The following is an 888,009-nucleotide window of genomic DNA, read 5'->3' as shown; positions in this document are numbered from 1 at the left end:
GGGAACTGGAAAGGTGGCTCAGTGGTAGAGTGCTTGCCTTGCATGCATGAGGTCCTGGGTTCGATTCCCCAGCACTCCATAAGCAAAAAGAAAAAAAGCCGGAAGTAGCTCTGTGGCTCAAGTGGTAGAGCGCTAGTCTACAGCTGAAGAGCTGAGGGACAGCGCCCAGGCCCAGAGTTCAGGCCCCATGACCGGATCCAAAAAAAAAAAAAGAGTTTGTTTTTTTTTTTTTAAAGAAATGTCAAAGATACACATTTTTTGTGAAATGTTTTGGATTTCGAAGATAAAATGAATTTGGTTTGTGTGTAGCTCACTCCTATGAAGGAGAGTGCCGGAGCGGAGCGAATGAGCATTGCTCTTTTTGCAGCCTAAGTATTTCCTTATCTATCCAACTCGTCTGTCTTATTTTTATTCCTTAGTGTAGCATCTGATGGGTAGAGGCCAGGGAGGCTCCTAAATAACACAATGATCCAGTCCCAGTTGTCAGTGGAGATGAAGTTGAGAGACTCTGGTAGATCGGAGTCCTCCAGTCCTCTGCCTCCCATCTTTCCTACCCTCCTCCCTCCTGCCCCTTCCTTCTCTCCCTCCCTCTCTTCCCCCTTCTTCATTCCCTCCTGCCATCTTTTCTCGGGTTCTTGTTCTTCTTCTAATCGCATTCAGAAGCTGTAGGTCAGTAGTTCTCAACTTCCAAGTGCAGAAAAGAAATCACACGGAGAGTTCCCCAGCCTCCCACTTCCCCTTGTGAATGCTCTGCCGTGCGAAGCTCAGGCAGCCTGCGGTTCTGCGCTTGAATAAGGCCCTGGGTGTTGCTAAGGAAGACTCACCATGCTCCAGGATCAGATATGTTGGATGGTTTTCTGGGGTTCACATTGCTCATGTTTTTAGATCCCTTGTCATTCTTACTTACATGTTATCACTTTTCTAAGACCCTTAAAATGTATGTAGCTTATGATCATTATTCATATTTTGGAAAGTTAAGTAAACTAAATTGTAGTTATGGACAAAGTCCTGAGATAGATAAATAGATAGATAGATAGATAGATAGATAGATAGATAGATAGATAGATAGATAGATAGATAATTTTATATAAGTTGTAAGTACCTCTATAGCACATCTTATGGCCTTTCTTCCCCAAATTAATAATTTCTATACCTTTTTTTGCAATGTATTATATGTATACCCTCTAAGAAGCCGGTTAGTGGTGGCTACCTGAAAATACAATATTAAAATTTGTTTTTTAAAAGCATTTGAACCAAATGAGAAAAAAAAACACATGAGCTGTGTAACAGCTAATAACATGGAGAATAAGCCATAGGATTTCTTAACCAAACAGGTGTAAATTAAATATTGTGAAAGATTAACCCTCGTAGAGATTAGCTTATGCCGTGTTCTATGGAGGTGAGATGGTACGCATTGTTGTAGGTTCATGAGATTCAGATGCCAAATATCAATTGGCACATGGGAAAACTGTAATTATGGGACATGATAGTTACTTGTCCTCAGTGGCTTCAACTCATGTCACATATTACATCTGTTATTAATATATTGATTTTTTAATTTATTTTTATTGTTATTATAAGGGTGTTGTACAGAGGGGTTACGGTTCTATAAATCAGGTAATGAATGTATTTACTTCTAGACAGTGCCACCCCTTCCTTCACCCCTTCCCAGTTTTTCCCTCCCATGCCCACCCAGAAGTTGTATAGTTCATTTTCAACATAGTGTCTAGTGAGTCACCCTGGTTCATTTGTTCATCCTTTGTCCCTCCATTTCTGTGCTCTCCCTTACGCCCCGAAGATGGGTAAATGATCAAATAAGACAAAAAGAAGGAGTTTAATGCAGAGGATTTGAGGTCAGGTCTACAGACAATATCTTCTTGAAATGCAGATTCAGCTCTGAGTATAAAAGTCCAGAAAGCAAACAAATGAATATAGAGAACATTGTTATGTTGGACATGGTCTCATGATATTTATCTTCCATGGTCATAGCTGTAATATTGGAGCTGATCATGAATCTACAAGAGAATTTCTAACTCTACAATAGGTTCAAAAGAAAATGTCATTAAAGGACAAAAACTCTATGGGGAAAGTTCTAGGCTTTGTATCATCCCCATTCAAATGCAGGGATTAAAAATTAGAATGGAGGATTAAGCTCTGTGTTTTCTATAGTAGGTGACTTAAAACCACACACACATACACACACACACACACACACACACACACACACACACACACACACACACACACACACACACACACACACACACACACACACACACACACACACACACACACACACACACACACACACACACACACACACACACACCATCCATTTAGAAATAATAGCTATGAAATTGACCTTTATCCCTGTCAGCATGGAAGACAGACTCTTGGTCATAGTGAAGAGCTCAGGGCCGACCTGGCCTCTCCATTCCTTCTGATTCGTATGTGACTGTCCAAGTCCCTGAGCCAGTGAAGGCCAGCCTACCTTTGGAACACAAGCCGGACAGTAAGAAGGAAATGAACAGCAAGCCTTGGGGAGAAGAAGCATGTCTAGTTTGGTTTCGTTTTTTTCTGTAAGGTGGTAGAACTTTAAGAAAGACCTGCAGGGCAGACCTGCTCATTGTTCCTTAGTGCCTCGGTGAGCCTCCTGAGTGATCCACAGGGCAGCCTTGATGGGAAACGTGGGCTCCTTCTCATCTAAGTATCTGTGGCCTAATCTCATAAGGAAAAGAAAAATACAGATGATGAGCCATGACCGAGAAGAACCTGCCCTTTCATGTGAAACTCTTCCTAAAAGTTCACGTAATGAGTTCGCATCCCGTTTATTAAGAACTTTTTCTTTTGGATTCTTTTCTCTTTTTTGGTATAATTCAATGATGTAAATGTGGAGAACACTTTTGAAAATTAAATGAAAAGCGTATTTTTTTCTAGAAGCTTTTGCCCACTCTGCTGTGCCAAATGAGGTTATAAGAGAGCCTCCGGAACACTGCAATTTACAGTGGCAGGGAACCAACGGGAAGAATAAAATGGGGTCTGTAAAGAGGTGGGCAGGGCAGGCCAGGCCGGAGAGCCTCCCCCATCTGACCCCACACACAACTGGGTGTGGCTCTGCAGCCCACCAGGTCATCCTGGTGCCCAGATCTGCTGGCATAGGACACCATCAGCCTCAGGGTGCTGTGGTGTGACCCGGGGCGTAGAAAAGGCTGGATGGAAGTCTGAAAAGCAAGAAGAGCTGTTTGGTTTGGTTTCACGCCATTTGAGAGTTTCCAGACCAATTCAGCCTGAATCCTGAAGAGAACTTTGTCTAGAAAAATAGCTGTCTTTTTCAAGTATGCCCAGCAAGTACTGTAATTCTTAATTTAGACTTGCTCTGATAATGTCAGTGGAATAAAATGTAGAATAATATTTATTCAAAATGCATGAGTTATAAACACTAACATTTGTTTTCTTGTTTCCTAGTTAATCTTTCCAACTTAAGTGGCCTCTTGGTCTCAGGACTTACGCTCATCCTTTTTAATATTAGTGTTAGCTTTTTCTTTTCCCCCTTGTGCAAGACTGAAGCTCAAACCTAGGACCTGAACATTAGCCCTTCATTGTTTTTTGTGCTCAAAGCTTGTGCTGTAGCACTTGAGCCTCAGCTCTACTTCCGGCTTTTTGCAGGTTAATTAGAGATAAGAATCTCAGTGATTTTTCTGCCAGGGCTAGCTTCGAACCAAGATCTCAGCCCCCTGAGTAGCTAGAATTAGAGACATGAGCCACTGGACCCTGACAGGTATTAGCTTTCTTTCTTAAGATATCAAGAATTCTAGCTTTTTTTGTCTTGCATTTATATAAACCTTTAATGTAGACAGTACTCAGAAATACAGACCATTTTCTATGTAGCACCAATTGTGAAAACTAAGGATTTAATATCAGTTCACATGACTATTATTGCTGTTTGTTATCTATCCTCTCTTCTCCTTTTCTTACTAAGTAATCTTACAACTATTTTAATCATGCTATAATAATCTCTAGATTAGTAGAACAGTTTACTTTTCATATAAATAATGTAAAAGGTTACTTATGATCTGGTTCATGTTCAGGTGATTTTTAATATGTAAAATATGCTGTTAAATAGTAGTTCTTAGAAAAAATTATTAGAATTATAATGATGTAGCTATGAGTAATTTTTACATGAAGAATATTAAATTAGGAAAGAAATATTTTTCAAGAATATTAGTATTGGAGATCAAACTAGATTGGTCTTCTAGCCTGTATACAGAGTTTCTTCATTCCTCATTAGGAGTATTTATTTCTTATATACTTAAGGGCTGAAAATCATTTTTTTAATTCTAAAATTGATTTAATTCAGACAACCCCCCTTTTTGTCTCAGAATTATTGGGTACATCCAAGTTGTAAGTATCAAGGGACCAAGATATAGGAACCATTAAAATAGGAACAGATGCTCAGTGGGAAGCAAAGAAATAGAAAAGTGCTGAACACATGACTTTAAAATGATCCTACTCAGGAGCGCTCTCTTGCGTGCTCTCTCTCTCTCTCTCTCTCTCTCTCTCTCTCTCTCTCTCTCTCTCTCTCTCTCTCTCTCTCTCTCTCTCCCTTTCTCTCTCTCTCCCTCTCCCTCTCTCTCTCTCTCTCTTTCTCTCTCTCTCTCTCTCCCTCTCTCTCTCCCTCTCTCTCCCCCTCCCCACACTGCCCATTCATTCTATTTTAAATGTTCTTTGAATGTTTATTTGAGGAATCTTCTGTATATAATTTTAAAGGAAATAATTATTATTACTTATATCCTCCTCATACATCTGTTTGATCAACTTTCTTTTTGGTGCTAAGGACTGCATGCACACCACAAGCTCACGACCACTGCGGTCCTTTCCTCATCATATTTGGTTAACACAGAGGCCAGTGCGCTGACCACATTGAAGCAGTCTGCCGAGGCCAGGCTGTGGGTTTTCTGCTCATATTATTCCACGAGTTGAGTCCATGGACTGGAGGGCACAGCCAGTTAAGCACAGTGCTGGAGTCTTTCCAGGTCAATGCCACCTACCTGGTTCTCATACCTTGTTCACCTCTGTGACCTTGTAACAACAGTAGTGTTTCCTCATAAACTATCCATAATGAGTCTATTTACCTTGCATACCAATGAGCTGTTGCTTCGTGTAAAAAATTCTCCACTCAAACATGTACCAAGAACAAGGCTAACCCTGGTAGCTTTGAAACCGAGGGAGCCATCTTTAGCTAAGTTATTACAATGCTTATTTCAAGTATTATAAAAGTACTCAGAGGTTTGCATGTGTGCATATCATTCTTCAACACAATTGTTCCCAGGGAATAGAATTTATGAGGGAAATAAAGATTAAATAAATAATTCTAAAGAATGCCAGCGTATATGTTCAAAGGAAAACTCACCAGTTTCAATGTAGCTTAGGAACTTTGTTTTTAGTAAGAAATAATAAAGATCTCCCTCCCCTTAAAGGTTTTTTTAATGTCTTATATTCCAGTGCAGGTGGGCCTTGAATTATATTCTCCTGCCTCTCCAAGTGCTGAGATTACAGGCGTATAGCACTGTGCCTAACTTAAGTTCTAGATCTTCTAAAGACTGACCAGTTTGATTTCTGCCTTTTCAGATTTAGATTTGCAAAAGCATAAAGCCTGGATTGCTTCTCAGGGCAGCAGCCCCTAAGATGCAGAAGTTGGATGTGCTATGGGAAATTAGAAAAGGAAGTTTTTCGTGCATTGATTGGTTGGTTCAGGTTGTCTAGGCTACCAGTCTCTGTCAGTGGGGGCCACCCAGCGGTAATCCTGTAGATAACTGAGAAAGTCAGTTGGGCTCAAATTCTTCCTCTGACCTCTTGTGTAGAGGTGGGCTGCAAATGTAATGGGCTTTTTCTGTTGTGGTTTCTGGTAGAAGTCTGGTCCTCTAACAGCGGTAGTAACTGCAAGGGCAGCTCTTATGACTCTACAGATTATACAGTGGCCATAACATAGCCTTCCCTCAAATGACATCATTGTTGAAAGATGCTATGTCAGTATCTGGCATGGAGATTCTCAATTCATGATCTCTTCCTCTGTTTCCCCACTAGTACAACGATGTAGGAGAAATGGGAGGGGATGTTTAACATGCAGAACGGAGTCAGCCATCTTGACCTTATAAAGATGAAACAAACCAAGTCCAAAAATGGGTAGAGCCGGGATCTGGGGGAGCACAGAGGACTGGAGGTGTTGTTTATTTTTGTCAGAACACTGTTTAGTCTCTCAGGCTCTCAATTCTGAGATCGCACTGTGTGCCCTTTGTGTGTATTTCAGGACATATTTCTAAAATGATCACTTGCTGCAATTTAAGTCCAAGGGATTTCAGACAACTGTGCGGCAGGGCAGTTCCTCTCAGCCTGGTGTGAATTGGACCTGTACTGGAGGGTTTTCTTCCTGACAAGGCTGCTGCTGGGTGACACATAGTCACTCTGCTGCCTTGGAGCAGAGCTGCACTTGGGCTACAGACCCCCCCACTGAGGTTGCAGAAAAGAGTATGACATTTGTTTTTTACATGTTTTTATTGTAAAGATACTGTACAGAGGGGTTACAGTTACATGAGCAAGGTAATGAGCCCATTTCATATCAAACAAACATTGTTAGCCACTCCTTTGTTTTCCCCCTACCATCCTTCCCTTCCCGCCTCCCCAACTCCTCCCTTCCCCTCCCAAGTTGTAAAGTTCCTTTTTAACATAGTGTCTTGTGCATCTCATTATTACAATGGGATCAACCTGTATCCTTGTTTCAGTATTTTGTTATTTCCCTTCCCCTCCCCAAATTAGAAAAATGTATATACAAGAAACAGGACACAGGAATCAAATACAGTGAAAACAGGGGTTATACCATGAGGGAAGAACATACAAAAGAAACAAAAAATTACATAGTACATTATAAATATTAAAAACAACAGCAACAGAGATAGAACCTCTTGTTCCCTATCCTGGGGTTCATTTCACTTAGCATCATCTTATATGGTCATGGATCAAGAAAATGTGTGTGTGTGTGTGTGTGTGTGTGTGTGTGTGTGTGTGTGTGTGTGTGTGTGTGTGTGTGTGTGTGTGTGTGTGTGTGTGTGTGTGTGTGTGTGTTCCACCCCACCCCCATTTGTTAGGAAATGGAAAGACTTGGAAAAAAATATCTTAAGTAAGCCAGGCCCAAAGAAACATAGGTCCCATGATTTCCCTTCTTTGCAATAACTAGTATATGTCTAGGACAAGCAGAAAAGGTCAAAAGCTATGTATATATGACCAGATAAGAGTATGACATGTTCTTGCTGGTAGTGCATTCTGGGTCTCTCCATAGCTCATTCCAGATACTGGTAGAAATATTCCTGATGTCTCCTTTTAATTCTTTCTTCTGCACATTGAAGGCTTTATGTCTTATCTGGACAGATAAATACAACATAGGTATTTACATTTAACACCTTCAGCTTCTACATGGGAATAAGGTGATCTGCGTCTTTTCATCTTTTGCCCCGTCCTTCATCCATCTGTTCATTCATTCATTTGTGCATACATGGGATGGAGTCTAGTGCCCTACGTCTGAGCTTTATCCCCAGCAGTTCTCCTCCTCCCTTTCCCTTCCATGTTTTAGCCGAGCTTTGTGGATAAACTATTTGTGGACAGAACACACTGTTGCTCCCCATGAAGTCTCCCCCAATAATGGCAGAAGTCGTGCCACAGAATAGAGAGTAGACAGTGTCCGCCATCTGTGGACCCTGGCCGTAAGACACTTGCCACCTTCACCCCTCAGCCACCCCATTGTGTTCCTTGGCAAAAATATCAAAAGCCTTAGAATCACAGGCGATTTGACCAAAATTGACATCCAGAGTATGAGCGGCCCGAGATATGGGAAGAAGGTGAGGGTGGTGCCATTACTGTCCTGTGGACTGTAATTATGTTTTAATATAATTCCTAACCTCTACTACCTACTGATCTCTAATAGCCAGTATTTACCGCTAAGACACAACATGAAGAGTTTGGAAAATGACTATTTTCACTCCTTTTTTCTAATGCAATAGTATAATTTTAAGAAGTTTCAACCAGGCTCATGCCTGTAATCCTAGCTACTCAGGACGCTGAAATCTGAGGACTGAAGTTCAAAGCCAGCCTGGTCAGGAAAGTCTGTGAGGTTCTTATCTCCAATAAACTACCCCTCAAAAAAGCTGGAAGTAGATCTGTGGCTCAAGTGGTAGAGCCCTACCCTAGCCTTGAGCAGAAAAGCTCAGGGACAGCGCCCAGGCCCTGAGTTCAAGCCCCAGGACCAAGACACACCCAGAAAAAGTTCCATATTCTCGTATATATCTATCTCCTATTGGAGTCCAGAGATGTTGGGGAAGGAAAATGTCATCAGAACTTTGTAGCAGGAAAAGCATTTTGAAGTGATAGAAGTTAGAGAGCCCACTTACTTCATCCTCTTTCTGTGGGGTGTCAGACTGGCCTCGTTCCTAGCAGCAGTCATTCTGCCACGCCTGGGCTTTGCTTGAAGGGTATGCGGTAGGTCGCACCAGCCTTGAGAGCCAACCGAGCAAGAAGTCATGCCACACCATGTTCCCATTCCTTGATGAACTATGGGATCCCACTAAAAGGATCCCAAGGGGCTCCCTCCTTGATATTCCCAGGATCGGTGAGGGTACCGGCAGGGTCTCCCATTACCTGCCTCTGGGTGGAAAATTGATGGAGAATCGATAGAGTTGGTTTTTTTCTTTTTCTTTTTCTTTTCTTTTCTTCCTTTCTTTTTAATTGTTGTTGGTTGTGGGGCATGAACTCTAGTCCTGGGCGCTGTCCCTGAGCTCTTCAGCTGAAGACTAGCGCTCTACCACTTGAGCCACAGCGCCACTTCTGGTTTTCTGGTGGTTTATTGGAGATAAGAGTCTCATAGACTTTCCTATTGGGGCTGGCTTTAAACCATGATCCTCACTCAGATCTCAGCCTCCTGAGTAGCTAGGATTACAGGCATGAGCCACTGGTGCCCGGCCTTGGAGTTCTGTCTCTTAGCAGTGCCAGGAAAAAACCAGCTGCCAGGATGCTGCCAGTCATTCCGGGGTTGGCATAGGAAGGCAGCCACAAGGCTGAGCAATCGACTCCTGTTTCAAGTGAGTTTAAGTGGAAGTGGGGGACATTTATAGTCCTGGCTATGCACTGCAGAGATAGAGAAAGAGGAAGAGACACACAGACAGACTGTCAGACAAAGAGACAGAACTGGGTTGCTGGCATTTGATATATAAAAATGGGGCCTGTGGCACATAGGTCCATGAGATTCCCAATCCAATAGCCAGTAATCCCATGTTTTGTTTTGTTTTTTTGTTTTTTGTTTTTTATTGTGAAAATACCATATAGAGGGGTTACAATTACATGAGCAATATAATGAGTACATTTCTTATCAAGCATTGTTGCCTCCTCCTTTGTTTCCCCTTCCCATCTACCCCCCCACCCCCGCCCACTCCCCCACCCATGCCCACCCCCCACCCCCCAGCCAAAGTTGTAAAGCTTTTTTTTATGTTTTTTGACATAACGACTTGTATATCTCATTGTTGCAATGGGTCCACCTGTATCCCTATTTAGACGATTTGTTTTTTTCCCTTCCCCTCCACAACTTATACCAACATCAAATAAAAGCAGAGGTTATACCGTGGGGGAGGGATCCCCAGAACTGATGTTCACTGGGTCTTTGGATAATAGAGGCATGCTTATTAAGTATCTTTAACCAAAAATGCTTCCATGTAATTAGCAAATACCTTAATTGTGCTGGACTTAAAGCTTGTGCTAATCTTAGAGAAAAAATACAGATTAGATAAAGAAGAATGTATTAGGAGAAAGACTCCATGGCATAGGAGGTAAGGCTGGTGACTCTGAGTCATGGATGGATTCAAGTTCCCTCCCTGATATTTACAAGCTCTGCAGTCCTGTGAACGTGTGCTTTGTCCATCTGTATCTGAATTTGTTCACTTGAGAAATGGGCAGGAAAACAACAATGTCTAATGACTAGTCCCAGTGAGCATCAGACTGGCCGAAATGCAAAAAAAGCAAGCTGAACTGTAGTCAGACCTAAGTGCTCAGTACCTTGAACTGAATGTTCACGACAGTTCAAGAGTGTGAACTCCACCAATGGATCATTACACAGCAGAAATTTTGAAAAGGAATAATAATTAGCAACTCAGAAATTTTATCTTAAACAATCTCAGATGCGGATGCTAGCTGACATTCCCCCGTGAGGAAGTCGAGTAGTACTTCCTACAAGATGTCATTTGTTAAGTTTATTAACATTTGAAAATGAAACAAATGCCCTCAGTAAACCTTTGTCAAAAGGCACACGGCATGAGGCTCCAGGAACACGTAAGTCATTGACAGCTTCAAAGAGCTTGAATCTAAGAATGTAGCATCATTAGAACAGTATAAAAAATCCATTTGCTTTTACTAATTATGTAACCATCCTCCCTGTGGGAGCATCTGGAAGCACTCTTGCCTGAGAGGTGTTTGTCCTGAGATAGTGGTGGTTCTTATGAACATAGGTTACCACTCAAGTCCAGGTATCCCACACAGAGCCACAAAATCACAGAATAAAGTTCAGTATAACTCAAATGCTAAACCTAAGGTTGATAATCTGCTCAATAGGTTCTTCTATATAGATCACAGTGTGATATCTACAAACTAGAGACAATATTCAGTACTCCTCATATTTCATACATATGACCTGAAGTCAGCCATGAGAATAAACACAGCAAGGTAGACCCCAGGCCTAAAACAAATAGAAAATTTGCAATTAATTGCAAGCAAATACTACTGCGTTTAATAAAATGTGACAGTAACACCCTTGGCTGTTTCTAGTCAGTCAAATAATGTTTAGCATCAAGTGTAGTCTTGTAGAGAAAAGATGGGAATATTTGTTGAACTAGAATGTATTTAATGTTCATAAAATTAGGGGAAAATGTAGAAGTGACTTTGAAATACGATTTCAGGCATCAGCGGTCATTTCCGATGTGTTTGTCACAATCATTGTGTCTGCAAAACAGGAGGGCCACGGTGTTACCGTGCTCATTTTTCAGAGCATTTTCCTGAGGCTGAGAGAGAGCTTAATGGGACTCAGAGGTAGTTCGAGGGACCTAATGGCCCAAATGTCCAGTGAATGCACTTGAGACTTTCCTAAGCTCTTCGGATCACTAATGACCATCATTCAGGGTTACTTATGTATATGATTCTGCTCTCCTTTTAGTTTTTAAGGCATTTGGCTGCTGTTTTCCATTTGTTTTCATTTATCCATTCATTTGTCAGAATCATCCCAGTAGATCAGGCCTGTAATTCCAAAAAGTGCTGGGGGGGTGTCTCCCACCTAGCAAGCTCCAGACTCTGAGTTCACATGCTAATGCTGAGAAAGAGGGGAAGAAGAGGAGGAAAAGAAAGAGGAGGAAGAGAAGGGGAAGTGGGGGAGACAGAGGAAGAAGAAAGGAAAAGGAAGACCCTCACCACCGCTACTGCTTCCTTTTCCTCCTCCTCTTCTTCCTCCTTCTCCTCCATGGCATCATGTCTTATTTCTCCTTTTAAGCTGAATTTTGACAGTTAGGCAGTGTAGTAGATATAATAGATACTTTGTAGGGTGATGACATGTCTTTTATCTGAATGGTAGGCTTTCGGTGAGTAATGTGGTAAATATTAATGGGTGTAATGGCAAATGTGAATTGTTTCATTTTGTTTTGTTTTGTTTGTTCCTGAACTGAGGCTTGAACTCAGGGCCCACACTCTCACTTGGGTTTTGTGCTCAAGGATACCACTTTGTGCTACCACTTGAGTCACATCTTCGCTTCTGGTTGTTTGCCAGTTAATTGGAGTCTCACCAACTTTTCTGCCTAGGCTGGCTCTAAACTGCAATCCTCAGATCTCAGCCTCCTGAGTAGCTAGGATTACAGATGTGAGCCACCATCACCTGGTATGCATGGTTATTTTTTAAGTCAGTGTAATTGGTTCAACATTCTTTGTTCAATTTCTAAATTTGGGACGTGTGTTAGGAATAGAAGTGTCAGATTCTTCAAGAATTTTTAAGTAAGTTGAAAACATTACAATTGAAAAGTAAGTGATTATTACAGCTGTAAGCTTTTATTCAGCCATTCACTTCCAACTATCTATCATCTGCATATCTACCTCTCATATCAACTTAGAAAGTAAGTTATCCTTCTTCTAAACTTTAGTTCACATAAATCAGCCATGTGATTTTTTAAATGCGGTACTGGGGTTTGAACTCAGGGTCTGGGCCCTGTCCCTTTAGTTTTTAACTCAAAGCTGGTGCTCTACCACTTAACCCATAGCTCTACTTCTGTCTTTTAGGTGATTAATTAGAGATAAAGAGTCTCATGAATGTTTCTGCACATGCTAGCTTGTAATTGTGATTTTCAGGTCTCATCTTCCTGGGTAGCTAGAACTACATGTGTGACCCACTGATGGCCAGCTTGGACAGATTTTTTTTTTAATCTCTTTAGTCCCTGCCCTATTCTAAAATGAGAATCAGTACTTACTCAGAAAAATTCAAATCAGTTGTTTCATCTGAACCATCTAGAGCATTCCCTGATGATAGTATGCACTTGATAAATGTTGCTGTTTTTCTCTTTGTCACCTGGGAGTTAGCACTTCAGAAGACTGCACAGCATATGGCTTGATCACAACAGCAGGTATGAGCCGGACTCCTGTGCAGGCATGTGGCTCCTTACACATCAGAAATGACGGGCGAAGAGCAAGGAATGAATGCACGAAGCCAGGCCTCGGTTACCATAGTAGTAACAACCTGGCTTTGCAGGGCCTCTTTAAGAGGATTGTGCCTTGCTGTGTGCTGTAAATGGTAACATGCCTCCGTGCACTGTATTCTACTGATCACTTCTTGGCCCTTCCCTGTCTATTGCTTTGCTTTCCACAGCCCGAAAGTCAAAGAAGTTGGGGAAGTTAAAAGGGATTCACGAGGAGCAGTCACAGCAGCCTCCACCGCCACCACAGAGCCCTGAGGAGGGGACCACGTACATCGCCCCGGCCAAGGAGCCCTCAGTGAACACCGCGCTGGTCCCACAGCTCTCCTCCATCTCCCGGGCACTCACCCCGTCCCCAGTCATGATCCTGGAGAGTATAGAGCCAGAAGTCGTGTATGCAGGCTACGATGGCTCCAAGCCCGACACCGCCGAGAACTTGCTCTCCACGCTCAACCGCCTGGCTGGCAAACAGATGATTCAGGTGGTGAAATGGGCGAAGGTACTTCCAGGTAGGACTCTGTGCTGTCCATGTGGGGGGCTTGGCAGGGCCCAGCCACCGGGGAGGTCAGCGTTCTGTGACATCCTTCCGTCAGAGTTTGAGACAGGTACTGAAATTGAGGGACGGTGTTGGGAAAGTCTGGGCAGTGAGCTCACTGCTGAGAATGCAGGGTTCAGGGTTCTGTTGTTCATACACACATCGGTACTTGAATTGGAGATAAGGAATGTCACAGCCTGAAAGTATTCATAAGATAAAATGCACATGGTCTGTAAGATCCACTGAGCTCCTTCTTCGCTGCTCAGGAGCTGGGACCATAGAAGCACCGGCCGTCGAGAGCTAAGGCTGGCATCTGAGTTGTAAAGGAACCCGAGCAACTGTCCTGCCTAAAATCTAACACCCTGCTTCCTCACCACCGGCAGAGAGTCTCGTGGAGGTTCCTGCCCAGGCAGGCTTTGAACCATAACCCTCAGATCTCAGCCTCCTGAGTAGTGAGTAGCTAGGATTACAGGCGTGAGCCACCAGCACCCGGCTGATATAGTATTTCTTAAGTACCACAGTCATTGAGAACTGAAATCTTATGGCATTCTTGTGGATCTGCAGGTACCAGTTATTCAATTGCCTTTGACTGTGGTACTGTTAATTGTGGGTGGGGCTAAAGCAAGTCTTTACATGTAAACAGCAGCTGTGTCTATGTGGCCAGAGTTCACACTATCACCTGCACCAATGTCTTTATACTCTACAGATGGGGAGCTCTCCCTGACTGAGGGTTCCCCATAAAGGCCAGTAGAGCCTACCCAAGTGATTCATGCTTATAATCCTAGCTACTGAGGAGTCTGGAATCCGGAGAGCACAATTTGAATCATAGGTGGGCAGGAGAGCCCCCAGAGATTCTTATCTACAATTAACCACCAAAAAGCCAGAAGTGGAGCTATAGCTCAAGTGGTAGAGCACCAGCCTTGAGCGAAAAAGCTAAGGGACAGCTCCCAGGCCCCAGTACCAGCATAAATAAACAGAAAGAGTGTTGAATAGGCCAGGTATGGTGCTCACAGTGAGTAGGCCTGTAGAGTTGATTTGAATCTGGAAAAGAGAAGCTGCCTTCTGGAATGTACTTATATGCTAAGTGTATTTCTGTGATTAATTGTTCTGTTCTTCAGGATTTAAAAACTTGCCTCTTGAGGACCAAATTACCCTAATCCAGTATTCTTGGATGTGTCTATCATCATTTGCTTTGAGCTGGAGATCCTACAAACATACCAACAGCCAATATCTCTATTTTGCACCAGACCTCGTCTTTAATGAGTAAGTACCTATTAATTAGCTCTCGTGAAGCACACGGCAGTTATTCATTATGCTTTTTCCTCCCACGATTTCTGAACAGATGTACCTATATGAAAGAATCTACTGAGAGTCAAAACTCGGCCGATTTTTGACAACTTAAAAATTACTTATTACAACATTAGAATGTATAGGCTTCTGGACATATAAATCAGTGTATGAAAATCTTCCATGATCGTAAGTGGGAACTATCCCAAATGGAAGATGATCCAGTTGGCACTGGAAACTCAGCTGGTACAAAGCCATGGTTAATAGAAAACAGTCTCTTTTGGTGTCTCCTCCACTTGGGAGAACAATCTGATTTCTAGGAATGTGAATCTATAAGGGGTCAGGGTTTTGTGAACATCCTACAATAGTTGTGCTGTTAACCATATACAGCTGTTCGTGACAATCATAATTAACCTTTCTTTTCAGTCATAAAAGAAGCCAAGATGGTACTCTAAAGTGAAACTTTTTTGCAGTCTTAGGATGCATTTTAAAAGATTGAAAGAATTTTAATAGATTTTTATCATTGGCCATGAATTCCTTCCTATTTTAAGTTTACATTTTAATGTTGTTTGCATTCCACATTTGCACTTTTCGTTCACGTTGATGTGCAGCGGTGCTGCTTTGTGATTGTTGAGTGAAGTAACATTCAACAGAGAACGTTGGAATTAGGTTTATAACCACAGCCATATTCTGTGAAAAAGCTGTCTCTAGAGATGTGAAAATAGGGGCTTTGGAAATGAAGGTGGCAGATGATGGCTATTTTGGTGAGGAAGAAAGAGACATGTGCCAGGATACCTCAGTGACTGACCTGAGGGACCAGCTCATCCCAATATGGTACACTAAGAAGATGACTCCGCCCCAAAGAAAAAATCAGCAATATGGGTAGTCTATTGAAGTATTTTGGCAACTACAGAAGTATTCAATCCAGAACCACATAAATTTTTACCAAAAGCATGAAATAAGCCAAATGACTGACATGCACATTTTATGTCCTCAATAGTCATAGATATTATTAAATAGTAAACTGTTTTTTAATGGGTTTCATAAGCCAAGAGAAGAAAGAGTGTGTTTATTATAATAGAAAGGGGATGAAGTCTGAATCTATCTCAGTAGTCAGCATATCTGCGTTGGATTTCGTTTGACCAGATTAACATAAACTATTTAATCTTTCATTTCAATCTATCCCAAACTGAAACTCCCTCCCTTTGCCTACACTGTGATAATGTCTAGTCTGTGAATTGAGCTGTGCTCTCGATGTCTCAAGTAAGAAAAATTATACAATAGTTCTCTTTTGTGCCTGGCTTGTTTCACTTAGCACAACGTTTTCAATGCTTATCTCATTCATATTGTAGTATATATCCAACTTCCAATTCCCTTTTATGGGTGAATAATAGTCCATTATTTATGTGTAGAGTCAAACATCATTATTCATGTATTTATGCCCTACTTGTGAATTTGCCTATGGTTGGAAAATTGATTTGTAACCTCAAAATTAATACAATAATTTAGTCACCACTACAAACACATGAAGACTGGGAGAGAAAGAAAGAGACAGAGAGAGACAGAGAGAGAGCAAGATTAAACATTCTAACAGACATCAAACAAGGCAATGCTTTATTTCCCCGTTTCAGCTCTTAGATTGTACATATCAGCCTTTTTACTTTCTACTTAGTGCCACTTTTTTTCATTTTTTGTTCTTGATTTCCCTATTTAAAATGGCTTGTGCACACAGTGCTGTTGTGATGCTCTCTGTTTATTGCTGAGCTCAAGAAGATTGTAATGAGGCCTTACAGAAAAATTACATGTATTCAGCCCTGTGTATGCTGTTGCTGGCCAGCAGTTCAATGCTAGTGAATCACCAATATGTACTAAATACAATGCCTCTGAGCAAAAGCACATATGGAATAAGATCAGTTGCCAAAATGCCATGACCAGAGGCAAAGTGGACCCTAAACCTTTATTTCCAGAGCCTCAGTTGACACTAAACCTTTATGTCCATCAGGACAAATAGTTTGAGTCCCTGAATAATTTCATTATTTCTAGTCTACGAGTCTGAAAGGAGCTAAGTGTATGTGCCTGATTCAGAGGATAAAGTTCAGGGTGAAGATAAAGCATGGTGAGTCACACCTGTCATCCTAGCGACTTGGTTGCTCGAGATTAGGGGCTCAGGTTCAAGGCCAGTCAGGACATAAATGTTTGTGAGAATTCATCTCAACAAGTAGCTGAGCATGATAGCATGCGCCTGTCGTCCTAGCTATGGGAGAACACAAAGGCTGGGCACCGTGAACCGTACCTGTCAGTCCCACTGATATAAGGACATAGAGGAGGATCACGGCTCCTGCAGGCCTGGCCCCAAGCAAGACCCTACCTCAAAAAGAACCAGTGCAAGAAGGAGGCTGGAGGTATGGCTGAAGTGGTAGAGTGCCTGCCTCGTAAATGTGAGGCCATGGGTTCAATTCCAAGTACTGCCACACAAACAGAAGAACCAGGACACACAGGTGTCTTGTTTTCATCAACAGAAGCATTGCTGTATTGGAGCAGAGAAACAAAACCTATTAGATGATTGCTTGTGTTTGCCTCCTGCTTTGAAATGAATCTGAAAATGTCTTGCTGGTCTCACCCTGCAGCTCAGGACAAAAGGCAGGAAAGGTACATGTCTCACTTTTCATTAAACATCGAGATAAAAGTATGACCGAATGCTTTACTGCAGAACTTTTCTTATTATAAGCTCAAAACTTTTCTGATAGGTGTTAAATGATTAATTATTCAATTTTACCTTGAAACAACGAACCATATATTGCTGCAGACCACGCCAACTCTCCCAATTTCTTATCAATTCAACACACATAATAAAACCCCCACTTAAGCCTGTATTGAAAGTTCTGCCATGTTTTTTCCTGAAATGAAGATTTAGTATGGTGTTCTTATTTATGCCCTGCCTAATATTTTAAAATTAAGAGGCTATTCAAGGCATATGTATATTGGCTTACGTGGTAGCCTAATAAAAACATGTTTGGATAATCTTTCATTTATTGCTACCGTCTAAACTTTGTGTTGTTTGGGTCCCCAAGCTATGATTGGTAGGAGAGAGGAGTAAGTGTTAGTGCTGCCGCCCCGGTGTCTCCCTGTGAGTCAGTAGATCTCCAAGGAAGGAGGACTCCAGGAGTGAAGGTCGCCTCAGCTGACTGGGACCTAGGACAAAGTCAGCCCACGCTGGCCAGGTCTCAAGGGGTGACACCCTTAGACCAGCAGACAGCTCTCTTATCACTTACTTCCTGTTTCCTGCTGTGCTCTGGATCCCTTTGCTGGGTCAGGCTGCTGTCTCCATCCAGTCCTCCTCAGGGAGAACTTCCTGGGCCACTGTGTGCTGATGAGGCCCCTTGAGCCCGGTGCTGTCCAGCTCCAGGCCTGGCTGAGACAAGGGCTGTGTGCTCCACCACAGTCTCTGGTGTATCGGCACGGTCAGAGCATCCCCATGGAGGCCCCGGGTAACCAGAAGCATGTTGTGGTACCCATTCCCCAGAAGGAGCAGGGTTAGCAGGTGATGGCTCTGATGGGAGGAGCCTGGGGGTGTGAATCCAGCAGCTTCCTCTTGGCTGGTTCCTGTGTCTTCCCTCCTTCATCCTCAGTCTCCCTCCCTCTCTGCTCCTTTCAAATTACAACTCCTCTTTCTCCCCGCCACCTCAGACACACACACACACACACACACACACACACACACACACACACACACACACCACACTTTTTTCCTTCTGTCACTGAAAAACCTAGCTTCCTGAAATTCCCATTTTTTAATCTTCTAGGGTAAGTGTGAGGAATTTATAAAACCAAGAAGCATGTCCTTTCCAGCGCCTGATCTTTCGCTGGGCAGCTGGGGCCAGCGTCCGCAGCGTGTGATGGTGGGGAGTCCGTGCGGTCCATGGGGTCCGTGGGGTCCATCGGGTGTGCACTGTGGCCTCCTCTGCCTCCCCCCTCCGTCTAGGCATGGTCACCCTTACCCGACCCTCAGCGACAGTTGAGGATCCCGAAGAAGAAAGAGAAAAGCACGTTCCTACATGGAAAAGTTCCCAACGCAAGCATGAAGGCAACTCTTGTCTTTTCCTGAGCGGGATGGAAACGTGGAAGAAGAGCCATTCATTCCAGACGGAAGCCAAATGTGGACTGACTTTTCCAGCTGCTCTGATTCTCACCAAACCCTCCTTCCGTTGAGACCCACTCACAAGGAAGGTCAGAGGTTGCTCCGTCATTCGTTCCACAGATCCTTGTTGAGCCAAAGAACCCTGGAAGATCAGTGGGCAGAACACAATCTTCTTCCTTCTTGGGGCTTACACTCTAGTAATTGGTGAAAAGGTGGCTGGAAAAGCCAAGAAAGCCAGGGCTGTAACAGCAAGAAATGTTCCCTGCAGGTCACTGGAGGTCTGAGCTCAGATGGCGAGCCATAGACTTGAACGCAGCAACAGAAGCAGTGGTGTTCGGAACAGGCGATGTCTTCTAGTGAATTCCCTCAGAGGCTTCGGTTTCCTTGACCAGCCGCATCTGCCTGCTTTGGATACTCCGGAGCTCATGGCCCTTTTGGACAGGATCTTTTATGTAACACAATCACCTTCTCAACTTCTTATCTCGCTTCAGAATATTCCAGAATACTTAGAGGGACCATTTTCCAACCACCAGAGTGGACTCCTCTATACCTTTTTATTCCATACTGAAGTTCTTTCTAGTTGGTTTTAGCATCATCGGCCCTTGGAGGGCAGGAGCCTGGCTTCTCTTTGGTCTGACCTTCCATTGCCAACACCTAGAATTCGTGAGTGTGTGCTGAACTAATGATTCCTTTAGAAGTCTGCTTTCAGCATCATAGATCCTGCTGCCCATCTGTGTATGCTCTGCTCTTTTCCTTAGTCCCGTTTCCACCTCCATCGCCCTGGTTCCAGATGTTCTCCTGCCTGCCCAGCAAGCCCAGCCCCAAAATGCTTCTTTCCTCTCTGATGACTCCTCTCACTTTGCCTCTTCCCTTCCCTTTCTCTTAGCAAGGGTGGTAGGTCAGTAGTTATTGTTGTTGTTGTTATTGTTGTTCTGGGGATGGAATCAATGTCCTCCACCAGTGAGCTGATCCTGCCTTCTCCAGGGTCACAGGACTTAGACTACTGAGGTGTTGGGCCTTACCACTTACTGCTTCTCATCCCAACAGACAGTTTGCCATTAAAGAGAAACTAGATGAGCCTTTATTTAGTTCTGATTAAAGGAAGTTCACAGAACTTCAGAATCAAGGGGAAGATTAGGACATGTCAGCAATCTTGACTAACAATTGTCTAAACAGTGCAGAGACGAGGGTGCTGGCGTTGGTGTTTCTGCAGTTTCACGGGGACATGGATGTCAGCACCGGTGCTGGTGGAGTTACGCATTTTCACCAGTCATGAATGATGCAGTTGTTCATCGTGTCCTGAACAAAATCTGCTTTGTGACAGATGTTTGGAATCTGTAATAAGAAAGGGCACATGACTAATCTCTAATAGATGAATTGAGCTCAGGATTCCTTTTTCTTTTCTTTTATTTAGACAGACAGTAGATCGGCTTTTGGAAAGATTTAAACAAAAAAAAAGCTCCCTTTCATCCAGCACCATAGCACCCAAGAATGTTTCCTAGGGTCCAGTTTGAGTCTTGTGAATAGTTGTATCTGTGCTGCCGAAGTCTCTGGAATTTGGGGTGTTTTCCCTCCTGCACAACGCAGTCGCTTTTTACCTGCCATATCTCCATCCGTATAGTCATTTTGACCTCTGCAGATGTGAACCACTGGTTCATGGCTGTGGACACAGCTGTCCACCCTGGTTTTGTTTGTGTTATGCAGGTCTAGGTGCTAGCATGCTGGAGCTGCTCCAGGAAGAAGATCACTTCTCACTCTGGTTAATACAGGTATCTCTTCTGTAGCAGGAAAGTGGTCCACAGCCATCTTTTACTCAACTGTAGTCTAGATGAGTTCAAAATTGAGAATGAACTGTTCACATTCTGAGCTTTAGTAGTCATAGAATAAGAATCCTACCTTTTTATGCTTTTTTTTTTTTTACAAATAAGCAACGGTCACTTTCTTATTGAAATTAAACAATATTTTCATGCTTGGATTCAACATGTCCCAGCATGGATCAGTGCTAGCTCACTGGAAGTTTTCTATCTTCCATTTAGCCATCAGTGAGGTCTGCAAATCATTAAAGTTCAAGAAACTTAATATTGAAATCTGAAGCCTGCAAATGAGACTCAGTAATGAAAACAGTCTTTCAGTGGAAAACTTGCATTCCTTTATCTCCTCCCTCTTTGTATGAAGCCGTCCGTCAGCATTGAGGGTGAGGGGTTCCAGGGCACCCAAAAGCTAAGGATGTTTGAGTCCCTTTCAAAACACAAGGCAGTATTTGCAAATAACCTACACACATTCTCCCTGATATTTTAAAACACTTGTGGATTACTTACAATCCCAAGCAGTTACTATATTGTATTACTTAGGGAATCATGACAAGCAAAATAAATCTATATATTCACGTCTGATGCAATAGTTTCCAAGCCTTTCTGACCTGTAGTTGGTTGAGCCCACGAGTGATGGAGCGGCCGGCATGGAGGGAGGGCGGCAGGACACCAGGCTGCTGGGCAGTCTCAGTGAGCCAGATGAGCGGTGAGCAAATGCTCGAGAGGATCCAAACTCACTTTGGTGTTGAAGAACAAGGCTGTGAGGCCAGCCCACCTCCGTCCCAATCCTAGAGTACTGCTGTCAGTGCGGTTTGATTCCCCTTCCAAAAAAATTTCGTGGAATAAGTAAATCACTGTAGTCTAGTCAAGAACTAGAGCCAGGACATACATAGACTTCCTTACCAATGCCAAGAATAAAAAATAAAACTGGTTTGCTAAATCTTTCGCTGTGCAATTAATTCCTAGTAGGAGAGGAGTCCCTGTAGGGTAGGAATCGAGGGCCAGCCCTGATCACGCTGTGCCTGCGGGAATGGACAGGAGACAGCTGGGTGGATTTGGTTTGCTGTGGTCCTCTCCTCACAGATGGATGGGGGTCCACATGGCTCACCAGGTAGCCTCTTGGAGAATAGCCTTAAAACCACTTTTTAAAAAATGAGTGCCTTAGCCAGGCGCTGGTGGCTCACACCTGTAATCTTAGCTACTCGGGAAGCTGAGATCTGAGGATTGTGGTTCAAAGCCAGCAGAAAAGGCCATAAGACTCTTATCTCCAGCTAACCACCAGAAAACAGGAAGTGGCACTGTGGCTCAAGTGGTAGAGCACTAGCCCTGAGCTGAAGAGCTCATGACAGCAGCCAGGCCCAGAGTTCAAGCCCCACACCAACCAAAAAAAAAAAAAAAAGAGTGCTTGCTGAGCGCTGGTGGCTCACGCCTGTAATCCTAGCTACTCAGAAAGCTGAGATTTGAGGCTCACAGTTTGAAGCTAGCCTGAGCAGGAAATTCCATGAGACTTTATTTCCAGTTAACCACCAGAAAACCTGAAGTGGCACTGTGGCTCAAAGTGGTAGAGCTCTAGCCTTGAGCAAAGGAGCTCAGAGACAGCACCCAGACCCTGAGTTCAAGCCCATAACAGACAAAAAAAAAAAAAAAGACTAAATCACAGTTGAAGAATATGAATGCTGAAGCGTCGGCAAAGTCCAATCATTTTTGTACTATGGTTTATCACAGATTCCGCTGGGTTCCTCAACCTTCTCTAAAATCCTGCGTTTCCCAGAAGGGTTAACGGCTGTGTTCTGGCTTCCTACTACCAGACACACATGTCCCTGTACCCACAAGCAGCTTCTGATTGTATTGAGAAGCTAAGGTACAGAAGTGTTTTAGGAAATATGATGTGTAATACTTACGGTAAGAGTGTTCCCCATCCTTCACACTAAGTCTGACAGATGGAAGCCATGTGACTGGCCTCTTCTAGAATTCTAGACTGTCATTTATCATGTTCAGCATCATTAAAAGGAGTGGAAATTCTGGTGCTGCGTTCCAGTGGCAGGTCTATGGAAACACATTCTTTCTGGAACATCAATTATGGTGACAAACAAGACTGTGGAGAGGCTCTTAGCTCTTACTAGAATGGACTGTGAACAATTGATAGAGAATAGATGAATGTCATCGAGACCAATGGATCACACAATGGGTTCTCCAGGGCGGTAGTCCAGAAAAGCAAAACACAGACAGCATCGTCAAATGATTTCCACACCTGGCAGCTGAGGTCTGTCCTGGCTGTAAATCAGTTGCACAACCACGATTTAAAAAAAAAATGAGCAGATCTTAGAGGCGCAACTAGCAAAATGGTCTTCCTACAATACATTCTGTTGGTCAGTTAAGGAAACATCTCAAAAGGCCATGAAAAAGTCAGACAGTGAACTGGAATAATTTGAATGTCCAAATTGAGATCATCTTTATTCTAATTAGGGTTTGAAAAGGGGAGAAAAACTGTTTGTGCATTCTGGGTTTTTTTTTTTTTAGGAGAATAACAAGCCTGAGACAGGGACCATCTGTTACACTGACCACGTAACAAATGTTAGATCTATTCAGACATGGTGATGTGGTGTGTGCTATCAGATGTAAGGTCTGGCCTTTCTGCTCTGCTATGAACTCAACTTATTTAACTCTCTGCTGTAAGACTGGAAATAATTCTGCCCACGTTAGTCCTAAAGTATATCATTCCTAGAGCCGATTTCAAGGAGTAATAGCAAACAGTCTTGCTGACAGGATTCCTAGTGAATTTGCCTAGAAAGACTTCAAACCTGATTAACCATTTCTTTGTTTTGTTTATATTTACAAAGAAACACCCCGCTCAAAGGCAGGATCCAATGTTTAGCTGCTCTTGGTTTCTGCTGGCTTATTTTATCTACCACTTGCAGTGTTATTGACCCAGGCACCACATAAAAACCAACCAAAGAAAGATCCATACCTCACTAGGGAGAAGAGGGACAGAGAGCGGTGGCACTGGTCAGTGCTAAGGTGCAGTATTTCAAGGATCCCTTCCTGTGGCGGCTCCTTAAATGAAATGATGGCCATGCCTGGATGCTGGGGTCACAAGGTGCAGTGTAGCAGTGTTGCTGAAGTCTCTGGGAAGAAATGTCACAGTTCCTTTGAGGTTTCTATAGGTGGAGAACTCAGGGAACCCTCACGCTTTGGCATATGTAAAATGGGCTCCTGCGAAAGTATCACAGTTCTGAAATGTGAATTTGTGGGAAGGGAAAAGTAGTAACGGAAGTTCTGTTTTCTTCTTCTCTGCCAAGGCAGTAGCACCACAACAGACAGGCCTTGGAGGAACTGTTTCTGAGCGACCTTTGGAAGTTGTGGTTTATTAAAGAATTGTTACCCTTCCTGTTCCCTAAAAGTAGTGAGGTAGCCTGCAATAAAGGCACTGATAAAGTAAGTCTGAAAATCCACTGAGACACAGAAAGACAAAAAGCTACATATTTTGTAGGTTAGAAGGAAGAATAAAGTGCATAAGAGAAATCACATAATTAAGCACACACATCAGCTCCTTAATTTCTGCTTAACTACAGCAAATCTAATCAATAGAGAGACTCATAGTTTTCTTATCTTCAAATTTTTTAATAGTAGCATAAGTGTAAGTTCTGCCATCTTGACCTGCTTAAAGTGTACAGTAGTGATTTGTAGATTCCCTTTGCTGTCCAAGCATTCTTCTCATCTTGGAAAAGTGAAGTTTTGTGCCCATTGAACATGGGCAGTTACTTTGCCTCCTCATCTGCCATCAGCTTGACTTTCAAACAACTGAGTGCTTATACTTTTGAATACTGTCTATTTTAGTTGTGTAAGTCAGAACCTTATACCAAAACAAGAGGGCCCCCTTGGCTGGTGAATTCAGTGAATTGCCCTCAACACTGTTGATATACAACAGTAGTGAGATGCCTCGAGTTCTGTAGATATGAATGTTGTTCAGATTACACCAGGACTGACTTGAAAGCCACAGTAAGCACACAGTCTTGGAAATTTTGATACCTTACCCAGTGTAATTTTAATCGGAGTTTTTCTAATCCCTATGATCATGTGTAGCAGCTTCATTTCTATCTCCAAATTCTTTAAAAAGCAAGGGGAAAAAATACTTTCTAACCCAGGATGTTCATTTTTTTCTTTCAGTCAGAATTTGGTTTGGATGATTTGTATTATTTTAATTTCATATTTCAGAACTATTTACAAATGGTCATATGATTTTGGTTTATTAAAATGGATGTTCTGAGAGAACAGATGAATTTGTAACTCTGAATAAAATTGGTTTCTCACTGTGAGAAAAATCTCAACTTTACTAAGCTGGTGAATATTTTTAACAATATTTGCAAGAACTGTGTACCATGGCTCACTCCTATAATCCTAGCCTTCAGGTGGCTTAGGCAAGAGAATTGAAAGTTCAAAGTCAGTCTGGGAAAGTAATGATTTCCTCTCTGTCCTCCTCCCTCTCCCCTGCCTCCCTCCCCACCTCTCCCTCTGCTTCTCTCTCTCCCTCTTCCTCTCCCTTTCTCTCCTCTCTTCTTTTTGTTGCTGTTGCCAATATTTTAACCCATCCTATTTAGAATTGAAACTGGATTTCTATGTCTACTTTGGTTGTTGTATTTATTTATTTACCAAGCTTATTCTGTTCTTACACACAAGATGTTTAGAAATAAGTGGCGTGCACAAGAATAACTGCTCACAATCCTCAAGTGGACACTAGTAACTGTCCGTTACTCATATTTGATGTTCACCTAATACAGGGCTTTTTCCTGCCTCCATAACCTCTCCCACTTTTATTCATACTGTTCAAGGATGACTTTGGGGATACATTTACTTTTCTTTTTTTTAGAGCCATTACATACATATGCTTGAGTTTCCTACAGAAATCAAGTATATTTTTACATTATTCCATTCAAAATGATTTAAAATTATAAGATGAATAAAATCATGTAGCAGAGTATTTCTCCAAAGTAATGTTCCATTAATATCAGTATCATGCCACAAAGACTGCCATTGCTTTGGACGTACATTTCTATACAAAACGTTTTTGAGATGGCTTGTTTGAGTGGAATTTCAAGCTAGATGGAGTACAGAGTATTCATTTGGAGAACTCAGTGTCATGCTATGGAAATAGCAGTGGAACTTGAAAACACAAAATCTTACCACACAATAAGGATCAAAGATGAAACAAATGAGTGACTGTAATGACAAAATCTCTGAGGTTCTGCATATCTCTTCATAATTGGGCAACAAGAGCTGAAAACTATGGTATCATGGGCTGACATCTTGGAAGGGGGGAAAAGCCTGGGTTTTGCAGGCAAAGACCTGGGGTTAGAACCTGGATTCCTGGTGTGTATAGTTCCTCGTCATGAATGCGAAGACAATTAGCAAGAAGAAATCCAGCTCTTCATGTCAGCCAAGAAGTTGGATCATGACGACTGGATTCATAAAACAGTTAAAAGAGATTCCGTTCACACCAAAGTGCAAAAAAAAAAAAAAAAGCCTTTGTGAGGTGTGTTATCACCATGAACGGTCCTGTCTCTCTGTAACCTTTCACCTGTGTGTGAATGTTGTGTTCACACCTCTTGATAGCAGAAACACGTTGGCACAGAGGTGTCTGGTGCTCATGTTCAATGCCAGACAAGTCACTTCCAGCTTGTGAACATCTTCCTTCTCAGTGCTTTTCCCTTGGTTTACCATCCAATGTAGAGAAGTTACAGTCGTAAATGTTATTTCCTTGAAAGGCTGTTCCAAGAATCCGATGCTTTGTAGGTTTGTTTCAGCCACAATGAATGTTGGTCTTTCCAGAAGTATTTTATTCTCTCTATTGTTTAGTTGGAAAAAGAGCCAAAAGCGGAAGTGTGGCTCAAGTGGTTACATACCAGTCATACTTGGGAAAGTCAAGTGAGAGTTCCAGGCCCTGAGTTCAAGCCTCAGAACACACACACACACACACACACACACACACACACACACACACACACACACACACGACTGTTTGATGTGGAAGCCAAAAGACACAGGCAAGGTCTCTACTAACCTGTCTCGGGCCTCTAGCCTGGGGTTTACAAGGAATGCAGGTTTCTGGGTTCTCAGCCTTTGCCACCTGTCTTGGCAGGGAGAAGATGCACCAGTCTGCCATGTATGAGCTGTGCCAGGGGATGCACCAGATCAGCCTTCAGTTCGTGCGGCTGCAGCTCACCTTCGAAGAGTACACCGTCATGAAGGTTCTGCTGCTGTTGAGCACAGGTAGGCCCGGCTCCACCCTGGCCCCTCCACATGGGCAAGCCAGCCCGGGGGGACTTGCCTGTCCATACAACGCCAGTAGCTGCTAAGAAGAGAATAAAAGTAGTGAGGGGATGGGAGGAGGGCTTTGACCTTCGATGGGCTAAGTTACTTTTGCAAATGAGAATGCATAGTGGCCACTAAGTATGCATTAGAGGGCTGCCATGTATGCACTGGAAATACACGCTACCGTCATGGAGCTTGTACTGTGAGACAAGGCAAAAACTTCAATACACGTGAGCGGTGATGATGGAAGGAGGCATGTCCCAGTGGAAGGGTTATATCAGCACAGGATGTGTTCCTGTTGGGAACGTACCGGTGGTGGGGAGTGTGTGTGTGTGTGTGTGTGTGTGTGTGTGTGTGTGTGTGTGTGTGTGTGTGTGTGTGTAACAGGGGTTGAGGGGAGGGGAGAAACAGAATCAAGGGGCATACATTTTGGTACAGTCTTGTTTAACCCATTAGTTTCCAGTTTTTACACACAAGGGGCTCTGCATTGTGCCCGCTGGGCAGTAGTGGGGAATGAGGATTGGATGTAGACTGGACCAGATGCTCTGCATCCGCTGTGAAAATCCAAACTTTGTCAGATAGTCCGAGTGTGGCTCAGGAGGCTCTGCGCAGGTGGCAGGACCGAGCTTGTCTCATGCTTCATGTCAGGGGAGGCAGCAGGGGGGACTCGGGAGAGCTGGGCTGGAGCGGAGGACCTTGGCTGGGCTGTCAACTGAGGATTGGTTGTGTGCTAGAGGGCTGTTGGCGCATTCTGAAACCACAGAGACTTGGCCTTGGGAGCTGAGAAGGGGAAATAAAAGCAGGTGTGGCTGGGTGTCCTCCCAACTCAGGAGGCTGAGTTCTGAGGATCATGGTTAGAAGCCAGCCTGGCCAGGAATGTCCATGAGACTCTTATCTCCAAGTAATCACCAGAAAACTGGAAGTGGTGCTGTGGCTCAAAGTGGTAGAGTACTAGCCTTGAGCAAAAGAGTTCAGGGACAGTAACCAGGCCCAGAGTTCAGGCCCCACAACCAGCCAAAAAAAAAAAAAAAAAAGCATAATGTATTACAAGTAGCACTGTTTGGGGCACAGAAAGATGCCATTAATAGAAACATATTAAGGACAGGATTTGGAGAAGATTTTTTTTTGGGGGGGGAGGTGGTCTGGTTGTGGGGCCTGAACTCTGGGCCTGGGCGTTGTCCCCCAGCTCTTCAGCTCAAGGCTAGCACTCTATCACTTGAGCCACAGCGCCACTTCCGGTGTTTTTCTTTTTGCTTATGTGGTGCTGAGGAATCGAACCCAGGGCCTCATGCATGCAAGGCAAGCGCTCTACCACTGAGCCACCTTCCCAGCCCCTTGGAGAAGATTTTTGTGGGGTATAAAGTACAGTGTTTTATTTTGATGGAGATAGCTGGGAAAATGGGGGTAATTTAAGAGTAGAATTGAGAAAATGCCATGGAAATTTTCTTTAAAAAATCACAGCTGAAGCTCAGTGGTTGGCCGGTTCTCATGATGTAAAGAAGAGAAAAAAAAAACACAGTTGAGTCTTATTAAAAGTGGTGGCAGAGCCGAAGGGACAGAGATGGACTCTCAGCGAGGACAGCTTTAGGAGCTGAGAGCCAGGGATAAGATGGTGATTTGCAGGGATGACTGAGAAGATGAGAGGTGGCTGGAGGGGATCTTTAGGCATTGGGCAGGTGCTAGATAGGCAGAAACTTGCAAATTGATGAAAAGCTTCTTTAGGCTTCTGTTGCCAAATACAAGGAAAGTTGATGGTACCAGAGGAGACAAGGGAGGACAGAACTAACCTTGGCTAGAATGGACTAGCCTTGACTAGAATGAACTAGCCTTGACTGGAATGAACTAGCCTTGACTGGAATGAACTGGCAGTGGCTGGAAAAAACTAGCCATGGCTGGAGTGCGGGACATAAGGATTGGGAAGCAGACAGAGTTCGTAGAGTCTGCTAGAGGAAAAGGGTTTCAGGAGCCGGGTGCTCAGGGTGGAACAGGCAGAGATGTTTTATTTCCAGCAAGGAGTGATTGGCTCTGAGGACTGAGTCTGAGCCACAGGGTCGGGAGCCAGAGATGGACCTGGCCGCCATACTTGGGGTCCTCCAGATCCAGCGTCAACCAAGTATTACCTCATCAAATGCTGGCAGCCACCTTGGGACATTGACAGCTCAGTTCTAGGCTTGGGCCTCACATCCAGCGTTGTCCCTGTCCCCTCAGGAGTCTGAGCCTGGGCCGAGGCCTGGTGGCGGCAGCAGGAGCAGCTTCGGATGGGGTTATGTAGAATTATCAGGTACCTCGCAGAGGGGCACAGCCAAGGTCTGGCAGGGAGGGACCAGCGGTTCACAGCCGTGTTTTGTTTGGCCAGCACAAGTTGGCAGAGGGGGCGGGGTTGCTTTTGGCCTTCTGCTCTGTTTTATTTATATTTATCTGTGATTGCCCAGGGCAGGCATGTCCTCTCCAGAGTGCCGGGCCTCAGCACCCCTCAGCCCCTCGGCTCCCCCCAGCTCCGGGAGCTGTGGCTTCGCAGCTTCTGTCCGCAGGGCAGCCGGGGAGAAGCGGGCATCTCTCCTGGCTCCCGCTGGCCTCCGTTCCTCTCTGGACCGTGACTTTGGGGAAATAGTCTTTAAAGTGCTGAAAGTAATTTCATTCTCCTTTCCAAGCTTTGTTACTAACTAATCCTAGTTAGAAAAAATACTTCAAAAAAATTATTCATAGTGTTCTAAAATTGCCCATGATACTAAATCTTTATAAATGTTCAGTTCTCAGTCCCCATTACTGTCTGACCCTTTTCTGTCCATGGTTCTTCAACCTCTAATAGATTCTGATGTCATTTTGTTTCTGAATTAATTTATTGGCTTCCAAGTAGCTGGATGCTTCAGGGTGTGTGTGTGTGTGTGTGTGTGTGTGTGTGTGTGTGTGTGTGTGTGTGTGTGTGTGTGTGTGTGTGTGTGTGTGTGTGTGTGTGTGTGTGTGTGTGTGTGTGTGTGTGTGTGTGTGTGTGTGTGTGTGTGTGTGTGTGTACACTGGTACCGGAACTTGAACTCAGGACATGGGCATTCTCCCTTAGCTTTTTCACTCAAGTCTGGTGTGCTCCATCACTTGAACCATAGCTATACCGCTGGCTTTTTGCCGGTTCATCAGAGATAAGAGTCTCATGGACTTTTCTGCATGAGCTAGCTTCTAACCGCAGCCCTCCAATCTCAGCTTCCTGAACAGCTAGGATTACAGGTGTGAGCATCCAGCTCCAGTTACAACTTCTTTAATGACAGGGGAAAGCAAAATTAAACAGCAAGAGAACATAAGAAAAGAATTTCATGAGGGGGGAGGGGGGAGGAGGATTGGATGGGGGCGGGGGGAGGATGGGAAGGGATGGGAAGGGGAAACAAAGGAGGAGGCTACAATGCTTGATAAGAAATGTACTCATTATCTTGCCCATGTAATTGTAACCCCTCTGCACAGTATTTTCACAATAAAAAAATAATTTCATGAATCACAGACAATTCAGATTCTAATAGGCCTCTTTTACTCATTTGTGCTTGAATGCATGAAAACTGTTCATACTTAAGAATGTGAAGTTGTTCGCCTGATATCCAGTACATCGAGATGTTTAGTGATGACATCAAGAGTCTCCCATTCTTGAGCTTGCAGAGAAACGCAGACCAGCCCCCTCCTCTGTTGTCTCTTGCTTCTCTAGCCCAGGAACTGTGGATGGCTTCCAGCAGCTCCACTGTACTTTAATAAGCGAATTCAGAAACTCCAGGCAGACTTCCAAAACTTGAGGTTTTGCTTAAGTTCCCTTTATTTATTGGTTTGTTTCAACTTCTAAAAAAAAATCTGGCTGGGAAAGTTGGTGCAGTATATTTCAGTTGTAGAAGTAAAATAAAAGTAATAAGATTTGATGCAAGATATTACAACCTTGAGCGTCTTTGATAGATGCAAGAGATGATGATCTTGAGTCTCTTTGATAAAACAGCCCATCAGAATCGGAAAGTCTCTGTTCAGACATAATTGTACCAAACAATATTGAAATAAAGTAGTGAAATTTACTCTGTTTTCATGATGGGTGATTTTTCTAATATATACAGTGATATCTGTACAAGTATCTATATTGAAAAATTAAAAGTTCAATTTCAGATGTGTTGGTCTGTGGATTGCAAGTATAAGCTATTATTTGTGAACTTCCAGTTTTTTGTAGAAAGTTTTGAGTTTGTGAAACTTCTTATAGATAGTAGATATACAAAAAACCATGATTAACGTCCTGATTTTTACCATTCTGCTGTGCTTTTAAAACAACCTTTTAATTTTAAACCAACCAAAAAATTCTCTTTGTTTTAGCATGGATGACATTTAACTCTGAATGCAAAAGTCAGATACTCAAAACCATAACTAACACTTGAAAACTTCGAGAATTTGTGCAATTGCTGCTAGGGATATTTTTCCCCTTTGATCAACATAGATTTAAATGAACCACAAGTCAAAAGTCTCAGTTAAACTCAAGAAGATTACCAACATAATAGTAGAAGTTAATTCGCAAGAAAATTTGCATCTGTACGGTAAAAAAAGTTGGTTAGGAACCAATATGCCGAGTTTCTAGGTGCTTATACAATACTTAGAAACCAAAATCAAGGAAGCATGTATTTATACCAGGTACAAGAAGAAATGAAAATCCGAGTGAGTATACCACAAGATGAGTCTCCTTTCTGTCTTCATCCCCTAAAAGTGGCCTTGCTTCTCTAAGGTCTGACAAAAGCATGATGAAAAGCAAACATGGAAGGAGGTTTTCTATTACTTCAGTTTAGCTTTAGCTACGCCATCACGTCCTCCTCCTCACCCCTTCCTCTGTGCAGTGCCTCCACAGTGGCTTGGGAAAGTCCTGAGTCTCCAAGTCTTCTTTGCAGGGTAGAGAGGGGCTGGGGTGAAACTGGACTTGTCCTGTGCTAGCCAAGAACCCGCACCCCCGCACCCCCACACACACACTCTGCCACAGGCCCAGCTTCTAGAGTATTGCACTCAGATTAACTTCATTTTGTTTATATACAAAACCTAGCCACAACATAAGAGGAAAGAAGAACTCCTGACCCTCCATTTTTTGCAGCACTCCAGCTCAAAGTTAGCATGGCTTGTTCTCTTCAGAAGCTTCTCGTTGTGCTGCGTTTGCAGTCCCGGTTGGGTCAGCCCTCGCGTGCACCCCTCCAGCTCATCCTGGAAGGTCACATGACAGCACCTCTCCATAGTCAGGTGGTCCTGGAACAGAGATAGACATGCTTCTCGGAGCGGCAGCCCCCTCCCCCCGTAGCTGCCTATTTCCCACAATCCGAGACGGTTAGACTTGAACGCTCTTGCTAGCCTGCAGCTTAGATTGTGTCTCTTCTATTGTCCCACAGAAATCACCATCTACCTTCCTTCCTCTGAGGCATGGCCTCGTCAGACTCACAGAACGCTGTCATGACAGACCCCAGCCATGTCGCCCAGTCCGGGGGTGGGGGCTTTGAAGTCAGAGGACTCTTCCCGCCCTGCTGTTTATTGATTAGCCGTGTGAACACAATCATGAACCGTCTGGTTTCCTCATCTGCAGAATGAGAATCATAGAATGGACTCTTTCCCTGACATTGATGACAGGATGCAAGCGGGCTAATATATGCAAAGTAATAATACGCAGCTGGCACATAGTGGTTATTGTTCCTTGGTGTCTGTCTCTGGGCATGTTTATTCATAATTGCAACTAACCAAGATTTACTATCCAGCCTCATCATTAGTCCTTTATGAGCTGAAGGTCTCTGCGGCCATTTAACTAGTCAGATGCTAACGATGTGTTGACCTCTCATGGTTTCTATGTCTGTGTTCCTTAACACAGTTCCTAAAGATGGCCTCAAATGCCAGGCTGCATTTGAAGAAATGAGGACAAATTACATCAAAGAACTGCGGAAGATGGTGACCAAGTGTCCCAACAACTCTGGGCAGAGCTGGCAGAGGTTCTACCAACTGACCAAGCTTCTGGACTCCATGCACGACGTAAGTAGCATGCTAGGCTCTGGTCAGAGAAGGAGCCTCGGCCATGTGTCACGTGCCCCATCGGAACCAGATCGTGTCCTTTGGGGAGAACCGAGCTTTCTCATCTAGTGGGAGGCTGCAGGAGTTCAGACTGGCTTGAGCGGATTCCTCTCGATCGCCCGCAGAGCACATTCTCTTCCACAAAGGGCGGCTCTGTGTCCACGCCGGGGAAGGCCGTCAGATTTGCTACAGGTGTCAGATAGGGTTTCACATTTTTGCTTGCCATTTAGGAAATGTTTGGTTAAGTACAAATGTTTGCTTTCACATTACACAAATAGTGTCCGTCTTCTACAACTGCTAATCTAACAACTCGATCTTTCGAAAACATTATTTGTGGTTCAGGGCCAGTTTGGACCATTTCAATCTTTGCCAAGTTTTGAATCCTATAGTCATTATTCTTCATGGGAGTCATTCTTTATTATTCTTCATATCCTGTGCAAATACGGAAAGTAAATTCTGCTCTTGTTTCTCACTACACCAATCAAAGATGTAGTGGAGGAGTTAGCCGTTTCAACAAAACATTGATTCAGATATCTTCCTTTGTGTGTCACTTAAAATATGCTTCTTGCTGGGTTCCTGTGGCTCACACCTGAACTCCTAACTAATTATGAGGCTGAGGTCTGAGGATCACTATTCAGAGCCATCCTGAGCAGAAAAGTCTGTGAGAGTCCTATTTCCAGTTAAACACCAAAAAAGCCATGAGTGGAGCTCTGGCTCACGTGATGAAGTACTAGTCTTAGGCAAAAATGTTCAGAGACAACACCCAGATCTTCAGTTCAGGCCTCCGTACCAGCACACACAAAAATAAACAAGCAGATTCTGCTTTTCCTTTCACATTGCAAACAGGTTTTTCCAATTCTGGCTCAAAGAATGTTGTAGACAGTCATGCTAAGTCAGTTCTTCATGTTTGGGAAGTTTCCAGGGTTTCTTCCAGAGATGTTCCTGTTCAGATTTGGCCTGGGTGATTTGACAGGCTTGATGAGCGATATTATAATGCTATTCCAGTTGTAATGAAAGTTGGCTCGTGTAGTGGCACATCAGCTCTCTGTGATACTAGAATGTCCTTGCCCAGTGTTGCACACATGGGGATCCTGGCACATCGCTGACCTCTGCTTTCTCTAAATTTCTTCCACGATGACAAAGTTGTTACAAGGTGAATTCTGTGATACATAACTTTGCTGCTTATCAGGAATTTAAATTGTGTGGCCTAGTACAAATCAGGGATGTTGGTAAGCCAGGCCCTGTGATCCTCACCGGAGGAAATACAGGAGATGGAGCTACAGTGGGTGTGTGGCCGTCCATTCTACACACACACACACACACACACACACACACACACACACACACACACACACACACACACACACACACACACACACCTCCTACGTGAGGGAGAAGCACATTACCTTTTTCCCACTGATGTCACTAAAGGGTCATCTTCCTAGAGATTAGAGTGGAGAGAATGGAAACTTGTAGTTCTTTCTTAATAATTTTATTTATACAGGCATCAAAATCATTGCGTAGTTATACATACAATTACAGGTGGAACATTCAGACTCAATGGTGGTGTATGCTTGTAGTCCCAGATATTTAGGAGGTATAGGCGAGAGGATTCAGAGTTCCAGGTAGGCCCAGGGCAAAGTTAGACCTTGTCAATCTGTGCTGAAGTGATGTGCAATTCTTTATATAGACAATGCTTTCTCTTTCTTTGTGGGAATACCAAGCAATAGAATGCCTGTTAATACTGGAGTGGTATTTTCATTTTTTCAGGAAACACCAAAATGTTTTCCAAAGTAGGTGCATGATTTTATATCCCCATAAGAAATGACAGTTCTGACTGCTCTACATCCTAGCTAATACTTAGCATGGTTGTTTCATTGTTATTGTTATTGTGCTTGAACTCAGGGCCTGGGTGCTACTCCTGAGCTAGTGTTCTACCACTTGAGCCACACCTCCACTGCTGGCTTTTTGGTGATTAACTGGATATAAGTCTCATGATCTTTCCTGCCCTGGCTGGCTTTGAATCAAGATCATCAGATCTCAGCCTCTTACTAAGTAGCTAGGGTTATAAGTGTGAGCCATTGGCACCCAGCTTTGTTTGGGGCCATTCTGTAGTGTATGGTATCTCTCTGTAGCTTTTAATTTTTATTTCCTAATGATTGATGAGGTAGAGCATCTTTTCCTTTGCTCGTTTATTTCTTTACGTCTTTTGGGGGGAGATAGTATTCGATTATTTTCTTTGAAGTGTCCTTCATCTTTTTTTCTTATGTGTTCTCTGACTGTTCAGTTTTGAGAACTGTCAAGATACAAATCCTTGATCAGATATGTAATTTGCCAGCATTTTCTCCCAGTCTGTGGTTCCACTTTTCATTCTCATAAAGATGTGTTTTGAAGGAATGGAATTTTAAACTTCAATGAGTAGGTTGGCTTTCCATCACTGTACCAAAGATCGGACAGAATCACCTTGTAAAGGGAAAGGTTTATTTTGACTCACAGTCTGAGAGATTTTAGTCCATGTCAGTTGTCGTGTAGCTCTGGGCCAGCAAGCCATCTCTCATAGTGAGCAAAACATTTGTTTCATGGGGAATCCGGGAACAAAGAGAAAGAAGAGACCAGGGTCCCACAATCCCATTTGAGTTTATACCCCATGAGTGGAGGGTACACCCTAGTAATTTGAATGTATTCCTAATGGACTGAGTGTGCACCCCGTGATCTGAGTGTGCATCCCGTGATCTGAATGTACACCCTGTGAGCTGGTGTTCACCCTGTGAGCTGAGTGTATACCTGTGATCTGAGTGTATACCTGTGATCTGAGTGTGCACCCTGTGAGCTGAGTGTTCACCCTGTGAGCTGAGTGTTCACCCTGTGAGCTGAGTGTGCACCCTGTGATCTGAGTGTACACCCTGTAAGCTGGGTCTTCACCCTGAGAGCTGAGTGTATACCCTGTGAGTTGAGTGTACACCCTGTAAGCTGGGTGTTCACCCTGTGAGCTGAGTGTTCACCCTGTAATCTGAGTGTACACCCTGTGAGCTGAGTGTTCACCCTGTGAGCTGAGTGTATACCTGTAATCTGAGTGTACACCCTGTGAGCTGAGTGTTCACCCTGTGAGCTGAGTGTATACCTGTAATCTGAGTGTACACCCTGTGAGCTGAGTGTTCACCCTGTGAGCTGAGTGTTCACCCTGTGAGCTGAGTGTATACCTGTAATCTGAGTGTACACCCTGTGAGCTGAGTGTTCACCCTGTGAGCTGAGTGTATACCTGTAATCTGAGTGTACACCCTGTGAGCTGAGTGTTCACCCTGTGAGCTGAGTGTTCACCCTGTGAGCTGAGTGTTCACCCTGTGAGCTGAGTGTTCACCCTGTGAGCTGAGTGTTCACCCTGTAATCTGAGCGTGCACCCTGTGAGCTGAGTCTGCCCCCTGTGATCTGAGTGTATACCCTGTGAGTTGAGTCTACCCCCTGTGATCTGAGTGTACACCCTGTGATCTGAGTGTACACCCTGTGAGCTGGTGTTCACCCTGTGAGCTGAGTCTACCCCTGTGAACTGGGTGTGCACTCCGGTGAGCCAGAGACATCCTCTAGGCCCAGTCTCCCAAGCTCTCCACTGCCCGCACGAGCAGCTGAGGTTTGGGATCACTCTTCTTCACATGGGCTCTTGGGGGACAGTTCAGATTCCCACTACAGCAGTCAGGGTGACTACTGTTTTATTCTGAGTTGTGTTTTTCAGGCTCTCTGTAAGCAGTCAGATGAAAGCCAAAGCCACAAATCTTTCTTCCTGTTTACTTCTAGTAGCCTTGTGATTCATTGTTATTCAGGGACTTAGACATCATTTTTTCATGTTTTTTTTTTCTCTTTTCTTAAGCACTTTTGGTTGTTTCAAAAGAGGACAAATTTACTTCTTACTCCACCTTGATGAAAGGAGAACTGTTTGGGGAATCATTTAATTCCTAAACCCTTAATTAAAAGTGTCAAATGTGCTTGATCGTGAGCTGAGCATAGTAGCACATGCCTGTAATCCTGACAGTCAGGAGGGCTGGGGTGGGAGAATCAGGAGTTTCACACCTGGGTATCAGCATTAGTAGGGCTCTCTCCAGGGCTACAGAGAACTTTACCGCGTTGGCTGTTTGTGGGGCAGAGTTCTGCTCACCTGGGGGATGAGCGCATCTGTGTCTGTGGTCACGTGACCCCAGTAAGCGCTGCTCGAGTGTCGGTCGCAGTTCTGCTGGACCCTGCAGTGCGCCGGCTTCTGCCCATGTCCCCAGCTCTCAGGCCACGAGTGGATTCCTGCCACACGGTGCACAAACATGTTAGCAGGGCCCAGCCGAGCCAGGTGAAAGGAACAGTCCGGAAAGATGGGTTGACAGCTGAATGTGAGAACCGTGAGCCCTCTGAACATCAATCACCCCCACCCCCACCCCGCCCCCAAAAAAGTCCTTCATAGAGAAGCAGCTAGGGCAAGCCCCGAAGGCTAGGTGTGTCTGTGCACTGCCAACGTGTGCGCGTTGTGTGTGAAGCATAGAGGTTCTCTGTTTCATCAGATGGCCTGGACAGTAATCATTTTGAGCTCCTGGGAAGAACAGCAATGCATTCCCTATGGGTGTCAGAAGAAACACGTGTCTAACGAATCGAGTGCTAACTTCATTTGTTTTTACCGATCAAGGGCTTTTTGTATGGTCCGTGTGCAGGCAAGTGAGCGTTCAAGGCGAGAGTAATAGCATCCCTCTTTTTCTATTAAGGAGCATAGAATTGTATTTTGATTTTGTTGCCCAGACGTGACAACACATAGTCGCATGGTGGACAGAGTGGTGTAAGACGCAAACCAAGCAGAGGAGCCCAGCTCCGCCTGCCACTGGCTTGCACCCCGTGCAGACCCAGGGAGCCGGCCGGGCGGGGGAAAGCAGGCCGGGAGCTCCGTCACCTGGCCGCAGCCAGGACCTGGATGGCAGGCAGCTGCTCCTCGTTCATTCCTATGTCCTGGCCTGAAGGAGGAAGGGGTTCCTCTCATTTAGCAAATATCGACGTGTGTAAAAGTGCCCGTTTGTGTGTGCAAAGCCCAGAGGCACACAGCCAGCAGCACCTGGAGGTCAGAGGTCAGGAGTGCTGAGTACAAGGCGCCCCGGGGTGACATCACTGACGTTCCTTCTGAGCTGACGCCAACCCTTCCTGAGAAGGCGTCGAGGCCAGCTGCATTTGGCTGGACTATGGGAGACTCCAAAGAGGTGTCCGTGTGCCCTGATCGGGGATGGCCGCAGGTCCAGGTGGAGGGGGACCCCCCCCCAGAGCCCTGGGGCCGGCGGGGTTCTCATGTCACCATGGTGACAGGAAGTGCAGCTGCCGGGTTGGAAAGCAGTCTCCGGGGGCTTTGCATCCAGCTGCTTTGCTCTCCAGCTCCCCAGACTCATTTGGATCTCCTGGAATCTTCTGGAATGCATTCCTCCGCTGAGGGTCCAGCGTTAGGTCTCGAAGGCGGTCCAGCTGGGTTTGCATTCAGCTGTCCTGTGGGTGGAGACGCTCCACGAAACGCAACGGCAGGCCTCTCTCAGCCTTGATGCCGGCTTCAGCCTGTGATGCCCAAGCCTGGACCAGATAATGGCCACCAAGCCAGGCCTGGCAGGCGGCGACGGACACAAATGCAGGTCGAGGGGGAGCGGGGAGAGCCGGTACCACACAGGCACACAGGGAGCCTTCCGTCATTCTCTAGGTGGAAAAAGACACGCAGTTCCAGTGATACCATAAACCAACAAAGAAGCGCCGTCAGCGAGACGAGGCCGGCATTACTTCGAGAGTCTCGCTGCTCGTTTCATTAGTGGGTGCATCGGAGCTATGGGACGGGTAATTTCCCTCACGGCCCTCCCACTGGTGGGTTTGAGATACACAGACCCTATCTTAAGCCCTTCTTACTGAACCACGAAGACTGCAACGTGTGCGTTTGACTCTTTGCACCATTTGTCTAGTGAGGCAGTCTGCTCACTGGCTCCCTGGGTTTGCCCTAGTCTTTCCAGGCCAGTGCTCCTTAGGAAAAGGTTCCAAAGCCAAAACGGGAGACTGCAGCGAAGTGTGAGCCCTGTGGGCCGGACGATCTCAGCTCTGGCTGTGTCTTCTCAGAGGACGTGAGCTCAAACTCTTCACCTGTGCAAGGGGCAAGCAGTAGCCGTCTTCTAGGAGTTTGGAGACGTGACTGCAGAGACATCCGCCGTGTCAAGGCGTTGAGTAGAGATGGTCCTTCCCTCTCCGCGTCGCTCAGGCGACCACAGGAGGAGATGGCTGCCGTATTTGTGGTAAAGGACTCGCTGGCAATCCCACACCTGTGTGTGTAAGACAGCCCCAGACTCACAGACACATTCTCTCCCTGTGAGCGAAGTGACTGCTTAATACAATCGTTACCAGCGTTATCCTGCCTTCTTTGATGAGACCATGACTAAGAAAGATTCTAAATAAAGGGAGAGTTGTTTATTCCAGTCAGCTGAGTGAGCAGGCCTTATCTCCCCAGGCGCCCAGGGAGAGGAGGACAGATTCCACCACAAGCGCTCTTTTTGGAAAGCAAATCTTCAGAACAAAACATTACAGTGAGTAACTGACAGGACCGGCTTACTCGGATTGGAGAAACCAACGGGACTAATTACTAGATGTGCATGCGGTCACTTTCTATAGTCCTCTGATAGATAAGGGCTAATGTGTGCCTGCAAAATGCTGACTTTTTTCTTTCCCTCCTCCCTCCCTCCCTCTTTCCCTCCCTTCCTCCCTCCTTTCCTCCTTCCTTCCCTTCCTCTCTTTCTCCTTCCTTCCTTCCTTCCTTCCTTCCTTCCTTCCTTCCTTCCTTCCTCTCTCCCTCCTTCCCTCCCTTCCTTCCTTCCTGTTTGAAATCAGAGCCTCACACTTTAACTAGAGACAAGCTTTACCACTTGGGTTGATCTGAAACTTGGAAGGGATCTGAAAGCAGGTCAGAAAAGCTTTTGAGGGGTATTACCCACAGTTGGGAACAATCTGGGGCTCCTGTGTCCAACGCGGACCCCCCCTGCCGGGCATGGCTGTGCCCACTGGAATGGGTTACGCAGGTCTCCTTAGAAGGAGGCCGAAGCCACCTGTGCTCTGTGGAGAATGTGTCAGGAGGGACAAGAGGGGACAGGCCACTTGGAATGCTGGTGCCGCCATTGTGCAGGGGAGAGCAGGTGGAGAGAGGCTGGGGCGGTTGGGTGACGGACACGACACACAGACACACAAGACAGCGACGGGGAGGCCGTGAGGAGGCCTGGCCACCGGGACCAGACGTAGCCCCTGGGCAGCATGGCCCCACCCTGGGGAAGGCAGGCAGGCGGCAGATTCTGAGGGGAGACCACAAGGAGCTTATTTTGGACCCTTTAGGGTCTGGAGGGCAAATGGCAGGTGCCCTCGGGGCTCTGTGGAAGACACCACACTGGGGAGGCTCCCCACGCAGTGATCACCCAGTGATTTACTGCCCAGGGGAGCCTGGGGACAGAGGACAAGGCTGGGAACTGAACCCAGAGGAAAAACTGCCCAAAAGACCAGAAATGGGGGTCGCCTGCCATGCACTGAGGCAAACACAGTCATGGAGGTAAAGCTGGAGAAAAGCATCCCCACTGTGCAGGCCAGGGCTCGGAGACGGGACCGTGGCCAGGTCAGCTAGCCGGGCTGCACAGCCGTCCCGTGGCCATAGCAACAAGGCGGGGTCAAGGGGAACAGCAGGTCAAGCTGCTTGCAAGCCTGGGGCTTCCAGGAACCATGTCAAAGGCCACACAGCAAGCGGTGAGGACCACAGTCCAGCGACCCACCATGCCGCTGCAAAGCATCTGCGTAAAACTGCTTTCCTCACTGCTAAAGAGCGGAGGCCCTCTCCACTTGGGAGGGACAGCTGTAAATGCGCATTGCCAATGTGTTGGGAGAAACTGCAAAGATGCTGAGTTTCTATGTCTCAGCATGGCTAAGTAATCATGTCTTCAAGCCCTGGCTTTGTACATAACCCCCAATTCATTATATTTTTTTAATTTTTTTTTTTTTTTTTTTTTGTCACATGTAGAGCTTGAACTCTGGGCCTGCGCACTGTCCCTCAACTCTTCTGCTCAAGGCTACTGCTCTACCACTTGAGCCACAGCGCCACTTCCGGTTTTCTGGTAGTTTATTTATAAAGAGTTTCACGGACGTTCCTGCCCAGGCTGGCTTTGAACCATGATCCTCCAATCTCAGCCTCCTGAGTAGCTAGGATCAGGTGTGAGCCACTGGCACCTGGCTGTATTTTTTAATTCATTTTTGCTAGTTCTGGAGTTTGAACTCAGGGCCTATTTCTTTTTTTTTTTTTAACTGTATTTTTTTTTGTCTTTTCTTTTTTGGTACTGGGGATCGAACCCAGGACATTGCACTTGCTACGCAAGCGCTTTGCCACTGAGCTACATCCCAGCCCAGGGCCTATTTCTTGCTAGGCTGGTTCTCTACCACTGGAGCTATGCCTCCAGGCTGACTTTTGGTTCATCATTTTGGTGATGGAGTCTTGTGGACTTTTCTGCCTAGGATGACCTTGAACCTCAATCCTCCAGATCTCAGCCTCACCAGTAGCTAAGATTATACACATGGCTTACTAGTACATATTTCCATCCCTGACAGAAGCCTTCCCGTGGTCTCTCTACATACAGAGAGAGCCTGCATATAGGTGTGTGTACAGCTTAACCCCAAAGGTACCACGAGGCCTGTTCCCTAGCCTGACGTCATCCCCTGCACCAGGCCTAGCCCTCCCACCCACCCCTGCTGCTGCCACGTGGCCCCTCCTGGTGTTGGGCACTTCCCACTCATGACCACAGAAGCATCTTCTTCCTCCACCTAGCATGCCCACCCTTGGTTTTCTGTGTCTGACTTCATACAAAATCTGCTTTCTTGCTTAAGTCTTTGGAAAAGGTTAAAGAATTTGGACTTGTTTAGCAGCTAGGTTTGAGACTAAGACATTGCCTGCTGCTGCTGGTCATAACCAGCAACCTTCTAAGATGTGATTTCCCAGAGTTCAGGTGGAAGGGACCACCAGGGGCCATGCTTCCAGAAGAGCCGGTCCAAACCCAAGCCGCCCCCCTAACCCCGATCTCCCGTCAATCTGAGATCTTCCCAGGGGAGATTTACAGAATCTCTCTCATTGTTTAACACCTGTGCTCATAAATCCCCCCTTCTCAGGCAGCCTAAATCCCTCTCCTTAGGGTAGAATAATAAGGCGGTGATGCCTGGCTTTACCGCCGCCTTCTAACTCTCCTCATTAAACCCTCTGATGTCCCCAGGAGGTGAGGAGGAGTAAATATTACTATCAAAACTTAGTCATCCCCTGCCTTCATTCCCTGCTGTACAAAAAGAGAACGATGGGAATATTTGCCTAAGCTTTTTCCCTCCTCCTCTCCTTATAGAGAGAGGAATTAAGACAGGGCGATTAAGTACATTTCCCAGGTTCATTCGTGAGATAGGCAGAAGGCGGGGTGTGGAGGAGGAGCTGCCCGACACCTGGGTGTGTGTGTGTGTGTGTGTGTGTGTGTGTGTGTGTGTGTGTGCGCGTGTGCGTGTACATGCGTGCGTGTCACATAATGTGTGGCTGTTGTCCTCTTGCAATGCTTAGTAAGCTTTGAACATTGGGCCCTCTGCTTTGACTTGGCAGTGGTCATGTGAGTCACACGTCTCTTGTGGACACCAGAGGCTCTGTGTAGGGCGGGGACAATCAGAGGGGTGAGGAGTTACTGCACCCGTGCATGGGTCCATGTGGCTCACTGTGTGTCATTGCAGACAACAGGGACAGCACTCCACGGTGGACATACAAAAGGCCAGCAAGGTGCCACAAGGCTCGTTAGGCTTAGCATCCTGGCTCACAGCACTGGAAAATGTATGTAGGGAAACAGCATCATCCTCAGCTTCTTTATTTTCTGCATTTACCTATGCATTGGGCGGTTCACCTCGTGCTAAAAACAGAGCAGCAAAGACGCGCCACAAGGTGACAGCCATGTTGTTCAGCTCTCCTGCTGTACGGACGTGTCCTTTCTGAGGTCTGTTTCCCGCCGTGGTGTGTTGCTTCTGAGGCTGCTTGGCTGGGGGTTCCGGTGTGATGGCACCTCTCCCCCACCCTCAGCCCCGAGTTAGGTGAAGCATGAGCTATAGCGCGCTATAGGCCGTGAATTCAGTGTCAATGAATCACTAATGCAGGAATTTTCCCACAGCATTTTCTAAAGGCTGGAAAACATCTGTATAATAATCAGAAGGCTACATCTGGCTACCACCATAGTGCTGAATTCAGGCACCTTGTTCTGCTCTTTGAATATGTCTGAACTTGATTATCCTATACTTGACACATATTTTAACAAATACAACCTCTTCTGCCAAAAGACTGGATCACTTTGGAGAAATTGCCTGGAGTCTGGGAGTGCCTTGGGTCTGGGGGGGTCCAGTAGATTTTTGTTCTACAGTGTGTCAGAAAGTAGATTTCCTGAGCCTTTGTGGGCTGGGCAACAGCTCTTAGAACTACCTGGCTTTACCATGGTATAGAAATGCAATAATGTACAGGAAACACTGTGGCCATGTTCCAGTTATAGTTTGTAGAATTGTACCAGGTCATAAATATTTTTCTTTTCTTGTTTTTGACCTTTTAAAAAGTACAATAAAAACATCCAAAATAACCAAATTTACAAAGCAAAACAAAATGGCCTGGACATCTATCTCTGGATCAGAAGCGTCTTAGAAGGAGGGAACCAACGGAAGGCATGCCGTGCCGCGCGAGGCCTGCCCAGCACCGCGTCCAGAGACTGAACTGAGGACTTCACAGGCTAGTCCAGATTTCCTCTACACTCACACTGCCAGCACAGGAGCTGGAGCTGGTTTAGCTTTTGTGGCTTTCTTGGTATAGTGTACATTTGCAAGGAAGATCTAGGAAATATTGAAAACAAAATTAGGGAAAGTTCATACTTCTATATACAGTAACATGCCAATGCACTTCAAACCCAAGCCCCTCATTAGCCCCTTTGTTCTGCAATGCTCTAATTATCCCTTTATCTTTAAGCCTACATTCTTCTTTCCTGTGGTGTCATTTTTCTTTGTATTTTTCCCATGTACAATAGACCTTATTCACAAGAAGGCGGAGCCGCGGTCCGGAATGAGGCTGGTAATACAAGGAAACTTCAACAGGGTGGAAATTAAATAAATTTAAGTACAAAAAAAAAATTAGGAGGAAAGCGAGCCCATCTTGCTTAGCGCAGCACCCCCGATGACAACGCTGAGGACGGTGATATTCACTGCTGCCCCGACGCCGGGGCCTGGTGCTGAATTTATGATCACAAATGAGGATGGGGAATAGATTCAGATAAAACCTCCTACATGTCTAGGAGATATGAATGCTGCCAGGTGGGTAGCGAGCTGGGGAGATGCCCCCGGGTGTCAGGAGACATTGGGAGACACCTCGTTTCTACCCCGTTTCTGCGGTGACACTGGTCAGACCCAGACTAGACCCAGCCCCGCCGCTGCCCCTCCACCAGGCCCGGCCACCTGAGTAGCTGGAGCGCATGCATGATCTGGAGTGCATGCATGACCTGGAGCGCATGCATGATCTGGAGCGTATGCATGACCTGGAGCACATGCATGACCTGGAGCGCATGCATGACCTGGAGCGCATGCATGACCTGGAGCGCATGCATGATGGGCCTTGGCTCCGCTCGGTGCCGTGTAGGTGGCATTCAGTGGTGGCACCACGTGCTCCCGTGTTCTTGAATAATCATCACCCTATCGATTGACTAGAAGCTGTGTGGTGAACGAGGACCCTCCTTCTCTCTCCAAGACCTGGGCTGTTGCCTGCCTCCGGCTCTGGGATCCCGCGTCCGTCCTCTGCGTCTGGCTAACTTAGCGTGTCCCTGGGGCGCATGCGTGCTGCCACGAGCGTCCTTTCTAAGACTGACAGCTTTTCCTCTATCTGCTGTTTTCGACTAGCTTTGTGTTATGGCCGGCCCTTGCGGGGAGGGGGCCGGGCCGGGCCTGGGGTCCGAAGGGTGAGGCCGCCGGGGAGGGGGCCGGGCCGGGCCTGGGACCGTGGCTGAGGCTGGTGTCGTCCTTCCACAGGGGCACCCGATGTCGGAAGGCCGGCCGGGTCCTCCGACGGGGTTTTGTGTGAATATTGATGTTGCTTTTTCTGTGGAAGTGCGGCTCCGAGGGGCGGGCTGCGGAACGGCAAGGCCGTGGGTGCGCTTCCCGTGCAGCATTGTTCCTCCTCTGTTCCCCTTCCCATCCCCCACCCCACCCCCAAAGTTGTAAAGTTCGTTTTTTGACGTGACGACTTGTACGTCTCATTGTTGCGGTGGACGCGGGATTTGCTGGCACGGGTGCTGCTGGCGCAGCCCGGGCACCGGGTGCTGGAGAGGCCGTGTGCGGAGAGGACACCGCCCCGCGCTGCCCCGCAGCGCCCTGCGCCCCGGCCTCTCCCCGCACCCAGGCCTCTCCCTGCACCCTGGCCTCTCCCCGCACCCTGGCCTCTCCCTGCGCCCCGCAGCACCCTGCGCCCCGCAGCGCCCTGCGCCCCGGCCTCTCCCCGTGCCCCGGCCTCTCCCCGCGCCCCGCAGCGCCCTGCGCCCCGGCCTCTCCCCGCGCCCGGCCTCTCCCCACACCCAGGCTTCTCCCCGCACCCGGCCTCTCCCCACGCCCGGCCTCTCCCCGTGCCCCGGCCTCTCCCCGCACCCCAGCCTCTCCCCGTGCCCGGCCTCTCCCCACGCCCGGCCTCTCCCCGCACCCCAGCCTCTCCCCGTGCCCGGCCTCTCCCCGCACCCCAGCCTCTCCCCGTGCCCGGCCTCTCCCCGCACCCCGGCCTCTCCTCGCGCCCGGCCTCTCCCCATGCCCCGGCCTCTCCCCGCACCCCGGCCTCTCCCCGCACCCCGGCCTCTCCCCGCACCCCGGCCTCTCCCCGCACCCGGGCCTCTCCCCACACCCAGGCCTCTCCCCGCGCCCCGGCCTCTCCCCGTGCCCGGCCTCTCCCCGTGCCCGGCCTCTCCCCGTGCCCGGCCTCTCCCCGCACCCAGGCCTCTCCCCGCACCCGGCCTCTCCCCATGCCCCGGCCTCTCCCCGCACCCCGGCCTCTCCCCTCACCCTGGCCTCTCCCCCCACATCCAGGCCTCTCCCCACACCCAGGCCTCTCCCCATGCCCCGGCCTCTCCCCGCACCCCGGCCTCTCCCCGCACCCCGGCCTCTCCCCGCACCCCGGCCTCTCCCCGCACCCCGGCCTCACCCCACACCCAGGCCTCTCCCCGCACCCCGGCCTCTCCCCACACCCAGGCCTCTCCCCGCGCCCCGGCCTCTCCCCGCGCCCCAGCCTCTCCCCACACCCAGGCCTCTCCCCACACCCAGGCCTCTCCCCGCTCCCCAGCCTCTCCCCACGCCCGGCCTCTCGGCCTCTCCCCACACCCAGGCCTCTCCCCGCACCCAGGCCTCTCCCCGCACCCAGACCTCTCCCCGCACCCAGGCCTCTCCCCGCGCCCCGGCCTCTCCCCGCACCCAGGCCTCTCCCCGCCCCCGGGCCTCTCCCCGCACCCCGGCCTCTCCCCACACCCAGGCCTCTCCCCGTGCCCGGCCTCTCCCCACGCCCGGCCTCTCCCCGCACCCAGGCTTCTCCCCGTGCCCGGCCTCTCCCCACGCCCGGCCTCTCCCCGTGCTCGGCCTCTCCCCGCACCCAGACCTCTCCCCGCACCCAGGCCTCTCCCCGCGCCCCGGCCTCTCCCCGCACCCAGGCCTCTCCCCGCCCCCGGGCCTCTCCCCGCACCCCGGCCTCTCCCCACACCCAGGCCTCTCCCCGTGCCCGGCCTCTCCCCACGCCCGGCCTCTCCCCGCACCCAGGCTTCTCCCCGTGCCCGGCCTCTCCCCACGCCCGGCCTCTCCCCGTGCTCGGCCTCTCCCCACACCCAGGCCTCTCCCCGCACCCCGGCCTCTCCCCACACCCAGGCCTCTCCCCACGCCCCGGCCTCTCCCCACACCCGGCCTCTCCCCACACCCCGGCCTCTCCCCGCACCCCGGCCTCTCCCCACACCCAGGCCTCTCCCCACGCCCCGGCCTCTCCCCACACCCGGCCTCTCCCCGCACCCCGGCCTCTCCCCACACCCGGCCTCTCCCCACGCCCCGGCCTCTCCCCACGCCCCGGCCTCTCCCCACGCCCCGGCCTCTCCCCACACCCGGCCTCTCCCCGCACCCCGGCCTCTCCCCACACCCGGCCTCTCCCCACGCCCCGGCCTCTCCCCACGCCCCGGCCTCTCCGGCCCAGGGCAGCCCTCATGCGCTCCACAGTGCAGCTGTCCAGCCTACAGCTCTGGTGGCCCTGACCCCCGCTCCCCTGCCTCTGGTGACCTTGCCCCCGGCTTTGGTGACCTTGATCCCTGCTCCCCAGGCTCTGACCTTGACCCCGGCTCTGGTGACCTTGACCTCACTCTCCCCCTCCCCCCCCTCTGGTGACCTTTACCCCACGCTCCCCGGCCCTCCCTGGGCGAGCTTGGTTTTTCCCCGCTGCGGCTCCCGCACCCCTGCCGCCCGCCCGACCCACTGGCCGGGCCTCCGGGGCAGGGGCAGGGGGCAGGCGACTGCGGCTGGGGTGCTGGGTATCCCCTCTTCCAGGTGACCCCTGACCTCACCAGAGGCCTGCAGAGGTTCGAGGCCTGGCCCCTGTCAGGGTGAGCTAGGCAGCACCCCCCGCCACTCACCTGCTCCCCACCCTTGCCTTGCTGCTTCCCGGGGGGTCTGTGCATGCTTCGAGGAGGGTCTTTAGTGAACCCACTGTCCAGGTGTGCAGTCATAGGCATGTGTACCATTTCTAAGCATGCTTTCCGTTCTTTCATGTTGGCAGCGTGGGATTCAGGTTCACGGCGTGGTGCTTGCTTGCTTTCCATACTGCCTCAAAATCTCCTTGATTGACTTTTTAATTGTCTGTAGTTGTGCAAGCGTGCTTCAATCCAACACATCCCAGTGCCAGTACACCCAACGCGTCCCTGTGAGAGTACACCCAACACATCCCTGTGCCAGTACACCCAACACATCCCTGTGCCAGTACACCCAACACATCCCTGTGTGAGTACACCCAACGCATCCTGTGCCAGTACACCCAACGCGTCCCTGTGCCAGTACACCCAACACATCCCTGTGTGAGTACACCCAACGCGTCCCTGTGTGAGTACACCCAACGCGTCCCTGTGTGAGTACACCCAACGCGTCCCTGTGAGAGTACAACCAATGGGTCCCTGTGCGAGTACACCCAACACATCCCTGTGTGAGTACACCCAACACATCCCTGTGTGAGTACACCCAACACATCCCTGTGAGAGTACACCCAACGCGTCCCTGTGTGAGTACACCCTACACGTCCCTGTGTGAGTACACCCAATGTGTCCTGGTAGGAGTACACCCAACACATCCCTGTGCGAGTACACCCAACGCGTCCCTGTGTGAGTACACCCAACGCGTCCTGGTAGGAGTACACCCAACACGTCCCTGTGTGAGTACACCAACAGGTCCTTGTACAAGTACACCGTTTGCAGATTGTTAGGTGGGTCTGGAGAGGGGGGTTCAGGGTGCAAACTACCAGACTCAACTGTGCGTTGGTAATGTTTTGCCCAGGCAGGTCCTGAGCCATGATCTCCGTATCTCCCACGCTCAAGTAGCAGGGATTACAGATGTGCGCCGCCATGTCTAGTGAGAGCAGAAAAGAAAATACCAAGACGTGGTCTCCCTTTCTTGAATTTATTAGGATTAGATGTGTGTCCATTATATGGTGTGTTCTAAAGATGGTTCCATGCACAGATGATAAGAATGCTATTCTTCAGGTGTTGGGTGGAATATTCTGTAAATGTCTTTTAGGTCCATTTGATCTATACTATATTTAGCTATGATGATTTTCTGTTCATTGTTGCGTTTGGATGATTTGTTGGTTGATATGGGTGGGGTGTTGAAATCCAGTTCTATGGCTCTTCCAGCTCTCTTCAAGTCTGTTTGTTTGTCCAAATTGGGTGTTCCCACACTTAGGTGCATATAGATTTATGACTAGTCTGTCTCTTATTGAATTACTGCTCTATATGCTTTTATGTTTTCACATAGATTTCCTTTTCTTTCTTTCTTTCTTTTTTTTGTCATTTGTAGGGCTTGAACTCAGGCCCTGGGTGCTGTCCCTGAGCTGCTTTGTGTTCAAAGCTAGTGCTCTACCACTTGAGCCACAGCACCACTTGTGGTTTGTGAGTGGTTTATTGGAGATCAGAGTCTCCTAGGGACTTTCCTGCCCTGGCTGGCTTCAAACCAAGATCCTCTGACCTCAGCCTCCTGAGTAGCTAGGATTACAGGCCTGAGCCACTGGTGCCCGGCCAGTTTTTATCTTAAACTCTATTTTGTCAGATATAAATATAGCGACTCCTACTTTTTCCAGGTTTCTGTTTGCTTGGAATATGACTTTTGATCCTTTCAATTCTATGTTGTGCACAAGTGTGCTTGTGTGTGCTAGCATCTGACTTCTATAGGAATAGGAAGAATTCGATTTTGTTGACTTTCCTTGTTGCTTTGAATTTTCTTTGTTCCAGTCTTTTTCTTGTTTGTGACTTAATGGTTGTTGTATTAACAATGTACGGTTGTCTTCTGTTTCTCTTTTGTGTACCTACTCTTCTAGTGCTAGCTATACTTTGTCTGCTTCCCTACTGGTCCTTATCTTTCCTCTTTGTCAGGATGTGAGACTCCTGAAAGCACCTTTTATAAGGTTGGTCTGGTGATTGTGAGATCCATGTGTTGGTTTTCTTGAAATGAGAGAGTCTTGTTGGGCATAGTAGGAATTTGGTTGGCAGTTATTTTTTGGGATGGGTCCGATTTCCTCTAGGACACGGGGTTTCCGTGGGATATCTGGTGTTAACTTTATGGCAGTATTATAATGGAGACTGGTCCTATTTTCAGACAGATATTTAAATTCCTTCTTTGTCCTGTGGTTTTGACTGGTTGATATAATACCCTAAGGTGAAGATCTTTTCTGCTCTTTTCACTGAATAGGCCTTCACTAATACCACCATCGCTGCCTCCTCCTTCTCTTCTTCCTCCTCTTCCTCCTCCTCCCTTTTAACTGCAAGCATTCAAAGATCCAGTTTGTTCTTTTAGTTTTCTTTCTTTTATTTTTATCCATATTCCACAACACCTGCCTCAAGTTCATATATTTTCTTCCACTTGACAATGTCGTTGAGATTTTTTTAAACTCTTATCTCTTCAGTTAGATTATTGATCTGTTTGGTTGGTATGCTTGCTGCTAAATCTCATTCATATACTGCATTTCATTTAACCGTTGCTTTCAGATCTCACTGAGCTTTTTGGTAATCAGTGCTTTGCAGTTGAATTTAAATTTCAGCTATTTGTATTTCTTTGGGATCTATTGCTAGAGAGTAACTATGGTCTTTTGAATACATTGGTTTATCCTATTTCTTACACCCTGTGTTGATAGGAGCATATTTGATGGGAGGGTCTACTATCTATCACTTTTCTTGGCAGTACAGGAATTTGAACTGAGGACTCCATGTTTGCCAGTTGGCATTCTACTCCTTGAGCCAGCCCTCCAGCTCTATCACTTGAATGGGGTGGCCCGTACGCAGCTCTCTCCTGAAGATGGGCCTCGGCCCTCCGTGGGCTTTGCAGCCTTGGCTTTGGTTCTAGCCGGGCACCGAGCTCCGCCAGAGCTTCTGTGGCGGTGATGAATGAGCCTGGGCCCAGCACGAACACCGCAGTCAGCAGCTGCTGCTCCCTCTGCCCTCAGTGCAGCAGAGCCTTCTCCAGAGCAAGGCTGTGTTCATGCTCCACGCTGTTATCCGAGTGAGCACAAGCCAGGGCACAAGCGTCCACACACACGCACACACACACACACACGTGCACACACACACCCCACTATCTGTGAGGGGCAGGGCAGACCCCATGGCATTTGGTTTCTTCTCTTTCTAGGCTATCGTTCCAGGTCTGTGAACCTTCCCAGGTTCTGGCCTCTCTCTTGGGCAGCTGTCTGAATCTCTCTCTTGCTGGTTTCCAGTGTCCGCCCCAAGGCTGCCCACCTCAACGCGGAGCTCCGCTAACCTGTTACCCCGGCTCTTCTCCGTGGAGGAGGAAGCCATCCTAGCTTGAACTTTTCACAGGCCGAAGCAGGCAGGCCTCTGGATGGATCTCCTTGGGTTCCATCTAGTCAGGGTCTCAAGGTGGCGCCCTGGAGTTAAGCCCGGGAGGGAGAGGGCAGGGCGGGCATGGGGGTTAACAGGCGCGGGGAGCCAGTAGCTCTGCACACTGGGCCCAGGGCCTGCATGGGGCACGGGGTTCTCTAGCAGTGAATGTCTCTGACGGCTGTGGTGTGAGCAGGGCCATCAGCAGCTCCTGTGGCCTTAGGTTAGGGGTGGCCTCGAGATGGGGGGCCAGGGAAGCTCCGAGCCAGCTCCCACCTGGTGTGTGGGGACCAGTGGGAGGAGCAAGGCCCCAGGTCACATCCCTTGCCTGTGTCTGTGCTTGCAGCTGGTGAGTGACCTGCTGGAGTTCTGCTTCTACACCTTCCGAGAGTCGCAGGCGCTGAGAGTGGAGTTCCCTGCCATGCTGGTGGAGATCATCAGCGACCAGCTGCCCAAGGTGGAGTCCGGGAATGCCAGGGCGCTCTACTTCCACCGGAAGTGAGGAAGACGTCTGACCAGAAGAGCTTTGCCTTAAGTCTCCCCGTGTTGTTCCACACCCATGAAGGACCCAAGAAATCATTTTCGTGTGTGTGCCGGTACTGGGACTTGAACTCAGGGCCTGTGTGCTTGCCCTGAGCTTTTTGTTGTTGTTGTTTCTCAAGTCTTGCACTCTACCACTTGAGCCACAGCTCCACTTCCGGCTTTTTGGTGGTTTTTTGGAGATAAAAAGAGTCTCACAGAACTTTTCCTGCCCGGGCTGGCTTTGAACCTCGATCCTCAGAGCTCAGCCTCCTGAGTAGCTAGGATTATAGGTGTGAGCTACCGGCACCTGGCCAAGAAATCATGTTTTTTTTTTAACATGAAGGTTGATTCAGCCTTGTTATCAGATTCTCAAGTTTCAAATCACGTGGGGGGTTGTGTCATGGATGCGGGAGAGCTGAGCAGTCTCAAAGTTCTTCCCTCTCCGCCCCCCAACGCTTAGAAACACGTTCTTGTTCCTCTGGATGAAAAGCCATATCTAGTCAATAACTCTCTGATTTTGATATTTTAACAGATGGAAGTTTTAACTATGCCATGTAGTTTCTGATATCGTTCGCTTGTTTTAAAAGGGTTCAAGGACTAATGGACTTTTTCAAAGCTTACCCTTGGTTTGCACATAAAACGTGTAGTCAATATGGGGCATTAATATTCTTTCGTTATTTAAAAAAAACACACAAAAAGAAAAAAATATATACAGATTCCTGTTGCGTAATAACAGAACACGTGACGCGGTCTGGGCGTGTCCCTGGGCTCCACACCCGCCGCTCTGGTTCCAGTCCATTTATTATTTAATTAGAATGGATAAGATGTTAAAGACAAATCCTTGGTTTCAATTTCTAGTATCTATTGTGTTGGCTTTATGAATAATTTTTTTTTGCCGTCTTTTGCTGTGCTGTACATTACTGTATGTATAAATCGTGAAGGACCTGAAATTAGGTATAAAGAACTTTTGTAAATGAGACACATACGAAACAAAAATCTTTAATGGTTAATAGGATGAATGGGAAAGTATTTTTGAAAGAATTCTATTTTGCTGGAGACTATTTAAGTACTATCTTTGTCTAAACAAGGTAAAACTTTTTTTTGTAAAGTGAAATGTTCTGCATGCATAATGAGCTGTTTACAGTGTATTTAAGAAAGGGAAAAGCTGTGCCTTTTTTAGCTTCATCTCTGACTTACCATTTTACAGTCTCTGTTGTAAATAACCACACTGAAACCTCTTTGGTTGTCTTTAAGCCTTTCTACTTCTTTCTGTACTTCATTTTGTTCTCGGTCTCCTACTTGGGGTGCACGGAGGTCCTAGCCCATATGTCAGCTCCCGCCTCACCCGACTTCCACAGGGGGGGGACCACCCAGCGCCCCATGGTGGCGGAGGCTCCCGCAGGTGTCTCTGGACAGTGCCCTGGGCCGGAAGATCGGGCAGTGCTGCAGCTTTCCAGAAGCTTCTCTGTCTCTCTCCCTCTTTCCACAAGAAGCAGAATCTGCTCTCCCAGGGGGAGGCCAGAAGCTCCGCTCCTTCCATTTTCAGAAAGCCCAACCTGCTCCTTTGGGGAGAAAAGCAAATTCCATGCGCTCTGCTGCCTGTGTGGCTGGGCGGGGCGGCCTCCTGCGCTGTGGGCTGGCAGAGCCGCAGGGAGGTGCTTCAGCTGGGTTAGTCGGGGTGGGGAGGAGACCGGATCACTAGAGGGTTTTTAGATTTTTTTTTTTAAGGTAGGTTTTAAAAAAGAAATTTTATACATAAACCGTTTTGGAGAAAAACAAAAACACTACAGATGATAGAAGCAAGACAGTGGCACTAATTTTTTTTTTTTAATTCACAAATCCGTTTGGCACTGATGTAATTTATGAGGTTCTTCCCGCCCCCTACTCCCCCCCAAATCACAACGCTGTGTATCTTTGGGGAAACTTCCCAGTGATTGCACTAAATGAACTACTTTGAATAGAGGCCAAATTAATCTTTTTAAAGCGGTGGTGATGACCATCCGATGCTCAGTGAAATCACATTATTTTCCAATAGCTAAAAGCTGTAGCTCAAGCTGGAGGCTGGGCAGGCAGCAGTCTGGGAACCTCATTCTCCAGGGTTTCCCTGCCAGCCACGCGACCTTGTCTTTCAAAGGACACCTGCGAAAAGTTGCACTCAGAGGGAGGAGCTTTTCTTACATAATTTGCAACTTTCCCGATTTTAGTTTCTAGGCAGATCTTTCCGCGCAGTCCACTTCCAGCACAGCTATTTGAAAACCACGTTCGGAAGCCACAGACCCACCGTCTGCAGACCGAGAGGCTCTGGAAGACAGAAACGGCCAGGAAAGCAGCTTCGAGTTCAGATGTTTATGAAATTGGGATTTCTGCGTCACCGGCTTCGAGATGGAGGCCATCTGCGTCCGTTCCTGGCATTGAGGAAGTGACTGGTTCTTCATGTGTGTCTCGGCAACTTTGCTTGATGAAACAGCAAAGCCATATTTGAAATTTCACTGTTCAATGCCTGTCCCAGTCCAAACCTGTCTGTCTGCTCTTATTTTTGTACCATATTGCTCTTTAAAAAAAAAAAAAAGGAAAATACCTTGGTTTGGTACAATTCATAATTCACCAAAACTTCTTCATATAATTAAAAAAGAAACACTAAACTAGTTTAAAATGAAGCAATTTATATCTTTATGCAAAAACATGTCTGTCTTTGCAAAGGACTGTAAGCAGATTACAATAAATCCTTTACTTTCATCGCCTGTTGTTTGGGAAGCAGTTCATTTGCAGGTGCGCAGGTACCGGCGCCGTGCCAGTGCTGCTGCTTTCTGCCCACGGCAGATGGGGCACAGGCTTGGCGTGCGCGGGGGGCCTGCCTAGCCTCCTCACCTCTGAGTACTCTGCTATTCCGCTTCTCTGCAGAGCCCTGTGTTAATGAGCGCATCTACACATGCATTCCCTCCGCCGTCCACACGCACACGGGCTCATTCCACACCGAGCGTCACATGAGTGGACGCCCAATGCCCATCTGACTCCTCAGTGCTTCCCCATGTGTGCTCAGCCCCTAGCAGCCTGGGAGTCCCACTCCATAAGCTTCTCCCCTTGACTCTGCTCAGAAACACGGACATGAAAGAACGCTAAGCCATGACCAGCATCCCGTGGTTTGTGGGTGTGTGCCAGGAATGGTGCCCCAGCTGCCGGGCTGGTGCCTTTACTTGGCTTTTCCACTCAAGGGCTGGCATTCAGCTTCACCTCTGACCTTTTTGCTGGTGAATTGGAGAGAAGCCTTTCTTGCCGGGAGTTGATCCTCAGATCTCAGCCTCCTGAGTAGCTAGGGGGTGACAGCATGAGGCCCTGGTGCCCGACAACCAGTTCATCTTAAAATACAGAACCTTTATTTCCCACTACATCAACCCAAATACACGTGTCATTTAACAGGGGAGCAGTGAAACGACTTGCTTGCAGGAAAACTTTTCCATCAACAAAGTCAATTCTTGAACACAGCATCTGTAACTCTAAAACCCAGCAGAGCCATGAACACAGGGCAGGAAAAGACTGGGTTGGATTTTTTTTTTCCTATCTTGTAAAACATTTGTAAGTGAGAGCACATTTATATTTACAGAATTTATGAAACCACCTGTTCAGAGAGAGGGTTTTTCACAGAGAGCTCCTCACTTGCAACCAAAAAGAATCCTGGCTCTGGTGAAAGCTGGCGAGCTCTCCTGGGTCAGCTAAACTGTTATTTCATGTTAAGAATTTCTCTTACGTGCTCCCAGGCCCATAGAATCCACATTTAGGAACCATTAGCGCTGCTCTGCCGGCTAAGAGCACCACAGCCGTAAAACCAACCTCCTGTTGTGTGTACAAGGCTCTCGTTCCCTTCTGCATGTTCACTGCTGTCCCTTTACGCAAACGTCAGTGCTAACATACTTAAGAAAAATACGCTGTGCAAGGATACACAGACTAAACGACTTGATTCAAAGCATCTCGGGGGGCCCTTGAAATGAAAGCCACCTGATGGTTAGGACGGCATTTTTCTTAGCAGTTAAAACAGTGTCATCCCAACTAATGTTGGGTAAAGCATCCTCAGCCATAATCTCAGTATTCACCAAGGCTGTCCAAAGGAAAGCGAAGTGTGTGGCCAAGTAGTAGGCTGTTAGCGCCTCAGTCCTCAATTTGGTTACTTAGCTCCTCCATTGGGAGTGAATTGGCTCATAGTGGCCTTCTGATCCTGGCCAGGCTGTGGCGGAGCTGGACTTGTTCGTGTGTCTGGCTCTGCTCCGCGCAGACTCTCATCCTCCAGCTAGCCAGCCTGGGCACAGGCAGGGCTCTGAGAAGACACTGGGAGTCCAACACCTCCCATTCCTCTGGTTGCATCAAGCTTGCTTCTGGCTGGTCAGGTGCAATCAGCGAGGGCTCTTTATAAAAGAACATGGATCTAGGGTGGGGTAAAAGCTTGGAGTCCCCAATCCACCTGCCCTCCCAGTCAGTCCCATCCTCATCTGGACAATACGTGTTGCTAGGAGCGTGACTTGCACGTTTCTCCCTAGTCTGACACACCTGTGGCTCTTCGTGTCCTCAGCCACCTGATTTTGACCCAGCTGCTCCTGCTCTGCCTCAAGTATTTGCACAGGTGCTAAATGCCAGCCATTAAGCACACTCCACGCCGGACTCTGCTTCTATTCAACTCCAAACCTCTGGAGTGAACTGCTTTTGTAGGAGACAAACCAATCAGGGTGATTTATTCTACCAAAAGTGACAGGAAGAGCCAGACTTGGTGACTTCAAGCATTCATGGTTGTAAAGCACACTGGGGAATGGCACACCTCGCTGTGAACCCGGGGTACCTACCTTAAATGAGCAGATTGTGTCTTGGCATGTTGAATGTCCCCTGGGGCATACCAGTTAGGCATTCTGCTGGGGACACGGTCAGTGCTGAGCCCGCAACACCGTCTACCAGTGTCTGTTCCTGCACAGGACTTCATACAAGTAGCCAAACATGGAGGCTCTTCTCAGCAGCCACGTTTCCCTTCTACACCCCTTCGGCAGCCAAGTAGGACAGGACATGACCGTTCAGAACGCAGGGTGCTGCCCAATCTCTGACAAGCTGCTCAGATTCGGGTCTCAGGGCTGCTCGCTGGAGCACGGGCTGGGCTTTGGAAAGGCACCATCTGACAGAGACCTGAGGCAGAGTGAACTCTTGTGGTCAAGACTGAGAGAGAACGGTAGAGAACAAGGTCCCTGATCTTGACATAACCTAGGTAGCACCGCACAAACCACCTGCAAAGTGTCACTGGCAGCCACAGCCCAAACCTTTGCACACAAGTCTTTGGGGGGAATTCTCAGATTCAAAGCAGAACTCCAGACGACACCCCAATGCAGACCACATGAGGTAAGCTGTCACATGCGGTGACATCAGAAGAGATGGTGACACACACCTTTCTTCTGATTCTTAAAAAAAAAAAAGTGTGGACACCAAGGCTGGAAGTCAGGGCCTCGTGCTCTTGCTTGGCTTTTTCACTCATGGCTGGCACACTACTATTTGAGCCATGCCTCCGGTTGCAGCTTTTCCTTGGTCTTGAATTTGTCTGCTGTAGTTGGTGTCGAACCTCAAGTCCTCCGATGCCAGTCTCTTGAGTAGCTAGGATTCTGGGCATGAGCTACTGGCACTGGGCCTTGGGTAATTCTCGCAGGAAGACAGGTTCAGGACACGTGGTCACCCCCTGGCATGGGGCTGGCTGCAGCATGGTGAGGCCTACAGCACTGAGCTCTGCATAAAGGGAGGGCCCGGCTCCCTGAGAGGCTGCTCAGCCCGAGCCGAAGTCAAGATGCCCAGGTAAAAGAGGGCTGCCACCTGGGGATGCACGGAGGGTCTGGGGTCCTGAGCCGCTGGCCTCTGCCCTCCTAAAGCTGAGCCTCATCCAATGAGGCAGGGGCAGGCTGGTGGGTGGGAGGGAGCTACTGAACAAGCTGCCGCGAGGTCTGGCGGGCACACAGACAGCTCATGTCTGAACACCCCAGATCCAGTCCTGCTCATTCTGGGGAGGGGAAGGACAGGGGGAGGCTGTAGCAGCCTCTCAGGATTCCACCATGAGTGGGGACAGGGCCACGCCCCAGCAGGTGCCCTGTCCTGTGGTAGACAGGACAGCCATCCGGCGACTGCATGATACCACGCGAGCACCATGGCTTTCCACCCAGGGGCTGCCAAATCACCCGAGTGACAGGCTTGTGAATTCCACCATGCTCCCCTCCACATCAGGCCAGACCAGACTAGTAGTAAATAACGTTTTATTTCCTGTACACAGGGCTAACAGCACACAGGTGGGGAGCACCGACCAGAAGCTGCTATAAATAGGCGAGGGGTGCCCAGGAGGCTGGCCAGGGGGAGCAGGCCTGGAAAGCCCCCTGGGCCTGCCGGGCTGCGCCCTGCGCCCTGCCCAGGGCGGGGCAGAGGGGAGGCTCCTCCGTGGGCCTGGGCCCCCACCCCCGCCCCGTCGGGGACACGGCAGGGCTGCCTTCCCCCTGACGCTGTCGCGCCCGGATAACTCAAAATCACCAGTCCTGACGCGGCTGCCCAGTGCACCGTCCACTCTGCCGAGCCGCCCGGCCTTGGGGTGCCGGCGGTGACCCCAGACTCCGGAGTGTGGATGTGGCGTGCGGGGGGCGGGTGCCAGGATCGGTGGAGGGGCGGGGGGGGGCCGGAGCTACAGCAGCTTGACGTAGTTCTGTGGAATGAGCCCCCTCTTGCCGTTCAGCGTCCCTTCCAGCCAGCCCGGCTCCCGGGAGGTTTGCACTGCAAAGGAACAGAAACTGCTTTTACCAGGAGGGACACGGGCCCAGGGGGCGTGGCCAGAGGGCGGTACGTGTGGGGGCGTGGCCAATGGAGGGCGTGGTCCTTGGTGGGCGGGACACACGGGGGCATGGCCAGTGACTATGGAGCATGGGAGGGCGTGGCCAGAGGGTGGGTGCGACATGAGGGCATGGCCAGTTGAGGGTGTGGTCTTTGGTGGGCGGGACGCATGTGGCGAGGTTGGTTGGTGAGCGTGGTTGGTTGGTGGGCGTGGCCATCTGAGAGCTGTGACTTCCAGTCAGTGCTGTGACCATCCATAGATGGCCTGGCCAGCACAGCGCCCACCTGTCCTCCGCACACTGAACTGTCTCTGCCCGGTTTCCATTTCTGGCCCCTTCTAAAGCACTATGCAAAGCTGCCTGGTGAACTTTCTAGAATGCACCTAACACACATCATTTCCTGCTTCAAGCCAAACCCAAGCTTCCTGTCGGTCCTGGTGTTCGGGGTCTGTTCTCGGCTCCAGCGGCCTTCTCATAGTTGGGACGTAGGACCTGAAACCAGGCCTGATGGAGGTCAGCAGGCCCTGTCTCCCCACTGACGTTGCCTCGTCCAGGAGATCGGCTTATGGTTGAAGTCCATGTCCCAAATACCCGTACTGATTGTTGCTTTCTGAGTTAACTACGATCACATGGTGTACACAAGAGCTGTCTGGCGTCTGACATTTCTAAGATTCCCCCCATGTTGGGAACAGATCTCAACACTGCTGGGCTGTGAGATCAACTTCCCAGAACAGTACCAAGCTAATTTTTAGAGTAGTCTACGTATTTGAAGGAGCAATTTGGTTCATGTTTGCTCCCATACTAAGGGAACCTCATGTCCCAGGTGCGACTAACACACAGCCTGAGCCTGCGGGAGCAGCTGCACCCCGACCGTACCCCGACCGTGGGCTGCGTCGCACAACCCAGCAGCCCTTGGTATGCAGCCACTTCCTCCTTGCCCAGAGGGTCTGTCAGCTGCGCAGCCCCCAGTAAAATGAGTTTCTAGGGTCCCCAGGCCCAGTAAAAAGGGTCTCTGGCAGGGACAGGAGCATCCGCTGCCCTGAGCCCACACAAACATGGCCCTCCCTGGTGGAGAATGAGGGCATTCCTCTCCCAGAACAACAGGAACAAATCTGCGGCTAGAAGCTCAAGTCAAGTGAAGTCTGGCACAGAGGGAGGGCACGGAGCAAGGATGGCCCACTGAGCGCCCCGTCCTTCCGGATGCTCTGGTTTCTAAATGCCCGGCTGTGCACATCCCAAACCACATAACTACCGACGGTGCAGCCTCAGGGTCACTCTGACCTGGCTCCGGCCTTCTCCAAAGGCCACTGAAAGTCAGAGGCTGGTTTCCTTTGTCGCACTGCAGGATCATGTGAGAATGCCAATTTCACAGAGATTCCAAATGTCTAAGTGACCGCAGGAAAAATGCCTTGGGTGTTTTAGGGACACCGACTCACTGCTGCTCTTCAGAAAGGGCGTGTTCCTGGAGACACGCCTGCAGGCTGAGCTGTAAATAGTGGCCTCTTGGAGCCCTGCCCAGATCCACAGAAGCTGAGGTCGTATGACCTGCCTGCTGTCTTGCTCCACATCAGGCTTCAGGAGGGAAGACTCCCCACAGCCATCGAAGGACGGCCATCGGCAGACACATACATGCTTTGGAGCCAGCTGAGATCAAGCATGCGCAGAAAGTGAAATGCCCACCTATGTGTGTAGGGAAGTGCTGTCAGTTCAGCAACGAGGCCTGTGTGAATGACAGGGCCTTGGGGGAGGGAGTAAGGCCCTGTAGAGACACCCTGGTTGCCCAGCTAGCAAGGCTAGACACAGCTGGACACCAGCACCACAGACACTGAGTGGAAGGTGGCTTGGCTGAAAATGTAAGGCTCATCGTGGCACAATGGCCAGCCACGGGTCCCACACAGCTCAAAGCGGTGCGCTCCAGCAGCCCCTCATGCCAGCCTGGCACAACATCAGTGTGGCAGACATCCTTATAGACTGGAGTGAAAGGCCTGGTACATAGAGAACCCCAGAACTCTGCCCAGGTCCCTCAGAAAGGGAGGAGCCATGGTCCGATCTCAGTGTTGGCAATGAATGGTCTGGCATTTGCCTTCAGAACCACACTAAGACCTGGCAAGTCTGACACATGTGTGTTTATGTGACTTACACACACACACGTGTCACTCCTTGTCTTTCAGGAAGCCTGGATGGCTTCTAAGCCTGGATGGGACCTAAGAGCTAGAGTTGAGCCCTGGGAGCGGACACTCCCAGCGGCCCCCTTTTCTCCCTCAGACTAGGGTTTGGTTTAGGCGCAGACTGCATTCCTCCGGCTCCATCCCCCAGCATGTGTTGTCACCTATTGAAGGGCTGGCCAGCAATGAGTTTAAAGCGAGCATTTGAACCAGTTCTGACCAGTGAGACACGGGAGCTGAGGAATTCGGACGAAAGTTCCAGTTCTAGAAACTTTCTCGTTACAGAAGAGGAGTGCTGGGGAAGAGCTCCCTTCGCGGGAGGAGCTGCGGCCACATCTGTCCCCAGCACCAGCCGGGGTCCAAGACCGCATGGAATACGTTGATCTTTGGTGACAGTTTTAGTTAATCAGCCCCGGAGCAGCTCATTTCAATGGATTATCATGTAAGCCCATTTCAGGCTGAGAGAGCCAATTGAGTCCATTTTTGTTACTTGCATCTTTATGCTACGCCTCTACCCAGGTCATTGTCTCACCAATACTACACAAGGATGTCAGAGGCTCAGTCACACAAAGTAAAACATTCTCCCCATTCCTTGAACAGGCGCATTTTAACATGCCCGTCTCAGCTCTCCTTCTGCCATCTGCCGCGCTGCCGTAGAACGGGCCTCCAGCAGGCTCTGCGCGGCCGCGGTGGCTGGACGGATGACATGAGGACAGAGGAACGATCCTGCTAACGCTCCAAAAGCAAAATTGCTCTCCCAAGTATCATTCTGTTGTGTGCACTGTGGTGTTGTTGCTTGTTTTCTCACGCTGGCAGCGCCTCTGGCTCTCAGGAGCACAGATCACACACACACACACACACACACACACACACACACACACACACACACACACACACACACACACACACACACACACACACACACACACCCCTACTCTAAGGCAGTAACTCACTCACTGAGACACAGTCCTCAGCTAAGCTGCGTTGATGCCAGCCTCCCATTCTGCCCCGCGTTGCTGCATTTTGGGGCTGATCAGCCGCGCCCTCCTCCAGCCCAGCACCCCGCTTCCCCAGAACTCTTTTGGGGAGCTCCACCCACACACCACATCACTGTTGCCACAGCAACTGGTGAATTTCATAATGAGCAGGTCTAGGGAGGGAAGAAACAGGGGTGGGGGGGTGGGGGGAGGGGGAGGGAGGGAGAGGGAGGGAGAGGGAGGGAGGGGGAAACACACAAAACCACAGGGGTGATGTGTGGAATATTTACCACAGGGGCGCTGTGTGGAATATTCAGTCAGGCAGAGGTCCTCAAGGCCCACGTGTGAATATTAAAGAACTCAAATGAAAACCCCCGCCATGATTCCAGTCAATGCCCACACACAGAGAGTCACGCCCAACTCCAGTCCACAGGTAGCGGGCGTGGGGCTCAACCCGGCACCGTGGTGCTCTGGGAGCCTCAAAGGGGGCAGCTCTCGGTCCCAGGGTGCCCCAGCACAGATGCGACCAGTGCCCACATGCCAGGGACTTCGCCACAAGGCTATGGGCAGTGATGAGGTCCCCAGGACGTCCCAGCACAGCCACGAGCCGTGACCGTGTCCCCTGTGGAGGTGTGACACATCCTGGTGTCACCACTCAGCACCACAAAGCTCCCACAAACTCACCGTCCTCGAAGATGGCTCCTATTTCAAACGACAGCTCGGAGCTGTGCTCCGCCTCGCAGGGGTACACGGCGCGGGCCTTCCGACTAATGCTGCGGGCGAAGGGCGAAGCAAGGCTTGAAGGACACTGCAACGTCTGGCAGCACACGAATCCCACCCACTTCTCACACCTCGCCTGTGTCAGCAGCAGGGCAAACTCCTCCGGAGAAGGGCACCCCAAGTCAGGGCAGAGAGCACCCCCTTTCATGGGAGTCAGCACCACCTCCACCCACATCCTGGCCGGCAAGTTTGCTGATGGCCACACCCTCTGCCCTCTACAGATCTTCTGCTCAGTAAGTGGCCGCAAGCACTCATGTTCCCCGTGCCCAGGCTGCCTTCCTTCCAATACAAAGAAGGTGTTCTATATGCACCGACAAAACAACGTTTTTCCAAAGTAACTGAGTCGATAACTGCACAGTCGCAGAAGAAGTAGCGGGTTCTGTGGGACTCGGCTGAGACCCGCCCCTGTGACACACACAGCAGTCCACGCTGCGGGTCTCTGGACTCCACGTCTGCAGATTCAACCGACACTGCAGTGGAAATATTCCAGTCCAAACTGCATCTGATTATCCAAGGTGTCCCGGTGCGTTTCCCACCCTCAAGACAGTGGAACAACTGTTTTACATGGTGTTAAATATTAGGTTATCTAGACATGACTGATACCATTGTGGGTTCTATGCGAGTGTTCTGCTATTTTATAGAAGGGATGGGACAGAAGGCGGATTGGCTTATAACTACATTATGACTGGCTTTTTACAAGTACACTTATTAGTGTATATTATTGCACCAAGTAAAGGGTTTCACTGCAGTGTCTCTAAACACTTATACTCAAATATACACACTGATCTTACGCCCTGTCAGTGTACAGAGCCTCTCTGTGTGTGCCATGATCGCCATCCACATCCTGCTCCACGCCACGTACCTTTCAGGAAGCTTGTCCACAAGAGAGGCAGCAGGAGAGATGGGGAAAGACGCGGACCTGGGTGAGGGAGGAGTCACAGCGGCATTGGCGCCTGGCGTGCTCTGAGACTGCTGGTTAAGCCACTGGACCATCGACGGCCGGGTCTGGCTTGGCCTAAGGAGGAAGTGTGAAGGACAGGATGAACAGGACAAGATCACAGAACACCACGTGCTCCACAGCCGACTATTGTGACCAGAGTGCAGCTCCCGTCGCTCCAGACCAGCACAGTCCTCTCCGAACCTCCCAAAGTGAGTCACCGCCCCACACCACACATACGATTTTACTTCTCCAGGTTGGTGGAGAATGCAATCTTATCTATCTGAGTAAGTGCAAAACACAGTGGCTACAACTTTCTAAGATACAGGTGCTCTTTGACTTACAATGGGAGTTGCAATCCGATAAACCCATGGTTAAGTCGAAAATACTGTGAAGAGTGTACCTCACCTCCTGAATATCCTAGCTGAACAACACTCCGCACCACAGCACACTAGCCGTTCCCGCTCGTTCCCAGGTGGCTGATGGGAGGTGGCTCTTAAATTACCTACCTCCAGGCTAAAATCAAAATGCAAAGCCTGGTCTCTACCAAAAGTAAAAATGTGTACCCTTCATCAAGTCCAAAACTCCTAACTGGAACCTCCCTAAGTTGGGGGACTCTCTGCATCCATTTCTTCTGTCCGTAGGAAAAGTTAACCACACAGCCTGTAGATGTCAAAGATCAAGACACATTAGTTTAACATTAAAAGCTCTTTCATCTGATCGCATATGTTTGAAAATGCAGGGGGGAAAAATGTCTCCTTCTGTAGGAAGGGCAAATGAGTTTGGGGGGGGGGAGAAGTCCATGGACATCAAGGATTTGTAGTGTCCTGAGCATTCCTTCATAGTTTCAATTTCTGAACAGCTGACAGGGTCAGTGGACCGGCAGACTCTGGAGGAGATGTAAAGCACACACATCTGCATCAATCTGGATTATTCAATTACCTTCCGACTGTGATATTCCAAATTCCTTTAAAAGCACAGTGTTGAAAGCTCATTTCTTTCCATTATTTTCCTAGCCCAGAGCTACTCTACACACTAGGCAGGTGATCTAGCACCCAGCCACACACAACCTCTCCATTCATTATTTCAACACATGGGTATTCATATACCAACTGTCTCCACCCTCGATTCACTCTATCCAGCCCAAACCAGTCTCCATGAGCATCGTTCTTATTCCTCCACAGTCCTCTGCGCTGTCCTCGACCCTTCTGTCCCAGACCCAATACCACAACTTCCCAGGTGCACCTCAAAATAGCACCCAAGTTCCGGTTCTCTGCCTCCATTCCCTTGGTGTCCAGGCTCTGGCCAGCGGCCAGCACCCAGCTCCAGGTGTGAGGCTGACTAATCTGCCTCCCCAGGAGCCCGAGCTCCTCCAGACGCCCACCAAAGAGCGCACCACTGCCCAGCACCTCCCTCTCTGCATGGCCATTCTCTCTTCTTCCAGGCTGCCCACTGCTTAGTCTGCTCAGGAGGCCAGAGACCTGCCCTGGGAGGGCAGGCTACAATCTGTTCATCTCTTAGGGTACCAACTGCTTCTCTTGGTGGCAAGATAAGGTCTTTAATCCTTTTTTAAATACTTTACAAAGCCACAGGAAGGGCAACCAAGGTAACGTGTATAAATCAGGTACATGAAATTCTCCATTACTGAACCGGTAGATATTTCACAGCGCAGGCTTCCTACGTTATCATCAGAACAGGAGGGAGGGGTTGGGATTACAAAATATTGTTCTCTGAAGAACTTATTTACAACTCCCCTATGTAGCCATTCATTTGGAAGGCACAGAACCTCTTTCACCCCGGAGCAAGAGGCCTATAAATCTAGAAACAATCTGAATCACCAGCTATGAAAGTGACTCTTCAGCAGAAAATGAACCTTTGAGGGTGTCTTAGGAATCAGAAAGGGAAAGAGAGGAAGGATCAGTTAAGCTCTGACAGGGAATTTAAGGGCACAGTTAGCCAAACAATTGCCATTTAATCTCCAGCAATTATTCAAGGTGTGGGGAGGGCGGGCAGTGGAGATGGTGGAGGGTGGGCTGTGGTATCACACCCCGTCCAGTCTGCCTGGTCATAAACAGCCGCGAGATTAAATGATGACCATATATCGGCTCAGAGGGAGGACAGCTGCAGGGTGAAGACAAACAATGTGACTAAATGTATAGGCCTTAAAAATAAAGCTCATAAATCATATTGCTATTCTACACTTAATCTTCCATTTTTCTCAAAAAAAAAAAAAAGACCTGTGTTTTGTTGGGTTTTTTTTGGTTGAGGAAGGGTGGAAAATACTCCTTGCTCTTGGAAAGGAAATTACTGAAACGGCAAATGCAAAAGGAAAGAGTCTATTGCTTAGTTAGGTTTTCTTCATCTTGTCCTAAATTCAAAACGAGCAATTCTGACCCAAGGTCAGGGTGGTGCCATTTGCCTTTTTCCCTCCCGTGTTCTTCCTGCTTAGCGAGTGTGTGTTACGCGATCGTGTACATGCTGTTTCATGCAGATAACCTTTCACACACACAGCACTTAGGTTTACACTGTTGTGTCTGTGTACCTGGGTTTTCCTCAGCTCGACACTTGTTTATTGTTTACAGTCCCAAATGGACACAAACTTGGTGAGCTGTAATATGCCTAAGTGGCCGCAAAACACAAGTCTTGAAACAGTGAGTGGAGGTGAAGCCTAAGACTGAGGAGAAATGGAAGGTCTGAGAAAGGCAACTGTGCTGGAAATGTGGCTTAGGAGATGGCGTTTTGCTCTTGTCTCATCTCTGGGAAAGAATGTGAGGGAGGCGGGAAATGGGTGAATGAATGTATTTACATCCCACACAACCAGGTTCACCTCTGACAGTGGAGGGAAGAAGTTGGTACAGTTCACAGCTAGCTCACTAAGGCACTGTCCAAGTGTGTGTGTGTGTTTGTGCGCGCGCGCGTGTGTGTGCGTGTGTGTGTGTGTGTGTGTGTGTTGGACTTGGGAGCTTGACCTCAGGGCCTAGGCACTCTTTGAGCTTTGTTGCTCAGGGCTAGCACTCTAGCACTTGTGCCACAACTCCACTTCCAAAAAAAACTGGAGTTGAGATGATCCTCTAATCTCAGCCTCCCGAGTAGCTAGGAAGGATGGGTATGAGCCACTAGCGCCCGGCTGTCCAATTTTTTTTGAAAGCAAATGAATGTAGATATGAGCTTTATTATAAAATATCTCCTCTTGCTTTCCAGGTTAATTTTTTCCTGCTTTTTTAAGTTACTATTTTTGTAAAGGATCAAAAAAATTTATTTTAGAAATTTAATTATTTTATAAAACATCATGCCAACATGTGTCAAAAAATATTAGAATATTAGCATACATACGTTGCATAATCTTGCACAAACTGGTTCACTGAGATCACCTTTCAGAGAATTTCTGGCATTCTATTTCCCATTTTTAATTTACAACATTTTTGAACTTGGACACCAGCAGCTTCCACCTATAATCCTAGCTACTCAAGAGACAGATCTGAGGTTCATGGTTCAAAGCCAGACTGGGCAGATAAACCTAAGAAATGCATCTTCAATGGACCAGCAGAAGAAACTGAAAATGGAGGTGGAGCTCAAGTGGGAGAGCGCTGCCAGCTAGGAACAGAAGACAGCTCAGCTCCCAGCCTGGCAATCAATGGAGGGGGAGAAGGGTCAAGAGAGAATTTTTTTTTTTTTTTTTTGATCCAGTAGTGGGGCCTGAGCTCTGGGCCTGGGCGCTGTCCCTCAGCTCTTCAGCTCAAGGCTAGCACTCTACCACCTGAGCCACAGCGACACTTCCAGCTTTTTTCTTTTTTGCTTATGTGGTGCTGAGGAATCGAACCCAGGGCCTCAGGCCTACAAGGCAAGCGCACTACCACTGAGCCACCTTCCCAGCCCCTGAGAATTTTTTTTTTTTTTATCAAAGGAAACAACAAGACTTTTAAGAATAGCAATTTTTCTCAACTTGGGCTTCAGGACAACCTGGGCACTTGGGTATCTGTGTGCCTAATGAATTAACCACCTCCCTCCTGGTCGAGACGCGTCTGTGTCTGTGTGCCAGGAGGCCGTTCTCTCTGGGTTCCTCATATTCTCTCACATCTATTGAATCCTTTGTTCTGGACTCTTCTGGAGAATACCTGTAGGTCTAATGGCCTTGGAAGGCAGAGATTACATTTTCCTGCTAATAACTAAAATTCTCTTCTAAGTAACTATTCAAAGAGGTTACAGTTCCATAACCCAGATTGTGAGTAGAATGCACCTTATACATCCCTTCCATTGTTTTCCCTCCCTTCTAATTACATAGTTGAATTTTTACATAATGTTCATTGATTAAAATGACTATATTTGCTCACCCTTCCTCCCTCCATTTATGAGTATCACTTCCTGGTATTCATTTTGTTAAACAGTTGGTTAGTTGTTCAGAGGAGTTACACCATCAACATCTTCCCATCAGTATACCATCCTTTAGTCAGTTTCTGTGGATATGCATAAAACCTTGTATATGTTATCACATATGGTTGTATTTTAGATCTAGCTTCCACATATGAGAGAAAACATGCACTGTTTGTTTCTCTGAGCCTGACTTACTTCACCGGGCATAATTCTTTCTAGGACCATTCATTTCCCTAAGACCGACATCCTATTCTTTCCATTGTTATGTATAAACCACATCTACTTGACCCACTCAGCCTTTGTAGGGCATCTGGGCTGTTTCCATAACTTGGCTATTGTGGGGAGTGCAGCAATGAACATGGATGTGCTAGTGTCTTTACCTTATCCCCACTTGTAAGGTTCTGGGTAGATGCCCACGAGTGGGAGACAGAGATGGTTTTTACTTATGAGAAAAGATTTGCGTCTTAAGGGTTTGGGATTCTCTCCTGTACTACGTCACACAGCACCTTTTGGGAAAGGAGACATTGAGAACTCGGGCCAGAAAATACTGACTCCTGAGGACTGGCGCTGACGTGGTTGGCGAGCAGTGCTTTGACTCTGGCTGGGAATTCTGTGTCTTTTTCCAGCATTCCTAAGCCCCTGGGGTGGGGGGAGAGGCAATAGCAGTCAGGCAGGGTAAAATTTCATATCCTTCCCCGTTCTTGACAGAATCTTCTTTGGGAGCCCCAAGGAAATAGTTCCTCGGGTGCTTTTGGTGTCTGCTGTGGCTCAAAGGAAAAGCCACCTGGAAGCTGTTGGGGGCCGTGAATGGGAAGCCCGGTGCGTTTGGCAGAGCATGATGAAATATGTCTCTACCACTTCTCAAGTTTCAATTTAAAAAAAAACTATTTTCCACCTCCCATGGCCCTTTTAACCAAGGACTTTTGATTGGTGAAACTGGTCTAAGTACAAAATACCAATCCTATTTAATAATGAGCTACTGACTGGTTACAAAATGTACCTAAGTGCCCACAAGTTTCTCGAAAGCAAAGTTGTGGTTTATAAAAATGGAGGAAAGAGTCAGCCCTTCCTGAAAAGCTCTGAAGCCACAGTCACCATAATGGGAATAAATTAAAGAGAACTACTGAAATACGTTCATTATCTTCCCAATGTAACATACTCAGCTGAAAGAGTCTTCAGTAGCAGGACTTGTGCATTTCCAGTGCGAAGAGACAACATCACACCAGCCTACCCTGAGCAGAACTGTGCCCTTTCCAAAGAGGAAAATAGAAACACGGGTGTTTCACTAAAAACACATGTAAATTTCAAACTGCTAACCCAGAAACACAATCCTGCAAATACACAAAGTGTCTGCCTGGCTATTCTCAGGGCAAGAAGTTTCCATGAGAACCTGGGGTATTGTGGGGGGTGAATTTGGGGAGAGACAGTAAAAGGCTGGGGGAGGAGAACACACGCACACAAACACACACACACGCACACGCACACGCACACAAACACACATGGGGGGAGAGGAAATTTTGCCTATCAAGAGAATCAACATTCTTGCCAACACTTTAGAGGAAGAGCCTATAGATTTCCTAGTGTTGAAAATTACAGGGCTGGGAAGGTGGTTCAGTGGTAGAGCGCTTGCCTTGCATGCCTGAGGCCCTGGGTTCGATTCCTCAGCACCACATAAGCAAAAAGACCAAAGCCAGAAGTGGCGTTGTGGCTCAAGTGGTAGAGTGCTAGCCTTGAGCTGAAGAGCTGAGGGACAGCGCCCAGGCCCAGAGTTCAGGCCCCATGACCAGAACCAAAAGAAAAAAAGAAAATCACACACACACACACACACACACACACACACACACACACACACACACACACACAGACACACACAGAAAACAAAGCAATGGCTGTATGGGTATAGTTTACTGTTTATTTTTATAGGATGTAACAGATCAGCAGTCCAGGCTACTTCTGATTCAAACTGTGATCCATCTTTTCCAGCACCGCACTCTGTGCTCTGTGCGTATGAAACATTCTGGCGTCAGAAGAGTACAAACACTGGAGAAAGGCGAGGGGAGCTAGCAAGGTGGATGTTGAGAACTCGCCCCGGCTGCAGAGAACTGCTGCATCTAGCAAGCATTTCTGGGGTGGCCCGGAAGGTCGGCTTTGGGCAGAGCCTCACTCCAGGCTCCAAATGCAGCTTAAAATTCAAAATGGCAAAGCAGGGGAAAGAGTGCCGAGCAATGCCTACTTATCTGGAATGAATAATCCCCCAAATACCAAGATACTTGGCTCTTTTCTGTACTAGAATCAAATCAAACGTCTGCACTGGAACAAAAGACCTTAAAACTTCATTCTGCAAGGTCTCCGGGAGCAGAATGTCACATTCACGACATCGTCTTTTCATGCCAATCCGGGAAACATATAGGGTAAGTCTAGACCAGCTGTCCTGGGCAAAGTGTCTGACAATGTCAATAAGCACAGAAGGAAATGGCATAGGTTTGTATTCTGTGGACATTTCTGCTCGAATAAAGGCCAGTTGTTCCACAGGAAGCACAGCAGGACAGAAAAGCAAACTCCTGAGACAGGTGAGTCGCCATAATCCACAGGCTAAGAGGAGGCCTTCGCACACGTACACACACACACACACACACACACACACACACACACACACACACACACACACACACACGTAGCTCTACCTTCATCCAACCATCACCAGGCAAGCTGTCCGGAAGGAGTGTCCGTGCCCAGCTGATGTGGCTTTCCCAGCATCCTCTTCACCGCCGCACACCGGGGATCGTAAGAGATACACCTGTGCACTCTCCCGCACTGCACTACGTCCCTTGACCTCGCTTGAGGCCGTGCGGGGGGAGAGCGGCGTGGTGACCCAGCACAGAGCTCACGCCCTCGAGTCTCCAGTGGCTCAACAGAATAGGCACAGAATGGCCAGAGGTGAGCACTGAGACGCCCGGGAGGAAGGCAGGACCACACGCCGGAGGCAAGCACGGGCTATGAGAAACCGTCATCACCCAAGTGGCAAGTGCATCAATCCCGCCGCCGCCGCACAGCTCCTGCTATTGGCTGGCTGTGCATCCTCTACACCATCCTCTTCGTAGGCTGCTGCTTCTGCTGCTGCTTTTTTTGAGGAAAAGGTCCTACTTTCTAGCTGCATCTCTGGGGACCAGTACACAGCAGGCGTACTGGTCAGTACCTGAGTCCACCACAACTGAACCTAACTTAAGCTCTCCTCAGGCAAAAGGAAAGAGGGTAACTTTACAGGCTGGGCCACTGTGGGGTTTAAATGAGATAGCAGGCGCAAAGCTCGCAGCAGTGAGTGGAGACCAGGAGGCATTCAATCAACAGAGTGGGGTCATTAGCTCTCTTTCCAAGCCTCTGGTTCTAAACCATCACAGACGATACAGTCTCTCACCGACAGACAGCAAGTAAGTTATGCCAGAGAGGAAATATTTCAAAGATACTAAGTGGATCTCACCATTTGCAAAAGTAAAACAAGGGTTGTCAAATGCAATATGGCGGCCTGGACTGAACAGTGAAAGAGCACTTGTAGGCAAACTGGTGAAGCTTTTATCAAGTCTGCAATTCAAACAAAACAACAACAATAACAACAAATAACACCAAAGGTACCAGGGCTCTAAAATGTTTCTATCTGGGGGCTGGCGGCTCACACCCGTCATTCTAGCTACTCAGGAGGCTGACATCTGAGGATCATGGTTCAAAGCCAGCTCAGACAGGAAAATCCATGGGACTCTTTCTAATTAACCACCAGAAAACCAGAAGTGGAGCTATGCCTCAAAGTGGGAGAGCACTAGCCTTGAGCAAAAGAGCTCAGGGACAGTACCCAGGCCCTGAGTTCAAGCCCCACAACCAACAACAACAAAAATAGTTTCTAGGAGACATAGGTCAGTGAAGTGTTTGAAGGAACTCCGTACTGTCTTTGTAAATGTATTCTACAACGGAAATAACAATAAAAATACTATTATTGCCAGTAGTGAGCTTGAACTCAGGACCTCATACTCTAAGCTGTTTTGCTCACAGTTGGTGCTCTACCTTTTGATCCATGCCTCTGGTCCATCATTTTGTCTGTTAATTGGAGATGAAGTCTTACAGATTTTTCTGCCCACATGCCTAACAGCATCTAAAACCCGTAAGGAAAACTTTTGATTGGCTCAGTGGCAAGAAAAGATGCATAAAAATGCACTTAAACATCACCCATAATACCTACTAAACAGCACTCAGTGTCACATGTCACATTCCTGAAACTGGGTTCTAAGAAATGTGGGCTTCCCCAAACACTTAAGTTTGGATTATGGATTAGCTGGAAGTCTACAGTCACGACATTCAGCTTTTCAAGCCAAGCCCCAAGGTCTCTAGAAACTACAATTCTTCCATCATTACAGGATAAAAGCAGCCATGGACAAAACAGGATTGAGTTAGCTATATTCCAATAAAACTTTATTTACAAAGAGACAGGCAGGTGTGGGCCACAGCTGTTCATCCTGGAATTAGCTGAGGATCCACAGCCCTGAGAAGGCCCGGCTTCCCCTCCTCCGTCTGCCCTGGCTTGGCAGCACAGGGCTCCCGGCATGTGCCTGGGGCTGGCCTGCAAACCCCCAGTGCTCTGCGGCATCAAAAGCCTCTTAAGACTGCAGGAGGGAGGCAGCCGGTCCACTGAGCTGCCTGTAAAAGCAGTGCCTTGCTCGCTCCTGATCACAGAATATGACTTGTGTGGGCAGAGAAAGGAAGCCAGGCTCTGAAGACATCCCCAGACCTTCGAGAAGCGCGACGGCCACACACACACTCAAGTCTTTGACCTGGGACATGCTGAGGCTGCTGACTGCAGTTCCTCCTTTAGCAAGGTAGGTCACCGCCATCTCATTCTCTGACTCCTTCCACAGTTCACTCCCAGGGCAAGCGTTCTTGGTTTTGCTTTAAAAGATCTTAGAATGACATCTCTGACCAATCTTCCCCTGGAAGAGACTCCATCATTCCTATTTTCCTTCTTTCCAGACAGCTGCTATGGAATCAGGTAAGAGGGCTGAACAGGAACAGTCTGGCTGAGCAGACGAGGAACTATAGCTTCATTTCAGAAAATTACAGGGCTCTAGAGGCCAGAGGACTGTAATTCTGCAGGGTCCCTGACAGGACATGGATTCTCCTGTAAGCATAGTAGCATGGCCACCACAGCTGCTCTGTCAAGGAAAACCCTGCAGTTACTTAGCAAGCTGACTGGTGGGTTAGCTTCCATCCTGCTCAGACTGATTTCCAGTTTGGCTGGGTCCCAGGGAGTTCCCACACTTTGTCTGTGGAATACCTCAGGTCCTGTCCTGCTGTAGGGGTGGGGGGGTGGAGGGGGGTTGCAGTAAACAGGCCTCCAGGGCCTATCAGAAACAACACAAGTTCAGGCCAACATATCCAGGGCTTCATGTTCCCCAGCTATGTGGTAAGTAGATTATGAAACTGACGAACCAGGAAGTTGGGGGTCAAGGTAAACTAGAAGATCAAATTAGCTTCTCTGGGGGATGGAAAATCCCAGCAGGTGGCCTGTGACTGGCTATCTTGAAGGGTGGACGTTATTTTTCTTCTTTTACATGGATAATCTTGCTAAGCCTCGCTTTGCTTAAATCACTTATGTAAGGTCTCTTCAGATTTTAAGAAGCAGAATGAGGGTGCCAAGCCAGGCGTGTTTGAGTACAAAAATCAATGCTTTGCCTGGCTAAACCGTCTCCCACTCAGCGAGAAAGAGGGCTCAGGAGACCCAGCCTTGTTGAGGTTTTGGAGGTTCAGCGCACGAACAGGAAACTATAAATTCCAACAATGGCAGTAAAGTAAGAAAATCGTTAACAACCAAAGCCAATGAAGAGGAAAAGCAAAATTAAAGCAAGATGAATGCAAGATTTAATTAATTGTGAAGTCTTAAGTAGTTAAAAAAAAAGCTACAAAATTCAAACGCGTCTTTTTTAGAAAATCAATTTTTTTCATTAAGTCAATTTTATGTCCATGTCATACAAATAATCCACATTGTGAAGTTATTTAAAAAAAAAAAAACACCCACTACCAAATTTCAGAACCTGGAGTTATAACACAGCAAAGCAGTGCGTGATTTGGCCACATGTAAGCCCACAATATAAATACCAAAATTACCCCCAACAAACCACAGTGCGTTAACTAGCACCCCAGAGGGGTGAAGGATTCTGGGCACAGCTTATCTACAAAGCTGGAGAGAAGAACATAAAGTTATAAAATAGGACAAAAGTAATATTTTTAAAATGACTGAGAACAGACACTTGTGGTCAATAACCTCACAAGGGCTTTGTGACTAGCTTTGAGATGCTTTACCTAAGCTGTTTATCATAAAAAGGGTGGAGATGAAATACTAAATATTTATTGTCTACAAATATTAAAAATCCAGTCTCTCAGCCCTTCTGAGGATCAGAACAGCCTCATCCCCAAACATCAGCCCTGATGTGAGGTAATAAGTATGCGGCAGCCAGACCTGAATGTTGATTCATTACAGATAACTACCAATCACTGGCACAGGACGTAAGGCCGGGCACAGTCCCTCCGCTGAACAAGAGCACACCCTGGTCAGAGCAGGTTTCAGAATGGAGATGGCAGGGTTGGGGGAAATGACACCCACAGTGTGAACAACTTCAGCGTCTACAGAAAAACAAGCCTCAGGGCGCTATACGGCACTGGATGAGGAGGGCCAGGGGTCAAACTCTGCCTGTGTCCCTGAGCTGTCCTGCAGCCGGGGTCAATTCCTCTATGTCCTTTGTGTCCAGCATCCCAATGTTTACAAATGAAGATCAGTGGATGAAATACCTTTCACAAAGGATCAGAAACAAGGTCTGGTGATCCACAGTAACTGATACGAAGGCTTTTGGTCCTAAGAAATTCCAGAAGGGTAACCTTCTAACTAGAGCTTCTCTGCAGTCACATCACCAGCCACAGGAGGAGCCAATCTCTGAGCAGAATGTCAAAGGCCGCTCTGGGCTCACAGCCAGGCAACACGGGGTCCTCTGCTCCCTCAAACCCAGCTCTTCTTAGGCTTGACCCACCTAAGCCCTGAAGTCTCTGGGAGGCCCCTCGGTGTTCACTGTGGCTTGGTACTGGCCACGAACCCCTTCTATCCAGCAGCCCCAACCCCTTCCTTGCGAAGGCTGGAGGTCTGCTGGAGAGGCTGGCCCACAAAACCCACCACGTTCTCTAAATGAAGGCCGGCCCAAGGCTACGCACCAACAAGTTGCCAATAAGCTTGTTATAAAATGAACTTCCTGCCAGCCATGGAAATTCTTACACTGGGCAGTTCACTGCTTCGAGTGCAGTCTCCTCGCCCCTTCTCTCCTCTATTTACACAGCTTCCCTGCCTTGATTTATTGAAAAAGCAACATGTGTTTGGTTTTGTGAGCAAAAGAATGGATGTGTGTGCCAAAACAACTTTTAAAAAGATGGGTTCTGCCTTTTCTTTTGAAATAATCATTACCACGTTATAGTAAAAACATGAAGACTCCAACTGCTAGTGAAGGAACGGCCCTGGTCCAAGGTGGCTGGCAGGAGGGGGATGGGAGCGTGGGGCGCTGGGGTGCAGCTCCGTGGTAGAGGGGTGGCCCAGCACGTGGGCAGCCCTGGGTTCCACCCCCAGCCCAGAAATGTGGGGTCAGGGACAGGGAAAGGGGGAGCATGGACAGGGTTGAAGAAGGCTCTAGAACCTGTGTAAGAGAAAAAGGAGGGGACCGAGGCAGGAAGAGAGGGGAGGGACAGAGAGCCGGGGCCTGCTTGCTACCTGACAACTACGTTCGTGCCACATTTTCCAGAAACTATTCAAAACTGTTTTACACGATTATCATTCATAGCTTATTGTAGTACCTGAATCACAAACCCTGTTCGGGGGGATACTCGGGTATCTCCCAATGAAATCCATCACCCTGCTGAAAAGCAGTCCTTGGGCAGCGACTGTCACGAGCCCTCTACGTGCTGGATATAAAGAAAGCAAAGGATGCGCACAGCACGCACAGGGCCGCGAGGAGAACACAGCTGGGATTCTGACATGGGGGCCTCTGTGCAGGCTGGCCCCGATTCACCGCCCGGAGAGATGCTGAGGCTCAGCCTCCTGACGGGGGGTACAGCTAGGAGTACAAGCAGGCAGCGTCCGCCCAGCCTTATCTACTACCTTTCAATAACTACCCATGGGCTCGTGATGTCAGACTGAGGTCTTGGCATAGCTCAAGGACCTGGATTCAGTTCCAAGCAACAAATAAATAGCAAATCAACATCAAGTCTGGGTAGGCACCAAGCTCAAGAGCACAACATGGATCTGAGCAATTGCTGGGACGGAAGCCTTGGGAGTAGTTTTTATGTGCTACTGTTATCACCGTGGTTGTTGGTAGTACTGGGGTTTGAACTAAGGGCTCATGCTTGGTAGGTGTATACCCTCTTGAGCCACACCTCCAGCCCTTTGTACTTTATTTTTCAAATAGGGTCCCATGCTTTATCCTGGGATCAACTTGTATCCTCCTATCTCTGTGTTCCCAGTAGCTGAGATTACATGTATGTGCCACCACGCCCAGCTTTGGGGAAATCTTTTTTTTTTTTTTTTGCCGGTCGTGGCGCCTGAACTCTGAGCCTGGGCACTGTCCCTCAGCTCTTCAACTCGAGGCTAGCACTCTTCTATCACTTGAGCCACAGTGCCACTTCCAGCTTTTTCTGCTTATGTGGTGCTGAGGAATCGAACACAGGGCCTAATGCTTGCAAGGCAAGCACTCTACCACTGAGCCACCTTCCCAGCCCTTGGGGAAATCTTTACATTCACAATTCACGGAGTCTCGGAGGGTGCTCCGGACATGCTGGGGTTCTGAGTGAGATGCACCTCAGGACGCTGACATCTGTTACTAGAAAGAACTCTTCAGGGACACTCCCTTGCGGAGAGTGGCAGAAAAGGAGCCTGTGCCTTTTCATCTGAAATCTGTAGAGGAAGCAGGGAGCAATGTGTGGAATTTCTTACAAAGAGATTTTCTTCTGTGGCAGGGAAACTAAAAGAATTACTTGTCAAAGACCTGGCTCCATCCATTATAACTGAAGCAAACCTGTTTAGCGCAAACTGCTTTATGGAGGGGGGGGAATGACTTTGGGACATCTGAGATACCTTGACCTATGAGGTAATGCTCCCCAAGGAGGCTCGCCAGCAATTCTTCACTGGCAACCAAGTCACCCAGCACCTTCCTGCGTGTACAGGTAAAACCGCACCAGATTGATTGACTGCAATGAATAATGCCCACACGTCATAAACATCAGCAGGAGCCCAAGAAATCCAATTTCTGCTGCATTGTTTCCCACCTGCCAGAGGCCACCGCTGAATTTACACACTGTCTCCATCAGAGTCACGGCTGCCAGAGGCTTTCCTCTGCCAGTTTGCTTTCCAGTGGCTGAGGTTCTGGCGTTTCTGAGGGACTCAGGTCATCCTAGGGAATGCACACGCGCACAGACCCGACTCCCCAGGGCATGAGATAAGGCAAGTGTTAGATCCGGGACACAGAGTCAACACTGGGGTTGGAAAGCAGGCAGCACACACAAGGCCTCCTTCTGCAAGCCCTGGGCAGCGTCTTAACAACCCCACAGCAACTCCGGATACAAAGGAGCTTCATCAGCATTTACCAAGAGCCGTCTGTAGTCAGTACTGTGCAGGTGGTATGCAGGGGTGGAGAACAAAGGCCAGGAGTGTGCACACAAGAAAAACTCAGCCTCGAAATGCAAATGAGACAAAGGAGGAATCTGTGAAGAGAAAGAGCTCACACGAATTCCAGGGGGAAAAAATGAGGCTTCCAAAAGTAAGCCTCTTAAAAATGTTGTAATAATTAACGTACGAAATCTAATGTTTATTTAATAACTGTCAATATCACAAAACTGTTCAAAGAATGTAATATCTAACTCTAACATTAAAAAAATTCATGATCTAACTTGGAGTGAGGGCAAGATTAGATATGTAGACAGATATATACATACCACATAAATATCAAATATTATTAAAAGGCAAACATGAATCCTCAAAGGCAATGTTTTGTTAATGCCCAATCATAAGTACCAGCAAAGAAAGGAATTATTTAGGAAGTCGGGAAGACTTACTAAAGGGAAGACTAAATTAGACCCTTAACACAGGCCAGACTGTCCAGACTGTCCTCAATAAACTGCTAGTGGAATTTCTGAAGCAGGCCACTGAGAGACAGGCAACATCCCACCCGAGAACAGCATTTGTTTATTGTGCATGCGCGCGCACACGCACGCACACACGCACACACACACACACACACACACACACACACACACACACACACACACACACACACGATCAAAATACTGATCTTGTGAAGCCTAGAGTAGAATAGAGGTGGGGTGGGGGGAGGAGACACAGGTATAGGGGTGCAGTTATATTAATTTTTTTAATTGAGTTTGCACTTGGGGTCTTACTGCTTGAGCCACATGTCCAGACCTTTCTGTTATTTTTTCAGACAGGTTCTCTCTGTTCTTAGGTTATTTTTTTCAGACAGGTTCTCTCCTTTTGCCTGAGCTGACCTTGAACAATAATCCTCCCCAGTAGTGAGAATTACAGGTGCCAGAGGTACAAGGCTAGCTTCTACTGCTCTAGAGCACAGTAGGCCAACTGGACAAATGGCCAAGGACTGGCTGTATATTTTAGAACAGGCAGTGAAGACTATTTGGGCTGTTCCCCCAAGGGAAATGATCAGCGTCTGAGGTGATGCATATGCTAATAGGGCTGATTTGATCATCACACACTGAATAATAGGCATTATACCTCATATACATACACCGATTGCGTGTCCATTAACAAACCAGGGAGAAAGACCAGTTACCCCAAGTGCACTCCTCAAGAGGCACTGCTGTGATCCAATCAGGTTGGAAAGCGCGGTCAGAGCTCGCTCAGTCATGGCCAGGAGCTTGTCAGAAAGGCAAGCTTTCAGACTACTTCCTACTTCCTGGAGCAGGACTCAAGAGTAGAGGCTTGTTTGGTTCTGAAATTGAACCCAGAGCTTCAAGCATGCTAAGTGCAAGCTGTACCCCCAGCCCACAATTGTGCGTTTTCACAAATTCCTGAGGTGATTATGACAGATAGCCAGGTCTGAGGAGAACTCATCTGTACAATGAAGACAAACCTGGTCCACTGGATGCTCACAAGTAAATGCTTTCAAACAGACTCTAGAAGCACTCTAATACTTAAGAGAAAGAGAGATACATTTCAGCTACTGCATAAGGGGCAGGGGGGGGGGAAATCAAGTTCTTAAAATAGGAGCAAGTTTCCATTGTAACAAAAATCTTTCTACTCCCCCTCCGCCCCCCTCCCCCCACGACCCGGTTTGGGCTCTCAAGGTTGGAGTGCTTTTCATGACATTTTTAAATGTGTATGAATAGGAAACTGGGGAATTCACATCTCATTTGATTTATGACCAAAAATATCAAGTGCTTCTTGTTTCGGGGCCGGACGTGTTGGGAATTGAACACTGGGCAGCCCATGGCTCATAATGTCACTTCTCAGCCGAGACACCGTGGAAGAAAGATGACTAACTGAACCGTCTCCACTGACTGTGATATGCACTTTCGGAAAGAGATAATTAGGGATCTGGGCTTTGCTGAAACCACACACACACACACACACACACACACACACACACCACCTCAAGTGCACACACACACACACACACACACACACACACACACACACACACACACACACACACACACACACACACACACACACACACACACACACACACACACACACACACACACACACACACACACACACACACACCACCTCAAGTGCAGCCAGGATTACAGACTGGGCTGGGAACCTAGGTATGTAAGTTCTTGTAGCTTGTAGTACCAAAGTTAGAAAGACTTTCTACAGCCAATATATAGTAGGGTTTGAAAGCACCTGTGAATAATAAATTTCATCCTCCATAGACAATCTTCAGCATGCAAATTAAATATAAACTCGCAAATCTGGGAAGGACACAAGCTCCTTTGGAGAATGGGTTTTACTTGGGTTTTTAAGCTGGCTTTTCAGTGGCATCAGGTCACCCCAAAATTTTCAGCAGGCCAAATCTCTCCCAGCCTCTCTTAATACTTAATAAGTTCATAATGATTTCATATGACTCCAGCTGTAACTATAAAAAGCTAAGTAATGCGAGGACCACTTTCCAGTCCATTTAAAGTCCCCAGAATGCCTGGCTAGACTCAGATGACATCATGATAATAATCTATTTTCAGCAAGTTTGGTTTAAAAAACTTTTAATGCTTTGTAGGTGGATTAAAAAAGTCATCTAATTATTTGTCTTCAAATGCTTGTTTGCAAGCATTGGACCCAGGCTGCAGGACTCCACAGCACAAGGAAAACCCTCAGTTACTCGAACCATCACAACGAATTTTATCGGTCCTAATAGTCCTGCGCTGATATGCACAGGCCTGAGAGCTAACCAGACAGCTGAGATTCCACCTGACCTCATTCATCATGTCTCTGTTATGCAAGGTGCCATGGAGGGAAATGAAGAAGAACTAGCATAGAGCCGTCTGGACTTCACAGAACTCACGTGGGCTGCAAGGACGGCAGCAAGTCTCTCATACACATGGGTATGGCCTAGTGAAAGCAGTGACCAGCTGAAAAGGAGGGGAGGAGGGAAGGCACGGGAAGGGGGGTGAAGGTGTTCCGGTGGATGCATCCCAATGAAACCCTCCCGTGACACACGCATGCTCATTAAAGACAGAAAGGAAACCAAAAACAGAATCACATGACAAAAATATCCTCCAATAGGTTCTCCACCAGCGTGTGGATTCTTCTCTCTCACCATGTTCACCGAACAGTGAGAAAGACATCTGAGTAAGCCAGCAACAAGCTTCCACGGGGCAAGTGCCCTGAGTCCACCAACTGGACTCGGTCAGCTTCGAAGGAGCATCCTTTCTACGCTAGGAACGTGCACAGCATTCTCCAGAGAGGTCTTGTGGTCCAGCTCCACTCCTGTCAGCCCCACTGTTTATCCAAGGCTGACCTCAGAGGCCTGGGAAGGTCAGCATGGCGGCCACAGTCCCCACCCCCTTCCTTCAGCACCAAACCCAACATGTCCACTTACGCCCAGTCCCCAGAGCTCCCTCCATCCGCCAGCAGGTGGTTTCTCTCTGGTCCAGGAAGTCCCTGGGCAGCTGCAGTCGTGGGTGAGGGGGAGGAAAGTGAGTCTTGGCTGCTGGTGGGGGTGTCTTCTCTGGGAGGATTGGTGCTGTCACCTAAGGGGGAAAAGAGCATGGAAGGTCAAACCCCCAAAATAAATAATAGTAGTAGTAGTAGTAGTAGTAGTAATAATAGTAATAATAGATACATACTAATAGCTATATTACTTCATTCATCAATCAAATGATAGCCAAAATTGTATTTATAATTCAGCCCATGAGGATCTGGGTATTCTGTCCTTGAAGTTTTGTCTCTTTGCATTTGTTTTTAAACCAAAGATGCTTAAAATTAATGACAGGGGTCATGGGGAAAAACAAAGGAGGGGGCAACAATGCTCGATTGGAAATGTATTCATTACCTTCCTCATGTAACTGTAACCCCTCTATACAGTATCTTTACAGTAAAATATATTAAGAAATTAATCACAGATGCTTGGATTACGGGGTTTGGAATGTCCCCCCAGGCCCACGTGTGAAAGGCTCAGTCTGCAGCCCCCAGAGCTACTGAGAAGTGGTGGGAACTTTGCTTAGAGGTGGCACCTAGCGGGAGGCTTTTTGGTCATTGCAGCTGTGTCCAGTGACAGAGGGGAGTTAGTGTGAGCCCGCCCTTCCTTTTCCTCTCTACCAGCCAATAATCCAACACTTCCTGTGTCCTACCACATGCTTCCTGCCATGACAGGCCACTTCCCTACAGGCTCCTTTGCTTTGGGGCCTACAGGTAGTGAACTGAGTAAACACTGAGGTGAAGTAAACCTTCCTTCTCTATTAGTTTCTTTTATCTCAGGTATTTGTTACAGTAACAGAAAGCTAACTAGCACAAAGACAGCAGCCAATGAAGAGTCAAGAAAAGTCATCAAAATCAGAATCAATGGAAGACAAAAGCCTAATGGCAGACACAATGACTACCTTCTCTAAAAGGAGCCCAGACATGAGCCAGCATCAACATTAAGGACAGCCCAGAGCGGCACACAGACCCCCAGGGTCCCATCCTTCATCCCCTAGTCACCTGCTGCTTCTATAAGCCTTTCTAGGAAAGAAATGCATGTGGGGAGAGTCCGGGGGAGACCCCTGGATGACCCAGTGAGGGGCATAGTGCAGGGACATGATACCTGGATGGTCCTGGTGTGAGAGCAGACTGCTGAGCTCTCTGGGTGGGGACGTTGCACAGAGGGCGGGACAGCTGGCAGGTCTCATGGGTTTGGGCATCTTTGGAAAGTTTTGCTCTGCCCCTGCCGTTGCTTTTTCCACAGACCTTCATCATAAACATATTTAATAGTAGCTGGAGAAATGCAGTGCCAATAGAAGGGCCAAATTTGAGGCAAATGAACCAAAACCCACCGAAAGACCACAGTGGCTCTGATTCCTTTTAACTAATTTTGCTAGTGGGACAGAGTCCACTTTGGCACAGAGATTGTTTCTTTCCTTTGCTTGGAGAGCTCCACTCCATCCAATTATTTCCTGTTAGGGAGTCCAAAGGGCTGGAGGCTCTAGCCTTCCCAGGCCCTTTCTGTGTACCCTAGCCAGCACCAACAACCACTCCATTCCAACTTAAGAGGGTCTTAAAATGTGTAAACTGCAACACTGACCTTCATGATACCTGTCCATTCAGGGCCAGAACAGCAGTGTTACAGCCCCTCAAAAGTGAGTGGGCACAGCCAGGCACCAGTGGCAACCCCTGTACTTCTAGCTACTCAAGCTGAGAATCATGGTTCCAGATCAGCCTGGGTAAGAAGAAAGTTCAGTGGACTCCAGTGCCAAAATTGTCGGCAAAATGTAGGTAGAGCAACAGGTGGAGGTAGGACTCAAGTGGTAGATTGGCAAGTGAAGATGAGTATCACCAATCAAACAAGACAAAACAAATCAGTACTGGGATCCAAGGGCCCCCTACTTCTGGTGGGGGGAGGGGCGTTCAAACTCCCTGACTGTAGGCAGGGCATTACCCAAAAAAGCAGCAACAGAGAACCAGGGACAGGCTCATTCCTATCAAGAGAGAAGGCTGCCAATGAGAAGCAATCAAGGACCTAGACTAAGGGTCTAATGTTACTTAAAAAGATGCCCGAGACATCTGTACTGCCAGCCAGGGCAGATCATTTGATTCTCTTCTCATCGTTTTTTTTTTTTTCTCCCCAAAGCAGTCTGACATGGCACCAATTATTATTCAACAAATGGAATCACATTCTATCAAGAGAATTCTCTCCTCCTTTCTGCCAAACAGTGGCAATCTGAACCCTGAACATTACATTGGCAGAAGGGGTTAGGTTTACAGACAGATCAAATGAAGAGGCATCTTGGGTTCCTTTCCCAGGGCACGAAATTCCTCTCTCCTTCACCATTCAGGAATGATGCTATCTACTGGCCAGAACTGCTGAAATCATAAGAGAAGAAATATTGCAAACACCATCTGAAACTTCAGTTCACTAAGAATCAAAGTGTCACTTTTTAATTCATATAACCACAATAATAATAGTAATAATAAAGAAAAAGGAATCGGACTACCTAGTGAAGTACAGGAGCTGTCTTGAAGGGTGGGCTCTCTTGACTGCTTTTCTAAGTTATGAAAGTGTAGGAGTCATCTCCAGTTTCCCTCGCCCCTCACCTGTATTCACTGAGTTCTAATGACTCGAGTGTGACTCCCTTGTGGTACTAGGAACTGAACCCTGGCCCTCAGGCATAGCGAAGCGCTTTCCCACTGAGCTACCACTTGAAGTTGATTTATTTATGAATCTAAGTATTTGAACAAGCGTCATATTTTCATAAGAGACTAAAACAGAAAGTTACAACAAAGGGGTGATCACAAGATGTTGAAAATTTGACCATCTTTATTCACTGAGGGGATGGTGATGGCCATCATTTTAGTATTTTTATGAACTTCTACACTAGCAAAACGTCTGCATTCTGATGATGTCTAATGATTGTCTCATTCATCTCTGGGGTTAGAGAATATTCTTTTGGCATTGCTGAAGGGAACAGAGCCTTAAATTTCCTCTTTCTTTCCTCTGTGTCTATCAAATGTATCTCCTCACCATTCAGTAGTCAGAGATTGCTTTCCTGAGTCCCTCCCTGTCCCTGGCTTTGTGCAGGCCAGGAATCCATGTCCCCCTCGCAGCACCACTATTCCATGTTCCTCAATTTTGTTTTGGCAGTACTGGGCTTTGAACTCAGGGCCTTGTACTAGTCAGGCAGGTATTCTACTACGTGAGACCTGCCTCCAGCCCCTCTTATGTTTTAGTAGAAATAAGGAAGAAAAGGAGACAAGATGGAATAGAAGGGGGAGGGGAAACACAAAGAAAGCTGATGTATTCGCTGAATTAATTCAGGCAAACCCCAGGCACCCATTTGGCTGGCAGGAAGGCAGCTGCAGGCTTGCCGCTGCAGATTCCATGTCGGCAGGATCATCTCAGATACTTCTAATTAGCCAATAGTTCATCACTAGGATCAGAGAAATATTTGCTGGGCACAAAGTAGTTGCACTTAAACCAACACGGTCACAGTCTCCTGATGAAGCTCCGTTACGATGAAAATGAAATTTTAAGTGGAAGCCCACCCTTCTGCCCTCACAGGCCCAGCAGTATCAGGAAGATAAAATAACATTAATGTGGGGGGAGGGGAGGGTGGGTATGGGTGGGTGAGCATTAAAATGCTGTTCCACATCTCTGTGTAATAGAAAGAAAACAACAACAACTCAGGTCAGGAGAAGTATAAAGCAAAGGTTATTGGTTCCAAGATTAACCAGAAGCAACAGAACCAGACTGAAGTTGGGACCTTGTGGGTACTCAGAACCTGGATACAACTGGGCTGAAGGCAGGAGAGCAAGAATCCAGCTCTCCATGTGGGAGTGGGGGCTGGGAACAGCTGCAACACTAAATGAAGGCCGGAACTCCACAACCACCTTCCCTCACCTGCCTAGGACTTGACAGGTCTAGGCCTCTGATCCCCAGGATGAGAGTTAGGGCAGCAAGTAAGACCTAGATCTGAACAAAGCACTTAGGGAAACTGGTATAAATGAGCTAGAGAAGGAGAAAGAATGGAGGGAGAGAGAGGAAGGGGACACACACACACACACACACACACACACACACACACACACACACACACACACACACACACACACACTCTCTCTCTCTCTCTTTCTCTCTCATCCTCCCACACAATGGACAAAACAGAACTTCTATGACCGAAAAGAAAACTAAGATAGTAAACTTAACAAGTAAGAAATCCCAGAGATTTTAAGATGTGTAATATAGAAATGGCACTGCCCAGCCAGGAGCCCATGGCTTATTCCAGTAACCTTAGCTACTAAGGAGGCTAAAATCTGAGGATTGTGCTCAAAGCCAGCCCTGTCAGCAAAGACTATGAGGGTCTTTTCTCCAATGAATCAGCAAAAAGCCAAAGTGGAGGTATGGCTCAAGTAGTAGAGGTGGAGTGCTAGCCTTAAGCAAAAAAAACAACTGAAAGTACAAGACCTTGAGTTCAAGCCCTATCTTCCAAAAGAAGACTTAAACTGAGAAGAAATGTCTAAACAAGTAATGATCCATTTCTCAACATTAAAAACATTTCAGAAGGGCTCAGAGTATCAAGTAGTAGAATGAAGAAAATTCTGTACATCGACATTACTATGAAATTTAAGAAAATCAAATACAAAGAAAACACCCAAAATGCATGTAGATATAAAAGGCAGATCGCATCTTAAAAATACAAAGAACCAGACTGACAGACTTCACAACAGCAACAGTAAGTATGGAACAGAAATTAAAGTAATTCTGTAAAGTACTGAAGAAGAATTTTGAGCACAGATCTATATATTCAAACTGTCAAACTGCCATTCAAACATGAGGGCATAATAAAAATATCAGACATAGAAAAAAAATCACCAAAGGTCTGCCATCCAAAGAACTATACTAGAAACACTCTCAGAGAAAATTCCTCAAGAAGTGAACCAAAAAGAAAGTAATACAGATATATGACTGACCTGATCATGTTTAAACCACAACAAAAAGCAATGTAGATATATGACTAACTTGATAAATATTTATTTTCACAAAGGAAATGAAGACCAAAAACAGAAGGAAAAATATAACCAAATTCTAGCAAACCACAATTCTAGCAAATCTGAACATCCAGCGTAAGCACAGTCCAGAAGTAGAGAGACAATGAAGCTATCTGTCCCACTAAACATGGAGGGCAAAACATAGGTAGTTAAGTTTGAGAACCCACTAGGGTGCCAGTGGCTAGTGCCTTTGATCCTAGCTACTTAAAGAGCCTAAGATAGGAAGGATCTGATTGATCACAGTTTAAAGCCAGCCCAGGCAGAAAAGTCCAGGAAACTCCATCTCCCAAATAAACTGCCAAAAACAAAACAAAACAAAACAAAAAAGACAGACTTAATGTATAGCTTAAGTGTTAGACAGACAACCAAGCAAGAAAGCAGAGCAAGTGTGAGACCCTGACCTCAAGCCCCAGTAGCATTAAAAAAAAACAGTAAAAACAAACAAACAAAAAAAAAAAACCCTCAATAGATAATACAACTCTGTGTCTAAAGTAAAACCAACCACATGCACCATATGGATCACTGGAAACTGAAGAATACTTACTTTCTAAAAAAAAAGAAAGAAAGAAAGAAAGAAAACAGAAAAGGATTAAAAAATTACCAAAAATGCATTAAATGAAAACTGAAAAAAGACAGAAATAGTAACATAATAGACATTACACTATAATAAAAACTAAACGCACCCATTGAAAGGCAGTAACATATTTCTTAATCTAACAAAATGGGAACTATAAAAGCATGCTTACGGCAAAAAGATAACGGTTGAAAAATGAAAGAATACAGGATGGATAGACTTAGAAAGAATGGTGAACATCTTAATAAATACATGAGCATCATTTTCATAAGGATAAAGAAGGAAAATGAGCAAGATAAACAACTGGCCACAACAGCAATGACAGATCTGTAAGAAAAAAAAAAATAAGCAGGATAGCTGAAGATTTTAAACATTCCTCTGAGACATTAATATGAAGCAAGAAAATACACAGCATCTGGAATCAACGATGCAAAGACGGCCTGTATTGTATAAACATACACAACTCAAGATAAACAGTAGGTAAGTGATCTTTTCAACATTACAAAGAATATTTCTGAAGCAATGCTAGAAAGTCCGAACAAATTCCAAAAGAAGACTATTTTGCAAATTTTCTTTATGGCCAAAATTGGAGAATGACCAACACTTAATAAACAGAAGGATATATTTTACAATTTCCATGTTGGTTAGAGAGCAAGTCATAATAAAAACTAAGGAATTCATAAAATTCAGCAATAATAAAAATATTTTACATTAAAATTCATAAGCTACAAAAAAAACACCAAGAAGAACTTGAAAATATTTGAAAATAAAGATTCACAACATTTTTAGTTTTTTTGCGGGTCCTGGGGCTCAAACTCAGGGCCTGGGTAGCTAGGTCTCTACCACTTGAGCCACAGCACTACTTCAGGCTTTTTCTGAGTAGTTTATTGGAGATAAGAGTTCAAAGACACTCCTGCCTGGCCTGGCTGGTTTCGAACTGCAATCCTCAGATCTCAGGCTCCTGATAAGCTACGATGACAGGCGTGAACTATACATACCTGGCTAATATTATTATGTCATATTTAAGCAGATAATCTTCTAAATACTGACAATCAAAGAATAGTCATCATGTCTATTTAAATATTCAAATTAAATTCAGTCAACGTGAACCCTCAATGAAACTAGAATTCACTGAAATGTGCTTGGTGTCTTTTTTACTTAAGTATATTCATTCAACTGGGGTTACTTAGACACTATAATTAATACATATGAGCTACTCCATAAAGTTTAAAGCTAATATTCTTAAATCTTATTTTTTCAATTTATTTCATATTATCTTCAAGTAACTGTATAATGGGGTTTCAATTCAACTCAATTTATGAGTACTATATGTGTCTTTATCTGTGTTACTATCCCTTCCATCATTCTCATCCATTATTTTTATTATTTTTATAGCAAATAAATATTTTTATTGTGATTAAGTGATTGCATAAATGTCACAAATTTCACAGTATTGTGAGATAGTGATACTTAGCTAAAGTCACAAACACATTCTAACCTTCACGGGGCAAACTGTCTTTATTGTGGTCTAGAAAGTTTATGAATTCCTGAGCTTTGACAGTACAGTTATTTCTTCCAAATCGGGTGATATGTACAATTCTTTCCTTCTGCTGTGTGTCAGCTGTTCCCTCTTTCCTGCTCATATTTTTATTATTTACAAGTATTTAAAACTTGCTGAGAAAAAGTCTCAAAGATCACTGTGGAAATTGAAGAGAAACTATCATCTCACTTATGAACATTCTAAGTATAAAAATATAGCTTTGAGAAATCTCAAAACTAATCATCATGTATTTTCTTTTTGAATGTTGCTTCAACTTAAGTGAGGTAGACTTTTCCCCATGGGGAAGAACAGAACACACCTCCTGTCCCTCTCCAATTATTGTTCCTAGACTCCTCCATCTGTTGTCCTGAATTTCTTATCATTCCCATTGGGCCATCCAGTAATCATCCATAACTTCTCGCTTAGCTTCTTTACTGAATTGATGGCTTTGTTCTAATAACACTACACCTCTGGGAAGATAAAAGAATCAGAAGTAGTAGCTCACACCTGCAATCCTAGACACTCAGGACTGAGGTCTGAGGATAACATAACAATACCAAGAAAGCACGGGGGAGGAGGGGAAGACAAAAAGCCAGAAGCAGAGGTATGGCTCAAGAATAAGAACACCAGGCTTGAGTAAAAAAGCTAAGCAAGAGCATGAGGCCCCGAGTTCAAGCCCCAATACTAACACACACACACACACACACACACACACACACACACACACACACACACACACACACACACACACACACACACACACACACACACACACACACACACACACACACACACACACAATCAAATCCACCCCTACCATGCAAGGGAAATTCTTTACTGACTGTAGAGTAGCAGAGATGACTGATATAGAACAATACATAGCCACTGATCAGCAAGCCTCCTTAGATCTTACATTAGAAGGGAAGGAGGGCATCTAGAAATTAACCTTGCCAACTTCCAGGTAACTGTGCTCCTCAGCCAGGGAGGGGGTACCCCAAGATAGAAGTGGCAGCAGCTAAGTGAACGGGAGCCCCTTAAAAGTCCTCCCAACTGCAATCCCCAGTTATCTACAAGTTTAATGTGGATCTGGATGGGGGCAAAACATCCCCACTAGACTCATCTCATTTTGTTCTCAAGCTCAGCCAAATCAAAATGGAGAACCCCACAAAACTATTAAAGATAAAAGTCAGCGGCTAGGCAGGAATAATACAAGTTCTTCATTTGAAATCATATCTAGGAAAGGAAAATGCAGCTAAAGGAAACTTATCTCCTGACTTCCCATTCCAAAAGCACAAAACCAAATAACATATAGACCTACATGTACATATACATCTCTCTTCCCTGACTAAACAAAAGAACTAGATATGAGAAAAGACAATATTCCTAAGTTATAAATGTCATATTAAAGCATGAAAAACATGTAAAGACATTTCCCTAAGTTACTAAAATATTTTCTATTGTCCAATTACTTAAAAAAAAGAAGAAGCATAATCCTTGCCTTGAGAAGCCACTGGATTGCTGTGGTGCACACTGGGAAAAGCTTTCATAATCAGTCACATGGCAAAAACACAGGCCCCATTAGAAAGCTGCCACAGCCGTTAGCAGGCTTGGGGCCATGGCCCAAGGTGCCCTCCACCACCTGCAGGGGTCCATGGAAGTCAGCAGCCATTCAATTATAAAGCAAGATCATGGGCATTACTTCATCTCTTGGATCAAGACAGGTGATTATCTTATGACAAGACAAAACATTTTTAAAGAGGCTAGAACAAATCATTATTACACTTAAAGAGCAGGTTGGCACACTGCTTGACATGCACATGATATCTCTGAAAGTACTCAAGAGAAAACAAGGCATTTGTTAACTCTGAATAAACTGGTGACTGACACATTAGCAGAACAGCAAAGGATCTAGAGTTTGGGAGCTGACTATCTGGGTTCTGTGAATTACCTGAGCTTACTAAATATTTCTAAGAACAGTATTTGGCATATATTGTATCATGTAACCATACTGTTATTACTCTAGAATTTTATGTCATGTTGTTCCACGATCTATTAAATTTTCAAAAAGAACCAAGATAAGTGTCTGAAATAACTACTCTTTCAATTATGATCCAGAGAGACAAATAAAATCCTGACCATAATGACAGTTCCAACTCTAAAAACCATTCTGCTGATATTTTTTAAAAAGAATATGAGCAGATCCAAAATGCCAGCCAAGAATTTCTTTGCACAGGCTTGCAGGTCTTGAGTTCATCCGAAGATGACATTGTACGCCTTCTACAAATAGGCACAGGGGAACACATGGAGCCCAGAATTCAAATCCTCAAAGACCCTACTTAGAGTGCAGGAAAGCCAAGCAGAGTCAAGTCATGATAAACACAAGTGGGCACATTCTCTACAATGGAGTTCACCTTGCACATTTTTCCCCCTTTTGTTCTTAGTCAGCTGGTAGAGATTCAGTAAATACAAAGGAACTGTCCCAGAGCTTATTTTGCTCCACTAATTGTAGACCACACCCTTGGATTGTGGCAATTTTTATCAAAGTCCTGAAGAGTTTCATGAGTCATCCCAGTGTCTCAGAACTGGCCTCGTCCTCTTCAAGATTTCTGCTCTTCTCCCTTGGCTACCGAAGAAAACACTTCAAATCAGTCACTCTTGACAGCCTTAAAATTTCTATTTCATTCAGGATAAACAATACTTTGGTGGGTTTGAAAAGATGTTTCTTAGACAGCCTGGCTACCTCCTACGCTACAAGAGTTTCAAAGAGGGCTATAAAGAGAGTGACAGCTGCTTGAATTCAGAACGGGAAATTAAAATAAAAGCTATTAGAAGGGGAAAAAAGAACCCACTCCACAGGGAGACGAGCTTTAAAGAATTTTTCTCTCTTCTAGAAATTCGAGTTACCTGCCATGAACTTATTTTCACCACAGTAGCAGCTCTGTATTTTTTCAAGGCATTAAATAAGCTTTTCTCTCTCTTCCACGGAAAGGGGGACTGCATTCCCACACAGAGGTAGAGGTAAAGATTATGTGGAAGCCAAAGAAGTTGGCTTTTGCTTTGTCACTAGCATGAGGGGCGGAGCTCCCAGGAGGCTGCCTAGGCCACCTCCCATGATTGATAGGCACACCACCATTCCATTACAGCCCCCAAACTTCTGACTGCTTTTTCCCAACCCATTGATCTCATCACTGTAAAAGTGAGTTAAGAAATAATCTGCACACTGTCACACAGACTCAAGCCTGCTCTCACGCTTGAGAGTGATTGTGCATGGAGGAATCAGGCCTCGCTCTGAGGAGGCAGGCCTCCACGTGCAGGAAGTGATTATGCACGGCCCACCCATGAGAGATCAGACCAAAAAAAAAAGACAGGACTGGAGGGCAGAAAGGCCTCCAGGCTCAGACACAGAGCTGCTTGTGCTTTGTCACCAGGGCTGATGACAGTTGGGTGTCCAGCTGATCAAGTGTGTCTGCAGGAGTGTAACACATCAGGACAGTCGAAGTCCGGCACGCTCCCTCCTGTCTCAGGGCACTGGTGCGCCCTGCTACCTTTCAGGAGGAGGAATGTGGCTACAATTCACCTACAGACACTTACGTCATCCTCTCTACTGACCTCCCTACGTGCCACTTATGCCAGTACTTTCCACACCACACTTAATAAACTTGTTTTCCAAAGTAGTTACACATAGCAGTAAGTATTGAACATACTAACAAAATGGTGTCTTTTGTTCCTTTTAATGGAAAGATGCGTGCGTGTGCACGCACGCAATACACACACACACACACACACACACACACACACACACACACACACACACACACACACACACACACACACACTGATTTGTTTTAAAATAAAAAGTATGGAAAAACACGAATATATTGGTGCTGGTGGCTCATACCCAGGAAGCTGGGTAGAGGATCTGAGTTTGAAGCCAGACTGGAGACTCCATCTCCAATTAACTAGCAAAAAGTAGTAGTTGGGAATGTAGCTTAGTGGCAGAGTGCTTGCCTAGCATGCATAAAGCCCTGGGTTTGATTCCTCAGTATCACTCAAACAGAAAAAGCCAGAACTGGCACTGTAACTCAAGAGATAGAGTGCTAACCTTGAGCAAAATTAGTTGCGGGAACAGTGCCCAGGCCCTGCGTTCAAGCCCAATACTTGAAAACAAAACAAAAAAGTGGTACTGGTGTGCTTCTGACATGAACTCCAGGAAATGGAAACAAGGTTTGTTTCTTTGTTGCTATTTTTGTTTATTTTTCATTTGTTTGTTCCTTTATCTGTATTTGGGAGGGTGATCAAAGGTAGCATGTAGTACTCACTGAATACTGGGTTGTACTGGGTTGAACACAGATTATACAACTTGTGGGAGGGGAAGGGAGGGAACAACTGGGAAGGAGGGGATAACATTGTCCAAAAGGAAATGGATTCTTCATCAGACTTATGTGACTGTAACCTCTTTGTAATAACACCTTTATAATAACAATTAACAAAGATTTAAAGTTTTAAAAAGTAGGAATATCTATCAATATGTGTAGGCTCCCCCAAATAAAATACCAACACACTTTTCTCACTTAGGGAAGACACTGCTTTGGAAATAACTCTCATGTTCTCCTTACTTGCTGCCAGTAATAAATGTTTCTATACTCTTAAAAGAAGTGGTACTGGAGATATGACTCAAGTGGTAGAGTAGCAGCCAAGCAAGCATAAGGCTCTGAGTTAAAACTCCAGTATCAAAAACAGATTTAATCTTTGGGCCTGAACCATGGATAATGGCATTGTTTTCATTCTCTATCTTCATTTCCCCAACTACCCCAACAATTAGCTTCAGCTTCTCGCATAGATCCACTTTATTTCCCCTTCCTAGTGCTAACTCAAGTGACACCAAAGTAAGGCTAAATTAACTGACCAACTTTCTTAGCATGATTCTCCTGATTCCTGTAGGCAGATCAAGTCTCACAAAGTATCCAACTGTGACAACCCTTCTCCCATGCTCAGAGATACTTGAGCAGAGATTCAGTGCTTCCTCACATCCTTTACAACCACACACATCTGAATCCCAGGTGCTCTGGCTCGAAGAAAAAGACTTTCTATCAAGCTTGCTATAGGTAAGGTCGAGAGCTTCTAATCTGGGCTAAACACATTAGCCCCCTCACCTCACCTCCTCAACCCTCCTCAGAGACAGACACTTTTATTACCCTGACTTTGCAGTTAATAAAATAGATTTAGAGAGGTGAAGCGGAATGCCAGGAATGGAGTAGTCACACATAGGCCAAAGCCCATTTCTGTTCATTCAACGAGTCAGCGCACACCATCTTTCCAGGCCTGGCCACAGCCAAGGATGGCGACCCTGTCTCTCGCTGTCAGCTGGTCTCCTCTCTTAGCTACTGCCAGGCTTCATTCACACTTGTCCCCTTGCCTGAAGCCCTTTCCCACATAACTGCCAAGATGGCCACACTCAAGTAAACCCTAAAAACCTCCCCTCTATGGCCTGGCCTCAGGGTCCCTTTCTTCAGAAGCAGACTCCTATGGCCACCACAGGGTGCCATGCTGTATCACAGCTCACCATGCAGTGAGCAAACACAAAGAATAAAAAAGAACTCCGTAAGAGTACAGATTGTGCGGCGGCATGATGGGGAACTTAGAAAAACTCTTCAACACACGTGTTGTACAATTTCAGTTTTAGTAACCACTCCTATAAAGCCCACGAATAAATGACTGCATCAGAACCACTCCAAACTTCAAACAGTATAATGTTTATTTATATAGTTTCTCCACAGTTTAGTATTGAAAACATAATCAACATAGGTTGGGGATGTAGCTCCATGGTAGAATGTTACCTAGCATTCTCAACACTCTGTGTTGGACCCCCAGAAAACACACCACACCACACACACACACACACACACACACACACACACACACACACACACACACACACACACACACACACACCTACATTTCTAAGACTATGGCACTGGCATGCTTTCTAGGTTTCTATTCTATTGCTCAAAATTGAGCAAATGTCTTTCAGCTTAGCTTACGTGGCTAATTTATATCATTAGCATTGCTCTCACTACAGGACACTTAAATGGAAAGTGATTATTCAAAGGGTTAACCTGGCATTATCCGGGCTGAAAGGACTTCTTAATTTTTTTTCCTACTTTGATTTTGAAGATTACCACGTTAGGGTATGCTTCTAATTAGAGAAGAACAGGATAGATTTTTGTCTTTTTGCCAATCCTGGGGCTTGAACTCAGGGCCTGGGGCACTGTCCCTGAGCTTCTTTAGCTCAAGGCTGGCACTCTACCACTTGTGCCACAAACAGGATGGATTTTGTTTCATCATTTGTCCATCTCTTCCTCATCAGCAGTGAATGTATTTGTTTTTTGCTTATAAGTCTTCGTATCCTTCTCATGATATCTACTATTCTGTTGGACTACAATAACACATGTTCAGCAAAATGTGCTGCAGTTAGCACATTTGTGATCTAAATGTTAAAAGTGCCAACCCAACGATTCTCAAGAAAGACCAACGCTAGCGTATTAAATCTTGCCAATTGACTTGCAAGATGATTTTGTTTTCCACCCACATTAAATCATAATTTTTAACTTGCCTATATAAGTAAATTGCTATATACTGTACAAAAAGAATTACAGAACATCCAATTATATCAAGAAGATACATATAAAAAAACCAGTCCTATAAATGTCTAATTCGGTTTAAAATTAGACCTAGTATAAAGCAAGAAAGAAGTATAAATTCAGATGGCAATCCTCACCCCCTCTCCTCCCTCAAATCAGCATTTAATTTTTTTCCTGCCTTCGAGGAAAAATAACAAACATCACTTTCATCTCATATAGCTCCACGATCTTCCCTTCATCTATTTGGAGGAATTACAACAAACAGGCAGCCCTCTTTATAGGGCAGAAGAAAACAAACATGTAGTGCATACTTGCTTCTTTTAGAATTACTTTACTATAAGTGCTACGGAAATAAAAACACAGAAGGATAACTGGAGGCTAAAATGAAAGCAAACTTTCACTCTTAATCTTTTTATCATTGACCAGCCTGCCTCATTCCTTTTTTGCTATTTTACAACTGACTTATCCAAGTTTACCTAGGTATGACAGCTCCTAAATGCTATAGGAAAAAAAAACGTATGTATTCTTCAAAATGATAAGAATCTCAGTATAGATTTTTTTTTAAATGAGGTACTATTTCCAGTGTGGTTCATACTAATCATCGATAAAAACCCTTAAGCAAATAACTGCAAGTACAAATTATTTTACAAAGTAGGTTTGGTAAGAATTAATCACACATGACAAAGAAAAATAACAAGTATATATAATACAGTTAAGGGTGCCAGTATCAGTTTACATTTTATAGAAATACTGCGCTTCTCTTCTATGACTAAACTTGTCATCTCCCAACAGATGACAGAGCTCAATAACACAATCAAAATCACCAGATGCCAGTGGCTCCGACCTTTAATCCTAGCTACTCAGGAGGCTGAGATCTGAGAATCTCTGTCAATTTCTCTGTTCAAAGACTACCTATGTAGATAATACTAGAGAGACCCTTACCTCTAAGTAACCAGGAAAAAGACAGAAGTGAAGATATGGCCCCCAAGTGGTAAAACAAACGGCCTTGAGCCAAGTGAAAGTGTGAGGCTCAAAGTTGAAGCCCTAGTACTGGCACAATATGCAACATACTAATAAGGACCAAAATCCTATCAAATGATGCAAGGGACCTTTGTGTCAAGGGGTTGGTATTCTCTGCCTGCAGCAGGTAAGTTGCTGGCTTTCCACAAATGACTCTTTGAGCTCCTTGAATGTTACACTGAAACCAAATATTTCCCAAGATTGGCTATGGCAAAGCACTGTTTCCTACTCAGTGAAGAAGAAATTATACATCACAAACCACTTCTTTCAAATACCAAATCTGTGACCAAATCTTTGGGCTGAAGATAATCTCTAGCTTTTTGATTTTGCTCCTCAAATCCTGACAGATAACCGTCTTATTTTTTTTAATCTTTTTGTCCTATATATATATATATATATATATATATATATATATATATATATATATATATATATATTTGGGGGGGGGGGGAGTCCGGTCCTGGGGCCTGAACTCTGGGCCTGGGCGCTGTCCCTCAGCTCTTCAGCTCAAGGCTAGAGCTCTACCACTTGAGCCACAGAGCCACTTCTGGCTTTTTTCTTTTTGCTTATGTGGTCCTGAGGAATTGAACCCAGGGCCTCATGCATGCAAGGCAAGCACTCTACTACTGAGCCACCTTCCCAGCCCCCTGTCCTATATTTTCTTAAGTCAACTTTCACTTTATATCACAATGAATAAAGGGAGCAGGGCTTAGATGTACGTTTTCTATTCAATTCATAAAAATAGAAATTTTTGAAAAACTATCAACTAAAGTTTATCTATAATGTGCATTTTAACCAAAATTAGGTAAACAGGGGGACTGACTTAGCTATTAATGGGGGGAGGCAAATGTTGAGCTTGGCTGGTACGTTTCCAAGGTCTCAGAACTCAGGAAGAGTGATGTGGTTTGATATAGGGCAGTAACCTTGTGAAAAAAAGATCTGGTGAAGTTTTTGGCTTCAACAACTGCAGAAGAGATCTTCAAGGAATTCAAAACATAAAAAAAAGCAATACAAAAGTTTTTTTAAAAAACAAAGTTTTAAAATCTTTATGTGTTACTGTTAAGTGAATGACATGGACAATTAAAAAACCTAAGCCATGGGAGGGAGGGAGGGAGGGAGGGAGGGAGGGAGGGAGGGAAGGAAGGTGGGAAGGCTGGAAGGTCTATAGACATGTATAACAATATGCACAGATACATATATACACATATACATAGATATACACATACATATGTGTGTTTATGTATTTCTTTTTGAGAAGGTGCAACTTTTAATATGCTAAACAATGTTCAACAGCATGAACTGTTTCTACTATCTTTTCCTTGTAGGATTCTGTTATTATTTTTCAATCAGCAGAACAGGAAAGCCTCTACCAAAACACATGCCCTAGTTTTTTCTATCTCTGAATAACTCTTGTTCACCCACTCTGACTTCCAATAAAGCTTAGATACAAACAACTGGCAAGGGTGATAACAGCTTTTAATTGCCTTATACTACACCTCATGGCTCTAAGGTAAAATGAAATCACTCCATGACCAGACTCATGACTTTTCCAATTCTAACAAATCAAAAACAAATCAAGGCAGCAATTAAAAGAAATTAATGAAAGGTTATAAAATTCTTCATCAAATGGTCACTAAAACATCACGAAATAATTAACATAAGAACCAAAGGAATCAGGTGTTCGACAATCCACTTTTTTTCCCTTATTAGTATCAGGGCTCGGGCGTGGCTCAGCAGTAGAGCACGTACCTAGAATGCCTGAAGACCCTAGTTCCATCTCCAGCAAAATTAAATTTATATGAATAGTTTATCACTTAAAATTAAATAAAATGAATACTATGCTCTTGTACCTAAGATTAGGAAAGGTATGATGATATACCATCTTGAATTTGTCACTGATACAAATCAGTATTCACACTTCTCAGGCATTAATAATCATTGAGCAAGCCAGTACTCAAAAGACTAGTATCTCCATAAATTTGCTTCCATTCTTAAGAATATCAAAAAGGTAGATGTGATTTTTGGACCAATGCAGTCTCTGACCCTTCCTTATGAAGTAACTGTCTATTCTAGTTTGCTCAGGGCTGGTAAACCAATTCAACTATTATCCTATGGCATCATCCTAGGCTCCAACAGTTGCTTGTTTCACTATTTATTAACACTTCTACCAGGGGACAGAGAAGGTGCAATTCAAACCAGTCAGTTTTTCTCCTTATTAGCAACTCTGTTCAGAAAGAGTGAAAGTGAGAAAGAGAGAGAGGGAAAGGGGATCAGAAGTGGAAGCTACTAATGTCTAAAGGGAAGTTGTGAGATTTTAAGCTGATTTGAATGATTCATGTTCTTCCCTGGGAAAATAAGAACTTGACTGCTAAAATGTCTAATAGTTGTGTCTTATGTGTATGTCTGAAGCGATCTGAACGAACAGCAGAAGAGCTCCGTGCCCGTGTTATGATGGGGTGTCCAGAGTCTTCCTTCATTATGTCCAAGTCACTCCAGGACAGCTGCCAGTTCCTCACACGGACCCTTGGATACCAAGGTTTGAACATGTGGCAGCTTAGAAGAATGGCACTGTATTTGTCCCCAGTCTCTTCTTCTTCCCTCTGACAATCGTCTCACACTTCCAAACCAATGTAAACTCTCAGAAGTTCAAAGGGATCCTAAACCAATGAAAAATATCTTAGGGGGTAGGGGAGAAAATGAAGACTGATTTCACACTCAGGAAATGTCTTCAATATGGGAGAAGCACACATGTGCATGACAGGAGTCACGGTTTCAGACATGCCGGTGAAACGCAGGTTAAATTTCACACCACGACTGATTCTCCACATCACCAAGTGACCAGGAGATGGCCCTTACGTGATCCACGATCTTCCTCTGAATGGACGAACACTGGAAATTTAAATTCCAGGCTCTCTCTATAAACTGGAGCAGCTGGCAGGACTAAGACAATGCAGCCACAGGGTAACAACTAGCTGGAACATGGCAACTTGGTTGAAACAGGAGAACCACCATTTGCTAACATCCCCGAACAGCCCAGTTAACGCTGCCTGGCTCCAAAGGCAGGCCACACATGGGGAAATGTTCTGCCTTAGGAGAAATAAATGTCAGACAACCAGAGCAAGTATGGAGAAAAAACTATAAGGCCCAATGCAATGGTGACCTGTGCCTTTAATTGAGATGGTTCATGTTAGATTCTACCAGCTCCTCACATAAAAGATCTGCTTTAATTTTAGTTCCCTTCCATTCGTCTCAGGGTTATGTAACCTCACAGGAGGTCACACAAGTCTTCCAAAAAAGAAATTTAAGCTGTCTTTTAAAAATAAAAAAAGAACCGTGCATAATAAAGACAAACACAAAACTGAAACTTGCATTTTTCTTCCCTGACAAGAAAGCTGCACCCTCCCTGTTAATCTCAAAAACTATAATCTTAGGGGAGAAAGAAACGAAAACCCAGAAGGCAGAAAACCACGCACGGCCTGCCTCCATGATACGTGAGAGGCTCCTGTGCTCTGAATGTCGCTCCAAGCAGGAAAACACAGTGAACGTCTTACCACCTTCCAGCTCCAGGCAAAGATTGTACACAGCTACAGGTCTCTTCGTCCTCTGGCCTTGTCTCTTTGACTGCCTGGGTGGAGCATTTGGGGGTGACGGCGACAGGCAGGTCGGCTCAGGGAATGTGGTATCAGGCAAGGTCCGAAAAATCTGCCATCAATACAGAAAAAGACATCAGTTGTTGTCTGTGTGCATACTGTGTGCGTACTGCGCCGGCAAAGCAGCAAAGGCCACACTTACTCACATACCCCAAGGCCAGCACTCCACGCCGACAAACGAAGAAGAGATCGCAGATCTTTTTTATTTATTTCAGCAGAAGATTTCAATGTAAGATTTTTCTCAGAAATTAAGTGAAAGCACCATCAAATCATTATACTTCAGAGATTTTTTTCCCCCAAAAAACACTACACAAGTCTAATTATCTTTACCAGGACTACACGGCACCATAGCTCTTCATGGCCAAAAGAAGCAGCAGCCAGGATACAGTATTAAAAACAAGTATCCCATTAAATTTTCACAGAGTTATAGTTAGGTCCAAAATGCCAGTCTTGAATCATTTCTCAAACTACATAAACAGAAACATCCGACTGAAAACATTTTTTCACATGTTTAAAAATAGCCTGTGCTTCTGAAATTACCTTTCTGGATTCTTACGGTCATTCTCTATCAGTTCATTTAATACCTTACAACTCCTCTGAATGTGCTCTCCTTCCATTAATGATATCTAGAACATAATCAGCACCTTGATTTATCTACATTGTCATGCAATAATATTATTACTGAATTCTGCTTCTTTGCTTAGTCATTTTCCTCCTCTTTGGAGAACAGTAATGGGCAGTGTACTGAAAAATCTTCCATGCCAGGATGATTTATAACAGGTCTGTGTCTGCCAAGACTGGAGAACAGAGGTTTCCATCCCCTCAATGCTGCACACCCGAGTCTTTAACAGAGTCACAAAATAAAATAAAGTAGAGACATCAGCCTAGCAGACATGCATCTCCAAAGAGATGCATGCAGATACTCCTAAGCAAACCAGCTAGCTTTAAACCATAAAAATAAAAGGCACAAAAAAAGGCTTCTGCATATTTATTTGTGTAAAGGAAATCAGACATATGACCTGTGATGGGAATAAAAATATCACTTACACTCACGAAGTATGCTTAAAAACTAAAGATAAGGTCGGAGTCTTAACTGCACGGCCTGAAAAATCTAACCTAAAAATGATTATAGACCAATAAAAACAAGCAATTTCAACAAAGCGATTGCTTTACAGTACCATACTGCCCTCTTATGTATAAGTAGAATAACAAGTGATTTCAATTACTGTGGACAAATATTTGCTAGTGAAAATTTAATTTACTGAGCCAACTGGAAAACCTGCTAACACCATGTTTTCATAAAATCTGGGTTCCAACAGGTCACTCTGGCAAATAGTAAACTACTTATCTCCCTTAAAAATCTTCCGCGGCCTAGCATATTGTGCACAGCTGGATCTGCTCCTGTCTGTCATTGTCCATGTTAAAGATAGCTACAGAGTGGTGGGGACCAGACGGGAGCAGGTTCAGGAGAGAATGAGAACAGTGAAGGAGACAGGAAACACGAGCCCACTGACAGAAAATGTCAGTCCCGACTAACCTATGGAATGGTTTCTTACTACAATGCTTGCTTTTTACCAAGATGGAAGATGCTTCTGGGATGTTACCAGAAAAGGTACATACAGAGACAGGATATCCAAGAATATACAGTGGAAAAGTGAGATCGCACCAAGCACTTACACTTGGGAGAAACAGTAACCTTCTAAACAGGCCTTTCTGCAAGCGTGGCGCACACCACTTTATCTCTTTGTCCTCCTCCCCTCCGGGGTGGAGGCATCTCGGAAAGGCCGTGGGGAATGAGGCATGGAGAAAGCCCCCAGGTGCAGAGCCAGATCACCAACAGCCTGGGATGTAGGACCACGATGCATGTTCTCAGACTGATCCAAGCTCCTCTTGGAGCCAGCATGAGTTCAGATCCTGAGCTGGGCCCAAACTGGACCGGTCGCCAGCAGACTTCAGGCACTGTTTCCAGTTTATACTAGAATATCTGGGAATGAAGACTAACTAGGGCTTTGGGTTGTTTGGTTTTCTTTGGTTTGCATTTTCAAGTTCCCAGGTCATTCTTGTGCAAAGCCAAGGCAAAGAAATCCTGATTCCAACAGTCATGCCTGCAGTTGTCTTAGATGGATAAAAGTCAACGTAAGAACAGCAGGAAATTATTTTTTTAAAAAACTGGCACTAGACATACACAATCAATTCCCTGGAGCATCCCAATCCTGGACAGATACACAATGGTTCAAAGATTGTAACTAGCAAGTGCTGCATTCTACGTGGAAATCAGCAACCAGATTAGGTACTAAACCACAACTGTTGACCCAGAGACAATACGGTCCTGGCTTAAAGTCTTACCAAGCCATGGAAGAGATCCACTTCTTAAAATAGTATGCCTTATTTCCTCAGGTGTACTAAATAAGTTATCATAACCACATCTCAAGTGTTGATAGGCATTGAATGGGACAATGCATATTCAGCACAGTATTGGGCAGCACTGGGCATCCAGGAACCAGAATTATGGCACCTGCTTGTACTGTGGTAACAGTGAGTTCAGACACCCATTCACCCCAACCACTGTTTCCAGAGAACACCACTTATGTCTTAATGTCTTGACTATTCCTCAAACCTAGTGCTTTGAGCTAAGTTTTCTAAAGTGTTCTGGAAAGAGACATCAAAAAGAGGCTAAAGATGGAACCCAAGTAACCTACAACCAAACTCTGTTTTATGTCTTTATTTCTGTACTTGATTCCTGAGATTTTAGATTTAAACTGTTTCCTGCTGCACTGGAATGGATTTAACATTTAATAAATGCCTGTTAGGCAGAAGACCTTCTCATGAACATTCTCAACAATCTTCTGGCATTGGTTTCCTACATCTTACAAATAAGAAATGCTCAACACTGGATGAGCTCAAAACCTCATGGTTTAAAAATGGTAAAGCTGGCATCAGAACTCTCCAGTCTGATTCCAAAACCCCAGCTGCCAAATGATAAAAATAGCACAGTTTATAAAACAAAATTCAATTCCAAGGGGAAAAAAAAATCACCAGCTAATACAGTTATGTACTTCTTTAGAAAAAGTAACGGGAAAAAAAAAATAACGGGAATGAGACAGGAGCTCTCCACTGCTAACGCTATGCTCACCCTTGCTTTCCAATGTACTGTCGTTAGTTTTAAAGTCTTCTCTTTTTACAAGACTTCAAAGCTATACTGTTAGGATTCTCACTAAAATTACAGGAACGTCTATAAAGGATTCTTTAAAATGCTGAAATGGCTTTGTTGCTTAGTATGTCCCTCCCCCACAGTATAACCCCTGCTTTCACTATATTTGATGTCAGTATAACTTGTGGAGGAGATGGGGAAAAACCAGTTGTTTAAGGATACAGGTGGACCTGTTGCAACAATGAGAAGTACAAGTTGTCATGTCCAAAACGAGCTTTACAACGTCGGTGCGGGGGGGGGGGGGGGGGGGAGAGGAGAAGGATTGGGATTGGGGGGGAGGGGGGAGGCTGGGAAGGGATGTGAAGGGTAAACAAAGGAGGAGGCTGCAATGCTTGGTAAGAAATGTACGCATAATCCTGCCCATATAATTGTAACTCCTCTGTACAGTATGTCCACAAATAAAATAAAATGCGGAAATGGGTGGGGCTGGGGATGTAGCTTCGTGGTAGAGTGCTTGCCTAGCATGCATGAAGCCCTGGGTTCGATTCTTCAGTACCACATAAACAGAAAAGGCTGGAAGTGGCGCTGCGGCTCAGGTGGTAGCGTGCCAGCCTTGAGCAAAAAAGAAGCTCAGGGACAGTGCCCAGGGCCTGAGTTCAAGCCCCAGGACTGCCAACAACAACAACAAAAAGAATAAAATGTTGAACTGGTTTCTGGCAGTCTGACTGTACACTTTAGGGGCGGGGACTCATCTTCCTGCCAAGGGTCCTTTGGCTATTTGTAACATCGTTCCTGAGCCATACCAAACTATCAATATGGGTAGATGGGCTGAGGGCAGCTGCCAAGAAACCTGTGGAGCAGATGATTCTTGTGGGCCTCATGTGGCCCATGGGCCAGATGTTAACCAGCAGAAAACGGTAATGCTCACAGGATACATCATCTGCTGACAGGATACAGACAACACTGACTCTGCAATTCTAGAACCACTGCACAAATGCCAAACTCCTCTTGTGGCCCAGCTCTGTTTTCATTGGTCCTAACTCTGAGGAGCAAGGCACCAAGTCTACTCGAAAGTTTTCTTTTCTCCGCGTAAACACTTCTTCATACCCCTACGTATTTACCACATAAGAAAAACACACACCAAACAATCCAGGAACAAAACAAAACAAAACCACACACGTAAGGAGTGTCAGGTAAGGAAGCGCTGGCTTCCTCAAGTCTCCTGGGAGCGCCAGCCCAAACACAAGTCTGGCACTGAGCTCACCTGCAGGCTCCTCAGACACAGCACCAGGAACACATCAGGGCAGTGGGACTCAGCCACTTGAATCAATCACCCTGCAGAGCCTTCCCGTCCTGCCTCGGGCCATGTGCGGACACCACGGCCTCGCTTCTGCACACGGCAGGAACTAAGGGTGGCCTGTGACATTTGTGTACACGGGCCACACAACTCATCCCATTGCTTTTGACTCAACTGAAGGAACAGTATGGGGGGAAAGGAAATTAAGGGAGGTTGTTCTTTTGTACACAATGTTTCCACACTGGTCTTCACTGCAAAATGAAGCCTGTCATAAGGACTGTATACTGTCGGCATCTCTAATAGCAGGTGCAAGAATTACAGAATTGCAGTACAGCTGACATCATACCAAACACTCGATACAGAAAGGTTCTGAGCCAGATTGCCTGACTTGTGAGTGTAAATCTCAGTCACTGAGCACACAGCCTCCAGTTCCCCTCCGCCACCTCCTCCATGGCGATGTCCTGTGTGCAGAATTTTATCTCTCCACAAGCAGACAGAAATGTGCCCAGAAGACAACTGGCAACCAGTGCAAACCCTCCCACACAAATGTAACTGGGAAAGAGGGACAAAACCCAAATATCAGATCTTCCTAAAATGTACACTTACAAAATGCTCAGGGATTACTTTCAGCCTCAGTGTTTAGACAAACAAATGACCTCGGAGTTGGGCGACTACCCAGCCTCAAGGTACCTTCACTTCCAGGATGGCTTCCGGGAAGAGGTTCACTCTTATGAGCAGTGCAGGAGGTGCCGAGAACTCCATTCCAAGGTCTGTCCTTGAGCCAGCACTGCCGCACAATGAGACATGGGCCATGCAAACAGTCAAGTAATAATAATGGAGTCTGACAGTCACATACCAGTTGGGTTGAGCCTTGAGGCTGGAACTATTCTAAGGTTTCATGTTGGTCCTGGTTCATTAAAACTCAGAACCTCAGAGTTGGAAAGTATCCTTGTTACCCCCTCAGGCTAAGCTCTTCATTCACAGTTGAGCACACTGAGGCCCCTGTGGATAAAGAGATGCTCATGTTCACACTGCCAGCCAGTGCCAGATACAGGCCTCAGTCCCAGCTCAGGGCCTCAGCACCAGCTGCCATTTCCCATCCCGCTGGCTCTGACCCGTTCTCTCCAATCATGTATTGGCCCTCAGCATCTGTGGACTCCACATCCATAGTTCCAGCCGATGGCAGAGACAAAAACAAAAAGACAAAACCACAGACTCTAAGCTGAGCACCGGTGGCTCACACCTGTAATCCTAGCTACTCAGAAGACTGAGATCTGAGGATGGTGGCTCAAAGCCAGCCTAGGCAGGAAAGCCCATGTGAATGAGTCTTATCTCCAACTAACTACCCAAAAGCCAGAAGTGAACAAACCAGTGGCTCAAGTGGTACAGTGCTAGCCTTGAGCACAAAAGCTCAGAGACAGTGCCCAGGTAGGCCCTGAGGTCAAGCTCCAGGACAATCAAAAACAAAAACTAAAAACTACCGTGGTCTGAACAGGCTGGGTTATTATCTTCTTAGTATTCCCTGAGAAATGCAGTGTAACTACTTAGATAGCATTTGCGTGTGAAGGAGAGACAATTTATTAAGTACACAGAGGAGGTCTGCCGGTTACATGCAAATGTTACATCTGATCTAAGTAGCCTGAGCATCCAAGGAGTTGGATACTAGGGGACCTTGGAACCACCCCCAAACAGGTCCCTCATATACGTCCTATGGGGGGTGGGGGGGGGGAGGAGGGAGCGCATTGCTCAATTGTTACAATTCCCCTAAGAGCTTCCATGTAGTCCGGGTCCCCAAAGCTAACATGGGTATACCAAGGGTCCTGCTTAGTGCTGGGTACTGCTCCCATGGATCACGACGAGGCCCCTCCCACAGGAAGCTAGGGGGTACGGGAAGACAGGGACAGGGACAACCCTATTTCTGAGATCGTTCACACCACTGGCTAAAGCCCTGACTGGGGCACTGGTTTACTGTAACTTCAAAAAAGAAAACAACTTCAACTTGGACTTACAACTAAAGAAAAGAAATCACATACTTTCTAAAATATATGAAACTGGTAGACTTGTTGGAGTTCTTTCCAAATTCTTAGGTCTCATTTCTGGAGACATCTTCAGACCCGGGTTATACCAAGTCCCACAGGAAATTGATTTGTCTATCTGTCTGTCTCTCTCTCTCTCTCACACACACACACACACACACATACATATATACATACATACACACACACACACACACACACACACACACACAGGACTACTATCACCATTGGATGATTTCCAATGAGTTATCAATAAAGCACCTTTAGCAATCACACTTCATAAAGGAGATCACACAACACCACCAACACTCCAAATCGGGTTGAGTGGCACTTAGACTGGGGTTTAACATAGACCAGTGGAAGGAGTGGAAGCAATGATGACTCTGATAAGAACACGAGCATTAATAAGGGTTTGTGTGCCCCTGATAACTTTCTCCCAATCTACATAGAGAGAGCCTCCAGGTGCAGTCAATGCTGCTCCACTCACACGCACGGTGTGAACATACATTCCCCATTATGTTCCCCAAAATGTTGTTTTTCTGGTTTGCAAACCTTTAAAAACACTCCAGGTGTAATTCCATCCGCGTGCACCTGCAAACATTTGTAGAACACGGCAGACGTTCCACAGTCGGAAGACGGCATTTTCCCAAACACAGCTGCACCTTTGGCTCTCATACCGCAATGTCACCAAGCTCTCCACACTGGTGAGAACAAGTGCGTGGCTAGAGGCTGTCTTCAGTGAACCCCTGCTTGTATGCACACAAAAACTTTACATCCCAGCCACGAGTGAGTGCCCGCAATAACATTAAGGAAACAGGTTCTACAGCCACTAACGACATACGCTGCGCTCACTGCTCCTTCGTTTCTATCTCCTTCTTCCTCCTGTTTTGGTTTCAACCTCTTTACTGTTCTTCTCTATTTAATCTTTTCTCTTTTACCTATTATTTTTGTTCGGAGCCTGGGTCTCTCCTAACAGCACATATCTGAACACAGGAGGCTCACTGTTCTCAGCCCTCAACTCTAGCGAGATCTCCAGACAGTGTGAACTCAGAGAGAAAGGCTTCTCTCTCAAGGGTCTCTTGGGAAACTGTAAACTAATAATACATATAAAACCATTTAGAACAAACTCATCAGCTCTCAGAATTTTTACAATAAATGGCATTTTACTTTTGGAATACAAGCCATAACTCCCAGTCATTGGGGCAGGCTGAGATAATGAGTCCCTAGAGGAAAAAAAAATGTAACTCAATGACATATTAATTCTCCAAAGGAAACATGAGTTTTAACCACAGCGAAGAAAACATCTGCAGAAGGCATGTACAGGTATTTATCACTATCACTGGAACCTTCTCCAACTACACACACTACCAAGACTATCTACTTAAGAGACAGTAGAGCCCTAATCTTGTCAAGTTGGCACTAAGAAAAATAAAATGCCTTAAATCAAAACTCTATTTTCAAAGTGGTCATCCGGGATATTTTACCTCTCGTAAAGTACCACACTGGGTGTGGTAGTCGAGTGAGTCGCTTTGAATCACCACTTCTAAAATTAATGGGAACAACTGTTCTCTCTTTCTGAAAAACATTTTTTCCCAAACTACCATGTATTCACGCTAGAAAGGTGATAACAAATATCAACCAATAATGGAGTGTGGTGATGCACACATGTAATCTCAGCTACACACAAGGCCTAAGTAGTAGGATTGTGGTCCTAGACTGGCCCCAGGCAAAAACATGAGATGCTAACTAAAAAGCCAAGAGTTGTTGGTCAAGGGGTAAAGCACTTGTGTGGCAAGCATAAAAGCCTTGAGTTCACACTCTAGTACTGTATACACACACACACACACACACACACACACACACACACACACACACACACACACATATTTTTTTCTTCTAGTGAAACGAAACCTGTTCTCTTCAGTGGTTTCCTCAGTTTCCTCAGTAGTTGCTCAGATTCAGAAGTATAATACTTGCTAACACTATGATATAAACTTAATATGTAGTGGATTTTCTTTCAAAGAAGAACGATTTCCCCCATCCTGACAACCTGTTAATAACACACATAGGATACCAGAAATTTCATTTATTTACACCTTTTCTCTCCCAAACACTGACCAAGGCTCACCTTCCCACAAAATAACCTCTTTGATAATTTTATTCCTTTCAAGAAAACAAAATCTTAAAAACTTGTCTATACATACTACATGTTATGTAGATGATAGATATGTGGTGAAAGATAGGTAGATATGTAGATAGATGGATAGGTAGATATGAAGATAGATAGGTAGACAGACAGACAGGTATTTTTTATTTCTTATCATGGGGCTTGAACTTTGGGCCTGAGCACTGTTCTTGAGCTCTTCAGTTTAGGGCAGCGCTAGCGCTCTACCACCTTGAGCCACAAGGCCACTTCTAGTTTTCTGGTGGTTAACTGGAGTTGAGTCTCATGGACTTTCCTGCCCAGGCTAGTTTTGAGCAGTGATCCTAGACCTCAGCCTTCTGAGTAGCTAGGATTAGGTGTGAGCCATCAGTGACACACAGGGATCATAAATTTTGAATTAGCTACTCAAATATTAACTGATACCTACTGTGGTACACGTAGTGTGGGTGAGTAATTAAGTGCAGAAGCCTTGCATAAATGTCCCAAAGAGCAAGAGTGTCTAGCGTGAAATGCAAGTAACAATGAGGATAGACAAAGTGGGATCTGTAAGTAGCATGGGATTTATTTTTAATTTAATTCAGAGTAGAGGACACATTTATTAGGACTGTATTTTCTGTCTCACACTGTAGTTAAGGTAGCGATGCGTCACTGAAGGATGAGAATCTAGGGGCAAGGAGTGCACAGACACAGCTTAGCTGGGTCCCCTGCACGGGACGCTCGGCTCACGAGGTCCAGGTGTCTGCCAGTTGCATGTAGGGGGCTGCGCTCTGGTGGCAGCTGCTTCCACACCCACTCGGGCTGCTGGCAGAACTCACTGCTCTGCAGTGCGAGACTCAAGAGTTCAGACTTCTTCCTCGCTGTGAGCTTGAAGGCTGCCCGTGGTCCTCCACATTCCCTACTGGTGGTCCACATCCTGGCCAGCCAGAGAACTTCTCCTGTCTTCTAAGGCAGAGTCTTCTATCAAAGCACCATCATCTGTACCTGATTCTGCTGGTTAGACTGAAGTTAGAAACCCCACCCACCTACCAGGGCCCATACTATGGCACCCACCACAACCATCCATGGGATACACATGTCTACCTCACCTTTGTAATGGACTACCAAGTATTTTCTTTCACAATCACAGCATAATTGATTTAACCCTTCCATCTCATTAAAAGGGGTTCTGATTGTTGCATTAAGAGGCAATAAGTGTACTATGTATTTTTGTGAAATCTTGAGACACAATCAAGTATCATGTGACAGAGGAATTGCATTCGACCCAGAAGTATATTGTTTTGACAGGCAATTGTATATATTAATGGGGAGCCAAGTAATGTCTGTTGTATCCATTGGGTAATAATAAAATTAGGGGTTCCACCTATCTGTCCTCAAACATGTATGTGAGAACATTGTGGTGAGAACATGTACCACTTCATTAACAGCAGTTACTCTGCTGTGGAAAGTAAGAACTTACTTACTCTTGCTACCCAGTTTGGTACATATCCAAGAATTCTCCCCTGTTAGCCTGTCTTGCCACTTCCCCAGCCTGTGGTGTCTCTCTATACTACAAGGCCCAAACTGTCTCAGAAAAGATGCTCTAATTAACACTCTCCTCCAACAAGTGTGCTGCAGTTGCTGACGTAGGCTCACACTCAGTAACTCATCTTCCAGGAAGGCTCTGTTATTAGGATCCATCTCCCCACATGTTTTATGATTCTTCTATCTTAGGGAGCGCTATCCATTTTGGTAAGTTGAAGCAACATTTCATTGTTGTAGGGTAACAATTTTGTAACAGTTACCCCCTTCTGGGAGTTGTATATCCTCTGATTTTCCTTTTTCTGATCTAGTATTTCCAAAGTAAATTAATGAGTCACATTTTTTTTTACTAGTTTATGGGTTTCTACAATTAAAAATAGTACTCAAGATGAAAATATCTATTTTAAAGTATTTTTGAAAATAGCCAGGATATATTTCATGGCAGTACTAGTACTGTATACTAGGAAAGCTTTTAAGAATCAGCTGAAACACATTACCCTTCAAGTTAAGATATAGTGCATTATGGGGCCTGGGAAGGTGGCTCAGTGGTAGAGTGCTTGCCTTGCATGCATGAGGCCCTGGGTTCGATTCCTCAGCACCACATAAGCAAAAAAAAAAAAAAAAAAGCCGGAAGTGGCACTATGGCTCAAGTGGTAGAGTATTAGCCTTAAGCTGAAGAGCTGAGGGGCAGTGCCCAGGCCCAGAGTTCAGGCCCCACGACTGGACCCCCCCCCCAAAAAAAGAAAGAAAGGTAAGATATGGTACATTAATGTATTTCCTAATACTGAGCCACAGCTTCAGTTGGGATGAACCAAACTTAAATTGAAATATTCAACTGCTAAGTCACTGCTGATATTTACTGATGTGTCATTTAATATCTCGGCATTATAGTCCTAAGAAAATGATCTATAACTTTATCTTGCACACGCTCTGGCATTAGTTCCCTACTAGTATCATAAAAAGAACCTCAAGTTTCCATTCACTGAGCTGTGTTCCAGTTTAAATACTAATCTACTTAACTGTTTCTCCCAAGTTTAAAATAATAATCCACCTGTCAAAATATCTGAGCCTGGCATTTTTTTTGAGGAAAGTGGAGTTGTTCCTGGAAAATTTTTCTCAGTGGCTTTCATCATTATTTCTCTAACTTCATTCAGATTTCCAATATAAGGACTAAAGTTCTGGTTAATTTCCACATGGTTTATTTCTCTATGCAAGTGTTCTCAGCCAATCTCTTTCAAATTTTGAGCAGCCTAGCACATAGTTAAATCTGTTCTGATTTACTTGAAATTCCTTAACCTCCCCCTAAAATGTAAAATGTATTCTTAAATGCCTTTTTTCCCTCTATTCTTCAGCTCATTAATTTCTGCCTTTCTATTTATTTCCTTCTAATTTGGGTAGTGGGTAAGTGGGGGTTCGCTTCTTTTCCTTCTCTCTGGCTCAGTCATACAGTTTGGGCTACAAAATCATTTTGGCCCTATCCTTTAAGTTCTGAGATGTTTCTCATAACACTATTTACTGATACTCCACAATTCGATAAGTTTCTACTTGGAAACCATATTTCCTGCAAACTTTAAAACTCCCAGAGGATGAGGAAATGTTTTTGCACTATTACTAAATGTCGTTTATATTTAGATTCAGAATATTACAGGGGCAGGGTCTATAATAACTTTGCCTTTTGATATTTGGGATTTTGCTTTGTAGCCAAAAATAGTATTATTCCACCATCTTCCAGCTGCTACACAAAGATCAGACAATCTGGTATACTCCCCTCAAGTAACTTCCCTCTTGCTCAAAATCACAATGCGTTTGCTGGGGAGGCTTCTAAATGACTGAATTTGTGAAACAAAGTAGGTGGTCCCTCTGATTCAGAGGAAGAGGCTTTTCTTCTTCTTATCATTAAAATGTTTCTGTTCACCAGGTGCCAGTGGCTCATGCCTGTCATCCTAGCTACTCAGGAGGCTGAGATCTGAGGATCAGGGTTCAAAGCCAGCCCAGGCAGGAAAATCCATGAGGCAGTTATCTCCAATGAACCACCAGTAAACCGGAAGTGGCGCTGAAGCTCAAGGGGTAGAGTACTAGCTTTGAGCTGAAGAGCTGAGTGACAGCGCCCAGGCCCAGAGTTCAAGCCCCATGACCAACAAAAAAAAAGTTTCTATTCTATAAACCTAGCACTAAACAACTAAACAACTCACAGCACATCTGTCTTCTTTCCTACCTTTCTCTTCTTAACTGAATGCGACAACTTCATCCAGTCACAGTGGCTAACTTTGGATTCTAATAACTCCTATTTTAGCTTATCCTATTTTAATTCATTCCTGTGTTTTGAAATATTGTGTCTGGGACATCATTCTGTTTTCTTAGCTTAGCAAATTCCTTAAAAAACCACTCTTATTTAATCAATTTATTTTTGAATTTGGATTTTACTGAATATTTTATTGTTTTATAGAGCTAAATTTTAACAAGTTTACATCTCTTCTCATCCTGAGATGCAAATTTCTTCCAAAACAGATTCTTCATCTACAGTTCTCCTTTCCAGCTCTTGCTGCAGACTCCTAGGCTGGAAAGTTTTGGTTGTCTGGATTCAGTTACACTAGTCTTACCATTTGACACCAGGATGGTTGCTATTTCTTTAATTTTTATTTTAACTTATTTTGAGTTTATAAGGTTTATTTTAACTGATTCAATATAAGGTTTTGAGATCTTCATTCTGCCATTGTTAAACATGTCTTTGAGATATCTATTCTAGATAGTAGGTAGACAGTATTTATAAATATAAGCAAAACGAATCTGTATCATGTGGATGTCTATAACTTAAAAAGCTTCACTCTCCTACACACACACACACACACACACACACACACACACACACACACACATACACACACACAGTGCAAAGGGACCACATCCTTCTGTTAACTGACTGTTACACTAGTTTGACCAGCCGCACGGGTCCAGCTCTCTTCACTCACTGCATTTGCATTGGTGACTTTTACAAAGTGGGGCCATGACTGTTCATCAAATTCTCAAAGGAATGCAAAAGATGAAAAGCGGCTAGGTACCACCAGCCCGCAGAGACGGGAGAGAAAGCTGCCACAGATAGGACACAATGGAGAATGGGAGACAAACGTGGGAAGGGAATGAGAGAGGAAGGGGTAACAACTGATACTAAGCAAAAGGAAAGAAAAAGACAAATCACCCAATTTGGAAGAAGTAAGTCTTATTGTTAAAAGTTCATAGAGTTCATAAACTTTGTAGAGTAAGATGATGATGATAATTATTGTAAACGTTAAAATGTGCTTGTGACCTCAGCTAACCATGCCACAGTATTGTGAAACATAGGTAGTCACTGAATATCAATAAGAAGTATTTGGGGGAAAAAAATGTCGGAGGAATTCAGTGAACACATTCTCTTTAGGGAACATGGAATTGGGACAAAAGCACACAGCAGACTTCCAGAAGGGCCAGACTGCAGCAGTGTCTGCAGCCCTGGAAATGCTGTCTAGCCAGAACCACAAAAGAAAATGATTACACACAAGAAACAATTCTCGCTTGAGGACCTTTCCACATCAATCCATCAAAAACGCACAGCTTACTTGGGCTTATTAACACATTAAGCCCATATGACCTGATTCCTTCATTACATTTTGAAAATGATGATTAATCCTCTTAGTGGTTATTTCCCCATAAACAGAAATGGCATTCCAGAGAGATCAACTGCTTAAAGCCATGTTCAGGAGAGGGCCTCAACTTTTACTTACCGCTGAGGTAGGCAAAGACAAGCGCTCACCCTTTGCAATACACTAATAAAGCCGAGCTACCCAGCCACAAATTAGAACAGGAGGTGGATGGATGCTGAGAGTAACCGGAGATTATCATCCAGATGCTGTGTGTTTCTTATGTGTACTGTTTCTTTAGATGAACATCGACAGCCTTGCTCTCATTTACAAAGGATTATAAATCTGCCTCATAACCTATTAATCCAACCACTTTGGAGACTTGGGTTGGCAGAATCTCCAATCTGTAGCCCATGTGTGCTTTCGATAATTAAGAGTAAGTTATAAAGATGGCAAACAGCACACAGCTGTGCCATGATTAAGAACTTTCTTGTGTGCACTACCAGGCACTGGCAAGGGTGGCTCGGCTGACTAAATAAAGCTTAGGACTTAGGAAATCAAATACAGGGATTTCCTTTCGGGTTCCCACACATTCCAACAGAAGCTCACACGTGCACTTTTGTGTATCTTAAACTTGGACGCATCCATGTAGGAATACTGACTGAAACACTATGCATCATTTAAGTTCAGAGAGAGAGAGAGAGGGAAAAAAAACCGTCTTGTTTTTCTTGGGGCAGGAGAAAGACCACAAGTAACTTTCTAACAGTGTGGCTTACCTGCCTAAAAATCCCTTTTGGAACAAGGCAGGCTATAAATGAATAAAGCAAGCTATGTGACCCTGGGTAAATTCATTTCAACTCCCTGAGCTTCCATTTCTTGCACTGATCAATCAACTACAGACAGACCACGAGGACCTACCCTTCCAACATTGGCTGGCTGATTCACATTCACAGTTTGTTGCCAGGGTCTGGAATGCCAGGTGCCCCATAAGCCATCAGTGTCAAACCTCCTCCCTGAGTAGACTGGAATATTATGAAAAGGAAGCTTGCATTTCAGTGCATCTACTCTCTCTCCTACAGGCCTTGATCACTGCTGTGGGTACAAGAGGCAAACATCTCCCAAGGAAACCAAGGAGTTGGCTCACAAAGAGATGCCCAGTCCAGTAAGCCTTCAAAGGGCCCAGTCTTACCCTGGTATCGGACAAAGAAAATGATAGGCTTCTTGCGACTCAGCTCTCTCTTTTTCTCTCTCCCTCTCTCTAGATCCCCAAGGTTAGACCTGATAGTCACTGTTATCTTTCTCACTAAACACTGGAGTTTTTTTTTTTAATATGCTTATTTTTAAATCTGTTGCAGCTATCTATATAGTAAAAGGCATGTAGAAGCACCTTAATAAATGCTCACTGGAGATCATTTCATTTAGCATCTTCTTATAAAATCATATGTACATAGCTATTAAGCTATTCTGCTCATCTGCTAGCAATATCCTAGACATAAACTAATGATTACAAATGAGGTAAAGCATGGGATCTATGTTTCTTTGGGTTTGGCATACTTTACTTAACATGATTTTTTCCAAGTCTTTCAATTTCTATACAAATGGTACAATATCATTCTTTCTGATGAAAGAATAGAATTCCAGTTGTGTGTGTGTGTGTGTGTTACATATTCTTGATCCATTCATCTACTGAGGGGCATCGGGGTTGGTTCCATATCTCAGCTATGGTAAATAGTGCTGACATGGCAACAAGAGGTTTTTCTTTGTTGTTGTTTTTAATGTACTATGTGATTTTTTTGTGTGTGTGTTTTTCCCTCTATGGTTTATTTCCTGTTGTCACTGTATTTGACCTTGGTACCCAGTGTATTGTGTATATGTTTATCTGAATTAGGGAAGGGAAGGGGAACAACAAAATGACCCCTCTGTACATCACCTTGACAATAAAATTAAATTTTTAAAAAAGGAAAAAACAAAATAAATGGTCACTGGGCGAACTAATAAGTGTATGGAAGAAAAGAAGCTGGCCACAAATATGAGATCATGTAACTATTACCAGGAATAATTTCAGGCCTACAGACAAGTAAAAAGAATCATATAAGCCGTGTGCCGATTGCTCTTGGCAGTAGCCATAGCTCCTTGGGAGGCTGAGACCTGAGAGGACTGGATGCCTTCTCTATGGAGGGCTGGATCTAGTGCTACATATGCTTGTCGTCATAGCCATGGTGGGAAGTCTAAAGTACATGGACTGAGGTCCTTACATGCCCAGACAAGAAAGCTAAACCGTATCTAAAACATAACCAGCAGAAAAATCGAGCTAGTGATATAGCACTGTGGTAGCAATGCCAGCACAAGATAAGAAGAAGAAAGAAGAAGGAAAGATGAAGACGATGATGACAAATTCTTACAAACACATCACCCTATCAGTTCTTCACTCACAACCAATCTCAGTTCATTCCCCAATTGCAGCACTACTTTGTTCAAATGAGTCTAAACAGTAACTGTATCTGAGCAGCAGGATGCAGTTATTACTGGGTCTTCTCACTGAGGAGGTTCGGTGGATAATGACCAACAGAATCTTCAGCTATCTGATCGAGAACCCCTCTAGGATCCAGAGAGGAGCTGTGACACAAGTGAAAGACAAAAGCAAATCCTTCCTTGTGGAAGGATCTGGTCCCTACTAGCGATCAGACGATACTTTTGCCAAAGCTAGTAACGATCTTGAGAAAGGAGAGGGGGACTATTTCTGCAAAGCCCTTCACATGCCCTGGGGTAGCTCATGGGCGGAGGAGGGTGGTACAGAACCTGCATGGAACACTCCTGGCTGCACAGTGCCGACGGCCAGAGATCATTTTTAGAAACATTTGTTTACAAAAAGGCATTCAAAGAAAAATCCAGAAGAGAAAGAAGCCAGCAACCCTGAGAGGGTTGGTATGAGGCTGACCTTACCAAACCCAGGCCAAGTGAAGGGAAGGAGAGTCAGAGGAGACAGGGGTGGGCAGTGGCCCAACAAAATGGGGGCCGGAAGATGGTACTCGATGGAGCATGGGTGCAAGCAGAGGAGAGGCTCTCAAGACTGGCCCCTGCCCGCACAGGCCATCTTCAAAGGAAATCAATCAAATGTAAAGTGAAAACTGGGGTGCACTGAGAGACTTTTCGTCCTGTGCCAACTCAACCCAGTGACTTTGTGGCATGGCATGGACAGAAGCTGCCCTGACACATTCTTCTAGACTTCCTGCTCCTCGGTGAAATCAGTTTCATCTATCAAATTGTATTAGGCTATCAACTTCTTGTCTCTATCAACAGAGAAGGTGAAGTGTGATAATCTGATACATGTACCCAATGTAATACAATCAAATCAGGGCAACCAGCACCTCTACCTCCCTAAGTCTTTCTCTTGTGTTTAGTCCTTTACCTAAGGAAGGGACACTTGCTGAGAAGAAGAGGAAAGGTGGGCATCCAGTGGTAGAAAAGATCTCTGCAGCAGAGATCCTCACTCTGCCACACTAACTTGACCGGTGGCAAATAAGCAGATACCCAGCGTGTGGAAAAGCGAGAACAAGGCAAGCCTTTCTGATGACAGCAGTGTCAGGCCTTAACTGTCCCAGAAATGTTGTCCATCGTTTTACAGATAGCTGGCAGACACCATCCAAGGACAACCTTCTTTCCTCACTGGGAATCACGGGATTTAACTCCACCAAATCTCCCAGCACAGCTGACTCATAGCAGGTACTCAGCAGGGAAACAATGCTTTGCCCCTATGCTTTGGAAAAGCAAAATCCATAAATACTAGGGTGGAAAATCCTAATCTGAACATTCTTGAGGAGTCTGAAGTACCCTGTTGCACCTTACAAACGAGTTTTCTGGTTTGCAGGTGAAGAACGACTTTGATGTGTTGGTTTTTTTTTTCTTGGCCCAAGAATACTCCTTTTAAGACAACATCTTAATGTATCCTGTGGAAACGAAGCCAAGACATATGGAGCTGTTTCCTATCAAGTACTGTACACATGGATTTTATATGTTTTTTAAATAATAATCAGCAAAGAGACAAGAGAGAAATTGTGAACTCCAAAAGTGGTCTTTTCTTAACTAAAACTCTAGCTAGAGTTCTCTTGTGTGAATTACAAGAACTCCTCTCTTGGCTTTAGTTACTTTAGTAACTAAATGTGCATTAGTCACATTCCTAGGAGGGAAAAAAAAACACTAATGGAGGAAAAGCAAGCTCCTCCCTCTCTTGTCCTTTCTAACCCCATCCCATCTTCCTTCCAGTCCTTCCCTTTTCCTCTGGAGACTTCAACATTCCCTATCCTAATTATTCAGAAGGCCTCCATCCATCCCTGGATGGAGCCCAATGCAGGACCCCTTAGCCCCTTGGGTGTGTCTCTGAGTTCACTGTCAAGGTAATAAATGGCTGCTGTGGGTGTGTGTGTGTCTATATTAAGACTGTCTGCACAGACACCCATGTCAGCAGAAAGTTCTTCCTCAAAGCAAGAATAAAGAGCAGGGAGTGCAAGTGTACAAGGGAGAAGAGACAGAGGTGATGGTGAAATGAAGAACTGTCAACTAATGCAAGCTGATGTTACTCCCTCCAGCTCCTCTGCACAGTGGGGGAGCTGGAGCTCAGGTCCACCTGCTCTTGTCTCAGAACCTTCATGCTCTAATGTCGACTGAGCATCCACAGCATCGTCCGGTGAGGAACAGGAAGAGAGGGAAAACAGAGCCTTCTACCTAGCTTTACCAAGTACCCTCTCTGACAGCAGGGCCACCTGTAGTGACTATGAGAATGGCTCACCTTCTTAACAAGGTGCAGTGGCTCTCAGAAGTGCCAACAGAAAGTCACAGGCTCATCTTCCTATGAGAGGGGGAAAAAAAAGCCCAAGGAGATCCTGATGCAGAATTTGTCTTATCCAAGAGCAAAACCTAGAGGCTTTGTCTTCACAAATCTGCTGCACCAGGGTCCCCTAATGAGGATTTAACCAAATGACAGTTCAACCACGATAACAGTTTCAAGCCTTGTGGTCTAATGATTTCTTTTGCTAACAATGGATAGCAGCCATCTCCCCAGGAGCTGTCTGGATGGCTTAGTGCACACTAATGAGATTTAATGACAGTGTGAGAGGACCATAAATGGTAGCATAAATCCCCTACGACTGGCTAACAAACACTCAGCTCTGCTGATACATCTTCAGAGGAGCTACAGACAATCCAGTCCACCAGTGAGGAAAAGATAAGAGCAATCTGGGAAAGGAATCACAAGGTAATAATATAAAAAAAGTACTAAGTTCTACTACATAGAACACTACAAGATTCACAATAGCTAATATATGACACTGTTTAGTAGCTATATACACAATGGAATATTTAGCCATAAAAAAGAATGCGAGTCTATCATTTGGAGCAGTAGAACTGGAGATCATTATGAATAAGCCAGGGTCAAAAAACTAAGTTCTAGCCGGGCGCTGGTGGCTCACGCCTGTAATCCTAGCTACTCAGGAGGCTGAGATCTGAGGATCGCGGTTCAAAGCCAGCCCGGGCAGGAGAGACCGTGAGACTCCTATCTCCAATAAACCACCAGAAAACCGGAAGTGGCGCTGTAGCTCAAGTGGTAGAGCGCTCGCCTTGAGCTGAAGAGCTGAGGGACAGCGCCCAGGCCCAGAGTTCAAGCCCCACGACCGACAAAAAAAAAAAAAAAAAAAAAAAAACTAAGTTCTGTATGATCTCACTCTGTTCCCCTCCCTTTCCTCTCCTTCTCTCTCCGTCTCCTTCCTGGCCACCATGAAGCAGGAAGGTCCTCCACCACAAACTCCACCATGACATACAGAGTCAGAACAGGGCCAGGGCAGCGAGCCAAATGATTATGCTCTGAAACCTCTGAAACCATAAGCCAGAAACAAGCCTCTCCCCCTTAGAGGGTTCCTGTCTCCCTAGGCATTTTGTCTCAGTGACAGAAAGCTGACTAGCACAGTCCTCTGCCTCCAATGCACTTCCTTTCAACTTTATTTACCTTGCTTCTTGTTTCCTAAGCTGCAGAATTCTAACTTGACCGGCTCTAACTAGGACATACAAGCCATGTGGGAAATCCACAGACAGGAATAAGTGCAACAGAAATGATGCAAACATTCACACTACAGATACTCAACCTCAGAGAAATGTTTCTTCATTAAACCAGTGAGGTAAGGCAAGGGCAGGTAAGGTTCATCACAGAGATTGGGGGGGCGGGGAGGAAGGAGGGAGGGAAGAGGGGGACTGGGAGAGGGGAAGAGAATAGTTGTATTGTGACAAGCCCAAATCAGAACTCCTAAAGGGAAAAGAAAGTCCGATTTACCTTTTCGTGATTTTCAATTAAGATCTCCACGACGATATTCTGAAACTTCAAGTCCATGATGGCTGCAACGGTTTCCTCCTGTGGTCTCATTAGAGTTGGTCCAAACACCACTCCCAAGTTGGCCACTGTCATTAGATTTTGCTTGGAGTGATTTGAAACACTAGCATTCAAGAGGAAGAGAGAAAGGTCTTGTTTAGGTAAAGGCCATAACTGTGGAACATACCATGTCCTCCAAGTTTGTGCTTCCCTAAAAAACAAAGAGTTGTGAGACTCACAATGTCCCCATTGGATCTGGAACATTCTGACCTGACAGCCAGCCTCCTGCAAGCTGGGGCCCTGCCTGCCTTCCTGCTTCTGATGCTCTCCGCTAGCCACGTGTACCCCGTGCTGTTACCTCCAAAATGTAGAAGGCCCCTTCTTTTCCGACATCACTGCAAGCCTTGCTAGATTACTAGATCACACAGCACCTCTGCAAGAATTAGCTTCAATGAGCATCTCAACTCGCTCTTTGGCACCACTGTACCATAAACATCACCAACAATCCTTCTCAACAACCCAGCCACTTTCTCAATCCAAATATTTCATTCTCAGGAAGACCCTCCCTCGTAGTCTCATAATCAACACATATTCTGTGAAGTTACACCACTCTTGACTCTCTTCCTGCAATGGGTGTCTTTTTCACTGGTCATCTGAAATTACTTTGTATTTTTAGTATGATCCATTTATCTTGTCTCTATTAGAAAGTAAGCGTCGTGACAGTAGGACTTTATTCAACTGTATATCCACAAATGAAGGGTTATACAAATAGGGAGCAACTCCAGTACACCCCAATGCCTACTAACTTCCTAGTTTATTTGTGTGAACGAAAGGTGCTGAAACACTGGTGGCTCATGCCTGGAAGCCTAGGTACTCAGAAAGAGATCTGAGGATTGCGGTTCAAAACCACCGCTGGCAGAAGTGTCAAAGAGACTCTTATCTCCGATTAATCACCAGAAAACATGAAGTGACACTGTGATTCCAAGTGGTAGAGCACTGGCCTTGGGCAAAAGAGCTCAGGGACAGCGTCTAGGCCCAAAGTTTAAGCCCCATGACCAAAAAGAAGGGTGATGAAACAGTATTGCTTGGTATTTACAGCTTTACTGACTTAAAGGTTATCTGGACTTGACAAGAAGGGCAGGCTTCTCCCCTGAGTGACTAGATTTTAAGAAATGCCTGTCCTGGGCTGGGAAGATGGCTCAGTGGTAGAGCGCTTGCCTTGCATGCCTGAGGCCCTGGGTTCGATTCCTCAGCACCACATAAGCAAACAGAAAAAAGCCGGAAGTGGTGCTGTGGCTCAAGTGGTAGAGCGCTAGCCTTGAGCTGAAGAGCTGAGGGACAGTGCCCAGGCCCAGAGTTCAGCCCCACGACCGGACCAAAAAAAAAAAAAAAAAAAGAAATGCCTGTCCCCATTACTGGACTAAGCAAACTTAAAAGAGTATGCTCAAACTCAGTTAGGTAGATGTGAAACCAAGCTAAATTTGCTAACAGGCTAGAATCTCATTTCCAGATCTGTGTATGGGTCAGTATAGAATACTCTCCTCTTCTACATCAAATCAAACCCTGAGCTGGCGGCAGTGGATTGTGAAGCAAATAATTATACAACTTTAGGAAGGCATCCTATTTTACCACTCGTCCAAAACACACAGAGTAAGTCAGCCGCGTGGCCTGCCCCGCCAGGTGTGGCCCCGGTATGGCAGACACTGCCCCGACCCCAGCTCGCCGGACTGCCCGCAGCACGGCGGAGGGCAGGAGGAGGAGGGAAGAAGACTTACTTTGTCAAGTGTTTCACCAAAATATCCAACATCTCTTTATTCTTCTCTGGCAGTTTGTGAACCAAGAAATGGATAGCATTTACTCGAGATTCCGGGCTGCCACTTTCTTTTAAAAAGAAAAAGAAGAAGAGGGGAGAAGATAGTTAATAAAACACAGTCAAGTGCATCTCCCCCAAACCAACACTACAGCAGCTCATCTGTTCAAGACCTTAAAAAAAAAAGGATTTAACCATTCTCTGTTACCTCTAGATGGGAAAAAAAAATATGGTCTATGGCCCAACAATATGAATTTTGCAAAGCCTGCTTCCTAGGTCATTTCCCACGGCTGCAGTCCTGCCTTCCCCTCGTTTGTGCGGAGAATCAAGGGACTGTGGCAGCCTTTCCCGAAGGCACGCACCCTGGCGGTTGGCACACAGCTCACTTGCTGGAGCACAGCCCCTGACAACTACTGTCCTACAGCAACAACAGTCTGTTGTGTGAGGAGATGAACTGCATCTGCCAGAAAGAGCCGCTGATGCTCTCAGCTTAGCCCCTCGGCGTAGAGCAGCTCTTAGCTGGACTGGGATTGCTTTGATTAGGCAAGGCGAATCTTAGACAAAGAAAGGAGAATGTGGGTAAGGGTCTTTATTACGGCTTCCACAGGAAGGAATGGGAAGGGTGGGTAAGCAGCCTAGAGTGACTTCACCGGGCTCTGGGACACAGATACTGTCCCTAGGTCTCAAGAACCTGGACTGGGGTAATTAGGAGAACACCGGCCTAGAGAAAGACAACCAGACAGAAGGAATGGAGGTGTTGGTGGGTTCACTGTGGTGGGCCACAGTTATAAACTGTGGTTTATAACTCAGGCTAGCCCTGCTAATACCATGGTATTATCTGGGAGATGTCAGTTAATATGGTGCTATAATAGGGTAGCCTAGCAAGTAGCTAGGTTAAGTCAATACTAGTTAAGTCAATAACACCAGTGCCCCTGTACGAAAAGGAAGGCAAGCCGGTGTGGGTGGCTCATGCCTGTAATCCCAGCAACTCAGAAGGCTGAGATCTGAGGATCATGGTTCAAAGTCAGCCCGGGCAGGAAAGGCCACAAGAGTTTTATCTCCAATTAACCACCATAAAACTGGAAGTGGAGCTGTGGCTCAATGAGGAAAAGCACTAGCTGTGAGCAAAAGAGCTCAAGGACAGTGCCCAGGCCCTGAGCTCAAGCCTTCCGTGAGCCCAGGAATACTACCAGAGGTATAAGAAACCATGGGAAGCGCAAGGGTCAGGAAAGAGCGCTCTTCCCTCCAGCCATCAGAGCGCCATGCTTCTCTCTAAGTCACTCAGTCTCGAGTACTTTCTTCATAGCAATCCCAGAGAACTCACTAACATGTTCTTTTCATCCCTTCAACTTGGAAATGGCGCTCCAGCTCTGCCTTTCACGACGGTGGTGGCAGCAGGCTTTCAATTCAGAACCTCTTGAGGCCTAGCTCTCCTCTTTGCTTTACCGCCATTACACGCTCATGGATGATTCTCTTCAGACATACAAAAGAAGTTGGTCGTAACAGTGCTTCTGTGTGATTCCATGAATAGGAAGGTGTAAGTGTGGCAGAGCCTGATCGGTGGTGTAATGAAGTGGGGAGCAGGAACCCTCCTTCAGGACAGGGGCCATGTGGGCAGAGGAGGTATGGTTCTGATCAGGTTGATTTCTACACCTGCAGGCCAATCCCATGGCTGTCTTCATTTGGTTTTAAAAAAATTATTATTTGCATGTTTATTTGTGCACATTTATGATGTACAAGAGGTTCATGGAATTAAGATGGGCCACCCTATATATCTGACCCTAAAAGAAGCTGGTAGCTGTAAGGGTTCAGCCAGTCAGCGTTCTCTCTGCACCTGGAATACATGGTTTTACACGGCGCATCTCCTCACGGTGTCACAGACAACTTGCTGCGTCAAGAGCCACGGTCAATTCTGCGAGCGTCTCAATTGCCCCAATATCTGAAAGGTGAGGTTTGTCCCAGCTTATATACATTCCCAGTCATTACTGTCTGAGGATGAGGAAGGAGATTTTACAAGAACACAATTGAGATAGCTGTTGCTAAACAGCTAGGACATTACAAGGCAAAATGGTGAACAGAATACAAGTACTTTACCAAAAACACCCTTTTAGATACACCTAAATTTATCAGTGAAAACCAACACACAACTGTCTAAAACAGGGAGGTGACAAATTATAGCCTATTGCTAAATCCGGCTTTCCAACCAAGATCTTCATCAACACTGAGGAAAATGAAAGCTATAAAAACACAATTTCGATACACAGCTTTGACTTTAAAAAAATTAATTGAAGCAGAAGCTTGGAAAAACTCATCCACAAATCCAAAGGAATAAAAGACAGTTGCCAAGGATAAGCATTTTATATTTCAATTTGTGTATTTTTAAATTTCTTGAGTGCTTTGTACTAAAACGTTTCTTTTAACTCACAGCGTTGTGCAACGCGAGTCTAGTTTCAATATTTTCGGACTTATTACTCACTGAGAAGCACAAGCTGGAGAAATAGTTTGCCACCCTCTAGAGACAGACTTCATTGCTCAAAATGGTGTTATCGGCTTTGAAAAACAGAATCAACACTTTTCCTTCTCTAATCCTTCTCCCACCAGCCCAACCCAACTCTTTGATATCACACATATTTTTTCCCAAGTTTTTTTTTCTTTCTTCAAAAACAAAGGAAAAAAAGAAAAGAAATTTGTAAGGAGTTTTAAAGGAAAAATGACTTTCTTCTCAATCTAATTTTTTTTTTTTGGGGGGGGGGTCTGGTCGTGGGGCCTGAACTCTGGGCCTGGGCGCTGTCCCTCAGCTCTTCAGATCAAGGCTAGTGCTCTACCACTTGAGCCACAGTGCCACTTCCAGCTTTTTTTTTTTTTGCTTATGTGGTGCTGAGGCATCGAACCCAGGGCCTCATGCATACAAGGCAAGCGCTCTACCACTGAGCCACCTTCCCAGCTCCACCTCAATCTAATTTTAATTTGACCTTCAGCAGAGCTTCCTATGATTACAAGGCCTTCCACAGGGCAACAATACTGCTGTAAGTCCTCCTAAAAAGATCCCTAAAGTTATCTTCAGTTACTTACGTATACGCATTTTATTATATTTTAATGGGCAACGGTTGAAAAGCAAAAAGCTGAACTTAAAAAAAATCTACTTAAAAAAAAAAACTCTTATTTTTAAAGGCTAAGCCACACCATATGAAGTGTGGTGCATACCTACCAGCCTTCTACAGATGCACCTCAACCTTTGCTAGACTGTATTTTTATCTTAAGCATTTCTAACTCAAAAGCCCAGCATAGTATCTCACAAGATGGATGGATGAGTGGAAAATGTTAACTCATGTAGCAGAGAAAATTCTATTAACTCTTAAATTCATGAAAGAAAACTTTAGTCGAGGCTTCCAATGCATCAACAATACACAGTGACTCACTAAGGTGATTTTTATCTCTAAAATGAGGAATAAAATACTTTGCTCCGTGTGATGACTACAAAGAAATGATATTTGTATTTTTTTTCATGAACTTATACTAATTCAGAAGTCCTCAACAGAAAGATACAGGAAAGAAACTAGTAAGAGAAAACGGAGGGGCTTAGGAGAAACCTTCAGGCCTCTTGGCAAGAAGAGCAAATAAATACAATCTCACTAACCACAGAACAGCTGCAAGCTACGGCATGAATGCAAAGAATCAAATCTTCCTTCTGTCATAGTCTGAGTGGAGGCAACAAAGATGGGTAATGCTTGTTGGGTTTAGCCGACAGCTCAGTTAGCAGATATTTTAGGTAAGCTGTGCCACTCTTAGTGGAAAATGGCACTTAACCACAATCCCAATTCTCCAGTGGTATTCCAACTAATTTAATTTTGGCCAACCAACTTCTGTAACTGCTTTATTCAATACTTACAAGTATGCATGTGAAATATCAGTAGATGTGCTCCTAAGAGACAATCAGTACAGCCGAGGGGGGTCACAAGAGACAAAAATAAAAATAAAATCCTCAGCTCTGCCCTGGAAACTTTGGGCCCCAAAATAAACTCATTTAGTTCATGAACTTTTACTACAAATCCTATTCCAACCACAACGATTGCCAAATCCAGGCCAATAATTATAATTTAGTACAGTCTTGGTGTACACATCACCCTGAAGACTGCTACAATGTCTCTGCCCGGTGAGGAAACAAAAAAGGAGGTACAACCAGGCCCTAGTGGCTCACACCTGTAATCCTAGCTACTCAGGAGGCTGAGATCTGAGGACCACAGTTCAAAGCCAGCCCAGGCAAGAAAGTCCATGAGACTCTTATCTCCAATAAACCACTTATGAAACCAGAAGTGGCACTGTGGCTCAAGTGGTAGAGTGCTAGCCTTGGGCTGAAGAGCTGAGGGATAGCGCCCAGGGCCAGAGTTCAAGCCCCATGACTAACCAAAAAAAAAGGAGGTCCAAGTCCAATACCTTTTGCCTCTATTCACTTCTTTGTACCACACTGTTCAATTATACCTTCAACAAACTCCCCCACCCTGTACTACAGTACTTCTTAAGAGATCAGAAACCTCTCATCTGTAAAATATGTTCCTAAACACGCTGCTCTCAGTGAGGGCCGTAACTCTAACTTGTGTCAATTTAAAACCTCACTCCATGATCAGCTATGGCTCTCCGATTCTCAAAGGTTTCAAGTTTTGAGCTGCCATCTCCTCAGCTTCTTCCAGGATCTAAGGCAGAACGATATGAAACAATTACCCTCAAACTAAGTCTAATTTCTCTTCCCTTGCTTGCCAGAAAATGCCACAGGGAAGAAGTCAAGTGAACTAAGCAGTTACCTCAGTTTTTGCCAAGAAAACTTTCCTCCACTTCGTGACCATATCAATTCTGGATTCTTCTTTCATTTTTATCTGTCTCCCACGTGAAAACAAAACTTAACAACACCTCATTTTTGCTTTTTCCAAAAGGCTATTTGCACATGCCCAGTGGGGCCTGCATACACTTCTTTCTGCAACCTACTAAGCAGACTGACTGGACGAGACCTCACAAGAAGGTAACATTGAAAGCCACATTCGGGCGGTAGCAATGTAGGACCCAGAGGGATTGCTCTAAGTTTTTTTTTTTTTTTAACAGATTAAACTATGGAATACATCCAATGGGAAAAAGAAAAAGCAATGAGAATATGGTTTTTCAGCTACTGTCTGTGCACCTGTGAAAACCAATATGGCAAAGTGTCGCCAGGGAAAGCTGGGGTGTTGAACTTGAAATAAGGTCCTCTATAATGTGCCAAGTTACTTAACATGTCTCAACTTCAATTTCCCTAACTATTCATTACCCTAGCACCAGTATACATCAGAAGGCTAAAATGAGTAAACAGCATGTGCTGAATATAAAACGTGAACTATAAGATAACAGAAAGCCAGAAATCCTCAAGGGTGACTCAGACACAATACTAATCACAAATTAAAATTCCACCAACCGACAGGTCTTCTTATTTAACATTTTATCACATATAATTCACTCTCCATCAAACATTGCTTGGGTTTCTGGCATTATCTCATACAATTCCTTCTGTTTGTAATTTCCATCTAAATATCTTTCTAAGCAAAACCATTTCCCACCCACTAATCTCTCTAAATCTGCTAATCTCTTTAACCTTTTACAACTTAGCTACTTTTGGTTTCCTGTAGCATTCTATTCTTGCCGTGATTATGTATGTTATAGTGTAATGAGAACCTCATATACCCACTCCCCAAAACTTGATCCAGGGTCGTCTCCCGGGATCAGGAATCCTGTAGGGCTCTGCGTACCCAGTACCTACCCATGACCAGCACTCAGTCAACAATAATTTGTGCTTATGAAAGCATAAACATCTTGTCCCATTGTTTTTACTTTCCTAAAAGGCAGGGGTGGGAACCATCTTCTCAAGCGACTCCTATTCTGAACCCAGCTTGCAATAAACTTAAGTTAAATTTTCACGTCAAAGTTGTCAATGTGTACACCTTGTCCCTCCCAAAACCATGTCCATGCCCCTCCAGGTAACACTTACTGGCTGGAACAATGAAATCTCCATGTAGTTCATAAGTCATGAGAGGCTCTGGAAGACTCCTGTATGAAGAGAACAGCTCAGAATTAGCAAATATAGCCAAACAGCTCCCCTCTGAGTTTATTTATTACATTTTTTTTGTATGAGGGTGTTAAGTGTATTGGGTATCTCTGAGTCAATGCACAAATATCCCCAGGGAATACCCTTACATACCCATCTATACACATACATATGTATATGTATAACAAATATCCCCAGGGAATACCCTTACATACTCATCTATACACATACATATGTATATGTATAAAAATATACATACACATATATACACATATATATACATATAGATATAAATAAATAAACTGATTGAGGTATGAACCACTATGCATACCAGACATGATCAAAGCTTAGCTGTCAGGCCTAAGCAGACAGCATTCCATATTTAACCTAGGAAAGCACCTTTACAAACATCTGGATTCACATATAAGACACTCATATCCTAAGGACAAACACTATCTAATCAAAAGTAAGCCCTCAGTTTTGAAGTTCATGTTTATATGGAAAGTATTAAACTTAAACAAAGAACCAAATCTTCTCCTCTGAAACAGTTCCATAATAAAAGTATGGTTTATCCTCATGTGTAATATGAGAAATGTAAGAAATATCCTTTTCTCACTTATGCCTATAAACCAGTAAAAAAAAAATACAAAATTGTAGATATATCCAGATTTTTTTTAAATTTTCTACGAAATGAATCACACAAACAGTTGTGTAAAGCCAAGTACGGGTGGCTTCATGTCTATAATCTTAGTTACTCAGGAGGCTGAGATCTGAGGATCGCTGTTTAAAGCCAGCCCAGGCTAGAAAGTTCATCAGACTCTTATCTCCAGTAAACCACCAGACAACTGGAAGTGGCGCTGTGTCTCAGTAGTAGAGCGCTAGCCTTGAGCTGAAGAGCTGAGGGACAGCGCCCAGGCCCAGAATTCAAGCCCGCAACCAAAATGAGTAACAAAAAAAAAAAAAAAAAAAAGCAGGAATGAAGCAGAGCTCAAGTGACAGAGCACCAGCTAAACAAGAAAGCAAGGCCCTAAGTTCAATCCATGGTAGTACCATGGAAAAAAGGTATTATAACTTATCTTGGGATCAATATAATGCTTCAGTACCACCAACCTTATAACACCTCAATTTTTCAAAACCAGATGTCCCAACTTTGTAAATATTTTAAAATTACATAGATAAATCACAATCTGCATACTTTTCTTCAGGTTAACCTGGACAAAATATTAAGAACCTTGAAAAGGCTGAAATCTTATAACCCAGAGATTCCTCTTTCGATGTTTAAAAGGAAAAATCTCAAAGCTTCACAGGCACACATAAATAATAATTTAAACCCATATGCAAAAGCTAAAAATGTTGCCAAAATATGGGAGCTTATTTTATATTGATAAAAAGATCAATTCATCAAGAAGAAATCTACATGTTCATTCATGGATCTAATAACAGAGCTTCGAAATACACAATATGAAAACTGATAGAATTCAAGTGGTCCCATAGGTACAGTCAGAGATGTAAGTTTCTCTGTCTCAGGAGCTGATGGAACTAGGAGACAGAAAAATCACTTCATTTGTTCAAATCTTCTGGCCCTTATCAACTGACTTCACCTGACAGGCATGTACTTCATCTAGAAGCAGCAGGATACACATCCCCAGTTCACACAACCAACCATTACTTTTCCAAGCTACAGCATATTCTGGATCATGAAGGTTTAAAATGTTCAAGTTGCTAGGTGCTGGTGGTTCATCCTCGTAATTCTACTTATGAGGCTGAGATCTGAGGATCACAGTTCAAAGCCAACCCAGGCAGAGAAATCCAAGAGATTCTTATCTTCAATTAACCAGCAAAAAAGCCAGAAGTAAAGGTATGGCTCAAGTGGTAAAGTGCTAGCTTGCGCAAGAGCCCAAGCCAAGCCCTAATAAACACCTGATTCTGAATTCAAATTTCAGGACCACCAGACATGCGTGCGTGCGTGCGTGCGTGTGTGTGTGTGTGTGTGTGTGTGTGTGCGTGTGCGTGTGCGTGTGTATGTGTGTCCATTTGACAGACCACAAATTATGGAGAAGGAATGAACTACAGGAACATGCTAAGACAGAGGTGAAGTCCTAATTATTTTAACAGAGAAAAAAAAAACAACCTAGGCTTAAAAAAAATACACATATGGTGCATGACTCCATTTATACAAAACTACAGGAAATGCAAATTAATATATAATAACAGAGCTGGGTGCCGGTGGCTCATGCCTGTAATCCTAGCTACTCAGGAGGCTGAGATCTGAGAATCGTGGTTCAAAGCCAGCCCAGGCAGGAAAGTCCATAAGACTATTATCTCCAATAAACCACTAGAAAACTGGAAGTGGCGCTGTGGCTCAAGCGGTAGAGTGTTCGTCTTGAGCTAAAGAGTGCAGGGACAGCGCCCAAGCCCAGAGTTCAAGCCCCACACCTACAAAAAAAAAATAACAGAAAGCAGATAAATGGTTATACTATGGATGAGGTCCTGAGAAAGGATGGATGGAAAGGAGACATTTGTAAGGATGGAAGGAAATTTGGGGGAAAGGCAGTCATAGATTGGTATACTATCTTAATTATGGTCGTGGTGTTATAAGATAGTGTCGCAGTAAAGACAGTATCTTTTACAAGTTTATCAGAATTTATATTACAAGTACATGCAGCTGATTGTATGTCAATTATACTTTTAAAAAGCTGTTTAAAAAACATATAAATTGTAGAAAAGACCAATGTGGTATATTTATGACTTATATTCACAAACTATATAAATAATTGTTGTCTTAAAAGTCTTTATGTTTTTTTTTTTTTGTTTGTTTGTTTTTTTTGGGTCCGGTTGTGGGGCCTGAACTCTGGGCCTGGGAGCTGTCCCTCAGCTCTTCAGCTCAAGGACAGCACTCTACAGCTTGAGCCACAGCGCCACTTCCGGCTTTTTTCATTTTGCTTATGTGGTGCTGAGGAATCGAACCCAGGGCCTCAGGCATGCAAGGCAAGCGCTCTACCACTGAGCCACCTTCCCAGCCCCAAAAGTCTTTATGTTTAGTTTTAATTTATAATAAATTTTGTAAGTTTGCAGAACTGAAATACAAGGCGTAACATCTTAGAGTCAAAATTTTCTCTACATGAGCCGGGCGCTGGTGGCTCACGCCTGTAATCCTAGCTACTCAGGAGGCTGAGATCTGAGGATCGCGGTTCAAAGCCAGTCCGGGCAGGAGAGACCGTGAGACTCCTATCTCCAATAAACCACCAGAAAACCGGAAGTGGCGCTGTAGCTCAAGTGGTAGAGCGCTCGCCTTGAGCTGAAGAGCTGAGGGACAGCGCCCAGGCCCGGAGTTCAAGCCCCACGACCGACAAAAAAAAAAAAAAAAAAAAAAAAAAATTTCTCTACATGAGAATAGTGTTATTTTATCATACTAATCAATGAATTTATTTATTTATGAATGACACTGATCAAGATGCACTGTACTTACAAACTGACATGTGAAATTGAATCCCCTTTGAACAACTACTGAAGGATAATTTTCAATTTAATTTTTAAAAAGTTGCAAACAAATGTATTTGGAGTTACAGTCCATATAGACAGCTTCTAATGCTGCAGTCTATGTTCCTACACAAGACAACAACCACAGACAAATTAAATCTGAAAGCGCAGTGAGGAGTGAGCTGCTCTCTATATTCAGTCTCCCTCTTCTCTACATTCTGGCTTTCTTTAAAGAAGGGGGGAGGGGATGCAAAGTAAGTTACATTGCAATCTAAATCAGAAGGAAGAAAGACCAACTAGAAGTCAACCTTTATGGCTTTAGGGCTGGTTTCAAAATATGGACAAGCAGATTGAAAGACCAATTAGAAGTCAACCTTTATGGCTTTAGGGCTGGTTTCAAAATATGGACAAGCTGATTGGCCAAGAAGGAAAAAGGTCATGCATTTGCAGGAAACTTAGAGGGTATGGAACCAAAAGGAAGGAAAAATGAGAGCCTTTGGCAAAACCAGAAGAAGGATTTCTTTTCCAATAAAAATGAATTTGTGTCTAAATACCTTCTACCAGCTACTTCTATCATTGCCATATGTCTAGAGAGGCAATGCCCCATAAAAATAAATATTGTTAATGTTAGGAAAGAAGTAATAAAAATGACAAGTTCTCCACTCAAAATGTATTATACTCAGCCACTGTCTCCTGCAAGCCTCCCACCCAACATGCTGTAAACCACTTCTCTTTGCCACCCGTTGGGATCTGTTTGGAGATATAAATCATATTATTTGCCTAAACTGGCATTTCTTTCCCTGAAAAATCCCATTCCAATTTCCAAGCTTAAAAGAAGTTTCCTCCAGGTAGAATCAATTTGCTAGAAACATCTCACGAGACATATGAGTTGTTTCACAATGAGAAAGTGTTGTGATAAAGATATTGCCAGAAATAAAAATTATGGTCTGTTTCAACAAGAAAGCATTCACAAGGTTGGTATTCACCCCTGAAAAAGAGTAAGTAAAACAAACAAACAACAACAACAAAAAACACCTTCCCCAAGTCAGCAGAAGAGAAGGGAGATGACATACATAGTTCTGATCTGCATTGTTTTCCTTCTCCAAGACCCTGCCCTGTGTTTGCTCTCTGTTTTAGTTTGCTGCTTTGGGGGTTGTTTGCCTCCTCCTCATCTAGCTTCCCAACCAATAAAAAGTTGGTATTTGCAGTGAGAAGAATTGAAGTACCAGAAATGGTGCTGTGGCTCAAGTGGTAGAGCGCTTGCCTCAAGCTGAAGAGCCAGGGACACTGCCCAGGCCCAGAGTTCAAGCCCCACGACTCCACCAAAAAAAAAAAAAAATTACAGAGCCACTGTAGGGTAGGAAAAGTTGTATTTCGGCTCAGTGCCCTGGTCCATGAGCAACAGATTTGTAATCCCAACCCTGATTGGCTGGCTGCAAGACCTCAAGACCTGGAACTATCAGGCTGCATCATCTTTTAGAATCACTTGCTACATGGGCTGGGAAGGTGGCTCAGTGGTAGAGCACTTGCCTTGCATGCTCGAGGCCCTGGGTTCGATTCCTCAGCACCACATAAGCAAAAAGAAAAAAGCTGGAAGTGGCGCTGTGGCTCATAGTGGTAGAGCGCTAGCCTTGAGCTGAAGAGCTGAGGGACAGCGTCCAGGCCCAGAGTTCAGGCCCCACGACCGGACCCAAAAATAAATAAATAAATAAAAATAAAAAATAAAAAAATAGAATCACTTGCTACAGTCACAACTATGTGGGTGACATGGATGCAGGAAGATGAACACTGAAGATTTCTCCCACTTGCCCATCACCAGAAGAGAGTGTCAAATCCTCAATGCCACATTTTTGGTTGCTAAAAAATAATGTAAGGGGGAAAAATAACAGCAACCTAACTAACTTTCACATCTCCCAAGGCACCTGTGGCTTAGGATAATTTCTTCATCACATTCAGGCGGAATGTGTACATTTTTAGGGCTGAAGTTATATAATCATAGCATCTCATAGCATCACTCTGTAGACAACGTCTGCTTCAAAGGGGAAGCCGTGTGGGGAAAGGGGAGGATACACAAGAGCAGGGACAGTAAGGAATTGGCTTCAGTGAGTATCAAAATGCACAAAATGTAACACTATAGGACTGGATTTTCACCCTTTGCTTTTCATCAGTAGCTGACTCATCTTGGCCAATTTGTTTACCTGTCTCAGGTATGAGTTTGAAAACAGTAAAAATGGATTAAAGGCCTCCTGCTAGAATAGTAAAAATCCTCTGTTAACATATTCAACACAGTCGGTGAACATCGTCAACAGATTCAGATCATTGTATGCTTATGTTCTCCTACACCGTTTCCTTTATGAATGTACTACATGCTTTCGCAACCTCCGTGTTAGCGTCACTTTGGATTGAATAATTCTTTAGGAAGAAGGGCGAGCTGTCTTTGTATTGCCAGATCCTTAACAACCCATCCTTGACCTCAATCCATCAAAATCCAGCAGCGACCCCTTTAACTATCCTGACAACCAAGAATGCTCACAGACATCATGATTCTAAAGCAGGATTGATGAGACTCCTTTGAAACCACATCAAAACCACAGTTAGGATCAGTGGCAATCGACATACTCAATTCAGAGATTTAGCCTTAATTTTAACTCTTTATCTACTAGGGTTGACAACAATGCAAACAAACAGTCGAAGAGTAACTAAAAACATTTTCAAATAAGACACTCAAAATCAGATAATACACACCTCAACTCATCAGCAAACGTGAAGGTAAGTAGAAAGTAGGACAATCAGGTAACAGAGGTCTCCCAATATGATGCAACAGGCCTCCATAATGTAATTACTAAAGTAATTACATAATACAATACCTAAGCTGAATCTAACAGTGACCTCAGGTTTAACTATTTGGCCAGATCTAACATGTACAAACTTTTATTTGTAAAAAGTCATCCAGGTTCATCTGTACATAAAAGCCAGGTTGGGGGGGGGGGAGGGGGAGGAGGTAGTACCAGTTAAAAAAAGACAAATAAAGCCTATCAACCATATGAAATGTTCGTATAAAGACTTTTGAAATAAACTGAGTGTGCGCTGAGTACTGAGGGGGCATGAATTTTGTGGGGCGTAATCATATATTCCGACGACTCCATCCTTTCTGCGATAAATCGAGTGTTTGTGATTTCAGGATCACACTGTTTTGGAAAGTCTTTTAGGCATATCAAGTACACGGCAGATGGGCTGCATGAAGGATCCAAAGGGACAGAAGGCTGCCACCTGAAGCTCCAGGACGATGGAGTCCGACAATCCCTTCCTTATACTCATCTCCCTGCTCTTCCAAGTTTGTAATTTTTCATGACTTTCAAAAATATCAAATATAGCCTAAGTAGATTCTAACATCCAAGTCGTTTTTTACAAAAAAAAAAAAAAAAAAAAAAAAACTATCATCTATCAACTTCTGACAGGGCTAGCCTTGGACCAGGATCCTCCTCCCTTGACCTCCTAAGTAGCTGGGACCACCATACCCAGCTATATATTTTAATCTTTTTTTTTTGGCCTTTAAAGTTTTTTGAATAAAAAACATACACAGTTTTCCAAACACAACTTTCCACTTTAAATGCTATTTTTCCCAACTGGTAACTCTCAACTCTATACTTTAGTACTTTTTCTTCTTCTTTGTAATTGTCCTTCAAACTTTTTATCACTGAATTCCTTTCTTTATGAAGAAAGGATAATAGCTCCTTTATATGCCTTTATGTTCAAATCTATGTAAACTAGAAAAAAATCTTCCTATTAGCCTAAAATAAAAAAGATTCAATAAATCCAATAGTCTTCATCCTTAATGCTTTTGTATCAAATCCCTAGAATTTACACCTATAGTAGATATCTATTACAAAACCCAAGTCTATTCCAATTCCATTCTGTTCCAATTCCCCTAAAACTGAGGTTTTGTCCCTTGCTTATCTCATTTTCTGGAACATTAAATACCTCAGTAAGTTTCCACTCCCTCCTTTCGACCTTCTTCTCTCTCTCTCTCTCTCTCTCTCTCATTTGCTTATTGGCTCTCTCCCTTTCCTTCCTCTCCCCATTTCCTGCTCCCCTCTCCTGTCCTCCCTCCCAATAATTGAACTTAGGGCCTCGTGCTTTCTTAGTAGGTGCTCTACCACACGTTAGTTGTGTCTCCAGGCTCTTTGTTGGTTATTTTCAGGGTAGGATCTTAGATTATGCTTGGGATTCCCCACGTCACTAGAAAGAGCAAGTACCTGCCACTGAGCCCAGTCTTTATGACTCCGTATAGCTGAGATTGCAGTCATTCACCGTTTCACCCAGGCATTGGCTGAGATGGGATCTCATGAACTTTCCTGCCCAGGCTGACTTTAGAATGTGACCCACTGATCTCTGCCTCCCAGGTAGTTAAGATTATAGGCCTGCACTACCATTTGCAGACTATTTCTCCTTTTCAAGAGCTTTAATTATGTGGATTTTTATAGAGAGGGAACATCTGCTTTCTGTCAGAAATACAAGCAGCACTGTCTCCTCCTGTGGAGGAGAGGCACTTACCTTAAATATTGCTTCAGGGCGCTTGTGATTGTCTTCACTTCCCAATCTATGGAATTCTCCAGGTCCAGCTCATTGCATGTTTTGACATCTAGTGAACAAGCACAAAAGGAAAATGAATTACAAGCTTGAACTTGAAGTTCAAGCGTCTTCCTTACCAATTCACAAAGCTTCCATTTTCAAGTAGTCAATCAACAAATGATTCTGGAATTTCCTAGAGGGGAAAAAACACCCTGATATTCGATTGCTTCCTAATAACCTAAGCCACATTCTACACTTCAGAAAGTCTGTGGTAGAAATTAATGTAGAAGCATATAAGCTCTGGGCTAGGAGCAAGAAAACATTCACAACTGCGGCTCAGGCAGAGCCAAGGCTAGCCCACCACTGCTATGGGCATTCCTCAGCAGTGGCGTCCAGCATGTGGCATTTCCAGGTGAAAGCACAGTGTGACCTGACTCCAGTGGTACTCCAGCCGTCACAGAGTGTTATTACACAGCAACAAGTCAGTGTTGCTAAGTTTGGCTCCACATTCCAAGATCCATACTCAACACTGATCTGCCTAAAGATGAATCCGTGGGATCAACCAAAGCAGAAAGAGGACAACATGGACCTGTGAGGTTTCTCTGTGGTTTAACCTGACTTAAACAGTACATTACATATACAGGGATCAAACTGTCACATTACTCCATTAACAGGTACAACCTTCATGTCTATGTATCCACTACAACCTAAGAAAGAAAACCAGATAGTGAGAGAGGGGGTAAGACTCATGGAAATATAAGCACGTGGAAAAGTAACAATAACCTTCCCATCTTATTTTTTTATTTTTTTTTATTTTTTTTAAAATTTTATTTTATTTTATTTGTGAACATACTGTACAGAGGAGTTACAATTACATGGGCAGGATAATGCGTACATTTCTTACCAAGCATTGCAGCCTCCTCCTTTGTTTACCCTTCACATCCCTTCCCAGCCTCCCCCCTCCCCCCCAATCCCAATCCTTCTCCTTCCCCCCCTTCCCCCACCCCCCCGCACCGACATTGTAAAGCTCGTTTTGGACATGACAACTTGTACTTCTCATTGTTGCAACAGGTCCACCTGTATCCTTAAACAACTGGTTTTTCCCCATCTCCTCCACAAGTTATACTGACATCAAATATAGTGAAAGCAGGGGTTATACTGTGGGGGAGGGACATAAAAAGCAACAAAGAGATAATCTTTAAATGCGTTAGAAACACATGCATAAAACAAAAAAAACATTAAAATACATATCTAAGGGTTCATTTTCCTGACATCACATTATCTGACCTTTTCCACTTGACTCATACATCTACTAGATATTACAAATAAGGGAAACCATGGGACCTATGTTTCTTTGGGCCTGGCTTACTTCACTTAATATAATTTTTTCCAAACCTTTCCATTTCCTAACAAATGGGGCAATGTCATTCTTTCTGATGGAGGCATAGAATTCCATTGTGTATATATACCACGTTTTCTTGATCCATTCATCTACTGAGGGGCATCTGGGTTGGTTCCATATCTTAGCTATGGTAAATAATGCTGCAATAAACATAGTTGTGCTGGTAGCTTTAGTGTGGTCTTGTTTGTAAACATTTGGGTAAATGCCCAAAAGTGGGATTGCTGGATCATAGGGGAGATCTATGTGAAGTCTTTTGAGGAACCTCCATACTGCTTTCCAAAGTGGTTGAACAAGTTTACATTCCCACCAACAATGAAGTAAGGTTCCTTTCTGTCCACATCCCCTCCAGCATTTGTTGTTGTTAGAGTTCTTGATTTTTGCCGTTCTAACTGGAGTGAGGTGATATCTCAATGTTGTTTTGATTTGCATTTCTTTTATGGCTAGGGATGTTGAACATTTCTTCATGTGTCTATTGGCCATCCTTCTTTCTTCTTCAGAGAAGTTTCTCTTTAAGTCTTTCGCCCACTTATTTATTGGGCAGTTTTCTTTGAGGATTTGTTGTTGGGGGGTTTAATTTTTTGAGTTCCAAGTATATTTTAGATATGAGACCCTTGTCCGTTGTATGGCTAGTAAAGATCTTCTCCCAATCCGTGGGCTTTCTATTGATCTTGCTAGCTATGTCATTTGCCCTGCAGAAGCTCTGCAACCTTATGCAATCCCATTTGTCCAACCTTTCTTTGATTTGTTGTGTTTCCGGGTCTCTATTCAGAAAATTTCGGCCTGAGCCAAGGAGACCTAGGGTTTCTCCTATTCCATCCTGTAATGTTTTCAGAGTATCTGCTTTGAGTTCAATGTCTTTGATCCATTTGGAGTTGATTCTGGTGCAGGGTGATATATAAGGATCTAGCTTAAGTTTTCTACATGTAGTTAACCAATTTTGCCAGCACCATTTACTGAAGAGGTTGTCTTTCTTCCATTCTATTGTTTTAGCTCCCTTATCGAAGATTAGTTGGCTATAGGTCTGTAGGTTCATTTCTGGGTTTTCAATTCTATTCCATTGGTCCTGAGGTCTGTTCTTATGCCAATACCAAGCTGTTTTGATTACTATGGCTTTATAGTAGAGTTTGAAGTTTGGTATTGTTATTCCTCCAGCAGTGTTCTTTCCATTGAGGAGCGTTTTTGCTATTCGGGGTCTTTTATTGTTCCATATGAATTTTTGGATTGCCTCTTCTATTTCCTTGAAGAATGAGGTTGGAATTTTGATAGGTATTGCGTTGAATTTGTAGATAGCCTTGAACCTCCCCATCTTGTATAACTAATGTAAGTGAATAAAAAATTAAAATGTTTAAAAAGAATTAAAACTGAAATAAAATGAACCAAATGCCAGTTAAAAAGGATCATTTCTGGGCAGTCTTCCCCAATGTACATGCTCATCCTGGAGATAATTACTGCATACCTCTATGCTATACCTCTGACACCATTAACTTAAACTAGCTTTCTTTTTGTCCTAAAGTGTGCTCCTGATGTTATTTGCAACTGTACTTTTAATAACTACAACATTCTAAAGAAAAGGTGTGTGGTCCAAAAAAATGTATAAGGGTAGAGGTGTCAATCCTGGTTGAACTAAAAAAATGGCAGCATGTTGGGAAGGGCAGATGCTGTGTATGCAGAGGCATCTTTGACCCCTGTCTCTCAGGGTCAAGAAACACAGTGTGGCTGGCAGCAGGAAAGGGCACACATGGTGTCTCAAAGCTTCAATGTTGGAAAGAAGTTAGTCCAGAAAGCCACCCTCAAGCCAGGGTTAACTGCATGTCTTCTTCTGCACCAGAGATCACAATGCTAGGTAGGGGGAACATCAAAGTGATTCAAGAATATGGGCAGACCTTCATCCATTATTAAATACGGCATGTTACCAAAAAGCCTGAGTGCTCAGTGGTGGCACCACCCAAAGGAAGGAGCAGTATACGGGTTACAGGAATGGCGTGGAGTTGTCACCGTGAACTTGCCCGGCTTTCTAGACTTCCGTCCTGAAGAGGACACCATAAGAGATTCACAGAAGAGACTCTCTTTCACTCTAGAGGGATGATTCAATCAAGACCCAGAAAAATCTAGCTGTTTCTGAGGGATTCCTGTGCCCCTCCCTTACATAATATGTGTCTCCATGGGGAAAGACAATGTCTTGCTAGGATTTCCTTTTTAACAAGCACTTAAAAAAAAAAGGCTGTTAAAATAGGGCCACCATATTTAAGTCACACACAGCCTGAAAAATTTTAGCCTTGACCATGACAAAAAATGGATCACTTAATGTTTGACTCAAAACTTTGTGAAAATAAAACAGATGAAGTCAATTACTCAAAGGTCTGGAAAATGTTTAGCACTCCCACATTTCTTGATTACAGCAAGTGACAGCAATATGGAATAAATGACAACAATGGGAACTGACATGGATTACACTTTGATCAGTTCCTACCATTCAGAAACTCATGTGTTACTGAGCCTGTCAGAGAAGCCACAGACACATTCGAGAAATCAAATTAAGCACCCTGATTAAAGATGCAATCCTTTATAACTAAGACTAAATAATTCTGTTCTAATGGTTTTGCCAACCAATTACTTCTGTAACTGAATATTCTGTCTCTCATTCAATCAATTATTTAAATCTCATCTTAGCATACAAGTCAGATAATATTTTCAATCAACCTGCTACTCCCAAATCACCATTTTAAAATCCAAGAAGCTTCTAGACAGAAATCTCTTATTTTTAACATCCTACCAAATTATCTTCCTATATTTTGAGAATCAGATTCTTTCCATGGGAAAATAAGCTACCCTTCTAAATTCATGGGATAAAAAGTAGCTGTCACATTAGCTTCTGATGGTGTCTCTGCTGTTCATCCTCTATTCAATTGTCACTGTTTTCAAATAACTCAATCATCCCTAGCAGGCCATTAAAATTAGTAGATGTAGCAGCACTGGTACCTAATTGGTTAATATGCATTTGGATGCAATATATTTGGAACAGTCGTCCAGCAAGTATGTTCTGCCATACATGTGGGGGAAAGCTCTTGAATCCTTTCCGACCAAAGAACAATATACTCATGATCGGTTAAAAGAGTAAAGGAGCAAGCTGAGCTTTGAGCTGACTTGTTTTCTGAATGACTTGTCCTCTACTTGCATAAACTCTGGTTATGTCTTTGAAACTGGAAAGGTTCAGCTCCATCTCAATGTCCAAGGTCATTTTCTGCAAGGTGCTGGTGGCCTATGCAATGGGCCCGGGGGTCCTCAGAGATGAATTTCGTATGTATACTTTATAATCGAAAATCAAAATTTTTCAGCTACATTAGTCTACTTTCCCTCCAACCTATGTTGTTCCACAAACGTAGAAATGAATGTTTTCAAAGCAAAACTCCTCTAAATTTGTAGTTGTTTCCTATATCTGGTTCTGTGTCTCAAATAAAATCATCTAGCCATTTTTTTTTGTAAATAAGATTTAGAAGGATCTAGTGAATTCACCAGACCATTTTCTCAAAAATTCCCCTTCCCCTGCTATGGTTTCTTTCTAAAGTGGGGTGGGGGGTGGGGGAGGAACACAGGATAATTCAGACTTCTACTACTATTATAATTCTCCTTTACATTCTCTCATTTCATTTAGTAAAACTCATGACCCTCCCTGCCATCTTCAGTTGCTTAAAAAGTTCTTTCCCCAGACTGTGTGTGACCTGACTCACAGAGAGCAAAGGAGAAGGAAGAGAAAATGGCCTTCTACATAGACGGGTGGCAGCCGTTCCGCTGAGCATTTTCTTTTGGAGAGCCCAGGGTAAAGCCTTTGCTAGGAATTCAGTAGAAAGTTGCCTTTTGCTCCCCATGTGACAGCAGACACACCCCGGAGGAGGAAGGCCGCTGTCCTTTGCTTTACCTGGTCTGAAGAAGAATAAACAACTTCTCTATATGGAGCAGGTGCTACAGTTTACTATTTCAGGCTGGTTGGAGAGAGGTATGAGAAGGGTGAAGAGGAAGGGATGAGGGAGAAGACAGAAGGATAATAAGCAAGAGGACTGGGAAGAGGAGAAAAAGATAGGAAGAAGGAAAGGGTTAGAGGGGAGAAGGAAGGGCTAGAAAATGGGCAAGGGAAGAAAAAGGAGAAAAAAGATTTTGTCTATTTTAATCTTAATAGACCACAAAAAGGAGACGAGCATCAAGCTCAGACAAGAATGGTTTATTCTTTCTTTAGAAATTACCACAAAATTACAGGTGAGCATTAATGAATATTTAAAACAGAAAAAAAATTATGTACAAAATAACAATATTCAGTAAATAGCTCTCGAAAACCAAATAAAGGCAGCTTCCCTGAAAAACATTAAATGGCTTTCAACTTTTTCTCAACTTTTTTGCAACTGTGGGGATGGGAGGAAGGAGCTGGTATTTCTCAAATGTTAAAAAAAAAAATAGGGAGAGGGTACTGGTAATGGGGCTTCCACTCAGGCCTCAATGTGTGGCTGTCCTTACTCAGGGCAGGCACTCTACCCTTTACTCACATAAGAATCTCAAAAGGCTTTTCTGCCTCTGTTGGTTTTCAACTGTGATCCTTAGATCTCAGCCTCTTGAGAAGCTAGGATTCTAGTAGTAAGGCCAACTCTCAACTTATTTTTCATTTTTATGAAGAAAATTCTATTACCAACAATATGCTTTGAAAAAATGCAATCGATCTCTCTCTCTCTCTCTCTCTCTCTCTCTCTCTCTCTCTCTCTCTCTCTCTCTCTCTCTCTCTCTCTCTCTCTGTGTGTGTGTGTGTGTGTGTGTGTGTGTGTGTGTGTGTGTGTGTGTGTGTATTACTTTCAGGGATAATAACAGAAGACACAGATTGGTTTGAAAAAATGCAAAGCTAAAAACTGGGCATGCTCATCTGACCCTTTTTTCTCTTTTGGATATAAAACCTTAAAACAATAGAGGTGGGATCAGCTAGAGAAGGAGTATCTGTGGGACTGTGTATACCTAAATATTCAAGACTAAAACAGTTTCAGGGGAGGAAGAGGTTTAAAATTATTTCAATTTGTGGACTTAACCAGGATGAAGAGAAAAAAAAATACATCTTAAGGAAATCTTAAAGGAAAAGTGTAAAAAAAATCTGTTTTGGTAACAAAATAGCAAGAAAATATTATTAATGCTTTTTGATTGACAATTTTACATTCATTCACGTTCATTGATAAGAACAAATTCATACTGTGCAGCCCTCTTAAATGAATGAGGAAATAGAAAGTCAGTGACTTTCTCTCCTGCCAATCCTATAACTTCCTGTTTGTAGGATTATTAAAACACACGGTGGCCAGCAACTCGGGAACGTGATGAAACACTTACGTCTGGGCGTCTGTATTCTGACACTCATGACAATTAAAGAGCGTTTTCCAGGTCATGAATTTTTGAGGGTTTAAGTATTTTAAAAGAAACATAAAACAAGGATCGCCTTGGGACATTATCCATGAGCAGAAGAGACTACCTCCCTCGAGTTAAGCAATGTTGTGAAGGTAGGATTTCATGGATTAAGAACAAATTTTGCAACAGCTTAGCACTTCAGACTGACCACAGAAACACCTTTGTTGAAACTCCTTGAACCAGAGTAAGAAGGTGACCATATAATGCCAGGATTTTTTTTTCCCCCTCAGTCAATGTGCCACCAAAATGTGCCTGTATGTGTTCCGATACTAACAGGCCCTCCGGTTCTAATCATTATAACACCGTGTTGGAAATGAGAGCCGTGTTTCTAATTTTACATTTAAGTGAAAGCAGATGTTGTAGTCCCATTAAACTCTTCCAGCTGCTACTGAACCCCTGGCAACCTGAGCCTGTTTCACTTGGAGCCTACTCACGGTGCAAAGGAAAATCTGTATGCCAGATCTGTGCACCCAAGTTAAACCAGAGACTCGGAAAACGAAAACAGCTCAGAATGTATTCTAACGAGGCTCTCCAACTGATGACGGCCAATTTTTCCTGTGGTTAACAGCTTAAAAAAAAAAAGAAGTCGATTATGAAATCCTTAATTCAAATACAGCCAAACAAGGAAGGCAACCCATAACATGCTACTCTTATTTTATTCATCCAAGCCTCTGCTTCCTAAAAGCAGAGACCAAGGCACACTGCTATAATGTTTTAGGATGTAGACAGGTTTAAACACAGTCCCAGCATACCTGAGGGCATTGTTAATACTGATTAATTAGGTGAAGTATCAAATCAGCTAATAAGTAGCAAGGTCAGAATGACAGATTGGTTTGGTTTTCAGGCCGACCAAGCTGATGAGTTATCATGCTCCTCAAGAGGCAGTTTATTTTGGGACAAGGGAGAGGGAGAGATCTCGTCTTACAGGTGGTACTGAACTGGCAGTGGTGTGTAATGCAAAAGCGCTTTGTCATTCACATAACGTCTGGGGTAATGAAATGAACTCACTTTCTGGCTTCCTCTAGTCTGCAATGCCAAAGAACACTGTGTTATCAGCACAGATGGAGCGTGCCTGGTGCTGGAGAGGAGCCTGGTGCAAACTACAAACAAGCCTCTGTGAATACCAATGAATTCCTGAGAATCAAACACTTGCTGTCAAATGACAGTTTTGGAAGCTCCATAAAAATGAGCGAGTCCCAGTGGCTGTCCAAGCAAATGTACCGTCAAAATCCTGGACAGGCAACGTGGCAATTGTGCAGAGCCTGACTGCTACTTCGCTGGACAAGTAAGCAATCAATGACATTTGCCTGAGCGCTACATTATTTCTAACCCCCCCCTCATTTTTTAATAAGAGACATAGGCAGTCCTATGGTGATACTAAATTAATTAATTAATTAAATAATTAAATAAAATCATCTCCTGTCTGAGTCAACTGGGCTCTGGAGACAAATTCTCATCTGAGCTGAACAAGAAAAATTAATAAATAAATACACAAGGACACAGGATGTCATTACAAAATATTAAGTTGTGGAGACAATGAATAGAAACAAATAACACATGGGAAAATGACTCAAAAAGCAGCATACCTGTCAATATACTCAGAAGTCTCTGGACCTTTGAGCTCACCCCCACAACTCTGTACAATCCTTGGTCATTTATACCTATTGCAAGAGACAAAAATGTTAGCAAGCTATAAGGCCATCATATTTTAAAAGGAATCATCAAGCAGGTGTACTCAGCATCTTGGCTAGCTCACATTAGCAGCATTCCTGTTGACTCGAAAACTAACATTTGACAGGACCAAGTATTTACCAATTTTTGTTTTGATTTGATTTTTTTTATCAGCTTTGTGTTTGTGAGCTATGATTGGAAAATAACCTCATAAAACAAAGCAATATGTGGACAAAATATTATGCATAAAGAATGTTAAGGAAAAGTCAGGTATCATGAATACACTAGAATGCACCCCATGCAATTGTAAAGATGCATCAAAACTGTTTATAGTGACATCCTTCTTGGAAAGTTTTGCCTTATAAAAATAACATAATAGTGATGAGTAACAGAAATTATTTGGATGATTCCTAAAGATCATGGAAATTCCTTGCAAAGTAAAAGAATTGGTTTTTTAGTTCTTACAGGTCTTGTTCAAATGAGCATCAAAACAGACTATCCAACAAAAATACACAAACAATGCACCCTCTCTCTATAGCAGAAAGTAAGGACACAGGAAATACAGTATCTTTGGGCACAACAGACAAAGGCAAGCAAAGGTGTCAGACTAACAGTACGAGAAGCAAATGTCCATATTTAGGTTCTGACCTGAACAAACTAATTCTAAAAGTCATCTTGGAGCCAATTAGGAAATTGATGGCATTAAGGTAAGATAGGAATTTTTTTTTTCAGTTGAATACTCTAATGGGGAAAAAATAACTCATCTGAGAAAGTGAGAAACAAAGCAAAACACAGTCGTAAAACCTATGTAAGGGTTGAATCTGGCTGAGGAGAATGTGAAAGCAGACTGTTATCAATCTCTACAATTTTACGTGGGACATTTTTTTTCATGATGATAAAATGACTTCTCGCAAAGGTGGCTCTTTGTTTTTACTTCCAACGAGTTTCAGCTCTGGCTATGTGTTTATTTTCCACACTACAAATATTAAAGCAAACAAGAACACAATGCTGACACAGAGAAGGTATCACTAATCCCAAGATTTCCAGAACAAAACAACCCAACAATCAAATAGGCCAGGGACTTTGCTCAAGGAAACTGAGGGCTGACTCTTTCTTTTTTTTCTTGTTTTTTTTTTTTTTTTTTTTTTTTTTTTTTTTTGTCGGTCGTGGGGCCTAAACTGTGGGCCTAGGCGCTGTCCCTCAGGTCTTCAGCTCAAGGCTAGTATTCTACCACTTGAGCCACAGCACCACTTTCAGCTTTTTCTGTTTATGTAGTGCTGAGGAATCAAACCCAGGGCCTCATGCAGGCAAGGCAAGTGCTCTACCACTGAGCCACCTTCCCAGCCCTGTGGGCTTACTCTTTACAGCTCCTTGAATGGGTAATGCAAAGAATAGACCAGTGCAAAGGAGTAGACTCAAGAGTTGCTTGGACATGCTCTGTGTCTGGAAACCAGGTCTGAGATCAAGGACAGCACCTTTGTGCTAGGTAAGAAGGAGAAGATGCAAACTCGTGTTCTGTGAGTTTCCCACTTGCCACACACATACACAAACACTCACCACTCCTTGCCAAAGTCATTGTTTCTTTCTCTTTCTGCATTATACTTATTCCTCTGTGCTCATTTATAAGCTTCTCAAATGTCCTATGTCCTAACTACTCAAGATGCTGAGACCGCAGGGCACCGGTGGCTCACACCTGTAATCCTAGCTACTTAGGAGGCTGAGATCTGAGGATCTCGGTTCAAAGCCAGCCAGGGCAGGTAACTCCGTGAGACTCTTATCTCCAATAAACCACTAGAAAACCAGAAGTGCGCTGTGGCTCAAGAGTAGAGCGCTTGCCTTGAGCTGAAGAGCTGAGGGACAGCGCCCAAGCCCAGAGTTCAAGCCCCACAACCAACCAAAAAAAAAAAAGATGCTGAGACCCACAGGATAATGGTTTAAAGCCAGCTTGAGAAGAAGAGTCTGTGCGACTCTCCAGTTAACAAGCAAAATGCTGGAGTACAGACGTGGCTGAAGTCATAGAAAGCCAAAAGAAAGCTCAGTTCAGGCCTCAGCACAAAAGAAGGAAGAGGGAGGGAGAAGAGCAAGAGGGAGGAAGAGGAAAAGAAGTAGCCAAGTAGCAAAATTCAGCAACTTGTGGTATGCAACAGTAGAAAAAAACGTGAGCCCCTTCCTTCTCCAAGAAGACAGAGGGAATGTCCACATGGTTTGCCCAGAGGATTTTGTTCAGTACTACTCTATTTAAAAGTAGTCCTGTTGGGGGGCTGGTGGCTCATGTTTGTTATCCTAACTACTCAGAAAGCTAAGACCTGAGGATCGCAGTTCAAAATCCAGCCCTAGGAGACAAATCCTTGAGACTCCTTTATCTCCAATTAACCAGCAAAAGTCCAGAAGTAGAGCTGTGGCTCAAGTGGCAGAGCTGCAGCCTCGCACACAAAAGGCAAGCAAGAGTGTGAGGCCCTGACTTCAATTCCTAGTTCCAGTGTGCCTGCCACATGTGCACTTACACATGCACGCACGCGCGTGCACACACACATACATAGCACCTACAAGAGTTGAACCTCAGTGGCAGAGGTTAAAAGAGCAAGTCATATTGTGCAGTAAAATAACTTTGTGCCTCGATCAGGAGTGCTTAAAATACAGAAGAGATGGAATAAGAAGGTTACTTGAGCAATAATAATCAGGCAGTGCTGTAAATTACTATCAGATAATTGATCAAGTTCAAATTCATCAACCTGAGAGAAGTAGAGTTAATTGCGAATGCATAATGAGAGGTGCAAGGAGGGATTAAAGCTACGAGACACAGTTTTTCCTTTTCTAATGCGACTGAAATTAACCTTGTACAAAAGCAGGTTGGGAGCAACATGTAAAACAATCAACTCTTGAAGCATTTGACAATTGTCACACAGTTCCTAAAAGCTCTGGACTAAGAATTAGAACATGCATCTAGAATACGTACACCAATGAGGGTGAAAGAATATATATGAGCCAATACACTGCCTTATTCCACTCAACCGAATACTCCCTAGTTCCAAGTAACAGGGTGTTTATCCCTCTAATAGCTGGATAGCATTCTCGATGGACACGCACACTATATGCTCCTTCTCCAGTTGTTAGATGGATGCTTAGGCTGTTTCTGATTTCTTGGCTACTGTGACTGGAGCTGCGGTGAACATGACAGGGCAGAGGTCCATTTCCATTGGAGACAACCACCCAGGAATGCAATTGCTGGATCAAATGCCAATTCTGTGTCTGACTCTTTTGAGGCTCCACTTTACATCTTCATCGTCCTGTATCTAAACTATTTCTGAAACAGCCATGCTGCCCCATCCTTTCTCATTGATTCTACTCTTGTCATAGACTGGGGTCTAAGGAGACCACTATCCAAACCTGTCAGTAGCTCAGCCCAGCCCACAGATCCTGGGCAGATGACAGCTCAGCACCTGAGATCTACTCACAAAGCCAATCTCTCATATCCCACCCACCAGCAGCCAACTCCAGCACCTTCTGCTGCAATCTCCCTCTGGAGCAAAAAGCAGGTGCTTCCAGCCTTGGAAACAGAGGTGATATCTTCTTCCCTGTACAGGAAAGGGATTCCTGCTTGCCATTTTAAATGACTCAAGTTTACACAGTTCCTCTACTGTAACACAACCCACTGTGCAGACTTCCAGCACCTTGTTGCAGGACGATCAGGAATTGAGTGTCAGGGGTGCTGACTCCAAAATATAGTACTCTAACTTCTGAGAGTAATGTCTGTTCCAGGAATCTTATGTCTTTTGCCCATCGTCAAGAGACTGTGCAAGGTCACCTGTTAACACAGAAGTAGTGTAAAACCTCACAGGCCTCACCATCTTACTTGAGACAGATCCTAATCACAGAGAACACAAACCACCTCTGCACCACATTTCCCTCCAGTATATTTCCTATAGAAAACAGTCCATCAAACCTATGAGATGTGGGAAACAGGTACAGATCAAAGTAAACTGGAATGCATGGGGCAGTCAAGTGAAAATACACTTATGATCCAATCCATCAAAGCTTCCTGTCCAAGTAGTGGCAAAAAAAATGTTGCTAGTATAAATTAGAAAGAGATTCAGATTGGAGGCAAAAGTCGTCTGTGGCTTTTTGCAAGACTCATTTTCGGTGCCCACTGTGGGGGATGAGAATATTAGAAAAAAGCCTAGAGAGGAGTCTCGCTGAGGCCGCCGGCCCCTCCCCTCAGAGCACCTGCAAACATCTGGCAAGAACCTGACTTTTTCTTTCCTATGGCTTCTGCATGAGAGCAGGAGACCGGAAAGCCAGGGTGCTGTGACCCTTTTGTTGTCTTCTGGCCATTTTACTACTCAAGATATTAATTCTTGGCCAAGTGCTCATGGCTCACACCTGTAATCTTAGCTACTCAGGGGGCTGAGAATCCACGAGGTTCAAAGCCAGCCCCGGCAGTAAAGTTCGTGAGATTCTATCTCCAATAGACTACACCCTCCCCCAAACCAGAAAAAAATAAAAGCAGGAGTAGACCTGTGGCTCAATTAGTAGAGTGTTAGCTTTGAGTAAAATGAAGCTCAGGGACAGCATCCAGGTCCTGAGAACAAGTCCCAGGAACAGAACAAAACAAACAAAAAGACATTCTACCGCTCATACAACTATAGGACATGGGATTATGTTTAAAAAGCTAAGCCAGATAATTCTGCTCCTTGTTACAAAAAACAAAAACCACAAGCCATATAAAATTGCCAGACCAAGTGTCCAGGTGATCTACTTCTCCATATGAACTGCTAGCAGGAATGAAACACTGAAAATCTCTGTGCTCCCAGACCTTGAACCGCAAATGGGACTTCCCTATGAGTGGCCCCCATTATGAGATTTCCCTCTGCGCAAATACCCCATGCTTACTGGAGCACTGGGCCTGTGCCAAACCCTAGTGGTCTGTACTCTTGTGTGAGTACAACTCTAGGAAGGGAACCCTAGCATTACCCTGTTTTACAAATGAAAAAAGGGGGGCTATCTTCATTTTAGTTATGGTTAATAAGTGCTAAAACTCAGATTCCACTCAAGACTGATTTCATGCTCTTTACCACTGCACTCATAGAAAATCAGTTCATCAGAACTTGATGCAAACATACCAGAGCCGTCCTGACTACTGTGCAGTGTGCTTTACCAAGTCTGCCAGTTCAGAAAGCATGCCCTTGTTATCTTGACCCCACACAATCTCCAAACCCAAATGCTCCCAAAGGACTGTATAAAGGTCTACACATTTTCTTCAGTCCCATTCCATGGATGCAGCAAAAAGAAGAGAGCAGAACGTTACCATGGTAACAGAAAAAGAAAAAGAAGACTGGAGAATCCATGAGCAGGTAACTGGACAAGTATTCACAAACATGCCAGCTTCTGGTGGCTCATGACTGGAATCCTAGCTACTCAAGGAAGCTGAGATCTGAGGATTGTGGCTTAAAGCCAGCCAATCAATCTCCAATTAATCTTCAGTTAACCACTCAAAAACCAGAAGTGGAGCTGTGGCTCAAAGTGGTAGTGAGCTAGCCTTGAACAAAAGAGCTTAAGGACAGTGCCCAAGCCCTGAGGTCAAGCCCTATGATCAACCAAAAAGAAATATCTTGTTAATAACCATAAACAAAACATGGATGTAGCTAAGACGGTGCAAGCTATCTTTTTAGGAAGCCTTCACTCCATTAGTTTATCTCTACCGTTCATGTGGAAGCCAGTGGCTTTTCCAGAGTTCTGTAAAATGAATAACCAGCCTTGCTGAGAAAGTGAATCTGCGGGTCTGATTTGCTGGAGTCTGTGTTTTCATTCTCTGGGGATACCGTCGGACTCCCCAGCTCCCTCCCACACCCGACTGACCTCTAGGTCCACCCACACTCGCTTCATACCTATTCTGATTAAAAAAGAGGCAGTGAGCAAGATACCCTAGTTTACGGGGTGCAGTTTCCAAGACAGCTGGTTCTTTATTTTTCTTCCTTTTGCACCGAGTTTGCCCTGGGCGATTTAAGATTCATGTGAGATCTTGGCTAGGTATGCCCCCAGCCTCCCAAGATGAATACTGAGACCATACATGACTGTCTTCTGCCAGAGACTACCCAAAACCCCACTCCAACCCAAAACACTCGGGAAGGAGAAAGATCCTCAAGACTACTTCAAGAAGGTTCTCTATACCGCTGCAATGTTGCTTTGCAAATGAAGAGAAATTACTTTTACGGAGGAGGGACAAATCAAGACATCTTCTTCATGGCTTTCTACTTCCTTCCCATGAATTCACCACTTGTTACAATGCTGAATTTGATCACTGACAGCTTGCCCAGACCAACATCTTAATGCCATACTCTAGAAAATTAAAGTGAATATTCAAATGATGCACATATGGAGGATTTTTAAGAGAAATTTCACAAACCGAAGTGGCATATAAATTTTAAGTCACGGCTACCTTAAAAATAGTAACTAAAAGATGTTTTTAAAACAAAAGCCACACAATGTTTCCCATCTTTGCTGAGGTTTCTCTCGATGCCCACACACATTCCTGGCCTCTCCATCTAAGGAAGCCTATTCCCAGTGTTCAGTTAGCATGAGTCTTTTCCAATCTGTCAATAAGCACTAAGATTCTCTTCATCTGTGCGAATGTGTAACATTTTGATATTATCACCTGGTATAACTCAATTGCTTGCAAACCTCTCTGTCCTACCTACTATTATCAGATTCAGCATGATATGAATCAGCCTTTAATGTGTATCCCAGAGACCCAGAACAAGGCTATGGACATCTGTGATTGCTCGATAAATACTGCATAACTGACAGGCTTCCAACTAAAAACTAAAAACAGATAGGTCATCTGTTACTCAGGTTAAGAAAGAGAACATGGTGCTATTGTCTACAGGACTTTTCTGTTCTGTTTGTTTAAATTTAGGCTGTATGGTTTTTAAGTTAACATCTAGGAGGACACCGTCAACACTGAAGATAAAATGGTGCATCCTACCTCTCTAGTACACAGGCCCCATTTCCATTTCCCAATAACACGGGAGCTTCGTAGAAGACTTCTACAATCCCAGCTATTCAGAAGGCATGGACAGGAAGATTTCTAGTTTGAGGCCAGCCACGGCCTATGTCAAGACCCTAAGAAATATTTTAAGACTGACCTCTGGAAGAAACTGAAGAAAACTACTGGGACTGAAACTTCAGAAGACGTGAGGCCAGACATTCGGTGTAACTTTGTCAGGTATTGGGTAGACATAAACAATGAACCAAAGAAACACAAGAGCATGTTTGGTATATGCCTTGCAGCTCACTTGCCTCCAGGGCTAAGACAATCAGATGTACAGTTACCCATGTCCAGTTATAGAAAAGAAGGTAGGAGCAGCCCAGGTCCACTACTAGGCTCCAGACTGGACAGGAGGAAGGGAGCAAAAGCTACGTCATCTTCACCTACTTGAACATGTGGATTTTTCTCCCTTTCCCCCCTATGCGGATGAGCAATGACAGTGCAGGCATAAGGGATGGGGCCGATGTCTCCTCTGAGGCGATCCACCATTCCTCTGTCTCCATAAGCCTTCCTCCCTCCATAAATATTGCCATTGCTTTTGTCACATTTTAAATCTTAGCTGAATTCTTCCATCGCCAAGATGTTAAGAATCCAGGACTCCATCCAAAAGTCTGCTAACACGTCCTAGGCAAATAACTATAAAAACCAGAGAGTGATTCTGAACTGGTAGTAAAATGGGATTTGCTCTTATCTCAAGACTAGAATAACGCTGAAAACGTTACCTGCTCGCAGGGTGCTGAGGACCACAGCAAATGCAAGACAGCTGATGCTCTGCAACCACTTCAGAGACAGACAGCCCAAATAAAAACCAAAACAAAACGCCAGTTATGTTCAGAAAAGGTAGGCAAGCAAAAGGTGAACTGCTCTAAGCAAACCCATGGAAACGGCAGTTTTCAGAGGGTAACTGTCAGATGTTAAATACTGAGGTCAAGTGGCTAGAAATAGTTGGTCCATTAGATCTCATTCAGTGCTTGGAGGCACAGGAGACGCGGACTCAGAACTTCAGCGCTGGATTCCCCGAGGCACATCAAGGCACCACTGTTCATGGCCCGAAATACCTTCTAAAGTGCTAAGGAAATCAGATGAAGGAACCATTAAATACTGCTGGCCACTGGACAGGTAGACAAAAAAGATGGCACATCAGCCATCAATCTGCCATTTAGAACCTCTCTCTCTAACTCTGCACAAACCAATACTTGATGAATGAAAGAAATTTTGTGTATTAAGATGTCGAAATTTAGGTATTTCTTATTACAGCAACCCAAACTAGCTTCATCCTGGTAGGAAAGAAAAAGAGGGAAGACAGCACCACTCATAGGATACAGAAAGAGAGAGGGAGGAGGAGAGATAGGGAGAAAGAAAGAGAGAGAGGTCAGCCAAGAGGGCTGACTGAAGACCCTGAAGAACTTCCAATTTTTGGATAAAAGCCTGAGCAATTTTACAGTGTTCATCATCATTCAATCAGATTGTCTGACTGTTGACACTTTTAAACTCTATTTCTATTACTCTACTGCAAGCAGATTTCAGTAATGAAAGACCTTGAGGAACGAAAAGATTTGAAAAAGGAAAAAAAGTGCTTTTAAATGGCAAAATTTTAATGTAAAAAGGATAGACTTGTTCTGTTAAAAAACAAACAGCAACTGACACACTCACAATGATACATGCAGTACATGCAGATTCCAATTTATTCCTCTTCTTCAATGTACATAACGGTCCATAAAACTACACATCCCAATCAGAATGCTTTCCAGATGGATCTTTGACCTCCTCAGGCAGAAACAAGAGTGTATAAAACATACCCACTGGGAAAATAATTTAATTTATCAACACTAAAAAGCTTGCACATGACATGATTAAAGTTCTAATTTAAGGATCACGGAAAGAAAGGAAAGTGTCGAGGTATAGATACTAAAATCCTAGGCATTTCTGAAGCACAGGTAGGACGAACATGTTTGCCAGCTCCATTTGAGCACAGAGTGAAATGGAGAGAAATCTGATCCGCGGTCTGAACTGCCGCTGGCAGGGAGGGAGAGAAGACTCGGTGGCTGGAGCATCATTATGGAGGGCCAACACCCAAATCATGAGGCAGTTCCAGTTTCGCTATTATCCCATACTCCAAATTTCACAGGTACCAATCTGCCTTTGTGACAGAGATCCTGTTTTAACAGGAAGTGTGAGTGCCAGCGCTTCCTTCCACAAAGCCATCCAAAACAAGACTGAACCCACAATCCACAGCGTGAATCAGGTGTCTGACTAGACAGATCCTATCACCCCGGAACACTAAACAAAGAACCCAAAGCTCCAGAAACAGCCTGTCCGCAACACTCTTGATTTCTCCAGAGAACCCTGGAATGGCCACACAGTGCAATCCCTGGTTTTTCTTAGAAACCACAAAATAAAAACCTTGGGCTTCAGTTCAGTGGACAGGCTGAGCTTTCTTTAAATTCAAAGAGGAAATACAACCAATGTTTATTAAGAGATGAATGGCTAAACAAATTGTGGCATATCCACATAACGGAATCTATACAGCGATGGAAAAAGATGAAGTTAAGGATGCACAGCCAGTAACAGGAATTCCAAAAGCACTATGCTAAACAAAGGCAGAGCTGAAAGACTTGGAAGCCACAGGATTCCACCAGATAAAATATTTAAATTTTTTTTCCTTCTTTTGAGGGATAAGCAGTGGCTCAGTGGGTGAGAGCCTGAAGTCTTTGGTGGGAACAAAGAGTACTGCCAAAGAGGACAAAGCAAGATGGGGGCCGGGATACGACGTCTCCGGTCACCTGCAGCAGGACTTACACAACAGTATATGGTTTTTGAAACTCGTCCCTTGTCCAGTGTTTAAATTTCACCTGTGATCATTGTGATACTATGAAAGCTGTTCTTTTTTGTGGAACCCTGAGCCCTGCATATGCTGGGTATGTGCTCCACTGAGCACTGAGCTACCTCCCAGCACTAAAGATGATGTTTTAACATAGGGATGCATAAGGGAAAAGGAGATGAAGAACCTCTCTACAAAATGCATGAACAAGATTGCACCTGACACTGGTGAGTCTTCTGATGGTCTTCCCAGCTGACCAGGGTTCCCCTGACAATGTCCTCATGATGAAGGCCAAAGGTCAGATTTTATAGGTTTGGAAGAGTGGAGGCCAAGTAAAATGAAGTCATCAGAGCAAGGATCTGACTTGAGAGGAGACTGGCATACATGAACACACACACGAATGCAACACATGAGCATGCGTGCACACAGAAAAAAGGCCATGTGGAGAACATGAGAAGGTGGTTCCCCACAACCCACAGACCTCAGGAAAAAGGCCTGCCGGTACCTCCATCCCGGGACCTCCAACCTCCACGATGATGAGGAAATACGTGTCTGCTGTTTCAACCATCTAGCCTGTGCTATTTTGTTTGGGTAAATCTAATAAAAACAGTTCTCATTTCAATGACGGTTTGATGTAAGAAATATCTAAGATTCCCCTGTATATTTCAATGGGAGATTAGAGAGGAGAACCACCCACCGTCATGGGAAGAACAAAAACAGACTATCTGATACCCAGAGTGAGTGTGCATTCATGGATGACTTCACATCCCGAACCACGCAAGGAGCATTTGAAATGACTTCTAGGTGTTTACATGTCTGTAGCTGTTCAGGAATAAAATGGCTGAACAATCACATTACCTCGGGTTTCCACTGCACTGATGCATTTCCTAAGAATCGTGAACCCCATCTTATCCATCTGTGCACCTAAAACAAACACAGTTACAAGATGTTAAGGACACGAACACTTACTATATTTCTCTTCCTTGCAAAAGAGGAAAACTAAATACCTGACTTCTGTTGCACTATCTAAAACAGCCAAGAGCACGAATTCCCCATGTAAATGATATAAATGGGGATTTCATGTATTTGAGAGAGAGCCTGCCAGGAGGGTTCGTTTATACTAAATATTCAAAAAGAAAGTAATACTATTTTCTAAGAGAAACAATCTAGAAATAGTCAACACTTATTTTGCCAAAAATTACAACAGTAGCTCAGTTAGAAAAAAAACAAATACAAAAATTTTTAAATTACTTCAGAATACAAGAAAGAAAGCATTCTTGTTGATGTTGTTTTGTAAACACAGGAAGGAAATGTTTTGTTTTGTAAGCATAGGAAGGAAATTTTTAAGGAAGGCTTTTTTAAATGTAATACATGGGAATGATCTTAAATTAAAATTTTGGTGTTTTATGCCCTGCTCCAAGCTTTTAAAATAATACTGTATTATTTTCATATTGGATTAAAAACAGATGACTCGTGGTACAGCAGATTATTGTGAAAATATAACTTTATAGTCCTTCTTGTAGAAAGGTTTGCCTACGCTTTGGCTGACATATTTGTACATCCTAATGAAAGACAATTCTTGTTTCCAAAATCAAACCAAGGAACATGGCACTCGACGCCACTGCATTTAGGGCCCAGGGAGCAGTAACGGGAGCCCTTGGCTCTCACAGAGACCCACTAACAGCCAATGAATCTCAACTCTGCTCACGATCCACAACACTAAGCTTCGGGAGAATTTTAATGATGAAAACTGAGCAGTCATTTACTGTTCAAGAATCCACTACTCACAAGTTTTACAGAATGCCTACTCTTCCTGTTTTGCAAAACTGTTTTTCCCAAAAGACATGTTTTAAACTTCTCAATAATAAATAAAAAATGGAAATTGACAAGCAGAGTGAAAGGGCAAAGGAGGGAGCCGGAAAGGGGGGGAAAGGGATCGGGAGAAAGGACGAGGAAGTGCAAAGAAAACAAAGGCAAGCACCACAGCAGCATCCAGGACCAGAGATGCTGCCCCACCACAACCTCCCACACCACCAGTACTGGGGTTTGAACTCAGGGCTTCATGTTTGCTAGGCTGGCATTGTGCTGCTTGAGCCATGCCCCCAGCCCTGCATTTTGCTGGTTAACTGGAGATGGAGTTTCATAGACTTTTCTGCCCAGGCTGGTTTCCAACTAAGACGCTCTGGATCTCTGCCCCCTGAGTAACTAGGATTCCAAGTGTGAACCATCTGTGCCCAGCCTAGAGATACCTGCCTTGTATTCAAGCACAAGTGAGCATGATTATTTTAAGATTGTGTTGTGTAATGTATTATTTCCAAACTGTAGACATCTGGTCAATGTAACCTAACATCTCCAAACACATAAAAAATAAGCCATAGAGTCTAGTAAGTCCATTTTTGCTAGTATCAAAAGTAAAGAAGCAGGCAGTACTACATATGTGCAGATCCTTGTCCTGTTTAGTTATTGGGTTGATGATGTTTCCATGGTGTCATTTCATGTTCAGAGAGCCTACACTCAGGCTGTAAGGACCAAGGGTATCAAAGTACGAAAGGAACATAAAAATTGTCAAAGGCAAAATGGAGTCACTTGTATCAATCATAATAAAAAACAAGAAGGTAGGGGAGAGGTAAAGCTGAAAGATAATGAAGGAATGATTCTTGCACACAACTGCTTGGTAAACCATCCCCCAATCCTCTCCAGAGCCAAGAGCCCGCAGAGAACCATCACAGCTACTTTGCACAAAAAGTACTTGTGAAGCCAGGTGCTGGTGTCTCACACCTGTAATCCTAGCTACACAGGAAGCTGAGAACTGAGGATTGCCATTCAAAGCCAGCCTGGGCAGGAAAGTCTCCAATTAACCAACAGAAAACCAGAGGTAGAGCTGTGGTTCAAAGTGGTAGAGTGCTAGCCTTGAATGAAAAAACTCTGAGACAAGCACCTTGGGCCTACAACTGACACAAAAAGAAAAAAAAACTTCTGTAAGAACATCTGCCCAACAATTACATGTTTGTGGCCAGAGACTATTTAAATATATGTGTGTGTATAAAAACATATACATATATATGTGTGTCTGTACGCGCACATATATATACAGATGCATATACACAAAGGGGGGGTCTTTATGTGTGTATACATACATACATATATATATATATATATATATATATATATATATATATATATATATATATATATATATATAATATTCAATGTCTTTGAATATGCCTACTACCAGGCTTTAGCAGTATTCTGTGGGGAATCTCCCAAGGATTGTTTTTTTGGTTTTGGTTGTTTGTTTTGTTTGTTTTTTGTCAGTCGTGGGGCCTGAAATCTGGGACTCGGTGCTGTCCTTCAGCTCTTCAGCTCAAGGCTAGCACTCTACCACTTGAGCCACAGCACCACTTCCAGCTTTTTCTGCTTATGTGGTACTGAGGAATTGAACCCAGGGCTTCATGCATGCAAGGCAAGCATTCTACCACTGAGCCACCTTCCCAGGCCCCAAGGATTGATGGGTTTTTTTGTTTTTTATTTTTTTACAATGACAAAGGATGAAGAGAGGAAGGCTGGGAACAGGGATCTGAGAAAAAGCTTGTACCCATGGGACCTTATTACAACTCCCGACACAAAGGCTGCATATACTGTCATTTAAGTCTGAAAGAATAAACTGCCAGTTGTGCGCTGGTGGCTCACACCTGTAATTCTAGCTACTCAGGGGGCTGCAATCTGAAGATCACGGTTTAAAGCCAGCAAAATCCATGAGACTCTTATCTCCAATAAACCACCAGAACACCAAAAGTGGCATTGTGGCTCAAGTGGTAGAGTGCTAGCCTTGAGCTGAAGAACTAAGGGACAGCACCCAGGCCCAGAGTTCAAAGCCCATGACTAACCCAAAAAAAGAAGAAGAAGAAACTGCCAGGTTAAGTGGTAGAAGAAAGCTCATGGAAAACACAAAAGAGGGCTACTAGAGTCCCCAACACTTTGAGAACACATAAGATAGGCAGAGCTAGCTAACTTCAGCAGAGTGCTGAAAAGCAGACCCAGCAATGCTCCCGGCCTCCATAAAGGGGGTAGAATGCTCATTGGTATAAATTAGCACTTAGGGGTTGGGAAGGTGGCTCAGTGGTAGAGCGCTTGCCTTGCAAGCCTGAGGCCCTGGGTTCGATTCCTCAGCACCACATAAGCAAAAAGAAAAAAGCCGGAAGTGGTGCTGTGGCTCAAGTGGTAGAGCACTAGCCTTGAGCTGAAGAGCTGAGGGACAGCGCCCAGGCCCAGAGTTCAAGCCCCACGACTGGACCCAAAAAATAATAATAATAATAATAAATTAGCACTTACTTCCTTCTGGTCTTGGGATAATGGCTCTATTCAAACCATGGAACAGCTAGTAGAAGAAGGAAAACAAGATTAAAACAAAGCAATAAAGTGATTCATGTAAGCATGCTTAGGGAATCATGAAAAAAATATTTTTATAAATCTGGTATCAATTAATGTGATGTAAGAAATACACATGGTCCTCATATCCTTGTTGTATGCCACCAAGCTCTTCAACTCTTGAGAGTATGCAGAAAGGAGTCTCGGTTTTCCATCAAGATCCCCTCTGACTACACCCAAGAGGATGCAAATGAAGCAATGGAGAGCAGGGCCCAGCAGGGCATCAGGCAGAGCAGGACAAAGTGATTCAAGGTTGGGACTTCAGCTCCTCCCACTAACAGACCACCAATCATAAGTTGTGTGAACACTTAAGTAAGGTGTTACACCTTTGGCTTGGTGCATACATTAGAGCCTGGGAAGGGGGCTCTCCCAGGGGGTACAGGGGCTCAGCATCCAACCTCACCTCACTGCACACCTGGCCCTAAGCATCGCTTCTATCATGCTATCCAAGATGTCACCAGTAGCTTACAGTGGTATATGTAAGTATACTCTGAGTTCTGAAAGCTGCACTGTTACTGATCTCAAGGAAGGAGTCATGAAAAGCCCAATGTATAGCCAGACTGTCCCAAAAGCCCAGACCTGTGACTAAAATCAAAGGCCAGGGCCCTCATCTGGGCCTGAGCCTGTCATTGTAGCATCTTTCAGGTGGCGTCAGAACTGATGGCACAGAATTGTAGAATTCTGAACTGGCATCAGAGAAGCCATCGGTATGTGAATCCACACATCCTGCATTCTGCCTGTACCAAGTACGGGAAGTACTCTGCCTTCCCAGTGGTTGAGTGGCAGAGTACTAGCCAAACAAGCAAGCTGAGCAAGCACCAGGCCCCTAGTTCATTCCTACTACTGCCAAAAAAAAAAAACAAAAAAAAAAACAGGATTAGCATAACCTGATTTGGGTCTCAGTTACCATCAACACTATAGGCACTCTGACTCCCGGCTAAACATGTGTAGTCCTAATTAAATATAAATAGACAAAAATAGGAGCAGGTTACAGATCGCTGGCAGAACACTTGCCTCGCAAGTGGAAAGCCAGGGTTCTATCCCCAGCACTGCACCAAAAATAAAAATAAGCATAGGGTTGGGGAAGGGAGGGCACAAGTGGTAAAGTGCTTGCTTAGCATGTGCAAATCCTTGGGTTCAACCCCCAGTATGGGGGGAAAAAAAAAGATGAATAAAAAAATGGAGATAACACCACAGAAAGTAGATATAGCTAAACTAAAGTAGGATGGCACACATCTAGTCACTGCCCATTCTGTTCTCTAATGTGGCATCCATTCATAGAACAATTCCTCCAGGTCTTCATTTTCCAGACACCACAATGAGATCGCTACATTCAGTGCAGGTCCCAGCCTCCTCGCCCTCATTTGTTGGCCTTTTACAGAGCAACATGCTCTGTTAGCATGAAATAACATTATCCTAAGCCCGTTTCTTAAGTTCGATTCTGAAATCTCTCGTTATTGTACAGGAGCCCTGTCTTCTTCTCAAATCATCCTCTTTCCCATTTATCTCTGAAGTTTCAAAAACAGCAAATGCTTTTGAGGCAGGTCTACCTGGTACCTGCTCAGGCAGTAGGTTCACAATCTCAATACTTTCCCAGAGTGTGTTTAAATTGCTTCTGTGATGTTTTCTGAAATTATTCTCTCTACAACCGCAATTCAACACATGAACTGCCAAATTCTCAATTCGTAAAGGCTAGCAAGGCCACAGGAATAAAAGCCATGCTCAAATAAAATGGCAACAGATCTCAACACTTCCTTTAATCACCCCGCGAAGCACTTCTGAAGACAGAGGCCCATTCGTTGAGGCTACGTTAACTCTTCCTACTGGAAGCGATTCGACTGCACCAACACATAGAGGAAATCATGGCGGCCATTCCTTGTACCGCTGCCTCTTTATTTACTGTCCCATCTCCACTGAGCTCAAAATGCAAATATTCACAGTGCTCATCACCCAAAGACTGTCAGGGGTAGCAAAAAAGAAATGGAGAATTTTGATAACTTCATCAAGTCAAGCCGAAGTGAAGAAACTCCAGAACTGAGAGCTAACGATACACCAGTCTTGTGTGTTTTATTATCTTGTGTGCTATTTTCCCTAGCTAAATTGCTAGCATGCTGAATTCGAATACCAGTTTCAGCAGGGAACTTTGTTCAAATGCGATAAAACAAAAATAACATAGATGAGAATCTAAGTCGGCCCTCCAGGAGCCGTTAGTTATTCCTACCGCTTCTTTTCCTCCCAGAGCTTCCAACCACTGCTTCCTTTCTTCTTCTGAAAATGCCTGCAGGGTCAGGGAAACGCCGGGCCTGAAAGACACCAGGGATATGGCAGGTTAATGGCAACCCCTACCACTGCTCCACAAAGATTCCCCAAGGCTGGACTGGGAGGGTCGAGGGTGGAGTTTTAATGTGTACCTGCAGTTAAAGACATACAAGGTGAAACACAGATCTTAACCATTTTTAGTGTCATTAAATACATCAGTGTGTATCCATCTCTATTATATACCTTCAGACTATTTTTCATTTTACAAAACTACAGCTGTGTGCAATCATCCTTCATCTCTCCATAGGAATCACACAGGGGTGTGTACTTTGTGACTCGTGTGTGATTTGTGTGTGTATTGTGACTCGCTTATTTGGCATGATGTTGTCATGGTGCATCCATGGTAGAGCATATGGCAGAATTGTCTTCTTTTTTAAGGCTGAGTAATACTCCATGGTGTATAAATACTGCACTTTATTAATAATTCACATACCCATACTACTTTGCTTTCATCCACATTTTGGCTACGATAATAATACTGCCACAGACACAAGTATACAAATACTGCTTGTGTGCCTGCTTTGCATTCTTCTGAATATACATCTAGAAGCGGGGTCACCAGGTTGCGGGTATATGCATACAGGTATACAGATGACAAGTTAGCACAGGGTAAGAGGTCCTCAAAGCAACACTAATAAAAGCAAGACACCACATACCGATCGGAATGGCCAGAGTCAGTGCAGCATGCAAATGAGGCCTGTACACTGGCTGCCAGCGAGAATATCCCCAGCCCCCAGCACAGAGATTTTTTTGGAGTGAAAAGTGGTAGTTTCTTGCAAATGTAAACGTGCTTGTTCTTTTAGGACCCAGCAATCCCGTCCTTGATGAGTTACCCAGCGTTGCTGGAAAAACCTGTTTCTGCACCAATTATCAGCCTGAGTGTTTACAGCTGCTGTACCACAACTGCAAAAACCTGCAAGCAGCCAGACAGCCTTCAGAAGGTATGTGGATCCATCAACTACAATGCAGCCAGACGTTAGTCACAGCTGAAAAGGAGTAAGCTATCACCTCCTAAAAAGGCACAGGCAATCCTCAAATGTATATTACCTGGAAAGAGAAGCCAGTCTGAAATTGCTACGTAATTGGCCTTCTTTGCTGATTTAAGACATGTCATGTTGTCTACGAATGCAAATGCGCAATGGATCAAAATTGATCCTACACAGGGGGTGGGGAGAGGATAGGAAGGGATGGGAAGGAGAAACAAAGGAGGAGGCTACAATGCTTGATAAGAAATGTACTCATTATCTTGCCCATGTAATTGTAACCCCTCTGTACAGTATTTTCACAATTAAAAAAAAAAGAACTTAAAAAAATTGATCCTCTAAGCGTGGTGGAAGGCTCCCATGTTCCCGGCTCTGTGGGACGCACTTATAGGAGCATCCATGTGCAAGTCTTTTCCCAGGGAGAAAGCAAGGCCCTTCCCAAAAATTACTAAAGCAAAAAGTGCAAGTGGCTTAGGACAGAGTGGCTCATCAGCAAAAACAAGGCTGAGCACCACCTAGAGGGTGACTGAATCTCTGAACTACATGTACTTAAATTTTGCTCTTGGAAAAATGTGTGTGTGTGTGTGTGTGTGTGTGTGTGTGTGTGTGTGTGTGTGTGTGTGTGTGTGTGTGTGTGTGTGTGTGTGTGTGTGTGTGTGTGTGTGTGTGTGTGTGTGTGTGTGTGTGTGTGTGTGTGTATCAGCTCTTCAGTTCAAGGCGAACTCTCTACCACTTGAGCCACAGGGCCACTTTCTGGTGATTAATTGGAGATAAGAGTCTCACAGATTTTACTGCCCAGGCTGGCTTTGAACCGAGATTCTCAGATCTCAGCCTCCTGAGTAGCAAGGATTATGAGTGTGAGCCACCAGCGCCCAGCTTTGAAAGTAAAATTTTAAGACAGTTATAATGATTCCTTCCTAGAAGCTAAAGCAAGAGAACCACTTGAACCCATTAACTGGAGAGCAGTCAAACTCTCCAAAATAGCTCAATGAAGAAAAAAAATGTGTGGATTAACAATATAATCATGTTGAGATTCTTTAAGACATTTGAGTCTCAGAGATTGTGTCTTAAACACGTTTCTATTCATAAATCAGCAACTCAACCTTTTCTCATTCACTCAAACAAAACAAAAAAAACAAATAATAGTAGTAGTAGTAGTAGTAATAATAATAATAATAGCAAGACATTGCCATGTATCACACACTCTCTCAGGTCCCAGCATGAAAGTCTAAGGAACAACCTTCTGTAGTCTACGCTTTACCCAGTATCTCTTCATCCTCTTTTGAAGTTCTAGTAAGGCTCATCCAACACCCATGTTTTACCTCTGCTTTACCTGACAGGTCACTATGCTTATAAATTCAGAAAATATACAAAAAGAACACAAACATTCCTAAGACAAGTCTGATGAGACATTATTGTGTCTGGAGAAGCTAGGGTCAAAGATGAAGAAACAGCTGCCAAAACGTACAGTGGTAACTATCATAAATAATCGAATGCTTGTCTAAGAGGAATGTGGACAAGGGAAAGGAAAAGAAATGAAACCAGAGTGTTACAAGATCTGTACTGAATACTACTGCGAGGAGAAAGTGCCAGAGCCAAACGAAAGAGCTTGAAAGGCTGTAGAAAAGCACCAGCTGTAGTAAGCTTCTCATAAGGGTTTCTGGGGGAAACAGAAAGCACACATCTCTGAAGCACAGGTTTGCTGGAGATGATAAACACATACTGCCTGGTTTTCATCAGGCTGAAGTCTTATTAATGGCAACTTTCCTTTGGTCCACCAGCCAGCTGTGGCAAGTGCAGCAAGCGAGCTGTAACACAGTCAGCAGCAGGACTGTACATCTCAGCAAGCGTTCGTTCGAACAATCCATGACTGCTAATGTGGCTTCTCCTCAGACAGCAGGAAATTGTGATAGATCATCTTCCTCTCCCAACAGGAAGAAACACAGAGCCTTATCTCCGAGCCAAAGATGCCAAGACCCCAGTGAACTGATGCCCCTAGAAAGTGGCAAGCCAAACCTTGGAAAGGGAGGGGTGTGTGTGTGTGTGTGTGTGTGTGTGTGTGTGTGTGTGTGCGTGCGTGCGTGCGTGCGTGCGTGTGTGTGTCCCCCCTTCATGGAGTAACAGGACAAGAAAGACGTCATTGGAGATGAATAAATAGTAGAATTTATCAAACATTAAACAGCAGGGGTCCAAGCCAGTGGGACCGCTTGGAACTTCTCGGAAACACACACGCAGAGTGAACCACCTGCCCGTACCTGCCTTTCATGGGGCTCCAGCCAGAGGTTTATGAGGGAGCCAACAGGATGGAGAGACACCACATAGACAAGCATGTGCTAAGGGCCTGGGGCAAGCAAGGAGGATGGAGAAGGCCTTCAGAACCTCCATGCCATCGGAGTAGGACAGAGGAGACTGTGGCTCGAGAAGGGGCAAAAAAGCTCAGACAGGAGAATTCCAAGCAGAGAAAAATAGGGCATGAGGAAGTCCAAATTCAAGACAGGAAACCTGAGCCAAGCCTTCCAGAGAAGGTTCTAGTTGTGCCCACAGAGACACGAAGCTTGTGATAAGCTCAGTCTAACTCAACAGCAGCAGTGCGTGGCTTAGGCTTCCTTTCAGACTCAGTCCTCTATGTCTGTAGTCTGATTCAGCGAGAGACACGACATGGACCAAGCATGAATGTTACCTCGTGCTTTGTCCTCAGATACCCAGCGTCTGGCATTGAGTCAAGAATTTTATAAAAACGTGTAAAGAAGAAAATGTAAGTTGGAATCAAGAGAAAGCAGACGAGAAATTCAAAGAAATAGCCGGGACCCTGGGCTAAAACTCATACAAAAAGGTAAAAAGCTAAACAAAACAGAAACATGATAAGGAATGTAGGGCAAAAGGCTGAGGCCAGAAAATTAAACTGGAAGAGATTTTCAGCACAAGGACGGAAACTACTAAAAAACGGGAAGAAGAAAAAATAACCAAATGGAGGCAGGGACCTGGTGGCTCACACCTGTAACGCGTGCTGCTCAAGAGGCTGATACCTGGAGAACTGGATTCAAAGCTCCCTTGGGCAGAAAAGTCTACAAGAGACCATGTCCAACTAACCAGCAAAATACTTGGCTGGAGGTATAGCCCGAGTGGTAGAGGGATGGGTAAGAAAGTGAGGTCCTGAGTTGGAACCTTAGGACTGACAACCAGAAGAAAAATTAATAAATAAAATGTTTTTGAGAAAATAGAGCCAGGCACCAGTGGCTCACACAAATCATCCTAGCTCTTTGAGATCAGGATTATAGTTCAACGTCAGCAAGAGCAGACAATAACAGCGCATGGCAGCATGCCTGTCATCCTGGTTATGTGGGAGCTCAAGATTGGGAGATCACAGTTCTAAGTCACCTGGGCAGAAAGCCCTGAAGACGCCATCTCAGCAGAAGAAGCTGGACATCCTAGTGTGCACTTTGTCAACCAAGCCACGGAAGAAGCAAAAAATAGAGGAGGATCGAAGTCAAAGCACATGCCCAAGCAGGCAGCAAGAGCCTATCTCAAAAATGACTAACACGAGAGAGATTTAGAATCCACCAGGCTAGCAAGTATGAGGCCTTGAGTTCAAACCCTAGTTCTACAAAAAAAGAAAAAAAAAAGGGAGGGAAAGAGAGAGGGAGGGATGGAAGGAGGAGGGAGAACACGCAAGCTACACACAGAAAATAGTCACAATTTAAGGATTCTACAATGCTTCAACCCAGCAATCCATTGGAAGAATTTACTTAAGAGGAATAAAAACATGTAAAAAAAAAAAAAAAAAAAAAAAAAACCCTTGATCTAAATGGTTCCTTCCAACTTTATTCACTGCCGCTAAAAAATTCCAGTTATCCACACTGCAATGACCACACACATTTCAAAGTTAAGTTCAGCCAGTGCTAGTGGCCCACACCTGTAATTGTAGCTACTCGGGAGACTGAGATCTGAGGATCACAGTTCAAAGCCAGCCCTGAAAGTCTAAGAGAGTTTTATCTCCAATTAATCAATAGAAAGCTGGAAGTGGAGCTGTGGCTCAAGTGGTAGAGTACTAGCCTTGAGCAGAAAAGCTCAGAGACAATGCCCAGGCCCTGAGTTTAAGCCGCACACATACAAACAGTCCATCTGAGTCCACCAACTCAGACTTCCATTTGAAGAATCAATACAAAATGTGACATTCAATACATCATCACTATCAACAACTCACCTTAAGGACAAAAACCTTCCACTTAAACTACTTAAAGACAACGCCCTTTCCTGATCCCTCCACAGTGGCATCTTAGAAGAAGCCGTGAAGGACTCCCCAGTCAAGAAAAGAAATGCTAGAGCCCTTTCTATCCCCGTTCTTCATCACCTGCACTACAGATAAAGTTCATGGCCTTCTTTTATTGAAATAGTCACCTCATACATAAATTTACGAGAAAGAAAACAACACAATCCAGTTCCACTCCACCAATGCTGTAGGAGCTGTCCTATCAACAGTGGCCTAGTGTGGACCAGATGACACTCAAAGGGGACGGCTGGCCTGTGCACTGCAGGCCTCCATCCACTAGATGGTGGTACAACAACTGATACCATCACCACAGAGGCAAGGATGACCTTTATTTAAAGTGTCTGCAAACATTGCCAAACACTGGGTAGGTGCAAAATTGTCCACTTCTGGTTCTTATCTCAACATGTTTGCCTTGGGCCTCTCTACATCTTAGTTTCTAAACTGTTACCCTAATGTTCAAGAGCCAAGTTGGGAACTGGGGTTGCAACCCAGTGGCACAGCAGGTGCTTAGCATACGCGTGACCAGAGAAACCCTGCTACTATTACTACAACAACAACAACAACAAAAAGATGATGACAAGATTCCATTTAAAAATGACTTGTAAGTTGGCAAGTTTGCCAGCCCCGCTGGTCTGCTAGCCTATGAGTTTCCTTACAGTCAGACCTCATTGCATTGCTAGTTTATTTCTGCCTCAGTGCCAAACAGTTAACAGTTGTTTGGGCGCTAGAATGAAATGTATGATAAAATACTCGGCCATCACGTAAGGTGTTTCGCAGACATTCCTACTGTTATTCCGTCCAACCGCATGGGCTTCTTAGAAGGAACCAGCTCCTCACTACGTGCACTGAGGAGGACCCCAGCCACACCCCTAGATGCCACATGAAATCCTCGGTGGAAAAGCCTCCACTTCAGATCTAGCTAATCATGGGCAGGAACACGTGAGTAGATTATAAAAGCAAGAAGTATCTAACCATCCTTTCAGGAGTGACAGTCTACCACAGCAAATATAGTCTTTGGAATGTCACAGCAGTGAGAGCAAAATGAGAAGCGTTTTCCGTGAGCAGAGTCCGAGTGTGGTGAGTGGGAGAAGCTTACAGAATGGTAATTCTTGGTCAAGCTGGGGGAAGGGGTCACAGCACAGACCAGCGTGCGGCAAGCAATACCAGGGAACCCAAGAGAAAGGTCAGGTGGGAGGAGATGTCATTCTGGGGAGGAAAGTTGTATTATCTGAGCAGACTTCAGCTTGCCAAGGACAACAACCACACACAACCACACACACACACACACAATTTCCCCAACACAAAATGAGTAACTTAATCAGCCTGTGGTGTGTGAAATGTGGCTGGCATACAATAGTGGATGTGTAGAGTCATTCCAGACCCTTACATTAGAAGGCCACCTGTGGGGCTTCACACTTGTAATCTCAGCCCTCAGGAAGGCTGAGGAGGGAGGATCTTGACTTGGAGGCCAGTCTGGGTAACACAGCAAGACTCCATCTCAAAAAAATGAAATAAAGTAAGGCTCCTATCTTAGTTGTTGTAGTTCTTTATTTTCAGCTATGTTCCTTTTTGTCGAGAAAACCTTTTTGTGATATAATTCACACCGTAAAAAAAGAATCGACTCACTGCAGTATGCAATTCAATTCAACAGCTTTCTAGGTACTCGCAGACTCGCTTGTATAACCATCACCAAAATCACTTTTAGAACATTTTTATCACCCCAGTGGGAAAAGATTCACATCCATTAGTCATTATTGCCCTCTCTCCTCCAAACTCCCAGATACCGACAGGCTCCCATCGACCCTGATCTGTCTGCCCCTGGCTTCCCAAACGAGTGCAAAGATGAAGCTCCCATGGTTAAGCCACCACGCGCCTTCTGCTATGTAACCAAAACTGACCCGAACTAAATGCCACACAGATCGAACGCAAGCCCGGACTCACTGAGTATAACCAGTTGTTGCAATGTTTCCTGACTACTCTATTCTTTTCATTTTTTGGAGCAGGGCTGGAGTTTGAACTCAAGGCTTGCTAGGTAAGCACTCTTCCATCTGCCCACACCCTACCCTGCTTTGAGGTAGTGTTTAGTTATTTGGTATAGTTATTTTTCATATGGGTTTCAAGTTTTTCCCCAAGGTGGCCTCATTTTAAGATTCCCTTCCACCTTCTTATCCCTCACACAGCTGGGATGAAGGGCCTGTGTCCCTCACCCAGCCACCTGCTAGCTCCCAAGACAATGTAGCAGAAACAGCTACTTGGAAAGAAGGCAAAATTCATGTAGAGGAAGCCAACTCATGTACATGATACACAGGGGCTGCCAGCAGAAAGGCTGAGAAAACTCCACTTACAATACCCACACACTCCATAATAGGTTACATTTATTTTTCTTGGGCAGAAAGAAAACAGGGAAGCCAGAATGAAACCCCTGGAGAGGTGTGGCAGAAAAGAAAAGCGTGGTTGACTGACAGGTGCTTGATTGAATCTAATCTCAGTTCTGTCACTTCTGAGCAACAGTTCAACTTCATTTAATCCAGCACACGTTTAGTGATCACCCACCATCTATATCTATATCTATATCTATTATATATATATATATATATATATATATATATATATAAAGTATTGCACTTGGAATTGCAGTGCCAAGTAATGTTAAGTGAGGCATGCATCCTGCTCTCCCAGAATTCAGCATCTAATGGACAAAGAACAAATAGCTCCTAATTCCTAGCAGTCTCTTGGGCCAGCAGCCATCGGGGGAGTGGATCAGGTAAGAGTCTACCTCACTCACATTTCCCATTATCACCACAACTGCAGAGGGGCCTCACCACATTCACCCCTCACCCACACCCTCCTGGGTTTGCTCCAACAGTGAGAACAAGAGTGTCCATTGCCTACCGAGGGCTGAGGGCTCCAGCCTGAGCGCCCAGAAAGGAGTACATGATTTCCCCACTGGTAACAATAAAGCTCTTGGAGGCTCATCTATATATGCAAAAGCATCTTCTCTACAGGTTCTCAAACTTTTTCTTCTTTTTTATTGATATATATTAATTGTACAAAGGTGTTTTCATTGTCATCTTTTCATACATGCACATAATATACTTTGATCAAAGGGGATAGTAATTTTTATTATTGATTTGTTTTTATTACCTTTAAATAGTTGTACAAAGGAGTTTCAATTCAACCTGTCAATTTATGGGTACATTGTATCTTTTTTTTAATAAATTGTTATTGAGATTAAGTGATTACATATTTCACAGTATTGTGAGATAGTTTCAGTCACAAACACTTTTTCTTTTTCTTGGTCGGTCATGGGACTTGAACTCTGGGCCTGCACACTGTCCCTGAGCTCTTCAGCTCAAGGTGAGAGCTCTCTACCACTTGAGCACCACTTCTGGTTTTCCGGTCGTTAACTGGAGATAAGAGTCTCACGGACTTTCCTGCCTGGGCTGGCTTTGAACCATGATCCTCAGATCTCAGCCTCCTGAGTAGCTAGGATTACAGGTGTGAGCCACCAGCACCTGGCTCACACATTTTAACCTTCACAATGGGCTACAAAGTTTGTGAATTCTATGAGCTTTGACAATACAACTATTTCTTCCACATCAGGTGATACGTCCATTTCTTTCCTTTTGCTTGTGTTAGCTGTGCCCTCTCATTCCCTCCCTCCCATCTCTGCCCTTGAGTTGCTTAATTCATTTTCATCCATGTCCAGTGTAATTGATGTTGTGTATTTTCCCTGTTTCCCTGATGCTGTGCCTTCTTCTAGATGTACAATGTATCTTGACCAATGTCTCTCTCTCTCTCACACACACACACACATACACACACACACACTTTTAAAGAGACTCAGAACTACTCAAAGTCCAGTTTCATGATAATCAAGATTAAACAGCTTACTTATCGATAAACATAGCCTGCAAGTTTAATAAATAATATATTTCAAAGGCTTAGCAACTCGCAGTTGAAATGAACCTCTATTTTTTAATTGTGCCTGTAAATAATTCTTTTATTATATCCAATAATTCTATAACTTACCGGTCAGCAGCTTCAATGTCAAAACAAAACCTCCTGTCGATGGAGTCCGTATGCCTTCTGGTACATTCCTTCAAGAAGAATACTTCTCCATCCCCCTGCAAACAAGCATGTTACTCTTAAAACTACATCACACAGGCGCCGCGCCTACCGGAGCAGAGACGCCAGGTTCAAGATTCCTAGTCCTATTTTCTCTATTGTCTTTCCAACCAGTTGGTTGAAACATAAATTAGAATCTACAATACTATCATTTGTTATTCTATTTTTAAGGTTTCCTAGACCTTGCTCTGATTATAGAATTATTTAGCCAGTGCTGTTCAAAAGGCAGATCATTTGCCGTTTCAGGTGTTGGAGTATCTTTTCGACTCTTGGTGTAATATTTGATGTGCAGGGGAAAGGGGAAGGAGGGAGGTTTGGAGTTAGGGCCTTATATTTAGTGAAGCACTATCACACCACACTTAGCTATGCCTCCTTTTCACTTTGGTTTATTTTTCAGATAAGGTCTCTCACTTTTTCCTAGGCTGGTCTCCTCTGTGATTCTCCCATCTCTTACCAATTAGCTGGGATTATAGACACGTAACACCACACCTGGCTTAACGTACTTTTTTTTTTAATGGTGTTATTTTCATATTCTATCATGTCACAATTTGTGATAACTTTGGACCTACAAGAATCTGAGTTCTATGTGGATCCAGCCCCAATATGTTAGGGCCTTAAATTAGTTCTTATGATCATTGATAGCTATAACAATTTGAGGCTATAACCATTCGGTGATGCAGCTTTTCTGTTTCAAAAATGAATCACCCTGGATTTATTTGTACTTCTTACCTCTTTTACTGTAATAGCATTCTAACTCATTATGCAACCCTCTGTAAAGGCTTTAGAGAGTTAAGCCTGAGCTGGGCACTGGTGGCGCACTCCTATAATCCTAGCTACTCAGGAGGCTGAGATCTGAGGATCACGGTTCAAAGCCAGCCCAGGCAGGAAAGTCCGTGAGACTCTTTTTTTTGGGGGGGGGGGGGTTCCAGTCGTGGGCCTGAACTCTGGGCCTGGGCGCTGTCCCTCAGCTCTTCAGCTCAAGGCTAGCACTACCACTTGAGCCACAGCGCCACTTCCGGCTTTTTTCTTTTTTGCTTATGTGGTGCTGAGGAATCGAACCCAGGGCCTCAGGCATGCAAGACATGCATTCTACCACTGAGCCACCTTCCCAGCCCACCGTGAGACTCTTATCTCCAATAAACCACTAGAAAACTGGAAGTGATGCTGTGGCTCAAGCAGTAGAGCGCTTGCCTTGAGCTGGAGAGCACAGGGACAGCGCCCAGGCCCAGAGTTCAAGCCCCATGACAGACAAAAAAAAATGAAGTTAAGCCTGATTCAACAAATAGCCAAACATGGTGGCACACTCCTGCAGTATTAACACTCAGGAGTTGGAAGCAAGAAGGGGTATGAGAAGTTCAAGGCCAGAGTGCACTACCCAGCAAGCTCGGGCCAGTCCACTTTGTGAGGCTATCTCTAAAACATAAAAAATAAAGGGGGATATGGTATTAGCAATGTCCTCAGTGATTGAACGCTTGCCTACAAGCATGCCCAAGCCCCCAGGGTTCAATCCCCAGTAGTGGGAGAAAGAGAGAGAGAATGTTAGATAGGAACAGAAGCACCCGGAGAACATAGGTGCTCAGTTAAGAGCAGCCGTAAGCTATGTGAGGGTGCCAGTCCTCCAGACTACTCTGGGGCTATGAGGAGCTCCAAATAACACTGAGATATTCAAATGGGTGAATGTTCCAAACACTGCACCTTAAACCTAAAATGTATGCTTTTTTATCATTTGAAGACTGAAATAGAAAGATATGTCATAAGCAGAGACGTCTTAAGACTTGAACTCACTCTAACAGCAAACCAGACGCTTGCAGGCCACACCCTCTGTGAACCCATCAGCCTTTCACAGCGCTCTGTCCTGACCCACATTTCAATGTGCATTTCCTCATCCCATAAACGCGTGTTTACTGCTTCCTGCTTTATGCCTGTTTCACAAAGTAGCAAAGTATAGGCACACAAGTGGTGAACTTGCCTCAATTCTGTATTGACTTGAGCAAAACTATAGCCACCCAACCCAGTAAGTAAAGAAACACCTTGACCTGCTTCCTGCAATTACGTTCAGTTAGCAGAGGCTACAGTTTTCTCTCCAGACCGGCAATTCTTGTTACAGCTGCAACTATGTAAGGCCACTTTTTCTATGTAGTCAATGCCTGAGGTCTTCTTACTTACGCATACTTGCTCAGCACATCACCTCTTTGGGAAGAGCAGTTTTGTGAACAGGGAATAAACATTTACAGGAAAACTCTGTATGTCTAACTGAAGAAGAGTCAAAGTCTCTACCGATCATGCTAATTACCGTGTTTGGGGCTATGAATATCTAGTATGTTATGTGTAGGCCAGACACCCCGTATAAACACAGGAGCCAGGAGGCTCGCTGGCCACACAGAGCATTCTACGGTCATGTGTGTGTGCGCACAGTTCAGAAAAGAAGAGAAAAAACGACTGTGCTATTTTCTGGCCAGTGTGGAAACCGAGATTTTAATTCTACAAATGAAATAAAAGTGACTATCAGCCTCTCAAATGACACTCCCCACAGCAAATATATCCTGAATAGAATGCAAGAAAAAATGAAATACTTACAAGTTTCCCCCCAGATCTGTGCTCAAATGGGATCATGTTGAATTTCTTGGCTGCCTTCCGATACATGCAGTAGTGTTTGACCCAACTGGAGCCAAACGGAGCAGGCCCTTCAACAAAATACACAACTTTGTATGAGCAGCTACTCGGAGCTCTAAGCACATCACTAAAGAGAAAAACACCGAAACGTAGCAACAAATATGGCTCCGTGAAAACAAATCAGCCATCCTGCTGCTCTAGGAAAAAAGAAAAGCGTGAGGAAACAGGAGCGCAGGGAGCTACTTCATGGGAAGATTGCAAATCACTTTCAGCGATGCAGACGTGACTGAAAGACTAGAAAAACTAACATTTACTCATACTTGAAAATCTCTTCATTTTCCGCTTAGTATTTTACTTGTTTCCAGGCATTAAGAACTCACAGGGTTCCAAAAGCTCCATTCCATCTATGGGATGGTTTTGATTCTTGCTCTGAAACTCTTAGTGCAGAAACAAGAGCACTGTCACAATTAAAACAAAGAAAAACAGCACCTCCTCTAACACACTAAGGCACAGGTAACAGCTGCCCTTACAGATGACTAGGAAGTTTCAGGACTGAAGCAGGATTTGGATGTAGCTTATGCAAGGCCCCAGGCTCTACCCCTAACACACAGGGTGGTGTTGGGAGGGGAGGGATGAGCTACAGCAAAGGAGAAGTGAAGAACGTGGAATTAAGACTAAGGGGTGAGTGGTCCACAGATGCACCAAAACATTCTCAGAACCCAGTTCCAACTCTTGGCAGGAAGTCGGCATTGCCATAATCAGAGCTCCTCAAGGACAGCAGCCCACACTGGGTCACTAAGCATGTGGAATTCCAGAGGCCACGAAGTCTACATCAGCGGTAGCGCACAGGTCACCAGTTCAATCCCCAAACAAAAGAAAAGGGGGGGGGGGAGTCCTATTTGTCATGAATCATAAAGGCTAGCAGTTTTTCTTTCCCTGGGATGTTTTTTCCCTACACAATCAAACAAAATAAACCTTCTAACTGGAATGTCAAAAACAGTATCAGGAAGAGAAAAAAGAACTTATTGGCCAATAATAATCCATTTAGGGAGGCAAAAAAAAAGATAAAAGGCGGTAGTAGAGCACAGTAAAGGTCATCCTAGACCATCACCAATGCCAAGGCCTGAATGTGTAAATGACTGGAATTTGTGTTAGAAAGGCTTAAGACTGCGTTCTTTGGTTGACAAAAATATAGCACAGGGGCTGGGAAGGTGGCTCAGTGGTAGAACGTTTGCCTTGCATGCCTGAGGCCCTGGGTTCGATTGCTCAGCACCACATAAGCAAAAAGGAAAAAGCCAGAAGTGGTGCTGTGGCTCAAGTGGTAGAGCGCTAGCCTTGAGCTGAAGAGCTGAGGGACAGCGCCCAGGCCCAGAGTTCAGGCCCCATGACTAAGGCAAGGAAAGGAAAGGAAAGGGAAAAAGAAATTCCCCTCTTGTTCTTAACTATGAGGGTGGGGGAAGGGTGTGTGTATATGAGATGAGGTTGGTGGGAGAATGCATCTGTGTGTGTGTGTGTGCGAGAGAGAGAGAGAGAGAGAGAGAGAGAGAGAGAGAGAGAGAGAGAGAGAGAGAGAGGAGTAGAAAGAGAGGACAGGAGGAGGTAAAGAGTGCACCATCATCATCTGACCCCACTCTCCACCTTGGACCCCTCATGAGCACGCTCCTGGGTCACAGAGCGGAGCACAGGGGGCTGGCGTGGCCGCAGAGCAGCACGTTCACCACTGTTCCCAAGGTCACCGACCCCCCACTCCACAGGAGAAAGGAGTTTCCCAACTACACTTCCCGGGATAGCATGGGGCAAAAAAGCAGTGGGGATCATTTTCCAAAGAGCCATGGTCATTATGGCAATAACCAGGCTTTACAGCCAGCCCTCCCCAGGTGTCCACAGATAGACTGCAGAACTCCCCAAAGCCTTGCTGTTCCAGCCTCTCAGTTAAAAGGGCACACCACTGACACACAACCTTCATCCGTCCTCCCATACACTTCCTTACAGGACCGAACAGGAAGGAAACGCAGCAGAAACGGCAGAACTGCATTCGTGGGACAGTGACAAAAGGAATCTGCTGTACTGGGTGTGGATGCTGCCGCTTTTGCCCAGTGTTTTCAGGATGCTCAGTGGAATGCAGGGTGCAGCACCGATGGGTACTAGGGTCTCCACCCACCCCCAAGCCAACCCGGAGGGCCTCTTACTTTTTTCCTGCACATACAGGTAGCCCTCTGCGGTGAACTGGCTGGCGCGCTTAGGGTCTTTGGGATTCTGCCGGATCTTGTTCATTAGTTCTTCCACTTCTGATCTGGTGCCTTCGAACCGGTTCCGTGTCTGAAACGCAGACAAGGCGGGCGGACTTCAGCTTCTCGTGAGGAGTAAATAAGATTATTTATTGATGGAGTAAATAAAATGTACTTTGTGGGAGGTCTCCGTGTGTGTATGTGTGTGTGTGTGTGTGTGTGCGTGTGTGTGTGCCTGTGTACATATCAGATTGTTCTCCCCATTCGTGAGCTGGGGATGTGGCTCCAGGGGTACAGGTCTGCTACCAAACCAAACACATAACCCCCCCCCAAAAAAGGAAAAAGAAACTCCCCATCTCCTATCCTTTATGGTCAAAGAGAGCAAACGCCTGGTGGTAACTTCTGAACTTGTAAAGCTAACACAGTGCGTGACGCTGCTGCTGTTCAAACAGCCCCACGGGAACTGAAGCAGGTTTACTCTAATTAAAATATAATAAAAAAAAGTGATGGAGAGGGAGAGATTGATTGGAACACAGTATAAACATGTGTAAAGATGTAAAAATTAAATTCCTCCCCCCAAAAAACTAATAATGTACACTAATAAGTATATGGGAGATCCCATCTCTAAAACACTACCAGCAAAAAGCCAGGCTGGAGGAATGGCTCAAGTTAGAGCATGAGATGAGCCCTGAGGTCAAACCCTGGTACCAGCCCCCCAAAACAAAGGGAAAAAACATACAATAAAACAAGACAATGAGTTGCCAGGCAGAGTGGCTCACAACCACAATCCCAGCTACTTGGGAGGAAGAGATCAGGAAATCCTGGTTAGAGAGAGGGTAGTCCAGGCAAAAAGATAATGAGACCTCATCTCAACAAATAAGCCAGGCCCTGGTGGGGAATGCCTGACATTCCAGCCCTGCCTTCTTAGGTTACAAGGAATGCAGTTTAAAGACTGCCTAGGATGGGGCTGGGAAGGTGGCTCAGTGGTAGAGTGCTTGCCTTGCATGCATGAGGCCCTGGGTTCGATTCCTCAGCACCACATAAGCAGAAAAAGCTGGAAGTGGTGCTGTGGCTCAAGTGGTAGAGCACTAGCCTTGAGCTGAAGAGCTGAGGGACAGCGTCCAGGCCCAGGGTTCAGGCACCATGAATGGCAAAAAAAAAAAAAAAGACTGCCTAGGGTGAAAAACACGAGACATTACTTGAAAAAGAAACAAAAACCCTAAAGCAAGAGTTAAAATCCCAGTACCATGCACACACGCACACGTCATAAAATATCAACCTGGACAGTATGTAATTTACAACAATCTCTCAAGTTTTCAGTGTTCTACATGCAACGTGAGCACTTAAGATTCTGCTAACATTTCACAATTCTTTGTAAATTAATAAAAATGAGTGTCTATTTTTCCAGGTCATGGGAAGTGTGCTTGAGAGTGAAACACGCTCTCCCCCCTGCTAAGAAGGAAGGGGGAAAGAATCACCCCTACAACTACCTAGGACACAAATCACATCTCTGGACCCCCGGAGTCATGGGTCACCAATATCTGTCCAGCGGCTTCCCCGAAAGCCCGGACGTGAGTGGAAAGGGACAGAATTACCAAGACCACCGCGACACAGCACTGCCCAGGGCAGGGACATCGCTTTCCTCCAGAGGTAAAATAACTGTGTTAATACGGAAAAACTGCTGACAAGCAGCTGTGGAAAGCTGACATGGAAAATCATTATTGAAATTCCTCCCTTCAATGAAAAAGGTAGCCAGGAGGTCCCCAGAGTGGGAAATGTACTTCATTATCAGGAGATGGGGAATCTGATAAATGCAGGTGATAAAAAGGAAAACTTGCCTGCAGAGGTTTAAACATAGACTAGGAGCTAAAACCAAAAAATATGCACATTTAGAAAACACAAGACTACAAAGAAGGGGGCTGGGAAGGTGGCTCAATGGTAGAGCGCTTGCCTCACATGCATGAGGCTCTGGGTTCGATTCCTCAGCACCACATAAGCAGAAAAAGCTAGAAGGGGCACTGTGGCTCCCGAGGGAGAGCCCTAGCCTTGAGCTGAAGAGCTGAGGGACAGTGCCCAAGCCCAGAGTTCAGGCTTCATGACTGACAAAAAAAAAAAGACTACAAAGAAGGTAGAAATGATGTGTGGCACCATCTCTATCTCTTCTTCCCACTTCTCACGCCCCCAGAATTTCTTGTCCCTATCTTAAAACTGATCTCAGCTGGACACTGGTGGCTCACATGTGTGTTCTAGCTACTCAGGAGGCTGAGATCTGAGGAGTAAGATTCAAAGTCAGCCCAGGCAGGCAAGTCCATGAGACTCTTATCTCCAATCAACTACCAGAAAACCTGGAAGTGGAGCTGTGGTTCAAGTGAGAAAGCACCAGCCTTGAGCAAGAAAGGAGAGAGCACAGAGTCCCTAAGTTCAAGCTCCAGTATTAGTACACACACACACACACACACACACACACACACACACACACACACACACACTCTCTCTCTCTCTCACATCATCATACCAATGCTTGGTGCACATGGAGCTTGGTAAACAGCTAACCAGGACGAAACACCCATCAGAGGCCTTCCATTGGGCAGGGAGCAAATAGACTCTATCACAAACAGTGAGAGGTGGAAACAAACCCTAGTACACTGGAAGAAACTCATCTTTGAGACCAGCACTGAACCTGAAACTACCAACCCGAGCCCTGAGGGTGTATCTGCCCAACTCCCGCGCTGGCCTGCCCTTTGGGAACAGGGCTTCAGGAAGAGAAGTGCTCCTCACCCAGGCTCCACCTCCTCCACCAAACAGAACTGCAAGGAAAACCTCCTCTCCAGGACTTCCATGAAGACTATTATATGCCAAATAAACTATTCAGGATAATGCTGACACATGGTAAAGTTCATATTAGTGGCATTATTTCATTATAGTTATGTCACTCAGATATCACAATATTTTCTAACAAAGGAAAGTATCTGTCCATATTAACTGCTCCTAGCTTCTTTGGTTGTTGTTGTTGGTTGTGGGGCTTGAATTATGGGCCTGGGGGCTGTCCCTCAGCTTTTCAACTCAAGCCACTTAAGCCACAGCGCCACTTCCGGTTTTCTGAGTGGTTAACTATAGCTAAGAGTCTCACAGATGTTCCGGCCCGAGCTGGCTTTAAACCACAATCCTCAGATCTCAGCCTCTTGAGTAGCTAGGATTACAGGCGTGAGCCACCAGTGTCCAGCTAGCTTCTTTAGGGCCTCTCTGTGAGTCTTAAACTTGCTCACTACATTTCCGTCTGTGAACAACTCTGCTTTATTCTTTCTTGCTCCATATTCTTCCAAGCACAGAGCTTAAGGTTAGTTTTTTTTTAATACTTTAATTTTGATGCAATTTCCATTCTTTTGGAAAATCTATTTTCTAAAAGCCATCCAGCCACTTTTTTGCTTTCCATTTATTATTCTAGATTATAGAAAATGGATGAGGACCAAATCTCCCAGAAAGAGTCTTACCGTATCTATAATAGAAACAGTGTCATTGGATGGGGAAAAAATAGACCATTTTTGCTTTTAAATCATCTACCTTTTTCTGAATATAGTTCTGTGATTTAAGGTTATTTTTTTACTATAGTAAAATCCTAAATTCTTCCCCCAAATTATCTATAATGTTATATAGTATTTCACACATGTCATAATAAAACAACCATATGACTAGAATTTCTCCCAGCTCTATATAGCCTTATTCCCTTATTATTCTTTTTTTTTTCCCCTTATTATTCTAAAAGCTGACATCATCGGGGTATTAGATGAATAGCCAAGAAAGAAGTACATGATGTCACCATCAAGATACAGCAAAACGGGTGCTTCCAAGATGCCAGGATTTCCAAAGAGAAAGCAATTACCTAAGAAGCAAAGCTGAAAGGCAGTGCCTGTAGTCCCAATGAGGGGCTCAGGAAGCTAAGGCCAGAGAAGTACTTGCCGGTCTGGGCAAGACGGGGACTGTTTCTCACAAAAGAAGTTCATTCACATCCTAAGACTAGGAATGTGTAGCTCACCTCATAGAGTACATGTACAAAATTAGATAAAGTTCCCTAGAACTCTGTATCCAAGACCTGATGGAAAAGTGTGCATTTACCACCTGTGAACACCAGCACACAGCGAACATGCCAAGAACGGAGGGAGGAAATTCCACTCAAACACCAAGACTATCTATGAATAAAAACCATGAGGCACAGTTAACAGAGAAGATATGCACTTCGTTATAATTTACAAGCCTTAAATCTAAATTTGCTGCCAGTTTTATTCACAGGGGTCTGAGAAGCGTATCTTCAGAAATCACCGGAGGTTGAGGAAAAGCCACCAGGTGGCTGCATCTCTGGAGCCTCAATGAACTGCAGAGTAGATGGTTATGTTATCTGGTGACCGCTAGGGGGCAACCGATCCCCACTTTCTCGGTATCTCCAGATCAGCTTGGCCTTTAAGGTTTTTCTAATACACCAAATGCGTGATCAATACACCTTCCAAACGTGGGGGGCAGGGGGGGCTGTTTTTTAATATATACTATAAAGATTTCACTTCCTTACATTCTGAATGTTGATCTGTAGTTCCATTTTGTAGTGATTGAAGTCTTTGGAAAGTTCATGTCCCTGATGATAGAAAGTGAACATTCCCTGGAAAAAGGACAGCATCTGTGACAAAGGACAAAGAGGACAGACATGAGCACATTCCACCACACCTCCAGGAGGACAAAGAACCTGAGCAGCAGCAGAGCACTCCCCACCCCCCCTCCTCCCCCTTACCTAAGCAAGCCAAAGGAAGTCACCAGAATTCAGGTAAGTCTAAGTACGGATTATTTATTATTGATCTTTGAAATATCATTTCTCAGGGGGAAAAAATGGTATTTTTCTTAAATACCAGCACCATTAAGCAATTTTTACATATGCTCTGATAACTGGAGGTCATATCCATTTGTCCTCATTTGTCAAAAGGATCCCAGCTTCCATCAGTAATTAAAACCTTAATTCTGTGGGTCAATTCAGTCTACAAGAAAGGACCATGGATCAAAACGCTGGACTGTAATCGCACCCAGGACAGTACAACTTCTGTTTTGTTGACAAGATGGTTCAGTGACCTGCCCAGGGTGAAGTCAGGCTACTAATTAAACCCTGAAGTTTTCTACCAACTCCCAACCTGGCCTCTCTTAATTAGAGGGCAGCTGCTTCTGCCCCCATTGAGTGCATCTCAAATGAGCAGAACGGATTCGGGGAGAGAGCAAAGAAAATCCCAATAATCTTTTTCTGTAGCACACTGCCTGGGATACCAGGCAAGAATGGGCGGTTCTGACATCCAACAGCCAGTCATGGTCCACTCCCAACCGCAGCAATCACTTGTATCCCTGTGACACAATGCTGGGTAAAATCACAGAAACTGTCTCCATTATACTTCCTTATGTGCTAAGTGGGATAACTAAAGTATCTTACTAAGTTCTCGCACGGAATCAAAGAGGGTGTGACCAAGACAGCACTCAGAACAAAGACTTAAACCATGACTGAGCACAGTCAATGCCCAGGTCACCTGTGCCATAATGACTTTAGTATGTCACTGTGCTAGGGAGGGCTAATGTCTTCTAATTGTTTAAGTTAATTTTATTGCTCCAACTGGATTTCTAACTAATATTTAGTTATTCCTTTGTTTCTCAAAATCATACTCATAATACAGTATATAGTACTACAATTACAGTTCAAAAAGCTGTTATCAGGAAAAAACACCAAAAATTCATATTAAGTCTTAATATTGACAATCATAAAATCCAATGTTTCTTAATTTTTTTACTATAACTCATATGAAATGCCCTTTATCGTTTGATACATGTAAGCTTAAGTATGCATATTAGCACGTAACTGAGGCTATTGGAAAACCTCCACATAAACCATGAAAGTCATGGTTTCTAACAGAAGTATAAGGAAACCTTAGCAGCTGGAGTCAAGCTCAGTTGGTAGAGTGCTAGCAATGAACAAAAGTCAGGTACGGAGTTCAAGTCCTGGTCTTGGACCAAAAGAAAAAAGAAAGATAAGAAATGCTAGTCACTCACAAAACTGCTTGAAATAGAAGCAGGGCACCAATGGCTCATGCCTGTAATCCTAGCTACTCAGGATGCTAAGATCTGAGGGTCCAGGTTCAAAGACAGCCTAGGCAGGAAAGTCCATGAGTCTCTTATCTCCAATAAACCACTGAGAAAACCAGAAGTGGCGCTGTGGCTCAAGTGGTAGAGCGCTAGCCTTGAGCTCAAGAGCTGAAGGGCAGCACCCAGGCCCAGAGTTCAAGCCCCACGACCAACCAAAAAAAAAAAAATTGCTTGAAATATTCCACAAACAGCTTATAGTCAACCTAGATCGCCATGAGCAGTTAGAACTATGTTGAAATCAATAATAATAAACTTGCAAGAATCGCAGTTGAAGCACAAAAACTTCAGAAACAACCTTGCATAAAGATTATCCCGTAAGACAACAGCATCGTTTCTCACCCTCCAATACAAATTCTTTCAGAGGGATTTGTAAGGGAAGCAGCAGGGAAGTAGGTAGAAACTGCACACCCAAATGCAGACCTGGACCGCGTGCACACGACGTATTACCTACTGTGCGCACTCTTGATGCTATGACTGTCGGTCGCCCCTGACAATGGCGGACATCTGCCTTCCTGTTTACGCACTGTAGCCTCTAGCAACAGTCCATTAGATCTAGAGAGGAAGCTGCTCTATCACAAAACTCTGCAAGACAACCATCTGGTCTAATACTCACAGGTTCCACGAATTCAAACTTCTTTCTTTCTTGGATTTCCTGAAGCTTACAGACATATTCAAGAGACAGTTCATAGAAGTGCTGCCGGTTTTGCTCTACTTGGAGATCTGCCTGTATTAAAATAATTGCGGTTAGTTCATCTAATGACAGAGAAAAATAACACTCTCTGTAACAGAGGTCAGTAAACTCCTGTCAACAGGCCAAATAGGACTTCTGATGTTCTTGTACATCAAGCTGTATTGGAACACCATTAATTGCATATCATTTATTATTATTCCTTTGATCTGATAGTCAATAAAAGTCTAAACTATGTACAGACTAGGTACTGACTGAAGACCCAGGTGTTAGGTTCCCTTCACCGAACACCTGCCTTCAACTCAAAAGTGACTTCAAGCCACATCTGTAGAGTCCAAACACCAGAACTTCACTGCCCTGAACACAGCCTCTAAGAGGCCGGCTTGAGCATGAGGGCAGTGGCAAGGCCAGGCATCCAGGCCACCGTGTCAAGGGCGTGGCTCTCAAAGGAGAGCCAGGCTGCCCACCCATCTGGGGATGGTCACGCCCCTGAGCCCTCCCCATGCCTGATCTTCTGGGGGCGCAGGGGACGCCACTGGTCAGGATGCTATTCCCAACTCCAGTTCTAACTCATCTTGCCTGCCTGGAAAAGTCTGGGAAAGAGCACAGTGCCACAGAGAGAGACGGAGAACACTTCTCATCCAGAAAGCCTTCTGGTAAGGCTTGAGACATTGTTTTTCTGAACGTGAGTAATTCAACTCTTGAAAGTACTTAATCTGGGCATTTTTCCGGGAAAGATAAGACAACTGAGAAAAGGAGAAGCCAAGGCTTAAGTAATCATGGAGAGTGTGAGATCATACCACGTGACACTCGTGGGAGGGGAGGGGTCCTATCTGCACACACGGCGTGGGGCGCTGAGGTGGCAGGGAGGCACAGAACAGCCACTCTGTGCAGTACTGGTGGGAATTCAACCCCTCCCTGTAGAAGGGAGCCTGGCAGGCCTCAGAGAATTCACAATAGAACCACCAAGTGATCGGGCAATTCCACCCCTAGATGTGGTCCTAAAGAACTGAACACAGGGACTGCAGCAGGTGTTCCTATGCACACCCTCACAGCAGCATTATTTACAGTAGCTGAAATCGAAAAGGATCCAAGTATCATGCAGGCATGAGGAACACCCAGCCTATGGGCTGTAGGCCGCTCATGCTTTTCATTCACTTCTGAGAATGTCTGCTTGTGCCTGTACTGATGATTGCACATGGCCTTGTGAATGGTGTTACAAATAGCCTTTGGAGGAAAGGGGGGGGATTTCTAACCTCCATCATACATGAATAAATGGACAAGTGAAATATGGTCTGTATATACAAGGAAATAGACTAAAGGAAGCCAAGGCATGCCCCCTACAATCCCAGCTACTCGGGAGAATTATGGTTTGAACCCAGTCCAGGCAGAAAAGTCCATGAGACTGTTATCTCCAATTAACCACAGAAAAGCTGGAAACAGAACTGTGGCTCAAGTAGATGACTGCCAGAACTGAACAGAAAAACCTAAGAGACAGCGCCCAAGCCCTGAGTTCAAGTCCCAGTACTAGCAACAAAAACTTTTTTAAAAAATATTAAGGAAGAAAATTATTATCTCGATGAAGTGGTGGCTTCTGCAGGTAGCACGTGGAGGGCCATGAGCAGTGATCACAGCCTCGAGTACACTCTGGAACTAGACATGACATTTGCTCTGGACAGCCATGCACACAGAGGTGTGTTATGAGAGAAAGGGCCAGGAACAGGCACCTCATTAGAAAGCATGGTGGAAATGGAAATGTACTGGAAGCATAAACCTCCTCTTCCAGATACCTGACAGCAGAGACAATGGAGGAGAGGCATGAAAACTGCCACGGGCAGGCCAATAAACGTGACAGCTGTCATTGCAAAACAGACGAAGGGCAGGAGGTGAGGGGACTGATGTAATCCTGGCATGCTTTTCTGTATACTGTGGGCCAGGGAGAGAAGAAAGCCCTACATGAGCATTATAGTGAGGATTAAGTGGTATAAAAGCACCTTTCTCTTTTAGAAACCGGCAGACGCCACCCATGTGTCAGTAGAGACAATTAGAGAGACAAAGTTATGTATAGATCATTTCAGACCAACCAATCAATATATCTGCCACTAAATAAATGACATTCAAGTATCATCTGGCTTATATTAGAGCCAGGCAGGTGATATTGCAGAAAGTTCATAAAGTAGGGATGTGTTCTACCAAAAATGGAGGATAATTCAAGATCTTGAACTGCAAACAGCATTATTTCTAGTGAAAGCAAATTGTGATTACATAAAGTTTCTATCCATACTTGGCTAGTCATGGGAGATTTATCGAGATACAGAGGAAATGAGAGATAAGATGCAAATTCCTTTTTCGTTACATACAACTCCCTCCAAAAAGAAAAAAAAAGAATTTATTACCATTAGTATAACAAACTCTCTTTCCTATGAAGGTAAATATTCCAAGTTCTCGCATTAAGATTAATACTTCCATGTAAAATGGTACAAAAATTTACTAAACCCAAATTCATTTGTTCAAGAAATGTTAAAAGCCAATTATGAGATTCCTGCAAATAATTCTGGTTAAAGTCATTGCTCCTATGAAAAGAGACTCAAAGCCAAAATACTTTCTGCTAAGAATCCATGTTTAACCAAACACTGTAAGATAAAAATCATTTTGTAGCTCTTTTCACACAATTCTTCTTTCTTAATGCAAAATCAGTTGTTTTCCTCCATATCTATATAGTCCTGGATGAAAAGTTTTTAAAAGTAAAGCGAATTTTAATTTTTTTTTAAAGGAGGAGGAAGAGAAAGAAAGGCAACAGTAACAGGCGCTGGTGGTCATGCCTGTAATCCTAGCTACTCAGGAGCCACCCCAAAGCAGACAAATCCACAAAACTCTAACTCCAATAACCAGCAAAGTAACAGACCAGAGGTGCAGTTCAAATGGTGGTGTGCCAGGCATGAGCCAATGAAGCAGAGCTTGAATGTGAGGTCCTGAGTTCAAGCCCTAAAACTCTCACAATGCAGGCAAAGGAGGTGGCAGGAAAGGAGAAGGAGGAAGAGAAGGAAGATGACGTAAAAACTTTTTTAATTCTGGAAACGAATTAAGAGACAAATAAAATGACTACCTCTTGCAAGTGAGAGTCTTTCTTTTTGGCTGATAGATTCAAATGCTTATCGATGAGACTGTAATTCTTTTCAGTCTCTTTGTCGAACTTCTTTTTTTCTTCCTACAAATAAAAAAAAAACAGTAATGATTAAACAGAAAAATACTCACACTCATAGTTACTCCACTGGAAAGCTCAAAATATGAAAACTATCTGACAATAAGTCAAGTCCCACTCGGTGTGCTAAAACAACGAGGGGGGCCAGCTATGCCCAACAGCCTGGCCTGTCAGACACAGGCACAGGCCACTATGAGCAACACCACTCCGCCTTCCTTCCACGGGCTAGACCCCAACCCTTCCTACTTAGCCACATTAAAGACTAATGCTGTGCCAGGCACTAGCAGCTCACACTAGCTACTCAGGAGAAGCTGAGATCTGAGGACTGCAGTTCAAAGCCAGCCCAGGCATAAAAGGCCATGAGACTCTTATCTCCAATTAACTACCTAAAAACAGGAAGTGAACCAGGTACCAGTGGCTCATGTCTATAATCCTCGCTATTCAGGAGGCTGAGATCTAAGGATCTTGGTTCAAAGCCAGCCTGGGCAAGAAAGTCTGTGAGACTCTTTATCACCAATAAACTAGTCAGAAAATGCCAGAAGTGGCTCTGTGGATCAAATGGTAGACTGCTAGCCTTAAGCACAGAGAGACTCAGGGACAGAGCCCAGGCACTTGAGTTCAAGCCCCAGGAACAGCAACACACACACACCAAACACACACACACACACACACCAAACACACACACACACACACACACACACACACACACACACACACACACACACACACACACACACACACACACACACACCAAACAGAAGTGGAGTTGTAGCTCAAAGTGTTAAAGCACTAGCCTTGAACAAATTAAAGCTCAGGGACAGAGCCCAGGCCCTGAATTCAAGCCCCAGGACACTTTCTCTTTCTCTCTCTCTCTCTCTCTCTCTCTCTCTCTCTCTCTCTCTCTCTCTCTCACACACACACACACACACACACACACACACACTCACACACACACACACACACACACACACACACACGCACACAAACCCCTCATGCTGTGACTTACTTCCCACAAAAAGAAGCAAGGCTGAGTAATAAAACCCAGAACACTTAAGAAAAAAAAAAACTTGAAATTCATTTAATAGTAAGTTTTGTACTAGGTATTTTTTAAATCATAATAATACTTATTAGGAGAAAAAAAAAAGGTCTTGGGGAAAATTCTTCCCAAAATGATCCAACATGAACCTACCTATCAGACCACCTGACCAGAAATGACCCTGACCTCGGAGCCCTCCCCTGCACTGCTGCCAACAGGAGTGGGAGCAGATACAGACAGGTCAACGGAAGCTGGCATCACGTTCCACACCAGCTCTGAGTGGGCTTGGTTAGCACGTGCCATCTAGATCTAGTATTTGCTTCACTTTCGCTAAAGAAGCCTTTTGCGAACACAAGAACTAAATCTTTTGAGCAGAGAATACAGACTATCCCACTAAAAGCCACTGGCCAACCTGGCAGGTTAATAAGAACTCTTTTAACGAAAGAAAACTATTTTTTATTGTTATTATGGTTAATAAACATTCTTGAGCGTCGTTGAGAACTCTGTGTCCTCATGAGGTCAAACTACGCCATCAACCTCAAACTCACCCTGGCTCTACCACAGGCCCTTCCTATCTTCAAATTCTCTAGAGCAGAAATTAAAGAATGATTCCAGCCTTTTCTCGTGCACGTTTACCCTTTTTAGGCAGTGATTAAGCAAAGAATGTGAATTCTACTCTCCTTTTCTCCCCCTGCAAGAGACTGCAAAGTGCTGGCTGTTCTGGGAACACACACCAAACACCCTCACTGGTCATCAGTCATCTGAAGACCAAAAGCTGCCAAATGCACAACTAAAATCAAAACAAAACAAAACACCTCACAGCCCACATCCTAAAATTTCTTATCGAAGATCAGAGTGTAAGCAAAATTACTATAAAAGCTAAAAATACTTCTCAAAAATATTAGTTGTGCAAAATTTCAAAAACATATTCTTCACAAATTTATAAACCGATGCTTAAATTTTATTAAAGGCGGAATGTTGGTAAAAGTGTAAATAAAGCTGAGCAATATTCTCCTGGAAGCTTATTTGCTCAGGGTGAGAGCTAGAGTTGACACATGATTATAGAAAGGATTATAATATTTATCTCACTCCTCAGTGGAAAAGGTTAGGTGCTAAGTCTATCTGTGCAACCAAATTCATTTCCTAAAACCACACAGACCTATACTATGCGGAGATCAGAGATCAGATAATAGGAGGGAACAACGTTCTATATTTTTCTGTCAAAATAGCGTAATAAAAATTATTCATGGATCTAAGCTGTTTCTAGTCACTGGCAGTTACAAGTATATAAACCTCAGTTGAGATAAGAATATCTGCATAGTGTACAATTCTTGCAAGTAATGGTATCCTGTGAAGAGATTATTTTTGAGATAGAGCACTGTCTTCTAGGGTTACGTAAACAAGCCATAGCCATGTGCAAGAATGCTTTACTGTTCATCTCTCTACCAAAAGACAAAAGAAGATCAGAGATCGTTTTAACGTTGACTCATTCTTAGAACCCCAGACTCTATACATACCTACATGAGGGAAAAGCACTAAGAAAGAGGTAGTTTTATTTTAATCTTGTTTACTTGACTGCCCTTCTTTTGTGTACACAGAACACTTTATTTTTCCTCATGCCTTCAGTGTATTTTCTAACTTGCAATCATTCTTTTTATTGCCAGCTTAAACTCAAGGCCCTGAACTTTAGCTCAGCTTTCTTGCCCTACCATGTAAGCCACAGTTACACTTCCATTTTTGTAGTTAACTGGAGATAAGAGTCTCACAGACCTTCCTGATCAGGCTGGCTTTGAACTTGGAACCTCAAAGCTCAGCCTATGAGGAGCTAGGGTTACAGGTGTGAGTACTATGATATGATAATATTTTTTCTGCTTTTCATTATTATGATCTTCATCAATAAACTAAAACAAATAAATACTCATTACCTGAGCATCTCTACTAGTTTAAGACAATGATAGTGTAAAGAGCCCATTAAGACTCAAGAGACTGTGGATCCCAGTGTGCATGCATTCCCTAAACATCAGTTGCTGGGGTCTAAGCAAAGAAATAGAACTTCCACATTATTCTGCATTTACTGGAAGACTGATACAAAACTCTATCAGGAACATCAAAGTTCAGTGTCTTCCTGCCTAGTACTGAACCTAGAACCCAGAGAACGTATTTTTACTTGTTTATCTGACTCCATTTGAATCACAGAAAGGGACAAAGGAAAGAATGAAATAAACCTCAGTAGACAAAACCCCCAACATGCTTAGCAATAGCCCATATGTAAATTGGCAGGTGGGTAAAATGACCTCCAACATGCTTAGCAATAGCCCACATGTAAATTAGCATGTGGGTAAAATGAAAGAAAATGATGAAATCAAAGCTTTGTGAAGAAAAAAATTCAGTCAAAAAAATCCTACACTCACCAATTAGAATAGAAACACATTTGTGTGTACGTGCTACAATGCTGTACAAATGTGACAGTGTTTTGTTCTGGCATCTTAAGACATGGATAGTTATTCCTCAGGCATTTGGAATGTCATTACAGAATATTATTCTGCTTCTTGGTGCTCAGATGACTTCTTGGGCTGAAATTATAGAAATTTCAAGAGATTGTAGTCAAGCAGCAATCAAGAATTAAGCATTTTGGGGGCTGGGAATGTACCTTAGTGGTAGAGTACTTGCCTAGCATGCATGAAGCCCTGGGTTCAATTCCTCAGTACCAAACAAACAGAAAAAGCCAGAAGTGGTCCTGTGGCTCAAGTGGTAGAGCGCTAGCCTTGAGCAAAAGAAGCTCAGGGACAGTGCCCTACCAAAAAAAAAAAAAAATTATTCATTTTCTTTCCCACACTAAATCATAGAAAATATAGAATACAAATCATCCAGTATAATCCAGGAAGTTCTATCAAGGATCAAACTTTTTCTACAATGTGAAAATGTTGATGGATCAAACACCAGTAACAATGCAGGCCAGGTCATAATGCAATAGGTAGAGTTGAGTAGAAAGGGGACGTATTTCAGACAGGTGGGGAGTGTGGCGAGTGCACGCTACGCAGCCCCTGCATCCCTGAGAGGGGAAGACAGCTCCACCATCCCCACAGCCACGCAGAGAGCCGCGACTGCACACCCACAGCCCTGCTGACTCCTGCAACAGCCAGGGGGAGGTGGGAACCCAGGATGTTTTACATGATGGTGATTGCAAATGTCTGTAAAACTTCAGCAAAATGAGTAAGCCAAACAAAATATATGTTTACAGATTAAGTTCACAGGAAGATAGCTTATGGTGTTATAAAACTTCATGTTAAAAAAAAATAGTAAAAATGAGGTAATACTTAAACCAGGCGCTGGTGGCTCACACCTATAATCCCAGCTACTCAGGAGGATGAGATCTAAGGATCTCGGTTTGAAGCCAGCCTGCTCAAGAAAGTCTATGAGACTTTTACCTTAAATTAATCACAGAAAATGCTTGAGTGATTCAGAGCTAACGTTGAACAAAAGGAGTTTAGGGATAGCACCCAGGCCCAGAGTTCAAGGCTAAGGACTGTCCTCCCCCCCTCCAGAGAGAGAGACAGAGAGACAGAGAATACTCAAAAAGCTGGATTATATATAGATATATAGATATATAGATATACACATATATACATAATGGTGTCATCAAAAATCACTGGGTTAAAAATAAAAATTCAATCAATGACACTGGTACATGAGAAAGAGAAAAGAAAGCCCTACTTCATTTCAAAATTAGTTCCAGATGGACTAGAAGAGTCACCAGTAAAAAATGAAACAATAATAAAGAGAATTATTCTCATCAGATCTCAGAATAAGACAAGGATCTTGGAATGGTAGAAGCCACGACCTTTTAGACACCAAAAAGTACACACAAGACCCAGCCTAACACGACAAACAAGGTAGGGGAAGAGGCAACCTGCGTATCAGGAGAGAAGTGAACGTTCTTAATCCATAAAGCACGGAGTTTTACTAAGTAATTCTTTGCACAAAGCACACGGCATTATTTCCATAAAAAGACAAGAAACACAAAAAAATTCCTAGCAGTTTGAATATTTAACTATGAACTGCCCATTTTTCTCAAGGGTATTAGAATTTTTTGCTTTAGTTAGGAAAGGGGAAAACTTTTTTTATATAGACTTTAAGATGACTTTAACATTTTTTCCCCCTCTTACCAATTTCCTAGGAAGAAAAAGTGAAAAGGTTTAGTTAGACTCAAGGTGTGAACATCAAGTGACATACAGTGTTCATCTGTAGATCCTCAGAACTTTCTCAGGGACCCCAACTCCTCCCTTTTTATTTAAAGACACGAGAAACAAGGCCCATACAGCAAGTCCAAAGCACTTGGGACACCGTTTAAAAAACAATCCTGTATGTCCAAACCACTCAGTGTTGTCATCTCTAATGGACAAACCCATTACGATAGAACTTTTCCCCCACTCCGGTAGGGGGCACAGTCTTCTTTCGCTCCTACACTTGAGGTCTTCAACTCCTGCTGGTATTCCAACAACCACACCCACCTCTCCCTCTGGCCTCCCCAGGGCTTTCTAAAGATGAGAATTTAGCTTTGCTTCCCAGAAAATGGAGCACGTGACTCCACTTTCAGCCTATGCCCAAGAGGCACTGGGGGGACACAGAGAACACTCACCGCCACCACATCACGCAAAGAGCAAACTGCTTTAAGGCACCTGTCCAGTCCCTCAGCATTATGAGACCAAAAGGATCATTAAGCCACTTGTGCTCAGGCCGTCACTCCTGATCACAGGATGCAGAGTGGACGAAAACCTGAGCAATTCTCGGGTGGTGAGCCATGAATGGAGAAATAAAATAATTACCAAGATGCATGCCAAGCTGTGTAACTAGACAAATATCAGCAAATTCTTAATTCTTACAAGAACTTCCTAAGGCAGATTCACCAGTCCCGTGTTACCAGCCAGGAAATTTAGGCTTAGAGGCAGTAAATAATTTGTCCCAAATCACACAGTCATCAAGGCTCTGAAAGAGAGCAAAAGCCAACCACAATCACATCTTCCTGAAAGCTCTCCTCTGCTAGTTTGCCTCAAACTTCTCCAGATCACGGTCTCCAGAATAGAATAGAATTATATAGGCAAGCCACCGCACCGCTTTCCCTGCCCCCGGTAGAATGTTACTTTTTAGTAAAAGTTTATTTATTAAAGACAGAGGAGGTGGCTCAAGCTGTAATCCTAGATACCTAGGAGGGAGAGATCATGATTCAAGACCAACCAGGGCATACAAGTTCACCAGACTCCGTTTTAACCAAGGCTAGCTATTGCTAGTTTATTTCTTAGACATAATACAAAAGAAGTCTGGGTTGAAAAGTCTGGTGATGGAAATAAGGTGATACATAATTATATATAAGTTGAGCTTTTTCTTCAACCAGAACAGATATGTCTAAAAAGCAATTTTAAATGTTCCACTATACCTGTTAGGTCATATTCGGTGCTTTTTGTGTATGTATCTATTTGTTGGTACTGAAGTCTGAACTCAGTGCCTTAAGCTTGCTAGATAGGTGCTCTGCCATTTGAAACCCACCCCAAATCCTCTTAGCTTAAGTTCTTTTTCAGACAGAAACTCACTTTTGTTGTTGTTGTTGTTGTTAGTCATAAGGCCTGAACTCTGGGCCTGGGCGCTGTCCCTCAGCTCTTCAACTCAAGGCTAGCACTCTACCGCTTAAGCCACAGTGCCACTTCCCTCTTTTTCTGCTTATGTGGTGCTGAGGAATCAAACCCAGGGCCTCATACATGCAAAGCAAGCGCTCTACCATTGAGCCACCTTCCCAGCCCAGAGAATCTCACTTTTATTTATTTATTTATTTACTTACTTACTTACGGCTTAGGTCTAGCCTCCTGATTCTCCTAACAATGCTTCCCAAGTAGCTGGGATCACAGGGTATGCCACCATACTCAGCTTAGTGACTCAGAAAGGGATCTTGCTAACCTTTTGTCCAGGCTGATCCTTCCTATCTCAGCTCTCCAGAGTAGCTGGGATTAAGAGACCAGAGTCACGGCACCCAGCTTATGTTACTCCATGTGGTTGGTGCATATTTGCTTTCTGTGGCTAACTCAGCCTCTAAGGAGTAACGGTTGTATGAGTGTCGTGTGACAATGGGAAATAATGTCAACCTCCCCAGGATGAGAAAGAATGGGGGGAGGGGTGGTGTCAGAAACAACGCAGGCCTCAAAGAAATCTCCACATAGCAGGTGACACCATACAGAACATCGTGTGTCCAGTGATGGCAAATAGTGTTTACAGAGAGATGAGAGTCCGGCATGCACAGAGGGAAAGGCAGCAGCATCTACCAATCAGAGAGAGGTAGGGGATGGACCAAGCAGATGTGACTCAAAAAGGGCATCTTCCAACAGATCAAGGAGAGTGCTATGGGTTGTTTTTTTAAATCCACTTTATGCAAACTACCTAGCCGCTTAGATCACAACTAACCATATGACTGGGCTTCTGGAAATGGACAAAGGGAGACCTGAGAGAGCTTCTGTAGAAAGGCAAAGGAGCTGGGGAAAGAAAAAAGGAGAAGAAGAAGGAGAAGATAAAAATGTTACCAGTGGTAGCTGAAAATTCTCATACTGTCAGTTTTTCCTTCTTTTCTAGTACTTTCTTTTTTAAATCTTCACATGAAAATTGTTTTACACTGTTTTTCAAAATGCTCTTTAAGAGAGTAAAGTTCTTTTTAAGTATCGCATGTTAATAGTGTGTGCTTGCAAATAGGACTGGATGTTTAAGAAGCACAGAGAAAATAAATATCCAAACTCTCGTTTCTTACAGAAATATCAAATACGTTATTTACTAGACACACACTCTATATTAAGGCAGGGTGGAGGATGGCAGAAAATAAAGCACAGACTTTTACATGTGTGTATGTATTGTTGCTACTGTACTTGGGTTTGACCTCAAGGCTTCACACTTGCTAGGCAGGCACTCAACCACTTGAAGCAATATACCAGACCTTTTTGCAACTATTTTTTGCAGGGATGGTACTGGGGTTTTTAATTCAGTACCTCAAAATTGCTAGGCAGGTGCTCTAACACCTATCTAATGGAAAAGAGAGATGTTTGCATATTGTGACATAATACAGATAATCTAAACCACTTACTCTAAGATTTATTTTGATGTATGAGGAACATCAGTTTTAAAAAGGCATCTTGTTGGGTGCCAGGGGCTCATGTATGTAATCCTAACTCCTTTGATGGTTGAAAAGAGGAGATCAGCAGTTCTAGGCCAGCCCATGCAGAAAAGATGGGAGACTTCTTCTGCACAGAAGAAAGCTGGACATGCACCTGTAATACTACTCATAATAGAAAGTAGGTGATTCAGGGTCAGGCATGTGCCCAGGTTGGAAGGGAGACCTTATTCTAAATACTAAAAGTGGAAATCAAGGTTGGAGGCATGGTTCAGAGGTACTGTACCAGGCTAGGCTAGCAACTCAAACCCCAGTACTTAAAAAGAAAAAAAAGTTCCAGTGTCTCATATTTGTAATCATAACTATTTAGGAGGTGGAGATTAGAGGATCACGGTTTGAAGAAGCCAGCCTTGGCAGACAAGTCTGAATATTGTATTGCAAGTTAACCAGCAAAATGCCAGGCTGGAGAGATGGCTTAAGTGGTAGAGCCAACCAAGACAAGCCAATCAAAACTCAAGGCCCTTGAATTCAAGCCTTGATACCTACACAAAAGAAGCAAGGCTTCTTCCTGGATCCACAAGGTGAAAGCAACAGTTCATATGACAGTCATCGGATCTACTGCACTGAACCAGAGTGTGGGATAAAGCATTCATAAACTTGAAGGCACAAAAGCAATAAAGATACCACAAAATCGGACACTGACATAGAATCTGACCACAGGACAGATCAAGGCCCAGACTAAAATACTAAAATCATTTCTCATTTGAAAATGACAATTTACTTGGCTAACAAACATAAAAGTAACCATAACAGTAGATTCCAGGTTAAGTGTGAGGACAGGAAGGAGTTACTAGGAAGTTCTACTAAAGGCTACCGTTAAGGCAAGAATATATAAAAACAAGCAGTGTAGGTGTGAAATAAAAAGATCTATGTATTAAACTGCATTCACTTTTCAATCACATAATGCAATCTCTGCCCTTCCCCACCAGGATCCAAATGAAGTAAGAAATTAATATTGTATTCATACAGTACCTGCCAAGAAAACATTTAAACATGTGCCTATACATTCAAGCTCTGAAACAGCTTAAGGAGCTACAATCATAAAACTTCAAAACAGAGTGGTGAGGTCCACTCTGATTTATAGAGAAAGCCAGAAATTTCCCTGAGGCCACAAAGGTAGCATGTTCTGCTGCAAAACCAGAGCCAGTGCAGCTACCACAGCTGGGCAGAAGTGGAGGGAAGGGAGTGAGGCTTCAGGCTGACACCCACCAACACATGCACCATCAACCTCCATACCGTCCTTCATTACAACACTAAAACATTACACCAAGCAAGGAAGTGCCAAGTCCTCCAGCTAATGGCTTGAAGGAGAATGGATTCTGGAAATCGCAACTAAAAAGCTGGAACGCTTTGGACCCATCTGTGTAGTTACAGCTCTTGAGACCACAAAGTTTATTGGTACCAAGGGATTTTAGCAGTTTCTTTTAGGAAGGAAAAGAGAAAGAACCTCATTTCCCAGGCATGTAGGGGGAGAAAGTTACAAATCTCATCTAAAAACTCTCTTCCCTAAACTCCTGTTTTTATTCTCTTCTCCTTGGGCCAAGCCAAAGACTGTCAACACCACACTAATGTGACTTATTCTCCCCTACTTACATAGAAAAGGTTCAGGAAAGAGTGCTAGAAACTGGGATCATTCCAAAGCTCAGATCATAAACTTCAGAAACTGCTAAATATACCCCAGGCTCCTGTGGCAAAGTTGCCCTATTATTCCCGGAAATCCTGGCTAAATCGTAGACCCTTGAGTGAAAGGCTAGGGGTTTCTTTTCTCTGAATATTCTAGCACAATACGAAACAATACACTATATAGAACAACAATGGCACGTAGAAGCTCAGTAAATCTTTCTTAAATGGAAGGAAATTTCATCCCAATCCCATTCTTCCTAATTTCAACAGCATCCTGATGTCTCTCATGTTAAGCCTAGAATGTCACACTCTGGCATAAGGCAGAGATATCCAGCGAAGTGAACCATCCTCCCAACAGCGATCAGACCCCTCAAATCCTGGTAAATGCGATGCTCATTTATAGTTATTTATTTAAACTCTATATGGAAAGGTCTAGCCAAGAAGATTACTCGTGGTTTTACTACCCGATCCAGGTGCTTTTGTTTTTCTGTTTTCAATTTCATCTCCCCAAAGGGGACGAGGCACATTGCAAACACACAACAACAGATGGCTCCCCCCAGCATCTCCGTCAAAGCTGCCAAGAGTGAATAAAGCGTACCCAGACGTGGCAGTGTGTTCTGCTGACAAGGGTGCGCAAATGAAACACAAACCTTTACTGCTCCAAGTTGCTCTTTTCTGAATTTTTCCAAGGGTTTAATCAGGGTTTCTGTTACACTTAACGCCTAGAGAACGAGAGTGACAACAGAGAGCACAGCGTTAGGATTCCAGAAAAGGAAAAAAAAAATAAGCACCTCATTTCCCTCTCCCACCCCCACCCAGAAATAAAATGAGCAACAGATTTATCTCTCTCTGCCAATGCACCAATTAAAACACTTCACTGCTTACTAAAGCTCTAGAACTTGGTAAATATTTTGGAGGAAGAGGAGGCGGGGCAGCTGGCCAAGGCACCACAGCCAGCTCCCCTGTGAAAGAGCACTGGGGTTGTCTTTAAGCAACAAAGGGTCTATCACATTCACCAACAGAACACTTCTGTTTGGGGCCTTTTTGTTCCACCTCCTCCTCAGACATTTAAAAGTCAATTACATTCCTTTATTGGTAATCAGACTACATTAAGAAAAGACTAGGATTGTGGCTACCCTTTTAAACTAAGGACTTTGCCCCTCCATGCGGCAAATTCCTCCTAAGGATATTAGGTACAAAAGCAAGGAAAGGTCAGTCACTGGAAGCTCCAAAGTACTAGGGTGTGCTGGCAAAGACCACAGCATGGAGGGGAGCCAGGACAGGGTCTCTGGCAAATTTCAACCACAACTGTGTTTACTACATACACTGGAAATCTTCTGCCAGATGCCAATAGTTCACATCTGTAAGCCTAGCTATTCAGGAGGGTGAGCTCTGAGGATCATGATTCAAAGCCAGCCCAGACAGAAAGTCCATGAGACTCTTATCAATTATTAACCACCAAAAACCTAGACATGAAGCTCAGGAACAATGTCCATGCCCTAAGTTCAGGCACCAGAACCTCACAGAAGGAAAAAAATAAAATAAAAAGGAGATTAACACTAGGCTAGCATGTAAGAGCTTTCTCAGCTTTGATTTGCAAGGGATCCGAAATATGCAGATTTGTGTGGGTGGGGCTCAAAATATAAGAATATATATTCCATTTTTTTTTAACAAAGCCTTCAGAATAGCTCCTCTCCCCCTAAAAGTCTAAGCTTAAAAGTAGAAGAAGAAAAAAAAGGTTAGACGATTCAGAAAGAAATACGCTGGGATCAACTCCAGGCTTCCCCTCCTTGTAGGCAAGTGCACTACCAGCAAGCTGTATCCCAACCCTTAGGAAAGGATGCTTAATTAAACCAAATGATTCCTTACCATGTGTCACTCTAACAGGCATTGCTCACACTGTAAAGCAGCGAACACTGAAAATAAGAGACTGTGCCTGTGGGCAAGATGCTTGGAGTTTGCACCCCCTTCCCGCAGGGTTATTCAGCTGAGGCCACAGTAACAAGTAGACAGGGGAAAGGGATCACATTCAAACTATGCTCATTTTATCCTCTCTACTCCCCGTGAGACCACATGACCTACAGTAGCAAACCAGAGTCCCACATACTACAGAGCAGGGCAGGACACCCCAACGACATGAGGTCTCGTACATGAAGACAAGCATGTGTCATCTCCAAACCTTCTAGATGTGGGTCTAGCCTACTCCTGTTAGCGAAAAAACAGACACGTGAAACATCTTCCAGAGAGGTTGGGAGCTCAGAAATGAAGTTGGCTCAGTGTGACCCCCAGGCACAAAGAGGCTGATAGCTGCTCCAAGTCACGGAATAAAGGGTCAGGGACTCAAAAATGCCACACAAGTCTGAGGCCACGTTTAAGCACCATACATGGTACACAGCAATGAAAGTGACAAATGGGTATTTCGCTATTCAAAACAGCTCTTAACAAGCTCTGTTTTAAGAAGTAAGTGTTGGCAAGCATCTGAAGTGCCAGGTGATGAGGAAATGAGAATGTAACAGAACCCAGCCACCTCCCCTCACAGACCTTACTGTTAGTAGCAGAAACACAGTGGGCATTTCTAATACCACCTTCCAGAAAGGAAAGGTAGGGCTCCGGGAAGGAATTTTGTGAGAGCAGGCAGGAGGAGGAACATGCTCAATAAGAACTGCATCAAAGCACTGATGAAGAACCAAAAAAGGAGAAGCTCTGGGGAAGGTAGTACTAAAGCCTGACAGCAGAGGCAAAGAAACAAGGTGAGAGGAATTCATGTACTATAGCAAACATCAAATAGAAATACAGCTGGGAGCCGAGTGCAGGCGGCTCATGCCTGTAATCCTAGCTACTCAGGAAGCTGAGATCTGAGGATTGTGGTTCAAAGCCAGCCCAGGTAGGAATGTCCGTGAGACTCTTATCTCCAAAAAAACGACCAGAAAACCGGAAGTGGCGCTGTGGCTCAAGTGGTAGAGCACTCACCTTGAGCTGAAGAGCTGTCCCTCAGCTAATAGACCCTTGAAGGGTCTATTAGGACTCAAGCCTCTCCTACTTTTGCTTTCCAGTTACGAGGCCCAGAGTTACCCAGGCCCAGAGTTCAAGCCCCACGACCGACAAAAAAAGGAAAAGGAAGAAAGAAATACAGGTGGGGCAGAAGAAGCAGTGAAGGAAATAGAAAGGAATGCGTGATGGAGGGGAACCAGAATATACTAGGCCAGATAGAAGATAAAGGCCTGGAGACAGGTTGCATTCTATTTTGGGTTTGATAAAAGGTAACAAGAACTTTTAAAGGGGAAACTGACATAATGATGCATAGAGCTTTTAAAGATTACTCTAGCTGCTCAAAAAAAAATAAAAAAAGAGGTTAGAGGTTCAGAAAATTGAAAGAAGAAACTCTTATTGGAAGCTTCCAGCATGGCATGGGCAGGGGAGTAAAAGTGGCTCAGGGGAAAGTAGTGAAAACAGAAATGAAGAGAAGTAGATATACTTTAGGTCGATCTATTTAAGTTTGCAAATGGACTGGAAGTGATGGGTAACAGACTGGATGTAGAGATGGTGGAGATTCCCAAAAGCACTCTGGATTTCCGGATGAGCTAGTGCCTACATAAGAATATTGTCATGGCATGGGTTGCAAATATAGTTACAGGCCTGTGGCACTACTGAGGGGTGACAGGAACTCTGGGAAGTGGGGCCAGGCTGGATGAAGTTAGCACATGGGGGAGGGGGAGGGACTGGCCCTTGAAGGGTCTATTAGGACTCAAGCTCCGCCTACTTTTGCTTTCCAGTTACCATAGGTGAGCAGCTGTTCAGGCCCCAAAGCAACAGAGCCAAGAGACCATGGCCTGAAACATCCACAAGATGGTAAAATATGTGAACAGGTTATTGGATGAATGAGGAGGGTTAGCCGTGTGAGCTTCAGGGACGTCAAAGAAGAGATGAGGGGTCTGGGAAGGTGGCTCAGTGGTAGAGTGCTTGCCTTGCATGCACGAGGCCCTGGGTTCGATTCCTCAGCACCACATAAACAGAAAAGGCCGGAAATGGCACTGTGGCTCAAGTGGTAGAGCACTAGCCTTGAGCTGAAGAGCTGACAGAGCCCAGGCCCAGAGTTCAAGACCCACGACCAACCAAAAAAAAAAAAGAAGAGATGAGACATTTGCAATATCCATGGAAAGGTAGGAAAGAAGGCCAGCGGGGAGTCCGGTGAAAACTGGAGGTTGAGAAGAAGATTCAGGGGGAACAACTTCCCTGAGGGAGGGGAATCACCGCAGGGTCAGGAACAGTCCCGGGAGGACTGCTGAGGGAGTGGGAGGCAGCGGAAGAGCTGCGTGTTTATAAGATGGAAGAGGAGTGTGTAATGGTTTGAACACTAAAATGTGGGAAGCCAGGGGAATGCTGCCCATGCACGGAGACTTCATGTGAAGTACAAAGCAAGGCCAATGTCAAGAGAATCTAGGCTTGAGGAAAAATTTAAAGAGGAAGGAGAATGAAGGAAAGAATCACCAGAGAACCTAGAAAGTTCCTGGACAGGGATAAAAGTCTCATTAGAGAGATGAGTCAGGATTGCCATTTGCTTTGGATGGGATTTTCTCCATCAATGAAGGGAGAAGGTAGAGGTGAGGATTACCTCAGATGAGAGCATTTCCCACAGACGAAAACACATCAGCAGACATGACCAGACATGTGCGGTGCTGGTGAACTGCACAGATCCTTAGGTACAAAGGAAGAAACTCCTAGGGAAGAGAAGGTATCATGACAAAGTTCTTGTAGAGCTGAGCCTGGAACCAGGGAAAAGAGTTCTCCAGGCAAAGACTCAAATCAAGGCCCTCTGTGCAGAGAAGGGAAAATAGCAATTTCAGGGCCTAGAATTACAAGCAGTTCGGTGTCAAAGAAGCAAGAGAGAAAGTGAGGGAGGATCACAGGAGGAGGCTACAGAGGTCAGATGGCCTCTTCTAGCTGTTTCCATGGGACCTCAGAAACACTCAAAATATGCTAGATGCCAGCACCCATTCATGCTAGCATGAGTAATATGGACACAGGAAAACCTAAAATGAGAGTTTAAATCCTATACTCTGGAGGAAACACATTCCTTCACACAAACAACAGACCCAGAGATCACACACGAGCAATTTCAGGTCACTAGATTCATTCTTCACTTGGAGATTTCACTGGAGGGACTATTTATTTGCCTTATCCCAGCGGACAAACACTAGCCTAGGAAGAGACTCTAAGGGTCTCACTCTCTTGCTGTCTACAAGTCAGAATATTAACTTCCAAACAAGGGAAAAAGTGAGAGGGGACCATATATCCACTCCTCCAGCTAAAACATTTTAATTAAAAATATTTTTTAAAGCTCCAAAATCATTATAGCTTTCCTTTTTTAAAAAAGTCTGTTTTGTAACTCTGGAACAGAGCCTAAAAGATTCTATTTAAGAACAAAATAACGAAGCAGCCACTAAAGTGTTTTTGGTAAGGCAATGTTGGCTGAGCAACAAGAATTGTTTTCTTCTTTTCCTCAAAATAGAATGAAGAGACCCAATGGAATCTTCAGTTCCTTTTACAATTTCACAGAAATATTATACACTGTTTGTTAATAGTGTTCCTGTGGTAAGTCTTTTAAAATCAGATTTTGAAAGAGCAGATACAGAATGTAACTTTATAACCACACATTAAAAATTATATAGCCATATTCTTCCCATTAAATACTTGCAAAAGAAAAATCCCAAATTCCTTTGCTTATAAGCCTTGGAAGGAGTTTTGGGTAGTCTTTCTCTGAATCAAACATAAAACCTGCTCAACAAACTGCTCTCTCCCTAGTGCAGAAGACAGTGATTTTTTTTTCTATAAAAGGCCAAATGACAATTTGCTTCATGAGGCCTCAAGTCCACTACGGTAACACAGAGCAGCCATACTTAGTATAAGAAGAAATGGGCACAGCAATGCTCTGATAAAACTGAACAAACACAAAAGCAAGGTAGAGTCTGGTCCCTGGGTCACAGTTTACCAAACACTAGCTGAATTGCCTTGAGTTATCACAGCAGAAAGGTTCTGCTTACTTTTGTCTTCTACTTTTGCAGAGAACGTATTTCATACATTTGCAGCTGACCAAAGAGGATGAGGGAAAGTAGAAAGTTGGAGAGAATCACAGTTCCTGTAGTTCTCACACTGAAAAGAGGGACTTGAAGAATGATGGCCTGGAGTTTGCCGCTATGGGCAAGCCGCTGGGCGTTGGTGTTGAAACTGCTCGTCAGCAGGATGTCTTAACAGTTTAGAAATGGGGTTGGATTTAGTCATGAGTCTGAAGCTCCTAAACTTTTTAGTTGACTGAAAGTTCAGCATGAGCGAGAAGAACCACTTCCAGAAGAAAATGAACACATACCCAGATTATCCAGACTGCTCAAATGCACACAAGAGAGCATCATCAGATCAGAATTCATCCAATAGTAAGGTGACCCCATTTCAAAGAGACATTTCTAACTAGGGTAAAGAAAGCAATGTGATCAGAATGGTAAAAGATTTGGAAGGCAGAGGAAATAAAACCAAGTACTTAGTGGGAATAGAGAAGAGAACCTGTAAAAAAAAATTGTCTTTCAATACCTAAGTATAATGTGAGAGAAGAAAAAAAATCATTTTGATTTGTTCAAAGTAGGCAAAAACATATCCAACCAGCAGAAGCTTCAAAGCTGATTTGGACCCACTGTCCGATCCACTGCAACAGAGGGGTTGGGAAGGTGGCTTAGTGGTAGAGTGCTTGCTTAGCATGCATGAAGTACTGGGTTCGATTCCTCAGTACCACATGAACAGAAAAGGCCAGAAGTAATGCTGTGGTTAAAGTGGTAAAGTGTTAGCCTTGAGCAAAAGAAGCTGAGGGACAGTGTCCAGCAGTGCCCAGGCCCTGAGTTCAAGTCCCAGGACTGGCAAAAAAAGAAAGAAAAAACTGTAACAGATAGGCTAAGTTCCAGGACCTAACATCTATAATCCTATCTACTCAAAAGGCTGAGAGTTGAGGATCGCAGTTTGAAGCTAGCCTGGGCAGCAAAGTCTGTAAGACACTTACTTTCAATAAACTACTAAAAAAAAAAAAGCCAGCAGTGGAACTGTGGCTCACCTGGTAGAGTGTCAGCCTTAAGCAAAAGCAGCTCAGGGATGGCATCTTGGCCCTTAGTTCAAGCACTAGGACCAGCACCAAAAACATAAGAATTTCCTCCACACTGGAGATCAAAGACAAAGTTGTGATGATGGAAATTATAAAAGAGGTCTTTGGGCCAGATACCACATTCAATAAAAATAAAACAAAGTATGTATAGTTACATCCTGTGTCAGCCTAGGTACAACAGCCAATAGGTTGGTCCTTTCAAATTACTATATACCAAGGACAGGACTGACTAAGGAGACAGAGGGATTCTGTCCATTCTTCATGGCCCTTATTATTTTAAGCCTAGATTCCAAGTGGTTTTGACCCCCAAAGGAATGCATAAGCTGAGAGCAAAAGAGAATTCCAGCTGTTTTCTCTCATGACCTTCCAGATCCCTCCCATGTCATTGCACCAAGGGGAAAACTCCACCTCCCAAATAGCAGCAAAGGAACAATACAACAAAGACACAGCCCTTATTTTTCTGTGTATCACAACTTAAAGAAAGGAAGCCAATGATCTATCACCTATTTCTGAACATAATGAATGCTTTCCCACAAATGTTCCCTTAAAAAAAAAGAGGGGAACTTGCTTTATATTAAGAGTCTTACTGAGCCGGACATGGGTGGCTCACGCCTATAATCCTAGCTACTCAGAAGGCTGAGATCTGAGGATCGAGGTTCAAAGCCAGCCCTGACACAAAAGTCCATGAGACTCTTATCTTCAATAAACCGCTCAGAAAATGGGAAGTGGCGCTGTGGCTCAAGTAGTAGAGCACTCACCTTGAGCTGAAGAGCTGAGAGACAGCTCCCAGGCCCAGAAAAAAAGGTCTTACTGAATCTTCAAGGAGTATATCTTCTGATCAAAGAACTGTTCAAGGAATCATAGCCCAAAACAATGCTTATCACATCCAGTTTCAGGTACTCAGAGATTACAAATAGGACTGGGCTACAAAAGAATAACAAACTAAACACCAAACAACAAGCAAAAAGTAAAGATTTATTTAATTCTGAAATTGCCTTTGAACCACAATCCTCTAGATCTCAGCCTCCCAAACTGCTAAGTCACTGAAGAACAGCTGAGATAACATTTTTTAATGAAGTGTAAGAGGTAACATCACAGCCAGAGTTCCATTAACCATATGCTCCCATCCACGGCATTAATTTCAAAGCAAATGCTCCAGAATAAAAATGAAATAAAGTAAGAAAGAATGGTGACCAGCGACTTCCAGGGACAACAATTCAATTCTACCAACAGCCACGAGAGGGAGGGGTGTTGGTGAGGCAGACTCCTTCCTAACCCTTGCGAGTGGTAACTTCAAGACAGGTCTGTGACGATGCCACTCCAAGCATCCTTTCTGCTTCTAATACGACTACAACTCATCCATGCATGGTGGTACACAGCTGTAATGCCAGCACTCTGGAGATTAACGCCAGAGGCTTGAGAGTTCAAGACCAGTCTCCTGCACAGTTCAAGCCACCTAGAAGTCTTTAGTACACTGCCTTGCTATTTACTCAGAAAAGCTAGAGCCTAATGAAGAAACCAGACTAATAAAGAATTAATAGTGTCTAAATTTCATAGCCTTACAAAGGGTCTTCACAAAATGCTTTCAAAATGCTTTCAGTACTAGCCTTGTCAATACTCCTACACATTTTTCCCATTTGGTCAATTCATTATTAACTAACTTGAATATTGTCCACTCAAGCTCATTTTTCGATACTTCTCCATCCAGCCAGCTATTCCCCTTACTATATCTTCCGTTGTTCTAAATTTGGGTTTTAACAAGATAAAAGTGGCTACTGAAGTCTTTTTGAAAACAGGTAGACTATAAAAGAACAAAGTCAGAAGACTAACACTGATAGTGAATCTTGATTTTAAAAAAATCCCTCCACAGGGGCTGGGAAGGTGGCTCAGTGGTAGAGCGCTTGCCTTGCAAGCCTGAGGCCCTGGGTTCGATTCCTCAGAACCACATAAGCAAAAAGAAAAAATCCAGAAGTGGCACTGTGGCTCAAGTGGTAGATTGCTAGCCTTGAGCTGAAGAGCTGAGGGACAGCACCCAGGCCCAGTGTTCAGGCCCCACAACCGGACCCCCCCCCAAAAAAAATCCCTCCATAATACTGTGAAATATGTGAAATTTATGTAATCAGCTAATCTCCATATAAAAATAGAAGGGCCAGGCACCGGTGGCTCACACCTGTAATCCTAGCTACTCAGGAGGCTGAGATCAGAGAATCTCAGTTCAGGAAACTCCATGAGACCCTTATCTCCAATAAACCACTAGAAAACCAGAAGTGGCACTGTGGCTCAAGCGGTAGAGCTCTTGCCTTGAGCTGAAGAGCACAGGGACAGTGACCAGGTCCAGAGTTCAAGCCCCACAACCGACAAAAAAAAAAAAGAAAAGTGAGAGAAGGAATGAGTTAAGAGCGATGGGTGGCAACGTTGTCAGACACCTTGTATTCATATACTGCTTTATAGAATAGGAACATCCTTGTCCAACTACTTAAATAATAAAAATGTAAAAAAAAAAATCCCTGCCAAGTAAAAATAGGAGGCTCACACTGTCTCATTCTGGCTCTGCCCTAACTAGATCTATCTTTAGGCCACAGCAAAAACCATTTCCTTTTGTTGCCTGAATATTCTCAGCTATAAAAGAAAGAATGATTCTTGTTCCCAATCTATGTAATAGGTAAGAAAAGGGAATGGAAAAATGTGAAGTAACTATAACTTCCCCCCCAAAAAAAAAAAACTGTACTAAATTTCATTTTTAAGTACAGTTCTAGGTAATTTAGTCCATCTGCTAGGAAAAATATCATAAAAACAAAAATAGAGTAATAGCTTAAACTCACTAGCTAAGGGCTGGTGAGAATTTTAATAACAATTCATATACAAATGAATAACTGAGAGTCAGGTACAGAACACAGTACTACAAATTACCCGCACAGTTTAAACATGGAAATGAACAGCCCATGAGTTCCAAAAGGTTCCTTGAACATCATTTTCAGCCCATAACAGTCTCATTAAGTATTGCAGGAATTCTATTTGCACACTGTAGGTGTCACACTTGCTACTTCAGTAACTACCCTTCTGATAATGCAAGAACAGAAAGTCTCCAGTGAGAGTGATGATCAACCTTCAATCCTGAATCCTAATTAAGTTGAAACCCAACAAAACTAGAGGACTGAAGGGTGGAGATTGAGCTAAATGGAAGAGCACTTGCCTGGCAAGTGCAAGGCCCTGAGTTCGGTCCTCAGCTGGGGGAGGGAGGAGGGGGAGGAGGAAAGGAAAGCCAGGAACCCAGGGTTTACACCTATAATCCTAGCTACTCAGGAGGCTGAGATCTGAGGATCACGCTTCTAAGCCAACCCCGGGCAGGAAAGTCTGTGAAACTCTTACCTCCAATAAACCACCAGAAAAGGAAGTGGTGCTATAGCCTTGGGCTAGTAGAGCACTAGCCTTGGGCTAAAGAGCTGAGGGATAGCACCCAGGCCCAGAGTTCAAGACCCATAACGGACAAAAAAAGACACAACAGGACTGAAACGGAATTAATGTGAAAGTTAATATTAACTAACATGAATTAATTAATTTAAGGAAGACAGTAACCGTTTTACTTGACTATTTCTTCAAATAGCTTCCTCTGCTAGTAAAAATTTGTGTTTCTAATAATGCTTAGAGGAAAATGAGAGTCACAACCAGCCTCTGTGCTCAACAGAAATGAGTTAGCCTAATAAGGATGGATAGATATTTAATCTGGATCCTCTTTTTCTCTCTTTGCATGAGGGACCATAAGAGGCTAGCTTCTATTTTTTTAACAAAATAAATACTTGGGCAGAACATTATGAAAAGGAATTAAAAACTCCATAGAAAATAAGAAAGATAAGCCTGAAAGCAGTAAAAGTAGGAGACAGAATTCAAATTGCAGCATTTAGTTTTAAATCTGACGATACTCTTGTTTCTTAGGCCAATGGTATTGGTGACAGCTGGAAATAGGACTTCATGAATTATAAAGGGACAAATGGTTGAATCTAGAAAATTAAGACTGTAGAACCTGTGAGCAGGAACAGAAAGGGGAAAATGAGGGAGAAGGAAGAAGGGGTGACATTGTCAAGAAGCATTGCACTCGTAACCTGACTTATGGAATTGTAGCCCCTTTGAACAACTAATTAAGAATTAAAAAAAAAAAAAACTAGAAAAGAGAGAAGGCAGAAATGTTCAGAAAGACCACTTCTGACCAATGACAAGAAAACCGCATCTCCAGATCTTCAGTGATGCACGGGGACTTGAACATCAGAAGTGGCTACCTGAGCACAGAACTTCCTCTTGTGTTATTCAAGATCCTCTAAGAAGCAGGAAGCTAGGAAAGCTCTATATCTAGAGGAAGATCTAGGAGAAAAAAATAAGAAGAGCACCTTGGGAGGGTAATTAACTGTCGTTGGTGAAGCAGGTCTGATCCCAGGAGCAGGAGGCTGGGAAAGAAGGAAGGCTGAGTAGAGACATGGAAGGCTACAGTGCAGCTGTAGAGAAAGCTGACCACTGCTGGCCAGCAGGCGGCTGAGGAATGAGTGGCCTTTACCGTCCCTGTGGTGTTTAATCAAAGGCAGGATGGGAAGGGGAGGAGGTAACAGCCCCTGGACCCACGAGCCAACTGAATTGAGGAGGGTCACCTTGCTGCCTCAACTCCCAGAATCCAGTTTTCCACTCTCCAAAGTTTAATTCTGTCTGCCACTGAGAATTACACACCATCCGGTAAAGAAGAGTCCATTATTTTATACATCACTAAAAACGCCTATTAAATCCGAACATAATCACTTCACAGCACTTAGTACGTTCTATTTATTAAAAAGGCACTTAAGGAGTTAACTACGTTTCAATCCATATTTGAAGCTATTAAAAGAGGAAAGAAGCTATGTATGTTATCTACAACCTTTCAGAGACCAATGCCTCTCAATCATTATTCACCTTGGTCACCATAATCCAGTTTCGCCCACTCATTTTCCTCCATGCCACGGGAATGTTAGAGATCATTTTAATTTTCTTTTTATCATGGTACCAGGGTTTGAACTCAGGACCTTTATAAGCAAACACCCTACCAATTGAACCAAATCCCTGGTTTCAATTTAAGTTTTTTGTTTTTTGTTTTTAGATAAGGTCCTGCACTTTAGCTCAGTACTGGCCTTTCACTGTGATCTTCCAACCCTAGACTCTTATAAAGCTGGGATTACAAGCCTGCACTACCATACCCAGACCATAGATAACTCTTTGTGTGTTGTGTGTACACATGCATGCATTTAGAGAGGGAGAGGGAGAGGGAGAGGGAGAGGGAGTGTGTGTGTGTGTGTGTGTGTGTGTGTGTGTGTGTGTGTGAGGGAGAGGGAGAGGGAGTGTGTGTGTGTGTGTGTGTGTGTGTGTGTGTGTGTGTGTGTGTGTGTGTGTGTGTGTGTGTGTGTGTGTGTGTGTGTGTGTGTGTGTGTGTGTGTGTGTGTGTGTGTGTGTACTCCAGGGAGAACAGATTCCTTGGAAGCAGAGAACAGGCCCCTAGGATATGAAATACAGGAAACGCAAGTTGCAATGGGGAAGTAGAATCTGATGACGAGAGGGCTAAGAGGCACAGATGATGATGAGTCAGGGAAGGAGACTCTGAGTCATCAGACACGGCCTCACACTTCTAGAAGGGCTTCGGGAGAGGAGGCCAGCCTCTGATCTAAGATAATTCTGATTCATTCTAATACTTTGGTTTGAGTTCCTCTTAACTTCAATATTTATAGGATTCTATGTAGGCCAAAATTGAACTCTCAAAGGATCATTTCTGACAAGTAAGTTTTAAAATAGCATCCATATGAGTCAGTTGTAATGGGTTTACAGGGGGGGAAATTAATTACCTGAAAAAAAACCTATGTTGTCAAAAGTTGACAGTCAGTTCCAAGGAGCAAGTCTCCATCAAGTTGGTATCATGGACAACTTTCAAGCCAAACTAGGAAAGCTGTTTTTTGGGTAAGTTCAAGATATACTCCCCCCAGTCCTGAACATGCCTGTCAAACAGAAATCCACAGAAAACTGTTTCCTTTCATCTGTAGAACTGACTCAAACACATTTGATGCCAGGCACCAGTGCCTCACACCTCACCTTAGTTACTCAGGAGGCTGAGATCTAAGGATCACAGTTCGAAGCCAGCCCAGGCAGGAAAGTCGTGACTCTTTATCTCCAAATAACTTCCAAAAAGCTGGATATGGCACTGTGGCTCAAAGTGGTAAAGCACTAGCCTTGAGCACAAAAGCTCAGATATAGTGCCTAGGCCCTGACTTCAAGCTCCAGGACTGGCACAAAACACACACACACACACACACACAGACACACACACACACGCACACGCACACACACACAGTATATCTGTTATTATAATTATAAATATGATAATTTTATAAAATTAAAATAAAATCATCTCTCCAGTGCAATTGCATGTTTTAGGTTATTTATCATATGCATGAACTCACACTTTACAAACAATATTTTGACACCCAATATTTTGACACCAATTGAAAATTCCTAATAGAAACTTGTTCCACTAAAACAAACAAACTAGATAAAATCTCTAATCCTTGGAAATGACAAGTGAAAGTCTGGCTTCCAAGCCTATTTTAACTTCCTAATTGGCGTGAAGTCATCAAAAAAAAAAAAAAAAAAAAAAAAACCAAGATCTAGTAAGAGTATCTAACTTTGAGAAAGATCTTGCTCTGAGGCAAGGATTGTTAAGTGAGACCACAGCCAATGGTTCTCAGTGTCGTTTACCACAGAATCACCTCGGAGGAGGGGGAAAGAGCTGCAGTAAAGTACACTACGGAAAGAATGTCAAGAAGATTTCTCCCCTTAGGTAAGACACGTGCATTCACTTTCACACACATACAAACACATTCACACATTACAATATAGAAACAATTCAAATATGATTTTAGTAATGTTACAAAACACTTGAAAGAAAAACAGTCATTTCATGAAACAAAAACCAACATTACAAGTTATGCAAAGTGAAAGATCTCACTGCAAGCTGCTGACCAGCAGCGGGTAGGAGGGCTAGGAAGGAGAAATAGGTTGGGAGGAGAGAGAAGTGAGGGGGAGCTAACAAGGAGAATGAATAGGGACTAGATTGTTCACAACTATGAAAACAGGACAATGAAACCAATGAAAGGGGGAGTGACCAAGGAGATGAGATTGGTTGAAATAGAATGAACGTGTATGGAAATGTAACCGTGAACCTCTTCCCCCATAACCAATGTGAGCTAAGTTTTTTTTTTTTTTTTTGGTCCGGTTGTGGGGCCTGAACTCTGGGCCTGAGCACTGTCCCTCAGCTCTTCAGCTCAAGGCTAGTGCTCTACCACTTGAGCCACAGCGCCACTTCCGGCTTTTTTCTTTTTGCTTATGTGGTGCTGAGGAATCGAACCCAGGGCCTCAGGCATGCAAGGCAAGCGCTCTACCACTGAGCCAACTTCCCAGCCCTGTGAGCTAAGTTTTTTAAAAAAAAAGTTATGCAAGGGATTGGAGCCCAATGAAAGAATGAGGAAGAAGGAGAGAAGCCAGGAGGGTCAGGGAGGAAAAAAGAACTGATTCCTGGCCTGTACCTGATCAATGCTCAAGACGCTCCGGCCTACAGAGGAACATGGTTGGGGATATCACCCACGATGCCTTCCCTGGGCACGTATTTTTTAAAGGGCGGTGTCTGAGACAGAGAGAGTTGATGTGAAATGCATGTCTTGAAAGCCAGAAGAGTCTTTCTGCATGAAGCCACCATGCCCAAATGGGGACTGTCCGGCCTCAGCACGGGGGATGATGACAGAGAGGCATGAAGCAGCATGGTCTCAGACAGCTTCAGCACTCTGTGAGGCTCTCTGCCTCTTCCTCCCTGCAGCTTTCCTGATACTCCAGGCCTCGACCACATCTGTGCTCTGATTTCCCGAGCATGCACTGGAGGCTAGCAAGGAAGACATGTCCATGTGACAAGAGGACACATGCACAGAGGTAAATGCGTGCGGAGAGGCTTTTTAAAGGACACCACAGACCTGCCGCACTATTTTTAAAGGCAGTAAGATTCCTGGGCGGCTGTCCACCTCCAGTAAGTACAACACGTCCTGACATGCCAGAGAGAACATCTCCAGAATGCTGGTGGTGAGCTCGTCCCTCAGAACACACGCAGAAGCGTGCTCCACGGGCCCGCCCCACGCCCCAGTGCCAGGTGTCTGCTTCATAGCTGGCAGCACCATCACTGCAAAGTACTCACTTGAAAACCCTGCCCTGAGAAAGACCGTATAAAATGGGACACTTGTCCAGCACCTGACCAGTCAAGACTCACCCTGGTCCACGGCTCTTGCTACTAGGTGCCTTCCTCTACCCACAGATGCCGCCATCAACCCCTCTGCCAGAACCAGCGTCTAAGCCCACAGCTTCCCCCTTTGCAATCTGCCTTTTTTACTGTCTACTCACCATAATTTCTCTCTGTTCTTCTAGGTTCTTCAGAAAGTTTGAAAACTCACGTAAGGACGCATCTGTAATGAGAAAGGAGTGAGTGTGCGGTGGCCCAGACAGAGGAAGCGAACCACGACCCCGGGCTCACATACCTATGCAGCGTTCGTCGTCCGTCTCCGCATCGCCAATGAACTCAAATTTAAAGTCTCTGAGTGAGTGAGCAAACTTGCGCTGCGCTGCAGAAAGACCTGGAAAGAAAGGCACATCCATGACTAGGGTCTTCATTTTAAGCCAGCTGGGCTTTCTTTTTTGCAATTAAGTCATTGGGATATTTATGAGACCATTCCCAGGTCACACCAAATTATCACTCTAAGTAGATGGCCCTCGGGCAGCTAACAAGCAGCAGCATACAAGAAGTACACCCATCTGTTTCACCATGTACAACATGACTTCGTGGGTTCATACAGCCCAAGGGCCACACATTCCCTGCCTGCTTCAATCTAATACCTTTAAGGAGAATGTTACACTGCTAAGACAAGAAGAGATGGAGAGCTCCCCTCCCCTCCATTTTGAGAAGGAACAACCATGCTTCCACCATCTTCTACCTGACACCCTCTGGGCGGCCTCTGTTCTATTCCATGTCCTGGTACAGATTCCTGGGGAATCATTTATTCCCTCACCCACTCGTTCTTCCCCAGATCTATTTCACCTCATTTCCCTAAAGCCCTTATACCCTGTCCCTGCTCACTCAAGTCAGAGCTTGCCTACTTCCAAAGTTCAAGCTAGGATTAGGAGTGCCCACACCTGACAGTCCTGTCAGGGTTTCATGAGACCAGACTGCCAACCACAGCTTCAAGCAAAGGGTGTGCAAAACTCAGCCAGCCGGGTGCCCAAGTGACAAATAGTCACCACAGCCAGAGAAACCCCAAAAGATTCCCAAGAATGTTCATGGTAAACAACATCAGGGAGCTAGGTAACTGAAAGCCAAGATTAAATGGCACACAAAGCAATTCTACAAAAGAATACGCATCATCATCTAGAGATTAAGAGAATCATGGCAAATGACTTTTTAAATAAGCCTACAGATGAGTGTGACTCAGTGGTAAAGCAAGAGCTAGCAAGAGGCTTCGGTACGATGACTTCTAAAGAAATAGATAATGTGCAGAGGCTAGTAAACTCTGACTGGGTTAGAATTCAAGACATAAAAGATAGAGGTTAAGGACATATGTACAAGACACATATATTTACTAGACATCAATGGAGAAAGTTAAAACCCTAGTTAAAAAAAAAAGGTGGACACAACTGAAGTGACACTTCACAGAAGTAAATTCAAATAGCCTACAGCCACACAAAAGGTACTCGAAGTCAACAGTGATCAAAAACCCGAAAATCAACATTTCCAGTCTCCTCAATACAACACTCATGCAACTGGCAAATGTTAATGACACTGGCAGCTCCAAGAGCTGATATGACTCTGTGTGAGGAAACAACTGTTTACACTGCCAGAGAGGGGAAAACCCTGGCATAATTATTTTTTTCATCAGTGGGCCATTTCCTGGTAAATCTGACGAAGCCCTACAACCCAGAGATGTTGGTAAATTTCTCAGAGAAAACTCTCGCACATGAGCAAGAGCACTCGTAGCCATGTACTAGAAAATCCACAGCGGGACTCAGCACTGTGACAGTCAAAGACAAGCCAGGGGCAGCAGACTCTCTTACATGGAGTTCAAAATAAGCTAAGGAATTCCTGTACGCCGCAAATCTGGGTCACAAAGTTATGGAACTGCAAGTGAATCATGATCTCATGCCAGGCAGGGTTTCACTTCTATGTGAAGGCAAGTGATACAGCTGGATCTTTGCAGGGATTATTTGAGTTCATAATCGCACTGAAGTAAAGAGAATCTAAGAATAGATACTTGTACAATTTTGCAAAACTGTACCATGTCTTGAAAGTAGGTTGCTGGGGATCAGACCCAAGGAGGGCCTTACCCATGGTAAATACACCTTATACTCACTGAGCTACAAGGTAGCTGAGGTGGCAAGGTAAGTGTTGGTATCATCCTTTTGTCACCACACACACACACACACACACACACACACACAGAGCCAGGGAAGTGGTGACACTGTCCTTTACCTGACATATAATTGTAACCCCTCTGTACATCACCTTTATACTAACAAAAAAAAAATTAAAAGACACATATACAAATGAGGTAAGTCACATTCAAGATAAATTAGCGGCCGGGTGTTGGTGGCTCATGCCTGTAATCCTAGCTACTCAGGAGGCTGAGATATAAGGACCACAGTTCAAAGCCAGCCTGGGCAGGAAATTCCATGAGCCTCTTATCTCCAATAAACCTCTAGAAAAGCGAAAGTGGTGCTGTGGCTCAAGTGGTAGAACAGTCACCTTGAGCTGAAGAGCACAGGGTCAGCACCCAAGCCCAGAGTTCAAGCCCCATGACAGACCAAAAAAAAAAAAGATAAATTAGCAAGTTGACCAAGATCACAGAGCCCTTCAGACAGCCAGCAGTAAGGACCAGGTCTCAAGGGTCTGGTACTTCATGAATGTCCTTTCATAACACCACTGTGCCTCTCAGGACAGTTCACCATCCCCAGTTCCTTTGTCTAGACCTCACCTGACAGGAACTGTTCTCTTGTCTACATGACTCTAATGTAGAATTCTACTAAATGAAAACTCATAGGCATTTCCTCCATGACCCATCCCTCACCTCTATGAATCCCTGAAGACGCGAAATGAACATGCTCTAAACATCCCTTCAAAGCTGGCATACACTAGGGGGCTCATGTCAAGCCTGACTGTGCACAAAAAGCACACCCAACTTCAATAATAAACAGAGCTTGATCTTCAAATGAACTTGCCACTACTCCATAGTTTTCCAGGCCTGTGTTTTGAGATTCATAACCAACAAAACAAGACAGAAAATATAGGCTGGATAATTTCTCAGGTCTTATATTAAAGTGTTTAATCATGTTGATTTTTGCAGCTGGTAAAAGACAGGTCTAGTTTCATTCTTCTGAAGGTGCATATCTGATTTTCTTATCATCACTTTATTTCACTTTGTAAAACTGGGCACTTTTATTCACCATAATGCTCCTAAAATCCTGCCAAGTTGCTATATATACCAACAGTCTACCTTGAGTGTAGTTCAGTTGCTACTGGTCTGTTAAGGCTTTCTGCTTCTTCATAACTCAATCTTGGTAAAGTGGATGTGTCCAGGAATCTGTCTACTTGATCTACTAAGTTTTCTATTTCTTTATGACTTAATCTTGGTATGATGTAATTGTCCACTTCTTCTGTTAGGAGCTTTGTCATGTAGGTGTTCATAATAAACACTAATGACCCTTTGTACCAATTAGAATTTGAATTCGAGTTTGGAGAGGCTCCAGAACCTGGTCCAAATTGCTACTGCTTGATAATGCTACAAACGGGGAGAATGGTTTCTTACAACACTGACATCTACTTTGTGTGGCTATCTGGCCCAAGTGGATGGGAAGCTCGGGGTGCATGTATACCTTGACTATAGTTCTGGGCAACAGTGTGGGTGCGTTAAATCAGTGACCTGTAACATCAGAAGTTTCATACAACTTCCACTCCCGCAGGCGTGAGACTGCAAGGGGAATCCATGAAGAGAGGCAGCATGTTCCATAACCCTAGGCTTGAAATGTAAACAAACAATGAGTAAATGCCTTTCCTCCCTCACTAAACTGGAACTCCAGGATTCTTGACGTATCACATTGAACTCCAAAGCTTTTTTTTTTTGAAGTAGAGAAAATGCACCTAGATGCCCACATTCTTCTGCATGTAGAGACTGAAATAAAGATTACCAACTATGCCAAAGTCTGCCAAGTAAAGTCTGCTCTCTGCACACCAAAATTTACCAATTAAACTTAAAGATCTGGGTTTATACTCCTAAGAACTTGGTATCTATCATGCCAGTTTCTTGCCAAAGAAATAATGCTAAATAACTTGGAAAACAAAATTCTTCCAGGACCATGGGCTAGCCCCACGTTTCCCTTGTGTTTTCCAGTTTTGACAAAAAACCTGCAGGGGCACTATATGTAAAAAGAACATTGAAGCTTTTCTCTGCAAGTCAACAAAGAAAGGAAATTACTTGTTTTGTGGTTTAAAGAATGGTACAAACATCTTGTGAGTACAGAATGCATAACTTGTCTAGTCTAGACTTGAACACCAAATCACAGCTTGTTTTGGTAGCAGTTCATAAGCCAACCATCTCTGGAGCCAGCAAGTTAAAGCACTTCTAGCCTTAACTCCCCAAGACAAGCCTGCCTGGAGTATCTATTACTGAGCTCTTCTCAGTCACAGAATAAACAGCACTAAAGTCACTAGGATGACTTGAAGTGATAAACTGAGGGAGCTGAAGACAAATTACAAATGCACTATCAATGTAGTGTGCAAGGCTTAAAACCTAATATGATGCAGAAGTGATGCCAAGTGTTCACCAAAACATCCAAGTAATTATGTTAAAAAAAACAAAAACCTTGAAACTGGAGTAAATCCATTGTCATGCCCACACTGGAGAACATCATCAGCCTTCCCTAAACCGCACATCACAATCCAATCACTGTGTACACTGAGTAGAATCAGTCAATTGCAGCTAGGTTCTGAGCTAGGCAGTCAGAGAAATGTGCCTGCTACAATAGGATACTTTATGAGAAAGGGAAGCTGCCAATCACCTAGCCTACTGACCACAGATTTTTGTCATAGACAGATAGACAGACAGACAGATCGACAGACAGACAGACTGACATAGATATGATAATATACATACTGTCAGAGATAGCCATTGATATCTATATAATTATGTAGTCATGTATGTCTATAGATATATAGACACAGATATAGACTTAGATATAGATATAATCTGCGGGGGACTGGTGGCTCATGCCTGTCTTCATATCTACTTAGGAGGCTGATATCTGAAAATCACAGTTTGAAGCCAGCTGGAGCAGAAAAGTCCAGAAGGCTCTTATCTCCAATTAACCATCAAAAAGCTGGAAATGGAGCTGTAGCTCAAATGGTAGAGGTACTAGCCTTGAGCAAAAAAGATTAAGGACTGTGCCCAGGCTCTGAGTTTAAGCCTAAGGATCTGAAAAAAAATCAATAAATATAGATAGATAGACAGACAGACAGACAGACAGATAGGTAGATATCAGTAAGAACACATGCACAAAAATAAAATAAACAGGTTAAGACAGCTAACATACTGCATCAATTTCCTCTTGCTGCTCCCACAAATTACTACCAATATAGTGACTCAGAATAATGCAAGTGTATTAGCTTATAGGTCATGGAAGTTCCAAGTCTAAACTGGGTATCCTGGGGCTAAAATAAAAATGCATTCCTTCTGAGTGCATTCCTTCTAGGAATCAAACTTCTAGTCTTCCCAAATAGTTTGGCTTTTGCCCCCAGCCACCACTGAGCTTCTGCTTGGTCCTCACATCCCTCTCTCCTTCAGGGCTACTGCGATTATGTCTGCCCTTAGGACAATCTAGGAATACCTCCCTAATCACACCTGGAAGATCTTTCTTTTCTCTTTGGCCATGTGAAAACAGCATAGGTTTCAAGAGATTCACATGGAACATCTCTGGAGGACGATTAACCTGCCCACCATACTCCCTTCATGGTTACTGACAGCAGATGGGGGTTCTGGGTAGAGCAATTTGCTGGAGGAGAAGTGAGACACCACACATTAGTCATCACAACTACCAGAGTCCACTGAGGCAGGTGCTATTGTTATGTCCCTGTGACAGAGGAGGAAACAGGCACAGGAGAAGCAGCTTACTCATCCCAGATCATACATACAACCAGCAAGCAGTGGACCACAGAGATAAAGCAAAGCTGCTCACATGAAGGTGGGACAGGAAACCTGCTCCACTAGTCGTCACCTCTCAGAGATCCCTGATGAGGTTACACGCTGCAGAAGACAACCCAAAAGCCACGGGCAGCAACCGCCACCTGCACAGCCTAATGAGCGAGGCACAACACTGGGTAACCAGCCCAATTTAACAAGAACCCTCGTCTGTTCTTCCTAACACATGTCAGGACACTATTCCTGGAATGGAGCTCACAAGTGCTCCTGAATATACAGTCCAACAGCTTAACAGTTCACCACAGAAAAAGTGGCAAAGCGCGTGCATTCTCTTGTCTGCATGTATGTGGTATTATATGTGTATGTGCACACACATGTATGTTTTAGAGGTAAAGAGAAATTATTACTAAGTATGAAGAATATCCCCAGCAATTTACTCATGATGCCCACCTTCTCCAAGAAAACATCATAGCAAACAAGGGATGCTGGTGAGCTCTCAAGTTTGGCGTTTCCAGGAAATTGCCTGAATGCCAATATTAGAAACCAGGATCCTAAAGATTTGGCTATTCCTTCACTAAAATTTTAGTCCCTCAAATTCTCTAGTTACCAATGCAGGTACTACCTCTTTTATCTTCTAATCACTGGATTCATATATCTAACTCCTGATCTAATAAAGTAACTTGGCTGCAAATTTTATCTTAGAGAAATCTACTCCAATGACCCTATTTTATAAGAAACAAACCAGACAGAAAATTAGAGGCAGCATAATTTATTAAAAGAAAAAAATCCACTAGATGCCTGGCTCACACTCCTAGCTATTCAGGAGATTGATACCTGAGGATCGAAGTTCAAAGCCAGCCCAGACTCATTTCCAATTAACCACCCAAAAAAGCTAGAAGTGGATCTGTGACTCAAGTGGTAGAGTGCTAGCCTTAAGCAAAACTTCAAGAATAATGCCCAGTCCCTGAATTCAAGCCCCAGGACTGGCATTTAAAAAAAAAAAAAAAAAAAAAAAAAAACCTTTTTAAAGAAAAAAAAAGCCTTTTCAAATAGTGTGAAACGCTGCCTTTCTATCAGGTCTGTGGCTTCAGGCAAAGCGCAAACGTAGAAGGTCAGATCAGTAGCTTTACTCCTTACAAACTGAAAATCACTGAAATGCCACAAGCTTAATTAACATGGGATGTCCCACTTCTCCACAAGCAAATTGCTTTACCCCAAGTGTCCACATCCTAAGCTGGAAGGTTGTTATGGCACATGACCCCCTCTCCCTCCGATTTCACTGGGAGCAAAAGAGGACAGACAGGTGACCCAAGAACAGGTTCCACAAAACTGTTCGTGTCAAGGTACAGGCAGCAAAGCAGCAAGTCAACTGTACTGAATGCAGGGAAGAAGCTGAGTGGCAGGAATCTTCCTCTTAAGAAAACCTAGATGGCGATCACATGCATGCTGGCCTCAGGTGAGTGACATGAAAAGGAGGAGGAAACGCTGGAGGAGGAAGAACGCTTGGGCAGGCAAGAGTGACTTCATGGAGAAGACGGCATCTCAGCAATCGCCTGAAGGAGGCAAGGAATCCAGCCAACCAGGCAACTGGGAAAGTCTCTGAGTAAGCCATTTGTAGGCCTGCTACTGGGACGGCAAAAGGCTAGAGTAGCTGGAGTTGGCTGAGAGATGGATTGGCAGAGTAGTACATAAGAAGGTCAAAGACGATGGAAGGTCTGTCCAGGAACAAGACGGGGAGGCTGTGGAGACCTCCAAGCAGCACAGTAACAAGATGCAATGTCTGCCTGGAACATCCTGGGTGCTGCGGCAAGAGAAGTGATCAAGCAGAACAGTGAGAAAGGAGGTTTGGATGGGAAGTGCCTACACACACACACACACACACACACACACACACACACACACACACACACACACACACACACACACACACACACACACACACACACACACACACACACACACACACACACACACACACACACACACACACACACACACACACGGCTCACCTACTGAGGCTTGATCCTCAGTGGGTGGCTCCCATCACCGAGAAACAACTAGATCATCAATAGATTCATTGGTTGATGGATTCATAACTTGATGACATTACTGAGAGGTGACAAGTGGAAGCCCTTGAGGGCCATCACTTATCCCAGGCCCCTTTGTTCCTCTCTCTGCTTCCTGACTGCCACCAGGTGAGCAACTTTGCTCTTCCACCATGATGGTCTACCTTACCACAACCCAGACAAAAGGGAGGCAGCCAGCCGGCCATGAATTGAAACCACGCAAGTCGCAAATCGGGAGCCATTTAAATAAGTTGTTCTCTGAGGAACTGGTCACCGCAACAAAGAATCTAAGACAGCAGGCTATTGCCCTAATCCAGGCAAGAGATGGTGATGGTTGGTTTCAAGAAGTTTCTTGGAAACTCTCCCAATGACTGGTAAGACTCAATCTCAATGTAATAATTCTGGGGTTTACATGCAAAACTTCCCAAAGGAGCCTGGCGTTGGTGGCTCACTCCTGTCATCCTAGCTACTCAGGAGGCTGAGATCTGAGGATCATGGTTCAAAGCCAGCCCTGGCAGGAAAGACTGTGAGATTCCTATCTCCAATAAACCACTAGAAAACCGGAAGTGGCACTGTAGCTCAAGTGGTAGAGCGCTAGCCTTGAGCTGAAGAGTGCAGGGACAGTGCCCAGGCCCAGAGTTCAAGCCCCATGACCGACCCAAAAAAAAAAAAATTCCCAAAGGATATCATTACCTTTGAGGTTCCTTTGCCTCAATGCTAAAACAGTCTGTTTGTAAGTACTGTGGTAATTAGTAGGGTGTTCTTGTTCTTATGGGTTGAATGATGTTGTTCTGAAATTTACATGTTGAAGTCTGACCTGACCTTAAGTTCCTTAGAACACGTTCTTATAGGGACAAGGGGCCCCAACAGAGTATTCAGTTAAAGTGAGGTCTTAAGGGAAGATCCTAAACTAGTATGTCTGCAGTACTATTAAAAGGGGGTGGTGCCAGTGGCTCCTGTCTGAAATCCCAGCTACTCAGGAGGCTGAGACCTGAGAACCACAGTTTGAAGCCAGCCTTGTCAGGAAAGGCTATGGGTCTCTCTTGGTGCTCAATTAAACACCAAGCTGGAAGCAGAGCTGTGGCTCAAGTGGTAAAGCACTAGCCTCAGGGACAGCACAGACCCCGAGTTCAAGCCCCAGGAAAACCACCAAAAAAAAAAAAAGTGGGAGGGGGGGAAGGGTGGGCACTGGTGGCTCACACCTGTAATACTAGCTACTCAGGAGGATGAGATCTGAGGTTCAAAGCCAGACCAAGCAGGAAAGTCCATGAAACACTTATCTCCAATAACCCACCAGAAAACTGCAAGTGGCACTGTGGCTCAAGTGGGAGAGCACTCACCCGGAGCTGAAGAGCACAGGGACAGCACCCAGAGTTCAAGCCCCACAACCGACCCCCACCCCCCAAAAAAAACCTGGGCAGGAGGGAGAATTTGGACAAGAAACACAACAAGGGAAAGAGATAAAGAGAAAAGACAGCCACATATAAACCAGGGAGAAATACCTGGGCCTTCCCTGGGCCTGCAGAAAGAACCAGCCTTACTACGATCATGTTTATCTAGTCTCCACAATAGTGAGACAATACATCTCTATTGTTTAGCTGAAAAGGGGTCTGTCTCTACAGATTAAAAACAGGACAATATGAAAATGCTATCTGCAAATACTGTTTTCAAGGATGTTAAGCTCCATGACAAAACATAATATTGTTCAAACATTCTGGTACTGAATATCGCAACTTGGCAAACAAAGTGGTTTCCAAAATGCTCTAAGACAAAAACAAAAACAAACCCACAAACAGGAGTAATGTCAAGACAAGTTACTTTGTTAACCACAGGGTATTCCTCAGGCCCAAAGTCAATATTAGCAGGACTTAGATATCAGGTGCTCATCTGGCTTCACCAATGCGAGCCTTTCCTCTAGTCTTTCTGTCGAAGGATCACCGATGGCACTAGCGTCCCTGCCTGCCAGCCACAACCAAAGCTGCCGCTCAACTCCCCCATTTCCACCCAACGCTTCAGTATTTTCCTTACAATAAATGTTTAAATTACAAAAAAAAAAAAAGAGAGAGAGACTGCTATTGTTGTTGCTGTTTTCTTTTTGGTCTTGTTTGTTCGTGTATCTGTCGTTAGGAGAGTAACAAGGAGCACAAAAATGAAAGGACAAAGGGTGAACAAATGCAGCAGTGGTACTCACTAGACATTATGTCGAAAATGAACTACACAATTCGTGGGTGAGGAATCGGAGAAAAAGACTGGGAGACCCGGGCGCCGATGGCTCACGCCTATAATCCTAGATACTCAGGAGGCTGAGATCTAAGGATCGCGGTTCAGAGCCAACCTGGGCAGGAAAGACTGTGAGACTCCTATCGCCAATAAACCACTAGAAAACCAGAAGTGGCGCTGTAGCTCAAGTGGTAGAGCGCTAGCCTTGAGCTGAGGGACAGCGCTCAGGCCCAGAGTTCAAGCCCCATGACTGACCAAAAAAAAAAAAAAAAAAAAAAAACTGGGAGAGAGCAAGGGAAGGGATGACACTATCCACAAAGAAATGTACTTATTACCTGACTTATGTAACGTAACATATTTGTATGTTCATTACCTTCATAATAACAATAAAAAATTTAACACAAAAAGACACTGCTACAGCCCTATTAGGGCCAAGTATCCAAAGGAATGTGACTTGGCATATAATCAAGATACTTGCATGCACATGTTTATAGCAGTATTATTACAATAGCCAAACTATGGAATCAGTCTAAATGCTCATAAACAAATGAACTGATTTTTAATGTGGTATATGTACACAATGGCATATTATTCAGCAATAAGGAATAAGGAAAATATCTAAAGATATCAGCAATATAAGCCTTGCTCAGAAAGACAAATACCATGTTTTCCCTCATGTGAAAAGTAGACCTAAAATAATAATAGCAATACAAATATGAAAGAAATGCTGTTGAGGGGGAAGGAGATGGTGAGGGGGGTATGATTTTAGTGCATCATATATATGTATGTATACATGTATATATATATATATATATACATACATACATACGTATATATATGGAAACAATGAAATTCACTAAAAGTTACAAAAAAAAGAAAAACAGTGAATCTGAACAGAGTGTATTACAGGCATGTATAGAAATATCACAATGAAAACAACTGTTTGGGGCTGGTAATGTGGCTTAGTGGTAGAGTGCTTACCTAGTAGGCATGAAGCCCTGGGTTCAATTCCTCAATACCACATAAACACAAAATGCCAGAAGTGATGCTGTGGCTCAATTGGTGGAGTACTAGCCTAGAGCAAAAGAAGCTCAGGGACAGTACTCAGGCAATGAGTTCAAGCACCAGGAATGGCGGAAGGAAGGAAGGAAGGAAGGAAGGAAGGAAGGAAGGAAGGAAGGAAGGAAGGAAGGAAGGAAGGAAGGAAGGAAGGGAGGGAGGGAGGGAGGGAGGGAGGGAGGGAGGGAGGGAGGGAGGGAGGGAGGGAGGGAGGGAAGGAAGGAACTGTATTATATCCACTAATAAAGAACATAGCTGAGTGCTGTTGGCACATGCCTGTAATCCTAGCCACTCAGAAGGACACCAGTTCAAAGCCAGCCTGGGGAAAGAAAGTCTGTGAGACTCTTACCTCCAACTAACCACAAGAAAACCAGAAATGGAGCTGTGACTCAAAACAGTAGAGCACCAACCTTGAACAAAAGAGCTCAGGGACAGAGCCTAGGTCCTAAGTTCAAGCCTAACAACTGCAAAATGAAAACAAATCAAAACACACACACACACACACACACACACACACACACACACACACACACACACACACACACACACACAATCACAGATAACTCTTAAAAAAGTGAACAACTTGCCATGAGAAAGAACTTGCTGTCCTGCTGCCTGGAATTCTGTCTCTGGGCCTCTGCCAGTAACTCGCTTCTCTGTGCTTACTTTTCCCTGTCATGTGCCAGCTGTCACATCTGTCTTGTACATCTGATCTGTTGCTGTCACTGAAGGTGGCTGACTCAAAGCCCTTCACAGATTCTTTCAACTTCAGCCCTCACTGCTGTTCCCTTCGTACTTCCCAAATCTAATTTCTCAAGAGAATTGGGATGGCTTGACTCATGTCTTTCCCACAGACGGCCACAGCAAGGCTGTCTGGTGCTCCACCTCACGCAGCTCAGTCACACGGGGAGGGGAGGGGAGGGGAGGAAGGAGGAGGTCACACACGCCTCTGAGCTACTCCTGAAACGAGGCCACCAGTGATGACCCAGGTACAAGGCCAGACAATTAAAAACCACCCTTTCCACACCAAGAAATACTCCTGAAGACTCTTACATTTACATATAAAATTGTACAAAAAGATCCTATGAGTAGAATCAAGTCCATGAGTCCATGAGATGGGCCAACGTCATGTAAGGAGCTGCTCAGCATGAAGAAACTGTGAAACCATCAACCGTAAGGCAGTGCTTCCAAGTGGCTTAACTGTGAACAGGACCCATCTCTTATTTGTTTTGCATTCCTATGGGCCAGTCTCTGCTCCAAGTGAGTACTCTGTGTGTTGCTCCTCACATCTTACAGATGAGCACAAGAAGGCACAGAGGCACCGCCCTGTTCAACGTGAATTCAGGGATGAAACCCAGGGATCCACCTCCAGTCTGAACCAGCACAGAATCCTACTCCCGCTCAGGCCATAGGGCTCTTTTATTACTATGCCCTTCTGGAAGGTATAAACACATTCAAAACCTCTTCTGTTTAAAACAAAATAGTATCTTTCAGTAGTTGCACCAAACAGCTTCAATTAAACACATTAGTTTGTAAGCACAGTGCATCTTGATGAATGTCAACCCTTGCAACAGTGTTCTCCCTCATCTCCCTCATCATCCCAACTCTACCCATCCCCTCAATTTACCTCATTCCACTTTCACATATGCACACACAACTTTATATCTGAGTTTGCTCAGACCTCCTGTCTCTATTTGTTCACACACACACACACACACACACACACACACACACACACACACACACACACACACACACACACACATTGCAGGACTTTCTGGTATTCATTTTGTTGACCTGTAAGTTACTTGTTCATAGGAGTTACACCACTGTAGTCCTCCCTGGGTATATCATATTTTATAATCAATTCGGTTGTGTATATCACAATCAGAACTTCCTGATTGTGTAGCAATACAGAAGAGAGGTAAGTTAAAAAAAAAAAAAAGACTTTGTGGACAGCTCATGGGGAAAGAACATTTTCCTAGAATGGAAGGGCAAGGGAGTTACACTAAGAACACAAAGCCAGCAGGAAAAAGGAAGATGATGACACAAATTGGGAATAGTGCCTATAGAAAATCCAGTGTGCTGGTGCCCCATGGGGTCTGTGAAGACCTTCTCAAGGGCAAGGGCAGAAAAAGAGAGAGAGACAGAGGCAGAGAGAGAGAGAGAGGAAGGAGAGGGAGGGAAGGAGCAAGGGGGGAGGGAGAGAGGGAGGGAGAGAGAGAGAGAGAGAGAGAGAGAGGCATGAATGATACCACCTGATCATCTGGGCAGGTGATAGGGATCACCGCTCTAGAGCTGTGATTTAAGAAAGGGGACCAAATACCTGCCTCAGACAGACCAAGTAAGTAGTGAGCGCATACTAGCTCGTATGCTATTCCAATAGATAGATACAAACAGAAAGAGGAAAAGAGAGCTGCAGGAGAGCACTGGTGGCTAGAGCCTGGCGCCTAACAGCTTGGCTTAGGGTAGGATTTAGGGCAGCAGTTAGGAGATGGTGAAATCAAATTTGGAAGAAGACCGTGAAGCTGTTGAGCTCAGCAGACCAGCAATAAAGAAGAGACATCCAAGGGGAATGTAAGTAATACAGAGCTGATGGAGACGAGAGGATCTGGAAAGAAAAACAAGGTGTTCGACCTGAGGAGGAACAGAAATCCTCTTACTGGCCCAACTAGCCCCAAATATAAAATCTCAAGGTTAGGACTGTTCCTATTCATGTTGGTCACTGCTGTAGTGACAATCTCTAGACCAAAACTCTGGGCATGAATAATGTAGTAAGCAGAAACAAGCAAGTTAAAAGTAAATGAGAGCCAGAACCATCTCTAACCACTGGCCCTACTGCTCAGATGCTCCCTGTCTCCCACACCCAAGATCGAAAACAGAGCTGGTGTTTACTCTTCTTTCCTGTCCATGCCAGGTTCTGAGAAAGAGGTAAACACCTTCTATCTCACATCTCCAGAGAACTTTGAAACTGCTGCAGCTCTAGAAACTTCAAAGCAACTGCAAACAACTACAGTGTTGAGATCCATGAGCAATTTTCCAAGTTAACCAAAGTGATAGAAAAAGCTAAGATTTACAATAAGCACATATTACTGCTGAACAGACATTTATTTATATAAGTTGCTGGATCCCATAAGGAACATCTCCCTGCCAACAGGAAGTTCTAGAATGCTATAGGTAAAGCTCTGTGGTAATTATGGCCCAGTATATGCAGGAGTCAAGCCCAGAGCTTGAACTCCAAAACCATAAAAAAGATGTACTTTTTTGGATAGCATTTAAGTATAAAGAAAAAAAAGAAAATATATTAAAAAACAGCTGACTAGTTAGTGTCTCCAACTCTGTGACAAAGGGAAAAAAAGGCTTTGTGGGGAGATGTTTTTAAGTAGCTGCTGTCTGTGTAGTATACAGAGATTGCTTGATGAAAACCCCACAGTGATGCCAAGTGAGGAGATTAATTTGTTGGGTGGTGTCACCAGACTTAATTATACTCTTGACTTCCTTTGAAGTAGAATATGAGTATGATAATCATTGGTGATAGAACTTTCTTTTGCAAGAAGCAATATTTTCTAAGGTCACTGAGAAGTTAGGTCATTTTAGAATTTATCAAACGAATGATGGATATTAAAACTGGATCAAATATATAGCATGCATTCCATCTCGATATATGGAAGACTAGATTCTTTTCCTATGTGGACAGGTGTCTTACTTGGATAAATTCTCTGGCATGATAGCATTATAAATCCCGGAGCACTGCACCACAGCTTTGGCTCTCTTCGGGCGACAACAGATATTGGATTCCCTACTGTGAAATGAGCTCAGGTGTGGATTCTCCAATTCACTAGCAATATAATCCCCTGTCCATTCACCTCACCTGACTGGCTTCCAAGTTTCCTTACCTACAAAATAAGACAGCTGAGTGATGGGATTTGCTGGGAAATGTAATGACTAGAATGTTGTGATATTTTACACTGCTTTTTAAAAATCAGAACATTTAAAGATGAACAAGTACAGTCAAGATAAGACTTGTGTATTTACTTGCTGCCCACAAAGCATTACAAACTCTGGAAATAACCTAAGAGACAATAAACAAATTTGGAAAGTTGCTAAGAAGAATGCAAAGTGATTTCTGGTCACAGAACAATCGTTAGCCATTTGTGCTGTTTCCCAACGTCCATACAAAAGAAGGTAGGCTTCCTCCGCACATCAAACAAATTCCTCAGACATCAAGCAAGTCTTACATCATCCAAAAGGAGGAGACATTTGAAGCTCCATCAGCAATGAGCAACCACAGGGCTGCAGGCCTGTGCAATGGATGGAGTTCCCATCCCCAGCGGTCCGGAAGTGGCCTGCTCCAGGAAGCCCCTTTGGGTCCCACAAACCTGAGACTACTGAGACTGCTATCCCTTGTCCAGAGACCCAGCTGTGAGGCACCACTGGAGAGATCCTACCAGCTCCCCCGCAGCCCTCCCCAAGTAAGGGGACCCTGCCACAACAGGGAAATCCCCCAAGTTTCAAGAAGCCTGAATCAAGGGGGACACTCCCCAGCCCAGGCCAGGGAGAATGCTCTGTCCTTGCAGCCATCATCGGCACAAAGCAGTGAACTCACGAGTCCCGGGAATTCCTGATCAATCACACCAAGCAACACAACCCATCCACGGCTTTGAAGTCTGGGTGTCATTAGAGCCACAGTCCATAAAGTAAACATATGTGCTAAAACTGAAGTGCGCAGCCATCCACAGAAGCCAAAGGTTTAGACAAGATGCTGAATATCCTAATAAACTATCACTGTGTCCAGGACACAACTGTCCAGGATAGCCTACTGAGACATACACTTACAAGTGAGCTCTCTATGCAGGCACGTTAGGAGGAAGACTCAAGTCAAGTGGATGAAGTGGGTCACTCGGTTGAGAAATCATGGTTAGAAACCACCAAAGCCATGAGCTAAATTAACAGACCTCTCTTCCTTTTAAAGTATTTCCCACTGAAACGTTGTCGCAGTGACAGGAAGTTAACAATACACGGGCAGCATTCACTCCTAGAAATGAGGAATAAGATGCACCACTGAGAGGGGTACAAGACTGGGTGGGAATTCACAACCCGGCTCTACTGCCGTCTCTAGGCAGCCTCCTGCCGGCCAGGTTGCAGGGCTGCTGCTGCTGTGAACGCAGAAAGCAGCTCGCAGATCCACAGAGATTTCATCACAGGTACCCTAATGCACACGTGCCCATCTCTCCCAGAGACTACACACCAATCAAGGGCAGGAACTATGATGCCCATCTTTGTGTTTCTACAATGTCCTTGTCAGAAGATTTTCAGCAAATGCTTAACGGCTAGAAAAGAAACGTTATAGACAGGCACTGGTGGCTTATGCCTGTAAACCTAGCTAGCTACTCAGGAGGCTGAGATCTGGAGGTTTGAACCAGCCAGGGCAAAAAAAGATCTTGAGACTCTTATCTCCAATTAATCAGCAAAATACTGAATGGGAAGTATGGCTCAAGTAGCAGAGTGCCAGCTGTGAACTAGCAAGCTGAGTGAGCATGAAGTCCTTATATGATACATAACTAATTATAGAGCCAATGGCACAAGTGAAACCTCAATACGCACTTTAAATATCAAAACTATTTTTTTCTTTATGGTAAAGTATAAATAATGGCATGCTAGTCATATACTAGATACCCCTGAGAAAGGGATCCAAAAAATATTTGTGCTGTATTTACATGATAAAACATAAGAATATTAACAATCTTGCTTCCAGAAACACACAGTGGCACTAGAATATACAATACTAACAATGTGACTGTGGGCTGCTCTTGACCTCCCAGATCCATTTCTCCATCTGTACAATGGGATAATGGAAGACTAGACAGGAGGAGGATAATTAAACTTCAACTGTATGCAATGTCATAGAATGCAACAAAAAAAGAGTATCTATTACATGTTTCCACTTCTAGAAAATACAAAAACAGGTAAATACACATGTACACGTGCATGTGTATGTGTGTGTATATATATATATATATATATACACACACACACACACACAGATGTATACACTCACATACACACACACAGAGCAACTAGAAGCCGTGATTAAGGTTAAGTCTTGAGGCTGAAATGAACACTTGCAAAGAGACAAGGATACCCATGTGGCGTAGGTAATCTTTCTCTCCCTGCTCTGCACGTGACTTACCAGGTATGTGGGGCCCATGACAGTCTACTCAGATATACATTTATGTGTGAGTTCTCTATGTATGTGCTCCATTTCAATAAAAAGGGTCTTAAATGGGATAATTATAGAATCCTCTGTATTTGGGATGCTGTGAGAATTTCAATTATGTTACCGAGATTAACCAGACATAGACTTTATTTCTGCCAAATACAAGGGCGAGTGCACAATTAACACAAGGCCCTCTTATAATCTGCCCAATGTTGACCACATAAGAAGAGTTATTAAATGTTCACTGAACGCTGAACAAACTGCTCTGATGAAATGAATAACTCACAACTTCTGTAACCCCAAGACCACTGTGTAAGTTTACAACACCACTTATTTTATACTGTCCCCTCCTCTCAGTTACACTGCCTAAGGGCAGAACACAGGACTGTCTGTATCTTTCCCAACAGAACAGTAGATGCTCAATAAATGTCTGCTGGTCCATGATTTGTAGAATATCCTAACAAGAGAAGAACTGTTTGAAAATTATAGAATATTTTCATTGGGCAACAAAATACCCCTTCTTGGCTTTATTGCTTAAGATGCTAAAAACCCTACTTTATGGATGAAGTTTATATTATGTTAAACATGCTTCCATTTCTATGTGTTCATTTATACCTTGTTCCACAAATAGTGAGCTTACAAAGCCCAGGTGCTCACATTCTAAGAAACTACAGCTAAGGGGAACCAGCAGCCATGGATCTGTTTCTGCAAATCCCTCTGCCTTGGCACAGGACTCTTTTTCCCATTGGCTCTAGGTTGTTCTTATACTAATTACTTTACTTAGTGGAGAGCTCTCATTGGTTCTGCTTTGTTTTATGCTAATTCATTCACTTGGTGATTTCTGAACTTGAGTTTCATACAAAAGACATCTAAGAATCAAGGTGTGCATACCTAAAATCACAGGTACTCAGGATGCAGAGGCAAGAGGATTAGGAGTTCAAGGACAGGTAGGAAAAAGTGAAATTTTTATCTCAAAAATAAAAGCAGCAGCAAAAGTATACAAAACAGGACTGGGAAGGTGGCTCAGTGGTAGAGCTCTTGCCTTGCAAGCCTGAGGCCCTGGGTTAAATTCCTCAGCACCACATAAGCAAAAAGAAAAAAGCCGGAAGTGGTGCTGTGGCTCAAGTGGTAGAGCGCTAGCCTTGAGCTGAAGAGCTGAGGGACAGCGCCCAGGCCCAGAGTTCAGGCCCCCATGACCGGACCCAAAAAAAAAAAAAAAAAGAAAGAAAGAAAAAGGATACAAAACAAAAAGCTTGGGGCATGACTCAAGTGGTAGAGACTGTCTAGCAAGTGTGAGAGCCAGGGTTCAATCCATACTACCATTAAAAAAAAAAAAAAATACATAGAAGCCGGGCACCGGTGGCCTGTAATCCTCGCTACACAGGAGGCTGAGATTTGAGGATTGCGGTTCAAAGCCAAGCCCAGGCAAGAAAATCAGTTAGACTCTTATCTCCAATAAACCACCAGAAAACTGGAAGTAGTGCTGTGGCTCAAGTGGTACAGCAGTAGCCTTGAGCTGAAGAGCTGAGGGACAGTGCCCAGGCCGAGTTCAAGCCTCATAACCGACCAAAAAGAAAATAAAATTATTTATATATATATATATATATATACACACACACACACACACACACACACACACACACACACACACACACACACACACACACACACACACACACACACATAGAACAATAGAACAAGACATGAAGACTGATATTTTCTAATTTTAGGAAGGCATGGGGTGTTTTTGTTCCCTATCTACAGCCCAGAGTAAGATAGATAAAGTGTTTGGTGTTTCTGGTAGACTAGGCAACACCAGGAAATGCCCAGTCAAATTCTTTGTTCGAAGCTCCTAGGATGTGGCTCTGATGTGGTTCCCTTTTTTTCTTTTTTTTTTTGGTAGCTGTGCATTCAAAAGGATGTTTGTCCTATTTTCCCAGTATTGCTAAGTATGATGTGAACTGAACATCTACATTTTTCATGTACCTTCAACTCAGACTCCCAACCCCAGGACTCCCAGGTTTAAAAAACTCAATAATCTCATAATCTGAAACTTTAAAAAAAAAAAAAAAACATGGGAAACAAATCCCCTTATGAAGAAAACTAGCAAAGCACAGGGAGAAAGTCTACTGGGAAACCTAACCAGAGACTATAAAAGTACACATGGAAAAAGATGACAGACACAAAGGAAAAGCGGAACTGATCAAAAGTAACTGGCAGCCACTTAGCCATCCAGAAACGTCTGGCCTTTTCATCAGCATTGGTGGGTGCCCACCAACACTCATGTCTAGCTGAGATGTTTCAGAAATCAGACACACGAATGCTTACTAATGAGAAATAGACACACCAAGAGACTGCAGGTGAAGCAGCCTGCTCCCGTCTCTTATCTACTGCTTGCAGAAAGAGGCTGCTGTCACTGAGACGATCAAAACTGCCATTAGCTAACGAAGTAACACCTCAGAGTACCCCATCCTGCAGCCCCAAGCCCACTGGATATTTGAGAGCCCATCTTGATCATATCTAAGAATGCTCACAAAGGAACTGTTCACAGGGACAGATGACTACAAATGCCTAGTGGAGGTGAAATGGCAGAAAGATGAACACACAGGTTAGACAGCAGTGAAAATGAATGACCCTAAGCGACCGTCAGGACTTGAGTGAATCTAGTCCAAGAACAATGGCCGAGAGGAAGAGCCACCTCAGCCCCAGGGTGCCTCAGACTGCTCGTGGGAAGATGGCTAAGCAGGTCCCAAAGCAGTACCATCTGTACATCTGAGTGACATCTGTCCAATACCCATTGCAGAAGCAGTTTCCAAAGGGTTTGTGACTGATCGTTATTGGAAGACAGCGTAGCAACATCCCATGTCTGAAATAAGAAATTCTCTAGATGGCTAACAACAAAAGTGCACCAAGAAAGCCAGGCATCAGTGGCTCACTCCTGTAATCCAAGCTACTCAGGAGGCTGAGACATGAGGATCGCGGTTCGAAGTCAGCCAGGCAGCAAAGTCCATGAGACTCTTCTCTGCGATAAACAGGTGGTGCTGCAGCTAAAGTGACAGAGCAATGGGAACTCAGGAACAATGCCCAGGCCCTGAGTTCAAGTAGTAGGACCAGGAAAAAAACAAGTACACCAAGAAAGTATTTCTGGGAATCATGTCACCTGGCAGCTAGCCAAAGAAGACCCTTCACCATGCTTGGCTATACATTATATACCTATATAATATACAGGTAGATAATAGGTTTGAATAGGAAAGTAATTAATTTAAAATCTGCAAAGCCTAATGGCTAGGTATGGTAGTTCATGCCTGTAATTCCAGCTACAAAGGTCAAAAGGATCAGATATTGGGGGAGTCCAGGCAGTCATCTCAACCAACAAGCCAGGTGTAGATTCACTCTGTAATTCCAGCTATACTGAAGGCATACATACATAGATAGATCTCTCTCTCTCCTCTCTCTCTCTCTCTCACACACACACACACACACACACACACACACACACACCACACACACACACACACACACACACACACACACACACACACACACACACACACACACACACACACACACACACACACACACACACACACACACACACACACACACACCAGAAAAAGAAGATCCTATCCAAAAAATTGTTAACGGCAGAAGAATGGCTTGGATGAAGCTCCAGTGATAAGAGTACCTGTCCAGCAAGCGTGAGGTTTGGAGTCCAAATCACAGCACTACAAAAAATAAAAACAGGGGCTGGGAAGGTGGCTCAGTGGTAGAGCGCTTGCCTTGCATGCATGAGGCCCTGGGTTCGATTCCTCAGCACCACATAAGCAGAAAAAAAAAGCTGGAAGTGGCACTGTGGCTCAAGTGGTAGAGCGCTAACCTTGAGCTGAAGAGCTGAGGGACAGCGCCCAGGCCCAGAGTTCAGGCCCCATGACCGGACCCCAAAAATAAAAATAAAAAACACAAAGATGAAATTAAACAGCTTGGAACCTAAGATCCACAAAAACAACTTCTTACTGAAGATCCCTACAGAACATTCTTAAAGAACTAGCTGGCCAGGCGCCAGTGGCTCATGCCTGTAATCCTAGCTACTCAGGAGGCTGAGATTGGAGGATCGCAGTTCAAAGCCAGCCCCAGCAGGGAAAAAAGTCCATGAGACTCTTATTTCTGATAAACCACGGAGAAAACGTTAGTGGCACTGTGGCTCAAGTGGTAGAGCGCTAGCCTTGAGCTGAAGAGCTGAGGGACAGCGCCCAGGCCCAGGGTTCAGGCCCCACAACCGACAAAAGAAAAAAGAACCAGCTGAACTGGGTCCGTGCTGTGCTACCACTGTCCCCACAGGGAGCCTCCGACATCCTCACTGCATGGAAGCACAGCCGCGGCCCACGCCCACGGCCCACGGCCCTGGCTGCTTCTCCCTCTGACCTGTTTCTTATCTTAAAAAAATAATAACAGATGGAAATCAACTGTGCCTGGACAGACAGTCCAGACAGTCACGGGGACATTAAGCATCCTTAAGACTAGTTGCCCATCCCACTCCCACAGACACAAAAACGGTGGAGGGAGCAGCACAGAGAAAGAACAGAATGAAGTCACGCACTGCTGGAGGCCGGGGTAACACCCACAGCCCGCAGAGCCTCAGAGCAAGGCTCTTCAGCAAGGCCTCAGGGACAACTGGAAGAAGCTGGGGGGGGGGGGGGATCCCTGTTCATCTGGCCTGACTTGTGCCCCAGGGCCTTCTTCAGAAGAACAGCAGCCCATCCATCACATCATCTCTACATCTTAAAAGATAAGCAGGGAGAGCCAGGCCCTGGTGGGTCAAGCCTATAATCCTAGCTACTACTCAGGAGGCCGAGATTTGAGAATCAGGGTTCAAAACAACCCTGGGAAGGAAAGTCTATGAAACTCATCTCCAACTAATCACCAAAAAGCTGGAAGTAGAGCTGTGGCTCAAGAGCGCTAGCTCTGAGCAAAAGAAGCTCAGGGTCAGTGCATAGGCCCCGAGTTCAAGCCCCACAACCAGCACAAAGAAAAAAAAAAAAAGAGAGAGAGAGAAAGAGTAGAAAGGCTGATGGATTTACTCTCTAGCATTTCAATCACTCTGGATTTTTGTTTATTGTGCTGATTTCAGGAGGGACTCAATTTGGAAAAGAGGAGAGCTAGCCAGGCACCGGTGGCTCACACCTGTAATCCTAGCTACTCAGGAGGCTGAGATATGAGGATCATGGTTCAAAGCCAGCCTGGGTAGGAAAGTCCATGAGACTCTTATCTCCAATTAACTACCAGAAAACAGGAAGTGGTGCTGTGGCTCAAGTGACAGAGCACTCACCTGGAGCTGAAAAGCTTAGAGACAGCACTCAGGCCCAGAGTTCAAGCCCCACCACTGACTGACAAAAAAAAAAAAAAAAAAAAAAAAAACAGAAAAGAGGGCAGCTGTTATAAACTGGTTTATCTTCTGAACAGTGGATGAACAGGTCTGTTTATTATAAATATGTATAAAGTCCACTTAGAAATTGATTATGTGGAGGAAAACATTTTTTTTATTTTATTGTCAAGGTGGATTACAGAGGGGTTAGTTACGTAAGGAAGGTAATGAGTACACTTTTCTTGTCAAACTTGTTTTTTTCCTTCATTTTTCTCCTATTTCCCTTCTGCCCCCATCCCTTCTCCCCTAGTTATACAGAGAAAAACAATGTTAAAAGCTGGAAATGACTATTATGTAAGTGTGTTTAGATATTGATACATTAGGAAGTACTCTTGCTTTGCTGCTTAATGAATGATTAGGCAAATACAGGTGATTACTGTGGACTCTGAGGTAACTCACTTCAAATTCACATTAGAATACACTTTCAAAATAAGCACACAGTATTTTTTAAGATTAAAACGAGGCCCAAGATATTACATAGCAAATAAATAAGGAATGACGAAAGTTCCAAATAGCACATTAAAAAGGAGGAGGCAGAGATGTGTTGGGGAAACACAGAGGCAGGTGTTGTTTGGAAAGTTTTAACTCAGTAAAATATACATAAGGCTTTAAAGTATTCAAGGAAAAGGTCAGTTAACAGCTGGAGTACCAGTGGCTCACATGTACAATCCTACTCAAGAGGCTGAGATGTGGAGGATATGGGTTGGAGCTAGCCTGGTAGAAAAGTCTGAGAGACTCTATCCCAAAAAAGAAAAACAAGCTCCTATGTGCGAGATTCTGCTGTCAGACCCCTTGAAATGTTTTTCCTGAGCAGCCGTAGGATTCTGTATAGAAATTGAGAAGTTCAGGGAATCCCTTCATCCATCATCCAGTGACACCAGGAATTCCATGGTCTCTGCTCATGGTGTCGGATGAAATAGAAAAGATATGGGGGGAGGAGGGGAATCTGGCAGATGTGAGGGCTGATCCCAGGGAACATGAAGGTAGTGGGGTCGGCTGACCCCACGAGGCCCAAATGCCTCAGTGGAGAGAAGTCCAGATATGAGAGCGAAATGATCGTTTTGCCATTCACATTGCAGCCAGCCAAGTATGCCCATCCCTCTTTGGCTTCCAGCAGCTCCTCCCAGAGCCTTTGCACAGAGTCCCTGCAGCCTTCGTCCTCTGCCCCAAATTCCTTCTTCCCAGACACCCAGCACTGCGGCACCACGAGTCAGGCTGACCATCCCATCTCTCCCTTACAGCCCGCCTTTACCTTCACATGCTCCTCCCTCAGCCTCTCAATACTAAAAATACTCTTTCCTAATCCCATCTGTCTGTTTACACCCTGCCTTTCCCCACACAAATACTGTGCCAAGTGGATCCTCCACAACGGAACAAAACTTCAGACTCCACTTCACCCCGTGTATCATGCCCGACCGGTGTGCTCAGAACACCCCTCATCCGCAGTCCCAGACCTTCAGGTGTCACAGCCGACCTTCTTACTTCCACTTCAGTTATTGGTGAGGGAGATAAGACTGGCAAACGAGAGAGTCCTTCCTGGGCAGAAGGATTCAGTTCTGCAGGCCCTTTCAGGATAGCGCCTTTCAAGAACAAAGGAGTGACTTACAGAACAGGAGGCCAAGATAAGAAGTGGAAGGTGCACAGCTCAGAGGACAAGGAGGTCAGGCTGTGACCTTGGGTGAGGAGAAGGGCAGCCCACAGCCATCCCGAGGGTAGAGAGAACAGGAAACAGACTGGAGAGGGTTGAGAGGAGAGCAAAGCTGAGTAAGAAGATGGAAACAGAACAGAGACACATTTCTGAAACTGCCGAGTTTCTCCGCCACCATTCCCAGACACTTTAACAGACTTTTCACATTCAAGATAGTCATTCTTTTTTGTTTGTTTGTGCTGGTCCTGGGGCCTGAACTTAGGGCCTCGTGCTTTTGTTTAGTTTTCTTCCACTCAATACTGGTGGCTCTACCACTTGAACCACAGCTCAACATCTGGCTTTTTTCTGATTAACTGAAGATAAAGCATCTCATAGACTTTTCTGCCCACGCTGGCTTCAAACTGGTATCCTCAGATCGCAGCCGCCTAAGCTGCTAGGATTACTGGCATGAGCCATCAGCAACCAGCTCAGATACTCATTTTTGTTGAATGAATTATTCACATCAAACTATACCATCTAATACATACAATCTGCATCATTTCTAGCCTTTTTTAAATTATTATTTGCTAGTCCTGGGGCTTGAACTCTGGGCCTGGGTGCTGTCCCTGAGCCACTTTTGCTGAAAGCTAGAGCATTCTACCACTTGAGCCACAGCACCACTCCAGTTTTTTCTGAGCAGCTCATTTGAGTTAAGAGTCTAAAGAACTTTCCTGTCCAGGCTGGCTTTGAACCACGACCCTAAGATCTCAGCCTCCTGAGTAACTAGGATGACAGGCGCCTGTTTATTTCTATACTTTCTTAGTTACCGAAGTTCCCTCAGTTATCCTATGAATTATAATCACTGTTTTTGCAATGCAACCCAGGGCCTTGCACACATTAGACATGTACTCTAGCACTGAGCTACACCCCCCAGCCAAAATAAATCTTTCCTGGGTGTATGTGACCCAGACTGGCTTTGAAATCTTGAACACTTAGTGCAAACAATTCTCTTGTCTTAACCTCTACAGAAGACTACCACCCTATGCACCTTCAACTATGATGAACTATTTCCTACTGCACTGTCAAGCAATCTCCTTCTTGGAATTTACCCCCTTTTATTCCTTGAAATGGGAAAGTATCTGGAATCATTCAGGGAAGAGATAATGACTGGAGGAGGAAGAAGAAAATCTTTCCTACCAATTTTGACACACACACACACACACACACACACACACACACACACACACACGAGCATCTCTTAGCATTGATCAAATTAAGCTTCTTCCGGTGACTTCCACTGAGGTTCTGAGCTCTATGCTCAGATGGTCATGATGGGCAGAATGCTATTTCCAGAGTCAAAGCAAACACAAGCATGGACCAGTCTCATCTTTTTTTTTTTTTGGTCAGTCGTGGGGCTTGAACTCTGGGCCTGGGAGCTGTCCCTCAGCTCTTCAGCTCAAGGCTAGTGCTCTACCACTTGAACTACAGCGCCACTTCCAGTTTTCTGGTGGTTTATCAGAGATAAGAGTTTCATGGACTTTCCTGCCCAACTGGCTTTGAACCATGATCCTCAGATCTCAGCCTCCTGAGTAGCTAGGATTACAGGCGTGAGCCACCAGCGCCCAGCAGACCAGTCTGATCTTAGTTACCATGGTAAGGACGCAGCCAACTGCTAGCAAGACTCTCCCACTTAAGAGCCTACTTCCAAACCCCATGTCTAACTTCACATCTCCCTAGCCCAGATTCTCTCCCTATTTTAACATTACACAGAAAACAGGAAACAGACAGTGCTGAAATGATGCATCTCAGAAAAATTCTTGTCAATAAACGTTAACACGCCAACCTCAACTTTCCAAACATCAGAAACAAGTCTGTCCTGTAGAAGGAGTTCACACAGTTTTTACTTCCAGGCTGAAACATTTTTTATTCGGTGATTAATTATGAAGAGAGGGCGTGGTTTACATGCCTAGGATTAAGATAATGAATGTCATTTAATAGTCATCTATGAGCTAAAACTTTATAATGTGGGTTTGTTTTTTGTTTCTTTTGTTGTGTTGCTCGTTTGGTTTTTTTTGGTCACTGCCAGGCCTTGATCTCAGGGCCTCATTCACTTCACTGAAGGCTCTTTGCTCTTGCCTGCAATTCTACTATTTGAACTATACCTCCAGCCTAGATTTTTGCTGGTTATTTTGGAGATGTAGTCTCGAGGACTTTTCAAGCTTTGAACTTTTATGGTTAGCTTAGAAAGACAATCCTCTGGCTATCCGCCTCCTAAGTAGCTAGGATTATAGGGATGAGCCACAGGGGCCCAGCTCTTCTCAGTAATTTCTTTTCTTTTCCTTTTTTTTTTTTGGTCGGTCGTGGTGAACTCTGGGCCTGGGCCTGTCCCTGAGCTCTTCAGCTCAAGGCTAGTGCTCTACCACTTGAGCCACAGCACTGCTTCGAGTTTTCTGGTCGTTAATTGGAGATAAGAGTCTCATGGATTTTCCTGCCCGAGCTGGCTTTGAACTGAAATTCTCATATCTCAGCCTCCTAAGTAGCTAAGCTAGGATTACAGCGTGAGACACCAGTGTCTGGCTTTTCACAGTGATTTCTAAAGGTACTATAAGAAATCTCATAGAATAGTCTTCCTTATATGAAATAATGGCTAAATATCCACTGTCCAAAATTACAGCTAACAGCTGTAGAGTTCTTCAATAGAATTTTTTCATTGAAAAGAACTCAGGGGCTGGGAAGGTGGCTCAGTGGTAGAGCGCTTGCCTTGCATGCCTGAGGCCCTGGGTTCCATTCCTCAGCACCACATAAGCAAAAAAGAAAAAAGCCGGAAGTGGCGCTGTGGCTCAAGTGGTAGAGTGCTAGCCTTGAGCTGAAGAGCTGAGGGACAGCGCCCAGGCCCAGAGTTCAGTCCCCACGACCGGACCAAAAAAAAAAAAAAAAAAAAAGAAGAAGAAAAGAAAAGAACTCAGCCAGGTACTGGTGGGATCATGCCTGCATTCCTAGCTACTCAGGAGGCTAAGAACTGAGGAGTGATTTCACAATTTAAAAAAAAAAAAAAAAAAGACAGAAAGAAAAGAAAAAAGAACTGAGGACTGAGGTTCAAAGCTAGCCCAGGCAGGAAAGTCGATGAGACTCCTATCTCCAATTAGCCACCAGAAAACCAGAAGTGGTGCTATGGCTCAAAGTCATAGCGCATTAGCCTTAAGCAAAAGAGCTCAGGGGCAGCTCCTAGGCCCTGAGTTCAAGCTCTGCAACTGACAAAAAAAAAGAAGAAGAAGAAAAAGAACTCAGGTATGACACTATCTGAGGGAGGAAAAGTTGCCCAGGTGGCCCTGTTGGAAAGCATGAACCACCATTTATGTCTCTGAATGTCACATGGATATGCCCATTTCTGAGACGATCAAGGAGTACAAGCACATACCTGAGTCATAAGCTCTACACATTTATAATATTTATGTTCTGAAAGTTATACCCTATGAATCTGAACAATATAATGGGCTTTCCAGATCAGCCTAGTATTCTAGACACCTTTCCAACACAACTGGGGAGCCAGCTGAGTACAGGTTTGGATGCTCAAAGCCTTGGGATTGACCCCCAGCACCAAAAGACAAATCAAACAAAGCTCAGATAGAAAACTGTCAATATCAGTATCTAGAATTAGACAGAAAAAGAAATAGAAAGAAAACACAGTACAAAAACTGAAATACCACAGGCTATCGGTTTAAAACTAGTTATATCTAAAAGCAGAACTCCACCCGTAGGATTTTAGCGGTAGTGATACATCAAAATTCCAAATGCTTCCATCTTAAATCCTAATCCTAAAGATCTAGGAACTAATAGCCAAGTCAATTTCATCACAGTTGTTTTTTCCCTTTAGCTTAGGGATTATAGTCGGGAACATTTTATTTTCCAGACTGCTAGAAAGTAATCATCTATCCACTTCATCATTTTAAAGTCAACTGCAGTCCGCCATTTATAAAACAGAACGAAGTCCTCTCTCTGGGGCTGTTCGAATCTATAAAGACTAGTTGAGCTGTGAGTAACTCAGGAATGTTCTCAAAACAAGCAGGAAGTCCCTACCTAAGAATTTCCCAGCAGTCTCTTCTTTCCTGTTTGCAAATTGGTCTGATCCCTCTGAGCAAGTTGTAACATATTCAGTATTGGACACCTCAGACAGGGAACTGGCAGGCTGCAATTAGATATTAGCAATGACTGAGCCAATGAGCACACAAGGCTGTACAAACCACCTACCAGTCATCTGACCCAGTGATCTACACACAGTTCTTGCATAGCACATTTCTCCGCTTCAGTTCTTGCTGAGGTAAGGAAGACTCATTCTGCTGACATCCACTGCCACAAAGTAGTACTCTCTAGCCAATAGCTGGCTGGATGGCTGCAAAACACACCACTCCTGAAAATGTACTAGGTTCACTAGTACGATTGTGCTAGCAAAAGATAAAATGTATGTGCCAAGTGAGCAAGGCCAAGAGCACTCTGTAAATGACACTGAACAGCTGCCACTGAAGATTTTTTTTTTAAATCTTTCCTTGTGCAAACTACAGAGTTAAACATGCCCAACAGTTCAATCATCATATGCAAGCCATCAAGATTAGGGTTTGCTGAGTTGAGTATTCCTGTGTCTACACTCTGCCCATTCACTGCAAAGGGAGGACCATCTTTCAGAGCTTTTCCGTGGTAAACACAAAGCTTGTAACTGAGAAAACAGGCAAGGATGGCTTGGAGATTAGTCTAATTGACCTGGTAATGGATCCCAAGGTGGAGAAGGAAGAGGAAGTAGGAAAGATGAAAGCTAGCTCCCAGCCCAAGAAAAAAAAGAAAATGTTTATGGATTCAAAGAAATTGCTTTTAGTTATCTGGTTTGGGATACAGAGAAGAAAAAGTTGGTGAAGTGTTAGGAGGTAAACAAAACCTAAGAGGAAGGGGAAAACAGCTACACCTGGTCTGACCTTAGATCTAGCTCCTCCCTCAGAACCACTACGACTAGTGGTGAGATTAAACAGCATTCACACAGATTGAGTGTGGCCTCAGGAATCCCTTCCTTTCTAAGGGAGAAAGAGATACAAGACTTTTCAAATACAAGACCTAGCATCTAAAGAAGCTGCCTTAACCCAGGAAACAGAAGGGAACTTGAAAAGAAGTGTCATCAGTCTATTTAGGGAGAAACAAGAGAAGGCAGGAATAAACTTTCTGTTAAATTAAAAAATAAACAACAAAAAAAAACCCTATTCAAGCTGGGCCCTGGTGGCTCATACCTGTAATCCTAGCTACTCAGGATCCTAAGATGGGAGGATTCACAGTTCGAAGCCAGCTGGGGCAGAAAAGTCTGTTGAGACTCTTATCTCCAATAAACTACTCAGAAAAAGCCAGAAGTGGTGCTATGGCTCAAGGGGTAGAGCTCTAGCTTTGAGCACAGTCTCTGGGACAGCACCCAGGACCTGAGTTCAAGCCCCAGGACCAACAAATAAACAAGTAAAAATATAAACAAAAATAAAGAAAAGGGTGTTACACTCAATATTTAAAACAATAAACAATTACTAAAAACAGTATACCAAAATAGTCCTTATATAATAAAGCCTGTTATGTCCTCATTAAAAAAAGAAACATAAATTAGAGTCCAGAGAAGACACTTAAGATTTAAAAGCAGTTTTCTAAAATTTCTTTTCTTTTTTTTCTTTTTTTCCATGACTGGCTTTGAACTCAGCATAGCCTGCTTGCTTAGCTGGGACTATAACACTTGAGCCACATCTCTAGCCCAGCTTTTGGCTTTTTTTTTTTTTTTTTGAGATGCAATCTCACAGGGTTTTCTGCCTGGGCCAGGTTCAAACTACAATCCTCCACATCTCAGTCTCCTGAATAGCAAGGATTACAAATGTGAGCAGTACTGGGCTACTCAACTTTATTTTTTGGAAGTGCCACTCCTTGGGGCACTGTCCCTACTCTTCTTTTGCTCAAGGCTAGTATTCTACCACTTAGGCCACAGCATCACTTCTAGCTTTTTCTGAGTAGTTAATTGGAGATAAGAGTCTCTAGAACTTTCCTGACTGAGCTGACTTTAAACAGTGATCATCAGATCTCAGCCTCTTGAGTTGCTAGGATTAGAGCTGTGGCAGCCCCTCAACTTTTTTTTGGGGGGGGGGGTCCGGTCGTGGGGCTTGAACTCTGGGCCTGGGTGCTGTCTCTCAGCTCTTCAGCTCAAGGCTAGCGCTCTACCACTTGAGCCACGGCGCCACTTCCGGCTTTTTTTCTTTTTGCTTATGTGGTGCTGAGGAATCGAACACAGGGCCTCAGGCATGCAAGGCAAGCGCTCTACCACTGAGCTACCTTCCCAGCCCAACCCCTCAACTTTTTAAAGTGTGTATATTTGTGTGTATATGGAGTAATGCATCCTAGTTTGTCAGTTCACGGTAAATAGGAAAGTATCCCAGCTGCATAAAAGAGGAACTGGTCAAGGGGCTGGGTGTTACTTCGTGGTAGAGCACTTGGCTAGCAGGCACAAGGATCTGGGTTTGACACCCAGCACCATGAAAAGAAAGAAAAAAGAAATTAAGTGACCATCTCTCTCTCTCTCTCTCTCTCTCTCTCTCTCTCTCTCTCTCTCTCTCTCTCTCTCTCTCTCTCTCTGTCTGTCTGTCTCTCTCTCTCTCTCTCTCTCTCTCTCTCTCTCTCTCTCTCTCTCTCTCTCACACACACACACACACACACACACACACACACATTTCTGGATCCTGAGAAGGGTCACTATGCATTATTGCCTAGGTCTGCAGGACTAAGGTGCCAGCTGTAAAATCCAAGGTCTGTGCCATTTCTCTTCCTTTTCTCTCCCATTCTCTAGGATCCCCAAAGCAGGAGGGCTTGCCGTACAGTGCGCATAGCTCTTGGGGCGGGCTCCAGCTACCCCATCCACAGCCCTGCCTGCAGCCCTGGACGTGCTGGCAGGGGATGCTTGCTGGTACGACTTCTGTGAGCATCTGCTGACCTCCCTGTGCTTCAAGCCTGCTATTGCTTGCCTTTCCTGTCATCTGTGGTTTCTCCCACACAAAGGGATTCTGCCAGGACAGGTGTACCCACAAGAAGAGGCTGACCTGTTATGACCTCCATTGCTTCCTCTCTTCTGGACGAGCGACAGACTTCCCCCTCTCCTGTCCCTAGACAAAGTCTCTTCTGGACGAGTGATAGACTTCCCCCTCTCCTGTCCCTAGACAAAGAAGAGCAGAGGGGAATCCCAGAACAGGGCTGTTTGTCTCTGTAGCCACAGTCCCTTCTAGCTCTTCCTTACAAAGGTCCTAATGCGTTAGAAAGCAGGGTAGAGGTCCACAGAAGGTTATGGTAAGCACAGCACTCATGAGATCTACAAACATGCCTTCTCCAACCCGACCCCCATGCCCACTGCCTGTTCAACCAAAGTCAGTATCTTTTCTTTTCAGGGATGGGGGAAGAACTACTTAACTTCACTTTCCTTAGGTGGTGCCCAGCCAAGCCAGGCCCAGCCAAGTACTAGGGAGGGAGAGGAGATGAGGAAATAATCTGTCCCCTAACACCAGGCACTGGTGGCTCACACTTGTAATCAGGAGGCTGAGATCTAAGGGTCTAAGGTTTGAAGCCAGTCTAGTTAGCAAAGTCCATGAGTCTCTTATTGCCAATTAACTACCAAAAAGCCCAAAGTAAGGAGAGTTGTGGTACAGGTGGTAGAATGCCAGCCTGGAGCAAACAAAAAGCTCAAAGAGAGTTCTCAGGTCCTTAGTTTAAACCCTATGATGACTCATACACACACACACACACACACACACACACACACACACACACACACACACACACACACACACACACACACACACACACACACATCTGTGACCTAATCACTTACACTGTCTTAGTGTGTTCCCCACTCCAGCTCCATTCCCAGTGCACAGGGAGGAAAATGAGTACAAATACAAAGGCATACAAGTACTTTCCTGTGAATTAGGACTGAACCAAACCCCAATATGCTAAGCATACATACCCCTGGCCTGATTTCACTTGATAATTATGCTCCAATTTCTCTACAATACAAAGGTATTACTTTGAAAACAAGATTAAAAATACTATCTGTGAGTGTTCATAATATGATGATCTATGATGGTTCATAACAACAATAACAACAAAACTACCAAGGAGATGCACTGCAGCCCCTCATAAACAGGGAGCAGCCCTAAAAGCACAAGGAATTTAAAGTAATATTGTCTCACTGTTATTTCAGACAAACCTCTGAAGACACAAGAAACTGGAGAAAATTACAGTGAAATAGTCCAGTGTGTGTGTGTGTGTGTGTGTGTGTGTGTGTATGTGTGTGTGTGTGTGTGTGTGTGTGTGTGGCTGTGTATATGGCTGTGTATATGGCTCTGTGTGTGTGTGTGTGTGTGTGTGGCTGTGTATATGGCTGTGTATATGGCTCTGTGTGTGTGTGTGTGTGTGTGTGTGTGTGGCTGTGGCTGTGGCTGTGGCTGTGTATGTGTATGTGGCTTTTTGTTTGTTTGTTTGCCTGTCCTAAAGCTTTAACTCTGGGACTGAGCACTGTCCCTGAGCTCCTTTTACTCAAGGCTAGCACTCTTATCACTTGAGCCACAGTGCACTTGCAGCTTTTCTGTGATTTAACTGACTGTAACAGTGTCATAAGCTTTCCTGCCTGGGCTGGCTTCAAATCACAATCCTCAGATCTCAGCCTCCTGAGTTGCTAGGATTACAGGCATGAGCCACCAGTGCCCTGCTGCAAGTGGTTTGTCTTAAACATTTTTTCCATTTAAACAACAGGATAAGAGGAAATTGGTTGAGGAAAGGAGATTATGATTTTTAGAATCATGAAAAGTTTGCACATCAAAAACTAAAACAGAAGGCATGGAAAACAATACAGTCCCTTCGTTTGGAAAAACAAGACAGATGATTTTGGAAGAAAATAAGTCAATCTGACAGTATTAAAATAACTGATTAGAGAGGGCTGGGAAATGTGGCTTAGTGGTAGAGTGCATGCCTAGCATGCATGAAGCCCCGCGTTCAATTCCTCAGTACCACATAAACAGAACAAGTCAGAAGTAGCACTGTAGCTCAAGTGGTAGAGTGATAGCCTAGAGCAAAAGAAGCTCAGGGACCGTGCCCAGGCCCTGAGTTCAAGCTCCAAGACTGACAAAAACAAAAAACAAAACCCGATTAGCTTCTGCTCCCACTTCCATGTGCTCCCCCCTTTCTCCTGTCCCAAGTTCACGGAAATGCTGGGTGTCACCTCTGCAGGCTTCCTCTTTCTTCCCTTCCTGGCTGGACAAAGCAGCCTTCCAGAGCTTGCTCCAGAACACAGTCCTGAGACCCACAGCCCCTCTCACCCCTTCCTCCTCTGCTCTTGAGAGCAACATCGCTTTCCCGACTTTCACAGAGTGCTAGCTGCTAAGGCTGCATGGACACACACACACACACACACACACACACACACACACACACACACACACACACACACACTCACACACACACGGACAGCACAGACTTGTGAATGGAGGAGGCTGACCGGGTGGCAGGCTGTCCTCCTGGGCTTCAGCAGGAGTCTCCAGCCTCAGTTTTCATGCTGCCCACAGCAGAGGTCCTCCAGTGCAGCCCTGCAACTGGCAGCTGCCCCATCTCCTTCAAACTTGCTAGGAATGGACATGCCAGGGCCTTAGCCTTACTCAGAGCAACTGAGGCTGGGGTGCAGATGACTGGCACCCTAACATCTGACCCACAGTTTCCAAATTGTCCCCAACTGTCCCAGTATAGAACGTGGCTTACGTCCTCTCCCATCCTGAGTTCACAGGACACTGCCCTTCAAAGCCTCCATCAACCCTCCCTCCACCACAAACCTTCACCGAACCCTCTGGAGCTTCAGTCATCTGCTGAACTCTGACCAAACCCATTTCCTGTTGCACTCATCCAACATTTGCCAAAATGACAATGGAGCAAGAGGATAACACTGCAAACCTCAAGAGCAGGGATTACAGTGTGCCACTTCTGGGTGCAAAGAAGTGACATTTAGCCAGCATGCGTTAAGACAGATTTCTACCCAGTTAGCAATGATCCAACAAAGACTTCCTAGGGAGGAAGAGTGAAAGCAAGTGTGTAATTACTACACGCTTCTTCTTCTGATCTAGAGATTTAACACAGAGAAAGGAGTCTGCCAAAGACTCAGAGACCAAACAGACTACAATGGGCCTAACTGTAGACTGGCACTGTAATGGCATGTGTGTAGCAGACATGCCGAAACAGTGGCCACATCATGGCAACCACCAGAACAAAGAGATGGGAGAGAACACGCTGCAAACATAATGCGAATGTCCCTGCTTCCCAGAATTCCAGCAACCCTGGACCTTCTCATCAAGGTGATGTGAAGGACTAAGAAGCCCATCATCTCCAATGAAAAGGGCTAACACATCACAGCACGCGTAATCCCCGCCTCTCTTTGTCACTCATACACTCTTGCTTCTCACTGTTCAAGAAAGTCACTGTTAGTCAGCTCTCTGTCACTGTGACCAATGAACTCAGAAGAGGAAAGATGTCGGCTGGCTCAGTTTCAGAAGTCCATGGTTGGCTAGCTCTGTTGCTTCTGGGCCATGATGAGGGAAAATATCCTAACAACCGGGCACAGTGAAGCAAAGCCGCTTACCTCCTGGCAGGCAGAGAAGAGGGAAGGGGAAGAGACCAAGGACAAGATAAGGCCTTGGCACCCTTTCTTTCCACTCCTAACATCCAGTCACTATGAACCCATCTGTGGACTGACCAGGTCATTGACGAGGCTGGATCCCCTTGTGATCCAGTCACCCTGCACACTGCTGCACTGGGACCAGGTCTTCAACACAAACAGCTGGAAAATCCTGGAAATGACAAATGTTGTCTTCTCTGCTCTTCCTGCAACCCACAGAAAAGGAATACATGTAGGTGCGCTCACACACACACACGCACACACAGAGTAGCTGTGAAAGTCTATTATTTTAACTTGCACAACCTTCCACAGCCAGCTATGTACCGCCTAGGTGGTAGCCCAACTCCCATAAAATAAACAAAGTCACAGGAGATAAAGGGGCCAAGCCAGGAAGAATAAAAATAAACAGATAAATACGCATGCCATGATATGGAAAAAGCTCAAAGAAAGAGATAAAGCTTTAACCTAGAAATGTTCCTAAAATAATCCCCACCTTAAAGATGTTTTAAATCTCATAGCCCCAAACTCAGGTCCTGAAATCCACCCCGTTCCACAAACTCCTACACACAAACCAAACTGGCCCTACAACATCAGATTCAAGAGTTTGTGTTAACTCCACCTGGCAACCTTAGAATTGTGCTGGAGAACTTGGGACAAATGAGGTCAGGAATGGGGGGAAATTAAATGGGAGATCAACTGGGATTGATCAAGGTCAAAGACATACAAGAGTTTAGTATACACTATGGTGCTAATTAATAAAAGGCAGCTCTGGAACAGAACTAACTATATGCACAGGCTCTCCTCTGAATGTCTTACATACAAAAACTTGCTCTCCCAATAAATGTTCAGAGCTGTCACTCCCACTTTCCAACAGCGGAAATTGGGCCACAGAGAGGCAGGCCCTTGCCCAAGACCACATAGCTGGAGTGGCAGGCCCAGGGATGAATCATCGCCCAGGCAGTGCGTAGCTCTGGGGCTTGGGCTACACACACACACACACACACACACACACACACACACACACACACACACACACACACACACACACGCACGCACACACACACACACACACACACACACACAGTGCTCCTTCAAGTGACTTACAGCCCTTGCTTTCAGGTTTTTCTCTAGGAATGAGCAAGGACTAAGCAACTCAAAAGGGACACCTTCGTCCAAAGGGACTTCCAGGAATGCTATCTGCGCCTGGTGTCAGAGCAGCCTGTGAAGAGACGAGTAGATGGGCCAAGAACAAAGTTCCCTTACTTCACCCCCGCCTAGAGATCACACCACTCCCTTTTATTACTCAAAACACATGCTTTTTTTAACAGATTGTTTTAAACTTCTCCCAGGAAAAACAGATCATTGTTTTTAAATCCTCGTAAGCATGACAACCTTGGAAACCACATACTAGAAAACATTATTGTCCGCTGGTTATTTCACTAACTCACGAGTGCAACACTTAAACCCACAGACGTTTCCGAGTTGATTACCAATACAAACTTGGAAATATAACCCTAATTCCCAAGCTGGCGCTGGGCAGCTGGAATCCTACAATGCAAAGCCTCCTCCTTCCCTTGACTATGAACCTGCCTATGGATAGGAACAGTCCAAGGGATGTTTACATGAGGCCAGCCCAAAAGCTGTTTCCACAAAATAAATACAATTTCTCTTCCCAAGTGGTGTTTAGATGGAGCAAATACAAACTTGGGAACTAGGTGGAATTACTAGGAAACTCTGGGAAGCATTTAGCAGAACACATGATAATAGCTTGCACCTAACTTTATGAAAGGAAGAGCATACCAATTCACAGTAACTATGGTTTTAATCAACTGTGTGTGGATGTGTGTTGCTGAGGATCAAATCCAGGGCCTCACATCAGCAATGTTCACACACTTTTCTCCAGTCCTACTATTTTAGGTATTTTCCAAAAACCCTGCATCAACCACATATTTTAACTTTCATAATATAAAGTGTTCCTTCACTAACTAAAAAGATAAAGAAAAGGCAAAAGGCAAGTCAGGTGCCAGTGGCTTGTGGCTGTAATCCTAACTATTCAGGAGGCTGAGATTTGAGGATCATAATTCAAAGCCCGCTCAGGCAGGAAAGTCCCATCTTCAATTCACCAGAAAACAGAAGTGAGCTGTGGCTCAAGGGGCGTGCTCCTTGAGCAAAACAAAGCTCAGAGACAGTGCCCAGACCCTGAGTTCAAGCCCTAGGACCAGCATTTTAAAAAAGAAAGAAAAAGGCAAAGACTTGCCCAGATTTTGTACATAAAGTATCCTTTGTACCACTTAACTCCATAATGTGACTCAAGTCTTTGCTAGTAAAGCCCCCGTGGGTTCACCTAACTGCCTACAAGGACTGCTTTTGGAATCCTAATCAGTTCCACCCACCCAGTGACTCAAACTTGAATATTAAGCGATATGAACAGCTGCCCTCAGCTAACACACCAAGAATAGCTTTCAGGAAACCAAGCTCCAGTTGGAAAACTACACTTAGAAACCCAGCTCAGCTCAAGAGAATGCTCTGGGAAACTTCTCATTGTTAGTATCGAAAATGTCTGCAAAAGCTTTGTGATAATATTTATAAAATACATATTTTCCACTAGAAGTGAGTGCGTTCAATGGTTTTGTGACTATGTATATACCTAGGAGTTGAAACCTGTTTTTATTTGGAATTCTCTGGGTGACAAATGGTTGTTAATATCTTGTCAAACATTAGAGAGACCCACTCTCAGAGGAATCACAGCTCCCTTGGATTCAAGCTCAGTAAGCCTGGGTTTCCTTTCACCATGTTTTTCTACCTACATATCCCTTCTTGCCCTCAACTTCCTACCTGTATGTACAATTATGGTTTTGACAACAACAGATGTTCAGGCAGTGTAGTTCAGTGGTAGATCATGTACTTCCCATGCAAAAGGTTCTTGGTTCAATCCCCAGCACCACCAAAAATGTAAAAAGAGAGAGCAGAAAAGCAAAGCAGTTCTAAGGAATGCAAAGCTGGTGGGCTGTGAATGTGGCTCAGTGGTAGCGCACTTGCCTATCAAATACCAGGCAAAGGCCTCGGTTCCAAGGTGCAAGAGATGAAGGCCACTGCTATTCTGAGAAACCTCAGACACTTGTGCCAACTAGATGAAAGAAGAGTCCAGCTTAATTTGGCTTGCCCCATGGATCAGTCTTAAAGAAAATTATTCATTGGTGACATGAATGGAGGTAAAGATGAGAATTGGGAAAAGAAGGACCTACATAATCAAAACACAACTCACCCATTTTAATGAAAAACACAGATCAGGCCCAGTTCTGGTCTCGCAAGGAGAAGGTTGGCATTAAGTTGGTACTAAACGTGCAGGCCGGGCCTTGCATACAATAGTGATCTGTGCAGCAGTACAATACTCAGGAATACATTATTTTCCCTGTTATTCTGGGCTAAATTATAAACCTGAGAAATGAATTTATTGTATTCCTATCCTCCCAAATGTGGCTACATTTTTTAAAAGATAATTAGATTAATCCAAGTTCTTTAGAAAAATGTTTTTAACGATGAAGACAGACACAGAGGCAGGATTATGTCTTAGACCTTTTGTGTCGCTATCATAAAATACCCCAAGACTGGGTACTCAATAAAGAACAGAGATGTATATATGTATCTGGAGCCTGGAAAGCCAGAGGTCAGGAGCCTGCCTGCCCAGGAGCAAGGGGGCCCAACCAGCCTCGTCTTTCCATCAGAAGCCCACTCCCCTACGGCTCCATTCACGAGGTCTCTGTGCTCTTGATCTCTTAAAGGCACATCCCTCTCTCAACATAACCACCTTAGGGACTGAGTTTCCAACACCATACAACACTTTAAACCACACAGACTAGTAGAGTTTTGATCTGGATGCAGTACACCAGAGGCCTATGAGGTAAAGGCTGGGCCCCCAGTGTAGTGCTATTTGGAGGAAGAAGAAAGTTTAAGAGTGGGAGGTTTGCCAGGCGCCAGTGGCTCATGCCTGTAACCTAGCTACTCAGGAGGCTGAGATATGAGGATCGCAGTTCAAAGCCGGGCCGGGCAGGGAAGGCTATGAAACTCTTATCTCCAATAAACCACCAGAAAACCGGAAGTGGCACTGTAGCTCAAGTGGTAGAGCACTCACCTTGAGCTGAAGAGCTGAGGGACAGCACCCAGGCCCAGAGTTCAAGCCTCACGACCCACAAAAAATAAAAAGAGTGGGAGGTTTCATGTCATCGGTGGGACGTGTCTTTAAAGGTGAGTAGGACACTTCAGTCTTTTCCTCTCTTTTCACATCCCAGCTGTGGAGTGAGCAGTTTGCTCCCCACTCACTCCTGCCACGATGAACTATACCACCGCAGGCCTAAAGCAACAGGGTCAGTCCGGAGTGGACTGAAACCTCCAACACTGAGCTGAAATAAGCCTTCCTCCTTTCCAAGTTGATTACCTTAGGTATTTGCTACAGTAATGAAGAGCTGACTACTACATGGAACGTTGAAGATGGCCATCAACAATCGCAAAGAACCCCAGCAGAAGCCAAGCCTGCTGAGATGTGCACCTCAGACCCTTAGCGCCTCACACTGAGAGCAAACAAGCCTGCGCTCTCAGCGGCAAGGCCTGTGGTCCTCTGCTGTGGCTATCCTCGTGAACTAATATGACTGCTATACGCTGAGGCTCAGAGAGGCTAAGTAAGTAACTTGATTAAAGTCACAGAAGTAGTAGTATGACAGAGTTAGAATTTGAATCCAGTTCAGAATACCAGTTTTCCAACTTAAGTACTCAACTTAGGGTAGAGTGCTCAATAAATACTAGCTACATTTTTTTCAGATCATTCCACATGACTGTAAGTTAAATGTAGGATACAGATTATATAGGCATAAAATAGTGCAGCAAGGGTTCTAATTCCCAAGTGCTATGCTAAACAAATACTACTGTATCAGCTACGCTACAGGCTGGAAGTAGGCTCAAAACAGAGACAGATTCCTATTACATCATTCCCACCACAGTCCAGGTGACGTGCGGCCTAAGGCAGTGGCCTCAGAAAGCAGAGGAGATGCACACAGGCTGCATCTCCATGCTATCACTGATATCATGGTAGTTCATGACTGTAGTCTCAGCAACTTGGGAGGCTGAGGCAGGAGACAAAAGTTTGAGACAAGCCTGAGCCACATAAGCATTCCAGCGAGTGTGCCTAAAACGATAGCTCCTAAGCTCGTGTTCCTTTGCCTATCTCAAGGCCTTCTGTTGTTATCCGGAACACATGAAAAGAAGACAGAAGGGTTTCTCAGTAGCCCACATTACAACTATTCTTAGCCTGAAGAAATGCTCCTCAGTCCATGGCCAGAGAAAGGCAGAAGCCCTGGGGCTCTCCTGCTCTCCTCTCTACACATTCCTGAAGTCCAGACAGGGTTCGGAAACCTGAACACAAGACAAAACAGGGTCTGTGGTAGCTTCCTCTGGTTCCTTGTCTGAAATAATCAGGAAATGGAACAGTTGAACCAACAACAAAATGATGACATAGAAACCCAATTTTCAAACAAAAGACAATAAATACGTGACATGAAAGAGCTGCTCAAAAATGTCATTGTTAGTGATTCGAGAGGACCGTGATGAAAATCCTTGGGGTAATTATTCCTCATCACAGCAGAAAGAACCTGTTAGTGTGAAAATTCCAGAGAGAAGATGCTGCTAACGTGGAATTCACTAAGCAAAAAGAAACATGTTAGAAATATGCTTCAAATATGGCCCATACATGAAAGAAGGTGCCTGTATCTATAATACAACTAAAACCATCCAAAATATGAAAGTGTAGGTTAGGCACTTGAAGTTCACAACAAGGAACCATGGTGCTCACTCTCGTTTTCTCCTCTTCTTCCTAAAGAACATTTATACAGCGGTGTTCCTTTGTCTCACCACTGAGGCAGGCAAAGTCTGTCTTTAGTTGTCTTCGAGCTCCAAAGATCAATAGAGACACACACTGCTTACTTTACCTTCCAAACTCCCAAGTATGAAACCTTTCAAAACCATGAAATGCATTTTCTGTCATCAAATGCATTTTCTCAGTTTGTCTCATTCACTTCTACTTTACAATAGGAGCAGCCATTTACAATAGGGGGAAGGAGAAACAGGTAAGTTATCTATCAATCTATCTATCTATTTATATCTATCTATCTATCTCTGTATCTGTATCTATATCTATAGATATAGACATAGACATACATTTAGCATGGTTAAGTCTCTTGTTCCTGAGAAGATTTAGTAAGGAAAATTCATGAAACACCAACACTTCATTTCCTTTTTTAAAAAAAATTAGGAAGAACACTGTGCTAGCAGCAAGAAATTTGACAAGTAAGATACTGACAAAGTTGATGTTAACTCATATTTAGGTTAAGGACACGTCCACACCCTCTAGAGACTTTATCAGCAGATGCTTTACAACACAGTAGCCCAACAGAAACACTGTCAGGCTCACGGAGCTCTGTGACTTCATTCAGCCTGCAGCTGCAATGGAGCAATAGCAGGCATGGGGAAGAACTTGCAGGAGGAGGAGGCCCTAAGACTACTTACGAAAAACTACACCGAGAAAGTCATAGCACAGCATGCTCTGCTTCACTGTGTTGTGATTTAAGACCCATTTCTTTAATCATCTTGCTTATTTGCAAACATGTGTTTTTATGGGGCAAAGGATTCCAGCTGAACAAAAAAAAATAGGTAATGAGAAAACTGTACGATTTCCTTCCACTATTTTCTGTGTGTGTGTGCGTGCGTGCGTGCGTGCGTGTGTGTGTGTGTGTGTGTGTGTGTGTGTGTGTGTGTGTGTGTGTGTGTGTGTGTGTGTGTGTGTGTGGCCTGGGCGATGTCCCTCAGCTCTTCAGCTCAGGGCTAGCACTCTACCACTTGAGCCACAGTGCCACTTCCTGCTTTTTCTGTGCATGTGGTACTGAGGAATCAAACCAGGGGCTTCATGTATGCTGGGCAAGCATTCTACCACTAGGCCACATTCCCCACCCTTCCCCTTCCTCTATTTTCATCATGGCTTTTTAAAACCCCTTGCCAGCTCCTTATTCTTCTTTTATAGAAGCAGATACAACCTTTATTTAAAGGCATTGTGCAGACTTCAGTTCTGTGTTTTTCAAAATTCTGACACTAGATTTGCCAGGAGGACTCTTGAGTTCTGCCCAGAATAGCTACGTAATTTTTTCCACGTGGGTTTAAGAAAAAGGTAAATTCTACAGCCACATATATTTAAGGCCTCACTTGTATTTTACCAAGGCAGCTTTGATTATAAGAAGTTATATTAATATTTACCGGTCTTTGTCCTCTGAGAAGTGAAAGAATGTTTTGAGAAGGAGAGGTCCTGGTTAAATAAACTTACAACTGGTGGGTTTAAACAAAGCAGAACACATTTCTTTGGGGGACTGGCTTTAATATAATCCCTGTGGAGTGTAATGTTGAAGATGGGGCAGAACATGCCATGAGTTACTGAAGGAGCCTCACTCCAGAAACTTCTCACGGAGCTGTTTCCCCTGAAAACACGGAGGATTGCTGGGTTAGGCTCTATGACTGTTTTATGTCAAAAGACCTAACACAAGACGGGTACACTAATCCCAGCCTATAATCCTGAGGCTGGGGTTTATAGCTAGAATTTATGGAGGCTGAGAGTGGGGGACAGCAGATCCAGGCTAGCCTGGACAGGGAGCTCACCAGGCCTCTTCCAAAGCAAAAGCTGAGTGCTGTTAAAGGTGGTCAGTGATTGTCAGCCCAACTACAGGGGAAGTTGACAATAGGAGTATCCGGGGACTGGCCTGGACAAAATAACCTCAGCAGACGTGTGTGAGTGTGCATGAGGTGGTAGTCAGTGCCTGCCTAACAAATTCCAGCTACTTGAGGAGTAGAGATCAGATAGACAAGATCAGCCTGGACAAAATGTCACAGCAAACCCAAATCAACCAATAAAGCAGGAATGGAGGTGCATGCCTATAATCCCAGCTCTGTGGAAAGTTGTAGCTAAGAAGATTCTTTTCCAGATAGGCCCTCACCTTTGAGACCCTATCTATAGCATAACCAAAATAAAAAAGGATGGGAATGTGGTTCAAGTGAAAAAGAACCTGTCTACTAAGTGTGAGCATCCAAGTTCAAACCCCTAAAAAAAGAGAATGAGCAAGAAAAGATGCCACTCCAGAGACTCTATTTCGTCATAGAAGTCAGCTCCTTCAGGTTCTTATCCTTGCTTATTAGCACCAGTGAGCACACACAGAAGTGTGGGATGGAAGGTAAAGGAGTGCTCAGATCCCAGCTGACAGGCTCCCACCGCTCCCTGTGGCTCTAGGTTCCAGGCAGTTAAGTTTTAGGAGGATACGAGTAAGAGCTGCCCCACTGCTTCTTCCCTAACCAAAGCATTCCTTTCATTCATGGGAGACTGTAGGTCCTCTGGGGAGTGAAACAGAAATAAATGTAAAGGTCATCTTTGGAATCAGAGAAGACCCCGGGAAGAACATCACAGTTTAAGCTGAATGCTGTAGCCACAGGCACATACAAAGTACCAAAAACAACAGCAAAACACAAATACCCCAAGAAGGCCAAGGACCAGCACTGGCCAGGCCTGACCAGCTCTTACCAAACCCATAGGATTAGACTGTCCAAGGGAAGAACAGGGACACACTAAGACATACAGTCATAGCCTGGGAGGCTGCGAATGGAGACCCATGAGAAGGCCCAAGTTTGAGGAGGCAGAAGCTCAGAATAGACAGCAACTTAGGAGGTCTCTGTGGATGGAAAGCAGGTAAAGGGAAATCAAGATGGCAGACACAGAGCAGCAAAGAATGAGTCTCAAAACCTTCTGCTTGGCAAGGCACCAGTGGCTCACGCCTGTAATCCTAGCTACTCAGGAGGCTGAGATCTGAGGATCGCAGTTCAACACCAGCCCAGGCAGGAAAGTCTGTGAGACTCTTTTTTTTTTTTTTTTTTTTGGGGGGGGGGTCCGGTCGTGGGGCCTGAACTCTGGGCCTGGGCGCTGTCCCTCAGCTCTTCAGCTCAAGGCTAGCGTTCTACCACTTGAGCCACAGCACCACTTCTGGCTTTTTTCTTTTTTTGCTTATGTGGTGCTAAGGAATCGAACACAGGGCCTCATGCATGCAAGGCAAGTGCTCTACCACTGAGCCACCTTCCCAGCCCCAGCCATGAGATTCTTATGTCCAATAACTCACTAGAAAACTGGAAGTGGCACTGCAGCTCAAGCCGTAGAGCACTCACCTTGAGCTGAAGAGTGCACGGACAGCACCTAATCCCAGAGTTCAAGCCCCATGACCAATAATACTGAACCAGATGCCTCTGTGTTCACTGGTGACATTCGAGTCCTAGTCTCTAGTTTTCTCATCTGCCAGGTTGAAAACATTATCATTCTAGAATTTAGATTAAGGTTTTCTAGTAAATCTAGAGAAGCCACTCAGCCCTGCTTACATTCCCTCTGATATCACTTCCTCCCTTTCTCCCTCTTTCTCCCCTCTGCTCTGTAACTGTATTACCACCGCCCTACACAAGCCTTCTGCATTACCCCAGGTATCAACACCCACAGGCCCAAGTGTTGAAGGCTTGGACCCTAGTTTGTCACTACTGGAAAGTGGTAGGACCTAGCAGGAGGCCTAAAGGTCATTTCTGGAGTTGACAGTATGACCTCAGCCCCTCCTCTTTCTCGCTACTTTCCAGCTACCACAGTGTGAATACCTTCCTCTGCCACAAGCTCTATGCAACCAGAGTCAACTGCCATGCACTGAATCTTCCAGAACTGTGAGGGAAATAAAACTTTCCTCTTTTTAAATTCACTGACTCTGTTATTTTGTAACAGTAACAGAAAGGTTACACAAATGCTGCTCTTCTAATCTAATGAGGAGACATAGCACTGAACTACATAGAACCTTTGTTTCATCTTCCCATACTTAAGATTGCAAATTATAATCTAACAATAAATATCATATATTTGCATCTCTCCAACATCCTAAGGCCAGTAACAGCACAGTGTTCATCAACATTGTTCCATGAAGACGTACTGATTAATTCGTATTACATGGACAAACACTACTATGAAGCTTACCTCTAAAACTTGTCAAGTTGTCTCATTCAACAGCCATTCTAACCTTATCTCCTTTGCTTTGCTCAACAACAAAAAGTGGACCACAAACAATTCTTTCCTAGGAAGCCATGTAAATACCGTAACTAAAGACATACATGTAATGCAGAAGCCGACTGCAGGCTCTAGGGAATGCTTTACATAAAGACCTTCCTCCTATGTTTTGCCCTTCTAAAAGCAGGTGTAATGACTACACTAGCTTGCAAATATGAAGAAGAGAATCCTCAACCTTGACAATCAGTCAGCAACCCTACTGACTTACATGAGGGAAAAAACAAAAATCATCAGCTGGGCGCTGGTGGCTGATGCTTAGAATCCTAGTTACTCAGGAGGCTGAGATCTGAGGATCATTGCTTGTAACCAGCCTGGGGAAGGAAAATCCTTAAGACTCATCTCCAATTAACCACCCAAACATCAGAAGTGGAGCTGTCACTCAAATGGTAGAACCCTAGCCTTGAACAAAAGCCCAGGGACAGTACCCAGGCACAAAATTCAAGCCCCAGGATTGGCGCACGCGTGCGCGCACACACACACACACACACACACACACACACACACACACACACACAAATCAACTAGCTGAAGCACTGTGAATCAACTCTACTACTGCATTACACCAGTGGTTACCGATGCCCTGCTTGCTCCTGAACACCCAGGTCATATAAATAATGCACATCCAACATAGGACAAAACACTTCTCACACCATCCTGGAGACTGGCTCACAGTGCATACAGCTTACAGACCTGAATACTTCTACTTTCCTCAGTGATGATCCAAGTCCTAGAAGAGACAGCACAGTTATCATCCAGAAAAGATAAAAGAGAGCCATACCTATTTACTGTGTTGAGAAAACCCAAACTAAAGGTGATCCCAACATTCTCTCAGCATCTTGCCAAAGATGAGGCCCAAGATGTCAGTTTTTTGAAAAACAGTCCATTCTTCTGATAACATGGGTGCTCTTATAGTCATGGCCCTTCCTGTTTACAAACAGGGAGGAGAGTGGAATGTCTGCTGCTTTTCTAGGAGAAATTATATAGAAAGAGATATCATGAACACAGAACGTCCAGATTGACTTTATCAGAGAGCTGCTTATGTAAGAGACAGTTTTAGTAAGTAAAAATGTTAATAAGAACAAAATGACAAGTCATCAGAACACAATGTCATTTTGTTCTTAAAATAACAAGTTCTTCTAATGTTACAGCTTTGGTTTTTTGCTTAAATAAGAAGTTAGGTTTTGTTATATGATTGTTCAGGAATTTTTCTAAATCTGTTATTTGGGAAAGGATTTTAGTATTTCTCCAGGGACTTTTGTTCTGGTATAAATCTAACAAAAGAATGTTCAACTTAACTGCCTAGTAAAATTGTAACTTATGTCTTTTTCTTGTGATTATGTTCTTTATGGGAAAGAAACTAATAACACCCTACCTTTACTCCCATGTTACAATGAAAATTCAACCACTCTTTTCATGATATGGGGGTGATCCAAACATCTTTCAGCATGCTAAAAACAAATGGCCATTAGGAACTGCAAAAGAAAGTCAACCAGGGGCTAGAAGGTGGCTCAGTGGTAGAGTGCTTGACTTGCATGCATGAGGCCCTGGGCTCAATTCCTCAGCACCACATAAGCAGAAAGAGCTGGAAGTGGTACTGTGGCTTAAATGGTAGAGCGCTCACCTTGAGCTGAAAAGCTGAGGGACAGCTCCTGGGCCCAGAGTCCAGGCCCCACAACTGACAAAAAAAAAAAAAAAAAAAAGAATAAGAAGAATAAGAAGAACGAGAACGAGGAGGAGGAGGAGGAGGAGGAGGAGGAGGAGGAAGAGAAGGAGGAGGAGGAGGAGAAGGAGAAGGAGAAGGAGAAGGAGGAAGAAGAGGAAGAGGAAGAGGAAGAGGAAGAGGAAGAGGAAGAGGAAGAGGAAGAAGAAGAAGAAGAAGAAGAAGAAGAAGAAGAAGAAGAAGAAGAAGAAGAAGAAGAAGAAGAGAAAAGAAAGAAAGTCAACCAAAAGAAAGAACCCCAGTCAGTGACAGTGACAAGCATCTAACCACTGTCCCAATGCCCGTGACCCAACGCCTCCCAAGCCTGTCTTCATATTCTGGGTGTTGTCATCTCAAGTGAATCCAACACCACCTCAGAGGGGACTTGCCCTTTCACCTCAGGGCATTCTAAGTTGGATCTTTGGTCCATATAAAGTATTTTATCAGAAACTCGCAAGAGGCACTGGGACAGCACATATAGGAGTGAGTTACTCACCAATGGTTCTTTCTGTGTTAACCATGCCAGCCCTCAATCCTTGGCCATTGCTAGCAGCTCCCCTCCCCTGGCTGGCTCCAAGGGTTTGAGCTCACAGCCTCACGCTCTTCTTCTTCAGCTTTTTTACTCACATATACCCACCTGAACCACAAAGTCCTGTGGACTTTCCTTCCCTGGGTGCCTTCAAACACAGATCCTCAGATCTCAGTCTTTTGAGTAGCTAGGATTATAGGTGTGAGTCACCAGCAACCAGCTTTCCCTTCTGTGTTTCAATTGCTTTTATTTAGGTTCCTCCTCCTCGCAATTGAAGGGAGTAAATGAAGACACAGGTTTTATGTCAAAAATCTGAACTGTCAGCCAGGTACAGTCTCCTGTACCCCAACTACTGTGGAGTCAGTCAGCAGCAGGCAGATCACCAGAGTCCAAGAGGCAAAGGCAGACTAAGCAACTATTAAGATCCTGTGACCAGAAAAACGTTCAGATTTGCTCTAAACTCTAGCTTTTCCCACAGGCTTCCTGCAAGCACTGAGTGACTGTCACTTTCTTTTCTGGTTTTTTGATGGCACTGGGTTTTGAACTCAGGGCTTTTTGCCTGCCAGCTAGGCAGTCTACCATTTGAGTCGTAAATTTCAGTTTCATTATTTTATAACTAGGGTCTTGCTTTTTGCCAGCATTTAGAATCCTCCTATTTACCCTTTTTCCCCCATGGCTGGTATGATAGTTATGTACTACTCTGCTCAGATGGTCTCACAAACATTTTGATCCAGTTGAGCCTCAAACCTTGATCGTCCCAATCTCAGCCTCTTGAGTAGCTAGGATTACAGGCATGCACTAACCACCAGTCACGTTCTTAAGAAAGATTATTCCATGTATTATATCTTAAAATATGTTAAACTTAAATAGCTAAAAGATAAGATATTATTTATTATAATAGTTATTACCTATTTTTTGCTGAACTCAGGGCCTGGGCGCTATCCCTGAGTTTTTTCACTCAAAGCTCTTGAGCTATACCTCTACTACAGACTTTTTGGTAGTAAACTGGACATAAGAGTGTCAAGGAGCTGGGCACCGGTGGCTCACACCTGTAATCCTAGCTCCTCAGGAGCCTGAGATCTGAGGATCATGGTTCAAAGCCAGCCCGGACAGGAAAGACTGTGAGACTCTAATCTCCAATAAACCACTCAGAAAACCTGAAGTGGTACTGTGGCTCAAGTGGTAGAGCGCTGGCCTTGAGCTAAAGAGCTAAGGGAAAGCGCCCAGGCCCAGAGTTCAAGCCCCATGACCAACAAAAAAAAAGTGTCAAGGATTTTCCTATGGGGGGCTGGTTTTGAAGTGACCCTTAGGTATCAGCCTCCCGAGCTGCTAGGATTACAGGTATGAGACAGTGGCACTGAGTTACCTTCCTGACATAATGATCCTGATGGTGTCAGTAGCCTGCTGGAAACTTCTCTGAAAACTTCTCAATTGCTTCCTACTGAATTCACAACAAAATCTGCTTCACCAGGATTGCACCCCACCGCACCCTACCCCAGGTCTATCTGGGCACCAAAGCTCCTGTACTCTTCCCACCCACCCACCCCCACCCTCCTCTTGGTCTCAACATTACTAAAAGGTCAATATTCCTTGTTCAAAATACTTGGGCCCAAGAGTGTTTGAGGATCTGAAGTCTGGAATATTTGCATTACACATAATGAGATGTTCCAGACAGGATCCAAGTCACATCATCTACTCAGTCATGTTTCATGTACCTTTTTCTCTATTGGGGAGAAAGGAAATTCTACACAGCACCTCTGTTTTACATGTCAGTATTAGGGCTTGAACGCAGGGTCTCATTTATCTCACTAGACTCTTTCTACTCATGGCCAGTGGTCTACCACTTGAGCCATCCACCAGATGGCTCAGTCAATTGCAGATACAAAGTTTGTTTGCTTAAGCTGCCTCCAACTAAGATCCTCAAATCTCAGCCTCCCGAACAGCTAGGATTACAGGTGTAAGCCACACATTATTTGTAATAATAGTATTTGCAAAAATAGTATTTGTAATAATTTTATGCAAGAAACCAAGTGTCCTGCTATAGATTTTCCACTTGCAAATTAGAATTTTGGCAGTCCTCAAAACATTTCAGATTTTGGATATTCAACATGCATTTCCTTCAAGTTTTTTTTGAACCTAAAGCCATCAACTATGACCATAGCAACTCAAACTTATTCAACAATGTAAGATAAGATTACCATTTCTCACTGGAACTAATTTCTGCATGGGCACACAGGGTCTCTCTTCATTGTTAATCCTCCAGCAATTAGTTCAGCATAGCCCAAACTCAGTGACATGGAGGGCAGCACCTCTCCACCAGACATAAGTAAGGTTATTGGCAGTAAGGACTAGGAACAGAAGTGGGGTTTTTTTTTTGGTCTACACCTAACAAATGCATATGGAGGTCACTATGGTTCAGGCATTCTTCTAATTACTTCAGAAATAAAGGCAGGCAGGCATCTATGGGTCTAGCCTGGAATCAATCTTCAGTTACTCAGGAGTATTACCCCCAAAAGATCTCAGATTTAAGCCAACCTGGGCAGAAATGTTCAACAAAATGTTGAACTGAAGGTATAGCTGAATTGGTATAATGCCAGCTGTGGGGAGGAGGACAAGCTGGAGATCCTGAGTTCAAGCCTCAATACACACACATACACACACACACACACACACACACACACACACACACACACATACATGCATGCACGCACACATACAATAATGATGATAAGTACATACTACAGCCAAGCAGTTATAAGACCTTTAATACTTAATGTGAGCAACAAATAGAACCACCTAGTACATGGCTCATAGGTGTATACCTATAGTCCCAGCTGCTGGGGAAATAAGAGACTAGAGAATCCGTTGAGCCCTGGAGGTCTGACTAACATAGAGGAGAGGAGGGAAGATGACCAACCATGAGGAAGAGTTCTTACCATGTCCACTTTACTAATGGACAGGCTAATAAAGAAAATTCAGGCACTGAGGGCATCAGTAACTTGCCCAAGGCACACAGCTAATAGGCCATGAAATCAACTTCATCTTGAGAGATAAAAGCACTCAATTGTTGAGAAACCATTAAACATCCTGTATTCAGACCCGAGGTGACGCTGCAGTGGCCAAATCCAGTTCCACCAGCCACAGCCTCACCAAGAGAGTACGGCCTCTTAGCACAAGAGGGCAGAGGTGCATGTGGGAGAGCCAGTAGACAGGTGAGGGGAAATCAACACGCCTTAATGAAATACTAAATGGCACCGGATTGGCAAATTCCTGGGGAGACAGGAAGTGGGAATTCTAGTTGAACCAGGAAGCCCCACCTAGCCATGGTAATTGACATAGCATAGGGAGATTATCAGACATCTCAGTGTTTAAAGAACTACCTGCCCTTATAGTGTAAAGGCCAAGGTTCTTTATACAGGTGATGTGTGTTTGTTTACAAGGAAAGATTGTGGTCCAGGCTTTCCCAATGCAAAAAGGGTTCCTTCACAAGATTAAGTAAAATCCTGCCTGGGGACAATGCTGTACAACAGGCCCTGTGCTCCTGTTCCCACAAGACACCAGCCACCCTGGCTAAAAAACAATTTATCTAACCCCACCTGCTCAACAGCTGTGGACACTTTGAATCCAAGTATCACTTTCTCCTTATGTGCTAGCACTAGAGCCTAATGTCGGATGAAGCAAAAAGGCCTGTAAAGATTTTGTTGTTGCTGACTCCCACCATTTATTTCTTACAGTCCTGAAATGTATACTGACTCAGGAGAAGGCTAAGAGAAGGCTAAGCTGATAACACAGAACATCAAAAAGAAAACTTAGCTCCAAAAATGTAATTCAGTGGTAGTTTGCTGGATTCAGATTCATAAGGTCCTGAGTTTATCTTCACCACTACAAAGACCATTTCCAAAGTGTTTTAAGTTTATAAAATTAATTACAGAGACAGAAATGGTAGCATACATCTCTAATTCCAGCTACTCAGGAGGCAGAAGGAGAATCCTTCTAAGGCCAGTCACAGTCAAAACCACAAGATTGGGGGCTGCAAAGGTGGCTCAGTGGTAGAGTGCTTGCCTTGCATGCATGAGGCCCTGGGTTTCATTCCTCAGCACCAGATAAGCAGAAAAAGCTGGGAGTGGCACTATGGTTCAAGTGGTAGAGCACTTGCCTTGAGCTGAAGAGCTAAGGGACAGCACCCAGGCCCAGAGTTCATCAGGCCCATGACCAGAAAAAAAAAAAAAAAAAAAAAAACAAGATTCTACCAGGAAAATTACCTAAAGTAAAAAGGGCACAGGGCCATCATGTTAGTGGTTGAGTGGCTGCCTAGTAAGCACACAAGTCCTGAGTTCAAACTCAAGTACTACCTCAAATAAATGTAAATGTATTACAGTAAGGACATCACATGTATATTCTCTACATAGATTTATGGGTTCACTATGAAAATAAAAGCATGAGAGTGTAGCTGAGTGGTAGAGCACTTGCCCAGCATGTACAAGGCTCTGGGTTTGAACCTCAGCATCACATAAAATTTAAAACATAAACCTGTAAGAAGCATGATAGAATATTAGTTCCAATGTCCAATTTCTACTCACCACAAAAAAGGTGAACTAAACAAAACAAACTTACATATATTCATCTAGATGGGTTCACATATGTAACATAGAAGAGGAGAGACACATTGTATGAAACCATTATATAAAGTCTAAAAACACACAAATTATGCTGTTTTACTTAGGGGCGTGTCCCACTGTAAAAATGTCTAGAACTCATAAATGTTAGACTTGTGATAGCTCCCAGCTTTGGGGAAGAAAGCAGGGAGAAGCATGTAAGCTGGAATACAAACACATGGATACTTTTTATGAGATTCTTCTATCTTTTGCTTTTCAATTTCAGAAAATCAAAAAGCAAAAGAACCAATTGTCTGAAATGGAAAAGCAAATGCCATAGAAAACCTCCTTCCTCAACCTTCCTTTTGCGGGGATTACAGGGATGCACTACTTTGCCAGGTTTTTCATACCTTTTTGTATTTGTAATTTTTTTATAGTTCTAAAATAAAAATCTCAAGATTTTTAAAGCTAGACTAATATTAAAAATTGGAAGTTAAATTTTACTTGGGAACAGGATGAGAAATGGGGAGGAAGGAAGAGAAATGCCAGGGAAGAAAAAGGCGGGGAGATGAGAAAGTATAAATAGTATTTTATTGAATGGAGGTCTGTGCCTTGTAATGGATCCTAAATCAACACAATCTCTGAATGTTTACACTGAGGATACAGTTTTAGTTACAACAATGATCTTGAGGATACCTAAGTTTAAATTTTAAATTATGATTACTACACTGAGTTAGGAAGAATAGTCTAAATCATCAAATACACACACATTCCAGATCTTGAGGCCTTATCATGGAAAGATTGCCAGCCAGATCACAGCCCACACCCTTTTAAAGAGACAGCTTATCAATGTGGTTAAGGGGTTGGAGTAAGACAAACCCCAGTTCACATTCCAGCTTCACAAAATTATATGGTCTAGACAAGCTACTAAATTCAAGTTTCCTGACCTATGAAATACATTAACTAGTATCACATTCCACTGAGTAATTAATATTACAAAATGCCTATAGTGCATTTAGCACAAATGAAAGCAACTAGTAAATAATAAAAGCTAGCTATCATTAAAATTATTTACATTATATAAATCTTAAATAACAAAAACAGCTTTGAGACGTAGTCTATAATTGGCTATTTTATCTCTAAGGTTTAATTTTAAAGGAATCTAGTAAAACAGTCAAGACATCCTAACTCAGAATTATTATCTACAATTTCTACACACCTTCTTATAAATCCAGAAGCTCTGATCTAGACAAGTTACTATTCCCTCTAAATTTAGTTTACAATTTTACAAAAGATGGCAAATAATACCTCATTCCACTGAGTTATTGTTATAATGCCTAAGCAGAGTTTAGCACAAAACAAATCACAAATGCTCAATAAAAGCTGAAATGAAGCCAGGTGCAGGTGGCTCATGCTTGTAATCCTAGCTACTCAGGAGGATGAAATCTGAGGATCACAGCTCAAGTGAGCTAAGGCAGGAATAGTCTATGAGACTCTTATCTCTGATTAACTACTAAAAAAGCTGGAAGCAGAGTTGTGATTCAAGTACTACAGTACTTGCCTTGAGCACAGAAACTCATGGATAGTACCCAGCCTCCGGGTTCAAGCCCCAGATCTGGCAAAGAAAACAAAAAGCTGAAATGAAGCCAACTTGACAGGCACGTTGTCTTTAAACCACATGTACAAAGTCAAAGGCAAAGCTAAGCAACACTGAATCCCATAAAAGAAAGTCTCCATACTGCTTTTTCTAACATCAAACTTCTAGACACAACATTGTGTTTATATTAACTGTGCTCAAAGATAAACAGTTTACCTATACACCATCACAAACAGGAGACTCAAAGGAGGCTACATAATATTTTCCATAACAGTTTTCTCTCTCGGTTTTATATGTGTATAGAGTAATACAGAAAGAGAAGTTGGGCGCTGGTGGCTCACACCTGTAATTCCAGCTACTTAGGACTGAGATCCAAGGATAGTGGTTCGAAGCCAGTTCGGGAAGGAAAGTAAGTCCATGAGACTCTTATCTATAATTAACCACCAGAAAGCCACTGGAAGTGGTGCTATGCCTCAAAGTGGTAGAGCAAAAGTTCCTTGAGCAAAAGAGCTCTCCGGGACAGTGTCTAGGCCACAAGTTCAAGACCCTCAAATGACCAAAAAAAATTTTAAAAAGAAAGTGTGCATTAAAATATATACATATGATAGGTAATAGCTATTAGAGTCAGAAAATTCAAACAGGCTTCTAGAAGAATCCACAGCAGGCGGTCTTCTTTCCATTGTGAATTTACCCTAACAAATACAAAAGCCCTCTACAATATCACTAGGTTTTCCAAAATGTTGACTTCTGATCCTTCAGAATCCCTTCATGGGCACTGGTGGCTTAGGCCTGTAATCCTAGCTACCCAGGAGGCTGAGATCTGAGGATCACAGTTTGAAGACAGCCAGAACAGAATTGTCTGTAAGACTCTTACCCCTGATCAACCACTCAAAGAACAGGAAGTGGTAGAGTGCTGCCCTTGATCAAAAAAGCTCAGGGACGATGTACACAGGCCCTGAGTTCAAGCCCCACAACCACCGAGAGAGAGAGAGAGAGAGAGAGAGAGAGAGAGAGAGAGAGAGAGAGAGAGAGAGACGGAGAGGGAGAGGGAGAGGGAGAGGGAGAGGGAGAGGGAGAGGGAGAGGGAGAGGGAGAGGGAGAGGGAGAGGGAGAGGGAGAGGGAGAGAGAAAAAAAACCCCTGTGATTTTAAGTCAGATGATGTGCTGCCATCCCAGAATGCTGAGCAGAGCTGTGTGGTCATTAACTCTTCCTTACCAATTCCCCAGGTTCCAGGCCTGCTACTGCTCACTACCAGAGGGAACTCAGTTGGAGACAGCACACAAGTTTTCCAACACCCTTCATCTTGTACTTCACTAGGAATCAGAAATGAATCTGGAAAAAGATTTCTCTGAAATACTACTGAGTTTTGATTTGCCAACTTATGTTCAAGATTTTCTGGCATCTGGGAACTATACTCAAAATATGGCTGAGTCTGACAGATGTACCTTCTTGATAATGAGGATCTGGGCAAATACATTCTCATAAGTGATAAAGTCCTAAATGATTAGATAACTGGTCTACAAGCCAAGATGACCTTGATATTACAACCTAAAACTGCCGTTGAGATAATGATATTCTAAATCTTTTACATGGATCTACCCACTTATCCAATTATAAGTCGACCTGGTGGGTAGTACTGAAACCTCCAACTTTCAGAACTAAGTGGCTTAACTCAGGTTCCACTTTCAGTAGATGGCTGATTTAGGATGGGGAGCCCAACGGGCCAGGCTCTTTACCTTCTGTACCAATCCTTCATTGGTTATTTTAAACACAAAAATAACCTCCTCTATCTCATTTCTCCTCCTAAAGTCTATACTGCTCCCCAGTCTCCCAAAGAATTCATCAAGAAGCTAGGCGCTGGTAGCTCATGCCTGTAATCCTAGCTACTTGGTGGCTGATATCTGAGGACTGTGGTTCAAAGATAGCCTAGGCAGAAAAGTCTGTGTGACTCTTGTCTCCAATTAACCACCAAAAAGCTAGAAGTGGAAGTGTGGCTCAAGGGGTAGAATGCCAACCTTGAGTGACAAAAGTACTGGGCTCTGTGGGCGGTAGGCTCTAAATAGAACCAACTCGAAAATGAAGCCATGGATAATCTAAAATGACAAAGACATCTGAAGATTTTAAAGACAGCCTGGTCCTTCTTGTTCAAGCTTGGTTATAATTACCTCTGCCACCAGCCTACATCATGCTGTAAACCAAACTCCCAGCGAAACCCCAGGTGAGCACTGAAGTTATCACAAGGAATGATTCAACCACATTGCTTTCTTTGGACCAAAGAATATACCAAGGCTTACAGTACTAAAACCAAGTCCTGGGAAACTTATTCTAGTTCTGACATTTATTAGCAAGGTCACTTCTGACTTGTCCACCCAAGCGGCCCTCAAGTTTACTAACAAGCATTTGATAAAACAAGGTAAGTGGCTAATCAATGGCTAGGACTGTTTAAATGGTTGCAGAAAATATTTTCCATACTTTTCTCTAGCATGCCTAATGTAGAATTTATGAGAAAAATGTTTACATCCTACTGTTCCTGCCAAATATGTCATATATTTGTATGAGTCATAAGTACCTACAGCCACACAGACATCAGTCTAAAGGATTTCAGACATTTAAATGGCACTGGAAGAGGACACTAGTTATTCTACGAAAGGAAAGGAGTGACAAAAGGAAGAACTAAAAAGCCACTTGAACAAAGAGTCCATTGAACTGAGTGAATGATCTCCATGGCTAGCACAGAAGTCAATCCTCTTCTCTCCGGAGCTCCTCCTACCCTGGCTGTATCTCCCAAAGTCCTACACACAAACAGCCCATACTGCCTCCAGTTGTGTCGGGCATCGGCACACCATTCTCCAAGGAATCAAGTCCACCTTCCCAATCTTGCTTATAGGGCCTCTATCATATAAAACTGACCTTTGCATTTGGCCCGGTCTACTCCCAGATACGCAATCTCCACTCCAGCCAAACTGGTCTCCTTTCTGTCCCCAACACTGCAGGCTTTCTTGTTTGTTTCCAATCTGACAAAATTTTCTTACTTAAAACAACTCAAGTTCCAAAACTCTGAGAAAACTTTTTCCACTCTTTGTTCCTGGCAATGAGAGAATACTTACCTATCACCTAATCTTTCAACATATTTATTTGCATATCCTTTTCTTCAAGAATTTAGCATAGTGCAGAGGGGTGTTCAAAAGTGTTCTTTAAAAGTGAATTCAGCTGGGCTTGGGTGGCTCATGCCTGTAATCTAACTACTCAGGAGGCTGAGATCTGAAGATAGCAGGTAGGAAAGTCTTAGAGACTCTGATGTCCAATAAACTACTCAGAAAGAGCCAGAAGTGACAGATCCCAGGCCCAGGGTTCAAGCCAAAAAAAAAAAAAAAAAAAGTGAATTCAAACACAAAAATAAACTCAAGGGCAAGGAACCTCTACCTTATTATTTCTTTGATTACCAGCAACAACATTAACCAAATAAGAGGAACTATTTGTTGATTCCTCTGTAATAGAACTAAGCAGCAAGCCTTCAAGTCCTACAGGCCCACGACTTCTTTAAATAATTATCAACAAAGCCGGGCGCTGGTGGCTCACGCCTGTAATCCTAGCTACTCAGGAGGCTGAGATCTGAGGATCGCGGTTCAAAGCCAGCCCGGGCAGGAGAGACCGTGAGACTCCTATCTCCAATAAACCACCAGAAAACCGGAAGTGGCGCTGTAGCTCAAGTGGTAGAGCGCTCGCCTTGAGCTGAAGAGCTGAGGGACAGCGCCCAGGCCCAGAGTTCAAGCCCCACGGCCGACAAAAAAAAAAAAAAAAATAATAATAATAATAATTATCAACAATTTCAAAGACACTTCAAGACACCCAAATTACACAAGCCTAACAAGAATTTAGTGCACTAAGAAGGCATCTTAAAAGACAATCAAAAACAGAACTCATTTAAACACACAATCTTGAAAATACACAAAAGGCTATTGTTGCAAAATAAAGTATAAAACATCCAGAAATATGAACAATCTGACTCAGTTATTTGCTACCCTTTCTGTAGATCCTCCCTCTGGTGCCCTTCCTTGATTCTCTGACTCCAGTGTTTTAGAAAGGATCAACAATTAGGTGAACCACAGACCTAAAATTTTCAATGATCTCATCATGCCATTTCCAATTGCTGAGAACATTACTAATCCCTCCAAAAAATGAATCAAGAGAAACCAAACACGAAAGAAATTGGACACAGTGTCTCGTGCCTATTATTCTAAGAAGTTACAGGTGAGGGTGAGGGTGAGGTTGGGAGGATCATGGTCTTAAATCAGGTCCACGAGTTTGTTTCCAACTCAGTAAAGGAAAAGTAGACCCAGTTGTGTGCACCTATCATTCTAGCAATATCAGGAAGCCTCAAATAGGCAGAGAGTAGTCCAGGTGTGCACCAGGGAGAAAGTGAGACACTATTTAAAAAATAGCTAGTGAGCTGGGTGCTGGTGGCTCACGCCTGTAATCCTAGCTACCCAGGAGGCTGAGATCTAAGGATCACAGTTCAAAGCCAGCCCAGGCAGGAAAGTCTGTGAAACTCTTATCTCCAATTAACCACTCAGAAAACAGGAAGTAGCACTGTGGCTCAAGTGATAGAGTGCCTGCCTTGAGCTGAAGAGCTCAGAAACAGTGCCCAGACCCAGAGTTCAAGCCCCATTACCGACCAAAAAAAAAAAAAAAAAAAAAAAACCCAGCTAGTAATAGATGTGGCTCAGATACAGAAGAACACCTGACTAGCAAATGTATGTGAGTCACTGAATTTAAAACCACAATATCACAGGAAGAAAGAAAAGAAAAGAGAGAGAGAAAGAGGGGGGAAGGAGGGAAGGAGGGAAGGAGGAAAAGGAAGGGAGGGAGGGAGGAAGGGAGGGAGGGAAGAAGGAAAGAAGGAAAGAAGGAAAAGAAAAAGAGAGCAAGCAATCAACTTCCACGCAGCAAGGCCCAGCAGGGAATAAAAATAAACTCTGGTCTTTTTAAGCCCAGGACAGATACCAGGGTTTGTGCTTGCCTGCCTGGCCCTATGTGAGTGCTGTACTAGCTAGTTTCAAACCAATGTCCAGATCGCTGCTTCCCCAAATAGCTGGGATAATAGGCATGACCCATCAGTACCCTGCAAGTCCAGCACTTGTCCACAGTCTTTGGAAGAACTAAAAGTAAAGATCAGAGAACAAGCAGGGGGAAAGTCAAGTTCTCCCATTTAAAAAAAATGTGAACTACAGCTCTATCTGTCACGGGAAAGAATGTAAAAAGAAACTCAAGAGGAGGAGGAACAGGATAGTTTCTGATGGCTCCCTGAAGCATGATTACCAATTATGGTTCTTACAATTAAGGACAAGAATCAAAAGGAATAAGACACCAATTCACAAATTCCAGGAAGTGTGCCTTCTATGGAGGAAGGCTCCCAGCTGCTCCCCCACCCCCCAGATGCTCCGAGATGCTGGAACACAAGCTCGCTTCCTTCTGGCAGAGCAGGGAATACACTGTCCCACAAATAGCTTTATTGCCAGTGGCCAAACTGGCTTTGCCATCTGCCTCTCTCCACATGGCTCCTGCTCCAGAGGGAGCTGCCACCATGCCACTAAGGACACTCCCCACCCCAGTGACACTGGGTAACACTGAGCCACCGGAGTCAGACCCTTAGGTTCACTCCAATCCTAACTATACAATTCCCCATACTTCCTCCTCCCTGCATGCCAGCCAACCCACGAGTCCAGTGCCAAGGGCCTGGAAGGACATCCACCAAATAAGCCCACTCATCACATGCCACCCCAAAAGTGGGTCCCCATCCTAGTTTTGCAACCCCAAAGAGGTCACAGGACCCAAAAAGAACCTTGGAGAGTCTCCAAAGAAGCAGAGTGACTTGCTTCCAAAATTACAGGGATGGCTCACTAAAAACTTCCTATTAAAATACATTCCAGCTCATATATTTAATGAAGATTAACTGGGCCAGGCTCTGTGATGGACAGATGAGGCAGCAGGCTCAATACGTCTTAATCTTCATAATGCAAAACTTGAGGATGGGGTGAAGTGGGATCTACAAGAGACAAACTATGAAGTCAGGAAATCACCAACTGAGTAAGAAAAGGCCTGACAGGGAGACTGGATATGGCCCAGGATCTGTGTGCGTGTGTGTGTGCACGTGAGCACTGGTCAAGGGTCTTGAACTCAGAACCTGGACATTGTCCCTGAGCTTTTTGCTCAAGGCTAGTGCTCCACCACTTGAGCCATAGCTCCACTTCCTTTTTTTTTTTTTTTTTTTTTTTTGGTGCTTAAATGGAAAGTCTTGCAGACTTCCCTGCCTGGGCTGGCTTTGAACCCTAACCTTGACATCTTGGCCGCCTGAGTCTCTGTCTTTTTCCAGAGGGAAGTAGCCAGGGGAGGGGGCTGGTTCCCTCACGGTGGCCTCTCAGGGACAGTGGGTCACAGAGTGGTCAGGCTCCAGGCTCTCCAGGAGCTAACTCCCCGCAGGCCACTTCTCTTAGACTAGACTCCTTGCAAGATCACCGCACTACACTGAGCCCTCCCAGTTCTCCGGTTTTCTACGGCGTTTTTCAAGAGAAAGATGGGGACAGATAGGGAAGGGAGGGCACGGAGCTGGAGAAGTCTTAGAATTCCCAGTCCGAGGCGGGGCCGGTCAGGGGCCAAAGGACCGGCGGCCCGCTGACCCTTGCAAACCTCGATCTTTGAACTGTCCGCGGCACAGGAGGTGGGAAGGAATGTGCAGGAGGCAGCCCAAGGCCGGGTGGACTTTCTGGTTTGGCACCGCCAGGGACCGGGGACCGGAGTGCCCGGGAAGGGGCGAGGAAGACCGAGCGCGTGCTGCCCAAGGCATCCAATGAGTAAATAAAAGCTGTTTGGAAAGGTCACGAGATAAAACAGGTCAAAGCGATCAGTCCGTGCTGTGGGCCGCTGGGGTGGGATCAAAGCCCAGGCCCCAGCGGGCACGGATCGCGGGGGGCGCAGCACCCAGGGGCGCGGGGCTGGGCAGAGGCCAGGGGCGGGAAAGAGGATCGGCCTCGGCGGCCGGGGAGGACCGACCGGGCCCGTGGAGGCTCCGGGCGGACGGACGGGGGGGGGGGGGGGGGGGGGACTCCGGGGATCTCAGAGTCGGGAGCCGGGCGGACCCCGGGTGCGGGGCCTCGCCACGCCGCCGCCCGCCCGGCGCGCCCGGGTCTCCCGCTTACTCTTGGTGGCAGCGATGAGGTTCTTGCCGTCCTTGATGAGCTCTTTGATGAACTTGTTGGTCCTCTCGAGCTCCGCTTCGTGCGCGCGGATCCTCTCCCGGAACCAGGGGCTGTCGAGGTAGCAATCGCTGAACTCCAGGGGCTGCAGCCCCATGTCGGCCGCGGGCGGGCGGGCGGCGCCCTCGGCCCCAGCCGGGCTCCGAGGCGGCGGCCAGGTGCGGGGCGGCGCGCGCGCGCGCGCGGGCAGGAGGCCCCGGGAGCAGCTAGCCGTGCCGGGCGCGCGGGGCAGGCATGTCCCGCGGCGCGGAGCGGAGCCGCCACCAGCCCAGCGAGCGAGCGAGCGAGCGAGCGGTGGAAACGCGTGGCCCCGATCGCGGCGGCCCGCGCCCCTTCTCTCCGCGCCCGCCTCCTCCCTCCCCCTCCCTCTTCCCCACGCGCTCGCCCCTCCTCTTCCTTCCAGGCGTCCTCGTCTAGAATTTCGGCCGCGCGGCTCCTCCACCCCCGCGGCCCCCCCCTCGGCCCCCGGGAATCGGGGTGACTCACTGTCGGCTCCCCAACGCGGGGAACCCAGCCGGACTCGGAGGGGGGGGCAGTGCCCTCGGGTCCCCTCCCCCGGCCCCCGCGGCCGGCCCGAGGACCGCACTGGGGGCCAAGAGGAAGTGATTGACTCGTTTCTCCCGTTGATCCCGGGACCAGCCCGGCGGGGACGGGGCGCGGCCTCCCCTCGGTGCCCATTTACACCCCAAGGCTGCCGGCCCCTCCACCCAAACGTGGCCCCCGGGCCCCCCAGGCCTCTCCCACACCTCTGCCGGCCCACGGGCAGAAGGCTGGGGTTGGGGGTTAGCACGTGGGGTTAAACCGCAGGAAAATTGTCGGTGTGGAATTGAGCGGATTAAATTCCCGGCTTGCATGTCTGCATGTCGATAAATATTATTTTATATGCACACAGGCATGGTGCCTTGGCGGATTAAATTATTTGGGTAGGCAGAGGCCGGTTCTTTATTATTACCCTAAAAGTAAACAAGAGAGGAGGTGGTAAAACGATCAGCTGAAAATTCATAGCGATGCCCTCCCGGAAAAAAAAAAAAAAAAAGCCTTCCTAATCCTTGTGTTCTGAAATAAACAAAATAGTAACTTGTGAAAGTTACTGAAATTTATACCTAGAAGAACACACGAGTCGTTCAATAAAGTAACTTTGCAGAATAGCAAGCAAGCATTTCTTTAGACAATGATCATGTGTCAGGCACACGGCTGCATGTTTACGTGTTTTAGTTTACTCCTGTGGAAACTTCAAAGCCATTCGTTAAGATGTTCAGACTGTGAGCTGGGTAATTAAGAAGCTGTTTGGACTAGGAGCTGTAGGAGTATAGCCCTCCGGAAGAAGTTAAATAAGCCTCCTACTCAATAAACTTTTGTTACAAAACAGCACGGTGAGTGCCTAACCCACAGATAAACATTGCTTTCATGCCCTTCCTCCAGAAAGTTCAAGATGTTTTACAAATAACTTTCAGGCATTGAAAGCTTAGACCCCACTAAAAGCAGCAGAGAATTGGAGTCTACCAAGGGAATAAAAGGGAGGAAAAATACTCAAGTGATGTCAACAAACAGTGAAGGGCTTGTAATGAGAAACACTAACCAGTACTCAGTCCTCTGCACCAAAAAACCACTCCCCCTCCCAACACACACACACACAAAGGTGAACATAGAAGAACTCTATGACCAGCAACACTGTTAGGTATATGCCCAAGAGACATGAACCCATATGTTCACAAACATGCTATTTCCACACTGGGCCTGTCAGCACACACTTATAATCCCAGCCCATGGAATGCTGAGGCAAGAGAATCCTGAGTTCAAAGGGAGCCTGGCTACTCACTAGACCTTATCTCACACATACACACAAACACAAACCCTATACATGAATGTTCATAACTGCATTATCCATTAGTAGCCAAAAAGTCCATCAACTGTTGAATGACTTAAAGGAAATGTATATATCCATAACATGGAATGTTAATCCACAATAAAAAGGAATCAATACTGCCACATTCTAAAATGCAAATGAACCCTGAACACAGGGCACTAAGTGAAAGAAACCAGTCACAAATCCCATGAGTTATTACCCATTCATATATAATGTCCCAACAGGGAAATTTATAGAGACAAGAAATATTTTAGTGGTCACCAAAGGCTGGGAAGGTAGAGCGAAATGTTTAAGAAGTGACTTCTCCTGGGAGTTCAGAAAATATTTTAATCTTAGACGTTGATGATGAATGCACAATTCTGTAAGTAGACCAAAGAAAAACAATGAATTGTATACTTTAATGAGTGTATTTTTGGTATGACAAATACATCTCAAAAACAAAAAGGGCTGGGCACTAGTGGCTCACACCTGTAATCCTAGCTAGTTTGGAGGCTGAGATCTAAGGATTGCAGTTCAAAGGCAGCCACAGCAGGAAAGTCCTTGAGACTCCTATCTCCAATTAACCACCAGAAAGCCAGAAATGGAGCTGTGGCTCAAGTGGTAGAGCACTCACCTTGAGCTGAAGAGCTCAGAGATAGCACCCAGGCCCGGAGTTCAAGCCCCATGACCAGCACAGAAAAAAAAAAAGAAGACTAATAGTAGAGGATTACTGAGGCCCTAAGTTCTATCCCTAACACTCCAAAAGAAAGAGGAAGGAGGAGGAGGAGGAGGAGGAGGAGGAGGAGGAGGAGGAGGAGGAGGGAGGAGGAGGAGGAGGAGGGAAGAGGAGGAGGAGGAGGAGGAGGAGGAGGGAGGAGGAGGAGGAGGGAGGAGGAGGAGGAGGAGGGAGGAGGAGGAGGAGGAGGAGGGAGGAGGGAGGAGGAGGAGGAGGAGGAGGAGGAGGGAGGAGGAGGAGGAGGAGGAAATGATGACAGGCAATTCCAAGCAATTGATTCTCTTTACCAATAATAAAACCTCTATTTATTCAGTATGGCCAGGTCTTTAGATATTTGAAGGAAGACTTGTCTAAAACAAATTGATAACCACAAAATATCATTACTTGTTATTTCACATACACACAATGTCCCAGAGCACATGGATATGAATCTTAATAGGTCTACTATAGACTCTACTTTCACCTGGTAGAGATGAGAACCTATTCCACTCTATGACCATGTTCACACGTTTGAGAAGAGAGGGTTTGGGTTTCTGTGCAGAAGACCAAGTGTTGGCCATTGTTGCTCTTCTGCAAGACCTTCACTATTGACATCTCTTCTATCCTTAAATAATTTTCTTCCCTTTTATTTGCCTCTTTTATTCCCTCTGTAGACTCTAATCCCTTACTGCTTTCAATGAGAACTATGACTGAGTGAAGAGAAGCTGAGACAGATTAAAGGGACTACCTCTCCCTGTGGCACTGAGGCGGGAGTTCAATTTGACTCCCTGAGTGACAGCTGTGAGACCTTTCCCTGGTGCCCAGCTTCGTTGAGTAAAGAAACATCCTCCAAGTAGCAAGCTGGACTGCCCTCATGCCAGCAAGGGACACTTTAAAACTTCACAGACACCTTGGGGAAACTATATAGCAACCACAGCTGCGCAATGCCAAGCACAGCTCCAGTTCCTGAAGGCATTGTCCTCGCCCCCATTGTTTCAAATACCTGTACTGGACTTTTTAACCATCAAAAGCCTCAATAAAGTCTGGAGGACCTTAGCACCCAATCTACCCAGACCAGAGGGACAGTATTTCTCACTGTGACCCAGCCAAAGGCCTGTGCCGGGTGTAAATATAGTTCTTCATTTCCATGAGGGAGTGCCCTGATTGGTGCAACTGCAATCCTTCGTTTGCATGAAGGACTATGCCAAGATTAGTGCAAACACTATCCTTTATTTGCATGAAATAGTGCCACAATTGGGGCAGACACCTTCTGCACGCCCCCTTTCTAGCTATATAAACAGGCTATTCAGCTCACTTTATAAGACGGGCAGGAGACTCTCCTGTGATGCCCACCATTATCCCAACACTAGACTCAAAGACTTGACAAAGAAAGAATATGGTTAGGTAGCAGCTGAGCAATGGCAGTGGTGAAGGTGGCGGAAGCAACAGTATGCCAGCTTCTGCTCTGCTCTGCCAGTGGGAGCAGTGATATGTGGTGCAGCTACAGGAGCCAGCTTGAAGAGATCCAGACAGCACAACTGGGCAAAAATGATGGGGAGTGATGGTGGCAGAGAAGGTAAGGACAGCCAGAGTCTAGAGAAACTGAGAGGAGGCTGAAAAAAGATAGAAGAAAGAACCAGGGATGAGGAATTGTGGGTCCTGTCATGGATGGTATTCTAGAGACCTGTCAAGCCCTGCAAATCTCAGATACCTTCGTCTTGAAAGATCTAACACATGCTGTGGAGCCAGCTGAGAGTCTAGTACCTCCGAAAAACTTTATGATTGCTGTTAACTCTAGAAGGAACTACCTACCATTGCTTACTCCTGTCACTCACAGTGGCCAGAACCCAAGGATGACAAAAGCTATCAAGTACTAGACCCACTGGTAGCTAATGCTAGAGCAGTGTCTCCAACGTGATTGCTAAGAGCCAGTCTCTGGCTACTACATGGAGAAATAGGTCCCTGTCTCTCAGTGTGTAGAGCTGCAAGTCTCTGCCTGCCAGTCCACCCTCTAGGGCTCAGACCCTCAAAAGCTCAAGACACGGCCAGGCACCGGTGGCTCACATCTATAATCCTAGCTACTTAGGAGGCTGAGATCTGAGGATTGCAGTTTGAAGCCAACCAAGGCAGAAAAGTCCCTGTGAGACGCTTATCTTCAATTAACCACTCAAAACTGCAAGTGGTAGGTGGGCACCGGTGGCTCACACCTGTAATCCTAGCTACTCAGGAGGCTGAGATCTGAGGATCAAGGTTCAAAGCCAGCCCAGGCAGGAAAGTCCGTGAAGCTCTTCTCTCCAATAAACCACCAGAAAACTGGAAGTGGTGCTATAGCTTAAGTGGTAGAGCTCTAGCCTTGAGCTGAAGAGCTGAGGGACAGCACCCAGGCCCAGAGTCCAAGCCTTGCGACTGCCAAAAAAAAAAAAACAAAACTGTAAGCAGTGCTGTGGCTTAAGTGGTAGAGTGCTAGCCTTGAGCAAAAGAGCTCAGGGATAGCACCCAGGCCCTTAGTTCAAACCCCACAACCACCACCACCAACAACAAAAAGCTCAGGACTCCTAGCACTGGAAGAGCTTCTTGACTACAAGATTCTTATCTGGATTGGTTAAAAAGATCTCAGCCAGCTGATCAATGACAAAACCACTGTACAGTAGAAAGATATTTGGGAGTTCCAGGTCAAGTTTCACCCAATAGTTAAGTGACCTTGGCAAAGGTAAATTTCCTTTAAACCTCAGACTTACCACTTTTGAAATGGAGACAGTGACAGCACTGATGTGGTGGATTGAGACTTTGGGTTTGTAAAGGCAATAAGAGGAGGAGGAAGCTATAAGCAAGATGGGCTGAAGAAAGGGATCAGAGAGGGGAGGAGAAGATTACATCCCATCAATACAGGAGGGATCTGGAGTAGCTAGAAGAATTCTTAAGTTATAATATGAAACCATGTAAAACAGAATTCAAGGAAAGAAGTGGTAAAGGATGATGTTACTGAGTTCCCCAGTTTCTTGTTCAGTTGATTCATTAACTTGTTCCTCCCACAAATAAATGTGACCTTCTATACATATGACACTTTGCCCCATGCTAGGAATACAGCAACACACCCAACTGTCTATCCTCACTGCTTTTGATCTTAGAAGAGAGAGTAATACATACCGTTCCAAAAGTAAATCACATAAACATATCCAATTGAAAATGAAATGCCAGAGTTAAGGAGATAGAGCATTTGCCTATCATGAGTGAAACCTTGGGTTTGATCCCCAGACTATGAAAAAATAAATTTAAAAAACCCAACATAATGAATAAAAATTCAAGTATAGAGTTCAAGTGAAGAGCCTTGTGAGAAGTTACCACAGGACCTAATAAAGGGATGGGGTAAAGGAAGAATTCTTTGAAGAACTATCCTTTAATCAATGACCCAAAGAATCCGTAGAAGTTAAACATTAAATAGAAGGTGGGAACAGATTAATCTAGATGAAGAGCCACCTTGAACAAGGCTGGAGAATGGCACATTCTAGGGATGGCAAGAGGTCAGGTGGCTGAAGCACAGTCAGTGAAACTGGTCCACGACATCACTGCTGGCGGGGGTTAGGCTGAGGGTAGATTGTGTCAAGCCTCATAGGCCATATTTAGGACTTTGGATTGTATCCTAACACTACTGGAAGCCTTTGAAGAGTTTTAAGCACAGTAGTAATGTGATCCAGTTAGTGTTTTCTTTTTAGCAGCTTTGCAGAGACTAGAAATCTAATCTAAAGGATACTTGATTTATCAGAACAAGAACTGGTATAGCCTAACCTTCTGAGATGACACTAGAGACACAGAGAAATAGGCATAAATATAGATAGACACTTAGATTGTCAAGTGTTAGAAACCATTTATATATAATATATAATAGCTATTATATATTTACATCAAATTAGTAAATATATGTATAATACATACTGTATATTCATATTAAATATATTGTATATATCACATATATTTATATGTAAAATACATAATATATACATAAAATATATAAATATGTATAATATATTATCTACAATACACATAAGTAGGTATTTTATATAGTACATATAAACTGGTTTCTAGGAATTGACAATCCTCTGGATAAAGATCAGAAAAAAATGCAACAAAGGTGGCCCTAGGCTTCAGGCATGGTAAAATAGGCAGATGGATATGTCACATATGGAAAGGAAAATGTGGATAAGAAGGGGATGTGGTACCAAAATCAAGCACAGTGACAACCAGGGGATATACCACAGGAGGAAGAACATGCAAAGGCAACAAAAAAAATCACATGATCCATTTAAAACAACAACAATAAAGAAAAACCTCTTGTGTGCATATCTTGGGGTTCATTTCCCTTAGCATCATCTTATATGATCATATGTACGTAGCGTTTGAGCTTTTCAACTCATCTGATTATCCTATAGGTATACTAATGATTGCAAAGAAGGGAGACCATGGAACCTAAATTTCTTTGGGACTTCACTTAATATGATTTTTTCCAAGCCTAACAAATGGAGTGGTGTCATTATTTCTGATGGAAGCACAGAATTCATATATATATATATATATATATATACATATATATATATATATACATATATATATACATTTTCTTGATCCACTCATCTACTGAGGGGCATCTGGGTACCCTGCATCTTGTATATACATTTGTCTGGGGAGAGGAAGAGGAATAACAAAATGGTGAACAAGGACACAGGATGACCCACTGCAACAATGATACCCATAGGACAGTATATTGGAATATACACACAGGACAGTATATTACAACTTGGGGCGGGGGTGGGGGATGGGGTGGGGAGGAGTATGGGAGGTGGGGGAGGGGAAGGAGAGTGGGACAACAACAAGGAAAGGGGTAATAATAATCAACAAATAATGTACTCATTGCCTTACTCATGTAACTGTAACCCCTCTATACAGCATCTTTACAATAAAATTTTTTTTCAAAAAAAGAAGGGGATGTGCTAATGGTGGCATACCTGTACCTGGGATGCTCAGGACCAGTTTTAGAGTCAGACTTGTGAAGTTTGCAATGCCTGGGAAACATTCAAGTATGTATGTACGGTATGTATTGACATCCACAGTGGCATTATTTTTATGCAGTACTTGGATTAATCATATATAAATATATATGTATGTATGTATGTATGCATGCATGTATGTATGTATCAGCAAGCATTCTTTACTTCCCACAGACCCCCTCAGGCAAATGCTGCCCTCTTTTTTCTGACATGTGGATCAACTGGTCTGCAAAGTGACCTTGCAGTCTGTTTAATTCAGATAGCAGCCGAGATAAAATGTAGATGTATATTACTCAGAACAAGAAGAGCTCTGAAGACTATACTTTTAGGTCACATGCCAAGCCCTTGGCTGTGGAGGGCACAAGAGGACCATTATAACCAAGAGAAAGGTTTCTACAGGGTGACCTTCAACTAGTCAAATATCCAGCCCTTGGAAAGTGAACCTGCCATGACTATAGGCAAATGCTCAGAACTGATTGGCACTTTAATAAAATAGACAGTGAAATTTAAAAAAAGAGAAATGAGTGTTCTTATCCTTGAACTCAGTAGTTTCAGGACTGAGTTGTCCTAAGAACAAAATAAGAACCGGTGGCTCATGCCTGTAATCCTAACTACTCAGGAAGCTAAGATCTGAGAATGGAGGTTTGAAGCCAGCCTGGTGGCTTCATGATATTCTTATCTCCAATTAACCAACATAAACCTGAAGTGTAGGTGTGGCTCAAGTGGTAAAGCACAGTCTGGAGTGGAAAAAGACAAGTGAGATGAAAGGCCCTAAGTCCAAGCTCCTGTATTGACATTAAGAAAAAAAATAAAGAAGAAAATATTTTTTTCAGTGTTTATCCTTAGGATGAGAAAGGGAAATAGCATGAGAAGAAGCAGCAAAAAGTAACAGTGATGCCTAACAACTGGAAAGTACAGAATCAGCATGGAGAAATTGAACAGACTCACTGATTCATGGGCCAGAATGCCATTAAATTATCCTTTTACTATAAAAGGTGGGCCTGGCATTTTTTGATGGTCAGCAACCATTTCCACTTTCCAGAGCACTCTATTTCTACTAGGTAACCATTTCCCCAACTGTCATGTAGAACTGGTGGAATTCTTGTGCCTGCCTCCAACACCAATATAAGTCATTCTCTGAAGACTTGTGCTGTAACCCTTCCTATGGGGCCTGCCACTGCCAAGGGCAGGCATGTGACCTAACCTCAGCCACGCAGACTCTCCTTCTCCAGGACTTTGACTTCTGCATCCAGTTAAGAACCGACAGAAGAAACAAAGTTCATCTACCCTAGCCAGAGTGTTATAAGAAGCCTAGCGTAATAGAGCATGCCTGTGAATCCCACATATACAGGAGACAGAGGTAAGACGATCAGGAGCTGAAGCTGACACCAGGTAACAATCAGTCTAAAAAAAAAAATCACAAAAGCAGGAAGAGACTGTATGTGTGGCTCAAATAGTAGAGTATTTTCCCAGCTAATGCCAGGCCCTGAGACCAAAATCCCAGCAATGGGGGTGGAGCAGGAATGTTCTCTGGCTGCTCTGTGGTAGCACAGAGATGCCTTGCAGGCTAGCCAGCTGCTCAGGCCAAGTAGTAAATAAGATGCCTTTCTGCTTTAGCTGGAAGAATCTGTGTGTTTAACCTGCAGTCAAAATAGCTTAATAGAGGAATTGGAGCTGTCATTTAGGTGGTAGAGCCCGCTTTGAGTGAAGAAAGCTGAGAAACAGCTCTCAAGCCCTGAAAAGCCTTAGTACCAATACAAAATGAAGTTTAATAAATACCTAGGACCTTCACTTTCACTGGGAGATATCTGGAATTGATTATTCTAGCTGTCATATGACCCAAAACAGCAACAGCCCCTTTTATATTCTGGAAGGGGATCCAGTTGCCAGTGGCATACACTGAAGAAATATGTCACTAAATTATCTTTGATAACTTCTAAGTAGTGTGAGCTTAAGTTCTACTTTTTCTGGAAGTAGCCAGTTTTATACTTGCTACTCTGACATTTCCTCTCTTTTACTATTTTCCCACAGACTTCATTTGGAAATGGGATCTTACCATAAATAATTGCATGGAAATGATTTCTAAAAATAAGCTGGGATGGGTCTTCCAGATATCCACTCTGATTTCCAGCTCTTGCCATCATCTCATCCAGTAGTGCATGAGGAGTGTGTGCAGTAAGCAGTTCCTAGACATGTGATAATGGATACCCAAGGATAGTTCCTTCCTATTTTCCAATACTTTCCAAAAGCAATGTGGCCAATACATACTTTTCAAGAGCAGCATGCAGGGTACTTGCTGGCAAAATGAATGTCTCTGGGATAAGATTGGATAGGAACAGTGACTCCTGCCAATAACAAGTGGTCACAGGAAAAGAGGTTACTACTGCTACTCTTCTTAGTAGTTGGCATATCCAGCAGGTTCAAAGTGGTTCATACAGCTCCCTACAAGATAAACAGTTATCAGGCCACCAGTCACTAGGATAAACAAGAACCCATAGAGAACTGCAAGCTCATGTAAGTTGTACATGGAAACGAAAGCTGAATACAGCTTCCATAGAGCTTACAAAGGGTAGTCTAAATTCTAATGCTATGTCATCTTACATTGTATTGACTGAAGCTTTGAATCTCCAATTATCTTACTATTTGGTAATACTTTATCACAAAAAATGGGGGGGGGGACATAGAAATGACCTAAAAGAAAAAATGATATTTAATAAAAAGTATTGTTTTCAATCTTCTCAAAACAGTTGCTAATGAGTACAGGGTGTGTCAACATTTGTATTTCACCATGGGATATCCACAGTGACCTGACAAGTGAGATGACAGGCAGGTGGCCTCGTGGATTGGAAAAGCATCGGCATGTACTTCAAAAAAGTAGGAGTAATTAAGAAAGCTATACCCACCAGGCACTGGTGACTATGCCTGTAGTCCTAGCTATTCAGGAGGCTGAGATCTGAAGATCGCAGTTCAAAGCCAGCCCGGGTCAAGAAGATCCATGAGACTCTTATCTCCAATTAACCAGCAGAAAACTGGAAGTGGCACTGTGGCTCGAGTGGTGGAGCACTCACTTTGAGCTGGAGAGCTGAGGGACATAGCCCAGGCCCAGAGTTCAAGCCCTACAACTGACCCCCCCAAAAAAAAAATTACAAGCATGATAAAGCAGGGGAATGGGAAAGAAAGAATAGTAGAAGGGATGAATATGATCAAAGTACATTTATATGCATATATGGAAATATCAGGGTGAGACACTGTAATTAATATGTGCTAAAATGTGTGTGGGAGGAGCTATATCCCCAAATAGCAATTTAACACACTTAGTTTTACAGAGTGCTTAACATAACATTATGTTTAGTCATGATTTTTCACTTAGATTAAAAAAAAAACAACTGTTCTGCCGGTGTCAGTGGCTCTTGCCTGTAATCCTAGCTACTCAGGAGGCTGAGATCTGAGGATCACGGTTCAAAGCCAACTAGGGCAGGAAAGGCTAGGAAACTTTTATCTCCCATAAACCACTCAGAAAACTGGAAGTGGTGCTGTCGCTCAAGTGATAGAACACTTGCTTTGAGCTGAAGAGCTGAGGGACAGGCCCAGGCCCAGAAGTCAAGACCCACAACCGACAAAAACAAACAAAACTGTTCTAAATCAATGTTTCATGTCTTATTTCAAGGTTTTTTCTCTTTCTTTTCTTTTCTTTCTTTCTTTTTTTTTTTTTTGGTCCGGTCGTGGGGCTTGAACTCTGGGTCTGGGTGCTGTCCCTCAGCTCTTCAGCTCAAGGCCAGCGATCTACTACTCTTGAGCCACAGCGCCACTTCTGCTTTTTTCTTTTTTGCTTATGTGGTGCTGAGGAATTGAACCTAGGGCCTCATGCATGCAAGGCAAGTGCTCTACCACTGAACCACCTTCCCAGCCCTCTTTCTTTCTTTCTTTCTTTCTTTCTTTCTTTCTTTCTTTCTTTCTTTCTTTCTTTCTTTCTTTCTTTTTCTTTCTTTCTTTCTTTAATTTTCTTTTGGTGCTGGTACTAGGGCTTGAACTCAGCATTTGGGAGCTGTCCTTTTGCTCTACCACTTGAGCCACACCTCCACTTCAGGAATTTTGATGGTTGATTAGAGATAAAAGTATTATAGACTTTACTACTTGGGCTGGATTTGAACCCTGATCCTAAGAACCCAGCCACCTGAGTAGTTAAGATTATAGGTGTGAGCCACTAGGTACCCAGATTTTTGTTTTGATTCTTGTTATGAGTATGATTATAAAAGGATCCTCTTAAATTTTCCCTGATTTCCATACCTCTAAACTCATTCTGGATTTCCTGTTAGTTACTCAAGATTGGTTGAGTGCTGCTCTCTGGTATCCAAACAAAACAAAACAAAACAAAACAGTACTGGTACACAGTGAATATTTTTTCATGTTGGAATGATCTCCTCGGCCTCCAATCCTCTCTTGTCTCTCTTTGTAGTTTCACCCAGTTTCTGGGTTTTAAGTACCTTTTATATGCAAATCACTTCTATATGATAATCCAAATTTATGCTTCTAGCACATACCTCCTGGCAGCAGAATCCAAACTCATACATTCAACAGCCTACTGAACATCTCCACCTGGTCACTAAACCTATCAGCCTCTCCAAATGAAATTCCTGTTCTTTCTAAGCCCACCATACTCTCAGTCTTTTTTCTCTGTTACTTTGATGTCAACATCATCCTTCCAACTCCAAAGACCTAAAAACTAGGAATCAATCTCCTCAAATCCTCTGTACTCTCTTCCCTCCCTCCACTGCTGCCCCCTGCTGCAAACCACTGGTACTGTTACAAATAGGCTCTTGTCTTTGCTCCCTGCAGTCTAATGCAGCAGAGCAGCGGGAGATGCTTTTAAAACAAAACTCAGATCACATAATTCCTCTACTTAAAACCCTTCCCTACATTCTTTTTTTTAAAACTCGATGCAATGCATTTATATATGTATTCACATTAACTTTTCAGATAAAAGCGATCATAAAACATGCACCTAATTGTTGCACTTGTTACCTGAGGATGCTAATATTACCCGCTAATATTAGTACTTCTAGGTATTAACCTATAAAAATGATTTATGCTCATGAGTATTAATCATAGTAATATTTATAATCAAAACTTGGAGAGCTGATAGTTCAGTGGTAGAATGCATATGGCCTTGGATTTGATCCATTACCTCAAAAAAAGGTAACAAATTTAAATTCATTCCAGTAATTTCCAGCACCTGGGAAAATGCTATAGCAGGAAGATCATGAGTTCAAGGCTAGCCTGGGCTACTTGGCCAAATTCTGTTCCCCCCAAAAACCCCAAAACAAAACAACAACAATAACAAAATTGGAGAAAAGGAATGAGGGACTTAGGTTATCACTAGTTGACAGATAAGGCTAGACTGTGGTTTTCAAAAAAGTTTATCATGCACTGTTAAGATAAACAGAAAATACACTAAAGTTATGAAATAGAGCACTCTTAGTACTAAGAGATCAACTTTGCAAGTTAAAACAATGTGTCTGCAGAGAGGAAAGGATTGGATATATGAAAAGTAGTTGCCACCTGGGATCACACATGGGCGGCCATGATTTAGACCTGAACAGTCCTGGAGTCAAAGAAGAGCTCTACTTCCCATTAGCAAACTTGCTTAGAACCACCAACTCAGAGCAAATGTGCAAGTTCTAAACAACATTTCCTGCAGCACCACAGTGTCAGCTTTAAGCTGTCATCTCTTACAGGCTGCAAATGGACTCAAAGTATTTCACATAAACAAAAGTATTTTAACCCTGGATTTATGTTAAGAAAAATCATTCTTACACAGCATTCTTAGCAAAGAGGAGAAAGCAAAATCTCCTAATGCTTTTAGGAATTTAAGCCCTTAAAGTCTTTGCCAGATTAGGATGGGTTGAGCTATTTTTTTTTCAATGACCAACCAGTAAGAATTTCCCAAGAACTTCTTATCGGTTTTAACTTGTTTGAAAGTACTTACAAGTACGAGATAGAAATTGCTGCCCATTACTTAATATCCTGTTTGATCTCATATTTTAAAGGTTAGTTCTTAGAATTTTATAATTTATTATATTTTGTGTTTCTTGTTAGTTATCAAATAAGGGAATTCTTTTTTTAAAAAGGCAGAGCTGGGTGCTGGTGCCTCAGGCCTGTAAACCTAGCTATTCAGGAGACTGAGGTCTGAGAATGAAATTTGAAGCCAGCTGGACAAGAAAGTTTGTGAGACTCTTATCTCCACTAAACTACCAAAAAGCCTTAAGCAAAAGATGCTCTGAGTCAGGCACTGGTGGCTCTCACCTGTAATCCTAGCTACTCAGGAGGCTGAGATCTGAGGATTACGGTTCAAAGCCAGCCTAGACAGGAAAGTCCATGAGACTATTATCTCCCCCACCAGAAAACTACAAGTGGCACTGTGGCTCAAGTAGTAGAGTGCTTGCCTTGAGCTGAAGAGCTCAGGGGCAGCACCCAGGCCCAGAGTTCAAGCCCCATGACACAAAAAAAATTAAATTCACAGCTTTTACAAAAGAAAACACTATTATAATTAAGAAGTCTGCTGGGAACTGGTGGTTCATGCCTGTAATCCTAGCTACTCAGGAGGCTAAGATCTGAGGGTCACAATTCAAAGCCAGCCCATGAAAGTCTTATCTCCAATTAGCCACTAGAAAACTGAAAGTGGTACTATGGATCAAAGTGATAGAGCACTAGCCTTGAGGTCAGGGACTTCATGCCCAGGCCCTGAGTTCAAGCCCTACGACCAGCAACAACAACAACAAAGAAGTCTAAGAAGGAGCCGGACATGGTGGCAAATACATACAGTTCAGCTACTCAGGAGGCTGAAGTAAGAGACTCATATGAACCCAGCAGTTCAAGGCCTGCCTGAGCAATAGTGAAGGTCCATGTCACCAGCAACACACACACACACACACACACACACACACACACACACACACACACACACACACACACACACACACACACACACACAAAACATCTAGAAGTCTCCTCATTTTATTCCTTATATAAACTAAAATATAGATACCTTCTGGGAGTCTAACTCATTTTCTTTGAAAAGTTAAATAACAAGTAGAACAGAAAGCTCCTGAATGGAATGAACAAAAAAGGTATCAGAAATGACCTGAAAGCCAAACCTGTAGGGTTTTTTCTCCATGAATCAATTTTTTTTCATGAATCACTAGACCACAAAAAGGTTTATAGTCTGACTTCAGCACATTGCTTTATTTTATCATCTCAATTTTGATATGAGGCAGAGAGGTTAAACAACCCACATGTTTAATAATGAGAACTTGAAATTTCACAGTACTGTAGTTGCAAAACTAAGTGTGTTAGAAGATAGCCACTATGCCCTTTTGCAATATAACAAAGCATTTACTGAAAATTATCTACATATTATGTGCTTATGAAAGGTTAATCCTTTCTTGTGTGTATTGGTGGTGGTATTTCTCTAGACTGTGGTGTTTTTTGAAAGTAATGTAAAATTCTATTGTTTTCTGAGGAAGAAGAAACTTTTCTTAGTTAATAACGTAAAAAAGAGCTCCTCACCATTAGCAAAGAAAGAGATGATCTCTAGTCATCTCCAAAAGCATGTGCAGAGTATAGGGTTATTAAATTTAACATTTTCACAGTTGAAAGTTCTTGAGACTCTAATCTCACAATTAACCACCAAAAGCAGAAAGTGGAGCTGTGGTTCAAGTAGTAGAATCCTAGCCTTGAACAAAAAAGCTCAGTGACAATGCCCAGACCCTGAGTTCAAAAACCTATGGTCAGCAGGGGGAAAGAAAATAGGATTCCTTTTGTGGAGTGGAACCTGCTGAGATGGACAGTTTCTCTTCTTTGGTGATAATCCTCCTCTTTTCCCACCTTCAATATCTACATTAAGTCTGCTTAGCTCCTCTCTTCCACAGCTCTTCTCATCTGGCTTTCCTACCTCCAGATGCTTTTGTGTTACTTTGCCAGGATCAGAAAGTGTGGGTTGCTCAGTATTGGAAACGGTGGGAGATTCTTCTTTACCTGCTCCAGCTGCGGGGTGACAGAGGCCTTAGTAGTAGGGCCTGATGGGAATCAGATAAAAGCTATAGACCACTCTTTCCTTTCCCTAGGGAATTGCCTATCCTGGCTGCAGACTCAGCACAGGGACACTACCTTTTCCTGGATACCTACATTCTAGTCACAGGTCCTCAGCTTCTCTTCCTCCTTCCTGCATGTCTAATTTTTATTTCCTTTTGATAGACAACTACACACTTTCCAATGGCATACCTTAGGTTTATAGTATAATACCTCTGTGCTTGACTCTTCCAAGCTCTTAAACGTTTTGAACTTAAAAAAAAAAAACAAAAACCACTTCCACTGGGAACCTGTGGCTCAGTCTTGTAATTCTAACTGCTAAGGAGGCTGATCTGAGGATAGTGGCTCAAAGGCAACCAGAGCAGGAAAGTCCACGAGACTCTCATTGCTAATTAACTATCAAAAGAAAAAGGAAAAAATCTAGAACTGTGGTTCAAGTCAAAAAGCACTAGCCTTGAGCAAAAAAGTGCAAGGATAGCCAGGTGCCAGTGGCTCACCTATAATCCCAGTTATTCAGGAGGCTGAGATCTGAGGTTCGCAGTTCAAAGCCAGCCCAGGCAGGAACGTTATGAGACTCTTAATCTCTACTTAACCACCAGAAAACCAAAAGTGGCGCCGTGGCTCAAGTGGTAGAGTTCTAACCTTGAGCTGAAGAGCTGAGGGACAGCACCCAGGCCCAGAGTTCAAGTCCCAGAACTGGCACAACAACAACAACAACAACAAAATTAAACAACAACGAACTGTTTCTTCTCTGAAAAAAATCAGGCTCTTATAAAAGGCCTACAGTTTACCTTTGATCTAGCTATTCTCTTTGTTCTTGCCATTTACCTCTTCCTAAAGATTCAATGGGTTACAAGGGAGGTAGGAAAGGGAACTGAAAGATTTTAGTCATGGCCTATGAATTGAATCCCACTCCATTTATCAGAAAGTATGTTTATTAGATGGTAACAAGAGATGATAGAGGCTCCCTAGCGAGCATTTGGCAATATGCAGGACATGTTTTTGCTGCCATAGTGACAGATTTAGTGGCATTTGGTAGGTGCAAAGTAGATAATAAATAACCTGAAATATGCAGAACAATTCCAAAAAAATTCAAATAGTCCCCCCATGAAAAGGATAAACAAGCTCTCTGTTAGAGCTTTTGCAGTCTCTGGTCCTGTTGCTACTTTTTCTGTATAGTAAGTAAAATCTGAAGACTCTCCCCTTAGCTATCCAGGCCCTACTTGCTTACTTCTAGGATCTTTACTCCCTTAATTCCATGAGATTAGCTAGACTCTGCCTTCTGTCTTTGCATATGACCAGCCTGGGTGGTCTAGGAGGGAGCAAGGTAACTACCAGAAAGGATATTTAGATGTTCTCTCCTTTAACTTCAGGACTTCCTCTGTCCTGGGTGCTTATGGGGTTTTGACTCTAAATTTGCTTGACTAGTCTCCTATGGGAGAAATGCACCAAAATCATTCTCTTAGATCCCTTTGACCTTCATGTTATTGCTCTTTGTGAAATATACTATAAAAGATCCTGTATTTTATTTTAGTCCAGTTACTAAGGACCCTGATTTGGGGCCCTTGAGTTCTGCAAGCTGTTAAGTTTTCTCACTTGTAAAAATAAAGAAATTGGGCTACAATATCTAGCATGCATTGCAAGAAAAAGGAACAGGAAAAAGGAAGTTGGGATAAGTGATTTCTAAAAGTACTTTAGCTCTTTCTATGTAAACAAAACAAATACTGATTCTGGCACATTTCACACTTTTTCTTTCCTATAGTTCCTTTAATACTTATAATTTAGAAGTCAATGGAATCTTCAGCAAAGGCCATAATGACATGATACTTGCATGTCACTTTGTGGCACGTTAATTATTGTGTTACATATGGTGAAAAAAACCCATACATTTTAAGTTCTTGTTCTGTGTTTCACAAAAGATCAATCTCCAATCTGTCCTTGCCTTATACATTTTGGAAATATTTCTTGATCATCTATTGTGTGCTAGGTCCTATTCTACATACAAGTGTTAAACATGGAGCTATGAAAAAAAAATAAACTCATTGCTTTTAGAGAACTCATATTCCAAGTCAGCAGTTCTCAAAGTACAGCATGTGGCCCTCTAGAAGTCCCATCTAAGATGACTAAAACACGTTCATAATAATACTTGGGCATTATTTGACTTTTTCCAGTAGTTAACTTGCAGGAGTAAAAGCTCATACCATTGAGATACCTGTAATAAAACACTGAAAAGCACTTACTTTATAATAAAGTTCACCCCATGAGTTCATGTTTTAATAATCCACATGACAAAAGAGTAAATATGTATAAGACTCTTCTGCTGCATACAGCAAGAAGTTTGTTGGTGGTCTTGAACAAAATTATGTGTAAGATTATTTAAATTGCATGCTGATATGGGGACTTTTTCACAATACCCTATCTTTATTTGAAACAACAAATTATGTTTATTTAGAGTTGACTATATGCAAGGTATTTTTCTGAAAATGACAAAGTAAGTCTGAAACTTTCAGAACATAACTGACAGCTCATTGTCTATCCAGTACTGAGCTTCAAAACTTCCTAATACATAGGTTTTTTAAAAATAAAATTGGTGGCAATATTAACAGAGGTGATTTTTATATGATATATCTGATGTGGACCTTAGAAATCTGCATAACTCAGAGAACTAATTAATTTCCAAAGAACTAATGTGTGACATTACAAAATCCTGTGTAGATTAAAAATTCATTGAAAGTATGGAGGAGACCACTATAGTTCAGCACAGATGATCAATCTGGATTAAAAAATGCCTAGATAAGTCAGGTGCAGGTGGCTCACCCCTATAATCCTAGCTACTCAGGAGACTGAGATCTGAGGATGGAGGTTTGAAGCTGGCCCACGCAGAAAAGTCCCCATGAGACTCTCATCTCCAATTAACCACTCAAAGAACCAGAAGTGATACTGTGGCTCAATTAGTAGACCCCCTAGCCTTGAGCACAAAGAGGCTCAGGGACAGTGCCCAGGCCCTGAGTTCTAACCCCACAACCAACCAAAAAAAAAAAAACCCCAAAACAAAACAATATCATACACACACACACACACACACACACACACACACACACACAAAGCCTAGATAAGTAAAAAGCACACCTCTGAGTGTGTCAGTGATGCTGACTGCAGAGGCAATTAGGTCCTGAAGGCTTTGACCTAATCAGTGGACTAATCCCTTGATAGATTCCTAACATGATGGCTTAATTGGGAGGTGGTGAAAGGTAGCAGGTGGGAGCCAGGCAGAGAAAGTAGGTCACAGCGTCCGGGCTTCTTCCCCTATTCTCTGCTTTCTGGCCTTCAGGATGTGAACTTTCCTACTCCAACAGGCCCCTGAAATCTCTGCAACTTTGACCTAAAGTAAACCTTCTCTTTAGTTGTTTCTGTATATTTGTCCCAGCACAAGAAAAGCAACAACAATCACTAAATATTAATGTATGGGCTGGGAAGGTGGCTCAGTAGTAGAGCGCTTGCCTTGCATGCATGAGGCCCTGGGTTCGATTCCTCAGCACCACATAAGCAAAAAAAAAAAAAAAAAAAGCTGGAAGTGGCGCTGTGGCTCAAGTGGTAGAGTGCTAGCCTTGAGCTGAAGAGCTGAGGGACAATGCCCAGGCCCAGAGTGCAAGCCCCACAACCGGACCCAAAAAAAAAAATTAATGTATGAGTTCATTGATATATTTTCAAATTCTGTATTGTAACTTCAAGCAACCAGTACTTAGTACTTATTGAGTATTCCATCTAAGAAAAAATCCTTAATTATTTTAGAAATGCTACACAATACTCTTCCCTTTTACAACACTACGTTTCTATGTCAGGCCAGATTTTCTTCATGTACTTCACTTGAAGAAACGTTGCAAGAAACAGGATGAGGATCAGATATGAATATCTGTCAATCTTTTAATAATTTACATATGTAGAAGATTTGAAAATGTAAAGTAATACCGCTTTTCTCAACACATTATTTTTTGTCCTGGAAAATAAAATTACTTCTCATAGCAATGTATTATATATGATCATGTATACTTATATCATTTTAGTAATTAATCAGTAATTCAGTACCCAAATTTATATTTGAACTCCCAAAATAAATTCAGATCATAAACATATACATTCCTTTTTTTGTTTTGTTTTTGCCAGTTCTGGGGCTTGAACTCAGGGGCTGAGCACTGTTCCTGAAGTCTTTTGCTCAAGGCTAGTACTCTACCACTTTGAGCCACAGCACCACTTTCAATTTTTGTTGTTGTTGTTGTTGGGTCATGGGGCTTGAACTCTGGGCCTGGGTGTTCTCCCTCAGCTCTTCAGCTCAAGGCTAGTGCTCTACCACTGAGCCATAGTGCCACTTCCAGTTTTCTGTGGTTTACTGGAGATAAGAGTCTCTTAGCCTTTCCTGCCTGGGCTGGCTTTGAACTGGGATCCTCAGATCTCAGCCTCCTGAGTAGCTAGGATTACAGGCATGAGCCATTGACTCCTGGCTTACCACTTTCAATTTTTGAGTGCTAAATTAGATTTAAGAGTTTTCTGCCTGGGCTGGCATCAAATCATGATCCTCAGATCTCAACCACCTGAGTAGCTAGAATTACAGGTATCAGCACCTGGATACATATATATTTTATATGTCACAGAGGATAAAGATTTGCTACCAAATGACTATCCATGTTGTATTTCCATTTGCTACAAAGTACCATCTGGAATTTTAATTCCTTTCTCCTGCCAGTGTCATCAAACATATGGCTTGATGCTGAACATTTGAGTATTTCGAAATCCCAGTTAAATATAACTGGTTCCTCTGCCTTTTCTATCCCTTGTTCTTTTAAGTTTACAAACAGTTTGAGGAGGAACCTCTGAAGCTATGTTCCAATCTGCAATTCTTTTCTTGTTTTTCTTTTTCTGGTACTAAGATTTTAACATGGTGCATTTGCTCAGCTTGCTTGCTTTGCTGCTCCACCACTTGAGCCATATCTCTAGTCCAGGTGTGCACTGGCTATTTTGGAGATAGAATCTTACAGATTTTTCTGTCCAGGCTGGCCTTGAACCATAATCTTGCAGAGCTTAGCCTCTCCAGTGGCTGACAGGCATGACTCACTAGCGTCTGACCATCAATCTGCAATTCGTTATCTCTATTCTTCAGATGACACAAAGTGGTCTCTGCATTGTTTACTGAGATAACTGCAAGAATCTAACCTTAATTAGTGAAGTATGCAACTAAATTAAGGGAAATAAAACCACTAACACTAAATAATTATTCACCATGCACCAGGTACTTTATATAGAGTACTGTTAATTTCACAAAATACAAGGTATAATTTATTATAGACACTTTTCAGATAAGGAAACTGCTTGAAAATTCTGTCTGAGGCAAAGTTGCTAATAAATGGTAGACCTGGAATTGAAACAAAGCATGTTTTTCTCAGTAATCTGATATAATGGTCTGAGCTAGTAAATGTAGAACATGGACTTGCAACCAAGTCTCTTGAGATTGTGCTTCAACCTCACGGCTAATTTGTTACTGTAAATATGACAGTAATCAAGTTTCTGAGCTCTCAGTATGTCTAACAGACATTGTATGCATGAAATCCTCCCAACAACACCATGAAGGTCCTTTTGTTCTCCCATTTTACAAAAAAGGAACAATAGGGCAAATCACACATTTGGTAAGAGTCATGCATATTCCTCATTCCCTCATTTAATATGTTGGAAAATGTCGGTGAGTTACTGAAATTCCTTTGGCATTAACATTCTTTTGTTTTTTCTGTGGAAAACTCATTCATTGCTTCAGTGATCAACTCTGTATTTGAAGACTTCCAATTCTGTATTTTTAGTCCTAATATCTGAGATCTGAGTTGCTATTTGTGATTTTCAGTATTGTCACTTTCCCTGTAAGTTGTCATCCTTTCCCACTTTCTCTTTTCCACTCAATTTTTTCTAATCGTCTCATGTTAACATTTTCGCCTGTCTCTAGCAATTTATTTCCAAATAAGTTTCCTATCTTTTAAGTGAAAAATCTCTCCATCTCTCTCATACTAGGGATTGAAATCCAGGACCTCCACATGTTTGGAAAGTGCTCTACTCCTAAAAGGTACCTCTGGTTTTGTGTGTGTGTGTGTGTGTACTGGGGCTTGAACTCAGTGCTCTGAGTTTTTCTCAAGGCTGACACAGTACCACTTGAGCCACAGCTCTGGCTTTTTGGTGGTTAATTGGAGATAAGAGTCTAATGACTTCCTGCCCTGGCTGGTTTTGAATCGTGATCCTCAGATCCTCATAAGTGGCCAAGATTACAGGTGTGAGCCACTGTGCACAGCTCCCTTTGCCTACTTTAAAATTGGGTTCTTTAGCGGGGACTCCTGGACTTCGGGTCTGGGGTCCAAAAACTCACTTCTACGAGTGAGTTAATTCCGGTGGCGTTCTCTGGTAGAGACCCGGTGAGCTCATCCCGCACTCCTTCGTTGCTTGTCCCCGTCGCTTAGGGCTAAGTGGCACCACTCACTCCGCACTAACCTAACAGGGTTCTGGTCAGGCAGCCGCAGCCACACCGAGGCCAGTGAACTTGGGCACCCCTCCCTCCCACACCTGGCCCCCTCCAAATGAATGCAACCCAAAGGTTCGCCTCAGAGGATTCTGGGACAAAGACTTAAGACAAACAGTGCCGGTAAAAGTACATTCTAGAGCAAACCTAAGGTACTTTTTTTTTTTGCCAGTCTGGGGCTTGAACTCGGGGCCTGGGCGCTGTCCCTGAACTTCTTCTGCTAGTGCTCTACCACTTGAGCCACAGCATCACTTCCGGCTTTTTCTGTATGTGTGGTGCTGAGGAATCGAACCCAGGGCCTCATGCATGCGAGGCAAGCGCTCTACCACTGAGCCACCTTCCCAGCCCTCCAGGGCTCGTGACGCGTCGAATCCGGTACACAGCGACCCCCAAACACCTCAAGCAGCGTCCCCAAACGTCTGGCAGCCAGTCGCTACAGGAGTGTGCAGCGCCACGCTCTGCGTCTGCGCCACGGGGGCCTCACACCGCCACCACACAGTCCGGGAAGCAAGCAGAGAGCGACCAAGCAGCCGTCCACGTTCGAGGGAGGAAGACGTTCCGCCCGCATCCACGCATGCGCCAGGACCGCTCGCGTCGTACGCGCTGACGTCATCACCGCGCGCGCCGTCCAACCCAGTCTGCAGTTGGGCGGAGAACGCCGTCTTCCGGTGGAGGAGAGGGCGGGGCCTGTGGTGGACGGCCGGCGGGCGCGCTCACCTGTCGTCCATCCAGAACTTTCCTTCCTTGAGTCCGGCCGGCCCGGGAATGTAACATCGAGGCGTTTTTTTTCGTTTCCCTCTGAGCTCCTGCCAGCCGTGACTTGGCCATGCCGAACTCGCGGCCTCGGTCCAGGCCCCGCCGGGGCGCCGCCATTGCTGCGGGCCGGGACGAGCTGGTGTCGCGGTCCCTGCAGAGCGCCGAGCACTGTCTGGGCGCCCGGGACTTCGGCACGGCCTACGCTCACTACCTGCTGGTGCTCAGCCTGGCCCCGGAGCTGAAAGACGGCGTGAAGGTGAGGCCCCGCCCCGGCCTGCGGGCGCCGCCGCGGGTCCTGGAGGGAAGGCGCCCCAAACGCCCACACCCCCAAGCCCAGCAGAACGGGGGGTCCGTAATATTCACTGTCCCTCGCCCGCTTCTCGTGGGCTGCCCTGGGTCACGCCTCAGTGCGCTTCCCATTTGGGGGATTCGATCTGCCTCAACACAGGTGTTTGTTTTATTTGGGAAAAATTAGATGTCACGTCTCTGTCGCCACATTTCCTTAGTTAAAATCCCGAAGATCGACGGATTGCACAATGAGGGGGGGGGCACCAATAGCCTCTTTCTCACTTACGTGTAATTTCAGTACCCTTGTTTTGGGAGACCCCTGCATTTATATTTGCTGTATGTGAAAGGAATGGTTGTGGGTCACTGTCGTGGAATACAGTGCCTTGAACTTCATCTTTGGCTTCAGTTATTGATGATTTGCAAGTTATTCTGTTGAAACACGTCCGTCCCCCCCCCCTTTTTTTTTTTCCTCCAAGTAGTTTTAGAATGTAACTTCAGTTGCTGCCGCTTCATTTTGTCCAGGGTTTCTCACCCTTAATACTAATGACATTCTAGGTAAAAATAATTCCTTATAGTGGGGAAGGAGAGCACGGAGCATCTCAGTCCTACCCACTAGATGTCAGTAGCATCTAGACTTTTGTAGTTCACTTAAATTTCAGGACCAGCTGTCCTGTTCCATTCAGGAGGAGGAGATGTTGTGTGATCCTTTTCTTTCTCTATGTAGGCAGCAGCAGAGTAGTGGTCCATCTAAGTGTTCTTACAGCTCTGTGTTTCCTAGTTTCCTGTATTGTAACCAGGGACAGTATGTCTCTTAAAGATACTTAAGTGTTTTTTGTTCTTGTGGGTTTTTTTTTTTTTTTTTTTTTTTTGCCAGTCCTGGGGCTTGAACTCAGTGCCTGGGCACTGTCCCTGAGCTTCTTTTGCTCAAGGCTAGCACTCTACCACTTGAGCCACAGCAACACTTTGGCTTTTTCTGTTTATGTGGTACTGAGGAATTGAACCCAGTGCTTCATGCATGCTAGGCAAGCACTCTACCACTGAGCCACATTCCCAGCCCTATATTTAGTGTATTTAAACCATCCCAGATGTCTTTACATTGTTAGTCCACATCCCTTTCTCTAATAAACAAGCCAGGTGGGCATGGTTAAAAAAACAAAAAGAAAGAAAAGAGCCAGGCGCCAGTAGCTCACGCCTTTAATCCTAGCTACTTAGGAGGCTGAGATCTGATGATCGGGGTTCAAAGCTAGCCTGGGCAGGAAAGTTGGTGAGACTCTTATCTCCAATAAACCACTAGAAAACCGGAAGTGGCGCTGTAGCTCAAGCGGTAGAGCGCTCACCTTGAGCTGAAAAGCTGAGGGACAGCGCCCAAGCCCAGAGTTCAAGCTCCATGACAGACAAAAACAAAAAAACAAAAAGAAAATGTCTGACACTTGCAAAATGTGTGAGGTGAGACCCTGGGATCTAGTCCTCAGTAGTGGATAAAAACACATGCATAAAAATTGTATTCATTTGGCAGATGCCCTATGTGGTATTCAGTAGGGTTCTATTTTTTTGCAAAACTATCATTTCCTCCTCTTCCCTCTTTATCTCTTGAAAAAAGGAACAGAATTTATGTTGCTCATCATTTTGATTTAGCCTAGGTTAACACTGAATGCTGAGAAAATATTAGAAAAGAGCCACATGTGAAGAAATGCTTGTTTGGTTGTAATTACTAGTAGGAAGCTGTATTTATGAGTCAGAAAATCAAGGACTGAATTGTAAATGATGTAGCATCATTTACAAATAGGGGAGAAGGTTAATGCATTGGCAATGAGTAAGAAAAGAGAAGAAGAGGGTCAAGGAGAAACTCCAGAAAAACTGATCTAGAAAAAAGAAATAGGAGAACATCAAGAGATTTTCTGATATGGCAGATAAGCATGCAAAGAGTTAGAATGCTCAGCCTGTCTAATTCTGCATATTATTGTAATATAATAGGTGGTAAAATTCATTTTCCAGAACTGTTCAGTGAGTTTTTTTTTTTGGTCAGTTGTGAGGCTTGAACTCTGGGTCTCTCTTTATTGACTTTTTTTCTTGTTTGTAAAGGAAACTTTTCAGTATACATTGTTCAAATGGGCAGAAGAACTTGATGCACTCAATCGAATACAAGACTTACTCAGTTGTTATGAACAGGCCTTGGAACTATTTCCTGATGATGAAGTGATTTGTAATAGTATGGGGGAACATCTCTTCAGGTTTGTACTAATTTCTGTATTACTTGCTAAGTATTGTTCTGTATTTGGAGTAAGTGATAAATTATACAGTAATTTGCCTTGTTTAAGATGGAGCTTCACTGGTCTTCTTGGTTGCAGGCTAGTCTAGAACTCACAGGCTCAAGCGAGTCCTATATTATCCTACTGAGTAGCTGAGACTATACATATGTACCACCATGCCTGACAATTTAAGTAATTTGATATAGGGAAGCTTTTTTTTTTTTTTTTTTTTTTTTTGCTGGTCATGGGCATTAACTCTGGGCCTGGGCACTGTCCCTCAGCTCTTTAGCTCAAGGCTAGCGCTCTACCACTGGAGCCACAGCGCCACTTCCGGCTTTTTCTGTTTATGTGGTGCTGAGGAATCGAACCCAGGGCCTCATGCTTGCAAGGCATGCACTCTACCGCTGAGCTACCTTCCCAGCCCGATATAGGGAAGCTTTAATGTGAAGTATTAATAGGTAGTTGATGTAATGAAGGATATGCTAGTAACAAGGAAAAAACAGGAATAGTAGATAATCTGAAATATCATAGTAGTTGTATTATATCATTTACTACATAATCACTTGCCCTTACCTTTATTATCTATGCCAGTGTTGGTTTTTTTTTTTTTATACTTTTTGTAATAAAAAATGGTCTGTTAAAAAAAAATGCTGTTGCCAGGCACTGGTGGCTAATGCCTATAATCTTAGCTACTCAGGAGACTGAGATCTGAGGATCACGGTTCAAAGCCAGACTGGGCAGAAAAGTCCGTGAGACTCTAATCTCCAATAAAACTACTAGAAAACTGGAAGTGGTGCTGTGGCTCAAGAGGTCGTGCGTTTGTCTTGAGCTGAAGAGTGCAGGGACAGCGCCCAAGCCCAGAGTTCAGGGGCTGGGAAGGTGGCTCAGTGGTAGAGCGCTTGCCTTGCATGCCTGAGGCCCTGAGTTCGATTCCTCAGCACCACATAAGCAAAAAGAAAAAAGCCGGAAGTGGCGCTGTGACTCAAGTGGTAGAGCGCTAGCCTTGAGCTGAAGAGCTGAGGGACAGTGCCCAGGCCCAGAGTTCAGGCCCCATGACTGGACCGAAAACAAAAAAACAAACAAGCCCAGAGTTCAAGCCCCATGACTGACAAAAAATAAAAATAAAAATAAATCACTGTTCTAGGAGAGAAAATATAGCTTTCTCTCTGGACATTTATTTGTGAAGTATCTTGAGTATTTCAACTTTATAACCTTTTATTAATCCAGTATTATCAGATTTAAACAAATGTATTTAAATGAATAATTAGATGAAAAGGTGTTTTTTTTTTAACTCATTGACACCATGTTGAGTCTCAGAATATAACTGTTTAGAAATCTATGTAGCAACTTGACATTGTTGTAAATACACACATGTGGGCAGAGAGCTTTCATGTGCAGAGTATGGACTACTTTGGTACTGCTAAAATCTGATGATATATGAGCTGCATGCTATCACATTGTGTAATTTTATTGGCCAGCAAACAACCAATTTCAAGAAAGGACAAATTAGAGAGGCACTGTTCTAGGTGGCTTGATAATTTTGTTCACTCCCACCCCCTCACTTCCCTGCCCTTGCCCTTGCCTTGCCCTTTTCTTTTCCCTCTCCTCTCCCCTCCCCTTCCCTCCCCTCCCCTCCTTTTCTTTTTCTGCCAGTCCTGGGGGTTTGAATTCAGGGCCTGGAACTGCTCCTGAGCTTTTTTGGCTCAAAGCTAGCACTGTACCAATTGGGACACATTGCCACTTCCAGCTTTTTCTGAGTAGTTTATTGGAGGTAAGAGTCTCATGGACTTTCTTGCCTGGGCATGTTTGAGCCACGATCCTCGTATCTTGGCCTCCCGTGTAGTTAGGATTACAGACACGAACCACTGGTACCCAGCTTAACCTGGCATTTTGTAATGGTCACAAAAAGCTTTCCAAAGGACATATCCTATATTCTTTTGGATATGAATGTTAATAAGGGATTCTCACATATAGTTGAATGTGTTTTGTCTTTAACTTTTCTTTTTGTTGTTCTAGAATGGGATTTAGAGATGAAGCAGCTGGATATTTTCATAAAGCAGTAAAGTTAAACCCTGAATTCAATGATGCAAAGGAGAATTTTTATCGTGTTGCAAATTGGTTGGTTGAGCGCTGGCACTTTATTATGCTTAATGACACCAGAAGGAATCTTGCCTACAATGCAGCAATCCAAAAGGCTGTCTGTTCGGGGTCCAAAAGTGTTTTAGACATTGGAGCAGGAACTGGAATATTAAGGTTTGTTGTAATTGCTGATTACATTTTCACCTGTATTAATGTAAATTGAAGCTTATTCCAGATACCAAAAATGTAACATTGGAATTTTAAAGTAGCACTTGTTTTTCACTAATTTTGTTAAGAATTAGAGAAGACTGCTATGCAAAATTTGTATTACTGAATTTTTGAGTTTTTCTTAAGAGAATTTTTTTGTATTAGCATTGTGGTGGTAGATGCTAGAAAGCCTCTTGGCAGTCTTCTCATCTGTCTTCGTAAAAGTGTGCTACATGCATATTGAGTGATTTTTTTTCTGAACAAGAATATTCTTTTTCTTTTTCAGTTCTGAGATTACAGAATGAGTAATGATTAAAGAATAAAACCTCCTATTTCTAGCTTTACAAGTCTATTAACATTTTGATGGAGTCCTTTTCTCTTTCATAGTATGTTTGCTAAAAATGCTGGGGCACTGTCAGTGTATGCGTGTGAGTTATCCAAGACCATGTATGAACTTGCTCGTGATGTTGTATCTGCAAACAAGATGGACACGGGGATAAAACTTTTACACATGAAGTCACTTGACCTAGAAATTCCAAAACATATTCCTGAAAGGTATTATAAATTTTCTTATTTACAAGTCACTATTTTTTTGGTAAGAATTAAGATACATTTCTAGCATCTAGTCCTACCAAAAATACCAACACCCTTAGTTTGTAAAGATAGTTTAATAAAAGACAGATTTGCCTATTAGCATCATGTAAGTGGTAACAAAAAAAATTAAGATCTTGGGAAAAATCTGTGGCAAGGGATTTAATAAACTTTAGATTTCAATGTTTTAATTTGTGATCATTAACTTTAAAAATAAGTTCAGTGTGGTGCTACATACCTGTAATTCCAGTCACTTGAGAAGTGGAGAGGATTACAGCTCCACGCTGGTGCCCGGACAGAGGTTATCAAGACCCCATCTCAACTAAAAGCCCTGTATGGTAGTTCATATTAAGTGGAAAAGGCATAAGTAGGAGGATTGAATTCTGATGCTAGCCCTAGGAAAAAAAGACCTTATCCAATAAATAAGACAAAAAAGGACTAGGAATGTTACTTGAGTGGTAGAGTCTTTGTCTCACAAGAACAAGGTCTTGAGTTCAAAACCCTAAATCAAAAAGCCCAATAACTCATTCCCCCAAACATGAACGGAACTAAAATAATGGACTTAACACACTTTGTGTTAATGCTGCCCTTGTTTAAAATGAAAGTTTTGACAGTGTCACTTGTTAATGATTTTTGGCCTCTGCCCATTAAATACTTTGGATATAATCTTGTAGCTCTTGTTTTTTGTATGTTACCTCACTGTGATATATATCATAATAGTCATGGGATTTTAGAACTAGAAAGGATTTCAAGATCATCTGGTCTGACAACATCATTTTAGGAACTTTTTAAAATAAAATACTTGTTTTATAGACTCTTGGGTTGTGTTTCCCTATGGTACTTAAATTCAGTTGATATTGAAAAAAGTTATTTTGGACTCTATTTTTATATAATAATGCTGTATATACATACACTTTTCAATGGTCTCTGCATTTGTTCTTCCCATTAGAGAACTATAATTAAATTGCTGAGGCATACACATATCATTTTTATGGGAAAACAACAACAAAAATATTTTTAAAAACCACTGTCCCAGGGACTGGGAAGGTGGCTCATTGGTAGAGCGCTTGCCTTGCATGCATGAGGCCCTGGGTTCGATTCCTCAGCACCACGTAAGCAAAAAGAAAAAAGCCGGAAGTGGCGCTGTGACTCAAGTGATAGAGCGCTAGCCTTGAGCTGAAGAGCTGGGGGACAGTGCCCAGGCCCAGAGTTCAGGCCCCATGACCAGACCCCCCAAAAAAAGAAAAAAAACAAACAGCAAAAAACACTGTCCTGAATTGTGGTGTTGTGCTAATTGTGTTGTGTTCTGGTTGCCTTAACACAATACCACAGTCTATATAGCTTAAGTAAGAGATGTGTATTTTTTAAAATGAGAGGTCTTACCTTGAAGATGATCACCTTCAGTCTGTCTTTACCAGGTTTTTCTCCTATGTGTGAATGGTCTCTGAGTTCTCTCCTTTTATAAGGATACTAATATATATTACATTAGGATCCTACTCTGAAGACCTTTTATTTTTTTTTAAATCAGTTGTGGGGCCTGAACTCTGGGCCTGGGCACTGTTCCTCAGCTCTTCAGCTCTTCAGCTCAAGGTGAGTGCCCTACCACTTGAGCCACAGTGCCACTACTGGCTTTTTCTGCTTTATGTGGTGCTGAGGAATTGAACCCAGGGCCTCATGCATGCAAGGCAAGCACTCTACCACTGAGCCACCTTCTCAGCCCCTGAAGACCCTTTTTTTTTTTTTTTGTCGGTCGTGGGGCTTGAACTCTGGGCCTGGGCGCTGTCCCTCAGCTCTTCAGCTCAAGGCGAGCGCTCTACCACTTGAGCTACAGCCCCACTTCCGGTTTTCTGGTGATTTATTGGAGATAGGAGTCTCACGGTCTCTCCTGCCTGGGCTGGCGATCCTCAGATCTCAGCCTCCTGAGTAGCTAGGATTACAGGCGTGAGCCACCAGCGCCCGGCTCTGAAGACCTTTTTTTAAAAAACATTTATAAGCTTCTAAACTCTTTTTCTAAATACTGTCATATTAGAGTTTAGAGTTTTAACCTAAGAGTTGAGGAGTAGATGCACACAATTCAGCCCATGGATACTTTAATTCAATTTGTATTTTTCTCATAAAGTTGTAGTAAGATGTATTATATTTTAATCAGTGTATACAAATTTTAATTCAGCTTGTTATTCATTTTGACCTTAAACAGGTCTCTAGACTTTCAGATGTTGGACTAGATGATCTGAGACACCATAAATATTCTAAATACATGCCATTATGAATATTAATTATTTTACTATGTATAATATTTGGTTTAGACACTCAGGAAAATTCTTTCTTGCCTTCAAGACACTTAAGATCTAGATAGGAAGATGAAGAATATCCATGAAACTTGTCTATCTTCAAAGTACAAAATGAATGATACTGGCAGTAAGGCTAAAGGTGTTTAGAAGAGAAGAATTATTTTGGTATGTTTGTAAGTATAACTTTCTAGAAAGAATGGATATTCTGAGCCCGCTCAAACTCAGAATAGCTTTGTGGAGACTTTAGAAAAGTGACAGAAGAGGCACAATGAACATTTAAGAGGAAAACTTGAATAATACAATATCATAGATGATAAAGATTGAGTTTTTGAAAGGTAGGAATATTATGGGCAAAGACTTTTATGAAAAAGACAGCTTATTAGAGCATATTTTAGAAATAAAAGCATATAATTAGAAATAAGTGTTTGTCATTAAGGACAGGGACTGAGAAAGGTAATGGGAATGAGTGCCTCTTAGCACTTTAGGTAGTGGAAGAAGAGTGAGGATGTTATTCTCCGTACTCCAAGAAGGGGAAGGAATCAGTGTACAGTGGAGAACAGGAGTCAGAGGAACTTTAGAGTACAGTTCCTCAAGATTCAGAGGAATACTGAAATGAACTGTGTTTTACTTGTGGACTGTTTCTATAAAAACTGTCAGCTTTGACATCTTTATATAAATAGCATGTCATTTTACTTACATATATCTTTAAAAAATCATTCTATAGAGTTTCCCTAGTTGTAACAGAAACTGTCGATGCAGGTTTATTTGGAGAAGGAATTGTGGAGAGTTTAATTCATGCATGGGAGCATTTACTTTTGCCACCAAAGGTAAGCAACACAAAAACACTTAAATTTGATGAATAACTTATTGTTTTCAGATTCATTAGAGACTTATTGGGCCCCCAAAGTATTTACAAAGCAATAGGAAATGTATTTCCCATTGTCAGGTATATACTGGGTAGTTGAAAGGAGAGCCATGAAGGGATATGTTCATCTGTTCATCTGTGTGCTCAGATGAGGAATTGTGGAGGGACTGACCATGGAGTTCTTGAGTATGGTTATAGAGGGAAGTGCTTTTAGTTTCACACTCCTCACTGCTTGGAACTTAGGAAAATCATCAAAAGGAAGTAGAGTAACACTGGCTTGGTATAGTTGGTATAGTTGCTGATTAAATAGGACTATTATATTTTACATAGAAATTTTCTGCTATAGACCACAAGTCATAGATATATAATATAAAATGATTTTAGCATGTAATGAAAAGTTATTATAAAAATGAGAAGAATTTAAAATAAGTTAAAAGTTGAAAGAATAGCAGCAACTTATTTATGTATTTATGTATTTATTTATTTATTTATTTTTGCTGGTCCTGGGGTTTAGACTCAGGGCCTGTGTGCTGTTCCTGAGCTTTTTGAGCTCAAGGCTAGTGCTCTACCACTTGAGCCACAGCATCACTTTCAGCAATTTCTTTTTTAAGAAAGTAATGATGGGGCTGGGAAGGTGGCTCAGTGGTAGAGCGCTTGCCTTGCATGCCTGAGGCCCTGGGTTCGATTCTTCAGCACCACATAAGCAAAAAGAAAAAAGCCGGAAGTGGCGCTGTGGCTCAAGTGGTAGAGAGCTAGCCTTGAGCTGAAGAGCTGAGGGACAGCGCCCAGGACCAAAGTTCAGGCCCCATGAATGGACCTGCCCCGCCCCCCCCCCCCCCCAAGAAAAAAAAGTAATGATGATTTTGGATTCTCAAAGTTATACTCTAAATTTCATTTCTTATGTAGACTTCTATCTCTCAGTCTGTCCCTCCCTCCTTTGTAATTATGTTGTAAAATTAATATATACATACATAGCAATGAGAATACTTTTAAAGAGAAAACTTCTTTAACCTACTTGTCTTTCTAATGTTCTGGTGAATTTTTATAGCTTATCCTATGTGTATTTTTGCTTATGTAATAGGTTTTTATTACTCTATTTTCAGACCAAAGGTGAAAATGGTAATTGTGAAAAATATGGGAAAGTTATACCAGCAAATGCTACTATATATGGATTAGCAGTAGAATGTGCAGAGATAAGAAGACACCATAGGTAAGTGACTAAATAGTAAATGTTTAGAAATAATAATTTTAGTATTATTCTTTTTCTGCTGGTATGTATGGTAATAATACCTTTATAATTTCAGCACTCAAGTGAGAGGAAGATCTTTATTAAAAGGGCAAAGTGGGCTACATAGTGAATTTGAGGCCAGCCTGGCATACCTAACAAGACAAAATAATACCGTACTTCAATGAATATTTGGTGCACAAAATCTATTTGCTGGCCTTAAACTTGTGATTTTCCTGTTTCAGCCTCTGAATGCTGAAATTATATGTGAAATTATATATGGCTGGCTCTTATGTGGCTTGCCTCCATTAGCCAAATATAGGAAAATTTAAGAGCCAACATAAAGACTATTACTTAAGAATTAAACCCTTAAATAAGAGTCTGAGTTCTAGACAGGTGGCTGGGTGCCAGTGGCTCACACCTATAATCCTAACTACTTAGGAGGCTGAAATCTGAGTATATGGTTCAAAGCTATTCCAGGTAGGAAAGTTCCTGAGACTTACTCCCCAATTAATATAGAATAATATAAATGGTGCAGAATGACTATTTGCAATTGTCATATAAAGATGCAGGCAAGAATCATGATGGATACTCAGGGCAATTTGGCTGTTTATGTACTTATACAGAATAATACACAAAGTACTTATTTTAAAAGGAAAATTGTTAATTGTGCAGAGATGAAACCACATAACATCTTTACCAAGAGGCTAAAGTTAATATCACCAGTCAGCATTTAGATGGTATTGCATACAGAGTGTAAAAGAAGTACCTAGTTGCAAGGAAAACATGTGCAAACCCAAGTTGGACCAGTCTACCTTCAAAAATGTCAATGTTGAGAAAGCAAAGGAAACAGGAATTGTTCCAGATTGAAGGAGGTTAAAGAGACAGTTAACAAAATAAAGAATACCACTTGCTGTTTGGAAAATACTTAAATAACAGTACTAGGATTAAGAAATTTTAATTTTTTTGTAATAAATATATATTGAAATGTCTATTGAAGTTTAGATGGACTCAGAAATGGGTTCAAAGGGCACAGAAAAAAATAGAGAGCACGATAAATGTAGCAAAACACTTTAAAGCTTGTGGGAGTTTTTTATATTGTTCTGGAAACTTGTATGAACTTGGATGATTTTCAAAATTAGAAAGTTAGGAGCAGAGGAATATAGATTATATAATATATATTCATATTATATACAATTTTTTTTAAATGGTGTGCAAAGATACACATTAAGTGTTTAATTGTGAAGAAATCAGGAGTACTGTGAAGATGATGTTCAATTTTTATTTGCTATGATGTTTTGACAATATTTTTATGTTACTGTATTTTATAATCTAAAAGGAACTTATCTGCCACATATTTTGATAAATATGTGTATATATATGTATACATAAATATACATACGTGTGTGTGTGTGTGTGTGTGTGTGTGTGTGTGTGTCCTGGGGCTTGAACTCGGGGTCTTGGTGCTGTCCCTAAGCTTTTTTGCTCAAGGCTAGTACTTTACCAATTGAGCCACAACTCCCCTTTGGCTTTTGGGTGGTTAATTGGAGTTGAGAGTCTCATGGACTGCCCTGGCTGGCTTCAAACTGCAGTCCTCAGATTCCAGCCTCTGGAGAAGCTAGGATTACAGGCATGAACCATCAATGGCCAGCTGATAACTCATTTTTTTGCGTATAATAATTTCAAAAAGTTTATTTGAATTTTAAAAACCTGAAACGCTTTTGAGGTTTGGAATGTTTCTTTTTACATAAGAGTGTAGCTAAAGTGTCATGAAGTGTTTCTGTTGTCAGTGTAAATTTTACGAGTGACGCCATTTTTACCACAAATTCATAAGTCAGAAATTTATAATTTGATTAATTTCATTAAGTGGATACACTTTGGTAACCACTGCTCTGACTGAGGATCAGAACTACCATACTAGAAAGTACCCAGGAAGAAGCCCTTTTGTATTACCAGGGCTCTCACTCCCTCAAAAGTAGCTGCTCTCCTGATGTCCACATATTAAGTGCTCATTTGAATTTTGTGCAAGTGATCCATTATGAGATGCATGTGTGTGCACACACATGCCTGGTTTTTCTTTTGTCCAACATGCACATACTTGTACATATATATTTAAGAAGCCTTGACCTTGACACATAAGGTCTACCTTATATTTGCATTTATCTTGTTCTGAACTCAATATTAGGTGATATTTCTTGATTCATTGCCTTTTTTTTTTTTTTTTTAATAAACTGCATCTCTCACCAGAGTGGTGGTTAAAGACGTTGCTGGTATCCATTTGCCACCAAATGTGAAATTTCAGAGTCCAGCTTATTCTTCTCTCGATGCTGAAGAAACAGTTGAGCCTTATACAACTGAGAAAATGAGTCGAATTTCTGGAGGATATTTGGCTTTGACAGAGTGCTTTGAAATTATGAAAGTCGATTTTAATGATCTTCAGGTAAAAACAAAAATGTGATTATTCAAGCATTACATTTTATGTTTTGTTTAAAATGATATAAAGGACATGAGCTGAGCACTGATGGCTCACACCTCTAATCCTAACTACTCAAGAAGCTGAGATCAAAGGTTCGTGGCTTGAAACCAGTCTGGGTAAGAAAGACCATAAGAATATATGACAGGGGCTGGGAAGTTGGCTCAGTAGTAGAGTGCTTGCCTTGCATGCATGAGGCCCTGGGTTTGATTCCTCAGCACCACATAAGCAGAAAAAAGCCAGAAGTAGTGCTGTGGTTCAAGTGGTAGGGCTGAGGGACAGCGCCCAGGCCCAGAGTTCAGCCCCCACAACTAGCAAAAAAAAAAAAAAAAAAAAAAAAAAAATATATATATATATATATATATATATATGACAGACTTAGGAGTTTGCAATTCTACTTATAGGTTAGTAAGCAGTGAGGCTGGTTCCAGCCTCTTGATTAACTAGGATTATAGGATTATATACCAGCACCTAGCCATTTTTTGATATTTGAAGTGCATTAAAATTTTTGTTTACACATATATCTTATGAAAATTTTAACTTTGCCAGTAATGGCTCTCTATATAGCACTTTCCAGCAATACAGAAAAATAGAAATGAAAAGGCCCAGTATTTTTCTTCCCTTTGTTTCTAAGCTTTTTTTTTTTTTTTTTTTTTTTTTTTTAATTTTTTTTTTGGGTCCGGTCGTGGGGCCTGAACTCTGGGCCTGGGCGCTGTCCCTCAGCTCTTCAGCTCAAGGCTAGCGCTCTACCACTATGAGCCACAGCGCCACTTCCGGCTTTTTTCTGTTTGCTTATGTGGTGCTGAGGAATCGAACCCAGGGCCTCGAGCATGCAAGGCAAGCGCTCTTACCACTGAGCCACCTTCCCAGCCCCTCTAAGCTTTTTTGCCCCATACTAGTTTTGAAGTATCTTTCTAGACTTGTTTTTTTGTTTTATGAGTATGAACACACACACATACACACACACTTTTGTGGGACCAGTACTAGGGTTTGAGCTCTACACTTTGGGCTTGGTATAAAAGTGCTCTACCACTTGAGCCACTCCCTAGCCTTTTTTTTCCTTTAGTTTTTGAAAAGGCTCTGCAAATGTCTAGACTGGCTTGGAACTGTGATCCTCTTATGTAGCTGGGGTGATGTGCACCAGGATGCCTAGCTTTTTTATTGGTTGAGATAAACTTGTTGCCTAAACTATCACTTAATCAAAGCCCTCCCAATCTCTCCCCCCCCACACACACACATACATATGTAATTTATATTGGTTTGCTACTTGCCTTTGTCATCCAACAGTACATCATAGCATCATAGTTTTTTCTCTGCATCAGTAACTTTTTAGTAATTGCATAGTACTCCAATGTAATCGGTCACAACTTCTCATGTAATGTGCTGTAAGTAACTTGAAGCACTAAGATGCTCATTTCCCAAGGGCAGGCCTGAAAAGCTGAGGGATGGAGTAGTGATACTGAGACAATATACATTCTAGTGTACTAAATCCTACTGTTGCTTTTCTAGGAATTAAAAAATCTTACAACTAAAACACCTGGCCAAATTAGCATTCCTGTTATTAAAGAAGGCACACTAGATGCCATTGTGGTTTGGTTTGTGCTCCAGCTTGATGAGGAGTACAGTCTGTCCACAAGTCCTGGCGAGGAAACTTGTTGGGAGCAGGCTGTGTACCCTGTGCAGGACCTTGCAGGTAGGTGCGTCTCATTTTTATTTTTGTTTTGATTTTTTTTCCCATTGGTACTTTCGTGCACTAAAATGGGGAAAAATGACTTTGGATACAAAGTTTTCCATCGAGAGAGATTAGGTAGTCATTCAGATTTTATTTTCCTTTTTCAGAAGTAAATTTAAGTAGCTAATACATATAATTAAGCAGAGAGATTTAAAACAGAACTCTGCTGTATATCCTCAGAAATACTTACCATTAAGTGGTTTTCTAGTTAATAGTAGACAAAAGAAATGCTGGTCTAGTTTTTGATGGAAAATGTTGGCAAAGTATTGTTTTAATTGTAGGTATATTACCCATTAGAGAACCCAACGGATGGAATTTGTGGAGCACTAGGTCATAAAAGTACAACACTTGTAGCACAGAATTTTGCAGTTTGTGTTTGGGGATCCATGAACTTCCGTAGGGAAAATCTTTATCAAAGGTATTTTCTGTCTAGAAGAATTTTTTTTTAAGGTCAGTCATGGGGCTTGAACTCAGGACCTGGGTGCTGACCCTGAGCTTTTTTGATCAAGGCTAGTGCTCCACCACTCAGATCTCAGCCTCCTGAGTAGCAAGGATTACAAATATGAGCCACTAGTGCCCTGCTTAGAAGAAATTTTTGTTTTTGTTTTTTTGCCGGTCGTGGACTTGAACTCTGGGCCTGGGCGCTGTCCCTCAGCTCTTCGGCTCAAGGCTAGCACTCTACCACTTGAGCCACAGCGCCACTTCCGGCTTTTTTCTTTTTGCTTATGTGGTGCTGAGGAATCGAACCCAGGGCCTCATGCATGCAAGAGCGCTCTACCACTGAGCCACCTTCCCAGCCCCTTTAATTAATTAATTAATTAATTTTCGGGGGGTCCGGTTGTGGGGCCTGAACTCTGGGCCTGGGCGCTGTCCCTCAGCCCTTCAGCTCAAGGCTAGCACTCTACCACTTGAGCCACAGTGCCACTTCTAGCTTTTTTTTCTCTTTTTGCTTATTTGGTACTGAGGAATCCAACCCAGGTCCTCTTGCATGCAAGGCAAGCGCTCTACCACTGAGCCACCTTCCCAGCCCCAATGTTCTTTATTTTTTTGAGGCTAGCATTCTACCACTTTGAGCCACCATGCCACTTCTGGTTTTCTGGTGGTTAACTGAAGATAAGATCCTCATGGCCTTTCTTGTCTAGACTGCTTTCAAACCATGAGCCTCAGATCTCAACCTCCTAAGTAGCTAGGATTACACATGTGAGCTGCCAGCACCCAGCTTCTATCTTTATTATTATTGTTGTTGTGTTGTTGTTGTTGTTCTTGGTGGTGGTGGTGGTTGTGGGGCTTGAACTGTGGGCCTAGGCACTGTCCCTCATCTATTCAGCTCAAGGCAAGCACTCTACCACTTGAGCCACAGCACCACTTCTGGTTTTCTGGTGGTTAATTGGAGAAAAGAGTCTCACGGACTTTCCTGCCCGGGCTGGCTTTGAACTGTGATCCTCAGATGTCAACCTCCTGAGTAGGCATGAGTCACCTGCTCCGGCATTATCTTTATTTTTGATAACTTCATTGCCAAAGATGATAGAGTACCTCAAGTCCTCTATTATCTCTCCTACTCTCATCAATTTGGGGACATGATGACATATATAAATTATAATTTTAAAAAGCAAATGACTTCCAGGTGCTGGTAGCTTGTATGTGTAATCCTAGCTACTCAGGAGGCTTGAGATCTAAGGATTGAGGTTCAAAGCCAGCTTGGGCCAGAAAGTCTATGAGACTTTTTTATTTCTAGTTAACTACCCAAAAAAGCCAGAAGTGGAGTTGTGGCTCAAGTAGTAGAGTACTAGCCTTGAGCAAAAACTCAGGGACAGCACCAGGCCCTGACTTCAAGGCCCTAGTGTGTGTGGGCACACACGAACATAATGGTGATACAATTAGGATCCAATAATGGGATGTGGAGCTCTTGAATCTCTCCATAGTACTACAAATTATAGAATCTTCAAAGTTTAGTTTTTCCCTAAGTTAAGCTGATGGGATTTCCCTATTTTTATATACATTAAATGTGTAAATGTAAATCCTTCCTTAAGTGTTTTAAATAGGGGGATAGATGTGAGATACGTGTGTGTGTGTGTGTGTGTGTGTGTGTGTGTGTGTGTTCCTCTGAGTTAAAGTGCTCCATATTAATCAATTGCTTTTTAAAAACTCTTTCTTTTTTTTACTAATGAAGACTACTGGGTAAAGCCTGGTGATCATATTACAATGGAAGCATCTTGTCAGGATTGTTACTTGAGAATCAATGTCTTGGCTTTGGACCATGAGATGGAAGTTGTAAAAAGTTTTACCAGGAATAAAGACTTGCTCTCTTTCGGGAATGAGGCTGAACTCTGTAGTGCCCTGGCTAATCTTCAGACCAGTAAACCAGATTGTGTAGAGCAAATGTGTATATTGGAATCCACCGAAATTGCTTTGCTCAACAACACTTCATATCACGAAGGCTTTAAGATGGCAATGAAGAGAGTGTTATCTTCTTTGGCCCCAGAGAAGCTGTGCCAGGCTATGGATACTCAGTGTCAGGATAATGAGGTACACTGTGGAACTGGACAGAGTTACACTGCACAGGACATTCCTGAACCTTTCTATGTGTTAGATGTGTCTGAAGGCTTCTCTGTCCTGCCTATAATCGCCGGCACACTTGGGCAGGTTAAACCTTACAGTTCTGTGGAAAAAGACCAGCATCGTACTGCTCTTGACCTCATATCTGAAGCCAATCACTTTCCTAAGGAAACACTGGAGTTTTGGCTGAGGCATGTGGAGGATGAGTCTGCGGTGCTGCAGAGGCCGGAGTCAGACAAGTTGTGGAGCATAATCATACTGGATGCCATTGAACCGTCTGGACTTATTCAACAGGAAATAATGGAAAAAGCTGCAATATCCAGGTAAAACACAGAGTAGATATAAATTTCAATGTTTTGTTCAGCTCATTCTTCAGGTCAGTTCTTTTCTTGAATGGCATGGCTGCAAAAATGAGAATGGATCATTGTTCCTTAAGTATTGCTTTTTGGTACTTGTGACTTCATGCCTTTCTCTTTGTATACCTGTTATTAGTACTTTTCCTGCTAAAGGAATTTGTGCACTGTAGATGTCAAGAAAAAGACCTATTTTGGATTTAGGCAGCCTATGTTTCATAGATGGAGTTTAATGATATCTTGAAAATAGTAAGACATTCAGTATAAATACAGAGAAATCACATTTTTTAACTGTAATGTTAGAAAAATGCAGCACTCATTTGATGGCATTTTGGGAATAATTCCCTATCCTCTTGGGTTGTTTTATAACACATTTTGTAATGTATTATGTCTCTTTTTAAAGGCATTTCTCCTTCAGTGTAGATTGTTTAATTCTAAGGAAAAATTTAGCTAAGATTTGAAGTCCTTCAGTTGTACTTCTCAGCCCTGCAAACAAGGCAGTAGTCAACATTTGCAATCTGAGATTTAAGAAAAATAGATGTGTACATATCTTCAGTTTTGAACTATAGGAACAGGTTGTTTTCTAAAGAGAAGTGGTGTCATGAATTAAAGATTGTAATAGCATAAGGAAATTATTCACTGAAACGATACTTGACAAAACCTAGTAAAAACAGTATTTTGCTTTTCCTCTCTTTCTCTCTCTGTGCCTTCCTTCCTTATTTTTCTCTTTTTTTTTTTGGCGGTTGTGGGGCTTGAACTCTGGGCCTGGGTGCTGTCCCTCAGCTCTTCAGCTCTAGGCTAGCGTTTTACCACTTGAGCTACAGTGCCACTTCCGGTTTTCTAGTGGTTTATTGGAGATAGGAGTCTCACCGTCTCTCCTGCCCGGGCTGGCTTTGAACCGCGATCCTCAGATCTCAGCCTCCTGAGTAGCTAGGATTACAGGCATGAGCCACCGGGTGCCCGGCTTATCTTTATCTTTCTTCATTCCTTCCTTCGTTCCTTTTTCTTTCTCCCTTTCTCTCCCTTCTTCCTTCCTCCTTCCCTCCCTTTCTTCCTCCTTCCCTTCCTCCCTTTCTTTCTTCCTTTCTTTGGCTTTCTCTCTTTACTCTTTTTCTCTCTCTTTTTTAAATAGATATTTAATGTAAAGGCAATGAACAGGGTGGGGGTGGGTTACAGTTACATAATTACTTTTTTCTCGTTAGGTCAGTTATCACTCTTAAGTTTGATTTACTGGGAATTATTTTCAGTAGTTTACCATTCTGAACTTGTAGTCAATAATAACACAGTCCATTAGACTGTATATAAACTGTAGCTCAGTAATTCATGGCTTTTAGTTATCGAGATCTACAAAACATAGAGGATTGAAAAACATTTTAACATATTTACCCGTCCTTAGGTGTTTACTGCAGTCTGGAGGCAAAATCTTTCCTCAGTATATGCTGATGTTTGGGATGCTTGTGGAGTCACAAACACTGCTAGAAGAGAGCGCTGTTCAGGGAACAGATCGTACACTTGGGTTAAATATAGCACCTTTTATCAACCAGTTTCAGGTGAGCATCTAGAAAAGAAATGGTGTAGGATTTCTGTCAGTGATGGAAAGGAAGGTTGGGTGCTGTTGGAATGAGAGAGAGGGGGAAAGGGAAAGGGAGAGAGGGAGAGACGGAGAGAGAGGGGAGGGGGCTTTGTATCTCCATGAAGGTTTTATAGAAATGAAAGCAGCTTTTATTGTTGTTTTTGTTTGTTTTGTTTTTGTTTTTTGGGTGCCAGTCCTGGGGCTTAAACTCAAGGCATGGGTGCTGTCCTTGAGCTTTTTACTCAAGGCTAGTGCTCTACCACTTGAGCACAGCTCTACTTCCTTGGCTTTTTTGGTGGTTAATTGGAGTCCCATGGACTTTCCTGCCCGGGCTGGCTTTTCAAATTGTGATCCTCAGATCTCAGCCTCCTGAGTAGCTGGGATTGCAGGTGTGAATTACCAGTGCCTAGCAGAAAGCAGCTTTAAGCAGCATTTTCCTCTGGATTTTAAAGGGAGAGAATGGAAGGTATTTTTTTTAACTTTTTTTTTTTTTTTTGGTCTTTTTTTTCTTGGTACTGGAGATCGAATCCAGGATGTTGCACTTGCTAGGCAAGTGTTTTGCCACTGAGCTACATCCCAGCCCCAGTGGAAAGTATTAATAGCAAGAGTTCTTTAAAACTAAGATCTCTAGAATATGTAATGGCAGTGGGGTTTCCTTTTGTATTCTGGAGACATCTAAGGACTTTGACAACTACAGATACCTAGAGCCAGACTCCAGATTGATATAGATGATGGCCAAAGAGAATAGGCCTTTTAGAAGCTCCTGAATGATTTAAATTTACATCCAAGATTGAGAAATAAACTATTTCTAGAAATAAACTATTTATTTCTAGAAATAAACTATTTTCCAGGTTTCCATTTGGTTGAATTTTATTTTTTTGTCAAGAAACTTAAAACATGTAATCCTATACTTGTTTTTAACTCATAAATCCTAGACTTTAAGAGCTGTTTGGTTAAGCAAAAGCTTAATTTGCTTTTAGAAGTAAAAGCAAATTTTTTAAACTGACTAAACTTTGGATTATTCTTGTAAAACTGGAATAATGGAAATCTTTATGCCTCTGGTGTGGTAATATAAATGAAGTAGTTATATTATAAAAAGCATCCAGTCATTGGGTCAAGTACAAATCAAATACTTAATGGACATTAACCACAAAAAGGATGATAAAAAATGAAAAAAAATACCCTTTCCATAGGTGCCTATACGTGTGTTTTTGGACCTATCATCATTGCCCTGTTTACCTTTAAGCAAGCCAGTGGAACTCTTAAGACTAGATTTGATGACTCCTTATTTGAACACCTCCAGCAGAGAAGTGAAGGTAAGCTCAGCATGTAGTTACCACTTTTCAGATTCAGGATGATACTTAATTAAACTAGGTAATATTTGTATGTTCTACTTGCTGCTTTTGAAGATTTAAGTCTTCTGAAAAACATTCAAAAATTAATTTGAGCAAATATGGTGAGCAAAATAGGCTAATCTTTTATTTGGGTGACTCAGTATATTATTAAATTTCAGTATTTAAAATTAACTAAAAAGAGAAAGAAGACTTAATCAATTTTCACTGGTGAGATTTTTGTGATTTCTTGCTTTCTGTAGGTACACATCTGTAGATCAGGACAAGTGACTGCTATTCCATTTTGGTTTCATATGTACCTTGATGAAGAGGTGAAATTGGACACTTCAAGTGAAGCCTCACACTGGAAACAAGCTGCAGTTGTTCTAGATAATCCCATCCAGGTGGAGATGGGAGAGGAACTCGTTCTCAGCGTTCAGCACCACAAAAGCAGTGTCAGCATCACAGTAAAGAAATGAAAGCAGTTTTCTAACGAAAACTGTTCAGAGCATCTAGTACAAAATTCCTATCCGAATTAATGGGATTGTAATCATAAAATGGGTGCTGGTGGCACACGCCTTTAATTCTAGCCACTCAGGAGGCTGAGATCTAAGGATCAACGTTTGAAGCCAGTTTCAGCAGGAAAGTCCATGAAACTCTTCAGTTAAGCACCAAAACAGCTGGATGTGGAGCTGTTGCTCAAGTGGTAGAGTATTAGCTTTGAGCAACTCAGGAACATCATCCAGGCCCTGCGTTCAAATCCCAGGACCAGCATGTGCACGTGCGCACACATACACACATTTTCAGAGCCTTACTGTAATAGTAAGGAAAATGTGAAATGTTTACTGAAGACACAAGGTTTTTAAATAGCAAGTTTATTCTATATACTCACTGTATAGAAGAGTAAAGGAGTGAGAAAGTCAGCTGCAGGAGGCATTATTTCCTGACTGACTTAAGAAAAGAACCATTTAAAAGCTGATATAAATAAAATGGTTTAATGCTAAGCTGGTTCTTTCCAAAGTTTTGATTTGAATGTACAGTAAGAAATAAAATTATCCTATATTTTACAGACTTGTGGAATGTGGAGATTAATAGGAAGATCACTTTGATACTTTGTGTGTTTTATTTGTATTAGTACTGGGGCATGATTACCAGCGCCCAGCAACTCCTGTGTTCCTTTTTTTTTTGGCCAGTCCTGGGGCTTGAATTCGAGGTCTGAGTACTTTCTGAGGTTGTTTTGCTCTTGAGACAGTGTCACTTCCAGCTTTTTCTGTTTATGTGGTACTGAGGAATCAAACCCAGGGCTTCATGCATGCCGGAGAAGCACTCTACCACTGAACCACCTTCCCAGCCCCCTTTATGTTCTTTTTAAGTATTCCAAAAAGCTGCTGCTTTGCTCTGAATTGCCTGGTTTCATTATTTCTGTTATTAAACAAACCAGCATTAAAAAAAATCCATTGTGTGTAATAAAGATCTGTAACATGTTATGGTATAGTAAAAGGGTTGTTAATACTGAAGTATACTGAAGTACAGGATACCAGCTCTAATCTCAATATGACTGCCACATAAAATTTTATTGTCCTCATACTGAACATATAAATCCTCATTTAGCTTTGTGTCCTGAGACCTACATCTCCCCATTCCATCCCTATCACTGTCTTCTTTTTTTTTTTTTTTAGCTAATATTCTTTTTTTTTAATTTTATTTTATTTTGTGAACATACTGTACAGAGTTACAATTTCATGGGCAGGATAATGCGTACATTTCTTACCAAGCATTGCAGCCTCCTCCTTTGTTTACCCTTCACATCCCTTCCCAGCCTCCCCCCTCCCCCTCCCCCCCAATCCCAATCCTTCTCCTTCCCCCCTCCCCCCCCGGCCTACCACTGTCTTCTTTCACATATTTTCTTGGACTTTGCATACTTGAGTTGCCAGCACCCTTTCTAAAGGCTGAAAATATTTCATTGTCTAGATAAATGAGTTTCGTTACACATTTATCAGTAGACAAGTGGATATGTGAAATGTTGGATATTGTGGATGTTTGGATTAATGAGCATGGGAGTGCAGATGTCTTGGACATATGCCCCAAAGATATGTCTAGGTTAGCTTGTTTTAATTTTAATTTCCTTAGACCCTCTTGTGGTCCTGCTTCCCTGGGCCTGCCCAATTTAGTGTTTTCCACAATGACCATACAATCTACATTCTCACCTGCAGTTCAAAAGTTCCATTTCTCAACACCCTTGCCAACATCCAACATTTTTATGAGCGCGCGCGCGTGTGCGTGTGTGTGTGTATGTGTATATGTGTATGTATGTATGCATGTGCGCGTGCATGAGCACGTGCTAAAACTGGGTCTGAACTTTTTTACTCAAGTGCTCTGCCACTTTGAGCCACAGCTCCACTTGTGGTTTTTAGGTAGTTAATTAGAAATAAGTCTAGCAGCCTTTTCTGCCCAGCCTTGACTTTGAGCTGTAATTCTCATTTTTTAGCCTCCTGAGTAAGCTAGGATTATAGGTGTGAGCCACCAGTGCTCAGCTCACTAATTATTTTGAGATAGGTCTCAATTTCTGCCTGAGCGTTTGTCTTGACCATGATCCAACAATTCTAGGGTTCCCGTTGTTGCTGGGATGATGCATCATGATCCATCTAGTGTTTCACTCTGTTTATGGGCTAGCCTCAGCTTTCCACATACCTTGGGTTGATAGTTATGTATTGCTTTGCTCAGGTATGGGTATGGGTCTTGTGAACTTTTCTTCCCAAGTTGACCTTGAACTGAGACCTTCCAATTCTCAGTCTTGAAGTTAGAATTACAGGCATGAGCCACTGGGGACCCATTCAGAGGTTTTGAGAAACAACTGATCCTTGCTATTTTCTACATGCCATACATAGCATTTCTCTTTTATACTAAATTATTAAACATAACCCTGTAAGTACTCTAATTATAATTAAAATTCTCCTAAATAATACATTTATGTCTGGGGCTGGCAAGGTGGCTCAGTGGTAGAGTGCTTGCCTTGCATGCCTGAGGCCCTGGGTTCAATTCCTCAGCACCACATAAGCAGAAAAAAGCTGGAAATGGCGCTGTGGCTCACGTGGTAGAGTGCTAGCCTTGAACTCAAGAGCTGAGGGACAGCATCCAGGCCCAGAGTTCAGGTCCCACGACAGACAAAAACAAAACATAGTAATACATTACGACCGACAAAAACAAAACATAGTAATACATTATGTCTTCAATGAATAAGACCATTTAACCACAACTTACATCTTTTTGGTGGTACTGGGGAACCTGAAATTGAGAGCTCATAGTTGCTAGACAGTGTTCCACCAACTTGAGGCGCACCTTAGTCCTTTTTGACTTTAGGTATCATTTAGGTAGGTCTCAAGTTTTTGCCCTGGACTAGCCTTAGACCATAGTCCGCCCATAGCTTCCTAAGTAGCTGGAAATCACAAGTGCTACCATGCCCAGTTCGTTGGTTGAGAGTGGCGTCTCACTAAACCCCACGTTGACCTTGAATCATGATCTTCAGTCTGTGCCTCCTGAATATTTGGGATTACAAATATGTCCTACCATACCCAACTTTGCTGCCACTTTTATTAGTACTATGGTAAAACATGCTTTTGGTTTTTTAAAGAACTTTTTTGTTGTGCCCTAATCAAGATATTTTTGTAAGCCTGGTCACCAGTGGCTCATGCCTATATTCCTAGCTGCTCAGGAGGCTGAGATTTGAAGATAGCATTCCAAAGCCAGCTGGGCAGGAAAGTCATGAGACTTTTTTTGTTGGTCATGGGGCTTGAACTCTGGGCTTGGGCACTATCCCTGCGCTCTTCAGCTCAAGGCGAGTGCTCTACCTCTTGGGCCACAGCACCACTTCTGGTTTTCTAGTGGTTTATTAGAGATAAGAATCTCATGGACTTTTCTGGCCGGGCTGGTTTTGAACCGTGATCCTCAGCCTTCTGAATAGCTAGGATTACAGGCGTGAGCCACTGGAGCCAGGCTTCATGAGACTCTTACCTGCAATTAACTTCTAGAAAACAGGAAATGGTGCTTGGGCTTAAAGTGGTAGAGAGCTAGCCTTGAGCAAAAAAGCTCAGGGACAGCACCCAGGCCCTGAGTTCACGCCCACAACTGACAAAAAAAAAAATTCTAAATTATCAAGCATACATATGCAGAATGAGAGACATAAAAGTTGCAGAAAATTGATAAATTTTTATTTGTTGAAAGACATTCAATTGAGAAGTAGAGAAATAATTGTTAGGTAAGCTTATATGGCACATGATTATGATTAGGTTCCACTAATTTCTGAATTTATGCCTTCTGTCCAGAGCATTATATTCATGCAGCAGTAGTCGAATTGCAGTTTTTTTTTTCTTTGTCCATCTTCTTGATAAAATAATGTAATGCCAGGAACATTCAGCTGTAGTCATTTTCTATGGTTTGAGTATGTGATACTCTAATATTAGGAAATCAAGTCTAAGTCTAGGAAATTTAGACTGATTATTGTGATATACAAAACACATACATACAGAAATCCAATAGTTGTACCTGGCTTTCACCTATCTTTGTGTTGATATTTTCCCATCATTTTTGGCCTGTCTCAAGCACAAAATCCTGAGCCATAGGATACCAGGCAGCAAAATCACATGGTAGTAGTAGTTTGCTTCTTCATTGTTCAAGAGTCCATGGATTTATTTGAAGGCTCTATATTCCCTTCTGTAGTGTCACTAAGTATTTCATCAGCTATGTTAGCTGTAGTAGGTGTCGTCTGGGGAGTCACAGTGTGTCCAAACCCTTGGTAGTGACCCATGGGTGAAGGTGGCACAGAAGAGGCAACAGAAATTGCATCTTGTGATGATGATGATAACAAACTTGTATGTTCATTTTGATCTTGGTCTTCAGGAAAGAATTTTTTCCTAGGATGTCCCCTGACTGTCCGTCCTTTAAAATAATATAAACATTTCCACATATTTCCATATTAGCTAGAAGTCATTTCACCTTTATAAACTTAAATTTTAATGTAAGCTCCCCCCGCCCCACATTCTTCCCAAACCTGAGAGTGTACCATGGGTACTGTGCTTTAAACTATCCCACTGTCTTAAAATGAGTGAACTGCTGTAGTAGGAGACCTGTAATAACCTGTGTATTTTGGAAGAATTAAGTGGAACTTACCAACATGCCTTACTTGCTCAGAAATATCGTCTCTGATGTCTGAAACATCCCACATGGCAAGAAAGGAATCAAAGCACGAGCCCTCCTCTGCTTCTTGGACATATGGTTTATAGGAGAATGTGTAGTGATGAGCAATAGCAGCGAGGAACATTTCAATACAGATAATGAAGTCCTACAACAGCAGCAACAAAAATGTCAGTTGTCATTGGGCTTAAATCTAGTTACTCAAATTGCCATTTTTCCTCAAGTATTTTCCAAAGGTACTTAAGTATTAATAGCTTTGGCCTAACATTATATTGGCTTTTCTATTTTCAATATTTAGCTTTACTTCAAAATTAAAATATTTTATATTAATGAAATCAAGTATTTCTTAGCACATTGTGTTCTCAATCCATAATCTAAGGGCTAAAGGGGAGAAATCAGAAAGAAACATGGATTAAGGAAAACAAGAATTCAGATTCTATTACTCCTGATGCTGTTACAATTCTGTAATTATGGCTAATTTCTCTAGGGCCCTGCTGTCATCATTACTGGGTGAAGAGAGAATGACAGTTGTAGCCCTAGCTTTAGTGGAATTAACATGTGAAAACCCTTAAGAGAAAACCATTTGGTGAAATTTTGAAATAGCAGTACTTACCTGGAGTCCTGTGGCCACGGCTTCTACAGTTTGCCATTCCCATGTATGCTTTTCAGAAATAACGCCAACTTTTACCAACAAAGCAATAACTACTGCTTGCCTATATGTTAGGAAAAGGTAAACGCCAAATCTACATCAAGCATAAAATGAGCAGTTGTTTTAAAAATATGCCATTAAAAAACTTAATTACCACCACCCTGACTTCATAGCATCTTCCTGAACAAATAGCATCTATACAGAGAACCTGTATTACTTTACAAGTTAATTCTTCTATTGTAGTTTCATAAGATGAATTATACATTATGACTATGCATTAACACAAGTTAGCACTTGGGGAACAAATATATAGTCTTTATATATTTATATCTGTTTTGAAAGTACATAAGCAATTGAATTTTAAGTCCTTCCTATGCATACACAATGCCTAACTTCATAAACGAGGCATTTAAAATAACAAAGGCAGGCACCTGTCTGTATGTTTTTTATACATATATACAGTTGAGTCAAAGCACCACTTCTGGCCTTTTCTGTTTATGTGGTGCTGAGGAATCAAACCCAGGGTTTCATGCATGCTAGGCAAGAACTCTACCACTAAGCCACATTCCCAGCCCCAAAAAGTAATTTTGCAATCAGTCTTGTATGAAGTATTGTAGCTAGAGCCAAACTAACAAAGGGTCTGACTCCTAAAATGGAATCATAACTGAATGCTTAAAACTAGGACAACATTCCCCAACATTAATTGCAACAGCAAATAATGAAGATGAACTTACAGAAATTCTTAAATAAGAATTCTCTGGTTTTACTGACAAACAGAAATGTTCTTTTTTTTCTGGTGGAGCATCATGGATTTTTTCATCTTTTTATATTTAATTTCTGCACTTGTGTCTAGGACCTCCTACTGATCCTTCACTAAACTTCTTTTCCCTTCTCTTTTCCTCCTCGCCTCTTCCCTCCCCTTTTCCCTTGCTGCTGTCCTCTGAGTCAAACCCAGGGTCTCTTAATAGCAAGTGTTCTACCTGAGCTACATTTCTACTCCTACCCTTGTATTTTAAATTTTTCTTGGTGAACATTTCCTCACATCATAAAATATTCTATATATCATCTTCCAAACAGTGTTGTAGTCTCTTATATGACAGAATCGTATTTGTAAAATTTCCTTACTATTGAGATACTTTGTTTATATGAATACTACAGTGACCATCTGATAAACATTTTAAGTAGAGACATTTTGACCACCTAGATTGATGTTATTAAAAGACTCTTCCTTAACTATCATATTGCCATTTAGAATAATGAGACTATTGAACAGCAAGCAACACTTACCAAAAAGAAACAAAAACCACCAGCTTTACACAAAGAAATTTGCCAACAGGTTGGATAGGACTGAGCTCTTCTTTCAGTACTTTATAAAACAGCAGGAGACAATACATGGCAAACTAGAGACAAAATTAATATTTAAACTTACCCATGGTAAGAATAAATAAATATAGAATAGGAATAAAGGTTACAAAATTACTGTAACTGAGTTGTAAAATAAAGCACAAACATGTATTTTAAAGACTAAGAGGCTGGATTAGCATACTGCCCTGATGGAAAATAGTTTCTCTGATACCTTGTACTTTCAAATTTCAAAGTCACAATATTACTGAAGTTGTACTTAATGTTTCATATTATACTTACAATATTATATAAGAAAGACTAGGTAATATGCCAAGCCCTCATACAGTTAGTAGTAATTTATGTTTGAAAGTCATATGTTCCTTTTTTCATTATGGTTGATCCAATTATCTTCACTTCCATTTATGTCAGTCACACTGAGCTCCAGGGCCTGGTGCTTACTAGGTAAGCACTCTGCCCATGAACTATACTGCCAGTGATACACTGGCTCTTAAATACCACCATGAACTAAATTTAAATTGTCTCAGCCATTGTCTTTTTCAAGTTCAGTTTACCTACCTTTTCTATACATTACATAGAACTATTAGTATTTATATCTGTACGGAGCAACACAGCATCACTCTTCATATGATTTTTTTTTTTTTGCCGGTCATGGGGCCTGAACTCTGGGTCTGGGCGCTGTCCCTCAGCTCTTCAGCTCAAGGCTAGTGCTCTACCACTGGAGCCACAGCGCCACTTCCGGCTTTTTCTGTTTATGTGGTGCTGAGGAATCGAACCCAGGGCCTCATGCTTGCAAGGTATGCACTCTACCAGTGAGCTACCTTCCCAGCCCTTCATATGATTTTTTGAGCACAGCAGTTGTTCTATGACTTGAGCCATATGTCTAGTCCTACATTTTGCTGGCTAATGGGAAATAGAGTCTCATACACTTTTCTTGTTAGGCTGGCCTTGAACCTCGATCTTTCAGATCTCCTTCTCAGTAGCTAGGATTTCAGGCATGAGCTACTGGTGCCTGACTCAATAATTATTTTAATGACTGCCTAATATTTTGGTCAAAAGACTATTATGGCCAACCAAACCCTATCAGCCTTGGATTGTTCTCAGCCCCTTTCTATTATAATAAGCTTCACATTCATGACAAAAATATTTCTGTCCATTCCTTAGAAGACAGTCCCAAAACAGGAATTACACTGGTCACAAAGAAGACAAACATTTGGATACATAGCCATTTAATATTACAAAGCTTCAATACTGCACATGTATGCCACTGCATTTGAATTATTCTATTAAAAGCATTAACCAAAGATTTTAATAATATGCATACTTTTTAGGCTCACACAATCCAACTGTGTATCTTTAGATCATTTCATTTTTTAGAACATTATCATTTAAAACGTCTTTGTTTTCCTTTAGAATTAGAGAACAGAAAACTGTATTCTCTCATTTAAACTCCAAACTGTTGTATACCAATCAGCCATTTTCTTTTACTAAATATTCCTATTGTGTATTTTCCTTATTAGAGTATTATGCTTATATTTAAAACACCCACACTGCTATTCCATGAGTAACAAATATGATCAAGTCATGTGTAAGTCACCAAGTAATTAACAAAAGATATTATTATATCTTTATATTTTATAAAGCTATTAGTTTTTTAATTACTTTGCAAAACTTACAATATTTTAGTCCAAGAAGAAACTACCAAAAATTTTTAGGCTTATAGAAGCTAAGTACATTAAAGAAAAATGATTTGCTACATGTAATCCTAGCACCTGAAAGAAGATCCAGATGATTGCAATTTTAAGCCAGCTTGGGTGTGTGCTGTATGCTAGACTTAGATTGTTTCAAGAACAGGAAAAGAAAAATGAAGCTTTACTTACCAATTGTGACATATTATTTATTATAACCAAGTAAGTCCAAGCATTTGAAAAGCTAAAGTTCCCTTCATCATATATACCGACCAGTTCACAAATCCTAAAAAATGGTAAAAATAAGGCAACTTTATTATTAACCAAATGACACATTTTTAAATACAGTTACAGTATTATTTAAATTCACAAGTTGGAATTGGTATGGTGGAATTCACCTGGTTAGGTACAACTACTGGTTAGAAGGTAGAGGTAGGAAGGTTCTGGTCCAAGATCATCGCAAGGCAAAAAAGCATTAGAATCTAACTAAAAACATATAGCAAAAAGGCTGGGGGTGTGGCTCATATGGTAGAGTATCTGCCTATTGAGTTAAACTCTAGAACCAACATAGCCAAGGTAGGTGGGTAGGTAGGCGTAGGCAGGTAGGCAGTTAGGCAGCTAGGTAGGGTAGATGTCAAAATACGTGCTTTCATATGAAAAATCTAGAAAGAGCTAAAGAAGGACTGGGTGGGAGAACTAGTGGGAAGGGGGAATGAGTATGTATAAACATACATAAAGGTCCTAAGAAACCCATTTTTAAGCAGTTGCAAGAAAGATTACAAGGGAGGGCTGAGGTGGGAGTAGGGAGAGATAGGGAAAATGATCAAAACATACTAAACAAATTATGTAATACAATGAAAACCTCATTTTATTTGAATGATCCTGTAACAAATCATATGAATTTGGCTAGCGTTAGCCCAAAAATTAAGTTTTCTGAAATGTTCTTAAAATTAATTCACTAATTTGAAGGGAAGACCAAGTGATCTAAGAAAAAATTACTTTTAAAAACCTATGCTGCTGGGCTGGGAAGTTGGCTCAGTGGTAGAAGCGCTTGCCTTGCAAGCCTGAGGCCCTGGGTTCGATTCCTCAGCACCACATAAGCAAAAGGAAAAAAGCCGGAAGTGGTGCTGTGGCTCAAGTGGTAGAGCGCTAGCCTTGAGCTGAAGAGCTGAGGGACAGCGCCCAGGCCCAGAGTTCAGGCCCCACGACTGGACCCAAAAAAAAAAAAAAAAAAAAAAAAAAAAAAAAAAAAAAAAACCTATGCTGCTTAATTTGAAATCTCATTGTCAAATATATGCATTTATGTATAATACTATACATAAATATATACATAAAATATATATACATAAATGTACTATACATAAACTATAGTACATTTTCTCCCCTATATTATTTTGGAGAAAATACTATGAAGATCCAAATCCCCTTGAATAAATTGTACTACCAGCAGGTTAAACATACAATCTACCTGAATAAATTAATAGATTTCCAGGTAGCTTAAGGTACCCCTTTCTGCCTTAAATGCCTGTAATGTTAGCTACTCAGGCTGATAATTGAGGATCTCGGGTCAAAGCCAGCCTGCGCAAGAAAGTCCATGAAACTCTTATCTCCAGTTAACCACCAGAAAACTGGTGGCTTCATGTAGCTACCCTTGAGTAAAAAAGCTCAGGGACAGTGCCCAGGCCCTGAGCTCAAGCGCCATGACCGACAAAAATGAAACAAAAACAGCTCAACTAACATGCAATATTTTTTGTAAAGCTATATTAACATTTGAAAAAGAATTTCACCACCCCCACAGTGCTTTATAATATGCTTGAGAGGCTGTAGTGATTCCTTGCCTCTAAAATGGTCATGTTCTTTCTTAGTAGAGAAGGCCTTTTATATAGGTTTTTATGGAAGGTTAGACTTGTACTATGAACAAGTAAACTCACACATTCACTTTAACTCTGCTAATCCCTATTTAAGTATTAAAAAAAAAATAGTCACATTAAGATTTATACTCACAAAGCAACAATGGTGGTAAAGGGTCGGACAACTGTGTACTGCAGCACACCCAGTTTGCACCTGAACAGCAATACTCTGCAAAGACAAAGAGGCCTTAGTATTTCAGTTCCTCATCTTTAAGCCTGCCAAATTAACATTATTTAGACGACTGACAACAAATTCATATTTAAGGGCTGGGAAGGTGGCTCAGTGGTAGAGCACTTGCCTTGCATGCATGCGGCCCTGGGTTCGATTCCTTAGCACCACATAAGCAAAAAGAAAAAAACCGGAAGTGGCGCTGTGGCTCAAGTGGTAGAGCGCTAGCCTTGAGCTGAAGAGCTGAGAGACAGTGCCCAGGCCCAGAGTTCAGGCCCCATGACCAGACCCCCCCCCAAAAAAAATAAAAAAAAATTAATATTTAATTCCTTAAGTTTAGTCATCCATTAAATGGCAGTAGAGAAAACAAAGAAGTGATCTAAACACCATTTCTGAAATTTTTTTTTTTCATTTCTGAAATTATTTGACAACTCTATCTTCTGAAAGATCACCCTCAAGTTCCAGAAGAGTCCCTGCTTTAGGTTTGAAATGTCCTCCAAAGGCCTAGGATCATGGTGCAACATTTGGAAAGTGAGGCCTAGTGGGAGGTAAAGTTAGGTCAGAGGGTATGCCCTTGAAGGGAGAGGCTTCATGTTTCCAGGGTATCAAGAGGCAAACAGGACTCCTCCTCTGAGCCACTGAAGGCTCAAAGCAGTGGCTCTTATCTCCAATTAAACAACAAAAAACTAGAAGTGGCACTGAAAGGGTAGAGTGCTAGCCTTAAGCAAACTCAGGGACAGTGCCCACCCAGGCCCCGAGTTCAAGCTCCATGGACCCCCTCCCCCTCAAAAAACAAAGTACCAAAAAAAAAAGTCTACCTTGTCTAATTCCTAAAAGCTGCCAGTCCTTTGCATACCATTACAAAAACGCCTGTCATGGGCTGGGAAGGAGGCTCAATGGTAGAGTGCTTGCCTTGCATGCATGAGGCCCCCTGTTTGATTCCTCAGCACCACATAAGCAGAAAAAAGAAAAGCTGGTAGTGGCACTGTGGCTCAAGTGGTAGAGCGTTAGCTTTGAGGTGAAGAGCTGAGGGACAGCACCCAGGCCCAGAGTTCAGGCCTATAACTGGACCCCCCCCAAAAATTAAAAAAAGCCTGTCATTTGACAATTGTAGACTATACTTTCTGGAGCTTGAACCCAGGGCTTGGGCACTGTCCTTGAGCTGCTTTTGCTCAAGGCTAACACTCTACTACTTGAGCCACAGCTCAACTGGAAATAAGACTCTCATATTTCCTGTCTAGCCTGGAGTTGAACCACAATTTTCAATCTCAGCCTTATGAGTAGCTAGGATTATACAGAAGTAAGCCACCAGTGCCTGACTTCTTCCTTAAATCTTTTTTTTTTTTGGTCTTGTCAGTCCTGGGCCCTGAACTAGGCCTGGGCACTGTCCCTCTGCTCTTTAGCTCAAGGCTAGTGCTCTACCACTTGAGCCACAGCACCACTTCTGGCTTTTTCTGCTTATGTGGTAAAGAGAAATCGAACGCTGGGCCTCATGCATGCAAGGCAAGCACTCGACCACTGAGCCACCTTCCCAGCCCCTTTCCTCAAGTCTTTTTAAACTTGCTGTGTGACCTTGCATAAGATCTATAGACTTTGGTCCCTATTGGAAAAGGATGTTGACTTAATATGTACATTACAAGTTGTATTTTGTTAGCTTCCAAATTTGATGACAATCTAAACTAGTTAGGGCTTCTTTATGTACTGCTCAAAGTACCTAAAAATCTTGCCTTATAGAGAGTTGACTGCAAAAATTGTTTTTTCCCTCCAGTCCTGAGGCTTGAACTCAGGGCCTGGGCGCTGTCCCTGAGCTTCTTTTACTCAAGGCTAATGCTCTACCACTTGAGCCACAGCACCACTTCCAGCTTTTTCTGTGTATTTGGTACTGAGGAATCGAACCCAGGGCTTCATGCCTGCTAGGCAAGTACTGTACCACTAAGCCACCTTCCCAGCCCTTGACTGCAAAAATTGGAGTAAAATCAAACATACTTACTCTCCCATAGGCCATGGTGGACAGCAACATAAAGGAGGGAAATGTTTCTGTTGATCTTTGGCTTCAAGGATTAATACCAGATTAGGATATCGGTTGGTTAGATAATTGGTAAGGAATCCCATGAAGTTGTAAATGACATAGGCTTCATAGCATTCTCTGCAAGTATCCACATATATTGCAATGCTGGGATATTTCAAAGCTATCCACTGTGGAAAAACATGTGTGTTACAAAGTTAAAGCTTAGATACCACACAATTCATCACCTTAAACTAATGTTTAAACCTGGGATCTTGATACATACATTAAACTCTTCAAAACTTATCATCATGACAGCTACTGGATAGTTTGGAGATGGGGATGGCGGGACAGAAAGATAGGGAGTGTGAGTGTGTGAGTGTGTGTGTGTTTCTGGGAATCTGAATGTAGTGTACTGTGGAGCTATTTTATCCTCAGTCTTGTGAAAGAAACTTTTTTTTTGGGTCAGTCATGGGGCTTGAACTCTGGGCCTGGGCACTGTCCCTCAGCTCTTTAGCTTAAGGCTAATGCTCTACCACTTGAGCCACAAGACCACTCCAGTTTTCTGGTGGATTACTGGAGATAAGAGTCTCATGGACTTTCCTGCCTGGGCTGGATTTGAACCATGATCCTCAGATCTCAACCTCCCAGTAGCTAGGATTACAGGTGTGAGCCACTGGCACCCAGTGAAATGAACTTTTAAAAGTAGTAAATATTTTTAGATGGAAAAAAAAGGGTGGGGGTTGGGATAAATAATGAACATGAGGAGAAAAGTTTAATTACTTGAGTTTTGCAATCCTGAAATTTTTCTTAATATGATCATAGAAATGCTGCAGAGGCCAGGAAAGTCTATGAGACTCTATCTCCAATTAACCATCAGGAAAACAAACAAACAAACAAAAACTGAAGTGGCTCTGTGGCTCAAGTGGTAGAGTGATTGCCTTGAGCTGAAGAGCGCAGGGGCAGTGCCAAGGCTCTGAGTTCAAGCTTCATGACCAACAAAAAAAAAGCTTATGCAAAAATAAAAAGAACAGGGGCTGGGAACGTGGCTCAGGGGTAGAGTGCTTGCCTTGCATGCATGAGCCCCTGGGTTTGATTCCTCCTTACCACATAAGCAGAAAAAGCCAGGAGTGGTGCTGTGGCTCAAGTGGTAGAGTGCTAGCCTTATCTGAAGAGCTGAGGGACAGCGCCCAGGCCCCATGACCGACAAAAAAAATAAAAATAAAAAGGATATATATATATATATATATATATATATATATATATACACACACACACACACACACACACACACATAAATTATCTACAAGTGGACATTTTCACTTTTATTAATCTGATCCCTGTGAATATATAGTTTTACTACCTTAAGCATTTTTTAAGTACAGTATAATACTGTCAAACAAGTTCTTAGTTAATGAAATAAAAGGTAACATACTTACACTATCCAAACTGTATATGGGTACCATCCAAAGAATCCTATTTGGAAAACAAAACAAAAAAGCATTTTTATTTAATAATTTATGAAATAGGCCAAGCCAACATTAGTAGAATGAAGACATATTAAGATTGACCTTATTATTGGTTTTTGTAGCTCAGGTTGTGTGTAATGCACTAAATGTTGCAGTATCACCCAAAGGGATATGGGTATAGTCAACAGCAGAAAGATGCCAGCAATAAACCACGCCTTGGTGTGTATTCCAACCTTAAGAAACAGAAGAACACATTAGCATTCATTCTAATAATGAAACTAAACTGCTCAAAAATACTTTTAGGCTCAATAGTTTCAATATTGGTAAGTAGCTATTTCATCTTCAAAACAAAACAGCTTCTTTGTATTTTTTTGGAAGGAGGGGAACATATTTCCTCATGAGATTAAGCATTTTTGCCTCACTGAGCCATTTGTAATTCCTCCTTCCCATCCTGCCTCCCACTTTTTTTTTCCCAGTACTAGGGGTTGGATGTTTGGCACCTCAAACTTGGCCAAGGTTGGGACTCTACCACCTGAGCCACACCTCCAGCGTGGCCTTTTTTTCTGATTATTTTGCAAATAAAGTCTTGTGGGCTCTTCTGCCTGAGCTGGTTTTAGACTGTCATCTGTTAGGTCTCAGCTTCCTAAGCAGTCAGGATTACAGACATGAACCACTGTTGCCCAGCTTTTGGTTTGTTTTTATGCTGGTCCTGGGGCTTGAACTCAGGACCTGTGCATTGTCCTGTAACATTTTTTTCCCCCTCAAGGCTAGCACTTTAACACTAGAGCCATAAGTCCATTTCCAGTTTTCTAATAGTTAACTGAGGATTAAGAGTCTAATGAACTTTCCTGCCCAAGCTGGCTTCAAACCGAGATCCTCAGATATCAACCCTGAGTAGCTAGGATTACAAGCATGAGCCACCTAGAGCCTGGCTCTATATCAGCTTTTGAAGCATTAAGAATATAAAAACATTATTACCCCCCCCATACTCTGTGGCTTTATATTTGATTTAGTTTGAAGATAATATAAAAGTTTCTGTGAATAAAGTCTAGAAATATTTTTAGGCTTATTGTTTGCTTTTATGCACTATTTCCTTGTTTCTATGCATAAAAAGTTGATCTACCAACATTTTCTTCAAACTTTTATTGATAAATGCTTCAGTAATACTAGCTATTCAGGAGGCTGAGATCTGGGGATTGAAGTCTGAAGTCTGAAGCCAGCCCAGGCAGAAAAAGTCCATGAGACACTCATCTCCAATAAACTACTCAGAAAAGGCTGGAAGTGGTGGTGTGGCTCATGCGGTAGAGTGTTAGCTAGCCTTGAGCACACAGTGACCAGGTGCTGAGATCAAGCCCCAAGACTGGCAAAAAAATAAAAAAAAATAAAAAAAAATTCTTACAGGTATGAAGACAATAATATCTCCTGGTAGTTGGCTATTTGCTTCATACTCTCTGCTAAAATTTTTTTTACACTATTTACAAGTTTTCACTCTGACACATCAATGTATTGTAAAACGTACTTTAATCAGACTCACCTTCCTCACTTTCCCTTATCCCATTTTCCAGTTCCCAAACCAAACTCAAGCTTCACTGTTCCATCTTCACACATGTACACAGAGTATATTGACCACACCCTAACCTGGCTAAATTCTTTACATGTATTACCCCTCCCAGTTGATGACCATTGCAAGAATGCCATTCAAACCAACTGTTAATATATAATATTCTTCTTATATACAACAGTATCAACTCAGGGCATTATAATTTGAAAAATATTTGCTAGGTAATTACCTGATCAATGTTTTATTTTCTAGAAGCTCAAGCTTTAAAAATATGCTTGAAATCATCTAGTCATGAAGCAGAACACTTTCTTATTTGAACCTCTGTTCTCTTTGGGCACTGCTAGACAATTCACTCCTAGACAATGAATTGTCTTGGAGTTTTTCTTTAAAGGAAAAAGCAGGCATTTATTTTTGGTATTGAGGGGGTTTGTACAGTTATTAAAACTGCATAATTAATAAAAGACTGCATAATTAAGATACAACCAAAGTCCACAATTTTAAGTTTTCACTGTTTTGAACAGGATTTTTCCCTCCACTAGGAGCCAAGATTAAAAAGCCCATGAAATACCTCTCTCCAATTAACCACCAAAAAGCTCCAAGTGGAGCTATAGGGTGCTAGCCTTCAGCAAAAAAGCTCAGGAGCAGTGCCTAGGTCTTGAGTTCAAGCTCCAACACTGGCACCAAATAAAAGTATTCAATGTTTCAATGACCTAAAAAGATAATAGCACAAGCATATTTTAGAGTTCTAGTGAGGATGATCATTAAGAATAGTACTACCTAGTAGTTTTCATGGTCACATTTGTTTTATGACTATCAGTCTAAAAGGTAGACCTTGCTAGTAGAACTAAAGGATGATGTGGTTATGACTAATGACAGCCAAGCATCTATACAGTGCTATAAGGAAGAAAGTCTGCTACAATCAATCATAAAACAAATGACTAGTAAAATGAGTCATTACAGTATAGCCATGGCAAATTTTAGAAATCCTGTACCAAAGTATTTTTACCTTGCATAATACAGAGCTATCTTCAGCATTATTCTTAGATTGGTCAGCCAAAAAATTATTTTTGTTTGTTTATTTGGCTTAGAGAATGAAGAGATAAGTAGTTTTTTTTTCCTAAGGTAACAGGAAAAGAGAAGAAAGAACAAAACCACTTAATGCTCCCTTGGCTAAATTATTTAAAACAGAATAAAGACAAATGGAGAATGCTTCTGGGACTAACTTTCCCAAGAGAAAGACAACCAACTTAAGAACTCTGTGGGTAGTAAGAATGAGGCATGGTGAACTTTCTAACAGCAATGTCATCATGATAGCATCTAGCATACTTGATTTTCAAGAACACACATTCCAAGAAAAAGTGAGAGGGAAATTGTTTCAGTAGTAAAGATGAGTAGCCATTGCTACTCCAATGATTGAGAATTTGTCCCACTATAGACAATAGTTTATGAGCTATAGGATCCTCCTCTTTTCTACTACCTCAGTATCTGACTTCTCAAGTGTGACCTATGGTTGAAAGTACATGTATTTTTCATCCAAAATGTCCCTGAAATAAATCAAAGTACACCTAATGTTCAAGCATATGCATATACGGCGTTGAAGAGTCTAATTCTCAGCTATTACTGCACAAGAAAAGGTATTACTTTTCCAATGAAATAATGCCACTGAAACTTTAAAAACAATAGTAGTACGAAGGCTCATTTACACTTTGCTGGACATGGATGATGCAATGATTTTGGCTATAAAGTACAATGCCACTTTTAGCCACTTATTATCTGCCTCAGTTTTCTTATCTATAAAATGAGGAAGCTTGAGTAGAGGAATTCAAACCCCACAAGCAAGTAAATAAATGAATAACTAAGCCAATTATTTAGGCTACACAGCAAAACTTTCTGGGGGGAAAAAACAAAAACTAAGTTTCTATACTATACTTCGAAAGGATACTTCAAAGTAAGAAAATCCAACTGTATTGAAATATGCATGTTTAATTAACGTCAGTTAAAAAAATAAGATGTTACCCTTACATTTTTGCAAACAAATACAAATACCTAAATAGCAAAGAAACAAGATTTAATAGCAGGTTAATATGCCACATTTAGGAGTGACTGTATGGACTATGTCAGCAGGGAATGTAAAAAAAAAAAAATTTAGTGAACATAGAACACAAATGTCTAGATACAGTAAGGTGTATAAAATTTATTTCCCTCATAAGAGATTTAAAGTAACTGAGGTCTTGTAGTTGCTCTTCTAAAATAAGTGTCTCCATAAAAGTTCTTCGGATATTAACGATTATAATTTATGCTTCACTGTACATTTTTCCAGAGTATGTGTATGTTAGGTAAGTATTTACCTTGGGGTTTCCAGCATGAAGTGCTTTATTGATGTCACAATAAGAATATGACATACAAAAAAATACACTGGGTACTTTTTGCAAAACCTGGATTTAGGTATATAAAAAATACACAGGGTAATTTTTGCAAAGCCTGGTTTTGGATAAGAGATTAATTTCAAAGGCAGAAATAAAGTCAAATCTATTAGTATCCTACGGTGGTTAAAACCTAATGAAATTCAATACATGGTTTTCAAGGTAGTTTATTTATCTAGTTGTCCAGTATCTGAACATCCAGATCAGATATCAGGAATAGAGTTACTTATTCCTTTGAGGTAATTGATGGATGGCTACATTTCACAGTAGTGCGTGCGAGCGCGTGTGTGTGGCGCGCATGCACTGGCGCATGCCAGTCCTGGGGCTTGAACTCAGCCTGGCCGCTGTCTCTGGGCGTTTGTACTCGAGGCTAGCGCAAGCCACAGCTCGACTTCCATCCAGCTTTTTGGTGGTTAATTTGGAGATGAGTCTCATGTATTTTCCTGCCCCGGGTGGCATCGAGCTGTGATCCTCGGATCCCGGCCTCTTGACACACTAATCTGCTAAACAAATAGTTCTAAAGTATTTCCTCCACCCTGCTCACCTTCACCTGTAGCATTACTTGAAGGATGGCAAACAATAAATCAGGTTTATATCCAAACACTGGGCAGGGTTTTCAGATACCAAACCCGAGGTGGTTTTCAGAAACCAAGTTTGGGGGGAATCCAGGGTCGAGATGGGAGTCTGTTTGTTTTTCCCAACCGTGGATGGAAGAAAAGGGTAAGGCGGACGGCACAGGTCCCTCTTACCTCCAGTTTCTGTAATTCCCACACGCACAGGGGAACTGCCACGACTATGGACACCAGGTAGATGACCACAGCTAGAGGTCGAATCCACTGTCTCCAGTTCCTCCAGGTGCACGTGCAAGGCATGTTTTCGCATAGATCGGCTCTGAGCGGCGAGGACAAAGGGCTGGAGGGAGGTGGTGCCGGCCAGGAGCCTTATTCTCCGACGGGGCAGTCCACTCGGCTGGGCGGGTGACTTCACCAACGGCCGGAGCTGCCTCCTGGGCCGGCGCGGGGCCCTGTGTGGCCGCAACCGCAGACGCCCGGGGTCTTGCTGCCAGGGAGCAGGGCGGGCTGCATCCTCTCTCCTCCACCCCGCAGCTACCCGGCTCGACCTCGCTGGAGGCTCCGGGCGGGGCCGCAGCCTTCACCTGGGGATCGCGCTCAGCTCGGCCGGCACCATGGCCTCCGGGACGGCGGCGCCCTCAGGGACCGGCCTTCTAGAGACCCTGCCCCCGGCGGCTCTGCCCCGCGGCTACCGGCCTGCTCGCTCTTCTCTCGGGGGCCTGAACGCCTTCCCTCCTGCGCTCGCAGGCGTCGGGCCGCCCAGCTCTGCCGGTGAAACGGGGCCCCAGGGTTCCCTCACTGGCTCGCGCGGGACATGCCCCCACGGCGGAACTCAAGGCCAAACCCGGGCTGCGGGAATCGCTTCCGCTTCCGCCCCTGCTGCCGGAGGCTGATGATTGGTTGTCAACGTCAAACTGAGGCCGCCCCATCCGGCTCGCTTCTGTTTCTGATTGGTCACTTCCGGGGGGCGTGGCCCTAGAGTTGCGTACCCGGGTGAGCGGGAAAAGGAGCTGCGGAGAGCCGTAGAGGGCGATTTAGTCACACTCTCTGGAAGGTGTAGGAGTTGAGAATGTTTGAAGAACACCCACCCCAGACACCTTTCTCACCTTATTCCAGCCAACAGAGAGTCTTGGTAAGGGGCCTTTACTGTAGAGCTGAAGAGAGGAGGGCCAGTTTCCTCAGAGCGAAGGTTCTGGAATGAAGATAGGGTAAAGGGAGAGTTTTGTTTAGTTTTCAGTTTCTGGAGTCCAGAGACCGGAGGAGGGAGCTGTGTAGTTAGCTCTGAATTTTGCAGAAGAGTCATTCTAAAAATAGCTTAATTTTTGAAGCAACCACAAATACGGGATGTCTACATTTGGCACTTGTACTAAAAAGTCTCCTTCATTTAAGATTCAAAAGGTTGGCATTGTATTTTAGGCACTCAAAGCTTTTAGCGTTATGTACAAGTGGCAATTAGAATCTTAAAACCCCCATAAGTCAATAGCGCAAAGTGCTATTTCTGTTGGATATGTGAATGTGCCCTATATAATTGTCGTTTTCTGGAAACAGGCACTGTACCATTCTTAAGCTACAATATCAGTTGATCTGTGTAAACATTTCTGAGGGAGAAGTAGTTTTTTATTTTAAGGAATGAAAATGGGGCTTGCAATTTGACTTTGTGGTAGAGTGCTTGCCTAGCATGCATGAAGCCCTGGGTTCCATTCCTCAGTACCACCTACACAGAAAGAGCCAGAAGTGGCCCTGAGTCTCCAGTGATAGAGTGCTAGCCTTGAGCAAAAAAGCTAAGGGACAGTGCCCAGGCCCTGAGTTCAAGACCCAGGACTGGAAAAAAAAAAGTGGAAATGTTTAAGTGGTTGAGTCATTTGCCCAAGATCATGGACCTAGTAAACAGTGGAGCTGTTCTCTAACCTTTGTTTCTTTGATTCACTGACATTTAAGTATTTGATCTGTCAGCACCTGCCACCCTGGGAATTTCTGCTTAACATACATATCAGTAAGAAATCTTTCACCATTTGTGTACACTTGGTAAGGGAGCTTCACAGAGACACTGAGGGAATGTGTCTATTCTTTGTGTATCTGATGAAGCAAAAGTCTGGGCTTTGATTTCTGCAGCCTTATTTGCTACTTATATCTCTTTTATAACCAAAGCTCTTTTCAATACAAACTCCCTTTTCAAGGGGGAAATAGGCCTTTTTTTTGGTCGTCATAATTAACTTTCAAAATTGAAATAACTTTCATCTTGATCATTAAATTGATGTATCTATAGGTAAATTTTAGAAAATAAAAGAATAAAGAAAGGTAATCCTCACTCTACAAGTATAACTATTTACTTTCTAGTACACAATATAGACTTCCTTGGTTGAGCTGTATTCATACTGCCTCTAATAATCTCCCCATTTTTTCTTTTTCACATGGGCATACCATTTCTACCTACTTGTGAAACCTTTCTTGAATCCCTTCTCATAGCATTCTCACTGTGTCATAACTCATTGCTTACATATGGGCTAGAATGAGAGTTCTTTAGAGGAAGCTAAAGTTCTAGAACCCTTAGAAAAGAGTTAGGGAATGAGGAGACCATAAATTCAGATGCATAAGTGATTTTTTCACACCAGTTTTGTCAGCTGGGATTTATCTTTGGTGAGCCTTCTGCAAAGCATCAGAGAGTGAGTTTTTCCTTTGAATTTATTTGCTCTTAAGTATTGTGCTTTATTTGGAAGTTGTCCATCCTTTTTTTAAAAAAAAATTGATGACATTAATAGGAGGTGTTTTTTTTTCCTCTGAAGAATTAAAAAAAATAGCATTCTGATATTTTTCTTTGCCCAGGAAATCCTGAAATCTCATTGTCACTAGTTAAGAAGTGGTCACTGGTGTTAGTATTTATAATGCTGGTGGGATCCTAATCAGTTTATTTTCTGGATAAGATATAGCTGATGCCTGGGGGTAGATTTGAACTAGATGGTATTTAGAAAATAGTTTTCCTTAACATAATACTCTGGTCAAAAGCAAGCTGTTAGCTAGGTGCAGGTAGTCTTAGCTACACCAGAGTCTTGAGATCTGAGGATCACAGTTTGTAGCCAGCCCAAGCAGTAAAGCCCAAGAGACTCATATCTAATTAATCACAGGAAAAAAAAAAAAGCTAAAAGTAGCACTAGCTTTGAACAAAAAGGAGCTCAGAACAGTGCCCAGATCCAGAGTTCAAGTAAAAATGAAGTGATGCTGAAAAATTTCTGCTTATCAGTAACTGCAACTACCCATGAAAATGGGTACCCTGGGAGGGTAAATTTGGATTCCTCTGACCTAAATTTATATGTTAATGATATTTACTTGGAGGGATTGGAGTGATTTTAACCCTTTGGTTGTACCCCATCCCTGTAATTCATGGTGGTTTAAAACCCACCTTCAAGTTATTTGGTACTTTTTCCAAAGGAAATCTCTGTTTCCTTCCCTTAAGTATGTATGAGCTTGTGTGATTAATTTGTTCCATTGCATATGGTTAAGGTAGCTGTAGTTACTGTATGTGATGTTTGACATGAGTCATAAAAGGCCAGGCTGCTACCCCTTGTTTACTGGAACACTCATTCCCACTGTCTGAGGCTAGAGTGCTGTGAGAAGGCCCAGGACACATAAAGGCCTCTTGAAGGTACTCTAGTGGACACAGCAAGATTAGGACCCATGTGCCAGTCACGTAATTGGACAAGCTGATTCCAGCTTCCAGGCTTTCCACTCCCTAGCCATTTGAGTTTTACAGCCAAGGTCATAGTCATGTGCACAGAGGAAAGCCAATATCTAATTTGAAAGGATCTCCTCTCTATAGGGATGATTTTTTTCTCTCCCCATAGCGTACTCTTAACCTAGGGGAAAAAAAGCCTGAGATATTCCTTTTCTTAAGGAACATACTGGCTTCAGAATCTCACATGGTGCTACTCATGAGTTGTGTTTTAGTTTCAAAGAGTAAAAGGACACAGGAGAGATCTGACCAGCCCGTTACAGTGTGCTTAATTATAATATTTCCATTTTTTTCCTCCCTCTCAGTGATCTAGGCACCAAATGTTTAGGGGAGAATATAAAAGTGGTCCAGGTCATAATATTTTTTGCTCACTTAGAAGTTCCTGCGCTGCTCTACCTACACCATGACTGATTTACTTCTAATTCCTCCACCCCTCCCCCAAGTCTATAACAGGTTAAGCTAAATATACTAGATATTTGTCACCTCTATATGTCAATGTGTTTTTTATCTTTTACAGATTCTCTCAAATATAGTCCATGGATAAATGTTATAGTTTGCATTTGTAAGTTTTGGCAAATATAATACCAAGTATGAGAATCTAGTTAACATCTTCAGGTTAAAAAAATGAATTGCCATGACTTGAAAACTTTTTGAGTAGTTTTACTTTGTCTAGTGGGTCTCATGATTCAGAACAGATGGTAAAATATGATGTTGCAAGTTAATTCTGGTCCACAGTTGGGTTCTCTATGGTCCAATAGGTAAGAATGCTTGTTTTTTTTCTTTTTCATTATTGTAAAATGTACATAATATAAAATTTACTGTTTTCATCATTTTAAATACATAATTCAATGATAATTAGTGTATTTGGCACTATCATCTCTAGAATTTGCTAGTCATCCCAGACAAAAATCCTGTATTCATTAAGTAATTACTGTCCATTAGCTTTTACTGCGCCTTAGTTTCCAATATATTTAGAATATATTTTCTAAATGGACTATTATTCTGTACGATTCATTTATTTTTTCATCAGGAGAGTGATATTTAAATTTCAATAGAATTTTGCACACAGAATATTTGGTGAACTCTGCTTGGTCCCCAAACTAACACTTAACAATCACTGTTTGGTTTTTATCTATCTATCTATCTATCTATCTATCTATCTATCTATCTATCTATCTATCTATCACCAGTACTGGGACTTGGACTCAGGGCCTGGGCACTGTCCCTGAGCTTCTTTTTCTCAAGGCTAGCACTCTACCACTTGAACCACAGCACCACTTTCAGCTTTTTCTATTTATGTGGTACTGAGGAATCATGCATGCTACACAAGCACTCTACCACTAAGCCACATTCCCAGCCCTTGTTTTTATTATCAAGAGTAAGATTTAGTAATTTTAAAACATGATTTATTGACCTGAAAGGGATCCTGTAGTAAATTCAGAGTAATAGAGCTCAAAGGCTCCAATTTCAAGTGAAAGAAAAGGCCCTACCATATGTAATTAGGTATGTAGAACTAAAAATTTCATTTCACTTCTAGTTGACTCTGAGAAGCTAGTGTCCTTGAACCTCGTCTTAAACGTCTTCATTTCTTGGAGTTCTTAGAATCTGTCTTTCTTATCTATGTTTTTCGGTACTCAGAGTTGAACCACGAACCTTGTGCACGCTAAGCTAGTTTTCTACCACACTCCAAACCCTTTTTCAGTTTTTCAACTGTTCTCACTTTTGCTGAGAGCTAGCTTGCATAATGTATCTTCACCTCCTAAATAGCTGAGATTACAGGCTGGCACAGCCTGTTTGGGTTGTTTTTTGAGACAGGCTCTAGTGGATTTTTGTTTGTTTGTTTTCTCAGGTTGGCCTTGAGTCTTAATCCTCTTGGCTCTATTTCTTGAACGTTGCTTTTTATTTGCTTATTTTGAGGGGTTGTACTAGGGTTTGAGCTCAGTCTTGTGGTTACTAGTCCTGCCTAATTTTTGTTTTTGAGAACAGGGTTGTGCTATGTATTCCAGGCTGGCTTCAAATTTAACAATCTTCCTGCCTTCTGAGCAGCTGTGACTACAAGTGTGTGCCACCATATCTGGCTTCTGTGGTTTTTCTTTCTTTTTCCCTTTCCCCCCCTTTACTTATAATGTCCTTTAGCCAAAGAAATACCCAGTAGCTTCACTTATTAAGTACTCATGTCCAAACAACCTAATAATCAAAGACATTTATATGTCACATGATGTTTCTGTGTTTCTCTCAATAATTTAAAATTAAAGATCCAAAACATCTGGCTCCAGTGGCCTGTGGCTCTTCATAGCACACACTTTGGGAACTGTGATCCTGGACTCATCTATGTTTCTGGTCTAGATTTGAGTTTGGCCTTGGCCTTGCTAGTTTTATTGCAGATACTGTTCTTCATAGTTCCAGGACTTAATAATTCCTGATTTCTTTGCTTTAGAGATTTAAACTTGACATTGTTGGTTCAGGTTTATTTCCCCCTTCTCTCCCCCCAGTACAATTCTATTTATATTGGGTTTTCTTTATCAGGGTTCTTTGTTTAAAGTAAATAAACAATGTCCTTCAGTTAAAGATAAATATTTTAATGAAGGGAACTTTTGTCCTTATTCTCAAAGGTGTGTTACTAGAGTTACTGGATTAATGACTAACTATCAAGCTCTCTTGTTTCCTCCTGAGAAAGGTGGTAAAGTGTCCAGTGCCACCCACTAGATATTTAGTAATGAGAACTAGCACTAAATAACTGTGCTGTAAACAACATATAGTAAAATGCTTACCTTTTCTATCAGTTATTACTCATTACATAAGCTTTTCCAGAACTTCTAAGCATGGCTCAAGTAGTAGAGCACCTTGCTAACAAGTATGAGGCTCTAAGTTTAAGTTTAATCTCTAGTATCATCAAAAAAATAAAAATAAAAATTCATAACAGGAGGCAAAAGTGTAAAGTCCCACCCCATCTACAGAGTGAAGATACTACATAGAGAAGCTCTCATTAATAGAGGTCCAGGCGACCCAGGACTGTGAACCAAAATAAATCTTTAGTCATTTTGTTTATGTGTGATATTTTGTCAAAGTGACAAGCTAACCAATACATGTCTATAGTATACATTTTATCATGTATGCTTCCCAATTTTCTCATCTGGGAAAAGAAGAAAATAGGAGAGCCACCATCTTTGAAGTGCTTTAGTGACCGTTTTCAGTAATTGTAGTTGCTACTGTGGAGCAGTGTAGTTATAGCCTCCCTAATCAATGAAGGGAGGATCTAGACATGGTAAAAGCTAATGAACCCTAAATATGTATTCAAATGTTTTTTTTTCATGCGATTGTTTCTAACATTTATAAGATTATTTCTTTGTTGCTTTGTATGTCCCTCCCCCACAGTATAAACCCTGCTTTCACTGTATTTGATGTCAGTATAATTTGTGGAGGGGAAGGGGAGAAACAAATCGTTTAAATAGGGATACAGGTTGACCCATTGCAACAATGAGATGTACAAGTCGTTATGTTGGGTGGGGGGGAGGATGGAAAGGGATAAGAAGGGATGGGAAGGGGAAACAAAGGAGGAGGCTACAATGCTTGATAAGAAATGTACTCAATATCTTGCCCATATAATTGTAACCCCTCTGTACAGTATTTTCACAATTAAAAAAAAAAAGCGCTAAACAGCAGCACTTAATGACCAGAATAGCCAGAGAAAAGTGATTGCAGGCAGCAGGCCTATTATCAAATGACATGACTTCAGAATGGAAGCTAACTGAGGTGGGTGGTGTTGACTGGTATGACTATGGCCTGAGACTTTTCCCCTGTTGGCAAGATGCTATCATTCAGAAGTTGAATGTCTCTCAAAGGTCCATGTGTTGGAAGGCCTGAGCCCCAGGGTAGTGCTATTGGAAGGTGGTGGAATCTTTTGGAGCTTTCCCTATGTCATTGGAGGTGTGCCCTTGAAGGGACTCTTGTTCTTTTCTTTTGCTTCCTAGTCGATCTGTTTGCTCTGTCTCATACTTCTCTGGTGCTGTCTGGCACTAGAGGCCTAAAAACAATAGGTCTACCTAACCATGGACTGGAGAAATGTAAAGCTATGAGCCAAAATAAACATCCCTTAATATGTTAATTACATCAAGCATTTTGTTACAGTGACACAAAACTGATGAATATATAAGCTAGTAGTTTAGCTTACCATGATCCATAGGTGCAGACAGAAGAAATGAAACATCTGTGTCAGAGACTGAGGACACTCTTATAGTTACAGATGTATTTGAGGAGAGTGTCAGAGGGACTATTATGAAGGTATAAACAAGAAATAATTTAAGGTAGTGCAGTAACAGGGCAAAGAGGAGATGATAATCACTAAAACATGAAAGTAAACAGGTTGTGTACATGGACCATCTTGCACATAGCTATGAGTGTATAGGGATGATCCCACAATGGTGAAATGGTGAATACTCAACCTCACTCTCCTTTCTTCCTTTGGTCATTCATCCCTCACTAACGACCAAACCCAGTGGAAGTCAGAGGGCAAGGGAGCTTGTTAAGTAGCTCAAGCAATGAGCTCCCATTGGTGAAGAAGGGAAGGAGATGGATTCAGCATGACAAATGAAAGAAATCCAACCCAAAATAATGAATTCCAAAGTATTACAACTTAGCATATTTCTACTCCTTGATGCTTCCATTACAGGATAACTTCTTTAAAAGATTATTATAAATGAAATGGGCTGGAAACCAGATAATTGAAACATAAATCTATTTAGCACAGCATTATTTATTTTTACTTTATACCTGTGCAAATATTAATGAGTCACATTTTACTTGTGAGCATCCTGGAATTGGCTGATACCGTACCATCATCACTCCTATTTTACCCAGGCAGAATATGATCCATTATGATTTTTTGAATATGCCCTCATTTATGTGTAACCACTGAACTGGCCTACTGCAGATTTGACCCAATTATTTCAGTAATCTTCATGTCTGATTCTCATCACTATAGGTTGAGGGAGCTGGAAGGAACCATGTGGCCATAGACACTAATTACAAAGGGAATTGCAGTGATGTACCCTGATTACAAGGTAATTGTCTGGTCATCCTGTTCAGAAATAGTCTTCTCAAGAATTAGTCTTTTAAAAAGCAAACAAACAATGCAACAGAAGACGCTGCTCCATTCAAATTGATTCCATTTGAATTTTCAGCTACTCTGTCACCAGCATCTTTAAAAATTGTAACACATTATGACAGGTGTCCTGAAATAAGTGCCTTATGTCTCTGAAAAGAGCAATCAGGTGAGAAAATCTAGATCTGAAGTTTACAGCCACACTGAGCTGACCAAATCAGTTAGGAGCAGGGAGCCCAGAACTGTGCCACAGGTATTTTTGTGGAAAAGGCAAAACAAGGAAGAGTGAGAGCAAAGTTTGCAGTTGTGAACTAAACTGTGATGCAAACATATATAATACCAGAATAATGTCTAGAGGCCCAGTTCTCTCTAGTAATAGTGAATCACTAATGTTTCTAGCAATGGGCTATTATTATATATTATATGACTATGTATTGCATTATCTATCACCTAATTGTTTTTACTCATGGTATTAAAGAATTTCAACTTTTGTGTGTGTGTGTGTGTGTGTGTGTGTGTGTGTGTGTGTGTGTGTGTGTGTGTGGCGCTGTGCCTGCACTCTTCAGCTCAAGGCAAGCTCTCTACTGCTTGAGCCACAGCGCCACTTCTAGTTTTCTAATGGTTTATTGAAGATAAGAGTGTCACGGAGGGGCTGGGAAGGTGGCTCAGTGGTAGAGTGCTTGCCTTGCATGCATGAAGCCCTGAGTTTGATTCCTCAGTACCACATAAGCAGAAAAAGCTGGAAGTGGTGCTGTGGCTCAAGTGGTAGAGCGCTAGCTTTGAGCTGAAGAGCTGAGGGACAGCGCCCAGGCACAGAGTTCAGGCCCCACGACTGGACACCCCCCCTCCCCCAAAAAAGACTCCGTGTTGGAAATAACTTTACAACTTCTGGGTGGGAGAGGAGTGGGAGAGGTGGGAGAGGGAAGGGATAGTAGGAGAAAAACAAAGGAGGGAGTTAACAATGTTCAACAAGAAATGTACTCATTACCTTACTCCTGTAACTAACCCTCCCCCCCAGCATCTTTACAATAAAATAAATTTTCTTAAAAAAAGCCAAATAAAAAGAAAACTTCTGTTTCCATTTTTTAGAGTTCATTTCAATAAACATAGGTTGCATGATTTCCCTCATTTGTGATAACTAGAATGTGCCCATAAATCTACAGGTAAACACTCTGGATAATAAAAGACAAAAAGTTACACTTGGACATGATAAATTATACAGGACTCAACATTCACACAGTGAGAACAAAGGATATTCTTAGGAGAGGATTACAAAGGCTGTATTCTTAATCTCTTATTTTATTAGAAATTTATCAGAACTTGGCAACTTAAATACATACATGCATGTCTATATATACTCAAAATAACATGAGAAGTTAAACATATGCATATATTTGGATTTTTAGATGTTTTAATATATTTACCATTAAATATAGTTATTTTTGTTTCATAGCTTACACTGTTCCCCAAAACATTGTCCTTTTGTGTACTGAGTTAGAGATGTACTAGACATGAAGATGGCTGAACTGTCTTTCATCAGTCCAGTAGTTACTGAGTACACATTATTGATCTGCACTTTACCAAGCACTTAAGTTACGCTGGGGAATTAGACATTCTTTTCCCTGCCTCTGTACTTTTTCCTGTGCCAGCCACGTCTTCAGAATGCCCGGGCTTTTACCCTGTTTGGGATTCTGTCCCCTCATCGGTCCTTAATCAGAAAGCCCATATTTCCAAGAAGGCTTCAATATTTCTTTCCTTAAGGTCAACTACAGTGGCCCTTCTCAGCCTATCAGGGAGAGAAGTTTGTTTCAGGGTCACTGTCTAGAAGCAGTGCTGATTATGCAAGTTAACATGGGAGAGAAGGCAGCTTTGTTTTCTAGTAGCAGCCGAGCTGTGTTAAATACCCTGTGTGAGGATGTCCAGTGGTGTCCTTTCTAAGAGTTGGATGGTGAGAATTTGGAGTACTCCATGCATGCATCATGTTCCCCTGTGCCATTACATGGATCTATAACTTGTGATATAAGAACCTCATTGTTGCTCTACAAGGAACTTGTTACAAAGACTGTTTTCTTTGTGAGTATAGATAAGGCTAGAGATGTTTGCTCTTGGATTAGCAGAATGAATACTAGGACAGTGACTACACTACCAAAAGCCAATGTTGTCATAGTCCTCCTCCTCCTCCTCTTCCTTCTCCCTGCTCCTCCTCCCCCCTCCTCCTCCTCCTGTACCGTACAAAGGGGTTTCAATTCAACATGTCAGTTTGTGGGTATATATACCATATACTTTATTTAACATGTTTATATATATGCATATTATCTATCTATCTATCTATCTATCTATCTATCTATCTATCTATCTATCTATCTACCTACCTATCTGTAATTTGTATCTAACTCCATTTATGCTAAGTAGGTCAGGTTCAGAGAGACAAAGGACACATTTTCCCCCCAATGTCATCCTTTACAGAAATAGAAATGGCAATCCTAAAATTCATATGGAAGTACAAAAGACATCAAATAGCCAAAGCAGTCCTGACCAAAAATATAATGCTGGAGGTATCAGAATGATAGACTTCAAATTATATAAGCCATAGTAACAAAAATGCCTGCTACTGGCACAAGAAAAGGAATCCAGACCAGTGGACACAAAGAAATGGAACAGCAAAATAAGTTGACATAGCTACAACCACCTGATTTTTTTTTTTTTTTTGTCAGTTGTGGAGCTTGAACTGGGTGCTGTCCCTGAGCTTTTCAGCTCAAGGTGATCACTCTACCCCTTGAGCCACAGCACCACTTCCCGTTTTCTGGTGGTAAATTGGAGATAAGAATCTCATGGACTGGGCTGGCTTTGAACCATGATCCTCAGATCTCAGCCTCCTGAGTAGCTAGGATTACAGGTGTGAACCACCAGTACCTGGCAACCACCTGAATTTTGACAGAGGAGCCCAGAATGTACATTGGAGAAAAGACATCCTCTTCAATAAAGGGCACTTGGAACACTGGATATTCACATGGAGAAGACTGAGAATAGACCCCTCTCTCTCACCCAGTACTCAGAGCAATTCAAGGTGGACCAAGGAACTTAAAATAAGACCAGAAAATTTGAAACTACTACAGGAAAGAATAGCAAAAGAGCTAGACCATATTGTCATAGACAATAACCTCCTAAGTAGAGCTCCAGTGGTTCTACAGAGAAGAATAAGGATTGACAAATGGGATTTCATGAAACTAAAAGGCTTCTGCAAAGCCAAAGGAAATGGTCACTGGTCTGGAGAGACAGCCTACAGCATGGGAGAAGTCTTTAACAAATATACATCGAATGGGATTAATAACCAAAATAGACAAAGATCTCAAAACTCAGTTCTCAAAGGATCAACAACATGATTAATAAAGTGGGTAAAGGACCTGAACAGATATTTCTCAACAAGTACAAATGGTCAATAAAGACATGAAGAAAGCTCAACATCCTTAGACATAAAGAAATGCAAATCAAAATGACACTGATATTTCATTATCCATCAAGAACACAGCAAACGCTGGTAAGAGTGTGGGGGGAGAGGAACCCTTCCTTACAAGGTGTGGTGGAATGTAAACTAGTGTGGTCACTATAGAAATCAGTGTAAAGGTTCCTTGAAAAAACTAAAAGTAGAGCTTCTGTGGGATCCTGCAGTGCCATTTGTGGACATTAATCTCAAGGAATGTGTGATACAAAATCAGGATAAAAAAAGTCAGGATACAATAGAGGGTCTGTATATCTGTGTTCATTGCAAAATTACTCAAAATAGCAAGCTATGGAAACAGCATAAATGTGTTGTTCCTGAAGGACAGATCAAGAAAATGGTCTTTTACTTGGCCAAATATTACTCAGCCAAAGAATAAAATTGTGTTGTTTGCAGGTATATATGAATGAAGCTAGAGATCATTATGTTAAAGTATGTAAGGTTCAGAAGGACAATAGTTGTGTTTTCTCTCATAGTTTAAGGCTAGACCTAAATGATACACAATAAATAACACACACATATACATGTAAACACACCTATGAGACTATTTGAGGACATAATGGAGGGGAGAGAATGTTAAAGGGTGAATAATAATGTAATACATTGCCTCTATGAATAAAAATAGCTGAAAAAAAACAGCTATTGAATGGAGGCAATTGTGGGAATGTGGGAAGTGAGAGTAAACAAGCAGTCAACTTGATATTAAATACATGCATATGTGAAATACCACGGTGAAACCCTTTTGAACAAGTAGCCACACTGAAGAAATGAATTACAGGAACATAAAACAGTTCCTGTCCAGGGTGTGGAATACTAGTGACCGGTGGGTGGGCAATCAGGTAGGAGAAAGGGAAGTGAATACAGTTAAAATACTTTACATATGTGTGCAAATAGAACAGTGAAACTTAGGGGGAGTGGTTTGTGAACAATAGAGGGATAAGAGGTTAAGTCTGATTAAAGCATATTGTAAACATATAGAGGTCAAAATGAAGTCCTTTGTGTACCTAATTGATGCTAATAAGAATGTGAACAGCAGCCAAATACTTCCTTTTTAAGAATGGAAATAAATTTAATCAATGGAGCTCCTTAAAAAATTATCCATAAGCCAGGTGCTGGTGGCTCATGCCTGTAATCCTAGCTACTCAGGAGGCTGAGATCTGAGGATTTCGGTTCAAAGCCAGCCCGGGCAGGAGAGACCATGAGACTCCTATCTCCAATAAACCACCAGAAAACTGGAAGTGGCGCTGTAGCTCAAGTGGTAGAGCGCTAGCCTTGAGCTGAAGAGCTGAGGGACAGCGCCCAGGCCCAGAGTTCAAGCCCCACGACCGACAAAAAAAAAAAAAAAAAAAATTATCCATAAGTAGGTGTACAGGGGAGGTTGATGGCCAGGGCCAGGACAAACGCTGTTTGTCTAGCTGTGCTTCCTGTGCCCAGAGTGCAAAAACAACACAAGCCTCCCACGCTACTTAAGTTGGCATTCTTGAACCACCAACAAATTTTTTCCTTAATTGTTTAAAAAGCATAATTTAGATAACTAAAACTCATAAAAAGGAGGAGTATTGTAAAAATACAGGAATGTTAAAAATTCTATTAGTTGATACGATGATGACTCATGAATATGTTTACCAAAGGATTATTCAAAGATACGTTGCATTAAAATTGTTAAGTTTTGTTTGTAATTATAATGCAAGGAAAGCCATACTATGGTTGCTGCTGCTGCTGCTTTTCTTCTTCTTCCTCCTCCTCCTCCTCCTCCCCCCCCCCTCCCCCCTCCTCCTCCCCCTCCTCCTCCCCCGTCCTCCCCCTCCCTCCCCCCCCCTTCTCCTCCTCTTTTCCTGTTACTTTGTTTTTGAAATTTTTCTTTGGGTTTCTACAATTGGCCACTCACATGCATACCTTGTGGTAATAACAGAAATAACCACCAGGTTGCACTGTAGTTCCACAGTGGAAACAGCTGGGGTCTGAGAGGAAATCTCGTCTTAGTGACCATATTATTTCTATTTGAAGCAAAGGGCAGTGGAAACAAATATTTAAAAAGCATGAAAAATATTTTGTCGCATATAAATCATTCCAAATTCGCTATACCTGAAATATTGGTACTCCAAAACAAATTGAATGTTGCTATAGTTTTGTTTATTTTTAGGAAAAGTTGACCGAAAAAATCAATCTTGATGGTTGGAAGATTTTTTGTAGGTTTTTTTTTTCTTTCTCCCCCTGCCCTTTTTCTTTCTTTTCTTTTCTTTTTTTTTTTTTTTTGTTGGTTCTGGGAATAGAACTCCGGGCCTGAACATTGTCTCTGAACTTTTTTGCTCAAGGCTTGCGCTTCTGGCTTTTTGTGGTTAATTGGAGATAAGAGTCTCAAGGACTTGCCTGCCCTGGCTAGCTTTGGACTGCAGTCCTCTAATCTCTGCCTCATGAATACCTAGGCTTATAGGCATTAGCCATCAGTGCCTGGCAAAAGTAATTTTACTAATGCAAAAACTAGAGATTAGAAACCCTGCTGGTAGTTTGTTTACTATATTCTCTAGTTCTTCGTGGCTAATACTGCTTTTAAAATCCCAAGAGAAGAGTGAGTATGTTTTATTTACAAGTCATAGTAGTAGTTTAGATATAAATTAAGCTTTGGCCTTTAGCTTTTAAACAACCATTTCAACTTAAAAACAACTTGAAAAAAAATTTCAGCCTGCCTGCTTTCCTGCTTGCCTTCTTGCCTGCCTTCCTACCTTCCTGCCTGCTTTCCTATCCTTTTTCCTATCCTTCCCTTCCCTTCCCTATCCTTCCCTTCCCTATCCTTTCCTTCCTTATCCTTTCCTTCCCTTCCCTATCCTTTCCTTCCCTTCCCTTCCCTTCCTTTCTCTTTCCTTTCCTTTCCTTTCCTTTCTTCCTTCCTTCCCTCCCTTTCTTTCTTTCTTTCTTTCTTTCTTTCTTTCTTTCTTTCTTTCTTTCTTTCTTTCTTTCTTTCTTTCTTTCTTTCTTTCTTTCTTTCTTTCTCTCTTTCTTTCTCTCTTTCTCTCTTTCTTTCTCTCTTTCTCTCTTTCTCTCTTTCTTTCTCTATCTCTTTCTTTCTCTCTTTCCTTTCTTTCTCTATCTCTTTCTTTCTCTCTTTCCTTTCTTTCTCTTGCTCTTATTTTCCCACAAATGTCAATGTTTATAAACCAGGGGTTGTGGGAACTGTTACCTAGAGCTACAAGGGCCAGCAGTTGCCCAGTCCCTGGAGGCTTGAGTGCCAAGGGGCAGTGTGTGGCTTGAGGGACCACAGCAGTTCCTTCTTTATTTGCAGCCTGCTGGACAGGCTTTGAAGTGAAAGAAAAGTCTGTACTCAGCTCTGAAGAAATTGTAAAAGTCATAAAAAGGCGATTGCTATGAAAATAGAGAGATTTAAGACATTCTGTGACTCATGAATAACTTTATTGAGAGGTTTCATTGTAGTGGTCATTGCCATGTATACACATTTCAGTGTATTGTATAAAAGCAGGAGCCAGCAACGTAATACAACAACAAAAGAGTGAAAGCAATTTGTGGATCTGAGAACCGCTTTGATAACATACACAGCTCTAAATTCCTGGACAAGAGCAGGTTTTGGTCAAGGAAACACTTTTGAAGGTTTGGGAAGTTGTGAGGGTATTTTTTTTTTCTGTCTCTGGTAAAGATGGGTCAGGAGAATGAAACTTATAAGGTAGCATCATGAAATATTAGTAATCTGTAGAGCTTATATTTATTTCAAAAATGATTTTTTTCACCCAACAGGATGACAGAAAAATTTTTTTGATAGTTCTTAGGGTCTGGATAGGAAAATAAAGCTGAAAGTGAGCAGTTTTACTAGGGGGTTTTTAACAGATTAAAAAAAAACAAAAAAGAAACACTTTTGGAACAAAGAAGTCACCAGTAAAACACATCTCCAAGATCAAATGCAAGTCTCTGACATGGATTCTCAAGTCTCCTTGGGTTTTACCTAAAGGACTTTCTTTCCCTTTATCCTTTCCTTAATTTTAACCTTTAACTTTGTGTGTGTGTGTGTGTGTGTGTGTGTGTGTGTGTGTTTCCCTTTATCCTTTCCTTAATTTTAACCTTTGTGTGTGTGTGTGTGTGTGTGTGTGTGTGTGTGTGTGATGGGGCTTGAACTCTGGGCCTGGGCGCTGTCCTTCAGCTCTTCAGCTCAAGGCTAGCATTCTACCACTTGAGCCACAGCACCACTTCCAGTTTTCTGGTGGTTAATTGGAGATGCGTCTCACAGACTTTCCTTGCCCAGGGTGGCTTTAAACCGTGATCCTTAGATCTCAACCTCCTGAGTAGCTAGGATTGCAGGCATGAGACACTGTGCCCAGACAGCCTTTAACTTTTTATCCTCTCGTTAATAGTTAAGATTCTTGTGTTTTTAAACTAAGGATCAGGACTTTTTCTTTTATTCTATTCACTTCAGCAGTTCTTTGTTGAACCTGCTTTATTTTTTAACTGTCTCACCCAAACACTTGACTGGCTTCTAAATAGCATTTTATTTTTTTCCAAATTTGAAAGCAATTCTCCTATTTTATTTTTGGGAAAATATGGCAAAAGAATTATTGAAATTAATGAAGAAGGCAATTAAGGGAGAGGTTAGCATAATAAGCCTTTTTGGGGGGAAGAGATAATTCTCTGTGGGAAGAACTTTTCCATTTTCTAAACATGTGGGTATGGCCTTTGCCTTTTTAATTCTCCCCAGATCAGCTAATTATAAATGTATTTCTCCCACTTGCCAGGAGGGTGCCAGTGTTCTGGTCTTTAAATCCTCCAAACTTGCTTTCTTCAGCTGCAAATGGGAATAAAAATATTTAGCTCAGAGATGTTGAGAGCATTAAATTAACAACAGGTTCAGCCCTTGGCATACAATAAATGTCTGAAAGTGCAGACATTCCTCATTAATAGGAACCCCAAATCAAAACACAGGTTTATCTCTATTACACAACTCAATGGTGGTATGATACAAAACTTGGGTAAACTTATTTGTATAGCTCCTAACATTCCTGGTATATGCCATCTCCCCCCACCTCTGGCATTTTTTGGTGGTGCTAAAGTCTCAGTGTTCTCTACCACTGAGCTACATCCCCAGCCAACCCCATTGATCTTACAAGCCAGTCATAGACCGGCTTAAGGAAATTATCATTGGCTAGAGTTAATATTTTAATATTTTGTTAATATTTGCATGTGTATTTATATTGTATAATTTCTCATTATTTATGGATTTCTACATATATTGATCAGTTGCATGAAGAATATAAATTGCTTTCTAGATTCTATATCCATACAAACTCTCTAAGGTGGTTTTGGAAGAAGTCATTAAAACAGCGTTCTATAAAGGTATTCAGATTTTAGACTTTTCGTCCACTCCGAAACCACAGTTGTTAGGTCAAAGTTGTTACTATACCAAGCCAAATGATTGCTAACTTCCTTTAGCTAGCCACCAATAGCTTGGAGTGTGAAAATTTTAAAAAGTTAGGAATAGCCTAGTTTTTAAAAAAAGAGAAAAATTCATATATTTGAATTAATGACCTCTTTTTTAAGAAGTTGCTTTGAAGCTTTAGATACTTCTTTTAATAGTATTGCTGTTCTGACTTTTTGGAATTACCTTTTAGCATTAAAGAATCACTTTAAGGAAAAAGATGCTGTGGTATGGTGAGACGTACCCACAGTTCTAGCTCATGGGAAGCTAAGCCAGGAGGACTTTTTTTTTTTTGCCAGTCCTGGGGCTTGAACTCAGGTCCTGAGCACTGTCCCTGAGCTTCTTTCAAGGCTAGCACTCTCTCACTGAAGCCATAGCACCACTTCTGGCTTTTTCTATTTATGTGGTACTGAGGAATTGAACCCAGGGCTTCATGTATGCTAGGCAAGCACTCTACCACTGAGCCACCTTCCCAGCCCACCAGGAGGACTTTGAGTTCAAGTTCAGCCTGGCTGTAGAGTAAAACCTGCTCCCCCCCAAATGTCAGTCCAAACAAAATCTAAACAGAACAAAAAAATTTATGTTTTTATGTTGTAGTCATTACATTGCAGTTTTTTATTATTAATTTTTTTATTATTATAAAGGTGCTGCACATAGGGATTACTGTTTCATAAGCCAGGTAATAAGTACATTTCTTTTTGGACAATATCACCCCTTCCTTGGCTTTCTCCCAGTTTTTCCTTCCCATCCTCGCCGACAAGTTCATTTTCAACATAGTGTCCACTGAGTACCACTGTGTGTTGCAGTTTTTTTTTGGGGGGGGGTGGTCCGGTCATGGGGCCTGAACTCTGGGCCTGGGGCTGTCCCTCAGCTCTTCAGCTCAAGGCTAGTGCTCTACCACTTGAGCCACAGCGCCACTTCCGGCTTTTTTCTTTTTGCTTATGTGGTGCTGAGGAATCGAACCCAGGGCCTCATGCATTGCAAGGCAAACGCTCTACCACTGAGCCACTTTCCCAGCCCCAGTGTGTTGCAGTTTTATACAGTCATCGTTTACCTTATCAAATGGCTTATTTCCCAGAATGAAACATATCCTGATGAGGAAAAGATAAAAAAGCCAAACCAAACCATTAGAGTACAGACAATGGTGTTAGTGTATGAAGGAAGGATTTCCTCATTAGAGTCCAGACCAGTTTGATAGTCCTTGGCCTGTAACTACCTATGCTCTAGGACTTGGCTCATTTTGTGTGAGTAAATTGAGGTACATTTGTTCAGTCCCAGGAACACTGCCCCGTAGTCAAGCCTTTTGAATGTAAATATTTATGGAGTGAAATAACAATCATTTTAAACTGGAAGACCTCATAAAAAGACATAAAAAGGAATCATTGTGAATTTTTAACCAGAATCTGCTGTGTTCAGTTACAGAGTCCAGAAACTTCTGAAAAGCAAAGAACAATACGAAGCTTTGGGTGCCCAGATTGGGCCTACAATGTTCCTTTCATCCCCACATGGATTTATTTAGCAAGTTACTGCGGTGCTGTGCATATGATTAAATCTAAGCGAGTCATCATGGAATAAAGTTTAAAGACCGCGTGGTCTATATTTTGAAATAGAAGCAGGAAAACAACATGAACTAGTTTGAGGAGGGAGTCAGACTTTGATCTTAGAAAACAGGAACAGGCTAGAGATAAAAGTTGAAAATATTTGTTAGGTATTAGTATTTGGTTATTAATAACAACAACAATAACAAATAGACTGGTAAGAAAAGAAAGGCTAAAAAGGAAAAAATAAACTAGAGCTTTGCTGAGGTACCTTCAATAGACCAAGTAAGACTAGGATTCTTCATCAAAGAAAACCAGGGATGCACTGAAATTCTTGAACAGAGGGCTTCAGGGCTTGAGGCTGGCTGGAGGGACCTTGAGCTTTGGGGGCTGCTGAGCTGCTTTTTTCCTCCAGAAAACTCCAGTAAACCTGTGGTCTTGGCTAGCTTTCCACATACTTCATCCCAATAAAATACAGCTTCTTTGGTTCTACCCACATGGTAGTAACTGGCATCTGAGTAAAGCTCGGGCCCCTTAAAAACTCACTTTTGATCAGAAATTTTGTTGTGCATATGATTTGGGGAATTACTCTTTTTTTGTGAAGATAAAACTGTCTCTTAAAATAAAGCACATGAATAATTTACATTGCTGCCAGAGATATACTTGCTTTTATTTTTATTAAGTGTCTGAGAATAAGCATGTAAGGCCCTCAGGGCTTCTTGACCTTGTGACCATCACGGTCCTGCCAGGTCACTTTCTGGGAAGGAAGGCCTGCCTGAGGGAGGAGAAGGGGCAGCCTGACTGTCGGCACATTCTCCATGCTGGCCCGGTGCACGGGAAGGCCGATGGGAAACTGAACAACACAGAGCAGGATGCCAGGGTACACGTGAAACAGACGACACCCCAGGTCTTGGTAAAGCAGAAAACCGACGAGGTTTTAAAGAGAATCTGCAAATGGTTTATACCACAAAAAAGATTGTGCTTTATTTATTTATTTTTTTTGGGGGGATGGGTTGTGGGGCTTGAACTCTGGGCCTGGGCGCTGTCCCTCAGCTCTTCAGCTCAAGGTGAGTGCTCTACCACTTGAGCCAGAGCGCCACTTCCGGTTTTCTGAGTGGTTTATTGGCATTAAAAGTCTCAAGGACTTTCCTGCCTGGGCTGTCTTCGAACTTCAATCCTCAGATCTCAGCCTCCTAAGTAGCTAGGATTACAGGTGTGAGCACCAGTACCTGGCTTAAAATGGCACATTTTATTCTAATGCATATTTTATTGCATTCTTTGTTCTTTAGGTGTAGCACAGGTAAAATGCAAATACAGTAATTGTCATGGCATTCATAGATATTTTAGTGTTTTAGAGCAGTTAAGGTGATCTCTTAGCAAGGATCTGATTGTTGGACAAACCAGAAAATTGTGATGAGTAGGTAGAGCTGGCATAAAATGTGTGAGGACAGGATGTGAAGGTTAACTTTATGTATGAACTTGACTGGGTAGTCTGATACATGATTAAATGTATCGAGGATGTCTGCAGGCAGTCCCGGATGAGATGAACATGAGTCAGGAGGTGATTCAAAGTTGAGCAGGCCATCCTCACAAGGGTCGGTAGGCCTCACTCAATCTGTTGAAGACTTCCATGGACCAAAAAAGATTGCATACAAAAGAATCATTTCTGCTTGCCTTTGAACTGGGATATTGATCTCCTGCAGCTTTTTAAATAAGTAGATCTAGATTAGCATGTAGATGAATGGTCTTATTACTGAAATTAGTATAGAGAAGCCCATTAATGAAAAAAAAATCAAGACTAATAAGGGTTTAAATGTCCGCATTCTAGTTCCTAACTAGAGTACCAATTGTTTCAGTTTTTAAAAATATTTTGCATTTGGTATCTTCTAAAAATGTGGGGGTTAGATTAGGTGATAAAAAAATTATGTTCCATCCTAGAACCTTTGATTTGCTCATGTATGCTCAGGAAATTCTATGTTGACTGGAAGTGGGACACATGGGACAAAGACACTATACATCTTTGAAGTTATGTATGGCAGAAGTATATGTATGCAGCTAAATGACAAGAATAATTTGGTCTGGCCTTCTTTCCAGCTGGCCGAAAGTAAGCAGAGTTTATTCTGAGAAAAATGTGTCCTTTTGTGAGCTTCCTTAGGTCTAAAACTCTTCTTGTCCAGGTTAGTTGTACTCACATGTAATCCAACATGGCTCCCCATTTCTACCCATTGCACTTTGATTCAACTGCATTTATCTGGCAATATTAACGTTCTGTAGTATTAACTTGGCCAGGCTTTGGGAATTTAGTCTTGTTATTTCTGTAGTTCAGTAAAACGCCAGCACTACTGAATTGAGGAGAATGCTTGGAGATCAACATTCCCCTGAAGTCACATTTTGTTTAATTACATAAACCTGACTAAGAAGCTGGCTTCTGAGAGTAAGACAAAGGAAGGTTTTCCCATTACTTCTTCAGGCTCTCAGCTAGGATGAGGGCTGCACCTGTACCAGGTTCTTGGTGGAGGGGAAACAGCGCCACCTGAAGGTCATAGAAAGGAGGCCAGGGGAAGGGGAACCTTATTTATTTATTCGTTCATTTATTTTACCACACCTCAGACATATATAATTTCTCTGTATTTGGAATGTACTCTCTACTAGCTATTTTGAAATATTTAATTATTGTCAACCATACTTATCCTACTGTGCTATAGAACATTAGAAATTATTCCTCTTATTCAGCTGTAACCTGTATACATTAATGGCCCTTTGTCAATCTCTCCCTCTTCACATGTTCTCAGGCTCTGGAAACTATTGTTTTCTGTACCTTTCCTTCAATTACAAATGGAGGCTACATATTTCAATTTGCAAATCATATTACAGTTGTGGGCAGATTTTTCCAAATACCAGTGAAGAAGCTTAGTGACAGTGCCCAGGCCCACAGTTCAAACCCCATGACTGACCAGGAAAATAAAAGGAGATATTTCTTTATTATAAGTTGTTTTCTAAAAATATTTTGACAACTATTTTCATATAATTAGTGTTCAACAATTCCATACTAATTCTAATGAATAATCTAGTCTTACTACTAGCCTAGACTTACTACTAGCCTAGACTAGTCCAGAGGGGTCCGTTACTCTGAAAAGAGCAAGAGCCTTTGTCCCTGGAAACCTTTTCATGAGAATTAGTTACAGTGATAGAATTGGTGATGTGGCACTCACTGGGTGAATATTCTTTTTTTTTGTTGTTGTTGGTCATGGGGCTTGAACTCTGGGCCTGAGCACAATCCCTGAGCTCTTTAGCTCAAGGCTAGTGCTTTACCACTTGAGCCACAGAGCCACTTCCGGTTTTCTGGTCGTTAATTGGAGATAAGAACCTTAAGGACTTTCGGTTTTCAGGAGGTTCATTGGAGATAACAGCCTCAGGAACTCTCCTGCCTGGGTTGGCTTTGAACCATGATCCTCAGAACTCAGCCTTATGAGAAGCTAGGTGGCCCTGGTGTCCAGCTTGGATGAATATTCCTTCCTTCCTTCCTTCCTTCCTTCCTTCCTTCCTTCCTTCCTTCCTTCCTTCCTTCCTTCCCTCCCTCCCTTCTGCCTGCCTGCCTTCCTTCCTTCCTTCCTTCCTTCCTTCCTTCCTTCCTTCCTTCCTTCCTTCCTTTCTTTTCTTTCTTTCTTCTTTTTGTCAGTTGTGGGGCCTGAACTCTGGGCCTAGGTGCTGTCCCTCAGCTCTTCAGCTCAAGGCTAGCACTCTACCACTTGAGCCACAGCGCCACTTCCAACTTTTTTTTTTCTTTTTTTTTCTTTTTCTTTTTTGTGAACATACTGTACAGAGGGGTTACAATTACATGGGCAAGATAATGAGTACATTTCTTATCAAGCATTGCAGCCTCCTCCTTTGCTCCTTTGTTTACCCTTCACATCCCTTCCTAGCCTCCCCCCCCCCCACACCTGCCACACCAAAGTTGTAACTTCCAACTTTTTCTGCTTATGTGTGCTGAGGAATCGAACCTAGGGCTTCATGCATGAGCCCACCTTCTCAGCCCTGAATATTCTTTTTTCAAGAATTTTCTGACAAGCTGGGATGTAGCTTAGCAATACTGATACCTGAAGAGTCCCAAACTTGTACTTTGTTCCATATCAGGCTCACTTAGTTCCATAATATAGGAAGTACTAGATTACATGACTAAGCTATTTTACTCAACAAACTAAATTAAATTGCTTTCTTGGGAGCATGACTAGAAAACTTAACTGACCCACTGACTCACAGGCCTTGGCATTGTGGCAAGTTTATCTCCCCCTTTGGTAAAGACTCTAAAGCTCATCAAAAGCTGTGCAGGCGCCGGTGGCTCAGGCCTGTAATCCTAGCTACTCAGGAGGCTGAGATCTGAGGATCACAGCTCAAAGCCAGCAGGAAAGTGTGAAATTCTTATCTCCAATAAGTCACTCAGAAAATCAGAAGTGGAGCTGTGACTCAAGTGGTAGAGTGCTTGCCTTGAGCTGAAGAGCTAAGGGACAGTGCCCAGGCCAGAGTTCAATCCTTACCACTGACAAAATAAAAGCTCATCTCCCCCCACCCTGCCTCTCTAATGAATTGAGGAGAATGTATCTATATAATCTATGTGTTACATATTGTGGAGTGAGATGATTTTTTTTCTTTTTCTGTTTTTACAGTTTTTCCCACATATCAACACTTCTCTATTGAGAGATTAAAAGACCCAAATTAGTATTGATGTGTTTACATTGAATGCTTTTATTTGGCTTTGCAGTACATACTAAGTGCTCACAGAAGGTATCAGATTAATGAGTCTGGAGACGACAGTCTCCTGTTTATCTACTTATTTGGGAAATAGAAGATCTCTGAACTATTCAGTATAAACTTTCTTGCCCTATGTAGTAATTGCCTTTGCCTCAAACTCTTGACCCAGCAAACTTCAGAGCTTTACTTTTGAACATAGTCACTAGCAACCACTTATAATCCTAGTATCAGTAGATCTTTTCTTTCCTTTTTTGTTATCTTTAAACTTTCTCCACTGGCCCTAAGATTAGTATTCTGAGAAACCTTTTCTGCTTCTTTTGCATTCAAATACTTAAGACCATAGCAATTTTCTTTCTAGTTTTTCCTAAATTCACATTGCTCACTCTACCTCTTTCCAGTCTCTATGTATTTATTTTGCTCTATGTGTTTGTTGAACTAAACAGAGAAGTCGGTACAGAGATATCCAGTGAAGGTTCTTTCCAAAATAATCAGACACAGGAGTAGTTCTTGGTCCTGCCAGCCTCATTTCTACAGAACAACTTTTATGTACTGTGTCTGTCTGAATGCCCTGGTAAAACTTTATTGGAACAAAGCATTCTATGGGGAAAGGACTTGGAAATCACTGAACTTAAGAGTGTTCCTGGCTTGGTTTAGCACTATATTTTTCACCCTGGCAATGTCAGGGGAAGAGTCTGAATGTTCAGTTATCCAATTATGTAAACCATGATAACTGATGATAACTGTGTGGTAATAACTAGTCTGTTGACCCCTGAAGCCATATCTGAATGTAGACAAAAGGACAGAGCTTAGCTGTGTGCTTAGTTATTTGCCTTTGGAGCCTGTAACTGAGTCAATTAGTCCCTTCCTTCCCCTTCCCCTGCCCAATCCACATCTATCAGGAATCTCAGTTCCTCAACGGGCGCTCAGGTGCTTATGATTTGGGATGAACCTATAACTTACCCTTTCAAGAGGTCTTGGGTTTGAAGTTTCATTTTCACTAAGTAAAAGTAATATTCAACATCTTAAACTTTGGGAGAGGGCTATTATTAAAAATGAATTAAAATACATGGTAGGAAAACAATTAAAAAGTGAAAATTACAGCCACAGTAACCAGATATATTGTATTTTTTCTTTTAGAGGCTTGTGACTTTACTTTGGCCTTGTAGCCTCAACTTCCAAAGGTGTGCACCACCATGCCTAGTTATTTTTATTTTGTGTGGTGCTAGGGATTGAATTGAAGGTGTTATGCATGCTAGACAAGTATTCTCTGCCACTTGCCTATATCCCCAGCTCTATCTTTTGTCTAGATTTGCTATTATATACTTTAAGAAGCCTAGCCATCCTAAGACTATATAAATGTTCACTTTTCTCTAGATACTTTATAGCTTATTTTTAAAATTTTATGGTTCTTTTTGGAGGCTCTTGGGTTTGAACTCAGGGCTTTGTGCTTTCCAGGCAAGTGCTCTACCATTTGAACCACACTTTCAGCTATTTTAGCTCTGAGATAAGGTCTTCAAGTTTTGCTGGCGCTGGCCTAGACTGTGATCCTATTTACCCTTCCCACTGTAGCTGGGATGACAGGTGCATAGCATTAATGCCCGGCCTTTTCTGTTGAGATGTGGTCTTATGAACATTTTTTTTGCCTGGTACAGACTACAACTTCAGTCCTCCTGATTTCAGCCTCCCTAGTAGCTGGGATGACAAGATAAATTATTTTTTAAGGTTTATTATTAGGAGGTAAATTAATTGATTCCAACTTAATTTATACTCATTTGTGTGTTTAGACACAACTCACAAATACTCACCTCTAATTTAGAAATCAGAAATCCAAAATGCTCTAAAATCCAAAAGTTTTAAAAAGCTACCAGAATTCTCAAAGGCTTTAGTTTTTGAAGCATTGGATTTTGAATTGAAGACTTGGGAAGTTCAACTTGTAAAGTCAATTCTAGAATCTAAGAAAGTTTCTAAAACCAAAATATGCTCATCCTAAGCCTTCCAGTTAAGAGGTGTTCAAGCTGAATTAAACCTCACAGAACTTTGATATGGTCTCTTAGCCATTTTCTAAATTATATCACGTTGACTTAGTTCAATAATATGTATATCTGGATGGCTGGCTACATGTCATCCAGGCACTGGATCATCAGAAAGCAGACAGAGATCTTTTACCTCATGGAAGTAGATAAACCATAGACAAACCAACTATTAAGTGATTAAGAAAAGCATCATTTAGCAATGTGTAATATACAAGAGAATTAAAAAAGAATCATATGGGAACAGCTGACACTAAGCAAAATGAAAGAAGTGTACATATCACCTGATGTGGAAGAAATAACTATATTGTCAAAGCTCATAGAATTCACAAACTTTTTTTTTTGGGGTCCGGTCATGGGGCCTGAACTCTGGGCCTCGGCGCTGTTTCTCAGCTCTTCAGCTCAAGGCTAGTGCTCTACCATTTGAGCCACAGCACCACTTCCGGCTTTTTTCTTTTTGCTTATGTGGTGCTGAGGAATCGAACCCAGGACCTCAGGCATGCAAGGCAAGCTCTCTACCACTGAGCCACCTTCCCAGCCCCGAATTCACAAACTTTATAGACCATGATAAAGACAATTTGCCCCACGAAGTTTAGAATGTGTTTGTGACTTTAAGTATCACTATTTCACAACACTGTGAAATTTGTGTAATCACTTAATCACAAAAAAAGACCAGAAAATAAAAGAATCATGGGATAGAGTAATTTGGTGACTGATTTGACCGTGTGGTGGGCCACAAAGTCCCTTTTGTATATGGTGTAGTCCACAGAGCTTGTAAAACCAAACATAATGCTGCCTAATTGTGGATGAGTGGACTTAAGCATAACTCCCAAGTGATCCCTGGGGTATTGAGACAACCTGTTGGAATGGGGCCGGGGTGCATGGGGGGGAGGGGGGCTCCCAGGCTGGCTGGGAAGTTGTACCATCCCTTGGTCTCAATCAATTCTAAGTTTCCATGATAGCCATTAAAGTTTCCATGTCCCTTATAGTTTGAGTGAAAAAGACTCTGGGAGGCCATGCTGATTATAAAAGCTGGCTAAGACCTAGGAATTCTGTAAGTTTGTAATGCAAATTATTGAATGTCTGCATTTTTTAAAATATAAAAGTCTGTGTAATAGGGTGACAATACTGAGAAATGTCATATTTGAAATTCTGCCTAACAAGTATCCAGCAATGTAGCATTTGGGGAAGGGTAGTTAGAAAAACAGCCTGTTAATTTACAGATTCTCAACGACATATGTAAGGAGAGAAGAAGGGCCCCTGGGATGGCCCCAGAGCTTCCTCTCCCTCAGCCCTCCTTGCTGATGGATTCAGGACAGGGAAGTGAGAGCGGGACCGTTTCCCGTGGCCTGCTGTGAGATTGCGAGACATATGTGAAAGAATATCTTTAAAACCTAGCCATGCAGACATTATGCATCTTCAGCTTATTGAAAATTTATTTCCCCGGATTGGTTCTGTATAAATTATGCACATCAGATGAAATGATTTTGATGTAGCTCGTATTTTTATTTTTCATGATGGTGGCATTGAGTTGGAACTCAGGGTTTTGTGCTTGCTAAGCAAGTGCTCTACCACTTGAGCCATTGAGCACTGCGGCCCTTACCTTGGGTGTTTTGTATAATTAGCTGTTAATTTGTGGAGGATTGAGCTGGGAATGTAGTTCGGTGCTCAAACACTTGCCTCGCCTGTGCACGGAAGATTCCCTCCGTGCCTCCCTGTAGCTACAGGAGCTGGCTATGCTAGGTCTGAGCTGGTCAGAGATTCTGTCCTCCTCACAGGGCCTTCATGAAGAAGGAGAGGCACAGTCTAGTACATTTCACAAACGGGAGAACAAATGCAGCCCAGCAGACTGGCTTTTCATTGTGCAGAGCTTTATACCCTTAAGCCTAAAACAACACATACATGCCCTTCACTCGCTTGCATTTAATAGATCTCATTTTTGGCTACGTTAACAGTGTGAGTTTTAATTGAAGTTAATCTTAATAGTCCTACTTGGGATAGAAACAGAGGGCTGTAGTTCCTGGAGAGATGCCTTTACAGTGGGGAAAATGTGTCTGCATGGAGTGAATCACAGTTGTGCCCTGGAGCTGCCTGGGACTATGAATTGCTTGACACTATGATACTATGTAGACAAGGCAAGGTCATGACACCCATTTGGGACAAATCCATCATATGACACCAGATACATTAAGGTACCCACCTTGACAAGGTCAGATTTGAATGAACAATGATTAATCCCATATAGATCCACTAGACAAAAAGACGGTGGCTAGGACTAAAAAGGGAATATGTGTGGAATTCTCATATTCCCCTAGGAAGACTCCATGACTCTTCTGATTATGTTTAGAGTTAGCATTGCTGTCTCTAGTTTATTATCTCCCAGAAAGAAGCACAGTTACAGACACTAGTGGATCCTCTTCATGTTAAAAGCTTAGCAAACTTGGAGATGTTATGAGTTCTGGCTTCATAAAATCAAACATGATCACCCTAGCATTCTTCTCAGGGAAGGCTCAGTTTTGCAGTGGCAAATGTTATTTTCAGTCTCCTGATTCTAGGAAATGAGGCCCCATTCCCTTTCAGTTTTAGAAATGCAAAGTCAAAGAGCAACAGCCCTGACCAAATATAGACACTGAGCTGTCTTTGTTACTGCTTAGAGGAAAGAATGACAGCAGCTTTTCCACATGTAGGATTCTTTTAGAAACCACTGGGAGTTTCATTGCGAAGACCCCAAAGGAGTCACAGGAACAACTGACTGCATGTGGCAGACTTGTGCATTGTGATAAAACTTCACATGCTTGAAGTAGAGTAAAAGCAATAAAGGTGGCATTGTACTAGATTATTTCACGAAGAACACAGAGGAGACAGCATCATAGCCTGAGGAGGCAGGGAAGATGGTCAGTGCACTCCTTTGCTCCATGTGTAATTTCCAATGCTATGTCAGGGATATTATTATTAAAACCAGAGAGGTTAATGGATTAATCAAAAGTCACATGATAAAATACATAATCCCTGGGACAAATAGCAAAGGTCAAAAGCTATGTACATATGACCAGATAAGTTGAAGTTAAGGGAAATGAACCACAAGATAGGGACACAAAAGGTTTTTTTCTTTCTTGCTATTGTTTCTAATGTATTTATAAGGTACCATGTGATTTTTTTTTTGTTGTTGCTTTGTATGTTCCTCCCCCACGGTTTAACCTGTTTTCACTGTATTTGATGTCGGTAAAATTTGGGGAGGGGAAGGGAAAAACAATATGTTTAAATAAGGATACAGGTTGACCCATTGTAACAATGAGATGTAGAAGACACTGTGTTGAAAAATGAACTTTCCAATTTAGGTGGGGGGAGTGTAGTTGTGGAGGTGGGAGGGAGAGGAAGGTAGGGGAAAAACAAAGGAGGAGGCAACAATGCTTGATAAAAAATGTACTCATTACCTTGCTCATGTAACTGTAACCCCTCTGTACAGTATTTTTATAATAAAAAACTTATTTAAAATAAAAAATACATAATCCACATTAAAATATAAATTAGGTGAGATGGCTTTTCAATGTCTTCCTTGTACAGAAATCTGAATTTAGCTATCACAAGTTTTGGTTTGTTTATGCAGACTTCAGAGGCATCAGAAAAGCCGGAAACAAGGACCTGTGCCAATTTTTTTCTTTTGTCATACAAAGATTGGCTTTCAACTGGGCCCCAGTGGCTCATGCCAGTAATCCTAGCTACTTAGGAGACTGAGAGCTGAGGATCGCAGTTCAAAGCCAGCCTTGGCAGGAAAGTCTGTGAGAATCTTATCTCCAATTAACCAACAAAAACGGGAAGTGGCACTACAGATCAAGTGGTAGAGCACTCACCTTGAGCTGAAGAGCTCAAGCACAGTGCCCAGGCCCAGAGTTCAAGCCCCATGGCAAAAAAATAAAAATAAAGATAATTGGCTTTCTTATGCCCAAACCTAGGTGGCGAGTGTCTTCCGCACCACCAGCATCTGCTCTGCTGTTACTTAGAGCTTTACTAGTAGACAAGTCTCCAGAGGGTACTATTGGCAGAGCTTAATCTAACTAGTATGGGGGAGAAGAGCAGGCTGGGTACGTAGCTGTGTACAAGACTCTAAACTAGTGTGCAGACGAAGGAAGCAAATAAAAGAGCCAGAACAGTATAGTCCTGGGAATATTCTTAAAACAGGATCTCAGAGTTTATTGAGATGTTGCACATGAGGTGTAAGAGAACAAGAAATGACTTCAAAGGTTTTAAGTAACTCAAAGATGGAACTTCATTTAGCCATGTGGACAATGATTATGGTGACATTTGTGAGCAGTTATTGAGAGCCTCATTTTGGATATGATGCCATCAAAGGGGAGAGTCAAAGAAGCAGTAGGATGTACGTGCCAGCTTCCAGGCATCCACCTAATACATTGGTTATGGATTATCATTGCTTATTTTCCCAACTCTGCCATCTGAAATGCAAGCTGTTTTTTTTTTTTTTTTTTTTGGGGGGGGGGAGCGTCCGGTCATGGGCCTGAACTCTGGGCCTGGGCGCTGTCCCTCAGCTCTTCAGCTCAAGGCTAGCGCTCTACCACTTGAGCCACAGTGCCACTTCCAGCTTTTTTCTTTTTGCTTAAGTGGTGCTGAGGAATCGAACCCAGGGCCTCATGCATGCAAGGCAAGTGCTCTACCACTGAGCCACCTTCCCAGCCCCCATGAAATGCTAGCTGTTTTGAGACCTCCATGAACCCCTGCCTGCTTGACTCACTGCTTTCTCTTTAATGCCCGAACAATGTTTGGTGCATATAGATGCTCAGCCGGGCACTGGTGGCTCATGCCTGTAATCCTAGCTACTCAGAAGGCTGAGATCTGAGGATCACAGTTCAAAGCCAGCCCGGGCAGGAACAACCGTGAGACTCTTATCTCCAATAAACCACTAGAAAACCGGCAGTGGCGCTGTGGCTCAAGTGGTAGAACACTCGCCTTGAGCTGAAGAGTGCAGGACAGCACCCAGGCCTAGAGTTCAAGCCCCACGACTGACAAAAAAAAATCCCCCAAACAAAAAACATAGATGCTCAATAAAATGTACTGGAAGGGCCAATGAAGGAGTGAATGGGAGAGTTAATTGTACAGTACAACAAAAATAGGTTGATTGAGTGAGGATAGAATACAATTAGGAAGTATCTGGGTAAGCAGGCAAAAACATCTCTAAGGAGAGATATTGGCAACCAGAATCATGTAATGCACATTTTCTATAAAGAATTTTGGGAAAAATGAAGAGACGTTTGCAAAGCTTCTGTAAACTTTTTATTTTATTATTATGGGCCACTGCCATCTGAGGGCCTTAGCTTCTGGCTCATTTCTACAGTTACTTGGTGGAAAGATGTGGTAAAGGTAGAAATTGAAAATATCCCTACTAGTAGACCACAGTTCCTTACCAGTCTGTAACCAAAATGCATTTTGAAGCTTGTGTAGTTATTCAGAAATCTATGACTTTCTGAAATTATAAAATAAATTTTATATGAAAGAAACAAAATTACTTAAAATACAATTGTCTATACAAAATAGTGGGGACCCAAGGCTTATGTGACAGGAACGCCTCACTGTGTATCATGGCCTGATGGTAGGATGGAATCTGACTAACACAGAGAGAAATTCAAACGGCTGGGAACCTGATACATTTCACTGTGACTATGCTAAAACACAACCCAACACATTAGTTTACCTAATTTATCACCAGCAGTGTAGATGGTGAAGTTCGATAGAAAAATCAGGCAACTTATTAGGATTAGAACAATAATACTTCACAAGGTGTAATGCCTTTGGCTTTAACACAGAAAACAATAGACTGATTTGTCAAACAACCAACTTAGCAAAACACTGTGTTGCTAACCCATGGTTCTTCCCTTACATGGTGCCCCACCCACCCACCCATACTCCACTTGCTATAGTAACATAGTCCATAAAATGGAGAAACAGATTCTTGTGTGTGAAGTGATCAAGGTGGGTTATTGTGATGAACAGGCACCTAGAAGCCACTTAAGACTGTGTGCTTTGGTACAACCATAGGGCAGTATGATTAAGATTATTGAATCTATACAGTCCATTCTTCTCAGGTGTAACACACAAAAATGTACAATTGTTCACACATGCGTGCACGTGTGAGCGTGCACACACACACACATACACACTCTCACAAATAATGAAGGACTTTTTTTTCCCTTACAGTCTGTAAACATCTGGGAAAATGCCCAGCAAAGTCACGGTGGGCCCTTTGAAATGATGACCACTGGGAGTGGGTGGGGTGGGGTACGGACTTAGTTCATGCTGTCATTCCTGAGAAATGACAAATCAAAGGCTCACAGTGGGAGGAACTGCACTCACTGGTAGGATCAACTACTCTGACCACTTTAAAAGTAGATTTCATTCATGGAAAAAGGAACTACAAAAAAGCTTTACAGCTAGTTAACATTTCAGGAGAAATTAAGAGAATAAAATGGGATAATATATATTACAGAACCCAACAAAAGTTTCCACATCCTCTAAAAATATTCTTTCTCTCCTAGGTATACTTCAGACTTCTACACATTGCACTGAAAGTCTCAGACAAATTTAAATGACACGTCCAAATTTGGAACGTAGCTTTTACATAAAAGACTGGGCTTGTGGAAAAGAGAACTATTTTATCCATATATTAGTATTATTTTTGAAACAAGGTCTTGCTCGATAGCCCAGGCTGACTTTAGACTTGTGATTCTTCCTCCCTCCCCAGGGTTGGGATTACAGGCATGCATCACCCTGCTGAGACTGCAAATATTATTTTTGAATTTAACATAAAAATATGTTCAAGATTTTCTGAAAAAAAAAAACTATTAGGAAAAGAAAGTACACGTTTTAAAAAATTTCTTCAAATAGCAACTATTGAACTGCTACTGAGGATCAATCTGTGTTTTATGTGCCTGATTTTCGGTTGCAGTGTTAAAAAACAAAACAGTGACATCGGGAACATTTAACCTCATTGCTTATCTCAATATTATTTTTTGTCCTTTTTTTTTTTTTTTTACAAAATATATGTAAATTAGCTCAAACAGTTCTAGGCTATTATACAGTTAAAAAAAATACTGGCACTGAATGACATTTCAAAGAAAAGTGTCCAAAATCCATGTTATGCTTGGCCAAAAAAGAAAAATATTTGGTCTTAATTTCTCAATTCTTCTGATGACCAGTTGTTGTGGAACGCTGCATAGAACCACCATCAAAGCTGGTCATGTACTCAAAACTGTTTTCATGCAAAGGTAGCAAAAATCCTTCTGGCTTCATTGAACAGGCTCCATTCTCTCCCACTTCCTGCCATTTTTGAGTGTTTGAACATGCAGAATATATAAGCTTAAGTAAAGAAGATTCATGGATATAAGTTAGTCCACTCTGGTGAAGCACTTGTAGAATACATTGAGGGAAGTGGGACTGAGTTAAGGAAGAGGAGCTCAGAAGAGATTTCTGGAGACATAGTTGCCAGATGACAAGTCCCCTGCAGGACTTGAAGGAACATGGATCCACGTTTCTTCAATTGTTAGTTAATGCTGTCCTTGTGGCTGCTCCTCTCTGTGTTGTGATTGTTTTGGTCGTGGTTTTTCCACTGGATGCTTGTTCCATTCATGGGGACTGAGGTCATCAGGCTTTTAGATTGGTGACAGCAGCAACAGAGACACGACTAGGAGAAGGAAGAGACTGTAAATAGCCCAAGCGAGCCTTCTTGCATGTCCCCAGCCAAACACAGAAGCTGATGTCCACACACATAGTAGTGGGTAGTAATCTAGAGGATTACTAGACAGTAGAATGCTCACCAGGGCGGAGTGAGAGGTTTCTTGCTCCTCAGTTCTAATTCTATTTGCCAGGTGGAGGAGGAAGGGAAGGTGGCATTGCCAGAAGGAAACTTCTCAGCTTAGGCAGAGGTGGGTAGGGAAGGGCCTCTGGGCATGAGTCCACTCCCTGCATATGGCACTGTTTGCACCAGGGGCTTTACCTGATCCTCACTACAGCCCTGAGTAAGAGGTGTTGTTTGCCCTGCTTTATGAATGAAGGAGGATGGTGAGGCCTTGAGAGGAGAATAAGAGGAACAACTGGAACTAGAGCCCGAGACACTCTAGACTGGGCTCTTTCCCTTGGGTATATGCCTGCTGTAGGAAGACCTGTCAAAAATATGTTCAATTCTAAGAATTTGTATCTCATTTTTTCTCTTTCCCCCTAATGTGTCTAATTCAAATGTCAATAGTGAGCACACGATGTCCCCCTCAGTATGTGTGTTAGTGAATCCATTTGAGAAACAGCATTTTGTGATGTAACATTTTCAAGGTGATCTAAAAAAATAGGGCAGCTGAAACTTCCATACCATTTCCTCCCTTTGTATGATTCTTTGGTTGGTAAGTCTGTCTCCTTTTAGATGATAAATTCTGGAGGGAAGTAACTAGGCTTTCCTTTGCTATTCTATCTGTAATAATGATCAACACATCCTCAGCATTTAGTCTCAAAAGCTTCACATTTAGCACATTGAGCTCTGCTCCTCGGAGATGGTTATAGTGGTCATCTGATTTTACAGATAAGGAAACTAAGAAAGCAGAAGAGGCATCAAGCAATCCTGAGTTAGACAATTAGCCAGCGCAGAGCTGAGATGTCAGTCAATGTTGCTTGCTTCCTGATTCCATGCTTTTGACCTTGACCTCCATGCTACTCTTCCCATTAAGTCCTATGAGTCCCAGTTTGCATTCACTCCCTGCTAAAGTCATTTGAGGAACTGGAAAAGTAACACAGCAATAACATGCTGGGGTCCTCTGCAGGGTATACCTGGCTTAGCTGGAGGAAGTTTTGAAAACAGAAGAAAACTGAACTTATGGTAATAATGCCATAAGCACTTACTCTCCTTGAAGAAGCCGTTACTAACTAAATGCATGATTTGACCTCATTTAGTGAATTTTGTGGAAGGCAAAAATCAGTTTTATGTACTTAATTTTCCTGGAGCTCACCTTGGAGAATTTTTAAAAAGAAAGTACTCAACTGCCATGCAATTAAGATAATCCTTTTAGTTTTAACCTCCAAATAGGCTGTTGTCAGAATAGACATTACTTTTCTGCTCTGCTGACAACATGACACTTTTTAAGTAACAGGCTGTGATTTTCACCTCTCCGATGAAAAGGAATAGGGCTGATCAAAATAGTATTAAGATTGGAATTGGTTGTGCCTATTGATTAACTAACCTACTCATTTGGCTGTCCTTAAAAAAATGCTTACAAAGCAATCTTACCTGGAAACAATTTTTAAACTTCTTGCTCACAAAATACAGAGCGATTGGATTTATACAGGAATTCATGGTTGCCAAATTAATACCGATGTAATCCATGAGCAGCAAGAAACTAGAACAAAGGAAAATGGTGTAGAATAATCAGTTCATATTGTTTTAAAATGTGCTCAGCTGCGCTGATCCCTGGGATAAGCATTTTTCTTGCCCAGAAGTCATGTCTTATAAGGTGGCAGTTGGAATTTTGTAAAAAGGTGCCTGTTCAAGTGGCAGTTTCGGTGCTGCAGGATGGGTACAAAGAGATCAGTCAGTGCCTAGCTTAGCTGAAACCGTCGTGCACAGCCTCGGGAGGGGAAAGACAAGATTACAAACATGGCTTGCACAAATTTGGGGAATCCATTATGGGTTATGTCAGCTAAAAAAAAAATCACCTTTGCAAATTTAATTTTCCTGGCTAATCAAAATGTAAACTAGATGGGAAAACTTTGTATATGGGAAAATCAGCGAGCCCTCAATTTCCTAGTGGGTGCACGGAATCATACCTAAGCAGTTCACAGCGGTTTGTGTCCATCTCATCGTACACAGTTTTCTTCAAAATGCGGCTCAAGTGCAGAGGAAACCAGCAGAGTGCAAAAATTACAACCAGGCAGAACACAGTTTTCGCCACTTCTCGACGCTGAAGGAAAAAAAAGGAAACACAGGCACAGAGAGTTTAGATACTTAAAGTTAAAACAACTATTCAACAGGGTGAAGGGTATCTGAGGGGAAGACTGACTCAGAGAAGAACAGAATGGCCCTCTCACAAAACCTCTCTTCCTCAAGGTGTGGAGTGCCAGTCTCTCATGAAGGGGTTGTGAAGAATGCTTTAGGACAGCTGCCAGGAGGGATGCTATTTGGGGCCAGGACAGAGCTGGGAATCGCTGGACAGAGTCAACACAGTGGCTGAATTGACATGTATGTGTGGATATAGGTGACAGTAAAGGCATGGGGGGAAAGGGTTCATTAAAAAGACAATAGCTCAGTGCCTTGCATGCATGAGGCCCTGTGTTTGATTCCACAGCACCATATAAACAGAAAAAGCTGGAAGTGGCCCTGTGACTCAAGTGGTAGAGCGCTAGCCTTTAGCTGAAGAGCTGAGGGACAGTGCCCAGGCCCAGAGTTCAAGCCCCATTACTAACAACAACAACAACAAAAAGTCAATAGCAGGTAATGAAACTAGCATGCATGATGCATGGCAAGTAGAGTGACTGAAGATAGCACCCAAATGAATGGACACATGTACAAAGACATTGGGAAAGGAAAGTAGGATTGGGGAAATAGAAGAGACAAAGCATGGATGTTTTCTCTCTTGATCTTGAAAAATCTAACGTTATATAAAAATGTCCTCTTGTTTATTATTATTTATTTTGAAATGGCATCTTTCTTTGTTGCTCAGGCTAGTCTACAACTCCTGGACTCAAGTGATCCTCTTGCTTCAATTTTCCAAGCCCTGGGATTACAGTGTACGCCACCATGTCTGGCTTGATTTTTTTTTTTAAATTTCTTTCGAAATACAAGATTATAGGGTCATTATTTAATGCCACTGGGTGGAAAAACATGTTGTGAAACAACCTTGGTTTTCTTTTCTTCTTAAATCCCTTTATTAATGGCTTGTAGTGAAAAACCAAGGATGAGGGTAGAAGATTGTCGTCAATGAAGAATATAAAAACTAGTGCATGCTGACTCTGGGATGACTTCAGCGAAAGGTTTACACGTCTTTGTGTATGTTCTTTACAAGCAAAACCATAGAATTATTGTCCAGCATTCAATTGTGTGTATCAGGCTTGAGTTTAGAAGCTTTAACTAAGAATGTAAAATGTAATTGATCTGTAGCTGGGATCATTTAATGTTCATCAATTTCTTTTTTTTTTCTGCCAGTCCTAGGGCTTGAATGCAGAGCCTGGACACTATCTCTGAGCTATTTTTGTTCAAGGCTAGCACTCTACCACTTGAGCCACAGTGCTAGTTCCAGCCTTTTCTGTTTATGTGGTATTGAGGAATTGAACCCAGGTCTTCATGCATGCTAGACCAGCACTCTACCAGTAAGTCATATTCCCAGCTCAGTTAATGTCAAAATAAAATTGACTGAAAATGGGTGATGCTTGTTCAGCCTGGAAGCTTCTAACATGAAGTCCTGGAAGCCTATAGTAAGCCCACGTGGTTGGCTGAGCCATTTGAAAAGGCTCTCCTGCAATTCTCACAAATTGTTGCTCTGGCCCAAGGAACTGGGAGCTCTTTAGTCTTCCATATTTGTAGTCTAGCTAGGAGATGGAACCAGAGCGATGATGTGAGGAAAGAGAGAAAACCTTCCAGTCTGCAGAAGGCAGGGGACATTTTAAGGGGTCATTATCTGCAGAGAGACAGTTCACCCAGAAAATTACAGAGAGAAGGAATTCAGGAAGGGTCTACTTTCTCTGTATATGTTCTCTTCAATACATCTGCACATTACCATAGCAATTTGATAGTGACTTAATCTAACATCGGCTCTCACGTCCTGTTTGTCTTACTACAACTTGGAGCCCTAATTTTGTTGTGGCATCTGGGGAGACTAATTATCTCCATGGTAATATGACAGTTCTAACTAACTTAAGAAGTTGCTGTATGGGTTCTTGGGAAAGTTAACGGAAGCAGGGAAGGAGTGCTGCTTTGGCACATACACAAATGTGTTCTGCCTTTTCCCTTCTTGCTACCTAGAAACCAAGCATAAAAGTCAAGCTGCTTCTGCTGCCTCCGTGGCTGAATGATCAGCAGAGGCAGACACTGGCTTCTAAATTCCTAGGCCACTGAACTATAGCATCTGATTTTTTTTTTTTTTGCCAGTCCTGGGGGTTGACCTCAGGGCCTGGGCATTGTCTCTGAACTTCTTTTGCTCAAGGCTAGCACTCTACCACTTGTGCCACAGCACCACTTCTGGCTTTTTCCACGTGGTGTGAGGAATCGAACACAGGGCTTCATGCATGCTAGGCAAGCACTCTACCACTAAGTCACATTCACAGCTGTGAATGTTTTTTGTTGGTTGTGAGGCTTGAACTCAGGATCTGGGTGCTGTCCCTGAGCCTCTTTGTGCTCAAGGCTGGCATTCTACCACTTGAACCACAGCATCACTACTGGTTTTTGAGTGGATAATTGGAGATAAGAGTCTCACGAAGACTTTTCTGCCCAGGTTGGCTTCGAACTGCAATCCTTAGATCACAGCCTCCTGAGTAGCTAGGATTTTAGGCGTAAAACCAGCAAGCACCTGGTTAGCATCTGAATTCTTTGCAGAGGAGAACTCACTCAGAGGTCAACTCACTCTTACCTTTGGGTTTTCTCTTACCAGCATCCAAACACAATATCTAATGGATAAAACGATTGCCACTATCCTGATTAGAAACCACTAAGCCAGAAGCAAGGACAAGAGCTTTGTAAAATCCTAGAGCAGCAAGATTTCCTTCTCAATGCTGACTTTCCACAGTTCCACTCAATAGATTCCAGAAAGCCTTGCTTTACTCCCATTTAGAACTTGTAGCAAAGCTGGGCACCAGTGGTTCATGCCTGCAATCCTAGCTACTTAGGAGGCTGAGATCTGAGGATTGCGGTTCAAAGCCAGCCTGTGCAGGAAAATCTGTGAGACTCTTATCTCCAATAAATCACTCAGAAAACCAGAAGTGGTGCTGTGACTCAAGTGGTAGACACTAGCCTTTAGTTGAAGAGCTGAGGGACAGCACTCAGGCCCACAGTTCAAGCTCCACGACCAACAACAACAAAAAAAGAACTTGTAGCAAAACGAAACATTAATTACAAGGGGACCAAATCATCAGTTCTAATTTCCACTTGGTTAAATAAATCTCTGAAGCACCAGTATAATAAGAGTATTATTTGTCTTACGTACCGGTGCTTAGAGCAATCCAATAAGAAAAAGACAAGAAAATGTTCTTTAAAAACTTAAAGAAGTGCCAGGTGCTGATGACTCACACCTGTAATCCTACCTACCACGATTTGAGGATCATGGTTCAAAGCCAGCCTGGGAAGTAAAGTCCATGAGACTCTTATCTCCAATTACTCACCAGAGAACCACTTTGAGCTACAGCTCAAAGCACTAGCCTTGAGCACAAAAGCTCAGGGACAGTGCCCAGGCCTAAGTTCAAGCCCCACAGCTGATTTAAAAAAATTAAAGAGGCATGTAAATATGAAGTAGTATATTATTATTGTTCCAAATCCCAATTGCTTTCAAAGCGGGTACAATCATAGTTCAAATAGACTTAACCATGACACTAATGCAATACCAACAACAACAACAAAATAAACCCAACGTTTAAAACACTATTTTTCCCAAATCTATTCTAATTAATTTCATTTGTTGCAGGGGTGAGTTAACAATTTGTTAACATTTTTCCACCTGAAGTATTTTAAACATTCATGCCTGAACAAAGTCATACTAAAGTTTCTTAATAAATCGTCTTGCTAAATGTTAATAAAAGATAATAGCTACCATTTGTATGACACATTGGATTTTATATAGTATACACATGCACATCAATTCCTTTGATTCTCATAACAACACTGATTCATGTATTATTAAGCCCAATTTACAGATGAGGACTTGAAGTTCAGAAAAATTGGTGTACTAATTGAAGAGTTGTTGGTGAGGAATGATGCTTGTGTGTGGTAATTATAGATTTAAGAGAGACCATCATAACTCACACTGACTTCTAGTGTGGTGGGATGTTTGTATATACTTCTCTGCTGTGACCTAGAACTGTGACCTAGAACCTAGAACTCTTAGCAAATAGAACAGGTTGTGCAACACTAGCTTCCTACTAATGCATTCAAATTCCTTCTAGAATTTTGGGTCCTCCAAAAGTGAATATCTCTACATGCTTAATTCTATATGCTATCATGAATCTTACTTTAGATGTTGCTTTTTGAAATTCATCTTGTATTTCTCACTTGTCTTCCATGCCCCTCTTCCATGCCCCTCCAATTAGAAGAGCCCCCATTTTCCAAACATATGTCCCCTGTCCTCTTCTTCATCAAATACAATTTACCCTCCAAGGCATGGTTCAATTTCCCTCATTCATGAACAGTTTCTCCATGACTTTATCTCATGTACCACCTGGCTTTCTATAGTACAGGCTACTTGGAATGTATTTCTGCTCTCTAATTGTTTTGTGCTTGCATTCCAACAAGTAGATGGCAAAGCTTGTAAGGGAAGAAACTCACAAGCTTCATTCTGCTCTGGCATAGTTCCAAGCCCAGTGCAATGCAGACATATATGTATGCACATGCGCTCAATGTACTCTTGGCACAATCACCAAATAGTTGCCTTCTCTCTGTGTCCAGCCCTCTTGACTATTTCACAGGCAAGTTCGCTATCTCACAGAAAAACATAACACTACAACTATAAAGAAAGCAGTTACAAGACAATATTTTTGTTTTTAGGAAACCAGGTTAAATGTGCTATGCACAGTATGGTCATGGAATGTATTTTTAGCACAGGAATGTATTTTTAGAACTGCATTGTTAGGCAATTTTGCCATTGTGCAAAAGTATACTTCGTTTTTATAGCTTACTCCATACTAGGCTATATGAGATAGCCTGGTGCACCTAAGCTTCAAACCTGTACAGATGTTTCTTTTTTTTTCTGTACAGATGTTTCTTTACCTATACTATAGGCAACTATAACACAATGGTGTTTGTGTGCGTGTAAATATAATTAAGCATAGGAAAAGTTCAGTAAAATAAATCCTAGGCAATGAAACATTTACAGTATATGTGTATATGTGGTTGGACAAAAGCTGTTAGGAAACAAATCGATTCATATGCCAGCCTGAGGACTTCTAGGAGCCATGGTCAGGTTTCCTCATTGTAACCAATGTACCTGTTTGAGATGTTCGCTGAGGGCAATCCTCAGGCTGCCGTTCCTTCTATTCAACATCTCACACGTCATGAGGGTGTAGAAGATCGCAGTGCACACCAAAGGCATGCAGAAGTAAAACCCAAAGAGCCACCAGTCCTTCACATCTTGGTAGAACTGTCCAGTGAAGAAAAAGGACAAAGGAATATAAATTAATTATAGACCACTCTGGTCACTTCAAAATCTCTGTATCTACAGATGTATTTTTTAAATTCATGTTCTGTGCTGGGAATAAAGACCTCAGGGTTGTGCTAAAAAATGTGACTCTTTTTCCCTCTAGTTCTGGAGCTTGAACTCGGGCCTGAGTGTCGTCCATGAGCTTTTTTTGCACAAGGCTAGTGTTCTACCACATGACTCACAGCTCCACTTCCAGCTTTTTGTTAATAAGCTAGAGATAACAGTCTCACAGACCTTCCTGTCTGGATTGGCTTTGAACCCTGATCCTCAAATCTCAGCCTCCTAAGTAGCCAGGATTACAGACATGAGCCACTGGTGCCTGGTAAAATGTGATTTTTTTTTAAAACTTAGAATTTTTAGAAATTATTCTGGCTTGCTAATAGCACATAAAGAAACTGCATATGAAAAACATTATCAGGACAAAGATACTTTTTGTAAGCTGAAGTTGACTTCAGTTACACAATGGAAGAACCCTAATCAATAAAAAGCATTCTTTTCTGAGGCTAATAAAACATAATTTGAGACATGTTTGTCAACATTTTGCCAGAGCTTTGTTGACTTTTGATGATTGTGGTTAATATGAATATTTTGTGAGGTAGCCTTGAAGGTTCTGAGTGGCTATTCTATGTAGCTGTGGCTAACAAGAGTTAACCCTTTGCCTGGTATGCCTGCAGTGTGACCCCAAAGCCAGCAAGTGGAAGCCTTCAATAACTCTCCTCGCCTTTCTTTACTTCCCACCTGGAAACTATTGAAGCAGCTTATCTGCAGGCCAACTTAGCATCATCTCACTGTAGGCAGGACTTTGTAAATAACAAGATGGTTAAGATTTACGTTGTTTTTTTTTTTTTTTTTTTTTTTGCCAGTCCTGGGGCTTGAACTCAGGGCCTTGGCACTGTCCCTGAGCTTCTTTTGCTCAATGTTAGTACTCTACCATTTGAGCCACAGCGCCGATTCCGGCCTCTTCTATCTATGTGGGACTAAGGAATCAAACTCAGGGCTTCATGCATGCTAAGCCACATTCCCAGCCTCAGATTTATGTCTTTATAAAGGAGAAAACTTAAAAGTTGGAAAATGATATCTTTATCTTTTTTTTTTCCTGGTCCAGGGGTTTGAACTCTGGGCCTGGGTGTTGTCGCTGAACTTCTTTCTGCTCAAGGTAAGCGCTCTACCACTTGAGCCACAGTGCCATTTCCATCTTTTTTGAGTAGTTTATTGGAAATAAGAGTCTCACGGAGTTTCCTGCCCAGGCTGGCTTCAAACCACGATCCTCAGATACCAGCCTCCTGAGTAGCTAGGATTATAGGCATGAGGCAATGATGCTGGGTAATATCGTCATTCTTATTTCCATTAAATTAATACCAATCTGAGAGTTATACTTCTTTAATATGTCTCCAGATTATTCATCTGCTAAAAAATAATACAGCCTCCTGTGACATCCAAATTCTGCCCCTTTCACCCACAAAAGTTGGCTGCTCTGTGAAAAACTGGATGATTTCTGAATATAGAAAGTAGCTCAGTGGGCTACACCTACAGTTTGTCTATTAAAATAATGACTCCCAAGCCAGGGGGCTGGTGGCTCACACTCTAATCATAGCACTCAGGAGGCTGAGATCTGAAGATTGCTGCTTGATACCAGCCCTTGACTCTTTTTTTTGGGGGGGGGTCTGGTCATGGGGCCTGAACTCTGGGCCTGGGCACTGTCCCTCAGTTCTTCAGCTCAAGGCTAGCGCTCTACCACTTGAGCCACAGCGCCACTTCCAGCTTTTTTCTTTTTGCTTATGTGGTGCTGAGGAATCGAACCCAGGGCCTCGAGCATGCAAGGCAAGCGCTCTACCACTGAGCCACCTTCCCAGCCCCACCAGCCCTTGACTCTTATCTCCAGTTAACCAGCAAAAAAGCTGGAAGTCAATATGTGGCTCAAGTGGTAGAGAGCCAACTTTGAGCAAAAAAGCCAAGAGAGTCTGAGGCCTTGAGTATAAGCTTCAATATCAGCATACACAGAAAAACAATGGTTTCTGAAGACTAGAAGTTCAGTGAAAGGATTCTGCCTATTTGTGTTGTCACAGACCCCTTTTGGAAGTCTGACAGTCCATTCTAAGAAAAATACTGTCATATGATAAAACCAAATATTATTTAATTGTAATGGAAGTCAATTACATTGAATGTAGCCAATTACAATGGAATGTGGCTATCAAAAATAAAATTAAAATAATGTATATGTTTACCAACAAACTAAACAGAAGACATGGTGGCTCTAATAACTGCCAAAATGTTGAAGCAGTATGAGCACACATTTTATGATTACAAAAGTCTATTTCTACAAGTGGGAAAGCCATGGTACTCTTAAATACTATTGTGGTTTGTTGCCTACATTCATAATTGAAGGAAATGATAGATTTCACTTAGAAGCTAGAGGAAAATCAACATAGTTTCTTTCCCATCCCCCACCCCCTCAGGTTATGTTCAAACTCCCAGAAAAGTTAGGTTATTGAAATCTGCTTATACAGATATTTTCCTACTCTCACCACCCCAAGCGCACACTGCAGGATTTTAGTTTTGAGCTTAAAAAAGCATCAAAGGACTCCTCCTTTGTTCTGAAGTGAAGGGCAACCCCTTTCTTTCCTTGGGAGCTCCCCCACTGGCCCCCTTTCCCTATTTCTGATTTGTTGTCTCTCTTCCCCATGCATTTCAGTTGAGTACAAATGACCCACAAGCAGCTGCAGAGTCTGGAAGCTGACCCTGAGGGCTGGATGGAGTCCTTGCCCCCATGACAGAGGCCTGTTGAGAAAAAGGTCATAGGTTTCTTTTGAACTGGTACCATCAGCAAGAGATTGGAAAGGCCTCAGGTCAGTGTAGAGCACAGATTGACTCTAGGGTAGAGTTGAGGAAGGAAGAATTGAAGAAAGAGGGGGAAATTAGAAGACAGAATGAAGCTTTAGACTTTGATCTAACTCTGAGGCATTGCTGGTTCAACTCAGACCCTTCACTGCAAGCCTGCCTGCATAGTTGCTGAAAATGGATACAGAAGACCCAGGCTGAATGAAATAACCCATTTTATTTTGTCCAGCCCAAATGATTAGTACGTGCCGATCTTGTGTTGATTAGCATGTTTTCCTCTGGAATACCTAGACTCCCGTTCACACTGCCTGCATTCTAATAATCTGTTACTGTCTGGTGTATTGTTAGGAAGACTGACCTAATTAAAAATGGATAAATAGAAGAGTTCAGCTTCAAGGTTGCCAGGTGGGCTGTTGTCATGAGCACTTTTAATTTAAAACAAGAATTCCTGAGCTGGATAGCTGGTCATAGATAAGATCACTAATGTGGTGAATTCTCTACTTTAGGAAAGAATACCTGGAGATTTCTGTAAGTGTTAGAAGTGGAATCTGAGCTGCATGCTGCTTACATCAAAGCACTAAAGCTGATTTAAGAGCCCTGGTTACTCTAGTAGTTCTCTCTCAGACCCGTGTAAGTAGTTTTGCAAAGGAAGCATGCATTGTAACCGTGTAGCCCAAACACTCAGACATGGGCTTGTGCTTAAGAGAGAAACATTGATGTGGTCAGGTTAACCGAAGAACACCTGAATTTGTTAAACTAAAATACCTTTTGAAATGTTCTGAAATTCTGTATTTTTTGCATATCAGACCTACACTCTACCCTTTGACTCAGTAAATCCACCTGTAAAAAAAATAAGAGGGAACCAGGAGCTGGTGTCTCATGCCCATAATCCTAGCTACTCAGGGGCTGTGATTTGAGGATCAAGATTTAAAGCCATCCAGGACAGAAAAGTTTATGAGACTCTTATCTCCAGTTAACCACCAAAACATTGGATCTGTGGCTTAAATGGTAGGACACTATTCTTGAGCACAAAAGCTTAAGGACAACACCGAGGACTTGAGTTCAAGCCCTAGTATATACATATACTTATCCCCTTCATCCTCCCCCCTCCACCCCTACCCCGGGCCCTGACAAACACACATACATGATATATTTCCCTAAGAAGCATGAAATAAGCATTTGCATTTTAGTAGATGGAATTTCTTATGCTGTGTTCCTTATTATAGAAATAAATAGGATTCTGTACACATACACCTTGTGCCTTTCTTTGGTAAATGAACTTTAGAATTCTTTTTTTTTTTTCTTGTCAGTTGTGGGCTTGAACTCAGGGCCTGGGCGCTGTCCTAGAGCTTTTCTGCTCAAAGTTAGCACTACCACTTGAGCCATAGCACCACTTCTGGTTTTCTGGTGGTTAAATAGAGATAAGAGCCTCATGGACTTTCCTGCCTTGGGCTAGCTTTGAACAGCAATACTCAAATCTCAGCCCCCACTGAGTAGTTAAAATTACAGCTGTGAGCCACCAGCGTCCTGCTGAGCTTTAGAATCTTAATTGTGCTATGAGACAAGATTAGGAGGCAAAATTGTTCTATTCAGGAACTAAACACTGGCTTAACATCTCCTTTTCATGAAACTGTATAATGTCTGAACTGACAGAGTATAGCACCCCTCCCTCCACAGGGGAGATATTAGTACATTTTTAAGATGATGGAGAACCAATATGTCCTCCTCTCCTCTCCACCTCTACTCTCCTCTCCTCTCCTCTCCCCAGTTAATTACTTATAAAGTTTGGTCAAGCTTTATATTTAATTATCTTTAATTTAATACGTCTAGTAAATTTAGTGAATTGTAAGACTCCCAGCACCTCCATGAACTTGGATGTGGCATTGAGCATACAGGTTTTGTGCTGTTCACCCCTGTATTCAAAGGGGACCATGACAAAGCCGATTGCTTCAGGGATGGCCAGGATAAAGGAAAGGATCCAAATAGAGACGATTTCGATAGCAGTAATCAAGGGAATTCCGATTCCTTGAACTCGACTCCAGGAGGCGACTGCTCTGTACCTGCAAAAAGAAGATCGAAAAGATGAGGTGATAACATCAAGTCTTTAGGATATTTTAAACTTATTTTAACTGAATATAAGTTATCATTCTAGAATGCTCCTTCCTTTGGCCAATGACCAACCATAGCCTTTTTAGGAATTTTTGGTGAGTCTTGAGTCTTGAGTGAGGGCCATGATGAGTTCCATTACTTCAGAATCCAATTTCCAGACAGGCCTGAGTCTAAGATCTGTATTTGAGATTTAGAGAAATCTTGAGAGAGTCAGACTGTGTCAACAGCAGAGAGATATGCCTGGGTGTTTTAACTGGATGGTGGAAAGTGTAGTAAGAATTGCTAGTACTTGTTATACTAACAAAAATAGCCATATTTATCCCTCTTTATCCATGAAGTAGCTTTAGATATCCTTGAGTAAACAGTGACCTTAGATCCATCTTCCACAATCAAGATCTCATTGCCATGTGTTCATAGTGGGTGGCATTGTAGTCAATATATTTCTGGTAAATATCAAAGGATGACTGACTCATTATAGTTCTGTTCTAGAGTGTATAAAACGGAGTTAAAAAATACCTTGGTTACTAATCTTTAGGGGTTACAATCTAACAAAAAAAGATCATATAGAGTATAGGATATAAATGTCAATTAAAAACTGATGTTAAAAATTATGTCTTATGTTTTAGCAGTTAATATGGTAGATTTAATGTTATATGTATTCTACAGCTAACATTTAAATAGAATAAACACACACACACACACACACACACACACACACACACACACACAAGATAGTAAGATAAGGATTTTCCCCCATCAGTTTTACCTGTCTTTAAACTAGTATTATTTTCAATGATTATTAGTGCCATAATAAGCCTTTGAAGGCGGTCACAGCTGAATTAAAAATTATACTTTAAAATTGATTTGTTTTTTTAAAATTCAATATTTTTATGGTAGTCACAATTAAATGTCACTTCAAAAGGAAGTGTGGTTTAGAAACTTGGTGCTCTTTGACCTGATGTGATGGTCTGATGCTAAATGCTTTCAGACATACTATTAAGAAAAGGTTTGGGACATGGCATGGTTTTGTGGCTTCATTCTTGAAATTTTTGTTGCTGTTGTAATGGAAAGGAAACCTTTTCTTTTTATAGCTTTTAGTAGATAGTGCCAGGAGACTATAAAACAGACCAAAGCATTAGAGACAGGTGCTTTTGTATTTTCAAGACATGCAACTTACTGTAGAAGATTACTCACAAAAACCAAGGAAATGTACAAGCTACCTAGGCCATCAGGAAGAGCCCTTACCCTTTATATTCAACTGTTAAAATCCGTCCACATAGTATAGCTGGGAAAACACAACTCTTAGTTTTAGGTATATATAACTCAATTTTCTGGAGAAACATTTTGCACAACCTTTTTGGGGTAAACAAGATCTGTGTACAATAAGTCTCTAGAGAAAGTCCAGGTGTGTTCAGAATGGAATAAAATACAGGCATGCAAATAGATCAAGAAAATCCCTTTTATAATACAGTCTAGATTGCATTGAAGAATTTATGGATTTTTTGGTAGTAAGATACAAATCCTGGTTTATTTTGCTTTTCATCTCTATTTGTTTTGCCTTGTTGCCTTATTGAACGGGTAGGCCTGATGTCCAGTGAAAGCTCAAGTTCCAGAATGGACATGGGCCATCTGTATCTCAAGACTGCCAGCTAAGTTGTAGCTGTTACTTCCTCCCTTTCTTAAGCTCAATTAGGTGATTTTAATAAACACTTCACTTCGTCTTAAAATAATAAAGCCCAGCTTCTTAGCCAGGATTTGGGGCAGAAGGTGGTTTAAGTAGGGAAATGGGATCAGTGAGATCTTAGGATAAATACATTCACAAACAAGCTTCATTTTATAATGTGCTTTAAGTTCCCAGAACATGACACACTGCTGTGGTTTTGATCATATTTCCAAAAGGCCATATGTGTTAAAGGCTTGGTTGCCAGCACTTTCACACTTGCTGGGTGGTGGTGGAACCTTTAAGAGGTGGAGACTTATGGGAAGAAGTCAGGTCAAGCGAGGTCTTGCCCTTGCAAGGGAATGCGAGATACTGGCTACTCCTTCCCTCTGTTTTCCCTCTCACCGTGGTATGCTGCCTCCCCAGACCCAAAGACCAAGATCTGACCAGGGTCAGAAACCTCTAAATCTGTGAGCCAGAACTAACCTTTCCTCCCCAGAAGTTTAATACCTCAAGGATTTTGTGACAGTGATGGAAAATTAATCACCACAGAACCCACTCATAAAAACAAAACCTGAGGATGGGGAGACAAGAGGGCTGGTGTGGGGCCACACCCTGCTTGGTCTTCAGTTAGGGTCAGGGCTCTGGTGGGCAGACTCCCAGGAAAGTATTTTCTCATTGCATTACCTTTACCTTATCATTCTACATGCCAGAATGAAAGGAAACATGGTGTTTTATTTATGTGAAGACGTTTGTCACCAGTAGATTTTTACAATGTGGAGGCACTTTATGCATGTATACTGAAGGTATGGACTGAGTCATTATGTTCAAAACATTTTATGATTATACAGACTTAAAAACATTGTAAAAATAGAACTTCAATCCCAGAGACATCATATTAACTAAATCTATTTTTATTTTTCTCATTCTTTGCCATTGCTGTTCTCAAAGGCAGAGTTTGAAAACATACTATAATTACATCAGTTCCAACTTTATGCTTTGCTCTGTTTATATAAGAAAATGATTGCCCGTGTGTCTACATAGACATGACACTTATCAATTTAATGGCATAGGATTATACAATATTTGCTGAAATCTTTCTCCTAGGTTGGCACCATTTCTAGTGTTTCATGGTCGTGAATGACAAAATGCTTGAATATATGGATTTATTTCCTTTTTATGAGTGGTGTTCTGGATGAATTATCCTAATGGAATGGGGGTTGTTGAATCAGGGGAATGAGAAAGTGGCTCAAATACTTTTCTTATCTTTTGAGACATAGGTCTAGTTATGTTGCCCAGAAGCAGCCTCAAACTTGAGATCCTCCTTCCTTAGCTTTGCAGATTGTGGGATTACAGGCATGAGTCATCACACCTTGCTTAAGCACCTTAAAAAAGTTTTTAACAAGTAAGTGTCTTTTGGAAAGTGCTTGCCATCCTTGGAATGTGTTTATTTTCTCCAATTTTGCCACTTCTGTAAGGTAAAGGAGCATTGCTACCCATCTTGGAGAGTGACCATTCTCCAGGTTGTTTATGATTTATATCTCTTACATGACAAACAGATTGCCACAGGCGGGTTAGAGGCAAACTACTAGCAGAAACCAGGTAGAATAGGTTAAAAGAGACCTACGAGTGCATCTATGCAATTTTAGCTTGCCCTGGCTCATCTGACAATGGATCCTCATTAGATGGATGCCATGCTGCCATGTGGTCAGCCTGTCGCCAGCAATGGCAGGTTCCACGCTGCAGCTCCAGCCTTCTGGAGTAGAGTGTCCAGGGCCCTGAAGCTCTGCAAGAGGAAGATGAACTCTTCTGAGCTAACACTTCTGCTGTCCCTTGCCAGGGTGCCAGACGTGTGCTCTGTGGACCCGGGAGACAGGCTCAGCACCAGCTGAAATCTACTACCCACCTCTAGTTGGAATGACAAGAACTGCCCGTATTCCTGATCTATAACATGGTGAGATATGATAAAATCATATTTTAAATGGCTGAGTTTGGAGTAGCTGGTAATTGGAGAGAAATGGGGTAGCAATATTCACCAGTGGCCTGATCTTGACAGTCACAGAAGATGAGATGAGTGACAGGGAACAGACCCCAAATAAGATCCCAAGCTGCCCTAGCAGACCCCTCTCTCCTCTCCTTGGGTTCAGCCCCATCTTGGGTCTGTATGCTGGTTAAGCAGCATTTAAAAGCCATATCACCAGGAGAATAAGAAGAAAACAAGCCCAAGTCTAAGTAAAACAAGGTTTTTCAGAAAATCATCTTCATGCTAACTTGAGTGATGACAATGTTTGAAAACATCATCGAGATCACTAAGTGATTATTTGAAATGATGGGTTGGAGAGCTGACACCAGCTTTTCAATTTGAGGCATCAAACAAACCTGCTTTATGAATGGGTCTTTGCAACTTCTCCAAGTACCTATTTAAACATCACTCTAGAAGATTGTTAAAGGAGTTTTATCTTTTTATAGCCTTTCTCACTAGTCACCTTTTAACTATAAGTGGGATTTGCACCTACAGTTGTTCATGTCTGACCTACACCATCATCTCCTATTTTAAACAGGACTGAAACTTTACAAAGAACAATACCTCATAGCCTTCCTCCTCCTGCTCTTCTTCTTCCCTACCCCAAACTCAAAATAACACATATGTCATGCAAAAAAACCTATCTTAATAGCTCATCATTCATATTTTCCTGGGAAAAGTTCATTCATTTTAATGCCTCAGCATTAAAAACTTATTTTGACCCTGTAAGCAGGGTTGAAATTTGTGCCTTTTTCTGAAATTCCTTCTCTTATTCAGAAGAGACTAAGAATGTAAGATTAAAGATTTTAAAAAGTTCAATTCAAGGAGAAATTAGTAAAAAGGTTAACCCTGACAAGTCACAGTTGAGCAATGAAAGGTCTTTCTTTCTGGTAAAAACCCTATGTTTTCTCTTACTCTTTTGTTTATCTCAGGCTGATCAAAGACTGGTAGTGAGAAAGCTGGGACTTTTCTTTGATCTTTCAATGTTCTGTAATCACAGAGTGATTGATGAAGTAATAAAGAAATTCAACAGAGCTCGAATGTTTTCTCCCATTTGTCCCCCCAAAATATGGTGTCTCATTTCCAAAATGAGAGACAATTATCCTACTTAAAATATCATTGAAAATCATGGCAACTCTTTGGGTTCATAATTTGATTCAGCTCAGATAGTGAAAGTGGAGTTTCACATGCTGCAAATTGTTTTGTGACAGGCTCCCATTTCTTTCTTTTTTACTGCTTATTTTATTAAAAATGGTATTTTAGTAGACGACAAGACAACCAAACAGAGTTTATTATGAAGGAACAATTTCATGGAGTAGTGCTGTTTTTGTAGGAGTGGAATTTTAAAAAACGATCATCTCCTTGGTCTAAAAGTCAGACTATATCACTATCTTAGTGATAATTCTTGGCATTTTTTCCATTTTCTGAATGAAGAATGACTCACATTGAATTTGTACATAGAGGACTGAAGTTATGGAACATGCAGTTCAGTTTTCTTCACACATGAGATCAGGGAGGAGACATTACACTGGAGATTAGAGTCTATAGCCTAAGTCTCCTTGCCTGTGACTGTATCTGGTTGAGTCTCAGCAGAAAGGCCCTCTGAGATTCTCCAAAGGCAAATTGAGGCAGGGCAAGCACGAGCCTCTGACAGGCATGGCAGAATTTTCCTTTATTACTTTATTAACTTGTTTTTAAAAATTTAGGAATGTTTTTAAAATTTTAGGAATGTTCAGTCTGAATTTTAGGAATTTCATCCCTTGAGATATAATTGTGTTCACAATGTCTTACTTCAGAAGGTCTTTCTACTTAAGAGATCGCATAGAGGGGCTGGGAAGTTGGCTCAGTGGTAGAGCGCTTGCCTTGCATGCCTGAGGCCCTGGGTTCGATTCCTCAGCACCACATAAGCAAAAAGAAAAAAGCTGGAAGTGGCGCTGTGGCTCAAGTGGTAGAGCGCTAGCCTTGAGCTGAAGAGCTGAGGGACAGCGCCTAGGCCCAGAGTTCAGGCCTCACAACCGGACCAAAAAAAAAAGAGATCACACAGATACTAGTTTATTTCCTTGTACTGCTTTGTAACTCAGTTTCTTCATAGATAAGTACAGTAGTGAAGAACAGAGACTACCTACATTTGATGAGTGATTCTAACATTCTGTAATCATGTGGCTTGATTAGTCTTTTCTAAATCAAATTTCCCCAACTGTAAAGTGGAGATAACTGTAGCACATATCACAGGTAATTTCTGGAAAATATTTTTAACCTGTCTCAGCGCTCTGAGTAGCTAAGATTACAGATGTGAATCCCTGACACCTGACTTAGGCTTTTTTATTCCTATAGTCATGAGACTGAGGTTCTGGGATAAAGTGATTATCAGTGGTATGAACTCAGCAAAAAATAAAAGCTTTTCTAAATTGTATGTAAGGTCATTAACAGGACATTGTATACCAATTGTGTAACATTATATTAAACATAAAAGAGCACTATAGAATGGGTCATAAAGTTCCTACTTTCATCCTTTATACTAATTACTGCTGTGAAAATTAGCAGGTGAAGGAGATACTGTCTAGAAGTTCACAGAACTGTGAGAATTCTGGAAAGCCTTAGCCATACTTGCTGAATTTCTCAGAATTGGATAAAGGTTATTACTGTTGTTGCCTTCTATATAAATTATGAAACATTATAAACATTGGAAAAACTATGGAGAATATAACAACATTGTATAATTACTACTTTGTTCAAGCATTATAACTGATAAATACAGAGTTTGCATATACTTGGATCAACAAGTTTGATTATATCTAATGTCATTATGTCATTGAACATACACACACATACACACACACACACACACACACACACACACACACACACACACACACACACGTCCCTGAGCTTTTTTGCTCGGGGCTAGTGCTCTATCACTTGAGCCACAGCTCCACTTCCAGCTTTTTGGTAGCTTTTAACTGAAGATAAGAATCTCAAGGACTTCCCTAGCTTTGAATCACAAGCCTCAGATCTCAGCTTCCTGAGTAACTAGGATTACAGGCATGACCCATAGGCACCGGGATCACTGGATTTTTATTTATTTATTTTGTCTTAAAGATGCTAACTGCCAATTATTGGCCCAAAGGCTGTAGGTATGTACTGCCGGTACCCAAGACAACTGATGATCAGCAATTGAGTGAAGAATTCTACACAGTAGAGACAAAACTGACAGTGTTTTAATTCACTTGAAACTAGTTAACAATTATTGCAGGCACAGACTCTCTTCACTTGTCCTTTTGTAAAAGATGCCTTTCTAGACACTCAAATGACAAAAAGGCAAAACCCATACCTGTCGACGCTGAGCGCACAGAGATTGAGGACGGTGATCCCCACTGATGACTTCTGAAGGAAGGGGAACAGCTTGCAGAGGAACACACCGAAGTCATTGTGGTCAAAAGGCCAGCGCCCAGCCAGCAGCTGGAGGAGGCAGGGGAGGAAGAAATGGCAGAGCTGATGTGAAATGCATAATTTTACTTAGTTCTAGTTACAAAGCACAACTTCTGAATTTTAGTTTCCTCCATGCTTTCCAGATAGCATGGTACCAATAGAGTATTACTGGCATTGTTTTTTTCTTTCCTGCTTTATGGATTCAGCAGTTTTTGGTCTGGAAAGATATGGAGAATATAATGTTACATATAATAATGATTTATGTATTAATTAGTAACGATGCCAAATATAGGCAGAATGCCCTAATATATATATATATATATATATATATATATATATATATAATATGCTCATAATATATTTTTATTTTATAACATCAGGTCTATATGATAATATAATTATATTTAACACAGAAGACACATTGTACATATACACATATACTGTGTATCAAATGTATGTTGTATAGTTTAGGCAGTGTATATATACCGCATCAGTGCAAGTCTTACCTGTTACTGTGGGTGAGCCCCTTACCTACTTTGAATCTCTATTTCAGTGTTAAAGGACCTGCTACCAAGGGGTGTCACATGATTTCAGAAGTTCATTTGGGAGATGCAAAGCAGGTCAGTGAAAATGCAAAAATTCTCTGCAAACTGAACATGTTCCATACAAATGCTACTTTGTAGTCCTAAACTAAAAATGTACCAAATATGTACAACTTACTAAAAATGATACTATAAGATAATATCACCCTTCTTTATCTACTCCAGATGTTAATATCCTCTTCTACTTAATTACTTTTGTTATTATGGCATCTTAAATGGCACAAATAAAACTAGTGGCACATTTTCCTTTGTGCTATTTTTCCTTCCACCTCCTCTAGTCAGGTTGTAAAATTCTCTTCCTTTCATTTCACTCTTCTTAGACAGGAATGGGGGCATTTATGAGTACAGTGTATGTAATAGATGAAAACCTCAAAGTTAATACAATGTTCCCTTCCATCAACCTGAATCATTGCAGGTTCACTTGGACTGGACACGACTGACCAGGCACCAGTCCTCAAAAAGTGAGTTTCTGATGTTTTCTTTCTTTCTGGCTGGTATATAGGAGTTGGTACATAGTCGAATCAGTAGTGAAGGAAAACATCTTCCAGTGGTAACAGACTGAGATGATTATAAAGCCTGGGATGCTCAGGGCAGGCCTTTTAATGAGCACATGCTCTCTGGCTTTTGCAAATCAAATCAGATATTATAAAAGAAATTACTCTGCATGACTGAGAATATTCCTTGCTGTTCCATTAGTCTTTAATTGCTTCAGGATTGCGGCAGAGCTTTCATGAAAATGTAATAAAAACTGGCTTCCATGCCATCAATATGCTTTTCCTTTGTCAGACTCTTCCTGCCTTCTGACCAGCCCAAGAATTTGAAGTCTGTGATAGGTAGGGCACAACAATGGCCCCCAAAGTGCACTGGACTAGCCCTGCATGCCCTCTGTGACCTGGTTGGAGGGGGGGTAGAGTAGAGAAGCCTTCCTTTTAATTAAAACCAGTGACTTGGCCTGGTATGCCCCTGAAGCCTGACTCCTTGGACTGACCTGCATCTGAGCTCCACCATCTTCCTGACCCTATGACCTCAGCATTCTGGTTAACCTCTCTGCTTCTCAGTGACCCACCCCCACCTAAAAAGGCTACAGCTTTGCTGGCTGCCTCAGAAAATGGCTATGGACATCAGAAGGGACAATCCATGAAAAGGGCTTAGCAGAGAGAGGGATCTGGAAACGTGAGCCAAACCCATGGATGGCCACACGTATCAGCTTCTACTCTTTTTTGGTCCCATTTCTCTAATAGTGTTCATTTTCTGTTACTGTGACGAAAGAGTTGACAAAACAAACTTATAAGGAGGAGAGGCTCACTTGGGGGTCTTGGTTGCAGAGGTTTTGGTTTGTGGTTTGCTTGGCCCATTGCCTTTCAGTCTGTGGCTCAGTAGAGCGTCATGGTGGGGAGTGTGGCAGAGTAAAGCTACTCACCTCATGGTGACTTGGAAGCAAAGAGAGAGGAAGAGGAAATGCCAGAGTCCCACAGCATCCAAGTCCACAGTGATCTAACTTACTCCCACCAGCCTCTATCTGACTTTCTGATAGCACCACAGGGTGGATTTTGGGGGGACATATAAGCTCCTATGGCATATGGTACAGGAGGCTCATCCAGGCCTCGTGAATGCAAAGGACTCCATTCCCAAGGAGTTCATGGACTGCTGTAGATCCAACAGAAGCTTGAAGCTGTGTTCTGTGGGAGCTCTCGTCAGGAGGCCATGTGAGCTCGCAGCCAGGAACCTGGTGTGACTTAGACATGTTAATTGTGCCACCGTGAAAATTTCAGGTAAAAGAATGGCTGTATGCCCAGCGGTGAGTGGGAATATTAATAGACACAGTGCACTGGGAAGAGGGCATAGTTCACAGAGCACCATCATTCCTTAAGAGCTAGGAGAGCTGCTTCCTGTTCCTGTTTCTCAAGAGGTTGTTGCTGTTACTTGCTACCCACATCTTTCACTATTGAATATTCAGTGGTTTTGGTTTTTTTTGCAGAGGCCTTAATTTTCTGGAATCTGAAATACATAGATGTTAATAACAACCAGGTGGGGGTTGGAAAAAAAGAGAAAATACTTTTAAGGCCAGAGCTCCAGACCCATAAAGTTTTCTTCCTTAGAGGAAAAGATGTGGGCTTCTCCTCCTCCAGAATCTCAGAGGTCTGAAGGATGGAAATCAACTTAGAAGTAAAGGACTAGAACCTTCTACGTATGTTGCATGCACAAGGCCAAAGGATCACTGAACAGATAAATACAATTTTAAAGCAGGAGAATTAGATATCCTCATATAAAAAGCAAATAATTTAGTGTCCCATGTATGTGCCAGTACGTAAAGGTTTAGTTCATAATGAAAAGAATAATATTTATGTTGCAAAGAAAGAAACCTGGCTTTGTCCCGGATGGAGAAAAGATTTCACATGCATGTTGTGAAAGAAGCACCACATTTGCTGGAACAAAGTGGGAGGAGAAATAATTATAGAAAATGAGTGCTCTAACACATAATGGAAAAAAATTATAGTTTACTTAATCATCAGTGTCTGTGATGGGATGTTCTAGTACTTCTTTAAAGCAAACAAGCAGGCAAAGCCAAAGCAGAATAAAACAAAACAAATGGGCAGATTTCCCCACATGTAGATTTGAGAAGTCATCACCCAAAACTTACCAGAGATGATGGCAGTGGCAAATAGGGAAAAAATGGGGCAACTCAAAGGTGCATGTGAAAACATACAGCTTATGCATTGACTTAAAGTGTGAATTCCTAACAATTGAGTGCTTTGTTGTCAAGCATTTTGAGTGTTTACAATTACTCTGTGTGTGATGGAAACAATAAATGCATAAAGGCATGGTATGCAGCATTAAGAAAATGATACCTTGTGTGTTTTTAGAAGAAAAAGAGCATGAGAGATTGTAGTGATACTTTTAATATTCAGTAACAGAACTTCAAACAAAACATCTAACAGCAGCTCTTTCCCTGTCAAAACTCTCTGAGCTGCAGGGTGCTGGTGGCTCAAACCTGTAATCCTAGCTACTCAGGAGGCTGAGATCTGAGGATCCCAGTTCAAAGCCAGCCAGAGCAGGTGCTTTGGGTCCTATGAAATGTACAGAAAGGTGAATTAGTTAGAAAAAGATGTGTGGTTCCCTGGGGCTGGGCATGGGAGTGGGGACTGAATGTAAGCAAGAATGAAGGACCTTGAAGATCATCGAAATGCTCTGAAATTGAATTGTGGGTGTTAATTGTACAATTCTAACATCACTGAAACAATTGGATTTATACATAAGTGAACAAATTTTGTAGTACATAGAGTATCCTTCAAATAGATTGTTAGAAAGATGACTAATCACTTTTGTCTGACTCCAGAAAACAAAACAAATAGTAATAGTGCATAAAACTTCTAGACCAAGGCTGTATACATGGTCTTTGCCTATATTCATTCCTACTGAATACATTTAAGAAAACACCACCTTTCCTTAGGATATCCTTGCTGAAATACTGGTATTATAAATTATGTATTCTCCAACCCTTTGGTACCTGGATTTGAATTCATGGCTTTGTTGGGAAATTTTATTTTTCATATTGTGACACAAAGTGACTTTGGACATTTTGAACATACTCAATATGGTTTTCTTTTTAAAATTAGACATGGAAAGCAGATTCCTTCTTAGATGTACTAGAACCCCCACACTTTATATGTAATCTAAAAAGACAAAGGGCTTCACCCTTGCCATTCACACCACTATGGAAGGAGCCAGACACAGAAAAACACACACCACCCATTCACACTTCTGCTTAGAAGATAAAACAAAAGCATATCTCATATACCAGAGAACAGAGCAGTGGCACACAGAGGCTGGGGGAGGCTGGAGGAAGAGAGGGTGGTTAATTGGTTCAGATGCCATGTTCTCTAGCTCCTCCGGGAAGCTATGCTTGACAACACAATACCTAGTGGAAAGGATTCTGACTCTTCCCAACACCAAGACATGATGATGGAGATGGATGACTGAATCTGATTATTACATATCACATCCATGGTTTGAAATGGCACCTTACACCCTGTCTGCATGTACAAGTATGTGGTGACTGAAAATCATATAGGTATAGTGAGGATTTCTGACTTCTTTCATAATCACCATCTGTTCTTGTTTCTTCAGTCTACTTTTCAAACATATATCTGGTAAGCCAGATGGAAGAGGGTCTAGAAAGGCTACACTTAGCTTTCTCAGTAAGCCTGATGTTTCTACTCCAGCTGGATCTATGAGAATCATAGCTATTCATTTTCTGTATTATGTCCATGGACAAATTGCCCAGCCTTTCACATGATAAATGAATGGGACATTAGTTTGGCCAAAAAAATATTCCTCTGAGCAGATGTTTGTGGGCAACTACTCCATCAAGGAACTAAACCTTTCTTCTCAGTTTATTTATTTATATCTTATTTTCTGGTTCTTGCTCTGTCATTTGATCTCACTAACAGGATATGAAAGCCCTGTTTACCAGATGTCCCAAGTCCATGTGTAAGGCGTACTACACAGATGCAGTAGAGAGGAGCAATCTCCACATCCCACATGGTTTTCCTGGAGTGTGTTATTCTTGTCCTCAATAAGGAGCTAAAGAAGCTGTGTGGGAGCTGGGGATGGGGCTCAGGGCTGGAGTGCTTGCCTACCATGGGTGAGACCCTGGGTTCCATCCCCCACACTGCAGATAAGTAAGTGAAAATTCAAAAAAGAAGATGTGGGAGAAGATAAAAAGAGGAGAAGAATTAAAAGAAAAATCACAAATAGTCTTTAATAATGTATTTCTGTGGTAGGGATGAAGTTTGTCTCCTGAGTTATCTGGATGAGAAGGATGGACACTTAGTGAATAGTGCAGCCTCTCAGATAGCATCTGAGTCCTGGCTCTGCCACTGGGATGCTGGGAGACCTTGAGGAAATGACTTAACTCTCTGGACTCTCGTTTCCTCGTTGAAAATTCAGAGTGGCATCGTGTAGTTTTGTTGGGAGAAGCACACAAGTGAGCTGGTCAGAGACACCCCTAATTCAAATCTAGGTAATATTTTTTTCATGTTAAATACTGGGATATATAACATCTTTTGTGGCTGTTTATTTTTATTCCATTAATTGAGCTTCTCAATACAGTTGCTGGAGTGTGGGAGGCTCAACCAGATCCTGTCTGCCCCCAACACCTGCACACAGCCTCTCCCCCCAAAGTCCTATCTCCTTCAGAGAACAGTGGCTTAACAAAAATATTTAGGTAGGATACCTACGTTTCCTATTTTATCCAAGACAGTCCTGCTGTATGCCTACATTGCCCAGATACAGTCATTGGTAGTATTTCCTTTAACTCTCAAAAGCATCCTGGAGTAGACAAGGAGTTTTATGTCACTCCACTATGATGCTGACTTCCCCCAGGCTTTCCCTGTCACCGCATCTGCTGTTTCTCTCTCCTCTCCACTGACCCATCATGACCTCCTGCCATTCCTGTAACCCAAGGCACTTCCTGCTGCAGGGCCTGTCCATTGCTCTTTCTTCTTACTTTAGATGGTTGGCATGGCTTGCTCCTTCATCTCTTGAAAATGTACACTGTTCTCTTTAGTCACTCACTCCAAAAAACTCAATCGCAATGCTTTTTAATTCCTTTCTCAGTTTGCGTTCCAGCACGTAACCTCCCACACTACACAGTTCCTAACGTACCTGGTATTTCATCTGGTACTTCCAGTAGAGTGCAAGCTTCATGAGGGTAAGGTTTTGTGTGTGTGTGTGTGTGTGTGTGTGTGTGTGTGTGTGTGTGTGTGTGTGTGTATGTGTGTGTGTGTTGTTTGCTGCTATGTCTTTATTGTATGAGCAAATGAAGGACATTTAGAGAAGAATGAATGAGACTAAGAAATGACTAATGAGTTGGCTTCTCCATTGCTTGGAATAGTAACTGGGTCTAAAATAATGGGAATCCTTTGCTCACGGCAAGTATTCTGAAGAACATGACTTGACTCACTTGCATGATTGGCCTTAGGCTCCAAGTTGTTTTGTAAGTCAAACATCACTGAAACTCAGAGTTGTTTACATTCTGAGAAGTGACAGGGTATAAATTTGTTGTTGTTGTTGTGGGGCTTGAACTCTGGGCCTGGGCACTGTCCTTGAACTCAAGGCAAGCACTCTACCACCTGAACCACAGCACCACTTCTGGTTTTCTGGTGGTACAGTGGAGATAAGAGTCTCAAAGACTTTTCTTTCCCGGTCTGGCTTTGAACCGTGATCCTCAGATCTCAGCCTCCTGAGTAGATAGGATGACAGGCATGAGCTACCAGCATTCAGCTAGGTATAATTTTTTTTAACTTAACATTTTAAAGAGTGACATTTAAATTTCACAAATATTTGTGCATATAATATTAAGGCTTTCTGAGAGCACATTTGATTTTACATTCGAATCTAAGAGCACTAGGGGCTATGATCCAAATTTAAATGAATGTCAGAGCATATATCAAAACTAAGCATTAAATGACACATTTAGCTTTACTCCTGTCTTTAAGTTCAACTGCTAACTTTTTAGCTTGAGATAGTTTTTCCAACAACAAAGAGAACTAGTTAAAAATACAACTGTAGCTATAGAAAGGAGTTCTAAGAGAAGGTAGTAGATCCAGAAGGTGGTTATAGAATTTCTGATACTATGTCAGATTTATTTTGATGAGATTTCTTAAAACATTCAAGTCGTGATATCAATTTCAGAGTTAGTATACTCTATTTTCTTGGTCATCTTGTTTTTGTTCAAACTATACACATTTTGTATAATAATTATGCAATGCAATCGTAAGATTACCCTATATAAATATGCTATGACAAAATAGAAACATCTGTTTTAAACAGAATACTGGAAATGAGGCAATAGTTTACACACCTACACATTCACACAACCACAACACACACACACACACACACACACACACACACACACACACACACACATTTACACAGAGCATAGCATGTGAACATTCTTTTCTCAAGCCTAAAACTTCTCTGCATCTTTATTTTATGTTAAAATTGGGATCTGGCAAACTCTTCTAAGGAGGTGAACTCTGATGAAGGAATGTCATCATCCATGAATCTGTTTACCTCTCAACACCTGGCTAACAAGAATGGGACTGGAACCACTTCTCTCTCTCCTCAGCCATGGGAACAATCTTGCAGTTATGATGCTTTCCATCCCCCATTCCTGCAACGGGACTCACTGTGCTGGGAGCCAAATGCTGAGGGTTAGCAGAGTAACCCCACATGAGAATAATTACTGAACATGACCATGGGAGAAAGCAATGAGGTTCCCAGACACAGGAAACGACAAGTCAGAGGGGAGGTAGAGCTGGACAGGGTTCTGAAGGCTTCCCAGACAGCAACTTCCTCATAACAAACAGAAAATTGGCTAATAAATTTATCACTCTGTCATTTTATATGTTCATTTATCCTTAAATCAGCTAGTTAGCATAATGAATTTTTGCAAAGCACGCATATCTTAGCAATGCCAGAAAATCAGCCTATTTTCTAGTCTCTGAAGAGCAAATAAAATGCTTTGTGAAGCCAGTGTTCATTTTGACATGTGAAGTCACTTGTATGGTTCATGTTTCCATCAAAATCACAAAGCCCATGCTTAGTGAACGGATACTGCACAGGAATCTTGGAAAGGACTATCCCTGATTGCTTTTCACCCCCAAGACAAGGGAAATTGCTTCAATGGCACAATGCCTCGAGAAGCTTAGGAAACAAACTCAAGACTTTTAGAGACAAAGGGAAGAGGAAACGATCCCACTCCTTGACACTGCTATGTTCCTCCTAAGTTCTCCCACAGCTCTGAACACTGAGACATTCTGGTTTGCAGGGAAAAAAGAAGTCCAGCAAGCAAGTCTGCTTTCAGGTCTGGAATTGCTTGGGAGAAAAGAATCAACTATCTTTTGTCACTCATTTGTTGGGTACTGTCTGTGTGTGCATACAGTGTGCCTGGCCTTGGGCTTGAACTCAGCATCTGATCCTCTTGCTTGGACTTTTTACTTAGGGCTGGCACTCTACAACTTGAGCTATGCCTCCACTTACAGCTTTTTGCTGGTTAATTGTACACAAGTGTCGCATGGACTTTACTGCCCAGGCTGGCTTTGAACCTTAGTCATCATTTTTTAAACTTCAAAGTCTCAACAATCTAATCAGAAGGCCCTAATCAAATTAACTTACAAACACAAGTATTACTGAACATCAACTGTGTTTAAGGCATTTAATGTTTAAGTCATAGCAATCTGTCTCTGAGACACAAATTGCCCTGGTATGTCGGGGTGTCAAGACACAACTTTTGTATGGTTACCCCAAGTAGAAGGGTCCCAGTGGCCCAGCATGTGAGGGCTATGTGAGGTGTGAACAGGGATGTAGTTGGCCCTGGGTGAGATCCTCTGGTTTCCCCAGAGCTCAGATCCTATGCCAGGGCAACATATTGGAAGTCCTGACTTTTCATTGCAAAATATTCCTGGCAATTTCACACAGAAACTGTGTATTGTTACAGAAATGAGTGCAGTCCTCCATGTGCGATGGTGGTTTAGAGTAAGGCAGAAATAGGAATTACCAGTAACTGGATCTGTAACTGTGGTTCTTATTCATCCACTTGATGCCACAGGCTAACGGGACATGTGATTCAACTCTAGCACTGTTCACAGCAGCCCTGGTTTCAACCTCCTGCCACCAGCAGTTCCTGTAAGCCAAGCATGAGGCTTCTTCTCGTGGTGTCATTTGTACCTGTGTATCATTTGCTCTTTGCCCTATTTCTGTCATCCATGTTTCTGTGTGAAAGGCCAGGTGTAGCTGAGAAACTTGTAGAAACTCCACTACTCATGACTCCTGTACATGTCAAGAGTATCCAGAACCAAGTTCCTCCCCTGCCTTCAAGGCAAACGTTAGGCTTTCCATTGACATAAATATAATACTATGAGTCATGAAAGAATAGAAATACCAAATAGAAATAGCAAATATTGCCATTTACTAATTGGGGATTGTTTTTTGATCCTCCAACATCCTGCCATACTACTAAATGTAAATGTTTTAGGAGCATATTCATTTACTTGGCTAAATTTTTGTGTTTCTCAAGAATTAGAAAAACCAAGACAATACAATTTTGTAACAAATTGAATCCATCGCCAGCTTAGGCTATAAGCTGGGGTCGGAGGGGAAGGTCTGCTAGTTCCCTTCCTTTCCTCCTTCCTCTTGTTGTTAGTCTTCAGTCGCCATCAGTGATGTTATCTGTTTTTTGGACAACTAAAAATTAGTGTTATCCTTTGATCAAGTCAGTAACAGCTTTTCTCCAATGTTACCATTTTAAAGGCCTTTTTATGTTTGGAAACCAGGAAGGCGGCTGGCATTCATTTGTTTCCTTTGGTTTCTTCTGCTCTGCATTGTATTTTCTCAGATCGTATGATATTCTTTTGTCACTCACATGTGAGGGTGTATGTAAGCAAGAGCCAGAGGAGTTCCTCTTCATTGTTCTATTTCTTAATGCCACATAGATGACGCCAGAGTGAACCCATTTCATAATCTAAGATGTGCAAAGCCTTTGGCAGCAGCTATTAAGGGACTACATTTAGCCTCTCTTAGAAAGTTACTTAGAGCACAGAAAGTTCCTTATGGGTAGCAATGACATTCCTGCAAGAGCTGGGTATGCACGTCAGGAACTGGAAAGAAGGAGGTAAAGGGTGGCCAGATTGCTGAACAGGGAGGCAGTGGGGACAGGTGGGTACAGCTCCCCATTTCTGAGAGAGTGGAGGCTTTGTTAAGTGTAACAATGTTCAAGAGATTGGGAGAAGAAACTGGGTAAAGTCACCTCTGGAAACTCATGTGTGGAATATCCCTCTTCCATGCACACAGACCATCTGGAGCCACCCCGTATGTCTGCAGTGGCCAATGGTGCTTTTCAATGGTGATTCCCACCACCAGCCCTTTCATGTGGAAGAGCACATGGTGTCAATTCAATACCATGATGCCCTTCTTCTTCTTGGGACACACTACAGCTGACTCAGCATTCTAGTTTGCCCGAAGACACAGTCTTCACATGTCTATTTCTACTTACGCTGACTCTGATATGACTCTGGACAGACACACCTTAGAACTGAGGACAAAACGGATTGCTAAACACAGTTAATAACTTGGATTTGAAAACGCAACTTCCTTTGAAGAGTACAGCAGATAGGTTCAACCATTTTTTTCCTTCAACTTAATTCTCTTGATAGTGGATAGGGTAAAGAAGGCTGGTACATTCATTCTTTTAGTAAAATGTTCTTCAAAAATATCCATTATTTTCATAGGTCCCTAAATACAATGGCAAAGTGAATTGGACAACGGTTACTTTGTTCTGTGGCATAGAGGCAGTGAACTTGATGTGGTCAGAAGAATCTACCAGTTAGATACACAAAAGACTTCAAAGCCTCAGAAGCTGCAGGAGGCAGGGGTGGAGGACAGAAATGAGAGACTGATCTCACATTGCCTGGAAGCATTTCTCTTGACTGTCCTGGGCAGAAGTCAAAGGAACAGCAGTGAGGTATGGGCCCCTTACCAGGAAGCAGGATGGCAGAGAAAGAGAGACCATCCCTAAATACTTGGGCCTAAGTCACTCCAGTGCCTTTCTCTTTTCCTCTGGAAGAAGACTAAAGAATATATTATTTTAACCTTAAAAAGACTTCCTAAAATTAATGTTAATTAAATGACTCATGAAGGAAAAAATAGAAATTATACAACTTTACTCCTGTGATGTAGAAACACCATAGTCTTAACTGTCCACATTATTTACAATTATAATAAAAGTTGCATAAAAGTATAGGATCCCTAAAAGAGAAGAACCATGGGTTAAATAAAAGTGTGCTACTCTCCATCTGTTGTTCCATGAACATGAAGCAAAAGTTTTATTTTGGTTTTCACCGATTTGGAAACATTTCAGATAATTTGACTGTGGAATAGAAATGAGGTCTTGTCTGGTGACTGGCGACTGTACCTCAGAGATGTGCAGGTTTCCTTCTCAGTGGTTGCATGTATTACTTTTCCAAGACACTGTTTTCCACACAGTCAAATCTCTTTCATGTGTTTCAGCATGGATTGCAGCAGGGAGTTATTAACTCAGGGATGATGAGTTATTGTTTAGAACAAAGATGGCTTAGTTAAAACTGCTGGCTAAGTATGAACAATCAATGTTCAATATGCCACACTCTAAGTCATGCCAACATTTCCAAATCTGTCATTAAGGGGAGATGTTGAGGGTCAAGTATCCATGGCAACTCACAAATGGAAAATTAAGAACATTGTGGAAGAAAAAAATACATTCTGTAGCATATGCTAAACATTTTAAATTAATTATATGTTTTCAACAATGCATCCCAGTTTGGTTCCAAAAGACCACTTTAAGTTCAAATAGAAAACACATGAATTCATACTGTTCTGTGGAAAGAAATGGTAGGTTTAAAAAAATATTCATTATATAATTTCTCTAATTTTGCCAACAGTATATGCTATGGATTTGAATGGTTTTTAATGTATAATCCTTATTTTCATCCTTACTGTTAGACCACTGATTTTTCTGGTAGGCTAATGTAATTTCATAATAGTTATAGTGCATCTATTGGAAATGGACTCTTATATTCAGTTGACAAAACTTGTCACTTAAAGTAACATTTCAGCATATTAACACCTGGAATAATTTGTTTCTGTGGATACTTCAAAGAAGAAGGAGGAAAAGGAGGAAGAGGATGAAGGAGGAGGAGGAGGAGGAAGAGGAGGAGGAAGAAGAAGAAGAAGAAGAAGAAGAAGGAGAAGGAGGAGAAGGAGAAGGAGAAGGAGAAGAAGAAGGAGAAGGAGAAGAAGAAGGAGGAGGAGGAGGAGGAGGAGGAGGAGGAGGAAGAAGAAGGAGCAGGAGGAGGAGGAGGAGGGGAAGAAAAAGGAGAAGAAAGGCAAGAGGGGAAGAAGAGGAAGAAAAGGAAGAGAAAAGGAGGAGGAGGAAGAAGTAAACATACTAATATTAATACTACTAATAACAATAGGGGAGGAAGAAAATGATTTCCCTAGATTGAGGATAAAAACATTTCATAAATGAGGCATATACATCATGCCAGTTTCATTTGAAGTTTCCTACAGTTGAATTCTTATTACCCAATGAATATATCAAATGCAGAGTAGCTCATTCTTTTTGGCTTTGAGGACTAAATAGTCCCTAAAGCAAGATGAGGGATGCATAAACCGGTAATGAATGGATAGTCAGCATCCATTCCCACAGAAGCACTCACTTTTCCTGTTTGTCTCTGGATCCTACTGCATCCTTCAGGGGTGGCATGCAGAGAGTACTTAGTAAACAGAAACTAAAAGCAGTAAAGTGGACAAGAGTAATGCCAGGCCTAGTCTACATGGTTCTAGTAATACTGCATGAGATCACTCCTGGCCTGCTACTGGGTGCACCCCATTACCTCCAAGTCACCCAGATAACAGAGAAAAGCCAGCACACCCTTTGACTTGAATTATCCACCCAGTCAACATAAAACAGGTCATTTTAACTTCAAACAGTATTGTGGATTTATGAACCTTGAACACCACCACATGGAAAAGTAACTAAAACTCAAGTTATATTTATGTTAAGAATTTGGGGGACAGTAGGTCTCAACCTGACAACACAATCTCAGGAAAACTCCAGAGGTTTTCTCAAAAATCTTTATCTAGGGGCTGGGAATGTACCTTAGTGGTAGAGTGCTTGCCTCGCATGCATGAAGCCCTGGGTTCAATTTCTCAGTACCACATAAACAGAAAAGGCCAGAAGTGGCGCTGTGGCTCAAATGGTAGGGTGCTAGCCTTGAGCAAAAGAAGCTCAGGAACAGCGTCCAAGCCCAGAGTTCAAGCCCCACGACCAACAAAAAAAAAAAGAAAAAAAAAAGAAAAAAAAATCAATTCATGAAGCATCATGGTTTTGAAGCATCATCCGCAAACCACTGCTTTGTTAGCATATAAGTGGCATGGTAAGTGAGATACATTACAAAAAACAAAATCTTGATGAGGCACTGATTTTTAAGATGGCAGAAACAACTTGGTAAAAACAGCAGAATTTCTTACTGTGGAATCACAACCTGTGTTCACATCTGCAAACACAGTTATTTCCTACCTTAAATACGTTGATAGGGAGATCAATGACCACGTAGATCAGGTCTCCGAGGGCCAGGCTGGCTATGAGTGCATTGGGTCCATTCCTCATACACTTGTTCTGATAAATGATCCTGAGTAGAGTTGCATTCCCCACCATTCCCACGATGAAAATAGTACAAGATATCACCGTGTTAATGTACTTGAAAGCTAGGGTAATTTTAGTCTGCTGTGGGCAGTAGTTGTGCATTGAGCCATTGCTGGGTACAGCCAAATTTGTGGGCCGATGAGTGGTGACAAGGAGGTTGAGCTCTGTTCCGTGAAAACCAGTGCCATCCTCGTAATTGCTTAGATTGGTGCTGTATCTCTCAGGATTATCTCCAACTACATATCCAACCAGGGCCAGCCAAAAGGAAATCTTAAGGCAAAAGGCTTCCATCTTGATGCAGATCTGAAGAAGTGTTTTATTGTGATGCCTTTAGACTTTCTTGGTTGGTTGCTTTTTTCAGTTCACCTGGAAATAAAGGAGGAAAAATGGCTTTTGTTACAAAATTAGGCTGCCAAAAAGATTACAGCTGACAATCATTTTGCTGCTTTCATTAGAATTCAGGCTGGGTCATTAGATAAGATGCACCAGTATCAGGTAACCCAAAGGCAGAACAAAACTAGAAAAGACCAGATCAGCTGGGCCTGGAGGTAATGGGGGTAATGGCCAGCACTTGGGAGGCTGAGGCAGAGGATCTCTAGTTTCAGGCCAGCCTGGGCTAGACAGCAAGACTCTGTCTCAAAAACTCCAATTCCAAACCCACAGAAAAAGAAGCCAAAAGAAAAAGATCAAACATCTATTAAGGAAGGATTTTCTCTCTGTCTTTCTTTCTTTCTCTCAGTGTTTCTCTGTCTCTGTCTCTGCCTCCTTGCTCTCTTGCTGTCTTATTTCTACCCACATCTATACTTACATTTAAATCATAGTATGGATGAGGACATACCAATTTTCTCTTAAAATAGTTTTTCCCCCTTCTCTAAACCGGACTGATGAAAATCTGAAGTACAAAGATCTTTTAAACTTGAGGTCCAAAATTTTATGTATTACTGAAAGAAAAAGTCATATGCTGAGTACGACCTGCAAGGGATTGAGGCATAAAAGAGTCCAATTCACTAATTAAAAAATCTGAGATTCAAAGTGTGCATTTTCCCCACATGTGAATTATATAAATCTAGAATAGAATGCAGCAAGGCAGTCATCTGAAATGCTACAAATGTTCGTCTATGACTAGCATGCCATGAACACTGTCAATAGGTGTGCTAATCTTTGTATCATCATCAAAAATAATAAAATGGATGGAAGTGGCGCTGTAGCTCAAGTGGTAGAGTGCTCGCCTTGAGCTGAAGAGCTGAGGGACAGCGCCCAGGCCCAGAGTTCAAGCCCCACGACCAACAAAAAAACAAACAAACAAACAAAAAATAATAAAATGGTGGTAGTGCATTTGCCCTGCATGCACAAGGCTTGGCGTTCCATCTGTATTCTAGAATTGCCCAAAACAAAATGGTAAAGCCTGATTAGGGGTGCTGTGTACGTGGTAGCCATCCCCAAGGATCTGGTTCAATCCCTAAGTACTAGAAATAAGGATATAATCAATAAAGAAAAAAATAGTTATTTTGCAAACCTGATGCTTAATGGGCAAACTCTACAGCTTTTGCTGGGAGTTACTGGCAGTAATTATCATCATGATATTTGCCAATCCATGCAATGAGAGTAAAAGACTTTCCCAAACTAATTATACTTTTTTGTTTTCCCGTCCCCATGCAATCTTGTAAACATCCTACATAGCCGTGTGATTCTGTGTCAGGCACTGTACCACTGATGTATGTATTGTCTTCTGATTCATGCAATGAGCCCACGAAGTTGAAAGCGTTTTTCCGGAAACAGATTCAGAAAGGTTGAGCAGAATTTCAAGTCAAAGATGGTATCAAAGTTTCTTTTTTTTTCTTTTCTTTCTTTTTTTTTCTTTTCTTTCTTTTTTCTTATTTTCAGCTATAGTTTGCACTCAGAACCTAATATTTGCTAGGCACATATATACATGTAGTATACATACATGTACATACTGTACACATACATGTGTACAGTAACATATATGTATCTGTTATCTATCAGAGTTTAGTTTTACAACTGTAGGTAGAAACTGCGTCTTGGAAAAGTTAAACGGCTATGGCAAGACTTTGTAGCCAAGAAGTAAGAGGGCCATTGTAATGCCTTGCTGCTGCAGACTCCATGTGTACTTAAGTCATAACAAAATATCAGAATTTCAAAACTAGGCACCTGCCATGTATCTTGCCAGCTATGCCAAGTCTTAATTATAAGTAGTTTTCACTTGTTTTCCCCTGCCTTTTATGCTCTGGAGTACCTGTCCAAATAACAGTAAACCCACAAAATGTCGTGATTTGCTTTCTGAAGAGGCTAGGAGTTCAAGAACAAAGCTCAAGCTCAAATTCATCCTCCTTTGGGATGGAGGGATGGAGGGAGGGAGGGAGGGAGAGAGAGAGAGAGAGAGAAAGAGAGAGAGATGGAGAGAGAGAGAGAGAAAGAGAGAGAGAGAGAGAGAGAGAGAGAGAGAGAGAGAGAGAGAGAGAGGAGGAGGAGGAGCCCAAGAGAGCACACAAGCCAGGTTGGGGAGGGAGGGGGGAGTTCTAAACTATGTTGTGCTGTTCAGTGACCAAAGACCTTCTAGTTTCCCAATTGGAATGGAATATTCAGTAACGGATTTCCTCAAAATGAGAGATGGAGGCCTTTCTGGAAAACAAAGTACTCCTGCTCTCCTTGGAGTTAGCCAGAAAGGCGTTTTGTGAACTTCCCTGGAGGTTATAAGGAGATTCTACCCCCCATCCAAAGTCCCAGGGCACTTGGAACGGGAGCATGCTGGCTTGCATGGTCTGCTGATTCTAGCAGACACTAAGGTGAAGGCTGCAGGCTCTTACCATGGTGTGAGCCAACTATTATTAAAACCACATTCTTTCCTTCCAACAATGACACCAACACTGAAATCACTTCCACACACAGAGCTACAAATCTAAGGGACGGTTGTCAAAGGCATGTGCATGCCATGTGACAAATACAAAACCAAGTGGAAGACCCCACTCAGTGCCTGTTCTTTCAAGGGTGTGTGTGTGTGTGTGTGTGTGTGTGTGTGTGTGTGTGTGTGTGTGTGTGTGTGTGTGTGATGCAGTCAAGCCAGACTTGCCAGTCATCACTCACAGCTCTGGGAACTATCTCAGGCTCAAACCTGAAGGAGATGTCTATAGATTCAGCACTTTTCCTTTTAGGGGGTCTTAGGAGGTTGCTGAGGAGCAAAAGCTATTTTTAAGGGACAGGATGGACTCCTCTTCAACCCTTCAAAGTTCACCTGAAATCAATAGTTAGGACATTCCAAACTTAAACACACAGCAAATTAGGTGAGCGCAAGTAAAACGATGGCCAAAGGTATTTCCCAGTTAGTTAATACTTAAAAAACACACGGGCTGGGCTGGGCTGGGGGAGGGGGGCTGTTTCCCTTCAAAAGTAGAGTCCAGGCCTCCATGAACACAGTGCTCCTTATCAACCTTACTCTCCACCTCCTGACAGCGTGGGGGGCGGGGGGGGGGAACTACAAGTGGAGAAAAATCCAGAACACTCTGAGAAGTCTCCTAGGGTTGAGCTCTCCAGCTGAGGAAGGCACCATTCATTCTCTGGTGGAGTCAGAGTCCCGTAGGTGCTGCGTTCCCACGTCTACCTGGAGAAAGCCATCAGCTGGGTGTACGCAGCATAGCTCAAAACCAGCCCTCTGGGGTTCCCCCCCCCCACCATGTGAAATGAGCTGAAGAAAACGCTCCCCAGGCAAGCCCCCGCCCCGGACTAGCTACCGAGGGGCTTCTTGCACCCCAAGACATCAATTCCCACACACCACGTGCCCCTGGCACACTCAGAAGCAGGTGAGGGAGAAGTGGCGGCGCCAACTTTCCAGCCGACTTTTGGAGCCAGCCACAGTGCCCGGACGCCAGGGGAAAGGCGGGGGGCGGGGGGTGCACCCAGGGAGCCCTGCCGAGATGCCTCCTCACCCCCGACCCGCGTCCCCCGGGGAGGGGCGCGGGTCCCAGCCCCTCGGTGCCCCGCGCGCGCGCTGCAGGACGCGGCACGAGGGCTCCTCCACGCCCCGTCCCGTCCCGTCCCATCCCGGCCCGGCCCGGGTACCCACCGTGGAGCCGGCGAGCCGCGGCCGCAGCTGGCGAGGGTGGGTGGCGCGCAGGGCGGCGGCGGGGATCGCCGCGGGGTGAGGGCGTGGGGGGCGGTCCTCGCCGGGCCCCCCAGCCTCGGGCGACGACCGGCGGGGCGGACGCAGGCTCCCCACCTCCTCTCCAACGTCGTCCCGGGCGAGGGCTGGCCAGGCAAAGCAAGCGCGGGAGGAGCCGCCTCCTGCCCCCCCGCCCCCCCGGCCTCCCCTTCTCCTCCCGGGGCCCGGGCCCGGCCTCCGCAGCCGCCGAGCCGACCTGGATCTCGGGTGCGTTTCCAGTGCGCGCTCGCTCCGGACGACGCGGCTACTAAGAGCCGGGCGCACAGCTGCCGCCCCCCTCCGGGCCCCCGAGGGCCGAGGCTTTAACTATTTCCTTCCTGAAACGGAGCTGGGGGTGGGTCAGGAGGCGACGCGGACCGAGGACGGCCCTGGGAGCTCCTGCCCCGGGCGGGTTAGCGCCACCGCTCTGCTGCGCCCAGGGAGCCACAGGACGCACGGGCCGGACCGGCCCAGGGGCCCGCGCCCTGGCTCTGTGTCTGTGTCTGTCTCTGTCTCTCTGTGTGTCTCTGTGTGTCTGTCTCTGTCCCTCTCTCTGTCTCTCCCTCCGTGTCCTTCTGTTTGTCTGTCTGTCTCTCCTCTGCACCCTGTCTCTTTATCCCCTGAAACTTCTAGAAACCAAATGGGGGGCAGGATACTGGACCGAGATCAGGTCGCTGGTCTCTGCTCCCCGCCCCTCGCCAAGTAATATATATTTCTAAGCTAGGCACCAGTGGTGGCTCACGCCTGTCATCCTAGCTACTCTGGAGGCCCAGATCCGAGGGTCGCGGTCCAAAGCCAGTGTGGACAGGCAAGTCTGTGAGACTTATTTCCAATTAAGCCCCCCCCCCAAAAGACACCCACAGAACAAAACAAAGAAAATAACCCAGAAGTGCAGCTGTGGCTCAAGGGGTAGAGCACTAGCCTTGAGCCAGAGGACTCAGGGACAATGCCCAGGCCTTCAGTTCAAGCCCCAGGACTGGCAAAAAAAAAAAAAAAAAAAAGGAACAAGAGGAGGAGGAGGAGGAGGAGGAGGAGGAGGAGGAGGAGGAGGAGGAGGAGGAGGAGGAGGAGGAGGAAGAAAGAAGAAAAGGAAAATTTATTTCTAACCCAGAGCCAAGAAAGAGACCTGGAGAGTCTGTGGAAAGTTCCAGGGTTGGGCTTAGAAAAATGAGCAGAGGATGCTTGCAGAAATCAGACTTGGGGTGCAGACCCCTCAGAGGGCGGGGCTCTCTCTGCCCTTGGTCGCGGGAGGGGTGTGGCCTAAGCGGGAAGGAGGAGGAGGGGCCAAGGGCCTGGCCATAAAGTTGGGGTTCTTCAGGCCAGGCCTGCTTGGAGCCCTGGTCCCCTCTGATCACTCCTTGAGTATGGTCATGGGTGGCAGAAGGTCCACCGCGCCGTGGGGTCGGCCTCGGGCCGGGCAGGTCGGCTTTGCTCGCGCGGACTGGGGTAGACTAAGATGCTTGGCTCTCTGGGTGCCAGAGCGAGGTGCTCTCCATGCTGGGTGGTCTGGGCTTCCTCGCAGCATCATGGTGGCCACGTTCCAAGAATGAACTTCCCAAGAGACAGCAAATAGAAGCTGTCGCCCTTCTTCCGGCCCAACGCTGTCAGTTGGTCCAGTCTTTGTTAGAATGCACCCACCAGCCCCTCCCTACCTCTTGGGGCTGTGGTGCCTCCATGGCTGTTACAACAGCAACAGAAAATATCGCTTTGTTGACAAGGATGCTCTGTATGTCTGGTAGGAATAGAAGATACTGCAACGTCTGTGAGAACCTGATGTTTTAGGATTGGCAATCCTAATTATACTGGAGAGGTAGCTCCATCGTAGAGCACTTGCCCAGCATGTACAAAGTCCTGGGTTGGATCTTCAGAACTAGGGGGAAAAAGAAACTCTGAGAGGCATTCTAACATGGGGAGACTTTGAAGACACAATGCAATGAGCTAGATGAAAAGCATATGTTATGTTTTCAAAGGACAAAAATCACAACAAATTATTTTGCAGCTCTTAATTGGCTTTGTTTCTGATTCTAGAATGAAGCAACTCTTTGTTCCATAAAGTAGAATAAATGTTCCCATAAGCTGAGCAGAAGAGGTTGGTTTTACTTACAGAGCAAAGTTGAAGGAAGCAGAAACAGAACAAAGAGTGGATTGATCATTTCAGTTACTTTCTTATAAGGCTGGGACAGGGAGCAGAAAGACAAACAAAAAACCCCGACTAACTTAGGGCACTAACTTAGGGCACTTCATGTTACCTTTTATCTTTGTGTGTGTGTGTGTGTGTGTGTGTGTGTGTGTGTGTGTGTGTGTGTGTGTGTGTGTAAGCAGTCCTATTTGGGAAATCTGATTGTTTTGTCTCTAATCCTAACGTTTTAGAATATCAGATAAACAGCTTAATTTCAACTTGGTAACATAAACTTTAGCATGAGGGACTCCATTTTGAGTTTTAGTCCAAAACTATGATACTTCCACAATATTATTCCACTTACTACAGAGAGTCTGAGGTCGAATACTGATCATCAGGAACCTGGAAAATGAGGACATTAGTTTAATATATTTAAGAGTTTTAATGTGGAATGATGAAAAGGTTCTGGAGTGGGTAGGTGAGGTTGGAACATCAGTTGGATTTACTTAACACCCACGAATTGTGTACTTCAAGAGGGGCTAAATGACAATTTCATATTATGTATATTTTACCATAATAAATTCTTCTGACAGCAAGATGAAATCCACCTGCCTATGTTGATCTGCCCTCTGTGTATGTTCATAAAATGAGTTGACTGCATCTTCTGAGAGAGATCTTCAACTCAAAAATTTGTGTTACATATGAATCACCAGCTTAGACATACCTTTGTAAGAGACTGAGGTGGCCTCACTCTAAGCGAAAATAACACCAAGTTCCTCATGGTGGGAGATTTATTCTATCTTTTCTACTCTACTTTGGGGAAAAGGACTCAGGAGAACTCAAACCATTTCAACTTCTAGTGATCCCTCTCTTCATAACTAAGACTTAATGTACTCATCCCTCTTCGATTTCCCTGCTCTGTACTTCCAAAGAGCATGTAATGAATACATTTACTATCATCCTCATTCATTTCTTCCTTCCTTCCCCCTTCTCTTCCTCCTCCCTTCTACATTTTTCCCGTCCTTCCTTTGTTCCTTCCAATTTGTTTCTTCCTTCGTTCCTTTCTGCCTTCCTTCCTGCCTTCTTTCTTTCCTCCCTTTCTGTATATTAGGGCTTGAGCTCAGCCTGGGTGCTCTCTTAGCATATTTTTACTTAAGACTGGTCCTCTACTATAGTTCTACTTTTGGCTTTTTTAGTGATAAATTGGAGATTAACAATCTGGTAGACTTTCCTGCCTGGGCAGGTTTGAAATGCAATCCTCAGATCTCAGCCTTTTGAGTAGTTAGGCTTACAGGTGTGAGCCACCACCACCCCCTGGCTGACTGTTTTCAGCTTTCCTTCTAAAGGTTCTTTCTTTCCCTAGAAGGTGAATTGGATTCAGATTTGTAGATTTCCTGGCTGTAGGGGAAACTGTCTTGCTCACTCTTGACTTCTGATTCACATGCCTCACTAAGTGGTCCATTCCTGTAATGCTATTTCCAATACCTTCTCTAGGTGTCAGTTAATATTGATTCCATGTACACTAATTGCTGAAGCGCATGAAGTACTTAAGACAGCACTTAAAAACCAAACACTTTCTTTTTTTCCTTGGGGCAGATGCAGATCCATTTCACCATTGCTAACTCCTCAATTCATGGATTTGAAGTGCAATAAAAGAACCGAGCCTCACAGCGTTTGCTGGGAATCCTGGGCGCGCTGTTGCTGCCCGGAGGAAGTGCTTTAGCACCGATTGCTCTCCTCAACAGTGAACATGCTGCTGTGAGGATGTGTGGGTTATTCCTCTAAAGTTGAAATCTACAAGAAGAAAGTTGCTCTCTGCAAAGAAGAAATGGTTGATTTTCCTTAGAAAGGGTAAGTTCAAACGTGGGGTGACAGTTGATAGAATTTGGAGGTGAGATTGAGGATGAAACTCAGTAGGTATTGGGGGTGAAGCAGTCATGGTGGCAAGGTGCCATTCCAAATGAACACAGTGCTCTGCTCATAATTCTTAAAGTAACTAAGGACTTGCTCTCCTACGGCATGAGCCCATTCAGTCAAAGGGCCAAAATGTTTACAGCGTTTTGCAGTTGAAATAGAATTACCCTGGAAATTAGGATGTCTGCAATCTGGCTCAATGTTGGTATTAAGTAAGTATGTCGTCTTGGGCAAGATGCTTGGTCCTCATGAGTCTGTTTCCTCACATGAAAGCGAGAGTGGAGAGATTGTGTTATCTATTCTTTATGATTCTATGATTCATTACTCTTGAGACTTAGGGGGTTGAAGGTCAAAATGTGTGCTTTTGGCTATAAAATAGGTATTTAGGATGTAACAAAGTATTTTTTCATTAGGAAATGAAGTATTATTTATCATTGATCAGGATACAGAGAAAGAAAAGTTTTAGGAAGACTAGTTTGGCAGAAGTGTCGTACACATCTAAACAGACGCTAGAGGCAAGAACGAGTTGGTGTGTGTCTTAGTAAGGATCAAGTGAGAAGGCTTAATGTTTCAATGGACACTGCTTTGGTGGTTTGGGGTAAAGTTGAAGGCACAAATCTTAAAGGTCTTAATGAAGACCAAAGTAGTAGTTAGCTTGCCTTACTCCTTCCCTGGGCAGCATATTGGCTGAACCCAGAGGTTTCTAGCTCATGGCTCTGTGGGTCAGTGAGCTTCCAGGGTGTTTTGTTGGATGGGCTCATGGTGCAGATGATTTTCTCATGTATCTGCACTTTTCTGATATCCAATGCCTCCCTTGTGTATATGGGTCTTGGCGTAAAGGGGCAAGTGGGCCGTGTGTCTTTCATCATCCTGTGGGTTACCTGGGCACATTCACCTGGTAGTGTTAGGGGACCAAGTGCAGCAAGAAGGAGCAAATCCTAGTGTTTAAGTATGCAAGAGTTTGCTGTCTATCTTTGCTAGTATCCCATTGGCCAGGGAAAGTCACATGGTTAAATCCGGAGTCATCACTGAGGGATTAACTAAATTTTGCAACTATTTTTGCAGGTGATGTAAGAATTTATCTGTGGTTGTGAGGCTGATAGGAAATGGACTCATTACCTTACCCATGTAACTGTAACCCCTCTGTAGAGTATCTTTACAATAAAAAATAACTATTAAAAAAGCACTCAAGTTCTCTAGAGGGTGCTCAGGACAGATCAACAATACTTATTAAGTAAATACTGTACATCAAGTGCTATGGTGCATATAGAGAATTACAACAATGAGTAATATAGCTGGGTGCAGGTGTTCACACTTGTAATCTTAGCTACCTGGGAGGCTGAGATCAAGGTCAGCTTGGGCAAAAATAAAGTTCACAAGACTCCTTCTCAGTCAATGGTTGGGTGTGGTGGCATGCGTCTGTCTTCTAGCTATAGAGAAAGCCTAATGGCTGGGCACAGTGGCACACTCTTGGGAAAGCACAACCAGGAGGACTGCAGCCCAGGCAAATAATCAGTTTGAAAGGGGATGATGGAGTGGTTCAAGTGATAGAGAAAGCATGAATGAGGCCTTGAGTTCAAATTCCACTACCAGCAAAACCAACCAACCAACAAAGAGTATGACATGATCCTACTCTAAAAATGACAGAGTTGAATGTGTTTGTGGGGGGGGGGGAGGGAGAAGATGTAAGTTTAATGCTTGAGAACAAAAAGCTAAGCGTTAGGATAGAAAACTAGGGCAATTTTTCTGTAAAGGGCTATCTAGTTTATATATATATATATATATATATATATATATATATATAACATATATTACATATAGTATATGTGCATATATATACTTTGTGGATGATTTATTTCAGCCTCTGTTAAAACTTTTGTTTTGTAATAGCGTGAAAGGTAGTGGGGATTCTGTTCACAAAGTATCTGAAAAAGAAACACAGATGCTGAGTCCTTTCGGGTAGTTGAAGGTACAAGGGGCTTATGGGTAAGGAATTAGATGTGAAAACATTCCACTGGAGATGGCTGATACCTGAGGACACAGGGAGCTATAGACCTGGGGAAGGGCTTCTGGCTCCAAACATGTGAGCATAGGAACTGGAACTGAAGCCATGAGTTGGTTGCATTCTGCTTGGAGACAGAATGTGGAAAAGAAAAGGGCAAAGAAACCAGAAAACGGTGCCAAACTTCAGTTAGGGTAGCAACAACTAGAAGCTTGTCAAACAGAGATATGAAACATGAGACAGAACCAGGAAAGGGCTGTGTGTGTGTGTGTTTGTGTGTGTGTGTGTGTGTGTGTGTGTGTGTGAGTGTGTGTGTGTGTCTGTATGAGAGAGAGAGAGATGGAGAAAGAGTTTGAGGAATGAATAGTGGTCACGAGAGGTCAAAGGGATGGAGTGGGAGCAGTCATGGCGACGCAAGGGATGGAGTGGGAGCAGTCATGGCGACGCTAGCGAGGGCGCTGTGTCCTGGATGTCGGCCTAGCCTGCAGGCAGACTTGTCTGCTTTACCCACTGGCAGGGTAACTTCGTAATTAGAAACAGCACAAAAAGACGTGCAGCGACATTGCTTAGTAGCGACAATAAATCTTTTTGCTAAGTTTATATTTGTCATTTGTAAAAGGAAAATCAACACCATCTACAATTAGTATGTGTGTTGGGCTTTGTGAGGCTTCTTGGTAACTCTTGTTCAGGGAATTTATTGGGAGATAATTATAACTTACTTTTTATGGGGAGGTGGAGAAGGAGGCAGAGTAAGGTAGGCACATTTGAAGCAAAGCCCTTTTTTAGTTTCTAATCCTAAATTTTGAGGATGATTTCAACCACTTTATGTGAATTCTCTTTCTGTTGGCAATAATAATTATTATTATTTTTGTTTTTTGAGTCCGGTCGTGGGGCCTGAACTCTGGGCCTGGGCGCTGTCCCTCAGCTCTTCAGCTCAAGGCTAGCGCTCTACTACTTGAGTCACAGCGCCACTTCCTCCTGTTTTCTTTTTTGCTTATGTGGTGCTGAGGAATCGAACCCAGGGCCTCAAGCATGCAAGGCAAGTGCTCTACTACTGGGCCACCTTCCCAGCCCATGTTGGCAATAATTATTAACTGGAGGTATTAATGGAGTTCAGTGTGGGATTTCTGTACATGAACTGATTAAATTCAACCCCCCTTTTCTCCATGCTCAGTAACCAATACCTCCCCAGTGTCTAGTAATCAAGATTTACCTTTCACAACATCATCTAAGTTAAAGAACAATTGGGACTTGTATTTCCGAATGCACGTTGTTGGTTACATCTAATGCGTGCCACAATGTGGTAGTGCAACAAGTCCTTCCTAGCTCTTTACATCAGTGCCCACTGAAGCTTTCAAGCCACAGTTGTGAAACAGATGGGCTTTCTGCTGTAAAGAATTTAGATCCAGGATTTCTGAATTTTCTCCTTGCTGTGTCATTTCTAAAAGACTCAGGTATTATGCCCAGGTGTTTTTTTTCTCCCTCCCTGCCAGCCGGAAGAACTGAACTGGAAGTTACTAAAAGGGCTGTTGCTCCCAGCATTCTGTTATGAAATCTGTCTGGGAAGACATCTGTATGAGTTTGCTAGCACCACTGTAATGAAACACCACAGACTCTGTGGCTTAATGTTCCGCAAGTGGGAATTTCTGAGGCTTCAGCAATTTGGTTTCCTATGAGGTCTTTCATGGGGGCTTGCAGATTCATTTCTCACTGTGTCCTATATGATCTTTCCCCTGTGAATGCATGTGCTTCTGTCCTGTGCAGCCTGTGTCCTAATTTCTTCTTATAAGGACATCAGTCATATTGGATAGATGTGTACACACATACACACACACACACACACACACACACACACACACACACACACACACACCAACATCATATATACCCTACTCCCTCCCCCGCAAAGTATACTATGTGAAAATGCTTTCCTCAAGTCTAAAATTTCTCAACTTTTCAGACCAGTTCTGAGGTAGTGCCATTTTGGACTTCAACATATGAAGCTGAGAGACACCATAATGCCATTTTACAGGTGTATTTATTGTTTCAGGGCTGAAACACTCCAGTTCCAAAGCGCTGCCCCAACCTGCTGTTTAATGGACTGCACTCTGGGCCCAAGAGATTTTTAAAAATTGCTCACAGTTTGCTTCATAAGCCTGTATATTTCTTTCTTCTTCATAAACACATATACTTCTATGGAGTAAGTTTAAAAACATCATGATATATATCCCCAAGTATTTCATTTTATAATTTCTACAATATGAGAACACTTCCCGAGTTCATTTGTGATTGTGTTCAGTGTTTACTTCTTCACAAATAAATACATGTATTCTATCTTGATTTTTTAAGCACCCATTTTTTTTGTCTCCTATTCATGTCTGCCTCATACCTTGTAGATTGGTGTTTCCAAGCATTCTGAGGTCAAATATTAGAAAATGCCAACAGAGGTAAATGTGGAGGAAGTGGTTATGTGCTATGACTTGTCATTTTGGTGATACAAAGGCAAGTTAGTCATTGCAGGGAAAGCTTACTCATTCTGTACTTCATGATCGCTGTCTACCTGGGATTTAAACTAAATCGTGCCTTGAGGTCTGTCTAGGAAAAGGGCTGGCTAAGGTTTAGACTTTTAAAAAAATTAAAAAGTTCTTGTCTACTTGATTCCTTGGAGATGTTCTGGTGGTGTTTGTGGGCTTTTTTCCCCCCAGAATATGAATTTTTTTTTCTATCCTTAATAATTGGTGGTTGCTAACTTACGAGTTCATAGGAGAAATGGTGCCCAGCCCCTTTCTATCTTTATCCACAGCCAGATCTTTACAATAGCAGATCCGCTGTGGCGGTAGCCTGTGTTGTAATCCATTCAGGCTGCTGTGACACAACACTATAAACTTAGTGGCTATGAACAACAGAAATTTGCTTCTGGGAAGGCCAGACCAGACCCTGCGGACCCATGTCTGATGAGGGCTCGGCTCACTTCCTGCCTTCTCTTGGAGCTCTCCAACAGTGGAAGGGGCAAGCAAGCTCCCTGGGGCCTCTTTGTAAGGACACTAATCCTGTTAAAGAGAGGCCTGTCCTCTTAATTTAATTATCTCTTCAAAGGCCCCTGATACTAACACCTTGGAAGTTACCAGCTCAAATGTGAATTTTGAGGGGAGCATCAACACTGAAACCATAATGACTTGCTTGTACAGTTCCATCCCAGGATCCTGTGAGGACATTCTTTTTTTTTTTTTTCTTTTCTTTTCTCTCTTAGTGTCAATCAACACAAACTTCTGATTGTCTTATCTCTCCATCACCACTGCAAATTAAAATCCTCTGGTCCATCCTGATTGTTTATGGTAGGTGGAGCTCTGTGTTGCTCCCTTATGTGGCTGCCTGAGCGTAGCCAAATAAATACATTTGACAGGTTGATTGCAGTGCTATCTTGTCTCACATACTGCTGGCCTGGGAGTTACTTCCCATAGTCTAGCTGTGGCTGGAATTCCTGCCCAGTCCAGTTCCTTCTCACAAGACATTCTCATCATTTGATCAGAAAATGACTCACCTCTCTAGTCTTGCCAGCCCCTGCCATCCGAACCTCCCTGTACCTGTCATTCTAGAGACTAGAATGTATCCATTCTCTGTCCTCTGGATTTCTTAAATACTTGCATCACTGTATTCTTCTTTGTTACTTATTTGGGTCTGTCGATGGAAAGAATATACCAGGAGTAGAAACCAAAAAGGTGAACAGTTACGCTGCTCACTTTAGAGCGAGATATTTCCAAAGTTTTGACTGGTTTGTCTTTTGGAGAATTTCTATTTAATTCATTCCCCACACAAAGCCTCTTTAAAATCTTCTTTAATGAAAGAGAAGCTCTTCTTCCTCCTCCTCTTCTTTCTCCTCCTCTTCCTCCTCCTCCTTTTTTTCTGGCCCTGGGGCTTGAACTCTGGGCCTGGACACTGTCCCTGAGATTTTGTGCTCAAGGAGAGCACTCTACACCTTGAACTCCAAGTCTGGCTTTTTGTGGTCCATTGGAGAAAAGAATCACAGATTTTTTTTTAAAATATGTTTATGTTCAACATTTTAAAATTTATGTACCATTCTTACAATCAAAAGCAGGGCATGTATAAACAAATCTCATTTTATTACCTAATTTTCTTTCTTTGTTTCTCTGGAAATTGCATCATAAAGTGAATCACTGTGAACTTACTGTTTCTAAAAGGACAATGTTATATTTGAGGGTTACTTGGCTTTCTAAAGTTCCCCATTTATCTTAAAGATATTCAAAGGACATACAACAGAAATGCAATAAACTTCCTGACGAAATGCTTCCAGTTTTCGTATTTCTGCCTTGGCAACATTCATAAAAATAAAGGACCAAGCCCCAAGGGTTTTATGATTAAATTAATCATATTTTTATTATTATGTGTAGTTAGTTGGGTAACAAACATCAATAGTACATTTGCTCTCAACTAGTATCCAGTGGGGATTTTGGATAACTGACCAAAATACATGCAAAGCATTGTGGTTGGATGTAAGTGTCTCAAGAAATTTGAGGCAGGGCTGGGAAGGTGGCTCAGTGGTAGAGCGCTTGCCTTGCACGCATGAGGCCTTGGGTTTGATTCCTCAGCACCACATAAGCAAAAAGAAAAAAGCCAGAAGTGGAGTTGTGGCTCAGGTGGTAGAGTGCTAGTCTTGAGCTGAAGAGCTGATGGACAGCACCCAGGCCTAGAGTTCAGGCCTCACAAACGGACCCCCCCCCCAAAAAAAAAAAAAAGAAATTTAAGGCAGAATATTAAGGACTGATGGGATAGGTGTGTGTGTGTGTGTGTGTGTGTGTGTGTGTGTGTGTGTGTGTGTGTGTGTGTGTGTGTTTTAACTTGGAGTTTAAACTCAGGATTTTAAGCTTTTGCTCACTTAAGCCTGGCCTCCAGTTCTAGCTCTTTGCTGGTTAGTTGGAGATAATAGTCTTGTGCATTTGTCTCCCTGGACTGATTCCAGACTGGGTGTTTCTCAGATCTCAGTCTCTTGAGTAGCTAGGTTTATAGACATAGCCACTGGTACCCAACAAGGATAGAGAGTACTTGAAAAGAATGACTTAGGCTTGTCTCTTCGTAGCTGTGTCATTTAAGCAGAAACTGAGTAAGAGAAGATGATAACCATTTAGGGGTCCAGGTAGAATATTTCGGGAGAGGAACCACCCAGTGCCAAATGCCTGGGCAATACTGTATACTCTTCAAGGGACAGGCCCAGGCCAGTACTGATGGAGAAGTGTCTTTGAGAGCCAGGAGCAAAGCCAGACTGGACAAAGCAGTCAGGAAGCAGGCTATCCTGAGCCTTGCATGTTATTCTTCATTCTCCAAGGATCAGAGATGAGGATGTGATTAAATGGAAAAAGATTTTATTAGGTAAGTATGGACTAGAGGCTGTACTATCCCAGAAAAAACTATGTCAAGTGTGGCTGAAAAATCAGGGAGGACTTTCAATCGACCTTTGGATTAGGCAGGATGAAGGGCTTGATGACCTTGGTAAGAATGAGAACAGTAGAGAAAAGGCAGTTGGATGAAAATGGGAGTTGAGCAAGGGCATACAGTGAGGAGAGATTCAGAGAAGAGAGGGAAGGAGAATGTTCGTGAGGGCTATTGTTGGAGGAGCTAAACTCCGAGCAGGTTCAGGAAAGGCTTCACAGCACAAATGGAAGAGCTGCCCTTGCTTTGAGGAGTGAGGTGGTCCATGGTGTCAGAGGAAAGGTTGACTCAGAAAGGCTAGATTTTTGTGGTAGAGAAAAGAGGAAGCTATTTTCAGACTGCTTCTATGTTCATAACGAAGTAGGAAGTCATTAGATGGAGGAGAATATTGAGGATGAATTGATCAAAGTTTGAGAAAAGAGATGGGGTGGGAATAGTTGTTTGTAGTCCTAGACTTCAGTGAAGGGGATACTTGGGTACCACAAAGGAGCATAGGCGACAGAGAAGGTCCATCCAAGACAGGGTAGCAATCCTGAAGAGACCACATGTAAGATGACTGTTACCTGTCTTTCACGTGTTCACATCAATAATAATCAGAGGTAATTTTACCCCCAACAGAACATCTGATATTTCTCAATGCCTGTTTGGATGTTACAGCTGTGAAGTGGGTCAGGGAAGGGAATCTTATTAGATCTCTGAGTGGCATTTTCTTTCTGTAGTCAGAATATAGTGAAGAATCTTCTGGGGCTAGCCTTGAAGCATGGTCTTCCTGATTTCCATCTCTTGAGCAGTGGGGATTACACGTATGTCCCTGATGTTAGGGATGTATACTTTTTGTTGTTGTTGTTGGTTGTGGGGCTTGAACTCTGGGCCTGGGTGTAGTCCCTCAGCTCTTCAGCTCAAGGCGAGTGCTCTACCACTTGAGCTATAGCACCACTTCCAGTTTTTCAGGTGGTTTATTGGAGATAAGAGTCTCATGGGCTTTCCTGCCTGGGCTGGCTTTGTACTGCGAGCCTCAGATTGACAGCCTCCTGAGTAGCTAGGATTACAGGCGTGAGCCACCAACACCCGGCTGGGATGTATTCTTTATTAAAAGATTTCTTCCACATTTTCAAATGGAGTTTGGGAAGGAATGAGAAGGAATATATGTTTATTCTGTTAGCCTGAACCAAAAGCTTCCTGAGCCCTTCAAAGTAAGAGCAACTTAGTAAGGGGCTTTCCAGGTCTCTTTTCTGCCAAGCATAAGATTTTTCTTTTCCATTGTTGATAAATTCATATTAGAGGTTTTCTGTTTGTTTTGTTTTTTTTCTTTACAAAAAGAGGCAGCATTGGGTGGATATATTTCTCTTCATTATTTCTAGATTTTTTGATTCCTTATATTTGAGTGATGAATAAATTTGAACATGCAGAATTTATGTGGGTTTTTTTGGGTGTTTAATGTGGGTTTTTTTTTGGTAGCCCATCCAGGATGACCAGACTGAAATTTAATCACTAAATGATTTGTAACCCCTTAGAAACAGGGACAGTACTGAGTGTCTACTGTCTTCTGCTTAGATTCTCAAATGAGACATTCTGTGGTGTCATGACAGAACTACTAGAGTCCTATAACTAGGTTTTCCCTATGGCACTACTAGCTGTGTGGAATTGAGCATGTTTCTTAAAATTTCTGAAGTTCAGTTTTCTCATCTGTGAAATGGCATGGATTTTTTTTTTTGCAGTACTTAGATTTGAACTCCAGGTCTCACACTAGCTAGGCAGGTACTTCACCCCCTAAGCCATTCCCAAAGCAAAATGATTATGACCAACCCTCCCTTTCTCTGTCTTACAGGGCTCTTGTAGTATTCAGATATAAGAACAAATGTAAAAATCTTTTAAGAAACTGAAGTTAAGTAAATAAAAGTATTCTCATCTCTTGACAAGAACTATCTCCAAAGATTTGATTTTAGATAGTCAAGATATGTGTTAGAACCCCTTTGTAGAACAGCTGATTAGATAATAAGTAAACAAATAAATGAAAACATAACACAATTCAACATACTTCTTGACTTCTTTAAGGATCACTGCCTGAATTCAAATATTGTATTCTTAAAATGAGACTCTTATATAGGAGGAAAAGCTGAATGTAGAATAAGTTCTTTGCTTAATAAATTGGGACAATTGACTAGATCGGATGAAAAGTTCAGGTTGGTTTTCATGCCTATTTCGAAAGTATGCTTTCAGAAAGGAATTGACTTTGGAGATGTTTTCCTAGAAACATCTGGATAGTGGGTTAGACATCTTTAGAATGTCTCCTCTAAGTCTGCCTCATTTATTTTGGCTGGGTGAGCCTTTTTTCTGGGGTAGATATTTAGGTCTCACCTCCTTCGGTTGGTTCCTCACAACAGCTAGTGCCATCTGTGGAGGCTCATTGGCTCATTAGAATCCCTAATTGGGCACTGTGTGAGTCAGTATTCATCTAGAGGGCTCTGCCAGGCAGGCATGGTAAAAGAAAAAAAAATTGAAGTCAGGCCATGAAAACTAAGGATTCATTCTGCCCAGCTAATTCTCCAGGGAAAATAACCTTGGGGTATATTTATCACAGAAGAAAAAGAAATGTTCTAATAGATCAGGAACAATCCTTTGGACAAAGACAAGGGTTCATTAAGAACAGCAGCAACAAAAGAAACCTCTCTCTTCTGTGCAACCTTCCTGTGACCTGAAGTTATGGAAACACTATGCTCCAATGAACAAAAGCTGTTGAAAGTTTGTTTGTGGTGGTTGGAGGGAAATGGAATTCTGAAGAAATAGAATGAAGGAGCAGATGCTGAATAAAATGCCCAAGGCGCTCCTGTTTCTAGTGGCTAAAACTGTATGAGTTTAAAAATTAGATCTTGGATACACATATAATTGAGGATACTAATTAATTTTAAACAAGCCATTTTTGACTATCATAAGCTCATTCTTGCAATACTTTCCATGCATTAGGGAAATATTTAAAGAAAGAGCAGAGATGACAGGATTCCTTCATTGAGTACTTGGGAAAGAATGCAATAGTCTTTCTTAACTTCACTATCTCCTCCAGCTATCGTCCTGTCTTGATCTCTTTCACAACATTTCTTCAGAGAATTATCCTCAACTCACCGTGTCCAGTTACTCATTCTTTCTTGAGTCCATGCAATGTGAACTAATTGCAGACGGATTCAATCATGGGTGGCTATTGATTTATTTGGTAGACAATGGCAACCATCATGAGAGGCAAAATGGAGTTTGATTATAACCTGACACCAGTTCATCACCAAAACAAGTCCCAGCAAATTCTAACACAGCCAAGGAGTCCTGAACCTTAAACCTTCATCTTTTAGATGTTCTGGCCATCTTTTTTTTTTTTTTGGCCAGTCCTGGGGCTTGAACTCAGGGCCTGGGCATTGTCTCTGAACTTCTTTTGCTCAAGGCTAGCACTCTACCACTTGAGCCACGGTGCCACTTCTGGCCTTTTCTGTTTATGTGGTACTAAGGAATTTGAACCCAGGGCTTCATGCATGCTGGGCAAGCACTCTTACCACTAAGCCACCTTCCCAGCCTACCATCTGCCTTTTGAGACTGTCATTAAGGGGAAGTTAAGAATATTTTATTTTATTTTATGTTTTTTAGTTAAGAATATTTTAGAAATATCATCCAGAACATTTGTATCTGGACACAATACCTATAAGAGGGGCTGGGGGTGGGGGATGTTTCTCATGAAGTATGCAGGACAGAGAACACACCAGATGTGTATGTAAATATACATTAGCATTGCTGTTCAATGGTGTCACCTACCCATTAAATTCCATGCGAGATCTACACTGTTCATGAATCAGATGTGAAAAATAACTGAAGGGATTGCTTTCTTTGTATTGTGGGCTTTCTTGTTTTAGCTGCATCACAAACTACCTGGAGTGCCTGTTAAAACTAACGGTTTCTGAACCCTGACTGAAGTATCTGACTCACTAGGTCTAAAAATTTGTATTTTCAGTAGTTGCAAAGTGATGCCCTTTCTGAGCTGGGATGTCTCTTTTAGAACCCCTGATCCTATAGTTCTAAGTCAACTCAGGTTCAGTATTTCTTCTTGAGTGAATTTTGGCAAACTTAGGAAATGATATATTTCCTATAAGCTTGAAATCCGAATCCACTGATCTTTAGTTCAGATTCTCTCTCTAGGATACACATTGACAATTGTAATGGACCACTTCTTCAAGTGTCATTTTATTTACATTGTGCCAAGTCCAGTATGTAAGATTTGTATTGCCATTCGGTTTGGAAATTATTCCATAATTTTCAAATGACTTTTAGCTCCTCACTGAATCATTTAAGAATGTGGTTTGTAGTTTCTAATTTTTCTTATACAGACTTCTCTTTTTTGATTTCTGACTTCATTGTGTTGCTGTTAGAGTCCACTGTGTGTATGAAGTCAATGTTTGGTGTTAGATGACACTTAGTAGGCACTGTAGAATGTGGATAGTAGTCAGATTTCTGTGTGATTCTGGGAAGAGTTTAAGGTGTCCAGATGTCTTCTTCTCCCCTTCCATCTACACTCAGGGTTTCTAAAGTCTGGTTCTCCAACTTGACTGTAAATCAGCCTTCCTTTGTGCCAGACTTACCATCAAAGTTCCGGCTTCCTTGGGCGACATGTGGTTCTGGGAATTTTGTGCTGCTCTTGGCAGGTGACATCAACACTGTTGGTGTGGGGGTCAGCTTGCAGAAGCGCTAGTCTACACTTCAATGCCTTCTTTATTTCTCATGACATTTTTGTCCAGTACCCTGATTTTCACTTTGCAACCAGTTTCTAATCTTCTGTGCTTCTAATACCTTTTATGTTTTCATGGGTTATATCATACAAGCGAATGTATCTATTTTGCACCTTGACTTCAACTGCCTTTTTTCCCTCTAGGCCTTAAACTGTCTAACTCTATTGATCTTTTCACCATAAGTCAATGAGTGTTATCCCTCATTTTATAATAGAAGAACTTACAGAGATTTTTCAACCATTTATATGTTAAAGATTTCTTCTAGAGATTCTGAAGTGTAGTTATCCACATGTAAATTTTAAGTGTTTCAACTCTGAAAACATTACAGGATGGAATAGGAGAAACCCTAGGTCTCCTTGGCACAGGCCACAATTTTCTTAATAGAGACACAGAAACACAACAAATCAAAGAAAGGTTAGACAAATGGGATTGCATGAAATTGCAGAGCTTCTGCATGGCAAAGGACATAGCTAGCAAGATCAATAGAAAGCCCATCGATTGGGAGAAGATCTTCACTAGCCATATAACTGACAAGGGTCTCATATCCAAAATATACCTGGGACTCAAAAAATTAAATCCTCCAACAACACATCTTCAAAGAAACAACTGCCCAATAAATAAGTGGGCTGAAGACTTAAAAGGAAACTTCTCTGAAGAGGAAAGAAAGATGGCCAATAGACACATGAAGAAATGCTCAACCTCCCTAGCCATAAAAGAAATGCAAATCAAAACAACATTGAGATACCACCTCACCCTAGTTAGAATGCTATAATCAAGAACTCTAATAACAACAGATGCTGGAGGGGATGTGGACAGAAGGGAACCTTACTTCACTGTTGGTGGGAGTGTAAACTTGTTCATCCACTTTGGAAAGCAGAATGGAGGTTCCTCAAAAGACTGCACATAGAGCTCCCCTATGACCCAGCAATCCCACTTTTGGGCATTTACCCAAATGATCACAAACAAGACTATACTAAAGCTACCAGCACAACTATGTTTATCACAGCATTATTTACCATAGCTAAGATATGGAACCAACCCAGATGCCCCTCAGTAGATGAATGGATCAAGAAAATGTGGTATATATACACAATGGAATTCTGTGCCTCCATCAGAAAGAATGACATTTCCCCATTTGTAAGGAAATGGAAAGACTTGGAAAAAATTATATTAAGTGAAGTAAGCCAGGCCCAAAGAAACATAGGCCCCATGGTTTCCCTTATTTGCAATAACTAGTATATGTCTGAGTCAAGCAGAAAAGGTCAGATAAGTTGATGTTAGGCGAAATGAACCTCAAGATAAGTATTCAAATGTTTTTTCTTTCTTGTGATTGTTTCTAACATATTTATAATATGAATTCTTTGTTGCTTTGTATGTCCCTCCCCCATGGTATAACCCCTGCTTTCACTGTATTTGATGTTGGTATACTTTGTGAAGGGGAAGGGAAAAAACAAATGTTTAACTAGGGATGCAGGTGGACCCATTGTAACAAGATGTACAAGTTGTTATGTTGAAAAATGAACTTTACAACTTTGGCGGGGGGGGAGGGGGAGGGAGATTGGGAGTGGCGGGGAGGGGGGAGATGGGAAGGGATGGGAAGGGGAAACAAAGGAGGAGGCTACAATGCTTGATAAGAAATGTACTCATTATCTTGCCCATGTAATTGTAACTCCTCTGTACAGTATTTTCACAATAAAAACAAGAAAAAAATTTTTAAAAAATATTTTTTTAAGTGTTTCACAGTTTACAGGCAGGATGAACATCTTCCAGCCACGTAGGTTGGTAGCAAGGGCTTTCCTTTGCATTTTGGTTGTCCTCTGTGCCATTGCTTCAGTTTTTTTGAGGATGTGTTAATTTGATATGACAGATGTGTCTTCAGGTGGAAGCCTTAGACCATCAGAGTAGATTCTGACTCAGGAGACAGCTGAAGGTTGGCTGTTATTAGAAAAGGGGGTCAAGGACCAAGCTTTGGAAATATCAACTTGCATCGCTGGACACAGAACATACAGGAAACATGGTGTAGGAGAACCAGTGATTCCAGGAGAGGGATGGACTTAATTCATTGTCTCTGCAAAATCAACTTCATAATTTCTTTTTTTCTAACGTATGTATGGTTTAATCTGAGGGCTTCACAATCACTCACCTTGTTTGCTCATGGCTGGTACTCTACTATTTGAGCCATTCCTCCAGACTGGCATTTTGCTGGTTAACTAGAGATGCAATTTCATGGACTTTTCCTGCTAGGGCTAGCTTTGCACCTCAATCCTCCTGAGCCCAGCCTTTTGAATAGCTAGGGTTATAGGCATGAGCCACTGGCACCAGCTGACCTCTTTCAATTTCTATTGAGTTTTTTTTCATATTCCTTGTTGTCCTATTTGTGCTATTGTTGATTCTTTTTTTTCTCCTGACACCCTAACTTCATCAGTAGCTGAGAGCTGACACTTCCTTTTATACTATCTCTAATTTCTCTCTACTTTTCAAAGTCTTTACATCTGCCCCTCAGCTAATCACAACTAGGTATTTTAGCCATTTGAATGTATCTTATTGCCAGACTTGATTCATTGTATGAAAATGTTACTGTGTGGGCTGGGAAGGTGGCTCAGTGGTAGAGCGCTTGCCTTGCATGCACGAGGCCCTGGGTTCGATTCCTCAGCACTACATAAGCAGAAAAGGCCAGAAGTGGTGCTGTGGCTCGAGTGGTAGAGCGGCCTTGAGATAAAGAGCTGAGGAACCGTGCTCAGGCCCAGAGTTCAGGCCCCACGACCAAAAAAAAAAAAGTCACTGTGATTGATCAATTTCTTGTTACAAGTTTCAGTGTTTATTTTTGTGGTGGAAGTAAGTTACCAAAAAGATGTACCACCCAAGGCTTTCCAATCTTCTTTCTGGAGTCCAGGCAAACTGACCATTCTTACTGACTATTCTTCCTGTGGGCAGCACTTTCCACACCATTCACCTTCATAGTTAATGACCCTTACCTTACTTTAAGACAGAGATCAAACCTTATTTCTCCTGGGTCTTCTTTATTTTTGTACTTGGAAGCCAGAATGTGTAGTTGTAGGTCTCTAACCTGCAACTTCCTAGTTAGTTACATGACCCCAAACAAGTCACTTGACCCCTCTGAGTTTCAATGTCTTCATCTGTAAATGAGAACTGTATCACCTATCTTCTAGTCCAATTATAGGAGAGCTATACGAGTTAATGCTAGCCTGTGACACACCATAAGCACCATGCAGATATTAAGTATAATGATGGTGGTAATAATACTAACAAAGAAAAAGAAGAGGAAGAAGAGGAAAAGAAGGAGAAAAGGAGAAGGAGGAGGAGAAGAAGCATAGAAAGAAGAGGAGGAGGAAGGTGGTTCTACAGATCTTCTCTAAACATCTTAGTGTACTATCTAATACTCATATGCTAATTTTTCACTAATCCAGGCAGAATGATGAGTTTTCCTGTGCTGATAATGATCTTTTAAACTATTTAAGTATTATATCCTTCTTTAGAAGTTAAACTTCTTCATAAGGTTATGAGAATATGTCTGACACGTAAAGATGTAAAGAATCTAGAAACATCTATGTAGTGTTTGTGGACTGAAGTGAGAATTACAGTGGCCCTCAAATGGAAAGTCAAGAAAACTGGTTAAAAGGTAGAACTAAATATGTTTGACATTTCCCCAAGAGGAGATTGACCTGATTCAATGGAGTTACCTATGCTGATAAAAAAATAGAGAGAAATTCCATTCTAAGTATTGTTTTTAGTGACTTAGACTTTTCTACAATGAAGGAAGGAACAAACCATATTCTTATATTCTCTACCAACAGACACACTGAACAATGGGTCTCACTGGCTGGAACAGGTGATTTCCTAAGAATAAAATAATTATATTTTGTTTTCAGTTTACATGTAATATTGAGGGTTGAACTCATGGCTTTTGTGTAAGTACCACTTGAGCCATGCCTCCATCTCAGAAAAAAAGAAAATACACTTTTTTTTTTTTTTTTAGTTTGAGAAGTATTCATTTGGGCTGCAATTTAAAACTAACAGTTTCTGGGACAGTGAAAAGAATCTCTGGGCACAGCAGGGGAATTCTGCTGGAACAGGGGAAAGGTATCAAGAAGTTATGGATGCCAAGAATGAATAATTTTGATATTAATTAACATGTTTAGGCCAAACTGTCTCCCTCCCTCCATCCGTCCCTCCCTCTCTCCTGCCCTCTTTCCTTCCTTCCTTCCTTCCTTCCTTCCTTCCTTCCTTCCTTCCTCCTCCCTTCCTCATTCACCCTCTCTGTCTCTGTCTTTGTCTCTCTGTTTTTCTGTCTCTCTCTCCCTCTCCCCTTGTTTCCTTATACTCCTTCCCTCCTCTACTATTCTCCTTTCTTTTCTGCTGTCTAGATTCATTGACAATCTTTGTGGAAGGCACCACATTAGAAATTTATTTTTACATTATTCTACTTAACTCTTTTCATACTTATGCTGTTACCCTTCTTGTATGAGCCAGGAAACTAAGGCTGCAAGCCTCGTAACTTGGTCCATACCAGAGGCCAAGCAAAAATGGCCTTACATCAAGTAACTGAAGCTCCAACTCCATGATCTTTCTATCCACGTAGCTGCATCCAGCCCTCTCTTGTCCTTCCTTATCTCTGTGCTGAGTCACCTGATCCTTTCCACTTTATGTGGCTGTGGCAGCTATAGGCACAAGGTTTGAAGTCCTTGTGTGGATGTAATGTCTCCTGTTCTCTCATAATGTAAACATGACATATATTCTAGAATTATGTACTGAAATCCTAAGCAACCCCTTGGATCTCTGGAGTTCCTGTAGACTCTGAAAGTTGTTGGTCAGTTTCTCTTGACTTCTGCTCTTAAGGCAGCATTTAGAGCTATTTTCAGTCCTTTCTGTGTAAAGTTCACCCTTTCTTTGAAAGTGTGCGTTTTTCTCCATGTCCTTCACAAGTGTCTGTTGGTGACTTTGATGGCTTCTGCATTCTCTTGTTTATTTCCTGGAATAATCTTTTTTTTTTTTTTGACAGTCCTGGGGCTTGAACTCAGGGCCTGGGCACTGTCCCTGAGCTTCTTTTTGCTCAAGGCTAACACTCTACCACTTGAGCCATAGCACCACTTCTGGCCTTTTCTGTGGATGTGCTACTGAGGAATCAAACTCAGGGCTTCAAGCATGCTAGGCAGGCACTCCACCACTAGGCCACCTTCCCAGCCCAGAGCTATGATTCTTTTCAAGCTCTCACTCACTTCTGAAGACAGCGGCCAGATCAGAAGATGAGCGTCAAGTCTATGGCACGCCTCTGGGGCTGGTATTAGCTTTTTGAACACAAGCGTATTTGATGATAAGTAACTTAAAATTTAAGACCGTTCACGCTCTGATACATTTTCTACAAAGTTGTCGCATCTCCAGCACACCTATATAAATATACAGCTGATATGTAAGAGTTGAATAAGCAAACTTAAGTCCAGATAAAAATGAAGGAATCTTTAAGAAGTACAAACACGAGGAACGCCTTCTACAAGAGCTCAGCTGTAATCAATTATTCTTTAATCTGGCGATGAATGCTTTTTTTATTAGCAGGGACAAAGGTTTTTCTACCTTGAAAATTTGGATGCTCTTTTCCCTCAGCATTGTATAACTGACTGTCTTGTATTTTTCCCCCTTTTGTTAACTGCCAAGAAGCTTGCGGCCATGGAGCGCACACACAGCATCTGTGTTATCCTTTGTGGTTAAGATTTTGTTTTTCCTTCTCCGGTTTTCATTTTCTATTTCAACAGTATTGTTTTATACCTGATTTCAACAGCAGAAAGCACTATCAAATTCTCTCTCTTTTAAATAGACAACAATAATAATAAATAAGTAAAGATGTATTTACTTCACTGGATAAAATATTCATTTTTGTTTCCTACCCGTCTCACCCCTACAGTTAAAAGTTTACTTCTAGGTACTACTTGTCTCATACCCATTGAAAATTACACTTAACTTTGAATGAAAATACACATGTGCACACACACAGGCTAGATACCAACTCTGTAACGAAGTCTTTTATTTCTTAGTCTTTATCAGAAAGGGTGCAATGGGTTTTGCTTGGTTTTCTTCATTAGTCACGGCCAGTGACTTTCTAAATGCCCTTCTTCAAAGGCCAAGGGCTCCATTCTTCCCTGTTTGGTTCCTTAATAGTTAGCATGTGAGAGAGGCTGGGCGGGGTGGCTGAGGACAAGGTGTCACTTTAACTTGTTCCTTACATCTGTCTTTTTGGACCAGTCAGGAGAAATCCTGGCAACTTAATCGCTTGTTTTCCAGATTTTATCTCTTTAGGTACATTCTTCTACTATTAGTAGCAGGTAGCATTCTACTATTTAGCCTAGTGAATCCACAGCCTGCTTCAGATCTTTAGGTCTCGGAGTGTTCTTCAAGGAAAACATATGTGAAAGGTCTCCTTTTGTAGCTGTTTCCATTCCTTTTCTACCCATCCCCCCCTTTTTTTTTGGCAGTCGTAGGGGTGAACTCTCGGCCTGGGCACTGTCCCTCAGCTCTACAGCTCAAGGCTAGTGCTCTACCACTTGAGTTACAGCACCACTTCTGGCCTTTTCTTCTTATGGGGTGCTGAAGAATCGAACCCAGGGCCTCATGCATATGAGGCAAACATTCTACCACTGAGCCACCTTCCCAGCCCCTACCCATCCCCTTTTAAATATTTATCTTGGTATGTGTTATGTTAGATGCTGGGAGAGAAAGAATGGCACTATGAGTTGCTGTGTCTGGGTTCACAAATAATAATGAAAGATACACAAGTAACCCTGACCTGAAATGCAGTCAACATTAATTCTGATAAAGATAATGCTTTCTGGAAAGACAGAGGAGAAGATTGCTTGTAAGTGATCAGCACTAGGAAGGTGTTGGTGCTAGGTAGGCTTTGTGTGGGAAGTTCAAACCGATGGGAATTTTGATGGCGTCTGAATAGGAGTGGATAGGGTTAAGTCAGAAGGGAGAGATATCCTCTCAGCTAGTATTTGATCAAACATGGGCCTAGGTATGACTGAGAAGACATCTGTAGACACCTTTAAATCAGTGCGTTTAAATAAGTCGGCTCTGAGTATAAAAAGACCATCTTCCTTAATGTGGGTGAGTTTGATCCAATCAAAGAGAAGAGAATGACAGAGAACAAGCTTTGCCTCCAGAATGCTTTCAAAGTCAAGACCATGATTTCAGCTCTTCCATGGGTGTCTAGCTTGCCGGGTGGTCCTGCAATACAGATGGGGCAGCCCTAGAGTCTAGGAGGAGAGTGTCTAGGAGGAAACCGTGCTTTGTGCCTGACTCCCTTGAAGTACTGAGATGTCCTGAGCCCCTCTTCTTTAGGGTTTCAGGGCCACAAAACATCTAATAGTGAGAAATAAATTGACATCGATATAGAATTATTTATATTTAGTTTTGATATACATGTTGGCCCAGCACTCCACAGGTAGAGGCAGGAGGATTGAGAATTCAAGGCTAGCCTGAGCTATATAGTGAGACCCTGTCCCAAAGCATTAAAAAATTGTATTTATTATGTACAACATAGTGTTTGTATATAGTGTGGAATGGTTACATTTACTTATTTAGCTGATGAATTTCTTAATCTTAGTGCTTTTTGGTGACAACATTTAATATTTACTCGGCCTTTTCCAAGAATATAATATATTGCTATTAACTAGATTCAAAATTGTAGAATAGATCTATTAAATTTCTCCCTCCTGTGTAACTATAACTATGCATCCTTAGACCAATATCTTCTCAATTCCTATGAGTGTTGGTTTCCTGAATTTCCCCCTTCATCTTCTCTATTTTTTCAAAAGCAATTTTTACTCTAAAATGAAATACAGTGTCTAGAGTACAGTAAGAACTCAATAAGCATTAATGTTTCTTATTACTACTATTACTCCTAAATGCTACCGCTCTTGAGACCTGTAGACCTCTGTCTGTCTCAGGATTAGAGCATAGTTTCTATGTAAAACACACATTTTGGGCCCTGGAGTTTTCCTAGGTTCAGAGTATGAATCAGTAAAGATTGTGAGGCTAGTACTTTGGCCTCTTGCATCTGACAGACTAACTTTGGTATGTAGCTGTAGGCCCTCATGTGTCCCAGATAAATATAGATCCTGGTCACATGAGTTACTCCAAAGTCAGAAAGGCCCACAGCAGACAGAGCCCACTCAAGGTCACTTCAAGGTCACTTCCCCACCCATAAGATTCAATACTGCCTCCTGGAACTCCAGAATGTGAGGCAATGCTTTTGTGTTCTTTAGAACCGTTCTACACAGCAGAACTCCAATACACAGTCCAACAATGTTCAAAATGTGGCACTCAGTAGATCATGAAAATGACATTTGTTTACGGCATGAGAACGGAAATGAGAAATTGTTTGGTTCAATCTCTTCTGGAAATGAGGACACAGAAATTCTCCCTGTGCCTGTGCTTATTTGGAAGTAACCTCCAAACTACAGGGGTATGGATTTTGGGTTTACAAAATACTTTGTAGAAAGTAGGAAAATGTACAAATATTTAGTCCTGGATAAAAATAAAGAACTATTATCTTCATCTGAATGATAAGAAGACTTATCTTTATCTTCTGAATTAAAATCCTGGAGTTCCAGGATGTAGACCTTACCTAAAACCATCCACTGGTTGGTTAATGTGGGTGGAGGCAAGTCACCCTCCTCTAATTCCAAAAGCAACGTTTCACCTGTGAGATCCATATTGCCTTCTCTTACCCCTGTACAGTTCTGCTGTGCTGGGATGTTTGTTCCCTAGACTGGTCTCCAAAGGATTTAAGTTCAAATTAGTCCCCTCATGCATGATGCACTCGTTTATGTAGTCCCAGTGCCTGCATCTTGCTATAGGAATTTCAAGTCAGTATCTTTGGAGAGTTCTTGGGTCAGCCTTATTCCTAAGCCATCTCTATTCTCAGACATGTGTGTGTGTGTACGTGTCTATATGTGTATGTGTGTATATACATATATTTTTAAAAATCAGATTAAACATTTTAAAATGCCCTATTACTGAAATGCAACATTTACCTTCATTTCCCCCCAGTAGCAGGCACTTTGTGCCCTGTGAGATGGCAGGTTGAGAGGAGAGGGGCAGGAAGCTGGTATTCTCGGAAACCCATACTGTCTGGTGAAAAGGGTAGTGAAGATGAATTCGTGAAAGAGATAAAGAAGACAGAGAGGTGCCAAGAAGCCCTGGGGAGCAGGGTCTCATTTGGGATGAAGAAGTTTCCATCAACCTATGAGAGCAGCCACATAAACACTTGAGAAAGTCCTCACAAGGTCAAATAAGACAAATGCTATAAATTATCCACTTAGTTGAGCAAAAAGGGAATACAAAAATCCTGATTACTGTGAGACGAGCTGCATGTGTCACACGCTTCTTTTTATTTAATTTCTTGCATGTGCCTGTTACTGTTTAGTTCCTGGGTGGTTTTGTGTGTGTGTGTGTGTGTGTGTGTGTGTGTGTGTGTGTGTGTGTGTGTGTGTGTGTGTGTGTGTGTGTGTGTGTGTAACAGATGATTTTGGAAACAGCTGGCACTGTTTGCTTCAGGCCACCTGCTTTGGGGAAGCAGCAATTCCATAAATGCAAAGAAGCAAATAATTGCAGATAATATCTGTGTGCTTTTTGAATGTCCATAAAAGGCTAATTCTAATGTTGTTCTTAAAATAGGCACAAGGACCTATCACTGATGAGATGTATTGATTTTCATCCCATTAGTGGCGGTGTAGCAGGAGGGAACCTGCAATTCCAGCGATGAGTTGGTGGGGTCTCCCTTCAGTACCCTCCACCCTGACCTGCTGCACCCATCCAATGACCTTTTTGTTTCAGAAGATGAGCCACGTTTGCCTTTGGGATTGACTCTGGCTTTCACAAGCCGACTCTGAAAGAGCTATAGGGACTTGCGTGGATAAATTAAGAGTGATGCATTGGCTCCTGGTGTCAGCTTCCTGAGGCTAGGGACACTTCTCGAGTGTCTCTTGGGACCAAGCTGGGAAGAGTAAATAATTTAGATCTGAGAGGGTATGGAGTTCCATTTTGCCTAATAAGAGAATGTGAGATGTGATGGTAACAATGTCAGTGATGCTGTTTGACAGCTAAGGAGGGCAATTGCTCTCTTCCAGACTATGTGCAAAGCACAGAGTATTCTGTAATGTACTCTTCATCTTCATCTTAAGCTGGCTCTTTTCCTTTCATTTTCTGTGTGCCACCCTGGGGTGTAAACTCGGGGCTTGGGCTTTTGTGTTTAAGACCAGTGCTCTACCACTTGAGCGCAGCTCCTCTTCTGGCTTTTAAATTTGTTTTTAAATTGTTATTGTATGTATACAGAGGGGTTATAGTTACATAGGTCAGGTAAGGAGTTCATTTCTTTTTGGACAATGTCACCCCTTTCCTCACTCTCTCTCCCAGTTTTCCCTCCCATCTCCACCCACTACTTGTATAGTTTATTTTCAACATAGTTTTTAGTGAGTACCACTGATGCATTTGTGCCCCCTTACCCTCCCAAAGACAGATAAACAAACAAGACAAAACGAAAAGAGAACAAAAATAACAAGGAAGAAAAAAAAGCATCTTGTTTCCATTTCCTGGAGTTCATTTTGATAAGTATTATTTTATATGATCAGATGCACATAGGCATTGTGCACTCCTGGCTTTTTTGGTGGTTGAGCCAGCCTAGGCTGGCTTTGAACACGATCCTCATCTCTCAGCCACCTGAGTCACTAGGATTACAGGCATGAGCCACTAGGCACCTGGCTTACCTTGAGCTTTATGAAATATGAGCCATTGTACTTTCTAGAAGAGCAAACAAAGGTACAGTAACTTTGCCTTGAGTCAGTAAGAGGCAAAGTTCAAAGTCCAGCCTGAGCCTCTGTCTCCAGAGGTCTCCTTTATGCACTGCTATGTCTCAGGTCTGTAAGGCACTTGGCACACACTGCTTCTTCAGAGCTTAGTTCCTTTCTCTGTTGGAGAGTGGTTGGCCTGGATGCTGGCCTGATGATACCTGTCGTTAGATAGGACAATCACACACCAAAAGCACAGCCTGAACACTGGGCTGCCCAGGCTAGAATGATAAGCACAAGGAGGGCAGAGGTTGGAAGGCTCTCCTGGCCCTCTAGAAGATTTGAGGACGTTATGTAGCCTTCTGACTCATCCTCTGGTCACTCCATGGTATTTGTTGCTCATGCCCTCAAGTTTTGCCAATAGCTAATTTTCTTAAAAAAAAAAAAAAAGCATGTGTATATGTGTGACACACACACACACACACACACACACACACACACACACACACACACACACACAATGCCTGGTTTTTCTCTATCAGTTGAAGGCCGACTGCCACAGTTTGGGGGCAGGGATGTGTGTGAAAGAATGCTCTTATCTGCAGCACTGAAGAACACTGTGGACTTAATGGAGGTGAGGATTGTGCTAGCATCTGAGAGCTGGAACAGTCCACCTCGTGGCTACTCAGCTTTGAGTTCCTGAGGTAGGCGAGACAGGCTCCTTTTCTCAAAGTGAGCAGGTATTTATGCAGAGACAACACTTTATAGCTCCTTCCAGTACTACAAGGCCTGAGGGGAAATGGAAGGTGTCCAAAGAAGGGAGATGATGATTGCTTTCCATCCTGCGCAGGATTTGTCTCTGTTCACAGAAGGTTAGGTGGAGGTGTTCACAGAGTGTGTCAGGCCAGGAGGAGGGGGGTAGGGGATGAGGGATAGTGGGGGCAAGGATGGCGCCCCCTACAGGTCCCTGCAGACACAGCAGTTATAGGTAGCAGAAAGCCATCTCAGTCTTCCTGGTGTTTGATGATAAGTTTCTCACTTCTGGGCCCAGCCGAGGTGAGGCTGTTGAATCTTTACTGAGTGTTGAAATGCATTCAGATTCATCCATGGTTTAACAGTCCTTTTAAAACAAAGACTGAAAGTTACAGCCACATGTTTATATTTTATGCAACACTGGTGTCTAATTTGAACTTATGTTTTAGGAAGTTGCATCAGCCAGGTTTTTATCTGTTAGGTATGAGCTTCAATGAACTCTTTGAGGTGGACGCTAGCAACTAAAGAAAGAAACACCCAGGCGCCAGTGGCTCATGCCTGTAATCCTAGCTACTCAAGGAGGCTGAGATCTGAGGGTCATAGTTCAAGGCCAGCCTGGGCAGGAAAGTCCATGAAACTCTAATCTCCAATAAAGGACCAGAAAACAGGAAGTGGTGCTATGGCTCAAGTGGTAGAGCCCTGGCCTTGAGCTGAAGAGCTGGGGACAGTGCTCAGGCCCAGAGTTCAAGCCCCATGACTGGAAGAAAAAAAAAGGCAGAAACAGATTTAGCTGTCTGGATTTGGATTTAGGATTTTTTGTAGGGATCATCATTAAGGATAGCCTTTGAACTGAAGAAAGAGCTGATGAAAGATGTGATTAGCACTCATCCATCACAGAGATCCCTAATCTTTAGAAGATGTGATTAGAAAGATGTGATCACTAGTATTTAGAAAGATTTGATCACATATTTAGAAAGTTGTGATTAGCACTCATCCATCATAGAGATCCCTAATATTTAGAAAAAAAATTCTTGATGGTATTGGAGGTTGAACTGAGAGCCTCAGAGACAGAGAGACAGAAAGAGAAACAGAAACAGAGATACAGAGGGAAACAGAGACAGAGAGATGGACTTATAGAACTTAATCAAGATTAAGTGAAACAAAGAATGTGGATGTGAAATGTGGATACATGCACATCTCATAGCCAGTGAGTTACAGGACTAGCCTTTAGAATATGTTGAGAAAACGCTAAAGTTTGCTTACTGATAGAGAATTAGAGAGACAAGATGGAGCACGCCGGAGACTGTGTAGGGACAAGATGATCCTAAGCAGAGTGAGTCTCCAGGTGCTGGAGCTCCACTAGGAGCTAGCTTGGTTCATTTGAATGACAGAGAGAAGGCTGGTGTGGCTAGATTTAGTCACATATACAGACATAAGGAGACGAGCTGGCTGAGTCAGTCTAGGGCTTCCAGGTGGGGCTTCAATTTGTTTAGGACACACATCTGTTTCATGTTTGTTAATATGTATCCATATATAGTTGTTGAAGTGAAAAACATCAACTAATATTCTTTCCTATTCAACTAAAACCAATTCACATTCTTTTCTTGCTGAATTTCTCAAAAGTTATGTATGCTCCAGGTAGGCAATACTAAAAACTAGAAACAAAAGAATAGAAGACATGTAAGTTGTAAGGTGTGACCACAGGGAAATGAGGGGGTTTCAAGGTGGCCATTCTCAGCTTCATGGATAGTAAAGGAAAGCTAGGCTTAGTGCAGCTTGCTCAAGAATGCTGGAGAGACTGTGACTTCATTGTGTGTGATTCACATTCCCCGGATGGAGTTGCCCTTACACCTCTGAGGTTAGAGAAACATGGAGCCCAGCCCAGCCTGTTCCTGTGTGGGCATGTCCTAGCAGAGCAGAGCGGGTTCTTCCTAGCAAGGTTCAGAGGAAGAGGGGAGGTTCCTTTGCTTCAAGTTCTATATTCAGCTAAAATAAGCCTGGGGTGGGACCAGGTACAGAAGTGGCAATCTATTTTTATATAGACTTTTGATTGTAAAGTTTAGAAATATCCCGTGTATATGTGTGTGTGTGTATATACTAGAGCTTGAACACAAGGCCTTGTCTCTTGCTCAGCTTTTTCATTCACAGTTGGTGCTCAATTACTTGTGCCACACCCCTACTTCCACTTTTTTTTTGCTAGTTAATTGGACATAGAGTCTCTCATGTTTTTTCTGCTTGGGCTGGCTTCAAACCAAGATTCTCAGATCTCAGCTTCCTGGGTAGCTGGGATTACTGGCTTGAGTCACTGGTGGCCAGGGATAGTAAGCTTTGACTTGAGTGTGATGCAAAGTTTCTTCCTTTTCCTTGGAGCAGTTCTAGTCTGACCCTCTTTTTAAGTTTTCTTATTGTTATTATAAAATACAGAGGGGTGACAGTTGCATAATCTCTTTTCTTTCTTGATTATTCATGAGAAATACAAGTAGTCTTCAGGGTTTTGTAAAGAGCCACATTTCATACTTTAACGTAAGAAAAGTTTTTTTCTAAAACTTCTATTTATTTCTTTAATTAATCACTCCTTCAGCAAATATTTTCTTTAATTTAGATTTTATTGTAAAGGTGATGTACACAGAGGGGTTACAGTTACATGTCAGGTAATGAGTACATTTCTTTTTGAACAGTGTTACTCCCTCCCTCAACTTCTCCCACTCTTTCCCCTCCTGACCCCCCTCGCAAATATTTATTTGAAGGGGAAATCTTTTTCCCAAAGCTAATTTTCTTAGTTCTGTCTAAAATTTAACTTTTAAGGATTTTATATCTTTTCTTGGATGACTCTGGTAGAAAGTACCAAGATAGAACACCAAACCAAACCACTTTATCCTCCACTATTCCTTCTCTGAAGTCTGGCTGTACAGTGTGTAGCTCAGAGCTCTCTGAAACACAGCTCACTGTGCTGACAGGTCCCATGTGAGACATCTCCTGGGTTCCTTGTAGAAGGTCGCGTAGATGGAGTAGAGGCAAACGCATGGGTCTTGCTGACTCTCTGACTTCAGCTCTGTCATCCACATTTGTTCCAGACCCTCCATTTTCACATGGAGAAGTCAGAGTTTTCATGATAGTCACATGCATGTCCTGGTGGTTCTGTGTCCTACAGGACACACAAACACACAAACACACACACGGAAACTTATTAAGGATGTGAGCTCACATGATTATGGAAGCTGAGAAGTCCTATGGGGAGTCAGGCTGTGTCCAGTTCAAGTCTGGCCCTGCCCCAGGACCAGAGGCTGATGGATAAATTTCCAGACCAGGTCTAAGCGCTCATGACTGGGCATGAGCACTTAGAAGCTCCAATGTCCAGAGTTAGGAACAAATGGTTGCCCCACATAAGGGCATTAAATTGTTGCTGCTGTTGTTGTTATCATCATCATCATCATCATCATCATCATCATCATCATCATCATCATCATCATCATCATCATCATTTTTTAACTTTCTTCTGGTGGTCTACAATAGTCACAATTTCAATCATAGTTGCTTAGATATCTCATAATTATATTCTCGTTGTGTGGATGGCCCAAAGATAGCTCATCTATTCAATTTTGCATATTGTAAAAGAAACTTCAAAAGTTTTAGACCGTCATCTCTCAAGAGGCATAAAAGGCTGCATGTAACCCAAAACAATGTCAACTTTCAGTCATGTTGTGAGTTCAATTAAGACAGATTGAAGACAGATGAGGTGGCTGATGCCTATAATCCTAGCTACTTGGGAAGCAGAGATTGAGAGGATCCCAGTTCAAGACCATCTGGGGCAAAAGGTTAACAAGATCCAGTGGAAAATGCTGGGTGTGGTAGTGTGTCATTCCAACCCTGCGGGAGGCATAATGAGTAAAATTAGAGAATTAGAGAGTAGAATAGTGGTCATCACTAGCTGCAAGCAAAGGAAGGCAGGAGAGAGGATAGAGAGAAAAACCAATGAGTGCTCAGTTACAGTTAGGTAGAAGGATTATGTTGTAGTGTTGACAGATAGGGATCACAGTGATTTACAGCTTTCTATATATTTTGTAAAACTAGAAGAAAGGGATTTCAAGAGTTCCTGACCAAGAGAAATGGTAAATATTTCACAAGATGGAAATGCTAATTTATTCTGATTTGATCCCTACACACTATCCATGTATCAAATTATCACACTGTACTTCAAAAATGTGAGAAATTATTAGGTGTCAATGAAAATTAAAAATGCAAATATTTTAAAACAAAGAAAGGCTAAAATTTTATTCTCAGAGAACAAAAGACTCAGATTCTACCTTTATGGTATAAGTTACAAAATGGTCAAAGAAGAAAAGGCCTAGAAGGAAGTGAACTCCAAATATAGACATCCTTGATCTATTGAATTTTAACATTTATTTTATCCTCATATTTGACTCCAAAAGAAAGGAGATGACTTGATTCATTGCTAGGACAATTTTTAGGCTTATGTCAGCAAGGAGTTAAACTCTACCCAATCTGCATAGTGTGACAAATTCCTAACAGATGGAAGGATCCTGTTTTACTTTGACAGAAAAGATAATTGTCATTCTGCCTTCCCTTACAAGGGAGGAATGAGATCAATAATAATGGTAATAAAAACCTGTTGATGTCATAATCTGCATCTCTAAATATGAACTTCATATTTATCTTGGTAAATCTAAAAACCAAAAAAAAAATCTCCCTGCTTTAGCATACTCTCTCATTTTAACGCCTGCTGTCACAGTTTGTGGCATCTGTGATTTGTTTCTTGGAGGAAAATTATAGTACTAAATTACCAATTAATCTACAAGTTCTTACACTGTAACACAAATTGCTATGTAATGGCTCAATTTCCATTAATAATCCAGAAAGTATGTTTTACATAGATAGAAATTGGAGATTACCATGTAACAATTTGTTCATTTCATGAGAGCACTGGCTTTGTTGTTGTTGTTGTTGTTACTGTGAAAATGTTAGGGAATTTAACTACTTCATTTCTGGAGACATGTCATGCAATATTATTTTTAAATGTTATCATTTTTTGGTGGTACTGGGGTTTGAATTAAGTGCCTACAGGCTTTATCTGTATTATAAACAGTTCATAGAAGAAAATCTAACCCAGGATCTGTCAACAGTTATTATCTGTTTCTTAGTAATCATGAAAATATGGCATGCACATCAACAGTAAGGTAATATTCCAAATTGAAATCTTATAAAAACATTTAGAATTATACATGTTAGCAGAGTTACAGAAAAGAGAAATAGGGCTGGGAAGGTGGCTCAGTGGTAGAGTGCTTGCCTTGCATGCATGAGGCCCTGGGTTTGATTCCTCAGCACCACGTAAGCAGAAAAAGCTGGAAGTGGTGCTGTGGCTCAAATGGTAGAGCACTAGCCTTGAGCTGAAGAGCTTAGGGACAGCACCCAGGCCCAGAGTTTAGAGCCCACAACTGAAAAAAACAAACAACAACAACAAAAAACCCAAAAAACAACAAAAAAACCTCAGAAAACTGAGAAATATTATCGTGCCATGATTAACCTCTTTACAGATATGTGAAGCATGTAGAGGATTATTCCAGAAACATTAGGGGAGATCATGGTACTTACTAAAATTTTTAAATTTTTAGGGTTTTTAAAACATCACAACAGTCTTTTGTGCAGAATATAAACAGTGGCAGCATTATAATATACTTAGGGGAAGAGTGTAAAACAATAGTTGTAAAATTATAATAGAATCCTTTGGATAAAAAAACATAAATTACAGCTCTGTCATTTTAGATATAATTCCTGATGTCTGACTAGTAGAGTTAATAATTTTTGTTCTATTGTGGATTATGGAAGCCCACATTTTCATATGTAAATACTTATGTGGACTTTCACCATGTAATTTACAAAATAAAGATAATGCTGTACATTTCCAGCAGACTAAGTTCCTTAAAAAAATAATAAAAGCACAATTTCAGAGGCCAACGATATGTTAGTACTTGAAGAAAATTTAGCATATTGCATTAACAAATCTTTACTCTCTGTTTGAACTTGATAGTTAAAAAATATAGGTCCATTATGTAACCGGGTGAATAGTTAGTAACAATGCATTCTATTCTTGAAAATCTGTAAAGCAGATTTTAAATGTTTTCACTCTCAAAACTGATAAGAATGTGAGGGAATGCACACATTATTTATTTAATTATTCCATAATATATGCATATAATATGTATATATAATTATACAATTGTGCTTGTTAATTAAATAATTTTCATGATCCGATTATATCCTGAAAAAATATATTTAGTGCAGTAAAAAATATCTTTGATATAAAGAAATCTTAATTATCTTTTAAGTACTTTTAACTTCAACTATAAAAAAATTAAAATATTTGTAAAATATGTAGTGAGAATATTCCATCATTGAAAACTGTATTTTCAACTTTGGGAGTTGCTTGTTCTAGGGCTTTGAACTCAGGACCTTGTGCTTGCTGGGCAAGGACTCTACCAATTGTGCCTCATCTCCAGCTCTCATTAAACACTAAATTTGAGTTTTACCTAAATTTCATTTCAGTATGATGGTGACTCTCATCCATGACTCAGCACTTGGGGGTGGGGCAGGAGGATTGTGAAATTCAAGTTAGGAGTATAGGAGTATAGGAGACCCTGTTTCAAACAAAGCCAAAACTCAAATAAAACACAAACACAGTAAGAAACAAAACAAACTAGAAATAATATGCTATGTTTTTTTAGGATCTGATGAGTTGCTTAAAGCTATCTGAATATATGGCTATGTTAATGACACTAATCTAGAAAGCATAATAACATGTACTATTTATGCAGTAATATATAATCATAATATATATAGCATATACTAATATGCATCTGTAGATATCAAAATTAATATAATAAAATAATTTGCCAAGAAGGCATGCCAGTTGTGATTTTATAATAAATTATCTGATAGCTTTCTTTAGTTACTATGATTACAATTCTTCCTCATGAGCTTCCATTTTTAGTAGTACATATTGCTTCCTTGTTATATTTCTGACTATGATTGTAGCTTTGAAGCTTGTATAGTTTTATGTTCAGTGGTTAGGATCTGTGAATTTAAGCCTGAGTTTGTATTTGTTGAAATTATTATAAAGAAAAATGAATCCTCGGCTATCTTTTTGTTTGTTGGTACCGGTCCTGGGGTGTGAACTTTCTTGTTTTTGTGGTTTTACTTGTGTCTGGTGTACCCCAGCATTTGAGTCATGCCTCCATAGCAACTCTTTTTGCTGGTTACTTGGGAGATGGAGTGTGGCAGAGTTTTCTTTCTGGGCTGGTTGTGATCTGTGTAACCAAAACTCGGCCTCAGGAGTAGCTAGGATTGTGGGCATCAGTCACTGGTACCTTAAAAGAGTTCCTTGAAGGTCCTGTGCCAGTTGTTGCCCGTGGGGTGGAGACCCATTGACTGTGGTAGTTCCGAAGTGTGAGAACCTGGTATGTGTGTGTGTGTGTGGGGGGAAGTCCCAGGGGGGAAGTCCCTCCCCACACTGACCTCACCTCCAAGCTCCTCAGGCCTCTGGGGAGGCGGGGCGCCAAAGGGCTGCGCCACCGGATATAAAGAGGCAGGGGTTTCCGGGGAGGAGACACAGCCAGAGAGGCTCCTCCCCGAGCCAATCAGTGCGTGAGGAGAGAGCCAATCAGTGCGTGAGGAGAGCCGGGACCGGCGTGGAGGCCTGGTTCAGGCCGAGCAGTGCCTGAGGTGAACCCGGACTGGCAAGGAGACCCAAGCCAGAGCGGAGCAGTGCCTGAGGAGACCCGGGCCAGCGGAAAGGCCCGTGGAGAAGAGAGGTGCCCCTGAAGAGGTGTGCGAGGCCTGTGGAGAGCGGAGAGGTCTGCAGAGCTGAGGAGCCTGCGCAGAGCGGAGAGGCACAGAGGCCCATGGAGCGCGAGGCCTGTGCAGAGCGCAGAGGCCCGTGGAGAGGAGAGAGGCCCGTGGAGTGCGAGGCTTGTGCAGAGCGCAGAGGCCCATGGAGCGCGAGGCCTGTGCAGAGCGCAGAGGCCCGTGGAGAGGAGAGAGGCCCGTGGAGCGCGAGGCCTGTGCAGAGCGCAGAGGCCCGTGGAGCGCGAGGCCTGTGCAGAGCGCAGAGGCCCGTGGAGCGCGAGGCCTGTGCAGAGCGCAGAGGCCCGTGGAGAGGAGAGAGGCCTGTGCAGAGCGCAGAGGCCCGTGGAGCGCGAGGCCTGTGCAGAGCGCAGAGGCCCGTGGAGAGGAGAGAGGCCCGTGGAGCGCGAGGCCTGTGCAGAGCGCAGAGGCCCGTGGAGCGCGAGGCCTGTGCAGAGCGCAGAGGCCTGTGGAGAGGAGACAGGCCCGTGGAGTGCGAGGCCTGTGCAGAGCGCAGAGGCCCGTGGAGCACGAGGCTTGTGCAGAGCGCAGAGGCCCGTGGAGAGAAGAGAGGCCTGTGCAGAGGCCCGTGGACAGGTGTGAAAGGCCTGAAGACAGCAGAGAGGCCCATGGGAAGGAGGAAAAAGGAAAAAACTTGCGCCTTAGAGGTTGCAGCTGCTCCTAGTTCTGAAGTAACCCAAGACAAGGTTGCAGACCAACTAATAAAACTCCTTTGTCACCTTTAACCGTGCCTCCACGGATTTTCTTGCTCTCAGGTCATTACAGAGGGACAGGAATTCCATGATGGAAGAGACTTTTCCTTCCAGGAGCTTCCAGACCAGTATGGAGTTGGCTGCTTTGTAGCCTGATCTTTATGGTAAAACAAGACATCCTGTTATTTTTGTTTCTAAACGGTGTGGCAATGGCCTAATGCCCAGAATTTTACTTTAAAACAAAAACAGCATTGTAAAACCTACTCTACCAATGGAGCAAATGGGAGGCAAAATTGATGCCACTTGACTGACTTCCACGGTGCTTCAGATACAAGTTACATCCTGTGACTTTCTGGGCTTTTTTCCCCCTCCCTCCCTCCCTTCCTTCCTTCTTTCCTTCCTTCCTTCCATCCTTTCTTTCTTCCTTCCTTCCTTTCTTTCTTTCATCATATCCTTAGAAGTACACAGGTTGATTCAAAAAGCTTCACACACATTGCAAGGTTTAGCCTTAGGTCTTAAGGACAAATATTATGCTGGCAACTTATTTGTTTTTGACAATACCTGTCAGTTCCACAGGCAATAAAAACAACATAACCACAAGATGGTCTTCAGATACAAAAACAAACTGCTCAGAGCCAAGTGTGTCAACTTTTAGATAAAAACAGAAAATTCCTAGAATTGTACTCAACACTTTTTTTTTTTTTTGGAAATAAACAGGCTGTTTGAAGATAAAAGAAAAAGTTGTTTACCAGCCAACAGATGAAAGTGTATGAAGGACCAAGGTATTTTGCAACAGACATCTGGAGATTCCATTAGAAATTGAAAGCACCTTGAAGCAATGAGTTCTTTAAAGTATAGGTTGGCTGGGCTTGAGTGAGATGAGTCACACCTGTGTCCAGGATCTGAGGGAAAACCTCGCACCCGCTAGCAGCGTTCTGTAGACTTCTAGGAGTCAGTCCATCTCATTATTGATTCTTATTAGAGGCCTTTAAAAGCATGACTACACAAAAGCCAATGCAAGCATCCCTTTCAACATCTTGTACATGTCTTTGTAATATGCTTGCATATTTTAAAGTGTGTGTGTATTCCAGTATCAGATGTCTAGGTCAGTGATAAAGAGTATCTACATTGATGATTCTTTATTAGATTCTTTTTTTTTTTTTTTTTTTTTTTTTGGGTCCGGTCGTGGGGCCTGAACTCTGGGCCTGGGCGCTGTCCCTAAGCTCTTCAGCTCAAGGCTAGCGCTCTACCACTTGAGCCACAGCGCCACTTCCGGCTTTTTTCTTTTTGCTTATGTGGTGCTGAGGAATCGAACCCAGGGCCTCAGGCATGCAAGGCAAGCGCTCTACCACTGAGCCACCTTCCCTCTTTATTAGATTCTTTATTATGGACTACCCTGGCATCTCCTTGGGTAAATTATTCTTGTACATATGGTGATGGTGGATATGATGACTGATATATAGGGAGAAAGCCAGGTTGTATTGAGCATGCCATTTAGTCATTTAGTTTTTTCCTATAGAAACTGTGTGAACAATTCTTAAAATAGTCTGAAAATTCCATCCAACTGAAAATGAAGATGCTGACATAAACCTAACATCAGGTTGGGCGCTGGTAGCTCATGCCTGTAACCCTAGCTATTCAGGAGGTTGAGGTCTGAGGATTGCAGTTCAAAGCCAGCCTGGGCAGGAATGTCCATGAGACTCTTATCTCCAATTAACCACCAGAAAACTGGAAGTAACACTGTGGATCAAGTGGTAAAGTGCTTGCCTAGAGCTGAAGAACTCTGGGTCAGTGCCCAGGCCCAGAGTTCCAGTCCCATGACTGACAAAAAACAACTAATGTCACCCACAAATAAGTAAATGTTCTCTCTCCTTCTTTTGTGTTGCCTATCCCGGCATTTTGTCAGAGACAAAAGCTGACCTAATGATGAAATATAATATGGTATCCTAGATGGGGTCTGGAAAGAGAAAGAGGACCTTAGGTAAACATTAAGGAAATCTGAATATATCTGGACTATATACTATAACCATAGTATAGCTATAGTTATACTAGATTGTAAATTGAAATAAAAGTATCCTACTGATGTAACATCATATTATTAGGGGGAATTAGATATGGGTTATATGGGGGTTCTGTACTATCTTCAGTTTTTTGTAAATATGAAACCTAAAAAAATGAATGCAAAATACCATCTCTGTATTAAAAATTATGTAATTGTACTGAGTTTTGGCCTTGCCCATCAGTATGAGAACTGCCCTATGAACAAGCCTCTTGGTGGGAATGGGATCTTCCAAGGTTGTCCTGGACTTAGATACACAAATCTAAAATAATTCTGTAAAAAATTTCAGAGAAGAGAATGGCAAAACAAAGAGTATAATTTGTTGTAAAAGCATACATGTTATATATAAGAAACATAGAATACAAACGTTATAGATAAATTATAAATTAATATAAATGTGCCATACCAATACTAAAATGTGATTCAGTGTCAGGAGGGGAAGACATTGTGCATGCTCACAGGAAGAAAAGAGAAAGCAGCTATAGCAAAGTGTTTGGCTTTGATCAAAGCTGAGGGTTTGAATCTTAAAACACCAGTTAAATGCCAAGTTGTACCTGTTTAGGCATGTAATGTGGTAGATATGGTAAAATGCAATGACAGTGGGCTTTGGTGGAGGAACAGATATACACAGAGCTGCCAGCATTGTGGATTGCTATAGGTCTTTTGAGAGTGGGCTGGCAGAATTAAAACTAAAAACACAAAACCCTAAAGATTTTAATACCATTCTTAATTTTCATGTGGTCCCAATTCTTGGGGTTTACAGATTCTAGTAACCAAGCTCTGAAGATAAATAGAAGAAAAAGGTGGATAAAGTTAGTGTTTAGGCCTTTTCTCCTCTGTGTGTGTGTGTGTGTGTGTGTGTGTGTGTGTGTGTGTGTGTGTGTGTGTGTTGTTGTTTTAATTAGGTTCTTAATTCAGACTTGGTTAAAGACAAGACTTAGAAGAGGGTAAAAATATAGTTGAAGCTAGTGCTCTACAGAGGAATCCCCAGAGAGGGAAATGTAAACTATAATATGTCATTAAAAATAACTCAGTTTAAAATAGTAGAAGACACAACTCCAAATGAAAAGATGAAAAAAAAAACCCCACAGCAATAGCATCAAGAAGGGGAACCGCATAACTATTCCATGACACAAGCAAGACAAGTATGGGTCTATTTAGGTACAAAGGAATATTAAATAAATTTAAGAGAAAGCAGACTATGAAACACAACATTTTCGTGATACAATGACAAAAAAATGTTCTTGTTGGATATACAGTGACAGGATTCGGAGGATAATTTAGGGAAACATAAATAGACTTTGCTGTTCTTTATTTTCTTCCCCCCCATTAAAATGGTTAATTGCAAATTTAAAAATATTCTATACATATCTAAGAGAATATGGGTTACCTGGATCAAAATTATTCAGATGAAGGGTTCCATTAAAGTTATAATTTATTCATACCTGTTTTTGAAAATTCCTAGAAAAACAATAAAGGGCCTGTGAACAGCAGGCCTAGTTCTCCACATACTCATGAGCATATGTTTGTGAATACAAATACACAAACAATCAAATCATAGCTTGTTCTCCATGTGGCACTGTTGTAGAATTTCAAAGTCAACCCCCAAAGAAATGCGCAGATGTACATGCAGCTAAGGAGAAGTCTTTTTATTTTCCCATTTTAGTTTCGATTTTTTTTTTTTTTTTGGTCAGGGTTTGACCACTAGGCTCCAACATGACCTTGATGAACCATGATTTCAAGGTCTGTGGAGATGCTCAGATGGTGACAGATTCATTTGACATCTGAAAACAATGAAGTTCACTGGTAGGGGATTTAAAAAAAATCTCAAGATAAAAAAGTGATAGTCTGTAAGGTAACAAAAAAAATGGTGATGGAAGGTGAGGTTCAAGTTAGAATTTTTTTTTCTTTTAAACTAGCAGGGACTGACAGCTGAGAGGATAAGATTTGACAAGTGTCCATGGTGGAAGACACATCTCCATTCCATCCTCAGAGAAATCCAGGATTTCATTTCCATGTCCAGAACACCAGATAGAGAAGAGGAGCCACAGGTAGGAGCTATGGGGTCAAGACCGAGGGGCTGAGTTGAGAAGAATGAATGTGTACTCATTCACTACTTTCAGTGTGTCCACGGTAAGTTCTTTTACTTATCCGCGCCTTGGTTTTCTCATTTGTAAATGGACTCCACCAGTCCAGGATGGAGGGTGTCCTCAATGTTAACTGTTATTGCTCTTGGCAGAAATGGGGATGGTGCTTTGTAGTATGTCTCAGAAATCGCATCATAAGTTTGAGATCTCCCCAGATAATCTGGGTTGCAAGAAAGTCTTCTGCGAGGGTGATCCATTTCTACTTATTAGGGCATGGGAGAGATTTGTGGAGAACAACAAGACTTGTTAACCCACTGGGGAAGGATGTGTTCACTTACAGAGGTGCCCAGTTGTCCTGCAGGCCGATGGCACCTCACAAGAGTTGCTGCTGGTTTAGACATTCTTCTGACTTCAGAGAATGACAATAAAAATGGTCACAAAGCCTAAGGTGGACATGATGGTAATCAGGTTATTAGTTAGATCACAGTGTTGTTTTCCTGAAGCGTGGAAAGATTTGTTTTCTGTGCAAGATGTGAGATGAGAGGTCTGTGGTTGCTCTCCTTTATTTTGGGGTGGGGAGGGATGCCAGTCCTGGGGCTTGTACTCAGGGCCTGGCACTGTCTTTGAGCGTTTTTGCTTAAGGTTAGTGCTGTATCATTTAAGCCACAGCTCCACTTCTGGCTTTTTTGGGTGCTTAATTGGGGATAAGAGTTTCATGGACTTTCCTACCCATTCTGGCTTCAAACCACTATCCTCAGATTTCAGCCTCTTGAGTAGCTAGGATCACAAGTGTGATCCTACAGTGCCCAGTAAGATCTTTCTTAATTTGATTTTGACCAATCTCTTCACCCTTGTTTCTCAGAGTTCTCTGACTCCTTTTTTCATACTATATGCTTCAGACAAACTTCAAAAATTATTGCTTTCTTCCTATGTCCATGGAAATGCTCTGTTTCCAAGTCTTCACATTTTTCATTTCTGAGACTCTGTTGACATACTCAACTATGAACAGTCATCTGGGGGTCATCTCCTCTGGGACCTTTTGCACACCACCCTCAACCATTCCCCATCTCAGAGGAGTACTGCCCTCCTTTGAACTCCCTAGGGCAGCTGGGTCAGTTTTGAACTAGTGAGCACTTTGTATGTTTAGTCTAATTTTTTTTAATTAAAAATTAAAGTACATGATTAAACAACCTGAGGTTTCATTCTTAATCAACACTCAGTGAACTAATGGATGCCCATCTAAAGCAGTACCTAAACAATGCTTCCTCTACAAGGTAGATGTAAAGTGAGATAAATTCACACAGTCATACTGTACTGGATAGATTTCTTTTTTTTTTTTTTTTGGGTCCGGTCGTGGGCCTGAACTCTGGGCCTGGGCGCTGTCCCTCAGCTCTTCAACTCAAGGCTAGCGCTCTACCACTTGAGCTACAGTGCCACTTTCGGCTTTTTTCTTTTTGTTTATGTGGTGCTGAGGAATCAAACTCAAGGCCTCAGGCATGCAAGGCAAGTGCTTTACCACTGAGCCACCTTCCCAGCCCCTGTACTGGTTAGATTTCTGTTACAGCAACAAAATACCCAAGACAATCAAACTAAACAGAAGAAAGGTTTATTTTCAATCTCAGTTGCTTTTGTCCTGTGCCAGGTAGTACATCATGGCAGGAGTCTATGGAAGGTCTCTACCCACCTCATCGTGGCCAGGAGAGCGACAAGAAGGCCCAAATCCCAATTTCTGCTTCAATGGCAAACCCCAATGACATAACTTCCTTCCCCTTTCTCCATCACCTTCCAATGGCTTCCAAGGCTGGCCACCGTAGCTTTAACATGGAGGTTCTAGGGGACCATTTCTTATCCAAACTGTAGCCCCTGTGCACAAATACTGTTGTTCCTTGGCACAAATACCACCTTGTCTATTAATGCTGAGTTATGGGATAAAACATTTTATGAAAAAAGAGAAACACATCCGTTTCAGCTTTTACACTTACATGGACACACCTTTATGTATTTTGAAGCTATATGATTCCTTCCAAATGTCTTTGGACTCTCTCTCCAGAACTCTCTTCTCAGTCTTTGAGTCGCTGGTTTCTCAAGTTCCTCAGTGATGGGACTAGTGCAGCTTTCTTTTCATTCTTCATACTCAAAGATCTTCAGATCTGAGAAATTCTTTTAAGTACTTTCCTTCTTCATTCCATTTTTCTTCCCTCCTCCCTCTGTCCCATCCTCCTTCCCTCCCTCTTTCTCTTCCTTCTCCTCTTCCCTTTCCCTTCCCTTTCCTCTCCCTGCATTCCACCCCCTTCTTCTGAGAGTACTGGGGTTTGGACTCATGCTTTTGCACTAGGTGGGTGCTCAAATACACACCTACTCAGTTTCAGAAGTACTGGTAGAACAGACTCAACTACCAAACATGATTATAATACATTTCCTCATTTCCAGTTGTATTCTGCTCATATGTCTAATAAAACAGAGTGGCTCACCACAGCCATACTGTGCTAAAAAAGTGATACACATCTGTCAAGCCCAAGGAAGGTAGTTAGGTAAATATTTACATGTGAACCAGATTTTTCTAAGTGTCTTGTGTTTTCAGTGTTGTACAAGCTGAAAAGTACTAGCTAACAGATAATTGAGTGCATTGCAGAGACCTGAAAATTTGCGGATGCTTAGTTCCTGAGAAGGAGCCTCATGCTGGGCCTCTTGCCAGTATGTGCCTGATGGGTCATGCCTCAGCCCCTGAAATGTAGTCCCCTGTCTAGCTCTCTCCCCTTTTCCCTTCCCATTCTGAGAACCATTGGGATTTAGACGATTGCTTCTATTCCTCGGTTGCGTTCCTCCCTGGCTGCCAAATTAACTTGCTGTCTTCCCATCTCTCTTTTACTTGTCACCAAACATAAAGCACTCAGGATTTACTATGGATCCTTTCTTGTGTTGAGAATCAGCCTGCCCACTAATTTGTAATAAACTCAATGGCTTGTTTCAAGTTGGAAGATGAATGAGCAGCATGTGGATGCATGTTGGGGAACTGAATGTAGGACTAGTGAAAGCTGTGACTCTGGCATGCTTCCTGAAGATCCCCCCAGAGGCTTCCTGCCAAGGACTCTCACCTGTCTTAAAGTCTCTTTGGGTTGCTTGAGTCCCTGTCTGAAAAATCTGATTGCTCCCCTAGCTCATGTCTGTCTTTGGTTTCTCAGACTTGATATGAACACTTTTCTTCTAAAGCATTGTTAAAGCTCCAGTATGCAGATGCTGCGGGAGTCTTAGATTCCTGAGCCCTATCCCCTGAGATCCAGACTTGGAAGATCTGCAAGGATATGGGTTCTGGCAGACTCTTATCTCTATTTTATTAAATCAAATGTAAGGGAGAAAAACCCCCCACTAATCTGGAACTGTTTGCTGTTTGGATTAAGGACAAGCCTTCTAAGTATAGCCTTCTCTTTAAATTGGATCTTTGGGTGCTGATTTATTTTGTTTTAGTGTTAGGTATATTCTACCTCCTGTTTCCTCAGTTTATACTGCCTTTTCAAGTAGATATTACATTGACTGAAACTTTCCCTTTAGAAAAGGAAATGTAAAGGAAAGTGAGATGAGGAACTATGTTTTATGTTGTTTGGAAATATGACTCAGCCCATGCAAGTTAATACATGCTCAAGAAGCCACCATAGAATCAAGGTATGTGAATCTTGCTGTGCCAAAAGGAAAAAATAAGAACAGAATACAAAAGATGACTTCATGAATAAAAGCAATTTAATCAATGAATTTCTAGCTGAAGGAAGCACTGACTGGAAAAAGTGAAATATCAAGAGAGCGATGAGATACTCTTGACATGAGGATGGATGCAAGAATTACAAAGAAAAAAAAAAGAATTACAAAGAAACCAATAAGTAAGATTGGTGGGAAAGCCATGGTCCCTGGGGCCCAGTCTCATCTGCATAAGTCAGCTCTTTCTCAGTTACTGCTCCTTCCCTTACATCCTTGAGAGAAAAATCCTGCCTTGGTTGCTCACAAGAGCAGCTGGACTCTTGTGGATGAGAGGTCAGGGTGAAGCAAACTGTTGATATTGGGCCTGCATTTCCTGCAGACAGGAGAGGTTTATGTAGTGAGTCTTCTCCATGTATTTGCTAAAATGCAGCCTGTTCATGCGGCTTGCAGTGAATTCCCATGAGAAAGGTCTAGGGTGTCATTCTGGGTTATTCTGCAGTTCCTGCCAGGAGACTTTCTTTGATCATAACCCTATTGGTAATCACTGAGGATGACTGGAGCTGCTTGGTGCAGCAGGAACTAACATATGTCCTCAGAACAGGACAGAAATAACGATGAGTGCTTTCATTTCGTTAGCTACATTTCCTAAGAAAATTGTTTCCTTTTGGAATAATGCTTATCACCTGACTGTTGTTGTGGGGTGGGATTTTTTTTTTCAGTGAAGATAACAGTTATGAGAAATGTCTCTGATTTCAGTCCTGCTGAAACACACATTGTCTTCGCTGAGCATTCTTGAATTCCCACCCACTGTATTTTCTGCATCTGGTTTGTCCACATCACCATGTATACGGGTCAGCTGCCAGAGGCTCAGTCACCCAGGGTCCTGGGAATATATCTTCCTTGTTATGATAGCTCTTTATTAACTGCTGGTACAACTTCCTCCCAAACTCTAGTTTCATGAACCTTTCTTCCTCCTCCTGGCCTTTCTAACCTCCTTTGCTGCTCCCTACCCCAACCCCCACTCTTGTCTTTCACCCAGACTGCTTATCTAGCTGGGATTTATTTGATTTTTCTTGCCCTTATCCTTGTCCTATGGGAAGGCTTAAAGCTAGTCTGCCTTAAACATTTATAAACTTAGTTTATGCATTGGAATCCCTTTGGATAATTTGGGCTTGACCCTACCACACATTTTTTTAAGTAGGACTTGCTAGAGTGTTTTAGTGTTGAGCATGTAAAGACACTCGTTATGGGAGCAGAGAGGGGGCTGTGAATTATGTTAATGATGAAGAATAAAGGAGTTGAAATGTACTCTGTACTTCCTCTGGCTCATACCTGTAATATATATATATATAAAATGACTTTTTTTTTTGTTAGTCCTGAGGCTTGACCTCTGAGGCTGGGTGCTATTCCTGAGCTTCTTTGGCTTATGGCTAGCACTCTACCACTTGAGCCACAGCACCACTTCCAGCCTTTTCTGAGTAGTTTATTGGAGTCAGTAGTCTCAGACTTTCCTTCCCTGGATGGCTTCGCATCACAATCTTCACATCTCAACCTCCTCTGTAGCTAGGATTACTGGTGCTTGCCAATGGTGCTTGCCTGTAATCTTAACTCTTAGGAGGCTGATATCTGAGGATCATGGTGTGAAGCTAGCCTTCACAAATCTGAGAGACTCTTATCTCCATTTAACCAGCAAAATTAGCAGTGGAGCAAGGCTCAAGTGATAGCTAGTCTTGAGTGAAAAAGGCAACCAAGTGGGCAAGGCCCTGAGTTCAAGCTCCAGTAACACCACACACACACACACACACACACACACACACGCACGCACGCACGCACGCACGCACGCACGCACGCACACGCACACAGAGTCTAGGGAATGCTTTAGTCTGTTCCTACAGTGAATGTGTTTTTAGTCACGATTCACAGCTTCCATAGGACTCGCACCCTGCCTCTCCCTTCTATCCAGAGATGAATAAAATGGAAGAAAAGCAAAGGAGAGTCAGCTCACCTTGTTTTCACTGAAATATATCGTATGGCTTTTAGCTTGGGATTTAGTCCTGATTTCCCAGATAACCCTCTGCCTCTTGAATTGCAATTTGATTTGGAGACATTTAGTACTCACTGTGGTTCGTGGTCAATTGTTCACAGATCTCGATTTTCTTTAAAACTGTTGGTGTTTTCTCCACTAGAATACATACTGAGTGTTCTGACTGATCACAATTTATCTTGGCAGTGGTGAGAAGCGTTTTGTTATGGACTCTTTTATTTATTTGTTGGTTTTTTTTAGAAGTTCATACAGGCTGAAATGCTGTTGGCTGAGTGTTTTAGGGGTGAGGTGGGAAGGGAAGGGGAGAGTTTGGGAAAGTCTTGTTAGCTAGCTCGACATGCGAGAATGAAGAGAATGGAAAAGGGAAGAAAGTTCTCTATTTTATAAAGATATCTTGGACAGACTTTGAATAGGGAATAAGAAAAAAATACCCAAATGTAATTTTATAGCCAACTTCCCATGTCTTCATGTCTGCAGGGTAACTGAAGACCTTTCCCTTGCCATTCAGCTGGCTGATGGTCCAAGAGCAATAGGAGAAGGGCTGGGAAAATTCCTTTTGATGGTTAGAATACACATGGTTTCTTCTATCTTTTAAAATGACAGTTTAGTTAGATAGAACTATCTACTATGATTTGTTTTGGATGATCTTTCTGGGTAAATGAGTGATCTCAGTACCACTGACTGGCTTTCAGTTCTGGGATCACCAGAAGGGTCCCATAACCCCTTCACACAGACAGTCCTAACTTCATGAACGTTCAAGTTCATGACTTCATGAGTGTAATACTAGAATCTGTACTTAAGATTGTAAATTTTGGCCTTTTCCTGGTGGTACAATACTTTCTCTGGATGCTAGGCAAAAAGTTGTTCTAGGCAGTAAGGGTGCTCTCTCTACAGCATGCTATGTGGCTAAAGTGGGGTTCAGTAGATTAGGTGTGACAAGTACATTTTCAACCTAGTTATTGGACTAGATAGACTGTAGGACCCTGTGGTATAAACTGAGTTAGTATACTTCTAGCCATTTCTCCCAGCTCTGTGAGGTGTAACAAGATGGCAGTGTATAGAGAGGCTTCAAGGCTAGGGGCTAGGGTGGCCTTGGCTATTGATTGAGCATGAGTACTTGAGTGGGCCAGGTGTCACTGTGACATTTTCATCTCTGGCTGTCCAAGCATCCTGACACATTCTTCTGTAACAAGGGTTTTAGTGTACCTTTCCTCTCCTGACAAGGCTCCCAGGCTTTTATTGATACCCAGGCTCCATTTTTTGGGGGGGGGCATATGTTTGTAAGGACCCAAGGTGTGCTGACATGTTGCCATCTGAAATGAGACTGAGGTCTCATGGAGCTGGCATGGAGAGGAAGTATAAATTATCTCCTCCCCTGCTCAGGTCCCAGAGCACTGGTGAGTGAGCGGGTGGGTGGGTGGGTGGGCAGAGGGGTGAGCACATATATGACTGCATTCCCATCAGGCAGCATGTACGATGCTGTCACTGGAGAAACCATTCCCACAGAGCTTTCCATGAGGATTTGGGGAGTGATATTTAAATAAATTAATTAATTAAAAACCAAGGGTCATTGCAGTGTGAAGACCAGAACCAAAGAACATCTGGATAGAAAAGAAGAAAGTGATGTAGAAGTATAAAAGCAAATACCAGAAGACACAGCTGGAGATCATAAAATGAGGTGGCTTTGCAGGTGAGAGGAATTGGAGAGATGGGGAGGGTGCTGGTACTGGTCAGCTGTGCAGCAGTGTGAGGCAGGGCTGAGGGCTGAGGGGAGTTTGGGAGCTGCCTCCGTCCACAGGCATGATTGGACTGCATGCCCTGCCATCAGTGGGGAGCAGTGTTTGAGGTCACTGGCTGCAATCTTAAAGATGTCATCTGACTTGGCGGTCGGGAGCAGTACATGCCATCCAGGAGGCCTGGACCCGACAGAGGCACATTCTTGGCAGGTGGCCAAGAGGCCCCTAGTGTCTGCCACCCGTGACTGGATGAGGCCAGGGAGGAGCTTGAGCTTTTTTCTTCTTTGTCTTCCTTCCTTTCTTCTCCCTTCCCCTTCTTCCTTCTTTCTCTTCATCCCTTCTTTCTTCGTTTGCTTCCCTTCCTTTTTCTTCCCCTTCCTTACTTCTTTCCTGTCTTTTCCTTTTTGTATCCTACTATCCCTGGCTCAAAGAGCTCTGGTTGAAAGCACTTGTTTTGGTTTGGGTGGGTGTTTCATAACTGGCTTGCAGTTCCTCTGGTTGCCACTTATATCTGTTGGTACAGTGTAGCTGTCTTTTGAAGCAATATAGCTGTGAGAAATGGCATCAGAGTACATGACAGGGCACGGGACCAGGAGAAGACATTGACAGCCACATTTCAAAGATTCCACTTGCTCAGAAAGCAAAAACAAACAGAAACAAGCAAACTACTGGGAATATTAGGAGACTGTTACACAGACATTCCAGAACTTCATCTTTTTAAGATCAAGGACACCTGGGAAGTTCAAGGTGCTTCATTGCGTTGGCATCCCCTGCCTCTTTGTTTAACATTCTTCTATTCTTTAAACTCTTCGTCAACATTGTGGCACAGCTCTTTGCCTTTTTATCAAACTGTTTTCCAATAAGAAGTGATGTCTGTTGAATAGACATCTAAAGAAATACTATTCTAAAGGAATTGTGCTTTGCTTTTGCTGCAGTTGACGGAAAGATGCACACTGGCTCATTTATTCCACGTCTACTGCATTGTAACAGAAGTTGAATGAAAATGATTGAGTTTGCAGACCTGGTCTGCAGATATGAAACACTGCTGGAAACCGTCAAGTGTGGAATGGCTTTAATTTACTATGTGGATCTCAGCCCACAATATGTCTGGTTTTCATTTGCTTTCATAAATGAGAAAGAAACATAGAGAGCAAACATCTTCAGAGCTGACTGTAGTTGAAAAGAAGCAGTGCTTACAACTCTGAGGTTGCTGTTTGCATTGTACAATGAAATATTGTTCTAGAGGGGTGGAGAGGAAGGAGGTAGAAGTTGGGGGAGGTTTCACTGATCCCCCACATTTGTAAGAATTTTGATGGCTTCTCTGTGAGCAGGTTTGACTTTAGACTCGGTTGGAACTATAGTGTGACAAACATAGCTGGCCTTCCACCTTAAGAACACAGTCTTTAGATTTTTTCCACATGGTTTCAACACTGCCATGTTTGATACTGCCTTCACCAGAGAATGATAAGGGTTGCTTATTGTATCTATCTCCGATGGTCCATTACATGGCGATCACAGCTACCATACAGCTAGAGATGTAGAAAATCCTCAGGACATCTTTTCTTTGTTCCCAGATCTTCACATTTACAGCCCTGCTCTGCTGAGGAGTGTAACCCCAGCAAAGAACTTGAGTTGGCTATCCTGTGTGATTTATAGCAATCATTAGTCATTTACTGTCTCATAAGTAAGTAGAAGAAAGTAATTTCTGATTCCAGCCTGTCTAGTGATCACACCATAGTCCTGCACCCCCCACTCTTAAAGGTCATATGGAATCCATCTGCACTCCTTTGAAGTCAGTTTTATTTTACTAAATTAAACTTTCTCAGATTGTGCCTTTCCCCACACTGTGCCATGTAATGTTTAGTTAATTCTGGCACAAGTATACCTGTGTTTATAAATCTGACAGTTTAGTCTGTAGAAGCAAGCAGGAGTCAGAAATGTGTGCCAAGTTAAGTTTACTGGTCGGCTCCAGGACTGCTCTTTCCTTCTTGATAATATTTTTGATTAAACAGTTCTGTGTGTGGATAAATATCTTTGGCTTTGACTATTAGGTTACTTAAGGAGACAGTAAGTGTAATTGTTAAGAACATAGGACTTTGAGAGAGAGACAGAGAGAGAGACACACACACACACAGAGAGAAAGAGAGAGAGAGAGAGAGGGAGAGAGAGAGAGAGATAGAGAGAGAGAGAGAGAGAGAGAGAGAGAGAGAGAGAGAGAGAGAGAGAGAGAGAGAGAGAGAGGAGAGAGAGAGAGAGCCATGTTCAAATCATAGAATTATAATTTACTGTGTGATCTTACCCAAGTTACTTTACCTCTCTGGGTCCCAACAGCCCTCAGTTGTAAAGTGGTGATTGTGGTGGCCAATCTCCAAGACAGTCAGCGACCTCTACATCTTGTCATTCATGTGTGTGCACAGTCTTCTTCCACATTGGATGGGGTTAACTGGTGATAGCCAGTGAGATGCTCTGGAAATAATGTCGAGTGAGCTCTATGGCCTCGGAGGATCGTGGCCCTCTGGGGAATGTAAATCGCTGCACTGTATGGAGTCAGGCTGCCTGGGGAGAAGCCCCTGTGGCTGGAGCCAAGGCTTTCTCCCGCCATCAGCATCAGTGCAGCCTTGAGCCCCAGTGATGCCCTCAGATGTCCTCATCCCTGGGCATGTGCTGACTACAAGATCCTGAAGGGCTGGGAAGGTGTCCCTACATCCCTGATGGAGAGGAAGTTTGTGGGACGAGAAACATGTGCTATGGCCTTGAAATGGTGAGTGTAGGATGGGTTGAAATGCAGTCATAGACAACATTCACAATTATAACCTTGGTCTCCTATTGCAGGGTCATTGGGAGTTCTAGATGTAATGGTGTAAAAACAGTGGTATTCAGAAAAATCAAAGCAGTATCTGCAAATGGAACTGGCGACTAGATTCTCAGTCCTACTATAGCTGGAGTTCAGTGGTGGAGAACATGCTTGGTGTTTGTGAGGCTCTGGGTTCAATTCCCAGTACAATAAACAAGAATAACAACACCAGCAACCAAGAGGACCAGTACTGTGCATCACCTTCAAACACTCCATGTGTGTTTAGAAGTGAGATGGCTACAGAGTCATAGCAGCCTCCTGAGTGAGGTATATGAGGTCACCTAGAGGACACTTCTTTTGCCTTGTCCCACTTGTTTATTTCTGCCTCATTCTAATGAACAGCAGTGTGGCAGTATTAATGGTATAGTATTAGTGGAACAGCATTAGTGGATTAGTATTAAGAGTATTAGTGGAACAGCATTAGTGGAGCAGTATTAGTGGAGTAGTATTAATTAGAGCAGTATTATTGAAACAATACTAGCGGGGCAGCCTTAGTGGAGCAGTATTAGTGGAGTAGCATTAATTGGAACAATATTAGTGGAACAGCATTAGTGGAGCAGTATTAGTGGAACAGCATTAGTTTGACCACACTGCTTCAGCTGCTCCTGTGCCTCTGGCTCTGCTTTGGGCTTCTCTACTGCTGTCTGCTGTGAATCTGCCATGACTTGAACCATCTGGATGTATGTGCCAGCTGGACTTGCAATGAAGTTACAAGTAGGACTCCTTGGGAGTGGGGAGTGAGGGAAATAAGTCTCCTTTGCCTTCCCTTCGCTAGCTGATACTAAGACACCAATTTTTCTGTTTTATCATATGTTTATCTGTCATCTGTCTTTCTGTCTTGTATTTTGCAGTACTAGAGCTTGAACTGAAAGCACACTTGAGCCATTCCCCCATCTTTTTTTCTTTAGTTTGTGGCTTTTGTCTTCCAGCTTAAAATATGATTTCTCTATCTCCTTCTCCTATGTAGCTAGGATTACAGCACTTGGCACCATCACCAGCTTCTTCTTGGAACCTTGTTGCACTCCCTGTGCCGCAAGTTCCTTAGAGTATTCCTAGTGAGTGGAGACCTGTTCAACACAATAGAAATCTTCTCAGTGCTACATTTGGACTGTTTTTCTCCTCTCCCCTCCCCTCTTCTCAGTCTCATTCTTCCCCATCCCCTGCTTCTATTCCTTGAGCCCAATGTTGAAAAGGACCTGTGTGCAGGTCCTTCTATGTCTCCAACTCTGCCATTTAGGCTGAGAATGGAGGTTCTAGTACCAGTTGTCAGGTATTTGTTTGCTTGAAATGTGTATGTAAAATTGTTAGATGCTCACTTTGCTACTTCATTGGGTTTCCACTGCTCTGTGAATAAAGCCTCCAACATTTCACTTGGTGGCCAGTGCTTCCCCTAAAACTGCCCCTACTCCCCATCTTCCTTTCCAGCTTGCTGCCCCATCCATTGCTTCTCTGCCTTGGCCTTGGGAAGTTTTGCTGAATTTCTTATGCATGACGAGTCTCTATTGCCTCTCAATCCAGAGTCTGCTGTTTTTCTCACTTTGCTTGGCAAATTGTCACGCTCCTTGGGTATGAGCCTAAATACCAAACCCCAGGAAGAACCCTTGGATATCATCTTAAATACCCCTGTGTCAACTTGACCTTTTCTTTTCTCAACACCAATTGCTCTAGTGTGATCCTGGTGTCTGTCACTCCTTCCTGAGTGGTCAGACTGGAGGGCAGGGATTCAACTGTTTTCTTCTTTATTGTTTCCCTTTTGGCTTAAAGACCATCTCAATGTTTCTTGAATGGAAGAATTTACCTTGGCAATATTCCACTTGGATGATGATTTTTTTTTGTCTTTTAAGAGAATGTCTTCATCCTTTTAGAATAGGATCAATGTCCAGAAAGACCTCAAGTTGGGGAAACAAGCTGTTGTTCAATATTGTAGTGACAAGTATGTTAGTAAAAGGATTTCTTTCTTTTTTTTTTTTTTTTTTGTCGGTCGTGGGGCTTGAACTCTGGGCCTGTCCCTCAGCTCTTCAGCTCAAGGCGAGCGCTCTACCACTTGAGCTACAGCACCACTTCCAGGATTTATTTCTTAGCACGGGACAAAGGCAATAGCACACTAACTTTCAAGTTTCTCTAGTGCTTTAGATTACAGTTAAGAGTATAAAATATGATTTGGAGACAAGTTTTTGAGATTGTCTCAACAATCCTGTACTTAAAAATAATACTTGAATAGACTGGGCTTTTAGCTTCCATTATAGCTAGGAGGAACACTAGTTACTCAGGAGGCTGAGCTCTGAGGGTTGTGGTTTGAAGTCAGCACAGGCAGGAAAGGCTATGATAAAAATGATTTGGGAGGGCTGGGAAGGTGGCTCAGTGGTAGAACGCTTGCCTTGCTTGCCTGAGGCCCTGGGTTCGATTCCTCAGCACCACATAAGCAGAAAAGAAAAAAGCCGGAAGTGGTGCTGTGGCTCAAGTGGTAGAGCGCTAGCCTTAAGGCTGAAGAGCTGAGGGACAGCGCCCAGGCCCAGAGTTCAGGCCCCACGACTGGACCCAAAAAAAAAAAAAATGATTTGGGAGGCATTCTGAGAGGTGAAGGCCCAGAGTCTAGATGATCTCTTCAGAGCACTTCCTGTGTACTAACCCTGGATTTCATTCAGTACCTATCTGCTAAGAGATAATACAATCAAATTAAAAAATAAAGTGCTTTTTTCCCTTTTCCTCTTCTTTTTGGCTTTGAGAACTATATTTAAATTACAATTTCCTGTTTCCCCCAAGAACTAATTAACCAGCAAAAAGTAAAAGCTGGAAGTGGATATGTGACGCAAGTGGTAGAATGCCAACCTGGAGGGAAAAAGCTAAAGGACAGTACTCTGGCCCTCAATTAAAGCCTCAATGCTGACACGAAAAGAAAGAAAGAAAGAAAAGAATTAGTCTCACAGATTTTTGTACAGGCTGGCTTTGAACTATAAGCCTCAGATCTCAGCTCCCTGGATAGCTGGGATTACAGGTATGAGTGCTTGATGCCTGGCTTTGTAAGTTTTTTCTTTCATTTATTTAAAACTGAATAGTAGAAAAATTTCAGGGTAATGTGAACATTGGCTATGATGAAATGAGCATGCAATGGCATCTAACTAAAATAAAATGGAGTGGGCCTCATTATTTTTAAATAGAGGCCACTCTAAGGGAAAATAAAAAGCTAGTTATGCATCAGGTTGTACTCCAGGAAACATAGGGAGACCTTGAGGCACTAGCACAATTATGGTGCTCACAACCCTTCTAAAGCCAAACCAAACCCTCCTTTGAGTTCTGGCATGAGCAGCCTTTGTGTCCAGCTTCCATAAATCATTCTTCCCTTTATTTTATCATTTGACACTGTGATACTTTAAAGTGGGTGTTATTTATCTAGGGAGTGGTGGTGAATGGACATTGCAAGGATTATAGCTGTTTAACAACTGTCTACGAAGCTTCCAGAGTTCTTGGGAGGGACAGGAAATATTAATTTAAAAATAGTTCTCAAAGCCAAAAAGCAGAGGAAAGAAAAAAAATCACTTTATTTTTTAATCTATTTGGATAACTTCTTAGCAGATGGGTAATGAATAAAATCCAGGAGTAGTACATAGGAAGCTCTCTGAAGAAATTGTCTAGACTCTGGGCCTTCACCTCTCAGAATGCCTCCCCAAGTTTTTAGAGAATATTCTCTGCCATGATCTTTCATAGTTTGAAGGGAAAGGAATTGAGGGCTGGGAAGGTGGCTCAGTGGTAGAGCGCTTGCCTTGCATGCATGAGGCCTTGTGTTCGATTCCTCAGCACCACATAAGCAGGAAAAAAAAAGCTGGAAGTGGCGCTGTGGCTCAAGTGGTAGAGCACTAGCCTTGAGCTGAAGAGCTGAAGGACAGCGCCCAGGCCCAGAGTGTAGGCCCCACAACCGGACCTAAAAAAAAAACAAACTTCTGAAGGGAAGGGAATTGAAAAGCTCTCAAATAAACAGCACAGTGTCCTAAAACAAATCCTCATGATCAAAGTGACTTTCTTCCTCTCTCCCCTCCCCTCTTAATATAGGATAAATTCTTGAGTTGGAGGCAGACAGATTGCAACTCACAGAGCAGAGTGATCTCAGTGATTGAAAAGGCTGCACATAGAATGCACTTGCGCCTGCCTACCTTCTCACCATGGCTCTGCCTCCCCAAAGCCTAACTAAATCCAAGGTTGTCTCTCATCTGGAACAGTTTTCATTTTGCATTGTTATTTTGTGTGACATGTAAAGTATAAGAGCCAAAGAACATGAGAACAGTTTTCCATATGTCTACTCTGCCAAAACTAACACTCATTGGCAGTGGAATCACGACAGCAATTTAAAGTCTTCAGCACTGGGTCCTGGGCCCCTGCTGACATGAATCATTTGAACACCATGGTTGCAGACAGTGAACGCGTGCATTAGAGAATAGGACGGGAACTCAAGAAAAGATAGTTCCAAAATGACCAATATAGCTAAGAAAGAGATCTTGCAGGAAACAGCCATCCATCCATCCATCCATCCATCCATCCATTCATCCATCCATCTATCCATCCATCATCCATCCATCCACCTGTCTCTTGACTCTCTAAGAAACTTACTATATGTCTATAGACAGTCTCTGGATATTGGATCATATTTAGTTATAATGTAATGGGTTGTATGAATATTTTACCTAAGTTTAAAATTTTCTCAACAATACTTAAATATCGTTTAAAGCAAAATCACTGTAGCCCTTGAAAAGTCAGGGCCATGAAAGTCATTCACAGCTTCTTAGCTGATAGATATCTCCTCTGCTTTCTCTCTTTCCTTGGCACTATTCCCTGGCACCGTGACCTCCCAGCTTCTACTTTTGGAATAAACCCAGAAGCTAGCAAGTGGGACTAGGCAGTAGAAATCACTGCAGAATGTGAGAGCTAAACCTTTCATAGTGGAAGAGCAGGCTCTGTCACAAGAGTAATTGGCTTTGGTTGGCTAGAAGAGGAGGAGTGGTGGGCTGGAGGCCCCAAAGGCACAGTGGTCTCCACACATACCCTGTGATTACAGCATAAGGGCAGCAGAGTATGGATAATGAGGGAGCCTGTGGCTCACATGGAGAATCCTGAGTACTTGGGAGGCTGAGATCTGAAGATACTGGTTTGAAACCATCCTAGGTAGAAAAATTCTGTGAGACACTTATCTCTAATTAACCAACAACAACAACAACAAAAAAACTGGAAGTGGAGGTGTGGCTCAAGTGGCAGAGCAAAAAAACAAAGCAAAACAAAAATTAAGCCAGAGTACAAGAACTTGAGTGTAAGCCCCAGTACTAGTGTGCATGTGTGTATACACATGCAAAGGTCTAATTGCTGAATTGGCCAATCTGATTGTCTGTAGTGTGTGTAGTGTGTGTGTGAGTGTATGTGTAAAAGGATGCAGACAAATTTCTTTTTAAATCCCATTTGGGAACATGTAACCTTTGACATTCCACTGTGTGATTGTTTTGTTGTGGGGCGGGGGAGATCTGACATGGAATATCTTTACAAAGTAGTACCATCTTTTCTTGTTATTTTGACTTCTCTGTATTTTCCTTATCTTGATTTCTCATTACTGGGCCTGTTGTTATCACTGAGGAGAAAGTTTCCATCCCAGATGTCACTGCTGATGCCACGTTTTACGGCTGTCTGCTGTTACTGATGGATGGTCCAGATAGCACAGATAGTGGGGGTCCTTCAGTCTCCGTCGGCACTTAGGCCACACACATAAACAGGAACACATGTGGAGGCTGCTAATTGATTGGGAGGGCTAGGTGCTGCCTTAGCAAGGTTTATGGAGCCGTGCTCCTTCTCCATGGGCTGTGCATGGGAGAAGTTGGGGGAGGTCAAGAGAAAATAAGCTTAAACCAAAGAAAGCCTTGAAAAATAAACAGCAACATCTGGAGAATGACTTCCTTCATGCACATAGGAAGGACTCTTCTAGGCAATGAAAGAGAAATGTTTTTCTTGGCAGCAGGTCATCCTGATGGCCGTTGTAGCTGGGAATGAGCTCACTTTATATTATTTCTTGATTTCTCGTGACGGCGCGGGCTCACAATAGCAGCTTACTTGGAAGTCTTTACAAAGGTTGTTTAAATAAGTGGCGCTGTAGCTCAAGTGGTAGAGTGCTCGCCTTGAGCTGAAGAGCTGAGGGACAGCACTCAGGCCGTGTTCAAGCCCCACCACCACCACCAAAAAAAAAAAAGCTAACTAGATTTTGAGCTTTACAACATGGGGGGGGGCGGGGGAGGGGAAGGGGGGAAGGAGAAGGATTGGGATTGGGGGGGAGGGGGGAGGCTGGGAAGGGATGTGAAGGGTAAACCAAAGGAGGAGGCTGCAATGCTTGATAAGAAATGTACGCATTATCCTTCCCATGTAATTGTAACCCCTCTGTACAGTATGTTCACAAATAAAATTAAATTAAATTTAAAAAAAGCACAAAGGTTGTTTAGTGAAGACCTTAGAATCACTCATTATATTGTTTTGTTTGCATCTTCTTAGTAAATTATATTATTCACATGTATTTTTTTCAGTTCAATTAACAATTTAGGATGTCACCCCAGACATACCAAAGCATGGTAGAATCCTTCTTCTTTTCTTTTTCCTTTCTTTTTTTCTTTTTGGCCTGGGGCTTGAACTCAGGGCCTGGCCTCCATCCCTGAGCCTCTCTATGTTCAAGGCTAGCACTCTACCACTTGAGCCACAGTGCCACTTCTGCTTCTGTAATTTCCTGATGCATAATTATTCACATTAAGTGATTAATCAGCTATGAATCTGCAAAGAGATGACTGTAGCATATGAGATTTACGAAGGGAACTTTCAAGACTTGCCTTACCAAGAACTATGTATTTTTTTTATTGGTCCCACAGACAAAGAAAAGAAAAGAAGTGTATGTATTCTACAAAACATTGTAAAATACAAAACACTGGAGTCTTTTGTTCAGATCACCCTAGAGATCATTGACTTTTTGTAAACCTAAACCTTAATATTAAAAATTTCTGGGGCTATTTTAAAGTTAACACAAAGAGAGGAATACTTTCTAGTTCTATTGTGGGAATCTTATACTGCACTGCTTCTCAGTGCAGTGGGGACTGGCTGAGGGATGTTTTCTTTGCTATGGTGAAGGACCTTGGGCAATAGTGTATTCCTCTGGAGAGGAAGGCGAGGTAGAATGTCCATTTAACTTCCTACCCCTTCATTTGCTCCATTTCTCAACCATTGCCATTTATGCAAACCAGATGGAAGCAGAGTGATTTACATGTGGAATAATTCTATTTTATGTTATGAGAAAATGTGCATGTCTCGATTTCAGGGTTTTTTTATGACAATGCTGATTTTTTTTTAGGTGTAGGCTGTCCACAGAGCAAAGCCATCTGTTTCCCTGAGGCCATGTAATTCTCAGCAAACGAACTGAAGATTCACAGACTTCTCCTTGGTCCAGGACCTCTAGGGAAGAGAGAAAGGTTCTGGGATTTCCAAAGTAGATAGGGGTAAGAGGAGCTAGATGAGTTGCAGTTATTGGAAGAGATACAGCTTTACAAAAGAAGCAAGCCATCGGTAAACCATTACCCAGAAATCTTAGTTGAGGGAGAAATACTAAATACTGTCACAGACATTCAGACTTCATTGATTTGCCCCCTTGTAGTTTTACAAAAGGCAGCACAAAGAATTAAACTTACCTTTTTTTTTTCTTGTTGGCAATACTGGAATTTGACCCGAGTCTGTAAAATTTCCCCTGCTCTGCTGTGAACATGGTTGGCAGTTGATGATCATCATAAACCTTCATGCCAAGATTCAGTTCTTCTTTGGTCCTTATTCTTCCTAAAGAACAAAGGGTCACACTAATCTATATTGTTATTTCAACTGTTAATCTATAGCACTGAACAAATTAATTAGTAGAATAAAATGTAGACAATAGAACAAATCCCTGGGACAGTAACAAAGGAAATGGCGTGTTACCAAAGAATAGAGCATGCATGCTGGAGGTCATTCAGTTCTTGCCTGGTGACCACAGATGAGGAGCTGGCCTTGTCATGTGCTGTGGACAATGGGTCCTAAGAAAGCCAAACACAGAGGAATAGGGACGTTCAGACTGAGCTGAGTAGTTTCCCTGGGGGCAGATTGGCTCCTACTTCTAGAAGATCTGAATTCTGGATTATTTCCTGAGCTGCATGGACAAAGGAGCAAGGCAGACAACTAAGCATCAGAGAGGTTGTTAAAGATGGAGACTTAGCTTTAGGAACATTTATTAGGACCAAGTAGAAATGACAGTAAAAGTGAACCAAAATATAATTTTGAAGGTCTGATATGCCCAAGAGTTTTGTACGTATCATATAAACTCATGTAGGGGAAGAGGACAGGATGGGGGGCATGGGCCGTGAGGTGTGGGAACTTGGAAATAGGGTGTAAAGACTTCTGATTCTACTCTAATGAACATCCCAGGAGTGAGCTGAGAAAGGTGTGTAGATGTTATATCTATGCACATCATCTATTAGTACATTTCATAGTCTTTGTTCCAGTTTGGATCTTTTTTTGTTGTTGTTGTACTTGGTGTTGGTTGGTAGTGGGGCTGAAACTCAAGACCTCATGCTCTTGCTTTTTGTGCTCATGGTTGGTACTTTACCACTTGAGCCACACTTTGGTGACTAATTGGAGATAAGAGTCTCACAGATTTTCCTGCTCCAGCTGGCTTTTGAGCTTTGATTCTCATATCTCAGCCTCTTGAGTAGCTAGGATTACAGGAGTGAGCCAGTGGTTCTTGGCTTACACTTTGGATCTTGAATGTGTTGAAAGCTCAGTTCCTAACTTGGTGCCACTGGCAGGTAGGAGGAGGAAGATCTCCTGGGAGATCCTAGCTCCTTATTAGACTCTGAAGGTGTGCATTACAGGGGATCATGGAGCTCTGTTTTGCGTGTGTGTGTGTGTGTGTGTGTGTGTGTGTGTGTGTGTGTGTGTGTGTGTGTGTGTGTGTGTTCCTCTTCCTTTCTTTGCTGCTTAGCCACATGGGGTGAGAGGAGTTATCTACCACTCATGCCCTATCCTGATATGTAATCCTGCCACAGGCTTAAAGCAACTGGATCAAGCAAGCATGAACTTAAAACCTTTGACACTATGAGCTAAAACAAACCTTTCTTCCTAATAAGTTGAACATCTGCAATGTTTTATTACAGTAATAGAAAGGTGACTCTCTCATCCTTACAGAAGTGCTCGGGGCATTCAAGGACTCTTGATACTAAAATCTTATTTACAACAGCTGGCATATAACATCTCTATCTACATTGGTCAAGGTCAGGATATGGAGAATCTGTGAGAAATTACTTCCTTAGTCAATTTCCACATAATTTAGGAAGACCACTAGCCATAATGTGAACCTTATCTCTTTTGCTGACTTAATCTTGTACTGCAGTGACAGTTTCTTCCACATAAAATACATACAATAGTACAATGTGAAAACTGATAATTAGTTGTAAATTGTGGGGTGGAATAGTTTTATTTCATTGGAAAATCCCCAAGTTTATCTTTTTTCCTTAAAAAAGTAAAACTAGAGTTACTGACACTTTTTGGAATTGTTTTCCCTCTTCCTTGTTATTCTCCATAGCTTCAATATTCTTCCATATATGAAGAATATGCTCAGTCTGAATTCCACCATAGGCGCTATCCCTGAGACCCTCACAAAACTGCCTTCACTGTTCTCCCACGGGTGGAACATGCTCAGCCTGAGTGCTTTCTGCTCTTGTCTTTGCTTTGCATTTAGGTGTTTTTAAGTATTGTGCTGTTCATCTCCCTTATAGAGGCTATTGGACTTCAATCCCATGTTGTTTGGTGCCAAACTTTGTCTTCTCATGAAGAATATTTACTTGTATAAACACACCATCTGCCAGGTGCTGGTGGCTCACGCCACTCAGGAGGCTGAGATCTGAGGATCATGGTTCAAAGCCAACCCTGGGAAGGAAAGTCTGTGAGACCCATATTTCCAGTAAACCACTAGAAAACTGGAAGTGGCGCTGTGGCTCAAGTGGTAGAGCGCTGGCCTTGAGCTGAAGAGTGCAGGGACAGCCCCCAAGCCCAGAGTTCAAGCCCCATGACTGACAGACAAAACAAAAAACAAAATAAACCATCTGCTCTTGGACCCCCATGGCTTTTTTTTTTTTTTTTTGTGCTGGTCCTGGGGCTTGTACTCAAAGCCTGGGATTTGACCCTCGGCTTTTTTTCCTCTACCACTTGAACCATAGTTCTACTTCCAGCTTTTTTTTTTTTTTTTGGTGGTTAATTAGAGATGAGAGCCTCACAGGTTTTCTTGCCCTAGCAGGCTGCAAATTGTAATCCTCAGCTCTCAGTCTCCTAAGTAGCTAGGATTATAGGCATGAGCTGAGTGTGCCTGGCTCTCCCATTGCCTTTTAATTTCCATCTTTATGGACACATGGAACATAGTTCTGAATTTAGAGCTGCCCTAACTTTGCAGGAACTAGCTAAACACAGTCATTTGCTTATTGATTTCCCAGGCTGTCTCAGAATGATGACAGATACCTCCATGTTTTCCTATTTCTCTTGGTGTTCCAGTTAAAATATAGGATTTCTTACATATCATTGTTACTGCCCATAGGTGTTGGTGCTTTGGTATTGTCAATCCTTCCATACCTTTCTTAAAGAACTCAAGGGCACTTAACAGGACCCAAGAAGCCAATATTACATTTATGACAGCAAGAATATAGCATCTCCCTCAACAGCAGATTGGCAAACTGACCAATCACATTTTTTTGGCAAACCAATTGTACTCTTTGAGGCTCAGCTTTCACTGGATTTCTTCCTAAGGGAATCTAAAAAGAAAAGTAAGGAGTAGAAAGAGCTTTTATCTTTGCTGAGAAAAAAATGAAACAATTGTTTTTCTCTTTCTAAAGATATTCATCTAGAACGAAGCTGTCGCCAAAGGCAGGAGACTCAAGTGGACCTTGAAATTCAGTACAGTGAAAAAGACCATCTCTTAATTCAATATTTAGCTACAAATTTCTTTTTCTTTTTTTCTTTTTTTTTTTGGTCCTCAAGTCGTGGGGCCTGAACTCTGGGCCTGAGCACTGTCCCTCAGTTCTTCAGCTCAAGGCTAGCACTCTACCACTTGAGCCACAGCACCACTTCTGGCTTTTTTCTTTTTGCTTATGTGGTGCTGAGGAATGGAACCCAGGGCCTCAGGCATGCAAGGCAAGCGTTCTACCACTGAGCCAACTTCCCAGCCCTAGCTACAAATTTCTTACTGTTGGCTTTATACTCAAAAGTACAGGACTTAGAAGAATTTCAGAAGTTTTATTTCATTATTAAATAATCTGGTCTCAGGTCTCTGTCAGAAAATACATCAAATAACGTAGGTGTCTATTAAAGTAATAACATAATAAAACTGCTGTTGTCAGTGTTAATTTTTAGAGAAGGCATATTGCTAAAACCAAACTCTGAAAAGAGTACACAGAGTGAAGGTAAAGATGACTCAGAGAATTCTCTTCTGGGAAATTTCCCTAGATCCCCAGTCTGGCCACCTTCTGCCTAGAATGATATATTAAGTCATTCTGTAGACAGTTTTCATTAAAGGCAACTTTAGCTTTTAGAAATCTTAATGCAATAAACATAAGGTAAAGAAAACAAAATGTATGGTTGATAATGCATGGTATGTTTAGAGTACCCAACTGTATTAATATTTATATTCAAGCTAACTGTGTAGGTGTGTGTGTGTGCCTGTGATGCGCATGTGTGCTGCTCCTGAGGCTTGAACTCAGGCTTTGGGTGCTGTCCTTGGGCTTTTCCATTCAAGGCTAGTGCCCTGTGACTTAAGCCACAGCTCCACTTCTGGTTTATTGGGTGGGTAACTGGAGAGAAGAGCTTTACAGACTTTCCTTTCCGAGCTGGCTTTGAATGGCAGTCCTTAGATCTCAGCCTCCTGAGTTATTAGGATTACATGTGTGAGCCACTGGTGTCTGGCTTACTTTTTTATTTTAATTTTTAATTTAAAGATGAGTTTGTGATCTGTCTCTACCAGGCATCATTTTCTTCTACTTGGAAAAGCCCATCTAGTGCTTAACTCAATTTTTAAAGTTTCTTATGATTTTGATCAAAATCAGTGTATGAATTAGATCATCTCATGTGACCTCATTTCAAGAAAGAGTGGAACAGACAAGCTAATCCTCTTAGAGGATTATCTGTTTCTATGGAAACCCATAATTTGGAGTCTCTTGATTTTCACATAGAATGTTTTTTCAGCTTATCAATAATTGCGAAGCATGGACCAGGTAGCCTGCCATTACCACCTATGTAGTATCTTGGGAGTTAAATTTAAATACTTTCAGTATTCACATGCTTCGAGTTACTGATCTGAAGTACATCCCCCAACTATTTCTCGCTTTTATTTTAATAGCTTCTTTTGGGGGGGTGTTGGGAAACAACTTAAAGTCTCACACTTACTATACAGGCATTCTACCATTTGAGCCCTTTAGTGCTTTGTTACTTTTCCTATGAGTTCTCAGGTTTTGGCCTGGGCTGGCCTGGGACTGTGATCCTTCTACCCACACTGCTTCATAATAGGATTACTGAAGCATACCACAGGCTCATCACTTCACTGGGCTTGTTGGTTGATATTCTTGCTAACTTTTTGCCTGGGCTGGCCTTGAACTCCAATCTTTCTAATCTCCTGAGTAGCTGAATTTTTAGATGTGTGCCATTGTATAGGGTCTATCTTAATGTATCTAAAGTACATTAAAGTTAAAGCTGACGTGATAGAAGATTTTGTAGAAAAGGAATGAATATCAAATATTTAATATCAGAGAACCACAGAAATTTTGTAGATGTTGTATATCAAGAAAAACTTTTTAAAAGTTAGTTTTTTCAGTTTTCTTAAATATAAGCTAGAGAGTTTAAATGTCTACTTCTGGGTTCAAATTCTTCATGAAGGGTCATGTCGATTATTTTAGAGTACCTGAAAGATTGTCCTCTCCAAAATTCATTAACAGACTTAAAAATATAAAAAGACTGTCTTCAGAAGCTAGAAAGTTAAATGAAATAAAGAAAAACATACAGCTTAAAATATTGTTGTAATTGCTAATTAGTGTATATTCAATAGATTCTTTGTCTGTTTTTTATTTTTATTATCTTTAGTTGTACAGAGGAGTTTCTAGTCAACATTGCAGTTCAGGCGTGCGACGTATCTTCACATATGGAAGGCATAGGAGGTATGGAGACTTCATGTACTCTCAGCTATCAAAGACCGAGAGGCATTTTTCTGTCAAATTATCTGTCTCCTTTCTCACTGGGTCATTAATCCTGTACAAGTCTTTGTGACAAGCTCTGCATCTCAGAATTCAGGATGAATACTTTTTTTTTTTTTGTCGGTCATGGGGCTTGAACTCTGGGCCTGAGCACTGTCCCTTAGCTCTTCAGCTCAAGGCTAGCTCTCTACCACTTGAGCTACAGTGCCACTTCCTAGGATGAATACTTTAGGGAGAGTTGGGTAGGGAAATGTCTTGTTATGGAAGTAACCTGGAAGGAGGAGTTTATTACCTGGTGTCATGAGTACAAGTTGCTGTGGAGTGCATCAAGCTAACATAAACAGACAGGGAAATCCAGGAACTCCATTCTCAACTATTCTTGCCTGTCCCCAGCTTTTGTATTTATCTGAATGTCTGATGGCTCCTCTAGCACATTCGTTTCTCTTAAAGAAAAATAAAATTCAGCTCAGTTCTAAACAAGGGCTGATGCTGTCTTTTGGAGAAAGTAATCTTTTGATTTGATTTGGGAAAGTTGGTGTTAGCCAAATGTGATTTTTCTGTTAGATCTGAAGAACTCTTACTTGACTGGGGTTGTCTTTCAGTCAGGTATTTTCCTTTCTCTCATCTCAATCTTATTAGTGTAAAAGGTTTTAGAGGTGTGTTATCTTTAACAAAGCCACTTTTCTGGTCTTTGGCCTCCAACTATTAATGTGATAATGACTTGAATTAAAAGTTGCCTAAATGACTTCTGCTGTTTGGCGAGAGGCTCTAAGGGGGAGGAGGTTGTTCAGCATGGCCTTCCATGGTCTCCTTCTTCCACAAAATGTTAGAAACAGCAAGTGTGACTTCTTGCATGTTTGTTGGAAAACTTATGTGCCTCCCTCTCTTCCATCGCACATTGATAGTGGTACTTATGATGAAAAGGGGAGCAGAATGAAGCCCATGGGTGAGTGTCCCAAGTTAGGAAACATGGTTAAAATTTCTATGATTTCTACCACCACTCATTGTCTATTTGCCTACCACACTGTCTTGGTTAAATCAGATTAGTGAGGAGAGGTCAGGATCTAAGTGCTTTACTGGGTTCTTGATGACTTCTGTGCTGTATGAAGTTTGAGTTCTGTGGGCAGGTGATTGGTATCAGCCAAGAGGCAAATCATTGCAGGCCTGCAGAGAAAAAGGGAGATTTAAAAAACATGTGGCATCTAAACAGAACAGACTTACCTTTGCACAACGAAATAAAATGTTGGCAATGATGTAGAATATTCTAGAGCTGATTATGAGTGCCACAGTCATTAGAATAGTGGCTACTCCAACCAATGAATGGAGGTCACTATTCTAATAACACTCTCAGATCCCTTCTATTCAATTAATTAAACTGGAAGCAGCAAAATGGTGCCCAGTAGACCTGTACCAGGAATAGAGTTTTCTTTTCTACACTAATAACAATGGACAGGAGCCTCGTGTAGGAAGGGAGAGGCAGATGAATCATCTTGTGGAGATGCATTCACTCCTTTAGGCCCTTAGGGGCCATTCAGCAACACACTTTTTACACTAATTAGCACTCTTGGGTCCAAGCATTAATGAAGGCCAAAAGGAGAATGGTTTGCTCCCCAGGCACCAAGAACATAAGGCCCATTATTATTGTTTATGATCAAATGTTGTACTTACCCTCCACCTTTGATCCAAGCTCAAAGACTTTTTTCCCCTCTCTAAACACTCTCATTAACCCTACATCATCACTGGGATTAAGTGGCTGGAACGTGTGTCATTATCTCCAGTCTTGGAGAGAAAAGGACTAGCCTGTGGAGGCAGGACTTAGTTCCAAGCGATAGGAAGTCAGGGAGCCTGGCTTTTCTTCTTGGGATAAAAATAACTGCTAATAAAAGCAAATGATGAAGCCAGGTACTGGTGGCTCACTCCTGTAATGCTAACTACCATGATCTGAGGCTCATGGTTTAAAGCCAAATTAGGCAAGAAAGTCTGTGAGGTTCTTATCTCCAATTATCCACCAAAAAAACTCAGAAGTAGAGTTGTGGGTTAAGTTGTAGAGGGCTAGCCTTGAGTAAAACAAGCTACAAAGGACAGCACCCAGACTAAGTTCAAGCCCTAGTACTGGCGCACATCCCTCCCCCCCCCCTACACCGACACCCACACCTTCTCTCCCCATGCACTAAATAAAATGTGAGGACACAACATCAAGAGGTGATCTGAGAAATTAGCAACTGCTTTTGTTTCTCCTCACTCTGTACCCTATTCACCCTCTTCTTACCTGAAGAAAGTGGGAGTTCCTGCTTTTCCCATGATGGTTAAAGAGAGCCACTGGTCCATGAACTACCATATGTTTCTTTTCCAAAGTCTTGCAAACCAATTCTCCTATGACATTTAAAACTTAAAAAGAAGTCATCTGACCATACTAGGAAAAAAAATCTGCCTGTGAGACGTGACTTAAAATGAGACTGTCCTCTAAGTATTTACCAAGACAAGGGTCCACTTCTGTAATGGGAGCACCTGTGCTAACCTGGAGAGTAAAATACATGACATGAATATTCTAGAACTTGGCTTCCTGCTGAGTAGGCACATGACCCCTAACCCCTGCTTCTTCTTCATCCTAGGGGTCTTTGATTTCCTTTCCAGTCACTAAAGTCTTTGCACCTTCAAACTATGGAGTCTGGGGGCTGAGCTGTAGTTTTAACAACATATGACTAGACTAGCCAAGAAAAATGGATCTTTAGTGGACCTGGGAGGAGGGGGTAGGCCCACAGAGACAATTTTAGGTTTCTTGTAATTACAAAAGCACCTGCAGGAAATAGGAGTTCATCCATCACAGCCCACCTAATCAAGTATGATACGAGTCAGTGTTTGAGCAGAAATAAATATATTCTTCTTTTTCATTTTCTGTGTGTGTTTCTACTACTAGGTGACTACTACTAGTTTTCCCTGTATGTCTATAATACTATCTCATCTTAAATAGCATTAAATAATATATTAAATTAACTATCATCCTAAATAAGAGTTTAAGAACACAAGTGTTGAGGTTCTTAAAACCTTGTGTGGTCTTGGACATTTCACCTCAGACATTCTTGACTTGAATATGGTTTACAGGCATATTGAATGACACTTGAAATTGATCATAAATTTTGATTTTTTACCCAATTCCTCTGCCAATGTTGTAGGAACAAGAAGGGTTTAGCAGATCTCTGAAACCCCCTTTCCCTGCTTTATATCACTTTGTTATCACATCTAAACTTCTGGCCTAGAAGCTTTTTTTTTTTTTTAATCTAAAAGAATACAATCACATCCCACATCGTTACTTGAACTATTTTGGCCCCAAGTTGTTTGGGTTGTTTCATATAATCAGAAAATAATTTCTACCTCTTAGTCTTCCAGAAATAAGTCATAGAAGTACACTGATTGTAGCTATCTTACAAATCATGCTTTATTTCTACATGATTAGAAACAGAAGAGATTCCACTGCAATCATTGTATGTTTGGCCTGGATGTCCAAAGGTGAATTGCAAACATCCTGAGACTTCAGTATAATTTAACAACATTCTTCAGGTGTCTCCTGGCTTCACTCTTTTTACTGGCAGTTCTAGAGTTTGAACTCAAGACTTCGCCCCTTTTAGGCAGGTGTTCTATTGCTTGAACTTCTCTTCCTTCCTCTTTCTGCCTCTCTCTTAGACTTACCTGTTGTGCTGTTCTCTGTGGAAAGTCTTCCTTTAAGCAAAGAGGCTGTACACATTCTGAATTAAATGGTCATGGTGATCCTTCCTATAATATATGTGTTATATGAAGATAGTTCTAACCACTCAATGTCCATAGAGGAGAGAAGACATCATTGCAATTGACAACCCAGCTCCACAGTGAAAATTTCCAGTGCTTCTTTGCTTGGGAGAATCCCAAGCTATGTGCAAGAAGGGACTAAGCTGCTGTGCATCTCCAGGAGTGATGATGGTGGTCTGGAGCCTCAGACATGTGTGGGTTAGAGATCTACTGGTGGAATTTTCTGTCTGGTCATTTCATCATTGCAGATTTCCCAAAGGGTAAATAGATGTCCAGCAGCTCCTTCCTAAGTAGTAGTTAGGAAACAGAGGGATTGCCTTTGTAAATACATAGGCATAGGCAGGCAGGGAAAGCAGTCTGGCAGATGCAGAAAAGATAGACAGAGAGAGGAAAGGGACCAGGATGAAAAGCATCTTTGTGGGATGGAAGAGGAAGGCTGCAGAGGAGAAGAGGGAGGAGCTACATCCCTGCTCCTGTCACCAAGTCATCCCTCGACCCCTCCACCCTGGCTTTGGGACAGGACGATGTTGTCAACACCTCCTCATAAAGCTCCCCTGGGCCTCACCGCTAGTGAGAGCCATGACTTAACTTGGGATGGAATGACAGGGGCCGCTGAGGTCCCAGGGCCTGTGCTGGTCAATAACTACCTTCTGATGTGCACTCATGTGCTGACAAATGTGGGTTCAACTTGCGTGATTTATGGCCTGTCAATGTGACCTGTCATGAGAAAGAATTGTCAACTTGGGTGATGAGGGGGCTTTCAGTTGGTCTTCTTGGAGCTCTACTGTCACTGGAAGATGTCCCCAAATCTCATAGAAGGGAAAAACTAAGGAAGAGAGTCAAAAACACACGAGTCATGTCTGGCTTATAGGAGATATTTGATTAAATCCTAGTGGTTATTATAATAATTTCAATGGCATACTGCTTAACTATATTTAAAGCATTATTGGCTTTATTTTTGTGCAGGTACTTGGGTTTGAACTCAAGGTCTCTTAACCTCTAACTTATTTTTTCTGCATGAAAATAAATGCTTTTTTTCCCCTTTCTTTTTGAGTTTACATACATTCATTATATGGAGGAGTTTCATTGTGCTATTTCCATTACATTCACACAGTACACTTGGAACAAATTCACTCCTCTAACATATCCCCATGGCTTTCCTACCTCCTCCCCTTTTATAAACCGCATTTGGAAGTTTCATTTTGCTTCCATATATGTGTAATATGTTATATCTGTACCATCCTCAAATTTCATATAATATACATATGCACATATATATATATATATATATATATGTATGTCACATCCTTCGACCATCTTTACCCTTCAGTATTCCCTCTTTTCCCCTCTCACTAGTGGACACTCCCCCCTTTTATATTCATATCCCATTATAATCACTAGTATAATCATCATTGTGTTTCTCGATGTACAAAGGAGTGAGAATGTGTGATATTTGGCTTTTTGAGCTTGGATTATCTTTCAACATGATCGCTACATCTACATCCATTTTCCTGAAGATGACATATTTTATTTTTCCTGAGGAATGCATAATATTCCATGGTATATGTGTATGTGTATGCATATGTACACATGTAGACATATGTATATGTACGTATAAATATATGTATTCTTTCTTTTTACTGTTTGTCGGTTGTGGGGCCTGAACTCTGGGCCTGGGACGCTGTCCCTCAGCTCTTCAGTAAAAGGCTAGCACTCTACCACTTGAGCCACAGTGCCACTTCCAAAGGTATCTTTCTTGTATACTGATTTTTTTTTCTTCATATATATGCCCAAGAATGGTGTAGTTATCAGGCAGTTGATTAGTTGATCTTAGCTTTTGGAGAAATCTCCTACTGATTTCTGTAGCAGTTATGTTAGTTTACATTCCTCAGGGGCTCTAACTTTGGCTTGGTATTTTTCCCTCAATTCTAATGTTCTGTCATTTGACCCATATCACTATTTCTAGCTTTGTGATGGTGAATTTTCCTCAGTAGTTTTTTCTGTAATGGGCAACAAAATTAGCCAATGCCAATTATCCAGGAAAATCTAAGCATTGTTTGAGTTTCTGTTCAATTTTTTTTGTCAAGAGAAACTTAAAGTGTCTACAAATATCCACATGTCTATAGACGATGGAAAAGAGTTAAAGCCAGGTAACTTATCAGTAGGTACATATTGCTATTATGTGCGTTGAATCATGTCCTAGAGGGGCTTGTTATGCAGCAGTTTTATTTTATTTTTATTTTTTATTATCTTTAAGTAGTTGTACAAAGAAATTCCCATTCTATAAAACAGTATATGAAAACAAGGTGTCTGACAATATTGTCACCTATCGCTCCTAATCCATACCTTCTCTCAGTTGTTATGGGGCATTTTAATCAGAAAATTGATACCGTTTAGTGATTTTTGTTGTTGTTTTTAGCTAAGCTCTTGTCTATGCTGTTTTAAACTCATGTGCTGGGATTATAGGAGTGGGCTATCATACCCAGCTTTCCCTGAGTGTCTAATTGCTAAAGATGAGGCACAGTAGTGAGTCCTGGCTATTTGACCTCTGGGAGCAGCCTTTTGTTCAAATAAGAGCAGCAAGATGGGGGATTCTGGTAAGAAGAGAGCCTGGAAATCAAAGATACTTGTTTTAAACGTATGACTTGACATGAAGGAAGGACACACAGATGTCAGACTTGGTGGAGCATTTGGAAAAAGTAAAACTATGAATGTTGGACCTATGTAAATGAAGAGATCTCCACGGATCCTTGTCCAGAACTTTCCTTTCTACCCTCTATACTTTGATAGAATCCAGGGAAAGATGCACAGAAGAGTTTCAGACAGAGGGTCATGAATATGTACTGGATCAGAGAAAACATATACTCCACTCCATTGCTTCAGATATAATTCATGACAACGAAGGGTATAAGAACAGCAGGCTGGGAAGGCAAGGCTGGCATGCGGACTGCATTTCTGCCCTCCAGTAGTGTTCTGATGTGGAATGCATTGGAAGAGGTTCCCTGGAACCCAGGGCCCAGGAATCATTGTTTAAATAGGTGTCCAGGGTTCTCACATAAGCTAAGCACACTTGTCATTTCCTCTTACCAACAAAAAGAGTACTCAGCGTTGACACTCCTCATCTACTTCCCTCTAGTAGGATGCTCATATTCTCTCCAGGTGTCTAATTAACAGAGAATTTAGTGCCATCAAAGAGCTCTCTTATGAGCAATTGCTTTGAAATTCATTTTGTGGCTAAATTGATCATAGAAAGCTGTTTCTAATTTAGCAAATTGAAACTCTGGATTCTTTGTATTCTTATTCCTTTTTTTCCTTGCCTGCTCCTGGAAGCTTTCCCTGTCTGACCCCCATAGCCGGTGCCTGCTGCCCCTGTGTGAACTCAAAGCATTCTGGGAAAACAGTCATTAAAGAACATCAGCTAGCCATTTATCTTTGGCTTCTGGCTTTCCAGTTTCTTCACAGTACTGTGAACTTCTAGAGAACCAGGGCCATGCTTTTATTTGCTCTAAGGGACTAAATGAATATGCATTTTGTGAAGTTTCTTGAAATCTTTAGAATTTAAAGGACATTTGGAGGTCATACTTTCTTCTTTTCTCATCTCTAATGCAGAGCATGTTGGGTGCTATAGTTGCTATAGTGTCTTCCAAAGGCCCATACACTAAAGGCTCACTAACCAACTTGTCGCACTATTAGGCAATGACAGAATCACTAGGTATGGGGTCTAGAGAAGGAAGGTAGGTTCTGAGGGCATAGCTTTGAAGAGAGATACCCCAGCCCTGTTTTCTCTTTCTTTTTGCTTCTCTCTTCTCAGATAGGAAGTCACCACACACTGTGTGGTGAGACTTTTAGGTCAAAGGCATGCATAGTAGATGTCATAGGTGTCATTCATAAAATTTACCAACGAAGCCATCTGGGCAAGGTAAGAATTTTTGTAAACTATAGATTTAATAGATGTTCAGGTCATCCATTACTTCTTTTTCTTGGGGGGGGGATTTGGTCGTGGGGCCTGAACTCTGGGCCTGGGCGCTGTCCTTCAGCTCTTCAGCTCAAGGATAGCGCTCTACCACTTGAGCCACAGCGCCACTTCCGGCTTTCTTTTTTGCTTATGTGGTACTGAGGAATTGAACCCAGGGCCTCATGCATTCAAGGCAAGCGCTCTACCACTGAGCCACCTTCCCAACCCCCATCCATTACTTCTTGAAGGAACTTTAAGTCTTTCAAGAAATTCATCCATTTCATTCTAACTTTTAACTTTAGTGGAAAATTATTTAAAATATTTTTTTGTCATCTAAATGTCTTTGAATTTTATAATTATGCCAGTATTCATTCCTGATATCTACAATTGGTATTTTCTACCATTTATTTTCCAATAAAATACGACAAGTAGCTTATAAGTTTTATTGATCTTCACATAGGACCAGCTTTTTGTTTTATTGCTTTTCTCTATTGTTTGTTTTGTTGATTTCTGTTCCTCTTCATATGATTTAATTTTTCATACTTATTTCTGATATAATTCTCCCCCCAACTAGTTTCTTAAGGTATAAACTGATTGTAGTGAAGTAAGATACTTCCTTTCTAATATGAGTATATTGTGCTATAAATTTCTCTGTAGTGTCACTATAACCTTATGAGAAAACCCAGACAAAATCTAAGTCAAGGAGATAATCCTTTATTCCTTATCTCAAAAACTGTGTGAGATAATAAGTGTTGCTTCATTGAAGTCACTAAATTTTGCAGTAATTTCTTGTGCAAAACTACATAATGAATCCAAAATATCAGGGATGCATGAGGGTATAACAAGTATACTAAAGGATCGGCAGAATATTTCTAACCTCTTTGGAAAAAATCCTACAAATTACTTTTGCTTTTATGATTGCAACAGAGTTCTTAACATAAAACAATTAAGGTCAGGCCAGGACACAGATCACTGAATTGCCTAAACTTTGCAGGATGTTTGTTCTTGCTTTTGTAATTGGAGAATCTAGGTCAGGAGAGCCTCAAAGTTTCTCCATCTCCACTTCCTACGTAATCCATTGTCTACCCATCCGCTCTCCCCCAAGGCAGCTGGTATTGTTATGTTATCACTTGTGACGTGGTTTTCAGTGCCTGACCTTGATTGTGACCACATCAGAAAACATCCCCAAAATGATGTGCCATGATAACTTGCAAAATAATTAGTAGTAAATCATCTGGAACAATTTACCATTAAAACCTAAAGTCATTTGACATGTCTTTGGAATATATTTGCTCAGTGATCCCATTCCAGTTACCCGAAAGAAACAGAAAATTTATGGGATAAAACAAAACTAAACGTAACCAGTCCTTTTTAGCTCTGCTATGCATTCCCTGCTATCTGTGCTCAAATATTTTGTGACCATCTTGAATAATTCTTTTCTGAGTGTTAGTAAACTTCTGTCCCTGTGACAAAAATACCTGACAAAATCAACAAAGGCAGAGGTTTATTTTGCCTCATAATTTCAAGTGCATGGTCATTTGGTCCTGTCATTCTGATGGTTGAACACAGTACATCATGGTAGAGAGCTTGGTGGAGCAGCCTCTTAACCCCATGGTGACCAGGAAAAAGAGAGAGAGACAGACAGACAGACAGAGACAGAGAGAGACACACAGAGAGAGACAGAAGAGAGAGAGAGAGAAATTGAGAGAAAGAAATTGAGGGGGGGAGAGAGAAAGAGAAATGGTTAGGGTGTCAATATCCAAATCAAGGGTACAACTCCAATGACCTAACTTCTTTCTAAGTCCCACCAATAGCACTTCAACAGCACCACAGGCTGTAAAGCAAGCCTTATGCTATACAAGCCTTTGGGTGATATTCAGAATCCAAACTCTAACACTGGGTATAAAAATATAATGTTTTTAATCTTGTATCACTAGTTTATATAACAGCTTAAAGAAATAGTAAAACAATCACTGGCAGCTTCAGAGCTCTTTTTATAAAGGCACTTGGTGCTAAGTGTGGCAACCTAGTGGGCACTGGGAGAAGGTGCCATTGTATTGAAGCTACATTGGAGAAGCAAAGAGAGCTGACAGGGTGGTGTAGCTAACCTTCTTCCTTCAAGACACCAGCTTGGTTACTGAAAGCAACATTCTACCATGGAAACCTCTCTCACTTCTCCTGGCAGTTACTTTTCAGTAATCATTTAACTGTTATTCCTCCAAGTAGTAATTCTGAAGGTTTAATGTGCAGTGGGAAACACATGGTAATCCTGTTAGAATGTTTCTGGGCTCACCCTTGGAGGTGCTGTATTGTAATTCTGTGGTAAGGCTAGAGGGTTTACACTTCTAGAAAGTTCTCAGGTGATGCAGATTCTGTCTTCTAGATGACAAGAAAGATGGCTGCCTCAAAGTTTCAAGCCTGAGGGAGATCCTGAGCATATGGTAAGAACAAGAGACAAGAAAACCTTTAGCTCTGTTTGGGTTGGATATAACATGTCCCCCACAAAAGGCTCATTGGATGTACTCAGTGCACCGAATCATCAAAAGATGCTTAGATCATGGAGACTCTGATTTCACCCTTGGCTTTACTTCAATGATGAATTTAAAATTTGAATAGACTATTAGAAGGTGGTGAAAGGATGAGACTTGGAGCCTAGTTAGAGGAAGTGGGTCGTGGGAGAACCATCACTTGAGGCCAGGCTGGACAAAGAACAAGTCGTATGTGTTTGTAATTTTGCCTATGTGTGACCTAGTGGCAGGAGAATCATTATCTGGGGCTGAACAATAAGTGAAAAGCAAAAGGTACTGAAGGGGATGGCTTTCATAGCAAGTGTGAGGCCCTGAGTTAAAACCACATGCTACATGCACCAAAAATTTTATGTTACTATCCTGAGTAATTCAGAGACTTAGTGCTTTATACTCTTCCTGCTACAAATTCATCTTCTTATCCTCTTTATAAACAAAAGGCTGTCAATATTTGAGGGAAGAGAAGGAAAGGAGAGTACCTACCCTGGGATTGAAGATCTACAGGCTTGCTTCCTGCCCCTCTCCCTTGACTGCTCTTGGCTCTCCCTTCCAATGCCTTGTTCTATGAATATACTTGCCATTTCCAGCCCTGACTAATTCATCATGTCTTTGGCCCTCAGAAAATTAAACAACCAGTTAAAAGATTAAATTTGAGGTAAATGACATACTTCAGGCAGTGACAATTAGAAGCCTAGGGTATATTGGTTCTTTTGTTTTGGTCAGTCATGGGGCCTGAACTCTGGGCCTAGGTGCTGTCCCTCAGCTCTTCAGCTCAAGGCTAGTACTCTACCACTTGAGCCATAGCACTACTTCCATCTTTTTTCTGCTTATGTGGTGCTGAGGAATTGAACCCAGGGCCTCATGCATGCAAGGTAAGCACTCTACCACTGAGCCACCTTCCCAGCCCGTATATTGGTTCTTAATATCACATTCATCTAGACGACATGTGCTGTGAAAAATCATGGAAACTTTTTTTTTTTTTTTTGAACTTTGGTCCTGAGCACTGTCCCTTAGTTCTTCAGCTCAAGGCTAGCACTCTACCACTTGAGCCATGGAGCCACTTCCGATTTTCTGGTGGTTTATTGGAGGTAAGAGTCTTGTGGACTTTCTTGCCCAGGTTGGCTTTGAACCACGATCCTCAGATCTCAGCCCCCTGAGTAGCTAGGATTACATGAGCCGCCAGTGCCCACCTCATGGAAACTTTTGGTGGTAGAGATAATGAATCAAACCAATTTCATCTTCAAGGGTCTTCAGAGATCAGTTCAACTACTCTAGTAATTGCACATAGTAAGCTCAAGGTAAAAAGCTTTTATCCAAACACCAAAGTCTCGTGGCATGTAGAAAATGGAGAATGCCTCATTAGAGTTGCTGGAGCAAAGCATTCTTTTTCCTGCTTCTGGTATGCTACTATCCTTCCCACTCTCCTTGTCCGCCCACGAAAGTGTTGACATGTGAGCACTGGGATCCATGGGCACTGGACCAACACCAACAGAATGCTCATCTGGTCTTTTTCCAGATGCGAGGCATAATCTTCATTCAATTTACAATAAACAATATGAACAGAGATGGTGGCCCTTGAACTTGCAAAAGAGGTGCCTGATTTTATTATTTATATTCTTTGGCATTCACTACTGTGGCCCTTTATTCAGATCTGGTAGGTAAACAGAAAAAAAAAACTTCATGGAAATAATAGTTCTGTAAAAGAGTTGATGAATAAAAACATTTATATCAATTTTTCAAACTTGCAAAAAAAGAACAAAGGATTAGGAGGAAGATTAGTACCTTCTAAAATTGTTGAAAGAATGAACAGACCGAAGGAGGATAGAAATAGAGGCTGTGTTTCATTTAGGTTTTAAAATTCCCAGATGAGAAAATTTGGTAGGAGAACGAGGGTATACAGTCTCTAATTTTGTTCCAATGATCTGTATTGTTGAGAGGGAGAACAGAAATCGCAGTTACTATGGTTGGAGAATCCTTTTTATCTGTACATCATCTACTCTTCAGGGATATGTGTTAAAGTGGTCAAGAATAATTTTTATCAGTCAAATGAGTAGCTATTCAATGGGGTAGGTATAGGCATGATTTCTTGTATGAAGTATGAACAATCTTTCTCAAAGTAGGGGGAACACAAAGCATCCTCTAGTTGTGAGCTGTGATACTCATTCTGGAGTCTCCAGACCATGAACACTTGTTTAAAATGTACTTGTTAGAAATGTCAATCACACTTCTTACTCTAGATCAAGTAAATAAAAATCTCAGTGTACTAAAATGTGTCTAGATGATTCTGATACATGCAAAAATTTCCTGTTCATAGGAACCACACAAGGGATATTGAAAAAATGCATATTTTTATTTAGTAATTTTGAGATTCCACCTATCAAACAAACTTCCAGTGATTCCATTTCTGCTGGTATGGGGATCCCTGAGTGACAAAACTCCAGAGTTAATGGAGGAGAAAAACATGTCCCTGCTTCAAACTGCTGAAAATCTATGATCAAAATTGTATTGAAAACCAGAAAGTAGTAATGATGATTATTACTCTTGGATGATAATACTTTGTGTGCATCTTTAGGTGGCTTTTTATTTTGAGGGGAAGAAATTCTTACCTTTAATTGGTTATAAAGTGTCTGTAGTTGAGTCACTTGATAGCTGTGCATGTCAAAGTCCAGACATGTCTTAATCTCCACTTGTAGAAACATGTAACAGGAGTGAATTCTTTATTTCCAGCTATCCTATATTTTGACCTTTTCTAGAAATACTATGCTCAGTATCACTTAAAATTAGAAAAAAAACTTGTTACTAAAAGCTTAGTGCTAGCAATGTGGTGAGAGAGAGCCTGTCTAGTTGGATCAAGTTGTTGATAACGGGGTGTTGGGTCTTCTTAGCTTAGATTGACTATGTTTAGTGTATTCAGTCTATGCTTTTTGTGAATTATCATAAAAGCTCGTGAGACTCTGTCCCAATATTCACTAATTTTTTTTTGTTAATAACATTCAAATCTGATTTCTTTTGCTTGGAAGGGGAGAGGGAGAGACAATCAAATTTGGTTCATGAACCATCTGGGTTCTTAAGCCTATATTTGACAATATTTTAATTTCCATCATATTGGGTTTTTTTTTTTTTTTTTGTCTGTCGTGGGGTTTGAACTCTGGGCCTGGGCACTGTCCCTCAGTTCTTGAGCTCAAGGCTAGCCTCGATCACTTGAGCCACAGAGCCACATCCGGTTTTCTGAGAGGTTTATTGGAGATAAGAGTCTCATGGACTTTCCTACCTGGGCTGGCTTTGAACCAGGATCCTCAGCTCTCAGCCTCCTGAGTAGCTAGGATTACAGGTGTGAGCCACCGGCACCCAGCTCCATCATACTGTTTTAATTATCAAATGACTGTGACTCATTGTTTGTTTTTTGCTTTCAAATATTTTTCTTATACTTAACCTAATGAAATAAAAAAGACATTCAGGAAAACCTTCTCCACACCAAAATCTCCCAAGAGCTTAGAAGATTTTTTTAAATTTTAGTTTGTCAGATAGGATCTCTGATTGAATTAGCCTTAGCTGGTATAAAATAATGATCCTACTACCTCGGCCTCTGGAGTAGCTTGGATTACAGGTATGCAGCACACCCATCATCCTTCCTCTAGTTCTGTTGACAGACTGACATAGCATATGAGCTGCTATATATAGTCAAACCAGAAGAAAAGAGTGTGGGATCACAGAAGTTGATGGCCATAGCTATTTCCCCTCTCTTTGTAGAAGAAATGCTTCCTTTTGTTTTGGAATTTATAATTGGAATTACAATTATTAGTAAAGTCCTAAGAGCTGAGGGCTGATTTGGACCTGATTTCTACCCCTAAAGAAGCCTCAGGCCAGGTGTGAAGCAATGCAGTTGGAAAGGAAAATGACACCATCTTGATTGTGTTCTCCAGCAGTGCCATTATTCTGCCTGGCCACAGAGTCCAGTTCATCACCAGGGCATGTGCTGTTGTTCAGCTGGGGAAAGGTAGGGAGGCAGGGGTTAAGGAGTATTGATACTGCAGTCAGAACTGTTTTTAGTATGGGGGACTGGTGGTTCATACCTGTAACCTTTAGCTACTCAAGAGGCCCAGATTTGAGCATCCTGGTTCAAAGCCAGCCTGGATAAGAAAGTCCATGAGACACTGATCTCCAATTAACCAGCAAAAAAGCTAAATGTAGAGGTGTGGCTCAAGTGGTAGAGTACTAGCCTTGAGTGTAAAATCTTTTTTTTTTGTCAGTTGAGGGGCTTGAACTCTGGGCCTGGGTGCTGTCCCTCAGCTCTTCAGCTTAAGTCTAGTGCTCTACCATTTGAGCCACAGTGCCACTTCTGGTTTTCTGGTGGTTAATCGGAGATAAGAGTCTCACAGATTTTTCCTGGCTTTGAACCTTGATCCTTAGATCTCAGCCTCCTGAATACCTAGGATTATAGACATGAGCCACTGTTGCCTGGCTTTTAAGTATAAAATCTTAGGGACAGCACCTAAGCCCTGAGTTCATGCCCCTGGTATTGGCACAAAGAACAAACAAACAAAAATAAGAACTGTTCTGCGAGACAAAACTGATAGTACTTTTATGAATGCCTGGAAGATCACTTCAGAGTTACTTTGTAGAGAAAAATAATTATAAGGAGAAGCTGGTCTTCATTTACTCACCAAATTAATTGCCTCTTTTTACACATGTACTGAATTGTTTACTTGTGGAAGACATTCCTGAAATTTCCCAAACTCTCTTTAAATAGCCACTTTATTTTCAGGCACAGTTGAAGAATGTTGTGAAAAATCAATTTTGCCTGTGAAAACAGATTCCATTTTATTTCATTTTATTTTTTGTTACAGTCCTATATAATTTGCTATATGTGAAGGTAACTTACATTTAAGTTTAACTGATGAGGACTTCATTGAACCTTACTGGATGCTACCAGTCTTATTTCTGTGGAATAGTAAGGTTATGCCATTTTTTATGAATGTTGGGTATATTTCAAAATCAAAATGATTAGGGTTTTCTTTTTTTCTTTTTTTGGGTCCAGTCGTGGGGCCTGAACTCTGGGCCTGGGCGCTGTTCCTCAGCTCTTCAGCTCAAGGCTAGCACTCTACCACTTGAGCCACAGTGCCACTTCCGGCTTTTTTCTTTTTGCTTATGTGGTGCTGAGGAATGGAACCCAGGGCCTCAGGCATGCAAGGCAAGTGCTCTACCACTGAGCCACCTTCCCAGCCCCGATTAAGGTTTTCTTAAAGGACATTTTCAATTAAGAGATTGGAATTGGAATGCAGGGTGCCAGAAAATTATTGTATTCACCTTCATATGATAAAAGGTGGTTTTGAGAATGGGAATCTAATAAGATTGGAAACCTTTTATCTATGAAGGGCCATTTGGATATTTATAACATACTTTGTGGCGCCATATGTAATGCTCCGTACAGGTAGGCTTGCCTAGGGCAGCCAATGAGGAGCACATAAAGAGCATATCTGTCTATCTTGTCATGTTCCAAATGATTTTGAGTGTTTTATATGTTGGATCACTACCTGCGGAGTCTTCCCTGAAAATGGAGAGAATGTTCCAAAATAAGAGTGATTAAGTACAAATATTAGAATCAATACAGAACATTCTTAGCATGGAATGAAGCTCAAAGTGCCTAGAAATGTGTGAACAATGGGGCCAAGAGACGACATTTATGGTGTGTGTTACTGTTCATTCTTTGAGGTGTAAATACTAGATTTTAAGTAATAGCCAGTGTTGTTGAGAACAAACATTATTTTCTAAGATCACCACCTTAGTTAATAAAGAAAGGTTGGAATGAGGCTTGCTTTTGTGAAATATCCCAAGATAGGGTAACTCTCAAAGAGACTCAACAATCATCCTGCCTCATAGACAAACTTTTTTTTCTTTTGCATTTGTAACTGAGAAAAAAATCCATTGCTGGCTTGGAATAGAGTTACTATATTCTGTAAAGATACATTTTAATGGTGGTAGATAGTTAAAATTTTGACCTGTGTTAGAAAACTGCTTTCTTGGAAAAAACTACAATTAACAAAGAATTTTATAACCATAGATGATTTCATCATTTATTTACTTTTAAACTCAATTTGAATTTATTGTAAGATTTGGATTTAGAAGTTAGGGTTATCAGATAATTTGCTGGTGGTTGCATGACTACTGAACAGAGATGATTTTCCATCTGGCAAGAGAACATTGAATTAAAGGATCAGACAGACGAGGAAAGAGAAAGAGAGGGAGATTCAGACAGACAGATGCTGGTGGAAAGAGACTCTTGCTTTTGATTACTCATCCCTTATATTCCTGGATTAGGCTATTCTATTGTTTTCTGTTTTAGGCTGCAATGGTCTTTATAAATTTAATACATATGTAGTATTTCTTTGTAGTCACTGAGAAAGATCCAACTAAAAGGTTTTAATCAACTACCAGAAGTCATAGAAACATTATTGCATAATTTTAATAGTATGTGAATCAGTAAACAGGACAACTCAATTTGAAGCGTTTCTGTTGGTGGCAAGGGGCCCTGAAGCAATCTGAGTGTCTTACTTAATATCTGAGTGCCTTTGTTGCAGGAAGGACAAACCATACCTGTGTTTTTTATAATAAAATTCATATACTACACATGCCCTCACAGGCATTTGATTGTCCGAGGTTCTGAAGACTTCTTCTCCTTAACTGCTCCTTGCAGTTAGAAATCTGTGATTCATTCATTTAGCTTTATGATGGAGTGCCTGAGAAATTGCCTAAAGGGGGGTCTTGACCCCTTAGGTGGTGGGAAGCAGAGTAAACATTCTAGACCCAAAGGCTTCTGCCTAACCCTTCCTTCCCGTAGAGAGAGTGACTCACACCAACACATTCCCACTGTCCTAGTCAGCCAGGCTCTACCCTTGCCTAATGTCTTTCTATGGGATACTGAAAAGAAAACATAACCTGGGAACTCATACATAGCTTAGGAACTCATCCACAGAGAGTTTACCCAATTCTCCCTGTTTGTTAAGTTTGGGAAGTATCACTAAAGTGACGTTGACTATCATTCTTTTAATGCTTCTTCTCTTGTTATTCTCTCTGAATCCCTCTCTTTTTAAATAAAATTCTGCCATTTTGGCACTCAATTATTTTAGTACATTTTTCTTTGACACTGAGAAGCCTTGCCCTAAGAAACACTGGAGTCTGGTACCATGTTAACTGGTAAGCGTGTCCTCCATCCTTGAAATCTTCTTCCCTTCTTTAGGTTAATATAGTCTATACATGTAATGTGATAAACAGAATTTGTGAATTCCTCTGCCTTGTTAAATCAAGTCCTCTAGAGCAGTGAAAATAATAGAATTTTAAGACCCAGAAGGCCAGTGAAGCAACAAATCTAAAGTGCATTTGCTTGTGATTCATTCAGATAGAAATAAGTAGATGTGTGTGGCCAGTGATGTTTGTCTGCCTTAAGTTATGTGGCTATTGGAGGCAAATATTGTTCTCACTATACATGTAAGTGCTCTTCTTTTTGTTTATGAGGTGACAAAAATAATTTCTAGTCGAATAGGATACTGTTTCAGATTTTATTATATCTTTCCCCATAGCTAACCTATTATTTTAAAACAAAGAGAAGATGAACAGAACTATTTCAAAATACTTTTTTTTACAGATATTGTTCTTGGGATTGTAAATTGCAATATAAAAGTTTATGAAGGATAATTGAGAATATATTTTTCATTTCCATTTCTTTCTCCCCACCCCCATGTTCTTCATGTGAGGAAAAATTTGTAAGACTGGTTTATTTCACATCACATGTTTTCTAGTTCTGCCCATTGTTTTTTTGTTTTTTTTTCATTTTATTTTATTTTTTTTGAGAACATACTATACAGAGGGGTTACAATTACATGGGCAGGATAATGTGTACATTTCTTATCAAGCATTGCAGCCTCCTCCTTTGTTTACCCTTCACATCCCTTCCCAGCCCTGCCCATTGTTTTTAATTTTTATTTTCATTGTAAAGGTGATGTACAGAGGGGTTGCATTTACATAAATCAGGTAATGAGTACATTTCTTTTTGAACATTGTAAGACTGGCTTAGTTCATTTAACATGATATTTTCTAGTTCTGTCTATTGTTTTTGAAAACAATTTCATTTCTCTCAAGTGGATAAATTTTTAAAAAAAATCATATTAATATGGGTCTTATAAGAGTTTTACTAGTTAGCAGGGACTTTGTAAACGTTTGAACCTATTGATATGGGCCTTGTTAAAGATTCGTATTTAGCACAGAACAATAGAACATGTGGTTTAAGGAATGGAATAATAGCACATGCATTTCAGTCTTGGCTCTTTATGCTTTAAAATGTCCAATACTTTAAAAAGTTTTAAATTGCCTGTAAAAGGTGAAGTGGGTTGATTTGTGTCTAGTTGATTAGCCTAAGAGATGTTCTCAATTATTATCTCACTCAAAGCCCCAAATTATTTCATAAAAGTTGTGGAGCTTGAAATTGAAGTCTTAAAACTGCTGTTTCCTCACTTGCAAGTCTGTCTAGTCACAACTGTGTCTACTCTATGCAGGATGGAGAAACTTCTAGACCCTTTGTAGAATGTGAAATTGGCAAAAAGCCCTCTGATCTATCAAGATCCATCTGAGTTCAGTGTCTTAAAACTTCATTTGTCAGTAGCCACTCCATAACTCCACAGAACTCCCAAGATCAGGGAGCAAATAGTGGTAGGCTATGTGGTTGTGGCGTATTGCACAAAGCATTTGTTGACATGACTTTCAAGAGACCTACGGGATGTAAGTACTTTTTTTTTTTTTTACATATCCATGGAGTAACTTCATTGTTTTATTTTCTTGCTTTGGTTATAAAAGTAAATGATGATTATTGTAGAAAATTTGGAAAATCAACCATATAAGTTAAAAAAAACAACAAAATGAGAGCTGTTTGTAATCCCACAATAGAAAGGTAAATGTTGCTAACATCCTGTTGTATTTTTTCTAGTCTTTTTCCCTCTGTGTACTTAGGTATTTGGCATAATTGACATCCCTAACCATGGTACTTTACTTTTCTTATGAACATTAAGTCATCATTATTCCCCTTAGCATTAAAAATCTAGTAATATATTTGGAATTGATTATTTTAAATCAAGGACTCTCAGTAGTTTCTTCCTTCAGACATTAGGTTATTTGCAGTTGTTAATTATAAATAAAAATGAACTGAACATCTTCTGATATATTTTTGCCCATACCTTTAATTTTTTAGGACAGATTCTTAGAAGTGTAATCTTTAGGTCAAATGATGTATTTTAAAAGTTTTGAATGCAATATGTGTGAGGCATTTAAAAAATCAAGTTTGTAGAAAATCAGATTTTTTGGGAAATGTGAATACTGAAAGTGGAACAATTTGCAGGCTTTATAACACAAGAATTTATTCCATCCTGATTTCCTGATTAACATAATGGTTTAGACTCCTGGCAGTATCACTGTAAGTCCTTTAATTTTCTTATTTTTTGGCATAATTAAATAACGTCACTTGTGTGTGTGTGTGTGTGTGTTGCCTTTTAAGATTTTTTAAATAAGGCAAATTGACAAGAGTTTTTAAAGTGCTTTGAATATTAATTGAAAATAATCTCTTGAGGAAGAAGTAATGCCAGTCTGGTTGTTTTTTTTGTATGTGTCAGGGAACCAAAATCAGATGTTTGGACCTTCAGTGGTTGGCAGTTTTGGCCAGGAAAACAGGAGACAAAGAGACTGGCCAAAGCAGCATTTGCTGTTCGGTATAATTTCAAAGGTATATATTAAGAGAAAGAGGAGCTCATCTGGGAATTTATGCCTGGGTCAGAGGCAAAGTTGTGAGCTATCACCTGCTAGAAGGGGGACAGCTCTGGATGGGTTCATATGTATGCACGGCACACTGCTGCAGTCGAACTTTATGACTTTTAATGACTCCGACCACCTAATCACTTGTGATGGGATGTGCTGGAGTTTGCCTTCAGTCAGCTTGACAAGGTGATGGGAGGCATATATCTTCCTTACATGAAAACACTTGTCAGTTGCATCATATTTGGTAAGACAAGCACCAATGTCACCTTGGGGGGAAAGAAAAGGAACTCAGCTGACATCCAATGCATATGAGTTTCCAATATGCTGCAACATAGCCTAATTTCAAGTGAAATATGCAAATACAGCCTATTTTGTCTGTAGTTTTTATTTTCCTGATGCTTTCTCTAAGTGCCACATCTTCGGCTGATGGAAACATTGTGTAACTTCTTCTGAGCTGATGCATATTTAAACATGGGGAGGCGAAGAATTCTCAGCCTTTGAGAAGGAAGCAACATGGCACACCAAATGCAAATCTCAGGCACCTGTCCTTGTTTTGTTTGTTTTATTTTATTTTTGGACTTGGAGTGCACTTATATAACCAGTTCCTTTTAGTTGAAATTGCTGGATTTTAGACTTTGGATAGTAGGTCAGTGGAGCGCCATGAGGCCTTGTTAGGACTTGGCTAGTAAGTAGTTTAGGACTAAGCTATGTGGACCTTGAGGAATGAATGAGGGGTGGAGAAACAGAGTTATGAGAAAAGAAACAGATCACAGCACACCAGCTTTTTCTTATGACTTTCCTCAACTTTTAATGAAAATGCTAAAGAAACTAGGTCTTCTAGTTCTTGTAGAAGGCTGGTGTATTTGTTTAGTTTTGATCTCTATAAGCTATTGAATTTGGGTAGTGTGCCTAAAGAATTCAAAGTAAAAGTGTTTCCATAAGATAAATCTTATGGTTCAGGATGACAAGGTGGATGGTGGAGTCCTGCTTTCCAGGGAAGGAAAAAGGTAAAGTAGGAATGAGGCTGCTGTTGAAGAGAGTTAAATGTAAGCCTTGTGTCACAGAAGGAAAAAGTCACTGAGGTATTTAGTGGGATCACGCTGCCTATTGTTGCCATGGTTACAAAACATCCTCTGGAAAACAAAAACATGGTTAGTCAACATCTCACTTGACCCGTTAGACCATCCCTGTAACATAAGGAGTGCTTTTCTTTGTGTATCATGGAGGATCCCATCTCCAACAGAGTTTAGTTGGAGTTTTCCAGATCATTGTAAGCATGTTAAGTTCAGCTTCCTTGAGCCCCCTCTTTGGTTTGCTTCTTTCTTTTGACTACATGCATCTATCTTGGTGACATTCTCTTACAACAAGCCAGTTAGCACTTAGAGATAGAAGCCATCAAAGGTTCCATTTTACCCCAGCTACACGTTTTTGTCATTTCAGAGTGACTTGGGATTACTGCTTCTCCAACTCTAGTAGAATTCTGCAGAATTCTGCCTATTATAGAAGCAAAAAATCTATGAGAATTTGCTCCTAATGTGTAGAGCAGACTATACTTCTGTTTACAGTTTGGTATTGCTTTAGATCTCTATTGTTTCCTCTCATGAAGAAGTAAGGCCAAATCCACTTGTTTGTTTTTTTTTTCCCCCACCCAAGAAATGTAAGTCCTGTTATCTGGTCTGATTCTTTACCTGCTTATTCCATTTACTGCCAGTGAAAGCAGTACTTTATGCAATATGGCTCCTTTACAATGTCCATAGAAAAGGTTCTCTTATGCTAAGAAACATCTAGAACTGGAAGACAGTGAAAACACTGTCTTAGAAAAAAACAGGTAAAAATGATATTTCAAAAATTTATTATAGCTTATCTAAGAACAAAGGTGTATCATGTTCCCATTTGTGGCTATTCATAGCCATATGTTCTTGTTCCCTTAACAGTACTCATCAGAATCTAAGAGACAAAGCCATGGAATTTATAGTTTGTTAATGAAAATAAAAACAAAACACTGCTTGTTGGGATTGATAGGTTATGTTGAAATATTTTAGTTTAAGTTTCTAGCCTTGGTTTCTTCTGAAAACTCAACATTCTCAAGTAGATGATAATATTATAATTTGATCATTTTCCCCCTAAGTTGGTGAAAATGGTTTTCCAGAAATCATTTAATTATGCATTTAAATCCTTTTGTTTTTAAATCAGAAGCAATTTGAGAATGTAATAGGCATCACTAAGCGACCTAAAATGAAATATATGTTACGAAATATACTTCCGCTCGTCATGCATTTTTCTCCCAAGATAGCTAGGAAATGTGGTCTACTTTGGAGTTTATTATTGTATCATTCCGTCCTCATTTGGCCCATGGGTTTCCTGTTTCCAGCATTTGCTATTGTTTCTTGGCGGAGAAAGGAAACAAAGAAAATTCACTGAATTGTCACATGACTGTTTAGAGTAGTTATGAGCAACATTTTCTTCTTGTATGAAACAATAACATTTAAATTTTGTGGTTATGTATCATGAGTGTCTGACAGCAGAAACCATTGTGATTGGCAGGCAGTAGATTAAATTTATGGGTTTTAGGCTTTTTTTTTCTTAATAAGGGTACCTTGAGAAAGTCCAAGGGAAATGAAAGTCAGTTTTGTCATCTCACAGAGATTTCAAAGGCAGGGGGCTACACTGGGGCTTGAAAGGTCTACATTACACTGCCGCTGTCTAGCCATTCTTGACAATGAGACATACTGTATTTGCTCACGGTGCTGAAGTTTATCATGCAAGAAGAGTAATTATATTTGAATTGTGTCAGCCAGCCACCCTAAAATGAAGGAACGTCAACGAATGTTGCTCCAAGGAGAAGGAGATTATTAGTTATAATTATACTCAGTGTCCAAGAAAAATGTTTCATTCCCTCATTCTATTGCAAAGGGGAGAGGGAAGAAAAACCAACAAAAAATTTTAATGCTTCTCAGTATTTTTTTGGAAACTTTTAAGGCGGCCATTTGTTGTAAGAATTTTAGATAAGCTTTCTGGTATGACCATTTAACTATCTAGGGACTTGGTTGGTCTGTTCCTAATTTTAGAGTCTTAAAAAAATAGATAGCATGTAATACATCTTCAGATTTTTTCTTCCTCTTCACCATTTTTAGACAGTCTCCTAAGAGGGAAATGATAGATAATAAGAAACGAATTTCTTAATTCACCTAACTATGGCTTCATCTCCATAATGTAAAGGTTTAAAATATGTCTTTGCAGACATTCATGAATACAAGACTATGGTGATATGACTTCTAATTTTTGTCAAATAATCTGATGAGATCAAATAATCTGATGAGATGAATTCCTTAGAGTGTTGTTATGTAGTTGGTTACGGAAGAACAAATTACTCAATATTTTTATAATTATTTAATTCAACCACCTTAACAATGAAGATGCCATAGGTAATGTTTCTGTGGATATTTTTATACTTATTCCTTTGTAGATAGGCAAAGATATTTACTTAGATTTGTTGGGGTATGGTCATGTGTCTATGTCCCTTGAAAAAAGCCTTTCAGACCCTCTGAATTCAGGATGATGAATGAATGCATCGCTATAGTATTTTCTCACTTGCTTGGGGTTCAAAATCATATTAACATGTATTGGAAAGGAGAAGTACTCTTATTGCCTTACTTTATATAAACTAGTTAGGTGGAAGGGAAAGATTTTAATGTATTTCACTTTTTAGAACTTAAAAATATAGACTGGGGGAGGTGTGGCTCAAGCTCAATGGTAGAGCACATGCTTAGCATACATGAGGCCGTGGGTTCCATCCCCAGTACCACACACACAAGAAAAGGATTAAATTAAGAAGGCTTTATATTGTATAAAATATTTATCCTAGTATTATAATCCTCAAGTAAATATTTACAAGTAAAGTATTTGAATTTTGATAATTTTGTATTCACTTGATGGTTAATAAAATCATTTCTATGATATAATATTTCAGCAGATTTAATCTTCCTACTATATTGCACACTGAAATAATAACAAGCAGTAGGCAAAAAGATGTCCAGAGCAAATTGTTGTACCTTTGTGTGTCTGAGTATCTGCATGAGCTCTTTGTTTTCTTCTTAGTTTATGCTTATCAGAATTCCTTTTCACATGCTTTCTGTCTTCCAAATTCAATAAGCAATTAAAGACAGGAGCTTTAGAAAAAAGAGGACACAATGATGCTTAATGGTATTATTATTCCATGAATGTTTTTATCAAGCCCCATAGCCCAAAGAACTCATTTTGGTGAGTCCCAGACTGTGTGGGACTTACCAGATCTTGTTTACTGCAAATGTAAATCCTGAGCAGTCAGGTAGAGGGGAATGTGGAAGGGGAGCAAGCAGGTGGTGACCGCACAGCCTCATAGAAGGTCTCTGATCAGTTCTCAGGAGCATCTGTAGATTTACAAAATGGATTTGAGTACTTTTTGTCTTTCCTGGTTCACTCTCCTGTCTTTCCAAGTTCATCTTTCAGTATAAAAATCTGGAAGAACTGCAGAACAAAATCTTTATAAAGAAAAATTATTTAGCTTGGTCAGTGGATATTTGGATAAAGACTAAATGGCAATTTCCTCATTTAGTAGATTAGGTTATAATTTCACACAGCAGTATTTTCTTTCTTTGTGTAAGACAAAAAATATGAACACTTAGGCATTTGTTACATCAAGTTCTGTGGTATAGATTGAGCTCTACTCTAACTTTATTGAATAGAAACAGTATTATCTTTTGCTATTTCCATTGTAACTTTCCTCAGAGTGTTAAAAAAATTAACTGACATTAATATTGATTTATGTAACGATTATTAAACTACCCTTAAGAGACTAAATATTTTAACAGATTTCATAGGAATAACCGTGATAAAAAGCCCAATTCTTTAACTTTTAATGTACACCTTATTAAGAATTCCTAACACTCTCTTTGGAATTGAAAAGTCCTTCCTAGCATGCATTGGGGCTGGGCATAGTTATTAATTCATTAGGGAATGGTGGATCCAATCTTAGGCTCTTCTGCCTTTTTTTGGTCCTGGAAGCCATGGAGAGAGGAGGAGGAGGAGGAGGGGTGTGGGGGAGAAGACAGTGAAGGAAAGAGGGAGACAGGGAGACAAAGCCCGAGAGGGAGGCGATGACATTAGAGGTGACACATAGCTATCATGAGCTTCCTCAGTCTGAAGGGAAGAATAATGAAGGATTTCCCCAGCCTTCCACAGCCCGGGGACACCCCTATGGCCACAGCACCTTTTCTAATCCCATTTCCCGTGTGCCGCATGTCATAATCTGTAAGGCATAGGTTCCGAGTGAAAACACTGAATCCAAACAGTGACTGGGTCTTGTATTTATTTGCACTTTAAAACTACATTGTGTGGAAAAAAACTTATTCCTAAAAAAAAAAAAGCAGAGAGCAAAGGGCAGCTGCAAATACAGAACATGAGCATGTTGGCATTCAAGTGGCATTGTTGGATCCAGTGAGTCTTAAATTTTAGTTACCTGGTTTGCAGTGGAAATTTACCAATGAGAAACCTGTGTGGTCTCTAGAAAACTTTTGATGACCATCTCCCTCCTGTGGAGTGTCTTTGTTGTATGCAGTTTGGGGCCCCTGTGTAAGTATTTGTACTTAGAATCTACCTGACCCTCAGTACCCCCAAGGTCTTCAGGGCCTTGTGAGTTACAGAAAAAATGATTCTGAGTGGGACAGTGACTGGACAGTTTCCTCAGAGGTAGGGGTCTGGAGGCAGTGTGTAAAGAGCAGCAGGATTCTGTTCTGGATGTTGTTTTATACAAGATGAGAAAAGGTAGAAACCAGGAAAAAGAATCTGTACGTGGTGCGCGCTGAAATCCCACCTTAACCTTTCTTCTACCAGCCTGGTGAGTACAGAGCCACTCATTAAATGGATTTTTCATTTTGTAAGGAAACAGTTGATGGTTTGAAGGTATGCAAGTGTGTGTGTGTATGTGTGTGTTTGTGTGTGTGTGTGTGTGTGTGTGTGTGTGTGTGTGTGTGTGTGTGTGTGTACTGAAAGAATGACTAGTAGTATTTGTAAACTTCCTAAGAGTTATAGGCAAAGGAGGCCAGATAGGACCTGGGGGCCATAGGCTGATTCATGAATGTGATAGTAAGTGTCGGGTGTGTGTGTGCAGAGCAGGGATTGGAAAACAGGAGACATCTGGGAACAGTGTTGCTCTCTGTCTGTGAAGAGATGTACCTGTCAGACTTGAGCAAAGAGAAATTTAGAAAGAGCTTAACTTATTTATTTAAATGCTGATTCATCATTATCAGTTATAAGTGTCTCACTGACACAGAAGAATGGTGTAAATGTTTTGAAAGAAAGTCATTATTAAAAAAAAGAAAGTCATTATAATTCTATGAATTGTATGTTTGCCATTTTATTCCTTTAATTATTGGAAACCAGAGATGTGTTGAAAAGTTATGATGATCTTTTATTATAAAATTGCATTCACTTTTTGAAACTATAAGAACAAAAGGAGTCATTTTGAACTAAGTTACCTAACTAGAAATAGGTTATAACAAAGTAGTGATAAATAACATTAATCGTACTACATGTATTTAACATTTTTATAAAATCACTAAAAGAGATGCTTTAAGTGATAATTCAATTTAGTTTAAAACATTCTGCTCATCCCATTGATTTGCTGTGGCTACATTGTGTATCCTCATTTCTTTGATGGATTAAGTTTTAGGCTAGAAATTTATTTTATGTAATTATGGAGTGATTCCAATGGAAGGTATCTGATTCTCTTCTCTTTTGAGTAAATAGAATATTTTGGGAGAATATTACAGAGTTGGTTCTTAAATCCACAAGTGAAAACTAAACATCTTACAGTAATTATGCCTATGGAAGCAGTAATAGAAATCTACACTTTAAAAAATGGAATGAGAAAACAGAGGAAAAAATGTGTTGATTCAATCAGTGAACTATCTACTGACTCAGTCAAAAGGCTCTGGTTGTTAAAATTCTCTAAATGCATTATTGTCCAGGTCCTAGAATTCAGTGTTTTGGGTCAATCACCCTTATCTCAATGAAAAGCATTCTTTTTAATCAGTAATTTTTTTCTTCAAATTATAATTTGGCTCATATATTTAATGGAATCTACTGATTTCCATTAGAACACACTGTTTTATCTTTTTCTTTTTTTAATCTGGAAGTTATTTCAGAGAGATCAGTAACATTTCATTATGTATATTTAATGAGATTTTGGCTTATTTAGTATGTCCTCATTTCGAGGAATTAAGAGATCCTCAAAGATGCTCAGCACAATCACCTGAGTTCATTACTAAGTAATTCTATTTTTAAAAAATGTTAATATTGTTGTAGCGAAGTCTCAAGTCTCCTCAGTTCAATGAAACTACTGCAATAGGCATACTGTTGTTCATTTTTGGTAAATTATGGATGCAGAACTTAGTTTCATTTTAATATTGTTAATAGTTTTTATGATTTGGGACAATTTAGAGATTATTATCAGATTTCAGATTCCTTATTTCCAAATAAGGATGGGGGCAGAAAGAGGCGGGAGGAGAGAATCCTTTTTGAATTCTAAAAACTTCATGATATAGAAAGGACTTGTGTGAACCTACCTGTTTATGTAGAAAGCACAGTATTATTATGCTTTATGTATTTATTGCCTATTTAGTATTGTTTCTATGCTTTGATGGTGTAATTGAACATAGGCTTCCCGTTGGGGCTGTCAGAAGAAATCTGAGGCAGCCTCAGCTCTTGTCATTTGATCTTGCTTCATTTGCGGGCAGAATCTGTGTTCATTTGTTCTACATTGTTAATTTTTTTTCTTTCTCTTTTCTTTTTTCTTTCTTCTCTCCCCCCCAATATCTTTTTTTTTGCCTCTACTTCCAAATATCTAAGTATTTTTTTTAATTTTGAGAATACCATACAGAGGGGTTACAATTACATGGGCAAGATAATGAGTACATTTCGTATCAAGCATTGTTGCCGCCTCTTTGTTTCCCCTTCCCATCCCTTCCCATACTCCCTCCTCTCCCCAACCCGATCCTCCCCTCCCCAAGTTGTAAAGTTCGTTTTTTGACATAACGACTTGTAAATCTCATTGTTGCAATGGGTCCACCTGTATCCCTAGTTAAATGATTTCTTTTTGCCTGTCCCTCCCCCACGGTATAACCCCTGCTTTCACTGTATTTGATGTTGGTATAATTTGTGGAGGGGAAGGGCCAAATATCTTATTTTTATGCATTGTTAATTTCTGTGAAAAGTTTCAACCTGTAAGAGGAAAAGAAAGAAATTTATTTAATCATATCAGGTTTAAATTCATGTATAGGGAGGAAAACATCAAGAGAAAGTTTACATCTGGAAAGAACAGAGATATATTTGGCTCCAATCTCTGCTAAGGAGTAAAAGTTATATTGAAAAAAAATCTTAAATTTCCCTGTTAGTATCCTACATTATTTTAACTGTGTTATTTTAGTTACATGGACTTGTGTGGGCCTGTGTAGGAGCTTCGAGACAGTGCTGTCTGATACAGAAGGTGAGAGGTGCATAGCAGTGTGATGAATTATTGTAAAAGGTATAGGCTTGGGGAATTCAGGGTGTGCAAAGATGATTTATGTTCATAGAACAGGAAATGATCAGAAATATGAAAACAAAGTCATTGAGGAAATGGCTGACCTTTGAGCAAAACATTGAAGGATTAAGAAGGGTGTAATTAATTTGAGAATGTTTCATAAGTGACACAGTAGTTCAGAGAGGCTGGAGTGGAATAAAAAAAATTCAGTGTAATTTAACCCCTATTATGAATCAAGATCAGTGAATCTGAGATATATGCTTTTGCTGTGTACAGCTCAAACATATTGTATGCATATTTTTCTGGGTTTAGAAGCTAATATGTAGGTCTGCTTTTCAAGGTCTAGTTCAGTTTGTATCATCTGAGAAATTTTAAGCTCTATCTCTTTGTTAATTAACATTATAACCACTGTAATTTTATAACCCACTTGTATTAAGTAGGCTAACAGTATAAAACTAGGTATACCTGGGAAAGGGTCTTCATGGCAATATTATCATGCGACTCCTGGTGGACTGATTATTTTTAAACTGATATTGAAATGCTATTATATAAGTATTTTGCTATTCAGAAAAAAAGAGACCAAAGATTCTAAAGACCAAAGAGCATACATTCTTCTCTCTCCCTTTTGACCTCAAGAAATCAAGTAATATTTTGTGAGTCCTCAAAGGTTGGAATTTTGTTTAAAACTTACAAGTCGTGGGTTCTATCAAAGTATTGAATGATGTAAACAAATACAAAAAACATTTTTTAACTAGAGGAAAAATAATACATATGAATGGCGGAGTAGAAACAAAAATACTTTGCTGGCTGTTTTTGAAGGAAGTAAGGTTGAAATTTGTAGTTTGGGAGACAGTGGGATAGTTGAGTTTAATTAATTGGAGTTTAACTGATTAGACCATTGGAACTGCATTTGACCAGTGTGACATGAGCAGGGGTGGATGGTCCGAGGTGGAATGGAGTGGAAAATACACTGAGTTGCAGCCCTAGTCCTCTGAGCTGCATTGGCATAATGGCCCGGGAGTAGTTAATTCAGGGAGACGTAGGTTGGAATCATGCCCATACTTCCCAGCAAGGCTACAGATGGGACAAGCTAGGCTTCGGATTTCCCTTTCCTTCCAGGTCAAAGGGGGTGAGGGAGAACACTTATTGGTTGGGGGTAGGGGAGTAGTTGTTTAAGCTAAATGAAGCAATGCCCATGAAATGCCCTGCAGATAATTGACTGTGACTTACAGGTCCCATTCATGCTGCCATGTCTTATTTTCAGAAGAAATTTTGAGGCCAGCTTAGATCCTTCATGTATTTGTCATTGCTCAATTAAAAGAAAAATTAAAAAAAAATATCCAGGGCTACCAAGAATGCTATGAAATCAAGTTCTATCTGTCTCTGATACCTTCACATAAATTGGGACATCTCTTTTGGGAAATTGTTTAACATTTTGGTGACGATTGTGATACCACATGAACTATTTACAAAATATGCATTAGGAGAACTGAGTGGACAGAGAAGACTGTGGGCTGTTTGGTGGGAATAGGGAGCCCAGTGGAATCGAGGAATATCTTTCTGGTAAACACTAGAGAAAAGAGAGAAGACAATGTGTTTCCACTGAACGAAGTAAAACTTTGGCTCCCACTTTTGCTCTGTGCTGACAGCAATGCCCAGGCTAGTTGTCCACAGATGGCGATGCCTGCCGGTGCCTGGGGTGGTGGCAGGTGGAAGCTGGGAGAGGCTCCATCTTGGGTCAGCACATTCAATGAGTTCCACCCTGAGGTCAGGGCCAGCAAAGAATAGCGACCTCAAGCACGAGCGGCATCTCACAGGAGGGCTATGTCTTTCTGTTGAGCTAGCCCAAATTCGATCAATGCGTGTACCCTTCTCTCTCTCTGTCTCTCTCTCTGTCTCTCTCTCTGTCTCTCTCTCTGTCTCTCTCTCTCTCTGTCTCTCTCTCTGTCTCTCTCTCTCTGTCTCTCTCTCTGTCTCTCTCTCTCTCTGTCTCTCTCTCTCTCTCTCTCTCTCTCTCTCTCTCTCTCGGGATTTGACTCAGGGCTTTGCTCAGGTGTTCTACTATTTGAGCCACAGCTTGGTCTTTTAGTTTGTTTGGCTTTTAAGCTTGTTTTTCAGATAGGATCTCAAACTTTTATCCAGGTCAGCCTCAGACCAAAATCATCCTGCCTCTGTCTCCTGAGTAGTTAGGACCATAAGCATGAAGCACCACACTTGACTTGTTTGTGAGATCAGGTCTTGCTAATTTCTGACCAGGATGGCTTTGAATTGTGATTCTCCTATTTCTGTCTCCAATCTTAGCTGAGGTGATAGGCATGAGCCACCAGGCGGGGCTTACATATGCTTCCTGTTGTCATTCCTTGGCACAGGAGCTTGTCCTTAAGTGTGGGGATTCCCAGTATATTGGGGAAAACTAGGAGAAGAAAACTAGGACAAGACTGTTAACCAGCATTTTGTGAAGCTAGTTACCTGGGAGAATACAGAAAACTGTCCATAGTTTGAGGAGTCAGAGTAACAGATCCACAAAAGATGGTGACATTCTTTTGCTGCAGCAATTCTACGGTTCCACTGCTAGATCTGGGAAGTATGCAGAAAAAAATAAAAGGAGTTCATAAAGTTGAACATTTTATGGCAATACACATTTCCAAATGAGAAAATTATTAACTTATCTAGTAGAATATTATTCATCCAATGAAAATTATAAATATAGAAAGTAGCAATATTATTTAACTTGTGGGGCAAGAAGATATAATATTTTATGTATATAATTATGATACCCAAAGCATGCAAAAACAATGGAAGGAATACACAAAAAATGATAGTTAGGTGGTATGCTTCTGCAACATTATTTTTATGGTAATTTAAAAATAAGATCAGAATTTATGAAAGTTGTTCCTTTTAAGAGAAACTTCTACCACAATGTACTGTACATTTCAAAAAGCTAGAAGAAAAGCATGTGAAAGTTTTCATTATTAAGAAATTATAAATTCTAGAGGAGACAGATTTAATTTAAACATCTCTATATAGTGGGATATATAGTATGTTTATATATACATACATACATACATACATATTTCTGTGTATAATGTGTATGTACCTGTGTATTCAAGTACCACATGATACACTTAAATGTAGTTAACTTTTAAGAAGAAGAAATTCTTTAATAAGCCTGCACCTTTCAGAACTGGAAGGAGGAACAAAAGTTTCAATATTTGACTGTGTACATGTTAAACTCCTCAGCTCATGTGTCCAAGGGTAGGATTTACTTGGAAGTGTATTCTAATTAAATGAACTAGATACATTCCTGTGATGTTGTGATTAAAAGCAGGGAAAATAAAGCCAAAGAGTTCAAGGTATATGAAAGTTAACAGTGCCTGAACCAGGTGTGCACATGTGCAAACAGCATAAACAGGACCAGAGATGTGTGCTCTGTGGACAGTGCTTTGCCCCAGCATTCCATTGGGAACTCATCATTGTTTTTATTGTATTGGTCTTCTCCTCTCACTTGCTTAAACAGAAAATGGTAAGAAAAAGTCAAAAGATCTTAAGGAATATCTGTCAGCTCTTGAGAAAAGTAGATTTTTCAGTGCAAAGGTCATAGATAAAAATCAACCAGCAAGACAATCAGGAATCTGATACCAGATACCTCCAAGCCCATGATTAGGGAAGGGAACACTCATCCCAGATCTGCTGTGATTTTCCCCTTGTGATACTACCCAGAAAGCCTGTTTTCTCTGCCCAGACTGCTCTCATACTTCCTAATCTTATAACTATGAGGTCAGGTTTCCTTTTCTTTTCCTAGGAAACTTACCCTCTTACCCAAAAGATAACACCCAAGAAGCCTAAATAATTGGACATAAGAACTGAGAGTTTGTCTACATTAAGCCTTGCCAAGAACATAAGTTCTCTTCCCTACTTCATAGCTACAAGCCTCCATAGATTAGACTGTTTTCTAACAGCCTATAACCTCTGGTATGATTCATAATTAATGTTGGAAGGTTCCTTTAATTCCAAAGCCAAAAGATCCTTGAAATGCAATCAAGAATTGTAATATCAAAAGTGAAGAATGTGGCTCAGTGGTAGAATGCTGCGTAGAAAAGCTGAGTAGAGAGACTGAGTTCAAGTCCTAATATAAGCACATACACTAAAAAAATTTTTTTTGGACTAGAGGTATGTCTTAAATGAGATAGAATCAGCCATATGTAAGAAAACTGAGTGAGAGCCTAAGATGCTAAATCCAAATAAGGAAAGAAAGAAAAAAGAAAGGAAGGAAGGAAAGGAACAAAAGGAAAGAAATGAAAGGGAAGGAAGGAGAGAAAGAAACAAAGGAAGAAAGAGCAAGAGAGAAGAGAGAGAAAGAAAGGGAAGAAAGAGAAGAAAGGCAAGAAAGGAAGGAAATAGGGAAGTAAAAGAAGAAAGAAAGAAAGAAAAAAGGGAAGGAAGCAAGGAAGAAAGAATCAGTATATCAATTTCATTCCTTTTTAAAAAACTTTAACACTTGAATATGTTTTCTGTAGTTAGAATATTTCTTAGACTTTTCCACTCCTCCCTACCTCTAGACCTAATGGTGAAGTGCACTCATAAATATTTAGAGATAGATGCATTACATACACACAAACTTTTAAAATGTTAACTTATAAATAAATATATTTAAACTTGTAAACACATGCATACTTCATGGAAGATGATATGGTGGCTATTTTTTAATAATTCAGCTACTTCAAGGCATCCACCTAACAAAACTCAGGTAAGAATACTCTTGTTTTGAAATAGAAAATTTGTTGGTAGATTTCAGTGGTTCCAACTATGAAATGGAACAATATTGAAAGCATATAATGAGTTCTATGAAAGAATGACACTCTTTTCCCACATTTTAATAACAGTGTTTATTTTCTTCTTTCTTGAAATCTGTGTTTCAGAGATGGTGGTTTGTGTTATCTTTTCTGTTAGCTAGCCTGAGTTTTTCTGTAGATGCTTTGCTACAGAGGCAATGACAGTGCTAATATCAGCTGAGTTAGTATTGGTTGATCAAGCAGAATAATTAAATTCCTGTATATTTAATGCCCTTGGAAAATTATCCGCAAACTAAACTGGTAAGAAAGAATGAACAGATCTCATTTCAATGGAAACAAATCTGTGTATTACACCTATCCTGGGAGTAATCCTTGGATTGTCTTCAAAGCATGGGAAGTTTGGCTAAAGAGCAGTTCACTCTGAGCTGCGGCCTAAGTATGGTTGAAGGAGTGGCAGGGCTGCTGTGAAAAAACAGGGTTTCAATGCATTGACCACTGTCTTAAAGTCCATGGGAAATATGAGACACACAGTTAGAGATTGGGGGTGGGGGTTCCTATTCCACTGGTCAATAAAAGATTACAGTCCTTTTCCTTGGATCAGCTCAAGAAAAGAAAGTCTTCAGTTTATTTTGAGTTCCAGGACAGAACTGAAGACAGAGTATATCATATTTATAATATGTGAAAGTTTATTTGTGCCTAAGTAAGTTAAATCTTGTCTTAGAATAAATTCTTTATACAGAATACAGAATTTAATTCTTCACCTTAGTGGATGAAACTTACAAATAATAGTAGCTAAAGTTGTCTAAATTTAATCTTCCTAGAATTAGAGATGAGATAGTCCAAGTGTTGATTGGTTGGGATATATGTATGTATGTGTGTGTGTGTGTGTGTGTGTGTGTGTGTGTGCGTGTGTGCACACATAAATATATATATATATATATATATATATATATATATATTCTCATTCTCTCTTACTCTAGATGTTTTAGACCCATGGAATTGTTCTTAATTGGAAGGCTTAAATCAATTCAGTCCCATTTGTCAAGAGCCTGCTCCTCCTCTGCAGGGTTCCCACAGTGTATTGTGCTGAGAACTCTTGGTGGTTTGAAAGCCATAGAAAGTAATATTTGGCAAGGATTCAAGTGCCTGTAGCAATGTTATGAAGTAAATTAAAATGATGATTTTTGGTTGAATTTTGGCAGGCATGCAAAATATTAATTCAGGAGATCACTTACATAATTTTGTTTTCCATAGTTAGAAGATTGTAAGATCTTGTTATTCCAGAACAAAATGCCTTCAGTCAGGAGCTGATGTTTTCTTATGCACATACAGTATTGTACTCCCTTAATGGAGCAAGATGTTTCTAGTGTCCTAAGAATGTCTTGACCTGCATTTCTAAAAGCCATAGTTGAATTATTATTATTTTACTGCTAAGATAGAACTAGAGGAAAATCCACATCTCGAATGAAGCAAAAGAAAAACTAGGTATTTTATTTTTTCAAAAACTGAAGTTTCTTTCTTCCTAGATCTTTATTGTTCAATATTTCTGTAAGACTAACCTTTAAGTTTAACCAGTTTATAAAATAGATCAAGGATAGTCATTGACCTTATAATTAATAAATAAAAAGCTCTATGAGAACAAACAACATAGTAGAAGTACTTAGTATATGCTTCCTTCTCTTCCTCTCCTCTTCCTCCTTCTTTTCTTCCTCCTTCTCTTCCAGTTTTTCAATTCCTTTCAATTTGTAATTGAGTTTGAGACTTACAGGCAAATCATGGAATGTAACATCAAAATTTGGCATCATTTTATATTTCTTTTACTCTTTCTCAAATTGCAAGAACCACTAATGGTTATCACTAGCATTTTACTTGGAGTTCAAGGCCTTCTGGATTTCTACATTTTTAACTTTAAGTAAGTATATTTAGATGTCATTAAAATACGATCTTTGAAATGATTCTGATTCAACAAGAAATATTCTAAATGTTTTGTTTCACTAAACAATGCTCACTCATTGGTGAAGAATGACTATTGAGTGTAATGCTGGGTGCAAAGTAATTCTGCACTTTAAGTGTCCACATTTAAAAAAAGGACAAATTCAACCAAACATGTTGTGCTTGAGACACCCCTTTACTGGCTTCCTGATCCTGAATTTAAAATAAAATGTTATCTGATTAAAAAGAAAAGTAGGCATCATGATTTTGTTTATTGCTGTATCCCAAATACCCACAAGGGTGCTTGGTAGAGATTCTTCAATGTCTTGCTAATGGATGAACATTGGGTTGTTCTCAACCAGGCTGCCAGCTTGACATCCTAGCCTTTTACTTGAATCTGACATCACTAGATTTGCAGATATCATGGTGTGATGAAATACATTTCTGGAAAATGCCTTTGGCTCTCCTCAGTGTTCTTACATTCCATGACAATGAGAGGTACTCCCCTGTTTGACTCAAGGTCATGGTTAAGAGAATGACAGGATGCCTACTTTGTGCAGAGAGAACATGATATGCTAAACCTGATGGGACTTTTACCAAACACGTCTATTTTGTCCTTCATGGGCTGCATTTTATTAGAGCTACTTGCTTTGGAGGATTTTCCATTACAGATACTCTCTTGGCGGGGAAACTATGGACAAAAGTCACATTTTAAAAAAATTTATCATGTTAACAGATAGCTAAAACTTAAAGATAGTGGCAAAACACTAAATATTTTGCTGGGTGTTGGTGGCTCCCATTTCTAATCATAGTTACTCAGGAAGCTGAGATCTGAGGATTGAGGCCAAAGCCAGCCCAGGCAAAAAAAGTCCCTATCTCCAAAAAAGCTGGATGTAGAGATGTGGCTTAAGTGGTAGAGCACCAGCCTTGAGTGAAAATGCTAATGAAGAGCATGAAAACCTGACAGATCAAGCCCCAGTACTGGCACACATACACACATATAAACCAATTTTTTTAAATTGAAGATTTGATATATTTGGATTCTATTCCAAAGAAAGTTTGGAATTTTAATCTTTCTAATTACAGCAAATGAAGAAAATTTAAAAGTAATCTCAGGACAAATTTATTTTACAATTTAAAATGAAAGCCTTTTCTGGTTTATATAACCTATACTTTCTGTGGCCTTTGAAGAATTACCTTGTTGACCATTGGGAGGATAACAGAGCTAATTTGACTTGACTCAGAAAAATACAAATCCCCTGTTTCTTTTGTGGTACTTCCCAGAAGAACATGCTTCAGTTAGATGATTTTTTAAATTCTGTTTCCAAATTCCAGTCTCTCTGGTGATTTATGGCTCATTTCAAGTCAAAGGACTTTTGGATTAGTTTAATGTTCTAAGTAAGTCTGGGATTTATATCATGACTTCTCATAAACCCTTTTGATTATTTTTACTCTTACATATTTTCAAGTCACTGAACATTAAATTCAACTCATATATTAGCTAGTATGATGATAAGATCCTTGTAGAATTGCAGATTACTGTTAAGGACTTCAATGGCAGGATGCAGTTCCTAACTTAATGTTTGTTTTTGTTTTTGTTTTTGTCTTTACAGTATTACAAAAGTGATACACATTCAGTCGGACCCATAGTTTGTATTATGTCTTGAACTTTTGCCAGTCTGGGTATATATGGCATAATGTTTTCTGGAAATGCAGCTCCCAGTCAGTCATGTGATGACAGAGGAAGTAACTGTATTCTACAGTGTTGCTATATGTAGATATATTATATAACTATTCAGTAACTGATAGGTTATATTTAACTTTGTTGTAACATAGGCTTTGTGTTGGATAATTTTGCCCATTGTGGGTTGATGTGTTTTGAGTCTGTTTAAGGCAGGCTGGGATAAGCTAACATGCTGGATAGGTGGGATATATTAATGTATTTTCACCTTACAGAATTCTAACTTACAATGAGCTTATCAGGACAAGGACCCCATCATGAGTGGAGAAGAATCTATATTTTATATTTCTCTTTGATAACTATTCTGATGGTTAAGAAATCTAATTCTTAAACGTCTCTTTAAGAGCCCATTAAAAGTCTCATTTTAAAGCTCCTGAGTTGTGAGAGTCTGCACTTGAATACCATGACAAGAGTTGTGCTTCCTGTGTGAAGATAACTGGCACACGAGAGACTTGTTAAATGCATTTATAAAGTCACCTACATAGTACTCCAGAGCCTAAGGAAAATAAAACAAGTGTCGGATGTTTATTAAAAAATAAAAATAAGCTTGCAGTTTCCATATGCACCTGCAATGTGGAAAGCTGGAGAATATGTCATTTTCACCAACCCTAACAAGGAGAAAGAGTCAGACATACTCCAATATCGTAACAGTTCTTCAGCCTGTATTAGAAAGATGAGGTCAGAAGGAGACCTAAACTGCAAAGATTGACAAGCCCCTGCATAAGACCTGTGTGGACTACTGAGGTGAAGAGGCAGGTGCCATACAAACACTGTTCACTGTTCAAGGCTCGGGTGGCTAGCATGCTGGTCTGAAATAAATGAATTCCCACTCTGTCTTTGTCCATTCATCCTGCTATAACAAAATATCATAAGCTGGATGACTCATAAACAACAGATACTTATTTTTTATAGCTCTGGATTCTAGGGAGCTGGAGATCAGTGCACCAATGGATCTGATGGCTGGTGAGGGTCTGTTCCTCATACATGCCACCTTCTTGCTGTACTTTCACATGGTGGAGGTGGGAAATAGGCACTCTCAGGCCTCCTTTAGGAGGCCTGGATGCTATTGAGGAAACATAGTCCTCAGGACCTAATTAGCTTCCAGAGTCCAAACTTTTAGTGGGTTAAGATTTCAATATAAGTACTTCAGGGGAATGCACAAACATTCAGACTACAGCATACCCACCAGCAAGTTAAATTTTTTTTCTGCTAGCCTTCATTGGATATTTATGAGGACAGGAAGAAGACTGCAAAGACCACCTTACCTAGGGGCCTAGGTATCCAAGAGGTGATCTGTGTATTCTGGGGAAACCTCTCACCCCTTTTCTGGTCTCTTTTCTCATTAAAAATCCTTCCGCCATTAAGCAGGAGTAAATCCTGTTATGCTTAGAGCATGAGGAATCACTGTAGATGGGAGAAGAATAGAAGAACAGACCCTCAATTCCAGCAGGAAAGTAGGAAAGAAGCCTGGGTTCCATTTCCAGCAGGGACACTCAGTGCTGGTCTGCCTCTACTAGGGGGGGCAGGAAAACCTGACCAAGATAAAGCGCAGATGTGGAGTATGGGCCTACCATGGGAAGGAGAGCAGAAATGCTGAAAAATCCTAGCTTAAGTCCCAGGAGCACAGGCCATGCCTAAAACTGTAGCTGAGCTAGGGAAAGGAGAAGTCCCTTGTAAGCCTACCACTGATCATATAGCAATGGTAATCAGCAAACACAGGAGCAGAAAAGTGTGTAGAGGAACCTCTACTGTGGTGTTGGCTTGTGGTGATAACTGAAAGCCAGGGTGAGCCTGAACATAGAAAAAAAATCACCTATCAATCACTGGAGAATCTGAAGCCATAGCTACATTGAAGTAAACCCAGGCTCAGCTTATTTTAACTAAGTGAACTCATCTCTCACTCAAATAGATTTCAAGAAAAGGTACATAAATACTAATGACCTCAGTTTCTGCCTTCCTACATTGTAATTACTGACTTCATTTAAAACATTATGAAACAAAAATAAGAAAATGCACTTTTAGTATGTGATTTGTTTGACCCACTTTCAAAAGACGAGGGAGTCAAATGTGAATGTAAATATGATCATGGTGTAAGAGCAAGGCAAGAACTTTAAATAATTATTGAAATTATATTAGGAATATCTACATTGGGGGGAAAAGGACATTTTCTTATGAGGAAAGAATGAGAAAACATGAAGATAACCCAATAGAAATTATCCAAACTTAAAAGCAAAAGTGGAAGGAAAACAACAAACAATGACATCTGAAAGTTGTGGGTTAACAGGAAATGACCAAGGCAGGGAGCATGGCTCAAGTGGTAAAGTATGTGTCCAGCAAAGACAAGGCCCTGAGTTTAGACTCCAGTACTGAAAGAAAAACAAAAAGGAGATATGTAATATATGTAATCAGAACCTTGGAAAGGAAGAAAAAGACAGACAGTAAGGCAAAAGAAATATTTTGAGAGATGAGGACTGAGAATGCTACAAAAATAGCAAAAAAATTGTGAGCATAATAAATACCTAAAATAAAATGAAACAAAATTTGAAATGAAGATAACAAGAAGAAAAAAAGACATTTTACTTTTAGCAGACAGATGAATATAATAGATTTCTTATTATAAACTGTAAAATCCAGAGGACAAGGTAGTGATATATGTAGGTGCATATATATATATATATATATATATATATATATATATATGTTACATATATATATGTCACAGAATGTCACTATATATATATGTCACACATAATATATATATTTATATGTGTCAAGTAACATTATTTTACAACATTTATAGTAAAATTTAAATGTATAGTGTAATTTTTTGCAAAACTCAATATTTTAAGAATTAATAAGCCAACACTAGAACAAAACTATGTAATCCAGGTATGAGGAAAAAAGAACAGTTGAGAAATAGAAAACACTAGAAAAAAGATAGATTTAGATTCTATCAGTAATTATCCTAAAATATCAAAAGACATGACACAAGCAGAGATTGTTGTATTAGAAAACAATGCAAGACCCAACTATATGCTGTCTATAGGAAACTAATATAAAGAGAGATCTGTCAAGTAAGAAACATGTGACTGATTATCCAGTCCCTAAGTGGTAAGAGCAGGAACTTTCTTTAGAAAAGAGGAAGTATTTCCAATATTGAGAATAGGAGACAAGACAAAGATAATGGAAACTAACTTAGAGTATGTGGATGAAGAGTAGGGCATCTTTAGGAGCAAGAGGAACCTAAGAGAGAAACTTAGAGGAAATTGATCAACAGATGTAGAGCTTGTCAAACTTGCAGAATGAGCAAAGTTCAAATGGCCATTAAACATGGAGTTTTGGAATTCAAGAAATAGGTTGGGAGATGTTTATTTGTTCGTGCACATGAATTTAATGATGTTTGATCTAACGATGTTTGATCCAAGCTGAAGTTAGAGATGAGAACTCAGAGAATAGCCAAGGGTTGAGAGCTGAGACGCAGAGAACACCCACATGTAGGAAGTGGAAAGAAAAGAGAAGGCAGCAAAAGAATCTAGGACAAAGGGATTAGAAACATGTGGAAAACTCAGGACTGGCTTTCCAGAAGTGGTGCTGTTAACAGTTCCAGTTGTAACAAATTGGTACAGAATGAAGGAAAGGCATGGCCTTTTGTGGTCTAGCACTGAAGAAGCCTTGGAGTACAGTTCCAATAAATTTTATTTTAGGGGAAACGGGAGGAAGCCAAGTCTTCAGAAAGGAAAGCATATGGAAGTTCACCCCTAAACCTTCTGAAAATGAGGCAAAAGAGGTTATAGTCGGAGAGAATAAAACATCACTTTATCAGGCAATTAGTTTAAATTTATCTTCAAAGATGAAAGAGCCTCAAGAAAGGTTTAGCTAGAGATAGTTATCTGACTGGCTAAGGGACAAATGGTAATCTTAGGCCATATGATACCAACAAATACTTTTGGTTTGGACAAGAATATGGTTAAAAAATTAAGTTAGCTTTGTATATTTAGATTTCTACATAAAATGTTTGGTTTCTAGTGTCTCCTGAAGCAGTTGGAAATTTGGTAACTCATACCCTATATTGCTCTATGCTACTAAGGTCTCTGGGATTAGAGACATGGAATTTTCTCTTTGCTGGGTCCCTCCTCACTCTGTCTAGGTCTGTCCATAGATTGCCTGTTGGATCCTTGTAGGTATTTAAACTGGCAGTTCAAAATTAAGCCCAACTTCTTCATTTTGTTGGAAGAAAGGAATGAAATGTAAAGTCAAAGAGTGCCTTATTCCACAAATCGTATAAGTGGAAGAATTGCAGACATGAATCTCTGAGTTCTTTTTCAGGTCTTTTATTCTATTTCCTAACATTTTCCTTGCTTTCTTAGTCTATTCAGGATATACCTATGGCAATTCCCACCCTGTTTCCAGATTCTAGATTTGCCAGATGGCTCTACCTCTGACCAGATTTTCTGTTTTTCATGTGGTCAAATGGAAAGGATGACATTGATCAAGATTCATTATTCTCATAAACTGACATGTGGAATGGAAACCCCTTAAGTACAACTACTTAAAGATTATTTTTAAATTAAAAAATCATATAATAAAAATAATTTCAAAGAAAGATGTTGGCCAAAGCAATTGTTGAGACACATAAGAGACTCCACTGGTCACAAGTCCAAACTCACTCTTTTTAGCACTTAGCATCTTGTGAGGCATCTAATTCCCAAAAGATTTCTTTTAGGGAGATTTTTGAGGCCTAAAAGGAATGATGTTAAACAATGACTATCATGCATTGCCTCCCAAAGTAGAAAATTAAGTTCAGCTTGCTGAAATTAGTACCAGATAACACTCTCCAAATCTGCCCATCAAAAAATTTATGCTTGGTCTAGCAAGAAAATTTCAGTTCTTGAGTTTAGATTTCTATATCCTCTCCTGGGAAGAGAAAGCTAGAGGATATTAGTCTTCCTTTATTTTCCTTCTTGATATGAAAATTCACTAGCCTTTCAACAGTTTTTGTTGTAGCTGGAAGGTATATAGCATCAGTCAATCAAAGAGGGTTTTCTGAAAGCCTGGAATAATGTCTACATTAATTAATTCCCAGCTCTTCACCTCAGTTGGTCGGTCTGTCTGTCTGTGTCTCTGTCTCTCTCCTGTGCTATTCATTTCCCTATACCAAGAAGTATAAATATTTCTTTTAAAATAGCATTTGGCAATTTGATTTAAGTTAGTGTCATTCTGCTTCATGTTATAAGGTAAACTCTCTTGTAGAAATTTGAAAACATACTTTTTTTGATGAAGCTGACTGTTGAGATAAACTTTATTTTGGGTGTTCTAAACTAGCCAATTCTTTCCTGAGCTTACCTCTTTCGTGTAACGACTTGCCAAATGCAGCCCATATTAGTCAGCATATACCGATGGATTGATTTTCTTTTCTCCATCTTCCTCTCGATTTTCTGACTTAGCAAGCTGTGGTCTGTCTATCACATGATCATCAATAACATGTATACAATCTGTTTTCCCACTGCACAGCTCAGATCACTGTAATTCCAGTCTGTAGAGTCAGCTTGTTTGCTGCCTGACACCGTGCCAAAATAAGGGTTTTATGATGGCAGCCCCACTGTCATAACGCTTCCCTCTGTTAGTCAGGTTGAGCTTGGTTATGCTGCAAGAGTGAACAATCTCTTACCTGAGTGGCCGAGTAAATGAAGGTTTGCTTCTTACTGAAATCATGGTCTGGTGTTATGTTGACGTTTCTCTTCTTGTTTTGTGATGCTGCCGTCTCCATTACATACTCCTCTCAGTTGCCTACATGGAATGGTGCACCCTATAGCTGCAAAACTTCTCCATCCTGCCCCAATCTTGAACGTCTAGTACTGCAACAAGTAATACTCTGTGGAATCATATGAATTATTACTTCCACAGGAGAATGTAAGTGAATGAAAATTCCTCCTATAGAGATATTGCAGAGCTATTACCATGAAAGCATAAAGGTGTTAACATCATTTTGTAAAGTATATACACAGACTATATTTTTGCGTTTATAGTGACTCTAAATTCACTGGATCCCATTTCACTGTGGCTGGGTACTCGCTCTATTCCCAAACCCTTTTGCTAGGGCTCACCATGTCTATAATTCTGGCAGTGACCACATTACAGATAATAGCAAATAATTATTAATTATATTGCTATATTAATAATTTCTCATTAATAGCTTTGGAGAAATGCCTTTGGACAAAGTTATTATTAAGAAGTGATTAGCATGAGTCACATGTTTTTCAGCTTCTACACTTGCTTTATATCATTGGCAGTTTCAGATGGTTAGTGTCATTTCCTTTCCAATACCTTTTTTGTTTACAAACTTGCTAAGATGGTGTGCAGCCTCCTCTTTCCAACTGAACTCATCCTCTCTGAACTACTAAAGTAAGTATTCCAGAAAGTGTTTATAGCGATATCCCTGCCTGAAAGCTTATTGTCCCAGCCTGATTTCTTGGTATAAATCATCTCATCTTGAACACATTCTTGTTGATGCCACTACACTGATACTGTCAGCTTTTTGAATGAGCAGATTAAGAAAGCTCACAGAGTATTTGTCGACTTTAAATATGTTCTGCAGGGGCTAGGAAGGTGGCTCAAGTGGTAGAGCTAGCCTTGAGCTGAAGAGCTGAGGGACAGAGCCCAGGCCCAGCGTTCAGGCCCTCAAACTGACAAAGAATAATAAAAATATGTTCTGCATTTTCCTTACTATCACAAGTGACAATAAAACAGAAAAAACTAAAATTAGGGATTGTACAAATGTGGAACATTTCCTAAGTTTTAGATTCTTTCTAAGTTCTTTTCAGTCTGGGGCAAACAAATTTGTAGCTGATTGTTGAATCAATAGGATAACATAATTTTTTTCATCCTTATCTTTGGTTGATATTTAATAACAAATATTATCTGAGCAGCTCCCATGCACACTCTTTCTCTTCAAGACATTGAATAATGTTGACTCACAGTCCTGTGTTTCATCACATAAACCTTGGATGATAACCCTAGGGTTTTACTTATACTTCCAAGGAAATGCTGGAAGCACATTCTTTAAGAGAGTATTTTCCAGATAGATGTTATACTCTGTTCTTGGTGGGTGTAGATTTTGACCTATAAAATAGGCTCATGACCTATGACCCAGTGTGTCTGAATGTTCTCCCACCGTGATCTCTCCTGCTATAACTCATTAGTTCTGGACATGCACTTCCTTGTCTATTTACAACTGTGCATGTATGTTTTCTCTAAGCTCCATGACTTGGAAGTACTGTAAGTGCTCAGACCATCAGACCTAATTTTTCCTAATAAGTTTGAACTTTCATAATCTTTTGTATATCCCAAATGTAACAGAGACACCAAGACCAGCTAAGAAGAGGAAGGCAGGCAGACAGGGACCCCAAGTATGAGCAGATGAACACAAATACTGCCCTTCAAACCAAAGTATAGCCCTGAGCAAGAGGGATGCAGTGATAATAGATACCCTTTGGAGTTCCTTCAGTAAAACACTCTGGGGCGTCTCCTGCCTTAACATGGAGATGGGAGTGATATACAAGTGAAGACAATTGGCTGGGTGAAGACTGGTGACATTTTCTCTAAGTTCCCCCTGAAATGCATAACTCTTAAATACAATTTTGCCTTGGAAGCTCATGCTGCCTAAAGCAAATGTGTGATCCAGTGCCACTACATAATGATCTTCTGATGGGCCACAGAGTGACTCATCATGTGTAGTTTCTCCTGAAGTTGTTCTGTGCCACTGGTTCACAGATGGCAGGGCCCAAGCATTCAGTGTGGTGAGAAGGGATTAAGTCTGTCAGTTCCATAACTCTCAGAAGTTTAAGTAAATACACGAGTATGTCCAGAAAACTTTGCAGCACTGTGCCCTTCCTTCTGCTAGTTTTTGGTATAGTCTCCTATAGCAAGGTCTGTATCGGTGCCTCTTTTCAGTTAAATAATCCAACCCTCATTTCATGTAAATCCTTCTTGGAGCAATGATCTGTCCCTTCCTCTTTCATGGCCCACCAGTTGTCTTAGAATAAACTATCAGCGAAACTCATCAAAGCTGGTACTGGTGGCTCACACCTGTAATCCTAGCTGCTCAAGAGCTGAGAGGTATAGGAATGTGGTTCTCTGTCATCTGGGGCAGAAAAATTTGTATGACTCTACCTTCAAAATAACCAGGAAAGAACTGGGCTGTAAGTCTGGATCAAGTGGTTGAGCCCCAGCCAAGCAAGAAAATCCAGAAAATTCAAGACCCAGTTCAAACCCAGTACTGGCAAAAAAAAAAAAAAAAAAAAAGAAGAAAAGGAAAAAAGAAGGAAAGAAAGAGAGAGAGAAGGAAGGAAGGAACACAGGAAGAAATACAGGAAGGAACACAGGAAGACAGGAAGGAAGGAAAGAACTATTTATCAGAGTTCTTATGATCGGTGATAGGCCATAAGTGAACTCGAAAGTAGCCCATATTTATATATTCTCATATGATGTTGACCAGCACAGATTCTTGTGTTTTTGTGCCCAGGCCAAAGAAATAGTATATATTTCAGGGTCTAATTCATGAACCAACTGTAGTACTCTTCTGTTACAAAGCATTACCACCCAGTGATTACAGTTTGTTGCTATCATAGTTACATTTGTCAGGAAGATGGACTTGGAAATATTAATAGGCATTACTAGTCTCCATCATTAGTTACTAAAACCAAGAGACTGACTGCCTGACTGACTGTGAGAGGAGAGATATAGCATGGGTCCAGTCCCAGTATCTGAAGCACTGATTATTTACCTCTCAACTCCAAAGCAACAGATTTAATGGGCTGTTATATATTATAATAATAATATATAACACATTCCACCTTTTTATAATGGTTTTTATAATTGTGGCACCTTTTTGTAATAGTTTTTAATTGAATAGAAGAGATTGAAGATCTTTCTTTAAAATACACACAGAATACTGAAAATTTAACCTGCGAGAGGTTCATAGTCTTGGAAAGGGCACTCCATAAGGAGTACATAGTAGCTCAGCCTGAATCACCCCTAGAGATGTACTTGGAGCCACTTGTTTTTATCATAGAGCAAGGGAGTGCTTGTGGCCTGACAAGATGTTTTTCATTGGTTGTTGGTTTATGTTCTATGTCCAGTGTGCCTACATTTCTTGTGTGGAGTTCTTGGCTGTTTATTTGCATTAGTCTGTGCTTAAAGGAATGCGATAGAATGTAAGAGCATTTCTGGAATTCTGGGAATGCTGTGGCTACTGGCAAGAATGAGTTTTAGATGGCAGATGCTGGCTTTCCCTGGGTTGATTCTCAGCTTAACAGAGATGTGCAACTCACATCTGTCTTAAATGTTACAAACCCTAGATTGGTTATTCACTCTTAATAATACTAAATAACATTTGCTTGGCATTGCTTTATACAATGCAGAATAAGTCTAATCAAGACAAATTTTGATGTAAGCACTAATATGATCACTTAGCAGATGAGGAAAACAAAGCTTGGAGAAATTATGCAATTGTTCTAAGTGGCATGGCTGAAAAGCATTAGAGGATTCAGCATTCAGGCTTCCTCAGTACCAAAGCATGAGCTTGAAGAATTTGAGATTTATAAATGTTTGGTATGTCAAAGAATGAGTGTGTCATTCACTTTTTTCCTCGAAGAGAGAGGTTCATTATTTTGGAGAGTGAATTTGTTTTTTTGTTTATTTGGTTTTTTCCAACATAACCACAGGGGAGTCCACATTAATGACTTAATCTAATTCCAGTCACTTTCCACACTTCCACACTTTCCTGTGTGCCAGTACTGGAGCTTGAACTCAGGAACTCAGGCTCTCCCTTAATTTTTTCTCAAGGCTGGTGCTCTACCACTTGAGTCATACCCACACATCCAGCATTTTGCTAGTCAATTGAAGATATGAATCTCATGGGCTTTTCTGCCCAGGCAGGCTTCAAACCACAATCCTCAGTTCTCAGCCTACTGAGCACCTAGGGTTACAGGTGCTTACTGTTGGTGCCTGGCTTCTTTTAATATTATTAACATGTACTTTAGGTATCAAATTGCTTCAGGAGTTGGGAAACAAACCATATTGAAATCATTGCATGTGCCACCTTCAATCAGTGCCTTTTTTCCTTTATGTTGTCTTAAAATAGCTGCAGAAGTGCCTTTTTGGAAGTCACTTTCTGTCTCTGTATAGCTTAGGATTTTGATTAGTTCCTAATAAGGAAGTTTCCTGGGAGCTCTGACTTAGGGGCACCATAAATGACAGGAACCCTATCTTTCAACAAATTATTCCTTACAACCACCTGGAAGTCTCCCAAACTGTTGGACAGCCTAAACTCCAGCCAGATCCCATTGGAAACATGGGCAGGGCTCTTCATAGACTTGGTTTGTTGATAGTTCCTGGTCCAGCTGAACTAAAGTCAGCATGATTTGCCAGATACATTCAGTGCTCAGTTTTCCTTTGCATTACCCTAAGTACAGCCTGGAATTTACAGGTCCTCTCTTTGAAACTGGTGATTATGGAATAAAGAGAGCCAACTGTAGTTTTAATAAGTGGTATTAAGAAAACCCAGTGTCGTTCAGATTTAAGAACACTTCTAGTTTCTGATTGCTAAATCAGGCTGTTATTCTTTATGTGTATAATTATTTATTTTGTTACTTTGGTTGCTTATTTCTATCTTAGGCCCTTTTATCCATAAAGTAACTACTATATTACTCATCAGTCATATGTTTTTTTAAAAAGGGATGATAATTATAAGGTTTGAAAGAATGTAGTAACATGAATGAAGAAGTCAGATTCTCATCTTCACTAATTTCCTCTTTAATGAGATGATTAGATGGAGTGAGCAAAGAACATGTATCTTGTATTGGAAACAGAGGGACCCATCGTTCCTGAGGAACCCCACACACAACCTTTCTAGAATGCCAGGAATTTTGGAGCAACAGGGTGTAGATTCCTAAGCTAAGTATTTCCAGCAAGAGTAAACATCACTTCCATGTGCAGTTTGTGAAAACAATCTGTAAACAGTGGCACAGTTGCCACCTAAGTTGAAACTCTTGGTACCTAATGTTATAAAAACCTACTTTATTAGTAATAGTATATAAAAATTTACACATTTGCTGAGCACATACTGGTGTATTTCTCCTACTTCCCTATTCTGTTTTTCATTCAAGGTAATTTCAGAGAAACTGAGTGTGGCATTTGGGAATAGTCTAAGTCCGTGGAACGTGAAATCTCAGGAAGCTTTGTTAGAAGGTTGGCTCACCCTAATGATAAATAAAGCTACAAACATCCCAATCCCTTAGATATATGGACACACACACACACACACACACACACACACACACACACACACACACACACACACACACACACACACACACACACACACACACACACACACACACACACACACACACACACACACACACACACACACACACACACACACACACACACACACACACACACACACACACACACACCAACTTTTCCTTATCTACTCTCCCCAGCTTTAGGAATCACCATGTTACTTACAACTTCAATGAGATTGACCTTTTCAGATTCTGCATGCGTATGCGTGAGAACATGACACTTGTCTGGCTTATTTCACTTAACATAATGATCTTCAACTTCATCCATGTTTTAGCAGAATTTCACTGGTATCTCTTCTCCTCTTTCTTCCCCTTCCTTCTCTTCTCTTTTGCCCTCCCTTCCCTCTTCTCTGTTTTGCATATTTGTAGCCTTCTTAGTTCAGGAATATACTTGATGATTTTGAGAGAGAGACAGAAAGTGAATGTGTGTGTGTGTGTGTGTGTGGGTGCGTATGTGTGCGCGCGTGCGTGCGTGCGTGTGTGCATGCATGCATACTTACCAGTCCTTGGGCTTGAACTCAGGGCCTGGATGCTGTCCCTGAGCTTCTTTTGCTCAAGGTTAGTGCTCTACCACTTGTGCACAGCTCCACTTCAAACTTTTTGATAGTTTATTGGAGATAAGAGTCTCACCACCTTTCTTGCCCAGGCTGGCTTTGAACTGTGATCCTCAGATATCAGCCAGGATTATAACCATGAGCTGCTGGTGCCTGTTATTCTCTCCCTTTTATGGGGGAGATTCCTGTTCTGATTATCCATGAATGCAGAACCTAGCTCCATGCTCCCAGAAATGGGTGTAAAGCAGTGCTTTCTACTTGGTAGTTGGGCTGCCACAGAAGGGCAGGAAAGGGAGTGGAAGTCCTCTGAGCTTTTTTGCTTTGGGAGGAGAGCTTTCTATATCCATCTTTCTGTTGGGCAGTTCTACATCAGTGATGATGATGTGATGTCTCTGAGCCTTGTCTCCTTCTTTATGATGTGTTTCCAACCAGAATAATTGCCACCTTTCAAATCTTAAAAATCCTCACTCACCTCTGGCTTTATCCAATGCACCCTTAGGAGCCACTCGCCATTTCAGCACAACTGAATTGAATGCCACTGATGCCAGGGACAAGAGGGGCTTTCCAAGTGGTGTGATCCTTGTTTTTTCTTCAGACTTTTTCCCCCAGAGGTGGACCTTGACCCTTTGAATTAGAAGCTTTGGAAAGAATCTGTTTTTGTTTCCTTTATCTATTTCTATGCTGCTTTCTTCAGAAGTTCTGTATTATTGTTCTACTAACAGCCAAAACAAGTCACTACAAACTGAGTGGCTTAGAGAAAAAAAGAAGTATTATATTACCATTCTGGAGATCAGATGTATGACTCACATCTCATGGGACTAAAATCAAGGAATTGGCAGCATTGTACTTCTTCTGTAGGCTCTTGGCAGGGGCGGGGGGGGGGGGGTGGGGGGGAGGGGGAGAATGCATTTCCTTGCCTTTTCCAGATTCTGCAGATCGGCATTTCTTGGCTTGGAGTCCCTTCCATCATCCTCAACTCCAGCAAAGGTGACCTGAGGCCTTCTTAGATGACACCACTCAGCCCTCCACATCTGCCACCTTCACTCCAAAGGATCCTTCTGAATACACTAGGTTCCTCCGAGCAGTGTAATATAATCTTGCAATTTTAGGGTCAGATGGTTAGCCTACACTGTGCTAGTCAGTATAGTTGAGGGAGCTAACTCCTTGCTGTTTTTATGTATAGCATGAGTGCATTCAGGCCACCATATTTTACTGGTCATGTAGGTAATATTTACTATATGAGGAATCACATGGCATTCTCAAGATAATTGTCCCTTTAAGTACATTCACATGATGATTATTAAAGCCATTGTCATCCAAGTTCTGTCAACTCTATATCACTTGATTTATGGTTTCTTCTTGCACTTTTAGGAATTTCTCAGGATATTACATTATCTAGAAAATTCCCTTTCTCATTTCCATTTCCAGCACTTGATGGATCAGGATAAGAAGAGAACATGTTAGTTTTGATTTTCATATTAAAAATGGACTAAAGATCGAGTCTATTCTCATAATGTAATATGCTCAAAGCAAATTTATTAAATTTCTCCCTTAATGACCACAAAATCTATTTACTAAACATTTTCACAACACTTTCCATTAGCTGTGACTTCTGATAAATATTTGGAAGGTATCATGGCTTTTGGTGGTTCCTAAAGAAAACCACTAAATTTTATCCCAATCCATTTTGTGTCCATTTCATGATATGAAAACTGATTTTATTTCTCTGTTTTATGCAGTGTTTAAAAACACTGTTAAGGGTTTAAATTTCTATGAACAATTTCTTTGGAATTAAGATTCCCATGATCATATTATTTTCCTTCACATTTTTAACTTTTCAAGATTATATGGCATTACAATGTTTATTTCTTCTCTAGGGTGAGCTTTCCAGAGAAATTAGGTAGTCTGTTTTCTGTTTCTGTTTTCATATTGAAAAATTCCTAGATGGCGTGATATCACAGATCTCATTCTTTTTTTTTCTTTTTTTTGGGGGGGGGGGTCTGGTCGTGGGGCCTGAACTCTGGGCCTGAGCGCTGTCCCTCAGCTCTTCAGCTCAAGGCTAGCTCTCTACCACTTGAGCCACAGCGCCACTTCCGGCTTTTTTCTTTTTGCTTATGTGGTGCTGAAGAATCAAACCCAGGGCCTCAGGAATGCAAGGCAAGTGCTCTACCACTGAGCCACCTTCCCAGCCCCCAGATCTCATTCTTTCTTCAAAACATCCTGAAGAATAATGGGGCCCTAATGACACTAAGATAATGTATTCAAAACAATGTGTTTCATTATCATCAGGAGATTGTAAGATTTATTTCTTTGGTTCCTGCAAAATAGATAATTGTTTTCTATAGTGTCATTGCAACCTTAGCTTTCATGTGCTTAACAACTGTGATTTTTATTTGGCTACAAGACCTAACCACTAGTCAGATCTGGTAATGGCCAAAGTCCCTGTGTGGACAGAGTATCCCACATGTTAATGTTCAGGTAGGCCCCTGATAAATGCTGGTAAACACTGGTAAATGTTGCTGAGCACTTTCAGTCTTATCAAGAGATTTCAGTAAGTAGTGTGGCATTTCAGTGACATGAGGCCAAGGACCAGAGTATCCAGACATACCATTCATCACCTCCCTTTACAGGGCTTGCCCAAACATTCCTGCTCCTAATCAGTACATATATGGTATTAGGAATAACAAAATAAATAAATAAGTCAAGGTGACGGCTGCACCCATTATCCTTAGTGATTACTGACTTGGCCATGCACAAATTGCTTTCACTTGCACATATTGCTCAAGAGAAAAATAGCAGTGGAGGGGGGAGGAGTTCCTAAATGTACAACACTGTGCATTAATTAAGCAAAATAGGGTTCTTTTTTGCCAGTCCTGGGGCTTGAACTCAGGACCTGGCACTGTCCCTGAGCTTCTTTTGTTCAAGGTTAGCACTCTACCACTTGAGCCACAGCGCCACTTCCAGGGTTTTCTGTTTATGTGGTACTGAGGAATCGACGCAGGGCTGCACGCATGCTAGGCAAGCACTCTACCACTGTGCCACCTTCCCAGCCCAAAATATGATTCTTAATTGGGTTTTGAGGCAGTTCTTAAAAACCAGGTTATTTAAGAATGTTTAACAGTGTAGCAAAACACTCTGGGGTTATCCTGGGAATCCACTAAAAGATTATGAACACATATCCCAATGTTGTCAGTTTTTCATCTATGAAGATAGCATTATAGTAAATTAAATTATTTTCCTTATACTTTCCTAAGTCCCAATTTTTAGATATTCTTCAATGATCACTCCTATAATGAGGGAAAGTTATTTCCTTTATTTTTCATTATCTTCAAGTTGTACAAAGAGGTTTCAATTTGACATGTCAGTTTATTAATACAATGCATCTTTATCAATGTCACCCCTTTTTGTCATTCTCCCCCAGCTCTCCCAACCCCACCCTACCCCCTGGAAAAAGTTATTTCTAGCAAAGAAAGAAAAGGCACATGGTTTGAGCTTCTAATTCTCAGCTCTATTGAATAAGATTTAGAGTTAGAAAGGGAATATTTTAATCCTGAGATTTGAGCTATATTGATACAAAGGTACAGAGTTGATTGAATACATTTTAGTGGAAATTAGTGCTCAATAATGTGAGTGCAATAGAATAACCGTTTCTTTTGTTTGTGTGAAAAGTCAAATGACTATGAACATATCTTCTAGTGTTTTCTTTCAGGAGGTAAACTTTGTGAAATTCAGCTCCTGTTTTCTTTAGAGTACAGGAAAAGGTAAAAGGAGAAGTCGAGAGAGAAATAGATTATAAAAGAGTAACAATAAACTTTTAACCTATGGAGGAAAGATGAGACCAGAAAACAGTAAATTAGGAATGAGGTACCTGGTGCTGTCTCACTCTGTTTTGTGACTAATTTATGTCTTGTTTGGTCACTATGGAGGCTTTGACTTTTTCATGAGCAAACCCAAAGGACTGGCTGAAAATTAGTAGAAGCCCAGGAGAGCAACAGAACAATAAAAGTGGAGGGTAAGGAGAGAGAAGCAGGGGAGATGTCCTCATCTTTTCTCATCAGATTACCACCTTCTTTACCTGTTTTTGCAAAGTGGCTAGATTTGGGGGGGGGCATGGTTTCCAAAGCGAAACAAACAACATAGCCCCTATCCAGATCCTTTAGATGGGAGACACTGGGAACCACGTTCTCAAATGGGTAGAGCTCACCCAAACTGATTTTAATATATACATAATGATGTTTGAGAATGAATTTTAAAGGCTTGCTTATATAGGATTGCAATCCATTTTCCTCACATGCTTTGTTCTGGAGGTGTGGTTTGACTCTAGTGTATTATTATATTCTGTAGTTACTTCAGCGCTGGGATGAAGTCAGAGTCATCAAGTTATGAGTAGAGTCTTGCTATAAAAGAATGAGATCTGACAGATTAAAAAACAGGCTGTGATAGAAAACTAGAAAATACATATTTTCTTCTCATCATCTACTGGCCAGAGGACTGGGAGCAAAAGACAATTACCCAAAAAGACAATTACATGCCAACTGCCAAGTCTCCACTAGGGATATCTAATGAATCACATAGAACAGCTGTTCTCAGGTGCTCTCTGGATAGAGTTGCCTATATTCAGGCTTTGATGGTCAACTTAGGAGACAGTTTCACTTGCATTTGAGTGAGTCTAAATAATTGTTAGGTAATGTTTCCTTTACAAGGAAACCATGACTGATTATTTGCCCCAAAGAATATTCTTTTTGTGAGCTTGAATGGGGGAGAAAAGAAGGAAATAGGTGAATGTTTACATTTTAATGTGACTTGGGTGTTTGAAATCAAGTGAACCATAATGATTTTGCCTACAACCAAGGTTGACCAGTTGACCTGAGATCTGTGAAGCCTGTAGAGACCCACATCTAGAATGGGGAGATTTGGGGACCATTTGTTTCTATGTCCTTAACTTATGGACACCCAAGGCTTCCTTGTGATCACAAGAAAACAATTATCCCCTGGGAAGGTGGCTCAGTGGTAGAGTGCTTGCCTTGCATGCATGAAGCCCTGGGTTCGATTCCTCAGTACCATATAAGCAGAAAAAAAAGCAGGAAGTGGCACTGTGGCTCAAATGGTAGAGCGGCTAGCCTTGAGCTGAAGAGCTGAGGAACAGTGCCCAGGCCCAGAGTTCAGGCCCCATGACTGGCAAAAAAAAAAAAAGAGAAAGAAAGAAAACAATTATCCCCCTTTCTGATGTATTTTTGTTCTATTTGATATCAGAAAATTCCAGTATTTAGAAAATACAAGGCCAATATTTTACAGTGATTGAGCAGCTTTTTAATGAAGAACTCAATTTGAGTACACAGGAATGTAGCTACTGTCATCCAATAATGAAGGCTTACTTATTAGTATAATGCAAATTGTAAACAACTTACATTTTCAAAATGTAGATCCAGAATTGTAGTAACAAATTTCAACATGCAAAAATAAATATATCAATAGTGTGTCTCTGAGCCAAATGTCATTCAGTGTCATCTATTCACTGGGCAAAGAATTTTTCCATATTTAAGATATTAATCATATTTCATTAATTGTGCAGAAGTTAAAAACTAATGTTTTTCTTAAGTTACACATTGTCTCAGGAGTCAAATGGCATTGTATAAGCAGAATACATATGAAGGAAGGCTTACAAATAGTGTCCAATTTGGTTAAGTTTTTTACTGTAAGGGTAGAATTTTCCATCTTCAAGAGGGATCAGATCATTTATTTCTTGTCAGGGTTTGACTAAAGATTTTTTTAGGGCATTAGTTTCCTTATACATAGAGTTTTCTTTCTTATTTGAAAACTTATTCATCATTCCAGGTCTTGGTTTAAATCTCAAGTGTCTCCACTTACACAAAAGCTTTGTAGCTATGAGAGGTAAATGGTGTTCTCTACCTTTCATGAACTCTTTCAGTTGCTATATGGCTAAGAATTACTATGGTTTGTGTCTGTTTCTTCAGTAACTCCTACATTATCTAGCTAAATGCTAGTGTGGTAACAAGTAAGTGCTAATGGATAAATATTTCTAGAAAGGATGAATAGGCCATCAACTACCACAGTTCTTACTGGTTTTGACTATAGTTTCTGAACTCTTGTTAAAATGGTCTAGGGACAATCATAGGTTAATTATAATTAGAACAAAATTGGAGTTGTGTAAGAAGTTGTCTCTGTTGTGTTATTTTGACATAGACAAGGCAGACAAGTGGGAGATGTTAGTTGAATGTTACTTGACCTGCAGTGAGAAGTTAGAAGTTAGGGAACTTTCATTTGCTCATGTGATGTACATAAAAGAGACAGTATACATTTGTATAAAAGCAAGAGACGGATCATTATAGGGATATAAGATAGCTAAAGTGCTATGATTTTCTTTTTATCTGATTATCAGTATCTCAATCTCAATTTATCCTGTTCCTTGCACCAAATTAAAAGAGATTATGGGACATTTTGGCTCTCTGTAGTAATTGGGGCATGTAAGAGGAGTATTTGAAGCTTTGGGAGAGTTACAGTGTGACAGAAGCAGCAAGGCCCATTCATAGAGTAAGGGCAAGTAAGTTCTGTGTTGAGTTTGAAGATCTTGAAGAGGGATTGACATGGAAAGCATTCTAAGATTTCTTCTCAGAATGTTCATAGGTGATGGCTCTGGTGGAAGAATTGTACTAGTGTTCTGTTTCTTCATAGAAATTGTCTGTGGAACTGGAATTTTGTACTCTGTCTAGACGTGAGTACAATTTGAGCATTTTCCACAGCCTTTTGGGAAAGATCTGAAAGTGGAGAACATCCCATTTAGTTACCCTAGATGTAATAAACACAGTGAGAAAAGCTAATACATTTAAAGGCATATTGAGTGTTTCATTTGGACTGCTCACCAACTCTGTGGGGAGGGCCATTTATTTCTTTAAGGCCCTATTTAACTAAGATAGCTTAAAGCAAGGACAAGGGTGCAAGGCATATGTATTAAACCTAAGTACTGAAGTTCAACTATCTCCAATTTCAATCTCTTAGCTACTATGGCACTTCTTCAGTGAAATTCTCACACCTCCAGCAAAAGACATAAAAGAATTAAGGACCTAAAATTAGCAATCACACAGCTAGGAAGGCTAGGAAGATGATTAGAAATGCTTCTCACTTTTTTTCCCCAGGGAGTGACACCCAAATCACTGGTTCATTGATGGGAGTTCCAGGCAAGCTGGAAGGTGGAAGGTCTGCTTTATAGTGTTTTCTTTTAGTTAATTCTGTGTTTTCTTTCACATTTACCATCAAGAACACTGGGGATATTGCTGGTAGATATTAATTTACTCCTCAATTCCTATTTTTTTTTTTTTTTTGGGTCCAGTCGTGGGGCCTGAACTCTGGGCCTGGGCACTGTCCCTCAGCTCTTCAGCTCAAGGCTAGCGCTCTACCACTTGAGCCACAGCACCACTTCTGGCTTTTTTCTTTTTGCTTATGTGGTGCTGAGGAATCGAACCCAGGGCCTCATGCATTCAAGGCAAGTGCTCTACCACTGAGCCACCTTCCCAGCCCCCTCAATTCCTATTGTATTAGTATCTCAATGTCAGCAACAGTTAGAGGTATGGCCAGGAAGGAAGGTAACATCAACAGTGCATGATGGACGATGGGAAAATGGCTAAACTTATGGATTTCTGAGATGAAATTGATTTTAAAAGCATATTGAACAGCATTGTGGTAAGGTTGAAAGCCAAAGAAATTAGCATCAATCTTTCAGAGCAAGGAAAATGACTAGAGCCTTCTTTCTGTGTTGGCTTCACATTTTTAAAGGTGTTATGCATCAAGAATAGCAGGTTGTGCAAATCTAAAGGCTACTAAAGAAACTTTAAAATACCCATGCAAGCCTATAAAGGGGAATTGTGTGGAAGAGCAGTTTTCAGTGCAATGGGACTGTCTTGATGGATGAACATAAATAATTGGAATGGTGTTTGGGGCGAGGGCAAAGTTGTGGTCAGAGGTTCACAGGAACCTTAACCATAAATATCTTCTAGAAACAATGGTTGAGCATTTATTAATTCAGTGATTTGATGGCCTTCTAGAACACAATTACCTCAAATCGTAAGATTCATCAACTGTACATGCAGTATAAGTAATGGAGAGCACATTCAACATAATTTGGCCTCTCTGGGAATGAGCATTCTTTGTCTTTCAATGTTTCTCCAATGTTTCTTTGCTCTTAGGGTGATGGATTCCTTTTTATAATGTGCTCAAATAAATTCCATATAATGTAAGAGCTTCTTCTATTTGAGTGGACTGTCTGGGGATCAAAGGTCCTGTGTGTCAGTATAATATTACTATGGAATCAAACCTATTTTCTTCCCCAGCTTTGTAAGCTGGAGCCCAGTGTCTAGCGAAATGGGAGGAGAAGAAACAGCAATGATATTTGTTCTCATTCTGGATCATACGTTTTGCTACAGGAATCAGAGAGCACTGTACTTCCTCAGCGCTAGTGTCTTATGCCATCCCCTCAGGAAGAAAAGGACTTCAGTGAAAAATCAGAAAATTGGTTTTAAAAAGGAATTTGAACATAGAATTTTTGTGGAGAACCCTTTCCAAGTCTGTTTATTTATTTGTTTGTTTATTGCAAGGACTGGACTAGCCAGGTAAATTCTTACCTGTGGATTTTTTTTTTTTGTCTTGGGGCTTGAACTCAGGCCTGGGTTCTGTCCCTCTACCACTTGAGCCACAGCGCCACTTCCAGTTTTCTGCGTGGTTTATTGGAATAAGAGTCTCACGGACTTTTCCTGCCCAGGCTGGCTTTGAACAGCAATCCTCAGATCTCAGCCTCCTGAGTAGCTAGGATTACAGGTGTGAGCCACCAGCACCCAGCCCCTGTGGGATTTTCATGTGTCACAATCCCTGAAAAGAATACTTTTTAAGTACATTTTTTGTTGTTGTTTCTTTTATATGTTCTTCCCCCATGGTATAATCCCTGTTTTCACTGTATTTGATTCTGGTGCCCTGCATGTTGTATATACATTTTTCTAATTTGAGGATGGGAAGTGGAAAAAATGCTGAAATAAGGATACAGGCTGACCCATTGTAACAATGAGATGTACAAGACACTATATTGAAAATGAACTTTACAACTTTTGGGGGGGAGGGAGGAGTTGAATGAGCAAAAGCTTATGATTGATTCAAGGTTAAGCAAACAGAAGGCACTAATACTTGCATGAAACAGTGCTGATTGCATATATTTATAAATGAATTGTGGTCATTGTACATGTGTATACCCATATGCATTCCTGTGCACAGATAAATAAGACAAGAAATGTGTGATTGTGTTGTGGAGTTTTGTTGTGATTTCCAGTTACTTCTACCTGATGGAATTGGCTAGGAATATGTCCAAGAGAATATATTCTATCTTGATATGAACCCTCCCTTTTGTACTGTTCAAGTTCTTGCTGGAATGTGAGCTCTAAAAGCAGATTTTGTGTCTTATTTGTTCACAATTGTGTCTTAAGTATCTAGAAGAGCATCGGACACCTAGCATGTGTTGAAGAAATACTCGAGGAAATGGAGGGTTGTCTGGCCTTCTCTCTGTGCCAATCTGTTGTTGCTCTATACTGTTTGCACTGCTGTGACACTTACGTCAAAGCCTTTTTGAAAAAGTGGGTAATAACACTTTTTCTAAGTTTAGTCTCTGCCATTGTTTCACTAGGGTTTGCTGTCCTCCCCACCTCCCAATCTGCTCTGAACAAAGCCTTGTTTGGCCATGTGAGAAAGTCTATTTTTTCATTTTCTGTCTTGTTCTGATTGTAGGACTGGGGCTTCATTTCTGCAAAAATTCTTAGCCATAACTTGGCAAAAGAGAAGCATTTGCATGCTTTTTAATGTAGACACTATGTGGGGGAGGTAAAGAGCCGCTGTAGATTTTGGTCAACAGCTGGAAATTGTGAGGGGTAAATAAGCTTCCTGTCTCTAAAGGAACATTTATAGTAATGGAAGGACCATCTAGACATGGGCTGTGGAAAAGAGCGTTAAAGATTGGGTGTCATTTTCTATCCTATTGGCTTTGTTCTCCAAATAAAGATAATATTTTGACATAACAGCGAGGGAGAATGTTTTAGAAAATGTAGTTTTTCAGGCCTGGCACCTTCTCAGTTCTGGATATATTTATCATGGTGACTTGAGAATAAAATATCATGAGAGGTTTAGAAGCCACAAAAAGCAGTTGTTAAGGACAGCAAGATGGATAAGGAACTGTATTAGGACAAGAGAAGGACACTATTATTATAGCTTGCAACAACTTGATGTCTTTTGCTAGGAATTCTATGTACTGTGTCTATCTTGGGGTACAGGGGTGTGGCTGTGTCTAATGGATGGAAAAATTTGCTCTCTTATTCAAAGTTCAGATTTGGGACTGGGAATGTGGCTTAGTGGTAGAGTGCTTGTCTACCCCTAGGCTCGATTCCTCAGTACCACATAAACAGAAAAGGCCAGAAGTGGTGCTGTGGCTCAGGTAGTAGAGTGCTAGTCTTGAGCACAGAGAAGCTCAGGGAGACTGCCCAGGCCTTGAGTTCAAGCCCCAGGACTGGGGAAAAAAAAAAAATAACAACAAAGTACAGATTCATCTGAATTTTTCTCTGTATTCTGTTTTGGAATAGCATTCTTGTCGCAGAAGCGTGGGATTCTAAGTGGCAATATTTAGTCTTGGAAATTAGACTTGACATAAGCTAAGCAATAACATTTAAAAAACTATAATGCTGTGCATATTTAATGTTTTATTACCACAAAGGACAACAATCATATTGCTTAATCTTGGAGGTTTGCTTTGCAGTATGCATTTAGCTAATATGGGCTTGCTTGGGTGTGGCTGGTGAGCTAACGAAAGATGCGTGCTAACTAGAGAAATCAGTTGAGTTACCTTGTACTCTGAAATCCCCGGAGTATACATTTTTTTGGATTGCATCCTCCGGCAATGTTTTCCATGATTATTACTTTCAGAACTTTTATATCTACATCCCTACAATCCTACAAATGTTTATCTAGCAGATTTCTTACATTCCCTTTACCAAGCTGCCCACAGTCTTCATGTCATTTTGCTTTTGATACAGTTTTCTCAAGTCCTTGGTTTCTCTTTTCACCAAACATTTTTTTCCCTAAGAACTTCCAATCTTTGTTGTTCTAATGGTAGTGACTCTATGTTATTTGCTACTTCTATTCTTAGACAGTTACGTTGCTTCCAATTTCTGCTATTATAAATAAACGTAGGATTAATAGAAGATCTTCATGTCAACAGCTCTCCTCTCAGTGTCTCTCATTTGAACAATTATTTTTGTATTTGGCCAAATGCTCAGATGTAAGATTATAATTGCAAAACTATTTTCAGGATCCGGATAGCAGTTAGAAAATTCTCTGTGCTTAATTTCTGCATCCCTAAATGAGATTATAATGATATGTAAATTATATTCAGTGTATGCCAGCCCTCACCACTGTTGACTTCACTCTACTACTATACACACATATAGACACACAGTGTGTGATTATGTATATATACATTATTTTGTTGAAGTTCAGCTTCATTTTCTTGAATGAAAACAGCAGTTTTGTTCATCAGAATGGTTATTTGGGTTTTTGGGTTTATCTCAGTTTGTTTCAAGATGATTTTTAGGCTGTTTAGTCCTTGCTCTTCTTTCTGAATATCCTAGCTTTCTTCTTTTAAGAATTATATTAATTGCCTTCTGTTTCTTCTCATTTCCCCAGGAAGTCATTTCCACCCAGGACAGTAAATCTGTTTCTTATATTTATTTATAATATCCTTATATTACATTTGGAAGTAGTAAACCAAACTGAAGAAGCAAATGGAGCACTGGAAAAAGATACCATTGTCTCAGACTCAAGTTTAGCATGTATTTGGGATGATGTAGAAGTCTGACCTCTGGTGGCTCTGAGCTGTGGCTGCAGGTCAGATGCAGCAAATCTTCACCTGGAAGCTGAGGAAAATGTTGAATTAGTGAGGGATGATTGGTATGTCTTTTGAATTCATTGGGGTAATGGTTCTTTACCTCAATTCAGAGACTTTCACTTTCTTCATGCTAAGGAATTATTTTATAACTCATTTCCTGAGAATATAAAATGTGTTTCAAAGACTATAATCTGTAAAATCTAGTGTCTTATACCACTAGCCATCATCCTTATCATCACCACCTTGATATCAAATATTTTAAAATTCCAGGCAGAAGAAATGGACTGCTAAATTTTAGCAATGTGGAACATAGAAAGGATTAAAATTCATTGTGTGTGTGAGTGTGTGATCAAACATTCTTTTAATGCAAATATACCTTAATTGTGACTCAAATATTTTCAAATTTTTGACCTCTTAAGAATTTAGTTAAAATTCTCAAAAAATGATTTTAGGAATTATTTGTGTATCATATCATTAGAAGAGAATAGTATGAATTAAGGAAATAAAACTGATGTAAGAGGTCTTCAGGAGTTGTGAGAATCTCCATGAGCTCCTTTATGTTTTTCATGGTCCTGTAAAAGGATATGAGGATGCTATTCTTCTGATTAGGCTTGGCAATATGTGTGTGTGTGTGTGTGTGTGTGTGTGTGTGTGTGTGTGTGTGTGTGTGTGTGTGTGTGTGTGTGTGTGTGTGTGTGTGTTATACTTTATCTCCTTGTCCATAGAAATCTGTTTTCAAGGTTACTGGATGAGTTGAAAAGGCACTACTAAAAGTTCATAATTTAGCAGTGTGTGTTTGCATGATTTGTATACAGAAGTGAGCTGGACATGGAAGGAATTAGTTAATCCCAGCTACGTGTCTGCTTCACACAAAAACGTAGTGTGAAGCAGCTGGAAGTAAATGATTGGTTCTTCCTGGATGGATGACACATTCTTCGGTTACCATAACTTGGTGCAGGGCTGGGAATGTGGCTTAGTCATAGAGTGTGCGTCTAGCACGCATGAAGCCCTGGGTTTGATTCCTCAATGTCACATAAACAAGAAAAAGCTGCAAGTGGAACTGTGGCTCAAGTGGTAGAGCACTAGCTTTGGGCACAGAGAGGCTTAAGGACAGTGCCTAGGCACTGAGTTTAAGTCCCCGGACCAGCAAAAAATAAAATACAATAAAATAAAAAAATACAAAAAAAGTAGGTGCAGTGTCTCTGTTACTATATTGAATCAAGAAAGGGATTTTTAGTGACCTTACAAATTGGTTCATCACTGGTTTCCAGCATTGGTACAATTCACTTCAGATAAATAGGTTTAATGCTTTATAGCAGATAAGCTCTAAGTTTTACTGTGTCTTTGTCTCTTCAAAATTGAGCTTTTAAAGCCTGATTGATTTTCTAAAAAGCTTCCTAATGAGCTCTGTGATTTGACTATGTTAGTTCTGATTATACAATGTGGCTATAAATAATTTTTGAATTTGTATTCTTATCACAATAAAATGTTGGGGTCCAGAAATAACAAGATGTCTGAAGAGAACAATAATATGCTGCTTAAAGATACTTTGACATTGTCACTCATTTAAATGCCCTGGTTTTCTTAACATTTGGGTAGACCTAATTAGAAAGCAAATATATTTGATATTTACTTTGTGATCATTGGAGTGAAGCACTGTTTGGTGTCTTCGCCTGGTGCCTTGCTCACAAAAATCCCATGTTAAATTGTGATCGTCCTTATTTTGTAGATTAAAAAAATCTATAAGCAGGTTACCCAACATACAAAGCTAAGGACTGTGTTAAGACTTAAAGCCATATGGCTTCATGACACAGCTTGTTTCTTACACATAATGCAAATTTGCATATGGACACACGAATACTGAAACTAAATTCAGTCCAGATAATTGTTAGACATTTTATGCTGTTGATAAACTTTACTTCAATAATGCTTACTTTATGACGAACCCAGGACAGGCACCGGTGGCTCACGCCTGTAATCCACAGTTGAAGGTTTTGAGGCCCTTATCTCCAGTTAGCCACCCAAAAGCAGGAAGTGGAGCTGTGGTTCAAGTGGTAAGAGTTCTAGCCTTGAACAACAACAACTCAGGGACAGGGCCCAGGCCTGGGTTCGCGCCCAGGCCTGCCATGCGCAGGCGAAGGAAGCGCCCTGACTGCACGCCTCTCACATGCGCATTTAAACTTGAGGAGGGAGCGCATGTGGGGTTTGCGCACACCTTGTGCTAGTTTCAGACCTTTCGATGCCCAGAGTTTAGCCCCGCAGGGCTTTGTCCTGTCCTGTTTTTGTTTGTTTTCCTCCCTTGAAATCCAGAGCACCTCTGGACACCCCCCCTGCCCGGCCTGGCCCGGCCCGGCCCCCCCAGTGGTTCCTTCAGCCTCTCCTTAGGCCTCCCTTCTCTGACAGCCCCCAGGAAACATCAACATCAGCGTTCCTAAGGGTTGGTGCGCGTGGCGGGGGGCGGGGGCGAGGGCGAGGGAGGCCGCCGCCCGGGGGGCGGGGCGGACATGGGTATGACCTGGGGCGGGCCGTCGGTCTTCCTGAGTGACAGCCCGGGGGGACGGGGAACCCAAAGCGGGGAGGAGGGGGACCCGGGGGCCCACACCCTGCGGACCCATGGCGGCGGCGGGAGACTGCGCCGCTGCGCCCGGGGAGGGGCTGCGCCCAGGGGGGACCCTCGGAGAAGCAGGGAGAGGGGGGATCCCGGGGCTCCGCGCGTGCAGAAGGCCCCAGACGTTCCTCAGACTGCTGGCGCGGGCCCCCCCCCCCCCCCAGCTTATTTGCTGCAGCGAATCTTCCTGGACGCTGGCGCCCGGGCGGATTATAGAAGGAGGTCTCTCTTACTCCTGGTCCTCCCCCCAGCCCACACTGCCGCAGGAGCGTGGGGTAGGGGTGGGGGGTGACACTGGTGTAGTAAAGCAGGGAGCGGTGGCAGCGCAGAGAGGAGTCGCAGGAACCAGGGTTAGGGACAGGGACGAGGGACCGAGGCGCCGCCGCCCCGGCCGCACTCCTAGCGCGCACAGCAGCGGCGGGGTTGGCCCGCACCGAGGCCCTCCAGGTTTTGGTGATGTATTTTCGTCAAGAGTGGTGGGTAAATTCCCCATCCAAACTGCCCCCTTGGGAATGTGGCCAAAGCGCCAACTGAGAGTGGGAGAGGCTTGGGGACCGGCTCAGTGGGAGAGGACCTGCAAGGCCCTGAGTTCAAATTCTCCCAGTACCACCAACCCCCCCCCCCCCCACACACACACAGTGGACTTGGTTTTTAGAGAGAGAAACAGACCTGAGGGCAGACATTGCAGGACAGAAGCCCCCTGTGCCTAAGACAGAAGGAAAGCTGCGCGGTGTTCTCCAGGAGTGGAGCGAGACAGAGCCCAGGACATGCCTGCGGACATCTAGTAGCTCCACACCCTCCACAAACAGCACCATTTGGTTCTTCACCTGCCCAAGTGGAAGTGGCTGTCCCTCCCCCCTTGCAGAGCCGGTTCCAGAGGGAAGGGCGCTGCCCGGTCAGATACAACTACAGGGAACTTCTGATGCCTGCATCCCCGGGCGCTCTCGCTAGCATGCCTAGCTTCCCACATCTTGCTGGTATAAGCTATTGGCACAGGCTGGCATTGCTGCTACTGCTGCACTTAAGATAATTCATTACATGCATTTTCTGGTAGGGAGAGGCCATAGGAAATGGCCTTGTCCTGACCACAAACACAAGAGAATCTGGCTTCCTTCTTCACACCCCCCTTTTTTTCCTTCTGAAGGGATTATAAGAACAGGATTACTCCAGTCGAAGAGATAGGCTGCCCCAAGTCCTTGACTGCTGAAGCAGAAGAGCCCCTTGTAGGCCCAGCCTGTTTTTATTCCTTGCTCCTTGCTGTGGCCTCTGCTCTTCCTTGGTCACAAGTCCTGGGATGGGTGTAGAACTTAGGGAGGTGAAGATCACATCGAAGACTTGTGCTTGTGTGTGCTGAATGGATCTCTCACCAGCTGCCCCACACTTTTCTTGCCTGTTTGTAAACGCTCGGGCTGCTGAGTTGTCTGGCATGTTGTGGTTTTCGGGCCTCCATGTATCTGTTGTTATTTTAGAAATGTTGACTGTGTGAACATACGAAGTATGATACAACACTTAGGCCTAGTCTTATGGACAACATGTAACATAGGGATTTTTTTTTGTAAGCTTACACTACACTTGTTTTTAACTGATACATGAAACAGAAATTGTACATATTTATGAGGTGGTGTTTCCATGTTTTGATTTGTCATTGTCTTTCTGGACTCTGCATGGTCCAACTGATTGGGTTCAATGGCACCTTAAGACCTGTTTTGCTGTGAAGCTGCTAAACACGTTGGGCAAGGACCTCTCCCACCTGTGATAGACTCTAGCATGGGAATAGGGTGAAATATATTGCATTCCAGAATTATGCTTGAGAGTCTTACCAAACAATAGTGATAGAAGAATGTGGTTTAAGAAAAGTTACAGGTCTATAATTTGACTCTGGACGTAATGAGAAAGAAATGAAGCTGGATAGACCATGATATGATACCAAGGACCTATGAAGTTCAATTCAGTGATGCAGTGTGGGTTATTCTTAGAATTAGTACAAAGGATCTTTCTTGCTTCCCCGTTTTCTCCTTACGTATGTAGATTTTTGCTACTTAGGAGGTAACTTCTCTCTCTCTCCTATGTATTATCTCTGTCCATTGTTGAAATTATATACTTCCTTTTTCTTTTTGCAAATCCTTTTCTCACCCTTTCTTTCTTTTTTTTTACTACTTAATTTTTTTATTTTCATTATTATAGTGCTGATGTACAGAGAGAGTATAGTCATGTAAGTCAGGTAGAGCACACTCCTTTTTGGACAATGTCACCCTTTCCCTTGCTCTCCCTGCTTCCTCTTCCATCCCCACTGTCAAGTGGTATGATGCTCATAGGTGTCTAGAGAGTACCACTGCTACATTTTGTTCACCCTTTGTGCCTCCATTTCTGTGCACACCCTTACCGCCTCCTAAGGTCAGATAAACAATACAAAAAGAAAACAAAAAAGGCACAAGGCAAAAAACATTTCCATTTCCTGGAGTTCACTGTTACGATCAGAGGCAAATAGGCATTGCGACTTTGTGTTCCTCTCCTAAGAGGATTATCCTTTGCTTCTCACCCTTTCTTTCATCTCAGCCCTGTGACCAAATCCTCATAGAGGCTGGCCACTAGATCCTTACAGTTTTTTTTATCCCAGTCCCTAATTCATAAGAGGGGTCAGAGCTGAACAGCACAGACCAGCCCTTTCCTCTCTGTCCTCTAGGCTGTCTCTGAGCCACAGTCTTTTGGTTTAATGTATGTCCTGCCAATGGAGCTCAAGAGTGGTACAGTGGTGTGGGCCAATTTCTTGGATACCTATGGATCTAAAAGCCATACCAGAGGTAGAGTTGACTGCCTGTACTGCATTATTATCATGTCTCATAAGTGTCAAGCAGCTGACTAAATGGTTCTCATTAGCATAGGTTAGCCTTTCTACATTTGGGGAAGAGCCTCACACTATCTTTAAGAGATGGATTTAAGTCAGCAGTTTGAGCAACCGGACACATACATTATGCAAAATTTAAAAATCGCTCCCACTTCCTAGGCTGCACACTTCGTCCTGAAAACTTTCAGTCATGTATGGTAACATTGGAAAAGAGGTTATTTCTAATAAAATATTTAATTGTAGCTGATGGACTATTTTTACCCCCCCCCCGTTGGAAAATTTATTAGAATTTAAGGAATAATGTTTCAGCAGAAGCAGGAAAATATTTTTTTGGTAACAATTCTATATGTCATCTGTTTTGTATCAAATATTACCGTTTCCAAACTTAACATAGGATAACTTTGTTTAAAAATGATTCTTTTTTTCCTAGACAATCACAGGCCACATAGTCTTTTACTATGCAAATTGTGTATATAATTGAATTATATTTTAGATGTAAAAGTGATTTATATATTCATTGCAGTTGAAAGATGACTTTCTTGGCAATAAAAACACACATGCACTAAGTAATTAGTTATGTAATAGCATTGCAGACTAAGTGAAAATACAATTAAGACTTGGGAAATATTTACAAAAAATATTTATAAATATCATTAGTAATGTTTAGAAACAATTCAGAAATATTCCTGAGTTAGCCAAAGGAAATGCTTCAGTGGAATAAAAAACTGTGACAAGGTATATTTTGTGTGACTCTGTGCACCTGTCTGTCTACTTCTAGACATAATTCTGTGGGAGATATGAAATATTTTCCTTCTTCCACAGAATAATAGGGTTTATGTGTGAGACTAAGTTACCTCAAGATAACTTGATTATTAAGGGAAGAATACCGGCAAGACCAGGAGTGGTGGCATTGTTAAATTATAAACCAGACTGAGGAAAAAACGTGTATCTGCCCTAATTTTGTAATGCAAGCAGAAAACATCATATCAATACATATTAATACATTAATACATAATTAACACATTAATACATATACATTCCACATATATTAATAGAAAAATGTTTTGTTTCAAGGTAAGAAAAACAAGCACAATAGGAAGAAGATGAAAAGAATTTGAGATTGAAAGCTGACAGATACATAGTTACTAGGTTGGTAAAAGGTGAACCCATTCATAAAACTAGTAAATTTAAAATATACCTGAGATATGCAGTCTTTACCAAGATCTGTGCTGTGCTATATTACATAAGTTCAGTATGTGCTTATATTTATTTATAAAATTGATAAGATTTCTGAAAAATAATACCAGGGAAAATAGACTTCAAAAATACTTGCAATTTCTACATTCTTGGAAAAAAGACCTATTAAATGTATACAAGCAATCAAGAAAAATAATGTTTCTTCCCATTTATATTTGGGAGGAAAAATTTCCTTATTTCTACTGCTAGAGAAAAATGACATTCTAAGTTGGCCAATAGCATCACAACAACTGATTTTAAATGGTGCTTCATGCAGAAATATGGCAACAGATATGCTACTTTTAATAAATGATTACCCACAGATTTTGAAAAACAAGTCTCTTCAGTGGAAGCAAATTCAATAATGCTCAATTCTTTATTGATTTATATGAAAATAAACAACTAACAATTTTTCTTTCTAGTCTATTCCTTAAACACATTCACAATGCCATAGACCAAAGATTTAAAAAATTTACAACACACCTATGTATATAGCCAAATTGAATTTTTTCTTTAATTTTTGAGTATTTTATGTGACCAGAATAAATACATTAACATGTATGAAGACATTAATAAAAGGTTCAACATATTATGTAGTCAGATAAAACAGTATGGAGAAAGCCCAGCAGTGGTGGCACACACTTATAATCTTAGCTACTCAGGAGGTTGAAATCTCAGGATCATAGTTCAAAGCCAGCCCAGGCTGGAAAGTCCTTGAGGCTCTTATCTCCAATTAACCACCAAAAAGCTAGAAGTGGAGCTGTAGCTCAAATGCTAGAGCACTAGGCTTGACCGAAAAAGCTCAGGGGCAGTGTCCAGGCCTGAGTTCAAGTCCAAGACCATCAGAAAGACAAAAGAATAAACAAAGAAATCCAGCAACAACAACAAAGAAATACAGTGAAAACTTGCATGCAAAATGTTTATGTACATATTACCTTTCCAAAGAAATCTGACAGTGGGGGGAAAAAGAATGTATTCTTTTTTAAAGTTAACATTTCATAAATGAATTTTATAATCTTATAAAAACAAGTCAAAAGATCATATATGTTCTTAGTCTAGACAACAGTGTGTATTAAAAAATTAAGAAAAATGCTCATAAAACTAGCAATTGCTAGAAACCAACTGCAGTCTCATTAAAGAGCTTATTATATTGTGAGTAAAGCTAGAATTTTCCTAAAACCACCATCATTATCAAATGAGTTGACATTTTATATGATTAACTATTAATTATGAATCAAGTTCAAATATTTGGCATTCCTAGGGACTCTTCTGGGAGTACTTAGGCATCTCTGTGTGCCATTTTAGATTCTTCACTCTCCTTGAAATCCTTTGCTTACCACTTTTGTCAAGCAGATCTCCAAGAAAATAGAAGCAAGAAGAAAGTTTTCCTCAATTCTTATGACCAAATTTAAAATAGCCTATATCCACATCCACCATTTGCTTGTTTTTCATGTTCCAGTGGGAGGCTTTACCAAGTCTACTTTTTTGGTCCTTTATGGAGTACTGACTTCATCAGATTCAAGATCAACTCTGGCCACTTCTGTGGAAGCATAAATCTGGGAACAGTAGTTCTTCTATAGACCCTATTATTTGTGAAGCTTGAACCAGTTAAGTTCCTTGCTTTTTTCCTTCATTAATACATTTGCTATTATCTTACATAACTGTTCTCTTTCTCTAATTTTTTTGTCATGGGGTGTGAACTCAGGACCTAGGTGCTATCCCTGAGGTTTTTAGCTCAAGGCTAGCACTCTACCACTTTGTGCCATTTCCAGTTTTCTGGTGGTTAATTGGAGATAAGAGTCTCAAGGACTTTTCTGCCCTGTCTGGCTTTAAACCACAATGCTCAGATCTCAGCTTACAGAGTAGCAAGGGTTACAGGCAAGAGCCATGGGTGCCCGGCCCTTTTCTTTTTTTTTTTTTTTTTTTTAAATTGTGAAAATACCATACAGAGGGGTTACAATTACATGGACAAGGAAATGAGTACATTTCTTATCAAGCATTGTTGCCTCCTCCTTTGTTTCTCCTTCCCATCTCTTCCTATCCCTCCACCCTGCCAAATTTGTAAAGTTCATTTTTTGACATAATGTCTTGTACATCTCGTTGCTGCAATGGGTCCGCCTGTATCCCTATTTAAACAATGTGTATTTTTTCCCTTCCCCTCCACAAAGTATACCAATATCAAATACAGTGAAAGCAGGGGTTATACTGTGGGGGAGGGACATACAAAGCAACAAAGAAATCATATTTTAAATATGTTAGAAACAATCGCAAGAAAGAAAAACCATTTGAATCCTTATCTTGGGGTTCATTTCGCCTAACATCAACTTATCTGATTGTTTCTGCTTGTCTCAGACATATACTAGTTTTTGCAAATAAGGGAAACCATGGCACCTATGTTTCTTTGGGCCTGGCTTACTTCACTTAATATAATTTTTTCCAAGTCTTTCCATTTCCTAACAAATTCTTCTATCTTATAAAGCATATTTGATTCCATTTGTTCATCCAGGTTCCTTTCACAGTTTTCTTCCCATCCATTGACTTTTTGTGAAAGGAAAATTGTGTAAGACGGAGACAAACTCAGCTCCCAGGGCTGCTGACCATAGCAGGGCTGCAGTTCATAGCCCTGGGGACATCTTTTCCCTAGTGCTCCAACCTCACATTCCATTCTGGTCATGTGTTCCCTTGTTAATGCTGGCTCCCGATGAAGCCCTGTTTAGAAGCCAGAGATTTTGTTAAGCACTCCCCCCCCATCCCACCCCCACCCTCCCGCCCCGCAACCAATTTTGGCTCTGGTCTTTGACTGTGTATGTAATTTTCAACCAACATATTAGAGTCATCTAAGTTGGCTGTTTACTGAGAAGTGAGGGAACTATATTATTACTTAACTAACACTGTTTGTAAACGTCTTATGAAATTGGGACACACTAGCTGAAATATCTGCATGGTTCACTTTAATACACTATGTGAAAAATTATATGTCTGGATAGGCAAATCTCTTAATATGCCTAATACACAAACAGTTGCCTGATATAGTTCTTTCTCTTCAAGATAAAGAAAGACTTCTCTCTGTGTATGTAAGGTACTGTATTTTCTCTGGTTTAGATCGTCCATGATCATGTGACATCTTAAGACATCGATCAGAATGTCCAATCCCTGCTCGACCTTAACCTAAAGTATCTTACAATTCTTTTTTTCTTGCTAAATATTTTCTTAAATAGTCAACCCCTATGGCTAGACCTTAGAAGTTGAAATAAGCACTCAGTTTTTGGTTCTTGTCTTGCTCATATGTTCATTTAATATATATTTATTTTGGGTTTTCTGTATCATAAGTATTATTCTAGGTATGGGAGATATGGCAACAAGCTAAATAGGATTCTTGGTCATAACCAGAGAAGGGAGTCAGATGACATATGATTTCTACATGGAAAAACAATATCAGACAGAGGAAGTTCCATAGAGGTAATTCACAAGAGAATTGGGCAGAGAATAACTGAGGGGAAAGACTATCCTACGGAAATTATAAGAGCTAAGGACAAGGAGGAGTCAGCTAGGAAAAGATGACAGAGGACACACTCTACAATGAACCTAGCGAAGGTTGAAACTTCTATATTTGCAGGAAAATAAGAAAGCCCCCATGTGGTAGAAATTCCATGGGAATTTCTAAGATCTTAAAAAATAAGGAAACTAGCTTTTGCTTTTAGTTGAAGTCATTGGTAGTTTTAAGGCAATAGACTGCTCTGGGAAGAACAGAGAGGAGGCCAGTCAGGAAAAGCTCTGTTGCTTTGATTTGCATCTAAAAGATCTTCCAAAGGTTCATAAGTTAGCATAGTTCCCAATGTAGCAGTATCAAGTAGAGGGTTTTCTAGGTTTTGTAGAGGGCTCTGACCTCATCAATGTACTAAACCATTGGTATATCATCTGGTGGGCTAACAAAGTTACAGAATGTTCTAAACTAGAACCTTGTTGAGTAAAATGGACCTTTGGAAGCGCACGCTCTTCTTTCTCTTCTTTCTCCCTGTCTCTCTCTCTTACACTTCTCTCGCTACTTTTTGGCCACCAATACTACTACAGTCTTCCACCATGATGTTCTGCCATGTGACAGGATGCAAACAAGAGATCGTGGACTGAAACCTCTGAAATTTGAGCCATAATCAACGTTTCCTTCCTGTTTATCTCAGCAATGGAAAGATGATTAAGCTAACTGTAGAGTTCAGGCACATGAGGCCGGTGGCAGGGAGTGGGGTGGCTGCAGTGGAATGGAGAGAATGAGGCTCACAATGGGAGCGTGTGAGCAGAGTTGCTCTCGGATAGCATGCAGGGCACCTGCAAGCTGTGGATGGCTCCTTGATATTTTACATTTCTCTTCCCTGTTGAAGCACACTGCCTGAGAACACACAAGCATCAGGGTTACAGGAAAGCCTTCAAAACAGCAGGGACCCAAAGAGTCAGTGTTTTCTATTTCCCACCAGACTGGAGTGGCTGGGATTTTCATTTTAAGAATGCTTTCCTGTGAATATGGAAACATTATAAGCAATTAATGAGACTCATTTTTAAATTGTGCTTGATGAAATTATTTGATCTTCGAATGGACTGATTTGATCTTCGAACAGACTAACTTGAGTCCATATCTTTAAATTGTTTTTTTATTAAGGAGAAAAGTGGAGTTAACTTTTGTTTGGGGTCTTTTGTACTACTCTGATTACAGGGTGATGGTTGAAAATGTTCTGTCCAGCACATTATTAGTTATTCCATGTCTTGATAAAAAAAAAAAAAAAGACATTTAAGAACCAGCAGAGGCTGGGAGTACAGTGGGGGTTGGGAAGAAGAAGGAGGGAATCTAAACTCTGTGAAATGCTTAACCTTTAAACATAGTTCAACAAAGTTTAGATTTCTGGCAAAACGCCTAGACTCTGTAAGGCTGTTCATGGTAATGAAACCCGACGAGACTCTGGTGCTTAAATTATTCTGGCTTAAAAATTGAGACAATGTGAAGGGAGCCAAAAACAGACACCCTGATTGTTTCAGTTGTGCTGAAGACACAGGGTAAGTCATCTGGAAAAGGACAGTAGGGATAGTGACTATCATGTAAGGTTTCTTGAAGGTATGTCAGTTACCTCTGAGAGAAGAAAATATATTTAAACAGGAAAGCCAATCCACCATTAAAGGATCTTAAGAACATAAGACCAACAAAATCTGTCATAAATGAGAGATAATGGCTCGTTTCACAGAATCATAGGAATTGTTCTCTGGAGATAAATCAAGGTACACCTATCACAAGCACTGAGTCTCTAGAAGGAGTTGTCACATTGAGAAATGCATGTGCAGACTACAGTTGCTGACAGTGTCCATGACAGCATGTGCTAGCCAGAGAAAATGGGGAATTTGTAACTAGCCAAAAGGAGTCACTATTCCATGGCTGCCTGCCATTGTTTGATTATTTGTCAACACATCCAACTCACTTGAATACCTAGGAGTTTCTCCAAAATTTGTCAGAATGTACGGATGCTTCATGAATCAGAAAATGCAAAATGATCATTATGAAAAATGATGATGGGTGGGTGTAGCACAGTGTTTCCCACATATGGTCCTCAGAACCATAGTTCTGAGAAAGGGACAGGAGATGATAGATGGCTCCAAACATTACTTAATTGGTCAGTAAGTTTGGGAAGCTTGTGAATATTACTCAGAGTTTTTCGCTATCGTATCTTACTTTTTTTGGGGGGAAGAGACTGGTACTGGGGCCTTGTCTAGGGCCTGACTTCTATCCCTTAGTTTTATTCACTCAAGCTTGGTGCTCTACCACTTGAGCCATTGTTCTACTTCCAGCTTTGTAGTGGTTAACTGGACTTTCCTTCTGGGTCTAGCTTTGAAACACCATCCTTAGATCTCAAACTCCTGAGTAAGAATTATAGGTATGAGACACCAGCTCCTGGAACCTCCTACTTTTCAAAGTCCTTGCTAGTTTTATGCATACTTGAAGATATGCAAAGGGCACAGGTTTTCCAGTGTTTCCCAAATGCTCTGGATCACAGGCCTCTGTACTCGGTCTTTACTTCCTCTGTGAGGGGTTGAGTCCTCACAAGGGCACATACACAGATGCAATATGAACATCTGCATGTGTCTACGAAATGCACACAGTTTCCCATGTGGGCTTAAGAACAATAGTGAACGTATTAGAAGGCAGATAAGAAAATGGAGTAACTAAGTAACCAAAGTTAGCAATGAAGGGGATATAAGCACTTGTGCTTTTTCTCACTGAAAAGTCCAACCACACTCACTTGAAGCAAGGAAGCTGACCATGGGTGGTTTCTGGTTTTATGTCAGCAACTTAACAGTGCTAGATCCAAGAAGTCTACATTCCTCTTGGCTGTTACTTCCAAATGGCAATATGGCTGCTGCCACATGAACCTCACATCTCTATCCAAGGAGGGAAAAAAAATGTAGAAGACAGAGGAAGGGTTTTGGAGGAGTTGATTAAAAACCAGGAAAATATAAAAGTTTCCAGAGTCATCAGAGTATACTTGTGTGGGCCTGGGCTGGTATAGCAAAGAGCTGTGGAAGAAATTAAATGGGGTTGGAAATGAAAACTTTGGAGTGGGAGAGTAGGGGAAGTAGGGGAGGGAAGGGATAGTGGGAGAAAAACAAAGGAGGGGGTAACAATTCCTGACAAGAAAAACACTCATTATCTTACTGATGTAACTGTGACCTCTCTGTACAGCATCTTTACAAGAAAATAAAATTAAAAACAAAAAAATTAAATGGGAATTTTTATCTGGTCCAATTAGGCATTTTCTTAGAGACTTGAAGCAGTAACAGAAATGAGATAAGAAAAGGAGTTGGGGATGATTTGTGTGTGTTTCAAGCAGCAGAAATATATCGACAATCTAAATTACTCTAGACACTTTCTTTCGGGCATGCCTTCTGAAGTAACTAGGTTCCTCTGAAATACAGCTTTAAAACCATCCCATTTCTTGTTTTCTGCCTTGGTAAAGAGTACACTCTCTTTAAGTGTGTGTGTGTGTGTGTGTGTGTGTGTGTGGTGTGTGTGTGTGTGTGGTGTGTGTGTGTGTGTGTGTGTGTGTGGTGTGTGTGTGTGTGTGTGTGTGTGTGTGTGTGTGTGTGTGTGTGTGTGTGTGTGTGTGTGTGTGTGCCTTAACAGCTAGCTGGGTGCAACAATGCCCCCATCTCCGGCAACACTGCTCCTGGCTGGTGAGTGACCCAGATCAGGTCAGTTCTTGCCAAAGGAAGAAAGGTTCTGAGGCTTTTCAGGCTTTCAGGACTGAGGCTTTTCAGGCTTTCAGGACTGAGTCCAGTCCATGGTTTATAACATAAGAGTGTGTGCAAGGCCTCTGAGATAATCCCATGGTTTTTTAGTCTCTGGCACCCTAATGAGGATAAATGTACGCTAGGAAACGATTTAGTTGACTGTGCTTATGAACTGCTTTTTGGTCACAAGGCACAAGCATGTTGCTACAATATTGTTCTCTTGTGGGATGGAATTTATCAGCTGGAAAATCCAGCAAAGGATCAACAAAGGATGATCGACTTTTAATCTGAAGACTACCAAAAGAGTACATTTACTTAGAAGTGACTCTCTCTGAAACATAGCCATTATGTGTACCTCTAATTAATGATATAACAAAATCTATCTCATTTTATAATCCCTTTAGCAAAGAGACTCCCAGTATGTTCCTTTCTATTATATTTTGTCACTAGAGATATAATATATACCTCATTGTCAACTATTTAAAAAATAGAGATTTACTTTGATTCTAGGAATCAAAGTAAGTTCTATTAAACATCTCCTATATTTTGCAGTGTGAGTTTCCCTTAACTGTATGATGAAATTTATAGCATTATATGATATCATACTTTTGTTATAGGCAGATATTCTCCTCATGATGTTACTTAGTTTTATACCAACCTGTGAACTATTAGTTCATTTACATATTTTCCTTGAAATACTTATTATTAAATCCATATCATTCTCATAATGCCTATTACAAATCCATATTGCCATTTTTCATCTAGTAATGCTTTTGTCTACAGACTCAAAATCATTTGAGTAATATATCTTATCATAGCCAATCTGTTAATTACCTGTATGTGTATATGTAAGAAACTATGGGGAATTAATAACTATCAATTCCGGGCCTCAACTTTGAAAGAATGTGGGTATCCATACACAGATTAAGTATAAAAGATAATAAGCTTGGCATGGTGGCTCAAGTCAGTAATCTTAGCTACTTGGGAGGCAGAGATGGGGGAATCATAAAAGTTTGTGAGAGCCAGGGGCCAGTAGTTCACAGCCTATAATCCTAGCTATTCAGGAGGCTGAGATCTGAGGATCATGATATGAAGCAAGCTGAGGCAGAAAAGACTGTGAGACTCTTATTTGGCTTAAAACCAGAGTGGAGGTGTGGCTCAAGTGGTAGAGGGGTTGGTCTTGAAGAAAAAGCTAAAAGAGAATGTCCTGGTCCAGTACTGCCCCACCCTCACAGATTTTGTGAGACTCAATCTCAATTAATAGGTGAGCATGGTGCTCTGAACCATGGGAAGTGATGGGAAGTACTGTGGCTTGGCATAGCGGTACAAGTCTGTCATCCTCAGAGTCACGGGCAAGCACTAGTTAGGAGTATCATAATGCATCCTGCCTGGGCTCAAAACTAACCAAAGAGGGGTTGGAGGTGTGGCTCAAGTAATTGTATAGCAAGTACAGGGCTTTAGTTCAATTCTTAGTACTACCAAAAATATATATACACATATACGTACATGTATATATTATATACACATATGCAATAGGACACAGCTATGGTGAGCAAGCACACAGAGGTAAGATCACTGTGGACGCAGTGAAATGGCCATGCGAAGATGAGAAGCCTCAGGAGAAACCAAACTCTTTAAACCTCCAGAACAGTTTAAGGGGGTAGGTGGGGGGAGGGAAGAAAAAGATCCTACAGGGGATGAGGCAGAACTGGGAATGGGAAAGGTAGAGAATGGAGCCCCATCCCACTCAGTGTATATGTGACCCGGATGTCCAGTGGTGGGATCGGGGCTGGAAGTCACTCCCGACAGGGTGGGAAATCACGAGGGATGTTTAAAGTAGTTAAATTGGCCTGTTTTGCATAGTGATCTTTATTTTAACCTCAACTTCCTGCATTTCCGGGAGAAAATAGTCTGAAGTCCTTCCCCACTTCTGTGTACAAACTCCATCCGTGAGTACGTGTTTGGCAGTGAGTAGACACCAGGGCCCCTTTTTCCTATGTGAGCTACTTTCCCACACTTGGGTTCTTTTCTGTCACCTCTTGGCAAAGTCCCCTGAAGAAAGCTTTATTTGGAAGAGAAAAAAAATCAAAGCCATTAGTACCTTGGCTTACTCAGCCTTACCGGAATTTGTTGTTGTTGCCTTTTGGGTAAAATCTACAGTTCTTATTTAATCTAGAAATATTTCTACATGTATTTTGTAAGGACAGCCCTGAAATACACCTGGGAAATTAGGAAATCTTACCTCAAGTGGGCAGCGGAGATAACCTCTTTATAGATTACCTGATGGATCATGGAGCCAGTGATCAGGTGCGTTCTATTCAGGGGCTGTATTTTTATTCATTCATTTATTCATTACTCATTTCAGTACAAGAGATTCAACTTGGCGTGCTGTGCTTCCTAAGCAGGCACTCTGTGTGATCACCTGAGTCACATCTGCAGTTCTTTTGCTTTTAGTTTTTTGTTTTTTTTTTGATAAAGCCTCTCTCCTTTTTTTTCCAGGGCTAGCCTCAGACTGTGATCCCCCTCTCTTGCTTCTCTAGTTGTTGAAATTATTGATAAGTGTGTACCACCTCAACTGGCCTGTATTTTTCTATTATAAAATGGAAACCTTATCCTCAACACCAAACTCAAACCACATAAAACCAAGTCTTCCATAAGCACATCCTTTGAGTTGCCCATGCTTCTGAGAATACAACTTCAAGAAAATCCTTTGTCTTACCTGCTCATTTAACAGAGGAATCCCAGATATTCAGGAACTCATAGAAAAATCTCCACAGCGAATCTATTATGTGAATAGTTATGCTCAGATGCAGTATATTACCCGATTCCAAACCTTTAAACCAAAGATGGGGTGAGAATATTGAAAGGGGTGAGACTGATCAAGATGCATTATATTCATAAAGAACAAAACTCAAAGATGAGTGCATTAGGCTCAGCCATATTCTTTTTTTTTTTTTTTTTTTTTTTGGGTCCGGTCATGGGGCCTGAACTCTGGGCCTGGGCGTTGTCCCTCAGCTCTTCAGCTCAAGGCTAGCGCTCTACCACTTGAGCCACAGCACCACTTCCGGCTTTTTTTCCTTTTGCTTATGTGGTGCTGAGGAATCGAACCCAGGGCCTCATGCATGCAAGGCAAGTGCTCTACCACTGAGCCGCCTTCCCAGCCCACTAGCCATATTCTTTACCTCTTCATTTTCCCATTTCTGTTCTCTGAGGAAAAGAATAAAAAAAGCTAAGTCTGTATTTCTAGGCCTGAGAAGCAGAGAAGCATGCTGAAGAAGGCGTTCCCAAGTAATCCCCATCCCCTATTCTTAGGTCCTTTGGGTCCTGGTTCGGGGTTTTCCTCACAAAGCCCCAAGAGAGTTGGGAAGCTTATGGCAGCACGTCCATCCATCCATCCAGCTGCCTGCCAGGAGCACCTAGCAATGCCAGAATCTGGAATAATGGTTCTTCCAAAGAAACATGCTCTGCTCCACATGCAAACAATCAAATCTGATGTTCAAAACAGCTGCTTGCTCAAAGTTCAAGTCTCAAAATACTTCTAATGAGTTGGTTTTATTATACAGACAATTCTAAGAAAATTGTCTGAAGTAAACTGACAAATTTTTTTTGGGTTGAGCATTTTTTATGTTTTTATTGTGAAAAATACTGTACAGAGGGGTTACAGTTACATGAGCAAGGTAATGAGTACATTTCTTATCAAGCATTGTTGCCTCCTCCTCTGTTTTTCCCCTACCATCCCACCTCCACAACTACACGCCTCCCCCCACTCCCCCCCCCCCCCCGGCTAAATCGTGAAGTTTGTTGTTCAACAGTCTTGTACATTTCATTGTTACAATGGGCCAACCTGTGTCCCTATTTAAACATTTTGTTTTTTTCCTTTCCTCTCCCCAAATTATACCCACATCAAATACAATGAAAATGGGTTATACTGTGGGGGAGGAACATACAAAGCAAAAAAAAAAAAAAATCACGTGGTACCTTATAAATACGTTAGAAACAATAGCAAGAAAGAAAAACCACTTGTGTCCCTATCTTGGGGTTCATTTCTTTTAACATCATCTTATCTGGTCACATGTACATAGCTTTTGACCTTTTCTGCTTGTCCCAGGCATATATTAGTTATTGCAAATAAGGGAAACCATAGGACCTATGTTTCTTTGGGCCTGACTTACTTCACTATTTTTATTGGTACTTATTTTGCTTTTTTTCTTTTCCTTGTGTGGGTACTGGGGCTTAGACTCAGTGCCTACGCACTGTCCCTTAGATTTTTTTCCACTATAGGCTGGCCCTCTACTTCTTGAGCCACATCTCCACTTCTGGCTTTGTGGTTACTTGAAGGTAAGAGTTTCATGAACTGTTCTGCCTAGTTTGGCCTCAGACTGTGATCCTCAGATCTTAGCCTCCTGAATATCTAGGATTACAGTTGTGAGCCACTGACACCCAATGTTACTGTGCCTTTTTGTTTCATGGGCAAATATGTGATGACCACTTTTTCTAGTCATGCTGAATGCTTTCGATTAACTATATCCACAGGACAAATGGCATTGCTACAACCCAGAAGAAGGACAGTTAGATAAATGTAGCCTAGACCACAATTGATGAGCTAGAAATAAAATGTGGCATTCAGAATGACTTTTTGAGATGCCTATGTTTTATTTAAAATTTGTGTGACTTTCTTAAAGAAATTTTGTATAAAAACTCAGATTCCCATCTTCTCTAGAAAAATTATATTTGAATCAATACTGTGTCCATAATTCTAAGGAATGATAATAAAGAAACATTTGAACTGAGCTGCCTGGTAATTGCCCTCTGTAGATGGGAGATGCATATTTCTCATTGGACTAATATACATAATTTAATTGCCCTACTAATTCTGCAATGCACATTTACCCCACAGGTTTAGCATCTTCAAAATTGCCAGGGTAGCAGCCATGGCAAAGCGATTATTGTCTATGAACTCAGTCATAGCCATCATGTTGTTCTTATTCAATGTTGGAAAGGTGCATGTTGAGTTGAATTGCTATTTAACATATTTTCAACAAGCTTCTACCATTACTCTTCATTGACTACAATATGCAGAAAGACAAAGACTAAGCAACTGGCTTTGACTTTGCTATTAGTGAAGCAAATGTTTCTTGTCAGAGAAATTGCTGTAGTTCTTTCCTTTCTTGGAAAGAGCCACCAAGTGCTTTAGGGAACCTAAGAAGGGAAAAATATTGCAGGTCTGTGTGGTTTTGTTACTAAGATAAGGGCAGAAGAATTTTTATTACAGGCCAAGAAGTATAACTGATGGCAGGAGAAAATGCCAAATAATTTCAAATAGAGAAAGAGAGATATCTGGACACAGCTGCGTGGCCCACCCAGGTTGCTGGCAGGACAGACAGTAAGGTGCTGATTCATAGATTGATTGACACTGCATATCAGTTTCTGTTTTATTATGTTAAAAAGAACTAAGCTGGATAGTAGTCAAACAGGAGAAAAAGATTTATTCGGGGGGAATGTTCCAATAGGAGAAAAGAAATAATGGAACTGGGTTCAGGTAGAACACAGCAAGTACAAGTAGAGATTTACCTCTGAGGAATAGGGTCTAGTGGGGATAAGGGTCAGGAGGGTCAGTGGATAGAAAATTAATGAAAGTAGACATTCTTCTCTTCTTTTTCTAATGTTGAGAATTGAACCCAGCCTCTTATTCTCTCCCCCTTTGCCCACTAAACACATAGTCTACCACTGTGTTACACCCATGACCAAAAAAGGAATTTCTGCAAAACAAGCTGAATAGGGATTTTACTAAAAACAGGAGAGGGTTGCTAGATATCAATCACAAAGAATGCTGGCTACACTGACTTAGAATTCTTGCTACTGATGGGCTGTGGAAGGCCCAGAAATTTAAAAAAAGAAAAAAAGAAAAAAAAACGGGGAGCCTGATCAAGGCCTAGTTAGGAAATGAGCTTAAAGAAGCTTGATTAAAGTTCGGTCAAAAAGAGTCTTTGTCTACACATTGACAGTAATGGTGGCTCTCACTCTCAGTATTTTCTTAGATCCTAAAAGTAGGATAAAGCTAAGACAGAAAAAGTGAGAGCCAGCCACCCACATAGTTACTTCCATTATCATCTATCTGAAATTTCATAATTGCTCCCTATCACTTTCTAACAACTGAGTGAAGGAGAAATGGAGTCAAAATTCCATTATGGTATAACATTTAAGAAGCAATATATTCAATCCAAGTAGAAAACTGAACCTAAACTGGGCTTCGTTTTGTTAAATGGCACAACTTAATGTTGCCTTTAAAACTCTACAGGAAGAACAATAGAAACCAAAGTACCAGAGGTCTATGTTTGGAAGGGTTTACCAATCTTTAAAAATGTGTGTGTGGGGGCATTTGATGATAGTCCTAATAGTTTCATAGGAAGCCACAATTAAAGACAAGGTGAACTTGGCCTGCTCCTTCAGGAAGACCAAAACCTGTTGTTCAAGACAGTGACACAAGCATCTCCTGCCATATATGATTACTTAAAATATGTGTCATGTCACAAATGTTTGTTATTAGCAGAAGTTTCATGGACAAATTTTATCATCCATTTTTTTTCTGGTCTACTCCAATTTAATAATAATCTTATATTTTGCCTGTAGGCTAGAAAGCTAAAATTTGTGCCAGAGATTTCTAGTTTAGCTGTCCCAAATGAGCATTTTGTTTTAAAAAACAAACTGGAAAAAATACACATGAAAAGAAAAATTCTTTTTTTGATATTTGTAAATGTTGTATAATGAGTCCAGTTAACAAGTAACTGTTTGGTTCAGTTGTTTTTTCCAGAAAGTGAGATGCTGGTTTTACTGTGATTACAAATAAATTCTGTTTACTGAGCAAAGGGCCCTATTTTTAAAGCACATATTTGAGGGGTTGCTTAGCTTGAGCTCTGTGTTCAAAGGTACTACAAAAATGACCTTGGGAAAGTTTTGTATTCACTTGATTATTTTCTGTGTCATACATTTATACATTGTGGCATCAACCAAATACATTGTTAGTGTAGAAATAAGCTTAGGTACTTTTTGGGAAAAAGAACTCTTGACTTCTAAGTTTGATTTGTTGCTAAAACAAAATGGGGATGACCTTTCATAAAATTCAACCATACTGTTTTCATCAGAAGGGAAAATCTTATTCAAGGTAAAATATAATTTCTGCTTTCTCTTTGAAATTGCTAAATTATTTTGCCTCTGGGCTGATGCTATTCATACCATTTGCAATTTTCTAATGGTTGAGATTTTGGTGATTGATTTTTGAAAGTTCTATTTCAACATGTTAGAAATAATTCTTAGGACTAAGAACACCAACTCTAAAGGAACTCAGCAAGGCAAAGTCTACTTCTGCAGTGGGGTCCATCATTAGCCAAAATTCAGGCAAGCAAACAAATGGAAAAAGGAGTCAGGTTGTTCCCTTTTTGTCCCTAACTCAGCAGGCCTGGCCCTTATGCTCACATTGGCTGAGCTCAGGTTCATAATTAACATTATGTAACTAAAATCCAAGGAGCTCCTAACAAGATTAAAGTGGGGGGGGGATGGAGTGGAGAGGGATGTAACTAAAATGTAATTAACAAGGGCCAAGCCACCTGGCCAAAGCAGGAACTTTTCAGAAAAAACAATTACCACAAAATTAGCAAAATGGAAGCAAGCTACTTTGGTAGAAAAGATGCTTTTTTTCACAATATTTAAAAGTCAAATTAAAATAGTTACTGTTCATTGCTAGACATTTCACACCTGAATGGAAGTAGAGCTGGAAGATGTCAGAAGCTTGTTGGGCAGAGTTGTACCAACATAGTTTTAATGTTTCTGAATTTGAGGTGTTTATAGAGTTCCCAGTCCAATAAGACAAAGGTAATGGAGGAGCAGTAGTATTTGTATGTCTGATACAGAGCAGACAACTGGATAAATATTTGTTGAATTAAAGTCTTGTTAGTTTCCTTTTCTTTATCTTGTTTTATTTTCCTGTGACAAAATACCTGACATAAACAACTTTAAAGAAGGAGGGATTTACTTTGGCGAATAATTTCAGAGGTTTCAATCAATAGTCCTTGGCTTGGTTGATTCTGGGTCCTTGGAAAGACAGAATGTCCCAGTGTCAGGAGCCTATGGAGGAGGAAGATGTTTACTTCATGGCAGACAGGAAGCAAAGAGAGAGAAAAGGTAACAACCTTCCAAGGCAGTATGTAGTGACCCTCTTTCTCCAGCTAGAAATCACCTCCTAAACTTGTACAATCTCCGAAATAACACCAACCAGTTACGGAACAAGTGTTCAATACATGAGGCTGTGGGGGTATTTTATATTCAAACTGTAATAATTCTATAGGTTATATACACACACATGCCTATATATGTACTAGCTTTCAGGAAAATTCAATATAAAGATATGTCCTACAAACCAGGTATTTAAGACTGCACAAGGATGAATTCAAGGATAGCCATAAAATAATAATTACTATAACTAATCCATAGATTGCCAACTCTCAAGTGCATCCATCTTGCCAGCTCTCCACTATCTCTAGATCACCTCAGTGAATTATAGGGAAATTCTCTGATGAGAAAGCAATAGTGATGTAAGAGCAATGATACAAAACCATATCTTCATCCTCTAAGAGAAATAGGCCCAAGAAGGATCTTCTCATTGGGTTTACCTGGTCTGGAGGAGTCAAGTGGTAAGACAGAACCTTCGGTTATTCATTGTCACATTTCAGATATTTATGCAGAAGGGAAAATTATTAAATTTCAGATGGTGGAAGAAAGCCCAATCCTGGTAGGCCACTTTAGAGAAAATCCCCATCATGGATCTGTCTGACCACCCTCTGTTTGTGGTCAAATTCTCAATTCTACTCCTTCAATATCCTGTTACTCTGGCTTTCATCTGCTGAAGCCTGGTGATCCTAGCTCCCAAGAATCCTCCTAGACTTCCTGTTTTCTCTTGGTAATTCTCTATCCACTGGGCTCCACCTCATTCCTTGGCCACAAATTCCCATTTAAAATAGTTATATTTTGAATTGAGTTCAGTATCTTTATGCTGCTACAAAACCTCCATTTTGGTGGTTCCTCTTGAAAAAGTTTTCCTTACTATCTTTAACAAATAAGCATTGTGAATTTTTTATTTAATAAGATAGAACTATTACTATATCTGTTTTACATAGAGTACAACTTTATGTTATGAATTCCATATTACATTCCAAACAAATTTAGGCAAATTGGATAATGGTATTTTATGATCGTAAATAACTTGAATGGCTAATATCTATATGTAGGCTTAAATTTTAGGTCAATGACATCAAAATTGATGATGATTTATTTTCTTTATAATCCAGTCTATGTTATTTATTCGTTTATTGGTTTGAACAGTCCATGGCACAGAAATGGCTTTGAATAACAAAAAAAAGTTTGAGTTCATTCTCTGGAAATAATTTTAGGCTTGAAATAATATATTTAATCCCAAATGAATCACAAACATTGCCTTTCACTGTATAATTAATATAAAAAATGGAGATTATGTTAGTTTTCTGTCACTATAAGAAAGCACTACTTGTAAGAAGTTAAGATTTTTTTATTGTGAAAATACTGTACAGAGGGGTTACAATTATATGGGCAAGATAATGAGTACATTTCTTATCAAGCATTGTAGCCTCCTTGTTAAGATTTATTTTGCTTCATGGTTTTAGTCTATAATCACCTGGCCCAGTTACTTTTTGGACCTGTGGCAAGTTACTATATTAAGGAGGCCAGGCGGGGTGTGGGTGGGGAGAGAAGGAAGAGGGGAGAGAGGACAAAGATGAGAGGAGAGAGGGAAAAGGGGAGCAGGGGAAAGTGGAGAGGGGAGAGATTAAAGGAAAGGACAAGCATCCTAATACACTTCAAGGGTATGTGCCAATGACCTATTTCCTTCAACTAGTCCCTGCCACCTCCAAACAGTGCCATCAGCTGGCAAATAATTCTTTAACACATGAATTTTTGAGATACATTTAAAATCTAAAGCATATGGGAGATTATTTTGCATTTTTCCCATGCTGTTTTCAAAAGCCAGTGGAACTTTTATGTTTACTCTTCATCTCAACTCAGACTCACTGCATTTGCTGAAATTGTTTCTTGAAGCCTGTGCTCTGTATGCCTTGGCTTGGCAGAAATTTGAACTGACATATAACAGGGTAGCCACCTTTCAAGAAAGCTCTGGGATATGTTTAAGACCTGAGAGAAACATGTATGACTTGGTATGATTTCATTTAGGAAGGAGATCTTATAGGTTTGCAATCCAACATGATGCTAAGTATAGTTCTAAGTTAACTCTATAACTAAATTGTTTTCCAAGAAAGCTCCTATTTAAAAATTAAAGGGAAATGTTATTAAATTTAGCTGCTGGAAAATAAATATCTCACTAATGCCTGTAGTGCAATTTTATGGTCCTGTTAATTAATTGAGAGAAAAATGGATGATTTTTTTGCTTGCTTGTTTAGAGGACAAAAAGGTTGAACTGTGGGCATATAACCCCAGTTAAGGGCATGAGGAGGGAAAGCAGACAATATGAGCTCTGTATTCTGACTTTGTAGGCTGTGTGGATGTTGGATGATGTTGGCTTGGTACTTATTGAATGTGTGTTTGGCCACACCCAGTTTGGCACTGGGATAGTATCTGGGGAAGCTATAAAGATAAGGACAATTTATTGATGTGACTGAATCATTTGGTCAGAGAGAGGAGGGTAATTTACTTTACTGTGTGACTAAACAACCCTGTTATGACTTCAAAGTTTGAAGTCAAATTTTCTTACCCTCAGGAAATACCCAAATCATGTAGTTTTCCTTTGCTCTAGAATTTCTCAGACTGTTAGTACTCCCAAGCACTAAATGAAGTATGAAGAGAGTAGCTAGCAGAGAAGGGACCTGGTGACATTAATGACCCCTTCCATGTCTATGAAGCATGGGCTAAGGCCTTTCTTACCCAATTGTTTTCATGTTACTTGAGATGGTTCAGATTTCTGAGTGGCTCCACATTGGAGAATCATTGGATGAATAAGCTTCCAATACCTATCCTAGTGGTTCATCATATCTCCTGTCTTTGGAGAATGTTAAAGTTTTGAAAGGTTTGGAGGAAAAACACATGGTGAAGTTATGCAGGGACACTGAAGGTTGAGGTGAGTGTCATGCTTATAGTACACAGTCCATGGCCCACAAGGAAACCCATGAGAATCTGGGGAGCATGTTACTCATTTCCAAGCATGGCCTTATGGAGTGAGGTTCCTTCTGGGCTGGGGTAGACCCACTGCTTTCTGGCCTGACCTCTTCAGAGGAATTTGCTTGCTTTGTAGTCAGTCCACCATGAAGCTGAAGACACATTAGTTTTTTTATTGTGAACATACTGTACAGAGGGGTTACAATTACATGGGCAAGATAATGAGTACATTTCCTATCAAGCATGGTAGCCTCCCCCTTTGTTTACCCTTCACATCCCTTCCCAGCCTCCCCGTGCCCCCAAGACACATTATTTTGATAAATCCTCAGAGTTCAACTGAATGTAAGCAGGAACATTTGAATAAGACTTTTTAATTAACAATGTAGGTTATCTGAAGGAAAATGAAAGAGCATACAATTAAGTGATTTAACTTTTAAGAAATAACTCTTTCACCTTGCATTGTGGTTCAGTAGATCAGGCCAGCTGAATGTAGCCAGTGCCATCCTTCTTATGACCCCTGGGGGCATCCTCCAGCACCTGTACCTCCCTAGGCTCATGAATGCACAGACCTCAAAATTGTGGTTGTGACTGAACACTGTAACATCTGTTTTTCTCACATTGTTTCACTGAACAATTTTTTCCTTGAGTATCCACCCTCAGGAAATTAGAGACAAAAAGCAGACACTTTCATTTAGTAAAACCTAGGCAATAATAAAACACAATACGTTTAGCTATGTTGAAATGGGCATTATATGGAGAAATACACCAGGTTAAAAGGAATTTGTGTATTTGAATGAGTAGATGGGACTTTTTTCCAATTCAAAATAGGATAGGTAGTAAGAGGATGATCAATAGATGAGGTGAAATAATATAAAATTTGAAACCAGTATGCAAATTAACCGTGTGGGGGGGGGGTAGGGAACGGGGGGGGGGACAGGGGGCTTTCCAGACATAGGGAAGAATCACTACTTAGATATTAAATTAGTAGCCTGTCCAGCTATAGCAAAAGGGTGTGTCTGGAACAGAGTAAGCCACAAGGAGAGGAGGCATGATATGATGTCAGAGAGGCAGGGGCTGGGGGATGGATGGGGACATTGGAGAATCAAAGGATTTTGGCTGTTCTTGAAGAAAATATGGAGGTAATAATGGAGGGTTTGAGCAAAGCAGTATCAAATTGAGCTTGAATTTTCTCAGAATCTTTTGTGTTACTGTGCTGAGAATAGACTATAGGGAGACCAGGTGAAAACTGAGACACTGTGTGGAGGAGATTGTAAAGTCCCAGCCAGAGAACATGGTGGATCGGACCAGAGCCAGGGCAGTGGAGGTGATGGCAAGAGGTCAGTCTCTTGATATGGTTTGGTGCTATACTAAATGAGACTTTCTGATGTATTAAAGAGAAAATTAGAGACAAAGTCTTTTAGGTTGAACTACTAGGAACACAGAGCTGGCATTAACTGACACAGGGATACAGTGCTGGTGCATGATGGGAAGTTGGAATTTTGAGTGGAGTTGTACATAAATAGACTGGAGATGCCTGTTAGAGATCCATGTAGAGTGGGCCGATGGATATATGATTTCTAGTCTGGAGTAATGGTTGGGGATGAGAACATTTATATCTCTGTAGTAAGGACTCAGTAAGTATTCATTAGCTGAATGAATTTCAAGTCTGTCTTCCATAGTCCAGTACTCTATGAAAAATGGTCTCATTCCCAGATCATTCACACAGAAACATTTTCTCTCTCTAGTGGAGACATTAGTCCATAGGATATCATTTTCAAAATACAGCAGAGCAAGCCTAACAGATGCCCCAAGGTGGAAATAGATAGCTAGCTAGCTAGCTAGCTAGCTAGCTAGATAGATATACACACACACATCACACATACATATATATGAATAGCTGGGTGTGTATTAGATATAAGCTGCTATAAATTTTACAAAGTCAATCAACAATGAAAGATTATAGTGAAGTCACCAAGGAAAGACATGGGGTCTTCAAAGTCTTAAGACATACTTCTAGATTTTGCCTAGAATTACCTTGGTGTGGATTGGGAAAACTTAAAAGCCAGGATTATAAAAATCAAGCACCTTTACAAGGGCCTATAAATCACTGCTGGATCTACAAGTGTTGCCAGTACTTCAGAGAGGGCAAAGGCAAGAGACCTCTGCATGTAAACTTTCTTTTTCTCCCATTTGCTCTGCCTAGTTTTCTAGAAAAATTGTCCCTGTAGGAGCTAACTTAGCTATTGGAAGAACTGACCCCAATAAATTGTAGTAATACCATAGCACATCTTGATTTATTTAAGATGAAGCTTTCTTATCCAGCCAAATATCATGTCAGTCTTTGCACACTACTATACATCTCTATAAAAGTAATTAAAACAACATGAAAGAACCACCAATTTGGTGGAGAGCCTTTTAAAACAGCCCAACCAGTTTGTTTATAAATGTGGTTTTCTAGAGAAATGCTTAGAATTCTTTGCAAATACATACTTGCATGATATTTTGTGCAAAGATTAATTTATCCAGTGACAAAATGGAGTTTTAGAAATATTCTTCTGCCAAGCTTCATGTTTCCTGTCAGTGATATGGGTTCATAGAAATATTTCTAGTAGGTGGAAATAGGCATCTTGAACCCATCAGCCTTGTGAAATTAATTTAAAATATGGACTTTATTCAAATGGTGGAATGTACTGTTTGGGTAATTCACAACAGAAGTAGAAGAAGACAGAAAATACATATGGACAACAGTAGGTTAGCTGGGCATTTTAAGAAATCAGCCTCACTAATTGTTACTCTTTTTTTCAAGAGATAGTAATTTCTGGAACAAAGTCAAATTCTGTGTTCTATCATGTACAGCTAGGGGTGTCTATAGCTATCAGTTTTCTTTTAAAAAAGACAATTCATATCTTCCTTGACACATAAAATTGTTGGCGAGGCTATTTGTACACCAAACAGTGTTGTTTTATCTCACCAAACCAAGTAAGAGGATTGAAAGAGTTTGCATCAAGACATCTTGATTTTTCTTTCACTCTGATCCATTCTTTTGCTTTTGTCTGTTTATTATTATGGTTCTCCTCACCCAACAAAAGCTCAAATATTGAATGCTTGGACCCCTCCCAGTGGTGCTATTGAGAGGCAATTGGATTTCTAGGATACTGATAGATTAATCCATTAAGGAGTTCATTTCTGAGTAGACCATTAGGAGGTAGAGCCTAGCTAGAGGAAGTAGGTCACTGAGGATACACCCTAGAAGGGTTTATCTTGTCCTCTGACTCTTCATCTGTATCTCTCAGCTTCCGACCCGACCCCCCGTGAGGTGAGCTGCTTTGCTCTGCTGTGTCTTTCCTATCACAAAGTTCTGGCTTTCCACAAGCCCACGCCTTTGGGGCTAGGGACTGAAACTATCAATCAAAATAATAATCATGAAGTTGATCTTCTCAGATAGTTTCTCACACATATGGAAGGCTAACACAGTCACCATGAGTTTCTTATTTGGTCTTATGGTTTATATTGGAATTTCTGTATTCCATTTACTTACACATCAATTTTCCCTTGAAAGAACTGGGATTCATTGCTTGATCCTGGCAGTTGAGAATTCTTTCAGGATGACTGCCTGTTCAATGTGTGTCTTCATGAGGTAAATGGTTAAAATGGGGATACTCATAACTCTATTGATCTGAGTACAGTAATCTGAATAACTAATTGGATTTGAGCTTAAACATTATTTTAAATATTTGTGTTTATGGATTCAACCCTAAAACATATGAATAAGTCTCTAAATAGAAACATGATACCTCTGTACATGCACACCCATAGACTCTCAAGTAAGATCCATGCATGGAGCCCAAGCAATATTATGAAGATCTTGCTTTTGTGGATGAGCCCAAGAGAGAATTTGTTTAAAAGAAAACTTCCACTAAGGAACAATTTCTCCCCCTTTTTTGATAGTGTAATTAAGCTTGGCTTTATTCTTAGCACTTAATAGAAGGATTTCTTAATTTTTTAAAGTACATATCCTGGGTTCTTGGGTGGCCAGACTTCCTCAGGCTTTCTCTTCCTTTGCCTCAGGCCAAATTGGCACCTGATACCTTTGCAGGCTAGTATTGTGATAGCATCATGACAGGTAACTAGGAGTGGAGTTCTCTGAAATTGTTCATTAGCAATGTCTCTGTCATAATGATTCTTTTCCAAAGCTATCATAAAGAGAAACTGCCACAAAAGAAAGGAAATTTTACTCTTCCTTATCTCCTCTTTCCCTTCTTTGTTCTACTTCAGGTAAAGCATAAAAGGGTACTGGAACAAGGGAGAATAAAAGCCTAAAGCAAAACCAGGAAACACTTGATGCTCGCTAGTCTTCTCAAATACTTCCCATGTTTTTCTGTCTAATTGAAACATTTCAATGTTTTTGTATGTGCAGTCTTTTTATTGTTATTATTAATGTATAGAGGGGCTACAGTTACATAAGTCAGATAATGAGTTCATTTCTTTTTGGACGATGTTACCCCTTCCCTTGCTCTCTCCCTGTTCATATCTGGCTTTAATTTTTTTTTTTAAAAAAGTTGTTATTACAGGGGTTAGGAAGGTAGCTCAGTGGTGGAGTGCTTGCCTTGAATGCATGAGGCCCTGGGTTTCAATGCTACATAAGCAGAAAAAGCTGGAAGTGGAGCTGTGGATCAACTGGTAGAGCACTAGCCTTGAGCTGAAGAGCTGAGGGACAGCGCCCAGGCCTGGAGTTCAGGCCCCACAACCGACAAAAAAACGTTATTACACAGGAGATGTGCAGCAGGGGTTACTGTTAATAAGTTAGGTAATGAGTACATTTCTTTTTGGACAATGTCACCCCTTTCCTCACTCTCTCCAAGTTTTTCCCTCCTATCCCACCCTTAAGTTGTGTGGATCATTTTCAACATAGTTTCCAGTGAGTACCAATGCTGCATTTGTTCACCCTTTGTCCATCCATTTCTGTGCCTCCTCTTACACTCCAAAAGACATACAAATGAAAATACAGAACAAAAAGTAAAACAAAAATGGAAAAAAGTAGAGTTCATTTATACTTCCCCTTTTAATGAACATCACCTCACTTTGTCCATGTGAGTAAATATGTAGGTACTTGTGTTTCTGTGCCAGTTCCATTTCACTTAAAATGTGTTGTGGGTTCATCAGTGTGTTACAGATGAAAGGATTTCCTTATTTTTTTTTCTATTTTTCCAGCAACCCCCTCTCAAGTTCTTTTCTTTTTTTATTTTTTGTGAACACACTGTACAGAGGGGTTACAATTACATGGGCAGGTTAATGTGTACATTTCTTATCAAGCATTGCAGCCTCCCCCTTTGTTTACCCTTCACATCTCTTCCCAGCCTCCCCCCACCCAATTCTCCCCGCCTTCCCCCCCCACCCCGCACCAACATTGTAAAGCTTGTTTTCGACATGACAACTTGTACTTCTCGTTGTTGCAACAGGTCCACCTGTATCCTTAAACGACTTGTTTTTCCCCATCTCCTCTACAAGTTATACTGACATCAAATATAGTGAAAGCAGGGGTTATACTGTGGGGGAGGGACATACAAAGCAACAAAGAAATAATCTTATAAATGCGTTAGAAACAAATGCATGAAAGGAAAAAAAACATTAAAATACATATCTAAGGGTTCATTTTCCTAACATCACATTATCTGACCTTTTCCGCTTGACTCATACATATACTAGATATTGCAAATAAGGGAAACCATGGGACCTATGTTTCTTTGGGCCTGGCTTAATATAATTTTTTTCCAAGTTTTTCCATTTCCTAACAAATGGGGCAATGCCATTCTTTCTGATGGTCCTTATTTTTTTTGAGGCTGACCAGTATTCCATGCTGTTTTATATTCCCATACTGTCTTTGTCCACTTCTCAGTTGATGGATGTTTGAGTTGCATCTATGTGTTGGCTATTGTGAATAGTACTGCATTAAATGCAGGAGAGCAGATGTCTTTTGGACTCTGATTTCCTTTCCTTGGGATAAATACTTGGCAGTGGGATTACTGGATTATGTGATGTTTTGAAGACCTTCTCTACTGTTCTCTCTAGTGCCTGAACTCATTTACATTCCCATGAATGAGGTACCAGCCTCCATGTTTCTCCACATCCTCACCAGTGTTGGTTATCTTTTGTCTTGTTTTGGTCTATTTTTTGATAATAGCCATTCTGACACTTCCAGTGAATTAAGTGCCATGGAACCTGTAAGCTTCAGATTGTAAAATTATTCCAGGCATCAGATTTCTGCTCTTTTTTAAAAATTATGTCAGTGTCAAAGCCTATATTGTTTCTAATATATTGTTTGAGCAGAAAATTTGACAGTTTAAGACATTCTGTAATAGGTATTTAATAGGATTTTACTGAAACAAAGCATTTACTGAAACAAATGCTTTGGTCTACAAATTATCCAAATAATTTGGGTCTACAAATTATCCAAAAATGCAAGCGCTTGGTATCCTTGCCTCCATTTTTGTATCTGTCTTTGCTCTGAGCCATCCACCTTGCAGCCATCTTGGAATCTGCCACAGGACTAATAGCTAACATCTTTATAAGGCAGAGGGAGGGAACGTCCCCCAAGGGAAGAAACAGCAGAGTCTCCACAGGACAGAACCTTCACAAGGACTTGCTCCTCTTGACCAGACTGTTCTCTCAAGTGATAATAGCAGTAACAACTCTCCAGAACCCTTACAAACCAGGACTGAGATAATGATCTTGAACCAAGATTGCTTATCAGTTATGGAGACCTTTCACTCCTAGATCTTTAAATCTAAAGATCATGTCTGTACTCTGAAGATGGGTTGAAGGGCTCTCACAGTCTTTTTCTGACCTTCACCTTGACTCTTTTCTTTATTTGGCAAGTAGACATATGGCTAGACCTGTTGTATGGAAACCCTGGAGTTAGGGGTGGGGCCCCAAACTGAACAAAGGAGTGGTTGTTAGTTTGTTTGCAAGCTGCTTAAGACATATCAATTACTTTATATGTCTTTGGTGTTCTGGAGAGGGTTCCCCAATTGTATTTTAGCAGTCAGTTGGGCCAATGGCATAAAGTTTGTCTTACAATTGTATAAGGGCTTCTAAGATTTGCTAGTTGACAGTACACCTGTACTAGTCTTCAAGCTAGTTAAGTTCTTTTAAGCTTCCTTCTTTATACAAGCTTTTGCTTCCATTTTAGGAGTGGAAGAGAGATGGTTTGTTTTTTTAAAGTATTCAGTCAGCAGTGGCCAAAGATTTTCTGGCAAGAAAGGAAGAATGGAGAACAGTCAGCAGGGAGGAGCTGTGCATGGCTCTGCTCTTACCAACTCATGGTATTTTAAGGAACAACCGTTCTTGTGGTCAGGACTAATCATCTTCGATGAAAAACCAACTACTTCCACAGTTTCTCTGCTCTCTGAGCAGAAGTGATGATGGTAGCTGGGATACATAAATGAATCACCAGCAAACATGGAGTGCAAGGACAGAGTACAAGAAGGGTATGGGGCTGCAAAGTCCTAGGTGGTAGGATTTCCATGGTGGTGTTTGACCTTCATCTACCATGCTTGCTCTGACTCATGTAGATAAAGCTGGGAAATAGCTAGTGTGGAGAGACGGAACATCGGATTCTCCCAACCTATTTACAACATTATTAGGAGGCAAGTTGCTCTCCAAGAGCACAGTGTACTTGTCAGAGGAAACCATTCCTTTCAGATTATCCGAAAGTGAGACGATAGTAATAAACTTGTCGTGAGAGGAGAGAGACTGCCCTTCTCTTCTGCCAAGTTTCCTAATATGTTCTTTGGAGAAGCTGTTTTGGCTTTTGCTAATTTGCTTCATGTAGGTGGAGTTTTGAATTCGTTCTCAGCAGACAGTGCCTTGTTGTGTCTATATTTTTGGAACTAATTTCACCTTTTAAATTATTAATGTGGATTGGGAATGTGAAGGAATGTTGATGAAGACCCTTGTCTTCATCAAAGGAGGATTCAGTTATTTCTCCCATTAGCCTAATCCTACTGATGGGAGGGAAGGGGAAGTGAAGTCTGTTGCCTGCTACCAAGAAGTGTGTTCGCCCAGGGAACGGCATGTTCCTGAGGTGAGTTTTTTCCTAGACAAGAATACCACACTGAACTTTATAAATGCCAATGGCTAGAGTTCCTTTACAAAGGAAGAAAAAAATTATATGGTCATAAACACAGAGATAGCTGTTTGTGCAATCTGATGCTTTAGTTTTTCTGTAGTATTGATTAACTTTCAGACAGAATACTGTATCGTCTGTAGTGGTGCCTTGTTATTTAATACTACCTTTAACTCCAGATACTTTTAAATTTTTCTCTGGATACCTTTTCCCCCTTATTTTATTTTCTATTTGCCTTTTCATGGGAAATGGAAATGAATGAAAGAACAGGATTGTGGGAAAGAAAACCTTAGCATCAACGTGATGCCTTCAAAGTGGCACCATTTGGGTTCAGAATCTCCATTAGCATGGAACTCTTCCCATTCCTGGTTATGGACTATGGACCTGACCCTTAACTAGTGCTACTCTTAGCAGCTGAGCCCAAAGAAGATGAGGGATGGCTTAGAAGTAGCAGAAGCTTATGGGATTGATGTCTGGCCACAGTGTCACTATGTGCACATGTGTGGATGAGGTGACAGTGTAGAATATGTGCTTCAGGGTGAGGACAGGTTCCTGCAAGGGCCAGAGCAGTGTGATGGAGGTGTAGGCAGCAGGAACATGGGTAGGGCCAGGAGACATGAAATAAGAACAAGATGGGAGATAGATCTTTAAAAAATTGGGGCCCAAAAAAGATCAAATGGATTCTCTGCATTTTTTTATGCAGGTAGATGACCTTGTAGTTAATTTTTCAATCACAAAATGTTATGAATCCTTCCATCTCCTTCCAATAGGGATAAACATGATCTAAGTACATTATCTACCTATACAGAATATGACAACAAAACCCTTAATAAAAAACAATAAAAATAATTGAAACAAACTATACTATAATGGCTTTTTAAAGTATAAAGAATCTATTTTAACATAAAAATTGGTATATTGTGTATAACAAAAGACAATGGAATTCTAGCTTGATTATGCACATGTTTTCCATGTATTTTGGGAAGTCATTGGGGAAATCTGGGTCCCAGGTGAATTCTGAGGTATGTTTTGATGTTATCCTAGAAATTTTTGTTGTTCATGCCCTGGGTATCAAAGATTTGTTGAGTATGACAGGAAAAATATTACATGTTCCTTAAAATTAAGAGTGAAAAGGAAAAATTACTGTACTATAGAAACTGATTTCTTTTTGTTTTATTTAAAATTTTAACTGGCATGAATAAATTACACAAAGGTGCCTCATTGTGATATTTACGTATTTGCATGCATGTAATATACCTTGAGTAGATTTATTCCTATATCACTTTTAAAAAATTTGTAAGATATTTATTGGTATTTTTGCCATTTAACAAAGCAGTTTATGCCTACAATTCATCTTGATCAATGTCACCTCTTCCTTCATTCTCTCCCATCCTTCCCAACCCTACTCCTTCCCTCAATTTTCCCAATTTTGTAGGCTATGCATTGAATTTTATGACTCCATTCTTCCCCTTTCATTTATCTTCCTCCCTCTTTTTGGCTCCCATTTTTGAGTATCCATTTCCTGGTGTTTGTTTTGTTGGATTATGAGTTAGTCTTTCAAAGGAATCATGTCATTTGATTTCTCCCCTGAACCTATCATACTTTGGTTAAGACATTTATGTACACTTTGGATTCCACCTCAAAATTCTTACTTACATATTTATAAGTTAATTCTAGGTTTCACATATGAGAGAAAACATGCATCCTTTGTCTCTCTGGGCCTGATTGAGTTACATGATTTGTTTCCAAGTTCTTCCATTTCTTTGCAAGTGATGCAATATCATTCTTCCTAATGCATGAGTCAAATCCCATTGTGTGCGCATATATATATGTGCATATATAATTATCCTATATATGCTATTTTCTTGATCCATTCATAAATTGAAGGGCTTTTAGACTGATTCTATACCTTGGTTAGTGCTGCAAGGAACATGGTTGTGCAGGTGGCTTTACTATCCTGGTTTGTAATCTTTTGGATAAATGCTCACGAGTGGAATTGCGGGATCATAGGGTAGTTCAGTGTTTAGCTTTTTTTTTATATGAACCTCCATACTGCTTTCTAGAGTGGTTGTACCAGTTTATATTCTCAACAACAGTTCCTTTTCTCCCACATCCATGTCAGCATGTTATTATTTGCATTCTTGATAGTGTCCATTCTAACTGGGGTAAGGTAGAATCTCAGTATTGTTTTGCCTTGTATTTCTTTTATGGCTAGAGATGAGCATTTTCATGTGTCTGTTGGCCATTTTTACTTCTTCTGAGAAATCTCTATTTATCTCATCTGCCCATTTTTAATTGGGTTGTTGATTCTTTGAAGGTTTAGTTTCTTAAGCTCCCCAAATATTCTTGACCTCTTCCCTCTTCCTCCTATGTTTTATAAGGTTTTTATAAGGTTTTATAAGGGTTTCCTTATGCTTTTTTCATAGACATCTGATTCCTTTGTGAATTATGAAATAAAGAGTTAATTTTCAGGCTATGTGGGGTCAGTGGAAAAGTCATCTCCATATCCAGATGGGCCCAGAAGCCCAGGGACCTGGAGGGAGACAGGAGGGAGAGGAAAGTGAAGAAGTCAAGATGCTTTGACTTTGTAAGGAAGAAAGGCAAGCTCCACAATCAAGGTGAGAGTCTGGGGGATGAGGAGCCTTCGGGTCACCACTGGAAAGTTGGCTGGTTTATGAAGCAGGAACTTGGCAGGCTAAGGGTGATGTCTGCACCCTATCTTATCTCTCTGAGAAAAGCATCTGGCTCTGAGCTTAATTCTTTTGGCGAGGAAGAACCAAAGCTTGTGGGTTACAACCTTGCTGGGCTCTTGCTGTACCTATATGAATGATAAATACAGTTCCAAGGCCGTCCAGTGTGCTTGGGCCTCAGTAAGGATCTCATTTCTCTGACAAATGGTTATTTTCAAGCCAGAAAACAAAAGAGCAGAAAAATGCTCACTGAGGAAAGAGATAAGAGTCGTCTCATTTAGGCAGTAGAAGGCTTGGAGACACCAACTCGTGAGACAGAATGCCACTCTGAGGATTCCAGAGGAATTTCCTAATCTTTCTGGGATGAGAAACTGTAAATCAATTCCCTCAGCAATGAAGTACTTGGGAGACGATCTTGAATGACAAAGGCACAGCTGCCTTGGATTTAGGGTATTTCTCAGCCTTATTGGAATATAACCAATAAATAAAAATTAAATATATTTACCATGTACACAGATGTGTATAATGTAAAGGATCATTTACTATTTAGTAAAACTAAGTCTTAAGCCAGGCGGGTGGCTCATACCTGTTATCCTAGCCATTCAGAAGGCTGAGATCTGAGGATCGGCATCTCAAACCCGCCTGGGCAGGAAAGTCTGTGAGACTCTTATTTCCAATTAACTACAGAAAGCCAGAAGTGGTGCTGTGGCTCAAGTGGTAGAGCACTAGCCTTGAGCTGAAGAGCTGAGGGACAGTGCCCAGGCCCAGAGTTCAAGCACCACAAATGACAAACAACAACAACAAAACAAAAAAATCAACAACTAAGTCTTGGTATTGAAAGAGAAGAATCAAAAAGTAAAGGAAAATCAGAGTTAGGCATGCATGGCTCACGCCTATAATCCTAGCTACTCAGGAAGTAAGATCTAGGATCGAGGTTCAAAGCCAGCCCAGGTGGGAAAGTCAGGGAGATTCTCAGCTCCAATTAACCAAGAAAAATCCAGAAGTGGAGATGTTGCTCAAGTGGTGGAGCATGAACATTTAGCAAAAAAGTTTAGGGACAATGCCAAGACCCTGAGTTCAAGCCCAGGACTGGCGCACATGCGTGGGTGTGCACGCGCAAAAGCACACACACACACACACACACACACACACACACACACACACACACACAAATTAAGTGATAGGCCTTGATTTCCTGGATTTCGAGAATTATCTTCAAATAAAACTAAGATACTAAAGTCCTGGTTTAAATCAGTTTAAATAGGCTCAGGAGCATGTGCCCTGTCATTCCCTATTTATTACCATGCTCTGCTTGAGTGTACCCATCTCTAAAATGGGAGCATTAGTACACAGAGTTACAAATAATCTACTACAGAGCATGGAATAGGACTTACCAACAAATTCATATCCATGTTCATAAATGGGCCCCAGAATTCATACTCTGAATATCCTAAACATTTCCAGCTACCTATAGCACTTGAGTGTCACGTGTTTCAAAATGCTCCCCTAAGACCAGGCTTCCTCCGGCTCTGTGAGTCATAGGCAAGTGGTAAATCAGTGACACCCAGTGGTTGCTGCCTTCATATTTGCTTTTCTAGTTTCACTTTGCTTTCTAAAATTCTGTCCCTGAACAAATTACAGAAGGACAGTGAGGACGTGGGAACTCAGGATGCCCAGGGCAGACAGGTTTCTCAGCAGGGCCACGACTTTCTTAGATCCCAAAATGGAAAGAGAATGAATAGCAAGGTGAGGTAGGAAAATGGCCCAGGGAATTCCCAGCCCCATCATTTGCATATGACTAAAGAGTGTCAGCTTTGCTGTCGCTGGATTTCCCAGGAAATGTCCCCATGTTCCCATGAGGAATTAGGGACGTGATAGACCAGCTGTCCGACTCCTACTCAATTCTAACCTGTTGCAGATAGCTGGCAACATTGCCTACAAATTGGCTTCCTAGGTATAAGATCCAAAGGGCCCTCAAACTTCCTGTGATATAATAATGATGTAATAATGATATAATCAATCTCTGAATTCCAGCAATAGCCTTGCACTCCTCTGGCCTGAGTGAATTGAGTGGAGATTCTTAGCGCAAGGCAACATGTTTCCACACTATCAGTGGGGGTTTCTGCACCACATGAAACCTTGAAAGACCTTCTTTCAGTTGTATAATGAGGATAATAATGACTATGGGCTAGTGAAATAATAAACCCACAGAGTATCTACAGTGTAAAGTGACAGCCATTCAACCGTATTTTTTTGGGGGGTGCTGGTACTGAAGCTTGAACTCTAGGCTTGCATGCTGTCCCTGAGCTTTTGTTGCTCAAGGCTAGCACACTACCACTTGAGCCACAGTTTCACTTCTGGGTTTTTTTGGTGCTTAATTGGAAATAAGAGTCTCATGAACTTTCCTTCCAGGGTTAGCTTTGAACCAAGATCCTCAGAGCTTAGTCTCTTGAGTAGGCTTGAGCCACTGGTGCCCAGCTCAATGGTATTCTTATTTCTATCAGCTGAGCTTTCTGCTGAGCCTCATCTATGGCAACTTCTAAGACAGACTGTTCTCTGACATTGGATCAGCTAATTGCACTTTTTACATGTTTCGTGACCTCATTTCTCTCTCGAGTGACATGTGCCAAGTCTGGAAATGTATTTATGCTTTATAATGAAAAGGTAGGACTCTTTCCTTATAGGACTCATGTTGCTAAAGTACTTTGGATTTCTTAGGTGAAACATTCTAGAGAGATACTACATTACATAATTAATTATTAACTAATAACTTTCATTGTAAAGAGTAATCATTTCCCCACATAAAACATGACAGAAGCTGTAGCAGCCTGGAGAGAAGTTCAGTATGACAATTGGCAACACAGTTCATAGCATTCAGAGAAGCAAATGCTTGTTTGTCTCTCTCTTTAATTGCTAGATGAGTATGTTTGCTGAGTAGATCATTAAACCATGTAAATAGAAATTTGGTAGCAAGTAAGACTGACAAAGCATGACCTTTGGGTTTTGTTGTTGTTGTTATTTACATTAAGTGTGTGAAATGGTTAAGATGTTTAGTTTGGTGGCTCCATAGACTTTGAACTTGAACCCTGACTTTTCTACCAATTGGTTTACCTACATTGTCTAGCCTTCCATTCTGTCACCTGTAGATGGCTGGTTTCTTAGGGTTCACTAGAGAAACAAGAGCCCGAAGCTGGACAAGAGGGTTTTTGTTTTGTTTTGTTTTGTTTTTTACAGTTGTGGGACTTGAACTCTGGGCCTGAGCACTGTCCCTCAGCTCTTCTGCTCAAGGCTACTGCTCTGCCACTTGAGCCACAGTGCCACATCTGGTTTTCTGGTGATAAGAGTTTCATGACTCACGGTGTGAGCCACCGGCACCAGGCACAAGAGCGGTTTTGCTAGATTGACTGACGTAGTCAGTGATGCTGAATCTGGCCTGCCGCAGTCTGGAGAGCCAGGAAAACACCATCTGTTCAATCCAAGAAGCCAGAAGCTTCCAAATGAGAGAAGTTAATGCTGCAGCAAAGCCAAGGGCCTGAATGCTGCAGTGCAAGTCTCTGTTAACATGAAGAACCTGGAGTGCAGTGTCCATGAATGAATGCAACAGCAAAATGTTATCTCCATGCGGGGAGAGAATCAGCTCCTGTATTCCTTTGTTTTATTCCATCCATGCCTCAGCCTGTACAATGGTGCACCTGCATTCAGGACCATCTTTCCATGTGGCTGGCTGACCTACCTGCTGTTCTCCATAATCACCTTTACAGACACACCTAGAAGTTTCCTTCCTAATTCTCTAGGCATCATTTAATCCAGGCAAGTTGACAGCCAAGATTAACCATCACAGTTGGAAAAAGTAAAGTAGAGTAGGTGTAGAACACATTTAGCACTTGGCACATTAGAAACACTATGCTGGTTGGGTGCTAGTAGTTCACACCTGTAATCTTAGCTATTCAGGAGGCTGAGATCCGAGGATTGTGATTCAAAGCCAGCCCAGGCAGAAAAGTCCCTGAGACTCATCTCCAGTTAACCATCAGAAAACTGGAAATGGAATTATGACTCAAAGTGGTAGAGTGTAAGCATTGAGCAAAAAAGCTCAGGGACAGTGCCTAGACCCTGAGTTTAAGCCCCATGACCCCCCCCCAAAAAAAAAAGAAGAACGTAGGAAGGAAGAGAGAGAGAAAGGAAGAAAGAAATAGAGATAGAAAGAAAGAAAAATGCAAGCAAACAAGCAAGCAAGCAAGGAAGGAAGGAACAAAGAAAAAAAGAAACACTATGGGAAAAGGAAAAGTAAGGACTGCTCAAGATGAGTGGCTTTTCAACTTATCTGACTCCTCATTATATAATACATATTTTCTTTTTATTTTGTGCACATTTTGGTTCTAGGGCTTGAATGCAGGGCCTCTCATTCTACCTTCTTGCTCATGGCTGGCACTCTAGCACCAGAGTCATGTGTCCAGTCAAGCATTTTGCTGATTAATTGGAAATGGAGTCTCAGAGGCTTTTCTGCACACCCTGACTTGGAAGCTTCCAGATCTCAGCCTCCTACAGTAGCTAAGATTATAGGCATGAGCCACCAGTGCTCACTTCATATTTTATTTTATTTATTTTTTTGTCAGTTGTGGGGTTTGAACTCTGGGCCTGGGCGCTGTCCCTCAGCTCTTCAGCTCAAGGCGAGTGCTCCACCACTTCAGCCACAGCATCACTTCCGGCTTTCTGGTGGTTTACTGGAGATAAGAGTCTCAGGGACTTTCCTGCCCGGACTGGCTTTGAACCGCGATCCTCAGATCTCAGCCTCCTGACTAGCTAGGATTACAGGTGTGAGCCACCAGTGCCCGGCCATATTTATTTTTTAACTGACAAAGCTGTATGTATTATACTATGCAACATGATTTTTAATATATGGCTAAATCAAGCCATTAATGGACACTTTACCTAGCATGCTTCTTTTTCAGGGGTAGTAACATAAAATCTACTGTCGTGGGGATTGTGATGTATACAGCGCATTCTTATTAACTCTAGTCGCCATAAGCCCAGGAGAAATTTAGTGTTAATATCAGCCAACATCATAATAGATGGAAGAAAATAAGGAAATTGACATGCACCCCACAGCACCATGGCTTGTCATCCGGGTTTGAGGGACTCTTGTCCCAGCATGATAGCCCCAAGCGTGACAGCCAGTCACAAAGGCTGACTCATTTGTGTGACTCAGATGCACAGCCAGTAAGTGCTGTTCTTGGTGACCTTTTGAATTAGTGGAAAACACTTGGGAATATTTTACATAGGCAAATAGTGACTCTCCCCCCCCCCACTTTATTTGATAGCTGAGTTACTGGAATTCTATATTGATTTATATAAACTACATACATAGTTTTATATTTAAATGATGTGAAAATATTTGGAGTTAGGGTCCAGGCTCAGAGAATGATGAACAGGCTGTGCCCCCTGCAAGCTCTGCGAGGGATGTGTGTTCCTTCTGCAGTTGCCTTCCTCATTGTGGCACATTGATTATCTTTGACCCTATTCACTAAAGGCCAATAATTCAAACTTCCAAATCTTTGTGCCAGCCAAAATAATACTCACAACTCTGCTAAGTGCCTCCTCTTGGGTGCTCTTACCCTTTATAGCAACCAATAGCATAGAGGAATCAGAGCTGATTTTCTTAAGGCCAGCCAAAGCTTTGGAAAGCCAGGCCAAGGTGAGCAAGACAGATTTCCAATGCCAGGACTGGCAATATATGGAGTTTCCCTATGAGAATCCTGGCCTCAAAAGACAAAGGGGGTTCTAGTCTCGCCTTTTCTCTATCAGGAAAAGTATTAGAAAGAAGACAGAGACTATCAGAAGGCACAGATATCCTCATCCTTCCCCTGCCATCTTAGTGCCAGAGGAAGACAGGTATGAGTTTCGAAAACGAGTCATTTTTCCCATTTGGCAACTCTGTAGTGACTATTCACATAGCTCAGTAACCTCCACACTGGGGGCTGGAGGGTGGTGTTCAGTGGCTTTGTCCAGTCCAGTCACCTGCTGGGCAGGACTGAGCAGAAGGGGACTGGGATGAGCATTCCCAGCATTCCTTGGTGTATTAGGGTGTTATTGGAACTCAAAACAGCTGCATAGGAACCTCCATTAAGAGCCAGCAAGTGTGCCGTAGGTCTGGTGCAGGAGCGTGGTGAGGAACTTCCTCCCAACCAAATGCAGAGACTGGCAAAGGGCATGTGCAAGAGGAGGCACAATCTCTGAGGACCCACTGCACTCCTGGAACTCAGGGGCTCCCCGCATTCCCATCCACATGGCCTGGAAAAGCTGCAATCCTTCACCAGCAGATCCCAGAAGCAAGCTCAGAGCCAGTGATGGACAGGCGGACACATCACTGTCTCCAAGGAGGACACCTCCTGTCCCCGCTGCCACCAAATATCACATTTGCCACATGCTCCTGATAATAAAACTAGAAATGGTTCTGAATGTTGAGTCTGAACTTGACCTACAGAGATGGGCTATTTCTGACTATTGTGCCAGACTAAGTTAAGGTTTTTATTTCTCTTATTAATCAGGCTCGATGTAAGGGAAAGTGGAAGGCTATATTTTCTTTAATATAGTGTGCATACATTTGTATTATTTCCATACCATTTTTAATACATTTTTATTGTAAAAATACTGTATACAGGGGTAACAGTTACATGAGCAAGGTAATGAGTACATTTCCTATCAAGCATTGTTGCCTCCTCCTTTGTTTTTCCCCTACATACCATTAAAAAAAAAACTTAGAAAGAAAAGGTATTTATTTCCTACCATTTTGGAGGCTGGAATGTCTAAGCTCAAGGTATCAAGTATCTTGCCTTCCAGAATGCAGAAAAGCCAATGAGGCCAACATTGTGCCATCTTTTGGCAGAATAACAGAGAGTAAAGGAATCTGAGTTAGTTCCCTCGACTGTAGTCATAAGACACAGATTCATACTGAAGGCAGAATTCTGGAGATACAACCATGTCTCCAAAGTCCTGACCTCTGAATACCATCATAATAGGGATTACATTTCAGAATTAGTTGGGAGAAGACATGTTCCAACTATAACAGTCACGTAATTATGAAAGATTTCAGAGACTGTTGTGTTTGTGTGAATACAATCTAGAATGCCAACAAAATCATCAATAATCCATTCCTCACAATGTTTCCTGTTATTAGGTGATGCATGACTGTGTGTGTCTCCATGTGTATTCATCTACGAAACTGGCTTACTGGTTCACACAATTCTAGAGTCTGAGAAGTTCTACCATCTGACATTTGCAAACCAGAAATCCGGAGAATCCCTAGTGTCATTTCGGTCTGTGTTCGAATTCCTGAGATTCATGTGAACCGCCATCCTCATGGATAGATCTAGAATAATGTCTCACTATCTGGGCACTTGGAAGACCTAACTCCAGTCAAATTGACTGGAGTTAGCTTAGCTTCATACTATAATAATTTGTTCTTTTTAATGTATGCATTATTCTGCCCATGTAATTGTAGCCCCTCTGTACAGTATGTTCTCAAATAAAATAAAATACAATTTAAAAAAAAAATAATTTGTTCTTTTTGTTTTCTTCTTCATGTTGCTGCTCTTTTGAGTTAAATCTGTGGGTTGCATTTATAGGTGTGGCTAGCTATAACTGGAATAATTGGGATGTGCAGGTTATATGTCCACAGTTGTATTGGCAGAATATGGATCTTGTAACCATTGTAAATTTTAGCTATCAGATTCACTTCTTTATGACCGAGTTTAACATATTCTGGGATTTGTTCTTATTTCACTAGCTCAGATCTGGGATGTGAGTATGGTTTTAGTGTCAGTGGGCTACATTTCAGAATTCAATTCAATCTGGCATTTTATTTCTGGCAGAAATAGTTGGGGTTTTTTTAATCGGTGTTTCAACCATGGGTTCAATATTATTATAAAGAAATAGCTATACCTCTCAACTCAACTTTATAGGAAATATATTAAATCACAAGTCAAAGAAATGCTGAATACTTCTGGTACATTAATGTATATAAGATTGGACCTACAATCCCACCTGCATAGGAACAAAGCAGAATGCATTAAAACAAACAGATTTAATGTTATATCCTGGTCCTGTTATTTGTACCTGTGGGCTGGGAGAATTCCTGGTTGTTAATCTACAGTCTTATTCACTTTCAAATATATGGATTCTTCCTCTTCGTATCTACAGTAAGAACGTTTTATTCCCTTTGAGTGGTGGAATAATGCATTATATCCATGACATACCTATGCATGACATACCTAAGTCATGCCTACTTAACATGAGTAAATATATAAGCATAGGAAAGATTTAAGCATTAAAAAAACTGAGCTGAAACTAACAATACTTTGGTTAGAATCATTTTCCTGCTCATATACATATGACTTTACAGAGATCCAGAAAGCTTTAGACGAATTAAGTCAAACTAAAGCCTTATTTATGCCATTTTTATTTCTTTTATATGCAGACAAAGATACACTCTCACACACAATCTGATATGCTTGTTCTTTAAAAGAAATGAGTGCTGTTCTGCTTCAAATGTGGACACACACACATGATCCTCCTATTTGTCCCTCCTGTGTAACTGTGATCACGTGTGATCACCATTCCTAGCTTGAAATAGGATCTTGCTTTTTGCCTGGCTTGGCCTTGAACCATGATCTAACTGATCTCTGCCTCCTGAGCGGCTTGGCTTACAAATGTTATCCACAACCTCTGCTCTATTTTCTTTCTTTTTTTAAGTCTTAAATTTTAAATGGCAAATGTATAGAATTCTGCACAGTGAATTAAAAATATGGAAAAAATAAACAATTTAAACAAGCATAATAGAGTTTTCTAGGGCTAACACTCTGGCATGCCTAGCTTTTAGATTATAATTGGTTCATCAACTATTTGGTATACCAGAAGAATCGTTTCTAGCCTCCACAGACATGGCAGTATTTTGACTATCTTACAGGTCATGGGGAAGTGACAGACTATTTTGAAATTATGGTTGTGTTGCAGTGCCAGCTTCATTTTTCAAATCTGCTCCATGTATCTGAGGGAAAAATCATTGTATCTGCCCCATGGCCCATGGAAATTCTGCAATGCTTCTCCAATATGCAGCCTGGCTCCCAGTCATCTCTTCCCTCACCCCACTCCTGCAATGTTCTATTGGTCTATTTAGTGGAGGCTTTGGGCAACAGTGATCATGCAGCTACTTTAATCAAAAATATCTTTCATGCTGAGAAAATCTGGTAGATCTAAACCAATAGCCTTTTAGGATCTCTTTCAGACTTTAGATTTTCCATATAACTGTTGCTAAAAGGAACAGTGGAATAGATTATGAGTAGTTACTCAAAGCAATACTTGCAGTTTACATAAGAATATGAGGTAGGAAATGATCATCCAGGTAGGAAATCTGAGGTGTAGCCTACTTTAGGTCTTACAGGTGGCAGTCTTCTTTCCTAACACGTGCATCTCATTAGGCCCACATCATCTAGGGTTCTAACTGTGAGACTGGGAGAAGACAGCCAAGTTTTGTTAGACTTTTAGCTTGAATAATCATCTGTTCATGAACAGTTTTTACTTTGTTTATCTCAATATCTCCGTGATGGCCTCTAGACAATGAAATGACTATGTTTACTTCATTCGCAAACAATGCAATCATACTTTTTAAATTCAAAAGTAAAATGTTGCTGGTATAGAGTGAAATGCATTTTGAGAAAGGCAGACCCCTGATTATACCATCGTATAAAATCGTGGTAAAATACGTTGTAGTAAAATTATAAACTCTCCTATCCCTCCCAGTATTCCTTGGTAAAACATTAGCCCTTTTGTAATAAATCTTCCTTGTGCCCCTTTCCTGGCAACTCCCTTAAATCCCTATAGTTTTGATCCACTTCCCAGCAGCCTCTGCTCTCCCTGGCCTACAGTTAAACCCCCAACTGTCACAAGGCCTGAGAGAATGCTACCCAGTTGCCCTAGCCCAGAGTGCCATAGGAGGATGGGAGCCCCATGAGCGGCTCTCTACCTGCTCTGTCCTCACTGAGCCTGCAGTTGGCCCCCTAGGCTTTGAAGGCCCATGAGAATGCTACCTGCTAAGATGACTCCCAAGTGTCCTGAAGAAGATGGGGCCAGGTCCAGTCCTGACCTTCACCCTCAGCTTCCACACACACACAAAAGATAGGAGCCCTGCTGAATGCAAGACTAAACCTCCAACAGAAGACGCCTTCCTTCCTCTGGCCTCCAGTGGTCCCCTCTGTTTTACGGACCATAAGATGCTCCGTCATTGTCCTGCTGAAGCGCCTCTGAGTTAGTAACTGGCTTGCCCTGTCCGTTCAGAGAAGCAGCCTGCTTCACAACTCTGAGACTCTGGCTTTTTCCTTTTTCTGAAACAGGAATCCTGACATTCAAGCCTTGGCCCTCGCCAAGATGGCAAATCGTCTGCGTCTTTGAAGTGAATCTCTTGTTAGGACAAGGGGTCTGACCTTCTACTCGTAAAAGATGTCAGGGCGACTGGAAAGGGATGGCAGAGACAAGATGGCAGAGACTGGGGAAAGAGCCCAGCTTCAGTGCTCTGGGCTTCGACTCTCAATTCATTATATGACTAGGATCTCCACCTCCTCACCCTCATCAGTCTGAAGGGAGAAAGAAGGGCCTGGCTTGTTTCTCAAGCCCACGTACTCTGGGGGTTCTCGATCTCTGTAGCAGTTCCACACTATCAGCAAGGCTCACCTCTTGATGATCTCCCTGCTCATTGGCAACTTCAAGTTCATGGTGGCCTACGGATGAGCCCTGCCGCAGGGCTCTGGGCAGCTGCTGGGCTTGCCCTGCCCCCCACTGTGTTTTCCTATGAGAGAAAACACCAGCTCCTGCAACTCCACCTTCATCTCCTCATCCTGGGCCAGCTGGATCATTCCTCCTCCTGGTATCACTTTTTTTTTTTCAGCACTACCTTCTGGAATGAGGCCAACAATCTCTCCGACGGTATTCATATCTCCACAGAGCTAAATGTCGCCATGCGCCAGTTCCTCCAAATGCTCCTTTAAATCCATCCTGACTAGGAGGTGCTGTAAAATTTCTGCATGGCACCTGTACAATGTTCTGGTACTCCACAGTGCACAATTGGCCCGGGGTCTTCTGCTTTGGATCCCTCTGGGACAGGGCTGGTAGGTGAGCCAGGAACTGTCCCGTATGCCCTCTGCTCCTTCAGCTGCTAGCGCAGCTGTGCCTGTGAGAGCAGCATTGAAAAAGGCAATCAAGGCTTCTTGGCCATCCGGGCGCTCTGGGATGGTCAGAGCAGGTCTAAGAACATTCCCATCCATTTTCTTCTTATCCACCCCATCTCCTTCCTCAGGGAGAGCCGAGAGGGCCAGCTGGGCCAGCAACTACTGGTTCTGCTGCCTTTTGGCTTTTAGGTACTTCTTCACTTCCTGCAACCCCTGATAGATCATCTCAGCTGCCGCCTGGTCCTGGATCTCCTCCTACTGCAACTGTTCAGGCTCTTGGTACGCATCAGATGGGCCGTTGGGTGTGGCTACCCTTGGGACAGGCATTGGCTCCCTTGCTTCTGTCGTCCTCCGACTTTCCCAGCCTCTTCTGCAACGGGGCCCAGCATATTGGCCAGCTGCTTTCTGACATGCTGCTCTGATCGTGCTGCACCTGTGGCCTCCATATTCTCATTGGTCAGTTTGAGGAAGCCATCCTGCAGCTCAGCCGACTGGTCCTCGAACTCACCATTCTGCTGCAGTACATATCCGATAGCGGTGCAAGGATGCCTCACGGTTACCAGTATTTTCATGTTATGGCGTTCTGCCAAATGGTTCAGAGAACAGCTCCAGTGCCAACAGCCACACCTCCTGCTCTTGATTCAGCTGACTGAGGCTTGTGTTGCCCTCTCTTTGAGTGTGCAGCTGGCCAGCCAGGCTCTCAGCTCCCTCTGCAGCTGCTGGGCCTCCCCTCCCTGCAGCCACTGCCCTGCCTCCGATGTCCCTGCTAGGGTTGTGGGGGTGGCTATTTCCCCAGTGGGTTCTTTTGTTTTGTCAAGTTGGTTTGGACCTCCGATACTTGACTCATATTGTGCGCCATCCCTATTCTCAATGTGTGCATCTGCTTCAACGTTTGCTTCGTGGTAAAGCAAGGCTTCGTGGTGGAGCCTGGCTTCATGCTTCCATGTGGTGCTCTCAGCTTTCAGAGTCTCTACAGAGACTAGTCTCTGCTCGGGCTTAGTTGTTTCAGAACACCATCATTTGTCTCCCTGCTTCTCTAGCTGTGCCCAGACTCCTCCAGAGCCTGCCCTATCTGCTGGCTGGAATGGTAGTTCAGATAGGCTAGAGAATTGCAGAATTGTAGGGTGAGACATCTTCAGCTTCTGAAGCTCTGTCACGCCAATCTACATGGCCAATTTCTCCATCAGTTGAACCTGGAATTCTCCCCTACGGCTCAGTGGGGCCGCTCTAGTCCATTGTTTCCATTGTTCTTGTCCAGCTGTAGCTTTAGATCATCTCGTTCTTTGGTCCCCCTGTCCACTGGCATCCGTGTGGTGGCGAGGGAAGGCAAAGTCAGCTCCAGCTCTGTCATACACTGTTGTGAAGACCTTAGATGGCTGACGAGACCCTCAGCCTCCCCTGCTTTCTGTGTGGCTGATGGCTGCCTGTGGGCCCCCGAGTGTGTGGGATTCTGATTTCTCAGACACTACATGGTTGTTTTTTGTTTTTTTTCTTCAGAACTCCCTGCTCATTGGATAACCTCTGGTAGCCTTCATTTGATCTCACTGATCTAGAGCGCCTTGTTCTGTTATTCACTCTTGGTGAAATGGGTTTTCCAGATCCTTCGTGTTAGCAGATCCCTGTGGGGATGTGGGGTGTCGATTCCGTCACACGCGTATCTAGCTGTGGAGAATGTTGTGGTAGGCTGTAGGTCAATGAGACAGTCTTGGCGACAACGTTTGAGATGAGGGCTTCTGTCGGTCTGGTAGCTTGGAAGCGGTGCCATGCCAGTGATGCCCGCATCCAGGCACTGCGTGATGCGCGCAGATGGCCATTCAGAAGCAGGCAGGTTGTTGAGCGCCTCTGCAGGCACTGGTTGGCTGGGCTGCTGGTTATTTTTAATTTTGTTCTTGGTCCCCCTGGGGAGCACCAGGACTGTCTTTCTGCTGATATTCTCTCAGCTTTTTCTTGGTCGCAGCCAATTTTCTCGGTCTAGCTTCTTCAAGTAGCCAGGAGGTAGGCTGGGAGAGGCAGGGGGCTGGGGTGTGGTTATAATCCCAGCAATCTTCACGCTGACTCCACCTCCACGGTTGCCTGTTGTCAGCTAGAGTGGAGTGGACCCAGCGCCATGGAACATGACCTAAATCTTCCACTCTGTTGGTGGTGAGAAAGATAAAAGGGAAATTGGGGGGAGGGGAAGGTGGGGAAGGCAGCTCCCCATAAACCAGGATTCTGAGTCACAGTGAAATCTAGGAGCACAGCCCAGGGGGCGACCCCTGACCTGACCTCTGTGCACCTCCGGGGTAGAGTTGGGCTCAGTGATTGCTGGGAGCGCATGCAGCTTCATAGGCAATGGTTCATGGCCCACACCGCAGTCCTTAGCTGGCAGACCTAAGAGGCCCCTCTGCGGCTGCTGGATTGGACCTTTCTGTCAGCAGATTCCTCTTCACTTGACCCCGTCCCCCAAGGGTCTCAGCCAGTGAGGTCAGGGGGTGGGTAAGAAAGGGGCCACGAGGGACAGGGCATGGCTTTGCAGTCCTTTGCTTGACTCCTCCCACTTTCTCATTGTAGAAACCACCTTCAAGGCATCAGCCGTCAGTCCTGGGGTAGCCAGCTTGCACAAGCCTGGGGGCCCTGATGCCAGTGGTCTCTCTCTCTGGTCCTTCCTCTCCCCTGGGGGGGTCCAGGCCAAGTCTCCTCCCTCCCAGCAGCCCCTCCTGCACTCACAGGATCCTTTTCTTCTCAGCGTGGCTAATCAACCTTTCTCCTCCCATTCCTCTCTACCAGGATGTCCGATGCTGGAAATAGAATCCACAATAACAAGAGCAGGGTTTTTGGAGACAAGGAAAGGTATCTGTATTTTGCCAGGCTAAAATGAGGATGGTTCGAGCTGCTAGCGAACTAGAAATAAGAATGTAGTTCTACATGAGGGCCAGGAAAGCCCTGGCTATCTGGCTAAGTTATGACTTGGGGCCTGGGGTCAGCTCATTGCCCAATGCGCGGGATTTAGTCTCCAGATTTGTGTCCTTTGCTCTCCCAGGGGTTGCGCCACTTGGGTGCCCACAGTGTCCCCGGGGAGCAGTGAAGACATGCTTCAATTCCTTCCCATGGGGTGTGGGGAGGGGGAGGGGGAAGGTGAAGGACAAAGAAAAAGAAGTCTGTTGAAGATGCCTTTATCTTGTGTGCCCTCAAGGCTGGTTAGTGAAGTGACTTGGTTGTCGGGCTAAAGCTACAGCTGTAAGCATGTCCAGAGTCTGTTCCAGTCACCCTTGCCAGGCGTGGCCCTGAGGATCTACTGCACATGCGCAGGGCTGTTCTGATGCGAGGTCCGGCTGTGTCTTATGACGATGTATGATAGAAAGCCTGACTCTTGCTGGTCTTCAGCACTTGTTAACCAACCACAGGAGCTTAGTACTTTACAGTGGGAAGTTAGAAGACCATCAAACTCTTGTAAAGGGAAAAGTTAATTCTTCAATGCAACTTTCAGGCAAGTTGAGTCCTGTATAAAACTTAAATTCTTTCCTTCCCTCTTGGAATTAAAATTTGGCATGACAATGGGAACAGATCAGTCTGTGTGTGTTGATATTACTTATGTGGGGCATTTTTAAAATCTGGTTTTATGTTTTTTATCTCGTCCAAATTGCTGGTTTTGGTTTTTTTAAAAAAAGGGTCTCACTGTCTAGGCCAAGTTGGACTACAACTTGAGATCCAGCTTCTTCAGTCTAGGATTATAAGCATGTACTGCTTCATCTACCTTGAAGACTTTAAAAATTAAAGGGTCGGGGGGAGAGCTTCCTGTGGTTTCTCTAGCTCCAACTTTGCTGGGTGAGGTAGCACTAAATAGGGAGAGGTGAAATATTTCAGGAAGTTCAGTTACCGCAGAGTAGTCCATTCACTACAGTCTACTTCCCACCCCCCCCGCCCCCATGCCCCAGACCTGCATTTTATACAACTTCCACACATTTTCTACATTTCTGATTGGGTTCCAGCCACGAGGAAAAATGTAAGGGTCATTGTAACCCTGGATCTTGTAGGAGCTCATCTGCCTGCCTCACCCCTCTCCCTCCTTGGCCTTCCTCCAGCACCCATAAATCAGGCAGAAATTTTCCCAGCAAACGAGTCTGCGTATCACAGTGGACCAAGCTGAGCTCCCACAGTTATAAATAGATTCTCAGTGGGCCTCGGAGGGGTCTGGCGATACCAGAAATGTAGCTATCGTGGGTGGGGTGGGGCCCCATGGCCAGAAAGTAGGAAAGGACTCAGGAGTTACATTGAGGTTGGAACCTAGAGTTCCGACAGTGATAGTATTTTCTTTCTCGGAAGGACTGGCTGAACAGTTCTTGGACTCTGAGTGATTTTGCTTCCTTTTACTGAATTATTTTGTTTCTACTGGCTCCTGCCTCCACGTCTATCTGAGGGGCTCGGGGGCTGATTTCACCCAGGAACATGGCTTTCTGGAGTTACATCTTGGAGTTCTTTCTACTCTTTTCTGGATGTTTAACTACAGTTAATATGTCTATCTACACAGTTAATATCTATAAAGCTACTTATAACCACCAAAACAATAGATTACATACACATACATACAAACACACATATATACAGACACACACACAGAAACATAAGTATGGGGAAATGTTAAACTTGAAAAAAATACAATGGCTGAAAATATTTGTCAAAGCCAAAAAAAAAAATTAAAAACCTCAAAAATCTGAATTAGACTATATAATGCAAAATAACATTATAAGCCTAAGATAATATTACTGTTCAAATACATCACAACAAATTAAAATCTTGTGGAAAATATAATAACTTACCTTTATGTAGTAGAGTTATAAGTGATTTTGATTTTTAAAAATGTTTCTCTTTAAATTTTTTCTGTATTGGACATATGTAAATTTTATAGTAAGAAAAGCTATTTTAAAACTACCAGCTGTTTTTCTGTTTTCTTTTTCACACCAGCTAAGATGTAAAGTTTCTTGGAATGACAATAGATGTGTTTTACTGGTAGAGATAGGGCTATAATTTAGGAAAGAGGGAGGCGATAACACTACTATAGATTTTGTGTGTGTGTGTGTGTGCACACGTGCATGCGCCCCAGAACTGGGGCGCATGAATTCAGAGCCTGAGTACTGAGCTTTTTTGTTAAGGTTAGCCCCCACTGCTTGAGCCACAGCTCTACTTTCAGAATTTTGCTTTTGGTGTTGTTTGTTTTTGGTGGTTAATTGGCAATAAGAGTCTCATGGATTTCCTGCTTATGTTATCTTGGAACTTTGATCCTCAGTCCTCAACCTCCTGAGTAACTAGGATTACAGGTGTGAGTCACTGGTGCCTGGCTGTTTTAGACATTTTTATGTCTATAAATGATAGGCATAAAGTTCTTCGATGAATTGCCTGCAACCTTTCACTTAACAACAGTTGGCTCTGCCCCTTAATGCACAGTGCTGGATTTTGACAACCCAGAATGCATTTTTGCCTTTCTAAGAACAGTTTTCTTTCCAGAACACTTTTCTTTCCAGAAATTACGCCTTATTCTGAGCACAGCTGCTACCAGAGTCCCAAACTTACCCCTAGGGTGGAGACAGGCACAGAACCTGAGTTTAGCCATTGAAACCTCTCTTCCCCATACATTTGAATTTTTAAGAGGATGGACAGAGGGATTGTAAAATTGACTGAAGTTCTCTCAAGGACAAGTGCCTTGCTCTTTCTGCTTCCTTGTCTTGAAATGTTTTATTAAATGCCTGTTCTCAAGACTGACTAATTTCCCTCTGCTAATGAGAATGAGTTTCTTTGCTTGTAATGAAACGACTTGTGCATTGCTTTAGCACTGGACTGAGACAGCTGTATATTTATCTCCATGGCTGCCTGGATGTTTTGCTTCAGTTCTGGCCAAATTTAAGGTCACTGGGCTAAGGATTTATGACGCACTGCTTAGAGCCAAAACTCCCTGGTGGAACCCAAGGCAGGACTGTTGGTGGATAGCATTCCTTTGGCCATACTTAGCCTGGTTTGGTTAATATGACCAGAGAGCATGGAAGACCTCAATGGAAACAACATTCATATCACTGCCATTATTGAATCTTGAGAGAGCTGTGTAAATAAGAATCATACAGAGTTGTGTATTGGAGTTTCTCAGCCTCCCAATGTGGGGATATGGTCCCTTTCTCCTGGGGCTCCGGGGCAGTGGTATCATCTGAAGTCTTAAGAGTGAACTCTGTCCTGGGACCAGTGTCTTGCACCTGTAAACCTAGTTATTCAGGAAGCTAAGGTCTAGGGATCACAGTTGAGAGCTAGCCTGGGCAGAGGAGAGTCCATGAGATTCTTCTCTCTGATAAGCTGCTCAGAATAAGCCAAAGATGGAGTGGTAGAGCACTCGCCTTGAGCAAAAAGAAGCTCAGGGACAGTTCCCAGGTTCTGAGTTCAAGCCCCATGACCCCATTTGAGAGTGTGTCTCTCTCTTCAGCCCATTCTCTCACAAAGGTCAGGCACTGGCTCATTTTCAAGGGACTGGATAATAAAAACAAACTGCTCACATCATCAAAAAAATCTTTCATAAGAATCACTTAGGTGTGGGATGCTAGTGGCTCATACCTGTAATCCTAGCTCATCTAAGCCTGAGGTCTGAGGATCGTGGCTTGAAGCTAACTTGGGTAGGGATGTCCATTACCTTCACATAACTAGCGAAAAGCGGGAAGTGGAGCTGCGCCTCAAGTGGTAAAGCACTAACCTTGAGTGATGTAAGGGACAGTGCGCAGGCCCTGAGGTCAAGTCCCAATACCAGCATACATACACATACAAAAGAAGTCAAGTGAGAACTATATTCCAGTGAAAAGAACAAAACAGGATAGGATTAGTTGTAACCCACATTTCCTGCTGAGAAACTCCATAGGCACCTAGACTGCACTAATTCCCTCTGCCCTTCTATGGGGACCTGCATGTGAGATGAACTATTACACAGGTTTTGGAAAAGCAAGGTGACACACCTCTTTTTTTTTGGTCCAGTCGTGGGGCCTGAACTCTGGGCCTGGCGCTGTCCCTCAGCTCTTCAGCTCAAGGCTAGTGCTCTACCACTTGAGCCACAGTGCCACTTCTGGCTTTTTTCTTTTTGCTTATGTGGTGCTAAGGAATTGAACCCAGGGCCTCAGGCATACAAGGCAAGCGCTCTACCACTGAGCCACCTTCTCAGCCCACACCTCCTCTTTTAAGAATGGCTTCCCCAGATGAGTGTTGTAATCCTCAGAGATCAACATTGTAATTAGAGTAGTACATAACCTAAGAAATATCATGAGCTAGTTGAGATTATTTAGCTCAAACCAAATAGTGAAAACTATAGAAAATAACTCTACCTACTAATGTACCTTTTGTGTGTGTGTGTGTGTGAGAGAGAGAGAGAGAGAGAAAGAGAGAGAGAGAGAGAGAGAGAGAGAGAGAGAGAGAGAGAGAGAGAGAGAGAGAGAGAGAGAGAGAGTAATGCCCTCACTTGATTTTTTTTCTGCTCAAGGCTAGTGCTCAAACCACCTGAACCACACCTCCACACTCAGATTTTTGGTGAGTAGAGATAAGAGTCTCATGGACTTTTCTATTCTAGCTGGCTTCAGAATAAAGACCATCAGATCTCAGCCTCCTCAGTAGCTAGGATTGCAGGCATGGCTCACTAGTAGCTGGCTCCTCTATTCTTTTCCTTCCTTTGTACTACTTTCTGTAAATAAGAATATATATAATTCTCCCTAATGCAAGTAAGTGCTTCAAACATGGGAGAACAAAAGCTTGAAAGGCTTATAGAAGCACTTCTCAGAGCACTGTAACCCAGTAAGACCTGGCACTGCAGAGGGACACTTACATGTCCCATACAAAAGGCTCAGGTCTCAGGAAGCCATTGTGATTGGAGAAAACTGATGGACTTTCCAAAGCTCAGAATAGGAGGGGTGCTCCTCATCTGAAAACCTACCTTGGAAGCTGTACCTTGAACCACCTTGGAACCCACAAACACAAGAATTACCATGTTATTTTTAGGGTCAGACAAACACAACATTGCTGTGTATGGACCACTACTTGTGATTTTAGGATTTGAAGTTTGCACAAAAGTTGGGGATTCTGGGAATTATAATTCACAGTAGGGAGAAAGTCCTTCACTCAAAATGATTTTTACTGAAATCTTGCCCTGTGGTTCAACTTGAAATTTCACCCAACCTGGTCCTTTCATATCTTCAGTTGACCACTAGATGGCAACATTGCTCTTTTATGGTTTACTTTTGATGCCCCCTTGGACAAAATGAGTTTATTTTTCCAAAACCAATTTGAAAAGAAACTGCAAAAGCCAATCATGTAAATACATCACTTTGTAAAGTGATAGAACATATTCAATTAATAATTTGCAGTTGTCTTGCTTAAAAAGTGTCCTGAGCAATGTTCAGTTTCTGTGCACCCTTGGAGAGCAGACCTTTTGCAGCAGGGTGGCTTCAACCTTCTGGTGCTACATGGAACTACCCAGATCCTTTTTTTCCCCCACTCAATATCTATTTTGCAACACTTTGGAGCAGTATTTTACAAACCTGGAGGTAGACTGCTCAATAAATGAACAAGTAAGTTAGAATCTAGGAACTTGGCCCCAGAGGTTCTGATTTGGTAGAGTTAGAGTTAGAATACCATGATTTTTAATGGTGTTCTACATGCTTTTGTACATCAAGTTGGGGAGTCACTGTAGGGTTCTTAACTTTTCCAGCAACAGAACCTCAACATCTCATGAACTTTCTCCATTAAAAATCGTTACCCAGGTACTTCAAAAGAAAAGACAAATCTTACCTAGAAATAGCCAGTCATCTCCATGAATTCATGGTCAATGTTTCAGAGCATCAGCAATTGAAATATCTATTTCCTGGGTGTCTCTAAGCACAGGTGATGGCTGCATTTGGCATGGAACCACAGTGAAGAGAAGCGAGACAGCTTGCCGATGGCATTGTCAAAATGGAGAGTGGTAGATTTCTGCAGAAATAATCTCATACATTCCAGAATGAGATTCTTATATTTTTTTGTTCTATCAGATGTTAAAATGAGCAGCTTTTAAAACTCATGATTATTTTTTATTTTTTGAGGGTCTCACTAACTACATGAAATAGTTATTGTTTGTCACTTTTTAATTTCTTCCCTTGCCGCCTTCTTTCCTCTACTTCCCTTTCCTCTTTCAGTTCACTCTGTGTGCCTCTCTCTGCCCCTTTCCTGTCTCTCTGCCCCTCTTTATCTCTGTCATTACTTGATCTGTATCACTCTCTACTCTTTGGTTTAAGGTAATATGTTGAAATCAATTGATCTCAGATCAAATTTCTTTGACCCATTTGCATTAGTTGACCTTATAAGATTTTTTTCTTTATCTACTAATGTATTTCCTTGCTTTGTAGTTTAAAAAATATCAGGAAAAGCCAGGTGCTAATGGCTCATGCTTATAATCTTAGTCATTCAGGAGGTTGAGATTTGAGGAAAAGGTTTGAAGCCAGTCTGGGCAGGGAAGTTAATGAGACTCTTATCTCCAGTTAATCCTCTCAAAAAGCCAGGAGTGGAGCTGTGGCTCAAGTTGTAGGGCACTAGCCTTCAGTGGAAAAGCTCAGGGACAGCACCCAGACCCTGAGTTCAAGCCCCAGAACCAGCAAAAGAAAAAAAAGTATCATGAAAATATCACGGGGATGAATACTTAAAAATGACACAAACCTTTTCTAAAATTGGTTGTTGGATTAATATAAAAGCCCTTGTGTTGACAAATAAAAGTGAATACTGATTTCTTATACAGGCTTACAGTTACACATACTGCTTTAACCTTATAGAACAATTTTATCCCCAGAAAGAATAGCACAATATCACAGCATGACTTTTTAGTATAAATAGATCAAACATATTGTCCATCAACCTTACTGTGGAGACTTTTCCTGGCAAGAAGATAATGCCCTAGGAAACTTAGTGTATTGTTACATTTTTGTGTCTTTTGCTTCTTTGGCTCTTTATGAAATTCTTGAATTTAAAGACTGAAAGCTTCCTAAAATATTGCTTTTCAGTTACATATAAGCCACTTCCAATAGTAAAAGAAGATTTCAAGCTGAGGGACACTGGTGACTCACACCTAGAGAGACTGAGATCTGAAGATCACAGTTCAAAACCAGCCTGGGCAAGAAAGCCTGTGAGACTCTTACCTCCAATTAATCACTGAACAGCCAGAAGCAAAGCTGTGGCTTAAGCACTAGCAAGCTAGTCTTGAGCAAATTGAAGCTCAGGGACGGAGAGCAGACCCTGAGTTCAAGTCCCAGGACTTCTCTCCCTTCCTCCCTCTCCTCCCCCCCCCTCTCTCTCTCTCTCTCTCTCTCTCTCTCTCTCTCTCTCTCGTTCACACACACACACACACACACACACACACACACACACACACACATACACACACATTGCCAAATGAATAATTGAAGAAAGGAAGAAAAGAAAAAGAATAGAATCGAATAGCAAATGAATCACAGTAAGAAAATAGAGTATGTGTTTAAAGCATGCCCTGGCCTCAGTGGGATGCATCTCTTGGTTTCTTGGAGTGGCTGTTTGATTTTTGTGTTATAATTGGTGTCAACACTTCGAAACTTCACTTTCCAGTGCTGATCATCGGCATCAGGGTGCGAGTCACAGTGCAGACTATTCACACGTTTTAATTCAGAAGTGGACATGTCCGAGTCCACTGCACAGGGCCAGCAGGGGGACTCGGAGCTCTGCTCAGGGTCAGGGACAGAAATCTGTGTGTCCAAATAAGCACTCTTTCCTCAGAATTTTGCCCCTCGTGTTTCTCTCCTTCAAAAAATGCAAGGGACTTAGCTGCCGAAAGCGTTCAGATTTACATCAAAACAGAAAAACACGGAAGCAGAGCTCTCTGGCGAGAGAACCAAAACATACCTCTCTCCTGCTGGCTGTGGTTCTGATTAGCAGCGATCACTGACATGGCCAATCAACTTGCTTTTAATTTTTAAAAGACACCCGAGGTGTGTTTCACAGCATCTTGTGCCTGTGCCAACTAAAAAAATTAAAACAACATAAAATATAAAAGTATAGTTGTTACTGTTTGGGGGGTCGTGGTTGTTTTAAAGAAAAGGACAGAAGGTGGAAGGGAAAGCCTGTGAATTGAGAAGCTCCTGGATCTTGGATCTCAGAAAACCTGGTCCTGGTTTCTTAAATGTTTACCTTTCTGCAGAGCTGGCCCCCTGCACCTTCACTCTTCAAAAGGAGGCCCTGGCATGCGTGCGGCGGCAGCCGGGCTGACAGCAGGATTAAAATGGCTTGTTTAATGAGCAGCGAGACTGAGCACCGCAGAGAGAGGAGCGAGCACTGGGGAGTTTTCTCCCAAGGACTCGGTTTTGTGTTTACGTCTTATTGTGTTTCGACTGTCCCTTATTTTGACAAGCTATACAGAAAGTTTGGAATGAAGATGGCTTTTTTTTTTTTTAACTTGGTTGCTGAAAAAGAGATGGTGCCTTTTCTTACCAGCCTCTTCCTGGCACACACGGGCTGTGCCGTGAAGGGAGAGTACAGTATGGAAAATTCTCGAAGTCTAGGTAGTCTTGAGGAACAGGGATCACCATGATAGATGTGCTTATTGCTTTAAAGAACCAGAGCAGTCTCCACTAAGGAGAGGTGACTTGACTTGTACTGTGGCAGGGAAACTTCCAGATCCTCCAGGGGGGTCATTAACTCTGCCTCCTCCTTATAGGTCTGACTCTAAGTAGGACATGAGCCCCACCCCTGTGAGGGAATTATCCACACACCCACCCTACTCTTTTCTTATTTTTGTATCTTATTAATGATTATCACATCTTTAAGGTGTTGTACAAAGGAGTCATTACTTTTTTTTTTAGGGATGTGTGTGTGTGTGTGCCAGTGCTAGTCCTGAAGCTTGAACTCAGGGCCTAGGTGCTGTCCCTGAGCTTTTTTGCTCAAAACTAGCACTCATCCACTAGAGCCACAGCTCCACTTGTGACTTTTTGAGGGTTTAAAAAAAATTTTTAGTGATTAATAATAAGAGCCTTACAGAGGTTTCCTTCCTGGGGCAGGTTTCAAACTATGATCCTCAGGCACGCACCACCAGTGCTTCTTGAGTCTTTTTGGTGTACTTGGCAAAGTCTACCTCTCACTGTGTAAAAGACCATTTTCTTTACATTTGATGAGGATATTGTCCTAAATAGGTTTCTGTACATGTGATGTGATTTTTTTTTCTTACTAGAGTAAATGAAGATTTCCAGAACAAATACACCAAATTCTATCTGCTTTATATGATTGTCATCTTGCTTTTAAAATTTGGTGAACTTCCCAGTGAATTAAATTTAATGTTCTTAGTTATTTTCAACTTGTCACTAACTTCCCTTACCTATGGAAAGATTCACTGAAATAAGATGATATGAAATAATAAATATTGAACTAACAGAAACTCAGGATCTAATTTCAAAAATCATATGTGCTATATAGGACACATCTAGGATATTTAATTCTAAGTTTGGTGACCGACTGGCAGAAATAATAAAATGATTTATAAGTAGGTAGCTTTATTTTCTTCTGCTCCATTGACTTCATTTAACTTTTAATCAAGTCCTTATAAATAAATAGTGTAAACATTCCAGCCTTATTCTTTTGTCACAGGATTTCCAGGTATTCGTGTATAGTATTTTTTTCTTTGTGTCTTTAGGGGGAAAAGAGGAGTCTGTGTTTAAAGAATTTACATTGTGTATCTCCATTGCAGTCATTTGCAAAGGCAAGTTAGAGGTTAGGAAATAATACAAATATCTAAAATTTAAGAAGTGCATATGTCTTTAACAGATGGCTAACTATGTGGCTTTTAAAGGGAAAAAGATTAACATGTATCAGTGATTTTGTTGAGATGGTACACTATTGCTATCAAAGAGAAAAACCTGCTTTCATCTGGACAGATTTCTACATTGCCACATTCTAAGATTTCTATTCACATCGGTAAGGAATAAACAGTATGATTTTAGGGAGAAAGCTCTCAGTATAGTGAAATGTAGAAATGGGGAATAATTGGTAAAAGAATGGCTGTTTGTGGGAGGAAAATCTTCAAGCAGACTTAGAAGAAAAGGTGCAAGTGGCACTGATTTACAAAGTGGGGGAACTGTACCCCACACAAGGAAGGTATGTGCGCATGTGTGTTTGTGTGTTTGTGTGGGTACATGTGTGAACACATGTATTCCTGTGGGCACATTTATATGTGTGTTCATGCATGGGCATGTTTGTGTGTGTGTGTGTGTGTGTGTGTGTGTGTGAGAGAGAGAGAGAGAGAGAGCGAGAGAGAAAGAGAGGGGGGGGGAAAGGGGCAGGGAGAGGGAGATCTTATACCAATGCTTTTCACCTCTATGGCACCCGGAGAATAAGGCTCAGAGGTCAGCATTGTCCCATGTGACTAAGTCTTTCTCAGTTTTGAGGACCATGCCCCCCCCCAACACCCAAATATTTGGTCAGGAAAGTGAGAGAATAAAGACATAAAAAGTGTCATCGCCAGGTCAGGGGAGCAGGCATGGGCAAACCAGGTGTAGATTTGGGGCTGTCAGAGCGGGAAGGATTGCGGAGACATTGAATCCAGGTTGCAGGGAAACTGGGCCCACAAACAATGTCTTTCTGAGACTGTTGGCAAAGGTGGGTCCCTGCACACCCGGCTTTGTCCTGCATCGGAACAGATTGCTGCTCCTTAGCTCTCCTCTGCCTCCCCACTCTCTTCTTCTTCTCTCTTCTCAGGGGGAAAACATTATGGAAGTACTAGTATGAGTCCTTGTTGGGTACTATTTAGGTTAATTAACTCATGGTTTAAGCCAAACTCCAGGTACAGGGCAGAGTCTGGGGGATTTGCTTTCATGTTTTTCCAGTTGGCTTTTCCTAGGAACATCAGGAAGAACTCAGTGTAATTGACTTTCTTACTGCCAAGGTTCCCAAAACTCCAGCCACGAGTCAGACCACTGGTGAACACTTTGATGTGACCTATGGGAAGAAAATGAGCATTTACATTGTAGGACCCAGGGACAACTTGTGTCGGTATGTTTCTCTCTGATGCTTTGAACTTGGGAATGGAATACTGTTCCTTTATTACTTAGGCTGATGGGAAGTACCAGTCACGATGCAAAAGGCAGTTAGGCTACCAGGTAAAGCTCAAAATGGAAATTCAAAAAGGATAGCCGCCAAAACCTCAAAATGCTGAAAAATGAAGGCTTTCCTATAAAGAAGACTGTGAAGACAGAAGTTTGTCCAGAAATAGAATAAAGGTAAAGCATTGGACATCTGTGGTCCCTGACAAATGCCTACGAGATGTCAGTTGTGATGATATTTTTGTGTTGCCAGGAGAGCACACATGCTAGAAAAGCACTCTACCACCAAGCTGCTCCGTTGTAATCATTAATGCATGCAACAGGCAATAAGGAATGGTTGACACAACAGAGATGTGTCAGGAACTAGGTTCAAACTTGGGAGACAAGAGCTACGGGGAGGCCTAGCTCCACCCCTCAAAGCCTGAGTTACCACACAGCAGAAGCACACTGCTAAGTGCATCGTGGTGTGTCCCGGGCTCAGATCAGGAAGGACTGAGAACTGTTTCAGGAGCTGATGCTTCAGAGTGGAGGAAATCTTAAGTGCAAGTGAGGGCCAGAGGTGGACAGGCAAAGGAACCTGGGCTTGGCAGTGCAGGGAAAGGTGTGTTCCAGTGTGGGACTTTCAGCTTTCCTACTTGCCTTGGGGAACACACGGGCTATGGTTGTAACATTCCAAATGCTGCAGTGAGGAGCTCAACTTGTTTTATTTTTATTTTTTGTCTGTCATAGGGCTTGAACTCAGAGCCTGGGCACTGTCCCTAAGCTTTTGTGCTCAAGGCTAGCGCTCTACCACTGTGAGCCACACACAGCTCCACTTTCAGCTTTTAAGTGATTAATTGGAGATAAGAGTCTCACAGACATTCCTGCCCAGGTTGGCTTCTAACCGTGATCCTCAGATCTCAGCCTCCTGAGTAGCTAGGATTACAGGCATGAGCCACCAGCACCCGGCTGAGCTCATCGTTAAAACTCAGGCCTGGAGACTGAGGTTAGACTAGAGGCAAAGGGGCTGAGAGTATCCATTGACCAAGTGTCCACCTTCCGGCAATCACACAGCAACAGTGAGCGCTTTTGCATTTATGTATCTTAAAATACTTATTAGAGATGATTATTTATCCTGAAGTAGGTGTACAGTGGGGTTTCAACTTAACTCATGAGTACCATGTAGCTTGAGCAGCATCGGCCCTTCCATTGTTCTCCTGCTTCTCTTCCCACCCTGCCCATCCCCTCAATTGACCCGGCCCCATGTTCACATATGTGCATTGATTAATGTGGCTGCATTTTTGGCATTCGTTTTTGTACCCTTACCCTATTTGCTCCAAATCTCAGCAATAAACTGCATCCTTTTGTGTTGTGTGGCTTACATCTTCTGTGGAATGATGGCAGAAAGGAGGAAAGAAAAAAAAGGAAGAAAGAGGAGAATATATAATGTTCTCCTTAGGAACTGCAGTAAGTACACTTTTGGATCTTTCCTGAGTGAAGGCAGAGGCTTTGCATTGGATTCTGCATGTATTTTCATGATTAAGTGTATTACACACTTGTTGAGGATATGACCCAGATGGCTTTAGCACTTTAGGGCCGGTGACCAGGACTTTGCTCCTCTGCTTCACATTCCACCGCTATGCAAACCTATGCATTTAAACAGGTGCTGTGTGAACAAGGGAGCGCACCGCACCTCTTCCTTACCCAGCAAGGGGTGTGAGAAAAGACTTGTGTAGCCAGTTGATTCTAAATTGCATAATAGGTTACCGCAGCTCCTTACATTCAAACAAAGGGAGTCTTCAACCTGATTGGAATTAACCCACACCGACTTTACTTCTGCTTCATGTTTTGCAGATGCTGGGGCTAGATTCATGCAGAACCTGCTGGGTGCTAATAGGGGGGTTTTCAAGCTTGTCTTGCTTTTCTTAAACTATTAAGAAAGAACAAAAAAAAACATTATTTAGAATAGAATCAGTTTCCAGGAAGGGAAGAAAGAAAAGTGAGAATTTATTATTAAAGAAAGAAATAGAGCCAAGGTGGAAAGAAAAAAAAAGGGGGGGTGTCTTCCATCTCCTGGCCAGGTGCTCTGTGCATATAAATGTTTCAAGTTAAGCTTTAAGATCAAGGGAAGGTCTGTAGGGAGTCTTGTTTCCTAGAGGTCTGCTGGCTGGAGCTGCTCCCGAATACCGGCTGCCCATTTTTATTTGGTTATTAAGGATTAAAGGAGGCGACGATTCTGGGCTGGTAGCTTCTTGCTTTCCATTAACTTTGTACAAGATAGTGAAATGCAGGCTTCCTAGGGATGGTTTGCATATGGATTTCATTCTATCAGCTCATCTTCTTTCCTGTCATCTTGTGTGTATCTTTAATACGAAATCCCCCCTCTCCCGCACCCCCCCTGCTCAAACTGGAAGAAAGCCGCCTAGTTGCAACGATTGAGAATCTCTGTGCCCCTCAGAAATCCTCCTGGTTTTCGCAGGAGAGCAGAGGAAAGATGAAAAGAATTTCACAGCAGATAGCTGGACACCCTCAATACAGCGGGCTGGCAATTGCCTGGGAAGGCTCCTCGTTGCGGTCCGATGTCTCTGGGCCTTCGGTGTCTGGTCTCACCATGGGGGAGGCAGCCCATCCCTCAGTGTCCATATTTATTTTTTTTCTTTTTGTTGTTGTGGTTTGTTTCATAGCTTATGGTAAAAAATTAAAAGGGGATCCAAAGTTATTTTCATAACACGACTAAGTTTAGTGATGAGGCAGCTTCCACTGGAGGAGGTGACTAGAGAGTCGGTTGTAGCGGCTGTGTGCAACTAGATCCTAAAGGTCTGCGTCAGTAATAGAGTTCAGCCTTCAGAGATGACAGCGTAACGAGCCTGCGGCCTGCTGCCACCCAGCAAAGCTCTGCCATCAATGCTTTCCAGTCTCACAGCCAGCCAGGAGAGACCGCAAGTGTGACTCTCACAAAGCCAGGTCACTTGTTCCGGATCTCCCCAGCTAGCAAAAGTTGCCATGAAACCCACATATTTACATTTCAGTATTCAAGACATCTAGCAGCATTATTGTGGCTTCATCACTGTGTGAATGGAGGAAGATCCACCAAGGAAATCCAAACTGTTCCTTATAAGTTGATTCTAATGGAAATTCTTATATATTCATAGCCAATTCATTTTATCTTATATCACCTCCTATTTCCACACATAGTGGTTATTTAAAAAGTTATAGTTAATCATCATAATTATATCTAATTATATCATAGGCATTACTACTTAATGATGAGCAGAGTTGCAGTTTCTAGACTTGCAGTTTAGCTTAGGGGTATTTGTTCTGCTGTAAATGGAATAATGGCCTCAAGATAAAGATTGTAAAAAACCGTTAGTGCCATGTATTGTCCCTCTTGCTGTGTTTTGGCACTGTTCTGTGAGCTGCTTTCCTGCTTGGTGACATAAGGTGTCAGGGAACCATCCCTAGGCGCAACAGTGCCCAGGACAGAGGAGGACAGCATCCGTTATGCAGACTCAATTCTTGCATCTTAGCCAGGGGTCATCACCCGGCCATGCTGATGGCCAGGACATTGAGTCTGCTCAAGGTCCTTTGTGGGATTTGACTCATCCCTTTGCACCTCCAGCAGTGCCTTCAAAATACAGGCCTTTAAGAAGACAAGGCCGGTGTTCTCACTCGTGCACGCACCAAATTCTCACCCAGTTCCTTCCACATGCGGGTCACACCTAGGTCACAGCACCCAGCAGCCATCTAGAGAGAAGAAGTCAGTGGCCTTGGGCTGCTTGGAGCCCTGGACACAGCCATCAGTGGAAATGTATGCTCGTGGGAAGGGCTCGGTCATCACGCAGGGCTGGTGTCCAGCGGAGGCCAGGGGAGCTGCCCAGCAGACTGTTACACAGAGGCCCAGAACTGCTTCCGCGTAGCCGTTACTGCGGATGATTTCTTGTTTCCAGAATGTGTGGGAAAAGGCAGCATAGTTACCATAGTTGGGCAGATTGCTCCTTAAATACTGTTAGGTTTTTTTTTCTTGTATGTGTTGTTGTTAAACAAAGAGCAAACAATATAAGAATTAAGCAAACCAACAGCATGGTCTCAGGAAATGCAGGCTTGTAAATACCTCTAGACTATTGGTAGGTTTCTTTATACTTTTCCAGGAACTTCTGTTTTGGGTCTTATAATAACAACTTTGATCTTATAGCACAAAATGATTTACAGAGTTCATTTCTAGGCATTTTAAATAACTATATGAGTTTAAGCTAGGTAGAACAGATTTTCTTATTCCCATTTTACAGACTGGTAAATGAAGACTTGGGAATACAGTAAGGATTACCACCAAGTGGAAGAGCTGGAGCTTATCTCCCAACCAGGCATCTTCCTATCACTTTCCACTGTTCTGCTATGATTCTAAATCAAATCTAAATATTTTAGTTAGATTTAAACATGATCATGCCAGGAACCATGGCTCAAGCTTATAGTCTCAGCTATTTGGACCTCAGGGGATCATGGTTCAAGGCCAGAAGGGGGAAGAAGGTTAGTGGGAGAAATGAGGACAGTGCACAAGGCTTCATCTGGAGGGTGGGCTGGGTAGCTCAGGCCTGCCATCCCAGCTTCTGGGAAGCACAGTGACTGGGTATAGAGATGCACATCCCAGAGAGATAGAGGATTGCAATCCTGGCCAGCCCTATCATAACAGAAGAGCCTGTCTCAAAAACAAAAAAGTGACTCAGAAAGAGGCTGGCAGAATGGCTCAAGTGGTAGAAGAGCTACATAACAGACCTGAGACCCTGAGTTTAATTTCTGATACTATCAGTAAACAAATGCATATGTAAATAAAAAGGAAACATGAATGCCAGCTGTGTCCAGAATTTTAAAACACTCACGTGTCAGGTTAAGGAGCTATTTGGGGAGTTATGTAATCCTTATGCCACCCTACTCTTCCAAATCCAATAGCAAAACCCAGAGGTAATTACAGAGTGTTTATTCCCCCTAGTTTCAGAATGGAGACTCCTTTGGGGAAATAATTTTAATGGTTATAGATCACCCGTCCACTTAAAAAAAATCTTGCAGCCCATGGCAGGACCCGCACACATTCATTCAGACCTCACACGAAAATGCCAATGCCTGCACATTTTCCTTCCAAACAGACATTTTCCATCAAAGCAGAGAGAAATGAGATTTTGCCTGTCGGTTGCAATCACATTAATATTATCTCTGTACTGATGCTCTTAGAAGCACGGAGCCCCGGAGATAGCTGGGAGCACACACAAGATACGCACAGACATTCATGGAAGACCCGAGAAGTGGAAAATCTGCAGGATAAACTTTTCACCATGACAAAGTAGAGCAAGGTCGCCTGTGCCAATGTGAGATTGACAGCAGGAAGTAATGACAAGGAGATTGGTGGGGGGCACATTTAGGCTGCAGGGGTGGAAGAGGTATAGCTGTGTGGATTTGGTCAGGATAAGCCAGGATATTCTTCACCCCCAATGTAAATTTGGTCTTGGAGGATTTTTTTTAAAAAATCAAGTTGAATTCTGAAAGCAGCAAAGCGAATCCAGCTATAGTTGAGCTAAGGGCCAATAGATGTGGACTAGACCTTCACTACTAGCCCTTGGACAGAAAGCTGTTGAATGAATAGATGGCATAGATGGATAGAATAGATGGAACCTGTTTATCTATAATAGAATAGATGGGGTTAAGAGGAGAGAAGCAGCTCTGCAACCTGCCCTGCTGTGGCCTTGGGATATTCTCAGTCTCCTAGAGGCTGGTGAGGACCACAAAAATGAGGGGTTCTTGTGGGGCTGGGAAGGTGGCTCCGTGGTAGAGTGCTTGCCTCGCATGCATGAGGCCCTGGGTTCGATTCCTCAGCACCACATAAGCAGAAAAAGCCAGAAGTGGTGCTGTGGCTCAAGTGGTAGAGCCCCACCTTGAGCTGAAAAGCTGAGGGACAGCGTCCAGACCCAGAGTTCAGGCCCCACAGCTGACTAAATAGATTAGATAGATAGATAGATAGATAGATAGATAGATAGATAGATAGATAGAAATGAGGGTGTCTTGCCCAAGTAATTGTAACCCCTCTGTACAGTATTTTCACAATTAAAAAAAATTAAATTTTTTTTTTAAAAAAGAAATGAGGGTGTCTTAATTATGGCCAGTTCACAGGTGATTTCTTTTATTGAAATTTATTTTATTAATATATTTTAAATTATTTTTAAGTAGCTGTACGAAGGGGTTTCAATTCAACACCTCAGTTTTTGTGTCTTGAATCATGTTGTCCTTTCAACAACTTCTTCTTAAGGGTAAAACAATCAGGGCTATTAGTCATTCTCCCCCATCTGTCCCAACCCCACCCATTAAGGTGCTTTCTTATAGAGATCTTGCTTATGCTGGGCTTGTAATACCCATGTCAATTATTTTCCCCATTCTTCATGTCAGAAAACTGAGGCACAATGGGGTAAGTAACTTCCCCTGGGGTTTGGTAAATAGGGCCTGGTTTTATAACCTTGACTTTCTTCTGATGGCAAAACCGGAAACCTGCCCTTTAGTTTAATCTTTTTTTATATTTATTTTTTTTTATTGTGAAAATACTGTACAGAGGGGTTACAATTACATGGGTAAGATAATGAGTACATTTCTTATCAAGAATTGTAGCCTCCTCCTCTGTTTCCCCTTCCCATCATTTCCCATCCTCCCCCGCCCTCCCCTTCCCCACCCTCCCACTTAAACCCTCTCCCCCACCAAAGTTGTAAAGTTCATTTTCGACATAATGACTTGTACATCTCATTGTTGCAATGGGTCCACCTATATCCCTATTTAAATGATTTGTTTTTTCCCTTCCCCTCCACAAATTATACCGACATCAAATACAGTGAAAGCAGGGGTTATACCGTGGGGGAGGGACATACAAAGCAACAACGAAATAATCTTATAAATGTGTTAGAAACAATCGCCTGGAAGAAAAAAAAACCATTTGAATACATATCTTAGGGTTCATTTCCCTAACATCACCTTATCTGACCTTTTCTGCTTGACTCAGACATATACTAGTTCATCTTGATGACATGAATAGCGAAGTCTGGCAGCATCCATCCCTTTGGCTTTCTGTTTAAAGTGGGCCTGATTTCACACATGCTTCGAGAGAGAGGGCACTGTCCATCTACCTAAGAGCTAAAAACTTAAGAGCCACTCTGCTAAAAACTTAAGAGCGAGTCTCATGCTCCATCCACCTGATACTGTGTTGACTACAGAGGCCTCAGGGGACTCACCACGGAAGGACGGTGCTTTCCTCGCTGACATTAACCTTAAAGGTTAGGTGTACTCTGTCTGAGTAGCCATTTATGGCTCTGACATTCATAAATTTGGCCCAAACCTTTATGAATCCATTTATATTCCTGGCCCATATACCTCTTTGTGATAATGAGCTCCAGATGAGTATCATTTTCTGTATAAAGCTATGCTTCCTTTGATTTGTCCTTAATCTATCTCACTCAAGTTTTGAGGGGTTCTCCCACTTCCTGAGGAGGACAATATCCACCAGTGCTCGATTTGCACACAGTGCACAGATTCTCCAGGTTTATTTTGTCTTGAGCAAGAAGAAGTAATGCTTGCTGTTCTATTTTTCTTGTGGAGAGACCAATGCTTTATTTAAAAATTAGGATTCTGTCTCCTGGCATCATTTTCAATATACATTTTGAGGATGCTAAGCTGGTTCTCCAATCCTTTTGGAATAGCTCCATTCTGTTATTTGTGACACACATTTACATACCAAAGGCAGCTCCCATCTGGCTGCCCTGAGAAGCTGGAGGTAATTTTTATTCTAATGTACAACACTTTTGAAGGGCAAGTACATGCTGTGTTATGTTATACAGATTTTGTAAATTTTAACTGTTCTAGGATATCTTTGAGTAGATAGTAGGAGACTTCTAGCCTGTGTGTCAGAAGTCAAATGTTCTAAAATCATTCTGGATTATAGTTTCCAAATGAATAGGATTAGGGATTGAGTTAGGTAATTCTCAAGACAGCTTTGCTGAGAGAATTTGAGTTCTCTGTTCCCATTTCCTTGAAAATTGACTTGGTGATTTTAATGGCATAAATTCAGTTCTGTATTCACTGACCCCAACCACCAGTTTCCAATCCCACCATGATTCATTTGTTTTTTTTAGAGGGACAGCATATGTTTTCTTCTTTTATTGCCAACCTCCCATCACAGAGATCGTGGTAAATGAAACAAAGAATTTCCTCCCCATCCCCTCTAAGAAATAACTGCCTTCTTATAGGTTATTCCTAACTGATGAGTATATTTTAGACTCCACAGTCTAAAATAGGTCAAACTAGTTCTGTTTGGTGAGGGCTTCAAGGTCCTTGGGATCATTTCTGCTTTAAATGGTCACCGGCCAGGACCATCTTTTAGGAGTAGTTATTTATCAAGGGTAGATGTTAATCAAAGTCTCTCCATTTGCTTTGAATCTTGAGGCTGATGATAAGCCATCCCAACCATATTGGTTCATCGACTTGGGTTAGAAACATTTTCAACATTGGCCACTTAACTGGTTTTGTCACAAAGAGTTGACAGTTGGTTCGGAATTATAGGGGCAGGGTAACAAAGTCCTCAAACACCTGAATACAGCTTCACTCTGGTCAGAAAATGAACACTCCTCACATGTCTATCCGAGACCAGGTCTGTGGCCCTATAGAGTGACACCATTGGTTCAAGCACATGATGCATGATTTAGGGCATGGTAAAACACATGGAAGGGAAGGCTCAACATTCCCATCTGTGAAATGGGTCCAATGCTAGCCACATCATGGTGCTGTGCTAGGAGACCAGTGTAAGCCATACCTCTGTCACACACAGTGTTTATGATTGCTTTAGCAATATCAATTTCATTTTTAAAAATGACTTCCTAGCTTTCTAGTTAGGTCATCTGGCCATTTGAATAAAAATAGACAACAGTTATCAGAGGGGTATGAAAGCCTTGGGACATGGACTCCCAAAAAATCGTTGCTCACAGAGAGATGCTGCGATCTGTGAAAACATACATAAGTGAAGAGGCTGCGCCTTATAAAGCTGACCGGACGGATGCTCATTGTTTTAAGAAAAGTTGTTCCTTCATGCTCCAATTGCTGTGATGATCACCAGATACTGCGTGGCCGTGCTTTTCCTGCTTTCCTGTGTGGCCAATATTAGCGATGCTCTGGCTTGCTCTAGTCCATAGCTGACTTCATTAGGGTATGTGAAATCAGGGACTCTGCTTCTTTGATGATTTTCTCTGACAGGCCAATGATTCTCTCAACCTCTTTTTGTCGTCAGAAGTTTGCTCATGAGTGAGTTGATATCTTCTACTTGCCCTAGTATAGACTTAAAGGATTTTTTTCTTCCTATTAACCACTCTGTGTCACGTTAGATATTTCTACAGAAAGGGGAGGGGGAGAGGGAAGGGGACACCTATCCCAGAAATGCCTTGAAAATTCAAATTTCATGTACAATAATAGCTCATAAAGTCACTCTCTTTAGCTATCTCTAGAATTAAAACAAAAATTATAACAATTAAAAATGTGAACTCAGCTGGGCACTAGTGGCTTGTACCTGTAATCCTAGCTACTCAGGAGGCTGAATCTGAGGATTGTGGTTCAAAGCCAGCCCAGACAGGAAAATCCTTGAGACTCTTATCTTCAATAAACTACTCAGAAAAAGCTGGAAGTGGGGCTGTGGCTCAAATGGTAGAGCACTAGCCTTAAACACAAAGAGGCATAGGGGCGGTGCCCAGACCCTGAGTTTAAGCCCCAGGATTGGCGCAAACAAACAAAACCCCTCAAAACAGGTGAACTCAGAAAAGAATGAATGATTTCATTAGAAAGAGCAGGCTGTGTGCTTATTCATAATGACTATGAATGTTATAGGACTCGTAAAGCACGAGGTAGACATTGGAGATCATGGTAGTAACCAAATTACAGACTGCTTTGACTTCAGCTCATTTATAAGCTGAGCAAGGAATCCAAGTAGATGTTTATTTATACCAATAAAATTAGTATCAAGTAAAGCCATAAGATAAATGTCTAACATGACACCCATAACATGCTGTAGAAATGCAATGGAGAGAAGAATCTCTTGGGTCTGGGAGACTTGGGGGAACGGTGTTGGAACTGGACCCCCTCGAGGGGTGACAGAGAGAGTGTAGCCTGGTGGGAGGGCCTTGTAGTGCAGGATGGGGCTGAAGCAGAGATGGTAGTTTCTTGGTTTGGCAAAGGCCCCGTGGTCTCTCTACAGTCTGAGCTTTGAGAGAGGAAGAGGGGTGGGGGAGCTGTGCATGAACAAGGTGCATTCCTTCCCTACCCACATCATATATGCGCCTTGAGCTTGGCTAACACGAATTCCACCAATATTAGAGGTCTCCTGTGCTCCTGTGCTCATTTGAAGAGGCCAATATCACTGACGTCACTTTGTGACCTGTTAACCTGAAAACTTGATTGATAATAGGAAGATCGCCGAGCTTTCCTATCAGGAAAACAACATTCTCTCAGAGTTCCCCAGAAAAACAAATTCTTTGTATGTCCTATTGGGCAGAAATAGATGACATGCTCAAGTGTACACTTCAGAAAAAGCTAGAAGCATGAATATTTAACATTATCAACTTCTAAGAAGCAGAACAAGAGAAAAGGGCACTAGGAATGGGCACTAGCATGTCCATGTAGACACAGGTCTCTTCCTACAGTATCAAATTTTACTGAGTAACAATAAATTCACAGGTTGTGTCGATTTTATTGGCTTTCATTTACCGAGGACTACTGATCCCACTTGGCAGCCACGCCCACCGTCACTCACAGGCTCTTCTATTATAACCTTAATTACTAATGTTAACTCTCAGATCATGTAGAAACCTTCATGCAATGGTAGAGGTGGGTTACAGAATGTCTAAGAAAGGGTTAAAGCAGCTGTAGGGACTAAAAGGGGCCTTACAGAAGGTAAGAACAGACAAGTGATAACAGATGCAGAGAGAGTGACTTCAGGTGGTTAGATAAGATAGGCACAGAACAAACCCCAACAGAACAAAATAGGCTACACAGCTGTCTGGGTGCCAGGTCAATTCCAGGCACTGAGCTGAGTCAAAGGAATTACTTTTGTAAGAGGCATTCAGGAGGGGGATCCTACTGGAGCCCAGGGTCAGAGGTGAGAGTTCATCAGCTGTCAGTCTCATGACCCCTGCACTGGGTGCTCTGATGGTGTGTCTGTGGGTGTTGCTGTATCCGAATGTTTGGTGCTCTCCTTGTACATAATCCAGAAAAAGGACTTGCACCATTCCTCAGTGCTGTGTTGGATAAACTCACAGGCCTGATTCTTCTGAGGTGTTTCGAAATATCCATGGATCCATGTATTTCTGATTTAATTTGGCAACGTTGTGGGTGACAATATTTCATCTATGTGAAGAAGTTATTTATCAGCTTGTTTGTGCCACAGGGTTTATGTCACACATATGAATACGGTTGACTTGTACAAACAAGAGGTCATCATTCTGCCTAAGCATCTGTACTCAAAATGGAGTCACTCTGGGCAAGTCACAGAATGAGAGCCATTGCTTTGCACAACATGGAGTATCATACACAAGGCACAGCCTGAGCTCTACAGCCTGTTGTAATGTTTTAAAATATAAAGTCTCCAATTCAGTGCTTCAGATTTTTCGCAGAGCCTAAAAAAGAGCACAAGAAGACAAGCCACAGTCTTGTCAGGACATTACTGCTTTCTCCTTGTGTATGGTCTTTTGGCTGCTGATAAGGAAAAAGAAAGCTTTCCATTTGTTTCTTACCAGGAGACTTCTGAAAAAATTGTTATTATGAAGGTAATGTACAGAGGGGTTACCATTTCATAAGTCAGGGCAGGAATTCATTTCTTTTTGGACAAGGATCTTTGTGTTTCGCATTCATCGTTTACTATGCAAAATAAAGAAGGCAAGGTTTGCAGTTGGGCATGTGAGAAAGAGGCATTCATTCCTGTAGATTTTAAATCTGAAATCTCTTCCGTGAGTCCTGCACTATGTTGCTGGGAAGTCTGACCTTGGCCCATGGAGCAAGGCTGGACTCCCAGTGCCTTCCTAGAAGTTGTCCATTTCCCATCTCGTAATATTTATAACCCTCTCTGAGAGAAGAGAGTGGGTTCTACTAGGAAGTCATTTGAAGAGAGAGAATGCAAGAGACAGCCTCAGTAGTAAAAGATGAAGCTGTAATTTAAATTCATTTGGTGGAAAAGATAAATGCAGATAAAAGCCCAGTAAACAGGAGCCAAACACCTTGGCGCAGCAAGCTCGCAGACAATGGACTTGGCTGTCGGCCATGGAGCCATTCGTGTCTGCTGATCAGGGTCTAGTCTGAGTGGAGCAAGAGTCCGCAGAGGGTCTCTCCCTCAGTGCTGAGTGGGTAGGAGACCCACCGGGAAAGGACTGCGGGGGAAGCAGACTCAGGCAGAGAGGAGTTCGCGAGGAGCCACGGAGCAGCCAGGAGGGAGGCAGCCAGCCATTCTTCAAGAGCTACACAGTCAAAAATTGCCCGAGGCCACAGGGCTCAGAAAACTTTCTCAAATATGCCCTTTGCTTTCAGAAAGAAAGCCTAGCATACCTTTGTCCTTTTTCGTAGTGAAACATCATTTTTCACCAGAGAATATCTTTATCGGGGAATGCCTAGAAGAACGATGCAGACACTGGGCGCTCAGGAGCACTTTGTTGAAGTGGTGTCACCCTTGCTTCCCTTCATTAAAGCAGGCCGTGTGTGTGTGTGTGTGTGTGTGTGTGTGTGTGTGTGTGTGTGTGTGTGTGTGTGTGTGTGTGCGCGTGCGTGTGTGTGTGTGCGTGTGTGTGTGTGTGTGTGTGATAGAATCAGTGCTGTGCTAGTCTCTGAGTTCATCTGATGAAAAAGACAAGGCACCGCCCTGCAGCAGCCTATACAGTAGCCTCAGGCAATGTTGCCTCCTTGGGACAACTGGCAATGGTGAGAGAATGTTCTGTTTTCATGGCTTGGGGGAAGGGGTGTTGCTGAAAATTGGTGGACAGAGGCCACGGTTATGCCTAAGCCTCCTAGAAAATAGAAGACAGAACCAGTGAAGAATTATCCAGTCCCAAATGTCAGTAGTGTTGATATTGGCAGACTTTGTACAAAAAGAAAAAAAAAAGCACTGGGTAAAAATAAAAATGTGGGAAAAAATAAGACTCAATCATTTTTTTTAAAAAACCCAGTGGAAATGTGAACAAAAGAAAGAAATGCCCAAATGGCAGGACTTGTAAATTCTGTCTAAAAGAATCTGTGAAAGATATGAGAGTGAGATGAAGTCAACAGTAGGCTTTGAAGGGTCATGGAGGAGTTTGGTAAAAGATGAGGGAGAGGATCAACTCCAAATAGGACCACATGAGCAGGAGAAAGCAAGCCTGGAAATTTCAAGTTGTACCATGCGAGAAGTTGGAGGAACTGGGGAATGATTCTGGAGTAATAAGAGACAAAAATCACAAATGGTCAGACAAAGGATTTTGAACTCAGGCCTATAAGCTGAAAAACTACAAGCCAAGGTGAGCACCACCCAAATATTCTGTAAAATAATCTATGTAGGGAAACAAAGTCTTCTTTTTCTTTCCACTCACACTTAACACATAACATGTCTATGATGAAATCTGAGAGTTTTCCCACACCTAGAAGTTCTCTAATTGTCTGTAGATACCAGCTGAGTATTCTACCATTTGACTCAGTCCCAGCACTCCGGCATTAGATCTCACAGGTCAGGAGTTCAGGACACTTTCATTTCTGTCATTTCTGTGGCCCACTTTGTTCCCACCAAATTCCCAAATCTACTCTCGTTGTCTGTCTTTCATCTTGTCTACAGTGCCTCCTCGTAGAGGCCAGGTTTCTCTCCTCCTCAGACCCATGGCAGCTGTACTGAGGCCTGGCTGGGGGAGGAAGTCTCCTCATCCACCTCCCTGCTCCACCCTCCTTCACCTCTCTCTCTGGTGGCTGTGCTGGCAGGAGGGGAGAAGACCACCCATCTCCCGGCGTGCCTGTGTGTGGTTCAGAGGCCATCCTCCTCTTCATTGGTCTGACCTGCTTTTCTTCATTCGAGAGCCGTCGCACTTCAGGACGGTGGCAACTCCTCAGCTTCCTTGTGCACAGCGCCTCTCATCAGGCTGCGTTCCGTGCCAGTGCTTGGATCTACCTGCTGAATGTCAAAGGTGTGGTCCTCAGTCTGGTGGCAGAAACTCTAGGAAGTGGGGCCCAGTGGGAAAAGAGCACAGGCTCCTGGGAGAGGTGAGGATGCTGACCACAGGCTCAAACTCTAAAAGCTGCAAGCTGCGGTAAACCTTGTCTCCCCATACAGTGATCATCTCAAGTACTGTCTCATGATTATGGACATCAGAACAGCAATGAAAAGTTGAACCTTTGTTTCTTCTTCCTCCTCTTTCTCTTTCTCCTCCTCCTATCTCTCTCTCTCACTGTCTCTCTCTGCCTCTCTCTCTCTGTATTACTGGAGTATGGACTCAATACCTTATGCTTACTAGGTAGGCACTCTTATCATTTAAGCTAGTTAAGGGCTTCTCAAGTCTTTTTTTCTTTTGTGATTTGGGGACAGCATTTCATACTTTTGCCTGGACTGTGATCCTCCTATCTTTGTGTCCCACACAGCTAAGATGAAAGGTACTTGTCACCATGCAGAGATAATGGTTGAGATGGGATCTTGCCATCTTTTCCCTTGGGCTAGCCTCAAAACTGATCCTCCCAATGTTTGCTTCCTGAGTAGCTGGGATTACAGGTGTGAGCCACCAGTGCCTGGCTTTGTTTTACTTCTGTTTGATGATTATAAATTTTAGAATTTTTTTTCCCAACTGTATAAGAAAATTGGTTTTGCGTTGCTATCTGGATGAGGGAATTCAAATGCTTATAATAATGAATCATGGCAGGTAGGGTAATTTAATAAGTTTCACACCATTAATCCTAACAGTCATAATACATTTAGCTGAAATTTATCCAGATTGCATGAGAAATGGGAAAGAAAAAAGATGTTCTTGGATAATATGATCTATTCCAGAATTTAAAACGTCAAAACTTTCCAGAGTATTAGAATTATGCACCAGTGAAGACATTTTTCAGTCTGAATAAGCAGCCACTTACTATGTAATCAGTAAGCAGTAACCTGTTGTCTCACATAACAAGAAGACCAAGTTCTAAATAAAAGCAGGGTTCCTTTTGTTCCAAGATTAGGAGTTTCAAGATGAAGATAACGGGGCATTAAAGTAAGTGCAGGGCCCTTCCAGACAAGGGGCCCAGTGAAATTATTAATATCCCTGCATAAATGACCTTGTCTGTTAGCAAAGTGGCTGTTGGATGATAGCTAAAAAAGGTTTGTTTCCGGCTGCTTGTGGTAGGTCATACCTGTAATCCCAGATTTGGGGAGGTATAAGTAGGAAGATCACAGTTGGAAGCTTACCCTAAATAGAAACACAAAACCCTATCGGAACCATCCACTCCCAGAAACAAAAAAGGAACAACAAAAAGAGATTGAAGAAACCCCAAACATAAATTGTTCCACATAAGTTATTTTCTGGGAGTAATTTACACATTCCTTTCAGGCGAACTCTGGCTTCTTAGGCCATTGCATTTTGATTCCTGTCTTGCCCTAGACTTCTTCCTTGACTGGCTGGAAGTATTTGCCCCTAGTGCTCATCTTCCTTTCCCTGAGACACTGGTGGGAATCCCTTGTTCCTTGGCTTATATGTGGCTTCTCACTTTGTAGTTTAATTCTAATCCCTCTAATTTCTGACCATGTGATCATTGGAGGTCCCCCTCTCTCCTATCACCTGACAGAGGCTATGGTTTCCTCTTCTGTGCTCTTCTGGCAGTTGTAGCCATGGCAGGGGGAGCTCCTTAGATATTTACCCCCGAGAACCCCTTTGGGGATCTCAAAGTATGATCAGTGTTCTTGTGACTTTGTCTTCTGTGCGTTCACGTGCCTTTCTATTCAAAATTAATTTTTTGTTGATTTTATTTTGATTTTGGCTACTCCATTAAAACCTACCTTCTCTGATGATTTTCTTGGCAATTGTTTCCACAGGTGTCAGCTTCCTTGGATTTTAGCTATGCTATCTGTCATCACTTGTAGGATTTTCTCATTAATGTATACAAGTAGAAGTATTTCAAAGTGGTCAATGTTACTACTCTGGAATGGATGATTTGAGAATGGTAGAGGAGACAACAGAACTAACCACTGCTCAGTATGAGGGAAAAAGTACACTTTAATTATGCAAAATGTATTTTATTTTTTTAGCAAAGAAAAATCATATCATCTAGGGCATGATGGGTTTTGTTTTTTAATCCCTTCAAGCCAAAAGACAGTCACATGTGCTAGCCACCTAGATATTTGCCAGTCTGAGTAATTTGTATGTGAATGACTGAAACCAAAGGCCTCCAGTTGTTACTCTGTCTCAGGTAATGCTTGTGAGTACCGGGGACCATCTTCTGGATAAGAACAAACCCAGAAACTTTGAAGTAGAGAAATTCTTTTATGAGGTTTGTGGCTGCAAGTAGACTTTGTCTGTGTGATAAGTCTTAGGCAAGGTTGTAAATTATTTCAGTAGGTGAAAAGGAATTTGGTCGATTGTTTCCTCTGCTTTGTTACTAGCATTAGCTAAGCACAATGAAAAAGTTTAATCAGACTTTAAAAACTTTTTCATGAAGGCTTTAAGTTTTCTTGGTAAAACTGATTCAGCCAATCGATCGACCTTGGTTTGGGTAAGTTATTACTTGATGTTGAGTGTGACCCTCTGATCCCAGCTGTCACATATGACAAATTAGGGCGCCAGGCCCTACAAATGCAGATCCTACCATTCACATGTCCCAGAAACGGAAAATGTGATGTCTCCCCAGGGACAGATAGACAGGCCATTATATCATCTCACACTCGAGCGTCTCCCCCACCTCCAGCCTGGCCGAGCCTCCTCGGGTGGTATGGCATCTTTATCTCTGACCTCTACACAGGGTCACTGTTGTAACAGCTGACAGAAAGCTTTCAGGAATGAATGAGTGCTTAGAGAAATCAGGTAGCATGCTCTGACCAGCACGGGGATCCTTTCTGACAACGCTGATAGAGGGACTCATACCGCAGTTCATTGATTTCAGTGTCAGTCAGATGAAGAGTAGCATATTGATGAGCCTTTGTCATTACTTTGCCAAAGGTGTCTTGTCAGATAAAAGACCAATAGAAGAAGCCAAGTTGAGACAGCCATCACATCAGTGTTCTTGGTGGTGAAGGGGAAGAGAATGAACTGTGATATTTAAACTAATCGATGCCTATCAAGGCACTCTTAAACTCTTATAGTAAATTGTTTTGATTTGCAAAAAAAAAAAAAAAAAGGAAGGAAAAAAAGAAGGCTGATTTATAAAAAGGAGAAAGGAAAATTGCCCACAGAGTGAAGTGAAAGATTTCCATTCACGGGGACCCTAAAGTTATGATGAAGGCTTTGAAATGGTTTGCTATATTCTAGAATTTTCTAGAATGTAAATAAAAACCTCGTGCTTTATATTTTAACTTTCTGGTATTGGATCTTAGCACCTACAGTGGACAAGGTAACAATTCTGCTACTTTCAGAGTTCAGAGAGAACTCTAGGCCTGTGTGCTAGTCATGTCCACAAAGCCTTTCATGACAGTTGCCATTTGAACAGAAGCAACGATAAGGAAACTTTCTAGCTCCTTATCCCTTCTGATTATCATCCTGCTTGTAGAAAAAAGACTGGGCATTGGCCCAATGGTTCATAGTTGTAATCCCAGAGATTTCGAAGACAGAGATCATGGTTTGAGGCCAGCCTAGACAAAAAGATATCAAGACTTCATCAGTCAATAACTGGGTATGGTAACATTGACGTATCATCCAAGCTTTGTGGGAGGCAGAGATAGGAGGATCATGGTCCAAGCAAGTCTTGGAAAAGCTATGAGATGCTGTCCCCAAAATAACTACAGCAAGAAGTGGAGTACCTGCCTAGTAAGCACAACTATTGAGTTCGTGCCCCAGTATTACAGAGAGAGGGAAAGAGAGAGAGGGAGAGAGAGAGAGAGAAAGAAAGAGAGAGAGAGAGGGGGGAGAGAAGGGGGGAAAGAAGGGAGGGAAGATGAAACAGGAAGAAAAAGAACAGGAAAAAAAGGGAGAGAAGGTAGAGGAGAAGCCAGGAGAGAGAAGAACGGGGAAGAGGAGACTAAAAAGGGACTGCCATTGTTTTTATTGCTCTTGCCATTTTTTTGGGGGGGTGGTCATGAGTCTGAACTCTGGGCCTGGGTGCTGTCCCTCAACTCTTCAGCTCAAGGCTAGTGCTCTACCACTTGAGCCACAGCACCACTTCCGGCTTTTTTTCCCCTGCTTATGTGGTGCTGAGGAATCAAACCCAGGTCCTCATGCATGCAAGGCAAGCGCTCTATCACTGAGACACCTTCCCAGCCCTGATCTTGTCATTTTGACAAAGTACCCGAGATGATCAATGTATGAGGAGGAAAGGTGTACCGCAGCTTGCAGCTGTTGGAGTTTGAGCCTGTGGTCAGCCAGTCTGTTGCTGTGGGGCCTGAGGTGGCTCAGCACACATGGTGGGAAGCACATGACAAAAGCAGCTGCGCATTTCACAGTCACCAAAAGCCTAAAACACAGAGACAGCTCCAGCAGCATCCTCATCTCCCCCAGGAGCATGTGCTCTTTTCCCACTAGACCCCACTTCTTAGCGTTTCTGCCCCCAAGCTGAAGACCAAGCCTTTATCATTCAGCCAGCAGATCCAAGCACTAGCATGGAACCCAGGAAAAAGAAGTGAAAAAGGATGGAGCAAGGAGGTGGGTAAGAAGACTTCCACCCCCAGCCAGGCCCCAGAGTCCCAGGGCTTTGGTAGCTGCTGTGGGTCTGAGGGGGAGAGAAATCTGGGCTCTAACAGGAGGTGCTGTGGACCAAGGGAGGAAGTTCTTTCTTCATTATTTTTCATTGTTTCCCGTCATTAAAGTGTGAAGATCATGCCTCACCTGGTACAGTGTGAGGCAGGCAGGATAGCAGGTGGAGAGGTAAGCCTGACGTAGTAATGTGCAGCCATGAGGAAGTGGCTGCACTCGCACCCAATCAGCCAAAAAAGAAGGTCTGCTAGCTTGCCTGACTCTCATATTCTTGTCTTCTTTCTCCTCATTCCAAACAATAGTACAGCCAGCTGTATTAACACAGAGAATTTTTGTTAATGGACCAATACAAGGCCTTGGCTGCAAATGTGCCAGTTTCAGCAAGCAAACAGAATAATTCGATAGCAAAGGAAATGAAGTTACTAGAAAAAACATAAGCGCATTGCATCAGTACTGTTAATAATTTTTAGAACAAGATAATATTCTCATCAGGGCATTTACCAAGCAAAGTTTTCTGTTGAGAAATTAGCAATAGAGAAGATACAAATACCATTGTCAAAATTAATAAATTTCTCATGTATGAATATTCATGTTGACATTCTCTTTCAGATCTAAATGAGATGAAGAAAACACATAGCCTATACACATTGTAATTCATAAGGAAAATCATTTTGAACTCTGAATTCTAATTGAGGCCAAATCATCAGTAATGTATACATGAGAAAAGTTCTTTGGAGAGGAAAGTAGTATTTTAGCAAAATTTAAAAAGTGAATACCAAAGAATGGTACGAATTATTCAGTCAACAGTGATTAGAAGCAAAAAGAAAAATGTTTAACAGTTGTGAACACTGGGCACCAGTAGCTTATGTTTGTAACCCTAACAACTTGGGGGATTTTGTATTGAAGCCAGACAAAGAAGTTTATAAGACCTCCTCCTCTTCTTCTCCCTCCTCCTCCTCTTCTTCTTCTCCTTCCTCCTCCTCCTCTTCTTCCTCTTCCTCTTCCTCTACTACCTCCTTTTGTTCCTCTTCTTCCTCCTCTTGTTCCTCCTCCTCCTCCTCCTGTTCCTCCTCCTTCTCCTGTTTCTCCTCCTCCTCCTCCTGTTCTCCTCCTCTTCCTCCTCCTCCTCCTCTACCGCCCCCTCCCCTCCTCCTCTTCTGCTTCTTCCTCTTCTTCTGCTTCCTCCTCTTCTTCTTTTCTTTTCTTTTTTTCCTGTTTTGATGCCAGTCCAGGCTTGAATCTGGTCACAGTCCTTTAGCTTTTTTTTGCTCAAGGCTAGCACTCTACCACTTGAGCCACAACTTTACCTCTGGCTTATTGGTAGTTAAAGAGTTGCTAGGACTTTCCTGCCTAGGTTGCCTTTGAACCTTAATCCTCAGATCTCAGCCTCCTGAATAGTCAGGATTACAGCTGTAAGCCACCAGTGCCTGGCTGAATTCCTTCTAAGCCAATAGCTTGATGCAGAGCACATACGTGTCTTCCTTGTTTTTCACAAAGCGTAACTAGGTAGATTGTAGTCTGTCTCAAAAAATAATAAGTCCAAAAATACTGGGAATGTGGTTGATTGTGGTGGAATGCCCATTTAGCAGGTGCAAAGCCTTGAGTTCAGCCCCAATACCTTCACAAAAAAATAAAAATTAAATTAAAAAAGTCTAAACGTGAGTGCTAGAGCAGTCAGGATGCATTCGGAAGAGGGAGATGAAGGTTATTTAGCATTGAGGTCTATCAATTCTCCCTTTCCAATTCCTCTATGAAAATGACAGAAAAGGAAGAAAAGTGGAAGTGAAGACACAAAGAGAACAGAAAGGAAGGGCATGAGGGCATCGCAGACTTAATGCAAATCGTAGAGTTCCGGAGCAGATAGTGGAGTGTGATGGATGTAGGAGGCACGGAGAGAAATGCTGGAGCTTAGATTGCAGAGGGCGCAGATGTGAATGACAAGGAAACAAGTTGCTCTGTGCCTGTGCTTCTCAGTGCTTGGTACACAGTAGGTACCCAGATGACTGGACCCACACCTCTAGCTCCTGATTCTGTGAGCTGCAAGGGCATCTGAGGGTTTTCATCGTTCATGAATTCTCAGGTGATGCTCACATGATAGATCTGGAGATGGCATTTATCGGGCCATAGTTCCGGATAGCCTGGGACAATTTGAGGATGTTATGTCATCACATATGATGGAGGCCTGATGTAGATGTGAGACAGAAAACCCAGGGCCTCCAAAAAAGCCTGTATATAGAAAATTCAATTATCCAGCCTGCTCTTCAAACACACAAGATGTTTCCCAGCTGGGAATATGTCTCAAACAAGTAATCAGAGTATTTTTGGACTCTCGGGTGAAAAGACCGCTGGTAAGAGTTCATCTCCATTGTTTGTATTTCCTACAAGAGTCATACTTTCACATAGCATTTGCGCAATTAGAAATCAGAGTCTGATCTATATAGTAATGGGGTTTTATTCCTGTTTCTGTATTTACTCAAAAAAATCAGGCTACTCAAAAAAGGCCCTTGGTCCTTAAGAAAAAGACTTTTTTTTAAAAAAAGTGTTTCTTTGGCCTTTTGAAAAACTGAAAAGGAGAAAACAATACCTTCAGAAGAGTGAGTTTCTCCATCTTGTTAGCAAACAGATTAGAGCATGTACAGATAAGAATGATGAGCCTCTTAATATCTATATTTATAATGAAAACTGCTAGAAACAGCTAGAATACTGTAGCTGTGCTATATTTGTAAGTGTTTATAATGTGCCTCAGAGCCCAGATTTTCTTGCTAAAGTTGCATTATTTAGGACCAGACAAGAAAGTTACAATTCATGAGACAATAATCACTTTCTCTTTAAAAAATGAATGAGCACAAGGATACATGCCTACTGGCATAGGATTTTAAAATAGCACATCAAAACTCTATACCTTAAAGTGCTATTTTTGCTTCTCAAACCTCTGTGACTTAACAAATGTTACTTGAAACAGTGAAGAATCTAAAACCAGACCCACCCTAACTTTTCTCTACTTATGTAAACCTCCATCTCTGTGTATTACAAATTTCAACTGAAACCACAACTACATCTGAAAGCAAATTCAAGGAAAGAATTTTGCTCAGTACTATGGAAGTCTAGCAGACCACATTTATGGCACACCAAATAGACAGCGAGCAGAGCTAATTTTCTCTGGTTCAAGGGCCTTTGAGAAGAAAACATTTCAACCCAGGGAACTTGTGCCAAAATCTATCTGCAAAACCCATTTGCTTCCCAGATTTTCCCATATCACCTTCTTCCTCATTAGCTTCACCAGTCAACCCATTGCCAACATTGTAGTGGAAAAGGATGTTGCCAAACCTCATGATGGGATAGTTCTGAACCACCTCTTCTGCTTCACTTGGTTCAATGTTCCTTGTAAGCATGGAGCCCTCTATCTTCTTCGCCATGCTGTTTGGTCTTGGAGAGTTAATGTACTTATCTGAACCCTTACTTGGTGGGTTAAGAGAGAGCTGTCCATATTCACTGTGAAATGATCCAGTGGGAAGTATATCTGCCACTTTGGAAAAGATTTTTAATGAGGGAATAAAATAATAGTTTCTAAGTCATAATTTAAATTAACGTTTCATTGGAAACTTACATTTATTACCTCACGTTGGCACCTAAAACTATCATATCCTCAATCTCACTTGTCTACTATCCAGATTTCCAATTGCCTGCTTGTCTACCTAGTTTGTCTGTAGAAATTGGATAGTTCCAATATTTAACTCATCATTCTTCAGTGTATCATCCTTGTTCCTTTTGTTTTTGGAGAAAAGTTCTTCCTTCTGTATCATAATCACATTTGTGCACTTAGTATACAACTTTGACTTTAATACATACATATATTTGGTAAGTTAAATGCTACAACAAGAACAAACCTGAGGACCAATGGAATAGAACTGAAAACCCAGAAATGAACCCACAGACCTATAGCCACCTAATCTTCAATAAGGGAGCTAAAAAAACAGAATGGAAGAAAGACAGCCTCTTCAGTGAATAGTGCTGGAAAAATTGGTTATTCACCTGTAGAAAACTAAAGCTAGATCTTATATATCACCTTGCACCAGAATCAACTCCAAATGGATCAAAGACCTCAGAGTCAAAGCAGACACCCTGAAAACATTACAGGAAGGAATAGGAGAAGGTCTTGGCACAGGATGAAATTTTCTTAATAGAGACCCAGAAACACAACAAATACAAGAAATAATGGACAAATGGGATTGCATGAAGCTGCGGAGCTTCTGCATGGCAAAGGGCACAGCTAGTGAGATCAACAGAAAGCCCACGGATTGGGAGAAGATCTTCATTAACAATACAACAGACAAAGGTCTCATATCTAAAATATACTTAAAACTCAAAAAATTAAATCTCCCAACAACAAATCTTCAAAGAAGCAACTCCCCGATAAATAAGTGGGCTAAAGACTTAAAGAGAAACTTCTTTGAAGAGGAAATAAGAATGGCCAATAGACACATGAAGAAACACTCAATCTCAAATCTAAACAACATTGAGATACCACCTCACCACAGTTAGGATGGCTATAATCAAGAACTCTAATAACAACAGATGCTGGAGGGGATGTGGACAGAAGGGAACTCTACTGCATTGTTGGTAGGAGTATAAACTTGTTCAATCACTTTGGAAAGCAGTATGGAGGTTCCTCAAAAGACTCCACATAGAGCTCCCCTATGATCCAGCAATCCCACTTTTGGGCATTTACCCAAATGATCACAAACAAGTCCATACTAAAGCTACCAGCACAACTATGTTTATTGCAGCATTATTTACCATAGCTAAGATATGGAACCAACCCAGATGCCCCTCAGTAGATGAATGGATCAAGAAAATGAGGAATACACACACACACTCAATGGAATTCTATACCTCCATCAGAAAGAAAGACATTGCCCATTTGTAAGGAAATGGAAAGACTTGGAAAAAATTATATTAAGTGAAGTAAGCCAGATCTAAAGAAACATAGGTCCCATGGTTTCTCTTATTTGCAATAACTAGTACATGTGCAGGATAAGCAGAAAAGGCCAAAAGCTATGTACATATGACCATATAAGATGATGTTAAGCAAAACGAACCACAAGATAGGGGCACAAATATCTTTTTTCTTTCTTGCTATTGTTTCTAACATATTTATAATGTACATGTGATTTTTTTGTTGCTTTGTATGTTCCTCCCCCATGATATAACCCCTGTTTTCACTGTATTTGATGTCCTGCATCTTGTATATACACTTCTCTAATTCGGGGAGGGGAAGGGAAAAAACATGCTTAAATAAGGATACAGGTTGACCCATTGTAACAATGAGCTGTACAAAACGCTATGTTGAAAATGAACTTTACAACTTTGATGGGGGGGGTTGGTAAGTCGTGGAGGTAGGGAGGGAAGAGATGGTAGGGGGCAAACAAAGGAGGAGGTAACAATGCTCATTACCTTGCTCATGTAACTGTAACCCTGTAACCCCTCTGTACAGCATTTTTACAATAAAAAACATACAAAAAAGTCAAATGAGGAAAAAAAATAAATGCTACAGCAAAAAGTTTTTCTAGCCCAGTACTTGTGGCTCGTGCCTGTAAGCCTAGCTACTCAGGGGGCTGAGATTTGAGGATTGTGTTAGAAGCTAACCTGGATAAGAAAGTCTGTGAGACTCTTACCTCCAGTTAACCACCAGAAAACCATAAGTGGTGTTGTGGTGCAAAGTGGTAGAGCACTTGCCTTGAGCAAAAGAGCTCAGAGATAGCACCCAGGCTATGTGTTCAAACCCCGTAACCAACAAAAATAAATTTTTTTCTAGCCAGGTTATGGTGGCTCACACCTAGAATCCTAGCTGCTCAGGAGGCTGCGATATTAAGGATCTAGGTTTGAAATCAGCACAGGCAGACTCTTATCCCCAGTTAACCAGCAAAAGGCCAGAAGGAGAGGTATGGCTCAAGTGATAGAGTACCAGCTTTCAGTGGAAAAGCCAAGTGAGAACATGAGGTCCTGAGTTCAATCCCCAGCACACACACACATATGTGCACACGTGAGCACGCACATACACGCACACACACACATTTTCTACCTACAACTTGTAAATAATGACATTGCCAGTGGCTACATGGGACAGCTGGTAAAATCTTGTCAAAGATGAAAGAGCATCTACTTTTTAGCTAAGGGACATTAAAGCTTTGTCTCTTCATTCCCTCCCCCCTTCATTTTTCTCAAACTTTTTTTTGTTACTCATAATTAAAAAACAGTTTAATAGAAAACTTCAAATGATACATATGTCCTTGATGAGAACTAGCAGGTCAGAATAATTTTACCAACATGGAATCTATAGATATATTTATGGAAGGTTAATGTTTCTCTTTGCGGGAGAGCACCACGAGGTCTCGGCCGACAACATCATTTCCACCAGGCATCTGGCAATATTTTCACTAAACCAGGGCTTCATTTTAAAAAATAAAATGTTCCTAGTCCTTCCCCTGGAAGGACAAACATCAGTGCCATGAGACAGTTTCCTGGGACAGAAGTGGGTCACACTTCTATAAAGTGGCACATTAACCCCCCCTCCCAATCCAGGCTCTAGTTTTCTTTGGTCCATGTTATTCTGCTTCTCCTTTGAGTGCAGATCCTTTGGGTTGAAGTTCACAGAATGTCCCTATCTGACTTTGCCAAATGGGAGGATTGGGCCCGGCAAAAGAGGAAGCTTCAGTAATCCTTCTTCATATAACCTCAAGGAAGACTAGTCAATGGTCAGGGCGTGGGAAGTGTTCTTGCCAGACTTGTGTCCGCCTGTGTGCCTGTAGCGATGGGCACTTTGGCCTCTCCTCCTCAGAGTGCCCGGGCTGGCTGCACTCCAGTGATAATGCCGTGAACACCTTCTGCAAGGGTGCATTCAGTGGAATGGCAATAGCTAAGACCTGCAGCAAGTAGGAAGGGGGAAATTGAGGTTGTAGCTTTGGGGACCTGTGCTTGCTCTCTTTACACATGCCATGGATTGCTTAATGCTTATACAAAACCTATGGCCTTAAACTTCCTTCTAGTAGACCTTTAGAGGAAACCAAGAAAACCACAGCCTTCCCATTTTGGAGAGTGAGCCAGGATGCATTTCCCTGTCCGGACGAAGGACCATTGGCTCCAAGAAGTCTCAGGGTTTTCTCTTCAGCTTGAGAGATGGAATGGAAGAGCCCTCATCTGTAGGAAGGAGATAATAATAAACAGGTTAAGGAATCATTAAGACAAACTTTGCTCATTGGTGATGTTTCTTTCACAGTCTTTAAAAAAATATGTTAAAAGCTTTTAAGACTTGCCATGAAATAGCTTCACAATGCATTAAAAACTCGTGCTGAAAGGATGGGCCTAATATAATATGGGGGGAGATGAAGGGTGGTGAAATACCACACAGAGTTTATTGGCTCAGAGATGAACAAGCATCGTCTTTGCGGTTCATACTGCCATTATGAACTTCCACTAGCAATACAACAGTCTTACCACAGTCAATGAGAATAGCAGACATAATGTGAACCTGGAAGCAACATTACAGGCCAAAGGGGCTTTTCCATCCCAGGGTGCATTACCCACCCCCACCCCCACCCCCGACCCCAGCGCTGAAACAACACACAGACCTTCATCAGCGAGGATGCACTGTTTTATCCGGTCTATTCCTGGGAACATTTCTATTAGCATCAGTTAATCCCTGACCCCTCTTCTTGTGTTGCTATTTAGGTTTCTTCCAGAGCCTGAATTGATGCTTCTGAGTTTAATCTGCCTTAGCAGCTCTGTCCTTTGAAAGGATTCCAAATAGGTTCTGTCCTGTGTGCTACCAGCGGGGGCTGGGGATTGGCTGGTCATTCCCTCCCAGCGTTTTTTGCACCCTGAATGTGATCAGGGAGTAGCTGAAAGTTGGTGAAAGGAAGAAAAAGGTTGTTGACAGCACAGCAGTAATAAACTCTTGAAGCCCCATCCGGGGAATTCGTCTGAGCTAGAAGATCAGCAAGGCTGGAGAGGTCAAGAAGCAATGAACCTTAAAACAGCTTTTAAAGGAAACAGATGAAAAGAGTGACAAATTCACCAGACACACACACACACACACACACACACACACACACACACACACACACACACACACACACACACACACACACACACACACACACACGAGAAGAGCAGACTCAGGAATCTCAGTAACACTGAGGAGAGTAGGAATTCTCACTGAAGGAAATCACAGCTGGATGTGAGCATTTGGGAAGAACAACATTTTTACAAGCAATCAGTACTTCAGTTCATGAGTGTGGGGTCTGGGGAGATGGGTAGAATTCACAAGAACATAATCTTACTGCATTTTGTAAGGAGAGAATAATGCAAACCTTCTGAAATGAACAGTTAAGATTTTCAAGCCACTTCATGTTTGTGTCCTTCTGGTTTTCTTAGTGCTCCATATGAACACAAACCATGCCAACTTAATTGTGTGTGTGTGTGTGTGTGTGTGTGTGTGTGTGTGTGTGTGTGTGTGTGTGTGTGTGTATGGTTCATGATTATGGTACTTGGGTTACATAAGTGGTTTACATTTACAAACTGACATTTCATCTGTAAATCAGCCTTGGACTGTAGGTTCGTTTATTACCCTTATTTTACAGATGAGAAAGTTAGTTATTTGACCAGGTCCACACAACAAGTAAACGTTGATTCTAGGATCCAAACCCAGGACGTCTGGTTGTAGAGTTTATGGCCATGATCCTTAGCCAACATGGTATTTGAACTGGAGTTTCCCTAGCAAACAGATGTAGGAAGGCATGGGACAATGGCATTTTTATAATGCGTTTTTGTCCAAAAAATTCTGTTCAATAATTGTAGACTTTTTATTAAGGCTATTTAGCTAATCTGAAACCATTCTTGCTATAATTGGGATCTGGAATGTTTTCTAAAGCCTGTTTGTGACCCTGTTGAAAGGTGGCAGAAACTTGAAGAGGGAAAGCCTCATGGGAAGTCTTTAGGTCATTGTAAATGTGTTATTGGATGGAATTGTGGGATCCCTAATCTATCACCCTCTCTTTGCTTCCTGGCTATGATGTGAGTGGTTTTGCTCTGCCACCTGACAACCATGATGAGTTACTTTACCACAAGCTCAAAGCAGTATGACTAATTGATCATATGAGCCCAAACAAACTTGTTTAAGCTGATTATCTCAAGTATTTGGGGAAAGTTGACAGCTGATTCACATAAAACTTGAGACAGCTTTCAAATGAGCTTATTATTACAGAAACTATTACAGAACTTAAGTATTGGTTGTAGCAAGAGAATATATTCAAACATTTGTCATTTTCTTATCTGTTTTACAAACCATACAGATGTCTTTTTAAGAGACATATAGAAGGGAGTTGGGGGAGATGGTGGGAGAAAACAAGGGAGGAGGTAACAATGTTCAACAAGAATTATACTCATTTCCTATGTAACTATGACCCCTCTGTACATCACCTTTACAATAAAAAATATAAAATGAGCTCATATATATTATTATAGTAGTTATTTTAAATATTGACTAGGAATCCACTAATATTGTATAATTTGTCGTATAAATGCTTTGTGCTCACTTGTTAAAGAGGTTATATATTTTTTGCTTTTTTGAAAATTTTACATATAAATTTTGGGTAAGTTTTTGTGTAAATTACAGCAGATAGAAATGATTATGAAGATGGCACTTTGGTTTGATAGTTTTGTGAGTGAAATTCTGAAGTAAAATGAAAAAAACAGTTATTAAAACTGAGTCTTATTACAGGTTAGCCTCATGTATGAGCACTGATGTGACTGTTCAATAAAGAAATTGATGTGGATAATATGGATTTCTATGACTAAGAAGGAAACCCAGTTGCTACATTCTTCCAAGTTGAAGTTGTAAATTTGTAGTAACTAGCATTTTACTTTATCCAGGAGCATGGAAATTGAAAATCCCAAATAAATACAATTAAACGATACCATGAAGAATATGTTTTAAAATGAGAATTTTGGAGTCAGACATTTAGGTGACTAGACGTAGAATAAAATCGCTAATTAAAATTTCAATTCTAGGGAAGACCATTAAGTTTAGCACACTATATGAAGGAGAAAAGTATATGTACACACACAGACACAGACACAGACAGATACACATACACACACTCTCTCTCTCTCTTTCTCTCTCACACACACACTGAGGCCAAGGAATGCTGCCCTGACAGTCTCACACAATAATTTTTAAAGAATCTAGGCACTAATACTTTTAACCAAATGGTCTATAACACATAATTACATTGTCTTTAATAAGTCTTGAGTTTTGGTTTTGAATGTCACTCCCTATTATGTATTTCTTAGATATATTGCCTTGGCATATCAGAGATGTAAGCAAGTGGTTCTTACACTGAGGAGGACAAAGTAAAAACTCTCGGGAACAAAGCAAGGTGTTGACAGGTAAGAACTTCCATGATTTTTCCCCCTTAACATTGCTTTATATCATCTATCTGACTGTCTGTCTGTCTGTCTGTCTGTCTATCTATCTATCTATCTATCTATCTATCTATCTATCTATCTATCTATCTATCTATCTATCTATCTATCTATCTATCTATCTTGTTTCTCCACCAAGTTAATCATAATATTTTTGGGTTGTTATTCTGAGTGAACTTCCCATCTTAATAATTTTTCACCTTTATATACCTCTTTGCTTCATTACCACTACTTAAAATTTTGGATTTCTATACACTCTAAGTTATACAGATTCCAAATTGCTAATCTTGTGAATTCTCATAGTCCTAAATAAACATATTATTGGCCAAGTTTGGTGGCAGAATTTGGGATTTTTTTCCAGATAAGCCCATTAAATTCTCTACCACCCTCTGTATAAAACCCACAGTTTTTGTTAAAATTAAGTAAAGAAAAATGGCACTTTAATGAGATGAAATAACTGAAATCACAAGCAAGTTTTATATGTTCTTTTCTTTTTTCCATATTGCCTACCTTTGTTCACACGTCTTGTTGTGGTGTTTTAAATTGCAGGAGCTGAACTTGGAACCTCCCCTCCCTTTAAACATTGCGCTTACACCCCGTCTATGGAGCTACCATGTGTAAACACCACCCGTGCTTGTGAGAGATAGAATTTCCCCAGAGTCCCACAAAACATTTAATGAAGTGTGAAACACAAACATTTCATTACAACATATTGTGTACTTTTGCCTTTAATAACTACATTCTTCATCCAAGAAGTCTCAATAGCTTTCAAAAATGAATTACAGTAGTATTATTTCCCCCAGAATATAGTTTTTCCATGACAGAAGCAGCACTTTCCTAAACTATTGTATTTATTAGCAACCTGTTGCCCTTCAACACCAGTGCCATTTTCATCAACCCTGATCGAGTGTGTATCATTTAAACTTCCTTTAAAAATTATTAAAATAGTTTCATGTTATTGGATTCTCTTTCCTTAAGTGTGGGCAGCTATCGTTGAAAATGGCGCCCTCGAAGGGACAGTGGGGAGTGGCTGCACATTGCATGTGATGGAGAATAGCTCTCCACTGCACCATGCAAATGTTTAATTGAGGAGCTCAATAAGAGTGGAGTCTTTGCTAAGTTGGACATCAAGGAGCCAGGTAAAGTCTGAAACCTGTGGCTGACCACTCCCTATCCCAGGAAAACCATCTCCTGTCCTTCCACTCTAAAGATAGTCTCCCGTTAGCTATTTTTTACACATTAGGAAACCAAGAAGCAACCTTCCTAGTGACACAGGACTGTTGTCAGTTAGCAGGAATGGTAGTCGTCGTCCAATTCTATAACCTGCAAGAGAACTTTGAAAAGTAATCTTGCAATGTTTTCAGCAAGCATGTGCCTATGTGCTACACACAACGCCAGCCTCTCCACAAACCCAAATGAACCCAAAATAACAAGTTCCTCTCTAGCAAAGAAATACTATTTTACTAAGAAAAATTATTTCTATCATTTGGGTGTTTATTAAACTGATAGATTTTTTTTTTACTGAGTCTTTTTTTTTACTCAGGGTCTTATGCTTATAAGTCAGACCTGAGCCACACTTCCAGTCTCTTTTGCTCAGCTTAGTTTTCAGATGGGAATTTGCTTTTTGACTGGGTTGACTGGAACTGAGATCTTGCTTTTTATTTTCCCTAATGACAGGCATAGAATGCTTAACTTTTTATATAAGATTAGGTCTTGGGAACTTTGTTCCCCCTGGGTTGGCTAAACTGTTGATCTTCTTGATTTCAGCCTCCCAAGTAGCTAGGATTACTAGTATGAACCATTGATACCTGGCTTAGATGGACAACTATTTATCCATCATTATTTTCACTAAATCTGGTTCCCCACATTGCCTCCAGGTTTCTTAATAATTCTGGCTTTGGGGAGTATCTGTTACTAAAAGACTAAAAGGGACTAAAAGAATCTGGTTGGAAGTTGGAAACAGCAGTGTTTAAGGACCAATATGTGGAATCCCTGTTTAATAATAGCTTTCCTGATTGTTTCCTGATTTTTTTTGTTTTGAGCATTTTTAATTTTTATCTCACTTTGTAGTTTTCAGTAATTTATGTCTAAATGATAATAACAAAATGTTCATTACTTTCTTAGATTTTTCTTGGCATATAATCCATAATCCTTAAATGCTATCAAAGTTATATAAGCAAATGAGCTTACATTGGCACTTGCTAAATTTCTCTTGCATAGATTTTAAAGAGAAGACAGCAAAATCATTCAAGTCATTTATGGCTATCACATATACATATTATCCTTTATTAAGGTTCAATTTTTTTGTCTATAAAGTTTCTGAACAAAGTATGTATCTTTGTGGGAGGGGATTGATATTTTCCTTGCCATGCAAGAACATTAAAACAGTTTTTCATTATGAAAGAAAAGAGGTATCGTTGATGGAATCCCAGTTCTCTATTCCTTAATTCCACACAGATTTTGATAAACCGAGTAACTTAGTTTAAGGCATGGTAGTTTGATGATTCAAATAAAAGAATCCCTTAACAGAAGTCATAAGGTTTTCACGGATTCCAGTCCCCCTTTCGTAACTCACTTTAACGTTTCTTTTGTTCGCTGTGCACTTGCTGTTCATTCCCTCCAGCACTTGTTCATTGGACTAGTCGTCACTGTGCACCTTCCTCTTCCTATGGCAGAGACGGACGAACAGGCACACATTACACTCTCAGTAGGTCTATTAAATGTGGTAGATGTTACAGTGTGGGTTCATCTGCATCCTTTGCAACAAACCCACTTCTACCATGTCTCTCCTTGTCATATTGGAGGACATCTTGGGCCCTATATTTCACCAAATAAGGGCACCCATGTAAGACTTTAAAAGATTAGCAGAATGAGCTTGGGGTCATGGGTTAGGGAGACTGAGTGTGTAGTGGAAGCATTTGGTTTTCTCACAGAATCTAAGATAATAGACTTGATTCTTGATCCCTGGTATTATAAGACCCATGAATCAAGAGGAGACAGTAGCATAGAAATTCTGTGCAAACATTTCCCTTCTTATCGCCAAACTGTCCTTCTGCTTGCATTGTTCTGGATGGAAAGGACGTAAGCTGGGTGGGCTGTCTATCCCACAGAAATCCCACACACTGTATTAAGTTCCATCCTGCTTAAACAAACGACAGCAAAAGCTGCTGTTTGCAATGAAGAACCCTGACCTCAATGATATATAATTGGCAAACGTCTTGGTCCAGATGACTTGATTATCAAGTAAACTAATTGGTGCCACAGAAAGGTGAAGTTAAGTTTGTATGAAAGATGAGAGTCATAGTTGTCATTTCTTGCTCCAGTGTTTAGAAGAAGAAAAAAAACTGTTGATACTTAAGAAGGGCTTTGAAAAAATGTATGAAGGCAAACTTCTGAGATAGGGAAAAGGCATGCCCAGAAAAAGAAGGATCTAGAAGATGAGATAAAAATGGCAGCAGGGCTGATGCCTAGGTGCATAATGAGCAATAACGAGAGAGAATGAGATAGAATGTTAGAAAGATAAATAGGAAATAATGAGACCCTGCAATATTTGTGTCAGATGCATAAGAATCACTGATTGATTTGTTCATTTCACCAGTGGTTCATGAGACCCTATTCTGTGCCAGGCATTGTGCCAAACAGAATTCTGCCTCATTATGATTAATTTAGTAGCAAAATAAAGAATAGATTTTAGTGGTAGGAGCATTAGAGGCAGCAAGCCAAGAAGCTTTTTACCATAGTCTAATGAGAAGTAAGTAACAAGCAGCAGTTTCAGGAAAGGCATTTACGATACTCTGTGTCCTGTTGCCTTCTGTACTTGCCCATTTTAATCGCACAGCGTAATATGTGGTTCCTATGCAGTTAAAAAATTCTCATGTAGTTACACATACGTGATGTGTTGTGATTTGCCTATGTTTCATGTATGTATGCCTTAGCACCTTCCGTGATGTTGTAGGCATATAATAGATACTTAGTAAAAGTACACTGATTGACAGTTTTGAAGGGAAAAAATCTCCAAATCTACATAAGATGTGCAGAAATTTTTCAGGGGACTCTAAGACTGTATGGAACCAGTGCAAGCTGAGTGTTGAGTGTTAGCCCAGGCCTGGGAGATTCCAGAAAGACGCTCAAACCCCTATTTCCTCTACAATAGGAGTTGGCCTCCCTGAGAATCTCTGAGAGTCCTTGAGGAATGGGTTTGGTATTACCCAGGTGTTCTCCAGCCCTAAGTATCCAAATATACAGCATTGCCATTGTGTTCTTTCATCCTACAGGGAACCCTAACTTCCCACTTTTCTTTTCTTTTCACAGTTCTTGTGTTTGAACTCAGATTTTGATGTTTTCTAGGCATGCACTCTATGCTGTGAGTCCCTAGTTCTGGGATTACAGTCATGAACAACCATCTAAGAAATATTTTTCAATCAAGGCCTCCCTATCTTTTGCTCAGATTGGCCTCAATTTTTGATTCTCCCCTCTCTCCCTCCTGAGGTACCCTGATGCCTTTACTGGCCCAAATACTAACTCCAGCCTTGGTACAGAGCTGACTTGCAAAGAGAGGGTTTGTAAAGAAGATGGCAAATGCCTTCCTTGTGGTTCTCAGAAGTATGACTCCCTGTGGTCCGTCAGAGTAGTCAGCCTCTGTCAATCTTTAGCAATATCTGTCAGGTCTAGCTCCCAGCACTCTGCCTAGCCTCTTCTCTCTTCTTGGGATGTCCCTTGGTCTTTTGTTCACTCCATTTTGTTCTCATCTCTAATCCCTACTGGTTTTGTAAATGGTACAATTCAATTATTTGTTAGTTTTTTGCTCTCTCCTCCCAGACATCCCTTTGGGTTCACCCAAGGCCAGTGAATTTTCCTAAACATTCAGGATGAGACTGCTTTGCTCTATGAAAACACATATCCATTCTGCCACACAAATGCGAACAGAGAGAATGCATTTCAGGGAGATTCCTTAGTAGGAGGAGAACTGGTAGTCCTGAGAGGCTAAAAGAAGATACAACTGGCACAATAAGTTGATGCTTATTTACAGGAAATCATGCCAACAGGATTAAAGCTTCAAGTTTTAAATTTTACGAAAGGCTTACGTTGTATTCCCATTGGATAAAGGAGATTATTAAAATTTTTTCTTTAAAAAAATTTTGGTCTAGCTGGGTGCCGGTGGCTCATGCCTGTAATCCTAGCTACTCGGGAGGCTGAGATCTGAAGATTGCAGTTCAAAGTGAACCCGAACAGGAAGGGCCATGAGACACTCATCTCCAATAAACGACCAGAAAACTGGTAGTGGAGCTGTGGCTCAAGTGGTAGAGTGCTAGCCTTGAGCTGAAGAGCTGAAGGACAGTGCCCAGGCTCAGAGTTCAGACTCCACGACTGACAAAAAAACAAAACAAAACCAAAAACAAATCTGTCTAAAACTGTAAGGAACAAACTTAATTTACTAGTCAACTCCACCATTCCTTGAGAGGAGCCATTGCGTTCCATAAGTTGCAAAATTATGTGATTGGCTTTCCTTTGGCTCATCTGAAAATTTTGAAAGGCTGTTCATAAAATATATACATGTGGGCTGGGAAGGTGGCTCAGTGGTAGAGTGCTTGCCTCACATGCATGAGGCCCTGGGATCAATTCCTCAGCACCACATACACAGAAAAAGCCAGAAGTGGGCACTGTGGCTCAAGTGGTAGAGTGCTCTCCTTGAGCTGAAGAGCTGAGGGACAGCGCCCAGGGCCAGAGTTCAAGCCCCACGACCAACAACAACAACAAAAAATAATATAATATATATATATATATGTATAATGCATGTATATAAAATGGAATGTATGTGTACCTATGTCTAAAGCCCTGCCAAAATACAATAATTTAATAGATGGCTTAAAATAAATAAAGGCCTTATTCCCTTGCTCACCTGTGGTATGGACACTGTGAAATCACAGACCAATTAGCAGAGGCAGTAGCACCGTCTAACTCAAGGAACATATCAGTTAAGCCTCAGAAGCACCATAGCTCTTTTCCCCATCTGATGAGACTGTGTAGTGGCTGGTTCACACCCATCAGTCCCCGACAAGAGAACACCAGACAGTTATCTCCTACCTTTACCCTTGCTCCACTCACCTGTGGGCAAACCACCCCCAGACATCCTTCCCACTTGGAGGTGAATGCAGGCTTCCACTGTTTGGTGGTCCATGGCCCAGCTCAGTTCCCATTCCTTCCCAGATATCATTGAATAGATAAGCCTTAATTTTGGCAAGTCATTCATTTGGTCTACACAAAGACAAGATGGTTTTGACCCTTCCTATTCTGAACAAAGGAAAGACATTACCCTTCCCCCCCCCCATCTCTAGGTCAATGTTTAAAAATATAATTTATTGTAGGTGGTCTTTTTTTCTATACATGAACACAAAATATTTTTGTTTTAGGAAATTTTTGCAAAAGAAAAAAAATTGTTGTCACAGCCAGAAATGACTGCTGTAAATGACTGCTTTAATTCTGTTCTTACCTAGAGATGCACGTAAATGTATGCGCTTAGTGGAATCATACTGTATGCAGACATATCTTTACATAACACGTCATGAGATATTTCCTAGAAAAATACCCCATATTATTTTAATCAGTTCCATACTGGTTTCATGATTTGGTGTGATTGCTGTCTATTTTTGTTTTTGTTTGTGTTTTTTAATGTGTGCTAGCTGGGTTCCAATGGCATGGCCAGCCTGGGAAGGGAAGTTTGTGAGACTCTTACTTCCTCTAAACTATCAAAAAAGCCAGAAGTGGAGCTATGCTCAAGTGGTAGAGAGCTAGCCTTGACCAAAAGAAGCTCAGGCATAGACCCCAGGCCCTGAGTTCAAGCATCAGGACAGGCCTAAAAAATAAAAAAGATAAACAGTGTGTGTGTGTGTGTGTGTGTGTGTGTGTGTGTGTGTGTGTGTGTGTGTGTGTGTGTGTTTGTGTGTGTGTATGTAAATTCCTCACTCCCACATTGCAAATTCAAGGTTTTAGAGACCCTTTGATGGCTTTTCTTTCTGTCAATGATGCCCTATAGGGTTCAGAGTAGAGTAGACTTTTGGTATCCTCAAAAATAGGGTTATAAGGAGAACACTATTCAAAAGAAAGCCATGAGTGTGGCAGATTTCAGCATTTAAAAGTTCCTTAGCTTTAGCTATCTGGGGTGTGTAGTAGGTCTGAACCTCCACTGAATGAAATAGCATGGAATAGGCTACATGCCTGTCACAATAATTACTGTTTTACAGGTTAGTACTGCTCACCCAAATCTATCTTGAACTTATCTTGAATACTGTAAATGTTTGACTCATTTTTTTCTCATCACAAAGCCCAGCTTCTGCTAAAGACATGCCACTTTTCACCCTTCCCAAATGATCATAGTATCACTTCGATTAAGCACATCCACTTTTATTTTGTTTTTGGGGTTACCACTGGCTTTTTGGAAGTATATTGTCACAAAATTAAGGGCAGGTAAACATTCATCAGCTCTCACAACTCTACAAACCTAACTATGACCGTGCAGGAACGCACTGAGATCTCTGTGCGCACTGAGCCACAGGACACACGAGTGGGAGTTTAAAGTTTGCTCTTGCCGTTTCTTCTAATATTTTTCATTTGTAGTATTTTTTGGTCATGGTTGGTCAAAATTGCATGTCCTGCATCTTACAGATAAGATAGGCTTACCATGCTCTCTTCTTTGTTGGCATTGTTTTTGGGTAAAGCATACACAGATGAGCCAATAGATTGAACTCTGCAGTAGTCCTTCTCTGAGTGTGTATTTGAAGAAAAGATTTTTAGCCTATACATTGCACCAAGAGTGTGAGTGATCTCAAAATAGCTTTCTATGCCCCAGATGCTCTATTAAAAGACCAAGGCAGGTTAGATACTGGAGCTTGCTCACATTAATTGGAAACACAGATAAAACAATCAAAACCTAGAGTGAGGACTGAAGTGAGTGGAAATGTTTTCCCTCAAAGTAAACTTGCAAGGAAAGGCAAAGGCTGACGGCCATGAATTGGGCCCATCCATAGCAACAGAGCAGATAGCTCAGACATAGTTTTAGCACCTCTGGTTTTCAGAACACAGTTGGATGCAATGTCAACATCAAGGAACTGACAGAATGAAGCTAACTGGTGTGAAAGGGGAAAAAATCCTCATCCCCAGTCCTTCTGAGGAAGCTTCTAAATATCAGTTGTCTGAGCCTATTGATAAGTCTAGATGCATTATTGATGAGGCCAGCAGCCTGCCTTGTGCTACTCAGATGGTTCAAGCATTTAGTAGGAAATGTTTCTGTGAAGTTCTGCACAAAATAATGACAGTGTCTGTCTTAAATCGAAACAAATGGCTGTTGCAAGCTCTGGGGAGGCTGGGAGCAGGCAGCTGTTCGGCAGAGCAAGGCAGAAGGGCCACCACCTGCTGAAGGCAGGCGGGCAGGCAGCAGCCCACGGAATATGGACTGCTGAATAATTCAGGAGAACAGGAACCCTTGGCTCTTCAAACATGGCACTGCCCCTTTTCATCACCCTAATGAGCTACTTGAAGACTTGGATGTTAAAACGTCTTCCAGCAATTCTCCAAAGTCTAGGACTCAGATTGCTGCCCAATGAAAGGGTGTCTGTCACTGAAGTATCCCTTGTCTTCTTTTCATCTCTTGCTTCTTTTCTATTTTTCTCTTCCTTCCTTCCTGTACCTTCTGTTCCTTTTCTTTCTCTTTCATCATTTCCTTTGGTCTTTCTATCAGGAGAATGCTAGTTATGTTAAGTTAGAAAGAAGGTTTTCAAATTCACAACATTTGATTATGTTCCAACAATAGGGGAAGATAGATGATTGGCATCATTGGTGTCCTACTGGACGCTTGTGAAGAATGCTGCATGCTCAGCAGTCATCCTCCGCTTCCATAGTTATGCCAGCAGATAAACCCACCCTTGCTACCATGTGAAGAAGACATGAGCTCTTGATTCTGCATAATGATTCCAGACATAGGGGCAGCCCCTTACATGGCTATGTGGGAGCCTAATTCTTGTGACTCCAAACTTCCCAACATACAAAACAATGCTCTGAACCAATGTATTGGCTGAGCATCAATTTTCTGGGTGTGTTGCTTATCTGCTTGGCAAGCCTTTGCAGAACAGTGTGTAGGCCTAGAAAGCTAGTTTCTGGGAAAATAACAGTGAGCCAAGACCTCATTGGATTTGTACTTTCTTTGGGGATATAAAAATAATAAATGAATGAACAAATAGAAGCAGCCATTGCTGATTTGGTGTTCAGTGCTTTGCAAGTGCTCTCCACAGGAGAAGTTAATGGCCTGTGGATGATCTGAGTTGTGAGGATGGTCTTGCTCAAGAGACAGCATTTTAGTTAAGACCTATGAGAAAGGGCCTAATGAGACCTAATGAGAAAGGGCCAGGCGTGGAAAAGCCTGATGTTGAGCATAATTCCTCTCTGCAAGAGAACAAAAAATTAGAAGGAGTCTACATTGCAGCATTTTCCAGAAATTGCTTTCTAGATTACAGTAAGTGAGCACAAGAAATCCTGAGATAGAGTGGGGCCAGTTGCCCTCAGGCGCGTTAGTCAACCCAGCATCACAGCAATGTGCTTTCCCAATATCCATCCCCTCCTGTGCCTTAACAATAAAATCACCGTGCTATTTTGAGCAGTATTAGGCCCAGATAAAGCGCTACATTTCCTGGTTTATTTTATAGGTAAGCATGGTTGATGAAATGTAAGCAGAAGACATTAAAAGGACTCCCTCAGCTGGGGGATGCAGCCTTGTGTCTTTGCTCCTCTTCCTCTTCCTTCTTACCCAAAATGTAGCTGTTGGGCTGGAGTTCCAGTGGACAATGTAACCATGTGCTTGAGGGACAGAGCATGCACGTGAGCAGAGGTGTGGTGCAAGAGCAGTGGCCAGAAGTAAAGCTAGATAACACTGAATCTTGTGTACCATGTGAGTGTCTTGGAGGGCAGTCTGAGTGCACAGAAGGACCAGGGAGAGACGTAGTCATGCAAGTGCCTTTGTTTGGTCCATGGTTCCTAGACCACAGGTTATACATGAGCAACAGAGCAGAGAGGAAGAGAGGCTGAGAAGGACGAGGAGCTGCTGCCGGCTCACGCCTATAATCCTAGGTACTTGGGACGTTGAGATCTCTGAGGATTGGTGGTTCAAAGCCAGCCTTATCTTATCTCCAATTAACCACCAGAACACCTGTGGCTCAAAGTGGTAGAGCACTAGCCTTGAGCAAAAAAAGCTCAGGGACAATGCCCAGGCCCTGAGCTCAAGCCCTGCAACCAACAAAAGAAAAAAAAATGAAAGAGGCTGCAAGATCAGGCTAGGAATCTCAGAGAGGGAGGTGTGGTGACTTAAACCAGGAGTGGAACTGGGGGATGGCAGTGGATTTGAGATGGAGCTGTGAGGGTTCACTAAAAGACTGAATGGGAAATAGGAACAATGGAAGGGCAGGAATGATATATGAGTCTCTCCATGCCCCATACCTAAGGGATCATATTTCAGGAAGATGTGACATGAAAGCAGAAATCTCTAAAATTTTTAAGATTTCTACTCTATTTAAAAATTATAGAGAGCAAACTACCACAGAATTTCAAACTAATAGTTTTTGTCCTGAAATGCTTTCAAGTGTCTCCTTTATTTTCATTCACTTCTTGTATTGATTCTGGAAATTTAGAGCTTCACTTCCTTTTCTGGCATCCATGGTGAAATATTTATTCTCTAGCAGGGTAGAGGAAAGATTCAACTGAACAAACGGCACGTCCCCAAAATGAATTTCTTCCAGTGGATCTAATCATTTTTCCTATCAAAACTTTGACTGGATTTCTAATGAGTAGCAAAGAAGATAGATTTTTGTTCCACTTCTCAGGTTTGCTCTTCACTTGGGGCAATGAGAAGCTGACCAACCCTACAGGCAGACATGGACACAGCGAGTTCAGTGAGGCCACTACATGACTAATTAGTGGTTGGAAGTTACTTTTAACTTGTCTGTCTCTGGATTACCATTTTGTGTACAGCTCTTTTTAAACATCTGGGAAGCTACGGGTGTATAGGCTTGCTTTCTTCCTTTCTTATACTCTTTCTTTCTTTTTTTTTTTTGTCAAATTTCAAAAGTTTTCCTAACTCCGGTAAGTGAGAAAGTCAGTAATATTTTACTTACCTGTCCGTGTTTCACCACACGGAGGGAGAACTTCTTTTGAAAGATGTATTTTTAAGCGTCTTTCAAAGAAGTTTAGATTTGGGCTCCTTGTGGTGCCCAGGAAGTGAAAATGAACCATAAATGAGCCACATCAAAAGTAACTTACAAAGAACTTTTTTAATATTAAAGTGAGGAATCAGAGCTCAAATTAACAAGTCAAGAAGTCCGCCTATAATGAAAACCTTTTTCCAACATAACACTTCATTATAAAGGGAGTTTTTCTATAATAGAAGCAAGTGTAATTACATTTTTATATATAATTAGGACATTATTATCATTTCCCCATATCAAAGTTCATTAGAAGACATCTCCGATACATTTTTCATAGAGCAAAAATAAAAAGAGGAACAGGAACCCTTCAATTAGACTCATATCAGGATATCCTCAGAGACTTAAAGAAGCTGATCAAACAACTCAGCCCAAAAGGGACCAGGTAGAATCCACGTTGCTTTTATGACACAGAAATAGCTGCTTCTCCCCCCCCCCCTTTTTGTATCCTGCAAGATTTCTAATTATAGTTTTCAATCTTTCCTGTTCTACCACAAGAAATTAAAGGTACCAACGTTTTTGGTAGAAACTCAACTTTGTTGGCATTCTAAGCCTCATTGTTTCCTGGGCTCTGAGTCATTCTCATTCTGCCTCACCTGAACTAAACAGGGAGTCCCCACACTGTCCTGCATTATCCTCTTATAAACATGACTAAGATTCCTTTCTTATTTTAATATTTTATTCATTTGTTTGGTGGAACTGGGGATTGAACTCAGGGAACTCTTGCTCGTTAAGCAAGAACTCTACCATTTGAACCAGGCCTCCAGCTTTGAGTCTTTTCTGATGGTGTTAGATAAGCCTCCACAGCCCCACTATCTGATAACTTTTTTAAAAAAAGATGATTCAAGTAGTCTCTAAAAGCAAAGTGGCACATTTTAAAACACATAACTGAAATGTCTAGTGGGACAAAGAAAGTTAGTCCTCTGTCAGGATTTTTAAGCATGTGTGCAAATAAATTTTGACTTGGGGTTATTAGCATATTAATATGTTCAAAGTTAATTGAGACAAAATGCATTTTTCATGCAGTGTTTTACCATGAATGAAGCTCTGGGGGCAGTTGAAATGTGAACCCAATGGGCTTCCAGGAACTGACTCCAACCTCGAAATTTCTTTTCCGCTTACTGACGACTCTCACTGAGCAATGACCCTGTGAATTTGTCATGTATGTTCAGTGTTGTTTTCAGATGCTCAGCCTCTTGTGGTGCCTGCATGGTGTGTGGAATACGGTACTGGCTAGTAGAGTGCTGGGGTCACAGAGGGCTTCCCCTTAAATTCACGGTGAGAGGGCGGCTCTCAAAACTCGTTTATTGGGCCTGAATCTGACTTCCAGCTCCATAGCCAGGGCATTTCTGTTCCCATCCATCCTCTGCAATTCTCTCATGCTTGTTGAAAAGAGCTTTTTGAATTAAATCATCCCTACTGCACTACGTAGCTTATCTTCACATGAAAGATCTCTTTACGTGTGTGGATTTTTTTTGTCTTATGCCATCTCAAATGCCCTGATTTTTTAAATTTATTTTTGGGGGGAGAAGTTAGTATGTGTAAGCATATAAAATAAATGTAGATTGTCTCCCCCAAACACATGATTCAGAAGGTATTTTAAGGCCTTTGCGTTAATAAATTTAAATGCGAATTATGGTGAAGCTATCACAAATATAACATTAATTGACTTTGTTGATAAATAGAATATACTTATTTATTTTCTCTTTAACTATACAAAGGAGGTCTGTATAACAAAGCAGTTTATGAATACAATGCATCTTGACTAGTATCACCTCTTCAACATTCTCACCCCCTACACCCACCCTTTCCTTACTTTTCTTAGTTTTGTGGTATATACAATGAACTCTTGAGATAAATAGAATTTAAATAAAGAATTTATACGTGGCTATTTTAACTGAGGGCATTTGCATATTATTTCTCATATTATTCTATGTATTATCTGTTGTAATATCCCCAGAGATTATCCTTGAAAACTGTGAAAGAAGACTCTAAAGAGCCAGTTCATTAAGGCAGAGATTGATTTGAAATAACATATGAATCTCTTATATCACCCTGCTTCTCCCAGTGAATGGTGGCTCAAGTGTCAGAGCTGTGATTTACTGGCTAGACTATTCCTCAGTATCATTGTAATAGAGTGAATAGTGAATCCTGCTAAAAAATGAACTTGGATCCCTTCTTTTATGAGCCAAATTTTGTGATCAGCAATCATGTTTTGGCTGGTAATCAATATTGTTTATGATGGTTTCAGGTGTTAGGAAGTAAATCCTTATCAGAAACTGTAGCCTGTGTTAAAATCCATGTACTCTTTGAATGTTCAGGAGATTTACTCACACATAGAACTCTTTGGGAAGTCATTCCTAAGAACCAACAGTGTCTCCTTTATTGAACTAAATTACTAAATTCTAAAACGGTGGTAAAATGAAGAGAATAGTCTCTGTTTGTGAATCTTTAAGAAAGAAGGGAAGATCTGTTCAAATCTTTTCTCTTACCCTTGGGTTTTTGGAGGTTTTTTGGTCTGGTTCTAGGGCTTGAACTGAGAGCTTGAGCGCTGTCCCTAGGCTTCTTTTGCTCAAGGCGAATGCTCTACCACTTGAGCCACAGCACTACTTCCCTCTTTTTTCTGAGTAGTTATTGGAGATATGAGTCTCACAGATTTCCTGCCCAGGTGGGCTGGCTTTGAACCATGATCCTCAAATCTCAGCCTCCTGAGTAGCTAAGATTACAGGTATGAGCCACCAGCACATGGCTTCCTGCTTTCTATTTTTAAGAACCCTTAATGAATGTTGTGATGCTACATTTCCTCCTAGGAATCCCTTCAAACAAAATCACCTTGGCTTTTTTTAGCCAGGACAAATTCTATAGTTGGTGGGTATAAAACCAGTAGAAGGGTGAGTTAGTTAATCAAGGATTAAAAATAATTTTATTAAACCTTTCTCAGTCTCATCAAACTAGAAAAACTATGGTCCCACCACTATTGTTACAAGAAATAAATGCTTTGGCAGAAAAATAAGATGTACAGTAATAAGATGTACAGGAATAAAAAAATAAGATGGGCAGTACTGTTACCCAGCTGTGTTCGTGTGCCTGGCCATCCAAGATTCCACACTACGCCAGACAAACCACATTGTCCGTGTCCTCAGCATGATCTTCTATGTTCAGTTCTATTTGGCTGTCCAGGTCCTGACTTTTTAAAAGTTTATATGTGATTCATACATTCTTTTGTTTGTTTCTTCTATTTCAACATAGACTTTTAAGGAAGAAGGTCCATTCATCTCATTTAGACTCCTAGTGGTGCCTAAGAATCTGCACACCTTACAGAGGTTTGTTTGTTAGTTTAGTACAATGGCAGTGCTTCATCCTCCTCATCTTCCTCCTCCTTCTTTCTTTAAATAGTTTATTTCTATCATAGAGATGATGTACAGAGGTGCTACTGTTACATATGTCAGGTAATGAGTACCTTTCTTTTTGAACAGTGCCACCTCTTCCTTTGTTTTCTCCCACTTGTTTTCCCTCCCAACTCCCTTCTCCCACAAGTTGTATAGTGCATTTTCACCATAGTGTCTAGTGAGTATCACTGCTATATGAGTTTACCTCCATATGCTACTTTTTAACTTCACTTCTTTTTTTTTTTGGTTGTTTGTGGGGCTTGAATCTGGGCCTGGGCACTGTCCTTGAGTTCTTCAGCTCAAGGTAAATGCTCAGTCACTTGAGCCACAGCGCCACTTCTAGTTCTCTGGTGGTTAATTGGGGATAAGAGTATCATGGACTTTCCTGCCAGGGCTGGCTTTGAACCTACTGAGCAGCGAGGATTACAGGCATGAGCCACTAATATCCAACTTAACTTCACTTCTTAAAGTTGGCAAAATGTCCCCATATGGGTCATGACCACTACCATATCAATTGAGGGCTCTAATACTAGATATATGCAAGGATGTGTTTGATGGAACAGTCTTGAAAAGATAGTAAATAAACCCATGATGTAATTATCAGTATCATCTTCTTAAATAAGCTAGGTGTCCCTTGAAGAATAAAGGTTCCCTGGAAGGATAGAGGGGTACTGCTGAGGACTGTGATCGCCATTGTAGCACCATGTCCCTGCATTTTTAATATTACCATACTAAGTTTTTGGAACATCTTCCTAAGTACATGCAATGTACTTTTCTACTTAAAGAAGCTGCATGTTTCCCAAATCAAAGAGAGAACTTTTTCACCCATTTTGTATCAGTCTAGAGGGCTGGCAGAAAGAGCTAGCTTAGCCTATCAAAGGGCTGAGAGGACTAAAGTTAGGTGGATTTGTATTCAATTATATTGGCCAATTATTGTGCTGTATTCACAGGAAAGAGAGGATGGTGGTTCAGAGGGGAATTCCCAGACCATATAATCGAGCACAGTCCCTCCTAGCCATGGCTCCTGCACTGTCTGCAGCATATTCTACCCTTTTTGCTTTTGAAGTGAAAACTTCCATCTGTGAGGAGCAATATCATTAAAGTAAAGTGCAGGGGCAGGAAGCTGCCCCTGGACTTGAGCGATGCTGGAAGGGTTTGCATTTCAGAGAAATATCCTCTTCCTTCTCTGTATGGCAAGAGTGTTGATCTTCCTGTGTATGCAGTAAAATGCATTAGACATGATTTTACAACCTGAACTCTAAATTGCACTGGTGTATTGCACTTGGAAATGGATCTCTGCTCTTTTTAACCTTTAGCTCCTGGAAGTTTGTGTTAATAATCATGTTCACACACACATATTTAGTATTTGTGTTTCATTGAAGGTGGTAGCTATAATTAGGGCTCCTGTAGCACTTAATAGGGCAATTGACTCTGGAAAATAGAAATTTTATGACTGGCAAATATGAGTTCATCTATTCCTTCCACTGATATTCCTAGCCCTATTTAAGGGGCAGTTTGCAGAAGGTTTAAACTGTTTTGTTTTAGGATTTCATTTGTAACTTAAGCTTGCTAGCAGAGTAAAATCCTGATACCGTCTTCTCAGTAAAGTTCTTTCTTTGTATTTCTACTCTAGGAAATTAGGCCGGCAATGGCGAACTTCCATTCACAGGAGATCATTTTACTTGGATATATAACTAAAAAAAGGCTCTTGGTTTTCTTTTTCCATGGCAGCTACTGTTAGAAATCTTTCTTGTCGGCCCTTTGCATCAGGCTGTATACACTTTGCACACACATTCCATAATCAGCTGGAGCTGGCTGCACGCTTTTATTGAAGTAGCTGCTTAAGTACTCACCACAGTGCTGAAGGTGGCTCTTCCTGGGGTCTCAGCCTGGCAGTAAGGTATACAAGAAACACAAACATGCAGCTAATGTCTGTGCTATTTAAAAGCGAGGGTAGTGGTTCCATTTGGAAGAGAAGAAAGCTGTTACCTACAGCCCATGGTGCTAAGGAAACACTAGGTGAGGTTGGCCGACAAGGACAGTTGAGCAGTGTGCCTCTTAGATTACCTTGTTTGGTCTCATTCTCTTTTGAGAAAGTTGCTTTGCCCCAGAGCCTGGTCCCTTGGTTGAGACACTGGGAGAAAGCAGGGAGGTGCCGATGACCAGAGCTCCTTTTATGTGAGAAGTTGCAACTCCAGCTCTGGAGCTGTGAGGTTGCATTGCAAGGGCAGGGCAGACAGCTGTCATGATCAGCTCAGCTCTTGTCTCTTCTGACCTGTTCTGAGCGCCTTTCATCCATAAGTAATGGCTGGAGTTCCATTCAGCAGAGGATGCTGTTGCTCTGATAACATGGTTATTAGGGTCCAGTGGTGGACCAGTTGGCTGGATGAGTGTGGAGAGCAATCTCTCCCAGACACCCTCAGTGCCTGACAGATGGCTGTGTCAATCACATTTAAAACACAGGCACTGATTCCTTTTCAGTCCCTTTAAAGCTGTACAAGCCAAGTGCAGAGAGAGAGAGAGAGAGAGAGAGAGAGAGAGAGAGAGAGAGAGAGAGAGAGAGAGAGAGAGAGAGAGAGAGAGAGAGAGAGAGAGAGAGGGAGAGAGAGAGGTAGAGGGAGAGGGAGAGGGAGAGGGAGAGGGAGAGGGAGAGGGAGAGGGAGAGGGAGAGAGGGAGAGGGAGAGGGGAAGAGGGAGAGGGAGAGGGAGAGGGGAAGAGAGAGAGAGGGAGAGGGAGAGGGAGAGGGAGAGAGGGAGAGGGAGAGGGAGAGGGGAAGAGAGAGAGAGGGGGGGGGAGAGAGAGAGAGAGAGAGAGAGGGAGGGAGGGAGGGAGGGAGGGAGGGAGGGACAGAGTATATGTCCAAAGAGTACAACTGGCAGGAAACCATGAGCATAAATGGCAGACAGTTAAAAAATAAAATAATAATAAGGACACAGCAGAGGCTAGCAGGTGATTAGGTTTGAGGCATTCTCCAGGAAACTGGACTTAGAAACATTCTTTCCAACTTCTTGGCATTTTATCCTGACTCCAGTCTAGCCAGCATTTGTGTGTGACTAGAAGAAAGGCCTCCTTCAAGGTGAATCCTCCTTTTAGATTTCAGTCATGCCTTGTGTCTCAGCAGGGTATGATTGTGCAGGGGACAACTGTGTAACTGTCCCTTTGGTCATCTTTCCCATTTCCTACTACCTGCAGTTTATCTACTGTCAGCTGCAGGCGATGTCTTTCTTCTTTAAATCAAGAGCTCATCACCTCAAAAAGCCACGAGGCCTGGGCAGTCACCACTGAAGTAGATGTGCCACATGATCACATATTCATGCCCTGTGTGTCACTTGGAGGTCCCTAAGGTCACCATGACCAACCATGACCTTTGCCACTTACTGGTAGTCTTACCTCTTTCGTATAAACTTAGTCTTAACACTCTTCTAATACAACAAGATGGTAACTTTGCTGTTGTTTATAGTACACTGTCACTTCTCTCTTCCCCAAATAAAATAAGGTAGCCCCTCTAGGCTGACAAGTATTTTAAACAAACACATGTGTTTTCATTCCATGCGGGAGTTTTGCATTTCTTTGCATTCCATTTTTGCTATTCACAGTGATTCACTCATTCAGTCAGATGGCATGAAGTATGTGTGGGTGGTGATGTTCTCTTTAGATGCTGGCAGAAATACAGTGCACGCTGGGACGGGGAATGTGGCTTAGCTGTAGAGTGCTTGCCTAGCATGCATGAGGCCCTGGGTACCACATCAACAATAACAAAAAATAATGTTTAAAAAATAACACAGTGCACGGGTGTTGGCTGCTGTTGGTCCACAAAGCTCCCAGTGAGGAAACAATGACATTTCTACTATGGGTTGGATTAGAACCTTAGGCACTGATGTCCCTTTGTCCAGGAAGAAGCCCAGCAGATTCTCTCACCATCTCAGGTGAGAGAGTCCGGGGAGTGCAGGGGGAGGAGGAGGGTGTTAGGTCCAGCTGAAGCTCAACTCTGGGAGTAGATGTCCCTCCCTCCCTTTTCTTTGGCAGTGTCTATCATCCCAGTCTGGAGAAATGCACTTACCTCCTGCCACCAATCTCTCCTACCAGGGCCTCCGTTGCTTCCAGACAGTTGTCAGAGTTGCCAAAAGTAGGGCATCTATCACCCTTCTCCTTTGCTGGAAGCTTCCAGTGGTCTTCATCTTCCCTGGGAGGTAGATTCTACATGCCCGAGCTCAACATTTTGAGGTACTTATAGAGGACAGGACTTAGAGAGTCTGCTCCAAACTCTTTCCCCGACACTCAACCTAAGCTTTGACTATATAGACATCCTCACCATTTCCCAATACTGCTGCTTTTCCAGGGCTTCTGGCCCTACACACTATGTATGCCATGCATGAGTTTCTCCTCACCCATTCACAAAGCAGACCATGGTGTGGGCTTCCCACATGTGGCCTGGCAGGCAGTGTTTATTCCTCCTTGGGAGTCCAAAGCATCTCTTCCCTCCTCCCACAGACAAGACGATTCGTTTTTCTGCCCTAGGAACCTTCTCTACAGGGAAAGGGTTGTGTCTTGATAGGCAAGGGACTTGGCAAAATCTTTAGCATGGAAAACAATGCTAATAAGTGTTTCTTGAGAGAAAATATCCATGGAAGGGAAATTGAATGTGTCTGCTCCAAGACTGCATGTCATCAGAGGTTCTTTTATTCATTGTTTCAAAGAGCTTGATGATAAAGTCATTCTTTAGCATCTAGTGTGAGCATCTGAGCAGCTCTGACAACACACCACAGTCAGTATTTGGAAGAAGCTGCAGGTATTTTGAATGGAGCAAAGAACAGAGTAGGAGACACTAGCAGGTAACGTCCAGAAACTTGGTGCCCTGTTTCTCACAGGTCCCACACTATCAGCAGTTGGACCAAACCTCTCTGTTCAGTGCTACCAGCAACCTTTGTTTTGTCCCATTAGTATTTTCTCAAAGAAGTTTGGATGTTTCAGAACAATGTTATGATGCTTGGTCTTACCTACTACCACTGAGACAAGCCCAGAAGTTAAATTATGAAGCAAAAGTAAGCTTTGAAGAATTTTTTTATTTAATCTGTATTCCCCTGTTTCATCTGCAGATCCATCCAGCACAATCTGCATCATTATTAGCCACATCAACTTGCTTTAAAAAAGAGAGAGAGAGTAAAAAGTAAGACATCTGTGTTATAGCATTAATATATTCAAAGGTTTTCACTTTCATCTTGCAGGCATTAACAGTGTGTAAATGCAATGTAAGCCCAACTTACAACAGCACCAAGTTAGCAGAAGAAAAAAGTATACCTAGGAGCAGGCAAAAAGAAGAAGACTTTCCCAAGGGAAAAAAAAAGGAGAAAGAAAAGAACGAATGAAAGGAAGCAGAGGAGGAAAAGAAAAAGAGAGAAAAAGGAAAAGGAAGGTATGTGTAGGGTGGAGGGGACAAGTGAGATGGCAATGATGGAAAAAAGAGAGGGATTTATCCATAAGTAGAGTAGTTTGCCTATTGCTCTTCCCTCGCTTCATTTCTAATTGCCAGCACAATTTCTAAGGCACTGAGGCAAGCCTCTAGCAGTGTGCTGAAGGTGTGTTTGTGCTGCTATGCCCTCTGGCTTGGCTGCCAGCCTATTCCCTTAGATCAGAGCCATAAGGCAGACTGTTTTCGAATACCGATCACCTCACCCGGACCTAATCCTTTGAGTTCTCTTTGGCATCTATTCCTTCTGCCAGTTTCCTCTTCTGTTCCTCTCTTTTCTTCTGAAGTTGACAACAAAGACATCCTCGGGGCCCTCCTTGATGTAAGACCACTCTTGATGTTATTACAGTGTGGTTTTTTTTTGTACCCTAAAGTTGTGCTACTTTTATATTCAGCTAGCACAATATTTGCACACCAGAAGATAAAGAAAATGTGAATATGTTATACAGAGCAATAGGTTCTTTTTAATTTGTACCCTTCTGTGTTTCTTTTTCTTTTTCTTTTCTTTTCTTTTTTTTTGATGTAACCCTTCTTGTTCCCTGTCACTCATCTACATACCTGATCAAGAACCCGAAGGTCTCCCCTTTTATAGCCCATGTTACTTCTATACCTTAAATTGGCCTGACCTGCCACTTTTAATTTAAAAAATATGGCTGTACAGGATATGGATGAATATGGAATTTCTATGAGGCACAAAACTTTTGAACGGTTCCTGTCCTCTGTGATAGTGAGTTTTAAAAGGGAAATCTCCAAAGAGCTAATTAGTAGACAAGTAGAGCTCAGCCTGAACAAAGCTGAAAAGATAGCAGATAACTAAAAGGACCTGGCCATAGCTGACAAAAATCAAAGCCCTGACAGAGAGCTGGCAGTAACCTTGGGCTGCTAACTGACAGGGACAATAAAAAATAAAAAATAAAAAAATAAATAAAACCCTTCTGAACCCAGTCAAGTGACAAGTGTACCACGGGCTCTCTGAAGAGCACAATATCTCTACCTCAAGGAAGTGGTAATCTTCCAGCAGGAAAAAAACCAAAGGCTTTCTGGGGCCCGCCCCAGCTCCGAAAGATGTGAGCTGACTGTAAGCGATGCTCACGGAGGAGACCACAAGGGAGGCCCAGGAGCTTTTAAAAGTTACTTGGGAAGTTGGAGGCTGCTGGTGAAGCTGAGAGTTGGAAACGTCTTTCTGGTATGATGGTAAAACATGGAACAGCTCAGGGAGAAGAAAGAGCCAGGGCCTAATGGCCCAGGAAGGTTAGCTGTCCTGAAAACCAGATTGGAGGCATCTGGTACCTTCCAGGACTTGCCGAGCCCAATGACAACAACAACTGGAAAGAAAAGAGTGTCCTAGAGAAGAACCTGAGGCCCGCAAGGAAAAACGAAAGATGGGAATCAAGACAAAGAGTGCCAGACACAGCCCTCATAGTTCCTCATTAGAAAAAGACTCTGCAAGGAGTGAATAGTGAGTCCCCTTTAAAAATGTATTGAATGGGGGCACTGGAGGCTCACACCTGTAATCTTAGTTACTCAAGAAAGTAAGATCTGAGAATCATGATCTAAAGCCAGCCTGGACCAGGCAAATCCAAGAACTCTTTCTCTCCAGTTAACCAACAAGTGGGAAACCAAGACTCGAGTGGTAGCGTGCCAGCCTTGAGAAAAAAAAAAATCACAAAACAAAGATAGCTAGGTAAGAGCATGAGTCCCTGAGTTCAAACTCTAGTCCTGGCACAAATTAAAAACAGGTAACAAAAAACAAAAGCACAGAAATATGATATTTGGAGAAAAATGCCTTCAATGCATCATGGAGAGAGAGGAAGTTATGGTAGGTTTATGTCAGGCATGAATGAGGCCTCTTCTAAGATACCAAGGATAAAATGTTTGTGAGATCTCTGACCTTAAATTTGGTTTAGGCATTCTTTTTTTCCCATGTATTGTTTCTGAATTTGGGGGTAGAGACTGAGAGTTACCAGTTTATTGGGATTAATTTTTCTATACTTTAATGTTTATTGCTTTTATTGACCCATTAAGCTTTTCTTTAAATATTTTATTGCTACTTCTAATAAATCAGCAGATACAAAATTTTACAAAAAAAGTTTGTGAGAAATCGGAAAAGGTGCTTTGGTTACCTTAAAATTGTCTGCATGTTTATGACATGCCTTTATGTATTTCTAGACAGAGGACCAATCATTTGAGGGAAAGAAACCAGCAGTGATGATGAGGCATAGAGCTTGAAAGCAGCCTCTTAAAAAGCTTCTGCTTTGAAACCCAAAGGCTAATACCATACATTAGATGGTTTTTATTTTTCCTAAATAAGGGTCTTAGCTCCATACAAGTTCCTCTGGTTCTCTGTTTATCCTTGTCTGAGATTGGAAAGTCTGAATTCTTCCTGGCATTTTAGCATTTGGAGGTATGATCGGTGATTGCAGATACCAGGGATATTATCTGAGAGAGGAATCAGCCAAAAGACTAGATGAAAACGTCAGAAGTATAAGCCCAGGGGATTCTTAAAAATAAAAGAGCATATAAATATACTTAAATTCCAGGATATTGCAACTTTATTTTTCCCACTCAGATGCCAGTGTCTATAATAGTGTACCTCTCCCTGGAGGAGGTATAAAAAGAACACCACAGGCCTCTATTTAAAAGAAATGAACTAAAATGTTTGGGTGCTGCTTTGGTATGAATCTACTACATGGCTTTTGTTTTGATTGGTTTTGTTTTTGCACATGCTAAGCAGGCATTTGACCATTAAGCGACATCCCTACCCTTATTACTGCTTTGGATTTAGTTAACAGCTAGCCATCCAAAGATAAATGCCTTGAGGATGTGCTGTAGATTAGAATCCTCTGTAGATAGCAAATTTTACTACTGAATTCTCCTTTCCTTCCTACCAGGACATAGTCCTTTCCTTCCTACCAGGACATAGTTTCTATCATCATCTTCTACAGTTCTCACTTCCATTTTACTTCATAAGACATACAAGCATGCAAAAGCAGAACAAAAGTTGGTGACAGGCTCCCCCTCTAATAGTATCTGATATACAGATAAAACAATAGCTAGCGTATTGTAGGTGCTCTGAAATAGCTTTTGTGCCATACATATTGGGTTTCACTTCTTGGTGCCAATCAGATAGTGGCCCATCTGAGTTCGTTTTAAAAGAGGTCTCTTTGTGAATCTCAGTTAAGATTCATGAAAATGACCCCAGTAGTCCAACTGCTTCCACTCTGAATTTTTACTGATGGTTAAACCTATGTGGTTGGTTCATAAAATGGTTTGTTATATGTGACTTTTGGTGGCTATTTTCCAAATCTGCAGATAGCAAAGTAGAGAGCAAATGTGTTAGAAAAGCTCCGAGTCAGAATTAAGCCTGAGATTTCCAGATCCCTACTTTATCCATAAAGCCTGCTTTCATCAGTCATTGCTTTAAAAACATCTTTTCCTCTTTTGCTTAAACTGTCACAAAATACTATTTAACATGAAGGTTAATATTAAGTTTTGTTTCCTTTAAATTGAAATCGTTTCGCAGTACCATAGCCTACCATCTCATAATAGAGTTGCCTCCTAGTTAAGTATTGCAAGTGGAGATGAACACACCATGCTTTGCTTGGATACTTTTCCTTATCTGGTACTGCAACAAATGCCTGCACTCATCACAGATTTGATTTTCTGAGCTTGGATTATGTTTGCTCACAGCAAACACCAACAATGGGTGCACTCAAGCCTATATGGAAAGCACTGCAGAGGCCAGCAGCTGTTCTGTGGAATGGGCTAATTACGCATAATGAGTGTCTAATTTGAGAACAACACAAAGCACATTTTGTCTAACCAGGAAAGAAATTGATGTGACATGACTGATGTCTCTCTTCTGAATTTGTTGATTGACCTTACTGAGCACAAAGATGAAGAGTGGCATGCAAATGTCACTCTGTTCTCTGGACTCAGGAAGCAAAGAAGAGAGTCATTTTTGCTTTGGGAAGAACTTACAAGCCATGCATTCTGCTACAGTTTAAGGTACTAAATTGAGAGGCTATGTGTTGGCACTGAAGGCAAATTGTGCCTTTGTAAGCATACCTGAAGAGCACAAGGGTATGCGGTGATTTCATCATGTTGACAAATTCCAAGAATTAGCTACAAATACCTCCTCTAATTATGTCTCGCATTTATGAAGTGTTCTGGTTGAAATACATCTGATAAAATTAATAGTTGAAGCCTGACTAACTGTATTATAATTACTGGCAGTACCGCTGCTCTTTTAAGCTTGATGAACTATTTCAAAGAAGCAGCATCTATCTGGACTTGGCTTTCACCATCTAGTGTAGACAATAGTAGTCCATAGACCACTTTGAAATTCATACAGGACAGCCCGTAATATGTTGGTTTTTGTAAGACCAGAAACATTTCCATCTGGCTGAGAGTTTTACCCAGAATGTCTACTCAGCTTCAGTCAGGCATATACTTGGCAGTTAAAATATGTACTTTGGATGAACTAAGGGATGGGTAGACATGAAACAATTATGATCGCCTAATTATTTTGAATGCCAACAATGGCATACACAGACAATTAGATGGGAAATTTCCAATTTTTTTCTACTTTTCTGATTATTTTTATCTTCTATGGAACACATAGCATGCCAACAATGGTGAGATGAGATCCTTAGAGCGTTGTATTCTCCTTGCTGATGTGCAATCACCAGATAAATAAACATATACTTTAGAATCACACAAAATTAGTATCTCAAGATGCTTAAATTCTTGCCTCCTTGCCTTTAAAAAACTCACCTTGAAGCTGGAAATGTAACTTAGTGATAGGAGTGTTTGACTAATACACATGATGCAACTGGGTTCAGTCCCCAAGAAAGAAAATGAAAACTCAAAATCTTGTTTTAAGATGCATTCTACTGGTAAACTGCTCTATTGAATGGTACCTCATTTATACAACTACTTAAAGATAATTAAAAGAAAATGTCCCCGCAATGGAATCTCAGAGAAAATAAGGAAAGTATCAATGGAACATAAAAATACAAACAAAACCCCAAAACAAAACAAAACAAAAAAACCCCACACAACCTTAAAGAGTTTTATTAGATTAAAAAAAAAGGAACAGAACTCCCTCACATTACAATTGCATATCAGAAAATAGCCTTCTCTTACCTTTAGAGCTGTACAGAAATAATTACTAGATTCAGATTGAGAATATGAGTGGAAGAATTCTTAATAACACATTAAAATATTAACCTTCTCTTTTAAGTTCACTGTAACCTGTGAATTATGCATTATTCTGCTGTCTTCACTTACAACCCTGTTAGGCCTCTCATCTGCTTATTTGATCTCGTCTCTTTACAAAACATATAAACTGGCGTATCATCCCGATTAAACAGAGGCACAGAGACATAAATTACTAATAGTAAGGACAGAAATGGTTACTTCCAGGATGGCGCCATTCGACTCAGTGGGCTGTACAAGCACATTTGATCGGCGTGAGCCGGCCTCTCCTCTTGACAGGCTAATTGTAAGGGGGAGAGGTGAACTGAGGGGGCGGGACCTCACAGATGGTGGCAGGGTGGGAGACAGGTGTTGGAATAGACTCAACTTCCTACTTAGTCTGTCCAACTCAATGATTCTCAGTATGTTTTTTTTTTTCTTGCCCCACAAGTTCCATTTTAACTCACTTTGGTTTTGCAGATGGCTAATGAATAAACAGATAAAAATGACAGCAAAATGTGTTGAAATATTCAACATTACATAGACAGGGGCCGGTAGAGCCTCTAGAGATGTAATTGTTTACACGGTGTCCTTTTGTGATGAGAGGCCCCCAGTGTTTAGTCATCAGTGAGAATGAATTCTAAAAGCTACAAGCAGGAGTGGCTGCCAGGGGAGATCGCAAAGTCATAAGAATTATATCTGATGGCCTCGTTAGATTTGACCCCACCATTGTCTCAGGAGGACAAAGTGTGTGTACTCAGTCAGCTAGGTCAACATCGCTCTGGCAATGACAAAACAGGTGACACTGATCAAGATGCAATGTTTGCACAAACCAAAACACCTTTGCACAACGATCTAAAGATAATTTTAAAAATAACTTTAAAGCCTTGCACTGGTGGCTCACGCCCGTAATCCTAGCTATTCAGGAGGCTGAGATCTGAGGATTGAGGTTTAATGCCTTCCCAGGGAGGAAAGTCTGTGAGACTAATTCAAGTTATTAAATGGTGATGAATTATAATTGAAGCTGTATTACTTCTACTTCCTTGATGGGGTGTTTTCTATACATTGTACCTTGAGAGAAACTGATTGTGGGTAAAGAATATGATTATTACTATAATTTAAAAAGATTAAATGAAGCTCCTAGGCTAGCATAACTTAAGCTTCAAGAACTCTAATTGGACAGATAAAAATGACAGCAAAATGTGTTGAAATATTCAACATTACATACATAAAGATACATTACATGTCTTTTATTTAGACCTCCAATCTCTCCTTACCTAGGAAGGAGCAATGGCTCCTCCCTATTTCAGCTAACTTTAACTTAACCCCCACTTGCCTGATAAGCTGTCTCAGATACCTGTAGAATATTCTCAATATTTTCTTATTGTGTGATTTTGCCTTCTCTCTGCTCTCCCATCTCTGTCTCTGACTCTGACTCTCTGTCTCTCTGTGTTTTTCTCACTGCAGTCTTGCTATTTCTGTCTCCTCCCTCCCTCCCTCCCTTTCCCTCTCCCCCTCTCTCTTCTCTCCCCCTTCCCTTCTCTCTCTCTCTCTCTCTCTCTCTCTCTCTCTCCCCCTCTCTCTCCCCCCTCTTTCTCACTTTCTCTCTCTCCCCCCCCCTCTCCTCTCTCTCTCCCCACTCTCTCTCTCTGGCTTCTTCTCATTTCTCTTCTGCTATTCCACACTACTCTGATTTCTTGTCCTCATCTCCTGTTCTTTGCTCTTCTTTTTTTTTCTCTCTCTCCTTACTGTTGTTTTCTCTGAAGAAACACTGCTACTTTTCAGCCAAGAGGTAAATGCCCAGGAATTCTGTGTCACTAATGAGGTCAGAAGAAGTTTCTTGGATGTCCAGAGAGCATGGCTGTATGTGATAGAACAAGGCTTCATCAAGGCTCAGTCTTTTTTCTGAAAGATCACCTTTGGTGCTTGAGGTCTCCTACTAAAGCTCCCATTTTACATGCAGGTGTTCATTATTAGATAGGAGGCAAATATTAGCGCACTTGTAATATTCCAATATCCTCACAGGCAGAGCATGTTGTGAAGTAATCACACAGTCATTTAGATCTATGGACACAGACTTTTAGATCTGGAGGGACATTAGAACAATGTGAATAGCATGCTGTTTTGAAAGAGTAATTAGCTATCACCTATCAGGAAGATGCCTTATGGCAATGAAATGAAGGGCATCTCATTTTCATGAGACAAAGTCACAGAGACAACTTGAAGTAAAGAGAGAATGGTCCGTCCATCCTTGAGGCCTACGGGGAAATGTGCGGGAATAGGCCACCAGCAAAGAGCGTAAGTGATGTGTACTTGTGATCTGGCCATGTAGGGATGCTTTGCTGTGTCTGTCAGCCTGGACATCTGAGATTATGCCCTGCCACTCATTCATGAGCTTCAGTAGCCAAATCCCAAAGTCACAGATGGAGGGAGGTAAAGCCACCATGTCATTCATCATGCATGCATTCACTCATTCTGCACATTTTGTCAGGGAAGGTGGTATGCCATAGAATCACCATCCCCTTTGGAATCCGGGATCCTGGATCCATGCATTGCCTAGCTCTGGAATGTGGATAGCACTCTGTTACCTGCTACTCTGCTCACAGTGGTTTGTTTCTCTCTGGATGGAAGTAATGGTTGATGAGGTACTGGGCCTCATGCTCCCTTTCAGAATGGAATGGAGGAATGTGCAGCAGACCTTACAATTGGCTCTTAGATCTGGATACTCTTAGAGTTGTTGGGCTCCAGCCTGAGTCCTTCAGAGGCCTCTTGTGAAGCTCAAGGCCCTGAGATGCTCTACCTTTGAGTTCCTTCCTTCCTGCAGGCTGCAGAGCTCAACTTAAAAGTCCTGCCAGTATGAGGTTCCTGCAGATGTCTCTTGCATTCAGTCTTCAGTTTCTTTTCTGTCTATTGCTAAACAAGGTCAGTTGTTCCATATTATCTAAAACCTCATTCTTGGACTCTGATTTTCCAGTCCTAAATTAGGAAGAACTTCATCTGCATCCATTTCCCACTTTCAGAGATACTAACACTAACACAACATATGCAGCCTGACCAGAGATGTCCCAGCTGAACTGTAGCCTTCCAGTCCAGTCACTTCCAGAGGAAGTGAAGACCAGCAGACATGGCCTCTCTGAACCCTTTTAATCCCAACTCTCTACCTCCACCATGTTTTGTACGTTGCCACATTGAATTCTCACCACATTCTTGTGGAATAGGGCGAAGGCTATGAATTTTGTCACTTGGCACTGTGAATTTTGCCTCAGGATAGCTGATGAGGTTGGAACCAGTTAGATCACCTCATGGATAAGGGCATTCAGATATTTGCCCAAAGTCGGCCCTAGGCAGTCTCCCTTTTATACAGAGAATACTGTGCACTTTGCATCCCTTGGTGTAATGCCATGCTCATTGTTAAGGACTTATCACTGTCTGTCTCAGCTCTTTGGCTGTTGTGTTCACTAGTACTGGGTGTAGTTTGCTCTCTTACTTTGCAGTGGGTTGTGCAGATACGTAAGGATCTCTCCACAGGTCTATACCCATGTATGAATCACCAAGGCAGGCAAACTACCACCTTCCCAAACCTGTGGCTTCTGACCTATTACCCATAGACAATGTGGACCTCACTACATAGCCTCAGACATTTAAGTAGATCTTCCTTGGTTTCTCCATCCAGTCAGCTTCCTCCTCTGCACTGCTGCTGGCACCCTTTTTGTCTTATAAAACAAACGCCCCACACACACAGAAAATAGCATTTTGTTGTTTATTGTGAAAGGCCTTTATTTATTACCAGGTATAGTGTTATATCATGTGTCTACATGCTTATCACATCTGTTCATATTATAACTGCCTTCCATATACAAATAGGACTTTTCCAATGGTTAGGACCATGTTTTCAATTTTTTCCTTCCAAGAACATAATATTAGGCTAAATCCCTACAAAATGCTTTGCGAATACCAATTTGATATGCTGTTGATTAGAATAATCACAAAAGAAGAAAACTGGCACAAACAATGCAATAATGAGCTCAGCATTTTGGTATGTTTAATAATGCCTAACATTTTTTTACACCAGTAAATATTTGTGTTACAGAATGCCAATGAGAAGTCAAGATTTAATCAAGTGGCAAAGACTTTTTATCTTCCAAAGCTATCTCAAAAGAGATGCATCTTTATAGTTGATAAGTAAGTGGTGATAAAGGAAACAGACTCACCTGGCTTCTAATGACTTGGGGGGGAAGAGTCTTAATAGCATCTTAGGGCTTCTGAGTAATAATCTCCACACATTAATTATTAGATGGTCGTAACATTTTCTGAAGTATCTTTGGATTCCTCTATCATCCACTTACTACAAATAAATTGATTCCAGAAGCCATGCAATTTTTAAAACAAATCATTTGATTTCATTTTGGAGACAGTTGTTTAATAATAAAAAGAAAATGTTAGCACTTTTTTTTGGAAGGGTAGCATTTCAGTTTAATGAAGCTCTTTGCAACATTCATGTAATAAAATAGTTAAAAAAAAAAAAAAACTCCAGTCTCATACTCCATCCAAGAAGAACACAGTGTGTTTTGCTGTCTTCTTTTAGAGAAATGAGGCATTTTTCTGATTATAAGTAACCCATATTTTGTCTTCTTTATTAGTATGGGTTTTTTGCAATTAAAAAATATATTGCATGGTAAAGTTAAGTTCACAAAACACCCACTTAAAAGACACCAAAGATTGTCACTGGCCATGGCATCTGCCCTTCCGTGATGTGAACTGGATCACAATTAGATATTGAAGTAGACAACATTCACAGGGAAAGTTTTCATTTCTTTGCTCTATTTTCAAACACCTCCCCCCCCCCCACACACAGAAACTTGTTTATTTCAGCCAAGAATCTCCCGCCTTCTCCCAAAGACACCAGCCTTTCTCCCAAAGACACCAGCCTTTCGGAAGCTTTATTTAAATGCCTCTGCCAAATGAAAGGCTCCTTTCATGCCATTTCAAGCCCTGAAGTACCAAAAGGGTAAATAACTTGAAGTATCATTTTTGACTGACTTGGCTTTGAACCAGGCACAGCCTGCGTAAACAGCTGCTCAGCTGCAAGCTGCCCTCCTGCCTCCTTACACACACCCCTCCCGTCCGTCCTGCTAATGCAGGTAACCGTGATAAACACCCTAATTCCCCCTATTAATGAGCTAGAGCCCACAGAAAAGGACAAAAACCCATAACTTTTCCACAAACTTAGTTAAATGTCAAGGTTTTTAAAGGCCTAGTTAGCAAGTATATTAGATGAGATATGTCAGCTTCCCAATTTACGACTCTGACTTGTCTCTTGTGATTCCTTATAGCCTCTAGCCATTCTCCTCTTACCTGAGGCGTTCTCTGGCAAAAACCTGATGCTTCCAGTCATTCAGCATTCTTGTGTTTCTTCAAAAATAATTGGACAGGCACCTTTCCATAAACAATCATCATTAGTTATATGCAGTACACAGATAAGAATACCACACAAATACATTTCAATGGAATGTCTTGAGCCACATGATAATAATTTGGCCTGCGTCTTACAGATGTGATTGACAGAGAGTTAATGCACTTAGCACTTTTCCAGGAGGCTCTGAGAATGAGCTCCTTGATGCTCAGAAAGTCCTGCTCCCAGAAAAGTGACATAGACATTGACCATTGAGTTTGTTGCTATTCAATAGCCGGTTCCGTTTCCAGACTCTATGATTAAAGTCATTATAGGAACTGTCAGCAGAGGGGGAGAAATAGAAGCTGTCACAAGAAGCAACTGTCTGAAATGCTAAAGATTTCCATAATGTTTAACAGTTTTAAAGCAGAGAATTTGGACTTAATGAAATAATCGAAATTAGAAAGCTTCAAGTTTCAAAAACCTTTAGATTGATTACCCCCCACAACTCCCTTGGGTTTGGGGGGGATTTTTGTTGTTGTTGTTGTTTTGTTTCATTTGTTCTGTTTTTAAAGAAAAATACATAAACCTTTAAAACTTCTAAAAATAAAGCCCAAACACCTTCGTACTAATAGCTATGAACAAGTTCACAAAATCAGTTTTTGTAATGAACAAATTTTGAGTGAATAAATGTTGAATTTAATCTCTTTCAACAGTTTTTTTTTCTTAAAAGCACAAATATTCTGTAGAAAAGACAGGAAATGGAAGTTGAAACAGTAAAAGGAAAGTATGTTAAGTATTTTAGTAATTGTCTTTATATTCAAAAATCCATGCTAACTAAAATGTTCAACATAGTATTTCAGTTCCAATGAGAGCTTGGACACATTTGTAAGTTGCTACTAGATTTGATTTTAATTTTGTCCTTATTAAAATGAAAATGTGTCTCTCATATATATATATATGGACATATAGACTATGAAATGATTTATAAGGGAAACAGCTTTTAAAATTCATTAATTTTAAAAATTAGATTTTGAGTAAATCTACCTTGGGTTTCTTAGCATTGTTGGATGGTTGATAAGTTATCTGTGCTCATGACACCGTGTCCTTAAAGTCTCTGAAACTGTCACAAACCAAAGGAGCCACTGAGAACATCACGCTCCAATGTAATGTGGCGCCCAGATTGAGTTATTAGATCAGAAAGGAAACACAAGAAGAAAACAAGGGAAATTCAGAGGAAGTCTCAAATCCAGTTCGCCTAAATTGGATCCTTAATTGTGACAGTTGCAGCAACGGTGCTTCAGTAACCAGAGTGGCCACCAGACACTAAGACGCGTTTTATTGTTTAAAGCTGAAATGCATGTCGAACTGGGCTCCCTCTATTTTGTCAGTTAAATTTGGCCACCCTCAGCTTGAGAATGGTATACAGCATGATCTGGGTTACAGGAGTCCTCACTAGTACCCAGGCCACTTTTCCTGAAATGGAAAATTATTCTGAAATGAAAAATGCATTTACACTTAAGCCATTCGGAGAAATAGAGACCACAAAGTGGATTTTACTTTAATATTTTAGTTGGAGCATTTTTCTGTCCCTCCCCCCCCCAAAAGATTAATCTCTGATAACAGTTTTTTTCCCAAATATGTAAATAAATGCACTCTATTGAAAAATATATGCTTTAACCTTATTTGCCCAGGAGAGGAGGCCACAATGCAATAAAACAGTAATATTCTATTTATTTTTCTCTTCACCTGCTTGGGCAGGGTTTTGGCATTAAGAATATCGTGTTTGATATTTTCTGCATTAAAAACCTCTTTAGGCTTTGGTTGCGTTTTACTTCCAGTCAGAAAGATCAGAAAAAGCTCAAGTCACACAGAGAGAAACTTTATCCACTGAACGAGACATGATCCATTCCACCAGACTGCAAATCAAAGAGTATCTCTTAGGCTGCTTAAAAATTCATTTTAAAATCTGATCCTGATTGTACTTTTATGGTAATTTCATACCATCAATCACCCTTTTACCTTTAGTCTCTGGGTCCACAGCTCTCCCAATAGATCTCATTCACTCCACCTCATTATAATTCTTTAGGTGAGAAAACAGGATAAGAAATCTTAACAGAAAATGAGAGAAAGATGTAAATTTCTTGAGAAAAGTCAGGTTCACTAAGAAACAGAACTAATGATATGCGCTTCTGATCTTTTTCTTTTCTTTTTTTTTATAATTAAAATATGTGAGGACACATGCACCTCACTCCCCCTCAAAAAAAAAAAAAAAGAAAACTCTTCCATCAAATAATATAAGAGTAATCTGTGTTCACTCTTGATTGTGTACATCACAGTTTTTTGTTTTGTTTTAGCTATCAGGCCTCTGCCGATTCTGCCATTTGAAGTGAAATAGAGAAATACTTGTGAAACTTTGAGAACTTTTCTCTCATTGTGTGATGGCTGCTGCTTCTCCCCGAGGTCCCCTCCCCTCGGACTGTCTTTTCAGTCAGTGGAATTACTGGAGTGGAACCACATACACGGCTGGAGGCCCTGCAAAGCAGGCCCCTCGCTCCGTCTCAGACGTTCATGTAGAGTTATGGGAAATCAATAATACAACTTTGGCTATTATTCTCCATTTGGCAATGTATACATGCCTGCTCCCACTAACAATTAATCACCAGGAGGGAATAATGTGTGGCTGTGTCAGCCAGAAAGTGCTCGTGGCAAGCGAAATGACTTCTAACATGCAGTTTCAGTCAAGCATTCATTCAGCCCTTTTCCGCATGATTCCGTTTTACTCACAGTAAATGTTATATTTTTGTTTCATTGATTTGAATGCTGACTCCAGTGTTGAGCATATTTCTTAGAACATCGAGAAATGTGGCAGATAATAGACCCCAGCATCACAGTCAGCTCAGCTCGTTGCATTTAGATTGGAATAAAAAATAAAAGAGAAAAAGAAAAGGAAAAAGACAGAACTGAAATGGCCATTAAGCACGATGGGAAGGATTGGCTTTCTCTGAAATCCCAAGTCCAGCTGCACTATCACTTTCCAACGTCTTTAACAAAATGTTGCCATAAACCACAGAATGCCAATAATAGCAATCATCTCTCCAAAATGGGTTGTTACCAGCAGTTAGTGACCGGCTTCTTAGTTAATGGCCTGAGGGGAAAAGGCTTGAAGAAAGCTGTATCCACTATTTCCTCTCAGGCAATTTAACGGGGTGCATTAAACTGCATTTTCATTGGGATTTCAAATGTTTGTGCTCTGACAAGGCACTCATAGGAAGGTCTTTTGATTAAATCTCCATTTCCTCAGTCTTAGGAAGTTAGCCCAAAATAAGCCACACATCTGGGGTGGGAAAAGGATCCTTTAAAGTCTCTTAATTAGCACCTTAAGATAGATAGATAGATAGATAGATAGGTAGATAGATAGATAGATAGATAGATAGATAGATAGATAGATAGATAGATAGATAGATAGATAGATAGATAGATAGATATAGATATAGATATATAGATATATATCATATATGCACAGACAATCACACAGAGCTGCTTTGCTTGTGGTTTTGTGCTCTGTGCCGTTGATAAACTAGAAGTTGATCCCGGATTTAGTCATTTGTGTCCACGTGGAAACGATAGCCTTCTGCTTACCACCATCTTCCCGACCTCCCAGGGTGAGTGAGGATCAAAGTAGATTGGATTGATGAGACCAAAAACTAAGCAGCACTCTCTCCCATACCACAAAACAGGGGACTCTAGCCAGCCCTGCTCCTTCATCTTGAGTAACTGCATGTGCTTTCACAGAGCCAACTGGTTAATTCTCCCATGTGCCTAGAAGGTTTTATATATATATATATATATATATATATATATATATATATATATATATATATATGGGGTGAGAGTAGAAATGGGGATGTGGCCCAGGAAATAAGCTTTTGACAATTTGCTTACAGCAAATTTGAACCCACTCAAATTTATATTGAACATGCAGGCTTAAGGGATTTTTAGGGCTTAAAAAATACCAACTCCACTTCTTTTGGAAATGTAAACAGAATTTTTTTTAAATCAGAAGTCACGAAACATCCGAGTATTGGAGGATAGCCTCTGTTTAGAAATAAATTATAGCTAGCATGCAAATGAACCTAGGCCTATAGATCTGAGACTTTGAAGGGATGACCAGAGTTTTTTAAATTCATAGATGGAAAAAAATTAGTAGTTCATACTGGGATACACTTCCCCATACTGCTCATATTGGCACCAGGGTATACTTATAAGGGTAGGAATGACTGACAAATTGTTTTTAGGTGAAAATCTTATACTCTATCATTGAAACAGTCATTATTGTGTCATAATAATAATCGTAATATTTTAATGATTGTGAAGAACTCTAGTTTGTTTCCTGTACCCCCTTTTTGACATATTGTTTTCTCTGATTGTACCTAAAAATAATTTATTCTCCTGATTCAACTCATAATTTACTTATGTTACTAGCATACTAAATGAAACATGCCCCCCAAATACTTTTCTTGCTTTAATGCATTGATCTTCTTTAAATCTTTCAGATTGAAATGAAAATATCCTGACACTATTCATATAACAATCATAAATCATTCAAAAAACAGAATAGGTTGCATAGAGTTATTCAGTTTGTTCACTTCCTGGCCAGTTGGTTTTAAGTTAAACACTTCAAGTAGTCTGTTACAAGCATTAACCCAACTGTAAGCAAAGGCAAACATAATGGACATTACAAAGAAAATGGCAAGTGTCAGGCACAGATCGTATTAATTAAATCTAGTGGTATCCAAGATTACAAGTACTTTGACGTGTGTGCAGAGAGGAGGAGGGTCTAAAGCATGCTGTCTCTCCGTGTATGTGTGTATGTGTGTGGATATATATGTCTAAGCTATAGGTTATATAATTATAATCCATATCATATTTTTTGTGTGAAAAAATTCAAAGAATGTAAATGAATCCTCACAAAGTAAGTTTTTTAAGTTGAAATCACATTTTGAGGAACATGAAATACACACTTGAAATCAGAAGTTTTTGTTTTCCAGTAACCACTGCTCATGCTGGGTGCAGTCTCTGGCTCCACTGAAGGAAGGATTGTAGGAAAGCAAGATTTGTCATCTCAGTGGCCAATGAAGAGTTTGGAGTGAGATGAAGGCCCGCCCCAGCTAAGAAATCCTCCCCCAAGGAAACAGGCTTGAGATGTGGCCCAGGAGGAGGGTGCAAACCCAACTTACCTCAGTTCTGCTCCCTACCCCCACTCCAAAATGGCATCTTCAGGATGTTTGACATTCCTGCAATAGACACCAAGCTGCTTTTCCTGGGTGCATGTTGGACTGGGAGTGAAGGCCATGGAAGAACAGAACACATATGGGCCTGAAGCAGAAGGGAGGGAACGATGGAGAGTGTAGGTAGCGACATCCTGAAGAGAGACTGAGGACACAGAAAACAAGTTGGCAGCGCCTGCAGGGCTTTTCCCTATGATGAGCCATCTTGCATGTCCGTTAGTTCTCAGACATGTTATGCAGATATACAGTAGATAAGGAGAACTGATTTCCTCCAAAGAAGGATAAAGCAAAGTTTCATGATGAGTATGGAAATGCAAACCTGTCCCCTTCCTCTGGCTCTCAAAACCTCTGCTGCCCTGGTACCTGCTCAACTTTTTATTCTTTTGTATCTTATCTACTGTGCCCCTGTTGCACTTGGCTTCTTCCTATTCTTTGTGCCAAAGTGTTTCCAACTCAGCCATGGTCTGTCTGCACAGAGGCCCACAGACTTCCTATCATGAAGGTTCCAGTGAATGCTCTCCCTGAAAAGACTTGCTCTGATCCCACCATTCTCATCACTAGTACTCATCACCTCCTGCTCTTTTTTGTTTGTTTGTTGTTTATAATGCTCTAAGGATGGGACTCAAGGCCTTGCACGTGTTAAGTATATACTCTTGCACTGAATTAATTGTTTTCCTCTCCTGCATCATCAGAGCTTGTTCAAGTATGCATTCTAAGAACCAGCAAGGTCTGACATTGAATACAAGATGACCCAAAAATGGAACAAGCAAATGAGAAGTTTGGCTTGGCTTGAGGGGGATCCTTGCCTGAGAATCTTGATGAAGAATGGATTTTTCATTATATGGATTCCTCTGTCCTAGGTCCCAGTGCCCAAATAATATAATAATGTAAAGGAAATATCAGCTAAGCAAGGATAATGTCTACTACTGTGTTAGAATGAATCCGAGTGGCTTCATGAGTAGTATTCTTTACATCCTATTTAGAATCCCTGTCAGAGGAATTATCTGAACTACACTTGTTTTTTTTTTTGTCAGTCATGGGGCTTGAACTCTGGGCCTTGGCTCTGTCCCTCAGCTCTTCAGATAAAGGCGAGCACTCTACCGCTTGGCCATAGCACCACTTCCAGTTTTCTGGTCATTTATTGGAGATAAGAGTCTCACAGAATTTCCTGTCCAGGCTGGCTTTGAACTGTGATCCTCAGATCTCAACCTCCTGAGAAGCTAGGATAACAGGTGTGAGCCACCCATGCCCGGGTACTTGAGGGTTTTTTTGTTTCTTTTTTAAGACTTTCTAAAATATATTTTATGTAGTTGTGTACCTCCTCCCCCTTTCAAGTACCTGTGTTAAATTTTTGTTGAGCTTTGCCTTTGCCTTTTTAAGGAATTACACCATTTAAGTTTTCCCTTGAATCTACTGTATTTTCAGTTAACCTACGTATATACACTTGCATACCGCCCCAAATACTGGCTTCTAAGTGTATAAGCTCAGCCGAACTCCCACGTCTCCTCCGTTTCTCTGGACCTGACTTACTTCCTCACCTGTGGGGTTGAAGGCATCATTCTTCCCATCCAGCCAGGGTGGGTCTTTGCCTATCAAGTTTATAAAATAGTTGACAAATGAAAACTGGCTGCTTTTGGAGGCAGCGCAGTGTTTCGGTGGGAATTTGCAATGGCTGGAATGGAATCCATCCACCCACAGTGGTTGGGAAGCCTGCTTTCAAACTCACCCAGCACCAACGGAGCTTAATATGGTTGTTACAGGGAGTCTGTGCGCTGTGATGGCAATGTGTCAGGCCTAACTGGGACCTTCTGAGAGCTAAGAGGACATGCAGTTCCAGCAGGAAGATGTTAATCCAGTCACAAACACTGCAGTCACAGGAAAACTTCCCCTCAGCTCTCCCTCCCTCCCTTCCTTCCTTAGCTATTCAAGAGAAGTGATCGATGCATGCAAAACTTATAAAAATTTAAACTATTTGGGTGCTTTTGGAAATGTGTTACAGAGTGCCACTAAACAAACAAAAAATTCCTCCATGAAAATGAGATACTTAATAAGTCTAGCTTACCTCTCTCTCTCCCTCCCCCGTCCTGTTCTGGGTAGGTCCAGCCAGTGAGCAAGCCACCTGGATTTAAAGGAATGACATTTGCAGGTGATTCAAATTCCAACCAGGCTCATCCAGTGACTGGGTCCTGCAGGATTTGCATCTCTCTACATCATTACCTAAAACTTCCATTCTAGGTAAGTGTTTCTGAAACAATACGTGGAAAGCAATATGAAGGGATCTGGAGGCAGAGAAAGAGGACATTGTCCATGTAGATATGATTGATTCTGGCATTATTTATGAGCCATGCTTACATCCAACATTTGTGCTTTACTGGGGCTGGGGGTGGCAACATGGGACATGGTGCCTCTTCAGGTCCAGGTCACGACATGGAGCTAGGTGTGGTGACCTTTCATTTCACTTTGCTTATTGGAGAATGATCAACAGGAAAAGCAACCAGCACCAAGATGCACAGAAATAGTTTTTTTGCCCCGCCCTCTGATGTAGCATAATATGGCCTACCCCACAGAGAAGCTCTCTCCAGCAATTTAGGAAACGAAGCAACAGACCTCAGAGCTTTGTACTTTATGATGCTTCTCCTTTTTATTTAGAAAGCTGCCCAACAGACGTGCCTAGGCTTCACTGGGTACCAGATTGGCTGGGGGACGTTTGATGAGATTATTAAATATTCCTTGTCTTAGCCTGATTTGCTCTCACATTTGCTAATCACTTTTTATATATGTGCCAAATATTAGTGTTTATGGACATTCACTCACTTGGTTTTCATAAGAAAACAGAGAGGCAGGAGAGGCAAGAGTCCCCATTTTGAGGCAAGGAGGAACATAAGGTCACCGCTTGAATGTTGTAACACAAAGGATTTGAGCAAAACTGGGAGAAAAATGCATCATATTTTTGTAGATTTAACTAGTACAGGGCGAGGCTACTTAGAAGAGGCAATGAAAAGAAGAAGGGGGAAGAAAGGTGGAGATGGAGGAAAGGAGGAGAAGGACAAAGAGAAGAGGAGGATAAGGAAGGGAGGATAAAGAAGGAAAGAGAAGGAGGAAGAAGGAAAGGAGGAAGATGACAGGAGGAGGAGGAAGGGAAGAGAAGGAGAAAGAGCGGGTAGAGATGGAAGGAGAAGCAAGAGAGGAAAAGGAGGAAAGGAAGAGGAGGAGGCAGAAGAGAAGAGAGAAAGGAAAAGAGGAAGAGAAAGGATAAGAAGGAAGAAGAGAGGCAGATGAGGAAAAGAGGAGGAAGAAAGGAGGGAGCAGAGAAGGGCATTCTAGACTGAAACAAGACCTCTAGCTCTAGACAGGAGCACTTAAAATTTGTTTGAAAGAATCAGGAGCCTTGAAATCCTGCCTTGCCTTCTGCTACCTACAGTAAAATGAGACTCTGGTAAACCACACCCGCCGTGCCCGCACACCATGCATCCTGTTAGCTGTTGACACTGTGTCTGTGTTGAGTTGTGCAAACCTCCAGTCCCAAGGGAGCAGGCAGGAAGTGGCAGCACGGCCCCTGGGTATCCCCTGCATCTGGGAGCCACTGCATTGGTGACCCTGGAGACTGAGTAGCGTGCTGTGTCCTGCTAGGATGCCCCCAGAAGCAATTCTTTGTTTGTCCAGATTTCTTCCAGATCAGCTCCAAAGATCTATCTGCTTGTGTTTTAATCACCCATGTTTTATTTACGGCATCTTGCTGAGACCAGGCGGTACAGAAAGGGACTTGTGTTCTGTGGCAGGTTCTCCTTTCAAGCCCTGGTGCTCAAAGAGAATTGACTGCAGGGTGTCAGGTGACCTTTCACTGAGGCTTAGCAAGAAAGGAGGGCATGGTGATCAGAAAATGGTTTTACTGCATGTCACACACCAAGCCACACAAAAAAACGCCACGCATCCTTACCACAGCTTCAAAATCTGAATCATCCATATCTACAAAAGAAATTTAAGAACATGCATGGGCACAATTTGATTTTTGTCCCCTGTTCTACTTCCTTCCTGAAAAGAAAAAACTTACTCAGAAGTTGCAAACCATGTTTTTCACTTCTGCCATATTCGGCTCAGTAGGAGATGATGTCAGCCAGAGATAGTAACTCCTGCTTGTGTGCATGTGAAAGTGGCCTCGTTACCTGCCATGCCAGCACTAAACTTATTTGAGAAGAGAAGGAAAAAAGGATCTCGGCATGAAGCTCAGTCTGACTCTAGGATGCCCCATGAACTGTGTTTAAAAATTCAGCAGAAAATGTCCTCGTTGCATACATGAGGTTCATTTTTATAAATGCCTAAGGCTTTAAATTTTAGGAGCCCTTTTCATGATTGTGTTCCCAGGGAGTCTATAAAAGCAAGAAAAGATGCTACTATAGGTGGCATTGTTTGCGAAGATGGGTCCCCGGGTATAGAACTCCACGGAGCTGCCTACCATCCCTGCTGGATTTCGCACAGATAATGAAGTGTTTCTAACATTGCCTTGCAATACTGACTTCTGAAACCAGTGAAGCAGTATGTTAGTCAGATTTTGTTACTATAACAAAACACCCACTAAATCAGCTTAAAGAGAGGAAAAAATTATTTTGGTTTAGCATTTCCGAGCATGACTGATTGGCCCCAGCGTCTTCAGGCCTGTCGCAGCATAGTGCTACATGGTAGGGTGGATTGTGGTAAGGAAGATGCTTAACAAGGCAGCCAGAAAGAAAGCAGAGACGGGGAGAGGCAGGGGTTGCTCTCTCTCCTTCAAGAGCATGCCTCCAATGACCTAACTTCCTCCCCGCTAGGAAGGTTCCACCAATGCCTGATTGTACCATGAGCTAAGGACCAACCAAGCCTTTAATACGTAGACCTTTAGGGAAATTCATGGTCCAACTATAGCAACCAGCCACTGGCAAAATAAAGGACACTATAAAATAGTTTCAGACAGTGAAAAGGCCAGCTCAACAAGTATAGTAAACCACCATCCACAGCCCATGTTGCCCAGAGTTACCCTGGTTGTTTTTTTTACCATATACAAACCATGCAACCCAGCTAAGAGCTGGGCCGTGACAGGGAAGATTCTGGCATGCTGCCCACATGTCCCCATCATCAGTGTGGTCGCCTATCTTTCAGACTTGCTCTTCAGATTCATCTCAGGCATCTCTGCTTTTGTTCATGAGCTTGAAGCACATGCATATTACCTCCCTCTAAAAGACAGGCCAGGGAGACTTACCTCTTTGTTAAGTATAGGGAAGCCTATGTTCTCCACAAAATGGTGGACGGGATTGGACTCGTGGCACTATGAGAGGCATGGTCTCGTGTTCAAGTGGTCCCAAAGGACTGACACCTGGGCCCTTTGGAATTAGAGGACTGTTGGGTCCACATCAGGGTGTTCAGCAGCATCACTGGCTTCTATCTGTGACACCCCCAATTCATGGCCACCAAAAATGTCTTGAGACATTTCTAGAGCCCTAGTCAAGGACACTGAGTTGAGAAATGACTGGAAACCAGAGTTGGAGAAGAAAGTCAGCATCAGAATCAGACAGATTCCTTACCCTGGCATGCTATTTATTCTTAACTTAGTAGTCACTGGTTACTTGGGGCTAGGGAATCAGATCATTGCTATTATAGTTCATGGACAGTAATTTGACAGAGTGCACACTTTTATGAAAATGTGTGTGTTTACATTTTCATATACCATAGTGGTTTTGGTGGATTCGTTTTCTCAAATACAAAGCAGGCCAACCACGGCTTTGCAATGAGGATCAAGTGAAATGATTCACTTAAGAATTGCAGCAGGTCCGGTCCGCCTGTGGACCCATTGCAACAATGAGATGTACAAGACAGTTATGTCGAAAAACGAACTTTACCACATTTGGGGGGTGGGGGGCGGATGGGCAGGCAGGGATAGTAAAGGAGGAGGCAACAATGCTTGATAAGAAATGTACTCATTATCTTGCTCATGTAATTGTAATCCCTCTGTACGGTATTTTCACAATAAAAAAACTTAAAAAAAAAAGAATTGCAGCGGTGACCTGTTTTAAGTGACAAATAAAATTCCTAATCGGAATCAATATCACATCATTTGTACCAAAACTTAAGTTTCCAGGACAACCAAAACATTCATCCCCTGGGAGATTGTTGCTCCCATTGCTCCCTCAATCTGAGAGTCAGAGCTAATGAAATCATCTTTCAACCCCCAACTGGAGACAATGTTCAAGAGAGAACTAAAGCTGATTTTTAAAACATCTCAAATATGTATCGGAATGCCCCAGAAGCCATGGAAAGACAGACGGAAGGAAGACGGCAGCCTGAAACTCCTCTGCAGGGCAGCTTTGAATGGGTTGCCTTTCCACGGTGTAATTGCTCACAAGCCACAGGTGCCAAGCCGCAGGAGTAGATGATAGCCCGATTCTTGTGGAGAGAAATGACAATTCTCTACCCATCATTCATCCCCAGGTGCGCCTGTCATCTCCCATAGCATGGAACGAGTTACCTTTTTATTAGTGGCTTTGCGAATAGTTTCACAGTGAAGTTGCAGCAGCGACCCTATCTGCAAAACTCTGTGTAAATGAGACTATGCCAGTGGAAAGCATGGGAGACACCTGCCAGCAAGATGAAAGGTGTGTATTTGAGCTCTCCAGCGCTACGACTAGGCGTTGCTTCCTCCCTGCCTCTAACACAGGGGCGTTGCGGGGACATTCCAGGTCCAAACCCTAGCATGAGTAATAGGATCTTTTGCTGGTCCAACTGGTAGTGTCCAATATTATGTCCACTAGTATATAAAGTCATCTGATCAGATATAAACATCAAGACCTGACAAAATAGTGAGGGAGAATTTTGTCTCGTCCACTTCTAACCACCAGTGCAGTCAAGTGGTGTGTTTTCCATCTAAAGCTTGTCCTTGTTTTATTCCAATCCTTGATCTCTAAGAATAATAAACACTGGATACATTTTTTTTGTACCAGCCTGGGGCTTGAACTCAGGGCCCAGGCATTGTCCCTCAACTGTTTTTGCTCAAGGCTAACACTCTACCATTCAAGTACAGCTCTACTTCCAGCTTTTTGGTGGGTAATTGGAGTTCAGAGTCTCACCAGCTTTCCTGCCTGGGCTGGCTTCCAACTGCAATCCTCAGATCCCAACCTCCTGAGTACTGAGATTACAGGTGTGAGCACCTGTAATGATTTTTTTTCAATGAAAATAAAAGATAGTGACCTGTTGTTTTTAAAGGTAGAGAGCAGAATAGGATCAGACATAGATTAAGAAATTTTGATATCTGTTCTACAGTTTAAGTTCTATTTAGACCATGTTAATCTAGAAGGACAAAATTCTAATTGTCACTGTCATATTCCCAAGAAATCTTTATCATGACCAGGGTGGTAAATTATACTTAAGTAATCCACTCTGCCCAACTTTTCAAGTCTGAAGTTTATGCAGCATGTTGTACCTAATGTGGCTCCCAAGAGTTATTTTCAAAAAGACCAAATCTTGCTGGGCGCCAGTGGCTCTCAACTGTAATCCTAGATACCCAGGAGGATGAGATCTGAGAATGGTGGTTTGAAGCCAGGCCAGGCAGGAAAGCCTGCGAGACTCTTTACCTCTAAATAAACATCAAAACAGCTTGGACGAAAGTTCAGGGACAGTGTCTGGGTCCTGAGTTCAAGCCCCAGGACCAGTGCAATAAATAAATAAATAAATAAATAATACCAGATCTTTATTAAAGATTGCACTTAATGTAACAGCTGCCACTATATTAACTAGCCTGCAAAAGCCATAGTTCTTGAACTAAAAATAAAGAAAACAACTCTCAAATTGAAGGATTAGTTTTCTTTTTGCCTAGAAAAAATTGTGAGATGAATGGAAAATAGAAATAAACATAATAAATTGCCATCTATCTATAAAAGCTCTCACTTTTTCTCTCTCATTTCCTTCTTACTCCTGGCTTTATTGCACTCAGTTTTGATGAAGCATAGTCAATGTTTGTTTGTTTTTTACAAAAAGACACACACACCCAAAAAGGTTAAATTCCTGCACATACATACTGTAGCTCAGTTGTCTTAAAGAAACTTTTTCAGTCTCTATCGCTGATTTGCTGAGTGCTTTCCTGCCCTTAATTTTGTAAAAATGTGCCTACACAAAGTAAATAGCTTCCCTAAAAGCAAGGTCATTTTTAATTTTGTTGGTTGTGGGGCTTGAACTTTGGGCCTGGGCACTGTCCCTCAGCTCTTCAGCTAAAAGCAAGCACTCTACCACTTGAGCCAAAGCACCACTTCCAATTTTCTGAGTGGTTTATTGCAAGTAAGAGTCTCATGGACATTCCTGCCCAGGCTGGCTTTGAACCGTGATCTTCAGATCTCAGCCTCCTGAGTAGATAGGATTACAGGCGTGAGCCACTGATGCCAGGCCAAGATTTTTTCTCTTTTTTTCGTTAAATAAGAGTATTTTTTCATTGAAGTAATAAAGTGAAAATTTTAGATATATTGAAAGGTGGCATGTCTTTGGCAGAAGTTGAGATGTATTGTGGGGACAATGAGTCAAGCATCTGCAACACTGTTCTGGCCTGTATGTATGCAGCCTGAGCATCCTGTGTTTCCTCAAGGATGGTCTCCTTGGAAGCATCTTCCGGTGGATACCAGAGGTCTTAGATAGAGGAGCTGAAGCACAGAAAGGTTAGTAACTTCACCATGGTCTTATGGAGTTAGCATGAGAGCTGAGGTCTCCTTATAGAAACTCTGTAGTCATCAGCGTAGCACACAGTGTGGAGCCCTGTGTATTTTATGCTCATAGAAACATAGATGGAAATTAGTAATCGAGTTCAGCTGGCACACATGTGTATAACATAATACGATCAAAACAATATGGTTACTGGGTCTCACATCTATAATCGTAGCTACTCAGAGGCACAGATCAGAAAGAACACAGTCAAAGACCAGTCCTGACAAAAACTGCACAAGACTCACATCTCAAAATATGAGTGTATGCTGTAGCACAACAGTCAACCCCGCTATGTGAGAAGCATAAATAGGAGAATCATGGTCCAGGTCTGTCCGTGCATAAGTGCAAGACTCCTCCCAAAATGCTTGATAGGAAATGTACTCATTACCTTGCTCATGTAACTGTAATGCCTCTGTACAGTATTTTTACAATTAAAAAATATAAAAAAAGAAAGAACCAGCAAATAAGGTGTGTGTGTCACTAAGCTTCCCTGCTTAGTAAGTGGAAGATCTCAAGTTCAAACCCAAGTACTGCCAAAAATAAATGCAAATTGAATTTTAAATATAGGATAAGTCAGAAATTAGTTTTTTGTAAATATTTTTCTTAAGTATTTGTTAGTTGGGCTTATGATATCAAGCATCCATGAGTTCAGTGCACCTTGCAATGGATGATTTAATCCCCTAAAAAGCAAAAACAAAGCAAAACCCCAAAAACAAAACCAAACAAAAAAAATCACATCTGATGCTTCCATATGCCTTTTACACTGAGGGTGAGCAGAACTGGTGATATTGGCCAAAACAGCTCAGCTTGCTCAACTTCAGAACAAGTGATGACTATTTTCTGTCAGAATGGGAGTGTGTCTTTACATTCTCTCAACTACATTCTCCTTTGATTTTTCTCCTCCTCCTTTTACCTTTCCCTGTCTTTTCTAAAATGAATTTCCTAGTCCACCCAGCTTAGAAGAGACTACGTTCCACACTGGATTTGCCAGTTTGGTGAAGTTAAATGATTGAACTTAGCAGCACAGAACGCAGAGGTGAGCGATGATCCAAAGCCAAACCAACTTCTTAGCACCTTCTATTCTTTTGTCATTTAAATTAAAATTTCATTAATTACATTTGAAGTATATGTTTGATTAGACAGTGAAAGGCTTATGTTTCTATGAGTTTATCCATGTAGTCAAAAATTCTATTAAGTACTTTGTCAGTATACAACAATCATATACTAGAGCAAGCTACATTTTCATAATGCTGCATTCTTACACTCACAGCAATTACTGTATCCATATAAACAATGCTGCACCAGAAAGAGAGCTCAATAGCTACGGTGATACACTATCACATGAATCAATTTATTGCATATCAACACTGTGCAAATTACTATACTGCAAAAGGGGGCAGAGAGATAAAATCCTTTCCAGACTCTATCTGCACTCTATAATTCATTGGGACTAGAATGAAAGTGCCCACTCTCTCCATGCTGGGAAGAGAATTGCCAGAAGTAGTTGTGGGAGGAGCAGGTGGTTAGCGGAATTACTGAGGGAGGATCTGCCCTTTGCTCAGTCCATGTAATCAGAGATCGGAATGTTCTTAACCTTTCTTTTTTTCGGGTGGATGAACAACAAATTAGGAATTTTCAATTCCCTTCTCCCCAAGGACCCTCTCTTGCAGTGGTATTAGCAAGAAAGTGTTGTTCATCCAGGGTGATGTTAACTTTTTGTGAAATTAAGAGACCTTTATTTGAAAACAGCTTCTATAGCTAGAGGCATGGAATATAAGAAGTGTACTCCAGGCTGTAATAATTGCTGGCTGCCCTGGGAAATGGCTTCAAGGCCAGAGCAGTCAGGGCTCCACGCAAGCGCGTCCTCTAATTACTGGAAAACCTGTGTAGAGCCTCTATGTTAATCAGTCTCTCAGAGACTTCAGCTTTATATGCTTAGTGCAGATTCATGGCATTTTTCTTTTCCTGTTATTAAAACTGATATTTCACAGGGAAGAAACTATCTCCCGACAACTGTTAAAATGCAAAGTTTCCCTCATAAAAGAGAACTATAAGATTATTCTGAGAATATCCCATAGAGGATTCCAAACAAGGCTAAGAAACAACACATCAAAGGAGGAGGGGCAATCTTTTTTTTTTAAAAAGGCAACTGAGTCTAAAATATTAACAAAAGACTCAACAGTTGGCCCATAGAATCAAGAGGTTATAGTGTAATTAATTTAAGTGCTTGTTATAATTATGGAAATAAACATTTCATGCATAAATGCAAACCGAATTATACATAATTATGAAAGTACCAAACTAATTGGACCATTTGGTGGAACATAGCAGAAGCCAAATTGCCGTTTAAGCCAATGACACAGTGCTTTGCATGTGTTTTGCATGTGCATGGGAACTATTAATTAATACTGAAGAAGGGCATGTTTGGAAACCTGTACATCTGCCATATTGGAATTGCATTTCCTTTGTTGATTATACTGTACATTATGCATTAAGTAATATGAAATTTTGTGGAATGAATACAAGAAGAAGATGAACTGGCCATCCAAGTTTAACTAGGCGTAGATGACAACTGAAGGGACAGAAGTTTGATTTTCAAGGCCAGGTTTTGAGCCCACTCCCTATCTGCCACATTCTCAACGATGGGGCTGCCATAGGGCTGAGTGACAGGTATTGACAATCAGATCAAAATGAAGAGAAAATTGCACTCATATAAAACGGGGAACAGTGCGTATAAGCTTCTTCCTTAAGAAGCTTAAGTTTCAAAGTTGTTCTGAACCCTCCAAGATCCTTTTTGGCTTTTTTTTTTTTTAATGGGGCTTGAACTCTGGGCCTGGGCATTGTCCCTAAGCTCTTCAGCTTAATGCGAGTGCGCTACCACTTGAGCCACAGTGCCACTTCTGGTTTTCTGGTGGTTAATTGGAGATGAGACTCTCAGGGACTTTCCTGCCCAGGCTGGCTTTGAACGACGATCCTCAGATCTCAGCCTCCTGAGTAGCTAGGATTGTAGGTGTGAGCCACCAGTGCCCAGCTGGGTTTGTTTTTTAAGCTTTGTTTATTGTACCTTCTTTGTCATCCAGGTGTACCATATTGTTTTATGAAACTAAGATGATGCAAATCTTTATCATTTGTAGCCATATGTCGACATGTTTCCTACTTGGAAAAAGAAAATGAAAAGTACCACAATGTCAGAGTAAAACTATTCTTTCTACTTTCCTTCTGTTGATTTGAAATTCACATTCCTATACAGCAACTGGCTTCAAAGAAGAGAATCAATTCTTGAAATACTTACTGTTCATATTACCCGTGAGGCACATGCCATTTGTCCTCCACATGTTTTGACATACATATATGCACAAGATGGATTTATTTAAAGTCCCTGGAGAGTAGGAACCATGACTTTTGTTCTTTGACTTCTTAGTAACTGGTATATGTGTGCAGCGGTGTAGCCTCTGAGGACATTAAAAACTTCAATACCTCATATCTCCCTTCTCTCAGCTATTGAGATCATAAATGAGAACATTTATGGATGATCTGAAACTGTTTCCTTATACCTTGCTTAGATTCCTATTGGAAAATATTCCTCTTATAGAACTAAACATAAAAAATGTCCACCTTTCCTATGTATTCTTGTTATAACAGAAAGTAAGACACAGATAGAAACATAGGAAGCTGAAGAATTAATAAACAACCTAAAGCCATACCTGCTTTTGGTGCTAATGATTAAACGAGGGCCTTATGAATATCAAGTAAACACTCTACCACTGAGCTAACCTCCAGCCTCTTTCTCCACCTCTTCTGCCTCCTCTTCTTACCTCCTCTTCCTCCTCTTCCTTCTCTTCTTTCTTCCTTTCCTCCTTCTTCTCCTCTTCATTTTTGCAAAATAAAAGCCACTTTGCTTCCTTCTACTTCATCTAGTGAAAGTACACATCATGTGAACAAATAAAAAGAATTTTTGTCCATCCCAGGAATGTTGGGTTGTGGGAGCTTTTTCTTTCTTTTTTTTTTTTACTTAATAGTTTTTTTTTTGTTGAAATCTTTTTTATTTATTTGGTTTTTTTATTGTGAAAATACTGTACAGAGGGGTTACAATTACATGGGTAAGATAATGAGTACATTTCTTATCAAGCATTGTAACCTCCTCGTTTGTTTCCCCTTCCCATCCCTTCCCATCCTCCCCCTGCTTCCCCACCCAATCCTCCCCACTACCCTCCCCTTTTCTTCTGTCCAAGGGCATGCATGGAAGGCAATGTTTGAGGTGAAGAGTTTGAGTTAAAATTCAGTCGAGACTATAGCAAGAAAGAAAAACTTCTAACATATTTATAAGATGATTTCTTTGTTGCTTTGTATGCCCCTCCCCCATGGTATAACCCCTGTTTTCACTGTATTTTGATGTTGGTATAATTTGTGGAGGGGAAGGGAAAAAACAAATTGTTTAAATAGGGATACAGGTGGACCCATTGCAACAATGAGATGTACAAGACATTATGTCAAAAAACGAACTTTACAATTTTGACTGGGGGAGAATGGGGGGATGGGAGGGCAGGGATGGGAAGGGGAAACAAAGGAGGAGGTAACAATGCTTGATAAGAGATGTACTCATTACCTTGCTCATGTTATTGTAACCCCTCTGTATGGTATTTTCACAATTAAAAAAAACTTATTAATTTGAAAAAAAATTCAGTCGAGACTATGTGGTCACTTCTCTGAGCCTCAAAAATCTCCACTCAACAATGTGAATAGATCATGTAGTCCAAGGGACCAGTACTACCTGATCTGTGGGGGAACATTCAATAAACCACATGATTTTGCCAAGAAAAAATGCTGTAGAATACTATAAGATTTGTCCTTGTTTTCTAGCCAAAAAGTGTGTGTGTGTGTGTGTGTGTGTGTGTGTGTGTGTGTGTGTGTGTGTGTGTGTGTGTGTGTGTGTGTGTGTGTGTGTGTGTGTGTGTGTGTGTGTGTGTGTTGACTTAGGGCCTGAGTGCTATCCCTGTGCTTTTTGATCAAGCCTAGCACTCTACCACTTGAGCCACATTCTACTAATGGCTTCTTGATGATTAGTTAGAGATAAGAGTCTCAGGGACTTTCCTTAGAGGGCTGGCTTTGAACTATGATGCTCAGATCTCAGCCTCCTGAGTAGCTAGGATTGCAGACAGGAATCACAGTCACCTAGCTAGCCAATAAATTTTTTTAAAATATGTATAACAAATTGTACCTTCTGCAAATGTTCCTGATAAAATGGAATTGACCCTTTACAATTAGGCAGTCAAGTATACACACACACACACACACACACATACATACATACATATACATATACATATATATGCATGTATACGTATGTATGTATACATACATATATATATGCACACATATATATATGCTCATTCATGAACACTGATGACTGCTCTCAGTGAATTTAGAAAAAAATAATATATATGTGTATGTTTGCTGCATAGCTAAAAATATGAGTTTACATGTATATCCTGCTATCATTTAGAATTAACTTGTTCAGGGACAATTAATTGTGATCTTAATTTTCTTTCATCCAATTCTATTTAGTTCCTAGGTACATCATTGGTTGTGCAATGATTGTTGTAGTCAACAATAGATCACACCATCCTGTAGTGGTCCCAGGAGATTACATCACCTGCTGATGTCCCGGCTGTTTTAGTTTATGGAAGTACACTGTACAATATTTGCACAACTAAAAAAAATCCCAAATGATGCATCCCTGTCATTAAGTGAGGAGTGAGTATATACAAAATATTACACGAATATTACTGTGGCTGCCTGTTGCTAGAGTGACTTGTTTCTTGAATGTTTCATATTCTAGCATTTTTTCCCCTACCCAGTCCTCATGCCACCGCCATGCATTTGTCTTTTGTTTACATTGTCTGGTAATTTGGATATTTTTACTTGAGATTATTTGGCCTGTGTCAGGTATTCTTCTCCATGGTACCCTGGGTCTTGTATCTTCTTTTAAACTTCTCCTTTTTCCTTGCTTTCTTTTTTTATCAGATGTCATCCATTGCGCCTCAGTATTTTACCCTTGGGTGTTTCAATTATGCATGAAGGAGATCTGCCTCGTGCGTTTCCATTTTCAGTCTAAATAATGGCACACAGAATGAAAGCCTCTGTGTTTAACTTGGGGGACTTTGCCGGGCCAGGTTGCAGTTGAGCTTTCCCCTACTACCCGTCTTGGAGGGATCTTTAAATGAGAGGTCCTCTGCTCACCCTGCTCTGGGACTGACCAAGTTCCCATCAGGCTTTCCCAGCATTCTCTCCCATTTTCTAGCTAAGACTGTATTTCCATGTGTGTGAACTTATTACTACTGTGGTTGCTTTGAGCTTCCATTCAAACAAGACGCAGGTAGTTTAGTCATAGGTTCCCTAAGTCTGAAATGAGTAAATAGTGTTTCCAGCAGTGCCAGTAAACCATTAGTACTCTATGAGGCCCGTGCTTTAAATCAGTCACCTTTCTTTTTTCCCCCCAGGACTTGAGACTGATGTTGTTTTTGAGGAAATAGGAAAGAAATGGAAAAACGTCATCTCTGTTAGCATTAAAAGATCTGAGGGTCTTAGGCAGATTTGCAGAAGAGCAAAAAAGAAGCTGATGGTGGAAGTGAACTTTCTTTTGTGACACGCCAATGTGGCCAGAGTATAAACTCACACTCTCTCAACATCCCCAAGAAAAACTTGCTACTTTCTGCACTACACTTTATGTGTCTCCCACAGCCTGTAAATGAAACTCAAAAGTAAATGTAAAAGGATTGCATTTACCAGGATATTAAAGCTGTGATAAAAACTGATTATGAACCAGATATGGCAGCACATACCTATATAATCCTTGCACTGGGGAGGCTGAGACAGGAGGATTACAATTTGAGGTTAGCTAGGAACTACACAGCAAGTGCCTATCTCAAAACAAAATTAAATACAATAAGAACAAACTATTAAGCTACACATGTTAACAAGTCATTACCAATTAGTGAAGTAGATCTGAATGACTAATAAAATACCTGACTTCAAAAATTACAGCTTTGAACTAACACAAGTTTGAGTGTTCACTTCTGGGCATTGTTTTAATAAATAATCCTTTCAATCATACGTACAAAATGGATTTCGGCTAACCTATTTCATCTTTGTATTAGATAGAAGACCTCTTTGTTATCGATACAATTGAAGTAATGTGCAAATTAGGGAAATGCAACGCAAAATGTGGTTTAAGATGGCAACATAGAGTCATGCTCAGTTAGACAGTTTTCTAGTTGGCTGAGCATCAGCATATATGTACACAAACAAAGACAGTTATAACTTCACTAGACAATATGATCTTATGAGACATTGGGGCAGGAAGAGCCTTATTTGATTTTTTAAAAAAATCCTTGTTAATAGTTTAATTTTCCTCATTTTGCATAGCCCCACATGATACCTGCCGCTGTTGTGTAAACACCCCCTCATAACCAATCAACAGGAGTCTGGTGTAGGTTTTCCCTCTAGTCTATTTACACAAGAAACACACTCTGTGGCTGAGCCTGGTGAGCAGTGTCCTGACCTATTCCAGCTCTGCAGCCTTCAGAGAAGAGAATTTTCCAGGAATAGCCATGCCATCTGGTCACATGATCACAGAAGCCCACTCTGCAATATCACAGGAAGTGTGCCTAGAATCTGGAATCAGTGGCAGGAGCAAACAGAAACAAACACCAGGGAGGGAATAGTGTTTCCCAGGCACTTAGATTCTATAAGTCTGAAAATGTCAAAATATTTTTTTGGGGGGGGTCTGGTTGTGGGGCCTGAACTCTGGGCCTGGGCGCTGTCCCTCAGCTCTTCAGCTCAAGGCTAGTGCTCTACCACTTGAGCCACAGCGTACTTCGGCTTTTTTCTTTTTGCTTATGTGGTGCTGAGGAATCGAACCCAGGGCCTTAGGCATGCAAGGCAAGCACTCTACCACTGAGCCACCTTCCCAGCCCCTCAAAATATTTTTGCAAAGAGTGTATATAATCAAAATAGAGCTGTAAACTTTTCATTGCAAAAATAAGATCATTTTACACACACACACACACACACACACACACACACACACACACACACACACACACACACACCCCTTTAACTGTCACTAGTATAAAAGAAAGAAGATGGGAATGCAACAGCAAGACCAAAAAATGGTAATGGCATAGTTAAAGTACCCTTAGTTTTCTTGCTGGCCACTGCCACTGGATGTTTCTGTGTCATCCTCTTCATTAACATTCTCTTGGAACCTGATCTGAAGATCTCCCAGCTACTCATATTCAGTCTTGGGTGGGGCAGTGTAGAAATGTTTACGTTTCTTCATTCAGCAGCTTGTTATGGTCTGAATATGAAATGTCCCCACAGGCTTGTTTTGAACATCTGATTGTTGGCTTATAGAACTTTCTTGGAAGATGTTGAAAACTTTAGAAGGAGAGAGAGACCATGCTGGAGGAAGTCGGTCACTGGGGAGGGCGTGTCCTTGAGGGCTCAGGCCTAAGCCCTTCTCTCCTTCCTTCTTCACTTCCTATCTGCCCAGAGGTGACTCCTCCCTGCCATTTGCTGCTACTGCCATTAAGGTCTGCCTATTAGACCTAGGTCAATGGAGCCAAGGACTGGACTGAAATTCCAGAAACTGTGAGCTAAAATAAATCCTTCCTTGCCTCAAATACTTCACTACAGTAATGAAAAATCCGACTAGCACAGTCTTTAACCAAATAAAGTCTCCGTGTGTCCCTGAAATAAAAAATATCCAACACCTCTTTGGTTAGTGCCAGAGGAACCCTGTTGTCCTGTAAGGATATACCAGGAAAACCTCAAGAAACAGCAAATCAACACAAACTGGGTCTTGCCCACCTTCTAGCTAAATCTTTTCTCTTAAGAAACTTCATTGTCATTGAAATGGACCACTTATTACTGAATATGAGTTAAATGGGTTAAATGCAAGTTAAAGACAATGAACAAAATACTCATCTGCTTTATGATCTTCAGAGCTTCTAACCGAATGTGGATGAGTGGCAAAGTAAATACAAATCAATCATGAGTGAAAGCAAGACAGAACCAAACAACACCATTCCTCTTGGGAACTGTGCTTCAAAAAAAAAGAATGCAACCTGCTTAAACAAAGACTGAATATGAAAGACACAATTATTAGTTAAATCATCTTAATGAGATATACAGACCTATGTGCTCTTATATAGATAATTCATATGTAATTTTATTATCTCTCAAGGTTTAATTAAATCTGTGCCTTTTGGCTAACCAACAGCAATTAATAGGAGATGCTTATGTTCACACACTTATAAGAAATATTGATGTGGCCACCACCGAAATTCTAGTGGTTGTCTGTATGAAATACAAGGATAAACAATGGCATGGGAGGGTGTGTGTGTGTGTGTGTGTGTGTGTGTGTGTGTGTGTGTGTGAATGTGCAGAATTGAGTAGCTGAATGTCAGTTCAGAAGAACAACCCATGTGGGGAGTGTGTGTGTGTGTGTGTGTGTGTGTATGTGTGTGTGTGCATGCGTGCACGCACGCACAAATGTGATTCTGTGATTTACATAATGAAATCTAATGTTCTAGTTCTCCTCCCTGGTTTAGTGATGACATGAGTTCCTACAACTCATAACTTCCTGAGTAATAGAGATGGTAGAAGAATATTTGTACCTAACATTTACTCTTGGATGCTGGTTCCAACCTAAGCTTCTAATGACTTGAATCTCTTAGGAGATAGACCATTCTTTAATTAGGCCACTCTTGGTGGGCTCCTGGATGGGGTACATGTAGTCTAAAATTGTACCTTTACAGTAACATCTAGACTAGTGTTTGACCAAATATTGCAACTCCATGGCCTAGCCAAGTTGACACATAAGTTAAACATATATGAACCATCCTAACTTTGGAAAGTAAAACAAAGAAGTAGGAATGTTTATTTTACAATAGGAAACTAGAGATAGATGAGTATTCCAACAAGGCAAATATAATGAATGTCTTCTTTGGGTTTGACATTTTTCTGCATAGAACTTATTAGAAACAATTTGAATGGATTGAAAAGAAGAGGGGGAAAATGAATAACTTATTGGATTAATCTGAATTGCTCCATTGTCATTTTGGTTTTATGAATGTAAATTCACTTGCAGCAACTAAAACAGATGCAGTTGTCATCTACGAAGCATGAAACTGCAAAGTAAGAGAAGGGCACTTATCAAAGGCATGGAGAACTGAGTGTGTCATTTGTTTTATAACTTGTCATAAAATAAAGGATAACTGCTTGATCCTCAGCTTGGTGTCACCCGTTCAGGATAGCAAGATGACCATTTTTAAAGCCTTACTGTCTCTTGAGAATATAAAATCCAGGGAGGGAGAGAACCACGAATGACACAGATTCTGAATTATTCCTTATATATTTTGACAGTTGGAAAACCCCTTGGCAATGAAAGGATAAACATCAAGTCATTTCTGGTGGAAATTTGTTTCGCTTTGCTTTATGCCATCCTATGCTTCATTAGAAATAACTTGGAGGAAAGAATTTTTATATCTCAATCTATAATAAACTAAGGTTTGGGGGGAAAGGGAGAAGCCAGCCCTACCACCCCCAACCATGCAGAATAATCCAAGTAGCTCTGATTTGAACATGAAGTCAGATTCATTTGCAGAAATGATTCTGTGACTCAAGAAGACTTTCAAATCACCATCTACACCATTTCCTTCACTTAGTGATATTGAAATTATTTGGATACCCACAAAAGGACAGACAAGTGATGCTGAGGTTGGATCCTAGATGTCCTACAAAGAGACCCTTTGCCCCTGGCAGTTCACATGGTTGCCATATCATCTGCCTGGCAACAACCTACCAAGCTGGCAGAAAGTTTGGCCAACAAAAGGTACCATTGTGAACAATATATGCTTCTCTTCCCTTTAGGTACTGCAGCCTTTCTTGAGACACAAAGGTGAGCAAGTGGAAATGCTCTGGAATTCAACCCCATTTCCCACCTGTTCTATTTGTGAGTCTTTGGGCAAGATCTGAAATACACATTGGATCTTCAACCTGATACAACCCAGCAGCCTGAATGAGGTACTGAATATGACCATTTCTGCTTGGCAAATTAATTCTGGTAGCTTTCCATAGCTTTCTCTCCTGTTGTGTCGGTTGCAAGTTTCACAGCACTGTCCTGACAGAGCTTTAAGACAAAGAGAATATTCACACACACACACACACACACACACACACACACACACACACACACACACACACACATATCAGAGAGGGAATCTACTTCCATGATTTTTGGCCATCTGATTGCTTACTAGCAATGCTACAAGACATACAAGAGGAATTTTAAAGAATCAGTTGAGTTATAGAAATTCTCTCTGGGATACTTTGATTTAGCTAAGAGGAAAGTGGGATGTTTTGACTAAAAATGTAGTTGGGTCTTATTTGTAAGTATCAGTGGTCTATCTTGTCTCTTAAGTGGAGATCATACATTGTTTTTCTGGTACTGGCTTGGAGAGAGCCCTGCCCTTGTTAGAGTTGGCTGTTCTAGGGTCTTCCTTTAGTCAAGTAATTGCATCATCTCTTTGAATCACCTCAATTGTAATTTGGACTAGATGCTCTCAATATGTCTTGGAAAAAATCCTTCATTCCAATCAAGCTACTGGAAGTTACAGAAATGCACTTTTAACAAAAAGTCATTATAGCTGTCTAGAGTTCTTGTATTCAATATTTTATAAGGAACCCATCTGGATGGTAGGTGAACTTTTTGATCAGGAAATAGAGCTAGAAACTTCACCTTGCTTTCATTCATCCCTTACTTTACATGATACTTTCCCTACAGATGCTAGCCTATGGCTATTCTTGGGACTCTCTTTCATCTGCAGTGGCCTTCACTTCCATCCCCATTGCTGCATGAGGACGATCATTACTGTGAATAATGTCTTCCTCCCTCTAATTCAGGAACTTAGCTATAGAGTCCACCTCCCTTAGCATCTGAAGACTGCAGAGTATGCAAATGTTAACAACTGTTATTCCTATACAATTCACATTGATTCTGATATATATCTAGTTCTTACTCTAATTCAAACATGCTACCTGCCTCTCTTACTTCTTTATTATTGTTGTTCTACACTACCCTGTTGCTGTGTAAAATCTTTAACCAGAATACTCAATTTGGTTCTCTTCATTATTTTCTGGATTCCAGCACAGGAGGTATCTCATAGCTGTTTATGACTCACTTTGACTTTATCCTAATTTCCCTAATGATATCATATATATTTGTTCATGTGTAATCAATGTTTATAACTAACTGTACGTATGAATTGAAAAGACAAAGATTTTCAGAAAAAATCTTTAGTAGAGTCAATGCACATACTCTTCAATATCAGGTATTCATTTGCTATATAATACAATGTAGAATCATTTCATTCAAATGTAAGCACATGAGATGTAATTTAATTCTTCCCATAAAAATAGTGTTTATGACAGGTCACTATCTTCATTCCTCATAAATTGTTTATTATCTTTAAAAACTTTTGATACATCATTCTCAGATACTTTTTTTCACTTATTTTGAAATAATGATTACAGAATGAAACGGGCCGGTGCTCTTGACAGTTGCAGTGTTTTCACTCTGGTCCTCTGCAGGCAGGCATTCTTCCCTGTGCTACTCGAGTAGCTAGACCCTTTTCCCTCGTCACTTTTTTCCCATTCTGTTTTACTTTTTCCATCAAAATCCTTTGTTTTTGTTCTCTCTCTGAAGAGATCTACTGGAATTTCTAAAGATTTCAGACACATACCTCATACATGTGCCTTGAGAAATAGATGCAATGAAGGAAGTTTGATATCTTTATAATGATAATTTAATGGCTATACTACTTGATGTTAGAAAAATCCTCAAAGTAAAATAGTCAGAATGAGATTACAATGTGTGCAGTCATTAAGCATATCTGATAGGCACGATATGAATCATAGATTAAAATCTGTTCTGAGTTAAATTTCATGCATTAGCTTAAACAATCCTCTATAGGATAAATAGTGTCTTGGCCTAGATTTTGATTATTATCTTTCATTCAATCCCAAGAAGACCTTCAAACTTACTTGCCTCAGGCATTCGTAAGCTCCAGGTTTTTCACACTCATGAAAGAAAGATAAGAATCACTTTGGAGAAGTGGGAAATCCTCTAGCAAAAATCAGTGTGGGATTATATCTTTGTATCTTAACCAATCAATCTCACTTTGTTAAAAATATTAATTTATTTTTAAATCAGTTCACTTAACTCTTTAACCATAATCATTGGTACTAGGCTGGCTGCCATGTGTTAACATTAACTAAAAGATAAGGGAAGGTGCTGTAGGTCTGTGTGTATTCCACACACATTTTTGTATTCAAACCCTACCGCAAGGTGAGGACACAGCAAGAAACTGCCATGACATACATCACACAGCAAATCTCCTATCTTCACCTTGAACTTCCCAAGCCTCCAGAACTGATAGAAATCGAGCTCTGTGGCTTATCAGCTACCATTTTGTTGTGATATGTTAGAGAAGCCTGAACAGCCTAAGATACATGATGTAGTTTAAGTGGGTGCGGACCATCATTCCCAAAGATATAATCCCAAATACCATATTCTCCAATGTTGGAGTCTAGAATGACTAAATCCCTAAAGACTAAAATCCTGAAAGATCAAAATCCCACAATTACAATTCTGGGGAAAAAAATCTAAAAATACCTTTTTTTTTAAATTGAGTGTTCCTTGATAAGTTCTATGCTGCTTTGGTACACAGAAATCCCTTGTTTACACCTAGACACAACCGCGGACTTGGCAGAGTCAATGCTCATAGTCAAATGGCTTATTCTACTATGTGAACAATTGCTTTTAAGCCAATCATAAACTTCAATGGCTTCTGAGGCAAACACATTTTTAATTCAGTAGAATCTCTTAGAATTATATCAGCTGCAAGGAATGCCAATGCAGATAAGTGCTGTGGTTTTAGACTGAACTTTTTACTTTGCCATACCACATAGGAATACACTTATTTAAATTTTCTGTCAAATGCACTGAACTAAATGGGAACCAAAATCAAACAGACACAAACTTAATTGGTAAGCTGAACTTCACTTTTAGAAGTCTGAATGGCACCTAATTCCAAATCTGTCATCATAATTGAAGGTTTCAGTTGAAACCCATTTTCTTCCATAAGATCTACCAAACTGCCGAGTACAGGTGGCTCACACCTGTAATTCTAACTACTCAGGAGGCTGAGACCTGAGGGTCTTGGTTCAAATCCAGCCTGCCCATGAGACTCTTATCTCCAATAAACCACCAGAATACCAGAAGTGGTGCTGTGTCTCAAGTGGTAGAGCACTTGCCTTGAGCTGAAGAGCTGAGGGACAGCGCCCAGGCCCAGAGTTCAAGCCCCATGACAAAAAAAAAAAAAAAGTCCACTAACTCTTCCAAGTAAACATTTATGAAATATCCCTCTCACTTTTTCCAGTCATTAATACATAAACAAATCAATACATTCTAGAATTTTCAAATACAGCAAAGGGGTGTGAATTGTATGAAGCTGATCAGCATCAGTAGCGATTGCTTTGAAAGTGCCCTGTTGTCACTGTTTTTGATTTCAGAACCCTGTGTCTTGTATATACGTTTATCTAATTTGGGGATGGGAAGGGGAATCACAAAATGGTGAGACACAGGACAAAGGGTGAACCAATGCCACAACGATACTCACAAGACACTATGTTGAAAGTAAATTTGACAACTTAGGGGTGAGGAGAGTCGGGATGGGGAAAAGTAGGAGAAAATGAGGGAGGGGGTAACAATATTCAACAAGAAATGTACTCATTACTTATATAACTATCACCCCTCCGAACATCACCTTTACAATAAAATTTAAAACAAACAACAACAAAAAAGAAAATGTCATCCATTAGTCAAAGTGAAGCATGTGCTTTGTTAACTTTAATGGTAGAGATGCCATCAGCCTTCTTCAATCATCAAATCTCTAACCTAGAAAAGTATATCATTTAATGCGCCTTGTACCACATCAGCAAGTGTCTTTGGTTTAGAAGGCCACCAAGCTTGACACAATGTCTAACTTCCCCCTTTTCAATGAAGAAAGCAAACCATTGACCAAAAATTCTGCTGGCATGCACAGAATTAAAAGAGCTAGATGTCCTTAACAGATCAGAGCTTTGGCCTTCTGTGGTATTGTATTTCTCTAGGGACATACATGCCTAGATACCCTGTCATAGGGTGTCATACCTCGCGTTCTACGTGGTGCTTGAAGGACACGTGACAGAGTCGTGTTCATTCTTTGCCTTGCACTCTTTGTAGCAGTCATGGCATGGCCTCTTCTAGGCAATTCGTCATGGCATGGCCTCTTCTAGGCAATTCATACTTGTTACTGATATTAACTACAGGCTTATGTTCCCAAAACTACAATGAAATCTTTGTGACACAAGTCCTAAGAGACAAAAAAAAGTGAGCTATATTTGCAGATGATGATTATTGCTTATAATGGCTGAATGCTCATGTCTATTACAATAACCTTTATTTTAAAACATTTTTAAAATATTTTTTTTTATTTTTACAGCTCTCAATTTTATTTAAAAACCTCTTCCTCTCCCTGTTGATATATTGTTATTCATTGGCTCCAGGAGCTTCCATGAACTGCCTTTTTACTTTATTAAATAATCATCTGCTCTGCTTGCTGTGATGGCACTAATAGGGAAAAAAATGAAAAATATTTTCATTATAAATTTCATCAATATTTAGAAGAATATGCTGTTGGAAAGCATCTGTGGTTTTTCTTTCACAGTGTTCAGTTTTTTTCCCCATGCTCTGCAGTAGAAAGTGATGAAGAGGACTGAAATAAACACATTGAATGTCAAGCTCCTTGAAACTATTTGTCTCCTTTCAGTGTGTTATTGGAGCAGTGAACCTTGACACAAACATGCTTTTCTGAGATTTTGATGCTTAATGATTTGCACTGTGAATTATGTCTACTGAGAACCCTTACAATGGTGATTTATTTCATTTTTCTACCTTGCTGTCTCCTTCTCAGCTCATAGCCTCAGTGTCTTCAAAAGGACATGAGATTTGGGGAATTTTTGAAACTCACATATTTCAAGTTAGTCTTATTTTTTCATACTTGAAAACCAATAGTAATTATCAACTGACTTGATCATCACCATGTTCTACTTATACAAAAATACACATTCTTTCTGTGAATATTGTGAAAAATGTTGTGTGTAATTTATGCCTTTGTTGCTTGTGGTAGCCTCTGACTGAACTAGAACAGCCTAGTCTGGTATGCTTCTGCACCTTGAAGGGGACCTTTTCCAACAGAGCCTTTCCCACTTTAAGAGGAATTTTTAGATGAATTACAAAATACTATTATTACAGGGTGGGGATTGCAAAGAGCCAAACTGAGCAATGAGAAAAGCACGCCAAAGGTTTTAGGAGGCAGGGAGAAGTGATGGTTCCAGCATGACACAGGCCACTATTGGTCTTTCTAGAAAAGGGAAGGAAGGACGCTCACATTAGATACTGGTAATGGGCAAGTGCAAAAATTGGAGCAGCATATTAGTGATATGAAAGGTGCATGGGTTGGTTTGGATAGAAACTAAAACTTTCAGTGAGCTAAAACTTTAAAACAATTCCAGTTAAAAAGAAAAATACAGATTAGATGCTAAGCAAGGCATTTAGGTTTTCAATGACAAGTTCCTAATGCCTTTTGAGCTGCTAGGGTGGTCAGAGCCTCAGCTTCCAGTTTTGCTCTGTTCAGCTGTTGGCATGCCTGAGTCCTGAGCACACGGCCTGCCCCTTCTCCTTTATCCGTTGCCTTTCAGTTTACAAAGTTCCTCCAAACAGAGGGGACAAAGTTAGAATACTTAGTTCAGAAATTATTTCGTGATTCTATTTGATTGGTTTGTAAAGGGTGTTTTTGTAAGATTTTTGTTTTTGTTTTTCCAATCCTAAGCCTAAGCGTGGACACTGTCTCTGAGCTTTTTCAGTTCAAGGCTAGCACTGTACCGTTTGAGCTATATCTACTTCTGGCTCTTCTTAACTATAAAATATTTATGACAATTACAAGCGCATTATACATATTGATAAAAAATTATAAGAAGTCTTTCTACTCTACATTTAGTAAAATAATTGTTACTAGCAAGCATCAATAAGCAAAAGACCTTTTTAGTCTTACCTTAGAAATAACTAGTGTACTACAACTGTTTTAGGTGAGATCAATAAATATTGACTAAACTTCTCCATCTGATTTAGTACACATACCTAAGATATTTGAACCTCAAAAATAATTTACAACATTTTCAGTCAGGTCAAAACCACATCACCAGTAGACAGTGAATAAGCAAAATGGTTTGGCCTCGATTTTTAAAATTAATTTTCTCAAGAGTCTATGAAACAAGAGAAAAACATGCCAGCCGAAGCTAGCATCCTTCATTTGTAGGAAAGTTTCTCTCTTTTTCTTTTCTTTTTCTTTTTTTTTTTTTTTTTTGCTTTGAGATTTTTGTCAGTTGTAAACCCAGTTCACTAAATCTTTTCCCACCTCTAAAGAATCTCATGCTAAGAAAGAGAAGAACTAGTTAAATGGGAGGGGTGCATGGCCAAGCAAGAGGAATACATTGAAGCAGGAAGGCAGCATCCAGACTATCAACTAAGAGATCCTCCTGTGAGAAAGGAAGGCTGAGAAAAGCCGCGAAGACAGGAGCAGAATTCACACACAGCCCCTGGGAGTTGGGTTAACGCGACTGCTTGCAGTCAGGAAAATGGACTTGGGGGTAAATGGGGGCCGTCCTGCCGGGTATTCACAGTGATGAACTGTAGGCACACTGTACGTTTAGTGTGCGGAAATAACCCAGCCACGTGTGACCGCGCATTGCGCGGGAGCCGGGGCGGGAGGCGGGGCTCTGGCTGTGGGCGTGGGGTCTAGGTAGAATTGATTTATGGTGCACAGAATGACTTGGGCGAGCCCCACAGCCGCCCTCCCCTGCCAAAGGTGACAGTTAGGAACAAGGCCTCGTTTCCCAACGCATCACGCTCTGTTACCCCGACGAGAATGAGAATGAGCCAGAAAAGGGACAGACTAGGTGGCATGATAGGGAGAGTTTGGGTAAATAGAAAATCCGGAGTTCCAAAGTAAAAATTCGAAGTAATTAAGGATGCAAAGAGAAGAGAGATTCCGGAAAGAGACCTTGAGCCCTTTAGTTGGCTGTCACTCAAAGTCAGATTCTCTTTCTGGAGACCGGCCTGAGAAGAGTATTTGTGTGAGGTCTGGCCCAGGTCCCTGGAGGTCGGGGGTGCCAAGCTGTGCATCTTGGGAAATGTTGCACCATTCGGAGAATGCAGTGCTGTGACGGGGGGGGGGGGGGGGCAGGGGGGGGGAAATGATTCAGGGGCCCAACTTCGGGTTCAGTGAAGTTAACTTGCTCGAAAAGCCTGCTGTTCCCTCAGGCCCCGCCCACGCACCCATCGGCAAGCTCCGCCCCGCTTCTGGCGCCGCCCCCCACCCGAGGAGGCTTTAAAACGTCCAATCTCGATCCCCGGCTCAGCCTGGCCCCGCCCCCTGCCCGCCCCCTTGCGCTGTTTCCCTGGAGACGCTCTCCGCGTCCCCTCTCCCCGCAGGGCAGAGCCAGGCCCGGAACCAGCAGGGTGGAGGGGGCGCTGAGCACCTGCCACCCAGACTCGGCCAAAAGGGAAACCGGATTGCTCCCTTCAGAGCCAGACCACTGAGGTTTGTGACGGCGTGGGGGGAGAGGGAGGTGGACATGGGGGGGGGGCTGAGGCTGGGAGAGGTGGGCTGCTAGCAGGCAGGCCCACCGCAGGAGTCCGCCCTCCATGGGACTCCAGCTTCCAGAAACAAACAGAGCAGGAAAAGGTTCTCTTGCCCTGAGGACGAAGGGAAAAGACACAGACCCAAGGAAGTCTGTCAGTTCTGATGGGAACTAGGTGAGAACTTTGGATTTTCATAAACGAATCTTACACGCTTACGAGGACACACCACTGGTTGCCCCTTGTGTCACCTTTGTGTTGGTCTGTATCAGTACATGAATAATTATTTCAGATACTTTGGCGTTCCTTTGAATTTGTGACTCGTTTCATGGGGTATAAATTTTGGGTTTAGATTTAAATCCAAATTAAGTTTTAATTTAGATTTAAATACATGGTAGGTATTTAGTAGGTCCGAGCTTTATTCCAGGAGTTGAGGGTAAGCACAGGTGTTGTTCTACTGATTTCTTTTAAAAAAACAAAACTCTTTCCTTCTCTTCTTTGCTACTGTATTTTGTTTCTTGATTTTCATGCTGAAATCTGAAAGACTTTCAACAGTAATTTGCACATGTAGGTCATGGGCACTGTAGCCTTTCTTCAGATACTTTTTCTATTTATTTATTTATTTATTTATTTATGCCAGTCCTGGGGCTTGAACTCAGGGCCTAGGCACTATCCCTGAGCTTCCTTTTGCTCAAGGCTAGCACTCTACCACTTGAGTCATAGTGCCACTTCTGGCTTTTTCAATTTCCTTGGTACTGAGGAATTGAACCCAGGGCTTCATGCATGGTAGGCAAACACTCTACCGTTAAACCACATTCCCAGCCCTCTATTTTTTATTTTTAAATGTAATATCAGTTGGTAGGAAAGGTGCAGTTTCTATTTATTTAGCAACCTATCTCTAACTGCCACAGAGTACTGGTGACCAAAATAATATGAGAGAAGGGATACATAGTTAATGGTTTTTTTAAACTTGTTCTTCTATAGTTTTGTTTTTCTTTTCTGGAAAAAGAATGTGTGATATTATGAAAAATTTTAGGCCTACTGAATAATTTCATGTCATGGGAGTGAAGTCGTACTTCAGACTCTCTTGATGATATATAAGAAACCTGCTTGCTGTGGTTGGTTGGCTTTATTCCTATCTTACAAGCTCTTATCCCCAAAGTAACCAGACCCCAGAGACACTGGTCAGCCTCAGACATGGGCCCTCCCCAAGTAGCCTCTGTGTCCCTAGTGGTAATCCCTCTCTCCTTTGTGTTTCCTTTGGAGGCTATCTCTGAGGGTAGTGGGTAAGAGGGTTACTCTTTGAAGAATTTTACTTGGGGGCCAATGATTTAAACTCACACCATGGGACACATTTGACCTGACCCAGAACTTGCAAACCTTTCATCCTATATTTCTCCATTCTCGTTTGTCTTTACATGCAGGGGCCAAACTTAGAGTGTGTAACTGCTAATATGAGAGCCAACCAGCAGATCAAAGAATGTACCAAATCTCTTCTGAATACCAACAGTGGAATGGCTCCGGGCGGCCTTTTGATCTTGTCTGAGCCCTGTGGTGCCATGTGTAGCACTGCCCACTTGCTGGCACTAGGGGTGAGGGTTGCCTCTGGTTCCTCAGCCTGGGTTCCTGTGGCTATGCTCATTTCCATACCAGCTCCAGAGGTCCTTTTCATTCTCTTTCTCACTCTCTGGAACCTGACAGTTTCTAGAGGTACCTCTCATTTTCTCTTCTTCACTGGAACCTGAGCAATTCTCTTTCCCTCTGACTTATTCATCATGTGTTTTGTTCTGTGGCAAGAAGCTGGGAGGACCCTAATGATGAAGGGCCAGGGGCTCCAGTTCTGCTCCTGGCCTAGCACAGTCCCCATGTAGCACTGGTGGGATGAATTCTTCATTGTTGATTCTAGGTGGAATCTCTCCTAGGAATGAGGAAGGCTGTCTGGCCACCTCTCCTGTTACAAAGTACCAAAAGCTTTTCTCTCTGCAGGTGTAACTAAAGCCTGACACAACATTCCCTAAACATACCTGCACTTCATTCTACTTGTGTGCCTCTTTGCTGCTTCTACTTGCTAGAACATGGCTGCTTCCTACTTTAAGGAAATCAAGAATAAATAAGATTGAATGTATAAGATAAAAATGATGTAAATTACTTACACAAGGACATTAGCAGTAACGAGAATGATTTGTTACAGGATTCCATTAAGCATTGCATACATTTCAAATACTATATGCATCAAAAAAATTCAGATCACATTATTATTACAGAAGGTGAATTTGGCCAATAAGCCTGGGTGAGGTAAGATTTGGGGGTTGGGGCCAAGACCCAGCCTGGCTGCATTTCCACCTGCACTCTGAGCTTAGCTTTCTGGCGTAGATGGGTTGAGCTGAGCAAAATTTTTTACAACATTCAGTTAATAACTTTTCTCCTACTTTATAATTCAGCTCTGACCACCCCCCATTCAGAGTTTGTGCCTTGAGGCTTGCCAGCAGGGCTTGCAATACTTACATTAAACTAAATTTAAGAGTAAAGGTGCTCCTGCTGCTCATGCACTCAGATCAGAGGAGAGCAAAATGAAGGAACTGGCAGCTGAAACTTTAATGGTAGGAAACGTTGACTCAGAATTTGAGGGAGAAAAAAAATCACAGTTGATCTGTGTGACAAAGATACATTTGCATCTGATTTTATTAGACACTTGTGTTTCCTAGCAAAATCTTTCTATCCCTAGTCATCATGAAAAGGGGTTGGTTTTATGCATCATGCTGGTAGGCCAACTTTGGTGTGGTGAGTTGACCATGTCAGAATGTCTGTCTGCACGAAGAGTATTTGAGGGGACTGTAGGGTGAACCCTTCCAAAGCCCCCATAATCATGTAGAGATGACCGTGGCTTTGACGTTCATGGCACAGACCTTGGATAGCAAAATGGGACCATCAGTACTGTCCTCCCCCATGGAGGATGGAATGTCCTGATTCAAGGATAAAACCAGTAGGGCCAGAGAGGTAAGTGCTCAGAACAGCATTGATTCAGTGATTCAGATTTACTCTGTAACTTTGGGACACAGGAATATAGTCGTCATGATTTCTCTGGAGTAAGCTAATGGGAAGTGGCTTTGGGTAGTGTGTGTATGTGTGTGTGTGTGTGTGTGCGTGCGCGCGCACACGCGTGTGTGTGTGTGTGTAGTGGCTTTGGGTAGCTATTGGTGTGTGTGTGTGTGTGTGTGTGTGTGTGTGTGTGTGTGTGTGCTGGTACTGGAGTTTGAACACAGGGACTAGATGCTGTCCCTTAGCTTTTTCTCTCAAGGCTAGTATTCTACTACTTGAGCCACAGCTCCACTTTTGGCTTCTTTGGTGATTAACTGGAGATAAGAATCTTATAGACTTTCCTGCTTGGGTTGGCTTCCAACTCCAACCCTCAGATCTCAGCCTCCTGAGAAGCTATGAATACAGGTGTGAGCCAACAGTGTCCAGCCCCATTTTTCCTGTTATTATTGTTATTATTAATAATTTATTTTTTTTTTAGCAGAAGCATGGGTTCTTTCACAACCAAAAGCCTTTACAACATGGGATAATTTTTCTATTGTGGGTTCACCAAACCTCCTCCTGACTGAAGATAACAGACTATGCCTCTGTCATCATGCCCATCCTTTCTGCTAGGGTTTCAGGAACTTGATTTTATAGACCTGCTTTTCTCATGGCTCATGCTGTGGCACATTGCGTTTCCCAAAGAGGGTGCCAGGGTACCTCCTGAAACACATTCTCGCCTTACCACGTGAGTTTCACACTCTCATCAGCAAGTGTGTCTGTGTTCATTTGCCTTGAATCAGGGTAGGCCTTTTATCATCATGGAAGTGATATCCAAGGCCACACGCTCAGAGGGGGTGCACCTCCTTGGGATAGTTGCCTTTGGATCCTGATGCTGTCCCTTGAGAACTGTGAGGAAGTCCGATTCATGTGAGCAGACCTCATGAATGGGTTATAGCTGACAGCCTCAGGTAAGGCCCCGTTAGACTCCTGCAGACACCAGGGGTTTCTCCAGCTGTCAGTCTGCAGTGGACACTTTGCCGTTATGGAGCAGATCAGTCATCTCTATTGTGCTCTGCCTAAATTACTGAGACATAGGAGAGATAAAGTATGAGATAAGTATGAGAGATAAAGGTGTTTGAAACTGGCTTTCAAACCACCACGTCTTGAAGTGTTTTATTACACTACGTAGGTGAGCAGTGTGCCTCTTGGGGCAAATGCCCCCTTGTGGAAATCTTCCCTAGCATCTATCACTTCCAAGGGAATTCTTCGTTTGTGACAATGTTCTTAGAAAACAAACAAGTATGAGATCTTTTCAGTTCTTGCTGATAACAGAAGCAAAAAGCAAAACAAAACACCATGAAACACCCAAAATGTACATTTATCCTACTCTCCTTACAGTCATGATCCTTTAACAAAACTTTTACTCAAGCTGCTGATTAGCTGAATCTTCAATGCAGTTACCAGATTTATCTCCTTAGCCGCCTGTAGTGAAGATGCAGACAAGCCATAAATTGGTCAAAAAGCAGACTGTGGGAAAAAATGAGAGGAGCAACCCATAAAATCCACTCATGGTGCATTGCTTTCAAGTAACCCAACCATCACTCTACCTAGACAGGAATGCCTACCTGTGTGACAGACTGTACATCATTAATCATGCTGTAAAGGATCATTTGAAGATGTGTTCCTTAAAATACTATTTCTGCCTCATTTTTACAGTCCAAAATGACCACCTTTCCCCCACTGCCCATGGCGCGGACAAGACTTACCATCTTAGCTAGACAGAAGCTGTCGTGCTCCAAAGGAACAATTCCAAGGTATTCGCCCTGCTTCTCATCTCTTTTCCTCTGGAATAAAATTCCTGCAATAAGAGAGATCAGTAACATAGCTCAAAAAATAAAATTTGTTTAAGGAGCTGAACATCAGTGGCTCACATCTGTAATCCTAACTATTCAGGAGGCTGAGATCTGAGGTCAAGACTCAGGAAAGGCACGCACACGCACACACACACACACACACACACACACACACACATATTGTTTTAGGAAAGTAGACAAATACATGATGATATTCATATATTCAAGTTTGCTTGTGCAAAAGGATCAATGAATCTCACTCAAGTACCAAAGATGTATTTATTTGCTAATGTGGTGTACATTTAATCAGTTTCTTTCATACTGCAATTGTGTAATTGGGACCTATAGAATGGGAAAATGTTTCTTTTGTAAATGTGTGCAGAGAGAGGAAAGCAGAAGCTTTCAGAATAGTATATAGCTTTTCATCGACATGCCCCCTGAATTCTGACTGCTGATTTGGAAACATGAGGGCAAAGCCATCCTCCCTAGGATGGACCAGCCGATGTGATTTAGCTCTTAAAACGACACTAAGGAGGAAAATGTGCTGTCAAACCACTGCTGCCAGGAAAATGGTTCTGAGCTACTGTACTGTAGTTCTGCTGAGAAAATGCCGAGCAGAGAACTTGATGCATTCAGTCATATTCAGGAATACTGACTGAGATTGCACTGCTTTGTTACCATTTCATTTTATTGGCTTTTAGTATCATGCCTGTTACTCATCAATATAAATAATTTGCATATGTAAGTTTTCTTTGCATACTTCTCAGTTTCTTCGAGACATAGTGATCAAAGTATTACATGGCTTCTTTGTTCTTATACCTTAGTTTTATTATTTCTGGGAAAGAGCAAAAGCCCTGAATTAAAATAAAGATGTGGTTAAATGAACATAAAGATTCTTTTAAGCTGGTAAATCAAGAACTTCCTTTTCCTGTTGACAAATTTTTCAATAGATGCAAACTTCCTGTGAGTATACATATATGCCTATATATAAATGTTCCAGGGTTTCACTTTTGAGTACTATGAAATATTTACATAGTCTGTAAAGGCTTATTTGGCTTTTGTTTGTTTGGCACTGGCCCTGGAGCTTGAACTCAGGGCCTAGCTGCTGTCCCCGAGCTTTTGTGCTCAAGGCTAGCACCTCAAACTATTAGTGATTAATTGAATCTGACTGAATCTGTTTAAGAATACAGGTGTGAGCCACCAGTGCCTGGCACTTTCTGTCTTTTCAGTGATTGAGATTACATTTTTTTTTCTCCAAGGTGAAACATAGTTCAATTTAACATCTTGAAAATCAGATGAATTTTAAAGAAAACTTATTAAAGAAAATATTTAATCACCATTTTAGCCAGAATTTATATAAACATACTTTAATAACTATTCCAAATAAAACACAGATATTTAACAATTTTAGTTTTATATTACCCTGGTTTAGGTTGACTATTTTCTTTCTTTTTCTAGTTTTCTTTTTTAATGCATTTTATTGTTATTATAAAGGTGATATACAGAGGGGGTTACAGTTACATAAGCCAGCTAGAGAGCACATTTCTTTTTGAACAAGGCTGACTGTTTTCAAAGGTGCAAGGAGACATGAGGAATGACCTTGCTATAAGTACAGTAAATTTCTCAAGAAAGTCTCCTTGAAAAAATCATTTGCAGCTGGGCTCTGGTGGCTCACACCTGTCACCCTAGCTACTCAGGAAGCTGAAATCTGAGGATCGCAATTCAAAGCCAGGCTCGGCCGGAAAGTCCGTGAGACTCTTATCTCCAATAAACCACCAGAAAACTGGATGTGGTGCAGCGGCTCAATTGGTAGAGCGCTAGCCTTGAGCTGAAGAGTTAAGGGACAGTGCCCAAGCCAGAGTTCAAGCCCCATGACCGACAAAAAAAAAATCATTTACATCTTGAAATCCTATCAATAATTTGAGTTTCATGTGTGATTTGAAAGAACTACCCAAGTAGCATTTATAGGGTAAACTTAAAAAAATACTTGGAACAAATACAGTTTATACATTTGTATCAAATAAGTGTTCTTGATTCAAGATTCTGTGCCACATAAAAACAAGATTTCCCGAGTTAGACGCCTAAGGTGTGAAATACTATTAGCTACTCAGAGGCTTGATGAACTCTGAGAGAAATCTCCATTTATGGATGTTGGTATTTTGTCCTTCAACTTGATTTAATTTTCTTCCCTATTTTTTTCCATTTAGGAACATGGAACTTTTGAAATGATCTGTCAGTAACAACTCTATAGCTATTCAAAGTATTTATTATCAATGCTATGATAGCTGCCATACCCACTCTGTTCTCCTGGTGGCATGTTATGTGTTTGGTCATGCCAAACTAGGCGGTACTGCTTTCTTACTTCTTCCTATTTCATTTAGGTCTCAATTGATCAAAGAGAAAGATGACATAGATCATTATCTGGAGAAGAATTTCAAAGGCTTATCAAAAGAGGAGGTTGCGGCGTAAGTATAGCCTCTTAAAGGCTTTAATATCAAGTTTGTTTCTTTTGTCTTGATTCTTTATTGAAATTTCAATGATCCTGCATAGCATACTTTTTCATTGGAACACGGCATTTAAAAATTTAAACTCATATTAAATAGTGATGTCATGTCTATTGCTCCTATACATATCAAAGTGTTTAATTTTTATCACTCTCAAATTCTTATATTTACCAAGATAGTATTCTCTCACATTTGCACTATTTAATTAAGTACAGTCATTAATTGCTTCTCAACCTCCATTTTAAGGCATATTGCCTGTACTGGGGAGAAATTTGCTTTAAACAAGAAGACTTGTATGTCTTTGTTTGTTAGTGGTTAAACAAAAAAGCAAAAATAACTCTCAATTATGTGTTTTTTTCCTTCCTCCAAGAACCTACAAAAAGAATCAATTGGAAGATAATTTGAAATCATCTGGGTTTATGTTCAAAATGTACAATGTAAACTTAGCCATCTCCAGTTAGAATATAGTGTGTAAGATAAATGAAAGCAGTCTAGAAATCCATGCTGCTCAGAGAGAAAGGAGTTGCAACTTCAAATACAAGCTGAGCACTTAATGCTGCTCACCTTTATGTGTAGTGATCATTGTAGTCTATTCTTTGGATGTAAGTATTGAAAATTGAAAATCTTATGCATCTGTGTGCATCATGTGGAATTTGTTTACATTTTCAATTATTTTATGAAACAAAATATTCTGAAACACTATTCATTATTATATTACCTAAAATTATGAAATTCTGCTGTTGAAATTTTCTAATGATATTTTAGCATAGGTTTTGCTCATTCTAAAATTCTAAATCTCTTGGGGTTTTTTTCTATTTCATTTGAAATTATCTTTGTCAATTTGTATACAAATATGGGAAACAAAGTTGTCCATTGTGTGAATAGCTCTTCTGTAAGGTGACAACATGTTCAATAACTATTGTCATATGTGCAGAGCTCTATACACAGCCCTGTATAGTATTTAGGACTGCTATGTATAGTTCTAAGAATACTTAGCACTAGTACTTAGCTAGTAATATGCAATAAATCATTGGAAAATATCATTGAGGTTTTGTGGGGATTGTACCAAATTTATGTGTTACTTTGGGAGAAGTGAGATCGTTACAATGTCGAGCACCAACTAACAAAACCACATTTTCAATATTCTGAGGGGTATACCCTCACACTCCTGTGTTCAGTGAAAAGGAATCTAAAATGCTACAAAGCACAAAGCTTCTCTCTCTCTCTCTCTCTGTGTCTCTCTCTCTTTCTCTCTCTCACACTCAAAGCTTCTTAGTAAATATACATTGCCAATATAAAGAATCATTTTAGTTTCTGCTTAATCACAAATGAATTTTTGATGTTATTAAATCATTTTCTAGCAGCTACTAAGATGATAGGTTTACTAGGCTTTGTAATTTTTAGCTATTCTTACAAATTTGGAATATACCCTGCTTAATAAATATGGGTTTATCTGTGTGTGTGTGTGTGTGTGTGTGTGTGTGTGTGTGTGTGTGTGTGAACTTTGCATCTAAGTCATAATGATCTTTATTTGTAATTTTTCTTTTCTTCAACAAAAACTAGGGATCATGTCAGATAAACTACAGATGGAAAAAATCAGATGAAAGAGGAATTTCATCTCAGATGAAAGAGGAATTTCTTATTTTTAGTGGAACTCCCTTGTAAAACCAAATAGTTTTGCTTCCTTTGGTAAGAAAAGGGATTAGGTCTTCTAATTGGTCTTTTAAATCTTTTCTACCCCGTGTCAGTCATTTTTAACAAAGTGTCTACTGATACACAAAATTAAATTTATTGTGACAGTTAACGATGGTATTTTGTGATAGTGTTTAAATGTTTGCCATATCAATCGAAATAGTCTGTATATCTCAGAGATTGAAATACTAATGACTTACCATGAGGGTTCTAGAATGAGACTGCTCTGATTAACAGCCTGGCTCCTTCACTCAGAGGATATGTGCCCTCCCCTCATTCTGAACCTTTTTGTACCAGTTGCCGCCTCTGTAAAACAGAGAGAATAATAACAGTTGCGCATCTGATTTTAAAAAATGTTTCAAGGTTTAAGAATGATGTATTGAGAATAGCACCTGGGACATCATTAAACATAAAATAAAAGCTAGTTACATTATCTTTGTATTTCTGGTACTTCCGTTTTTTAGTTTCTCTTGATTATGCTTGCAAAATTGTTTTGTCTTTTTACATAGCTAGTTGTTTTGTTTTATGGGTCAACTTTTTTGTTCTGTATTTTATTAATGTTTTATTTTATCTACATATTTTCTTTCTTAGTTTTGGGTTTATTTCTCTGTTTATTTTTGAAGATAACTTTAAATTTCTTGCATTCTGAGCTGAAGCTAGATTTTCTTCACCTGTACTATTTAGTGTGTGTGTGTGTGTGTGTGTGTGTGTGTGTGTGTGTGTGTGTGTGTGTGTGTGTGTGTGTGTGTGTGTGTGTGTGTGTGTGTGTGTGTGTGTGTGTGTGTGTGTGTGTGTGTGTGTGTGTGTCTAGGGCTTGAACCCAAGGCTGGGCACTGTCCTTGAACTTTTTGCTCAAAGATAGTGCTCAACCACTTGAGCCACTGTTCCACTTCTGGCTTTGTGGTAGTTAATTGAAGATAAAAGCCTCATGGAGTTTCCTTCCTGGGCTGGCTTTGAACTGGGATCCTCAGATTTCAGACTCCCAGTTAGCCAGGGTTACAGGCATCAGCCACCAGCATTTACCTATTCCTAATTTTTAACAAATTCTGTCATACAAACTTCCTTTGGCCTATTGTGATTACTTCTTCCTTCAGATTTTGATGTTTATGTGTTTTTAAAATCCTAATTATAGTAAAATTTCCATAATGGTTTCATCTTTAGGAAATAAAAAAGTAATGTATTTTAATTTTTCATGCAAATACTTTTTGGTGTGTTTGTCAGTAGGGAATGCACAATTGTTATTAGCAAATATGCTGTGCATGATATCATTGTTTTGAAAGGTTCTAATTTTTATAAATATTCTGTGCTCAGAAAAATAAATATATATTCTGTTTTCTGGAAAGTTAGATAGAAATAGATAGAAATAGCTACCAGAATTCAATGATCAGTTCAAGTCTGTTATTTCCATTAACTTGGACAATGCTATTCAGACTTCTTTTGCTCCACCTTATCTATAAGTTTCTTTTTAAAAAGTTCATTTAAATTAATCTCTCCTTATTCAGTTAATTTTGCATATTTTGAAGCTGTATCATTAGGTGCATTATTTCCCACTCGCTTTGTATTTTTCAGTTAATTAATCCATTTATGAATCCTTGATAGTCTTATGTTCGCTTAATTGTGTTCTGTCTTAATTCTGTTTTGTTTAATAAGAATGTAATCATAAATGTTTTGTTACTATTATTACTATTATATGGGAATACAAAAGAAATGACATTGCCTATTCTGTGTCTATTTTATCTATACTTTGAAGTTTGAATGCAGTTTGTGGTCTTCTCAGAATACTTCTTTTTTTAAAACCGTATTTTTTTCTGGTGCATATCTTCAGTTTTAAATGATCTTAGTGTTAACTAACATTTTTCTTAATATTTAAGATAGCCACAGTAAAATTAATATAACATTCAGAAGAACAAGTGATTTATACACAGGTATCTGGTAAGTTGTATAGAATGATCCATTCACTTTCTATTGTTAATAATATAGTTTTCATTATGTTCTGGAAGTTTGATCCTTGTGCACATATAGTCTGTGAGAAATTCTGGCTTTGCTGTCTGCTCATGTTAGTATATACTTCTTTGTAATAGCAATCAAAGAGTATATAGCATGAAAGGTTTATTCATATGCCTTATGGTTTGGCATTTACCTTTCACACATTCAGGTTTCATTCAAGAAAAAAAATATTTTTCCATATAGAAAAATAAGTAAAATGAATTTAGTGAAAAGATAAACTTCCAGGATAGGCACTTAAAAATCTAAAGAAATGAGGCTAACTGCTGTCCCTCAATACTCAGAACTTGACATTTCTCTTTAGTTAAATTTCTACAGATTTTCACCCAAAAAATATAGAATGATAGAGCTGAAGTGACCCTAAAAATGATTTGAGTTATTTTTGTGTTTTACTTTATCAATGAAAGAGAGAGCAAGAGAGTACAGCAATAGGGTGCTAATGGGTAGTTTGTGAAAACACAAGTGCTATGAGCAAATACCCTTTTTTTCGTATGACAGGGTAGCAGAATCTTTGTAGAAGAAATGCCAGAATGCAAGAAATCTAAATACAGGTTTTCCTATTTACTTCTGTGTTATCTTTCATTACACTGCTAAAAGACCATGAATAGTATTTTGATTTCATTTTTAGTTTATGTGATTTTTTCCTTTTGTATTTTAAACATGTTACCATTCCCTTAATTTCTTTTCATTCTTATAGCCTGATGCTATTTTTTAATAGCATGTGCTATCCTAATACTTTTTAACTATTGTAAAGGAGTAAGTATTTGGGGAAAGTAACATTAGAATATGTAGCACAAAGCTATAAGGTGTGAGGAGTTGGTTGGTTTCCTTTTCCCAAAGAAATATCCTCATATAGTTGTTTAATGTGAAAGGAAAAGGTGGAGAAAGTTCTAATCAACTTTTGTACATTATGTAGAACTTCATTTTCTAAACTCTGCAAAAGAAAGTTTCATATTTAATGGGCAATCATGAATTATTCCATTTATTATCTACTTCCTTCTTTCAAAGACATGATCTGGATAAAAGGCGGGGTGAATAATTTCAAAAAATACAATACATTTTTAATGGGAAGGTGCAAACTACAGATTCTCATGACTATTAGCAAGTGCACAGGAAATAGAATTTAACTTGCAAAACTCGTCAAACTCTTGCAAAGATAAAATGTGTGACACATTTTTGTGAAAATAGAGCACAGAGAGGCAAAGTTTTCTTTTTAAGGCAACTTGTTGTTTCTGCTAAATTTAGTCTTTATGTTCCCCAGTTTCCTACTTTTATTAAGTTTGATATTTCACTCTGTTTATATATATAAAAAAACAATGGTCCTTTTATTTGTAAAGCTGTAGAAAGAATTAGTAGAATATAGTTTCAGAAAAAAAATCTTAAACAATAGGATTTCTGAAAAATAGAGGTTATTATGTTTCAAACACAAAGTGAATATAATTTTCTATGGAGTCTTATGTTAGCAAAATTTAAAATATTAATTTGGACAAAAATAGTTGCGCTAGCATGAGTATGTCTACCTAGGTTTTCATCATGAGGTATATAGTTCATATATTACTTTGTTTTCCTCTCCTTTTCTCATGTTTGCTGTCATTCTATTAGGACAAAATAGAATGGAATTATATTACTTATTCAGCTTTGGTTTTATCACTATAAGTGAATTTAAAAGCTATGAGTATTTTCTGGTTTTGTTTTCACTTATATTTAAATGGTTTATCTATCATTGAAAGATACCGTGTAATTTAACAGAACACAAAATCATAGGCTCACTTTGTTGAAAGAAGATGCTTGCACTTGTGTTTAGTTCTCGCTTCAAAATATTTTTCTTGACAATATTTGCTTTAAAAATGGCACCAGTCCCTGTCTGATCTATAGCTTCAATCATTCTTTTGTAAGGAAGTGTGCATTTCTCAAAGCAATTTACAAGTAATAAAATTGCTTATCAAAATTGTGAGCATAATTAGCTTCATGTAAGAGTCTCTTTCATTCTTTTTCACCACAATTCTAAGGAAACTTTAACTTTTTAAAAATTTATTTTAAAAAGTGCATCATCTTTAAGTAGCTATACCAAGGGGTTTCACCATGTCAATTTATGAATATTCTGCATCTTAAAATTTTATTTACTTCATTATCTTTAATTGTACAATTCATCATGTCATTTTACAAGAACTGTGGATTACTTTATCTTTAAGTAGTTGTACAGATATGTTTCAATTCAACATATCAGTTTATAAGTACAGGTGTCTTTTTTCATTTTTCATTTTTTAATTTAATTTTATTGTCAAGGTGATATACAGAGGGATTACAGTTACATAATAAGGTAGTGAGTACATTTCTTGTCAAATTTGTTATTCCTCCCTCATTTTCTCCCACTTTCCCCCCAGACCCCCCACCAAGTTGTGCAGTTCATCTCCAACATATTGTCTTGTGAGTATCACTGCTGCATTGGTTCACCCTTTGTCCTTTGTCTCACCATTTTGTTGTTCCCTTTCCTTTCCTCAATTTGATAAACGTATATACAATACTCAGGGCACCAAAATCAAATACAGTGACAGCAGGGGGTGTGTTATAGGGGGGAAACACAAAAGAAAAAAGAAATCGCATAGTACATTAACAACAACAACAAAGAAAAACCTCTTGTTTCCACATCTTAGAGTTCATTTTGCTTAGCATCATCTTATATGGCCATATGTACATAGCTATTGAGCTATTGTGATCCTCTTCTAGGACTACCCTAGATATATACTAATTATTACAAATGAGGGAAACTGTGGGATCTATGGTTCTTTGGGTCTGGCTTACTTCATTTAATATGATTTTTTTCCAAGTCTTTTCCATTTGCTTTTGAATGGGGCGATATTGTTCTTTCTGATGGAAGCATAGAATTCCATGTGTGTGAATGGATAAAAAAAACGTGATATATATACACAATGGAATTCTGAGGAAACTTTTAAAAAAATATATGCTTTAAGTTTGAAACTCTTCAAGACAGAAAGTAATTGATACTTCGATGCTGTGTGACAGCTCTGTGGATATTTAGATGATGCTTACTAATACCATGCTTATTCATGCCCAGTTCATGCCAGCTGTTGAACTTCACATACGTGATGGATGTAAAACAGATGAGGAAATCATTTTAACAGGGTACAAATATTTAAAACACTCTTATTTTGCTAAGAAAGGTATTTAAGGCATTAAAAAGGTGGCAGTACTCGACTGCCTGACAAAATTCCTCAGCTTTCCTCTGATATTGGATGATTATCGCCATCAAAATCCCGTTTGACTTATAAACATTCACAGTCTTACAAAAGGTGACCATGTTTGATGCTAAACACCAGTTCTAACCATTGAATCAATGAATTGATTTTTTTTGTTCAGTTTGACACAAATATTCTATGTGTACTAAATAAAATCTCCATGTTGAACTGAATCCTATGCTTTGGGGAGACTTCTTTACTAACCAAGTTTTAGAATATTATCTATTTGTTACAAGAATTATATTAGTAATCTTATTTATAAAAATATTATGGGCTGATCTTTATTTTGTAGTAATTATTATTAGGTTTCTTTACAAAAGAGTTTCAGGATGAATTAAGCTAGCTTTTTTTTCCAAGTGGTCTTTTTAAATTTTTACATGTACTTTACAAGCACTGGAATTTTAACAAAGCATTCTAAATCTTATTATTAAAAAATAAGAATTTGTATTTTCAAATAATATAAAGCAAAACTTTTCCCAGAAGAGTCTCCTCCAAAAATATATATCATTTATATGTTTTTAATTTAAAGAACTAGAGATTATATAACATTTATTTAAACAGTAATTCCAATACAAATTTAATAATAAATGCATAAGGGTGTTTCTTTGGAATGACACTAAAATTTTATATATTTCAATCCTTACATGAGCATTTTATATAAAATTATAGCAGTATATAAGATATATAATGGCACAATATAGGGATAGCTCAATACTTTCACATCCAAAATATTTTTCTCTTAAAATAATGTCTATACATTTTGCAAAGAAAATAAAATTTGTTAAAAAATAGTTATGCTATTGAAATTCTTACTACATGGTTAGTCACAATTTCTGTAATATTATAAAGAGAGCTATCTTGTTGAAACACACACTAGATTATATGTAAGGTGTAATGATTGTATTGTGCTCTTTATTTGCATTATTTTTTGAGACTTTTAAATATTTAGGAGAAATTAGCAATGGATACTAATTGTAGTTCTACTAATAATGTTTCTTTTGATCAGAGATGATAAAATTCTACTTTCTGAATACTAGGAATGCTAACCAAATACTACTTACATAATTCTTTTGACTAGGACATAATAAAATTCTTTCTGAAATCCTTTTTTCAGTGAATTTTATTTTTAAATTATTTTATGTATTATGTATTAATTATTTTTATTTAATTATGTTATGCCATTTAACCTAGCGTTAAGATATGGGGATATGTTAAGATTTCAGAAAGAAAGAGGTGACATTGGTCAGGATATATTGTATTCATTAACATATCCCCATTATATTATATTATAGCAAATAAACAGTGATCCACAAGTGAGTGGTGGAGGCACCCAGTGAGTTTGTTTGAGAAAAACACTCAAAAGTCAAGAGTGATTTTTGTATCTGCATTTTATTTAGATCAATGGAAATGCCTCATTAAACACAAGAGTGTTTAGTTCTAAAATACCTTTGCTCATGTGTCCAATAATGAGAATTAAGTGGTTTGGAAACTGCTCATCTGTGACATGAGATGTAAACCTGTTCTGTTCACATTTTGCACTGAGAGCTGTTGTGAGCAGATCTCATAGACAGTTCTGTTTTGGCTCTGAACTGATGGGAGGGATAGGGGACTATGCATAACTTTATCTTGACAGCTTGTGTCACTTTATTTGCATGCTAATCAATAGAATGCCTGTATGAAGATAGCTAATGGAATCATCAGTTATGTGGTGTACATGCAGTTTGCTAAATTTCCAGTAGATGCCTCCAGAGACCAGCCAACTCATTGCAAAGCCTATAAACTTAAAAAAGGATTTTTAAAAATATATATTAAAACTTTTGCAGCTGTGTGCTGACAGCTCATGCATGTAATCTTAAATACTCACATGGCTGAGATCTGAGAATCAAAGTTCAAAGCTAGCCAGAGCGAGAAAATCCATGAGATGCTTATCTTCAATTTGCCACCAAAAATACCTGATAATGGTGCTGTGGTTCAAGTGGTAGACACTAGCCTTGAGCAAAAAAGGTCAGGGACAGTGCTCAGGCCCTGAGTTTAAGCTCCATGACTGGCACCAAAAAAAAAACAACCCACAATTTTTCTGGCTATATTTGGAAGCATTTGAGAAAAAAACAGAATTCTTAGCTCCCCATTAATTCTTTTTCATGTTTATTACAAATATATGTGTGCTAATTAATCAGTAATAATCAATACTATGATGAATAATTTATGAAAGTCTAAATGTATAAAATAGTTTGTTTTTGTTGTAATCCTATGTATTTTTAAAGTCAGTTTCTTTCTAACTTATCTTCTTCATGTATTTATATGGCTGAAGAAATGCTGTATTCCTGTTTTGGGGAAAAGAATACCCTTTTCACACACTCATACACCTATACACACACACACACACACACACACACACACAACACACAACACACACCAACTAATAAACATATTTGAAGAACTTACCCACTTGTCAGTATGTGTACTTCCGGTCCTTCAAGTACTGGGAATCACTACCTACACTAAGAAGTCTGGGTAAGAATACTGATTCACTTTATTTCATGGAAGTTATATTATATGAAGCTGTTTAAGTATTAATTTAAGTCAATGTAATTATCCTGTAGGTGATTTTAATAACATTTATCCCCACTGTATGAATGTGAGACTATGATAATTGGCACAGATAACCCACTGGTGACTTATAAATATTAGCTTAATGGAATTCTCATCCCGACTTTTGATTAGGCAGGACAGATCCTGAGAGTTTATCTTTGTCAGATTAGATAAAATTTATATGGCCTTGTTTTAAAAGTATGGAGTTTTTTTTTTAATTGAGCTGTTTGAAATATTTGCCTGACTGAGATGCTGCACCTTGATACTATAATTTTAGTTCACCCCATGAAGAATTAAATGATCTGTATCTGTCATGCACTGGGGTTTGTGCATTGGTTTCAATATGAAGAAAATCAAGTCCATTCATTTCATCTACTTGTCTCCTTCATGTGTGTGGAAGTGTGTGGTTTTTTAAAAAATCCATTTAAACATTGGTGTGTATCATTGGTGTTTCTCCTGCTAGGTCCTTCATTGTGAATCACTTCTATTTAGTCTGCTCTTTCGTGGGTGCTCCCAGCTAGTTGTTCCCTCTTTTTAAAGGAGGGGGATCATGGGGCAGGATAATAATGATCTCTCCTCCAAATCCAATTCAGACATGTATTTGAAGGGGTTAAAAAATGAGTAACTTTCCAGTTGGAGATTACATTATGATTGTCAGATTGGGTCAGATTCTCAAACAAACAGTGTAGATTGAGGCCATCGTGTGAAGGAGGAGGAAAGTAGTTTGGGGGAGGAGGAGGGTAATAAGCTACATTATTTAATATGCTAGAAGGTAATGTAGGGGAGTGAAAAGAACTCAAAATTTGTCACCACAGAGATCTTGGGGTGAACTTCTACTCTGTCAGTGATGAGCCTGTGTGGCTTTGGGCAGCATGACCTCACTGAAGAGAAGGGGTCTCTGGTTTTGATTTTTGTGAACATGGAAGTGCAGTACTTTACAGAGATACTGAACAAGTTGAAAAATGATAGCCACGCAGGGCCTGATTCACTGCAAATGCCCATAAATCGTAGCTACAAACCAGGTAGCATTTAAACGTCTCCCTGCTATCTCCCTAGTTATTGACCAGAAAGCATCTATTTCCAAGACCAGTTGAACCACAGCTCTATTTTCAGCTTTTTGCTGGTGTATTAGCCGTAAGAGTCACATGGACATTTCTGCCCAGGCTGGCTTTGAACTGCAACCTTTAGATCCCAGTCTCCTGAGCAGTTAGTATTACAAGCTGGTGTCACCAGTGGCTGGCTTTGAAATGGAGTCTTGAAAGACTTTTCTGCCTAGGCAGGCCTGGAACTGCTGTTCTCTCTCCAGCTCAGCCTCCAACAAAGCTGGGTTGACAGGCATGAGCCACCAGTGCCTAGCTGCTGTTTTTATGGGTTTTTTTTGTTACAATTTCATTTCTTCTTGCATCGGTAGGCTTTCTTCATGCACAGGGAAGCATCAGCATCCAGTGCACAGACATACAGAGGATGCACTGCCTAGTTGAATCAAGTTGAGTTTCTAGTTCTTGTCTGATGCTCCAGTGCCACGTATTCTGCCTCCTGGGTTCCATTTGCATGTGCCCTCAGACTCTCCAAACTCCAGTTATCTGAACCTAAACTCATCTTTCCCAAGCCCTTGTGCAACCTTTTATATTTAGCAAATTACCAATTACTCATGGTCCCCAAGTCTGGATCTCACTCTAGGTTCTCTTTATCCTTCACTTCCACATCCATACAGTCACCACGGATTCCATATTTTTCCCTTCTAAATACATTTTTGGATCCTGCCTGATCCATCACTCATCACCACTGGAGTCTTCCATCTCCTTCCTTATCCCCAGGTTTACCCTCCTCCTCGTCCCTTCTCTTGGATCAGGAGGAAATTTCAGATTCACAAACCCAAGGATGCTCAATTGAAAGTCCTTACTTTTTATCACTTAATTTTAACTCCTGGCCCTGAGCCTCAATCTTCCCTAGTGTAAAAATCCAATCGTCACTCTCTGAAAATGCAAGACCCATTCAGCTCATCATCAGGTGGTTCAAGATTCTAACATGTCTTCTGTTATCTTTTCTCCCCAGATAGGAACTATTGCATGCGGGAGAGCAGAGGGGAGTAGATAGAGCCAACAAAGATATGCAGAGACAATTCAATTTCAGATTCAAAAAGCCAGACACATTTTTTTAGTATAAATATGTTGCATGTAGCATTTACAGTGTTCTAATAAGAAAGCAGTTTGTTGGATGGATGGAATATTCATCCATCACTTTATCTCTTTGTGTGAAGTTTATCATTAAAAATAGAAAAGAATAATTTCTGATTGATGGCTTTGTTTATTGAGTTGGAAGTCTTGCTAGGTTGCCCAGCTGAGTTTTGAACTCCTGGACTCAAGTGATCTTCCTGTTTCAGCCTCTTGAGTATTTGGAGTAACTAAATTGTTAATCTACCAAACTGTTAACTTCACTCTACCTGAAAATTATTTTTGCATATGTATGTTTCATAATAGATTGCAATAAAAATGTTCACTACCGAACCTAACTATTAAAGTTCCCCATCAGATAGTGGAGAAATGACCTAGTATAGAAAATACATTGTTATTAAATGACAAGTTTGGGTTTTTGCCTGGATTATTGGTTTTTGTTGTTGTTCATTCCATCAGTTGGTTGGTTGATCAGTTAATTGGCTGGCTGATTGTAGTTGGTTGATTGTTGATAAGTTTGTTGGTTGTAGTTGGGTTGATTGCTGATTGGTTGGATGATTGCTGGGTTGGTTTATCAAATATTTTTTAATATTGTTAGCCAACTATCTTATTTATCTTAAAGGCACCTCAGGTCTGGACTTGATCTGTGTATAATGTAATCTTATTTAAATCATCATATTTAGGTAGCTGCTGGCATGTCATGGGGAGGGGGGAGTCCCCCGTTAATTGTGTGAGAATGCAGACATCAAGCAGACTGACAGGATGAGAGCTGAGCTCTGCTGCATATCTCAGTTTCAGGAACTCATACAAGAAGAGCATCTGCGTGGACATGCTTCGAGACGGCTACCACAAGTCCTTCACTGAGCTCTTCGGGCTGATGGAGAAGTGGGAGTCCCTGAAGAACGCAGCTAATTTAAAGTCCATCTTCTGGCTTCAGAAGCCTCTGGAGGAGCGGCCGGACACACTGGATCATTTCTACTACTACCTGACCAGGGCTGAGACTGCCGAGAGGGAAGGTGAGTAGGTGGAGGCCTGGGGGTGGGAGGCTTGAAGGGAAAGACTTCAAATTGTCCCACTAATGAATCTGAAGCCTTAGGGCAATAGAGCGCTGTGCACCTAGTCCACTGCCCATGAAATAATTCCAGGGAGTGTGGGAACACTAACTCCTAAGGCTTCCCAGGCTCAAGGGAAGACTTTACATAGCACCTAAGGGCCTGTGTGTGTGTGTGTGTGTGTGTGTGTGTGTGTGTGTGTGTGTGTGTGTGTGTGTGTGTGTGTGTGTGTGTGTGTGTGTGTGTGTGTGTGTGTGTGTGTGTGTATTATGTTGGGGGAATATAACAGAAGACAACTGTTCGTGTTATGTAATACATTTTAAATTGCACAATTAATATAAGAATATGATGATTGAAGTTCAAATATAGTGATCAAAGTTCAAAGCCAGCCCAGGCAAGAAAGTCTGTGGGACTCTTTATCTCCAATAAGCTTCCAAAGAGCCAGAAGTAGAGTTGTGCAGTTCAAGTGGTAGAGTGCTAGCCTGGAGAAAAAAATCTCAAGGACAAGGCCCAAGTCCTGAGTTCAAGTCTCAGCTATAGGACCAACACACACACAAATACAAACACACACACGCACACACACACACACACACACACACACACACAACACGTGCATGCATAATCTTAGCTACTCTGATGGCTGAGATCTAATGACGATGAATCATCATTAGATGATTTGAATCAAAGCCAACTTGGCAAACAAATCCCTGAGATTTTTGTCTCCAGTTAACCAGCAAAAAGCTCCATCTGAAAGTATGGCTCAAGTGGTAGAACATCAGCTTTGAGCAACAAAACTAGGTAAGAGTTTGGGGCCCTGAGTTCAAGCCCCAGTAGCAGCACAAATGGATGAAAATTTTAAAAAGTAGTCTTTTGATGAACTTTAAAATACAATTTACATATAATTTCTCAAGAAGTCAATTTCTTTTTTTCTGTTGCTGTTGTAGTAGTGGGATTGAACCCAAGGCATTGCACACTTGAGCCAGGCCCTAGCTCTTTTGTTGATAGTTTGGTTTTAGATAGATCATTCTAGTCTGAGTCTCAATCCTCCTGCCTCTGCCTCCTGAGAAGCTGAGATTACAAGTATACATCAAGAAGTTAGCAATTTTATATAAAATATGTGATTGCAAGAAACCTACACCCCAAGTATTAGCTCCAAATTCCGAAGTGATATTTTTGCTAAAGTAAGATTGCTCAAGGTAAATTTCATCCTTAGTCGTTGTTAGGTTTAAATCTGCCATGGCCACTGATTGAAGTAGAGGCTTCCACTTGAATGCTGTATAAGTAAGGGCCAAACATCTGATCTGTTGTAAAGGAGTCAACTTATAAAGCATTTTGTAATTATGAGGAATCTGAAATGCTAGTCTGTTTTAAGATAGCATGCATTTAAATTTCTAACCTTTTATTAAAGTAAATTACACATATAAATTACAATTACATATAAATTACATTTATACAATTACATATAAATTGCAATTACACATATAAATATACTCCTCCAAGTTCAAGACTTAATGAAGTTCCACTTTAGTAATAGTTAAAGTCTCATGCAAGTAGTAGGAATAACAAAGTACTTTTTCCACTCAGTGCTCTGTCATATATCTGGTGACTGAGTTCAGTGTGGGAGAAGCCATGACCTCTTGCTCAGAATTACTTGAGGGCAGTGCTGGGGGTAGAGGACGGCGGTCCTGGGTGAAATTAAATTAGACAAGTAGAATTCTTGTATGAAGATCATTATGGAAATACTTCCATTGAACAACATGTAGGCCTTTATATAATAACTTTTAAAAATTGAGGTACCATTCTGCAGTCAACACATCAACTTTATTATGGAAAAGTAGTGAATTGAATAATGAATGTGTCAGGAAATGGGATCCATACATTCACTTTGATATAATTGAAGTGGTCCTAACCCGTGTGTGTATATATGCGTGTGTGTTTTCAGACATGTGCACATGCATGTCTGTGTGTGTGACATATAGAAACGTGTTAGCAGTATCCCCAGGCCCCCTCCCGCACGGCCCTGGGGTCTGAGACAATCACCCTGAGACAGTGTGGCTCTGCACCTCGTGCTGTCGCGCATCGGATAGGCCGCAGTCTGGGGTCACAATGAAGTTCATCTAATCAAAGCTGAGGCACTAACAATGGCCATCAGGTCACTTCCGTCCCTGGGGATTTACAGAGCAGCAATCCAGAGTTATTTAAATTACTTGGGAAAACATCTCTTGCCATTTTTAGCAAAGTTCTGTTTAAACTCAGTTCTTTCTTTTTCATTCGTTTGAGCCTTGCTTTGTATCTGTTACATTTCTCATCCTATCTGTCGTGGTGAGCTAGCTACTTCGGTGACATCTGTAATATTGTGATTAGAGTCTTGAGCCCCAAGGGCCTGGGGAAGAGACGGCAATAATGGAAAGGGGAAACAAAATCGATAGATAATGCAAACATTATTTACATTTGACTTTTAAATTCTTGTCAAAGGTTGAGCAGCCTTTTTTCCACTAGTAGCATTTTGTCTAACTTACACAAAATGTATCCTACCCAGGGCTCCATGTGACACAAGTTTTATACAAAGCAAAACCTAAACACAAGTTGTCCGGTAAAATAAATTTAGCAAGTAGCAGGTGTCAACTACATTGAACCCATGGATGTGAATTTATTGCAGGATATATCAGAGTCTTTAACATGTTTGCGTATATTATATTGTGTGATGTATTAACAGAGGAATATTAGCAAGAAGATCTCCCCAATATATTTCACCATGAACAATCTCTTCTTTAGGGAGTATGTCTAGAACAAACCAGCAATAGGATTTCATCTTCTGGGTAAGCCCACTGACAAATTGAAAGAAGTGATTCACAGACAAGGGGTAAAGCTGCTTAGAATGTAAAGGGTAGACATAGAAAAATGCCTTAGCTATGCAAGGAATAGTGGTGCGTGCCTGTAATTCAAGTTACTCGGGTGGCAGTGGTAGAACTGCAAGCTGAGACTAGCCCAGACAAAGTGTGAGATCCTGACTGCAAACAAACTAAGGCAAAAATGGCTGCTACTGGGGGAGGAGGGATGACAGGTGCAAAGGCCTAAATTCAAATTCTAACGTGTGTGTGTGTGTGTGTGTGTGTGTGTGTGTGTGTGTGTGTGTGTGTGTGTGTGTGTGTGTGTGTGTACATGCAACTTAAATGGCAGGTTATTTTTTTTCCGATCCTGAGGCTTGAATCCTGGGCCTGGGTGCTGTCCCTGAGCTCTTCAGCTCAAGGCAAGAGCTCTACCACTTGAGCCACAGCACCACTTCCAGTTTTCTGCTGGTTAATTGGAGATAAGAGTCTCATGGACTTTCCTACCTGGACTGGCGATCCTCAGATCTCAGCCTTCTGAGTAGCTAGGATTACAGGTGTGAGCCACCAGTGCCCAGCAAAGGCAGGTTACTTTAAACACGGAATCCTGTAAGTGCATATAAGTAAAACTCACTGGCTTAAAACTTCATTAAATGTTGAGAATATTGGCTTAAAACTTCATTAAATGTTGAGAATATTTTTTATTAAAGTTTAATCATTGAAAAATAGGAAAAAAGGCTGTAGGACCACATGGTTATTCTTTAAATTTTTACATATGCCTCTTATTATAACTGTTAAAATATTTTAATTATTTACTCTATTAAAATGTGTAATCTTTTATGTCTAACCCCTAAAATTAGTAACTTTGACCTAGGAATATGACATTTTAAATACTAGACTAGGTAAATATATATATATATACACACACACATATATAAATAATTATATAACTATATATATATAGCTATATAATATGTTTATGTAAATGAATGTTATAGGCTTTAGAAATTTGTTTTGAAACACTAGAGAAACTTGTTTACAAGCTGCTTTTAGTGTTTAGCCACTTTGCTTTTCTGGAGCTCTTTCTCTTTGCATTCATTTCTTAGTTGTGCTAGTAGCTAATACTCCACATACTATCATCCCTTTGGAACTGCCCCTCTGGAGGCAGAGAATTCTGACCCTCACGTGCATAATGATGGTTAGGGGAAAAGAAGTTTCTGGAACTGAAACCTGAAGACCACTCTCCATATTCCCAAGTATGCCTAAATAGTAAATGTAAAAACAAAAGTACAGAAAGATCATGAATGTCTTCATTTACCATGAAAGAAGGTTTGCAGGACTGAGCTCCAATTTACTAACGCAAACATTTTTGTTCCAGTTTGCTACTGCAGTGGGGTTTGTGAGATTTGTTCATCCTTTGTTAACACACTTTTAAAAAATATGTCAGATGCCGCTGGGCACCGGTGGCTCACGCCTGTAATCCTAGCTACACAGGAGGCTGAGATCTGAGTGAGGATCACAGTTCAAAGCCAGCCTGGGCAGGAAAGACCATGAGACTCTTATCTCCAATAAATCACCAGAGGAAAGTTTGGGTTTTTGGGGTTTTGGGGTTTTGGGGTTTGTTTTTTTTTTAATCATGTAAGATGGAAGTTCCTACATCTGTCTGAGAAGTATCCTAGCAGACTGCAAGAACCAAAACAAACCATCTTTCTTCTAGCTATTAGCTATTATTCAGAGCAATGATAGTGTCATCCCTAATTTTGTCTAAGCTATTAATTATTCCTTTGGTCCCCTTAGTCACTTAAAAATTGAGAATACTTTCAATGTCAACAGATATAGCAAATTTTGATCTAGCCTTCTAATTCAATATTTTTGTACTTTTCTCCAACTTTTTCTACCAACCGATTCTCAGCCCCAAATAGTTTTTCTTACATTTTTTTCTCATTCTTGTCTCAGATTTTAAATGGTTTAAATGCAAGGTATATATAAACAACTCCTCAGAAAAGAGAGGCACTTCTCACAAACAGCAAATCAAGTCACCAGACCAGCATTTTTTGACATGATGAGTTAAAAACCATAGTTTCCTCTTTCCTTGATGCTATTAACTTGAGTAGTTATATTGAAAATTTTAAACTACTGGTGGTACTGTATTTCGAGGTGATAGAAAAACAGCATTTTTTATTTATATAATCAGGGCACTATTTAACATGACCTGAAGATATTCCCCATGTTTATTGTTATTTTAATGATGGTGTGCTTGGTTTTGTATGTAATAAAACAATTCCTGTTAAGTTTTTGTGAACTTGAATTTGTTTTTGTTCTGGAAGTCAAACAGAAATGTTATCTAAAAAAAAATCAAAAAACCAGAAAACCAGAAGTGGCACTGTGGCTCAAGCAGTAGAGCGCTCACCTTGTGCTGAAGAACTGAGGGACAGCACCCAGACCCAGAGTTCAAGTCCCACGACAGACAAAAAAAATTAATTAATTAATTAAAAATAAAGTCAGATGCCACTTTGCCGGGGGGGGGGGGGGGGAAGGTGGGAGGAGGAGATTATTCTATTATTCACATCTACAAGGGAAATTTAAAAAAAAAAGATAAAAGGAATGACTAGCTAGTGTTCATGGAAAAATATTACCCAGAGAACAGAGGCTTTCAAACCTGCTCTTCCTTAACATTGCTAGAAACTTTTGTTACCAGAAACATTGCTAGAAAATGAACGAAGCTTAAAGAGTTACCTGATCATCACCCTTAGCCCTCTCTGCCATGGGATTTCTTCCTTCCTGGTGAAAACAAATGTCTTAATATTGCACCTCCTCTCTGCTTGCTTCACACACATTTTTGCTGTGCTTCAGAAAACTTCCTTTCTCAAACATCCAATAGGAGAAGTATTCGGTGACACCTCCCCACTCCTTTCTTTCCCTGCAAAATGGCAATTTTGCTAAAAGGTGTCATCCTGTCCTGTCTCCTCTATAACAAAGTTTCCTGTTTTAACCAAAAATACATCCACTTCCAATCTGTTCTGTGTTTTCAGAAAGTCACGTATTATTTTATTCAAGTTTATGTCCTTTTATTAATGTGACTGTCTTCATAGGCTAAATGGAATTTTCACATTTAGATCTTGTTTTTCAAACAGTTAAAGTACAGCATGGAGTACATGTCCCCATGTGATTGCGCAGGTTAAAAGGCTGAGCTGTGGAACTGATAGCGTCTCCTCTGTGTTTCTCTCTGAAGGCTACCTGGAAGATGTGTATAATAACCTGTACGCCCTGGCCTGTTACTTTAGTGATCCTGAAGACAAGTGGGTGCGAAATCACTTCTATGAGCGATGTTTCCGAATGGCACAGCTCATTAAGGTTGATGGAGGGAAGAAGGAAGCTGAATCAGAGGCACACATGGGCCTTCTCTACGAGGAAGAGGGTAAGTGGCCATTGGCCAGACTGACCCTGGGTGTTTCACCCCCAATCAGGCAGCCAGAGCCCATGCACATGGAGGGGGAATGTGCCGATATCAAGACCTGACCCAAGAAAAAGGATGCAAATTATTGAGTACACAAAGCCAAGTCCATAAGTGTGACCTGTGGAGTCACCTGCAACATATTCCTTGAATGTCCATTGCTAGGCCAGTGCTGAAACCTGTGGCTTGGAGCTCCCAGCATGCTCTATAGTCCGCCCCACCCCCTTGAGACTCCCTCATCTCTTAGGTGGGAGATGCGCTGTTTTCATTGTTTTCCTCTCATGAGAGTCCTCTGGTCGTTTTAACTTCTCATATAGGAAAATGTTTGCGAAAAATGAAAGATACATTGGCTAATTCTCCTACATACAATCCATGATTTGTCTAGATTTGCAAATGACATGCTATGGTGATATTATCATTTCTAAACGAAATGCTCCCTTAAATATATCTTCAAAATTTATTGCACACAAGAATTTAAGAAAATATTTATGAGAGGATAGTGAGTAGATGACATGCAATAAGTATACACATATACACGTGATATATTGTATATAATACATGCTGTATATACAATATCTATATACCTGATATATAGTACAAATATGTGAAGATAAATGTTTTATTATGAACATATTATTTCATCTCTCAAAACATTGGCAAAACAGTTAAATTTTTTAAAAAATTGTAGCCAGAATTATGGAAGACTGAAAAATAAATTTAAATGTAAATTGGGTTTTGTATTTCAGGTAGTTAATGAAATTGCAATACGACAGGTTCTAGAAGGTGCTCAGGATCCACTCATTGTAGTGGGCAGAGGGAATTCTGGGAAACTCAGAGTGGGGTGAGAGCTCTTGTAGATGGAGCGGGAGTTAAGATGTGAGATACTTACTGGGAAGGAACTTGGGAGGTAAGTGGAATTTAGGCAGGTAAAGAAATATCCCTGTACTCTGGAAGAAGCAACTATATAGCAAAGCATAATCAGAGGAAGGGACAGGAAGAAGAACCCACTGAAGGCAGAGAGTGTTGTATTTCAGAGCAGTGATGAGAATCACAACAAAAAGGCCAAATAGCAGCAGGCCAGCATTGAGTTTGGATGACACTTCTGTTCATGGGGGAAGGAGGAGAAGGGAGGAATATGAGTCCTGTGATATCAACTGTGGGAGGAGTGAGGAGAGAAAGGGGTCAGGGAAGAATCTGCCAGAAGAGACCACTGAAAGGTATTTTAAGAAGAGAGGCCCCATTGCAGTGTTCCACTGTGGTGCAGTTTACAGTAGCTCAAAATAATGTTCATGCCACAGAGATTCCTGTTGTAATAAGATTACAAATTCAAGCGATCGTGATTCATTCATTCATTGATTCATACAGTCAGTGACCAATATCCAGAATGTCTCCATCTTGTACAACTGAGGCTCTGCACCCATTAAACCACTCCCCATTAAAAACTGAATAAACTCATTGCATACAATTGCTTGCTTTGTTCTTTCATGTCGCATTCACTCCTTCAACAGACTGAGTATCTTGTGTCCCTGTGGTGAATGACAGTGGCGCCCTGGTTCTGCAGCTCATGCCCAGGGGTGGGCACAGTGGCTCAGGTCAAGGATGCGCTGGGGAAATGCAATGTGCTGAGGCCTGTAGGTCTCTGGCTGGCTTGCATTAGATGCTGCATCCTCCCGCATGATAACACACACCCAGGTCCCACAGTAAACAGCATGTTGGGGCTTTGAACTACCTTAGGATTTTGTGTTTGAAATGACTTTACAGCTCCCGTCTGTTATTTTGCTTTGGAACTCTCTCTTGTCAGATGTAAAAACGTGTTTTCTAAACCTTTAGATGGTGGATAGACCCTAGAACCATGCTTTCATTGCCTGATAAATAAAACAACTGTCAGTGCTGATGAAAATATTCTAGAGACTGTTTGATATGCCAAGTGATGATAAAGAAACAAACAAACATCTGCGTAGCTTTTGTAATCTGAGGCAGAATTTTCCATGGGAGAGTGAATGAGGAGTGAGAGGGGACGGGACTCACCTGGCTGGCTGTGGCTCTGGCTGAGGGTGCAGTGGCGTCCTTTCTGTGCATCTGATCTGATTGGCCCAGACAAGCAACAGCTAGGCGGCAGCTGTGCTGGGGGGGCAGGTGGCTACCTCCTGCTTCCGCGGGTGCCCCCATTCAGGTTAAAAGAGGACACCAGCCAGCAGATGGCAATGGGCAGGTTGTCAGGGCCCAACCAAGCCGGCGATAGTCCAGGGCAAGCCTCCAGCTCCCTCAGGGGACTGTGGAGCAAATGAGGAACATGAACTGAAGCCATTTTCACAGAGACTGGGCACATGGCTGCAGTCAGGGGTGATGTTCAGCCCACTGGCACAAATGTAGCTAGACCCCATGCAGAGTGGAGCACAGCAGACAGATTCAAACCCCCACCACCGCTGCTGCCAATGGCCCCAGGGCATGGTGTGGCCTTGTTCCCATTGGCTCAAGGGCTGGCAGGTTCCTTCTTTACATCAGCTCTCTCTAGTAGGCATGCATGGATCCTGGATTGGCAAACACTTGTAGCAGATCTCTGGCAGTATCTTCCTGTGGAATCTTCCCTTGATTTGGAAGGATCTGTCATGCAAACTGGACGCACAGGCAAGGAGAATTCGGAACACATCCCTGGATCCCGGGAGAAAGTGCTCCAAGCTGGATCAATATTCAGTCTAGAGCGGTATTCTGAGCTCTGGCATGGCAGATGCTGGGCAAGCCCTGTCCTCTCCTTTCCACAAAGAGAAGGGACCTTTTCAGGCACAATCAGGGAGGGGCCAACTCTTCCTCTCGTAGAAGGCCAGAACCCACAGGAAGGTGATGTGGCACAGCCTCAGCTTCAGTCCTGTCCAGCCACGCTAGCCTCCGGGGTCTGGTGCAGCATCAGGTCCTTTCCTGGTAGGACCTGAGGACCCGGGTCCATGCATCATTGACAGGGCATTGGGTGAGGGATGGATGCAGACTCTCGGAGGGCTCACTCCTTCCCCGCTTCTCTCTGTAATGACTTAGGAACTGGTCGTGTTCTTGCTTTTGACCTACTTTGGACCCACTTACTAGACACCAGTGCTAAGATGAGCTCATTTCCCCAGGGCCCAAAGGAGGCCATCCTCTTTGAGGAAGGACTGGATTAAAAGGACTGGTGTTGGACTAGTTAGGCCTTCCTTTCCGGACACCTTTTGTGCTGCCCCTGTTCCCACAGTTCCAGTGGGTGTCTTCCAGGCATCCTCTTGCAGTTTTCCAGTAGCTCATGCCATTGCCGATTGCTGCAGGACATAGGAGGATGACTTGCTGCTCTCCTGGACCGTACATATGAGGTGCCAGCGTGATCGTTAAAGACAGGTAGGGGACACCCTTGTAGGAACAGCTTAGAACAGCCTGTCTGGTCTCTACCCAGGAAAATGACAGTCAACCGTCAGTTCTAGGACCTGAACTGAGTAAGCCAGCCAGGACAGCCCACTCTTTCTGAGGAAGTTCCCCTGGTCATTGGGAGAATTGGGGACCAATACCACAGATCTGGATTAATCTCTACTTAGCCCAGGCTGTCACACAGGAGGGAACCCAGCCATCTATGAGGCCTCGCCTCATAAAAGTTCCATCGCCTCCCCATAGCACCGCAGTCTCTCTGGCCTTCAAGAGATACACTGGAACCATGCTACAGGGTGGAATGGTAAACTTGATGGAGGAAGTGAATACTTAACCCCCAGTACCTGAAGAATGTGACCTCAATAGAAAGTAGGGTCACTAGGAGCCAGTGGCTCACACCTGTAATCCTAGCTACTGAGGAGGCTGAGATCTGAGGGTCACAGTTCAAAGGTAGCCTGGGCAGGAAAAATCTGTGAGACGGTTATCTCCAGTAAACCACTCAAAAAAATCTGGAAGTAGTGGTGTGGCTCAAGTGTTAGAACACTAGGGTTGAGTACAAGGATGCTCAGTGACAGTGCCTAGACCTTGAGTTCAAACTCGAGGACCAACACACGTGCAATCTGCCAATGGTCAGATTAAAATGAGGACATTGTGATGCCAGGCACCAGTGGCTCTTGTAGCTTGTGCAAGAAAGTCTGTGAGACCCCTATCTCCAATTAACCACCAAAAGGCCAGAAGTGCAGTTGTGGTTTAAGTGGTAGAGCACTAGCCTTGAGTAAAAAACAACAACAACTCAAGGACAGTTCAAACCCCAAGGCCCAGAGTTAAAATCCAGAGCCAGAACAAATAAAAAGAAGACCAAAGTGGGGTGGGGGAGGTAGGATGGAAAGCCTTCATCCAAAATGACCACACCCTTATAGGGCGGGGAACGGTGGCTGCTGAGCCAGCCAGGTGCAGAGGAGAGATGATGGGAAGACACAGGGACACCATCAACAAGCCAGGCCACCCAGGTCAGCATGAGGCGGAGGGGAGCATGTTTTCTCATAACCCTTAGAAGGAATCTGCTCTGCTGACACCTTGGTTTGGGATTTCCAGTCTGGACTTCTATCCTTGAACTTCTGGCTTTCAGAACACTGAGACAATGCATCTCTGTTGGTGCATCTGTGGTAACCCCAGAGAGCTAAACCAATGTACAACCTAGTGACAGTGGTTTCTTGAAGGAACCAAAGATATTATTACAGGGGGAAACAAAATAAAACATCAACAATGGGGTGACATCTGAAGAATGTAAGGTGCCTTCTTTTTAAACTCGTGACATGTCAAAGTTTGGGGGTGGTGATCAATTGAATCCTATCCAAAGTGACACAAGATGATAAACAAAAACTCCTTAATAGCTCATACGAATAGTCTTTTCCTAAAATTTTGGCTTTTTAAAGAATATATTCTATATCCCATTATAAATGTGGCTTTATTTTTATTCTTTAGCATTTGAAAAGAGTTTTATGATTGCATTGCTCAATTCTTAATAAAAAGGTAAAAAAAAACCACAATAATTTAATACAATCCAAGACGCCACATCAAAATGGATAGAAACTTCATTGTAATTTCTTATTTGTCATGGAATAACATTTTCCAGTTTATTAGAAAAACAGCCTTAATAACTAAAAGACATGCAATGGATATATCAGTTTTTAGTGTGGTATTTTATTTTCTCTTTCATTTTATTAAAAATTAATAGAGATATAAGCGCAGTTGAGAGGATTTAAAAACCCATCAAATACACAAACTCTCCACTGGGGCAGCCTCTGGAGAAAGGGCATTGGCGATGTGGAAAGATATGAAGACTTATTTTACATGGTATTTCCTTTCCCACTGTTAGAACTGGTGACTTTGTGCATGTGTTATTTTTTTAATTGAAGGAAACCTGACTAGATTTTTTTTTATAAAAAAAAAAGTATTGAAAAAAGATAGAAGGTTTTGATAGTGAATAAGAGATAATCAGGAAGATGAAAGAATCATTATTGATCCAATCACACTATTAGTGGTGTAGGGAAGTGTGAGATGCTAATTAAATGCAGAGATTGAACTGTCAGCAGCTAGCAATGGAAGCCCAAATCTGCAGAGACTTTGAGAAATATGGGACAAAAGTTTTAAGTAATAAATATCAAGCAGAACCTTGCAAATGCACACATAGGGGGTTAGTAGACACTGGGAAAGTTATTAGATAGGACAGTCTACTGAGCCTTTGTTGATTGTGCCATTCACTAGTGAACTATGACCCTAGGAAGTCATTTCATCACTGAGAATCTCACTTTCCTCATCTCTAAGATGAGGGGTGGGAGATGGTTTCACAGAGCTCACGCACAGCTCTGATTTCTATGGGTCAACTTCCTTACTTCCTGAGGGGAGGAAAATGCCAGTTTAGGAAAAGAGTTGGAACCTTCTAGTAACTTCTTTGCACCCCTCTGTGTAATTCTAGTACTTCAGAGCACTATTGTGGGACTAGTGCCTCCCTCAGCACGTTGGTGGCTTTTAGAAAGATGGCTTTCTCCGTTCATAGCGTCTCTCACTATAGGGTGGGCCAATCACTCAAGAGTTCCTCCCCAGAAAAGGAAAGGATTGGTATCAGGCCTGTGAGCAGCATTTCCAGCCAATCCCCACGTGAGCCTGGCCAAAGAAGGAAGGCAGGAAGGAAGGAAGAAAGCCCAGCGCATCAGCACAGGAGGTGCGGCTGGGCATCCACTCCGTCCCACCAGCCTGGCCACACTGCTGTTCTTTCCATAGTATCTCTCTTCACTCATCTGACGGTCCATCCCATGTCCTTCCACCTTCAGCCCCACCCTGGGCCTCCCCAGTGCCCTCTGTCGACCTTCATAGATAACACACAGTGGCAACAAAGCAATTTAGGGAAACTTGTTTGTGAGCTTCTTTTTTGGCGCTGGGCTTGTGCTTTTGATTCAGAAGCTCGACCATCTACTCCACTCATGCAAAGATTCTCTTCTCTTTTCCTGCAAACATGCACACATGAAGAGGAGAGGCTGTGTTCCAACAGGAAATCTCCCTGTTGCCTTTCTGAGTGGTTAGGATCGCTTTCATGTGTGCAGTCAGTGCTCAGTACATTTCATCCGTCTCAGTAACTTGAAGGCTTTTTTTATTTTTTGGCAAGTTCTATTGTTTCAGTTGCATACTGAGCTACTGCATACAGCAGAGCTAAAACTCTGAAGGAGAATTGGTTTGACAATGGAAGAAGCAAGAATTATTCTCTGCTGACTCATATTTTGTAAGTCAGGATCTCTACAAATGGATGCCCAAGGAAAAAAATGCTATAAGCATGGCTCTAAGGTCAAGCAAAACTTGTTTCTGCAGAATGGCAGGTAGAGGCAGATGTGGTAAATTGGAAATAGTTCTCAGTTGCTTCATACTTTTTTTTTCGGTTGTGGGGCTTGAACTCTGGGACTGTGAGCTGTCCCTCATCTCTTCAGCTCAAGGCAAGTGCTCTATTATTTGAACCACAGCATCACTTCCAGCTTTCTGGTGGTTAATTGGAGGTTAGAGTCTCACAGAGTTTCCTGCCAGGCTGACTTTGAACTGTCATCCTCAGATCTCAGCCTCCTGAGTAGCTAGGATTACAGGAGTGAGTCACTGGTGCCTGGCTGCTTCAGACTTTTTATGTCTTCATCATTTGCCAAATCATGAAACCATTTCCCTCATGGTTCTGTCTTTACTCCTAGCCCAGCCCAAGAATCCTATGTAGAATTCAGCTAGTATCTCACTCCCTCAGTAGGCACCAGGGAAATCCACCATCATTACTGAATCCAGACTATCCAGATTACAGGTTATGCAGGTGGATCTTGAAGAAAGCACTGCAAAGCTTAGTACAAAATAGAAATCTTCTAGAAACGAGGTGCAAAATTGAAGAGCAAAGGCGTGGTAAACTCAGTTGGAACGAGTAGATGTGGATGGGTTTACTTATAAAGCAAAGGTTTTTGTCACATGTTGAAATCCAAATGTGACTTAGTTGTTCTGTAATCATGGGTAGAGTGACCTATAGCAAGGGAAAGCAGAGAAAGGAGGGAGACTGAGGAAGTGTTAAGACCAGTGAGGAGAGAGGTGGGTATGTTGTGTGAATAAATGCAAAGGAGGAGGATGGGTCTATATCACACAGCAGCAGTGTTCAGACAGAAAGAAGAGAGTGGAACATGAGACTTATATGCAGTATACATAGAAAAGAATTAGTAGCTATATTCGACGTGAAATATATGTTAATTGATAAGGAAAAAACACTAAGACAATTGTAATTTAAAAGGAAAAGATATGGACAATTCACCAGAGTATAATAATGAATTCATAGAGAAAAGACACAACTTAAACATCAATTTGAATAATTGCAAAGTACAGTTTAACATTTCTTAAAATAGAGGGAGGCAGGGAGGGATTGCTATTCCTTAAAGTAGGGTTTATGTGAATTGCTGGTGATTGCTGGTGATCTAGAGAATCGTTTCAATGGTTTGGAAAGTATTATAGCAATATGCAACCTTTCAAAACGTAGTTATGAAAATACACAGTATGAAAAATAATTCTAATATAACAATCTAGATAAGCAGGAAACTTATAGTCGACTCCTTCCAATTGTATTCAAATTACAAATGAATATAGAAACAGAGTAGAATAAAAACTAAACAAAATAAGCACCTTTTGAGTGATTGATGATGCTATTGCTGCAATATTTTAAGATTTTTCCCCAGAGTGTTTCGTTCATGCTGATTTATTTTTGCCTTTAAACTAAGTAAATGTGCCTTACATTATGGTCTTGCTAAATATTACTTGTTTTGCTTTATTGGATTATATTTTCAGAGTTCTTTGGTATTTGGGGTCCAAGTTAGAGCAGTTATCATCCCAGGCCTGAATGAGTTCCTAGGACTTTGGTGACTTAATGCGAGAACCAGGAAAGTCTTTGGGAAGCTTGCACGAATGGGGTCATACTAAGGAAAGCAAACAATGCACGTTTCCTTTGTCTACCTAAATCTGGTATTTTATTCATGGATTCACAATACTGAGGCAATAACATCGTTATTATTTGCTATTAATAGATTTTTGACAAGCACGATAGGATTTTTTTTTGTTTTAAATGATTTGTATTTTCTGTCTAAATTGCTGTCATATTTTAAAATTTGTAAGGAGGAAATGTCTGTTATAGATGGTATGTTGTTAGAGAAATGGCATTTTACACCGACAATGGATCCCTTTATAAAATAGCCTTGAAAAATACACATCTTGATGAACATTATGGGTATCTGAAGGCAGCAGGAACAAATAAAAAATCAGCAACAACTCCTAACGCTGTCCATAGGCTTTCTCTATGGGGTATTGAAGTCTTTGTCGCATCTTTAGTACAATTCAGCAAGTTGGATGGAACATTTTCCCCCTTTTTATAGTTAAAAAAAAAATCTAAGTGTTCATCTTCCTCACTTGCAAATTTCTTCTAAGCCTGCATCTTAAAAGTTTCTTGGAGGAAACCTTTCCCCAAAGGAGGTTGTGTGGAGGAGCAAAGCCCGTCTTCCACTCTGGCTTCCCAGCAGGCCTCTGATCCAAGCCCTCCTAGTTCAGTCACCAGCCACGATGCAGAGCAAGCGCCTCTCAGCCCATCGCTGGCTACTGGCAATGCTCACCACTTTCTGGCGACTTCTTCCCACACTTTATTTTTTAGTCAGAAATCCCACAAACAGATTTCAAAAGTGGCTTCTCGTTTACATTATCCAAGAGGTGCCTGACCAGATCAATGATTAGAAACAGAGTCACTTTATACCTCCATTAAGGTCTTTCATTAGAGTCTAATAATCAAAACTATTTTTAGAAGTCGATTAGCATTGCTATTCCTATCTAAGTTAATTGTCCCTTTCTGGGTCATGTCCATTTATTCTCCATCCACTCTGTGTACACATTCATAAGGCCCAATAGTATTTAATGAAGAGATCCTTTTTAAATATTGATAGCCACGAGAAAATTATACCATGTTTGATCTGTGTTAAAGAATCCAAGTCCAAGATCTTTGAATGGAACTTAGAATAAAAAATGTAATTAGGTTACATCCCTAAAGTCTGATATATCTTTAAACAAGACTGCAAATGAAACTTTATTAAAGCTTCAAATGAATTATTTCATGGCTTTTTTTTTGAAAATTCATTTTCTTCCCCTTCTCTTTCATGTCTGTTACTGACACTGCTGCTTGTATTTTACCTGTCTTTCTCAGGTGGTTTAATTATTTACTGCTTAACGAGTAGTGCGGAGCGGAAGTCTCCTTCAGAGGTGCCTGCTCGGCAGCAGGTTTTCCGTTTCAAAGCTTTCCAAGGAGGCCTTGAATCCCTGTGCCTACCAGCAGCTCAGGCTTCACTGAACCAGTCAGTCTGGAGGCCGTTACTTCCTCTGGCTGAAGCCGAGAACTTCTCTAGAAACTCCTCTACTGAGGTACAACTGAGCCCGAGTCAGCTGGGCGCATGAATCTCTTAATCAGTGTCTGTACCATTGAAGTTTTAAAGCAACTCATGTACAGGGCCTATCCAGAGTCACTTAAACAGGTCACATAACACAAGAAGTCACCGGATGTCTGTAGAACAGCTCAGAGATGATACAATTTTATCTGCATGGGCGGCAGCCACACTCTGCGTGTGGCCTTGTGAACCTTGACCAGCCCCTTATAAGAAGGGTGTGAGTGGTGAGTTGGCTTCACGGCGTTGAAGTTCAAACCTTAGGCCCTGCCTAGAAATCAAAAACATTTGGCACGTTTTCCAACCAGGTTTTGAACTTCTGTTCTTTTGTCTAATCGGTACATATATTCAGTCCGGACAATCATCGAAGCTCAGCTTCCTCATCTCTAATATATAAACATTATGTATGAATTAAGATCAATGAGGCTATTAAAATATGCATACATATTGATGTACGTGCTAACATGTTTGTATTTACCACGTGTGTGCACATGTATAGACACAGCAGCTAGGATCATGGCCAACACATATTTAATGTTCAATATTGGTATTTCTGTCCCTCTTCACTCACCCAATTTCTGTCTGATAGTGGGTTTTTTTTTTCCTTCTATCATCTGAAACAACATACGTTCATCACTCATTGAGGTAAGATGGAGAGGGGGAAAATTAATACCCTTCTCCCTCCACTCACCTTTGGTTTCAGTAGTCAGTTTTGGTACTTTGGTATATACAATTAATTCCACAGTTATCACCTTGCTCATAGAAACACATATAAATCAGATTGAAGGTGGTTGATTTAAAATCATGAGCGGTATGTAACCAGATAAGAGTGCCACTATTGATTAAATCTGAGCAATATAACTCATTAGTTAGCTGATCAAACATCAATATGGAATTTATTTCCAAGACTTCTATGTCTGTCAACACTTTTTACTAAACATCTTTAGTGGGGTAAAGGTGTAAAGGTAAAACTATGATGTGGAAGAAAAATAGTAAGTTCTGCTAACTCTCTAAGTTTTATTAACAGCTGGCATTCATTTCATTCTTATATAAAATAGAAATACTGCATGATCTTATATATTGTTTTTAAATTTTTTGGAGTAAATTTGATGCCATCCCTTGTTCTCTTTTAAGAACGAATGTTCTGGGTTATTCAGACTTTTTGTCACTGTAAGAAATACCTGAGAGACATAGTTAAGAGAAAAGGATTTGCATTGCCTCGTGGCTTTAGAGATTTCAGCTTGTGGTCTACTGGCTCCATTGCTTTGGTCTGAGCAGAGACAGAGCATTGTGGTGGGGAGGGGGTAGCAGAGAGCCATTCATGTCAGGACAGCCAGGAAGTCAAGGGGAGAATGGAAGGGCCTGGGACAAAGTGTCTTTCTAGGGCTAGCCCACAGTGACCTGCTTCCTCCAGTTAGGCCCTAGAGCCCAATAATGCCATCCTATTATGAATCCATCAATGGATTTATCCACTGATTAGGTCAGTTCTTGAGAATTCAATCATTCCCATCCTACATTCTCCCATCCTACATTCCCTCCACCAGGCCTTTAATACATAAGCCTTTCACCTTCACACCTGACAGGTGCTTAATGATGGATGCCCAGAAATTAAAAAACTCAGAAACCAGTACTGTCGTTTATGCTTATTATATAGCTGATTCGAACTTGTCCACTGCCTGCTGCTCAGCCTCCTAAAACCATAAACCACAACAGTTGATAACAATTCCCCTAGAGTATTTTGACAGTTGCAGAAGCTTTTCTAGATTTTTATTTTAAAAATCAAGCCAAGCTCATTGGTACACTCCTGTGATGCCAGCTACCTAGAAGGCAAAGGTCAGGAGAATCAAGCAGTTCTAGCTTAGAAAGTTAGCGGAACCCGCTCTCAATAAGCCTGACATAACAGAGCATGCTCATAGACCCAGCTATGAGCGAGCCATAGGTAGGAGGCTCGCTGTCTGAGGCTGTTCCCGGGCCAAAATGTTGATATACTAGCTGAAAAATAAAAAAAAAAAATCTTGGTCAGGCGCCTGTAATCCTAGCTACTCAGGAGGCTGAGATCTGAGGATTTCAATTCATAGCCAGCCCCAAGCAGGTAAGTTTGTGAGACTCTTAGCCCCAGTAAACCACTAGAGAACTGGAAGTGGTGCTGTGGCTTGAGTGGTAGAGCACTTGCCTTGAGCTGAGGAGCTGAGAGACAGCGCCCAGGCCCAGAGTTCAAGCCCCATGGCTGACCAAAAAAAAAAAAATCTGTGCTAGTTTTGTTGACATCAGTAATTTAAAAAAAAAACCTTTGGAGTACCCCTTCTCCTTTACATGTTTTTCTGTATTTTTGACACAATTTTCATTGATTTAGTGTGTGACATTCCTTAATCGTTGTCTAGTATCTTCCCCCTAATACCTTCTTGAAATCTATATTCAAAATGACACAGGGATTTTTTTAAGGATTTTGAATTTCTTCTAAATACCCCAAAGTCGCTACTCAAAAGTTATAGGTGCATTTTCCTCACAGTTTATTAGGGATCCTATTGAATTACAGAATGAAACCTTTGTCTCCTGTGTTCCATTTTGCATTGGTGTATAGTAGATTATAGCATACAACAAATCTTGTCCGACAGGAGATAAACCCTGGCATATGATTGTTTCCATTGGAAGTGTGGCAAGCCCTTAACTATTTCAGCATGAATAGTGCCATTATAATTATCATAATTGAATGTAAAAAACCAAAGGATAATGTAAGTTGTTCATGCAATTAAGCCAAAATGGAAGGCACAATGCCTTTTGTTTTTAGCAAAGTGTAATAATATTTTTCTCCTTTGCTACTGTTCACTATTGCTTTTAGTGGATTTTATGTCTCCACTGAACAGAATAGTAACATATGCCAAAGAAATTCAAGATAAAAATGCAACACAATATGCATAAAGCTTTATTGTTCCTTTAGGTTGTTGTCTTAAACTGAAGTGGACAATTTCCTCAAGTCTTTGACAACTGCACAGTTAGGAACTAAATACACTCGATATATATCAGGGTAGCTAAAGAGATGGGCCTCTCTCGTACCTGTCAAGTTATTTTCGTGCAACCGTTTCTATGGCATTATTTTTACTGGTGACTGTGCAGGTTGATAGAAAGGGGAGATAATTAGCTGTGTTCAGGATTGCTGATGCACAGAACTAAAACAGGCCAGTCCCTGCATCTCAGAGACTATGACATTTAAAATTACCTGAACAATAGCAGTAGCCATCTTTGGACATAATTAACACCTTGCCTAATTAATGTCAGATCTATTTATGAAATGTGGTTTTATTCAAACTTATATCTTGCAAACTTTGGATTTGGGTGTTGTCTTATTAAACAGGGCAACTTCTTTTTTTCTTTTTCTTTTCTTTCTTTTTCTATTTTTTCTTTTTTTTTTCATCTCCCTCCCCCTTCAAGTAATCAATGCACTGCTGAATGAGTTCATTTTAATGCACTCAATCATGCCTCTAATGTTCGTAGCTTACGGGCGCAAGCATCAGTAATGCAGGAATGTTATATGGCTTTAGTTTGTGCCATTTCATAAAATATTCATGGAATCAAAAATGTGCATCAAAATAGCGGCTGAGAGAATTACATTTATGTTCCTGCTTTTATGGCAACTTCACATTTAAACCCATTTGTGTTAATATCTAGTCAATCTTCCTACTTTAAAAAAAAAAAAGCTAAAATGGGAGAGATCATATACATTCTCCTTTGCTTAATATTTGTTCTAGGCATCTGCTGTGATACAACAAATATCTATAAACTTTCAGAGATATTGGGCAGAGAAGGGGAGGGGTGCAACAATTTGGATAATATCCAAATATATAAAATCTTATTTTCACTACATAGTGTCTATCTTAACATCTTACCAAGCATTTTGCAGTTTACAACATTGTCTGGGTTTTGTTTGTATTTTCAAATAAATGGATGTAATCCTTATTCATGTGAGCTCTGGATAATATCAAAGTTCCTTGTAGTACTTTTATTTTTAAGTGTGTTCTTTAGGTCAAAAACCTACAGATCATACTGGACTATTTTTTCTGAAGATATCATATAATTGTTAATCATGAAGATGCTGCTGCTGCTGATAATGATCGTATTACTACTACTACTAACAATAATAATAATAATAATAACAATAATAATAATAATAAACAGTGGCTTGGGCTTCCTCTCCACATACCTAGGTATTCTTGGCTTGCAGCATTGTTCGTGGTGGTTTTCCAAAGATGTGTTTTCTGAGATGATTTGATAACATTGAAATAAATTAACCATGGATCACGTCTGTGCAGAGGCGTTCCTGGAAATGCTGAGGTTCCATTTCTTTCCCTGATTCATGGGAACTGCTGATAATCTTCCCAGACTTTTGCTTGGTGTAGAAGTGGGCATTGCTAGCAACCAGGCACCATGTTTGATTGTTGGTGCGACTTCCTTGTCCTGGTCATGGTAACTGTGATCCCAGTTACTCAGCAGTCATGACAAGGGTGAAGATTTGATCCCGGAGCCCTGTAATGATCTCTGGGGATTTCCCTTCCCATTCAGTTCTCTGTTCAGTATGTATTTTTGTGACACCTTTGTGAAATCACTTCCCTCTGCCCAGCATCTCTTCCTCAGTGGAAGATACAATGCTAACACTTGATCTTTTTAGGAGAAGAACATTCTTGGACATTTGGCTAAAACATTTGTCCTTTATCCAGAAATCTCACTGGCTTTCTATAAAGTTTATTTGATAAGAAAGGGCAGACTACCATGAACACTGAAAAATCTGGTTTGTTCTTATCATGGCTATTTACTTTTAGCTTTGCATAATAATTACTGCACTTACAGTCTTGGGGTATTGAATTTAGATTTCTCAGAGAAAATGGGTATACAATATATCTTATTAAATGCCTAGTTAATATCAGGGTCCTTTTCCAAAAGTAAGGTCATTTTTAAGGTCCTAATCACAGTCAGAAACACAAATTGAATGGAAATAACGTCATTGCTAATCATGCTTAAAGGGAATATCTTTATATATTTAAATATATATCTTTATATATTTAAATCACTGCCTTCATTGCATGAACATCTCTTTTTAATATTTTTAAATCAAATTTAACATTAAGACATGGGCTTTCAAATTCCGACCAGCCTTTAGAAAGAGTGGTCAAGTCATTTCTGAGCTGATGGTCATTTCGATCAAATCATTTCCTGGGTTATATACGACTACCAAATAATTTTAGAAATGAGTCCCTTGCATAGGAGAAGGACTGGAAAATTCTACTTCTGTGTTGTCATTTTATTTAAAATGGCACTGAAGAAAAGAGCGGTGATCAATTTCATCTGTGGTGAGGTGTGAGAGGCGAAGCCCACTGATGGCTGGATGGGGCTGAACACAGGCGTGGCTGATGACATCCAGGGTACCTAGAGGATCCTGCTGCTGCAGGGGGCGGGGGGGGGGAGCGGGCATGCCAGGGAATGGACATGGAGTTGTGGTTGTGCATCAGACTCCTTCAGAAAGACCAATTTGACCCAGAAGAGTCTAGAAATCATTGAGTTAACCTTTGTTGATAACATGACACTTCTGCCCAGGTGTCACTGAGCTTCCTGACTCTTGGTTTTCCTAAGAGTTCTCCAATGCGGGAGACCCATTTCTGTGGATTTTCAGGCATCTTGAATTCCTTATCATCACTCATCCGAATTCCTATTTATGTGTTTGTGTCATTTGATCCCATAGAAGCCTCAGTTTCTCTGTAATAAGAGAGAATAATATAATAATCATATCTACTTCATCAGTTAGCTTTTGGAAGGTTAAATAAGATGATGTGCCTGGAGGAAAGTCTCCCTGAGGAGAATCCCAGGAAACAGTGGTTTGCTGTTTGCTTGAACAGGTATAGCTCAGGCCTCCTCGTAGAGACCTGCAGTAGATCCTCTGAGATCCGAACCTTGGCCAGCAGTACATCAGCTCCAGCCTGCAAAGCTCCAGTGAAAACCAAGTTCAACCTAAAAGACTATTGCTAACTACTTCAAGGTGCCTTCCGTAGTAACCAACTGAAACCTATGTCCCCAAACCTCCATTACTTTTCTCCTGACTAGGCAGCCTGGGCTCTCCAGAAACCTTAGTTTCCCAAGAGTCGGTAAATCAGAGGGACCTCTACCTTACTGAGAATACACAGACACTGACCTGCCTCCTCTCTTTCTTCCACTCTCCAGTATTTTCTTCCGCCTCTCTTCTTCCTATTTTTACTCTCGCTTCCTCTTCCTGACCCTATGTAGGTCTAACTTTAGGCATAGACATCTGTTTGCATTTATTATTTGCATCATTATACTTCATTTGCATCCAATTTAATTAATTGGATTGTCTAGCGTGTCATCTCTTTCACAGACCTTCACTGCTGTTGGTTTTTTTTTCCTCAGAAACTACCTGGTTCTCTCTGTTTCTTGTGTCTACTATTCCCTATTCACAAGACCCAAAAGAAATATGTATCTCTACTTTATGAACAGAGGTGGGGAGAAAGCAAGAACTCTCATATACGTCTTTCTAGGGATATAGAGCTATAGTTTTAGGCAGAAATATAGTTGACTGAGGAAACATAACACACGTGCGTGTCACTACTCCATTCCAGTTTTTAAAAATGAGGGTCGTGGGTATTGGGCGGAAGGTGTTTTTGGCAAGAAGTGCTACAGGAGAGGGATGAAAAATGATGCCTGCTTCTGCAGGAAAAAAAAATGAGCTGAACGGACAGATAGGGTCGTGAACTTCCACCTTGAACATTTGTGCAAAGTGAGAAAGGGATTGGGCATTATATTTAAAGGCTTCTCTTGTACAGTGTTTGTTGTGAAATAAATGTGTTGCGATCATAGCAACTTTGGCAAATGCAAAAAGAGAAAGGAAAACAATCAAGGAGAGAAGACAATCAGGAAAGAGAATCCATTACCCACATTCCCATCTCCCACAGATAATGATTTGAAAGTGTTCGCCGGGGCGTTCACCAATCATACACACCTTGCTGTATGTATAAGGTATCTCAGTCATCTTCTGTGACCATAACATTGATGGCATTAAATTAGTTTTTACCATGCAAACAAAGTTTCATGATGTAAATGTGTAAACAGCAGCACAATGCACCTTCCTACAGGGTCTTTGCTGACACCGCCAGCATGGTACTGAAAGGGACCCTAGGCATATGCAGACGATCCACTACTGTTGGTCATCTTTCCTTGATGATACTATTCTTATTTGAATATGTGTTCTTTTGTTTAAAATATTTTGTTACTATAAGGTGTTGTACAAACAGTTACAGTAACGTAAGTCAGATAATGAGTATATTTCTTTTTGGACAGTGTCACCCCTTCTTTCATTCTCTTCCAATTTTCCCCTCCCATCCCCACTTATAAGTTACATAGTTCATTTTGAACATAGTGTCTAGTGAGTACCACTGCTGTATTTGTTCACCCTTTGTCCCTCCGTTTCTGTTCCCCCCCTTACCCTCCCAATGACAGACGAGTGAACAAAGATGAAAAAAGAAAACAAAAACAGCAACAAAGGAAAAACTCCTTGTCTCCATTTCATTTTGAAAAGTATTATTTTATATGATCAGATGCACATAGGCATTGTGACTTTGTGTTCCTCCCCTAAGACTGGGATGTGTGTTGGTTTTGATGTTGCTGCTGTTGGTTTTGAGACAGGGTCTCACTATGTAGCCCAACCTGGCCTCGAATTTCTCCTGCCTCAGCTTCCTTAACACTGGGATTACAGGCATGCACCACCACACCTGCCTTGTGTGCGCATCCTTTCATACTAATTTGGGTAACAAAACCAACATGACAAAGTGAAATTATATGCATGGTCCTGGCAGCTCAACTTGCACTCTCAATAAAATCTGTTTGAAGAAACATATTGCACTTATGCAGTTGGCAGAGGTTAACTTCTCCACATGGTGATATTGTTACCATATGCAATAACTAATAATAGCTAGTTCTGGTAATTCTTGTAATTTTTGTAGTAACAACTAATTCTTGTTTTTGCAAAAAGAGTAAGCTGGATTTACAGAGTATAACTAATTACTGGCTTCACTTTCATTGGCTAACAGATATTAGAAATGCTATTAGTATACCAACTAATAACACCAGTCATTTTTGGAGCACCAACCCTGGAACACACTGAGGATGTATTAATTCATCTCTCACAAAATTTGTGACAGATAGATCCTTTCTCAACCATGTCCAAACACTTTCCTGAGCATGGAGAAATTGCCATCCCTGGGAAAGCAGAGCAGGATCCAGTTGAGATGGGGGCTCTGAGGAAGAATTCCTGCCCTACCACTTCTTCACCAGGCATCTTGAGCTAAACTCTTAAACCTCTCTGAGCCTCAGCTTTCTCTTCTGTAAATTGGAATCACAGCAGACCTTCTCTACCAGAGTGTGTTGAGAATGAACTAGAAAGTGAATGTGAAGCATAGGATAGTTTCTCCAACACGTGACACTCAATAAATGTTGGCCCGTATGATTTCTATGTACAAGTATTGCTGGGCTTTTACACACAGTCTCTGAATCTCCACCATGGCAGTCAGCCTCTGTGAGCTGATGTCATCTCTCCTGCAGGTGTCTGAGGCCAAACCCAAGGCCCCAGAGAGCTGAACCCTTTCCCCATTTAACTCCTCCTCCGCTGTAGATGACCCTGGACTGCGACCCGTGCCATTACCCCTTTAACAGCAAAGAGCTTTTGAAACTGGGCCCTGGCCCGTGGTTTATCTCCATGAATGTCTTTTGACTCCTCAGGCGAGCTGCAGAAAGCTGCAGAGCATTACGAAGCCTTCTATCACCTGACACAGGGCCGGAGGTGGACGGACCAGGACGGCCGCGTCCTCAACCTGCTGGCCTGCGAGAGGCTCCTGAGGATCTACAGACAGCTGGCAGACAAGATGGTGGAAAACGAAGATTACAAACAGGCCATCAAAATCCTAAGAAAAGCTTCAGAAGTAGCCAAAGAAGGTAGGTGGAAAAGAACACGGTCACATTGCTTTCTTTCATGGATAAACACTGGTTCTCCCAAGTTAAAAAAAAAATTGTCACGTGATAGGGCAATTATTTCCTATGAAATGCAAAGACAAATGTCATCAGAATACTGTCAGACCTCACTATGAAACAGAGATGGCTTAGTGCTGACTATAAGAAATCCATTTGTTCCTTGAAAGCTTTATCTATAAAATGACAACCCACGGGGGGTCGTGTTGTAAAACAAGGAACCCACAATAATAGGATAAAGTCACTTGTGAGAAAGTTAAGGGGAAGAGAGAAGAGGGGGAGAGAGAAAGAGGGAGGGAATCTCTGTGTGTGTTAAGGGCTGTTTATTAATTCTCTCTTGTTAGATAATTGAGAAATTATGAGAAATATTTAATTAGAACCTTGCCTCTAAAAGCCTGGCCACATCAATGTCACCAGACAGCACCACGGTGTGTGGGTTAGGGGAATTCCAGGAGTTTCTTATTGACACCACAGTAAAAATGCTTTTGTGAGAGCTGCTGAGATACTTAATGTTCCACAGCATTTGTGTCTCTATGAAACAAAATCAGGCCACACTCACAAGCTTTTGACCTGCAAACTGCAAGGGAAAATACACTTGTATCTCTCTATCATTATATAGAAACTGCTGCTAAAATAGACTTTGTAAAGGAGAGAAGTAGTTCATGTCTTGAAGCTGTAGTCTTGAAGTCAAGATGATTAGTCTTGCGGTTAAGATGATTAGCTCATGGAAGTATTTAATTGATTGGCTTATTAATTAACCAATGAGAGTAAACAGGATTGATTTTTCTGGTTGTGATTTTAATCTATTAAAGAGTAAAAGTAGACGTCCAAGCTCATTCTCCCTGTGACTTCTTGGGATCATTGTAGTTGAACTATCCGCAGGGAATGGCACTCAGAGAACGATGCATGTCGGTAGAGGACATGCTGCTGAATACGCGATGAGCCTTCTCCGAAGGGTTAAGTCCTGGCGTCCACCCCTCACTCCAGATCAGTGTCAGCAGCACACTTCAGCCACATGAGACGTCACATGAGCGTGTCCCTGTAAAGGAACGCACATTAGAAAAAGATACTTTACTCAGGCCTCGCTCTGAGTGTGTTGTAACTAAGATCAAAGAAAAGAAGGCTTCCTGGGTTTCTCCTTTCAGAAAGTACCTCACACAGCCAAAGAACGGAGAGGAGTGTAAGAGACTCTTTCTTCTGGTGATGTAACAGTTCTTAGCACTTCTTTAGACTAAAGGTGATGTGTGCTCGTATTTTCCATGTAAGAGCGCATGCGGGTTTGAAGGTTGCGCAGTACTTCAGAGTTCTTCCAGCTGTGACACCCTCTTGGATGAAGCCTCTTCTCCTGTTGTCTCCTACTTCCATCAAGGAGCGGGAACCCCCGAGCTGATGACTGCCTGATTTGGGAAGACGTGCTTCCCTGGCTGGCACCCTGACACACCCTGTCGGCCAGATTCTCCACTGGGACACCTCGGTGTCAAGCACAGAGCTCCTGATGCCTTTCATAAGATGTTTTCAAGGTTTACCCATCTTGTACTTTATCTTAGTACCTCATTCTTTTTTATGGCTAAGTAATATTCCATTGTATCGCTTCATCACATCTTCTCTGCCCGGTCACCAGTTGACAGATAGGTGACTTGTTTCCAACTTGCGTCCATTCGGAATAATGCGACCGCGGAGTTGTGTCCAAGCTTCTGGCGCCCTTTGGTGTAGATGTAGGAGTGGAATCGGGGTGCTGGGAAAACTCTGCTGGCTTACTGAGGAGCCAGCAATGTTTGAGTGTTTCCTTTTAGCCGCTTCTCCCTCAGCCCTGGTTACCTCCATCCCTCCACCTTTTTATTGCCACCATCTTAGTGAGTATAAGATGTAGAGCTGATCTCACTTCCCTTAGTCTAATGGTGTTGGGCGTTTTTTCCCATGAGCTTACTGATTGCTCATTTATCTTCTCTGCAGACACGTCCTGAAGGATTCTTTGCCCAATTTTATGTGGGTCATTTGTCTATGATTGAGTTGTTGGATTTTTTTTAACATATTGTAAATACAAGTCTTTCATTGGATATATGGTTTGAAATCCAATTTATTTATTTTTCATTTATTTGTGTTTTCAGTATCACAAATAAGAAGACTGAATACTCCATTGATTTATATTTCATCCTAAGAGTTTTATAAACTCTATTGAGACTTACCAGTTTCAAATGGGGGGTTGGTCGTCTGAGAGGAATTGAGCTTCATATTTCACATGTGTGAATATTTAGTTGTCTTAGTAATATTTGTCAAAATCATTGCTTTCATTGTCTAAATGTAATAATAATTATGAAGTCTGTTTTCTGGATGCTCAATTTTCAGTTTCATTTTCTTGTATGTCTATCCTATGGCAGTAATACATTTTCTTGATTATACTAGCAGAATTTGAGAAGGGAGAATATGAAATTGGAAATGCTCTTTGTCAATGTTCTTTGGTTATTCTCATCATTTGCTTTTCCAAATGAACTTTGAGATCAGTTTCTCATTTTCTGGAATTTTTGATAATTTTTGAACCTATATTGGTGAGTTGGGGAAATATTGCCCAATACACTTAAGTTTTTCAATATGGATTATCTATTTGCCTATTATTTTATTTCTTCCAATTACGTTGGTAGTTTGCATCGTGTAGAGCTTGCTTTCTTTTATTACATTTATAGTATTTTATTCATTCTTATTTTTGTACTATCTTTAAGCAGATATGGAAAAGGATATATTTTATTCTTTTGATTGGTATTATAAATAGAATTCTTTCTTATTTTCATTTTCATTGCCTGAGTGTAAACATGAACTTGACATTTGTATATCTATCTTGTATCCTGCAACCTTACTAAGCTATTTATTAACTTCAATTGCTTTTTAGTGGATTCCTTAAGACTACTGAATGTAAAACGATGTCATCTGTAAAGACTGTTTTGCTTTTCCATTTCTGATTTGGATTCCTAATCTCTCTGACTAAAGTGAAGCAGTGCTAGGGGCCATCCTCGTCTTCTTCCTAATCTGAGTGCAACTTTTCAGCGGTCTGCTGTTAAGTAGATGTTAGCCCTGATTCTCATGAGCTCGTGTTTTTGCAATCTGAGAGACCTCTCTCTCAAAATCTCTTGTTCTATTATTAGCAGTGGTAGATTTTCCTTTCTCTCCTTTTGGCCAAGTTTCCTTTTGTATAATATTAAATGTAAATGCTGGTACTCTACAAAAACCAAACAGTTGCTATTTCTTTAGCACAGTTAACCTCATTTAATATGACCAGTTCAGAAACATACCATCAACTTCTAGTGACCCAAGAGGTGACTTCATGGCATGACCCCTTTCTACATCTTTCCCTAACCCTACCCCTCGCCCAGCACCCATAATCCTATAGTGGAGAAGTAGTGAGGGCCCTGCTGTATTGTCAGGGTGAAAGTTTCTCAGACTGGACAGTGGGCCCATCAAGTCTGCTAAAGAAAGATCCATGGAATAATTCTCTGCGGTCAACAAAACAGCTATAATAGGGAAAACATTCTATAAGTGGCCTTGCTTATCTAGTTTTGAGACTCTTAAAGCCACTGCTGCATGAGTTTAATTCAGTGAGCAGTGAGAGAGTGAATGCAGGGAGAAGAACTCTCACTCCTGAAAACCTTTCATGGCCAGAATGTGGCCTGGAAATCCAAGCATACTTTGTAAAGACAAAAACTAAATGTGGACCTGCCAGTATCTAACCAGGTGTTGGGTGACATTGGAGAACAATGACTTCCAAAAGGAGAGAGAAAAATAAGATTCTTAATAGTTCTTTCAAATACATTAAACTCACATTTATTCTGTAAATGTAAGTAAACAATTTATTTACCAAATTGTATGAGGTACATCTAGTAGAACCATCTATTACACCTTTACTTATTTTGCTTTTGAGAAGAAGATTCCTGAAAAAATATATATCACAGAAATTGGAGAGACTAAAATTCTTACAGAATGATGATTAAATACATGGTCATTGATTAGCAAAGAAAAGTATGCCTCAGTATCAACATGTGCACAGAATTTTTGTACCCAGAGGCCAAGCTTGGTCATGTATTTCCATCCATGTTGTCACTGTTGGTTTTAAATTGCACTTTATCGGGACAGCAGTTCTTAATGTGTTGATTATCCACTCTGTTAGAAGCTTAGCTGGCTGTCAGTTTGTGTAGGGTGAGCGTCCATCATTTAAGTGGCTTACTAGCTACTTCCTGAGAGTAGTAGTACGTGGGACAATTATAGATCTTTATATGGTGGACTAGCATAACCATTACTATGTCTGCCAGAATTACATCATAATTTTAGCATCTAGATGGAATTTTTTCATAATTACATTACCAACATACTTTATTTGCCCTGTTATCTGGGGCCAGGTAAGTCATACTTCTCTCAGTCTACTTTTTGTTCTTAATGCCCAGTAAGGTTTCAGGATCATTGGTAAATATGTAACTTCTTAATGAATAACTTTCTCCAATCTTAAAAAAATAAAGATTCTGTTTATTGTGATAAATCATTTTCTGAGTGGGATGGTAATTTTATGCATGATCGCTTTAGGAAATGACAGAACGATGGAAGGTGAAGCATCTTATTACTTGGGCTTGGCACATTTATCTGCTGGAGACTATGACACTGCACTAGAAGTAAGTAGCAGTCAACTTTTCATCCTTGCTCTTCTGGTTCTCATTATAGTATATGTTATTATAGGTTTGGCAGAAATGGGTTGGGCCTGATGTAACAGAATAGCAGCTGGGTGCTGTGGCACATGCATGTAATCCAAACAGTTCAGGAGACTGAGAGCTGAGGATTGGGGTACAAAGCCAGCCCAGGCCAGACCTAGCTGAAAGACTCTTATCTCTAATTAACCAGCAAAAAGCCAGAAGTGGAGATATGGCTCAAGTGGTATAGCACCAACCTTGAAAGAAAAGACTAAGGGAGAAGGCCTTGGCTCTGAGTTCAAGCCCCAGTACTGACACACAAAAAAAAACAAGATAAAAAAAAAGAATAGCAGTGTTCTACATGTATGAGAAAGTGGACCTTGTCATTCATAGAAGAAAGGAGTTACCAGGAGTGCTTCAGGGTATCTGACAGATTTAATACAAGAGAAAGTACACATCGTGATAAAATTAGTGTGTGACTGTTTGGTGGCCAACTATTTTGTGTTTGGCTTCAAACATAAAAATACCAAGAGTTCTCTTTTCTGAATGGGAATGAAGATTATTTTTCCTTCCTTCCTTTCTTTCCCTCTAATATATATAAAGTGCAGCTCCCATTTTCACATGTATTTTGTGTAATAATAGTCTTACTTCATATGTTTAGTTCAGAATCTTATTTTCTCCTTGCTATATTTATGCTAAATAGGAGTCCTATATTTGGGCTAGATGTTTTTCTCTGGCTTCCTTACAACAAATGATAGAAAACTTAAACTTTTCTAGATAATTCTTCCACTTGCTATTTTTCGGCTAATGACATGTGCTGAGCAGAGGTCTCTTCCTGGTGCCCTGGGAAATTTAGAGATCATCAATGTGCACGCTTCTTGCTAGGAGCTGATTTAATGAAGGGCGATCAACTTGTAAACAATTGTAATTCAGAGCAGGATGAACAAAGAGATTGGGAGGGAAGGGTGGTTTGTTCCAATATTGAAGAACAGGGAAGTCCCCACTGAGCAGTTTTCCAGGAACAGGATTGATGCAGGCAGAAACATGGGAGTCCAGAATGACTGAATGTTAGACATGCATGCACACACTCACAGACACACAGACACACACACAGACACACACACACACACACACACACACCCCACAAATATGCTCAGTGAACTTGGGGAACAGTGAATTATCAAGTTAAAGATGATGTATTAGGGATTCAAATTAGAAAGTTAATTGAAAACTAGCTTACAGTTAATATAACTGCATGACCTTGGGCTCTAATTCTCAATTGCCTCCTGTATCCTGTGCAGCTGGGAATATATATACTTCATAAGATAGAGTGGGTAAAATGATGGCCTTCCCCAAAGCGTCCATTTCCTAATCCTGGGAATCCATGATTGTATATGGAGTTTATTTAAAGACTTTGAGATGAGACAATTATCCTAGATGAACTGGGTTGGCTCTATACTCACAGACTAGAATCCTTGTAGGGAAACAGCTAAAGAAATTTAGGCAAAAGACGAGCAAACACACATGACAGAAAAAAAAAGACCGTGTGAAGATGAGGACAAAGATGGTAGCAACCAAGTGGGCAGATAAGGGTCCATTCTGCATCCCGTATCTTGAACATCATTTTCCGCACTTCGTCTTCCCTGTGTTCTACTGACACGTTCATTCTTCCTCTTTTCCCTTCCTTCTCTTGCTTTTTGTTTATTTTTCCTTTCTCAAGTTAATAAAAGTCTTGCCTCTATTTTTCATCTCTAGCTTATACAATTCCATTCCCCTCTAAAAATTGGAACCCTGATCTGCATAATAAAACCAGTAGAATGTAAGCTAGTTTAAGAAAGGAAGAATTCCAAATAAACCATTGCCAGAATTGATAGCCTGCTATAGGAAACATAGAAATACTCTCCGGCTTTTGAATCAGGGGGTGCTTGCTACCAGGGACACCACAACTGGGGAAAACCCAGGAATGCGCAGGATGAAGAAGCATTCAGTACTGAATCTAATTCATTTTTCCCATCATGCCACTCAGCTTTTGCTAAAAGCATGTAATTGTTTAACAAATCTCAGATTTTCACTTTATCTCTTTAATTAAGCACATTCACTTTTACTTTGCTTTTTGGGTATCATTTGCTTTTGTGAGATTTCCAGAAAATTAACTGTAGGGAAAAATTCAGCAGATCCTACAGCAAACTAAACACAACTGACAATAGCACAGGACTGACTGAAAACTTCATTCTCTGCATGTCCTGAACTGCATGGTGCACATTTATTTTTGAAAGTTCTTTTATTATTTATTATTATTTTTATTCCATTTGGTCAAAACTTCATTACTAAATCCACGAATGCAGTGGGATTACTGTACACTGCCTTGCTCAAAATTTAGGTCCTTTGTGCAATATTTCCAATATTTCAACCCTAGAAACTTCTACTTGTTTGTGGTACATGATAATAGGACAAATCTTTCTTGAGGACATGATACCTGTTTATGTACGTTGTCTGAATCAGTTGGTCTATGACAGCAATTGCTTCACCTTTCTCTGTCATCCTCTGGATGAGAACAAATAGCAATGGGAAGACAGCTGGGTCCGGGTTAATGCGGGGTCATAAAACTTGGTTAGAGTTGTCTGGACTGTATAGAGTTACACTCACTAACAAATCTGTGATCGCTACCTGTCTGCGCGAAGTAAAGGCAGTAAATACTAGCATTTCTCAAATAGGGTGCACTCAATGTGCTGCTCAGAGGGTCTATTTATCAGCTCTTTGGAGCGAGGAGACAGCAAAGTGGTTAAGAAGATGAGCTCTAAAGTCCAACTGCTGGAGGAAGGACCCCCAGCTCTCCGCCAATCCGCGGTGTGATGCTGCCCAAGGGACTAAGCCTTTCCAAGCATTCGTTTCTTCACCTGTGAAGTGAGGCCAATACCACCACCCAACTCCACCCAGCCTTGTTACATTTAAGAAAATGGAGGGAAACTCATGGGCTCAAACACACAGAAAGTCCTATCTGTTCTATCACCATGAACATATATTAAGATTTTCAATCACACATATATATAAAAATCATCATTTTTTTTCACTTTGGGCCAGCCACAGTACTGCTCAATCTATATTTGCATGGGTAAAAAACGCTTGTAGCTTGTATGTAGTTGAAGTCTGCAGAGTTAAAGATGATGGAAGGAGTTTTAGACGCATGCATTACATGTTAAAGAATATCCCCACGCCACAGAGGAAACGCGCTACACAGCAATGGCTTTCTACTTGTTAAGTGGCCAAATACTTGAGTGGCAGAAGGCTTTCTCTGTACAGTCTCTGTACTACGGGGGGTGACTGCAGAGTAGAAAGAACATGGTGAAACGCAGCTAAGGCCTGGGTTCAAGTCCTGTTCACTGTATGCTAGCTATATGATCTTGGGTTAGTCATTTCACTTTTTGGAGACACAATTTCATTAATAAAATAAGTAGCTCAATGGAAGACTCACTATGTTTCTGTGAATAAATATCAAATGAAACAAATACATGTTTATACATTCACTGATTTTCAACTGTAAGATACTATTGTTACTACAGGCTATAATTAACACTGAATAATAATATCCTAAATATATGATCAAAGGCAATATTTGATATCTGTTCAAAGGGACTGTTTCTATTCTTAGTTTTCTTTAAATGCAATTTACAAGTATTCTTATGTGTCAATCACAGAATGTTTAACTCTATCTTTACATTGGCACATTTAAAAACTTTTTATTATCTTTAGGAAACTACTAACGAAAGGTAGTTTATGAATATAATATATCCTGATCAACGTCGTGAATATTTTGTTCATCTATGCCTTCATTCCTATGTCCTCCGTCCCCCCCCCAAGACAGATAAATGAACAAGACAAAAAGAAAAAATCCTCTTGTTTTTTCAACCTCACATATTTTTTAAATGGAAATAAGATAAGCCAGTATTTTATGGAGAACTTTGATTACTAACTTATTAATCATTTTTCTTTGAGTGAAAACAAATGACATTAATCCAAGGGAGGGAATCTGGGTTCTCCTTGCAGTGGCCTCTCGGGGCTATTCACTGCTCACTAACCACGTGCCTGTGGGCGATCCTCAGCATTTGGCCTGTGCTCTTGGTTCCATGGCTCCGTATCCGAGGGAGGCTGGTAGATGGGAACTGTGGCCTCTTGCTTTCAGAGGAGTCTGCTTGGCACTAGACACCGCCCTGCAGACAATCCTGCTTGCAGCCAGTTTGCCTCCCACTCTGGCGTAGATGCTCGAGCGAGGCACTGCTGCCCACCTTGGCAGTGAGCTCAGGGTCCCGCCATCACTATCCTCCATTGGGATTCCCATCTGCTTCAGCCTGGTCTCATGACCCACCTTAGACAATCTCCTTCTTAACAGCAGCTCAGAGCAGGCCCGGGATTTTTCTATCTGACGAGTGGGCCCATGGAAAACTGGAACTGTGGAGAATTAATGCCCTAGGGACTCAACCAGTGAAAGATGGTTTCCTCGTCTCTCCACTGGAATTCAGGCCTGTTTCTGCACTGCTACTCCATGCACTCCAGACTGACAGTGCTCCGTTTGAGCCCACTGGCAAGTGGGGAGGTGACAGCGTTCTTTCTGTGGACTTCCTCCTTCCGAATTCTTCTTCTGGTAGAGGGCCCCCCCCCCCTCACCACACTACCGCCAACCCCCAAGTTAAATAACTTGTGTCAAATCCATGTCTTAAGGTTGGCTCTGGGAAAACTCAAACCCTGACTGTAAGGTTGTTAGTTTCACAGTGCAGAAAAAGACTCACCAGTATGGCCCACACTTCTAACAGAAACTCAGAAAAGTCCTCATACGATCTCATAAAATATCTGAAAATATGTATTTGAGCAAGAACAACGTGACACATTTAGGTTGAAATCGAAAGTGTCTCTGTTAAATTATTTTGTGTCATTACATTTATCAGTTGTACAAGGGAGCTCACTGTGGCATTTCTATGCGTGCATCCAGTGTACCTTTCTAGCTCGTGTCTCCCGCCCCCCCCCCGCCCATCCCCATCACTCACCCTCCTGCAAAGAATTTAACAGGACATAGTTCTGTTTTCCTACATGTGTACAAAGTACTTTGACCACGCTTCCCTTCCTTCACCCTCACGGTATTGAGCTAGTCACACCGCTTAGAGCAGAGCGCATTTTTCTTGTTGGTCTGTATCCACCTTCTCTGTTGTTCTTAAAGAACATCTCTCCATCCTCTCTCCTCTTACTCATTTTCTAACAGAGGGCTTCTCTACTCCAACTCTAAGAGTTTTTCTGGGTAGATCTGCCCATCCATGGCCTGGCTACCAAAGTGTTGATCACATATGACGTGTCGCGGTGTCTCACCAGCTGACACTCCTAAAACAGTGCCTGGATTTGACTTTCTTTGTTTCTTGCCTCTAAATCTGGCTTTTGTACAGAGGAATGTTAAAACCCTCTCATGAAATGCTCACACACACACACAAAAAGCTGTTATACATGTCTGTGGCATCACCTCTTCATCCTTGAGGAACTGACATTTGATAACATGGTCATTGTCTTCATTCACTTCCTTCTCCCTCTTCTTTTTTTAACCATGACTAGCAATTATCACCATTATCATTTGAAAAACAAGATGAGGGTCAGTAGAGGACATGCTTCAGGAAAATGGAGAATTAATCTTAAATATTTTCTTAGTTATTAATTGAACATATTAAGGAGAAAAATTGAAAATATTGGATAAACTAGGTTTTTATATAGATTAAACAGTAGCCTAATATTAATGATTTTTTTCAAAGTAAACAAAATAGGTTACTTTATTGAGCAATAATTATTCTGAATAATCTGTAAAGTCACTATTGCAGGTTAATTGAAGATCAAATAACTGTCTCTACTGCAGATGCATTGGAGAATAGATTGCTAGGGATTGAACCCAGGGACTCATGCCATACAAATGCTGTGACACAGAGCTATACTCACAGCCCCACAGCCCCTATCTGGATAACTTTCAAGTTGCTAAATTACACACACACACACACACACACACACACACACACACACACACACACACACACACACACACACACACACACACACACACACCTACACGTGTAATTCCTGCACTTGGAAGGCTGAAATGGGAGGATTTCAAGTTTGAGGCAAGCCTTTGGCTACATAGTAAGATCTAGTCTTACCTTAGGTACATGGCAAAATCCTATCTATCCGAGATCAAAACTACACAAATGAAACCAAAAATCAAAGCAACAAGGGGGAAAAAACAGTTCAACTACAGTTTTACCCATTGTCTTCGATGAAGTATATGTAATTTGGCTAAATTTACAGTGAAGTATGAGCCTCACCCTCTTCCTGTCTCACACGTCTCATCCGATAACCATCTCCTGGCTTTCCCAGGTATGGTGCCTCCTCCTCTTCCCCAGACCCTGGAGCACCGTGTGCTAACAGCTGTGCATTTGCCTCTAGGTCTGTCACACAATTAGTCTTGTGATGAACTATGCAGGTTGCTTTATTGCTCCAGAGAACATTTTCATATGTTAGGCCTTGAACTTTAAGGCGTGTACATACATTATGATCCATATGTTCCTTACCGTTCAGTGGCGTTGATGAGAGCGGCCAGTTCTCAGGTTCTTGAAGTTCATCTTCTTTGGAAAGGACCAAATAAATACTCTTGTCTGTCTGTTTATTTGCTTTATACAAATACTAGAAATGTGCGCTCTATTTCTTAAAATGTGAATGACTAGAAACAAAAGATCCAGCAGCTTTGTGAAGAGCTACTGTAGCAGCGATTTATGAATGAGCGAGATAATCGTGAAGTTTTGATTCAAGTCATATTCTCGATCTCGAGGGTATTGGAAACCAGTTTTCACATGTTTAAAATGACAACATAATTGATTACTAGAAATGAATGCTGATATTTAGACTGTGCAGTCCTTCCTGACCATAAAACATCTCATAATTTCAGTCTAAGTTTATGAGTTAAATTCTTGTTTTAAAAAAAATAGAAGTTTTCTCTTTTTTTGCCTTTCTAATTTTATATAATTCTTCCAGCATTTAGATGTTAGATGCTTTCACTTATGAAAAATACTTTTATGTATTTGTCATTTACAAAGAAGACAAAAATGCATTATGGAATTTCTAATTAAATCAAAGTAAAATTTATAAAGAGTTAAAACCCAATTAATAAGGAAAGTAAAAAATATTCAACTTACTATGTCTATTCTACAGAATAGAATACTCTTGCTGTGATTCTATTTCTTTGACAGAGAAACTTAGGACAAATTATTGCTGTAAAGTTACTGTTTTAGTGTGGAGGAAAGTTGTAACTTTAAATACAAAGATTATAGTAGCAAAATTGCAAAGTGCTTTTATAATCCCCAAAGTATTAAAACACATTTTTATAAACTTTTAAAATATTTTTTTTCCAAGTAAAGCTAACCACTCAAAAAAGAATTAAGTAGGGCTGGGAAGTGGTACAGTGCTTGCCTTTCATGTATGAGGCCCTGGGTTTGATTCCTCAGCATCACTTAAGCAGAAAAAGATGGAGATGGAGCTATGTTATGGCTCAAGTGGTAGAGCACTAGCCTTGAGCTGAAGAGCTGAGGGACAGTGTCCAGGCCCATAGTTTAGGCCCCATGACTGACAAAAAAGAATTCAATAAAATCACATTTGGAGTCTTATCCCTTAAGTTCTGATGAATCATAATTTTGAGTAATATTATTTCTATGTAGGTTGAAGTGAATCCATTTTCTGTTGGTGGTGGTAGTAGTCATGGGGGCTTGAACTCAGGGCCTGGGTGCTGTCCCTGAACTCTTTTGCTTAAAGCCAGTGCTCTAGCTTTGAACCACAGCATCACTTCCATTTTCCTAGGGGTTAATTGGAGATAAGAGTCTCACAGACTTTCCTGCTTGGGCTGACTTTGAACCACAATCCCCAGATCTCAACCTCCTGAGAAGCTAGGAATACAAGCATGAGCCTCCCACATCTGATGTGAATCCATTTTTAAAATTAGGAAATGTTGCTATTTTTGTAGATATATGAAAAAATAAAATATAGATATAAATATATTTAACATTAAAATATAATGCATGCATATTTGTTACACATTATGAATTTCTATGTTTAATATAAACATATCAGACATATTGACAATATGCATATTATAATATGTTGCTAGCTAAGTATAATAATACATAATAAAGTATCCACCTGGTCCTGGATACGTTGAGCATTTCTGTCTAAGCACCATTTCTGAAATGAAGATGAAGCAAATACTACAAGCACTATTTGTGTGCTGGTGGAGCTGTGTGCATGTGCGTGTGTGTGTGCGTGCACATGTATCTGTGGAGTGGCTATGATGTGAATGGAATGAGGTCACACCTGGAGGACATAGGGTCTGTCACTATCTAATGGCCTCTGAAGGACCCCAAGGCTCTACTAAGCTTGTGTAGATAGGTTTCCTTCTCCTGTATAATGAGGCAGTCACATTGCTATAAGGTTTAAGTGAGATGAAAATTAGTGTTTCTAGTACCTAGTAAACGTTCAATAGCACTGTGTTTTGTTTGAATGAGATTTTTATTTTATTTGTTTATTTATTTATTTTGGGTCCGGTAGTGGGGCCTGAACTCTGGGCCTGGGCGCTGTCCCTCAGCTCTTCAGATCAAGGCTAGCGCTCTACCACTTGAGTCACAGCGCCACTTCCGGCTTTTTTCTTTTTGCTTATGTGGTGCTGAGGAATCGAACCCAGGGCCTCGAGCATACAAGGCAAGCGCTCTACCACTGAGCCACCTTCCCAGCCCTGAATGAGATTTTTAATTTGTGTATTTTTGACTCAGGAATTATTTATCTCAGATTTGATCTAAGGGATATAACTAGTCACGTGACTATTTAGGTATAATATTATTTGTGTAATAACTATTAACATATACAGAGATTTATCCATAATTCTTATGAACAACTTTATAAGTACATTAATTTTATTAATTTATTAATTTTAACTTTATAAGGCATTAATTGTTGAGTATCCTGTGATGAAATGGAATGTAGACAATAGAAGTTACACAATAAATACTTTATAAAAATAAAAGTATTATTGATACATTGAACAGAAAAATCAGGTTCAAAACAATAAACATTATGACCCTACTTATATATGTATATATACATATACATATAATGTGCAGGTAAATATATATAAAGATATGTATATATAAGCATATATACATATAATTGTATATATGTAAATGCTAGTGACATCAGAATGTTTTCAATGATAATCTATAGAAGTTGAAATCATAAATGACTTTAATTTCTTATTATAGGGGTGGAAGGCAATGAGTTCCGTATTGTCCACATCTACAGTTCACCTATATTGATTTTTGTTTCTGCAGAGGGAAACATTATTTGAAAACTATTTCTTTCCATTCTGTTAAAATTGGAAAGGCTTTCTTTGATGTTTTCAGTAGGTTTTATATAGATGACTCATAGTAAAAATCTCCAGCATATGATTGATCATAGCAGTTACTCATTTCAACAGCTTGTCTCAACCGAAAACATTAAAGAAAATTATTAAGTGCTTAACCAGTAATAAAAAGAATTTAAGTATGATTTCTGGGGAAGTGGTGCTGCTGGGGAAGAGGCTGAAGAGAAAAAGCTGAGGCTTGGAATAAACAGCCTGCCTGTGGTCCCCACACCAGCAGGTTCAGAGCCTAGTCTGGAACAAGTGCCTGTAACTGATGTGGCTGTTTCAAATGAGGGAGGGGGTAGTGGCAGTAGAATGATTTGAAACTCATTGTTGAGTCTCATCACAAACCTTCCAGATAAATTTTTAATTACCATTCTCATCTGTTCTACTTAATGAATAACTCACTGGCATAAACAACATTTTGTTTATTCTTGTCCAGTAGTCATGATTGTTGAATAACATTTGAAGGTTAAAAAAATAAATCCCTTTTCTACTGCTGGGACAGTTAAGAACCATCACTGGAGTTTGGGGGAAGGGCAAGAAAAGACAGAGAAAGCTGGGCATTCATGGCTCATGCATATAATCCTAGCTACTCAAGAGGCTGAGATCTGAGGATCATGGTTTGAAGCCAGAAGCCTTGGCAGGAAATCCATGAAACTCTTACCTGTAATTAATCACCAAAAAGCTGGAAGTGGAGGTGTGGCCTAAGTGGTAGAGCCTCAGAGTGAAAAAGCCAAGCAAGTGTGTGAAGCTCTGGGTTCAAACCCCAGAACCAGCACATAAAAAGAAAAAGGAAAGGAAGGAAAGGAAAAGAAAAGAAACAAGGCAGAAAATGTAGAAGGTACAGGTTGCCCTGGGCTAGGAATGCCTCCTGCTTCCTGGACCCTGCAGAGACAGATCCTTCAGGGATACTCACTTCCTGTTTCTCTCCATCAGTATGGAAAATGGGTACTGAGAGTCTGTTATGACTTAACCACGCTGTTGAATTTGCCTTGTTTTCTGGAGATAAACTGTACACCTGGGAGTGAGTACACTTCTAAAAAGAAGTAATATAAATCATTTTCAGAAGCAGTGTTTCAACATATTATCTCTCTCCTCCCTGGGAGTCTCTCCCTGCTCCTGGCACAAATTTGCTATCTATTAACAACTCTTAGGGCAAAGGAAAAGTGCTATTTGTTAGATTTTTTTTTTTTTAGTTTGAAAAGATGGTAGTGGGAGATATTTAGAATTTTCAGTACAAAGAAAGAGGAGAAGAAGGAAAAGTCCTTCCCATAAACCATCATTTCCTTGGTAAACAGCTCAACCACTCTCACAGAAGTATGACTAGAGCTTGGAGCCTAGAGTTAGCATATGTGAGTCCCACTGTCTAATCCTTTGGCCAAGATTTCCTCACCTGCAGCATGGGGATCATGCTAGTGCCTAACTCCAAGTGATGGTGAAGATTAAATGAATTAATATGTAGAAAGTACTCAGGAGTGTGTCTGGGATAAATGCTAGCGAATAATTCTAGAACACTAAAAGTGTGATTTGCTAGGTTAGCATAAGGATTATGCTATTCCTGCTGCATTTACTGGCTTCTCAGATCACAGAAAATTCTCTAAACCCCTCTTTGTAAAATGAAGGTATTTATTAATAGAGCATGTTGATGACAATTCCAATGGAATAGTAAAGAGATAATGGTTTATTGGTCCTTATTACTGTGCTGCCAATGATTTAACTATACATTTTTCCTAAATTTAATTAAACATATTCATTTTCCCTATGAGCTTATATTAGCTTACAGCAGACTGAGGGTTTATTATGTGCATTTTGTATGTTTATAATGTCATAGATATTAAAAATAAACATTTTCCTCTTAAAATATGATATAAATAAACATAAATTTCTGTCACAGGGTTCCAAAGCTAAAATTACCTTTTAATTGTTTATTGGGAAGAGATGATAGGGGAATGGAAAAGCGCCACCTACTTATCATTACAATCTTTAAAACTGGTTCTAAAGTACATGAAGGCCATCAAGTCAGGAATCAGACGTCCTTGGCTCTACTCATGGTTCCGTTACCAAGCTCTTTGGCTTTGCATAAGTCAGTAAATGTCATTCAGCATTCCTAATGATGTTGTTTTGTGACACTCTTGTTAAATTTTTGGCAAGTTTATAACAGAAGATATTGTGCACAAAGGACCCAGAGGCCTGTCCTGCATGGTGCTGTTGTTAGCAGTTTCTCGGCAAAGAGGTAGGAGCGGGGGCCTTTGAAATCAGACAGCCTGGGTTCAAGGTCTTAGATGACTCCTTACCGATGGTCTGCCCTTGGCCCAGTGGTTTCATCTCTATGTATCTCAGTCACTCACCTTTAAGAGGTATTAGCAGTAGTAACACCTCCGAGTCAGTGCTGAGAAGGTTCAGATGGTATGTGTGGGCCGAAGAATAGTCTGTGACTCATCCACCGTGTAGTTTGGGAACACTGCTGCCAAGCCCCATTTTAGGTATGTAGGATATGCCGATAACAAAGGGGACAAACGTCCTTGTCCTTGTGGGGAAAGACAGGCAGTAAGCAAAAGTATGATTAGGCTTGCTGATACTTGGAGAAGTATGTTCCAGGTGGAGAGAAGGACTGGTCTAAAACCCACCTAGGAAGTGGGCCAGCAGGGCTGAGAGAAATGAAAGGAGAGAGAAGAACAATTGCAGGCTGAGTCAGAGAGAGAAAGTACTGCACAGAGGGGCTTGTACTCTTTATGAAACAAGGGATTATTGTTTCTGATGTAAAACTTGTTCACTACAGGTGAAGGCATGACATAAGAATACTCAGTGCTGGCTATTAATTAAGCAATGTGGTTTTCTAAAGGTCAGCAGGCAATAGGCAAAGGTGTGAGCAGGAAGCATGTGGTGGAGATCTTGAGCGCCAGAAAGCTTGGGTGGATGTCAGCGTGGTGAGTGCAGAAGACCTGACAGCGGAGGCAGGTGGCAGCACGCTGCGGGGTAGGTCAAGGTCAATACAGTCACCTTCAGGGTGACTCAACAGAGAGCATACTGTGGGGCTTAGGAATTCTGGTTCTACACTCCACTGAACCCAGTTCAAATCCTTCCTCCATCACCAATTCACTGATTTAACATCTCCGCATCTTCTCTCATTTATACACTGGGAACATTAATACTCAGAGTAGGGCCCCATGACAGATTAAACACACGATGACAGATTAAACAAACTGTACATGTACAGTTTGCCCAGTAAATGGTAGTGACTGCTATCGGCCAGTGACAAGCACCAAGCACAGCACTGGGGCTCTAGGGCACGCGCTCCAGGGCAGCATTTCTTGCCCAGGTGTATGGGTGGCAGTAGAACAGACCTTCAGTGAATAGGAACTGTGCTGAGCACTACGACAGAGTCAAGCAAAAAAATTACAAAACTGGAAGGTAGATAAATCCACAGTCAGGGGTGGCTGTTGGGCACTTGTCTCAAAGGACACAGCCAAAGCCCAGTGACATTAATAAAGGTCAAAGTTCGTCATTTAGTCCAGGCAACCTGTGATGATAGTGACCTCCCACCTGGATAGACCAGGAACAGAAATGGTCCCAGGCCCTGAGATAGCTTTGAGGCCCTAAATGAGAGACAGGGCTGGGAAGAGGATAGGGACGAGGAAAGAGAACAACTGGAAAATTATGCCCCAAATGAACACTATGATTCCTTCCAGACGCTATAATTCTCAGCTTCTCAGTATTGATAAGCAGTTTGAAAATGCCAAATACGGTGGTAATTTTCTAGTTTGTACTGTGAAGCCAAAAGCTTGCTATAAGAATGCAATCTGTGATTTGTTTTGTCATTTTATGTGCAGTTTGTATGTGATTCCAGAGCTGATCAGAGGCATTGGTTTACAAAGAATAAAATAAATCACACTTCTAAATAAACCACTAAAGAGTGTTAAATTGATTTAAGCGATTTAGAGATTATTAATATTTAAAACTGCTCTGTCCTATGCTTCTTTATGACTACCTATAGCAATAATAACTACCATTTCATTCCACTATTCTTCATCTTACAATATTACACAGTAAACTGTGTATAAATGTTCTTTTTTTGTATTGGAAGAGAAGTGTTGGGAGTTCTGCCACTTATTTATGTTTAGATATCCTGAGTTTTATTCAGTCAATAAAAGTAGACCCTATTAATGCTTTATTATTTCTTTTGCATAGGTTAAAGGGAATAAAGTGCAGGGTTTGATTTATTATTGTTGTTGTTGTTATTATTATTACTATTAGTACAGAAAATTTTGTCTCCTTTTCAAATTCTTCCTCAGTAAATTGGGTTTTAAGCAGCCTGTATTTCAGGGTTAGTGCTGATCTTCAGAAGTGTAAGAGTTTTGTGATTTTTTGCATTTCTGGCATATCTGGAAACATTCTTAAAATGGTAAAAGTGATTTTTAGACTTTTTTTAACTACATAAGATGGGGAAGGGGACAGAATCGGCAGGCAAGAGTGCAAATGGACATGGATGAGTGTTCCTCAGTGGGAGAGCTGGGCCCCATGGCTTGGAGTCACCCAGGCTAGGCAATGTCAGCAGGTAGGCGAGTGGAGACACACTGCATGATAAAAGCAACTCAGACATCTGGGTCACAGCTCCAGCATTCAAAGGCATTTCTGTACTGTTGCATTGGATCTGTACTTGGTCAGGGATCTGTACATTGGATCTGTACATTGGATCCAGCTTGGTCCGGGACTCATTCCTCATTCTCTCCTCTACCTTGGCCTGTCTTCATCTTTCTTTGTACTTCAGCAAACCTGTTCCTTTACAAGTCATTTTTGTCCGCTGATTTGTCTGTGCAGTCCTTCCGCCGCCTGACTCACTGAGGGATTCTCCAGATGAGCAGCGGGGCTGTCCTCCCTTGCTTCTGCTGCAGCCACATCTCCTGCCCACCTACCCACCCGCCTGCCGGCCTGCTTGTCACCACTCGGTGCGCTGCACCACACTGGCTTGTTTGGTCAATAACCATTTTATTTGTTGCTGGAATACCAGCAGCCGTTACATCTGACCTCCCTGTTTCATCAATTATAGATAGATTATTGGATGTGAACATCTGCAGAAGCTTGCTTGCTGAACTCCCCTTCTGGCTGGGCTTAGATAAAGTATGAAACGGTTGTTTATTGTCAGGCCAAAACTCTACTGGGAAGCAGAGGGAATTCCAAGAGTAGTCGAGGCCCAACAAAAGTACCAAAAAAAAGAAAACCTCATCTGTCTCACTGCACCTCCTCTAAGAGTCCAGCCATTTACTATTTACACTTATTATGGGTTGTTATAACGTCCTACTTGAGAAGAGCTCGTGGCAGCATCCCACACCACCCATTGTCGCTGCTGTCAGAACAGAACTGACGCAGAAATGGTTTTCCTGTCCCTCTTATGAAGAGCACCACACAAAGCTTCTCCTTTGTGGAAGCATCTAGATCGCACCTTTTTCTATCATATTTTACTTTAAATAATCATGTTCGTGTGACCTGCAAGAAGAGCATGACACTACAGATCTAAACCAGGAATCACCCTTTCCACCAACACAGCATCACGCTGTACAGACAGCATATGCGCAAAATGCTTCCCATACTTTTGTGGATCTCTGAAACTGGGAAATCAGAAAGAAATTGTATTGAACCTGGTCTTGAATGAGAAAAAAATTCCAGTAGGAGGGATTATGTATAGATAGTGGCGTCATGTCAAAGAAAGAGAGAAATCTCCTCATGGTAAATGGGTACATGCAGATAATGTACAACTACTCCGCATCAGTACTTATTAAAAGTTCCTAGATAGAATATGGAACATTCCAGCATCTTCCTTGTGAGTCAGAAGTCATGAACTGAAGGTGGACAAAGGCGGGGGAGGTGGGTATGTACCTCTGAGTTTGAAGGATGCAGTCACCATGCTAGTAATTTCCACAGCATAATTATTGGCCTCTGATGGTTACCTATGGAGACAGGAAATGTATTTTCTCACATTATTCAGGGTTAAAAAAGAAAGGGAGAAATGGTTTGTCTTGCATCCACAGAAAGATAGAATCATTTCCCACTACACCAAGACTATGTTCATTATTTCCAGGCTCTGATCTTCTTGCTCCCTTAGCATAATGACCACTGGGGCTTATAACAGAAAACATTATTTGTTTGAGCCAATGACTAGACCAAACAAACACATGTTTACGTTGAGAGTTCTTGTACCATTGTGAAACTCATGTATGTCCTTCTCTGGGAGACTGACTTGTTTGCTGGTACTTAAAAGGTTGCAGGACTGGTTGAGGATCAAAAATTTCATACACTTTACGTAGCTGTTTTCCTTTATTGAGATAGGTGGCAAGAGCCAATATCTACAGCACTATAGCTGCGATAAATGTCTCTACAGATACCCTGCTACTAGCACAAGGTCACCATATCCATTCAACAGCAGTCAGTGGTAACATAAGGGATCCTGAAGGTACCATGGGGAATATGGTATGATCCCTATCCTCAGGGTCCTAACCACCTAATTAGAGAGAGGAGGAAGAGGACGAGAAGGGGGAGGAGGAGGAAGAGGAGAGAGAGAGAGAGATTAGCAAGTAGGTTTATATGGCAATGTATTAAGAATCAGAACAGGAAAAAAAAGCAGAATGTGGACAAGCCTTGAAAGTGGCAGAGATGAGAGAAAACATTGTGAGCAATGGGCCTTGTCTACAACAAGTTCAAGGGCCCAGAAGCAACAGGGCCCTGAAGTCATTCCAATAGTGAATGCTCTGTATGGCGGGAGCAAGGCAGGCAAGGGCCCAGCAGGTTCTAACAGGTTACAGATGTCGACATTTCTGCATCCAATCACACTGGGTTTGACTGGCACCACTTTTGATTCAGCATGCCACTGCCTTTAGTGTCTCTGAGTAACAACAACTTGATATTACTGTTGTCATAGGTGTAACAGGATTGTTCACTTTATGTGCTCATGGTAACATGTCCAAATGAAGTTTGAGATGTCTTAGTTAAAGTAACACCCCACAAAACACTCAAAACATTCCTCCTCCTATTTAACCATGCACTTGCCCAGCGTTTCCTAGCCCAAATTGTATCACCATGGGAAAAACCAGCCCATATTGTTGTTCATCACTAAAAACAGAGGGAGAAAGGTCTGAAGTTATTTCTTTGCCACTTTAGTGATGGGCAGTCACTTTATCTCTCTTCACAGTTTTATTCCTTAGGTTTGAGGGAGAGACTCAGATTACATCACACAAGGGAGAGGACTGTAAAGATCACCGTAATCCCATGCTTTCCCGAGAGTGGCAGACAGGGGCATCACCCAGCTCTAGAACCTTCTGGGACCCACAATCTCCAGGAGCTGTTTGCTTATTACCCTCAGCAGCCTCAAGTCAATAGATTCACCCTATTGTGGTGTCTCGCCTGCTCTCCTGATGTCTGTTAACATTTGAACACCTCACTTCCATAATTACTAACGGCTCAACTGAATTTCCTGGGAGGCTGTGACTGAGCGAACTCATCACTGTAATCTTCCAGGGAACAGAACTTTTTATATCAGGCTACCTTGCAGTTGCTAGACTGGCCATAAATTTACTACCCTTTTTGGTCAAGGGCCTCACAGCCAAATACGAAACTAAACCTCCAAAGGATTTCCTCAGCAAGAGGTTAAGAGCAGGGAAATTTTTCTAGTGAGGAACTATAAATATAACTCACACTATGATTGGTTACCCACTATGAATATTTCCATGCTTCACTGGCGCCAGTGGCTCACAACTGTAACCGTAGCTACTCAAGAGACTGAGATCTGAGGATCGTGGCTCAAAGCCAGCCTGGACAGGAAAGTTTGTGAGGCTCTTATCTCCAATTAGCCCCCAGAAAATCAGAAGTGGAACTGTGTCTCAGATTGGTAGAGTGTTAGCCTTGAGCAAAAAAAACTCAGGGACAGTGCCCAGGGCCTGAGTTCAAGCCCATGCCAACAAAATAATAATTATTATTATTGTTGTTATCATTAAAATAAATATTTCTGTGCTTTCTGATTTATGATATGGAAGGGAGCAATAAAGAATTTAGGGTTAAGATGCTCTAAAATATGTCTCTCTTTACCATGACACACAACAGCAATGACCAATTTTAGAAATGGCAGTGTGGAATGATAGATTGTAATCATCAAGAAAAACTTACCAACCATGTGTGGAATTGTGTGTCATTATTTTAAGATTTGAGATGTATCTATATATTGGATTTAGGGGCAGTTGTTTGCTTGCTGGTACTGAGGCTTGAACTCAAGGCCTGAGTGCTATGCCTTAGCCTCTTTGTTTAAGGCTGACACTCTACCACTTGAGCCACAGCTCCAATTCTGGCTTTTTGTTAATTGGAGAGAAGATCTCATGGACTATCCTGCCCAGGCTGCCTTTGAACCCTGAGAGCCTGCCATCTCAGCCTCCGGAGTAGCTAGGATTACAGTTGTGGACCACTGGCCCCCAGTAATTTAGTTTCCTGAGATATATTTCTCTCCTTACAGCCATATGATATGTTTTTAACATAAAGTTCCCTTGAGCTTTTGTGGGGGAGTGTAATTGTACAACAAAGTTTCATTTCAACATATCACTTAGTACAGAGCATCTTAATCAGTGTCACCCTTTCTGTCACTCTCCCCACCCCTCATCTACCCCAACCTCCTACCCCACCCCCTCAAGTTGCTTGTTTTTTTCCATGGGTAAGTTGAGTTCATGGTTCTAACTCAGGCTATGCAATATAAAAGCAATCTTGAATCCTCATTGAATGCTTAAAAATTTCTTGATTGCAAAACAAAAATTTGCTATTTTTGAAGTTCCTTGGTCACTCCATTATTTGCTGCTTAGTATTAACTAATTAGCCTTATAAATTTAACTCTCCCTACTAGCTGCCATTTATTCCACTGTAGGCACATATTTTAAAAAGCAGTTCTTTTAAGAATATGCAAGAGTTCTCAGATGAGAAGAAAATGGGAAAATACCAATTCTATTATTGCTGGGTGCTAGTGGCTCACATCTGTAATGGCTTTGAGACCTGAGGACCACAGTTTGAAGCCAGACCAGGCAGGAGAGACAATGAGACTCTTGTATCCAGTTAGCCAATAGGAAACTGATAGGGGTACTATGGATCAGTATAGTAGAACTCTAGCCTTGAGCAATAAAGCCCAGGCTCTGAGTTCAAGCCCCATAACTGACAAAAAAAAATCTATTACTGAGATGATTCATTTTGTTCCTTACAAAAAGTTTAAAGAAAAAAATAAATAAATGGATAAGGATTTTCTAAGCCAAAGATAAATTATTCAAAACAACTAAGCATATTTTAAATTACTAAATATATCAAAGTGGATTATGATTTCTTAAAATTCAAGGCATAGTTAAAAAGGGCGAATCCCAGGCCATTTGATCCAACCTGATCATAGTCCAGAATTAAAAACTTAAGCACAAGGAAACAGGAGACTTGACCAAAGCCCCATGCTGAGGTATGGCCCAGGAGAAACTAGAATTCATGTTTTTGTGAACATATAGCTCTTTCTTTTTCAAACTTATTTTTCATTATCTGTCAGTAATTGTATCCTGGAGTTTCTATTCAGCATGTCTATTTATGAGTACAGTGCATGTCGATCAATGTCACCCCTTCCATTCTTCCCCACACTCAGCTCTTCTGTGCCCAAGAAGGTGCAGACTCCGCTGTACACATTGGGCAGTGTTAGCAGTCAACACATAACAGATGGTCTGAGTGGCGAATGTGAGATTTCCAGAACAAAGAGTACACACTCCAATGGGTAAAGTTGACTGCTTTCAACTTAAGAAGGTAGCATCACCAGGCTGCAAAAAAATCATAGTTTTATCCTTTTATCTAGTTTACAAAGTGGCACACTCCATTTTCCTGCATGTTCATTCAAGGTCCCATATCTGCGCACACACACACAAAAAGATCACAGTACATATTGCGTGTTGGAATTCTTCTCTTTTCAAAAAGCAGATGAGGGCTCTCTCCGAGGTGCGAGGGCATTTTTATTTACCCTTATTTTCCGCATCTTTTCCCAAAGCCTATTGCTGGCTCGAATAAAATTCTCCCCATTGCTGATGCTGCCCACCCTGCCTTGTCCGTCCCTCAGCCTGATAACTGCAGAGCTTGTCAAAAATCATTAGCCACTGATTTCTTTAACTAATGTTGTGGTTGATTGTCTGACTCCTGTTAAGACACTGTAAATGAGGCAGAAATACCCTCTCTGCTCACCAACTGTGAAAAGGCTCAGGGGGCTGGATTGCCAGAAATCAGAATAAATGTATTTCCAATAAGATTTGACAATGATTTCAAGCACAAGATGGCAAACTTGATGTTTTAAAATTATTTCTACATTATTGCACAACTATAAATTTATATTGATTCCTTTTTCACTCCATCCAGGTAAGGTACTATACATTGAGAGCGATACAGGACTTTTGTTAGTAAACAACCTGATCTGGTATTTGGGCTACGGGTTTGTGGCAAAATATTAGCTGGACTTCCTTTTACGGTGGGCAAGGAGAGAGGAGGTTAAAAACAATGCTCCCTAAGCCCTTGTAACGTCTTGTTTAGAGACAAATATGTTGGATGCCATGTATTATTTTATAGATGATTTTTGACCCAGGTAGGCTTGTTTAGATTCTCATGGTACATTCATACTAGTGGACAAAACTAGAAATAAAGTGTTTGAAGGTAGCTAAAGCTGTTGGGTTTCCTTCCTGCTTGTTCCAGAGCATCCTACATAGCTTTATGAGTGTAACATTAGAAGTATAATATTAGAAGAACTGTGACATGGAGATGGACAGGTTTGTCTTGTTGCCCTACAATACACCATCTTGGCTAGCAGGTGGGAGTTACAGATCTTGCCTCCACTTAACCAATAGTTGTCTCGTGTCGTTCTCCAGTGATTGAGTGGCTTGTCTCCCAAGGGAAGGGGTTCCAATCAGGAAAATTGTTCAAGCGAAGGCTAGATCAGAGTTTCTCAATAGTGGCATTGCTTGATAACTCTTTGCTATGGGGGTGGTATGTATGCATTGGAGGGGGTTACTAGCATCCCTGGTCTTAACCCACGAAGTGCCAGTCATGAGCACCACAATCGCCATTATAGCAACCTGAAATGTCACCAGATATACGTCAGCAGGGTCAAAACAAGTCTCATGTGAGAACTGATAGGGTATATAACACTAGGGAAAACTTAAGTCATTGCTTCAGTCGGCTCCTTACTCTGCAAGTATATTTGAACATACACATCCGGTTAGAACGGGTAACATCCTCCCAAGGCAGGCTTTGTTAATGTAGATTTTTCCATCAGGGAAAATGGGCTCAGAGAGGTTCTGTTACTTAACCCGTCACTCAGCTCAGTAGGTGACCTGCCCTCACCTATGATACTTGGATAAAAGTTGGACATCCACAGGGATATTTGGATAATTATCCCTTAAGGCCCTTCCAATGCCTGGTCCTTGACCTCTGTAGGAGTCATGACTGAATTCAACTAAGCAAGAAAGTGGGGTGTGGGTGGGGTAACAGGGAAAGGAACATAGAGAGAAAAATATATCTAAAAGAGGAAGCAAAGAAGGATCTAAATTCATAATTCACATTCCTTTTTCTGTCGGTTGTGGGGCCTGAACTCTGGGCCTGGGCGCTGTCCCTCAGCTCTTCAGCTCAAGGCAAGTGCTCTACCACTTGAGCCACAGCACCACTTCCGGCTTCAATATGCCCATTTCAAAGAAGCTAGATTCTAGAACTTACTTCATATAGTACATCTGCGGATTGTCTTCACATAGGAATGATGGTGGTCAAAGCCACTGAAGCTTCGAGTCCCTGGCCTGGGTAATCTGGTAGTGTGTATCAATTGTGCATGTACAGTGAGGGGCCAGGAGGAAAAAGCAAAGTATTTCTTCTCCATTAAGGAGGCACATGATATTTGAAAACTTGGGATACTGGGAAAGAAGACAGCTCTCCAGACCATCTTAAATGTGACCACACATGCTTACTTCCCAGGAAGTACCAGAACAGACTGTGATTTTCTTTTTCAATTTTGCAGAGGCCTAGGTATTTTTGTGCGTGCAGAATAAACAGGATGGAAATGGATGACCTACCTTGCCGTCCCAACAATAAGCAAATCTTTGTAATTACAATTTGAAAGCTTGTCACTTACAGCAAGCTTTTCTGTTGAATAGTGTCACTTCTCTGTATCCTGATAAACCCCTTTTCTTTGCTTTGTACTATTTGTTCTCATCTCCAAACATTTGTTCAACCTTCCCCCCACCCCCATACTATTGACCCAATCCCTTTAAAGTTTATTGGGTTTCTCTTTTCACATGAGCCACTCCTGGCTGTATTTTTTTAAGCTTATGAGTTTGAAATCTGCTTGCTTGCTTGCATATATATATCTATATATATATGCATATATATATATATATGCATATATATATAGATATATATTCTTGCCAATTGTCTCCTCTTCGTCCAAATGCAATGTTGGTTACAAAGGGCAGGGAATCTTCTAGGTTCTAGGACCTACAGCAAGGCTTGTCCTCTAGAGAACACTCAACATCTACGTAGTGACATACATAAATATTCTACATCTTTGGACTCCATTTTTATAGCCCTTTTAATGACTGTAAGTTTTATTCTCTTAAGGAGTAATGCATTTAGAAGTAGAGACACAATTTTAGATCTAGCTGTCATACCTAATACAGTGGACTGGAAGAGTCCCTTGCATGGCACACTAGTTCTGAAGTTCTATTATTAATCTTTTTTTTTTGGGGGGGGGGGTCTGGTTGTGGGCCTGAACTCAGGGTCTGGGCGCTGTCCCTCAGCTCTTCAGCTCAAGGCTAGCACTCTACCACTTGAGCCACAGCGCCACCTCCAGCTTTTTTTTTCCTGCTTATGTGGTGCTGAGGAATCAAACCCAGGGCCTCATGCATGCAAGGCAAGCGCTCTACCACTGAGCCACCTTCCCAGCTGAAGTTCTAAAAAGAATAATAACAAGAAGCAATGACAATAGAAGAAGTTACCTGTAGAGGTGTGGCATCCGATCTAATCTTTCTCCTGAAGGTACAGAAATAGAGGAAAAGAAGGGAGGGAAAGGAGGAGGGAAGGGACAGAAGGGAAGGAAGGAAAGAAGGTAGCAAGGGAGGGAGGAAAGGAGGGATGGAAGGAAGTTGTATTTGTTAGATTACATAAAATACCAAGGAAATAGCTCTTTCTTTTTGAAGCTGAAAGTTTCTCTGGCAGACTTAGTGATGCCTGAATCATTCACATGGAACTATGAATGAGTTTAACCCACTGGTTTCTTTCTGTTTCTTAGCTGGGGATATTTCGCTGGGAAACTACAAATAGCCAGACTAAAGCAGATACACCACAAGAGTAGGGAACAGATGCCAAATATTTCACTGGGTTTCACAAGGCAGACTTTTCATTCAAGAAAAAGAACCAAACTATTTCTCTGTCATTCTCTTTTCTTCCCCTACCCCCTCTTCTAAGCAGAAAAAGTGAAAAATGAACTGGGAATGGGAAGGGTGGCACGGGGGAACTGTGTAGTGGAAATCTCTGTGTTTTGAACTTTTAATCACATGAATGGATACGCATATAATAAAATAGCATAAAACATACCCACATATACAAGGAAGTGTGTGTAAAACTGCTGTACTTTGAGTGGGATTGACAGATTGCACCATTGCCCATTTCCTGGATGCAATACCATTGTGTAGACATGTGGGAAGTCATGAGCTGGCGACCATGGGTGAAGTGTATACAGATCTTCTCGTCATTATTTCCTATGACTTCATGTGACTCTACAATTACCTTTAATTGTCTTTAAAACAAATGAGCTGGAACAGTGTTGTCTTAAAGTGGCCAGCTGTACTGAGGAGTTTTTCTGTCCAATTTGGCAAAGTTAAGTGTGGCATGATAATCATCAAAGAGGTTTAAACTAAGTTTGTAAGTGTGAGCTTCAGGGCCATGATTGCTGCAATTGTTTGTGTTTTAATCTTGTCTAAAATAAAGAAGTGCAATGGGGTCATAAAAAGACAGAAGGAGAGATAAACACCAGGCTACTGTCTTTTCTTCCAAAAGTCTGTTGTCTTTTTTGTTCCGTGTAAACTAGTAGTTATATACATTAAAAGGAAATAATCAAATGCTAATTGTATTAGACCCAAGAATTTCTTTGTTTTCTCCTTAAATATGCTAAAGCTCAAGCACAAAATTTATTCCAATCCAGGTTCAATTCTTATTCTTCTTAGAAAGATACTTTTCTACTCTCTGTCTTGTAGATAGATGATAGATAGGTAGGAAGATAGATAGATAGATAGATAGATAGATAGATAGATGAAAGAGAATAGATAGGCAGATAGGTATCCTATTCAGGTTCTTGGCAGGTAACAATCTTGACTTAAGTACAATGTCTACCTGAAAGCTATTGAATAAAGAAATTGATGAACTTTACAACTTGCTTTTACAGCAACTAATTCTTCCAAACATTTTGCACATGTTCATTTTCAATGTTGACTATACTTCGTTTGGTTTATAGAGGCCAACAATATTTATCTCATTTTAAGAACCTGGATATTATGTGTAAAAGTTTCCCCAAGTATACTGATTTCATTTCAAAGCCTAGTGAAATGGTTTTCAAAGCTGCATCTTCACTGCTCATTGGAGTTATTGGGAGGTTGGGTCCCAAGGTATGGAGCACTCAGTGATTATTATGAACTGACTTTTCCAACTTTGGTGACTTTTTCACTATTGATGGCTGCAGGCACTTTGAAGTTTACAGGGTGTCATGCTAACTCAGTGGCACCCTCTCCCTTTTAGCACAGGTCTATTACTCCATTGACTATAAACTCTAAAGATACATGTTTTTTCAATCAAAATATTTTATACCTTGGGGTTCTTTATTCTCTCCTCTCTTTGATTTGCAATGATAGATTTTAAACAACCAGATGATAGATTTGCTTCTAACACAGAGAATGGCTTAACAATACTTCAACATTCCACACTGCATTTTCTCACTTGAAGTATTACTTGTAAAATCGATTCTACTCTTTAATTTTTCAAGTTGATTTGTGTCGATCAATGCCTATTAATTTGTAGGTAATACCTTACCTACTATAAATAGTAGGTACAACAGTTGTGCTAAACTTTTGCTGATGTGACAGAAAGGCCTGTCACAGCATGCCTTTCATAAACAGCCTGAAGGGAGGAAAGGTTTCTTTGGCTTACAGTCCACTCGGATGGGCATATTAAATTATGACCCCCACCCTCATACTACCTTTTGAAGTTTAAAAAATAAAAAAAACAAGTTAGAGAGGCAATGAGTATTTTAATCTCTGCTTGACTGACTCTAAAATGTAAATTAGGCACAATTATTATTTGTGCATTAAAACTAATTTTTTTTAAATTTTTACCATTGCAGGCTTAGTAGGAATGAGTTTGGAATTAGTAAGGTTAAGATACACCCTTTTTTTTTAATTTTTACCATTGCAGGCTTAGTAGGAATGAGTTTGGAGTTAGTAGGGTTAAGATACACCCATGAGTAAATGTTAACATCAGTATGACATTGAAGGAAACTACACTAAAAATAACTTTTATGAGATAGCACCCTGACCTCCCTAAAATTATTTCCCACATGTTAAGTTTAGAGAAGTAAAGGTGATTGCCAGTCCTGCCCTAATACATAAGCCTTCTAGGCTATCTAAGCAGGCAGTCATTAGTACACAGGGCCCATATGGGCCCCTCCCCCCACTGGCTCCCCTCAAATACCATCAAATGACTTTCAGCAATTCTTTCTTAGAAGATGCGCAGAACGGATTTCCATAGAGGTCTTTGGAGATTTCCTGTGTCCTCATGTGTGTAATAGGTTGGGTCAAGTCAAGATAAAGGAAGAAAGGAAAGGGATTTTGTTTTATGTATATTTTTCCCCCTTGTGGCCGTTGCAAGGGGAGGGGGGAATAGAAAAGAGGAAAATTATAGCATGCAGATGATGTCAGTATTAAATTAAATTAACATCATATGTTTGGCTGTGGCAGCTGTAATCTTGTGATTATTGAGGAGATTGGTGGTAATCAAGTACATTTGTATGAAATATTTTTAGTGTTCATCACACAATATCCTCATGATGAGCTATGAATCTAATAAAATGATAGATTTAGGAATGCCTGTCACTTAAATTCATGCTCTTCAAATCGCTATTTATAGAAAGAAAAGTGGTATGTAAACTAGCATTGTAGAACATTATAATCTGCCTTATATTACCTTAGCTAATAGTCCCATCTTTTAAAATAATGTTGGAAGCCATTCAATTATTTATTCACACCTAAGTTTTATACATTGGCAGATTTGGGATGGTGCAAGAGAATCATTATTTTTACCAAAGTAAGACCTCACTGTCATGGCTCAAAGAGATTGCCATGGTACATGTTATACTATAGATAAAAATAAACTGAGCCAACATGAATTTTTAATCAAGAAAAAAAACATTTCATCGAGACATTAAAAACAGCTGTTAATCTCAGTCTCTCCTGTTATGAAATGAACCATCAGTGGAAGGGGGCAGGCTCTGTTCAATATGTATTTCTCTCCCTAGGACCTGAACACCTACAGCCAAATCTCTACCGAACAGGACGATGATCTCAGCCTTGGGAGAGCCTATGAGGCAATAGCCAAGGTCCTGCAGTGGTAAGTTAGCGCACCCCCTTCTTGCTGTCACTGTGAATTCACTCAACCGTGAAACACTTAAATTGTTTGAGGTCTGTCGCTTTCCATTACTGCTTGCTTAAATTTTAAGCAGTGTCCTTCTTAAGTGACCCTTTCTTCATAAGTTATTTTAAACCAATATGGTATTTTAAAAGACGCAGCAAGCTCCTCGTTACTCTTCCTTCAGATTATTTTCAGTGTTTTTTTTTTTTTTTAAGTTTAACCGTGACCTTGGATGCAAGTGGCGAGGGTAGAAATCAGGTCACAGCTCCCAGGTTAAGACAGCCCAGAACACACAGTGCACTGCCTTGTATGCTTCAGTAGCTCTGGCTGCCATAACCTTTCCAGGGCTCCACTTGGAGGAAACTTTCCATTTGTTTCAACCATGATTCATCCATTAAGACATCTCTCCTTTGAGCATGTCTAGATACACAGTTGGGTGGAAAAAAAATCCAATCTTCCCAATTTCATTTAAAATAGAAGATGATCAAAATGCACATGAACAACTTCTGATGGCATAGTGGTTGATGGAAAAATAAATGATTCCCCCTCGCCCGTTATTTTGTAGTAGTTGTTATGTCCCATTGCATCATCCATTGTAGCAACCAGACTTAAGCCAAGATAGAATAACGATAAGTTGTTCAAGGCAAGGGCTTTTGTTCCAGTGTTTCGAGTAATAGCAGTAATAGATAAAGATTGTGTCAACTCCAAATTTCCTCCCATGTGTATATCATTTTGATATATAAAGGTGGCGTTTTCAAGGCAAAATTGTTGTTTGAAAGGAATTTCATATTGAAGTGCCTAGCAAGTTGAAAGTGGGATTATTAAAGGACTACCACTGCTAATATAGTAATCACTGTTTACAATCACTGCTGATAACATGCAAGGCGCCCTAAGAAAGACAAAATAAAACCCAGTCATGGCTGGATAAGTGGTTTGGGAAGATAGATATAGAGATACAAAGGGATATAGATATTTACTTCAGAAAAGAAGGGCGAGCCACCGCTAAGAAAGGCAAGCAACCAGGGAGTGTTGTAGCCCCCCAAACAAAGATGGTGCAGTTCCCAGAACAGCAGCCCAGCTATCCCTTTCTAAAATGCAAAGTTGAAATTGAAATAAGGGATTGGTAAGTATTCAGGTTCATGTCTATGTGGAGGAAATCAGCTCTGTGCTCTTTGGTGTAGTTGATTTTTATTAAATTATGATTATTAAATACTTGTTATCACTGCTGCAAGTTAGTAGAAAATGAATGGAGTCAACATCATGTTTGGGCGTGATAAAGCTGAGCTCAGTGTGCAGAGCAGTAAATAAATAAATAATAAAGTTGTTTATAATTTTTATAAAATGGTATTTCCATATGTCCTCACAAATCTAAAGAGACAGTTCTACTGTAGGCATGTGCAAAATGTCTCGGTAAAATCCCTTTTTTGTACAATTAGTATCCACTAAAACAAAGTGAATGATAATAGTGTAGAGCAGGTTCTGGTGGGTGTTAATATGGTTACGATAGGCATGTGTGGAAACAGAACAGTGAAACCTGTTGTAATTTTGTCAAGAAGCAGAGAGTGGAGATGAGGGAACATGATAGAGGAGGTGAAATTTGATCAGGATAGGTACATTTTACACATATATGAAAACATCACAGACTCCCTTGTACAACTGCCATATGCTAATACAAAATGTTTTATAAAAAACTAAAGAGTAAAACTCCAGGGGAAAATATGTCTTTTCTTTTAGAAATACTAAGTACTTACTGTGTCCAAGGACAGATTCTAGAAGGCCCCTTTTGTTGCTGATGGTGTTCGTATTTACTTTAGAAACTTCTAAGCCGGGCACCAGTGGCTCAAGCCTGTAATCCTAGCTACTCAGAAGGCTGCGATCTGAGGATTGCAGTTCAAAGACAGCTCAGGCCAGTAAGTCCTGAGACTCTTATCTCCAACAAAAACTCAGGAGAGGCCAGAAGTGGCGCTGTGGCTTAAGTGTCCTTGAGCAAAAGCTCAAGGACAGTGCCCATTCCCAGAGTTCAAGCCCCAGGCCCAGCAAAAAGAAAAAGAAACTTCTGGAGACATGAGGTTGGTTTCAAGTCATTCTCATTTGTTCACTTTGTATCTCATCTGGAATATTTTAGTCAAATACTCCAAAATTTGAATTCTTTCTATCCAGTTAAGCAATTATCAGATAAACGTGTGACAACAGCAGCTAATCTTTAATTTTGGCTGCAGGGGTATTATTTGGCGTTGGGAGAGGGGAAGGATACAGCGCTATCTGATGGATCAGGATGTCCAGTGTGTGTTTTTTAGGAATGGGGACAATTCTCGTCCAACCAAACTCAATAGCACAGCATCTTGCCTTAGGGGCAAACATGTAACAGAGCTAGAAGATTGGTCTCTATTCCCTCTCCCCTTTTTTTCCTAAGAGAAGCTAATCCCACTTACAAACATTGCCTTCTACTAATGAACAATCAGGCTGTCAGTGCTTGGATTGGTAAACAGGAGTTGTTAATTTCATAATGTTCAGTTACCCACAGCAGAGTGTGAGCTTGCTCCTTCTGAGGCCCAGGGGAAAGTTCTCAAAGCTCTAAGCCATCCACTGCAAACCTGCCATTGGACCCCATGGTTGGCTATAGGGAACACTGGTATTCTCTTACTACCTGTGCAAGGAATTCAAAATTATGATCTGCTGACTGGCAAATGTTTCAAAACCCCAAATTCCATATAGGTAGATGGCCCCAATTGGCTATCAGAGACACTTTATTGAACCAAGTCTATGAAATAAGCAAATCCTTGGATATGAATTTTGTGCTCATATTTAGAAAATGTGGCTTCAAGGGTCTGACATTCTTCACTAAACATCTGTTCACACACACATGCACACACGCGCACACGCGCACACACACACGCACACACACATGCACACACGCATTATCTCTTTCATAGTCCTAAACTGTTCTCAGATTACCAGCCAGTGAAAAACAAACAAAAACAAAAAACAAAACAAAAAAAAAATACCACAGCCCAAATAATTGAAATTACAGTAGTGGAAGGTAAAAAAAAATAAATCAAGTTGTGTGTGAAGGTTAGCATCACCTCTAAATCTCTTTTTCCTAACCCAAGCAATTGTGCCAGTTTACTAATGGTAGCCCCATCTCTATAAACATATTTTATCTCCTTAAGGGAAATGGAAGAGGATGGCCATGACTAGGATAAGTGTGGTGAGGGCTGTCAGCTGAGCGTGCATGAGAGGTGAATTCGCTCTAAGGCTGGAAGCTTCTAAAATGGTTATGAGAATTTATTGTAAGCCCTCAGTTGAAAAACACAGCCCCTTATCTCCAGATTGAGAATTTGGTCATATGGAGTTGCTCATTGGTGGATGTTAGAATGTAGATCCTGTGTTAGCTACTAAGAAAGGCTTGAACAGTGAACAAGTCGTGCTGTTTTTGCTACTGACCTGAATAACATTCACTGCACAGGGTTTAAATATAAAAGAAAATCAGTATTTACAGTGTCTTTTTCCTCCTTACTTGGAATACAAGTGAGGGTATAAGAGAAGAAGTGATGTTATGACACATCCCTTCGATAGCTCAGTTCGTAGAGTGGAGGACTGTAGCTGACTTCCTCAAAATTGCTCTATGACATTACTATTCAAACACCAGAATTATACTTGATGAACAAAGGAAAGGTGAATTGAAAAATCTACCAAGTAAATATTATTCCTACACGGACAGTCTAAGTAAATGCAGAAAGTAATGCCTCGATTTTTTTACACACACACACACACACACACACACACACACACACACACACACACACACACACATTCATGTATATTCTCATTTATTGAAGTAACTCATTTAATGAAATGCCATGACTCCTCAACCCAATCAGGACAACTACTTGAGAAAATCTAAATGCCACCAAGAAAGAAAAAAATGTGTTGGAGACACAGTGGTCTCAAGACCCTCCTCTGGGTTTATTTCATACCAACTGTAAATTTTCTTGCAAACTCGAGTTAAATTATTTCCTGGAAAACTTTCCACAGTGGAGATCTTTAAATCAATCAGTACAAAGTTTCAAGGGTGAAAATTACCTCTCTGTTATAGCTGAAAATTAATTTCCTCTTTCTTGAGAGGAGTGACATGCCCTAGTAATTTTATATAGATTCTTTAAAATGGAGCATCCAGGCTTTGATGCGAGATTTCCGAAAAATGACCTCCAAACTACATGAAAACATCCCTATTAATTCATGAAATGAAGAACGGCTTTTTTACATTTTCTCCCGTCACCGATCCCATTTGCCTGATGACTTTCATCTGTGGCCCACAAACTTAGTGGGACAATCAACCAACCCCTCGGTGACTGTTTCATATCTGCCCTATTTGATTTCTGCTCCCTGAGTAAATGATTAAGTTTTCATGCATTGGTTCAGCCAAAATCTATGTTCACTCAACCAAATCCTTTATTGATTACTTCTAGGGCAAACAGTAGGCCAAGTGTGATATACATAATTGGACAGTTGTCAGGGGACCTGGGTGTTAACAGTTCCGGGTCCCCAGTTGGAAACTCAAATCACCTTGATACACAAATATTCTGCACTGTTTCATTCTCATTCTTTGGACCGAAGAGTCCTGTTCCTCAGAATATATGTTTTTAACTCTCTAAGGTCTGGTTGAATGAATTTAATGATTATACCATATAATATGCTGTTCCAGCTGCACCTGTGCACTGCATATAGAAAGGCGGGAATTGATATTGGTATAACATTTTAACCTTGGCCTTGAACTTGCACAAATAATCGGTAGCCTTTCTGTAGGAAAATGTTTGATTTTTCTCCTCTTCTGAGGGAAGACTAGCTTCTACATCCATCTTTGACCCACCAACATTCATTGTTTATATTTCAGTTGCTATATGAATGACTTTGCTGGCTATAGGGCTATGCATTTGCTGACTGGAGCATATGATTTGTAATAGAAGGATTTACTGTAGTATTGCTTTTAGAGCAATCTAAAATAATTTGGGATGTTTGGGAGTTCTGTCATTCCTTTGGGAAATTTTTTAAAAGCTCCCTCTCTAGCAATAATTGTATCATTTTTATAGTTGCTATTCACTGAATATTTTGCATTTTGTGGTTGTTGTGGTCATAACTGTAACATGATCAAGATCTTTATCTGAGAAACCAAGCTGAGATTCACACCTAGTTCTTTCTAATATCCATAGTAACATGGTTTATTTACAAATATACCTCAGTTGATGAAAATCTTGCGATGTTAGGCAAATCAACATCCTTAACCATGCAGCTATAAGTTTCAAATAAACTCCTGTCAAAATGTTTCTGACTTACCACTGAGCCACCTTCCCAGCATGCATGAGGCCCTGGGTTCGATTCCTCAGCACCACATAAACAGAAAAAGCCAGAAGTGGCACTGCGGGTCAAGTGGTAGAACCTAGCTTTGAGCTGAAGAGCTGAAGGACAGTGCCCAGGCCCAGAGTTCAGGCCCCACGATGAGCAAAAAAAAAAAAAAAAAAAAAAATGTTTCTGACTTACTTCTTCTGTTAAACTATTTTGAATAGTTTCAACATATTTTTGAGAGGTCAATTTGAGTTTCTGAAATAGCCCAAAGAATGTGTAGTCACATTTAAAAAACAGGAAAAAAAAGTTATGTGTAATACCATTTGTGGACAAAATTTACTAGGTCATCTACAAACACTCTGATGGAGTTTGCTCCTGAAGCAGTAGTCCATGAACCTGTCCCTCAGCATCACCCTGGAAGACAACCACTGGGAGAGACTTGTTCTGTTGTACACTAAGAACAGCTGAGAAATTAGGTCTAAAATACAGGAGAAATCAGGGCCAGAAATAGATTTCCCAAGCATTAGCACCTAGCAGTTAGGTCACGCCATGGAAAGTCTCTGACACTTCCCACAGGAAGCATTGTCTGGGGAGAGAGCAAGGCCATGGCAGAGCTCTGGAAAGAGCCAGCTTTGCGTGGGCAGAGGCCACAGGTCGTGCTGAGTGATCTAGAAATGAAAGAGGAGAGGCAGGCTGAGTGTGCTGGAGGCCAGAGAGGAGAGAACACTTGGGGAGAAAAGAGGGTGTTCAAGAGCAGTGACTCCAGATCTATGGTTTGGAAACCCAGGAGAGGACAGAGGAGGAAGACAGAAGCCATCTGTGAATTGATGTACATGCTAGCTATTTCAGAGCGTTACGAGTTCAAAGATGTCTCCTGTCACAATTATTTTCAGCTTATATAAATACTTAGAGATCATGGTGCTCACCCAGATTGGCCTTCATTAATTCATCAAATTCCTTCGAGCTTCCTTGTGAGATCTGGAGAAGTGCCCCCCTGGAATGCTAGAGTGGGAAACAGTGAAATCAAGCTCAAAGCCCCACATAGAATTAATAGTTATCTCATCATGGGGTTGACAGTGAGTGTCTTCAAGGTTAGGAGACATAATCCTCAGACACTCAAGTATTTGAGGGTATTTGCTAACTCCACAAATTTTCTTGTTGTTATTGAAATAACTTTAGTCATAAATTCCACAGCTGAGGATCTCACAGTTTACCTTCAAACTTAATTCTGATGTGTATGACATAATTCACTTCTCAAATTTTCAACTCTATAATACACACACACACACACACACACACACACACACACACACACACACACACACGAATGCGTATAAATGCCCGGTAGATGTCAAGCACTCTGCTAGAACTTAGAACATTTTGCCCTAATATAGAACACTCGTATGTGTGGGGTTAGTGACATATGAGTTGTCAAGGCTGAGGAAAGCTGGAAGTATAAACCAGCATTCGTCTTTCATAAAGGTTTGTGTACACATGACTATTACTAATTTCAAGACCTATATATTATCCTTAAAAAGAAATCCAGCATTCATTATCAAATCATTTCTCAGGCTCTGCCCAACCTCTAGGAGACACTAATCTACTTCCTGTCTTCATGGATTCATATCATATATAGAGTGATCTAGATTCTTGGACTTGGTATGTTATGAAATTTCATCCATGTTTTAATATGTACTAGTACTTCCTTTTCATGACTGCACTTACTATCTCATATGCCTACACCATATTTTATGGACCCATTCATTCAACCACCCTGAATTTTCTACAGCAGAGATAACCAAATAGCCTCTTTTCACTATGATATTAAGTGAGACCATACTCTCATGGCTTCCTGTGTTATTTATTATAGCAAAGGAGAGACGGCAGAAGCGATTAAATACTTGGAAAAAGTTGTGAAAATTGCTAGGAACAATTTCCAAAGTCTTGATGTTGTGAGAGCAAGTACCATGCTTGGTGACATCTATAACGAAAAAGTGAGTATTGATGTTTCTTGTTGTTGGAGAAAATTTGCAGAGTTTTAAATGTCTATTCTCATTTGATCCTTGCCTTCTCTATACCTGTCATGTCAAACGTCAGGACCTTGGAAGTGATGGGTACACAAGACAAGGACTGGGAAGAGAAATACCTCTAGTAGTCCCCATCTCCTCCTCTTGTAGTCCTTCCTGCGGTCCGAGGCGTAGATAGCCCCACAAGCCACCAACCCTGATTTATATGTGTTCAGTCCTAACATTCTTTTTCTAGCCCCAGATTCTTGATTTATTCATCCAGCTCTGACACTCGATGCTCAATCCCTGAGGAGAAACAGCAGCACCGAAGTGGTTTTGTAGGACACTTAAGATTTTTGACAGTATGCAAGTGCACTGGTTGTTGTGGGCTCTTGAGTTCTTTTCTCCCAACCTTGGCCTTTCTCGATCCTAGAATCTCTTTGAGAAATCATATGAAAGAGGCTTATAATGTTAATTGTTTGACCATGAATAGGATCCATCATTTTCTTAGGGCAATAATATTATTCAACTGTGAAAGATCTCGATCTTGTTAAGACATATTCAATGTGTTAAAGTTGCATTTAATATTTATGCAGTAGTAGTAGTAGTAATAATACAAGGAAAAGGAGGAGAGGAGGAGGAGAAGGAGGAAAAAGAAGAGGAAGAGGAAGAGGAGAAAGAGGAGGAGAAGGAAGAAGAAAAGGAGGAGGAAGAGGAGGAGGAGGAAGAGGAAGAGCAGGAAGAGGAGGAGGAAGAGGGGGAGGAGGAGAAGTTGCAGTAATAGTAATAGTAGTATTTGGGGAGCAATCTTCAAATTAAAAAAGCTACTGTTGACCTATCAGGCTAACTCTGAATTGTTAAATAATTAGAATATTATTTGACAGTAGTAATAGACACCAAAAAGTAGATTCATTAGATTAAAATGATAGTTCTTTTTTCCTTCTTATATTTTTGAGATGGTGAAAATCTTAATAGCAACTTGAATTTCTTTCAAGTTTTTAAAAAGCCATTTCCTAGGAAAACATTGAAAATAAATGATTTATTACTTTTCAATGACTTGCAGATATTTCCTAATTGTACTAAATACCTTTATTCCAGTTATATAGCTTAATACCACCCTATAAATATATACAACTATATACCAAGCTTTTCCAAGAAGAAAGCTAGTGACACATGCCCACAATCCCAGCACTCAAGGGGCTAAGGCCAGACAGTTACAAGTTCAGGGACTTCCTGGGTTTTCTACTAAGTCAATATCTCAAGTAAATTGAGCCAGGTGCTGGGGACTCATGCCCATAATCCTTTCTGCTCAGGAGGTCACAGTTCAAAAGTCAGCCTGGGCAGAAAGTCCATGAGACTCTTAGCTCCAATTAACTACCAAAAAAAAAAAAAAAAAAAAAAAAAGCTAGTAGTGGAACTGTGGCTCAAAGTTATGGTAGGAGGACCCATGGGCAAAAAGGCCCAGGAAAAGCACCAAAGACCTGAGTTCAAGCCCCAAGACCAGCACCAAAAGTAAATTGGAAGTTGCAGCAAAACAAAGAGGAACTACCTTGGGTTTTATCCACCTAAATCTGAGCTATAGATTTAACCACTAATAAAGAAGCTGAGCCATTATGCAAATTAATACTTTGATCCTCAGTTTGATCTTTGATCTTTGATCTTCATCTTTCAGTTGCCAGTAACAAGGCACCTTAAAAGCTATGTACAGATCAGAAGTTTTAAAATAAACATAGGGACTTAGCAGACCTCCCAGTTCCTAGTGTGTATTAAATATACAACGACTATCAGCTCTTTTGTTTTTGTTTTTGTTTTTGCCAGTCCTGGGACTTGAACTCTGGGCCTGGGCTCTGTCCTGGTTCTTCTTTTGCTCATGACTACCACTCTACCACTTGAGACTCGTTGCCACTTCCAGCTATTTTTTTTTTAGTAGTTTATTGGAGATAACAGTTTCATAGACTTTCCTGCCCAGGCTGGCTTCAAACTGCAATCCTCAGATGCAGCCTTTGACTAGCTAGAATTACAGGCATGAGCCACTGGCACCTGGCTGACTCCTAACTCTAATAGCCCAGGTCTGAATCTCCCCTGAGTCTTCCCTCCCCAACTCTAGACTCATAATCTACTAGCTTGTTGATGTAGTCAGTTAGTATAAACTCATCAATTGTTCCTTAAATTTTATTCTTCATCCTGAGATCATCAGATCTTTACCCTTTATGTGATCTCTCCTTCCTTAATAAGATCAGATAAATTACATAATTAAAAGAATCATAGTTCCAATACTACAGTAACTAGAAAGAGGGGCAGGAAATAATTTATCCTTACTACTGAGAAAATGCCCATTGGTTTTGAGGTTGCTCGATGTATTGAGTGATATCTTAGATGTGAAGACCCATTGGTAAATCAGAATATTGTGTGAAATTCTGTGATAATGCAACAACAGCTTAGGCATTGTTTCACATCTCTGATGTCACTGAGATCTTAACTTAGAATTTTCCCATATGCCTGTCATTAAAAGACATGGTCTTCTTCCTGTAAGATGTATTTATGAGACTTAAACTCACGCCATCTCTCTAACTCAGATTTAAGGTTGTCAGGACTGATTTTTGAAATCTTTTGAATTTATTAGAATAGACATAACTTCGCAATAGGAACAACTGGAAGGCTGCACAGACTTTTTTTTAAAAAAACTAGAGATTCAATTTAAATAATAAATTCTTTAAGAGTTAAAATTCACTCCAAAACAGTAAGTATAAAAATGTTTGCATCCGAGAATTCATGATCAATTTCCTTGGCAGGGTTTTGGGCTATTTATGTTTAGACCAGATTTGAGTCCTACAGATGTAATACAATATACAACTTGAGTGAAGGATAATTATCTAGTTACAGTGCTTCTGTTCTAGGGAAAATTCACTTATTAGTTAAAGTCAAAGAATATCATTACTTCCACTAATGACAAGCTCACCACTCTCTCTGTCTCTTCTGTCACTGTTGAATTGCTACTCTCTGGTGTGGGGCCAATCATGGTGGCTGTTTAGTAAACGAACAGATGAATAAGTACTTTTTAACATGATAATACATAAAAGTAATTCTCAAAATTTGAATATATGTCCACTCATTTACACCCATTTTTCAAGTTCAAATTCTCACCTAAAATGATAAAATTCAGAAGTATAATTAGAACAATAGTTAGATGCATTTCTATTGCTTTTTTAAATTTTTTATTTCATTGTAAAGATGCTGTACAGAGGGGTTACCGTGACATGAGTAAGGTAATGAGTACATTTCCTGTGGAGCATTGTTACCCCCTCCTTTGTTTCAGATGAGCAGAAAAGCTCAAAAGCTTTGTACATATGACCATATAAGATGATGCTTAGTGAAATGAACCCCAAGATAGGAACACAAGAGATCTTTCTTTGTTTTTGTTCTTTTTAATGTACTATGTGATTTTTTTGGTTTCCTTTGTATGCTCTTTCCGCCAATGGTATATCCCCTATTGTCACTGTACTTGATTTTGGTACCCTGCATCTTGTATATACATGTATCTAACTTGGGGAGGAGAAGGGGAATAACAAAATGCGTTTTTTAAGGCAGTGTTTGGCCTCATTATATATTTTTACATATTTAACCCTGTACCTTTGGTACCCATCAAGACAATTTGCATTTTCATCATCTCTCACATTTCTACTGTTTCTCAGTCAGCATTTACTTCCTCATCACAGAAATATCACCTTTGGTACAGTTTTACTTTTTCTTAATTAAGTGATCTTTTTCTTATATAAATTCCATGTAATTTTAATAAGAGAAAAACAATGTTTACCTCAACCAATGTTATTACTGATGTGAATCCCTTTAGTTAGAAGAAATCCTTTGAATTAACACCTTGCCTGTCCTGTCCTTGGGGGTAGGGTACACACAGTGTTTATTGGCTGGGTGGTTAGTGTATGCGACCTGCCACCAAGGCCTGCTGACCTCTCCCCACTTGGCTGGCAGCTTGCCTTTCCAGCAGTCTGATGCCTTCTGAACTCCAAAGTTATACAGATCATCATGGAAGCGAAGACCCATGCCAACTGTACTGGTTCTGGCAATAAAGCTATTTCTGCATCATTATGTTTATGCTCATTTCCTTCATAAAATATGCAGAAATAACTTAAATATTTATTGTAAAATGCTCTCGCAGGTAATAATTTCTTTAGAACAGAGTGATCAGCCATATTTTTAAGTTTATTTTTTATTTCTTTTTTTCTTATTATATTGATTGTCCATAGTTATAGTTACCACGTGTGGTGAGATGACACATATTCAGTGTGATCAACGCAGTTGCTCAACTGAGGTTTCCATCTCCTTCTCCTTACTTTGTGTTCAGAGGCTCTGAGTGCCTCCTTGTGACTGATAATATACAGGATAGACCACTGTCAACTCCAGCTTCCCCGCTGTGCTGTAGAACATGTCTATGTTTGGGCAGTGTGAGTGTTTTGGTTTGTGTGCATGAAAGTGGAGAGAGGAAGAAGAGGGGGAAGGGAAAGGAAGAAGGAAGACCAAAAGATTATGGGTCACTGAAGGCAGGCAGTTTTGTTTTGAGGAGTCTTTACAAGTAGAGCTCAATCCTAAACCCCAAATCCTTACTTAAGGAAAAGTTCTTCATGAGGATTTTCAGAGCATTTGCTGCTGGCAGAAGGTGGCCTCTTTTCTGAGACTCCATTTTACTTTCTGTAAAATAATAATATTTTTCTTCTGGGGTGACTGATGGAAGATAATGACACAATATATATAAAGTTTCTGCCACCAGTTTCAGTGTTTCATGAAAGCTTCTATTTGTGGGTAACGGCTTTGAAGAGAGGTAATGGATAAAAAAAAATCTTAATTTTTTTAAGTTTAAAGTGTTCCACTAAACTTAATTTTTTTAAAGCATAGTCATATAGTAATTTTGTGATGGTGTTATTGAGATCCTGGGTTTTTAAAGAATCTAGTTGGCCTACTGTTCTCAGTTGAAGAATTTATGAGAAAACAAGGACCATGACCAAATCAGCAAATAGACATCTTTTTTTCCATTAATTGAGTTGGCAGAAAATGGTCTTTTACTGTGACAAGAAACAGGATAATTGAAATATTTCCTTCGGTAAATACAATGCTATGAGAAATAAAATTCCATCAAAACCAACATGGCTTGGTTCCTCTCCACCCACCCCACCCAGCCCCGCCAGTCTCCTATCTGCTACGTTGTATTGGGTACCAGATGGAACTGACAATATTTGCTCCCCCCTTTCTTTAATCAAAAAGAACTTAAGTTTCATTTAATCCAAGTAATAACTGCAGCTTCTGAACAAATTAAAGGTTCGGATCCAACCTAGTCTACCGGACGCCACCCTTGCTTCTCAAAGAGGAGCCATCATAGCCTGAAAGGCCTGCGCTTGGCCTGGAAGAGAAGCGAGCAAACACGCAATGATGACAGAACACATTCTAAATGGCCCCTCTTACTTTTTTGTTCTGTTTTGTTTTAGGGAAAGTACAGCAAAGCTTCTAAATTCTTCCAGCAAGCTTTTGACACAACAGTGGACCTCATGAACATGTCTTTGATGGATGAAACCAAAGTTCATTACGGCATTGCCAAAGCTCACCAGATGATGCTGGCGATGAACAACTGCATTGACTCTGACAACGTCAGAGGCCTGGACTGCCTGCTGTCCTGGAAGGAGAGCCGAAGCCACCTGGAGCTGGACCCTGAGCAGGAGCTGGACCCCGAGATGGAGCAGGGTAGGGCCTTGGTGATTTCTGTCATGCTTCATAGTCAGGTCATTTCCGCTGGACAAGGTAGTTCAACCACTGGTGATTTTAATTTGACTGTTAGTTTTACTACTTTTTTTTTATTCCTTCCTACATGAGAGGTAGTCATACACACCATAATGCACTTTGGGCGTTTACGAGAAGCATATGATCATGGTAAATGGTTAGGCCTACCTGATGAGTCACTGTTCTCAAGTTGATTTTTTCCTCCCAGTCATCTTTTTTTTTTTGGGGGGGGGGGGCTCTACAGAGATTTGAACATAGGATCTCGTACTTACCTGGCTGACTTGTTTGGCTGGCACTCTACACTTTAGCTATGCCTCCCACCCGACTTTTACACTCATTGTTTTAGAGCTGGAATCTTAGACTTTTCTGCCCAGTCTTGCTGCAAATCGTGATTCTGCAAATCTCAATCTTCTGAGCAGATTCCTGGAGTAATCAGATTCCTGGAGTGTGCCACCACCCCAGCTCCCCATCATCTAAAATAGTCTATAATAGTCCACTGATCCATAATGTATAGATCAATTGCAAGAAATGTAAAATTACATTACACTTTTAAAAAATAACATTCATTAGCATATCACATGTGGGCAAGAGAAAGCTTTTAAGACTAATACGCTGTTTTATATTCTGCACTTACCTTAACACTGGTAGTTCGTTCTCCTATTTTACTAATTTTTTCTTGAATATCAGAAAATAATTGAAAGTGATTTCCTTTAATATTGTTTTCCTATATCCTTCTATCATGGGGAAAACTAAAGTTAATCAGCTACAAACAACTCGAGTATGTAAGAGTTTTGTATGACAACTTGGTTCAGCTGTAATCTCCAGTTAAGAACTTTAGTAAAGAATATTAAAGAAAAAAAATAAACAAGGCCAGGTATGATAGTGCACACCTTTAATCCTAGCATTTGGAAGGCAAAAGCAGGTGAATTTAAGTTTAAAGCTAGCCTGGGCTACATAACAAGATTCCGTCAAACAGGCAAACCTAGTTGTTCATGATAAGCCTTCGACTGTATAAGTCGAATGTAAATTATTTGAAAGATTTTGCAGTAACAAGTGGAAACATGAGGCAAAGCCTTTGTACTGTCTGAAGAAGTATTTCCTCTGTGATTTGAACTCATTCTAGCTCTAACGAGGTCATGTTTGGATATTTATATAGTCACAAGATAAAATAATAAACAATAGTAAGTAAAGCAAAAAAGGATTTTATTGACTGTTACAGGTCAGTAGAATTTCACTGACTACTTGTGGTGCCCTGATTATGAAATCAGGATAAATCTTATTTCAAATATATTTAGAGTAAGAGGAAACAAGATAAAGTCATCATAAGCAGGCAGTCTGGTGAGTGTCAACGTGTCCAAGGGTGCCAATTGCCAATAACCACTGCTAAGTCATGATTTGCTCACATCAGGATTTTGTGTTGCCTTGGAAGTTTGTTCTATAATTTTTTGAGTTCCATAATTCCTAGGCTCTTAGGTTTTCTGTCAAGAATAGGAGGTGACAAAGCAGAGAAAAATGATTCGTGTTCAAGGACTTGCTCTGATAGAGGTTTGGTAGAGGATCAGTTGAGCTATTCACATTTTCAAATTTTATCTGGAATAAACTCTCACTGTTGCAATAAGAACTACAGAGGAAAACCATTTTTCTTGAATAAAACCGGCTTATGACTGGCTGAAGATCCATCTTGGTTTTGGCCTTTGAAAAATCTACTGCTTTTGTTTACTCTACAAAGCTATTTATTTTTCTATAGTTCTTTCACTTTATCTCCTTATGTTTTGAAAAGTCATATTTTGTCCCAAATGACTTAGGAACAGAACCAAAAAAGGCATTTTTAAATATTATTCAGATATTAGAAAGTCAATTATTTGTAGATTGAAGGAGGAGGAAGAAATTACATCCTTCCAAGTACTCTAAAACTATTCCTTCTTACTGACTGGCTTCACACAGATTAGAAATCCATGCATGGATGTGCTATATCATTATAATAATGAAAAATAATTAAGGACAAATGAGAAGTTCATTCTCATACAACTGACATATTTAATGTAATTATTCTATGAGAAAAAAAACCTCTACAGTATGAAAAAGCATTCTTGTTTACCCAGACATACTTCTTATTCAAATTATAGTAAAAATTAAAATGCATCAAAATAGTAATTAAACATAACTCTTTGTCCTTACTCTGCTTAAAGTTCTTGATTAGCTTCTCACTGACTTTTGGTTAAATGCAAACTTCTGGACACTTTGGACCCCTTCCCATGGCATCAACCTTCCGTTTATCACCTCTCCGGTCAGCTTTACCACTGGAAACCTGGCCTATGCAGAAAGGTCCTTAAGTGGCAGGCGCTGGTGGCTCGTATCTGTAATCATGGCTACTCAGGAGGCTGAGATCTGAGGATCACAGGAAAATCTATGAGACTCTTATCTCTAATGAACCACCAGAAAACTGGGAGTGGTACTGTGGCTCAACATGAGAGAGTAGTATCCTTGAGCAAAAAGCTCAGAGACAGTGCCCAGGCCCTGAATTCAAGCCCCATAACCTACCCTCTCCCAAAAAAGAAAAAGAAAAATCCTTAAGTGCTGAAATTTCTCTGATCTCTTTCTCCCCTCCTTCTCGGGGGTCTCTTCTCTCTGTTCCCAGATCAAATGTCATTCATTTCTCCTCAAAATCAGGTTATCTGTAACACCCAACTGCGTACCATTGCTTTGCTGCCCAATTTAAGAGTAGAACTCTCTCAAAAGAAAAAAAAAAGGTCCTGATTCTTAGTATTCTCTATAAAAAAAGATTGTTTGACATCTGTTAGGATGCATGTAAATATCTGTTGAATTAGGTGGAATTTGGGGTGTGTGCCTTTCCTCTGATCATAAGCTAGCAAGCACTAACCACTTTTTAAAAACTAAATTTGTAGCTTCCTTGGGAAGCCCGTGCTTCCCATCCAATTATCACATGAATGAAGGAAGCCGCTCGCTAAACTCGATGTTGACAAAATGAAAAAAACAAAAAACAACCTCCAAAAATCTTATTTGGAAACCGGAGCCGCTTTTAAGTTGCGAATTTTTGCCTTTCTTCTACAAAGAGGCATCTTTAATCTTGCATGGAGGGGTCCCATGTATTCAGGGAAAAAAAATCAGATCAAAGATCTGAAAGATACATTATAAAAGCTGTGCGGTTATCGCCACCTTGGAGACTTCCATCCTCCAAACAAATCATTAGCTCAGAGAGCAGGCAATATTCTTTTAAGCAGAGGAACCTAACCCCCTAAGGGAATCGAGCAGGGAGAGCAGCAGGTCCCTAGATGAAATGGAGCAGTGACTCCATGTCAGCTTTCATAGGGCACCCACAGCCACCTTCCCGCTCTTCCAACACCCAGATAGGCTTGCAAAGATCCGTAGGTCTTCCAGTGGCAGAATAATTGAAACGGCTTTGAACAACTACTTTTCTAAAAAGTAAAAATTCTAAAAGGAAATAAAAACTTTAAATGATAATTTAAAAAAAAGAATAGTCTTTCTCCCAAACATAGAAATTCAGGGAGGAAAAAAAAGGTCAAATATTTCACTTCAGTGAAATTATAGAAGCCTGAAACAGTTGATACAGGTTGGCTGTGGAAGACTGAGGAGCTACCGGTTTGTTTCTACTGAATTCTCCACAGTGTAATTTAATCATCTTACTGTAACTACTATTTCTACAGTCATGGAAACCTTTCCCTTTTTCCTTTTTTCTTTGGTAGCAAAGGCTAATTAATCTTGCTTTGGGGAGAGCACAGACCCAAATATAAAATAGCTGCATAGAAAAAAATGCCTTTTCTTATTAAACTTAATCACAATGCTAAACTAGACCTGTACTTTTGGCCATTTAGCCAGCTATGTTACCAAAAACATTTTTGGGCAATGTGTCCCTTTAATTTTATTTTAGTATTTTTAGTTGATAAAAATAGTGCATACTTAGGTGCAATGTGATGTTTTGAAACCTATGGGTGCGTATATATGGTAAAATGTTTCTACCAACCTAGTTAATATATGAATTGCTTCAATACTTATTTTGTGGTAAGAACATTTACAGTCTGCTCTCAGTAATTTTCAAAAGATATTATTAGTTACTAAAATCATATTGCACATATTGAACCTATTCCTTTTGTCTGATTGAACTTTTGAGTCCTTTGGCCAACATCTCTCTAACCCAGACTTTTTTTTTCTATTTCCAAAGCCACAAATAGCTGGGATTTCTGTTACTTGCAAAAATAAAACTCTAGGCAATGCTGTCCATTACCTGTCATGAAGGAGCAACTTTGGCTATCTCTGTCACCCCACACCTGACATATAATAGTGCAGAAGAAAAAAAATCTGAATTATTTGTTGAATGACCTAGTTTTTATGGTAGAAGTCTGTTAAATATTTTAAATCAGAGGCAATATTTCAAAATGTGATATTCTCTCTGAATTGTTAAAAGAAAAAAAAACACTCGGTGTTCTCACATACCCCTCCTCCCAAATTAATTCCTTACCTGATGAGAACAACCATTCTTCCAAAGCACTGAAACATGTTTTTAAACAATCGGTGTGATTGAACTGATTGAGACACCCTCTCATGCCTGAAAGTCCTTTTACTTAGTTGAAATTATTAGGGTTGGTTTAAATGCTACATGATCACCCGTGGCTAGAACTCAAGGGAATCGCGACATAGTATGCAGTTAAATCCTTCAGCCAGATTGGGACAAGATCATCATGGGTTAAGCCCAGCATCAGTACTGTGGCCTCTGGAATTTGCACTGAATTGTAGCTCCGTAAACCAGTCCTGGAGGCCATTTCTTTCCTTCCTTCAATTTTTTTCCCTGGGGAAAAAAAAAAAAACAAAGAAAAGGTTATTAGTTTTTAAATGATAAACTACTCTCCCATGAATCTCATGCAAGCTAACGTATCTCTTCTCCCTTCATCAAACAACCACCACCAAAAAACTGCTGATCATTTTGGAGGTTCCCTTAGCCATTGCTGGAGGAGGAGTCACAAGCCCAAATGCTCCCCAACGTTGGCTCGGCTTTGCCCAGCGTGTGGAGCACTGCACTCCCCAGGCTTTTGCTACTGGCAGGACTCTGTGACAAGTCATGGCCAAGTGGGCCCTAGGCCAAAGTCACTGCTGGGGCGCTTCATTCCAGGCGGGCCCACCGGAGACCCCGAGGCTGATTCTTGCCTTGCTATAGGAGATGAAGATGCTTTCCTAAAAACAGTGGAGCTACAAGATGGCAGGAGCCTGGGTCCCTGAATCTCCATTTGGAGAGCATTAGCCCTGGAAAGGCTCAATGTCTGCAGCATTCTGCGTGCTTGCACAGTGCACCTTCAGTGTAGTGAGATGCTGCCATCTGCAGCGTCCTATCACCAAGACTTCACATAGGCTCTCCTGGCTCTCTTCAGGCTCTGGAGCTTGCTCTGGAGACAGCAGTCTTGGAGAGCAAGGGACAGTGGGGAGCCATTCCTGTGTAGGATGGTGGATGTTTACAGGCCAAGGGTCTACCTATGGTTTTTGTTTTAAAGAAGCAGAGACCCTTAGAATCTTTGGGTTGTATTTTCATTACTAGTCACAGATGAGACAGAGGGCATAGAAAGTATTAAAATACCTTGCTTCTATACTCCATGCTAATGTCCAAAGAAAGCACAGGAAAGGTAGGCAACTTTTTGGCTAAGTTTATTGAGATCATGACAGAGTCTATAAGTGTATTTCTCCAATGATCAAGAAAGGGCTTTAAAAGTCCAGGGGTTTGGGCTGGGAAGGTGGCTCAGTGGTAGAGTGCTTGCCTTGCATGCATGAGGCCCTGGGTTCGATTCCTCAGCACCACATAAGCAAAAAGAAAAAAGCCGGAAGTGGTGCTGTGGCTCAAGTGGTAGAGCGCTAGCCTTGAGCTGAAGAGCTGAGGGACAGCGCCCAGGCCCAGAGTTCAGGCCCCACGACCGGACCCCCAAAAAAAAAAGTCCAGGGGTTTCTGCAGTTGATAAGAAAACAGAGTATTTCCAAAGAAGAAACATACTGACAGGGACAAATCAATACTTAATTGTGACCAAATTTTGAGAGAAAATTTTGAGGCTGAATATCAGATGTTCTCACTCAAATATAGTTTGTCCAGCTTCCGTCTGTTTTCTACAACACAAATGACTAGTTGCTTTCTGAAGAAACGAAGCATTTCTTCAGAAGCTGACATTCACTTCATGGGGAAATAATAATGTAGCTCTAGATCCCTCGGGTTGAAAGATTTTTTTTTCCTTTTTCTTTTTTTCCTTCCTTCCCCCTTCTGAGAATCTCCTTCTCTATCTGCTGCCTTGGTTCAATAAAAGAGAATTCTTGATTGCTCAAACAAAACTATACTTCTTTTAGATTCTGCTCACACTTCTTGGTAGCTAGTGGTGTTACCAGCCTTAACTTTCCAATGCACAATGAACTCGCCACTTCTGTGAAAAAAAAAAATGTAGCTGAGTTTCTCTAATCCCGTTTTTGTTTCTGTGCTGTCTTTAATTGCTAACTTAGAATGCTTAAGGCGAGTTTGTTCATTCGCTAGGGCAGAGTAAATGCTGAGGCTTTGTTAAGGCTAGGATCTCGAGTTCTGGGAAAACCTGATGTTCCCCATTTGTATTTGTTTCAGAGGGTTTGTGGAGAGGATTAGTCCTCTTCTACCAGCAATGTCCTTTTGCAGGGTGTGTCCCATATTCCACACACTGTACCGATGTTAAATGCTTTTTACCACTGCTAGAATTTGGGGGGCAAAAAGACCCTTTCCTATGTAGATCTCATTCTTTTTGGTAAGGTTCTGTTAGGACAACTCTCTTGTTAATTGATTTATAAAATTTATTCTGAAAAATAAGTAGCATGCTATTGAAACTTAAAGCATGGACACACCGGAAGCACAGGTTTCGTCAAATCTCATTCTGTCTAAAGTTATCCCTGTGTGTGTGTGTGTGTGTGTGTGTGTGTGTGTGTGTGTGTGTGTGTCTTGGTCACAAAATTCCACTTGTCTTTAAATTCTGTCTTCTTCGAGGTTGTTTGTTTGTTTTTTTTTTTAATTACCGGACTAGACTGAATGTCCTGCCATCTGTGTTCTGTAACACAGTGAGCCAGCATTGAATGTGGTGGCTCTCACCCATGAGCCTCGCTACTTTGGAAGGTGCCTTGGGGAAGGGTCATGGTTCAAGACCAGCCTGGGGGAAGAGCTCTCACGACTCCATCTCCATCCATTATAGAAGAGTGGGTGTCATGGCGCACACGTGTCATCCCAGCTATGTAGGAAACATAAACGGGCTCACAGTCCAGGCTTCCTCGGGCAAAAAGCTAGACCCTACTCAAAAATTATTGAACACAGCACTGGAAGCTATTGGAGCCCTCTGAATCATGGCAGCAATGAAATAATATTAAAAAGCACTGACCAACCCTCAGCCTCCCCAAGCCTCTAATTTAACAGTGCATTTGTCTTTTTTCTACCTTTCATTTCATCCTAGCCCTCAATCAGATGTCCTGAGCACACAGTTTTTAATCATGCTCCTTAATGTATTAAATAAAGTTAGACTTGGACAAACTAATAGGGAAAACCAGAGTCTGTTTGTTGAAGTCTTATGCCTTTAAGAAACTGCATTTATTGACCTCCAACATGAATCAAAATATGAGAAACGAGAATTTAGAAATCTGAATGAGAAATAGGACGGTTCATCTTAGCCTCTGGTGAAATCAGTCTGATTTATCTACATTAAGACTATTCATCCCGTTGTGTCAGTAGCGAATGAACTATATTTGTACTCTTACCAAAGGAAGTTTAGTTCAACATTTTCAAAGGTGTTCTAGCCTTACATCTTAGATGTTATGCTCCTGAGAATGGATATTTTGTTTTCAAGCTTCTCTATTGCTTAATTTCAGATGTGAAATAAAAATGAAATGAAGTCTCAAAACCACAAAGATAAATTCACTAAAAAAGGCAGGAAAGGCTGAATAAACATAACCACTGTAAGAATTGGGGGCTGCTATTTATAGCATTCAGAATGATTTTTGGCCCAAGCTTCTACCGTCACTTGCTAACAAGGATATGAAAGAACCAAATAAATTCTACAAGCAGAACTGATTGTGTCCAGCTTTTTGCTACTAATTTCCTTCTATCACATTTTTTAAAGAAGTTGTGTTGCACACCATACTAGTAGAAGAAAGAAACTTTTGTTTCTAAAAATAAACCCTAGAAAACACAGATAAGCAGACTGCTGCCCCAGTTTATCACAGCGATACTCTCTCAGAACAGATGTCCAGCTTGCCTCTCAGCCACATCTCCTCTGAGTGAATTCCCTTTGTCATCAAGCCACTTGTCTGTCACTCACTCACCTCCAACCAGGATGTTACATTGCAATCTTATTTGAAAATGTGTATGATGCAATGTGAAAATAGTATGTCCCTGAGTCATTCGATTGGCAAGAAATAGCGAGCAGGGTATTAGAAGCACCACTTTCAATATCTTTATCATGACTTAGGTGATCCACTAAGTTGAGGCACACAATTGTATGACTAATTATGTTGAAAATCCAAGCGGCTGCTTCAATAGATGACCATACCCCAAGACCTTTCAGTTGTTTCTGCTGTCTCATTTAACCATGCAAATGTTATTAAGCATTTCTGGCTAAAAATCTCCAAGCATGTGCAAGTGTAATTGCATAGATAATTATGCATAATTTTGTCAACGTTTGGTATCCAACACAGAAATTGCCCTTTCTAGAAAAATAACAGGTTTCTGCAGGGTACCTGTCCTTATACCAAGATAATTTCTAAAAGACAAGGAGAGGAAAACCAGCTTGTTGGGAAGAAAGATGAAAGCATATACTGAAATGAAAGAAAAATTTAAATACCTATAAATAAGACAATCCATATTCACAAATAGATCCACTCAAAAGTATAACTCAATAATTATGATATCATCATAATCATACTTATGTGAACCTAGGTCTGTATAAATATTTATAGGAACTTAATAGAGATACAAGGAACTGCCTGCAAATAAAAACGTAGGCAGAAAAATCAGGGTTTCATAGACCAAAACCAAGTTTATATAACATCAAAAGAAGAAGAAGAAGAAGAAGGAAAAGTCCAGAGAAAAGTTTGCAACGGTGGCTATACATTAGCAGGTTGACCTCTGCTAGGAGCAGTCTTCAGGAGGCTTTGTGGTACAGAGCCCTGCTGGTGGGTTAGATTCTAAAGAGACCTCACTAGGGGCTCCCAATGCAACTGTTTACCATGCACACAGCTGATTGGTGGAGGCTGGCTGCATGACCTCTTCCTAGCTGCAAGGGAAGATGGGAAAACGAGTATCTTTTCAACACCTACAATGAGAACCAGCTTCAACTCCCCATCTAAACTCATGAAGTAAGGAATTTTTGTAAGCATGAAATGGAAGTTCAGGGGCTGGTGAGCAAGCTTTAGAGAAATCGTGCTGTGCGTAATGAAGAGAAAACAAAGATGACTGAAAGGATAGAAAGAGCTGGGATTTACGGAGGACTCTTTCAAACAGAAGGCTCCAAGAACCCTCTTAAAAGAGGCAGTCTGAAGGGAAACCTGGCTGAGATGAGAAAGCCAGGTCTTAAGAGGGAGGTTAGAAAATGTCCAGGGGAACCGTAGGCTGGTTTGTAACAACAAAAAGACCAATGAGGTTGCAGCAGGTGGAGCCAGGGAAAGATAGGTAAGACTGAGCTTGGAGGGGCAGCAGTCAATTTAGTCCTTGTAAGCCTTGATAATGACTTTGAGTTTTATATCTGTTCAGAAGGAGAATTACCAGTGAGGTCTGAGTGTTAAGGATTCTGATTAGTTTCTCATAAGGCTCCTATGTGAAAAATGGATTGTAAAACAACAGACTTATTTTCTCTCCTTTTATTTTTTTGTGGGTGGTCAGGCTTGAACTCAGGCCTGGGCACTGTCCCTGAACTCTTTTGCTCAAGACTAGAGCTCTACCACTTTGCGCTACAGCACTACTTCCACTTATCTGGTGGTTAATTAGAGATGGATTTTCCTGCTTGGGCTGCCTTCCAACCTCCGATCCTCAGATCTCAGCCTCCTGAGTAGCTAAAGGTACAGTTGCGAGCCACCAGTACCTGGCTAGCAATAGAATTTTTGACTAAAATCTACCATAATATATTCTGCCTTGTGACCTAGAATATATAACAGAATCAACATTTTTTATTGACAAAAACAAATAAGTACCATCTGAAAAGCACACTGGTATTTTTCTGCTACATTCTGTACCCAATCTACTCTACCATAATATATTCTGCCTTGTTACCTAGAATATATAACAGAATCAACATTTTTTATTGACAAAAACAAATAAGTACAATCTGAAAAGCACACTGGTATTTTTCTGCTACATTCTGTACCCAATCTACTCTACTCTTTTGTTTTTATTATTTTAAAGAAATTATAAGTAGTAAACTCTGATGAGGAAAGATGACGTTAAGGTTGGGAGCATTGCATTGGTGAAATGAGATAATCGGTTGAATTTTCTGCTACCTATAAGTTTTTCAAGATGCCCTGTGGGAAATTTCACTTCACAATGATCCTGAGGCTCTTTCTCAATGAGCAATTCAAGGACCACTTAAACCAAAATTATAGGGGGGAGAGAGGGACCAGAAGGAAGAGTCATGATTATTTATTTTAGGGTCCTTCTGAATTAATATCTAATGACAGCATTTACAAAGGTTCCTTTAACAACCACACCTGGTGATTCTTTATGTGAGAACAGAACATAAGCTGCTTAAGGTTTGCTTTTTTAATATTTAAGGTGATAATGCAAGGCTTGCTCCCCTCATATGCTATTAACACACATATGTATGAGCCCATTTAGTGGGGTTTAAGGACACTCATGACTGTGTTAAATATATTATGCGCAGTTCTTCACATCCCAACATTACCTCTAGAAAGCACTTTGTCAAAGGACAACATTCATTAGCAATACTGTTGTTGCCAAAGGTTGTGATAAATTCACCTGTGATCATCCCAGTAATGTATGCACTGAAGGTAGGAGGATTGGTGCTCAAGACCAGGCTGGAGGGGGGGGGGGATGGTAAAAATGCAAACCCTATTTGATAAATAACTGATATAAGGCTATGGTTCTTCAAGTGGTAGAGCACTTAAACAGAAGGCCCTGAGTTCAAAGCCCAGTACTACAAAAGAGAGAGAGGAAGAGAGGAGGGAGGGAAGGGAGGAAGGGAGGAAGGAAGGAGGGAAGGAAGGAAGGAGGGAAGGAAGGAAGGAAGGAAGGAAGGAAGGAAGGAAGGAAGGAAGGAAGGAAGGAAGGAAGGAAGGGAAGGAAGGAAGGAAAGGAAGGAAGGAAGGAAGGAAGGAAGATTCCATGTGAAATGGGTTAAATGTTTCAAATCAGTGTGTCATTCCTTTTGTCTCCTTTAGATACCTACTTTTAAGAAAAATCAAGTCAAAAGTTTCTTGGGCCCGCCCCCTTCCTAGCTCCAAAACCATATCAAATTCTTATCACTTCATAATTTATCCAAACTTTTCTCCATTCAGTGTCCTTGTCCTTCCAAGTGTTTCTAAATTTCTATGCGTGACATTCATGGCCCTGTGGTGCTGAGTGGCGAGTGACAGCCTCAACCTTCCATGCTTTCGCATGGTTTTGACTTTTACCAAATATTATGCTCCAGTGTAGAACAGGTGCAATGCTCTCATTCTGTCCTCCTGTTGACATCCATTCTGGACATAAGGTAAATGGGGAGAGAGCTTATAAACACACCAACATGTATGAGAAATGTTTCTCTACTTAGTTTTAAAAATGAAACACAGGGAACCCCCAACAGAAACTACACTGTGGAACCACATACCTGTAAAACCAGTCCCTTTTGATGGCATTGAATACCTGGTGTCACAGAGCCATTCTGTAAAATGTTTTCCAGTTTCATATTCGCTTTTCCTATGGGTGGAATCCTGCCCCCACGTTATTCAGATCATTCTAAGAAAGCCAGTGATGGAAGACAGGTACTTCCTCAGCTCTTGGCCAAAGCGAAACACGGTGGCTTCTATGACGGCAGGCAGGCACGTCAAAGGAATCACCACCCATCAGTTCAGCTTCAAAAAACTAAAAGGGGACAGAATTCTCCTGTGTTGGCGGGGAAAGGTGGGGTGAAGGTGGACTGCCTTTCAGGAAGGGCTCCTTTGCCTGGCTCTGCGACCAAGGGCTGTTCATGCAGCTAATGAGTGGGAGGTGCAGAATCCTCAGCGCTCTCAGGTGGGTTCGGTCGATCCGTTTCAGCAGAATGATGAAAAGGTTGAGATAAAATAAACTGACAGTTGCTCCTCATCGTAGGCAGCAAGCTGTACCCAGGCAGCTGAGACCCTGGGAGCCTGCTTTCTTAAACAAAGGCTCTCACTGTGGTGAGCAATGAACTCCAAATAAGAAAAAAAAAAATGGAGGCAGATTGGCAGCTGGTGACCGACAGGAGGAGGGAAGGAGGGAAATCAGGAAACACAGCAATTGTTGGCTAATTAGAAGCCATTCCCACCTACTTAATACCAACCCATTAACTCTCCTTCTTTCTCTCTGACTACCCATGGCATTGTACTCGGATCAATACCCCCCACTGCCCGCCCCAGTGCCCACAAACCAAGGTACTCTATGTAGAAGGCTGCGGTAATTGATTTGGGACAGTGAAACTGCAGCTTTCACAGTCCATTTTCCGAAGATACTAATGCGGCATTTGTTAGGCTTAGATAAAGAGATCATACCCGTAAACTGACAGCTGTCAAAAACTGATGGGCACAGAAGACGTGTCTGCTGGGTTTGTTTGAGCCTCAATAGCAAATGAATTGTGTAAACCAATTTCCTCACTTTTGGGGGGGAAACAACTCAAATATTTGGCTTAAATATCTTAACTATCAACAGGACTATTCTTTCTCTTTCTCTCTCTCTCACACACACACATACACATACACACACACACAAACACACACACATGGTATAATAGATGAATGTACAATGGTCTTGCTTTACTGTTTGAGTTCTTTATCAGCACCTTTTTTAAACTTATGGGAATGTACCAGCAATCTAAGTGAAATGCTAGAAATTAGTCCTAATATGATCACACACTATTCGTATACTGTCACCTTCACATTTTGGACAATTTCCCATTCTTGCTAGGTAAGTTTGTTGGCTCTCAAAAACAAATTCTATCCCCAAATAAGTACAAAGCATGTATCCAAAATGTTATTTTGGTTAGCTTTCATGAATTTTGAAAGGGGTAGATTTTTTCTGAGTTCAAATATTAGCTTCTAAACTTTACACAAGTTTTCTAAGTGACAGTTGGTCACTTCTTTGCAACCCGTCTTACTATTCCTGGGACTTTGATCACATTATTAGTCAAACATTGTTTACATGTTGGGGTAAAGGAGGCTGTGTCTAAATAACCAGGAAAGAATTGAGGAGCCAGTTAAGCCTCAGCAACTGAGGCTTAACTCTAATGCATAAGAGATGGTCTATCCATTGTATATAAGATTGCCTTAGGATTTCTAAGTCAGCTGGGCAGTTAGTGAGAACTTTTTAGAAACGATGCTTTTCAAAGGATCAGAACATGATGCTAATATTTCATCCATGTGCATAAACCAAGTGCTGTGTGATATTCATGTGGTCTTTAAGGAGGAATAATTGATTTTGGTTCACCAAACAATTCTTTAATGAATGTGGGTAGCATGGATTAAATTTTACAGCAAATGTTTCAAACATTGCCAGAGAAATGTCTGGCACCATCAGACAAGTACCGACAAGTAGAAAGACAAGTACCGACCACCCAAGCAGTATATCTTACACACATCCACAAGGTATGCACTAGAGGGAGAAGGGGGAGAGGTTTGGAATTAGAGCTTGAGCCGGGCGCTAGTGGCTCACGCCTGCAATCCTAGTTACTCAGGAGGCTGAGATCTGAGGATCACGGTTGAAAGCCAGCCCAGGCAGAAAAGTACATGAGACTCTGATCTCCAATAAACCACTAGAAAACCGGAAGTGGCGCTGTGGCTCAAGAGGTAGAGTGCTCGCCTTGAGCTGAAGAGCACAGGGACAGCACCCAAGCCCAGAGTTCAAGCCCCACCAAAAAAAAATATTAGGGCTTGATTCCAACAAACAACCCCATGAAGCAATTTTATTTCTCAGTATTTAAACTACCTATATCAAGTTTTATACATAAGATATAGGATAATTCTTTTGGTGTTCCCAAAATCAAGTTTACTCTTTCAATTGGAAGTGTGTATATGTAAGATACATATCATGCATACAAATATGTATCCATATATGTGTGCATGTATATTTCTTTAATAAAATAGTATAAGTTAAATAGCATAGTTAAATGTTTAAACTCTTTTACCCTTCATAACATGCATATGACATAAAAGACATTAATATCATTTTGAGATAGATAAACATAAATGTTAAAAGAAATTGATTTTTTATTAAATTACAATTTTGGTTTTGAAACTGGCCTACCCAAAAGACGTGTGAAAGAAAAGCTGCGAAGAGAATTTACAAAGTCACAGTGAAAACGTTTAATCACTTGGAAAACAAGACACATGAGCAAGGGCTAAGACTCTGGACTGTGGGGACAGGTTCTCTAATGACCTCGTAACCATGTCCAATCAGTATCATTAAGGAAAGAGACTTGAACCGTTGTCCTCCGTGTCCTCAGAGAATGGGACCAAAGAAATCAATCGCAGCACAAGCGATTCATTCTGAGTTTGCTTGTGATTAGAGTGTAGAAATACCCCTACTTATCTATCAGTCAAACTTTTGGTGACTTCAAGAAGCCAAACTTTCTGTGGTTTAGGAAACTACCATCTACTTTACAGAGTATTGTGTTTACCTCTCTATAAGTTCATTAAAACATGGCAGCAAGTTATAAATAGACACCGGGAAAACACCAATAAACAACAGCTGAAGTTCAGACACAGGCACACACATACACAAAGCTGTTCATACAAGCATGCAGCCATCTGGGGCCACTTAATGTGGGAACCAAGAGACCTTGAAAATTCAGTGACCTCCTACTATGTAGAAGAATCAATTTTCCTGTTGATGACTCTTGGCCACCTGGAAAAGATTAAATTAGCTAAATTCAGTCTCCTTAAGAATGCAGGGAAGAAAGTGGAGCTGTGGTCAAGTGGTAGAGAGCTAGCCTTGAGCAAAAAAGGCTCAGAGATAGTACCCAGGCCTTGAATACAAGCCCCAGGACCTACACACATGTACACACACACACACACACACACACACACACACACACAAATAGGTGAAAAAGTACAGCAGTGGAGCTCACTGGACACTGATGAAAGTGAACTGTACAACTTGGGGTGGACACGGGGTGGGGGAGGGACTGGGAGAGAGTGAGGGAACAGAAAATACTGTGCAAAAGGAAATGTACTCGTTACCTGACGCAGGTAATTGTAATCCACCTGTACATCAGGCTCTGATCCCCTGGGACGGACCCAAGCTATCCACAAGGAGACACGGGAGATGTGGCTCTAATAACAATCCAGCCACTCTTTACCAAAGGCTCATGTGTAGGTGGGGGAGGTTCAGTCCTCTGTGCACTGATGCTGGAAGTTGCTGGAAGCTTTAGGAGGTCTGGTCTAGTAGGGAGGAATTGCATCATGGTGGTGTATGCTCATGGAAGAGATGAATGTAGTGCTCTTGGGCTTTGGTTAGTTCCTGTAAGAGTGGAGTTGCTATAAAACAAGCCCCCTGAATCTTCCCGGCTTCCTTACCTCAGTGGGAGATGTTCCCTCTCACGGGCCTGTCAATCATGAGCCCATCTACTGTGTTGGGGGCAGCCAATGGAGCCATCTCCAGAGGTTCAGACAACAGGGTCACCCTGTCATTTGATTTGGGAGGGGCAGTACTAGAGTTTGAACTCAGAACCTTGCACTCACTTGACTTGCTTACTGGCTTGCTGACCTAGTTGGCATTCTGCCACTGAGCCACCCCACCAGCCATGCTGTTAGCTGGTTATTTTGGACAGGGTGTCTAGTGAACTTTTCCCCCACCGCCGGCCTGTCTTTGAATGGAAATCCTCTGAGTGTTGGCATATTCACCTTATGTCCCAGAAAGTCCCCGGCCCTGTGCACGGCAGACATGGCCGAGCCACTGTGCTTTCCGCCCATGCATGGCATCCCATCAAAGCAAAGTGAAAAGAAGTATTCCACTCAGGTCACTCTGAGGAAATAAGAGAGTAGATTTGAATGAATGTATGCATTCTGGAAATCTAACATGGAAATTGCCCTTTTACAATTGTTTCAACTTAACTAAAACATTCTTGAAGTTCTACTACAAAGCAGACTGTGACATCTCCTGCAGGGGGGAGGGTTTTGAGAATGGCATAGGTAACTCAGTGTGTTAAGAATTTCTTCCCTTTTATCTGTCACAGTAAAAATTGATACACACTTAAATGTTCTTTGCTTTCTCTTAAAGCTAAAATTTTTTGTTAGAATTGTGTTTACTGGTCTTGACATTTCACAGAAAGGTAAAAAAAATAAAATGTATAATACGTTCAAATTGTAAAATATTCCAATTTTTGAGAATCTGTACAGGTCTAGAATGCTGAGGAGCTATAAATGTCATTACCAAGCCTCGGTGGGGGTGAAATATAACATTTTATCAGGCAAAAAAGATGATTGGAATGTAGTGTTGAATTTAAGATTCACTTTCTCGTTTCAGCTGTCTAGTTATGAGAGACTCTAAAAGCAGTGGAAATAGCAGGTGGTTCCACTCTACATGAAAACCTATAAATTCAGTCTTATTTTGACTAGCTTCCCGGTTAGTCTTCCATTAAGTGGAAATTCAGAGCCAATGTAAGGAAGTGAAGTGAGCCCGTGGCAGACTCACCAGGAGCTGGGAGATAAATGGAGGGCTGCCCAGACTGCCATGTAGCGCCTACTCTACTATTAACTCGAACCCATTCTAAAACCCCAGACTATGGGAGCCTCTGAGGACAAAATTTAAACGAAGCATCATGTCCTCTACCTCTTTTATGTATAATATTTAAGTAACCACTTACTGATGCAGCTCAACTACCAGTGGATCTAGTTTTAAGCCTATGACACATACGTTGCTTGTATTCGATTTATACTATTTCAAAGCTTCCTCTAAGCTGTTTTAAGTTCCTTTGAAAATGTATTGCTCCTATAGCATGTTCTCATGCTGTAACTAAGCACCGAGGAAAGTAGAAATTACTTGGAGATCTTTGGAAGTTTATTGGAAAGAATCAAATGATACAGGAAATTTCTACAAATTGTAACCAGATGATATCCATCGAAGTTGCCAATTAATATTCTAAAACCTTTTTTTGTGTGTGGGTATGCTGGTCGTGAGGCTTGAACTCAGGGCCTGGGCTCTGTCCCTGAGCTTTTGTGTTCAAGGCAAATACTCTAACACTTGAGCCACAGCTCCACTTCAGATTTTGGGTGGTGAATTGCAGATAAGAGTCTCACGGACTTTCCTGCCAGGGCTGGTTTCAAACCACGATCATCAGATCTCAGCCACCTAAGTAGCTAGGATTTCAGAATGAGCCACCAGCACCCAGCTTAGGTCCTCAAACTATTGTTCTACTTATTTTTATGTATTTTTTAATAAATTCTAACAGGACCAAGTATATTTCAGACTTAAGTTCTTCCCTTTTTCGGTTAGAGCTATTGCTGAGGATCCAAGTTCAAAGCCAACAAACTCACGAGACTCTTATCTTCAATTAAGTACCAAAAAGCCAGACGTGGAGCTGTGGCTCAAGTGGTAGAATGCTAGCCTTGAGGCAGGAAAACCAAGCAAGAGCACAAGTTCAATCCCCAGAAGTGGCACAAAAGGAAGAAAGGAAGCCCAGGATAGGCATATAAGAGCTTTTATCTTTGTTGCTTAATGTACTATGTGATTTGTATGGTACAACCCCTGTTGTCACTATATTTGATTCTGGTACCCTGCATCTTGTATATACATTTTTCTAATTTGGGTAGGGGAAGGGAAATAACAAAATGACCCATTGTAGCAATGAGATATACAAGACACTATGTTGAAAACGAACTTTACAACTTTGGTGGGGGGGAGGTAGAGGAGGAGGGCAGGATGAATTGGGGAGGTGAGGAGGAGAAGGGGTGGTAGGGGAAAAACAAAGAAGGGTGTAACAACGCTTGATAGGAAATGGACTCGTTACCTTGCACATGTAACTGTAACCCCTCTGTGCAGTATCTTTACAATAGAAATTATATATTTTTTTAAAAAGGAAGAAAGGAAGGCAAAGAGAGAGGGAGGGAGAGGGAGGGAAAGAGGTGGGCAGAAAGAAAGGCCAAAGTCAGAGTAAAAAGTCTCAAAATAACAATAATTGGAGTTATATAGTGGGAAAAGGGGAGAGAGGTGACACCGGCAACAGTGGCAGAAAGGAGTCAGGAAATGATTGCTCAGCTACAAGAAACACAGCATCATCTGAACAAAGAAGGTCCCAAAGACTCTACAGCTGAGCAAAGTAGAACAAAGCTTCCCAGCAGCTCTGCGGTAGAGGGCGCTTCTGCCATGTCTAAGGCCTTGGGCTCTTGCCTACCAACAAACGCTCGCCTCTTAAAGATCCAGAAAATGTCAAAAATCTAGTATGTATTCAGAAAAGTAAACTATTAAATAATTGCATGAGCTATTTCCAAGAGTAATAAGACAGTAAGATGCAATTTATCCATAAATTTAGATTCAAGAAAACAATTGGGTAATCTTGCTTACATTTGCGGATGACTTTTACAGACAAATACATCCGTTTTCTTAGAAGCATCTGAACACCACGTAGTCTTAGACCAAAAACTGACTATGAAACTCACTACCAAAGCCCAAGCATTTCTTATTAATAAAGGCCTTGCTCTCTGCTCCCGGGCATATTTACATAATACGCCTGTAAGGTCTGCTCTGCATCCAAAATTATGATTAGTATCTTTAATCAGTAGTTACTGTCCTTATCACAGTGTCCATTAATCAAGGTGGTGTGAGCTAATTGGACATGCAACAGGACTTTAGCACTAATATAAAGTAATGGCTAACATTTTATTGAGCTCCTGGATGTTAGACCATATGCTAAGAAGTTTCCACATCATTGCTGTTACTGGCACAAAGATTCTATAAGGAGAGGCGCTCACTTGCCGGGGAGGCTGGCCACTCTGCTCTCTACATGACACCTGGTATTGAGTAGGCTTCAGAAGGATTTAATGACTAACTAGAACAAATACCACTGCCACTTCCATTTTGTCCATTAGAGAACTGAGGCTCAGAGGAAGATCAGGGGCTGTGCAGCTGACTTGAGCAGGAATCTGAACCCGGTGAAATCTGTGCTTTGAGATGACTATGTGGTCGTTGGGACTCCCTGAGGAACAGAATTCAGTGGAGTGAATTTCTGTGAAGTGACTTGTCGTTCATTTAGATCAATGGAATTCCAGGCCCAGCAAGGAAAAGGGTACCTCTAGTTCCTTCTGTAGGGAAGAGCCCATTTTTCATAATTTCACTTATTTCACCATCATGGAGGCAGTTGGTATGAAGGAGAAAGAAAGGGCCTTGCTGCTCGATGTGTGCTCTGTGAGTGGCCATGCAGACCTTTTTTGGGGGTGGGGGGTGGGGGGAGATCCTGGGGCTTGAACTCTGGACCCGAGCACTGTCCCTCAGCTCTTCAGCCCAAGGCTAGCGCTCTACCACTTGAGCCATGGCTCTACTTTCTGGTGGTTTATTGGAGATGAGAGTCTCACAGACTTTCCTTCCCAGGGCTGGCTTTGAACCACCATCCTTACATCTCAGTCTCCTGAGTAGCTAGGATGACAGGCATGAGCCACCAGCACCAGCGCCATGCAGATATTTTTCAGTGGCCTTTTAGCAATGCAGAGAACCAGGCCTTCCCAAAGCCTGCAGAATTCTCCCCGCCTGCACTGCAGTCCTCTAAAACCACGGAGACTTTTGGCTGACTGCAGATGACGATAATACTGCATTTTTCAGAAAGTTCTTTCTTCTGAAAAAACTTCAAATGTTTTCACCTCAAATTAAAAAAATGTTTGAAGAGATGGATTTGAACATTACACAATGTATACCTGTACTGAAATGTCATAGAGTACTCTGTTTTATGTATCAATTAAAAACAAAAACCCCGGACCAGGCTTAAAAGGTTACTTATTTAAGAGCTAGAGAAATATTTTTGTTACTTGTGAGTCAGTGTTTTATCTTATAGGAGAGTCAAAAATACACCACCACCGGGACAAAAGCATTCATGGTTTTGTCTTCTGTATCTTCCAGGTTTTAAGCACAAATATTGACAGCAGGGATTTTATTCAAAACTCAGATATTCTAAGGGTGCAATGTGTAGTTTGAAGAAAAAGGTTTGACATGGGGAGAGATGCTTGAAAATAACGATTTGGCTGGGGAAAGTTAGGCACAGTTAATAGGTTAATTTCTGTTTATTGAATAAGAGAGGCCAATCCTGATGGATATAGTAATTTCATGTTTGCTATGGCAAATATTTAGCTCATTATCAGTTTTAATAGCCTTGTTGCAGAACAAGCCTTTTCTTGACATCTAGAAAATACTATTAAATTTTCCCCACATAGATACATTGTTATGACATGCAGTAACTGCTTGAATATAAAGGGGATTAATAATTTAAAAGGTGTTAACAAATTAGGGCCATCATTAAAAATAGACTTTGAACCATTTTGTAGCAAAATCAGATTGAGGTAATGCTCTGCTCTTATGATAAAGAATTACTGCATTAATTCGGCAAAGTGAACTTATTGCTCCTATTCGTCTCCAAAACCCTGGAGCATTAACAGACAGGAAGAGTGAAATGATCACTGCTTTTTTTTTTTCAGACACACCAGCTCTAATATTTCCATCACTGATTCGCAGCTCAGTCAGCCTTGTTGTGTTAACAGAAGGAGAAATCTTCAGAAAGGACATCTCCTTCTTTAATTCTGCTTTTAGCCTGTCATAGGAAATTAAACTAGATTTTCTTAGACAGTTTATAATCATAGAAACAATTATATTTAACTTGGGCAATGGTCAGTATTGATTACATAGCTTAGCATGCTTTATATCTGATTTGTATGTGTGTGTTCGCATAAGTACGTGTGCATATGCACCAATACTAGTTATTAAACTCAGAGCCTGGGCACTGTGCCTTAGCTTCTTTGCTTACAACTGGCACTCTACAATTTGAGCCACACCCCCACATCCAGCATTTTGCTAGTTAACTGGAGAGAAGAATCTCACAGATTTGTCTACTTAAGCTGGCTTTGATCTGTGACCCTCACATCTCAATCGCTTGAGTAGCAAGGATTACAGGCATGAGTCACTGGCACCAGCTGTATCTGGCATTTTACAGCTTAACCCGTGAGTATGGTGGTGATTGTTTCATGTTGGTCACCCTACTGATGGCTGCAGTTAATTTAGCTGATGAAATGCTAGGCGTGCCCCTCCCCCCCCTTCCCCAATCTTAAAACCTAGCACTTGGGAATGTAGAGAACAGACCCACAGAAGTGCTTACTTGATCACTAGACGTTGGTAACTCACTCTTCTACTTGGAGATCTGCAAATGGAAAGCTCAGTTTGCTCTGCTTTCCTCTCTTTCCTCTTGAGAACATGACATACCATCGCACCTTTTTGAAATGCTTTGGTACTGGCTGACAACTAACTTCCCAGTTACAGTTACAGAAGGGGAAACTGGCATAAAAGGAGTCACCTTCTCCGGCCGGTCCAATTTAGAAGTGAAGAAACAGAGCCCAAGACAGGCTAAGCAGCGCCTTCGTCACGCGTGGCGTGAGTGACAGGGCCTCTCCTTGCCACTTCCGCAGCATCAGCTGTCCTTCAGGTCTGAGCGAGTCGCGCTTCTCAACGCCGCCTGATGGTTTATTGATTTAGCTGAAAACTCGGCTTAGAATTCGCTGTCCTGGAAGCTGAGTCCTTGATCATGCGTGTATCCTTGGAGAAATCACTTCACTTCCTGTTAGTGTTGGATGCCTAGTCTACTGAGGGTAGACAATAGCCCCGACTTGGGGTATGCTGTGCGGATTAACTGAGATTATACACGTGCAATCCCCGTGAACTATAAATCTTTCTACAAACATAAGTTGTTATGGAGAAGGAACGAACGTTTGCTTCCACTAAATTAAGGCATTTTGTTATCTGAGAGGGGAATTATGAGTTAGCAGACACATTACTGAAGCCCTGAAGCCACAAGACAGAACAATTGGTTTTCATTTGGAGGAGAAGAAAGGTAGAAAAAAAGCTAAAGCTTTGGCAATCAGGACCCAGCCATAGGGACCCAGGGCAATTGTGGAAATAGAATAAAAAACAAGGATAAGAAGGAGATCTCTATTTGATGGTCCAGAGAATTAAAGCTGTGGGAGAGGTTAAGTGATTTGAACCCGCTGGTCCAGTCAGAGGAGATGAGAACTGGACAAAACCTAGAGACTGCAGGATTCTAGTGAGGCGATGTGATTAGCAACAGTCTTTAAGATCATGGGGTAAGATTCCTTCCTCACATGGTAGCTGAGCGAGGCACACATTATGAAGGAATTCGGGGCACACTGTGGAGGAGGACTACAATGCTAAGCTCCTAACTCATGAATGACTACATGATAGACTAGAAGGTTTTATTTGCAATACGATTGAATGAATGATTCTAAAGGAGTTCTGGTTGATACTTGCCAGTGACTTTTTCCTCAGTCAGTGCTAAATTGATTCACAAACTGACTACTTCTTCCCAATTCATAGTCCTTGTAACCATTCCCCTTCACCTTAGTGTAGAGGTTTTATTTTCTAGCTGAGGTATAAATTGAGTTGAGAGAAAGTTACTTATAATTTAATAAACCTTATGATTTCATACTCTGACCAAGATCACATAAAATTTAACGCTGATATGTGTGTATTGTGTGTCTGCACATACATACATGCAAACATTTTGGCCAGTTTTGAAAACCCCTACAATGAAATTTAGCAATCATGAGGCTAAGGCTCTATTGTAAACAAAGTTTAAAAATACTAACTCTCTTTACATGTTTAACTTTTATCAGAAAGGAAACGTTTGCAATAAACGTTATTATTAAAATATTCACGTGGACTATATTCCTATCCCTTCCACACAGTGAAGCCATCCTCCCACGTTTGATGTTGGAAGTGTGGAAAGACCTTAAACTTACATTCAAAACACTTACTGGTGTGGCAGTAGAGAGCGTGGTAACAAATGCAAAGAGGACTGTCCCTTACCAACCCAATAACCGGGTTTGTCCATTGTGATCTCCTGGCCAACGTGCTTCCTCATGTGACAGAATCATTGCTGTCATACATCTTCTCTATTTGTGGTACAGTAATAAACAGTAGTTCTTTAAGTTAGCAAACATTAGTTTTTCAATGCAAACATCTATATGAAGGTATGGCTGTTCATCTGTTAGAATTGAGTGCTTTCTTCCTAGCATTTAGTACAGCTACACTACAGCACTGGCCCCCAATGGCTCTTCTACTTGGATCTACTCCATTGCGGAGTCTCCCATGTTGTGCTCAGTGATCCACCTTCCCAGAGGTGCGTCTACCTGTCTTGTGTCTATGTTTATACCAATGGCCTAGTATTCTGAGATGAGGCTTTACCAACATTGCAGTCGATGTTGTTACAATAGACTTACAATCTTTGACTTTTCTCTCCAAGCATCATTATTTTCCCCAAGCCATGAAACATCATCACCATTTAAAATAGTAAATCTGAGTAGATGCCAAGGAACAAATGCCCTTCTTCACAAGGCCGCACTGGATTCTGGACCCCAGGACAGACTAAATCAACAGCACTGTTGAGTTTATATAGGAACAAGCAACTCCTGCTTGTCACATAAGGATCCTGTGGTAATATGTGGAGATGCTTTCAGAAAGACTCTATTAACAACATACTCTCCTGTTTGCAAGTAAGACAAAGATTAGAGTTTTGCTTCCAAACTTGCCCATTCTTTGACAAAAAAAAAAAAAAACCACCTAAAATCCAATGTCTTTTGCTTACATAATACCTAGGGTTTTGGTTTCCTGTAAAGGAATAACTGAGCATTTTAGTTGTGACTTAACTTTATAAGGAATTGACATCTCTGTAAATGTGTTGTTACCTCTTTCCAGTGAATTTGCTTTAATACACACACTTCACCTACTAATCTAAAAATACAGTAACATTGCTTATGGCTAAACTCAGACTTAACAACAATCATGTCCATGAAAAGTAAAATCAATAAACAAGAATCTGAAGAATCTGACGATCTTCATGAGAGAGAGGCTCGCTTTGTGTTTGCTGTCACTTGTAGCAGACAGTGAGAAAAACACTCGCATTCATGTACCTCAGGACACAAGCATCCCGTTTGAACTGAATTTATTCAGCACGTTCCTGAGCCTCAGCACATGTCTCCAAGCATCGCTTGACTCAACCTTGTTAAGAGCCCTTCGAAGTCTGGCAGTGATCCCTTTATTATATTTTGATCATCTGTAGATAAAATGTCAGGCACAGTGATGGAAAAGAAGCAAATGATACCTATGTTTGAACATGATAGAAAACAAAGGAAAATGTGTTATATAACCTACACTGGGTGTATGTGTTCTCCTCACGCCATCCTGTCTTCGTGCTTGCTTTGCTTTCCTTATTGAAGTACTTGTAAACCAATTAACCAGGGAACTGGGTGTCCAATGCCCCTAGGATGTTACCGGTGGGGAGGACGGGGGCTTGGGCTTGAGATGAGATGTGAGAGGCCCCGCCCTCCTCCACAGGGAGGTGCAGGCGGCGGTGTCTCTCCCAGCAGCCCCTTGAGGGTAGCTTAGAGCAGCACTCGTACGTTGGAAGAAGCTGTCAGCCCTCTGGGCTACAGGAATATGCTGTTCTTAATAAGAATCCTGCACAAGACAGTGTCTGTGAATTGGAGTCTATTTTTCCCTCCTCTATCACTCTTGAAATGAAACAGATCACAAAGTGATTCGGTCCTTCATGCGAAACTAGTTCCCTGTGTGGGAAATCACCAGGAATTTCAAGGTCCCGAAAGTGTCCTAGGTCAGATGCATGGGGGTGGCTTTTCCCGCGGTGTGCTTGGTTACCCTAGCAGAAGAGCACAGAGAAAGAACTAATGAAGGCCTGTGGATGTCCGTAGGGGCCTGCACCTGCCTTAGCAATAGTCAATCCCATTACAGTCTGATCTTCTCTCTACAACAGAATGTGGATGGAGTCAGCCTGTGAATATGAAGACCCTTGTGTGTGTGCATGCACTGGTACTGGGGCTTGAAGTCAGGGTCTCACACCCTTGCTTAGTTGGTTTTGGTTCTTGCTCAAAGCTGGCACTGTAGCACTTGAACAAAGACCCTGAGAAGGGCGGGAGGCGCACCTGAAATGCAGAGGCTTTCCAACGAAGTCTGACAGTGCTCCAAGTTTGGCTGTCACTGTGTGTGACTTCCACCTTCTGCTCATTTCTAGATGATGGCGAAGATAAAGAAATAGATACTACTTTTATTAGGTTTTGTGAAGATGATTCAACTCTATGAATTCCATTTTTCTAGCAGTCACAGCCCCATAAAAGTAGCCAAATAACCCCTAACATAAAAGATAAAATGAGAGATCAGCTAAAAGGAAAAGTGTGTAGCAAAGACCAGAAAACTGCTCAGATATGATCTGAGCCAGAAATTAATACAAAGGTCATTGGTTTGGGAGAATTTTTTTTACTTTGCTAACAAATAATATTTTTAAAAGACTTTTGAGAAGATGGTCCGTCACCAAGGCATCCTTTTAATTGAAAATTTTCAAATATTTCCCAAGTTTCTAATGGCAATCAGTTTCACTCAAATGAATAACTCAGATAAAACAAAACGAGTTAGCTAATATAAGCTATCAGGTGATTTTGATCCCACAGGCGTTCCCTGGTTACTTAAATGATATATATTACACCATTCTAAAGAAAGAGTAAAAAGGAGTGGCAGAAACAACCCTATGAAAAATCATAACTAACTTTGTGGACCATGCTCTGGAAAATTTCGCATTTTTGTATGTACCAATCTTGGGACTTGAACTCAGAGCCTAGGTGTTGTTCCTGAGCATTTTTGCTCAAGGCTAGTGCTCCACCACTTGACCTTCAGCTCCGTTTCTGGCTTTTTTTGTGTGGTTAAACATAAGAGCCTCACGAACTTTCCTACCCAGGCTGGCTTTGAACCCCACAATCCCTAGATCTCATCTTCGGGTTACAGATGTGAACTGCCAGTGCCGAGCTTGCAAAGTCTATGTTTTAACCCAGGGAACTACAAAGCAACTTTGACCCTCTCACTCAAAAAGTATCCCAAACCAATTTTCAGCATTTATTTCAGCATTGATAAACCCATGCAGTATACAAAGCCTGCAATGCACAGCAAACGTGAATATATTTGCTCTAGAAATGTTCCTAATTACTGAAGAATAGAAGGAAGAGAATTCTCTGCCATGCGTAATCTGTAACACAAGAGAATCTTCTTCATAATCTCTCTGCCCTGGTGTTCTTTAATTAACCTACTCTAATGTGTGTAATGGAGGGTTAGTCTCAACTGTTAAAAGAGATAATGGCCCTGAGTCACCACCTACTAATTTTGTGTTTGCAATTGACTGTGTAGATGATTGTTGATTTGTATTGAAAATCAACTTTCCCTGTGGAGGTGACTTGCTCTTTTTAATCCTGTTGTTATCCCTTTTACTCCCAACACTGTCTCCCTGAACAGGCAGTGAAATTTAACACGGCACAATCATGTAAATTCCAGATGTCTAAGTGTATTCTTTTTGGGAATGCCATTCATAGTCTCATATGAGCTGTATAGTAAGTAATGCTCACTCAATAAGATTCCGAATACATAAGCATAATAAACTAAATCACCATTTGAGCCTGACTAAAAGACTTTGCTAGAGAAAAATCACAGGGTCTAAATGTTTAAATACAAAAATTGAAAGTCAACAAATAATAGGTCGAGGCTGGAGATACACATTCTTTTTTTTTTTTCTTTAAGATCAAAAGACCTTTTGAGTTGCAGCTTTCTGAGATAAACTAATTCCTGGTATAGGGGAGACTTGGTTTGAGGTCATTCTTTGAAGTACCTTTGGGCCTGGGATACAGAAGTTTGAATTCATATCTAAGTCACCAGAAGGGGGCAGAATTCACACTAAACTACAATATCAAAGAAGTGAGGAAATGTGCCCTTCAGCAATCACTTGACAGCTCTGTTCTGTTCCCTGTGGGGGGAGGGGTAGCCACAAGAAGATGCTCAGAGCATGCTCACTTTCACAGCCAAAATTATCTGCGAGTGGCATATTCTTCTGAAGTTATCTGGGAAATGACTTATAAACCAATATTTCACTCTATTTGCAGCAGGAACACAATTTTAGATTTCTAGAATTTCATAGTTCAGTAGACCTCATGATTGCCCTACAAATTCAAGTAGCTAACATCATAATGTTGAGACAGTTGGAAAATCTGCCCTAAGTCAATTTGGAGTCTGATATGTTTAGCATCTCTAATTCTGGCTCCAACAATTTGCCCTTTTTTCTTTTGGAATATTAATGAGTCCTGCCTAAGACTAGTCCTGGACGGTTCGGAGAAGCAAATGCTGACTTGTTGCTCACTTCATGTAACCATGCCCTTTGATTTTTTTTCTTTTTTCCTTTAAGTTTGTAATAATGCTGTGACTACTGCTGTTCACCGATATTTTATTTATAAAATCTGTCCTCCCCTAGGGCTGGTACAGAGGATCTACAAGCTCAAGGCTAGTCTATAAACTCCACTCACTCTAGGAGACTGAGATTTCTCCAACATCAATCACTGAGCTGGGAGTTGAGACAGAGTAAACTAGTTGTGCTTCGTAGCTACAATACAGAAAGCAAAGTGTCTCTTTGCAAATTAGTTTTCCTGTTGTGGCATTCTTTACACGAGGAGAGGCATCTGTTGTGAGGTGACAGTGCCCCTGCTTTGATTACTGCTGTTAAACCACAGCACTAAATGCCTAAGAAAACAAAATGCTTTCTTCAGACCTACACCCATCTTTGCATTAGCACAGGAATACTGAATTTTGAGATACAGTTGATCATTTAATTTTTATAATTACAGTATGAGTCAAGATATCAAATCGTCTTCAAGTACTCCATGCCGTTGACCCATTTCTCTAGGCTGGTATTTGAATCACTGAAGCCATTAGCTCCTGAGAGCCTGAGGCTCTCAGTAGAGCAGGCGGAAGTGCCGCCATATGCATCAGAGGACCTGACACTTCTAAAGACAAAGATTGGGCTGGGAAGGTGGCTCAGTGGTAGAGCGCTTGCCTTGCATGCATGAGGCCCTGGGTTCAATTCCTCAGCACCACATAAGCAAAAAGAAAAAAACCAGAAGTGGCGCTGTGGCTCAAGTGGTAGAGCGCTAGCCTTGAGCTGAAGAGCTGAGGGACAGCACCCAGGCCCAGAGTTCAGGCCCCACAACCGGACCCAAAAAAAAAAAAGACAAAGATTGTGTCTACCTGTGGAGTAGAACACTCAACTTGGCAATGGCCAATAAGTAAACCATATTGTAACCTATAGCACAGACTTTAGCTAAAGTTTATTTAATAGCTAAACAGATAGACAAGGACATTCTTTGCTTCCCTGTATCTGTTGTCCAGTCCAGCTTCGCTTACTGAGATCCACAGCAAACCAACATACAACGCTGCCATGGCTAGCCAATCGGAAGAAGTTTTCCCTCAAAGCTACAAATTATGTGTGAGCCCATCTCCTTACCCTGGAGCTTTTCACTTTTCCCTTCTAGTTCCAGAGCCTTTGGTGTTTACCACCAACTCTCTTTACTTCCTCCCACTTGACTCAGAGCATGAGCCCAAGTCTAGGTACCCTTTTTCATCCATTTTTTTCATCCATTTTTTTTATCCATTTTCCATTGTCTTTCTCATTTTTTTAATGTATATAAATTTTGATTATCTTTAAGTAGTGGTACGAAGGGGCTTCAATTTAACATGTCAGTTTATGGGTACAAAACATCTTGATCCATGAAAGCCCTTCCACCATTTCTGCCATGTCATTGTCTTTCTTCTCTTAGACCTGTGCTCCAACATCCCCAGTTGTGATTATAACGTGCTCCATAAAATCTTAATCTTGTAGATCTTTCACTCCTAAAACACTTATTCTAATACTTATTCCCACAATCCAATGGGGCAGCCATCAGCCTACCAGCTGTTCATTTGTTAAACATGGCTTCACTACAAACTACAGGCCAGCCATTTTTATAAGCTCCAGAAATACAAAATAAATAGAACACGGTCACAGCCCTCCAAGAGTTCATATGCAGACAGATAATAAGCTGATGGCAACTACTTCCAGAGTGGGGGACGGAGTCTGACACAGCCCCTGTGGGACACGGAGGCTGCCACACCATTCACTCCGAGGGACATTCACAGGGACTCTGCGGAGCGTTGATGAGGTGACTCAATCACTGCATCGCCCTTGCTGGGGCTAGAACATACAGAAGGGGGCTGGAGAAATGGCTAGGCATTTGCTACAGGAGTCTCCTTGTCCTGCAAGATAGATACTTCAGGAACTTCCAGCTACTGTCTTGGCAGTAGTTCCGCTACTCAGTAGCTCTATTCTCTGCCTTCCTTTCCCCCCTTCTCTTCCTTTCTCTTCTGTTTGCATTTCCTCACTCTGCCTCTGTTTCTCTTTGTGTCTCTCTGCTCCTCTCTGTCTCCCTGCCTCTCTTTGTGCCTCTGTCTCTCTCACGTCTTTGTCTCTTTATGTCTCTCTTTCTCTGTCTCTCTGTGTCTTTCTCTCATATATACACAGCAGGCTTTGTGTGGGATACATGTAATTAAAGCCTTCTCCTGGTGGCCTAGGTTTGTCAGCATTCTTTACTTACAGAGAACAAAACGCTTCAACCAGTCCATTGACTCGACTCCATCCACTCCTTGGGTAAATGGCTCCACCAAGGCTGGAGAAGTTCTCGTGAGACTGGTCTGTAGATACTACTGGTCCCAGCTATGAAGCGCACGGCTGGCTGACTGCCCTGTACCCCCTTTTATGGATCAATGAAGATAAAATACTCAGCCACAGTCAAGTACTATGTGAATTTTGGCTTCTCTAAAGCAAAACAAGGAGCAACATAGCCAGCAGAGAGAAATCAAAACCATGTTTATTAATCCTGCACTAGACACATTCACCCCAGCACAGGAACATGAAGCATGACCCACTAAAGGCACATGAGATGGATAAAATATTTCTTTGGGCACAATAAAACTGAAGGGCACCCGACACCCTGGGCTTTGTTGCCCTTAAAAGATGAAAAGGGAAAAAATAACCAAGAAAAGACAGCCTGACTACACAGCAACTTCACTCTTGAACTCTCAAAAGCATCCACCTCTAATTCAACCTGACACTGCTAATTTTGGCATTAGAGTTTGAAATGAAAATCAATACCTGTTTTGAGCTTGAACACAGAGTGACTGTATCTCGGATAGAGCATTGCCAAGCACTTATTTTCAGCAATTGGTAAGAGAGCTAGCAGAAATCTCCAGTTAGGAACATGTACAAACCATCATTCTGCTGAAATCTCACTGTCTTGATGAGAATAATTATCTACTTTGTCCTCCTACCTTGCTAAAGCTAACAATGAAGTGTTTTTCAAATGTTTCTTGCTTAAAAATAACAACCATAGCTGGGCACCAGTGCCTCATGTTTGTAACCCTAACTGCTCAGGAGGCTGAGATCTGAGGATCGCAGTTCAAAGCCAGCCCAGGCAGGAAAGTCCATGAGACTCTTATCTCCAGTTAACCCTAAAAACAAAATAAAATAATAAAACCAGAAATGGAACTGTAGTTCAAGTGGAAGAGTGCTAGCTATGAGCACAGAAGCCCAGGGACAGCCCCCAGCCCCCAAGCCCAGGACTGGCACAAATATAAATTCTACAATGATAACAACTACATTCCTAGGAATGTGAGATTTAGAGACATTTCCTTCCTCTGTAGGCCAGGGCCAAAATTACTAATGTTGGCAGGGAATGAAGGGCTCACAGCCTACTAAGAATTGGGTTATCTTGTAGTAGGGTAGATGTTAGTTAGCTATGTCCTATGTTGAAAAAAATCCAGCCTGAGAAATTCATTTTCCTTTCTGACTTCAGTTCTGCTTGTTTTGTATTGCCTTTAAAATCTTCTTGGAAAAAGAAATTCTAATTATAACATTTTGCTCTGAAGAAAGAGGAGAGAGAAGGGAAGGAAAGGAGAAAGTAAGGAGTGGAAGAAAGGACAGAAAATGAGAAGTAAAAGAAGAGAAGGATGAAGGGAGAGAGGAAAGAAGGATATTAGTTCACAACATGTGCAAACAAAATTTCTCAATGACATGAAGTATTTGATTTGCTCATATTTGTTAGATACATTTATTATACAGGCTGATCACTGGAGCATCTCAACTGTCAAGGGGTAGAGTCAGCCCTCACAGAGAAATTTTCTCCTCTGGGGATTCCTAGCCCCAGAAAGGAATAGTAAACAACTGACTGACTAGCCTTAATTTCTTGGCTTTAAATCTGAAATCATTAGGGTGGTTTAATATCTCATTTAAATTTTTCATGCTGTATTTTAAGTCTAGTGCTTCTCAGAAAAAAATGAAGTCTTTGTGTCTATTACATTTATTTATTCAGATATCTAGTCTTTCATCAAATACTTCTGCTTGAGCTAGGTGGCAGGTCAATGGTGGAGCAAGCAAACATAACATGGTCTTCTCACTCCATTCTGTCTTCTAGTTGTGCCATGCTAATAAGCGGATTCTTTTCATTTTTCAGCATGCTTTTAAAATAGATCTTGCTAATGGTCTTATCTGCAATACATAAAGACATGTTTTCCTGAGCCAATGAAACGTCGTTTCCGTCCACCATCATTTTCCCTACTGTGTCATGAAGAGTAGGTTTGATTGTAGTTACTACAAATGCAATGGTTCCATCCAGCAGAGTTCCCTCCATATTTAATAGGCTATAGAGATTCAAACCTCTTACATTAGAATGCTCATCACCAACTTTATACTCACTGTCTGCCTAAAGCCATCAGGAGACGTCTCAGGGCATCGGTTGTCATGGCAATAATGATAAACAGTCTTGATTTCCCATGACCTTCAGCCCTTAATGTATGACCTTGACCATTTTTTGCTTAAGTAAAACGCTAACTATAAATCTCTAGTAATCAGCCTACTTTTGAAGGTCCACCAACTCTGCTATTAGAGAATTTGAGTCACACCATATAAAAACCTAGCAGCAGACTACTTTTTCCCTGAGATTCTTATTTAAATGCATTTACATTTGTACTGTTAAAATATCGGTTTATAACCCTGTACCACAGTGCCGTTAGTGATTCTAAGAAGATCTACATTGAAAATCCCATGTCCTCTCTGAAGACCACACACTCACCCAGAAGTTGGCACTCTGTAGCTCCCTCTCACAGGAAGTACCCTGTAACTATCTGCTTTGAACACTGCTCCAAACCAAACCCCAGCACCTACTCACTAATGTATGTATTTCTCCTCCTGGGTGATGACTGAGTATCTACTGCACGAATGACAAATGCATGGGAATTGCCATTTGTGATTGATGTTCACTATTCCACAAAAACTATAGCAACAGCTGGGAAACAATCTAAAAGTCGTGTCATAATGAGTGAAGTAGTGTGAATCTGTCTCTTCAGTCATTATTATAAAGGTGAAATTGCCTGTCATATATTTTTAGAAGAGGCCACAGATCAGAAGGATCTGAGTCAAAGTGGCACTTCAGGAAATCTTGGTGTACAATTTTTATTTCTCATTGTCCTCACCTCTTCTGAAAAGAAGGACTGATAATCCATTCTGTGATATCTTGGCTTTTAAGAGTTGTTTTATCTATATTTTATGACTAACCTTACACTTGTTAAGTGTAATTTTTGCTTTATGTAACATAAAAAAATCTATGATATGATGCCCTATGAATTAACGAGAATGGCTGGACATGAGACAAGAAATCTTTTTTAAAAAGAATGTTCACATTAAATGCCTTGGATAGGTAGGCCTTCTGGGGATTTTTCTCTGATGCAATGAGAGTGCACCATTTCTGTTTTCAGAAATAGTTTCTTTCAGCTTCATACTGAGCTTGTCTAAAGTCATATTACGTAAGTCAGGGCTTAGTCTGTACATTAGTATTTTACATCTGAAAGTCTCCTTAAATCCTTTTTTGATCAATCTGATATTGAACAGATCTATACTGAATTCTTCTACACTTGTTTATGGTATTCATTTTGATAGATCTAGGATTAAAAGCCAAATTAACAAGTGTAATCAATTTTCTTAGTGATAGAGAAAAGTCCTCTAGTACCCTTAGATACATGCATCTGGGGATGAAAACCTTAAGTGAAGATGTTGTAATAAATGGATCGATTTATTCAATCACTGAGCATAAAAACATTAGCCCTGGGAAAGCATTTTCCTCTAAGCGATTTTGCTACTGAGTTTCACTTGTGTGGCACCGAGTGATTTGCATTTTTAGAGAAATTTCATGTTTGCAATGAGCTCCAATGAAAACATGAATAAATTGCTTTCTCCACCCCCACCCCAACCCCGCTTTTTTGACTTTATGAAGCTGAATCCAATAGGGGCTGACTCAAAGTACAATGAAATAAAGGCCACGACTTGAGTGATGAGAACCTGGCGCGGTTGTCACGGCCAGCGGGTCAGGCGAGTGCTTTGCAGGGATGCCCCTGGGATGTTTGCTACATTACAAATCATCTCTAAAAGACAAGTCATTAAACTAGCAGCGATTAAGAGCTAAAATGGGAGCTGCACGCTGGTGGCTCACGGGAGCCTGCCATCCTAGCTACTCAGGAGGCTGAGATCTGAGGATCATGGTTCAAAGCCAGTCCAAGGCAGAAACATCTGTGAGAGTCTTACCTACACTTAACCACAAAAAATCCCTAAGTCCAAGTGCAGCTCAAGTAGTAGAGCACTAGCCTTGAACAAAAGAGTCAAGTGAAAGCGCACAGCCCTGTAAAATGGCTCTGATGAAATTTTGTTGTTATGAATAAGAACATTGTATTTGTCAATACCTTTTTTCCTAATTTTTTGTGAAAAATTCGTAATAAGTTAAATGTTAAGCATATCCTCTTAACAATGGGACTCAAGGTTTATAGAATGTTTTCTTTTGTATTAACTTAGTTTATTGTTATTATAAAGGTGATGTACAGAGGGATTACAACTACATGAGTCAGGTAATGAGTAAGGGAACAGAAGACTCTGTACAAAAGGACATGTACTCATTAAATGTCTCACTTATAAAAGTTATTTAACTATGATTAAAATATGAAGCTACACAACTATTGTCTAAAGGATAAACAGATAAATTGTACTTATTTATGGAAAGTAATTTTCTGGTTACCAAAAATGTGAATGGAAGTTGTTTGGTTTATTCCCATTTCCAAATAAAACCTCTATTCGCTTCAGCGTTGTGGCCTTACAAAGCAGATTATAATTCAGGCACTGGAGGTGGACGCTCACATCAGTACTAATACACTGACTGACTTCCACTGTGTTAATTTTATATGATCTAAACCTTGGTTAGGAAGAAGGGGACTTCTGCTACTTCCTCAGAAATCAGTTTCTGAAACTTCTACCTGTAGAAAGAAGCAGTTTCACTAAAATTGACTCTGTGAATTCAAGTAAAATGTGCTGGAAAACAAAAACAAAATCACGTCATCATGCTAAGATCATCCACAAGATAGGAGAATTCTTGTATGTAGGTTTTGCTCTGAATCAGCTTTATAAAATATAACCTGAGCTTTATTTCTAGCAAAACCTTTTGAGACATTTTGATAAGGTCAACAGAAAGCACAGTCCTTTACCACTAGGTGATCAACTTTTTGACAGTGTCAGGACTGTGCAGCTAATGGAGGAATAGCCTGCAGGGTCCAGCTAAATATGATATACGAACGTAATCGACCTCAGTGATGACTATTCAAAAGTAATCCCTTTAGCTTCGAAACACAACATATATTTCAACAACGCAAAACCCGCATGAAGAAATTCTCTGCAGACCACAGATACAATACAGCCTTCATATTCTGCTCTCTGGGTTTGCTGCTTATAGCGAGTTTTAAATTTAAGGTAATGACTACTGTATATTCATGTAAGCACACACCAATACTTCTGATTTGTTATGGGAAGGTTGACTTCCATTACCGGGGTCTAGCCTATAAACTCTGGTACCACCTCTATGGATGAGTTACTGTTTACCCTTTTCTAGAATAAGACCACTAAACAATGTTTTGCCTGACAAAATTGTAAAATTGCATTCACCTTTCTAGTCACCAGAACTGCCAGAGATGATCTTCTCCATGTGAATTCAAACTTCTCTACAGATAACATAGTTTCAAGTGCTGTTTGTTATACAGTGTTATATGAAATTACTATGTCGTTGTTTTCAAATAAAGGGATGTGATGGAAGGTGTATTGCAATTCACTATTGGCTAGTTTATTCTATTGCAGTATCGGCCAAATGAAGGTTAAACGTGGTTTGTTTCCCATTTGAGTTTAAGACTGTCTTTATTGTCACCAACAGAGTCTTGCCCAGTTGTACAGAAGTAGGAGACAGTACAAGCAAATCTCACACTTCCATTCACGTTGACTTTTATTGGCTTCCTGCTGGAGTGGTATTGGTCCCAGTCTCCAGCCTTCTCAAATCCTTCAGATTAAACATCTCAAATCACACCCTAAGTCAGACCCATCGCACGAGCAGACAGTAGGAATGAAATTAATGTGCAATTAATGGAAACAGAAGTCAACATTTCTGTGGTGCCCACCTTGCTGCAAATGAACACAAGTATAAACCCCTGCAGGACTCACTGAAATGCTCCCTTTGGGAAGTAGTCATCGCCAAGGTGACCGAGCATAGACAGTGATCAGATCCAAGTACAACCAGGTGACTGAACAACCGAGGTAGAGTGAAGGACCTAATCAAAGAGCAACCCGAAGAGCTCAGACCCAAAGTCAAATAATCCACATGTGCACCGAAACGACTGCAGTAAGAACATCAGAGTAAAACAGCAAAAAAGCCTATGCTTTTTGACGACAAGTGATTCCACTTGCAGGTGGAACGCCCAAATAATCGCGAGCATCTTATTTGATATTCTGGGCTTTAGCGAGGGAGAGAGGAGAGCAAACATCCTGCAAGAACGATAGAGTGAGGAGGAGATGAGCAGGGCACCGGTTCCGCTCCACACCTAGTAGTAAGAAGAATGGAAAGGCAAAAGCAGCACTCAGTTCTGATACAGTGAAATGTTTAGTGGAAAGCCAATTGTCCCTTAGAGCAAGAAAAATGCATTTCAGAAAATAAAGTGAAGATATGGCTATTTTATTGATAATGGACCAAGTATTATATTCCCAATATTCCAATTATATTATTTTCCAAATAGAATATAGGAAATAGGAAAGAAAGGCTGAAACCTGAAGTTTGTCAGAAGCCGGATTGGAGTATCTTTGTTTGTTTGTTTGTGGCCAGTCCTGGAACTTGAACTCAGGGCCTGCACATTGTCCCTGAGCTGCTTTTGCTCAAGACTAGCACTCTACCACTTGAGCCACAGTGCTACTTCTGGGTCTTTCTGTGTATGTTGTACTGAGGGCTTCATGTATGCTATGCAAGCACTCTACCACTGCGCCACATGCCCAGCCCTGGAGTATTTTATGAGATTAATTCCCATGAAGTTAAGTCAGAGGCAAAAGATCAGATAGAAAAGTTAAGTATCAACTTTGTGTGTCTGTGTGTGTGTGTGTGTGTGTATATATATATATATATGTGTGTATATATATATACGTATATATGCTCTATATACACATTTATGTATATCAGTTGACTTCATTATTTGAGCCATTTATATAGCTAAATTAATATTTCTCCTGAGTATTATTTAACAGGTCACCTTATTCCTCAAAGATGGCCTGTCCAGTTGCCATTTCAGTCGATCACAAGTATTCTTTAGGTTAGAAATTCAGAAAGGAGTCAGGTGGCTCATGCCTGTAACCCTCGCTACTCAGAGGCTAAGATCTAAGGATTAAGGTTCAGAGCTGGCCGGGGCAGGAAAGTCTGTGAGACCCTCATCATCACTCAAAGAATGGGGAGTGGCGCTGTGGCTCAAAGTGGTGGAGCACTCGCCCTGAGCAAAAAAGCTCAGGGACAGTGCCCAGGCCCTGAGTTCAAGCCCCACTATGGGAACAAAAAAATCAAACAGGATTTGACGAGACATCACTTATGGTGACTTAATGGTTCCCAGCTGACGGAGGGTTGATTTTAAGGGTGAAATACAGGCTTGCTCCCAGACAAGAGCTTTAAGTGGGGTCAGCTCAAAGGATGGGCCTAACTGGGACACTCTGCTTGAGCCCCTATCCATGACCATTCCAGTTTGGTGGTCTTAAACTTGGTCAGATTTCTTATTTGGTGGCTTCCTTCCTTCCACACAAGCATCCTAACAAAACCAAGTAGATGCTGCCCAGCCTCTTCTGACCTTGGCCTAGAAGTCATACACCTGGTCACTTCCTCCATATTCATGCCTGTAATCCTAGCTACTCAGGAGGCTGAGATCTGAGAATCATGGTTCAAGCCAGTCCAGGCAGGAAAGTCTGTGAGACTCTTATCTCCAATGAACCACCAGAAAACAGAAAGTGGTGCTGTGGCTCAAGTGATAGAGCACTAGCCTTGAGCTGAAGAGCTCAGGGACAGCACCCAGGTCAACAGTTCAAGCCCCACAACCGATATAAAAAAAAAAATCACCTTAAGCCTAGCTCAATTTCCTACAGACAGGAAATGTATTCTTTTTTTCTTGATAAAGAACATGTGGAATTAAGAGGGAAAGTCAGGACCCATTCTGGATCCTATGATTGGTTGAAACAAACATCTTATCATGTAGGAGGGAAGAAAAGACACACCCCTGAAATGGTATCCCCAGGTTCAAGCTCAAAATAATTGCATTTAAGAGAAATTATTAAATTTCTATATCTTATATTTTTCTTTAGGAGAATCCAGAAGATCCACAACAAGTATGCCCCAAAGCTCAGCAGAACATGCGGAAGAAGTAGCAAGGTACTATATGTTAAAAAACTTTTTGCCCAGTGACTCAAAGTGGTAGAGCACTAGCCTTGACCAAAAGAGCTCAAGGACAGTGCTTAAGCCCCGAGTTCAAGCCCCAGGACCAACCAAATTAAAAAAAAACCACTTTTCTATTAAGTACAAGACACTAAGTGTCATCTTATTCTGCAACTACAGGAATAGTTTCATCTGGCACTTGAGAAGCTAACACTGTAATTCTAGCATTAAAAAGAATCACAGATTTGCACTTAAATATTATATAATTTAAGTATTTTAGTTTTGAAATTATTATGTCTAAAATGTATACAAAGAAAAATCTCTTTGATAGCAAGTTTTTTTAACCTTTCTAGTATCATATAAAAGTTAATTTTATAATTTATCTTATTTCAGTTTTCCAGACAATCAAAACAACAAGACAGAGACTTAAAACAGCTTTGATGTCACATCAAAGCAAGAAAAGTTACCGTGTTACCATGGATTTCATTCCTATGCTAGAAGGATGTTAGAAACAATTTATTAAATAAGTTATTTAAAGTGACTCTGATTTCTATTGGATTTTGATTTTTCTGTGTGCCTGTGCTGATACTGGGCCTTGAACTCAGAGCCTCATATACACATTTGGATTTCTTGCTCACTGCTGGTACTCTACCACTTTAGTCATGCTGCAGGCCCAGAATTTTTACTGATTAATTGGAGATTGCATCTCACAGACTTTTCTGCCGGTGATCCTCCAGGTCTCAGCCTTCTAAGTCACTAGGATTATAGGTGTGGGCTATCAGCACCAGCTCTTATTGAATTTTGTATTGTGGAATACAACTATAAATTTAGTCTAAAACATCTAGATTCATAAATATCAAATAACTTATATATCCCAAATGCTTACACAGATAAATTTATATTCATAAATTCTATATCCCAACTGTTTAGAGAGATAAAAAGGATCCATAAAATGAACTCAAAATTTTCCTCTTATCTACTATGCTACAATAAATAGTGATATCATAGGTCAAAATTTGATTAAGATGAGAAAATAATTACAAATTAAGAAAACTTTTCATGCTAAATAAATGCAAGATAATATTTACTGAAATTCCAACAGTTTCACAAGTTTGAGGTTAGCCTGGACTATATACTAAGTTCTAGGCCAGACCAGGCTACATATAGAATCTTGCCTCGAAAAGAAAGAAAGAAAGAAAGAAACAAACAAACAGTCAGGTAGCAGTGGCTCATGCCTATAATCCTAGCTTCTCAAGAGGCTGAGATCTGAGGATCACCATTCAAAGCCAGCCTGCGGAAGGAGAGTCCATGAGTCTCTTACCTCCAATTAATCACACAAAAAAACTGCAAGTGGCACAATGGCTCAAATGTTAGCCAACCTTCAGGAAAAAGGAGCTCAGGGACAGCACCCAGGGCCAGCAAAACAAAATATAATAATTATAATAATAATAAGGATGAGGAAGAGAGAAAAAAAGTATCTGGAAGAGGAGAATAAGAAGGAGAATGAAAAGGAGGAGAAGAGGAAGAGGAAGGAGAAAGGAAAAAGACAACCTAAAAGAAATAAAGTATATAGAGAATGTTCCAGCCGGTACGCCTAGGCAGCGCTCTCCACACTGGACCACTTGTGCCCTTCTGGCCAGTGTTGAGTGCAAATGAGGTAATCAATACAGAAAATTGTATACAGATTCCTCAAAACATGAAAAATAAAGCCTACCGCAGGATCCAGCAATATCACTGCTAGATAGAATTAAATGCAGAGAATCAGACCAGAACCATCTACCATTCACTCCATAAATGAGAAGATCTCATGGTAATACAGGAGAGACTCGACTCCGAAGAGAGAAAAGAAAATCGAAACCACAAAGGAGGCAGAAAAAAAAAAACAAGACAAACCTGGCGGCAGAAAAACGGGAAGGGGTTCTGAGCTGGTGTGGAGCATCCCCCATTGTGGGAAGTAAGTTGAAGACCAAAATGCACAGTGAAAAAGACAGTTCCTGCCAATTCTAGTGGTGGGAAAAGTCCACCCAGTTCTCAAGCCTTGATCCTTGCCATGACAGGGGCTTGAGAGACAGCAGCTACTCAGGGTGGGAGGCTAGCCTAGAGCCTTTGGCTCAGAGGATGACAGTAAGAGACCATCTTGACAGAGACCTGGAAATGAGCAATCATGGATCAAAGAGTCATCTTTGATAGGACAGCTGTCCATAGACTTTGAGTATGTCCATAATAAGAGGTGGCTAAAGAATGTCCGATTGGTCCTGCACAGAAGTTTGAACTTCAGGAAGCAATGCAGTCCGCTTCCACCCCAGAGGCAGTTGCTTTGGGCATGCCTGGAAGTGCTGCTGGGTGACTGGCGCTTGAGCTCCTTGCCAGATCACAATCAGAGCCACAGACGTGGCAGCTGTTTGTGGGACCATCTTAGTCACCTGCAGAAGAGAACTGCTGTTGCTCAAAACCCCCAGCAGAGGCGCTCATGGGCCACCGCTGGGACTGACGGCATGGGCGTGGCAGCTGTCCACAGCATCCCCTCCCCAGGCAGGAGAGAATCACACCTGCACCTGAGCCTTGTGAGGTGTGCACTGCCCAGGGCCTGTGTGCTGACCCTTGGGTAGAACGGAGCCTTCCCACCCAGACCTAAACCATGGATTTCCACAGCTGCTTGTACCCCACCGGGAGAGAGAGATCACACCGAAGCAATCGAAACCTCATAGTTTGTTTTATAGGAGTCTGTCTGTGTTGCTGTTTGGGTTTGACTCTTTTATTCAATTGTATGTCTGGTTTTGCATATTTGATGTAGACCATTTAATTTGTTAATTATTCCCTTTTTATTCTAGGCCCTTATTCCTTCCTATTTACTTTTTTGTTCTGCTTCTTCCTCCTTTCCTTTTCTCCAAAGTCTTAAGACCTATAATTTTATAAAGCCACTAGTAAGTTTCCAAAATCTAACATAGTCTAGAAAAAAAAACAAAACCATTTCTCAGTATTATCAACTGAAGTTGGAAGAGGAACATGGTCTTTTAATAGCTCCTTATTGTAAGACTTTTTCTTGGTGGAGGGGAGGGGCACACGTCTGGAGTTTGAACTCAGGGCTTTGTGGTTGCCAGGTAGATGCTCTGCCACTTGAGTTATTTCTCTGGTCCTTTTTGCCTTTATTTTCTTTTGGTGGTGGTGGTGGTGGTGGTGGTGGTGGTGGGGCTTGAACTCAGGGCCTGGGCACTGTGTCTAAGCTTTTTCTGCTCAAGGCCAGTGCTCTACCACTTTGAGGCACAGCGCCACTTATAGTTTTCTGTGGTTAATTGGAGATGAGTTTCACAGATTTTTCTGCTCAGGCTGGCTTAGAACTGTGATCCTCATATCTCAGCCTCCTGAGTAGCTAGGATTACATGGGTAGCCACCAGCACACAGCTGCTTTTGTTATTTTCTGAATCGGGTCTTGCTTTTTGCCTGGGCCAGCCTGAACCACAGTCCTCCTGTTTATGTGTCCCAAAGAGCTGGAATTATTATATGCCGCCACTATGCCCAGCTTCTCATTGGTTGTGATGGAATCTCATGAACTCTTTGCCTGTGTTAGCTTTGGACTGACATTTTCTCAGCATCAGCTTTTCAAGTAGCTAGGGTGACAGGCATGAGCCTCCATCCCAGCTTCCATTTATATTTATTCTTTCTGTCATCTCATGTCTAGATCAAAGATGACTTATCACAGGTGTTGCTGTACATGATGTGGGTTGTTTTCCTGCCTGGTGAAATTTTAACAAGGCAAACAATATTTTGTTTTTTATTCATCCTTCAAGATGTGAAGAATTCCCAGAGAGAATTTCTTCCTGACTCATGACCTAAATGAACTTAAATAATTAAAAGAGAAACTATTTGTACGGTTTTCATGTTTTGTGTCCTTGAGAGTTGATGCTAATGCAACAGTTTCCAAGAATAAGTTTAGTCGGTGTGATAATATCTCTATTATCATTTCCTGGATAATTTAAAATTTAGAAATACCTTCCACCTTTAGTAGTATGCAATATTCATCTTAAAATCATCTAGCCAATATAGTTTATAGATTGAATTTATTACTTTGTGCAATTATTTGAAATATTATTTGATAAATAAAGTTAGCAGTTTTCACAACTCTTATTGTTGTTTTATCCTTATAGCATGTACGTGTGTCTTCCAGCCTACTTTATAGACTTTCAAAATTCTGTATATAAGGGGTATTTTTCACTCCAAAGTATATGTAGAATGAAAATCTGTATTTGATAATTAATAATCAAATCTGATAAGTAAATCTGACCTTGTGTGTTATTCATGCTTATCTGTGCGTACATTGTTATAGAGATGAAATGTGCTTGAAAACTTACACCACTGACCTCAGCAGACAAGAAGGTGAGGGATATCAGCTGAACTAGGCATTAGGCCCAATACAGAGGCTACCATCGCATGATAGCACGTCTCAAAAGGAAGCATGACCAAACATCCATTTCCTAGGCAAAGTTTGATATCATAACTGCATAAATACATATATAAATTCTTTGTCCCCAAACATTCAATTTTCAGGCATGCAAGAAAAAGTAAGATAAGGATTCTCAATGGATCATGGCATAGTGGTTCTTATTGAGAATACTGATGCATTCTGGTCTGTAATCATAAAGCACTTCATGAGAGCTCTGGCCTCTGTTGCTTATATGCACATCTGGTTCCCAATGTATCAACCCACCATCCTCACACTGCTTCTCAAGAAACCTAGACGAAGTGGGATTTCTGGTGAACTCTGAATGAAAGAATAGAAGCAAGGTTGCCCAATGCATACAAGACGTTGGCAGGAGTGTGACAGAGGGGGTGAGATTGGTGGAGACAGCAGCTTCTTCCTGGGGGATATATAACAATGAAATCCACCCCTCACCCTGTGTAAATAATAGAAGCCAACAGAGACAAAAGGAATGGATGTAAATGAATAAATAGCATGTCATCAGGATGCAATCAAAATAAGAGGAAGGGGGAAATATTAAAATGTCCACAATAGTAGATAGTATTCTAAGGCAAAGAAACGTCCACCAGTGTTAAGTGATATGTGATTACTAAGACAATAGATCATGCATATGAAAATTAGTAACTTTTTATGAACCTTCAGACCTCACGTATTTTACAATTTTCCAACCCTTGAAAGTAACAGGAATAATAGTTTCTAAACTTTTTTAAGGGCCTGTAGACTCTTAAAAATTATTGATCATCCTAAAGAGCTTTTGTTCCTATTTAAACAGAATCTTAAAACATTATTTTAAAATAACACAATAAACTCCCTATGAATTAAAACAAATGGCATCTTTTAATTTTTTCAAACCAAAAGAATAAAAGTAGTAAAACATGGTTTGACATTTTGGCTGATCTCTGAAGTCTGGCTTAACAAAAAGTAGCTGGATTCAAGGGCCTGATTCTCCACGCAGTGTCCTGCCCTGCACCCATCTGCAGAGACATCATGACTCACTAAGATGCAGCCGGGAAAGAGGGCAATGCAGATCACTCTCCTCTGATCCTACATGAAAATTTGACAAATGCCACGTTCTTAAAAGTTGGTTGTCATGTGGGATTTGAAATCTCCCCGTGAGCATTCCCTGATGGATTCTATTATTTATTCTCACATGGTTTGGGAACATCATGATTGCTCATTCAGGAAATAGTGGCTTAAGAAGCTAATCAGAGGGGATGGGAAGGTGGCTCAGTGGTAGAGCGCATGCCTTGCATGTATGAGGCCCTGGGTTCAATTCCTCAGCACCACATAAGCAGAAAAAGCCAGAAGTGCTACTGTGGCTCAAAGGGTAGAGCGCTAGCCTTGAGCTGAAGAACTGAGGGACAGCGCCCAGGCCCAGAGTTCAGGCCCCACGACCAACTTGAAAAAAAAAAAAATGAGAAATGCTCAAGTTCATGATGACAGAGAGATGCTTTCCAAGATTTGAATTTGTACTTGAAAACTCACATCTTTTGACTGGCAAGAAATGCTGCCGACTGACACTGGTGAAATCCCAGACTCATGCTGGGCATTTTGGAGAGAATCATGGACAGAGGCCCTCATTCCCCAGGGAAGATGGCATTCTCTGGGAAGGAAAGCAAGCAGTCAGCCTGTGGCTTAGTCTCTTCGTGGTGATGGTCCTGCTTTATAGAAAATCATGTGCCCCTTGGGACAGAGCACATATTGGAAAGTGGATTCAAGGGTTGGAATGTAATTAATGCTTCCTTGCTGCTACGCTGTAGAGAGGCTTCATTGGACCTGGCTCATCTGTTGTTGAAGGTGAGTGCGTGCCGTGGAGAAGTCAGAAGCTACACTCTGCAGTGACTGCCATAATTCAGACCAGTCTCCAACATGTTACCGGCTGATGCGTTATCCATGCAAACAAACACAATGGAGAAAGAAGAAAAGCCATGCCTTTGTACCATTATGAAGATAATTTTGACATTCTTAATGGCTTGGGTCACATTTTGAGGATCTCTGAGACAGTCTTAGGTCACTGTTTTTTGTCATAACATGCTAGGCCTTTGCTAGTTATGAGAGTATAATATTGCTATCTGTTTTCAGAGCTACTGGAGTGACACCCATGTGTTTGCGTTGTTTTGAGTTTTCTCTGGTACAAATATGCTATAGATATGCTTTCAAAATATGAAATTACACACACGATAGATTTTTTTCCACAATATTTTTAATACAAGCCAAAGATGGGAAATAATCTAGGTATTTATTGATAAGGTACTAATAAACAAGGGTAAAATTATGTGATGTAAACAAAAAAGTGAAAAAAAGAAGGGGAAGGTGAATAAGAGAAGAAAAAGGGGAGGAATGATGCTTTTTAGAAAGTTACTTGGAAACAGCGACAGGATACATTGTTGGGGGGGGAGATAAAAACCAAAATAATGTATACAGGCTGGCTGTGGCTTGGATCTTTGTCTCTTCTCTAAAACACTGGAACTTTTATTAGTGTGAAAGTCTTAGGAAGTGAGTCCTTCAGAGGAGGATTAAATCACAGACTGCCCTGCTGAGGAGGATCAATACCTGATAAACAGCGTCTTCACAGAGTACTGCCCCCTCTTGCCTTCTGTCCTCCATCACTCAAGGACACAGCCACAAGACTCCATCTTGGAGGCAAGGACAGGTGCTCACCAGTCAGAGCCTCTGGAACTGGGGAAGTACTTCCTGTCTTTTACATATTACTTCTGGCTTAGCTATTTTGAGGGTAGCACTGTCTATGCTATGAAAGAAGAGGAGAAGTAAATGGGGGGGGGGAAGAAACGTGTGTGGATTTTCACAAACCATGGAAGTAAAAAAGAAAAAAGTTTATGAAATAAAGGGGGCTTGAAGTAGAAAGATAGACATAAATGAAAGCTAACCTCTGATATATATATATATATATATATATATATATATATATGCTCACTTTTTCTTTAGTTTCTGAATCACAAAATTGCTTTGCCAACATATCAAAATAGTTGAAATAGTATGAGCATTTTTTGTGAGCTGTGCCACTTCAGTCAGTATTTCTAGAAATGTATTGTCCCATTTCCATAATCAATGGAGAATAATTTAAGTAATATGTCAATATACGCATTTTTAAGCAAATTTAGGAAAGCTTGTCCATGCATTCCTAGACTGCACAGCAAATCTCTCTGTGTGTTTTGCTGAAGTGTGCTATTAATGGAGAATACTCAGAATACAGACTGCAGGGGAGGAGTTTCAACTGCATGAAGCCCTGGGTTCAAGTCCCAATACCACACACACACCACAGAGAGGGGTCAGTTGCACTTTGGACTTATTTTAAGAGAGCAAACTGCTTAGATTATTTTCAAACTACCCAATGCATTTTTAATTTAACCGATCAATTTGCTTTCTCTCCCTAAAACCAATTTCACTGCTTAAATGCTGGTTAATGGATGAACGCTTGCACCATGCTCCTATATATTTTTGCGCTAAAGGAGCAACAGAAATACCTAGCTCCCACAGACTCCCCGGAATGCTTTTATTAATAGTCTTGTCTTTACCGTTTAAACTCATTTGGATTCGCTTCCAATACATGTCCATACATAAAGATGAAAAGTGTAAAACTATTTTATTAGAAATATTGATTTTAAATTTAAAACTGTTGAGAATAAATTGCTTGTTTAAGAAAAGCCAGAGGGGGAAACAGCAAAGTAGGGCGTTCAGAGTAAATAAGCGCTGCCGGGGCGCCATTCTCCTTACCATTTCTACCGGGAGGTAGTGTGCAATCAAGTGTAATTCGTGTCTCTGAACCTCAGCTGCAAAGTACAAAGAAATCTGTGGCAAAGGATTGTCACGGGTGATGTCTGTCAACAAGTTAAATTCACATGCATAATACCTACACATTCATTATTCCCCCTCCTCCTCCACAAAACTAGCTGGCGAAGAAACATTTTGTCAAAATAAAATGACAAAACTCAGAAGAGATCTACAATAGGTTCTGCAGGGGAGGAGAAAAGTGGGAGAAACTCGATATGGAAGTCCAGAAGCCATGATCTTGTCCTGCTGACATTCTTCAGCGAATGCTGCTTAGCCCCCACACCCCCAAAAGGCGCTTTAAGGTGGGGTTCTCCTAGGAAAGGTTCAAAGGAACACTAATGGGATAGTGGGGGCGGGGATATGGAGCATACCCTCCAATAAGGAAACCAGTTCTTCCCGCCAACACTTCCTCGGACTGTGAAGTCACAGCGTTGGACTTTTTTCTTTTGAGACTAGATTGCACTGTGTTGGCCTAAGCTAGTCTTTAACTTGTGATCCTCCTGCCTCAGTTTCCCCAGTAGCTAGAATTATAAGTAAACACTATGATCCCCTAGCTTGGATTTTTTTTTTAATTCTACTGGAACTCTAAAAAAAAAAAAAAGTGGAAATGAAAATGAAGAGACTTTCAGCAACAAGAAAACAGAAATCCTAAGAAAACTACCTTAGCCACTGAGCGTGATTGTTTTTGCTTGTGGTGCCGGTAGTGGGGAATTGGGACAGGGGGCCTTGGTATGCTAGACCAGCTGTCTGCCGCGGAGCTACCACCCCTGGCTCTATGAAGGGGGTTATTGGTTCATAGACCTGGAAAGGACATGGGTGCCCTTGGTCTCAGGAATAATTGAATAGAGGAACTCAACATTCCCCTTTCTCCTTTGTTCTTCTCTTTCTTTCCCCCATTTCCTTCTCCCCTCTGTGTACTCCCTTTATTCTCTCTCTCTTGTTCGTTCCTGTTCCCCACCGTCACCCACAGTGTCTCACTGCAGCCTTTCTGTTTCGCCTTTCTTTTCTCTAGCTGCAGAGTTCCTTAAATTAGTAATCTTGGCGGCAGATTGCTCCAACTTATTTCACCACGGTTCAGAAACCCTAGAGGATAGAATGTTGCAAATTTCAGTACATAAAACCTCAAGAGAGATTGATGGGCTGAATTTGGACATGTCTTCCTTAAATTCGTGGCTAAGACCCAGCAAGATATGCTCAGGACTATTTGACTGTGCTCTGCTGTCTCTACATCAAACCCCTGGAATGAAGGAAATTCGTTAAAGGTGTGGGCGCTGGGGGGGAGAGGGTGTTGGGGGGGCGGGGACAGCTGCAGCTTCAGAAAGTTGGTGGACGGCATGCCTCCAGACCCTGCCAAGCCATGGCCGCCATGCGTGCTCAGAATCCCAGCTCAGACTTTACGGGCAGCAAGTAGTGCACTGAAACATTACTTGTCAAACCAAGGCTGCAGTCCAATAAAAGGAAAATAAGTAGGTAAATTATTATGCAACTTCACATGAAAATGCAACATTGTCCTACTAAAGGAAATTGCCCAATGTCTGGAGCCTGTCTACTACTGGGACCCCTGACCTAAGGGGGAAAAAAGCAAACGATGAGCGCACACGTACATATGTGTATAAACCCTGTACTTGTGTGTGTGTGTGTGTGTGTGTGTATATAGGTGTGCGATGTGTGTATAAGTATACATACCACACACAAACATTGCTGGGAAAATAAAATACCCCCTCCCAAAAAAGATACCCCAAACTTAAAAATATTAATAGAACATGTGAGTACTGGGGCATTGGGTGACCATTTCTCCTATTTGTTAGGTTTTTAAAGAGAGGTAGCCAAGTAAGAACCACACCATGCACGTGGTATTCAGGTAAGGTGTAGGTTTATTCATCCTTCTGGCTGGCACCAGACCATGTTGGCCCTCCATGTGGCTGGGAGAGACCTGGGGAAAAGGGTGTCTAGCACTGGGCTAGGCCTTATCTAGGGTGTGGGCGGGGAAAGGTGTGGCCACATCGAATCCAGATATGACCTCAGCAGATGCAGATGTGACCTCTTCCAGGTGTGCCAGTTGCCTAGGTAACACAGGTACTGGGTGGAGACTTTGCTGCAAGGAGGGTGGAGTCTGCTAGCCATCCAGGAGCAGACATTACATTCCAGCCTTTTAATAATCATGAAATAGGGCGCAGATTCCCTCTGGCTACTTCCTGATAACAAGGGGACGTCGACATTAGGGGTAAAAGGCCGGAATGTGGTCCCCTCCCAGAGAAGGCAGTAAGCAGCAGCTGTCCTTTGGTGGCATGAGTCCTTAGATGAAGTCTGGAGAAAGTCTCATGAGGCATTGAGGGACTGAAAAAAATACTAGAGAGCAAATAAATGGCAAGAGGAAGGACTTGGGCCTGACAATGTTGGTAGAAATGTCCCTAGCTACTTCTGACATCTGGCGACTAGGTAGAGGAGAAGTCAGGTAACAAAGGCAAGAACGTAAATTCCTGGGCTGGGAAGGTGACTCCGTGGTAGAGCGCTTGCCTTGCATGCATGAGGCCCTGGGTTCGATTCCTCAGCACCACATAAGCAAAAAGAAAAAAGCCAGAAGTGGCGCTGTAGCTCAAGTGGTAGATTGCTAGCCTTGAGCTGAAGAGCTGAGGGACAGCGCCCAGGCCCAGAGTTCAGGCCCCACAACCGGATCCCCCCCCCAAAAAAAAGAATGTAAATTCCTGTCCAGGTTTCTTACTTCTATTGACCTCCTGGCTCTGGTTAATTTTGAAAGGGCAGGCATAAAGTGGCTGATATAACCTCATCTCCTCTTACTCCTCTCCATGTTCCCTTGTTCCCCAGACTGGCTGAGTCTAAGTGCTCATTGCTGGGATGGCTTGTGCCAGTTAGTATTCATGGAAGTTTGAACTCAAGGCCTAGGCACTGTCCCTGAGCACTTCTGCTCAAGGCTAGCGCTCTACCACTTTGAGTTACAGTACCACTTCCAGTATTTGTTGGTTAATTAGAGATAAGAGTCTCTTGAGCCATGCTTACAACCTGGCTCTTTGCAGGTTAGTTGGGAGATGGAGTCTTAGGGATTTTTCAGCCCAGGTTGGCTTTCAACTGCAATCTTTGTCACAAAAACACTTTATTATTTCCAATTAAAGCAACAAGGAGATCGAATAGAATAAGTAGAGCTTACCTGCTCCTTATCAAGAATTGACCAACAAATATTCTACAATGACATAATTTGTGAGATGTGATGAGAATTTTAGCACAGATGTGCCCAATATTTTAGAACCACGTAGTCAGTACTAGAATAGACGTCTTTGCTAACGAAGCACATCAGATGGTTGCACCTCAGTTACCAGGGCCTGTGAAAAGAGCAACTTGTTAGCAAGACACATTAGAATAGATGCCTGGAGGAGTAGTAAGCTTGGTGGAAGGATATGGGTCAGATGGGGCCAAATGCTTAACCCACCATGTGGCCAACATGGCGAACTCAAGATGGTGAATTTCTGAAAAAGCACAAAGAAAGCTTGAACAAATAGACCAAGCCTAGATTGGCTAGCCTTTGAGAGGGAACCTAGAGGACAATGAGTAAATACCCATTGCAATGTTAAGGTAGGCTTCAGATAAAACCTGTGCAGAGAAAGAGAAGAAGGGAGACAGAATTCAAAAGGAGATGTACGTGGGGATAAGGGATAGAACAGCTACCTGCTCGGAGGGAGGCGAAAGAAGCCCGTGCCTACCCTACGCCCGCACAGGAGAGCCTGCTGGAAACTCAGCTCGTATCATTTGTCATCCACATTTAATACCCAATTAGCCTCCTAGACAGAAAATGAATAGAGATCAAATGTGTGTGTGTGTGTGTGTGTGTGTGTGTGTGTGTGTGTGTGTGTGTGCTACACACACCCATCCTGATGCTTGAACTCAGATCCTGGATGCTGTCCCTTGGGCTTTTGTGCTCAAGAATAGCACTCTTACAGCTCAAGCCACAGCTCCATTTCTGGATTTTTTTTTGTAGTTCATTCTCGATAACTCTCACATTTTCCTGCCCAGGCTGTCATTCAATCATGATCCTCAGATCTCAGCCTCCTGAGTAGCAAGGATTACAGAGGTGAGCCAGCCGAGTGGTCTTTATTACACACATTCATACTGCTTTCTCTCCAACGTCTCAAGAGAAGTCAGAAGTCACCAGTAGCTGATTTCGCCAGCAACCATGTCCTCAGCCCTTCTGCCTCCAGCCAGCTCAGTGTGTGTTGGCTGCAGTCGCTGACAGGCCATATTTTGTCTTGTACCAGGCAATCAGCTGCTTCCTTCCTTTTCTTCCCTGGATAAAATACTGCTGGCATGTTGGATTCACTAGACACCCTCCTTCAGTCGGTATTTTGATAGCTTTTCTTTTCTTTTTCTTTTTCCTTTTTTATAGTTCCTGAAGCTTGAACTCAGGGCCTAGGCTCTCTCCCTGAGTTCGTCCACTCAAGGCTAGCGCTCTACCACTTTGAGACATAGCACCACTTCCAGTTTTCTGGTGGTTGATTGGAGATAAGAGTCTCAAAGACTTTCCTGTCCCAGGTGACCCTGAATCTCAACCTTCAGATCTCAGACTCCTGAATAGCTAAGATTACAGGTGTAAGCCACCTGCACCTAGCAATAAGCATTCATATTTTGTTATTCAATAAAAAAGCTGTTGCTGTTCTTCTTGTTTTTGTTTTTTTTTAGTAAATGATGGCCATTCGAATTGTAATCTATAAGAACAAGGAATTTTTTTAAGGGATATGGAGATCATACCCAGATTAAGAGCATCATGAGGGCAATGGTTGCCAGGTGTGAATTGACTGTGACTACATTCATCTAGCTTAGCTCTGTGCAAATGCACAAGCCGAACATGTTCAAAGGCCTTCCTCCTTCAGTAAGCACCACCTGGGCCCTCAGCGCCCAGCTGGGCATTGCTATAGACTGAGCACAGCTCCCAGGCGCTGAGATGTCTCCGGTCCCTCTGGCTCTATGTCAAATGGTGCATGCTCCTAGGTCTGCTGAGTATCTCTGCAAAGCCTTGCTCTATCTCTGCATTATAATCCTAAAAGCTTAGGAAGCCGTTTCATTGTTTATGATGTAATGTCAGTTTGAGGCTGAGCTGGAGCATTTGAAGTACAATTGCAGATGGGATTGTCTATGCATCTCGGTAACAGGAAAGGGTGAATGAATTAATTAAAAGCTTAACTAATTCCCTTCACTCGACTTCCACAGTGCCTTTTCTTGTGGCCTGGATTCTAGCCAAGTCCTGCAGGGCATCTGACTGCCAAAGCCAAGCCCCCAGATGCTAGGAAATGTGGGGTGACTTCAGTAGCTAGATTATTATACAGGAAAGGCAAATTAGAAATAGATAGACTTCTGGACCTCTGGACATGCCCTTTACCACCACCACCTCCTCCTCCTCCTCTTCCTCCTCCTCCTCCTCTTCTTCTTCTTCTTCCTCTTCTTCTTCTTCTTCTTCTTGTTTTTCTTCATCATCTGTCATGGGGCTTGAACTCTGGGCCTGGGAATTGTCTCTGAGCTCTTCAGTTCAAGGCCAGCACTCTACCACTTACCACAGTGGCACTTCCAGTTTTCTGGTGCTTAATTGGTGATGAGTCTCATGGACTCTCCTGCCTGGATTGGCTTCAACTACAATCCTCAGATCTCAGTCTCCAGAGTAGCTAGGATTACAGATATAAGCCACTGGCACCTGACCTCATTTTCTTTAGTGGTACTCTGAGGTTCTCATGGAGCAAAATGATCACTGTTCACACCCACAGCTGCTCAAGAGGCAGGTGCTTCTCAGCCAAATGCCAGATTTCACCAAAATATTGAGCTGACATATTTGTCCAGTCATCAAACTAAAAACTCCTTGAAACCGTAGCATAGGAAATACAATCAGATAGTTCCACAAAAAGAATAAAGAACATTTTCCTATGTTACAACCTACTGAAATCTTCAAAATTGGGTTGTTTTATGAGGAAGGCTGTTTGGAGGTGGGGACCAAGAGGAGGAAGAGGGCACACACACGTATGAAGTGGAATAGTAAATCCTATTTCTTTTAATTTTTTAATGAAAGGAATCAAAAGTAGAGATATTGGGTGATAGAACACCAGCCTTGTGCGGAAAAAAGCAAAGCAGGAGCATGAGATACCGAGTTTAAGCCCCAGTAACACTGCCCTCCCCCCCTCCCCACACTAGATAGGCAGGCAAGCAGACAGAGAGACGACAGGCAGACAGACAGACAGAAAGAGATAGGAGAGGAGAGGATAAGAAAGAGTAATAGAATTAATTTGATCAAAATACATTACATGCACTGTGGAAATACACAGCAAAATCCCTCTGTACAATGAATATATGTCCCCAGAAAAGGTGTTGGTTTTAAAACTAAAACAAAACTAGTCTAAGGGCTACAGCTTAGTGGTAGAGTATGTGCTTAGCATGTGTGAGACATTGAGCTAAATCCTTATCACTAAAGTTAATTAATGTTGCAAAATAAATAAATACATAAATTCCATCTTTGTAAAATAAAGAGAAGAAAATTGTTTCTCTTCTAGTTTTAAGGGCCTGCTTTTTAAAAGCCAGCACAAGACAGAATCTTTTCTCACTAAAGAAATAAGTGATAGAATGGCTGAGCACTGGTGGCTCACGCCTGTAATTCTATCTACTCAGGAGACGGAGATCTAGGATTGTGGTGGTTCAAAGCCACCCCAGGAAGAAAAGCTCATGAGACTCTTATCTTCAGTTAACCACCAGAGAACTGGAAGTGGCTCTGTGGCTCAAAATGGTAGTGTGCTATCCTTGAGTGAAAAAACTCAGAGACAGTGTCCAGGCCCCAAGTTCAAGGCCCATGACTGACCAGAAAAAAAGAAAGAATTGATGGAATGTATTCTTTTCCTTTAGCTAAGATGTTTACAATCAACATACATAAAATTCTTGAGCCAGTATATCATAAATATTTTAATTTAAATGGTTAACATTGAAAATGCATGCTAAGTTCAAAGACAAAAGAATCTTTGTTTGAACTACTATTATAGTTATTTCCTGACTTTGACCAATAATTATACTTTCATATAAACCAAAGAAATAAAGTCTTCATTCTGCCAATTCAGAGTAGGTGCTGCTGGTCTGAAGGAAAGAATGGGGTTGGCCTTGTTTGAGAAAATATAAGCTGTGTCTCCACCTTCTCCACTTCTGCAGACTACTCAATGAGTAATCATCGTTTGTTCATCAATTTCTCCAGGTGCTGTTTTTTACTTCTCCACCGAAGGACTGTCAGCCTGTCATGGATAGGCTCTCTCCTTCCTCCCCAGCATCTTTCAAAATACCTGAAATACAATAAAGATTGATAGATCCATGATTAGAATATTAAATTTACTAGCGAATGTCATTGTCCTAGAAACCTTGGTGAAAGAACAAAATGTTTCTCAATACCAGGAGAAACAAGAGCCCCATCAACCTACTCATATAGCAACAGACCTTACTAAATTGCATCTGCTCCCAGAATAGATCTTCAAACTCAGGCTCCTACAGTCCCTAAAGCATAAAAATAACTAGGGAATAATGCTGGGTCCGTTCCCTTCCTATGTCTCTACCAATGGTGTCAAACTTATAAATGCCTTCATTTTCTGTGTGTTGATCTCCTGCCTTTGGGGAGCATGAAGAGGGGGTTTCTCATTCTTGGATTGCATTACTGATTTCCTCCATCCCAGATCTGTGGCTTGTTTGGGGTGCTTGGTTCTGCTGTTGGCTCATGTACCTCACTAACTAGTTCTGCTTGACTGCCGCTTAAATCTTAGCATTTTATTCCTGCAGCTGCTATTTATATTTTAGCATCTACCCCTGAAGCTATTTCATATTTTGCTATATGCATTATAACCACTTAGGAGAACACAGAGGGTGAATTATTTTATCTTCAATTTCCTCCACAAATGTATGATGAATTTATGCCTAAAACACTAGTAAAAATTCTATAGTTAAGTTATTAATGTGAAAACTTGATCACCAAAACTAGAAGTAATGTTCTCTGCATATGGCTATTTTAAAGGGATATACATGTGACTTTTTGAGACTAGCCTTCAGATAATACATGTATACCACCGATATAGTCATGTTCCTAACTAATAGTTGTATGAAGTGATCTGTGATTATTTTATAAAATTTTAAGATAAGCAGGGAAACAAAATTATTTTTCCCATGTTCTCAAAAAAATATATAAAACCTGAGATTAACACACTGTGGCTCCAATTCTAGTTTCTAATGCCAGTCATTGTATCACTGGTGAGACTAGTTTCACAAAAACGAAAGGTACTAATTTCTCATGGATATCTTGATGATCACTAGCCGCCAACATGGAGCACTTTTCACCCAGGAAAGAGACCTCCTTCAGCCACACCCATCTAGAGGGTGTGGCAAACAACACAAGCAAAAATGTCTGGGAACTTGGGAACTTTGCCTGAGAAGCCTCAGTGCAATCATGCCATCACCGCCAGCTCCGCAGAGACTCCACAGATGATCGTCTGGTTGTTATAAGGAAGAAAAGCATGCCTAGAAAACAAGAATGCGGACTCCAAACACGGTGAGAATAATCAGTTCAAAAGAAAGTGATACCTCAGGGCAAGATAATCATGATTGTCCATCTGAACGAGATGGGAGCTAGTTGAGAAAAGCAGCTATTTTATTTATTGATGAAAATACATGTATTGATTAGTATTCAAATCCATGAACATATATCTTGTGTCACATTATGTACTCTTACTTTGTTCTACCCCTGTGCAGGTTTTTAACCATCTAGGGAAACGGCCATCTTCCTGGATTAGTTATTTGCACAGCTATGCTAATAATCCCGGAAGCAGTAAGTGAATTCCTACACCCAGGGCCCTGTCCTGGGCAGGCTTACCCCTGGACTTCTGAGGCTTCCAGGGGGAAGGTGAGCTCACCCTGGGTTTTGTTCCTTTGTTTGTTAGGGGGGTGGTGAGCATGCTTGTGTTAATTGGAAGAACACTACAAGCATTCTAATGCTGGGAAGCGCACAGAGGAAACCAGTACCCAGTACCTGGTTGTTTCTGCTTAAATTAGACACTCTGAAGGGCAGCAACTGGGGGCTGTCCTGAAAACGCACCGGCCAACAGCACAGGCCCTGGATTACAGGCTGAGCCTCCTGGGCTCTGGGCTAAGCAGGTCTTTGGGGGTTGTGGGCCACATTCTCCAAGTGACCTCTGGGGCTTAGCCATCCAAGGGCCTGGCCTGTTCTTTAGGAGTCTGACTTGATTGCTCTCTCTCTCACGTCAAAGACAATGGTGAGGTCTCACTGGGTATTCTCAATTCTCAGGTGAAGCAGACTGGGCCCAGGCTGCTGGGGTTTGGAAACGGCCGAGCACATGCGGCGGGAAGGGCAGGTTCGGGAGGGCAGGCTGCTGCTGGGACATCTTTTATTCCTTGGTTGTTGAGGATCTCCAGTGATATGGAGTGGCTTGAAGGGGCCGGCTAGGGGGTGGGAAACTGCCAGGAAATGGGTTCTAGTGACCTGGCGGACTTGGGGTACCCCCTAGCTGAGCCCAGGTGGGCAGTGAACGCATCAGATGGGGGGATGGGTTCTGGGATCTGGCTTGGGAGAAGGCGGGCAGCCAGGCCCGCGCAGGGGCGCAGCGCGGCCGGAACCCCGAGATCTGGGGCCCTTGGGAGGAGCTGGGGTTCCCGGGGTTTGGGATTGCCCCTCGCACAGCTGTCCGTGGGTCCTCAGAATATAATTTTGACCCGAGTGTCCCCGATCGGTTGCCTGAGGTCACGGAGGGGAGGGAGGAGCGGAGGGGAGGGTGGAGGGGACGCGAGCGGGCTCCCTCCGACCCAGCCGCTCATCTGTCACCGCTGTCTCCTTCCTGTTATTTACATCTGTCTTTAGCATTCTAATTACTCGCTTTATTACTTTAGCCTGGAGGAATCCTGTAAAAAACAACGGAGATGAGGAACCTACCACACAATAAAACTGCCCCAAACCCCACTGCCTATTATACGGAGCACTTGCGAATATTTGTGCTGTTATATGACCTCAATATGTCCTCAAATTGATCTTATTATATCTTCCCCTCGCCCTGCGCTTTCTCTGGGTGTAATGAACTCTTCTCAAGTGTGGGATTCCAGAATATGCTGTTCAACCAGTGACCAAAGCAAGATGATTCTTCTCAGAAGGAGGGGAAAGGAGGACAAGAAGACTCGGGGGCCCAGGAACCAGCCTCCAACCCCCACATCCATCTGGTTCCTGAACCTTCTATTTTTACTTCTGATACCCTAGAGCCCTCTGTCCTCCCAACAAAGCTCTTACCTCTCAACCGCTGTAAAGGAGAGACTCAAATGCCTGGTGTCCTGAATTATCTTGCATTAATCTGAGTTCCCAGGTGTCAGGTGGGCAGGGAGTGAATTTGGATGAGAAGCTAATATGGGTCAAAAATCACAGGGGCTAGCATGGCTTTTTTCAATGTAGAAGTTCCACAGAGGGGGCGCACACATCCAAAAATCTCACTGAGCACCTGCTAGCAAGTCACTGATACATACACTCAAGACAAACCCAAAGGAAGTGGATACAATGTACCAGAATTCCTACAACAGGAATGCCTCTCTCTTAACTGTTATTTATTCCTGCTACTGGAATTATTGTTGCACTCAGTTGCAATTTTCCGGCTGTGCTAATGGTTTTCTTTATTGTGTTACACTAACATAATCTCCTCCAGAAAGAATATGACAAAATATATGGATTTTTAGATAAATAACCGAGGTAATTTATTGGCCTTTATGCTCTTCTGATGGGGTGGTTGATAGATAATGTAATAATATGTACATAATTAAGCAGGTCTACTATACCTCAGTCAAAATAGATTCAAAGGCAATGTTTCTGTTTTAGGCCTAGACTTTTCTCAATGGATAGTCACTCCACCCAGTGGAATCAAGAGGCAGACTTCAGGAAGTAAACAATAGGTGCTAAAGTAGGAATGAAAGTGAAAAGAAAAAAGAAAAGGCTGAGGCCGGAGGCCCTGCTCACGCAGGCCTGTAATGCTATTCACTCAGAAGGCGAAGATCAGAAGCCAGCCTGGGCAGGCAAGTCCTCTCATCTCCATTAACCAGCAAAAGCCAGAAGTGGAGCTGTGGCTCAAGGGGTAGCATGAAAGCCATGAGCAAAGGGACAGAGCCCAAGCCCTGAGTTTAAGCCCCAGTACTGGGACAGAGAGAGAAAGAGAGAGAGAGACAGAGGCAGAGACAGAGACAGAGACAGAGACAGAGACAGAGACAGAGACAGAGAGAGGAAGGAGGGAAGGAATAGGGAGGGAGGGAGGGAAGGAAAGAAGGGAAAGAAAGAAGAAAAGGAAGAGAGAGGGAGAAGGGGAGGAAGAGAGAAGGAAAGGAAGAAAGGAACGAAGGAAGGAAGGGAGGAAGGATGGAAGGAAGGGAAAGAAAGAAGAAAAAGAAGAGAGGAAGAGGGGAGGAAGAGAGAGACAAAGAAAGAAAGAAGGAAAGAAAGGAAGGAAGGAAGGAAGGAAGGAAGGAAAGAAAGAGAAAAGAAAAGAAGTCACTGGTGATTTCTCCTGGAAAGGGCATTAGGCCAGGGTTCATTTCCCATCCACTCCCCTTCTCCTAAGGTTCAGTAAGCTACTGTTAAATATGAGTCATGATGAAAAGAATATTAAAGAAAACACCGATCTTGATGGAGAAATTAATGATTTACACCCAGGTCAGTGTGTAGGCCTTCAAAAGACATCCATGCAGGACACAGAACCCAACGGTGAAAGAAATGTGAAGGCTTCTGGGACATCATCCCTGGTGAACTTGGTGACCAAAAGCTCCCTTCTAGAGGTTGCCCATTCAAGGCCTGGTGTACTAGCTCTTCCAAACTCATCTAAATTACATCAATAACAGAGCGCACTCTTTAATGAGCTCTCAACTTTAAAGACTTGAAGGATATTAACAAGCCGCTTGACAAATGGTGCTTAGAAGCACATTAAAGACGCTGCTAATGGAGCGCATAATGACGGCTAATTTTCGATCAGATATAAATTAGAGCCCCAACAGTTATTTGCCTTAAGGACTTTATGTAAATGATTCTGTTCTGTATAAACTGAAAAGGCGAAGAGAGCGCTGCCATTTTGGCAATCCTTGTGGAGATGATTAATAGATCTGCAACAGAACTGGGCAGAGACAACTGATGGCATTTCCATCTAAAAGTCAGTGGGTTTAGGTAGTAAATATGGGCCTGGGCTGCTGCTTCTTCTAGCAAGAGCATAAAAATGTCCTTGGCGCCTCTTCCAATAGGCGAAAGAGGTGCAGGAAACAGGAAGGTTCCCCCCTGGCCTTGTGGTGCATGCCTGTAATCCCAGCACTCAGGAAGGGGGGCGGGGCAGGAGGATCATCAATTCAAGGCAAGTCTGGGCTACATAGAAAGATGGTCTCCAAATCTAAATAAATAGTGTTCAGACTCATCTCCTTTGAGCTGCGATGCATACCATACACACAAGACCCACTACAGCTGCACCCTGTTGTTCACTGGGACCCAAAAATGATTTTTGTGCTCCCCAACGACATGCCCGGCATCACCCTCAAAACACAGACCACCTCGCTGGGATCTGCCGCATCGGTCACATCTTAGACTCCTACCTTGGGAGTTCTGCTCACAGTGAAATGGAATGGGATCTCAGCCAGAGTTTGGGACACAACTCACCTCCTGCAAGAGTGTGTTAGGAAGGGAGAGGAGGGGGAGGGGGGATGAAGATGAAGGAGGAGGAGGGATGAAGAGCAGGCAAGGAAGGTGGGAGCTGAGAGCAAGAGTTCAGACAGGAAAGGTGGGGATGGAGAACCCTAAGATCCAACTCCAAGTGGAAGAGACGGGTTAGGAGTGGAGTTGAGTGGGGCTTGATTGTGAACACCTGGTGTCTGCAAGCTGCTCCTGCTGGGGTGCAAATGGCAGAGCTGCTGGGATGCTGCCCGCCAACCCCCTCCCCCACCCGCCTCGCTGGGAGCAGGCCACGGCAGTGCTTGCTTGCAGCCTTCTCTCCTGAAAGGAGGCAAAGGACTTTGGATGAAGTAATCTGCAACACCTGACCAAAAACCAAACACGGGCCAACTGTCACTTGCCGATGACTACTTCTTAGGAATCTCCCAGCCAACCAACCAGCCTTGCTGCTGCAAGAAAGCCCAACACTGTTGCATCACAGGGTCACATTCCCTAGACTCAAGATGAAATGTGGATTTGGACGGGATCCTTTTTATAAACAACTCCTGTGACTGTGGATGGAGAAACCCTATATCAACGCTGTTTTCACCAGTAACCCCAGCCTCTAAGATTTCCTTCTCCATTTGAGAGATGAGAGTAGGAAGAGGAGGGGGGAGAAGGGAATGGGAGGGGGAGGGGCTGAGCACCAAAGACACTTTGCCCAGGCTGATGAAGTCAGTTTGCCTTCAGTAACTGATACCTAATGGCCAAGAGCTGAATGGCAGGCAGTAGGGGTGTTTCTCACTATCATTACTAAGTTAGGAAGTAACTTCCAACTGGGATACAATAAATACGATTGTTCTTAGGTTCTATTAAATCTGTCTGTCTGCTGTCCGCTCCAGCTCTAGGCTCTTCCTTCCCATCTGCATTTACTCCTACAGCTAAAGGACACGTGGGAACTAACTGGGTGGGTTCCGCCTCCCCCCACCTCCCAGTTTAGGATTCTGCAGTAATAGGATCAAATAGAAACCTCAGCTTTCTCTTTGTTTGGCAAGCAAAGCCCTGCCTACTTTCTCTAAGTGGCGGTCTGACGCTCCTCAGGGGTGGCTACATTGGACAGGAAAGCTATGTGTCAAAAACTAAAACTGAATTTAAAATGATAGAGATCTGGTCTCACCTGGTCTAGAGAAGACAGGTAGCTGAAAAGTTCAGCAAGAGACGTGTTTCCTGCTCAGAGAACTTGGTTTGGATTTTCCTTCCACCTACGCACCAAATGAACGCTGGTTCACCAAGATGATCAGTTAGTCGCCAGGCCCTTTCAGTTCCTCTCCTGGGAACACAGCTGAGAACATCGGGTGTGATGGGACAGCTCTGGCCACCACCGCAGGAAGCTGTACTGGAATGCAGCAACCTTCCTCTCCTGCATGTGAACAGTCCAGGGTCTGAGAGGAGCCGGGCAGATGTGGCCAGCCTTCTATCTCCTCATATCCTACCACCCACCCATCGCTCTTTTTCTCTGAAACTCTTGAGTACAGAGTGTATTACTGACAAGGAAAGCAGCAGAAGGGGGAAAAAAATCAATGAAATGATTTAGGAATGGAAGCGTGGGCCCTGCTGAGGCTAATGTAATTAAAAGCTCTCAGGGCTGCAAATTGGAGAGGTGATGAAAGCAAGTGTAAGTTGCCAAGCGATCCTTTCCTAACCCATGGGGACTGCCCTGGAAGTGAGAGGCTTCATTCAAAGGTGTTAGACCCACACCCCCAGGTCCTTAAAACCTACCCCGCTCCCAGCCCTCAGCCGCCAGGGTGCCAGGGCAGGCTCTCTTTCCCTCACAGTCTTCTGACTCCAGGGTAGAGCTGGGAAAGAACTTTCCTTCCTTCTGGCCTCAGATGTAGCTCGCCTCCAGGAACTGAAATGGAAGGTTAGCCAGCTCGGGTGCCATTTGCTGAACTCTTGATGGTGTCACAAAAAAAGAGATGAAGTCCATCCTCTCAGGAGGCCATTATGAAAGCTGAAGCTCTGATCCAAGACTGTGAACAGAACCCTAGATCTAATTACAGCCCCTCATCCCTACGAGGCTCAACCTCAAGCCAGTCCCCCGTCCTTCCTCCACCCTGGCTACCAGAAGTGCCACCACCAAAAGACACTGTTGGTCTCTGGATAAAGGCAGGGAAAGCAAGGAGGATGACTGTAATAACTAGAAATGAAATGTCAAGCCCCATCGGTGCCCTGAGAAAAAGACACAAGTGGTTGGAGGGAGGGGAGGGTTAGGCTAAGAAGGTGAGATCTGGAGTGAGTTCATGAAGCTTCCTTCCACCTACTGGTGGGAGGGAGGTGGGGAGGGAGGAGGAGGAGGACTGAGATTGTGCCTGTGGGTGAGTCTAAACCTCTATCTGTGGGCACATGGGAGGGTGGGTGAGCAGCTTCAGGAAAATGCTGGGGTTGCAATAGAAACTCTTGGGGATCTGGTGGGGGATCTGGAGCTCTTCAGCACCCAGCATATGTGCACCCTGTAAGTTATAAGATGGTAGAGTTTGGCTGGTTCTTAAAGCACTTTACAATCTAGATCTTTACAATCTAGAAGGGGATTCCATCCTCTACCTCAGTGCAACCCTAGGAGCCCCTCGGGTTTTCTAAGGAGGAAAACCTGAGTACAGTGTTGGAGAAGAACCATGTGTGGCCAGGGCATGAAGTCTTACCTTTGTCTTACAGGCCCTGATTGGCTGTTGAACTTTGAGCTTTACATGACAGCTTTGGGGACGGGATTTCTCCCTCCAGCCTCCATCTATACTGTTTCGGAATGTCCAGGAGCCACTGCCTGGCTCAACCACCATGTTCAGCCGGCTGGAAGAATAGCTTTGTCCGCCCGGTGGGGACCAAACTTTCACCTCTGGATGGTCCAAAACTAAAGAAGATCTTGTGAGGAGGAGGCTGAGTTAAGCCTTTTGATCACTGATGAGAGCCATCAGTAACTTGTCTTAAAGAAAATTCAAGATGAGTTTACAGGACAACTTGGGCCCCTTGCGATGATTTCAGAAGCCAGATGGCTCCTTTCCGAAACCTGGGACGCATATATCCATGGTGCCGCTTAACTCTCCGAGAGCTAGACGCACCCTACTGCCATCACCAAAGCAAACAAAACCAAACAAACAACAAACTCACTACCCACCGGACATGAACTGTTCTCCCGGGGTTCAAGGGAAGGGGAAATGTGTTAGGGATAAAAAGAAATGTTTTAGGAATCCTGATGGGTCTGAGAGGAGGAGGAGGAGGAGGGGGAGGAGGGGGAGGGGGAGAGGGAGGAGAAGGGGGGGAGGAGGGAGAGGGGGAGAGGGAGGAGAAGGGGGGAGGAGGGGGAGGGGGAGAGGGAGGAGAAGGGAGAGGGGGAGGGGGAAGGGGAAGGAGGGGGAGGAGGAAGAGAAGGAGGGTGTACAGCGAAGTCGTGGGGTGGTGGAGGGGGGGGCCGTGCTTTCCGCCCAGTGACAGCTGGACTAATGGCTGCGGACCCACGGAGGGGTGGGGCGCGCGGGGAGGGCGAAGTAATTACCAGCCCGCCCCACCGCCCCCTCCCCTCCCCGCAGCCGGTGCGCTTGCTCCGGGCACCCAGCTGCGCGCGGGGTTTGCCGCGGGGCCTCGGAGCGTCCGGAAGCCTGGCTGGGGAGGTGGTGGCGCGCGTGCTGGGGGCCCGGAAACCGGGGTTCCTGGAAGTGTTCTGATGCGTGCGCGCGCGCGCGCGCGCACACACACACACACACACACACACACACACACACACACTCGGCCCTAGCATGGCATGGCTGAGCAGAGGCCCTGGGGTGCTCAGCCGTCCACCACACCTCAAAAGTAGAGATCCGGTCAAAAGTTCGGCAGTCTGGGGAGGTGCGGGCCGGGGCCGGGGCCGCCCCTCTCTCCCTCTCGCCCCCCTCTCGGCCCGGGAAGTGAGAACCCCCGGACCGAGCATCCCCTCCCTGGGGGTGCAGCCAGGGGTCGGCGCCCCGCGAAGGGCTGGGAGGTGGGGGGCCGGCGGGGGCCTCTCCCGCGGGCTGGAAACCTCACGGCGTCGGGGATCCCTCCCCCCAATAATTGATGGACCCGTTCCCGAGCTTGCTCCCGCGAGCACGCGTGATTAGTGGGCTGCGGGCCCAGCGGGGTCCGGGTCCCCCAGGCTGGGGGGATCTCACCGGCCGGGACCTCCCCTCCCCGCAGAGCGCTGCCCCCCCCCCGTCCTGCCTGCCCGCCTCTCCGCAGGCGCGGGGGAGCCAGCGGGAGGGGAGCGCGGCGCGGCGCGGGGCGCAGGACCCCGGCCCGCGGGCGCAACGCCCCAGGGAGGGCCCGGACCTGGCCGGCCTTCCCAAGCCACAGGAGCCGGGAGCCGGGGACTGGTGGCCTGGGGCGGGCGCCCCGCCTCTCCTCGGGCCTGCTCCCCGGCGCCTTGCCACGGGTTCGAGCCTGAGCAGCCCCACGCGCGCGGGACTCGGGGTGTCCTCACTTACCCGACGCTCTGACCACGTCCCCAGCGGCAAACCGGTGACCTGGGCTGGGAAAGGCCTTCGCCTGACTCTCTCCTGCATTCCCAGATCATCGATTCCTTCCTGAAAGGGAGGCTGTGCATTCTTATAACATCTACAGTCAATTAATATTGCATTAACTCTATTTAAAAACACGCACACACGCGCGCACACGTGCACAAAAGCACCAGAATTCTGCATCCGATCAAAGCAATCTATTATTCACGGAAATGTAATTGGAGACCTAAGCTCTGTGTGAGTGTGTGTGAGTGTGTGTGTGTGTGTGTGTGAGTGTGTGTTAGGGGCAATGGAGAGACACAGAATCGTGACAATATTTCAGAAAGGAAGGCGATCCGAGGGTGTCTACTATTTAATTTCAAGTCTGTGGTTTCTAATTCGAGATTAAAAGCGGTCACGTCTTTGAAGCCAGACAGTTGGTATAAATGTACAGTTAAAATATTCTATTCCATGGTCCCCAGACAGAGCTCTCCACTCGTCCCAGGCTTCATTAAATTTTTATTATCATCCCAGACTAGAGCAGGGAATGAGCGGAAAGGCTGTCCATCTAATTGCAATTGATAAAAAAAAAAATGTGAGAGGCAAGAGAGTGGAAGAGCTCTGGTTTCCCCTTCATTTTCATGCGTGAACACCAGGGTTTTTGTTGTTGTTGTTGTTGTTGTGTTGTTGTTCAAAGTGGCCAGGCTCTTTGACCCTGGGATACACACAAACAATCACATTATCACACACAGAGACACAGTCTTACTTTCCAACAGGAACCAGGCTCTGCCCTCTTCTTTGCCCTTTGGAAGGCCCGGGGGGCAGAGTAGAGGGAGAGAAGGTAGGGGAGGTTGGGTTCTAAAAGTGATGCTATAAAAGGGGGGGGAAAGTGACATCGGTTCTTGAAGCATCTGGCGAAAGATCAACCAGAGACAACACTTGCACGGAGCTGGGTCTTCCTGTGGCAAGATGAAAGCACATTGTTATCCAAACAAAACAAACAGATTATTAGACTGGGCTGCACTTTTCGACAGCCTTTCCACTGTGCCGATGAAAGCAGAGAGCAATATTTTCATTTTCTTTCTTTCTTCCCGACTGCTACCTCCTCCCATCACAGAGAAAAAGGAGGTGGGGGGGGGGGGGCTCAAAACGTTTGTTCTTTTTTCAGCCTTCTTCATGTGCTGCTAATCTGACTGTCACACCAGTCGACTGTAGAAGCCTGTGCGTGTGTTTGGGGAGCCATTCTCAACAAGGTTACTTGGGAGGAAAAAAAAATTGAAACGGAGGCAAATAAAGCTTTTCATCTCCAGGCACTGAAGGTAGAGAATAAAACCCACAGTTTGCTTTCTGAGCCTCTTTCTATTATCACCTCATCACTTAATTTTATTTCTATTCTCTCCAAGTTAAATACAAAGACTGGCTCACAGGGGAGCTGCCACGAGCCTACAGACGCGATGTCAAGCACAGACTCACTATGCAAAGTTAATTTCAATTCCCAGAGAGGATTTCACATTCCGGCTGGCTCTGACCCACAGTAATTAGCTGAGATAACTAATGATTACTTACTTATTCCTTGTAATTATCTGGATTTAATAATTCGCTGTGTAATTTATTAATTCACTCGTAATAGACTTGCAGTACTGGGAATGACTCCTTTAAAGGGGCAAAGCTAGGAAAATTTAGCCCCATTTTTTTTTCCTTATTGCCATAAATCTGTCTCCTGACAAATGTGGACTTCAGGAACATCAGAACCACCCTGAAATCTCTGTCTTCCTTTTTGTTTTATCAGAATATCATCTAATTCCCCCTCCTCCCCCCCACCTCCCCTTTGGCTGTATCTCCTCCCTTCAAGGCCAAATGAAATGGAAAGTGCAGTTCTGAGTAAAGAATGGGAGGCAGGGGAGGAGAGGGAGAGAGGGAGGGGGAGAAAGAGCCAGCTGTTGGGACCAAATAATTGCAAAGACAAATTTCTAAATTTAATCACCTAAACATTTTGAATTTACCCTCTGAATAATAGGTTTTATAAAATCAAGTGGCTTGTTTCCCATCCTTTCTTCAAGAGCTTATCCAATAGATGAAAATTAATTGATTCATTAGACGTGTAAAATAAAACCTTTTGGCCCCAAGATCCAATTCTCTCACTCAGCAAAAAGAGATCACAGAATTTGTTCTTGAACAACATAAAGTATGTTTATATGTTGTTAAATAGCAGAATGTATTTTATAGAAAATAGGCGAGTATTACATTGTCTGTAAATCCTAGGTTATACTTGCATTTTCATACGTTTCTTCTCCTTACACCCCCATGTGTCAATGAGACTTAATTTGATAAAGAATTAATGAACTGGGCTAATACAAAATACCCCCAAAGAAACTGCATTGTGGAGAGTGGTGGACAGGACACTTAGATAACATTCAGGGTATACTTCTGGTGTGCTGTGCTGTGTTTCTGAGAAAGGATCTTATTATGTAGCCCAGGCTAATCTTGAACCCATGATCCTCCTGCTTCTGCTTCCCAAGTGCCCAGATTACAGGCGCCCACACCACACTGAGCACAGGATCTTTTCTGGCACTGCCTTGCTCCATCTCAGTTTTTATTTACAGCACTTCCAGCATACAGCTAATGGCTTGTTCTATCTCATGTTCACGTGACCATTTTGAACAAAAACAATCAGGTAACTTGCTTCTAGAGAAGTTTAAAAAATAAAACTACATTGTTACAAAACATAAAATTTAGGAAGATTACTTATATCACTAAGCCTACTCATATCTCATTTTTAATCAATTGTGGATATTGAGAAAAAGTGGGAAATGAGATATGAATGCCAATGCATTTAACTGATAAAACGAGGATGTTCAGACACATTTTGATATCTATTTATTTGGCATTTAGAAAATCAACACCAAAAGAACATCTCTCAAGGATTTTAGATCACTTCATTCTATTCTTACCTTTAATTTGTCCTTCAATACCGTTCTCTTCGAAACTTTTTGGCTTGGTCTGCCTTTGCAGCTCTCATCAGTTAGACACTTCAAAATATATTTCTTTCTAAAAAAGAATCTGAGTTCCTATAAAACATATATTTATGGTTTAAATATAAATTTTTGTTGCCTGTAAGAATGGCAACATTTCCATCCTATAGGCAAGAAAGATTTTACCCTTGCAAAACACAGAAGATGAACTTAAAATGTGATATAGTTTAGAAAATCCTAGAGTACAAAAGACAAAGAAAACTGAGTGGATTACAGGAAATTTATATCTTCCAGTGTTGAAGTATTTATAGTTGTTACGTTGTTTGTTTTGTAACTTCTTCACCAAAACCTTAAGTCAATCACTATGTACAAGTTTTATGTACTTCAAAACATGCCAATGGAATAAATACCCACTTTGTTTCTTTGGGTCAACACTTTTTAAAGTTTTACCACTTTTACATAATATCTCTCTTCACTTGATGGTGTTATCATTTACACAGTAACACTAACTTAATTCACCTTTCCCTTCGTACTCTTAGTCTACTCTTCCGGTAGAAACTCACATATGGGAAAGCATTATTTATTGAAGATATTTGTCATATATATGTCTGATAAGTTATTCATCATCTCCACTCTGGATGAAAAAAAAAAAAAAAAGCACGAAGTTCTGCGGCTGGTTGGAACTGTTGAGCCGGGTGATCGCTAGCCATGGTGCTGACACATACTCACAGGGGCTGCCTGTTTTAAAAGACTTTCTAAAGAACTGAACACAAGAATAGAGAAAGGAACAGAGGAAGGAATTTTCTTCAAACCACGGAAATAAAATAACTATCAATATCACTAAGTTGCATTCATAGTTTTTTCTTGTAGAAGCTTACATGTCCACGTTTTCTAAAGCATCATGGTCATATGTACTGTGATTAGTTCTTCCAATGTTTTATTTACTTCTGGTATAGAAGGAAAGATCTCCCACCAAGTTTCCAACCAACTCTTACAAATATTTTTGTGATATCTGGAAGTTATAATCATTTCCAGCAGTATTTAATTCCAACTTGAGCTACTATAAAATTGACTTAGGGGCTATTTTCCTATCCCCTTCCAACTAAGAACCTTCCTATGACAGGTGCATATCAAAAGGGGCACACTTCAGGTTAGCAGAATTGCCTCCTGGGGAATAAGCTTGTTCCTTCCTCTCATTTGATCTGTGTATTAATATAATATTCTCATAGAACTAATTGCATACACTATTGTTACAAATTTACTAAATCATAACCTTGTGGGAAAAAAGACTTTGAAAACCTAGTATGTTGCTCAACTGTTACCAGAAACCTGAAAACTGTTAAGATGCATAGGGAGATGTCTTTATTGTAGGGTCAGAAAAAGAAATCGCTGATTTGAGTGGGCAGAATTTCCTTATTTCAGATTAGTGTTGACAGACTTCCTCCAACTCTGGAGTCAGACTGAGTCCCAGATATGACCAAAAAATGGCTGCTTCCGTGTCCCACCCTGTCTATTGCAGTGATGAGAGGTTCTTTATAAAGAGATGGGGACTGAGAGACAGAAAGAAATAGAGGAAGGGAGAGAGTTGAGTTCACAGGCCAGTAGCCCAGGTGTTCTCTGCTATGTCCTGAGCAACAGCTCTCCAGGTGTGGTGAGTGCATAGTAAGCTCCAGTGGATGAACCTGGCCCCAGCTACCCAGGCTTTGGCCCTGGCCACACCCAATCTTCCCACTGCTGTGAGGAAAACAAAACAAAACAACAGTGAACTGAGTTCCTTTCTTCTCTTTACCCATTGGGGATGGGAAGCAGTGGATGAAATTGCTTCTATCCAATATTTGCTTATACAATTATCTTTGCAGAATCATTTCAGGACTGAAGAAAGGAGGCATTTGGAGCCAACTATCACAATTTCCTCTGAGCAGAAAGGCAAAGCACTCTGTGAGGTGAGCTCTAGCTTCTACAATGCTGTTATAAATCCTGCTCTTTTCCACTTTCCCAGAGAAACACCCTCCTCTGAGTCCAGGCCATACTTTCATAACAGCCAGTTCCTATAAACCATCAAAAAACATGCTTCTACCTTTACAAAAGAATCCCCACCAAAATATTTCCCACATAAATGATTAAAGCAGCATCACATTTTAAAAAGCCATTTAATATTAATAGCATATTTTAATGAAAAAAGCAGCATACTTTGCCAGTAAAACATTAAAATCATCTCTTCAATGAAAGACAATCAAACAGCACCCAAAATAACTTAATACATTACCATAATAAATAAACCATCTATTAACAAAAACAAGAAACCAGGTCATATACAGAACTCAAGACTCAGGGAGCCTCCAATGGTACAGCAATACAGCAAAATTTGTAAGAATATATCTATATGTGCATCATTTGGAATGAAATATTTACAACAGATAAGGTACCAGTCTCCATGTACCTGTTTTTTTTGTTCAAAAAGAATTTTACCAAACAATATGAATGTAGAAGCAGTGCACTGTCTTAGAGTTCAAATTCGTTTTTCTACAAACCAACCTCCAAAAGGAAAAAAAAACTGAAAGAATTTCTATAAATGTCCAAAGGTAGTCAACAAAGCAATTGAAAACTGGAAGATTGAAATACCTTGGTGAATCTTAGATCTGGAGGGCCAAGCACCAAGTGGAAAATGCACCTAAAGTGAGAGAATGATGCAACAGCCATGCTTTCAATTGCTTTCTCGCTTCTGTTACTGATGAGTGTGTGTGTGTGTGTGTGTGTGTAAGTGTGTAAGGGCCAGTGAAGGAGCACTGTGAGTTGGGGACAATCTGGGAATCCCCATTAAATATGTAAGGAAGTAAGCAATACTCAGGACAGTGAATCAGGTCTACACGATTAGGACATCCATTACGGAGCGTCAACTCACAAATCAGAACACTACCAGCAAAAACAAAGGAAAACAATCTTCATCCCAAAGTGAGAATATACAAATAGGCCAAAAGCAATGCAGCCTAACAGGAAAGCTGTAAAAATTCGGTAAACTCATCAAATAAAAAAAAATTTTTCAACACCACTAGCTATATTTTTCTCCCGGGTTTTTTTTTTAAAGACTAAAGACATTTAATTAATTAGAATGTGCACAAAATTAAGTTGCTAGAGAGATAAATTAATAATTTACAGAGGGTTGTTTGGCAATAATCTAATAATAGCTTTCAAGATCAGTGAACACAGCAGGCGACGCCTTTCTTAAGCATGAACACTTCAGAGAAGGAAGAAGGGGAGTTAGGAACCACAATAAAAATATATATATAATATACAGTGTAAATGCAGAAAATCTGCCATCTTTTTTTTCTTAAATTCAAAATACTTTAGAGATGTCTCTATCACATTAAGCATCAACTCTACTTTAGAGTTTCAGTCCTGAATCAATTTTCTATTTCTGAAAAATAGCTGCGAAGTGTACTTTGAAACTCGTACAAGGGCGACGGCCGTAAGAATAAAAATGAATCTTACTTGCTGGCGCTGGCCGGCGTGGGGAGCCGGGCGTCGGTGTCCTGGGCGGCAGCCGCTCCCGCCTCCGCTGCGGGCCGAGTGCAGTGCGGGGAGGCGACCTTGCTCCAATTTGACAGACCCCTCTCCCCCCTCTCTCTATCTCTCTACTGACTCCGTGGCTCGCTCGCTCGCTTGTCTGCTCCCTCTCCAACCCTCGCTTTTTTCAGGATTCACATTGACTGGACTTCTTTCTGGTCGCCCAAAGTGGAAAGGAAGGAAGGGGAGGAGGATGGAGAGAGAGATGGAGAAAGCAAGAGAGATGGAGAGAGATGGAGGGATGGAGAGAGATGGAGAGATGGAGAGAGGGGGAAAGGGGTGGAGAGTGGGATGGAGGGAGGTGGAGAGCGGGACGGAGAGCGAGGCGGGCGGGCGGGCGGGAGGAGGGAAGGCGGCCGGGCAGCGGTCCCCGGTCCCCGGAGAGGCCCAGGGTCCCCTAGATGCCGGCGGAGTACTTCATCCGTTTCTGCTTCTGCCTCTGGTTGCAGAACCAGACGCGCACCACGTTCTTCTTCAGGTCCAGCTTCTCGGCGATGGCGGCGATCTTCTCGGACGAGGGCCGCGGCTGGATGGCGAAGTAGGCCTCGAGCGAGCGCTTCTCGGGCGCGGCGATGGACGTGCGCTTGCGCTTCTTCTCGGCGCCGTTGAAGAGCTCGGGCTTGGTGAGCTTCTCGCGGTGGGACTTCTCGGCCTCCTCCAGCCACGCCTGCAGGATGGGCTTGAGCGCGATCATGTTGTTGTGCGACAGCGTGAGCGACTCGAACCTGCAGATGGTGCTCTGGCTGAGCGAGCCGACGCCCGGGATCTTGAGGTTGGCCAGCGCCGAGCCCACGTCGGCCTGGGTGACCCCCAGCTTGATGCGCCGCTGCTTGAAGCGCTCGGCGAACGCCTCCAGGTCCCGCGGGTCGGCGTCCACGTCGCTCATGCAGCCCATGTGCGCGGGCAGCCCGTGCGCGTGCGCCATGCTCAGCGCCGCCTGGTGCATGGGGTTCATGGGCGCCATGTGCGGGGCGTGCGCCGCGGGCGTGGACACCACCGCGCCGTCGGGGCCCGCCATGGCGCCCAGGGCCAGCCCGGGACTCAGGTGCTCCAGCAGCTCGCCCTCGAGCGCCTGGTGCGGCTGGTGGTGGTGGTGGTGGTGGTGGTGATGGTGATGGTGGGTGCCGGCGGCCAGCGCGGACGGATGCGAGATGGGCACGGAGGAGGAGGACGCCGCCGACGTGCAGGGGATGGTGTTCATGGTGTGGTACGTGGCGTCGGGTTTGAAGGGGCTGTGGTGGGGCGGGTGGTGATGGTGGTGGTGGCTCTTGCTCTGGGAGACGATGTCCACGGCGGCCAGAGCCTCGGCCCGGGCCAGCAGACTCTCATCCAGCCCGCCGAAGATATTGCTCTGCAATTGCAAGTAGAAGGCACACATGACGCCCAGCAGGGAATTGTGCGCGCTCAACCCGCCCTCCCCCCCCCTCGAGGCCCGGCCCGGCGCTCGCCGCGTCACCGCGCGCGCCGCGCTCCCAGCGCCTTCCACGAATTCAGCCTCATCCTCCTCATCACCGTCCTCATCACCATCCGGCCGACACGCGGGCGGACGGACGGATGGACGCGAGCCAGGAGGAAAGCCACCCCGACAAGCAGGCGCGCGCGCGAGCGAGGGAAGAGGAGGGAAAAGTGGCGCGCGCGGATCGCAGCACAGTGCCACCGGCGGACGCTGCCAGGTCATCAAAATTAATAGGACGCAGGCAAGACCGCTGCATACTTAAGAGAAGGGGGGGGTGCATGGGTTCGGAGGTGTGGGGTGATTTGCTGTGCAGACATGAAAAAAACATCAAGCGGGTGGAGGGGGCTGTCAGCATGCGCCCGTGAGCGGTGATTAGGCGGAGATACACACCGGTGGGGTTGGCAGACAAGCTCTCCGCATGGCCTCCGCGCCGCCGCCGCCGCCTCCGCCGCCTCCGCCGCCGCCGCCTCCACCGCCGCCGCCTCCACCGCCGCCGCCGCCGCCGCCGCCTCCGCTGCCGCCGCTGCTGCTCCGGCCGCCGCCGCCGCCGCCCGCGTTGCCCGAGCCGCCCGGGGAGCTGGCGGCGGGCGCGGCGGGCGCCGCGGAGCCCGGCGACGCGCTGTGCAGGGCCGAGTACTTGGGCTCCACGTGCAGGCTGCCGCCGTGCGGCAGGCTGAACGCCTGCTTGCTGTTCAGGGACATCATCATCATCTTCCCGCCCGCCCGCCGGGCCGCTCCCACGGCGACGACTCTCCGGAAAAGTGCTCGGCGAGGGCGCACCGGGAAGGGGCGAAGTTGTGCGCGCCCGCCGCCGCCGGCCCCGGCTGCGCCGCTCCGCTCGCCGCGGCCAGGTTCCGGGGTGACGCGCTGGCTGCAGACCTCAGCGCCCCACAGTGCCCCCCGCTCCGCGAGGCCGCGGAGTTATAGTCCCCGCTCCCCGCGCCGGCCCCGCGCCCCCGCCCTCCGCCCGCCTCCCGCCCTCCTCCACCCACCCCACCCCCGCCCCGCGCCGCCGCCCTCCCCTGCCGGGAAGCGCCGCTCCCCGCCCGGCCTCGCCGCTCGCCCCTTCTCCCTCCCGCCTCAGATCGGTTCGGATCCGCGCCCCGGCCTCGCCCCCCCTCCCCGCCCCGCGCGCGCCCCGACGTCGCCTCCCGCGCCCCGGCCCCACCCACCCCACCGGCCCGGGAGCGGGGGTCAGCGGGCGGTGCCACCCAAGGGCTGGCCTCCACCGGGTCCGCTTCTAGGGACGGGCCGCCCCGGGGGGAGACAAGGGGAACGGGCGAGGAACTCCCAAATAAAGTTGTGGCCCCGGCCAGCCCGGCCTGGGGCTTTCTCCTGGACTCCAGGAGCCCCGCGCGCCGCCCGCCTCCTCCGCGGTCCCCGCTCTCCACCAAGTTTCGGGCCCCCGTCCCCACCCGGCCCGCCTCGGTGCCCAGCACCCCGCCGCGGCCGAGTACCCCCGGCCCGGGCCCCGCGCGCCTCCGCGTGATCGATCCCACCTCCCAGTGTCCGGAGGTCGGCGCGGCGCGTCCAGCCCCCTCGGCCCGGCGGGCGCCCGGTGCGGAAAAGGCATGGGGCGGCGGGGCGGACCGGCTTTCTCTCCCCCGCTTTCCCCCAGCTCTCAGCGGATTGGACAGCGGCCGAGCCTGCTCGGGTCTCCTGTGCGCATGCGACTCCACCCCCCCATCCGGTACCCGCCCCCCCAACACACACACACACACACACACACACACACACACACACACACACACACACACACACACACACACACACACACACACACACACACACACACACACACTCCTCTGCCTTCCGTTCCCACCTCTTCCTCCCCGGTGTCCCCGGTGCCGAGTTGCGTTTTGGGAAGGATCCACTATTCAGCACCTGCTCGGATTGATTCTTCTTCATTAGCTGCCATCAAAGGGAGAAGAGGCGACTGACAGAGGAAGAAAGGGCCAGAAATTATAGAGCGCATGTGCTGCCGAATACCCCGCCACACGCGCACACACACGCACGCACCCTCGCGGGCTGGCACAAGCCCGCGCTCATCCTCATTTCCACAGCGCCCTGCGCCCCAGCGACGATTTCTAGCTTACACTTTGCTCACACGTGTGTCCCAGTGCAGACCACTTGAGAAGTGGTCCTAAGACCACTCCAGTTAGTTCCAGTTGCAAAATGAGACAATCACACACAGGACACACGCACACACGCGCCCGAACGCGTCGTCTTCCTCCCCTTCACGAGCTCATCTTCCGTCTACTTCTGGGGTTGGGGGGCGATGCTTCCACCTCCCTAGGTCGCAGAAGACACGGGGTGTTCTCCCGACTGAGAATGCCCCCCGGGACCCGCGCGCAGGCCCCTGCGGGTGGCGGGACCCGCACGCGGGGTGACCAGGAGCAGGTGCAGGCCCCGGGCGCCGGGGGACGGCGAGCAGGTGTGAGGGCGGGCGGCGGGCCAGAGAGGCGCTGGCGTGCGCCGGGACGCAAACAAAGTGGAAAGAAAGCCGCGTGGAGAGAGAGGGGACCCCTGGAGTGGTCAGCACCCAGAAGCCCCGTGGCGGGGGCACAGAGGAGCGGGGGCGGGGTAGCCGCCTGTCCACTCCTGACCTGGCCCAGGCAGAGTCTGGCACCCCAAGGAGAGCGCAGCCCGGCACAGCTGCCCCCGGGAGCGCCCGGGCGCTGTCCGCGGTGCTGAAACCCCTTCCGCTTCCCAACGCCGCCCGCGGCTCGCCTTTCTCTTCCCCAGTGCGCAGGAAAATCATAAATAGTAGCCAAAGGGGATTCGGAGGAGCCGGAGTCAGCCTAGACTGGGGCTCGGGGTGCGGGGAGGGGGGTGCTGGCATGAATGAATGAGGCTCGTGCCGGACGGTTCAAGTCCGCGCGTAGGTGTTTAATTTCTACCCCAACAACAGTCAGGGTAATTTTCAAGTAAATAAATTAAAAAAAAAGAAAGAAAGAAAGAAAGAACACCGCACAGCTCTCTCACTGTCTCCAGCTTCGTGAAATGAAATAAATCAAAGTTAAAAGCTTGAGTATCATTTAATTATAGTGCGAATAGCGCTTTGAAAGAAGTAGAACAACATCTCTAAACAAATTATGACGGGGCCAGGAAGGAATTATTAGATTGAAATTTCATTTAGGCTCGGGAGACACTGCGCTTCACTGTGTAATCTGCTATGCCTCATCTGATTTGTATGCTTAATTCAGCTTGACGAATTTATTAGTTTTCATAATAGTGAAAAAATTGAGCAGCACTATGGGCTAATGCATTGTGTGTACTATAAATTGTATGTCATCCTGGAAAGGCTGGAGTCTATAGAAATCTTTTATTAATGTCAGTATAGGGGAGAGGATTTTCGTGCAAGCCTGGGGGAGGTTCATGCCAAACTCCACTGCAGGGTTTTGTTTCACTGGTCCATTAACATATCGTCATACTAATTAGACCACTTCATCAGTAATATAATTTCAAACTTCAAATTATGTTCTAATTAACAAGGGTTGTCCAATTTACTTAATCTTCAAAAGGCTTAGTATGCTTTAATTAGTATAAACTGTTGAGCATCTCAAAAATCTAATACAAATCCATAAAAGAAATATTTTGAGTGCATTTTCAATGGGAAAGGGCCAAACCGAGAGCGAGAAGGAAAGTAGGGAGATAAAATGTTTTCATCTATCCAGTTTCCCCAGATTATTGTAGCAATTGAATCACAGGAGAAACTTTGGGGTATTGCAACTCCTAGGTAGTGTGTTTATGTGTTTAAATAAAGGCACAAGAATATGTAGAGAGAAACCACATGGGGGGGGGGGATTCTTCTCTTTCATTAGGTGCCTAATTAGATGTAAAGTAAAAAAGCAACCCTGAGGAGTTTCCTACACATTATTGTGGCAACAGTCTGTCGAACTTGAATTGCAAAATCAAATATTTGGGGTGTTTTCAACCTCTCTTTGTCCCTCCTCCTTCATTGGGCTTAATTACTTGCAATAGTTGTATTAATGTATGTTGTCACCTGGGAGTATTGAGAAATGCATATCGTTAATATGAATTAATCTTGATTTTAATAGCAACTGACAACAGATCTCCAAAATGCTAAAGACTCATCACCACTTCCCATGGTAAGTGAAGTCGTGTAATAGTCAGGAAATAGAGGAGGCAGGTTGAAATAACTGGACAAACTTTTGTTTGGTATGGAATTTATTGACCAAAACTACTTTAAGCCAAAACCTCTGTGAGAATGTTTTCCTGGTGATTAAAATCTCCATGTCCTTAATCTTAAAATGGCATTTTGGGGGGTGGGGTTTTAGACAGATGGGGCAGAAGGGTAGAAGGAGTAGCATCGATCAAGATGCAGTGTACTCTTAAACTGATGTGCTGAAACTTCTTTGTACAACTACTAAAGATAATGCTTTTTAAAATAATAAAAAATGTTAAATCCTCTCTGAGATATTCCAGTGGTGTCTTTAAATCCAGATAAGAAAAAAAGAAGAAGAAGCCCCATGCTTTCTAATGATCAAGTTGAAATAAATGAATATGTGACTGGAAAGTGGTTGACAAGTTCACTTACCTGACGATTCCATCCACCCACCCCATCCCCGCAGAACACAGATCCATTTGTGAAAAGGCCAGTCAGAGACTTCTTTTCCCAAAGTGAAAAATGAACAAAAGCGGCGATTGTGTTGCTATTGGAGAGAAAATGAGATTATTCTGCCTTGATCACCACGACTTGAGTGTCCGCAATGCCTACATCCTGGCAGTGATGTCAATAAAAACCCATTTCAGAGTCGCCCGCCGGCGTCGCTGGTGGCTCTTTGGGGAAGACAGACCCCCGCCCCCAGCAGGCCCCAGCTAAACCACTGGAAAGTTTGGCACCGACCCCCCAAACCAGAATCCTGCCTTCTGTGACCCCAGCATAGCCTCTGGTTTGTGGGTTTGCTTTGTGTTTAAGCCGAAGGAAGGGACGTGTCTGCGAGGAGAGGAGCGAGCTTCTCTCCGCTAACCAAGCCTCTTTGTTCGACAGGAGCTGCCTGTCCCATCTGCGGACCGCTGGGAGCCTCCTCTTTCTGGCTCAGTCCTCCACTCGCCGCAGGTCCGGCAGTCGGCGCCCCACACCTGGAAATCGACCCACCACCCCGAGCCACCCCGGGGGACGGCATCGCTGTCTCCTCCTTGTTTCTGGGGCCTGATTTACTATTAACATTTTTTAAGCAGTGCATTCATATTTTACCGAATCTAATGTGTTTTTATTAAAATTTAATCTATTAAGGGCAGGGTGGTTTCTTTGTATTTCAAACCGAATTGGATTGGACTGCAAGAAAGATTGCTCAAAAGACGGCCCTGGCCCCATTCCACACCATCTTGCCCTGGACCTCCACTGGGTCTTAGTGGAGAAGAGCGCGCGCGCGCGAGAGAGAGAAGGGGTGAGTTTCCCTTTTCCATTTCGGGGTTATCAGAAACTCAAGTCTGTCTCGGATCTGAGCAGAAGACAAATGCCCTGAGCTGTGCTGAGGAAGAGGAAGAGGAAGGAGAGAACGATCACTTCAACACACTTCTACACTCGTCATCCAATTCCTGGGAGCCCTGCCCAGCAGCGTGAAGGGCAGAAAAGCGGGGTGCTTCTGGCCTTCAGCTTTGAGGTTATATGGGCGGTAGTGGGGGGGGGGTCTGTGGCTTGTGTCGACACCTTGGCTTTTCCCCTCCTTGTGAGCCCCAGTCCTCCTGCTTAGAGGTTAGTAGGCGGGCTTTGGCGCAAAGGTGCCTGCACGCCCCCCCACGCACACCCCAACTTCCAAGTCAGCAGCACTTTCTGGAAATCACACCTAGCACTTCTTCCCAGGCCCTTCTCCACCAGAATTCAAGCTATCGGCTCCCTCCCCTGCCCGGGGAGCCAGGCCAGGCCGGGGGCCACGGGGACGCTGTCCACCCCGAAGCAATCCCGCTGGGGCGATGGAGAGACTTGTCTCCGGGCCACCCACCCCAGGTCTCCACAGGGCCCTGTGTAGGCAGGCCTGGACGGTGGACAGCCGCCAGGCGGGAGGGAAGAGAAGCAGGGATTTCCTCTCTACCTGGTGCAGGGGAGGCGGGGTGGAGGGTTCAGTTTCGGGGAGAGAGCGCAGACTGGGAGGTGTGCAGCTGCGGGAGTTGGCAGCCTCCTAGGTGCCCGGTGGACAGAGACGAAGGGCAGCAGGTGGGCACTCACAACCGGCACAGCCTATTGGATCCCAAGGGGTCCTTTAGAGCAAGCAGGACTTGCACCAACAAACTAAGAGGTGAGGAATGAATGGGAAGGATTTCCTGAGCTGGGGTGTGTCTGCACACTCCAACGTGCAGGCTCACATGCTTGTCCCCTGAGGGCCTGGGTGACCCGCTCCTGCCCACTAGCCGACTCCCCCGCGCGCTGGCCCGGCCATTCTGTTCTTTGGCATCTCAGTGCATCTCTTCGGCCAGAGTATTTATCTCTTCTCAAAGTTAAGTCCAGTCACGCAATCAAACTTAAAGCATTGGAACAATCAATGAAGACTTTTGCAATCCATGGCGCCTCGTGCTTCCTGGAACTAAAATAAATGCAAGAAATCGAAACTTAATTACTTGAAAGAAATCCAGAAATCCCTCTGCATAATTTATCCAGTCATTTTTTCTAGTAGCTTTTGTGTTGGGTGCAGTATATGTGAACTCTCTACTTGGGGCCCTTACAATTAAGGAGGGTGCCTTGAGGCTCCCTGCCTTGCACCGCACCCTGGAGTTGTTGTCCCTGGCATTTGATTTTCTTTCCTGCCTTGCCACAAGTGAGCAAGTGACCTGGCTCCTCAGACAAGAATCTGAGTCACGCTCAGAATCTCCTCAGCCAAGTGTTGTATGTAGGTCAGATCTTTCTAATCTCATCTGTCCTCTCTTCCTTGTCTTTTTGGTTACCAGCTTTCATATTTGAGTGTGTGTGAGTGTCTTAATAACCAGCTCTTTCTCTGGTCCTTTACTTCCCAGAGAAAAGCCTGCACCACCAGGGCTTTCTTTGGGGTTGGGCATTCAGCTCAGTGGAAGAGTACTACCTGGCAAATGCAAGGCCCAGAGTTCAGTCCTCAGCTCTAGGGAAAGGGAAAAAAAAAACAAAAACTTTCTGCTGTTCATGGGAAACTAAAGTGGTGATTTCTCCCCACCCACCCCTTCTCTCTAGGGAAGGTTTCTTTCCTTCCTTTTTTGTTTCCTAATTTTCTTGTTTTCCCTCACTGGATGTCATTTTCCTTCAAATGGCTAAGTACTAAGTATTCATTCTGATGACTACTCTTCAGAGTACTTAGCTGGATCATCAACCATGGGCTCTGCTTTCTTATTCTGACATCTCTCCCTTTCAAACTCACTCATTCTCTTCTCCTTTACCTTCTATCTCACCGACCATCTTCACAGGTAGACAGGATTGAAAGACCTCTAGTGTGAGGGCACCTAGTACAACAGATGCTCCTGCATTGAATGCCAAGATTCTGGCTAAGACCCAATACTTTTGTCCATCTCATGACACTGACATTGGCTGCCACTGGCCCTTTACCAATTTGATGACGACTGATGATGTGGTCACTGGATTTATGGAGCCAAACAGCACCTGAATCTATCAGCGTGCTGAGGGTAACTCCATTGAGGAAAGCTCTTTCACAGACACCTCAGAAATCTGAAGTCATGTTATGAAAGAATGAAAAATACATTGGGGAACAGCATGGAAACCGAAGTACATTTTGATTTAACTTACATTAACAGAAATGTAATGTAAAAGTGAAAGGATCTAACAAAACCATTAATAATTAAAAAATAATTACAGATATTCTGTCCTTACTATTCATAACCACTCAACACTTTAGACAAAGAAAACGGAATGCTCTTAATGGGAATGACATGTGAGCCTACTGCGAATGAGAAGTTAACCAAGGACCGTGCACCTGTCAAAGGAGAGACATTTTCCTTGTTCCCCACCTGCACAATGTTTTTATTCTTTCAGAGTTAGACCTTTGTCTTGCATTAACATATGCCCCCCGTGTCTGAGTTTATACAACAGAATTCTCTTGAACAATAACAAGGCAGACCTTATCAAGTTCTGAAGCTCAAGGGTGCCAGAAGGCTTGTTTATTAACTATCCTGGTTGATTAATATTTACAGGTGCCTAAGAGATACATGATTTGGTTGGATGGGTAATTCCATCCCAAAGGGAGTGGTGTTTTCCCCACCTCTATTTATGGTCTTTTCCTTAAAGAAGTAGTGTTGCTGAGGAATCGAACCCAGGGCCTCATGCATACAAGGCAAGCACTCTACCACTGAAGCACCTTCTCAGCTCCAAGAAGTAGGCATCCTTTAAGGATTCATTGTCTGTCCTTTTCTGGTATTTAAAAGACTATTGCATTAGCATTTTTTAAAGGATGCATGTATTTTTTCTGTCAACTAAAATTGGGTTTTATTTCCAGTATGTGATTTTCAACATTCAAAGTCTTTAACACAGCAATCTCCTCCACATAATCCTCTAGTCCACATTCATTCATGTACAAGACCTTTTAAAAAATGTGTTAGGAAGAAGATAGAGTGACTCGATTCTGATTTTTTTTCCGCTGCATATTCCCCTTTATTTTGTTTGAGAGACACAAGGGACTGCCCCTGGAGTGCTCTGCCAATGTTCCAGGAACTGGAAAGAAATCAAAGCAGCCTGGCGGAAAGCAAACTTCAGTGCCTCTTTTCAGAGATAAAGGGAAATCTTACAAAAGGAGAGATTTGCAGACATCCAACTAGCATCCAATGAAGTCATGGCTGAGACATGTGCTAGAAAGCCACCAGGAAGTAAAGACCTACAGCCCATGTCAAATCTTATGCATCTGAAGAAATTGAAGCCTCCTTCCTTCCTTTCCCCAGCCCCAGATGAATTCAAAACAAAACAGCATGCCTTTTGTAGCAAACAGAAAAACCTAAGGAGAAATGCTAATAGGTTGACTGTGAGGATTATAAATACTTCTTAGCTATATAAATATGAACTGAGTGCATAAAACATGCCAAATTCCTTGTAGGCATTCTCTCTCTCTCTTCCTCTCTCTCTCCGCCCCCCCCCCTACAGTAAGACATTACAACAATGACAACAAATTTGCCTTACACATTTATTCTTTTTGTGAATAAAATATTACCTATGGTCTACGATTCTCCCACAGATCTCATATGCAAAGGTATGTGAACCAAACATAGAATTATATTATTTGTACCCCCAAATGTATTCATGGGTCCTCTTCCTGCTTCCTCTCTTGGATATGTATGTACAGAACCCCAAAATGTAGTTCACCCAATATGAGCTCTCGTGGATGCTCTGGCTTGGCACCTTGACTTGGCTTTTCTTCTGACACGAGACATTAATTTGCTGAGCACCACCCTGAGGGTGCTTCTTCCTCAAAGCACACATTACTATATCGTTTGAGAACTCATGGGCCCATTACATGTCTTCTTTGGCAAAACCAAACCTAGCATTATCAACATGACACTCCTCTGTTGTTTTCCCATCCTCAGAAATTATCGATTCTTTTACCTACACAGACATTCTTACCCGAGAGACTACAACCAGCAGTTATACTTCTAGTGACCTTGTCAGATACCTTCATGTCCTTGGCTCCTTTTCTTCCAGATCCAAGGACCTGGTTCTCCACTTTTGTCTACAGACCACTGGTTTTACTAAAGGGGGCAAGGAGAATAGGCTGGTTTCTCTTTATTATATATTTATACATGTATCTGTAATCGATGGAGATGGTGCTTCACATCCAACATCTTCGGTCCTCTCTTGGTGTGACTTCCTGTAGAGCAGATCACAAAGCTAAAAGTTCAGTTTCCCGTATGTAGAGCTCCGATGTTGGCTATGACCAAGAGGCAGAAGTGTGGATCACTGATTCTGAGTTGGCGGGAGCCTAAGAGAAGTGGCACTTTTCTAGAGGCAACAAGTGTGTGCCTGCAAGACGGGATAGTTTCCCAGGCACTGTCCTTTTCCCTCCTTCGTCCTGCTTGCTGTAGCTCTCCTGGCAAGCTGGTCCTGCAGTGTGGTGCCAGAGTCTTCAGCCTATACCTGCTACTTCAGCCTTTCCAAAGTGTCCGCCCGCCATCAGTCTCTCAGCTTAAAACAGATGAAATGGTTTCTCTTAGTGAAACCCTGATGGATACTCCAGCCTCAACATTATTTTCTTTTTTTCTTTTTTTTTTTTTTTGTCGGTCATGGGGCTTTAACTCCAGGTCTGGGCGCTGTCCCTCAGCTCTTCAGCTCAAGGCAAGCGCTCTACCACTTGAGCTACAGCGCCACTTCCGGTTTTCTAGTGGTTTATTGGAGATAGGAGTCTCATGGTCTCTCCTGCCCGGGCTGGCTTTGAACCGTGATCCTCAGATCTCAGCCTCCTGAGTAGCTAGGATTACAGGCGTGAGCCACCAGCGCCCGGCTGTCAACATTATTTTCTTTGCTGTTGGGTATCTGTTCTACTCTGTTTGATTTGACTGCCTTTCTCCTTCCCTAGAGAATCTCTTGCAAACATTTTCCAGCTCCTTCATCAAGACTTTATGCATAGAACTGACCTCATAATTGACCAAGAAAATAGTTCATTGCAATATGTTCTCTTAACTGTTTCACACCACACAAGTGTTCTGTGTGTGCATGCACACGTGCATTTTTGTCCACTTTTTTCTTAATTCTTCATGGTGTTAACCTTCTCCACTAAGTTCACGCTTCCACATGTCTGCAAGTCTTTACCCTCTTTTTTTTTTTTAATTTAATTTAATTTTATTTGTGAATACCCTCTTGCCATTCTTAGGAGATTGTGGTTTTTTTTTGTTGTTGTTGTTGTTGTTGTTTTTGTTTTTGCCAGTTTGGGGGCTTGAACTCTGGACCTGGGCGCTGTCCCTCAGCTCTTCAGCTCAAGGCTAGCGCTCTACCACTGGAGCCACAGTGCTACTTCCTGCTTTTTTCATTTATGTGGCGCTGAGGAATCAAACCCAGGGCTTCATGCATGCTAGGCAAGCATTCTACCACTGACCCACCTTCCAGTCCCAAGAGCTTGGTCTTCTAAGTTATTCTTTTCCTGCATCTTTATTTCTCCTTCCACTCTATCTCTCCATACGCTATCAGTACATTCAAGATTCACTGCCCACAAAATTCAAATAAAACATAGATTTTCCTTTAATGGCTTTCCTTCTATGTCTCTCTTCTTTCATCATTCAAGTTTAGAAATAGCAGTTGCATTTACTGCTTCCACTTTCTTACCGATAATCTCATAACTTCTGCCAAGATGATTTCAATTCTTAAATCTCTGTTGGTGGCTCTCACTCGTGGAGGACCAATGGCCATTGAGTTTACAAATTCTGTGGGACTTCCCCTCCCCCCAAAATTTTGGGACGTAAACTTAGAATCTTGTGCTGACTTTGCCAGTTCTCAATCCAATTCTCATTGTTTCTCTCTAAAAGATATAAATGCCATTTGCATGTTTTCCCCCAAAGCTGTTGAGTGAAGGCTTAGCATATTCCCGCATGTAATAAGTTTTTATTAAGCATTGGCTAACTGCACAACAATATCAACAAACATCTGTGGAGAACATGAGAGCTGGTAATTCTCTCATACTTGAAGAGGATTGGCATATGATCTGCAAACTCAGAATTCACAGCCTCAGCAAAAACATCCTTTAAACCAGGCATTGTCTTCCCTTGGTGTTCTTTCCACTCTTTTTTGCCTGTACAAATAAGGCCAGCTCTCCAATGACTATATTCCTATATATATATATATATATGAATATATACATATATACATATATATATATATATATATATATATATATATAGAGAGAGAGAGAGAGAGAGAGAGAGAGAGAGAGAGAGAGTCAGTCGTGGGGCCTAAATTCTGGGCCTTGGCACTGTCCCTCTCTTCAGCTCAAGGCTGGTGCTCTACCACTTGAGCTACAGCGCCACTTCCGGCTTTTTCTGTTTATGTGGTGCTGAGGAATGAAACCCAGGGCCTCATGCATGCAAGGCAAGCACTCTACCACTGAGTCACCTTCCCAGCCCCGCTATATATTTTTTTTAATTATGGAAAATATCATTTGTTCATTCACTCAATGATCCACTCACAGAAGCAATGGGCTGTTATTGCCTAACTCCATCTTGCTCCAGGAGACCTGAATTTGGGGGCTTTCTCTACTAGTTTAACATTATTTCTGACTTATTCCACCAAAAGAATCAGAAAAAAAAGTGTATTTGGCATTTAAACCTGAACATATTTAATATGCTTTCCTTTCTCTAGTCAAGTATTCTGTATATTTGACTTGTTGAGACACTGTTTCTTTTCGTCCTTTTTCTTGACTAATCTCCCATTTTCTGAAAGGTGGTGATTGCCTAAGGATCTATCAACTCTTTCCCCCCCCCCCTTTTTGGTAATTCCATCAACATGATAGTGTCCGTTCTCACCAAAAGCTCTCCCAAATCTCCCAAAACTTCATTAGGTTGATTTTTTTAAGTTAGTTTCATATCAACAATTGGTTAGATTTTCTTACATAGAGATATACGTTTTACCTTCAAACGATCCCTACACATTTATATTATTTATCAATACTCAAACAGAAATTTCTCCTTTTCTGAGCCCCAATGTGAGGCGTATGATCCCTGAAGACAGTGTCTATGTTTGCTGACTGATCACTAGGGTAGCAAGTGATTCAGGTGTTGCATGTTAAAAATCTCACTAATGCTTGTTCCCTCCTGAATCATGTTTTAAAGTACTTGATTCAGTTAGCAGATAGAATACTGAGAAACGACATTGTCATCAGTAGGAAGCACAGAGAAAAGAGCATTATACAAATTACCTTAAAAAATTACAACAACCAAAAACATGTAAGGAGAAAGGACATATACAAGTAGATTGGCAAAGTCAAGTGCTAACCAAAGTTAGAATGAAGGCAGATCTCACCAAGTAACTATTCCCATAAGAATTAGAACAGTAAAATATAGTTTCATGGATAGTATCTTCATAAAACTGGAAAGTTAGACAATATGATACATCACTATGGATGGTATTTTGACATTAATAGTTTACAATTTATAACATGTCCTCATGGCTAGTCCATTGCTCCTGCCACAGCAGCTAAAACAAACAAAAACAATTATTAAAAATGAGCTGTGCACAGGTCCTAGTTGCCAGAAGCAAAACCAGGATTAGGCTAAGAAAACCCAACCTGGATTTCATGCTCCTTCTAGCCAACCTACATGTTGAAGAAAAAAACTGGAACATTTCAATCAGGGTTCTCCAAATCACAGGGCTCCCAAAATGTAGGTTCTTGTTCAATATATACTTTGCTCTGGCTTAAAAGTAATATTGCCTAGATGAACCATGCCAGAAGATGGAGAATTTTTGTGTCTTTTTAAAAATAGCTTATGACATCTATGGGAAAATTTTATGCCAGGAAATAAGTCTCAATAGCCAGAAAACAAAATGTAGGGGAACAGGGTTTGGAAATGATAAAAAAAAATATTAGATATTTAGATGGTATTTAATATGATTTAAATATTAGATTGTTTTTAATGAGCAGACATGTATGTTTAAATAATTATGATTATTATCATTAAACAAACTGAGTAACAATAGAAATCCCTTAAAATGGAAATTCTAGAAGCAAATAATATAATATGTGACATTAAAAACTCGGAAGCAAGTGATAGGGTGTATGCTTTTATTCTCAGTGCTCAGGGGCTGAGGCAGGAGGGTAGAGTTTGAAGCCAGCTTGGCTTACCTAGTAAGACCCTGTCTCAAATATCCCTTCCCCCCAAAAAACATCTCTATAAAATGTGTTTAATATCAGATTAGACACAACAGAAGATGGGGTTGTTTGCCTGGAATATGAATCTGGACTAATCAAGCAAAGAAGATGAAGACACAGAAGACCCATAGCTTCAAAAAGCTCTACAGCCAGCCGGGCGCTGGTGGCTCACGCCTGTAATCCTAGCTACACAGGAGGCTGAGATCTGAGGATCACAGTTCAAAGCCAGCCCGGGCAGGAAAGACTGTGAGACTCCTATCTCCAATAACCACCAGAAAACCGGAAGTGGCACTGTAGCTCAAGTGGTAGAGCGCTCGCCTTGAGCTGAAGAGCTGAGGGACAGCACCCAGGCCCAGAGTTCAAGCCCCACGACCGACAAAAAAAAAAAAAAAAAGCTCTACAGCTATCAGGAGGATAAAGCAAGGAATATAATAGAGTATGTGGACAATCGCAGCGATGCTCCTGAAAGCAAAAAGAAAGAGAAACTGTTAACATAGCCAGAGGAAAAACATGCAAACTTCAAAGGAACGACAAGACTTACAGCAGGGTCTTCAAGAACAATATGGAATAAGATCTTTAAAGCGCCGAAAGATACTGCAAATCTATAACCCAATAACTGCAAAAATATACTTTCAAAGGAAGATGAAATAAAGACTTTTCAGATAAGTGCTGACAGACTTTTCCACCAAACTGTAGCCAGTGAAATTCTAAAGTGAGTTGTTCAAGAAGGAATATGACCCACAAGATAGATATTAAAATTTATGAGAAAATGAAGCATGTTATAAAGGATTAGCATGGGGCAGATATAAAAATACACAGAATTAAAAGCATATGACAAACATAACTATGAAAGGAAGGAAAATTATATAAACTTAAGATGCTTTTGATTCTTGAGCTATCCAAGAGGTAACAAATACTAATGCACAGTAAACTCTGCTAAGTCAAGGACACATGTTATAGTTCTGTTTGTTTCAAGAGTGCTTCTCTATGTATCCTAGGCTGGTCTTGAACTCACAGTCTTCCTATCTCAGTCTCCTGAGTGCTGGGGTTACAAACATGTACCATCACACCCAGCTTAATCTTGAGGTAGCTACCAAAGAGAGTAACCAAAGTTAAGGGGGGAATGAGATTTTTTTTAAATGCCTGATTAATCCAAAAGCAGGTATGAATGTTATAAAGTAATGGGCAATGATCAGAGGCAACAAACAGAAAACAAATAGTAGTGTGAGTAACTAAAATTTACATAGGCCAAAAATTACATTAAATGTGAATGGGCTAAATATTCCAATTAAAGAAGCACCCTCTAGTTAAGGGGCTAGCTACTTTTCTTTTTTCTTTTTTTTTTCTTTTTTTTTTTTTGCCAGTCCTAGGGCTGGAACTCAGGGCCTGGGCACTGTCCCTGAGCTTCATTTGCTCAAGGCTAGCACTCTACCACTTGAGCCACAGCGCCACTTCTGGCTTTTTTCTGTTTATGTGGTACTGAGGAATTGAACCCAGGGCTTCATGCATGCTAGGCAAGCACTCTACCACTAGGCCACATTCCCAGCCCGTTACTTTTCTATGTTAATTGATCAAATAGTGTTTTAAGCTATATGTCTCTGGTGACTACTCATATTTCATTGATGTTTATAACCCTTAAAGATATAAAAAGAAAACATGCTTAGCTTTAAGATGGAATCAGATTTAGCTTGAGTGTCTTCGTTCACTAGTCTCTGTTTTAGATGATGATAAGGATTGGAATGATTGTAATTATAAATTGTAATGACTTATTTAGGGACTATTGAGAACCAAACAGACTTATAAGGCAATTGTATCTGTAAATTGTATCTGTAAATTCATATAAGTAATATGAAATAAGACTGCTATAAAGTCCATCTTTCCAAAGAGAATCCTAAGGCACAGAGAAGTCAAGTAACTCACTCACGTTTACCACAAGAGTCAAAGGTAGGCAGTCAAGCTCCAGAATCAACCTTATGGAGCAACATTTCTATCTAGCCCAGAGGAATCAGTAGCTTAAAAAAACTCTTGCATCTGAAGCTAGATATAGCATAAATAAGATCTAGAAATAGCATAAATAAGATCTGGCTTCTGTTAAGAATTACTTGCTCTACTGACTCACTGTAACTTGCAACCTATTTTTCCTTTATCACATCAAATTTAAGTTTTCTTCATAAATGACTCCCATTTTCATGATACATTTCTTTATGATAAGAAATCTATCATCAGGCATGACACCAATCTAAATTCATTTTAAAGACATTCCAGTCAACTCACCAGTACCATTTCTGCAATCTTACAGATAGACCTGGACAGGTCTAGCATGTCAAATCTATACATTCCTTGTGGCAATTGGACCCACTTCAACCTGAGAGCAGTTTGCAAGTTCCTAAAGTTGCATCTTTACTAACATAACACATTCAAGCGTTTAGTAACACTTTCACCTGTGTATAAAAAATACCAGGTATATAGTTTTGTTGCTATTTCATACTCAAATTAAAGGGTCAATATCCCAATTGCTTATGACTATTAAAAATCAATACAAATTGATCATTTTCAAACTCTTAATGCTTGATACTTTGCAGAATTTTCATAGAAGAAAAATGTATAGCTTATGAATAACTATAGATATAAATACTAATTGTATCATTAATTAGAAAAAAAACAACACAAACACATTTTCACAGAGTGCTGGTGGCTCATGTCGTTAATTCTAGCATCTCAGGAAGCTGAGATCTGAGGATCAAGGTTTGAGGCCTAGCAGGGCAGAAAAGTCCCCATGAGACTCTTAGCTTCAATGACCAAAAACTGGAAGTGGTGCTGTGGCTCAAATATACAGCGGTAGCCTTGAGCACAAAGAGGCTTAGGGACCACCTAGGCCCTGAGTCCAAGCCCCTCAACCAACAGCAAACAAAAAGGAAGAAAGAAATGTTTTAATTACAAAATTGTGACACAATGGCGTGAGAATGTTCAATGTTCAACTCTCAGCCAAGCATTTTATGTGGCATCGTTGGAAAGGAGTGGAGAGTTGACTTATTGCTAACGAAACCTTAGCCATATGAAGAAGCAACATGTAAAACCAGAGATTTTTCTTTACTGCCCCAGGTACAGAACTGATGGAAGATGATACATAATCAGAAGGAAATATATTTTTTTACGTTTTTTATTGTAAAAATAGTGTACATGGGGTAGCAGTTACATGAGTAGGGTATGACCATATAAGATGATGTTAAGTGAAATGAACCCCAAGACAGGGACACAAGTGGTTTTGTCTTTCTTGCTATTGTTTTTAATGTACTTATAATGTACTATGTGATTTTTTTCCTTTGGTATATTCCTCCTCCACGGTATAACCCCTGTTTTCACTGTATTTGATTCCGATGCCATGCATCTTGTGTATACACTTTTCTAATTTGGGGAGGGGGTAGGGAAAAAACAAAATGCTTAAAAAAGGGATAACAGGTTGGCCCATTCAATGAGATGTACAAGACGCTATGTTGAAAATGAATTATGCAACTTGTAGGGAGGAGGGAGGAATTGGGGAGGTGTGAAGGAAAGTTTTTTTTTTTTTTTTTTTTTTTAATCTCAAGGTGGTTTCTTAGAATCTTCGGCAAAGCCCCCAACAGCTAACAAGCTAAGTTTGTTGAAATTTTACTCATGCTAATCTTATTACTTCGTTTGATTACTCGCTGACATTTTGATGGTTAAAGAAAAATATGGCTTTAAAAATCATGAAAAATATGGTAAGCTAAAATTCTTTCTTAAAGAAATCCCTTTTTGTACTTGGACAATTTGAAATGGCAGCAATTAGTTCCTTATCAGGAGCTAATCATTTGCACAAAGAGGAAACATATCATTTTAGATAGAGAATCTGCATTTGATTTGATCAGCAAAGTCCTAATTTGAGGAAGAAAAAATAGCTAGAGGGCCTGGGTGGGCCGGAGTACAGAAGCTAGCGTGTAAAATGCCCAGCCTTGATTAGGAATATAAATAATGATTAGCTTATACCACATGGTGTTTCTCCTTTTTTTCTCTTTCATTCTCCATATCTGCAGGGTATTTTACAAAATTTAACTATGAGGAGGAGGGCAAGCTAGCCAAGGGGTCCCTGTTCTCACTTACCTCTCATTAACACAGAATTCAGGCCTGGGTTACTGTGGCCTCCTACACAGAGGATAACAATATCAGAGATGTCAGCTCTGTGCAGAACATGTAATATTTTGGAGTTTCAAAGACAGCTGGTGTCCGGTTCCTTTTTAACTAAAATGACAACTGGTTGTCCATTCAAAAACTAATTATGGGTACATTCAGTTTCAGGGATAGTGCTTTTATGCTAAAATTACATTGAGATTATGCAGCGGCCCCTTTTCCCTAGATTTGTATTTATGGAGTTAACTTTAATCAGGTAATTTTTTATTCAGCTCCAATGATCTGAAACAGTAACTGTTGTCTCAGTTTCTTAGTAAAAGAAAAAAATAAAGCCTATTTTTGTTAAATAGTTTTGGGAGATTCATGACATTAAACTTTGACCTTTTGGGCTGCAGAAATGTGGTCTCAAGTTTGAAGAAACTGCCTTACTATATAGACATACAGAATGAAGCCAGAATTTGAGGGCAAGGAATGTGGCTTAGTGGTAGAGCGCTTGCCTAGCATGCATGAGGCCCTGGGTTCGATTCCTTGGCACCACAAAAAATAAAATTATTTTAAAAATAAAATTAAAAAAATAATTTGAGTAATTACTTAGAAAAATTTAATATATACACTCAGTCTGTTTTCTGTCTGAATATCAGAGCCCACAACTTACTATATCTATCAATTTAAGGTATAAATTATTCATACAGAAATCAAGAATCAGAAAGCCATTTTTCAGAGGAAACAATTTTCTTTGTGGTCAAGGAATCAAATGTGAGACTAGATCTCCCTGTACATCCTTGATATGGAAAGAAATTGTGTTTACTGAATTTCTGACCAAGACAAGCATGGTAGGAAGTGAAGGTAGCCTTATAGATGAGCAGTTTATTTCCAAGTAATTCAAACAAGAAGTTAGCTACATGATGATCAAGTTGCTATCTTTGAGCTAGGGTTATTTCTGAACACTTGTTGGGGGATAGCTTCTTCTTAGCTTATTTTTAGATAATTTGTTTTAACTATCCTCAAACACTTGACCAAAGGGGTTTTAATTTAACATGGCCCTTTCTGGCTCACTTCCAAGTCCTCAGTCTTGTTCAAAGCTTTTATTTTTTGTTTTATGTTGGCCCACACATATGAGGGGTCTTGAATGGGAGACGTTTAGACTAATTTTGAGGCTCAGACTTCTATACATGTCTATCAAGTAAAGCTTACTAGTTGGCTTTAAAAAAAAAAAACAACTTATGAGCTAAGTGTTAGTGGTGGATCATGTCTATTATTGGATCTCAGGAGGCTGAGATCTGAGGATCTTGATTTGAAGCCAGCCAAGTCAGGAGAGTCCATGAGACACTTATCTCCAATGAATCCCTAGAAAACCAGAAGTGGCACTGTGGCTCAAAGTGGTAGAGTGCTAGCCTTGAGCCCAGTTCAGGGACACTGCCCAGGTCCTGAGTTCAAGTCCCCAAACCCACAAAATATTAAAAAAAATTACGCTTATAAGCTTTCATTTTATGAGAAGCAGATGTGTGTGTGTGTGTGTGTGTGTGTGTGTGTGTGTGTGTGTGTGTGTGCGTGCGTGTGCTGAAACCCAGGTTTCACACATGCTAAGCAGGGCAGGTTTCACCACTGAGTTACCCTGTCAGTTCCAGGAGGCAATCTGGCATGACTCTGTAGTGCTATCACAAGGCCTCTTTCTTTCCTGACCCTTACCTTTAAGATAAAGTCTATTTTGTGTGATATTCAGACAGAACTACTAGGTTTCTTTGCATTAACTTTTTTTTAAAGTTGGCTTAATGCTTTTGTTGCTTTCTTTCCTCATTTTGTTATTTTGTTTCTTTTCTTTTAGAGGCAACCTGTGAAAATTCACCATGGGTACTTTAATACCTTGAAAAATTAGAAAGTTACCCACTATTTTAATCTCTTCTCCAAAAATCAAGATACTTTAGAAACTTTTTTATCCCAATTGCCCTCCCTCCCACAATGACATTGATTTATTTAACAGGATTCGTTTGCCTTCTGGGTGGAGAATACAGGATGGTAAGAGCGAAAGGAGAAATGCAGAAGCCAGTACAGGGGGCCTGGGCACTGGTCCTGGCAAGCAAAGGTGGCGGCTTGGATTGATGGATAGAATGCACTAAGACAATTAAGTACAATTGCTTCCAAGTATAAGATGAAGTCAAAGCATTATCTCACACAACATAGCTGGCTTCAATTGTGTTATAACAAATAATAGCCAGTACTTAGTGAGGGCCTCGTGGGCGAAGCACTGCAATAAACACTTAAAATGGATTTCTCCTTTAATCCGGCAAAAATCTTGTAGGACAGATTTTTTTTTTTTTTTTTGCTTTGCCCAGGAAGAGACCCTAAGCGTGTAGCTAGCCTAACTTATGAGAAAGGTAAGAGGCCAGATGAGCTAAGGGATTATGACTTAACACAGGAATAAAATCACCCTATTGAGACCAAGTGACATCTGAGCACCTCACTTTGTTTGCTTGGTTTTTGCTCTATTTCAAATAAAATTTAAATACTCTCCTCTGTGTATACTTGAGACTACCAAGTATGTAGAAGAATTGTAATAATTGTAAACATAGAAACACTTCTTTTGATGTCTTAGGCAGAGAAAACATTCTATTTCTGTATGAAATATCTCACTACAGTGAGATTATTCTTCATGCATTCGTAATCACCTCAAGTGACCTCTTCTCCCCCCCCTCCCCTCTCCTCCCCTCTCCGCCAAGATCTCACCCCTGACTCCAGGGCTTCCTGCTGCCACACCCCAGGTGGTAACAACACTTCCTTGGACCAACATGTTTGGGAACAGCATGTGAGGTTTAAACTTCCCAGGTGATATGGGATCCTAGCCTTGCATTAGCATGACTGACAGCCAACCTCACCCAAATCTCCTTCAACCCCACCTTTCTGACTGCCACTTAGATGACAGTTGGAAATGTCATTCCTTGTGTGGGTGAGATTAACTCCTTTAAAACTGAATATCTTTCTTTTAGAAAATGGTACAAATTGTTATTTGAGCTGTAGGGGATTGAATCCAGGTCTGTGAATTGCAAGGCAAGAATTCGACCACTGAAGAAAATCTCTAGCCTGAAAATTATTATTTTTTGCATAGAATGCAAACATAGCATGACAATTAGCAATACAGAAGGATGCATGGTAAAACCTCAGCTTCCCTTCCATGTCTGTAAGATGGTGGTGGTGATGATGATGATGATGATGATGATGATGATGATGATGATGATTCTGGGGTCGGTTTCCCTTCTATGCATTCTATCAGTACCCCCCGTCCCTTCATTCAGTACATAATTCCTTGCTCTACTACACATCATCAGCTTCTTGAGGGAATTGTGCCTGTCTGGTTCATTGCTTCCACAGCTCCTAGCAAGTGACTATGCCATAGAACTCAATACAGGGAGTGGATAAATGCTATCACTAACTAGCATTTAGCACGTGTTAAATATATTGTGCTGAGGTTGTTATTTATGGCAGCATGTGGTGTCAGGGCTCCACCCATTTCAATACACACAAGACCAACTTCCAAATGCATTTCTGTGCCTGAGGGCTTTCTCTGACCATCTGAGCCCCAAATGCAAGGGAATTAATGACCTCACCATGGCTATCACCACTACTAACCCTCTCTCGATGACTGATGGGACTCCAGGTATAAATGCTCAGTTCTCTTGGCCCCAGGGAAAGATATCTCTGAGTCACGTGTCTTATGTTTGCTCCAAGGATTTTAAAGCCATATTAAGCCCCTGGAAACCCTAATAGTCACTGATTTGAAAATGCATTAGCTAGCACTAAGTCCTCAAGTTAATTTCCTTGTCTCTGAGGTCTCGGTTGGGTCACGTGCCCATCCTTCAACCAATCCCTATCACTGGCTGTTTTGATTGGCTAGACTTAGGTCACACTTCTACTTGCCATCAGAGATGGAACAAATTCCACCAGAACTACAAAGACTGAGGATTAAAAAAAGAAGAAGAAGAAAGGAAAGATAACAAAGCCAGAGGCCACTTCCAGAAAACACTATGATTAGGTATGAAGTGGTTAAAGAACAACTCTATTGTATTACAGATAGAGGCATGCAACTCTCCCAAAAGGAAAAAAAAAAGTTTTTTCATTACAATTTATAGCTGATCTGAATTATTTATTAGGCCTTCTAAGGAAATAATATTTCTCTATTTTAAACTTTTCCAGTGAGCCTTAAATGAAATATTCCTTCTTTTTTTTTTGAGCAAGATAGATATTTTTCTTTGGGCAGATCATGATAACAACTACCTCTAGCGAAGCCAGAGGCCACACATTTGACTTTCAGGAATGCTGTGAAATATTATTCACCTCTGCAAATATAACTGAATAGACGAGATTTCTCAAAATAATATTTTCAGGAGTTTTAATAAGGAGATAAATACCTTAAAGAACCTGCCCCAGAAAGTGTGAGGTGTTAGCAATGAAAGCACTCGAAGTTTCTTACACTGAAAGTTCTATAATTTTGCTTCCTTTCCTTTTCTCTTCCCATCTCTTCTTTTCTTTTCTTTTCTTTTCTTCCTTTCTTCCTTCCTTTCTTTCCTTCTTCCTTCCTTCCTTCCTTTGTTCCTTCTTTCCTTCCATTCTTCCTTCCTTTCTTCCTTTCTTTCTCTTTCTCTCTTCTCTTCTCTTCTCTTTTCTTCTCTCTTTTTTTTTTTGTTGGTCATAGGGCTTGAATTCCAGGCCTGTGTGCTGTCCCTGAGCTCTTCAGCTCAAGGCTAGCGTTCTACCACTTGAGCCACAGTGCCACTTCTGGTTTTCTGGTGGTTTATTGGAGCTCAGAGTCTCACAGACTTTCCAGCCCCGGCTGGCTTTGAACCACGATCCTCAGATCTCAGCCTCCTGAGTAGCTAGGATTACAGGTGTGAGCCACCAGCACCCAGAATTCTTTCTTTCTTTCTTTCTTTCTTTCTTTCTTTCTTTCTTTCTTTCTTTCTTTCTTTCTTTCTTTCTTTCTCTCTCTCTCTCTCTCTCTCTCTCTCTCTCTCTCTCTCTCTCTCTCTCTCTCTCTCTCTCTCTCTCTCTCTCTCTCCTTCCTTGCTTGCTTGCTTGCTTTCTTGCTTTCTTTTTGAGATATGGTTTCACCACATGGTTCAAGCTGACCTCAGACTTGCTGTATAGTCCAGGCTGGCCTTAAACTCCCAATCTTCCTGCCTTAGTTTCCTAGAACATTGAGATCACAGTCATGTGATTCTGTTTTTTTGTTTTTTTTTGCTGCCAATACATTTCTCAAACTTAGAGACAAACTCTCTCATGAACATTTTCTGCTTTTACCATCTTACTTTCTACAGCTTATATTTCCTAGGAACACTACATTTCTTATGGACTCAATATAATAACAATAATCTTTCCCATCTTTGATGCCTACACTACTAAATTAGCAAATCTGGCTCTTTGACATGAATGGGTAGCTCAATCTTAAGTCAAAACTAGTTATCTACAGATTCATCACTCAATTAGGCACCAGGGAGGCATGTCCTGCCCACATACACTGACTGTCTTTGCTCGAGGGGGCACACTGGAAATGCATGCACACTACCCTTTAAGGATTTGCAGAAGGCTTAGGGAAGAGCTTAATAGAACGTTTGCCCAGCACACAAAAGGCCCTGGGTTTGATGTCCAGCATGATAAAAAAAAAATCAGAGAGTTAAAAAATAATTTATTATTCTTTCACTGGCCCAATAATTGTAACAAGAGCTCACAGAGCATGTCTGGTGTTCCTGAGGAAGTGTTAGGAAATATTTGGTCAAATAGCACTTTCCCTCTGCTTTTTGGAAAGCAACTTCAAGTTTCAAGGGGGAAAAAAGGGGCAGGGGGTAGTGTCTCAAGGCCCAAGCCTTCTGTCTGGATTACAGGGATTGAGAGGATGATAAGAAGATGTCAGAAAGAAACCTCCACACTTGCTGTGACCCATGATATCAACCTGCACACATTTTCCAAGTCAAGGAGCATCGACAAGGAAATCTCTCAGGGTATGCAGGATTAGGATGAGGAAGAGAGAACATGTCCACACAGGGATCTGCAATCTTTTGCATTTCATTTTGGCATTTTCCTGAGCCGTGCAGATAGATACTGTGCAGACAGATAGATGCTGCCCGGGACCTTTGTGTTCTGTTGACAATTGACAGGAGCACAACTGCTGTCTGTTCCCCTTGGGTTGGCCAATGGCAGGGAAGAGGGCAAGAAAGCTTAGCACCAAGCCAGGATTCGGTGAGAGGAGTAATTGCTGCAATGCAATTCCAGCCTGACATCTGTTCCAGACACACCCGCAGCTGCTCTGAGCCTCGGAGAAGCAGCTGTCAAATGTCACCACACACAAAGATGTGTGGGAAAAGAAACTCGAACCTGACTCTTTCCATCCAGACCATAAATGGGAGGTTCAAAGTTCATTTGACCCACGTCAACTTACTGGGTGACAGAGTTAACACTTGAACCTGCAGGCCCTCTACCTCTCAACGTGTGTGCTTTTCACTGTGTTTCTTATCAGCCCTGTGATTTATTAATGAATCTAAGATGTCATTTGATGAAGGCTTTTCTTTTCTCTTGCAGTTTTAAAAAGCAACAGTTTCATTTAACTATAGTTTACATATTAAATGTGTTCAGTGACTCTCAATATGCTCACAGGTTTGTGAGTATATTGTGCATCCTAATTTTAGGACATGTTTGTCACTTAAAAAAACAAAAAACCTTGTAGCTTGCCACTGGTGGCTCATGCATCTACTCCTAGCTGTTCAAGAGGCTGAGATCTGAGGATTGTGGTTTAAAGCCAGCCCAGCAGAGAAGTACCTGAGACTCGAATCTCCAATAAACTCCCCCCCAAAAGTTGAAAATATAGCTGTGGCTCAAGTGGTAGAACACTAGCCTTGAGCAAAAAAAAAAAAATGTTCAGGGATAGCATCTAAGCCCTGAGTTCAAGCCCAGGACTGGCACAAAACAAACAAACAAAAACAACAACAACAACAAAAAACACCCCAAAACCTTGTATCCAACTGCAGTCTCTTTCTGTCATGTTCTCCCGCCAACCCCCTGGGAAAATGTGACATGTTAGCACAGTGGAATATTATTAAGTCTTAAAAGAAACAAAGTATACAGTTCAGTGTTATGAAATACATTCCTATCGTTGTTCAATCATTGCCACTACCTGTGTTAGAATTTCATTGTTTTGGGGGTAGTATTCCATTATATGTAATATCCAAATTTTGTTTTCTCATTTATCTGTTGTTGAACAGTTGGGTTGATTCATTTCTTTGGTCACTGCAAATAATATTTCTATGAACATGGATAAATACTGTCATTTGAGATCTTGTTTTTAAACTTTTGCAGAATATACCTGGAGTAAAATTCCTGATTGCATGGCAATTCTATTTTTTCATTTTTGAGGAATTGCCATTAGTTTCATTTTGTTTTGTTTTTGTCACAGGAGCTTACAGGGAATAAATGTGTCCATTCTATTCATCATTAGTACAGAGGCTGCAAACCATGCTTGAGAATCATTTCATTCCAAGTTCCTAGACCATGAGATCAAAGACAAAAATCTCCTTCCTACTGCCTGGATTGCTTTTCATAAACTCTCAGGTTAATGAAATCTCTCTCTCACACACACACAAATTCAGTGACAAAAACTTATTTCCATCTCAGTTTATTGTCTGTTAAACTGAGCAAAAAAAAAGTAAAGTATTACTTCATTTTAAATAATGCCATAAGCCCAACTTTTCCCCCTGCTCCAGCAGAGCCGGCCTGACCATTCAGAGGGAAAAACCCATTTATGAATGTGGCCTGAACCGCGTGCTACAGCTGAATGCTAGCCCAGGAGGATTCAATTTGCATCCCCTAATGGTTTCCTAGCAGTCTTGCCTCAAGGCAAAGGAATAGCCCGGATTTTGTATCGCTTTATTTTTCTGACTCATGAGGGAGAAGGAAGATTGAAGCCATTTCTGATGTGGAAAGAGGGACAATACTATTGCTCCTTCTCCTTTGACCCTCAAGTGCTTGTGTTATTTTTTTCTCTCCTCACTCCTGAGTGTCAGTCTCCCTAAAGGGAAGGTGTTCACAGCCCCATGGCCCTCAGTGTCTTACTACCTACCCTTTCCTTTGCAGAAGCAACAGGAGGAAGACCTGGATGTTTCTGCTGATGTCACCGGGCGTCACCCGTGACATGGTCACAGTGGCAGGCCAGGCCTGAGGTGGGCTGTGTTTTGGTGAACCCTGAGGATGCTCTTCACAGCCCCGCAAGGAAATGGTGCAGAGACACCTAAGAGGTGGCCTGCCACGTTCATTCTAAGGCAACTAAACCAAGAATCTTAGACATCATCATTATTATTATTATTTTCTTAAAGGTTGTCCAAACTGTCCAGACTGCTTTGGTGTTCACACCTTTGTCAGTCCCACCAAGTATCCCCCCCAGTGCAGCCAGTGACAACGCCGCAGGTCATGGCCCATGAGGCTTGAAGATGTCCACGTCAGGCCACTGCTACCTTGAGTCATGGCAACACCACCGAGCCAGCCTGTCTCTGCCTCTTGCAGGTCTCTGCTTCTCTGCATTCTGGCCATCAGCTTCCAAGGTCACCTGGGCCTTGCCTTTGCCAGGACTCCATTTTCAAGGGGTTTTCTCTTCAACCCCCCTTTACTTGCTCTACCATCCTGATAGCCCCAATTCTTCACCCCACCAAGAACTCCCCTAAAGTCGTTTTCTCGTCCATCTTTTCACTCTGCCTTATTCCCTTCGCGTCCTTGCTTCCCTCCGGACACAGTGTAGACTCCTTTCATTCTCTCAGCTCCCCTCGCTCTCCTTTCCAGAGAAGCATTCTCACCTGGTGAAATCCAGCTCTTTCCCTCGCACGCTGATTTCGCTATAAACTGACCACCACGAGCCTCCGTGTTTCTGCTGTGATCCCACGACACATCCCTGCTCCAATTGCACATATTTCCACCCAGATCCTTCTTTCCGACCTCCTTTCTGTTTCCTTGCCCTCTTTCTTCTGTTCTCAGCTGATGACCTTGCTCCCAATTTCACTGAGGAAATACAAACAATTAGAAGATATCTTCCGTGTTGCTCCTACAATTAAACTTCATCCGTTGTGGTGGGGGTGGGGGGATACTATTGTGTTCACAATTTATCCCAAATTCCAGTTCCATTCTCTTTATCATTCAGGGGCCTTCCTTTTGTAAGGGTGAGCTCTTCTCCTGTATCATTATTTTCTCTCCCCTTTATTAGATCATCTCCATCATATGATCATCTCGATCATATTCACATGCAGTAATTCAGTCCAACTGAAATGGAATGTATACTGACTTTCAACTCTATTTGGCCAAAAAGAGTAGAGGCAGACTTAACCTGATACTTTAAATGTCCCAATAAGTACATGCATACATGTATACATGCATACATACATAGATGTCAAGAGAATACACTTCATGGAATTATTGTAGCATATTTTCTTCATGTGAGTGATTTCATTAAAAGGAGTTGATAATTTGATCAAAGTGTATCTGTGCTGATATCAAGAATCCCATGGACTCCTTCCATGGAAAGCAATCTCTCCCTCAAGGAAATGGCACATGGGCCAGAGATGTGGTGTAGTTTCCTCAAAACAATTAAAAATGTCAACTTATTACTAACAGACATCGAATGTGTCACCCTGTGCAGCTCAATCAAGTAAATTAATCCCAGGAAGAAAAAGGTGAGATAAAGATGATATCTGAAATCATTTTTATTCATGGCTGGAGACTGTTAAGCATCTTTTGATGAGCATTAAAACTCTTGTGGGTCTTGCCCATGTTGATGTAGGAACATGACTTCCATTTGGAAGAGGGTGCAGATCTTCCAATTTCTGAAAGCCCCCAGCCATTCAAAGATGGCTGGCGGTCTCCTAAGCAGATCTCCTGAATTTCCTGACTCTAAACAACTAAAAAATATGAATGTGCAGAGACCACAGATTTCAGCTCAACATCTGCCTCCCACTTGTCAGTGCCCCAGTCCTATCTGAAAGTCATGCTTGTTTGGCCAGCCTGTCAAACATTAACTTTGCATGAGAAAGACTCTTTCAGAAAGTGGGCTCTCCACAGGGTGCTAGTGGTATTGGTGGTTCCCGTTGACTGTAGTCTGGTCCGGAGACAGAAGTTGAGAATTGTCTGGGTATTTTCAACGCAGACCAATACAACTCTACTCCCAATACAACCAAGACTTGTGAATCTCATGCGTTGGATTTTTCTCCCCTTCAATAACATGACTTAATATTGGGGACAGATATTTTGCATAATTTTCTAGATAACACTCAGATTGAGTCATGGAAAGAACTTTGTAAGCAAGTCACTCCAATGACTCAAAAAAAGAGACTTAGGTGCAAAGTCCTGAATAAGAAAATTGACACAGGTGTGTAGTATGTCAGCCACAAACTTTCTCTTGATATTGGCTCTGGCTTCTGAGATTAGCTGTGCAACATTCGACTTCAGAGCAGAGATCCAATATGCAAACAGGAAAGTCAAACCAGCAAGCTAACAGGAAATTGTATCTTCACAGAGGTCACGTTTGCTGAAACTTTTGAATAAGGTACAAAAGGGCAGGAAGACCAGAGACCCTGGTGAAATCAGGACCCTGTCCCCTGAAGCCAATGACTGAGTGAGAAAATAATTTCATATCCTCATGCCTGGATTTTAAGTGCAGAAAGCAATATAGTGTGGCAAAAATATGGGACATAAATTTAATAAAATGAGTTTTATGAGATGGAGCATTGCTGAGCAACCCTAATTAAACTTTATCCTCATGTTCGGGCAATTTTCTTCTTTTGGAGAGTAGCCTATACTTTATTTTTTAAAACTTCCTGTCATTCTTTTTATTGGTAAAGCAATTATTTTTGCTAAAACCAGTAGACAGAGCTCATAAAGCAACATTGTTTTGCCTACACTCTGCATTGTTGAAAGATGTAGAAGAGATATATAATTTGGGAAGGAAAATAAATCACCCTATTATTTATCGCAGCAGATTGTCCCCGCCATCCTTGTAACTTTAAACAGGCTTTCTGGATGAATGTTGGGGAAATAGTTTTCTTAACAATGTTTGCCTGTGGATAGAATTTTAATCAGTTCTTTTAGATTAAAATATCAACTCAAAGGACTCAAAAGAAATGTCACACCGAGGTGCTTGAATACGTTCTATTATGTCAGGAGACTACCTAAACCAGTCAGTACTGGGGAAACTGCTTCATGAAAGCATCTTAAGGTAAGTTTGTTAGCATCCTTAACTAAAACTGCTATGTGCAAAAGAATTAAGTCTGCAATAAAAACAAACTTATAATGCAAGTCACTGCAGATCCAAGTGCAGTAGCACATAACTGTAATCCCAGCACTCAGGAGGCTGAGGCAAGAGGATAGTGAATTAGCAGTCAGCCTGGGTTCCGGCACGCTGTCCTGCCTCTCCCTCACACACATGCTAAAACAAAATGAAAGCAGAAACCCCCCAGGAACAAAAACATCCCCAGTCATTATAGACTTCGTCATTAATAGCCAGTTCATCTATTAAAAATCAACCAGTGCTGAGCACTATGAGATAAAGTGCTAGGGTCAAATAGCTCTTCCATAGTCGAAAGACAGAATTCATACACAAAATCTTACTTACAGAAATCTCTTATTTCATTGTTTTGGTTTTAATTTTAGAAAGATGAATACATATCTAGATAATAGATAGATAGATAGATAGATAGATAGATAGATAGATAGATAGATAGATAGATAGATACATACATACATACATACATACATACATACATACATACTGATTTAGGAGGAAAAGACAGTATAGATACAATTTTTTTGGGGGGGGGGTCCGGTCGTGGGGCCTGAACTCTGGGCCTGGGCGCTGTCCCTCAGCTCTTCAGCTCAAGGCTAGCGCTCTACCACTTGAGCCACAGCGCCACTTCCGGCTTTTTTCTTTTTGCTTATGTGGTGCTGAGGAATGGAACCCAGGGCCTCATGCATGCAAGGCAAGCGCTCTACCACTGATCCACCTTCCAAGCCCCAGAGATACAATTTCTTTAAGGTAAACATTCCTAAACTATAAGTGTACTGAAAGAGCACAGACGTTTTTCAAGCCACAGTTTGTTTTCCAGTTATTTTTCAAGATTATTGTATCTTACCTGCTGAATGTCCACCAATAAATGTCCAGTCTGAGTTCTATTCAACACTCACATTCTGTTGTCCTATTTGTTTTTCTTTTTCAAATGTGATCCTCATCTGCAGCCTGCTACCTCACCATGACCATTTTGCCCTCCTTGTGACCTGAAAATCACCTAAAATGGGTTTTACAAAGGAGAAAGGGTGTATTCAGAAGGCACCAATCATGTGGAGGCTGAAGTTGAGCCTCTGGTTCACTTCTGCAAGGACAGGGCTTATGGTTATTTGCAGGATAAGCGAAGATGATTGGAGGAAGGGAAAAGCAAATTAATACATGTTCTGCACATGAGTAGTCAAATTTCATAGCTCTTAACAGGATGTGCGTTCATGAAACGGCAGTGTTCGGGTGATCTGACAATGAACTCCTCAGCACTGTGACCCATAGATCACCCTAGGACATCTGAGAGGTTCAATGAAAGAATTAGCTGGACAAAAGCAGCCTCCATGGAAAACCATAGCTCAGGCAACGCTTACCACTGTGACCCACACGTGGGAGGTCTAGCAATGGGGCTTCCCGCTTAGCTGTGTGCTTTCTAGGACTGGCAGGACAGGGACTAATAAGATGCTAGAAAAGGTTTACTGTTTTTCCCCCACCCCCCTCAGTTTCAGGTCCGTTATATTTTGTACAATTGTTTGAGAAGGCCACAAAAATGTCAAAGCCACTTGTTCAAGATGGATTTGGGAGATCGTCTCTTAATTTGCTTCTTCTTTTCATAAAAATAAAATAATTGGATGTTCACTAGATACTACATTGAAAATGAACTATACAACTCGTGGGTGGGAACAGGAGGGAAAATCTTGGAGACAGCAAGGGAAGGGGTGACACTATACAAAGAGAAATGTTCTTATTATGTAACTTATGTAACTATAACCCCCCTGTAACTATAACTATATACATAAACTATAAACACATATATAACTATAAATAATCCTGACTTATGTAACTATACCTCCTGACGTAACTATAACCCACGTTTATAATAAAAAATTTAAATTAAAATTTAAAAAATAAATGAAATACTTGGAAGATGTGGGGAGCATGTAGGAGCAGAGTAGAGGTAAGAATGGGAAGGAGGTAGAGAAAACAAGAGTGAGACTCCATTTATTACCATGCTAGCCTTTCCTCCAGAAATAAAAATATTCTGAACCAAATATAACTGAATTATTTGCTACGTTAACTAGAATGTAAATGAAACGATGCCAAACGCTGATTTGGTCAGTATCTTTTAGCATCCCAACATAGGATTGCTTAGTTTCCAAAAGCAGAAGGGGGCCATTTTAAAGTGCTCTGATGTTCAAGAATATTTTACTTACTGTTTTTAATAAACCTTTGTTTATGCCTAGAGGTGCCGTTAAATTACCAGGCAGACATTAATATACAGCTCACTGGGGACCGGCACATAGGAGTGATGATTGCTGGGCGTTTCATTTGGGCTCACGGAATACTGTTTATTCACAGCTACTGGACGCAAGAGGAAGAAACAAAAGCCCGTGCCTCACTTGCATCTCGAGGCTGTTCTTCTATAAGACACGAAGACAAACAATTATTCATGAAGCAGGTCACATAACCATAGTAGCATGCTTCTTTTAAAACATTTAATGTGTCTCCAGAAAGTCTTCTTGTGGTGGCAGTTCAGAAAATACTTTGATTTTTCTCACTTACAATATGAAGAAGTGACTGAAATTAGGGCGGTTGATATTGAAGAGTGGGTCCTGTGTTATTCCCAATCCATGTCTCGGAGCTTGGCATAGAGTCTGAGGCGGACCTAAGAGGATGAACAAAGAAACCCCAACTTCCACCTGTGTAAACATGAACAAATTATTATCCTCTTCAGAAAGTCAATCCCAACTCTGCACAGAAGCTTATCCAAATTAGTTTGATTGGTTTGCCCTAATTATAAAATTGAGATAAATAATTTATCATGTATCCGTTCAATGCGTCAATTAGTATTATGTTTATTGGACACGTGATCTTGACTTCTCCCCCAGCATTTAAAACACCAGATTACCTTCAAGATGCTGAGACTCAGAGCACTAAATCTTTTTTTCCCCTTCAAGTTCATAAGGCAAATCAGAACATAGACATTCTATTCAGTGATTTAAAGGGCATCGGTATACTATTTTCAGGTGCTAGAAGCAAATATCACAGCAGTCTGATGAAAATCAGAAAGCCATGCTCGCAAAATGGAGTCATTTTTCTCCGCTAAATGGAATGCAGAGAGCATTCTTGACTCTAAGGGCGGTGGGACTGAGTGACTACCTTCCCATCACGCACTCAGAAGCTGACCAGGGAGTTCTCCGCGGCTGCCTGGCATAGCTTTGGGAATGTCGTTATAGAAAGTTTGTTTCGCTCACATTTAAAATACGAGACACTTTTAAAACCAAGGTGGATGATAAAACTTGAGTAATACTCAGATTTTTCTAGCATCACGAATAATGAAATAATTATAACTGTAACTACCCCTCCCGCTTACGTGTGTGTGCATATAAATATACTTTGGATGAAATATGAAGAAGAAATGTGAGCGAGCAATGTCTTCCGAGAATGCTAATTTGGGCATACCTAGTGAGATCACAGGCACTAGCATGTAATCTACCATTCCTCTAGCATTCCCATACAATTAAACAGTGAGCAGGCAAGCTTGCATGTGCAAGGATGTTTATGGTAGTTTTGCTCCTAGTGGCAAAAAGAAGACAGAGGAAGAATGCTGATGACTAGCAGATGTCGCACACATCTAGTGGCACACCGAATGTGTTAGGTCGGTATGACTTAGTTTGGAGGGATTTTACACTAGTTGCTCAAATAAGCAAAACTGTTTTCTATCTTTTGTTTTTAATGGTTATGGTAAGGAAGCATGGGTAAGACAGAAAAAGGAGATAAACAATTTGACTAAATGATTTTTAAATATGCTTCATAAAATATGACCCCATTTTCCCCCTAAATTTTACATACCTATCAGTCTGAAGAGATGTATTAAAGGGAAAGTTACTAAAATGTAAATAGTAGTTATCTTGGGTAATTTTTACTTTCTTACATTGGTTTTTGTTACAGTTAACATATTTTATTTGCACAATGAAATTAAAATTATTTAAAGAGTTATCAATAAGGCAATAATTTCAGTGGTATTATTGAATAAAATCTAGAAATCTCTAAAATCTGAAATATACAAACAAACATTTGAAAAGTAAAAAAACAATGTTATGTTTTCAACTATAAGGCTTATTGTACACTCCAGACAACTATTCATTTTGTAAAAAGAGTAGTAGACTTAACTATAATTGCACAAGACAAGGCGCCAGATGGCAGATTACAAACTTGAACTCCATTTCTGCTATTTCCAGTAGCAAACACTCAGGTGTGTGGCTACAGAGAAAGGTGAGCAAATTAGTCAACAGAGAGACCACACCAGCAAAAGTCAAGACAGATAGAAAATATTAAAAAAAAAAATCAAACCCTAGATCTATAAAAGAAAACAAAGCCTTCCCACGTGGGCTGTGCTTCTGCGAGTGGGGAGCTGGAAGCTCGTTCCTGTGCCCACAAAATCCTGAAGATCACCCTCCTGCCAGTATGTGAACATCGCTGCCATGTCAGACTTTAGACAGCGAGGGACCAAAGGCCTACATATCTGCAACTGTTCCAGGGCTGGGGAAACAAAGCAAAACAACCACCACCATACAACATTATGTGGTGGGGTGCTCTGTGTTCTGTCATCTCTGACCTCTCCCCATGTCTGCCAACTAGGAATGTCCTCACATGTTTTTGGGGGGTGTCCTGGGGTGGGGGTTGGGGTGGGGACAGTGGTGGTGGTGGTATGAAGTCTCCTCCAGCTTGGGAACTATGATTCTGTACGGATGTTTGGCTGCTGATAAACCAGTAACTGTGCTAGCGCCTTAAGCAGCTGAGATTCCCAATGAAGTGTCAAAAGTGGTGGTGGTGGTGGGGAGTTATGGGACCTTCAATAAGTTGTGTATTATATCTGTCTCAGTTTCAGGGAACATGGGAAGCCTAATTCCTAAAATTCACTGCCAAGTGAGTTTCATAATCAGTTATCTGGGAGAGTTGGTATACTTTACTTAGATAATAAATATTCATTCCCTTCCTTCATCATGAGAGGAGATACATTTCTATCATCACTACCTCTTCCCTCCTCTTATGGCCAAAATTATGTATAGTTCTCAAAGTTCTATGGAATAAGTAAGTAAGTGAGGGAAATTAACTTAATCCTAGGATATAAGGCTTCTTAGGATATGCTTAGTGGATGACCTTCAAACCACCTGGTTTCAGATCTAGAACCCAGATATTTCAAGAGCAAGTACTAGGGTTAGCATTTTCTGAGCGCTCCTAATTTCTTCCATACCTCTGATTCGTCATTTTGCCATCGACAGAAATCAGTGGAAACTAGAGAACGAAAGAAAAAGAAAGGCAAATAGGTAAAAGTCTTAGTACAACAGATTCATTTTGCATTTCCATTCTCTTCTCAGCCTCCCACTGCCCAGAGAAAGCACTGTCTCTTGCAGATGGTCACTTTCCAGCTGTATTTAGGAGACTTGCCTGAGAAGACACTCAGGCTAGCAGGTCCATTCTCAGGCCCAGCATGAGTTCTATCCTAGGTCCTCTGTATGGGACCTTTGTGTGCTTTCTACATGGGATGTGGTAATGGTGGAAAGAAGGATTACTTTCTCTCACAGGGCTGCTGGAAGGAGAAATGAAATGATGCTCATACAGCATTTTTGGATGCCCTTATGAAATGTACCTTTGTAAATATGAAGTATTCTAAAAGGCCAGCAGCTGCGATGGCTACTTAAAATAAAGATCGCTGACAACAATTTCAAGGCGGGAAAGTAAACACATCAGCTTGAAATGGAAGTGCACTTTGCCAGGTAAGGGCTGATGGCAGCGCTCAGTTCTTTCTGCAAATAAGGCTAAATGTCAGTGTGGATAGTTGCACACAGATCCATTCAGCTATTCTGCTCTGCTACCTCAAAGCATCTGAGAGGATGGCCTTGTTTCTGCATTCTTTATGACTCAAGAAAAATATGCACGTGTGGCTTTTAGAACTACCAGGGGGGCACTGTGGTTATTTTGAGAAAGCCAAGCTGAGAGTCTTCCTGTGGCTACTGAACTGTAGAAGGATCCATGACTGGTTTTCACCATTGACTGTAGTCCCTGGAGCCACATTAAAGGCATCCCAGGGGAATTCGTGTGAAACTATACTGATGTGGCATTCTAGGAAATGTTCAGCCTGGAGACAGGTGCAAAGCACACATCCCTCAGGCGGCCGTGAACTGGGAATGAATCCACGCTGCTGAAACCAGTTTGGAACTACGGGTGGGCAAAGACCGTATGCTACCCACTTAGCATACACTGGGAGATGCTCTACCCTGCAGAGACACTGGTGGGCGTTAAACCACATCACACAAAACATGGGCAATTTTAGAGATGACATATGAATTCTACGTTGTCTGTGCAGAGCAAAGCTCCTTTGCCAGCAGGGAAGCTAAGGGGAGGAGATAGGACACCATGCCTCCAAATGCAGTAGGAAAACGCGGGAAGAAAATGATTCCTGCAGAGGCCATCCCTGGGAGATATTGTGGGCAAGTATGCAAGTGGAACCCCTCTGTGGAGTAACGTAGAAATAGAACCATAAAATCTCGGTAAGGGAACAATGATGTCGAACTCTGAAACAGAGCAGCTTCTCCAACAACCCTGCCCATGGCTGCTTCCTGTTTTCCCTGTCCACTTGCCCTGTACTGTTTCCTCTTCTCCTTCTCCTCTGTTTGCCTTCTGGATAAAAGGATAAAAGCACATGGTGGAGTGACCATGCTACAAATTCACAGAAGACAGGAAAACACAAGCTGCAAGGAGTGACTTCACAACTTGCTGCTGATTCATGTACCAATACACAGAGTCATTAGCTCAAAAAGAATGTGCTTTCAGGGATTTTTCAAATGTGGAGATTTTTTTTTTTTTGGTACTCTGGATCAATTTATATCCAACTTCAGAGATGTTATTGTCATTTTGGTGCTTCTACTTCGATCTTTTTAAGTGGTGAAAAAAATCAGTGTGGTCTCTGCTCTATGCAAAAATACAAAGGAGGCATTAGATGTCGAGACCATTTTGTGTTTATCATTCAAAAGTCTCAGGGTTTCATCCTGTTCTGTCCCTAAGCCTATCCCACAAGTAATGTGACTGTCATTGGTTACTTTGTTCCTCTTTAGCAACAGGCAGGACAAAACACAAGGGGAAAAGTAAAAAACTTGGATTGACTGCTAACTCTACTATTGAGAGCTTTATCTGTATTTAACCCTGATCACTACCTTATAAAGCCAGAATGTCCGAATGCTTTTCTCCAGGCTGGCCTTGAGTATTAGTCCTCCAGATCTTAGCTTCCTGAGTAGGATTACAAGTGTTTCATACAATTTTTAAAAGGGTGAAGTTGCTTCTTCCCTATAACTTTTGAGAAATCATCCTTGCCAGATATAAACCCTACTCCTTGATGATTTGATCTGATCAAGGAAGAAATAGACTGTAACTAAGGTTGGGTACTTTACTCCAATGGTAAATGTGGAATTTGAAAGCTCCAGGTTTTCACTGCATTCTTAAGTGTTTTAAAGGAAGGCATTTAAATTGGTTTGAGAAGCTCATTCATCTATAATCACCACTTAGCCTTCAAAATGAAGCTGTAGGTAGATGACTAAAGTAATCAAGACAAACTCATAAAGCATAGAAATGGAGTCACTGAAAACATGTTTACTCTCTCCCTCTTTATGGCTTTTAGAGTTTGGTTTAGGGAAATTCAACAAGTGGGAATAACACTATGACATATGATCGACTCCAGATGTTCGGGATATAGAAATGTGCGAAAAAGGGGTGGGAACCAAACCGCTCACAAAGTACTTTCTGATATTGCCATCTCCTATGTTCTTTTAGAAAGCATTTTTTTTTCTTAAAAAATGATTCATTTTGTTTTAAAGGCTAGTTATCTCTTAAGGTTTTGGATTTATAGGTTGCTTTCTTGGGTTAGATAGTTGTATTTAGGTAAGCTTCCTATAAAATATACTTCAAATACAGGCATCCAGGTTATGAAACAATAACATGTTTCAGCTATTTCCAGTATTTGTTCAAGTTAACCCAGTGATATGTGACACACACCCAGAGGGTGAGAAGATCTTATTCTCTGACAGACACCCCATCTTCTTATTCCAAGTAGACAACCAGAAACAGCCTTTTTTCCCCCAGAAAGATCTTTGAGTTTAAAGCCCAGGCCAATGACAAATCTATTCTGGAGCTCTCCAGGGATTTGGCTACCAAAAAACCAATATATCGTAGAAACATTTATTTTGTAAGTAATGTTAATGATATTCTCAGAGCTCCATGTTTATTGTTTAACACGGCTATCATTTATTGATGACTAATGGCCAATAAACAAGAGCTCCCTGCCTCTCGTCTAGCTTCTCATCAGTATTTATGGATTAGACTCATTAGTCTCCTTCTGAAATCCATTGAGACAGTACAGCTGGTACCCGGCTGAAGAAGAGATGCAAAAAGAAAAAAACATTCTCTGCCTCTCAGGTAAAGACAAAGAAGTGAACTTCAGGGTACAAGGAAGCACTAAGCTAGACGTACTATAATGACCTGATTAGTATTCTTGACTTTCTGCTATCTCTTTATTTTAACTCCTAGGATAATGATCGAAGAAGATTCCACATTTCCTCGTGTGGTTCCATGGGAGTCTGTGGGAATACAGTGATTGACAGAACCTCAAGGAAAAGAAATGCTCAGGCATTTATGACTACAGAAGACACCTAGGTGTGAAGGGATGATAAGAAACTTTAATTACTTAAAGTAGATCGTAAAAGGAAGATGGCATCTAATTCGGAAATATATCACAAGGACACAATAGTTGAAACACTCAAAAAATTAATGAACATGTTTGCATTGTAAGGAAGGAGAAAAGTAATAGTGGCATATTCCCATCTCCCAATTTAATCTAAAGTTATGTGAGTTGTACTAGTATGGTTGGATTATATTGGGCTTGCCAGTAATGAATGTATACTTGAGAATTGACTTTATGTTTCAATGAACTCTTTCCTATAGGCTGATTTTCCAGTTGCTGAGAACTATAAATCTCTACATGTTTTATATTTTCTGTCCTAAAACTATGTCTGTATCTAAGAATCTTCATCCAGAAGAAGAGCATACCCCAGAGTAGTGAATATAAAGGAACACCAATCTAGGATGGTGATTGGCTGCTCTTGTGTCATGTGACTGTTTAGATGGGGCTTAATGAGTTCTTATAAGTATATTGGAGGTATTGGCCTAAAATTACTTTAAAATTTAGTTCAAGTTCCTAATTTCTAAAATTCTAAGGCAATAGCAACATACTTAAGCAAATCAATTTCCCTAATAGTCCTTTTATTTTATTTTTATGTTAGTTCTGTGGCTTGATCTTAGGACCTGGGCAATGTCCTTGAGTTTTTTTGTTGTTTTTTTGTTTTTGGTTTTTTTTTTGTCAGTTGTAGTGCTTGAACTCTGGGCCTGGGCGCTGTCCCTCAGCCCTTCGGCTCAAGGCTAGCACTCTACCACTTGAGCCACAGTGCCACTTCCTGCTTTTTCTGCTTATGTGGTGCTGAGGAATCAAACCCAGGGCCTCATGCATGCAAGGCAAGCACTCTACCACTGAGCCACTTTCCCAGCCCTGTCCTTGAGTTTTTATGGTCAAGTCTAGTGTTCTACCTCTTGAGCACAGCTCAATTTCTGGCTTTTCTTTTTGGTACTTAATTGGAGATTAGAGTCTCATGAACTTTCCTGCCCAGGCTGGCTTTGAACTGCGATCCTCAGATCTCAGCCTCCTGAGTAGCTAGGATTACAGGTGTAAGCTTCCAGGGCCTGGCTCCAATAGTTGTTTTTTGTTTGTTTGTTTGAAGCACTCAAAGTGGAAATGTGAATAATTTGCAACCAAACCAGAAAAGTTTAACTTTTCATCTCATCTGGAATAAATTTTTTAACCTACCTTAATAAACCTTCTTGGAGTGCTTTCCTCTGTTATTTTAACATAGTTATTAATATGTTATTTTTAACTTGTCCTAATTCTTTATTTTCTTCAGCTATGAATCTGTCTGCTGAGTCTTCTGTGTTTGTGTCTTTGATCTTGTATTGAACTCATTACTCTGCATTTTCTCTGCAGTCCAGAAAGAAACAAAAATGAAATCATGACACCACTTTCTACCTGAGGACATCACTTTCTAGACATGTGTACTAAGTTCCATTGATATATTTTTGGCCTCGGGTCTTTATATTTTGGGGAATGTTGTACTTGTTTGGGTTGTTGCAGGAAAATTCACCAGGGGGATTTAATAAGAAAGCTCCTAAGAAAGGGCTCTGGCTGAGCCCCAGAGTGTAAGTTATCTTGGGCAGGAAGAATTTAAAAACATTTTTTCTTACCTAAGGAGGACAGTATAGAAAAGGAAGACCAAATTCTTTTGTCAAGGCAAACTCCTGCAATGGTTAGATAATAAACACTTTCACAAAATGTACTCAGGAACAACTATTGTGAAAAAGCATTGGTTCTTCACTTGGGTCCAGGAGGTAACTAAAACCAGGATAAAAGTGTGCTCTGTGTGTGTGTGTGTGTGTGTGTGTGTGTGTGTATGTATGTGCACATGTGTGTGTGTACGTATACTGGTACCAGGTCATACACTCTTGTTTAGCTTCTTCACTCTAGGCTGGTGCTCTACCACTTGAGCCATCGCTCCTTTTCCATTTTTTTCCCGCTGGTTAACTGAAGATAACATTCTCATAGACTTGTCTGCCCAGGATGGCTTTGAATTGTGATTCTTAGATATGCAGCTTTCTGAGTAGCTAGAATTATAGGTGTGCACCACCAGCACCTGGCTTTTTTTTTCTTTGCCTGTACTTGGGGCCTGGGCACTGTTCCAGAGTTTCTTTTTTTTGCTCAAGGCTAGTACTCTACCATTTGATCCACATCATCCGTTCTGGCTCTTTCTGTGTATGTGATACTGAGGAATGGAACCCAGGGCTTCATACATGCTAGGCAAGCACTCTACCACTAAGCCACCTTCCCAGTTCTCTTCTTTCATTTTGTGTCTGTCTCCTTTCTCTTAAAACTTTGCTTTGTACTTTGTATGTAGGCACATGAGTCACTCAGGAATGTTTGTCTCAAAACTAGTGATAGCGAACTTCTTATTCCTCTTCAAGGCTAAAAGCATGGAGACGAGAGGAACTGAGGTATCTCACTGCCAGATTCACAAAGTCCTGTTCCACCCCCTTCCAAAAGGGCCTGGGAGTCTCCGGTCATTGTCTGTACTGTGAAGTCACCATGAATTTCAGGAACAGCAGATGAGGAGACCATCCCCCAACCAGTTCACTGGGACTGGATCTGGATCATCCTCTCAGGCCTTAAGGATTCTTCGGGCGTTCCATCTTGCGGGCCCCAGAACGCTGATAAAGAGCTGAATCAGACCAAGTCTGCTGAGTATGTATACCTCTTGGCCGCCACCCCTGTTCCTTCCTCTGTTTAAACTTAAGGCTCATGTCAGTTCCCCAGAGATAGACTTAGGGTCACTGTACCCCAGCACGCTCTTCCCAGCATGACTGTTTTCAATGGATCTTTCTATGCATGTCCACCATTATTCATTGCTTTAATTGGTATATTGGGCGAGTGACAAGCCTAGTTTGTTGGGACTCTCAGAGCTGGAGCTTTTCCCCTCTAAAACTGCAGTGATGTTTTGGCTTTTTTGGATAGTATGATCTCACTAGGGGATTTGGTCACATGATCCATTATTTGCTAGCTTCAAAGGACATGGTAGTCTTTATCTAGCTGGAAGCTTTATCTGCCCAGTGGGAATCAGGGGTTCTATTATGAAAGCAAAAGGGGTAGATTTGAAGACTGCCCTGGATTGCTACTGCTCATTGTAACTTCTCAGCCCTCCAGCATGCAGCCCAGGCCATTTGTTGAAATTTGCAGCCTTTAGGAGCTTCATGAACTTACATATCCTCCAAATTAGACACAGAGGGTTATATATATATATGTATATATATATATATATATATATGCACACATATATACACATATATATATATATATATACATATATGTATAAATATAACATACATACAGTGTGTGTGTGCCAGTTGCTATGTATGCTTTTGTGTGCTAGTCTTGGTCCTTGAATTGGGGCCTGGACCACAGTCTCTGATCTTTTTATTTCCTCAAGGCTAGTGCTCTATCACTTGAGCCATAGCTACTTTTCTGGCTTTTTTTGGGGGGGGGTCCGGGGGGTTCTTAATTGGAGATAAGAATCTCACAGACTTTCCTGCTGCAGCTGGCTCTGAACTGTGATCCTGATTTCGGCCTCCTGAGTAGCTAGGATTACAGGTGTGAGTGAGTCACAGGTATCTGGCAATCCAGGTATATTTTATATCTTTTTTCTTTCTTTCTTAAATTGGACATGTAACTCTAGTTAATACCACACCTTAGAGGCTGCTCAGATAATAGCTGTTGTATATGATTTTCTGCGAAGAGATAAAAATTCCCTCTGAAGAATTTTAATATATTTGGTGTGTCTCCTGGGAACACCAAGTAGGAAATCATTTTGTATTGTCCTAATGGAAGGCAGGAACTATTTCTCCCTAAAAGCCACTATTAAAAAAAAGCAAACCAAACCCAGATAATTTTATATAGTTTTTGATAATATAGGGCAAAATTATCTATTTTAAACATCAAAACCTCTATCATTCATGATATTTTCCACATATGCATGCGCTTTTGAGTTTTGTTTTTCCCCCCACTCCTCCTTCATTAATAGCACCAAACTGCGCCTTTGTTTTTAGCTTAGCAAGTTGTTTTTCTTCCCCAAGAGCGTCTGTGATATTGTTAGGCAGCACTGGCTTTACCTCTTTTGCTCTTTCTATCCTTCATCATTTATTAATGACACAGATCGTGTGATGAAGAGTTGTCAACATTATCATTTTTCTATATTTACAGGTATAATAACCGCATTGAAGTGGATTTGTCGTCTAATAGCCCTAAATGTTCCCTCTCCTCCCGGCTGCATTTCCCTCCATTATTTACTGTGCCTCCCAATCGCTTATCATCCACCCCTGTCTGTGCTCCTCTTTCCCCTTAATTCCCCGAGACAGATTTCCACTTACGAGACTGGGAAATGATTAGATGAAGAAGTTCCTAAACCCACCCGAGCAGAAGGTCTTCTGTAAAGACACACACTCACCCACTGTGGGTTAACAGGATGACAGAGCGGCCTGATTCATGAGGAGAGGGTATAATCGCATTTGAATTGAGGGAACTTACATGCATAACTCTCGCTAACAGAAATACAATAGAATCTAAGGGCCTAAATTCCTGTGCAGAGGAAAGGGAAGCAGTGGCACTTACTACCCTAATGTAAAACATAGCTCCCCGTATCTGACTCGGGATTTTCATAACTGCTTAATATGAGTTTGTGAGGCGTTCTAGGGAGAGGCAATATCCACGAAGAAAAGAGTACTCTATCTCTGTAAAGCGTTTTAACAATGCTCAGAGAAGTACACTTCCAGATATTTATTTGGGAAATTAGCTAGCTAGCTACAATATGTCTTCAAATTATGCAAGCATTGGTAGAACTGACAAAGCCACTGTGCATCTTTATCTTTTGCTCTACTCGAAACACAAATAGAAGTCAGCATTTCCTTTCCAGGTAGCATTTCGGAGCTAACAATATTTATTAGTATAAAAATATTTTTCAACTGGGCACTGGTGGCTCACACCTATAATCTTAGCCACCCAGGAGGCTGAGATCTGAGGATCACAGTTCAAAGACAACCAGGGGAGGAAAAGTTCATGAGACTCTTATCTTTGATTAACTAAAATCAAATGCCAGTGGGCAGGAGAGGGAGGTGTGATACTGGTGAGTAATCAGAAATGGATCTCAGCCCCTATGAGGGCACTGCTACCAAAGGCTGGCCCAGATTCTGGGGGCAGAAGGCAGAACAAGATAGGGCCAGAAATGCAGGGTTTGTGCAGGGCACAAGGAGCACAATTAAACTTGCAAAGAAATGGGCACTGCTCTATTGACATCTGTAAAATGAGGTAACAGTGTTGGGTGAATGACAGAGTTGAGGACTACTAGCAGACAAGGTGAATGAATATTAAGTCACAATTCTTGTGGTTCTGGGTCTGCTTTCAGAAGTCTAACCATGTCAACTATCCAGATTTTCTTTCTTTCTGAATTTTCAGCGTTTAAGAGTGTTGGAGCTTGCTTTCTGTGCATGGTCAACTGGCATCACTGCTTTTAGGCCTGTGCAAAGCAGAATAACTATGGAGGAAATGGGTAAAGAAAAGCTGTTCACCTATTAACAGCCAGGAAGCAGTGAGT

General features: G+C 41.9%; 7 protein-coding genes and 1 long non-coding RNA gene across 15 annotated transcripts in view; 3 read left to right on the top strand and 5 right to left on the bottom strand.

The window, feature by feature from the left end:
• The window catches only part of Nr3c2 (nuclear receptor subfamily 3 group C member 2), a 239,668-nt gene extending 185,380 nt beyond the window's left edge, over positions 1-54,288 (top strand). For all 4 annotated transcript variants that reach the window (XM_070022180.1, XM_070022182.1, XM_070022181.1 and 1 more), the window contains exons 5-9: positions 12,932-13,267; positions 14,412-14,556; positions 26,666-26,796; positions 32,684-32,841; positions 51,379-54,288. In XM_070022180.1, the coding sequence (XP_069878281.1) occupies positions 12,932-13,267; positions 14,412-14,556; positions 26,666-26,796; positions 32,684-32,841; positions 51,379-51,534 (926 nt within the window). In that variant the 3' untranslated portion in view covers positions 51,535-54,288. The remainder of the gene's footprint in view (positions 1-12,931; positions 13,268-14,411; positions 14,557-26,665; positions 26,797-32,683; positions 32,842-51,378) is intronic.
• Positions 54,289-57,803: 3,515 nt separating this feature from the next.
• On the bottom strand, positions 57,804-271,459 carry Arhgap10 (Rho GTPase activating protein 10). Of its 2 annotated transcripts, none has more exons than XM_070022178.1 (23): positions 271,164-271,459; positions 210,357-210,452; positions 210,223-210,284; positions 195,287-195,358; positions 184,678-184,779; positions 181,497-181,607; positions 179,283-179,387; positions 174,683-174,812; positions 172,458-172,564; positions 169,785-169,879; positions 160,402-160,483; positions 158,085-158,130; positions 154,611-154,676; positions 143,802-143,876; positions 135,366-135,453; positions 127,275-127,333; positions 121,230-121,335; positions 119,419-119,578; positions 99,224-99,371; positions 80,754-80,904; positions 63,166-63,318; positions 62,208-62,296; positions 57,804-58,325 (listed from the first exon to the last, which is right to left on the bottom strand). In XM_070022178.1, the coding sequence occupies exons 1-23, from the start codon at positions 271,315-271,317 to the stop codon at positions 58,237-58,239; spliced, it is 2,346 nt and encodes a 781-aa protein (XP_069878279.1). In that variant the 5' UTR covers positions 271,318-271,459; the 3' UTR covers positions 57,804-58,236. The 2 variants fall into 2 exon arrangements, with proteins under 2 accessions (XP_069878279.1, XP_069878278.1); XM_070022177.1 differs by having other exon boundaries at positions 99,221-99,371; positions 271,164-271,457.
• A 22,681-nt stretch (positions 271,460-294,140) lies between these two features.
• Prmt9 (protein arginine methyltransferase 9) lies at positions 294,141-315,101 on the top strand. Its single transcript, XM_070022175.1, has 12 exons — positions 294,141-294,473; positions 296,588-296,736; positions 298,771-299,007; positions 299,428-299,595; positions 302,647-302,749; positions 303,891-303,997; positions 306,260-306,452; positions 307,995-308,178; positions 310,388-311,096; positions 312,523-312,676; positions 313,893-314,015; positions 314,294-315,101. Exons 1-12 carry the CDS (start codon positions 294,288-294,290, stop codon positions 314,507-314,509), a joined length of 2,529 nt encoding a protein of 842 aa, XP_069878276.1. The 5' UTR covers positions 294,141-294,287; the 3' UTR covers positions 314,510-315,101.
• Positions 315,102-318,216: 3,115 nt separating this feature from the next.
• Positions 318,217-333,879, bottom strand: Tmem184c (transmembrane protein 184C). Its single transcript, XM_070022174.1, has 10 exons — positions 333,206-333,879; positions 328,575-328,705; positions 328,443-328,479; positions 326,989-327,194; positions 324,924-324,998; positions 323,112-323,205; positions 321,157-321,269; positions 319,834-319,933; positions 319,197-319,368; positions 318,217-318,965 (listed from the first exon to the last, which is right to left on the bottom strand). The coding sequence occupies exons 1-10, from the start codon at positions 333,326-333,328 to the stop codon at positions 318,700-318,702; spliced, it is 1,317 nt and encodes a 438-aa protein (XP_069878275.1). The 5' UTR covers positions 333,329-333,879; the 3' UTR covers positions 318,217-318,699.
• A 1,734-nt stretch (positions 333,880-335,613) lies between these two features.
• On the top strand, positions 335,614-814,214 carry Ttc29 (tetratricopeptide repeat domain 29). Of its 3 annotated transcripts, XM_070022169.1 has the most exons (20): positions 335,614-335,691; positions 382,919-383,032; positions 387,084-387,150; positions 387,548-387,593; positions 408,250-408,504; positions 444,878-445,009; positions 620,029-620,124; positions 658,240-658,377; positions 675,793-675,945; positions 688,400-688,497; positions 690,918-691,001; positions 703,552-703,775; positions 709,872-710,057; positions 728,738-728,950; positions 733,550-733,635; positions 759,699-759,790; positions 767,025-767,148; positions 772,656-772,908; positions 810,984-811,050; positions 811,447-814,214. In XM_070022169.1, exons 10-20 carry the CDS (start codon positions 688,406-688,408, stop codon positions 811,481-811,483), a joined length of 1,458 nt encoding a protein of 485 aa, XP_069878270.1. In that variant the 5' UTR covers positions 335,614-335,691; positions 382,919-383,032; positions 387,084-387,150; positions 387,548-387,593; positions 408,250-408,504; positions 444,878-445,009; positions 620,029-620,124; positions 658,240-658,377; positions 675,793-675,945; positions 688,400-688,405; the 3' UTR covers positions 811,484-814,214. The 3 variants fall into 3 exon arrangements, with proteins under 3 accessions (XP_069878270.1, XP_069878271.1, XP_069878269.1); XM_070022170.1 differs by lacking the exons at positions 335,614-335,691; positions 382,919-383,032; positions 387,084-387,150; ... (3 more) ...; positions 620,029-620,124; positions 658,240-658,377 and adding an exon at positions 662,749-662,765; XM_070022168.1 differs by lacking the exons at positions 335,614-335,691; positions 382,919-383,032; positions 387,084-387,150; ... (4 more) ...; positions 658,240-658,377; positions 675,793-675,945 and adding an exon at positions 683,507-683,624.
• On the bottom strand, positions 364,362-405,268 carry Ednra (endothelin receptor type A). Of its 2 annotated transcripts, none has more exons than XM_070022171.1 (8): positions 404,460-405,268; positions 400,256-400,747; positions 386,433-386,560; positions 379,171-379,369; positions 374,259-374,411; positions 368,902-369,035; positions 368,366-368,474; positions 364,362-366,778 (listed from the first exon to the last, which is right to left on the bottom strand). In XM_070022171.1, the coding sequence occupies exons 2-8, from the start codon at positions 400,670-400,672 to the stop codon at positions 366,638-366,640; spliced, it is 1,281 nt and encodes a 426-aa protein (XP_069878272.1). In that variant the 5' UTR covers positions 400,673-400,747; positions 404,460-405,268; the 3' UTR covers positions 364,362-366,637. The 2 variants fall into 2 exon arrangements, with proteins under 2 accessions (XP_069878272.1, XP_069878274.1); XM_070022173.1 differs by lacking the exon at positions 404,460-405,268 and adding an exon at positions 402,058-402,074.
• LOC138826864 (uncharacterized) lies at positions 492,712-511,236 on the bottom strand. The gene is made up of 4 exons (XR_011371881.1): positions 511,059-511,236; positions 499,719-499,826; positions 492,977-493,098; positions 492,712-492,858 (listed from the first exon to the last, which is right to left on the bottom strand). It is a non-coding gene; the product is annotated as an uncharacterized lncRNA (long non-coding RNA).
• Positions 814,215-843,442: 29,228 nt separating the features above from the next.
• On the bottom strand, positions 843,443-845,212 carry Pou4f2 (POU class 4 homeobox 2). Its single transcript, XM_070022001.1, has 2 exons — positions 844,892-845,212; positions 843,443-844,396 (listed from the first exon to the last, which is right to left on the bottom strand). The coding sequence occupies exons 1-2, from the start codon at positions 845,210-845,212 to the stop codon at positions 843,443-843,445; spliced, it is 1,275 nt and encodes a 424-aa protein (XP_069878102.1).
• Positions 845,213-888,009: the final 42,797 nt, after the last annotated feature.

The sequence above is a fragment of the Dipodomys merriami genome, unplaced genomic scaffold (assembly GCF_024711535.1).
Source record: "Dipodomys merriami isolate MVZ:Mamm:240054 unplaced genomic scaffold, mDipMer1.0.p SCAF_15, whole genome shotgun sequence".
NCBI lineage: Eukaryota > Metazoa > Chordata > Mammalia > Rodentia > Heteromyidae > Dipodomys > Dipodomys merriami.
This window is presented reverse-complemented; position numbering and strand designations above follow the sequence as displayed.

What these genes read in the sequence shown, in the direction of transcription:
- Pou4f2 (XM_070022001.1), bottom strand. Translation starts at nt 845,212, where the DNA reads ATGATGATGATGTCCCTGAACAGCAAGCAGGCGTTCAGCCTGCCGCAC. An exon ending in CTTGTCTGCCAACCCCACCG is followed by an intron (nt 844,397 to 844,891) that starts GTGTGTATCTCC and finishes TTGCAATTGCAG; the next exon opens with AGCAATATCTTCGGCGGGCT.
- Ednra (XM_070022171.1), bottom strand. Translation starts at nt 400,672, where the DNA reads ATGGAAGCCTTTTGCCTTAAGATTTCCTTTTGGCTGGCCCTGGTTGGA. An exon ending in TCCCTATCAACGTATTTAAG is followed by an intron (nt 386,561 to 400,255) that starts GTAGGAAATAAC and finishes TGCCTCCTCCAG; the next exon opens with CTGCTGGCTGGGCGCTGGCC. An exon ending in TCAGCGAACATCTCAAACAG is followed by an intron (nt 369,036 to 374,258) that starts GTACATTGGTTA and finishes TTTTTCCTTCAG; the next exon opens with CGTCGAGAAGTGGCGAAAAC.
- Tmem184c (XM_070022174.1), bottom strand. Translation starts at nt 333,328, where the DNA reads ATGCCTTGCACGTGCACCTGGAGGAACTGGAGACAGTGGATTCGACCT. An exon ending in TTTACCACCATTGTTGCTTT is followed by an intron (nt 323,206 to 324,923) that starts GTGAGTATAAAT and finishes ACCATTTTTTAG; the next exon opens with GATTTGTGAACTGGTCGGTA. An exon ending in TGAGCAAGTAAGGCATGTTG is followed by an intron (nt 318,966 to 319,196) that starts GTAAGTTCCACT and finishes ATTATTTTAAAG; the next exon opens with GACGGACAGTCAGGGGACAT.
- Prmt9 (XM_070022175.1), top strand. Translation starts at nt 294,288, where the DNA reads ATGCCGAACTCGCGGCCTCGGTCCAGGCCCCGCCGGGGCGCCGCCATT. An exon ending in ATGGGGGAACATCTCTTCAG is followed by an intron (nt 296,737 to 298,770) that starts GTTTGTACTAAT and finishes TTGTTGTTCTAG; the next exon opens with AATGGGATTTAGAGATGAAG. An exon ending in GAAAAAGCTGCAATATCCAG is followed by an intron (nt 311,097 to 312,522) that starts GTAAAACACAGA and finishes ACCCGTCCTTAG; the next exon opens with GTGTTTACTGCAGTCTGGAG.
- Ttc29 (XM_070022169.1), top strand. Translation starts at nt 688,406, where the DNA reads ATGACCACCTTTCCCCCACTGCCCATGGCGCGGACAAGACTTACCATC. An exon ending in ACTATGACACTGCACTAGAA is followed by an intron (nt 733,636 to 759,698) that starts GTAAGTAGCAGT and finishes TTCTCTCCCTAG; the next exon opens with GACCTGAACACCTACAGCCA. An exon ending in GTGACATCTATAACGAAAAA is followed by an intron (nt 767,149 to 772,655) that starts GTGAGTATTGAT and finishes GTTTTGTTTTAG; the next exon opens with GGAAAGTACAGCAAAGCTTC.
- Arhgap10 (XM_070022177.1), bottom strand. Translation starts at nt 271,317, where the DNA reads ATGGGGCTGCAGCCCCTGGAGTTCAGCGATTGCTACCTCGACAGCCCC. An exon ending in GCCCTGAAGCAATATTTAAG is followed by an intron (nt 127,334 to 135,365) that starts GTAAGTGCCTCT and finishes CTCTTCATACAG; the next exon opens with GAGTCTTCCAGAGCCTCTCA. An exon ending in GGGAGCTCTGGGGACTGGGC is followed by an intron (nt 63,319 to 80,753) that starts GTAAGTGGACAT and finishes CTTCCTCCTTAG; the next exon opens with GCCAAGCCAGACCCGGCCGT.